This window comes from Lissotriton helveticus, chromosome 6, assembly GCF_964261635.1.
Source record: "Lissotriton helveticus chromosome 6, aLisHel1.1, whole genome shotgun sequence".
In the NCBI taxonomy this organism is placed as follows: Eukaryota; Metazoa; Chordata; class Amphibia; order Caudata; family Salamandridae; genus Lissotriton; species Lissotriton helveticus.
The window spans coordinates 167,784,837-168,938,269 of record NC_136067.1 but is presented as its reverse complement, the minus strand read 5'-3'; the positions used below and the strand labels follow the sequence as shown (position 1 = coordinate 168,938,269).

At 45.4% G+C, this 1,153,433-nt stretch overlaps 1 protein-coding gene and 2 long non-coding RNA genes across 7 annotated transcripts; 2 read left to right on the top strand and 1 right to left on the bottom strand.

The window, feature by feature from the left end:
- Nucleotides 1-306,396: 306,396 nt before the first annotated feature.
- Nucleotides 306,397-667,659, bottom strand: LOC144762394 (uncharacterized). 2 transcript variants are annotated; one of them, XR_013596085.1, is made up of 5 exons: nucleotides 667,524-667,625; nucleotides 520,803-520,902; nucleotides 467,357-467,468; nucleotides 451,253-451,318; nucleotides 306,397-306,607 (listed from the first exon to the last, which is right to left on the bottom strand). It is a non-coding gene; the product is annotated as an uncharacterized LOC144762394 (long non-coding RNA). The 2 variants fall into 2 exon arrangements; XR_013596086.1 differs by lacking the exon at nucleotides 520,803-520,902 and having other exon boundaries at nucleotides 667,524-667,659.
- Nucleotides 667,660-667,672: 13 nt separating this feature from the next.
- LOC144762395 (uncharacterized) lies at nucleotides 667,673-926,386 on the top strand. 3 transcript variants are annotated; one of them, XR_013596087.1, is made up of 5 exons: nucleotides 667,764-667,898; nucleotides 723,000-723,105; nucleotides 764,122-764,257; nucleotides 916,504-916,688; nucleotides 926,275-926,386. It is a non-coding gene; the product is annotated as an uncharacterized LOC144762395 (long non-coding RNA). The 3 variants fall into 3 exon arrangements; XR_013596088.1 differs by having other exon boundaries at nucleotides 667,835-667,931; XR_013596089.1 differs by lacking the exon at nucleotides 764,122-764,257 and having other exon boundaries at nucleotides 667,673-667,898.
- A 78,354-nt stretch (nucleotides 926,387-1,004,740) lies between these two features.
- Nucleotides 1,004,741-1,035,188, top strand: LOC144762393 (L-threonine 3-dehydrogenase, mitochondrial-like). Of its 2 annotated transcripts, XM_078647566.1 has the most exons (8): nucleotides 1,004,745-1,004,964; nucleotides 1,008,468-1,008,510; nucleotides 1,011,510-1,011,580; nucleotides 1,011,726-1,011,875; nucleotides 1,011,977-1,012,149; nucleotides 1,013,668-1,013,758; nucleotides 1,022,498-1,022,767; nucleotides 1,034,242-1,035,188. In XM_078647566.1, the coding sequence occupies exons 1-8, from the start codon at nucleotides 1,004,772-1,004,774 to the stop codon at nucleotides 1,034,379-1,034,381; spliced, it is 1,131 nt and encodes a 376-aa protein (XP_078503692.1). In that variant the 5' UTR covers nucleotides 1,004,745-1,004,771; the 3' UTR covers nucleotides 1,034,382-1,035,188. The 2 variants fall into 2 exon arrangements, with proteins under 2 accessions (XP_078503693.1, XP_078503692.1); XM_078647567.1 differs by lacking the exon at nucleotides 1,008,468-1,008,510 and having other exon boundaries at nucleotides 1,004,741-1,004,964.
- The last annotated feature ends 118,245 nt before the right edge of the window (nucleotides 1,035,189-1,153,433 follow it).

The following is a 1,153,433-nucleotide window of genomic DNA, read 5'->3' as shown; positions in this document are numbered from 1 at the left end:
GTGAACCAGTATTGTCTTGACAAAGTAGGAGCTACTACAATAAGACAACACGGTTCCTGATTGAATTTTCCTGATGCTCTTGGGGATAAGCGGAAAGGCCAAAAAGGCATATGCGAACATTCCGGTCCATGCCAGATGGAAAGCATTTCCTCGAGATCCTGGTTGAGGATACCTGCTAACATATAGAAGGCCTTTTTTGTTGAGTATGATAGTGAAGAGGTCCAAGTCGGGGGTTCCACATCACTCGAATACCTTCAGCATTTACTTAGTTCCTGCTTGTGTCATTGCTTGTCCATCTAGCTAGAGGCATCTGCCCATTTGTTCCGTTCCCCTTGGACCTGCTCTACCTTTAGGGTGATGTTGTTGGTGATCACTCATTACCAGATCTGTTATGCTTGAGAATATTTGATTTTGTTCCTCCGTGCTTGGAAAGGGAAAACATGGCGGTAGTGTTGTCCTTTCGAACAAATATCGAGGAGTTGCGTAACCTGGGGGCGAAAGCTTGAAAACCCAGAAAGACCGCTTTCAGCTCCAGGAGCTTGATGAGGGATGAAGCCTGCTGGATGGTCCACTTTCCATGGATTTCTAAATCTTGCCAGTGAGCCCGCGTCCCTGCAGGAAGGCATCTGTAGTCATTACTATGTGTGGTCGTACAGGGATAAATGAGAGTCCCTGGGAAATGTTTTGTATGTCCATCCACCAAGACATGGCTAGCTTCATCTGAAGGGAGATCATGATGGAATCTTAGAATCCACTGCTTGGCCAGCTCTTCCTGCACCTGTAGACAGCAATTTGGGATCATTGGGAAGCATGATGACGTCATCCCCAACATTGATTTGTACTTTCCTTCTGAAGTTGACTCTTTTGTTGACAAATCCTTTCCAAAGAAGGAAATGCCTTCCTGATCTATGTGTCTATAATTGATCCTAGAAAGACTGCTGGTATTGAAGGAATTAGCAAGGATTTCTCCTTGTTCAGTTTGAGGCCTAAGGATTGGAATAGCTTCAAACAGGAAAGAGTTGAGTATCTGGCTGAGTAAAAGGTGGGTCCTTTTAGAAGCAAGTCGTCCAGGTATGGAATACTTAGTGCCCTGATCTTCTCAGAAAGGCCATCACCAAAGCCATGCATTTCGTGAAGACCCTTGGGGTGGATCGAAGGCTAGAAGGAAGGACCTTAAACTGACAATGGCACCCTGCCATCTTGAATCATAGGTACTATCTATGCGTGGAGTGGATGGGGATGTGGAAATACTTATCCAGCAGATTCAGGGATGTCATGAAATCTCCTGGCTCTACAAGCTGTAGTATTTCCTGTAAGGATAGCACCCTGAAGGAATGCTTCTTGAAGAATTTGGTTAAAAGCCTTAAGTTCATCACCTGTCTCCACTAGTCTGTTTTCTTTCTGATGAGGAAAAACTTGGTATAGGACCCCTTGTTGCGCTGATCCAGCTCGACTTCCTCTATTGCATCTTTGGAGAGAAGCATACTGATCACCTGTTTCAGCAAAACCAGATGCCGGTGTGATGTTTTGCATGGTGGAAAATGTGGAGGCTTTTGAACAAATTCCAGGGTGTGACAGTGCTGGATAACGTTTAACACTGTCGCAGGGTTTCTGTTCTCACACAGAACTGTGCACAGAGGATTGGAACCTCGGCGAATTAGGGTGACCCAAAACTCACCTTAGTACCCAACTTACCCCTTACCAAGCTAGCTACAGTGTCTCATTGGTCTTATCAAACTCCCAATGTTTAGACAAATCAGAACATGAACTTACAGTACCTCAGGATACGTGGAACTCATGAACACTCTTTCGTTATACTACCAAGACAAACCAGAACATGGAGTCAAGAAGAACACATGAGCATTTGAAATGTTTATTTACTAATGCTGTCTTCTCAGGCGCAGTATCTTAGATAATACAAGTATACATATTATCAGTAGCAAAATTACTAGCATAGTTACTAATCCATAAAAAGCGAATGGTGACAGCATGTTAACATGCTGTAAATGAATAAGAGTTAACAACACTTATATCTCACCCTCCCTAACACACATATTATATTATTTGCTAAGAAGGTCTCTTTGGGATGGTTTAGGGCGGGCCCATACCTTAGTGTCCTAGCATGACGGAATCACATCAGCATACACCAGCTCTCTCTGCATGTGCACCGCATCAAGTGTGTTCTATGTGCCTCCTGCAAGGCAATATCAATCCCGCCTAAAGCCCGAGTTGGCAAAGGCTGCACTTGTGTTATGACTATGAAGGCGTGGAGATCAGACCTCATAACAATTCCATATCGTGTTGTTCCTGAAACTTCAGCACTCTTCGTGCAGACATAGTTTATTAAGCAAAGCTGATATCAGAGCAACAACACATCATTCTCACATAAACCACGGCAAACTACTAGGTCGAAAGCTAAGTCAACAATTAAGTGTCGTGTGCAGAAGTTGCAAGAATGGAAAATGGCGTTTAAACCTCAAATGTACCTATGCTAACTTAACACGATATAAGGATATTCAGGAGCTACATGACACCCCCCCTTGATCCGAGAACGGACTAAATATGATAACAGAAGTGCCATCTCATGAGAGCAGAACTCAACAGAAAACGAGCATGATCCGAAATTAAACATCAAAAAATAATGCTAAAAAATAGCCCAAAAATATAACGTGGCTCAAGCAAGGAAATAATAAAAAATTTGACAAATAAGTCAATAAAATCAATGAAATGCTATTGATCAGCATGTCAATCCGAGGCAGTGTCTATGACAAAACTGTATATGCAAAGTAAGTAGCAACAGCCTCCAAGAGGAAATCACTGTCCTCATCCGAAAACAGTTCAGCCATCCAATTTAAAAGATGAAAAGAACATACGTGTTCTCCCAGCACCGGATCCTCTATAACCATCAGAGGACAGCTCGGTGGGTTTTCAAGAAAACTTAGTTCCAAGAAATTCTGTGCTGCCGACAATATATCCCAGGGACCAATTAGTCCATGCGCCACTGCTAAGGCCATAATCCTCTCGTCAGAACAAACCAACTCGTGAGCAATGATAGGACTCATCAGCTGATTAAAATCGACGTCAGGAGAAACCGGTCCGCAGAGACACAAATCAATGGCCCAATGGAAATCACAGGTCAGGCAGTGAAATACAGGCTGAACACAGGTGAAATAGGAGAATCGAAAAGATAATCCATATGCCGCGCTCAATGTCGCCAACGGCAGTGTGCCATAATATTCAAGCATGCGGTTGCGAAACTGCGTCAGTAGCTGTTGCGCGGGGTCTTGCACAGGAAGGACATCCATATTTAAAAAGACAGAAAATCACTAGAGCGCCAGCCGCTAATGCAAGTAAAAATGGGAATCCTCCAAACAAGGATGAAAAAATAGAATGGAAGAAAGCAGGGATGACTCCAAAAATCTTTTCAAAGGAAGTCACGAGACCACTGCTAACAACTTTAAAAAAATGCGCTAGGCCTTTTGTGGAGGATGCGTTAAAGATAGTACGAACCATCGCTCCGAAATGCAAAGGCAAATCAGTATTCAACAGAGCCTGAACCTCTGTACGGGTGTTTGCAATGTGAAGCACGAAAGTTTCACGGGCCGAGCTCAAGGCCACCTCTTTCTGGGACAAAAGAGCCCTTATTCTCGCCATGCCGCTGAATTCTGCTCCCAAGGTTGGTATCTGTGGCCAGATGGAAGACTCCCTATGTTCATGTGTGGGAGGATAAAGCACATTTCTGCAGCAAATAACCCGCTCACTTACTGTTACGATGAAAGCTATACCTTTAATTAACCCACAACAGTCTTCATTATTGAGCATTAAATAACTACCATTTTCTAATAATTTAAACGTGGGGATGATAGCAGGAACTGGCGTGCCTTGCAAAACGCAAGCCATATTCGGTCGGTCTTTGTTGCATGAACCGTGTAACTGTATGTGTCTACACATCAAAGAATGATCTGGTGTCTCAGTACACTCCTCCCCATTCAGATAAACCTCTTGGTCATCCTTGAAACATCTGTATGTGTATGGAAGCGACCAGACTTCATGAAGGAAACCGCTACCTAAAGGTTCATAACGAGCAATGGGTACATATTTCATACGATTTGAAAACTTATATAAAGCAAAAGGCAGCGTTATTAAACCATGGATAAGCCACGTTGCAGCAGTGGCCTCCGCCACGGAAAAAGGTAAAGATTCGAACCTTTCAATATGTAACATAGAAAAGGAAGCATCACGCATTGAAAGCAAGCGTTGTTTGTCAGTTAAATTAAACGGTGCAAACAAAGAAGAAACGTTCATGTACCCCCAGGGAACTTTACCATTTTTCAGAGTCTGAAGGGTCCATGCAAATTGCATGATTGAACGTAATTGATTCTGACCATGGTATAATACTGACACTTCATCATGCACAATATCGACAACTGACGACACAATATTATCCAATGTGTAAATTCTAGAGGAAAGCACGTTAATACTATTGTCAACAACTGCAAGCACTTTCTCAAGATTCACCTGATCAATAGCCCTAAGGCGTGTAGCAGCCTCAATCTGTGACAGTTTCCAAATTTCATTGTAAACTCCATATATCCACCTTTTCGACCTGCCACTAGCCGGGCCTTTAATGAAATCATTCAAATCCACGTCTGCATTCAGTTTAGATAGGTGACTCTTCACTGCAGGTAAAGTTGAATGTTTCAGCCAATTTTGACACAATCTGCCTACAGAATAAGAGGTGACAGTATGAACCAAGTCAAACCTGGGATCAGATCTAACAGTTTTAAAACCGTCAGTTAAATTCAAAAATCTATTTTGGCAAGAATCAGCACTACGGTGCCATAGCAGCCAACCTTTAGGATTCATACTGGAAATGCTAAAGGAGGAATTAAGGAGTAGAGCCTGTAATTCTCTAATGGACAACTGAGTAAAGTTACTCCAACCATCATATTCCTCCAACTCCGGGAAAGAAGAAGTGTTTAACTTTTTAGAAGTAGCCAATCCAAAGCATGTAGTCTGGGAAATTGTTTCATTTAAAAACAACATATGATTCGGGATGAGACATGCACGGTGCAAAGCCTCAGTGCCATGTACCTGCCAGGCCCTTGAACCCCAAACTGATTTAAGGTCTATTGTTTCCTTCCATAGCTCATAGCCTCCAGTAACTAATTGATCAAGGAAGGCCTTCGAATACAACAATTTAGTATCGGTAAGTCTAACCTTGGACATTGGCTTGTTATGAAATTTAAAATAAAAGGACTCGGGATTGGACTGGTTAAAGTCAGTGAAATAAGTATACTTTTTCAGAAACGTTTCTGAACTCCCTTGTTTAGGTGCTGGGCAATGTTCCCACTGAGTAAAATTAACAGTATCCCTTCGGGATGATGTTTTGTGTAAGAAGTGATTGCCATAATGTTGGTAGCAGAATAATTCACCATAATTAGCAGATTCTAAATATAAATCCTCAGCATCAAAGGCAGCATAGTATTGTAAATCAGAAAACAAACTTTCTACAGCATTAACATCCCAGTCATCAGAACGAATGTTCTGTTTCACCACATCCCCCATATTCACTCTAAGTACATTAGGAACATTAACGACTTCCGTCGGGCCATGAATCTGAAACCGAACTGCATCCCACACGATTCCATCAAGGACAGGCCATGCTGTGATGTTAACCAAAGTCAAGTCTCTTTTAAATCTGTGTGTAGAATGTGACGAGGAAAGCGGGGCCAAAGTTCCATTTAAATGAGTAATGCATGTTCTTTCCTCGACATAGTGTCCATTGATGATTCGAAAAAAATAAAACACAAAACCAATTGACATAAAAAGGTAAACTGAAAAAAGGACCAGCCAAATGTATGTCCAAGGGGGAATCAAAAAATGTTTTTTAAACAGGCTAGCATAAACTGCAATTCGAGAGGGTTTCTTCGAGGCAAGGGAAGCAGAGTCAAATGAAAATCTGGATTCCGTGGCTAAACGTGCTTGCAGGTCAGGCATGGACAAATCAGTGGGGTAGGTATAGTCTATCTCATCAATGTTAGTTCCGGGTAAATTATTTAATAACGGACTGGAAACAGCAGGTAATTCGATGGCCACTTCAGGTTCAATATTAGAAGCAGTGGGCATAACTGAATTTCTCACAATGGAAGGACAGGAAACAGCCGGTGTCATGCTAAGAAGAATCGGCCACTCTGTGTATCTTGACATTGTCAATTGAAATAAACCTGTTTTCCTTACGACCAGGAAGTGGTGGTAAAATGACTGTTCTTGTGCCCTTCACTCCAGGGACTGGAACCGGAGCTCGATAGGAAGGACCAAATTCTTTCTTGTTATCGATCTTCTCTCGAACCAGTTCGCCAACTTGGGGTAGCCAGCCAACTACCGGGATCTGCAACGCATCATCCGACGTGGAGGGCAAATGTTCCTTTGCAAGACTGTCTCTGGTCTTTTGTAGATTCTGTAAAACATTGCAATGTTCATCTGCGTCAAAGGAAGTGGCGCGAACCACACAGTCTAGACCGTCAAGGTCAGGGACGTACATCTTGATGCCAAAGAGCATTTCGTATGGGGTCCGCCCACCCAGAGACCTTCTTGGGAGGTTATTAAGAGCACGCTGCACCCATTGAGGTGAGCCAGCCAGTTTCTGCCAGTGCCTATAACTCGGGCTGTCAAAGATTGCTTTAAATCACGGTTCATTCGCTCAACTACACTGTTACCCTCAGGTCTGTAGGGAGATGAAAACTTGACTTGGACCCCCAACGAAGTCATGGCATCCTTATACGCCTTAGAGGCGAAAGCCGGACCCTGATCCGAATGGAAGGTACCACAGGCAAAAATCCCTATAAAGACACGCAAATCTCTAATGACAGTCCGTGAATCAGCGCTGCGATGTGGCCATACCCACACAAAGCGTGTGCATGAGTCAACTGCTACTAAGATGTACTTATACGCAGTATCAGATGAAAAAGGACCGCAGTGATCTAAATAAACACAACCTAGCGGTTTATTAGAAATGTACAACCGAGTCTGTGGCGGACGCGTAGCAGTCGAAGGTTTAATCTGCTGGCATATGTCACAAAGAAGGACATAATCACGCGTCTGTTTGTACAGTCCCCGCCACCAGAAACGTTGTTGTAACTGAGTTACAGTGGCCGAGACGCCCGCATGCGCAGACGCCACACCTTCATGTGCCGCTGCAATCAAGTCTGCTCTGCGATCCGAGTTGGGAATCAGCCGTTCCCCAATGTCAGGAATTGTCACAAAAGAAACCTTTTCGGGACTTAAGTGGTATTTGTACTTCGAAGGGAATCCCGCAGGATGTTTACTTCCCTTCTCAGAGGCAGCAACTGCCGCCAAGATGTCGCTATCAATCTTGGTTTTGGATCTAGTAACCGCTGCAACTAAGTATGTAGATACTGCTGATTTCGCCGCTTCATCAGCAAGCGAATTGCCAACAGCGTGAACTCCCACGCGCTGATGACCGAGAGTATGAATCACAAAAACGAGTGGCAACTTAGCCTTAAGCTCTGCCACTCGAACCCAGATCATTTTATGTTTTATTGTGCTACCCTTGGAATCATGAAAATCATTTTGAATCCAAAAGAACAAGTTCTCATTGTAAGACTGAACACAGTAGTAAGAATCACTTACAATCAGAGTAGTAACACTTGGATCTGCGTACTCCAACGCTAGTAAAAGAGCACGAAGCTCTGCCAATTGTGCAGTGCAATCGCCCAGGGGCAACGTGTGTACTTCCCTGGAAAGGAACTCATCGTTCAACATAGCACCAACCACAATAGCGCATGCGGAAACGTAGGCATGTTTAGAGCCATGCGCAACCTGCGCCGACCCATCAGTGTAAATGATGCAATGGAAGTCCTCCAAAGGTCGCACAGCCAGAGGAGCAGGATGAACGAACTCATACTGCAAGTACTCTTGCGACCGTAATGAGGCGTCAAAAATAAACGTGACATCCGTGGACGTCAATGACGCTGCCCATTGAATCCACCGTGGGTGCAAAGCTTTAGAATTCGGTACACTGGCTTTCGTGACTGCCTCCAAATGAGGACAGGGTGTTACCACTAACATGCGCTTCCCCTGTGACAGAGCTCGTTCTTTAAGAATCGCCATCTGTACAGCAGTTAAAACTTTCTCCACAGTGGGAAACCGCAACTCAGCCGAAGGTTACAAGTGTGACTTGTAAGCAATAGGTACTGTGTCACCTTCATTAAAAGTCAGGTACGTGAAACCCACCGCCCCTGGAATTATTCTTATCACCAGGTTGGTGTGGTTATCACGAGTCAGTAAGTATTTAGAGGCGAGCAGATCAGCCTGCAATGATTGCAAAATGGCCGAATGCTCAGGCAGCCAGCATGATTTTGAGAAAGTTGGTTGTATCAAAGCATACAAAGGCTTGATACGCTGGGCATATTCCGCAACATAAGTTCTGCCGAAATTCAAGAAGCCCAGCAAAGACTGTAATTTTTTCAGTGTTGTAGGAGCGCGCAATTGTGCGCATTTCTCCAAGAAGTGAGGAGCCAAACCCCGACCTTCATTGTTCAGCTCATAGCCGAGGAACAACACTGTGTGTTCTGCAATGTGCGATTTTGCAAAATTATATTTGTAACCCATATCTGCAAAGTTACAAATTATTGAATTTACACGACACAGATGCAACCAAATCTCGTCGTCTGTGAGATAAATATCATCCACATAAGAACATGCATCCGGATCGATACTCTCTAAAAGAGTGACTATTCGGGAGGTGAAAACTCCAGGACTATTCTTGTAGCCCATCGGGAGTCGCCGGAAGCGTTTTTGCACACCAGCGGACGTAAAACTTGTCCATTGGGAGCTAAAGCTATCCAGTCTGTGGGCATAAAAACCGTTGGAAATGTCAAGCGTTGTCTTGAAACGCTTACGCACTAGACTATCCACCAGGGCAGAGCCGTGAGTATTCTGTACTGCACAGTTACGGCAATGCGAGTTCAAATGCCGGTAATCCAATACCAAACGATATGATCCGTCAGGCTTGGTCACAGTAAAAAGGGGATTATTCATCGGTGACACACACGTTTCAATAACTCCCTGATATTCCAATTGTTCAAGGATTTCTGCGACGGCAGCTTTTGCTTCCCGCCGTATAGGATATTGAGGCTGAGGCTGAGGCTGCGGCTGAGACCGCAACGGAATCTCGTGGCAAGGAGACAATTTATCCCAACCACAATGGTTGCGGTACAGAGCCGGCACAAGAGCCCGAGCCCACTCTTCTGCAAAATGCTGCGCATGCTCAGTTGAGACAGTTTTCGCGAAACTGGGAAGGATTACCTCCTCCCCTCGCGGCGCCGCGAGCACAAAAGGTGGGGGCCAGTCAGTCTCCGAAAGCAAAATGTCATAAGTAGAAGAAAGATTCTCCCAAAATACCCCTCTGACAGTACGCTGTATGTCACCTTCAATTAACAGGACAATTTCAAAAAGTCTTTCAGGGGGAGCTAGTCTCGTATCGGCTGTTTCTATTACAACGAACACTTCAGTCGCTGTCACCCTCAGTAGTGGACGGAGCGCCTCTCTGACTATGGTAATCTCCGCCGCGCTGTCCAGCAAGGTCAGAGCCCACGTCAGATTCCTGAGCCGCGTTCTCACTATCTGTGGCATATCTATGCGCTGTTAAGGCTGCGACTTTCTTTTTCGCAAACTGCGGACGCTTAGGCGTAGAATCCTCCTGCTTCACTGCGCCGTCCGTCTGGTGGGACTGACCACGTCCTTGTTGGCCACCACGTCCACCATCCACCGCCTCCTCCACCGGTCTTCGGGGCCGATGTTTCCTGAAAGGAACGAGGAGAGCGTTGATCAGAACCCTGAAATCGATCAGGTGATTTAATCATCGCGCGATCGCGCAAATCATAAACTTTGTCTGTCGGCGCAGGAGCTTGTATTGCAGGAAAAGAATCCTGAGTCTGTTTATTTTGCTTCCCCTGTGTTTGTTTTTTAGGCCAATTCTGTTTTTTGGACTTGGGCTGGACATCTGTCACTGCAGATTGTCCCTGAGGTTGTTTTTTCTCCTTTACTGAAAAATATTTCAGACCTCTACTTGTGCGGCCAATTGTCTTATAAGCGGCCACAACGATCTTTGCTAACTGCCGGGGTTTATCGGCATCGGGCAGAGCAGCCAAAGCATTCGACACCTGAAAGTTCACCGCATCTCCTTTAACATTGGAGAGTATGAGATCACTTACAATCTCAAAAGAACCACACAGGCGCATACCCAATTCAACCGCTGCCTCAAGTCCGTGATCATTCTGAACACGTTTAATGATCTCAGGCAGTGCATTCATAGACGGGGTGCCAAAGCACCTCGTATAAACGGCTGCAAATGTTTTCCCCCAGCTTTCACAGTCAACAAGCTCAGGAGTTAAATCCTTCGGTAAAGTGATCGTCAACATTCTATGCTTATCAGCAGGAGTAGAATTCGGAAACACCGCCTCCAGTTGATCAAACTTCTCAGCTAACCAGAATGGGAAGTCATCGTTGTCAACTGGACGCGCACCAAAAACCGAATTTACCATCACCGGATTAAGACGCATACCGCCTCGATCCAAGGGAACGGCCGCATCCCCCTGGGGACCACCAGGTAGATGTCGACCGATGTATTGCACTAATGCTCGAATCACGGAAATGGAAACCACATGTAGCCTACGAATTTCTGCAAGGGTACAAGCGCCGTGATTCGGGTGCGGGGTAAACCCACCCAACGCAGGCCAGTTTGCACCTGGAATTGAGAGTGGACCTAACCTCGCAGCGGACAAAGAGTGGGGGAGGGCGCCATCAAACCAAACGCGATGCTGCCAATGATCAATAGGTATTTCCAGTGCCCTGTACGGTGTATATTCAGCCGGGACAGCGGAGGCGGTGTAGGAGTGGAACAAACCAGAAGTTGCGTCCACAGCCGGAAACGTAACCCAAGAGTAAAACAACTCAAAAGGGAACGCCGGATCTGCACCCACCACTAAAATCACAGCCATACCGTCCACCGGGACTTGGTACGCCTGCAGATGTGTGCGCACCGCTACGCGACTATGTTGCGCAATGGCCACCGCCATGATAACACTGGAAACAAGAAAACACAAAGAAGACTTTGTAGCACAACTGGGTAGTAGTTCAAAGAAACCGTTTAAGAAAGAATCAAGCTTGAAAAAGACCTAAAAATAGGTAGGTTTCACCGACACCCCGATTTCCGGATACGGAGGTGAAGGGGTTAAGGTTTGAATGATATACTACTCGAGTGTCATGATATAAGACCACCGAAAACGTTGGGCGCCATGTCGCAGGGTTTCTGTTCTCACACAGAACTGTGCACAGAGGATTGGAACCTCGGCGAATTAGGGTGACCCAAAACTCACCTTAGTACCCAACTTACCCCTTACCAAGCTAGCTACAGTGTCTCATTGGTCTTATCAAACTCCCAATGTTTAGACAAACCAGAACATGAACTTACAGTACCTCAGGATACGTGGAACTCATGAACACTCTTTCGTTATACTACCAAGAGAAACCAGAACATGGAGTCAAGAAGAACACATGAGCATTTGAAATGTTTATTTACTAATGCCGTCTTCTCAGGCGCAGTATCTTAGATAATACAAGTATACATATTATCAGTAGCAAAATTACTAGCATAGTTACTAATCCATAAAAAGCGAATGGTGACAGCATGTTAACATGCTGTAAATGAATAAGAGTTAACAACACTTATATCTCACCCTCCCTAACACACATATTATATTATTTGCTAAGAAGGTCTCTTTGGGTTGGTTTAGGGCGGGCCCATACCTTAGTGTCCTAGCATGACGGAATCACATCAGCATACACCAGCTCTCTCTGCATGTGCACCGCATCAAGTGTGTTCTATGTGCCTCCTGCAAGGCAATATCAATCCCGCCTAAAGCCCGAGTTGGCAAAGGCTGCACTTGTGTTATGACTATGAAGGCGTGGAGATCAGACCTCATAACAATTCCATATCGTGTTGTTCCTGAAACTTCAGCACTCTTCGTGCAGACATAGTTTATTAAGCAAAGCTGATATCAGAGCAACAACACATCATTCTCACATAAACCACGGCAAACTACTAGGTCGAAAGCTAAGTCAACAATTAAGTGTCGTGTGCAGAAGTTGCAAGAATGGAAAATGGCGTTTAAACCTCAAATGTACCTATGCTAACTTAACACGATATAAGGATATTCAGGAGCTACATGACAACACCCATTTGTCAGAAAATATGTTTTTTTAATGACTGTAGAATTTGGAAAGAACATTGCTGAATTTTTGATGTGGGACTGAGCAGGCTAGTGTCAAGAGCATATCATTGTTTTCTAGTTGAGTCTTGAGAGTTTTCTCTGGTCGGATGACTTCTCCGGTCTGGTTGTCCAGGGTAAGTGGAACCTGTTGCGCCCTGTATGTTGTCTGTGAGGGATAAGCCAAACAAAATCCCTGCTGGGCATAAGGGTCGTACCTGGTCTGCTGGTAAAGAGGTTATGATGTAAACTGACCTCTGCCTTTTCCTCAAAAGGAGAGGAAATGTCTCTGTTGAAGTGCGCCGAATTAGAGGACAGTCTCAGTGTCCGACCTAATGGAATGTAGGGCATATTTACAAGCCCCTTGCGTCGCCATTGTTTCACTTTTTATGACGCACTGGAGGTGCATTTTGCTGCCACGCAACACCCATGGCTTCTGCTGCATTCCCCGATTTACAACCTTTCGTAAACCTGTGAATGCGTCAGAATGTTACGCCTCACCAGGGGAGGCATAGCGAGATGCAATAAGGAGAAATGTTTTCATTTATCCTCATTTTTTTCCTCTTTCGATGCATGCTGCATTCTGCAGAACGCATAGAAAGAGGAAAGCACCTCTTGTGATTATTTTTGTGCAGAAAGGTGTCCCTTCCTGCACAAAAACAATCTCCCCTAAAACGCAGACAGTCTTGTACCATGGTGCAAGGGTGCCTGGGTCGGGGCATGGCAGCCAAGTATGCACCAGCACAGGGGAGAGCAAAGAGATCCGTCATATCGTTGTAGATATGACGCATCCCTTTGCTACCAAAGTAACACAGTGTGGCGCAGCCAAATGGCTTGCAAAAAGATCAATTGATGGACAGAATGCTGCACAATGTCAAACATTCACCCCAGTACAGAGATCTGGGCCTAAATACATCATTATTTTGCTCCCCATAGCTTTCCAGTTCAGACAAAGCCATATGCAAATCAGTCTTGACCCTGTTCCTCATGGGAATGGTCCAGCCCATGTCAATGTGACCTGTCAAAATAACCCCTCTGAGAGGTCTAAACTTTCTTTTGAAATAGCTGTAAGTCATGCCTAAGAAGGCTGTATTGCTCATAATGCAGAGTGCATGGTATTTTAAAGCAGGACTTGTAAAAGTATAATGTTTCACATGTCCTTACGTTAAAAGACCCCAAAACCTATTTTTACTGAAGCAGGGCTGGCTGTTCCATTAGAAAACATTGGGATGCAATAACAAATAATGAAGGAGCCGGTTTCCATGTTTTAGATTTACTCTGTAACCCTGAGCTCATGTCGCTTTTTCTCTGCATGATAATTTGGAGGGAAGGAAAATCGTTAGCCAATCAATTATTACCGTTCCAATGAACTATGACTCCGAAGAATCATAGACTCCAGATTAAGTTTAGTTAATTTATTACAAAGCCAAGAACAATTGGACATACAAGCACCTCAAATGAAGGTGTAGAAATATATTGGTACTAATACAAAACCAAACGTATGGGTGACATTAAGGCGGTGCACAGGATACAGAAAATAATGGCTCCAACAGCCAGATTCTAGGAGAAACCTCTCAACTGACCTATATTTCTTTATAATCTGGCCTCTTAAGGCTCATTTACTGCAACCAACCCAATATCAGTGACATACAGCAACAATTATTAATTCAAAAAATGTTTTTTTTATATAATGACGGTACTGCCATTCAATATTGATCACAGAAGCTTTACGTCATTATCTACACATACAACATATATTTGAACAGGTAAGCAGGCAGTTACCAGGATATCACCAGATCCTCCAACATATTAATATGCAAAACTACTGCATTGTTTTGAACGTTTGACATTGACAATTGAACAATGAATAGATATTTGATCAGTAGATTAAATTAACATTGAATCTAATTTTGCCAATATCTTCATCTGTGGCTTTGTTGAAGGCAAGGTGATTACCATTTCAGATCTAAAATCAAATAGAATAAATAAGTACACAGATAACCCCGCACTCAACCATTAACACTTCAATCTCACCTATCATACTATCTCATTCCCTCTAGCACTCATACAAAAATGAAGTACAGTCTTACCGGATAGACCATAATTATTTATTTGGAGAGTCCTTTCAGAGACATACACACCAGAGGGATCTGATAGGTGGGATCACAAAGAATGATATAATCTGTCTCTGGTAAGCTGTTTATGATTTCCGCTAAGACTGTACTTCTTTTGGGTGTCCAGTCATAATATCGAGTTTTTTATTTCGAGTGGACAGAATATCGACTACAGAATATCGAGATGGCAGTAATATCGAGGTAAGTAATATCGATGTTATTTATATCGATTTATGAGTTTTCTAACAAATATCGAAGTTAAAAATATCGAGTCATTAATATCGACAGTAAATAATATCGTTTATTTGTACAGGTAAAAAATATCGAAAGTCAAAATATAGATTGTCATAATTTCGACAGTAATAATATCGACTGTGATAATATCGACTGTCATAATATCGAAATTAAAAATATTGACTGTTTATAATGTTGTAATAGTAATAATTTGTTTATAAATGTAGTTAATTTATTGATATTAAATAAAAATATTTTGTTAAATATTTTAAAAATCTTTTAAAAAATGTATAATAAATTTGAGGAGCGTGTTGTGGGTTTTTAGGGGAATAGGGTGGGAAGTGTTTTAAAATATATATTACAATTTTAATTTAAAAGCTAAAATTAAGTAAAATTTAAATAATATTTATAATTTTTTTTTCTAATAATTAATTGTTGCAAAAAATGTATAATCATTTTTAGGAGCGGGTTGTGGGTTTGTAGGGGAATAGGGTGGGAAGTGTATTAAAATTTGTTAAAATACATTTTTCAAAATATTTAAAAAAAATTTAAATCTATAAAAATTATAAAATATTAAAAAAATTAAATTACATTTTTTTTGGAGAAATATTTACAAAATAGTGTGTATTTTAATAAATGGGCTTACATAAATGTAAAAAAATGAAAAATTTATACATTTTTAAAAATTTATAAAAAAGATTGGAATTTAATAAATGTAAAAAAAAAAATCTAATTTAAAAAAAAAAATTGGTTTTAAAATAAAATTTTCAAAAAAAATGTGAACAAATGTTTTAAAATTTCAAAATGTAAAAAACCTATATACTAAATGTTGGGAATTTTAGTAATTTTGAAAAAAAAATCAAAAATAATTTCAAAATTTCAAAAAATATATATAAATATTTTTGAAATTTTATAAATTTGATAACGTTTATTTAATACATAAAATGGATGTTAAATTTAAAATTTTAATTTTTAAAAATCTTAAAATATTGAGAAAAAAAATGTGAAAATATTGTTAAAATTTAAAATCAAATTTATATTATGACAATATTTGTGTATGGTAACCAATGTACTAATGTTAAATAAATAAATTTATAAATATTAGTTATAAATTTAAATTTGTCGAGGTATTGTTTGTAATTATATATTTCTTGGTATTATAGAGAAATATGTGGGGAATAGTTTAATAATTAATAAAGTTTTAAAGATTAAAAAAATTATAAATATTATTTTAATATTGGCAATTGTTTAGAAATTCCACAAATTAAAACAATTAGGAAAATGTATTATGATTTGATACTTGGTGGAGTGGGAATAGTAATTTATATGGGTTTAGTGTCCAGTATCTTCCCTGAGTTGATACTTGGTGGAGTTGGCATAGTAAACTATATGGGTTTAGTTTCCAGCATCTTCCCTGAGTTTATACTTGGTGGAGTTGGAATAGTAAAGAATATGGGTTTAGGGTCCAGCATCTTCCCTGTCTTTATACTTGGTGGAGTGGGAATAGTAAATTATATGGGTTTAGTGTCCAGCACCTTTCCTGAGTTTATACTTGGTGGAGTGGGAATAGTAAATTATATTGGTTTAGTGTCCAGCACCTTCCCTGACTTTATACTTGGTGGAGTGGGAATAATAATTTATATGGGTTTAGTGTCCAGCACCTTCCCTGAGTTTATACTTGGTGGAGTTGGAATAGTAAATTATATGGGTTTAGTGTCCAGCACCTTCCCTGACTTTATACTTGGTGGAGTTGGAATAGTAAATTATATGGGTTTAGGGTCCAGCACCTTCTCAGAGTTTATACTTGGTGGAGTGGGAATAGTAATTTATATGGGTTTAGGGTCCAGCACCTTCCCTGAGTTTATACTTGGTGGAGTTGGAATAGTAAATTATATGGGTTTAGTTTCCAGCACCTTCCCTGACTTTATACTTGGTGGAGTTGAAATAGTAAATTATATGGGTTTAGGGTCCAGCACCTTCCCTGACTTTATACTTGGTGGAGTTGGAATAGTAAATTATATGGGTTTAGGGTCCAGCACCTTCCCTGATTTTATACTTGATGGAGTGGGAATAGTAATTTATATGGGTTTAGTGTCCAGCACCTTCCCTGAGTTTATACTTGGTGGAGTGGGAATAGTAATTTATATGGGTTTAGTGTCCGGGAACTTCCCAGAGTTTATATTTGGTGGAGTTGGAATAGTAAACTATATGGGTTTAGGGTCCAGCACCTTCCCTGACTTTATACTTGGTGGAGTTGGAATAGTAAATTATATGGGTTTAGGGTCCAGCATCTTCCCTGATTTTATACTTGGTGGAGTGGGAATAGTGAAATATTTTTAGAAAATTAATTTTTTGTTGATAGAATTTTACAAGATTTATTTGTTTAAAAAATAAAAGTTATAGTAGAAATTAAAATTAATGTTACTTTATTGCTAAATTGATACATAAATAATAATAATTATGAAATAAAAAATATATGTAAAAATATTAACCTAATATATATTTTTTTAAATTAAAAAAAATATACACACAGAGGGTTAAATGGAATTATTGAAATATATTTTATTGAGATTGAAAAACAAATGGGAAGTACAGTAAATAATTTTATTAGCAGTATAAAGTAATAAGTAGATAGTTTTTATTAACACAAAAAATAAAGCAAGGCAATATATACATTTATCAATATATTTCAAATTTAAATATAAATAATGTTGATGTTTATTCACATTTATTGTAAAAGTAAATTTTACTAATAAACATATTAACATATTGTACATAATATTGAATAACAATTATTTAAATCACATACAAAATAGAAATATTTTAATAATAAACATGTTGGAAATAATTGTTATATTTATTGTACATACATTTTATTTTTTTAATGTACAGAATATTGATAGATACATTTTAATAAACATTTTAGAAGAGTAACATTTTTTTGGTTAACGAAATTGCAATAGGTTAATTTAGAAATTAATAAAATTAATATTGGAAATATTAATAATATTAATTTTTAATTTGCTAACTAATACAAAAGGTATTCAAATACATAGGTAATTGTGAAAATAGCATTAACATATTTGTAAACATTATGTTTAACACGTAGTTACATGTAGAAGAAATGTTTACATTTTAATTAATTACAAAGTGTACATATAAATAATAGTTTCTTTTTAACAGTTAGTTAAATAATAGTGGAAATAATTTTTTTAAACAAAGGACATTTGATAAAGATTATAAAAAAAAAACTTATGTGTAATAATATATAATGTAAGGCTGTGTTTTTTAATTTAAAGTGTGGAAAAATAGAAATTAAATAGCGTTTTCATATTTACAGGGACTATTTTTTAACCGCGTAATGTTACTTTGGCTCATTTGGTGCTTTAACAGCTCGCGGTTGGATGCTGCTTCGCGTTGGAGAGGGTAAGTTTGTTTTAATTATATTTTATTACTTTGATGAAGTTATTTTAAGTGTATGTGTGGTGTGTTTAGGTTAGTTAGATGGTATTATCGATCCTAGATTGTGTTGTAGGTGTTAGTTAGAGTGTACGTTATTTTGTTTTTACCGCGTTTTAGGTCTAGGTGTGTGAGGTATGCTAATATGTTTAAATGTTTTTACATAGATATGTTTAGAGTATAATTATGTGTTTTAATATCTGTATGGGTGTATTCGTGTGGGTGGGTATGTATTTTTCTATTTTTCAGGTTATCTACGCGTTTTGAAGTTTAGGAGGCGGTCGTTTTTTTTTTTTAAACGTTGTGTGACGGGTATTATATCTATACTAATATAATAAAGAGAGAGCCCAAACCTTTGAGGCGGGTAATCTCAGGAACCTCAGCACCAATCACAACACCCAATACAGTGTTGGAAAGGGCAGTTGCAGCAGAAGGACATGGGCTATGCAGACGTTCACCATATACATTTAAAAGGTAAAAGAACTGTGCCAGCAAAGTAGTCCCTTGTGGGCGTGTCTGCGTTGTGCTGTGGGCGTGTGCTGGGGGCGTGTGGTACGTTCCACCCATCATGCCATGTCTCATATCGTGTGCTAATCCCACCCTGCTCCCTTTAAATACCCCTGCACCCCATAATCATAACCCACCATTACTCCTTAAAATACCCCAACACCCTTAACACTAACCCATCTTAACCCTATATATATACCCTGTACCCCAAAACCCAAACCTATACCTAAACCCTAAAAATACCCCTGTACCCCAAAACGCAAACCTAGCCTTGAACCCTATAAATACCCCTGTACCCCAAAACCCAAACTTAGCCTTGAACCCTAAAAAAAACCCTGTACCCCAAAACCCAAACCTACCCCTGAACCCTAAAATACCCCTGTACCCCAAAACCCAAACCTAGCCCTGAACCCTAAAAATACCCCTGTACCTCAAAACCAAAACCTACCCCTGAACCCTAAAAATAGCCCTATACCCCAACCCAAACCTAGCACTGAACCCTAAAAATACCCCTGTACCCCAAAACCCATACCTATCCCTAAACCCTAAAACTACCCCTGTACCCCATAACCCAAAACTATATCTGAACCCTTAAAATACCCAAACACCTCAAAACATATACCTCAGTACCCCAAAACATATACCCCTATACCCATACTTACCTTATCCAAACATTAAAAAAAACGTGCTTTTACCATTCATGCATTTACAACGAATTTCGTTGTAAATGTATGCGTGGTAAAAGCATATAAAATGTAATGCCATGCGTTATAATGGCATTGTGGAGTCATGGTACTTTTGTAATGAAAGTATGCAGAGTGATGGTATGCGGAAAGAAAGTTGCGAAATAATGGGTGTTTACCCTCCCCCGGTAAGTACATTGGTGGCACGGCGGCCCACATCTCCAGCAACATACTCATATTTTTTCACCACCCATTTGAAAAATGCACAGGTCTCTCTCATTGATTGCCAGCACCGACATACATTTGTAGACACACCTCCCGCCACAAGTTCTAGAATTGCGAACTTTAGAGCTGGGGAGCTACGTTCGAATCTCGGCATCAGCTCAACATCCTGTGATTCCAGGCAAATCGCTTTGTCTCCCCGTGCCTACCACAAATGAATGTGTTCTTCTGTAATGTAAATTGTGCTCATGCCATGTTGTCGAGTTCGCGCTATATAATATTGCAAGGAAAAATAAAGTAAGGAATCTCGAGTTCACACACTACTGAACGCGCACTCTTAAGTGCATCAGCAGTGCACTGTGAATCGGAGCGTTTCACAGGCCTGTCACAGATAAGAAATGCTATCAAAACAAAATCCTACAAAACAATATACTACTGTCCGGCAGCAATGCATACCCGGACAACGTCGGGACGGGCTGCTAGTACTATTATATTTACACACATACTTTTATTTTCGTGATTTCCAGGAGCGTTTTTTTTTTTAAAGTAATATTTTCGGGTTTTGAAGGGTACATCCTGTGCTTTATATTGGAGAGGAGTCGCCATGGATTTGCTTGTATTTTTTCATTTTTTTTGGGGCTTACTTGGATTGTATGGACATTTTGAACTTTTTCATATGGATTGTTAGTCCTTGGATATCTTCTTAAGCAGCGAAGGAAATGTAAGTATTAAAAGAAATCATTTTTGGGTGGGAAAAGTGTATTTATTTGTTATATTGTTATGTTATATGTAACAGTTGGTAAATCATTATACATAAAGATATGTATTTAAAATGTATTTGATAGTTTAATTACTGTTTGTTATATATAACAAAGGTAGGAATTTTTATATTTGAAAGTGGCTAATGTTGCATGTATATTTATTTTATAATTTATAGAAGTTTTAGCGATCATTGAGAGATATTCTAGTCCGTTGCTAGTTGGATAGAGGGTAACTTGACTTTGGAGTGTGTTATACATTTTTTTGGTTTCTTTCCTTAATTTCGGTCCTATCAGGGTTACTGATTGCTCCATTCTGAGTTCTTGGTAACTCTGTTCTTTTTGTAAGGATTCTATTAATTTGTGAAGGGTAGGTCTCCCTCTGTCTGTAGTTGATTGGAAGGCGTTATGCCATCCTTCAACTGCGTTGTTTGTTTTTGCTTCTTTTTTTAGTGTGCTAAGGTAGACATTCCACCACGCTTTTTGATAATTAGGTTGTCTTCTATGGCCAGATCGGTGTAGCCTGCCTACCCATGTATCTTCGAAGTAGTCAAGCATAGGGCTTAGTCTTTCTTCGTTTCTTTTATAGTATGGGCTGTCTATTAATAAGTTATAGTGTTCAGCAACATCTGTTACAGGTACGTAGGCTAGGGAAATAATTTTTTTAATTTGATAGGCAAAAGTGCTGTCTGTGGCGTCTTGGATACTTAGGGGTCGATTCCGATTCGGGAAAAACCGCTCCGAATAGCCGTTCGGAGCGTTTTTACCATACGAATCGTACCCTGCAACGTCCCCCGTACGTACGATTCGTACCAGGAGCCGTACTCCGTACGAGTCGTACAAGACAACGTACCACTCTAATCTCCGTACGATTCTCCCACGGAACCTGCTGTACGCGACCTCTGTACGGTACGCTGCTGGTTTTTACGACCCAGCAAGTACGATACGTGTCGGGTACGCACCGTACGACCCTTTTTCTACGGGAGCTGAAAACAGCCATAAAAGCAGAGTTCGCCCAGAAACAGGTACGGAACGCCCCCCCCTCGGGTACGGTGCGTACCCCCCATGATCGCAGGGGTACGCACCATACCCCTGCGATCATGGGGTGTACGAGCCGTACCCCCATTGTACGATGGGTGTACGAGCCGTACCCCATGTACAATGGGGGTACGGCTCGTACACCGATCGTACAATGGGGGTACAACTCGTACACCCATCGTACAATGGGGGTACGGCTCGTACACCGATCGTACAATGGGGGTACGGCTCGTACACCCCATGATCGCAGGGGTACGGTGCATACCCCTGCGATCAAGGGGGGTACGGACCGTACGGTGTGTATGTGTTTGTGTGCTTTTCCGTACGACTCACCCTTACCTGACGTGGACCGTACGAATCGCGTCCTCATACCCCGGTCCGGATCGTACTCGTCGGGTCATACGGCATGTGTACGAGTCGTACAGTATGTGTACGAGTCGTACGGTTCACGGTTTCAGCCTTGCAATACGTACGGATCGCGACGATTCAGACGGATTCACGGAATACGGATCTTACTTCGCGACTCGGATGGACGGGTACGATTCGTACAGAGAGGGCTCCGGATACAAATCGTACGGACGGTTTTTTTCCCGAATCGGAATCGACCCCTTAATGTTAATGTTTGTAAGTGTCACCATATACACTGATTGAAATGATTGTAGCAACCTTGTATTGCTGTGTGTGTGTATATTTTAAGGATGCTGTTTATCATTGCTTTTTCAAAGTCAATGATAATTTTTTGTGGAAAATAGTCATTAGTATGTTGTTTGACTTGGGTTAGTAATTTGTGGTAGGTAGCTTGTTGTTTGTTTGGTAGAAAGGCATATAGGAAGGGAATATTTGCATTTTGGAAATGACCGTGGATAGTGTACAATTGGTAAAAAGGTTTAGGGCAAACTGAAAAAGTACCGTCCATCATCCAAGTTTGGCATAGCTTTAGTTTAGTCATGTTGTTTGCTGTAGCAAACAGTATCACTCTTTTGTCATTAGAGTTGTTGTCATATAGTATAAATGGGTCTTTATTGTGCGTTACTGAGAGTTCAGGGGGAATTTGCACTTCTTCAAAAGTTGTAGGTGTGGGAGGAGTAGTTGATGTAGCTCTTTTTTGTCTAGCTATAGTTCTTTTAAGGGATTCAATAGATGGTAGTTGGCTAGAAGCATGTTGGGGCAGTACTCTTAAATGTTCTTTCAAAATAGTAGTTGATGGTTTATCAGTTCTAGTACTGGCTTCTTTGAGGGAATCTAGCATTTGTCTAATCTCTATTTCAGTAACATTGGGTGGATGATTATGTTCTTTAGTATAAGTAACAGTGGTTTCCTGAGTGATTGCTCTACCATAACATTTGCTAGAATAATATTTTGTACACTTCCAAAAAACTTTCAGATCTTTCTGTTTCTCTTGAGTGTAAACATATCCCATATAACAGAAAAGCATTTTCCCTTTTTGAGAATACATACATTTAGCTCCTTCAGTCATGCTTGCTTTTTGTTGCTAGGAGAAATTTAAATTTAAATATTAGAAAAGAATTTAAAAAATGCATGTTGTGAAATAATTACTCAATTTGGCACATTTATTATTTACCTGTATATTTGTATCTTGATTTCAGGTGTTGGTTTTCTTCAAATTTTTCTTTTCAAGTGTTGGTTTTTTAAAAATTGTTCTTTACTGTTGATTTCTTTTGTACCTGTGGAAATTGAGAAAAAGTGTTAAAATATTTGTAAAGCAGTTATGTTTATTTGGTTGTGCTCTGCTAGTTAGTTTTTACTTTGCTACCTATGTATTAAGGTTTTAGGTCATGTTTTAAATATGTACTTACTTTTTATCTTTTTTCTTTGTAGCGTAGATGTTGTTTAGGTATTCTGTATTTTATTTAAATCTGTAGAAAATAGAGAAAAAATAAAAGACATGTTTAAGATATTTGTTTTTAAAATAAATGTATGAGGAGTTAGAGTTAGGTTTTGGATAGATATGAAGGTGGTAGTACTTACTTTAGATAGGTTTAGCTGATTATCTGTTGAAGTCAATCACTTTTCTTTTAGCAATCTTGCAGAGTTTCTCCTTCCTTTTGTTTGGAGGTCTTGTCAACAATTTTAGCAGGTTTAATTCTTGTTTTTATAGTGTAAGTTTAATTGTTTCTGAAAGTTTATTGGTTGTTTTAATTGATAGCTTATTCTGATTTGTGAATTTGAATTTTTTTAAATTAGTTTCCTTATATGGGTGACGCTAATTACTATTTTATTTAAGTGCAAGGGACTTTTTATTTATAGGTAAGGTCATTTCATTAATTTAAAGTGGATTTTTTTTATACTGTGTGGTAAGCAATGTTTTATAATTAGCAAAGATTTATTATGTGTTTAAAAATGTTTGTTTGATGTAAATGTATATTTTTAACATTTAGGAATATGTATTGTATGTTGTATATATTTTATAAAGGAGTTTATGTTTATTTGTGAAGATTCTAATAGTTATATTTCATTACAAAGTGTATTAATTATGTTATTATCAAAGTCGATAATGTTTAAATGATGATATTTTTGTATTCTATATTTTTGTATTCGATATTTTGGCTATGTTTCACGGTAAGAGCTGAAAATCGAGGTTTTTAAATGCAATATTCTTGTTGGTCGATAATGTTGTAATCGATATTTTATATTAACGATATTGTGGTTTCGATATTTTTGTGTTTTCTTGGTTAAGTATTGGGAGTCGATATTTTTGTAGTCGATAATTTGTCACCGATATTTTGTCTAGTCGATATTCGGTCATTCGAGGTTATGTCAGTGATCCTTCTTTTGTGTATGAGTGCTACAGAAAATGATAGAGTATATAGGTGAGATTGAAGTGTTGTTGGTTGAGTTTGGGGTTATCTGTGTACTTACTCCTAAAACCAAGGCATTATTCAAACTAACAAGGATCAATTTCTCCAACAGTAACAGAAACGTGAGAAAGAAAAAATTCCACAACCACATGAAATCCACTAATGTTTCTAATTCAAGAGCTTCCAAGGGAAAAATACAATTTGGGTCTACAGAGTTCGGTCAACATAAGAAATGGCACATAACTTCATGAAAGCACACATATAAATGAACATTATCACTGAGAACCCCCAAATCAACACGTTACATAAGCACATTAATTGTGAGAATATTCATTAGCTACTTGTACGAATTCTACTTGGTAAAGTTTTTGTCTAACCACTTATAATTGGACCGTTATTTTTTTCACATATACATCGAAATATACTTCATACTTTACTTTTCACGTTACTACAGTACACTTTCTAATGACCCACTGTTAACACAATAAAGAATTATATGCGGGCGCAAACTACCCATGAATATAATGCACCACTACAAATGAAATAGCAAAATCGGGCTCTAACAGTCCCCCCTTCTGATGACCAATGTGATCATATTCCTTTTCAACTCACGGTAGAAAGAACCAACCTAAACAGAAGTTGTAACCCGTCTTCCATGTCAAAACTTCTCTACATTCTTGAGATTCTCATAGTGATTGCCCTGCAGTCTCTCCAATCTCCTCTCTCGCTGTCTAAGTGAATTCTCAACTTGTCTTGACCTATGCCACTTGTAAGCTCTCAATGTTCCCATCAACAAGATGATACAAACCACAACTATTACTATTGGTTTTCAGGTATAACCAAAAATTCCTTCCCTAAGGCTTGCAAATCAACTTCCAACTTTACCAAATCCTTTACCAACCCTGCTATAAACTCCCTCAGTTGCCAAATCATGTACATGTATCTCAGTGATATTACTTATATACTTCCTCAGAACTTTGCTATGGTCTAGGATATACACTGCTGAACCCTCAGCATTTTACAGACTCCACCCTCTTTTGCTAACAACACGTCTAAAGCAAGACGGTTTTGCATCACCATAGCTCTTATCGAAACCATCTCTTCGTCTACGAGTAGCAATGACTGAGCTGAGCTTCCACATGGTATATCTTAGGAAACACAACAGCCACATAACATGTGTCATACTAATGCAGTGGCAATCGGACATAAGCATTTCTCCCACACACACAAAATACAATTTCAGCACCACCTGTACTGTCTCCTGTAAGAACCTCTTTGAAGAGACCTCAATTGTAAAGATATGATCACACACCCAGTCCCACAAATATCTTGTCATAGTATGTCTGTACTTGTCTGAAGCAAAACTTGCCCCGCTGCTTCCAGTCTACAGCTATTAGACCATAACTTCCCATAGCTATGAGAGCTAATTCTTCCTTAGTCCATTCAAAATTTCCTTTTCTACTATTAAGCTTAACTGCTAATGATGTAGGTCTATCTTCTACTTGATCTACAAACTTCTTTTCTATGTAAGTTAGAAAGCATGTCAAATTATGTCTATGTGCCTAAGCTGTGTCTAATGTAACAGTAGGTAAGAAATACTTCCAATTCTCTCATATTGCTTGTAATAATCATAGTTATTAAGATGCCTGAAAGCTGGAACCTCTGAAAGCACTAAATACGTGTTCGAAAATAGTACTCGTAATGACCCTTACCATAGAACACGCTAAGCAACAAACTACAAGTAATACCATACCCGATACCCTCATCAACAGACCCAGGTTATTGCATACACAAATAGCAATCTCTCACATCTATCGTATTTACATACCCATACAGCAACTTTGCATAAGCATTCAAAGTATAATTACCCTTAGACAAATCTATGTGCAACAAGCAACCAGTCTGTTCTATCAAGGAACTGTCAGCTCCTAATGTACCCTCTTTTGTGCTAGAAGTGGTAGGTGTGGATGTCCCATGTACTCTCACTCCCTTAACTTCAGCTTTGTGTGAACTTATAACGGATATAGTGACGACTACAGCTATAACTATGATCACTCCTACTATAAGTGTACCTATTATACACTTGTGACTATGGTGCGAATTTCCAGAGTTCATTTCCAACAGAGTTCGGATTGTGACTATAAGCGGATAAATGCAAGACTCTTTTTCTGCCTCTCACTGTTGAACAACGAACGTCATACGCAGTTGCTCAAAGTCGTGGAAATAGTTCTCACTCAGTTCGTGGCACTCTTATTTACACAGCTGGAAGACTTCCCTAGCCCTCTTTCTTTTTTCTACAGACAAGACCCTAATTTTATAGTTCTTCCACTCGGGCCTAGGTTACCTTCTTTTGAGCAATTTTTTTTACTTACAGCTCACAGTTCAATTTACATCCCTTATGAGATCAAACCCAATCTCTTCAATGACACGCTGCAAAAGTTCAATACGAATTGCTGCAATCTCCTGAGCTGGTGGCTGATACCCAAAAGTTGGAAATGTGAGATCTTCCAAAATCAAGCCACTAGGTCTTGTGGGATCTGGTACAGTCAGAGTCAGAACTCCATTAGCTTCTACTTCAGGGACCAACAGTTCAATTTCAATTATCAACACTGATGTTCCACACCTCACTCTTCCAGACCTTACTCTCCCCTACCGCACTGTTCCCAGCGTCTGTGACCCGGTAAGTCCACTCCGGGAAAGCATATCTCTGGCATGGTACTCTCACTCTCCTCTATCTCCGCAAGCGCCCCTGTGCTCGTTCTGTGTACGCACCGTACCCCTGCGATCATGGGGAGTACGCACCGTACCCAGGGGGGCCGTTCTGTACCTGTTTCGGCGCGAACTCTGCTTTTACGGCTGTTTTCAGCACCCGTAAAAAAAGAGTCGTACGGTGCGTACCCGACACGTATCGTACTTGCTGGGTCGTATAAACCAGCCAGGAGTCGTAGAGATGTCGCGTACAGCGGGTTCCGACGGAGACTCATATAGGGATTCGAGTCGTACGGTCTCTGTACAATTCGTACGGAGTCCGGCTCCTGGTACGAATCGTACTTCGACGTACGTACGCGGGACATTGCAGGGTACGATTCGTACGGGAAAACGCTCCAAACGTCTATTCGGAGCGGTTTTTCCCGAATCGGAATTGACCCCTTTATGTCTGTTAATTCGCGGGCTCGCGCTTCTTTCAATTTCCAGCACTGCGGGGAGATCTGCTAGAAAAATTGAAAAAAGCAGGGGTGCCAACACGCACCCCTGTCTAAGACCGTTATTTACAGGTATCTTGTGAGTTAGTGACCCCTTTGTATCTCTAATGACCTGGGCCCATTGGCATCCCAGAGGCTACTGTTAGGAAAGGTTCTTGGCTTTGTTGTGGGGTTTTTGTGTCTGGTTTGTGTAGAGATGGGTTTGTATTAGTAGTGCTTAATTGTGATCCCTGCAAGGAGGCATTGTTGTGAGTGATTCTGAGTGTTAGAGGCTTTTTACCTTTACCTCGTTCAACATGAGTGAACTGTTTACCATTTCCTAGCTTGCACTGCTGTCTTGACATTGACTTTGGAACTGTTGTCTGCACCTAAAAGGGCAGAGTGAGAATAGTTCCCTACGCTCCCTCATATCTGGACTGGCTGAATACCAGTTTTTTTTAATTTGAACTCAGACAAAACTGAGAATCTTTTTTGGTGCTAAATCTATCCCCGATCATGAAGTCTAGTAGACATCAGAGATGTTCTCTCCCCCCTGCCCCTCCATGCTGGTAGGAAACTTAGGGCCAAATTTGAGTCTGAGCTTACCTTTGAGCCTCAGATTAAAGCATTGTCTGGTTCTAGTTTTCTGACCCTGAGATCCTTGAGACGTATGCTGCACTTTATTCCCTTGGAACACCCAAAACAAAAATTGTGCATGCTTTGATCACCTCCAAACTGGATTACTCTAACAGTTTGTACTTTGGACTTCCTATTTTTCTTATCAAGCATCTCCAAATTATTCAAAACGCTGCTCCCCATTTGATCCTAAAATCCCTCTCTGGAATTTGATATCAAGTCATTTGCGCTGGCTCCATTGGCTACCAATCAACAGAAGGATCCAGTTCACGCCCTAACTCATGCATTTGGAATATTTAACCTAAAGGAACTTCTTTATTTTAAGTGCCGATTTAATTTGTCCTTTCAAGTCCGCTCATTGCATTCTAAAAAACCTCAAACTGTTTCAAATTCCCCGCATATATAAGGCCAGAAGAAGCTGTTCCTTCGCCTACTTGACAGCCCGACTTCAGAATGCACTGGCTTTAGCTTTGAGAAGTTGTACTTCTGAAATTACTTTTCGAAAAGGACTGAAAACGCTTCTCTTCGACTCTGCTTTAATTACTTCCTAACTCTGGATATCGAATTCCGTCCTGGTGGCGATCCTTCCGCTAGTGCCAGGACACCTTGTGAGGTAGCAGTGCGCTTTCGAAATGTTTTGCATTGTATTGTACTGTAGATTATTGGTCTAATCATGTGTCCTTTTGTAGCAATGACTATTGGTATGTGAGAGGAGAGTGTTGTTCTCTTTGGGAGTATCACTTTACCAACTGAATGGCTTTGATGCTGTATTATGTGTAAAAAGGTCGGTCTCGAGTGTTCTGTTGACTCTGTGAACAATGGCTGGGCAACCAAGCGTTGGGAAGCGTAGTACTGTTGAGGAGCATTCTGAAGCCAACTATTTAGTCATCTTGCTGTACTGCTGTGATGGGCACGTGAGGGAGTAAACAGACTGTGTTCTGCCTTCTGTAGCCATAAATTAAAAGGTGATTTATGTACTACAGGGCATTTATAATTTGTGCAATGGATGCGCCCAAAGTCTATCTACTTCATGTCTTAATTTCTTAAGTAGAAAGTAGAAAGAAGAAGATTTACCCTGTGATTCAAAATCACTTAATCTCCCTGCGCCTACCAAAATAAATAAATAAATGTGTCCTTGTGTAACGTCACTGGTGCTCATGTAAAGCGCTCCAATTCCTTCGGGTCGAGTTTACGTTATATAAATCTGCACCAACAAAAAAAAAGAGAAGCAAGTAGGCTAAAGGTAAAAAAAAGGGCCTTTGGATGTATTACTCGTGATATTTAATTGTGTAGGTACTAGTCCATCAAATCTAATGATTAAGCCTTATCTTATATTTTCAGTGTTATCAATGAAGAGCCCAATTATTTCATTAGTGATCGTCCAATTTGTGTTACTTTTTCAGAGAATACAGGAGAGCTCCATGCACATGAATTGGCCTCTAATTAAAAATTGGATTAAGGCTATGCAGAATTTGTCATTCCCAGATTACATTTATGACTGCAAACTGTCTGCCAGGAGTCAGTAGTCTCCGGAGTAATACTTGTCTGAAACGAATGTGAAACTGCTGTTCCCACGGGAATGCCATGGGGCCTAAGCGTGATTAGGGGTTAAGAAAGGAACATAGTATGGCAGGGAAAGGTTACTATGACCTGGCTGGCTTGGAATGTCAAGTCATAATATAACATCACCAGAAAGTGTAAGGGTATTCTCTCAAGAAGCAAGACAGCTATTTGCTAAACTTCCCATGCTTGTTCACTGGAGACTAGCCATTTAATCTTTTCTGTCAACTGAAAGTAATGAAGCAGTTGTCTGACATGGCTGAGTATGCAATTCAGAAGAACTAGAAGGAGGTTGTACATAAGGCTACGTGTAGGTAAGCCCTAACTAGGTAGCAACGGGGTGCTGAAAAGAGGATGTAGCCTCAGTGGATGGATTAACATTGTCTAGAATGGGGCAGGCAAAAATCATTCTACCATGTGGGTGATAGTGGTCTTTAAAGATTAAAGATATGAGCCATCACAATCATTTTGTATTGTAGATGGTTGAAGCAGTTCTAAAGCCGAAGGGTATGTTCTAACTGCTAGATCCCAGGACAGCGAAGGCCTGCTTTCCAGCTGTGTCTTTAGTTTGTCCTGACTCCTAGTAAGCTGCTGGCCACCTAGGATGAATAATTTCTGAGACAGATAGTTGGGGTGTTTATATGAATTGCCCACTAAGTGATGTAACTCTTCCTGAAGATGATGCTGTCTTAAAAGAGGAATCAATATAGTTCCTTCAAGGTCAGGGTGGGCTGCTATGCATAAACTACTGCATTAGACCCAGACACCCCTTAGGGTGCACCTGAGCATCTAGGGTGGAAAGATATGTGATGCCAACTTTTTTCACCTTGGCTCCACTCTGTAGCATGCAGAGGGTCTCAGCACAAGTTGACTGTGAACTAGTTGCAGCCTGCCGAGAGCAGTTATATAGCTAGTACATGGCCAATAGATGTGCTTTAGACAGGTAGAAAACCTAGCATGAATTGGTGAAACAAAAAAACATACATTGTTGAGATACAGTTACTGACAAAGTACAACATAAATGATTACAAATAAAATAAAAAACTACTTGCATACATCATCATTATATATGTGTGCGCGTATTCAATCTATGCAATGTTCACAGATGATGTTACTCAAAGTCTTAGCCATGGGGTGGAAAAAGTGCAGAAAACTTCATCAAGTGTCCAAAGGGCAGGGTAAGAGAGAAGTATCCAGAGCTGCTCTAAAAGAAATAGAGGAGACATTAAGGAGGTGATCACGTGGTCATTGACCTTGAGGCTGGAGAAGAAGAGGATAGTATGGATCGGGAGAGTGTATAGAGATACATATTTTGAACGCAAAAAAGAAAGATTGATGCAAAGACAATTGTTTATTGAAATCAGAGGTCTCAAAGAGTAGCGTTTACATGGTGCAGAGGAAGCAGAATTTTCAGTTTTTATTCCACATTGTGAGAAGATCTGCAGGGTACAATTTTGTGGATTAAGCAGACTGTTTCATAGATACATCTCAGTGAGACACTATTGTATAGAAAGGAGCACGAGGCCATCAGTTGTGGTTGAGTCGTTTGCTCCCAGAGACTAGTTGATCTGTCGCATGTACAGCTACTTTGAGCCAGCCAATTGTCCTGGGATCCATATATGCACCCAACACTGCACAGGGCACCTTCCTACAGGACCTTTCAGGGGCACTACTTAGATGGAGGGAAGTTATGTGGCTACTCGGCGGCGATTTTAATGCTGTGTTAGACGTTGCCCTTGACCGCTCCTTTCCCCCTCTAAATACCACTACGGCCACCTCTAATGCACACTCGCTTAAGTTTTGGATGATTAACCGGGCACTTTCAGATATCTGGCGAGAGCGACACCTTCACTCCCGGGTCTACTCCTTTTACTCATCGGTCCATAACTTACATGTACACCTGGACAGAATCCTTTCCTCCGGGGCAGTGCTTCCTTTGATCCAATCCGTTGACAATCTCGGGCGGACGCATTTGGATCATAACCCCTTGGTACTGTGTTTAGCCAGGGAGGTGCAGCCCCTCCTGGCCTCGACCTGGCAACTACAAACAACTGCCTTGGAGGACCCCGCCTTCCGGGGTGCACTAGAGGCGGCGGTGGCCTCTTACTTCGCGCTTAATGAGACTTTCACGGACTCGCTCGTCACTGAATGGGAGGCCTTCAAGGTGGTGATCAGGGGACACTGTCTTGGGCTAACCTGGAGCGTTTGCCGACAGCTAGACACTTTGCTCTCTGCCATCAAGAAGCGATTACTCCGGCTCGAAACGCAGGTCTCCGGTGGCCTAGACCGGCAAGACCAATTAGATTCGGCTCATTCGGAACGCGTGGTCCTACTTGAGGTATTGCGGTGCCACAAATTTCTAGCACACTCTGCCCGCACGCACTCCTCGGCGGACAAGGCCGGAAGACTAATGGCTTATCTGATCCGGCAGGAGCACCCGCAGCGCCCCGTGCAGCTACTAGTGGATGATCTCCCTCGTGAGCGACACACCCAGAGAGACATTCATGCACTGATGACGGATCATTACGCCACGTTGTATGGGGCCCGGAGGGGTGGAGACGCTCCGAGTGGGGAGTCCTTCTTGGACACCGTGGAGCTACCTACTCTTACCATAGAGCAGTTCCTCGACTTAGACTGTCCTCTTGCTGAAGACGAGGTAAAGGAGGCGCTGCGCTCTCTGTCTTCCGGGAAAACGCCGGGCCCAGATGGCCTCCCGGCTGAGTTTTTTAAAACCTACGCCGATTGCTTGACCCCGCATTTACTTTCTCTTTTCGACACAGCATTCTCGGAGGGGGCGCTACCTCCAAACATGCGCACAGCCAACGCGGTCTCATTGCTGAAACCCGTATTTCCGTCGAAATGACGTGAACTGCCCCCGTCGCCAACACATACACGCTGATATTCTCCATATGTTATGGTCTTGCCCTATCCTGCACGACTACTGGTCCCGTGTATCCACTATCCTGGTGGCTTGCACCTCTCGGGTGATTCAACCCCGCTGGGAGTTCCACCTACTGCATCTATTCAGTGGAAACAAGAAATATCAGGCCATCACTAGATTTTTAGACCTGGGGCTAATAACAGTGAACCGTCTCATAACCAAGAGATGGAAGTCCCCTCTCTTGCCCCCCACAATTGCTTGGCGACGATCTCTGCTGAACTGAGCCAGGGTGGAGGGGATGGCACTCCAAAGGGAAGATCTCCTTTGCTTATGCAAACTCCCCATAGCACATCAGTGGGATGCTATGGTACTGAAGCTTCAGGAGATGGTCACTGGCGCAGGGGGTTCATATGAGCTGACGGAGGCTGGCACTCAAGGTTCACCTCTGGCACTCGCATAGACTGAAGAGCACTGATTTCCAAGCGTCTTGAATCCTGTCCTTGCCACTGGGCTTGGCAAACTCTAGTCCTCTTCTCCCTCCACCCCCTGGGTTCTATTAGGTGCAGAAACAGGTCACAGGCGTCTCCTCCCACCCCTCATTATCTTATGTTGTCCTTATTATGTTGTACCCTATGTCCACAGTTGACGCATAATGCACCATGCTCTAGCTATGTTCATATACTCTGGCGATGCTGTCTTTGGGTCTAGATACCCCCTTCTATCAGGGGGCATGGTTCTTGGACTCATGCAATGGACTACCATGTAACTCAAAAGTCATACATTGATAGATGGCGTATTTGTATATGTTATATTGACTAACGCTGCCACATACACACTGTACGTTGTCAGGATTTTTTCCCTAAAACTGTGCAAAATGCTAAAAATGTTAATAAAAAGATTTAAACAAAATGTACAGCTACTTTGAAGGATCCAAGATGGATTTCAGAAATTGAATTTTTATAGTTAAGTCTAGACAAGACCAAGGACTAAATCACTACTATGAGGTCCTGTTCAGGTGTTAAAGGATTTAAACCACAAATAAGATGATTTCATCCACCTTGAAATACCCCTCAAGCCTCCCTCGTTTGGAACATGCCACCCTACTTGGAACCATTTTTACCCAAACCACAATCCACACTATTACCATAAAGGTGGGTAGAGGCAAGCATCCTGCAAAGTGTCCTTGCCTCTATAAACAATGTTCGCCTCTATTGACTTCAATGGAATCACCTGCCATAAACACCTCACTTGACCCTCCTTGTACACTAGAGATGTATTAGGTGGCACTCCAGTGTGGATTTTTAGAAAACCACTAAACTAGTTGAAAAAAGACCCCTGAAAAACATTCTGATAGCAATGATGTCTATCCACAACCAAGTGTGTTTTACAGCAGCAATCTTCAGGTAAAAACTCTCTACTTCTCTTCAGAGCTGCCGTGCTTGCCTACTCAATTTTACTGAGTCACTGTTGTGAATATGTCTTATCTACAGTAAGCCTTATCTTTTCTATTTGAGAGCTGATAACATACATTAGTGCAAGAAAGATAATCTATGCCCAAAATAAAGAGGTGGCCTATTCAAGGACATGAGTCTATTGGTTGGCCTGCTCAAACTTCTGTCGAAAGGACTAGTCACTCCCTCAAGTGCAAACACTGAACTACCCTTTTGTCTTGAGTGTGTCAGAGAGGCCTAACAACATATGCAATATAATGTAGTATGAGTGAAAGAGCTGCTGTAGAGATGGTGCAGCAAAATAGCAAAAGAAACACTGACAAAGCCAATAGGCTATTCTAAGGCGCATGATCATTGAGGAACACAACATAATGGAACACATGCACACATTTTCACAAATGTTAATGTTAATTAGGATTTGTAGAGCGCATAATCACCGGCAGGTCTCTAAGCACAACAAATATACAGAGCATTCACAGGCATTAATGCAGACAGGCCCACAGTAATGCATAGTTATGTGAAGTAAGGGCACAAAGGGATGTGCATTAGCGGAGCACAGGATGGTCTGCAGTAAGGTGCTAAAGGTGAGGTCCAGCAGGAAAGCACAGTGTGATGCATCAGTGGGTCAGCATTAGCTGGATCCATAGTGAACCAGGAAGCACCACTGATTCAGCTCAGGGGAGCACCACAGGATGATGTGCATCTGGGGAGCATGGATGCCCTCAGAGGTGCACAGTGTGAATTGGAGCACCAGATCATATACAGTGCAAAAGCATAAGGCACTCTGATGGGATTCTTATTGCATCATGGTCCAAGTTCAAACTGGGATGTCTTACAGACAAGGCTCTACATCTCAACACACCATCTCCCCAAACCTACTAAAAAATCTCCAATGTCCAACAAGGAGTACCAAGCAAGGGTCCACGCTTCCTTAAAAGCCCCAGAATTACGCCATCCTATGCTCATTCTCAAGGACTGCCATCACATGATAGAACTGCCCCCAAAGGACTTGAGGCTGAACACAAAGAGTATGCCTCCCCATCAACAGCTAAATCTCATCTTTTTAGGTTACATCTCCCTAATATGTAGCAAACTGAAACTTTCAGCCTCTTTGTTTATGCAACTTGTTTGTTTTGTTGCACCAAAAGGTGATAGTTCTCTAATGTTACTTGTAAGAGACTGTTCAATTGTACAGCGCTTAAGAAAACGAAAGAAAAAGAAAGTGATGCTGGTGGACTTTGAGCAGAGATGTACACTTTTCACAAACAAAAGGTATTTGAATGGGAAAAACGACGAAAATCATAAAACAAGGTATAAACAAGCAGGCACCGGCTATCAGACATTATTTATTATTTATCGTTAAACTATTTTAAGTAACACTCCTGGATCATAGAAAGCATTAGATGCTTTAAAGAGAACTCAGTGCATTACATCACCGTGTAAGATAAACAATGACGCAGCAGATTGCATAACACAGAATAATATGTGCCTTTCAGAGAAACTGCACAGCTAATATCGCATTTTAAAAAAAGCAACGCGATGAGTGTGCATTAGGGTGGGGAATAAAAATACAAAAAAAACATATTAATTCAAGAACAGACGAGGATAGGGAGTTTTCAGGTATTTCCTAAAGGTGAAAAGGTGGAGTTTGTCCCAATGTCCAAATGCCGAATTTTTAGGGCCTAGCTGGAGTATGTTAGCTTTATATCGAGTCACTACATCGCCACAAATGAAGTCTTTACTTCTAAAGTTAGTTTTCACCCTTTTGCTTCAACGGTCTTCACTTTGTAGGTAAGAATTGTTTAAAGAAGTGACTTAACACACCCACCAAGTGCAAGGAAGTAATACACCTATCCCCAAACCAGGTAAAGACCCGACCAATCGTACATCTTGCCGTCCGATACCGCTCTTAAACATGGAAACAAAACTCCACATCAAAGGTTTTGTCCTACGATTAGACCCGCTTCTCCCCGGTCTCATAGACCCAGAACACTTTGGATTAATATGCCACTGCCAGGGAGTAGATAACGTTAGGCGCATTGCCCACCTGGTTCAAAAAGTGTATAAATGTAATACCGACTCTGCTACTAGCTTTGTATGCAAAGAAAGTGTTTGCCTGGGTTAGTTGGGCTTTTCACCACGTGGTCTTGAATAAAATACTTGGACCTGCAATGATTGATCAAATCATGGAGGCATATACACCCCCTACAGCAGTTGTTAGTATTAATGGCCAGCTCCATCATGCTCGCGAGAGGTACCAGAAAGGGTACCCTATCCATCCTTCAGTTTGCTTTGGTGGTAGAGCCCCTGGCAATAAGGATCAGGCACTCAGACAAGATAACGGGTGTTCTACTTTGGGGCAGAAAACATATGGTGCCCTTTTCTCTGGTGACCTGCCCCTTACATTAACCCATCCCTCAGTGTTCCTGCCGAATTAGTGAAGGTCCTGTTATGTTATGCAGATTTGCAGAGCGCACTATATCTGGGAGAGTATCCTAGTGCTGAGCAGGTGTGAGCCTAGCAAAACTTAGGGCCTGGGGGCATGGCCGGGCAAGATGGCCGAACGGACGTAGCCCGTCTCGGCTCCCGGTCCGCGCGCTGTCTTGGTGGGGAAAGAAGCGGCTGCGGCAATGTAGAAACGCCACGAACGAAGCCTGCCGGCGTGCGATGTTTTGAGGCATCAGCGGAGATCATTTGCGCACATTGATCACCGTGAGAACTGCTGCTTTTGGCTTTGCTGCCTCAGAGGGGGAAGGCACTGGAGGCTAAAATGGCGGCGTAAGACCTGCAGTGACAGGAGCCCCTCACAAATCTATATTGGCAGTAAGGACGCAGTACCCACATATGTGGAGTGGAGCACAGTTCAAGGTAGCGGTTGGCTAGGGGGCAATAGCGGCGGCAAGATTAGTTCTCTAACTCAGCTGACTTTCCCCTCCCCGCGTGTGCCTGACTTCAAAATGGCGGCCACGCTTCCCTAAATGGCGGCGATCTTTAGCGCTTGCAACTTGATGACCAGAGCCACCTGCTGTCTCAGCACAGGGGGCTCATCGGGCGCTGCAATTAGTTTCTACACTTCATTAGTCATCGCGGAGCTGTCGCCTAGTTACAAATACCCTGCTGGCTTGATAGGTTGCTACTCACCACTGCTTAATGTCACTAGGCTTGCAAACCTCCCCCTAACTGTGGGAACCACCAGCGCATGTAAACCACTGCTCACGAAACCCGCACTGGCACCCTTGACCGCCCTAGTCTGGCACCTTGCTGCTCCCACTGCAGTTCCTCATAACTGGCTTCTTCTGGCCGAAGGAGCAATACCTCAAGGCTCTCTTCATTTCCAAGGGCATTAACGCACACCTGATCGTCGTGCTCCCACGTGGCGATGGTGGCCTCCGCTGTGCGCTGGAGGTCTGCATAGCTGAATCCCTGAGAGGAGTCCTCCGTTACTTCCAAGGTACGAGTCCTTACAGCATGGGGATCAGCACTTCCAGCACCACCTCATGACGCTTCCCAGTCAGAACCTTGCACACTCCATTCTGGACACGCCTGCGCGACTCTGAAGGTTTAAGCCTTATGCCGCCTAAGAAGACAACGAGCAAGAAATCAAATAAGGTCTCAGACTTCTTCTCGGCTGCAGAAAAACGATCTACGCTACTAGGAGACGCAAGCTCTGCAGCAATGGCTCTTACTAAGGCGGAACTCTTAACCATGTTCAAAGACTTCAAATCTGAAATACGCAGTGACATCAACCAAGACATCAAATCTTCCATGGACCAACTGCGATCAGACCTGATGGAACGTTTGTCCTCCTTGCAACAAGATGTTGACTCTGTAGGTACTAGAGTCATTGACCTCGAGACACACCAACAGGAACAAGAGCAACTCTTTACTGAGCTCCGGGATGATGTGCGATTACTCAAGGATCAGCTCCACCAGTCGCAACTCAAGCCTGAGGACCTCGAGAACAGAGCTCGGAGGGAGAACATACGAATCAGGGACCTGGAGGAGGGCGCGGAGAGTCCAAACTTGGAGGCCTTCCTGGTAGGTCTCTTTTCGGAGATTTTGACTCCACAGACTTAAAATAAAATTGGACAGAGTTCATTGAGTGGGGGCTCTTCAACACAGCGAGAAGAAACGGCCACGCGACATCCTGGCAAAATTCCACTCCTATAAAGTCAAGGAGGCGGTTCTCCAGGCAGCCAGGACGAAAGACTTTGTCGCATTTCAAGGCCATTCCTGCTATCTATCAGGATGTCGCCCCGTCTACTCTGGCACGGAGACAACTGCTCAGACCCGTTACCACTAATTTGCAAGATGAAACAACACCACATCACCGATCTACAGGAAGGCTTGGATCTTCTGGGAATTCCCTCTGAAGAGGATGGCCCCTCCCAAGGCAAAACGGAAAAATCTTCACGAGGAGCTCCGTAAACCTCAGCATGGTCCGTTGGGTCACGCAGAGGGCGCCGTTGATTGCTTCCTGTGTGCGTCGTGGCCTGAACATCACGGTCTCCTGCATGCCCACTATAATGGCTGACGTCTCTAGAAGCACTTGATGATACACAACCTGGGCCAGCTTCTACCAGGAGTACCAGGAATGTTCTACTCCTGAGCCCCGCTGCTGCCCCTGATCCTGAGGCATCGGACACTTTCTTGGGAGGAGAGATCATGGACATTGTGGACTTTATACGTAAGACCGATGTTGCTTCCTTTTTCTATGTTTAAGTGGGTTTAACAGTAACCCTGGGCAAAGTACTGCGCCACGCTCGCGAAGTTTCCGCTACTTCGCACTACGCGAATTGCACGTAGCACAGTGCAAAGACGCGTAGCGTAGCATAGCGTAACGTAGCGTAGTGCCGCGGTCCTTTTTGCTTGCTTGCAGTCCTCAACGTCAAGTTGGCGACCGCAAGCAAGCAAAATGACATCCCGGCGAGACTTTTTCCTCGTTCCCGATCAGCAACATCAAGTTGCCGATCGCGAGCGTGGAAAATAAACCTCCTGGTGAGATTCTCAACGCGGGGAGGTCAGGTTTCTCATTGCGAGTGGTCGTGTATGCTCACGACCGCTCGCGATGAGAAACTACCAGTCCGCGTTGAGAAAGTTGCCGCTCGAGTAAAAATCTACTCGAGCGGCAGAAAACTACAGCTCGCACTGTGCAAGATGACGTTTTCAATGATTGCACAGTGCCGGATGCTTGTCCGCACTGTGCAATCATTGGAAACGGCATCTTGCACAGTGCGAACAGGCTACTACGCAGTTCGCGTAGTGCAATGCGTAGCTCGCGTTGTGCGAAGTGCACTTTGCGTAACTTCGCGTGGCGCTACTTCGCGAACTACGCTCAGCCCTATTTAACAGTCGAGGATTTTATTGCTTTTAGATACCTGCTGTTATCCAATATGTTACTAAATATTTTATTCGCCAATGCAGATGACTTATTGATGCGTTTATCTAGGCATGGTCTTTCATTAAGGCAGCCACCTGGTCTCTCACAAAATTTGAGGCCTTCCTCACCGAGACTACTTCTAAGAAAGTGGTGATCTCGTTTCTATATAGCTTCCTGCTCAAAACCGCCCTATCCCCACGCCCACGATATATGTCCATGTGGGAAGATTTAATTCACAGTCCTATTTCTAATGAGGAATGGACTCACCTAAGGTCTGATATTGCACGATTCAATCACTCCGCGGCACTCGGGAAGCACACTTGAAGACTATGATGGACTGGTACCTGCATCCATCCAAGCCTCGGCAGATTTTCCCCACCACCTCTGATAGATGTTGGAGAGGGTGCGGATTACTTGGGGACTTTCAACACATATGGTGGGATTGCCCAACTATCTGGCCCTTCTGGGAAGAAATCCTGGCACATATAATAGACATGCTGGGTTATCCCATCCCCACTACCATGGCGGGTGTCCTTTTGGGGGCTTAGCGACTCTTCCCTAGAACACCAGACTCAAGCTGATGAAATGATTATGAGGCTTTGCATTGGAGTGGCTAAGATTACTTTGGCAGCCGCCTGGAAGAGGAAGGAGGCTCCGGCCATCTCCCTTTGGCACTCTGGCTTATGGAAACTGCTTAGCCTAGAGCGTATGTCAGACATTTTCAGGGATAACTATAAGAATTTTGAATTTAAAGGGGGTCCCCTAGTTTCCTTCCTTTCACAAGGCCTCCCATCGGCTGTTTGTCCTTCCACCATAAGAGCCCTTCATCTCTTTCAATTTTGATTGGAGTCCTAGTGTCATATGACTCCCTCATTGTATGAGTGTTGGCGCCACCACGGGTAGGGTGGGTACTAGGGAGGGTATTTTGTCTTTATTTACGTTATCTCACGTTTGGGATTAGTTTGTACATGATTTATGTTCATTTCATGTAACACAGTCCAATTGGACGACATAGGGAAGTTACCATCGCAGAAGGAAGATGAACTTTCTGTAGAACTGCTTGCTCGCACCTTGTCCCAGAAGGGACTCACTTCAAGCTCCGTTATGTTTAGAAACTGTATCCACCAATCGGGCCAACGAGAAAAGGATCTGCACCTTGTTCAGCTATTATAATTCCGCTGAATCATTCTGCTCCTCAGCGTGGGATGATGTGATGGTACTTTCTCAGATTGTAAGCTTTACAAAATGTAATACAAATATCTTTGACAAACCTTAGGGCCTAGTGGAAATACTTGAAAAACCAGCTCTTCAGCTCTTGCAGAATTTAAGAAGTGAGGAAGAAGCTCTTATCTGTAGTGGTAGGTCACTCCATGTGTTAAGAGTGACGTAGGCGAGGCCCAAACCACCGGATCCAGTGTTCCATATGCCTGAGATGTGAGCAAGTAGTAGCCCAGGCTAGCAGAGGTGATTGGAAGCAGATGCGATTGTTGAGGTAAGATGGGCCAGTGTTATGTAGTGACATGCAAGTGTGGGTGAGAAGTTTTATTTGTACTTTTTAGTGTCTGGGGAGCCAGTGGAGCTCCTTTAGGTGTGGTGTGATGTGAGTGCTGAGTGGGAGGGAGGGTGAGAGCGCACGTGCCCGCCAAGTTCTGAATGTTCTGCAGCCTTCTGGTGAGTTTTTTGTTGATTCCAGCAGAGAGAGTGTTCCTGTATTCAAGTTTCCTTGCTTGTGACCAGGGCATGCATGACGGTTTACCCGGATGCTGATTGGGAGCCATTTGAAAATCTTCCTCAGCTTCTTCAGGGTATGGAACCATGTGGCCATGATGGCACTGATTTGGGCGGTCATGTTGAGTTCACTGTTGATGACGATACCGAGGTTCTTGACATCAATTGTGGGGGGTGTAGCTCTGTTCGCCATCAGGTGGAGTCTCAAGGTGAAGTGCTCTTCCCTAAGATCACAATTTAGTTCTTGCCGGAGTTCAACTTTGGACAGTTGGTCTTCATTCAGTGAATGATTTCAATCATGCCGGCATTGAACTTGATCTGGGTACTGGGTGTCGTATCTGTGGGGAAGAGAATGAGGTGTGTTTCATAACATTGATGTTGTGAAGGCAGTTGGTGCTGGCTGGAGGGATCATGTATGCATTGAAGAAGGTCAGGCTCAGGGAGGTTCCTTGCGGAACTCCACAGATGAGGTTGTAGGCGTACAAGGTGTACGGTGCCTGGCTGACTGACTGTGTGCATTTGGAGAGGTCTGTGAAGTCTGCTTGTGGGTTAAGGTTGCAGTAAATTGCGGTGAGGTAGGATACTGAGTTGGAGGCAACTGATGGTGAGGTGAAATCCTTCACAATGGCAAAGATTTCTTTGCTTCTGTTGGTGCTGGCATTGTGTGGTCCCCCACATGGTCTGTCTGGTGGTCCGGGTCATTTGGTGGTAGCATCACAGTGCAGATTTAAATGTTTTCCTGTGTGTATCATCCTGGATCATTCTCCATTTGAGCTCCAGGTGTTTGCAGTGGTATTTCATCAGTCTGAGTACCTCCGTGTATAAAAAGGCCTGGGGTCTTGTATTGCTGTGTTTGAATGGGGCCAGGGAGTTGACGCAGGAGGTGATCCAATTGTTTATACTCTTGATCGCTTTGAGGAAGCTGCTGTTGTGTTCAGGTCTGTGGGTGTTGAGAGCAGTATTCCAGTCCTTGTCATTATTGCGGTTCCAGTTTCGATGGGCTAATCTGGCACTCATGCGTGTGCACTGGACGGGAAAAAGGGTGCTGAACTTGACGAGAGGATGGTCTGTTCAGGACACTGTGCAGGCTTGCCGGAGGTGGTTAAAATAGGGTCCAGGAGGTGTCCTGAGATGTAGGTAGGTCCCTTCTCTTGTGGGGTGAGGCCCAGATTTCCAAGGTCCTCGAAGACTGCTTTTAAGTTGGGGTCAGCATGGTCTTCCAGATGGATGTTCAGGTCTCCAAGTAGGATATAATTACTAGTGTCGAGGGCAAGTGGTGCAACGAAGTCCGTGATGAGGTCTGTAAAGTTGGTGTGTGGTCCTGGTGGTCTGTAGATGAGAGTGCTGCTTAGTGTGAAGTTGGCTGGGATGTGGCGCTTGAGCGACAGGTGTTCCCTGGAGGAGGGCATGTCAATGGAGGTGATGCAGCTGATGTTCTTGTGGGTGATGGTGATTCCGCCTCTAGCCTTGTGCAGGGCTTAATTTGTGCCGGGGCTTTCCGGTGCTTAGCAACGACACCTTTTTTATCAGGGCCGGGTCTACACTGCCAAGTTACTTCAATAACGAGACTGCACTGCAGTCTGCACGTTATGCGTCAAAGTATATTAAATATATTTCCCTTACAGCAGTGTTTTTACAGACAGTCTCACATTTACCGAGCCTTCCGTTAAGAAGAGTGTTGATGTGCAGTGATGCTGAGCGAGCGCAGCGAGCCCGATCAGTTTGCTCTCAGTGTAGTCGGTGGGCGGGGCGGGTCACTGATTAGGTTGCATTTGGTTCTTCTATTGGGGAAGTGGACTACGCCAGCGTGCCGTGCGTAACCTTTTTCAGTCCACAGACGTCACATCGAGGCGGGCACTTTAAAACAGCAGCGCAGCAGGGCTCTTATCAAGGCAGTGTCACAGCTAGAAACTGCAGTAAGTAATAATAAATACCAACGCTCCTTTTTTTTCCTTGCATTTGGTGACTGGTGATGATTGGTACTCAGACAAAATATCGAAAATAAAATATCGTAAAGACAAAATATCGAAGTTAAAATATCGAAGGTAAAAAATATTGGGAAGCAAAAATATCGGATACAAAAATATCGTAATAGGTAAGTAAGTATAAATATCGATAATAATAATATCGTATGACAAAATATCGACAATACAAAATATCGTGTAGTAATGGAAAAAATAAATAGTATAGGAAAAAATATAATAATTGTACATAAAAAAATTGATAAAAAGGTCTATATTAAAAAAGTAAAATATATTTAATAAAAAAATATTTTAAAAAAACATATCTAGTTTTAGGAGCGAGTAATTGGGTTTATCGGGGATAAGGGTGGGGAGTGTATTAAAATGTATGTAAAAATACATAAAATAATAAAAAATATGAAAAAAAAGATACATTTTAAAATAATATTTAAATTAATAATATTAATAAATAATAATAGATATCAAGTTTAAGGAGCGGGTTATTGGGTTTATAGGGGATAAGGGTGGGAAGTAATTTAAAAATAATTAATAAATTAATATATGTTTGTAAAAAAAAATTATTAATAATTATTTGGTAAATAATTAATATTAATTAGTTAATTAATTAATATAATTTTGTACATTATTTTATATAATAATTAATTGGTAATTAATGAATATTAATTATTTAATTACTAATTATAATTTTGGACATCATTTTAAATAATTGGTAATTAAATAATAATAATTAATTGGTAATTAATTAATATTAATTAGTTAATTAATTAATATAAATTTGTACATAATTTTAAATAATAATTAATTGGTAATTATTTATTAATAATTAGTTAATTAATGAATATACATTTTTACATAATTTTAAATAATAATTAATTGGTAATTAATTAATATTAATTAGTTAATTATATTAATTAGCTTCATTTAGTTAAATATATATTTTTTACTTATTGTAAATTAATTTGGAAAAAATAATATTAATAATTAAATTTATTTATTTACAGCTAATGTGCTAATATATTTACTTTATTGTTATTGTTAATTAATAATTAATTTGTAATTACATAATAATTATTATTTTTGGGTAAAGGAGTATTGTTAGAGTTCAGGGTCAGTTTTCAGTTTTTGGGTAAAGGGGTATTTTTTGGGTTCAGGGTCAGTTTTCAGTTTTTGGGTAAAGGGGTATTTTTAGGGTTCAGGGTCAGTTTTGGGTTTTTGGGTAAAGGGGTATTTTTAGGGTTCAGGGTCAGTTTTCAGTTTTTGGGTAAAGGGGTATTTTTTGGGTTCAGGGTCAGTTTTCAGTTTTTGGGTAAAGGGGTATTTTTAGGGTTCAGGGTCAGTTTTGGGTTTTTGGGTAAAGGGGTATTTTTTGGGTTCAGGGTCAGTTTTCAGTTTTTGGGTAAAGGGGTATTTTTAGGGTTCAGGGTCAGTTTTGGGTTTTTGGGTAAAGGGGTATTTTTAGGGTTCAGGGTCAGTTTTCAGTTTTTGGGTAAAGGGGTATTTTTTGGGTTCTGGGTCAGTTTTCAGTTTTTGGGTAAAGGGGTATTTTTAGGGTTCAGGGTCAGTTTGGGGTTTTTGGGTAAAGGGGTATTTTTAGGGTTCAGGGTCAGTTTTCAGTTTTTGGGTAAAGGGGTATTTTTTGGGTTCAGGGTCAGTATTCAGTTTTTGGGTAAAGGGGTATTTTTAGGGTTCAGGGTCAGTTTTGGGTTTTTGGGTAAAGGGGTATTTTTAGGGTTCAGGGTCAGTTTTGGGTTTTTGGGTAAAGGGGTATTTTTTGGGTTCAGGGTCAGTTTTCAGTTTTTGGGTAAAGGGGTATTTTTAGGGTTCAGGGTCAGTTTTGGGTTTTTGGGTAAAGGGGTATTTTTAGGGTTCAGGGTCAGTTTTCAGTTTTTGGGTAAAGGGGTATTTTTTGGGTTCAGGGTCAGTTTTCAGTTTTTGGGTAAAGGGGTATTTTTAGGGTTCAGGGTCAGTTTTGGGTTTTTGGGTAAAGGGGTATTTTTAGGGTTCAGGGTCAGTTTTCAGTTTTTGGGTAAAGGGGTATTATAGTAGTATAGAATATTTTTATATGTGTAGGTGATATAATTATACCAATAGGATATTTTTGACAAATTAATAGTGTGTCTATAGTATTAATTTAAGTATTGTGTGTTTATTTAGATGTGAAAACATATAAAACGTTAATTAATTATGCAAACAGATGCATATAAAAAGTCGATATAGCTGATAATCCGATATTGAAGTGCACGATATTTTTGATGTCGATATTATAGTTAATGTCATTATTTTTTTGTAGATAGCGATATTTTTGTTTTCCGATGTTAATGTAGTCGATATAAAAGTAAACGATGTTTTTGTATATCGATATTAAAAAATCGATATTTGTGTATATATCTAGTTAAGTATAGGAAGCCGATATATTTGATTTCCATATTTTTGCTCCGATATTTTTGTACGTCGATATTGTGAATGTCGATATTTTGTCAGACATTCGTGATGATTATCTGAACCGAGTCAGAGGCTTAAAGCAATTATGCCACTGGCGCCAGGCGGGGCACCGTTTGCAATGCTCCGGCCCCGGGCCGGGAGGCGGCCGGAATGGCAGGGCCTTTTAGTGTACATTTACTGTTTTCTAATCAATCCATGGGCCTCTATACTAATACAGAAGAGCAGGAGGAGAGGTTTTTAGACAAAAAAGGTCAGGAACATGTCTTGATATATTCTGTAGTGTATAGATATTCCCACAGTTAATCTCTTCAGAATTATTTCTGCTGAAATCAAATGCTAGTTTAACGATACTCGTGTAAACCAGTAAAGGTTTTGTTTGGATCGCATCTCTTTACAGTCTGCTGTGTTATGATTTTACATTTCCCTTCCTGTAATGTTAATATGCACAAGGTAACTTCCAGATAGATAATGAACGTGACCTTTTGTTCGCTATCACAAACACTTTTCAAGCGCCCTGGGGATTGGCTAGGCAGTGATTTGAAGTGCCGACTTTCTCATCATAAACGTTTTTGTTTACTCAAACATGTCCTGTGCCATTTTAGTAGCGGAGTTCCCTGGCATTTGCAGGAGTGTTTTGAGAGGGACATGAATGGAAACGCTCCTGCCCCTTCTTTAAAATCAGATTTCAGTTCTGTAACTATGCATTTGTGTTTAGTGGCCGCCCCACTAGGCTGGAAATGGTATTGAAATACTGTTGATATTTTAAAAATGTTTAACAGAAAGAAACAATGGCGAGGATTTTCTCTCCAGGGTAACCAACCCAATTTGGGAATTAATAAGGATGTGCAGCACAACGTCTGTTTTCTTACTGTATATTGGAGCCTCATCTGAAGATTGTACCCTTGCATCCAGTTAACATTTAGTATTTGACATTTGCTTTTACTGTTTTAATACGAGTAGACAGTCTTGTAAGCTCATCTTATCACAACGTGCCTTTTGTGTTTTGAGATCGTTATTATGAGTACCACGAAGTATAGGAATAAAATAAAGAGATTATTAGGAGCTAAGCCTTGCTTCAGCTTACACTTTATGAAGTGTTTACTTTTTTTTTAAAGTCCCATGGACATTGGCATTAAAAAAAGTGCAAAGGCCCAAAGATTTACTTAAGAGATGACTGCCTTTGCTGCCCACATATCCCTTTTCAATGCTTTAGTCGTTTTAGCTTATTTATTCCAAAATTGTGCTCTTTTGATTTTATCTTTTTTAAAATGTTCCCAGGGCAGGGGAACCTCCTATCAAAACCTTACTTGGAGGAAGGCTCCCTTGCTGAAATTCAGATTGGGTATTCCATTTGACTTTCAACAGTGCCAGTGAGGATGTGGGTTGGGCCAATAGAGTAATTGGGTGGCACCAGTGGCGGAAGTGTGTGGAGCCAGGGGAAAGTGGGCATGGCTCCAACAAAAATGTGAGCACCTGGACTTCATATTTTACAAATTAAGCACTGGCCTTGTGAAGTCTGTCTTGCCCAGCGATCTTGTAAGCAGGGGAGATGCGACAATGTCAGATCCCAATACAGGGTTCAGCCATGTTTCTGTGAGGAAAAGCAGGTTCAGGTGTTGTTGTGAAGCAGGTAGTAGGTGAAAGAGCTGATGTTGACGAGCATGCATGCAAGTGTGAAGTTTTGAAGGGGGTGTTGGGTGCTGCTGGTGCAGTTGCAGTGAGTGTTGGGTGTGGGTAAGAGCATGAAAACTTGCAGGAAGACAAAAAGGAGGCAGTTCTAGGTGTGATCTATATCTCCCAGTGACAGGGTGCAGCCCCACAAGCCATCCTGCTCAAGAAGGAAAAATATCTCTCGACAACCAAGCCTTTTGTCCACTGTCTGGGAGCAATCCACACCTCACCACAGGGGAACCATTCAACAGCCAGGTGACACTGGCACTGGCAGAAAGGCATATTTGGCTTAGGCAGGAAAATGAAACTTTTCTAAAAGAGCCATTTTCAAAATAGTAATATGAAATCCAACTTTACCATTAAATTGGATTTTAAATAAGGGACCCTGTCCAAATCTAACCGGGGAGGAAAGTGTAGAGCATCCCTGCATTGTGCATCAATCAATCAGGGTTGGTAAAGCGCAACTACTCTTCCATGAGGGTCTCTAGGCGCTGGGGGGCAGGTGTTGGGGTGGGGGGGGGGGGGTGAGAGCAGCTCTGTTGAGTGCTTGGGTCATCCAAAGAGCCAGGTCTTGATGTCCTTCCTGTATCTGATTGTCTTACATGGGGTGTGATGTGCCCAGTACGTCCGGTACTTTAAACTGTATAGCTATAACTAAACCGTGTGTACTCGTTCTTCTACCATATGCACCACGCTTGCTGATTTTTCTTTCTGAACTGTCCTACAAAATTGAAGATTAAAGGTTTTTAAAAAAATGGATTTCAACTACAATTAAACTGAGTCTTTGAATAATTTTTCTAGTTACTTCCAAACTGAAATTAAACATGATAAATTGTTATAATGTAACATTAAAGGCTTCTTTTCCAAACGTAAGTTTGGGCAAAATGTTTCCCAAATATGTTCTCATATTGGGCAGCATGAAATACCCACCCAATCTCCAATCAAAAGGTCTCCGTTTGCTGAGTTTGAACCTTCTAAAAATGTTGAATGTGATGTTGCATTAAATACAATATTTTGCCAGTTCTAATATTTTATGTTGTACTATTAAACATATGATCGTTGTTCGAACCTAAATATAAAAATGCCTACAGTTCTGATATATCAAAAGTGTTTGCAGTTAGGCTCACAGCCCCAATTGGAAGTCAACTTCTGCTTTCAACATAGGTTTAAGTCTCACAACAGCTGTTTGTTGTGAGAGTTCTTGTCATCAATATATAAAAAAAATAACTATACAGAGAGAGTGGGCCTCGAATCAGCCCTCTTCAGCCATTAGCTATCATGTGCTTTTCATGGTTTGTAATTGTTTGGATGGGCTTTCGACAAAGGCATAGCATTTTAAAGATGATCACACTGTCCTATTTGAGTTCCCAGTGATGATGGGATCATGTAGGCCTTTGGTTAAACTGCAGATACAACATGGCCTAGCTTCACACAGTCTGTGTTCTCTGATGTACTTTGTTTTGCTGATACAACAATTTGATTGTTGATTTATAGCTTTCTGTTTGTGTACCGAAGCTTCTCATAAAATGACATCAAATTGCCATTCACTTAGTTTAGTTTGCTCTCATGACAGCTTTTGTGTTCACAAGGTAAGGATGTATAAGCACACAGGCTCTCATGAACAGCCATTATAATGTTGGCCCTTTGGAAAATGTGCCTACTCTGCAATATTTTGCTGTGTCTGTCTTTCAAGTTCAGCACACTCCATGTGAATTTCATCTTCTGTCTCAATTTCATAATACGCTCCTTTGAGGTTACAGGGTAGCACAGCAAATGCAGTCTGTTGAACAAAGGCCCCTTCTTTAATTAATGTATTATTATTTGTGTTGCTGTTATTATTATTATAATTCTAATTCTAATTATTATTATTGATATTATTACTATTATTATTATTACTGTTGTTAAGGAAACACTACTAAATACATATAAACTACTCATTGATAAGCATAAATGTGCTTTAATAAAAATAGTACTTGTTTTCCTGGTCATTAACAATGTCGTAATTTGTAAGCAAAAAGTCCTTAAAAAGATTTTTTGGCGCCCAAAATTTGAAATTTCAGAAAAATTGTTATACCATCGCATACTAATACAGCCACATCTCTACTACCACACCTAAATAGCATACCTATATCCCTAATGTACTTACCTACTTTAAGTAACCTGAATACCAACAATATCCATCTTACAATAGCTTTCAACTGTATCTACTACACCTAACCTACCACACCTAACCTAGCAGACCTACTCAGCTATCATACTTAACTACCCTATGTAACCTACAATGTCTACCATAGCTACCATATCAATGTACTACAACTACCGTACATATCAAAAATACCATACCTACCATACCTACTTTACCTAACCAATTTACCTAATGTACCTACCTATCTACCAAACATAGCCTATCCTATCATACCTATACTACCGTAACTTCCTCCGTACCTACCATTCCTAAACTAGCATATTTAACATGTCATACCTACAAAATCTAACTATTATACTGTGTTACTTGCGATACTTACTTACCTACCATACCTTCTAAAATGTATATTCCATTCCTAAGCTACTATATTTAACCTATTTTACCTAACTTAAGAAACCTAGTAAAGCTAGTCTACCTTACCGTTCGTACCTATCATACCAACCTACTATACCTAACCTATTATTCCCTATTATAACTAACAAATCTACCAGGCTTAACTTAACATACCTAACCTCTCATACCTACCACATCAACTTACCATTCCTACTTCCCTAACATACATAACCTACAACACCTATCTATCATCACTAACATACCTACCTACCTACCATACTTACAATACCTTAACTGCCACCCATGCCTAAACTCAAACTATACTTTGTCCATTTCTATCTTGGCGTGAATAGCACTGTGCTAATCCTTTGCTTAAAAACTTTGATAGAAAAACAGACATTTGAGGTGAGCAAATTTAGAGTGTCGCTGGTGTTGAGGGTGCTCTACACAGGAGCTGCCTTCCACCTAAACTTGGGAACTACCCAGAGTTCTCTCCTTCTTTTTTGCATAATTTATGCGTCACTCTATGCCTGAAAGGGAATTGTTTTGACTTATACTGGGTGCTCCCTTGTGTCTGGACAAAGCTAAACCTCTCTAAAGAGCTGTAATGACAGCGAAACACGTGTCAGGGGTTGCTTTTATTCATTTCAGGTTGGCTTGGATGGTATTTTACCAATCCAAAGCTGTAATATTGTGCCTGGAGTGGTAAATGGATTTTGTCATTTTATAGCTCGGCGTGAATAGCACTGTGCTAATCCTATGCTTAAAGACTTTGCTGTACAGATGGCAAAAGACTTTGTCTATTTCTATCTCGGCATGGATAGCACTGTGCTAATCATATGCTTAAAAACTTTGATAGAAAAACAGACATTTGAGGTGAGCAAATATAAATTTGGGAACTACCCAGAGTTCTCTCCTTCTTTTTTGCATAATTTATGCATCACTCTGTGCCTGCAAGGGAATTATTTTGATATACATATATATATATATAGTATGAATGTATTACTTCCCCATCTTATTTAGTAGAGGATGCTCCTACCAGAGCTTCCTTCAGGCCCTGGGGACTCTATCACACGGAGTTGCTTCACTAATTAAGGGGAAGCCTCCTTGGGCCTCCTTGGGCCCAAGGGACCTCAAACAGTTGTGCGTAACTGCAGGAAACTCTAGTAACGACCTAGGTCACCACAGGCTGCATCTGAAAAATACAGATTGTAGCTTTAGAAGGGTATTTAAATGGTACTGGTATTACATGTGGCTTTGCAATGCTTGCTTGTTAAATGAGGGCATTAGAGAAGAAGTCAGATACACTGTGCCACGCTGCAGAGTAGCAGAGACAGATCTCACATTCTTCTGTTTTTGTTCTCCCTGGAGACATCTCTATCACTATGCCCTAGAGTGACTATCATCAGCAGAGTTGTGTGTTAGGGTCATTAGTGCAAGAGCAGGGGTGGTGCGTGTGGGAGCATCAAATCTAAGCAGCAAAGCCTCCCTTGGCTATATGAGCTGGGCCACAGTGTGAGCCAAATGCTTAGCGGAAGGGTGACCTGAGGACAGGCACCGTCCCATGTGCCAGCCACGCGGGCATGGGAGAGGCCGCTGTCTCCTCGCCACACTGTCCTGATCTAAATAAGATACAATGCTCCTTTAAGTTTAGCATTTACAGTGGAAAGTGATTTTAACTTGTGGCTGAGAAAAGCCCTAGTTTAGAGTTGGAGTTATTGTAGTGGTGAAAAAGTATGACAAGTAATCCTGGCATGCCAAAGGTAAGGCATATGATTTAAAATACTCATGCATCATGGCAAAAAGTGTGTGCTGCTACACATGCACATAGGCAAACCCATCTAGGAAAGGGCTGTGTACTCTGGGAGTTACATCCAAGTAAATCCATCGAAGTAAACGTGCTTGTGCTCGCCTGTTTCTTGTTGTTAGTGTTGGTTGTTACCCATGCAAATATCCTACTAAAACCCTCATTATGACTAGGGTACCGATTCGGGTTTAAAGTCCCATTTGTTCTGAAAACGGGATTCCACCATAGGTCCACATTGCCGCTGTGGGTGTTTGTCTGCACTATTTGCAGATACAACATGGTACAAATTCTTGGGGCAAACTGCAACAGTGGACAACATGAGCAATTAGTGTGATATCGCCCATTCCAAGGTCTGAACCCCGGACCGGTGTGATATCTGCATACACATTAAATATGGATCCGTATTTATCAGGTGTGCAATTTGCAGCCTAGCTTGCATCCAAGCGTCTCAGGCTTCACTGGTACCACTGCGTAAATAATGCCTACACATAATCTCTGCTACACATAATCTCGTCTCCGCTCTGTGGAACTCCTTACCACAAGCAATCCAGCAGGCCCCATCCGAATCCTGCTTTAGGAAGATGCTAAAGACATGGCTCTTCACCCAGCCACGCTAGTTCTCCTATCTCTGCCCCAGGCTATCTGTGTTCTACTAGCGCCGGGACACCTCCTCGTGAGGTAGCTGTTCGCGCTGTATAAAATCCAGTATTATTATTATTATTATAATAATTGCATGCCCACAATCCTTTGCAGTGTATGCTGAGTCAAATTAAGGTGTTTGTATAACTGCAATCCCTGATACTCACGAGGTACATACAGTCAAACTGTCTTGGACTTTCTACTCAACAAGATCAGCGTGAGCCTGCAATAGATCTTTTTTTTACCGGTAATGGACTGTGGGGATGCAGATATTTACTAACCCTGATTTCACTGCACAGATTAGGAGGATAAATCTGCAAAGGATATTTTCATCCCCAAAGGCCAGTGGTAATGCTCAATTCTCGATTTATGACCTGTTTCCGAGGGGGTCCAATGTGGGTCCAGGATGGCCAGCTGAATACAATATTTTGAGGATACCAGCATTAAGAAAAGTTATGTAAATCTAAATGGAACAGTCTGCGTATGAATCACTCACTGCATTGTCAGTCATAATCAGTTTGAATGATAATCTGTTATGGTTCTGTCTCTCCAAGACTCCACATCTTAAAGAAGTCTGCAAACCTTTTCTTTCTATCAGGTCAGGATCCCATAAAACATTCGCAAGCATCCTCTGAAAAGAGAGAAAGGTGACCATACAGTGGGCCCTTTATGCTAGGATTGGAGTCCAAACCCCGCACAGAGTAACAAGGCTAGGCCTGTTGTTGTCATCCCTCTCACAAGTCCTTGTATTGAGAACTAAACACAATAACACGTTTCAAGAACCCTGAAAAAGTGCCCATGCCTGTTTGTACCAATGAGAGTGGCTTTATCTAGGTAAACAAGTAGTCCAGTTTTTATAAATTGTGCGAGCACAAATAGAATAGGCAACCACTGAAGATGATGCTCTGCTGCATAAATTGGAATTCATTTTGACTGAAGAGCAATTTGTAAAGACAAATTTCCCTGACAAAGCCTATGGTTTATCTCGTTGGGCGAAACGTGTTGGCTGAGTTCTGATTATTCACATCAATATATCCCGTTGGATAAAACGTGTTGGCTGATTCCTGATTATTCACATTAGTAAAAGCAACGGTGATAGTACATTAGGACCGCAACATGTAGCTCCTATTACCCTACATAAAAAGGTGAGAATGCCAGGATCTGCATGGGTACTTCTTGTTGCTCATTTTGAGAGGGGGAGAGGTCATTCCCAGCAGATTCGTTGAGCAGCCATTTCAAAAACCTTACATCTCTTCAGTCTGGGATGCCCAGAGACCTCTTAATAGTATAACTCTGCTCATCACTTTTGTGTTTCAGTTTTTCACCCAAAGTGACAAAGCACTCCTTGCCTGACAGTGCAGCTGTGTCAGATCCACAACATGTTCTACACAAGCTAGTCCTCAAGGATAGTCCTCTCGAAAATACCTACCTGAATCCAACCCATTTTTGTACAGAAGGCCTTTGATGAGTACACAAATGCATTTGACAATGTGCAGGCCTAATGTTGTTGAAGCTGTGGAAGCTCTTGTGTAAATGAAATGTTTTATGAGCAATGATTCAGAAAAAGATAACATATCTCAAATCTGTGTTTTTTAGTCAACAAATTTGGATAAATATAATTTAAACTGCGACCCCCTCACCAGGTATTGAATTAAACCCCAACCAACTCTGGGCCTCTGCCCTAACCAAGGCCATTGGGTGGTAATCCTCTGCAAAGCTCACGTAGAGGAAGAGAAAGCCAAGACTAAACAAGATCAAAAGGACTACTATTTTAAATTATAACTATCCCTACAAGGTGCCCCACTGGTATTATTTAACTTATATTTACCCAATACAGCTCAATAACCCTTCCTCCACATATAATAAAGCACCAGTTGAGAGATATAAAGGGAGATTCAATCGTGAGGAGTCACTTCAATCTAGCCTCAGACCCAGACTTTGATAGGAACAAGAGTACATGTCTACGAACAAGTGCTATGTCATCAGCTCTCAAAAGTACAAGTAAAAACTCGATTTAGGATTAACAGATGAATTGTGTTATTTGCATCCCGACCAGAAAGACTTTTCATTCTACTCTTGCAAACATGCAATATACTCAATATCTTGATAAATCACTCATTACTGTGCAACCGTGTCAGGCCTTTCATTTTCAGTTCACGTGCAACTAAATATGGTTTGTAGAAGAGGGACGCAATGGCAACTGAAAGTAGATACATTAAGAGACACAGTCCATAGAGACACTCAAACTCAAGAGTTGACGCGAGGTGCCACCTGCACGGTGTGGGTTGGCTTTAAAGCATACATGCCAACACACCCGATGCAGGCAGGAGATTCCTGATTTTTTAAGCAAAAAGGGTTTTATTGTAGGTGTCTCCCACCTCAAAGTGCCTCTGTTTCAAAATAGGTCTATGGGTAAAATCCATTCCAATTCCCAGTTTGAAAATGTTAGCAAATATGTTAAAAGGAACACCTGAGGTATTGCTATAAACATTGAGGTGGAGCATGTAAGAGACAAGATGCTGTTGGAAGATAAGCTTACTGTTGAAATTATAGCATTAGACCAGATGGATAAATCAAACATTGCGCCAATTAGCAATGCTTAAAGGACAGCTTAAATCATATAGAGTAAATGGGGCAGAAACCGCCATTTTAAAGAAAGGTCAACACTTTTATGACAAGGGCGGCAAAGTGGGGACATTCAGGCATGGAAAATTCATCTCCAAAGGACAAACATGTTGTAGTATTGGACTAGAGTAGTATTTGTCTCATGCCTTGTAGTCTGAGGCTGGGTCTTAACAGGATTCTAGAGAATAGAATGTGGTGAGGTCATAGTGACCTAAAGCAGCAGGAATGACAGTTGGAGAGGTGGAGTGAAGGAGATCAGATACTGGATGGATGAGGTCTCTTTAAGTGAAATAATGATATATATTTACTTAACTCTGCTGAGTCTAGCTGTTCCTTCTCATGGGTACTTTGTCACACTGGCGACGAAGGATGGGATTCTGAGGATACTAGAGCGACATTAGAAGAGATCTCAAAAACTACCATAATTGATCTACGGACGCTGTCCCGACCCCATTGACACCAAAAGGATATGTTTGGAAAATGTTGACTGTAAATAACATCCACCTCTGAACAGTTCCTGCGTGAAGTCAGACTGCGCTATGCAGTGACTTTAGTTTGGGCAGGGACAGACTTTCAAGTTAAATACCATCCAGCGTCGTAACGAGTGATAAATTCACCAGTGTGGATTAAAGAAAGCAGTACTGTGTTAGGTGGCATTTGGTTTGTGGTCTGCAACCATACTGGAGCCTGAAGATTGGGAGATAGTTACAGCTTGGCCATTAGTTTAGTGTCCGGCACGTCGGTTTCACTGAGGGAAGGCCAACACGGACAATTAGACTGTTCTTCAAGGCCTGTTTCATGGTGTGAGGGCTTGCAGGAGCAGTGTGATTGTTGCTCAGCATGCGCACTCGATGGTCACAAGCATCTAATGAATAATAATTATATCGATTAGCTATGTGAAGTTAAAAGGCAATTTATGGTAATCCTACTAGAAACTGCATCCATGCCTTTTTAAAAAAAAAAAAAAAACACACAATGGTTTGTGATCTGTCCTCATTTTAAATTTGCTGCCTCATAGAAAGTTTTTACATTTTCTGACAGCCCAAACTACTGCAAACGTCTCTCTCTCTATGACTATCATTTTTCCGATCCTTTTAAACTTCTTGAAAGAAATAGCATTGTACTTTGGGAGTCCTGTTCACCCTGCTGCTGTAAAACAGCTTCTAGTCCCTTAGGTTGTAAATATAGAATTCTTCTTGTGGTCTAAGTTTTTTTGTTTGGGGGCTGATCTCAACTTTTCCTTCACTTCCTTGAACTCTGCTTCACATACAGAGTCCCAAACAAATTGTGTTCCTTTCTTCAGCAAATTTCTCATTGCTGAGCACATTTCTGCAAAACCCCTCGTAAATTCAGTATAGTATTCCGCCATACCTAGAAATAGCATTCATTGTTCTTTGTTGGATGGCGTTTGTAAGTGACATATGGAATTAACTAGCTTGTCTTTGGGAGTTAGACCCTCACTGGTGATGGTGTGACCTAAATAATCACTGGACTCCTTTCTAAATGTACATTTTTCTAATTACATGGTCAAATTTCAGACCACGTTTTCTCAACACCTGTCTTACTCTCTCATCATACTCTGTAAAATTATTTCCAAACACTAAATTGTCATCTTGGTATATCCTTACTCCTTTTACATCCTGGAGTATGTTTTCTAACTCTATCTGATGGTACGCCAAGGTTAAATCAATAGTCAAAAAATACCTTAGCCCCTTCAAGTAACAATACCATAAAATTCAATATTTCAAACTGGACTACACATTATAATCTTATTTCACATAATATTTTAAGTATGATGGTGACCTAGTTTCTATTTGTGTTCTTTTGTTGTAAGTATCATCAAATGCTTTGTTATTTTTGTCACCTACTCTATTTGAGTTTCCTCTCTCTGTCTTTCTGAATGAACATTATGGGTTCATTGTTTCAGTTAGATTTAGCTTTCCTTTGCATGGAACTACTCTGTTCAAGTTCGATATACGGGAAACTTCAAACTTTTTCCCCAATTCTATGAAAATGGACGATGTTTCAGTTAGATTCACATATAACTGAAACAATGAACCCACAATGTTCATTCAGAAAGACAGAGAGAGTAAACTCAAGTAAAGTGACAAAAACAACAAAGCATTTGATGATACTTACAACAAAAGACCACAAAAAGCTACTAGGTCACCAGTTTACTGTAAGATTATGTGAAATAAGATCATAAAGTTTAGTCCGATTTGAAATATTGAATATTATGTTCATAGTTATGTATTATATTTATTGTTTATTGTTATATGTCCTGCTTAAGTAGTAGAGAAAAGGTTTTCAAAATGTTGTAAGGGGGAAGTGTGTAGTATTGCACTAGAGTACTATTTGTCTCATGCCTTGTGGCCTGAGGCTGGGTCTTAAGAGGATTCTAGAGAGTAGAATGTGGTGAGATCATAGTGATCTAAAGCAGCAGGAATGACAGTTGGAGAGGCGAGTGGAGGAGATCAGATACTGAATGGATGAGGTCTCTTTAAGTGAATAAACCATACATATTTACTTAACTCTGTTGTGTCCAGATATTCCTTCTCTGGTGGGACCTTTGGCGCACATGCTTATCGCAAGAGTCAGAAAGTAGGATGACAGATGGGCAACAAGGGAACAAGACCAACCTGATACCGTCAGGGAATACTATCAAATGTTATACAGCAGAGGGAAACAAAGATGCAATAGGGGCCTACTTAAAGGCCTGCACAGGAACACCACTCTCGCTCAGAGAAACATTCTCAGATCACTCTCAGAGACACCTGAAGCCCCTATAGAACTAGCTGAGGTCCAACTAGCTCTTAACTACTTCAACTGGCAAAATACCAGAACCAGATGTTACTTTAATTCATAAGACAGGAAAAGATCTAGAAATGGGCGGCTCTTCAAGACCGATTTCACTGTTAAATACAGGCACAAAAATATTTATAACATTTTTGCCAACTGCCTTGAGCTTCTTATGCCCCAGCTCATACAGCTTGATCAAGTATGATTTATCGGACACAGGCAAGGCAGTGGCAACATGAAACTCTGGCTCTTATAAAAGAGAGGGCCCACAATGAAAACACAGACAATCCCAGTCCCGCTTTCCTGCAACACTGAGGGCCTGATTCACAAAGGTAAATTTACACTTTTGTGCATGTTTACGATTTTTTCCTATTCACAGTGGTATTTTACGAGTAGTATCTGTACGACTGCAGAATCTCCACAATCATGACGGAGACTCCGCACATAAAAAGATAGGACTGTCCTATTTATGTGAAGAGTATCTGCCACGATTGCCGAGATTCCTCAACCGTAAAGATACTACTCATAAAATACCTTTGTGAATCGAAAAAAAAAACGTTTACCTTTGTGAATCGGGCCCCCAAAGTGCGTTTGACCGAGTCAGCAGAAGATTCTTTAGAAGTAGTTCTCTTCAAATTAAAAGTTGGTTAAGAAATGAAATACCGGATCTTGGCAGGGTACAAGTACAAGCCACTGTACAGGTCTATGGTCAGCGTTCTCCAACCTTCCCCTATTTAAGGGTACGAGGCAGGGCTACTCGCTCTCGACCCGGCTCTTCACTCTGGTACATGAATCACTGGTCACTAACATCAAAACTTACAGAAAGGTAAGTAACAACTATTTTGGGGGCAAGGAGCACAAAGCCTGTCTATGCAGATGATATCCTCCTTACCTTTTCAGATCCTAGAATATCCATGTCGGTTGTAATGAAACTACTGGAATTCCTTAAAGTGGTGTCTGGCTTCAAAGTAAAAAAAACAGATATCAGGGATACTTATTGTGTCTGTACCACCCATTAAAAATACAGATCCTGTAAAAAATCATACTATATGGCAAGTAGCTAACTGGCCCTCTCTTTGCAAAAACTTCACTGAGGACCTCATACGCTGGAGCCCACTATATATATCATTGCTTTGACATAGAAAAAGCGTCAAATAAAATTATAGCAAACTTAATCTGAGAGGCCAGCAAACCAATGATCTGGGTAAAAGTATTGATGGCACTTAGAGAGAAGGTGGGCTGGCATGTCCTGATTTAGTGGGCGTCTACAGAATGGTACACCTGCGTTATATCTCAGAATGGTCAGGGAGAGAGAGAAAAATTGGCTTTTTTATGGATAGGACTGTGGTGTGTCGCTCCCTTTGGGATTTGACATGAATGAAGTGCACACAACTTGCTAGAAATTCTTTTTTAGCCACTTAAACAAGGACAGTTTTGGAGATCTAGATCCAGGTAGAAGTGCAAGGGGTTCCAGTACCACACCCTCCCCCTATAAACAGATCATGTATAACCTGGGGTTTAGGCCAGCTTGAATGACGAATCTTGCAGTAATTGGATTGATGGAGAATGTAGGAAATTGGGTGAGCTAATGAGGGAAGGAAAAATAAAATCATTCCAGCAGTGCAAAAAAGAACATAGTACTCTTAAAGCTAATAACCTGCAATACTATCAGTTCTGACACTGTGCACTCCACCCTTACAATGCACAGGCAGCGAGACACCCTTAACACCCTTTGTAAGGCATTTAAACAATTTTTCAGGCACCAAGAGCTTGATTTCTAACACATATCCTACACTGTAAAGCAGCAAAGATACAGGAAAACATACCTTTCAGCAAAGATAGAAACTGGGATTGGGATTTGATTTGTTTGATTTGATTTGTCCACTTATAAAGCGCACGATTGCCCGGAGGCGTCTTGGCGCTATGACAGATCGCCGACTATCGAGACCGGCAGCTAGAGCTATGCAGAAAACAACCAAGTTTTGACTGCCTTTCTAAAGGATCCCAAAGATGGACTGTTTTTTATAGCAAGAGGCAACCGATTCCACGTTTGTGCTGCGTGCACCAGGAAGCTTCTTCCACCCCAGTTGGCTCGTCTAAATTTTGGGACCCTGATGAGTTTCAATTGGCTGGATCTGAGAAGTCTGGTTGGTTCGTATTGTTTTAGGTGGGACTTCAGGAATTGCGATCCTGTTCTCTGAAATGCCTTGTAGGCCAGGCATAATGATTTGAATTGCACCCTTTTTGCAATTGGAAGCCAGTGTAAGGTTCTTAGTTTATGGCTGATTGGCTCGAATTTAGGTATGCCAAGCACCAGCCTGGCTGCTGCGTTCTGCTGGCGTTGTAGTTTGGCTAGGATCTTTGTCCTAGCCCAAGCATACAAGCCATTCCCGTAGTCCAGTCTTGACAAGGCTAAAGCTGTCACCACTGTCTTGCGAGAATCCCCTGGTAGGTAAGGCAATATTTTTTTATCATCTTTAAGATGAACCAGATTGTTGAGGCCAGCTTGCTGGGATAATACATCTCTGGCAAATAATGGGCGAACCTTTGTTCAGATATGCCAAAGATCGTTTATAACACAAAAAGATGATAGACGGAATGTTGAACATTGTCAACCATTCACCCCCAGTCACAGATCTGGGTTTAATCCATCGTTATTTTGCTCACCACGCCACCCTAGTTCAGACATAGCCATATGCAAATCCCTAACAATGCATATGTCACAAGTGGTAAGACATCTTTTAGTCTCTTTTGGAAGAAAAAGGAACCACTTAGACTATGGGTCTTCTGGAGGCTTATTTATTCATTTTTCATGCAACCCAGGGCAACAAGTAAAGCTACTGCGTTGCGTGAAAGTGTGATAGCAGAAATGCTCCATATTTACAAAGATATTGAGCATTTCTGGTCTCTCCTCGCGCTAGCGCACTGTGCGCTGCCTGGAGCCGATGCAGGCACCCTTGAACCATAGTGCAAGGGTGCCTGCATTACAGGCAGGATTGTTTTTGTGCAGGAAGGCACACCTTCCTGCACAAAAATATTCCGTATAGGCATATTCCTCTTTCTATGTGTGCAGTACGATGCAGCACATATGGAAATATGTCTCCTCGTTCTGCTTCACTGTGGAAGGAATGGCATTTTGATGCATTCCCAGGTTTACTGACTAATCCATGGGTGGATGCATGGAAACACCCATGCAACACCCATGTTACGCCTGTCAAGTTGTAATGTAACGTAACGTAGCGCTAGCAGCAGTGTTACATTACAATTCTTTAAAAAGCCACACAAGGCTGCAAAAATCGCCCCTTTCATGGCTTTATCAATCTTACTGAAGACTTTAAGTTGTCCTTGCAAGGCCTTGCGCAATGCTAGGACATAGCAAAGGCCTGCTAAATTTGGAACTATGTGTAGTACAAGTATTCGAACTACTCGCACGTAATCTCACTCATTCTCAACATACATTTGCAGAAAAATGGCAACCACTAGTGGAATACATGTCAAAACCTGAATTGACCTGCTTCAACCCCCATGCCAGAAGTCTGAACATCTCCGACTAGACAACAGAGAGGATATGCCCACCCTTCCCCACTTACTCAAGCCTACCCATAGCCCATTTCTTCATAGAGCCCCTTGTCAGGGCTAACGTGGTATTCTTGGCAAAAGAAGCCTTGCAAACAAATCTCACTGTATCCATCATTACTCTTAGATTGTATTTAGTTGAAATAAATAAAGGAGTTTGAAAAAAAGTTTGTTTATTATGTTCTCTACAACTATTGTATCAATAACAGACATTTGTGTTGCAATTATTGTCTTCACCATCTAAAGATTTTGAAGTAAAATGCAAACCCCAAGATGTGAGAAGAGTGTCAGATGTGGAATTTGTTTGCCTTTGGACCCTCACTAATCTGTATTTAAGCTTCATACTGTGTAACTTTGGGCATGTTTTTCCCCGTATCCATTGTGAGAAAGTCATCCTTTTTGCCTTGCCCCCCCCTTTTTTTGACTGACACTGGTGGTTACTGATTGTGCCATGGGCTGTGCTAACCAGACCCAGGGCCAGTGCTCTGTGTTAAAGGTATATGGTAATTAGGTTTAATTACAATTGGTATGACAACCTACCTGTAAGCACCTAGTATATGGTAGGGCATGTAGGTTTAGAGGCCCAGTAGATTTAATGCACTTATTTGTGCACTGTTGTGTTGCTTGCTGTCATTTTAAAAGTACTCCTGCTTTGCAGGCTGCTTTAAAAAATAAATTATACAAATTCGACTTTGGAATTAAAGGTACCTGCAAAGTCTTCAACTAACTTATTTTACATAAATGTCACCCCTTTGGGCTAGGGTGCCGTGAAAGTATGAGCAAGGACATTTATAAAATATGTTTTATATGCCCTGGTGAGGAAAAAACTGCAGATTTGGTTTTCCCCAATGTAGTACATTAGCTCCATCAGCTAAGATGGGAAAACTTTAGTAAGGTATAACAGTTGACAAAAGTGAGCTGAAATAATAATTCAAAGACTTAAAAGAATATTTATGATAAATCAAACAACTTGCCATGGTTAGGTTTACTATAACTATTATAGAAACAAAGTGATAGAACTTGTTATTCTGAATTACCAAAATCCCGCCTTCTAGCAGCCTCTCCTGCTTTATTTATTTATTTATAAAATTTCTATAGCGCACAAATACCTTCCGGTGTCTCGGCGCTGGAGTTCACAGAATTGCAAGGGGTTCCTGTTAAATTTTACTGGTCAAAAAGCCAAGTTTTAAGGTGTTTCCGAAATATTAGTAAAGATGAACTGAATTTGATATGGGAGGGGAGCACGTTCCATAATTTCGAGGCAGCAACCACGAAGCGTTTGTCTCCCCATGTTGCTTTCATAATACGTGGGATGTTAAGCAGATGAGATGCCGATGAACGTAAGAATCTATTGGGTTTGTAAACACTGATAGATTTTTTTTTTTACTCTGGTCCAGTATTGTTCAGTGCCTTGTATATAATGCACAAGGCCTTAAACTTTGTACGGCATCTAACCGGCAACCAGTGTAGTTGACGAATGACGGGAGAGATAGATGAATATTTAGGTGTGCCGGTTAGGATCCTTGCAGCAGCGTTTTGCACAAGCTGTAATTTGTTCAAAACTTGCTCCTGTGCATTCAACAATAGGCCGTTGCAATAATCCACCTTGGATAAAACCAGAGTGGACATTAAGGTTTTGCCTGCGTTTGGAGGTAGAAAAGGGAGTAATTTCTTTACCATTCTTAAGGTATAGAAGGACGCTGAGACCACTGCTTTAGCGTGACTGAGAAAAGTTAGCCTATTGTCAAATAAAACTCCCAGATTTCTGACTTTTGATACAGGTAGGGGTGGAGCTCCTAGCTCCGATGGCCACCAGACTGGGGACCAAGACGGGGTCAGTTCACCAAACAGCATGACCTCCGTCTTGTCAGAATTTAGTTTTAAACAGTTCTGGTCCATCCAGGTGCTAATTGCTCTCATACCCTCCTGGAAGTTAGCGGCCACGGCTGCTCCATTTTTATGAATCGCCAGGACTAACTGAGTGTCATCGGCATATGATGTTAATCCAATGCCAAATGACTTAATCACCCTCGCCAAGTCCGACACATAGATGTTAAAAATCGTCGGACTTAGCGAGGAGCCCTGGGGAACTCCACAAGGCAAAGTGAAATCAGGCGAGTAATAACTCCCCATTTTCACAGACTGCTCTCTGTCCGATAAAAAGGATGCCAGGAGAGCCTTAGCTTTGTCCTGAATGCCAATAGCAGCGACACGGTCAATCAGGATGTTATGATCGACCGTGTCGAAAGCTGCGGACAGATCCAGAAGTATTAAGACTGCCGCACCGCCCTGGTCCATGATTATCCTAACCTCCTCTGCTGCTTTTATCAGAGCGGTCTCGGTCCCATGGCCCTTTCTGAACCCAAATTGGGTATCATGTAGCAGCTCATTTTTGCCAATAAAGCTCGACAGTTGTAGATTCATTGCCTTTTCGAAGATTTTTGATGGATAGGGAAGCGAGGCAATAGGTCGATAGCTTTTTAACTCTGCTGGGTTTAGTGTCGTTTTTTTTAAGAGGGGTTTCAAAATGACTTTCTTCCAGATTGAAGGGTAGTCACCTGTCCGGAACATGGCGTTACAAATATTAGTGAGCACCGGGGCTATCAAATTAGAGACTGGTTTAAGAATAAACGGGGGGCATGGGTCCATAGGTGATCCTGACTTAACAGTGTTCATAATTTCTTCCATGGACGCCTGAGAGAGTGAGGAAAAAGTCTCCAAAATAGGTTTTACTGATATATGGGGGTAATCCAGACAAGCTGAAGCAGTAATAGGTCTTTTAGTGAAATTATTAAAAATATCTTTGACCTTAACTTAAAAAAATTCTGCAACCTCATTGCAAAAAGTTTGAGATGGTTCTATGGAGTCGGTGGCCGGAGAATTGGCTAATTTTTTAACCACCTGGAATAGCTGTTTACTCGAGTTTTGAGCTGATTCTATTTGTGTACTAAAAAAATTGCATTTTTCCTTAATGATGAGTTTTTTATAGCTAAGCAGAGCTTTCTTATATATCTCTCTATCATTGTTGTCATAGTTCCTAGGCCAACGCCTCTCTAGGTTTCGGCATCGTTGTCTCTCAAGCCTTAAAGGTTCCGAGAACCAAGGAGCAGAAGGTTTATTGCGGTTAGGCTGCAATTTTTTAACAGGTGCTACACGATCCAATACATTATGATTGACCACTCTTTTCCAGGCTGGGCCAAACTGCTCTGATCAGGTGTAAGGTGGTCTGCATAGAGACAAAGGATATCAGTTGGGAGGAGATATGCAGCCGCAGAGCAAAAGGCAAGGTGGGGGTGGAGGAGTCAAATTGGTCTTCAAAGAGGGACTGACAATTAGAACAGGACAAAGGCTCACCTCCACTTCCTGCACCCCCAGCCCCAGAAATTGAATTAGAAGAGGGGCTGGAAGGGGAGTGTTAGGAAAAGTTAGCAACACCAGTGCAATGGCTTAGCCAGATCTTAACCTCCAGGTGGGAGTTTCTTCATTTAGAACTTTAAAGAACAGTGTTTTCTGGGTCAAGAATATGCCACAGTTTGGAGGACGTTGTCACACCTGAGGGTGGCACCCAATACCCCACTGGTCAGGAGTGCCCCCCTGCTTCTCACCCAAGAACATTGGATAAATATGGGAGAGCTGCCCAGCAACTCAGATCCCTGCCTGAAACTACAAGAAGAAGAAGGACTGCCCTGCTGTAACCCTGGCCTGCACTAAGAGGATTGCACTCTGCATGACTGCACCTCCTGCACACTTTGGAACCACAGCCGATAAGAACTTTGCCTTCCTTTGAAAAGTGAAGTAGTGACCTCCCTAAAAGCAACAGGTTAGAAGAGCTGCACCTTCACCATCTCCAGCAAGAAGAAACCAGCCGACCACCTTCAGCTGGCAAGGTGCAGTGTGGGAGGCGTAGTCCCAGCATCCCAAAGAGCAACTCAGAGCTTCTGGAACCTTGGATTGATATTGATGACACGTTGTAATCCCAAAAGGACCTTCTGGAGGAAGCTCCAGAAGTGTGGAGAATTTCTGGTAAAAAGCTCCATAAGTAGATAGACCCGTCGTCGCGTGTCAAGCCACCGACGTCGAACTGCAACCTGGCATGAATTTCAGGTTTGTCCTGCTGAAACTTACAGAGCTCAAGACTTCCTGGATTTCTCTGAGGCCTTGCCGTGAACCAAGCCCCTGTCATTGACTTGAAACCAGGCCTGATGAGGTGCCTCGTTAGACATCAAGAGAAAAAGATCCAGAACAATGACTAAGTCCACAGGTAAAAACTTGACTGTGCTCTAACACTCAGTGTATCTGACCCACGCTCCATCAGGGTCGGCCTCAAACTTTGACTTTTTTCCTGGTGAAGCGTGACCAGATGTCCCAAGTTGGCGTGCTTCATTTTTAGGCACTATAAAGTATTTAATCTGTAATAACTTATATCTACGGTTCCCTACATTGGATTTTTGTCATTTTGGTGTCATTTTAATCATAAAAATATGTCCTACTGTTATGAATTGGTGTTGGATTTTCATTGTGTATTGAGTCTTACTTATTTAATGTATTAGTGTTTTATATGCTTTACACACCTGTCTCCCAAGTTAAGCCTGCCTATTCGCAGCAAGCTACTAAGGTTTGAGCAGGGGAATAATTTATTGAGACCTTGACTGGACATTATATTGTGATTGTGCCTTATTACTAGTTGTAGGTAACTACCTACACCTACTAATAAACCACCGTCCAACATTTGGTCTGCAGTAGTTGGACCCAGTACTTCTGTTTGACCACACCATAATTAAGTGAAGATCTTTATAAATCCAGTAAACTGACTTAGATCAAAATTGATTTTTCAAATTTTTACATTTGAACTAAATGGTTTTTAATTCATTTTTAGCTTTTCTAAATTGTTCTACCTCTGATGTGTAAAAGTTTTTTGGGTGACCCAAAACTATGGATACCATGAAGCTCGATCTGGCTAACCTGTCTAACCTCACATTAGTTGATCTTAGGGTACAGTGTAGGGCCAAGAGCTACCAGCTGCTAATCGAATTAGAAAGGCAGTGATAATTAGGTCCGTTAAGTCCTGAGCAGAGTCAGCTCCTGAGAATGAAGAGGAGGGGGAGGATGACCCCTTTACCGATCTCCAGGAGGAGGATGATAACTAGCACCAGGACCAGACCAGACGTTCAGCTCATGGGGTGGGCTCCTCTGCAGAGTTTCCAGAGATGTCCCTCAGAGAAAGGGAGCTGGAAGCTCACCTAGCTTACAAAGTTGTAAAGAACGGGAAAGTGGATCTAGCTAAGAAGAAGTGGTCAAGGCAGGAGAAAAAGTATGGCGGCAGCAAAGAAGAGGAAGATGATGAGATGTCCATGTTGGTGTGTCTGATCCCAGGCTAACCAAGGGGATAATTCCCAAGTACCAGGAGGGGAATGACATTGACAAATGACTGACAGCATTTGAAAGGTCCCTTAAGATGAGAAGGGTCCACTCCAGATACTGGGGTTCACTCCCCTGGGGGTTGATTCCAGTAGCTGGGAGGGGTAGGCTCCTGACCCTAGAGGAGCGTGAGGCAGAATCCTACTCCCACATGAGAAAATGTCTGGTCAGGAAATTTGGTCTCACACCAGAGCAGTACAGGGTGAAGTTCAGGAACACCCAGAAAGTAAACACATTCCTGGTTGGACTTTGTAGATTTCTCAGTGGGAGTTGGATTTAGGGTAACCAGGTGAGTACTTATGAGGGGCTGTACAATGTATTCCGTAAAGAGCACAACCTGACCCACTGTGTGCAAGATACGTTATGCTAGTATCTAGTGAGCTCTAAGCTGTCTGGTCCCTGGAAACTGGGGGAGACAGCTGATGTGTGGGTGAGAACCAGGATTTCCAATCAACACCAGGGGGAGGGATCAGAAGAAAGGAGGACAGGTTCCCCCTAAGTAGAAGCCCAAGGAAAGATAAAAAAATAAAAGAGTCCTCTAAAGTTCCACAAACACCTGCACAGAGGGGGGGGCCTGAGTCAATCCACTTTCAAGGTGAGGGGCATATGGAGAAGTCCTTTGACCCTGCAAAGTCAGGAAAGTTCCTTGACCTTATGAAGGTAGGGAAGTGTTATAACTGTTTTCAGCCAGGATACAAAAGAAGCCACCAATTAATGGGCAGTGCACATGAATTGCTGGTGTTAGAGTGTGCATGGAGATTGTCCCAGAGATGGGGGGGGTTCACAGAGGCAACCTTAGGTTCCCTGGGTGGGGTAGAAATTGCAGTCCTGGCCGCCTTGCCTCCCAGCAAGGAGAGTATAGACAGAGGCTGAGGAACTGAGGTTGATGCTCTGGGAGAAACAGGAGCCAGTGTGACCATGGCCACGGAGAAACTGGTTTCTCCAGGGCAGATCATACCTGGTGGGTATCATCGGGTAGCCTGTGCAGACAGCAGAGCCAAACGCCATGCCATGGCAATAGTGAGTTTGGAATGGGGAAGTGTGACAGGCCGCAAGAGGGTAGTTGTGTCTCCTTCACTCCCAGTAGAGTGTCTGTGGGGAAATGATCTTGAAGCGTCCGACTGGGGTACAGAGAATGGTCCATGCAAGGATGCTGAATCTCCCTGAGTGGGTATGTGCTGTGACTAGGTCACAGACTGCACAGATGGGAAGTGCTGGACACTTGGACCCTGGAACAATGGGCCAAGTCTCTAATGACAAGAGAAAAGGCACAGGGTCTGGCGAACCAGCCCAAAGTACATCAGAGGTGCAGGAGGAATCTGATCCTGAGGTGCAGGATCTGACCTCTGACGTAGGTATTACACCCCTGGAAGATCTGCCTGACTTGGCGGAATTGCAATGAGCTGGTAGACTCTCCAGAGAAGAGTTGTGTCAGGGGCAGAAAGAGTGTCCCACTCTTGAGAGCCTGAGGCAGACTGCCTCCAGGCAAGAGAAGGGAGAAGTCAGTGAATTCCACAAAGTCTACTGTGAGGATGGAGTTCTCTACAGTGAGGCCAGAGACCTCAAAGAAGAGCTACCAGGAGGTTGATGGTCTCCAAAAGTACAGAGAATTCCTCCTCACTTTAAGTCACGACATCCCTTGGCAGGACATTTGAGTCAAAGTAAGACATGGAAAAGGCTGGTTAACCATTTCTATTGGCCTCACATGTCCGTCAAAGTGAGAGAGTTCTGTAGCTCCTGCGCAACCTGCCAGGCCAGTGGCAAGATAGGGGCAAGCCAAAGGCTCCCTTGATACCACTGCCAGTGGTTGGGACTCTCTTTGAGTGGGTGAGGGTGGACACTGATGGTCCCACAGATCCACCAACTGCCTCAGGGAACAGATATATCTTGGTGGTAGTAGACCATGCCACAAGATATCCTGAAAAGGAACAATTACAGGAGTGGACCCGTTAACCCTGGTGAGACCGGGTAAAGTTTGCAACAAAACAACAGTGTCTCAACTGGAAATTATTTGAAAAGGACAATTAAAATAGTAGTGTACATCACAAAGGGTGGGAGAAAAAGAAGGGAGACCACAACGGGAAAGGTAAAGCGAAATAAGTATTATTTGTAGGTAGTTGTAACAGCACTACAGTACAATTCAATATATGGTGACCACACCACACGAGTGAGCACTGGGTGTGCTAGTGACAGTGAATAGCGCAGTAACACAGGGGTGAAAAATTACAGCCTGAACGGTGAAAGAGTAAGAACAAATAACAATGTGGTCAATAATACAATACAATTATATACAGTCTGAATTTTTTGATTTGGAACACATAAATTGACCACAACAGCGCCAAGATTCTGTGCTGGGTAGTCAACAGCATTTCAACCTGATTGATTTCAGGTCATCGTCAGGACAGTGGTCACTAGTTTCAAAAATAGTGCTGAAGTATGCAAGAGGTCATGCTGGGCGGCCTAAAGGTCCAGCAGAGAGGGATCAATCAGTCCTGGACGCTTCATTCGACCCACGTCTGCCTGCAATTCAGAGGATTGCGTCCTCTCCCCAATTCGCCCGCTCACCAATCGAGGACATACGCGATCCCGAAGCCAGCGCCAGTCCGGGCCTCTAGGAGTTTGGATCGCCGTAATTCAGATCATCACCAAGCTTCCGGCTCTTGCCAATATCCCGGGGATTTACAGACACCGACCTGGCTAATCTGCAGCCTTTCTGCTCCCCACGCCAGATTCTCCATTGATACATTTGACTTTCGCTTGATTAACGCCTTGCCCATACTTGATTTACTCACCCTGTGGTCAGGCTACCATACTAATTGATCCCTCTATGCTGGACCTTTTGCATTGCCTGTTGCATACTTCAGCACTATTTTTTAAACTAGTGACCATGGTCCTGATGATGACCTGAAATCAATCAGGTTGAAATTCCTTTGACTACCCAGCTCAGAACTTTGGCACTGTTGTGGTCAATTTATTTATCCCAAATCCAAAAATTCCAACAGTATATAATTGTATTGCATTATTGACCACATTGTTGTTTGTTCTTACTCTTTCGCCGTTCACGCTGTAATTTTTCACTCCTGTGTCACTGCGCCGTTCACTGTCACTAGTACGTCCACCACTCACTCGTTTGGTAGGGTCACCATATACTGTATTGCACTGTAGTGCTGTTACAACTACCTACAAATAATACTTGTTTCGCTTTACCTTTCCCGTTGTGGTCTCCCTTCTTTTTCTCCCGCCTTTTGTGATGTATACTACTAATTTCAATGTCCTTTTCAAATGATTTCCAGCTGAGACATTGTTGTTTTGTTACAAGATATCCTGAAGCAATACCCCTCAGAATAGTCATTGCTTCATCTGTGGCTAGGGCCCTCCTTGGTGTGTTCACCAGAGTGGGTTTCCCAAAGTAGATGGTCTCAGATACAGGCACGAATTTCATGTCTGGGTATCTGAAGGCGATCTGGGAAAAATCTGGTGGTACCTACAAGTTCACCACCCCATATCATCCCCAGACTAATGTTCTAATGGAAAGGTTCAAAAAGACCCCAAAGGGTATCATCATGGGTTGGTCTGACAAACTTAGGAGGAGATGAAACATTCTCCTCCTATGTCTACTGCTTGCATACAGGGAGGTGCCACAATCAGGGGTTTTCTTCAGCCCCACTGAATTGTTGTTTGGGCATTCTGTGAGAGTCTTGGGAAAAGCCTCTCAAGGAAGCCCAGGGCAATATGCTGGACTATGTACTAGGCCTGAGTTATCACATGGCAAAGTACATATACAAAGCAAGCAGAAAACTAGAGGCCAGCCAAGAGCTCATGAAGCTCTGGTATGTCCAAAAGGCTACTATGCCCTAGTACACTCAATGACAATTGGTGTGGGTGTTGGAGCCTATCACTCCCGCGGCCTTCCAGGACAGGTGGACTGGGCCCTATCCAATCCTAGAGAAGAAGGGTGATGTTATCTACTTGTTACACCTTAAAACCGCCACAAATCACCACAGGGTCCTGCAAGTCAATAGCTGGAAACCCCACCATGACAGGGCAGACATGACCATGCTGATGGTCTCTGATGAAGGAGGATAGGAGGAGACTGAGCCATTGCCACACCTCCTCTCCCACAATCTGCAAGATGGGTCAGTGGAGGGAGTTGTACTGACTGCCAAACTGACATACCAGCAGCACAGAGACTGCAAGCAGGTGCTGGGACAGTTTGATAGTCTGCTCTCTATGACCCCATTATCAGCTACTGGTGTATACATAGCATTGACACTTGTGACAGCCTATGTGTCAAAAATAAGCTGTACAGGTTGTCTGACCATGTCAGAACCAGTATCAAGGCTGAAGTAGCTAAAATGCTGGAGTTGAGGGTAATTGAGCCCTCTGATAGTCCATGGGCCGGCCCAGTGGTGCTGATAACCAAGCCTAATCCTCAAGTGGGAAAGAAGGAGTTACGGTTCTGTGTGCACTATAGAGGATTGACCTAAGTCACTAAGACTTATGCTCACCCTGTAACTAGAGCTGATGAGCTCATTGGTTAGGTTAGGTGCTCCACGGTACCTGGGTGCATTTTTTTGACCTCGGGCTACTGGCAGAGTGCCTTCAGTGAAGGAGTATAGGAGAGGTTAGCATTCTCCACACCAGAGGGCCACTTTCAGTTCAAAGTGATGCACTTTGGTTTAAATAATGCCCTGCCATCTTCCAGAGGTTGGTGAACAGGGTCCTGTCTAGGTTGGAACAGTTGAGTGCAGCTTATCTGGAAGATATAGATGTGTACATGTCCAGTGGGAAGACCACCCGGTCACCTGAAGGAGGTGCGCCATGATCTGCAGCAGGATGGCCTGTCTATCAAGGCCAGCAAGTCCCAGATAGGGCAGAGTTCAGTGTAGTATTTGGACCACCTTCTAGGTGGAGACCATGTACATCCTATCCAACCCAAAATACAAACTATTGTGGATTGCGTAGCTCCCAAGCCCAGACACAATGCCAGGGCATTCCTTGGTCTGACTGGGTACCCTTAAACATTTCTTCACAACTATGGGACCATTGTGGCTCTTCTGACAGAACTCACTTCTAAAAAGCAGCGCAAGAAATCATTTGGACCTGAAACCCTTTGACACTCTGAAAGAGGCTATGTGTTCAGCATCAATTTTACTGGCCTCTGACTACACAAAGGAATTTGTGGTTCAGACAGAAGCTTCGGAACAAGGGATTGGGGCAATGTTGGCACAAGTAAATGAGGAGGGCCTAGATCAGCCAGTTGCCTTCATTAGCAGGCGACCTCTTCCCAGAGATGAAAGATGGAGTGCCATTGAGAGTGAAGCCTTTGGTGTGGTCTGATCCCTGAAGAAGCTGTCCATACCTGTTTGGGGCTCACTTCCATGTTAAAACTGACCACAGACCTCTCAGATGGCTCATGCACATGAGGGGGGAATCCTAAACTGTTGAGATGGTCATTTCCTTACAGGTGTTGCACGTCACAGTGGCCTAACAGACCTGCCAATGCAGATGGACTTTCCACGTTAGTCCACTTGGCTGATGAGGGCCACCACGGTGTAGGTTAGTTACCCATCACCTTTCATCGGGGGCTGTGTGAGAAAGTCATCTTCTTTGCCCAGATCATCCCCATTTTTCGACTAATACTGGTGCTTACTGATTATGGCCTGGGCTCAGCCAACCAGACCCAGGGCCAGTGCTTTGTGTAAAAGGCACAGAGTGATTCGGTATAATTATATTTGGTATGAAACCAACCTGTAAGTCCCTACTATACAGTAGGGCATGTGGTTTAGAGTCCCAGTAGATTTAATGCACTTACATGTACACTGCTGTCTTGCCAGCATGAGAGGTTCAGCAACCTGCATTAGAATAAATGTTGCACAAAATACCTACCTTTCATCCTATAGCAACACTCGCATGCCCCATATTCATCCCTTAAACCACAGTACCCCTCTTGGGGCAACTCTCTAGTTAGATCATGGCCTATTTCATCCACTCTTTGCCTTGCTCCCTCCCTCCCATACTTCAGGCTACCACTTTCATAAAAAAGTTGAAGGAATTATTGAAAATCCGCCTTTAATTCATGTCCCCTTACATTTCAAATGTCTTAAGTTCTTGATATATTTATCTTTTAAAATATGGTACTTTACAAATCACTCAAAAAAATAACGAGATCAGTCAAAGCATCAGAGGTCACGCAAATATATTTTTTTATCTTTATTGTTCAATCTAAACAAGCAGTCCATTCTTGCTAATACAATCTGACTGAGTTTGAGCTTTAGCTTGTGCCTCTAGCACACACCATGTTGTTGGACATATAAACATTGAGCCTCCAACATTTGAGATTTGTGGGACTCAGTGTTGTTTATGGCAAGCTTGCAGAGCACTGAAATTCAAATCTCAGGTTCTAGCTATGGCTATCTGGCTTGACCATGTGTGATTCTGGGCAAAGCACTTCATCTACCTGGGCTTTGATTCTTGTATTTGCGACCACAGGGGTGCTTAGGAGCAAGATATGAGCTCTTATTCTAGGCTATTAGAGATATATCAGTTCAAGTACCAAAAAATCTAAATACGTAGTCTTCTTGTAGGGCGGCTTATATGACAGAAGGTATATTAAAAATATTGTTTTAAAGCTGGCAGCAATTTGACACTTATCAAGAAGAAGAAAGCCAGCGGCAAATAATTGAATTTACGTATCCGATTTGATTAATGCATTATTCATCATAACGATTTGTAAATGTCTGCAGTTGCTCCTTTAATTGGTTTGCATCAGCGAAATATAAGAGACAACAACAACATCGTTTCCGATAGCATAATTATCGACGTGAAAATATAACTCTTTGAACTACACATCATGGTAAGACCTTCTTTAATTAGGAACCATCACATTTCAAATAGAAATTCTGTAAAAGAAAGTGTGGGCTGGGACAGTAAACGAAGACCAAAGTGATAGATGGTGGTGTGGACCATAGGCGCTGCAGCACAGGGTAGTTTCGGTGATACTAGGAGGTTCTTAGATGATGGGGCAAGAGTATTCCTGTATTAAAAAAGACGCTCTTCGCGATATGCAGGCAATAATTGTGAACATTTACAAAGGGAAAATATTGTTACACCTAATTGTCCCGGTTTGTCTTTCAAGCTTTTTTAGGTTTGCCTACATTTCCTGAAAGTCTTTAAGGCATTCAAAGATAACTTTTTTGCAAGCTCATATCACTACATGTTGGAAACTATTACCTGAAGGGCTGCCTTTTCCTTTTTTTATGGCTCACCACGTGCGTTGTTTCTTGCAAGATCTTTTGTTTTCTATACAGTGGACTATATCACCTATTACCTTTTGGTTGGCTTTATTGTCACCCTTATGTCCTTGCTTCTTATTGGTGAAATGTTATAGGCTTCCTTCCTCTTCAACGATTTGTCCCTCCCTGTAGTATGGACAAATTGTCTCCTTCCACAGCTCGCTTTCTTAGGGGCAATTTTTTCTTTCTGTTTAACTACTCTATCAGAGTATGTAATTTTCAGCGGGCTCTGTACTTCTACCCCTTTGGCGTCCCCCCCTGTTCGTACTGTCTTGCTCCCACCTGCCCTCATTGCTCCCACTCCGATTATTAGCTTTGGCCCCTTCCTCCCGCAGTCCATTTTGGCTTTGCAACTGTCCATGTTGCCTTTGCTCCACCCTCCTTCCCGCTGTCTGCGTTGGCTTCGCCCCACCCTCCTACCTGCTGCCCATATTGCCTGTGCCCCACCCTCCTTCCTGTAGTGTCCTCCGGCACGGGGAAGCGGTGCAGTCTACCCGCGCCGGCAAGGTTACGCTAGCGATGGCACGTGTCGTCATGCGCCAGCTATAAATAAAGGAGGAAAAACCACACAAAGGTGTCTGGAGTGATTATTCCGGCCGCAGCGATATTGCCATGTGCGCAAGCGGGCCGCTTGCGCACATGGCAATAGCGCCCCCACTACACTGGCGACGAGGGTAGAAACGACCCCATGTAGTGCTGAGCAATCACCCTAATTGGCTGGTGATTGGGGCCATCAGTGTGCCTTTAATCTGGGCTCTGGGCCCACGGAGTGTGACCTAGCCTTTTGCTGGCCTGCTGGGTGCCCGAGAAGAGTCTGCTGTGTCCAAGGCAGCCCCTGACGCCCCTGAATGTGCCTTGCATGAGAGGAATGCCCTTCCTGCACACCCGGAGGAGCCCACACAGGAGTGTGCCCCAGCACCCTGCTAACCACAAAAAAAAGAGAAGGAAAAGAGGAAAGGAGAGAGGAAAGACACCAAGTTGAGGCCGAGGACATACAGGCCACGGGTGAAGATCCTGACGAAGCCATCATCATCCTCGGCCAGGCGGCTGCTAGTGCGCCCAGGAGGTAAGCAGTGCACGTGCCACGAGGTGTGTCTGCGTCTGCGCCAAGATGGAGTCGATCCCCGCCATTGAGCCTTTCGTGGTGGACAGAGCACCTTCATCCCTTGTTCCGCGATGGAGAGACTGCACCGATCGCCTCCAGATCTACTTTAAAGGGGCGGGCATAGCCCGAGAAAGACGCAGAGGCCTACTCCTCCACCTCGGCGGTAAAGACATCCACAGCATCTACAAGACCCTAGTAGAAGCCACACCCAAAACATATTTCACACTTCTCAACGCCCTAAACGCGCACTTCGAGCCGATGGCGAATAGAGACTACGAAAGGTTTATTTTTCGCCAAGCAAGAAGTGGAGGAATCGTTAGACGCGTTCCACGGACGGTTAAAGGAGCTGGCCAGCACGTGCGGATTCCGCGACGAACAGGAAGAAATTCGAGGTCAGGTAATTCAAGGGTGCTACTCATCTAAACTCAGAGTAAACATTCTTCAGGAAGATGGCAAGCCTCTAGCGGCTATCCTCACCCTGGGCCGATCAAAGGAACTGTCACAAGCCAGAGCATCTGTAATGACAAATTTCTCTGTATGTTTTGGTGCATCTGTCAGTCACCAGGTCATTACTTACCACACCCTTTCTCAGGTTACAGAAAGACACCACATTTCACAATACTTACCCAAGAAAGGAATAAACACTGACAACATATAAGACCATTGCTGAGGAGCTCGCAAATAACAACAAGTCACCACACCTCCCAATCCAAGAGGGTACGCAGAAATTCACAACACCTCCTAATCTAAGAGGGTACACAGCGCATGCTCCTCCTAGCAATGTAATTTAGACATCCCTGATGGGAGGCACTTTCCCTTCCGTATCAACAATTACCCATTAGAGGGGAATCACCCATCCCTCTGTAAGTACTTGGTAAAAGGGTCTCAACCTTCCCTCACAAGGAATACCAACAAATGATATGCTCTAGGATTTCTTTATTACATGATAATAGGATGACAAAAGAAAGAAATAACTAAACATCACAGTAAACATTAGCAGCAATCATCAGCACATAGATATACATAGAGCCTGAAAATAAAAGCATAGTTAGATAAAGTTAGATATACATCGAACACCTCACCATAATCTTAGGCGTCTTGTCATCTGAAGAAGGGTCCGTCTCTCTTTCCCTCACTGGTTGGTTCCGGACTCTCTGTGGCACACACACGTCTGCACGTCTGCACCGTGATGTATCATCAGACCGCCAAAACACCAGACCAGCATCTCAGCATCTCTCCACCTCTCCGCCTCTCAGAAACTCTCTCTCTCTGCATCTCTCACGGACCCCCTTTCTCTAATATAGAACTCTATCCTCTATCGAAGCTTCTGGAAGAACCCGCCTACCTTTCTCACAAGATTCCTGTACTTTTCCACACCAAGCACCCAACAGCAGCTGGCCAAGCTTTTGTTCTGGCGCCAATGCGAAGAAGGCACATTCCTCCTGATAAGAACTGGTCTGCTCTGGTTCACTGCCGGTGAACAACACATGTAATCTCAAATATCACCTCTCACCTACAGAGGCTCAGAAGATGGCTGCAGTTTAGAATATGGAGTTGCTCAAGCATAGGCCTCTACTACTTGGAAAGCAGAATAATATTAGACCACGTCAAAGCCAATAGGCTAAAGTCATAATTCACCTAACTCAAATAACACTATGCACTTAATCCCTCAGTATCCACTATGGAGCACATGTGTGCACCATCACCAACAACTCTGCACCTCGACTCCCACACCTTCTATTCTTTGGCAAGATTATTGTAATGCAAGACCATCCTACATAAAGGCTAAAGTAACATAGCACACTAAAATCAGTACACAATGGTGGTGATCGAGGGTCATCACAGATCATCAGACCACTAAAGTGGCTCATGCACTACAGCATCTCACATGGAAGCGGCCCTCCACCGACCCATCAAGACGGAACAAGTCAATATGGTGGAGAAGGCGAACCTGGTGAGGCCAAAGGTGCGCCAAAACGCAGCGAGAAGACAGCAGGACAAGAAGAGGGAATGCAGTTACTGCGAAGGCACACCCCATCGCATGCAAGACAGCCCAGCAAGAGGGAAGAAGTGCAGTGCGTGCGGGTGGATGAACCACTTTGCGGCTGTATGCCGGTCAGCGAAATCAAAGAAAGAAGCAGCACAGACTGTAGCTGAAGAGCGAGACAGTGAAGATATGGATGACGACGCAGGAGACTACCCAGTCTACTATGTGTTTGCAGTTGATCAGACATGACGGAAGAGATGACGACTTCCAAAGTGCAGAAACAAAGTCCACCACCAGGAAGTGAGAGCCACTATTGACACTGGGGCCTCAATTGAACTGATGGCTGCCAGTGCATACAACCAACTAAGTACACACCCACCCCTACGCGAGGCATGGATAAGAGTATTTGCCTACGTCCAGAATACACCCATCCCACCCCTGGGATGCTTCAAGACTGAACTGCAACACCAAGACCTCAAGATCCCCACGACAGTATACGTGACGAAAGAAGGCAGCGGTATGCTGATAAGTGGGCAATCAGCTGAAGAACTGAGGCTAATATCATTCGCCATGGCAGTACAGGAAGAGGAACTAGAGGCCATCATGGAAGAGTTCGAAGACGTCTTCAAAGGTATTGGATGCCTGAAAGGGAAGGAAGTCTCTCTCCATATCGACCCGTCAGTCCAACCGGTGACGCGGAGGCACAGGCGCATTGCGTTCCACCTATGAAAGAAGGTCAAGGAAGAACTGGAGGCGCTGGAGAAGCAAGGGATTATCAAAAAGGTCAGCGGGCCCATCCAGTGGGTGTCCCCGATCGTAGTGGCATGGAAACCAAAACAACCGGGGCAAGTCCGCATCTGTGTGGACATGCGCCTCCCAAACGCCGCGGTGAAGAGGGAACATCACCTAACCCCGACCATCGACGACATACTGGAAGAACTGAACGGCGCGAGGTGGTTCTCGAAGATGGATCTCCGGTCCGGTTATCACCAACTACCACTACATCCGGACTCCCGATACATCACCACCTTCTCTACGCACGTCGGTCTCAGGAGATACCGACGCCTCAATTTCGGAATGTCGAGTGCCACGGAGGTGTTTCAAAACACCATCCGTGAAGTCCTCAGCGGACTCCCAGGGGTTCTAAATGTAAGTGATGACCTACTCATCTACGCGTCATCCATAGAAGATCACCATAGGAGACTTCAGGGGGTTCTCCAGAGGATCAAAGAATCCGGACAGACCCTCCACAGAGAGAAGTGCCAATACTTGAAGAACAAGATCAGCTTCTTTGGCTACACATTCTCGGACCAAGGAGTGGCCCCAAACCCCGACAAGGTGAGAGATGTACAAGAGACCCCTGCACCATCCAATATCTCGGAGATAAGAAGTTTCCTGGGGATGGTGAACTTTTGCGGATGTTTCGTCCCCAACCTGTCCAACCTCACAAAGCCCCTCAGGGAACTGAAAAAATCTTCCACCACTTGGCAATGGGGCCCCGAACAGGAACAGGCTTTCAAGGATACTAAATCTGCCCTATCAGCAGATACGACACTGTCATACTTTAACCCGACCAGATCCACCAACGTCGCAGTGGACGCCAGCTCAAATGGGCTTGGAGCCGTGCTCACACAGCTGCAAGGGAATGGAGAGTGGGTCCCGATAGCATACGCTAGCCGTTCACTGACGGACAGGTAACAGAGGTACTCGCAAATAGAGCAAGAAGCGATTGCCATCCACTGGGCCTGTCGGCACTTCCACATCTACGTATACAGCCACAAACCCCTCATCCCCCCTGTTTCAAGGGTCAGCCTCCGAACCTCCACCGAGGATTGAAAAGTGGATCCTTCATCTGCAGGGATATGACTATCGAGTGGAGTACAAGCCGGGCTCGTCCAATCCAGCGGACTACCTCTCGAGGCATCCCCGAGCGGCCCCAAAGCAGAGGAAGAGGATGCAGAAGACACTGAAGAATATGTCCGGTTTGTATCGGAAAGATCCCGACCACTGCCTATGAGTCTGGAGACTATTGTCGAAGCCACCTGGAATGATGAATGCCTACAAATGAATGTGAACACAGTCCAATCGAATTACTGGCGCCCCATTCAGTCCACCATGATCAGACGGACGCCGCAAGTAAAGACCGTCTTGGAATCAATGGTGCGAGTCAAGGATGAACTTTCGGTCAACAACCGGGGCTCTCTGCTCCGAGGGCTACGACTGGTAATGCCATCTAGCCTGACTCAGCAAGCAGTCGACCTCGCCCACCGGGGACATCAAGGCATGGTAAAGACCAAGAGCCGGCTGAGAGCCAAGGTGTGGTTCCCAGGAATGGACACACTGGTTGAACAGACAGTCAGAACATGCACATGGTGCCAAGCAGCGGGGCAACCGGATCGCCCTCACCCCGTCATCACGGAAGAAAACCCCCAACGACCATGGGAGTGCGTGAGTGTGGACTTTGGACACCTCCCAGATGGAAGCTATGCACTGGTAATCATCGATGATTTCACAAAGTACCCTGAGGTTGAAATTGTGGGGAGTCAGACAGCCACGGAAGTCATTACCAAGTTTGAGAAGACCATTGCCACCCATGGAATATTTGAAGTGGTGAAGACAGACAACGGTCCACCCTTCCATGGACAAGTGTTCGCGGACTATCTCCAGACCTGGGGAATTCAGCACCGGAAGGTTCATGCGTACTCTCAACAAAACAATACGCATTGCGCATGCCGATGGATCACCGCTAGAGAGGGCAATATACAGCTTCCTGCGAGAATACCGTTTGACGCCCCATCTCACAAACGAGGCAGCCCCGGGACCGGCGAGCATGGGCCGAGTGGTGAGGGACACCATCCCGCATCACCCAAGCTGGACCCCATCCCAGATTGACGCTGGAAAGACCCTAGCCAACCGGACCGACTCCAATGACCAAGTCAGTGCCAAACGACGGGCCCAGAGGTCTGTCATTCAAGTGAGAGATATCAAGGACAGATACCCTGGGAGCAAATTCCGGCTTCCATTTGAGCATAAGCCTTGGACAGTCATCCGTAGAACCGGCACCATGGTAACAGCTCGGAGAGGAACAGAAGTAGTCACTCGCACTCAAAAAGGTGCACGCCGGAACTCCGGACCTGCAGGCGTCAGACTACCCGGATGCCAGGCCCCGTCAACCGGCGGCGGAAGAGGGCCCAGAGGGGCCAGGAATGACACCCACTGAGGATGAGAATCTATCAGACCAGGACACACTGCCACTGCCGGTAACGCCTGTGGGGAGTCTGTCGAGTTCCACTGCGGAATCCAAGGAGAGTGAATCCTCGCAAGGAATGACCCCATCATTGCCATCATCACGGGGAGAACACTCCAGGTATGGACTGAGAAGAAACCCAGCTCCATCCTCCAGGCTGGCCGACTTTATGGTGTGACGATCCTGGGACTGGAATTCTAGTGACTGGTAACAGATCAAAAATGATCATTGTTTGGAGTGATTATTGCGGCCGCAGCGCTATTGCCACGTGCGCGAGCGGCCCCACCCCCACTACACTTCCCTCGGTCTGTGTTGGCTTTGTCCTGCTGTCCATGTTGACTTTGCCACCACGCTCCCTCCCGCTTTCCATGTCGGCTTTCCTTCCATCCTCCCTCCTGTTGTCGATGATGGCTTTGGCCTCTCCTGCCTTGCGCTGTCAATGTTGGTTTTGCCCCCTCCCTTTCGCTGTTCATGTTGGCTTTGATCCCTTCCTTCCACTGTACATGTTGGTTTTGCCCTCCAACTCCCTCCCTCTGTGGTCTGTGTTGGCTTTGTCCCTTCCTTCTCTCTGCCATAATTCTAAACACCACACTCTCATGACAGGATAGCGTCAGCATTCAACCCGAAACAGCTTTTAGTGGAATAATCTATGTTTTTCAAGCAGTTAGCATAATAGTGTCCATGTTTCACCTGGAACTGCCTATCACCATTTCCAACGCCCTAATAAGACCTCTCCTACAATTCTGAAAAGCTGGCCAAACGTGACTTTTCTTGACATGCATCAGGCTGAAGGATTACTGTGGAGATTCAAAGCAGAAATCAATCTTTTTTAGGTTTTACCTGTGTGCTTTCTGTGTTGCCATGCTGCCACCTCCCTACTGCTGTGTTCCTTACCCCTCCCATGCTACTTCTCACCTGCCCATGTTTCCCCCTACCGTAAAAAAAAGCACAATGGTGCAGACACTGTTGGCTGGGCCATTGCGCTTTTTGCCCTCACCCGCCCTCTGTGTTGCGTACCCTCTCCCACCGTGTTGCCTCCTGAAAGGAGTTTAAAAAAACTATAATGCAGCCAGCACTGGCCACATTCTAGCGTTTTTTTTTTTTAACTTTCAACTATGCTGCTGTAGAATATGCCCCCCCCCCCCCAAAACAAAATCAACAAACCCAACACCTCACGTGGGTAAGACATATTGGCTTTTCTAATGCTTGTTAACTTTTCAACTATCTATTACTCAGAGTTCCTATTGTAAATATCACCTAGTTGGACACTGTTGCTTATTACAAATCAGAGACGTTTTAAGGAATGGTCAAAGTGGGATCTGGCCGAGGGTCCCAGCATTTCAGGGGGCCCCCTGATAGAGCCAGCTCTGCTCTGCTCTGTGGAGACTCGTGCCCAATCACCACGAATAACTCTTAAACAGATTGTTTTTAACCCTTTGCATGCGTCGGATGGCCCTCGGCCGTCTGATGTCACAGTGGGTGTGTGCATTCATATTAGTGAGCTATAATGAAAACAGACATCACTATCCCAGCATAATAGATGTAAACATGTTTAGAATTTTGAGGAGTGTGTCTGTGCACTGTCAATGACCTGGCCAAAGGGAGTATGAAAGAGCTGCATTTAGATCATAGTTTTCAAAGATATTATGAACAGGGCCCCCCAAAATACGTTTGACCTGGGGCCCCCTAAATTCCTGTTACAAATGTCGTGCGTGAGCACACTTCTGTTGCTTTTATAAATGTGTGCCAGCACACGCTTTAAGTTTGTTAATGTAAATGAGCATTATAGGCCTTGATGCACACTAACATAATATATGTGAGTTTATCGGGTTGGATTGCGTGAATGGCTCACGTGTGCAAGGCCTGATGTTTAGGTCTTGTGGTAACGGTCTAGTTGTCCGCTACCAGAGGCGGAACCGGAAGACCGCTTATCGGAACCGGAAGGCGGCCATCTTGTGTACGCCGGGCGGCCGAGGGAGAGTCACGCAGCTCCGGCACTCCGGGGAGGAATAAAGAACATGTTAAACACATGCACGACTCCTGGCCTTTATTGTATAAGCAGCATTCTCACAATGGCGACGAGGCGGGATCTGAACTAGATCAAAAAGAAGAAAAAAAAAAAAAACGAACAGAGAAGGAAAAGGGAATAAGGCCATCCTACAGTTAAGCATAAGGAGCGACCCCGGAGCGAGTGACGTCAACATTGCCGGACTACATAGCGGTACCTGCAACGTGCTACAGCCACCCGACCAGCAGGTGAAGGAGGTGAAAAGTGCGAGCACTGGAGGCGCATCGCGCGGAGCGAGGTCCACACGGCGAACCTAGCAAGACACGCGGTGGGGGAGAGAAGCATTACCTGGCACCGGACCACCCCACACCACAGCACGCTGGCGGACCAGCAGGCGAAAGGCCAAGCAGAGCAGAAAAGGACAGATCACGGGTGAACCCAGCCACAGAGGGTGCAACGGGTGGAGCAGACAGCAGGGGGAGCAGCGAAAGGGACAGAGAAGAAAGGCAGGCGCCAGGCAGCCCTCCCAACAACGCAGTTCCCGCTCAGGAAGTCCCGAGGTACGACGGAAGAATGGCGACACCGTCCACATCCCTCACCCACATGGTGCCCTTCCTTCCAAAAAGGGGGAACCCACGATGCCGTGGGAGGATTGGAAGCGATACTTCCTTAATTATTTGGAAGCTCTGGAGGAGGAGAGTGAGGCCGCTTACACAAGCCCAAGCAGAAAGAAGATACCATTACACAATCTGGGCCCGGAGGGACTGAGAGTCTACGACACTATAATCAAAAGTCCAAGAGACGCGGCCGACAACGACGTATTCAGTCATGCCCTAGAAGACATGGACGCACACTGCAGGCCGGTGGTGTGCGTGGCTATAGACAGATACAATTTTTTCCAGAGAAAACAAGGAAGTGGAGAGACGGTCGATGAGTATGTGGCGGCATTGCAAAAGTTGGCACTGACGTGTAAATTTGGTGCCCTCCACGATGAGCTGGTAAGGGACCAAATCATTATGCACACATCGAGCACACACGTTCAGGAAAAACTGTGGGTGAACGGCGACGCTCCCCTAAAGGAGGTATGGGCATTGGTGAAGAAAGCAGAGATGTCCAAACGATGTGCTCAAGCTGCCAGGAAAGACACGGGAGGCACACAAACAGTATGTAGAGTCATGGTGCACAACAAGGGAGACAAAACCAAATAACGGGAACCACCAAGAGGCCAAGACACCAGAAGAGGCCAACATTCAGGGGGAGCAACCCCGAAGACTGAAAGGGTGGAAGGCCGAGCTGCTACAGATGTGGGAGCGCATCGCACCTGGGCATTGACAAGGCATGCCCAGCGTTTAGGGCAAAGTGTGTGTTCTGCGGAGTATTTGGGCACTACGAGAAAGTGTGCCGTCGAAAACCAAAGAGAACCACAGTCAAATACATAGAGCAAGGCGGCCCAGAAGAAGAAGAAACGCAGGTGGAAGAAGAGGACCTGGAAGAAGTTCTCTACATCGATGCCCAAGTCCTGGACGTGAGCTGTAAAGAATCAGACAAATCAAGACTCAACATGCACATCGGAGGAGTGCCGATTGAAATAATAGCAGACTCAGGAGCCCCCATCACAATCATCCAAAGACAAGTGTGGGGGGAAAAGTTCGGGACGAAAGTAAAGGACGCGCTGCGTCCCATGGATGTGAGACCGGTCACCTACACAGGGCAGAAAATACCCATGCTGGGCTATTGCCCTTTACTATTCGAATTCAAGGAGCGCCAAGCCAACTGCAAACTATACGTAGCGGAGAAGGGACCATCGGTGCTTAGTTGGAAAGATCAAGGCGCGCTGGGGATCCAGCTGAATCCAGGAGGTATAGAAAAAGTACTGCTGATGAACAAGGAGGATGGAAGAGAGGACGAAGCATGGCACAGAGAATACCCAAAAGTGTTCAGCGGACAGATAGGAGAATTGACTAAGTTCAAGCACATGATACGGTTGAGAGAAGGAGCCAACCCGGTCATCCACAAGGTACAAAACATTCCCTTCCGTTGCAGAGAGGCGGTACAAGAAGAACTCGACAGACTGGAGAGGAGTGGAGTGATACAGGCCATAGAGAGCGCGGAGTGGCTGTTACCCTTGGTGGTAGCTCAAAAGCCAAATGGCAAGGTGAGGCTGTGTGTAGACCTCAGGGAACTTAACAAAAATATCCTAATTGACAAATTTCCACTCCCACGCATAAATGAGATGCTGGCCAAAACCAAAGGGATTAAATGGTTTTCGACTGTGGACCTGTCATCGGCCTACCATCAGGTAAAACTCCATCCATCCAGCAACCACCTAACCTCCTTCATAACACCGTTCGGTGTTACAAATTTTTGAGAATGCCGTTTGGACTGGCGTCGGCGGCAGCTGTGTTTCAAAAGCTTATGCACAGACTCTTTCAAAAGGTGGAAGGAGTTCAGTTTTTCCAGGATGATATCCTCGTAATGGGGAAATCCAAACAGGACCACAACGAGAAACTACACACGGTACTACGCACATTACAAGAAAACGGACTCACCGCAGAATGGTCAAAGTGCAAATTCGGGGTGCAGTCAGTTACCTATCTGGGTCATGAAGTGAGCGAGAAAGGAATAGAGCCGAAGAGGACCAACCTGGAGGCAATCAAGAGCGCACCGGCCCCAGGGAAGAAAGAAGACGTCAGGTCATTCCTGGGTATAGCCGAATTCTATAGCAAATTCATTCCTAACTTTGCTACTAAGACACACTGCCTATGCCAATTGCTGAAGGAGAGGAACGGATTCAAGTGGAAAAAGGAGGAGCAGGAGGAATTTGAGTCCTTGAAGCGGGAAATGGGCGAGGCCATACCCCTTACAGGATTTGACCCGGACGCAGAATCCAAACTTACCACCGATGCCAGTGACCGAGGCCTGGGAGCAGTATTAAAGCAAAGAACAGTAAATGGTGAGATAACAACGGTCAGCTTTGCATCCAGATCCCTGGCACCCAACGAGTAGAAGTTCAGTGTCATAGAGAAGGAGATGTTAGCGGTGGTATGGGCGATGGAGCGCTTCAGGCAATACTTGTGGGGAGCCAAGTTCTTGGCGGCCACGGACCATAAGCCCCTGATTAAGGTATTGACATAGAATGGTCATGCACATGCCACCCCGAGGATAGCAAAAATGACACTAAGACTGCTAGACTTCGTGTACGAGGTGGAGTACATACCGGGGCCTCAGAACAAAATAGCAGACTTCCTGAGTAGTGCGGCGGCTAAGGAAGGAGCGGAGGAACAGAAGACACCGGGATGGGAAGGCTACATGGTGGCGACCGTGCAAGACATGGAGCAAGTGATCAGTGCGCAAGAATGGGAAGAGGCTTACAAGCAGGATGAAGACTTGGAAGCAGTGAAGGGGTATGTCATCCATGGGTGGCCGGAGAAGAGGCACCTGAAAGAGACCTTGAGGAGATACTGGGAAGTGAGAGACGAGCTGTCACTAGGAGAAAACCCCCTGTTCCTGTTCAGGGGTGACAAGGTCATTCCCCCCCAGGGACTCATAGACCACTTGATGGTGTTGTTACATGAAGGACACCAGGGAATCACAGACAAAAGCCCTAGCCAGATAGGCGTACTGGTGGCCGGCAATCGACGCCCAAGTGGAAAGACATGTGAGAATGTGTGACTCCTGCTCCAAAGCGGACAAATCCCAATCTATGCTGAGGCCACAGATGGGGAAGTTTCCCGTGCCGAGTGGACCATGGGAGATGGTATCCATTGACATCATTGGACCCATCCTGAACATTGAAGGGGTACAGAAATACGCTATAGTGTTAATTGACAGGTACTCCAAATGGCCGGAGGTAGAAGTGAAGGACACAGTGGATACTGAAGCGGTGATAACGTTCTTGAACGCCGTATTTATAAAAGAAGGAATCCCCAAGGTCATAACGTGCGACAACGGGCCCCAGTTCGTATCGGCCAAATGGGAGGCCTTCATATCCAGGAATGGGATAGAGGTCAAACACACTCCCATATATCACCCAGCTGGGTATGGACTGGTGGAACGTTTCAATCGTGTGATAATGGGGACAGTCCAAGCAGCCATAAATGACGGACAAGATTGGGAGAAGGAGTTGCCCAAGATGTATTGGGCCTACCGCATCACGCCAGGCAGCACGGGTTACAGCCCCTTTAGGGTATTGAGGGGAAGAGAGCCATTCACAAAAGACAACATGGCATGGAGACAGATGGTGGTGCAAAGCAAGTGGTCTCCAGCTATCGTGAGGAGAAATCTGGAGAAAGCACAGGAGACTTACACAGAACATTTTAACAAGAGACGCAATGTGCAAGGAGTGTCACTGGAGAAGGGGGACTGGGTGAGAGTGAAGGTGGCGACCATGAGAAGGAAGGGAGAGAGCAAGTTCACACCGCCCCTGCAGGTATTAGAGCCATATGCCAGATCGGCATTACTCAGCGACGGCAAGGTGTGGTCGCAGGACAGAATGGCAAAGTGCAGCAAAATACTGAGGTGGGGAGCGGAAACGGACGAAGAAATGGAAAGGGAGGACAAGACGGAGAATGAGGAATGTCGAGGAAGGAGGCGAGAGCACATAGATGAAGGGAAGCAGCAAGCAGAAGAGAGAGAGAACACTATAGACGAAAGCAGCAGAGAGAAGAGAAAGAAGGTAGCACAAGCAGAAAAGGAAAGGACAATGAAAGGCATGAATATAAAGGGGAAGGAGCAAGGACACGGAGAGCGAGCACGGCACCAGACACACTAAGAAGTGAGAAGGAAGAAGGAGTGGTGATGACGAGAGCGGGAAGAATCGTGAGAATTCTCGAGAGGTTTAAAGACTTTAATATGGACATCAAGTAAGAGGGTGTATTCTTGTTAATGTTATCAGTTGCATAAAGGGGGGAGATATGTGGTAACGGTCTAGTTGTCGGCTACCAGAGGCGGAACCGGAAGACCGCTTATAGGAACCGGAAGGCGGCCATCTTGTGTACGCCGGGCGGCCGAGGGAGAGTCACGCAGCTCCGGCGCTCCGGGGAGGAATAAAGAAAATGTTAAACACATGCACGACTCCTGGCCTTTATTGTATAAGCAGCATTCCCACAGTTCTCAATTAACATTAGGATTTCTGCTTCTGTGAGTGAAGGCTATCAAAAGGTTAGTATGAGAAAATGTGACGTATTTTTCGGCTCATGGTGCTTCACCTTGAGAAGGTTGTCCATTATCTACTGAATGTTCAGGGCAGCTGTATGAGGCTTCTGCAAAGTGGCTTGTGCAGTTCTGCGCTGGAGGAATTTTAAAAGTAACAAAGATTGCTGCTTCCACACTTAGTAATAGGTCTAATAAAAGCTTTTGTTTGTTTTTTTTGCAAACACAAGTTCTGAACACATTATCCTCCACCTGCTCCATTGAACTTCCATGTGGAAGAATATATAAATGTTTCTTCTTGATATCAAGGTGCAACGTAGTAGCCATTTTACCAGCCATTGATACACTAATGCAGAGTTGGGGAGTGTCTGTGAAAAATATCTCAAGTCAGGAAACACCCTGTTTGGTAATTCAAGCTGAAGATGAGTAGCACAAGAGTTTGGACAATCCACAAAGAGACACTAGGAAGAAGAGATTAAAAACATACAGTTAATAAATTCACTAAACCCTGGGGCAAAAGCAACCTTTCCAATGCACCATAGTCCAGGAGGCCTATAAATAAAAAGAAGATACAGGAAACCATATTTAAGCACTTCCTACATTAATTTCCATTTTGTAATGGTGAATAGAAAAGAGGCTCTGCATCTCAATATGGCGTTGTATGTATTATTATAATAATAATAGTTATTATTATTGTCATTACATTGCTAGAGCACACAATCACCTAAAAAAGATGTCCTGGCCTGAGCTTACAGCCCCATTTTCCAACTAGATACTCAGTTACAAGGCGAACAACCACATTTGAGCAGCTTCCTAAATCGTTTATGTTCAGAAATCTTCCTAAAAGAAATAGGCATGTGTTGTAATCATACTACAGGTATTGTCCTTTTAATGCTAAAGAACACAAATCGCGGCCAGGGCGATAGCAGTTGTGCTGAAGGTAGAGAGGGCCAATCTGAGCATAGGGCGTGTGGACAATAAGCAGAGACTTGAAAAAGAAACATTTTTAACACACAAAGCCAATGCAGTTTTTTAAAGCAGATGTAGCAGAAGAGGTTCTGGAAAGCGGCAGCCGATTTTAAAATATCACAGAGGCGCTTGATCAGATAGTTGGGAAAACCTAGGAATAAAGAAATCCTATGGTTTAACTGACTTATGTTGGTAGGTTACATATTCAATAGTAAGTATTCTGCAGGAAGCAGAGGTAACATCTCATGAAGTCTTTTGAGGAGTGAGAAACATGTTGGAGCTATCCTTTTTACATCGGATATCAAAGATGGATTGATATCATAGATAAACCCCAGGTTCTGGACAGCAGATAATCTCACAACGAAAAATCATACTGAGCTGGCCAAAAGTCTGTGGGGAGAGCGCAAGGGAACTTATTCACATCGCAACAGAGGACCTCAGTTCTATCTTTATACTTGATGGCGTTCAAGTTCGTCCAGGTAGTGATTTTACGGCAGTGATAGAAGTTCTGATACAGAGCAGGAGCCGTTGAGTCCAATGAGATCAAAAGTTGGGGATCGGCCACATAGTTCATGAAGTCAACACCCTGATTTGCGGAGTAGCTGAGCTAGCAGCCTCAAGTAAATATTAAATAGAGTAGGACTCAGTGCCGAGCCTTGAGGAACACCCGGTTTGTTGCCTCGAAACTCAGAATGAAACAGTAAAAGATGAATCACCTGAGCTTTATTGTCAAAATATGTAGCGCATCCACTTTGAAGCTGTATCCTTTATACCGATTTCAGCTAGCCTAGAGATCAGGCTCTCCTGGGAAACAGATATAATAATAATACTAGAGTAACACAATTTCCCTTGTTGACTGCCCTCCTAAGGCCGCCCAGGACAGACACCAATGCAGTTTGGTTCCATGTACATGAGAAAAGCCAGACTGGACAAAGTCCAACACATAATTTTTCTCAGGATAAAGTGAGAGACTAATGATTCGCATGCTTCTTCAAAATGTTAGCTGGGAACGGAAGCAGTAAGATAGGCTGGGAATTACTGAGGATGGCAGGATCCACTGAAGGCTGGTTTAAATGTGGCACCACCCATGCTTTTTTTCCAGTCTGAGGGGACAGTTACAGATGACAAGGAGGCATTGTGGATGAATTTCAAGTATTCTGACAAGGTGCTGGCGAGATCCTACCACATTCTCAGCGGAAAAGAATCCTTTGAAGTCCCAGAGGAGATGGAAAATGCCAACTACTGGAAGTTCATGCCTGAGATTTGCCAGCGAAGGTGACTTGGTCGTTGATACCTCTTCAGCAAAGGCCAAGGTCTGATGACCAGTGCTCTAAATACTGCCCCAGACAGAACACGTTGCTGATGGCAACAAACTCTTCATAATGTTGGTGATCTTGTTTTCAAAATAGAGAGCAAGAAGGTTAAAAAAGGGCTTAAGGATGTGCCAATTGAGTGGTACACACAGGTTGTGTTTGATAATGATTGTGTGATGGCGAAGATCTTCCTATATGAGTTCAAGGCAGAGGGTATCTCAGTGTAGAAATTAGCTTTAGCAGTTGCAATGAGCTTTTTGTAAGATTACAGAGTGCTGTTAAGTACCACCTTGGCCTCTAGAGCATAATTAGTTTGCCATAGCTTTTCCAGTTATTTGCAATCGATCTTGGCTCTTCCTACTGCCTCACTGTACTAAGATGCAGTTGCTCGACTGCATGAGTACACTAACTTCTTAGTCAGTAACATATGCAAACCTGATGCAGTTCACCGACTACAAGTCTCTACTATTGTCAGCAGATAACCCGAGGCAGGTCTATTCTAACAGATTATTCAGAGCGTTCACATCTACCTTAGCCCAAGGGTGTCTCATATTTGCAGAAAGTTTTACAATGGCTTTGAGTTGAACACACTCATTTCGAAATGGATCAGAAAGTATTCTACCGTATCTGCAGCAGAATGGACCCTATAGTAACTAGATGTTCTGAGCCAAAGATAAGGTCGGGGACATGACAAGCCTTATGCGCAGGACCACAGACATATTGTTTTAGCACAACCACCTCAAGAGAGTTTGATAAAATCAGCGATATAAGAATTAGAATCCTACTATGCCCACAGATTAAAATCGCCAAGTAGAAGGAAGGTAGAATGAGAGAAGCAAGCATGTAATAAAGTCCCAAAGGCATCAGTGAAATGTGTAGCTGCGCCAGAAGGATGATAGCTGACCAGCCTTGTCAAGGTGATCGACCCTGAAAAGTGCATCAAGAACCCCACAAGTTCAGCCTTTGAAATCTCACGAGGTCTAAAGCCTGGATGTAGGAAGCTAGCTCTTCATATGATAAACCAAAATGACGTATATCGTGCAAAGTTTCCAGAGGTTCCCTTATGAGTGGACAGGGGCTTGCTCAAGCAATCCCAAGGTGCCCTTCTAGCAGGTAGTGTGGTCGAGCAGCCTTAGGCTCATCAGAGAGTAGTGTTAGACATTTGCAAATACACACAAAAGTCAATAAATAATGCACATAAGTCAATAAGTAGATCCACAGCTATTTATAAAAATGATATATGTTTAGGTACCAGAAATAATACGATCAGGTAAGTACATTTTACAAGAGAAATACTTGACATTTTTAAAAAGTCGACACTTAGTGCATTTTTCAGAAGCTGCAACGTTATCCTATGGGAGGAAATACAAGTACAGCATTCAGGTATAGTACAGCCACTTACAAGACCAATCTCCAGGACTTAAGGTGAGTAGTGGGCAAGTTCCAAGGCAGCACCAGCAGGTATCCTCGAGCAGCATTAGGGTGGCCAGGTTCAATGGTGCTATACAGCAAAGGGTGCTCAGTGTTAGTCTATGGGGATCGCTCTTCGTGAAAAGAGGCTGCAGGATTTGACTGGGAAGCCAGTCGGGTTGAACCAAAAGGAGGGTTCAAGTCTTGCGATGCTAGGGGACGTGGGGACCCCTGTGGTCCTCATCTCCACTGGTCCGGGCAGCTTGGTGCAGAGGGTCTTTGAGGTGTCGAGATTCTTTGTCCGGCAGCACTCGCGATTGAGGGGGCCTGCAAACAGAGGCTGCAGGCACGGTCGGGGAGTTCACGAGTGGTGAACCCAAAGTGGACTCTATCTACTGTGGGCTTCGGGACCACGCTGATACCGTTGGCCCACTTCGGTTTGGACTGGGGGCTCTGGTGCAGTGGTGCTTGGTGGTGGCAGGTCATGGCGCTTCCGGAGTGCTAACGGTTCTTCTTGGGGTGCCTGCAGGCTACAGGGGAGCAGTTTCACTGCTCCACAGGCGTTCTTGAGTCTTTATTGAAGGCAGGCCATCCTACAAGGCTTTGGAGGCACGACAGCTGCAGGACGAGTCGTCTTTGGTGTGATTCAATGGGGAACAGCAGACAGGCTGTTGCTCTTCTTCAGCCTTCTGGTTTCGCATATCTTCAGTATTCTTCTTCTTTGTAGGTCATCAGAATCTGATTTCTTGGTGCTAGGGGCTCCCCTAAATACTACATTTAAAAGCGTTAGCGGAGAGCAAGGTAGTAGCCAATCGGCGACTTACCCCTGGGGTCACTATGCCCCCTATATGGCCACTTCCTGTGGGAAGTGGGCATAATGTTGTCCCAGAGTTCCTAAGTTTGCCATCACCAAAATGGCTAACTCTGAAAAGTCGCCTCCACTTCAGGCAGCCCACAAAGGGGTGGTACTGGATGGAGGGTGGACATGCCTACCTGACTAGCTAATTTTCTCACCTGTCCAGGCGCCAAAGGGCGCTGGACAAAGGGGGTCGGCTTTCTCCCCTGTGAGATTAGCCAGATTTGCATACCAAAGGCGGTGTGCTCTTTGAAGCTCCCCTGTCTAATCTGCAGGTCATCCTGTGGGAGAGAGTGTATCAGTCTCGGCGCAAGCAAGCCCTGTCTCTGGCCTCTTGAGAGCAACAGCCCTCACTCTCGGGGTGAGAAACTCGTCACTGGTAGCAGGCTGGTGAAAACCAGTAACCGGCATACCAGTAGTTTTCAGGGGGCACCTCTAAGGGGCCCTCTGTGTGCAGTTGTTAATAAATCCAACACTGACATCATTGTGCGTTTATTAATACGATATGCTTGATTTCAAACATCCCTATTTTCAATGAAGCCATCATGCAGCTGGCGAACTCATTTTCACCAGTGTCCAGCACATGTACTTAAAATGACCTCCCTGTTCATTTTTACTGGCAGCACTGGAACTGACCAGCGAAGGGGAATGTCTGCTCATGTGGTTATGCCCTCACATGTAGTACAGTGCGCCCTGACTTAGGTCAGTAAGCCCGGCTGTAGGAGTGCCTATACTGCATGCAATGTGTCTACAGGCATGGAACACAGGGAGTGTGCCATGTTGTGTTATCACTTTTTGTCTGCACCAAGACACGCAGCCTGCAGTGGCAGTCTGTATGTGCTTGGTGCGGGGTCCTTTAGGGTGGCATAATTCCCACTGCAGCCCTTAAGGACCCTCTTTAGCCTCCTTGCCCTGGGTAATAAGGGTACCTTTTACTAGGGACTTTCAGAGAGTACCAAATATGTTGCCAATTGGGGAAACAATTGTACAGTTTTGGGAAAGAGCTCTGACCTGAAAAGCAGGAACCCAGTGCACTTCAGTCTAAATCACATCAAATACCTGGCAAAAAGTGAGGGTGTCCATGTCACAAAGGATCACTTTCCTACACTGGCGATCCCAGGAGTCTTTAAAAAGAATTGCAAATCCACCCGACCACCTGGACGAGGGAGGTTTAGGAACTTATACCTCTAAGGACAGGCTGCCCCAACTCACGATTGGACTTGGGAGTCTCCAAGAATCAGCGATTAAGGGAATATCCAGATTATCATCAAATAATACATCATGGATATCTACTTCATGCTTTGTAAGAGAACGAGCGTTGGTAAAAACACACTGCGTTTTAAGCAGGACAACGTGATTGTATACTAACTCACTGTTCCATCCTAGCCTCTCCACATTCTAGCAGGCCAGTGGTTGATTTCAGACAGCTGAGGCCACAGATCCCACGAATTGAGGAATAAACCTCATCCTCCTGGCCCTCTCCATCCTGCCCGCGCTGCAACCACGCCCCAGCCGATTTTTACCATATGGTGTGGCAAAGTCCCACCCTAACATCGTTCTGGGCCGGGGTGGAGATTGAACTCACACAAACTCTAGGGTGGGAGGTCCCCCATGAACCACTACGCCTCATCCTGGGAGTGTTCGATGGCCTCGATGGATCCCGGGCCGATAAGCGCTTCCTGGGAACGGCAGTGGCAGTGGCAGTGGAAAAGCGCGACATCGCGGCGCTCTGGTCCCAGGCAAAGCCGCCCACCGTGCGGCGCTGGAGGCGGAGGGTGGACTGGTGTGGAATCCAAGAAGAATGCCTCTTCGAGGCACGGGGCTGCCCCGAACTCTTTGGTAAAATATGGGGCAAATGGTTTAACTTACTGCCAGTATGATGAGTCCAAATGGTTATGTATATGATAAGTAACGGGCGGGGGCAGTGGTACGTCCACAGGGCCGTGTGAGTCGAAGCTGTCTTCCTTTAATGTACTGTATCTGAATAATGTGTATGATTGCTACCAATGTATTTGTGTTGATCTTTGGAAAATTGAATCAACTTTACTATCCAAAAAAAAACCTCATCCTCCTTCAACATTGCAGGGATGAAATGACAGCCAACCTCCCTCTTAGATACAAAAAAAGGCCTTACAGTACCTGCAATGTGTAGGAGGCAATGTCAATGTTGTGTCGGACTACAACAGTGACAACCGACAGCATGGCTGGTGCTGTGAATGGCCAGTGAGGGAACGGGCGCAGATGGGCTTGTCTTTGCTGTACCTTCGTGCGGGGATCCCCCATTTGTCCACATTACCCCTCCAGTACCTCCTTCAAGCACATGAGCCAGCCAATGCACAGTGCAAAGGAAAGAACTTGTGTATTCGTCAGTCAAATCAAATCAAATCAAGCTTTATTCGGATCATTCAAAATGTCCATAAAAGCATATTATAAAATACAATAATTCATTTACAATCAATATCTAAGTTTTATCCAAAAATAATACTAAAAACACCATTTTGACATGATTCTAAAAGGTGTACAGGTTCGTAATATACATATGCTTACATTAATTCATAATTCAGTTTTTCTAAGTAAACTAAGCCATTCCTTTGTTTGATTGCCAACAGTATGTAACAAATCACTCCATTACAGACTGTCATTTTTTCCAAATTCCTTAAATAATGAAAAGCTATTTTATAGGAGAACAGGGTATTAACCTTAAAAATTGGACGGAGATACATTTTCCTAATATCAATATAAAATTGACAAAAAAGTAAAAAGTGGAGGGTACTTTGTTTGGACCTACCGTCACACGGACAATTCGGAAGTTTAGAGCACCACTTGCCCCTTTTAGGGAAGGCAAATAAATAGTGTAGTGTGCTCAACCTCAGTCTGGTTAGGTAGAATCTGTGTTGTACATTCGTTACAAATACGAGGTATGGTTGTAAGCCTGTAACAATGGGGCCCTCAAGATAGGAAATAACAGTCTTCTTGGAACTTGTAGCCTCATCTCTTAGGGTTTCCCTCGCGCTTAAAAATCTCCTTTTTAATTCTACTTTGCTGATATATACTGCGTCATCTGGTCGAATATCATTCACACTTAGATTGCATTCTTCTAAAAGACCAGTAATGTATCTTAACCACTTGGATGCTAAGGTGTTTTATGGCTCCGCATGCAATTTCCATTGAAATCAATGGAAACTCCATGACGAGTTACCCTTGTCATTAGCACTGAAGGGGTTAACCATGGTATATTCTTACATCGGTCTTGAGATAGGCAATCTAAAATAATATCCCTCGTAAAGTGAGTTTCTTCCCTAGACCAAACCCAATGCCAAAAAATGTAAGCGGCCAAGCTAATTGAGTCGTGTATATACAGAGTTCCAGTTTCTCTATGCAAGATGGTGGAGGGGGAGGCAACAGAAACAGCTAACAAGCATCTTAAAAAGTTGTTTTCAAGGACTTGTAAAGGCATAGTATCAGTCTGGCCCCATAGGGCCCCACCGTAACAAGTCCCTGTAATACACTTTGCACCATACAATTTTAGAATCTCCCGAAGTGGTTTATTACCAATTTTTTGAGAGAACCTAAAGATAGCCAACACAGTTTTCAAGAATTTCAGCTTGCATAGAGTTACATGTGTATTCCACGTACCCCAACTATTAAAAAGAACCCCTAAGTAAGAAAAAGTAAGTGTTCTCTCTATTAATGCCTCATTTATGACATGAGATCTTGTTTTGATGTTTCCTTTACCACAGGACATAACCAGAGTCTTACTTTGGTTAATTTTTAGGTGTTTCTCCGTCATAAAACTGGTAAAATTATTCATCAGGGACTGTAAGCCGTTTGCTGTTCTAGAAATTAGAACAGCATCATCGGCGTACAGTTATAGGGGTGTGGCCCGTTTTCTAATCATTGGGACATCAACTCCTAAATTCTGTAACAGGATGTCAACACCATTCATATAAAGTGAAAATAAGAGAGGGGCAAGAGTACACCCCTGTCTTATTCCACAGGTAATTTTAAAGTGCTTCGTGCATTCCCCACGTGTTCCATAACGTATCTTTGCTGATTGTTGAGCATAAATTTGAGATAAAAAACCAACAATATACTCCGGGGTACCCATCCCTCTCAGTGTCTCCCATAGCTTTGAGTGATTCACCAAGTCAAATGCACTTGACAAATCTACAAAGCAGAGGTGAAGGGAGCCCTCCCTTGCAAATGTGTATTTACCTATTATTAGTTCGAGATTCAAACACTGCTCAACTGTCCCGATGCCGCGTCTGAAGCCATACTGAGCTACAGATAAGATATTATTTTCAGTTACCCATTGCTCTAGCCTGGCCAGCAGTATTCGGCCCATCACTTTCGATGTCGAGTCAAGCAAAGATATTGGGTGATAGCAACTAGCACTATTTATGTCCACCTTTATAAAAATGGGGACTATTAAGCTTTCCGCCCATGTGGCTGGAATCACCCCATAATTATTGCGTTAAAAAATGTATACAAGAAGGGCACCCAAAGGTCCATATTATATTTAAAAACGTCGATAGGGACCCCGTTGGGGCCTGCCGCCTTGCCACTGGCACTGTTCTTGAGGGCTGTACTAATTTCATCTTGAGTAATGCACCCTACTTTTGTGTTCTTTAAATGTATCACTTTATTATCCCCAGAATTAAGAATACCCTGATTGGATTCATAAAAAATTGCCTCGAAATGGGTAAGCCATTCCGTAGGGGACACTAGCATGTCAATATTGATTGAGTATCCTTAAAAAAAGGATGGTCAAGAGTTTTCCAAAATAAAACTGAATCTTTAAGGTCTGCAGCTTTCATCAAGTTCTCCCACACTTTATCCCTAATCTCTGATTTCCTCTGAATAAGGGCTTCTTCATATAATTTCTGTAGGGTGGTCGTCTCCTCCCTATTGCACGGGGTAATTTTTAATGCAGACTTTAGTTCTCTATTTAGTTTCGAGCATTGTCGGTCGAACCACCTAGGCAAATTTGATGCGGTTATCTTACTATTTCTTCGCAAGTTTTCTGAAATTACAGCCAAAATACCTTGGAAGGCCTCTACTATATCCAAACTGTTTGTGGATTCATCTAGACAGGTACTAATTTGATCCTTGATTTTCAGAAGGATTTTATTTGTAAAGACTTCAGGGTCTACACTTGCCCTTTCGATTGAAATCCCATTCTCCCCCTGTGTTTTTATATTCACTTCGTGGATATCTGATTGAGGCTGTATTTTAATCAAGTTCCACAAAGTTATTACCACGGGATGGTGGTCACTCAATAAACTTGGGGAGACTAAACATTCAGTTACAATGGGCCTAATACATGTTGAAATAATGAAGTGGTCAAAGCATGAGGATGATCTTACTCCTTCAAAGGTATAAACATTACCTCTGACCTCACGCCCACTCTCTTTTAAAAACTTTTCTGTAATTTCTAAATTATACTTGAACATGAGGAAATTTATATTTTCACCGTAGTTATTATGAGGGAAATGTGCAAAGGGGCTACTTAATTCCTCCTCTTAACCGCATTCGTCAGTCATTTGAATGTCGCTTTGTAAACTCATGCTGTACACAAGCACAGGTGCAGCCCGACAGACAGAGGAGCAAGGAATTATCATGGCTCTTTGCAGTATAGGCAGCCACCTCCACGGCCTGCTCCAAAAGACGTAGAGGCCTAGAGATGCCCAGACCCCTTCCCCTCAAAATGCAAGGCCACACCCTCCATCAAGGGATATGCAACTTACAACCAGGCCTTTGAGAAGTAAGTAAATGCTAGTAGGATCTCTCATACATCTACCACTTGGGTAGAGGCAAAGAAAAGGTAAGTTGCATGGAGCAATGCTGTTGGATGGGAAAACAAAATGAGGCCTTCTGGCTTACACATACTCCTTTTACACAGCTTGCCAAATTATACGTATATACCAGTAAAATCACGGACGAAGACATCTAGGGTTTTAAACTAATAGGTTAAAGATTTTACAATGGAACAAGCACCCCTAACTTTTATACACACCACCAAGAGAGGGTTGACAAACACTAGTGTGTTTCTCTGAAAATGTCATATTATCCACTGAAGGCTAAGCAAATCTGCTGGAGGTGACCAACACATTATTGGGGTTCTCACAACTATTCAGCCTCTACTGAAAGAGTGTAAGGTGGTATCCTACCCAGCACCAAAGGCAGAACACATTACATATGCATATGATCCACATTTTTAAATTGTTCCTTTCCTTCGATGTGGTTAAAACCCCATTTTATTTTTAAATGGCAATATATAAGTTCCAGGACAAATTGTATTTATTTATTTATTTATTTTGAGAGTTTTATAGAGCGCGAACAAGACCCTTGCGGATATCAGAGCGCTTTACAGTAAGTAAGATTCTTTACACATCAGTTAAATGCAAGTCAAACTCGTATACATAACATCTCGTAAAAGCAAAGTAGTAAGGTACATCACAAAACTATCCCGGTGAGCCTGGTAAAGGGTAGATATAATGTCTAGGAAGCCTGGATGGTCCATTGTCATAATAAGGATTAGTAGCGAGGGTACGTTTGGTCTCAAAATTTCTTTAGACCATGCTCAGGTGAATTTGGTCATGAGGATCGATTTTACTTCCTTTTTGAAAGATGCAGTAGAGGAATTAAGTCTGGTTTCTGGGGGTAAAGCTTTCCATATTCAGGGCGCCATCCCTGAAAAGGTTCGGTTATATGTTTTCTTCTTGTTGAATCTTTGCGGTTTCAGTAACAAGTTTTCCGCACTACTTGAGGATCTGATCCCACAAGAGATCATCAGTTTCTGTGCCAAATAGCTGGGTGCCTTGTGATGCATGGCTTTATGCGTCATACACGCTATTTTCAAATGAATTCTGGCTTCAAGAGGTAGCCAATTCAAGGATTTTAGGTCCGGGGAGATGTGGGATCTTCTTTTAGAACCAGTGATGAGTCTCGCTGCAGCATTGATTGAAGCTCTTAGATGTGCCGTTGTTGCTTTGGGCAGGCCACAAAGAGAGACACTTCCGTACTCCACTCTAGGGATAACTAGAGCTTGCACTGCCTGCTTGAAGTCGTTGTCTGGCAGGAAAGGTTTCAGCTTCCTCAGTGTATTTATCTGGAAGTTTGCTCCTTTTGTTGGATTGCTGATGTGTTTTTGCATATTGAGGTTAATGTCAAGAGTTATTCCTAGTGATTTCGCAGATTCCACGATGGTTGGTTGACCGTTGAGTGCCGTAAGATGTTTGATCCATGCATTATGGGGACTTGGGCAGGTGGAGCGATTAGGAGGAATTCGGTAGCTGACTGCTTGTCAAAAAATGATTGAAAAAATGATCTTTGAACATAATGGAAATTTACAAGAGTGAAGATCTGCTAGTTTAACTAAAAAAAACGTGTGTGGTGTATCTTTCCTATCGAGGCAGTGTTCAATGACTTCTATTGCTTCTTCATGGGAAAAATGTGTTGAAAGAAACTTGGTTATTAGTTGAGCGGGGTACGTATGCACCTTAAATAATCACAGTTCTCATCAGGGAGAACCCTTAAAGTCACTAAATTGATCTTAGCTGTTGAATGTGTGAAATATTTATGTAGTATAAAATAGTAATCAAGATAAAATGCAAAACAATACAAAACTAATTAGAAAAATATATAAAAATGTAATAACCAAAACTACACCAAAATGACCATAATCCAAATAAGGGGAACCAGAGATATGAATTTTTACATTTTTAAGTAGAAATAGCGCCAAGAAGCACAACGTGCCAATCATAGTAAATGGTCACATTAGAACAGTATCTAGGCTCAATTTACCACTGATTGTGATGGAGCGCCAAAGGGATACACTAACCAGGTCTGTTCCGGTTAAATATTTTACTTTCTGACTTTAGTCCTTTAAGTCCCAGTCCACCACAGAAGTAAGCCGGGGCAGAATTTCAATTACACAGGATTCATTTTGGTAATTTCATGCAACTTTTTGACGTGGAATTACTGATAATAACGCAATTTGGGGGAAATAATCCTAACGCAAGAGGACATTTAGCGAGCGTGAACAGCAGCTCGTGCTCAGCTGCATTAAGCGCTCCTTCTTAGCAGAAAATGCATCCTGGTGCATTTTGCACTAAGAAAATAGTCAGTGGTAAGTTGGGGGGAACCCCTACCCAAAGTGCACCTTTAGCGAGCGTGAGTGGTGCTCGTGCTTTGTTCTGTTGCATTTAGCATTATTTCTTAGAGTAAAATAGACCATCGTGTCCATTTTGAATGCAAGGGGGCATTTTTGGGCTAAGAAATAGTGCTAAATGCAGAATTACTCTTCTCATGTACTTCAAGTGTGATCTTGCAGTATTTTTAGGTAATTTTACATGATTACACTACACTGAATTACACAAGCTAAGCCCATCCCTACACAGGAGTACACTTCTAAAGCCCCCCAGAACCTCAGGGGAGACACTTAGAGACTCACAGGTGTCAAGCAGAGGCTAACAGGATGGTCCAGTCCAGATCCAGCTGCCGCTGGTGAGTTGGGCAGTTGCAGTAAAAGGGCTCTTGTAGCTTGTTGGGTCAGTCTTTTCATCCTTGGAGTCCACTTCTATGTTCTGGGTAGAAGAGAGAGAACAGATCCAGTGCTCTTCTTGGGTTGCAGAAAGTAGGTTCAGTCCTCTTCTGACCTTCCTCATGTTTAGCAGTGTTCTGAAGTGGGTGCCTGGAGAGGCTACATTTATGCCTGGCACCAGCTTCATAACTGCCAAGGTTTCAGGTTGCTTATGTGTGACATTTTCCTAATTTCTAAGTAATTATGAGTGACATTCTACGACTAAGAGTGACTCTTACTTTCTCTCCAGCAAAATCAAGCAATAAAGATGTGAAAATGGTTTTGGCCCTTGCCCCTGTCAACCATACACTCCTCTGTGTCAGACCTTGCAAGGCTCTGATTTTTTCCTGCATCAGACTTGCAATGAGCATATTTAAGTGCTTTCAGTCACGTATGGGACATTGGAGCAGTAGAATACAAAAGTCGCTATCCACCACTGAGCTAGAAAGTACAAAATTTAGAGATTGCATTGATCAATTGAAAATGTAATGAGATTAATGCAAAAGGATGTTTTTTTAATTTATTTTGCCTAATTTGCCAGGTCAGCTCTTCACCACTTGAGCTGTGTGTTCTTTGGCCAGGCTGGGAAGGAGGGTCATGTGGGTGAGACTTACCCCTGGGGATGCCCTAAAAGGTCCCTCTACCTACACTGGCCATTTCCCAGATGGCTGAAGTCTTCGGCCACACAAAACGTGGGCTCTGAGATCTGGGTGTGCATGGGTGTGGGACGTGCATGATGGTAATCCTAGTGTCCTTACACATCTAATACTAACATCCAGTTTTAGACAGTTCCTGTACCCCAACAAACTCAGGAACATAAGTTTAGTTTTCAACAATTAGACTACACACATATTGTTTTGCTATTCTGTAGCACTCCTTTGAAGTGTGTCCCAAATGTCAAATGAAAAATCACAGCAGACCTGTCAAGCAGATTTTGACACTCCAGCAGCTTGTGGTAAGGTAGGACTCTTAAGGTTAGTTGATTCCTCGAGCCCACCCCACATCCCATCTTGTCAAGAACACAACAACCCCCTGCACCCAAGTCTTGTCCCTGACCTGGGTGAAGTTCACATCTGATTCACACCCATTGAAATGCTAATTACTGGTTTGCAGAAGCTGGAGAGCAAACTGCAGATTTAGCTTCCAGGTAATTTGGGCAGGGCAAAGGTAACTTTCTAGGAGGTACTTTTCCGTAATTTCTAGAAAAAAATCCAACTTCAAAATTAAGTTGGATTTTTAACAACTGCTCACAGCCGTGGGGCAAAGTGGATTGGACCCTGTTTACTTTGCGTTTTAACTCTTGGGACATTTCATTTTTAACAAATATTGCCGGATCTTCGCCGATTTAGGGACAGAGGACTGGAGGAACTGTTGCCGAACTTGCTGTGGGAGCAGGACTGCGAGGACCAGCAGTCTGTGCGGGAGCACATCGGCCGCACCTGGGTCCTCTTCCCGCCCCCTTTTGCCCATTATATAGTCATTCACTGACCCGCGTTCCGCCGGACGCGCGCGGGGCGAAGCCCGGGCCAAGGGCGGGCCCGTTGTAGCCCGTTAAAGGCCGTTAAAGTCCGGGCCGGTCCCCCCCCTCTAAAGCCCACTACCTGGTGTCATCTGTCAAACCTTGAACCTACTTGGACTTTTCATGGACTCGTGAGTGTTGTTTGTATTACTAACAAGGGCTGACACAAAAATGACTACCCGTGAAAGTAGGAGTAGGGCGGCGGCGGGGTATTTATTGATGGGCACTTTGGACAATTTCATTATACGAACCAATTCTGTTATCGATGAGGGGATATCATTAATGGAACGGAGGGTATCGCAAGATTTGGCCCTGGCAAAACGTTCATCCATGGGTCATCTTGCTAATGCCCGCACGCCTGAATCCAAGCGTACAAATAATAGTACTATACATGCGGAGGCATTAATCCATAGTCCCCCTAGTTCTCAAGACTCCTTTTGTAATTTACCCGCACCTATTGTACCCCCATCGGTAGAAGTAGACTTACAGATATCGCAGGTATCAGAATTAGACAGCCCAGTCAAGGAATCAAATAATAGACAGTTAAGGGGTAGACGGGAAGGCGCGTTTCCAAAGAAGAGGCAGCCTAATATGCAAAGAAAGAAAAGAACAAATTCACTCAAATACAAGTCAAGTCACGACCAGTCAGCTACACATAGGGGGGAAGACCTGCAGGGGCCGCTGATTGGGAGCGCCTCGCCACATACGGAGGCCGTAATTTGTGAATCAGCACCGGGAGTTGTAGCTAGCACCCTCATACCAAACGACCACTGTAGTCTAGGGAAAGAAGATCGCTTAGAGGACTCACTAGTTGAGAAGCTGAAAGGGTTGTTAACCATTAGTCTTGCTCCTCTTCTCTCCAAACTCACTGGAATTGAGAAGCAGTTAATTAAATTGGAGGGAGCGAAGAAATTTGTTAAAAACAGAGGGGAAACCAAAAATAGCGTCACAGGTAAAACACAGCCAACTGTAGTGGCAGACTCACAATCAGTCCATATACCGACATCTGTCACGGCGAGTAGGGGGATCCAAGGGGCCGTATACCTGCCAGAATCATTGGCTACATCTCGGAAGGAACTGCCAACTGTAAAATCCCAGAAAGCGACCGCAGTGAGGGCACCTGGCGACTTACCAAGGGGGGCACGCATTGTACACTTGCCACCCCAGTCTAACCCCTACGTGATCGTTTTAACGGGGGGGCCAGAGTTAAATCAGGATAGCCGGGAGTCTTTTCTCTGTTTAAAAACCAAGGTGGCTTATTGGCTAAATAAAAACAGGCCTCTGCCACCCCACATAAGGGACGAAATTATGATGGTGCGCCGCTTGCCATGGCTGGGGAAAAGCCCAAAAAACATCTCAGGGGACTGTGTGGTTGTAAATTTGAAGAACCCACGGACAGTGAACTATATTTGTTCCCGGAACTATAATTATAATGATCCTGAATCCCAGATAGTACCTAGACCATTGTCATTTTTTTACCCCCCACCGAATTACTCAGACCAGGGAGGGCATTGGACGCAAGTAACAAACAATTGCCATGACAGGGCTACAAATATCCGGTGTGGTCCACTTTTTACGCAGCACCCTATCCCTCTCCAAAATAGATTTAGTACACTGGATATGGTGGACTGACTCTATCCGGAGAGGGATGACTCGCAGTGTGGAGTAACTGAGGGGAAGGTAACCGGGGACAGGCCAGTTGACCTATCCCCGATAATTGGAAAAAACTATGATCTCCCCAACTTAAGCACGGAGAGATGTAACCCGACGAGGGAGATAGATACCGCAAGGGAACCTATGGTAAATATAGAGGAAATCCCGTTAAAGGCCCATGGTCACCAGTATAGTATAATTAAGGAGGCAGAGGTTTTGTCACCTGTAACTGCCCCAAATAAAAGTGATACTAATGAACTTATTACCTTTGTATCCTGGAATGTGGCTGGGCTATCGATTAAGTTAGGCGCTCCAGCCTTCTTGTCATTTATTAAAAACTTCGCTATTGTTTGCTTACAGGAGACCTGGGCGGTGGAGGAAACTCACATTGAAGGGTTTCGAACATTTCACATAGAAGCTGAATCATCTATAAGAGGCAGGAGCAAGGGGGGTCTTTGCATTTATGTCTCGAACACCTCCAAAGTTAGCGTAGGCAAATCTAGTAGTGTGTCGAAACATTTTCAAAAAATAGAGTTAAAGATAGATGGCAATGAGACTATTAACTTGATACATTTTTATAATAATGTTCCCAAGGAAGGACTGGTTAAAGTCTTTGAGACTCTCGAGCATATGATGCTGAAATCAGATAAAGACGGCCTCACGGGGAATCGTGTATTATGGGTGGGTGATTATAATTGTTTTTTATGTCCAAATGCTCACTCAGATATATGTGGCTTGGTTAACAAAGAGGGGGAGCCTAGCACGCATTTTGTTCACTCAATGTTTGGAAATTGTGTTAACAATTTAATGTATGGTATGGACTTGGGTTTTGGAAATTAAGTATGTAATCCGCAGGTCGAATTTGCACCCACGTTTATTGGAAGGGGCTGTCATTCATTGATAGATTTCGTTCTGGTTTCAAATAGTCTTTCGAAAAATATTGTTAATTTTGAAACTGGAGTAATTGCACTCAGTGACCACTACCCACTAAGCTTTGCATTGGATATTAAAGTAAAAAATGCAAGGGGAAGTGGGATTGCAAATACTTTCTACCACTATAGGATAAATCTGGCCAAAAGAAATGGCTATGCGTTAAAATGGAGCAAAATTGAACCAGTGAATTTTATCCAAAACCTGGTAAAATCTAAGTTGGAAGATTTTATGGTATGCCTTACGGAAACAAGTAGCGAAGATATGGTTACCTTGGCCTTCTGTAGGATGTCAGATGAGATCAGGAAATCTCTAGAGGGCTCACAGAAGAAATTAAATATGGACAAAGGTGAAAGCTGGTTCAACCACGAATGTACAAAAGCACATACTGCCTTAAAAGTAGCACTTAAAGGCATCCCTAGATCCTGTACGGAGATTAAAAATGCTAGACATATTTATTATACTGCTATAAAGAAAAAAGGAAATTAAAAAGGAGGCATGGAGTACGCTCCACCAAGAAAGCCTTCGAAATGACAGTATAGACTTTTGGAAGGCAGTGAATGCGCCTTACTTTATAGATAGAAAAACCGACGCCATAGAAATAGTAATAACGGAAGATGTCTGGATCTCCCATTTTACTAATATTTACAAAAGGGACACCTCACTTACAAATATGGAGGTAGCCTCACATGGGGTAGAGGATGTAGAGGGGGAAGACGATACTTCCGTGAGCTTATTCCCTCTGGACAAGAGGTAGAAGTGGCCATTTGTGAAAGCTCCATGGGTAAAGCACCTGGACCTGATGGGGTTCCAGTAGATATTTTTAAATCTGATATTAATTTATGGGCCCCATTATTAACTAATGTTTTAAATTGTACTAATAAAACAGGGTTTTTTAATACTTGGCAGGAAGCGATAGTGGTCCCAATTTTTAAAAAGGGGGACCGAGATGATCCCAAATGTTATAGGCCCATCTCGCTGTTAGACTCTTTAATGATAGTAGCGGGCAGGGTCATTTTAAACAGATTGCAGGATTAGGCAAAGGAATCAGGAATTTTATCAGTATTCCAATATGGTTTTAAAACGGGCATAGGGACAGTCGAGCAAGGGCTGAACCTAGCAACTATTATTGGAAAATACACGGTTGCGAAAGGTGATAAGCTATATTTAGTGTTCGTGGACTTAAGCTCAGCTTTTGACTGCTTAAGCCACGAAATTCTATGGGAAACACTGACTATGATGGGAGTAGCTACGAGTATACTTAATTGTATTAAAGAGCTTTACAGGGGAGCGGGGGCTAAGGTTAGATTTGGCAGCAAAGGGGAGTGTACATTTAAGTTTCCCATCAAAAAAGGAGTGCGTAAGGGTTGCATATTGGCACCTGATAAATTGTAGACAAGATTATCCACAATATGGAAGAAACCCGGTGCCTATTCTGCTGTATGCAGATGATGCAGTGATTATGGCCAGGACACAAGTGGGCCTCCAAAGGTCTCTTAAAGCTTTCTCAGACTTTATGAGTGAGAGAGGGTTGAAAATTAATAGTAGCAAGACCTATAGTATGTGCTGCAAAAAAAAGAATAAATCCGCGCAGTGTAGTATTTCTCTTGTTGACACCAGGATTGAAAACACTAAGACTTTCTCTTACCTGGGGATTATTTTTGACAGAAACTGAGCATGGGTAGCAGCTGCTAGCACAAGGAGACTTGCTTTCTCGCGCGCAATCGGTGCACTGAGAAATTTTGCTGTCAAGCTTGGCGGACGGCCTGTTAAAATCTTACTAGATATATTTAGAGCTAAGTGCGTGTCCACCGTTACCTATGGCGCAGGGTTATGGGGGATTGTGGATACTAGCGAAATACAGCTGTGCGAAAATGCTTTTGCACGATACTTGCTTGCCACACCCAAGTCTACCTCTACCTACGTTTGTCACCAAGAGTTGGGCTTAACATACGTAACCGATATAATCAAAGTGAGCCCAATATTATTATGGCACAAAATATGGGTATCTCAGGAGACATTAAATAGGGATATTATTCGAGACTGCCTGAAATCCCAAGGAAGCCAAGAAATCGAATGGTTTAAGTATGTACATTTTTTTTTAAAGGAATTAGGTTATCTTGAATTTTTTGAGAAACCAGAAACAATGATAGAAATTGCCAGAAAAAGGTTAAAGGAAATTTGTCTTATTCATTTGGAAAATAAGAGGTGGGAAATAGAGGGCAAGAAAACTTCTGTGATACAAAATCAACTAATGTTACAAAATCAAGGATTGCAGCTTTACTTAACGTGTATAGAAAATAGCTATACACGGATGATTCTGACGCGCTTCAGAGGGGGAAGTCTATTTAGACTAGTAACATTCCCCGTTGTAAACACGTGGTCCAGATCATTAATCCTGTGCCCATGTGATGGAATTTCGCATCAGTCTCTTATCCACTGTATTTTGTTTTGTAAATATTTTTCATTGATCAGGAAGAAATATTTAGTTCCAATACTCAAAAGGTGGGGAGTTAGACAATGCAGACCAGCCTTATTAAGAATGCAAACGCTGGAGGATGACTTTACTATGTTTGCAGTATCGATGTTTCTAAAAAATATGTTGAGATATCGAGCATCAATGAATTGATCGTAGCTCTTTTTTACCTTTTTAATGAGTGTATTCATCTGTTGAAATATCTATTTGTGCTTTTATGGATTCTTATACATGAACTCGAAAAAAGCTATTTTTGAATTTGAATTTGAATTTGAACAACTATTATAAATAGTTGTTTCATTATTTTTCTTTGACTAGTCCCCGTCCAAAGAAACAGTATTAGTGTATTATATTGCATCCTGGTGCTTTCCCATAGAACAGCCAACCCTACAACAGTGAAAATAGCTTTCAGGTGCTAGTCGATCTACGAACAAATTTATCATTAATCTTTACTTGTCCTACTTTTAAATACCATGCACTCTGCCTTAATGGGCAGTAATGCTTTACTCAGGGGTTACTTAGAAATATTTGAAAGAAGGGTTTAGGTCTGTTAAGAGGGTTTTTCTTACAGCTGAATTTGCTGTGTAAACCTGCATAGCTAGGTTACTGGTAGCAGGTCTGCAGTCATGTTTGCATTGTCACTGCGGGGTTTGGGGGGAACAATGAGTGGTGCAGAACGCTTATCTTACTGGCGTTAGATACACATTGGGCACCGCATACCAGGGACTTACAGGTAAGTTAAACTTGCCAATTAGGGGTATGCCAAGGAGGAGCACACATATGTTACCATTGGTTAGCAAGGATAAAGTGCACAGAGTGCTACAGCCATCAAAACTAGGGTTCAGTACAAAGGACATAAAACATGGTGACCTTGAAAAAAGGTTGAATTTCCAACCTTTGTGTAGCATGATTCAAAATTAATCGTAACCAGGACATGATCCTAAAATAGCATCCTTATCTTGGAGAGAGGGTTCTGTGCATCAGTTGATAGGATGGCTCGGTGAGCTCAGTGAGTCAAAGTCTGACCACTGAAATATGCAGCGAGCTTAACACCGCAAGTTCAGATTCTAGCAAGGACAACTTAGCATTTTATTCTTCTGCGGTCAGTGAACTTAGCACCATTCAATTGGGTAATAGTAATGCCTACTCTCGTCGTTGGTTAGGAACAGAAGGGCTAAAAAATTAGCTATTCTAAGCATTAGTGAGGTGACTAAAATGTTGCGATCTACCTAGATATAAGTTGGAGTCTTATTTTTGGCCTACTGGACATCCTGATATTTATTCTATTTCTCATTTACTTTGGGTAATGTTTCAGGACTGGTGTACATGAATGTTAATGAATAAAAAAGACGTACTCTATTACACAGCCAACCTCTCTTTAGGTTTTTATTCCCAACATTTTCGATCTGTGTTTTAAGTCTAGGTTTCAGATGAACTAATAATGACATGAGATTCATTTTACACTTAGCACCTAATATCTACCTTAAAGTCTGTTGTGTCTTTCATAAGAATTCCCCCACATATATCTGCTAGTTTTATTGCAATCTCTTGGGTTTTGCTTGCCTTATTTCATGAATCAAATTATTGTGATCTCAAGCTGAAACAAAAGTATCCCTATCTGTTCTCTTATTTGTCAATGTTGTGTAGTACAACAACCTTTTCAAATGCAATTATTATGGGGCATATTTACAAGAACTGCCGCTACCTTGTGTTAGCGTTAGTTAGCGGCAGTTTTCTTAGCCATCTCCAAAAACGATTGCCCTGTTAGAGATGTATTTACAATACGTCCCTACATGGCGATAGTTTCAGTTAGCCGCAGTGAAAACTGACGCTAACACTAGCGTAAAGGCGATACAAATTCTGACGTTAGCTGGCGAAAACTACCGAAAGGCCAATTTGCGGGCAAAATTCTCACATTAGTCAGCAGAACTTCACCAATTTTGCCTCTTGAGGCAAAAGAAGCCAAATAGTCCACCTCCGATGAAACAAATTAAACAAAAACAATGGAATGCAGAATGGAGCAGCCAGGGACAAGTGCAGCACAGACAACAACCTACCCAAACCCCAAACAGCCAGGATGACCAGCCCAAGTCCAAGGGGAAGAGGAAATGCAGAATCAGGGCTACATATATAAAAAGAGGCGCATCGCTGGGGAAAACCTGTGATGCATCAATTCTCATAGCGCCCTCCTTGCAAAGCCATGGCACCAAAACCTTGAAAGCATGGACGTCCCTGGGGCCCGGAAGGTTTGCTGTGCCTGCTTCTGGGACCCTGAGTGGGATGCAGAGGTGCTGTGGAGTTGCTGGGCCATGGCTGTAGACATTGAGGCATTGGCGGTCACCCTTACCTGGAGACACATTGATGACCTGTGTGAGAAGACCGCCTAGTGCCCCATGGAGCTGTGAACGGTAGAGGCGCTCCTGTGCACTAACGTAGGAAGGTCTGCATCACATACCTTGCGCCACCACTACACCGGGTTGCACTGAGGGGATTACTAATGGTGGCCTGTGCTTCTCTGCATCACAGGCCAGAGGATGTTGCGCTGGCTGGACGATGTGGAGGGTGAGGCCCCCGAGCTGCACCGAACTTGTGTGGCGGGAGTGCTGCAACTTCATGCTTAAGGGGGCCCTGTTGCATCACTTGTATCGGGAGGTTCCCCAGCTGACTTGGTGACATCTGTACCCAGGCTTGTGAAATCCCACCTGGCTGAGGCTCCTGCTGGCTGAGTCACAGATTTGGAGAGAGGGCAGGGGATTGCACCACAATGTCAATATCCAGGTGAGGAGAAGGTGGGACACGTAGCAGAGGAGGCCCGGGGCTCGAGTCGGGCCCAGGCCTAGCGCCTGTGGGTGATGCCCCCCAGTGGCGACTCCTCCGCTATGGTGGAAGAGCGTCGACCCACTGCTTTCAAGTAGTGCAGGAAGAGAAAATATAATATGATGATAACTTTCTGATATTCTAATGCTATATTTCTTTTGCGGCCCGGAGGGTGGGTGGGGCTGCTCTACTCATGGAGCAGGGCAGGGGAGGAGTGGTATGCCCACTCAAGGGCGCAATGAATGTTTGGTCGGCCGTATCAGGCTGCCCAAAGCAGTAATGAGCACTTCCTTGTTCGAAATGCAGCCTGAATTACAGCCTGCATGGGGAACATGCCCACCCCTCATGCCCCTGGCCCAACGCCTTGTCACGGCGCTCAAGAACAATTACAATGCTGCATCGCAATGTTGTGACTGACTTAGGGGAGGAAGCCTGGTTGTCTGCTTCCCATTCCTGGAAGCAGACTCAAAAGAGCAGCAGCACAGAAGACGCAGAACCCGGACTCGAGGTAAAAATTAAAATATATATATATTTACAACCACCGATCCGTCCACTGCGTCTCCTCCAGTGTCCTTTCTTGGGTTTCCCACCTCTCAGCTGTCAAGTACCCGCCTCCCCGTAGCACTACTTAATGTCGGCAAAGGCAAGCCTGTCTGCATCCGTCCGCCCCTGGACGGCGCCCAGCACCAAAGACCCATCCTCTCGGACACTCCACCGATACGACGCCAGAACCCTCCTCGCCATCAGCCCTGGGCGCCACACAGCCTACCATCTAGTATCACTGTAGAATTCCCTGCACCCTGCGCCTGCCGAAACTGCAAACGCACCTTCTGCCACATCAGCACACCAGTGCCTCCTGCCGCCCAGCCGACCAACAGTGCAGCCGACCGGCTCAACTGCATCCTCCTCAATGTACGGTCCCTCCACAAACACACAACAGAAATCTGGGATCTCCTCAACACCACCTCTTCAGACATTGCCTTGTTCATGTACCTGACATCGCCATCACCCTCCACGATTGCTACAACTTCATCCACACGTACCACCCCGAGCGTCCAGGAGAAGGCATTGCCATTGTCTAAAAAAATCACACTCCAACTGATCACAAACTCAAATGAACTGACGGCTACCAAGGAACACCTCCGGTTCCAGATCCGGACCAACCCCAACCCCAACCCCACCCTCTGCAGCACCATCGTCTATAGGCCCCCCCGGGCCCATGAACACCCATTCACTAATGCCATTGTAGACCTCATCATACCTCAGGCTCTCCCATCCACTGACTACATCTTACTCGTAGACCTCAACTTCCATCTGGACAACCCCAGTGATCAGAACACCACCACCCTCGTGGCGAACCTCGCCAACATCGCACTCAAGCAGCTAGTCACCACACCAACCCACATAGCCGGACACACGCTCTACCCAGTCTTCTCCGCCAACACCGAACTCTCCTAGACCAACCATCATAGTATACATCACGTCTTCACTACGCCCACCGTACACCGCCGCTATCATTGGCCCCGCAGCCACAGCTGTATCAAGGCCATCAAATAACTTTTTGGCAACCTCCTCAGCATAACCACTCCGCCAATGCTTACAGATGCCAACACTACAGCATGGAAACTCCACCAATGGAGCTCCAACTTGGCCGACACCCTGGAAGCTCCTCTGTGTCAGTGGACAGAGCATCTGGGGGTAACTGGCTGCTGGGGAAGGTGACAGTAGGTACCCTGGACGGCAAACTAGACTCTGAACAAAGGGACACATCTAGGCATATGCGTGACCTTGTGAACCCCTAGGCCACATTATACCTGCGTCTGGTATGATGTATGCAGGGTGGGCGTTCTCACCCAACAAAGCTTCGTAGGAGTGGCGCAGTGAAATCTATGAGATTTCCCTTTGCATGCCTATCAAAGGGATAGGCCTGCCCCTTGCATTGCTGGAGTTCCGTCATGCTTGCGACAAAATTGCAGCAATGCGTGTCTGTAGCGCTGACAGATACGTCAGGAACACTGACATATCTGAAAATCCTTGCGACATGGAGTGCTGTACAATAAATATGGGGCATCCATGGTGTCACAAGGAGGGCGCAGTAAAAACTGTGCCAACGCTGTTATGATGCAGCGATGCAGCACTTCTCATGAATGAGGCCCAGGACTGCACCTTATCTTATTGTGGGTGCATTCCTGAGCTTTTGCTTTGGCACAGGGCAGCACAGAAATATTCTTTGCTGCGCTGTCCAGCACCAAAACCTCTGGAATGAGGCCCCACGTGTTTGCACCAATTTTAAGACCAGCTATTTGAACGGAACTCAGTTTTTTTGGGTTTGGCACCATTCAAGGAATTCCTTGTAAATATCGCGAAGTGGGGTTAGCGGCAGTTTTTTCACAAGAACACCCACCTTGCATCGAATTTTCGTTAACTCTCGCTAATAGAAGTGCCAATCTTTAAAATTCACGTTTTTGCAGGAAAGGTGCCGCTAACTCCAGTTAGCGCCAACTTGTAAATAAGGCGATAGAAAAATAGCTGCAGTAACATAAAAAAATTGACGCTACAGCAGCATTAACTTCTTGTAAATATGCCCCTTCAACATTGAGATAGAAAGATTGATGACCTGTTTGGTTATCTTCCATACTGTGCTGACTTTATCTTGGAGAGAAAACTATTAATCCAGCTTGGAATCTGCAATTAAAGAATTTCTACTTTATTTTTATTTTTTTAAATCATGGGAATGTCGCTGATCAAATAATAGGCCCTCACTTAAATCGTCTCTTTCTGCCTGGTTTAGATCATAGCTTGATAGACTGTAGATAGGGATTTTTCTAACACCAGTATGTTTGTCTCATGGTATAATTCTTTAACGTTGTAATTCTGTCAAAGTAAATCTTTATCTCTCTTTGACCTGTCTAAAAGGTTATGGTCTTTCAGGTGAAAAAATGAATGTCTCTGTCCCGTCATATTATATTAAAATGACTGTTAACTGAAGTTGCCGTTGGTCATTAAGTAACTGAATGAGTTTGTTGTTTCTGTTGCCTTGCTCTTTCTCATTGTAAAAAAATCCTTGTATAAAGTTATTGAGAAACAACAGTCTTACACACCCATATCTGTAACAATTTTTTATTTCATTTTTACTAAACATGTTTTGAAAAATATCCTTCAAAACACTGTAATTTCCTCAATGGCTCGGAGTCCTGACCACACAACAGGAGTCAAAACACATCTAAAATACTTATATGGGGAAAATGTATAAAATATATACAAAATCATAATAAAATCTATACTATCTGACACCTGATGCACATCCTCCCAGATACCTAAACGTACACACTGTGCAAATTGAAAGCGGCACCTTTCCTGCAAAAAGAAATGTTAATTAAGAAAGAGATCTGTTAGATAGCAGAACCTCATTTTCTGATAATCACTGGGTATTACAATCAATCAATCAATCAATGCATTAATATAGCGCACTACTAACCCAGAGGGTCTCAAGGCGCTAGGGGGAGGGGGGTCCGCTACTGCTCGAACAGCCAGGTCTTGAGTTGCTTCCTGAAGGCGAGGTGGTCCTGGGTCAGGCGGAGGTGGTTCGGGAGGGAGTTCCATGTCTTGGCGGCGAGGTAGGAGAAGGACCGTCCCCCTGTGGTGGCTCTTCGGATGCGGGGGACGGCGGCGAGGGCGTGGCTGGTCGATCGAAGCTGGCGTTTGGGAGCGTAGAAGTTGAGGCGGCTGTTGAGGTATCCTGGGCCCTGGATGTGTAGGGCTTTGTGTGCGTGGGTGAGGAGTCGGAAGGTGATTCTCTTGTTGACCGGGAGCCAGTGCAGGTCTCTCAGGTGTCCGGAGATGTGGCTGCGACGGGGGATGTCCAGGATAAGTCGTGCTGAGGCGTTTTGGATCCGCTGGAGTCTCTTCTGGAGTTTGGCGGTGGTTCCGGCGTAGAGCGAGTTGCCGTAGTCCAGACGGCTGGTGACGAGGGCCTGGGTGACCGTCTTCCTGGTCTCGGTGGGGATCCACCTGAAGATCTTCCGTAGCATGCGCAGGATGTTGAAGCACGACGAGGCGACGGCGTTGACTTGTCTGGTCATGGAGAGGGAGGAGTCCAGGATGAAGCCCAGGTTGCGTGCGTGGTCTGTTGGTTTGGGTGCGCTGCCTAGGGCGGGGGGCCACCAGGAGTCGTCCCAGGCGGAGGGTGAGGATCCCAGGATGAGGACTTCCGTCTTGTCCGAGTTCAGCTTCAGGCGGCTGTTCTTCATCCATTCGGCTACCTCTTTCATCCCTTCATGAAGGTTGGCTCTGGCGGTGGCGGGGTCGTTGGTGAGGGAGAGAATCAGCTGGGTGTCGTCGGCGTAGGAGTTGATGTTGAGGTTGTGCTGGCGTGCGATGTCTGCGAGGGGGCTCATGTAGACGTTGAAGAGGGTAGGACTGAGCGTAAATAAATGCACTAAAAAAGAGTAATGTGTATATGAACTTTATATGTCTTTTTTCATATTAACTAAAATACAGGCAATATTTACATTAAGAGGTTATATTACTACATATTATTTGCATGACCAGATTAAACGGAAAATCTATGTATTCAGCATTTCTACAACGTTTCTGGAAAAAACATGGCCATTATCTTTTAGGTTATGCAGGGGGAAAAAGTCTGCTTCACTGCTACACTTTGAAGCTAAACTTTGTACATCTTGGTGTAAAAAAAAAAACACCTTTAACTGAGGAGTGACCATTACAAGAACGGGGTGACCCTTAAGGTATGGACCTGGGTAATTAGAGATATAAACAAACAATGGTCCGAGACCTATAAATTGAGGTACACAGATCTGATCAGAAATTGAAACAATATTCATAAACCAGTAGCACCTTTGATAAGTCTGCTGACTGTACAATAAAGACTGAATCTTTGGAGAGAAACCTAACACCACGGTTTGAAAAAATATATTCTTATTTTATTTTTTATATATTCAAATTTTTGGCATATTTTTGTCAATAAAAACACAAAACAGGTTGCCCCCAAAATAGGAGAGTGCAGGAAAAGAGGGTGAATCAAGGGGGTGAGCAAGTGAAAATAGAAAAGAAATTTGCACAGTAGTAAAAAGAAAAATTCAATATGATTTCAACAGTCAAAACTACATATATATAATTCAAAGTAATTGCAGTAATGAACACCTTGCCAGCAAATATAAATTCATTTACAACATAGTTGACAACATTGTAGTATTCATGTTTCAATGTCCATGATTTTGCACAGCCTACAATGTTGGAGAAACACTGGTCTAGGGTGTATGTATTAAAAATGTCGACGTTTCGACTCGACTTATTCCCAACCGGTGATTTAAACCTGGGGATGGCGAGTCTTCATCAGGACAAAGAGCAAACGAAGAGGCAACCAGGGATTATTAAATAACCCTAAAATAAAAAGAGAGTTGCGAGTTATTAACCGTGGTGTAAAGGTGCAGCCTATCCCAAAGGGGTATGGCAATCACTCTTACCCTTGGTGGTAGAGGAAACGTTGATATTGGTGATCCAAAAGAATTCACTGCGTCTCAGACAGGGTTCCTGGAGAGACAACAAAGGATCGGGGTAGAGTCTAGAATTTTTCGGGGTGGAATCTAGAATTTATTGGAATTGGTGCTTGGTCCCACCTAACATAGTAAATATATATTTACCTTGAAACGGTGTCTGGGTCCATATTATGGAGTCGTTATTTCTTAAATGGACATGGTAGATGATGCCTAGGATTCATTTAAAAAAACCAACATCAGTCTATCCAATATGCACAGTCTCAAGATAGCTATTGAGACACAGGCATCTATTTACCTTGGAAATATCTCTGGGTCCAAGTAATATAGTCGTAGTTTTCTTTATATGGACCTTTGGTTGGTACCTATAATTAAATATAACAGCATCAGTATGCTCCATGTTGTATTGACTCATGGTTACTGATTTTACGCCCCATGTGGCGTAGTCAATTACCTTTATTATGTTAGTGCACAACCTCCAAAACGAACAGATGGGGCCAGTCGCTCCAAGGAATGAAGGCACACTGTGGGGATGACAAAACATCATAGTAGAATCTGTCCTTGTTGTTTGAAGGAAGAATGGGGTCTAATTTTACGTAAAACAGCAAGGCTTACCTGATTTCCAATTGAGTTGTTTTTAGAACGTAGGGGGAGCTAATCCACTTCCATCCAATAGTGAGCTATATTCATAAAAACATAAATTAAGAATTTCGTGCTTACTAAGGTTAAGGAACTGGATGTCAAATCACATCCTGATTTTATCGTTGTGCATGCGAACATGAACGAAAGCCTACCCGTTGTGTATCAGCTTCCAGCGTTGTCATCGAGCCTCCCAGTGCTTCCGGATGTCTATAACTTGTGGAGATAACTTCCACTCAATTGACGGACGCTGTTTAAGGAAACACAATACCGAAGGGGCATTTTTAGAAAAAAGAGTCGTATTGTGCGGTAACGTGGTGAGACGGGGTTGTTTAAAAAGGATTACTCTCTACCTACCCGTCTTTCCGTCCACAGACCCCTCTGTCACCGAGCCTCACGGTGCTTCGGGATGTCAGCGGGGAGTGCAACGATGTTTCCGCATTGGTAAATCCCCAGACTGCATAGCGCAGTCTGCATGGAAAAAGGACTACTTTAAACGACGCGCAAAAGTCAAAAATATTTTAAATGAAACTATTTAGTTGGAAAAACCAATTGTCTCATATATTGAGTGATTAACAACCCCACTGTTTTTATTTACCAAGTTCGACCAATGTTGAATACACGTCAGAAGGCGAAATAGAAAGCACGGGGGTAGAGATAAAGAAGGGACAAAAGACGCTAGTGTGTCGTGTATATAGTAACTGTAATGAACACTGAAGGCATGTTTACCATGGAGAAAATGTTATGCAAAGTACCTTAATGATAAAACATAATACATAATTACACAATAACAAATGTAATTACATCATATTTGGTGTGTCCCATAATTGTCAATATAGATGACTCAGTACAGTCATAGATTCACATTTCCAGTAAAGACACTTGTTTATTCAATTCCTCCAATTCATTTAGACCCTTGCTGACAGTATTAAGGGTGTGTATCCACTTGCACTCTCTTCTGTTCAGGGTGTTGTGTAAGTCACCACCTCTGGGATTGGCCGTTATCTTTTCTATGACCCACCATCGGAGACTGCCCTCATGGTGTTCAAATCTGAGAAAGTGATCAACCAGTGGTGCGCCCAGAGTCTTACATCTTATGCGGCTCATATGCTGTAGGATCCGACATTTGATTTTTTGTGTGGTCTGCCCCACATACATAAAGCCACACGGGCACACAATCGCATAGACCACCCAAGATGTATTACAATTAGTATGTTGGGTAAGTTTGTATGTTCGCTCATTATGTTCAAATTTATCACATTCTCGTGTGAGAGGACAGGCTTTACAGTTCCCACATTTTTTGTGCCCTACTACTGGGGGAGCTCCCCAAATAGTAGGTTGAACTGAGAGTGATCTGTGTGGTAGAAGGGCTTTTACCAAATGGTCGCGGATATTTCTACCCTTGCGAAATGCATGTAATGGTGGCGGTGTCCCACCCAATTCGCTGCTGATTAAATGCCAATGGCGATTTATACATTTTTCGAAGTTTAACCCCCCTACACATCTGATTGACAACAAGATAATAACTTATGAACAAGTAGTACTAAGGGATATTAATGCCATTCTAAGTACTAGACAATATATCCCGTATAACATCAGCAAGGACGAAAAATCTGCATTACAATCCCTCAAGGACAACAACAACATCGTTATAAAACCCGCCGATAAAGGCGGGGCTATTGTTGTACAAAATTTGGAAAATTACAAATCCGAAATATACACACAGTTGGACACACCTGGCAACTATGTGCGCCTGAGGAAGGATCCAACAAAGACCATTAGTGACATGATCCAAAAATTAACCAAAGGAGCGTTGGAACTAGGGATCATTAATAAACATGAGCATGAATTCCTAAACAACAAGAGTCCTAGAATGCCGACCATATACACGCTCCCCAAGGTGCATAAAAGGCTAAATGACCCCCCGGGAAGACCTATAATATCAGGGTGTGGGTCTCTTCTAGAACCATTATGCAAGTATATTGATGTTTTTCTGAAGCCCATAGCTATAGCTACTCCAACATATGTGCGGGACACCACACATACCATCCAAATGGTGGAGGGCCTCGCGTATGATCATAACACGTGTATATTGGCTGCGATGGATATCGCATCCTTATACACTAACATCCCTCAAAATGAGGCGCTGGCGTGCATGGAACGTGCCCTCAATATGAGACCTGCCCCACACAGAGTACCAACGGACTTCATTGTTAAACTACTGGAGATTGCAATGTCCAAAAACTTTTTTGTTTTCCAGAATGAATATTTTATCCAAACTAGTGGTGTGGCTATGGGCGCAAGCTTTGCTCCTAACTTGGCTATCATTTACATGAGCGAGTATGAAAACAGATTCGTTCAGAATCAATGTAATCCTTACCTTAACAATATATTATTGTGGGTAAGGTATATTGATGACGTTCTATTAATTTGGCGGGGCGATGACTTAAAACTCAGGGATTTTCATAGTTGGATCAACACCTGTTCCCCCAACATCCAATTTACCTTGGAAAGTGACCCTATGTCCATTAACTTTCTAGATCTAACAATAAAAACGGATGAAGGAAAACTATATACCACACTGTATAGAAAGAGTAGCGAGCGCAACACTCTTCTCAGATACACGAGCCACCACCCACGCAACCTCAGGGACAATTTGCCTTTTGGACAATTCCTGAGGTTGCGTCGGAATTGTTTCAGGAAGGATGACTACCTAGAGGAATCAGCAGCATTGTTGTTAAGACTGAGTGACCGAGGATACCCCATCAGGCTCCTCAAAAAAGCGAGAAAAAGGGCCTGGCATAACCACCGTGAGCACTTACTTGGCACTATCCATAAACCTAAAGAAGATAGGCTTGTATGTGTCACAACATTCAACACAAAGAGTAACAACATAAAAAAATGTATAAATCGCCATTGGCATTTAATCAGCAGCGAATTGGGTGGGACACCGCCACCATTACATGCATTTCGCAAGGGTAGAAATATCCGCGACCATTTGGTAAAAGCCCTTCTACCACACAGATCACTCTCAGTTCAACCTACTATTTGGGGAGCTCCCCCAGTAGTAGGGCACAAAAAATGTGGGAACTGTAAAGCCTGTCCTCTCACACGAGAATGTGATAAATTTGAACATAATGAGCGAACATACAAACTTACCCAACATACTAATTGTAATACATCTTGGGTGGTCTATGCGATTGTGTGCCCGTGTGGCTTTATGTATGTGGGGCAGACCACACAAAAAATCAAATGTCGGATCCTACAGCATATGAGCCGCATAAGATGTAAGACTCTGGGCGCACCACTGGTTGATCACTTTCTCAGATTTGAACACCATGAGGGCAGTCTCCGATGGTGGGTCATAGAAAAGATAACGGCCAATCCCAGAGGTGGTGACTTACACAACACCCTGAACAGAAGAGAGTGCAAGTGGATACACACCCTTAATACTGTCAGCAAGGGTCTAAATGAATTGGAGGAATTGAATAAACAAGTGTCTTTACTGGAAATGTGAATCTATGACTGTACTGAGTCATCTATATTGACAATTATGGGACACACCAAATATGATGTAATGACATTTGTTATTGTGTAATTATGTATTATGTTTTATCATTAAGGTACTTTGCATAACATTTTCTCCATGGTAAACATGCCTTCAGTGTTCATTACAGTTACTATATACACGACACACTAGCGTCTTTTGTCCCTTCTTTATCTCTACCCCCGTGCTTTCTATTTCGCCTTCTGACGTGTATTCAACATTGGTCGAACTTGGTAAATAAAAACAGTGGGGTTGTTAATCACTCAATATATGAGACAATTGGTTTTTCCAACTAAATAGTTTCATTTAAAATATTTTTGACTTTTGCGCGTCGTTTAAAGTAGTCCTTTTTCCATGCAGACTGCGCTATGCAGTCTGGGGATTTACCAATGCGGAAACATCGTTGCACTCCCCGCTGACATCCCGAAGCACCGTGAGGCTCGGTGACAGAGGGGTCTGTGGACGGAAAGACGGGTAGGTAGAGAGTAATCCTTTTTAAACAACCCCGTCTCACCACGTTACCGCGCAATACGACTCTTTTTTCTAAAAATGCCCCTTCGGTATTGTGTTTCCTTAAACAGCGTCCGTCAATTGAGTGGAAGTTATCTCCACAAGTTATAGACATCCGGAAGCACTGGGAGGCTCGGATGACAACGCTGGAAGCTGATACACAACGGGTAGGCTTTCGTTCATGTTCGCATGCACAACGATAAAATCAGGATGTGATTTGACATCCAGTTCCTTAACCTTAGTAAGCACGAAATTCTTAATTTATGTTTTTATGAATATAGCTCACTATTGGATGGAAGTGGATTAGCTCCCCCTACGTTCTAAAAACAACTCAATTGGAAATCAGGTAAGCCTTGCTGTTTTACGTAAAATTAGACCCCATTCTTCCTTCAAACAACAAGGACAGATTCTACTATGATGTTTTGTCATCCCCACAGTGTGCCTTCATTCCTTGGAGCGACTGGCCCCATCTGTTCGTTTTGGAGGTTGTGCACTAACATAATAAAGGTAATTGACTACGCCACATGGGGCGTAAAATCAGTAACCATGAGTCAATACAACATGGAGCATACTGATGCTGTTATATTTAATTATAGGTACCAACCAAAGGTCCATATAAAGAAAACTACGACTATATTACTTGGACCCAGAGATATTTCCAAGGTAAATAGATGCCTGTGTCTCAATAGCTATCTTGAGACTGTGCATATTGGATAGACTGATGTTGGTTTTTTTAAATTAATCCTAGGCATCATCTACCATGTCCATTTAAGAAATAACGACTCCATAATATGGACCCAGACACCGTTTCAAGGTAAATATATATTTACTATGTTAGGTGGGACCAAGCACCAATTCCAATAAATTCTAGATTCCACCCCGAAAAATTCTAGACTCTACCCCGATCCTTTGTTGTCTCTCCAGGAACCCTGTCTGAGACGCAGTGAATTCTTTTGGATCACCAATATCAACGTTTCCTCTACCACCAAGGGTAAGAGTGATTGCCATACCCCTTTGGGATAGGCTGCACCTTTACACCACGGTTAATAACTCGCAACTCTCTTTTTATTTTAGGGTTATTTAATAATCCCTGGTTGCCTCTTCGTTTGCTCTTTGTCCTGATGAAGACTCGCCATCCCCAGGTTTAAATCACCGGTTGGGAATAAGTCGAGTCGAAACGTCGACATTTTTAATACATACACCCTAGACCAGTGTTTCTCCAACATTGTAGGCTGTGCAAAATCATGGACATTGAAACATGAATACTACAATGTTGTCAACTATGTTGTAAATGAATTTATATTTGCTGGCAAGGTGTTCATTACTGCAATTACTTTGAATTATATATATGTAGTTTTGACTGTTGAAATCATATTGAATTTTTCTTTTTACTACTGTGCAAATTTCTTTTCTATTTTCACTTGCTCACCCCCTTGATTCACCCTCTTTTCCTGCACTCTCCTATTTTGGGGGCAACCTGTTTTGTGTTTTTATTGACAAAAATATGCCAAAAATTTGAATATATAAAAAATTAAATAAGAATATATTTTTTCAAACCGTGGTGTTAGGTTTCTCTCCAAAGATTCAGTCTTTATTGTACAGTCAGCAGACTTAACTGAGGAGTGATCAGCATGCCTCAGCCACTCCTGTGGTATGAATACTAGCTGTTGCACCTGTCAGCCTTAGGGTGGTCTTTCCCCCCAACTTTTTGCCTTCCTCCTTTCTGATCTCGTTTTTGCTGGCATTAGAACTCTGCGCACCTTTCCATTGTTAACCCGTGCTAGAGTGCATGTGCTCACTGCTCAAGACTGGTAACAGGCTTATCCCCAATTGGCAAATTTAATTTACTTGTAAGACCCCCAGTATATTGGCAGTATATGTGCCCAGGGCCTATGTGTGATTTTTAACTGCCATTTTGACCTGGCAAAGTAAACCCTTTTGCCAAGCCCAAACCTTCCTTTTTGATGGATATATGTAATTCCTAGGTTAGGCCCATGATAGCCCAGAGCCCAGATGCAATGTCTTTAAAAAGTAGCACATGTCCTTTTAAGTTTTACAAATCCTGACTGTGAAAAACTCTTAAATTCGTTTTTCACTACTGCAAGCCCTACCTCTCCTATAGGATAACATTGGTGTTACCTTATTGCTTTTTATAAGTGTAAGTCCAAATGGGAATAGGTAACAAGTTAAGGTTCAATTTAAAATCCTAACATGGTGTAGTCGGATTTTAAAATATAGTTTTGAAAATGACACTTCTAGAAAGTTAGCATTTTCTTGTCTTAGTCATGTAGTGCATGTAACCTGTCTCTGCCCACATGACTGTGTAGCTGACAGTGGGGTTTGTCTATTCCCCCCAGATGGCCACACACAATAGGAAGCTTAGGTGTGCCGGGATGGGAATCACTGGCATGATGGGAGGGAGAAGTTGGGCATTTCCACTTACACCTGAAGAGACTGTGTCCTGCCTCCACACAAAAGGCTGCATACCCCCTATAGTTACCCTGGAACAAGGACAAGGGAGGCAGGATGCCCGAGAACTTCAATTGGGAACATCTAGAAGCTTCTCCCCCACTTCAAAGGCACAATTGGGTATAAATACTGGACCACTTCAAGACCTGTTGATACTCTGCCAGGAAGAAGGACTGCTGTGCTGCTGAGGGACTGTCACTCTCTAGATGACAGTCTTCTGGACTGCTGTCTTGCTCTGTTTCTGCTTTGCCGTGCTGACCTGCTGCCTGTTGCCCTTTTGCCAGAGTGAATAGGACTGTACCAACATCTCTAGAACCCCAGAGTGACTCCAAGGGCTAGATGGCTGGGCTCCTGACGTGAGCCTCAGGGAGAGAAGGCTCCAACAAGTCGTTCTTATGTTTTGTAACCCTTCTGCTGATTTCCAAGTTGCAGACCACTTATTTTTTCTTTCAACTCTTTTTTTCTTCTGGCTCTGATTTTTCTTGTTCTCATTTGATTATACCACCTCCCCCCATTCTATGCTAGTGGATCCCTCACAGCTCGGTCTGGTCTCTGTTCTTTCTGTGCACCACTCCCCTTTCCTTTTTTATCTCATCTTACAGGCAAGGTAGGACTGGGACAGAAAATAGCCCTGGGCACCAACATTAAAGTGGCTCCATTAGCAAATCAAATAGATAAAAACGACCCACATTTGCAAATAGGGCAGTTTTAAGCTTGTAAAGACATGCTGTATAGGTGTAGTTTATGTTTGATTAATTAAAATTATAGGTGGACACTACAGATGTGTTGGCTAGCCTACTAAGCAACAAGACTAGTGTTTTAGGGCAGCTTTAAAGGCAGTGTACATGAGATCTTGTTCCCAAATTGATCTGACTTTCTCAATTTTCATAGTGGACAGAAAATAAGGGGCCATGGTTTTGAGGAAGAAACATCTGGTGTCCAAAAGGACATAATAATCAGAGGCGGCTCCTCTGCTAAGGTGGAGGAGCGTTCCCCTCTCCCACCCCTCTCCCGCCCCCACTGCTAGAGCAGGAGAAAGGAAAAATAAAATGATGTACCGGAGGCGAAACTGCTTCCAAAATGTGTTGCACTGAAAAAAGTCTAACACGGAGGCAAACCGGCCTGGGAAGGCCTCATGGTCACACAACATAGAATTAATTATATTTGCTGTTGTAACATGCAAGATTGCAGATGCTGATGGACTTGGGAGTTTGGCATTGATCCTGCAAAGAGCATATGCCACAAAGGTGCTTTATGCTTCAACTTCGCCAGATTGTATATTGGTGAACCTGTCTCCGTAAGCCAGGTGCCCAGAGTCTTGTAGCAAGAGTAGTACCTTAACTGGCATGGGCCCAGAAAACCATATTTTCTCAGTTTTCTTCTAAACCTTTCCAAATATCATTATACTGGACTTGGATGAATTCAGTTCTAGCTTATTTTCACAGTTATAAACATATCGTTTATTTGTGGCGTTTGTAGCCCTATGTGTGTGTGATCAAGAAGAGCGATGTCATCTGCATACAGTAGAATTTGTACATGTGTGCAGGACCAATAGGGAAAATGATTTCCCCTTCCCAAGGGCTGCCCCGATGTCTGTAGTATAGAAGCTAAACAACGGAGGGGGAAATAAATACTCAGCTCTGTTTCAAGCCCTTTTCCAACCTTGACCGGATCCCAGCTGTGAGAGAATAGAAGGATTATAGATTGAAGGAGAGTGGATGAAATGCCCCAAGCTGCCAACTTCCTCTACAATATGTGCCTTGTCGAAGGTGGCTGTAAAGTCAATAAAACAGACATGTAGTAGAAGGCCTTGAGAACCTGTGGCTTGATGGGCTAAGAAGAAAACTATTACAATGTTGTCAATGGTTCTGCAGAATGGTCTAAATCCAGTTTGAAAGAAAGGGATGATGCTCTTTCTAGCTGCCCGGTTTCTAGTTCTAGTAATGAAATCTTTCCGTACGCTTCACCAGCGACGTTCAGTGATGCAATTTGATGTTAACTGGAAGGATATGAAATGCTACCCTTATTCTTGTAGCGTGGGTGTGGAATTTGCCCCCGCCAGGAGTCCACAACTGATTTTGGTTTTTTTATTTTATTTATTTGTGTTTTATAGAGCACATACTTAACCATTAGGGTATCGGAGCGCTTGACAGGATTAACAAGTTGCATACAAGAGACTTAGAAGGGGGGTTTGAAACATTTGGGATAAAAACAAGTAAATACATTTTAAGAGAACAAGAGGTCCTAGATCCCAGGGTGGGATGCCCGGAGGTGCCGGGTGGATAGCATACTGATAATCCAAGGTGTAGCAGTAATCGGAAGTAGAACAAAGTCGCTGAGGTGATTGCAAAGCAAGATTTAGGAGAGGATTTTGCCCATTGAGAAGGTTTTGGCCTCGTTTTTAAAGCATGCCAGAGATGGAATTTGGTGCGGCCCCAGAGAAGGCCCGATTGTACGTTTTTTTTCCGCAATCGTGCTGGTTGGAGCAAGAGGCGGACCAGGAGTTTCTGGCTCCTCCGGATACCATGATATTCTGTGTGAGAAATGCAGGGGAGTTGGAGTATAGAGCCTTGTGCGTCATACATGCCAGTTGAAGTTGGATTCTGGCCTCAAGAGGAAGCCAGTTGAGAGCTTTCAGCTGTGGTGAGATGTGGTCGAATTTCCTTGAACCGGTTAGTAGTGTGGCGGCCGCGATGAGGCAGGCTTTTAATGGGGCCAGGGAGATCTTGGGTAGACCCGAGAGGGTAGAGCATCCATATTCCAGTCTAGAGATGACCGGTGCCTGGACTGCCATTTTTAAGTAGGCAGTGTCAAGGTAAGGTTTCAGTTTTCTTAGGTAGCTCAGGTGAAATCTGGCTGATTCAGCCATCAAGTTGATGTGGTCACGCATGTTCAAGCTGCAGTCTAGCGTTATTTCAAGGGATTTGGCTGAGTCCACTGTGGTCTGTGGGCTGTTTAAAGCTGCGATTGCCTTAATCCATTCCTGAATGTCAGGGTTGGTTTGTGGAAATCTGAAATAATTTCCGTTAGCATAAGCTGAAGACATCTTGGTTGTGGCATCCATTTTGTTAGCTATGTAATTCTTCTGTCTTCACTGTTGCTTGCTCTTCTATTCTGCTTGTGTCATCAGCTTTAGTTAACTCCTTGTGTACTGAGCCAAAGCAATGTACGTGCTGAGAAAAGGCCTGTAGCTGCTAAAATGCACCTAATTAAAGATGTAACTGCCAACTATTTTCTGCTGTTGTAAACAGTTCTATTCCCCCTTCCACTTTGCTGACTAAGTGATCACTCATCTGCCCATGTTTGTCGGTAACTATTTCTGTTTAGGCCTGTACCTTCTATTTGTATCTACATGCAACCAAGTGTGTAAAAAAGCCCAATGGTCTGTGTACTCAATGCACTACCTCATGCAACACTTGAGGGTGTTGTATGGAGGTGGTCCCACTCATGAGTGATTAATAAACTTGTTATTGAATTCCAGCTTCAGTGCCAATCTCTATTTTGTTGGTCTACGGACCCATGGACAGAGAAGGGTGACCCCTGCACCGGTGTGCTCATTTAAAGGCACATTTCCACAGTTGGCGCCCAATACGTGGGGCCTCATCGAGGACCCAGACGTCTGAAGGAGTGGTCTTGACGGAAGTGAAATATTACTGAGGAGACGTCCTGTATGAGGAGACCCTTATCTTTGCAGCCAAAGTTACTTTTCCGGTTATTCGATTCGACCCTCCGGGTGGTGGACGGTCCCGTCTGAGGTATACTTTGGCATAAAATTTGCAGTGACCATTAGGTCAATTAAGAGATTGGCAAGTGGAAGTTGGAGACTCTTGTTTGGTAAGGTCGCTGAAGCGGCACTCTTGATTTGCTTTGCCAAGATTCTGGTTTTGTTTGTTTGATTTATTTTTTTGCAAAAGATAAAGGCAGGTAATGTGGAGATTTTTCTCTACTTTTGAATATTTTGGAAAAGTAATATTTTACAAAAATATGGTGGCAGCACTCTCCGTAGGTTGTGTTGCTATCTTGGTGGTACCAAAATGGATTTAGAAAGAAGTCAGCCGGCTCCCCCAAAGGGGGAGCCGGCTGACATATGTATGTCAAATATGGTTTTTCTTCCATAATGTATAGTACATTGTGGTACAAATATATGAAAAAGGATTCTGATCTACAATGGCCAGTGAATGGGTCATTTGACTTTAAGAAGATTCAATACGTAGAACAGTGTTTGTTTAAAAGGAAAAGTCGACAAGATATGCTTGATTGTGTACGAATGTGGGAGAAAGAAGTGCAAGAGAGAGTGAGGAAAGAAGAAGCTATGGCAATAAAAGAAAAAGAGGAAAGGGAGCGTCGTTTAGAGATAACTGGCCAGTACCCTATTAGGCGCCCCATTTATCCAAAACTTAATAAACCTCAGGATGACTCCATTTTGTTAGATCGACCTCCGCCCCGTATACATTTCCCTCTGCCCCTGAGAATGATCTTTCTGAAGAAGAGCATTTTTCCTCAGATGATAAAGACTTAGTTAAGCAAGATGGGCGGCAGACTCGATCTACTTTGACTACTGACGAAAAAGCCACTATCAGATCCACTGCTTGTGGGACTAATTCTGCTCCAGACCTGTTAGCAATGGTTCAGCAGTGGAAGGATTTAGAGCAGTTATATTTTTCAGAGAAGTTCACTTGAGAGGTAATACTTGGTTTTAGAAACATTTCTAAAAACTTAGAGCCCACTGATATCAATTCTGATTATAAACAATTAAATGATGGAACTTTAATTTTTTCAGATATACCTGATCTAATGAGGCGAGTGGGTAAATTAAGACATGATACACTACGTTTAAAAGTGGATAAAAAATCAGCTAGTAAAGTTAAAACTGCACAAACAGCTCAGACACCAGTGCAAAAAGAAGACGTTTTGGGTACAAACAATGACCCTAGTGGTACTGTGGTTAGTGTAAAACCAATGTGTGAAGCTGTGCCGCTGTATGTTCCTCCGAAGGGTGCAGGACCAAATGACAGATTATGCAAAGGGATATTTTGTTTATAATTGGGTCTATACTCCTTGGAGTAGAGCAGATGTTATGGCTCTTAAGGCTGCTTTGCCTGACCCGCGAAAAAATCCGGCTGCTTTCTATGAAGAAGTGGAAGGAGCCATTAGCTCCTGCACCATAACCTTGCCAGATATCGATGTTTTTTGGACTTATTTTGCCCCCTGATATGTGGAGAACAATTCGGAAAATAGATGATAATGTAGCATATGGTGATACTTGGGTGCATTTAGAAGAAATAGATGCAGCTAGAGAGCCTGCGCAGAAACCACAACAGGAGATATTAGATCTTCCCAAAACTATTGTGACTAAGTTGAAAACTCTTCACCCACTAAGAAAATAGATTGGACAACACTAGCGTCTTGTAAACAGAAAGCGGAAGAGTCTGTTTCTGATTTCTTTACACGATTTGAAGAGACATTCCATGACTTTAGTGGGCAGTTATTGACAGATGACACGGGTAAGCATTTGTTCGTCTATAAATTTGTCGCTAACATGTTGCCAGATATAGCTAGTTGCCTTAAGGCCAGTGAGATTTGTGGACTACATCTTCCCCAGTCTCCCTTTTGACTATGGCCCAGTATTATAAGCGTCAGGAATTGGAAGCAAAAGGCAAAGTGGATAAGAAGGTAAAGGATTTAAAGACGAAAGTTATGTTGGCTCAAGTATATGGTCCAGCATTCAGAGGTGGTGATGGAGGTGGATGTGTAGTATATACCCCTGGCGTACCCCCTTTCTCTCGATCAACTTTATCTTTTGATCAGTGTACTTATTATAAAGAGATTGGACATTGTGCGAGGTCATAGGTATCAACGGAGTAGAGGAAGTAATAGAGGACGCCCAGGGAATTCAGGAAATAGGGGAGGAATAGTAAATCGTACCAGATTTGAGGCAGTTGAACACGGACCAAATTATTCTAATACCTTTGATAGACTAAATCAATATCAAATGTCAGATTATTTGGCTGATGGTCTTGGGGATTCTGACTACGCATAGGAATGGCTAGGATGGGGTAAGAAACCGGTTGAGGTCCTAGTAGATCAGAAAGGTCCTTATGTTGATGCAAATGTCTTCGGCTCTACTGATCAGTTTCTGGTTGATACAGGAGCTACTCTTAGTGCTCTGTCGAAAAAATTGGTTCCTAGGACTCCCCTGTCTGGTGCATTGATAACATTGATAGGATTCGATGGGACACCTACATCTAGCCCACTGTCAAAGCCACTTGCATTTAGTCTTGATAAATTCACTGCAGCATGTCCATTTTTGCTTTCCTCTAACACGCCAGATAACATTGTGGGTATCGATATGCTCAAATATTTTCGTGCTACAATAAGTTGTTACCTAGAAGGTGTGCGTGTTATCTTAAATAATAACTATCCAATGGTTGAGAGGTCTTGTCTCATTAAAGAGAATATTGTTCTGGCATCTTTACCTAGTACTTTATGGGCTACATCAGATACCGATGTGGGAAAAATGGTTATTCCACCAGTGCATATTCAAGTGAAGGAAGGTGCCTTATTGCCTCGATTGCCCCCATAGAAAATATCCCAGGAAGGTGAAGAAGCATTGACGCACATTGTTCAGGATTTGATCAAGTTGGGGGTTGTGGAAGAAGATCCTTATAACATTTGTAATAGCCCTATACTTTCTATTTTGAAAAGAGACACTGATACTAAAATTTACAGATTCATCATTGATTTACGAGAGGTTAACAAAATTGTGGTGCCCCAATACCTGGTAGTCTCTGACATTACAACACTTCTTACTATGGTTCCTCCTAGTGCCACTACATTTAGTGTAATAGGTTTGAAGAATGCATTCTTTTCGATACCTATTCACCCTGACAACCGTTATTTGTTTGGTTTTATTTTGAATAATAGATCATTCAGATGCTGTAGAGCTTCACAAGGGTATACAGAGAGTCCTAGCATTTATAGTCAGGTATTAAAAAGGCAGCTTGATTCTTTTCCTGTACCGAAAGAGGTGGTTATAATTCAATATGTCGATGACATCTTGTTGGCTGCCGATACCCCTGAACAGTGTAAAGAAGGAGCACTGTCATTATTATCATTTCTTGCCTCTCATCATCACAAAGTCTTGTAGTGTGTTTATCTAGGTACCTGAATCAATATTCCTATTTCTTTGCCCTTGTGTGGTTATAAATCAATAATGTCCCTACAACGGCATAGAAACCCTTTTCATAATTCAGTCATAGCGCATGCTGTCACATTAAGCAAGCCTATTCCTCCAGCCCCCTAGAAAGCACACCGAGTTCTTAAACAAATCCAAGCCTCCAGCAACCTGGGAAATCCCCGCTGCTTTGTTTTGATTTCATCCTAGAACTCCTGTAAAGCACTGTAAGAACGACCAGTTCTTAGTGACATCTTTATTGACGTCTTATGTCCAGCCTTACGTCAAACCCAGCACCTTTCAGGTATAAATATACCAACGTTGCCTTAAGCAAACACACGGTGGTAATCCTGGAGCAGAGCAGCTATCTACTTCCGAAGAGCCCAGCTGATGCGAGAGCCCACGGACGCTGCCCCTCCCTTTTGACGCGCTGAGAAAGACGCTGTCTTTTCTCCTGCCGAGAAATCCAGCCTCCGGCGTTTCCAGCCTACCCTTGCGGGTGACTGGGATACAGAGTCCTGAGAGAGAGATACCAGCCCTCCTGCCTTCTAATACCCAGGTACTGAACTGACTAAACCCTCTTAGAGAATTCTTGAGTCAGATTCTTGGCAAAACAAACTTAACTTAAACTGCTACTTACTTACTCCTTCCCACGTATTAGGCTTAGGTCAGGTACACCGGGGTAGGCGTAGTTAGAAGCACCAGTGGAGTACGATTAGTCAATGTATATATGTATGTATCTATTTTATCCATTTTAAAGTATCATATGGCTAAGAAACCATATCAATTCTTTTACAGTATTATTTCATAATCCTGCTTTTACTGTATGCTCTTTACTTAACTATAAGTATTGCAATTGTAGCAATTCATTTCTCTTGTATGAGGAAAGAGACTGCTCAATAAATAACACCTTTTATTGAAAACGCCCGTCTCTCTTTTTCTCTGCAATCTGGTGAAACTAAGTACGCACCTTTGACTGAGTGAAATAGCTGTCTTTTGTTTTCACACAACTCTAGAGATATACTCTTATTCAGGGAGAGCAAAGTTCTCATGTTTTATGGTTGTCAGAAACTAAATCCCTTCTTGTCTATCCAGGGAGGTTAAACTCCTCCTCGCGTATTCGAGAAAGTTTCTAGTGAACTCTGAGCTAGCTGGCAAAAAAACTTAAGTCTAATATAGTCAGTAGAGACCTAGTTAACCTCAGTCCTACGTCTACACTAATGAAGATATTATTCCAATGCGCAGAGCCTATTGGGACTATAGGAACTACACTACATGGCGCCCAACGTTTGGTAAGGCGATAAATCTAACGCAAGACGTTAGAGTAACTCAGTCGTGCTTTTTCACACAGACCCTTTCTCCCGTAAATACTCCAAAGACGTCTGGAGTGGGTCAAAGGTTAAAAATCCGCCGGAACTTAGTAGGAAGAGATTTCTATGTATAGTTTTTGGTTTATTCAACGTTGAAGGATACAGTGTTCCAAAATATTGTGCACCTAATCTTTGTTTCCTTGAAAACTTGATCTGCAAACAAAAAAACCTTCCTGTCAGTAAAATGTCAGACGGTGAAGGAGACAGGGAGACAGCTAGAATAGCAGCTCCTCTCCTAGAGGAAGACAATAGTCTCCTGCAGTCCGACCCGGATGCAATACTCATCCCGGTCAACATAAGAAAAACTATAACACTTAAACTTATAGAAAATGGACTAACATCGAGAGGTGGTACAGTCATATTCGTAATTGAGGCACATGAATATCGGCAGACAGAGGTATTCTATTCATGGATAAACTTTCCAGCAGCAAACGCTGTCACACATGAATTCCACTATTACAAAGTAGTGGAACCTCCGGAAGAGTACACCCCTTTCGAGGAGGTGGAAATCCCATTAAAATACCAAGAGCACCTGCTCTGGTTTAAAGGCGCCCTAAAACATAATAATCACATCACCAGGCTCGGTCCACTAGGTAGACCAGGAGCAACGTGGCCGGTTCTAGCCAGCTGCACACCACATCCCGACATCGAAAAACTGTCAATACCAGAACTTTTAGTACAGTTAAAACAACTGATTAAAATACATAGACAATTAGTCCAATATGTAATGCGGACTTCAACAGTCCAACCAGCTATTAACATTCCACAGCTGACCCCTCATCAGGGGAACACAAACAAAATTACACCACAGAACATACAATCATGTCTGGGTAAAGTACCCGCAAAACGGGAACAAATTCCATTCTGGTTAGCACAAAAAATCACTCAAATAGAGGCAGTATTTCCGGATACTACCCCTACTGAGAAACACAGAATTCTGACTATCTGCCTTCCAATGGGGATCGCACCACATGTGGAGGACTGTGACACTTGGGGCACAGTCTTTGCTTCCATTTACACAAAAACACATGGTGTTCCGTCCATGGCGGTAATACCGGATGTGCTAAGACAGATTCAAAATGAATACGGTCCAGAACCTGCTTTAACTCTGGGTATGAAATTACTGAAAGACTTCAAGCAGGTCTCAGCTTTATTATTATCTAACATAAAAGGAGAAGCAGCATCTGTGGCGATCCGTCAGAAATTGAAAGAAACAGATATAGCAGAACAACCATTTGAACTTGCCAGAATCATAGAAAAATCCTATGAAGAGCTAGGAAGAGATAGTTTGGGTGGGAAACCAGTAAAACCCCAACTAACTGAAAATCCTGAAAAGATATTTATTAAAAATAATCTAAACACTCCGAAAAAGAGCTGGGATGGAAATAAACAATCCACTCCCAAAGAAAAAAGATTCCAGTCCAGAGGAAAGTCTCCTCGGCGGAGAGAAAGATCTCCGGACCAAGGACACAAGTCTCCCCAGAGGGAGCCCTCTGAGAAAAGATACAACCTTAGAAATAGGGATAATTTGAAGAAACCTGATAGATATCAAGATATTGATACACGTCCCTCTCGATCTTTTCAGACTTCCTCGCAGAAATCGGAAAGAAGAGGACGGTCAGAACAGAGGGAAGAGCATGTCAAGTCCAAAGACAAAGAACCTGCTCATCAAAGTAAAAAACTACAATTTCCAAAAAAGAAGGTAGCCAGCATTAAAATAATCAAACATGGGGGAAGAGCCAAGCTCGCGAGCGTGATGGTCGCCTTTTAGCTCGGCTCCGTCAGCCCTCCGGCCTGATCCGTAAATCCTGATTCATATCCTGTCAAGAGACGACACGTTTTCGAGGAACTATGATTGTGACATTTTGCTCTCACTTACCATCTGATCTGGAAGCTCCGGCGAGCTGAGAATCCGAGGTTGTGCCCCTCCGAAGGGACCGGGGCCTCCGTGGGGCTGAGGCCGGGGCCTCGCCTATGAGATCCGGCCAGGCGTTGTTGAGACCACTGGCCCCGGCCGAGAGAGTGAACCGCTGGTGAGAGCCGTTGTGCGAGCATCTCGGTTTCCTTGATCCGGGCCTGCCCTGGTGGCGGTGAGGCTGTGCGGGGCGCGGTGCTCCGGGGACTGATCGCGTGCAGGGGGCCCCCCGCCGCTGCTCCGTCCGGCGGCCCTGGCCCCGCGCGCTCCGACTCTAATCGTGGGGAGCGCCGGTGGTGCTACAGACGGCCCCATTGTTGGGCGGTGCTCCTCTTTGTGCCAGGGCCGCTATTGCTGGGACCCCCGGGACATCTGTAAAGCCCTGCATTTGTGCACTGTCCCGAGAGTTACCGAGGGTGGTGAGGAGGCTTAATTTATAAAATGGCTGCCGCAGATTTGGGCTGTCGATCTCCTCGCGATGGCGGACTTGGGTCATTGTATTGCACGGGGGCTGGGACGTGTGCACGAAACTTTACTTTTGGAGACGTTCTTTGTGCCTTGCGATCCTGGCGCGCGTCCTTGGCCCCCGGTGCCCCTGGAGACTCGTTGCGATCTGCCGCCGTTTTGGGTGGACGCTTCTTCATGTTCCCTTCTTGTCCCGGTGATGCCGCTGCCTCGCCCCCCTCGGACGCCGCGAAGCTTGCTGCCGCTGTTCGTCAACGGGATTGTGGGCCGGTGGCTTTGGAACTTCCTGCTCTTCAGTGGTTGGAGTTGGGGGACCTGGATGTGGAGCGGAGGCCCGTTCCTCCCCGGATGCCGGAGAACTATGGTGGACTGCTTCCTGTTGCTGCCTTGACGGAGTTGTTTTTTTCCTTTGCAAGTACACCACTGCTTTTCCGATCTACGAGACTGGCCTCCTATTTCTTGCTGTTTGTGTTATTATTGTTGAGACATTCGAATTACCTATCTGCACTTTTGTCTATTTGCAGATCAACTGCCCTCCCTGGTCTACGTCTTGCTCGTACTTTCTTACAATTGTGTGCTTGCTTCGCACTGTGTTGCTTATTTCAATTTGTCATGTGGCGGGTGGGACTTGTGGTTAAGAAAGGATTGGGGTGAGACGCGTGGCTCCCGGTGGATTATTGGTGTACGGATTCATGGCGCAGTTGTTTATATTCATGGCGCTGTGGGAGACCCCCTGTTAGTCTTTATGGTGCTCGAGATCGTGACGTTCTGGTTTTCAAGTAATATGTTTATGGTTGGGCGGAGGGCTGTGGCCGACCGTATTTGTTTCTGCCCTTTTGCTCCTCCCCCACGTTCATTTCTTTGTTTTTTCTCCCCCTTTTTTGTCTCCTTATTCCTTTTCTCTCTTCTCTCTACTGTATTTCGGGTTCAGGTTTAGGGCGACAGGCACGCTGTTTGGAGGGTAGGCCTTAGCCTTCTGCAGGGGTGCAGGGTGGGTTGGGTGGGATGGGTTTTCTATGATGTTTCTTTTTCCTCAGTTCTATGGCCCTTTTGTATTTCTTTCTTGGAGTGCTGCGTCTGTTCTGCCTTCCGGGGCGTGTTTGAGGTGGGGTCTGTCCTGTCGCTGTTCTTTTTATTATAATTGCTGCTTCCTGTCGCGACTCCCGTACCCCCCTCGTTGTTCATACTCCTGCTCTCTTCTGTATCCCTTGCTACGGGATGCTTTTCTGCGCGGCACTCCTTCTTTCGTTTGTGTTTTTCTTTTCCTTTCTTCTTTCTTTCCCTCCCCTTCCCTTCCCCCTCCCCCCCCTTCTTTATCTTCTTAGGTTCGTATGATGGGCTAGGTTTGGTGAAGTCGCTCCTCCGGCCCCTCTGTTCTGGTTCCGCTGTACTTTTGGGTGGTGGGCCGACGAAGTTGTTAATCATTGCATATTGATTGTATTTATTGCATCTGTTTTTCATATCGATGTATACAGTATTGACACTCCTGTACTATGGCCCCTTCCCCTCTTTGTTGCCAATGGTTTATTTGGGGACTCCGGATCCTTCTATGTTATCACTAAGCCTGTCATGCCCCTTATCCCTATATTATAAAATTAACCTTCTTTGCTCCTGTTTGCAGGCCATGTCGTATTTCCTTTCTCCTTCTCTCCCTTTTTAAGATTGTATTGCTCATGCTCCTTTCTGATTGATTCTGTATTGCTCTCTTTGGATTCTTCGCCTGATTTTCGTATTGTGGCCGGCCAATTTGGTTGTAGGCCTTGACCTGTATATCCTTTTTGTACAAATAAAGGTTTTCAAAAAAAAAATTTAAAAAAAATAAATCATCAAACATGCCGAGGATCCTGAGGACACAGCTGAAAAACGGAGAGTGGGCTCAGACAATGCTAGACAGCGCAGCAGAAGTGAGCATAGCTCGCAAGATCCTGATGAATCATCTGGAGACAGTGGACACGAATGAATACATTCAGGTGGAAACTGCAGATACCAGAGTTAGCAAACCTCATAAAATATACGAAATAACATTACGTATAGAGGGAGATAAGACTAGGAAAATAAGGGGTCTATTTTGGGATAACCTCTCAAAAGGCTATGACATCCTTTTAGCTGAAAAAGACTGGCCACCAGAGTTTGTCAGGGAGTGCCCTCATGGCGAAGAAATGATTATGCCTGCCTTCTCAAATCACATTCCAATACATAAAAAGTATACACTTGCAAGAAAGTGGGCAGTAGCCCAAGCTCCTGCATTATATAAAAACCATGTTGGATGGGATGAGGACTCTCCTCCTCACAAAATCCAGTTAAAATGTCAACCAACTGCACAGAGGCAGTACCCAATTAAGCAAGAAGCTAAAAAACAGGTCAGGGAGATCTTAGATCAACTTGAATACCAAGGGGTGATTGAAACTTGCACCTCACAAATGAACAATCCTTTGTTTCCTGTCTCCAAGCCAGACGATTCATATCGTCTAGTTTTGGACTACAGACACCTTAACTCATGTTGCAAAACCTTTGCAGTACAAAACTCACATAGTGCAGCACTAATGAATAACATTGTGCGCAAAAAATACAAAACAACATTAGACATCTCTAATGGATTCTTTTGTCAAAATATAGCACCTGAAAGCAGGTATTTGACCGCTTTCTCAATAATGGGCTCACAGAAAAATTCTGTCTACCCCCACAGGGGTTCAAGAACAGCCCAGGATTATTCTCAGCAAGAGTAACAGAGTTACTACAAATGTATGATGATGAGGCATTATCTTATGTCGATGACATCTATCTAACAGATGATGACTTGGATATCCACTTGAAAAGAGTGCAACACCATAATACTTGGGTTCGCAGCAGAGGGTTACAAATTCAACTTTAAAAAGTCACGAATTGCCCATCTAACTGTCCTGTTTTTAGGATATGAATTATCAAGTGAAGGCAAAAGCCTGGCAGACAATTTCTTAGAGAAATGTGCTGTAATCCAAGCACCAAGAACGCTGAAAAACTTACAATCAATTTTAGGTTTCCTGAATTTCGGAAGAACTTACATTCTAAATTATGCAGAGAGGGTTAAACCTCTCTATGAACTAATAAAACCAGATTTTAAAACAATCAATTGGACTCAAAAACACACAGAAATTTTGAGATCATTGCAAACAGACATGTTAGCTAAAACAAAATTGCAAACACGCGATAACACACGCAACCTTGTAATCCGAGTCATCCCAGGAAGATGCGGATTTACATACCTAACCTCTAATGAGGGAAAAAAGGTACCAATAGCATACAAATCACATTTGTACACAGAAGCTGAAAAAACATTCAGTATTAAGGAAAACATTGTTCATGCGGTTCAAACAGCTGTAGCAAAAGAAAGAGACCAAGCTGACGGCAGACAGATTACTGTTAGAACAGCAGAATCAGCCTTTGAGGCATTAACAAGCCCATGTAATTTACCTACTGTGGCATTAAATCCAAAATGGATACAATGGGAAAATTATCTTGCTACAGACAAAGTGAAATACTATTTTGACCCGGAAATGAAAAAATTAAAAAACCTAGAATATGAAAGAGAATATCCTCTGCCAATCGACATTCTGCCCATACAACAGTACGCCTGTGTAATATACACAGACGGACATGCACAACCCTCAGTTTGGGGAAAACAAGCCTATAACGCCACATGCGAGATTGTTAAATACGTATGGCGCGGAGGTAAATTGAGACCTCTGGTAACAAAATCACACTCTGTAGAAAATAATTCAGATAAACAAACTGAAGTAATAGCATTAAAAATGGCGCTAGATAATGCCGATCGCGAATTCCCGACACTAATAGTGTGCGATTCATATTACTGCGTCAAATCATACAATAACGACTTGCAGAACTGGGTTCAAAATGGTTACAAAGATGACACAGGTGCCACAATAAAGCAAAAATCGCTTTGGGAACAGGTAGTTCTTTTACAGAAAGAACTACCAAAGACTCACGTGATACATTCATTGAGTCATGAACGTGATGGCGTTCACGTTTCAGGGAATTCATTGGCTGAGACAGCCACAGCGGAAGCAACTAAGCCGGCTTCCGTAGCTACAAAAAAGCGTTCAGGAAAATACGTAGACGGGGAAACGATGCTGGCGGTAAAAACGTCATCAAAAGGCGACTGTGCAGCACTACCCGTCAACTATCCACTCAATTATACATACGTAATCGATGCAAACTCTGTTCCTTTTGCTCAAATCCCTGGAGTGGGGGATAGAGTAATTCCAAACACGAACAGGAGAAACTTATTAATAGCAGACGCACATATGGGTGAGGGTCTAAGACACCTTAAGATTAAGGAATCTCTGAAAGAATTACAATCAATATACTGGTGGCCGGGAATGAGCCTGCAAAACTACAAATTTGCATTTTACTGTCAAAACTGCAACAGAGACCGCAGTGGCGAAATGCCCGGAGTATTACCAATGCCCTTCTTTTAGATATCACAAGAATATCAATACGAAATACCCAGAAAAATGCGTCCCTTTAATAATTATTAAGACTAGTTTCACTTACAATGTAGACCACAGCTCTCGGCTTACGTCTGAACTGTTATAAAAGATTTGCGAGTCTATAGCGGCATAGGCGCAATTGGCATGCTACATTCTGTCCAGGGTCCTGCTTTTAGCTCTCGAGCTAATAAGGAGGACATGACCAGCATGGGCATTGCATTGCGGGAATCTTATCACTTCCTTCCTGAGGGAAATGGGATGGTGGAAAGAAAAAACCGAGACATAAAGCAATCTATAACGGCAAAGGTATTAGGTTCGGGGGTTGGGTGGGTCAAACATCTAATAAGTGTCCAACGTAGTCTTAACAATCTGCCAAGAAATTCTCTAAAAGGTTTCAGTCCGTACGAACTATTGTTTGGGACTAAAGTCAATTGGTCAGATCACTTTTTATTACACTTTACTATTTTTAAAGTTAACAATGGTCCTCAGAAGACTTTTTTACCCCCCACTATACGTAGACAGTGGCAGAAACTTACGCTAGAGTCGCTAGAAAAGGTGTGGAAAAAACCTGAGATCAGAGATACTGAGGATGTAGAACATAAGTTAACTATGTTTCAGCATTCTCTAACTGTGGCCATAGACAAAATCGCCCCTTTGAAAACTTTTAGACAACTACCTGTGGCCAAACAAGAAAAATGGTACACTGAGGCTCTCAGGAAAGAGAAACAAGAATGTAGGAGGATAGAAAAGAGATGGCGGCGATCACATACGGAGGAGAACAATAAGGCACATCGAGCAGCTCAAACCAATTACTATAAACACATCAAAGCTGCACGCAAAAATAATATTGCCCAACAGCTCGTGGAAGCCGGAAATTCTCCGAAAGAACTGTACAGGATTCTGGAAACATTTGTAAAACCTGTGGCTTGTATAAGCCCTGATGACTTTTCACAAAGTCTATGTGATGAAGTCTCATTATATTTTGAAAACAAAATAGAGACCATCCATGAAAAAATTCTAGTATCCCAACTAAATAGTGCCACTATGAATGTTTCCTCCCCCAGCAGAAATGCCAACCTTACATTAACCACATTTCCTCCTGTTAACATTGATGAACTCCACACCATAATGACCCAAATAAAATCTGGCTCACCGGATGATCTCATCCCCGTTAAAATCTTAACTTCCCTTCCTACCCTGTTAGCTCCCTACATTCAGGATGTAATTAACCAGTCTCTCAAAGAGGGGAAAGTTCCAACTGAATGGAAAATTGCAGTGGTGAACCCTATTCGCAAGAATGCGGCTCTCCCGTGGACGGAATTTTCCAACCTCCGTCCTATCTCCCTTCTGCCATATTACAGCAAGATGGTCGAGAGGCATGTAAATGCACACCTGTCGAATTACATCGAGGCAGCGGGTGGCCTAGACCACTCGCAATCTGGTTTTAGGCCCAACCATAGCACCGAATCAGCCCTCCTGTCAGTGACAGATAACATCAGAATGTCACTGGACAGGGGGAGCTCAGTGATTCTGGTGCTATTGGACTTATCCGCTGCCTTCGATACGGTGTCGCATGAAATTCTTCTCGACCGTCTGAAGGGAGCGGGAGTAAGGGGGACCGCTCTTGCATGGCTTGAAAGCTTTCTTGAAGGCAGACAACAGGGTGTCAAACTAGGCCCCCATAAATCTGTCTGCAGGAAGCTTACCAAAGGTGTGCCACAGGGCTCATGCCTGAGCCCTACGTTATTTAACGTATATGTGGCCCCTCTGGCCGAGATTATTAGATCCTACGGGTTCTCACCAATTTCCTACGCTGACGATACTCAGCTGTTGTTTCCCTTTCAAACCATCACACCTGCAGTCATGCAATCCTTTCAAAATGGCATGAGGGCGGTAGCTGGTTGGATGGCCCAGAACTTCCTCCAGTGCAATGTGACCAAAACAGAGGTCATGTTGTTTGGAGGGGCCACCCTGCTATGGTCGCCGGATTGGTGGCCACTTGAGTTAGGACCTGTCCCATCGCCTAAACAGACCATCAAAAATTTGGGGGTACGACTGGACCAAAATCTGATTATGAAAGATCATGTCAGTCAGGTTGCGGGAACGTGTTTCCGCACAATTGGTCTCTTACGGCGTATCTTCCCTTTCCTACCGAACATCCATAGGAAAACGCTGGTACAGGCTCTGATTCTTGGGCGGGTAGACTACTGCAACAGTCTCCTTAGCTCCGCCAACCATGAACAACTACGCAGACTGCAGGTGGTGCAGAACACCGCGGCAAGACTCATCCTGAATGCTCCCCCTCGTACCCCTTCCCGTCCCCTCCTCTGCCACCTTCACTGGCTTCCAGTGCGACAGAGGGTGAGTTTTAAACTCTGCTGCATTATGCACAAGTGTATCTATGGGTCTGGTCCTAAATATTTAAAAGATATTTTTTTCCTTTACTCTCCCGGACGTGCTCTGCGATCCAGCAACACTATGCTGCTACATATACCAAAAGTTACCAGAGCTAGACAGGGAGGTCGAGCACCCTCCCTAAAAGGCCCCCTGCTGTGGAACTCTCTACCTACACAGCTGAGACTAATTTCCAATCTTTTCTCTTTTAGGAAGGAATTAAAAACTTTCCTATTTACATCTGGTTAATTTGATCTTTTCCTCTGTCATTCCCCTAATATGATCTATCCCTCTTACTCAGGAGCCACGCGCAGAGATATCCCTTCGGGGCTGATTCAGGCGCGTTATAAGAATATAAATAAATAAATAAATAAATGCATATCCAGGATCTCGATAGTCAAACTTCAGTGGTAGAAGGAAAATGCTTTGATATCAAAGATCGTTTGGCTATTTTACAGGACTTAAATGAAACAAGAAAAGACCTGAGCAACGTAAAGTTGAAACAACAGCCAACAGCCACTGAACAGAAACCACCTGTCCCAGCAAGGCCTGTCTGGATTCCAAAGATTGGGGATCTAGTCAGAGAGAAAATCGCGGTGAAGAAGGAATTTGGGCCTTCTTACAGAAAAGCAGTACCTGTTTTAGCTGTCAACGGAACAAGATCAGTTGTACTACCGCCCCTTGCTGGTAAAAAGGAGAACCGAGTTGTATCCATCGACCTGGTTAAACCACAATCATGTGGCCAATAATAAGTAGTAGGCCCAGTGGACTCCCAAGAAATAGCAGAACACAAAAGTTAGCTACAAATCAAGAGGTTCAAACTGAGAAACTAATCACATTTGATAAACCTACAGTGAATCAACAAGGACTATGCAACAAAGCCATGGAACTTATGCCTCTTGAAACCCAAATTACAACAATTCGTCAAGAAACACCTGTCTACAACGATGTAGCCACAGAGTATGCTAATAAAACAAAGAAAAATCCAGAAGCAATTCCAATAATTGACAGAACTGCATCAGGCTACTTCATCAATTTCGATGACTTTTCTGAGGATCCGAGCAACCCTGAGGAACAGCCAACAAAAACAAAAACTTTTAAAGACAAAACTAAAGAACTCTTTCATCAACTACAAGAAACCTATCTGATTTCCCCATGGATTGAATTTTGGGTGGTGCTAGGTGTACGTTTCCTCCTGCTTTGGCTCATCATGGTGCTATGCTTGGGACACTTCATTGAGGGAAAATATGTTACAATGGACACAGCAAGCCAGAAAATCAACCAGGTCCTACAGCCACACAAGTCTTCACACATCGAGAAAAGACAACTTTCTTCAGTAAACTTCACAGCCAATCCAATACCCGGTGGGGTAGCATGGGACAAAACAGATTACGATATATATGGCCCGGTCGAGCTCTTGAAGTATCCTCATCAATTTAAGGTTTCATTAAGTGACTTTGTAAAACCGAGTACATTCTCTGATGAATGGGACTTTGAAAGTATTAATGATATGATGTCAGACTTAGTTATATCAGCAAAATTTACAGATCATGATTATTTACAAGGTTAATCGAATTATGATCAGATGTACTGCTACAACCATTATGGTAACCATTATTTGCATAAATCTGCTCAACCTAGAAATGTTTTAAATTATAATCAATGGGAACATTGTGCAACTCCACCAAAAGGTAGTTCAAAAACATTTTATGAGAAATTCCCATACTTCTCAGGGTTTAACACAAATGAAGCAGAAACTTTTTATTTCAAATTGTTAAATAAGACAGGAATGAAAACCATGCTGACAAATACAAAATTAATCTATTCAGAAACATTTTTTGAAAAAATGAATACATTTGGTTTTGATTTTTGGAAAAATAACATTGAGACAAAAACCATCTGGGGTACTAAAGATTGGCAAGTCCAAGGTATAGAATCATTATTCAGAGCCTGCATGATCCCAGAACAAATTATATTTTTGAATGACACAATTCAACAAACAACCTGTCTTGGCCTAGCCAAAATTAAAGACTTAAACAAACCGTCTATTTCAAAGCCAACACCTGACAGTAATAGCACTACAGATGTTGAGATAGACGTATCCCATATTTTAAACCAAAACAGAAAACATCCTGATTGGAAAAAATTGTTGATCTGCCCCAAAGACACAAATAACTGTCAAGATAGATTCCTGAACAAAATACAGGGGTTCAAATTGACCAGGCCAGACCCTAGATACTCCCAGCGACAACATCCAGGGATAGTAACAACATACAGTGTAGGAAAACTCTGCCTTGAATGGCTACATACATCCACACTGGCAGAAATTAAGCAACACTTAACTTTACTTAAAGAAGGTGCTGACTCGCGTGATTTCATTATGGGACCACGCAAACAGCGTCAAAAGCGTTTCATAGCGGTCTCTATATATGCAGCTTATAACGAAGCTTGGAAAGAAACTCAAATTGAAACAGCAGAGAAAATACGGGAAATTGACCGTATTAATTTGGAAAAATCACTTTCTGTTGTGGACAATGGGTTAATGACTCTGTCTTCCAGAATATATTCACTGGACAGTATTGTATCATCTGCAATCGACATAATAGAGCAGGACATGCTAATGTTACAACATGGTCAGTCCCAATTGCGTTCTATTGTACAGCTTGGCTGGACGTTACAAAATCTGCGTTCAGGCTACGTGCCTTGGCGTTTAATCAACACAACGTCACTATTCTCTATCTTTAACCTTACTGATATACAAATCAGCTTGGCGCAAAAAGGAGCAGAATATACAATTCTGAGCATTGAAAAACTTGAGAGATTACCATTGACAATGTCAGAACGACCTGTCATTGAATGGATAACACACGGGATCATAACTATTCCGATAACGACTTTCCAATTTCGATACTGCCAAAAGTATCATCAGGCAGGCCAGTATGAAAGGTTGGGTAAAGGGTACATTAAGTCATCATAGAAATTACCTTACACTCACACATGTTATAGTGAAAAAGGACAGAATGTATTTCTTAGTGGTGATAATTGTGAAAAATCACTAAGTGGCATACTTCTGTGTCAGGGTATAAATCTACATGGGGCCTGTGAGGGGACTTCAAATAACCTTTCATGTCACCAGCTTGGCACACCTGCAACTCGAATAGAGCCATTCTTTAGACGGCTTTCGAACGGGAGCTACATTCTAATAGTGGACCACAGATGTTGTGGCTTGGTGCCAGGAAAAGCTTATCTAGTAAGCGTTTCGTCCAGGGTCACTTGCTGTATGCAAGTATTGTATCCGAACGACACTCCAGACAGGGAGGGAAAAATGTGGCCCAGTTTGAAAATCTCTTCAATTCGAATTGATACTTTAAGCAGAATGAAGTCTGTTCTTCTACAGACGCCAGTGCACTTGACGTCATGAAAAGAAACGTATGATCTCCAAGTTGCAAGGACAACGGCAGAGATACATAACCTTTTATCAACAAATTGCCCCCTACACTTCGCAGAAATGCTAAACGAAATCTTAAACATTTCTGATACGAATGGTATCGCGAGTGTATTTAAGACAATTTTTTCGGGACTGTTGACACCTTTCAAAGCAGTCCTGGGCATCTTTCCTAATTTTGTCCATTCAATCTTTGGCGGCCTTCCACTCCTGTTGGGACTCGTAGCAGGCATTTTATTTTTGATACTCCTGCTTCGTTATGGCAAGCCATGTCACAGACAAGACTCCAGCAACAATGGAAGAAACAATCCTAGCTATACGCTATCGGGACCGCATAACTAAAGTCCTTGGATTAGCCCGGCTAAGAGATCTGAATATGACCTGGTTTCTTTCGTTCAGACCCATCTGGCAGAACTGTATCTTACCTGTGTTAAGATGTATGCTGTGCGGAGAAGAATGCGTGTTAGACGTCTGTCTTACGCTACAATCAGAAGTACCATTGGATACAGATATTTTGCTAAGTCCAGTAAAGGCTCATGCATCGTGTTGTCCCCAGCGGTTACCCATCCTGATGACGGCATTCGTTGAGACTTCACCACTGCGATTAAAGGGTAGTGAAGTGCAAGATGAGAGCAGCATCAACCAGGTACGACCTTCTGTGAGCACTGCTGATCATGTCATCGATGATAGCAATCATTCTCACGACTCCACAGTTGCGGCATTTTCCAACTTGGTCGAACTTTCACCTGAAGTGGTAAACTGCTTTTTTGAAAGTCTGTCTGAAATGATGTTCTCCCCTGAACAAAAAGAATAAACTTTTAAGCAAACGAGCACTCAGCGTTCCCTGAACTCTGAATTCGGCCTTCAGCTTTGAAAAACAAAAGCTTCTGAAAATATTTGGAACTGTTTTGACTTCTTCCCTTGAAAAACGAAACTATTTTTTTCCCGATTCCAAAATATTTACTTTTTTTTGGCACTCATCCTCTGCTTAAAGTAGAACTATTCTTAGAGAACAGAGCTTCTATTTTTAGAAACTCTAGAGACAATATATTACCTCAGCCTCTAGCATATGTACAAATAACTGTATTTATATGTGATGGAATGGTCTCGCACTTTTTTTCTGTATTAAGAGCCATTTCATGTGTAATTTTCGCACATCATTCATGCTGATATACATATGCATCCTTTTTAATGAATGATTACACTGCTTGAAAGCGTACAGTACCTTTACTCATTTTCGTGTATTTCGCATATGCCAATTCAGATGCAAAATAATGTATTTTGGGGTGGATCGGTATACACATGCTCCGTTAGATATGTTTACTATTGCTTAGTTTAGTAATTATGGACATGAATTCGTGGAGTGGGTGTAGTGTGTTTATCTAGGTACCTGAATCAATATTCCTATTTCTTTGCCCTTGTGTGGTTATAAATCAATAATGTCCCTACAACGGCATAGAAACCCTTTTCATAATTCAGTCATAGCGCATGCTGTCACATTAGGCAAGCCTATTCCTCCAGCCCCCTAGAAAGCACACCGAGTTCTTAAACAAATCCAAGCCTCCAACAACCTGGGAAATCCCCGCTGCTTTGTTTTGATTTCATCCTAGAACTCCTGTAAAGCACTGTAAGAACAACCAGTTCTTAGTGACATCTTTATTGACGTCTTATGTCCAGCCTTACATCAAACCCGGCACCTTTCAGGTATAAATATACCAACGTTGCCTTAAGCAAACACATGGTGGTAATCCTGGAGCAGAGCAGCTATCTACTTCCGAAGAGCCCAGCTGATGCGAGAGCCCACGGACGCTCCCCCTCCCTTTTGACGCGCTGAGAAAGAGGCTGTCTTTTCTCCTGCCGAGAAATCCAGCCTCTGGCGTTTCCAGCCTACCCTTGCGGGTGACTGGGATACCGAGTCCTGAGAGAGAGATACCAGCCCTCCTGCCTTCTAATACCCAGGTACTGAACTGACTAAACCCTCACAGAGAATTCTTGAGTCAGATTCTTGGCAAAACAAACTTAACTTACACTACTACTTACTTACTCCTTCCCACGTATTAGGCTTAGGTCAGGTACACCGGGGTAGGCGTAGTTAGAAGCACCAGTTGAGTACGATTAGTCAATGTATATATGTATGTATCTATTTTATCCATTTTAAAGTATCATATGGCTAAGAAACCATATCAAAGCTTTTACAGTATTATTTCATAATCCTGCTTTTACTGTATGCACTTTACTTAACTATAAGTATTGCAATTGTAGCAATTCATTTCTCTTGTATGAGGAAAGAGACTGCTCAATAAATAACACCTTTTATTGAAAACGCCCGTCTCTCTTTTTCTCTGCAATCTGGTGAAACTAAGTACGCACCTTTGACTGAGTGAAATAGCTGTCTTTTGTTTTCACACAACTCTAGAGATATACTCTTATTCAGGGAGAGCAAAGTTGTCATGTTTTATGGTTGTCAAAAACTAAAGGTGGCCTGTCAAATATGAGGCGGGTCACGTGAGCTCGCCCAAGTCCCCGCGATAGTGGTGCACTCCTTCCCCCCCCCCCGCATGGGCAGGTGCCCGCTAAGTTGAAAGATAAAGAGTACAGATCATACTCATGCCCAGAGGCTGTAGTACTTACGTGCAGTGCTTCGCTCAGGGTGAGGATCCTACTCTCACGAAGCCGGTCTGGGTAGAATGAGAGCGCTCCCGGTGCCTCCATTAAGTATCCATGCTCGGCTTAACTGTGGGGGCGGGACATCCGGTCACGATGCCGGGACACCGCTGGGAAGGCTAGTGCGCGAAAGGCTGACCGGGCACCATGTTGGAGTACCTGGAAGCAGCACAGGCAATGCGAGTCGAGGCCAAAGGACATAGGACCCATGTCAATGCCCCGGTGTAGGTGCGGAGTAAGTAGGGGGTATAGGGCTGGCCCAAGAGAAGGTATGAGCCGAGATGGTATCTAGGATGCAGGTCGGACCTCAAACTTAGTGGTCTTATATCAATGGTCCGGGGATTGGGGGAGCACGAGTGCCACCCAGTCGGAGTGACTCGTGGACATAAGATCGACTGACACAGGCATCCATGAAACTAAAATGAGGTTGCAGTGTTGATGTACAAGTCCATGGTGTGGGCACTCCCTACATACGGGAAACACAAGGGCCGTGTCAGTGTGACTAGACATGAATGTAGACATCATAATGCACAGAGTCATGGAAATAGTGACCTGTGGCGTATATTATGCGCTGTGTGTGTGTAGAGAAACGAGGGGGTTGTTGCCTTTGACACTAGGTTGTTTATTTCTGGATGTGTGTCAACAGGCTCTTCAAGTTAGTAAACTCCAGGGGATATTCCCATTGAGTCCTGACCGGTCAGTGGCTAGTCGTAGGACCCACCGTTGTTCCATGCGGAACAATGCATTTTTGGATAGTCCCGGGTGTGCTTCCAATACCCGCCATTCAAATGCGTCAGGAGTATGTCATGCCTCTTTGAAATGGGTGGTCATTTTGGTGTTGCTTTTCTGACATCTAAAGTTACTTTTATGTTCCATAATGCGTACTTTTACCGGTCTGGTGGTCATACCGATGTACAGCAGACCGCAAGTGCACTTCATGATATAAATACAGTTGGAGGTGTTGCAGTTGGTATGGGTGGCCATTGTCCAGTGGACCCCATTTGTGAGATTCACTTCTTTGGTCGCTTTTGTGAGATGGCAAACTGCACACTGCTACCAGCATGGAGGGTCAGGACAGTTGCCGGGCAGTGCAGTGAAATGCTACCCCTGACTCTGGGCCAGCTTGTGCTACCTCAGCACTGTCTGGGCTGTAGAAAGCTGTCAGTTGGCTTTAGTTGATAACTGGCTGCCTGCCAACAGGAACCCAACAGTCAGGGGGTGTCCAATAAGCCTGAAGCCAGCAACAAACTCGCAGTCTCAGTTCCCTCTGACAGTGTGCCCAGAGGAGAATGCAACAGGGCACTGCAACAATGTAGTGCCAGGCGCTGCGCTTGTGAATGGACTCTCACCCACACCACATTCAAATCCAGCTCCAGATTGCATCTGAGATTAACCCCTTTGTCCTATGGTGCTCACCATTCTGTACATGAGCTCTTTCACTAACCGCTACCGCGTTTTCCCGCTGTGCGCTGATTTTTTAAAATCGCGCTGTTTATGACAAAGCCAGCTCGTCATCCACGTAGCGCAGGTAACGCCCATGACGAGCTGGCTTTGTCATTAGCGTCGAAGGGGTTAAAGAGGGAAAATGGCATGCATCATAATTGACAGCTACAACAACGGCTGAGGGAGGATTGACCATTTGCTCCTCTTTCTGTCTGAATGATACCATTTTACCAAGAATGGCGTAAACTTCATAGAGTCAAACCTAACAAACACGAGACAAGCAAATCGACAATATGTTGCTTGTAGTTTTTGGAAAAAAAACAAAATACACTATTTAGTGATCGTGATTCGTAAAAGCAAAGACAACTACCAATAATAGCATAGGTAGTTCTGTGAAGAGAATAAAGTGCTGAAAACCAGGGGCGTAGCGATCAGTGGCACAGCTGGTGCAGTGGTTCCGTGGCCCATTGGTTCTAAGCCCCCTCCCATGCATATGCTCTAGTTTACTTAACACAACCTTTCAATTTTAAGGTCGAGCCTGTAACTGTGCATGCACTGCATACACTCTCGCTTGCGAGGCACTATTGTTACCAATAAAGGGATTGGAGCATACCCATTGCTTATTTTTTGTTGGCTTCAGTGCCACTTATCTGTGTATCCTCTTAATCACAGGCCAAGTGTCACTTTCATTCCTTTCTGTAGAGCATGGACCAAGCACAGATTGATTCAACTTAATTAGGACCCATCTGCTGCTCGAGCTGTGATTTATTTTTCCTCCTTCTACCCCGCACCTCCCTCATTTTATTTTCTCCATTCCCCTTCCTCCCGCTGTCCATTACTGCTTCTCTGTACCCCCCTCCCTTCATGTTATGTCCCCCCCCCCCCACTTTTTCTTTAACGTAGTCCAAAGCAGCATGGGCTGCTGTACACATGGCTTAAAAAGCGATATGATGTGCTCAACGCTTGCCTCATCATAGCAATATCTTTTTCTTGACTTTAAGCCATGTTTTACAGCAACTTGTGCTGTTGTGAAACAGGGCTTAAAACATTGACAGAGCCAATAGATTTTGCATAATCAAGACTTATTTGCTTTGCAAATGCTTGTTTTTACAAGTGCCTCACTGCGGTCCCTGGTTCCTGGATCTGTGCATATGATACCCATGTAGAAAAGGGGCGGACGTTTTGGGCTGGGTGGAGAAGCAACGAAAATGGTGATTCTAGAAAAGACAAAAGGAAAAAGAAGATATGGAAGAGAATGAAAAGGAAGAGAATGGGGTATGAAGGGAAATTGGAAAAATTATGCAGAACAAACATACTAAAAAGACAGAAGGGGAGATGGAGGAAGGATACAATAGAGGAAAAAGAAATGGAGAAGTAGAGACAGAAAAGGAAGGAAGAAACGCCAAGGACGGAGAGAAATGCAGAAATACGAGTTCTGAGGTGAGGGAGAGGAGAGGATAAGGGTGAAATGTAGAGCTGGCAGCCTCGTGCTATTTAGAGTCCAGCATTAAATCACCACACTGCCTTTCCACAATAAAACGCATGCTCTTCACAGGTGCAGAATGTGCACACGCTGCAGAAATGTCATCAAACCACAAGTGTCACAGTGCATAGCATATTGTTGCAAAGGGAGCGAATACAAACTGATGTTAAAATTGGAAACACGTGTATTTATTCAATTAAATATGCCTTATTGACATGTTTTGTTTCTTAAAATAGAGTCAGCATTTGGCGGTCTATATTTACCCAGGGCTATTTCTGCTGGTACAACATGTTTGTCCTTGGTGGTCTCAAGATGCGATTGTAGCTGTTTCATCAGTTAAAAGCTGGAAATCAGGACAGAACAAACTACAGATAAGTGAAGAGAGAAGGGCGGATGAAGTGTGAGGCCTCTGGATTGGCTACACAGGTGCCAGCAGTCTTTCCCTTGTGTGCCAGTGTGATAAGACTAGTGCCAGGAGGCGGTCTGTCAGTCTTTTGTGCAGTTCTCCTGCTGCCAGAACACACATCCCCAGCACGTACATCTCACCTGAAGTAATCACTCAGAGCGTACTCAGCAGTTTCCCAGTATTGTAGTGACGCGAGGATACCTTTAAAAAGGGGTGAAAGGTAGGAAGTAGGGGGCGCCCTCTTCATCTTCTGCCAAGTCTAACAACTTAACGTACCACGCATCTCATTTCACTTCCCCTTCCTGCAAATTCCCTTCCCGTGTTTCACAGCAGCTTCGGCTGTTGTGCAACAGGGCTTAAAACATTGACAAAGCCAATAGATTTTGCATAATCAAGACGTATTTGCTTTGCCAATGCTTGTTTTTACAAGTGCCTTACTGCTGTCCCTGGGTCCTGGATCTGTCCATATGCTACCCATGTAGAAAAGGGCGGGCGTTTTGGGCTGGTTTGTGAAGCAAAGAAAATCGTGATTCTAGAAAAGACAAAAGGAAAAAGAATATATGAAAGAGAATGAAAAGGAATAGAATGGGTATGAAAGGAAATTAGAACAATTATGCAGAACAAACATACTAGAAAGACAGAGGGGAAATGGAGGAAGGATACAATAGACGAGAAAGAAATGGAGAAGTAGAAACAGAAAAGGAAGGAAGGAAGAAACGCCAAGGACAGAGAGAAATGGAGAAATACGAATTCTGAGGTGAGGGAGAGGAGAGGATAAGGGTGAAATGTAGAGCTAGCAGCCTCGTGCTATTTAGAGTTCAGCATTATATCACCAAACTGCCTTTCCAAAATAAAACGCATGCTCTTCACAGGTGCAGAATGTGCACAAGCTGCAGAAATGTCATCAAACCACAAGTGTCACAGTGCATAGCATATTGTTGCAAAGGGAGCGAATACAAACTGATGTTAAAATTAGAAACACGTGTATTTCAATTAAATATGCCTTATTGACATGTTTTGTTTCTTAAAATAGAGTCAGCATTGGCGGTCTATATTTACCCAGGGCTATTTTCTGCTGGTACAACATCTTTGTCCTCGGTGGTCTCAAGATGTGATTGTAGCTGTTTCATCAGTTAAAAGCTGGAAATCAGGACAGAACAAAGTACAGATAAGTGAAGAGAGAAGGGCGGATGAAGTGTGAGGCCTCTGGATTGGCTCCACGGGTGCCAGCAGTCTTTCCCTTGTGTGCCAGTGTGTCTCCCCACTTAGTTGAAGGCAACTCTAAGAGCGATCGGTGTAATAGAAAGCCACCTGGTGCAGTCCATTCTCTATGACAAATGTATCATAGGGTAGTAGAACACCCTCTTGGTATAGGTCTCCTAGTCCATGGATCCCCGGGGCTGAGGTTATGTTTGATACCCGAGGAGTGCCCCTTAGTGGTGAATCGAGCGATTTACAGGCTTTTGCAATAGCACCTAAAGACTATATTAAGTAGCAGGGGTTCGGGGGTGAGGGCTCTGGTGCAGGGGTGAAAGAGATGGGTCAGGTCAGCTAGTGTCCAGGCTGACTGGATGGTCGTTGAGATGTCGTTCCGCCAACCATTTGCCCACCCACTGTAACTGTGCCACTAGGTAATATTGCTCCAGGTTTGGCACTGCCAACCCTCCTTGGTCTATAGGCAAATAAAGTTTCTTGATGGCCACCCTGTGGCGTGTATCACCCTATATGAGGTCTCTAATCATCCTCTCAAGAGCGAGAGAAAACAGCAGCGGTATGTATAGGGGTAAATTGACAAAATAGTAGAGGAGACATGGTAATATTATCATCTTGGTGAGGGCTACCCTGCTTGTCACCGATAGTAGAAGTGAAGTCCAAAAGCACATTGGAGACCCGATTGCGGTCAACGCCTTTCCCAGGTTGCCATCTAGTAGGTCAGTTTGTTGTCTGTAAATGCGTATACCTAGGTAGGGGAAGGCGTTTTCCCAATGCACGCGTGTCTAATGAAACCTATACTCTGGGTCTTGATTAGTGCCTGCAAGGGGTCTACATTTTAAGGCCTGATAGTGTTGCAAATTTGCTTAGATTGGTTCCCAGTGATGGAGGGAGGGATTAGTCGTGTATCTCTGATGTAAATCAGAATATCATCTGCATATACCGAGATTATATACACTCCATCTCCGAACAGGATATCCCCCAGTCTCCTCAGCGTGGACAGCCATCGCCAGAGGTTCTATTGCCAAGGCAAATAGGAGGGTGGGACAGTTGGCATCTCTGCCTGGTTCCGTGCTGTATTGCAACAGGCTCAGACACAGGGGCCCATATTCGCTCGTACTGTCAACCTCTAATATAGCAGTTTAATCATGGTGATGAATTGCTCACTGAGGTCATACCTAGCTAGTGTTACAAACAAATATTCCCATTCAAGGGAATCAAATGCTTTTTTCTAAGTCTAGCACCAGGCGTCCTGCATATGGCCAGTGGTGTGATGTTTAAGTAGCTACTCTAAAGAACCACCTCAAGTTTAAGGAGGTGCTGCATGAAGGTACAAAGCCGTTTTGATCAATGTGGACAAGTGAGGGTATCACTGGGGTTAGTTGATATGCCAGGACTTTGGCTAGTATCTTGTAATCAGCATTTAGGATGGCCAAGGGTCGATAGGAGCCTAAGTCAGCGGCGTCTCTATCTGGTTTCAACCGAGAGACTAGATTTGCTTATTACATGGAGGGGGTAGTTTAGAATTTTCAAGCACCGTATTGTAAAGTGTATGTAAGCGCGGAGCAAGTGTCTCTGCATATGCTTAATAATACTGCGCCAGAAGTCCGTCCGCCCAGGAGTTTTGCATGATCTCTTTAGGGATAATCGGTTTGTCTAAGGCCATGCATTGCTCAGAGATAACCTTGGGCAGCGTGATGACAGTTAAGAAATTATTCAGATGAGCGTTGTTGCAGTGACCCACTAATTTATTTAGTGCTGTGTAGTGTTCTGTCATTGCAGCATCTATCTCATGGGGGAACAGCCTTTACAACGCGGGTATTACCACGCGCTACCATTACAACGCTAGTCATTACAACGACTTGCGCTGGAGGGCGCTGTTGGATAGGGAATAGTTTAATTTTCTATTTCAACACCTTCCCTACTGTAACGTGGGCTGGAGTTGGAATAGAAAATTAAACTATTCCACTATCCAGCGCTTACAGCGCAAGTCTTTGTAACGACTTGCGTTGTAAAAACAGCGTTGTAATGGCACGCGTGGTAAAAGCCCGTGTTGTAATGCCATACAACCATCTCATGCTGTCGGTATAGTGTGCGACCAGCAGTGTCACGGAACATGTGTATGGGTTGATGTGTCTGCTCCTGCTGGAGCAGCCACGCCAGCATCCTACCGGCTCTATCGGCAGCAGGATGTGTGCGTGCAGAGTGTGCTGCTTGGTTGTGACACCTTAACCTTTCCAGCAGTTCATTGTGTTCACAGCTAAACTTATCTAACTCTTGCCTCTTTTCCGTGTGCAGAATTACGTGCGTCTCATGTTGAAGGAGGTTACGCTCTATTATACTGATAGAATCGCTCAGTTGCTTTCGGATATTCCAAGTCAGCCCCATACCATGTCCCCGAATTGTCACTTCGAAAGCTTCCCATTCTAGGAGAGTGTCCCTGGTGGAGTTACTGTTCATCTCAAAATATTCTGCTGCAGCGGCATTAAAGGATACCCGGAAGGCCTGGTCTTCGAGTGCTGTTGGCTGGAGATGCGAGGTAGGGATAGGAGGTGGCCCGACCGCTCATGGAACTTCAGGAGCTGCGGGGTAGGATCTGAATGTGTATGTCCAAAGTAGTACATCTCGACGACTATAGGGCGTGAACCAGGAAATCGAAAGAGTATACCCTAGTTTCCGGGTTGCGTGTAGGCCTGTGATTTAGTCATGTCGCTAATGCTTGGGCGTTCGACCTGGACGGGGTGCGCATCAGAGGGGGATATGAATGCTCTAGTGACGCATCTAACACTGAATTAAAGTCGCCACCCAACAACCAGGGGATTCCACTCCAACGAGAAAGGACCGAGATCAGCTTTTGTAAAAATGTGGATTGCTCCACATTGGGGGCATAAATTGAGCCATTGAGAAGACTTTGGCCGTTGCGCTTGCCTCTGGTCAACATGTATCTGCCCTCTGTATCGGTTTCCACTTCTTCCACTATATAAGGAACCCCTACCTTTACCCAAACCAATGTTCCTATAGCCTGTGAGGAGTAGCTTGTGCTATACACCTGTCCGCGCCAGCGCCTTCAGAGATGATCTGCTTCCTTCTGAATTAAATGAGTCTCTTGGAGAAGAGCAATACTGGTAGCCATGAGCTGTAAATAGGAATATATGAAGTATCTACGAGTAGGGGAATAAATACCCCTCACATTCCATGTGATAATGTTGGACATGCGTTATGACTCTGAGGGGAGTATTGTAGTGTAGTTCCTATATTCCCAATAGGCTCTACGCATTGGAATAATATATCCTATAGTTTAGACGTAGGACTGAAGTCGACTAGGTCTCTATCGAATATATTAAACTTAATAGTTAGTGCCAGCTAGCTCAGAGGTCATTAGAAACTTTCTCGAATTCAGAAAAAGGGATTTGTTTCTGACAACCGCATAAACATGACAACTTTGTTTCCCAAGAATAAGAAATGTATCTCTAGAGTCGCGGAAACAATAGATAAGTATTTCACTCAGTCAATCGTGCATGCTTTGTTTCAACAGAGGTGCAGAGAAATAGAGAGACAGGGGTTTTCAATAAAAGGATTTCTTGAACAGTCTTCTTTCTCATGCAAGTAATGTGAACTGCTACAATCGTAATGCAGACTGCAAGGTATAATGCGTACAGCAAGAACAATATTATAAAATAATACTATAAGAGCCTTGTATGGTTTCTAAACCATAGATAAATACATACATAAATAATAATGACTAAAAGTACTCAACTGGTGCTTCTAAAATACGCCTACCCCAATGCCCCTAACCTAAGTCTAGTAAGAGGGAAGAAGTGAGTGTGGTGTAGCATAGGTTTAGTTTTCTTTGGCAAGAATCTATCCAAGATTTCTCTTAGGTTCTAATCAGCTCCATACCTTAGTTTAGAATGAAGGAGATCTGGTATCTCTCTCGCGGGACTCGATTTCCCAACACCCCGCAAGGGGAGCTTGGAAACACTGGAGCTGGATTCTCAGCGAGAGAAAGGACAGCTTCTCGATCAGTGCGTCAGCTGGAGGGTCGGCTTCCTTCGGCACTTGCTGTAACGAGCTGCGTCGGGCAAGTAGATAGTCTAACTGCTCCGAACCACCGTGTCTTGCTAGAGCAAGTGAAGGCATATTTATACCTTGAAGGTGCCTAGTTTGACATAATGTCGGGCTTAATAACATCAGTAAAGAACCCCAAGGGAATAGTAGTACTTTGTAAAGTACATGAGTTCTTGGACAAATCAATATTCAAGCAAGGGGAGGTCCCTGACTGCTTAAACCGATTTTCCAAAAAATCGTTGTGACGTTTTGGTACGGGTGGCCATGTCTGTATTTGGACTGAATGGGCTATGTCTAAATAAGGGAATGATTGCTATGCCTATATTAGGGCAATGTGAATTGTACCTATACAAGGGCCTGAATCGGGAAAATTCACTCCGATCCTAAAACGCCATACAACACCCACTTGACTTTATTATGTACGACATTACTAAGTTCTAAGCACATAAAACATATCTAAAACATGATGTGTTAAAACCCCATCCTAAATACATAAAGATGCATTCGAAATGGCTGTACACGAAAAGAGCATTTGTGCTGTACGCATTTAAAAGCAATGTTTTATTCAAAGCATATAGATGACATTTTTTTTAAAAACGCTATCCGAATGAACCAAAAAAAAATACATTTATGAAATGGCTCTTAAATACAGAAGAAAAAAATCGAGACCATTCCATGATATAATGCATAATACTTTTCGGTTGTGGACAAGGTCAAATATCGTCTCTAGGAAGTATTCAAAGAATTCTTGTTCTCTAGGAATAGTTCAAAGTATCAACATCCGTTGGCAGGACTGGTGGGAGTGTCAGACAGATGTCTAGCACGCATTCTTCTCCACATAGCAGGCATCATAGAAAAGGTAAGATGCAATCTTGCCAGATTGGTCGGAATGATAGAAACCACGTGGTATTTAGATCTCTTAACCGAGCCAAGCCCAGAATCAGTATCATGCGCTCACAACACTTAATTGCCAGGAGAGTGTAATCTGGGTGACGCTGGTGATTTAACTTGCCATATCGGAGCGGAATGAATAAAATAATATTCCTGCTACGAGACCCAAAACGAGAGGCAGGCCGCCAAACACTGAGTGCACAAAGTTTGGAAATATGCCTAGGACTGCTTCAAAGGGTACTAACAGTCCCGAAAAAATCGTCTTAAATACATGTACAATACCACTGGTATCAGACATGTTTAAGATACGACTTAACATTTCTGAGAAATGTATAGGGCAGTATGTTGATAAAAGGGCATGTATCTCTGCAGAAGTCCTTGCAACTTGCAGATCATACGTCTATTTGGACGAGGTCAGTGGCACAGTTTTTTGTATAAGAATGGCTTTCATTCTGCTTAAAGTATCAATTCGTATAGAAGAGATGTTCATTGAAATTGTGTAACTCGTGCATATGAAACCAATAAAATATGTTTAAAAAAAAAAAAGAGAGATGTTCAGTGAAGGCCATAACAGCGACTCCCCGTCTTGTCTTGGTTTTAGGAAACAATACATGCATACAGCAAGTGATCCTGGCTGACACGCTTACGAGATAGGGTATTCCTGGCAACATGCCACAGCAGCTGTGATCATTTAAAATATATAACTTCCATTAGAAAACTGCCTAAAAATTGGGTCTATCACTGCAGCTGGAGAACCTTGCAGGTGGCAGGATAAGTTGGTCATAAAAGTGTACCGCTTAGCGCGTTTTTGCAGTTTGTACCACTAAGAAACACTTCTTTTCCCCCACTCCAACATCTGTGTGTGTATGGTAAATCCCAGGATGTCTTGATGTATTCTTTACCCAACCTTTCATATACGCCTGCTGGTATATGTTTAAAAAAATACTGAATATTGGAAAATCGTCAGAGTGATTGTCCCATGTATTATCCATTCTGTCGCTGGCTTTTCAGAAACAGTTAATGGTAATCTTTCCAGTTTTTAATGCTCAGCACCGTATAGTCTGTTCCTCTCTGTGCCAAAGTGATTTGTTTATCTGTAAGGTTAAATTCAGAAAACAATGACGTGGTGTTGATTAGATGCAATGGCACATAGCCAGAACGAAGGTTTTGCAACGTCCAGCCCAAAAGCATTATAGAGCGCAATTGTGACTGACCATGCTGTAACATGAACAAGTCTTGTTCCATTATGTCAATGGCAGAGGATACAATGCTGTCCAAAGAATACATTCTGGATGACAGAGTCGTTAACCCATTGTCAACTACAGTGAGAGATTTCTCTAAATTAATATGATCAATTTCTCGTATTCGTTCTGCAGTCTCTGCTTGCGTTGTTTTCTATGCTTCATTATATAGGGCATAGATACCGGCGTATATAAAACATTTATGACGCGGTTTTGCAGGTCCTTGTAAGAAGTCCCTTAAATCAACGCCATCTGTAAGTAAAAATAAGTGTTGTTTTACCTCTTTTAGTGTGGATTTTTGTAGCCACTCAAGGCACAGTTTCCCCACACTGTATGATGTTACTTCCCTGGATGTTGTCTCTGGACATATCTTGGATCTGGCCTAGTGAATGTGAACCCTTGTGTCTTATTCAGGAATCTATCTTGACAATTGTTTGTGTCTGTGGGCCAGATTAACCATTTTTTCCAATCAGTGTCTGTTCTGTTGTTAAGTAAAATAGTTTTTACATCGACCCCCCCCCCTCTGTAGTGTTTCTACTATCAGGTGTAGGTGTAGGTATTGACGGTTTGTTTAAATCTTTTATCTTAGCTAAGCCAAGACAAGATGTCTGCTGAACAGTATCATTTAAAAACATTATTTGTTCAGGGATGATGCAGGCTCTAAATAAAGCTTCTAATCCCTGCACCTGCCAGTCTTTTGTGCCCCAGACAGTTTTTGTCTCAATGTTGTCTTTCCAAAAGTCAAAACCCAATGTGGACAGCTGAGCTTAAAAGGCTGAAGAATTAATTTGCTTAGTATTAGTCAACATACTTTTCATTCCTGTCTTATTAACATTTTTCATAAAATGTTTTTGTGCTACCCTTTGGTGGCGTTGGACAATGTTCCATTGATTATAAGTATAAACATTTCTAGGATTTGCAGATTTGTGCAAAAAATGATGACCATAGTGATTATAACAGTACTGATTTGTAAAAATTTCAGACATTTCTAAGTCTCACATCATATTATTAACAGTCTCAAAGTCCCAATCGTCAGAAAACGTGGTGGGTGAAACAAAGTCACTCAAGGAAACCTTGAATTGGTGTGGAATCTTCAACAGATCCGCCGGACCATGAATGTCATATTCAGTACTGTCCCAAGCTATACCCCCTGGTATAGGAATGGCTTTGATGTTCACTGCTGACCAGTCTCTTTGTTCACGATGGGATGATTTATATGGCTTGAGGAATAAGTTGATGTTCTTTCTCACTGTGTCCTTTGTACTATATTTCCCACTGATCAGCATTCCCAAGGTAAATACCATAGTGAACCAAAGTAGAAGAAAAAGTACACCTAAGACAATCCATACTTCAACCCATGGTGAAACCAGATATGTTTTTTCTAGTTGATGAAAAAGTTCTGTAGTTTGTTCTTTAAAACTTTGTTTCACTGGGCTCCTGGGAAAACGTATCAAAGTCAATAAAATAGCTAGAGCCAGTTCTGTCAATTGTAGGTATTGCACCAGGATTTTTTTAAATCGCTAGAGCTACTTGATCCCTTGTCACATTAGTATAGTCAGATGCTATATGATTGTAGACAGGCGTTTCTTGACGAACTGTAATTTGGGTTTCAAGAGGCACATGTTCCATGGCTTTGCTACATAGTCCTTTGTTCTGTGCTGCACAGTCTTCAAATGTTATCAGTCTCTCAGTTTGAACCTCTGGAAAGTAGCCAGATTTGGTCGTCTGCTACATCTTTGGAGCCCACTTGGCCTACTACTTATGATCGGCCACCTGATGTGGTTTTACCAGGTCGATGGATACAAACCTGTTCTTCTTTCTTCTAGCAAGGGGCGGTAGTAACACTGTTCTTGATCCGAGGATGGCTAGCACAGGTACTGGTTGTCTGTAAGAAGGCCCAAATTCCTGCTTGTCTGCGATCTTTTCTCTGACTAGATCCCCAATCTTTGGAATCCAGGCAGGCCTTGCTGGGATGGATTGTTCCCCTTCAGTGGTCGTTGGCTTCTGCAATGTGTTGCTTTGACTTTTTCTTGTTTCATTTAAGTCCTGCAAAACAGCCAAACGGTCTTTGATATCAAAAGGTTTTTGTTCTACCACTGAAGTGTGACGATCAAGGTCCTGGACAATCATTTTAGTTCCAAAAAGGTTTTCATATGGAGTGATTCCTCCCAGAGAACTTCTTGGTAGATTGTCCAGACTACGTTGGACACTTATTAGATGTTTGACCCACCCGTCACCCGAGCCTAATACCCTAGCTGTTATAGATTGCTTTATGTCCCGGTTTTTTCTCTCCACAACCGAATTTCCCTCAGGATGGAATGAACTAGAATACCGCAATGCAACGTCCAGATTAGCCATGGCCTCCTTGTAAGCTTTTGAGCTAAACGCAGGACCCTGGTCAGAATGTAGCGTACCGACTGCGTATGTGCCGATAAAGACTCGCAAATCTTTTATAACAGTTCGGGCGTCAGCCGAGTGCTGAGGCCACATCCAAATGAATCTTGTCTTAATATTTGTGGGACCGCATTTGTCCATAGGGACGTCTGCATGTAGATAGTCTAATGCTGTCTAACAATGGTGTCTGTACTGGGCTGGCTACACTGTAGTCAGGTATCTGGCGGCGTTCTCTGCTGCGATCTCTGTTGCAGTCATGGCAATTATTTGCAAATTCGTGGCCGCCAGTATATCTCCTTTAATTCTAGTATAGATTTAGAGATCCCTTGATGTATCAGACCCTCTCCCAAATGTGCTTTGTGTATCAGAGCTACTCTACATCTCCTGTTTGGAATTACTCTATCCCCACTCCAGGAATTCGAGCAAAAGGAACGGAGTTGGCATCAATTATGTATGAATATTAGAGAGTATAATTTTGAGGTAACGCACCACCGCTGCCTTTGCTTGTGGTATTGACAGCCAGCATTATTTCGCTGTCTATTTTCGTTTTTGAACAAGTGATGGCAGCTACGGAAGCCGTTTGCACAGCTGCCATCGCGGCTTCATCAGCCAATGAATTCCCTGCAACGTGAATGCCATCACGTTGATGACTCAGTGTATGGATTACGTGAGTTTTTTGTAGTTCTTTTTGTAACTGAACTACTTATTCCCAAAGCAATTTATGCTTGACTGTGCCACCTTTTGCATCTTTGAAACCGTTTTGAATCCAGTTCTGCAAGTATTCATTGTAAAATTGAACGCAGTAATAAGAATCGCACACTATGAGTGTGGGGAATTCGCGATCAGTATTTTCAAGCGCCATCTTGAATGCTTGTAGTTCAGATCACTGAGCTGTACAATCTCCGAGAGATTGTGTTTTAGTGACCATAGGTCGGAATTTACCATTGCGCCAGCGACCTTTAACAATCGCGCACGCAGCACTATATGCTTGTTTACCCCCAATTGCGGGCTGTGCCGATCCGCCTGTATATATTATACATTCGTACTGTTCTAGAGGCAGAATCTCACTAGGCACAGGACATTCTTGTTCGTATTGTAGAAATTCTTGTGTTTTCAAATAGGGGTAAAAAATGTATTCAACGTCTGTTGCAGAAAGAGAATTAGCCCATTGTATACATCTCGGATGTAAAGCCTTTGCATTTGAAATGCTCGCTTTTGTCACTGCTTCTAAAGCAGGTACAGGAGTAACAATTATAATGCGTTTTCCCTGTGCGAGGGCTCTCTCTTTTGCTACAGCAGTTTGAACCGCTGTCAGAATTTTCTCTGTAGAAGTGAATTTCATTTCAGCTTGTGTGTACAAGTGTGATTATAAGCTATTGGTACTTTTTCTCCTTCATTAAAAGTTAAGTACGTGACTCCGCATCTTCCTGGAATGATTCGGATTACAAGGTTGCGTACGTTTATGCGAGTCTGTAAATGTGTTGTTGCTAACATGTATGTTTGCACTGAACACAAAATTTCTGTGAGTTTTTGAGCCCAATTAGTTGTTTTGAAATCAAGTTTGATTAATTCGTAGAGAGGTTTAACCCTTTCTGCGTAGTTTAGAATGTAAGTTCTTCCGAAATTCAGGAAACCTAGAATCGACTAAGTTTTTCAGCGTTTTTAGAGGTTGGAGCAGCGCACACTTCTCTAGAAAGTTGTCTGCCAGGCTTTTGCCTTCACTTGATAATTTGTATGCTAGAAAAAAGACGTTTAAATGGGCAATTCGTGATTTTTTAAAATTGAATTTGTACCCTTCAGAGGCGAAGGCAAGTATTATGATGTTCACCCTGTTCAAGTGCCTATCCAAGTCATCATCCGTTATATAGATGTCATCGACATATGATAATGCCTCATCATCATATGTTTGTAGTAACTCTGTTACTCTTGTTGAAAATAACCCTGGGCTATTCTTGAATCCCTGGAGGAGACGACAGAAGTGATGCCGTGTCCCCATACTTGAGAAAGCGGTCAAGTACCTACTTTCCGGTGCAATGTTTTGACAGAAGAAACCGTTAGAAATATATATTGTGGTTTTATATTTTTTACGCACAATGTTATTCATTAGTGCTGCACTGTGTGCATTTTGTACTGCAACAAGAGTTTAGATGTCTGTAATCCAAAACTAGGCAATATGTATTGTCTGGTTTGGAGACAGGAAACAAAGGATTGTTCATGGACGAGGTGCATGTTTCAATCACCCCTTGGTATTCAAGTTGATCTAAGATCTTCTTGACCTGTTTTTTAGCATCTTGCTTAACTGGGTACTGCCCTTGTGCAGTTGGTTGAGTTTGTAATTGTATTTTATGGTGAGGGGAATCCTCATCCCATCGTACATTATTTTTGTATAATGCAGGTGCCTGGGCTACTGCCCATTTCCTGGCATAGGTGTATTTTTTATTAATTGGAATATGGTTGGAGAAAGCTGGCATAATGATTTCTTCGCCATTTGGGCACTCCCTGACAAATACAGGTGGCCAGTCTTTTTCAGCTAGAAGAATGTCATAACCCTTAGAGAGCTTCTCCCAAAAGAGTGCTCTTATTTTTCTAGTTATATCCCCCTCCATTCGGAGTGTTACTTCATATAACTTATGGGGTACACTAACCCTGGTATCTGCAGTTTCAACTTGGATGTACTCATTCAAGTCCACTGTCTCCAGATGATCCTTCAAGTTCTTGCGAGCTATGGTGACTTCTGCTGCTCTGTCCAACATTGCCTGAGCCCACTCCCCTTTCTTGAGTTGTGTCCTCAAGATCCTCTGCATGGCTGATCTTTGGACCTGCTACCTTCTTTTTGGTGAATGGAGGTTTCTTGTTTTTCTGAACGTGTTGATCGTCTTTCGACTTCAAGCGTTCTTCCTTGTGTTATGACCGTCCTCTTCTTTCGCATTTCTGTGACAAAGTCTGAAAGGTACAAGAGGAACGTGTATCGGTGTCTTGATATTTATCAGGTTTTCTCAAATTATCCCTATTCCTGAGGTTATACCTCCTTTCAGAGGGTTCCTTTTGAGGGGACCTACCACGGCATTGAGAATGCTTCCCTTTAGAAGTTTGTTTAGTGTTCTCCCACTTCTTCTAAGCAACAGTGAGAGTGTTTTTAATGAAGACCTTTTCAGGACTTTCAGTTAGTTGGCGTTTAACTGGTTTCCCACCCAAACTATCTCTAGCTAGTTCTTCATAGGATTTTTCAATTATTCTGGCCAGTTCATATGGTTGCTCAGTTACATCAAATTCTCTTAATTTCTGGTGGAACGCCACGGATGCTGCCTCACCTTTAATATTAGCTAATATTATTGTTGAGACCTGTTTGAAATCTTTCAGTAATTTCATACCTAGATTTAAGGCAGGCTCTGCCCCGTATTCATTTTGAATCTGTTTCAGGACATCTGGTATTACCGCCATAGACGGAACACCATGTGTTTTTGTATAGATTGCAGCAAAGACAGTACCCCAAGTGTCACAGTCCTCCAGGTGTGGTGCGATCCCCATTGGTAAACAGATTGTTAGAATCCTGTGTTTCTCATGAGGGGTAGTATCTGGAAATACTGCCTCGATTTGAGTAATTTTTTAAGCTATCCAGAATGGGATTTGTTCCTGTTTTGCGGGCAATTTACCAATGAGTGATTGTATACTCTGTGGTGTGATTTTATTTGTGTTCCCCTGGTAAGGGGTGTGCTGTGGAATCCTTATAGGAGGTTGTACTGTTAGAGTCCGCATGACATATTGAACCAATTGTCTTTGGATTTTGATTAGTTGTTTCAGTTGAACTAATAGTTCCGCATCTGTAATTTCTTCAATGGCAGGATGTGGTGTATAACTGGCTAATACCGGTCATGTTGCTCTTGGTCTACCTAGTGGACCGAGCCTGGTAATGTGATTTTGATGTTGTAGGGCGCCTTTAAACCAGAGCGCTTGCTCTTGGTATGTTAGTGGAATTTCAACATCCTCGAAAGGAGTGCATTCCGTTGGATGTTCCTCTTCTTTGTAGAAGTGAAACACATGTGTTACTGGATTTACTTCAGGGAAGATAATCCATGAATAGAATACCTCTGTCTGCCGATATTCATGTGCCTCTATGACAAAAATTACCCTACCACCTCTTGATGATAGGCCATTTGTTATAAGTTTTATAGTGATGGTTTTCCTAAAATTTCCAGGATGATTATAGCATCTGGATTGGTTTCTTGGAAACCTGTAACGTCTAAGTCTGGTAGGGCTGCAGCTGCTGCAGCTCCACCGGTTGCGTTATTGCCTCCTGTAGCTCTTTCGTTCTCGGTTTCGCTATCCGACATTCAGTTGACTGAAAGTTTGCAGAGCAAGTTTCAAGGAAACAAAGATAAGGTGCACAATATTTTGGAACACTGTATCCTTCAACGTTGAACAAACCAAAAAACTAATACATAGGATTTTCGTCCTACTCAGTTATGGCAGATATTTTATCATTTTACCCACTCCACACGTCTATTGGAGTATTTTACGGGAAAAAGGGGTCTCTGAGAAAAGCACGACTGAGTTACTTTAGTATCTAGCGTTAAATTAGTGCCTTACCAAACGTTGGCCGCCATGTAGTGTAGTTCCTATATTCCCAATAGGCTCTGCGCATTTGAATAATATATCTTATAGTTTAGACGTAGGACTGAGGTCGACTAGGTCTCTATCGAATATATTAAACTTAATAGTGAGTGCCAGCTAGCTCAGAGGTCACTAGAAATGTTCTCAAATTCACAAGAAGGGATTAGTTTCTGACAACCGCATAAACATGACAACTTTGATTCCCAAGAATAAGAAATGTATCTCTAGAGTCGCGGAAACAATAGATAAGTATTTCACTCAGTCAATCGTGCATGCTTCGTTTCAACAGAGGTGCAGAGAAATAGAGAGACGGGCATTTTCAATAAAAGGTTTCATTGAACAGTCTTCTTTATCATGCAAGTAAAGTGAACTGCTACAATCGTAATGCCAACTGCAAAGTATAATGCGTACAGCGAGAACAATATCATAAAATAATACTGTAAGAGCATTGTATGGTTTCTAAACCATAGATAAATACATACATTAATAATAATGACTAAAAGTACTCAACTGGTGCTTCTAAAATACACCTACCCCAATGTACCTAACCTAAGGCTAGTACGAGAGAAGAAGTAAGTGTGGTGTAGCATAGGTTTCGTTTTCTTTGCCAAGAATCTATCCAAGATTTCTCTTAGGTTCTAATCAGCTCCATACCTTAGTTTAGAATGAAGGAGGTCTGGTATCTCTGTCTCGGGACTCGATTTCTCAACACCCCGCAAGGGGAGCTTGGAAACACTGGAGCTGGATTCTCAGCGAGAGAAAGGACAGCTTCTCGATCAGTGCGTCAGCTGGAGGTACGGCTTCCTTGGGTACGGCTTCTTAGGTACGGCTTCTTTTCCCTAGCCTAACTCAGGTTGTGCCCTAATCTGTTCGTGGTAGACTTGTTGGCTCGCAGCCATTTTGTTGTTTGTTGTTTAACCCCGAGCCCAGTTCCCCACCACGATCCCGCCTCCCAGCTGCCCCGCCCTCGCCCCTCCCCTCTCCTCCATCCACTTAAGACAGATGCCTTCCCGCGCAGCGTCCACGTGCTGCGGCCGCGCCGAAGGTGCGCCAAAGGTAAGCCCGTCTACGCCCGTCCGCGCCTGGACCGCGCCCAGCGCCTGTCCCCCTGGTCCCCGCCACTCCCAAGCCACTAAAACCAGTTATGATGCCGCTACTCTCCTCGCCCTCAACCCCGGACGCACCCCACTATGCTGCGAAGCCACCCCAGGACGTACCCACGGCCCATTCGCCTGCCTCTCCTGCAAGTTCAACTGCTTCAGGACCCTCACCAAACCCACTTCCTCCACACACATCTCCGAACCCAACCACCTGAAATGCATCCTACTGAACACCCGCTCGGTCCACAGACATGCAACAGATCTCTGGGACCTAATCGACACTGCGTCACCTGACATCGCCTTCCTTACTGAAACATGGATGAACGCATCTTCTGCTCCCGACATCGCCATAGCCATACCGGACGCTTACAAGATTATTCGAAAAGACCGCTCCAATCAAACTGGAGGAGGCATCGCCATCGTCCACAGAAACACCATCAAAATCACAACCAGCCCCGGCGACAATCTTGCAACCGCCGAACACCTCCACTTCCAGATCCACGCCGACCCCAGGACCACCCTTAGAGGCACCCTCATTTACAGGCCTCCAGGCACCCGCACTCAATTCAGCGACGACATCACAGACTTCGTCAGCCCGCACGCCCTCGCCTCCGAGAACTACATTCTTCTAGGAGACCTCAACTACCACCTTGATAACACATACTCGACAGCAACACCACCACCCTTCTGGACAACCTGGCCAATTTCGGACTCAAACAACTTGTTGACACCCCCACTCACACAGCCGGACACACGCTCGACCCCATCTTCACCTCCAGCAAGCACATCTCCTTCGATCGCACTACAGCTCTCCACTGGACGGATCACAGCTGTGTTCACTTCAGCTACAAAACCACCCTGACCCACAACCGTCCACAACCCATTCCCAGGAGAAACTGGAACAAAATCACCACCGACCAACTCCTCACATCACTCAACCAAAACCCTCCCACCCTCTCAATGGACCCAGACCAAGCGGCCACCAACCTCAGGCAATGGATTACCCACAGTGCGGACGAATTAGCCCCCCTGAAAAAGCACCAGTTGAAATCAGCCAGCAAAAAGGCTCCCTGGTTCAATGATGAACTTAAAAAACCCACAGCAGACCCCTCAGAACTGAAAAACTACCGACCCATATCCCTCCTCCCTTTCCCGGCCAAAGTCATCGAGAAAGCCGTCAACAGCCAGCTCGCCGCCTTCCTGGAATCTAACAACTCCCTGGATCCATCTCAATCCGGATTTCGAGCCAAACACAGCACCAAAACCGCCCTCATTGCAGCGACCGACGACATCCGAGCACTCCTTGACAACGGAGAAACAGTGGCCCTCATCCTACTCGACCTCTCCGCCGCTTTCGACACAGTCTGCCACAGCACCCTTATACAACGCCTCAGCAACATCGGCATACAAGGAAAAGCCTTGGACTGGATCTTCTCGTTCCTAGCTGGGAGAACTCAGAGAGTCCGACTTCCCCCATTCTACTCAGAGGCCACCGAAGTCATCTGCGGCGTACCTCAAGGATCCTCACTCAGTCCCACCCTCTTCAACGTCTACATGAGCCCTCTCGCCTCTATCGCGCGTCAACACAACCTCAACATCATCTCTTACGCCGACGACACCCAGCTAATCCTTTCCCTCACTAAAGACCCCAACACCGCCAAAACCAATCTTCACGAAGGCATGAAAGAAGTAGCCGAATGGATGAAACAGAGCCGCCTAAAACTCAACTCAGACAAAACGGAGGTGCTCATCCTAGGATCCTCCCCCTCAGCTTGGGACGACTCTTGGTGGCCTTCCGCTCTGGGCACAGCACCCACACCCACAGACCATGCACGTAACCTTGGCTTCATTCTAGACTCCTCTCTCTCAATGTCCAGACAAGTCAACGCCGTCTCGTCCTCCTGCTTCAACGTCCTTCGCATTCTCAAAAAGATCTTCCGCTGGATCCCCCTCGAGACAAGAAAGACTGTCACCCATGCACTGGTCACGAGTCGTCTGGATTATGGCAACACACTTTACGCCGGAATTACAACAAAATTACAGAAAAAACTCCAGCGCATTCAAAACGCATCAGCGAGACTCATATTAGACATCCCTCGCCAAGATCACATCACCGGACACCTAAAAGACCTCCACTGGCTTCCCGTCAACAAAAGAATTACTTTCCGCCTTCTCACCCACGCACACAAGGCCCTTTATAATCTAGGACCCGAATGCCTCAACACTCGACTGTCCTTCTACAAACCCACCCGCCAACTAAGATCATCCAATCAAGCCCTCGCCGCAGTCCCGCGCATCCGAAAATCCACCATGGGTGGCAGATCCTTCTCCTTCCTGGCTGCCAAGACCTGGAACTCACTCCCCACCCACCTCCACCTTACTCAGAACCACATCTCCTTCAGAAAAGAACTGAAAACTTGGCTATTCGACAAATAATGATCCCCTCCCTCTAGCGCCTTGAGACCCTCTGGGTGAGTAGTGCGCTATATAAATGCCCGAACTTGAACTTGAACTTGGGCTCTTGCTGTAGCGAGCTGCGTCAGGCAAGTAGATAGTCGAACTGCTCTGAACCACTGCGTTTTGCTAGAGCAAGTGAAGGCATATTTATACCTTGAAGGTGCCTAGTTTGACGTAAAGTCGGGCATAATAACGTCAGTAAAGAACCCCAAGGGAATAGTAGTTCTTTGTAAAGTACATGAGTTCTTGGACAAAACAATATTCAAGCAAGGGGAGGTCCCTGACTGCTTAAGCCGGTTTTCCAAGAAATCATTGTGACGTTTTGGTACCGGTGGAAGTAGCCATGCCTGTATTTGGACTGCAAGGGCTATGTCTAAATAAGGGAATGATTTCTATGCCTATATTAGGGCAATGTGAATTGTACCTATATAAGGGCATGAATCAGGAAAATTCACTCGGATCCTAAAACGCCATACAACAGTATGTTTGGTCATGTCGAGACAAGTGTGTGTTATGAGTAACTGGGATTGTATATGCTGCTCCATATGGGTAGAGTGAGAGAATCAGGGAGTAAAAATGCAAAAGTAAAAGTGAGGGGGGGTGTGCAAGCCCAGGTGTTGTATGCGCGCGCTGAAAGAAAAACAAACAGAGGAGCCTCAATAAAGCAGACAAGAAGGGAGGGGGTAATGCAAACAAAGAAGCCTGATTAAAGCTGACGAGAAGGTAGGGGGAGAAGGGAGGGGGAGTGCGAGCAAAGGTACCATTAGAGAAAAAAAACAGATGGCAGCTGTGCACGTGCACGCTTTCGTGAACGCAGGCATTAGGCTAACAAAACCCTGTGGGTAGCACTTTGAAAACCCTATACTATAGTCGAGCAAGCAGCGCATGCGCTGCTCTAGGCCCGACCTAAAAAGGGGTGAAAGGTAGGAAGTAGGGGGGCATCCTCTTCATCGTCTGCCAAGTCTAACAACTTAACTTACCACGCATCTCATTTCACTTCCCCTTCCTAGAAATTCACTTCCCATGTGCAAAGTCCATTCTTATTGTGTTAGTGGCCAAGAAAACACACACACTCACATGCACACACACACACATGCGCGCACACACACACATTTTCTTTAAATGCTCCTCAAATTTGTATTAATCTATTGACCTCTCACCACCATCTAATTACAACTGGCCATGTACTAAATAAATGCTTAAAATGTTACTTGTCTAAATACATTTCTAAAATTTTCCTTTTCCGAAATGAAATAGACAAAATTACTTAAAATTCTAAATCGAGTCCGTATTTTATTTTAGATAAATGTCATGGCAGAATAAAAAATATTAAATGTTTATGGGATTACTATGATTGAGCTGGTCTTAATCTCCATCAACTGACTTTTACTAGCTTGGTCCATCGTCTAAACAGAGGAGTACTTTGATGTATTTGTTTTCCTATAGACAGGTTAGCTCGATATCAAAACACTTGAAATGTATATAATGTGTAAAGTATAGAATCTAGGTACCCCGCTAGCCAGCAGCTCGCCTTCTTTTTTCACTGACTCGGGAGCGGTGTGATGTGTGTGTATGTATGGCTCACGGTGCTATGGGCCCCACTGATGAGTAAGAATTAGTTGCTCCTGGATTAAGTGATAGGAATATAGAGGGTTGTTAGGGAGCTCTGCTGGTTCAATAGTACATCAAAGGGGAGGGCTGGGAATTCTGTTGAATTGTTTGGGGTGATTCCTTTAATTAGGTTCGGGGTAATGTAATCACGGACATCAACAGCGGATTTACATTTACGCTATGACTGAAGCAGTGAACTATGGGAGGTGGAGTCATTCAGGATAGGCATCATAACAGCCAGGTTGTTGTGATTTGTGTATTATGAGGGGAAGGGTCACATCATACCAGGCGTGCTACAGAAAAAGGCCTGGATGGGCAGATCTGCCGCATGAGAAACTGTTGAAAACATAAGCATCTGATTTGTGATTTAAAAGAACAATAAACAAGTGATCAAGAACTCTTGTAGTACATGGAATCATTATTTTCGAAACTGGAGAAATTAAAGGTTAACTTGTGTGAAATACACGGATTAAGTTGTGCGTCTGGTGAAGGAGTGATATTTTGCTCCTATTTTGATGTTGCTTACAAATACGTGATACTTGGGAAGATCACGTATTCCAGGCTTTACGCAAAAAAAGTGGAAATTTGGGAAACGAGCATAACTAGGTTAAGCAGAAGTTAAAATTGGTGTGCACTGAAACAATTCTATGTGGGTTGTTTTTAAAAGCCTGTTTTATTAACAACACCACCAATACCACCACCATCAATACCACCACCATCAATACAACCACCTCCACCAATACCACCACCACTAATCCCACCAATACCACAACCACCGCCAATAGCACCACCATCACCACCAATACCACCACCACCAATACCACCACCAACACCACCAATACCACTACCACCACCACCGCCAATACCACCACCACCAATACCACCACCATCACCACCAATACCACCACCATCACCACCAATACCACCCCCAACACCACCAATACCACTACAACCGCCACCGCCACCGCCAATACCACCACCACCACCAATACCACCAACACCACCACCAACACCACCACCAATACTACCACCAACACCACCACCAATACCATACCATCACCAATACAACCAATACCACCACCAACAATACCACCAATACCACCGCCAATGTCAATACCACCACCAATACCACCATCACCAATACCAATACCACCACCACTAATACCACTAATACCACATACAATACCACCACCAATACTACCTCCATCAATACTAATACAACCAATACCTCCACCACCAATACCACCACCGATCCCCCCACCACCAATACCACCGCCAATGCCAATACCACCACTAATACCAACACCACCAATACCACCACCATCAATATCACATATGATACCATCAATACCACCACCACCAATACTACCACCACCAATATCACCACCAATACCATCACCAATACCATCACTGCCACTAATACCACCAACAATACCACCACTAATACCACCACCAATACCACCACCAATATCACCACCACCAATAACACTACCACCAATAACACCACCACCAATACCACCACCACTACCAATACCATCACCAATACCACCAATACCAACACAAATACCACCACCCATACCACCACCACCATCAATCCAATACCACCACCACCAATACCACCGCCAATACCAATACCACCTCCACCAATACCACCACCACCAATACCAATACCACCACTAATACCACCACCACCAATATCACCACTAATACCACCACCACCAATGCCACCATCACCAATACCACCACCGCCAATACCTATGCCACCAATACCAATCCCACCACCACCACCAATACCACCACTAATACCAACACCACCACCAATACCACCACCACCAATACCTCCACCACCACTACCACCACCAATACCACCACAGCCAATACCACCACCACTATTACCACCAACACCAATACCACTACCAATACCACCAATACCAATACCACCACCACCAATACCACCACCACCAGTACCAACACCGATACCACCACCAATACCATCACCACCAATACCACCACCACCAATACCGCCACCTCCAATACCACCACCTCCAATACCACCACCTCCACCAATACCACCACCACCACCACCAATAACAGCACCACCACCAATACCAATACCACCACCAATATCAATACCACCACCACCACCAATACCGCCACCTCAGCGCCTCTCTCTCACTAGTAATAGCAGGTACACTGTATGAGGCCGGAACTGCAGCCGAGACCATCCCTCCCTCCGTTCATGCCTGCCATAAAGCACAGTCCGCACTGCACCAGGAGGTAAAGCCAGGGCCCTACTACAGCTGGAGTGTTTTATTTAGGCCTAAGATAGCAATGACATTACGCAATGCCAAACTGCACACTCAAATCACGGAGAGGGCAGGAAATAGCCCTCCTCCCGCTCTTCCTCCTGAGCCGCAACAGTGTAATCACAGAGCGAAACGTGTTGGCGCGCTTTGTTAGTGTTTATAGCTCAGATCATAAGTAACTTCCACTTCACACTTTGTGTCTGTGTAATTTACAACACTTACACATCTTCTCCACTGCACTATATCACTACTTTGAAGACGTTGCAGGCCGGTCTCTTCCTCTGATATTTACAATCTAACAAGCGGTCGAGAAGGCCCTTTATTGCAACGCAATAGGTCTCGCATAAGTGAGAGTTTAAGCTATTAGTATTGTAAGTGACAATGCCTTTTATTTATTTTTTAAAACCCAAAACATAAACAAAAGGCATTGTCATTTACAATGCCAAGAGCGCAAACTTGCGTGAATGCGAGACCTATTGCATTGCAAATGCTTGTTTTAATTACAGAGACTTTACTGCTATTTTCACTTTACGGTCAAGGTCTCTCTGCAGTGTTCACAGATAAAAGGAAATCCATGATGGTTTGTAAGGATTATTCATTAAACCAGTTTTCTGTCGCGAACATGATATCAAAAGTATGGCAGTACGTAGCATTTGATCACTACTTTTGTAGCAGCCATTTGAGAGGAATTTGTCAGCTTAGTCAAAGGAGTAGGGGCCAGATGTAGGTAGGACTTATTTACCGATTAATTACCGAATTTTACTGATTCGGTAATTAAGAATCGGTAAATAAGAAGGGGGGACATGTAGGAGCATCCAGATGTTTCATTTACCGAATCGGTAAAAATCTGTATTTACCGATTCGGTAAATACCGACCGGCAATGCCCATTCATTCCTATGGGCTTTGAAGCCCATAGGAATGAATGGGCATTACCGATTCGGTATTTACCGAATCGGTAAATACCGAATTACACAAGGGTGCAGGGGGTGTCACTTTGACACCCTCTGGCACCCCCAAAAGAGGCTCGGGTGCCATGTGGCAGGCATACCTGCCCTAAGGGCAGGTCTGCCTGTCATATGGCATAGGTGTGCATGCACACATATGCACACCGGAATCGGTATTTTACCATCAAATTGATTTGATGGTAAAATACCGATTCTGTAAGGCTTGTGGGACTCAGAAGAGTCCCACCTACATCTCAAATTTACCGATTCAGTAGAAATACCGATCGGTAAATTTACCGATCGGTAATTTTACCGAATCAGTTACACATGCCCCTACATCCCATTTCTGTAATACCGGTCGGTAACGGCCGAAAATACCGATTTTCGGCCATTACCGACCGACCTACATCGGGCCCTAGGAGTCAGCGAAATAGTAATGAGGTTGCTGTGTTCGATCATCCTCAAAGACAGCTGGAAAGGAAGAAAAGAGAGTCAATGGTCTGAGATAATAGGGATGAGAGCGATGGCAAAGGATTGTGAGGAAGAAGTTGCCTGCCTGTGTTTGTAAAGTGCTGATTTTTTGGGCTAAAGTGCTAATGCCTGGTGACAAGGAGAATGAAGCAGGCAACAATGGATTAGCAATCTCAATAGGATTATTGTTTCAAGTTTATCTGTGATAGCAGTTATTAGTTGAAGGTGAATCGTAGAACGGAGTGAACGGAGAGTTTATGGGCGCGTTATAGAGGGAAGTTGTTGATAAGGAAATCGACTCAGTAGTCTAGCAATGAGTGAAAGTATGAGTCAAACAGGAAAACATTTTCATAAGGAGCTAGAATTATGAATGTCCTGATTTTATAAATGGAGACAGAAAAATTGTCTAGTGATGGTGATCAGTTACAAGAGACTTGAAGACATTTCGAAAAAACATCAGATGACAAGGTTCTATTTAAGGAAAAGAAAATAATGTCTTATTTCTAGCTATCCTTAATAGGCACAATGCCAATTGTTAGCAATGATGGTTTCAGGATACAATTTTATGAATCCGTGGTTCTTTGTTATTGCAGCATCTTGGAATAATTAGGGGAATAAATTATTTTCAAGGATTGTAAGCCGTATTGAAGGAAGTATTCAGAGTTTAAAGGAGAAGTAAGCGTAGTGGGAATTGTATGGAAAGCAAGAAGGAGAGTGGAATAGCCAAAGAGAAAATAGGGAGGATGGTGGAGCTAGGCCAATAATAAGCAAAATATGCCGAGTGGCCGCGAAACGTCCAAATCCCTTGTACTAAATACGCAACAAGGGCACACTCCTTTCTATTTGTACTTACTATAGATAACTATTCCCTGCATGTTCAAATGTTATTCCCTATTAGAAGTTTTGAGGCAAACTCCAAAGGCATGTTAGAGTATGTAAAAGAGTACCCTGTCCTGCTGCTTCCTGTAGTCATAAAAGCTTTAGTGATTCGCCCAATTTATGCCCAACCTTTCTACCTCCATGATCCGCTCTACAGTTTCAGTGAAGAAAGACGAAACGATGTTTGAAAAATAAAGGACATTTCTGTTGTGAATTAGTCAAATGGAATCTTACAGCAGGTCCTCGGTACTTCTCAAACTGTACTGAGGTGTCCTTGTTTCCTTCAAACAGGCAAACACCGCATGGGAAAGGAGATAAGGCGCGGACTCATCAATTAAGGGCGGGGAGGCGAGACGTCGCTTTGCTTGTCCTTGAATCCTCGCTTCGCCAAAGAGAGAGATACTGGCACTCACAGCGGGATCCTGACAGCGATAAATGGCCGCACCGGAAGCGAGGAGACGCTGACTGCTGCGACACAGCGCGCGCGTCACTGCATTCTAAAGCACCCCAGCCCGCCCCTCGCAGAGCCGTCACCATACTTAATGAATTCAGTTCTTAAATATTGGAAGAAGAGTTGGGAGGTCAGGAAGGCTAGGGAAGCTTCTTAAATAGCGAGATGTATTTATAAACCGCTCAGAACATTATTTGTGATAAACCAATAAATGAAGCCAGAACAGCGGGAGGGTGGCGATTGACAACACTGAAGACATATCTAACCCTCATGTTTTTGAGGCATTTTACACGTTGTCACTCAGAAATAATTTCTGCATGTACTAGAGACATTAGACCCACACTTTTCTGCATTATATTTTATTATAGGCATTTGTGAAGCATGCAAGGGGAAGAATAGAATGGACGTGCGAGGTCTAGAATTTTTTAATGTTCCTCTGCAGTCCATCATGCCTTTATATAGAAAACTTATTATAACTTATTATACTATATTCGGGATAAAGTACCCCCTGTTGAACATTATAAGATTATAGGGAAACTATAAGTCTCCTAGGAGTTCCATGACCATATATAGGAACCACTCAAAAGGCCAAGCTCCTTCTTTAAGGTAATTGAACTTCAAGCTGACTTGAAACATCCTATAAACATATAGCAGAGGGTATTTTATCCCGTAAAAATAATACTGCTAACATCCTTGTTGTCCTATTATTATTATTATTATTATTATTATTGGGACATTTGTAAAGCGCTGCGTTACGCACACCGGCGTGTCCACGCGCTGAAAGTGAGAGAGGCAGAAGGACAGGGAGCAGAGTAACTTATTAGTCATTTACTTCATATAGAGGTGGGTTTTTAGTTTCGCTCGAAACCTCGCTTCTTCAGGTTCCAGACGCAAGTCTACTGGGAGTTTATTCCAGTAGTTTGCCGCTAGACACCTGAAAGATCTGCCTCCCTAGCGCGCTTTCTTCACCCTGGGGACCCTAAGCAGACCCCCATCGGCAGATCTGAGCGCTCGAGCGGGTATATGTCCTACTCCCTCATTACACAGATAGGTTGGTTGCAGACTTGTAGAATAAAAGTAGAGTATGTAGGGTGAAATTAAACACATTGTTAAAATGTACTTTGCTCTTAGTATGTTTTCCACTTGGAGCCACTACAGTACTACCTAGTAATGTTCTATGTTCCATATTCTTTGGTGCTGTTTTAAGTGTTTTATGCTGGAAGTTCTTGTTGGACAGAGATAGAGCAGGATCTCTGCCGGATTCTTGCCAGGCCCGAATAAAGACTACGCCTCATTGCCTTTGTGCATACAGACTTTGTAAGAATTGGTGATGAGGATGGGTGTCCGCATGGACAAAACACTGTGTCAGACCCTGTTCAAGAGGCTACGGGGCAGGCAGGGGCTACTGAGCCACAACATGGTGGTCAAAGCCTTTTACCACTGTTGTCCCGGGGCCTGTACTACTAAGACTCTGCAAACAGGGTCAAGTACAACCCTTTCTGCACTTGACTCTAAGTGGTAGTGAGGGCGACAGTCACAGGCTTCTCAGGGAGTTTACTGTGGGGTAACTCAGGCTCAGTAATCAACACCACCACAATAACAATAATAATTAACACAATAAGGTCAATGTCCAGTCCAGTGATTCCCTTTGTATAAAGGACAAGTACTTTATAAATTAGATAACCAGTGGCGGCTGGCATGTACCGAGGGTGGTGTGTGGGGGTAACAAAGAAAACAAAAATGAAAATACACTTACCTGCCTGCATGACACTGTCATGTATTCCTATAGGTTCTGAATCGATCCCCCTATTCCTGACCCTATTCTAGTTAAACAAACCAACAAGTTAACTAGCAGTCAGCCCATGAGGCAGAAAACCCCCATGATGCAGATACCGTTATCTGACGCAGTCACACTACGGCACAGGAACGTGTTATCTGATTAGGTCATAACACTTGCGATCTAATTAGACAAGCGATATTCCTCCAGCCCCTGATAAGGCATACGGAGTTCTCATAACAAATCAAACCTATGACAACCTGGGCAAAACCCTGCGGCCATTGTTTTGATTTCACCAAGAACTTTAGTAAAAGAATGTGCTAACGAGCAAGTCGTATTACATCTTTATTGACGTATCTATGTCCATCCTTACGTCAATCTCGGCACCTTAAAGGTATAAATATTACCGATCTTGCCATATGCAAACACACGCGTGGTGACGAGACGGAGCAGCCATACTTGCCGAAGCGAAGAGCAGAGCAGACCCCGCTGGCGCAGCCCCGTCTTTCTGACGCGCTGAGAGACGCGCTGCTTTCTCCTGCCGAGAATCCAGCACCGGCGTTTCCGGGTAGCCCTCGCAGGCAGCCTGGAATATCGAGACCAGAGAGAGAGATACCATTCCTCATTCATCCTAAATTCCAGGTACAGAACTGAATAACCCCTCACAGAGAATTCTTTAGTTATTCACTTGGCAAAAACAAACTTAACTTAAACTGTAACTATCTATTCCCGCCCACGTATTAGACTTAGGTCAGGTACACGGGGTAGGCGTATCTAGAAACACCAGTTGAGTACGTTTAGTCAAATGTATATGTGTATATAATATATTTTATTCATTTTAAAACATCTTATGGCTTAGAAACCATATCAATGTTTTTACAGTATTATTTTATACTATTGCTTTTAATGTATGCACTTTACTTAACTATAAGTATTGCAATAATATCGATCCATTTCTCTTGTATGAGAAAAGAGACTGATCAATAAATAACACCTTTTTATTGAACACGCCCGTCTCTTCCTTTTCTCTACATTCTGATGAGACTAAGAATGCACGTACTGACTGAGTAAAATAATTTGCCTTTTGTTCACACGACTCTCGAGATTGACTCTTGATTAGGGGAGAGCAAAGTTGTCATGTTCTATGGTTGTCAGAAACTAAATCCCTTCTTGTCTAATCAGGGAAGTTAATTCCTCCTTGAACATTCGAGAAAGTTTCTAGTGAACTCTGAGCTACGCTGGCAAACCCAAAACTTTAAGTCTAGTATCGACAGTAGTAGACCTAGTTAACGTCTGGCCTAGGCCTTTACTGCTGTAGGTATTATTCCAATGCGCAGAGCCTATTGGGAAGATAGGAACTACACTACATGGCGCCCAACGCGTTTGGAAAGGGCGATAAAACTAACGTAAGACATTTAGAGTAACTCAGTCGTGCTTTCTCACTCAGACCCCTTTTCCCAAATACTCCAAAGACGTCTGGAGTGGGTGAAAGGTTATATCCGCCAGACCTCGCAGGAGGGAACTCCTATGTATGGTTCTTGGTATAGTCAACGTTGAAGGATAAACAGTTCCAAAATATTGTGCATCTAATCTTTGTTTCCATAAGAAACCTGATCTGCAAACAAACAAAATAACCTTCAGGACAGTAAAATGTCAGAAAGTGATGAAGAAAGAGAGGCAGTTAGATTAGCAGCTGACATAGCAGAAGCTGATACTGCACTACAAAATGCAGACCCGGATATAATACTCATCCCGGTCATTAAAAGAAAATCTATAACCTTGAAACTTATAGAAAATGGACTGACACCTAGAGGTGGCACAGTCATATTCATAATTGAGGCACACGAATATCGGCAGACAGAGGTATATTATTCATGGATACATTTTCCAGCAGCAAATGCTGTAACAAAGTACTTCCACTATTACAAAATAGAGGAACCTCCTAATGAGTACACTCCTTTCGAGGAGGTGGAAGTACCACTCAAATTCCAAGAGCATTTGCTCTTATTTGATGGCGCCCTAAAACATAATAATCACATCACCAGGCTCGGTCCTTTAGGTAGACCAGGAGCAACGTGGCCGGTCCTAGCCGGATACACACCACATCCAGACATCAATGGGATGTCTGCAGCAGAGCTGTTAACACAGCTAAAACAATTAATAAAAATTCATAGACAATTAGTTCAGTATGTGATGCGGACTTCAACAATTCAGCCAGCGATTAAACTTCCACAGCTGACCCCTCACCAGGGGAACACAAATAAAATTACACCACAGAACATCCAATCCTGCCTAGGTAAAGTACCGGCTAAACGGGAACAAATACCATTCTGGTTGGCACAGAAAATTACCCAAATAGAGGCGGTGTTTCCTGACACCACCCCGCTAGAAAAACACAGGATTCTGACTATCTGTCTCCCAATGGGAATCGCACCACACATAGAGGACTGTGACACTTGGGGTACAGTCTTTGCTTCCATCTACACAAAAACGCACGGTGTTCCATCCATTTCGGTGATACCAGATGTGCTAAAACAAATTCAAGACGAATACGGTCCAGAACCCGCTTTAACTCTTGGTATGAAATTACTGAAAGACTTCAAGCAGGTCTCGGCTATATTATTAGCCAACATAAAAGGTGAAGCAGCCAACGTGGCGATCCGCCAGAGGTTAAAAGAGACAGATATAGCGGACCAACCAGCTGAAATTGCCAGAATCATAGAAAAATCCTATGAGGAACTAGGTAGAGATAGTTTAGGTGGAATACCAGTAAAACCGCAACTGACTGAAAGTCCAGAAAAAATATTTTTTAATAATAATTCACCAAAAAAGAACTGGGATGGAAACAAACAATCCAATCCTAAAGAAAAGAAATTCCAGTCCAGAGGAAGGTCTCCTAGGCAAAGAGAGAAATCTCCGAACCAAAGACACAGGTCACCCCAGAGTGACCCCTCTGGGAAAAGATATAACCTTAGAAATAGGGATAATATAAAAAAACCTGATAGATATCAAGACATTGATACGCGTCCCTCTCAATCTTTTCAGACTTCCTCGCAGAAATCGGAAAGAAGAGGACGATCAGAACAAAGAGAAGAGCACGCCAAGTCCAAAGACAAGGAACCTGCTCAACTAAAAAAGAAATTACAATTTCCAAAAAAGAAGGTAGCCAGTATCAAGGTAGTTAACAATGCCGAGAATACTGAGGACACAACTGAAAAACGGAGAGTGGGCTCAGACAATGCTAGACAGCGCAGCAGAAGTGAGCATAGCTCGCAAAGTCCTTATGAATCATCTGGAGACAGTGGACACAAATGAATATCTTCAAGTGGAAACTGCAGACACCAGGGTTAGCAAACCTCACAAGATATACGAGATAACATTACGTATAGAGGGAGATAAGACTAGGAAAATAAGGGGACTATTTTGGGATAACCTCTCCAAGGGTTATGACATCCTTCTAGCTGAAAAAGACTGGCCACCAGAGTTTGTCAGGGAGTGCCCTCATGGCGAAGAAGTAATTATGCCTGCCTTCTCAAATCAAATTCCAATTCATAAAAAATACACACTTGCTAGAAAGTGGGCAGTGGCTCTAGCACCTGCTTTATATAAAAATCATGTAGGATGGGATGAGGATTCTCCTCCTCACAAAATCCAGTTAAAATCACAACCTACTGCACAAAGGCAGTACCCAATTAAGCAAGAAGCTAAAAAACAGGTAAATGAAATACTAGATCAGCTAGAATACCAGGGGGTGATTGAAACTTGCACCTCACAAATGAACAACCCTTTGTTTCCGGTCTCCAAACCAGACAATTCATATCGTCTAGTTTTGGATTACTGACACCTTAACACATGTTGCAAAACTTTTGCAGTGCAAAACTCACACAGTGCTGCACTAATGAATAACATAGTGCGCAAAAAATACAAAACAACCTTAGACATCTCTAATGGATTCTTTTGTCAAAACATAGCACCAGAGAGCAGATATTTACCTGCATTCTCAGTAAATGGCACTCAAAAACAATTCTGTCGGTTAGCCCAGGGGTACAAGAACAGTCCGGGGGTATTCTCAGCGAGAGTAACAGAATTACTACAACTATATGATGATGAAGCATTATCTTATGTCGATGACATTTACTTAACAGATGATGACTTGGAGACTCACTTGAAGAGAGTGAACACCATAATACTTGGGTTCGCAGCAGAGGGTTACAAATTCAATTTAAAAAAATCCAGAATTGCCCATCCAACAGTCTTGTACGTAGGATATGAATTATCAAGTATAGCCTGGTTGACAATTTTCTAAGAACTAGAAGAATTAAAAAATCTAGAATACGAAGAAACATATCCTCTGCCAATCGACATTCTGCCTTTACGACATTACGCCTGTGTAATCTATACAGACGGACATGCTCAACCCTCCGTTTGGGGAGAACAAGCATACAACCCCACATGTGAGATTACAAAAGAAGTGTGGCGCGGAGGTAAACTAAAACCTCTATTAACAAAGACACACTCAGTAGAAAGTAATTCCGAACAACAAACTGAAATATTAGCTTTAAAAATGGCGCTAGATAATGCGGATCGCGAATTCCCGACACTTATAGTGTCAGATTCATATTACTGCGTCAAATCATATAACAGCGATTTGCAGACATGGATTCAAAAAGGTTACAAAGATGACACAGATGCACCAATAAAGCAGAAACTGCTCTGGGAACAAATAGCTCTTTTACAAAAAGAACTACCAAAGACTCACGTGACTCACTCACTGAGTCATCAGCGTGATGGCGTTCACGTTGTAGGGAATTCATTGGCTGAAACAGCCGCAGCGGCAGCCACTAAATCGGCTCCCGTAGTTCGAAAAAAGCGTACATTAAAATACATTGACGGTGAAACAGTGCTGGCGGTGAAAACGTCATCAAAAGGCGACTGCTCAGCGTTACCGATCAACTATCCACTCAATTATACATACATAATCGATGCAAACTCCGTCCCTTTTGCTCGAATCCCTGGAGTGGGGGATAGGGTGATTCCAAACATGGACAGGAGAAACTTGTTAATCACAGACGCACATATGGGCGAGGGTCTCAGACACCTTAAACTAAAAGATTCTCTGGAAGAATTACAATCAAGGTACTGGTGGCCAGGCATGAGCCTGCGTCATACCATGTTTGTAAAAAACTGCCCAAACTGCAACAGAGATCGCAGTGGGGAAAGAAACAGTTTAATACCTCGTCGTTCTACTCCAGAAAAAATCAGGAGTAAAAAGGAAGGGTTGCGATTAACATATACAGGCTAGTTCCACTTATAATGTAGATCACCAGCACTCGGCTGACGTCCGGACTGTTATACAAAGATTTGCGAGTCTAAATGGCATATACGCTAAGAGCATGCTACGTTTGACCATTGTCTCCACTCTAGCCCTCAAGCCTGAGGGGAAACATGACCAAATGAGCATAGCCCAGCGGGAATCTTCTCACTTCCTTCCTGAGGGTACGGGATGGTGTAAAGAAAAAACCAAGGCATAAAGCAATCTATAGCGGAAAATCTAATAAGTGTCCAACGTAGTCTCAATAACTTGCCAAGAAATTCTCTGAAGGGATTCAGTGCGTACGAATTATTATTTGGAACTAGGATGATGATCTCTGACATTGATAGTCAGACTTCAGTGGTGAAAGAAAAAACCTTTGATATCAAAGACCGTTTGGCTATTTTGCAGGACTTAAACAAAACAAGAAAAGACCTGAGCAACATAAAGTTGAAACAACAGCCAACAACCACTGAAGAACCACCACCTGTCCCAGCAAGACCTGTCTGGATTCCAAAAGTCGGGGATCTAGTCAGGGAAAAGATCGCGGTAAAGAAGGAATTTGGGCCTTCTTACGGAAAAGCAGTTCCTGTCTTGTCTGTCAACGGGACAAGATCAGTTGTACTACCGCCACTTGCTGGTAAAAAGGAGAACCGAGTTGTATCCATCGACCTGGTAAAACCACAACATGTGGCCGATAACAAACAGTAGGCCAAGTGGACTCCCAATAAGTAGCAGAACACCAAGGTTTGCTACCAGTACAGAGGTCCTAACGAAGAGGCTCATCACATTCGAAACGCCTACAGAAGAACAACAAGGACTATGCAACAATGCAATAGAACTAAGACCTCTGAATACCCAAATAAAAACATTTAGCAGAGACACACCAATCTATAATGAAGTACCAAGTGAAAATGCAAGAAACAGAAATCCTGAACCAATTGGAACAATTGACAGAACTGCATCCGGCTACTTCATTAACTTCGATGATTCCTCTGAGGGCTTCAGCGAATCAAAGACACAGCCATCATCAAAAACCTTTAAAGATAAAGCCAAAGAACTTTTGAAACAACTAAAAGAAACATATCTGATTTCTCCATGGATTGAATTTTGGGTGGGTTTTGGTGCATTTATCCTCATACTTTGGCTCATCATGATACTAACTTTGGGACGCTTCATTGAGGGAAAATATGCAAAAATGGACACAGCAAGTCAGAAAATCAACTTGATCCTCAAACCACACACATCTTCACACATCGAGAAAAGAGAACTTTCTTCAGTCAACTTCACAGCCAATCCGATACTGGGTGGGGTAGCCTGGGACAACACTGACTATGAAATTTATGGTCCGGTCGAGATCCTGAAATATCCACACCAAATTAAGATCTCATTGAGTGACTTTGCAAAACCAAACTCATTTGCTGATGATTGGGACTTCGAAAGCATTAATAATATGATGTCTGACTTAGTAATGTCTGCTAAATTTACCAAACATGATTATTTGCAGGGTTCTACAAATTATGACAGTATGTATTGCTATAACCACTATGGTAACCACTTTTTACATAGATCTGCACAACCTAGAAATGTTTTAAATTATAATCAATGGGAACATTGTGCAACACCTCCAAAAGGGAGCTCAAGAACCGTTTACGACAAATATTCATATTTTTCAGGTTTTAACACAAGTAATGCTGAAACATTTTATTTTAAATTGTCGAACAAGACAGGAACCAAAACCATGATAACCAACACAAAATTGTTATATTCAGACTCATTTTTTGAACAAATGAATACTTTTGGATTTGATTATTGGGACAAAAATGTTGAATTGAAAAGTGTTTGGGGTACAAAAGAATGGCAAGTACAGGGTATAGAAGCTTTGTTTAGAGCCTGCATGATCCCAGAACAAATGACATTTTTAAATGACACTGTTCAACAGACCACCTGTCTTGGCTTAGCCAAAATCAAAGATTTAAATAAACCGTCTATTCCAAAGCCAATAATGTTTAGCAATAACTCTGATACAGGTGAAGAGATAGACGTAAACCATATATTAAACCAAAACAGAACACATCCTGATTGGAAACAGTGGTTGATCTGGCCCACAGATACTAATAACTGTCAAGACAGATTCCTGAACAAAACACAGGGGTTCAAAATGACCAGGCCAGACCCTAGATATCCTCAAAGACATCACCCAGGGATAATAACCACCTACAGTGTGGGCAAATTATGCCTTCAATGGCTACAAACTTCCACACTGGCAGAAATTAAGCAACACCTAACTTTACCTACTGATGGTGCTGACTTGCGTGATTTCACTTTGGGACCACGCAAACAGCGTCAAAAGCGTTTCATAGCAGCCTCTGTATATGCAGCATACAATGAGGCCTGGAAGGTTACTCAAATTGAAACAGCAGAGAGAATACGGGAAATTGACCGTATTAATTTGGAAAAATCACTTTCTGTAGTGGACAATGGGTTAATGACTCTGTCCTCCAGAATTTTTTCTTTGGACAGCATTGTGTCGTCACAAATCGATATATTATCGCAAGACTTACTGCTATTACAACACGGTCAGTCACAATTGCGTTCTATTGTACAGCTTGGCTGGACGTTACAAAATCTGCGTTCAGGCTATGTGCCTTGGCGTTTAATCAACACAACGTCACTATTCCAAATCTTTAACCTTACTGATAGACAAATCAGTATGGCGCAAAAGGGTGCTGATTATACAATCTTGAGCATTGAAAAACTAGAAAGATTACCAATGACAATGTCAGAACGACCTGTCAATGAATGGATAATACATGGGATAATAAATATTCCAATCTCAACCTTCAGGTTTCAATACTGCCAAAAATATATACAGGCTGGCATGTATGAGAAATTGGGAAAGGGGTACCTTAAAACAACATGGAACCTGCCCTATTCACATGCATGTGTCAGTAATAAAGGACAGAAAGTGTTTCTTAGTGGCAACAATTGTGCGATGTCACTGAGTGGCACACTTCTGTGTAACGGAATTAGTTTGCATGGAGCCTGTGAAGGGAATTCATACAACCTTTCATGTCACCAGCAAGGCGCACCTGCAACAGAAATAGAACCATTCTTTCAAAGACTCTATAATGGGAGTTACATTCTTATTGTAGACCGCAGAAGTTGTAGTCTTATGCCCGGGACTCCTTATCTAGTAACTACTACTGCGAAGGTCAAGTGCTGTGGACGCACATTGTTCCCCAGCTCCTTCCCAGACAGGGAGGCAAGGGCATGGCCCGATTTGAAAATTACTTCTGTTCGAATAGATACTTTAAGCAGAATGAAAACAGTCCTTCTTCAGACGCCTACCAGGTTCTCGTCATCAAAAGAAACGTATGATCTACAAGTCGCAAGGACGACTGCAGAGATACATACATTATTATCAACTAATTCCCCCGTACATTTCGCAGAAATCCTGAATGAAATCTTAAATATTTCTGATACCAATGGGGTCTCAAAGGTATTTAAGACAGTATTTTCGATGGCATTAACACCATTCAAAGCCATACTGGGTATTTTTCCAGATTTCGTCCATTCGATTTTTGGCGGACTTCCCCTGATCCTGGGACTAATTGCAGGAATCCTATTCTTAGTCCTCATTTTTCATTATGGCAACCCATGTCACAGACAAAACTCTTGCGACAAGGGAAGAAACAATCCTAGCCATTGGATACCGGGACCGGATATCAAAAATCCTGGGACTCTCCCGGCTTAGAGACCTGACCATGACTTGGTTTCTATCATTTCGACCAATGTGGCAAAGATGTGTTTTACCTGTATTGAGGTGTCTGCTATGCGGAGAAGAATGCGTGTTAGACACCTGTCTGACGCTACAATCGGATGCGCCGATGGATGCAGAAACATTGTTGAGCCCGATCAAGGTTCATGCTTTGTGCTGCCCTCAAAGGCTACCAATCCTGATGACGGCATTCGTGGAAGCTTCACCACTACAATTGATGGGTAGTGAAGTTCAAGATGAAAGCAGCATCGTACAGGTACGACCTTCTGTCAGTAATGCAAATCAGAATGTCAATGGAGACAATCATGCGCAAGAATGCATGATTACACCTATTTCCGAGTTAGTGGAACTTTCCCAGGAAGCTGTTGACAGTTTTTTCGAAAGCCTAAATGATATGATGTTCTCACCCGAACAGAAATAGAGACTTTTGAGCAAGCTCGCACACGGCGTTCCCTGAATTCGGCCTTCAACTTTAAAAATAAAGTCACATGAACATTTTCGCTCCAGTTCACGGACAGCAGTTTTTCCAGCAGCCCCAAATATTTTTGCATATTTTTCGGGACACTATCTTCTGCTTAAAGTAAGAACTATTCTTAGAGAACTAAGGTTTCTAAATTTTAGATAGCTTATAGACATTAGCTGCCCGCTGGCATGTTCATAAAGATATTTTATTCTGTGATGGAATGGTCTCGAAACTTTTTTCTGTAAGAAACCATTTCATGTGTAATTCTCATATACCAAATAAGCAATAATGTATACAAATGCGATTTCTTTGGCATTTTTCTACAGCTTGAGTGCATACCATATATATATGTCTGCAATTTTTTTCAGTATATTTGAAAATTTCAAAATGCATTTATGTATTTTGGGGTGGTAAGGTATACACACTACTCTATAGTATGTTGTACTATGTTATACTATGCCTAGATTAGTAAATATGTCCATAGTTAGCGTGGAGTGGGTGTCATGTATTCCTATAGGTTCTGAATCGATCCCCCTATTCCTGACCCTATTCTAGTTAAACAAACCAACAAGTTAACTAGCAGTCAGCCCATGAAGCAGAAAACCCCCATGATGCAGATACCGTTATCTGACGCAGTCACACTACGGCACAGGAACGTGTTATCTGATTAGGTCATAACACTTGCGATCTAATTAGACAAGCGATATTCCTCCAGCCCCTGATAAGGCATACGGAGTTCTCATAACAAATCAAACCTATGACAACCTGGGCAAAACCCTGCGGCCATTGTTTTGATTTCACCAAGAACTTTAGTAAAAGAATGTGCTAACGAGCAAGTCGTATGACATCTTTATTGACGTATCTATGTCCATCCTTACGTCAATCTCGGCACCTTAAAGGTATAAATATTACCGATCTTGCCATATGCAAACACACGCGTGGTGACGAGACGGAGCAGCCATACTTGCCGAAGCGAAGAGCAGAGCAGACCCCGCTGGCGCAGCCCCGCCTTTCTGACGCGCTGAGAGACGCGCTGCTTTCTCCTGCCGAGAATCCAGCACCGGCGTTTCCGGGTAGCCCTCGCAGGCAGCCTGGAATATCGAGACCAGAGAGAGAGATACCATTCCTCATTCATCCTAAATTCCAGGTACAGAACTGAATAACCCCTCACAGAGAATTCTTTAGTTATTCACTTGGCAAAAACAAACTTAACTTAAACTGTAACTATCTATTCCCGCCCACGTATTAGACTTAGGTCAGGTACACGGGGTAGGCGTATCTAGAAACACCAGTTGAGTACGTTTAGTCAAATGTATATGTGTATATAATATATTTTATTCATTTTAAAACATCTTATGGCTTAGAAACCATATCAATGTTTTTACAGTATTATTTTATACTATTGCTTTTAATGTATGCACTTTACTTAACTATAAGTATTGCAATAATATCGATCCATTTCTCTTGTATGAGAAAAGAGACTGATCAATAAATAACACCTTTTTATTGAACACGCCCGTCTCTTCCTTTTCTCTACATTCTGATGAGACTAAGAATGCACGTACTGACTGAGTAAAATAATTTGCCTTTTGTTCACATGACTCTCGAGATTGACTCTTGATTAGGGGAGAGCAAAGTTGTCATGTTCTATGGTTGTCAGAAACTAAATCCCTTCTTGTCTAATCAGGGAAGTTAATTCCTCCTTGAACATTCGAGAAAGTTTCTAGTGAACTCTGAGCTACGCTGGCAAACCCAAAACTTTAAGTCTAGTATCGACAGTAGTAGACCTAGTTAACGTCTGGCCTAGGCCTTTACTGCTGTAGGTATTATTCCAATGCGCAGAGCCTATTGGGAAGATAGGAACTACACTACAACACAACGTACTCCTCCTTCCGCCTTCTCTGAAGGCAGGCTCTAACGCAGGACCCAGCCAACTCTCCTAACCAATCTCAGCACTGCTCTCACCAGCATGAGAGCAGCACCAAGACTGGAGGAAGCAGCCTTACTCAATGCTCTCAAGAGCACGGGAGGTCTGCACTTTCTCTAACCCAGCTGTCTAAGGGAGCTAGGTTAGAGAAGTTTAAAATGCGCATGTCTGGCTGGCCATTGCAAACCGGCCGGCCAAAGGGCCATGCACATTTTAAAGCGCACAGCTCCCTGCTGCCACTCAGAAGCACTGGGCCTGCCACTCTGTCACTTAGTTTGGGACAGGTCGTTTGCTGAAAAATAAAATGGTTATAAATACATTTTATTTTTCAGCTCTGGCCTGGGGCTTTTCTTTGTGGGGCGATGCTCCTCCACTCAAACAAAGGAGCCGCCCCTGTAGAAAATACATAATTCTACTACATACATAATAAAGCAAGGATACCCAATTAAAGGTGTTGACCTTTATGGTTGCAGGGGCCTTTTCTGGCTAACTCTGATACCCCTCCACCTATCCTTCATGGGTTCCCACCTTTCTCCGGACCACCCCAGTCCAGATTTTGAGGTACTGTGAGTTCAGCTCATGCTCCAACCCCATTCCCGTTTGGCCTTAGCACCCAGTTTCTCCTGCCTAAGTCCTCATGGTCTTTCATCCAGTTCATAGCAGAAGAACTGGGGTGCATTAGGCATAAGGACTTGACCTGTAACAGGGAGCTTCAAGTGGCACACAGCAGTCTTCAAGGAAGCTACACGGCAGCCTGCCAAGCAGAGTGTCTCTTCAAAGTTCACAGCAGAAATGGAGGCTTCTGTTGGTGGCCCTCTTCCATGTGGCTGGTGGCCGATCTCTGCTCATGTATAACTAATGCCCACTCATGGAACTCCGGTGAGTACTTTGTGCTTCTTCTTCAGCAGGATGACGACACACCAGCAGGTGATTGTTCTGTGGTGCAACAGTCGCTTGGTATCTTCGGTACACAAAGCATTGAAGCTATGACCTCAAATCTTCACAAGGCAGCCCAGGGCATTTCTCAGAACACTTGGATTTCAGGATTGGTACCAACCCAATGGAACACTTTAACAGTGTCGTGGTCACACAGTCCACTTATAGAACCCACACGCCACCAGCAGGCGCTTATCCTTGCTTTAGGGGGCCTACCACTTGGGCCTTACAGCTGCAGGTGCTGTCATAGCTATAATTGGGATAAATGACAACGATCTCACTGCCTGCCTCAGCAGTACTTCAAGTCATTCAGAGCAGCTGCTTAGCAAGTCTTTGCCTTATGGACCCTATGCCATGGTGAATTATGGCAGTCCCTTCCTGCAGGGTTGTTGCTTTCTTCCCTCGCTCGCTTGCACAATGTCTTGACACTCAGGACACTCCATTATTTCCTCCTTGAGCTTGTATTCAAGGTAATGCTCCCTTGCCTCAGGGAGAGTTGGATGTCAGTGTGACATCAACTCTTGGCTGCCTTGTAATCCCTGAGTACTCTGCAGATTATTATCTCCTCAATAGAATTCACCACATCAATGAACACTGATCACTTTTGGGCTTGCATCTTTATACCAATTTAGCAGGCGGAGGAAGTATGGTCCAGGTCTGCTTCCTTTGAAGCAGTTAGAGTCAGTTCTCCCTTCTTGTGCCCTGGCCGGGCCACCTTCCAGTCCTGCAGTACAGTATCTAGGTGGAGTGCCCACCACAGAAGTACAAAAAGGTGTGAGCAGGTTGCACACAGCTATTTACCACTCTGCACAAAGATCAGGAAAAGAGACACAACTCTGTACCATTTCAGAGGACAATTAACAAGGTGGGATGTTCCAAAAACATACGTTTTATGGGGCTTCAAGAATCCCTCTAGTGATTAACCTCATTAGGTCCAAGGATAATCCTTAGCAGGATATACAGACCCTCACCCACTGAGGATCCATTCTTTATCATCAGGTCTTGCTCCATGTTGACTGGGTGTGAAATACTTACTGGGCTCCATCTGGAGCTCTTTGTTGGAGATCTTATTTTGTTATTATGTTCAATGATCAGAAAGAGCAATTAAATATCAATCCTTAGAAAGTGTAGCAGTGAAGATTTGGGGCACTGGGTGATACACCTAAAATACCTATCGAAAACCTATACACTATTTTATTCCCAATTGGTTGAATACATGGTAAGATTAAAAAAGGGGAGTAGAGGACTAGTAGGTTCTAATCATCCCATAAGTACAACATAATCAGTTTGTGGTCGACATGTTTCGTGCCTTATAGTCAAACCGAGCCTTTAGCATTCATCAACATCTATAGAAAAAACCCTAATCTACATCCAGTAAGCCCTTTAGCCAAATTGATAGATGTGACTCGGGCTCATAAGCAGCAGTAAAGTACATGCGGGCAAATGTGTGAATGGATGTTCACAATGGAATTTACTTTTTTTCTTTTCCTTGTAGCACCTATTGGATAACAAAATGAAACTCAATAGTTATTTGAGTTAATTCACAATTTGTGCTTAACACATTGTATTCTTAGTTAACAGAGATCTGTATAATCAGGGCCCGAATATGATCTTGCTGGGAAGGACTCCTTACGGCATCTGCTACGAGCGAATCTGCCTTGGAGCCATGGTTTCCTTACGACTCATCCCCCGTTCCGAATGACCAAGTACGATGCAAAAAATCCATCAGCGCCGAGCGAATCATTTCCGAGCACAAGTCTTTCCATCCGACTCGTTCAGAGAAGACTCGCAGAGCACAATGGGGCCAGCTTCCGAACAACCAAGTACAATGCACGCGTCTAGCAGCTGTGTCAACTCTGACCGTCCGAGACGAAACGGTTCTGGGAATCGGACTTCAGGGGGCCGTAGCAGACCCCCTTCACCCGGAGCTCTCCGAATTGGTTTTGGTGGGGGGACCCATGAGTTCCCCCTTTCCATGCATGCACAGTGTGACAGGCACCATGGGGTGCCCGCCACAGGTTGCATGCATTTCCCCAGCCACCCCTTTTGTCCAAAGGGAGCCTGTGTTCTCGTTTGTAACACAGGCTCCCATTGGAGTCAATGGAAGTCCGACTAAATCGCGTCCGTCATCATATGGACCCATCAAAATCCGTCGGTCGGATCCCTGGAGCACGATTTGTTCGGAAAGCTCTCTGTGACCGAGTCGTCTGGAGGGCTTTCCTAGCGAGATCGTAATCGGGCCCTTAGCCGAAGTAAACACCAGCTTCTGCACCTATCAAATATAGTCCACTACTTCCCAAATAATGACGGTGAAAGCAGCTTTTGTGTTATTACGGCTGCGTGTTAATTGCTTTGGCGGGGTGGTTGATCCTACGTCATCATGTGATGCCATCCATCACGTGTGTGTATGTGTCCACATTAGCTAAACATTAGAACGTATATAGCTGCACCCTTATACGGGTGCCATCTTGTATATCTAACGGTCATTTGAAATTAGAAGATACACAGTTTTACAGTGGTCTCTAGAAGGATAGAAGGTCAACACATTTAATTTAAAAAAACAATATTTCTGGTGATACTTTTTTATCCCAAAAAAACCCCAGCTGGTCAAGGAGACACCATATTATGGTGTGCGTCACAAAGTATGAATCAGATGCCCCTGGCAGAATTACAAAGCATGTTTAGTCAGATCATACTTATAACTATGTAGATTTCTAAATACATCCTGATTCACCCTACCAGGTTCTCGTGGATTGATTGATATATATATATATATATATATACACACTCACCAATCCAGATATGAAATTAGACTGTGCTATGCAGGCAGGGAGGTGTGCATCCTAGGAGCTCCTATCTGCATTGGCCAGGCAAGGAATTTCCAAAGGAAACAGTGATTTACAAGTCTATAACCATGTCTGCTGACACGCTAAGGAACCAAGAGTTTGCAGCAGAGAAAATGTTCTCTGAAACCCTATCTGAATCACAAGGTGCAACTAATGGTGCAAACGAAGAAACCAACGGGAAAACTAAGGGACTAAAGGATGATTATCGCATACTAGAAAAGTTTATGCGTCAAGAGCAATCCAAATGGTGGGAGGCTCGGTCACTTCAGAGGTACCTTGATGTAGGGAGAATCCATAGGGGCCTCCGTATGATGACCGCCCCCAGTTATGAAGCACCCAACCCACTCATGATGGTAGAGTGGGCACAATATAATCTTGAATCATCTAGCAGACTAGTACAGATACTAGTCAAGTATGCGGAGATTGATAGGGCGGATCTACAAGCTGAAATAGATGCATTGGATAATGAAATTAAACAGCAGGAGGACCCCCAAAACAGACATAAGCTACACTAGGAGATGACAGTAAGATTACACAAAGAAGAGGAGAAAATCAAGATGAGAAAAACGTATACATTTAAACGTGACAGAGATGATTATGCCAATTGGTAAATATTCACATTTGCTCGTAGATATGACTCTCTAAGAACAGCAACCGCCAACAACAGTCTACAGGTCTCTGACCACAAGGACAAGGGTCAACAGCAAGCAGAATCCACTTCAATGTCAGACCTGAGCTCTGCACTAGATAGCGAGTCAGAGACAGAAACAGCAAGAAGAAGGTATGAACAAAGAACCATAAGGCTAACGTTGTGGGAAAAGTTGGACATTTTCAAAAAGAGCAGAAAGGAAACATTGCGACCCCGCAACAAGGGATCTACTGCAACAGGGACACCCAGAGGAGAAGGGGGAGAAGGCAAGCCCAGAGAAGCAGGAGAGAGCAAGAAACTGGGTAGAGGGCGGGGCAACCGCAAATAGAGGGCACACCTCCAAATCCCCCAAACTCCGCAAGTCCAAGTTCAGAAAATGCCAACTCGATCATTGATCTTGCCAACATCAATCTAACCATTGCAGAGCAACAGCTTTTGTCATTAGGATTATCCTATTGCCCAGAATCAAACTTTGACTACACACAAACTAGGGGCTGACATCTACAAGTTTATTAGAAAGCTAAAGATCACCAAATATCACCAACAGAGGTTGACCAGTGATCCGGCAGACAATACCGAACAGTGAGATAACATCACAGATCCACCCAGGTTAACTGTATTGGACATCGGCTTATTACAAGACTTAGACGATCTAGAAATGGGGATTGATGCTATGGCAAGTACCAGTGGGACTTCAACATCTCAAGCAGCTCAGGGAAAGGTAGAAGATGCCCTACCTGCCATTTATGCTAAACCAACTACTCCTTTTAAAGTTAAATTTCATACCGATCATGCCTCATGATGCACTGGATGTATTTAAAGAACAGATTGTAGCACAGGTCAAGAAATTGAATAACACTTTAAACAGATCTAAAATGAAATTTACCAACCAAGAAAGGAAATACCACCAACTTATTGATAAATTAAGAAAAGAAAATAAAGTGGTAATTAGAAACGCAGTTAAGGGCAGCAATATTGTTTTATGGCCCTTAGAGGAATATTTGAAAGAAGCCTACAACCAGCTAAATGGCCAAGAATGTTACAGAAAAAGCGCGCCTTAAAAATTCAGGCATACACAGGAGCTTTTCTTCAGACAACTACTTGCAAGGAAGAGCATGGGTTTATTAAGTTGGGAAGAACATAAATACTTGAAGAAAGAACACCCAACTATACCCGTTATATACTTTGTCCCGAAAATCCATATAAATATGCACAGACCACCGGGCAGACCCATCATTGCGGCATGTGATGGGCCATTAGAAAACATGTCCAGATACATTGATTTTTTTCTTACAGGAACATGTTAAGAATTTATAGTCCTATGTACAAGATACATGTGATTTTCTAAGAAAGATCAAGAATATCCAGTGGAGGAGGTGGCCAACGACATGGCCGAGTGAGTCGGGAGCCTGCGGAGCTCCGACGAGTCGACCAGATCCGGCATTCATACAACAGTCCAGAGGTCCCCAAATTGCCACCACGAGACACTACAGAGTCCCGTCCTCCGGTGGGCACCTGTAAAGTCGGAGACGGAGACTTGCTGGGCAGCGAATCCACCAGCGGGCTGCGGCCTTTCTGGGAGAAGCGGGGCTGGCCCTAAAATGGCGGCGCCCTGAGGAACTGCGGCGGCGGCTAAAGTGCAGTGCCGGGAGGCCGGAGACGCAGGCAAGAGATCCGGAGCACCGGGAGAGCCTGCAGGTGATCGGCGGGGGCAGAGAAGCACCGGGGCCCCAGAGACGGAATATCAGTGCCACCGCCTGCCACTATCACCGGGGCCGCGACGGTAGCACAACCCTGTGAAGGTGAGCCCGCCGGGAGATCCGGGGAGGTGCCGGTGCTAGGCCGGGCTGCCGGCTGCCCCGCTGGGGACAAGAGACACTGGTCTCGCCTGGCTGCGCCCTGAGGGGAAAGAGGAGCGCACCCACCCACTGCCAGCTGCAGACAGGGGGACAGCAGCGAGACTCGGGGCTGAGCAGTGAGGCCTGACGGCGGACTCTATACGCCAAGAGAGGCCCTTGAGAGGGCTGGACAGCTTGGGCCTGGGAGGTGTTGGCGATCACAGTGAGGCCAGAAGAGTGCGCCATACGCTGATAGAGTGTGGGGCCACAACAGAAGGAGGTGCCTGCGGCCACCGAGTGGGGGCTAGACATACACCGGGGAGACGAGGGCCGGCCATCCGCCCCCTAGGCAGCCTACTTTTACCCATTTACCTCCTCCCCCGCTCGGCCTAAAAGGGTGCAAGGCTGGGGCGCCAAACGTACGAAGACCTGTGGGCCCGGCTCTGGGTCGACGGTAAGGGCACCTGCGGCACCTGTGAGGGCCCCTGAATGCCTTAGCGTCGCTGCTGGAGCTGCAGAGCCAGGAGGAGCCGGGTGGAGCGGAGCTGCATTAGCCATTGGGGCCTGGAGGCCGTAACACAGGAGATAGGGAACAGAATACGGGGCCCTCGCAGTCGCAGCGGCAGACCTTGAGTCCAGAATGGGCAAGAAGGAAACGGCAGCCAAGGCCCCACGAGAGGGTACAATAGATTGCTATACGGCAGTCCCCCTGCAGCGGACGCGGACCCCGCGGGCTCCCGCTTGCACACGGCCCTGCTGATGGGGGCTATTCAGGCGTCCAGGGACGACATACAGGCCTCCAGAGCGGCCTTAGAGGTCAAGATCGGAGAAGTGGGCTCGGAGGTCACGCTATTGCGACAGGACTTCCGCAATCTGACGGAGAGGGTGACCACGGCGGAGACCAGGCTGGGGGAGGCAGAGGATATTATCCACTCCCTGCAAAAGGATGTCATGGAGCTCCGAGCCTCACATTCGCAGCTGCAGTGGAAAGTGGACGATGCAGAAAATAGGGCCCGGGGCAATAACCTCCGCTTTGTGGGCTTTAGGGAAGGAATTGAAGGGTCAAACATGGTGGAGTTTCTACGCGCCTGGCTACTGAAGACCCTGCCAACAGCACCCTTTTCTACCTGTTTTGTCATTGAAAGAGCACACCGGGCACTCCTGGCAAAGCCTGTGGTAGGGGCGGGACCGCGGCCGGTCATCGCTCGCTTCCTGAATTTTGCAGATCGGGACATGATACTGCGTGAAGCCAGAAAAATGGGGGAGATCCGCCTGGAAAACTCACAGATCATGATCTTCCCTGACTACAGTCAGGAGGTACAGAGGCAGAGGCGTTCCTTCGATGCGGTGAAGGCAAAGTTAAGAGATCTCCGAATTCAGTACATGCTCCTTTTCCCGGCAAAACTCAAGGTTATCTACAAAGAGAAGACTTACTTCTTCACCCACCCCGAAGATGCGTGGCAGTGACTGGAAGAACGCCCACCCCTGCGGAGGCGAGAAGAGGGTATGTGGAGCGCCACTGAGGAAGAGACCACGACTGGAAATCACTGGGAATCACCGAGGACACATAGGCAGAGGAGACCGCGGGGGATTAGGAGAGCGAAGGCGACACCCTATCCTACGCAGAACCGGGCAGGCACTCGGCAGCAGAACTCTGGGCTCCTTGGCCTTTGGGATCAAGCGGGGACTCGGTTTCACTGCCTGGCAGGGTCCGCCGGCTTGGTGGGGGAGGAGGATCCTGGGGACCACACGACAGGGCGCGAGAACTCCGATACACAGTCAATGCATCCATTAGTGGCGGCCATCAATGAGATGGAGCAAGATTCGTCAAAGGAGGTGGGGGCCTCACAGGACGATATTCAAGACTCCGACACTCGAACACGGGACACTCTGGACAGACACGATGCCGGCTCATAGTTGGAGGACACGCAAGTTGTTTTTTACACCCTATAAACATTGTTTTTCAATTTTGGTTCACACTACAAGAATGAGTGGGTCTTGCAGAAGAAGACTGTCTTATATGTTTGCTAGATAGACTGTTTAGAGTTGGTTTGTAGGGGGTGAACTTGGGGAGGGCGACAGACCTTCTCCGCCTGAAAGTCCTATATCCCATCTCGGGCAATGATGGGACTGACGACGGGAGGGAGGTGGGGTGGGGGATGCGGGGGGGGGGGGTTCTGATTGTTTTGAGTTGGGGAATGTTCCGGGGGGGTCAGGGGGTCATGGGGGTTAGGGGGAGGACGGGGAGTTGGGGAAGGGAGGGAGAGAATGGGCATGTCACAGAGGTCATTCACGTCAGCGAACCGGACGCTCTATTAGCACCGACATCATGCATCTCACACCAGGAATCAGGGCCGGATGTCAGGTAGCCATACGGAGACAACGCAGATGCAGAGGGGGCTTAGGGTGTTATTCTGGAATGTAAATGGCCTTGGTAGTAAAATAAAGAGGGGGCTGGTTCATGCCTACTTGAAAAGGATAGGCCCTGACATAATCCTGCTGCAAGAAACAGACCTACGAGGCACCAAATGTGTTTTTTTGGCTCGAGGGCAAAATAAGGTTCTGGCGCACGCGGGGTTTACCACAGGCTCTAGGGGGGTGGCCATACTGAATAAAAAGACTCCACCATTCCAGACCACACAGGTGTGGTGCGATCCCCAAGGGACATATGTGGGAGTGAGGTGTACCTGGAGGCAGCGGGAATGTACGATTGTCTCGGCCTATGCTCTCCCAAAATTGCAAATGGCTACACTTAAGGGGTCACGGATATCCTCCTCAATACGTCGGATACCCTTCAAGTGATAGGAGGAGATTTTAATGACATGATGGTCCCGATACAGGACAGGACAGGAGACAGATCCAGAGACCAGACCCCAACCCTGCTCTCTAGGACGATGACCACGCTGGGTTTGACTGATGTGTGGAGGTAGCTGCATCCAGAAGCTAGGGCTTACTCATTCTTCTCAGGGGCGCACATGGTCTACTCGAGGCTTGATTATATCTTTAAGGCTCGACATACTCTGACGGCAGAGGACACGGCTGAATACCAAGCGAGGGGGATTTCAGATCATTCCCTGCTTCTAGCATTGGTGAGGGGGGAGGGCAGGGATGGGGGTCTTGGAGGTTGACGGCCTGGGACCTGCAGAATGTAGCCATATTGAATGGCATCAGAGCCGATATTAAGGCTTACATCGCTGACAATGAGGGCTCTGTCTCGTCGAGGGTGGTCTTCTGGGAGGCCTTTAAAGCGGTCCTATACAACAGAGCACAGAACAGGCTAGCGGAGGAGACCCGAAAAGTACGGAAAGACGCTAGGATACTAGAGGCACTGATACTGGGACTGGAAAGAGAGCACCAACTCACTAGAGCACCGGAGACCCTTAGAAGGTTGACGGATGTGCAACGCCACTATAGGGACACGTTGACGGGGGAGGCAAAAACACAGGCGCTGGCGACACTACATCGTTTATACGACGTGGGGACAAATCGGGAAAGTTGCTAGCGTGGCTCAGTAGAAAGGAAAGGGACGCCAGATGGATAGAACAGGTCAGGGATGCCCAGGGGACCATGGTGCGGTCGGACGCATTGATAGCAGAGGCCTTTGCGACACACTACAAATCATTCTATGAAGCTAGGGACCTGGGGACGCAGAAAGACGCCCTTCAATATATGTCGCAACTTGAACTCCCAGTCTTGACAGACGAGGATCAAAAGGCCCTGGAGGCTGACATTAAGCTAGATGACATCAAGGTAGCTCTGACCAAGCTGCGAGCGGGGAAGTCCCCGGGCCGGAATGGGTTCCCTGCGGAATTCTTTAAGCGTACTTCAGACCTATTGGCCCGCCATCTGCTGGGGCTCTTCAAAGAGGCAGTACAAGTGGGAAAGCTACCACCTGACCTTCGAATGGCTACGATAATTCCGGTCTACAAGGAGGGTAAGTTGGCGGATGACTGCGCGTCGTACCGTCCCATCTCCCTCTTGAATACAGAAGAGAAGCTCCTTGTGACTATCCTTGCCTTTAGGCTCCCGGGGTGATATCGGGGCTAGTTCACCTGGATCAGACGGGTTTTCTCCCCGAAAGGGCCACCAGATTGAACCTTTAGACGGACACATAATTGGCTACAGGAAGTGAGCAGGAGACAGGACCCCCATTGGTTCCTGTCTCTGGACGCTGAAAAGGCGTTCGACGCAGTCCACTGGCCCTTCCTTGAAGGAGTCCTGATACGCTTTGGTTTCGGGCCCAAGTTCCGGAAGTGGGTTCAGTTGTTATACACGGACTCCACAGCGAAAGTTAAAATTAACGGGGTGTTATCCTGGGACTTCCCGGTGCGGCGAGGGACCAGACAGGGATGCCTCCTGTCCCCCCCTGTTATTTGCACTAACGATTGAGGTACTGGCATGTGCTATACAGCAAAACACAGACATTAGGGGGTTTAGGATTGGACCGACAGATGCAGCAGAGGAAAAAATATCTCTATACGCTGATGACGTCCTCTTGTTTGTCACCCACCCAGACATTACAATAGCAACGTTGTTCTCAGAGCTGGAAAGATACGGAGCACACGCAGGCTACCGGATCAACTGGCACAAATCGGTTCTCTATGACCCCCGAGGCCAGGAACAATGGTCTGGCTTGCCAGAGAGGTTGCAAATGACGAGCGAGGGTTTTATGTACCTTGGGATCTTTGTGACACTAGATAGTGCCCGCTCCCATGAGAGAAACATTAAGCGAATAGTGTATAACTTTATAGAAGACGCTAACCGGTGGCGGATGCTCCCTCTAACGATCCTGGGCCGGGCGGCATTGTTTAAAATTATGACGCTACCGCGCTTTTTATATGCCTTTCAGAATGAGTATTATCCCCTACCACGTAGGGTATTCACGGAAATAAATGCAGAGTTGAGAGCCTTACTATGGTTGGGTAAAGAGCCTCGGGTGGCGTTGGCGACCCTAAACAGACATCAGTATAGTGGCGGGATCTCGCTCCCCAACATAGAAGCCTACTACTGGGCAGAACACCTAGTCCCTATTAATGACTGGCTCCACGCCCCCGCTACGCACCCCACCCACGCCCTGGAGAGAAGCGGTATGGCTCCTCGTACCTGCACCTCTTATATCTATGGGGGCAAAGGGAAAGGGGGCTTGCTCCCGGCCACCAGGCTTACCCTGGCAATCTGGAATCGAGCGACTAGAAGTATAGGCTGGGAGAAGAAACCTACTAGGCAGACACCATTATGGCACTGTGCCTGGTTAAAAGAACTGAACAAACTGAAAGGGTTCCAGAGGCGGGATAACATAGGGATATCGACGCTGGGTGACGTGGTCGCAAGAGGGGCATTGAAACCATTTCAAGATCTACGGACGGAATTCGGCCTACATCAAATGCAGTACTTTCAATACGCACGGTTAAGACATGCCTGGCGGGCGGAGGGGATCCAGGTGGGAACGCTCCCCGAATATGCACCTCTGGAAGGCCGCCTTTTGCAGGAACAAATCCCAGGTAGGGCGGTCTCCCTAACATACAGAACACTGATGAATAATATACCAGATGGTTTGGTCAACCTTAGGAGGAAGTGGGAGGAGGATGTGGGGGAAATGGATGATGTGGACTGGGATATGGTGTTGATGCATCCGAGAGAGGTAGCCATTAAATCCAGACTGCGGCTTATCCAATTTAATATCCTTCACAGGACCTACTTTGACAGGGAGCGAGTGCACAGAATAGGGAGAGCTGGAGACTCGAGTTGTCTGAGATGTGGCCACAATAGCGGGGATTTCTACCACACCATCTGGTCCTGCCCCATAATTCAAGCCTACTGGGTGGAGATCTTGAGGGAGCTGGGTGAGGTGCTGGAGATCGCCCTGCCGTTAGACCCTAAGTTGGTCTTGCTGGGCATGACTAACGATGTGGATCTTGCACGCCCGTCGTTGATTTTCTTAGTCCTGGCCCTGGTGATAGCCAAGCGAGATGTGGCAAGGAAGTGGGGGGGGGGGGGGCTGCATTACCGCAACTGGAGGAGTGGAGGAGAGGACTGGATCTGTATATGGCAGCTGAAAGAGTAACCTATAAGGCGAGGGGGTGCCCCAAAAAATTTGGTAGGGTGTGGGGCAAGTGGCGACGATATCATGGCCTGGATGGAGTTCTCTGAATCTGGAATACTGAGAAGGTCCCTACGTGGGCACTGGCAGACACCTAAAGATAGACATTGGGATGATACTGATTGGGACCTGAACGATTATTCGCTGGGGTGGCCTGAGTTGCAAGAGAATGTATTGTTTTTAATGGAGATGCTTGGTGGGTGGGGGGTGGAAGGGAAGGGGGTGATGACCGATGATGACGTGACTGTAATGTTGTTGAATAATAAAATGCAAATAAACATATTTTTAAAAAAAGAATATCCAGTGGAAATCAGAGTATTTACTTATAGCCCTGGACGTCTCATCACTATATATTTGTATAAAAAATAGAGATGGCATCAGAGCTATTGATTACTTTTTATCTAACAGACCAATGAGATTTGTCCAACACAACACAATGCTACACAATATGTTGCCTTTTTGTTTAGAGAATAACTTATTCTTGTGTAATAATCAAATGTATCAACAAATTCAAGGAGTGGCAATGGGGGCCAGCTTCTCTCCCAGCTATGCCTTATAATTCATGGGCTGGTGGGAGGAGTTGGTCCTCATGGGGAAATTCGAACAATGTTTTGCATCCAAGGTCATATCCTGGCTTAGATTCATAGATGATCTGTTTATTATATGGTGTGGTAACGAACAAAGTGCAGTGGATTTTATAGAACAAATCAATATCAATGATGTTAACCACAAATTTACTTCAACAATAAGCAAAGAGGAAGTAACATTTTTAGATGTTCAGGTCAAAATTGTAAATAATTGCTTGTCCACAACCCTGTTTAGAAAGCAAACAGCGGGCAAAATGGTGTTACACGTATCAAGCGCACATACACCCCATCTCATTAACAGTATCCCGTATGGGGAAATTTTGTGCTTAAGGCGTATTTGCAGCGATAAGGAGGATGCTAACACCAAATAAGCAGAATGTTGTGCTTGCTTTTTGACTAGGGGGTACAAAACAGAAATAGTGGATGCAGCAATAGCCAAATCTAAGGAAAGAGCAAGAATAGATCTTTTGCAATACAACACCAAGACCAAAGATATGGCCAATGGGAAAGACCCTGAACCCACTAGACTTATGCAAACACTTCCCAAACAAGAAAAACAATTAAGAGCAATTGTCAGAAGCATGTAGGACAGCAGCGTTCCATGATATTGTTCAATAGCACAAACTTACCCTACCCAGAGAGATCAGCACGCTGTGAATTTCATTCATCAGGTTCCCACACAGCTCCCTCTGCCATCCTTGTAAACGATCCCAATCCTCGTCTGAGAAGCAGCCGGAAGCATTGCGGAAAGTAATCTGTGCCTGGAACAAAGAACTTTATGTGGCTTTCTCGGCCTCTACACTTAGTGAACTTCTGCAGCGTCCAATACTAGAGAAAACTGACAAACTCTCAGGGCGCAGCAACAAAGCAACCCTGCCACGCCCTCTCACTTACTCCTGGCATAAGTGATAACAGCCTTGCTGGCAGGAGACCCGCCACGGGGAGCACCCGAGCCGGTAAACAAAAGCCACTGGCCAGGATGCCACCAAAGCCCGATCCCCCGGGGCCGCTGCAGTTTACTTCCTCACTTCAAGGCAGCCCAATCGTGTAGCAGTGGCAGTAGCCTGCTAGATGGCCTGCTATATGGACACCCAAGCTGGTATCCAAACTGGAGGTCCTGTCTTTAGTTTGCCACCGATCCGCTTGAGGGCGGTGATCGGCTTAAGCTGCGGAACAACATGCTTGTGTATGAGACCAGTTTATTCTGATTCTTGTCTAAGTCCAGTTTATTCTGAATCAGAAGGTGGCACAAGCACCACTCATTCTCCACTCAGCTTGCACATGTCTGAAACCAGCAAGCAAATCTTATACTGGACTCACTCTGCTCTTTTTCACTGCAACCAGCGAGCTCCACTCATCTGCGATTCAGTTGGATCTCCTTAACTGAAACCAGCGAGCTCCACTCATCCCTGTCTCACCCTGCTCTTTTAATGCCACTTTTACCTTCCTCTGCCCGGGCCCTGGTGGCCAGATGTACAATTCTGAGTAGCCTCGACTATTGCAATGCACTGTTGCTCGAGTCTCCCAGTTTTTTGCTTGACAGGCTTCAAAGAATTCAATCAGCGGTGGCCAGAATGGCCTTGGGGTGGCCTAGAAGAACATCAGCACCCTGGCTGAACTCCATTGGCTCACCCTTAGACAGAGAATACGATTTAAGTCTCTCTGCCTTGTTTTTAAGGCCCTCCATGGGCTTGGACCCAGAATGCTGCAAGCTAAATTTGCATGGTATACCCCTTCCAGGGCACTGCGCTCCTCGTCAGCACGCCTGGTGAGAGTCCCTAAATTTAAAAAAAAGTCAGGGCAGGGGGAAGATCTTTTAGGGTGGCCAAACTTTGGAACAGTCTACCTTAGGAGATTAGGCAACTGGATACTCTTCTCCCGTTCAGAAAATCCATGAAGACTTGGCTGTTCCCTAGGGTTTGAGTTGGCTGTTTTTTTACTGCTGTCCCTCGGTTCATGTCTTTGGAGTACCAGCGCCAGGATGCCTGCAATGGCGAGAGTGCGCTTTATAAGTTTTATAAATAAATAAAATAATAAATAGTGCATGACACAATGACTTGAAGAACACCCCCCACCACTTCGACCATCCTTCATCCTGCTTTGAAGCGCTTCATTGCTCAGGCTCCTGTCCCTTGAAAGAATGGATTTCGAGCCAGGGATTCGCCTCATCTCTCTCGGAGTCGGTAGACCCCCACTGGAGCCCCCGTTGCGCTGGTTCTCCCTTCAGCCTCTTGAAAGGAAGCTCGCCTTCAGAAGGCTGTTTTGCGCCGTGGATCGGACCTGTGGGTTTAACTTCACGAGCTACGTCCCTGCTCTCTGAAGGCGGTCAATCTCGCATGTGAATATCCCTGTACAGTGTTCTCTTGTGAATGTTCTGCTTGCTAAACACGCAGAAACAATTCACCGCAGCTTTTCTCTTTGTCCATGAGAGACTTAGCTGTCCAATGTAGTGTTGTTTCTCTTGTAGCACAACAAGCCTTGGATGTACGCCTCCTTTTTAAATTATAAATGTGCTTTAAAGATACTAAAGCCACATTCAATGCTGAGGCCCCAGACATAAAAAGAGCTGTCGCGGCTGGTGGACTCGCCCGCGAGTCATGAGGCCGCCGGCCGCGACTTAACATGGGAGCTAATCACAACGCTGCAATGGCAGTGTTGTGATTGGTGAGGCGCAGGGGAGAGCACCCCAGCCGCACCATTTTCTCCTACATAGGGAAAAAGGGAGGGTGGGCGGTCGTGCTCGAGGGCGGGGGGAGTGGCATACCCACTGTTGTGGGTACTGACTTTTGGTCGGTTCCAGGGGCCGACCAAACAGTCAGTACCCACAACAGTGGGTAAGCCACTCCCCCCTGCCCTCGAGCAGGACCGCCCACCCTCCTGCCCCCAACCAGGCTCTTCTGATTACTCGCAGTGCGAGAAGCAGAAACATAAAATGGTAGTTTTTACCATTTTATGTTTCTGCTTCTCGCACTGCGAGAAAGCAGTGGGGCAACGCCCCTATGGAGGAGCCACCACTGATCAATACAACTTCATATCAAACTGCATACAGTAGAAAAACTCAAACCTTTAAACAACACCTTACTTGTAAAACTGAATTTGTTGTTTATATTTTGGAATGCAGCTGTAAATTGAAATATATTGGCAGTACGAAGCTGGCAGTGCATAAGAGAATATTACAACACACGAGGGCCATTAAAAACAATGATGCTAGCTACCCTGTGGCAAGGCATTTCAGGGAATATCACAGTAGTGACCTCAGACATCTCAAATATTATGCAATTGAGTCAATATCGCCACAGAAGAGAGGTGAGGACCGGGAAGCCAAATTAAGACGCCTGTAAACGATACATTTTGGAATTTGATTCCAAACATCCAGGAGGTCATGACACCATGGAGGACCTGCACACCTTCCTATAACGCAACATGATTTATCTCACTTGAGTCCTTTTTATAAAGTTTTTATAAAGTTTTTTTAGGGGATCTTATTAAGATTTTTTATAGAAATGTTATTGAATTTTCATCTGATTTGTTCTTCCTCTCTTCTCAAACAAACTATCAGAAACAGGTGTTAACATCTTCAGGATTATATAGCACTAACATCAGATTCTATGTTTGTTACCACAACTAACATTTTATAACATTTACCTGTGTGTAATATGTAATATTTATTTATGCAGTTTTAAGTACGTATTTATTACATTATATATGCAATTTTATCAAAGGATTTTAATTATATATGAATTTTTTGTATTTTAGTAGCTGGAGTTTTACTATTACAATATAAACATATATTTATTTATTTATTTGTGTCATTTGTAATGCGCAGGAATCATCCCCAAGGGGATCTCTCGGCGCCTGAGAAGAACAAGCAGTCAAATAAAGAGCAGGTTAGAATAGCCAGGTCTTAAGCCATTTTTAGGTTTTGACTAGCGAGCTGCGCACTGCGCAGCTGCAGGGAAAACCTCATGAGAAGAGTAGAGTGGCTTTGGTCCCCGCCTCTGTTTCCATTGGCTAGCTCCATAAATGGAGGCTAGCCATTGGAACAAACATCTGCTCGTCATCCTGAGAGCAGATTCGGGGGCGTTCCTGCAAATTTTAGGCTTTCCGCCCCTTTCGAAATCGTCATGCGGCGGTGGGCGTGTGCAATTTTTTTTTGGTCTCGCCATGTTTTCTTCATTTACACCGTGTCTTTCGCAGGGGTGGGCTGTGCACTGAGGCCGCTGATCAGGTAAGCAGCATTTTTTATTAATACTTTTGTTTTTATCCCGTTCCCGACTCCCCCTCCCGCTCTCCGTGTGCCCGTTCCCGCCCCTGCCCCCCTCCCGCTCTCCGTGTGCCCGTTCCCGCACCACTTGTAAATGCTTGTTTACAGTGTGCGCAGCCACTAAGTCTCCAGTTCCGGGACTAAGACAAGGGAGGCCGTGGGACTGACCGTGAGTATGGCAGTCGAGATGCAAGAGGTACCCGGAGAGAGGGGGGCGATGGTAACACACATTCAGAGTCACACTTTGATTTCCGCCGCAGCCCGGAGCCCATTACCTCATAGCAGGAGATGGGAAAGAACTGGGGACGGAGACCCCTAGAATGTGACAGCAGACAAGAAAACGCAGGTCCCGTGTCATTGACCCGCCCGCCGCTTACTCTCAACCCAGCCCAGCCTCCAGTTTTACACATACCCGATACCCCACACTCCTACCCCTTCCTCCCAGCCTCCCTTTCAGACTTCATTTCATTCATTCAGGGTTGTTATTTCCATGTTTCCTCTTGGGATACCCAACGCAGTCTCGCTCTACTAATTGCTGTGTTTATATAGCGTGTAGTATCCATCCAGGAATGTCTAGGCGCTTCACTAAATGTACACACACCAAGACTGATAGCGGCAGCAGACATGGTCACAGTACAACCCTCCGAGGGCAATGAACGGCCGAGCCCATCACGCAGGATTCCTATCCGTAGCACAGTGGTTACACGTAGATCGCTGCTGCGTGAGCGTTAACCCCCTGAGCTGTCTCCGGGGCTCAGTGGAAGGCCAAGTTAAGGTCAAGTCAGGGGCAGTGTATCTGGGATACAGGCGAGTTTCAGGCGCCGCCAGAACACATCTTCTCCGCTCTCCCGAGGCGTGAAGTGGCCTGAGACACCCTAGGCCTGGCTCGGTGCTCAGGGGGCCCCCAGAACACGCGTGCCCCACTCTTCCGCAGGCGTGCTGCCGTTTGAGGGAGCCCGAGCTGGTCTAGTGCTTAGAGGTCTCCAGTACTTATATACCCCAGGGGGCTTCCGTCTGAGACAGCAGAGAGATGGCCTAGTGCTTAGGGGATCTCCAGTACACACGTACCCCACTCCTCTGAGGGGTACTGGTGAGTGAGACAGCCTAGCCCCGGCACGGCGCTTAGGGAAAGCCCAGCACACATGTAGCCCACTCTTTGAAGGGTGCTGCTGTCTCCGGCAGTCAAGAGCTGGCCCTGGGCGCTGCGGGGCCCCATGGCACATGTACCCCACTCTTCATTGCAGCCCCTTTCACACTTGTTTGTTGCCTGTACAATCCCTTGTACACCTGATGTTACACAAAGAGCTTCTCCCACCCAAACCTACCCATTATCTACACACTCCCTCTCAGACTTCTTGCTGTGTACAACCCTTTTCACACTCCTCTTTTATCTGCACAATCCCTCTCTCTCTCACTCCTACATCATCATCTCTCTCCCCAGACTGTCACCTTTGAAGTCCTTTCTACACCTGTTGGTTACCTATGCGGTCGGTTCATCTCTAACAACAGTGTATAACTTGCACAGGGGGGCTCGCAGTGTGTGGAGGGCTCTGTGTGGGTGTGTGGGGGGCTCTGTGTGGGTGTGTGGGGGGCTCTGTGTGGGTTTGTGGGGGTCTCTGTGTGGGTGTGTGGAGGGCTCTGTGTGGGTGTGTGGGGGGGCTCTGTGTGGGTGTGTGGGGGGGCTCTGTGTGGGTGTGTGGGGGGCTCTGTGTGGGTGTGTGGAGGGGCTCTGTGTGGGTGTGTGGAGGGCTCTGTGTGGGTGTGTGGGGGGGCTCTGTGTGGGTATGTGGGGGGCTCTGTGTGGGTGTGTGGGGGTCCTCGCAGTGTGTGTGAGGGCTCTGTGTGGGGGGGCTCTGTGTGGGTGTGTGTGTGGGGGGGCTCTTTGGGTGTGTGTGTGGGGGGACCCTGTGTGTGTGGGGGGGGCTCTGTGTGTGTGGGGGGGCTCTGTGTGGAGGGGCTCTGTGTGGGGGGGCTCTCTGTGGGTGTGGGTGGCATTTGCGAGAGATTAAGCTATTGGCATTGTAAATGATAATGCCATTTATTTATCGGTTTTCAAAAAGAAAACATAAATAAAAAAAATTGTCATTTACAATGCCAATAGCTCTAACTTTTCCAAAGGCAAAACCGTTGCATTGTAAATGCTTGTTTAAATTGGGACAAGTTTGGGCATTTCCGGATGTGTTCAGGGAGGTCGTTCCAGAGTTTGGGGGCCAGATATGAAAAGGACGAACCTCCCATTTTTGCCTTCCTAATACTCTGAAAGCACAGCAGCTTACGATTACTGATTATGTATTCATGACATGATGTTTTGTATGCTGAAGGGACCCAACTGCTGATGAATGTAATACATATAAGGATTTAACCTTTAGATTACTTGCCCAAATCCCCAGTTCGCACTTTTAGGCATACTCTACATAGAATCCTTTCTAGCGTAATTTGCACAATTCACTGCAGCACTTTTTTGCCAGTTTGCCAGTTAATGAGGAGACAATGTAACAGATTGTTTAGCCTGGCCAGTGGGGCAAAATCGGATTATATATGTATACATTTTGCTGTGTTGAAAGAAGTTAAATCGATACTTCTTTGCTGTCCCATTGTACATATAGGAGTGCAATGAGTTACTTCAATTTTAATAATTTTAAAATTGCAATATATGTAATTTTAATTTTATGTTGCATGTTGCCCAACAGTTATGAATTTGGTATCAGAGTTCACAATTGTAGTATCGCATTGCGATGTGGATCACAAAATGAGGTTTTTCAGAAAAACTACGAGTCTGTTGTCATGCTCTATTAATTTGTAGTTCACATGTGACACTGGTGTTTGTAAAAGTTTAAAATGGCTTTTGTAACTTTATTCATTTGTTAGTGAGCAAGCCTGCTGGGCAGGCGAAAAGCATCTAACATTATCGGCTGTCATTAAAACATGTTGGTGTAAAGACACAGCGTCGACTCATGTTGTGAGAAGTGTGGCAAATTGTTCGGACCTTGCCTAAGAGGATATATATATATATATTCACTGAAAAAACCATAGGTTATAGACCATATACAGTTAGGAATTAGCATTTAAAAAACCTTATTTTACTCACACAAAACCATTGAAATTCCATATATAGTTAGTTGCACTAACTATATATCGCGCACCCGCAATCCACTGCTGATCATGTCACATATTACATCATTCATGACATGGTCAGTGACATCACTGATGACATCACTGATGACATCTCAAATGACATCACTGATGACATCACTGATGACAACATCCAGTGACTGTATGTTTCTGTAAAGTTAAAATATGTCTTACATATTGAAGAATGAGTGGATGTATAAGTGTCTGGATGAAGGATTTAGTAGGTGCGTGACTGACTGTATGAGTGAGTGATTAAATGTGTCTCACTGAATGCATGGGTTAGTGACTAAACTGTCTTAATTTGTGCATCATTATGTCTGTTGTTCTGTAAACTGCTGCATGTGTTGATCATTAGCTATACGAGAGGCTATATGTGTTATTAATTGGTTGCCCAAGTATTTCTATGGGAGATTGAGTTTGTGTGGGGGTGGCTGGAAGGTGTGTGACTCTATGCATAGATGTGTGAGCAGTTTATTCACTAGGTGTATGAGTTCAAGAGTGCATGTGGAAACAGCTACATGGGCAGTTGACTGTGTGCATGAGTGTATTGATGAGTGAATGGATATCTCAATGCTACATGTCATAGTAAGTACATATGTAAAACACAGTACATGTGAGAGTTGGCATATATAAATAACTGTGCATGAGAGCCACTGAATGAGTGAGTGGTTGTATCGATCATTGTGAACTTGTATCAGGGATTGTATAAGAGAGTAAATATGTGTTAGTATATGTTTCAATAAGTAAGGTGTGTTTAACTGTATAGTTGAAGACATGGAGGTGAGATTGTTTCTTTGCATGACTGACTGGGTGTGTGAGTAACTCCATGGATGAGTGGCAGTGTGTGAGTGTCTGTATACACTGAGTGTATCTAAGGTTATATTAGAGTCTGAAGAGGTTTATCGTATTAGCACAAGAATGATGTCAAATGAGATGTCATCAGTGATGTCATCAGTGATGTCATTTGAGATGTCATCAGTGATGTCATCAGTGATGTCACTGACCATGTCATGAATGATGTAATATGTGACATGATCAGCAGTGGATTGCGGGTGCGCGATATATAGTTAGTGCAACTAACTATATATGGAATTTCAATGGTTTTGTGTGAGTAAAATAAGGTTTTTTAAATGCTAATTCCTAACTATATATGGTCTATAACCTATGGTTTTTTCAGTGAATTTTCAAGGTTTTGTAAATGCTAATTCCTAACTATATATGGTCTATAACCTATGGTTTTTTCAGTGAATTTCAATGTTTTTTTAATAGCAAATATCATAAGCTGTCGAATGTCAAGTACGTGGTAAGTGAAAACATTTTCGTGTTTATGCACACTGATCTGCTTTGAATGGTGCCCCCCCCCCCTCATTTCTATTAGGAGTACTCTCTCTTTGCAGATAGTGAAAGGTAGTTAACGCAGGCGTTTGCCCCCGTTGTAATCCGTCGTGCCTGCTTCTCTCTCCATTTGATTGATTGTTATCCAAGTATTTACTGTTTTAGAATTAGTTCTCTTTGGTTCATTCTCTATTTACAAACAAACACAGAGTCGCAATACTCTGTTTAGTCTTTGCAGATAACGAAAAATCGTGTAAAAAAAAAGAAAAGGAATCGAGCAAAATCAGTAGGCCACTAATGGGATCTCTTTTTGACCTCGCTAAAATAGAAACATTAGGAACAACCCCTCATGACAAATACAAAACTAGTGAGATGAACTGAACTCCACACAATGATGGCTGCAAAACAGCTCGGCTCCGCCACCCACCCCGCCCAAAATAACGATAAAGAACGGCTGCCATGATTGGTTGCGGAATGACCACGACGGAGCTACGAAATGGTGCTGCTCTCATGCTAACCCCAGCTTCAGTCTGAAACATCCAGAAACACTGTAGACTACCAATTCGATCAGTTCCGGTAGCGCCGCAATGTAACCCGGTAGAGAAGAACTAGCCCTCCCCTCTTTGGCTGATGGTTCTTGTTGCCTGTCCCTTATGTTGCCATTTAACAGAACTATTTAGCCTGCTGAAAGGGGTTGTGTTCCGACCGCTGGTTGGTGGAGACATTTTGACTATATTCTGGACCTGCGTTGTCGCGTAATGCGTCATATGACGCGCCGCGTTAGCGCATCCGGAAGTCATCCGGGGCGCGCAGCGCGTAACGTAAGCATAACAAGTCATGTGACTTGTTAATAAAACTTTTCATTGGTTCATTTTACTTTTCTTATTGTAATGATGAAAGGCTTGGTCATATCACCTAAAAATTACGCTTTTCATTACTTCCGAACATTATTTTTTCTTAAATATATGTTATAATGTTCCAGGCTAATGTACTTTCCCGGAAATTTTACAACTGTCCTGCAAGTAAAATATATTCTTTTTTCGAGAAAAAGAGCGTTTCTTCGTCCCATGACGGAGCCGTTGAGCAAAAGAGGGTCGACCTGCTGTCTTAGTCGCCGATACGCCTGAATATGAGATTCTTATCGATCACTTTATGTTGCAGGAATAGAAAACACAACAGCCCTTGACCATTTATCTTTACTGCGTTCCTTCGTATTTTACCTTTTACCCTTCATGTAATTGGTCTGCTTTATTTCACTTGCCTTTTAATGATTCTAAAACAGTCACTATTATTAAAAACTTTACCAATGTATATACTACTACCATGTTTTCTTTTAAAAACCTTTATTGTGAAAATGTCATTATACAAATACGAGCCTATAACCACGTGGGCCTGCCACAGAGCAAACTGTAATCGTATATGATGAATAGACATTTACACTGTAGAGGAACGTAACGGGCGGGCCATTAGGTTGCAAGAACTAAGGTGTCTAACAGTTACGGAATCGGTGGACGTACATTTTATAATTAAAATACGACAGGGCCAGTTACAATAAAATTATCTAGATATACATTTGCGGGCAAGTACCATGGGTGACGTTAATTCGAACTTTCAACAGTACAGTAATCAATAACACATCAGAACTTAATATCAATAGGGATGTCGAAATAGTCAATCAATTCTCGTCCCCGCCCGCCATGTGCTTCAAAACTGCATACGTATCTCGTGATTTCAAGGTTCTGCAACCAGTACACAACAAGGAGTTACGAGTCCCATTTATTCCGGCGCCATTTTGGGCGAGGACGGGCAGGTCCAGGATATAGTCAAAATGTCTCTACCAACCATCGACTATGATGATGTTCATATGCTGTATTTATTAGAGTAACACTCATCTGTCCACATGAAATTAATTTGCCACAATCTAAACATGTCATTTTAATCTTTCCAAAGTTCTTCTAAATATTTGGGACCGTTTCCCTTGCCTCTGAAGCTCTCAGTGCCACTTCTTTGATGAATGTACTAGCAGGTATGGGGTTCTCCTCCAAATCTCTCTTTTATGCAGCACTATAATTAATTGGTGCCACCTCTCCATATGACGATGCATGGTATAGTTACCACAACTATATTTTTTTTCGGTTCCTCTGGAGAGTTCATCGTGGCAGATGAAGCGTGTAACGTACCGGGCATTTACCTTTTTTTGCATGTACAGGAAAGGAAAAAAAAAATCGAGCGTCCGAGTTCTAAGGTGTCCCAGGGCCATTTTAGTGGACCAGGCCCAAATCCAAAGAACAGGCCGCCATTTTGAGAGTCCTCTTGCAGCCGCCTGTCGCTGTAGCATCAAGACCAGCCGAAACTCAGCTGAATGGCAACTGAAACGGTAAAGGGGCGCCCCACTACAGCAGACGAGCCTCCACCTAGGAAGGCCCATTCACGCCGGCTCCCCCCCCCTTCGGGCACCCCACGCCGTTATTCGGAGCAGTATTGTAGGATGGCCACACCAGTGCGGCAACTTGCTAGACATCACCTCGGTGGTAACCGAATCTCAACGCCTTGTGGTGTCTTCTATTCAAAAAACATTGTTATGCTGCCTTCGACCTATTCGCCGCAAGTGCGCACACAACTCAACTGCATAGCTTGCTAGACACCACCTCGGTGCCATCCGGATCTTGGAATCTCAGCACCTTTTGGTGTCTTCTCTTCAGAAAATATTGTTGCGCTGCCTTTGGCCCCATTCGCACATCAGTCCGCTACTGACGCCATCTCACAGGCTAATGGGGCGCCCCACGCCGACTTTCAGCATTGTAGAATGACCACACCAGTACAGCAACTTGCTAGACATCACCTCGGTGCCATCCGGATCTCGGCGCCCCACTGCAGATGAAGTGCCTCTCAACTATGAAACCACCACGGTGACATCCGGATCTTGGCGCGTTGTACTGCCTTCGGCCTATTCGCACATCGGTCCGCTACTGACGCCATCTCACAGGCTAATGGGGCGACCCACGCCGAGTTTCAGCATTGTAGGATGACCACACCAGTACAGCAACTTGCTAGACATCACCTCGGTGCCATCCGAATCTTGGCATCTCAACGCCTAGTGGTATCTTCCATACAAAAAATATTGTTACGCTGCCTTTGGCCCCATTCGCACATCAGTCCGCAACTTAGACATCACCTCGGTGCCATCCGGATCTTGGCATCTCAGCGCCTTGTGGTGTCAGTCAGAAAATATTGTTGCGCTGCCTTTGGCCCCATTCGCACATCGGTCCGCTACTGACGCCATCTCACAGGCCAACGGGGCGCCCCACGCCGACTTTCAACATTGTAGGATGGCCACAGAAGTGCGACAACTTACTAGACACCACCTCGGTGCCATCCGGATCTTGGCGCGTTGTGCTGCCTTCGGCCTATTCGCACATCGGTCCGCTACTGACGCCATCTCACAGGCCAACGGGGCGCCCCACGCCGACTTTCAGCATTGTTGGATGGCCACACCAGTGCGGCAACTTACTAGACACCACCTCGGTGCCATCCGGATCTTGGCGCGTTGTGCTGCCTTCGGCCTATTCGCACATCAGTCCGCTACTGACGCAAACTCACAGGCCAACGGGGCGCCCCACGCCGACTTTCAGCATTGTAGGATGGCCACACCAGTGCTGCAACTTGCTGGACACCACCTCGGTGCCATCCGGATCTTGGCGCGTTGTATTGCCTTCGGCCTATTCGCACATCGGTCCGCTACTGACGCCGCCTCACGTGCCAACGTATTTTCTACGCATTTTATACCCTATGCCGCATAACAGGTCATGTGACTTGTTTATAAAACTTTTCATTGGTTCATTTTACTTTTGGTTTCCTAATGATGGAAGGCTTGATCATATGACCTAAAAACAACACTTTTCATTGGATGAAAACTTTTTTTTTTTTACCAAACGATGTAAGCCCCACCTTGTTTCTGGATGTTTCAGACTAAACTGGCGTCAGCATGAGAGCACCACCATCTCGTAGCTCCGTCGTGGTCATTCCGCGAGCAATCATGGCAGCCGCTCCCCACCAGAAGCCTGCAGGAGTCGGGGCCCCCAAAACTTTTGATGAATTCTCAAGGCGGAGGGGACGCTTTCGAGAATGGGGTCCAAGACCTAGCAGACAAGCGTCCGATTTCCAAGGTGTCCCAGGGCCATTTCAGTGGACCAGGCCCAAAAAGGAAAGAGCCTGCCGCCATTTTGAGAGTCCTGTGACAGCCGCCTATCGCTGCACCGCAAGAGTGGGCGCAACTCAGCTGAATTGCGGCTTTTGACACAGTGGACCAAAAACGGACGGAATGGCAACTGAAACGGTAAAGGGGCGCCCCACTACAACAGATGACACTCCACCTGGAGAGGCCCGTTCACGCCGCCTCCCCCGGGGCGCCCCACGCCGTTATTCGGAGCAGCATTGTAGGATACCAAAACCAGTGCGGCAACTTACTGGACATCACCTTAGTGCCATCGTTCTGCTGCCTTGGAACTATTCGCACAACAGTTTGCTACTGATGACCCACCCCCCGCGACGCCCCACGCCGTTATTTGCTGGGTGGCAACTTACTAGACATCACTTTCGTGTCATCTAGATTTCGGCGCGTTCTGCTGCCTTGGAACTATTCGCACAACAGTTTGCTACTGATGACCCACCCCCCGCGACGCCCCACGCCGGAAATCTGGACGTTGTGCTGCGTTGGGACTATTCGCACAGCCGACCGCTACTTCGTTGTTTTTCCTTAAAAATGTTTATATGTTATTACTATTTTTGTTTTCTTGTATATATTTATAAATTATTAAAGTTTTATAATCTTACTACTTTGTCGGAGTGCTATATATTTTTAATGTGACACATAATTGTAAAAACTTTCATGTACAAAGAGTCATCCCTGGAATCTTCCGCTTCACGCTCGGTCCCCTCCCCAATCACAATACAGGATGGTTTTCAGATAATAGCAACGCTTCTGCTGTGACGGATCTCATCGAGTGTGGGCCTTGATCTACTATAACTCCTTTGAAGAGGGGTGATTCTTTACAGCTGTGGCCATAAACTACATCTGCAGGGCTAGCTGATAGCCTAGGACCGGCCTGGACAATCGGACACAGAGGAAAAGAAGTGTCAGAGGGTGCGGTAGTGAATAGGGCGAAAGGGAGGTGTCGGGCGGGCACAGGGTGTGATTCTCAGGGAAGAGCAGCGCAGATGGGGGGAGGTTTATTACCCATGCATAAGACAGAGAGCGGGGGTGACCACTGCCTGGGTGAGATGCTTGCGAGGGTGGGGAGCCATGCTAAGGATCGACAGCGTGCACAGAGTGGGTCTGGTCAAGGCATCTAAAATGGCTGCCGTGCACGACAAAAGTGTGGCATTTGAAAAAAGACAAGATGGCGCAGACAATGTTTTTCAACACTTCCTGATTTCCTTCGAATCAAACGTTAACAGACGTTGGGGCATATTACCAAAGTTAAGCGATATTTATCCCTAACGATGCATTGCAAAGATTTTTTTACCGTCAGAAATTATCGCAGATAAACCTTGCTATTATCAAGGTTTATCGCAAATACGATAAAAAACGACCGCAATGCATTAATATCGCTGAAAACTCAGCGATATTCATGCATTACCGAGCTAATGCTCTTAGCCATGTTATCCACCTCCCATTGGATAACATGGCTAAGAACTGCTCAGGGCAGCTGTTACTTTTTGGAGATATTCGCGCTTATCTCGAATATTTCCAAAAGTTGATAATAGGAGATAGCGATGTTAGCGACTGTTTCCAGTCGCTAACATCTTGGCATGCCCACTTTGCATGTCATTAGTGATAAATATCACTCACATGCAAAGTGGGGCCCAAGATGGTCGCTATCTCCTACTAGCCGTCGCTAACTGGTGTTAGCAACAGCTAGGTAATACAGATATAATTTTATCTCCGCGAAGCGGAGCGCTGTTACAGATATATATCTTGTTTTTGAACGTTAATTTCTCAAAATGCACTGAAGCACATATATTGAGACCTAGCAAAGGCACATCGGGCTACCAGTCCCTAATATTTTACCAAGTTTCGTGCAAATCCATTCAGCCGTTCGATTATTATTTTTTTTTGCCCCGCGGGGCCCTTTTAAAACCTCCACATCAAACCTAGGGGGTCAGCGAGGATCTACTATGCCCCCTTATGGTCATTTGCCCCTTCGCTTTGGCCTCCTCTTGTCTCTCGATCCTACCGAGAGACAAGATGGCGGCCGCTACGTACTGTTTGGAATGTTTACAGACACCGGAGAGCCAATCAGCTTCGCTTCGCAAAGCTCCGTAACGCGAAAAGTACGCGAAGCGGTGCGCTGTTACAGATATATATCTTTTTTTGAACGTTAATTTCTCAAAATCCACTGAAGCACATATATTGAGACCTAGCAAAGGCACATCGGGCTACCAGTCCCTACAATTTTGCCAAGTTTCGTGCAAATCCATTCAGCCGTTCGATTATTATTATTATTTTTTTTTTTGCCCCGCGGGGCCCTTTTAAAACCTCCACATCAAACCTAGGGGGTCAGCGAGGATCTACTATGCCCCCTTATGGTTATTTCCCCCTTTGTTTTGGCCTCCTCTTGTCTCTCGATCCTACCGAGAGACAAGATGGCGGCCGCTACGGACTTTTTGGAATGTTGACAGACGCCAGAGAACCAATCAGCTTCGCTTCACAAAGCTCCGTTGCGCGAAAAGTACGCGTCCTGGGACGCTGCCTGGTCCGCTGTTACAGATATATATCTTTTTTTAAACGTTAATTTCTCAAAATCCACTGTAGCACATATATTGAGACCTACAAAAGGCACATCGGGCTACCAGTCCCTACAATTTTGCCAAGTTTCGTGCAAATCCATTCAGCCGTTCGGGCTAAAAGTGAGGCCAACCGCCCTATGGAAAACTCAATGTTAAAAACACGTTTTGGGACCCCCCTTTTTTCTCGACCCCCCCTGGACGAACCCCCCCCCCAATTTTCAGGGGCTGCTCAGAAACAAAATGTGCCATTTTCCTGAAAATTTCAGCCAATTCCGTCCACAAACGCCAAAGTTATTAGACATAGAATTTTCAAAAAACCCATAGAGAAAAAATCCTAACTATATATACCTACTGGCGACCGCCAGTAGGTAATATATATATATATATATATATATATATATATATATATATATATATATATATATATATATATATATATATATATATATATATATATATCCTCCGATAGGGAAGTCAGCTGACTCCACCAAATTGTCTGCAGCTGTAGTCAGATCGCTGAGGTCTACAGCTCTCATCATGCCACAGTCAGGTAAGTACCTGGTGGAGTCCTGGTTCAATGAGCACTGGATTACCTGTCAAAGGGGGGGATGTTGTAGTTCTTGGCAGGACCTGTGAATAAAATCAAGTTTCTCCTCGGGTCCCCAACGTTCTGCCTCAGTGCACCAGTGTCAGGTAGGGCCATAAAGCGCGGATATAATAATCCCGCCTTCATGTGCAGTCACGAGCTGCTCCTGGCAGTGGCCACTTGCCCAGACTGGTATCCGAGGCGGTCCTGCGGCATCCAATCCCTTGGAAAACAAAGAAAGTGTTGCCACTTTGAGTCAGCAGGGCCGCAGCACACTTGAAGCGCTTCTTACAAGCTCTGCCGACAAGCCCGTGAAATCATCACCAACAGACCACTCCGGTTGAAGAGATCAGAAGCCACAGCGGGGAACTTGTGGAGGAATCTTTATTGAGACAAATTGCAGAGCGTTATGCATTTCGGCGAGTGTGCCTTCCTCAGACGCTGTAGCATAAAATTAAGATGATGCTACTGGTACTCTTGTTATAACAGACATGTCATTAACAATGGTTGAATGCCATACATATTATTCTGTGGATAGGTGATCTGGGCTAAACACAATGATATAACTCCCATATTACTGGATTAGATATATATGTAGCTGTGGAAATTTACAGCGCCAAGGGTATCATTTACAAGAAGTGAAATAGACCAATGAATGTGTCACAAGTGTCAAGAAAAGTATCAGTTATAATAAAGTCAAATCGTAAATTGTGGTTCATCATGTTTTTTCTTTATCAACAAAGGCCATGGGATATCCTCATTGAATCCAATAATATGTGTTTGGAGTTTATATACCCAACGTTGTTTGTTTTCAAAGTCTTGACTGGATATTTTGTCCACCATGCAGTGATTTTAGTACAACCCATTCAAGATCATTAGCTGTATGGTCTTTTTCCAGGGAATGCATGGTCAACTTAGTAGTGATACGTCTGCACCGACTTGTGCTTCTGTTAGTAGCAGCCCGTGGTGGGAGTGGTGCCGGGCGCTGACGTGGGGCGTGGGAGGGGCAGGGTGGGGGGTAGTAAACTACGGATTACGGCCGATTAGAGGTAAGTAAACATATAAATAAACATATAAATAAATAAAATATTATTATTTCCTGAAATTTACTGGGTACATAAAGATCTATGCAGCAGATACCTTAACCCCATAAGATATTTTAAAATACAGACTTTGCAACCAATTAAGCAGAACGGATATGCTGGCACGTTTGTCCTTGTTGCCAATTTTTTACTAGCAAAGTTTTTATGAATACATGTGTAAGTGGAGAACTAGATCTTGCGCTGGGGTTGCGTCACTTTTTTGGCACAACTCTGACGCAAAATCTAATTTGTTAAATATTGTAATGAGGTCAAATGTACTCATGATAGACCTTCGTAACATCTGTGCGGGCTTAGCATCTGATGTCATTTTTGGTGATATAACTTCCTGTCAGGTTACGTGCTGTGATGTCACTTACATACTGACTAACTTGGTTAGTGCCCCACTTCTTTTTTTAGGCTTAGTGCCCTGGTGGGAGAAGTATAATGTAAAACTGATGGTGGTGGTTGTAGGAGGCAGGCTTAGTATATTGTGCACACTCTAAGGAGTGATGCACCTTGCACTAATCCAGGCAACCCTTGTGGTGATTTTAGTGGTCTTTGATAACCATAGAAAGCTCTCGAAGTGGTAGCCGTGGAGAGCAGCCTTATCTTTAGGGAGAGTAAAGCAGCTTATTTTACCACATTTAATTGACAGTGTAGATTAGATGAAAAAGAACCACACAGTGTTTGTAAAAAATAATTCTATTTATAATGCAACACAATCACTAACATATTGGTATATCTCTTACCCGGAGATATCAACAATACAAACAAGAATACTTCAAAATATTCAGATAAGTAACACAATTATACACCGGTCTCCAGGGGGAGACCAAACCATACACAAAGAAAGTGGAATACGGACTACAAAGGAGAACGGGACTTGGACCAGAAGACTCAAGGAGCTAGGCTCACAAAGAACCACCCAAGGTAAGTACCCAGGAGCCCCACAGAGGCAGTGTGCAGAGTGGAAACACAGCCTCGGTGCCCAATGGAAGTCAATGGAGAAGTTGCAGTTGCAGTTTTAAAGAAGGACCCTTCCGATAGGGCCCCGAAGAAACCCTTTAGATGATGGGAGGTTGAAGAGCCACCCCCCCCCCCCTTCCGTGGATACCCCAGGTACCAGGTTACCTGATCAGAGAAGCAGGGCGCATAAGGGTGAAGTGATGTCAAAACCTGCTGCAGACAATAATGGAGAACTTCGAAGAAGATGCCTATGGAGAAGCCTGTGAAGGAGTCCAGTGGAATCCAATAGTTCCTGTAGAAGAGAACCTGCAAGCAGAGGGGACAGAGTCTATGCCACTCTGAAGTGACCAGGAGGCTCAGAAGCACAATGCCTACTGATGCCCAGACGTTCAAGAGTGAAGACGGGGATCTTGTTGATGCAGCTGTGAGGACCGGACAATGCTGAGAAAGACCAGGAGCTGTGCATGAGCTGTCCCATATCAGGTGTTGGTGTTCAGATGGTTGGTGTCCGGCAGGAGCACCAACATGCCTTGGTAGCTGCAACTGGTGTGAAAAGTGAAAAGATACAATAATTTGGACCAATAAGGTCCGAGGGACTCACCAAGTGCAGGAAAGAGCAGGCCCGAGCAAGCAGGGTTGCCCACTTAAGCAAAGGAAGACCCTCGAGCGGACCCACAGACCGAAGGCACACGAGTCGCAAGAGGACATCAGGCAGCTCACTAAAGATGGAGATCCGCGGTGCAGAGGATGCAGTGAGGATGCTGATCCGTGAGGAATGAGGTGCTAGAGGCTGAAGCTTCTAGTACCCCGAAGATCTCTAGAGTGCTGAACCAACAAGCCTTGGCAACGAAAAGTCAACATGGTGCACAGGGGTTTGGTCCCAGCTGCTTTGATGAGGGGACTATCCTCAAAATTTCAGAGAAGACATGTCCGGCCTCTAGGCTGCTGCAGAACCACCATCTGTGTTGCTGGGCTTCGGAAAGTCCATAGGATGACAGGAGCAGCAGACTGGTAAGCTTCGCTGCAATGCCTGCAGATGCAGGGGAGTGACTCCTTCTCTCCAAGGGAGAACACTTCAGATGTCCTTGCTGCCCACAGGCCTTCTGGAGAACCTGTTTTAAGCAAAGACAGATGACACAGATGACTTGAAGTACAGCGAGACCAGGAGCAGCATCATTCTTCCTCGAAGCTATCTCTGTTCCAGTCGAAGTCCAACAAAGTCCAAGTGTCCAGACAGTCGAAGAGAGTCTTGGTTTCAGGGGCGAGTCTTGTTCCATGACAAATCTGAGGAACCACCCACAGGGGAGTCCTTAGGTACCCTAGGGTAAGGGTTGGAACGACTCGGGTTCCCTCCTAGAGGAGGGGCTGGACATAGGGAAGGATGTTCCTCTATCCTTTGTCAGGTTTTGCATCAGAGCGGAACCAAGGATTTCTGAATGGGCTTAAATTGGAGCATGCAAGGAAGGCACCAAAATTGCCCTTCAAAGCAGTCTGGTGCCGCTGGAAAGCGCCCCCCCCCCACCCCAGCCCACTTCACTAAGTGCTGTCTGGGAGGTGGTCACACCTCCCTGTGACAGGAAACCTATTATTCTACTTTCCACTGCTTGAGTTCAGCTCAGCAGCAGGAGGACAGAATCATGTCTGTGCCCGTCACAGATTTTTCAAAAAATCGTCCACTTGCTGCGTATTCGTGAAGAAGTGTTGCTTTGCTTGGTGGGTATAGCAACGCATAGTCAATCTGTAGTGCACAGAGTTTTTTCTTGACATCCAGGAATTTACGTCGCAGTTCCTGCACTACAGGTGTAAAGTCCGGGTAAATGGAAAAGCTAACACCATCACACGTGAGATTTTGGTTGGTGCGAGCCGCTCGCAACGCAGTGTCCCGGTCACGGTAGATTAGGAGACGTGCAATGATGGGCCTTGGTGGGGCTCCAGGTTTAGGCCACGGTCCAAGCGAGCGGTGCGCTCTTTCGACAATGAATTGTTTGGAAAACACTTCAGTCCCAACTGCAGCAAGCAGTATCTTCTCCGCGTAGTCCTCCATGCGCCCCGTGTTGGTGGATTCTGGCACACCTATCACGCGAATGTTATTTCTTCGGCTGCGAGCTTCCAATTCCTCATTTTTCGCAGCAATAATCCTGAGGACGTTGTCCATTCTCGAGAGTTGCGCAGTATGCGAGGCCGTTGTATCATCATTATCAGATATTCGCCTTTCGGTTTCCGTGATGCGCTCCTTGTGTACGTCCATTTTCTGTGCGATGGCGTCCATCCTTGACGATATCCGGTCAACTTTGTCTACAATCGTGGCAAACCCCTGCCTCATCTCCTGCATCAGCTGTTGTATGTCGGACGTTGAGGAGCTAAGACTCGCCCCAGCTGTCGATGGGCTTTGGAAGCCCCCTGTGTCCGGTGCATTACGCAATCCTTTCTTGGTACTGGTGGATTCAAATGTCAGCTTAGGTTGCCGGTTATCTTGCTTACCCATCGTGGGCCTCTTGTAGGGACTTGCGGCAGTAGTCGATGGTCGCTTTTCCCGTTCTTCCCGGATAGGGCAGGAGCCTGTAGACATGAGCAAGGTGCAGTGCGATTGGGCGTCCCTACTACCAGTGTGCAGAGAGGTCTAGGCTGGCGACGCAGTTGCGGTATGGAGGCGGGAGAAGGGGTTCTCCACACTACTTCTATCAGAGCAGTTTCAGCTTCATACAGCCTCGCGGCACTCACAACATTCTCAGTGGGTAGATGAGGTTATGTAGGCAACAATCGATCTCTGTCGCCATGACGCAGCAAGCAAGGGAGATGCCTCTACCGTGCGCTTACGGTCCCAGGTTGCAAATAATGCCGTCACACGTGGCACCACCAGTAGCATTCCTCTACTCTGGACAGATGGGGAAGTAATGTGGGCCACCTGCCCGTGGGTCGATAAAGTGCAGCCAGAGGTGTTAGAGCTTGCTTCTCAGTAGTACCTCAACCTTAGCCGTATATGCCGGCACCCAGATGGTCAGTACCAGCGACTTGAGGCACCGTGGATGTCGCGCTCCCACCACTCAATTGCGGCATCCAATCGTATCTCAGCCAATGTCTAGCTCCCCCTGGACCCGTCCTCACAGCCCCTGCACCGTGTCAGGCAGCGGGTACACTTTGAATCCTGTAGAATATCGCGCTCGTACTGTTTTGGCGCTCCTCACCTGCGCAACTTCTCAGACCCTGGGTTCAGTGCGGCGTTCTATGTTGCCAATGGTCTCACACAGAGTGTAGCGCGAAATTACCTCCTTTCACCATGCTACCGTCGTTATGGCCAAGTTTGTGAAGCGCTTTATCCCAGTATCATGTGACTCCCCAGGGCCGTGTGTTGTCCTTGTTTTGTGTTGCAGGTCCCTACAGCTTTCTAATAGTCTTTAGCGCCGCTTACCCAGATATGTCCACCTGCGGCCTGTAGCTCTCGTAATTCATATTTGCGCGCGTTGAGGCCTCTTAATATATCTCCAGTTATGGTCTCTACCGTCTGTGCCGGCTGGGCCTTCTTGGCAGCGCACCACACTAAAAAACGAATCTGGGCACCTTCCGAGGGCCGCACACAGGTAATCCAGAACCTTCTGGGCGTCGCAGCGGGGGAGCCGCGTTGCGCTCAGGTCGGTCCCCACACACGGTCACGACTTGTTATTAATTTCAAGTAATGGGGGTGGTGGGGAGTCAGGTCTTTTTTCACTACACCCGGCTGTCCGTTGGTCTTCGCCGATGCTGTCGCGTGCCAGGTGCGGTACACAGCCGCTTGTAATTACGCTCGTGTTCCCAGCTCCTCACCGTAGTTCAAGGCCTTCCCTGCTAGCAGCTCACAGTTTCCTCGTCTGCTGTACAGGTGCCCCGCCGGGCGCCTCAGATGATATCAGCAGTGTCCAATGCCGGCTCGGTGTCGCTTGTTGGTCCGCAACGCCGAAAGCAGGGCACCGTCAGGGCTGTGTTTCCTCACGAGGCCTGTGCGCCTCGTGGAGCGCAGCAGTCTTGCGTAGCCTTTCAGTCCCCTCAGCTCGCTCCACCCAGCTCCAGCTCAGGTCCCGGCAAAAACTCCGCTGCCTCTAACTTTGTCGTGGCAAGTCGCAGGGCTTTCAAACTTTCGCCGAGGCTGTAGAGCTGTGTTCTCTCCACTCATGTGTAGTTTTTGTCGGGTAAGGAGTCAGTTTAGGCCGATAAATGAAGGATTATTGATCCAGGCTGCAGGAGCCTCACGCTAGTGCGGCCATTCTGCGTGTGCGCCCTCTAGCGCCCCAGGACAGAATCATGTCTGTGGTCGGCAGCAGTACTAGCTTGCTGGTAGATCCTGAAAGGTTGTTACCAGGAATACGGGGGGTCCCCTAAGGTGCCCCCCAGTACATGGGATCATACTTCCAGCACTGGAATCAGTGTTGAGGTATGATTCCAACATGTTTGATACCATAAGAAAAACTTGTATCTGTCGTGAGAGGTGCAACCACCATCTTATACAGGCTGCAATGGCAGGCCTGTAGTCAGAGTTTAAGTGGACTCCCATGGGTGGTACAATACATGCTTCTTTCCATGGGAGACCCCAGTGTATCCATGCCCTGGGTACCTTAGTACTATATACAAGAGACGTATAAAGTACTTACCAGAGCGAATTAAGTGGAGAGATCACAGTTGCTGGGATCCTGATTAGCAGGATCCCAGCAGACTACAGTCACAACACACTGACACCAGGCAAAAAGTGGGTGTAACCATGAAAGCAGATCCTACTTTCCTACAACCCCACTCCCCCCCACAAAGATAAGGACATGAGACTAAGCATTGCCCACTTGAGTCTGCATTTTCTAAGTGGAAATATCTGGAAAGTCCATCTCCGTTGGCATGGTTACTTCCAGGTCTATGCTCAACTGCAAAGTTCTTCCTTGGATGGAAATGGACCACCTCAAAAGTTTGGGGTTCTCACCCTTCATCTGTTTAAGCTGTAAGAGGGGCTTATGGTCTGTCTGAGCAATGAAGTGAGCGCCAAACAGGTATCTCATAGATTGGACAACAAAAGTTTCTGTATTGTGTTGTATACTTTGCAATGCATTAAGGGGAATGCAAGCGATAAACTTCCTGTGTTTGAGAAACTATTCTAGCTCTCCTTCTCGTGCCCTGCTAAACCATGGGTTTCCAAAAGAGATCCGACTGACTTCAATACTCAAACAGACACACAGAATCCTATACCATACTATTAGACTTGCCAGCCTAAGGGTGGACTTCCCCCAATCTTTTTGCCTACTTAACTCCTCATTTTGCTGATTCTTTTTGTTGGCCTTAGGACTCTGGGCACTTTACCACTGCTGACCAGTGCTAAAGTGCATGCACTTCTCCCCTAAACTAGTAGCTTTGGTGTATACACAACTGGCATATTTCATTTTCTTGTAAGTATTGTGTACAGTGGTATACCATATACCAAGGGCCAGTAAATTAAATGCTACTAGTGGGTCTGTAGCTCTGATTGTGCCACCCACACAAGTAACGCTTTAAACATGTCTCATGCCTGCCAATGCAGAGTCTGTGTGTGCAGTTTTACTGCCATGTCAACTTGGTTTTGAAAACCCATTGCCAGGCCTTAAACTTCTCTTGTATTAAACATAGATCACCCCTAAGGTAGACCCTAGGTAGCCCATAGGGCAGGGTGTTATGTTACTAAAAGGTAGGACATGTACTTTCAAGTACCAGTGAGACTATCTGTGCCGGGGCCCGTGAACCATTCAAGCTATCTATGGCCTCAATGATCTCGTCTGCACGATAGGCAAGGCGAGGAACTCATGCTGCCCCCTTTCTCTCCACACCATTGCTGTTTCATTTAGATAGTCTACCAGCGCTTCACCAGTGGGTGGTGAGCATGTTGCATAAAGGCAAGTGTAATAGGACAAAACGTTCGATTGAATGTCAGCTCCATCTGTGACATGCGTCCCATTAGCATCCTGGAGCTGCATAATGTATGTAGCCTCGTGCTTCGGAGTGAGTAACCATGCCAAGGTGCATCCCGGCCTCTCCACCTCCCCGCAAGCGTATTTCCCCAGGTAAGCTGTTTCCCGCTGCACCAGATCCTGGAATTCTCCCAGTAGTTTAGCGAGGTGATGCAGTGGAGAAGGGTCCATACCAGCCAGTATCCGGGCATCCAAATCTTGAAATTCCTGTTCAATAGCATCAAGTTCACGACGAATCGTACTGAGCACCCCTACCTATTTAGCAATGCAGATGCCACTGATTTATACCTTAAATGACTTCCACAGATTGGCATAGCGAGGCACTGTGCCAGTGTTTGTCTGAAAATATTCAATGATTGCATTCTGTACTTCACTCCTGAAAACGGACCCCAGAAGTGCCTCAGCAGGAAAGAGCCAAGAAGCGGAGGGGCGCACAACAGTGGGCAGGGCCAAAACCAACAGCACCGGTGAGTAATCCGATAGCATGTACGGCAGGGGGTCCACCTCCTGTATGTTGAGGAGCAAATCAGGGGTAACATACTAACGGTCTATTCCGGACCAACTACCATGCGGTGCAGAGTAAAATGAATATCCATGCGCAGCAGGGAACCGGTGACACCATGCATCAGCCAGAAGATGTGCATGTATTAGTGCCTGAAGCTCCATAGCTAGGCATGGTTTAGTGGTGTGCCCTGCGCCAGTGGTGTCTGACCCGGGTTGCAGTGTAAGGTTTAAGTACCCCCCAAATACTATAAAGTCGATGAGACTGCCCATAATGTGAGTTGAAATGTTAGCAAAAAAACGTGGTCATCTACATTGGGGGCAAACACATTTATAACAAGCGCTGTGCGCCAATAGCTCCCACCACCAGTAGATAGCGGCCCTCCGGGTCCCTGATCACAGTCTGTGTCGTAAAAGGAAGCGATTTGCGAATTAGTATACAGACTCCCCGGGAGTAAGTACTATACCCAGCGAAAAAGCGGTTGTCACCCCAGCTTGATGCAAATCTGTTGTCTAATTTTGGGACGTAGTGTGTCTCCTGTAGCATTGCTACTTGTATCTTGTGCCTATTTAGATATGCAGGCACCTGCCATCCCTTGCGCGGGTTCGACAGTCCTCTAACGTTCCAGGACATACACCGCAGCTCAAGCCATCCGGGACGCCCCCGCTCTAGCTACAGCAGGCGAGACATTATGCAGTACACTGAGGCATTATAGTCATGCTTGGGTAGCATTCCAACATGTATTCCCATAGCCTGTGAACGAACAAACAAAACAAACATATTCAACGGGAACTCCCACCCTCCTACCCCCCCCCCACCCAGATCGGATATCCACCCAACCTATATCTGGTAAAACCCAGCACATTTCAACTAATTAGAAGAAAGAAAACCGAAGAAATAGCCCCACACTGTGGGTAGGTAGTAAGAGTTCTCCTAGGGGGACAGCAACGGCCTGAGCCTACCACGATCTGTGATAACATTTGCTACATCATTTGGTCAAAGCTGCATATGGAAAAGAATGATATAATAAACGTGACACTGGTAGAAGAGAGGGGACGGGGGAATGCATCCCATCATTCAATATCTTAAATGTTCCTGAGTTTGCGCCAAAGCTAGCGTGCCTCTGAAGAGTTAGAGAGTGCTACGCCATTAACTCTATGTTCTCAGCCCATGCTGGCCTTACTTTCTAGGGGAGTCAGCCTTGCCCTATTTATAGCTCTTTCAGCCATCGGCTGCCTCTGCAGGTGTGTCAAAAATGACAGTTTTACTTCTGAGATGAACACGTAGGCGTGCCGGGTACAGCATGGCATAGCGAACATTCTCATTCCTCAAGTGCGTTTGATATCTTAAAACTTGCGCTGGGCCTCCTGCACCATGGGCATAAAGTCGAGGTAATTCCCTGGTATTGCAGAGTTTCCATTTCCCGGGCCTTTCTCAATGCAACACCCCTGTCATGGTAATTCAGAAATCGCGCAATGACAAGTCGAGGGGGTGATCCGGGAGCAGATCTGGGAGCCAGGGACCGGTGATCCCGCTCCACCACAAATGTAGTTCAGAAACTGTCTCTTCCAAATAGCTCTGATAGCACCCGTTCCACATAGGCCTCCATCGGGCCGGTGTGGGTTGATTCAGCAATCCCTGCAATACGCAAGTTGTTGCGGCCCGATTGTGCATCAAGGTCCTCTGCTTTTGCCACCATTGTTTTCAGCAGGTGCTCGACACGGTCTAGGCGCTTAGACATTGCAGCCTGCACATCATCGGCATTGGAGATTCGCTGCTCAGCAGCCTCTATGCGAGCTTTATGCTGCTCCAGGTGGCCGTGCATGCCCTCCATCCGGTCACCCAATTTGTCAAGGCGCGCATCTATGGCCTTAAATCTAGCACGCAGCTCAGCCATGATGGTAGCGGCTCCCTCTGCAACTACGCTACCAGCACCTGGAGGATTGGCGCGGCCAGAGGGGTCTTCATGCGGCGCTTCGTCTCCACCCTCCTTCTTTGGGGTCTTGGAGGCCTCGAAGGTGAGCTGTCTTTGTTTGGGGTCACCACACCCCTTGACTGCCAACCGAACACTGCAATGAGGTAGGGGCACCCAACCATCTCTCCCAGTCAATAGCGCTGGATGCAATGCACATGGGGAGGACAGCAGAAACCCCACCATCCCACTGTTTATGGTTCCTAGTGTATGCAAACAGTGGACCTCAGCGGCATCCCTCCATCTCGCAGCACCTTCAGAAACTCCCGTTGTGCATCACGACCAGCTCAGACCTTATACGGTAGCCTGGGGGCACATATGCGACAATCATGCCCGAGAGGCCACAGGGGCCGACAGCCGCAAGTCCAAAGATGTTGGATGGCCGTTTTCCGTCACTCATCCTGCAGGACGCTTCTCTCCCCTCTCATGCACACTGAAAACAAGGGGATAACAGGAGGGGGGGGGAGACCCTGCTCTCCAGCGCTGGACTCACTGCCACCTTCTGGGTCGGGATCAAAGGAGCGCTTGCATCTCACGGCCGTTTCAGTAGAGGCTGCCGGTCCCCCGGGCTCGAGTAATGCTTTGCGGACACACTCGTCGATCACGGCTACGCCCTCAGGCTCACCCGTGACCCCTGCGGGTCCTCCGAGGGCTGCGTCAGGCCGCTGCCGCGAGACAGCTGCTACGGTGGTTACAGGGCACTCTCGCCGCCCCCGCAACTCGCTCTGCATGCCCGTAGGTCTTAGCTCACCAACTCCATCCCAGAGGGCTCGATTTTTCACGCTAGCGTGTTCATGTGCAGCGTGGTAGCTCTGGAGCTTCTCTGTCAAGGCACCAGTTGGTGCTCGACCAGGCCACGCCCGGGTGTTTATGATGGATGACTGTTCTTTAAAGGGCTGCATGTTGGAGCAGCAATAAAGGTTATTTCATCATGCTAGCCTCTGTGTCTTTAATGAAATCTAGATTCTCTCTTCATGCTAATCGGAGAATCTACATTCTATTCCGAGATTGCCACCCAGTGTGATGTTTACTGAATGGTCATCTTGGATTGGTATTGTGCATAGTGTATCATAGATTTACTGTTATAAGGTGGCCAATATGTTGCCTGTACACTTGGCAGGCATTTTGCAACGTTAAAATAATTACCCTATGTCCAATTCACCAGCATGATTGCCACCCAATTCTATACTTAATGTTATTATGTATTGCAAGTATATGTCCACCATGTTTAGGCGGAGGCATGTTTTCTTTTTTCAACTTTTATTTGTATTGCATATGCTTGTGAAGGTTGTGTGTTTGTTGTATTGTGTATCGGTAAGTGTGTGAATGCAAGAATGAGGCAGTGGGTGGATAAATGGATAGATGAGTTTTGAAAATGTTTATCACAGTGCATGTTTGATGATGACTTGTTGAGTCACTGGTCACAGAAAGGACAGTTTCATTTATAAGCCAGACTTATTGGCATTGCTACTACTTGATTTTTTTTAATTTGTGACGGGGAGTAAGGCCTTGTTAGGTATGACTCCCCCATTATGAGTCTGCACCTGCTTAGCAACTGAGGCCATACATAACATACAATTATAGAAACTATGAATAAGTAAAAAGTGAATAGGAGGGATTTTTTTTCAGGGTTCTGTGTGACATTGTAGACATTATAGACAACTCAAGCTTTGCTCTCCTTGTCTCATTTACATAGAACCACTAAGTGAAAAATATCCCTGTTATTCAGTGTTAAACATCTGGAATTCTGTATGTCATGTATATGTTTCCCAAATCCATCCATTATTGTGAATAGGATTTTCAAAATGCGTCAATGCTGCACCATGACAGTCAGTGAGAAAGAAAAAATCTGGTTTCTCGCTGCTGTGACATCACAATTCGCAATATTGGAGAAAGAACCATGTTTATTTCTTGGTTTAAAATGGCACATTTTGAAAAGCCAGGTCTCAATAGTGGATGGATTTGGCAACCATGAATACCTTAAAATTGTAGAAGCGTAATTGTAAATAACGGAGATGTTCTTTACCATGTGATGTCACAGAATATTCCAGCTTGCTTTCATTATCTATTTGATGTCACTCAGGACCAGGGCTGGGCGGAGTTCGCGGAGTTCTGCTCCGCGTAACTCCCAAAGAGATGCAAAACTCTGCCGAGGTCTGCGAAGTTCTGCAAGCAGCAGAGTTTAGCAAGTAGCACTGTTCGCACTGATTTTTAGCACTGAGAGTTTGTCCCACTCTGTAAAAACAGTGCAAACAGCACTATGCGCAGCACAAGTGGGCGCAGCTTCGTTCTGCTGTTTGAGTAGATATTCTACTCGAGCGGCAGCATCCTCAACGTGAATGGCAGATTTCTCAACATGACCTGCCACAACCACCCGCATTGGGAAATCTCACCAGGAGGAGGTCTAGCGCGTGATTTTTTCTCGCAAGCGCTCACAAACTTAACGTTGGTGAGCTGTTCGAGAGAAAAAACTCTGCTCCATGTCACTTCGCGGAGTTTTGCGGAACTTCGCGATCCCCGCAGATTGCGGAGGGCACAAAACTCTGCTAACTCCGCCAGCGGAGCTGAATTCTTTAACCACCCCTGCTCAGAATCCCATGTTAAAAAAAGAAACATTATTCACAATTAGTCTTCTCTAATTTTATACCTTAAGCAACCTGTTTCTGTCAATGCCTATTTTTATTATTTCTGAAAGTGGAATCGCTGTGTATTATGAAATACTTAGAGTGTAATGTTAGTTTATATGCTGTGTCATGCTCACTTGCATTCTGCTACTCAGTGGAGTTGGTTTAAGTTTCTTAGGTTGATGTTTTCACAAATTTCACTTGCATTCTGAACAGACGCAAAGTCATACAACTGCATTTCAGATATTTGTTTTTGAGCAGATGACTAAAAGAACAAGTTACTTACCTTCGGTAATGCCTTTTCTAGTAGAGACTCTATCTAAATGCAGATTCTTCCCTGAAGAATATTTCCTGGGTGTCAGACTGGATCCAAAAAATCCTACTCACTACCTCTGCACACTGGTAGGTGGCATTGATTGGCTCTATGTCAGTATCATTCATGTCGGAAGTGACTTCTCGATACCCATGTAAGCACCACCTTGGCGCTCTGACATCAGTTTCTTTTGTGACTATTTCCATGCCAGAATGGAGGGCCCCGGGGGAAGCGAAGACGCAGTCTAGTCTTCCCCCGGGGTCTTTCGCGCGGGGAAGGGCCAGGCTGGGGTTGGGGGCGTGGTTGGGGGGTGGGTATAAAGAATGCAGGGGGAGGAAGGACTTCCTCTTCCTGCATTCTGGCATTGCTGGGTGGGGGTTAGTTAGATCTGTGGGGAGTTTGGGGCCTGTGAAGTTGCGCTGAAGTGTGGCCGAGCGTTCTTTTTGCGGCGGACGGTGATCATCTGGTCGGTGGCTGGGGGCACGAGGCGGCGTCGGAATTTCTGGTAGGAGAATGTCCGGGGAGGCGGAGACGGTGCGGGAGGCGCTACGAGTGTTGGGGAGGGCTGGGAGGGCTGTCCTGCTCAGGCCGGGGGTTTTGGAGCAGGCGTGGGTGGAACTGGAGCGTCCCCCGTGGGCGGCTGCTGCCGGGTTGTCGGCTGTCATTTTTGCCTGCCAGGAGGACTTTGCTCCGGCAGGCAAGCTGGTGTCGGGGCGGGGCTCGGGGGACGTGGAGCCCAGCGCGGAGGCCGGCGTAAAAGCCAGCCTCCGCGTCCAATAGCGGAAGGGAGCGGGGGCCTGGTGGTGGGGGCCCGGGGGCAAGGGAGGCACGTAGAGGAGAAGGGGGCATGGCAAGACCCCTGGGGGGCGCAAGGTGCCTCCTTGGGGCCTGGTTTGTTTCCTGGCTCGTGTGAGGGAATCCTGGGTCATGAGGAGAGCCTGGCCCCTGAGCTGGCTGTGAGGGGACCTGGAGCGGGGGACCTGGGTGGCCCAGTGCAGGGGGGGCCTGGGGCTGTGAGTTTGGAGCAGGAAGAGGGCAGTGAGGGGGAGGAAGCAGCCTGCGTGGTGTTGGGGGGGCCAGCAGAGTGTGGGCCCCTGGACATGTCTGTGGGTCCCAGGACCAGCACCCCGGTACTGCGGGGAGCTGGGGGCATGCCCGCTGGGCAAGTGGCGCTGGGGCCTAGGCCTGGGGGGGGCGGGGGGCACCGGGGGGGTGGTCGCATGGAGCAGCATGCAAGGGTTGGGGCCCAGGGGCTACTGCCCTCCATTGCTGGGCAGGTGGGAGGCCATGGATGTGGAGACTAAGATTAGGGAACAGAGGTTGCTGGTGCAGGAGGCGGACGCCAGGTGGTGTGAACTGGAGGACATGCGGGCGGGGGCGGCATGGGGGGGTGAATTAGAGGGCCCGCCTACCCCTACGTCTGAGGAGGAGTTTTGGGCGGAACAGGAAGAGGCGGAGAGGAGGGGGGGTCTGGGGGGTTCTGAGGGGGGGCATGGGTGATAGGCAGGGTCAGTTAAGGACAGCCAAGATGGTGGTGAGGCCCGGCAATGCCAGAGCCCGCCCGGGTTGGAGCGGCCCGGGGGGTCAAGGGGGATCACAGCTGGCGGAGGTCAGCAAAAAGGTGGGAGGCTCGGCTGGAGAGCAAGACGGCTCCTGGACGCCGCCTTGAAGCAGCAGGGGAGTCGGCGGCGGCTCTCCCTCCGGCGCGGGATCGGGATTCGGCATCTGGTGTGGATGCTGGTTCGGGGAGTGGTGTGCCAGTACAGAAGGGAGTGAAACGGGCCGTGCGTGAGGTTGAATGGAAGCCTGTGGAGGATGAGTGGGACGTGGAGTTGGACTACGGTGCTGAGAGTGAGGAGCTGGAGGAAGGTGAAGTGAGAGATGACGTGGACAGGACGGCTGATAGAGGGCAGGGCAACGGTGGACTTGGTGTTTTCAGGCCCCTAAGAAGAAGACCGGAAAGGCGAGAGGGTCGGTGGTGAAGACCAGCGGCACGGACCGTCGGCCGGGACCGTCGCAAGCCACATTGACAGGTGAGGGTGCCTGGTGGGCTGCTTGGGAGGGGGGCCAGAAAGGTGGCAGGAAGAAGGCGTGCAGGTCAGTTTGAGTGGAGGAGGGGTCTGTGCGGGACGAGGGGACAAAAGGGGCTAAGGTGGGGGCGCTTGCGCTGACAGGTAAACAGGTGGTGACGGCGGGGTACAGACGGACAAGCCGGGATCAGAGGACCGGTCGGAGGGAAAGGAGGACAAGGAGGAAAAAGGGGGGGACAAACACCAGAAGAAGCTGCCCTATATGGGCTTGGCCATGCCTTTGGGGGTCTCATTTGTCCGAAAAGATTAAGAGTAGGATTTGGAAACACGAGTATGTCGATGTTTTCAAGCTGCTACACAGGGAGGTGCTGGCCAAGGAGGCCTCCAAGGAAGAGGAGTGGGAATTGACCAGGAGGCCTCGGGTCCATTGTCAATATGGAAAATTGGACGTCGGCGTTGTTTTATATACGCCAGCATATACTGCGAGAAACACCTGGACAGGGCTATCCCTTTGTTCAAGTACATGGACATTGTCAGGAAGGCGCAGTTACAGTTTGGAGGTTTCGCATGGCTGAGCTATGACGAAGAATTTAGGGCGCGCGTTAGTGTGAATCCTGACAAGCCGTGGGGGGAGATTGATCAGGAACTTTTGATGCAGTGGATGACGTCGACGCATTCGTCCGCCTCCACACACACGGCCAGTGGTTTGCCGTTGCCTTATCGGTCCTTTCCAGCGCGGCCGACCCAGTCTGGGGCGGGAGGGGTGGTTACCCCGGCGGGACTCACAGCCCCAGGGGCCAAACCAGGCACCAACACGACCGGTGCCTGCTGGAGCTACAACAAGGGATATTGCACCTGGATCTTCCTCCCGTTGTGGCTCTTCGGATGCGGGGGACGGCAGCGAGGGCGTGGCTGGTCGATCGAAGCTGGCGGGTGGGAGTGTAGAAGTTCAGGCGGTCGTTGAGGTATCTTGGGCCTTGGTTGTGGAGAGCTTTGTGTGCGTGGGTGAGGAGTCGGAACGTGATTCTCTTGCTGACAGGGAGCCAGTGCAGCAGTGGCGGCTGGTGACATTTGAAAGTGGTGAGGCGTACATTTTCTGTCACAGTGCACTGTGGCGAGCCGTCATAATAGCCATCTACATTAATAAAGAAGAGGCACAAACTGAAACTAACATATGCCCAACAAACACCTTTGCAAATCCAAGCCGCCTCTAAGTCCAAGCAGTAATCGACCTCCTCAAAAAGTGCTCTGTGACGTGTCTGCCACGCACCGCGACCCGCATCCAACAATCAGTCGCGTGAGCACCCCCCTCCCAGCAGCTCTCACACGACGAGTCAGCCGAACAAGTTGCAACCCGAAATCAATTCAAACCGTCCATTCGACTAATGAACTGCCGAAAACAGAAATACCCACACGACCGACCACTGGTCTGGATGAAGCTGCTGCCACCCCCTCGATCTGCGGGTTCTCTGGCTTTCAATGGCAGTCACTTGTTAGAAGTGTGGGTAAAGGTGCGTGCGTGTAAAAGCCTTCACGTTCCATTCACCAAGCAATTCCTTAGACACACAGATTCTGTTCTTTCAAACATTAGCTGTAGATTTTGCCCATGACACACACTGATCTGCATTTAATAGCTGCTTGTTCGCAGATCAAGGCCTCTTAAGCAGTTTACAACTCCAGGGACCTCAAATATCAACCTCAGGCGGCAAAGTACGACCTCTTTCTCAGGGATGTTTAGAAAGGGATTGTGTGGCGTTATTAATGTCACTCGGCCTGTTTGCCATAAATCCCGGCCCCACGATGAAAGCTCCGCTTATATTTCTCTGGGAACCGAAATCAGGGAGAAGGCACCCGGCTCGACAATAAATAACTTTCCTTGAATTATTAAGTAATTCACATAATAAAATAAATATAAAACTTACCTTGGCTTCCCGCGCTGAGTCCCGAGACTGCAGACTCCCGTCCTGGATTTTTTTGAATGCCGCTGCGTCTGACGTGCTCTGGGCCCTCGTCACTAGGAAGGTTGCAGGCAACCTCCCTCCCCTCCATGGCAGCCGGCGCTGATTGGTTCGGCCGGCTGCCCTAACCACGTCATTTCTCCTAGTCTGCATGCTGCAGAACGGAGAGTGGGAGGGGGCAGGGGGGAGCGGCTTGCCCACTGTTGCTAATACTGTCTGTTTGGACAGCCTCTCAGGCTATCCAAACAGTCGGTATTAACAACAATGGGCAAGCCACTCCCCCAAGCCACTCCCCCCTGCCCTGAGGCTCGAGTAACTTGAAAAAAAAACCAGGAAGTTCTGCTGACTGCTTTCTCGCCGTGCGAGAAGGGCAGGCAGAAACAAATGGTAGCTCTGCCTTCTTCTCGCACGGCGAGAAAGCAGGGGGGGCGGCGCCCAAACGCCCCCATGGAAGAACCGCCACTGCAAGAGGAACTAGGAGTGAGGAACACGTATTTTGGTATGGAGAGACCTTTAATTACAAATGAGTTACGTTTTTTTAGGAGAGGGATGTAAGAGGATTCTCAAAAGGGTCGCGTGGTATTATTTGGTGAGAGTTGGGTTGCTATACCTTATACTGGAGAGAAGTTTCCCTCGTGTTCTGCAGTAACCCTACTGCTGTGAAGCTGCATGGAAAGGTCCATGTTGGCAACTGTGTGCAGACCTCTTTTGAACTGGCATCCACCTAACACTTTATAGAATAAAGAAAAAAAAGTTTACAAAACTAGTAAAGCTCAATCAGTAATTTTTTCTGAGTTTCCAGTCAATGTGAGTTGAGTTTAGTCAAATCAAAAAATACAAGAGCAATCCGTTGCAAGCTCTCGGCCAACAGCTCGAATTGTTGCATTTACAGTATTGTACGACACAATAATAGCAGCCCAGGCCTTGAGAGATGCATCATGGGAATTACCCTGGCCCTGGAATCTTTAACAGTATCGGTTAGGAGCGTTTGCAACAAGAGGAAACAGAGCAAGGCCGTGAAGTGATGTGACAGATGTAACATTGCACGAATGAATTCTGCAAAGGACTTATATTGTGTTAAGTTGCATTGTCACCCTGGGGGCAGCAGCGTGCTGTATACACATGTAGATATTGAGGTCATTAGACCCTCTGCTTCATCCAGGCTGTACATTTTACTGCCTGCATCTTACAATGTGGTGCCTTTCTCAATGGCTGCACCGCTGCCTTTTAGGATTCATTACATATTTTTGTTAACTCTTCCCAAAGTCGAAGACTATTTCGGCCCACAGAAAAACCTATCATATTAAACAAGTATTGACAAATCAAATAGATCGAGCTTTAGTCTTACGCCTGCCCCAAGCACACACGACCAACACCCATAGTGCACAAACGAACACACATTGGGTCCACATACAGGCACCCACAAATACACAGCCAGCACACATAGGCACGCCCATGCAATGGATCAGAGCAGGCAAAGAGGCGTCCATGCACTCGTAGGCAGCCCTTCTATAGACAAACTATGAATGCACAGGCAATGTGCATACAACAAACACCCTTGCCTGCAATCAGAACACACATACAGGCACTACTGCACAGACAAAACATACACATAATAAAGGCATCCAAGAGGATACTTTCTACAAGGTGCAATAAGTATTGTTCTTTAAACAGTACACGTAATAATTAAAAAAAACTCCATCAGGCAGTATGAGCACACACACACCCACATATATACACACACACACACACACACATACACCCACACACACACACTGTTAGGTTACCTGTATAGTAGCAATTACAACCACAGTGCCAACGTCTAAAATAAAGTATTTAAAGAAACTTGGTTAAAACTGCTCCCTATCACAGCAAAACTTTAAATGATGTTGAAATTCAGCTGCCGAGAAACATAACAATGACAGCTTCATTATAAGTTGTAAGAAGGCAGTGTCCCCAATAACACACTGAACACAGTCTATTTGACAAGGAACACGGCGATGTTAAATACGCATGACTCTCACTCACCACCCACTTTCCTGTGAGGAACAGAAACAGAGCCTCAGGCATCCGTTCTCGCACAATGCTGCATCTCCCTCCGACCACTACTGGGGCTGCCTATAGGCCCTAGGACACAAGGCTGAGCATCCTTAGAGGCTCTCCTGAAAAGCAAGGATTCTTCGTTAGTCTCGCCTATGCCTGTACTTAAGCAGTGCTCTGCCCTGCCCCTCTGTTAGCCCCAACCCCTTTATAATCCCAACCTGCCTCTTTCATCTTTGGTGTTGCCACCACACCAGAAAACACCAAGCTGGTTCACTGAGACCTATGGCCGCCCTCTCCTAGCTTTTACTATGGACTTTATGCAAACCAGATGCTCATGGCAAAGCGGTAGGTAGCTCCCTACCCACCCACTCCGTACTGAGGTGTCCACAGTGGGAGCCGATACCTGTAAAATGACTTTGGCAGGCGCCGCCAAAGGCATTATGGAGGCAGGCAACATAAGTGCAGCTGCACCAGATACATCCTAGTCAATCCGAATCCCATTACGCATCCAGTCACACACCTGAACTGCCATCAAAACATCATTATACCTGAAACTCCCTCATTCTCACAGTTTAATTACAGATGAACATTAGACATGCACAATTTAATTACCGCTGAACCAACATACCACTCGCCATATAATTATTAAAAAAAACTAATCCACAGCCCTCTCACAATTTACTTACAGCTAAAGCACCAGGGCCACACTGACTCTTTATTCTCAGCAACTTGGCCCAGTAACATGGCCTTTTATCTTCTATCATGGACTTGCACTTGGGCTGCTCCATGCGGCCGATTGCGACACTCTCATACATTCTACTTCCACACAAAATTCTTTCATCAGGTCCAGCATTTTTGCAAGTTCTGTCTTGGACTGTTAACAGACTTTTAGATCATGTGAAGCGCACAGTAGTCCTAGGTTTTTCACACTGACACCTTCTTGACGTCCTCATGCTTCAGGAGACTCACCTGGTGGGTAACTGCTGCCCCTTGCTAACGGGTAGAGACTATGACAGTGCCTTTCACTCCAGCTTTACTCGGTGTTCCAATCCTACTGTGTCGCTCTTTTCCCATGACTGTGACTTTAGGGACCCCCAGAGCTGTTTCATTGCAATCACTGGCACCTGGCACGGTCGAGGGTCAAATGGTTAATGCACTCCCAGCGGCTCTGGATGCTTTTCTTCATGGCCTGTCCCAGATGCTTCTTGAGCTTCCACACAGGCTTACGGTCATAGGTGGCGCCTTCAACGCAGTCCCTGCCCCAGATTTTGATAAGACGGGCCCACCCTCTATATCCCGACTCGCTGAGGCCCGTCGCCTTTCTGACTGGGCAACCTCTCTTGGTTTATGTGGCATGTGGAGGGTGTGGCATCCCGCCAATGTCAATTTGCACATACCTCTGCTTCACACCGTACCCATTCCAGCATAGACCTCACCTTCCTTTGTTGCAATGTTACGTACCCTCAAATCTTCCCTGTGGTATTTCGGGCCATGCTCCTCTTTTCACTTGCCTCAGCACCCCCAGAGATGTCCTGCGTCCTATGTGGTACCTTAGTGCATGGTACCGTCAAGATAAGCCTTATGGCTAGGCCAGCCAATGATTATTGGTGGCAGGGTATATAGACTACCGCACTACTACCGGTGTTTTTCAATTACTAGAAACCAATGCTCGTTTCCTATTCAGGCTCCAAAACATGCCCACCTCTCAGAACGTGCCACCATTAATAGTCCTTAATATCACAACATGAAAAACAAAATAAGAGAGGCATATATATGGAGATATCTGAACAAAACTCCTTGGGATAATCGATAAGACAGCGAAATCACGATGACCGAGGCATTCGTTCTTTATATATTCTAAGTTTTTTTTATTAGTTTCTTGGCGCTAAAAATGCAATTTTTGCAAAACAGCCAACGCGATTCGCCCACAATTCAGGCTTCTTCAGAACTACACTACATGGCGCCCAACTTTTGGTAAGGCACTAATTTAACGCTAGATACTAGAGTAACTCAGTCATGCTTTTCACAGAGACCCCTTTTTCCCGTAAAATACTCCAATAGACGTCTGGAGTGGGTGAAAGGATAAAATCCGCCATAACTGAGTAGGACGAAAATCCTATGTATTCGTTTTTGGTTTTGTTCAACGTTGAAGGATACAGTGTTCCAAAATATTGTGCACCTTATCTTTGTTTCCTTGAAACTTGCTCTGCAACTTTCATTAAACAATGTCAGTTAACGGCGACAACAACACAACCCGTGTAGCTGCAGCAGCAGCCCGACCAGGTTTTGACGTTACAGGTTTTAATGAAGACGAGGCGGATGCTATAATCATCCCAGAAAATCTAAGGAAAACCATCACTATAAAGCTTATAACAAATGGCCTATCATCGAGAGGTGGTAGGGTGATATTTGTCATAGAGGCACATGAATATAGGCAGACAGAGGTATTCTATTCATGGATTATCTTCCCTGAATCAAATCCAACAACACACGTGTTCCACTTCTACAAGATAGAGGAACCTCCAGCGGAATACACTCCTTTTGAGGACATTGAAATTCCATTAACATACCAAGAGCATGCGCTCTGGTTTAAAGGCGCCATACAACATCAAAATCACATTACCAGGCTCGGTCCACTAGGTAGACCAGGAGCAACATGGCCGGTACTAGCCAGCTATACACCACATCCTGACATTGAAAGAATGACAGATGTAGAACTATTAGCTCAGCTAAAACAATTAATTAAAATACATAGACAACTGGTTCAATATGTCATGCGGACTCTAACAGTCCAACCTGCTATAAGGATTCCACAGCACACCCCTCATCAGGGGAACACAAACAAAACTACACCACAGACTATACAATCAGTCATTGGTAAATTACCCGTAAAAAGGGAACAAATTCTATTCTGGTTAGCTAAAAAAATTACTCAAATCGAGGCAGTATTTCCCAATAGTACACCTCATGAGAAACACAGGATTCTAACAATCTGTTTACCAATGGGGATCGCACCACACCTGTAGGGCTGTGACACTTGGGGTACAGTCTTTGCTGCAATCTACACAAAAACACATGGTGTTCCGTCTATGGTGGTCATACCAGATGTCCTGAAACAGATTCAAAATGAATACGGGGCAGAGCCTGCTTTGAATCTAAGTATGAAATTAATTAAAGATTTCAAACAGTTCTCAGCTATAATATTAGCTAATATTAAAGGTGAAGTAGCATCCGTGGCAATCTAACCTAAAAGAACTTGATGTAACTGGGCAACCGTATGAACTGGTCAGAATAATAGAAAAATCCTATGAAGATCTAGGTAGAGATAGTTTAGGTGGGAAACCAGTAAAACCCCAACTAACAGAAAATCCTGAAAAGGTTTTTATAAAAAAACACTCTCACTATTCCTAAAAAGAAGTGGGAAAACACTAAACAGACACTTCCTAAAGAGAAGCGTTCTCAATCCAGAGGTAGGTCTCCTCAAAAGGAGCCCTCTGAAAAGAGGTTTAACCTCAGAAACAGGGATAATTTGAGAAAACCTGATAGATATCAAGATACTGATACACGTTCCTCTCGTACCATTCAGACTTCCTCACACAAATTGGAAAGAAGAGGACGATCAGAACACAAGGAAGAACGAGTGATGTCCAAAGACGATCAACACGTTCCAAAAAATAAGAAAACCCAATTCACCAAAAAGAAGGTAGCAGCAGGTCTAAAAATCAGACATGCCGAGGATCTTGAGGACACAACTCAAGAACGGGGAGTGGGCTCAGACAATGCTGGACAGCGCAGCAGAAGTTACCATAGCTCGCAAGATCCTGAAGGATCATCTGGAGACAGTGGACTTGAATGACTCAAGAGCATCCTACAGTGGGCCTCGCCCCTCCCGGACCCATAAGCTGGCATAACGGCATAACGGTGACCTCTGCCAGTTGAATGGGAGCCACCTCAGGGCTCTGCACTGCTTGCCCTTAAAATGGCCGCCCGTCGACACAGCATCCGAGTTCATGAGCAAGGAGACCAAGGATGCGAAAGGCACACTCCCTAAGGTAACCTCTCAGCCTCTGAGTATCCCGACAGCCCCTAGCACAGACTATCCCTCTTAGTGGCCAGCAATTTGAAAGAGCTATTAGAAAAACGGTTCACAAGCTGCTCCAGAGTTATGCTTTCACCTGTTTCCCAAAATTACCCCCCCGTCTGACACTTCTTTCCACTCAGGCATCGCACCTCCCCCGTCCATGTAAACTCCTCAGACCAGCCACCGACCATCCCTTAACTGCGGCCAGACAGTCATCTATCACCAGTGCCAGCATTGATATGAAGGCAGCCCGCTGCATCCCCCCGCTGCGGTTCAGTGCTCATCCACTCACCTATTAAAGGAGGGTGAGTCTCATAATTTCAGACCCCAACTTCTGGTCAACAGAACCTAGCTCACACCCCTCCAGAAACCAGATGAACTCAAGTCCCTCCGTTTCTCTCTCTCCCTACCCCCTTGGTCCTCATATTGAGGACCCACCCAACACAACCCACACAGAAGCGGTATGACCCCGCTAGTAGTTCCATCCCCCACTACAACCCCTCGTCCCCTGTGCTACCATTACGCACCTAGTTCGAATAGACCCCAACAGGAATCAGCCCAACCGCCGCCCAAAACGACATGCCTTCCACCATGTCAACCTTCCCCAACCCCCTCACCTCACCCTACGTTAAACCGCACGGCCCGAACTCCTTCCTGATCAGTCTCCCCCAAACCTCTCACCCAGAACAAAAAAAAACCTCAAACACAAACTGATCAGGCAATTCCCTGAATCACTCTTTGCTGACCTTTACCACTGGTCCGCCAAAGGACAAGTAAAAATGGACCTCATCTTTCACACGGAACGCCCGACAAGTGGAATTCCATCCTGAGAGCACGACTCCACATCTCCAAAACCATCAGTACTCTTCATAGCTGCAAACTATCTTTCTCCAACCCTAACCGCTAGGCGCTGTGGGAACACCTTTGTGACCATTTATTCAAATGGCACAGTCTTGATTCAAGCCAACAATACCAACCTGGAGTCATTCGATCTCCTCTTTCCCTCTCTGAGGACTACCCTCACCCACACACAGCCTCCCCTCCCATCGGCCCCCCCCTTCCTTGACTACCAGTTCCCACACCAGAACATCCACGCCACACCCCCACCCATCTCCACCAACCCTCACGCTCCGTCTCGAGCAACCTCCCACTCCCATACCCTCAAGAACAAGACGCCCCCTCCTCCACTGGTCCAGCACCTTGAACTCCCCCCCGCTCATAACCCACGTCGAGCATTGTCAGGCGACCACAATACCCAAGCTAAGTCTCCCGAGCACCCCCCATCCTCATAAGAAACCAACCACCACATCACGACCCCACTCACCCTGCCCCCAATCCCACAATCCCGACCAACAACACAACAACCACCAAAAGTAAGCAAAACGCTGTCAGATCTTCGCCCCTCAGTAAAGACCCCACCAAAATGCCCCCCACTTCCCCCCAAGAAGAGACAGGGCGCCGACTCTCCCTGATGGAAAGCTAAGTGGCTACTATAATACAGGGCCTGAAGGACATCCTAAGCAGCCTCGCCACATGCCATAAGCCGTCCTTAAACCCCCACCTGACCCCCATCCCCCCAACCTCTCTCACCAAACCCCTCCCAAGGTTCCGCGGCCCGGCTGGACCTCACCCGCCCTCCCGAACCGCACTAGAAGACCCAATAGAACTATGGAAGCTATGTCATCCGACGAAGCAACCAAGCTGGCCTCCTCGTACACCACCCCATCTTCACACATCCCCCAGTCCTCAATCCAAGTAATCACTGGACTCAGAAGTGATCACCCCATCCGGAAACCCCCTAGACCCCCACCCTCCCTCATCAACATCCCTACTGCCCCCCTCACGAAGGAACCAAAAGAAGAGACACCCCTGACCAACTGCTTGCTCATTAACTGCAGGTCAGCCACTAAACATGCTACGGAGCTTGCGGAATCCATCCTCAACCATGCCATTGATATAGCCTTCATCACAGAGACTTGGCTGAACGACACCTCTCCTCCAATCATGGATATGCTCGTACCCCCGGGCTTCTCTATCATCAACAAAAATAGGACAGACCGGAAAGGTGGGGGACCCACCACAATCATCCACAACAACAACCTATCTGTGACTGAAATCGACACGTTCAATTACAACTCCTTTGAATGCCTAACCACCAACATTATCACAAGCAACAATAACTCACTTCACTGTCATCTCCTTTACCACCCTCCTGGCAACACCCCCTCGTTCACGGAACACTTCTCAGACCTGGTCGTCCACTGCTCTCTCCGAGACAGCAACAACCTAATTCTGGGAGACCTCAACATGCACTGGAATGATTTAAACAGCGCACCAATCCAAAACCTGAATGAACTATTACAGAGCAACAACCTCACCCAGCACTGCTCAGAAGAAACCCACAACAAAGGAGCAATCCTGGATGCCATCATCGCCCAACATAACGCAATCACAATAGACCGCATCCTACCGGTCGACTGGTCAGACCACCACTTAATCTTATTCCGCATCTCCCAACCGATCATGCGCCAACCTCCTATCCAAAACCCCCCCACATGGACAAGAAACCTAACACAGATCAACATGGCCGACCTGGAAAAAAAAATAACTACTCTCCTACCCATCCCCCAGGATGGTCTCTCCACAACAGACCTCACATCCCACTACAACTCAACCATGTCCTCGATCCTAGACCAACTTGCCCCCCTGAAACTGAAAAAATCAAGGAACATCCCCTCCAGATCCTGGTTCAACAAGGACATTAACGACGAAAGGAGGCAGCTTAGAGCCACAGAACGTCTATGGAGAAAAGACCCCTCTGCTAACCTTTGCGAAAAACTCAAAACTGCAAGAAGAGTATACAAAAAAACATATCATTAATGAAAAAAACAGCTTCTTCTGCACTGCCCTTGACAATGCGAAAAACAGGCCAAAAGAACTCTTTAACATCATCAAGCAGCAAACCTCCAAACCCTCCTCAACCCCAGTCCAGGCCTCCAAAGTTCTATGTGACAACTTCGCAACCTTCTTCAACGAAAAAATCCCAAGTTCAAGCAATCACTCTGCACCACCATCAATCCCTCCTCTAAAAACTCAGCCCCAGCAATCAAAATCACCTCTAGCTCGCGTCCCACGAAAACCTGGAGAACCTTCGACCCCGTACCTGAAGATGAGATTCTCAATCTAATCTCTTCCTCCAAACCCTCCTCACACATCCTTGACCCTGTACCCTCTCAACTGACCAAAAAGCAGAAACTCTCCCTCGCACCACTATGGTGCGAAATCATAAACAGCTCCTTAAAAACTGGCATCATACCAGATTGTCTCAAAGTCGGCCAAGTCACACCATTACTCAAAAAGCCTGGCCTAGACCCCAACGACCTGAACAACTTCAGACCGGTTTCCAATCTCCCCTTCCCAGCCAAACTCTTCGAAAAATGTGTTCTCCATCAACTGAATCGGCACTTGGACAATATCAACCTGCTAGACCAATACCAATCAGGCTTCAGAAAAGGCTGTAGCACTGAAACTGCGATCCTCAACATCGTTGATGACATCCTCAAATCCCTTGACACTGACCAATGTTGCCTACTCATTCTCCTAGACCTCTCGGCAGCCTTTGACACGGTGGATCACAATCTTCTCATCAAGGCTCTCAAAGACCGAGTAGGTGCTGACGAGGTGGTCCTTCAATGGTTCTCTTCTTTCTTTCACGGTCGCTCCCAAAGGATAAAAATCAAATCCTTTACGTCCGATCTTCTCCCCATCAACAGAGGTGTCCCCCAAGGCTCAGTACTCTCTCCTCAGCTGTTCAACATTTACATGGAACCCCTCACATCCATCCTGAAAAAAGACAACATACCCTTCCACCTATATGCTGACGACACCCAGATCTACCTGGAAACCTCCTCCATTAATGACATTCTAAGACTCAACAACACTCTCAAAGAAGTTCAACAATGGCTCACCGCAAACCACCTTAAACTCAATCAAGAAAAAAATGAATTCCTTCTCATCTCCAACAAAGATGAAAACCCACAAATCGTAGAGTGGTTGAAAGCTATTGATGCTCTCAACGGCAATCTCACCCTGGCTAACTCAATAAAATCGCTAGGAATCACCCTTGACCAAAAACTAACCATGACCAATCACATTAAGACCTCTGCCAAGAGTGCCTTTCTCAATTTGAAGCTCCTCTACAAAATCAAACCTTTCATTCCGCCCTCGGACCTCAAACAAGCCACCCAATCACTGGTGTTATCTAGACTGGACTATGGGAACGCAATCCTCTCTGGTACAGCTCTCTCCCGCCTAGCCCTGCTCAAAACAATGCTCAACGCGGCTGCCAGAATGGTCACCGGAGTAAAAAAATACGACCACCCATCTCCCGCACTCCGAGAACTAAAATGGCTTCCAGTGGAATTACGTGCCAGCTTCAGTACTGCCTGCCTGACTCACAAAGCTTTACACACAGGGAAACCAGAATACCTGGCCTCCAAGCTCAAGAAAGCCGGCCAGTCTAGAAACCTTAGGAGTTCCAACACCCTCCTACTAATCCCTCTGAAAACACGCAAGCAAAAAACTACCGCTCGTTCCTTCGCAGGAAACGCACCCAAAATATGGAATGCCATCCCGGTTGACATCAGGACTACTCCCTCCTTCATAAAATTCAAAAGACTCTTAAAAGACTTATACCTCAACTGTACCTTCCCAAACTGAAATCCCTGAGACGAGATGCCCCAAAGTAAAAAAATGGACCCCCTTGGTACTACAGCTGAATTGTCTGGCCGTAAAACATTCTTTAAGGGCGTGTAACGGCAGGTCAGTTTCTGATATGTCAAATGGTTACACGTTCTTTAGCAAGGATAGGGGTTTTCTATTAGATTATATTTTAATAAATTGTAATTTTTGGAATAGGATGATCGATTTCGAAATAATACCAAGAATAGATAGTGACCACCATGCCCTATCGTTGGAGTTAAAATCCTTGAATCCGTCCAACGTGCTCACTACAAATCCAATTGACTCAAGGCTGACTATTTCGAACTGTAGGCAGAAAGTTCGATGGTCCGACTTCCTTCAAACACAGGATAGAATGAGTAGTTTATACCAAGCGCTTCTACCTGTGTTTGAAGAGATGTCCCTCATTAACGTAGACCATAGGGATACTGCTGCCTTGGAAGCGGTGGAGTCTAATTATGCTAAGCTGAGAGAAGTCGCATTGACATTTTTTTATCCTATTAAAACTAAGAGACCCCCTAGATCACCGTTACACCCTTGGTATAACAGCTCCTATCGTAAGGCTAAAAGTATTTTGATAGCCTCAATTAAAGCTAACAACCGTGAGCTAATCAAAAACTCAAGGAAGGCTTACAAAACAGCAGTTACAGAAGCCAAACAAAGGTGGGAAAGGGAAACTTGGGATTCTCTGAAATTAGCCCTCGCTGAGAGAGATATGAGGATGTTTTGGGGTATTGTAAATACAGGATCATTTACCCCGAAAGTGGCAGATGAAGTAAATCTGGACGAAGAAGTGTGGCGGGAGTATTTTCAATCCCTTTATGTGGAAGAAAAAATATCTGAGCAAGAGCCCACATTACACGCAGGTGAGCTTCACTTTGTTAGATATATTTTTTGAAAAAATGCATATGCATTTCATTCTTGATAATGTAGTTATTTGGGTTTCTTCTTTATTACTTTCTCCATATCATAGAACGGTTACCAACAACGTTTTCGCAGGTAAAGAACTTATGGTCGTGAGGTTGTTTGAATAACTTTGAGTGCAATAGGTTAACATTGCTAATAGGATTGGACATGTTTACACACCCTAGTTTTTGTTTTTTTCGTAGATATTTGTTTGAAATGCTCGCATCAAGTAGACACAGGGTACAGATTACCTTTTAGGATTTAGGTAAGCTTTCAAAGCGCAATGTTGCGGATATAAAAGATTTAAACAGTGTTTAGCTTGTATGATTAACATTCTCCTTGTTTGTATCCTCCTTTTTTCACAGACCCCTGACGAAGGGGCATTGTCGCCCCGAAATGCATTGGGTTGTCCTTTTTATTTAATTTTTGTTTGTAAACCTGTGTTTGAAGTATGTTACCTATAATTTAATGACAGTGTAAAAATTTGCATCATAGAATTGATGACATTGATGAATATTGTTGGGAATCATAATAAATTGCATTGGACAAAATGCACATAATGGTTTAAAGGAATAATTCATTTCATGTAGTGCGTACCAGAGTCCCAGTGAGTCACAACACTGGGCCATATACATGGTTTAGGTACCAGTGGGCAGGCACTAATCTGGTACAGCACACTTATCGTCTAAACGTTCCAAATTGTATAAACACGAGTGCAGAATCCCTTTCTCATTCAGACTCCCGCCGAATATCAGCAATGATGTTTGCCGACGATACTCTTTTAATTTCAAAATCACCCATGGGGATCCAAAGGGTTTTAGATAGATTTGAACTTTTCTGTAAGAACAGTGGCCTGAAAATAAACTTACAGAAAACTAAATATACGGCGTTCAATAGTCCCAAAAGCTCACACCCAAACCCTGTACTAAATGGAAGTCACCTGGAGAGAGTTTCATCATTTGTTTATTTAGGCATCACCATAACTGATAAGATGGAGTGGGGGGCCCATATTAATAAGTCAACACTTAAACTAGCACAATCTATAGGGGGAATAATGAAGGTATTTAATAAGAGAGACAAGAGAGCGGTTAGCCCGGCATTAGAAATCTACAAGATACAAACACGAGGTGGAGTAACATATGGGGCTGAGTTATGGGTTCACTCTAAAATAGAGTCTATAGCAAAGGTGGAAAACCAGTACCGTAGACAACTCTTTAGGTTACCGATAAGTACCCCGCTGACCCCGCTGTGATTGGATGCGGGAGTGGAGGCCATCTCAGACGTAATAGGTCTGAAACCACTAATGTATTGGCGGCGTCTTTGGACCACCCCTGAACTCATAACATATAGAGAGGAATTAAGGGAAGTTATGTTGCTCCAGGGCGCTGCTAAAATCCCATGGTTTGCTTTTATTAAACAAACCCTTAATATTATGGGGATGGATGACTGGTGGTCTGAACCTGCTCGAGCCTGTTCAGAAATGGTGAAAAAAGAGTTGAAGATTAAATATCAGGATATCAGATTGGCTCAACTCAGCTCAAGCACCAAAACTGGGAACCTAACTATTGCATTTTTGGAAACAAAAGATAAAACCCGCTTTGAGGCAGCTTTAGACCTTATTACATCTGTGGAGGCCAGGAAGCTGTTCCTACAATTTATGTATGGAGTCTTAACGCTTAACAGCTTTACAGCCAAATGGAGTAAACCAACTATGACTCACTGTCCTGCCTGTGATCACCAAGGGGAAACGGTGTTGCATGTCTTCTTTGCTTGCCCAGGCTATCGAAAAGCAAGGAAACTGTGGTTAGCACAGATTTGCAGGAATATAGGTTGCAGACATTTCCAAGATGCATTTAGGGTTCTGTTGTCAGATCCCAGCATCCTGATTGTTTATTCGGTGGCAGGTTTATTGCTTTCCATGTGGAATACTAGAATGGTGCTGTTTTAAGAGTTTTTAATCTAGTATATCTATTTATTTATTCATTTATTGCACTATGCACTAAGCACTTTTGATATTTACTGTACAATCACCAATTGTTAAAAAACATAAGTCATTTCCCTATACCTGTTATAGCAGGAGGTCAAATTTATCCTATGCCTGAATTTATGAAATGTTTTTATAATTATGTTCTTCTTTCTGTATACTTCATATTATGTGTTATTAATCTGTGCTTTTAAGGCCGCCTTGGCCGAAATAAAGTTTTCTGAACTGAACTGAACTGAAATCCGAAGCGCACAAGCTGACAGCCTCCTGCCAACAGCCAATTGCTCTAACATCCCCATCCTCTTCCACACCACTTAACCCCTTACTCTCCTCCACGCCCGGAGGGAGACAGAGCCCAGGACTCTACCCACGGTTCGAAACTACCTCGGAACCACTCTACCTCAATATGCTCCTCGGACGCACATCACACTGGAACTTTTGATCACTTACGCTTTCCTGTCCCTCTTTTGTGTGTTTTTCTCCCCTACTTGCTGTAAAGCGCTGCGATACCCTCAGGTCTGGCTAGCGCTATATAAAACCTCTTAAATAAATAAAATAAGAATGAATACATTCAGGTTGAAACTGCCGATACTAGGGTTAGTGTACCCCATAAGTTATATGAAGTAACGCTCAGGATAGAGGGGGACATAACTAGAAAAATAAGAGCACTCTTTTGGGAGAAACTCTCTAAGGGTTATGACATTATTCTTGCTGAACATTTCTGGCCACCTGAATTTGTCAAGGAGTGCCCACATGGCGAAGAAATCATTATGCCAGCTTTCTCCAATCATATTCATATTCATAAAAAATACACCTATGCCAGAAAATGGGCTGTAGCCCAGGCTCCAGCATTATATAAAAATCATGTGAGATGGGATGAGGATTCTCCTTACCATAAGATCCAGTTAAAAAATCAACCAACTGCTCAGAGGCAGTATCCAGTTAAGCAAGAAGCCAAAAAACAGGTCAGGGAGATCTTGTATCAACTTGAATACCAAGGATTGATTGAAACATGCACCTCGTCAATGAACAATCCTTTGTTTCCTGTCTCCAAATCGTACAAAACATATCATCTAGTTTTGGACTACAGACATCTAAACTCCTGTTGCAAAACCTTTGCAGTACAAAATGCACACAGCGCAGCACTGATGAATAACATCATGCGCAAAAAATATAAAACCACATTAGATATTTCTAACGGTTTCTTCTGTCAAAACATTGCACCTGAAAGCAGGTACTTGACAGCTTTTTCAATTATGGGGACACAGCGCCAGTTCTGTCGTCTCCCCCAGGGATTCAAGAATAGTCCATTTTCAGCCAGAGTAACAGAGTTACTACAAACGTATGATGATGAGGCATTATCTTATGTCGATGACATCTATCTTACAGATGATGACTTGGATAGGCACTTGAACAGAGTGAACACCATAATACTTGGTTTCGCATCTGAAGGGTACAAATTCAACTTTAAAAATTCAAGAATTGCCCATCTCAACGTCCTATTCTTAGGATACGAACTTTCAAGTGAAGGCAAAAGCCTGGCAGCAAACTTTTTAGAAAAGTGTGCGCTGCTCCAACCTTTTAAAACGCTGAAAAACTAACAGTCAATTCTAGGCTTCCTGAATTTCGGAAGAACTTACATTCGAAATTACGCAGAAAGGGTTAAACCTCTCTACGAACTAATCAAACCTGATTTCAAATCAACTTATTGGACTCAAAAACACACAGAAATTTTGCGTTCAGTGCAAACAGACATGTTAGCAACAACCCATTTACAGACACGCGTAAACGTACGCAACCTTGTAATCCGAATGGTCCCAGGGAGATGCGGATTCACGTACTTAACCTTTAATGAAGGTGATAAGGTACCAATAGCTGATAAATCACACTTGTACACACAAGCTGAAATGAAATTCACTTCAACAGAAAAAATTCTGACAGCGGTTCAAACTGCAGTAGCAAAAGAGAGAGCCCTTGCACGGGGAAAACGCATAATGGTCGTTACGCCTGTACCTGCCTTAGAGGCAGTGACAAAAGCGAGCATTCCGAAAGCAAAAGCTCTACATCCAAGGTGGATACAATGGGTTAATTCTCTTGCTGCAACAGACGTTGAATACGTTTTTGACCCTTACTTGAAAACTCAAGAATTTCTACAATACGAACAAAAATGTCCACTGTAGTCTGAGATTCTGCCGCTAGAACATTACGGATGTAAAATTTATACAGACGGAGCAGCACAACCCGCAATTGGGGGTAAACAAGCTAAGAGTGCTGCGTGTGCGATTGTTAAAGGTCGCTGGCGCGATGGTAAATTCTGACCTATGGTCACAAAAACTCAATCTCTAGGAGATTGTACAGCTCAGCGAGCAGAACTACAGGCTTTCAAGATGGCGCTTGAAAATACTGATCGCGAATTCCCCAAACTCATAGTGTGCGATTCATATTACTGCATTCAATCTTACAACAAATACTTGCAGAACTGGGTTCAAAACGGTTTCAAAGACGCAAAAGGTGGCACAATCAAGAATAAATTGCTTTGGGAACAAGTAGTTCTATAACAGAAAGAACTGCAAAAGACTCATGTGATCCAAACACTGAGGCATCAGCGTGATGGCGTTCACGTTGCAGGGAATTCATTGTCTGATGAAGCCACGAAGGTAGCTGTGCAAACGGCTTCCGTAGCTGCAATCATTCGTTCAAAAACAAAAATTGACAGTGAAATAATGCAAGCTGTCACTGCTTCAATAAAAGACAGTGGTAAAATACTTCCAAAAGGCTTTCCACTCAAGTACTCATATATAACTGATGCAAATAATGTTCCTTTTGCTCGAATCCCTGGAGTGGGGGATAGAGTAATTCCAAACATGGAACATAGATTAGGACTAATTTAAGCAGCACATGAAGGACTTGCCTCTGCACACGCAGGTGTTTCCGCCACAGTGTCATTATTAAAGCAAAGATACTGGTGGCCGCGCATGAGGAAACAGACCCGAAACTATGTTTTGGAATGTGAAATCTGCCAGAAAATGAAAGTTTCAACAGTGAAACGCCCAGCGCAGACGCCCCTTTTAATTTCAGATAAGCCACTAGCATGTGTTTACCTGGACCACTGTGGTCCCTTACAATGGGATGGCAAATATAAATATATCATGATCGAAGTGGATTCATGCTCAAGATTCATTTGGATGTGGCCTCAGCGCTCGGCTGACGCCCAAACTGTTATAAAAGATTTGCGAGTCTTTATTGGCACATACGCAATCGACATGCTACATTCTGACCAGGGTCCTGCGTTTAGCTCTCGAGCTTACAAGGAGGCCATGGCCAATTTGGGGGTTGCATTGCGGTACTCAAGTCCATTCCATCCTGAGGGCAATTCGGTAGTGGAAAGAAAAAACCGGGACATAAAGCAATCTATAACAGCTAGGGTATTAGGCTCGGGTGACGGGTGGGTCAAACATTTAATAAGTGTCCAACTTAGTTTAAATAATCTGCCAAGAAATTCTCTGGGTGGAATCACTCCATATGAAATCCTTTTTGGTACTAGAATGATTGTCTAAGACCTCGATCGTCATACTTCAGTGGTAGAACAAAAACCCTTTGATATCAAAGACCGTTTGGCTGTTTTGCAGGAGTTAAATGAAATAAGAAGTCTAAGCAACACATTACAGAAGCCAACAACCACTGAAGAAAAACCACCTGTCCCATCAAGGCCTGTCTGGATTTCAAAGATTGGTGATCTGGTTAGAGAAAAATAGCGGATAAGAAGGAATTTGGGCCTTCTTAGAGAAAACCAGTACCTGTGCTAGCAATCCACGGATCAAGAACAGTGTTACTGCCGCCCCTTGCTGGAAGAAAGGAGAACAGGATCGTATCCATCGACCTGGTAAAACCACATCATGTGGCCGAGAATAAGTAGTAGGCCCAGTGGACTCTAAAGATGTAGCAGATGACCAAATCTTGCTACTATCCAAGAGGTTCAAACTGAGAGACTCATCACCTTTGAAGAATCTGCAGTAAGAAAAGAAGGACTATGCAACAAAGCCATGGAACTTGTGCCTCTTGAGACCCAAATAACAGTTCGTCAAGACACTCCTGTCTACAATGATATAACATCTGACTATACTAATATGGCAAGGGATCAAGTAGCTCCAGTGATTTCAAGTAATCCTGATGCAATACTAACAATTGACAGAACTGCTTCTGACTATTTCATCAACTTTGATACGTTTTCTGAGGATCCCAGAGAACCGGAAACAACGCCAGCAAATACAAATTTCAAGGAACAAGTAACAGAACTCTTTCATCAACTTGCAAATACATATCTGGTATCACCATGGGTTGAACTTTGGATTGTGCTAGGCGTGCTTTTTCTCCTACTTTGGCTCATTCTTGTATTAAGTTTGGGAATGCTGATAAATTGGAAATTTAGTAAAATGGACAGAGCAAGTAAGAACATCAACTTGCAGCTGAAGCCAAACAAATCATCCCATCGTGAACAGAGGGACTTGTCATCAGTAAATATCACAGCTATTCCTCTACCTGGTGGTATAGCATGGGACAGAACTGATTATGACATTTATGGTCCTGTAGAGCTGTTGAAGGTTCCACATCAATTTAAAGTTTCCTTGAGTTACTTTGTTTCACCCAGCACATTTTCTGATGATTGGGACTTTGAGACTGTTAATAACATGATGGCAGACTTAGAAATGTCAGCAGAATTTACAAAACATGAATACTTAGAAGGTTCATCAGATTATGAACAAATGTATTGTTTTAATCATTATTTGCACAAATCTGCATACCCTAGAAATGTTTTTACATATATAATCAATGGGAACATTGTCCAACGCCACCAAAGGGTAGCTCAAAAACATTTTATGAAAAATGTCCATACTTCTCAGGTTTTAATGTCACAAATCCAGAAACATTTTACTTTAAAAATGTTAATAAGACAGGAATGAAAAGTATGCTGACTAATACTAAGCAAATTTATTCTGAGGCCTTTTATGCACAATTGTCCACATTAGGGTTTGACTTTTGGAAAGGCAACATTATGACAAAAACTGTCTGGGGCACAAATGACTGGCAGGTGCCAGGTTTAGAAGCCTTATGCAGAGCCTGCATCATCCCAGAACAAATAATGTTTTTAAATGACACTGCTCAACAGACATCTTGTCTTGGCCTGGCCAAGATAAAAGACTTAAACAAACCGTCCATACCTAAATCCACACCTGATAGTAATGGCACTACAGATGAGGAGGTAGACGTGAAATATATTTTACAACAAAACAGAACTAATCCTGATTGGAAAAAATGGTTAATCTGGCCCACAGACACGAATAACTGTCAAGATAGATTCCTGAACAAGACACAAGGGTTTACAGTAACTAGGCCAGATCCAATATATGTCCTGAGACAACATCCAGGCATAATAACAACATACAGTGTAGGAAAACTGTGCCCTGAGTGGCTCCAAAAATCCGCACTCCCAGATATAAAACAGCACTTAACTTTTCTTAAAGATGGCGTTGATTTAAGAGACTTCTTACAAGGACCTCGTAAACCACGTCATAAACTTTTCATATACGCCGGTATATATGCTGCTTATAATGAAGCATGGAAAATCATGCAAATTGAAACTGCAGAACGAATATGAGTAATTGATCATATTAATTTAGAGAAAGCTCTCTCTGTAGTTGACAATGGGTTAACGACTCTGTCATCCAGAATTTATTCTTTGGACAGCATTGTATCCTCTGCCATAGACATAATGGAACAGGACTTGCTCATGTTACTACGTGGACAGTCTCAATTACGTTCTATAACGCTGCTAGGCTGGACGTTACATAATCTTCATTCAGGCTATGTGCCTTGGCGTCTAATCAACACCACGTCATTGTTTACTGGATTTAACCTAACAGATAAACAATGATCTTTGGCACAGAGGGGAGCAGACTATACGGTGCTGAGCATAGAAAAATTGGAAAGATTACCATTAACCGTTTCTGAGAAACCAGCCGTAGAATGGATAATACATGGCACCATCACGCTGCCAGTGACGATTTTCCAGTTTTAGTATTGCTTGAAACACATACCAGCAGGCCTGTATGAAAGGTTGGGTAAAGAATACATAAAGTTGACCTGGGATTTGCCATACACACACAAATGTTGGAGTGGGGAAAAGGAGGTATTTCTTAGTGGTTAAAATTGCAAAAGCACACTGAGCGGTACACTTTTATGTCAGGGTATTAATTTGCATGGAGCCTGCGATGGTTCTTCGACCAACTTATCCTGCCACCTGCAAGGTTCTCCGGCAGCAGTGATAGATCCAATTTTTAGGCAGCTTTCCAATGGGAGCTACATAATGTTGAATGATCACAGCTGTTGTGGAATGATGCCAAGAATAGCCTATCTCGTTAGTGTGTCAGCCAGGGTCACTTGTTGTATGCAAGTATTGTTTCCTAAAACTAAGACAGACGGGAAGTCGCCGCTATGGCCTTCACTGAACATTTCTTCTATAGGAATTGATACTTTAAGCAGAGTAAAAGCCATTCTTTTACAAAAACTATGCCACTGACCTCGTCCAGAGACGTATGATCTGAAAGTTGCAAGGTCCGCTGCAGAGATACATGCCCTATTATCAACAAACTGCCCAATACATTTCGCAGAAATGTTACGTCGTATCTTAAACATGTCTGATACCAGTGGTATTGTACATGTATTTAAGACGATTTTTTCGGGACTGTTAGCACCCTTCGAAGCAGTCCTAGGCATTTTTCCAAACTTGATGCACTCTGTGTTCGGCGGCCTACCTCTCATTTTGGGACTCGTGGCAGGAATACCATTCATGTTCCTTCTGCTCCGATATGGCAAGTCCAGTCACCAGTGATACCCACGTTACCATGGAGAACACTCTTCTGGCAATGCAGTGTTGTGAGTGCATTATACAGATTCTTGGCTTGGCTCGTTTGAGAGATCTGAATACCACGTGGTTCCTATCATTCCGACCAATCTGGCAAGATTGCATCTTACCTGTTCTACGATGCCTACTTTGTGGAGAGGAATGCGTGTTGGATATTTGTCTGACACTTCCATCAGTCCTGCCAACAGTTGTTGATGCTTTGCTTGGTTCGGCTACCAATCCTGATGATGGCATTCATTGAGGTCTCACCAGCACATCCAGCTGACGGTGAGATACGTGGACCAACAGGCACACAGGTACCATTTACTGCGAACATTGCTAGTGCGACTGACGCTGAAGGCGATGCTTCTCATCTGTGTACGATTGATCTACTTAATGAAGTAGTTCAACTTTCACCTACTGTGGTAGATGATTTCTTTTCCAGCTTAGAAGATTTAATGTTTTCTCCTGACACCGAGAATAACTTTTGAAATTAGCACACAGCGTTCTATCAACTTTGAATTCTACATTTGTTTTTCAAAACAAAAAAACCTTCTAACTTTGGAACTCTATTTTTGTACGATTTGATTTGACTTTTTTCCAAAATTGAACTTTGGCACAAAGTAATCTGCTTAAAGTAGAACTATTCTTAGAGAACAAGAATTCTTTGAATACTTCCTAGAAACAATATTGACCTCATCAACAAACCAAACCAGTTTATATATTCTGCTATGGGATGGTCTCAACCTTTTTCTTCTATATTTAAGAGCCATTTCATAAATGTAATTTTCATGATTCGTTCAGTTAGCATTACCAATATCATACTAAATGCTTAAAAATAAAATCATTGCTTTCAAATACGTAGAGTACAAATGCTCATTTTCGTGTGCAACCATTTCAAATGCATTTTATGTATTTTTGGGTGGGATTGTAAACACATGCTTTAGATATGTTTTAGTGCTTAAATTTAGTAATGACGAACATACCAAAGTGGAGTGGGTATTGGATAGCATTTTAGGACCCTAGTGTAATTTTCCCGATTAATGCCCTTATATAGATATAAATCACCTTGTCCTTATATAGGCATAGAAATCAGAACCATATTTAGACATATCCCATGCAGTCCAAATACAGGCATGGATACTTCCACTAGTTCCGAAAAGCCACAACGATTTCTTGGAAAACTTGGCTTTAGCAGTCAGGGACTTCCCCATGCTTGAATATTGATTTGTCCAAGAACTCATTCAGTTTTCAAAGAACTGCGATTCTTTGATGACGTTATTATGTCCAACTTTACGTCAAACTCGGCACCTTCAAAGTATAAATATGCACACTTGCCATAGCAAACACACGTTGGTTTGGAGCAGTTCAACTATCTACTTGCTCGACACAGCTCGCTACAGCAAGTGCCGAAGGAAGCCGACCTTCCAGCTGACGCACTGAGAGAGACGCTGTCATTTCTCTTGCCGGGAAATCCAGCTCCAGTGTTTCCAAGCTCCCCTTGCGGGGTGTTGGGAAATCGAGTCCCGAGACAGAGAGATACCAGACCTCCTTCATTCTAACCAAGGTACGGAGCTGATTAGACTCTAAGAGAAATCTTGGATAGATTCTTGGCAAAAAATACTAAACTTATGCTACACCTCACTTACTTCTTCCCTCGTACTAGACTCAGGTTAGGTACATTGGGGTAGGCGTATTTTAGAAGCACCAGTCGAGTACTTTTAGTCTTTATTTCTTTATGTATGTATTTTATGGCTTAGAAACCATACCATGCTTTTACAGTATTATTTTATAATACTCTTCTTGCTGTACGTATTATACTTTGCAGCCAGTATTACGATTGTAGCAGTTCATTTCTTCTGCATGAGAAAGAAGACTGTTCAATAAATACTTTTATTGAAAACGCCCGTCTCTCTATTTCTCTGCACCTCTGATGAAACGAAGCATGCACGATTGACTGAGTGAAATATCTATCTATTGTTTCCACGACAAAGATACGTTTTATCTTGGGGAAACAAAGTTGTCATGTTTATGCGGTTGTCAGAAACTAATCCCTTCTTGTTTATTCGAGAAAGTTTCTAGTGACCTCTGAGCTAGCTGGCACTCACAATTAAGTCTAATATATTCGATAGAGACCTAGTCGACCTAAGTCCTATGTCACATCTATAGGATATATTATTCCAATGCGCAGAGCCTATTGGGAATATAGGAACTACACTACACTGTCTCCTCTCCTCTGCGTTGTTGATTGAATCGAACCCTTGGCATGCGTCCTTTGTGGTGATGCTCAGATGTGCGGATGGAAGTAGAACACGGTACAGGGGGACCGTAGGGCCCTCTATGCAGGCGACGTCCTTCTCTATCTTGCTGAATCTGCTGTAAGCAGACCTCGCTGCCTCCATCTCCTCCAGTGCTCTGGAGAGGCCTTCGGCCAACTAGTGAATCCCTCTAAATCAGTTTTGGTGCCTCTGCCTCCATCCAGAGATTGTTATGTATGTATAATGTATGTATAAACCGTTTTATAACGCGCTCTGATACTTGGGAGTGTCCTGGCGTGATGGGAAAAAGCAGAGGAAGACATAGCAGAGACCAACTTAAACCAGCCTAGTGAAGAAATACGTTTTTAAGTTTTTCTTAAACTGGGCTACACCCTGAGTGGAGCGCAGCTGGAGGGGAAGGGCGTTCCAGGCCCGGGCAGCCACCACAGATATGGACTGGCCCCCTAGCCTAGATCGCCTAAAGCGGGGGAGAGTCATCTTAAACTGAGAGGATGATCTAAGAGCTCGAGTGGGGACATAGAGAATGAATAGTTTCTTCTGATAGACAGGCCCTTGATCGTGAATTGCTCTAAACAAGAGCACCAGGGATTTAAACAGGATGCGCAGGGACACCGGAAGCCAGTGAAGACAATTCATTTGAGAGCGAGCGCTCTTCCATCTCGGGACATTAAACAAAAGTCGGACAGCGGCATTCTGGATAACCTGCAAGCGGTTGACCAGATAAGCAGGAATGCCACTAAACAGAGCGTTGGCATAATCCAGCCTTGCTAGGATGAGAGCTCGAGCAACAGTCTCTTTTGCCTCCCTGGGAAGCAACGGAAAAAATCTACGTAGCATTCTCAGGGTGGCAAAACAAGTCCCAGATAGCTTTTTAATATGGTCCTCAAATCTTAGGTCCTCACCAAACCAAATGCCAAGATTCTTCGCAGGACCTCCCATCACCTTGGGGCTAGGAGTGTTGGGTGGCCACAGTGAATCTTTGAAGCAAGGGGGAAAGGAATCATAGAAGAGAACCTCAGACTTGTCCTCATTGCATTTCAACTGAGCCATAGTCAGCCAGCGGAAAACAGAGGACAGACAAAGTTGGACTGCTGAGGTGTCTAGATGGTCGTCTGGCCAGGTAAACAACAGCTGGGTATCGTCAGCATATCCAATAATCTTAGCCCCGTACTGTTCCGCCAGATATACCAAGGGGGTGATGTAAATATTGAACAGTAGGGGACTAAGCTTGGATCCCTGGGGAACCCCAGTGAGAAGTGGTTTAGGCTCCGAGGCAAAAGGCTGTAGCCAGACCTGTTGAGACCTGTCCGTTAAAAACGAAGACAACCAGGCCAGGGCACGCCCCCCAATACCAATTGCAGACAGCCTGGCGAGGAGGAGGGCGTGCGGAACGGTGTCAAATGCGGCAGAGAGGTCCAGCAAAATCAGGACCGCTCTGCCGCCACCGTCCAAGCACTCCCGGATAGATTCTGCCATTTCAACCAAGGCTGTCTCCGTACTGTAGGCTGCCCTGAAACCTTATTGAGCTGGATGTAAAGCCTTAGAGGTCTCAACAAAGCTCTCAAGTTGACGAAAAAACACTTTTTCACAGATTTTGGCCAATGCTGGCAAAAGGGATATGGGACGATAATTCCCAGGCACAGCCACATTCAGCCCCGGCTTTTTTAAGAGCGGCAGAAGCTTTGCCTGTTTCCAGCCTGTAGGAACCTCTGCTGAGGATAGGGAAAGATTTACCAGCTGAGTGACCTCACTGCAGATAATACTAGCCACTTCTGCAAGTACCCGAGCCGGGCATGGATCTGAAGGAGAGCCCGATTTGAGGGACTGAAGAAGGGACAGTATGTCACCGTCTGCAACTAGCAAGAAGTCCGTGAACTGTTGGGTGTCATGATGGTATGGCAGAGGGGAGGGGTTATCCTCTAGGCTGGCTGTTGGCAATGCGGAAAGCAAGTCCTTCTGAATTTTAGCTATTTTGTTAGTGAAAAAATTAGACAGTTCCTCACACCATTGCATGGAGGACGGAAGTGTGGTTGAGTCAGCTTCCGGGGATAGGAAGCTTTTTACAATAGAGAAAATGTCCCTACTGTTATTATCAGCTTTAGCAATTCTCCCTGCGTAGTAATTCCCCTTGGCTGTCCTGATAGCGGCATAGTAGTTCTTTTGGGCAGTGTGTAGGGCGGATTTTGTCTCCGGGCTATACTCTCGTCTCCAAACCCGTTCCAGCTTTTTACATCCCAATTTCAGCTCCCTTAACTCGGGAGAGAACCAGGGTTGAGACGGGGTGCGACGGAGATTAGACAGAATAGTATGTTTCGTAGAGACATTAGCCGCCCGCAGCACCCACTGATTAAAGTCTATTACCGCTTCCCCTAGTTCAGATGGGAGCGTTGGGTGAGCTCCAGACAGAACCTGACCAAACGTATCCAGGTTGATCTTCTGAGGATAGCTCCTAGGAGGAGCAGTAGCAAATCTGCCTACACCCTCCACCTCCCAAGCAAACCTAATAAGATCGTGGTCAGACCACGTCACTTTCTGTAGATTTAATTCCTTGATGGGAAAATTGGAACAGACCAGGTCCAGAAGGTGGCCTCCAACATGAGTCAGAGAAACCACCCACTGTTTTAGCTGTGCTAGCTCGAAGACTTCCTCCAAACAGCGAGCCTCCGTTGAGAAAGAAACATCTAGATGGATATTGAGGTCGCCAACCAGCAGAAATTTCGGGAAGCTCCGAGCCCGCGCCAATACACACTCCTCCAAAGAGTGAATAAAGTCAATAAAGTGGCGGGCATTACCTGGAGGCCTATAGATCAGTGAACCACCCAAGGTGAAATGAGGATTAATAACAAGGGAGAAGTGAATGACCTCTCCATCAGCTACCAAATGAGACTGCCACCCCTCCTTGAATATAACAGCTAAACCGCCCCCTCTACCTGTGGTCCTGTCCACTCTAGCAATCTTAAAACCTCTGGGGACAGCGAGTTCCAAAATCGGAGCACACGTGTTGGTAAGCCACGTCTCCGTGATGAAAAGGAGCTCAAGCTGTCCATCCGCAAGTATTTCAAAGATATCCGCTGCGTGTTTCACCATAGACCTGGCATTGATTAACCCTGCCCTAATTGGCATAGGGCCGGGTGCACTGCCTGGTCTAGGAGGTAATAAGGGCTGGGGGAGAAAACCACAGTTGGAGCACTTCATAATCTCACAGTCCCACCCAGCCCGCAAACATGTACCCTCTCTAGCTGTGATATTTAGCTCCAAAAGGTCATTCCGTGAATACTTCATCCTACCATGCACAGTCCGACCAGAGAGAGGACGGACATGTTGGCTGGCCCTGGGCCCGTCCGAGGCACGGACGGGCACAGACGGGCCCTCCTTTGGCGCTCCTTCGGCGCGAGCCGCTGCGCGCCCGCTGCGCGAGACCGCTGCGCTCTGTGGGGCATTGTTATTTAAGGCCCAAGCCCCTCCCCGAGCTGGACCGCTAACTCCAGACCAGCCGGGGACCGGGACTCACCAAAGATGGCGCCCGACCTGGCCCTCCACAGCAATCGGCACGAGCAAGCCGCGGTGGAACGGGGCGCAGGGGAACCTGGAAGCAGCACAGAAGGTGTTAAAACGGTACAGTTAATTATAAAACATACATCACAATTATTAAATCAATTGAATGTAAAAATCTGGGTTTTAAAAATACGCTAATGAAATAATGCTGCAGAGAGCGAGTGGGCAGAAGAGAATCTCTCGCAGTCTGCCCGCCTTTCCCAAACGATATCACAAAGTGCTGCCACCACCTTGATCAGTCGCGAGGGCCCACAAGTCAGGTTCTATTTAAGGCCCAAGCCCCTCCCCGAGCTGGTCCGCTAACTCCAGACCAGCCGGGGACCGGGACTCACCAAAGATGGCGCCCGACCTGGCCCTCCACAGCAATCGGCACGAGCAAGCCGCGGTGGAACGGGGCGCAGGGGAACCGGGAAGCAGCACAGAGGGTGTTAAAACGGTACAGTTAATTATAAAACATACATCACAATTATTAAATCAATTGAATGTAAAAATCTGGGTTTTAAAAATACGCCAATGAAATAATGCTGCAGAGAGCGAGTGGGCAGAAGAGAATCTCTCGCAGTCTGCCTGCCTTTCCCGATATCAGAAAGTGCTGCCACCACCTTAATCAGTGACTGGGAAGATAATTTCCCCATATGCCGTCTTAGTTTCAAATACTTGGGTGTCTGGGTGGCACTCCACCCTGAGTTTACCTGGTCCCTTAATCTCAGGACCTTGACGTGGAAGGTTAAGGAGGCACTTGCCAAATGGCAAACTCTCCCGTTGAATGTAATAGGCTGTGTAGCCTTGAATAAGATGATGATCCTGCTGAGATTTATGTATATCTTCTAGAATTTGCCGACATCTATACCGCAGGTCTGGTTCTGTGTTCTTGATAGGGTCTTGTCCTCCTTTTTGTGGCATGGTTTTAGACCCTGTCTTGCTTTTGCCCATTGCCAATGGGCCACTTAAGACATGGTCTGGCCAACTTATACCTCCATTACAGTGCCTCCCAACTCCTGGTGATACACAACTGGCTTAATGTTGGCTGGTCAGACCCTGCTTACAGACTGGAACTCTCGCTTATGCCCAGCCAGCCCTCCCAACGAGCTCTTTGAGCAGTAGTTTTTTGTGTGATGAGGGACCGGCGCAGGAGGTGAAATATGAGTCTAGGGGTAGCGTTATGGATGGTTTGAAGTCTTTGTAGATAATGGGCTGGGATGCCGGTGTAGAGAGCGTTGCCAAAGTCCAATCTGTTTGTGATTAGGGCCTGTGTGTTGGTACGTCTGGTGTCCAGTGGAAGCCACTTAAAAGATTTTACATAACATGCGGAGGATATGGAAGCATGCGAAGGTGACGGCGTTGACCTGTAATTGAAAGTGACTGTAGGCATTTACCATATTGACAGAGAGATGTGTAATCACAATTTAAACCTGTAGTTCCTCAAATCGGTAAGATCTCTTCTAAATGAACAACTGTTCTGCTAACTGTTCTTTGTGTATTCTTCTGTAATCACTAATCAGGTGTCAAAGAAAAGGAATAATGTTAAATTAGACACCATGTCTCGTCTCTGGGACTCCGCTGGTGAATTCAGCGGCTTGTCAGAGTAAGAACAGAAGCTAACATCTAAGAACAGGTTAGGCCGGTATGAGAAGGAATCAAATGTTTACACTGAGGAACGGTATACACCGCTTAGAGTGGCTAAAACCGAAGCTATTAACTAAACCGTGAGAGAACTGAGAGAACGCCGTTCATTCAGAGCAAGAATATAACAACGTGAAAAGAAAAAATACAAATCTCCACAGTTCCGATTAAAGGAGTTGAGCACCTCAAAATGCATTCACATTATAAAGAAGATAAACCGAGAGATAATTTAATTTAAATATCTGTTTACTTTGAGTAAAGTTTAAAAGAAATAAATGGTAACATTACATTTCCGTTTGAAGCAGTATATCTTTTAAAAGTAAAAATGTAAATTCAAAGAAATTGTTTCGTGGAATAAATAATAAAAAATAATACTTTCGAAATCGATTACTAGTGAAAGGAGGTTGGTGTTGTTATGTCACTTAAGGTGTGTGCCTCATGTCTCAGGGGATGTAGCGAGAATAAATGTATACTAAATATTAAATTCAGCCCTTTCGAATGTTCCAGACGCCATGTTTGACACTCTTTGAATCACATACCGGCTCATAGACACCGCAAACTACGCTAGGCTTATATCTGGTAGACAAGGTCATTTACCCTTGTTAGTCCGCTTGACCCATCCTTCGGTGGACCCTTGACTCTTCCTTCGGATGTCCCCTCAACCCTGACAAAACTACAAAGATGCATCTATTGTTCCATGCATTGTTACTAAAAGTGGATATGAGTAAACAGGATTCCTGATTGTCCATCTCTAGTGGACGAAAATGCGTAAAGCTTCAGGTATCCTGAATTTAAATTGATCTGTTGATCACTACACTGTTTAGTCTGTTGGAAAGAAGACAGTGCAGATTAAAAATGACGATAACCTGCTTCATCAATCTTTGCTCCTCCATTGATTGCATCATTGTTTACAGGTGCAGCAACCAGGCGACCAAAAGACAGACAATTGCTGATGTTGTTACCATGCAGCCAGTGACGCAATGAGATGGAACCTGTCCCACAAGCATCATAGCTATCAACATTTTAAAACAACATCACCTCCCTCCACTAGAAACCTAGGGACGCCCAAGCGACATATACTCTCTTTCGTAGGGTTACCAGGATGACTCAATGTCACCAGGGACTCCTTACTACCAAGGTCACAATATTTAAGTCCTGAGATTTCCTTTTACAAATCTTCATAATCTGTTTGCCTAGCCCAATTAACATTAATAATGGGAATTAAGACTACGGATCTCAAAATTAATAAACTGTTGTATAAAACCCCTAAAACATGGCCTTTGTGCCCCGGGTGTCATGGATCTGTTAAAGAATAGTGAGTATCACGTTTTGTTTGAGTATTTAAAGTATTTATTAGAAACAAAATTAACACTCCAGGAGTCATAGAAAATTCTGACAAGAGGATCTCCTCAAATCGCCAGTGGAGACAAGCATCCCATGAAAAGGCAGGACCCAAATATATACCCTGCTACACACAGTTTCTAATATTGGTCGCATGACTACATGTTCACCAAGAATGCACGCAGGTGTTTTATCTGAGCTCGTAAGAATTAGTAGATGGCCCTGATGAGTAACAAAAATGTAAACAAGCTTGTGAGCAAGCATGCTGGTAAATTATTGTCCTGGGTGGCAGTCATCTGTTCACATTAACCCGTCGAAAAATATCAACCTAATAAGACATTTGGAATACTCGTACAACTCCTCATGTATGAAATATGTAAGAGTGGGTTCAACCTGTCAAAAAACACTGGACTATGCGAATTTTCGGTGGAATTATGTCTTACCCTATGTAATGCTCTATGTCAAATGGTTTTGTACTGTAACCTCCATTGCCCACCTTTTAAAAAACACAATGTGTAAAGCAGAAGTGAGGGGTTCTGATTAATGTGTACATGGCACAGGTGTACACGTGTGTGCACGGTGAGCAAGGTAAGCTGTCACCTCACTCAGCCTGGCAGCTGTGCACAGTCAGAATGTGGCAGGTGGGGCCTAGTCTTCAAAACTCTTCAATTGGGGACTGGAGCTAGGGATTAGGGGGAGCAACATGTTAATTAAAGGGAGAGACACCCTCAGGAAGGGCCCAATGACCTATCTCTGCTTCTTAGTAGCAGATCCACTTGAAAAGCTTTGGAGGAATGGGGCATGCCTGCCTAGAAGATTGGCTCAGAGTGTGATGTGCAGTACTTTTTGGTTTGAGCTACCAATTGCAATGCTATGAAAAATTAAGCTTGCAGGTTTTGTGGAATCGCTGCCAGGCTCAGTGAAGAGTGGACTCACTAGGGACCCTGTAATAAGGGGGCCACTGGAATTTCTTTGGACCGATCCTGTTGTGGTGCCTCACAGAGCAAACTCTTGCTATAGTACTGCATGGTTTGGCAGGTGCTGGGTGACTTGGGACTTCAGGCAAAGAGAGGGTGCTTTGAGGAAGACCCACAGGTCAGGACATTACTAGTGATAGGCATGAGAGCAAGCCCTGGCCCTTACAGCTAAACCAGCTCTTTATTTTCAGGCAGTACAGTTTGGAAATAGTGATCAAGAAATGCCTTTTTAGGTCGAGCCTAGACAGCGCATGCCGCAAGACCTGCAGTAAACAGAATATGGAGGGTAATTTCTCCTGCCACTTGCCATTGGTTAACTCTAGCATTGCTCTTCTTAGCTGGCTTATTGTTGGCTGGCGATCCGATACGTCACTTCCGTTTTGTAGGAAGCAGCACCGACCAACTACAGTTTAGGGATGTATGATGTAACAACGCGATCATTTAGATCGCAGTACATTACATCGCTGTTTTTACTTCTCAAGTCGTTACAACGACTTGCGCTGTAGGGCGGTGGACTTAGGTATAGTATGATTTACTATTCCAACTCCAGCCTACGTACAGTAGGGAAGGTGTTGGAATAGTAAATCACACTATTCCTTAGTGTAGAGTGCCCTCGAGTGCAAGTCGTGGTAATGACTTGCGTTGTAAAAGTAGGGATCTAAATGTACTGCAGTGTTTTGACCAAGTTGTTAAGGTCGTTTCCCACAGTTTAGTTATGCTGCTGTGCTGTTATCTTTTCGTTTAGGGACCACTTCCTTGTTAACTTTTGTGTTTGTGCGGCCTGGTTGCATGTTTTTTCTATTTCAACAAATTTTTATTAATGTTACTTATTCACTATGGCTGCTCTTCACAGTCACCACTATTTCCTTGTTAACTTTTATTTTCATGCGGCCCAACGCGGACCTGGTTGCATGTTTTTTTGTTTTATTTATTCACTATGGCGCCTCTTCACAGTTACCATTTACACAGCTTGAATTAGAGGGAGTAGTACACATTTAACAGCCACTTCAGTATCCGTAGGAGAGGAAAGGGAAGCCTCCCCAGCAGCTGAGGTAAGCCGCATAAAATAAGCTATGTTTCCGAGGCACTAACATGTGCTCTTGGAGCAGAAGTCTCTGTCTGTTCTTTTTAACCAGTACATTCATCAGCGAGGCACTCACAGGCACTCTTACTCTAGCTGTCTCTGTATGGTGCAAAAACACCCTTGCTTAACTGACCAGCACAACAGCAACAAAATGTTTTGGCCATGTCTTCAGCACTTTATCTAATCTACCTGCAACTGTCAAACTTGGTGGAATGTTAGCGTCTTACTCCTGCATACATCCCTCTGCCCCCACCATCAAACAACTGGACATCGTGCATTTTTATTTATACCTGCAAGCACCCGCAAAGTGTTTTTGGAATATCTTCAGACCTTTATCTAATCTCCCCACAGCAGAATAACTTGGTGGAATGCTAGCGTCTTACTACTGCATAAACCCCCCCTCACCCGCCATCGAACTCCTGGACATCGTGCATTTTTATTTATACCTGCAAGCACCCGCAAAGTGTTTTTGGAATATCTGCAGACCTTTATCTAATCTCCCCACAGCTGTATAACCTGGTGGAAAGTTGATGTCTTACTCACGCATACATCCCGTCAAACTCCCGGACATCGTGTATTTTTATTTATCTTTGCACAGCACATTCAAAATATTTTTGGGATGTGTTCAGCCCTTTCCCTTATATCTTTGTAGTTGCCTAACCTGGTGCAATGTTGGTTGTATTACTACCGGACATCGTGTATTTTTAATTATATCTGCATATAATTATATTTCAAAATTACAGCGTTCATCTCATCTCTTTCATCAACTAGGCACTAACAGGTGCTCTTAAAGCAGCATTCTCTGGAATATCATTTGGTCTCATGGGTGTACAAGCAAGGCAATATTCCCAATCTCTTCTAAGTAGATATACGCCAGAAACAGTGGTGCAATTTTAAGTGTTTCAAATCGAATGTGGTGAGTTGCTTTTGTGTTTTTTACAACTTAACAGGTTTCAAAGCACAAAAGTCGATAAACTCCCAGACAATGGCATTATATCTTGTTTGTGAAGTCCGGAGAGTGGAGAAGTGCTTGTTTCACGGCTTCTGAGTACTAACAGTAATGCATAACTTCTACTTTTACGGAGGCAGGAGGCTACAGAACGAATTCTGTGGTAACACTGTACCACCAGCCCTAGGCTGTACTACAACAGAGTGGAAAATAAATAGCTGTGGCATGTTTTAAAGGGTTATTTAAAAGGGTGGATACCTGGCAGCTTAAACTTTTTACCTTGCGCCATAGTTTACAACACAATGTTAAATGCATCCTGTTATTTGCTAAAAAAAATGCAAACAACAGCATTGCAAGGTTAAAAACTACTGGGGCGTAGAATTGAGGGGGCGGAATACTAACATGATAATGTGCTGAATGGCTAAACACTTATAAGGTCCCAAAGGTGAGACCTATTGGCTATGCCAAATGCTTGTTCTGTTACTAGGCGTGCTCTCTGCAAATAAAGCACTAACTCAAAGAAATATTGGTCTAAAATGAGTTCACTTTACGCACTGCAGGCACATGAAAACAGCTCTGTGCTGAGCTAGTTAAGCCCTTTATGATACGGCCCTTTGTTCACAATTTATCAAAATGTGGGTCCACTTAAGAACGTATTCGGGTACATTATATGCACACCTCGTCGGTGCCCATGTGCATAAAAGCACAAACTCAATATTTAGGTGAAGAGATTGTGTTAAAAAGGGTTCTGCATGATCTGTACTAGTGAACGCGTATGCTCACAGCTCATGAAGCTCCTGTACTATCTGCCACCTGTGCCTTCCTTTTGTGGGACAGGGCACCCAACCTGTGCACAAGTGTATATTTAGGTGCCGAACTGCACCCCACAAGAGTGAACAACTGTAGTGCTCTCACAACTTTTCGTTTGTACAAACTACATCTGTGCGAGCAAAACTCACACAAGGGACAGGTGAAGCACAATTGTGGTGCAATGCAGTCACCACATCCCCTGCAGTCGTGCGGCGCAGACACAAACCCCACCCCCAACTCCCCCCGTTCTTCATTCTGTGCATCTCAAGAACCCTTGCGAGTGCAGTCATCCAGCGCCGGTGCAGGCCTGTCCTTGGGCTGTAATGAGACACATTAGTTCTGCGCTGGTAGCTTTCAAGAGCCGTTCAATCACAAATCACCTTTCCAAGAATAGTTTACGATTCTCAAACTCCCCCTAGCAGATCGGACCCACCAATGACAGCACAGCTCGGAAGCAGCGAGCAAGGGTTGCCTCTTTCTGTTTCTGGAATGTGCTGCCTGAAAATAAAGCTCTGACTCAGAGAAATGCAGGGTTAACTGAATCCACCTTACACACTGAAGCAGCACTAACAAAAACAGGTGCCTGGCCCTCTGTAGATCCAGCAAAGCCCATCATGACATGCCCCCAATGTTGAATTATTCCTTTTAGGGATTTAATAAGACTTTCCTATCCTAACAGGCGCAATGTGTAGCTAGGAGAAAGAGAAGACACAGGCGCTTGGTATTTATGATGTAAGCACACACCACGTCCGTTTTCCTAGCTATACATTTGTATATGTTACGCACTGTGTGAAATACACCTGTTCAGGATAAGGGAATTGAATTCATTTAATCTAAGGAAACAGGTCATAGTCCACTTAAAAATGGGTCCCCTTAATTTCTAGTTCCCTCTTACACCACCAATGAGAACACAGGTCTTGCATGACCTTGTCTCACATAAAAACTAGGACTTGCAGACATTTCATTGCAGGACAATCACTGGAACACTCTGGACGCCGATGTTTAACCCGCAGTGATGGCGGTTATTTTACATTTTTATGGGGGGTGCCCCACCCAACCCCTGCTGCCCTCCCCAGTGTGCTACAGGCATTTTGCCATTTACAACTGCAGCGGCAGCAGCGCTGTTTAATTCAATGCTGCAGTGCGGGTGGCGATCTGTCTATCGGCATAATTAACGTGGGCCAAAGTCTGCACACCGAAACCTATGCGTGCTAAAAAAGAGAGAGCAATGCATTTACAAATGTTTGTGACACGCCCCTAGGGTCAGCACCACTACAGTAAGGCCACTGGAGACAGCTGCCTTATGGTGCCATCAAAGACACCGAGAACAGGGCGCTACGTTTCAACAAACGTTCTATAAAGCTTGTTGCCAGAAGACAGCGCCAAAATGGAAACAATATTTTAGCTGGAACTCCAAAACTTATCACAGACCACTAACTCTAACGCACCTATAAAAATATATATACTTAGGAGTGCTTAAATCTGGCACACACATCAAAATTGCACACTCATGTTTCATTAACTTATGCCAGGAGAAACTCGTTTACAAACACCAATTGTAATCCTTTGCAAATATAGTGTATCATAAGAAACCACTATTTCTTTTTTCCTAGTGTACTACTCATACATCACACCCCCAATTCAAATATGTGCGTCTGTCAAGCATTGCAATATCATTATGGTAAATAGGCGCCTTATCATGCTAGAGCTAGCACATCCATTAAAGAGGCTCAGGTACACGTCTGATAATAACAATCATACAACCAAGAAGAACATGGTGGTGCAAGGGTGCCAAACCGGTGATTCGTTTCTAGAAGGTTTCTTCTACAAACATGACGGACAACCTATGGTTTGCAAGAGTCCCAAAGCAAGCAATGGGAATGTAGGGAGGGCCAAAGCTGATTTAAAAAGGATACAAGCTCTGGCAAAGCCAAGAGGTCCCACCTGTGATACTTACTGGCTTTGCCAGTGCTTGTTTCCTTCCCCCCGATAGTTGTCCTGTGCGCGCACAGAGATGCTTCTGGCATCTTGCAATGATTTTTATTAAAGCAAAAGTAATATAATTTCAAGATGGCTGCCGTGAACATGTACACGTTTGCAGTCACCATCTTTAACTGATTTTAATTAAATCAAAAAATCTTTCCAAGATTGCCTTTCTGCACACTGTCATCATAATTTACAATTCGAAAATGGCCGCCAGCTATTTCAGAACGAGAAAAAAAAAGCATGGACAGTATGCAACACAAATGGGGATGATCGAGCAGCACAGCAACAGGGTCACAGAAATAATACATATATGTATTTTTTTAAGTGGAGAGCTGGGTCAGGGTGGAGGGAGCTGAGGGCTTGTGAGCAAATGGGCAAATGTCTGAGCAGCTCCCCAGCCCCTTCTAACAGAAAAAAAGTAATAAGTGGATGTGTCAGGCTCTCTGATGTTGGTGGCTCTAGAGCTGTGGACCTGCAACCCTCGAGGCCCTGAGGAATGAGCGGAAGGTAGGCAGTGGGTGGACACGGGAGCTCTACAAAGACTCACGTAAGCGGCCAACGGGGCAGATGGAAGTGCCCGGGGAAAATGTGGTGCGGCACTGGAGCTGTGAGGACCGGAACCGGCAAGAAGAAAAGCCTGGTGAGACCCAACTCTACATAGCCTCACCTAGAAGAGTGGTGAGCTAAACATACGTCAGTGGGCCTGGGCCTGAGCCAAAAAATCAAGCAGATCTATGCGAAAGAGACAGGGTCCCTTGCTCACTTTGCCACTGGATACAAGCTAGCCTGGCTGATAAGGGCTGTTAGCCAGAAACCGGTCCCAGGAAGCTTGTTTCTGGTCCAGGGAAGACATGGCTTGGCAGTTCGGGCTGGACTGTTCCCATGAGGCACAGGGTCAAGACTGATTTGCATATGGCTGTGTCTGAACTGGGGTGGTGAAGTGAGCTAAAGAACGATGATGGATTCAACCCAGATCTGTGACTGGGGGTGAGTGTCTGAAAAGTTTCAGCGCTCCGTCCATCATCTCCTTGTGTTTGCTTTGAGACCCAACTGTCACCTAAAAAGAGTGGTGAGCTAAACATACATCAGTGGGCCAGGGCCTGAGCCAAAGAATCAAGCAGATCTATGCGAAAGAAGAGACACGAAAACAACTGTTGAGAGTGGAGAAGCAGCAGCAAAAGAGTCAAGATGGTGGTACTGACAAAGCAGGATAGATGCCTCCAGAAACTGACAGGGTCCGACACTGGAATATTAAGAACATAGCACAAGGTATATATGGTAGGCTTTTACACACACACACACGCACACATACCTACCTACCTCTACCTCACGGAATGCGGCCCACTGCCTGTATAATGTGTGTTGTTAAGTTAGCTGGCAAAAAGCTATAGTTGCCTATAACCAGTCCTAAAAATGTTGCTAAAGATAGGTAATTAGAAGCGACTCGTATAGCCCAGTAAAGTGATGGGGTTCAGCTGAGACACCCGATCTACATTTGATGCTCAGCACAAGGAGGCCGATCAGTCCCTGGCCCAGTGATGGGTTCCATCCATCTCTCTGGTGACCTCATGCAATGATGTTTACATCCATTCTCGAACTGAGACAGATCTATACTGGCATGGCATTTGGAGCTGAAACACGCAGTACTTCAGGGGGTCTCTTTTTTCTAAACTCTGGAGACTGAGCTCTGCACTGATGTTATTCACTCCACTCAACATCTGGCAACAGAACAAACAGCTCACGAGTGCACTCGAAGCCAATGTCATCTCAGGTTCCAGGATAGCTTAAGAAGCTTAAGTTCCATTAAAATGTTGGGCGTTGCTGTGCTGTGATTAATCCACCTGCAGTGAGACATCTATTGCCGAAAGAACAAGGCTGTGTCCTTGAACATTTGAGCTCTCATCTGTAGTTATAGGTTATATTTGCGAACACTAAAAATGCCACTCACCGAGGCATGTAACCCTGTACTGTGGGTAACCACTTCCTCTCTGCCATTTCTGCGAATGGTTATAGTGTTACAAACACCTACAAACTGATGCCGAGCTCGTGGGAAAAAACTAAAAAAAGTCTTTGTTTGTGTATCAATTATTTTATTGGTAAAAATAAGAATTGAGAAATAACAGCAAATACCGTGACATGCAAGTCCAGCTTATATCCATATAGAGATATAAACTTTGATTATGATACGTGCACCAATAGCAAACAATATTTATATGTAACATGTAAGAGAGATCGAAAAGGAAAGAGAGGATAAGCTACCAAAGGAAGAAAGTAAAGAGAGGAAGGGAAGAAGGACAGAGAAAAAACAGAAGGGAAGAAAGACACAAACTACAAAGCAGGGAAGAAAGAGGGGAGTGGAGGGAGGGGCTGTGAGTAAAATGATGGTAATGAGGAAGAAGCAAGAGTAGAAGCGAACTATGGAGGGGGCATCTTGCAAAAAGGGGGACCGTATAAGAAGAACAGTATCTGCTTCGTCCATGAAATTGTAAATACATACCCCACATCACACCCAAAGCACACAAATGGCAGCATTGCTAAGGAAGGCTGCTGCTCTGACAGTGAGTATCACATCAACCCACGAAGAGTACAAAAAAGGCAACGTTGCTAGTGTGCTGCAATACGTTTTTGTATGATCTAGGGTGTTATTATAAGTCAATTTCAATTTCAAAGATGCTTTATTCGGTTTGTAAAAAAAATACAACCATATAGCAACATACACTTAAAAGAAATTTAACACAATACTAAATTAGGCTATCACAAAAACAATCTTACATAATAGCGCTCATAATAAAACATTTTAGCAGAACTAATAGTGCAATTTGGTCATTCAAATTTTAACTAAGATTTTAACAATCCTACGACCTTTAATTATGTACAAATATGCAATTTTAAAGTGCTAAGTATTGTCTCTAAATTAGTATATGTGCAAATTAGCAGTTCTAAAGTGCATATGCAATTAGCAGCACCTAGACTAACTATTAACTAAAAACGATGATAAAATGCAAATGATAAGCCAATCCTACAAAAAATGTAATATAGTAGCAGCAATTAGTCCAACAAACATATGTGTGCAAAATACAAGTACGTAATTCAGCAGCATCAAATTTAAAGTGCATAATACATTTAACAGCTGAGGGAATTCATATAATAATTGATTTTCTTGCAGAGATACATTTTAAAATATAAGTAGCCACATAAAAGCATACATCTGGGGACTCTAGGTTAAACACTAGTGTCATTGCTGTTTGTAGATGATGCGTATTATATTTTAAAAAGATGGGTTTCAAATAATATTTCCTTAAAAAGGTATAAAAAGTACAAGACAACATAAAGTGACATGTGCTCTGTTTTGATTTGCCATCACATGGGCATACACAAGTTCCAGGTTTTTTAGACACTGGAAAAGCCACAAGATGATGCACAATTCCTAGGCGAAGGCGGGTTAAAACAAATCGATGGGAGGGAATACTAACTGTTACAAAATAAGATTGGAAGCCTACATTAATATTATATTGTTGGTAAAAATTGTCATTCACTTGTCCTCTGCAGAGTAAGATGGTACTATATCCACAAAAAATGTTAGTTCCTTACCAGGCCTTTACTGCTGGGGCTATAAATGATTACATCTAATGTGGTCAAAAAATCAACAATGCTGCCATCCATTGGGAATCAATACAGGGCTCAACCACAGGCAGGAGCCGCAAAGGCCACCACCAGAACACATGCTAACACTTTACCAGGCTGCTCTGCTGACACTGGAAACAGAGGTACTAAAAGGCTTCGGCCCTCTCATAGAACTAGGTAATAATGCAAGGTCCACAAGAACAGCATGGTGCAGGAAAGTCCACCGATGGAGTCTCCCCCAAACTTACCACTTCCTCCCGAAATTAGGGTATTTTCTATTAAATTCCAAATATTATCATTATTATTGTTTGAAATTAATATTTGTGACTTGCAAAGAGACAGACACTTTTACATAGCCAGTAAACAAGTCATCAGACACCAATGAAACCTAGTTACTACGAACCAAAGAACGGAAAAGGGCTTCAAAACTTCCTGTTTTGCTACACGCTCTCTGTGGTTAAAACATTTATAAAGTTTTTGTTATTTCGTTGCTAGTGTCACTGCTCATGCTATATGCCAAGAATAAGACCAAACCAGTGTGGACAGGCCCTTCCCGAGCTGTCGCTTGAAGACAAATTCTACAGATACCAAGAGGCTATTCTAGGGCTTGGCAGGATGCCAAGTGCTGGATTGTTTATTGATCTGGCATGCTGTCAGCTTGGAAGCACCGCCTCTGTGTACTTCGAGTTTACTGTAGGACACACCTGTAAGCTGTGCCAAGTTGTATGGCGGGGCGGGGAGAGGCAGGGCTCTGTAAATTATAAATATAGTATCATCAACAACCACATGACCTCCACTTTGTGTGGGGTGGCTATGGGAGGTGGACCAGGATCTATATCAAGTATCTACGATCAAGTATGGGCCCGCGGCCAAGATGCAGAACACGGAGGCGTAGAATGAGACAGCACGAAGTGAACTAACGTGTGGAATCCCAACCATGTCACTCGAGCCTTAAGCAGGAATTCAATAGTTACAGCTTCAAGCCTATCAAGACTTACCTGCTGAGTGAGACGCGATGACTGGTGCTCATCGCAAACATGAGTTATAAACAGCTGAAGAGTTCTACCAGCGGCCATTCCACTGGTCTCTCTTAAGTACAACAATCCGACACACTCTCGCGCATTGAGGTGCATCTTTACTGGTTCTTTGCTCTTAAGACTTCCAGAGACGCACAGATTCTGTGATCACCACCGCCATCCATCACATTTCAGTTCTTCTATCATCTTGTCTGTGGTCCAGCCTCATCCTATCTATCTTCTGTATGCTCCGCATGAGACTTTGCTGGCGGATTCAACCCATCAGGGGATTGCGACCTAACTTGGTTCAGAGGTCGTGTCAGGTGGGCCTATACGATCACACCCGGTCATGGAACATTTTAATATTATACAATAGCAATTTTAGGAACTGTCTTTGGAGCTTTCATTGATGTACTTTGGGGAGATTGTAAGATATTATCCCAAAGATTCCATTGCTGAGTGGTGTTTCTGCTTTTTTTTAAATTTGATTTCTCACGCAATTTTGGCAAAAGAAGGTTGTCAGTAGATTATGAAGTAGAACAAAAGAATCTCAATTGATGAAGGTGTGCAAAAGACACAATGGATGAGAGACGAAATGAGGGCGGAATAATGCGTTACATTATAATTTACAAGTTTGCAATGACTTAATATTCACACAATTTCGAAAGAGCCAGCATTTACAAGTTTCCAGTAACATACGTCACCTTCATCAGTTCAGCCCATTTCTTTCACGTTCAGGAGATGGCTGCATCTGGGGAGCAGGAAATTAATTGTTTGGCAGCCTGTCAGAGAACTAAAAGCTTCCAAATAAATATATATTAATACCAGCCCTGTTTGGATTGACTTTTTTCGGGGGGCTCTCTCAAGAAAATTGAAAAAAGTGGGGCAGGGTGCATTTCATAGCATGGTTTGCAATATATATTGCTACAACGTTATAGGTTTTGCAAGCAGCTTTGTAGGGAAAATAATGCAATATGCCAATAGTTCAGTGTCTGTCACAGAATCCAGGAGTACTAGACCTTCATAACTGCTAATCATGCATGTGTCAGTGATGACAAAACTGTGCACATGATACTAAACGTAGGGTGTACAGCAGGCAACTATATTAATGCAACAGAACAAGATGGCGATAATATCAAAAGTCCAATGCCAGGACGCGTCACCACCTTAAAATGCTTTGCTATGACATATTGTTCACGACTATACACTTTTTCAAACATAAACACGTTTACACCATCGTAAAACACACCAACAGAATTGATGCAAAAAGCCAGGGATTACAATAGGAAAAGAACTGTCGCACACACAGTAAAAACCTCTGGAAGGAATTTCACCAAACATGGATGAGAGGAAACAGCCGACCTTTAGGCTTGGCCAATGCTTGATGTATATTTGCTAACAAAAAAACTGAGCGTACAGGAAGAGGCAGAGGAAACGATGAATGAATGGAGTGACATGGAGAGCGTGGAGGGCAGGGATTTGTAGGAGCGAAGCAGCACACAGAGAGAAAAAGAAAACACATGCAAAAGGAAAAAGTAGTTCTCTGATGTCAAGAGTGGAAGGATACGGTTCACCAATCTAAAGGATGATAAATAAACTATGATCCAGGGCAGGAACAAACAGAAGAAGATGCAAAAATGCCACTGAATAAGAAGCAATCAAATAATGGTAACATAAAAGCCAGCCAATGGTAAGCAGAGATTCAGATGCAGGACCCTGCCCTGTGTAAAGAAGTCCAAAGGTATATAGTAGTAGAATTAAGTATTTATTATAGTAAGGATCCCATCCATAGGATAAGCAGTCACCAGCAGTACAGTCCAAGATCAACTGTCTAGATACTCCAAACATAACAAGCATAGAACCTGTTCAGAACATTCTTTTGCATGTGCCTACCTAGCAACAGGCTGCATAGCCAGGATGTCACACATCTCCTTCCTTATAACAAATAAGATTAAACAGAAAATATTATTTTACAAAGTCATTAAAACGAGTTGGTGTACGTGTGATTCTTGAAGATTTCCTCGCGATGACAGGACCAACCACAGCTCGATGAGAAGAAGTAGTTGTTGAAGATTTCTTTGAGATGACAGGACTTCTCACGGGGTGATGAGATGATGTACCTGTAGGTGAAGAACTTGATACTGGAGATTTGGAATTGTCAACAAAGTCTTTTCTGATCACTACAACCCTGTTCAAGTTCCAAATGCGATGATCAGATGTTTTGACAGCATTGCCTAAAACTTTGATGACCTGAATAGGTTTCAAAAATGAAGCAGATAACATCTTGTTCTTTTTACACGGATTTTTTATAAGGACCCAATCACCCACATGTACCACCGTGTTTTTCACAGAATTTCTTAAATCATGAATCCTTTTCCTATCTTGTAGTTTTCTCTCCTGAGCTGCTTTCCACTCCTCAGTATCAGTTGAACCTTTCAGATGTAAATCATTAACCCAGGGTGGGGTAACCAAAGAGTTGGGACGTCTACATCTGAAAAGCTCAAAGGGTGTTTTTCCTGTAGTGGCATGTGGTGATAACCTGTAAAGCTTAACCTTTTCAAAAATATCTGATTTCCAATCTGAACCTGCAGATTTAGACATCCTAATTGTCTCCTTGAGCACGCGGTTAAATCTCTCCACGGTGCCATTCGTCTCTGGGTGGTACAGAGAAGATTTTTTATGTTTAACACCATGTTTAGACAAGAATAACTCCATCTCCTTAGAGACAAGTTGAGTTCCATTGTCTGTCAAAATGATGTTGGGAATACCTTCCCTAGCAAAAAGTTTCTCCAAAAATAGTATCACATGCTTGGATTCTATGCCACGAGTGATGGCAACTTCAGGCCACCTAGAAAAGAAATCTACTAAAACTAGAACATACCATTCAGATCCTGCAGAGTATATAGGCCCAAGGATGTCCAGACCAACTTCTTCCCACGGATTGTTTGGAAGTGTTCTAATAACCATGGGCTGAATTCTGGGTTTTGCTACCTTCTCACTCAAAGCACACTCCATGCAATCTCTAACTTTCCTTTCGATTTCTAAATCCATGCTGGGCCACCAGTATGACATCCTCAGATTCTCTTTTGTCTTTGAAATGCCCATATGTCCACAATGAGCTAACGAAATGAGCTCACCTCTAATAGAAGTCGGAGGAACCAACCTAGTACCTCTAACCAGTAACCCATCATACTCAGATAATTGATCCTTAACATGCCAAAACTTTTCTAATACGTCACCACCTTTTGGCTTATCCTTCCATCCAATCTTGATCAATCTCAAAATTTCCATTAGGGCTAAATCTTCTCGTGAAGCCTCTAACCATTTACACTTATCAATGACACCTTCACTAACTGAACAAACCATTTCATCTTCACCTTCTAAATCATCTTCTAGATCTAAATCTTCTTGAGAGACAAGACGAGATAAAGCATCAGCTACCTTATTTTCGACACCTGGTAAATATCTAACTTCAAAGTTGTAATCTTGTAAACCTACCACCCATCTTGTGATTCTACTGGAAACAGCATCTATTCCTTTGGTTTTTAAGATTTCGCATAATGGTTTGTGGTCAGTTCTCACTTCAAAATTACTTCCCCACAAAAAATTCTTTAATTTCTTTACTGCCCAAAAAACTGCTAGTGCTTCACGCTCTACTACAGAATATCTTAGCTCTGGACCTCTCAAACTCCTTGACAAAAACAAAATGACTACTTCATTCCCTTCAATCTTTTGCGTTAAAACCGCCCCTAATCCTTTTAAACTTGCATCTGTTATTAGAACCGATTTCCTTTCAGGATCAAAACTATTTAATTTGGGAGCATTGTTCAACTTTTCTTTAAGCGCAATGAATTCTTTTTCACAATCATCACTCCATACAAAGTCAGATCCCTTTTTTAATAACGATCTCATGCTAGCACAGAGTGAGGCAAAACCACATATAAATTTGTTATAGTACTCAGCCATACCTAAAAAACTAATCAATTCCTCCTTGTTTTTAGGGGAAGACATCTTCATCATAGTGTTAATTAGACCAGCTTTTGGTGAAATGCCACCTTCTGAGATTGTGTGTCCTAAATAATCTATGGAGTCTTTCCTGAATTTACACTTTTCTAATTTCACTGTTAGACCGGCTTCACACAAACGTTGTAAAACTCCAATCAGTCTCAGATCGTGCTCTTTATCACAACTTCCAAAGATCAGGATGTCATCTTGATACACCCTCACACCTTCCAAACCTTTCAAAACACCCTCCAAAGCTCTTTGAAAAACTGAGGCAGCTGATACTAGCCCAAAGGGAAGCCTCACAAAGCGAAAAGTGCCAAATGGTGTTACAAATGCAGTCAAATCTTTTGAGTCTTCATCAAGCTTTATCTGGTGATAGGCGGATCTTAAATCCACTGTACTAAAGACCTTTGCACCTTTTAATAACATTAACATATCTGCAATTTTGGGCAAAGGGTAGTGATCTACTACCACATTTTTGTTTAACTCTCTAAGGTCTATGCACAAACGAAGAGAGCCATCCGATTTCTTGGCGGCCACAATTGGTGCGACCCATTGGGTTGCTTCAACTTCTTCTATGATGCCCTCCTTAACTAATTTCTCTAATTCCATTTTAACTTGATCCCTAACAGTAACGGGAATAGTACGTACTTTACTACAAACAGGTATGGTGTCCTTCTTCAACTTAATGTGATGATCATAGTTTTTCAAACAACCCAACTTTTCAGTAAAGACAGTAGGAAAATCTTTTCTTAATTTATCTGAAAAGGACTCATCACAATTTTGGTTTATGTTGATTGAATCAGTGTTAACAAAGGGAAACTCTTTTAAGATGATGGGGGGAGAGGAATTGGGATCTAGTATTACTCCTAAATCTTTTTGAACAAACCAACTCAAGATATTGTCTCCTTTTTGTGAAATATAAATTTTTGAGTTGGCAAGTCTCCCTTTATAATTAATGTTTCCTAAGAAGTATCCTAAAATCTCTATGGGCTTCCTACCATATGCAAGTGGTTTTATATCTGGACGAAACATTTTTATTTTACCTTGTAAATACCTGAGATAAAATTCTTTTGCTACAATGGTGATCTTGGCACCTGAATCAAATAATACTTTTACCGGATGACCATTGACCAAAATTTCATCAATAGGACAACTCTTTGGTTGTGGACCAAAAACTACTTGAACCAAAACTTGACCACAATCAACATTCTCATCATTTTCATAATAATCATTTGTGTCATTAAAGTCATAATAAATTTCATTAACTTTGCCTTTGTAATCCCTTCCCTTGCAAACAATAGTAAAATGTCCCTTTCTTTTGCACTTGCTACAGGTAGCTTTCCATCCAGGGCATTGTCTATCGTTTGCAAAATGACCCATTTTGCCACATCTATAACATTTCACTTGTGTAAAATCAAACTTTTTATCTGGTCTAGTATTGAGGGTTTTGTTGGTAGTTACATCCCTCGTATTACCTTTCTGCCCAGCATTATCCCTAGTTGTATTCGGAGTCTTGACAATATTAACAGTGCTACTGTTCCTACTTTCCCCATTCTTTTTTATGACTTCTACACATTTAATAGAATGTTCAATCCTTTTGGCTATGGTGATCACATCATCTAAATCAGGTTCATCTTTTTGCCATAGTTCTTCTCTAACACGTTCAATGCTACAACCTAGCATGAACTGATCCCTTATTCTTTCGTCAGTAGAGGCAGCAAACTTGCAAGATGAAGCTAATTTTCTTAGCGTAGTTATGTAATTCTCTATGCTTTCCTCCTCAAGTTGCAATCTGCGACCAAAATGATACCTCTCTAATATAGTAGACACCTTCGGAAGGTAATGTTTATCTAACATAGCTATGCAAATTTCATATTCGTTAAGATTCCTATCTTGTATCTCTGGGAGATGATCGAATACTTCCTGGCCCTCTGTGCCTAAACAGTGTAATAATAAAGCTGTTTTCCTTTCTGCGCTTAAGTTAGCCCCACAGACTTTTGCATATCTTTCAAACACTTTGCACCACTTTTTCCACCTAATCGGAGGATCTCCTGGATTTTGTAAAAAGAAGGGTGGAGCAGTGACATTCTGCATTATGTGTATACTAATATAGAGGCTATATGAGAAAAGATAAAATGCAGGGTTATGCAAACATTCTGGAAAAAATGCAGGGTTATGCAAACATTCTGGAAGAAGGTTACCACATTCAAAGAATAATTTCTTCCCTTCTTCTTTTTTTTTTTTTTTTTATAGCAGTCTCAGTGTCATTATCCTGCAGAAACCATAGTTAGAACGCTTTAAGAGGTCAAAAACGAGTTAAATGGAAAGTTTGGTGAATCTGCAATTCTCCCTTTTTTTTTTTTGAGTAAAAATCGTCTATGACGAATCTGTATATTTGAAGACGAAGTTGCCGTGTCACTGTGGAAGCCGCGTCATGACGCTCCTTGTCCGTGAGTGAGTAATGGTGCCCTCTGTTGCTAGAGTGCTGCTGCAGTGAGCGAACGCCGCGCTCGAGAAGGAAAATGCGGTGAGCCTTTTTTTTTTTTTTTTTTAAAAGATGCAGTAGTGGCTGCTGATGTTAGGCTGGGGACGCTGGGAGACTTGAGTATGTCTCAGAGATGTGTCGCAGTGGCAGCTTGAAGAGCGCTGAGTAAACGCGCTGTGTCGGGATGAGCCGGCAGACAAACGTGTGTTGTGAAAACGCGCTGTACCCCAATGCGTGCTGGCAGATCAAAACGCTGGCAGGTTGAGGTGTCCACGCTGCGTACAGTGCAGCACAGTGTGTCAGCCGAAGTTAGAGAAAAAAAATTTTCAAAGAGACACACTGATGAAACACACGATGCGTCAGATCCAGTCAATACAAACCAGGGGAAATAGCGCTTCTCTTTCAAAAAAATTTCTAAACAGCGCTGTGTAGACCGCCAAACATGCCACAAAGCAAAATTGTCTCTAAAAATACCCAGCAGCCCTGAGCAGCTTCAAGTTTTGCAGTGAAATGGAACAAAGAAGCACTGTACCTTTTTTTTTTTTAAAGTTTCAAAATGTTGTCCTTGTGTCCTTGTTGGGATCCTTTCCTCAATTCTTCATAAATCCCATCCTGTCGCCAAATGTAAAGAAGTCCAAAGGTATATAGTAGTAGAATTAAGTATTTATTATAGTAAGGATCCCATCCATAGGATAAGCAGTCACCAGCAGTACAGTCCAAGATCAACTGTCTAGATACTCCAAACATAACAAGCATAGAACCTGTTCAGAACATTCTTTTGCATGTGCCTACCTAGCAACAGGCTGCATAGCCAGGATGTCACACCCTGCTGTAGAGATAGATGATCCTTACGAACAAGAAGCCTGATTGGAGTGCAAATGCTCAGGCTCAGAAGCTATGAGTACCACACTCCACTCGTCTAGCCCAGGGTAATCAAGATGATTTGGGCCCAGCCTTTTCTGAGCTTCTTCAGAACCTAAGATAGGCGAGGGATTGGCAGAAGGGGTACAGGAGACACTTGCTTCATTCCAGCAGGAATACATCTCCCCACAAACTCCAATGCACAAACTTGCTGACATTGCACATTCCCACCAGTGGGATGTAGTTGTACCCAGGGCTCCCCCTGTGATGAAGATGCCCTGCACCACTCATCATGGAGACACCACTCGTGATCTGCTAGAGGATACCTGCTCTGTTAATCCACTCTGCCGTTCAGAGACCCTACCAGATGGTTGGTAACCAGGAAGTTCTGTTGCTCCAGCTACTTCAGAGAGGAAAAGCCTCCTAGTATTGGGTTCAGTAGTGTTGTCCGTGAGGACCTGCACCAGCCCCCCATCCCACATTGGATTGCAATAAGTGCTTTAGGGCCAGATGGATAGCCCGAAATCCAGAAGCTGTTTTGGAGTAGGTTCTCCTCTAGAGACAGAGTCCTCTGATTTTAACCCTCATTATGTGACCCCCCCCCCAAACCAGCAGTGACGTGTCTGTTATAATTGTGAGCTCTGGGTGGGGAAAGAAGAGTGGCCATACCCACTGGTGACTGTAATCCCAAAGAGCATGCAGTGACTCAGCTGTCTTTCAATCTTTCAAGTGCCAAGTCTTTTTTCCCCCAAACAGCATCCAACAGCCACCACTGCAGATCCTGAGCCATCTCCCTTTAGACCCGAATGGAGTGGCCAATAGGAAGACAAACAAACTGAAAGTGTTCTTGGTCCACTCTGCATTGCAGGTAACACCTGTGGGACTGCAGAAATAGTACTCAGTCTTCTGGGTCAGAGAAAAGAGAATCTTAGCCAGCATGAGCATTTCGAATATGTCCTTGCTCTCAAAAGCATTCAACTGGGCAGAGGTCAAAAATTGCCTGAGGCCCCTTACCTTTCTCCAGATGAGGGAGTAGCTTGATTGGCATCCCGCACCTTTCTCCGAGTACAATACCCATTCAGTGGCACCGCTGGAGAGTAAAAGATTTACTTCATACATCAGCATTTTTAAGTGCTCTTCAAAATTAATTCTGGCATGGAAAGAATGGGGGGAAAGAGGAAAGGAAGGGTAGGGATTAACCCTTTGAATAATCTGTAAAACCCATTTGTGTAAATTGGTCTTCAACCGGTAAGGAAATGCTAAATACTGCCACCCACCGGGCTGACAAGTGCTGTTGTGGACAAATAAAAGCAGCTTTGTGGCTGTTGCAATGGGGAAGGAGGAATTGGCAGACTGTTGTCCTCTGTGGAGTCTCCCGGTGCCATGTCTGCGGCCCAAAAAAGGCTGGACGATCTGCTGTACCACTGGTACAGAAGGCTGTCTTTGCCTATTGGTCAGCTCCTGGAAGAGCCTTGGTATTTCCTGAAATGATGGGAAGACTGTTTCACTGGTAACTGTAATTCCAAGGAGCATGCAGTGACTCAGCTGTCTTTCAATCTTTCAAGCGTCAAGTCTTTTTCCCCCCAAAAAGAGTGTATCTATCAAAGGCCATATCCTTTAGGGACGACTGCATGTCACCAGAAAATCCAGATCATCCCATCCATCCATGTATCGGAAGCACAACACTGGTGCCTACAGTCCTGCTAAGGTAATCTGTAGATTCCATGTCTGCAACGCTGACACACTTTGCTGCAACGTGATCATTGTGTATTATCTGAACCAGAGTAGATCTTCTTTTGGGACTGTCGATAAGATTCGCTGACCATGTCTCACAGAGCATTTGTGTACCTGCCCAGCAAACAAATCACATTTATAGACCTAAGGGCCAGGCTTGTGAGGGAAAACATCCTGTTATCAAAAGTGACAATCGTTTTGGATTCCCTACCTGGATGAGTTGTCAGGAAGGAACTGTAATTTACCTTTCTGTACCACTGAATAGCCCTGTTTTATGATTATGTGCTAAGCAAATGACTTCTAAGATACTTTCTACTGAACTGTATACTGTGCTGTTTAACACAAACTCAATAAAACAGATTTTCTTTAAAAATGTACTGTAAGTGGCCTTACTAACTGAGGTTTGCACAATTAGACTCTCTGGTGTAGGATGCTTAGTTAGGAAGTCTGGATCACCGGGAGCAGGCCCAAGTCACTGAGCTATGGGACGGATAGCAGGCAGCCAAAAACAAGGTTTGGACCATGTAGCCATCAAGGTGTCAGTGAGAATATCATTAAATGGTAACAAGAACTCTGACAACATCGTCCTTGTAAGGTTTCTGTCAGAATATTTGTTTTTGCCTCAATCAAGGGTAGCTAAAAATGTAGCACCCCAACTGCCCTCCTTACCACCTATGCATATGAGGCACTTTCTTCCATTCGTGGTCAATATGGCAAGTCAAGCTCCAGTTCAAGGGAGGTATCTAACCCACTTGCATCTTGTACATCTAAGCATGAAGCATCATCAGTATAGTGAGGTGGGAGTAAACCATCATCCTCCTCATCATCAGTGTCCTGGGGGAGCCCGTGTGTCTTGTACAGGGTTAGTCAACTCCATTTCAGGAGAGGTGTCTAATCCACATGCATCATGTAAATCTAAGTTTAAAGCATCATCAGTATAGTGCGGGGGTAAACCATCACCATCATCCTCCTCATCATCATCAGTGTCCTGGGGAGCGCGTGTGTCTCTGGTACAGGGTTACAGTCAGCTCCATTTCAGGAGAGGTGTCTAATCCACTTGCATCTTGTAAATCTGAGTTTAAAGCATCATCAGTATAGTGCGGGGGTAAACCATCACCATCGTCATCCTTCTCATAATCATCATCAGTGTCCTGGGGGAGCCCGTGTATCTGGTACAGGGTTACAGGCAGCTCCATTTCAGGAGAGGTGTCTAATCCACTTGCATCTTGTAAATCTAAGTTTAAAGCATCATCAGTATAGGCCGGGGTTAAACCATCATCATCCTTCTCATCATCATCATCAGTGTCCTGGGGGAGCCCGTGTATCTGGTACAGGGTTACAGTCAGCTCCATTTCAGGAGAGGTGTCTAATCCACTTGCATCTTGTAAATCTAAGTTTAAAGCATCATCAGTATAGTGCGGGGGTAAACCATCATCATCCTCCTCATCATCATCATCATCAGTGTCCTGGGGGAGCCCGGGTGTCTCTGGTACAGGGTTACAGTCAGCTCCATTTCAGGAGAGGTGTCTAATCCACTTGCATCTTGTAAATCTAAGTTTAAAGCATCATCAGTATAGTGCGGGGGTAAACCATCATCATCTTTCTCATCATCATCATCATCATCAGTGTCCTGGGGGCGCCCGTGTATCTGGTACAGGGTTACAGTCAGCTCCATTTCAGGAGAGGTGTCTAATCCACTTGCATCTTGTAAATCTGAGTTTAAAGCATCATCAGTATAGTGCGGGGGTAAACCATCATCCTCCTCATTATCAGTGTCCTGGGGGAGCCTGTGTGACTCTGGTACAGGGTTACAGTCAGCTAAATTTCAGGAGAGGTGTCTAATCCACTTGCATCTTGTAAATCTAAGTTTAAAGCATCATCAGTATAGTGTGGGGGTAAACCATCATCATCCTACTCATCATCATCATCAGTGTCCTGGGGGAGCTCGTGTGTATCTGGTGCAGGGTTACAGTCAGCTCCATTTCAGGAGAGGTGTCTAATCCACTTGCATCTTGTAAATCTAAGTTTAAAGCATCATCAGTATAGTGCGGGGGTAAACCATCATCATCCTCCTCATCATCATCATCATCATCAGTGTCCTGGGGGAGCTCGTGTGTATCTGGTACAGGGTTACAGTCAGCTCCATTTCAGGAGAGGTGTCTAATCCACTTGCATCTTGTAAATCTGAGTTTAAAGCATCATCAGTATAGTGCGGGGGTAAACCATCATCCTCCTCCTCATCATCATCATCAGTGCCCTGGGGTCCCGTGAGTGTCTCTGGTACAGGGATAGAGTCAGAGCCAACAAAAGAATGGAGCCTCTGCTGATAGTTGCGTAGTGGTAGAGGCACTGGTTAGAGTCAGGCTGCATAATGACAGGTTGTGCTTTCGTGATCTCCTAGTGTAACATCGACATCATTCAGGTTCAGGATGACATCATTTCAGAGTACGACATTGGCAGTGTAGAGTCGCCGCTCTAGTTGTTCACGCTACATGAAGACGTAGCGTGAACGGCGGCCATCTTTGGGATCGCGCGTCTCGAGCGCGATTCATTCCGGCGCCGGAGCAGTGTGCACTCAACACGCTCGGCGCTCTGTGTGCCTTGATACTTTATTAAATAAACGTATATGCAACCTCATAAAGGTCTCTGTCTTCCCTATAAACAGCAACTTTACAATGGCGACGAGGTGAACGGGACACCGACGAGGACCCACAAAAGAAAAAAAAAGGGAAAACAGAACCCTGGCCATCTCTCCACGGCAAAGATGAGTGGTAGGTGCACAGCACTGGTTAATTAGAGATTGATTAAGAAGTTGGGCTGGAAAGGGTGCACTCGAGGGTAGTGTGACCGTCGCACACTTCGAAATATCAATGGAAATGTGTAAGCAAAAGAATTGCAGTTACATCCCCTCATGGAGGCACTCCTGGACGTTCATAGAAATGACTCTATTGTTTTTCAGAATTCAGATTTATTCCATATTTGATTTGAACATTGTAGAAAAGTTTTCAGTGTTTCATAAATTTGCAGATATTTACATCATATCCATGCGATGAACAACCATATTTCTCCAATGCATTTCGGGCTACACGCCCTTTATCAAGGAGAAGCTAACAAGAAGAAAAAATGAGCCCGAATCAGGGTGGAGGAATGAAACAAGACAGTCAAGTAACAATATGCTTAGTGCCGATCAAGAAGTGAGGTGACGTGACAGACAGCGTGATGAAAAAATAACCTACGGCGGTGTACTAACGCGACAAGCGCGTGTGAAGGTTAATAATCAGATAAGGTCGTGTGGGGGATAACATAAACCGTATTCAATAGGGGGAGGTCATTAAAGTATACAAAACGCGGCGACCGCGTGTGAAGATTAGTTGAAATCATTGCAGCTTGTAACCGCGATAAGCACGTGTGAAGATTAATTATCCTGCGGGGTCGTGAAGGAGACGTAAGCTCCCCTGGTGAATTACTTACTTGGTGCTGGACGCCGTGGCGGTCTTAAAAGATAACGCGACGGTCTGGAGATGCAAAGAGATGCATCGGGGGTTGCATACATAAGTAAGAACATAAAAAACGGACTGGTGAATTTAACAATGGTGGCCATCTTGGAATGGGGAATAAAACAGAAAAACTAAAGACGGACTAATACAGATGGAAATATAATGAAAGACATTAAAAATACAATAAAATAAAGTGAGAGATTAGAATAGAGAGCAAAGCACAATAGTGAATAGTAGTTACAAATAGCAGCTATATTCTGTACGATCATTAAGACCATGGGGCTTAAGGGTCTGTAGGCGGAAAGTCCATTCTAGTTCTTTCTGCAGTAGTAGCTTGCGATTGTCAGTTCCTTCTTTGCGTGGGACACATTCAAGAACAGTAAACTGGAGTTGTGCAATGGTGTGGTGGAATTCTTGAAAGTGTGTGGCAACATTTGATTTCTCATTTTTGGTTCGTATGTTGGACTTATGTTCGTTGATGCGAACCTTGATTTTTCTTTCAGTCATGCCAACATAGAGTTTACCGCATGGGCATTTTAGGGCATAGATGAGATTTGTGGAATCACAAGTTGCGTTTACTCGCAATTTGATGGAGGTCCCCTTCATAGGATGTTTGATTTCATTACCTTTCATGACGCAATTACAGTTGTTACAGTTGTGACATGGTTGAGTCCCTTTAAATTTTTGTGGAACTGTAGGTGATGAGGAAAGGATTTCTTTGATATTCTTACCTCGAGTGTAAGCAAACAGTGGAGGGCTATCAAAGATATTCCGGAAGTCTGGTTCCATCTGGAGAATGGGCCAATGGTTTAGAATGATTCTTTTAAAACTGTTGCTAGCTGTTGAAAATTTAGAGACTAGAACCATGCGTTGAGTGGGAGGTTTGGTCTTTTTGACTTGACTTTGAGGTCTAGTAATGTTGGCAACGCGAGTCTCAGCGTCATTGATAATTGTTTGGGGGTATCCTCTCTCAAGGAACCGTTGGTGCATTTCCTTAATTCGATGAGTGTATGTGTCCTGTTCCGACACAATGCGTTTAATGCGCAACATTTGTGAGTAGGGTAAATGTTTTTTAAGAGACCCTTGATGGAAGCTTTGAAAGTGAAGTGTGTTATTGCGATCGGTTGTTTTTCGATGCAAATCTGTAATGATGGACTGGTTCCAGATTTTAACTTGGACGTCCAAGAATGAGATTTCTGTGCTACTTGTTACCCATGAAAGGAAGATTCTTGGATCCTTGGTGTTGAGGTCCGTGAGCGCTACAATGAGTTCTTCTTCTGAACTAGCCCATAGTTTAGAATGATTCTTTTAAAACTGTTGCTAGCTGTTGAAAATTTAGAGACTAGAACCATGCGTTGAGTGGGAGGTTTGGTCTTTTTGACTAGACTTTGAGGTCTAGTAATGTTGGCAACGCGAGTCTCAGCGTCATTGATAATTGTTTGGGGGTATCCTCTCTCAAGGAACCGTTGGTGCATTTCCTTAATTCGATGAGTGTATGTGTCCTGTTCCGACACAATGCGTTTAATGCGCAACATTTGTGAGTAGGGTAAATGTTTTTTAAGAGACCCTTGATGGAAGCTTTGAAAGTGAAGTGTGTTATTGCGATCGGTTGTTTTTCGATGCAAATCTGTAATGATGGACTGGTTCCAGATTTTAACTTGGACGTCCAAGAATGAGATTTCTGTGCTACTTGTTACCCATGAAAGGAAGATTCTTGGATCCTTGGTGTTGAGGTCCGTGAGCGCTACAATGAGTTCTTCTTCTGAACTAGACCATAGGAAAAAAAGATCGTCTATGTATCTTACATACATTCTCAGTTTGCCTTGAAATTTGGGATTCTCATATATATAGTTTTTTTCAAAGTTCTCCATATATATATTCGCGTACGTTGGAGCCGCGCAGTTTCCCATGGCCATTCCTGTGAGCTGGAGGTACCATTTACCCTACTCACAAATGTTGCGCATTAAACGCATTGTGTCGGAACAGGACACATACACTCATCGAATTAAGGAAATGCACCAACGGTTCCTTGAGAGAGGATACCCCCAAACAATTATCAATGACGCTGAGACTCGCGTTGCCAACATTACTAGACCTCAAAGTCTAGTCAAAAAGACCAAACCTCCCACTCAAAACATGGTTCTAGTCTCTAAATTTTCAACAGCTAGCAACAGTTTTAAAAGAATCATTCTAAACCATTGGCCCATTCTCCAGATGGAACCAGACTTCCGGAACATCTTTGATAGCCCTCCACTGTTTGCTTACACTCGAGGTAAGAATATCAAAGAAATCCTTTCCTCATCACCTACAGTTCCACAAAAATTTAAAGGGACTCAACCATGTCACAACTGTAACAACTGTAATTGCGTCATGAAAGGTAATGAAATCAAACATCCTATGAAGGGGACCTCCATCAAATTGCGAGTAAACGCAACTTGTGATTCCACAAATCTCATCTATGCCCTAAAATGCCCATGCGGTAAACTCTATGTTGGCATGACTGAAAGAAAAATCAAGGTTCGCATCAACGAACATAAGTCCAACATACGAACCAAAAATGAGAAATCAAATGTTGCCACACACTTTCAAGAATTCCACCACACCATTGCACAACTCCAGTTTACTGTTCTTGAATGTGTCCCACGCAAAGAAGGAACTGACAATCGCAAGCTACTACTGCAGAAAGAACTAGAATGGACTTTCCGCCTACAGACCCTTAAGCCCTATGGTCTTAATGATCGTACAGAATATAGCTGCTATTTGTAACTACTATTCACTATTGTGCTTTGCTCTCTATTCTAATCTCTCACTTTATTTTATTGTATTTTTAATGTCTTTCAATATATTTCCATCTGTATTAGTCCGTCTTTAGTTTTTCTGTTTTATTCCCCATTCCAAGATGGCCACCATTGTTAAATTCACCAGTCCGTTTTTTATGTTCTTACTTATGTATGCAACCCCCGATGCATCTCTTTGCATCTCCAGACCGTCGCGTTATCTTTTAAGACCGCCACGGCGTCCAGCACCAAGTAAGTAATTCACCAGGGGAGCTTACGTCTCCTTCACGACCCCGCAGGATAATTAATCTTCACACGCACTTATCGCGGTTACAAGCTGCAATGATTTCAACTAATCTTCACACGCGGTCGCCGCGTTTTGTATACTTTAATGACCTCCCCCTATTGAATACGGTTTATGTTATCCCCCACACGACCTTATCTGATTATTAACCTTCACACGCGCTTGTCGCGTTAGTACACCGCCGTAGGTTATTTTTTCATCACGCTGTCTGTCACGTCACCTCACTTCTTGATCGGCACTAAGCATATTGTTACTTGACTGTCTCGTTTCATTCCTCCACCCTGATTCGGGCTCATTTTTTCTTCTTTTTAGCTTCTCCTTGATAAAGGGCGTGTAGCCCGAAATGCATTGGAGAAATATGGTTGTTCATCGCATGGATATGATGTAAATATCTGCAAATTTATGAAACACTGAAAACTTTTCTACAATGTTCAAATCCAATATGGAATAAATCTGAATTCTGAAAAACAATAGAGTCATTTCTATGAACGTCCAGGAGTGCCTCCATGAGGGGATGTAACTGCAATTCTTTTGCTTACAAATTTCCATTGACATCTCTCCACGGCGCCACCACAGGCCTGAGAAGCCTGTGTACCAAGCAGCACCACTGGAGAAGAGGGGGAGCACACAGAGCGCGGCAGAGGCAGTTGTATCCTGCGCCATTACACATGAGCCGGAGACTTGAGGTACGAGGGACACCACTGGGGCTTGCCACGTGCTAGAAAGGCGGCAGGGCAGCACAGGAACCACATCCTGCAGGAGAACCCAGCTGGTTAGTAGCACTGGCTGATCCAGGAGCCATAGAGAGTGGTGAAGAGGGGGACACCCAGCCTCGGCCAGGCGAAGGAGAGGAGAACAGCGCACCGGGTAGCCCCAAGACCCAGAGTGTTGCGCCAAAAGGGCGGGAAACGATGTGCGCTCAATCATCCTCGGCGACGGCGCCAATTCCATTCCTACCAAAACCGGGCGAACCCCTAATGAAGTGGGAGGACTGGAAGGAATACATCACAAACTACATTGAAGTCCTGGAGGACGAGAATGAAGAAGCCTTTACAAGTGTCAGAAAAAGGAGAATCCTACTACATAACTTGGGCCCGGAGGGAATCAGAGTGTTCAAGAACCTGGTACCCAAGCAGAGACAAACAAGTGACGACGACGTGTATGCACATGCCCTAGAAGAACTCGATGAACATTATCGACCGGCGGTTTGTGTGTCGATAGACCGATATCATTTCCAACAGCGGAAGCAAGAGCAGGGTGAATCTATCGATGAGTATGTGGCTGCATTAAAAAAGTTGGCGTCCACGTGTCAGTTTGGAACACTCCATGATGATTTCATCAAAGACCAAATAGTGATGCACACTACAATGAAATCAGTACAGGACAAGCTATGGTCATGTGGTGAGACTACGCTGAAGGAGGCGATTGCGATGGTGAAGAAGGTAGAATTGGCGCGCAGATGTGCGGATGCGGCAAAAAGAGAAATCGCGGCGAAGCCCATGGTCAACAGAATAGAGGACGAAGAACCTAAAGGCGGGAGCAGGAACACGGGCACGACCTACAAAGGACCCAACAAGTGGCAAGGAAAACCGGGACCACCGGGGAGGCAGACGAAAGGAAGTAAGACTTCATGCTACCGGTGCGGCAGCTGGGCCCATGAGGCGAATGACAAAAGGTGCCTGGCCTTCCGGGCTAAGTGCATGTTCTGTGGATTGACGGGACATTACGAAAAGGTTTGTCGCAGAAAAATTGCCCGCAACACGGTGAAATTCGTTGACATGGACCAGGAAGATGGAGACAGTCGAAGTCAAGCCGAAGAGGATGAAGTACTGTGCATCGAGGAACAAGTCTTGAGTGTAGGCGCCAGGAGATCGAACAAACCTGTTCTGTACATGCTGATAGGTGGCGTGATGATAAGCATCGTGGCGGACTCAGGTTCACCGTACACTTTGGTACAAAGAGCAGTGTGGACAGAGAAATTCATGCCCCAATTAGGCTCACACCTGGAACCACCGGACATCAGACCAGTCACATACCTTGGGAACCGCATCCCCATAGCTGGATACCGTCCACTGACATTTGAATTCAGAGGACGCAGCGCAGATTGCCAACTATATGTGACGGAGAAAGGCCCATCAGTATTAGGCTGGGTGGACCAAGGAGACTTAGGCATCAAGCTGGACCCTGGCGGAGCAGTGCAGGTGCTATTGACGGAACCTGAAAGGTGGCCAGACATGGAGAAGTGGAAAAGATACTTCCCCAAAGTATTCGGCGGAAGGGTCGGGAAATTGGAGAAGTTCTCGCACAAGATCATCCTCAAGACGGATGCCACTCCAGTGTCACATAAAGTGAGGAATGTACCGATAGCCGTGAGGGAGGCGGTCCAGCAAGAGCTGTGCGACTTGGAAAGAAATGGCATAATTGAACACATCACATGTGCGGAGTGGCTGGCCCCCCTGGTGGTAGTCATGAAACCAAACGGTAAGGTCCGGCTGTGCGTGGACCTACGCGAACTTAACAAAAACATTGTAGTTGAGAAGTTCCCGCTGCCCCGTATCGAGGAAATGCTGGCGAAGACCAAAGGAAAGAAATGGTACTCTACCATCGACTTGACGTCGGCTTACCACCAGATAGCATTACACCCGGAGAGCAGGAGGCTGACATCGTTCATCACCCCCTTCGGATGCTACCAATTCTGCAGGATGCCCTTCGGTCTAGCATCTGCAGCGGCGGTCTTTCAAAAGCTTATGCATTGTCTCTTCAAGGACATGGAAGGGGTCCAATACTTCCAAGACGACATCTTGGTCATGGGAGGTGATCAACGAGACCACGATGCCAAGTTGGCCAAAGTACTGAGGGTGCTGGAAGACAAGGGACTGATTGCTGAGTGGGAGAAGTGCCACCTAGGCATGGCGTCCAACACCTACCTGGGGCACGAGATAGGTGAACTAGGGATCACACCGAAGAAGGAGAATGTAAGAGCAATATGTGACGCCCCACCACCTGCTAGCAAAGAGGAAGTAAGGTCCTTCTTAGGCATGGCCGAGTATTATAGCAAATTCATACAGCATTTTGCCTCCAAGACCCACCACATGCGGCTATTGACGAGAGAGAAAACGACATTTGTGCGGACTGAGGAAACTCAGAGGGAGTTTGAAGGCGTCAAGAAAGATGTGGTCCAAGCCATACCCCTTCAAGGGTACGACCCACAGGGGCGGACAGTGGTGACAACAGATGCCAGTGACAAAGGACTCGGTGCGGTCCTCATGCAAGACAGGGGTGGAGGAACTATGGAGACCCTTAGTTTTGCGTCCAGAGCCCTAACGGACACTGAAAAGAAGTTCAGTGTCATTGAAAAAGAGATGCTGGCAGTGGTTTGGGCCATGGGGAGATTTTGTCAGTTCTTATGGGGTACAAGATTCCAGCTAAGAACAGACCACAAGCCATTGGTGCTTGTCCTCACGTCCAGCGGGCATGCGAGTGCCACCCCAAGAATAGCGAAAATGACTCTGAAACTGCTGGAATATCGCTATGACGTTGAATACATCCCTGGCAACAGAAACAAAGTCGCTGACTATCTAAGCAGGGCAGCAGCCATGGAAATTGCGGAAAAAGAGAAGGATGAAGGGGATGAAATGGTGGCATTGATGGAAGATCCAGAGAAGGTGATAACCAACCAAGAATGGAAGGAAGCATATCAGGCAGACAGGAGCCTCCAAGAGGCGAAAGGGTACATCACAGGAGGATGGCCAGAAAAGAGACATCTGAGTGGAGAAATGAGGAAATACTTTGAAGTGAGGGAGGAACTCTCGCTCGGCGATAAGGGGGTCTTCATGTACCGAGGGGACAAGGTAGTACCCCCAGAAGGCCTTATCTCTAGACTATTAGCTATACTACACGAAGGCCATTTAGGAATTGGCAAGACCAAACTGAGAGCCAAACAGGGTTACTGGTGGCCGGGCATGGACATGCAAACGGAACGACATGTAAGAGAGTGAAACCAATGTCAACAAGCTGATAAGACCATGACACCCTTGAGGCCGTCCATAGGAAAATTTGACACACCAAGGAATCCGTGGGAAGAACTCTCCATTGATATATTGGGTCCTATCCTTGATGAACAAGGGACCCCGAAATATCTATGTGTCCTGGTGGACAAATACTCGAAGTGGCCAGAAGTACATGTCAACGAAGAGATGGATACGGACACCATATTAAAGTTCCTCACTACCATCTTCCTCAGGGAAGGCATCCCCAAATCTATCTTAAGTGATAATGGCCCACAATTCACTTCAGACAAATGGCTAAAATATATGGAAAGGAACGGGGTTTGCCCCAAACACACGTCCATATACCATCCTGCAGGAAATGGGCAAGTAGAACGATTCAATAGGGTCTTGATGGGTTCCATTCAAGCAGCCATCATGAGGGGGAAGGATTGGGAAAAGGAGCTGTTACACATGATATTGGCATATCGCATCACCCCCACTGGGACGGGGTACAGTCCTTTTCAGATCCTTAGAGGAAGAGATCCATTTACCAAGGACAATTTGGCATGGAAAGAGAGAACAGTGACCAGCAAGTGGTCTCCGGCGGTAGTACAAGCAAATTTAGAAAGGGCCCAAAGGATTGCGTGGAGCCCGGTGGCAGAGGGCTAGCGCGAGACTGCTGGCGCATTTGTTTTTAACTTACCTCCTTCCTGCTGAAGACAAGCAGTCCCTCGCCCCGCTGATTACGAGCGGCTGGCTTGTTCTTTACTTTTAAAATCGCCTCCCAACCCGCCCTGCTGACTCCGCCCCCCACCCTCGTCATCCGCCTACTTAGGCTTCTTTTCCCTGTGCCTCAGTGTTGCGTGGAGCCCGGTGGCAGAGGGCTAGCGCGAGACTGCTGGCGCATTTGTTTTTAACTTACCTCCTTCCTGCTGAAGACAAGCAGTCCCTCGCCCCGCTGATTACGAGCGGCTGGCTTGTTCTTTACTTTTAAAATCACCTCCCAACACGCCCTGCTGACTCCGCCCCCCACCCTCGTCATCCGCCTACTTAGGCTTCTTTTCCCTGTGCCTCAGTGTTGCGTGGAGCCCGGTGGCAGAGGGCTAGCGCGAGACTGCTGGCGCATTTGTTTTTAACTTACCTCCTTCCTGCTGAAGACAAGCAGACCCTCGCCCCGCTGATTACGAGCGGCTGGCTTGTTCTTTACTTTTAAAATCGCCTCCCAACCCGCCCTGCTGACTCCGCCCCCCACCCTCGTCATCCGCCTACTTAGGCTTCTTTTTCCTGTGCCTCAGTGTTGCGTGGAGCCCGGTGGCAGAGGGCTAGCGCGAGACTGCTGGCGCATTTGTTTTTAACTTACCTCCTTCCTGCTGAAGACAAGCAGTCCCTCGCCCCGCTGATTACGAGCGGCTGGCTTGTTCTTTACTTTTAAAATCGCCTCCCAACCCGCCCTGCTGACTCCGCCCCCACCCTCGTCATCCGCCTACTTAGGCTTCTTTTTCCTGTGCCTCAGTGTTGCGTGGAGCCCGGTGGCAGAGGGCTAGCGCGAGACTGCTGGCGCATTTGTTTTTAACTTACCTCCTTCCTGCTGAAGACAAGCAGTCCCTCGCCCGCTGATTACGAGCGGCTGGCTTGTTCTTTACTTTTAAAATCGCCTCCCAACCCGCCCTGCTGACTCCGCCCCCCACCCTCGTCATCCGCCTACTTAAACGCTCCTCATGCGTCAGCGCAGCGGACGAGCGCAGCGGGTGCGCCGGCTGCGCGTGGCGCAACCCCGCGGCCGGCCGGGGCGAGGGGCACTGGACGCTGTCCGTCTAATCACATATTCCCCCTCCCAGCTCTGTTCCTACTGGGTACATGGGAACATCGATCCCCTTACATCAGCCCGTTTAAAGCATTTAGGTGTGTCCTCTACCTCTCCTCGATCAGCACCTGAGAGAGCAGTCTCTCCAGCTTTACCTCCCAACACGACCTTGCCTGCCCCCTCATTACCTCTGGTTTCCCCTGACCCGGTATTCAGTACCTCTGCTACGCTTTTAAACACCAGGTCTGCGGTCACTCACCAGAATGAACTTTTCGACTATATCGATTCTTATGATCCAGACCTTTTATTTTTAACCGAAACTTGGTTCAAGCACGACTCCCTACCTAACGTGTTAGCCGCTTTACCATCTACCCACTCGGTTATCCGAGCGGATCGCTCTGACGGCAGGCGAGGAGGAGGAGTGGCTTTAATCGCTCGCACTAATTTTAATTTTCAGGTTCTCCCTTCCCCTCCCATACCTGACATAGATTACCTTCTAGCCCGTTCGACTTCACATCAGGCCCCCTTCACTTTTGTTTTAATTTACCGTCCCCCCCAGCTCACCCCTTCTTTCCTTCCCAGTATTCAGACTCTCCTGGCCACCCTGGTGATCAATAATTCTTCAGGATTGGTCCTGGGGGATTTCAACTTTTGGCCCAATGATCCTGCTGAGAGCCTTCAATCTAGGGAGTTTACCAACCTTATGACCAGCCTAAACTTTTCACCTCTGGTTCACAGCCCGACTCACTCGCATGGCCACGTATTAGATCAAATCTGGGCTCTAAACATCCCGTTCACACCCCCCATAATAGCCCCTTGTTCCTGGTCGGACCACTTTACCATCACTGTTTCCCTCGCCTTAGCCCCTCTGACCAAACCCCAACTTCCCAAGAACACCTGGGTCAGGAAGTGGGGAAAAACTGACATGCCCTCCCTTTGCTCTACTCTGGCTAAAACCTGCCCGAGCTATCTGGCCTTACAGCCAATTCCCAGCTGTCCGCCATCGACAACTGGCTGACTTTGGCAGGCGACGAGTTTGCCCCTTTAAGGCGACTCACAGTCAGGCGAGCCCATGCAGCCAACCGTTGGTTCACCTCGGATCTAAAAGCTAAGAAACTGGCTGCACGGAGGGCCGAGCGAGCTTGGCGTAGAACTTACAGTCCTGCGCTAAAGGCAGTCTAGCTGTCCGTACTACAAACTTACAAAAAGGGCATTCTGGATGCTAAAACTGAGTTCTACACGAGCAGAGTAATGGCAGCCGATTCTCACTCGAAAGAAATTTTCTCGACTGTCCATGAACTCGCATCATCCGGCAGAGCCACAGCGTCAATTCCTCCCTCCCAGTCCCTCTGCAACTCACTCAACGAGTTCTTTATCGACAAAGTTGCAAAAATTAAACTTAACATCCCCCTCCCTTCCCCTGCATTTACAAACCCCTCCCCTCCCCTCACGTTTTCCAAACTGTCTTCCTTTCCTCTGTTGACCACTAATACTCTCTCACCGCTGTTGGACCGAGTCAAATCAGGATCTCCCCTGGATTTCGCCCCAGCCCACATTCTTAGGGAAATTTATTTAAACTGCCCTATCCCGCCTTTGACCCTTCTCAATGATTCACTCACTACCGGCACCGTTCCCAGCCTACATAAATCAGCGGTTGTCGTCCCAATCCTAAAAAAACCTGGCGCCGATTCATCTTCCCCTTCCCACTACCGTCCTATTTCCCTTCTGCCCTACCTAGCTAAAGTCCTTGAGACTCACATCACGACCACCCTGAGTACCCACGTAGAGGCAAACCATTGCCTCTCCTCCTGCCAAGCTGGGTTTAGGCCCCTGCATTCCACGGAGAAGGTGGTAATCTCGGTGATGGACAAGCTGCGGGAGGGTATTGATACCAACGTACCTCAAGCCCTGATACTCTTAGATCTGTCCGCCGCTTTTGACACGGTGGACCATTTCATCCTCCTCAGCCGTGTCAGGGCGGCGGGCATAGAGGGCTTAGCCCTCTCGTGGCTCGAGTCCTTCCTGGTGGGGAGAACTCAAGCAGTCCATCTGGCCGGCTTCGCCGCGGCCTCCCGCAAGGTGGAGTGCGGGGTTCCTCAGGGATCGTCACTTTCCCCCCTTTTGTTTAATTTATACATCTACCCCCTAATTTTTCTGTTACAGCAGCTGGAGGTCACAGTGTTTAATTATGCTGATGACCTCCAGCTAATCTTTAACCTCTCCCACTCCCCTTCATCTGCCCAGAATGTCCAGTCAGTCATGACATTTATCCAAGATTGGATGAACTGCAACCACCTCAAACTCAATCCAGACAAGACCGAGTTGGTCTTGACCGGAGGTGGTTGCAGTCCATGGTCCCCTTCCTTCTGGCCCCCCTCACTCGGTGTCCCTCCACTTCCCGTTTCCAAAGTTAAAACCCTAGGGATTTTCTTGGATTCACAACTTTCTATCCATTCACACATTGGCTCGGTTGTCTCTTCTTGCTTCTTCTCCCTAAGAACAATTAGGAAAGTCTCCCGCTTCTTCTCCCTCCCGGCTTTGAAAATCATTGTCATGGCCATGGTACTGTCCCGTATCGATTATGGCAATGCTATATATAATGGGGCCCCAGCTTACGCGATCCATCGTCTGCAGCTGGTGCAGAATCAGGCTGCCCGCCTGATTCATGGCCTCCCTAAATACCATCGGGCCAGCCCACTACTTAAAGCTTTACACTGGCTGCCGGTGTGAGAGCGTGCCCTTTTTAAGCTTGGCTGCCTCACTTTTCAGGCTAGGTCAGGCACCGCCCCTGAATTTCTTTGCTCTGCCATTGTGCCCTACCTTCCAGGCAGAGAATTACGTTCCTCCCACTCGGCCCTCCTAGTCACCCCCCGTTTTAAAAAACAGAAGGCAGGTGGAGCGAGGTTCGCTGTCCTGGCTCCAGCATTCTGGAACTCTCTTCCTGTTGGCCTTCGCACAACGCCCTCCTACACTCAGTTTCGGAGGGAACTCAAAACCCTCTTGTTTGCGCAAGCCTATCCCGTCTAAACCCCCTCTAACTGCTGCCGTCCATCACAACCTAAATAGCGCCATGAAACCGCTGGGTAAAAGTGCGCTGTATAAATGCTTTTAAATTCAAATTCAAAGGATATATTCGGAGCACTACAATAAGAGAAGGAACGTAAAGGACACGCAGTTGGAAGAAGGAGAATGGGTGAGAGTCAAACTGGCCACACTTCAACGAAAAGGGGATAGTAAATACAGCAGACCGCTCCAAGTAAGAGAGGTTCTGGGCCGAGCAGCCAGATTGAGTGATGGAAATGTGTGGTCCCAGGATCGCATGGCTCAATGCAACAAGATAGTGCAATGGGCCCCAGAGGCGCGAGAATCAGAAGTGACAGATCAGTGCACATCAGAAACTGTAACAGACAATCAGGAAGGAGAAATGGAAAGCACAGAACTGGGTTGGGAAGAAGAAGGCGGAGAAAACCCACGTGCAAGGATGATAAGACGAGAAGAGAAAGAGCCAGTGGACAGTGAGAGATCGTATGTCCACAAAAGTAAAGAAGTGGAATCCATGACACCGGGGGAGAAGGAGGCAACATCCATTCCGGTAAGATGCACCAGAGGAGGGCGATTGGTGGTAAGACCCTCCAGATTCTGGGACTATGATATGGGTGATGGGATCTGAAACCACCATAGACTAAGCTACTTGTTTGGACAAAAAGGGGGAGATATGTAGAGTCGCCGCTCCAGTTGTTCACGCTACGTGAAGACGTAGCGTGAACGGCGGCCATCTTTGGGATCGCGCGTCTCGAGCGCGATTCATTCGGGCGCCGGAGCAGTGTGCAATCAACACGCTCGGCGCACTGTGTGCCTTGATACTTTATTAAATAAACGTATATGCAACCTCATAAAGGTCTCTGTCTTCCCTATAAACAGCAACTTTACAGGCAGTAAAGCTGTATCATTTATCGGTGCTCGTGACGTGGATGCCAGTACCAGAGCTGCAGGAACTGAAATGGATCTTGGGGCCAGTGTGTGAGTCTGTACCAAACCTTGTATGGGCCAGGTCAGTGCTTTAAACCGGAAAAAATAAGTGCAGCTACTCAATAAATTGAGCTGTGGACATGGGCGGGACTTTGGATGGAGTTAGGGGCGGGGCAAGTTGCCAGCATCCAATGAGATCAAGATATTCTCGGAGTACATCTGGAAATGTTGATGGAGAAATAGATATTGTTTGTTTGTATATTACTTCACCAACACTGGCACTGAAATAGAAATTATATAAACTGCATAGTTGATATAAGATATATGGTTGCATTTTCATGGTAAGTATTGATTTATTTATGTAGGAGTTTTATGTTGTGCTGTGCATAGCGTCACTATAACTTCACTGTGCCAATATATGAAGTAGTATTCATATTTCTATTGGGCATGCCCTATTCATTCTGTGTTGATGAGCAGCCTATGCAGCACAGAACTCTATTGCAATGAAAAGTTATCAGCATAATCTGCTGAAATAGAATAACTTTGTTCCATATCAGCCCATAGTGCACATCTGTGACACACATACACGTAGGTACTCACACAGATTTTTACTAATGCAATTATCGTGACCCGACAGATATGGCGACAGGACAAGGGGACACTAGGACCCTGTGGGTCATGAGGGAGGTGACCAGGTCACCGGACACCACATCCGGTTAGGGACAGGAAGGACGGCAGATTGACCAGGACGAGCACCAGGACGGACGTGCATGCATGTAACCTGCTCCATGAGTCTATAATAAACAAAGCATTATATAACTAACCTGTGTCCTGAGTATGATGTGCTGACTGGCGCCCACTACCGAGAACACGACAACTGGCGACGAAAGGTGGGATGCGGTGTCCAACGCGGAGAAATTGCGATTTTAAACCAGGAGCCCACCCTGGATCGCGTCGTAAATAGAAGAAGAGGTGCGGCGTCATCAGGAGGCCAGCAGCGACGTGGGAGCCCACCCCGATCGCTGCACAAAGAGCCACGAAGAAAAGCGACCTTCCCGGTAAGCGCACAAACAAAAGCGCGAAAGCTGAAAGACCAAAGGAAGCAGCGCGAGCTCTCGCGAGAGTCTCGTCGGCCATATTGGGGTCAGGCGCGAGAGCCAATAGAAACAGCGAATGAGAGCGGCGGCCATTTTGGAGTCAGGCATCACGATTATTGGACGCGAAGTCCCGCGAGAGCACCGGCGGCCATTTTAAGAACAGGCGCAGGAGCCAATCAAATCAAAGGAAACGTCGGTGGCCATTTTAAAGAGTCAGGCACAGCGCGAAGATCGGCGAAATAAGGGAAATAAAGGTGAAAAGTGAAAAACACTGGCAAAGCAACGCAAAAAAGGACGAAACAAAGCACAGACAAGAACAAAGGGCACCAAAAGAGAAACTAAAAGGCAAGAATGCAAAGAAAGTAAAAAGAAACAAGATAAGACAACAAACAAAGAGGAAAAAGTATCAGAAAGTAACAGAAACAGCACCAAGGACACGTGGTGTCACAGAAAGACACAGTAAAAAGAATAAAGAAGGAAAAAGACAAAGAAAGCCCAGAAGAGGCTAAACAAAGTAAAAACAAAGGAATAAAAAAAGAAGAAATAAAAGGGACAAAAGATCACAAAAGAGGAAAGAAGATAAAAGGCAAAGTGAAGTGAAAAGAAAGAAAGGATCGAACTAACAGAAAAAGAGACAATCAAAGAAGAGAAAGACCACACAAAGGCAAAAGTGAAGGAAGAGAATAATATAAAAAGAAAGAAAACAAAAGGAAACATAGAAAAAGAGAGAAAAGAGGTTAGAAACGCAAGAAGGCAAGAATGGCAGACCCAAAGCCCAGCGCACAATACAGGAGGCCTCTGCCGTTCAATGTATCGGAGCCACAAATAGGAATCAGGTGGGAAAAGTGGATCAGACGGTTTGAAAGATATATGGAAGCGACAGATGTAAAAGACGGAAAGAGATTAGGGTTACTGCTAAACTTAGCAGGGGATGAAGTCGAAGAACTTCTGGTGACACTGCCAACCGAAGAAACAAAGACATATGAGAAGTTAAATAAATGCCTAACGGCCAAATTTGACCCACAACGGAATGTTGACTTCGAACGATATACATTTACTATTGCGTGTCAACAAGTGGACGAGACGCTGGATGACTTCGCGACAAGGCTGAGAAAATTGGCGACACATTGTGAGTTCGACAAGTTCGACAACGAACAAGCAATAAGGCTACGGATCATTGAAGGCTGTCGTGACACAGGATTCAGGGCAAGAATACTAAAAGAACCGACCTCATTGGAAAACATCCTGTCACTGGCGAGAGCAGAGGCGAGAGCAACAGAACATGCCAAAAAAATGGAAAGAGGGAAGAACGTCGAAATCGAAAACGCACACTTCATGACAAACAAATATCGCACAGGCCGGCGGAAGAATGACTGGAGGGAAGAAACAGAGAGGAAACAACCTGAAAGAACATGCTACAGGTGTGGAATGGAATTTCCACACAGAGGCCCGTGCCCAGCGTTTGGCCAGACGTGCAAAAGATGTAATGGAAGAAACCACTACGCCAGCATGTGCCAAGGCGTACAATTAAGAGATGACAGAGGAAGAACAGGAAGACAACAAGAGTCGACAACAAGACACGTCAGGTATGTCAACAGAGAAAGGAGAAGTTCATCACGAGGGTCAGGCGAAGAAGAGGACGAAGAGAAAGTGGAAAGACTATACCACATGTCGGTGATTCACACAGAACTGAGTGGGGGAGACGAAAAAGGAGAAACAACACACCCAACAGGCAGAAGCACCCAAGAAAATACGGATTTGGCAAAGATAGGAGTAGGAGCACATGAAACTGAATTTGTACTGGACAGTAGTGCAACATGCAATGTCATGTGTGCATCAGAGTACGAGAAGATGGAAGCCAAGCCGACTTTGAGAGCGTCCAGGGTGAAGATTTTCACCTGGAGTTCAAAGGAACCATAACAAGCCTGGGAAAGTTCACGGAGGAACTGAGGCATAAAGACAAAAAGAACAAAGAGGATGTCCATGTGCTGGATGGCGATGTCCCAGGACCATGCCTGCTGAGCAAAAGCACCGCCCAAACAATGGATCTCATAACCATGACATATGACAACAAAAAAAATGAAAGACACACTGAGAGCAAGCAACAAGAAGACGCAGGGACCAGAGAAAGAGGAAGAGAATGAAAAAGAATCACTGAGGGAACAAACACAACAAAGGGTGGCCGTAGAAAGAGAGGAGACAACGGAGATGGCGCCAGCTGGCCCACACCATTGGGCACACGGCAAGGAGCTAGAAGCAGACGAAGAGAGGCTGGCAAGCGGAGAGCAGAAGGAGGACAACCAACAAACAGAAGCAGATGCTGATGGCGGAGAACAGCGACCAAATGGGGAGTGCAAGGGGACAGAGAGACTAAGTGATGAAACGTAGGATTCAGAGACTGGGGAGATGGGTCGACCCGACATATGGACTGACTCTCTCTCTCTCTTTCTCTCTCTCTCTCTCTCTCTCACCACAACGATGAGCAAATGCTGTAAAGGGGTGAGGGGGCGGAACTGATCAGTAGAACTGTACTATGAACATTTGTTTGCAACAAAGGGGCAGATGTCGTGACCCGACAGATAGGGTGACAGGACAAGGGGACACTAGGACCCTGTGGGTCATGAGGGAGGTGACCAGGTGTGAAGGGGGGGGTCTTGTGAGGGCTGCGATGCGCAGCAAGAAGGGTCAATAGTCGTACGTTGGTAGAATGGGATTGTTATTTATTGCACGATAAACAAGGTAAACAGATAGTTCAGTTAGTCGTGGGGTAAACAATGAAAGGAAGGAAGCGAAGTCTTCAAGTTTCTTTCACTTGGTCCGGGAACTCTTTGTGTCTTGGTTCCGCGTCGCGGCGTCATGAAAACAAAAAGGAGAAAACAATCCGACCATTACTGACACATCCCAGTACTTCGTAGAGAAGGAGGGGGGAAAGGAGGAGTGAGGAGTCACCGGGGCCCGACACCAAACACAAGCAATGTTTAGACTGCGCGTTGTCCCAAGGGAGACAGCGTGACCGGGGGTGAGACACACAGCGGGTGCAGTACCGGGTCCTCCCTCAGACCTCCCTTATCTTTTCCCACCCTGTGAGGCAAACAATCCCTTTAAACGGCCCCGTACCTTGTCCAGCCACACTTCCCCAGAAGTGCGGCAGGGCGGCTCGTGGTGACGGTGGCTCACAGGCGTACTCCTGGTCCCCTCGTCTACTTCTCGTCCTGGCAACCCGTCGGCTTCTCGTCCGGTTAACTCGTCTGCTTCTCGTCCTCGAAACCCGTCTGCTTCTCGTCCTCGAAATACGTCTTGAACGGTGTTCCACTCCCGTCTCCCTTCTCCGGCTTTCGCGCTGTGCTGTTCCGGGCGCTCTTCCTTATCCGCCCCCTCTGGTGCTGGTTGGTCGGAGTCGCCTGACGTCATAGGAGTGGACTCCACCTCCACCGGGGAGATCCAGGCCGCGTTAAAGGGACCATAGGGTTCCTGAGGACGGGGCGGAAAGGAACAATAGTTAAGTTCCCCGCCTCGTTCAGCGATGTCACCAGAGGTCCCGTGACACCAGGTCACCGGACACCACATCCGGTTAGGGACAGGAAGGACGGCAGATTAACCAGGACGAGCACCAGGACGGACGTGCATGTAACCTGCTCCATGAGTCTATAATAAACAAAGCATTATATAACTAACCTGTGTCCTGAGTATGATGTGCTGACTGGCGCCCACTACCGAGAACACGACAGCAATATCCAAGCTGTACTTTAAATGCATGTGTTTACCCTGATGATTAGTGGCACCCCCCTCCACTTTTGGCCTGACAGGCACTCAGCACGCCATGTTTCACACAGCCCCATTATCACTACAAGAGAAAGGCGCACAAACTTTTCTCAAATTTATAGCAATTTGGGATTTAGTGCGTAGCGTTAAATTGGGATTTTGTGGATAGCGCTACCTGCTAACTGCCCAAAAGTAAAAGGAGTCCTTACCAGAAAGTTCCTTGAGATATTATTTTGTATCATTTACAAATCTTCTGAAACTGCTTTTCACATGATTGCCAAACTACTACAGGACGGCCGTTTCACCTCGAAGTTCTGTGCTGTAATCACTGATCTCTAGGTGACGAAGCTGAAGACTGAGAGAAACTATGTAAATAGAAATTTCAGCAGATTTTGATTTCAATTAGGGCCTTATCTGTACTGGCCGACATCTAGGATCGTCTGTCAATGCATAGGCACATTCACGGCTCCTTTGGTAACCAGCAGAGGCGCAACCAGAGCCAAATTTCGGTGTAGGGGGTGGGGTCTGATTCTTCCAGCAGTATGCAGAGTGGCGATACAGGGGCTCTAAAAGGGGTGAACGCACAACAAAGCCTCATTAGCAAGGAAGTGGTCTTTTAAAGACCTGTGAAGTACTCGGGTGCCGCTGTCTGTGTGCCCGGGAAGCTGTCTCTGCCGTGCTGACACACACGACAGGCGAACGGTTGGAGGGGGAGGGGGGGGCACAGGGGGGAATAACGGGAGGGCAGGGGGGGTTGGGTTTTTGAAGCACTTTGCGCTCTATGGGCGTTGCGCGCCCGATAGCCAGTCTAATCAGAAACAGCAGCGCTTATACAAGCAACGTTGCTACATGTTCCTAATATAAGCCTGCCTACTGCCCCAGAGTACCAGTACTCTCCCTGGCTAAGGAGAAGTTCCGGTACTCAAGGTGGAATAATTTGGAAGTGCCGGTACTCAGTACCGGTGAGTACCGGCCCATTTAAAGCACTGGGCCAGGTAATGTGTTTCATAAGAACACACGGCATTGGGGGAGGGGCCACTATTGCTGCAGGGTTAATGAAGGCCCAGGGAATCCAGGGGGCATCGGGACCAGCTGAGGAAGGAGTTCCAAAATCGGGGAACTTTGAGATGGTGTAATATTTATCTTGGAGCTCTTGCACCTTCTTTTGGGTTAGAGTGGCGAGATGTGATCAAGTCCCCCTTCATCTTTTTATGTATTCGTTGGGACTCCGGCTTTGATTTGACCGAAGACTGTGTAGGAACATGATTGTTTGTGGGAACAGTCTTGTATCCAGGACAGAGACCACGCCCGCAAATTGGAGCCTGCGACTTAGAACAGGAGCACGAAGGGAGTTTAACCAGGACATGTGGTTTGCTATGTAAACTTTCACCTTCCGGATCACATTCAGGTGTATAAGAACACACATGTTGCACAACTTAAGACTCTTGACTGGAGCCCAGACACTAAAAACACACACCTCTTGCAGGTCATGACCAACATCTGCCTTCTGCAGTCTCTGCACAGTTTGAAGGCAGTCGTTTTCGGATGGGATAGGATACCCTAGCACACTGTCTGCAAATTTTGGAGTCATAGTAATAATGACAAAAGTCGGGAGCAAAGCTCTGGATCCCTCTCCAGAGGTACAGAAAGAAAGGGCCTGACATCAGCAGCAGGGGTGGTGCTTACCGGGGCTTCATTCCATCTAGGGTGGTACATTGCCCACACGGAGCCTCATGACAATGACACCACCCATCGGCGCGCAGGAACTCTGCTGTAAAAATTCTCCAGATTCATTCTGTCACCTGGGGATATTCTAACAGTGAGGAATCAGGGGTTAGCAGGATACATCAGACAAACAAATATGCTATTCATTTAATTCTCTGTAGTAGAAGGTAATTTCAACTGGAAGCTGTTTATAAAGTATATAAAACATGAAAATGTACAAAATATGCTTTATAAACAGAAAGTCAAGAAGCTAAAAGTAATGACATCAATTGCACTAATCGTCTCACCTGCAGACAAGAGAACCATATTTTACATTTATATGCAACAGACTCACAATAATATGCATTTTTCTCTTTACTACTTGCAATAACTATATTTGTGGAATAAGTCTTCTGTTTGAGTGAATGACAACTCCACCTACTTCTTCTCATATTGCTTTTATTGCATCTTACAAATGCGCTTGAATTAAGGTGGATGTTAAAGCACATCTGTTCAGCGACCCTCTTTTAGTAATGTCAGCATTCGCCTGCCATCGAGGTCCATTGCCAACTTTTGCCTGATTAAATACCTTAAAGTTGTTGCTGTCACAATCCATGCAAATCATTGCTTTATGTTTTTCTTCTGCTGCATGGGCCCCCGGGAACATCCTAGTACAGATAGATCAGTGATAAAATTATAAAACTTTTCTTTGACCCCACAATCCATGCAAATCATTGCTTTATTTTTTTCTTTCTGACTACTACCAAAGTCATGGAGAAAAACAACCCTCCTCCATATCTTCACCTTTCTTGAATACTCAAGTTTGGCCAATTAATCAAGGAACAGATTCACAGTTCAGCTTATCTTTCAATTCCTAATGCCACCCACCCTCCTCCCACCACCAAAACCCAGTGGAGGATCCGTCATCATTTGCACATCTGTGAATTAAAACTCAAATCTTGACGTGCCTCATCCCGAATGTTTTCTAACCATCATTACATATTGTGTGTACTACCAAGCCCTAATATCTGCTTCTGCTGCATGGGCCCACGGGAACATCCTTGTACAGATAGCTCAGTGGTAACATTATAAAACTTTTCTTTGACCCCACAATCAATGCAAATCATTGCTTTCTTTTTTTCTTTTTGACTACTACCAAAGTCATGGAGAAAAACAACCCTCCTCCATATCTTCACCTTTCTTGAATGCCCAAAGCCCATTTACCTAGTCCAGGTTCAATTATGTCCTTCTTATGGCACCAAATCCAGTTTGGTTGTTCTTAGATCTATTTCCGATCTGATGCCCACCACAGACAATCAACAACTTCGATCTTCTGTCCAGCCTCCACAGGATAGGTGAATTAAATTCAGTTGCAACGCCAGCTTCCTCATTTGCTAAACTTCAATTTCTTTTTGATTGACAGCTTTCTTTGGCACTGTATATTATCATAGTAGCAGCTACCCATTATTATGATGAAGGTACTAACTATCACCCTTACAGTTTTATGACTCAGAGACTTTCTACTTTCAGTGCTTTCTGGCACCACTTCCAGGAGGCTTATTTGGTGTAATCCTATTGGTAAGAAGATAAAGGAGCCATTCACTATGCCCATTTGTTGATAACTCCGATAATGGATGTTAAGCTTCCGGGCAAAATCCACACTATTCTTGTTAACCCACACAAAGAACCCAATCACAATGCTAGAACCGTAAATAAAGATAATATTAAACATATTACCAGCACCCAGACTCCCTCAGTGGACTCCATTACTCACCTGAAATGCATGCTACTCAAATGCAAATCGGCTGTTAGACATACACCAGATAGATCTAACCTCATTCTTACACATGAGCTCGACAACACTATTCTTACAGAAACACGGCTAAATGATGCCTCTGCTCCTCTACTAGACTTGCTAGTTCCCCCTACTCACGACATCATTAGATTAGATACAGCCAATAGATCTGGTGGGGGATTGCCTGCATCTACCGTAACAATCTTTTACTGAAATAGTCACAAACCTTTGCCCTATCCTCTTGCAAATACATATACACTGACATTGCAATTAACAAGACCTTTATGCAAACTTCACAGGATCTACCACCCATGAGGAGACAGCCTACCATTCATTGAGCAAATCATGGAAACCATCACAATCCACGCTGGACATCAAGTTACCCAGATCTTCCTTGGAGACTTTAACCTACACTGGAATAACTTGAATGACTCGGCAGTGAACAGGTTTAAAACCTTTCTTGGCGGCCTCGACATCACCCAATTCTGTGACAGTCCTACACACAAGGATGCGCCCTTCGACTTTAATGTTGCAAAGGTGGAAAACTCAACTCAAATCTATTGTCCCTTGCGACTGGACAGATCACCATCGTATCACCTTCCTGATCACAAATGTGGGGAGTATAAAAAAACAACTGAAGAAACCAAAATATAGAAAAGAAGAATGCAGAATATAAATCTGAATGATCTTACTTCCCTCAGCAACAACTCTCTGCCTCCCCAGGTAGACATGATAGACATCCAAGTCCTTACAAATAACTACAATGCTTACATACTGAACATCCTTGACTCTATTGCACTTTTACAACTAAAAAAAATAGCTACCAAAGAATCAAAACCATGGTTTCAATGACAGCCTAAATGCAGCTGGGCATAATCTAAGACTAGCTGAATAGGCATGCAGATTCTCTCAGTCCATCGAACACTTAAAATGTCTAAACTCGGTTCGGAACTCCTATAATAAACATAGAAGAAGTTCGAGAGCAAATTTCTTTAGAATCCAGCTAGCCCTAGCCAAAAACAGACCTAAAAATCTCTTTGAACTGGTCACACAACAATCGAATAATCAACCTAACACAGCAATAAATGGGTACAATCTGATGCCAAACTGTGAGGAAACACACTGTGAGGAAAGACGGAAATGACTGAAAAGGACCTACGGGCAACAAGGGTACTCCTTCCGGTTATACTACCTATCAACCTCCTTACCTCACAAATAGCTGAGCCACCAGGTCCCTCAGGGCACCACCCCCCTCAAAAACAACGCCTTGTGTAATACTTTCAAAACCTTCTGTGAAATTTACATTCACAAACATCCTTACAGCGCTTAAACCCTCAAAACACTTAAACAACCTATAACCATTGAATATCTGCAAGAGATCAAATCCTCTTTACTCCCACTTTGGACCAAGATAGTAAATGCCTCACTTCAGGAAGGCACTATCCAGGACTGCCTAAAAGTAGGACAGGTAACCGCGCTGACCCAAACAACTCCTGACCTATTTCCAACATTGCAACTTTAGCTAAACTCATTGAAAAATGCATTCAGGTCCAACTTTGAATCCATATAGAACATTTTCAACTTCTTGACTAATTCCAATACGGCTTCTGCCAAGGCCACAGTACTAATTCAGCTCTCATGCACATAGTGGATGACTTGCTAAAAATGTTGGATCAGAACGAATCCTGCCTTCTAATCCTCCTAAACTTAACATCCGCCTTTGATACGGCTAAATATGACAGTCTCCTAGACTTACTTTAATGGAAGCTGGGGCTTTCAGGCACTGCACTAAATTGGTTCACCTCATTTCTCCACAACAGAACTCAAAGAATAAAGGTTAACCAGTACCGGTTTAGTGCCACTCCGGTCACGTTAGGGGTCCCACAAAGGTCTTCTATCACACCTATCCTCTTCAACTTATTCATGGAGCCTCTAGCTGAAATCTTGAACTCCTCCGACACTTATTACCATATGTATGCTGATGACACCCAATTGTACTTGAAAATCTCTTCCTCAGAAGATATTAAGTCCCTCAACACAACTCTACTAAAAACCCAAAATTACCTAACCTGTAACCACCTTAAATTTAATGTCATCAAAACTGAATCCCTCTCAACTATCCCACCCAACCACTTGCTCAAGATCACTTTATGGAGGAATCACCTAACCGCTCTTCACGGCTCACCACGCATTATTGACTCCATGAGATCTCTGGGGATAAAACTTGACAAAAACCTGAACATGCAGCCAAATGAACATTTTAAGGAAATTAAAACCCTTCCTCCCTCAGGACAACTCCAAATCAGCAGTCCAAGCACTAGTCATCCCCAGGTTGAACTATGGAAGTGCAACTCTTTGTGGCCTTCCTAGATTCAAGTTGGCACCCCTAAGGGCATCTCTTAATGTGGCTACCAGACTCGTCAAATAACAAAAAGAAACCAACACATCACCCATGATCTAAAAGCCCCAAAAGAGCTCCCATATGAAGCAAAGATACAGTTAGAAGTTACTCGCATGGCACATAAAGCACCACATTACAACAACCCTGGGTAATTGGCACAAAAGCTAGAATTATCTGGTGGATGCAGATCTCTTAGAAGCACCAGCACCTTGGTACTGAAACCCCAGAAATTCCATAAAAAGAAAACTTGCAACAGAGCTTTCTTGTGTATTGCCCCGAGAATTTGGAATTCTGTACCAACTGAAATCAGACTTATTTCCTCAACTGCATCATTCAAAAAAGAAGCTAAATTACGACTTAGGAACACATTTCTGCCTTAGGTCATCCATTTTGACTCATGATCCTACACACGAGTATTACTAGACTGGTGGACCTTCCCATTGTCCAGTCAACTTGTCCTGGAGATACTACCGTCCTCAATTTGTGAATTTACACAATTTTTTTTAACTCTCTTGATTGTGTTGTTGTTTAATTTCTTGTTTTTTTACTTCCATTATTTGACTCATGATCTACTCCCATGATTATTACTTGATTGTCGGACCATGCACATTGTCCTGTCGACTTGTTCTACAGACATTACCTTTCTCAATTTGAGAACCTACACAGTTTGTACCTCTTATAATAATGTTGTTGTTTGCTTTCTTGTTTTCTTATTTTATGATCATCTGTAAAGTGCTCTGATACCCTCACTGGTCATATTCGCGTTATATAAAACTTAATAAAAAAAATACAGGGCTGAGAGATCTGATTGGCTAGTCTTCAAGTAGACATCACTATAGTTTAGAAACTTTGAATGCAGAAGCTTAAGTGTTTCTGATTACTTGCTGATGGTATGCAAGCAGAGGGCCTGGTCTCAGGTGTGTGACCAATCTGCTGGGGAACCAATGCAAGGGTATATTTGTAATTTTCAACAGAGAAGACAGCAGAATGCCTTCTCTCTTAGAACCCCAAACACACGCTACACCGAAAGACCAACACTGTCTCCACATTAACTGTCTGGAACTCTTGACTTAAAGCCTCCATAGAGCACTTAAGCATTCTAGACAAAACAAAGCATACAGTCATGCCTCAAACTAATGGGGAAGAACATAAGATGTGCTTAACAGGCATAGATGTGGCTGGAGACGCAGACCAGGAGAAATGAAGAGGAGTCAAATCAACGGGAATGATAAGCATGATTTCTGTCTCAACACCTTTATGTAAAGCTGCTTTTTAAGAATCTAGGGTGTTATAATGCCCTGCGTTAACCCTATGGTTTGGAGTGCTAGAGGAATAATGAAACAGCATACAATGAATGAGTTTCAGGTAAAGTAGCACTTGCTACCATCTAGCAGATCCCGCCTTCATTTTATATGAAGCTGGGTGTCATAAGCACATAATGATGTAGGCCTTTATTGATGTAGGCCATGAGCTCCGTAGCTGTTGAAGCGGATCAGAAAGAACAATAGTTACTTACCTGTAATCTGTGGTTCTCCAGTATTGGTGTCTTTCATAGATTCACATGCCTGAATCATTCCCCGTCGTCGGAGTAGGAGTCCCACGGTATATAAAAAAGCAGTAATATGCCATTTGTACATAGCAAATAACAGTTATAATAAACCAGGAAGTACAGTAGCCTCAGCTACCAATGAAAAAACTTCCACATTAGTGACCATCAAAGTCGTTATGTTAGACCAAACTGCAGCCAATCAGGCCACAGCTCCCACCAAGGTATTCTCCCCAGAGACCCAGGCTGTCAGATTTTTTGTAGCACTGGAGTGTACCAGAGTATATATACATATATCTTAACAGTCTGGGTGAGACTCTGAGGGGAGGTGGGTGGGTGCATGTGAATCTATGAAAGACACCAATACTGGAGAACCACAGATTACAGGTAAGTAACTATTGTTCTTCTCCAGTATTAGGGGTGTCTTTCATAGATTCACATGCCTGAATCCGAGTAGTTAGCAGTAATACCATATGTCGCTCTTATACGCCAAAAGAACAGTTTTCATGCATGAAAATAAAGCAATGCAACAACATATGAAAGCGTAAAAGAGCAAAAGGAGGTGGGAGAGATCATCAGAGGCTCACCTTACTGAAAAAGATTACGCAGGACTGCTCTCCCCACCGAGGCATCGGTATCACTTGAAGAATCCAGACAGTAATGCCTTGTGAATGTGTGTCTGCTGGACCATGTTGCGGCTCTGCAAATGTGCAGGAGAGGCACACCAGCAAACAAAGCAGTTGAAGATGAGACTGCTCTCGTAGAATGCGCTCTAGGTAAGGTCTGTAAGGGTTTACCTGCTTGTTGATGGCAGAGCCCTATCGTGGATGAGACCCACCTGGCGATAGTCTGTTTTGTCACAGCACAGCCTTGTCTTGGTCTGCCATACGCTACAAATAGCTGATCCGTTTTTCTGATGGCAGCTGTTCTGGAAAGATAAAATTTAAGGCATCTCTTAATGTCTAATGTGTGTAAAGTCCGCTCAGCTGGTGACTGCGGAATGGGAAAGAATGTCTTAAGTATCACTGGCTCATTTAAATGAAAATCCGATGGTACCTTGGGCATGTACTTCGGGTTGGTGCGTAGTATCACAGAGTCATGTGTGAATTGCAAGAAGGGTGGCTTAGATGTAAACGCTTGTATGTCACTCACCCTTCTGGCTGAAGTTAATGCCAGCAATAATGCAACCTTCCAAGTGACAAACTTGAGATCGACCCTATGGATAGGCTCAAAGGGATGGCGCATAAGCTGAGCCAGTACAATATTCAAATGCCATGATGGAGGTGGTCGACGTATTGGTGGAAACATACAAAATAAACCTTTGAAGAATTGTTGGATTATTCTTGAGGAGTATAGAGAATTCGTACCGTCCTGACGGTATCGTGATATGGCCGCTAAAAACACTTTAAGTGTGGAGTGCGCCAAACCGGATTTAGCCAACTGCAGAAAGAAAGGTAAGATCTTTTCCGGTTCCGCATACATGGGATGTAAATTCATAGTTTGGCACCAAACACAAAAACGCTTCCACTTGAGTTTGTAAGTTTTGTTTGTTGAAGGCGCTCTAGCATTGGCCAGGACTTCTTGACAGTCTTGTGGGATGTTCAAGTGTGCAAATTCATGGTGTTGAGGAGCCAAGCCGATAATTTCAGAGAATGAGGGTCCGGATGATACACCCTGCCTCCTTGAATTGTTAGAAGATTTGGAATTTGAGGCAGTTGGACCGGTTCGCGCTCTGACAGAAGGAGAAGCTGTGTGAACCAATACTGTCGTGGCCACCGTGGAGCAATCAGAATTATTCGACACGGTTGTCTCCTCATTTTCCTGATGACTTTGGGAATTAACGGAATTGGCGGAAAGGCGTAGGCAAATATCCGTTCCCAATTCATTGACAGAGCATCCCCGCAAGAGTCTCTGTGGGGAATCCAGCTCGCAAAGTGAGTACATTTCTTGTTCTGATATGTTGCGAAAAGATCCAGATCGGGGAGACCCCATCTCTGGAAGATCCGATCCAGCGCTGGCTGATGCAGTTCCCATTCGTGAGTGCTGTTCTTGGATCTGCTCAGTGAATCTGCTAGCACATTGGCTACTCCTGGAACATGCACCGCTGATAAGTTGATGTCGTGATCCAGAGCCCAATTCCAGATCTCTTGAGCCTGTTGAGACAATCGGGCTGATCTTGTGCCCCCCTGCTTGTTCAGATAATGCATGCTCGTAGTGTTGTCTGTTCGAATTAACACTGTCGAGCCTTCTAGAACTGCCTGAAAGGATTTTAAGGCGAGGAAAATGGCCCTTAATTCCAACAGATTGATGTGCCATTTCTTTTGTCGAGTGTCCCATTTGCCACTGATCGTCATCCCTTGAAGGTGAGCACCCCAACCTTCTAGCGAGGCATCCGTGGTCACTATGAATCTGGGGACTTCTGCGAGGAAAGCACAACCCACTTGCAGGTGGTGTTTCTGACTCCACCATAGAATCGTGTTCTTCATTCGAGGTGTTAAGGTGATGATATCCTCGAAGGAACCTGATACTTGCAACCATTGATGACTGAGATCTTCCTGCAAGGGTCTCATCCTCAGACGACAGTTTGGAGTGAGATGGATGCACGATGAGATCATCCCTAGGAAAGATTTGAATTTCCGAACAGAAACGCACTCTTTTCTGAGAAGTGTGGACGCCATCTTTCGGATCTTCTCCTGTCTTTCGCTTGAGATGAAGACCTGAGCGAGCTTGGAATCCAGCGGTGCGCCCAGGAAAGACTTCCTTTGCGATGGTATCAGATCTGATTTGTCGAAGTTCACTGAAAACCCCAGGCTTTGAAGCAGGCAAAGGCATTTCTGGACATGTTCGCTTGCTGTGTCGTAGGAATTGGCCTTGATAAGGCAATCGTCCAGATACGGGTATATCTGAATACCCTGCAATCGTAAGTGGGCTGCTACAGGTGCCAACATCTTTGTGAAGACCCTCGGGGCTGAACGTAGACCAAAGGGGAGCACCTTGAATTGGAAATCCCTGCCAGCCACTCTGAACCTTAGGAACTTTCTGTGTCTGGGGAAGATAGGTACGTGGAAGTAGGCATCCTGAAGGTCGAGTGTTGCCAAGTGGTCGCCTTCTGCCAAAAACTGGAGGATCTCTTGGAGAGATAACATTCTGAACGTCAATTTTTTGATGTATTTGTTGAGGGCACGCAAATCTAGGATTGGGCGCCATTCCCCTGATTTTTTGCATATCAAGAAAAAACGAGAGTAAAAGCCTGTTCCTCTCTGGTGTTGAGGTACTCTCTCGATTGCCCCCTTCCGAATCATTGTATTGATTTGAAGGAATAGCTCTTTGAGATGTGCTGGGGGTGGCCCTTTTGGGGGTGAATTTGGAGGGGTCTTTACAAATTCCAATATGTGTCCCTTGGACACTACATCCAGCACCCATTTGTCTGTAGTAATCTTTGACCATTTTGAGCAATGTAGGGATATTCTTCCTCCAATTCTTTTTTGGCTGGGACACAGTGGCGGCAGGAAGTGATTCTCACTTTTTGTTGGCGTTGTCTCTGCCCCGATATGTGGTCTTCCCTCGGGGCTGTGAATGAGTATTTCGTCTTTGGCCATAAGCTTGTTGTTTATATGGCTGGTACCTCTGGTTGTTTTGGTTGTTTGTATAGGAACGTTGTTGGTAATATCCTCCTCTATTGGAGAAGCTTCCTCTTCCTCTAGCGCCACGAAAGGAAGATTTGCGATACTGCAGAGTACCCAGTGATCGTGCGGTTTCTGTATCCTTTTTGATGGCCTGCAAAGCCTCATCCACATGCGAGCCGAAGAGGTACTCGCCATCATAAGCCATGTTTAACACCTTGGCTTGCACCTCCTGCCTAAAGGATGTAGATTTCAACCATCCTTCTCTTCGAAGGACTGCAGCTCCTGCCAACTGTCTGAATCCTGTTGCTGCTACATCCACTGCAGCATCAATGATCTCCGATGAAGCACACTCTCCTTCTTGCAGGATTTTAATAGCCTCAGACCGGTCTGGTTCAGGCAGTTTTTAATGTAAGGCGATATGTCCGACCACATTTGCCTGTCATACCTGCCAAGAATTGCCATAGAATTAGCAACCCTCACTGTGGTTGCTGCAATCGTTGATACCTTTTTTCCAATAGTATCGAGTCGTCTTCCGTCTCTGTCCGTTGGTATGGAGATTTGAGACAACGGGTTCTTTGCTCTCTTTTGAGCTGCCTGCGCAATGACTGACTCCGTCTTGGCCTGTCCAATCAGGCAAGCAGGTGAAGAAGATGGTGCTCTGTACTTTTTATCTACTCGAGGTAAAACTGCAGGTAAAGAATTTGGTGTGGCCATGATCATTAGACCTTCTTTCCAAATAAAGTCTATGATAGGAATGGACCAACTTTGCCTCTGAGACAAACTCTTAAAGTCGTACAGGAAACATTCATCCTGTTTAGTCTCCATGGTAATGAGAAATCTCTTGGTTGCATTGTCCATAATTCTGTGGAAATTCGCAATATCCACCGGTGGTGAGTCAGCCTTTGGTTGTTCATCTGGAGAAGGTGAGTCAGCCTGATAATCTTCATACTCCGACGAATCCGATTCATCTAATTCACCTTCTTCCTGAGCTTCCCCCTCAGTATTATCATCCTCCGGTTGGTTATATGGCACCGGCATGGATGAAGTATGCCCCGTTTCTTCTGGTATAATAGGCATTGAATTCGGGGCCACTCTAGGCCGTGGGGAAGAGATTTGTGAATCGGCCGACTCTGAGGGCGGGAAACGGCGATAGTAATCGTCCAACATGGACATTAAATTTCTAAAGAGTTCCATAGGCATTTGCATCCCTGGTGGTGGTGCAGTATCCAACCTGGGCGGTTGTGTCACCTGCTCCTCTTCTTCCTGATCCTTTACTAGTATCAGCAAGTCAGATGGACTCTTGGCTGCTGGAAATAATTCATCACCAGAGCCCTCATCCTCGGAATCCAAGAGCCTGTCTGGCATTGTTAGTGGCGACATACATGCAGACTGGGTTGGGCGCTTTTGTAGTAGTGCCGCAGTGGTGGCTGGAGATGGCAACGATATCACATTGCTTGCTGCTGACCAGACCTGGATATCAGTGCAAGATGATAGTTTTGGTGTCATAGGATTCCCTTGATCCACTGGGAAGTCTTGTGGCGTTGACTTTGTTGTGAGCGATGAACTCGCCGTCGCTGATAGCGTCGTCGACAACTGTCGTCGACGGAACTATTTTCTTCGTCGACGGGGCCGTCGGCGGGGCCGTCGACGGACCCATCTTCTTCGTCGACGAGGCCGTCGTCGACGACTTCGTCGACGGGGTCGTCGACGGGGTCTTCTTCGTCGACGTCTGGATGGTCGACGGGGTCTTCCTCGTCGACGATGGGATGGTCGACGGCTGGGTCGTCGACGGTGACGTCGTCGACGGTAAGGACTTCTTCGTCGACGGTAAAGTCGTCGTCGACGGAAGGGTTTTCGTCGACGCCGATGAGTGTTTCGTCGACGGAGGCTCGTCGACGGTTGGTGAAACTTTCTTCGTCGACGAGATGGGACGAACTTGGACATGCACAAAAGTTGGTGAGGACGCTGAGGACATCACCAAAGAGGATTTTGGTGAGGAGAAAGTCATGGTAGTAGTCACTGTAGTGGCTATCTGACAGGAAACCGGCAGAGAAGTTGCTGCCTTGGTTACAGGCCTCTGAGGTGACAATAAAGACACAGTCTTTTTTGCTACAGGTGGCTTCACTGATTTTTCAGAGGTTTTCTTCACTTTTGAGGTAGAAGGCTCATCAGCGACAAGGGTGTGCTGGGCCTGTTTCGCCACCTTCGCCTTTGGGTGTAGTCACCTTACCCTCAGCTATCCTTTTTCTAGATCCCATAGAAGACATAGAGGCCAAACTTCCTACCTCAGAGAGTGGCAAGTCCTTATCCTTATTCCACTGTATCCACAGTAGCAGGCGACCCTCTCTGTCCCTGAGGGTTTTTGTGGGAAAAGTGCGACAAATCTTGCACTCCTTAGCCTGATGATCAGGATACAAGCAGTATATGCATAGAGTATGCGGGTCCTCCTTGAACAGTCTTGCCTTGCCACAAGATTCACAGGCCCTGAAAAGGGACTTAGATGTAGACATATCTGAAAGTGAGAACTTTCAAGTGTAGAGAAAAAAACTGAGCAGAGCTCAGAGAGACTCCCTATCACACGACGTGCGGTAAAAAATCTGACAGCCTGGGTCTCTGGGGAGAATACCTTGGTGGGAGCTGTGGCCTGATTGGCTGCAGTTTGGTCTAACATAACGACTTTGATGGTCACTAATGTGGAAGTTTTTTCATTGGTAGCTGAGGCTACTGTACTTCCTGGTTTATTATAACTGTTATTTGCTATGTACAAATGGCATATTACTGCTTTTTTATATACCGTGGGACTCCTACTCTGACGACGGGGAATGATTCAGGCATGTGAATCTATGAAAGACACCCCTAATACTGGAGAAGAGAGATTATCCTTAGGGTATGCAGCAAGTGATTCTGCTGTTTTTTTTAATATGAAAGAGCCCAGTTTAACTTGGTGAATACATTTTGTCCGGAGGACAGTCAAGTAAGGACATGCCAATTGATCAAAATAATAAGATCAAATGTATGCAAGGTTGCCAGAAGAACATGTTAGCAAGCCAATACTACTAGGACTATCGTCGGCTTGCCCAACATTACTCACATTTAACATTGTGTTTTCTGTTCCATAGGGCGACAAAGTCTAACTGCCTCACTTTAAATTAGGCATTATTGTCTAGACAAGAACCAATGTGGGAAAGAACTATAATTGTAATTGCTTCATTGATCCCGGGATTGAGTAGTTACACAGGTTTAGCACTCATCTTCAGAACCAGGAGGTAAATTTCTGTTTGTGCACTATTTCCTGCGAATTGTATCTGGGGTGGAGAGAAAGCAGTTCCTTTTGGGTAGTGGAACAAAATATTGTGTCACATTTTAATCCACTTTGTAGAGCCCCATATGTCTACATAAGGTTGCTATCATATCTCTCTCTTTGTTTGAATCTCCTAAACAGAATTGTCACTCACGTTTTTCATTGTTAAGTCCCGGTCCTGAAATATGTTCCACAAGAGGTGTGTCTCGGTTCCTGTGTTAGGAGTTGTAGAGGCACATGTTCGTTATTTGTCTATGACTACTATTTTGCCAACATGAAGAACAATAACCTAAGCCATGTTGTGCATGCAATCAGCTCCACAGTAGTAGATGTGCAGGTGAAGCAACCAAGTTTGTTGAAGTCTAGTGGAATGTTGATGTTGCCTAGTTGCCAGGATGTGTGTATATGTCCTGCATCATTTATGTTAACATACGTTGTCCTACTTCTTGCTATTTAGATTGAGTTTGACAATCATTTGATTTAAATTGTTAGGTTGTTTGAAATCTAGCAGTGGGGTTTCTGTGAAGACGTCTCCCAGTCTTTCCCTTCCTGGACAACAGCTAGGAGGATTCTAGCAATGTGTACAGAACTTTCAGCTCATGATGGTGGGAGGCCCCAAAGAGGACACAATCATTTTCACCATAGTTTGTAATCCAGGAGTTAATCTTGGATTATGAAGTTTCTTCTTTGGATCTGTTCATAGTCTGTTCTTCCATATGCAGTAGCAGAGTATTTATTTTTCTTTTACTTCATTCTCAATTTTTCTAAAGCACTTCTTTCCATCTTGTGGTGGCCTCAGATAGCTTTGGAATATTGGTTTTAGAGGGTAGTGGTGAATTCCATTATAGTGCATTTACTAGAACTAGTGGTGGGCAAAGTGGATCAGCAGCTGGGATGGGCAGTGCCTTGAGAAAGCCCAATTTTGAATATATCCCCTACTACATGGCAAAGTCTTGGGAAACCCAGAGCCCTGTGAGCCTGGGTCTAGAGGAGAAGCTGGTCTTAGGCATCTGACCAGTTGTGATGATTTTTTGTGACAGGAAATGATAAATAGTGACTAGGTTTGTGATCTTGCAACATGGGGTGTTGGTTCCTACTCAGGCCACTGTATGTAACCAAAATAAACTGGATGATTCTGGCAATTAACATTTCCTTTTTGTGTCTAAAATATTGTGACTATGTGTTAATGCAATATGTGTAATGTACTGCCAATGTAACGAAAAACGAAACATCTAAACAGAGTACTGCCAAAACTGTCTCTCCACAATATACTGCATTATATAATCTGGTCCCAGGCCAAGCATAACCACCTCCCTTCACACACAATGTTGTTCAACAAACCACACACACACATCTAGTTCGAAATGAACCAGGAAAAAGAGGTTGCTGTTTGGTCAATGCTATATCAAACACCTAAATATTAAATAAATGCTTGACTAATGAAGATTATATTTTTTGTGTGTTTCGGATGCATGATTTTACTCTGTGACGTCTTTATCTTTCTCCTATTCGTTGACTGTGGTCTCTAAAAAATAAACTACTTAACTTATATTTTCCTTCCAAACACTGTAAGATACGTTTAGAATGAGAAAAGATTGTAATGAATCCCTATGTCACTACATTTGTATATCCTGTTGACGTGATGTAAACAGCAATTAAAAGGAATGCAATAAAAAGAAATCAATTGGATTCTTTCTCATTTTTCATCAAACTTGCATTTGCCTTTCATACACGGTAAACTGCAATTAAACTGCTCTTGACTACAGCGGAAGGATCTATTTCCGTTGTACTGTGGCTGCCTACCGAAGGGACCAGTGTGGCATTGAAATAAGGTAACAACAAATATGAGATAGACTCTAAAAAGTATACTCGTGGAGTCATGGTAGGCCTATTGTAGGCTGGATAAATGACGTCATACTTTCAGTGACATTCTGCATTTGAAATAAAAGCTGACAACCGTAAATATCTATTCGACACAGCAGGCTGTTCGTTCTCAATATCCAATCTTAAATCCATCAGCATATACATCGACTCCGGGATATTGACTACAAACATATCATGATACGTGAACTTACAATATGTTGGTCAGGTCGACATTATGTGACATGCATTCAGAGTACATAACAGTTGTGAGGAAGGTCAGATAGAGAAGTGCATTCCAGGACAGTTAAACTCCACTCTTTCTGAAAAGAATACACCTGTTTAACTAGTTCTCACCGGTTTCTGAGGAAGGTTGAATTCATGCCAAGGGCGACAAGTTGTAACATGTCTAATGATGGAGACAGATCAATCATCAACAAAGACGGGGCATAGCAACCATCCAAGATGTTTAATACCAAGCCTCTATTATGCACAAAAGTATATTCAAAGAGCCTAATGAGGCAGAGATACTCTTGAAAATAATAATCATGATATTAACGTTTGTGTCTCGACACATAAACAATACGGTGTTATTAATGCTCAACAAAACAACATTCATTTTAAGGAGCTTGGAACTGGTAGTTAAGCTGTAACTATAGAACGCCTGCGCACGTGGTAGCCGTACCCTTGCTTATGCCAGCACTATCCCATCGGTTGCATTTTTACACCACTGCATCAATAGATTGGCATCCGCATCTCCCAAAGTGTACAACAGTCTGTAGACAGAGACATGCACTGTACTTCGGGATGTGTGTACTGTTGCAAGTGAAGAAGTGCTCCCTATTTATTTGCTCAATTTATTTTCTATCTGTATCACGGCACTACCTTGCAATACACTGTGTCAGGTAGGGGGTTGCATGGGCAATGACGTACGTTCCACTATCTACTATAATTAAGGCTCCCTGTTTTCCGTCTTTACTGATTTTTCCAGATAAACACAGACAGAAAACCATTTATTTTCTTGTCTGTATTTATTTTTTAATGTGGATAAAATTGGAAATTGGGTGCTTTTTGAGTGATTCTAAAGTCTCTCTGCCATGACTGCCAGGGCAACAGCTGTGTGGATTGATAGATAAGAAGGTTAACAAGAAAGGACCACAGTAGATATGCACAATGTTGATACTGACATTTGCATGTTTGCATATAAGTGCATTGATTTAACTTCTGCAGGTGTTCATATTACTGAAACCTGGCAGGTATTCCAGAATGAGTGCATATTTATTGGTTAAACAGCGATGGAAATATACCAGTTTCAGCTTCATTTTTAAAAAACAAAACAAATATGGATAAATACAAATAACGCAAACCCATATTTACAAAGACTTGTAAACTTAGATTATCCAAAAACAGTGATGTATGGAATACTTGAAATAATCTCAGCTACTTGTAATCACTCAGACCACATCCCAAGCCATCATTATTTTGCACACCATTCCAACTCAGTTTGGACCCAGCTATATGCAATTCAGTCTTGATGCTGCTCCAAGTGGCATAGACTAGCCTGTACTGTCAAGTTATCCTTGAACCGGAACACAAGCAACCCAGAATCGTTTTTGCCCCAATTATAGACTTATCAGCCAGGTAGAGCTTGGTTCCAGTGACACAGTGTGCACGGGGCCTGGATCTAGGATTACCAATCCCACTTAGGGCAACACAATAGGTATACATAACAGTGATAGATGGAATACTTGAATTAATCTATGCCACTGGTAATCACTCAGAGCAACATACCAATCCATCGTTATGTTGCAACCCATGCCATCTCAGTTTGGACCCAACTATATGCAAATCAGTCTTGACCCTGCTCCATTCGGAACAGTTTAGCCCGAACTGCCAAGCCGGTTCCTCCCTGAACCGGAACACAAGCAACCAAGAACCGGTTTTGCCCTAGTTATGAGCTCATTAGCCAAGTACAGCTTGGGTCTAGTGACACAGTGTAAACCCGTCCCACTTAAAGTGACACAATAAGTATACAAAACAGTGATGGATGGAACACTTGAATTAATCTCAGCCACTGGTATTCACCCAGGCCACATTCCAATCCCTAATTTTTCTTGCACACCATGCCAACTCAGTTTGGATCCAGGTCTATGCAAACCTGGATGAACGCCTCCTCAGCGCCCGACATCGCCATCGCCATCCCGGACGGCTACAAGATCATCCGGAGGGACCGCATCAACCAGACAGGAGGAGGCATCGCCATCATCCACAGGAACACCATCCGCATCACGACCAACACCGACGACACCCTCGCACCCGCCGAACACCTGCACTTCCAGATCCACGCCAACCCCAAGACCACCCTCAGAGGCACCCTCATCTACAGACCTCCGGGACCACGCACACAATTCAGCGAAGACATCGCCGACTTCATCAGCCCACACGCCCTCCCCTCCGCCGACTACATCCTCCTCGGGGACCTCAACTTCCACCTGGAGAACAACAACGACCGCAACACCACCACCCTGCTGGACAACCTCGCCAACCTCGGACTCAAGCAACTGGTGACCACCCCCACCCACTACGCCGGACACACACTCGACCCGGTCTTCTCTTCCAGCAAGGACATCGCCTTCAGCCACGCCACGGGACTCCACTGGACGGACCACAGCTGCGTCCACTTCAGCTTCAGAAGGACCACGTTCCACCATCACCAGCAACAGGTCCCCCGCAGAAGCTGGAACAAGATCACTGCAGACCAGCTCGCTACTTCCCTGAGCAAGAACCCTCCCGCCAGCACAATGAACCCCAGCCAAGCGGCCACCATCCTCACGAAATGGATCAGCGACTGCGCAGACGACCTCGCCCCTCTGAAGACCCCGCCGAGCAGACCCGGCAGCAAGAAAGCCCCATGGTTTAACGACAAACTCAAGAGATCCAAGAAGAACTGCAGAGCACGCGAGAAAACCTGTTGCAGAGACCCAACACCGGACAACATGACTGCCCTCAAGCTCGCCACCCGAAAACACCACCAACTGATCCACGCCACCAAGAAAACCGCATTCAAGGAACGACTGGACAACAACGCACACAACAGCAAGGAACTCTTCAACATCGTGAAAGAGCTCTCCAACCCCAACGCCGGAAACAACGACATCACCCCTTCGCAAGACCTCTGCAACTCCCTCGCCTCCTACTTCCACAACAAGATCGCGGACATACACAACAGCTTCAGCACTCAACCGACGCACGCCACGACCGAACCACCACTCCCCACCACCACCCTCCGCGCCTGGACCCCGATCAGCACCGAAGACACCATCCGCACGATGAACTCCATCCACTCCGGATCTCCGACCGACCCCTGCCCCCACCACGTCTTCAACAAGGCCGACGCTGTCATCGCACCCCACCTGCGGGACATCATCAACACCTCCTTCGAGACCGCCACTTTCCCGGAGAGCTGGAAGCACGCCGAACTCAGCGCTCTACTTAAGAAACCATCAGCCGACCCCACCGACCTCAAGAACTACCGCCCCATCTCGCTGCTCCCGTTTCCGGCAAAAGTCATCGAGAAGACCGTCAACAAGCAACTGGCCGCCTTCCTCGAGACGAACGGCTCCCTCGACCTCTCGCAGTCTGGCTTCCGGGCCAACCACAGCACCGAGACCGCCCTGATCGCAGCCACCGATGACATCCGAGCCCTGCTCGACAACGGAGAAACAGCGGCCCTCATCCTCCTGGACCTCTCCGCGGCCTTCGACACTGTCTGCCACCGTACCCTAGTGCAGCGCCTCAGCAACGTCGGAATCCAGGAGAAGGCACTGGAGTGGATCATCTCCTTCCTCGCCGGAAGGACACAGAGAGTCCACCTCCCCCCGTTCAGATCGGAGGCCACCGAAGCCATCTGCGGCGTTCCTCAAGGCTCCTCGCAAAGCCCAACACTCTTCAACTTCTACATGAGCCCCCTCGCAGCCATCGCACGCAAGCACAACCTCAACATCATCTCCTACGCCGACGACACCCAGCTGATCCTCTCCCTCACCAACAACCCCGCCAGCGCCAGAGCCAACCTGCACGAAGGGATGACAGACGTAGCCAAATGGATGTCGAACAGCCGCCTGAAACTGAACTCGGACAAGACGGAAGTCCTCATCCTGGGATCATCACCATCCGCCTGGGACGACTCCTGGTGGCCCCCCGCCCTGGGCAGCGCACCCAAACCCACGGACCACGCTCGCAACCTGGGCTTCATCCTGGACTCCTCCCTCTCCATGACCAGACAATTCAACGCCGTCTCCTCGTCGTGCTTCAACATCCTGCGCATGCTACGTAAGATCTTCCGATGGATCCCCACCGAGACCAGGAAGACGGTCACCCAGGCCCTCGTCACCAGCCGTCTGGACTACGGCAACTCCCTCTACGCCGGAACCACCGCCAAACTCCAGAAGAGACTCCAGCGGATCCAGAACACCTCAGCACGACTCATCCTGGACATCCCCCGCCGCAGCCACATCTCCGGACACCTGAGAGACCTACACTGGCTCCCGGTCAACAAGAGAATCACCTTCCGGCTCCTCACCCATGCACACAAAGCCCTACACAACCAAGGCCCAGGATACCTCAACAGCCGCCTCAACTTCTACGCTCCCAAACGCCAGCTTCGATCGACCAGCCACGCCCTCGCCGCCTTCCCCCGCATCCGGAGAGCCACCACAGGAGGAAGGTCCTTCTCCTACCTGGCCGCCAAGACTTGGAACTCCCTTCCGACCCACCTCCGCCTCACCCAGGACCACCTCGCCTTCAGGAAGCAGCTCAAGACCTGGCTGTTCGAGCAGTAGCGGACCCCCTCCCCCCCAGCGCCTTGAGACCCTCCGGGTGAGTAGTGCGCTATATAAATGCTTGATTGATTGATTGATTGAATCAGTCTTCCCCCTACTCCAATCGGAACATTGCAGCCCAAACTGCCAAGCCAGGTCCTCCCTGAACTGTAAGAAAACAATTACTTACCTGTAACTTCAGTTATCCAGTGTTGGTATCTTTTATAGATTCATATGTTAATCAGACAATGTGTTATGATTTGATGCCAGTTCATGTCTTTTGCCCTCCTACTGTCAACCATGTTGGCATATAATGCTTGTTGGTATAGTAACAGTGGTCAATGCACCCTTCTAATGATTTGCGCAGTCTCTAACCTCAATGGTTGTCAATTTGACTTATCTAATATAATATGGTTCATGAATGTACAAAAAGTTCCTCATCGTTGTTTAAGCCAGTCGGCGTCTTTGTTCTGAGTCTTATTATATAGCGAGATTCTAATTGTCTTAATATCCTGGTTCTGTCTCCCCCAAGTTCATCTTGTAGGACTGTATCCAAAAAAACTCTTTGCTCTACAATCCGCATTCTGGCATTGAATTATGTGTTTTGCTGTGGCGTAGTTAATATCTTTGTTCTTAACTGCTCATATATGCTCTAGTATTCTTTTATTTAGCATATATGTAGTGCTCCCAATATATTGTAAGCCGCAACCGCATTCAATCACATAGATTACGTATGTTTTTTGTACATAATGCTTTGTTTGATGTGGATTGTTTTTCCCTCTTTGTCAGTTAGATGTTCCTTATTTATTCCAATGTTACATGCCTTGCAGTTGTTGCATTTATTAAAGCCCTTTCTAGCTTCAACTAGCCAATTTTTCATTGTTGTTGTTTCTTGTAGATGACTTCGAACCATTTTGTCTTTCAAGCATTTGGTTTTCCTGTAGGTGACTAGTGGTCGTGTTCCCTGAAGGTGACCTATATCTGGCTCTTTTGGTATCAGATGCCAATGTTTTTGTATTGCATTCACATTTTTTTAACGTTCTTTACTTTATGTGATTACCACTCTCTTGGTGTGATTCTGCAATCCCATTGTGTTGTGTTCCTTTTTTAGTAATTAATGCGTCTGCACGTTACTTCATTCTGGCTTTTTTAAGACAGTTCTTCAAGTCTTTTTGTTTATCTCCTCTATTTTTCATCCTTGATATTGTTTCTGCAAACTTTACCTCATCTTTGAAGCAATTTTGTTGCATTCTTATTTGCTCTCCATGTGGAATACTTTTTATTAAGGAAGTTGGGTGGAAACTTTTCCCATGGAGTATGCTATTGGTGGCTGTATCCTTCATGAATAAGGTAGAGTGGATTGCACCTTGATCTATATAGATATGGGTATCTAGAAAATCTAAATTTGCTTTGCTGGTTGTGCATGTGAAGGACAGTCCTATATTATTCCGATTCAGTTAATAATAATAATAATAATAATAAAAACATTTATTAAGCGCCTGAATACACTAAAGACAGTGTGTCTCCGCGCTAGGATAAATTGTAAATTGAAACTTGTATAGCGCACTACTCACCCGCAGGGGTCTCAAGGCGCTTGTACGAATACCGCTGTGGAACCCATCCTAGCTTTCCCTGTGAGGTGTCCACTCCTGGGCACCCCCAAGGTGGAGGCCAGGCATCCTTAGCGTTGTGGGGCCGTTGTGGAGATTAAGCAAGCTATTGCCCAGAGTTGCAGAGTGGGACTCCATGATTGGACTAGGCACCGAGGCGAGAATTATCAGGTCCGTGGAATTTTGAGCCCAAGACCCGCCGAGGCGGGGAATTAAACCCTGGTCCCGGGTTAGACCTCTGTATCAGGGTCTGCCGCTCTAACCATTGAGCCACACTTCTCCACAGGATGCGTTCCAACACAGCTAAAAATCAAGATCAATCCACGGAGAGGACAGGGGACAGGGGAAGAGAAACTCTAAGTTTATACTAATCTTTAGGGAATAGATAGGTCTTCAGTTTCTGCCGGAACCTGGTTTCTGACGGCTCCAACCGCAGCTCAACAGGAAGTTCATTCCATTGTTTGCTGGCCAGGAACCTGAAAGATCGCCCTCCCATATGTGTTTTATAAATGCATGGTATCGAAAACTGCATACTCCCCATGGATCTCAAAAGACGCCTAGGACGGTAGATAGTTAGCATCTTGTGAAGATAGGCCGGGCCCCTGCCATGTGCAATGCGGTGACTAATGCACATGGTCTTGAACCGAATGCGTTCCCGCATGGGGAGCCAGTGCAGGATCTGAAGCGCACGTTTTCCTGAAGACCTCCTCTGCAGCTTTAGAACAAGCCTGGCCGCCGCATTTTGGACACATTGCAGCTGGGTCATTCCCCTTTTACTGAGGCCACGGAGCAAGGCATTCCCATAATCAAGATGGGACGTAACCAGTGCATGGACCAAAGTTTTCCTGTCTCTAATAGGTAGGAGATCCAAGATTTTACGCAGGACCTTCAATATGCCATAGCATTTCCCCACCATCTTACCTATGTGTTGGGAGTATGTGAGATTGGAGTCCAAAAGAACACCCAAATTCTTCACAGTATCAGAGGGGGTGGGTGTAGGACCCAGGTCAGTGGGCCACCAGGCTGATGTCCAGATTGAAGGAGAGGAGCCAATCACAAGAAGTTCAGTCTTATTACCGTTTAGGCGAAGGCAGTTACACTTCATCCAATTTGCCAGTGACACAAGACATGCAGAGAAATTATCTGCCGTCTCAACTGGGTTGTGGGATAGAGTAACCACCAGTTGCGTATCATCCGCATATGATACGATATCCACCCCATAAGATTCCACCATCCTGGCCAGGGGTTCCATATATAGGTTAAACAGCACAGGGCTTAGAATGGAACCCTGCGGGACCCCTTGATTTAAGGTTCGGGGCGTGGATCTAAAGGGGGGGCAGTGTATTTGAAATTTTCTACCTGCCAGGAAGGAGACCATACATTCATGCGCCGGACCAGCAACTCCCATCTCGCTCAGACGGGCAAGCAGTCTAGAGTGCGATACGGTATCAAATGCCGCACTTAAGTCCAGCAATATCAGGGCGGCAGTCTGTCCTTCATCCACTTTCTGGCGAAGCAATTCTGTGGAGAAAAGAAGGGCAGTTTCAGTCGAATGCTTCGCCCTAAAACCAGATTGGGAGGGGTGTAAAAGATGGTTATCTTCCACAAATTTAACCAACTGATTGGTGACCAGTTTTTCCACCACTTTGGCACAGAGCGGTAAGAGAGAAATGGGCCTAAGATTGTCCAAGTGAGAGATACCCAGGTTAGCCTTCTTTTTAATCGGGACTACCTGTGCAAGTTTTCATTCCTCAGGCACTTGTCTTTCTTGGAAGGAAAGAAAAGCCAGATTGCCTATATAGCTCCATAGGAGATGAACATGGTTCCTAAGAATTTTAGGAGGAGCAACATCCGCAGGGGAACCTGACTGGATGCTCATAATTATCTTTATCAGTTCCTCCCTCGGAGGCACCATGAGTTCTCTAAGACATGCATTCATAGTCGGTCCTTTGCCGATGTCCCTAGCCAATACTTCTTCAGCTGTCCCCTGCTGAAAAGACATGTATATCCGCTCCACCTTGTTTACAAAGTGATCAGCGATAGATTCGCATATTTGAGTGGAGACGAGGTCTTTGGTCTCTATCCTAGTAAGTGCCGTGAGCTCCTTATAGATGGAAAAGAGCTCCTTAGAGGAGTTTTCAGCAGATTCAATCCTCTCGTTAAAGAATAGTCTTTTCGCCTTATTAATCCACCCATGATACTCCTTCAGACTGTTCTTATATAGCTCTTTCAGAACATCATCGTAGTCTTTGCGCCACCGACGTTCCAGTTTTTTACATCTGGCTTTAGCTGCACACAGTTCCTCATTGTACCAAGGGGCGGACTTAGTCCTGGGGCTGGGGCTTTAAGGGTCCATGGGGCCACCTTGTCTAACGCCTTCGAAACCCATTCATCATACTCCTTCCGTGCTTCCTTAAAGGTTTTACTGAGTGGAGGTTTCCCCAGCATAAGCATGGATTCAAATGTCTCCTGACTAAAATTATTCCATTTCCTCCGTTTAGGTAAAATAGGTCACTTAAGTATATCCCTTCTGGGTCTGCCTGTTATTGTAAATGGGATAAAATGATGGTCAGACCACGGAATCCTAATAGGGGGAAGCACCCTAATTCTGTTCTCGTTAGAAAATATGGGATCCAGAAGATGACCCGCCTGATGCGTTGGCATCTCACCCGAAAGAGTGAGCATCAGGGATTTCAGAGAGGAGATCATAGATTGAGCCTCTACACATTTCGCATCCTCAAAGTGTAGGTTAAGATCACTTAGTATGAGGGGTTTGTTATGGTGTAAGGCCGGTTGGGTCACCGATTCCAATAGGCTATCAGCAAACTGTGTAGAGCACCCCGGGGGGCGATAAATGAGATAGCCCATGATAGTACACTCAGGGGAGATTTTAATGGAAAAAAGGCCAGCTTCACAATTACTAATTTTTACTTGCTCCAATGAGCACTCAAACTTAGTATTGTATACCATTGCAATGCCTCCCCCTCTTTGGACCCCTCTATCAATGCTCAGCAGACTGTATGCTGGTGGGAGGGCCTCCAAGATCTCAGGTGCCGATGATTCATCTAACCACGTCTCCGTTAAAAACATCAAGTCTGCCTGTTAGTCGGTGAGGACATGGTAGATGTCTAAGCTATGTTTTTTGAGTGAGCGGCAGTTGACTAAGAACCCCATTAATTGGTCCCCACTTTTGGTGTTCGTCAGGGCAAGGGCAGGATTAAAATGACACACCCTGCACTTCTGCGCCCCATTTTCCGGTAGAATACTGTGAATACAGGCAGCATTAAAAGTAGGGCGGAGACTCATCAGTTGCTCACCCATGTACTTTATATTTTATATCGTTTTCCCGGAGGTGGTAACAGGATTCCTGGCCCCTGGCCGCGTTCGGTCGCAGACGGGCGCAGACGGGCTTGCCTTGTGCGCGCCCGCTGCGCGCGTCCGCTGCGGTCGCAGACCTGACGTCATTATATGGGGTCCTGAAAAGAAAAACTAAAGCGCTGACCCGAGCGCTGAGTAGGCAGAAAGTGGTGTATTCCTCACCCTCCGCGCAAATGCCCACAATGGACGCGGTGGACCGGGGCGGGACCAAGAAGAAAGAGACAAGTAGGTGAGAAGCTAAATAGGCAGTGAATTACAATTTAAAAAATTCTCAACAGGTTATAGCAGCATAGTGTTTAAAAACGAGAGTGCAATTCATTAAAAATGCGGGTCCAGTTCACCGCGTCAGCCTCCCCTTCACCCCCCACACCGTGGTAGTCTATGAGGATCGAGTGGAGGTATCTGTCACTGCCACTGACAGAGTTCATCCAAATAATCCATAAAATCATTGTTATTGTCGTTCCATATAAAAAAAGAAGATCGTCCCACAGTATTATGTTTTCTAGTTTCTCTTGATTCTCATGTACCCACGCTATTTCCTTTACCCACCAAGCCATTGTTTGGTGTGGCGCCGCGGCCAGGGCGACTGACGCTGGAATCTGGGGATCAGGGTTCGATCCCCGGCTCCGGCGGCAGGTTAGCCCAGCACCATGTGACTCTGGGCAATAGCTTGCTTAATCTTCCCGACGGCCCCCAGCGCCTAGAGACCCTTACGGGTGATTGTGCGCTTTACAAATGTGGATTATTATTATTATTATTATTATAATTGTAATATTCATTAAAAGGGTGTATTGACCACAGGTACTATACCACAACACATGAACTGACATCAAATCATAACACATATTGTCTGATTAACAACACTGTTACTCTTACATGAATATGGTACTACACAATGAAATGTGGTATTTATTTGATCATAAAGTTTTATATAGCGTGAACTTGATCCTGATGGATATCATGTAAAAAAAAACTCAGTACAAACTGTAAACTATAATAAGCGTTATCAACAAAACAAAAATGTTGCTCCCATCAGAAGTTGATTTGTGTGAACCAACATGCTGATAACTGTGTACAATTCCCATCATGCCTCATAATGGGCTTATGATGGTGAGGGTATATAAAGAATGTGAAGAAAGACTCTCCTACTGTGAAAAAGACTCTGTGAGGTGGAAACACGTTGGTGGAGTAGTGTTGTTCACCATTAAAGAAAAATAACAAAGGATTTACTGAGCGCAGCGTACCGTGATCCCCCCGCAGCCCCGGGGACCACCACTTCCCGGGGCTTTATGAGATTAATTGCAGGGGGCTCACAGCCCCCCCCAGCCCCTGGGACCGACACCCACTGAGGCTTTAAGAATATATTTGCGGGGGGCTCACGGCCCCCCACAGCCCCGGGGACCGCCACCCCCCAGGGTTTGTGTTTGATTTAAAACATTTAAAAAAAAACTGTGTGGGGGGCTCGAGCCCCCACCAACGCCCCGGAGACCGCCACCTCCCCGGGGCTCTAAATATTTAAATTGGGGGGGTCCGTGAAGCGGGGAGCCGGCGGGACCGTGTGAGGATTGGGGACCCCCCACGGTCCCCAACGGAGAGGACCAGCCCCAAGGGATGGGGTCCCCGGGGCTAGAAGTGGCCCAGGAGGGGGGCCACACGGCCCCCCTCCTCAAAAAAAAAAAAAAAAAGGCCAGCCCCGGGGGATGGGGTCCTGGGGCCATAAGGGGCCTGAGGAAGGGGTCAACGCAGCCCCCCTCTAAAACAAGTTAAAAAAAAAGGCCATGCCCCGGGGATGGGGTCCCCGGGGCCGATTAAGGCCTTGGGAGGGGGGCCACGCGGCCCCTTTCCAAATTTAAAAAAAATAATAATAATAATAATTATGGGGCAGGCCCTGGGGGTTGGGGTCCCTGGCAAGTTGTAAGTTGGGGAATGAATTCCTCTTCAATTCTGAGGGTCCCTGAGGTACAACTAGCCCACCAGGTACCTCCAGTATGTGCCAGCTCTCTGCGCTGCAGAGAGGTGTTCAGAGGCCACGCCCCTTTTTAACCTCTCTGCAACGCAGCTCTGTGGCGCTTCCTGGAGGTACCTAGTGGGCTACTTTGACCCTAGGGACCCTCAGGATTCAAGGGGACTTAATCTCCCAAATTAAAATGGACACAGGGAGCGTTTACTCAGGGGCGAAGGGAGGGTACGGGGACGGGGCCTGAGGTGATGTGTGCAAACACGTCCTGTGGGGCGTTTTAAGTTGGGGAAATAATTCCCCTTCAATCCTGAGAGCCCCTGGGGGCCAACTATTCCACCAGGTGCTTCCAGTAAGCGCCATTGCGCTGCATTGCAGAGAGGTGGTCCAGGCCGTGCCCCTTTTTACACCTCTCTGCAACGCAGCTCTGTGGCGCTTACTGGAGGTTCCTAGTGGGCTACTTGGACCCTAGGAACCCTTAGGATTCAAAGGGACTTAACCCCTTCGGTGCTGATGATGGCTCCCGGCCGTCATGAGTTACGGTGGGCGTGTGCTGATGACGGCCGGGAGCCCAGGCCCGCAGAATGTCGAGCACCGGCGCGGCTTTCCAGCCGCGGCCAAGGTGTTATTCTCCCAAATTAAAATGGCCACAGGGCGCATTTACACAGTGGTGAAGGGAGGAGATGGAGCCTGAGGTGACGTGTGCAAACACGCCATGTGGCGCGTTTTAAGTTGGGGAAATAATTCTCCTTAAATCCTGAGGGCCCCTGGGGGCCAACTATCCCACCAGGTGCTTCCAGTAAGAGCTACTGCGCTGCATTGCAGAGAGGTGGTCCAGGCCATGCCCCTTTTTACACCTCTCTGCAAAGCACTTCTGTGGCGCTACCTGGAGATACCTGGTGGGCTAGTTGGACCCAAGGGACACTCAGGATTCAAGGGGACTTTATCACACAAATTAACACGGGCACAGGGTGTGTTTGCACACATGTCACTTCTGGCCCCCCATCCCTTCACCAGTGTGCAAATGCGCCCTCTGGTGTGTTTTAAGAGGTAGTTGTAATCCCCCTGCCCTATTATGTACTAGGAGCTTACAAAGGAGGCCATGGTAATCACAGGGGTACCCCGACGCATAGTTTGCCCTGGTGTATGTAGGTGTTTTAACTGTATTCTAAGTGTCTTTTAGCATAACACTGGCTCTAGGACTGGTTAATCAGAATCAGTTACCACCAGTACTCATCTGAAAAAGTTGAGGGTACAGGATGATTTAGCAACAAGGCCTCTTTCTGCTCCTCTGTTCTTTCTGCAAGTCTTCCTTCTTCCTACACTTTTCTTCGTCTTTGAGGACGTCTGTTGCTTCTTTCTGCATTTCATTTGCTTCTTTCTGTGTGTTTTTTCATCTTTCTTCACATGTCGTACCTCTGTAGGCATTGGTAGAAACTAGCATTTAAAAAAACCTTAGAAATTCACTGAAAAAAACCATAGGTTTCAGGCATGTTATTGTTACAAATTAGCATTGAAAAAACCTTTCAAATTCACTGAAAAAACCATAGGTTTCAGGCACATTATAGTTAGGAATTAGCATTTAAAAAACATTAGAAATTCACTGAAAAAAACATAGGTTTCAGGGGCGTTATAGTTAGTTGGACATTTCACTCGTACAAAACCATTGAAGTTCCCCCGTTATAGTTAGTTCACCTAACTATAACTTGCGCGCCAGCAATGCACTGCTGATGACGTCACATATTACATCATTCATGACATGGTCAGTGACATCACTCATGACATAACTCATGACATCTCAGTGGCAGACCTCTTCTCACCCATATATAACCTTTGATACACACACTCAAAAATAGAAAATAAACTTTTCAAAACAATGGACATACCAATACCACTTACAACACACCTATTTAGTAATTCCAAGATCCACACACATCCACTCATTCACCAACAGTCCTATGCAGTCACTCATACATGTTCTCACTCATCATATGTACTCATACACCTATACATCCTGTTACACACTGACACTCATCCATAGAGTTACTCACACACAGTCACACACAGACCACCACACTTACTGCTACAGAAACGTACACATACTTACTCTCTTACGCCATCACTTATAGAATCACAGACTAATTTATACAGGAACTCTTCCAATCTCTCACTCTCACATATACTCACTTGTATACACCAATACTCACATATACTAGTTTAAAACATATGTAGTTACTCATAAATACACGATTGAGACAGTCATTCACTCACTAACACACCCATACACGCACTCATCCACCCATACGGTCCTGCACACATGCTGTCTCCAACACATACAAACAGTGAATCACTCATTCAAGCATCTATGCACCACGTAATACCCCCACCGAACCATACAGACATTCAGACACTCATACTGATACTCAAAAAAACAAGTAATAACCTATGTAGACACTCATGTAGCTACTCACCAACCCATGCAGTCACTTATACACAAAGTGAGAGACTGATACAGATAAATATATATATTTAAACATTACTCACTAACCCATGTATTCACTAAGATACGCTTAATCAGTCAGTTATAAAAACAATTAAAAAAAACATCCATTTAGACACTTATATACACATTTATTCTTCCATCGACCTTGAGATATACATATAGAAAACATATTTAATTTTCAGAAAACACACACATTCACTGGATGATGTCATCAGTGATGTCATTTGAGATGTCATCAGTGATGTCATGAGTGATGTCACTGACCATGTCATAAGTGATGTAATATGTGACGTCATCAGCAGTGCTTTGCTGACGCGCTAGTTATAGTTAGCTGAACTAATTATAACGGGGGAATTTCAATAGTTTGTACGAGTGAAACGTCCAACTAACTATAACGTCCCTGAAACCTATGTTTTTTTCAGTGAATATATATATATATATATATATATATGTATGTATATATATGCAGCGTGAACAAGGGCACCTTGGCCCGAAACGCGTCGCTGGTTCTGTGGATGATGTAGTAATAATAAAATGACATCTTGCTGACTTGTTGGTCCGGTCCTCTAATTGCTGGCGTGGAAGCGTGGGCTGCGAGCGCAGAGCGTGCAGAGGAGGAGCGGTGTTTTTCATATATATATATATATATATATATATATATATATATATATATATATATATATATATATATTTCTTGGATTCTCCTTGCTTCGACCCTCCCAGCAGAAGTCATGGCACAGCAAGCAGGTAGGATTTCTCGAAAGTTTCTTTATTCACACACCATGTGCAAAATAACGTGCATTAAATCGGACGGCCTACGCGTTTCGGCTACTGCTAGCCTTCCACTGGACCATAGAGTCCCTGGTGTCTAGACCATTTTTAAAGTGCTCAGTGCAGTTTACCCTTTTCCATTTCCATTATCCATCTAGACTGTCAACCTTGCTTACAAGTCATGGCTCATTAGTAATCGCCATTTTCTAGGTGTATGTAATTCATTATATATGTGTATGCATATGTATACTAATCTCACAGTAAAGTACAGATTGTGAGTCATATAACGTATATATATATATGCTACACCTACTTATTTACAAACTATTTACATTTCTACAAGATGGGTGATAGTATCTTTCCAACTGATGGCTGTTATGTTACAGTGAGGTACTAGTTATTTACAGCCCTATACAGTATGGATTCTTTTTCTGTTATCGATTCATTATGATGCCAGTGATTCATGCAGCTCATTTACTATATACATTATTACAGATATCTAGCTATACCCAGGACCTCCTAGTTCATATTGTAATCGCACTTATCTATGGTAAGGTTATGTAGTCTGCATAGTGCATTCATAGAATGGTATTAACATAGAATTTGCATCTTCAATTTGTAAAGTACATTTATATACATTGTAGTTTCCTGGTTCAAAGTGATGGTCTGTATTGCATCTTATCATACTAGCATCATCATCAGTCTATTTCACCCAAAAGCTTGTTCTCTGAAATGTATTAGTTCAGTTAAAGTTCTACTGTTGAGCTTCACCACGACACTGCTGAGGTTGTTTCCTTTAGTTGGTGCAAACCCCCAACTCCCCCTCGAACAAAACCAAGCACCAAGGATATTAACTCTTGAGTACCTGAATTTATCCGCGAGGGAAAAGGGAAGGGGAAGTGGAATGAGAAACAAAGAGAGAAACACAGGAGCTCTTCTGATCCTGCGTAGTTTCTCAGTAAGTGTGCCGGCTCTTCATAAACTGTGGTGTGAAATATGACATCGATCAAAACACTTGGTTGTCCCTTAATCTTTGCCTTAATCAAGAATTATTCATTAAACATACCTTATCATTTCCAGCCCTGGCTTACACTTCAACAACAATTATAAACTCTTCCTGTCTTGAAAAGCCTTTAAAACAAATGAACATTCATGACACTTTGTTCCAAAAATCTGTTATGCAAGTCTTTGTGGGTTAGTACATTAGTAATAACTTTCAACTGTTGTCAATTCGGCATACCTGAATTGTTGTTGTTATTTTCTGAATTGGGGTTCTGATCTGGAAAACATATAAAACACAACAAGAAAAATGCACTGCACCTTTAAGATAACTAACTGCTTGAATTATCTTGCTTTTGACAATGCTTATTGTTGTTAATGCACAACATTGATTATTATCTAGCAATAATTACATTCCTTCTAGTTCTTAACGCTTAATGTCTTTTCATTAATCTAAAGTCGACTTTCAAGAAATGTGTCCAAGTTCTCGATCGTTTTTTCAAAAGCTCCAAATGTCTAGCTTACTTTCTCACCAAGAAATAATCTCTTTCAAGGAAAGCAGTACTGAAACGAATGTGTTCCTGTATTTTCTCACAGGAGCTGAGGGGTTAAGTCAACCTTACTTGGACTCCGAGGCGGAGGTGACGCACTGGATTGTAGAGAGGAAGTCGGCAAGCGGTATCGGAGTGCTCGGAGAGCAGGGACCGCCTTTGGAGAACCACCGGGAAAGGTAGAAGCCGAAAATGCCGTCCGGAGTCTTCGGGGAATCAGGTAAGCTGCTGGGAAGGGAGCAGGAAGCAGAGAACTGTTCCGAGAGGGAGGCAGAGTTCAGGATACCAGCTGCGATCAAGGCGCGAATTGCAGGATCTTCCCAGACGCTCGTGGTGAAACTCTGGTGAAGCGAAGCGTCTTCTCAAATGCCGAGCAACCTTTTATACTAGTTGGTATGCAAAGGAGCACCTGCTGCACGCGCAGAGCCCCTGACTGTTTACACGTGTTAGAAACCAACGTGTCCCTTGCACTGTCCAATGGGTTCTTTAAGCAGCATCAAAAAGCATTGGTAAAAGCAAACACAAATACAATAGGAATCTCTGCATTTCAAGTTATTTATAAACAATGCACATTTACTAGTTCCACGTTCTTATTCCAATTATAGTCTTCATCAACTCAGACTCTCTAATGAATAACTTGGACCCCTATTAAATGTTAACCTTTAACAGTTCTCCCCCCCAAAGGTCGCCTAATTGGTCTGGGTTTTTCTGGATTCAAAGCATGGAATCTTCTAATCAAACGTGCAGCATGAATATTAGCTTCTGGTTCCCAAGATCTTTCACTTGAATCATAACCCTTCCAATCAATCAAGTAGTATAATCTCCCCTTGATTCTTTTAGCATCCAGTATTTTGTGTACTTCATATTCCAAATGGTCCCCTATCACGATTGGTGGAGGGGGTTTATCCACTCTAGTGGAAGGGTTAAGGGGCTTTAAAAGGGAAACATGAAACACTGGGTGTATGGTATATTCATCAGGAAGCTGTAATTTTACAGAAACTGGATTTAATACTTTTTCTACCGGGAAAGGCCCAATGAACCGGGGTTTCAACTTTCTGGGTCCCTCTAATTGGATATTTTTTGTTGAGAGCCAAACTTGATCTCCCTGCTTATAGGCCGGGCTAGGTAATCTATGTTTATCAGCGTTCTCTTTCATTTTACACTTGCTTCTAGCCATATTTTTCTTAACTTGTTCCTGAATACGTTGTAACTTAGCTAACCTTTCGCTACTGCTGGCATGTCTTGTTCTATGTTAGGGATTATTTCTGGCAAAGAACGCGGATGTTGACCTGTCATGAAGAAGAAAGGTGAACAGCCTAAAGCAGTGTGCAGAGTGTTATTATAAGAAAATTCTGCTAAAGGTAAAGTCTCATCCCAATTTGATGATACGGTATTAATCAAACATCGCAGACTCTGTTCTATATGCTGATTGACTCGTTCTGTTTGTCCATCCGTTTGAGGATGGAAGGCTGACGAAAGACCTAGTTCTATTCCTAAATAGTTACTGAGTTTTTTCCAAAATTTAGATACAAATTGAGGTCCCCTGTCTGAAATTATTTTATCTGGTAAACCATGAAGTTTCACTATTTGTTGCAAAAATATCTGACTAAACTCTTCTGCTGAAGGGAGTTTACGTAATGGAATAAAATGTCCCATTTTTGATAACAGATCCACAACTACCAAGATTGCAGTAAAACCATTAGAGTTAGGCAAGTCTGTGATAAAATCAAGACTAATAGTATGCCAAGGATATGGTGGTATGGTCATTGGTTGAAGATATCCCCTCGGAGCAGTGTGTAAAGATTTTTGACGAGAACAGACTGGACATGTATCAACGTATTGTTGCACATCAAGTGACATATTTTTTCCACCAAAAATGTCTCTGACAAAGTTCTAGGATTTTATTAATTCCTGGATGTGCAGCAATTCTTAAGTCATGATTCCATTTAATTATTAATTTACGTAATTCCTTATCTGGAAGAAACAATTTTTTCTTATGAAAGAATAAATCATTGTCTATGGAATTGTGTTTTTGAGATAACCATTCTTTTTGATCGAGTAATCGTACTTTATTCTTTAAAAGTTCCAAAAAGGTATCGGATGAAATTTCTGCACAGACTTTATCCATAGGAATTATGCTCTGTGAATTTTTGACTGAATCTTTTTGTTTATCACATACTAGTCTGGAAAGAGTATCTGAAAGCAATTGCTTTTCCCCTGGACGATAAGTGATTATAAAATCAAATTCACTGAAGAATTGTAACCATCTCATCTGCCTTGGAGTGAAAGCCTTCACTGTGGAATAGAATTGCAAGTTTTTGTGATCTGAATAAATTGTCACAGTGTGTTTTGCTCCTAAAAGATAGTGTCTCCATTCTTGTAAGACTGCCTTAACAGCTAGCAACTCTCTTTCAGCGATAGTATAGTTTTGCTCAGCTGGCAGTAGTTTTCTAGAATAAAAGGCAATTGGATGTAAATGGCCTGTCTGGTTATCTTTTTGCATTAAAACTCCCCCGATTGCTGTTTGAGAAGCATCAGCTTCAACAAAGAAGGGTTTGTCAGGATCTGGATGAGCCAAGATGGGAGCTGAGGTAAAAGTTCTTTTTAAAATGAGAAAGGCTTCTTCAGCTTCTGGAGTCCAAGAGAAGAGTTTTCCTTTTTTCAACAGAGAAGTGATTGGTACCACTATTTCAGAAAATTTTGCAATGAATCGTCTGTAGAAATTTGCAAATCCTAAGATGCGTTGAACATCCTTAACCGATTTTGGTGATGGCCAATTAAGAATTGCTTCTACCTTTTTTGGGTCCATTGTGATACCCTCTGGAGATAACCAGTATCCCAGAAATTCCACCTTAGAGGAATTAAACACACACTTCTCCAGTTTAACATACAGAGCGTTGTCTCTGAGTTTTTTCAACACTAGTCGTACATGTTCAGTATGTTCTTCTTGATTTTTTGAGTAGATTAAGATGTCGTCAATATATACAATGACGCAGATGTCTAATAGTTCATGCAACACTTCGTTTATGAAATAATGAAACGCTGCAGGAGCGTTACATAAACCAAAGGGCATTACTGTATACTCGAAAAGCTCGAACTTGGTGCGAAAAGCGTTTTCCACTCGTCGCACTCTTTTACGCGAATAAGGTGATAAGCACCACGTAAGTCCAATTTAGTGTATATACTTGAACCTTTCACTTGGTTTAGAAGTACCGGGATCAATGGCAGAGGGTATCGATTCTTGATGGTTGCTTTATTAATTGCGCGATAATCGATGCACACGCGCAAATCACCAGTCTTCTTCGCAACGAAGAAAAGAGGCGACGAGACTGGGGAAGTAGAATGTCTTATGAAGCCTAGTTCCAATAACTCATCCAGGTATTTCCTTAAATACTGGTTCTATGGTTCTGTTAATGCATATATTCTGCTGCATTGTAGTTTTGCCCCTGGGACCAGATCAATCCTACAATCATATATTCTATGAGGCGGAAGTGTTGTTGCCTTTACTGGATCAAATACATAATTAAAATCCTGATACTCAACTGGTAATTCAGGATTTGAGGTCGTTAAGAAAGTACAACATAATGGCATGATAGGGTCTTGAGTATCTTGATAACAGTGTAATCTACAGTGAGCAGAATCTAAAGCCACTGTTCGTTTTATCCAATCTATTTTAGGATTATGGAATTCCAACCATGCAATGCCAAGGATTACTCCAAAGGATGGAGTATCAATCAAGTCGAACACGACATACTCGGAGTGACCATTTTCAGCAAAAAATAATAATGGTGTAGTGTTAAACCTAATCAGTCTTGAAGACAAGGCTGACCCATCTACTGCCCTTACTAGTTCTGGTTCTTTTTTGGGTATCTGAGGTAGCTGCAGAGATCTAGCTAAGGTTATGTCAAAGAAATTCCCTGTAGCCCCTGAATCAATTAACACCGGAATACTGTGCCTTTGTTGAGTGGTCAAGATAAGTAGTAATCTTACAGTAAAATATTTAGGAACTCTAGTTGGTGCATATTGTGGAACCTGATGTAATAGAGTTCTCAAAGAATCGGCCTCAACATTCCTTGAGATGGTTAGTTTTCCGATTCACAATCTGTCTCAACCACTAAAACCTGCTTTTTAACTGGTTTAATCGGACAGTCCTTTGCAAAGTGACCTGCTTTACCACAATATAAACAAAGATTTCCTTTCCTACGCCTTTCTTTTTCCTCATTTGACAAGGGGCCTTTAATTCCACCAATTTGCATAGGCTCTACGGGAGAGGATTTATTATCTATTTCCTTTCTTTCTGATTTGAAATGAAGATTCTTGATATCGTGCTTAGATCTTTCTCCTTTACGCTCTCCTAATCTGTGATCCAATTTAACTACAACCTCCTGAAAATCGCTAAAATCATTTGGCAACTCAACTATATGGGCAAGTGAATCTTTAATCTCATCTTTCAAACCCCTGTAAAAAAGTGAAATTCTTTTGTCAACAGGCCAGTGAGTCTCGGCAAGTAACCTATTAAAGGTTGTAATATAAGTCACTAAATCTTTTGATCCCTGACGTAGATTTAGTAAGTCATTATCTGACGCTTGGAGAAAAACATGCTTAGCAAACAAATTAGTCATAGCTGCTTTAAAATTGTTCAAGTTATGCAGAAGAGGATCATTATTATCCACGAGAGGCATGGCCCAATCTGCAGCCACACCACCCAGATAGGAAATAATAAAGGAAACCTTAGCTGTATCATTAACAAAAACCTGTGGTTTACACAAGAAATGAAGCTGACATTGGCTCATAAAGGTTGCAAATCTGTCTGAGTCTCCAGTGAATCGTTCAGGATTTGCCAAGGGAACTGGGGTGGGAGTTACCACCGTTAATTGTACCAGCTGGTCAGTATCTGAAGATGATTGCATTCGGGACGTCTGAGAACCAAACATTGTTGCACCGAACTTAGGTGCTGCTAAAACAGGGTGACGCCCCTCATCTGAAGAATCTCTCCAAGTAGTAAAACCGGATTTTGTCTTATCTAATTCTAGACGTAACAGTTGGTTCTCAGAACGCAATTCCTGCATTTCGGAATTCAACCTCTGCACTAACTGGGTCAATCGTTCTACATCCATGTCTGAAATCCTTCTTGGTTTGCAACAATCAGAGGAAACAGTGTGTGGCTTCGCTTTCTGTTGAGCTTCACCACGACACTGCTGAGGTTGCTTCCTTTAGTTGCTGCAAACCCCCAACTCCCCCTCGAACAAAACTAAGCACCAAGGATATTAACTCTTGAGTACCTGAATTTATCCGCGAGGGAAAAGGGAAGGGGAAGTGGAATGAGAAACAAAGAGAGAAACACAGGAGCTCTTCTGATCCCACGTAGTTTCTCAGTAAGTGTGCCGGGCCTTCATAAACTGTGGTGTGAAATATGACATTGATCAAAACACTTGGTTGTCCCTTAATCTTTGCCTTAATCAAGAATTATTCATTAAACATACCTTATTATTTCCAGCCTGGCTTACACTTCAACAACAATTATAAACTCTTCCTGTCTTGAAAAGCCTTTAAAACAAATGAACATTCATGACACCTTGTTCCAAAATCTGTTATGCAAGTCTTTGTGGGTTAGTACATTAGTAATAACTTTCAACTGTTGTCACTTCGGCATACCTGAATTGTTGTTGTTATTTTCTGAATTGGGGTTCTGATCTGGAAAACATATAAAACACAACAAGAAAAATGCACTGCACCTTTAAGATAACTAACTGCTTGAATTATCTTGCTTTTGACAATGCTTATTGTTGTTAATGCACAACATTGATTATTATCGAGCAATAATTACATTCCTTCTAGTTCTTAACGCTTAATGTCTTTTCATTAATCTAAAGTCGACTTTCAAGAAATGTGTCCAAGTTCTCGATCGTTTTTTCAAAAGCCCCAAATGTCTAGCTTACTTTCTCACCAAGAAATAACCTCTTTCAAGGAAAGCAGTACTGAAACGAATGTGTTCCTGTATTTTCTCACAGGAGCTGAGGGGTTAAGTCAACCTTACTTGGACTCCGAGGCGGAGGTGACGATCTGGATTGTAGAGAGGAAGTGGGCAAGCGGAATCGGAGTGCTCGGAGAGCAGGGACTGCCTTTGGAGAACCACCGGGAAAGGAAGAAGCCGAAAATGCCGCCCGGAGTCTTCGGGGAATCAGGTAAGCTGCTGGGAAGGGAGCGGAAAGCAGAGAACTGTTCCGAGAGGGAGGCAGAGTTCAGGATACCAGCTGCGATCAAGGCGCGAATTGCAGGATCTTCCCAGACGCTCGTGGTGAAACTCTGGTGAAGCGAAGCGTCTTCTCAAATGCCGAGCAACCTTTTATACTAGTTGGTATGCAAAGGAGCACCTGCTGCACGTGCAGAGCCCCTGACTGTTTACACGTGTTAGAAACCAACGTGTCCCTTGCACTTTCCAATGGTTTCTTTAAGCAGCATCAAAAAGCATTGGTAAAAGCAAACACAAATACAATAGGAATCTCTGCATTTCAAGTTATTTATAAACAATGCACATTTACTAGTTCCACGTTCTTATTCCAATTATAGTCTTCATCAACTCAGACTCTCTAATGAATAACTTGGACCCCTATTAAATGTTAACCTTTAACATCTACTTATGGCTAGTTCTCTTATTAAGATTGTTGCACTATTTACATCTATTTACATTGTCCGATCTCAATTGGATTCTCAGATACTTAGTCGATTCTTGGTCAGTTCAGAGATTTACAGATGTACAAACAATTCGGCATCTGAATTGTGTCCAAACGGATATTCTGTGTCCATTGCCAGGATCATTCTCGACTCGAGTTTGCGTAGTTGTAGTGTATGATCCCCTCCTCTCTCAGATGGTTTGCTGAGTTTGATTCCTGAGTACTTTAGCAAATTGGGGTTGCACTGATGGTATTTGGCAAAGTGTGTAGCCATAAGATAGCTCGGATCCTCATTTTTGATCGATTGTAGATGTTGGAGGATCCTTAGTTTCAACGTATTGATTGTGCTTCCTATGTAAGATTTCCCGCAAGGGCACAAGAGCCTGTAGACCACACACTTAGATTCACATGTTATGTGGTCCCTTATTTTCTCAATCCGTCCATTTTGTAGTTTGTATTCTGTAATGTTTGTGCCATGTTCGCAGGCCTTACATTTGGCACATTTCCAGAATCCTGGTGTAGTCAGCCATGAGGACTTTTTTGGCTGCTTCAGTTGTAGATGGCTCTGTGTAAGGATATCACGTAAAGAAGAAGTTTTCCTGTATGTGATACTTGGATAGGAGGTCAAATTCTCTTTAAGAGTTTCATCAAGGAGTAAGATCTTCCAGTTTCTCCGTAGTGCATTTTTAAGTTCATCACTCTGGTTGTTGTAGTCGATGATCAGACATGTCACATTGTTCTTTTCTCCTGGTTCGTCTCTGGTTCCTTCCCTTTTGCTGTTTCCTGGCACAAGGAGGTCTACTCTCTTCTTCAGATTCATCCTATTTAGTGCTGTTGCAATGACTTCATCAGGGTAACCTCTTTCCCGGAATCGTTTACTCATATCCTCAATTTCTTGTTCCAGGTCATCCAATTCTGAGCAGTTTCTTTTGGCTCTTAACATTTGTCCATATAGAATGCTCCATTTTAGCTTTACTGGATGACCACTGTTGGCATGAAGTATGCTGTTGCGGGTTTTCTGTGAATTTTAGTGCACAGGGTTCCTCTTTTCACAAAAACTTCAACATCTAGAAAGATCAAGTTTGTTGCACTGATAGATGAAGTGAAGTGGAGGTTGAGTTCATTTTCTTCCAATGAATCAATAAATTTTTGAAGTTCGTCTTTACTTCCGTCCCAGATGATGAACAGATCGTCGATAAAACGACGCCAGAGTTTAATTCTTGATTTGTACTTCTTTTCGTCTTCCATCACTGCAGTCTCCCACATAGCCATCAGGAGGTTCGCATATGATGTCCCCATTGCGGTCCCTTCCTTCTGCAGGTACAGGTTCCCCAGAAACAAAAACGCATTGTGTGTTAAGCAATAGGTGAGCATCATCACCAACATTGCAGTATGTTCCAAATAACTGACAGATCGTATTTCCAAAGCTTTCTTGATAGCTTTGAATCCATCCTCATGGCGTATCGAAGTGTATAGTGAAGTAACGTCTATTGTGGCCATTAAATAGTTTGCTTTCCACTTGACTTCTGAGATTTTATTTAGGAAATCCATTGAATCCCTCAGGAACGAAGGTAATGCGGTTACATAGTTCATTAAAAATACGTCAATAAATCTCGATGTTGTCTCTAGTAATGATCCTATGGAACTCACAATTGGTCTTCCCGGTGGTTTTACGAGAGTTTTATGTACTTTTTGGTAAAAAGTAAATTGTGGCTGTGATAGGATGGTCCGTTTTCAAGTAGGAATATTCTTCGAAATCAATCAGGCCTTTGTTCTTCCATGCCAACAATAAAGAGTGATATTCCTCCCTCCATTCTTCCAGTGGGTTCCTCTTTAGTGGCTCATAGTGGTCTAAGTTGTCTAATTGTCTGTTTGCCTCAACAATATAATCAGTCACATTCTGCACGACAATGTTCCCGCCCTTGTCTGATGATTTTATTATTATGGTGGGATCATATTTTAATTCTGATATTGCTTGATATTCCTTGGGCAACCGGTTGTTTTTATTACCTGCCTCCATTTTATGGTTGAACGATTTGCCTGAAATTTTTGTTATTTCCTCCACCATTACTTCGTGGAAGAGATTGACTTTGTTCCCAGGCGGGAGTTGTGGAAAGAATCTCGATTGTTTTTTCAACCCGCTTTCTCCACCCATGTTCGTGGATATGCCTATTTGATTGCAACATTTAATGTCCGATTGAAATGAGCTTATGGTCTCTTTTTGGCTCAATGATGGGACCTCTTTAATTGATGCCAATGTTATTATTGCTGGTAAGTCCTTTTGTATCGTAGGAGATACTTCTTCATTTCGTATTATGCTCACAGGTTTCTTGGCCTTTTTCTCAGTGAAGTACTTTCTTAGTTTAACTTTTCGACAAAACTTATATAGGTCAATTCTTATGTTGGGTACATCAATGTTCTTGTGTGGAAGTGTGGCTCACTGATTAGAGCGGCAGACTCTGAAGCAGAGATCAGGCCTGGGACCAGGGTACAAGTCCCAACGCGGCAGGGTCTTGAGCTCAATGTCCGCGGACTCGATAATTCTCGCCTCGGCGCCTACTCTAATCATGGGTCCCACGCTGCAACTCTGGGCAATAGCTTGCTTAATCTCCACAACGGCCCCTACAACACTGGGATGCCTGGCTTCACCTTGGGGGCGCCCAGGAGGGGCTTCTCACAGGGAGAGCCAGGAAGGGTTCCACAGCGTTATACAGCGCCGGGACGCCCCGTTGGGGCAGCTGTGCGCTTTACAAAAGACACTACATTTACATTTGTTGGGCAATAGGACAATCCTTTATTTAATAGTCTCATTTGTATGTCTGATAATTTTTTACTCGACAAGTTGATTACCAGATTATCAGAAGTTGTTGATTTCTTCATTGCTATTTTTGTTTTCCTTTGCCTCTCTTTGACTTTGTTCCTCCTTCCGCACCTTCTGATTGTACATTTGTTGAGGGTTTTGTGGGAGGTTTTGATTGCACTCTTCCCCACATATTTCCCCTTCCTCTTTCTCTCTGTCGCGTGACCATCTGAGGCAGCTGCATCTCCCCGCGGCAAAAATCCAGTGGCATACTAGTTGTCTCTTCATCATTGGAGCTAATTTCCGAGCTATCCACAACTTCTGCATATTCTGTTCCCGCCGTTTTGTAAATTACTACATGGCTTCTTAGAGTATCGTACTTGCGAGCGAATGTATAAATCCGCCCGTTTGCGTAATTCAGCCTGTCTCTCGTGAATTTGTTGGCTTTGTGTTTTTCCACCTCTATTTCGGGTTTCGCCACATTTTTCTCCATGTTCTCAATGGATTCCTTATTTTCCTCAGTTGCAGGTATGTCAGCAAGTTCTAATTCTAGCACTTCAATCACACTTGTTATCTTCTCCAATTTCCTTTCGGCATGTATGATAAGGGGTCTCATTAACATGAAAGAACATTCATTGGTGTCTGTTTGCCATCATTTAATTAGGTCTGGGTCCATATCATTAAGGGTGGGCATAATGAGTATCCTGAGGCCCCGTGGGACCCTCTTGTACTCTATGTATTTCTCCAAGGTCGTTTTCTCCCACCATTTGTTGATCTCCATGATTTTTTGTTGCTGTAACTCTCTCAATATGGTCAAAACTGTTCTATTGTCCTTCTCAACTCCACCCGTATTTCTTTTTGCATTTGTGCTTGTTGTGGGGGTGTTCTCGTCATTGAGCAATTCACTCGCCTTTATCTGGCGATTTCTTGATTTATCCGCCATATTTCAGTAAGCAAGGTTGAAATTTTAACTGTTTTAATGCAACGTTTCTTTGCTGGGTGTGTTCGTTTGATTATTGATGATAGGTCGTTTGTTTCCTGCTCCTCAGGCTTAACGGACTTTCCCGTATACCTGCTGCTCCTAGAGAACACGTTGTGTTCTTTCGGCTCACGAAATGCTGCGCTGCCCCTCACTCACGGGTGGATTTTTGGTAGTTTCTTTATTGTGCGGAGCATCTAGTGCACAGCCACTTTCAATCTTTGCTCCTGAGGAAAGATCAGATTACCAGATTTTTCCCCTGCATGCGGTGCAAAGCATGTAAATATAGCAAAAAAGTATCCAAATACAGGATAAATAACAAAGACCCAAATAGGGTGTGGAAGATCAACTTGCTACTTAACTGTAATTCGGAATATACCATTTATTGCTTGGTATGTCCTTGCAATAAGCGATATATTGGCAGCACAGTCCATCCTGCAAAGAAGCAGATTTTGGAACACATGCTGGCGATCAGTCATAAGGATAACAACTAGCCGATCGCCCACCACTTTGAGGAAGTCCATCAGAGCAATAGAGACTTATTAAGTTTCTTTTATTAAGACCAAGTACGCAAGAACAAGAGGGGGGGAGACATGACCAAAAAACGACGAATCTTGGAGTGTAGATATATTATCAAACTCCAAACTGTGGCCCCCAAGGGTCTGAATGGGGACGAAGAGATGTGGGTTCATCTAGACTAAATATCTAATCATCTTAATTATGTCATCGCAAACTGTTACAGGATTTTGAGGAATATATAACTTTTGTACCTCACAATTATTCCAGCTGCCTCTAGTTCCACCCCACACCCTGAAAACAAAGACCCTAAACATTAGATCTAGGCATTTGCTAAAGTTAATTTTGGTATATCGTGTAGCTACTATTTCAAGATATTAGCAATACATGCTGGTTGTACAGGGAAATATGTAGCTTCTTTTTTTAAACCAAAGGATCAATGTGAATACGGTTTTTGGGTAATATTGTGGGATTGAAACTGAGATAATCATTTCAGCAAATTTGAAGAGGAACATGGCAAAAACGAAAACAAGTTTGGTTCTCCAGTATTGGAAACTTTCATAGATTCCCATGCTTGTATCATTCCCCGTCGTCGGAATGGGAGTCCCCGGTATACATAAAATAGCAATAGAAACCATCACTAAAATAGAACATAGGCCTAGGCCCATAGCTGTTTTGCAACCTATCCACCTCTTTGTGTAAAAGAGACCAAAAAAAGTGAACAACCAATCAGATTAGCCTCACCCCCTTAATCCCTCCTGAGAGAAGCTCAGAACCTCAGATGATGGAAGATGGAAGAGGCTGAGCTTTCCCAGGGGAGTTGGGTGAGTCGCACGGGAATCTATGAAAGTTTCCAATACTGGAGAACCTAAGTTACAGGTAAGTAACTTGTTTTCTTACTCCAGTATTGGAACTTTCATAGATTCCCATGCTTTTATCAGAGTAGCTAGCAGTTATCAGCACATTTTTGGGAACCATTACCACTATCAAATTAGGAACAAAGCCATAGTAAACAAATCATGAAGACATTTTCAATGGTCAACAACATACTTAGAAACTTCAGAAACATAAATACATGAGGCTAACAAATGTGCTAGAGCTGATAAAACAGTAATTTGGAAGGAGGGATCAAAGGGAAAGCTCACCACTACTGAAAGAGGTTCCTCAGGACTGCTTGGCCGACTGCTGTGTCACTCTGCGTTGCAGAATCCAGGCAGTAATGCTTTGTAAACATATATGTACTGCTCCAGGTCGCTGCACGGCAGATCTCCCGGATAGGAACGCCAGCAAAGAGGGCTGTAGAAGAAGACATAACCCTCGTAGAATGAGCACTTCTCGACCTTCCAGGGGCTTGCCCGCTGCCTTGTAACAATAGTGGATAGCATTGGTGATCCAACGAGCGATCCCCTGCTTGGAAAGGGGAAACCCCTTACGAGGGTCACTAAAAGACACAAATATTTGAGAAGACTTTCCGAAGTCTTTAGTTCGCTGAAGATAGAACTTTAAGCACCTCTGAATGTCCAGAGAGTGAAGTGCTTTCTCTGCTGGAGTAGCTGGTTGAGGGGAAAAAGTCCTAAGAATTACCAGCTCATTCAAATGAAAATCTGAAGGAACTTTCGGAATGAATTTTGGGTTAGTCCGTAGAACCACTGTTCCTTTTTTGAACTGTAGAAAGGGTTAATGAATGGTGAGAGCCTGCATTTATCCCACACGCCTCGCAGACGTCAAGGCTAAAAGAAGCGCTACCTTCTAAGAGAGGAATTTCAACTATGCTTTTGTGAATAGGCTCAAAAGGAGGCTTGATAAGCTGGGCGAGAACCAAGCTTTAGATGCCAAAGAGGAGGACTTGACTGGAGGGAAAACTGAAAAGTATCTTGAGAAACTGTTTAACTATCCTTGCCGACCAGAGGGAAGGGCCCGAAGATGTGCATCTGAAGGGAGAAATTGCCGCCAGATGCACTTGGATAGAAGAGTGAGCCATTCCCGCTTTTGCTAATGATAGAATGTATGGAAGAACTTCATGCAGCTCCGATTCAAAAGGATGGAGGCCATTGCGCTGACACCAGATACAGAAACGCTTCCACTTCAACCTGTAAGTCCTATTCATACTTGGGGCTCTTACCTGAGAAAGTACCTCTTTACATTCTGCTGAGAGATTCAGACCAAGAAATTCTCGCTGCTCAGGAGCCATGCCGAGAGCTGAAGAGACTGAGGATCTGGATGCCAGACTTGGCCCTGGACCATCGTCAGCAGCGAAGGAATCAGCTGCAAAGGCAGAGGAAGGTCCAGGGAGAGAAGGGGAAGTTCTGTGAACCAAAACTGTGCGGGCTACGCAGGGGCTATCAGAATCATCCTGCACGGTTCTGCTTTGAGCTTCCTGAGAAATCTGGGGATCAGAGGAATGGGAGGAAAGCATAAACAAATGCGTCTGACCAAGCAATCGAAAGCGCATTCCCCAACGATCCCGGATGGTGAATCCTGCTTGCATAGAAATGGCATTTCTTGTTCTCCGGAGTGGCAAAGAGATCTATGGTAGGTGTGCCATATCTGTGAAAAACCTTCTGCAGAGTGAAGTAGTCCAGTTCCCTCTCGTACCTGACAGACTTCAGTCTGCTGAAAGTGTCCGCTTCTTTGTTGAGGACACTTGGAAAATGTTCCACCCAGAGTGATATCTCTTGCTGAATTGCCCACTCCCAGATTGAATGGGCTTCGTGCGACAACAGACGAGATCTGGTGCCTCCTTGTTTGTTTATATAATGCATGGCCGTCGTGTTGTCCGTACCTATAAGAACTGCTGACTGTTGTATTCGTGGAAGAAAGGCTTGCAAGGTTAGGCGAATAGCTCTGAGCTCCAGCAGATTGATATGCAAGAGACGATGCTGAGGCTGCCACCAGCCGCTTACATGACGATCTTGTAACACCACGCCCCAGCCTTCGAGAGAGGCGTCCTTAGTTATTATGTGTGGGGCCGGAGCTTGCTTGAAAGATAGACCTTGAGAAATGTTTTCTTTGGTCATCCATCATGAGGCTGCCTCTCTCATGGCCTCGGTAACTGAGATCTTGTCGTTGAAGGATCTGTCGACTTGGCGCCACTGCAAGTCCAACTCTTTTTGGAATTGGACGCATTCTTAATCTGCAGTGAGGAATCAGGGGTATGCATGAGGAGATGGAACCCAGCAGGGACTTGTAGATGCGAACTGAAAGTGACCTTTTTTTTAACAATTGGGAAGTCATGGACCTTAGCTTCTCTAGCCTCTCCAAGATCGGGAAAGCCTTGTTTACTGATGTGTTTAGAATGGCTCCCAGAAATCTGGCTGTCCTTGACGGACGGAGAGAAGACTTCTGTTCGTTGATTGTTAGGCCGAGATTGGCAAACAGGCGTGTACACGTTAAGACTGCTTCCTGTGCTTCCTGGTCAGAAGGAGCTTTTAGCAGTCGTCCAGGTAAGGGAAGACCTAAAGCTTTTGTTTCCACAGAAATACTGCTATCCGAGTTAATACCTTTGTGAAGATCCATGGAGCAGATTGCAGTCCAAAGGGAAGAACCCTGAAAATGGCTCTTGGCTACTGTGAAGAGGAGAAACCTTCTGTGAGCTCGGTGAATGGGTACGTGAAAATAAGCGTCCCTCCAGATCCAGAGTGACCATGAAATCCCCTGAGTTGAGAAGTGAAAGGATGTCTTGTAGAGAAACCATCCGAAAGGATTGTTTAATGAGATAGGTATTGAGCTCCCTCAGATCTAATATAGGGCGCCACTTTTCTAACATCTTCCGGATCAGGAAGAACCAGGAGTAAAACCCCTGTCCCCTTTGAGAGATAGGGACCGGTTCTATAGCTCCTTGGAGGAGCATTTGATGGATCTCCAACCGTAGCAGACGGAGATGTTTCGATACTGTGGCGCTAGGGTACTTGGATGGTGGTGCTTGGACAAACTCCAGGGTATGGCCGTAATGAATGATGTTCAATACCCAACGGTCTGATGTTATTTGCTGCCAGTTGTGAAGGAAATATGAAACTCTGCCTCCCACTGATGACACATGAGGAGAGGGGGCAGTAGTTGGAGCCAGCAAACCGCTATTGGCGCTTAGAGTTGTCTCTACCCTGGTGACCTTGTCTTCCTCTGTTGTTCGAGTGAGAGAAAGAAGAAGATTGATTCTGCCGCTGGTTATAATTCGGCTTGTAGGATTGTGACTGGGAACCATACGAGGAGTACCGTTGTTGTTGGTAACCTCTCCTATATGAAGAGTTACCTCTTCCCCTCACTCCTCGGAATGGGAACTTGCGGTATTGCAGAGTCCCTAAGGATTTTGCTGTTTCTGTATCCTTCTTAATGTCTTGGAGCGCATCATCTACATGTTTTCCAAACAGCGCTTCTCCATCAAAAGGCAAATCCAAGCTCTTACTCTGGACTTCCAGGCGGAATCAAGTGGCCCGCAACCAGCCCTGTCGGCGAAGGACAGCCACTCCAGCCAAGGACCGAAAAGCAGTTGTTGCAATATCCATTGGACAATAAATGATCTCTGCCGATGTTAATTTGCCCTCCAGGAGAATCCTTGTAGCTTCTTTTGTACCCCCTCTTCCGGCAACTGATCGAGATAGGGGGTCACGTCGCACCACATCTGGCGATCGTATCGTCCAATTATAGCCAAAGAATTAGCTGCTCTGACCAGCAGGCTGGACATAGATGAACATATTTTGCCAACATTATCCAGACGCATGCCCTCTTTATCTGCAGGAGTGGTAAGAGAAGCTGAAGGATTTCTAGATTTCCTCTGAGCGGCCTGCGAGATGACAGAGTCCGGTTTAGGCTGGCTGATCATACAGGCTGGGCTACCCTCCGGAGCCTTATATTTTTTCTCCAGACGAGATAACACTGGAATGACAGTGGCTGGATTTTGCATAGCCTTTAAGCCTTCTTACCAAACATGGTCCACAATTGTAATTGGCTGGACCGATTTCTTATAAGGTTCCTTAAAGTCATAAAGGAAGCATTCAGATTCCACTTTGGTCATGGACAGGTCGAACCTTTTGGCAGCCCTCTCCATTAAGTTATGGAAACCCCCTATATCCACAGGGAGGGGAATCAACAGGTGCCGAAGCAGGAGAAGCTGGATCTGGAATAACAGTCATCCCACTCTACATCAGGATCTGGGATTGTGACATTGCCTTGGTCGTCGTCAGAGGTGTCATCCTGGAGGGGAAGAGCAACCGGTGGAACATCCTGCACTTCCAGCATTGGCTTAGGCTGTGGTAATTGTGGGGCCACGGGACGAGCAGGAAGAACAGTAGTAACTGGCACTCCTACTGGAACAGGAGGCTCTGTTGCAAATCTTTTCCTGTAATCCAAGAGCATAGCTTGTAAGTCTGTTAGTAAGGAGGAGGGCATTTGGACCATCTCCTGATGATAGTCTGGTTGATATTGAGAGGGAGGACCATACTGCTCAAAATCCTCATACTTCCCTTCAGAATCTGTGTCCTGGCATTTGACTTGTAGCTGACAAGGGCTATCAGCATGGCTAAAAGGTCCCTCCTCCTCATCCGATTCCTCTTCTTCGAGGAGAAGTGGAGGAGGTAAAGGATTCACCCTCTTTGGCAAAGTCATCTCCAGTGTGATTTGACATTTTTTGAGCAAAATTTAAATTCTTTCCACCGTCGACGACAAAGAAAGAATCGTCTACGAAGAAATCGCCGTCGTCGACGCAGCTTTTGTTGACGCAGTTGTCGTCATCGTCGACGTTGTTGGTGTCATCACACTCGTCGTCGACAACCTCGACGTCGTCGTCGTCATCGTTGACACCATCATCGACGATACAAATACCACTTCTGGGAATCTTCACCACTCCTACATACGAAGCACCCAACCCTAAGATGCTCGAAGAATGGTCTGAGAACTCCACTCAGAGCTCTAAAAGGATGTTGGAAATCCTGATTAGGTATGCATGGATAGACGTGAGGAGATCCTAAAACAAATCAAAGAATTGATGGGCGAGCTGACCAACCAGCTAGAGACAGAGATATTGAACAATTCTCTTACAACCATGAAGGAACGACTTAAGAAATATGAGGAGGACATTAAGGCACGGAAGCAGAGGAAACTCAACCATGATTATGGTGATTATGAAAGCAGCAGGATTTTAACTTTAAGTCGCAAATATGACCATCTATACAAACAACATGTTTCTTATGAGACCACCAGTGACGTCAACAAAGGAACGATCATATTGGAAGCATCTACGGCCAGTTAAAGTGAATCTGACATATCTGTTAACAATACGTCTGGTGATGAACACAACCCTCGTCAGTTGACTTTTTTAGACGAGTATCGGACCCTACACAGGGGTCAACAGACTACAAGAGATACTCCAATACCAAAAATGAGGGGTCAAAGAGGGAGAGGACGGGCAGAGGTCGAGGTCACACAGAAACAGACGGGCAAGAGTCCGACAGCGGTGGCAGAAGAGGCAGAGGACATGGTGGCATAGGAAGCAACAAGACTCGCGCCAAGAAAGCCTTCTGATGGATCCACTTATGGTTAATAAAACAATAATCAATCTTTCCAAGAGACCTATGAACGATATTGAAAAACAAACACTATGTCTGGGACTTTCCTTTTGCCCTTCCTACTCCTTTAATTACACCAGTGCTAGAATTTACCTTTTCAAATGTGTTAGGAAACTGAAACTCAGCAAGTGGCATAAACTCACAAATACAGGCGACAACAGGCCCAATACCAACATTTCCACCCCTAGACAAGTAACTTCACCATAGGCGATATTGATATCCTGATAGCCATAATCGAGTTAGGGCAAGATACCAGTACCACTGACCCTGATATCAGCCATACACAGATCCTAGATGAGCTAGATTTAGACACGGATGCTTCTGCATCTACTGGTTTTAGACCCAAGTCGACCTTCCTACCCAGTTTACCTCACAACAATATTGACACATTCCACGAATGTGTCAGTAAAGCCTTCAGCAACCTGACACAAATCCAAGAAGATCAGATACAAAGACAACAGAAACCTCCCCCAGACACAGAGCCAGGCTCTTAAGTCACTCTCAGAGGATGACGACATTGTCATCCGCCCTGCAGATAAGGGTGGCAATGTTGTCATTTTGGACAGGGAAGAATACATTGCTGAGGCCTCCAGGCAACTTGATGATACCAGGTTTTACCTGCCTATCACCATGGATATATACAATAACAGCATTGAGACATCAGGGACAGGCTAACTGTGTGGAAAGACGGAGGAATATTGGTGTGGGAGGAGTTTTGCTACCTTAAAAAAGATCATCCCATACTCCCAGTTTTGTACCTTTTACCTAAGGTGCATAAGGACCCCACCAGACCACCAGGGCTTCCGATTGTGTCATCAAGGGGTAGTGTAGCAGAGCATATCTCCAAATATGTGGACCACTTTCTTAGGGAGCATGTTGTTAAATTACCCAATTACATCAGGGATACCAAAGACTTCCTCAACAAGATACAAGATGTGCAATGGACAGATGACTCTCTTTTCATCACCCTCGATGTACACAGTCTTTATACCATCATTGATCAGAAACATGGGCTAGACGCATGCACACACTATCTCAACACCAGGCCAGTCAGATATCGAGAACACAGTCAGATGATGGTTGACATGACAGACTACTGTCTGACGAATAACATCTTCATGTTCAATGGCACCCTGTACAAGCAAGTCACGGGTATGGCCATGGGATCGTGTTTTGCACCTAGTTTTGCCAATCTCTTCATGGGATGCTGGGAGGAACACATATTTGCAGACACTGTTCTCAAGGAATGCCTGGAACACGGGTCGATGTGGCTGCACTACATCGACGACCTGTTCAACATTTGGAGAGGATCGGAGCAAGAGACACTTGAGTTTATTGATAAACTCAATGTCAATGACCGGAATATCATTCTCAGTGGCAATGTGAGTAAAGACAAAGCTGAATACCTGGATATCAGTCTTGAGATCAGACACAATCAGGTTCATTCGGCCCTATTCAGGAAAGCCACTGCTGGAAACAGTAAGTAAGAAAGTAAGTAAAATTTATTTGCACAATTAATTAAAATCATTGCATTATACACATTCAGAATTGACCGTTAAAAAAAGAGAATGTTCAGGTCTATTAAAAGGACAGTGAGTTTGTTGGTTAAAGAGGAAAGAGGGAAATGTCACTTAGAGGGGATAGAACTCAGTCTTCGTCAGATGGAACGATCAGGGAGTTAAATTCTGTAATAAACTTTACAAAACGTGTCGCCATCTGAGGTGAGTCTCCCCTCATGCATGCATCGAGTGCTTCTTGGCATGTCCTGATATTAAGAAAAAGCCAAATTGGGCGCAGCCAGAAAATTCGGCAAATGCACAAAATGTGAATGAGATTTTCCTCTTCCTAATTACAGAAGCGGCATTGGGAGGAAGCATCTTTCTTATATCCTTGGCCAAATTTATAAGCCTTCAGCGGAATTAAGCCAAAGCGGAGTCTCATTAATTGAAATTTTGTATGAGATTTCATAGAGGATGCAAGGTAGGGCGGTAAAGTTTTCGAGGCATATAATTTGGCAGCCCAGGAGCCATGGAAAAGCCGGAGTACCTGTTGCATGTCATAGTCATTTGATATGATTTTTGCTTGCTTAATTAAAAGCTTTGGTTTTGCCTCGATGGGCAACGAGGTTGACCATATGTCCTTTGCTTTGAGGGATTTGAGGCAGAATGTCAAATATTTATTCCACGATGTTTTGGGGTTACTGAGCAGTGACCATATACAACTCTTTAAAGTGAGAGGGCCAGCTTATTTTGTTTTTAAGCAGTAGGTGATGTATCTTGCGCTCATGATCCATCGCTGAGAGGATAGAGAAAATTCTTTCTGAATTTGGGCATGGGAGGTCGAATTTGGCAATCGAAAAACCCTTCGATAACATGACGATTGCGCTCTGTCTAGCCAATTGTTCATTTTATCTTTGAAGGTTATTGCGCCGAAAGAGATTGTGGGAAGGAATTTAGCAGTAATCAATTTTATTAATGGGACTAAGTCCTGGGAGTGCAAAGCGCTCTTCGTTCTTATGAAGGCCCCCTCCAGACTACGGGCAACTGCCTGCATTTCAGTTGTATGCACAGAAGGTCTCCCTTTGTGATCGATCCAAACGCCCAGGTACTTGTATGCGGTGACGGTTTCCAGTGGCTTCCCTTCAATAAACCACGTAGACTTTTTTATTTTCGCGGAAGATATTGCCATTGCTTTAGTTTTGGTAACATTTATCTCGAGCATATTGAAATGACAGTACTGGGCGAGGGAGTCAAACAGTCTTTGGAGGCAAACTTGAGTTTGGTCTAAGAGAATGGTGTCATCTGCGTATTGCAGAGTTTGAATTTTTCTTTGAGCAATTCCAGGAGGAAAGGCGTGGGAGTGAAACAGCCATTCCGGGAGGTCTGCGAGGTACAAATTAAAGAGTAATGGTGCAAGAGTGCACCCTTGTTTTAGACCTCTGCTAGTATAAATTTTATTAGAGGTGGACCATCTCGATGTGACTCTTACTTTAACCCAAGTGTCAGTGTGTAGGGCTATTAATGCTTTCAATAGTGGCCAAGGGATGCCCCATCTTGCCAATTTTTCCCAGAGTTTAGGTCGGCTCACACTATCGAAGGCTTTACGAAAGTCGATAAATCCCAAGTATATCGATTTACCTTTTGCAGCTAGGGTTGTTTCCATCAAGTGGGCTATACAGATCTGATTGTCCCCGATGTGACTGCCTCTTTGGAAGCCAGATTGAGAGAATGGGATTAAGTTGTTATTTTCCACCCACTTTGTAAGTGCCGTTAAAAGGACGCTAGCGTATGCTTTCCTGTCCACATCGAGGAGGGCTATCATCCGGTAGTTGTCGGGATTGGACCGCAAGCCTTTTTTATGAAAGGGAACAAGAAGTGATCCTTGCCAAGAGGCCGGGATAGGGCCTCCCAATATTGCGGCCTCGAAGAGCGGAGTCAATATCGAGGCCCATTTCTGGGCAGGGGCTTTGAATACTTGAGTGGGGATCCCATTGGGTCCGGGGGCGCCGCCTGAGCGCATTTTCTTTATTATTCCTGTTATTTCATCTGTTGTTATCTTGAGGGGGGGATATGTCATCCTGGGGGATTAATTGAGCAAGCGTGGACAGGCTACTGGTATTTGAAGCGTGCGGTGCTGTGTAGAGTTTTTTGACATAGGACTCCCAATCGGCAGGAGAGATATTAGTTGCGGTGGGAGATTTAATGGCATTGGTGGCCTTGTTTACCCAGTTCCAAAATTTTCTTTGGTCTTTAGATTTTATGATCTCGAAAGCTGTCGCCCAGTGGTGCTCTTCTTCCAGTATCTTTAGAAGGAACATGGCCTTCCTCTATTCTTTTCTGGCAGCTGATATGTCGCTCTTTAGAGATTTATGTTCACTTTCGTTATTCGCGTTGGTTCGTTGTAACTTATTAAGTATACTTTTTGTAGTGAATGTATGTTGTTTTTGATCTAAAAGGGTAGTTTGAGCCGGAAGGGCCCTCGAAAGGCTGTTTGTTAGTTTTAAGGCTAATTGATATTTGAAGTTGGTCAATATGATTTCCCGAGAGGGTGCTGTCAAGTGACTAATGCCGGCCGAAGCCCATTTGGTCGTAAGATTGTCCACTTCGGCTTCTATTACTTCCTGGTTTCCTTAGGACCATCTCAGATTTCTAACACTCTGCAGGTTCGATTCTGTTCCAATCAGGGGAATATTCGGGCGATGTAGCTGGCTAAGGGCAATCTTGCACGTTATGATGGCATGATCGCTGACTAAGGATGGCGTAAAACTGACGTACCAGGTGAAAGGCGGTGAGTGATATCCATATATAGTCTAAGGTGGCCATTCGGGAGAAGGATATGTGGGTGTATGCGGCCGGTTGGTCCGAGGCAATCCTTCCATTGAGGATGCGCAAACCGCATTGGTTTCGTTTTGTTGCTAGTTTTATTCCATTGGGTTCCTTCCGTTGATATGAGATTTTATCTCCGGGATTGCCCACATTTCATTGACTGATAATAGTTGAGAGGATTGGGTGGAATCGATGTCCATTAGGTTGGAGTTAAAGTCCCCCGTTATCAGCCACAGATCGTTTGGGAAAAGGACTTCAAGATTGTTTATATATAGGTAGCATATTACTCAAAGTAGACTCACGTCTTGTTTTTGTGGGGTGCAAGTAGACTCAGCCAAGGATAATTTTTTGCTTTATTTTTCCCTATTCATGGCGCAATAAAAAATAAAATAAGAAAAAAGATATAGTCGCCGACGCCAACATAAAGTGTTTCTAATTTTGCGACCAGTGTATTCTTCACAGCAATCACCACGCCCCCGGATGCATGGCAACCTGCAATGGATGGAATAGCGAAAGATTCAATTACGGTAAAATCTTCTCAGATGGTGTTCTCCAGGGCCCAGGTCTCTTGAATAGAAAAGATGTCTTGGGTCCTCCGGAGGTCCGTGGTTAATCGTCAGATTTTCTCTTTTGTTAGACCCCGTGGGCTATGTCGTGGTTGGGTTTGTTTCCATGCGAGATTATCCGTGCACTACCCTAAGGCCTGGGAGAGCCAGGACCAGTCTTGGGATTTATGTGGCTTAAGTACACATTTACGCGGACCTCCTGCTGTTGTGGCTATTACTTGAAGCGGGTTCTCGATCAAGGGTGCTGTTTTTAATTCCTGTCGGAGACCACGTAGCATCAGGGGTAACTGCTGATTGTTCTTATCCTGATTTAAGTCTGGACTATTATTATTGATCATTGAGGGTTCGGAAGTATTTTTTAATAAGGTTGGGTAGTTAGTGATGGTGTAGAGGCTACCCATTCACTCAATTGTTTTGTGTTCTTCATTAATGTTACCACCCGGTCTGGATTGAAAAAAGTTACCACAGTTGACTCTTTTTTTTGTCCCAATGCGGGGTCTATGAAGGCCACTGTTTCAATATCCGCTGAATTAATGCTTTCCAAGCCTGGGAGGTGCGAGCATAGCTTTAGGATGTTTCCTCTGTTTAGAATATCCCATTTTCCCTGGGATTCATATTCCGGGTAAAGAAGTATTTTTTTATGTTGTTGCTGCACGGGTTGAAACTCTTGATTGTTTGAATTCGGTTTGCGTGGTGGGACCAGATTGAAGCTGTGTGTTAGAGAATCTATCGGGAGCTTTTCATTGCATGGGTGCTCCAAAATGCCTTGAGTAGTTGGTTTTGAAATCGAGAGGCAGGTGCTTATAGACGGGTCACTTCCTATCGCTGGCTCTTGAGGAAAGGGCGGCTTGTTGTCAGGACTTGCTGCCTCTGTAATGGCCTCGCTGTAAGCCTATTCCTCTTCTATTCTTGACAGTGAAGCTTCTTCAATATGAGTTCTTATTATTTTTTTTGTTGGCCTGGTGCCTGAGTAATAGGTTTATTTTTTTCACCAGAAGAGGGAAGGGAACTTTTATTGAGGAATTTAATAGGATTGTCATTTTGCTTTGGATAATTGCTATGAGATTTTTTATTGTTACTACTGTTTTTAGTTATTTTGTTTTCCTTTTGGTCTGGTATTTTCTGCGCGTGGTTTAAAGATGTTTTCGAGTTTTCAGCTTTTTCTTTTCGGTAGTCGACTGATTTTTCTGACTGCTTAGTCAAATTTGTGGGTGGATCGCTCATATTAGTTCCGAGCCATTGTAGTAATGCGTTTCCCTTTTGTTTTGCTTTATTTAATTTCTTCAATTTCTTCTTGTTCTTTCTGGACAGGGAGGTACCTTCCTTCAGGTTTTGTTTGGTCTCGGTAGAAGGCATGGGAGGACTTAATGAAGTAGATGGAATTATTTCACTTTTGGATTGCGTAGTCGTTTCTTCGGCGTTCGATGTTTGTAGAGAAGAAATGGTAACATTGTCAGGATAGAAGACATTTCCTTGGGTGCCAGAGGTAGAATCTTGAGCTACGGGGAGAGGCTGTTCATAATGAATATTTGATATAGCATTGGATGGTGGTTGATTCAATTTAGAGCTATTGTTATTGTTGTTAGGGGAATCTGGGTTATTTGAGTTTAATTTTGGTATTCTGGGGATTTCATAAGTTTGAGGTTGAGTATGGGTACTTGGTTTCTGTAGTCTGGTCTGAGTCTTTATCCTCAAATCTTCTATCAAAGTGGACATTATTTCGGGCAGAGACTCAAGTTTTTTTAATAGAGGCTCACAGTTGCAGCTGAATTGTGCGTGGTTTAGATAAGAATTTGTATTTGCAGTTGATACCTGACTTGGGTTCGCTGTGGAAATGTGATTTTGGGCCACATTTTTTTGGGCTCTTCGTATCAGCGAGTTTAGCGGGTCCAATTTTAAGTCTATTCCCGTTATGGAGTCTGCTACCATTTGTAGGATGGTTATCTGGGTATCAAGTTTATCAGCATGCATGTGGGCAGCATTGGCCATGGAGATCAGAGCTTGGTTGGTGGTTGCGAGAAGTGCTTCGACTTTAAGCATACCTGGGGTAATTTGAAAGGCTTCTTGCCTTAGACCTGTTGTGAAATGATTGTTTTCAATGGGGTGGTTGTAGACGAAAGGTGAATTGATAGATGAATTAATCTGATCATTTTGAAGATTTTTATCTGGGTCTTGATTGGAGCTACCATCTTTGGTTCCTACTTTGTGACTGCTAATAGTTGTTGATGGGGCATTTGATGGGCTTGCTTTGGTCGTCGCCTCAAGTGAATCATTATTTCTGGAAAGAGTGAAGTGAAGTGCCCCGTTAGGGATCAGAGTGGATGTTTGTGACGGAAAATCAAAACTGCGTTTTTGGGTGTAATCATTCAATGGACCCTTTGGCAGATTTGACTCGTCTTCATTCGGTGATAGACTTTGCAAGGGGGAAAGCCTTGTTGATTGAGTCAAGGAATGAGATGATGAAATCCAGATTATCGAATCAGCTGGGGTACGTGCCGCGGTATTGACTTTATCTTTGCCTTTTTCCAACTGGGGGGTTGAGTATTCTTTCTCAGGATCAGAGACACTGATAGGACTGTTGGCGTACGACAAAGCCGGGAGAGCAGACATTGCCAAGGAGAGCATAATTTCGGACGATTTGCTAGGGCTTGGTTGTGAAGGGTGTTTCTCTGGGAGAGACGGGGGTAATATCAAGTGAGGGAGGAAATGACTGGCTGATAGATTGACTGGATCAGTGGCAGAGTCAATAGTTGGGATCTTGCGAAAGATAGTTATTTCGGGGTAAAGAGAGGTTGGATTAGGAGGAGCTGGCGGAGTTATTGGTTGATGAGGAAGCTTTATATTCTTGTCTCGTGTAATTTGAGAAACAGATTTATTTAGTTGGCAGTGCCGTTGATTTTGATTTTAGATGGATGTGGGGGACGCGCAGGTTGCGCGAGAGGGTTAATTGGCGTTTTATCGCCCTTTGAGGCTTCCAGTAGAACCTTTGAAGGCCTCACGTCGGCCTCTTCCGTTCGTTCAAGGCGCAACGGGCATGCCTCCTGGGGATACAACAGCTTCGATTTCTGACATTTGGCAGTCTTATGGGGGCGATGAGTGGGTTGCAATTGGAAACTGCTCCTGGTGTGCATCGTAGTAGGATCGTAGTGAGAGCAGGCATTGCTTCTGGTTTTCAGAAAGGTTACTTGATAGATTGAGTCGTGCTTGGTGCCTGCAATTAAAGTACTTCTTGCACCTTCCAGGGCGTCTACATCTTTCTGTTGGGGCGCCGCTAAAGGGCTGGCTAAAAGCGAGCGGAGCACACAGGGGGGGCTGCTGGCAGAGTCGGACCTAGTCGGACCTGCCTGGACCACCGCCCCCGGCTCTTACTCCGCCGCCGCACTCGCGTTTACCCGGTCTAGACTAGGCAGCCCAAAGTCATTTCTATATAATTCTGATTGTGGTTCTGTACAATCTCACCTCGGTTTGCAGCTTAGGTGTGGGCGCTGGGTCCTCTGGTGCAGCTCCGGAAAATCCTCGCGGGAGGGAGATAGCAGGGGCGCTGCACTGCCACGGCCTCCCCTGGTTGCCGCTTGATTGTGGGCGGACACTGCAGCACGGGTTACTGGTACAGGTTACTGGAGCGGCTGACACGGTTTCATTCGCGGCGGCTTGCGACCTCTTTCGGGGGGTGTCGAAAGTCGAAAGTCCTTTCACTCTCGCTCCGAGGGTTTCAAAACAGAGCGGAGCTGGCCCTTAATGTCGTGGTATCCGCGGTGTCCGCAGCGGTTCACAAGGGGCTTGCATGGCGTGGCATGGCGGTATCACAATTACTCAGCTCGCTCCCCGCTCCTCGCCACTGGTCGTCCTCGCTCGCTCGCAGCTCTCTCACAACTCCTCCTCCGGAAATGACGGAAAATGGTAGAAGCAGGAGGAAACAGTGTTCTTCATGCCCTCGGCAGCCATTCTGAGGCCCCTAAATGGAGTATCCCTTATGGGGAACTGCTGAGGGCTAAAAGAAACTGTAATACCAGTGGAGCATACTTACAAGAGAGCAAGATCATAGTTGAACACTTCAGAGAATGAGGTTACCCCAAATGGGTACTCAAAAAAGCAAAAGAAACAGCAGACGGAGTTGATAGATCCCAGACCATTTCTGAAACCAACACCATACCCTCAGACACAGATGATAACAACAGCAGAATAATCATGACGTACAGTTCTGATGTCAAGGATATCAAACATATTATATCTAAGAACTGGGATATTCTCAAAACCGATAATACCATTGGTAATACCATTCCTGACAGACCCAGTATAACATATAGAAGAGGAATGTCAGAGATAAGTTAGTCCATAGCGACATTACTGTTTATCCTAAGAGACAAGAACATGGTCTCAAGGGTTTCTTTCCCTGTGGCCATTATAAGGCCTGCAGGAACAGTAAATTTCGTAAACAGGTTCACTACAATGGTGTCAATAAAGAGATAACACAGTTTATCACCTGTAGCTCTACTTTTGTCATTTACGCCATAGAGTGCCCCTTTAAACTGTGGTATATCGGCAGCACCACCTTTATGGACAAAAAACGCATTTTAGAGCACAGTAGAGCCGTAACTAACAACGACTCTAAATATCCTGTTGCACGCCATCCCAAGAGAAACATTTCTCCAATTCAGCTTATATGGGATACTTTGCTCTAGAACACGTTGACAGACATTCCAGAGGTGGGAACAGAGTTCTAGCTTTAAGACAGAGGGAGTCGAAATACATCATACCAAGAACCCAGGTGGGCTAAATCAGGACGAGAAATTGGCCGTACATCTCAAAGAGGAATGATCCCTCTTACTTCTGGCCTTCTACACTGTCTTGATTTCCCTGTGCCCCATGTATCTCTACCATGATTAAGGCACCAACTGTCACTTCAGCGTTTGCCAGGCTCTTTGTCCTATATATACCCTCTCTTTTTCCCTTCTTCCTTATGCATTGGAACTTGTCATTACTGTACGCACTGCAGTTTTTAATGATGTACATTTTTGAAGTATTACTAGTTGTATACACACACTAATTTCATGTTCTTTTGTCTGTTCTTTTCACAGGAGGAAAGGAAGGGGCCCACTCAACAGTACCTCTTGCATCGGCCACCTGCCCTTTTCCCCTGGATCTAATCACCATGCACCTTGGCAACCAGGTATCTTAGAGGTTGCTAGCTCACAAGACTGGCTTGCCCATAATAGACATTTCCTGCCTGTTGAGAATCGAAGTTCGAAACCAGTCTTTGGCACTCGCCAACTTGCATGTCATTTGCAACTTTGAAGTTTATTCTGTGGTTTTTCATTACTGTTGTGACGAACATTTTATATAGCGTCTAACAGGTGTGCATTTCCCTTCCACATTGACTACAACGCAGCGCGCATTATATTACAGTATTTGACATACTATAGTTCCTAATATTGCACTCTGTTGGAATTGTTCTCTGACACGCAGTTGACTAGAGCGTAACACTGAGAGCAGCAGTAGATTACCTGCCTCATCCCAGTAATCTTGTTTTACAGTGCATTCACACGCGCTTATTTACACACCGTGCATTCAGAATTATGGTGTCTTGCAGTAACAGTTGCAGTTCATGCACTAGGCTTACGTTTAAACACCACTTCAATATGTCCGCTAACATCGAGCTGTGCCCTTTCTTTATGTTTATCAAGACTCTTGGGCTCTTGTATGTACAAGTCACACATACAAATAACGATATACATACACATAACAGAATCGTAACCTTAAACTTAGAATACATTTATGATCGCAACTATGTTATGAACTCTTATATAGCGCGTGACTCACCCGGGGGCATCTCAGCGCTTGCCTAGGGGATAACAAAAAGCAAATCCAGATGGAATTACTCAACAGGAAAACAGAGTTAAAACAAGAAGGCTTTAAGTTGTTTTCTAAAAACCAGATATGACGTATATTTACGCAGGGCCTCTGGTAGCGAGTGTTGTGTCCTGCCGAAGGGGATGTGACAACCTTAAGGACTACAGCTAGGGACTTACTCTGTGGGGCATCTAGGTCTAACTAGGCCTGACACGTGGCCCTAGAAATAACTGAGTCAGACTCTGGGAATAACTTGCTGGCTCTCCGTGCGCTCGTTCCAGAACTGCGTACGTGCGTGCGGAGCCTCTCTTTATTATACCAGGTCACATGACTTAAACACTGCACGCCCCTTGCGCCAGGGGCGGATCTTACCCCCAGAACATAACATTCCTCCTAAAACAAGAAAAACCCAAACAACTTCCGCAACAGTCTTGATGGACAGTCTATTATAATGTTCTTCATAGACTCCAAATTCACTTTTTCACAAGGATACCGCTACCAACGGGTAGGTCACGTTAATGAACATTGTACTTAATACTGATACATGAAACAGTCTTACGTGAGGTAGTCGCGTAGTCAGCAGGAAGGCGTCGGGTTTCTTCTCAGCCTTTGATGCACGCCCCTCTGGCTATGGCAGTCTGTTTCTGGGGCGGTGTTTGTCTCAGGCGCCCCCATGTCGGCCTCCTCCGGATATGCAGCTCCCTCCTGGGCCTCAGCGCCGCCCACCGCCTCTTTGATCACCGCCCTCGAAGTGTTACTCTGTGTGACCTCGAGACTAGGCGCCAGCTCCTGGCCTGGCAAATCCTTGGCAGTTTCAGTTTCTGCAGGCAGAGTTGGGGGATCTGAGGTTCTGGATTCTCCATGGAAATGTTTAAAATGTGACACATTTCGGGTTACTGTCTCTCTTCCTCGGACCACAGTGATTCGGGTGCCTTTCACACTAATTACTCGCCACGGTCCTTTTTCATAGTTCAACCTGAACTTTCCACTGGTCACTCGGTTGCGAAGGAGTACCACATCCCCTCTGCTGAATTGTGTCACGGTGGCTCTTCTTTTCCTGCTAATCTTAGCAAAAGCAGACTTTCGTTTGTGGGCAATTAGTTCTTCATTCACAGTGTCTGGTGCCCACTGGGGATGGTGAGGAATGGAGTCAGGTATGATTCGTCCCATAAGGAGATGCGCCGGAGCTATCCCCGTGGTCGAGTGCGGGGTTTGTCGGTAGCTGCGGAGAAATGTGAAGATCGCCATCTCCACAGACTGTCCTTTGTCATGGGCAATACGAATCACTTTGTTCAAAGTTCTCATGAAGCGTTCAGCTTCCCCGTTGGCTTGTGGCCAGCGCGGAGTGATGCGTCGATGTTGAGTGCCCAGGGATGACAGATAGGTGGCCAGATCCTGTCCTTGAAACGGGGGCCCATTGTCTGTGCGGAGCTCACGCATGGCCCCATGAGTAGCAACAATTTTCTCTATTTTCGGGATAACACTCTCGGCACTGGTGCTGGCCACTATTTCCACCTCCGGGTACTTAGAGAAATCATCAATCATCACCAATGTGTACCTGCCATCCGGGAGACTGCCAAAGTCCATGCTAACCCTCTCCCATGGCTGTAGTGGGCGAGGTTCCACTACAATTGGAGCTTCACGAGGGGCCTCCCCCGTCACTTGACACGCAGCACATGTCCTCACCACATTCTCCACCATGTCGTCCATCAGGGGAAACCACACCTTCGTTCGCAATCGTGCCTTGGTCTTGACTATCCCTTGGTGACCTACATATGCCAGCTGTATTACTTGGTCAGTTAGGGCCGATGGTATCACTATGCGATGCCCTCGCAGAAGGCATCCCGCTTCATCCTCATTGAGATCTTCCCTGACGTGATACAGGCTTTCCATTATTTTCTGAGCCTCTGGGGTGAGCACCTTCCACCCATCTTTGGCTCGATGCCAGTTGGTCGTGTGGAGAAGTTCTTTGGCCCTCTGGAGACAGGCATCTTGTGTCGTGGCGTTCACAATGTCACTGATGGAGATGGGACGAGGACATGATCGCGCCACCACCCATTTGACATAGGCCTCCGTCTCTTCAGCCTCCTCCATCTCTTCTGGCGTAGCTGGTCTGGGATGTCGTGAGAGATAGTCCGCCGGGTTCCTTGCTCCTGGCTGATATTCAATATTGCAATTGTACTCCTGTAACTGGAGCAGCCACTTTTCTATGCGAGGCGGCGGTTTGGATGAAGTTCCCGCAAACAGGGACAGTAGTGGTTTGTGGTCAGTCACTACCGTGAATGGCTTGCCATATATGTACAGGTGAAAATGTCGACACCCCCAGTGAATGGCGATTGCTTCTTTCTCAATTTGCGAATACCTTTGTTCCGTATCCGTGAGGGATCTGCTCGCGAAGGCGACAGGTGTCCAGTCTATTTCATCCCTTTTCTTTTGCATGAGGACCGCTCCCAATCCGGCAGGCCCAGCGTCCACTGCAATGAGCGTGACGTTTCGTGGGTCAAAGAAGGCAAGCGTGGTATTGCTGGACAGAGAGTCTTTGATTTCTCGGAATGCCTTTTCCTGCTCCGGTCCCCAGTGCCACGGAGTGGAGTCCTTGGTGAGGTCCCGTAGGGGAAGCGTGAGATTGGCCAGATCTCTGATGAACCGGCCACAGTAGTTGACCATGCCCAGGAAGCTCCGGACTTCGGTGACGGTCTGAGGGGGTGGCGCATTCTTAATGTCTTTCACTTTATCAGGGTCTGGGTTGACACCATCGGCTGAGAAGATGTATCCAAAGAACCCTATTCGGCTCTGCAGAAACTCGCACTTTTCTCTGTGGAGCGTGAGTCCTGCCTCTCTGAGTCTTCGAAACACTTGAGTCAGCCTGTGATTGTGCTCAGGAATGGTGCGGGCATGTATCATTATGTCATCACTGACATTTATCACTCCAGGTATTCCAGCGATTAACTCTTGGATGACATTCTGAAACACCTCCGCTGCACTGGAAATCCCAAAGCTAAGCCGGGTGTACCTTCGAAGACCAATATGGGTGGAGAAGGTGGTAATGTTACGCGACTCCATGTCCAACACCAACTGGTGATATCCTGATCGTAAGTCCAGCTTCGAAAACCAGCAGGCCCCTGTCATCTCTCAGATGAGGTCATCGATAGTGGGAGTGATGTGACGCTCCCGTTTTATGGCGGCATTGGGAAGGCGCATGTCCACGCAGATCCTGACCGCTCCGGGCTGTTTCGGTTTCCGGGTGACCACGATGGGCGAAACCCAGGGGGTGGGACCCGAGACCTTCTCGATAATGCCCGCAGCTTCCAACTTGTGAAGTTCCTCTTCCACCAGCGGCCGGAGATGGAAAGCGATGCGACGGTGTCGCAGAGCCACCGGCTGCACCGTTGAATCAATATGTAGGTGAATCTCCCGACCCTTGAACCTTCCAATGCCCTCGAAGAGGTCCGGGTAGTCCATGAGGAGGTGTTGGACTGACTCCTCATGAACTCCAAAGGCAAACGTCACCACGCCCAGGTCTTCAGCCGCCCTGCAGCTCAACAGCATGCCTTGGCCTTCTTCCGACACAAAGATGTTGGTTCTGATGGTCTTGTTCCCATGGCGGATGATTGCTTTGAATTTTCCTCGAATCTTGAGAGGGGTGTCTTGTCCATACGCAAAGACGGTGATGGGGGTGGGGCGCAGCGCCGGAGGCATGGCCATAGTTCTGTAGAGTGAGACACTCATGAGGTTTATGGATGCGCCCGTGTCCACCACCGCTATTAGGTCTTGGTCCGCCACCTGTATGGCGCATTGAGGTAGCGGCCTGGTGCGGCGGGCGGCAGTGCCGATCATGTGTACCTTGTGCACCGACCGTTCTTCTTCTTCATCGTCATCCATGTCGCTGGGACTCTGTTCCCCTTCCGTTATGGCCTGCACAACGGGGCGTGGTTTGCGGAACTTTTTCGATTGGCACACTTTTTCAAAATGATTTTGCCTGCCACATCCCGAACACCTCTTGCCTCGCGCTGGGCATTCTGCCATCTGGTGTCGCGGACCTCCGCAATAGCCACATGACTGTCCCGACGCTCCGCCCGGGGTGGGCGGTCTCTTGTGCCACTTGGTGGGCGTGTTGGCCTGGATCTTGTTAACCGGTTCCACTTTAACCGATGCTTGCAAGGCAGCTTCCATGTGCGCCGCCCTGGCCTTGGAAAGTTCCTTCGTGCGGCCGAGCGTTAAGATATCAGCCAGCGGCTTGCCAGACTCCTCCAGAATCCGTTCCCTCAGTTTGGCCGAGGCACAGCCCTGTATAATTTGCCCACGAATCTCTTCAGTGGTATCTTGAAAACCACACGTCACCGCCAACCTTTTAAGTCGTGTATGATATGTGTCTAGCGATTCCTCCGGCAGCTGACGCGCTTGTCGGAACACGAAACGTTCATAGTCTTGATTGGCCATAGGCTCAAAATGGGCATTGAGGGCATTGATCAACGTGTGATGTGTCCTGGGGGTCGCCTCTGTGAGGGTCCGAGCGATGGAGTGAATGTCCTTTCCCCCTAGATGTAGCACCATGGCCCGTTTCTGTTCCTTGTGTGTTTTCGTAGCTTTGAAGAACACAAGGAGTCTGTCCACCCACTCCTTCCATTTGGGAGCGAGAGCTGAGGGCGCACCCTCCACCACAAAAGGTTCAATGGGCGGAATCGTGGCCATCCTCTAGGACGTGCCGGAACGGGCACCCGGCGCGACCACCAGATGCGTGCAATGAAACAGGGCACCGCCCTGAGCGGCGGGCTGAGCGGAAGGAAGCGCGTTTCACGCACAGGCTGGGAGGCACAGTGCGGCGCTGGGTAGCACGATTCACCTACCAGACTCCCAGGCACACGGTTGCCCCTCCAAGCGCACCGTGTGGGGGTGGGGTACCGGGAGGCACGAGCACCACGAGCCAAAAGCCGTGCTCGCAGCTGCCTCACGGGGCAGGATGCAGGTACCCCCACCCAGCGAGGATCCAGCAACCACCCTCGTCGCCAATTGTTGTGTCCTGCCGAAGGGGATGTGACAACCTTAAGGACTACAGCTAGGGACTTACTCTGTGGGGCATCTAGGTCTAACTAGGCCTGACACGTGGCCCTAGAAATAACTGAGTCAGACTCTGGGAATAACTTGCTGGCTCTCCGTGCGCTCGTTCCAGAACTGCGTACGTGCGTGCGGAGCCTCTCTTTATTATACCAGGTCACATGACTTAAACACTGCACGCCCCTTGCGCCAGGGGCGGATCTTACCCCCAGAACATAACAGCGAGTTCCAGTACTTGGGAGAAATGTATGAAAAAGCTCTGCCACCCTACTATGAGAAGTATGTGCATAAAAGAACAATAGTAGCATTAGAAACATCACAAAGCGTAAATATTCTGCATATTTAGAAGCAGAAATATTTTGGGAAACAACAGAGACTCACCTCATTGGAAAAGATGTTGTAATACTGCCCCTTCCTACCGCTGTGTCACTGTGGTGTGCTGACTCAAGGCAATGGTGCTGCATGAGAGTATGAAAGTCCACGTTGCAACACAGCAAATCTTCTCCATAGGGACGGCTGCAGATGTGGAAATGGCCCTTGTAGAGTGAGCTTTTGGAGTGGAACACATTGGTTTACCGGCTTTGACATGGCAGTATTGAATAGTGGCAGAGATTCATCTAGCAATGGTCGCTTCAGTCACAGGTTTGCATTGCTGAGGTGGGCCATAGGCCACAAAGTGTTGCTGTGATTTACGGAACTGTTTGGTGCGATGTAAATAAAACTATAAACACCTCTTTGTGGCCAAAGTGTGAAGAGACGTCTGTGCTAGCGTAGTTGGATTGGGAAGAAAAGTGTGAAGGATAATAGGTGTGCTTTGGTGCAATTGTGTAGGCACCTTTGGCATGACGGTGTTTATTTAGTTATTTAATTGAAAAGTTTTATATAGCGCTGGCTAGACCCGGAGGTATCAGAGCACTTTACATGAGGATCCACAGGTTACAGGATACGAAAGTTACATCAGTTACAGTTGCAGTTACAAGTATAGGCTGAGGAGAAAAAACATGAGATTATAAGATAAAGGAAGTTATTAGCGCGTAGTCTAAACCAAGACTTGCATCATATGGGGAAAGGAAGGAAGGGGGTGGAAGGAAAATAGGGAAGAGGAATGCAGATAGTGTCAGAAAGGCCGGAGGGGGGAAGTACTTCAAGGGGAGTAAAACATTGAAATCAAACTAAGAGGCAGACAGATAAAAAACCGCGGAGAGCTATGGAAACAATGTCCGATGTCCGGCTGGGTAGGTGACGACCGAGGGGGTGAACCATAGCCAGACCCCTTTATAGCTGCTTGGGACAGCTCCCCGGGCAACGGCCAAGAGTACTCGGGCTCCGCGATAAGGACAAACAGTTTCTGAGCAAAGCATTCAAAATAAAAGACAGATGAAGCAGTGTAGAACCATGAGAAAAAGTGTCCGATGTCCGGCTGGGTAGGTGATGGTAAAGGAGGTGAACCAGACTCCTCTATCGCTGCATAGGCCAGCTCCACTGGGCAAAGACCAAGGGCTGTCAGGTTCTGCAATGAGTACCGATAGTTTCAGGCATCGAGTAATTCTCTTGTCTTCAAACTGCAGTGGTCTAAACCCTTTGTGGTAGGCATGGACTTCGGGACCCCTTCGGAACCGCCACACCTTTTCCAAAGGACTCAATGGGGAACCTACCATGTTGTAGCTGCAAAGGTGAAAGGCGGCCACCATTTTAAGACCAGGCTGGGCGCCTCCGGTTTACTTCTCCATTCATCCATTAAACGTCTCGTGGGACCCCCGCAACGTCTTTCTGTGGAGTCAGGGACCCCGGGGGGGGGCCAAGGAGTTGGCCGCTGCCCTCTGCTGCCATCCTACAGTCGCCTGGCCGATACCACGCAGTGCTGCTCCTGGCTCTCATCCGCCTGTCACCTACATTCCCTGCTGCCAACCATCTCCTCGGTTGACGGGCTGCCAACAAAACCTCCCTGCGGCTTGGTTCGACCTCCAGGCCCCATTCTCGCAGATCGGTCCGGCTCGCCGAACTTCTCACACAGCCATGTTGGGGTCAGGCAGCGTGTTCTCGATCCCTCGCCCTCAGGCCCTTATTGCTGCCGCCAAGGAGACCGCCAGGTTCCGGGATGCATCCAACAGCTGAGACCGGCGTCCCGGAGCAGCCAGGTCCCTTGGCTCTGCTAATGAGAAATTAGCGCAGCGGAGTCTCGCAAGTAAGCTACCACCCGGCACCATCTTTGCCCTAGTTTGTGAACTGTGTCTTCAGTAAATTGGAGAAACGGCTCCTGGATAGTAAATGCCTGAATCTCACTTACTCTTCTAGCAGATGTCAGAAGGGTGGCTGCCTTCCAGGTGAGGAATTTGAGTTCTGTCTTATGAATTAGTTCAAAAAGAGGCTTAATGAGTTGAGAAAGTGTTGAAATTTGGCAGAGATCGCTGTTGCATTTAGCTGAAGCCATCTTGTTTCCGGCAGCCATTTTGTCAACCATGTGCTTTTTCCTACTTCACTGTTGTTTGCCTTTGTGCTTTGCTCAAATAACTGGCTATAATTAGCCTCTGCTACTCTTCACATACTCAGAAGAGTCTGTAGCTGCCCATGCACCTACTCTAGTCTGTAACTGTCAGGTTGTTTTTACCAAAGTCAGCAACTGTTGGCCCCTCCTTTACTGTTGACTGTGCATTCTTTGTATGACCATTTATGTATGTAACTCTCCTATGTGTGCTTGTACCGCCTTCTTTTGAGCTCCTGTGTGGGTATAAAAGCCCCATGGTTCTTCTACTCCTTGTGCTACTTCATATACTACCGAAGGGTGTTGTGTGAATGTAGTTCCACCTCGTGAGGTTAATAAAATATCTTTTTACTATTTCAGCTTCTGTGCCAACTTGTATTTTCTGGTCTGAGGAGGGCGAAACCCTAGCACTGGTAGGCCTTGCTGAGGCCCACCTCTACAGAAGGACAATATTAAGGTGCTACTCGAAAAAGGCCTTTCAAGAACTGTTTCATTATCCTGGTGGAACATAGGGATGAAACCTGAGGAGAACATATGTATCTAGGTATTGATGCTAGATACACCCTAACAGATTCTGCATGAACTAAACCTGAACATGCCAGAGGCAGAAGATATGGCCAGATTTGCTCTGGAGTCACTTGGAGCGGATGTAAGTTGTGCTGTTGGCATCAGAGACAAAAGCTTTTCCACTTTAGCCTGTAACATCGATTAGATAATGGCACCCTTGTGCTTGCCAAAATATCTTCGCAATCCTGCGGAATGGCTAGGTTTTGGAATTTATCGAATCCAGGAGCCATGCGCATAATCGGAGAGAGCGTCAATCCGGATGCAGAACGTGGCCCTGGTTCATTGTGAGGAGTGTTGGTTTGAAGTGTAGTGGAATTGGCCTGCCATCCGACATCAGAAGGAGCTGGGTCAACCGGTACTGCGTGGGCCACTGTGGCACAATTAAGATCAATTGGCATCTCTCCAGCCTCATCTTGCTGAATACCCTCTGTATCATAGGGATCGGGTGGGGGGGAGCATACGCATAACTCCTGCACCATCCTATCAATAAGGTACCGACTGGCCTAATAACGGCATTTGCTGGTGCATCTGGTGGCAAAGATATCCAGATTTGGCTTGCCCTAAAGGTGAAAGATCTTGTTCAACTCCTAACATGTGGGAACTGTTTAAGGATCTGCCTATGATGTTAGTCAAAGTATTGCTTTTTCCTGCCACATGCGCCGCCTTAAGGGAGATGTTGTGAACTGTAACCCACTCCTATAGGCTCTGAGCTTCCAAGGACAGAGGAAGGGATTTTGTCCCTCCTTGCTTATTCACATAGTGCATGCTTGTCGTGTTGTCGGGGGGAACCAGCACTGATGAACCTCGGTAGCGGGGCAAGAAAGCTTGGAGTGTGAAAAAAATAACCTTGAGTTCTAGGTGATTTATGTGCATAGGTTTTTGGTATGCAGACTATTTGCCTTGAACCTGGAGATCCTGAAGGTGACCACCCCAACCTTCTAGCGAAGCGTCTGTGATAATGAATTAGTGTGTTATGAGATCAAAGAATGTGAGGCCTTTGGAGATGTGAGGTAAATGGGCTGACCACGCAAAAGCATGGACCATCTTTGGTATTATCTGTATAAGGTCGTCAAACAACCTCTCTGTCTGAATCCACTGTAGCTGCAGCTCTTGTTGCAAAGGCCTCCTTTTCAAGTGTTCTAGGGGCACGAGACTGATTGCAGATTACATCATCCCCATTAATGATTTGCACTGATGCACTGAAGCAGACTTTTTTCTGGATAGCTTGAGAGCTAGTTGGGCTAGCTTGTGTTGTCGTTCTAGGGACAAAAGGTTATGTCTATCTTTGCATCTAGAATAGAACCCTGAAAGGGAATGCGCTGACTTGGGATAGGAGATGACTTCTGAAGGTTTAACGCAAGCCCCAAGTTGCAAAACAGGGTAATGCAGTCCTGAGTGGCCTTGGCAGTATGCCCTGGTGTCTGAGCTTTCAGGGACCAGTCTACCAAATAGGAGAACACTTGGTGACCGCACTTCCTGAGTGCAGCTGTCACTGGTGTGAGGCACTTCATAAAAACTCTTTGCGCCGATTTGAGGCCAAATGGTAAGACCTCGCACTGGTAGTGCGTTCCAGCTACTGTGAAGACCAGGTACTTCCGATGCTTTGGATAAATGGGGATGTGGAAATAGGCATCCTACAAATCGAGGGTGGTCATGTCATCTCTGTGGTCTAAGAGTTGCAGGATGTCTGTGAGGATAACCATCCATAAGGATTGTTTCTTTAAGAATGTTTTGAGGCCCTAAGGTCTAGAATAGGTCTCGACTGCCCTGATTTGTTTTTTCATTCGGAAAAAATGAGAGTAAAAACCTTTGTTCCTCTGATTGAAAGGTACTTACTCGATTGCGCCTTTCGAGAGCATGAGGGAAACCTCTTGCTGCAATAAGTGAATACGAGGGGAGTGCGAACCTTTGGAGGTTTCTTTGGAGGTGTCTGAATGAACTTGAGGGCATGACCATATGTGAGAAGATCCAGTACCAACTTGTCCTTTGTGATTTTCCTCCAATGAGGCAGATGTTTGGCGATGTTCGCACCCGCATGGACAGGAGGGGGAGTAGTAGCTGGCTTGGAGTCAAGGTCACTGCTTTCACTTGATGTCCCTGGGCTGCACAGCTTGTTTGCACCTATCCGATTGCCTTGAGACGGCTGCAGAAGGTGGATGTCGGTACTGTTGTTGCTGATATTGGGGCCTAAAATGGGACTGATATGGTTGATATTGGTGGTATCGCTGAGATGCCCCTATGTAGGATGAAAACTCCCTGCCTCAAGCTCCACGAAATACTGCAGGTTGCCCAATGATCTAGCTGTGTCCGTGTTGGTTTGATCGCCAAGAGGGCATCATATTTATGTTTGTCAAACAGCGTGTCACCATCGTATGGCATATCCAGAATGTTTGACTGGAATCTGGTCTAAAAGATGTTGATTTTAACCAACACTGCCTCCGGGACACTGCCACAACTGTTAACTGATGAAAGCGGGTTGAAGCAACGTGTATCTCACAATAAATTATTTCAGACGATGTACGTTCTCGCTCCTGTACAGGGCCGTTTCTGCCATTAGGCAAGACTAGGCAGCCGCCTAGGGCGGCAAATTGTGGAGGGCGGCAAAAAACATGCAGGCAGCAGTACTTGTAAGTGGAGTGAAAGCGCACCTGCTTTATGCTTTTACATTGCTGCGCAGCGCTGAGCGCACCCTAGTTTAGTGGTTGATAGTGGTGTGTGTGGAGCGTAGCAGGCCGGCGGTACACACTACCAGTGTATGCGCGGGTCCCTCCCCAGGGTCGTCAATCTTGTAGCGCAGGATAGCGCTACCAATGACGGCCCTGGCATCATAATTTAGGCCAATCCCCGAGCAGTGCTTCAGCAGCCACTGACGGTGACAGCGTGACACGCACCACCCTCTCGCTCTCACTGCGCGGGGGGCGGCCGGACTTTGTGTGTGGTGCTGCTTGGATAATGGTGAATTGACTGCCAGGCTCAGGCCTGACCTGTTGACTGCTGACAGTGCCCCACAACAACACAGACCTGTCCCGGCCGGCGGCCGGCTAATCCGAGTCCTCGGCTCCCGCTTCAGACCCCAGAGAGAGTCTCACAGTAGTAGTGCCGGGGCGGAGCATCTGACCGAGGCCAGCAGTGCACGAGCCTCGGAGCCTGCAAACTGCACATCCGATTCTGGGGTTTGTTCCGCTAGAGCACAGGTGAGTAAGTTACCTCGCAGTCTCAGCGAAGCTAACGCTATTATGAACATCATCATGCAGGCCTGCTGCAAACGTGCAAAATATTTGTAATGTACAGTACTTACAGTTGAGTTACTTGCAATTGTAAAAGAAGCCTGTGTGTCTGAGTCTCTGAACTCATCTCGGTCCTCACTGCCCCAGAGACGGGGGCACACCTGTGAGGTAAATGGATGTTGGCGTGGGTTTCGTTTGTTTGTTGCAGCAGCAGGCCCTAATCCAAAGATCATAAGATGGTGGGCATTGAAAGATGCACCTTTATGATCAGGCAGCAATGGTGGAGGGTGGGTTCTTGGGGTACTCCATCGCCTGCTAATCCTCATCCAAGGACTCACTCCTGTGTTACTTCAACAGTACTGAATTATTATCTCTGCATTACTGTCTATAATGAAGGATCCATATTTTTCGGAAATACATTCAGCATGCCCTTTTTTGGGATGTATGACGTTACAACGCACACTTTTACAACTCATACCTTTACAACGCATTTTTTACAACGCAACATCCATTACAACGCACACTTTTACAACGCATACCATTACAACAAATTCTTAAAAAATACCTTTACAACGCATTCCACTACAACGCATACTACATTTACAACGCATACCATTACAACGCATTACATTACATTGCAAATAAGGTAAGTGTTGGATAGTGTAGGGGTTAAAATTACTATTCTAACTCCAGAGGGTGCAACAGTAGGGTAAGTATTGGATGGTAAGTTTTGCGTTGTAATGGTATGCGTTGTAATGGTATGCGTTGTAGTGGTGTGCGTTGTAATGTCATGCGTTGTAATGACTGCGTTGTAAATGTATGCGTTGTAATGGATGTTGCGTTGTAAAAGTTTCGTTGTAATGGTAGTGCGTTGTAAAAGTTGCGTTGTAAACGTTGTATACCCCTTTTTTGCACCAAGGTACAGATTTAATGCAATGATGTTTCTCAGTATTTGTCTTTTATGGTATGAAAGAGGTTAAAGAGAGGATAGGCGACAGATATCACGGTATTTATTACTATTTATTTTTTATTTCAATAACACGTGGTGGCAGAACCTGAGGTGGGATTGTAGTGGTAGTGAGAGAGCACAAGTCTGAAAAATGTATAAGTGCACCATATTTACAAGCACGTAGTTAGTTTAAACATGCGCTGCACACGAGTGTTTTATATTTAGAAGTGAAATACACAGTGTCTTATATTCAGTAGTGAAATGCATAGAATGTTTAAGTAGAGTAACAATAGTCATAACTGTGTGAGATTAATGTAGAATCGTTTGGGATGAATATGAAAACCTCACGTTCTCATGTTAAAGGAATAATGTAAGAGTTGAATGGAACTCTGAAAACCAGTATATTGTGTAGGCCTTAGGGCAATTCACAGCAAATCTATACGTGCTGCTAAAATAATGTGAGATGGGGTTAACATGGATCGTCCAAAATGTATTATCGAATCTAGTTTGAAATATATGCTTTATAGATGTGTTGTTTTAGAAACGTATGCTAGTTAAGAATGCTGTTTAAATCAAGTTAAATGTTTTAGAGTGCAGGGACCCGCTTCGTGTAAATCAAGTAGGCCTGAACTGATAATGTCATCTCCTTTTGATGTGCCATGTGCTCGTTAGAAGAGAAGTCGAGAGGTGTCTAGCACAGAGCTTCGCGTGTGCTTTACGACTTATAGATATGGTGGAGTCTGGAATTTGAGGCCCACTGCAGGACGGACTGTATGCAGGTGCGAGGGTCCTAATCAGCTAGAATGAAAGGGGCTTTGTTCAGTGGCGCTTGGCGCAGGCCTGTAGGAGTTTCCAGGAATTTCAGGGGGTATCGGCGCACTGGAGAAGAAGCCTGGGAACCAAGGTCAACTTTAACGAGGGTCTTGAAGAGTACCATCATGGAGTTTACCGCGCAAAGATGTACCACGTGAGGGGCGTCCCAGGGGGCGTTCCTACCAGAAATGTGATTTGGTATTAGGGAAAGAGACCCGGGAGGAGAGCAGAGCAGATGTTTCTGGGAGCCTAAGGAAGCGGATGGGTAGGCAGATAGGCTGATCAGGAGAGACCCACTATCAGAGAAGAGACAAAGAAAAGTGTGTGATCTTCTTAGGAAGTCACCACGGCTGACACCTAGAGGGGTATAGATCTTGTTAAGTAGGGATGTCACTTAGTGTAGTGTAGGGACAGACTAACCTGAATTTTCTTTTCTGTAATGACTTTGAGGTTGCAACTTGTATCCATTTTGGCAACGCTCATGTTATTTGAATTTGTACTCATTATTCTGTTTTTCAGACTCAGACTATTCAAAAAGTTCATGCTCATAGTGATACCAATTTATCTTCTGAATCTCATTTTGAGAAGTTTGTATCTTCAGTTATCTTTGACTTTATATTAAATCTTTGAAACTTAAATTTGGTCAGTGGTCATTTAGAGTGGTGTAAGTTCTTAAATTGATTGACCTATTGTTAGATTGCCTTTTACTCAATGACAGGTACCAACGATCCAGTCGACTTGGTTTGGGAGCTGGTAAAGTAACTAGTAACCAGTAATCCCGCGTTAGCAGTTGGTAGCAGAGCAGGATGGTTATCTTCTTGAGGAAGGTAATCTAGATAGGTTAGTTTACCCCAAGGCCCCTAGATGTCGAGAGACGAGCAGCGGAAGAATCGTGTGCCGAAAGGTGCAGACGGTGCGAGAAAAGCAGCAGTATCGGAGGAGAGTGAGTATAACAAGGGTCATGCGTGAACAGATTGCGGTGTTTTGTGTTGTATTTGTATTGTAATGTCTTGCGGAGTTGAATGCCTGTAGTGTGAATGAGAGAAGGTTGTGAGCGCGCGCAACCTGGTAAACTGGTTACCTGGTAAACGGGTGAACTGGTGAAATCTTAAGTTCAGGCCAGAGCTTAAGTGGTTTTGGGTGTATCGAACATCCAGAGTAGTTGTCGACCATAGTACGGAGGTCACGAGGTACCATTGACCGCCGTGGAACCGAGATAGGGGGAGTGTAAGAGTGAGCGTATGAGTAACGGACGCTGGTCGGAAGTTACTGTGTGTGAGTAACCTATCAGTGAAGGCGATTGTCTGGAAGTAAACGGAAAGACATTTCGTCAAGTTAAGGTGACAACTACAGAAAGACTGTGGGCGTACAGTCAAGAAAGGTGATCGCTTGGACGGAAGTAATCATTTTTCAGAGTATGAATGGGACGCGTGCATGACCGAGGAGACGAGCTGAGAAAGGAGGGGAACTGCTGCGAAGGGGGACGGGTGACGTCGGCTAGAGCCGCGCTGTGATTGAGCGGTTGGTGTGACGTTAGCTAGAGCCGCGCTCTGGTTGGGCGGCTAGAGTGACGTCGGAGGAAAGTCGCGTACGGATAGGCCAGTTAGTGAGAACTGGGCTGAGATTGGTGGAATATCATCAGGAAGTAAACAAACGCGGAGAAAGAGAGAAATCATGAAGTGTTTTAAGTGTTTAAAAGGGATTTTTAAACGAAAACGAAGTGAACATTATTATGGGGAAGAGGCTCCGCCGGAGGGTACACCAGCTCATTATATGGCAACGAATGTTGGGCTGCATACCATATTATGGATTGGGGCTTGGAATAAGCTTACGGAAGGGAATGAGGAAATGCAGTTCCCGAGGTACGGGACGTTTAAGTTAGAGGTGTTACATCGGCTAAAAGCAACTATGTCCTCATTGAAACCCTCACCTAGACCTACACAGTTTGAGGCCCTTAATGCATGGATTAGGGCGGCACACGACAGAAATTTGAACAGGCGTCAACAAAGACTGACGCGATCGGTAAGAGCAGTGCGAGATTCTAAATGGGATGAGGAAGCAAAGCGGTGGAGGGTACAGGTTATTGAGGTGGAAAAAATGTATCCGATGAGGGAGGTGGCAGGAGGAGGAAGCCTCATGGAGGAAGACGAGGAAAGCGAGTCGGAAGACAATCTGATAAACAGATTGTTAATGGACAGACCACCTCCGAGAGTGGGGGTGATAGAGGATAGGGGGCTCGCAAGGGAAGATGGGAATGCCATAGAGGGGTATACACCACTCCCTATATCGGAATGGACACCTATCAAAGGTGGGGAGACACCTCAACATAGTACAGTACAGAGTGTAGTGGGAAGGTTTGTGGTGCAGAAAACGCCAGCCACCGAAAGGGTTGAGTCCTTTGGATTGCCAGACGCTCTTCAAGTGCCTGTTACCATAGGACCTATAGTATCGATCTATAACCCAGAGAGGGATAGAGAGGAAGAACAGAGGCAATTGGATAGAGAAAGGATCGAGATGGAAAAGAGGAATAACGTGACAAATGCATGGAAGCAATTGCCAGGTTCGGTAACGTGGAACACCCCATTAGATACATCTGTAGGCCCCAACACAGGACAGGGAGGTCAGAGAGGACCGATGGACCTAAGGGGACCGCGGCCAAAGTCCTATACAGAATTAAGAGCTGATTTGAGGGAATGGGATGGGTCCGCAGTAACCCCGAGTAACAGGTCAAGAACAGAACCAGAATGGGAAAGCAGAGGTAACGGGACTGTATCTCATTGTGGGGCCAGCGAAAGCAGTCAGGGGCGGGAAGGCCAAAGTCAGGAGAATAGAGGAGTTACACGTCCTACGGATGAGAGGGAACAGCAGGAACAAAATAGTAGGAGTGTAGAGTGTGAGGAGATGTCCCGTCTCTGGGAGAAAGGTGGAGACCAAATGGTACATGCTTTTCAGAATAGGTTTAGGTGCCTTCATCATGTACTCGGAGAAGACGTTCAACATTGGAGAAAGGAGAACAGTGATAGGTCCCGCCATGCCTCGAATAATCAGGAATCACAGGGAAGTAGTGAAGAAAGAGGGAGTAATGGAATACCTTACCATGCATCCCGCGAAACTAGCCAGGATGGGGAGAGAGGGGCTATGAGGCATGAAGGAGTGTTTCACCACCCACCCCGAGAAGATGGAAAGGCATGGGACCTAGAGAGATGGGAACAGGGGAGGACTCCCTATAACTCACCAGTACCTAAACGTAGATCTCGGAGCTGGGATGGGAGAGATGCGGATGGAGGAACTAAATTTAGTGTCTTGAAAGCTGAAATTAAGGCAAAGAGACTCGATGTTACTAGTTTAAAATCAGATGTTGATGAGATAATAGATGGAACATTGCCTTTGGAAAGGATAGAATTGTATGTACAGGATGAGTTATTGTTCATGGCAAAGGATATTACTAGGAAAGCTAGAGCGTTTCATGAGAAACTGACTGATTTGGCAGACAGGTATGCCGTGGATTTATCTAGGACAAGGGCATTGCAGAGTAACCACAGATTGCAGTACGCAGACCAGGACCTAGATGAGAAGAGAACTACTGGATTAAAAACACACATAAGAGAGCTGGTATCAGGGATAAGGGTGTGGAGAGAATTGGACAAATGGGAAGAGAGGTGGTCAAAAAAGGGCACCGTTAGACGAAGTACAAATGTGATGACCCCTGAGGGAAGGGTAATGCATATGGAGGCATTCCCTTTGCGAGAAATATCAAACGGAAATTATGTACATGTGCCCTGGAGTAGAGGAGACTTAGCTGCATTTACCAACTCATTTCCGAAGTTAAGGGACAATCCAGTTGAGTGGTATAAGCAGGTAGAAAGGTTTGTAAAGATCTCGAAAGTATTGTGGATTGATTTGAACACGTTGTTTGACATCGTGGTCCCATCTGATTTGTGGACCCCGTGCAAGACTAGTGTTGAATGGCCAAATACTGAACCAGTGAGGGATGCTCGGACTAATGGACCGTCCGAGATTGTCATGCGAAAGTATGAAAGGGTAATAGCATGGCTGAAAGATAAGGTACCACCACAGGATATAGATTGGGTGAAAATAGACCGAACGAGGCAGGAACCCAAGGAGACAGTTCACGAGTTTTATGAGAGATTATTGAAAACATTTAAGCAATACAGTGGACTCGATGTAATGGATCCTAAAGATATAGGGCAGTTTGTGTCAAAGTTTGTCTTGGGGTTGAGACCTGATATTTGTTTGATGATACAGCAACATTTAATCTGTTGGCAGAACAAACCACTAGATGAGATTTTACGTTATGCAAGATACTGTAGTGACGAGATAGATTCTAAAGCCAAGAATCTAAAGGAGAAATTGATGGTGGTGCAAATGCAGTCCGCTGGGAAGGGTGGCCAGCAGAAGCAGGGGATGGGACGAAAACCAAACGGTCAGAACAAAGATAATGAAGAAGGGCAGAGACCAAGGGTAGACTTTGCCACTTTAAAGAAAACGACAAAGTGCCATTTATGTCACCAGGTGGGACATTGGCGACGCGAGTGTCCCTTTAACCCTGAAAATGGAGAGCTATTAGGAGAAGAGCAGGTTCAAGAAGTCCCAACTCCAAAGGTGACAGTTCCAGGAAGCAAGGTGGCCAAAGGGGGGACTTCGGCTCCATGGGCCCAGTTCCCACAGCCACCGAAGGTAGCGACAGGGGGAAAGGTCTTTAAACAAATGCCTCTCTTCATCGAGGAAGAAAAGTGTTATTACATTGATCCATTGACAGGACAACGTGTGAGCAGTGAAGAGGACTGTACCCTCGGGGCAGTCCTAGAGGTGGATCAAAGAGGGCCATTTGTTGAGGCAGAAGTGGCAGGGTGTCCCACAACGTTCTTAGTGGATACTGGGGCTACCCGATCAACTCTGAGGTCAGCGGTGGTTCCTGACTTGCCGATGTCAGGGGAAACAATTCAGGTGGTAGGAGTCGCAAATAAAAGGCTGACTAGTCCATTGACAGAACCAGTGTCTGTGAAGATAGGAAACCATATGAACGAACATCAGTTTGTGGTTTGTGATTCGAGTCCTGTATGTCTGTTAGGAAGGGATTTGTTGTGCAAATTGAACTGCACAATATACTGCACCCCGCAAGGAGTGGAGGTACAGACTACAGACGATGATGCTACTTTCAAGGTAGCAAACTCAAAATCCTGTGTAGAACTATATCCTACTCTGACAGTAGAAGATCTTCCCCAAGACTTAAGAGATGCAGTGGCGTCAGAGGTATGGGATTTCACAGGAGAAGAAATAGGATTGATTAAAGGGGTAGAACCGGTAAAAATACTAGTAAAACCAAATGCCGAGTTCCCAAGAACGCCTCAATACAAATTGTCCCAGGAAACGATTGCAGGGATAAAACCTGTGATCGAGTCAATGATACAGCAGGGAATACTGGAAGAAATTGTGGGTAGTCCTTGTAACTCCCCGATTATGGGTTTGCAGAAACCTAGTGGGAAATTCAGGATAGTGCAGGATTTACGAAAAATTAACAACATAGTTGTTTCATGTTGTCCCGTGGTACCGAATCCATCAGTGATACTGTTTCAAATACCATGTCAAGCAGAATGGTTCACAGTGATAGATCTTTGCCAGGCCTTCTTTTCAATCCCATTGGATGAAGAGAGCAGATATCTTTTCGCTTTTAAAATGGAAGATCGCGTTTTAACATGGTGTCGAATCCCACAAGGATTCACAGACAGCCCATCCATCTTCAACCAGTTGTTGAAGAAGAATCTCGAAAATCTAGTACTGCCCCAGAACTCAGTCCTGGTCCAGTACATAGATGACCTACTTGTTGCGTCAGAGACAGAGGAAGCCTGTAAAATAGACTCAATTGCCTTACTGAACCATTTAGCCGAAAATGGACATAAGGTATCTCCGAGCAAGTTGCAGTATTGTCTGACAGAAGTACAGTATTTAGGGCACCGGTTAGAGAAAGGAAAACGTAAGGTGTCACCAGAGAGGATTGAGGCGATAATGAAGATGAATGCGCCTACAACACAGAGAGAAGTTAGAATGTTCCTAGGAATGGTGGGTTACTGCCGACAGTGGATAGTTAACTTTTCACTGAAAGCAAAGCCCTTACAGAAACTGACGCACAAGGAGGTGAGTGATCCGGTACCATGGGACGAAGAATGCTTGGTGGCGTTCTTGCAGCTGAGAGACGATTTGTGTCGTGCTCCGGCTCTGGGAATGCCTGATTACGAGAAATCATTTTCACTCTATTGTTGTGAGAGAGAGGGATGTGCTTTGTCAGTCTTGGCACAGACCCACGGAAATGCCCGTAGACCAGTTGCATATTTTTCGGCTACATTAGATCCAGTAGCCGCAGCGTTGCCCGGATGTCTCAAATCCGTTGCTGCAACGGGTGTCAGCATTGAAAGGAGCGAGAGTATCGTGATGGGACATCCAGTGGTGGTATATGTACCACATTCAGTTGAATTGTTAATGACCAGGACGAAGACGCAGCATCTGACTAATAGCAGGCTCACGCGCTACGAGCAAGTTATTCTTGCCGCGGAGAACGTGACCCTCAGGAGATGCTCTGTCTTGAATCCTGCTACTTTAATGCCATTACCTACTGTAATAGAAGGCGAAGGATGTGAAGACCACGATTGCCTTGATGTGACTGAACTATGCACGAAACCCAGACCAGATATTGTGGATGAGCCATTGTCTGACCCCGATTAAATTTATTTTGTTGATGGCTCATGTTTAAGAGACGATACTGGTCGGTTGAGAGCAGCTTATGCTGTTTGTACCATTACTGGAGTTGTGGAAGCCGCTTGCCTGGAAGGAGTACATTCCGCACAGGTAGCAGAAATTATTGCCCTAACTCGTGCCTGCATAGCAGGAAATGGAAAGAGAGTCACCATATACACTGACAGCCAATATGGTTTCGGTGTGGTTCATGATTTCGGGCAGTTGTGGTCTCAGAGAGGTTACATGACCTCCTCTGGTTCGCCCATTCGAAATGGAGAATTTGTGCGATTGTTGTTAGAAGCATTACAAGGTCCAGTTGACATTGCAATAGTAAAGTGTGTAGCTCATACTAAGAATACAGATTTTGGGTCACAAGGCAACAGATACGCTGATGAAGTCGCACGCTATTGTGCGGAACAAGATTATTCTTTTTCAAAAGTGGAAATAGATGGTGCTGAAGAAAAGACAGAATTAAGTATGATGTTAGAAACTGTAGACACTTGGGAGGATTTAAGAATGATGCAGGAGAACGCACCTGAAACAGAGAAAAAGGCATGGGAAATAGCAGGTTGCGTGCGAAGTGAAATGGATTTTTGGGTTTCAGCAGATGGGAGGGCTGTGTTACCTGAAGAATTAGCAAATCCCATGGCGAGAGAAATACATGGTCCAGTACATCTAGGAAGGGATGCTATGATGAGAGTGTTTAGGCAAACTTGGTATTGCCCTAAATTTAGAATAGCAGCAGAATCAGTATGTAAGCGATGTGTTACCTGCCAACAACTGAACGTAGGCAAACGAACACCAGTCACCCTGAGTCATATTGGGAGGTCGGGGGGGCCTTTCAATAGGATGCAACTAGATTTCATCGAAATGCCAAGAGTTAATCGCCTTCGGTATGTGTTGGTGATTGTATGCGTATTTTCCAGATGGGTTGAAGCGTACCCTACACGTAGGTGCGATACACTCACAGTGGCTAAATTGTTGCTCAGGGAGTTGATACCGCGCTTCGGGGTGCCTGCCTCTTTGGAATCGGACAGAGGAAAACATTTTAACAGCGAAATAGTGAAGATGTTGTGCTCCACATTAAATATCGATCAAAAACTGCATTGTAGCTATCGACCAGAAGCTTTAGGAATTGTGGAACAAGTGAACGGCACTCTGAAGAATAGATTGGCTAAAGTAGTGGCATCCACATCTTTGAGTTGGCCAGACGCTCTTCCTTTAGTGCTTATGAGCATGCGCAGCACCCCTGACAGGAGGACAGGTCTCTCTCCACACGAGATTCTGATGGGGAGGGCCATGAGACTTCCCACAGTTCCAACTGCTGCCCTATTGAATATTACAGATGATCTGATCTTGGATTATTGTAAAGGACTGTCTGACGCCATCCATTCTGTGTCCCTTCAGGTGCATGCGGCTGAAGTTCCAGCATCGAGGAACCTGTGTCATGACCTGAACCCAGGGGACTGGGTGTTGGTCAAAAAGCACGTCCGGAAGAACTGCCTAGATGTTCGCTGGCGTGGGCCCTTTCAGGTAATCCTGATCACGAACACCGCGGTGAAGTGCGGGGGGCTGCCAAATTGGATCCATGCATCCCATACTCGAACAGTTCCAGCACCTCTAGAAGAAACAGCTCCTATCCCAGACGAAAGCCCAGAAGTGGAAGAAGAGTCGCAAGAAGGGATTGAAGCAGCTGAGGGGGTGTCGGAAGAAGTTGGGAACGCATCGGATCCAGACGAAGAGCGAAGGCAGGACGGCAGTGAGACTGAAGACGCAACTGAAGGAGAGAGCAGCAGTGAATACGAAACAGACACAGATCAGTACCAGAGTGATCAAGAACCGAGTGTGAGGACGAGATATAGGAGAACAAGGTGTGAGGCTGCCACTTGGCCGGGAAGAGACAGGAGGCTAAGTTTGAGGTCGACCCAGGAAGAAACACTTGTTCCTATATCCGAAGACTCGGATCAGGAAGAAGATACCCAGGAGGGAACCGAGGAGGGCCCTAGAAGGTCAAGGAGGGTGCGAGTGCCTAGTAGAAGATACTCTACTCCTGATTGGACCTACCTCGTTGCAGATGTCGGTGGGGCACAGAACCGGGAGGGTCAGGGAAGTGAACCTGATCAGAACTGACCCAATCATCACAGTACAAATACTGTTCCTGCTACCGGGGGCGGAGACTGAAAGGTTGCTGACACTCAACATCGTCTATCCTCCTCTCCTAAGCGGAATAAGAAAATTGATTTTAGAAACAGTTGAATTTCCAGTTTGCTGTTCACGGTATCCAGTGTTGGAGGGAACTCTCCTTCGGTTAGAAATGCTTGAGCGAGTAGTGGAAGCTCTTGGAATGCTCATTGTGTTGGACTAACTCCACATTGCGAATGTCTTCAAAGGGGCGCAGAACTGGAAAGGTGAAGAAAGTGATCCTGATTAGAACGGACCCCTTTGTAACCGTGGATGTAGAACTGATAGTACCAGGAGTAGAAATTGAAAAAACGTTAACTCTCAATTTCGTCCGTCCACTTGTCCAGAGCGAAATACGGAGAATAATCCTAGAAACAGTTGACTTTCCATGTTGTTGCAAGAATTGCCCAGAACTTGAGGGAATGTTTCTTCGGATGGACATTTATGAAGACGTAGTGTCACTCCTTGAGCCATACATAACTTCAGACGGAGATAAGACTCTTGAAAAGAATTTGTAAAATTATTGCAAGATAACCTAGCGCCGAGTGGAAGAAGAAAAATGGTAGGGGTTTCCTTTTAGCGGATGGAGAAGGGCTAGGGTTGTCTGTTTCTACCGGACTTTAAACTGTTTGCGGGGTAAATTGTCAGCTTCCAAGTGTTCAAAAGAGAGACATTGTGTAAAAGAAAGACTTTGTTCAGAGAGAAGAAGAAGCGAATGCTGGAAGAACGTCAAGAGCTACACTGTTTGAGAACATGGAGGCTGGCAACCCGAACCGCAGGGCAAAATGTATAGTTGGTACACTGTTGGGAGTGGTGATTTCCCTGATAGTTTTAGTGGTTACTGTCTCATACATAGTGGGACACGAAAGAGATGTAACGGCAGTCAAAGAAGTCAAGGGAGTGTCAACACCGAGAACTACTACTGTTAATGATAAGGGAAACATCAATGATAAAGACAAAGCGTTGTTAGATGCAGAAATAAAAAGGTTACACACAGATGAGTCACAGGGAAATTTCAGGTCAAATGCTTATGCAAAATTACTTTACGAGTACATTGATGTCATGGAGGCGAAGAACTGCTACGTTTGTATGCAGTTACCAGCTTCTGTGGATGAGGGTATCAGATACCATCATCTTCCATTGACATATGGAATCACATGCAGTTTGTTGTTGAGCATATTTTATGGACGAGAAGGATTTGAGTATTATTTCTCGAATTTCGACTCGACATTGCCAGAGGTCCCAAATTACAAGCATTTGAACAAGTGGGACTATTACAAAAGCGAAGACAGATTACACAAATGGTTCATTCCATGGAAAACGTTAGATACTTCACATGCCCGAAGAAATAATCTGACTTGTCAAGTGTCAGAAATCGAGAAAAAGTTTATAGGGCAGGTAGATACTAGATACAGGAGGCAGAAGATTCTAAAGGCCTCAGGACAATGGGAAACAGATTGGACCAAGGAGGAAAGGATACATCAAAGAAAGGGTAGCTTTGGTCCAATTGCTTTAGACAAGGAGAAATGGGGGAAACTGTGCATTCACAGGAGTTACTCCTATTATGAGAATCTGTATGTAGGTCAAGTCAGTTGTGAACATGCTTTTCAATTGGAGTACTACTCCAAGGATTTCCTGAAAGAGATGCAAGCAATTCCAAATGTATATTTTGTATGCGGAAGAAATGCCTATGTGAAGCTACCAGATAATTGGTACGGATCCTGTTATCTGGCAATTGTCTTCCCTAAAATATATCATGTTGAGAATTTAGAAACGACAAAGAAAGGAATACCAACTAGAGGGAAAAGAGGGCTAGGCGCAGCAGAAGTAATTGGGGATGTATTCGGTGCTGCATTTCCTATCCTAGGAGTGATACTGAATGACATCAAAATTAGGAGATTGGCTACAGTAGTAGATAGGTTATCTGCCAGTACTGCTAGATCATTGATGTTGGTGGAAGGTGAGATGCAATCGATTAGGGCAATGGTTCTTCAGAACCGACTTGCTTTAGATGTTTTGTTAGCTAAAGAGGGAGGAGTCTGTAAGGCTTTGAAGGTCCAGGAATGTTGCACTTACATTCCAGACAATTCAAAACCTCTAGAGAAGTATATACGAAACATCACTGCCATACACTACGAAATTGAGGATCTGACACAGATAAACGTGTGGGAAAAAGTAGGTCATGGAACAGGTAAAGTTGGAGGTTGGTTTGCCAACCTAGGAAAGGGTATCGTTTGGTACATACTGAAACCCATCATCATAATTGTGATTTGTGTAATCACTTTGTGGGGATTGGTGCGTTTGTATCAGTGGTATAGAGCAAATAGGTTGCAGAGATCTATGAGGAAACAAGAGGAAAAGTTGACAGCGATGCAGGACACTCAATACAAAAGTCTGAAAGCATTGGAGACCATGAAAAGAGGTGGCACTGCCACGACTTCACTTTGAAGGGTTCTACATTTTTGTGATGATGTCCTGATGGTGATGACCCCTGAAGGTCATCAAAGGGGGGATTGAGAGAGCACAAGTCTGAAAAATGTATAAGTGCACCATATTTACAAGCACGTAGTTAGTTTAAACATGCGCTGCACACGAGTGTTTTATATTTAGAAGTGAAATACACAGAGTGTCTTATATTCAGTAGTGAAATGCATAGAATGTTTAAGTAGAGTAACAATAGTCATAACTGTGTGAGATTAATGTAGAATCGTTTGGGATGAATATGAAAACCTCACGTTCTCATGTTAAAGGAATAATGTAAGAGTTGAATGGAACTCTGAAAACCAGTATATTGTGTAGGCCTTAGGGCAATTCACAGCAAATCTATACGTGCTGCTAAAATAATGTGAGATGGGGTTAACATGGATCGTCCAAAATGTATTATCGAATCTAGTTTGAAATATATGCTTTATAGATGTGTTGTTTTAGAAACGTATGCTAGTTAAGAATGCTGTTTAAATCAAGTTAAATGTTTTAGAGTGCAGGGACCCGCTTCGTGTAAATCAAGTAGGCCTGAACTGATAATGTCATCTCCTTTTGATGTGCCATGTGCTCGTTAGAAGAGAAGTCGAGAGGTGTCTAGCACAGAGCTTCGCGTGTGCTTTACGACTTATAGATATGGTGGAGTCTGGAATTTGAGGCCCACTGCAGGACGGACTGTATGCAGGTGCGAGGGTCCTAATCAGCTAGAATGAAAGGGGCTTTGTTCAGTGGCGCTTGGCGCAGGCCTGTAGGAGTTTCCAGGAATTTCAGGGGGTATCGGCGCACTGGAGAAGAAGCCTGGGAACCAAGGTCAACTTTAACGAGGGTCTTGAAGAGTACCATCATGGAGTTTACCGCGCAAAGATGTACCACGTGAGGGGCGTCCCAGGGGGCGTTCCTACCAGAAATGTGATTTGGTATTAGGGAAAGAGACCCGGGAGGAGAGCAGAGCAGATGTTTCTGGGAGCCTAAGGAAGCGGATGGGTAGGCAGATAGGCTGATCAGGAGAGACCCACTATCAGAGAAGAGACAAAGAAAAGTGTGTGATCTTCTTAGGAAGTCACCACGGCTGACACCTAGAGGGGTATAGATCTTGTTAAGTAGGGATGTCACTTAGTGTAGTGTAGGGACAGACTAACCTGAATTTTCTTTTCTGTAATGACTTTGAGGTTGCAACTTGTATCCATTTTGGCAACGCTCATGTTATTTGAATTTGTACTCATTATTCTGTTTTTCAGACTCAGACTATTCAAAAAGTTCATGTTCATAGTGATACCAATTTATCTTCTGAATCTCATTTTGAGAAGTTTGTATCTTCAGTTATCTTTGACTTTATATTAAATCTTTGAAACTTAAATTTGGTCAGTGGTCATTTAGAGTGGTGTAAGTTCTTAAATTGATTGACCTATTGTTAGATTGCCTTTTACTCAATGACAGGTACCAACGATCCAGTCGACTTGGTTTGGGAGCTGGTAAAGTAACTAGTAACCAGTAATCCCGCGTTAGCAGTAGTGATGGTCAGACTGTGCTTGGCACCTGGCTTCAGAGAATCCTGCAAATGGTGCAGTCTCCGCTTGGATGTCCATGGGTCCACTAACACTCTGCGCAGCACTGTAAGTCAGGAGGGAGTTTGTGTTCAGACTCTCTGACGTATTCCTATTTTTTCTCTCTCTCTCTCTCTCTCTCTCTCTTTCTTTCTTTCTTTCTTTCTTCCCCCCACCACTCCTACACACACACACACACACATACATAGATACATACACATACAGTGTCTCGGCTTATACTTGGTTGGTGGTCAATCCATGGCCCCCTTACAACACCAAAAGCCTTCCTTAAGCTCAGCTGCAGTCCAAGTAGGTAAAACCTTATAAACCTGCAATGACCATTTCTCAGGCCTCTCGCTGAGCCTGGGGGCTCGGACCTACTGATCACTGGAAGTGTAGAGTGGTAGGTTGTTCAGTATATGTTTCTATACCCGCGGCTCCATGTCCAGGCGGCAGGCCTCCAGTCGGTGAGGTGATAGAATCCCGCCACCACTGTGCATGTGGGTGAGGCTTGGTGGAGGTCAAGACACAGGAGAGGGGGTCAAGGAAGGCCGAGAAGAGTGTGTGCCTTTCACTGCCTTAAAGTCTGAGGCCCCCCTTCCCTTGAGCTGCGCGCAGTCCAGCAGTGCGTGGAACTGTGTGGGCCTGGTGTCAAGAGCGCGGAGCGCCATTGCCACAGCATTTCACAACAGCCAGCCCTCCCGTGGGAAAAGTTAAAAGATTTAGGAGGATTTTGTAGGATAATTAGGACTATGGATAGACCTCAATTTGAGCCCATTCATCATGATCTGTAACCCGGCCATGCCCCATTGTGGTGCGTTCTTGAAATAGGAATAAACGATTAAAAAACATTATTTTGATATTTCACAAATACTATTTTGGTAGATCAGAAAACATTTTCAAAGAATGATTCCCCCGGATAAAAAGTCTTAATTCGCATGATCTCTGTGGCTTGCTGCCTCTGCATATAGCTTTTAATGTTGATTTAACCTATTCCCATCAGAACTCATTCTAATTCTTCTTAGCTAAAACAGGAAGCAGGGCCCTCAGTGGATGATGTGCCAATAATATTCATCCTTCGTCAAGCGGCACCCTCTGGTATGCTGTGGAACACAGCGAATTCTGTATACATATATGTGAACGGCAAAAGCATGTTATTCAAGAGTCTTAGGCTATCATTTGCTTCACAAAATTATCAAAATGGAGAAGAAATGGTACCCGTCCCACCCTGGCAGGGAAAGTATAAGTCTGCACTGCCCACAGGCATTTATATATTTGTTTGATTCTAAATTATAATTTTTAATTAACGATATTGAAAATCATGTATTTTTCTACTTTCTGTGGTATTTTTCTAATTGCTGTGGTATTTAGCAGTGGCTGTTTTGAATGGGTGTAAGTATGTTTGCAGTTTTAATTTGAGGCCTGGGGAATTTGTAGCTGTTTGTATATACAACTGTGTCCTCTTGGTATGAGGGGTTTTCTTGCTTTTACCCAGTCTACTGTTGTGACCACAGCACAAATGAGCATACAGTGGCTGTCCTGGTGTTGTGGCCACAGGCCATAGAACAGATAAGTATACAGAGGCAGGGCTGGTGGCTGGTCTGGAGATGTGACCACAATCCATAGCACAGAGAACCGTAGAGTGGCTTAATGTTTTGGTGACAGTGTTGTCAGTCCCCTGGATAGCTTGGTGCAACATATGTTTGACTAAAAGTTCTTTTATATCTGATGCATTAATTCTTCTAGCCTGGATTAAGGGGGAGAGAGTGATGGTAGTAAAAGGGAGGGGGCAGCATTTTTCAATTCTCGCCTAGGGCGGCAAAACACCTAGAAACGGCCCTGCTCCTGTAGTATCTTTCTCACTTCATATCTTTTATCCTCGGGCGCTAGATATAAAAGCGCACCTATATCCAGCCAAATCTGTCTATCCTAGTGGCCCAAGATAACTAAAGCTTTAGCTGTACGAATGGATAGAGCAGACATTGAAGAAAAGCTCTTGCCGATTTTGTCGAGCCTTCTTACATCGTTATCAGAAGGAGCAGATATAGGCATGCCAGGATTCTAGGACTGTGCTAATCAATAAAGGGTTCTGGCCCATAATCAGTAAGGCTGGACCAATCTATAATCAATACAACAACACAACTGCCAATACTAATGATTCTTCACTACTTCACTCTTACCAATCACACGTGACACTCATCTTGATTGGAAAACTTATAAATGTTTTATTTTTCTCTTTGTATTTTTTAACTTTTTAGAGCATTATTTCAGAAAAGCATTTCATGTTATTATTTTCATGAACATTTGAAACGTCCTTAAGACCACAAATAACAATACAACCATATAATACAAAATGATTCAATTACACATGAAGCACTACAGTACATTTCATAATTAAAAGCATTTTACAAAGCGTTTTACAAAAGTGTGAGCAAGCTCAGATTCCATCAGACACTAAAAATGGTCCAAAAGATATATAGATCGGGCAAGCTGGATTATGATAATCAATAATCTGACCGTTATGTATACAAAGGTGCTCTGTTGTATACAGTTCTACCCAATAAAAATTAAAAAGTAGATCCCAGTCTAGAGAAAAAATAGTTTATCATGCCACCACGGAGCACGTTTGTATTCTGCTTGCATTACCCCCTATTTGAATTGCTGTATTAGACAATGATGCACACAGCATCCACAATGCTCCACTTCAGTGGATTTCACGAAGGCAGATTTACAACTATAAAAAATAATGCCGCCTCACTGAACCGCAAACAAGGTTGTATTTCATTTTTTTTAAACATGTTTTATTGGTCAAATGCAAAAATATGGAGCTCTGTAACCCAGAGGCTTCCGTAGCATCAACATACTACATCATGACTTTGACATTTTTCTCATTGAAACAAGGTTGTATTTTGCTTCAGAATTTTGTTCCAGCATTCAGACAGTTGCGGAAAACAAGTTGATGTAACGAGAATTAATAAAGTTGATTCAATACACGAGTCACGTGACACCGGGATACAGGTGTCATCATATAAACGTGCGGCGGTTGCATCACAAATGCTGGCTCCAGGACATATGGGTGATCGGATACGGAGTTAAACAAAAAGCGTGAGGTAAATATGGATCGCTTTGCAAACTGTGGCTCATCTTGCGAATAGCATTACTCTGATGTGCGATAAGGATTGACATTGCCTGCTTTGTTCTTGTAGACTGCGGAACACGCTTCAAGGCTTGACACAGTTGGACAGGGTGGCCCTTGAGCCATAACGAAAAGTTTTAGAGATATGTTGAACACACTTTGAAACTTCAGGCAAAATAGTATTCAGTTTGACTTTTTGTGTCTCGATTTCCAGTTGACTTGAGGGCGTTCTCTTTTTTCTTCCCCATTCACAAGGTCGGTCGCCGGAGCCTGACTTGGCCGTTCTTTCCAAAAAAATACCGTTAGAGGTTCACTAGTGATTTTTGAGGTCTTTCATTTTCTGTCCCTTGTATATTTGGCTGTTTTAAAACTAAAAGATAGTCTTCTCTTTACATAGACGACTTCGCCAATGAGGCATCCTGCGTGGACGGCCTCGATGACGGCTTCGTTGATAGCTTCGTTGAACGCTTCATTGATGGATCATCAGTCGTTGACGGCTTCGTCGATGGCTTCGTCAACAAAGGAATTGCAGATGATGCGTCCAACAATGAGAACTTTGTCAATGGAGAGCCCATCGACTATGAACTCGCCAATACCACAGATGTTTTGATCATCGGCGAAGAGATGACAGCCGAGGGAATGCGTGACAACACTGCTGCCAAAGTCTTAGTTTGCATCATCGACGGAAGAGGAAGTTGCTGTGATGATCGCCGACGAGGGAATTTTCAACGACAGTACCTTTTTTGAACTTGATGTCGACGGCTCTGAGGCAGAGGGAGAGCGTTTATGTGATTTCTCCTTTTTAGGTTTCGTCCTGGCGTTGCAACTGCGTAGCAGTTGCTCCGCCCAGGCGAAATCTAATGTTAACTCTATAACGGGGACTTGAAACCGCCCCTTCTTCCATTGGCTAGCTCCATAAATGGAGGCTAGCCATTGGAAGAGATTGCCTGTCAATCACGTTTTCCCGTTAAAACGCGATTCGGGGGCGTTTCTGGGTCTTTTTTTAAGCCCCGCCCCTTTTGCCGTGTGTCCCGGGCCGCGCTGTGATTGGCTGCAGGCCCGGGACACCCCCGTGACGTCATTTCCCGGGCCGCGCTGTGATTGGCTGCCGGCCCGGGACACCCCCGTGACGTCAGCCAATCACAGCACGGCCCGGGACCTTACTTGTTTTTTTCGTCGCCTGAATACAGCCCATTGTACTTTGGCACAATAATTCATAAGTAAAGTGGCTCGGATTCCCACGTTGGACTTAATTAAATGAAATCCCTGGACGGGAAACTTGGTAAGTGGTGCTATCCACATATAGGCAACGTCCACTGTCACACTATGAACCAGCGTCCATTCATACCAGTTAAACATCGCATCACATTCTTAACCCCAAATCCACCCCTATTTCCTCTTCAGAGTATCGATGAGTTGATTGATCGGGCGGTTCCTGCCAGCATCCGCCTGGGGAGGCCACTGAAGTTGGATGATCCCGTCTGTGAGTGCATTTTTGTTTTCTTTTTTGTTGAGATGCAATCCATTCTTTTCAATTATGCACTGCCCCCACTTTTAAAAAAAGAAAGATACTGAATCCCCCCCCCTCCGCCCCCCAATCCTTTAAGAGTTTTCACTTCAGAATAGACGCATGCAGTGAACATTCTGTTCTCATGTGAGCATCCACTTGGCGCTGTAAACAATAAAAATACTCTATAGCAAACCTCGCTGCATAAAGGAGTATAAACAAACACGATGCACCTGCTCTGTGGCACGCTAGTACTCTTATGTCCTCAGACTGAAATAGAAAACAAGACTTTCCAGGTACTTGCTGCTGCTTTTTTATTTTCTGTTTAAGGCGCCAGGCTGGCTGTCAAATTATCAAAACATCTAGTGACTAAATGAACTGTCAGAGCGACTCTTAAAATGCCAACACCCCTTCCAATAAGGGCTGTGATTTGATTCTAAACTTTAGACCCCGCAGCTCCTGCGAGGTCCAAGGCCAGTTTAATCTGGTTAGGTCGAGATGACGTCAGACTCTGCGGTACCAACAGAAGCGAATAGCAGACATGAGGGGAAATAGTTCGCGCTCTGCAAAACCGGGGGTGGTGCGGGAGATTATTTGTGGATTTCAGGCATGTGGGGATTGCATTTCGTGTGTTTGCGCTTTTACGGTGAGATTATAGTGGAAAACAAGCAGCAAACCGTATTTTTAACTTCCTCTGGGATTGTAAATTAATTCAGCAGCAATTGAAACACGATTCAGCAGTTTTTTTCCTCATACATGACACCAGGGCTGGCTTTAGGGTGGTACGACCGGTGTTGGGGCGCTGTGTTTAGCAATAACTTACAATTTGAAAAGCAACTGCTGCAGAGTTCCTTGTGCCTCCAGCTTTCAGGCAGTAATAAAGATGTCAAGATAACTGTTGTGATTGTTACTGCTAGAGAGTGAGATGCGGTTTGTCTAGTGGCAGTTTTGACTTGTCATGAAGCAGATCAGAGGGTTAATATGCCTGCTGCAAAACAGATCTGTATATTTTATGTGGATAGCAGAGTGGCTTAGTAAAGCCTGCCTTTACCAGCCCTTTAAAACAAACTGTATGTGAGAGGGACTAAGGAGAGATATGGGACCCTTTTAAAAAAAATATATTTATAGGAGCTCTGTGTGGGGAGGGCTCTGTGTGGGGGGCTCTCTGTGGGTGTGTGTGTGTGGCATTTGCGAGAGATTAAGCTATTGGCATTGTAAATGACAATGCCATTTATTTATCTGTTTTTAAAACCAACACATAAATAAAAATGTTGTCATTTACAATGCCAATAGCTCTAACTTTTGCAAAGGCGAAACCGTTGCATTGTAAATGCTTGTTCTCTATTATTTTGAAAGACCCATGATGTGAGGTCTTCTGAATCTTTCTGCTGTCCTCAGAGGCTTCCTGGTCATGGGACCTCTTCCTCCTTTGAGGGTTAGAAGAAGAGTCACTGTCCTCACCTGAGGAGACAGACTTTCAACTCTGGAGCCACAACAATAGTCTCGCCTCTCTGTCGTGAAGAGTCTTAGAAGATAAAGTGCGACAGACTTTACAATCCTTCACAGAGTGGTGTGGGTGAAGGCAATAAAGGCATTACTAATGTGAGCCATCCACATACAATCTCTTCATCCCACATGACTTGCAGGATCTGAAGAGTGCTTTTTTTAGAGGAATCAGACATACTGAAGTTCCTGAACAGCTGACTGAAGAAAAAAACTGAGCAGAGCTCACGAAGATACCCTTCCACGACATCCTGTACAAGGTTTGAGGGGGCACTGTTGTTAGATTGGTCATGGTTCAAGTTCGGTTCGTTTTAAAAAAGGACATAGCTAGGCTACCAGGTGAACCTTCTATTGCCATTATAGCCAATTTTGAAACAACTTACTGCTTTATTATTGTAATGTGGGACTCCCACTTCGGCAACGGGAAATGATCAAGCATGTAAATCTAAGAAAGATCCAATACTAACACAAGCAACCCAGAACCGGTTTAACCCTAGTGTCGGGCTCATCAGCCGGGTACAGCTTGGTTCCATTGACACATTGTGCACGGGAACCGGATGTATGACATTACAACGCATGCATTTACATCGCATGCCTTTACAACGTAAGTATTACAACGCAGTCCATTACAACGCATAGTGCTTTGGGGTGCTGGATAGTGAATAGTTTAATTTACTATTCCAACTCCAGTCCCCGTGGACACTAGGGAAGGTTATTGGATAGTAAATTAACCTATTCCCTATCCTAGAGCGCCCCCCAGAGCAATACGTTGTAATAGTTTGCGTTGTAAAAGTTGTGTTGTAAAGGTAGTGCTTTGTAAAAGTTTCGTTGTAAAGGCTGTTCACCACAGGAACCACATCTGGGGATACCAGTCCCACTTAGGGTGACACAATTAGTATACAAAACAGTGATGGATGGAATACTTGAGTTGATTTCAGCCACTGGTAATCGCTTGGGGCCCCAATCCCAATCTGTTGTTATTTTGCATACTATGCCATCCAAGTTTTACCCAGCTTTATGCAAATTAATCTTGACCATGCTCCAATCAGAACAATCCAGCCCGACCTGCCAAGCCAGGTCCTCCCGGAACATAAGCAACCCACGACCCGTCTCGCCCTTGTTATGGGCCCATCAGCCGGCTACAGAATGGTTCCAGTGACACAATATGTACGGGACCCCCTTATGGGCATACCCATCCCACTTAGGGTGACACAATAAGGATACAAAACATTGATGGATGGAATACTTGATTTAATCTCAACCACTTGCCAGTTGAGGCTGGACAGTTCCTGTTGGAGCAGGGTCCAGACTTTTTTGCATATAGCTGGGTCCAAACTGAGGTGGCACGGCATCCAAAATAACATTGGATTGGGCCTGAGTGATTACCAGCAGCTGAGATTAATTCAAGTATTCCATCCAGCACTGTTTTGTATACTTGTTGTGTCGCCCTAAGTGGACAGGTATGCCCAGACAAGGGTCTTTTGCACACTGTGTCACTGGGACTAAGCTGAACCTGGCTAATGAGCCCATCACTATGGCAAAACTGGTCCTGGGTTGCTGGTGTTCCAGTTCAGGGAGGACCTGGCTTGGGAGTTCGAGCTAAACTGATCTGATTGGAGTAGGGGCAAGACTGATTTGCATATAGCTGTGTCGTAACTGGGGTGGCATGGTGTGCAAAATAACGATGGATTGGGATGTGACCCGAGTGATTAACAGTAGCTGGGATTAATTCAAGAATGGCATCCATCACTGTTTTGTATATTTATTGTAAACTTGGGTTAATGCCAAAATGGTGCAGCAAAACGGTGCTGGAGTAACAAGGAAAAATATCTTGAATGAATGAATGAACGCTTATTTGTATCGCGCAAAAGGAACTTAGCCCCAAGGGGCATCAAGGCGCTATCAGATGGAAAGGACAGAGACATAACCTGAGGTAGAATATCAAAAAGAGTGGAAACGCTGAAAGTATCAGGCTTAATAAGCTAGGGAGAACAGCCATGTTTTTATAAGTTTGCGAAAAATTGTCAGGGATGGTTGTCTGGCAATTTCCGGCGGAAGCGAATTCCATAGTTTAGGGGCCAACAAGGAAAATGCTCTACCGCCCCATCTCGCCTTATTAACCCTCGGAACCATGAGCAGATTTTTCGAGGCAGATCTAAGGCATCTGCTGGGAGTGTAAGGTGTCAATATGGATTTAACCCCTTCCGGGCCTGATCCAAAGAACACACTGTGGGCAAAACAAAGAATCTTAAATGATATTCTCGCCTGAATAGGCAACCAATGCAGTTCTCTTCTAGCCGCCATCGCTGACGATCGCCTAGGCAGGTTCAGAACTAGCCTGGCGGCCACATTCTGGGTTACCTGAAGTCTTTGGATCGCTTTCTTATTTATACCCCCATAGAGAGCGTTACAATAGTCGATCCTGGACAATACCAGGGCGACCGTAGATTATTTACGCGCCTCAGGGGACAGGAAAGGGGCTATCTTCTTTAAGGTCCGAATGATGGTACAGCAAGTGCCAACCGTTTTGTTAACCTGTAGGTCAAATGACAGGGTAGGGTCTATAGTCACACCTAAATTCTTGGCGGATTTGGCCGGACGAATGCATTGGCCCAGGGAAGTAGGCCACCATTCCTCACTCCATAGATATTGATTCCCACCAAAGACCAAAACCTCAGTCTTCTCACCGTTGAGCTTGAGAAAGTTCCTTATCATCCATGATGATACTGCTTCCATGCAGGTCTTGAATTTTGCAGCACAGTCTTGCCACGACTGAATTGTCGAGACAATGATCTGCGTATCGTCGGCGTAGGATAACACCTGATATCCAAAGGCTCTTATTATTTTTGCAAGGGGGGGTCACGTAAACGTTAAACAGAACCGGGCTAAGCGCCGAGCCCTGTGGGACTCCACATTGCACCGCCTGAGTAGGGGACATATAGTCGCCAAGTTTCACTCTTTGCTGTCTCTGGTGCAAAAAAGAGGACAGGAGACTCAGGGCGCTACCTTCGACCCCTATCCCCCTCAGTCTGTCCACCAGAATAGAGGGGGATAGGGTATCAAAGGCTGCTGTTAGATCCAGCAAGACCAACAGAGTGGTCTGGCCTTTATCCACCTCAGATCTAATATTATTTACCACGACCGTAAGGGCAGTCTCCGTGCTATGGGCCATGCAAAATCCATGTTGGGAGGAGTCCAAGTGATTCTCCCTCTCCAAAAATGCTGTCAGATGTCGATTTAAGTGGGCTTCAAGAATTTTTGCAGGTGCTGGTAATAAGGAAATCGGCCGAATGTTTTTCAGCACCTCAAGGTTCAGGGAAACCCTCTTCAAAAGGGGTTTGACCACAGCAAGTTTCCACACTTGAGGGAAAATTCACTCCGTGATAGCGTTATTTAGGATCTCAAGAAGAGACGGTAGTAGGGTACTTCTGCAGGCCTTTAGAATTTTCAAAGGACAAGGGTCCAAGGGGGAACAGGATTTGGTGGCATCTAAGATGCGATTTAGCTCTTCCCAAGATAACTCTGGAAATTTCAAAAAGAGGGAAGTAGAGCTGGGTCCCCCATCTATATTCATGTCAACCGGCTGCATTATAGGAGCCTGGGAATCAGCTTCACTATTCAATTTTTGGTTAAGAATTTCCAATGAAGAGTGAATATCAGCTATTTTGGTTAGGAAAAAGTCAGCAATGTTGTTACATAACATCTGTGACTCAGTCACAGAGTTAGCTGACTTAGGGACAGAAAGGGAGTTAATGGTTTTAAAAAGCTCCCTAGATGATCTCAGCCCAGAGGTGATCTCATTAAAGTAGTTCCTTTTTTCCTCCATTATAGCTTTTTTGTATTCCTTAAGCGCTAATTTATGTTGTATTTTCTTCGAGACATTGGGCATTGCAAGCCAGGCCCTCTCCTTTTGTCTGCAAATCTGCCGCAGCGCTCTAAGTCGCTCGGAATACCAAGGTGCCGACGGGCTCTTTCTGGCGACATAGTGCCTTTTCGGGGGTGCTAAGGTGTTCATAGCTCTCCCCAGCCCATTAGACCAGTTCTGAGCAGCCACATTTGGGTCTGATCTCAGACCGATGGTGGCCGATTGAAACAAAGGAGCTAACGTATCATTGTTTACCTCTCTAAAATTTCTTCTAATCTCCCATGAATTTCCTCCAGATACAGATGCCGCAGGCATATTCAGATTAAAAGGAACGGCCAAGTGGTCTGACCACGTAAGAGGAATGGGGGTCTCTATGGTAAGCCTATCGTCATTCGTAAAAATACCATCTAGCGTATGACCCGCCAGATGGGTCGGGCCGGTAACCAATTGGTTAAACCCGTATGCCTTCAGACCTTCGACCAGAGAAGTTGTATCGGTGTCCTCAGCCTTCTCAAGGTGAACATTAAAGTCACCTAAGAGAGTGAAACATGCTCTATTCATAAAGGGCTCTAATAGAAGAAGAATGTCATTGGTGAATGCGGATCGAGTAACACAAAATGCCCTTCATACTCCTATTTTTTTCCTCTTTTTCCTTGCAGTCTGTAGCACACATACGAAGGGGAAAAAGCCTCAAAGGATTGTGTTTGTGTAGAAACATATCCCATCCTGCACAAAAACTATTCACACCACAAATGCAGGCACCCTTGGGATATAACGTATGGGAAGCTGCATAGGCGCTAGTTAACCATAAGTTAATATATCTCTTTGTAAATATGACACAGTTCTGTTTTCTCCATTTCACATAACACACTGCAGCAACTTTCCATGCTGCGTTGTGTGGAATCTTAGTAAATGTGGTTCCAAGTATCCTGGTAGGTTGGAGTCAAAACGCCTTTTCTCTGAGTTGGTTGATTATCCATTATTTTACCTTGGCTCAACATTAATGCTGCCCTTGTTGGGAGGAGAGGAGATCCAATCCAAAAATATATTTGTTAAGAGCAAGATATGTTTTTTGATGCTGACAAATTAACCTAACAGCCCTGGAGATAGGTGTGCAAGAGAATCTAGAAATGTCAGGATTAAAACTGTGTCTCTGAAAACTAAAATATTCAAAGTAAATCACAATTGCAGACACACAGTGTCCAAAACCTAGCTGGTGTAACTCAAAAAGCTCTGTTTGTTGACTTGCTTCTCCTGATGCTATAACGTTGAATGAAGTTTAGTTGGAAATGTACCTAAATAGTGAAGTAAGATAAACATCACATTTACAAGCCTAGAAGAGAGGGATTGAGTTGTGTACAAAGTAGGAAGACTTTAAAGTCAAATTCTGATGACAGATGTAATGACTATCACATTTTTGTAAAATTCTAAACAGTTTAAGGAAACCTTAAAATGGGGGTCCAAATTCAGTATTTACTACAGCTTGTTGAATATGGAAGACACTCTTGGTCGCAAATCTTATCATGGTTTATAAGTATGCACTGCTAAGGGCAAACCAGGTTTCTCATCAGGCTGTTCTTGACGTATCACTCGACATGCCCTCTATAGATTCAAAACATGTATCCAGTTCTTAAAGCCGGTGCACCTTACTCCAGTGTTGGACATCCAACTTGCACAGGGCCCTTCCACTTGGGTTATAGGCATTTGTTTAGCTGAAAGTTCTTTAACGTCACCTACTCGCCCAGAACGAAACCTCCACCCCTGACATCGCCATGGCCATCCCCGACGGATACAAGATCTCCCGGAGAGACCGCACCAACGGAGTCGGAGGAGGAATCGCCATCATCCACAAAAACACCATCAAGGTCTCCACGAACACGGGCGACACCCTCACCACCGCCGAACACATGCACTTCAAGATCCACACAGACCCCAAGACCAACCTCAGAGGCACCCTCGTCTACAGACCTCCCGGCCCACGCCCTCAATTCTGCAACTCCATCGCCAACTTCATCAGCACACACGCACTGACCTCCACCAACTACATCCTGCTCGGCGACCTGAACTTCCACCTGGAAAACAACAACGACAGCAACTCCTCCACCCTGGTCGACAACCTCGCCACCCTCGGACTGAAACAGATCGTCACCACACCGACCCACATCGCTGGCCACACGCTCGATGCCATCTTCTCCTCCAGCCCTCTCATCACCTACGACCACAACTCCCAGCTCACCTGGACCGACCACCGCTGCATCCACTTCACCTTCCAGAAACCCATCACCCACCATCGCACCCCACAGATCCCCCGCCGACGATGGGGCAAAGTAACCAAGGAAATACTGGAAGCTCACCTCGCAACCGACCCTCCTACCAGCCCCACTGACCCAGAGGATGGGGCCCTGCACCCTCAGACTCTGGATGGAAAAAGACGCCAACACCATAGCACCTCTGCGACAACCCACCAACAGAAACACCAGCCAGAGAGCAAGCTGGTTCACCCCGGAGCTCCTGACCTCCAAGCGCGCCTGCCGGAAACTCAAGAACATCTGGCTCAGCGACAGAACTCCCGCCAACCACACAGCCCTCAAAGACGCCACTCGCAACCACCACTGCCTCATCAGGACCACCAAAAGAGCCTCCTTCAAAGACCGCCTCGACAACAACGCACACAACAACAGCAAAGAGCTCTTCAGCATCGTAAAAGAACTCTCCAATCCCAGCTCCTGCACCAACGACATCCCGCCGTCGCAAGCCCTGTGCGACACCTTCGCAACTTTCTTCCACCACAAAATCACCGACATCCACAACAGCTTCGACACTCACATCAACCCAATGCACCCCACCACGACGATGACACCCACTCCCACCCACCACAACCCTCTGACCACATGGGCCAACGTGAACACTGAAGACATAATCAAGACCATGAGCACCATCCACTTAGGCACCCCTTCGGACCCCCTCCCCCACCACATCGCCAACAAAGCCAGCAGCCTCATCGCACCCCACCTGTGCAACATCATCAACCTCTCCTTCGAAACGGCCACCTTCCCTGAGAGCTGGAAGCACGCCGAGATTAACGCCCTCCTGAAGAAACCCAAGGCGGACCCGAGCGACCTCAGGAACTTCCAGCCCATCTCCCTGCTTCCGTTCCCAGCGAAAGTCATTGAAAAGACCGTCAACACCCAGCTCACCCGCTACCTTGAAGATAACAACATCTTGGACCCATCCCAGTCTGGCTTCCGCAGCAACCACAGCACTGAAACCGCCCTCATTGCGGCTACAGACGACATCAGAATACTCCTCGACAACGGCGAAACAGCAGCCCTCATCCTCCTGGACCTCTCCGCCGCTTTTGACACCGTCTGCCACCACACCCTCCACGCACGCCTCTTCAACGCAGGTATCCGAGATAAGGCCCTGGACTGGACCACCTCCTTCCTCACCAACAGAACCCAGACAGTCATCCTCCCCCTGTTCCAATCCGGAACCACCAAGACCATCTGCGGCGTCCCTCAGGGATCCTCCCTTAGCCCGACGCTATTCAACGTCTACATGGCTCCCCTCGCACGCATCGCCAAACTACACAACCTCATCATAATCTCCTAGGCCGACGACACCCAGCTGATCCTCTCCCTCACCAAGGACCCCCTCACCGCCAAATCCAAACTGCACCAGGGCATGAAGGCCGTCGCCGCCTGGATGGAGGCAAGCCGGCTCAAGCTGAACATGGACAAGACGGAGATCCTCATCCTGGGGCCCAACCCCTCAGCGTGGGACAACTCCTGGTGGCCCCCCTCCCTGGGAGCCCCCCCCCCCGACACCGACCAACCACGCACGCAACCTGGGAATCATCCTCGACTCTACGCACAGCATGACCAACCAAGTCAACGCCGTCTCCTCCGCATGCTTCCACACCCTCCGTAGGCTCCGCAAGATCTACAAATGGATCCCGAGGAACACTCGGAAAACAGACTCGACTACAGAAACGCCCTCTATGCCAGAGCCCCGCCCAAACTCATCAACAGACTCCAGAGAATCCAGAACGCCTCTGCACGCCTGATCCACGACGTTCCCCGCAGAAACCACATTACCCCCCACCTGAGAGACCTGCACTGGCTCCCCGTCAACAAAAGAATCACCTTCAAACTCATGATCCACGCACACAAAGCACTACACAAGACCGGCCCGCCTACCTCAACAGAAGACTATCCTTCTACGCACCCAACAGGAATCTCCGCTCTGCCGACCTGTCCCTGGCCACCGTCCCGCGCAACCACAGAACCACCTCCGGAGGCAGATCCTTCTCCCACGGCGCCGCCAAGACCTGGAACGCCCTCCCCCTCCAACTACGCCAAACTGCAGACCTCCAGGCTTTCAGAAGACTGCTCAAGACCTGGCTCTTCGACCACTAGCTGCTCTCCCCCCCACCAGCGCCTTGAGACCCTGGCGGGTGTGTAGCGTGCTATACACATTTCTTGATTGATTGATTGATTGTGCCCAGCTTCAGTCAGAGGTGTGGGCAGCGTAGTCTTCACCTGTTGGTGTAAAGTTTGCCCGGTTTAAGTCAGCTTTATCCAATAGTCTCCCATTAAGCCATCAGATAGATGCAACGTGGCAGTGTACTGCGGTGCCTGCCAAACTAGCATCAGTCATCCAGTAATAATTTCCTGATGACAATAGATTAACAGAGCTTGAAGTACTGCGCATGCTCATAAGGGCCAGGGTAAAGCATCTTCCCATGTCAATGGACTTCAACACATATTTTTGCTATTTGTCTTTCAAAATGCTATTTCTCTTTTCTACATCCCCAGCTACTTTTGAGATGTAGACACAATTAAATTTGCACTTTTTGCCCAATGCTTTTGCCACAAGGTCCATCACCTTATTCAGGAAGTGTGGCCTATTGTTCAAGGAAAGCAAACGGGTCAAACCAAATCGTAGAAACAGTTCCTTTAATAGACATTTAACTACAGGAGAAGCATCATTTTTATTTGTCACATAGGCTTCTATCCAACCTGATAACATACAAACTACCACCAGTGCATACCAATACTTATATGTTGAAGGCTAGTCAATAAAATCCATTTGGAGAGGATCAAAATGTGCCTCAAGAGGTGCAAAATGTTTAGGCGGAGTCACAGTTCCCTTTACAGCACTATGTTGTGCACAACAATACAGTTTTTACCTATCTGCTCTGCACTCTTTCTTATCTTGGTTTTATTCCCCTATTTATTGAAATATGCACACATTGCTGCTCTCTCTGAATGTGCAGGGCTGTGTATGGATAATGCCATTTGATGGACCATAGAGGTTGACAATCTTTGATGGACGTTAGAGTTTGGCAATCTTATGCGACCCTTTCTGTCCTTCCACATTCCATATGACTCTGACACCGTTTCCTCACCGCGCCAGGACAGTCCCGACTAACAGAGCGCGATACAAATCAACATATAACATAACATAACATATACCTACTGGGTCTGGTGGCTTAGTGAACTAATGCCTCCACTAAAGAGGCCTGTGTTTGATCTCATGGTGACAGGCTCAAATACCAACGGGTCCACTCGGCCTTTCTCCTTCTGAGGTCGATAAAATCAGTACAGCTGGGTAAAAAGAAACATCTGTTATTCTGCACTAAGATACCCTTCTGGGTTAATGTGAGCTTCACAAATACACATTATGTTATTCTCTGTCCATTTCGTCAATTCCTCCTGAATGGCCTGTTTTTGTAGGCCCTCAATGCTGTGTCTGTTTAAAGTCAGGTCATCAGCTTTAGCTGGCCGTAATATATAAGATACATAGGTAAGGGAACAGTCCCTCTGGGCTGTTTCCTTTGCAACCTCATCAGCAAAAGAATTCCCCTTCCCTACATCATCCACAATTCTCTTATGAGCACTGCATTATATAATGGCTATTGCTTGGGTAAAGCTAAAGCCTTACGCAATTTCACAATTAAGGTACTATGTTGTATTTTCTGTCCCTGAGAGGTGAGAAATCTTCCCTCCTTCCATAGTTTTGCAAAATTGTGAGCCATGCCAAAGGCATAATAGCTATCAATATAACTGTTCACTATTAGTCTGTTACTTAATTCCCATGCTTCAGTCAATGCAATAAACTTGACACCTTGTGCAGAACATTGTGATAATTTACATGTCTACACCACAGCTAGAGGGTGGTAATCCAATATGCTGTTGTTGTTCTGCCATCTGACAGTTTGAAGGAAGAGCCATCTACCCACATGTCTCCATCTCTTTGTTGTAATGGGATATCAGTTAGATCGACCATCTATCTTGTATGTTCATTTGTTATCAATACACAATCACAGGGTCCTTCATAGTTGGATGTTTGCAGGGGTAACAGTGTGGCAGGGTTAAGAGTATTTTCAATCACAATGAGAGAGTGAGAGAAAATGTATCCTAATTAAGATCTCCCAAATGTAATCACAAACATAAAAGGGCAGCTAGGATATACTGGCCAGAAGGGACTCCGAGATTTTGGAGTAGACACCTCATCCACAACAGTGGCATGCTTCATCATCTGTGCACATCCACACCCAGGTATGACGGTACAACCAGGGCGGACTCAACCAAAAAAGTAGGAGTTCTTATATAAGTCTTAGCTGGATATGTGGGAGGGATCCAGAAGGTAGAGATTAAAATGTCTCAGGGTAAACCCAGGGAATTTTCTTTTTAATAAGTGGGTACCCTAGACATAACTAAAACAGAGTTTGGGTCTTGTTATTGAGTTGCAATGTCTCAAAAAGACGCAATAAAAGTCAACATGGTTCAGACAGCCTTAAAAGCCCAAATGGGTTCAAGGCCTTGGTCAGGGCTAGAGTTGTCCCTGCCAATCTAAGCAGGGAGGCTTTCCATCAAATACCTGGGTGCACCACAAGGTTATTAGGTGCAGGGGTGTATCTGGCATAACAATATAATTAAATCGGATCACTGACATAATATCGAGGGACAAAATATAGAGTACTCAAAATATCGATTCCAAAATATCGACAGACAAAATATCGAAGTCCTATCTACAAACAGGTAAGTACAAAAATATCGACTCCAAAATATTGTTTAAAAATATGTACTTTGTAAAAATATCAAATTTATTAAAATTAATGTAAAATTAAAAAAATATTATAAATAAATAACTAAAATTTCCTTAAAAATACTTAAATAACCTTAAAATTATTAAATAATTAATTTAAGTTATAAAAAAAAAATTATTTGTTAAAACATATATATATATATAAACATAATATTATTAAAAAATATACAATATTATTACCGTATGATAGCGGGAGTGTTAAAATTACTATTCCCACTCCAATGAGTGCAACAGTAGGGAAAGCGTTGGATAGCGTAGCGGTAAAAATTACTTTACTATTCCCACTCCAGAGAGTGCAACAGTAGGGAAAGCGTTGGGTAGCGTAGAGTAAAAATTACTATTCCCACTTCAAAGAGTGCAACAGTAGGGAAAGCGTTGGATAGCGTAGGGGTAGAAATTACTATTCCCACTCCAAAGAGTGCAACAGTAGGGAAAGCGTTGGATAGCGTAGGGGTAAAAATTACTATTCCCACTCCAGTGGGTCCAACAGTAGTGAAAGCGTTGGATAGCATAGGGGTAAAAATTACGATTCCCACTCCAGTGAGTGCAACAGTAGGGAAAGCACTGGATAGCGTAGGGGTAAAAATTACTATTCCCACTCCAGTGAGTGCAACAGTAAGGAAAGCATTGGATAGCGTAGGGGTAAAAATTACTATTCCCACTCCAGTGAGTGCAACAGTAGAGAAAGCGTTGGATAGCGTAGAGGTAAAAATTACTATTCCCACTCCAGTGAGTGCAACAGTAGGGAAAGCGTTGGATAGCGTAGGGGTAAAAATTACTATTCCCACTCCAGTGAGTGCAACAGTAGGGAAAGCGCTGGATAGCGTAGGGGTTACAATTACTATTCCCACTCCAGAGAGTGCAACAGTAGGGAAAGCGTTGGATAGCATAGGGGTAAAAACGTATTATTCCCACTCCAGAGAGTGCAATAGTAGGGAAAGCGCTGGATAGCGTAGGGGTAAAAATTACTATTCCCCCTCCAGTGAGTGCGACAGTAGGGAAAGTAAATACTTCACATATTATTTAAAAATATTAATATCTATAACAAATTAATTAAAAGTAATTACCAATTTAATACAATATAATAATTAATCAATTAAAATTACAAATTAAAATTAATTATTATAATTAGTTACCTATTAATACAAATTAATTACAAATTAACAATTAATTAATTAACAATTAAAAATTAATTAACAATTATTCAAATTAAATACAAATAAATCAATTAAATTATTGAATTAATTATAATTCAATTACTTCCCACCCTATTCCCCTATAAACCCACAACCCGCTACAGAAAATAAATTAGTACAATTGACATAATTAGCAATTGAAAAATTTAATTAAATTAATTGGCAATTAAAATCTAATTAATTTCCTAAAAAAAATAATTAACAAGGAATTAAAAATAAATACCAATAAATACATTTACATATTTAATTAATTATAATTAAATTACTTCCCACCCTATTCCCCTATAAACCCACAACCCGCTACAGAATTAAATTACGCAAAAATTAAAAAAACATAAAATTCATAAATTTAAATAAATTATAACATAAATACAAACTTTTAACACATATAATAACATAAAAAACACTATAAAAAATTTGATATTATTAAAAATTCGATAATTTCAATAACCTATATTATATACTTCGATATTTTGACTTTCTATATTTTTAACATTCGATATTACTTTACTTACCTTAAAAAAGATATTTTTGATGACTATATTCTGTCCATTCGATATTTTGTCCATTCTATATTTTGAACTCGATATTTTGACTGTTTACCAATTAAATCAACAGTGACTTAACCCCTTCCATGCTCATGACGGAATGGTTCAGTCTTTCTGACCCCCCTGGGGGCAGATGGGGGCATTACCCCCCAATCTGCCCTGCCGGGGGGGGCAAAAAGCCCACTAGACGCCAGGGATTTTTTGGGGGGGCAAATTTGAAATAGGGTGGGGCTGCCCAAAACTGGCATGCCCATGCCCCAACCCCTCCCCCGCTAAAATTACAGCCTTCCTGCCCCTCTCGGTGACAGATGGGGCAGTAGCCCCAATCTGGCCCCCCTGGGGGGGGGGGGCAAAAAACCCACCAGACACACAGGATTTTTGGGCACATTTTTCTTAGGTTGGGGGCTGCCCAAAACGGGCATGCCAATACCCCCACCCCCACCCGCAACAATGACAGCCTTTCTGCCCCCCCTGGAGGGAGGATGGGGGCAGTAGCCCCCAATCTGCCCCCCGGGGGGGACAAAAAGCCCACTTGACGCTGGCTTTTTTATGTGTGGGGGTGGGGGCTGCCCAAAATGGGCATACCAATGCCCCCACCCCCCAAAAAATATAGCCACAATGTTTCTGCCCCCCTTGGGGGCATATCGGGGCAACCCCAGCCCCAATATCTGCCCCTCAGGGCAGCAGAAAGCCGACTAGGCATGGATTTGTTTTTAGCAATATGCCTACCTGTGGATTTTGGGCCCTAGCGCAGCCGCCACATAGGGAAACCTAGCAAACCTGTACATTTTTTAAAACTAGACACACAGGAAAATCTAGAATGGGGTGACTTGACTGGCTCTCAATAGGTTCTGTTACCCAGAATCCCTTGCAAACCTAAAAATGTGTCCAAAAAAACAATGTTCCAACACATTTCTGTGTTGGAAAGTTCTGGAATCTGCGTGAATCCACACAATTCCACCCACTCCATGGTTCCCAAAGCCTTCCGAGAAAAATGGTACCTTACTTGTGTGGGTAGGCCTAGTGCCCGCAACAGGCAAGGGCCAAAAACCTATTGAGGCGACATCAAAATTACCTAACACAAAATAACCTGGTTTTGCAAGGGGGGTCCCATGAGTTTTTTGCCCCAGGCTTGACGGCCATCCAGGGAAACCTACCAAACCCACACATTTCTGAAAACTAGACATCCGGGGGAGTCCAGCGAAGTATGACTTGCGTGGGTCCCCTAACGTTTTCCTACCCAGAATCCGATGCAAACTCAAATTTAGCTGAAAAAAAATCACTTTTTTCTCAAATTTCTGTGTGGGAAAGTTCTGGAATCTACATGGATCCACAAATTTCATCCCACCGAGCGTTCCCCCAGGTCTCCCGATAAAAATGATACCTCACTCGCGTGGGTGGGTCAAGGACCCGCAACAGGCAAGGGCCCAAAACCTAATGAGGCGACATCAAAATTGCCTATCACAAACCAACCTGGTTTTGCAAGGGGGTTCTCATGAGTTTTTGGCCCGGGGCTCAGCGTCCATGTAGGGAAACCTACCTAACCCATACATTTCTGGAAACTAGAGACCCGGGGGAGTCCAGCGAGGTATGGCTTGCGTGGGTCCCTCATCATTCTCCTACCCAGAATCCACTGCAAATCTCAAATTTCACAAACAAATTCGCTTTTTTCTCACATTTCTGTGTGGTTCAGTTGTGGAATCTGCGTGGATCCTCAAATTTCCTCCCACCCAGCGTTCCCCCAGGTCTCACGATAAAAATGGTACCTCACTTGCGTGGGTATGCATAGTGGCTGCAACTGGAAAAGGCCCAAATCGTACGGTGGAGACTTAAAAAGTACCTATAGCAAAACTACCTTATTTTTTTGGGGGGGGGGGACCTGAGTTTTTTGCCCCGGGCTCGACGGACATCTTGGGAAACTACCAAACCCAAACAGTTCTGAAAACTAGACACCCAGCGTTCCCCTTGTTCTCCCGAGTAAAATGATACCTCACTTTTGTGGGTGTCCAAAGCAGAACAGGCTAAAAATGTATTTTTTTTAAATTGTAGCGTATCGTATTTACAAGAAACTCCGAGAATTCTACTGTTTTGGGGTCATCCTAGTCACAGGCCTTTGGCCCACCCACACAAGTGAGGTATCATTTTACTCGGGAGAACAAGGGGAATGCTGGGTGGTAGGACATTTGTGCCAGCACGGAGATCCTATGCAAAAATGTATGGAAAAGTGTTTTTTTAATCTAATTTTCAGGTTTGCAGGGAATTCTGGGTAGGAAATCGTTGGGGGACCCATGCATGCCATACCTTGCTGGACTCCGCCGGGTGTCTAGTTTTCAGAACTGTTTGGGTTTAATAGTTTCCCAAGATGGCCGCCGAGCCCGGGGCAAAAAACTCAGGGCCCCCCCCCCAAAAAATAAGGTAGCTTTGCTATAGGTAATTTTTAAGTCTCCCCCGTACGATTTGGGCCTTTTCCAGTTGCAGCCACTATGCCTACCCACGCAAGTGAGGTACCATTTTTATCGGGAGACCTGGGGGAACGCTGGGTGGGAGGAAATTTGAGGATCCACGCAGATTCCACAACTTTACAACACAGAAATGTGAGAAGAAAGCGTACTTTTTTGCGAAATTTGAGGTTTGCAGTGGATTCTGGGTAGGAGAATGATGAGGGACCCACGCAAGCTATACCTCTCTGAATTCCCCCGGGTATCTAGTTTCCAGAAATGTATGGGTTAGGTAGGTTTCCCTACATGGCCGCCGAGCCCCGGGCCAAAAACTCATGGGAACCCCCTTGCAAAACCAGGTTGGTTTGTGATAGGTAATTTTGATGTTGCCTAATTAGGTTTTGGGCCCTTGCCTGTTGCGGGTCCTTGATCCACCCACGCAAGTGAGGTACCATTTTTATCGGGAGACGTAGGGGAACGCTGGGTGGGAGGAAATTTGAGGATCCACGCTGATTCGACAACTTTCCACACAGAAATGTGAGAAGAAAGCACATTTGTTTGCGAAATTTGAGGTTTGCAGTGGATTCTGGGTAGGAGAATGATAAGGGACCCATGCAAGCCATACTTCGCTGGACTCCCCTGGGTGTCTAGTTTCCAGAAATGTATGGGTTAGGTAGGTTTCCCTACATGGCCGCCGAGCCCCGGGCCAAAAACATATGGGAAATCCCTTGCAAAACCAGGTTGGTTTCTGATAGGTAATTTTGATGTCGCCTCATTAGGTATTGGGCCCTTGCCTGTTGCGGGTCCTTGAGCCACCCACGCAAGTGAGGTACCATTTTTCTCAGAAGACTTTGGGGAACGTGGGGTGGCTGAAAATCTGTGCATCCAGGTAGATTCCAGAACTTTCCACCACAGAAATGTGATGAAAATGCGTTTTTCCCCCAATTCTTTCGTTTGCAAGGGATTCTGGGTAACAGAACCTGGTGGGAGGTAGTCGAGTCACCCTATCCTGACTTCCCCTGGGTATCTAGTTTTCAGAAATGTATAGGTTTGCTAGGTTTCCATAGGTGCCGGCAGAGCTAGGGTTAAAAAACGACAGGTAGGCACTTTGCCAAAAAAAAGGCAAATTTTTCACTGCGAAATTGAGGTGCGACCACGTTGCATTTTGCGCCGTGTCCTGATGCAGGCACTAGGCATACCCATGCAAGTGAGGTACCATTTTTCTCAGAAGACTTTGGGGAACGCGGGGTGGGTGGAAATTTGTTGATCCACGCAGATTCCAGAACTTTCCACCACAGAAATGTGAGGAAAATGCGTTTTTCCCCCAATTCTTTAGTTTGCAAGAGATTCTGGGTAACAGAACCTGGTGGGAGGCAGTTGAGTCACCCTATCCTGAATTTCCCTGGGTGTCTAGTTTTCAGAAATGTATAGGTTTGCTAGGTTTCCCTAGGTGCCGGCGGAGTTAGGGTTCAAAAACGACAGGTAGGCACTTTGCAAAAAAAGGCTCATTTTTCACTGCGAAATTGAGGTGCGACCACGTTGCGTTTTGCGCCGTTTCCTGATGCAGGCACTAGACAGACCCACGCAAGTGAGGTACCATTTTTCTCAGAAGACTTTGGGTAACGCGGGATGGGTGGAAATTCGTTGATCCACGGAGATTCCAGAACTTTCCACCACAAAAATGTGAGGAAAATTCTGGGTTTTTTCAATTTTTTAGGTTTGCAAGGGATTCTGGGTAACAGAACCTGGTGGGAGGCAGTCGAGTCACCCCATCCTGAATTCCCCTGGGTGTCTCGTTTTTAACAATGTATAGGTTTGCTAGGTTTCCCTAGGTGCTGGCAGAGCTAGGGTTCAAAAATGAAAGGTAGGCACTTTGCCAAAAAAGGGCCCGTTTTCACTGCAAAAGTGCAGTGCAAACACGTTGCGTTTTGCGCTGTTTCCTGTCGCAGGCACTAAGCAGACCCAGGCAAGTGAGGTCCCTTTTTTTTCGGGAGACCTGGGGGAACACGGGGTGGGTGGAAATTTGTTGATCCACGCAGATTCCAGAAATTTCCACCACAGAAATGTGAGGAAAATGCGTTTTTTTTGTCAATTTTTTAGGTTTGCAAGGGATTCTGGGTAACATAACCTGGTGGGAGGCAGTTCAGTCACCCCATCCTGAATTCCCCTGGGTGTCTCGTTTAAAAAAATGTATAGGTTTGCTAGGTTTCCCTAGGTGCCGGCAGAGCTAGGGTCAAAAACAAAAGGTAGGCACTTTGCCAAAAAAAGGGCCCGTTTTCACTGCGAAATTGCGGTGCGAACACGTTGCGTTTTGCACTGTTTCCTGTCGCAGGAACTAGGGAGACCCAGGGAAGTGAGGTACTATTTTTTTTCGGGAGACCTGGGGGAACATGGGGTGGGTGGAAATTTGTTGATCCACGCAGATTCCAGAACTTTCCACCACAGAAATGTGAGAAAAATGTGTTTGTTTGTCAATTTTTTAGCTTTGCAAGGGATTCTGGGTAACAGAACCTGGTGAGAGGCAGTTGAGTCACCCCATCCTGAATTCCCCTGGGTGTCTAGTTTTCAAAAATGTATAGGTTTGCTAGGTTTCCCTAGGTGCCAGCAGAGCTAGGGTTCAAAAACGAAAGGTAGGCACTTTGCCAAAAAAGGGCCAGTATTGACTGCGAAATTTCGGTGCGACCACGTTGTGTTTTGCGCTGTTTCCTGTCGCAGGCACTAGGCAGACCCAGGCAAGTGAGGTACCATTTTTCTCGGGAGACCTGGGGGAACGCTGGGTGGGTGGAAATTCGTGGATCCACGCCGATTCCAGAACTTTCCACCACAGAAATGTGAGGAAAATGCATATTTTTCCCCAATTTCTTAGGTTTGCAAGGGATTCTGGGTATAGGAACCTGGTGGGAGGCAGTCGAGTCACCCCATATTGAATTTCCCTGGGTGTTTAGTTTTCAAAAATGTATATTTTTGCTAGGTTTCCCTAGGTGCCGGCAGAGCTAGGGTTAAAAAACTACAGGTAGGCACTTTGCCAAAAAAGAGCCAGTATTGACTGCGAAATTGAGGTGCGACTACGTTGCGTTTTGTGCCGTTTCCTGTCGCAGTCACTAGGCAGACCAAGGCAAGTGAGGTACCATTTTTCTCATAAGACTTTGGGAAACACGGGGTGGGTAGAAATCTGTTGATCAACGCAGATTCCAGAACTTTCTACCACAGAAATATGAGGAAAATGCGTTTTTTCCCCAATTTTTAGGTTTGCAAGGGATTCTGGGTAACAGAACTTGGTGGGAGTTCAGTCATGCCTTTATTCTCGAAATTACGTCAGTTAAGAACTAGAAAAGGTCTGCTAGAAGCAGCAGTTCCTGTCCCGCCTAGGGACAGTCCAGGTCATTTTATGTATCAAAAGCATGGCATAAGTGCCATATTATATCTAGATTTATGGGTAGAGTATACCAAACAGTTAGAAGAAAAGTATAGATGGCCTGTATCAGGCACATGGGATGCCGAGTGCATCATGAGAGTAGAAGAAGCATTATGGAAGAAGAAAGCCAGACAGTCACAGAAAGATGCCATCGAGTTATGGCGCAAAGAATCTCATAAAAGAACCGAAAAAGAAATCAGAAAGTCAGAACTAAGTAGAGAATCCTTAGAACGAGCCCAAGAAAGGGAACTAATCGAGATAGGTGAAATTTTGCCATGTTCTGTGTCCCTACGTGTCCTCCATCTTATGTTATGTGTGCATGATTAAATATGCATATGTATTCCCCATGTTTGATTAAAGACGCAATTACAGTTGTGTCCATCACTAGTATGCCAGTTTCCAGTTCTCGTGAAAGCTACGAGTATTAGGCCTATGTAAAGTTACGTTGCCACGTTTCTCAGTGTGCACGTTATTTCATTGTAAAGTCCCCGTTTCTAGGCCTCAAAAGGGCCCGGACACCAGATTCAGCTCCTGTCTCCTGAGCCTCGCTGAGGAGCGATACAGCCCCCACCTGTATCCTCGACCCTTCACTTACTTCCTGCCTCACAGTGCCCGGCTCAGCCTGGCTCTGCCTCTGAGTCTGCCAAGAGTATGTTATGATTCTAGTTATCAGTCCAGCCCTCCTTCTCTGCATTCCTAAGCTACTGAATCGCATCAATAGTTTCCGTCATTGTCTAGCCTTTACGTCTCCATGTAAGAGAAATACTGCATTTAATGGTCATCTAATATTCTTCATCACGCACTACATGTAGAGTAATGCATGCTCCATTCTTAGAGTCCGTTAGCCTTTACCCCGATAACTTTTGGATTCTATCAACATGTCCTCTAAACATCAGATACTAGATACTGTTTAGGTACATGTCGCCCTGACTCTCCAGACTTCAGTCTCTGCTCCTAGCACAGAGTTCATAGCCCCCAGCTTCTCCTAGTAACACGTCACTGTCAGTTTGCGCGCACCATTAGGTTAGAGGTCCCGGCTCCTTAGGTAGCCCCCTCCATGTTTCCGCCCCATTTATGACATATTCTGTTACGTTTGCATCACATGTCTATGTATACGCCCCTGTTACACCTACTTTCACCCTTATCTTTCGCGACTGCTATTGACCACACCCACTGCTCCGCCTACTGTAATTCATTGTAATGTAACTGTTTTAGTATATATATTTGTGCACTGCTATTAAATGTTACCCCATTCCCTTACGCCGATCCTGATCCAGCCCCCGGCAGCGCTGCCATCCTGTTCCCGTGCAGGTTGTCCTGTTCCTGTCCTTTATGCTGTATTAAACCTGCAAACTCCTACTACCTCGAATCTTGACTCTTATTTATTGAGCTATCTGTTATTGCTATGTCCAGTCAAACCTAGATCCGGTATTATTTATTTATATACCACATAATGGCGCCCGAATAGGGACTTGCCCTTTCCCCACGCGCCGGTGAAGCCACGCCGGCCCCCTGACCCTCTGCAGCCGTGACGGAACCATACCGTGCACGTGCAGATATTTCTGCTTCAAGTATCCCTCAGGCCCACGGAGGAGACGGAGGTGGCGGTCCAGCATCCAGACGAGGCGGTGGAGGAACGCGGCGAGTCCCGACCAGAGCCCAAGCCGAGAGTCCAAGGTCCGAGGTATCCGGAGGCCCACCCGTAACAGAAGTCCGAAGTTCGTCCGTCCGGCGTCGAAGCAGTCCAGTCCAGTCCGAGGCCTTCCGTTCTTGCTGCCCGGTGAGTACCATTGCTGGGGTAGTATCTAGACAGGGTCAATCTAATTGACTCTGGTCCGTGGGTTGGTGGTACACAGACCCAAAAACGAAGTGTCCACTTCGGTGGATGCGGGTCCTGACGTGTCTCTTTGTGAGACCGGTAAGTTTCGTACTGTTTTAGCAGTACATCTAGTTTCTGTTCTAGTCAGTTCTGTTCTCGAGAAATTCATGTATTCTGTTTTCAGTATTCCAGGTAGTATTCTGTTCGAACTGATATTTTAAATGTTCCTCATGTATTTTAATGTCGTGGTATGAATGTGGAGTAATTATCGTGTTCATTGTGTATTGTATTGTGTCTAGATTACAGTTCAGTCATGCCTTTATTCTCGAAATTACGTCAGTTAAGAACTAGAAAAGGTCTGCTAGAAGCAGCAGTTCCTGTCCCGCCTAGGGACAGTCCAGGTCATTTTATGTATCAAAAGCATGGCATAAGTGCCATATTATATCTAGATTTATGGGTAGAGTATACCAAACAGTTAGAAGAAAAGTATAGATGGCCTGTATCAGGCACATGGGATGCCGAGTGCATCATGAGAGTAGAAGAAGCATTATGGAAGAAGAAAGCCAGACAGTCACAGAAAGATGCCATCGAGTTATGGCGCAAAGAATCTCATAAAAGAACCGAAAAAGAAATCAGAGAGTCAGAACTAAGTAGAGAATCCTTAGAACGAGCCCAAGAAAGGGAACTAATCGAGATAGGTGAACGAGTTAAAACCGAACAGTCAGACAGACAGAGGCATGCCCTTATTAAGGGTATGTATCCTCTTCTTGCCGAGGGCTTGCCAAAAGCGACCCCGGAGGCATCCAGTAATTTCCCGCCACCACTAGTTCCGACTAAGCTACGTCACAAACCGACTGCAGCTGATATTTTCATCTCGTCCTATTTGGATGACACAGTCCCGGAATATGCAAATCCTGTTCCGCCAGCTCCTGTAAATAATGTAAATCCTGCTCCTCCAGTCACCGGAGTACCTGCTACGATACCCCCGGTCCAGCCTACATTACAATTTCCCGCCGCGCTGGTACGAAGAGTATCAGTCGACGATTCCAGTTTAGGGGCCGCAGGAGGAGGTCCTCCTGGTACCCCGCCACTGCACCAACGTAGAACGTTGGCCGAGTTACATGAATGTGCGTTACAGCGTACGCCCAAATTTAAGTCCGTTGCAGAAATCCGACGAGCTCTCACTGAATGCCGCTATGATCCAGTTGCAGGTGATGATAGTACAGTAATATATTCCATCCGTGTGAGACGGGTGACCGGGTATTTGGACACCCTACCAGATATGAAAGGAGATCTAGACAGAATATATCGTTTCATCCGTACAGGGGATGATCCAGAAAGTATTGGTGAAGCCATGTCTCAAAGGAAAGCTGAGATCCAGCTCATGTTATTAAAGTTCCTGATTAATTGTCTAATAAGAGAACAAGATTCCCCGACTAAAGATCAGGCCGAAATGAAAATCCTGACAAGGTGGAGTGATAATATAGCCGAGGGTAAACACAAGACTATCAGTAGTATAGAGAGTATGTACAAGAAAATTCGTAAGGAAATACTAAAGTTACACGAACAACGTAAAGCAGCACAAGTAAACGAGAAAGAAAATGACTCTTCTACTGAAGAGGTAGAGGACGAGAATCCCACTAGAATAGCGTATGTAGGAAAATCTAGATTTCCAGATCGCCATTTGCGCCTAGAACACAAGTCAGTTTTACATCATCCGGCACCAGAACAAGGTTCTCTAGAACAAGTATTTCAAGCTACCGATCACATTCTGAAATCACGAATCGGTTATAGCGAGTTAAGTACTATGCATGAACAAGAACTAGTCCGATCAGCGGTCCGATGGATTACTGATTCTACCACTTTTCCAGACGAAATAGTGGCACAAATGTTTATGAAATTGCCCCCAGCCGAGCAACGACTGGTGGGTATGTATATGATCCAGCACCTCATTACTCTGTATGAGGGTCAACATTCTGATCCAGGTCCATTACACGATGTCCTGAACGAGTTACTCCAATATAGATGGAAAGGTTTAGGTACCGATTTAATTAGCGTCATTCTAGAACAGCGCCACAAATATAGAACGTTTTTAAACCCGCATTTTGTTCATGTCTCACCTCCAGAAAGTAAACCGTTTTACATAGACAGACAGAATCCGTTACGAGAAGTACACCCAGTTAGGACAACAGATGGTGAAATGCAACGAGTGTTTGTTTACACTCCGATTACAAAGATGGAACTCTTAGAGATGAAGAAATTAATTCCCTGTCATGACAAAGATCCAGCAGGGTTCCACCGAGAATTAAAAGACATGCTCCGTATGGGAGAATACACGTATCCAGATATTATTAAAATGTTAAAAGTCCTGTTGCCCGCAGGGGTATACGAGAAACTCAAGGAAAAAGATTGGGAGGTGGGAGAGAAAAAGATCGATTGGGCAGTCCTCGAAGCTGAAGATAAGATACGAGTACCAGGTACCGGTCTAGGAGAGAAATGTAAAGAATTACCTGAACTGTTAATACAAGTTTTGCCCAGATTATTAGCAACTAAAAAGGAAGACTGGGATGCAATCTCGGCCTGTAAACAGAAACAAGACGAAGACACTAGTGATTTTTATTCTAGATTCGAGAAATGTTTTAGTATCAACAGTGGCCTCAAGACGAGTAGCGAGTCATACCCTCATCTTTTTGTTACTAAATTAGTCGAGAATTCAAGTCCACAAGTTAAGAATCGAGTTTTGAAAGTCGAAAGTACCTGGCAAGCTAATACTCCGTCCCAGATGTTACAGATGCTCCAGTACCACCAGAATAGAATCAGAGAAGAGCAAGATCATGAAAGGAAACGTATGAAAGACACGAAAATGAAAGTACTAGTTGCACAATCTGTTCCTCAAGACAGTCAGAAGAGGGGTACGAATCAAGCCAGTCATCCTGCAGTTCCCGTTAAAGGGACATGCAATTATTGTAAACAGCCAGGTCATTTTATAAACGAGTGTGCAGTTCTGAAACATAATATAGCTACCGGTAAGACTAAAGAAAGACCACGTCCTTGTGGTAAATAAATAATACCTCTATTTTTGAATGGATAAATGAATAACAGATAGCTCAAAAAATAAGAGTCAAGATTCGAGGTAGTAGGAGTTTTGCAGGTTTATTACAGCATAAAGGACAGGAACAGGACAACCTGCACGGGAACAGGATGGCAGCGCTGCCGGGGGCAGGATCGGAATCGGCGTAACATTAAATAACAAGACATGATCATATATACTAAAACAGTTGCATTACAATACATACGATAGGCGGAGCAGTGGGTGTGGTCAATAGCAGTCGCGAAAGATAAGGGTGAAAGTAGGTGTAACAGAGGCGTATACATAGACATGTGATGCAAACGTAACAGAATATGTCATGAATGGGGCGGAAACATGGAGGGGGCTACCTAAGGAGCCGGGACCTCTGACCTAATGGTGCGCGCAAACTGGCAATGACGTGTTACTAGGAGAAGCTGGGGGCTACGAACTCTGTGCTAGGAGCAGAGACTGAAGTCTGGAGAGTCAGGGCGACATGTACCTAAGCAGTATCTAGTATCTGATGTTTAGAGAACATGTTGATAGAATCCAAAAGTTATCGGGGTAAAGGCTAACAGACTCTAAGAATGGTGCATGCATTATTCTACATGTAGTGCGTGATGAAGAATATTAAATGACCATTAAATGCAGTATTTCTCCTACGTGGAGACGTAAAGGCTAGACAATGACGGAAACTATTGATGCGATTCAGTAGCTTTGGAATGCAGAGAAGGAGGACTGAACTGATAACTGGAATCATAACATACTCTTGGCAGACTCAGAGGCAGAGCCAGGCTGAGCCGGGCACTGCGAGGCAGGAAGTAAGTGAAGGGTCGAGGATACAGGTGGGGGCTGTATCGCTCCTCAGCGAGGCTTCAGGAGTCAGGAGCTGAATCTGGTGTCCAGGCCCTTTTGAGGCCTAGAAACAGGGACTTTACAATGGAATAACGTGCACACTGAGAAACGTGGCAACGTAACTTTACATAGGCCTGATATTCGTAGTATTTCACGAGAACCGGAAACTGGTATTCTAGAGGTGGACACAGATATAATTGCGTCTTTAATCGAACATGGGGAATACATATGCATATTAATCATGCACAGATAACATATGATGGAGGACTCGTAGGGACACAGAACATGGCAAAATTTACTTTTCCACATTCCCTCCTTGTCACTACGTTTCCATCAGGAAACATCAATATTCATGATACCATCTATCATTTCATACAGTATCATTTGCTCGTCTCGAATTTTCTTGGAACGGGATTTAGAACGGGGCTTGGGACTAGGAATACAAGAGGTAGCACACATGCCGCAAATCGCAGGGCCACATTGTATACAGAGGCAGCAGCTGAATATGATCGCTACGGCAATACCTAGAAAGGACAAGACTTTCCATCCCCAAGCGGAAATTATATTCCAGAACCAACCGGACCATGTCCAGGTGCCTGGATCTTGGTGTAACAGATGGGCAATTTTATGGAGTCTGGTTATAGCTGAATAAACAGACGGCGCGTTATTTGGAATGAAAATGCAGCAACTAGATCCGATGACTCTACAGGCCCCGCCCCTATCGGCCAATATGACGTCAAGGACGAGACGATTCTGTAAAACGACAAATCTCATAGCAGATTGCTCTTCGGTTAAGTTACCTAGAGCAGAGGCAGTCTCATTGACTACTGCTTCAAGGGTTCTGGTTAACCTACGGATTAGCTTACTATTCTGGATAGGTCCTATAAAGAAGAAGAAACCTCTATTGAAATCTGTATACTGTTCTAGAGCAGTTTCAGTATAATCGACAATGGGGGACTCCCTTCTATGTCTAAGGTGTACTAGATGTGTGTTTCTATGATAATCAGATGGGGCTAGGAAAACTGGTGGCAGTAAGAAGGCAATGTAACAGGTTCCCTCCCAATCGAGGGGCAGACGAACATATGCAGTTTGACCACAAATAAAATAGGAATGACGTGAAGCTTTGAAAATAGATTTCCCACTGTCACTATATTTGACAATAGTAGTACAATCACTATGTCCTACATGTACGGAACCATTATTTCGGACACATAATTCGCCTTTGACTGGTAATACGGAAATAGCAGGTAAGTCTGGAGTGGAATCAGACTGAACATTCAGGACCATGAAATTCGAAGAATAATTACCTAAGTTGTAAACTTCGTTTTCTAGATCTAACCCTGTTCTGTGGGGAAGACCTTGCTTGTCTGGAAAACATGTACTGTTAAGAAAAGACATATCTGTTGAGGATGACGTTAACGTGGACCATGCTCCACACGAACCATTATGTGAAAATGGATAAGGAAAGAGTGGCAGAACTCCCTTCGGTGTCTGGAAAGGGGGGAGTCGACCACACACCCAACAATTAGTGGCATTGCTGGTCTGGTGTGAATAATGTAACATGCGGATGAAAGAATTATTACGCATAGCGAGGCGGTAAGAGAGTTCATGAGGAGGCAGATCACTAAACGTGTGCTCTACTGTAGCATTGGCAGACTTATTTACATGAGAAACTGGAAAATACAGATAAAACGCATAACTGGTGCAGGAAATCATAATACTGAGAAATAATATGAAACATAGAAAAACGATACATCGGATTGAGTTTTGACTAACTCTCTCACTATGGGGGTCTATTTTATACATGTCAGAAACCGGTCTAACCGTTTCACCTAGGGGAGGACTTAGACAATCAAACTGGCTGACTTATTTTACTAGACCTTAACTTGAGTTTATACTCCTGTTGCGGAGTTTTCTCTAACAGGGAGGGTGCAGTATCAGTGTCTTTTGCGGGACAGTCCTTAAGAATAGTACTTTGGCAGTCCTTTGAATCCTGGGAAATGTTCTTTGAAACTGGTTTCAATCCATGAAACCTTTTGATATGCGAAAGATGCACCCAGCCTTTGCGTCCCTCCAACTTCACGGCTGTACGGGTGGCCAGGAGGACCTGTCGGGGCTCCTTCCAGCGAGGCTCCAGTGGACTTGAGCGATCGAAATTTCGCACTAGGACCAAGGATTTGGGAACGATTTCATGCGGTGCCACCTCGGTATTGTCTGGAAATGCGGCGGCAACCTGTGAACGACAAGAGTTGAGGGCAGACATCAAGGAAGCTAGGTAATCTGTCAGCATATTACTTGAAACATCGGTAATACTTCGGGGTCTAGGAGTACCCCACATGTTAGGGGGGCGGCCGAAAACGACCTCATACGGGGACAGACCTGATCTGGAATGTGCGACCATGCGCATATAAAACAAAGCGACTGGCAGAGCTATGAGCCAGTCCACACCTTTCTCTTGACAAACCTTTGCAATTCGGATTTTCAGGGTCTGATTATGTCTTTCTACGAGACCGGCTGCTTCAGGATGGCGTACACAATGGAACTTCCACTGGTACCCTAACAAAAGGGACACGTGTTTCATGAGTTCAGATGAGAATGGCTGGCCGTTGTCAGAATATACGACTCTAGGGAGTCCATAACGGGGGAAGAACTCACGAACCAACTGCTTGGCAGTGGTCGCGGCTGTGTAATCTGGGACTGGATATGCTTCTGTCCACCTGGACAAAGCGCATACAACTACAAGGACAAACTTGAAACCTCGACATCGCTCCATCTGAATGTAATCCATCTGGAGGACTTCAAAAGGGTGGTCAGGGGGCTGGAAACCACCTTGTTCCACCGGGACACTTTTACCTGGATTAAACTGACAACATATCATACAGGTACGGACTTTCTGCTTGGCTGCAGCTCGTAAATGCTTGTTGAACCAAATGTTCTGGATACTGTCTAACATAGCTTTTTCTCCTAAATGTGCTGGACTATGTGCGGTATTAATAATGACTTGAACCATGGAGTCGGGGAGAAACCATGTGGCTCTACCCTTTGTTAACCATCCCTGATCTGTCTGGACCCCTCCTTGTTCGGACCATTTCTTGATTTCATCGGGAGTAGCATGTAACTGGATATCTATGACATCTTGAGTAGGGTCTTTAACTGTCATACATGTAGTCGGATCTGGAGTGTGTGTCTGTGTCGGATTAACTGTAGTGTCTGGGGTCTGAGCTGTAAGCTTGGCTGTGCGATCTGCTAGATCATTACCTTGGGAAATAGTGTCAGTAACTTTCGTATGTGCTTTGCACTTCATGATAGCAATGGATGTCGGTAAATGTATGGCATCTAACAGAGCCTGAATGAGGAGACCATGCTGAATCTTGGTTCCATGAGAAGTCATGAAACCTCTCTCCTGCCAGAGCACTCCAAAGTCGTGTACAACTCCAAATGCGTAACGTGAATCTGTGTAAACATTAACTTTCAGGTTCTTGGCGTGTATACAGGCTTGAGTCAGAGCAACTAGCTCTGCTGCTTGAGCAGACAGGGTGTCAATACGGTGTGTCTCAATAACTTCAGTGTCGGTAGTCACTGCATACGCGGCTACTAGTTCTCCTGTACTAGTTCTCATGCATGAACCATCCACATAAAGTGTCAGGTCGGGATCTGGTAATGGAATATCTGTCAGATCTTGTCTTGGCTTTGTCATGATGTTAACTACTTCCACACAGTCGTGTGTGGCAGAATTCGAAGTAACTGATGGTAACAATGTAGCAGGATTTAAAACGTTGCAGCGTCTGATTTCTATGTGTGGCTGGAACAGTGTCAATTCATAACCTGTTAAACGTGCAATTGTCAAGTGCTGAGTTTGTGTTCGGTTTAAAAGAACTTCCACGGAGTGTGGGACTTGTACTGTCAAGGAGTGTCCTAATACTATGGAATCACTTTGTCTGATAGCTAGTGCTGTGGCTGCAACTGACTTGAGGCACGCAGGCAGAGCCTGGGCTACAGGATCTAATGTGCTCGAAAAATAAGCACAGGGCTTGTATTGTCCTGCTTGATCTTGTGTGAGAACTGATAATGCTGTACCTTCACGTTCAGTGACGAAAAGTGTAAAAGGCTTACTGTAGTTTGGTGTTGCTAGAACTGGAGCTTGACATAGGGCTTTCTTTAACTCATTGAAACTAAGTGTATGTTCAGATGTCCAAGGGAGGACAGTCGATACGGCTGCCTCCTGTGTCGTTAACTGTATCAGTGGCTTGGCTAGAAATGCATACTGAGGAATCCATTGTCTGCAATAAGAAGTAAGGCCGATAAAAGCACGTACCTCCTTCTGGGTCTTTGGCTGAGGAAGACTCGCTATTAACTGGATACGGTCTGGTGTCAACTGCCTACCCCTCTTGGACAGTAAGTGTCCTAAGTAGACCACTTGCTGGACACAGAATTGAAGCTTCGAAGGGGACACCTTGTGTCCCATCTCGGCTAGGAAATACAAGACTGTAAGGGATGCTCGCTCGCAAGCACGTTCAGAACGGGCTGTGATCAGGAGATCATCGACATACTGGAGCAGGGCAGTGTCAGTTGGCATGTGAATGTTGTCTAGTTGTCTCTTGAGTGCTTGACTGTAAATACTAGGACTTTCTGTGAAACCTTGAGGAGCGCGTGTGAACATATAGCTCCTTCCATTTAAACAAAATCCGAAAAGGAACTGGCTGTCTGGATGAATGGGGACACTAAAAAATGCGTTCTTGAGGTCTATGACTGTAAAAAATGAAGCTTCGGAATCAATGGCTGTCAACAGGGAAGAGATATCTGGGACAACTGGATACTGGGGAATAATACATTTATTAAGTTCTCGGAGATCAATCACTAATCGATATACTGGGGGTGCATTTGGATCAGTACGTTTCATGACAGGAATGATCGGAGAATTACATACATTGGAGTCAGTTTCTACAACTACTCCTTGAGCCATGAGCTCGTCAATAATTTTGGATAAGGCTGCTACAGCCTCAGGTGGCAATCTGTACTGTCTGATTCGTGGTAACACTACACCTGGCTTGAGAGTCACACGATGGGGTGTGATTTGCATAAAGCCAACATCAGTTGGACCTTGCGCCCATAGATGCTGCGGAACATTAGACAGTCTTGGATCAAAATCTCGTAATACATAGTGACCCTTGAAGTCACGTAGGAACAATCGTATTCCCTCTGGGGAACAGCATATAACTGCACCTAATTCTTTCAGTGTTTTAATGCCTAACAGATTTTCTGGACATGACTTAGTAAGTAACAGATCAGTAGTGCGGGACAATGGACCTACTTCTAGAGTAACTGGCTTTGATATTTCATTTACAATAGGTTTTCCTGAAAATCCAAGGGAAACATTTCTAGAGCCTGAGAGCGGAGCCCCTGGAACTTCGGCGTGAATGATGGTGGTCCTACTTGCCCCTGTATCAATCAGAAACTTTCTGTCTTTCCCTAATACTTGACTATGAACATAGGGACCTTCTTGATCTACAGGTATCTCGATGAGAGGCAAGCCTACCTCCCTCTCTAGGCTGTTTCATGAATACGGCTGATACTCTGGATACTCAGACTGTGCATACTGGTACATCTGCTGTGTAACATGCTGTGTTGCAGCGATAGGCTGCGGTGCTATAACTGTCTGTGGTGCATTCTGTGACTGAGGAGTCTGTGTAACTTGTTCTTGTCTCGGCGGACGTGGTCTTTCTTTAGTCTTACCGGTAGCTATGTTGTGTTTCAGAACTGCACACTCGTTTATAAAATGACCTGGCTGTTTACAATAATTGCAGTTCCCTTTAACGGGAGCTGCAGGATGACTGGCTTGATTTGGACCCCTCTTCTGACTGTCTTGAGGAACAGATTGTGCAACTAGTACTTTCATTTTCGTGTCTTTCATACGTTTTCTCTCGTGTTCTTGCTCTTCTCTGATTCTATTCTGGTGATATTGAAGCATCTGTAACATCTGGGACGGGGTATTAGCTTGCCAGGTACTTTCGACTTTCAAAACTCGGTTTTTAATTTGTGGACTTGAATTCTCAACTAATTTAGTAACAAAAAGATGAGGGTATGACTCGCTACTCGTCTTGAGGCCACTGTTTATGGTAAAACATTTCTCAAATCTGGAATAATAATCACTAATATCTTCGTCTTGTTTCTGTTTACAGGCTGAGATTGCATCCCAGTCTTCTTTTCTAGTTGTCAATAACCTAGGCAAAACTTGTATTAATAATTCTGGTAATTCTTTACATTTATCTCCAAGACCGGTACCTGGTACTCGTGCCTTGTCTTCAGCTTCTAGGACTGTCCAATCGATCTTTTTCTCTCCCACCTCCCATTCTTTTTCTTTGAGTTTCTCATATACCCCTGCGGGCAACAGGACTTTTAACATTTTAATGATATCTGGATACGTGTATTCTCCCATACGGAGCATGTCTTTTAATTCTCGGTGGAACCCTGCTGGATCTTTATCATGACAGGGAATTAACTTTTTCATCTCTAAGAGTTCCATCTTTGTGATAGGGGTGTAAACAAACACTCGTTGCATTTCACCACCGTCTGTCTTAACTGGATGTACTTCTCGTAACGGATTCTGTCTGTCTATGTAAAAGGGTTTACTTTCTGGGGGTGAGACATGAACAAAATGCGGGTTCAGAAACGTTCTGTATTTGTGGCGCTGTTCTAAAATGACACTAATTAAATCGGTACCTAAACCTTTCCATTTATACTGGAGTAACTCGTTCAGGACATCGTGTAACGGACCTGGATCAGAATGTTGACCCTCATACAATGTAATGAGGTGCTGGATCATATACATACCCGCCAGTCGTTGCTCGGCTGGGGGCATTTTCAGAAACATTTGTGCCACTATTTCGTCTGGAAAAGTGGTAGAATCAGTAATCCATCGGACTGCTGATCGGACTAGTTCTTGTTCATGCATAGAACTTAACTCACTATAACCGATTCGTGACTTCAGAATGTGATCGGTAGCTTGAAATACTTGTTCCAGAGAACCTTGTTCTGGTGCTGGATGATGAAAAATTGACTTGTGTTCTAGGCGCAAATGGCGATCTGGAAATCTAGATTTTCCTACATACGCTATTCTGTCGGGATTCTCGTCCTCTACCTCTTCTGTAGAAGAGTCATTTTCTTTCTCGCTTACTTGTGCTTCTTTACGTTGTTCGTGTAACCTTATTATTTCTTTACGGATTTTCTTGTACATACTCTCTATACTACTGATAGTCTTGTGCTTACCCTCGGCTATATTATCACTCCACCTTGTCAGGATTTTCATTTCGGCTCGATCTTTAGTCGGATAATCTTGTTCCCTTATTAGACAATTAATCAGCAACTTTAATATCATGAGCTGGACTTCAACTTTTCTTTGGCTCATGACGTCACTAATACTTTCTGGATCATTCCCTGTACGGATGAAACGATATATTCTGTCTAGATCTTCTTTCATATCTGGTAGGGTGACTAGATACTCGGTCACTTTTCTCACGCGTAATGAATATAAAACCATACTATCCTCGCCTGGGACTGGATCATAGCCACATTCATTAAGGGCTTTTCTTATTTCTGCAACAGACTGATACCTGGGCGTACGCTGTGACGCTTGTGCATGTAGTTCGGCTAACGTTAAACGCTTGTGTGGCGGCGGGGTTTGAGGAGGACCTCCCCCTGCGGCCCCTAAACTAGAGTCGTCTACTGATGCTCTTCGTCCTGGCAGAGTGGGAAATGGAAATGTAGGCTGGACTTGTATGGCGGGCTGGACCGGGGGTACCGTAACAGGTACTCCGGTGTCTGGAGGAGCGGGAAGTGCCTGATTTACAGGGACTGGCGGAGCGGGATTTGCATATTCTGGGACTGTGTCGTCCAAATAGGACGAGATGAAAATATCAGCTGTGGTCGGTTTGTGACGTAGCTTGGTCGGAACTAATGGTGGCGGGAAATTACTGAATGCCTCTGGGGTTGCTTTTGGCAAGCCCTCGGCAAGAAGAGGATACATACCCTTAATAAGAGCATGCCTCTGTCTGTCTGACTGTTCGGTTTTAACTCGTTCACCAATCTCGATTAATTCCCTTTCTTGGGCTCGTTCCAAGGATTCTCTACTTAGTTCTGACTTTCTGATTTCTTTTTCGGTTCTTTTATGAGATTCTTTGCGCCATAACTCAATGGCATCTTTCTGTGACTGTCTGGCTTTCCTTTTCCATAATGCTTCTTCTACTCACATGATGCACTCGGCATCCCATGTACCCGATACGGGCCATCTATACTTTTCCTCTAACTGTTTGGTATACTCTACCCATAAATCTAGATACAATATGGCGCTTATGCCATGCTTCTGGTACATGAAATGACCTGGACTGTCCCTAGGCGGGACAGGAACTGCTGCTTCTAGCAGACCTTTTCTGGTTTTTAACTGACGCAGTTTTGAAAAGAGCGGCATGACTGAACTAGAATCTAGACACAACACAATACACAATAAAACACGATAATTACTTCGCACTCATACCACGACATTAAAATACATGAATAACATTCAGAATAACAGTTCGAACAGAATACTACCTGGAATACGGAAAACAGAATACATGAATTTTCTCGAGAACAGAACTGACTAGAACAGAAACTAGATGCACTGCTGAAACAGTACGAAACTTACCGGTCTCATACAGAGACACGTCAGGACCCGCATCCACCGAAGTGGACACTTCGTTTGTGGGCCTGTGTACCACCAACCCACGGACCAGAGTCAATTAGATTGACCCTGTCTAGATACTACCCCAGCAACGGTACTCACCGGGCAGCAAGAACGGAAGGCCTCAGACTGGACTGGACTGCTTCGACGCCGGACGGACGAACTTCGGACTTCTGTTACAGGTGGGCCTCCGGATACCTCGGACCTTGAACTCTCGGCTTGGGCTCTGGTCGGGACTCGCCGCGTTCCTCCACCGTCTCGTCTGGATGCTGGACCGCCTCCTCCGTCTCCTCCGTGGGCCGGAGGGATACTTAAAGCAGAAATATCTGCCGGTGCGCAGAAGAGTTCCGTCACGACTGCAGAGGGTCAGGGGGTCGGCGTGGCTTCACCGACGCGTGGGGAAAGGGCAAGTCCCTATTCGGGCGCCATTATGTGGTAAATAAATAATACCTCTATTTTTGAATGGATAAATGAATAACAGATAGCTCAAAAAATAAGAGTCAAGATTCGAGGTAGTAGGAGTTTTGCAGGTTTATTACAGCATAAAGGACAGGAACAGGACAACCTGCACGGGAACAGGATGGCAGCGCTGCCGGGGGCAGGATCGGAATCGGCGTAACATTAAATAACAAGACATGATCATATATACTAAAACAGTTGCATTACAATACATACGATAGGCGGAGCAGTGGGTGTGGTCAATAGCAGTCGCGAAAGATAAGGGTGAAAGTAGGTGTAACAGAGGCGTATACATAGAAATGTGATGCAAACGTAACAGAATATGTCATGAATGGGGCGGAAACATGGAGGGGGCTACCTAAGGAGCCGGGACCTCTGACCTAATGGTGCGCGCAAACTGGCAATGACGTGTTACTAGGAGAAGCTGGGGGCTACGAACTCTGTGCTAGGAGCAGAGACTGAAGTCTGGAGAGTCAGGGCGACATGTACCTAAGCAGTATCTAGTATCTGATGTTTAGAGAACATGTTGATAGAATCCAAAAGTTATCGGGGTAAAGGCTAACAGACTCTAAGAATGGTGCATGCATTATTCTACATGTAGTGCGTGATGAAGAATATTAAATGACCATTAAATGCAGTATTTCTCCTACGTGGAGACGTAAAGGCTAGACAATGACGGAAACTATTGATGCGATTCAGTAGCTTTGGAATGCAGAGAAGGAGGACTGAACTGATAACTGGAATCATAACATACTCTTGGCAGACTCAGAGGCAGAGCCAGGCTGAGCCGGGCACTGCGAGGCAGGAAGTAAGTGAAGGGTCGAGGATACAGGTGGGGGCTGTATCGCTCCTCAGCGAGGCTTCAGGAGTCAGGAGCTGAATCTGGTGTCCAGGCCCTTTTGAGGCCTAGAAACAGGGACTTTACAATGGAATAACGTGCACACTGAGAAACGTGGCAACGTAACTTTACATAGGCCTGATATTCGTAGTATTTCACGAGAACCGGAAACTGGTATACTAGAGGTGGACACAGCTATAATTGCGTCTTTAATCGAACATGGGGAATACATATGCATATTAATCATGCACAGATAACATATGATGGAGGACTCGTAGGGACACAGAACATGGCAAAATTTACTTTTCCACATCCTCCTAGACAAGAACAAGTTTCACAGACTTCTCAGCCACAGAATGCACAACAGACAGTTCCAGCACCGCAGCCTATTGCTGCAACACAGCATGTTACACAGCAGATGTACCAGTATGCACAGTCCAAGTATCCAGAGTATCAGCCATATTCATGAAACAGCCTAGAGAGGGAGGTAGGCTTGCCTCTCATCGAGATACCTGTAGATCAAGAGGGTCCCTATGTTCATAGTCAAGTATTAGGGAAAGACAGAAAGTTTTTGATTGATACAGGGGCAAGTAGGACCACCATTAGTCACGCCGAAGTTCCAGGGGCTCCGCTCTCAGGCTCTAGAAATGTTTCCCTTGGATTTTCAGGAAAGCCTATTGTAAACGAGATATCTAAGCCAGTTACTCTAGAAGTAGGTCCATTGTCCCGCACTACTGATCTGTTACTTACGAAGTCATGTCCAGAAAATTTATTAGGCATTAAAACACTGAAAGAATTAGGTGCAGTTATTTGCTGTTCCCCAGAGGGAATACGATTGTTCCTACGTGACTTCAAGGGTCACTATGTATTACGAGATTTTGATCCGAGATTGTCCAATGTTCCGCAGCATCTATGGGCGCAAGGTCCAACTGATGTTGGTTATATGCAAATCACACCCCATCGTGTGACTCTCAAGCCAGGTGTAGTGTTACCACGAATCAGACAGTACAGATTGCCACCTGAGGCTGTAGCAGCCTTATCCAAAATTATTGACGAGCTCATGGCTCAAGGAGTAGTTGTAGAAACTGACTCCAATGTATGTAATTCTCCGATCATTCCAGTCATGAAACGTACTGATCCAAATGCACCCCCAGTATATCGATTAGTGATTGACCTTCGGGAACTCAACAAATGTATTATTCCCCAGTACCCAGTTGTCCCAGATATCTCTTCCCTATTGACAGCCATTGATTCTGAAGCCTCATTTTTCACAGTCATAGACCTCAAGAACGCGTTTTTCAGTGTCCCCATTCATCCAGACAGCCAGTTTCTTTTCGGATTTTGTTTAAATGGAAGGAGCTATATGTTCACACGAGCCCCTCAAGGTTTCACAGAAAGTCCTAGTATTTACAGTCAAGCACTTAAGAGACAACTAGATAACATTCGCATGCCAACTGACACTGCCCTGCTCCAGTATGTCGATGATCTACTGATCACAGCCCGTTCTGAACGTGCTTGCGAGCGAGCATCACTTACAGTCTTATATTTCCTTGCCGAGATGGGGCACAAGGTGTCCCCTTCTAAGCTTCAATTCTGTGTCCAGCAAGTGATCTACCTAGGCCACTTGCTGTCCAAGTGGGGTAGGCAGTTGACACCCGACCGTATCCAGTTAATAGCGAGTCTTCCTCAGCCCAAGACCCAGAAGGAGGTACGTGCTTTTATCGGCCTTACTTCTTACTGCAGACAATGGATTCCTCAGTATGCATTTCTAGCTAAACCACTGATACAGTTAACGACACAGGAGGCAGCCGTATCGACTGTCCTCCCTTGGACATCTGAACATACACTTAATTTTAATGAGTTAAAGAAAGCTCTATGCCAAGCTCCAGTTCTAGCTACACCGAACTACAGTAAGCCTTTTACACTTTTTGTCACTGAACGGGAAGGTACAGCATTATCTGTTCTCACACAAGATCAAGCAGGACAATACAAGCCCTGTGCTTATTTTTCGAGCACATTAGATCCAGTAGCCCAGGCTCTGCCTGCGTGCCTCAAGTCAGTTGCAGCCACAGCACTAGCTATCAGACAAAGTGATTCCATAGTATTAGGACATTCCTTGACAGTACAAGTTCCACACTCCGTGGAAGTTCTTTTAAACCGAACACAGACTCAGCACTTGACAATTGCACGTTTAACAGGTTATGAACTGACACTGTTCCAGCCACACATAGAAATCAGACGCTGCAACGTTCTAAATCCTGCTACACTGTTACCGTCAGTTAATTCAAACCCTGCCACACATGACTGTGTGGAAGTAGTTAACATTATGACTAAGCCAAGACAAGACTTGACAGATATTCCATTACCAGATCCCGACCTGACACTTTATGTGGATGGTTCATGTATGAGAACAAGTACAGGAGAACTAGTAGCCGCGTATGCAGTGACTACTGACACTGAAGTTATAGAAACACACCGTATTGACACCTTGTCTGCTCAAGCAGCAGAGCTAGTTGCTCTGACTCAAGCCTGCATACACGCCAAGAACCTGAAAGTTAATGTTTACACAGATTCACGTTACGCATTTGGAGTCGTACACGACTTTGGAGTGCTCTGGCAGGAGAGAGGTTTCATGACTTCTCATGGAACCAGGATTCAGCATGGTCTCCTTATTCAAGCTCTGTTAGATGCCATACACCTACCGACATCTATTGCTATCATAAAATGCAAAGCACATACGAAAGTTACTGACACTATTTCCCAAGGTAATGATCTAGCAGATCGCACAGCCAAGCTTACAGCACAGACACCAGACATTCCAGTTAATAAGACACCGACATACACTCCAGATCTGACTACCTGTATGACAGTTAAGGACCCCACTCAAGATGTCATAGATATCCAGTTACATGCTACTCCCGAGGAAATCAAGAAATGGTCCGAACAAGGAGGGGTCCAGACAGATCAGGGATGGGTAACGAAGGGTAAAGCCACATGGTTTCTCCCCGATTCTATGGTTCAAGTCATTATCAATACCGCACATAGTCCAGCACATTTAGGAGAAAAAGCTATGTTAGACAGTATCCAGAACATTTGGTTCAACAAGCATTTACGAGCTGCAGCCAAGCAGAAAGTCCGTACCTGTATGATATGTTGTCCGTTTAATCCAGGTAAAAGTGTCCCGGTGGAACAAGGTGGATTCCAGCCCCCTGACCACCCTTTTGAAGTCCTCCAGATGGATTATATTCAGATGGAGCGATGTCGAGGTTTCAAGTATGTTCTCGTAGTTGTATGCGCTTTGTCCAGGTGGACAGAAGCATATCCAGTACCAGATTACACAGCCGCGACCACTGCCAAGCAGTTGGTTCGTGAGTTTTTCCCCCGTTATGGACTCCCTAGAGTCGTGTATTCAGACAACGGCCAGCCATTCTCATCTGAGCTCATGAAACATATTTCCCTGTTGTTAGGGTACCAGTGGAAGTTCCATTGTGTACGCCATCCTGAAGCAGCCGGTCTCGTAGAGAGACATAATCAGACCCTGAAAATCCGAATTGCAAAAGTATGTAAGGAGAAAGGTGTGGACTGGCTAGTAGCTCTGCCAGTTGCCTTATTTTATATGCGCATGGTCGCACATTCCAGATCAGGTCTGTCCCCTTATGAGGTCGTATTTGGCCGCCCCCCTAACATGTGGGGTACACCTAGACCTCGAAGTATTACCGATGTTTCAAGTAATATGCTGACAGATTACCTAGCTTCCTTGATGTCTGCCCTCAACTCTTGTCGTTCACAGGTTGCTGCCGCATTTCCAGACAATACCGAGGTGGCACCGCATGAAATCGTTCCCGGATCCATGGTTCTTGTCCGAAATTTTGATCGTTCAAGTCCGCTGGAGCCTCGCTGGAAGGAACCCCGACAGGTCCTCCTGGCCACCCGTACTGCCGTCAAGCTGGAAGGCAGGAAGGGCTGGGTCCACCTGTCACATGTGAAAAGATTTTTTGGATTGAAGCCTGTTTCAAAGAACATTTCCGAGGATCTTAAAGACTGCCAAAGTACTATTCTTAAGGACTGTCCCGCAAAAGACATTGCTACGAACCCTTCCCTGTTAGAGAAAACTCCGCAGCAGGAGTATAAGCTTAAACTAAGGTCTAGTAAAATAAGTCAGCCAGTTTGATTGTCTAAGTCCTCCCCTAGGTGAAACGGTTAGACCGGTTTCTGACATGTATATAATAGACCCCCACAGAGAGAGAGTTAGTGAGAACTCTAGAAGTTGCACTATTATTTTATGTTTTCTGCTATATTTTAGCATTATGATTTCCTGCACCAGTTATGCATTTTATTTGTATTTTTCAGTTTCTCATGTAAATAAGTCTGCTAATGTTACAGTAGAGCACACGTTTAGTGATCTGCCTCCTCATGAACTCTCATATCGTCTTGCTATGCGTAATAACTCCTTTGTCCGCATGTTACATTATTCACACCAGACCAGCAATGTCACTAATTGTTGGGTGTGTGGTCGACTCCCCCCTTTCCAGACACCGAAGGGAGTTCTGCCACTCTTTCCTTATCCATTCTCACATAATGGTTCGTGTGGAGCATGGTCCACGTTAACGTCATCCTCAACAGATATGTCTTTTCTGAACAGTACATGTTTCCCAGACAAGCAAGGTCTTCCCCACAGAACAGGGTTAGATCTAGAGAATTAAGTTTATAATCTAGGTAATTATTCTTCGAATTTCATGGTCCTGAATGTTCAGTCTGATACTACTCCAGACTTACCTGCTATGTCAGTACTACCAGTCAAAGGTGAATTATGTGTCCGAAATAATGGTTCCATACATGTAGGCCATAGTGATTGTACTACTATTGTCAAGTATAGTGACAGTAGGAAATCTATTTTCAAAGCTTCACGTCATTCTTATTTTGTTTGTGGTCAGACCGCATATGTTCGTCTGCCCCTCGATTGGGAGGGAACCTGTTACATTGCCTTCCTACTGCCACCAGTTTTCCTAGCCCCACCTGACTATCATAGGAATTCCCACCTAGTACATACTAGACACAAGAGAAATCTCCCGATTGTCGATTATACTGAAACTGCTCTAGAACAATACATAGATATCAATAAAGGTGTCTTCCCCTACTTAGGTACTGTTGTAAATAGTAAACTGATACGTAGATTGACCAGAACCCTTGAAGCAGTAGTGATCGAGACTACTTCTGCTCTAGGTAACTTAACCGAAGAACAATCCTTTATGAGAATTGTCGTGCTCCAGAATCGTCTCGTCCTTGACGTCATACTGGCCGATAGGGGCGGGGCTTGTAGAGTCATCGGATCTAGTTGCTGCATTTTCATTCCTAATAACGCGCCGTCTGTTTATTCAGCTATTTCCAGACTCCATAAAATTGCCCATATGTTACACCAAGATCCAGGCACCTGGACATGGTCCGGTTGGTTCTGGAATATAATTTCCGCCTGGGGATGGAAAGTATTGTCATTTCTGGGTATTGCAGTAGCGATCATATTCAGTTGCTGCCTCTGTTTACAATGTGGCCCTGCGATTTGCGGCATTTGTGCTACATCTTGTATTCCTAGTCCCGAGTCCCGTCCTAAATCCCGTTCCAAGAAAATTCGAGACGAGCAAATGATACTGTATGAAATGATAGATGGTATCATGAATATTGATGTTTCCTGATGGAAACGTAGTGACAAGGAGGGAATGTGGAAAAGTAAATTTTGCCATGTTCTGTGTCCCTACGTGTCCTCCATCTTATGTTATGTGTGCATGATTAAATATGCATATGTATTCCCCATGTTTGATTAAAGACGCAATTACAGTTGTGTCCATCACTAGTATGCCAGTTTCCAGTTCTCGTGAAAGCTACGAGTATTAGGCCTATGTAAAGTTACGTTGCCACGTTTCTCAGTGTGCACGTTATTTCATTGTAAAGTCCCCGTTTCTAGGCCTCAAAAGGGCCCGGACACCAGATTCAGCTCCTGTCTCCTGAGCCTCGCTGAGGAGCGATACAGCCCCCACCTGTATCCTCGACCCTTCACTTACTTCCTGCCTCACAGTGCCCGGCTCAGCCTGGCTCTGCCTCTGAGTCTGCCAAGAGTATGTTATGATTCTAGTTATCAGTCCAGCCCTCCTTCTCTGCATTCCTAAGCTACTGAATCGCATCAATAGTTTCCGTCATTGTCTAGCCTTTACGTCTCCATGTAAGAGAAATACTGCATTTAATGGTCATCTAATATTCTTCATCACGCACTACATGTAGAGTAATGCATGCTCCATTCTTAGAGTCCGTTAGCCTTTACCCCGATAACTTTTGGATTCTATCAACATGTCCTCTAAACATCAGATACTAGATACTGTTTAGGTACATGTCGCCCTGACTCTCCAGACTTCAGTCTCTGCTCCTAGCACAGAGTTCATAGCCCCCAGCTTCTCCTAGTAACACGTCATTGTCAGTTTGCGCGCACCATTAGGTTAGAGGTTAGAGATTCTATCAACATGTTCTCTAAACATCAGATACTAGATACTGTTTAGGTACATGTCGCCCTGACATTATCAATACCGCACATAGTCCAGCACATTTAGGAGAAAAAGCTATGTTAGATGCGGTATATAAATAAATAATACCGGATCTAGGTTTGACTGGACATAGCAATAACAGATAGCTCAATAAATAAGAGTCAAGATTCGAGGTAGTAGGAGTTTGCAGGTTTAATACAGCATAAAGGACAGGAACAGGACAACCTGCACGGGAACAGGATGGCAGCGCTGCCGGGGGCTGGATCAGGATCGGCGTAAGGGAATGGGGTAACATTTAATAGCAGTGCACAAATATATATACTAAAACAGTTACATTACAATGAATTACAGTAGGCGGAGCAGTGGGTGTGGTCAATAGCAGTCGCGAAAGATAAGGGTGAAAGTAGGTGTAACAGGGGCGTATACATAGACATGTGATGCAAACGTAACAGAATATGTCATAAATGGGGCGGAAACATGGAGGGGGCTACCTAAGGAGCCGGGACCTCTAACCTAATGGTGCGCGCAAACTGACAATGACGTGTTACTAGGAGAAGCTGGGGGCTATGAACTCTGTGCTAGGAGTAGAGACTGAAGTCTGGAGAGTCAGGGCGACATGTACCTAAACAGTATCTAGTATCTGATGTTTAGAGGACATGTTGATAGAATCCAAAAGTTATCGGGGTAAAGGCTAACGGACTCTAAGAATGGAGCATGCATTACTCTACATGTAGTGCGTGATGAAGAATATTAGATGACCATTAAATGCAGTATTTCTCTTACATGGAGACGTAAAGGCTAGACAATGACGGAAACTATTGATGCGATTCAGTAGCTTAGGAATGCAGAGAAGGAGGGCTGGACTGATAACTAGAATCATAACATACTCTTGGTAGACTCAGAGGCAGAGCCAGGCTGAGCCGGGCACTGTGAGGCAGGAAGTAAGTGAAGGGTCGAGGATACAGGTGGGGGCTGTATCGCTCCTCAGCGAGGACTCAGAAGACAGGAGCTGAATCTGGTGTCCGGGCCCTTTTGAGGCCTAGAAACGGGGACTTTACAATAAAATAACGTGCACACTGAGAAACGTGGCAACGTAACTTTACATAGGCCTGATACTCGTAGCTTTCACGAGAACTGGAAACTGGCATACTAGTGATGGACACAACTGTAATTGCGTCTTTAATCAAACATGGGGAATACATATGCATATTTAATCATGCACACATAACATAAGATGGAGGACACGTAGGGACACAGAACATGGCAAAATTTACTTTTCCACATTCCCTCCTTGTCACTACGTTTCCATCAGGAAACATCAATATTCATGATACCATCTATCATTTCATACAGTATCATTTGCTCGTCTCGAATTTTCTTGGAACGGGATTTAGGACGGGACTCGGGACTAGGAATACAAGAGGTAGCACAAATGCCGCAAATCGCAGGGCCACATTGTAAACAGAGGCAGCAACTGAATATGATCGCTACTGCAATACCCAGAAATGACAATACTTTCCATCCCCAGGCGGAAATTATATTCCAGAACCAACCGGACCATGTCCAGGTGCCTGGATCTTGGTGTAACATATGGGCAATTTTATGGAGTCTGGAAATAGCTGAATAAACAGACGGCGCGTTATTAGGAATGAAAATGCAGCAACTAGATCCGATGACTCTACAAGCCCCGCCCCTATCGGCCAGTATGACGTCAAGGACGAGACGATTCTGGAGCACGACAATTCTCATAAAGGATTGTTCTTCGGTTAAGTTACCTAGAGCAGAAGTAGTCTCGATCACTACTGCTTCAAGGGTTCTGGTCAATCTACGTATCAGTTTACTATTTACAACAGTACCTAAGTAGGGGAAGACACCTTTATTGATATCTATGTATTGTTCTAGAGCAGTTTCAGTATAATCGACAATCGGGAGATTTCTCTTGTGTCTAGTATGTACTAGGTGGGAATTCCTATGATAGTCAGGTGGGGCTAGGAAAACTGGTGGCAGTAGGAAGGCAATGTAACAGGTTCCCTCCCAATCGAGGGGCAGACGAACATATGCGGTCTGACCACAAACAAAATAAGAATGACGTGAAGCTTTGAAAATAGATTTCCCACTGTCACTATACTTGACAATAGTAGTACAATCACTATGGCCTACATGTATGGAACCATTATTTCGGACACATAATTCACCTTTGACTGGTAGTACTGACATAGCAGGTAAGTCTGGAGTAGTATCAGACTGAACATTCAGGACCATAAAACTCGAAGAATAATTACCCAAATTATAAACTTCATTTTCTAGATCTAACCCTGTTCTGTGGGGAAGACCTTGCTTGTCTGGGAAACATGTACTGTTAAGAAAAGACATATCTGTTGAGGATGACGTTAACGTGGACCATGCTCCACACGAACCATTATGTGAGAATGGATAAGGAAAGAGTGGCAGAACTCCCTTCGGTGTCTGGAAAGGGGGGAGTCGACCACACACCCAACAATTAGTGGCATTGCTGGTCTGGTGTGAATAATGTAACATGCGGACAAAGGAGTTATTACGCATAGCAAGACGATATGAGAGTTCATGAGGAGGCAGATCACTAAACGTGTGCTCTACTGTAACATTAGCAGACTTATTTACATGAGAAACTGAAAAATACAAATAAAATGCATAACTGGTGCAGGAAATCATAATGCTAAAATATAGCAGAAAACATAAAATAATAGTGCAACTTCTAGAGTTCTCACTAACTCTCTCTCTGTGGGGGTCTATTATATACATGTCAGAAACCGGTCTAACCGTTTCACCTAGGGGAGGACTTAGACAATCAAACTGGCTGACTTATTTTACTAGACCTTAGTTTAAGCTTATACTCCTGCTGCGGAGTTTTCTCTAACAGGGAAGGGTTCGTAGCAATGTCTTTTGCGGGACAGTCCTTAAGAATAGTACTTTGGCAGTCTTTAAGATCCTCGGAAATGTTCTTTGAAACAGGCTTCAATCCAAAAAATCTTTTCACATGTGACAGGTGGACCCAGCCCTTCCTGCCTTCCAGCTTGACGGCAGTACGGGTGGCCAGGAGGACCTGTCGGGGTTCCTTCCAGCGAGGCTCCAGCGGACTTGAACGATCAAAATTTCGGACAAGAACCATGGATCCGGGAACGATTTCATGCGGTGCCACCTCGGTATTGTCTGGAAATGCGGCAGCAACCTGTGAACGACAAGAGTTGAGGGCAGACATCAAGGAAGCTAGGTAATCTGTCAGCATATTACTTGAAACATCGGTAATACTTCGAGGTCTAGGTGTACCCCACATGTTAGGGGGGCGGCCAAATACGACCTCATAAGGGGACAGACCTGATCTGGAATGTGCGACCATGCGCATATAAAATAAGGCAACTGGCAGAGCTACTAGCCAGTCCACACCTTTCTCCTTACATACTTTTGCAATTCGGATTTTCAGGGTCTGATTATGTCTCTCTACGAGACCGGCTGCTTCAGGGTGGCGTACACAATGGAACTTCCACTGGTACCCTAACAACAGGGAAATATGTTTCATGAGCTCAGATGAGAATGGCTGGCCGTTGTCTGAATACACGACTCTAGGGAGTCCATAACGGGGGAAAAACTCACGAACCAACTGCTTGGCAGTGGTCGCGGCTGTGTAATCTGGTACTGGATATGCTTCTGTCCACCTGGACAAAGCGCATACAACTACGAGAACATACTTGAAACCTCGACATCGCTCCATCTGAATATAATCCATCTGGAGGACTTCAAAAGGGTGGTCAGGGGGCTGGAATCCACCTTGTTCCACCGGGACACTTTTACCTGGATTAAACTGACAACATATCATACAGGTACGGACTTTCTGCTTGGCTGCAGCTCGTAAATGCTTGTTGAACCAAATGTTCTGGATACTGTCTAACATAGCTTTTTCTCCTAAATGTGCTGGACTATGTGCGGTATTGATAATGACTTGAACCATAGAATCGGGGAGAAACCATGTGGCTTTACCCTTCGTTACCCATCCCTGATCTGTCTGGACCCCTCCTTGTTCGGACCATTTCTTGATTTCCTCGGGAGTAGCATGTAACTGGATATCTATGACATCTTGAGTGGGGTCCTTAACTGTCATACAGGTAGTCAGATCTGGAGTGTATGTCGGTGTCTTATTAACTGGAATGTCTGGTGTCTGTGCTGTAAGCTTGGCTGTGCGATCTGCTAGATCATTACCTTGGGAAATAGTGTCAGTAACTTTCGTATGTGCTTTGCATTTTATGATAGCAATAGATGTCGGTAGGTGTATGGCATCTAACAGAGCTTGAATAAGGAGACCATGCTGAATCTTGGTTCCATGAGAAGTCATGAAACCTCTCTCCTGCCAGAGCACTCCAAAGTCGTGTACGACTCCAAATGCGTAACGTGAATCTGTGTAAACATTAACTTTCAGGTTCTTGGCGTGTATGCAGGCTTGAGTCAGAGCAACTAGCTCTGCTGCTTGAGCAGACAAGGTGTCAATACGGTGTGTTTCTATAACTTCAGTGTCAGTAGTCACTGCATACGCGGCTACTAGTTCTCCTGTACTTGTTCTCATACATGAACCATCCACATAAAGTGTCAGGTCGGGATCTGGTAATGGAATATCTGTCAGATCTTGTCTTGGCTTAGTCATAATGTTAACTACTTCCACACAGTCGTGTGTGGCAGGATTTGAATTAACTGACGGTAACAGTGTAGCAGGATTTAGAACGTTGCAGCGTCTGATATCTATGTGTGGCTGGAACAGTGTCAATTCATAACCTGTTAAACGTGCAATTGTCAAGTGCTGAGTCTGTGTTCGGTTTAAAAGAACTTCCACGGAGTGTGGAACTTGTACTGTCAAGGAATGTCCTAATACTATGGAATCACTTTGTCTGATAGCTAGTGCTGTGGCTGCAACTGACTTGAGGCACGCAGGCAGAGCCTGGGCTACAGGATCTAATGTGCTCGAAAAATAAGCACAGGGCTTGTATTGTCCTGCTTGATCTTGTGTGAGAACAGATAATGCTGTACCTCCGCGTTCAGTGACAAAAAGTGTAAAAGGCTTACTGTAGTTCGGTGTAGCTAGAACTGGAGCTTGGCATAGAGCTTTCTTTAACTCATTAAAATTAAGTGTATGTTCAGATGTCCAAGGGAGGACAGTCGATACGGCTGCCTCCTGTGTCGTTAACTGTATCAGTGGTTTAGCTAGAAATGCATACTGAGGAATCCATTGTCTGCAGTAAGAAGTAAGGCCGATAAAAGCACGTACCTCCTTCTGGGTCTTGGGCTGAGGAAGACTCGCTATTAACTGGATACGGTCAGGTGTCAACTGCCTACCCCTCTTGGACAGTAAGTGGCCTAAGTAGATCACTTGCTGGACACAGAATTGAAGCTTAGAAGGGGACACCTTGTGCCCCATCTCTGCTAGGAAATACAAGACTGTAAGGGATGCTCGCTCGCAAGCACGTTCAGAACGGGCTGTGATCAGTAGATCATCGACATACTGGAGCAGGGCAGTGTCAGTTGGCATGCGAATGTTATCTAGTTGTCTCTTAAGTGCTTGACTGTAAATACTAGGACTTTCTGTGAAACCTTGAGGAGCTCGTGTGAACATATAGCTCCTTCCATTTAAACAAAATCCGAAAAGAAACTGGCTGTCTGGATGAATGGGGACACTGAAAAACGCGTTCTTGAGGTCTATGACTGTGAAAAATGAGGCTTCAGAATCAATGGCTGTCAATAGGGAAGAGATATCTGGGACAACTGGGTACTGGGGAATAATACATTTGTTGAGTTCCCGAAGGTCAATCACTAATCGATATACTGGGGGTGCATTTGGATCAGTACGTTTCATGACTGGAATGATCGGAGAATTACATACATTGGAGTCAGTTTCTACAACTACTCCTTGAGCCATGAGCTCGTCAATAATTTTGGATAAGGCTGCTACAGCCTCAGGTGGCAATCTGTACTGTCTGATTCGTGGTAACACTACACCTGGCTTGAGAGTCACACGATGGGGTGTGATTTGCATATAACCAACATCAGTTGGACCTTGCGCCCATAGATGCTGCGGAACATTGGACAATCTCGGATCAAAATCTCGTAATACATAGTGACCCTTGAAGTCACGTAGGAACAATCGTATTCCCTCTGGGGAGCAGCATATGACTGCACCTAACTCTTTCAGTGTTTTAATGCCTAATAAATTTTCTGGACATGACTTCGTAAGTAACAGATCAGTAGTGCGGGACAATGGACCTACTTCTAGAGTAACTGGCTTAGATATCTCGTTTACAATAGGCTTTCCTGAAAATCCAAGGGAAACATTTCTAGAGCCTGAGAGCGGAGCCCCTGGAACTTCGGCGTGACTAATGGTGGTCCTACTTGCCCCTGTATCAATCAAAAACTTTCTGTCTTTCCCTAATACTTGACTATGAACATAGGGACCCTCTTGATCTACAGGTATCTCGATGAGAGGCAAGCCTACCTCCCTCTCTAGGCTGTTTCATGAATATGGCTGATACTCTGGATACTCGGACTGTGCATACTGGTACATCTGCTGTGTAACATGCTGTGTTGCAGCAATAGGCTGCGGTGCTGGAACTGTCTGTTGTGCATTCTGTGGCTGAGAAGTCTGTGAAACTTGTTCTTGTCTAGGAGGACGTGGTCTTTCTTTAGTCTTACCGGTAGCTATATTATGTTTCAGAACTGCACACTCGTTTATAAAATGACCTGGCTGTTTACAATAATTGCATGTCCCTTTAACGGGAACTGCAGGATGACTGGCTTGATTCGTACCCCTCTTCTGACTGTCTTGAGGAACAGATTGTGCAACTAGTACTTTCATTTTCGTGTCTTTCATACGTTTCCTTTCATGATCTTGCTCTTCTCTGATTCTATTCTGGTGGTACTGGAGCATCTGTAACATCTGGGACGGAGTATTAGCTTGCCAGGTACTTTCGACTTTCAAAACTCGATTCTTAACTTGTGGACTTGAATTCTCGACTAATTTAGTAACAAAAAGATGAGGGTATGACTCGCTACTCGTCTTGAGGCCACTGTTTATGATAAAACATTTCTCGAATCTAGAATAAAAATCACTAGTGTCTTCGTCTTGTTTCTGTTTACAGGCTGAGATTGCATCCCAGTCTTCCTTTTTAGTTGCTAATAATCTGGGCAAAACTTGTATTAACAGTTCAGGTAATTCTTTACATTTCTCTCCTAGACCGGTACCTGGTACTCGTATCTTATCTTCAGCTTCGAGGACTGCCCAATCGATCTTTTTCTCTCCCACCTCCCAATCTTTTTCCTTGAGTTTCTCGTATACCCCTGCGGGCAACAGGACCTTTAACATTTTAATAATATCTGGATACGTGTATTCTCCCATACGGAGCATGTCTTTTAATTCTCGGTGGAACCCTGCTGGATCTTTGTCATGACAGGGAATTAATTTCTTCATCTCTAAGAGTTCCATCTTTGTAATCGGAGTGTAAACAAACACTCGTTGCATTTCACCATCTGTTGTCCTAACTGGGTGTACTTCTCGTAACGGATTCTGTCTGTCTATGTAAAACGGTTTACTTTCTGGAGGTGAGACATGAACAAAATGCGGGTTCAAAAACGTCCTATATTTGTGACGCTGTTCTAGAATGACGCTAATTAAATCGGTACCTAAACCTTTCCATCTATATTGGAGTAACTCGTTCAGGACATCGTGTAACGGACCTGGATCAGAATGTTGACCCTCATACAGAGTAATGAGGTGCTGGATCATATACATACCCACCAGTCGTTGCTCGGCTGGGGGCAATTTCAGAAACATTTGTGCCACTATTTCGTCTGGAAAAGTGGTAGAATCAGTAATCCATCGGACCGCTGATCGGACTAGTTCTTGTTCATGCATAGTACTTAACTCGCTATAACCGATTTGTGATTTCAGAATGTGATCGGTAGCTTGAAATACTTGTTCTAGAGAACCTTGTTCTGGTGCCGGATGATGTAAAACTGACTTGTGTTCTAGGCGCAAATGGCGATCTGGAAATCTAGATTTTCCTACATACGCTATTCTAGTGGGATTCTCGTCCTCTACCTCTTCAGTAGAAGAGTCATTTTCTTTCTCGTTTACTTGTGCTGCTTTACGTTGTTCGTGTAACTTTAGTATTTCCTTACGAATTTTCTTGTACATACTCTCTATACTACTGATAGTCTTGTGTTTACCCTCGGCTATATTATCACTCCACCTTGTCAGGATTTTCATTTCGGCCTGATCTTTAGTCGGGGAATCTTGTTCTCTTATTAGACAATTAATCAGGAACTTTAATAACATGAGCTGGATCTCAGCTTTCCTTTGAGACATGGCTTCACCAATACTTTCTGGATCATCCCCTGTACGGATGAAACGATATATTCTGTCTAGATCTCCTTTCATATCTGGTAGGGTGTCCAAATACCCGGTCACCCGTCTTACACGGATGGAATATATTACTGTACTATCATCACCTGCAACTGGATCATAGCGGCATTCAGTGAGAGCTCGTCGGATTTCTGCAACGGACTTAAATTTGGGCGTACGCTGTAACGCACATTCATGTAACTCGGCCAACGTTCTACGTTGGTGCGGTGGCGGGGTACCAGGAGGACCTCCTCCTGCGGCCCCTAAACTGGAATCGTCGACTGATACTCTTCGTACCAGCGCGGCGGGAAATTGTAATGTAGGCTGGACCGGGGGTACCGTAGCAGGTACTCCGGTGACTGGAGGAGCAGGATTTACATTATTTACAGGAGCTGGCGGAACAGGATTTGCATATTCCGGGACTGTGTCGTCCAAATAGGACGAGATGAAAATATCAGCTGCGGTCGGTTTGTGACGTAGCTTAGTCGGAACTAGTGGTGGCGGGAAATTACTGGATGCCTCCGGGGTCGCTTTTGGCAAGCCCTCGGCAAGAAGAGGATACATACCCTTAATAAGGGCATGCCTCTGTCTGTCTGACTGTTCGGTTTTAACTCGTTCACCTATCTCGATTAGTTCCCTTTCTTGGGCTCGTTCTAAGGATTCTCTACTTAGTTCTGACTTTCTGATTTCTTTTTCGGTTCTTTTATGAGATTCTTTGCGCCATAACTCGATGGCATCTTTCTGTGACTGTCTGGCTTTCTTTTTCCATAATGCTTCTTCTACTCTCATGATGCACTCGGCATCCCATGTGCCTGATACAGGCCATCTATACTTTTCTTCTAACTGTTTGGTATACTCTACCCATAAATCTAGATATAATATGGCACTTATGCCATGCTTTTGATACATAAAATGACCTGGACTGTCCCTAGGCGGGACAGGAACTGCTGCTTCTAGCAGACCTTTTCTAGTTCTTAACTGACGTAATTTCGAGAATAAAGGCATGACTGAACTGTAATCTAGACACAATACAATACACAATGAACACGATAATTACTCCACATTCATACCACGACATTAAAATACATGAGGAACATTTAAAATAACAGTTCGAACAGAATACTACCTGGAATACGGAAAACAGAATACATGAATTTTCTCGAGAACAGAACTGACTAGAACAGAAACTAGATGCACTGCTGAAACAGTACGAAACTTACCGGTCTCATAAAGAGACACGTCAGGACCCGCATCCACCGAAGTGGACACTTCGTTTGGGTCTGTGTACCACCAACCCACGGACCAGAGTCAATTAGATTGACCCTGTCTAGATACTACCCCAGCAATGGTACTCACCGGGCAGCAAGAACGGAAGGCCTCGGACTGGACTGGACTGCTTCGACGCCGGACGGACGAACTTCGAACTTCTGTTACGGGTGGGCCTCCGGATACCTCGGACCTTGGACTCTCGGCTTGGGCTCTGGTCGGGACTCGCCGCGTTCCTCCACCGCCTCGTCTGGATGCTGGACCGCCACCTCCGTCTCCTCCGTGGGCCTGAGGGATACTTGAAGCAGAAATATCTGCACGTGCACGGTATGGTTCCGTCACGGCTGCAGAGGGTCAGGGGGCCGGCGTGGCTTCACCGGCGCGTGGGGAAAGGGCAAGTCCCTGTTCGGGCGCCATTATGTGGTATATAAATAAATAATACCGGATCTAGGTTTGACTGGACATAGCAATAACAGATAGCTCAATAAATAAGAGTCAAGATTCGAGGTAGTAGGAGTTTGCAGGTTTAATACAGCATAAAGGACAGGAACAGGACAACCTGCACGGGAACAGGATGGCAGCGCTGCCGGGGGCTGGATCAGGATCGGCGTAAGGGAATGGGGTAACATTTAATAGCAGTGCACAAATATATATACTAAAACAGTTACATTACAATGAATTACAGTAGGCGGAGCAGTGGGTGTGGTCAATAGCAGTCGCGAAAGATAAGGGTGAAAGTAGGTGTAACAGGGGCGTATACATAGACATGTGATGCAAACGTAACAGAATATGTCATAAATGGGGCGGAAACATGGAGGGGGCTACCTAAGGAGCCGGGACCTCTAACCTAATGGTGCGCGCAAACTGACAATGACGTGTTACTAGGAGAAGCTGGGGGCTATGAACTCTGTGCTAGGAGTAGAGACTGAAGTCTGGAGAGTCAGGGCGACATGTACCTAAACAGTATCTAGTATCTGATGTTTAGAGGACATGTTGATAGAATCCAAAAGTTATCGGGGTAAAGGCTAACGGACTCTAAGAATGGAGCATGCATTACTCTACATGTAGTGCGTGATGAAGAATATTAGATGACCATTAAATGCAGTATTTCTCTTACATGGAGACGTAAAGGCTAGACAATGACGGAAACTATTGATGCGATTCAGTAGCTTAGGAATGCAGAGAAGGAGGGCTGGACTGATAACTAGAATCATAACATACTCTTGGCAGACTCAGAGGCAGAGCCAGGCTGAGCCGGGCACTGTGAGGCAGGAAGTAAGTGAAGGGTCGAGGATACAGGTGGGGGCTGTATCGCTCCTCAGCGAGGACTCAGAAGACAGGAGCTGAATCTGGTGTCCGGGCCCTTTTGAGGCCTAGAAACGGGGACTTTACAATAAAATAACGTGCACACTGAGAAACGTGGCAACGTAACTTTACATAGGCCTGATACTCGTAGCTTTCACGAGAACTGGAAACTGGCATACTAGTGATGGACACAACTGTAATTGCGTTTTTAATCAAACATGGGGAATACATATGCATATTTAATCATGCACACATAACATAAGATGGAGGACACGTAGGGACACAGAACATGGCAAAATTTACTTTTCCACAGGAGGTAGTTGAGTCACCCCATCCTAAATTCCCCTGGGTGTAGTTTTGAAAAATGTATAGGTTTGCTAGGTTTCCCTAGGTGCCGGCAGAGCTAGGGTGCAAAAACTACAGCTAGGCACTTTGCCATAAAAGGGTCCATTTTTAACTGCAAAATTGAGGTGTGACCACGTTGCATTTTGCGCCGTTTCCTGTCGCAGGCACAAGGCCGACCCACACAAGTGAGGTACCGTTTTTATCGGGAGACTTAGGGTAATTCAGGTTTGTAAATCAACTGTTATTACCTATTGCGTTTTCATGCATTTCTCCCTTCCCAATGAAAGACATTGTGTAAAAAAAAAATCTTTTAAAAAAATGACCAATAATTCTCATGCTAGTATGAGTATTTCCAATTTTGAAAATGTGCAAATATATACTGTTTCTAAACTCTATAATTTGTACCCAATTCAGAAATGCATAGGTGTCTTTCATACCGATTTTTCCATGTATACATTTTCCAAGAATAAGTGCTCTATACCCAGTAAATAATAAAATACAATTGCAAGTTGCTGCTCAGTTTTTGGCTCTGGGTTCGTCAGGTTCTTGGTGAAACTACAAGTCCTATATATCCCCACAACCAGGAAGGTCAAACGGATGTAACGGTATATTGCTTTCAAACAGCTGTCAAAAGTACAAGAAGTTACAGGTGAAAACGTTGAGACAAAAGGCTGTTTTTTTCAACTAATTTTCAATTATTCCAATATCTAACTGTTAGTTTCTATAAAGAAACCTTCATGGATTTAGACAAATGACCCCTTTCTGAATTTAGATTTTTGTCGACTTTTCGAAAATGTATAGCTTTCCAGGATCCATTATTGCTTTCAAACTCATTTCTACCATTAACTGGAAGGAGGTTGAAAGCTCTAAAAATAGCAAAAATAGGCTATGTCCCAGAAAAATGCCAAAACTGTGTGAAAAATGTTGGTTCCCTGACAAAAGACTGTCATTCCCTAAAAGCTGAGAAATGGAGATTTCAGCCCCACAAACTCTTTTTTGATAACATTTGCAGGGAAAAACCCAGAGGCTTTCATTTGAAGCCCGTTTTTCCCAATTTTCTGAAAAAAACAAAAATTTTACTGTATTTTGCTTAATTTCTGGGACCCCTGCAAGGGAATCCACAAACCCTGGGTACCTCTAGAATCCACATGATGTTGGAAGAAAAGGACGCAAATTTGGCCTGGATACCTTATGTGGTCAAAAAGTTACAGGGGCCTAAGCGCGCACTATCCCAAATCGCCAAAAAAAGGCTTAGCACAGGAGGGGAAAAGGCCTAGCAGCGAAGGGGTTAAAGAAACGATTTAGCCAGTGGGAGGAGTTTGTTTGTGGGAACCTCCAACTGGTAAAACAACCTCTGTGCTTGATCAGACTCAAATTTTTAACAAGGACATTTTATACATATATAGTCATGCTACATTGTAGGGCTATAACGTGAGGGGCATCAAACCACTAGAAAAACAGCACATGTGTACATGCACAGAGAGCCGTAAAGGGAAAACATGCAGATAAAACACAACACACCCTCATACTTCTTACCCTATTTTTGGGGTGGTTCAGCTGTCAAGTGCATCTGGCAAGAGGCACCCTCCTGTAGTCACACACCTAATTGGTAGAGATATAGTATCATTAAACATCTGGTACTAGGAATATAGTAACATAAGACATCTGGTGCTAGGATGGTTGCAGGCTTATGTGAGACATGGGACTAATGCGCACTGAATGGAGTATTCTCTGGGAGTCAGGTATCTTAGATGGCCTGAGTGCCTTGGGTTTATGCAAAAAAATCATACGTACATATCATTTAAATACCTAGTAGGGTTATTTCATGTGTTGTCTTAACAGCAAGCTGAGAGCTCACTGCAATCGTGGAATACAGTAGCCAGCCAAAAGCTTGTGTGCCCTCACGGGTGGAAATCATTTTGTGCACCGAACCTTGCAGTGGTTAACAATACAGTGATAATTGGTGCGAGGAGCTGGGCGCCACAATACATAGTCAAGTATTAGCATCTATATACTATTGCCACATAAGTTAAGAAGTGGTGCGGGGAACTTGAGCACTGTAATACGTGGCTGTTAGCCATTAGCAAACTTTACACAAATGCCTCCCAGTTAAGATTAGTGCTGAACACCATGAATCAATTGCAGAGGGCATCTGAAGCCAATGGCCTCGTTCATCACTTACTTGGTCAAGGTAGGGAGCCTGTAAGAAAACCTGTATCATCCCGCATTAGACCCCACCGACCATTTAGTGTTCAAGCGCAGGTCTTTAAATATGGTAGAATGCGGCTGATTGGAGCAACATAAGCTCCTATTAGCTGATGCTTTCAGCATGCGACAGCCCGGGCTTTATGGGAAATGAAGTCCTGTGAGCCAAAAGCAATTCCTGGAATGGGTCTCACATGTACAGTGAGCTAGTGGGGCCTGTAGGGGCTGATAGAGTATTACATCTGTGTAGAATTACACTTGGGGCATATAGATGTCATTTGTAATTTGTCAATCTTGCATTTATTAGGTGCTGTGTCCTAGTTTTGTTCTGATCTACAGTATGATACATATACATGCGTTTCCTAACACAAAATTCTCAACTTGCTGAAGGGAAGTAGCAGCCCCTGCTGTAGCTCGCTGACACATGGGTAGACCTTTTGCCACTGACTCAAGTGTTGAAGAAAAGTAAGCACATGGCCGTTTCTAGTCCCCATGTGTCTGTGACAGCATGTAGTGTAGTTCCTATTATCCCAATAGGCTCTGCGCATTGGAATAATATCTTCAATAGTATAGACGTAGGACAGAGGTTAACTAGGTCTTCTACTGACGATATTAGACTTAAAGTTTAATGTTTGCCAGCTAGCTCAGAGTTCACTAGAAACTTTCTCGAATAGACAAGGAGGAGTTTAACCTCCCTGGATAGACAAGGAGGGATTTAGTTTCTGACAACCATAGAACATGACAACTTTGCTCTCCCCTAATCAAGAGTGTATCTCTAGAGTCGTGTGAAAACAAAAGACAACTTATTTTACTCAGTCAGTTCAGTGCATTCTTAGTTTCACCAGATTGTAGAGAAAAGGAAGAGACGGGCGTGTTCAATAAAAAGATGTTATTTATTGATCAGTCTCTTTTCTCATACAAGAGAAATGAATCGCTATTATTGCAATACTTATAGTTAAGTAAAGTGCATACAGTAATAACAGAATTATAAAATAATACTGTAAGAGCATTGATATGGTTTCTTAGCCATATGATACTTAAAATGGATAAAATAGATACATACATATATACATTGACTAATCGTACTCAACTGGTGCTTCTAACTACGCCTACCCCAATGTACCTGACCTAAGCCTAATACGTGGGCGGGAGTAGATAAGTAGCAGTTTAAGTTAAGTTTGCTTTGCCAAGGGTCTGCTTCAAGAATTCTCTGCAAAGGGTTATTCAGTTCAGTACCTGGGATTTAGAAGGCTGGTATCTCTATCTCAGGTCTTGATATCCCAGCTGCCCGCAAGGGCGGCTTGGAAGCGCCGGAGCTGGATTTCTCGGCAGGAGAAAAGGCAGCGTCTCTCTCTCAGCGCGTCAGAAAGGAGGGGCAGCGTCTGTGGGCTTCGCTGTCAGCTGGGCTCCTCGGCAAGTCTCGCTGCTCCAATCTTGTCACCACCTCGTGTGTTTGCTTAAGGCAATGTCGGTATTATTTATACCTGAAAGGTGCCGGGATTGACGTAAGGATGGACATAAATACGTCAATAAGGATGTCATACGAACTGGTCGTTCGCACATTCTTTACTGAAGTTCTCGGCTAAATCAAAACAATGGCTGTGGGGATTTCCCAGGTCGTGGTAGGTTTGATTTGTTTTGAGAACACCGTATGCCTATTAGGGGGCTGGAGAAATAGTGCTTGCCTAATGAGATGGCATGCGCTATGACCTAATCAGATAACGGGCTTCTGTGCCGTTGTGTGGCTAATCAGATAACGGGTTTCTGTGCAGTTGAATGGCTGCTAGTTAATTATTAACCAGACAAGGGTCAGAAATAGGGGGATCGATACAGTACCCATAGTAAATACATCACACCCACTCCACGTAATCTATGTCCATATTTACAAATCTAGGCATAGTAAACAAAACTAGTAGTGCATGTGTATACCGAACCACCCCAAAATACAATCAAATGCATTTTGAAAATTGGAAATGCGAAATACACGAAAAGATGAGTATAGTTACTATATGCACTTCAAGCAGTATAATAATGCTAAATCTAATACGCATATTTTGAAATCTGCATGAACGAAATGCGGAAATTACACATGAAATGGCTCTTAATACAGAAGAAAAAGTCGAGACCATCTCATCACAAAAATCATAAATACTTGTGAACATGCTAGAGGGTAGCTAATGTCTCTAGAGTAGCTAAAAATAGAAATTTTGTTCTCTAAGAATAGTTTTACTTTAAGCAGAAGATAAGTGTCCCAAAAAAACGTAAATATTTTTGGAAATGGATGGGGAGAAGAAAAAAAAAAAAATTCTCGCTCTCTGTAAAAACTGGTGAGAAAATTTCTTATTGCTTTATTTTCAAAGTTGAAGGCCAAATACAGGGTGTAGGGAACGCCGTGTACAGGGTGTAGGGAACGCCGTGTGCTAGTTTGTTCAAAGTCATTCTTTCTGCTCTGGTGAAAACATCATATTGTTGAGACTTTCGAAAAAACTGTCAACTGCTTCTTGTGAAAGTTCCACTAACTCGGAAAAATTTTGTAACATGCATTCATGAGCATGATTGCCTTCATTGATGTTTCGATCAGCATAGCTGACAGAAGGTCGTACCTGATCGATGCTGCTTTCATCTTGTACTTCACAACTCTTCAATCGTAGTGGTGAAGTCTCCACGAATGCCGTCATCAGGATTGGTAGCCGCTGGGGACAGCACAATGCATGAGCCGTTACCGGACCCAACAAAGTCTCTGCGTCCATTGGCACATCCGATTGTAGTGTCAGACAGGTGTCCAACACGCATTCTTCGCCGCATAGCAAGCACCTTAATACAGGCATAACACAACTTTGCCACATCAGTCTAAATGAAAGAAACCAAGTCATGTTTAAATCCCGTAGCCGTGCTAGTCCAAGGACTTTAGTTATGCGGTCCCGGTAGCCAATAGCTCGGATTGTTTCTTCCATTGTCGCTGGTGTCTTGTCTGTGACGTGGTTTGCCATAGCGAAGTAACAGGATCAAAAATAGGATGCCTGCCACTAGTCCCAAAAGGAGAGGAAGTCCGCCAAAGATGGAATGGACAAAATCAGGAAAAATACCCAGGATGGCTTTGAATGGGGTTAAAGCTCCCGAAAACACTGTCTTAAATACACTCGCGATTCCACTTGTATCAGAAATGTTTAAGATTTTGCTCAGTATTTCTGCGAAATGTATGGGGGAATTGGTTGATAACAGTGAATGAATCTCAGCCGTTGTCCTTGCAACTTGGAGATCATACGTTTCTTTTGATGACGTTAACTGGGTTGGCGTCTGTAGGAGCACAGTCTTCATTCTGCTTAAAGTATCAATTCGAATAGAAGACATTTTCAAACTGGGTCATTACCTTGCCTCCCTGTCTCGGGCATCGTTTGGGAACAATACTCTGTCACAGCACATGACCTTCGTAGTCACGGTTATGATATAAGGTTTTCCGGGCAGCAGACTGCAACATCTGCGATCTACAATTAGAATGTAACTCCCGTTCGAGAGTTTCCTAAAGAGTGGTTCTATTTGTGTTGCAGGTGTGCCTAGCTGGTGACATGAAAGGTTATTTGAAGTCCCTTCACATGCTCCATGCAAACTAATACCCTGACACAGAAGTGTACAGTGACCTTTCACAATTATTGCCACTAAGGAACACACTTTGTCCTTTATTACTAACACATGCGTGTGTATAGGGCAAGTTCCATGTTGACTTAATGTACCCTTTACCCAACCTTTCATACTGGCCTGCCTGTATATATTTTTCGCAGTATTGAAACTGGAAAGTTGTTATCGGAATATTTATTATCCCATGTATTATCCATTCAATGACAGGTCGTTCTGACATTGTCAATGGTAATCTCTCAAGTTTTTCAATGCTCAGAATTGTATAGTCAGCACCCTTCTGAGCCAAACTGATTTGTTTATCAGTAAGGTTAAAGATATTAAATAGTGACCTTGTGTTGATTAAACGCCAAGGCACATAGCCTGAACGCAGATTTTGTAACGTCCAGCCAAGTTGTACAATAGAACGCAATTGGGACTGACCGTGTTGTAACATCAGTAAGTCTTGCGATATTATATCGATTGCTGAAGACACAATACTGTATAGTGAATATATTCTGGAGGACAGAGTCATTAACCCATTGTCCACAACAGAAAGTGATTTTTCCAAATTAATACGGTCAATTTCCCGTATTTTTTCTGCTGTCTCAATTTGAGTTACTTTCCAAACTTCATTGTAAGCTGCATATATAGAGGCCGCTATGAAACGTTTTTGACGCTGTTTGCGTGGTCCCATAATGAAATCACGCAAGTCAGCACCTTCTTGAAGTGAAGTTAGGTGTTGCTTAATTTCTGCCAGTGTGGATGTTTGTAGCCATTGAAGGCAGAGCTTGCCCACACTGTAAGTAGTTACTATCCCTGGATGTTGTCTTTGGGAATATCTAGGGTCTGGCCTGGTCAATTTGAACCCCTGTATTTTGTTCAGGAATCTGTCTTGACAGTTATTAGTATCTGTGGGCCAGATCAACCATTGTTTCCAATCAGGATGTGTTCTGTTTTGGTTTAAAATATGGTTCACGTCTATCTCAACATTTATAGAGCTATTACTGTTCGTTGTTGGCTTTGGAATAGACGGTTTGTTTAAGTCTTTGATTTTGGCTAAGCCAAGACAGGTAGTTTGTTGAATAGTGTCATTCAAAAATATAATTTGTTCTGGGATCATGCAGGCTCTGAACAATGATTCTATACCTTGTACTTGCAGATCTTTTGTACCCCAAACAGTTTTTGCTTCAATGTTATTGTTCCAGAAATCAAAACCAAATGTATTCATTTGCTCAAAAAATGAATCTGAATATATCAATTTCGTGTTTGTAAGCATGGTCTTCATACCTGTCGTATTCGACAATTTGAAATAAAATGTTTCTGCATTACTTGTGTTAAACCCTGAAAAGTATGAATATTTATCATAAAATGTTTTAGAACTACCCTTTGGAGGAGTAGCACAATGTTCCCATTGGTTATAATTTAAAACATTTCTAGGTTGTGCAGATTTATGGAATAATGGTTACCATAGTGGTTGTAGCAGAACATTTGATCATAATTAGATGAACCTTGCAAATAATCATGTTCTGTAAATTTAGCAGACATTACTAGGTCAGACATCATATCATTAATACTTTCAAAGTCCCAATCATCAGCAAATGTGCTTGGTTTTACAAAGTCACTTAACAAGATCTTAAATTGGTGTGGATACTTCAGGATTTCAACCGGGCCATAGATTTCATAATCAGTATTGTCCCATGCTACACCGCCTGGTATAGGATTGGCTGTGAAGTTCACTGAAGAAAGTTCTCTTTTCTTGACATGTGAAGATGTGTGTGGTTTAAGGACCAAGTTGATTTTCTGGCTTGCTGTGTCCATTTTCGCATATTTTCCCTCAATGAAATGTCCCAAGCATAGTACCATGACGAGCCAAAGTATGAGGACAAATGCACCTAATGTCACCCAAATTTCAATCCATGGAGAAGTCAGATAGGTTCCCTTTAGTTGATGAAAAAGTTCCTTTGCTTTGTCTTTAAAAGTTTTTGTTGATGGCTTTACTTCTGGTTCGCTTTGTTCTTCTGAAGAATCATCGAAGTTGATGAAGTAGCCAGATGCCGTTCTGTCAATTGTTCCAATTGCTTCTGGATTACTTTTTGCTTTTGGCTTTTGCTTTGTTTCATTAGAAAAGTCTGTAGTTACATCATTGTAGGTTGTTGTTTCTTGATGAAAAGCTTTGATTTGGGTTTTAAGAGGTTCAAGTTCCATTGCTTTGTTGCATAGTCCTTGTTGTTTCACTGTAGATTTTCCAAATGTGATCAGTCTTTCAGTTTGAACCTCTGTGGATGTAGCAAACTTTGGTGTTCTGCTACTTCTTGGGAGTCCACTTGGCCTACTATTTGTTATCGGCCACATGATTGTGGTTTAACCAGGTCGATGGATATGACTCGGTTCTCCTTTTTACCAGCAAGGGGCGGTAGTACTACTGATCTTGTCCCGTTGATAGACAAGACAGGAACTGCTTTTCTGTAAGAAGGCCCAAATTCCTTCTTTACCGCGATCTTCTCTCTGACCAGATCCCCGACTTTTGGAATCCAGACAGGCCTTGCTGGGACAGGTGGTTTTTCTTCAGTGGTGCTCAGGTCTTTTCTTGTTTCATTTAAGTCCTGTAAAATAGCCAAGCGATCTTTGATATCAAAGCATTTTTCTTTAACCACTGAAGTCTGACTATCTAAGTCCTGGATTAACATTCTAGTCCCAAACAATAGTTCGTACGGACTGAGTCCTTTCAGAGAATTTCTTGGCAGGTTATTTAGACTACGTTGGACACTTATTAAATGTTTGACCCACCCAACTCCTGAACCTAATATCTTTGCTGTTATAGATTGCTTTATGCCTTGGTTTTTTCTTTACACCATCCCGTTTCCCTCAGGAAGGAAGTGAGAAGAGTCCCGCAATGCAATGTTCATTCTGGCCAGGCACCCCCCATAAGCTGTTTTTAGAGCTAAAGGAAAGATTTTGGTCAGAACGTAACATGCTTCTAGCGTATATGCCATTCTAGACTCGCAAATCTTTGTATAACAGTTCCGACGTCAGCCGAAAGTTGGGGTCTACTATATAAGTGAAAATAGTCTTTACATGTTAATGTGACGCATTATTCATACTGGTTTTTATTTTTTGCTGATTTGATACATTCTGGAGTGAAACGCCATGGTATTAAACCGTTTCTCTCGCCACTGCGATCTCTATTGCAGTCTGGGCAGTTTTTTACAAAAATGTGATGATGCAGGCTCATGCCTGGCCACCAGTACACTGATTGTAATTCTTCCAGAGAATCTTTTAGCTTAAGGTGTCTGAGACCCTCACCCATATGTGCGTCTGCTATTAACAAGCCTCTCCTGTCCGTGTTTGGAATTACTCTATCCCCCACTCCAGGGATTCGAGCAAAAGGGACTGAGTTTGCATCGATTATGTATCTATAATTGAGTGGATAATTGATCGGTAGCGCTGAGCAGTCGCCCTTTGATGACGTTTTTACTGCCAGCACAGTTTCACCGTCAATGTATTTTACTGCACGCTTTTTTGTAGCTACGGAAGCCGATTTAGTTGCTACCGCTGTGGCTGTCTCAGCCAATGAATTCCCTGCAACGTGAACGCCATCACGCTGATGACTCAGTGAGTGTATCACGTGAGTTTTTGGTAGTTCTTTCTGTAAAAGAACTACTTGTTCCCAAAGCACTTTTTGCTTTATTGTCGCACCTGTGTCATCTTTGTAACCGTTTTGAATCCATTTCTGTAAATCGTTATTGTATGATTTGACGCAGTAATACGAATCGCACACTATAAGTGTCGGGAATTCGCGATCGGCATTATCTAGCGCCATTTTTAATGCTATTATTTCAGTTTGTTGTTCTGAATTATTTTCCACTGAGTGTGTTTTTGTAAGTAGAGGTCTTAATTTACCTCCGCGCCACACTTCTTTTACAATTTCGCATGTGGCGTTGTAAGTCAGCTCTCCCCAAACTGAGGGTTGAGCATGACCGTCTGTATATATTACACAGGCGTACTGTCGTAAAGGCAGAATGTCGATTGGCAGAGGGTATTCTTTCTCATATTCTAGATATTTTAATTCTTTCATTTCCGGGTCAAAATAGTATTTTACTTTGTCTGTAGCAACAGAATTTACCCATTGTATCCATTCTGGATTCAGTGCTGTTGTCGGTAAATTACATGGAGTTGTTAATGCCTCAAAAGCTGATTCTGCTGTTCTGACTGTAACCTGTCTACCGTCGGCTTGGTATTTTTCTTTTGCTACAGCTGTTTGAACCGCATGAACAATGTTTTCTTTAATGCTGAACCTTTTTTCAGCTTCTGTGTACAAATGTGATTTGTATGCTATTGGTACCTTCTCTTCCTCATTAGAGGTCAGGTATGTGAATCCGCATCTTCCTGGGATGACTCGAATCACAAGGTTGCGTGTGTTGTCACGTGTTTGTAATTTTGTTTTAACTAACATATCTGTTTGTAAAGATCTCAAAATTTCTGTGTGTTTTTGAGTCCAATTGATTCTTTTAAAATCTGGTTTTATAAGATCATAGAGAGGTTTAACTCTCTCTGCATAATTTATAATGTAAGTTCTTCCGAAATTTAAGAAACCTAGAATTGATTGTAAGTTTTTTAGTGTTCTAGGTGCTTGGATTACAGCACATTTCTCTAGGAAATTGTCAGCCAGGCTTTTGCCTTCACTTGATAGTTCATATCCTAAAAACAGGACAGTTAGATGGGCAATTCTTGACTTTTTAAAGTTGAATTTGTAACCCTCTGCTGCGAACCCAAGTATTATGGTGTTCACTCTCTTCAAGTGAGTATCCAAGTCATCATCTGTTAGATAGATGTCATCGACATAAGATAATGCCTCATCATCATATATTTGTAGTAACTCTGTTACTCTTGCTGAGAATAATCCTGGGCTGTTCTTGAACCCCTGGGGCAAACGACAGAATTTTTTTTGCGCGCCATTTATCGAGAACGCGGCCAAATATCTGCTCTCTGGTGCTATATTTTGACAGAAGAATCCATTAGAGATGTCTAATGTTGTTTTGTATTTTTTGCGCACTATGTTATTCATTAGTGCAGCACTATGCGAGTTTTGTACTGCAAAGGTTTTGCAACATGAGTTAAGGTGTCTGTAGTCCAAAACAAGACGATATGAATTGTCTGGTTTGGAGACAGGAAACAAAGGATTATTCATTTGTGAGGTGCAAGTTTCAATCACCCCTTGGTATTCAAGTTGATCTAGGATCTCTTTTACCCGTTTTCTAGCTTCTTGCTTAATTGGGTACTGCCTCTGAGCAGTAGGTTGTGATTTTAACTGGATTTTGTGAGGAGGAGAGTCCTCATCCCATCCCACATGGTTTTTATATAATGCAGGAGCTTGGGCTACTGCCCACTTTCTTGCAAGTGTATATTTTTTATGAATTGGAATATGATTTGAGAAGGCAGGCATAATTATCTCTTCGCCATGAGGGCACTCCCTGACAAACTCTGGTGGCCAGTCTCTTTCAGCTAGAAGGATGTCATAGCCCTTGGAGAGATTATCCCAAAAGAGACCCCTTATTTTCCTAGTCTTATCCCCCTCTATACGCAATGTTATTTCATATATTTTATGAGGTTTGCTAACTCTGGTATCTGCAGTTTCCACCTGAATGTATTCATTCGTGTCCACTGTCTCCAGATGATTCATACGGATCTTGCGAGCTATGCTCACTTCTGCTGCACTGTCTAGCATTGTCTGAGCCCATTCTCCGTTTTTCAGCTGTGTCCTCAGTATTCTCGGCATGATTGATTACTTTAATACTGGCTACCTTCTTTTTTGGAAACTGTAATTTTTTATTTTGATGAGCAGGTTCCTTGTCTTTGGACTTGACGTGCTCTTCCCTGTGTTCTGATCGTCCTCTTCTTTCCGATTTCTGCGAGGAAGTCTGAAAAGATTGAGAGGGACGTGTATCAATATCTTGATATCTATCAGGTTTCTTCAGATTATCCCTATTTCTAAGGTTGTATTTTTTCTCAGAGGGCTCCCTCTGGGGAGACTTGTGTCCTTGGTCCGGAGATCTTTCTCTCCGCCGAGGAGACCTTCCTCTGGACTGGAATCTTTTTTCTTTAGGAGTGGATTGTTTATTTCCATCCCAGCTCTTTTTTTGAGTGTTTAGATTATTTTTAATAAATACTTTTTCAGGTTTTTCAATTAGTTGGGGTTTCACCGGTTTTCCACCCAAACTATCTCTTCCTAATTCTTCATAGGATTTTTCTATGATTCTGGCAAGTTCAAATGGTTGGTCTGCTATATCTGTCTCTTTCAACCTCTGGCAGATCGCCACATTTGCTGCTTCTCCCTTTATATTGGCTAATAATATTGCCGAGACCTGTTTGAAGTCTTTTAGTAGTTTCATACCAAGAGTTAAAGCAGGTTCTGGACCGTATTCATCTTGAATTTGTTTTAGCACATCTGGTATTACTGACATGGATGGAACACCATGTGTTTTTGTGTAAATGGAAGCAAAGACTGTACCCCAAGTGTCACAGTCCTCCACATGTGGTGCGATTCCCATTGGAAGACAGATAGTCAGAATCCTGTGTTTCTCAACCGGGGTGGTATCTGGAAATACCGCCTCTATTTGAGTGATTTTTTGTGCTAACCAGAATGGAATTTGTTCCCGTTTTGCGGGTACTTTACCTAGACAGGACTGTATGTTCTGTGGTGTAATTTTATTTGTGTTCCCCTGGTGAGAGATCAGCTGTGGAATTTTAATAGCTGGTAGGACTGTTGAAGTTCGCATTACATATTGGACTAATTGTCTATGTATTTTAATTAATTGTTTTAACTGTGCTAATAGATCTGGTGCAGGCATTTCTTCAATGTCTGGATGTGGTGTGTATCCGGCTAGGACCGGCCACGTTGCTCCTGGTCTGCCTAGTGGACCGAGCCTGGTGATGTGATTATTATGTTTTAGGGCGCCATTAAACCAGAGCAGGTGCTCTTGGTATTTGAGTGGTATTTCCACCTCCTCGAAAGGAGTGTACTCATTAGGAGGTTCCTCTATTTTATAATAGTGGAAGTCCTTTGTTACAGCGTTTGCTGCTGGAAAGTTTATCCATGAATAGAATACCTCTGTCTGCCGATATTCGTGTGCCTCAATTACGAATATGACTGTACCACCTCTCGGATTCAGCCCATTTTCTATAAGTTTTAAAGTTATAGATTTCCTTATGTTGACCGGGATGTGTATTGCATCCGGGTCTTGCTCTTGGAGACTATAGTCAGCCGCTAGGAGTTGAGCTGCTATTCTAGCTGTCTCCCTTTCTTCTTCAGCTTGTGACATTCTAATGTCAAGAAGGTTATTTTGTTTATTTGCAGATCAGGTTTCTATGGAAACAAAGATTAGATGCACAATATTTTGGAACAGTGTATCCTTCAACGTTGAATAAACCAAGAACCATACATAGGAGTCTCCTCCTACTAAGTTTGGCGGATTTAACCTTTCACCCACTCCAGACGTCTTTGGAGTATTATGGGGAAAAGGGGTCTGTGTGAAAAAGCACGACTGAGTTACTCTAATGTCTTACGTTAGATTTATTGCCTATCCAAACCGTTGGGCGCCATGTAGTGTAGTTCCTATTATCCAATAGGCTCTGCGCATTGGAATAATATCTTCAATAGTATAGACGTAGGACAGAGGTTAACTAGGTCTTCTACTGACGATATTAGACTTAAAGTTTAATGTTTGCCAACTAGCTCAGAGTTCACTAGAAACTTTCTCGAATAGACAAGGAGGAGTTTAACCTCCCTGGATAGACAAGAAGGGATTTAGTTTCTGACAACCATAGAACATGACAACTTTGCTCTCCCCTAATCAAGAGTGTATCTCTAGAGTCGTGTGAAAACAAAAGACAACTTATTTTACTCAGTCAGTTCAGTGCATTCTTAGTTTCACCAGATTGTAGAGAAAAGGAAGAGACGGGCGTGTTCAATAAAAAGATGTTATTTATTGATCAGTCTCTTTTCTCATACAAGAGAAATGAATCGCTATTATTGCAATACTTATAGTTAAGTAAAGTGCATACAGTAATAACAGAATTATAAAATAATACTGTAAAAGCATTGATATGGTTTCTTAGCCATATGATACTTAAAATAGATAAAATAGATACATACATATATACATTGACTAATCGTACTCAACTGGTGCTTCTAACTACGCCTACCCCAATGTACCTGACCTAAGCCTAATACGTGGGCGGGAGTAGATAAGTAGCAGTTTAAGTTAAGTTTGCTTTGCCAAGGGTCTGCTTCAAGAATTCTCTGCAAAGGGTTATTCAGTTCAGTACCTGGGATTTAGAAGGCTGGAGGGCTGGTATCTCTATCTCAGGTCTTGATATCCCAGCTGCCCGCAAGGGCGGCTTGGAAGCGCCGGAGCTGGATTTCTCGGCAGGAGAAAAGGCAGCGTCTCTCTCTCAGCGCGTCAAAAAGGAGGGGCAGCGTCTGTGGGCTTCGCTGTCAGCTGGGCTCCTCGGCAAGTCTCGCTGCTCCAATCTTGTCACCACCTCGTGTGTTTGCTTAAGGCAATGTCGGTATTATTTATACCTGAATGGTGCCGGGATTGACGTAAGAATGGACATAAATACATCAATAAGGATGTCATACGAACTGGTCGTTCGCACATTCTTTACTGAAGTTCTCGGCTAAATCAAAACAATGGCTGTGGGGATTTCCCAGGTCGTGGTAGGTTTGATTTGTTTTGAGAACACCGTATGCCTATTAGGGGGCTGGAGAAATAGTGCTTGCCTAATGAGATGGCATGCGCTATGACCTAATCAGATAACGGGCTTCTGTGCCGTTGTGTGGCTAATCAGATAACGGGTTTCTGTGCAGTTGAATGGCTGCTAGTTAATTATTAACCAGACAAGGGTCAGAAATAGGGGGATCGATACAGTACCCATAGTAAATACATCACAAGCACAGCTAATGCACAACTCAACTTTTCATGTACATATAAGTGAAAGTATTTTGTATAGTCAGGCAACGCCAGGGATGGTGCATCGCACAAGGCTCAGTGAATAGCCTTGAAATTTTGTTGACATTGTTCATGAGATGGGGTCCATTATGTCTTTCTGGGTCAGCATTTGTAGGGTTTAGGAGAGAAAGGGAAAATGTTGGTATTCATTTCCTACATTATCCCACTCTGCATAAGAATGCTCTAACTTGCTGTTGTGTTTGTGTTGCGGAAATCTGCAGTATGGCACATATGAACAAGAGTTACTTACCTGTAAACTGTGGTTCTCCAGTATTGGTGTCTTTCATAGATTCACATGCTTGAATATTCCCCGTCGTCAAAGTGGGAGTCCCACGGTACATAACATAGCAATGTAGCCATAACACAAGCATATATACATAGAGAAAGCAAAAACCATAGAGTTTTTCCTAGATAGACAACATATCACTTCTATGATATATCATAGTCATTATGTTTGGTACAAATTCCGGCCAATCAGGCGTCAGTACCCTCTTAGAATGTTCTCCTCAGAGTCTCAGGCCCTCAGATTTTCATAGCACACGAGTAATACAGAGCCAAAAGATAAAGAGAGAGCCTCTGAGGGGAGGAGGGAGGGTCACATGTGAATCTATGAAAGACACCAATACTGGAGAACCACAGTTTTCAGGTAAGTAACTCTTGTTCTTCTCCAGTATTGGGGTGTCTTTCATAGTTTCACATGCTTGAATAAGAATAGTGAACAGTAGAATTAGAATAATACAAGGTACTTATCATTCAACATAACAATAACAATAATGATAATAATAATCATAATAATACACAGTACAAAAAGACTGAAGTATATATCAAAGAAAAAGAAAGTACCTTGTATACAGGAGGAGGGAAACATAAGAGGCTCACCTTATTTAAAAAGATTTCGTAGGACTGCCTGTCCCACGGCTGAGTCAGCGTTGTCTGCAGCATCTCGTAAAGGTGTGCCTGCTGGACCATGTTGCAGCTCTGCAAATGTGATGAAGAGGCACACCAGCAAACAGCGCTGTAGAAGATGAAACTTTTCTAGTAGAATGAGCTCTAACAGTTGCAGTAAGTGGCTTTCCCGCTTGCTGATGGCAAAACGCAATCGCAGTAGATATCCAGCGTGCAATAGACTGTTTGGTGACTGGATGTCCTTTTGACATCCACCCGTAGGCCACAAACAGCTGGTCAGACTTACGTATAGTAGCCGTCCTTTGAAGATAGAATTTTAGACACCTCTTAATATCCAAAGAATGAAGTGCTCTCTCTGCTGGTGTTTGAAGATTAGGAAAAAAAGATTTCAAAACAACTGGTTCATAGAGGTGGAAGTCCGACGGCACCTTGGTTTTTGCTTTCTCTATGTATATATGCTTGTGTTATGGCTACATTGCTATGTTATAAACCGTGGGACTCCCATTTCGACTACTGGGAATATTCAAGCATGTGAATCTATGAAAGACACCCCAATAATGGAGAATCTGTTGGAGGTATTTTCCTAAATAAATAAAAAGCAACGCTCTCGCAACCACAAGGCAGTGTAAACAACATGTAAACAGTAGTAACAATAAGGTGGAGAACAACAGCAGATCTTATATTCTCAAATTTCCAAAGCCGTTTATTGGATCCACATTCAGCCGACACGTGTTTCGTCGTGTTCAAAAGTGGAGTCAACACGACTCTTCAGGGCTGGTAAAAGACCCAGGCCTCTATGGGTTAATGCAAAACGTCGGTGCAGTTGAGCGGTGAATCCTGTGTACGAATTGATGGGTAATCACAGTCTGAGAGATCCAAAGATACTAAGTTCCGGGTTCGGAATACGACTACTTTTGGGACGTAGGCGCTCACTGAAGCGCATTAGTGAAAGGATAAAGAGACGGTCCGTCCTTGGAACACGGCGACCGGGAACACACAGAGGAGGGATTCCAAATCTTAGTGCACCACTTGCGTAAAGAAAACGAAACAAATAACTCCAGTCCTTTTTCTTATTGGATCCTCTCCCGGTAGAATCTGACACTAACACGTGTCTAGTCTCTTTATCCTTTCACTAATGCGCTTCAGTGAGCGCCTACGTCCCAAAAGTAGTCGTATTCCGAACCCGGAACTTAGTATCTTTGGATCTCTCAGACTGTGATTACCCATCAATTCGTACACAGGATTCACCGCTCAACTGCACCGACGTTTTGCATTAACCCATAGAGGCCTGGGTCTTTTACCAGCCCTGAAGAGTCGTGTTGACTCCACTTTTGAACACGACGAAACACGTGTCGGCTGAATGTGGATCCAATAAACGTCTTTGGAAATTTGAGAATATAAGATCTGCTGTTGTTCTCCACCTTATTGTTACTACTGTTTACATGTTGTTTACACTGCCTTGTGGTTGCGAGAGCGTTGCTTTTTATTCATTAATGAAGGTCTATTAGATTTTCTCAGAACGGTTAGGGTTATTCCGTTCGCTCTTCACGCACCACGCTACAGACATTATTTTCCTACGAAACGTAACGTTTACCATAGGCAGAGCGCCTTCTATCTGTACTTAATATAACCCTCACAGCTGTCTCCTTGTATTTTCCTAAATAGGATACCTCCTGTTAGACAAATTGCAGTTTTGTAGGGTAAGGAGGAAAAACCTTGAGTCCTTTGCTACAGAGAAATTTATATCGGCCTGATTATGTGTTGAAGCGTTATTTATCGTTCATGATAAATATCGATAACATGGGTTTGTTATTCACACTGTTCTCACCTTTTAATAATGCCAACTCCAAAGTCCTACGCGTCCCAGAGAAATGAGAAGAACTTGTAATAGGCGTCTTCTTACCTGCTTTTAGTTGCGCAAATCATTTCAAGAGGACAGGAGGTATTTCAGGATATGGCAGCAGGTGAGAAGAAGTGGATCTCCTCGCTGGCTCACCAATATGTTAGAGGGGAATCTATTGAAAAAACACCAAGAACAGCAAGTTGACAATACAATATGGGTTTATTACAATACTGTAGTGAGGATCAGTCACTACAAGAGAGACTAGGTCATCTCAAAGGAGATGCAACTTGATGTCTCTCCCTTTTAGCTAAGAATCAGCTATATGTATTCTTCCAAACCGCAGAGGAAAAGGTCACAAGTTGACCATTGAAGTAACCAGTGTTCACACAGGACATACAAGATGGCATCAGTAGATGTAGCAATTTATCTGAAACAGAAGCACATATAGGTGGGCCTAGCCTCACATGATGAGTGTCGAAACTGCCCTGTGGGTTTCGGCTCTCGGAATCTAAGCGGAGCAAAGATATCTTTATTTAACTGCACAGTGCGTGGTCATGTCCTGCTCAACGCCTATTGGCCAAGCTCTGACCCTTTTCATGTGGGTTCTTCCTTCAAGCCATCTAGCCGGTTAGGTGTGAAGCTGTGGTTTCTGCAGAAGCGAGTGACCAGCTAGCTGACCTGTAGGTGTGAGTTCGGCATAAGCGTACACATGTCCGTCAGTATGCACCTGGTATTTCTTCCGATGTACGTGTTCAAGATCAAAGGTGTAAAAAACACAGCATTTCTGAGGAAGCAGGCTCTTATGTGATTGGTGCATTTTGGCCCGTCTCTCTAGCAGATGGAACTAGTGGTAACCTATTTTTGAAGTTTCTATGCTAAAGCACTGCTGGTTTCCTTAGTGTGAAGGAAGATATGATCTACGCTTCATGTAGAAGCTCAATTTGCTAACTACAAGCTATTTCCTGACCTGGCAGGCTACTTTCTGACATTTCAAAGAACTGTGTGACCTGAATAATTCAGCTAAACACATTGTCTTTTGTGGCATGGTATTTTTGAACTATTTCTCGTAGAGGCCTGGGGCTTATAACTACTTTTAACTTCAAACCTTTGCATGGAAGTTAAAGGCCTCAACTCTGTGTGTGTTTGGATATAATGTATCCTATTTTTCCCTACATCAGTAGCAGTGACAAGGCATTGAAAGACAGGTAGCTTGAATGTAGCACAAGTCACATCATACAGAGACCAGAAATCACTACCAGCAGAAGGGTGAACCTTTGCAGCAAGCTGAGAGCTGCATAGCTGCTAAGTGTACCCATGTGGTGGATGGTATGGGTGTCTGGCTTTCTATCTAAGAACACATTCATCAATCAATCAATCAGGGAATTGGAAGCGCACTACTCACCCGTGAGTTCTCAAGGGGCTGAATTACAGTTGGAATTTGCAGTATTATCTTTAACATTGAAAGCATGGTATGAAAACCCCCCAAAACGTAAAGGGTTGAAATCAGGCGCCTCCTGGCAGCTACTGAGCGAGATGAGAGTTGAACTAGGACAGAGAGCTTTGGAGGGCATTTCCACAAGGTAAAGGTGAGATGTGGGGCCCCAAGTCATGCATTTTAAGCATTCACTGCAATGAGAGGAGTGTTGAAGACTGTCGCTTAGTGCTTTCCTTTAAGGTCGAATGAACCTTAGAAGGTATTGCAGACGTTGGTGCTGCAGGGTATCATTATTTATCTGATGTAATAAAAAGCACCTGGATTCCAACAAACTGAGAATCGGGCCCATGTCAGTATTTTTCAGCCAAATGCATTCATTTAATAACCTGATTCACTTCGATAGCTGTAGTCCTAGTTTAATTCAGTTGAACACATTAAACTAGTTTATAATGGCTTGTACAATGAAGAACTGGATTGGAAAATGGGCCTTCGATGGAACTGAATCATCTTTTAATCTTAGGCTCAAAGGAAAACCAAAATCTCTGAGAAACCCAGGAATCATGATGCTATGCTTGGCGCGGCCCATACATATGGGCAGAGGGACCACACCTCCTCAACTTTTTCCAGAACAACAAGAGTGACCGGTTGAGCAAAGGTCAGCCTAATATACACTATTCTTGTTCAGGTCAGGCAGACAGGAGCTAGAAATGTGCCAAATGTGCAGGCTCCTGGCATCCTGAGCTGAACTTTGCCAGGCCGAGGATGTCACAGCCCTGTGAACATGACCTCTGCAGACTGGCAAAAGTGATGTGGTGCCCTCCCCTTTGTGACGAGGGGGAGCGTCACTGATTGCCTCGAACTTTGGTGCTTAAATTGTAAGCCCTGAAATCCCAGGGCCTACTGCAAATCAGTAACACCTCGCCACAGAGCGGGGTGGGGTCAGCAGTCTCATTGACCCATCCCACTCTGTGACAAGTGAGGGACCACTGCCATCTCTCAATGGCTGACCTAAGTTCAGCAGCAGCAGTAAAAACCATCCTGGGACCTTAACTGTAGTGCAGGTAAAAAGTTGTATGTTTTTGGAATGTTTGGTGCGTGTGTGCCTGTGTTTATGAAAATATGATTGTGAATTAATGGGTGTCTCTGTGTGTGCATGTGTGAATGCATGGATGTGTGTTTGTATATGTGTGCGTGGGTGGCCCACGCCCCCTGAACCTCCCTGATTCCCTCCCTGCTAAAATTACCAGACACTCCTGTGCTAGGCCCCTCCCCAAACCAAGAACAGAACGATTCACCATATAAAAAAAAGCATTCCTAGCTATCTATGCCAGTCTGAAGAACCGGGTTTTCTTAGAACCCAGCGGTGCCAGGGACACACCCGAAGTCTTCGGATTCTCCTGTTTTGGAATACAGAGACACGGAATACTTCTGGATGGCGTCAGAGATCAAATTTATTAGCTGCAGCTAGTAACAGTAAACCAAGCAATACAACACGGTGTACAACTCAGGAAACTGCTCACTTTTCACAGAGCAAGACATCGCTTTTTATACACCATATTCTCATTATAAATGTACACCCACTGCGCAGAATTCTGACCAATAGGACACATTTTCTAACTGAGTATCACATTAACAAAAACCCAATTTACAGTAACCCAACCCAAAAGTTAATTATTAGGACTGTCCCAAATTCAATTTCCACAAGCCGGACAAACCCATAATTGAAAGCACTACCCATGTAATGAAAAGTCGTAAGGAAAGAAACAATTCAGATGTTGAGTAGGATAAGATATGTGCAAGAAACTAAAAGTTAACGATATCCTGAACATTGATTGGCAATTTTAGACAAGAATCAAACCAAGGGAAATTGGCCTCACGAAGGGTCAGTTTCAGGTGAAGAGGTCAGCGTCTTTGCAATTCACTCACAAGTCAGAAAAGGGCCTGTTAATGCATACATGAACAATGAGGCCCATGCAACTTTGTTCGTTCGGTTACCTCCACGGCCTACGTGAGGGCAACACAAAAATGGCGTCATGAACAACTCAAACAAAATGGAGTCTGGTTCAAAATCACGGAACCTCAGACCCTCCTTTTGCCATTACGTAGGCAATGACCTAAACTCACGTCAATCTGAATCTAGGTCTATATCTATTCTCATCAGGTCATCAAGGTGTTACTGTAACATCATCTTATTATCCTTCGCTTCTCTCGGGACGGGTCTTCTCACACAGATCGTAGCACAAAGACTACAAATGGCGGGACCACACTGGATGCATAAGCAACACGAGAAAAGGATTGCTAAAGCCATGCCAAGAAACATCAGAATCTTCCATCCCCATTTGGACAGCAGTTCCCAAAACCATTCTATCAATGACCAGTTCCCTTCGTCTACATGTATAGACTCAGCGGACTTATGTAACCTCAAGATGGCTTGGTACACTGTCGGGGCGTTATCTGGTATGAAAACACAGCAACTAGACCCGATCAATTTACATATCCCACCTCTATCTGCAAGTATAATATCTAAAACAAAGCGGTTCTGTAATGTCATAAGGCGATCCGCTTGAAGCTCAGCTGTAATATTGCTAAGGGCACCTGCAGTCTCATTTATAGTGGCCTCGACCACTCTTGTAAGCTGACGAATATTTCTACTATTAGCCATAGGACCCCAAAAGGGCAGAGAACCCTTAAAGAAGTCCCCAACTTCTTGTGCGACAGTATCTTTCGCATCGATAACACCTCTACCATATCTTGTCTTATGGTAATTGAAAGCAGCTGTGTATGTAGGGGGAAGCAAAAATGCCACATAACATGTGCCTGAAAAATCAGGAGGCAACCATGTATATGCTCTGTCGTGACAAACAAAATACGTGTCTTTAGCTGGCACGAACGGTGGAGATTTCTGGGATGTATAGACATAGGTGTGAGCACACACACTCTTACCAAGCTGAGCTCTCGGATTCTGACCATTACCTTGAAGAAAAAAATTACCTCGGTGGGGTACAATCCAAATAGGAGGAGATCTTTTCTGTCTCTCCTTTTCTGTCAGACTAATACTATATCTCGTCTTGTTCCAACCAACATATGCTCGTACCTCATCTTTAGGGATAGCATTATACGCATCAATATCTCTGATCATATCTACTATTCCCTGTATTAAGGCATTATTACTCGCATTATCTTTGACGGAACGTACAGGAGATGCTTCATTCGCATAGATAAACATTGCTTGGAGTGCCCATACTGACCCATTAGGCGAAAAAGGCAAAACCAAATATGGCATTCCCTTATCTGTCGTATGTGGCATAAGACCACAAACCCAACAATTTGTGGTATTTAGGACTAGCTGATGCTGATGCAACATCTGTATAAACGAATTGTTCACAAATTCTGATCTTCGTGTCTGTTCATGTTCAGGCAACGTATGAAACTCATGTGGAGAAACAGTAGAAAAAGAAAGAGTAGGTTGGGACGTAGATGTAAGCATATGTTGTATGGAATAAACAATCCAACCCACACATCCCAATATAATATTCAAAAGCATTAGAAAACACAGTATTAAAAAACATTTGCTACGGACCAATATACATATCTTCACTTTGGAATCAGTTCTCTCAACACCCTTATCAGACTCAAGAGACTCCATTCTCTAACGTGCTGCTCACGGCTATTACCTTCTTCACTTAAGTGTGCGGCAAGATCGTACTAACGACCATGAACCACAGACCTTATGTCAATACGCGGCTCACCCCTTAAGGCTGTACCGCGACCCTGCAGCTGAGTCCGGATGGTGACTCGAAAAAGAAAAAAAGTTAAAAAAGTCTCTTGATCTGACAAGGGGTAATTCACTATATAAAAAAATTCAGATTTTATTTGTCCATGAGAACAGTCTTTCTTGGTCTCAAATTGTAGCGTTCTTTACCAAGCACAGTTGGGTCATTAAAAAGGAGCTCCAGATTCGTCGTGTCGAGCTTCAGATGTGGAGGCACAGCAGCTTGCAGAACATCATCATCCTCGCGTTCTGACCGAGTCCATGTCAAATGAGCATCACTAAAAGGCACAAATCTAGGAACTCTTTCACATTCAATGTCGGATATACCATCCCTCACCCACTTATCATACGGTAAGGGCAAAGGGACCTTCTTGCAATGGGTTGCATGTACCCAGTTTTTTTTACCAGCTACTCTAACAGCAGTTCTAGTTACTAACCGAACCAAATAGGGACCAGTCCATCGCGGCTCCAAATTCTTAGTTCGCTGGAAGTTTTTCGTTAGCACGTATTGTCCAGGTTGAATCGTATGGCCTGGATCTGCAGTAGCTGTCGGTAAACTGTCATAGACCTGTTGGTGGAGAACACGTAATTTAGCAGTCAAGTCATGTAAGTAATCCACCAACATAGGGTACTCAATATTGCTGTATTCCTTGGGACGAGGCACACCCCAAACATTCGCTGGACGACCAAAAACTATTTCGTATGGGCTAAGTCCCACACGAGAATGCACTGTCGTCCTTGTTGACAAAAGAGACAACGGCAAAGCATCCGGCCATGTAAGACCAGTGCTCGCTTGTACCTTAGCTATTTTCAGCTTCAAGGTACCATTATAGCACTCGACAAGTCCAGCAGACTGGGGGTGATTCGCAGTATGAAATTTCTGATTAATACCCAAACCAACACACACTTTATTCATGATCTGGCCCACAAATTCACTCCCATTGTCGCTCTATACAATTCTCGGCAAACCATACCTAGAGAAATACTCTTTAAGCAAAACCTTGGCTGTAGACAAGGCAGTATTATCCTTTAGGGGGTAGGCCTCTATCCATCTGGAAAAGGCACACACAACCACAAGGACATACTTCAAATTGTTGCAGCTCTCCATGTGAATGTAATCTAGCTGTATCACTTCAAACGGATAAGTTGGGGGAGCAAAATGACCAGCTGGAGTTGGGGTTCCCTTGCCAGGATTATGCATCAAGCAAATCATACAATGCTTCACCAAATTCTCAGCACATTTAGGAATTCCAGCATTCTGCCATACCGGAGCCAACAACTTGCATATTCCTTTCGAGCTAATGTGAGCCCCATACCATGATCCATAGTAACCACTGGGAGCACATACGCGTCAGGCAACAACCATCGCTGGTGCTCCGACAACTCAACCCAACAACCTGTCGAATACAACATACCTGTACTTTCTCTCCACGTACTCACTTCTTTTTCCGTAGCTTCAGCCTGAATCAACTTCACACTTTCTATTGTGTCTTCACACATTCCACCAGCCATAACCCATCTTGCAGGGCCTGCAACATACATACGGCTCATCATGTCTTTCGCCGTTTCCTTCGCAACTTCATCCGCAAACGCATTTCCTCGACCTATATCATCCACAACTTTCTTATGCGCACTACACTTCACAATTGCAATCTGCTTTGGGAGAGTAAGTGATTCCAGAAGTTCATTCACTAACTGCCCATGCTGTATTTTTGCACCACGAGAAGTAAGGAATCCTCTTTCTCTCCACAAACGTCCAAAACTATGGGCAACACCAAATGCATACTGGCTATCAGTGTAGACATTCACTCGCTTTCCCTCTGACAACACACACGCTCTAGTCAATGCAATCAACTCTGCTGCTTGCGCAGAATTCTGTTGTACGCGTGCTGTTTCAACAACTGTGTGTAAAGTTGTGACAGCATATGCCGCAGTCGTCTCACCATTCGGAAGCTTGAAACACGAACCATCTACCCATAAGGTACCATCAACATTCGTAAGAGGAGTATCTTTTAAATCAACTCTAGCCTTCGTTTCCTCCTCTTTCCGGAGAACACAATCATGCTGTTCCTGAACATCTGTCTCTACAGAAATCGGCAACAACGTAGCTGGATTCAACACATTACATCTTTTGATGTGAACATGGCTAGCCAAAAGTGTCAACTCATATCCTGACAGACGTGCACTAGTAAGGTGCTGAGTCTTGGTCCTGTTCAATAAGGTATCCACTGCATGTGGGACCATCACAATCAACGTATTATCCAATACCAAACCAGCAGACTGTCGGATAGAAACAGCCGCTGCCGCTGTAGCTCTCAAACAACTCGGCAACGCTTTAGCTACCGGATCTAACGTCGCTGAAAAATACGCACATGGGCGTTGCTTGTCTCCAAACTGTTGAGTCAACACTGACAATGCACAACCTTCTCTCTCGTGAACATACAACGTGAAAGGTTTACTGTAGTCAGGAGTACCCAACACCGGAGCCGAACACAATGCATCACGTAATTCATAAAAACTTTTCTGACATTCATCAGACCAAGGGAGAGGATACGGAGTATCTTTAAGAGTCAGTGCCAACAGAGGTTTTGCTAGCAGGGAAAAATTAGGGATCCATTGCCTACAATACGAGGTGATACCCAAGAAAGCACGTACTTCTCTCTGTGTGGATGGCACACTCATTTGCGCAATCGCTTGAATTCGTTCTGGGGTCAACCTTCTTCCCTCCTTCGACAAGAGATGACCAAAGTAGGTTACTTCTGGTCGGCAATACTGTAACTTTGAAGGTGACACTTTATGATGAAGGTCAGACAAATGTCATAACAAAGAAAGAGTAGCCTCTTTACAAATCTCTTCGTCATCAGCAGTAATCAACAGATCATCAACGTACTGAATAAGAGTAGCACCAGTAGGCAACACAAAATCATCAAGCTGAGTTTTCAACGCCTGACTATAGATGGAGGGACTTTCACAATAACCTTGAGGAGCTCTCTTAAACCGGAAGCTTCGGCCTCCTAAAGAGAAGCCAAAAATATCTCTACTTTCCTCGGCAATTGGAATACTGAAGAAAGCATTCTTCAGGTCGATAACTGAAAACCAGGCTGCCGAAGCAGGAATCAGAGTCAACAAAGCAGTGATATCAGGGACAACAGGAAACTGTGGCACCACAATCTTATTCACTTCTCGAAGATCGATCACAAACCGATACACAGGTGGCTCAGAAGCATCAGTACGCTTAAGGACAGGCAGAACAGGACTGTTACACACGTTACCTCTCGTTTCTTCAATTATACCCTTCTCAACCAAATTATAAATAATCGCCAAAAGAGCTCTCTCGCCATCGCTCGATATGTTATATTGGGGAATACGAGGTAGCCTAGCATTCGACTTAAGGGTAACAACATAGGGTGGAATCTGCAAAAGACCAACATCATTGGAACCTGTAGCCCAAAGTGTATCAGGAAGCGAACGCAATTCCAGTGGAAGACAATCTTTAGACAAATACATCGGAGAAATCACTTTCTTACCCAAGGTAAGATGTACTCCCGAAGGAGAACAATGTAATGTTGCATACAATCTTTTCAGCAAGTCCAAACCCAACAGATTCTCATTACAACCAGTCGTCAGAATAAGAGGAGCTTCCAATTCACAAGGACCAATAGAAAGAGGCAAAGGACTAGAAACCGGGTTACAAACTGGGGCGCCTGAAAATCCTACTGAAACATTGGTCAAGCCAGACAAAGGTGCGCCAGGAAGTTTAGAGTGCATAATAGAACTCTTCGTCGCACCAGTATCCAAAAGAAAAGGCTCTACCATACCTGATGTAATTACTTCAACATGAGGTCCACTCTGGTCTACTGGAACTGACACTACTCCTTCTCTTTGCCCATGGCTGTCCTAACTATCATTATAACCAGCACACTCACTCTCGACATAATAATCATCAACATAGTACTGTGCAGACTGACCACTCAGAACATTCTGTCTGTCAAAATAATTTGCTCATTCTGGGGTAACACACCACGTCCCCTACCCCCTAGGAGCTTGCTGGAAACCACCACGACCTCTCTGACCAGATACGCCATTCGCACGCTGTAACAAAGCCGGGCAACTATTCTTGAAATGACCTTCCTCTCTGCAATAAGCACAATGATTAGGACCAGGAAAGATTCGCGGAGCATAAGGCTCAGGCTTCTGTAACAATCTCTGAAACTGTGGAGGTTGCTGAAACTGAGGTTGATTCTGACGAGGCGGATAAGCTTGCTGCAAAAGAACCTTCGTCTTTAAATCTTTAGTTTTCTTCTCTGCTTTATCCTTCTCATCTTTATCCCTATTCTCGTAATATTGTGCAGTAGCCAATATCTGGGCCGACGAAGAAACAGCCCATGAACTCTCAGAGTCCTTTAACTTATTAGAAAGTTCGGGAAGCAAATTAAAGACAAATTTGTCCACGAACAACATTTGACCACCTTCAGTGCTCATATCCTGACCACTATGATCAATAAACGTTTCTTCAAACCTCGTGAAGAAATCAGACACACTCTCGTCTTTCTTTTGTTTGCATGCTGCTAACTTGTCCCAATTCACTCGTAAAGGAGGCATCATAGTTTTCATCAAATTAATAATCCTACCAGGTAATTCTGCAACTAAGGGCTCAGGTTTGGCACCTCCTACTTGCCGACCATCTGCAGCAACAATATTAGCCCACGTATCTCCTAATTCTGCCGCATGATTCTCATGACGAATCTTCGCCCACAAAGGTTGAGGAACTACATTACCCATCAACATATCTATGTCAGCTAAATTCATAATACACGCTTCAACTGTCTGAGACAACTCCTTGTAATAACCGGCAGGATTCTTACGGGGGTCAGGTAAGGTCTGCTTAAGAGGCAAGACATCTGCTCTTTTCCTAGGGACATGTACCCACACTCGCTGAAAATGTGCCGGTACACCCTGAATACCCTGATTAACATTAGCAACAACTTCCTCTCTCCATACAGGGGGAACCTCTCTCATAGGATACTGCTTCACTTTCCTCCTAACAGAGGAATCAGGTTCGTACAATGTCTGAAGCGGTAATCTAGACCTAAAAACAAGTATCGTCTCCACTGCATCTGTAACATCAGATTCCACAATCGTCCCTTTAGCAAATTCTGACTGAACATCAAGCACTTCCTGCGGAATCGGACCCAACTCATTATCTTCCCATTCCTGACGCAAAAAGGTACACATTACATTGAAAACATACCTTTGCTTAAGCGGCTCCCATTGAAAGAAAACATCCATAACCGCTGGCAAATTATACCTGGAAGCATTTAAAATCCATCTACGAGCCAACAAATCCAGCACTGTCCGTTCCTCGGAACTAGGAAGCTGACTACGACTCTGCTTTCGTTCCGAAACAGGGGTCATATTCAGTGACCCAAACAATGGAGACAACAGATTAACAACAGTCTCAGTCATTCGTTTTCGAGCAGAAGGAGAAGAAGCAGACATAAGAACAGGAGAATAAGTATTTTGAGGCAAAAGAGGTTTAGGGACAAGAGCAGTAGGAGTCGAGGATACAGAAGTAGAAGGCAAAGGAGTTTGAGGCAAAGCTGGCGACCCTAGCGTGGGTTGCGCAGTAGGAGGCAAAACCATCTGTGGAGCACCGGGTGGCTGAACAACAGCAGGAGGTTGAACAACAAAGGGTGGAACAACCGGGGGTAATGGAGGTGCAGTAGCACCCTGCACATAAGGGGGTGGCAATCTCAGTAAATGAGAGATCAAAGGATCTTTTTCAAAACCTTGAATTACTTTTGGAGGAGAAGGCGGCAAGGCCGGATAACATTTATCAATGGCCATACAACGTTGTCTATCTGAGACTTCACTCGCACGCTCTTCTCCATCTTCCCTAAACTGCCTAGCAGCTTGTAGTACTGACATATTCTTATCTTTCCTATCTCTTTTTGCTTGCTTAATTTCTCGCTGTTTGGCTTCCTTTCGCCAGAGGCGGAAAGAGTCAAACATTGCCGGCCGGGCTTTCTTCTTAAAGAGCGCAACTTCCAAATTATCTAAAATATTTCATTCAAAACTACCATGTTGGGGCCATCGTAAAACACCATCTTTCCTTGTATAGCGGACCCACACTTCATTATAAGTGATAGGACCCACTCCGTGTTTTGAATAGAGCTCATAAGTCGGAGTTCCAACCGGAGGTATCGGACACAAATCCTCCAATCGGGAATCCCTGTTACAACCACAACTAAACCATTTCCTAATTCTGCTAAGACCAGGCATCTTATAGCTCACTAATCTAGCTTCAAACTTCAAGGGGTTATCAGCTATTGATACACTTGCAAATATACGAGCCCCCCGGCTTCGATTGTTGCAGCAACCGAATCAAACAAAACCAAGAACCAAAACAAAATCGTGGGAGCGACCCACTTATACTTAACCAAAATATCTGTCACGCCACCAGAAGGCCGTCTATCGTCTCGCTTTACAAAGGATAAATCAAGGGTCCAAGACAGGGCGACAGTCAGGGCAGCAGTCCTTCGTAGCCGTTGGAAAGCGGGAAGCCTCGCAGAAAAGACCTTCGGTCCACGTCGACATGCAGGGGTCGATGAAGTGGCAGCCTTCCTCCAGAATTTCCTCACGTGGCTCCTCACGATCCACAGGCTTGGAGCGGTACCGCTGAAGTCGCCCCACGTTGGGCGCCAACTGAAGAACCGGGTTTTCTTAGAACCCAGCGGTGCCAGGGACACACCCGAAGTCTTCGGATTCTCGTGTCTTGGAATACAGAGACACGGAATACTTCTGGATGGTGTCAGAGATCAAATTTATTAGCTGCAGCTAGTAACAGTAAACCAAGCAATACAACACGGTGTACAACTCAGGAAACTGCTCACTTTTCATAGAGCAAGACATCGCTTTTAATACACCATATTCTCATTATAAATGTACACGTACTGCGCAAAATTCTGACCAATAGGACACATTTTCTAACTGAGTATCACATTAACAAAAACCCAATTTACAGTAACCCAACCCAAAAGTTAATTATTAGGACTGTCCCAAATTCAATTTCCACAAGCCGGACAAACCCATAATTGAAAGCACTACCCATGTAATGAAAAGTCGAAAGGAAAGAAACAATTCAGATGTTGAGTAGGATAAGATATTTGCAAGAAACTAAAAGTTAACGATATCCTGAACATTGATTGGCAATTTTAGACAAGAATCAAACCAAGGGACATTGGCCTCGCGAAGGGTCAGTTTCAGGTAAAGAGGTCAGCTTCTTTGCAATTCACTCACATGTCAGAAAAGGGCCTGTTAATGCATACATGAACAATGAGGCCCATGCAACTTTGTTCGTTCGGTTACCTCGACGGCCTACGTGAGGGCAACACAAAAATGGCGTCACAAACAACTCAAACAAAATGGAGTCTGGTTCAAAATCTCGGAACCTCAGACCCTCCTTTTGCCATTACGTAGGCAATGACCTAAACTCACGTCAATCTGAATCTAGGTCTATATCTATTCTCATCAGGTCATCAAGGTGTTGCTGTAACATCATCTTATTATCCTTCGCTTCTCTCGGGACGGGTCTTCTCACACAGATCGTAGCACAAAGACTACAAATGGCGGGACCACACTGGATGCATAAGCAACACGAGAAAAGGATTGCTAAAGCCATGCCAAGAAACATCAGAATCTTCCATCCCCATTTGGACAGCAGTTCCCAAAACCATTCTATCAATGATCAGTTCCCTTCGTCTACATGTATAGACTCAGCGGACTTATGTAACCTCAAGATGGCTTGGTACACTGTCGGGGCGTTATCTGGTATGAAAACACAGCAACTAGACCCGATCAATTTACATATCCCACCTCTATCTGCAAGTATAATATCTAAAACAAAGCGGTTCTGTAATGTCATAAGGCGATCCGCTTGAACAAAATGGAGTCTGGTTAGAAATCACGGAACCTCAAGTCTCGTCTCCAAACATAGACTTGGAAAGTACAAGAGATGTTGGTACATTTTATTCAGATACAGAAAAGAGCTGTGTATTGGAATCCTTGATACTCTGGATCAGTAGCAATAACTGTTCTACAGATTTCAATGAAATTCCACTCCATTCAGGGGTTTACCAATGAATAAGACTATGACCAGTAGCTGATAAAAGCAGTAGTCCAGACCACAAAAAGGTTACTTGTTATTGTTTTCAATCTAGTAGATGTCAGGTGGGTGCTGGATGTGAAGGATCTCAATTGACTTATACAAACACACCTATTTTGGATAGAAACAATTTCAGATGACCATTTCTATAACTAGTATAAGGGAGCTTCTCTTGTTTGGTCTACTGACTGCCTGAATCTGAAAAGTGCATCTTCCTCTGTGTCTTGTGAGAGCTGTATAACCTTTCTTTCTACCCTGCCCTTTCCCAGAAAATTCTTGGTCATAGCAAGGGGAGTATAGAATTGAAAAATGTTTGTAAGAAATTGGCTTATTAGTAAACACAACCCCTACCAGGGGAATCACAAAGTCACTGATTAAAACTTTGCTTAACGCACTAGTAGCTTGGCACAAAAGCAGTCAAGCATAATGTACAGGCAATGTGTAATGTATTTATGCAGCACTCAAACAATCTATACTTATATAATAAAGAGAGAGCCCAAACCTTTGAGGCGGGTAATCTCAGGAACCACAGCACCAATCACATCACCCAATACAGCGTTGGAAAGGGCAGTTGCAGCAGAAGGACATAGGCTATGCAGACGCCCACCATATACATTTAAAAGGTAAAGGAACCGTGCCAGCAAAGTAGTCCCTTGTGGGCGTGTCTGCGTTGTGCTGTGGGCGTGACAAACGCTGGGGGCCTGTGGTACGTTCCGCCCTTCATGCCATGTCTCATATCGTGTGCTAATCCCACCCTGCTCCCTTTAAATACCCCTGCACCCCATAATCATAACCCACCCTTACTCCTTAAAATACCCCAACACCCTTAAACACTAATCCATCTTAACCCTATAAATATACCCTGTACCCCAAAACCCAAACCTAGCCCTGAACCCTATAAATACCCCTGTACTTCAAACCCCTAACTTACCTCTGAACCCTAAAAATACCCCTGTACCCCAAAACCCAAACCTAGCCCTGAACCCTAAAAATACCACTGTATCCCAAAACCACCCCTGAACCCTAAAATACCCCAGTACCCAAACCCAGCCCTGAAGCCTTAAAATACCCCTGTACCCCAAAACCCAAACCTACCCCTGAACCGTAAAAATACCCCTGTACCCCAAAACCCAAACCTAGCCCTGAACCCTAAAAATAACCCTGTACCCCAAAACCCAAACCTACCCATGAACCCTAAAATACCACTGTACCCCAAAACCTAAACCTACTCCTGAACCCTAAAAATACCCCTATACCCCAAAACCCATACCTATCCCTAAACCCTAACACTACCCCTGTACCCCATAACCCAAAACTATATCTGAACCCTTAAAATACCCAAACACCTCAAAACATATACCTCAGTACCCCAAAACATATACCCCTATACCCATACTTACCTTATCCAAACATTTAAAAAAAACATGCTTTTACCATTCATGCATTTACAACGAATTTCGTTGTAAATGTATGCGTGGTAAAAGCATATAAAATGTAATGCCATGCGTTATAATGGTATTGCGGAGTCATGGTACTTTCGTAATGAAAGTATGCGGAGTGATGGTACGCAGAAAGAAAGTTGCGGAATAATGGGTGTTTACCCTCCCCCAGTAAGTACATTGGTGGCACGGCGGCCCACATCTCCAGCAACATACTCATATTTTTTCACCACCCATTTGAAAAATGCACAGGTCTCTCTCATTGATGGCCAGCACCGACATACACTTTTAGACACACCTCCCGCCACAAGTTCTAGAATTGCGAACTTTAGAGCTGGGGAGCTACGTTCGAATCTCGGCATCAGCTCAACATCCTGTGATTCCAGGCAAATCGCTTTGTCTCCCCGTGCCTACCACAAATTAATGTGTTCTTCTGTAATGTAAATTGTGCTCATGCCATGTTGTCGAGTTTGCGCTATATAATATTGCAAGGAAAAATAAAGTAGGGAAACTCGAGTTCACACACTACTGAACGCGCACTCTGAAGTGCATCAGCAGTGCACTGTGAATCGGAGCGTTTCACAGGCCTGTCACAGATAAGAAATGCTATCAAAGCGAAATCCTACAAAACAATATACTACTGGCCGGCAGCAATTCATACCCGGACAACGTCGGGACGGGCTTCTAGTACTATAATAAAGTGAACATACAACACAAGAAAAAATCCCAAACTCATCAATGGAACTTGAATATTGAGGGGCATATGTACAAGGGAAGTGGCGGAGTGAGGCATTATCCTTCATGGCTTAACACCTCACTCCACCACTTCAGAAATGCAGGGCTGCACCATATTTACAAGAATATGGTGCAGTCCTTCATTTCCCCCTGCGCAGGTTGGTACACTTTACAGCCTAGCACCAACGCAGGCACCCTTGCACCATTGTGTGCAGGGGAAGATTGGTTATGTGCACGAAGGGCCCCCTTCTTGCACATAAACAATCTTTAAATGCCGCTTTGTAACTTCTATGTGTACTGCTTAATGCAGCACACACAGAAGTTGCAAAACGGCACTTTTTTAAATGATTGTTTATGTGCAGGAAGGGATACCTTCCTGTACATAAACAATCATTGGCCTTTTGCTGTTGGCATTTGAGCTGCACAACTCAGCAAACATGAAAACAGCAAAAACAAGGAGAAATGAAACATTTCTACTTGTTGCGCCAGGGTAAGACCAGGTTTTAACGAGTCCTAATTCTGGTGCCGCCTCCTATATACGCCTCCCTTGTAAATAGGAGGCAGCGTCAGAATCAATGGGTGTTGCGGTGGAACATCCAAGTAGCGCCGAAAAAGCAGAAACCATCATCGGCGTAGTCATAAGTTCAGGCTGATTAAATCACTGAACCCCCAAGTCAGGGTATCTGGAAATAAATTCCAATAACGTAATTATCTGATAAATTTAAATGGGCTTAAATTATCAAAGCAAGTTGTTTGTCTAACTCTTCAAAAGTAATGTGAACCATACTGGAATGTAATCTTTTATTATCTGCAAGTTTTTTTACTACAGGTTTCATTCACTCATGATATGATATTGCATAAAGTATATAAGGAAAAATATATATGCATATTGCATAAAAATATATGGAAAAATATTTTAGCTCATTTCGATGTATTTAATAGGGTGCTACTTAGTCATTGCTTTCTATTTCAGTTTGACCAAAATTATTGCTCCATATTTTGATCTTCCCCATCAAAAACCAGTCATCGTCCGTGATTGATTACAAGTTTCATAAATATGAGCCGCCATTTTGTTTATCCTTTTTATAGTGAGCCCTTGGCCTGCCAAATTAGCGTCAGTGGGGTCAGACCCAGAAGTTAACGGAATACTCTTCCGATTGTCTCAATACCGCCATGTTAAAAATAGGTTGGATTCCTTTTCTTTTTTAACCCAAAACAAGATAATGGGAGTATACTCAAAATGTTCTCTATTACATTCGCCAGCACAATGTGTGCCACATGACAGGCAAGAACTCAAGTGAACCCATGAGACCTGACCAAGTTTGAGGAGGGCAGCCTATGTGTCAAGAGAGCCAAAATGGGAGGCCGTTCGTTCTCCCTGTTAGCACCTTCTCTTTGGAACTCCCTTCCCCCTCCTCTGCGATCTGAAATGTGCTTTCTGACTTTCCGTAAAGGAATCAAGACATGGCTCTTCAATACCTAAACTATGGGTCTGACGCTCCCCTTACCCTGTATATCGTTCTGTTTGCCTTAGCGCCGGGAAACCTCCGGGTAGCTGCGCGCTTAATAAATGTAATTATAATAATTATAATAATAATGCAATGCAGGCCGAGTGTGTTGGTTCTGGTGAAGCAACCGATCAAGAGCTGCAAGGTACTGAGATGCAAGTTCCTGTGTTGTCTGTGCGGTGCTACATCAGATGTAAAAAGTTCAATCGGGTCGGGGACAATCGATATTTGCCCGGCGGTATTGCCTCTGTGACCCTCTAGTTATTTAAAAATCAATGAAGAGGCAGGCGCTGGAGACTGGAAAGCAGGAAACAAGGTTTTTTTATTCTCTCCGGAGGAGAACACAACGAAACGGACAGAAGGTATCGTTCTGAGGTGCTCTAACTGCATCCCGGAGGCCTGGCCTCTTATACACAAGTTTATCTCTTTATTACATGTAACACATTCTCGTTGATACTTTGATGTACGGAAAGACATCCTCAGAATTCCCCTTTGGGCCCGTTCCCACACACATTTACAGTTGAAGTCCCCACCCTAGTCACAACAGGTGATGAGCATCGCGCAGCTGGATAATCCGCCGATTCACGGAATGTGGGGAGTTTGATCGGATCTCATGGGGTGGGGGCTTTGATCAACCCGGGGATTCTTTGATGGGGGAAGCTTTCTATTGTACGGGGAGGGGCAAGGATGGTATCGGCAGAGCTGGGTGTCGGCTTGGGAACGGGGAGGACAAAACGGGCACACGAGGAAAAAGGGGTTTGCATCTAAGGGCCGGAGATCATGAAAGGAAAGCAGGGAGGCGTCGTGCTGGGAACAGGATGAGGGCCTGGGGCAGAGCAGCGCCGAAGAGGGGTTTATGACTCAAGGCAGGTGCAAGCAGGGGGTGGTCAGCGTGCGGGCTTAGCGAAGGCAAAAGGGCTATGTCAGGGGCCAGCGGCATGCAAAAGGGTTTGTTCTGATCGGGGCATCTTAAAATGGCGGGCGCGCACGGCAAAAAGTGTGGCATCAGGGAAGAGGCAAGATGGCGCAGATAATGTTCACCAAAACGCACTAATTTTCCACAGTCCTCCCTTTAACATATTCAAGACATCTTGCTGGTTCATTTTCTATTCGGTTCTACTGTGGTGAGCATGAGAAAGAAAACGGTAGGAACCCTAGATGGAAAAGAGTTGTAAACAATACATTTTGAGGTTTCTAGTTTTTTTTTTTAGGAGGTGCACCTATTTGATAAACTTTGATAAATTTGTTCAGCAGGAAAGTCATAGGAATGAAATACAAAAACGGCGAGCCGCAAGTACATATCATAACGTGAACTGGCAGGTTAATACATGTTTCAGATTCGGATTGGAGCAGGATCAATACAATGGCGGCTGGGAGAGAAATGAGGCGTAGCAAAACGGTGGTTGAGGATGTCGAATGTTCGAAGTTTTATGAGTTCTCATTGTTCTTTGTGGTCTTTCGTTGGCGCTGTTGAGCACCGGCGGTGGAGCTACAAGTCCAGCTCTGTTCTAAGTTCTGCGTTGCAGGGCACGACCCTTTCCTCGCGTTTCTGGTCGGAAAGGTCCTTTTCGCCCTGTGTCCTTTGAGGTGATTGTCAGAAAGTTCCGATGGAGGAAGAGCGTTCAAAACAGTCCATAGGGTAGGTCAGAGGAAAAAGGGGGATGGAGCAAGGCCAAATTGGGAACAAACTAGGGGAACGAGAGACTTCAAATGGGCGGGCGTGCGACGGAATTCAGAGAGCGGGGACTTGTCGAAAGGCACTGGACGTCGAGCAGGGGCATCAGGTCGACCCTTTCTTTTCATGCTGTCGAAAACAGTGCCTCGTCCTGCAGCTCCTTTCAGTCGTGGTCTCGCCTTGGCTAATGTCGCAGGTGTCCCTTAGTCTGCAGTCGGGCCTCGTGCTCCCACATCCGGTCCTTCTCTCCTCCAACAGCAGTACCCTTAAACAAGTTTGAAAAGACAGTCTTTAGAAAATTTGCAGATGAAGATAATCAAAAAATCTATTTCTCTCCCAGCTCCAGGCAAAGAATGAAAATGTCCGTTATATTTAACGTTCACAACTGGCATATGAATGACCGGTGGCGGACCTGTTGGATTTACTATGACTTTCCTTCATAATCATTTATTACAGGCATGACAGTTCATCTGATGGTAACCCACCTTCGGGAGACAAATCTGGCAAAGATATGCCGTTCTCTAGAGTTTCACATTTACAAAAGGGTACAGTGAGTCGTCAACATGGTACTACACAGGTATTTTGCTGAGAGACGAACATGGCTAAACATTTCCTTTCTATCGGTGCATCCTGTTTTTCAACTACTGCGGGGTTCATTTTGATGATTTCTTTACCTTGGTCTAGTCTGTTAACCTTGTAAAACATCATTCTGGGTCCTACGTAACCTTTTACAGCCCGGTTACTTCTAGGAAGGACAGGGGTTTTATGGGAAACAACCAGGGACATAGACAGGGGAGGTAACGGGGGTGATCGTTTTTCTGGTTTGGGTATTGCGACGATTCGGGGAGGGGAGGGTCGCGTATTCTGAGGTCCTTGTTTTATACTATAGGAGCCGTTGACATGTAGTTCCCTTATTTCGGGCCAGATTAGGGAACCTCTGTCGCCTTACCTGTCCTTTCCCTTACGGCCCAACCTGGGTTCATTGACTTCTAGCGGAAAAGGAGAGGTAATGACGCGGCCTCAGGGTGATTGTATTAAAGACAAGCGTTTGTGCAAATACTGACGGTATTTGAAGCCAATTAGGTGGTGTGCTAGGGGTGGCAATCTGCCAATTTCGGGGCTAACCACTCGGAAGAGTGGTAGTGCAAAAATAGAGAGAGAGAGAGAGAGAGAGTGAGAGAGAGAGAGAGAGAGAGAGAGAGAGAGAGAGAGAGAGAGAGAGAGAGAGAGAGAGGGAGGGAGAGAGAGAGAGAGAGAGAGAGAGAGAGAGAGAGAGAGAGAGAGAGAGAGAGAGAGAGAGAGAGAGTGCAACGGCAGGCTAAATAGTACACGTGCAACAGAGAGGGCGGCAGTGCATTCAAGAAAGGCTATTTAGTGCATTACACAGTAAAGGGTATTCACGAGTCCGCGTTAGAATCTTGTAATCATGCAGTTTGAGCATTAGACAGGGTAGAGGGGACGTGCTTTGAGAAAAGGAAAGAAGAAAAAAAGGAGGTACCATTTTGTCGCACTTTCTCGCATTCTCGGTCCTTTGACCAGTTGGGTCAACGCCTCAGTCACACACACACACATTCCCTCACAGTTTCGCATCATACGTGACATGGGTTCGTTCGTCCGGTCTGGTTTAAGGGTGATCACTTTTTATCAGGTTGTGCTAATTTTTCGGGTTTGTTCGATACGTGAGTAGTTTGCAGGCGTGCTTAGACACCACCCTGCGGCGCTAGTCCGTTTCGTGTATTTAGACATGGCAAGGTCTCAGATCTTCGCCACACCTTGGCTGTGATCTCTGATGTAACCTGCAGAGGGAGGAAAAAAGGGGGGGGGGTGGGGGAGACAGCATTCGCGCGCATTCAAATACATGGATTCATAAGTCCTTTACTTACCTCTTACTCGTCTTTCCTCCTTGGGGCAGGGTCCCCGGGGATATAGTTTTCGGAGTCGAGGGGGGGGGGTAGTGTGTTCATGTAGGGCGTGTGCGGGGAAACATAAAAAGGAAACCAGAGGTGCCTAGTGCGAGGTATCTAGTCAAAGGATATATCTCACTATCGGGATCCTTAAACCTCTTTCAACGCCGTGGCGTTCTAAAGTTCTTCGGTTCTTGGGTCCCTGCTACTTTGGAACGTTGTACTTTACAATATTTACATTATTTCATTTCACCCTCCTTTTACATTCCCTCATTTACACCATTCGTTTTACCCATCCTTGGAAGTCACGGTCTTCCTCTACGCGAGAGTTCATGAGTCAGTCGCGTACTTTTAAGACGGAGTGTCGTGTTGTCGATCCGATCCGTCCTCCAGGGCTGGGCAACCATCTTCCTTTAACCTTAAAGAGAGAGCAGAGTAGGGTGCACAGAAAAAGAACTTTCCTACCCATCCCATATTGTTTTAAAATAAAGCATGCAATACCCGTCCATAGTTTCAAAGACTTTATTTTGCAAATTCATTTCAGCATATGGATTAGGAGGGTGTGGTCGTATTTGGTCGGTCGTGGCAATGGCTAAAGTGCGTACAGTGGGGGGTGTCGTTTGCAACAATAAAAACATCGGAAAGTTTTACTCATTCATTTGTAAGAGACTAAAACGTCTATTAATTGGCTGGGGGTTCGGGGGCATATATTTTCATAATTTAGAAGCATAATCATAACAGTTGTAATCAGATTTCCTGTATGCATACCGTACGTGTGCGTCGTAAATAAGGTTTACATCAGTTATAAAAATATAATACATTGTACATTCGTAATCAACATTTGTAACGGGGATCTTTTCACACTATTCGTCGAGTGAGTTCTCGTCGTCTTTTCTAGCCAAGTGTACAAAGGATCATATAAAATCTCAGAACATCAAGTTTATATTAGTGCGAAGGAACACCACGAGGTGTTCGTAAGTTCCGATTGATACCAGCGCCATTTTGGGCGGGGCCGGCACAGTCCGGAAGCAGCATCAGGGGGAAATGTTTCCATTACTGGCAGTTTGGACCAGAGTCCTTTTCGGCAGTTCTAGAATTCACGCTAACAGAAGGTGTGGCAATGTCATGTTTGTTTCGTTGGCGATCAAGGCAGCCGTCCCTTACCGGAAACCTGCAAAGGCCGAAGGTTCCGCCGGGGACCTTTGTATGATCTTCAAGGCTGCGGAGATGCTGTCGGAGATGGGGGCTCGTGCTCCATGGGACAAATGTTCGAGTTGTATGGCTGGCCAAAGTTACTCTAGTGGCCGGGGCCCGCCTTCCAGCGGATCCAGACGCCATTTTGAGGCCCTACAGGGGCCACTCTCGTCGAGTTTGCAAGAATGGAAGAGACCCTTCGGAGTGAAAGGAAGAGGTCCCTGTTTTGTGAGAGCGGGACGTTCAGCTGGGGTGCAGCTGTGATGCCCCCACCTGGGGGGCGAGGGAGACTCGTTCACATCGTCTCCTTCTCCCGGTGCACTCCATGCCGCTCCTTTTCATCGCCCCGCATGAAGGCCTCTCCACATCCGGTGTTCCCCAAGCGCCACCATTGTACGTTCGGTGCTGCGCAAATACTGGGGTGCCACCATTGCACGTTCGGTGCTGCGCAAGTACTGGGGTACCACCATGGTGTGTTCGGTGCTGTGGAAGTATGGGCACCATCGCCTGACTGGGGGTGTTCGGCGTCGGGCTGGGGGCTGGGAAACCTCCTACCGGTGGAGGTGGGAGAGGCTCGTCCGCGTCGCCTCTCCCTCCCAGCCCAACTTGGACAAATTGTTGCGGAGGTACGTGCAGGACATCCCGCCGTCCAGGACTGCTGCGGCTGTGACGGAAGAGAAAAGGAAGAGGTGCCTCGTTCTCCTTTTGACATGTGGCGGGACTACCTTAGTCTTTCCAGGCCCGTTGCGGCCGGCCAAGGAGACATGTGGCGGGACTACCTGCAAATGCCCAGGCTGCGGGCTCCTGCCTCTCCTCCGGCTCCCCCATACGTTAAGATTTCCTGACCAAGAGTTGGCGGCGGGGCTCGCCTTATATGGGTTGCCGTTGGTTGGGCGTAGCCGTAACCCTGCCCTACTTTGGAAGGTTCCAGAATGGGGGGGGGGCGAATGTTCTGTTTGACTTTCATTTTCTACAGTTTATCGTTATTATTCCTTGTTTGTTGTGTTAAATTAAAAGTTCAAGTTTATTAATGGTCTACGGGTTTTGTTTTATCATTTCTTTCTTTCCAGGTTGCTTTTATGCTAAGTTTCTGCTAACAGGGGTCGAGTAACACGGAAACACGTGTAGAGGGATGACGCAGATTTGTACATTACATACACACAAACTCAGACGGGGGACAGTACAAGTACGACATACAAAGACCCAAGACAAATATAAAAACAGTTATTGGTCATAATTATCTCTTCCCGTCTGTGAATTTTAAACGAGGCTGGGTTCCCGTCTTGACATTGCCCGACCTAGGAGAACTTGAGCATGCCGCTGAGATTTTCCTGGCGAAATCTGTGCCATCGGGCATAATCAAACGTGGTGGTTCTGTCTGGTCTGTCTATGTAAGTCGGGTTCTTCTCTGTCTCGCGCCTTTTCTCGTACTGTCGGTCTGTCGTTCTTGTCGGCCCTTTGCCTTTACTCACGCTCAGTAGAGTCGGGCATTGGGCTTTCCAGTGTCCGACATACCTACAAAAAGCGCATTGGTCTGACCCTAAGTCTGGTCGTCCTTTGCGTAGTGTCGGGGGATAAGTTGTGGGTAGCGGTGTCCTGGGGTTGTCCTGTCGGTATATTTCCCTACTTGGTTTATCCTCGTCTTTTCTCTGTCGTTTCGTAGCCTCTCTGCGCCACATACCGAGACTGTCGAGCATAATTGGCGTCGTCTTATTATTTCGAAGGGCTATTTCTAACGTTTCTATTTTATCAAGGTCAAAGGATCCTGCCAGTGGCCACTGTTTGTCTTGGCTATCTTCGGTATACCTGTGCCATAATTTATTATAAGCTATGGTGACTAACCCATAGTTTATGAACATGTCCTTATTAGGGGTGCCTTCTAGTGGAGCTATATGGTCCACCTCTAACACCCGGTCCGGGCTAAACAGGCTATTTATCAATGGGGAGAAGACAGACATGACGGCTCGTAACGAGGGACTAAAAAGTCAGCACTGCCTATCTTATCACTAGGTGCAAAGACTAGACAGAATATTTCTATTCTACGTTGTTTGCAGGTAGTGAATACCTCATGGATCCAAAAAAATATAAAACCAAACTACCAATAAATAACAATGGGGAGAATGAGTAGGTCCGCAAAGATCTGCGTCACCTACCCTTTTCACTATCTGAAAAAAGGGTGGTCTCTTCCCTACTTGCAGACAGGGAATCTCCAGGAAACAATAGTTTGCGAACAACAGTTCAGTTTCAAGCAATTATTGAGTGGGGGAGAAAAAGAACAAGCACGGCTGCTACCCTACTTATCCTCCACTGCTTGCAAAGGGAGAGGGAGCCTGTTGTTTCTCCGTTTGCAGACAGTGAATCTCTAAATAAAAATAAACAAAGCAATACTAGTATTTTGAACAATCAAGCAATCAAAACAAATTTTTCGCAACTTGTCGTGGCAACACGACCTTACCCGGACCATGTGGACAGTTTCTTGTCTTCCGAATCCAGCGCCCGATCGTCCTCTTTTTCTCGTATTTCTCACGGCACTCCTGATGGTTCCCAGTCAGGACCGTAGATCACTCGAGAGAGGTCTGTTCGGAACTAGTGAAGTTCGGATGATCGGCTGCCAGACGAGGGTCTATTGGGCAAGAGCTCTCCCGATCGTTGCAGTCGTTCACTCTGTCGTCGGGACCTCTCCCACTGGATCCACGAGTCGCTGATGGGCCCCACGCTTGGGACGCCAATTGTAAAAAGTTCAATCGGGTCGGGGACAATCGATATTTGCCCGGCGGTATTGCCTCTGTGACCCTCTAGTTATTTAAAAATCAATGAAGAGGCAGGCGCTGGAGACTGGAAAGCAGGAAACAAGGTTTTTTTATTCTCTCCGGAGGAGAACACAACGAAACGGACAGAAGGTATCGTTCTGAGGTGCTCTAACTGCATCCCGGAGGCCTGGCCTCTTATACACAAGTTTATCTCTTTATTACATGTAACACATTCTCGTTGATACTTTGATGTACGGAAAGACATCCTCAGAATTCCCCTTTGGGCCCGTTCCCACACACATTTACAGTTGAAGTCCCCACCCTAGTCACAACAGGTGATGAGCATCGCGCAGCTGGATAATCCGCCGATTCACGGAATGTGGGGAGTTTGATCGGATCTCATGGGGTGGGGGCTTTGATCAACCCGGGGATTCTTTGATGGGGGAAGCTTTCTATTGTACGGGGAGGGGCAAGGATGGTATCGGCAGAGCTGGGTGTCGGCTTGGGAACGGGGAGGACAAAACGGGCACACGAGGAAAAAGGGGTTTGCATCTAAGGGCCGGAGATCATGAAAGGAAAGCAGGGAGGCGTCGTGCTGGGAACAGGATGAGGGCCTGGGGCAGAGCAGCGCCGAAGAGGGGTTTATGACTCAAGGCAGGTGCAAGCAGGGGGTGGTCAGCGTGCGGGCTTAGCGAAGGCAAAAGGGCTATGTCAGGGGCCAGCGGCATGCAAAAGGGTTTGTTCTGATCGGGGCATCTTAAAATGGCGGGCGCGCACGGCAAAAAGTGTGGCATCAGGGAAGAGGCAAGATGGCGCAGATAATGTTCACCAAAACGCACTAATTTTCCACAAGATCCATTGAAACCTTTATTTGTGCATGGAGGAGTACATTCTGACTCCAGCCAAATGTCCAGCATTTAGGGGGGCCATGACTCACTCTCAAAAAAGCCGGCAGAGGGGAGGAGGTTAGCCTGTCACGTCAGCTGGAAGCTTGTTGTGCCGCTGTAGCTCAAACAAGAGGCCAACATACTGACCCTTGGAATCCCTTCTAGGGAGTCTGGAATCAAGGCAAGCATGTCAAGTCTTTCTTCTTCAGACAGCAAGGCAGCCTCTCTTCTGAATCTTTCTGAAGCTTTTTGGAGGTAATCACCCATTTACTACGGAGGCTTTACTCCACATACCATTACTTCGCAAGCGTTACAACGCATGTGATGTTACAACGCGTAGCCTTTCCTACACAAGTTGTTACATCGCATGCGTTGTAATGGCTGAACAAACAAGGTACTGCAGTCACTCACCACTGGTTGCAGGGTTCTTTCAGCGGGATGCGACTTCAGGCAGAACTCAAAACTGGAAGCGACGTGACCCGGATGAGTTTATAGTTGCGTATTTGTTTCAGATGCTTTGCATATGCCTGTGTGTGGCTGCTTCGTTGCACTTAGTTATGCCAATTTGTATATTTTGTGACAGACAGTGTTGAAGTTGAGGCACTGGTTTAGAACTCCTCCCAGGAAGCGACGTGACCCGGATGAGCGCACCCAGGAAGGTGTGCGCTGACAACTGCCTCATTATGGAGGCTTTGGCAGGAAGCAGAGGGAGCAGCGTCCCAGGAGGTGACAGTGTGCAGCGGCTCAGGGATAGCGAGAGCAGCCCCCGTTGTCATGGAGTGACGGGCCATGGGAGCCAAGGAGTCCCGCATAGGGTTCTTCACCTACGAGGAGGACGTCAGGGGAGATAAGCCGGGGCGTTGTCCTAGGGGGGGTCGTGCAGGGGGTAGTTTTTTAGGTTTTACGGTAGGGTAGTTGTGTTTGTGTAGTGTAGGGTAGTGTGTTAGGGGTTAGGGTAGTGTTGGGGGGTCCTGCAGGGTAGTGTTTGGGTGTAGGGACAGGACTGGGGAGGGTTGTGCTGGGGGTAGTGTTTTAGGGTTTAGGGTAGTGGTGTGGTGTTGTGTAGTGTAGGGTAGTGTTTTAGGGTTTAGGGTAGTGTTGGGGTGTTGTGCAGGGTAGTGTTTGAGTGGGGGAAGGTGGAGGGTCGTCCAGGGGATAGTGATTTAGGGTTAAAGGTAGTGTAGTGGTGTTTGAGTAGTGTAGGGTAGTGTAGTGTTTGTGTGTTTGGGTAGTGTTTTAGAGTTTGTTATGTGTAGGGTAGTGTATTTGTATTTAGTGTAGTGCTGGGGTAAATGTCTGTTTTTATTACTGGGCAAGTTTTTAGTTTGCATACATTAACACTTGCAATGTAAAGGTATGCAAACTAAAAACGTGCGTAGTAATGGTGTTTGCTAAGTAAAAACTTTGTCGTAAAATGCTGCGAAGTAATGGTATGCGAAATACCGAGTCATATTCCTTTTTGGAACAACAGACCTACACGGTGTCTTCATATTTGCACTCTTAATTCAAGTACAATCAACTTACGGTTTTCTGAAGATAGCCATTGGACCTGTTGTTTGATGGACCAAGTAATTCTAATTATGTGGTACTCTGGAAAATCTTATCATGAATATTTGAAAGTTTTTTTCTTATATATGTCAAACACTAGTTAGGTGACGTAGTGTTTGTTTCTCCATTTGAATACACATTACTTTATGTATGTCTTTTTACGCCTACCCTGAATTCGTGTTGTGCTAGCTGAGCTCTTTGAACACTGTCACCTTGTGTTTGTTTACAGGTCCAGGAGTGTTCTGACAATAGGTTCTGCAGGTGTCACATTTATACCTGCCTTTGTGTGGGGGAATTCCCTGGGCTACCCTCCAAACTGTTTTGGAACTAGTCAATTTATTCCCATCCCCTTTGTTTGGCTCCAAATTGTCTAGGGTGGCAAAGGCAATTCGGGGCTATGTGTCAGGTTCCTTTATGTGATCTGCAGGCTTGCTCCTTTGAAGAGTAATGAGGAAGGGCACAGATCCTGCTCACAAATCTTGTCAGAAAGATCCACACCTTCTACACCAAGTCCCTTTTGTCCCTATGTCTGGAAGGAACACTAAAGACATCAAACGTTTGAAGTCATGGGACCCAGGGAACTAGCAGAAAGGCATATTTCGTTTAGATGGAAAAGTGCCAACTTTCTAAAAAGGGGCATTTTCAGAATTGTAACCTAAAATCCAACTTTACCATTAAAGAGGATTTTAAATTACAATCTGGGAATATATAGAGAAATGATTTTTCCACTCAAACTGAATTTATCACTTATTAAGTGTAATAAGGTAACCCAGTGTAAGTCTATGGGAGAGATAGCCAAAGAACAGTGAAAAATAATTCATTCCGAGGAGACAGAGGAGGGGGGCGACAAAGCCCTCCCCCATTGATAGGACTAGGTGCAAAATTAACTGGGTCATGCAGGTCTTTTGTATGGACGAAGGTTTTGGTTGGGTGGAACATCCTGATTTGAAATACGATTCTGCTGAATTTCTTTGGGGGGGGGATGGGGTTCACTTGTCTCGATACAGGATGGAGCTCTATTTGGGGCATTTGAAGAAAGTGCTACAGAAAACATTGCACGTTAGAATGTGTGAGAGTTGTTCACAAGGGGGGGGGGTCAGAAAAGTATGAGGGGGGCTCTTTTCTGAGCGGCGGTTGGCACTTAAATTGCCATGGTTCTAGATTAAGATTATTGTGTGGACATAGGTGAATCAGGACAGCGGGGGGGGGGGAATAAAGTTACACCTCGATGAAGCAGCAAATTAAACAAATTAAAAGTTAAGATTTAGGATGCTATGGGGCATATTTACAATAAAATGTTGGAGCGTGGAGCTGCACCAAATCTGGCAGAGCAGCACTCTGCTCTGACATTTTCACAATGCAGGGATGTGCCATATTCACAAGATTATATGGATCCTGTGTTTCCCCTAGCGCAAATAAAGCTGTCTAGGGCCAGTGCAGGCAGCCTGCTACCATGTTGCAAGGGTGCGAGCACTGCAGGGACAATTGTTTAAGTGCAAAAAGGGACACCTTCCTGCACATAAACAATCAATAATGTCGATTTGCTGATTGGTATCAGCAGGATTGATGATGTTTGGACTAAGGGGAGAATGAAGACGTTTGAGGAATTGAAAACCGAGTACGCTTTGAGCGATCGTGAATTTTTTCGCTATGCGCAGGTCCGCCACGCGGTGCTCTCGGTCTTCCCTTCGGGTGTGGAGATACCGGAGTCGTCCCCGCTTGAGGACAGGGTACTGGACGGACATGTTCCTGACAGTACGATTTCGCTTATTTATAAAAAATTAATCAACTCCAGGTCTGATCTCCTGGTTCGCCTTAGAGAGGTCTGGACTGGTGATGGGCTGGAGCTGGACGATGAGGACTGGCAGGCGGCGATCTCCTCCCCTAAGGAGGTGGCCATCCAGGCGCGCCTTAGATTTGTGCAACTTAAAATCCTGCATAAAGTGTATGTCACTGGTTCCCGTTTGGTACACATGGGCTTCTCTGTGGATGGTTTGTGTCGGCGTGGATGCGGTCTCCTGGGCACCTTTTTACATATCATCTGGGAGTGCCCTGAGATAGTGCGATTCTGGTCCCGTGTGCACGAGGTGATGAGTGAGGTTACGGGGGTGCGATCGATGCCGGAAGCTAGGAGATGCCTGCTGAACGTATGGGAACCGAATGATTACTCCGTGTCGCAGCTTCGGTGGGTGACCTTGGGCAATATGATTGCCAAAAGAGACATTGCGCAACTGTGGGGCGCTCAGGGCCCGCCCAGGATTCGGAAATGGAAACAAAACATGTACTGGTGCATGTTCAGAGAAAAAACTGTATATATTTCTCGAGGTACCCCCCGAAAATAGGGGAAGATATGGACTCAATGGAACACTTATCGTGGTGATATATGTGCCCCTCCTCTTCCTGACCCAGATGTTGCACCCACGTCCCCGTAACCCGAGGGTTCCTTCACATTCTATTGTATACTGGTTGCAATTTGTCTCTTCTGCCCCCCCCCCGGTGTGATTCTTTCTCGATGGAACAAATGCTCATGGTATTGCCCTTCCCGCTCCAACACCATGTACTGCAACGTTGTGTATACTGATGTCTCTTTTTCTTCTCTTCTTGCAAGTTGTTTGTGTTTGTGTTATAAAATCAATAAAAAGTTTTCAAAAAAAAAAAAATAATGTCGATTTGCACCTTCTATGTGTGCTGCTAAATGCATCACATATGGAAAAAACAAAAAACTAGGAGAAATTAGTAATTTCTCCTTGCATCACCATTCTAACGGCAGGTATTCCTTGGCATTCGTTTTTGGTGCTGCCTCAGCCTCGTAAATCTGGGTCGGTGTCAAAAAGCAATGGGAGTTGCAGTGGAATGCCCACAGCAAAACTCATTGCACGCCCTTTTGCCACAGAGTACTGCGGTGGAAAGGGGCATGTTTACAGGGTGGCATTAAGCCACGCACAATGGCTTACAGTCGTTTTGTAAATATGGAAAATGGTGCTGTGCCACCAGAGCAGCAAAAAAAGAAGTGATGCTACGGTGGTGTTTAGGACTTGTATATATGCCCCTTAGTTGGATGTTAATAGATGTAAGTTAAAGTGTTAAGGGATTTAAAGGACAACAGTTCAATACCAGGGTGGGAGTTCCACAGTTACAAGATAAAGATTTAAGGGGCCGGGAATGTTTGTGGTGGGGGATAGGTGATCGTAGGTGACTTATTACATATTGAGGTTTAGTTTTGAAAGACAAAGGCCATGGGTTTTGTTGTTGTGATGTGCACCTGTCTTCAATTAAGCTGCCTTTTTCACACAATAAAGCGAGTATGCGTTCTGTGCTACTTCCCTCTGGCCCTTTGGGCAGCAGCCGACTTTAGGGAGGTGTGCCCCCCACACCCTCCAAGGATATTGGGAAAAAGGGCCGGCCTAGGCTAGATATGGACTACATATAGTTAGGCGTGCAGCCCAAAATATAACCAGACATTTTAGGTGTCCAGTTACCATTCTGGGAAGGTGACACGGTGGCCAGATCGTGGCAAGTAATTTTCCCGCCCACTCAGGCCTGGTCTATGGAGGGGGATCCAGTCATGTTTATGTGTGATCCACAGGCTGTTTTCATTGATTACAGGTGCACATGGTGTTTTTTTTGTGTATGGTTGTCATTTGGAGTAGGTGCAAGGCAACTAGCAGTTAAGTTATGTTATGTTATGTTAAGCTGTTTTGTAGCGCGCACAATTACTGCCGGAGTATCCTGGCGCGGAAGAAGGAAAAAGGGAAGTATAGCAGCAGAGCCCTGAAGTAACATAACAATTTACACAGCTAATCTAAACAAATGGGTTTTTAGTGCTTTCTTAAAAGCCGTGAAGTCCACCGTACTGCGCAAAGAGACTGGGAGCGCATTCCATGCTCGCGCAGCTCTCACTGTCACAAAGTGCCCACCCAGCCGGATGCGCCGAAATCGCGGTACTTGCAAGAGGTGTTGAGATGCTGAACGCAGATCTCGGTTGGGAGTGTACCGCAGGAATCGTTTCATCAGATAGGCAGGACCGCGCCCATTGATGGCTTTGTGGGCCAAAGTCAAGATTTTGAAGGTAATTCGATGCTGCACCGGAAGCCAATGCAAGCTCTCCAGGTAACTCCTAACGCTGATCCGCTTGGAGATATTCCCCAATAATCTAGCGGTAGCGTTCTGAATAACCTGGAGCCGCCCTATCAAGTAAGCCGGAGAGCCACTAAACAGAGCGTTAGCGTAGTCCAGGCGCGAGAGAATTAAAGCTCTCGCGACTGACTCGCGGGCAGAGGCCGGCAGAAGCGGAAAAAACTTTCTGAGAGACTTCAAGGTCCCAAAGCAGCCTCCAGTGAGCCTCTTAATGTGCCCCTCAAAACGGAGGTCCTCCCCAAAGCAGACCCCGAGGTTCTTGGCCAAGGTGTTTGAGGCACCTGGAATGGGGAAGCCATCTGGCCACAATAGTGACCTGAAGTCAGGGGGAAACTGGCCATAGAGCAGGATTTCAGTCTTGTCCTCATTACACTTCAATTGTGATGACGCTAGCCAATTGAAGACTGAGGACAGACAATTTTGGATCTGCTTTGTATCCAGTGCCTCACCTGGCCAAGTGAACAACAACTGCGTGTCGTCCGCGTATGCTATAATTTTGGCTCCCCAATGTTCGGCTAGTTCAATCAGGGGGGTCATGTGTCTTAGTTAGGTCCATGTAACAACGCTGACGATTTCTTACATTACCTTTCCTTTCACACAATAACCTTTTACAGACATTAGCGTGTATGACAATGTGGGATTTGTTTCTCTGAAACTGCTTAGTTTAAAAATTGTGCTTCGCTAAACATTATCAGTACTCCTAGAACTCCACATTCAAGGCCTTGACACACATTGTGCAAATATTGTTCTATTTTTCATCCATGAGGCGACATGGCTATCTATAGACCATAAGTATTCTTGCTTGCACGGGACTCGCAAGGATGCTTTTCTTTATAAATAAACAAACATTTACAGGTTTAGTTAGAGGTGCGCTTTGCTGTCATTGGTGAGGTCTCTACATGCTGAAGCTTCACCCTATCAGCTTATGCAGCACGCAACCAAGACGGGAACTTACATTCTTTCCTTTCAGGTAACCGGGGTTGGATCATCCAGTATGGGGATTCTTGGTAGAACACATGCTCTAGACACTTAGGTTAGGGACTGCATAGTAGGAGTACGTCCAACTTTCTATATTGTTTTAAATGCCTGCATGTATACACTGTATTTGCACGATGGTAGAGCATTTTGTTCTGTTCGCTGTCTTGGTGCTAGTAATCACTTTCATCTGCTTCTGTGTACTTGATTATAGCAGCACACATATTCATATTCCTTGTATATTTCTCTGCGAATACAAGCGCACAAGTGACTGAGCAAAAGGGTTCTAGATCTGTTGTCACGATTCCTGGGGAATCAGAGTTGTCATATTTGGCAGTTGCCAGAACCATTTGCTACTGTCTAGGTTTAGGTGTGCTTACGGTGGCACTGTGAGCTATCTGGCCTATAGAACACATATCCTAAGGGTGGTGCACAGAATCAGTCTGGCACCACCTACGCGGTTATGCTGTCCACAAACGTGCAGTTCTTACCATGGGGTGGAAACTATACAACAGTTGCTATAGTTCAAGATTGAAATAATTGTTGTAAACATATGTCCATAAACACAATGAGGGTTGGCAATAAAGTTACACCTAGATGAAGCAAAAATTAGAAGTTAAGCATTAGGATACTTAGGTAGTTAGATGTTAATATATGTAGGTTAAAGTGTTAAGGGATTAAAAAAGGGCAACAGTTCAATACCAGGGTAGGAGTTACACAGTTTCAAGATAATGATCTAAGGAGGGAGGGAATCTTAGGGGCTGAGGGGTAGGTGACCGTAGCTGACTTATTGTATTGTGAGCAGGGCCGAACTAGCTGTAGCAGGCACCGGGAGTTTCCCTGGTGGGCCGCCAGGTTGGGGCGGTTTTGGGCCACTAGACGGCCATTTTGTTGCCGGGCCGGCAATGTCGGCCCCCTCTATCAAAATTGGCCAAAACCAGCCCTGGCAAACAACCCCCACACTCCCTCCCAGGGGGCCGGCAGAGCAGTTTGCCGGTTTCGGTTCCCAGTCCTGCCCTAACAATTTGTGAGGTTTAGTTAAGTAAGGCGAAGGCCTAGGTTTTTTATTGTGATGTGCAACTGTCCAATAAAGCGGCCTTTTTCAAACAATAAATTGAATATGTGGTCTGTCGTGCTCCCCTTTGGCCCAATAACAGCATACATTTCTATCTGGTTGACAAGCCTCTGAATGGCTGCGATGGAGTGGGCACCGCTGCAACCACCAAGCTACAATCGGTCCAACCAGGTCAGAGCTGACTTCCTTTTGTGCAGACTTTCTTGCCCGAAGCTGCTCCGGCCTCCATGGTGTTCTGTTACCTATTATCCACATCTCAATTAAACGATAACTGCTTTCTCTGAAATATTATGTGAAACCATTTTGTTAGTAGTAAATAAGGATTTATGGAACATAAAGTGTTGCAAAAGTCTTAGGGGCATATTACCAACGATTAGCAATATTTATCGCTAACTAGGCTTAGCAACAAATTTTTTATCGCTAAGCATCGCCGGAAATTATCGCTGAGATAACGTGCTATTAGCAACGTTTATCTCCAAAGCGATACATTTTCCGGCGATAGCGTGAATATCGCTGAGAATACAGCGATATTCACGCATTAGCGACAACATTCTCTTAGCTATGTTATCCACCTCCCATTGGATAACATGGCTAAGAACTGGTCAGAGCAGGCGTTCGTTTTTGGCGATAGCGGGAATATTTCCATCGCTACGCCTGCCTTGCTAATAGGCGATAGCGACGTTCGCTAACAGGTTGGGTACGCCCACTTTGCATGTCATTAGCGATAAATATCGCTGACATGCAAAACAGGACCCAAACCGCTCGCTATCGCCTAAAGCTGTCGCCAACTGCTGTTAGCGACAGCTTGCTAATAGAGCGATAAAATTATCGCCGCTTAGCGGCCGAAAACGGCCACTACAGCGGCGATTATTGCCCTGCTTGGTAATATGCCCCTTAGTTATCACACAGATGGTGCAAAGTAAAGAACTTTGCAAACTACGCATGCCTGCAAGTTTTCCACAGACTTTTCTAATGGGTACAAAAAAACTTTAACTTTGAACATACATGTCTGTAATAGCAATGTTTTTGCCAGTGTAATAGAAAATAGTGCTGAAAATTGCCATCATTTTTACACTTCCTTGCTGAGGATGAGCCCACAATACCTTTGCGGAGGGTCTGGCCTCTTGTATTGGAATATTTCACGTGTGTTTCTTGGGAGCCTAGGGTGTCTCAGCCAATTTAATTTAAAAGTGTTTTATAAAATGCACCATTTAGCCGAGAGTTGTGTTTTTTTAATCAGGTTTCCTTGCTTGCTTCGCCAAGTGAACGGCCTAGGGCTGTTCAGTAGGTATTTACACCCACATCAATGTTAAAGTTCAGCAATGGAAATCAACTTTAAAACAGTATGCCAAGGACTGACGTTACCTCACCCACCTTTGACAAATGCATGACAATAAGGTTTATAGTATACAGGGAATGAATTGGGATTCGGCAGAGGCTTCTCCATGGTAGAGTTACCAGAAGTATGCACGCCTTCTGGGCTGAGGTTAAAGTGCATTTTTACAGTTGACCTCAAGGGACAACGTGGCTAGTCCGATTAATATTAGATACTTAGTACTCATTGAAAGTGGAGGATGGAGACGCACTGGAACTTACTACTTAGGTGCTTTCCTCAGGGTTACAGGCATAAACCATATTCTTCATATACATTTTTTCCCACACACAAATGTCTAAAGCTGGAAGTTTTTCACATCGGAACGGGGTAAAATGAGTATCTCCCATTCTCACACGAGGAACTTGTTGAGAGGTACCGACCTGTGGAAAGGGACCACTGTGTGGTACCAACCTCTCCCTAGGCAGTACCTGAGGGCAAAAATCCCAGGGACCGACAATGAGGACCACAGCGTGGCTTTTCATATGAGCCTTGTTTCCCTTTATGTTGGACACATTGTGCCAGTCACTTCAAGTGAATCATGTCATGAAGGAATGGGAGGAGTGAGAATTGGAGACAGTAATCAGAACATTTATATTCCCCCCTCAGAGGCGAGTCACCCTCAGAAGAGAAGTTCTGTTACCAAGAAGAGTAGGACTTAGTGGAATGAAGATCACCAGTGAGAAACTCAGTCATTCTTACACCCACGAAAAGGTAATTTTCTTCGTGACCTCGTGGCTCTATTTCTCGTAAATACAGTGCAGTTCTCGCAAGTGAATTCCCGTTTTGACAAGTTTGCTTACCGAAACTGATCACGCACAGCTGACTGGAGTAGCACCTACATTTCACAAAAGAAATGCGTAACTTACCTGTAACTGCAGTTATCCAGTATTGGTATCTTTCATAGATTCACATGCCTGAATCATTCCCCGTCGTCGGGGTGGGAGTCCCCGGTACATAATAACAGTAATGTCACATAGACATATACATACTAAAAGGCCAGAGGCCTCACATTAGTAACCTATCCAAGTCCTTTTGTAAAAAGGACCAAACTTTGGCCAGGAGCCAATCAGCTACTACCACCCACTAGAACCTTCCTGGAAGGAGCCCTAGTCCCTCAGATTTTCGTAAGTACAGTGCTAAGTAGTACCTACTGAGAGAACTAAGGTGAGCCCTTCCAGGGGAGGCGGGTGGGTTGCATGCGAATCTATGAAAGATACCAATACTGGATAACTGCAGTTACAGGTAAGTAACTCATTTCTTATCCAGTATTATGGGTATCTTTCATAGATTCACATGCCTGAATCAGAGTACCAAGCAATAGGCAGCACATTTCGCATAATATAGCATGTAAGACACTTGATAATAACTTATCAATAGTGCAATACAATAAACTGCAAACAGTAGCAGGATAAGAAATGTGCAATTAGGTAATAGGAAAGGTGGGATGAAAGGAAGAAGGCTCACCTCTAATGAAATAGATGACGGAGCACCGCCTGTCCCACTGCTGCATCCTTCATAAGTTCCGAATCCAAGCAGTAGTGCTTGGTGAACGTATGTGGTGTCTTCCATGTCGCCGCTCTGCAAATGTCGACAATGGGCACACCAGAAAAGAGCGCCATGGAGGTGGAAACCTTGGAGGGCAGAGGATGTCCCGCCTGCTGATGGCAGAAGGCGATGGCCGTAGAGATCCATCTTTAAATGCTCTGCTTTGACAATGGTAGGCCCTTCCTGGGCCTGCTGAAAGCAATAAATAATTGGTTGGACTTGCGAAATTGTTCCGTTCTATGAATGTAGAATTTCAGACATCTTTTCAGGTCTAAGGAATGTAGAGATCTCTCCGCTGCTGAAGATGGATTCGGGAAGAAAGATCTCAGGACAATAGGTTTGTTTAGATGAAAAGCAGACGGAACCTTTGGTATGAATTTGGGGTTAGTCCGTAGAATGACCCTGTCCTGTTTGAACTGAAGGAACGGGTCTTGAATAGAGAAAGCCTGCTGTTCACTCACCCTCCTTGCTGACGTGAGAGCCAGTAAAAGAGCTGTTTTCCATGACAAGTATTTGAGATCTGCTTTATGCATTGGCTCAAAGGGGTGTTTCATCAACTGAGCCAAGACAACATTGAGTTGCCATGTAGGTGGTAAAGGTTTCGTTGGAGGATAAGTCCTGAACAAGCCTTTCAGAAACTGCTTGACCAGTCTATTGGACCATAGGGAAATACCAGACGAAGAGCGCCTGAATCGAGATATGGCCGCCAGGTGGACTTTGATTGAGGCGTGGGCCAATCCCGAGTTGGCCAGGTGAAGCAGGTAAGGCAGAAGTTGTGCTGGAGATGACGAGAACGGGTGCAGTTTGTTAGCTTTACACGACAAACAGAATCTCTTCCACTTAAGGGAATACGTCTTGTTGGTACTGTCAGCCCGGGCCCGGGCTAAGACGACTCTGCAGTCCTGAGGAATAGCTAAGTCCTGGAACTCTCTGAACTCAGGAGCCAAGCCGATAATCTGAGAGATGTTGGATCTGGATGCTGGACTTGCCCCTGGTTCATAGTGAGGAGATGCGGGTAAGGCCTGAATGGAATCAGAGGCTCCAGCGACAGAATGTGGAGTTCTGTAAACCAGTGTTGGCGTGGCCACGGTGGGGCTACCAGGATCAGGGTGCAACGCTCTGCTTTCAGTTTCCGGAGGACTCTGGGGATCAGGGGAAATGGAGGAAAAGCGTAAGCAAAGACGTTACACCATTCGATCGAAAATGCATCCCCGAGAGATCCTTTCTGGGGAAGCCAGCTTGCATAGTGTTGGCATTTTGCGTTGATCTTCGTCGCAAATAGATCCAGGTGAGGTCTGCCGCATCGGGAGAATACTGCGTCCTTCGTCGACGCGGATGCTATCGTCGACGGAGGCGTCGTCGACGCTTTTTTGACAGGAATTATAGATGTAATAGACCTACCCGTCGACGACAATGTTGAGGTAGTTGTCGACAAGGTTGTGAAGGCTGATGCTGTCGACGTAGAGATGGTTACTGTCGACGCTGTCACAGGAATGGCAGAAGACACCAGCACAGGCTTCTTGAAGGCGGCTTCCTGAAGAGAAGTCTTAGCTGCCATGGCTTTTGGACGACCCTCTGAAGACTTTGGCATCTTCTTTTGAGGTGGCATATCAGACGGACCTGGAGATGTCTGTCTTGGCCTTTTGGCAGAGGAGTGTGAGCTCCTGAAGGAACACTCGCTCTCACCTGAAGAGACTGTTTGATCCTTGTCCTCTAGTCTCTGAAGCCACAGGAGCAGGCGTCTCTCTCTGTCCTTTAAAGTCTTGACAGAGAAAGTGCGGCAGACCTTACAATCCTTGGCAGAATGTTCAGGGTAGAGACAGTAGAGGAAGTCTTCATGCTTGTCATCTACATGCAGTCTCAGTTTACTACACGAGGCACAGGGTCTAAAGAGCCCTTTTTTAGGAGTGGTAGACATAGTCACTCTAGCACTCCTCCACAAGAGTAATTTTGAAGAGAAAAATATGGAATAAATCCAGAAATACCAGAAAACTGAGCAGAGCTCAGTGGAGACTCCCTTAGCACGACGTGCGGTAGAAAATCTGAGGGACTAGGCCTCCTTCCAGGAAGGTTCTAGAGGGTGGTAGTAGCTGATTGGCTCCTGGCCAAAGTTTGGTCCTTTTTACAAAAGGACTTGGATAGGTTACTAATGTGAGGCCTCTGGCCTATTAGTATGTATATGTCTATGTGAAATTACTGTTATTATGTACCGGGGACTCCCACCCCGACGACGGGGAATGATTCAGGCATGTGAATCTATGAAAGATACCCATAATACTGGATAAAGAGCATTTTCCTTCGGTGTGATACAATCACAGCACCAGACACACTTGGCTTGCCTGAACGAAAGAGGTGGGACTGCACTCTGCCGAAATCACTGTAGCCTCTAGTTCAAGTAGATGCAGTAGTGTGGGAAACTCTGCATCAAAAGTATCTTATCAAAAGGATCATGTGCATCACCTGACCTAGCATCTATGGCTAAAACGAGACTGCGGCGACAGGCACAGTGGGTGGCAAGGTTGCTGCTTGGGCAATGCATGAGCCACGGACTGACCTGTTTTTGGCCCATCACTGGCCTAAGGTTGTGTGGCCACCAGGAATTTTAACAATTGTTTTAAGGGATAATGAATATAAGGCAAACGACTCAGTGGATCTGTAGTATTTATGTGCTCATCCCCTGCACCTAGTTTGCCTGGCAAGTTCAATCATGCAATTGATGTCTGACTTGATCACATGTAAAGCAGAAGAAAGGTCTTGAGGGCTTTTTTGGAAGCTTGTGGTTCTCAATGATCCAGAGTTGCTGAAGAATTCTCCACAGATTCAGACTGAGGAATTGGAAGAACAATAGTTACTTATCTGTAATCTGTGGTTCTCCAGGATTGGTGTCTTTCATAGATTCACATGCCTGAATCATTCCCCGTCGTCGGAGTGGGAGTCTCACAGTACATAGAAAAGCAATAAATATGCCCACAATAACCAAAAACCTTGCTAACATGAAAACCAGGAAGTAAAGTAGCCCAAAGCTACCAAGAAAAAAGTTCCACGTCTATGACTATCATAGTCATTATACATAGTCCAAACTGCAGCCAATCAGGCAACAGCACCCACCAGAATGTTCTCCTCAGAGGCTCAGGCGCTCAGATTTTCTCGCCCAAGAGGGTAACCAAGAGATAAGAGCATACCCAGCCTCTGAGGGGAGGTGGGCGGGTTGCATGTGAATCTATGAAAGACACCAATACTGGAGAACCACAGGTTACAGGTAAGTAACTATTGTTCTTCTCCAGTATTGGGGTGTCTTTCATAGATTCACATGCCTGAATCAAAGTAGATAGCAGTACCCAAATAATGCTTGGAAGACGCTATTTGTAATATAAATATAGAAAGCATATGCAATCACATTCTAAAAAATGCTAATATGAATAAATACATGAAAATTTGCAATCCCATGAGAATGTACTCAATATTAGGCATGATAATAAGCGTCTGAGAAGCAGTACAGAGGAGGACGGAAACATGGGCTCACCTTATTTGAAAAGATTGCGGAGAACCGCCTGTCCCTCTGACGTATCAACATTGCTGGCAGCTTCCAAACAGTAATGCTTGGTGAAAGTGTGTCTGCTGGACCAAGTTGCTCCTCTGCAGATCTCAAGAGGAACACCAGCCAAAAGAGCAGTCGAGGAAGAGACCGCCCTCATAGAGTGCGCTCTTGGAGTTGTCTGCAAAGGTCTTCCAGCTTGTTGATGGCAAAAGTCAATAGCGGCAGAAATCCATCTAGCTGTGGTCTGTTTAGACACCGCCTGTCCTTGCCGTATTCTTCCGTATGCAAAAACAACAGTTGATGGACAGAATGCAGAACAATGTCATACATTCACCCCAGTACAGAGATCTGGGCACAAATCCATCGTTTTTTTGCACTCCACAACACCCCAGTTCAGACATGGCCTTATGCAAATCAGCCTTGACCATGTGCCTCATGGGAACAGTCCAGCCCGAACTGCCAAGCCATGTCTTTCCTGGACCGGAATCAAGCATCCTAGGACCGGTTTCTGGCTATCAGCCGTCTTCAGCCAGGATAGCTTGACTCCAGTGGTGTGGGGAGCATGGGACTCACGTCTGAGCATACCCATCCCACTCGGAGTAACAAATGCAAAAACAACAGTTGATGGACAGAATGCAGAACAATGTCATACATTCACCCCAGTACAGAGATCTGGGCCTAAATCCATCGTTTTTTTGCACTCCACACCACCTAAGTTCAGACATGGCCATATGCATTTCAGCCTTGACCCTGTGCCTCATGGGAACAGTCCAGCCCGAACTGCCAAGCCATGTCTTTCCTGGACCGGAATCAAGCATCCTAGGACCGGTTTCTGGCTATCAGCCGTCTTCAGCCAGGATAGCTTGACTCCAGTGGTGTGGAGAGCATGGGACTCACGTCTGAGAATACCCATCCCACTCGGGATGACAAATGCAAAAACAACAGTTGGTGGACAGAATGCAGAACAATGTCATACATTCACCCCAGTACAGAGATCTGGGCCTAAATCCATTGTTTTTTTGCACTCCACACCACCCCAGTTCAGACATGGCCATATGCAAATCAGCCTTGACCCTGTGCCTCATGGGAACAGTCCAGCCCGAACTGCCAAGCCATGTCTTTCCTGGACCGGAATCAAGCATCCTAGGACCGGTTTCTGGCTATCAGCCGTCTTCAGCCAGGATAGCTTGACTCCAGTGGTGTGGAGAGCATGGGACTCACGTCTGAGAATACCCATCCCACTCGGGATGACAAATGCAAAAACAACAGTTGGTGGACAGAATGCAGAACAAAGTCATACATTCACCCCAGTACAGAGATCTGGGCCTAAATCCATTGTTTTTTTGCACTCCACACCACCCCAGTTCAGACATGGCCATATGCAAATCAGCCTTGACCCTGTGCCTCATGGGAACAGTCCAGCCCGTACTGCCAAGCCATGTCTTTCCTGGACCGGAATCAAGCATCCTAGGACCGGTTTCTGGCTATCAGCCGTCTTCAGCCAGGATAGCTTGACTCCAGTGGTGTGGAGAGCATGGGACTCACGTCTGAGCATACCTATCCCACTCGGGGTGACAAATGCAAAAACGACAGTTGATGGACAGAATGCAGAACAATGTCATACATTCACCCCAGTACAGAGATCTGGGCCTAAATCCATCGTTTTTTTGCACTCCACACCACTCCAGTTCAGACATGGCCATATGCAAATCAGCCTTGACCCTGTGTCTCATGGGAACAGTCCAGCCCGAACTGCCAAGCCATGTCTTTCCTGGACCTTTCCTGGATGCTCAGACAAATGTCTGACCACATTTGTCGGTCGTACCGACCCAGGATGGCCAATGGATCGGCCGCACGGACTGTTGTTGCTGCCATGGTGGAGACTCTTTTCACAATTGAGTCCAGTCACCTGCCGTCCCTGTCAGGTGGGGTTGTGATCGGAGAAGATGGATTCCTAGCCCGCCTTTGAGCAGCCTGCACTGAGTCAGCCTTTGGGTGTCCTATGAGCCATGCTGGAGACTTGTCGGGTGCTTTATATTTCTTGTCCAGTCGTGGCAAGACTGGAGGAATAGACGCAGGCGTTAACATTACTTTCAATCCCTCCTTCCATAAAAAATCTATAATGGGAATCGCCCGCACTTATTTCCTTGGCTGGTTCTTAAAATCATACAGGAAGCATTCTTCCTTCTGCGTCTCCATAGGAATGAGGAATCTTTGAGTTGCTCTTTCCATGAGGAGGTGGAAGCCTCCAATGTCCACTGGAGGAGAATCAGCAGGAGCCGGAGGTGATGGAGAAGGGGTTTGGATTTGGTACTCATCCCACTCCGACAGAAGAGATCTTTCGTCTACTTCACCTTCCTCCCTATCCTCATCATCCAATGAATGTGCTTTAGGAGAATGCGGCAAAGCCACTGGCGAAGGTGGTCTAGGAGACCGGAATTCTGAAGTGGAAGCTTGAGCGACCGGTGTAGGTGGCACAGACTCTGCCGATTCAGATGGCGGGAACCGGCGGTAATAGTCGTCTAGCAAATGTTGAAGATTATTCAATAATGCTATAAGCATCTGAGCTGTAGGGATATTATCAGGAGGTGAAGCCACAGGTTAAGGAGAAGGTTGGTCAACCTCATCATCTTCCTATTACTTTATGAACAAATCCGAAGGGCTTCTAGCTGTTCGAAACCTGTCATCCACCTCAGAGTCCTCTTCACTCTCATCTGAATCCAATAATTGCTCAGGAACCTGTAGAGGTACCTTATGCGGAGAAAGATGTAATGGAGATATGGGTTCAAGCGTGGAACCACGTCTCTGCAGCAAAAAAGGTGTCGTCGTAGACGGCATAGATGTTAAGGCCGTAGACAGTGACCAGACTTGTAGCTCCGTACAAGATGACAATTTTTGCATCAACAGGGGAGTCGTCGACGGGCCCGTCGATGATGGAATCGTAACTGAAGGTGAGAACGTCGACGAGGAAGTTTCCGTGACATGGATGGCTTCGTCAACGATGTGGTCTTCGTCGATGATTTGGTCGTCGACGACGATGTAGTTCTCGACGACGAGCTCGCCGTCGACGAGGAAGTCGTCGGCGAGGATGAAGTGGCCGTCGACAAGGCCGTCGTCGACAAGATTTTCCTAGACTTGGCCGTCGACGGAACGCCGACAATAGGTACAGTCTCTCTTGTCGACGAGATGGGTCTCACAGAGACAGAGACCAGCGTCGACGGGGATGACGCCGACGACATCATCATTTGTGGCTTAGGAGAAGAGAAGGTTACCGTCGATGTAGATGTTGCGTCGACGGGAATCTTCGTAGACGAAGGAGTCGTAAATGATGTCGCCGACGACGGGGTCTTCTTCTGAGGGAGAATCTTCTCAGAAGTTGGCTTAGGAGGTACAATTTTCACTGCCTTTCTCGGGGGCGTGGAAGGCAAAGGTTTGCCCTTGGCAGGTGGAGTAGTCTTCTTAGAAGTAGTAGGCCCTTCAGAACCCTTAAGAGTTGTTGTTTCCTCAACACCTTGGCCCCAGGAGAAGACAAAATCTCTTCAGCAGCCCTCTTCCTAGAAGACACAGATGACCCAGAGCCAATACTTCCCACCTCAGAAACTGGATTGTCCTGATCTTTAAGCTTCTGTAGCCACAGAAGCAGCCAGCCCTCTCTGTCCCTGAGGGTCTTCTGAGGAAAGGTCCTGCATATCTTGCTGTGTCTCACCTCATGATCCGGGTACAGGCAATAGATACATTTCTTGTGGGGATCTTCAGAGACAAGCTGGAGCTTACCACAAGATTCACAAGGCCTGAATAAGGATTTCTATGAAGAAGACATACTAAGAGTAGAAAATTTTTGAAGCGTTGAGAAGAACTGAGCAGAGCTCAGGGAGACTCCCTTCACGCGATGTGTGGTAGAACATCTGAGAGCCTGAGCCTCTGAGGAGAACATTCTGGTGGGTGCTGTTGTCTAATTGGCTGCAGTTTGGACTATGTATAATGACTATGATAGTCATAGCTGTGGAACTTTTTTCTTGGTAGCTTTGGGCTACTTTACTTCCTGGTTTTTATGTTACCAAGGTTTTTGGTTATTATGGGCATATTTATTGCTTTTTTATGTACCGTGAGACTCCCACTCCGACGACGGGGAATGATTCAGGCATGTGAATCTATGAAAGACACGCCAATACTGGAGAAATAATGTGCTGCTGCTTGACCAGTGGTATAAACAGGAGTAAAAGATTGCACTGTTGTAAGGACCTACAAGGTCCATGTGTGTACGCAGCTGCTTAGGAAGACACGAGGACTCATACCCATGACAACACAGTGTACAAGAAATGCACTTTTGAACTGACCTCGTTGCACCATTACACACCAGCATAGCCTTTTGTAAGCATCCAACACATGGCCCTTTAGGATGTACGTTGTTACAACGCAGGTTGTAACAACGCATACCTTTACCACGCGGCCGCTACAACGCAAGTCGTTACCACGACTTGCATTGGAGGGCGCGGATTTAGGATTTTTATAATTTTATATTCCAACACCAGTCCCCGTAACAGTAGGGAAGGTGTTGGAATATAAATTTATAAAATTCCTTATCCCACAGCGCCCTCCAGCGCAAGTCGTGGTAACGACTTGCGTTGTAACGGCCGCGTGGTGAAGGTACCGCATGGTAAAAACTTCGTGGTAAAGGTTGTTTACCGGCCCTTTATGCTCACATACAGGATCATTAGCACTGTAAGATTTTGACTTACCATACGTTAGTAATGCTTCGGTTGGGAGTACCATGAAAAGGCTTCTGCAGTAGTCCAGCCTTGAGAGTATGCAGGAGGCCACCACAGTGCTTATTTAGCCAATTTTTAAGACTTTGTCTTCTCGGAATTGATCATTAGAATGTTAGTCCCTGCCATACAGCTGTGCATGCTCTTAATATATTTCATGGCCTTGGTGAGATCCAAGAGGATCACCCCCACTTTATTAGCATCATCCAAGATGCTTCTTGCAGTTGTGTCTACAGTCATGCCTACACTTGACATTTAGTGTTGGATACATCTACTTTGATACTTTAAAAAAAAACTTTGGGTTTTAATTCTTCCACTAAATAATCCAAAGGGGTTTTGGTGATCGGTGTGTATATATTTTGTATATTTTGTAAATATTGATCTTTCTATGTCACTTTGGTTGTCATGGTTCACTGAAAATCACTTTCTCACTATGCCGTCACTTGGAGCACCTTGTTGGATTTGTGAATACAAAATCATCAATCTTTTGCATTTATGATTCAAAAAACAAAATGGAAATGTCTCCAAAGTTTTTGTAAGGAATCTTATTTCAGCTAAAAAGAAATTGCCTTAGACTACAGGCTTATAGAATATCCATGGCTTGTTTAAAAAGAAATTTTGTTTGAATCTTCCCTCCTGGTAGAACACTTGTTTGTATGACTACAGTTATGCCTATGTCGTACAGGTACAAGTAATACCAACTGAATATATTACTTATGTGTGTTTGTGACCGCGCTAGGTGGCCGTATGGTAGGTGCCTATTAGCACAAACTGTCAGTGCAGCCTTGCCACTTCCCCCTGGTCTTGGGTTTCCATGACCCGCAACTTGCCTTCAAGCTTCGTAAGCTGAGCATGGAGCATATGTCTTCCTTCTACCGTAGTCTTAAAATAAATGCCCCAGGTGAAGACCCCGATTGTCTCCCACTCATTCATATTAGCAATACTAGATCTGGCAATAATGTAAACAAAAACTGTTGTATTTCATCTGCCATCATGGTCATATATTGTGTGTTCTGCAGGGTCACTGGTTGTAAACGCAATATGGGAATTCTAGTACGTATAGTGCCCCACTGTATCGTTAGGACTAAAAAGTTTTTTGGGCCTTATTACATAAGGTGCCCCAGGGGCGCACCGAGCATGTACACCCGTTTTGCACACCCCTGGGGCACTTTGGTATTATAGAAGGGGACGCAGATGCTTGTGCGACCCCTTCTGTAATACCTTCAATGGGTGTTTCCTCATTTGCATAGGGGTGTGCCCTATGCAAATGAGGGAATTCCTTTGATTCAGCGCCCATGCCATAAAACAGACGAGGGCGCATAGTCAAAGAAGATCAGGAGACGCAAGGACAGAGCACCATTCAAAAGGTGGCACACAGTCAGTGTGCCACCTGACAGCAGCCCTCTGCAGGGGGTAAGGGGTCCCATGGACCCGCCCAGACACCCCCTTGAGGCGGGTGTAGTCACTGGCTGCACCCGTCTGCAAGGGGATCTCTAAACCCCTTTGAAAGAGCTGGCTGGTGCCTCCTGTACTGTGAAAACACAGAGCGGCTGCTCCATGTTTTCACATGGATGCGCTGCCCACATGGATGCGCTGCCCTGGGGGCTGCGCAACCTCACGGCTGCCCTGGGGCATATTGGCATTGTTTGCGCCCGGCGCACCTTTTCGGAGGGGCGCCGGGTGCAAACAATGCCAATAAGTAATACTGCCCATGGTGTTTGAGTGGGCACATACTGAACATTCAACCCCATGTATCCTCCTCAGAGGTGTCCAGTCATTAAGCTTATATTAGTTCAGGTGTGCATGGAGTGATTAAATGGGTAGTCGGAATATTCCCTGTCTCCTGAGTGTGCAGCCCCCCCATGTTTCTGTTAGGTTACAGTTTGCTGACCATGCCCTCAGCTTCTCAGCATGAGCATGCGCTGAAGTTCCCAAAAGTGGGGATGAGATCTACCCAAAGTCACATTCAGGATACAATTAATCTCATCTGCTATAACTCGTGGTTGTGAGGGATTGTGGCTATCTCTTTTGTGAGGTTCTCCAAGAACTTTGAATGGCCAGAGTTGGGGAGGCAAACACCCAGCATACTGTTGACATAACAGCATTGGGAACACGTGTGACACTACATAATGTTTCTCTGTTCCTGTGGTTATGTGTCACTGATAAATGTGTACTGCATTATCTTCATTATAAACTGTTTATAGCCATTGTATATGCTTAGTTCCTTAATACAGTTTGGTCTCGAGATCATATATATATATATATATATATATATACCCTTAAGTAAGGCACATTCTCTCTCATCCATCCATACATAAAGGCAAAGAATGCTTCAGAAGCTCCCTAGATAGCTAAAAAAATACTCTTTATAACACGGTCAAAGGCAGGTCCCCTACTCTCACTGTGCCAGTAATACTCAGAATACCATGAATGAGTGGCAAACGTCTCTGCACTCCAGGCTATCCAGATAACATATCCTTCCTTCTACATTAAAAGTAATAGTGTTTTTTCAGGACATAAATGACAGAGCACTCGACAGCTGAAGCTTCAAACAGACAAATTCCCCAAATAAATAAGAATTGCTTTGTTGAGGACTAACAGTCTGATTTAGATTTTGCGGAGAGTTACTCCGTCACAACAGTGACAGATATCCCATCCGCTGAAGTATAAATCCCATAGTCCGCCAAAATATAAATCCCATAGGATATTATGGGATTTATATTTTGGCGGATAGGATATCCTTCACCGGTGTGAAGGAGTAACCCATCGGCCAATATCTAAATAAGGCCTCATATTACTTGGTTCAAGCCAAGCTAAACAAGCATTGAAAATGCAATAGGTCTCGCCTTTGATTAACCCCTTCGACGCTCATGACGAGCTCAGCTCGTCATGAGGTACACCTCTCGTACACTCATGACGAGCTGAGCTCGTCATGTAATGCGGGTTTTTAAAAAACTCAGCGCACCGCGGTAAATCCTACCGCGGCTAAGGTGTTAAGTTAAAGCCATTGGCTTTGCTAATGGTATTGTATAGCAAAGCAAATGGCTTTAACTTAATAAAAGGCAAGACCTATTGCATTTTCAATGCTTGTTTTGGTTGCAACTCTTTTTCCCGTCCCCCACACCTGCGCCGTTTACTGTGAACCTCCAGTCAGCTGGTCAGTGGTGTGAAGTGAATTGCTCCTGTGCCATTTATTGCTTGTATCTTTCTGTTAACATTCTGTGCTCTACTGTTTATCTGCTCTGAGAGCACAAGGCCTATTTATTTCTTATGACTTGCTTCTAGATGGAGGGGCTGCAGCCAATTGGGACAAGCAATGCCTTCGTCATAAAACGTTTCTGCATTTTTGTGCCTTTTCATGAGATACTGTGTTACGTTACAGGTCCCTTGGAATCTCCCCGCGGGGATTTGCTTTTCGCTATACAACGCTGTGAGATTAATGATTTGCAAGCAAGGTGAGCTGATTTACATTGAATTGAAACAGGCAGACTGGCCATGGCAAACCCCTTTTGTCTCGGTACAGTGATGTCACAGCCTGAGTAGCATGAAGAGAAGGCGAGCATTGCAGCACAAACAATTATGGCTCCGGGAGCAACCGGACAATTGCCCTCGATCATAACATCATATTATAATTTAGTTGGTCATACATGTAATCCCACTGCAGAGTCGCAGGCCAGAGTGTCCCCCGTGAGTGTCCCGATAGACGGCGTGCCCCCCAAAACTGGTCTTTCCCTGCTCTTACCTAATAGCGGCGCATTCTTATACCATTCTCTTCATAGTATTTCTCTAGAGCAGGCAGCAGCGTACTCACACGGAACCACTTGTTTGCAACAACAAGCTAAAATAATCCTTTCCATGTGAAGCATATGGATGTTTTCGATAATGTTAACTGCTCTTAATTGTTTAAACCTCTTAGCAAGCAATGAACAATTCCCCTTCTACTGAACTAACTCAAAACAGACAGACTGATAGTTTTTTTAACCTAGAGAACAATCTTTTCATCTTTCACAAACTAAAGCAAGAATATTTAGTGTTATTTTGACACCTGTTCGTGCCAAGTTCACTTATGACACGTGAGCACACTCGATACGCCACTCATTTCACAAATACGTCACGTTTATGCGCATTAAGACCAGTGATGCATGTTACTAACACCAGACAAATATGAAAAAGCGTCCGAGGACGTGTTTACAATAAGTAGACTAGTAGAGGTGGCAACCAACGGCAGAGTGAACGGGGAGAAGTAATACGGAGTAACCGGGGTGGCAGCAAATTAAATAAAAATAAAGTGGAGGGAGAAGGGGGAAAAAAGCAGGGTGAAAACAAGGCATCTGACGCCATAGGCGTTTTGTGTCATCTGGAGTCTACCTGACTGATCTGTTGTCTATCCCCCCCGATGACTGTGTTCCATCTATTATTATTAGATCAGCTCATGGCTATTATGTACCTTTGTATTTGATGCCTGGTTGTGGTATGAGAGTGTTTGAAATGCTGGTATGTATGAAGATGTGAGAGTTTTTGCCTGATGTTGATATGTGGGACTATATTTGTCAAATCATCTGTTTTTTAAAAATATCCCTATGTGGTTTGTCACTAATATATTGAAATGTTTTTCTATGTAATAAAATTGCTATTTATTTTTTAATATGTGCTGAATTAATCTATTCTGGTTTGGGTGGTTCTAAATGTATCAAAGGACCTCCTTGTGAGGCCTATATTTAATCTATCTGGCAGGTATCTTTTCTCTTGTATTTTGCCGTCTCCCCATTTACCTGCCGCCGTCTATTAACTGGGGGTCCCCCTTCTGTTGAGTATCTGCCGCCATATCTCCTCAATCACCCCATACTGTCACCCCACCACTTTTCGCTTGCAGCCATTTTGCTCTCTTCGCGCCCCCTGCTTCATGTGGTAAACATTGAGGGAGTTAACTATGTCCGTAATCATGGAGCTGCGAGTTTAAAACGTTGCCTGCCAGTGCACACCGTTTGCGCAATTGCTCCTAATGAAATACATATTTTCAAACTAAAAGTTCCAGGAAAGTCTAGTGGTACAGCTTGAACTGTAAATTGTGAGGGTAATTTGCAGGCTGACGATTTGAAAGCACCGAGCTGCAACCGTTGTGTTATGTCGTGGGGTCCGGAAGCAGTCAAAGCTCATTCGAGTCAGAGTAGGCCGACTGCGAAAGATGTTGAAATGGCAACCAAGGTGGACAGACTGACACGTTTGGATGCGTGTAAGCTGCGTACAGGAAGTAGCATTTTCGTTGCTATGACAAAGAAAGCTTCTTCTCAAGATGGCGTCGGACAGTCCACAGTCCGTACGGACACGTGCATGCTGACTGCTACGGACAAATGGCAAGAGCAGCCATGTCTGTCCATGCAGACGCGTGCACAAAAGCCCTCGCCAGAATCGATTACAAAAGGTACTCGCAATAGCGAGAGCAGCGCATGCCAGGCGAGAACTAAGAAGGGACAGAGGGCTCTCACTGTAAGGTGTTTCTGCTGGGCCACACTCCAATTTGCACACATCTCACGCAAATGGAAGACCAGATCTGGTGGTCTAGCTTTCTCCTACATCACTTCAAAATCATGGAATGACATGCCACCACACATAAGAGCCTCCTTGTCACTTCTTAAATTCTGCAAGATCCTGAAGGCCTAGCTTTTTGAGTAGACCCACTTGGCCCAAGGTTTAGCTAGACTCACACCTGCTCGGCGCCAGGATACCCTTCCAGGTGAAGTGCGCTCTATAAATCTGCATAACATAACATAATGTCTACTGCTAGTATGATTTTTACAATATATAACTTTCTTGATGCACTAGATATTTGATTATCAATTCCAGACTAAAGATTCATCATAGTGGTATACATATGAGAAGCATAAATTACCTTCTGCACTCTTGTTAAAATAGTTTGCACTAATGGGGAAATGAGTGTGTCTTTCAGACTAAATTATTTTGGAAGGGACACTACTTAGAATGTTTTTGCTGCGTAAACGAAAGAAAACTAGTAAATATACAACACCATGGACGTTCAAATACTACATTAGATTGTTAGCTGCTGGCCCTTTTATGACCAAGAGTAAGTGGTATTTAAACGTCGTGCCAGTAAATGACTGGTAAATAAGACCGTCTTCACCTCCTTGTTAGCAGAACTTTGAAAGTTCCTTTAAAAGAGCCTTTTATTGGAAAGACCGATGACAGGGCCAAGAGTTTGCCCAAGGGAAAGAAGAAACAGCTAATTTAAATATTGTGACGTTCTGGGAAAGTTACCTAATACTCATTCCTATAAGTGAAAATAAAAGTACAATAAGACAATGATAAGAAACAAAACAGAAAGCAGCACTAAAGATTGTGCAACTATCTGAATTTCCCAAACGAACACTTTCCTCGACTTCCTCTTTAAATAATGCAGAGATCTCTTCTGACTCAAGTAGTGAAAATTAACTTGAAACTTCTTCAGTGAATCAACAAATAAAAGTGGGACAAAAATATATAAGTGTTGATATTCACAGAAGTCAAGTTGGTCTTCTGCTTAACGGTAACATCTTTTCACATTATTAACCTTTAAGTTCCAAATTTTAAAAAAGGGAGAAAGAAAAAAAGGAGGAACTGAACATTTGAAATAAACAAAAATATAAAAACTTTAATATGAAAAATAAAAACAGCCAAATTCATTGAAAATTGTTTTAAATGCACCATTTAGCTGATTTTTTTTGGTCGGTTTTGCTTTTTTGCTTTGCCTAGTCGCTCAGTGCCTTACGGTAGGTATTTACACCCACATCAATGTTAAAGTTCAGCAATGGAAATCAACTTTAAAACAGTATGCCAAGGACTGACGTTAACTCACCCACCTTTGACAAATGCATGACAATAAGGTTTATAGTATACAGGGAATGAATTGGGAATTCGACAGAGGCTTCTCCATGGTAAAGTTACCAGAAGTATGCACGGCCTTCTGGGCTGAGAGGTTAAAGTGCATTTTATACAGTTGACCTCAAGGTACAACGTGGTTAGTCCGATTAATATTTGATACTTAGTACTCATTGAAAGTGGAGGATGGGGACGCACTGGAACTTACTACTTAGGTGCTTTCCTCAGGGTTACAGGCATTAACCATATTCTTCATAGACATTTTTCCCCACACGCAAATGTCTAAAGCTGGAAGTTTTTCACATCGGAACGGGGTAAAATGAGTATCTCCCATTCTCACACGAGGAACTTGTTGAGAGGTACCGACCTGTGGAAAGGAACCACTGTGTGGTATCAACCTCTCCATGGGCAGTACATGAGGGCAAAAATCCCAGGGACCGAAAATGAGGACCACAGCGTGGCTTTTCATATGAGCCTTGTTTCCCTTTATGTTGGACACATTGTGCCAGTCACTTCAAGTGAATCATGTCATGAAGGAATGGGAAGAGTGAGAATTGGAGACAGTAATCAGAACATTTATATTCCCCCCTCAGAGGCGAGTCACCCTCAGAAGAGAAGTTCTGTTACCAGGAAGAGTAGGACTTAGTGGAATGAAGATCACCAGTGAGAAACTCAGGGGCATATTACCAACGATTAGCGATATTAATCGCTAACGAGGCTTAGCAACAAATTTTTTAACGCTAAGCATCGCCGGAAATTATCGCAGAGATAACTTGGTATTAGCAAGGTTTATCTCAGAAATGAGAGATTATCGCTGGAAAACCAACGATAATCTCTCAAAGTTTGGCGTTAGCTTGTTGATAGGGCTCACAAACTTAGCCATGATATCCACCTTCCATAGGATATCATGGCTAAGTCAGGAAAATACCAGGTGTAAAAAAAGCAGTGCTAACCGTGGTTAGCGCTGCTTTTTTTTATCACTAACAGGGTTAGCGAAATCCTTGATAATAGGAGAAATGTAGCTTTACAACATTTCTCCTATTATTTTTCTCTGGAACGCCCCCTTTGCATCTCATTAGAAGCGTAGAGAAAAAGGGTGCTAACATGCGAATTTGCGTGTTAGCACCCTGTTGCTGATAGGGAGATAATTTTATCTCCGCTTTCTTGGCTTTTAAAGCCAAAAAAGCGGAGATAAATCCCTTGATAATATGTCCCTCAGTCATTCTTACACCCACGAAAAGGTCATTTTCTTCGTGACCTCCAGGCTCTATTTCTCGTAAATACAGTTAAGTTCTCGCAAGTGAATTCCCGTTTTGAAAAGTTTGCTTACCGAAAAACTGATCACGCACAGCTGACTGGAGTAGCACCTACATTGCACAAAAAGAGCATTTCCCTTAGGTGTGATAAAATCACAGCACCAGACACACTCGGCTTGCCTGAACAAAAGAGGTGAGACTGCACTCTGCCGAAATCACTGTAGCCTCTAGTTCCAGTAGATGCAGTAGTGTGGGAAACTCTGCACCAAAAGTATCTTATCAAAAGGATCATGTGCATCACCTGACCTAGCATCTATGGCTAAAACGAGACTGCGGCGACAGGCACAGTGGGTGGCAAGGCTGCTGCTTGGGCAATGGATGAGCCACGGACTGACCTGTTTTTGGCCCACCACTGGCCTAAGATTGTGTGGCCACCAGGAATTTTAACAATTGTTTTAAGGGATAATGAATATAAGGCGAACGACTCAGTGGATATGTAGTATTTATGTGCTCATCCCCTGCACCTAGTTTGCCTCGCAAGTTCAATCATGCAATTGATGTCTGACTTGATCACTTGTAAAGCACAAGAAAGGTCTTGAGGGCTTTTCTGGAAGCTTGTGGTTCTCAATGATACAGAGTTGCAGAAGAATGCTCCACAGTTTCGGACTGAGGAATCGGAAATAATGTGCTCCGCTGCGCTGCTGCTTGACCAGTGGTATAAACAGGAGTAAAAGATTGCACTGTTGTAAGGACCTACAAGGTCCATGTGTGTACGCAGCTGCTTAGGAAGACACGAGGACTCATACCCATGAAAACACAGTGTACAAGAAATGCACTTTTGAACTGACCTACCTCGTTGCACCATTACACACCAGCATGGCCTTTTGTAAGCATCCAACACATGGCCCTTTATGCTCACATACAGGATCGTTAGCACTGTAAGATTTTGACTTACCATACGTTAGTAATGCTTCAGTTGGCAGTACCATGAAAAGGCTTCTGCAGTAGTCCTGCCTTGAGAGTATGCAGGAGGCCACCACAGTAGCAGAGGGCATCTGTGGAAGGAAGGGCACGTCTTTCTTAAAAGGCACTAAAGACAGACGCAGAAGCTTGATACAGCATTGACTTTCACATTAACTGATAGATCCTAGACAAATATAACACCAAAGACCAACCAGTGTCATATGCCAACAGTGCTTATTTAGCCAATTCTTAAGACTTTGACTTGTCGGAATTGATTATTAGAATGTTATTCCCGGCCAGACACCTGTGCGTGTTCATAATATATTCCATGGCCTTGGTGAGATCCAAGAGGATCAACCCCACTTAGCATCATCAGTCATGCCTGCCCTTGACATTCATTGTTGGATACTTATACTCTGATACTTTAAAAAAACTTTGGGTTGTAATTGTTCAACTAAATAATCCAAAGGGTTTGGGTGATCTGTGTGTATATAGTTTGTATATTTTGTAAATATTGATATTTCTATGTCACCTTGGCTGTCAGGGATCACTGAAAATCACTTTCTCACTATGCCGCACTTGGAGCACCTTGTTGGATTTGTGAATACAAAATCATCAGTCTTTTGCATTTATGATTCTAAAAACAAAGCGGAAATATCTCCAATGTTTTTGTAAGGATTCGTTGTTCAGCTTAAAAGAAATTGACTTAGACTACAGGCTAAAAGGCGATCCATGTCTTTGTTAAAAAATAAATTTTGTTTTGAATCTCTCCTCCCAGTAGAACACTTGTTTGTATGACTACAGTCATACCTATGTCGTACAGGTGCGAGTAATACCAACTAAATATATCACTTATGTGTGTTTGTGACCGCACTAGGTGGCCTTATGGATGCCTATTAACAAAAAATGTCAGTGCAGACTTGCCGCTTCCCCCTGGTCTTGGGTTTGCAGGACCCGCAACTTGCCTTCAAGCTTCGTAAGCTGAGCATGGAGCATCTGTCTTCCTTCTACCGTAGTCTTAAAATACATGCCTCAGGTGAAGACCTTGATTGTCTCCCACTCATTCATATTAGCAATAGTAGATCTAGCATTAATGTAAAAAAGAACTGTTGTATTTCATCTGGCATCATGGTCATACATTGTGTGTTCTCCAGGGTCACTGGTTGTAAACACAATGTGGGTATTCTAGTAGGTACAGTGCCCCACTGTATCAATAGGACTAAAGAGTTATGGTGTTTGAGAGGGTGTATACTGAGCATTCAATCCCATGTATCCTCCCCAAAGGTGTACAGACATGAAGCATACATTAGTTATGGTGTGCAAGGAGTAATTAAATGGGTAGTGGGAATACTGCCTGTCTCCTGAGATTGCAGCCCCCCATGTTTCTGCTAGGCGCCAATTTGCTGACCATGCGCTCAGCGCGCTGAAGTTCCCAGAAGTAAGATAAGATCTACCCATTGTCACATTTAGGATACAATTAATCTCCTCTGCTATAACTCCAGGTTCGTGAGGGATTGAGGCTAGCTCTGTAGTGAGGTTATCCAATAACTTTGAAAGGCCAGAGTTGGGGAGGCAAACACCCAGCTGTTGACATAACAGCATTGGGAACACTTGTGACACTAGATAATATTTCTCTGATCTTCTGGTTATTTTTCACTGATAAATGTGTACTGCATTGTATACTGTGTAGAGCCATGGCATGTGCTTAGTTTCTTAATACAGTTTGGTTTTGGATCATTAATGTCATTGTGTTTTTTAAGAATATAAATGATAGAGCACTTCACAGCTGAAGCCTCAAACATACACAAATGCCCCCTAATAAATAAGAATTGCTTTGTTGAGGACTATTGATCTAATTTAGATTTCGGTGGACGGGTTACTCCGTCACAATGGTGATGGATATCCCATCCACTTAAATACAAATCCCAAAGGATATTATGGGATTTATATTTCGGCGGAAGAGATATCCTCCACCGTTTTAAAGGGGGAACCCGTCTGCCAATATTTAAATAAGGCCCTAAGTTACTTGGTACAAGCAAAGCTAAAAAACATGATTTAATAAAGTTGCCACTGTTAGCAAATCTGAATTAGCTATGTAGGGACAGATGGCTCTCACAGTAAGGTGTTTCTGCTCGGCCAGACTTCAACTTGCACACATCTAACGCATTTTGAAGACCAGATCAGATGGTCAAGGTTTCTCCTACATTGCTTCTAAATCATGGAATGACGTGCCACTACACATAAGAGCCTCTTTGTCACTTCTTAAATTCTGCAAGAAGCTGAAGACCTGGCTTTTCGACTAGACCCACGCAGCCCAAGGTTTAGCTAGAATCATACCTACTCAGCGCCAGGATACCCTTCCAGGTGAAGTGCACTCTAAATCTGCATAACATTGCTACAATATATTACTTTCTTGATACACTAGATATTTGATTATCAATTCCAGACTAAAGATTCATCATAGTGGTATACATAAGAGTAGCATAAATTACCGTCTACTCTCGTTAAGATAGTTAGCACTAATTGGGGAACCGTGGGGATATGTACAAGGAAGTGGCGGAGAGAGGCTTCAGCCTACCTGGCTTAACGCCTCTCTCCGCCACTTCTGATACGCAAGGCTGCACCATATTTACAAGAATGTGGCGCAGCCTTGCTTTTCCCCCTGCTATGGCGCTAAGTTTAGCAACTTAGAGCCAACGCAGGCTCCCTTGCACCATAGTGCAAGTGTGTCCGCCTGCAGGGGAGGATTGTTTATGTGTAGGAAGGTGTCCCTTCCTGCACACAAATAATCCTAAAATGCCATTCTGTCACTGTCATTTGTGCTGCTTCATGCAGCACACATGAAAGTCACAAAAGAGCATTTTTTTTTAAAAATCATTGTTTATGTACAGGAAGGGGCACCTTCCTGTACATAAACAATCCATGACATTTTGCTTTTTCCATGTGTGCTGCATAGACAGCACACATGCAAAAAGCAAAAACAAGGAGAAATAATGCATTTCTCCTTGTTTCGCCAACTTAAGAACAGTTTTAACCTAGTCTTAATTTTGGTGCTGCCCCTATGTACACCACCCTTGTACATAGGGGGCAGAGTCAAAATGAATGGATGTTACGGTGGAACGCCCACCACAATACCCACTGCCCACCCCTTTCACGCTAACCATAACGTGAAAGGGGGCCTTATTTACACAAGGCAGCATTAACCCACGTTAAGTAGCTTTACGCGGGCCCTGTAAATAAGGCGCAGCCCTATCTCCTCCACAACATCGGTAAAAGTGACGCTGTGGTGGCGACAGGGGCTTGTACATATGCCACTGAGTGTGTGTCTCGGACTAAATTAATTTGGAAGGGTCACTCCTTAGAATGTTTTTGCTACCTAAACGAAAAAAAATGTGTAACTATACCACATCATGGACGTTCAAATACTACATTAGAGTGTTAGCTGATGGCCCTTTTATGACCAAGAGTAAGTGGTATTTAAACGTCGTGCCAGTAGAAAACTGCTCAATGAGACCGTCTTCACCTGCTTGTTAGCAGAGCTTTAGCAGTTCCTTTCAAAGGGCCTTTCATTGGAAAGATCGAGGACAGGGCCAAGAGTTTGCCCAAGGGGAAGAAGAAACAGCTAATTTAAATATTGTGACATTCTGGGAAAGTTACCTAATACTCATTCCTATAAGTGAAAATAAAAGTACAATAAGACAAGCATAAAAAACAAAACAGAAAGCAGCACTTAAGACTGTGAACTAACTGAATTTCCTAACGAACACTTTTTCTCGACTTCCTCTTTAAATAATAAGGTCATCTCTTCTGACTCAAGTGTTGAAAATTAATTTGAAACGTCTTCAGTGAGTCAACAAATAAAAGGAAAGTGTAACCAAACATATAAGTGGTGATATTCACAGAAGTCAAGTTGGTCTTTTGCTTAACTCTAACATCCCTTAACATTATTAACCTTTGAGTTTCAAAGTTTAAAAAAAGGGAAAAAGAAAAAAAGGAGGAACTAAACATTTGAAAAAACAAAAAAATATGAAAACGTTTAATATGAAAAATAAAAACAGTTAAAAAAAATGAAAACGGCAAGTGCATAGATTCAGCGGGAGGGAAAGGGTAGGAGAAAGTCTAGTGCGAGCTGTAGTTCATGGGGTCCAGTTAGTTCTAGTGGTAAGGTTAAGGATTGGGCATGAGGTCAAGTACTTGGGTATTACATCTACCTCTAACTCTCTATTGGCTTCCTTATCATACAAAATACATAGGTTGTAAAGTGTTAAAGTGGTTCCAATGTTCCTTTTCACTGATCAAAAAAATTATAAATGGATTCTCTAAGATTTGGTGCAAAAGAAAGTGGATAAATAGTCCCCTGGCTTCAGAAGTGAAGTGTTGTCCCAATGTGAAATCGATTTGTAAATTAAATGGTACAGGGATTGCTACTAAATTTACCTCTGTATATCTCCTATCGTAGTATCTTAATTGAAACCTCAAAAATAAACTATTTAAGCAACAACCTCTCACTAAAGTAGAATAAGGGTGAAAAGGCTGGTCACAAAGGTTAGTTGCATTTTATTTTTCTCAGTCAAAATAGGAACAAGCACTAACAAAGTCAATAGACCTGGCCTCGACAAATTCCCCCAACTAAATAACAATTGCCTTGTTTAGGAGTAAGCGCCAGATGTACAAACATTAGGAATACCAATTGCTATTTCAATTCTCTCTGAATCGCAATTAGGAAATCGGTATCCCTAATGTATGACACCTATTGAGTTTCATTCAGGGATTCCTTGTGGGTTTGTGGTAAATAAATAATTAATTACCGGATCTATTTTTGACTATAATCAATAAACAGGTAGCTCAATAAATAAGAGTCAAGATTCGAGGTAGCTGGAGTTGACAGGCTTTAATCAAGCATAAAGGACAGGAACAGGACAGCCTGTACGGGAATAGGATGGCAGCTGCCGGGGGCAGGAATAGGCTAACTTTTAATAACAGTGCACAGTATATATACTTAAACAAATACATTACATTCAATACAGTAGGCGTAGCAGTAGGCGTATACATAGACATGTGATGCAAACGTAACAGAATATGTCATAAATGGGGCGGAAACATGGAGGGGGCTACCTGAGCAGCTGGGACCTCTAACCTAGTGGTGCGCGCAAACGGGCAATGACGTGTTACCAGGGAGAACTGGGGCTATGACTTCTGCGCTAGAAGAGGAGACTAAAGTCTGGAGTGTCAGAGCGACATGTACCCAGGCATATCTGGTATCTGTTGTTTAGAGTACATGTTGATAGAATCCAAAAGTTATCAGGGCAAAGGCTAATAGACTCTAAGACTGGTGCATGCATAATTCTATATGTATTGCGTGTGTGAGGAATATTCCATGAATACTAATACAGTATTTCTCTTACATGGAGACATAAAGGCTAGACCATGACGGAAACTATTGATGCGATTCAGTAGCTTAGGAATGCAGAGAAGGAGGGCTGGACTGATAACTAGAAACATAACATACTCTTGGCAGACTGGGAGGCAGAGCCAGGCCGAGCCGGGCACTGCGTGGCAAGAAGTAAGCAAAGGGTCAGGGATACAGGTGGGGGCTGTATCGCTCCTCGGAGAGGGTTCAGGAGACAGGAGCTGAATCTGAGTCCGGGCCCTTTTGAGGCCTAGAAACGGGGACAATTCAATGAATTAACGTGCACACTGTAAAATGTGGCAACGTAGGTTTACATAGGCTTGATATTCGTTGCTTTCACGAAGACTGGAAACTGGCATACTAGAAATGGACACAACTATATTTGCGTCTTTAATCGAAGAGGGGAATACATGCATATCGATCATGCACATATAACAAAATATGGGGAACACGTAGGCACATACAACATGGCAAAATTTACTTTTCCACATTCCCTCCTTGTGCCCTACGTTTCCATCAGGAAACATCAATATTCATGATACCATCTATCATTTCATATAGCATCATTTGCTCGTCTCGAATTGTCTTGGAACGGGATTTAGGACTAGGAATACAAGAGGTAGCACACATACCGCAAATCGCAGGGCGACATTGTATACAGAGGCAGCAACTGAATATGATCATTACTGCAATACCTAGGAATGACAATACTTTCCATCCCCAGGCAGATATAATACTCCAGAGCCAACCGGACCATGTCCAGGTGCCTGGATTCTGGTGTAACTGACGGGCAATTTTGTGAAGTCTGGTTATAGCTGAATAAACAGACGGCGCGTTATTAGGAATGAAAATGCAGCAACTAGATCCGATGACTCTACATGCTCCTCCTCTATCGGCCAGTATGACGTCAAGAACGAGACGATTTTGGAGCACGACAAATCTCATAGCAGATTGCTCTTCGGTTAAGTTACCTAGAGCAGAAGTAGTCTCGTTCACTACTGCTTCAAGGGTTCTGGTTAACCTACGTATTAACTTACTATTCTGGATAGGGCCTATAAAGAAGAAGAAACCTTTATTGAAGTCTTGATACTGTTCTAGAGTAGTTTCAGTTTGATCGACAATTGGGGACTCGATCTCCCTTCTAGGTCTGACGTGTACTAGATGTGTGTTTCTGTGATAATCAGATGGGGCTAGAAAAACTGGTGGCAGTAGGAAGGCAATGTAACATGTTCCATCCCAATCGAGGGGCAGATGAACATATGCGGTCTGACCACAAACAAAATAAGAATGACGTGAGGCTTTGAAAATAGATTTCCCACTGTCACTATACTCGACAGTAGTAGTACAATCACTATGTCCTACATGTGCGGAACCATTCTTTCTGACACATAATTCGCCTTTGACTGGTAGTACTGAAATAGCAGGTAAGTCTGGAGTAGTATCAGACTGAACATTCAGGACCATAAAATTCGAAGAATAATTACCTAAATTATAAACTTCATTTTCTAGATCTAACCCTGTTCTATGGGAGAGACCTTGCTTGTCTGGAATACATGTTCTATTCAGAAGGGACATATCATTTGAGGATGACGTTAAAGTGGACCATGCTCCACATGAACCATTATGTGAAAACGGATAAGGAAAAAGTAGTAGAACTCCCTTCGGTGTCTGGAAAGGGGGGAGTCGACCACACACCCAACAATTAGTGGCATTGCTGGTCTGGTGTGAATAGTGTAACATTCTTATAAATGTATTATTTCTCATAGCAAGACGATAGGATAACTCGTGAGGAGGCAGATCACTGAATGTGTGCTCTACCGTAGCATTAGAAAACTTATTTACATGAGAAATTGGAAAACATAAATGTAATGCATAACTTGTGCAGGTAATCATTAAACTTAGAAACAATAAGAAACTTAGAAAAACGATACATCTTATAGAGTTTTGACTAACTCTCTCACTATGTGGGTCTATCTCATACATGTCAGAAACCTGTCTAACCGTTTCACCCGAGAGGGACTTAGACAATTAAACTGGCTGACTTATTTTACTAGACCGGAGCTTTAACTTATACTCCTGTTGCGGAGATTTCTCTAACAGAGGAACTTTCAGTTCAGGATTCAGATCAAAGTCTGGTTTCAGGCAGTCTTTAGAAATGGAACAGTTCTTAGAAAATGTTTGTTCTCGAACTCCATGGAACTTCTTAACGTGGGACAGATGGACCCACCCCTTGCGGCCTTCCAACTTCACGGCCGTGCGGGTGGTCAGGAGAACAAGTCGCGGCTCCTTCCAACGAGGCTCCAGTGGACTTGAACGATCAAAGTTCCTTACAAGGACAAGGTCGCCTGGAATGACCTCATGCGGTTTCACTTCGGTATTGTCTGGAAATGCAGCGGCAACCTGGGAACGACAAGAGTGTAGGGCAGACATCAAGGAAGCTAGGTAATCTGTCAACATATTACTGGAAACATCTGTAATACTGCGGGGTCTAGGTGTACCCCACATATTTGGGGGGCGGCCGAATACGACCTCATAAGGGGACAGACCTGATCTGGAATGTGCAACCATCCTCATGAAAAATAAAGCAACTGGCAGGGCAACTAGCCAGTCTACACCTTTCTCTTTACATGTCTTAGCAATACGGATTTTCAGGGTCTGATTATGTCTCTCTACGAGACCGGCTGCTTCAGGATGGCGCACACAATGGAACTTCCACTGGTACCCTAACAAAAGGGAAACATGTTTCATTAACTCGGATGAGAATGGCTGGCCGTTATCAGAATACACGACCCTAGGGAGTCCATAGCGGGGAAAGAATTCACGAACCAACTGCTTGGCAGTGGTCGCTGCTGTGTAATCTGGAACTGGATATGCTTCTGTCCACCTGGACAAAGCGCATACAACTACAAGAACATACTTGAAACCTCGACATCGCTCCATCTGAATATAATCCATCTGGAGGACTTCAAAAGGGTGGTCAGGAGGTTGGAATCCACCTTGTTCCACCGGGACACTTTTACCTGGATTGAACTGGCAACATATCATACAGGTACGGACTTTCTGTTTGGCTGCAGCTCGTAAGTGCTTGTTGAACCAAAGGTTCTGAATACTGTCTAACATAGCTTTTTCTCCTAGATGTGTTGGACTATGTGCGGTATTAATAATGACTTGAACCATAGAGTCGGGGAGAAACCATGTGGCTTTTCCCTTCGTCAACCATCCTTGATCTGTCTGGACCCCTCCTTGTTCGGACCATTTCTTGATTTCTTCGGGAGTAGCATGTAACTGTATGTCTATGACATCTTGTGTAGGGTCCTTGACAGTCATACAAGTAGTCTGATCTAGAGTGAGTGTCTGTGTCGTGTCAACTGGAATGTCTGGAGTCTGAGCTGTAAGCTTGGCTGTTCGATCTGCTAGATCGTTACCTTGGGAAATGATGTCAGTAACTTTCGTATGTGCCTTGCACTTCATGATAGCGATAGCTGTCGGTAAATGTATTGCATCTAACAGAGCTTGAATGAGGAGACCATGCTGAATCTTGGTTCCATGAGAAGTCATGAAACCTCTCTCCTGCCAGAGCACTCCGAAGTCATGTACGACTCCGAATGCATAACGTGAATCTGTATATATGTTTACTTTCAGGTTTTTGGCACGTATGCAGGCTTGGGTCTGAGCAACTAGCTCTGCTGCTTGAGCAGACAGGGTGTCAATACGATGTGTTTCTATAACTTCAGTTTCAGTAGTCACTGCATACGCGGCTACTAGTTCTCCTGTACTTGTTCTCATACATGAACCATCCACATAAAGTGTCAGGTCGGGGTTAGGTAATGCAATGTCTGTCAAGTCTTGTCTTGGCTTTGTCATAGTGTTAACAACTTCCACACAGTCATGTGTGGCAGGATTTGAAGTAACTGACGGTAACAGTGTAGCGGGATTTAAAATGTTGCAGCGTCTGATTTCTATGTGTGGCTGGAACAGTGTCAGTTCATAACCTGTTAAACGTGCAATTGTCAAGTGCTGAGTCTGTGTTCGGTTTAAAAGAACTTCCACGGAGTGTGGAACTTGTACTGTCAGGGAGTGTCCTAACACTATGGAATCACTTTGTCTGATGGCTAGAGCTGTGGCTGCAACTGACTTGAGGCACACAGGCAAAGCCTGGGCTACTGGATCTAATGTGCTCGAAAAATAAGCACAGGGCTTGTACTGTCCTGCTTGATCTTGTGTGAGAACAGATAATGCAGTACCATCACGTTCTGTGACAAAGAGTGTAAAAGGCTTACTGTAGTTCGGTGTAGCTAGAACAGGTGCTTGGCATAAGGCTTTCTTTAATTCATTAAAAACAAGTGTATGTTCCTGGGTCCAAGGGAGGACAGTCGATACGGCTGCCTCCTGTGTCGTTAACTGTATCAGTGGCTTGGCTAGAAATGCATACTGAGGAATCCATTGTCTGCAGTAAGAAGTGAGGCCAATAAAAGCACGTACCTCCTTCTGTGTCTTGGGCTGTGGAAGACTCGCTATCAACTGGATACGGTCTGGTGTCAACTGCCTACCCCACTTGGACAGTAAGTGGCCTAAGTAGATCACTTGCTGGACACAGAACTGAAGCTTCGAAGGGGACACCTTGTGCCCCATCTCGGCTAGGAAATACAGAACCGTAAGTGACGCTCGCTCGCAGTCACGTTCAGAACGGGCTGTGATCAGTAGATCATCGACATACTGGAGCAGGGCAGTGTCAGTTGGCATGTGAATATTGTCTAGTTGTCTTTTAAGTGCTTGACTGTAAATACTAGGACTTTCTGTGAAACCTTGAGGAGCCCGTGTGAATTTATAGCTCCTTCCATTTAAACAAAAACCAAAAAGGTACTGGCTGTCTGGATGAATCGGGACACTGAAAAATGCATTTTTGAGGTCGATAACAGTAAAAAATGTAGCTTCAGAATCAATGGCTGTCAGTAGGGAAGAAATATCTGGGACTACTGGATACTGGGGTATGATACATTTATTAAGCTCTCGAAGGTCAATCACTAATCGATATACTGGAGGTGCATTTGGATCTGTACGTTTCAAGACCGAAATAATAGGAGAATTACATACATTGGAGTCAGTTTCTACAACCACTCCTTGAGCAATAAGCTCGTCAATAATTTTGGATAAGGCTGCTACAGCCTCAGGTGGCAATCTGTACTGTCTGATTCGTGGCAAAACTATACCTTGTTTGAGAGTCACACGATGGGGTGTGATGTGCATAAAACCTACATCAGTTGGACCTTGCGCCCATAAATGCTGCGGTACATTCAGTAGTCTTGGATCAAAATCACGTAATACATAGTGACCTTTGAAGTCTCTTAAAAACAATCGGATTCCTTCTGGGGAGCAGCAAATAACTGCACCTAATTCTTTCAGTGTTTTAATGCCTAACAAATTTTCTGGACATGATTTCGTCAGTAACAAATCAGTAGTTCGGGACAATGGACCTACTTCTAGGGAAACTGGTTTCGAAATTTCATTAACAATCGGTTTGCCTGAAAATCCAAGGGAACCATTTTTAGAGCCTGAGAGCGGAGCCCCTGGAACCTCGTCATGACTGATAGTAGTCCTACTTGCCCCTGTATCAATCAGAAACTTTCTGTCTTTCCCTAATACTTGACTGTGTACATAGGGACCCTCTTGATCTACAGGTATCTCGATGAGAGGCAAGCCTACCTCCCTCTCTAGGCTGTTTCATGAATACTGTTGATACTCTGGATACTCTGACTGAGCATACTGATACATCTGCTGTGTAACATGCTGTGTTGCAGCGATAGGCTGCGGTGCTGGAACTGTCTGTTGTGCATTCTGTGGTGGCTGAGAAGTCTGTGAAACTTGTTCTTGCCTAGGCGGACGTGGTCTTTCTTTAGTCTTACCAGTAGCTATGTTGTGTTGCAGAACTGCACACTCGTTTATAAAATGACCTGCCTGTTTACAGTAATTGCAAGTCCCTTTAACGGGAGCTGCAGGATGACTGGCTTGATTCCGACCCCTCTTCTGACTGTCTTGTGGAACAGATTGTGCAACTAATACTTTCATTTTCGTATCTTTCATACGTCTCCTTTCGTGTTCTTGCTCTTCCCTGATTCTATTCTGGTGATACTGGAGCATCTGGAGCATTTGTGACGGGGTATTAGCTTGCCAACTACTTTCGACTTTCAAAACTCGATTTTTAACTTGTGGACTTGAATTCTCGACTAGTTTGGTAACAAAAAGATGAGGGTACGACTCGCTACTTGTCTTCAAACCACTGTTAATAATAAAACATTTTTCAAATCTAGAATAAAAATCACTAGTGTCTTCATCCTGTTTCTGTTTGCATGCTGAGATTGCATCCCAATCTTCCTTTTTCGTGGCTAGTAACCTTGGCAAAACTTGAATCAATAACTCGGGCAATTCTTTACATTTGTCCCCAAGACCGGTACCTGGTACTCGTATTTTATCTTCAGCCTCTAGGGCTGTCCAATCAATCTTTTTCTCTCCCACCTCCCATTCTTTTTCCTTGAGTTTTTCATATACCTCTGCGGGCAACAGGACCTTTAGCATTTTAATGATATCAGGATATGTGTATTCTCCCATACGGAGCATGTCTTTTAATTCTCGATGGAACCCTGCTGGGTCTTTGTCGTGACAGGGAATTAACTTCTTCATCTCTAAGAGTTCCATCTTGGTGATAGGGGTGTAAACAAATACTCGTTGCATTTCACCACCCGCTGTCCTAACTGGGTGTACTTCTCGTAACGGATGCTGTCTATCTATGTAAAATGATTTACTTTCTGGAGGTGAGACGTGGACAAAATGCGGATTCAGAAACGTTCTATATTTGTGGCGCTGTTCTAGAATGACGCTAATTAAATCGGTACCTAAACCTTTCCATCTATACTGGAGTAACTCGTTCAAAACATCATGTAACGGACCTGGATCAGAATGCTGACCCTCATACAGTGTAATGAGGTGCTGGATCATATACATACCCACCAGTCGCTGCTCGGCTGGGGGCAGTTTCAGAAACATTTGTGCCACTATTTCGTCTGGAAAAGTGGTAGAATCAGTAGCCCATCGGACTGCTGATCGGGCTAGTTCTTGTTCATGCATGGTACTAAGTTCACTATAACCGATTCGTGATTTCAGAATGTGATCGGTAGCTTGAAATACTTGTTCAAGAGAACCTTGTTCTGGTGCTGGAAGAGGAAAAACGTTCTTGTGTTCTAGGCGTGAATGTCGGTCGGGAAGTCTAGTTTTACCTACATACGCTATTCTGGTGGGATTCTCGTCGTCTACCTCTTCAGTAGAAGAGTCGTCTTCTTTCTCGGACACTTGTGCTGCTTTGCGTTTCTCGTGTAACCTTATTATTTCCTTACGAATTTTCTTGTACATACTGTCTATACTACTTAGTGTCTTGTGTCTTCCCTCGGCTATATGATCACTCCACTTTGTCAGAACTCTCATTTCGGTCGGATCTTTAGTCGGATAATCTTGTTCCCTTATTAAACAATTAATTAGAAACTTTAATAGCATGAGCTGAGTCTCAGCTTTCCTTTGAGACATGGCTTCGCCTATACTTCCTGGATCATCTCCTGTACGAATGAACCGATATATTCTGTCTAGATCTTCTTTCATATTCGGTAGGGTGTCCAAATACTCGGTCACCCGTCTTACACGCAATGAATATATGACCATATCATCATCGCCTGGGACTGGATCATAACGGCATTCGGTAAGAGCTCGCTTGATATCTGCAACGGACTGCTGTTTGGGCGTACGCTGTAACGCACGTTCATGTAACTCAAGTAGTGTCACACGTTTGTGTTGGGGCGGGGTACGAGGAGGATCTCCCCCCGCGGCTCCTAAACTGGAATCGTCGACGGGTACTGTACGGGCTGGCAGAGTGACTGATGTAGCGGGTACCTGTACTATAGGCTGGACCGGGGGTACCGTTACAGGTGCGGTAACAGGTGCCCCGGTGGCTGGAGGAACAGGAATTACATTATTTACGGGAGCTGACGGAACTGGATTTGCATATTCTGGGACTGTGTCGTCCAAGTAGGACGAGAGAAAAATATCAGCTGCGGTCGGTTTGTGACGTAGCTTAGTCGGAACTAATGGCGGCGGAAAATTACATGGTGCTTCCGGGGTTGCTTTTGGCAAGCCCTCGGCAAGAAGAGGATACATACCCTTAATGAGGGCATTTCTCTGTCTGTCTGACTGTTCGGCTTTAACTCGTTCACCTATTTCGATTAATTCCCTTTCTTGGGCTCTTTCTGAGGATTCTCTACTTAATTCTGACTTTCTGATTTCTTTTTCGGTTCTTTTATGAGATTCTTTGCGCCATAACTCGATGGCATCTTTCTGGGATTGTCTGGCTTTCTTTTTCCATAATGCTTCTTCTACTCGCATGATGCACTCGGCATCCCATGTACCTGACACGGGCCATCTATATTTCTCTTCTAATTCCTTGGTGTACTCCACCCATAAGTCTAGATATAATATGGCACTTAAGCCATGCTTATGATACATAAAATGACCTGGACTGTCCCTAGGCGGGACAGGAACTGCTTCCTCGAGCAGACCTTTTCTAGTTTTTAACTGACGTAACCTCGAGAACAGAGGCATAGTTTGGGCTAGAGTCTGGACACAATACAATACACGATAAACACAATAATAACTTGAAAAAAACAAATCACTCATACCACGACATTGAAAAACACATGAAATGACATTTAAAATAACAGTTCGGACAGAATATTACCTGGTATACTGAGAACAGAACACATTAATTTTCTCGAGAACAGAACTTGCTAGAATGACTAGATGTACTGCTAAAACAGCACGAAACTTACCGGTCCCATAAAGAGACACGTCAGGACCCGCATCCACCTAGGTGGACACTTCGTGTTGGATCTGTGTACCCAAACCCACGGACCAGAGACAAATTAATTGACCCTGTCTAGATACTACCCCAGCAACGGTACTCACCGGGCAGCAAGAACGGAAGGCCTCGGACTGGACTGGACTGCTACGACGACGGACGGACGAACTTCGGACTTCAGTTACAGGTGGGCCTCCGGATACCTCGGACCTTGGACTCTCGGCTTGGGCTCTGGTCGGGACTCGCCGCGTTCCTCCACCGCCTCGTCTGGACGCTGGACCGCAACCTCCGTCTCCTCCGTGGGCCTGAGGGATACTTGAAGCAGAAATATCTGCACGTGCACGGTATGGTTCCGTCACGGCTGCAGAGGATCAGGGGGCCTGCGTGGCTTCTCCGGCGCGTGGGGAAAGGGCAAGTCCCTATTCGGGCGCCATTATGTGGTAAATAAATAATTAATTACCGGATCTATTTTTGACTATAATCAATAAACAGGTAGCTCAATAAATAAGAGTCAAGATTCGAGGTAGCTGGAGTTGACAGGCTTTAATCAAGCATAAAGGACAGGAACAGGACAGCCTGTACGGGAATAGGATGGCAGCTGCCGGGGGCAGGAATAGGCTAACTTTTAATAACAGTGCACAGTATATATACTTAAACAAATACATTACATTCAATACAGTAGGCGTAGCAGTAGGCGTATACATAGACATGTGATGCAAACGTAACAGAATATGTCATAAATGGGGCGGAAACATGGAGGGGGCTACCTGAGCAGCTGGGACCTCCAGGGAGAACTGGGGCTATGACATCTGCGCTAGAAGAGGAGACTAAAGTCTGGAGTGTCAGAGCGACATGTACCCAGGCATATCTGGTATCTGTTGTTTAGAGTACATGTTGATAGAATCCAAAAGTTATCAGGGCAAAGGCTAATAGACTCTAAGACTGGTGCATGCATAATTCTATATGTATTGCGTGTGTGAGGAATATTCCATGAATACTAATACAGTATTTCTCTTACATGGAGACATAAAGGCTAGACCATGACGGAAACTATTGATGCGATTCAGTAGCTTAGGAATGCAGAGAAGGAGGGCTGGACTGATAACTAGAAACATAACATACTCTTGGCAGACTGGGAGGCAGAGCCAGGCCGAGCCGGGCACTGCGTGGTAAGAAGTAAGCAAAGGGTCAGGGATACAGGTGGGGGCTGTATCGTTCCTCGGAGAGGGTTCAGGAGACAGGAGCTGAATCTGAGTCCGGGCCCTTTTGAGGCCTAGAAACGGGGACAATTCAATGAATTAACGTGCACACTGTAAAATGTGGCAACGTAGGTTTACATAGGCTTGATATTCGTTGCTTTCACGAAGACTGGAAACTGGCATACTAGAAATGGACACAACTATAATTGCGTCTTTAATCGAAGAGGGGAATACATGCATATCGATCATGCACATATAACAAAATATGGGGAACACGTAGGCACATACAACATGGCAAAATGTACTTTTCCACAGGTTGCAAATCAACCTACCTCATGAATATTAATGAGTTAGGTCGCAGTTTGCGACCCATTACGAATCACAGCCATTACAATGATGGTGGTCTGCTGAGGTCAGCAGACCACTAGGTCTGTGACTTGCTTTTTAATAAAGCAATCTTTTATATTTTTTAAATGCTGCCCGTTTTCCCTTAAGGAACATGGGATTTGTTGACAAAGGAAAAAATGAAACCTTGAAGCTTCATTTTTTAAGAGTAGGCAGTGGTCCGTGGAACCACTGCTTGGTCTTAACAATTATTATTATTTACATTCTCAAAGCAAAGGGGAAGGGGGCCCTTGGAGACTCCTTCCCTTTTGCAAATGGGTTACCACCAGCTTTAAAGTATTGCAGTTTTGCGACCGAAATTCGGTTGCAGAACAGTCAATCAATCAATCAGTAACACATACCATACCAATTTGTTTATTTTAGACGCACTTTACTTTTCACTAGCCACACTTTCGCACAGTCCCCTCTCATGCGTTCAGCTAAACGGCGTATTCGGATCAAAAGATCTCAGACAAAAAGCCCCCAGGCCCGGCAGGCATTGCAGCGCCTGCCAGACGAGCACCCAATGATGAAGCATGACACCCTAACCGGTATATGAGAGCATTAAGATCTGACCTTCTGGTCTACCTGCGACACTATCACTAGCCTTGTGGTTTCACCACCTTGTGACCAATTGGCCTACAAGGAACTACTCCTACTTTGATGGTGGGCATCCTACTCCTAACAGCATGTCTCATCCAGAGAGCCCTAAAGAAACATGACCACATCTTTCCCGTCATGGTGGAACTCCATTGCTCCCCTTACCTACCTGCAACATCTTCAAAAACAGTTGCATTATTTACACAGCCATTACAACCCGCACCCCTGCTAATCTTGCAGACAAACTTGCCATCTCTGGTGGTTTTCAGGACACCATCAGACTGCTTACTAAGGGCCTGATTACAAGTAATGGTGCTATTTATCACACCTGGTACACAACGATACCCTTGGGTTTGTTATTTATCAGGTGCGATAAATAGCATCCATTATGAGTTATTGGGGAATAACATGTGGAGTGTGGTGTTTTACACACCAAAATGTTTATGATACATGAAATACCAAACACATTTCCCATCTTGAATGAAATGTAATGAATATTGGGTTATTTAACGCATCCGATAATTATCGGGTGCGTTAAATAAAATCAAACTCGTAATTCCTTCTAATGTGTAAACAGAGGTTTACGCACGGGGTGGAATTAACTGCCCAACTTGTAATCAGGGCCCATATAGTGTAAAAAATAAAATAAAAAAAAAGACAGCAGATCTTTTCCATCTATGCACCCACGATCTGGAACAACATCCCCATATTCATCAGGACCTGCCCAACTCTGCTTGAATTTAAGAAAGAGTTAAAGATCCACCTCTTTAAATAACACTACATTACAATAAATGAACAATCCACATGCCAGCAACCTCTCCTATCACTTGTTGACTTTATGCTTGTCTTTGGCTCTGTACAGTGAACCTCTTCCTTTTGGCTACGTTGGCGCTCTAAAAATAACACATATATGCATGTTTAAGGTTGTATTTGCACTTGTATTTGCTTTAGAGATATCAGTTTAGTAGTTAATATTTTACTCAATAACTTACAATCCATGTTAAGCATTGATAAAGGTCTATATAACTTCACAATAGGATACTAATAGGGCTTCTCTTTCTCTGGAGGAGGTGGAGAGAGATCCCTCTCTCCATGCTCCATTATACTTTGGCGCCAGTGGCTCTATGTAAGTTGGTATAAACAAGCATGGCTTGGGTTCGTGACTGCCTGGACTGGACCACAATACTATAAGTAAACAAACCAAAGAGTCCAGGAAGACTAATACCATGGATTTGATGGGCACCCTAAACCATCAATTAGAGGACGCCTCAGCTTTATTCAGCTCAATTGTTTTGATATTTTGTATAAAGAAACAATTACATTCAATTGTGCACGTCGTCAAATGGATAACGTGATTAAAACAGTGACATACAATATTCATTTGAACAATTACTCAAATACAATATATACAACAACACAAAAGGTTTGTGCAATAGTGACAAAGAGACATACAAATAAGAAAATTCATACAAAAATATGTGAATACAGTCCTGTTTGACCAGTCCTAATTCTGTAAATAAGCACTAGGCAGACATTCTCTTTTTCTGGAGGTTACTATTGTATTTCCTGCCTGTGAGCCAGAGATGGGGTTACACAAGTTTTTTGGGTGTTGCCTAGCAGGGGAGAGAATTACACAGATTCCATTATGGCACACCCCTGATTGGAATTCCCCATACTCATAGAAGTCAACGCGTTTCGAGCCCAGCACGATTGTAGGGTTCTCCTCAGGACTTGGACTTGGCCGTCAGTTCTATAATAAGAACAAACAATAATTCACTATAGGACCCAATCCTGTTTGCAGTCACAAAGATTGCCTATATTATCAATACTTATGTTTCTGTATGTACCTTAGTTTAACAGTGGGAAGCCAGCTACTGTGGAAGGGCGGCGTGAGGGTCATATTAGAAAGATTGATAATTGAGGAGTTTTTTATGACTAGTAATATTGTCTCTGTGTTCTCATTTCCCATGGCTGTTTGTACCTTCCGGGTGGCTTCCGTATAGGTGCCCCAAAATATGTCTTGCCCTGGACCCCTAAAATCCTTAAAATGATACAGATTATTCTCGTCTAATCTGCTTTACTCTGTAAGCGCTGCATGCATTTTGTGTTGTGCTCCCACTCGTTCAGCTGATGCAGAGCTTTTCATGTCTATGTTGCTCAGTCACTTCTCTGCACCTCTCCTCAGTGCCATTTGGAGCGGAGCTTTAGGATAGCGGCACAGCTCTTGCCTCCGTGAAGGGTCGCTCTCCTCCTGTGTGAAGTCTGAGGGGTCCTCCTTCACTTCCTGCTGTCTGCTCAATTTTAGTGAGAGGTTCAAATGCTTTGACCAATCTATCATCACAGTGCTGCAATGGCCATCTTTTCCCTTATCCTGACTTGCCACATGGGTGCCCAGCTATTTCCAGGTATACTTGGTGAAATCCCTGTAATTCACACGCCCAAGAAAAAAAGTGAGGCTGACAGATTCAAGGCTCAGAACACATAGGAGACACTGATAATAGTCAATAACACTGCCACTGCAACTAGTGCTTTTACTTTAACATACCATAGTCTACACAAAGCTAAATTCTATTTTTTTTAAATGCACATAGAGAACAAAAAGACTAAAACAACATAAACAATTTTTAGATAATAAAGAGGCTTTTACCTACTGGCTTTGGCAACAGGCTGTTATCATCAATAGTCAACTGTCTATCGTCAAAGATTTTCACAGTAGACCGAGGGTTTTTCATAGTCAATCGCTCACTGCCTAAGGGAACAACAGGGTTTGTATATGGTGCTCCCATGAAGTAAACAGTTTATGTTCGCTTTCCTAAAATACTGCTCACAAGCAAGCATCAAATGCTGCCAAGGGACGGTGCTTTATGCCATCTATCTCTCCAACGTAGTTTGTAGGTTTGGAACACTTACAACCTCACTTGCAACCACACCAGACAGATCGAAGCTAGGAAGGAGGTCAGAGAAAGCTATAGGTGCTGTTGACCTGGGGCAAGCGGCAGTGGAGACAAGAGAGCTTGTTTCGCTCTAAAATACTCATCTGCAGACCCTACTATTCTAATTTTAGACCGAATTTGCGTCTGTCTGCGATCTCTAAAATCCTAGAATCCCATGTTAGCACTACACATCAGTCAGTACAAAATCAGTTCTCTGCTCTCAAGCAATCAATCAATCATAGCATTTGTAAAGCGCACTACATACCCATGAGGGTCTCAAGGCGCTTGGGGGAGGGGAGGAGGGGGAGGTGCTGCTACTGTTCGAAGAGCCAGGTCTTGAGGAGTCTCCTAAGGTTAGAAGGTCTTCGGTCTGCCGTAGGCAGATGGGGAGGGTGTTCCACGTCTTGGCGGCGAGGTGGGAGAATGATCTGCCACCGGCGGTCATTCTTCGGATGCGGGGGACGGTGGTGAGGGCGTGGGCTGCGGAGCGGAGCTGGCGGGCGGGGGTGTAGAGGCTGAGTCATCTGTTGAGGTACGCTGGTCCGGTGTTGTGGAGTGCCTTGTGTGCGTGGGTGAGGAGCTTGAAGGTTATCCTCTTGTTGATGGGGAGCCAGTGCAGGTCTTTCAGGTGGGGTGTGATGTGGCTGCGGCGGGAGATGTCGAGGATCATGCGTGCTGAGGCGTTCTGGATGCGTTGGAGTCGTTTCAGGAGTTTGGTCGGGGCTCCTGCGTAGAGTGCGTTGCCGTAGTCCAGTCTGCTGCTGACGAGGGCCTGGGTGACCGTCTTTCTAGTTTCGGTGGGGATCCACTTGAAAATCCGGCGAAGCATGCGGAGAGTGTTGAAGCAGGATGAGGAGAATGCGTTGACCTGCTTTTTCATGGAGAGTGTGGAGTCGAGGATGACCGCTAGGTTTCGTGCGTGGTTGGTGGGTGTAGGGGGTGCTCCTAGTGCCGTCGGCCCCGAGGAGTCGTCCCAGGCCGAGGGGGTGGAGCCGAGGATGAGGACCTCTGTCTTGTCCGAGATCAGTTTCAGTCGGCTGTTCCTCATCCAGTCGGCGATGGCCTTCATTCCTTCCTGGAGGTTGGTTTTGGAGGTGTGGGGGTCCTTGGTGAGCGAGAGGATCAGCTGGGTGTCATCGGCATAGGAGATGATGTTTAGGTCGTGCTGTCGGGCGACGTGGGCGAGTGGTGCCATGTAGACGTTGAACAACGTTGGGCTGAGAGATGAGCCTTGGGGTACACCGCAGATGATCTCGGTGGCTTCGGAGCGGAAGGGGGGGAGGCGGACGCTCTGGGTTCTCCCGGAGAGGAAGGAGGTGGTCCAGTCCAGGGCCTTCTCTTGGATTCCGGCATTGTGGAGGCGTGCTCTTAGTGTGCGGTGGCAGACTGTGTCGAAAGCGGCTGACAGGCCCAGGAGGATGAGGGCCGCGGTTTCTCCGTTGTCGAGCATGGTACTGATGTATGTATGTATAGTATGTATGTATAGCGTACTTATATAGCGCGTACTGTCACCCAAAGGGTATCCTGGCACTTTGACTCAATGATCGAAATACAGACAGAGGAAGATCATATTGCCCTGGGGAAGAGGGGAGACTTCAGACCCTTTTTAAAGTGGGTCAGCTCATTCAGCTTCCTTAAAGAGAGTGGAAGAGTATTTCACAATTTAGAAGCAGTAAAGCCGAAGGAGCGACCACCCGTTCGCATCCTCTGAATGCGGGGCACCCCAACCAAAAAGGCAGAGGAGAAACGTAAAGGCCTAGCTGCAGAATACCATTTAAATTTGTTCTGAAGAGCAATGGGTCCCAGTCCATGAAGTGCTCTGAAGACAATACAAGACGCCTTGAAGCTAATCCGATGCTGTATAGGCAGCCAATGAAGGTCTTTAAGAGCCAAAGATGAGGATGCAGAACGCACGCGTGAAAGAGCCAGCTTGGCTGCCATATTCTGGATCCGCTGCAGTTGCTTTATCAAAGAGCTAGGAGCTCCTAGAAGTAGTGCGCTGCAGTAGTCTAACCTACTGAGTATAATACTGCACACTACCTCAGGTCTCGCCAACAGAGGTAACATAGGGAGAATTATGCGCAACATTCTTAATAACATCAAGCAAGTACTAACAGTCTTGTTGATGTGGTCGCCCAATTGCAGGTGAGGACCAAAAATTACACCCAGGTTACGAGCAGAACCAGCTGCCTCAACAGTGTTCTTAGTAGTAGCGGGCCAGAAATCATCGGGCAGAGGGCGCAGGATTTTATCCAGCGAGCAATGTAAAACCTCTGTCTTGGATCCATTAAACTGAAGGGAGTTTTCCCTCAGCCAGCCCGCCGTGGCCAGCATACAGCGATGGAAGGTCTCTGTAGAGACCGCATCCTTACCCTCGAAAGAGAAGATAAGTTGCGTGTCATCTGCATAGTTTATTACCGTGATACCAAAGGATTTAATCAACTTGATCAGAGGACAGAGGTAAAGATTGAACAAGATGGGGCTGATCGCTGAGCCCTGAGGGACACCTTGCCCCACCATTCTGTTATCAGACATAAAAGGGGGCAAAGTCACCACCTGATGTCTGTTGGAGAGGTAGGAGGCTAGCCAGTCACGGGCAGTGCCGACCACCCCACTGTCCTCCAGTCTCCTGATCAGTATGGAATGGTTCACGGTATCGAACGCGGCCGACATGTCGAGCAGCACCAAAAATGCTGCTCGGCCACTGTCGACTTGCGATCGTAGGCCATCCAGAACCACTACCAACGCTGACTCTGTACCATGTGCTGGTCGGAAACCAAACTGGGTCCCATCCAGGCATACATTCTCCTCAATGAAGTGCGAAAGGGACTTAGTTACACATTTTTCAAAAATTTTAATAGGAAAAGGTAGTAAGGAGATGGACCTATAGTTCACAGGGCAGAGAGGGTCCAGGGTGGCTTTTTTTAACAATGGCGATACCACGGCCAGTTTCCAACTGTCAGGGACGGTGGCGGTACTTAAAGACTGACAGCAGATCAAATATAGAAGATGGAAGAGCTCGGCCTAAAACAGCTTCCAAAACTTGTGGGGTAACAGATCAAGCGGGGAGCCCGAGGACACACTGTAAGCCATAATACAAAAATCCTCGTATGAGGGGGGGATAAAGCTAGACAGCGGAGTATGTACAATGCACTCCCCCCTGTCAGGTGAAGTCCATACAGGTAATGGCTCTGCAGTAACCTGCGTATTAGGGACACTTGATACAGAAAGACCAGCTAGGATAGAGGAAATTTTGTCCTCAAAGGTAGACGCCAAGGAATCACATAATGCCTGCGAGGCTGGAATACAATTAGCGGCACAAGCAGGGTTGGAAAGATTATTGACAATTTTAAAAAGAGCTTGGGACTTATTGGACGACAGAAGTAGCGTATCCTCTAAATACTTAGCTTTGGCGCTCTTGATCTGAGCTTTATAGGCCTGGAGCGTCTGTTTTAAATGAGTTTTATCCGACTCAGTATAGTGTTTCCTCCAGGTTCTTTCAGCTTGTCTGCAACACAATTTCAACTGGCATAATTCCTTGGAATACCAGGGTGCAGAGCGTTTAAATCTATCCTTCACTTTCCTAAATGGGATGATTTTGTCTAAGGAGCCTGTTATCTGCGAACAGAGGCTCCGATAGTTATCCTCTACCCCCTTATCCAAAGCAAATCCACTTGTAACCAGGCTAGGTAATGTTGGACATTTCAGGATCTTAGTCCAATGATGACTGAGACGAATGTTAGCTAGACTATTATCAGTAAAAGGGTCATTGGGAAATTGCAGCGAAAACTGAATAAGAGCGTGATCGGTCCAGCATTGAACAGTTACATTCTTGACCTTAATCCATGTTGCATTCGTAAAGATAAAGTCTAAGATATGGCCCTTCGACTGTGTTGGAGAGACCACCAACTGCTGAAGATGAATATTACTACACGCTTGGCACAGCTCATTAAAGGCTGAGACAAGTGGCCCATTCAACCAGAGATTAAAGTCCCCTAAAATCACGAGTCTGGCATGAGAATTGGATAGGTCATAGATAAGATCCACCAATTCATGCAAGACCGTAGTGGCACTACCAGGAGGTCTATAACAAAGCAGGCCTGAGTAGAGAGCTCCCCTGTGACTTTTAAATGAAAAACCCATCAATTCCATGCCCTGAACCTCTTTAATCTCAAAATCCATAAGATTGTGGGCCTCCTTAAAGATGAATCCAACATCCCCACCTCTACCATCCACTCGAGGTTTATGCCTAATCTTATACCCTGGGGGGCAGGCCAAGCCGAGCTCAACCCCACTGTCTGCCCTTGTCCAGGTCTCAGTCATAAACAGTACATCCAGGCAGTGTGTTTCAATGAGGAGCACTATTTCTGAATGGTGCTTACACAGAGACCTCACATTAAGCAGACCGCAAGATAGAATTGTTGTCGAGTTGTTATCACCATTAGCTTGGGCATTCCGTCCAAGTTGCTGATTTACCTAAATAAGCTCTTCCCTATTGTAGACATGACGAGCTGAGGTGTGATGGGCAGCGTAGCTGGCGCTGGCCGCGATCGGGGCGCGGACGGGAGCAGACGGGAGCAGATGGGAGTAGACGGGCTTGCCTCTGGCGCGCCACCGGCGGGCTCGCTGCGCGCGCGCGGTTGCATGTTCTCGTTTATATCCCCCATTGAGCGCGAAGTCCAAGGAATCAACCTCTGGACCCGCGACCAAAATGGCGCCTATTGGCGGCACCTTCCGAATTACTCCACACAAGATGGCGGCAAAAATAGCCCCTACAAGGTGGAAGTCTCCCTAAATCCTGCAAAGTGCAGGGTGACGTAAAATTTTAGTGTGCAGGTATGATCTGACTAAAATTAACAGGGCAATGGCAGGAACAAATTAAAAACAACAACACAACACTTTAAAAACCACAAACGGAGCGAGTACAAGAGAGTGCATCCAAGAAGTTTAAACTAAGTTTTCAAAGTTGCTCAGGGACAAGCAGGGCAAAGTTATCGCACTCACTGCAGAATTAGCGAAATGAGTCTGACTGCGCGCTTACGTGTCCCCGTTTAAATCCCCCTTCGAGCGCGAAGTCCAAGGAATCAGCCTCTGGACCCGCGACCAAAATGGCGCCTATTGGCGGCACCTTCCGAATTACTCCACACAAGATGGCGGCAAAAATAGCCCCTACAAGGTGGAAATTTCCCTAAATCCTGCAAAGTGCAGGGTGACGTAAAATTTTAGTGTGCAGGTATGATCTGACTAAAATTAACAGGGCAATGGCGGGAACAAATTAAAAACAACAACACAACACTTTAAAAACCACAAACGGCGTGAGTACAGGAGAGTGCATCCAAGAAGTTTAAACTAAGTTTTCAAAGTTGCTCAGGGAGAAGCAGGGCAAAGTTATCGCACGCACTGCAGAATTAGCTAAATGAGTCGGTGGCGGCGATGAGGGCAGTTTCGGTGCTGATCTTGATGGTGTCGTTGTCCTTGGTGTTTGTCCAGGCACGCAGGCAGTTGGTGCGGGCGGTGGTCGTGGGAGCGGGGGTGTGGGCTGTTGCCGGGGTGGTGACGGCGTCGAAGGTGTCATGGATGTCTGTGATCTTGCGATGGAAGAAGGTGGCCAGCTAGTCACACAGGTCTTGTGACGGTGGGATGTCGTTGGTGTTGGAGCTGGGGTTGGAGAGTTCCTTCATGATGCTGAAGAGCTCTTTGCTGTTGTGTGCGTTGTTTTCTAGGCGGTCTCTGAGTTGGTGGTGTCGGCGGGTGGCGTTCCTGTGGGCTGTGTAGCTTTCCGGTGTCTTTCGCGGGTCCAGTTTTTTTCTAGTTTTCGGCAGGTTCGCTTGGAGGCCTGGAGGCCTTTGGTGAACCAGCTGGCTCTCTTGCTGGTGTGGGTGTTCGGGGGTTTCTTGAGCGGGGCGAGGGTGTTGGCGCAGTCGTTGATCCATTGTCTGAGGCTGTGGGCTGCAGCGTCTGGGTCGTTTGGGTCTGCGGGTGGGTTCTGGGCGAGGGCGGCGGTTAGCTGGTCCTCGGTGATCTTGCCCCAGCTGCGGCGAGGCACCTGCTGGGTGCGGTGGTGTGTGGTGGGTTTCCGGAAGGTGAGGTGGATGCAGCGGTGGTCGGTCTAGTGGAGTTCGGTGGTCTGGTCGAAGAAGACGTGGCTGCTCGCTGAGAAGATGGGGTCAAGCGTGTGGCCAGCGGAGTGTGTGGGTGCTGTGATGAGTTGTCTGAGTCCGATGTTGCCGAGGTTGTCGATCATGGTGGAGGAGTTGGCGTCGTTGTTGTTCTCGAGGTGGAAGTTCAGGCCCCCGAGGAGGATGTAGTCTGTGGAGGCGAGGGCGTGTGTGCTGACGAGGTCGGTGATGGCATGTGTGCTTTAATTCTGGATACTCAGTTGTACTTATCGCAGAGGGAGATCGGGCCCTTGACAGGCTAATTTCCTTTATGACTAACCCTTCCCAGCAGTCTCTATGGCTCAATTTCAGTTTCAATTAAATCAGACTTGGCATTTCTCAAGTGTCTTCTTTGAGCCCCACCCTTTTTAATCTGTACGTGACCCCTTTGGCAACTGTCATAAACTCCTTCGGCTTCACTTACAACGCTTATGCAGATCATACTAAAATAGTCCTTACATTGGAAGGAGATATTCTCCTCACCCAATCTAGATTTAAACAATGCATGATTTCCGTAGCTTCTTGATGACGAATAGTACCTTGAAACTAAACTCATCCAAAATTGAGCTCTTGGTCTTTTGTAACCAATCTATTTGGAGCTCTAACTGGTGGCCTTCAGAACTTGCACAGCCCTCTCATTCAACAAAAAAACATAGGAGTCATCTTTAACAGTAGTCTTAAGGGGCATGGTTAAGATGACGGATGGGTGACGCGCGTTTTCGTCTCCCTCCGCTGGAAGGCCCAACCCGACAGAAGCATAGAAAGAGCAGAAGTTGAGCCCACACAGTGAACCAGGTCGTCCTTCTGTACCTAGGAGTCCACCCCGGCAGCTGCTCCATTCTCTTGGGTCTGCCGAGGGGCTGAGGAGGCGAGCAGGGCCACATGGACGGTGCCTGATAGCAGTGCCCGGGCCAGAGAGCTGGAAGCCCGGCCGTGAATTTGGGGGCCGCGCAACCTTGCCGCAAGACACGGGGTGGAGTTGCGCTGTGGAGATCCACCTGGGGCAGAGTGCAACTTGACTCCTCTCGCCCCGCCAGCCTGGAAAGGGCTGAGGCCCTTGGTGAGCTGCTGCATCCGTGGGAGGACCTGCGAGGGGGCCTGTGCTGACGTCGCCGCTTTGTGCCGCAAGCTGATCCGCGAACAGGATGAGCCCCCTGGGCCAAAGAGCAGAGGCCAGGCTATTGCCCACTCATGCCCTGAGAGGCGTTTTGGGGGCCTGCTGGGCCGTCAAAGCACAGCGGCCTGGAGCAAAGGTTTTGGAGCTGGAGCCCCCCCCGAGGGAGGATGCCGAGGACCGAGCCTGTCGAGGAGATGAGGAGAGCGGGAAGTGGCAGTAGAAGAACCGGTGGAGAGAACCCCCCAGCGATACACCTACCTGACACCAGCGGACTCTAAGGTGGACAGCGGGGTCCCCTCTTGAGACTGTGATTGCACCAGAGGCCCCTGGGAGGCAGGGCGTCCCTAAAGGCCTCGGCACGCTGCCTTCCACACCAGCTCGGGTCTACACTGAGGGGTCGTCTGGACTCTGCCCCTCATGCTCACGCAGCCTGCTGCTCGATACAGGCCTGCTTCCTCGCGCCTGTCCCTGAGGAGGCCGTGACTGTGACCCTTGCGGTGCCATGGTCCAGCTCATCCCGTGAAACTTAGAGACATCCTGCTCCACCGTTCGGAGGTCATAACTCAGATCATCAAGTCAATCCATGACTATCTGGCGATTAACGATACCCCTAAGATTTCGGTTTCCATGCTGTGGGATGCCCTAAAAGCTGTTTTAAGAGAAGAATTTTATAGCTATAGCGGCAGCAGACAATAGAATCCGACGTGATAGAAGGGAATGCCTGTCCTGCCAAGTGGCAGAACTAGAGCATATGCAGAACAGAACAGGAGCCACTAGGATCTGGAGACAGCTCGAGGCGGCCCGGCATAGGGTCTACATGGGGGGCGACCAGTCTTGAGACAGGAGATCAGGAGATCAGGAGTTCAAAAGGTCCGGGATAAAGAGGGACGGGCATGGACAGATGATGCACATATTGTAGACTTCTTCCGGGAATATTACCAGACACTTTATACAGCACAAGACCTCCCATCGGACGCAATCCCTGCATATCTAAGGGGTGCCACTACTACCAAACTGACGCCAGCGCAGGTGGCGGATCTGGAACATCCGATTCAGACAGAAGTAATTTCTAGCATGTCCCACCTAAAAATGTCCAAGCCCCGGGACCGGATGGCTCCGGCCTTCTTTTATAAGACATTTGGCCAAAGGCTTGCCCCAATTCTTAATAGGCTCTTCGATGCGATCTGGGACACAGTGCCGCTCTCTCCGTCGATGCTCCAAGCAGATATAGTAGTAATTCCGAAACCTGGGAAGGATAGGACCCATTGCTACTCTTATCATCCTATCTCCCTTTAAAACACAGACCTTAAGCTCTTTACAGGAATTCTCACTGCTCGGCTCAATCTCCTCCTTCCGGGCCTCATAGATTTAGACCAGTGCGGATTTGTGCCCCAATGACAGTGAAGTGACAATACAAGATGGATCCTGTACATTATTGATAAAGCTCATAGATATGCCCAAGAAAGAATGCTTTTGGCAGTCAAAACCAAGAAAGCATATGATATGTTACATTGGCCCTATCTGGCACCCACTCTGATCCACAGATGGATTTTTAGTAGCTATTCCCAACTAAGAGCTGTTGTTCGCTTCAACGGACGCTCCTCCGCCCCTTTCCCTGTTACCAGGGGGATCAGGCAGGGGTGTCCGCTGTCGTCCTGCTGTTCTCTCTGTATATAGCGCCCATGGCCCAAAAAGAATGCTCCAACCCACAGATAAAAGGAGTCCAATTCGGCGGGGAACTGCATACCATCGGCTTATACGCGGACAATGTCATAACCTCTTTGGAGGAGCCTTCCACTTCACTGCCTGCTTTACTAGCTGAGCTGGAGGATTTTGGCTTGGCGTCATGCTTTAAGATAAAATATCCCAAAATTGCAAGCCCTTAATCTCACTCTATGGCCACAGGAATTAGGCGTCTTGCGCCAGGTCCTTCCCATGCAGTGGGCTCCGGAATCAATCCCATATCTAGGCTTCAGTTAACATCTACCATCGCAGACACTGTCACTCTTAAAAATTAATCCATCAGATCAAATCTGATTTGCCTCAGTGGTGGTCCTACTTCCTGTCCTGGTTAGGATGTATTTCGGCAATTAAAATGAAGGTCCTCCCCAAGATCCAGTTTCTCTTCCAGGTGCTCCCGGCCTCACCGCCTGTGACACTGCTTTCCCTACAACAAGAAATAAATAGATTTGTGTAGGCAAACAAGCACCCTCCTCTTTGCAGAGACCTCAGTTATAGTTCCCCTGATGAGGGCGGCCTGGGAATCCCTGATCTTCTCCGCTACTACCAGGCCACCCAGCTGAGGGTCTTTGTGGAATGGTCATGTGCCGAATCCGAAAAGAACTGGTTGTTCATGGATAGGGCACTGGCGGGCCAGGTACTATGGAACATCCCATTCCTCCCTAAACAAGCAAGTCCCAAATCGCTATACCTCTCACCCATAACCAAGGCATCACTGACAGTCTGGGCAGCTTGACAGCACAAAAAACGTAAACAAACACGGTGGTTTGCGATTTTTCACTCAGGCTCCTCTTTTTTGGAATTCCTTCCCACCTGCACTCCGCCTAGTCCCATCCTATGTTCAGTTTAGAAAATCTTTGAAAACCTGGCTTTTTTCATTAGCCTACAACTAGCCCACTCCATCTGTACTGGCTAGCCCTCCCATCCCAGCGCCAAGAAACCATAGGTGTACGTGCGCTTTATAAGTTCCATTTTTCATTTCCTTCACAAAGGGGCTTCAAGACCTTCCCTTCACCACTCACTCCCATAGCCAATAACCCAGATTTTCCCCCAGGTTCACAGGACCCCTCATTCCAAGCCTGGGCGAATGCAGGCTGCAGGTCCGTGGGCCACTTATTCGATCTGGAGGGCCCACTCTCCTTTGAGTACCTATGTGCAGAATACGCACTTCCCGAAACGGAGCGCTGGCATTGTAATGAGATCCGACACTGGGCGTTGCAACCCTCCATACGCCCTGCCGCAGAGCGACAACGTACCCCCTTCAAACGCTGTCTCTTGCCGAGGACTTCCGACAAGTGCCTGGTTTCAGATCTATACTGCATGATCAACTCTCCTACAGAGATCCCCAAATCCAAAAGCCAATTACGATGGGAGTCAGAAATCAGTAGAGAACTCACAACTAAAGAATGGGGTGACATCTACTACAGGGCGCGGCACACCACTCATAATGTGGCCACTATCGAGAGGGCCACAAAGATTGTCTCCTACTGGTATTACACACCCTACGGATTCACAAATATATTCAGTCCAAATCCCCAGAGTGCTGGCGCCAGTGTGGAGCCCCCGGTACAATACTTCACATCTTATGGGAATGTCCAAACTTAGATCTTACTGGTCGCAGGTGCTTATGGACATTGACACTCACTTGGACACAGAGCTCCCCACATTTCTCGCTTGTTTGATCTTAGGTCTTCGGAACCCTCTCACCTTCCACCTCAAGTCCCGACGAGGTAACAAATCAGCATGGCCTTGTGAGTGGCCTTGCAAAACATTCTCTCCCACTGGGGTACTAAGCACATTCCGACGCATCTGGACTGGCTACACGATATGTGGTATACACTGGGGATGGAACACATCAATCTCACTCTGTCTAACCAGCGATCGGCGTTTCCTAAACTATGGGCACAATTCATGACATTATTAACATCAGAATTCCGGGAACTCACCTGCCCTAAACACCTTCCCCTGCTGCGCCTGCCTGAGGACACAGGGCCCTCAACTAAAGACCATAACTAGTGCTGCACCCTAAAGGAGCAATCTTGTGCTTACTATTACTTTTCTTTCTTCTTCTTTGGGTCACCAGGTCCAGGGGGTGGGGGCTGCGGAGGGTGGAGGGGTGTTGGGGGACTTTATGACGCACTGCACGGTGCCCTAATTAGATGGGGTCCGGAAACGCTACTATAAATATGCCTTATTTCCTTCTTGTGTGTTTGAAAACTAAAAAAGAAATTTAAACCATAAAAGTAGTCTTAACTTTCAAGACCAAATATCTAAAACAACATTCAACTGCTTCTTTCTTTGTAAAGGGCTAAAAAACAAAAAATCCCCTTTCTTTGCATGGATCACAAGAAAAGAGTTGTTCACTCCAGAATCTTGGTCAGACTTGATTATTACAAGTCACTGTTTCCAGGCATACACCACCTCCAGGTGATCCTAAACCCAGGAGCCTGCCAGTTAACGGACTATAAAGAATTGGAACTGGTTTCCAACTACCCTGGTTTCCTATTTAAAAAAAGAGGTCCATTCAAATCTCTTTGCCTCTGCCATCGGACCTATTACTTCCTTGGCCCTACTATGTTGCAAGATCTATTTAAAAAATACAATCCCGCTCACTTTCACGATTTTCCTCCACACACCCTACCAGTTCATATATCAGAAGGAATAGACTTGGAGGGAGCCCTGTCTTTTGGCTTCATAGTGGCATCAGCATAGAATGCCATAACCAGCACACAATCCCTCACATGTAGGTCAGAAAACAGGTGAAAACGTCCAGGGGAGGCCTTAGGCATGTGCAAGCTGTGCACCTGCATAGGGACGCCAAACCCCAGGGGCTGCCACGCCAATATATATCCTTAATATAATAATCCTCTGAGGATGGATACATATTTGCTTGGCGGCCCCTGGCAGGGATTTGGCGGCCTCCGGCTCTGTTCCACTTCCAAACACCCTGACCCCCCCTCTTCACTGGCCTCCGTGCCTGCGTTCCTTCGGGGGCCCCCTACCTACACTCCCTACCCAGGGCCACCATGAGCCTAAAGCCGCCTCTGAAACGTCTGTTTAACCTCTAACCTCCGGCCTCTACCAGTCTGTCTTTTCAGCACATTGACACCCATCTGGGTAAGTGGCCCTAAGCAACAAACTGGGGAACACAGAGTGTTTCTAGGATGGAAGTGGCTTCAAACATTTCCTCATAAGACTGGTACTCCCTCAGAACCTAGCAATGATGATGTAAACATGATACCTTTGCCCCTTTGCACAGATTCGTCAGACAGAAGGCCTATGGACCATAATCTCTTCTGGACAACTTTTTCACCTTAAGCTGCCCTTCTTGTGCTTGCCTCATTCCACAATATTTTGCTTCCTCCTTCAGGGCAGAGCCAGGCAGCGCCTCTAACAGAATGTAGGTTCTTATTGTCCATTCATACATTCTAGTCACCAGGCAGCAGGCTGATGACCCCTGCAGGCAGGTGTGCCTCTGGGAATGCAGTCTGAAAATTCCCTATATCAAGAAGGCAGTTCAGGGCGGTCTTTCTTTGCAGGGACTTATTTCAGGTTTGTCCCTAACCAGAAAAGGCAGGAAACCAAAGATACCAGCCTAGGCACACAGAAGTCTCCTCCTCCACGGGTCTGTGCAGGGCCCAGCAGAATCCTTTTCACCCTCAGCAGAGCAATGGACTGGTATTTAAACTTAGCTTGACAAGTCGCTACACTGTTATGTTCAAATTTTGGGATCCTCCTCTAATCAGATACTCCAAATATGGATGTGATTTACAGAAGCAATTCTCTGGAGCAGATCTGGGCCATTTCATGACTTTTTGCTTCTTAGTTGCAGACTGGTGCAGCCACATTCTTTGTTATTCAGATCTTCCAAATGTGGATGTGATTTACAGAATGCCGTTACCTTCTCCTGCTTCAACACACTCCGCATGCTCCGTAAGATCTTCCGCTGGATCCCCACTGGAACCAGGAAAACGGTCACCCAGGCCCTCATCACCAGCCGTCTAGACTACGGGAACGCCCTCTACGCTGGGACCACCGCCAAACTACAGAAAAAACTCCAGCGCATCCAGAACGCCTCATCTTGGACATCCCCGACACAGCCACATCTCCGCCCATCTGAGGGACCTGCACTGGCTCCCGGTCAGCAAGAGGATCACGTTCAGACTCCTCACCCACGCACACAAGGCTCTCCACGACTTGGGCCCCGAATACCTCAACAACCGCCTCACGTTCTACACGCCAACCCGCCAGCTCCGCTCCGCCAGCATCGCCACCGTCCCACGGATCCGCAGAACCACCACCGGAGGAAGATCCTTCACCTACCTGGCGGCCAAGACCTGGAACACCCTCCCCACCCACCTACGACTCACCCAGGACCATCTCTCCTTCAGGAAGCAACTCAAGACCTGGCTTTTCGAGCAGTAGCAGCCCCCCCACCCCCAGTGCATTGAGACCCTAGCGGGTGAGTAGCGCGCTTTACAAATGTTCTTGATTGATTGATTGAACTGTATCGGGCCATCTCATGATTTTTTGTTTATTAGCTCCAGACTGGTGCAGCCACATTCTTTTGTTATTCAAATTCAGGAGGTAGAGAAAGTGGAGCTGAAAGTGCAGTGCCAGAACAGGAGGCTATAGTACAAAGGGAAGGAAAAGGAATCTCCATGCTTTAGGTGTTGTAACTTCACTGCAGTGACATTTCTGGAACGGGGACGTGAGGGGAGAAGTGGGAGAAGGGGTATCTTCCAATGCCCACCTTCAACTGAGACAAAAGGCAGGCCATTTCTAACCCCTACCCACCATCCACCAGAGTCCGCATACAATAAACATTTCTGGGGAGGAGATTCATGTTTTGCCATTGTCCTTGTGGATTTCGAGCTTGGTTCTGCTTGTAAGCCACACCAGGTCTAGAATTCTATGCATGTCTGTGGGATCGGCTCTTTGATGTGGCTCCAGCTCTTTCTTGTAACTTCTGAACAGCAGGAAGCGGAGTTTTTCATGCTCCAACTCTTCAGACTTCTCACCAATCAATCCCAGAGCTCCACAAGTGTTTCTGTAACACTTTATCATTTTCGAGGCACACGGAATGATACTATTTGGGGTGTCAGTTCCACAGTACTTTGACAGTACTTTCTTCTGTGCCTGCTGGAAGATCAATATTCTTGTAGAATAGTTGGCCAGGTATTCCGTTTGTGCCTGGTGCGCATTTCAGTTTAATCTGATAGTGACTTCTAGCTACAGATTCCTTACCTTTGAATTTCACAGGTGTCAAGCTGGATCCGGAACCTTTTGCTGATCAATACCCCTTGCACGCACCGTTGGGTGGCTCCATGTTACGTCATCGGTAGCATTGGTTTTAACGTTGCAGTCACGTACATAGGCGCCACCCAAGCATGCTTGTCAGTTCTTTCCATTCTCTTTGAATTAAGCACTGATCTGGAAAGAGCTACCCCTCTGTCGCTTTTTGAGAGTCCTTTTTTCTACTTTTGCTGACTTCAAAACAAAATCCAATTTGTGTGTGAGGATGTCTTCGAGGAAGACAATGTTTAAGCCTTGCGATGCTTGTCACCGCATGATATTGGTTACCGATACCCACCTCCCCTTTCGTTGGTGTGTCGAGCGTGACTTCAATTCTAAGTTGTGCTCGGACTGTCGAGCTATGACTCCGGAGGCCTTGCAGGAGCAGGCTATGAAGCTCCTTGCAGCCTTGCAGTCGACACCATCCAGCGAGACTCAGAGGAGGTCCCAGTCCTAATCAAATAAGAGGAGGTTGCGGGACCACTCCCAGAGCCCCAAGTCCTCTTTGTCCAACTCAAAGTCTTTGGGACACTCGGGGAAGAGGCACAAGAAGAAGTATAAGCGGACTTCATCTTAGCCTCAACTGTAGTCTGTCAACAAACAAGGTAAGGAGCACCGATGCTCTAGGCACGGTTCTTCAGAGCTGGAGCCAGAATCAACTTTGTGCCTCTGTCCCTTTCCGGTAGCTGAAGTGTCCCCCACTCAAATTAAAGATTTGAGCGGGCCAACCCCTCTGGTGAGCCCTCAACCACCGCGGGGTCAGAAAGGGTCCCATCGGGTACGATGCTGTCGGCTTGGGCCACGGCGCTGGTGGGGCCTCCCAGATCTAATCCCGGATTTGGGTTGATGCCTGTCGTGTCATCGCGACCCCCTCTGGCGTTGGACACAAAGTCGGTGCCTTTGGTGCTGCCTGTGCAAGCCCCATCCTAATCCCTGACATACACTTTGAACGTGTGTTAGGTTTGGGAGAGGATTTGGGAGGGGTCTATGGGTCCTTTGGAACACCAGGATGAGGCTGCAGAGAAGTTGGACTGGTATGGGGAACTTGGGGAAGCCAGTGGACTGGACAACTCTCCAGATACTGGCATGCTCTCTCCGCCAACTGTGGCTACGGGTGAGGGAGCGATTTATGCCATGGTGTTTAAAAGGGCGGCCGAGGTCTTTGGACTAGAGCTGTCTTCTGTGCAGTGGTTAAGCCTGAAGGGGCTGAAGTGGTTCAGCCTGGGGCTTCCACCTCCAAACCCCTTTTGCCCTCTAAAGCAGCACTAACTGATGTCCTTCTAGGCACGTGGTCAAAGCCTAGCACAGGGGCTCCTAAGAATAGGACAATTGTACACCTCCCATCGCCCAGCTCTGGGCGACCCAAAGTTCCTCAGACAACACCCCTGAAAGCTTGGTGGTGCAGACTTCTACATCCCAAGGCGCGTTCCCTTCCGCCCCTCCGGATAGGGAATCCAAGAGGCTGGATCAACTTGGTAAGAAGAGGTTTTCTTCCTTCAGCCTGGCATTGCGGTCGGTGAATAAAGCATGCTTATTGGGCCATTTCTCCCACTCCCTTTGGAAGACAGTTGTGCAAGTGCAGCCACATGTCCCGGAGGCAACCCGGGCTGTGCTCTCTCAGGAACTAAAGGACGAGAAAGATGCAGCAAAATTCACCATACGGTGTGGCCTTGATACAACGAATTCGCTGGGCACATCGATTTCCACGACAGTGGCCTTGAGGTGCCATGCTGGCTTGAGACAACTGGCTTCTCAGGTGATGTCCAGGCAAATCTGATGGACATGCCATTTGATGGAACCCATCTTTTTGGGGAGAAGGCAAATTCGGCCCTAGGAGGTATAAGGACTCTCGAGCTACGGCCAGATCCTTGGGCCTCTCTTCTACACCTCATGGCCAGTCTAGCATTTGCACCTTTCGTGGCAACAGAGAGGGTTTCAAACTGCATCAGCCCTACCCTAGCCACCATCCTGCACAGACTTCGACGGTTCATTCTGACCTAAGAATGGAAGCCAGAATTCATCGGTCACTCTGGCCTCGGTTGCCGCAGCCTGCAAGCAATCCTAGTCTGACTCTGCAAGGCCATACCACTCCAGTTGGCGGGGGAATCCATCAGCATCTTCCCCACTAAAGGTCCCTAACATCGGACAAAGTGGGTCTTGCAGATCATTCAGGAGGGCTATTCGCTGCCTTTCCTTTCTTTTCCTCCTCCCATTCTGTCAAATCAAGAACGGCTCTCAGAGGATCATTTGAAATTGCTGCAGGAGGCATTCTTCTCTCTTTCTCTTAGCCAAGTGAGCTATAATGAGGGTCACGGATTCTGAAGTAGGCAGTGGCTGTTATAACAGCTACTTTCTGTACAAGAACAAAGGGTTGCGGCCCATTTTAGATCTTCAGACCATCAATCTCTTCATTAAGAAGGAGAAGTTCAAGATGCTCACTCTAGCTCAGGTCTTGTCTGCACTAGATCAAGAAAACTGGATGGTAGCGTTGGACCTGCAGGATGCGTATTTTCACATCCCCATCCTGCTGGGCCACAGTCATTACCTGCGGTTCATGGTAGGCAGTGGGCACTTTCAGTTTACTGTGCTCCCCTCCGGTTTTACCAGTGCCCCTCGGGTATTCACCAAGGCGATGGTAGTGGTCGCAGCTCATCTGCACAGGTTAGGGGTGTCAGTCTTCCCCTACCTCGAAGACTGACTGTTAAAACCGTCCTCGCTCCAGGCTGTGGTCTTCCTCCTACAGACTATGGCCGACCTCCAGCATTCGCTGGGGTTCTCTATAAACGAGCCGAAGTCACAACTGACTCCTTCTCAGATGTTCCCTTTCATCTGAGTTGTTCTGGACACAGTGCAGTTTCGGGCCTATCCTCCCGAGCAGTGAGTCCAGGATATGCAGGTTATTAATCCGATGTTTCAGCCTCTATCCTGGATTTCAGTGAGACTGACTCTGAGGCTGTTGGGCCTCAAGGCCTCCTGCATCCTGGTGGTAAAGCATGCCAGGTGGCGTATGCGGGCTCTGCAGTGGGATCTGAAGTTCCAGTGGGCACAGCATCAAGAATATCTCACCGATGTGGTCCAGATCTCCTAAGGAACTGCAAGAGATCTGCAGTGGTGGTTGACGAATGCGACAGGGTCAATGGCAGACCCCACTCCCTTCTCCAACCAGAACTCCCAGTCATGACAGATGCGTCACTTCTGGGATGGGGCCGCCATCTGAGAGAGGTGGAGATCAGGGGACACTGAACTCCACATCAATTTGTTGGAGCTTCGAGCGATTCAGTTGGCATTGAAGACCTTTCTCCTCTCTGTCAAAGGGAAGTTAGTGCAGGTGTTCACGCACAACACCACCGCTATGTGGAACATGCAATAAGCTGGGCGGGGTGGGGTTGTGGACCCTCTGTCGATCGAGAGGCCCTGCGTTTCTGGAAATGGCTGTAACACCAAGGCATAACCCTTGTGGTTCAACATCTGGTAGGTTCTCTGAATGCCAGGGCAGACAAACTCAGCCATTGATACCTAGCTGATCACAAATGGCGTCGCCAGTCAGAGGTGGCGCAAGGTCTCTTTCAGCAGTGGGGAGAACCTTGGTTAGATCTGTTCGCCTCTGAAGAGAACGTGCACTGTAAGCAAGTCAAGTCAAGTCAAGTCAATAGATTTGTATAGCGCGCTACATACCCAGAGGGTCTCAAGGCGCTTGAAGGAGGGTGGGGAATTACTTGTCGAATATCCAAGTTTTAAGTTGCTTTCTGAATGCTAGGTGGTTCTGAGTGAGGCGAAGGTGAGTGGGAAGTGAGTTCCAGGTTTTAGCTGCCAGGTAGGAGAAGGATCTACCTCCCATGGTGGTTTTGTTGATGCGAGGTACAGTAGCAAGGGCTTGGTTGGAGGATCGTAGCTGGCGGGAGGGGGTGTAGAAGGAGAGTCGTGCGTTGAGGCATTCGGGTCCAAGTTCGTAAAGTGCTTTGTGTGCGTGGGTTAGGAGGCGGAAAGTAATCCTCTTATTGACGGGGAGCCAGTGGAGGTTTTTCAGGTGACCAGAGATGTGGTCTTTACGCGGGATGTCTAGTATGAGTCTGGCTGAAGCGTTTTGGATGCGTTGGAGTTTTTTCTGGAGTTTTGCGGTGGTACCGGCGTATAGGGTGTTTCCGTAGTCCAGGCGGCTCGTGACCAGTGCGTGGGTAACCGTTTTTCTAGTTTCGGTGGGGATCCAGTGAAATGTTTTTTTGAGCATGCAAAGAATGTTGAAGCAAGATGATGAAACGGCGTTGACTTGTCTGTTCATAGAGAGTGAGGAGTCCAGGATGAAGCCCAGGTTCCGTGCGTGGTCCGTCGGGATGGGTGCTTTTCCAAGGGCCTCTGGCCACCAAGAGTCATCCCAGGCGGAGGGGGAGGTACCTAAGATAAGGACTTCAGTTTTGTCTGAGTTCAGTTTCAGACGGCTATGCTTCATCCACTCGGCTACTTCTTTCATTCCTTCATGTAGGTTGGTTTTGGCAGTGTTAGGGTCTCTGGTGAGTGATAGGATCAGTTGAGTGTCATCAGCGTAGGAGATGATGTTGAGGTTGTGTTGGCGTGCGATGGCCGCGAGGGGGCTCATGTATACGTTGAAGAGGGTGGGGCTGAGTGAAGATCCTTGTGGTACGCCGCAGATGACTTCAGTGGCCTCAGACTTGAATGGTGGGAGGCGGACTCTCTGGGTTCTTCCGGTGAGGAACGAGGTGATCCAGTCCAGTGCTTTTCCTTGGATTCTGATGTTTCTGAGGCGCTGTAAAAGGGTGCTATGAAAGACTGTGTCGAAGGCTGCGGAGAGGTCGAGGAGGATGAGGGCGACTGTGTCTCCATTGTCCAGTAGAGTTCGAATGTCGTCTGTTGCTGCGATGAGGGCGGTCTCAGTGCTGTGTTTGGCTCGGAAGCCGGACTGTGAGGAGTTGAGGGATTTGTTGGTTTCGAGGAAGGCGGCGAGCTGGTTGTTGACAGCTTTCTCGATGACTTTGGCCGGGAATGGAAGGAGCGAGATGGGGCGGTAGTTTTTGAGTTCGGTGGGGTCAGCTGTGGGTTTTTTCAGAAGGGCGCTGAGTTCGGCGTGTTTCCAGCTTTCCGGGAAGGTGGCGGAGTTGAGGGAGCAGTTGATGACGTCTCGGAGGTGTGGTGCTATGATGGAGTCTGCTTTGTTGAAGATGTGGTGAGGGCATGGGTCTGTGGGGGATCCTGAGTGGATGGAGTTCATCAGGCGGATGGTGTCCTCAATGGAGATTGGGTTCCAGTCATTAAGGATGTTCAAGGGGGGTGAAGGTCCTGCAGAAGGTTGGGTGTGTTGGTCTCCGGGTCGGTTGTCGAAGCTGTTGTGGATGTCTGCGATTTTGTTGTGGAAGAATGAAGCTAGGGAGTCGCAGAGGGCTTGAGAGGGGGTGATGTCGTTGGAGTTGGCTGATGGGTTGGTGAATTCTTTGACGATGTTGAATAATTCCTTGCTGTTGTGGGCGTTGTTATCTAGTCGATCTTTGAAAGCGGCTTTCTTGGCAGACCGGATTAGTTGGTGGTGTATGCGGCTGGCGTTTTTGAAGGCGTCCCTGGTGCTGGTGTTTGGGTCTTTTTTCCAGGCCTTCTCGAGGGAGCGACAGAGTTTCTTCGATTTCTTAAGATCATCGTTGAACCAGGAGGCGTTTTTGCTGCCTAGTTTGATTTGACGTTTTTTCAGCGGTGCTAGGTTGTCGCCGCTGTTGGTTAGCCATTGAGTGAGGTTAATGGCTGCTTGGTCGGGGTTAGAGGGGTGGGCAGGGGGGTTTTGAAGAAGCGCTGAGGAGATCTGGTCGATGGTGATTTTGTTCCAGTTTCTTCGCAGAGTAGGTTGAGGATGGTTGTGGTCTTATTGTAGATAAAGGGAACGCAGCTGTGGTCCGACCAGTGGAGAGCTGTGGTGTGACTGAAGGAGACATGTTTGCTGGAGGTGAAGATAGGGTTGAGTGTGTGACTTGCAATGTGGGTGGGGGTAGTGACAAGTTGTTTGAGTCCGAGGTTGGCGAGATTGTCCAGAAGGGTGGAGGCGTTGCTGTCGTTGCTCTTTTCCAGGTGAAAGTTGAGGTCTCCCAATAGAATGTATTCCTCGGAGGGGAGGGTGTGTGGGGTGATAAAGTCAGTGATGTCGTCACTGAATTGTGCACGGGATCCTGGAGGCCGGTAGAGGAGGGTGCCTCTGAGTGTGGTCTTGGGGTCGGTGTGGATCTGGAAGTGAAGGTGTTCGGCGCTGGTAGGGTTGACGTCTGAGCTGGTTGAGATGCGGATGGAGTTCTTATGGACGATAGCGATGCCTCCTCCTGTTTGGCCGGTGCGGTCCTTACGGATGATCTTGTAGCCTTCCGGGATGGCAATGGTGATGTCTGGGGATGATGAGTTGTTCATCCATGTTTCTGTTAGGAAGGCGACGTCCGGGGAGATGGTATCTAGTAGATTCCAGAGGTCGATGGCGTGCCTGTGGACCGAGCGGGTGTTGAGCAGGATGCATTGTAGGTGGTTGGTGTCAGATATCTGTTGTGTGTTCGTGGATGAGGAGTTGTTCTTGGTGCCGTCGAACTTGCAGGAGTTGCAAGAGAAGGGTCCATGGGTGTGTCCAGGAGCGGCTTGGACGCAGTTGGGGAGAAGGCCGGGGTTTAGGGCTAAGAGGGTGGTGGCGTCGTATGTAATGCGGGAGGGGTGGGTTGTACGAGGGCCAGGGTGTCTGGCGCTGGGCGCGGTCCAGGCGCGGACGGGCGTAGACGGGCTTACCTTTGGCGCACCTTCGGCGCGACTGGGGCACGATCGCTGCGCGTGAACGCTGCGCGTAGGTCCTACTGACATAAGTTGGGAAGTGGAGGGGGGCGGAGCGTGGGAGGGGGAGCTGGGAGGCGGTATTGTAAAGCCCTGAAATGGTAAACGAGAGTAAGCAGCGCAATGCACGTAGGACCAAATACCAGCAATGAACTACGCGATGCGGAGCGCTACGCTGGGAACTGGGCGCTGAATCAGAAATGAAAATGCCAATCAGAAATGAAAATGCCAGTGGATAGGCAGCGCTACGATACCGCAGTAGCGCTTGTAGGTCGGGAGGTGGGCAGGAGCAACCGCTTCACGTGGAGTTCAGCTGGTCACAGAGGCTCCTCAGCCGAGTTGTTCCTAGTACTTCGTGGGTGGGAGGGGGAGCTGGGAGGCGGTAGCGAAGGGGGAGGGACGGGCTGCAGGCACAACAAAATGGTGGGCTCAAAAACAACAACAGGACGCTATGCGAGGGCAATGCAAATACAAATAAGCAAATGCGAGGACTTTAACAGCAGCGCTATGCACACAGGTCAGCAATAAATATTGTAAAGCCCTGAAATGGTAAACGAGAGTAAGCAGCGCAATGCACGTAGGACCAAATACCAGCAATGAACTACGCGATGCGGAGCGCTACGCTGGGAACTGGGCGCTGAATCAGAAATGAAAATGCCAATCAGAAATGAAAATGCCAGTGGATAGGCAGCGCTACGATACCGCAGTAGCGCTTGTAGGTCGGGAGGTGGGCAGGAGCAACCGCTTCACGTGGAGTTCAGCTGGTCACCAATACAGCAATATAATATAAGCAATACAGCGCACTTGAGTTTCCAAGGCGGCTATAGCTCGGTGACACCTTTCGTTGCGGGTGGAGTTCAGGTCTGCTGTACGCCTTTCTGCCCATACCACTCCTGGCCAGGGTTCAGAAAAGATCAGGAATGGCAGGGCCCAGATCATTCTTGTGGCTTTGGACTGGGCGAGGAGAGTCTGGTATGCAGAGCTTCTGAAAATGAGCATCAATCCGCCGATCAGGCTGCCTCTTCGGGAGGATCTTATGTTGCAGCACCTGTCAGCTCTGCACTGCCATTCGTGGAGATTGAGCGGCGGCAGTTGATGGCATTTTACCTTCCTCTTGAAATATGCAACGTTATCTTGACTGCCAGGCGGACCTTCACTAAGACGGTATACGCCTGCTGGTTGCAGAAATTTGTATTATACTGTACAGAAAGGTCTATTGGCCCTCTTTCTACTTGTCTTTGCACTGTTCTTCGCTTCATTCTAACCCTTGCCCAGCAGGGATCTGCTTTGGGAACTCTCAGGGGTTGTCTTTCTGCTCTATTTGCTGTTTTGCGGCTTCCAGACCAACCCTCTCCCTTTAGATTCCAAGAATAGTACGTTTTACTCTATCCTTGGAATGAAAAATTATAGATTGATTGGGACACGCTCCTTTTCTTCAAAAGTTGGACTGTTCATTAAACGCCAGGGACAGTGGGGCCACTAAAAGTTGAACATGGAGGTGTGATAACAGAATTTGTCTTGATAATACACTAGTGCACCCTTGTTTTTAGCGCTCACTACCATTGTATTATCTTTAGGTTTCTGAAAGGGCTGGCTCACTTGTTTCTATCCACCCACTGTGTTATGCCACAGTGAGACCTTAATTTTGTCCTCACTTATCTTATGTGTGCTCCCTTCGAGCCTTTACACAACTGTCCCCTCAGCCCAGTCCACCAAGACAGCCTTTTAGTGGCGATAACATCTGCCCGGAGGGTGAGTGAGTTGCAGGCATTATCTTGCACAACTCCCTACATGATGTCTTTCCCAGACAAAGTGGTGCTTCGCACCGTGCTTAATTTTTGCCAAAAGTTGTGACCTCATTCCATCTGGGTCAATCCATGACACTGCCCACCTTCGTTGCTCCACCGCATCCCTGTAAGGAAGAGGAGCATCTCCACCCCCAGGACCCAAAAAGAGTGTTGTTGTTCTACCTTGACCGCACTAAAGAGTTCCAGGTAGACGACCAACTCTTTGTGGAGGACGTTGGAGCTAAGAAGGCGCGGGCAGTGCAGAAAAGGACCATCACTCGCTGGGTCATTCTCTGCATTAAGATCTGCTATGCCCTGGCCAAGAAGCAGCCCACTGAGGGATTAAAGGCCCATTCCACCAGGGGAAAGGCTGCGACTACGGCACTGGCTCAGGCTGTCCCAGTACTGGACATCTGTCAGGCAGCAACGTGGGAATCTTTGCACATGTTTGCCAAGAACTACGGCATGGACAGTCAAGTCCACAGGGATGGGCATTTTGCCGATTCGGTCCTGCAGGACTTTCTTGTGTAAGGTAAGGTCCGCAACCCATCGCAGGGCTTGGGTATCTGAGTCAAAGGTAAGGGATCTGCAGCTCGACGTCTCTTTCAGATTTACAAGTTACTTACCTTTGGTATATGGTAGAGACTATCCAGCTGCAGATTCCTTGCAGCCCCATCCATGCCTTCCGCTTTGTGGACTGATTTTGTTAGGGCTAGGGTTACTCCTAATATCAGGGCCCTAGTTTTGCACACGACTACGTCAGTTACTTCGTACCTCTGCGTCTGGCATGGAAAAAACTAAAAGTATTGACGTCCGCGTTTGAGCCTATGTAGGTGACCGCGAAGTCATAATTGAGGCTGAAGACGACGTCATGCAGAGCTGAATGGAGCCAGCCGCCAGCCAACAGCACACGCAAGGGGTATTGCTCAGCAAAAGTTTCCGGATCCAGCCTGACGCACGGGAAATTCAAAGGTAACGAATCTGCAGCTAGATAGTGTGTTACTGAAGGTAAGTAACATGTTTATTACTGCTGCTGACCCCCAAGTGCAGGAATTTCACAGCCCAAGGAACCCCATGCCAGCTAAAGCATGCTAAATCGTGCTTTGATATGCTGTGACTGCTTCAGAGAAAAGGTGTTTGCCGCACTCATTAACTCCGGAGTATTCATTGCAGGGTTAGCCCAGTCCGATGAGGGTGTAGTCCTTCTTGGTCCTTTGGTTTGATTAACTGAGCTGTTAATCATGTGTTTGTTGGGTTCCGCAAAAGACCACAAACATGATAATAACTATACTAAACTAATAACTACTTCTACAAGGGAGGGGGGTGTTGTCTTTTTAGAAAAATCAGTAAGGAAATGTATGTACAGGATTGTTTTTCAATGTCCTCTGCATTTATTTGTTTAGGCCATAGTTGCCCGCTGGGTGAGCCAATTCATGAAACAGAATGGTCCTTGGACACAAAATGACATGCTCTCTTAGCTTATTGGGTCGATAAACTGAGATGATATGCAGCAGAAAAATCTTTAATTTAAAAATATGTTGAGTCATGCAGGTTTGTCAGTGAAAGTGTCCATCTGTAATGCAACTGGTGCTCATGTTAGGCGCTCTGATACCGTCGGATCTAGTACGAGCTATATAAAACTCCCAAAAATAAATAACAACTTTTGTTGCTGTGCACTGTATAAATTGTTCCTTTGCACTGCTTGCAAAGATTAGCTAAATATTCCTTATATTCACAAACTGAAAATTGGGGGTTTCCAGTAATGACATTACCTTTTTGTGTTATTGTCAGTGAACATAACAACCAAGTGATGGGTGTTTTTCTGCCTCACCTACAGAGCTTTTAGCAGTCTGTTGTTGAGAGACCTAAGTTAAACATTGCTTCAGCGATATAAAGTGACCTTTATTGGCTGAGTAGGTTTCGTTCTTCTTTTAAAAATAGTTGTGGTATAAGAATTCCCCTACATATTGTTTTTTGAGTTAGAATCCAGAGATGGTGTTTGCCAAAAATTGACAAACTTTTCCAGCATGCAAATATAAAAGAGTTAATTTGTAAACTTGGAAATTTGGTCAGTCTGTAGCATTATATCCTTGGGCCCTTAAGTGTACAGTGTGATGCATTTTTCCCACCAGCCTTTATAATATCAACGCAATACAAATCCTGCCTCCGAAGCAAAGCCTGCTGTTAAACTGTCAATCACCTTCACTTCAGATGAGGGCTATCCCACATAAATCTCTCGATTAAAAAAGGTAAAATGGCCAATGTGAACTGACAAGGTTATGCTCCAGTTTTTGTGTGAACAATGGGGCGGCCCCTGCCCTTTCAGTCCACTGAAACGCCCAGTAGTCAGTTTGGCCCTGGTTGCACCACTAACTCTAGCTCTTCCTGCTCAGCTTCCCCTTCATCTTTTACATGGTGAGTCTACTCCGAGCACTGACGGTAGCCATGAGAAGGTAAACTTGACTGACAGACGGAGGAAAGAGCAAAAACAAATTAAATTATCAAAAATATATGTAACAGGAGCAAGCAAAGAGTAAAATAGGGTAGCAAATGAGAAAATGAACAAATGTCATGAAATGGAGAAGAACTATGTCATAAAATAAAGAGAATGCACACCTAGGGTCAGATGTCCGTAGCTTTTTTGTGGTCACTAACAAATCAGGCCGTTTGCAACGACAAAAAAGCATTTGTACAAATGCCCAATTTGCGATTTAGTAACCTATCACAGTATCGCAAATTGGGTTTGCGATTTGGTATTAGGAAGGGGCGTGTTTAGAGCGTACCTTCCTAATAGTGACTCGCAGTGGTATGTGTGATTGTTTTGCGACTGAAATGCGGTCTCAAAACATTTGCATTTTACCACCAATTCTTGGTGATTTTCCAATTTGAAATTGGAAGGAGTCCCCAATTCCCCTTTGTTAATGTTGCTGAAAAGAGCAGGCCCTGGTCCCACAGACAACTGCCTTCTCTTAAAAAATGAGAAGAAACATTTTCATTTTTCATTTTGAAACGCATCCTGTTTTCCTTTAAGGAAAACGGATTGCTTTTTAAAAAAAAATCACTTTATTAAAAAGCATTTACAGACAAGGTGATCTTCTAACGCAGAAGTTCACCATCCCTGTGATTTTTGCGATCCCCAATGGGGTGCAAATCAAAACCTAGCTCATTAATATTAATGAGGTAGGTCAATTTGCAACCCACTGGGAATCGCTAAATGTGTTAAACACACGTTTGTACATTATTGTTTGCGATTACCAAATAGCGAATTGTAGAAATTCACTATTAGGTAATCGCAAAGCTACGTACATCTGCCACAAAATGTGATAGTTCTGAAACCACATCTCAGTCTGAAAACATTGAAATATAGCAGTTTACTTTTCGGGACTTGCATAACAAAGTGTGAAACTACCTTTGATGTTTAAATCACACTAATTTATGTCTGTAGTTGCACAGAAACAAAATGTTACTTGACTAGCGCTGCAAGTGCATCCAATATCTCATGCAACAGAATCGGTTTGCGGTGGTCCTCCTATTCAAATATCCTTTCTAGGCTGCTATGGAGACACACCTTTTATTGATGATGCCCCTCACAGCAGGTTAGTCTCCGGCCTGGAGCACCAACAACAAAGACACTACGATGTGTGGTGTTTCCGCATCAGTCCAACTGAAAGTCCAATGAAGAAAGACAACATTGCACAACAAATCTGCATTTCAATCCCACACCCCTACTATCTACCAAAGGGCAGTGCTTAAGGAAGTTGGACCAGTAGTCTCTTGATAACAACGACTTCATTGAACTTCTGAAGGGAGCCTATTCGTTGCCTGCCACACCTCAGTGTCTGAATCTTCACCAGATACAGAAGAGTTGTCAATGCACCTCCAGTTTCGGGGAAGCTGTACTTACCCACCATCTTGTACTTGTACCATCCCAAACCAGACACATCCAGGCTGATCCCACTTTGCTTTTATAATCAATTCTGTGAGCTCAACTTCAGCATGAACATCAGCAGGATATTGAGTTTACTTCTTTTGAGTGCAACCTAAAGCTCTTGATATTTCCCTACATGTGTCTCTGGCCATTACTTTTCACTTCCAACCCTTGAGTTCATCAGTTGTCCTGGCTAGAGCAGTGATCTAGCAGCAGCCTAACAGTAGACAGACTTGCCCTGATTTTAGTACTTATCAAAATAAATAATACAGCACTATTTTCACCTGCACATAATATTTACTTCTACAGTCTTGCAGACCCGAATTGCATGTTTTATCAACAATAATTCTCTGTTTGCCTAAATTTTGGCAGAAAAAAGGAGCTTAGAGCCCGCCCATTACTTACATTTACTTACCAATGGCTGGCTCTGTCACTCTTGTTTCTTTTTACTTACCTTTCGTCAGCGCCTCCTTTTCACCTCTGGCTTGCTTCTGGATTTTGAGTCTTCGCCCCAGCCTAGGACTATGGACTAAGTACAGCTTCCTGTGGACAGTGTCCTTCCACTGGCCGCTGTCTCCTATAGGTACTTTTTTGTTACTTTTGGACATGCACTGTTATTGAGTGCATGCCCAAAAGTAACTCTCCTTCACCTCAACCAGCTTCCCCTGCAACACTGCCCTCCATTGTTTTACAACCCCCATTCTTCGAAGTGTCGACCCCTCCCACAACATCCCTTTTGTTAACATGTTGCACAGAAGGTTGGGATGCTGTGCAATATGATTTAAAGAAAAAAAAAGTGATGTGCCTCTGGCAACGCTGGGCACATCATAGAGGTTTTTTTTTTACTTTAAGCCATGTAGTAATTCTCCTTCATCCCACTAATGTTTCCCCAGCAACCTGCCCTCCATCGTTTTTCTCTCACCCCTACCTTTCTCTTGCTCTCTGATGTGTTTACCCCTCTCCCAAACACCCTGCTCTGTTTGTTTTTACATGCTGCACAGCAATGCGGGTAGCTGTGTAACACAGCTTAAAGAAAAAAAAGCGCTAAGAAGGGGTCAACGCTGGCCACGTCATAGCCCTATTTTAAACTTTAAGTCATGTAGTAACTCTCCTTCATCCTGCCCATGTTTTCCCCACCATCCCCACCCTCCATTATTTTTCATTCACTGGCAACTGGGCAACATGGCTTGAAGAAAAGTGCTTTTCACTCACTGGCTGCTGTGCAACAAGGCTTTCAAAAAAGTGATATGGCGCCGTGAACGCTAGCCGCATCATATCGCTTTTTTCCTCTTAATTTAAGCCATGTTGCACAGCAGCTCATACTGCTGTGCAGCATGAAAAAACATTGACAAAGCCAATAGATTTCACGTAGGCGAAACCTATTGGCTTTGCTAATGCTTCTTTTATATTCAAGTGGTCCTCTCCTTCCCTATCATCCTCTGCAAACCTCCTCTCCTTGAGCACCACAACCTATTCTGTCACATGCATGTTAACCTAAATCTCTATTATTGTAATTCTCGAAAACTGCCCACAACTTCTTTACAAGATCACAACCTCTCCTACTTGGAAAGTCATGTGCCTCCAACCTATCAATAACTATCCTTCTTCAGCTCGCCTAGTGATCCCACCAACCATATGCATGTGTCAAATATTGCCACCCACTAATGATCATAAATATCTCCTATTAATTTAATCCACTGCAAGAAACTGAAGTGAATGCATAGGATGGTCTGGGTACACAAGATTAATGTAGTAATCACACAAAGGGGATTGAGGAGCTTTTAGGACCTGCGGGAGCTAACTCCCCACTCATTAATCATATCACAAAACAAAGCCTCGGGTCCATAATGATAGGGAAGTCTAACAAAAGGCTGAGTGTACTCTTAAGCACAACGGGTGATTCCCTTTCCAGGGCGGTTCCCCTCACACACCAGAGGTGTCATGCTTCATCATAAGGGTGCATCCTCGAGTGAGAGATCTAGTCTCCACTCGGGCTACCACCCCCACGCTGTGAGGGAGGAGCTCACGGATGTTTTTGTATGAGGTGGGCGGGTGTTCTAAAACCCTATGCGAGCCTGGTATGTTGGAAAGTAGTGCAGTGCTGTGATAGGAGTGATTTAAAACTAACTACAGGCTTAGCTATGCTGCAACTTTTATTCAGCTACCCTATGTCCGGATTAAAAACAGGATATAGCTGGTAACACAGGTGCCATTATTAGAGGTCTCTGTGTTGTATCAAGACCAACATGTTTCGGCCAACAGACCTACAATAGTGTCACAGCCTTCTTCAGGGTCAGTAATACAGCTAACTGCAATAGATAAGTGAGTACAACATGAAAAAACATGAGAAGACACGTGCAACAAATAATAGTATAATACTGAACCAGTGAATTTAGCTTGTTCAGTATGTTCAACGCACAACCTCTTTTGGTTTGTGCAGTTCACAACATCAACGACGACGACATCTTCAAGATCATGAACACCATCCACTCCGGATCTCCGTCAGACCCATGCCCACACCACATATTCAACAAAGCCAGCACAGCCATCGCACCCCATTTCCGTAAAGTCATCAACATCTCCTTCGAGACAGCAACCTTCCCGGAGAGCTGGAAGCATGCCCTTTCAACGCCATACTCAAGAAACCCAAGGCGAACCCCAAGGACCTCAAGAACATATGGCCATCTCCCTTCTCCCTTTCCCGGCGAAGGTCATCGAGAAGACCGTCAACAAACAACTAACCCGCTACCTCGAGGAGAACAGCATCCTAGACCCTTCCCAGTCTGGGTTCCGCAGCAACCACAGCACCGAAACTGTCCTCATCGCCGCCACCGATGACATCGGGACCCTGCTAGACGACGGAGAAACAGCAGCCCTCATCTTCCTGGACCTATCAGCCGCGGTCTGCCACTGCACACTGCGAACACGCCTCCATGACACTGGGATCCAAGAGAAGGCCCTGGACTGGACCACCTCCTTCCTCTCCGGCAGAACACAGAGCGTCCGCCTTCCCCCCTTCCGCTCCGAAGCCACAGAGATTATCTGCGGCGTACCCCTGGGCTCATCCCTCAGCCCAACGCTGTTTAACGTCTACATGGCACCCCTCGCCCACGTCGCCCGACTGCACGACCTCAACATCATCTCATATGCCGATGACACCCAGCTGATGCTGTCCTTCACCAAAGACCCCCACACCGCCAAAACCAACCTCCACGAAGGAATGAAGGCCGTCGCCGAATGGATGGGGGACAGCCGACTGACGCTACACTCGGACAAAACAGAGGTACTCATCCACAGATCCACCCCTTTGGCCTGGGACGACTCCTGGTGGCCAACTGCACTGGGAACAACCCCAACATGAAGGACTGGACTTTCAACAGTACCAGCGGTGCCAGGGAACAACACCTATAACCTTCATGGGATACCTGTTTCGGCGCACAAATTACAGAGACACGGGAAACTTCCTTCGGCGTCAAAGATCAGCGTTTATTACTGCAGGGAGGCAAAAGTCACAAGAAGTACAACAGTGTGTAGGTTCTGAGAGTCTGCTTCAAATTGAGGTTGTAGGTCGCTCTCTTTTATACAGAGTGTTACCATTGCATAACATGTGGACAAAAGATTATAATCCGGTTCCCACAGTAGGTTTCAAAAAGGGTCGCTTTCATGTGTTCAGAATCCCGGAACATCATTACAATAGCTATGCCGGTTCCCAACTGTAAAAGTACATCTTCCCACCATTAGGCACACCCATTTGAGTTGTAAATGACAAAGAAGAAGAGACAAGAACAGCTGCAAGGAAGTCAGACATGTGTAGAGAAAAGAGTGTGGGGGTAATATCGGAAGCATGATCGTAGGATCAAAGAGTTGGATCCATCGCCTGCAAGGCTGTCACAATAAGCCGGCACGACCAGATTACCCTCAAGCTGAGCCATTTGCCTTTGCTGTGTCATTCCTCCGGCCATAAAGACGCATGAAAGGAATATGCGTCTTCCGTAAGGCTTGGGAACTAGAGGGTCAGGGGGCGAACAGTTATCTGCTCGCTGACTACGTGAGGGCAAGAAACAAAATGGATGCCGTATCTAAAATGGAACCCGAGGGTTCAGATGAAGAACGCGTAATATTAGACGAACCCTGGCAGGTAGTGTAGCGAAATTTCGCACACTTGCCGAACTCGTCATTTGCGGTTCGTAGATACCAAACTTATCCATATTCGGCAATGCCCAGAACATCGTAATAATTTTTACGGAACCTCAGACGGTCCTTTTGCCCTCATGTAGGCAAGCACTAGTCGGAATCATAATCGATTTCGATACTCATCAGATCACTCAGATGTTGTTGATACATTATTCGATCCTTCAATGCTTCTTTGGTGACAACGGGCTGTCTTATACACGTCGTAGCACAAAGGCCACATAAGGCAGGACCACATTGCACACAAAGACAACATGAGAACAGAAATGTCACAACAATCCCTATGATCATCAGAATCTTCCAACCCCAAGTCGATATCAGACCCCAAAACCATCCCAGAAGCGTCCAATTTCCTTCGTCCACGTGTATGGACTCCGAAATTTTGTGCAACTTAGAGATGGCTTGATAAACCGTTGGAGCGTTATCAGGTATGAATATGCAGCAGCTCGAATGGATGACTTTACAAACCCCACCTCTATCTGCTAGAACGATATCTAGAACCATACGGTTCTGCAACGTCATCAGTCTATCCGCCTGGACTTCGGCTGTTAAATTTCCAAGGGCATTTGCAGTTATGTTGGCAGTTGATTCTACTACACGAGTTAACTGTCTCAGGTTCCTGCTATTAACCATCGGTCCCCAGAACGGTAGGAAACCCTTAAAGAAGTCTCCCGCCTCTTGTCCGGAAGTATCTTCTTTGCTAATCACACCTCTTACAATTCTATTTCTGTGATAATCAGAGGCCACAGTGAAGGTCGGAGGCAAAAGATTTGCAATATAGCAGGTACCCGAGAAGTCATGAGGTAACCACGTATAGGCTCGATCATAACATACAAAGTAGGTACCCTTGGCAGGTAGGAAGACAGGGGAGGAGAGTGTCGGTAAGACATATGTCTCGGTACAAGCACTCTCCCCAAACTGAGCTCTCGGATTTCGACCAAGACCTTTCAAGCAGAAATTACCAAGGTGAGGTACAATCCATATCGGTGGCGAGCTTTTAAGCTGCCTCTCACCCACTGATAAGCTGTACTCAGCTTCACTTAGTTCCTTATATGCTCGCACCTCTTCCTCTGGGATGAGTGATGCGTCAAAAATATCTCTATCTAAGTCTGCAATAGCTCTCGCCAGAGTCTTGTGGTACGGGCCAGGACCAGAGTTTGCTGAGCGTGGTTCTCGATGGGGGTAGGAATCTAGTGCGCTACGGAACATAGTTTGTAATGCTTGAGCTGACCCTTGTGCACTATAAGGCAGAACTAGGTACGGAATACCTTTATCCATAGTATGTGGCATTAACCCACACACCCAACAATTGGTAGTGTTTACCACTAACTGATGCTGATGCAGGAGTTGTATAAAAGAGTTGTTTCTGAATTCCGCACGTCTGATTTGTTCGTGTTGAGGCAGAGGATAAAAGGAATGTGGAGAAACAGTAGAAATGAAATATTGATCATGAGATGGAAGAGTAGGTGTAGCAGAAGACAATAAGAACTGAGACCCATAATATATTCCTCCTACCAATAGCATAGATATGGTGAGAAACAGTATGATTACTTGTGAGAAAAACCATTTTGTATGACATATTTTCTGCAATGTAGATCTTTGCGCCAACATTTCTTCTCTTTTCGACAGCTCAGACAATGATGATTCCATCCCCTAACGACCGTCCGCGACGTTCTTGACGCACTTCGTTCTGAGTAGCAGTTATCAATTCCCAGGAATTCCCAGAAATTGATAATAGAAACCAACCTTGTGTCGATAGCTGCTAAGCAGAAGGAAGTACCCGCACGGCCTTACGGTCAACCTGGATGGTAGGTTCTAGCTAGATAATGTTCTTGGCTGTACGAAAAAGAAAAAGATACACAATATATATAATGTCCACTGTTTTCAGAGTAACGTAGAACCTATAAACAAAAAAATCTTTTTATTTATGGCTTGTTCGTGGACGAAGAAAATATCGGCTACTTCCAGGGCGAGTCTGATCTTCAAACAATGGATTGGACGGCAAAGGAGTGTTCAATTGTTCAGGCAATTGTTCAACAGTCAAATTTTCCAAGGTTGACGTGGAGGAAATTGTTTGAGAGGAGTCAGCAACGGTGTCAGATACAAGCCGAGCTTCGCTGAATGGAACGAAACATGGTGCAGTGTCGGTCTCAGATGAAGAAAGACCTCTTCTTATCCAGGTGTCCGATGGCAAAGGAAGCGGGACTCTCTTCGTGTGGGTAGCATGTACCCAGTTCCGACGTCCGTGTAGTCGAACCGCCGTTCTCGTAGCCAGCTGTACCTGAAACGGGCCCACAAATCTTGGTTCAAGGTTTCGTTTTCGTCCGTAGTTTCTGACGAGGACCCAGTCCCCTGGTTGAAGTCGATGACCAGGACCCTCTGTTTGTGATGGCAGAGACTCAAAGACCTGTTGATGAATCAAACTCAATTTAGCAGTCAGATCATAGAGATAATCAATCAACATAGGGTATTCAATTCTGTCAACTTCCTTAGGTCTTGGGACTCCCCATATATTAGCAGGACGACCGAACACAATCTCATATGGGCTGAGCCCTACTCGAGAGTGTACAGTTGCCCTGGTCGACAGGAGAGCCAGAGGCAAAGCGTCGGGCCAAGATAAACCAGTTGTTGCCTGAATTTTAGCCAATTTCAGTTTTAGAGTGCCATTATATCCCTCCACCAAGCCTGCTGATTGTGGATGGTTTGCACTATGAAATTTTGGTACTATCCCTAAACCGCGACACACACTCTTCATCACACTCCCAACAAACTCACTTCCGTTGTCCGACCATACGACCCGAGGCATTCCGTAGCGGGGAAAATACTCTTTGAGCAAAATTTTTGCCGTGGATAAAGCCGTATTATCCTTAAGGGGGTAGGCCTCAATCCACCTAGAGAATGCACACACCACAACCAACACATACTTCAAGTTATTACATCGGTCCATGTGGATAAAGTCCAACTGGATAACTTCGAAAGGGTACGTAGGAGGGGCAAAATGACCAGGTGGAGTGGGGGTGCCCTTACCAGGATTGTGCATCAAACACACCATACAATTTTTAACCACTCTCTCAGCACACTTAGTAATCCCATCATTCTTCCATACATGAGACAACAACTTGCATATACCTTTCGTGTTGATGTGCGCCATACCATGAGCCATTGTAACAACAGCGAGCACATACGCATCCGGTAACATCCATCTCTGTTTCTCTGATAGATCAACCCAACATCCATTCTCATCTAATCTTCCCGTGCTCTCTCTCCATTTAGTCCTTTCCGTCTCAGTGGCTTCATTCTGTATTCCTTTCACGCTTTCAAATGTGTCTTTACACATACCAGTCTCTGTTGGCCATCTCACTGAGCTCGTAACATACATTCTGTTTGTCAAATCTTTAGCCGTCTCTTTAGCCGTTTCATCCGCAAACGCATTACCACGACCCACATCGTCCGTTACTTTCTGATGTGCGCTACATTTGACTATGGCCACTTGTTTAGGCAATGTGAGTGCATCTAAAAGATCATTTACAAGCTGACCATGTTGAATCTTCGTGCCATGCGATGTAAGGAATCCTCTCTCTCTCCATAGTCGTCCAAAACTATGTGCCACACCAAACGCATACTGACTATCTGTAAACACATTCACCCGTTTATCTTTAGACAACACACACGCTCTCGTCAAAGCGATTAATTCGGCAGCCTGAGCCGAATTCTGACTTAGTCTTTCGCTTTCCACAATCGTTCTCAATCAATCAATCAGTGACACTTGTAGAGCGCGCTACATACCCGTAGGGTCTCAAGGCGCTGGAATGTAACTACAGCATATGCAGTCGTCACATCACCGTTCGGCAACTTGAAACAAGAACCATCCACATACAAAGTACCATCGGGATCTGTCAATGGAGTATCTTTTAGGTCAATACGACCCTTAGTTTCCTCCTCAGTTCTGAGATAGCAGTCATGTACTGCTTCACCATTTGATTCTGTGTCAATTGGCAGCAATGTTGCTGGATTCAACACATTACATCGTTTTATCCGTATGTGACTGGCCAGCAACGTCAACTCATATCCAGACAATCTTGCGCTCGTCAGATGTTGAGTTTTCGTTCGATTCAATAGAGTGTCAACTGCATGCGGAACCATTACCGTGAGCATATTATCCATAACTAAACCTGCGGACTGTCGAATGGACGCCGCAGCTGCCGCTGTTGCTCTTAAACAACTTGGCAAGGCTCTTGCTACTGGGTCTAAAGTCGAAGAAAAATAGGCACATGGGCGTTGCTTACCACCAAAAGGTTGTGTCAGAACACTCAACGCACAACCATCCCTCTCGTGAACGTATAGTGTAAACGGCTTGCTGTAATCAGGAGTGCCCAACACAGGAGCCGAACACAACGCATCACGTAATTCAGAAAAACTTTTCTGACACTCTTCAGTCCAAGGCAATGGGGATGAAACATCCTTGCACGTAAGGGCTATCAATGGTTTCGCCAACAGTGAAAAATTTGGAATCCATTGTCTGCAATAGGACGTAATACCTAAAAAGGCACGAACTTCTCTCTGGGTTTTTGGCATAGTCATTCGGGTAATCGCTGCGATTCTCTCTGGGGTCAACCTTCTCCCTTCTCTTGACAATAAGTGACCTAGATAGGTAATTTCTTGACAACAATACTGTAGCTTTGAAGGCGATACCTTGTGGTGTAAGTTATGTAGATAATGTAACAATGATACTGTAGCCGTTTTGCAAATAGTTTCTGTATCAGCTGCCACTAAAAGATCATCAACGTATTGAATCAAAGCTGCACCTTTAGGTAATACAAAGGCATCAAGTTGACCTTTAAGTGCTTGGCTGTAGATTGACGGACTCTCACAGTAGCCCTGTGGAGCGCGTTTTAACCTAAAACTGCGACCACCTAATGAGAATCCGAATAGGTCTCTGCTTTCCTCTGCAATTGGGATGCTAAAGAAAGCATTCTTTAGATCGATCACTGTGAACCAGGAGGCAGATGCCGGAATCATTGTTAGTAAAGCCGTAATGTCGGGAACTACAGGAAATTGTGGAACCACTATTTTGTTTACTTCTCTTAAGTCTATTACAAAACGATACACAGGAGGTTTAGTTGGGTCAGTTCGTTTCAGAATTGGTAATACAGGGCTATTACACACGTTTCCACGAGTTTCTTCAACAACACCTTTTCCAATGAGATCATGAACGATTGCTAACAGCGCTCGTTCGCCCTCAAGAGAAATACGATATTGAGGTAAACGTGGTAATCGCGCATTTGGTTTCAATTGAATCACATAGGGTGGAATGTCTAACAGGCCCACATCATTGGGACCTGTGGCCCATAAGGACGCAGGGAGGGAATTCAATTCCGGTGGGAATTTATCGACCGATAAATACATTGGAGAGATCACTCTCCGTCCCAATGTAAGCTCCACTCCTTCGGGGGAACAATACAATGTTGCATATAATCGTTTCAACAAATCCAGGCCCAAAAGATTTTCACCACAACCTGTAGATAGAATCAGTGGAGCCGTTAGCTCACGAGGACCAATCATAAGAGGCAAAGGATTAGAGACTGGGTTGCTAACAGGGGCGCCAGAGAATCCAACGGAAACGTTCGTTAAGCCAGACAAAGGTGCGCCAGGGAGTTTCGAATGCATGATGGAACTTTTCGTCGCACCAGTGTCTAACAGAAAAGGCTCAACTACACCCGATGTAGCCACTGCAACGTAAGGCCCACTCTGATCGACCGGAACTGACACTACTCCCTCTCTTTGTCGTTGGCTGTCCTAATAATGGTCATTTACAACAGTCTCATGCTCTACGTAATAATCGTCCACATTATACTGTGCAGATCGGACTGACCCTGCATTTCGCTGGTCAAAACAATTATTTGCATCTGATTGATTTTGAGAACGATCACTCTGATTGTGGGATGAACCACGACCTCTACCTCGTGATGCCTGTTGGGGACCACTACCACGATTTCCTCGTGCTGACACACCATTTAGGCGGTCCCGTAAGGCAAGACAATCATATTTTAGGTGTCCCTCTTTCTTACAATATGCGCACTGATTATACCCAAGGGAAGATCTATAGTCAAAGTTGTCAGAATGCGGCTGTGTCCTATCGGGCTGTGCTCGTGGTCGATACTGCTGTTGTGAATCAGTTTGGTTTGATCGTGGAGGGTATGCTTGCTGTAACAAAACCTTCGTTTTTAGCTCCTTCGTTTTCTTCTCTACACGATCACTTTCTTCCTTTTCCCTATTCTCATAATACTGGGCTGTTGCTAGTATTTGCGCAGGGGTTGAAACTGCCCACGCACTCTCTGAATTTTTCAGTTTGTTGCTTAATTCAGGCAACAAATTCGACACAAATTTGTCAACAAATAACCGCTGGCCTCCCTCAGCTCCCATGTCCTGACCGCTGTGGTCGACAAACGCTTCCTCAAACCTTGTAAAGAAATCCGAGACACTCTCGTCTTTCTTTTGCTTACAAGCTGATAACTTATCCCAGTTCACCTTCATCGCTGGCATGATAGTTTTCATGAGCGTAATGATTTTCTGCGGCAAGTCTAAGATTAGCTGGTCGGGCTTAGCCCCACCAACTTGTAATGCATCAGCCGCTAGCAGTGCAGCCCAATCACCCCCTAATTCAACTGCGTGGTTGGCTTGACAAATTTTGGCCCAAACTGGTTGCGGTACAACATTGCCAAACAACATGTCGATGTCGGCAAGGTTCATAATAGAAGCTTCCACCAGTTGTGATAACTCCTTATAATAACCAGCCGGATTTTTACGCGGATCGGGTAAGGATTGCTTCACTTGCAAAACTTCCGATCGTTTCCATGGAAGATGTATCCATACCCTTCGAAAATGCGGTAGAACCACAGGGTTTGCATTAGGATCACCAGGCACCCACAGTGGCGGAACCTCTCTCATGGGATATTGACCAGGAACCGCTTTCCAATTCTCGGTGGTATCATCTGAGGACACCCGAGAATGTGCTGTGGATCTAAACGCTAATAAGCGTTCCACGGCACGTCGTACATCTTCACCTATGATCATACCGTTGGAAAAGTGACTCTGAAGTTCAATTATGTCGGACGGTACATTATCTACATCATCATTATACCATTCTTCCCTCAAAAAGTTACACATCTCCTCAAACACGAATCTCTGCGTAGGCTCATTAAACTGAGAAAATGTATCAAAGACCACACGAGGAGTGTAATTAGCAGGATGTCTTATCCACCTATGTGCCATGGTTATTAATGTCTCTTTCTCCCTACCACTAGGGATCTGACTCCGTCTCTTAGGAGTTTCAGATGAATCAGACGAAAATAACGGACCAGAAAGAGGTGAATAAAGGGTAGCAACAGAGTTAGGAACACGCTTACGAACAGAAGGGGAAAGAAAAACAGGGGCAACAACACTGGAGGTGAAAGAAGGCATAGTAGGAACTGACAAGATAGTTGGAGTAGCAGAAACAACAGTCTGCGAAGGTACAGGTACAGGAGCAGTAGGAACAAGGACAGGTGGTGAAACAAACGTAGGGTTAACAACGGGCTGGCCCGCAGCCACTGGAGCAACAAGGGGAACTACAGGAGGAATAACAGGAGCAGCTACAGGAGCAGTAGCACCCTGTACATAAGGAGGTGGTGATTTCATCAAATATGATAACAAGGAATCCTCCTTTAAATCTTCTTCTTTCTTTTCTAGATTATTCGGTAAAACCGGGTAACATTTATCTATTTTCATATGATGCAATCTAGTAGAGATTTCCATTTCCTTTTCTTCTTTGTCCTGTTTACATTCTTTTATAGTTTGCATTATCGGAACGAACCCTTGCTTTTGATCCTTTTTAAGTTGTTTGATTTCTTTCTGCTTGGCCTCTTTACGCCATATTCGAAAAGAATCAAACATAGCTGGCCTAGCTTTCTTTAAAAATAATTTAGCCTCAAGATTATCTAAAATCGAAAGTTCAAAAGTTCCATGTGGTGGCCATCTAAGGTCACCGTCTTTCTTTGTATAGCGGACCCAGTAATCATTATATATTATAGGACCCACCCCATGTCGACTATAAAGATCATGTATCGGAGTTCCAACTGGAGGTATCGGACACGAGTCCTCCAACCGGGAATCCATTGCGCAACATTGGAAAATATGAAACAAACCACTATGGCTAGGCATCGTGCACACTAACCTAGTATCAAACTTCAAGGATTACCGAAATAATTAAACCTCGTGTAAGTCAAAACCCTCGGTTTTTGGCAATTGCAACTGTCAAATAATACTAAGGACCAATACTAAGAACCACAAATGCAATGGAACCATGCAATACAACAAAGCCTTAAGGCTATCACAAAGCTCGGAGAGCTAACCACAAAGCCTGAGGAGGCTATTACAAAGCTCGGTGAGCTATTACAACAAAGCCTTAAAGGCTAACAACAAAGCTTTCAAGAAGCTAGAACAACCACTAAGGACTGGGAGCGACCCACAAAATACTTAACTCAGAACTTCAATGGCGTCACCAGGAAGGCCCGTCTATCGTCTCGCTTGTACGTAAGGTCTACGCCGGGCGTCGAAGACAGGTCGACAGTCAGGGCATCGGTCCGTCGCAGCCGTCAGGAGGCGGGAATCTTCGCAGGGAAAAACTTCGGGCCACTTATTTCGACAACAGGATCGATGAAGCGGGGTGCACCTTCCCTCAGAGATTTCACACGAAGTTCCTCACTATCATCAGGCTTTGGACCGGTACCGCTGAAGTCGCCCCACGTGGGCGCCAACTGAAGGACTGGACTTTTAACAGTACCAGCGGTGCCAGGGAACAACACCTATAACCTTCATGGGATACCTGTTTCGGCGCACAAATTACAGAGACACGGGAAACTTCCTTCGGCGTCAAAGATCAGCGTTTATTACTGCAGGGAGGCAAAAGTCACAAGAAGTACAACAGTGTGTAGGTTCTGAGAGTCTGCTTCAAATTGAGGTTGAAGGTCGCTCTCTTTTATACAGAGTGTTACCATTGCATAACATGTGGACAAAAGATTATAATCCGGTTCCCACAGTAGGTTTCAAAAAGGGTCGCTTTCATGTGTTCAGAATCCCGGAACATCATTACAATAGCTATGCCGGTTCCCAACTGTAAAAGTACATCTTCCCACCATTAGGCACACCCATTTGAGTTGTAAATGACAAAGAAGAAGAGACAAGAACAGCTGCAAGGAAGTCAGACACGTGTAGAGAAAAGAGTGTGGGGGTAATATCGGAAGCATGATCGTAGGATCAAAGAGTTGGATCCATCGCCTGCAAGGCTGTCACAATAAGCCGGCACGACCAGATTACCCTCAAGCTGAGCCATTTGCCTTTGCTGTGTCATTCCTCCGGCCATAAAGACGCATGAAAGGAATATGCGTCTTCCGTAAGGCTTGGGAACTAGAGGGTCAGGGGGCGAACAGTTATCTGCTCGCTGACTACGTGAGGGCAAGAAACAAAATGGATGCCGTATCTAAAATGGAACCCGAGGGTTCAGATGAAGAACGCGTAATATTAGACGAACCCTGGCAGGTAGTGTAGCGAAATTTCGCACACTTGCCGAACTCGTCATTTGCGGTTCGTAGATACCAAACTTATCCATATTCGGCAATGCCCAGAACATCGTAATAATTTTTACGGAACCTCAGCCTGGGACGACTCCTGGTGGCCAACTGCACTGGGAACAACCCCAACACCCACCGACCATGCACGCAACCTAGGGGCCATCCTTGACTCCACCCTCTCCATGACTAAGCAGGTCAATGCCGTCTCTTCCTCCTGCTTCAACACCCTCCGCATGCTCCGCAGGATCTACAAGTGGATCCCCACCGAAACGAAAAGAACGGTCATCCAGGCCCTCGTCAGCAGCAGATTGGACTAAGGAAACGCCCTCTACGCAGGAGCCTCGGCCAAACTCCTGAGACAACTGCAACGCATCCAGAACGCCTTGGCACGCCTGATCCTTGACATTCCAGGCCCCAGCCACATCACACCGAACCTGAGAGACCTGCACTGGCTCCCCGTCAACAAGAGAATAACCTTCAAGCTCCTCACCCACGCACACAAGGCTCTCCACAACACCGGACCAGCATACCTCAACAGCTTCCACACCCCCACCCTCCAGCTCCGCTCCGCCAGCCTCGCCACAGTCCCTCACATACGAAGAGCAACCTCCAGCGGCAGATCGTTCTCCCACCTCGCCGCCAAGATCTGGAACACCCTCCCCACCCACCTACGGCAGACCCAAGACCTGCTGACTTTCAAAAGACCCCTAACAACCTGGCTTTTTGAGCAGTAGCTGCATTCACCACCCCCTAGCGCCTTGAGACCCTCACTGGTAAGTAGTGCGCTTTACAAATAATATGATTGATTGAATGATTGTCCCGGCATAATAGCCGTGAGGTACGTCTGACAAAACCACAGGAGGTGGGGTCCCAGGACCTTGTGGCGCACGTCCAGGGAAGAGGAAGGATTCAGTATTATACTATTATTTGTGGAGACTAGGTCTCTCACACGAGGCGGCATCCCTATGACGAAGCATGACACCTCTAGTGTGTGAGGGGAACTGTCCTGAAAGGGGAATCCCCTGTTGTGCTTAAGAGTATATTAACCTTTTGTTGGCCCTCCCTATCATTACAGACGTGAGGCTTTGTTTTGTGATATGATACACAAGATTAATTCTAATTATTCACAATAATCAATAATACTGCCCTAACAACTAACATTGGGATCCAGAGAAGCGTGCTGCCTGGTTTAAAGAGCTTCAATGCCTCGTCAGTGCTAGTAAGTACTATATAAATGCAATTACAATTACAAATTTCATGGTTTCACCTTTAAAGACAGCGTCTATTGTGCCATCATTTGACATTTAACCAGTGCTACAGAGCTACAAATTGACTTGTGGTGCAAAATTCAAACCTTGCATGATCCCATGCAGGTTGCCAGCTCTCTAGGCACCATACATGCTATCTTTAATTGTTAGTATTTTTACATTTTTATACTGATTATGTTTATATGAGATTCTGGTTTTCAGAACTACAACGTTCTCGGTTTTCACATCATTGAATGACATAATGTTATGTATCATTTTAGGACCCTATTGTAATTTTCCCGATTCATGCCCTTATATAGGTATAAATCACCATATCCTTATATAGGCATAGAAATCATAACCATATTTAGGCATAGCTCATGCAGTCCAAATACGGCAGGGCTACTTCCACTAGTTCCGAAAATCCACAACGATTTCTTGGAAAACTCAGCTTCAGCAGCCGGGGACTTCCCCTTGCTTGAATATTGATTTGTCCAAGATCTCATGGAGTTTTCAAAGAACTGAGACTCTTTGATGACGTTATTATGTCCAACCTTACGTCAAAGTCGGCACCTTCAAGGTATACATATGCCCACACTCCCCCAAGCAAATACACGGTGGTTTGGAGCTGTTCGACTATCTACTTGCCCGACGCGCCCTGCTACAGCAAGTGCCGAAGGAAGCCGCCCCTCCAGCAGACGAACTGAGAGGGACGCTGTCTTTTCTCCTGCCGAGAAATCCAGCTCCAGTGTTTCCAAGCTACCCTTGCGGGTTGTTGGGAAATCGAGTCCCGAGACTGACCTTCTCCATTCTAAACTAAGGTACGGAGCTGATTAGACCCGTAGAGAAATCTTGAGCAGATTCTTGTCAAAAGAATACTACATTTATGCTACACCTCACTTACTTCCTCCCTCGTACTAAGCTTAGGTTAGGTACACCGGGGTAGGCGTATTTTAGAAGCACCAGTTGAGTACTTTTAGCCTCGGTTATTTATGTATGTATTTATATATGGTTTAGGAACCATACAATGCTCTTAGAGTATTATTTTATTCTACTATTTATACTGTACACATTATATTTTACAAACAGTATTATGATTGTAGCAGTTCATTTCGTATGCTTGAGAAAGAAGACTGTTCAATAAAGCCTTTTATTGAAAACGCCAGTCTTTCTACTTTCTCGGCACCTCTAGTGAAACGAAGCATGCACGATTGACTGAGTGAAATATCTATCTATTGTTTCCACGACTCTGAAGATACGTTTTATCTTGGGGAAACAAAGTTGTCATGTTTATGCGGTTGTCAGAGACTAATCCCTTCTTGTGAATTCGAGAAAGTTTCTAGTTACCTCTGAGCTAGCTGGCACACACAATTAAGTCTAGTATATTCGATAGAGACCTAGTCGACCTCAGTCCTACGTCTAATCAATAGGATATACTAATCCAATGCGCAGAGCCTATTGGGAATATAGGAACTACACTACAATAATGTATAAAGGCAAAGGGAATTCCAAACCTTTCACAATGAATGAGTACACTCATGGTATAGGTAAATGTAAATGTAAATGTAAATGTAAATGTAGTATACTTGTAAAGCGCACAGCTGCCCCAGCAACGGGGCGTCCCGGCGCTGTATAACTCTGGGGAACCCGTCCTGGCTTTCCCTGTGGGATGGTCCCTTGCTGGGAGTCCCCAAGGTGGAGCCAGGCATCCCCGGAATTGGTGGGGCCGTTGTGGAGATTAGGCAAGCTAATGCCCAGAGTTGCCGAGTGGAACCCCTGATTAGAGTAAGCACCGAAGCGAGAATTATCGAGTCCGCTGACCAAGGTCCACGACCCTGCCGCGTCGGGAATTGAACCCTGGTCCCAGGCTGACTTCTGCTCTCGGGCCTGCCGCCTCTAACCAGTGAGCCACACTACTCCACTAAATGTTTCTATATAACGTTTTGTTAATTTTATTTCAGTAATAGCTTTACCAGACCTATGTGAACCTTGCTTGTATTTTATTCACTGCCTAGCTGTATATAGATAACTTGTACTATAGAGCATGATTTACAGAGAGCAGGAACATCAAAAGATAAGGAATTCCAACGACAATTATGTAAAGGTACACTGATTCTTAGTAAAGCAATGATTGCAGTATAAGCTGTTGCTTTTCTTCTGTAGCAATCATATGCCCAATTTTCTCTCTGTTGCATAACTATGGTGGTAGCTACAAATGAGAGAGAGTATGGGGGAGTCTGCAGGACTATGCAGTGCAAGTTGTCCCCTGACAGTTCAGGACATTTTCAAGCTAGCTTGCTGGTAACAGAGAGGGACGTGGGCAATCTCACTTACGCCCACTTTTTTGTGTGACCACCCACAAGGGGACTCCAAGATGAAGTCCTGTGCTCATACACTAATGCACAACACCCACTGGACTCTAAACCTAACTTTTATATGCACTCTCCCCCATGTGCAACATGGAGCAAAGCAATGACCCACTAAAGACACTTCTACCGGAATTACTTTTTAGCCTGGTGAGAGGAGGTCACGCTCAAAAGGCGGGTTAATTTTGGCTATCCTTAGTAACCTCACAGCCATGCTCTGGGATCTCAGCCCATTACATTGGAGGCCCTCAGTAAGCAAGTGTGACAATTGAATTCATTTAGGTGAAAATCAAAAGTCTGCAGAGACATAGAGTAAAGTTCCTGGTAGTCTTACGTAGAGCAGGATAAAACATTATGGATGAGTAATTTCCACTCCCACAGCCACATTTAAGGGCAGAAGGGTTCCACCATCTTGGATTTCACTCAGAATAGCACACTATCAGATGGTTTGCAGTAAGACAAACACAATGTGTTGCAAAAGTGGAAAGGTTTACCATTGGGGCATTACTTCTTGTTGGTTAGGGAATGTCTACAAAAGAGGACCTTGCCCCAAGCTCATCTGAACACTTTCTGGATCTGTGAAAGAACAGAAATAGACGTGACTTGCTGTATAGGACCTGGGTGGAGACCTAATGGGTTGGATATGCTCCAATTGTACACAGGACTAAGAGGTGGACTCCAAGTGCTACTTGGATGACCTCCTATGTTACTACAGAGACACTATGAGCTGCAAGAGGAGACCTGGAGTGACCAGCTGACCAGGAGCAACCTCATCTGGATCTGACCCTGCTGGTGGCCTCTACTGAAGTGAGCCCTGGCCTCTAAGTGCTATTCTTGAGGTCAGGAGGGATTCAGACGAGACCAAGAAAGACCAAACTAAAGTTCTCCAGACATCACAGCTTCAGCTGGACCTCGTGGCAAAGATGTCTGAATTCAAGAGGACCTTGTTGGATACAGCTGCCAGGGCTGCCCTGCTGCAGGGATCTGAGCTTCAAAACAGAAACTAAATCCGAAGGTAGATATATATTTTGGAGTTATGTTTGTACATATTGTTTGAAGAGTGCAGACTAACCGATTAGTGGAATATGTTCACATTTCTTAACTTTTGTTAAATATTAATGGGAGGATCCTTAGAAGGTGGGTCCAATTTATAGGCTTGCACCCAGTATGTCAACACTAGAGAGGAACAATAGAGGTATGTGGCGATTATTGCCATAGCTGCTAAGTCTGACATAGGGCTTGATTTAGATCTTGGGATCTCTGTTGCAATAGCGACAAAGTTCACTTCACGCCAAGACTATGGTCCTTCAAAAATAAAAACATATTGAAAAGACTTAATTTGACACAGTTTAAATGTGTTATAGGATATTTTCTACCAGTTTATAGAGCCAGCAGGTATGGTCGGGGTCTCACGGTATTTAAAATATAGTAGTATATAAGAAAATTCATGTAAAACCAATGCAGAGGATATTGTCTCCTGAGGCGGAAGCCGGGAGAAACGCTTGCAATTTTAAAAAACACTTGTATTTGGCATTCATTGTTTTACTTGTAGCTCTCTCATTTCTGGGCATCTTACCCCAAAATCTTGCTGGAGAATCCCGCGCAGCGGATGTAAGCGCTGCCGGGGGTCGGGGAAATTATCGCCGCCATCACCCCTCAAGTCCATAGGCCACGCCCACTGCCGCGAGGCCACGCCCCCTCCCTCACCTTATTACAATGTGCATCTCTCGGATGCGCAGCGGGCGCGCCGCCAGCGCGCCAAAGGCAAGCCCGTCTGCGCCCGGCCGGGGACAGGGGCCCCTCCCCCTGGCCCCCTCCCAGGACTCATTATAGCGCTGCTGCCCTCCTCACACTTAAACCCCCAACGGATGCTAGCTGCCTTCACCGATATCATCCCCTGAACCTCCCCACCTACTGTCAACGCTGCAACACTAGCCTTCACTCTGCCCGGCTCAGACCAGTCCAGCAAAATTACACCCTACTGCTCTTAAATTGCAGATCCATGCCAAAACATAGCGCTGAAATCTTCCTGCTATTAGACGAGCGGACTCCTGACGCCGTCTTTTTTTACCGAAACCTGGTTAACCCCAGACTGTGACCCAGATGTGATCCAAGCACTCCCCCCGGGTTACCAGATTTCTCGCAGGGACCGCACAAGCGGAAAAGGAGGAGGCCTTGCAATTATCCATAAATCCTTATACCAATGCCACTGCATCCTGGACCCAATTCCAGACTGCGAAAGCATGTCTTTCTGCCTCAAACTCACCTCCAACGACAGTCTAACAGGGGCACTTGTGTATCGCCTCCCAGGCCCATTGAATCACTTCCACTCCTCACTACCCTCGTTAGCGGCCGAATCCGCTATGTCCTCTTCCAACTTCACGGTGCTGGGCGATTTTAATATTCATTTCGACAACAGCACTGACAGCACCGCCAATGAGCTAGTCTCTAGCTTAGCCGCTATCCAACTAGAACAACTAATCCGGTCCCCCACTCATAACAAAGGTCACCTGCTTGACCCGGTCTTTAGCAATTGCCCCAACCTCACGGTTGGTACTATCACACACCTCCCCTGGACTGATCACTTTCTCATTCCCCTCAACTGGTCCACCCACAGATTCACTCCCCCCACCCCTACTTCACTAAAGATCAGAAACTGGTCCAGACTCCCGACAGAGCAGTGGTCGAACCTCCTATCCAACTCAAAGCCCTCTCTCTCCCAGAGCCCCATACCCGACAGCAGGAAATTTAATAAATGGATCGAGGACTCCATCGACTCCATCCTCCCCACCAGGAAAACCATGTTGAAAAGAGCACGAGAAACTGCCCCCTGGTACTCGGAGGAGCTCAGGGAGTTAAAACGTCAGTGCAGAAAGCTTGAAAGGAAGTGGCGCCTAGGATACGCCACCACTGAAAAAAACAGGTATAGGTAAGCTATTAGGGCTTACAAACTCGAAATAATTACAGCTCAAGCCACTTATTACAAAGAGAAAATTATGGCAGCCAACCCCAACCTCCAAGCGCTATAGAACACCCTCCGCGAGTATCCTTGAATGAATTCCCACCACTAGACTTAGATTCACTCAAATCCCTAGCACAACAGATAAAATCAGGCTCCCCCCGCGACCCAGCACCCCCTCGCATGATGAACATGGCCAACCAAGTCATCCTCCCCACCCTCATGGAGCTACTCAATAGCTCCATGCAAACAGGAGTGGTTCCCCCTACTTGGAAACAGGCAATGGTGAAAGCACTGCTTAAGAAGCCCACTCTCAATCCCACGGACCCTAACAACTACCGTCCAATCTCCCTGTTGCCTTGGGCAAGCAACATTTTGGAGAAGCATATTAATCTCCATCTCACTAAATTCCTCGAAAAGAATCATCTACTGGACTCCACCCAAACAGGATTCCGTCCTAAACATGGTACGGAAACGGCTCTTCTAGCCGTGACGGAAGAATCCAGGAGGATCTTGGACCGAGGGGGGTCAGTGGCAGTGATCCTCCTCGACCTGAGCGCCGCGTTTGACACGGTGTGCCACAAAACCCTGCTGTGTCGACTATTCGATCTAGGAGTCTCCGGAGACGGTCTTGACTGGTTGGGATCCTTTTTGAGCGGAAGGACCTTTCAGGTCTTCGACGGTGACTCCTGTTCCACTAGCAGACCTCTAAACTGCGGGGTACCCCAGGGTTCCTCCCTGAGCCCTACGCTGTTCAATGTGTACATGAGACCGCTGGCTGAGGTCGTCCGCCAATATGGCATCAAGATCATCTCATAAGCGGGCTCCCCCAATCCAACCTGGCAGCCTGCATGGAGGATGTCAGGAGATGGATGACAGCATCCTCACTAAAACTCAACGGCGACAAAACCGAGATCATGCTCCTCGGCCCCCCCACTCCCACCCCCATCGACCAACTATGGCCCTCCAGTTTGGGCCCACCCCCAACCCCGAAGGAGGTCATCAAAAGTCTGGGAGTTTGGCTGGATAAAACCCTCACTTTTAACACTCAGGCAACGAAAACAGCAGCAACCTGCTTCGGGATCATCCGGATGCTGAGAAAGATCCTTCCAATCCTGCCCTTCGAAGCCAAGCAGGTTGTCATTCAGGGCCTCATCCAGTCCCGACTTGACTTTAACAACGCCCTTTACTTGGGAGCCCCTGAATACGTGCTGCAGAAACTCCAGCGTACTCAGAATTGCGCAGCTCGTACGTTACTTCAGATCCCCCGCAGAGAATCAGCCAAATCAGGGATCAGGTCACTCCACTGGCTCCCTGTCAGGGAAAGAATAAAATTCAAAACCCTGTGCATATCGCATCAAGCCTTCCACAGAGCTAGCCCTGAGATCAACCACACACTTCTCACCCCCTACTGCCCCGGCAAGCTACTCTGATCTACGAACGCATTCCTTGTCGCAGTTCCCAGAATCAAAAGGTCCAGAGCAGGAGGCAGGACCTTCACGCTCAATGCCGCCAAACTATGGAACTCCCTTCCCCTTCCCCTAAGGTCCAACCCCACCCTCTCGTCCTTCCGTAAAGAGTTAAAAACATTCCTTTTCAGAAATTAAATACTCCCCCCCCGGCTCTCTCCCCCGTCCCTCAGAGTACTTTTCCCTCTACCTAGCGCTTGGACGCCCTCGGGCAGCAGTCGCGCTCTACAAAACCCCTTAAAAAAACAAAAAAAAGCGAACCACATTTTTGTTAACCTATTGTCCTCTTTATAAGACCCAACTATCAGCCAATGAGATGCCAGCCCTGAGAACACAATCACCTGCAGAGCCACCATACCTCAGATTTCACGCACAAGTGTGAGTCCAAGCTTCCCATCATGAGGTAAACGTGGCTCGCCTTAAAACGGGGAGGTGGGCAGGCCGCATGTGAATGTATGAAAGTTATCAATACTAGAGAACCACAGTGTACTGGTAAGTAACTTGGTTTTTCTCCAGCATTGAATCTTTCATAGATTCACATGCTTGAATCAGAATAGTAAGCAGTACATAGCTTTCAGAAAAGTGTTTAAGGGCAAGACCCCTTTTCTCCTTATGACCCAATAACCACTTTTATAACCTACAAGAAGAAAAAAAAAACAGCAATTTGTCTGTCCCAAAGGTTAAAACATCAAAGACTAATTATACACTTGACTATATACGTAAGGCATCATAATACATATTATGTATATACATTCTGTGGAACCGGTGGTGGTTGTGTAGTCTTGGAAGAAGGTGCACCCTGCTGCTGTCTCAGCTGGTAGGCACAGGAGCATTAGCTTCCATGAAGCGTTTGTAATATGGTATCTTCCCAGAGCGGTGGAACAAAATCATAACTCTCCTGAAAAGATTCGTACCTATGTGATTCTGGAGGTGGACGATCTTCAAAGGAGAAATCCGCCTAAAAATACTCAGACTTGTCCTGATACTCGTCTTCATTATCCGTATCCTGGCATTTTACCTTGAGCTGCGATGGACTATAAGCAGGCCCAAACTAATCTTCCTCCTCCGATTCCTGCATTTCCAATAAATGATAAGGATGAAGCGGCGAGAATTTAATCCAAGATGCCAACTCTGATGACCTCCTTCATGATTGCGGCGCCATGGAGCTCTTTTTCTCTCCGTCGACGAGTTCGTCGGCGGTGGCATCCTTTTAATTGTTATCTTCGAGCCTTGCATCTTTAGTGATTTGAATATCATCGTCGTCGACGTCGTCGGCGACGTGGCTGTCGTCGATAAAGCATGTTTCATCGTTGACGGTGCTGTCATCGTCGGGGCGCCCGTTGACGAGGCCATCGACGTGGTAAGGGTTGTAACCCCTGTCGTCGACCATGCCGATGTCGTCGTCAGTGTTGCCGTCGTTGACACAGTCATTAGCGGACTGACCTTTGTCGATTGCGCTGCCCACTGTCGATGGGGTCACCGTGACAGGTCAGTCGACGTGGTCTTTTTGCCCACAGATGCCTTAAGAGGAGTATGTGGCACTGAGGAAGATGTTGCAGACTTCCTATGCGAAGTGCTCACAGAGGGCAGAGAGGCCGGCAATATGTCCCTGGTCCTACAGACTTTTAGCTTTTTGGTGTCAGTTTTAGAAGAAGCAGACTCCAGCTTTCTTTTACGTTCTGGAGTAGAATGAGCCTCTTCAACATTCGCACCAGACTCTGATCTGGATTTCTTCTTCTGTAGCCACAGAAGTAAACGTGCTTCTCTGTCTTTTAATGTCTTCGCAGAGAAAGTCCTGCAATGTTTACAAACCCTGGGAACATGGTTGGGATGTAAGCAGTATAGGCAGTCTTTGTGGGGGGCCTCAAAAAACAATCCAGTCTTCCCACAAGTTCTGCAGGGTCTAAATAATCTCTTTTTAGAGCCCTCAGACATTTTCACAATATGAAGAAAAACAATACCTCTTCCTTTTCAGAGAGTTCTGAAGTGGAAACAGTAGGGTCAAAAGTTCACCAACAGAGAGAAAACTGAGCAGAGCTCAGGGAGTCTCCTTCTCACACGACGTGCGGTTAGAAATCGAAGGAATTGTGGCTCTGCAGGGGATTGTGAGCTCAGGGCTGGCGTCTCATTGGCTGATAGTTGGGTCTTATAAAGAGGACAATAGGTTAACAAAAAATTGGTTCCCCTTGCATTGGTTTTACATTAATTTTCTTATATCCTGCTATATTTTAAATACCCTGAGACTCCCACCATGACGACGGGGAAGATTCAAGCATGTGAATCTATGAAAGATTCAATGCTGGAGAATTTATATGTATATTTGAGTGTGTGTTATGCTATGTTATGTGTATTGGTTAAGCGCGTATGACCATGAAGGGTAGCCTGGTGAAGAGCAGGTGTGGGTGCCTATCACTCTCTATGGTTGGTGGGTTAATTGAAAAGTTAGGTTTTCAACTTCTTGCGGAGTTCAAGAAGACATGAGGAGGCTCTGTTGTGGAGTGGGAGGACGTTCCAGGCTTTAGGAGCGATTTAAGAGAACGCTTATCCTCCTGATTTGGTGAGTGACAGTTTTTCTAATGTTGTTTGGGAGGATTTGGAGGAATCCTCTGTATCTTAAGGGTGTTAAGGTGCGGGACCACAGCCCCACTGGCGGCCAGTCCCAGCACCGCTAGGGTCCGCCCGCCATCCTAATGGACCCCTAAATTTTTAATACATTATCAGAGTTGCACTTTACATTGCATGCTATTGATGTATTCTTTGTCTAGTTCCTTTTTCAATTTACTTAGAATGCTTCCAAACATGTAATGGATTGTGCTTTTGTTTGGAATAGAACACCTTTTTGAAGATGCTGTGACATGTTTACATTTGTGAAGCTTAAATGAGGTAATCAACCACTTGGTCCTAAAAGATGAACAGGAATATTGTTTTAGGAAAATAAATATTTGGTATTGTAATATGAACAGGACACAGTCACATAATATGTATTAGCCAATGAGTTATGTCTTATTGTAAGTGTTGTTATTTAATAAATTCAACTCGCTATCATGTGCAATCGTCTGAGTGCTGGATCTTGGGTGATTCCTAGATCTAATGGGCCCTTCAGTAAGCTCATAAGCACTCTTTGGAGAGCACTGTTCCTTTTGCTAGAGTTAAGTTAAAGTGGTTTGGATTCTGTAACATGGAGTGAAGTTAAATTATTTTGCAGTTAGACCAATTATGGAGAAAGTGCATTCTCAATGGTATTTTTTTACATACTGCACTCTAGACATTTTCCAAGTTCCTGTATTTTTCTTAAAATGCTGAGCCCTCCACTTCGCATGCCTTGTTGACCAACACCTACATTACGCTATGCTAGGAAGATAATGTCAGAGGAAAAGTAAAACTTCACTTAGATGTGCACCTTGAAGACTAAGCGTGCTTATGAGAATGTGAATCTATTGTGGCAATCACACCCTTGTCATTATTTACTATGACAGTACAACATTTGATTCACACCTCTTCTTAAAGATGGTGTACAGTACAGCTTATTGACATATGTAATGCAAATGTATGCCCAACGTGCAAAAAAGCCACCCGTCATGGAGTTGCCTAATTTTTCTCTTTCTCTCTTAATTGCATAGGATTTAAAGTCAAAGCTTCCTTTATATCCTTGTTTTTTCAATACTTTTACTTATCATCATTATGTACTATTATTTAAGATGTTTTTAACATTATACATATTAACAAAAGGACTTAACATATGGTATGTCTCATATACTTCTAAAGTCCATTAGAGGGTCCGTGAAAAGTGCGTTTAGAGAAATGGATACTGTAATTAACTTAGGAGAAGAGAGAATAATAGATGAAGGTAGGTTATCTGGAAGAAATTTATGGAAGATGGCCGACACAATCAATACCAGGAACCTTAGTTTGGTCACGGGTGAGGGATGATATAAAGGACTACTTTACCCCAAGATATATAACGGAGATTATAGCTAGTTTGAACCTTACTCGTGCCGCAGGACCATATAACCTCCCGGCAGTGATAATTAAAACGAGTCCAGAATGGTGGGCAGAGTTTTTTGCAAAGATGTTCCTGGTAATCCTGGATACGGGAATTGTTCCAGAAAGTTGGAAGGGCGCAATTATAAGGCCTATTCATAAAAAGAGCAGCCACAAATTACCGAAAAACTATAGGCTGATAAACCTCCTAGATATAGGGGAAAAAGTCTTTGCAAAAGTAATATTAAACTTATTAAAAGATTGGACAGAGAAAAACCAAATCATTCCCCCGGAACAGGGTGGGTTTAAAGCCGGCCATTCTACAATCGACCACTGTTTTGCTCTTTGGGCCATAGCACGGAAGTCAATGGAATCTCGGGGTAGGTTATTCTGTTGTTTTGTTGACTTCCGTGCAGCCTTTGATCTAGTGGACCGGGAGCTGCTGTGGGAGGCCCTAATTAGTCCGGGAATTCCTAATGATATACTGCGGCTGCTACAAATGCTCCATACTAAAAACTGGGCACAGATAATCTTATACATAGATGGTAGTTTATCAGGGAAAATAGAAATTGGAAATGGTCTGCGTCAGGGATGTGTATTAGCTCCCTTGTTGTTCTCCCTGTTCCTAGCAGACCTACCATCAATGTTGGGGAATACAACTGGGGCAAGCCCGAAACTAAATGGCAAGCAGATAGCATGTTTACTCTATGCTGACGATCTGGTGATTATGGACCAGACCGAGGTTGGCTTGCAAAGAAAACTAAATGTATTTAATGACTACTGCCTAAGGAAAAAACTTGTGATAAATATGGATAGGACCAAAACATTGAGCTTTGGCCGGAGGAAAGCTGAGTTCTCATGGTGGATTGGGTCAGAAAAAGTGGAATCAGTAACAGAGTATAGAAACTTGGGGTTATGGTTCGAGCAGAATTTGAAATGGAATACCCACTTAAAGGCATCTAAATTAAGAACCTCTGCATCGATTAGCGGTCTGATATTGTTTAATAAAGCCAATGGTGCTATGACCGACAAACCAGTGCTAAAAGCCTATGCTGCTATTGTACCCCCGCAATTTCTGTATGGCGCAGAATTGCTGTTCCTGAGTGGTAGGAAAACTGGGATGTGGAAGAAGGTAAAAACCTAAAAAAGTTATTTACGCTCCCCCGGTCAGCAATGGTTCAGGCAGTAAGACTGGAACTAGGCCTGACTTCATGGGGTATGCAAGTTGGTATGGCCCTTTTGTGCTTTTGGCAACGCCTAGAAATAGGCGCAATTACCAAAATATCTCAATGGTGCAAAAATGAAATACAGGACAGTGAACTAAAATGGGCAAGAGAGACCAGGGGGAAAATAACAAAGTTATGCAAGATGATCGTTAATGTATGCCATACTGTCTCAGTGGCTAATATTGATAAAAAGTTACTCAGGTCGACGTGGAAGGAAATATCGCATGCACAGGACAAGACCTATCTTGCAAGTAAAACTTCGATCTGTTTTATGATTGATGCATGGAATAATGATCTATGCTTCCCCTACATTGATAAGTTACCGGACCGCCAATTACGAAATGAGGTTCTGAGGGTAAGAATTGGGGTAAACCCTTGTTATATGAACAACTCGGTAAAGCGGGCTATGATCAATGAGGAGGGAAGATGCACTTGCTCTTTAGGGTCCAAATGTGATATGCTGCATATCTTATTTGATTGTCTGAAGTTTTTAGACTTACGTATTAAATTTTTAAAACCAATTTTTATGAAATATGAGATTAAAACTAGGACCCAGGCTGTGACACTGATGACAGATATGGCCCACTTAGATATTGCTGTGGCTATGGGGAAATATATGCAAAAAGTGAAGGCAGTTTTATATCTTTTTTTTTTTTTTGTAAAATAGTTTTATATCTTTTTAACGAGTTTTAACAAATAGCTATTTTTAAAACAGATAATCGTGGGCTTTTAGATTAAATATGTTTTAGGGGGTTTATGTGTGTTAATGAAATGTTTTATTTAACTTTTTGGATGAACCTTTTATCGATATGTATTGTTTGTGGACCAACGGTCCGAATAAACGTGAAATAAACTTGAACTTGAATGTGAATCTATTGTGGCAATCACACCCTTGTCATTATTTACTAAGACAGTACAACATTTGATTCACACCTCTTCTTAAAGATGGTGTACAGTACAGCTTATTGACATATGTAATGCAAATGTATGCCCAACGTGCAAAAAAGCCACCCGTCATGGAGTTGCCTAATTTTTCTCTTTCTCTCTTAATTGCATAGGATTTAAAGTCAAAGCTTCCTTTATATCCTTGTTTTTTCAATACTTTTAATTATCATCATTATGTACTATTATTTAAGATGTTTTTAACATTATACATATTAACAAAAGGACTTAACATATGGTATGTCTCATATACTTCTAAAGTCCATTGGAGGGTCCGTGAAAAGTGCGTTTAGAGCAATGGAAACTGTAACTAACTTAGGAGAAGAGAGAATAATAAATGAAGGTACATCCTTGTATGGCTTATGGACCGACAGGGTGGTGTTGTTGAATTGCATGTCACAATCCAGCACACCTCGGTCCACCACAGCTAGATATACAAACCAGTGACGCAATGAACCAAACTCGAGCGCCAGTAACTCTTGCACCCAATTTATATTGGCATGGCACTCGGATCTGCCTCCGAGGAGTTACACTCTTGATGGAGAAACTGTATGTAACATTCCTCCCTGCCCAGCAAACATTGCATCTAATTTAACACAGCTGAATCCTACCCACGTTACTGGTTCTCTCTCATCCCAGGGTAAGCTGCGAGGAGTGCTCACTGAGTTCCCAGTAGAATCAACAGAAAGCAGCAATAAATCACTTTTGAGAATTAAAAACTCAGCAGTAAAATAGTATTTTTACCCTTATTATTTGTATGCTGTAGTCAATAGTAGGTTTCTATGTAGCAGTGATAGGAGATGTGGAAAATGCTTAAATGCGTATATATAAGTCAGCCAAGTGAATTACTGACCTATAGCAATGAAGTGGCTATAAAGCAACAATCGAGTTTGTGGTGGAAACAGGCGTGAAACCCCTGGGTGATCCCAGAAAACTATACATTTCTCAAAAGTAGACAAAAGTCTGAATTCCGGTAGAGGTAATTTGTGTAGGTTGCTCAAAGAAACTAGCTGCTGGAATCAAACATTAATGAAAGTAAATAGGGAAAAAACATATGTGTCAATGTTTTGATTGATAATTCTCTTGTCCCAATAGCTGATCTACAAAGGTAATATACCACTACCTCCTTCAGAATCTTATGGTCACAGGCATACATAGTGTTTGTTTATTGTTCAAAAAATGGGATATCTAGAGCCATCAACTGAGCTGGTGCTAATTATTATTTTTCACTGGACATGCATCAACTCATATGATAAATTCTAATGCATGAAAATGGGTCTGAAGGAAACTTCTGCATTTTTTAAAAATGTTTTCAAGATTCCGAGTTTAAGAATAATGATTATCTGCACAACTCTGCATTTGGGGGTACCCATTATATATTATGCAGGTGGAAATTTTCAAAAATGTGTTCTTTCTTAAATGCTGCCTTATATTTGGTAGCACACATGGGGAGACATTCAGTGGATAACACATGTTCTACTATTCAGTGTTCCCACACTTCTCCCAATAAAAACAGTACCCCACTTGTGTTGATGGGCCTTTCACTCACGACTAAAAGGGCACCACAGCGCAACACAGAAACTACAAGATTTTTCCTTTAAGATACACTCGATCGGGGCATGTGGGTCGTATTTGGGCCAAGTGTTGTCTGGCACTCAGGGAAACATTGCAATCCGAGACATTACTAAAAACTTGACACCCCGAGGAATCCAAGCTTGTGTGGGTTACAGGAATACAACTCCGTTATTATACTGCCCTGCAAATGTCAATCTTTGAGTAAAATCTCAGATTTTCCTCACACTTCATTGGGGAAAGTTACAGAATTTGCTAAAAATCAACAAAATTCCTATCATTCAGGGTTCCTACACTCTTGCAATAAAAACGGTTCCCAACTTGTGGGGTTGGGCCTATCGCATGCGATAAGAAAGGTGCCAAAATGCAATGTGGCAACATCAAGATTTCTTCTTTTGAAACTCACCACTTCTGTGGATGTAGGTTGTTGCAGTTTTTGGGCTGCCAGCCAGGGAAACCTACTAACTCCAAACAGTTCTGAGAACAAAACACCAAGGTGAGACAATGTGGTGCAGCTTGCACTGATCCAACTTGTTTTTTAGGCCTCGCCTGAGCCAGCGCATGCGTTGCTCTGGCGAAACATTTAGTAAGTGGGCTTTAAAAATCTGACCACATGCTTTTTGTGTGGCCTAAAGAGTGCAGTTATGCGCGTGGTTACACGCACAGGCGCCATCTGGCTTTCCTCTCGCTTGGCAGAGCAGACTGGTCAAAACTTGTACTCTGTGAAATTAATGGGGTCTTCAATTTCTAGGTTCTATTTCATTCCTTTCAAGTGTGTTAGGTCCACCCACGCATTAACCCCTTCCATGCTGATGACGGCCCCGTCCGTCATGCATCACTGTGGGCGTGTACTGATGATGGCTGGGGGCCGTCATGATTCCGCCCACTCTTTAAAACGGCCGCACAGCGCGGAAATTCGCCACGCATGCAAGGGGTTAAGGGCAACATTTCAATCCGGAAAGTGTGGAAATGAAGGGTGGTAAGATTTTGGACATTGACTAAAAGTACCCAAATTTGCTTGTCACATAAATATATGGGGAAAATAGCGCTTTTAATGCACATTTTCCGGTTTGACAGGTGTTATAGCTAGGAAACTTTGTGGGGATCCACACAAACTACTTCAGATTGAGTTCCGCCATGTCTCTAGGTTTCAGAACTGCCCACGGTTGGTTGTGTTCCCTGTATACCGAATGACCCCAGAGCTAAATGCTTCAGCCATCCCTTTTGGAAAAAGGAAGTAAATTGGGTGTTTTGGGCATATTTTAATCTTTGCTGAGCATTCTGGGTAAGAGAAAATGCTAGGTTCCAATCAATCCAATTCACACCAGATTCCTGATTCTCTACATTTCAGAAATACCCAGAGTTGGTAGGAGTCCCTGGTTGCTGACTGACCCGGAATCCAGCACTACACTCATGTCCCTTGGCAAGGGAGATAAACGAGGAATTCTATGGGTATAGTTTTGAAATAAGTGTTGGAGAGGCAGAAACACAGTCTCGCTCGGGGTGGGCCCCAATGCCAAGATGGTCTACCACCATACCCTATTTCTTTTCTCGATTGTTTTCCTGGTAGTCTTCTAGGATTTCGGCACCCGTGGGTTGGCTAACTGGAGTGTTTACCGATTATCTGCTTAGCCCCAAGGTTGTGGTGTGGGGGTGGGTATTTTAGGGGTACAGAAAGCCCACTAGGCCTACAGGTGAAAAAGGGAGTAACATAATGGGGTGCAGGGCTTTCCCATCTTGACTACTGCCCCAACCTCAGACCTACAGACAATTTTTCTGCCCACAGAGGGGGAGGATTGGAAGGTTCAGCCACTATCTTCCTACTCTCACGGGCTGAAATACCACTAGAAACTAGAGATTCCTATCACTAAAAGGAATTGTGTGGGGCGTCAGCCCATTTTGGCACAGGGGCCTATCCCTAAGCAAACACAAGGAGATGAGGGACGGAGTGCTGGAACTTTTCAGACACTCATCCCTAGTCACAGATTTGGGTTGAATCCATCATCGTTCTTTAGCTCACTTCGCCCGCCCAGTTCAGACCCAGCCATATGCAAATCAGTCTTGACCCTGTGCCTCATGGGAACAGTCTAGCCCGATCTACCAAGTCAAGTTTCCCTAGAGTGGGAACAAGCATCCTGGGACCGGTTTCAGGGTAATACCCCATATCAGTCAGGCTAGCTTAAATCCAGTGGCAAAGTGAGTAAGGGACCCTTTGTCTGGGCATACCCTGCCAAGTTAGGGCGAACAAAGCAAACACAAGGAGATGATGGACTGAGCGCTGAAACTTTTCTGACGCTCACCCCCAGTCACAGATCTGGTTTGAATCCATCATCGTTCTTTAGCTCACTTCATCACCACAGTTCAGACAAAGCTATATGCAAATCAGTCTTGACCCTGTGCCTCATGGGAACAGTCCAGCCCGAACTGCCAAGCTATGTCTTCCCTGGATCGGAAACAAGCATCCTGAGACCAGTTTTGGGCTAACGCCCCTCATCAGCCAGGCTAGCTTGAATCCAGTAGCAAATACCACTAGAAACTAGAGATTCCTATCACTAAAAGGAATTGTTTGGGGCGTCAGCCCATCTTGGAGCAGGGGCCTATCCCTAGGCACCAGATAGCCATTCTGTGAATGCAGATATTTGACCTGTCTCTGCTGGCCTTTATTGCAAAATGAATCCCAACAGAATCCAAACTTTCTTTGCACGTGTCTCTGGGATGGCTGCTGTATTAAGGCTCAAGCCCCCCTTGGCAGTGTGGCAGAAATACTGTTGGGATGCTTGGATGAGGGAGCAATGGGCCATACATAGAGGCTTCCCTGGTAGCTAGTGGATGGAACCATAGTCAGGGACCGCCCTCCTGAGAAATCCTCCATTGGTGCTCAGGGATCCAAGATATGCCCTGACTGCTTTCAGTTTCACAAACAGCTACGCCAGCAAGCATGAGGAGCTGCTGGGCACTGCTAACAGAAAAAAAATATCGGGCTGAGAAGCAAGCTCTTTTCTCGTAGCTCGAGTTGGGGACATAGTACAGGAACTTCCCTGTGCATTCACAATCTCCACATTATAGAGGTAGTGTGGAGCATGTGAGTGTCAGGTCACCTGTCGCCCACACTTACGTGGTTAAGATGTTGCTGATGGTTTCATAACAGAATAATGCAGTGAAGCCTGTGAGTTGTTGAAATTGTGCTTTCTCTGTTCTCAGAGAGATTACATTTTATTTTATAATGAGGTCATTGAAAATTCACAGACACATGTCAAAATATTTAATGGCCAGGAGGAGACCAGGGCGATACAAATGTATTCTGCAGCTCCTCTGTTTTGAATAAGAGTGGAGTAAGAAAAAGCAGAACAGAAAAAATAATCATTCGTTTTCTATGTGTATATTTATATAGGGATTAGGGGATGTGTTTTGAGAACTCCAAATATGCAATCACACTTGTCAGCCTTCTCTCTCTAACACAACAATGTGTGCTGTTTTTGACTTGCGATTCTCCATAAAGTTGAGGGAACATCTGTTATTTGGGCCTCTTGTCCATGATGAACCCTTTCACGGACGCCTTTTATTCGTAATTCTGGATATTGGAGCGAGTTGCGCTGTCCCCCTGCAAGCTCTTTAACTCTCGCTAAAGGGGCCAGTCGCATTTCGGTCGCATTTCTGCGGTGAACTCAAGGGCCAGCAGCAGCCCCTCCTTGACCTGGCACAGACTGCTATCGGCCTATTGTCATTCTGTTTGCGGGTCAATTATTACATACATAATAATAATGGGCCTATCTGTGCAGTTACAGCACTTGCTGAAACGACTCCTGCTACAGCCTAGGCTAAGGCATGGTATTCTGCTTTTGTTCAGGGGCTGGTGTCAGTCACCTCACCATGGGTTAAGCTCTCAAGCTCTGGGGAGGTGGTGGGGGTTGGTGATTGGGGGGTGGTTGCATTTTGAATACAGGGTCAAAGGCACAGACGTCATCACAGATCCATTGTGTGCCAGCAATTTATAGGCTAAAAGCATCAGTTTAAAGTGATGAATGTATCTATTTGAGAGATCTGAGTTTTGTCTTATCTGAGTTTTGACTTATCAGATAGTAGCGCAGAACAATAGTGTGCCTCCAGCGAAGCACAACGTGTAACATGCAGATCAAAGAATTGTTTTTTTTTATGTAGACAGCTCAGTGGGTTACTGATTTTGTAACAATTGCAGTTTATAAAATACAATCCAAAAATAGCACAGTGAGCTGTGAAGCAAAATCAAATAGCAGCCTTTTTAGTTTTCTCTAATTTTGTATTATTCTAACATTAATAAATAGCGTTCCTTTGCATAATAATAATTGCTTATTGGTAAAACCACAACCCCAACGTTATGTTTTAAACCCCACGTTTATATTTCTCCAGACTAGGGACACTAAACATATAATGCCTACCAGTAAGGATGATATGTGACTCATTGTCTTAAGCAGGGCCACTAGAATTATGGGTCCAAGGAAGGACACATTATGTGGCAGAGTTGAGTAAATTATGCAGCAAGAAAAGGCGAATTATGTGGCGTAATGCTCCACATTTCGTAATAGTATTACTTAATTATTTTCTCATTTTTAAACTTGTTAACACTGTCTGGGCATAGGTTGCACCTCATTAGTACCAGTTCAACACCCAAATATAGCAATAAGCACAGACAGGTGACCAGTCACCCTTTGCAAAGAACCTTCCACTGCGCTGAAACATGTTGATGTGTTTTTAGTAACTTTTGAATCATTTGAGCTCAAATCTGCAGAATATGCGGCACATGATGTATTATGTGGCAAACGCAGCAAATCTATAATTATGCAAAAAGCACAGCACCGGACAATTGAATAACTCCAGTGGCCTTGGTCTCAAGCAACATTTCCTATACATTGGCTTACACACTTATTCAAACCATTCTGCCTGTATTACATGTGTGTGATATAAAGCACTCCAATGGGTAGCAGTGTAAAAGAAATCACGAGCTCTGTGTAGAGATGAGGGGCACTATTGGAGGGTGGTGATTGAATCCTTGGAGAAGTAGGTGTTTTGGGTTGTGGAGGGCACACAACAAAGATTCTCACACTATCTGGCACTATCACTAAAGCCAGCTCTGTCAGATCCTGAGGTAAATGCACTTCCGCTGATTGTGGCATGAACAGAGGGATTTCATTTTATTGTAATCTGTGTTTCTGTAAAGTTTTTATTTCAACATTTCCAGTTAATGGAGAACAAACAGCACAAGGAGAAATAACATGACTGACGTGCTCTTATCCCAGAATCTTCTAGTGCCATCCTATAACCTCCCACACAAATGCTCCGGGCTGAAACCTCGGATGGATTACTCCCTCATTCTTTGAAAAATAGCCTTTTCTAAACAGTGAATTGCTGCCTGTATGTATGTATATGCCGTTTCAGTGGTGCAACCCTAGCCGAAAGGCAGAGGAGCACTGTATAAGATCCAAGACAAAGTTAAAGTGCCAAAGCTTTGAGGGATATATTTACTAACATTTCACAAAACACAGTGCAGTAAGTATAGTATGTATAGTTGTACTGTGTTGCGTGATAGGTAAAGAGTAGGGTAGCACCACATTTTGAAAGATATGGTGCATTGGTCCATATTTTTCTGTTGTCTTTTCTATTTTCATCATCTCAGCTGGCAAGCCCTTGCTTGCTTTGAATCACTTACAAAATATCGAGGGTCAGAATATCGACCTACACAAATATCACAGCAAGTATATCGAAATCAAGAATATCGACATCCTATCAACATTATGGTAAGTACAAAAATATCGAAAAAATAAATATCGATGTCAAAAATATCGTTGTTAAAAATATAATTATTATTTTAATTAAAAAAGAATGTAAAAAAAGTAAATAATACATATAATTAAAATAAACATAGTTAAAAATATTTTAAAATGCTTACACATTTTAAGTAATATATATATATATATAATTTAAAAATACATTAAACATATACCTATAATATATAATATATACGTACTTAATATGTTTTAATAATTATTTTAATAACCTATCAATTGTTTTAAAAAATCCTATAAATTATAAATAAATCTATACACATAAAAAAATAATATAAATAAAAATTAAATAAATATATGTAACAAATTTAAAAAAACTAAAATATTTGTAATCTTTTTAAATTAATTATATACTACATTAGATAAAATACTCCAAACAGTGCAACAGTAGTGAAAATGTTGGATAGCGTAGGGGTTAAAATGACCATTCCCACTCCAGGGAGTGCAACGGTGGGGAAAGTGTTGGATAGCATAGGGGTAAAAAATTACTATTCCCACTCCAGTGAGTGCAACAGTAGGGAAAGTGTTGGATAGCGTAGCGGTTAACATTACTATTCCCACTCCAGTGAGTGCAACAGTAGGGAAAGTGTTGGATAGCGTAGGGGTGAAAATTACTATTCCCACTCCAGTGAGTGCAAAAGTAGGGAAAGTGTTGGATAGCGGAGGGGTGAAAATTACTATTCCCACTCCATTGAGTACAACAGTAGGGAAAGTGTTGGATAGCAGAGGGGTGAAAATTACTATTCCCACTCCATTGAGTACAACAGTAGGGAAAGTGTTGGATAGCATAGCAGTTAAAATTACTATTCCCACTCCAGTGAGTGCACAGTAGGGAAAGTGTTGGATAGCGTAAGGGTTAAAATTACTATTCCAACTCCAGTGAGTGTAACAGAGTAGCAATTGTAGGTTAGCGTAGGGGTTAAATTGACATACTTATAAATTAAATAATTTTTCTAAAATAAATAACATTAATATTTAACAAAAAAATATTAATGAATACCAATAATATGTAATTAATATTTACTTAAATAACATTAAATTACTTCCCACACTATTACCCCATCAACACACAACATGCTACACACAGAAAAGAAACAAAATTAATGTAATTATCAATTATTCAATGAATAAAAAATACTTAACAATTTAAAATTAATTAACAATGAATGACTAATCAATAACAATAAATGAAAATGAATATTACATTAATTATAATTAATATATATTATACATTAACCAATAAATAAAAGTGTAATACCAATTAATAAGTAATTAACAATAAATTATCAATAACAATACATAAAAACATATTAATTAAATGTAATTACTTCCTACCCTATTCCCCTATAAACCCACTACACATAAAAAATCACACAATTTAATTATCAATTAATAAAAATTAATTAGCAATAATTAATTAACAACAAATTAATTAACAATAAATCAACATTAATAATACATTAATTATAATTAATATAATTATAAATTAACCAATTGAAAAAATTAATTACCGATTAATAAGTAATGAACAATAAATTAATAATCGATAACAATAAATAAAAATATATTAATTAATTTCATTATAAATTTATAATTAAATTAATTCCCACCCTATTCCCTTATAAACCCACAACCCGCTCTGATACTAAAACGCAAAATTTACTTTAAATAAATAAATGTAATACATATATTTAAAAATTATGAAAATACATTAAAATAAAATATTAAACATACATATAAAATACATACTAAAATACATAACACTAAAAAAAAAATATCGGTATTATTGACAACTAAGGGTCCGATTCCGATGTCGGACGGACTCAGGTCCGTTCGACATCAGTCAGGAGCCGTAACCGACTAACCTGCAGTGGTCGGTTACGGCCCTGCAAGTACAATGCGACTGAATCCTGATCGGTCGCACTCGTATAATTCACAATGAGAGCATGCATTCCGAGCGAAATGCATGCCTCCATTGTGAAATGCAGGGGTGCAGTTCATCCTTGCACCCTGTGGCCGGCACCCCAAGGTGCCTGCCACAAGGTGCAGGGATCAATGGAGGGGCACCATAGGTGCCGCCAGGCCACCATTCGGCGGCCTCGCAACTATGGGGGCCCTGCTGGGGGCCCCCAGAGACAGTTTCCGACTGCCTTATCGTGCCGGACACACTGTCACGATTGCCGATACCAGCCGCAAGATGGCGGCTCCCCACTGCGCATGTGCAAGGAAGTCAGGCAGGTTGAAAAGCCTGACTTCCTAGATAATCGAGGCTTTGCGTTCTAGTGTTGCCTTGTGCTTCGAATCCTGTACTTCCTGGTGCCTATTCTTCGCGTCTTCATTGCCGTCTGGTCTGTTCCTGCGAGTCCTTGACTCCCTGCTGTTTTCTTCATCGGTCCGGATTCCTACTCCTAGATTCCCTGCCTTGCTGAGTTATTTTTCCCCTGTAATTGCCCCATTTGTAGTGCGGCCGGATTCTTAGTTAGCGTAGGTCATTTGCTCCTGCTGGACTGGTTTTGGCACGGCTCTGCCCGCCAACCGGATTTTGTCCCGTCGGCCGGCCGGGTCTGGTCGAGCCTTTCCAGTTGAAGGTGGCCTGCGTCTGGATTGGGGTCCCGCTGCACTCCGAGTTTTTCCCCTTAGTTTTGCCTTCATTTCTTTTGGGACATCACTTCTCTTCAGATCCTTGTTGCCACGACCCATGGATGCTCAGTTTCAAGAACAGAAGTCTGCAGTCCACCCCTGGGGTTACGGTAAGAGCGTACTGCGCTGCTAAAACTTATTGCTATTATTATTATTATTTTTGCCCAGTTGCCTTCGTTTTACTGTTTCTGTTTATCATAGGAAACGACTGCCAATTGAGGAACCATTTGTTGTCATTCTACAGACACTTCATATTGTTGTATGCCTATTGGTGAGAAACTTTCCGTGCTTTACAAATACGACTTGCACATGGCATATGAGCTTACTGACCTTGTACTTGTGCATTTGTTTTTCTCCAGAGAGCCAAGTCCTTGCATGTGAATTGTGAAGCCCTGTACATATAGACAGGAGACAGATGTTTGCTCTAGGTAACTCCCGCGTTATACACTAAAATATAGGCCTCCATATTTTGCACCAAGAACACTGCTCATTGTCCCATTCCTTTACAGGGCATTAAGGTCTTCCTACCGGCTGGTGGACAGGTGGCTGATTCCTAAAGAATTGTTTCCCCTTTTTCCTTGTTTTGTTTCCCTTCTTTCCCCTATTTACCATTTGCGCTCTAGTGCTTGATAGAGGTAATTGGTGATAGGGGAAGGTTGACGACTATTCATCATTTTCCGAAGTTCCTGACGCTCCTGCAGGAATTCCCGGTAAGATTCTTACAGAACGCGAAGCCCAAGTGGTGTGTTCTGCCCGAGCGTCATGGAACTAAATCAGGTGACATTCGCCGATTTGGCCAATATGATAGGTAATTTACAGGCAGAAACTCAGGCCTTGGCCTCATGAGTGGATGCCTTACAGAGAGACAGACAAGCTGCTTCTGGGGGTAGTACGGGAGGTGGCGGACCTAGCATTGCACCTCCAATTGTTGTGTTTCTATCTAGGACCCTAATTCAATATTCCCGATTTATGCCCTTATATGGCTATAATAAATAATATCCTTATAAAGGCATAAGAATCATATCCATATTTAGTAATAGCCCATGCAGTCCAAATACGGCATGACTACTCCCCTAGACTCCTAGAAAGTACAACGCGTTCTTTAAACAAACCAAGCCTCCAGCAGCCCGGGAAATCCCCCTGCTCTTGTTTTGATTTGCACAAGAACTCCTAGAGTCAGAAAGAACTGTTAGTTCTTGGTGACGTCTTATGTCCAACCTTACGTCAAACCCGGCACCTTTCAGGTATAAATATACCAACGTTGCCTTAAGCAAACACACGGTGGTTTGGAGCAGAGCGGCTATCTACTTGCCCGGAAGCCCAGCTGATGCGAGGAGCCGAAGGAAGCCGCCCCTCCCCTTTGACGCACTGAGGAAGACTCTGTCTTTTTCTCCAGCCGAGAAAATCCAGCTCCGGTGTTTCCAGCCACCCTTGCGGGTTGCTGGGATATCGAGTCCTGAGAGAGAGATACAAGACCTCCTTCATTCTAAGAACCAAGTTACGGAGCTGACTAAACCCTTAAGAGAATTATTGATCCAGATCCTTGGCAAAACCAACTTAACTTAAACTGTAACTTACTTACTCCTTCCCACGTATTAGGCTTAGGTCAGGTACACCGGGGTAGGCGTAGATTAGAAGCACGAGTTGAGGACGTTAGTCAATGTTTTTATGTATGTATATATTTTATCCATTTTAAAGTATCATATGGCTAAGAAACCATATCAATGCTTTTACAGTATTATTTCATAATACTCTTTTCACTGTACGCACTTTACTTTATGATAAGTATTGCAATTGTGGCAATTCATTTCTCTGACATGAGAAAGAAGACTGCTCAATAAATAACACCTTTTATTGAAAACGCCCGTCTCTCTATTTCTCTGCACTCTGGTGAAACTAAGTATGCACGATTGACTGAGTGAAATAATTGTCTATTGTTTTCACACGAATCTAGAGATACACTCTTTATTCTGAGGGAGCAAAGTTGTCATGTTATATGGTTGTCAGAAGCTAATCCCTTCTTGTCTAAATCAGGAGAGTTAACTCTTTCCTGAACATTTGAGAAAGTTTCTAGTGACCTCTGAGCTAACTGGCAAAACTAATTAAGTCTAATATAGTCAGTAGAGACCTAGTCGACCTCAGTCCTACGTCTACACTGCTGTTTATATTATTCCAATGCGCAGAGCCTATTGGGAATATAGGAACTACACCACATGGCGCCCAACGTTTGGTAAGGCGATAATCTAACGCAAGACATTAGAGTAACTCAGCTTTTTCACACAGACCCTTTTTCCCGTAAAAACTCCAATAGACGTCTGGAGTGGGTAAAAGGTTAAAATCCGCCGGAACTTAGTAGGAAGAGATTCCTATGTATTAGTTTTTGGTTTAGTCAACGTTGAAGGATACAGTGTTCCAAAATATTGTGCACCTAATCTTTGTTTCCCTTGAAACTTGATCTGCAACAAAAAACTCTCTTAGTAAAAATGACGGAAAGTGAAGAAGAAACAGAGAGAGCTAGATTAGCAGCTCAACTCCTAGCGGATGACACAAGTCTCCGAGATGAAGACCCGAATGCTATAATCATTCCGGTAAATGTAAGAAGAACTATAACTAAAAAACCTATAGAAAATGGAGTATCATCACGAGGTGGTACAGTAATATTCGTGGTAGAGGCCACCAGAGTTTGTCAGGGAGTGCCCTCATGGCGAAGAAATGATTATGCCTGCCTTCTCAAATCATATTCCAATTCATAAAAAATACACATTAGCAAGAAAATGGGCAGTGGCCCAAGCTCCTGCATTATATAAAAATCATGTAGGATGGGATGCGGATTCTCCTCACCATAAAATCCAGTTAAAAAATCAACCCACTGCACAAAGGCAGTACCCAGTTAAACAAAAAGCTAAAAAGCAAGTCAGGGAGATCTTAGATCAACTTGAATATCAGGGGGTGATTGAAACATGCACCTCACAAATGAACAATCCTTTGTTTCCTGTCTCCAAGCCAGACGATTTATATTGTCTAGTTTTGGACTACAGACACCTTAACTCATGTTGCAAAACATTTGCCGTACAAAACTCACACAGTACAGCACTAATGAATAACATCGTGCGCAAAAAATATAAAACGACATTAGACATATCAAATGGCTTCTTTTGTCAAAACATTGCACCTGAAAGCAGGTATTTGACCGCTTTCTCAATAATGGGGTCGCAAAAACACTTATGTCGACTCCCACAGGGATTCAAGAATAGCCCAGGATTATTCTCAGCAAGAGTAACAGAGTTACTACAAATATATGATGATGAGGCATTATCTTATGTCGATGACATCTATCTCACAGATGATGACCTGGAGACACACTTGAAAAGAGTGAACACCATAATACTTGGGTTTGCAGCTGAGGGTTACAAATTCAACTTTAAAAAGTCACGAATTGCCCATCTAACTGTCCTATTTTTAGGATATGAATTATCAAGTGAAGGCAAAAGCCTAGCAGACAACTTCTTAGAGAAGTGTGCTGTACTCCAAACACCTAAAACGCTGAAGAACTTACAATCAATATTAGGTTTCCTGAATTTCGGAAGAACATACATTCTAAATTATGCAAAGAGAGTTAAACCTCTCTATGAATTAATAAAACCTGATTTCAAACCAATAAATTGGACTCAGAAACACACAGAAATTTTAAGATCATTGCAAACAGACATGTTAACTAAAACAAAATTACAAACTCGCGAAAACGTACGCAACCTTGTAATCCGAGTCATCCCAGGAAGATGCGGATTCACGTACCTAACCTCTAATGAGGGAGAAACGGTACCAATAGCTTACAAATCACATTTGTACACACAAGCTGAAATGAAATTCAGTTCTACTGAAAAAATTCTAACTGCGGTTCAGACTGCTGTAACAAAAGAAAGAGCCCTAGCACAAGGTAAACGAATAATAATCGTTACACCAATACCTGCCCTAGAAGCAGTGACAAAAGGCAGGCATTCCAAATGCTAAAGCACTACATCCGAGATGGATACAATGGGTTAATTCCCTTGCTGCAACAGACGTAGTATACGAATTTGATCCTAATTTAAAAACACAAGAATTTCTCCAATATGAATATGAATATCCTCTGCCGACCGAAATCTTGCCTCTGGAACATTACGGCTGTATAATATATACAGACGGATCAGCACAACCCGCAGTTGAGGGTAAACAAGCTTACAGTGCTGCGTGCACGATTGTTAAAGGTCGTTGGCACAAAGGAAAATTTAGACCACTGGTCACTAAAACCCAATCTCTAGGAGATTGTACAGCTCAGCGAGCTGAACTACTAGCATTTTAGATGGCGCTTGAAAATACCGATCTCGAATTCCCCACACTAATAGTGTGCGATTCATATTATTGCGTCCAGTCTTATAATGAATACTTGCATAACTGGGTTCAATACGGCTTCAAAGATGCAAAAGGTGGCACAATCAAGCATAAAACGCTTTGGGAACAAGTAGTTCTTTTACAGAAAGAACTATGAAAGACTCACGTGATACATACACTGAGACATCAACGTGATGGTGTTCACGTTGCGGGGAATTCATTGGCTGATGAGGCTGCGAAGGCAGCTGTGCAAACGGCTTCCGTAGCTGCCATCACCCGATTAAAAACAAAAATAGACAGCGATATAATGCAAGCTGTCAGTGCTTCAGTAAATGATGATAGAAAAACACTCCTGAAAGGCTTTCCAGTAAAGTACTCATACATAACTGATGCGAATAATGTTCCTTTTGCTCAAATCCCTGGAGTGGGGGATAGGGCAATTCCAAACATGTAACACAGATTAGGACTAATTTTAGCGGCACACGAAGGGCTCGCTTCTGCACACGCTGGTGTTTCAGCCACAATATCGTTATTAAAACAAAAATATTGGTGGCCGCGCATGAGAAAACAAACTAGGAACTATGTTCTAGAATGTGAAATATGCCAAAGAATGAAAGTATCAACAGTGAAACGACCAGCACAGACGCCCCTTCTAATCTCAGATAAACCATTAGCGTGTATTTACCTGGACCACTGTGGTCCCTTACAAAGGGATGGCAACTATAAATATATCATGGTCGCAGTGGATTCCTGCACGAGATTCATTTGGATGTGGCCCCAGCGCTCGGCTGACGCCAGAACTGTTATAAAAGATTTGCGAGTCTTTATCGGCATATACGCAAATGGCATGGTACATTCTGACCAGGGTCCTACGTTTAGCTCTAGAGCTTACAAAGAGGCCATGACCAGCATGGGCATTGCATTGCGGTACTCTTCTCCATTCCATCCTGAGGGAAATGCGGTAGTGGAAAGAAAAAACCGTGACATAAAGCAATCTATAACGGCGAGGGTATTAGGTTCGGGTGATGGGTGGGTCGAACATTTAACAAGTGTCCAACGTAGTCTTAACAATCTGCCAAGAAATTCTCTAAAAGGTCTCACTCCCTACGAACTATTGTTCGGTACTAGAATGCATATCCAGGACTTAGATAGTCACACTTCAGTGGTAGAAGAAAAAGCCTTTCATATCAAAGACCGTTTGGCTGTTTTACAGGACTTAAATGAAACAAGAAGAAGTCTGAGTAATCTAAAGCTAAAGCCAACGGCCACTGAAGAAAAACCACCTGTACCAGCAAGACCTCTCTGGATTCCAAAGATTGGGGATCTGGTCAGAGAAAAGATCGCGGTGAAGAAGGAATTTGGGCCTTCTTACAGAAGAGCAGTACCTCTCTTAGCTGTCAGCGGGACAAGATCAGTTGTACTACCGCCTCTTGCTGGTAAAAAGGAGAACCGAGTTGTATCCATCGACCTGGTAAAACCACAATCATGTGGCCAATAATAAGTAGTAGGCCCAGTGGACTCCCAAGGAATAGCAGAAGACCAAATCTTGCTACAATCCAAGAGGTTCAAACTGAAAGACTAATCACTTTTGATAAACCTGCAGTGAATAAAAAAGGACTATGCAACAAAGCCATGGAACTTGTGTCTCTTGAAACCCAAATTGCAACAGTTCGTCAAGAAACACCAGTCTACAATGATGTAGCCTCAGACTATGCTAGTGAAACAAAGAAAAATCCAAAAGCAAATGAGAATTCGGAAGCACTTCCAACAATTGACAGAACTGCATCTGGCTACTTCATCAATTTCGACGACTTTTCTGAAGATCCAAGCGAGCATGAAGAAACGCCAGCAACAAAAACTTTCAAAGACAAAGTAACTGAACTCTTTCATCAACTCAAAGAAACATATCTAATGTCACCATGGATTGAATTTTGGATTGTGTTAGGTGTACTTTTCCTCCTGCTTTGGCTCATCATGGTTCTATGTTTGGGAAAATTCATTGATGGAACATATAGCACAATGGACACAGCAAGTCAGAACATCAACTTGTTCCTAAAGCCTCACACATCCTCTCACATCACAAAAAGAGAACTGTCACCAGTGAACATCACAGCCAATCCAATACCCGGTGGGGTAGCATGGGACAAAACGGATTAAGAAATTTATGGCCCAATTGGCTCTTGAAATATCCACACCAGTTCAAGGTTTCATTAAGTGACTTTGTAAAGTACTTTTTCTGATGATTGGGACTTTGATAATATTAATAATATGATGTCAGATTTAGTAATGTCAGCTAAATTCACAGAACATGATTATTTACAGGGTTCGTCAAATTATGAAGAGTTATATTGTTATAATCATTTTGGTCATCACTATTTGCATAAATCTGCTCAACCTAGAAATGTTTTAAATTATAATCAATGGGAACATTGTGCAACACCGCCTAAAGGCAGCTCGAAAACATTTTATGAGAAATTCCCATACTTCTCAGGTTTTAACACAAGTGATGCAGAAACATTTTATTTTAAAATGTCAAATAAGACAGGAATGAAAACAATGTTGACAAATACTAAATTGATTTCTTCTGAAACATTTTATGAAAAAATGACTACATTTGGTTTTGAATTCTGGAAAAACAACATTGAAACAAAAACCATCTGGGGTACAAAAGAATGGCAGGTCCAAGGTTTAGAAGCATTATTTAGAGCTTGCATGATCCCAGAACAATTAATATTCCTGAATGACACCATTCAGCAAACAACCTGTCTTGGTCTAGCCAAGATAAAAGACTTAAATAAACCGTCTATTCCGAAGCCCATACCTGATAGTAATAGCACTACAGATGTGAAGATAGACGTATCCCATATTTTACACCAAAACAGAACAAATCCTGATTGGAAAAAATGGTTGATCTGGCCCACAGACACAAATAACTGTCAAGATAGATTCCTGGGGTTTAAACAGACCAGGCCAGACCCTAGATACTCCCAGAGACAACATCCAGGGATAGTTACAACATACAGTGTAGGGAAACTATGCCTTGAGTGGCTACAAAAATCCACACTGACTGACTGAAATTAAGCAACACTTGACTTTACTTAAAGACGGTGCTGACTTGCGTGATTTCATACTGGGACCACGCAAACAGCGTCAAAAACGTTTCATATACGCCGGTATATACGCTGCTTACAACGAGGCTTGGAAAGTAACACAAATTGAAACAGCTGAAAAAATACAAGAAATTGATCGTATTAATTTGGAAAAAATCACTTTCTGTAGTGGACAATGGGTTAACGACTCTGTCCTCCAGAATATATTCACTGGACAGCATTCTATCATCTGCTGTTGCTATAATAGAGCAGGACTTACTAATGTTACAACATGGTCAGTCCCAATTACGTTCTATTGTACAACTTGGCTGGACGTTGCAAAATCTGCGTTCAGGCTATGTGCCATGGCGTTTAATCAACGTAACGTCATTATTCTCCATCTTTAACCTTACTGATAAACAAATCAGTTTGGCACAAAAAGGAGCAGACTATACGATTCTGAGCATTGAAAAACTTGAGAGATTACCATTGACAATGTCAGAAAGACCTGTCATTGAATGGATAATACATAGGACGATTACAATCCCAATAACAACTTTCCAGTTTAAGTACTGCCAAAAATATATACCAGCAGGCCTGTATGAAAGGTTGGGGAAAGGATACATCAAGTCAACATGGAAATGACCTTATACACACAAATGCTATAGTGAAGGGAAAAAAAGAGGTATTCCTTATTGGTAACAATTGTAAAAAATCACTAAGTGGTACACTCCTGTGTCAAGGTATTAACCTGCATGGAGCGTGCGAAGGGTCTTCAAATAACCTTTCATGTCACCTGCAGGGCACTCCTGCAAAACAGATAGAGCCATTTTTCAGACAGCTTTCCAACGGCAGCTACGTTCTAATAAGTGACCACAGCTGTTGTGGCATGGTGCCAGGAAAAGCCTATCTCGTGAGCGTTAGTTCCATGGTCACTTGCTGTATGCAAGTATTGTATCGAAACAGCAATCCAGACATGGAGGCGGGAATATGGCCTTCTTTGAATATCTCTTCTATTCAAATTGATACTTTAAGCAGAATGAAATCCATTCTTTTACAAACAACTGTGCCTTTAACCTCGTCCAAAGAGACGTATGATCTGCAAGTTGCAAGGACAGCAGCAGAGATACATTCCCTATTATCAACAAATTGCCCCGTACATTTCGTAGAAATGTTAAGCCACATTTTAAACATGTCTGATACCAGTGGCATCGCACATGTATTTAAGACAATTTTTTCGGGACTGTTAACACCCTTTGAAACAGTTCTGGGCATCTTTCCGAATTTTGTCCATTCTGTCTTCGGCGGTCTGCCTCTACTTTTGGGACTCGTAGCAGGAATTTTATTTTTGATCCTTCTGCTCCGATATGGCAAGCCAAGCCACAGACAAGACTCCAGCAACGATGGGAGAAACGATCCAAGCTATACGCTACCGGGAGCGCATCACTAAAGTCCTTGGATTAGCCCTGCTAAGAGATCTAAGTGCAACTTGGTTTCTTTCATTCAGACATATCTGGCAAGATTGCATCTTACCTGTGCTTCGATGTCTGCTATGCGGGGAAGCATGCGTGTTGAACGTCTGTCTTACACTACCATCAGCAGTACCAATGGATATAGATACCTTGCTAGGTCCGGTAACGACTCATGCATCGTGTTGTCCCCAGCGGTTACAGATTCTGATGACAGCATTCGTTGAGACTTCACCACTACGATTAGGTGGCGGTGAAGTACGAGAGGAAAGCAGCACCAAACAGGTACAACCTTCTGTGAGCATTGCTGATCCTGACATCGATGATAGCAATCATTCTCACATATGCACAATTTCAGCATTTTCGAACTTGGTCGAACTTTCACCTGATGTTGTAGACCAATTTTTTGCAAGCCTGTCTGAAATGATGTTCTCCCCGGAACAAAAAGAATAACTTTTTAAAACAACGAGCACACAGCGTTCCCTGAACTCTGAATTCGGCCTTCAGTTTTGATAAACACAGCTATTGAAAACAATTGGAACTATTTTTCCCTTGAGAGCGAAATTATTTTTTTTCCCACTTCCAAAAATATTTACCCTTTTTTTTGGCACAAAGTACTCTGCTTAAAGTAGAACTATTCTTAGAGAACAGAGCTTCTATTTCAGGAACTCTACAGACAATATTTTACCTCAGCCTCTAGCACATGTACAGTATTTGTATAAATATGTGATGGAATGGTCTCGACCTTATTTTCTGTATTCAGAGCCATTTCATGTGTAATTTCGCAATTCATTCAGCTGAGATATATATGCATTTACCTGAATGATACCACTGCTTAAAAAGCGTACAGTACCAATACTCATTTTCATTTATTTACCATATACCATTTCAAATGCGAAATTTGTATTTTGGGGTGGGTTGTTAAACACACATGCATCGTTATGTTTAATATTGCTTAGTTTTTAGTAATGATGGACATTAATTCGTGGAGTGGGTGTTGTGTTTCTATCTAGGACCCTAATTCGATATTCCCGATTTATGCCCTTATATGGCTATAATAAATATTATCCTTATAAAGGCATAAGAATCATATCCATATTTAGTAATAGCCCATGCAGTCCAAATACGGCATGACTACTCCCCTAGACTCCTAGAAAGTACAACGCGTTCTTTAAACAAACCAAGCCTCCAGCAGCCCGGGAAATCCCCCTGCTCTTATTTTGATTTGCACAAGAACTCCTAGAGTCAGAAAGAACTGTTAGTTCTTGGTGACGTCTTATGTCCAACCTTACGTCAAACCCGGCACCTTTCAGGTATAAATATACCAACGTTGCCTTAAGCAAACACACGGTGGTTTGGAGCAGAGCGGCTATCTACTTGCCCGGAAGCCCAGCTGATGCGAGGAGCCGAAGGAAGCCGCCCCTCCCCTTTGACGCACTGAGGAAGACGCTGTCTTTTTCTCCAGCCGAGAAAATCCAGCTCCGGTGTTTCCAGCCACCCTTGCGGGTTGCTGGGATATCGAGTCCTGAGAGAGAGATACAAGACCTCCTTCATTCTAAGAACCAAGTTACGGAGCTGACTAAACCCTTAAGAGAATTCTTGATCCAGATCCTTGGCAAAACCAACTTAACTTAAACTGCAACTTACTTACTCCTTCCCACGTATTAGGCTTAGGTCAGGTACACCGGGGTAGGCGTAGATTAGAAGCACCAGTTGAGGACGTTAGTCAATGTTTTTATGTATGTATATATTTTATCCATTTTAAAGTATCATATGGCTAAGAAACCATATCAATGCTTTTACAGTATTATTTCATAATACTCCTTTTACTGTACGCACTTTACTTTATGATAAGTATTGCAATTGTGGCAATTCATTTCTCTTGCATGAGAAAGAAGACTGCTCAATAAATAACACCTTTTATTGAAAACGCCCGTCTCTCTATTTCTCTGCACTCTGGTGAAACTAAGTATGCACGATTGACTGAGTGAAATAATTGTCTATTGTTTTCACACGACTCTAGAGATACACTCTTTATTCTGAGGGAGCAAAGTTGTCATGTTATATGGTTGTCAGAAGCTAATCCCTTCTTGTCTAAATCAGGAGAGTTAACTCTTTCCTGAACATTCGAGAAATTTTCTAGTGACCTCTGAGCTAACTGGCAAAACTAATTAAGTCTAATATAGTCAGTAGAGACCTAGTCAACCTCAGTCCTACGTCTACACTGCTGTTTATATTATTCCAATGCGCAGAGCCTATTGGGAATATAGGAACTACACTACACAATGATACATGTAACCACACCTCAGTCCATCCCTCTAGCTCCTCCTGAAAGGTTTACGGGAGATTCATCCAAATTTGCTGCATTCATAAGTCAATGCCAACTACATTTCAGATGCAAACCCACTTGTTTTCCTACTGACCAGGCAAAGGTTGCTTTTGTGATTTCATATTTGGGTGGATCAGCGGCTAATTGGTCCATTCCCTTAATAGAAAGAGATGACCCCTTATTACAAAATTATGCAGCCTTTAAAAGAGTTCCAGAAGCTATTCGACAAACACACATACACCCACTCAGCTGACACTGAATTACTTGCACTTAAACAGGGGACTAAAGATATCACATCATACATCACGACTTTTCAGAGGTTGGTGGTAGAGGCGGAAAGGCCAGAAGAAAAACGCAGCGCTTTGTTTTACAGAGGTCTTAGGGATGAGTTAAAAGATGCCCTGGCCCAGATAGTAGATCCACCTGAAACATGCAAGGATCTCATTGATTTAGTGGTGAAAATAGATCACCGGATGCAGGAGCGCAGGAGAGAGAAGGGAAAACCCGAAGTTCAAGCAGTAGTATTCCGAGAAAGGAGAGCAGAACCCAGTTCATCCGCCGATGATGGGGAACCTATGCAGATAGGTATTGTAAGGGGGCCATTAACCCCAGAGGAAAGGCAAAGAAGAAGGGACAACAAGCTTTGTATGTATTGCGGTAAGGCTGGGCATTTCCTCAAAGCATGTCCCACCAAGCCCCTACAAACTAAGAAGACGGAAAACTAAGAAGCCCGGGGCCCTGCGAGACTAGGACCCCGGGTAATTCAGGTTTAATTGTCTCCTCTTCTGACCCTGAGAAAACCCATTTCAGTCATTTTTTTACCTTAGCAGAGCTATCTTGGAACCAAGGGAAGACTACGATTCTAGTAATGATTGATTCAGGTGCCTCAGGCAACTTTATGGATGGTACATGGGCACCGGAGAACAACATAGGAAGTCTAGCGAAGGAACAGATCGAGAAAGTGACCACTATTGATGGTAGTGCATTAAAATCAGGACCTATCACTCATCACACTGTGCCTATACAAGTTACCATAGCACCAGGACATCAAGAATTTTTATAATTCGATCTGATTCAATCTCCTCAGTTCCCAGTTTTACTAGGCTTACCTTGGTTAAGATTACATAACCCTCTCATTGACTGGAAGCAATCTAACATACTGTTTAGATCCGATTGTTGTCAAACCCATCTTTTGGCTTCGATCCCTATCGAAGTTGAAAAATCTGGGGAGGAAAGTGAAACATTACCTATAGAATATCAAGAGTTCAAGGCAATATTCGATGCAGAAAGAGCTACAGGTCTTCCTCCTCATAGACCGTATGATTGTCGCATTGACTTGCAAACAGGGGCTAAAATACCGTGTAGTCGGGTGTACTCTCTTACAGAGAAAGAAAACCTCTATCTACGGGAATATTTAGACACTATGTTAGAGTTGGGCTTTATTCGTCCCTCCAGATCCCCAGCGTCTTCAGCACTATTTTTTATACCGAAACGAGAGGGAGGTCTTCGATGCTGTATTGATTATAGATCCTTGAACAAAATCACAATTAAAAATTGATACCCTCTTCCACTTATTTCCTCTCTCCTTGACAGAGTGAAAAATGCCCAGGTCTTTACGAAACTGGATCTGCGGGGTGCATATCATTTAGTACGAGTCATGGAAGGAGATGAGTGGAAGGCCGCTTTTTGTACTAAATATGGTCTTTTCAAATACCTTGTAATGCCCTTTGGGCTTTGCAATGCCCCTTCGGCATTTCAATTTTTTATCAATGAAGTCCTCAAGGAATGCTAGATGACTTTGTCATAGCATATATTGATGACCTATTGATTTTCTCTCTTTCCCTTCAAGAACATGTGGGCCATGTACGAAAGGTATTAGAACGTTTACAGGACAATCACCAATATTGTAAACTAGAGAAGTGTATGTTCCATGCACAGAGAGTAGCGTTTTTGGGGTTTATCATCTCACTCCAGGGTTTGAGTATGGATCCTCAGAAGGTGGAGGCTATCCATCGCTGGCCGGCTCCTCAAAACGTCAAGAGCATTCAGAGTTTTCTTGGGTTTGCCAATTTTTATAGGCGTTTTATCAGAGGTTTTTCAGGGCTAGTGGCACACATTACTAAACTTTTGAAAAATGGGGTTCCCTTTCTTTGGACACCTGAAGCAAATGAGGCTTTTCGCACATTGAAAGATGCCTTCACTCAAGCTCCTGTACTGAGGCATCCCGATCCTGCCTATCCTTTTGTAGTGGAGGCCGATGCCTCCCAAGTGGCAGTTGGGGGGGGTTCTTTCACAGACAGACCCAGTAACAGGAGTATTCAATCCCGTGGCTTTTTTTCCCCACAAACTAACACCGGCCGAATTAAACTATGCAATTGGGGATAAGGAATTGCTCGCTATTAAGAAAGCTTTTGAAGAATGGAGGCAGTATTTGTTGGGGGCCCATCATGCAGTTACAGTGTTTACGGATCATCGTAATCTTCAGTTTCTGAAATCAGCCAAAGCACTGTCCATGAGACAGTTACGTTGGACTCAATTCTTTAGCGAGTATGATTTCACCATTCAGTATCGGGCAGGAAGAAAGAATGGTAAGGCTGATGCCTTGTCCCGTTTAGGGTTTGATCATCAGGAAGAACTAGTTGAACCACCCCTCATCATACCCAGTGATAACAAGGGTTTATGCCAATCCATAGGAGGGAGAGTAGAAGGCACACCGGCTTGGGGGGGGTGGGGGTAGAGGGGGAGGCGGGAGGGGGACTTGAGTAGGGATGTGGGATGCGCAATAATGTTGATTTTCACCCTGACAAATGAACCCGCGATGCTGATGGTCTTCTTATGCTGAATGTTTGTAAGCTGATTGAAGAAAAGTTAATAAAAATCTGTTAAAAAAAAAAAAAAAAATCATACCCAGTGATAGGTTTGTTGGAGGGTCCTTTTCTGAAAAAGAATTCCTGGAAAGAGTGCAAGTAGACCAATTGTTTTTAATTGGTTCACAAAACACTAGTTATGATTCAGGCTACGTTTATGTGCAAGGAGGACTGGTACTCCCCACCCCAGATTTACAAAGACAAGCTTTAGAGTGGTGTCATTCACACCCCATAGCGGGACATCCGGGTATTAAGAAAACCATTGAATCCTTACGCAGGCATTTTTGGTGGCCCACTATGTTGAAGGATGCCAAACAATACATAAAGACATGTCATACATGTGCCCAAAGTAAGGTGTCACACCAACCTCCTGTAGGTTTACTTCAGCACTTGCCGACACCTCCTCGTCCCTGGCACACTGTATCCCTGGATTTTATTGTAGAGTTACCACTCACCACAAAGGGTCATACCACATTACTAGTAGTAGTGGACTTGTTTACAAAGACAGCTCATTTCGTTCCTTTGACAGGCCTACCTACAGCTAAAGAATTGGCTCCCATTTTTCTACAGCAAGTAGTGCGGCTGCATGGGTTTCCTTCTGTGTTAATCTCGGACAGGGGAGCTAAGTTTATTTCCCGGTTTTGGAGACATTTATGTTCCCTTCTCCAAATAGACGTTAGATTATCATCTAGTCATCATCCACAGACTGACGGGCAGACAGAAAGGGTTAATCACTGCTACGAACAATACATCAGAAGCCAGGCCTTGCATTCGCTCACAGAATGGGACAAGATGGTGTGGATAGCAGAAATTGCATATAACAGCAGCCATCACACCTCCACACAATATACACCCTTTTTCTGTTCCTATGGGTACCATCCTAAGACATTACCATCTCTGCCAACTACAGACAGCACTGCCCCAGCCGTGTCTGAATTTATCCAAGACATTCGGAAAATACATAAAGCCACACAGGCAAATCTAGAACAAGCTAAAGCCAATTATAAGAGAGGGGCTGATTTGCATAGGCATTCTGAACCATTGTACAAGCAAGGAGATGAGGTATGGTTGTCCTCCAAGTATATACCCCTTCGAGGTCCCTGCAAGTTTAAACCCAAATACATCGGACCTTACAAGGTATTACAGAGAATCAATCCAGTAGCTATGAAATTGGAACTCCCTGATTCCTTCAAAATACACCCTGTCTTCCATGTCTCACTGTTAAAACCAGTTGAACCCGGTACAAGACTTCCGCCAAATCTAGCACCAGTGTCCCTTGAAGACGATTTGGAATACGAAGTGGAAGCCATAGTGGACTCCAGGAGAGTGAGAAGGCGTTTGCAATATTTGATTCACTCGAAAGGTTATGGGATCGAGGAACGCACTTGGGAACCCGCAAGTCAAGTGCACGCCCCTCGATTGGTTCGCCTATTTAATAGAAGACATCCTGATAAACCCAAACCAGTGGGGAACACTCTGGGGGGTTGTACTATCACGATTGCCGATACCAGCCGCAAGATGGCGGCTCCCCACTGCGCATGTGCAAGGAAGTCAGGCAGGTTGAAAAGTCTGACTTCCTGGATAATCGAGGCTTTGCGTTCTAGTGTTGCCTTGTGCTTCGAATCCTGTACTTTCTGGTTCCTATTCTTCGCGTCTTCATTGCCGTCTGGTCTGTTCCTGCGAGTCCTTGACTCCCTGCTGTTTTCTTCATCGGTCCAGATTCCTACTTCTAGATTCCCTGCCTTGCTGAGTTATTTTTCCCCTGTAATTGCCCCACTCGTAGTGCGGCCGGATTCTTAGTTAGCGTAGGTCATTTGCTCCTGTTGGACTGGTTTTGGCACGGCTCTGCCCACCAACCGGATTTTGTCCCGTCGGCCGGTCGGGTCTGGTCGAGCCTTTTCAGTTGAAGGAGGCCTGCGTCTGGATTGGGGTCCCGCTGCACTCCGAGTTTTTCCCCTTTGTTTTGCCTTCATTTCTTTTGGGACATCACTTCTCTTCGGATCCTTGTTGCCACGACCCATGAATGCTCAGTTTCAAGAACAGAAGTCTGGAGTCCACCCATGGGGTTACGGTAACAGCGTACTGCGCTGCTAAAACTTATTGCTATTATTATTATTATTTTTGTCCAGTTGCCTTCGTTTTACTGTTTCTGTTTATCATAGGAAACGACTGCCAATTGAGGAACCATTTGTTGTCATTCTACAGACACTTCATATTGTTGTATGCCTTTTGGTGAGAAACTTTCCGTGCTTTACAAATACGACTTGCACATGGCATATGAGCTTACTGACCTTGTACTTGTGCATGTGTTTTTCTGCAGAGAGTCAAGTCCTTGCATGTGAATTGTGAAGCCCTGTACATATAGACAGGAGACAGATGTTTGCTCTAGGTAACTCCCGCATTATACACTAAAATATAGGTCTCCATATTTTGTATCAAGAACACTGCTCATTGTCCCATTCCTTTACAGGGCATTAAGGTCTTCCTACCGACAGGTGGACAGGTGGCTGATTCCTAGAGAATTGTCTCCCCTTTTTCCTTGTTTTGTTTCCCTATTTACCATTTGCGCTCTAGTGCTTGATAGAGGTACTTGGTGATAGGGGAAGGTTGAGGAATATACATCATTTTCCGAAGTTCCTGACGCTCCTGCAGAAATTCCCGGTAAGATCCTTACACACACCGGCACGAAAAGGCAGTGAAAAACTGCCATCGTACTCCCTTGGTCGTAAAGAGGCGACCGGGGGAGTACTGAAGGATTTCTGGATGGTAGATGGGCTCTCTGAGCCCGTCGCAAGCCATCCGGAAATCCGAGTCGGATTCCATTCCGACCGAGTCCATCGGAATGGCTCAGTCAAACAGGAATCCGCCCGACACGTTCCGATTCGGTCGGAAGGGCTCCGAACCGACCTGAATCGGCCGCTATGTTTTTGTTAACGATATTACTTACTTCGATATTACTTACTTTGATATTTTAAAAAACGATATTGCTTCGATATTCTGGTCAACGATATTCTTTTTTTTTTTTTTTTTAAACCTTTATTTATAGACCAGGTGCACACAGCTATTCAGCCGAACATCCCAGAGGCACGGCAGCAGGATTAGAGACCAGAACCATTTCAGCACACAAAATGTTGCACAGGACGAGTGGGGTTAATTTTAAAGTTTACAACAGGATAGTTATCGTTAGAAAAATAAATTTCAATGTAATAACAAAAGGAGCAGAAAACAAGAAAGAAGGGTGGGATCGGTCATAGAGTCTAAATCGTATATCTATCGGCATCTGTAAGGGGGGGGGCATCCAGTATACGCGTGCAATCAAACACTAAGCACCCCCGGCCTTCGCCCGTACACGGAGAGGCGTAATGAAAAACATTCAAGGGCAGAACCCACGGTCAAGCTCCGAGAATAAGAAATCAGGTCATGCATCACACCGATCCCAAAACCAAGAAAGAAGGAAAAGAAACAGAGAGTCCGGTTGAACTAATGGAGAAAAAAGGGCCATAGAAACAAAAAACAGAAAAATAATAATATCCCATCCCCCCTCCCCCCCCACCCTGCACCCCTGCCAATGGCTACGGCCTACCCCCCTAGCAGCGTGCCTGTCGCCCAGCATCCAAAAACCCAAAATATAGCGAGAAAAGGCAAATATAAAAAGATGGAAAAAGGAAAAGATAAGAAAAAGAAGAAAGACGGAGGAGAAAATCACAGTTGCCCTCGGTCCCTTCACCCCCCCCCCCCTGCGGCGCACAGTCCCAGTACTAAGCAGAGCAATCACGTAAACAAGTTATTAAAATAGAGCTCAGGGAAGGCGTCCGACACTGCCCCACCACCCGCGAGCAACAAAATGGCGGATCCCCCGAACTTCACGCACCCACAAAGCAGAGATCCACAGTGGTCTCACCCTTGACCCCTCCGAATGTTCACAACGAGTTCAGCCAATTGCACTAGAACGTATCTAGGAAAAATCAAAATTCCTGTCGGCCTGCGGACCTGCCTAAGGAGTCTGATCAAGCACCGCAATCCGTCATGATCCGCCACCGCCATGAGAATTGCCGTTTCCCAGCCAAAGTACGACCATGTCGATATCAAACTCAGGGCAAAGTCAAAACAGTCGAGTGATGTTTGCAGCATCCGCCAGGTCGCATTAGCCCTAGGCTCAGGAGAAGTGAAGACCACAAGCACATCAGTGGACGGATGCGCCGATAATGGCGGGCGTCTCTCTGAAACAATAGGTCCATTAGCACACAGTGTTCCAGGCGACAGTTGCGAGGTTACAACAGGAAGGGAGCCTCGGTTGGTAAGTACCGGGAATAGCGTAGACATAGCAGCTAGCTCAAAGGCACCAGGCAGGTCAGGGTCCCTGTACGATCGGGCAGTGTCAGTGACATCCGCGATCATCCTCTGGCGAGTAGAGGCCATGAAGGATCGCAGCTCCTTAATGGCGGCCATCACGGTCCTCAAAGACGGTTCTTCATTACCCCGCACCGCCTCCACGCAGTCAGCTCCAGACATTCGAGTGCACTTCGGAGCGCCCGATTCCTCCGGGGACCGAAGTGTGGGTCGGGCAGGCGGGGAGTGGAGGCTCACTTACGAACAATGACGGGGCTCCTCGGGCGGGGGCACCAGCCCGGCGAGGGGGCCAGCCGCCGGGAAGGAGACCCCCGACCTCCCAGCCACCTTCAGGATATGTACACCTCCACAGTGTGCACAGGACCGCAGGCACCTCACCAACACAGGGATGCGAAACACTCCAGGTCAAACATCCGGACCACTTCTAGGGCACCCAACCACAGCCGCCGTCCAGAAACCCGGCTGGGTCAGTAATCAAGGTCCCGGCTTACAGGCAATTCTGGGCCAAAATCTTTCACACGGCACCATTCCGCCGATCCGGGTGGGAAAGCTCGCGGGACCACACAGCCAGTATCAGCAAGGATTACCCTGTACGGGGGCGAGGCGCGAAAGCAGGATAAATATCAGGATCTTCATCCGACAGGCGGAGGTCAACGGAGCCGAGAGCCTATGCAGCCATCTTCGTTCGTCGCCAGGCTCCTCCTCCGTCAACGATATTCTTGACTTCGATATTCTGTCCCTACGATAGTAAAAACTCTATATTAAAGCAGGTCGATATTTTGACTGTGCACCGCTTGCTTTACTGTTCTCTCAATGATCACTCTACATGTTCCAACCTTCTCCCTCTCCCTCTCAGTATATCGCCCTTTCTCTCATTTCTCACCATCATTCCCCTCTTTTTCACACTATCTCATAGTGCTACTGCCTGTGAACTCTAAAGGCCCAGATTTTCAAAAAAGGCACAGAAAGCAGGGCAGCAGCCAAAAATGCTGCACTGCGCTGTGTGAAAGGGAGGGAGCAAGAGAGTGCCATATCTACAGAGCTATGGCTCGCTCCTTCCATCTGCCTAGTACTGAAGGTGATTTCATCTGCTGTACGCCAGGCACACACCTCAGCACCATAGTGCTATGGTACGTGCCTGGGTCTGCCATAGGTTTTGTACAGGAAGGATATCCTTCCTGTACAAAATACTATGCTTAGATACACTTAAAAATGTTTCCTACAGAATGCAGCACATGTGTAAAGTTGGAAAAGAAGGAGAAATAAAAACATTTCTCCTCCTTTCAAATGGCATTAACTTTTGCAGTTAAACCAGGTCTACTATTGTTTGTGGATAGGGTTGTGCATCAAAAGGCATGTGTGGTAGCATGAGAACAGCCATGTGCCACCCATGTAATGCCCCCTTGGCGTTAGGTAACGCAAAGCAGTGCTGCTTTGCGGTACTTTGCAGCACAAAACAAGTTTTACACTGGAAAGTAATTTAGGAAAAAAAACATTTTGTACTGGTTAGCGTCACTTTTGTGACACTTACAAGTGCGAAATGTTTGTGTACCTATCCCGTAGTGTATGTTCAGGAACAGAGCGATGCTTACGGCACTAGCATTCATCTTTAAATCGGTCCAGCTATTTGTGAATGTTTGTTCAATATATAGAATATTTGAACTGTGCTGGATGAGTGTGAATGGTTATGGTTTTCTGTACACTGTGATTGTTGATTATTATGGTTGGAACACTTTTGAGCTTGGTGATGCTCAACTATATTGAACATCTGAACTGTGTGGGATGTGTGCTTAGTGTTCTGCCTAATGTATTCTGTGTATGTTTTTGCTTTTTCCCAATAGAAATTGTTGTTTTGTACATACCAATGTCCAAATGCTGCTTGCATCTGAACAACTATATTGATGTATTTTCAGCAACATCTTTCCATTTATGTTAAGTGTTAAGCAAATAAGTAGCACAGATCTAGGGTGACCAACGGTCCATAAATTTCACAGACAGTCTGTAATTTTAGCCTTCTGTACGCTGTCCGCAATAATTTCTTCAACAGACGCCATTTGACCGCAATTTTAAAGGTTTTGTGTGATAGACAGTGATGTGGCATGTTTCATCCTCCAATTATCGCCCAGTACGTTGTGTGGAGAGTCTATAAAGCTACCTAGGATTGGCTTGAAAGCCATTAGCCAATCCTAGTGCTTGCTGCTCCACTGCAGGCCTGGTCTCATTGGCCCTGATGCTTCAGGGACAATGAGAACAGCTTTAGGCTACCCACCCTTGGGTTCTCAAAGGGTAAGTTGAACCAAAGTGCTTTTCTCTTGTGTTTACAGCTTTCTGTTTTGCCCTATGTGCCTCCTCCTTACTTTTCTCTCGTTTTCACTGCTTTCTCCTTGCACTTTTCTCTTTCCCCTGTTTATTGTGTGTCTCTTCTCAGCAGCTAAAGGGAATTTAAAAATTATGCTGTGCACAATGGGGGCAGGGCAAGTAAGCAAAGGGGAATGTTCAAAGTTGCGGTAAAACAATAATAATTCTGTAACTTATTTAGGTCTTTCACTTTCAGGTATGTACCTATAAAATAAGGTATGGATTAAATGTCAAATAAATGCAAGTTAAGTTAATTAGTGGGAAATACAGTATTGTACTTCATGAAACCTCTATTAGTTAATGCATTGCAGAGGTATGTGTCTGTAAACAGATAACTACGGAATAGAAACCTGGTTGGAGCAGTGGATAATAATTAGTGGTGTACCACAGGTACATGCCCCACAGGGTCCTGTGTTATGTACATTTAAAATGGACAACCTTTCACAGATTAGCTGGTAGCTACTTTTAAATACTATTCAAAAATAATAAATCTGTGTTATCAGGTTATCAGGAAGTGTCAAGTGATTCCATTAATTAAAGCCTATACTGGCTTGTAAGCTCCCTTTCCATTTTCAGATTGACCCGTTGTGCACATTTACATTTCTTTCAGACAGCAGGCACCCTAAAAAAGGCGTGTTTATCTGTCGGCTCACCTTAGGTTTCACAGCACAGGAACTCCTTGCCTTACATGCAGATGAAGCATTTTTAGCTCTCTGAATTAACTGTCCTGGAGCTCTTATCCTTTCACAGAAAGTAGGGGAACTGTTTACTTTAAATTAAAACAGTATGGCCATGTCACTGCATCTTTCTTGCTTTGATTTCGTTTTCACTGCTTTCTCCTTGTTCTTTCCCATTTTGTGTACCTCCTCCTTGCTTTCTTCTTGTTCTTCTTGTTCTCACTTTTGTTCTTGTTCTTCCCCCCTTTATTGTGTGCCTCCTCCTAGCTATTCTCATTTTCACTGCTTTCTCTTTGCTCTTTTCCCTGTTTTTTGTGTGCCTCCTCCTTGCTTCTCCCTCCCCCCATTTTATATGCAGCCTCCCCATGCAACTCCAGACCAACAACCTCTCTCTTTCTTTCCTTGTTCCCACTCCCTGTGCCGCACTCTTCAAATATACCTTGATCTACTAGCAAGTTTGTTTAATCTTTACATGCGCTGCAATAGTATGTTTATGTCCCCTGAGCAAACAAACGACTGAGAATATTACACTGAAGGCCAGTGCTTTGGTCCAGATAAGTTAGCACTGTCAGCCTTAAAAGATGTGTGACTTGATGTTTATTTTACTGTTCCAGTTGTTTTAAACATGACTGCTATCTTGGTGAGGAACCAGTGAATAACTGTGAAGTGCACGATTGTCCCACCATAATATAAACGTATTTTTTTCGTCAATTAGCATAGACAACGCAGGGCTCTGAACACTAGAGGCATCTGCCGAATCAGACACATGTAATCGTAAAAGCAATCAACGTTTTTAGAGATACTGTCAAAATGAAAAACACAAGCATGGTGACAGAAATAGAACCCCCCCCCCAAACTCCCTTCCTCCCTCACCTCCCCCCCTGGAATCACACCTGCCCGCACCATTATGTCCACAGCCTTGAAAAACCAAACAAAAAAACCTTTGCTAGCATCATGTACCACCATGGCCCACCCCCTCCTCCCCGCTCCCAAAAAACTCTAACATCTACCTCGGTGGAAGGGTCTCTGCCTCCGCTGGCGGCTCCAACCAGAGACCCCGATAATCCATCCCCGGCCTCCAGATCGTGTAATGCTTGCGCAGACAGCCCCTGGCTATAAAGATAGGCTTCTCCAACCCCATGCAAAAATCTAATTCTTCCATGCGGCCACCGAGGGACCCCGCGTCGCCTTCCACTCTTTAGCAATGTCCCGTTTTGCCAGTGTGAACCCTAACAACATGAGGTGTCTTTTGTTATATTGCACCCTATCCCCTCCATGACATGCAGAAGGGCCAGCTGCGGCGTGCGAGGGAGCCAATATAAACTTATTTTGACTTGTATTCATGTTGGTTGTATATTTACTTACTTATATACTACTGCACGATCTCCTCTGATGTGTCTGTAAAGCATACCTTTTGTCACGGATTTTTTTACTTAATTTTGACCTTCTGTCCTGAATTTTAGTCCTGAATTTTGACCCCTAATCCTGAATTTTTACACTCGCCGTCCTTATTTAGCCCCCATGCCAGTTTGTCACCATATTGTTTAGAGATTATAAAGTTGTTTTCTGATTTGACTTTTTGTTTTGTTTTACTGCAACTGTTTTAATGTGCTAGTATTTTCTTGTATTATGTTACTGAGTCGAATTATTCAGTTCAGTTGGTGTTCAGCTACATTCTTCTTTGTGTTATCTCCTGATATTGTTGTGTTACATAGTTTTCTTTACAGATTTAAACAAATACAGCTGTCTTCCCGGCCAAAAGCAGAACATTCCTTTCTATTTCGCATTTAGAAGATTTACCATTGGCAGAGATGGTGACATACTACTGTTCTTTGTATATGGTGATTCCGGACACAAATTAGCCTACAAACATGTCCAGGACTAATTTCCAAACCCACTTTATTGTTATCTGGTACTTTAAGGCTAACATAAGGAATAACACGTATAGCAGCACTACCAAGTACATAGACTCATGCTAGATGCTCCATTACTCTGACTTAAAAATGTTTATGTGTACCGGGCTCCTTGAAGATTTTGAGCATGTGCATGTCTCCGCTAAATGATTCCGGTCATGGGGCTATCACTGTTCAAAATGTTGAGTAATTCTACTGCTCTGTTTTATATTTTTCTCCTTGGGATTGAAGTCCCATCTGTGCCCCCCTCTCATTCCAATGACTGCTAGTACTACAGTGGTGCCTAGAAACGCATCACCCACTAAGGGCACACCAGAGTCCAGGGGTTCCAGTGGCTCCTCCATCTTTAGCTTGGGTCTCAGCTTCAAAGGTTAATCGGGATCTGCATGGCTCCAGAAAAAATGCTGGACAATGGTTTGAAGATGGCAAATGCTGTACCACCCATACTTTAGGTCTCTGAGGACCTCTCTGGGGTAGGCCTGTCATACCCCCGAGGCCTTACAGAAAAGATGATCTCTGGGGGTGGGGGTCCCACGGAGAACTAGACCTACCCTGCAGCCCTGCCCTGATGTGTGGCTTATTCTAGCACATAAAATAATCCATTTACTAGCAAACAATATCCCTTTCACTAGACTTAGCCATGACACAACTTGCAGATAGTGCTATTACCCTGTAGATGGCAACCTCTGTCATACCAGGCCCACTATCCGTGGCACACCCATGAGAGCCTGCAGGAATATTGCAATGTCACATCTGCTGAGGACCTCTGCATTTAGCCTCATCCGTAACTAGTGGTAGCTGTCTAGCAAAATGCAAACAAGCACTGGCACAGCCAAAAGGTCCACAGCAGGCTACCAGTCTAATGTTTTTGCCAATTACTGTGCTTTTTTAAAATGTGTTAGTAAAACTTTCCTAAAAAACATTGAAAAAACATAGCACATGCATGCAAACATATGCGTCTGTACAGGTGGTTGTCTTTTAATCTTTCTGTAATAAAGTTTTACATAGACATTAAAAGATAGCCCAGTGCGTTCGCATGTTAGGGCGGATGTCTTTGAATATTGTTGTAAATAAAGTTAAACAAAAAGATGCAAAATGTCCGACCTTGCCTTTTAAGGCAAGGGTGGCCAATTTGGAATGGGTTGAAAGCCCATTCAAAGTTGACTGCTCGTGCATGCCCTCGCAAGGGTGGCCATTTTGGAATGGGATAAACCCCTTTTTTAAAACATGGACACGGCAAGCAGTACTCACAGGATGCAATGAACTGCAAGTGGTGGCGAGGGTCCAGCAGCCGTCACTGGCGAGCTGACAGGCCCTTATAAAGGCGAAACTAAGAATAACATTTTTTTTTTAAACACAGTGGCCGATAAGTCCCTGGAATTGAAAACAACTACTTTCTCTGTGTATGAGAACATTGTGCTTGGGAAGGATGCTGCCCCTGACATAGAAAGAAACCAAAGGCTCCAGTGGGCTGACACACTGGCCGTATGATAATTTGTGGTAGTCAGAAACAAAATGTAAATGACAACTGACGAGACTAATGGATGAAGAGGGCTGGCTTAACGTACAACTTTTAAAGCCTATTTTTATTACGATTTTTACAAAATGTATAAGTTTTTGGCTAATGCCAGATTTAAAAATAGTAATATAATGCTCCAAAAGCATTTCTGCACATTGGTCCACGCTTTTTATCCCCAATGTGGTAATAAGGCACAAAAGCACACAGCATAAAAGATATATGCTTTTGGTGGTTTTGCACGGATTACAGACACCATTGCGGTCTAAATAATCTGTACACATACTTCTCACTGGAAATAGTTATTTGCACTAATAGATGATGCTTGCCAGGGTTGAAGTGTATTACAAGAGGAATGTGGGCTTCTTAGTACTGGGATACTATTAATACGTGATGCAAGTCAGAACAGAGGTGTACTGAGAGTGTGGTGGATGTTTCAGTAGGGCATGGCTGTGTTTGTTGCAGTGTAATTGCAGTACCTACCTTATAAATACGATCCTCCCTGAGCAAAAGATAAATGTCCAATAAACATGAGTTTCTAAAGTATGCAAATATTCAGAAAAATAGATACAGCAAATAAGTTACAATTCTCTCTCTCCGTAAGTCCCAACGGTCAGATCTTGTGATTCGTGTATCAATTATAATTCCAGTCCACGGTATAGTCCATCCACTTCTTTCATGCTACAAATATCCGACTCAAAGATCTTCATGATACATTTATTTCCAATGGATTATGACAGTCCAATATATACAACAAAACGCAGCCAACATGTGTTTCGTCACACACTTTTCCGTGCTAATTGACTTCGTCAGGGCTGCAACCCAAAATAACAATAAAATATAATCACTATGATATAATACCAAATTGATATTCACATTTGTCAATGTTTCTATTTTAATTAAATCTAATTCTTGACATAATCCAATTGAGCTGAAAGAAAGGAATAATAGTAATAGAAAGTCACCGAGTAGTATCCGAAAGGTAAAAACAGAAAAATACAGCAAGTCACCGAGACGACAAAGGTCACCAATGTGCACAATTCCACCAAGAAAAAGATGATTGTCAAATAAGTATTTAATTCACCTCTTAAGTTTCTGATAATTTCCGATATTAGATAAGCTCAAAGCTTCCCAAACATTTGCAACTGTGGTAAAAATAAAAGTAATTTTCAATAATAGATTAGGTATCCCAAAGTCTTACTCTTTTACACGAACCCTATAAATGTTGAGTCTATAAAATATAGCATGAAATATCATGCTGATCATTATCTTATAAGTGTCAAGTCTCAATAACAATAGGCATATCTGAGAATGCCGTCCAGAAATAAGGGCCATATTCTTCAGAGACTCTCGTACTCTATTCATAAGTTCTATTTAATTGTAAAATTGTGAACATGCTATACAGCTCACCATAAAAATGTTCTTTATCAATTGGGCCAATGATTCTCCTTCCCAATTCCAAAAGTTCTCTGTCACTGTAATTATATACCCAACCTGAAACGTATATAAGTGATTATGATTTGGATAATAAGTGCGATTTAAAGTAAAAACATGAGTACTGTTAGTTCTTGACATTGTCTCACCTCAAATTCCACACGGTGAGTCAAATATATGACCTAAAGAAATATGTATATAAATCACAATTCAATACGTGTCTGCCCATACAGTCTTTAAGTCCACACAGTTACCTATAACGGGTGACTAAATAACAATATATATGCCTCCAGAAAGCGCTCTGGCGATGGTGGGCACCTTTCGGGAAGACCCTAGGGCGATCGCAACGGACTTGGAGGACAGCACTGTCCATTCAGATTTGGACCACAGTGTAATTTTGTTCCCCACTATCACGTCCCGAGCGGCGGACGATCTGATAGACAATTGTGTGAGAGAGGATCAGACTGGGAACGGATGAACTGCCTACCAACCGTATTGTATCCTTTACTTTCTTGACCTTTCCTTATACCAATATCTTTGTCGTGTTGAGAGGGGTGGGGGTACTGTAAATTGTATATTCACTACTATGTAATAATGTCTGGCCTGGATTACTTTATTTGACGCAAGTAGCATTGTCTCCTGTGTGAATGGTGGGGAGGTTCCCCCCCACATACGTTCCCCCCCCCTGCTGACTGTTCCCTTCCCCCATTTGGGAGGACACTGCCCCATAAGGGCCGGGATGGAGCCACACCGTAGAGCCTATATACGGTGATAGAGAACCATGTTTTTTCATTTATAACTTTGCCCCTAAAGACAGTATGCCGTTGAGCCAGCAGAGCCCAGCAGGTGAAAGTGAGGACTGGAATGGTGCTAGGCCACCCCCTGAAGGCAAATGCACCGATTTCGAGAATTTTTGATCTTTGTTTTACTGTTGGCCCAGCTCTGTTAATATGCTGCGCCGTTACTGTTCAGTTTCTGGAGTGGGGAATGGGGTGGGACGTCTCCTGGCGGTTAGTATATAGGGATCATGTTAGAGGGCTCTGGACGCTCCTGGGCCGGTACACGTATGAGTATGGCTGATACAGTAGGTTCCTATAGACTTACGACTTGGAACATGCGGGGACTTGGGGCGGTACAGAAGCGACACAGAATACACTCCTTCCTACTTAGGCAACACACGCAGATTGCTTTTCTTCAGGAATACCACCGTACTGCTTCAGAGGCCTTTAAAATACGGAAAAAATGGAGGGGCACGGTTTATTCTACGACGTACTCTGCCTTTTCCAGAGGGGTGACAATTTGGGTTAGCCACGGTACACCGTTTGCAGAGCTGGAGCGTAAGGTGGATGAGCAGGGCTGATTCATATTAGTGAAGGGCACATTAGACGGTACACTGATAGTGCTTGGTTGTATTTATGCCCCGAACTTTGATCAGGAATTTTTTTTACGACAGTTGGTCTGGCGCTTGCGGACTGGTCGGGCATCCCCTGGGTCTTGGGAGGGGACTGGACCATGGTCCTGGATTTGGGCCGGGACAGATCACCCCCCACCCCCTACAAGTGGCTGGGGTAGCCCGACTGACGGAGTTGTTCCAAACGTGGTCGGAGGGGTGGGGCCTGAGGGACATCTGGCGTGCACTCCACCCGGAGACAAAGGAATATTCTTATTACTCACATATACACATGCTACACACTAGGATTGATAGGTTCTTGTGCTCTGCGTCATTGATCTCGAGGGTAGGGAACCCGGAGTACTTAGCCAAAACCTTTTCAGATCATAAACCCCTGTCGTTTAGTCTTCTTTGGGGCAGAGTACCGACCCCGGTTCCCACTTGGTGCTTAAACCCGCTCCTCTTAGAGGACGGCCCCTTTCGGGCGTCCTTGTCTGGTGTCCTGAGTAAATATTTTATAGAAAACTGGGACTCGGCCTCCTCTAATCTGGTGGTGTGGGACGCCATGAAGGTCGTAGTGTGCGGTGCGGTGCGGCAATAGGCCAACTGGTAGGGGCCCGAAAGGAAATTCACCAGACACTTTGCAGCATAGAAGATCGGTTGAAGACACTCGAAAGGGAAGCGAGCGTAGACCCTTAGAAGAGGGAAGAGCTGCAAAAAGAGAACATAGAACATGCCGATACACTAGAAACATTGCAAGTCATAGACCACAGAGAATACCTCCGTCGACAACACACGGAGGCAGACAGATCAGGGGAGTTACTAGTCCGCTTAGTGCGGGACCAACCTGATCCCCCGGTGATAACCCAAATACATACTGAGCGAGCGGGCGACTTGGTTTGTACACAATCAGAGATTAACAGGGCGTTCCATGACCATCTGGCCGCGCTGTATGCCCCGCCTGATCGAGAAGATCTGGACCGTGTGTCCGACTTCCTTGCTGACCTTCCCTTCCCGAAACTGACGGCGGACGCCCAGCGGGAACTAGAAGGACCTATCACACAGCATGACATACGGGCCGCCATCAAATCCCTTAACCGCAATAAAACACCTGGTATGGACGGGCTCCCGGTGGAGTTCTACGCGACCTACTCTGATATCCTGGTGCCGATCCTGGAAAAAGTGTACCAGACGGCACTTGTGGAGGGACACCTACCCGAATCGACGATGCAGGCATTGGTTGTACCTATACCGAAGCCTGGTAGGGATACCTTGGATATGTCGAACTACAGGCCCCTGTCGATGCTCTCCACGGAGTATAAAATACTTAGCAAGGCAATCGCTCTAAGATTGAAGACGTATCTCCCTACTTTGTTTATTCCCACGGAATTGTTGAAGAAGGAACAAGACATGCAGCCGATTTGTAATACGGGATAAGACGATGTACCATGTTGAAAGCATACAATGATGACAGATTGCACACCACAAGATGTATGTCCCGAAGATTACCCTGAGGGGGTGGGAAGTTATGTTTAAGGGAGAAAAACGGAAAAAGGAGCTGATGTAACAATGTGTTCAAATGTAAAGATTTTTTCTCCTGTTTTGAACAGCTATGAATAAAGAGTTTAAAAAAAAAAACTTTTCATACAAAACAATTGGTCTTCTTTCATTGTGTGTAATTATTTCTTGCATGAGTGCGCGCAACAAATGCTTACCACAGCCCACTGATAAGCCTAACTGCTTGACCACACTACCACAAATAGAGCTTTTAGTATTATCTACTTAAGCCTCTGAAAGTGACTGGTGTCCACTGGATTCCGTGCACACTATACTTACTTTGGGGTCACGAACTAAACATCATGCACATTGAACACCATAGTAAAAACATCCTTGAGGTAATGGAAATAGACCAATTCAAGGGAAAAGCATCGTACTGGGTGCACTACTTCACACCTTTTTTTAATGAGCTGTTTTTGACAAACCGAATCCCTGAATCATGGAAGGGCAGTTTTTTAATATTAATTTTATATTTTAATTTATAAGCTAAGTTATATGCTGCCTGTCTGCTAGAACATCTCAAAAAATGGTCAGACTACAACAAAGGATCCCTTGGACCCAAACAGGGTTCAGGGTCGGTGCAGGCACACTAACAAACCTTAAAGCACTAACACTACTAGCCAAAACAGCCAAATATAAGAACAGGCGGCTGTTCGCTTGATTTGTGGACCTCAAGTCTGCCTTTGACCATTTGATCTGAAGTCATCTATGAGAAAAACTGGCCATTTGGGGCATCCCAAGTAATTTACTGAATGCCATTAAAGAACTAACATGGGTGTGTGCTAGCCCCAAACTTGTACTTATTGATCTTGAAGAAGCACTCCGTGAAGTAAATAGTCATCCACCAACGTTAGCCAATGAGGAAAAACAGGTGTCTTCAGTATGCTGATGATGTAGTGCTACTAAGCCAAACCCTAATTGGTCTACAACGGGGCATGAGTGCACTAGCCAAGTACATGAAACTGCATGGGCTAGAACTGAATGTTTCTAAAAGAAAGGTAGTGCAGTTAGTGGATGCCAAATATAAGAAATACGCGTGGTATCAGGACGGAAAAAAAGGAGAGGCAGTTGCCTCATATAAATATCTTGGATTTAAAGTCGAAGAAAAACTGAGTTACAAGCAGCAGCTTTCACAGTGAGGGGTAAAGCCCAAAATCTCATATACAGCTTTAAATATTAAAAAAGAAATTAAGCTGTCCATCCCATATCTACCTACTATCCGTCATGTCTGCACAGCCAATGCCATTCGGGAAATACGGAACAGAAATAATGAGGGGTCGTGAATTTACAACTTTAAATAATATCCAAACAAAAGTTTATAAAAACGTCTTCCTCATCCAGCAATCAGATTCACCAGCTCAAGTCCGACTCGAGTTTGGCTTGCCCAACCAAATATTCCGGAGCAAAGGTGGATTTATCAAACTATGTGGGAGGCTCCGAGCAGCCGAAACCAGTTCTATCGAGAACCTGTGCTGGAAAGAAATTGATGCACAATGAGAGAATAAAAATACAAGGCTCCTGAGGCTCCTTCCTAATCCAGGTTATAGAGGATTTTACACTCAAGAAAACTGGAATTCCTGAATCGGGAAAGAGACCTTCAACAAGGCAATTATTTTGACAACAAAACTCCTGTCTCACTCAACAGATGATCACATTTTATCACAAAGACGTCATGCTTGGAAGGTGATCAAGTCATATGGTACAAGGAAACCTCAGGAATATTTATCAGCTCACTTTTCTACGGCCATAAAACATCAATTCATGAAATTACGCTTTGGTATGTAGGAAACAAAGGATCTATCCCCCCTCCCCCCACCAGAAAGCCCAGCATCAAAATCAACACTGCAGACTGTGTGATTATAAATATGAATCTTTACTACATATTCTCTGTGCATGTCCAAAGTTATTAAAAGAATGAAAGATATTTTTAAAAGAAATATTTATAAACATGGACATTTGAACATGCAGAGAAACCATAAACACCTGGTTAGGTGGGTCCTCGATCCCCTTAGTCTGCACGGGGTCAAAATTATAAATGTGTTTTTAAAGGAATTAGGTCGAATTCCAGAGGAAATCCAAACAGATTATTAGAATTATTGGAAATGTTTTAATCTTTTAATGATAGGGAGCAGTACGTTGTCTATCAATGTTTAATATATACAGAACCAAAGTCTTATACATCGTTTTTATGATGAAGATGAATTTTAAAGTTGTAGCACTTTATCCATATTACATACTAATATTATAAAGAGAGAGCCCAAACCTTTGAGGCGGGTAATCTCAGTAACCACAGCACCAATCACAACACCCAATACAGCTTTGGAAAGGGCAGTTGCAGCAGAAGGACATAGGCTATGCAGACGGCCACCATATACATTTAAAAGGTAAAAGAACCGTGCCAGCAAAGTAGTCCCTTGTGGGCGTGTCTGCGTTGTGCTGTGGGCGTGGGCTGGGGGCGTGACTAACGCTGGGGGCGTGTGGTACGGCCATCATATCGTGGGCTGTGGGCGTGTGCAGGGGGCGTGACAAACGCTGGGGGCGTGACAAATTCTGGGGGCGTGTGTCCGCCCTTCATGCCATGTGAGTCGTACATACAAGCGCCAATTACGTTGCTGCACCGCATCAAGGGGCACGCTGGGGACGTGTGTCCGGCCTTCATGCCATGTGAACGCAATTGCGCCGCATCAAGGGGCATGCTGGGGGCGTGAGAAACGCTGGGGGCATTTGCTACGTTCCTCCCTTCATGCCATGTGGGTCGTACATCAGAAGATCCTCTGCTGTGGCCATGTGCTGGGGGCGTGATAAACGCGTTCAGCTGGAGGCGTGGTAAGTAAAGTTACTGCAGCCTCTCCTGCGCGCTGTTACTGAACTCTCTCATTCAACGAAATTACATGCGCCTGATAACATGAACCAGGGCTGCAGCTGGGCCTCAAGCGGGGGAACACGCGCCTTCTAACATCAAACAGGCCTGCATCTGGGCCTCAAGCGGGGGAACACGCAAATGAGCGTGTCTGCGGGGACAATTACTGCAGCCTCTCCTACTCGCTGTCACTCAATTCTCTCATTAAACGGATTTACCAGCGGCTGATAACTCTCTCATTCAACGACATTACACGCGCCTGCTAACATCAACCAGGGCTGTAGCCGGGCTCAGGCGGCGGATCACTACACCAATTACACGCGCCTGCTAACATCAACCAGGGCTGCAGCTGGGCTTTCTCCGTCCCGATTCTAATGAAACAAAAAAATTTCTCTACCGTGAGACCTTTGCAAATACACACATTACACACATTCTATTACATACCCGGACAACGTCGGGACGGGCTGCTAGTGGATAATAAAATTGGACTTGAGTTCATTAAGTGTAGAATAAGGATCAACGGTTTTTAACCTCCTATCAATGTTTTTTATTAAGACGCTCTAAGGATATAAAATAAGTTGTTTTAGTGTAATGGTTTTAAAAGACCGAACATTTGAATACATTAATAATAATAATAATAATACTTTGGTATAGTATATACAGAGCCAGCTTCCTACATTGGTTGATCAGCGGTGGGGTCTACGGCTTTGCATTTGCTGGACCACTCTGACAATAAGTGAACACACGACTACAATCCACAATTTGCCTTTAGATTCACTGTATTTTTTTATTGATCATTTTAAAAAGTCTCGTTAGGGCCTTAGTTAAGTCCCTTTAGTATTTTTTTAAATGGTAAAAAGTCTAGTTTAGTTAGGGGAAAAGTACCTAGAAGTTTTTTTCAGTCATTTTAAAAAGGCCCCAACTGTAGTAAAATAATGGATGCAGAGAATATGGTTGTGGAGCTCGGCCTGATCCCTTACCTCCAGCTCAGCATGCAGGAGCTAAGGACTCTCTGTAGACTTAACAAAATTAAAACAGTTTCCACTCCTACCAAGGTCAAGCTCCAGGAGCTCTTACCCTTCTGAAGAGGAGGACACCCTCCCAGAAGGAGAAAACAGCGCTGAGGAGGACCTTTCCCAGTCTCCTCCTCTCGTACCAAAAGAGGTGGTCCCTGCACCCCCCTACCCAAACGTAGTGCACAGGGAACCTAGATCCCACACAGGTAGGATAGGCACCCCTCACAGCATTGAGGACAGCCTCAATGAAAAAGCCATCCTGCTAGCCAGGTTAGGTAAGAGACTAGCTTTGGAGGGTGAGCTCCTAGAACCAGAGAAAAAGAGAGCAGAAATGGGTCTAGCCTCCATGGTGGCAGTAATTTAATACCTAGGGACAGAGATAATTCGTATGACCCCAAAATCCCCAAAGGGATTGTCCCCAAATATGAGGAAGGTAATGATATCCCAAAATTGTTCTCAGCCTTTGCGAGGGCCTGTGGAATGAGAAAATTGAAGAAGTCCCACTGGGGAGCATTGCTTTGGGAACTGTTCACTGGTAACTGCAGACACAGACTCATGACCCTTACTGGGGCAAATGCTGAGTCCTATGACCTCCTGAAGGGTACCTTGATTGAGGGCTTTTGACTCACCACTGAGAAATATAGAATTTGTTTCAGGGGGCTGACAAAACCTTGATTCAGCCCTGGGACTACTCAGTAAAAAACACTAGACAGGTTGGCTGACTGGAAGTGAAGTGCATGACTATGCTGGGCTTTATAATCGGTTTATGAAAGAACACGTTTTAGGTAATTGTACAAATGAAAAGTTGCATTGGTATGTGGTAGACCGAAGTCCAATTTCCCCCCAATAATTGGGAAAGAAGGTGGACCAGTGGGTCATGACTATTGTGACCAAGATTAACACTGGGGGTTACCAGAAGAAAGGGGTTACCAAATCTCTCCTGGGGAAAGTGGGTGATCACTCTAAAGATAAAAAGTCTTCTAAAGGCCCTCATAAATCTGCATTCTGCAGTATGTTGAGCCACAAACCCATCCCAGCCCAGTGGTGGGTACCAGGGTAGTATTTTAGATCCCCTGAAGGATTGGTTTCACATCTGTAAGAAGTTGGGGCACCGAAATGGAGACTCTGCCTGTCCCAAAAAGAATGCCCCAAGTACTCTTCCAGTTAGAACTGGCGTGGCAAGTTTCCAGATGGGATCAATGGTGTGCCAAGAGCACATCAAGGTTCATACTGAAGCTGTTTTAGTCTCTGATGGTAGGGAACAATTGGCCACTGTAGCTGTCTTGCCCCATAATCAGAAAAAAGTACCAGCAGTTCCCCTTGATTAATAGGAATAGAATAGAAGTCCAGAGGGATACAGGTGCAAGTGTCACCATAGTGAAAGATACACTGGTTTCCACAGGACAATATCGGACTGGAAAAACCTATCCAGTCACCAACGCTGATAATGTCACTAGAGTCCACCTCTTGGCTATGGTAACATTAAATTGGGGAGGGGTTACTGACCTGAAACAGTTAGTTGTCTCTCCAAACCTCCCAGTTGAATGCCTGTTAGGCAATGATCTGGAGACCTCAGCACAGGCTGAGGTAGAGCTAAGAACCCATGCAGCCATGCTGGACATCCCTGAGATGGTGTGTGTGAAAACAAGAGCACAACGTCTAGCACAGGGTGAAAAAGAAATGTTGGAGACGGGAAGAATGGCTCAACCTTAAAAGAGGAAAGGTAAGAAGACTGAGAAACTAACTTCTGTACAGCAACACGCTCAGGGCTGCTCTCCTTAGGGAGAGGACTTGTCAACCCCAGAGGGAACTGAGTAAATGAAACTTGAACTGTACCGGGTTGAGCTCCTGGGCCTAGGAGGACCCTCTAGGGAACAGCTGTGCCTTCGATAGATGATCTGTCCATCTCTTGAAGGCCTGCAACAACAAGCTGCTGCACAGGAAAAGGGAGATGTCAGTGGCTCCCACAGGACCTAATGGAAGGAGGGTCCCTTTACACTGAAGCCAGAGACCCCAAACCTGGTGCCAATAGGAGAGTGGAAGTGCCTCAGGTGTTTAGAGAATTCCTCCTCACATTGGCCCAATACTTCTCCCTAGCCGGGCATCAGGGCTGACAAAAACCTGGACTGGGCTTTGTAGCCATTTCTATGAGTCAGACATGTTCCAGAAAATAAAGGAGTTTGGCAGCTTCTGTGTCTCCTGTCAAGCCAGTGGCAAGACAGGTGAACACTCAAAGCCCCCCCTTAATTCTACTACCAGTGGTTGGGGTTCCCTTTGAAAGGGTAGGGGTGGACATAGTGGGTCCAGTGGATCTTCCCTCAGCATCAGGAAACAAATTCATACTGGTAGTAGTGGATCGTGCTATCAGGTATCCTGAGGTGAGTCCCCTTAGGACTACTACAGCCCCTGCAGTAGCCAAGGCCCTCATTGGTATATTTACCAGGAAAGTGTTTCCTAGGGAGGCTGTATCAGACAGAGGTTCCAACTTCAAGTCTGCATACATGACACACATGTGGCGTGAGTGCGGGGTGACCTCTAGGTTCACCACAAGTTATCACCCACATCCCAATGGCCGTCTTGAAAAGGTCCAACAAGACACTGAAAGGCATAATCATGGGACTCCCAGAAAAACTGAAAAGGAGATGGGAATTCTATTTGCCCTGCCTTTTTCCCACCTACAGAGAGGTGTCTTAGAAGGGAGTCGGGTTTTCCCCTTTTGAACTTCTGTTTGGTCATCCTGTTAGGGGACCACTTTGTCTTGTGAAGGAAGGTTGGGAGAAGCGTCTCTAAGAACCTAAACAGGATATTGTGGACTATGTACTTGGCCTTCACTCCAGAATGGCAGAGTACATAGAGAAAGATTCCAAAAACCTTAAGGTCCACCAACGACCTCCAGAGGCTTTGGTATGACCAAAAAGCTGAACTGGTGGAGTTCCAACCAGGGCAGTAGGTGTGGGTTTTGGAGCCTTTGGTACCAAGGGCCTACTAAGAAAAATGAATTGGTCCTTACCCTATCCCAGAAAAGTGAGGTCACTTACTTGGTAGACCTGGGCATTAGCAGGACCCCCAAAAGTGTGAGCCATGTGAACCGCCTCAAACATTTCCATTACAGGGCTGATGTAACCATGCTGATGGTTACTGGTAAGTATCAGGAGTCAGAGAGTGAACCTCTCCCTGACCTCCTCTCTTACAGTCCAAAAGATGGGTCAGTTGATGGAGTTGTCTCAGACACCCTCTATCCCCAACAGGCTGACTGCAGGGAAGTCCTGCAACAGTATGCTGATCTCTTCTCCTTAACCCCTGGACAGACACACTGATGTACCCATGATGTACATACTGGGGACAGCTTGCCTGTCAAAACATATATCTATTGACAATCTGACCAAGTTAAGGAGAGCATCAAGGCTGAAGTAAGCAAGATGCTGGAGTTACAGGTTATTTAACCCTCTGAGAGTCCCTGGGCTAGCCCAGTGGTCTTAGTCCCTAAACCTCACCCACAGGGTGGAAAGAGAGAAATAAGGTTCTATGTGGTCTACAAAGATCTCAATGCTGTCATTAAGACAGATGCTCACCCTGTACCCAGGGCTGATGAACTGATAGACAAAGTGGGTGCAGCTACATTTCTCAGACTTAACTGCAGGGTACAAACAGATTGGCATAGCCCCAGGAGTCAAAGAAAAGACAGCATTCTCAGATGGGTATTATCAGTTTACTGTTATGCCATTTGGCTTAAAGAATGCCCCTGCCACCTTCCAAAGGTTGGTGAATCACGTCCTTGCTGGGTTGGAAGCATTTAGTGCAGCATATCTTAATGATATTGCTGTCTTTAGCTCCTCCTGGCAGGATCACCTGGTCCACCTGGGGAAGGCGTTACAGGCACTGCAATCTGCAGCCTAACTATTAAGGCATCCAAATGCCAGATAGGGCAGGGTACTGTTGTATACTTGGGCCACCTTGTAGGTTGAGGCCAAGTGAACCTTTACAACCGTAGATCCAGCCAATTTGGGGACCAAGCAGCAAGATGGCCGCTCAATAGAGGGGCTACGCCAGCTGAACAAATTATCCTTCTTAATGCATGCTCATCAGGAAGGAATCACTGATATCCAACGCACTTATGCAATGAGGAAGCCCCCTGTGGGGGGTATACTGCAACAGCAGCAGAAACAAACTCAAGCCCCGATATGGCGTTCAGCACAGGACTCGTGTGACACGTCGTTGAGCCCATGCACGAACCGTGAGGGTGAAATATGGACTAAAAAAATAATAATAGTTTTTACCTGCACTGCCAGCTGTATCTGACTCCAAACTATCAGTGGGGCCGGACCCCGAGACAGCAATGAGGAATAAGGAGTGCGGTCGAGGCGGGAGAAGACAGTCTGTGCCTGGCGCCTGTACCCTGTGCCTGAACCGATGTGGCCGAGGTGAGGAGGGGTCAAGCGGGCCTTTGTTGGTCCTGCAGGACCGAGACCAGGGGGCTCCATTCAGACAAGCCGAAAGCCGGGAGAGTAGCCCTGGTCCCCTACTCCCCGGGCTGCTGATACCCCCTCACAACATCAAGACCCATTGGGGGAACTGGAGACCCCTGATCCACTTGACTGCCCTACGTGCTACACAGACAGAGGTGCGCGGGGGCAGGTTGCTGGCCACATGGGCTGGCAGGCGGGAGATCTTTCAAGTTGGGCCGAGGGGGTGCTGAGCAGCTGGTTTGGGTCCCCTGCCCTGGATGCCTGCTGCTTTCCTTGGCCACGGAGTTACCCCGCAGGCACTGGAGTCACTGGTGGTGGGAGGCTCGGCTGCGCCCTGTGGGGATTGGAGCTGCCCCACTGTGGGGGAAATCTCTCCTGTGGTCCCCCTGCCGGAGCGGAGATGCCCTCCCCCACCTCTGCGATCTCGCCAGAGAACAAATCTGCTAGTGGTCATTTTCTGGGATGCAAGACAGTGGGGTGCCTTCAACCACAGTAGTCCCTGGTAACACACTGAGCTGGCCACGTCTACACAACCTGTTGCTGACTAGGTGCTACCTGACCTTCCATGATGGGCAAACCTGATACTGGCCAAACAAAACTCCTGTTTGAAGGCAAGAGCACTCTGCGCCAAACAGAGATGGAGCAGCATCGGGGAAAGACTCGGACCCTTCCACTGGGGCAGCTGGCCAAGATGAAGATCTAAGGGATATCAAGGTCAATGTAAAAACCAGTCTCAAAGCGATAGTGATGGCAACGTCTTGATAGAATGAGCAAGAGGGTAGATGAAAACAATGTGAAGTTTGGGGAACGAAATCCTGTTCCCTTACTAGAAGCACAGCTTAAAAATGCGTTTTGCAAAAAGTATACCACGATAAAGTTCCGTTATTTATCTTTTTATTTCAGATTTCCTACTACTATTTCATACTTTTTGCAAAACGCATTTTTAAGCTGTGCTTCTAGTAAGGGAACAGGATTTCGTTCCCCAAACTTCACTTTGTTTGAATAATCAACGTGGCCAAAGGGCGGAAAGCCACTAACTTAGAATGCACGCACTAAGTACATGAACTCGATAAATTGGACTAAAAGGGTGTGCACTCGATTTCTCCTTTCTTGATGAATTTACTTTGGCCCTTCTTAGAGGTAGCACCCACGGAACTTAATTTACATGAAAAACACAAAGGAAATTGGATTGTCGCATGGGTAACCAGTTCTCTTCGAAAGGAGGGAGTTAAAACAGCTTTGAAGGACACGGACATAGTGGAAGAAATATTGGCAATGACGTTTAACAGCTAATGTTTACACACTTTGAGAATGATCAAATGACAAATATGTATTTTTTGAATTGTACTCGTACATAGGTTGAGCACAACGGCATAGAAATGAACATCATAAGGGTGGGCGGGGTAATTTTGATTATGAAATTTGTCATGTAACGGATAACCGACTAAGGTGTATTATCGGTATCGTAGTATTAGATTGATTGGGGAACGTACAGGGGAGGAGTTACGGCTGATGAGGTTAAAATGAGAATAGGTGTTTAGAAAGTAGATGGGCAGTTTAATCCAGATGAGGCGAGGCTATGGCCCGCTAAACAGGTATGATAAGGTGGAGTGTAAGATTGGAAAGAAGGGTATAATGTGTGTTACAATAGATGGTTCCCTCATGAAATAGTACTAGGAAATCTGAATGGTTAGTCATCTCACCAGAGTCGTTAGAGGGAAAATGCCGAGTGTAACTTATTTTTTTTAGAAAACTTACGAGTAAATGAACATTTTATGAAATTGCACAAGTCGTCCGTATATGCATAAGATTTAAACGTTCCCTTTTATACTTTCAGTGAAATCCCTGATGAAGGGCCCGAAATTTAAGCCCGAAATGCATTGGATATTATTCACTACCGAAGATGAATGAGAATTTGCCTAGCCTTCGTGCTGGTAAGTTCCAATTCTATTAAGGACTCGGAGGCGATGATTATGCCTTCTTTCTTACGCTTTATTTTCCACAGCAGCAAGAAAAACACATAAACAAACTACTTTTCCCATGAACACTTGGGAAAACACAAACTCGAACATGAGTCCTTCAACAATGTCCATGTACTGGCAGCTCCCATCATGCCCTGCTGCTGCTTCCTCTTCCTCTTTCTTCGCGCGAAGCACCTGCATCGGCCATTTCACGCATCCTGCTAGGAACCTTCATTCCCTGCAAAAGACACATCGTCAGATCTTGACCTTTCTCAACAGATCGTCATAAACTACACGGAGACACAGTAATAGAAAGAGCAACAGCAGATTCAGCATCATGAAAGAGTTACTTACGTTGCATACGGGGAGGGTCAACTTCTTGGAAGTTCCTGGGGGGGATAATCCTCGCCTCCGAGTCCTTAATAGAATTGGAACTTACCAGCACGAAGGCTAGGCAAATTCGCATTCTATGACAGGACCGGAGGCTTCGGATTATGCCAGTTCAAAGCTTATCGACAACCAGCCGAGCCACTTCTATCGCTGGCTTAAAATAGAATCTCTTGAACGTTGAGTCCGAGGACCAATCGGCTGCTCTCATCAAATCCTCTAACCGAGATCCTAGGGCAAAAGCTTTGGAGGCCATAGCACCTCTCGCTGAATGAGCACCAAACTGTTTGGTATCAATTCCCGCCTCCTGCATTACCCAACGCACCCATCTGGCGATCGTTGGAGAAGTAACAGCCTTGTACGGTTTCCGTAGGGCAATGAGAAGTTGTCTCTCACCCGGAGGGCGAGTATCATCAGTCATATCCTCATAAGCACGGAGGCACTGCACTACGCACAGTTTAGGGGAATCTGGAAAAGCAGGGTATGAAATAACCCTAGTCATGGTCTTAGTTCGTCTACTGATGGTGAAAGAAACTCCTTCAGGAGAGAAAACTCTGGCCGTGATATCGAGAGCCCGCACATCCAAGACCCGTCTACAAGATATCAGGCACAACAACATCGCCAATTTAGCAGTCAGCTCCTTACGAGATAGGAACCTGTTCGGTTGCCAAGAAAGGAACAAATTCAACACCCTGTTCACGTCCCACAGGACGGAGTACCGCGGTTCAGGCGGCAAAGAGAGGCGAATTCCCCTCAAGAGTCTACAAATCAACGGATGCTCTCCAATCGGAGAACCCTGCACCAAACCGTGCCCTGCGGAAATCGCAGATCTGAAGGTATTGATCGACCGGTAGGCCAGACCCTCCTGCGCCAACTCAGCCAAGAAATTGAGGACGTGGACTACATCTGCCCCCACGGGATCGAAACCCCGTCGCACACACCAGCGATTCCATCTATGCCATGCAGATCGGTAACGCTTGGTCGTGCCATCTGCCCAGGCTTTGGAAAGCAAGTCCTCTGCCTTTCCCGAAAGGCCCAGGAGCGTCCAACGACGCCAGAGAGCCTCCAGGCCATCAACCTGAGTGAGCCCTCCAGGACTAACTGGTGTGGATCTCCGTCCGGATTGAGAAGAATGTGAGGAGAGTGGGGGAGTAGGATTGGAAAATCCCAAGAAAGTTCCAGAAGAACCGGAAACCAAACTTGCGACCTCCAACATGGTGTAATCAACACCACTTGCGCCGACTGGCGACGCAGCAACGCCGACACGCGCGTTATCATCGAAAATGGGGGAAATGCATACCCCTGTTCGTTCGCCCAGTCCTGTAAGGCCTCCACCGCCGGGCGCAACACCTTTGTGAAGCACCATGGCGCCGAGGATAGCCCGAAAGGCAGCGTGGTGAACTCGTAAACCATACCGTCCCACCTGTACTGGAGGAAACGACGGTGAGGAGGGAAAATCGGGACCGCTAAGTAAGCGTCTTTTAAGTCTAGCTTGACCATCCAATCGGACGGGCGCAACACATCCCGCAGAAGGTGAATGCCCTCCATTTTGAAATGGCGGTACACCAGCCATTCGTTGAACTCCTTTAAGTTGATCACCGGCCGACGGCCCCCGTCGACCTTGTCGACCAAAAAGAGGTTGCTTAGGAAACCGTCCGGGTGCTCGCATGCGCGACAAATCGCCCCTTTGTGGAGGAGGGCAGCGACCTCTTCGCTCACCAAAGCTGCATCGCGCTGTGAAAACGTAATGGGGCGAGGACGCTGAAGCTGACACGGACGGCCATGGAACTCCAACTGAAAGCCCCGAACCGTCTGCAGCACCCAGGCGTCGCTGGTAAGGGAAGTCCACGCTGGGAAAAACTGCGCTAGGCGCCCCCCTATTCGCAAGCTCGCAGAGGGTAGTACACTCACCTCGTCCACCGCCTTGCTGTGGGCCTCTCTGACCCCCACGTCCACGGAACTTCTGCCCTCTGGTGGGATAGAAATTGTTGAAATCGACATTGTCCTGAAATTGCCCGCGACCGGAGCCTTGACCTCTGTCCGAATTGTTGGCCCGACCGAACGAGCGGCCCCCTGCCTCGTCCGGCCCTTTCAAAAACACGAGGGGCGAAAACCTTTTTAATATTGGATTGAGCTCGGTCCAAGGAAGTAAAGGTGGCTACAAATTTGCCGAGCTCCTTAATAAATGGGTCCCCGAACAGACCACCCTGTGCCACCGCCCCAGCTTCAGATGAGGCGAGATCACCTAACTTAGGGTCAACCTTAATTAAAAGAGACCGCCTCCTCTCTGTAGAAAGGACACAGTTAGCGTTGCCTAGAAAAATGATGGCGCGCTGAGCCCAATTAGAAAGAACTTCCGGGGAAATCAAGTCTCCCGATACCTTGGCCTCCTCTGCCATGTCTAGAATTTTAGTCATGGGGCCCACTGCATCGAGCAACTTGCCCTGGCACGTACGCCAGGACCTATCAATACCCTTCTGGGGGTCCTTGACAAATTTAGCCAGGAAGGTAGCCATCTTGGGGTCAATATCAGGCGTCATGGCTACCTTGCCCTCCAAGGAAGGCCGGGGGCACTCCGCCCTAAGGCGACTACGAGCGTCCTTATCCACAGGCCTCCGGAGGCGATTCGCCACATACTGAGCCACTTTCTCGCCTGGAACCCATTCCGAGGACCTGGGATGGACAATGTCATCCGGGTCCAACATGTCGGAAGGGCCCGCGGAGGAGGAAGGCTGAGACGGAAGCCAGGACCTAGATGAACAAGCTTCCTCCTCCGAGTCCGGAGAATCATCATCCTGCTGCGGCTCTGGAGACATAGTACGAGGAGTAGGTGGCGGCACCTCAGGGGGGGGGGAGGCGGTTGGGACCCCTCCATTGCCAAAAATGCACTCTTCACCTTTGCAAAAGCTGCCACGTCAACCCCTTCCGTACAAGGTTTCTTAGGGGGAGGTGGTGAAGGAATAGGGTCAGGGCCCGAGGCCGGGGGAGGCGCGGGGATAAGGGCCGCAAGCTTCGCGTACGCCTCATCCAAACGCGCCGAGAGACGCTGTTCCAAGGGAACCATTGCCTGGTCTACCGCCCTGTAAATAGAGTCGTCGACCGCCTGATAGAAGTCATCATCCAAAGGGATGTAGTTTAGAGGGTCCTCCTCAGTATACTGGCCTGACTCCCCCTGCATGGTGAGTTAAATTAGGCTCTACAGGCTAGGGAGGTATGGCCCAGGGGAAATACTGAACCCAAACGGGCTCCGTGTGGTCTGGGAAGGTCCCAGGGATATGGGTGGCCCAAGGCACACTATGAAAGGGGGGTGGCCCCCTGGGGACGCTGCAGCCCTCAAGATACTGGGGCGCCACCCGGTAAAGCGCCCCCTGCGCCCAACACTAGCGCAATTATGACCCCGCAGGGTGTCAAATCTTGCCAAATACAACCCACACAGGGCGTCTGAATCGAAAAGGGAGACCTAATATTGCGACCCTTTAGGGTGTTCAAAACCGGGTGGCCAGGGTACAGGACACCGCCTGCACAAACGCGCCAAAAAACGCCTCAGAAAAGCGTTTCCAAGCGCGGCGGCAACAGCGGGAACACTGCCCCCTAGCGGCGCGAACCGCACACCGCTCACTACTGGGCTACAGAATCGCGTAAGGAGTGCGAAAGCGTCCCGCGATTGAAAAGGGAACCTGTGAGGGGAGAAAACAACCAGCGCCTGGCCAGAGACAAAACGCTAAGCTCACAGACCCCCAAAAAAAAGCAGGAGAGAGAAGAAAAATGACTTAACTTGCTGCTGAGCAGCGAAGAAAGTGAGCAGCGAAGAAAGAGGAAGAGGAAGCAGCAGCAGGGCATGATGGGAGCTGCCAGTACATGGACATTGTTGAAGGACTCATGTTTGAGTTTGTGTTTTCCCAAGTGTTCATGGGAAAAGTAGTTTGTTTATGTGTTTTTCTTGCTGCTGTGGAAAATAAAGCGCAAGAAAGAAGGCATAATCCGAAGCCTCTGGTCCTGTCATAGAATTATGTATAAACTCCTACCGTAGAAATTGAAAGTCCTGTCGGACACGTCTACTGTATCAGAATTAGACATACATAAACATGGCTTCTCTTGCGACAGATGAAAATGGAGTAACCTTGGAACGAACTTGCATAAAAAGATAAATAACGGAACTTTATTGTGGTATACTTTTTTGCAAAACGCATTTTTAAGCTGTGCTACTAGTAAGGGAACAGGATTTCGTTCCCCAAACTTCACATTGTTTGAATTATCAACGTGGCCAAAGGGCGGAAAGCCACAAACTTAGAATGCACGCACTAAGTACATGAACTCGATAAATTGGACTAAAAGGGTGTGCACCCGATTTCTCCTTTCTTGATGAACAAGAGGGTAGATGAATATGGGGACCGCCTAGACCGGCTTGAAGCCAGGGTCTCAGACATTGACGATAATCAGTCTGCGACTAGTGAGCATCTGCTCCACATGGACAAGGTCCTGGCCATCATTAAAGCCAAAAGTGAAGATTTAGAGGCCTGGTCTAGGCGCAATAATCTAAGCATTGTAGGTCTACCAGAGTCCAGAGCTATTGACAACATGGAAGACTATGTCACGATGATGCTCAAAGAACTTTATGGCGTGGCCCTGACCCCGATGTTCATTGTGGAGCAGGAGCATAGATCGTTAGCGCCGGGCCGCTCCCGGGTGCGCAGGCCCGCCCCATAATTGCACGGCTCCTCAACTATAAGGACAGAGATGTGGTGCTACGCCTTTCTAGGGACGAGGAGGGGTTCAATTCCGAGGTAATGTGCTCTCCTTTTACCCGGATTTAACCATTGCGGTCCAGACCACATGGAAGGAATTTCTACCCACCAAAGAAATTCTCCTGCATTTATGGCCCCAATACTTACTGTCCTGATTTTTTAATGAGGTATGGCGACATATTGTGAACCTAGGAACCGGGGCGATAATTTGGGGAGGTGACTTTAATGTAGTTTTAGACCCAAATATGGATAGGTCTGGTGTATCCCTCTGCCCACATCCCAAGGCTACGGCACAACTTCATACTTTACTACAAGACCAAAACTTGACTGACGCTTGGCGATTGTTAAATGAAGCACTCAGAGAACGCATATGCATCACATCTGCAACGGTGGCCTGGTCACGCATTGACTATTGGCTTGTCACTAGAGAGGTTCTGACTTGGACAACCGGCACATCGATACTTCCCCGAACATTATCCGACCATGCTCCAGTATTGCTGGAGATGGCAATGCCTCTTGTTGTTCCGCGAGCCTTTTCCTGGCGCCGGCGGGGGGTGCCTTACGACATCTTGTCTTCCGCTCAGAGGTGAGAACTGCAGTTGTTGATTACTTTTACAATGAATGCTGGCTCAGTTAAGTCCCCATCTGTGCTCTGGGGGACTTCAAAGCAGTTATATAGGGGGTATGCATTGCAAAACAATTGGGAATCTTGAAGGTCATTTGCACGCGACTCACACGTCTTGAGTCCGATCTAAGAACACTGGAGTTAGAACTGTTTCAAATAAATGATCGAGCCAATATGGCGAGAATACGAGACACACTATCGGACTATAATAGCGAGGCAGAACGTGAGGCTCATTATCTGGGCCCAGAGGCGAAAGCTCGTAGATATGTTGAAGGAGAGCTTCCTGGTAGGACCCTAGCCCAAATGATTAGAACGCATAAAGCAAATGATTATATTGTAGATCTCTTAGATGGGCAAATGAGGCACCACACTAGCCCCACGAGATACTTAACACAATGACACTAAACACTTTCTATTCGGATCTCAACCTTACCAAATCTCAGGTACATCCATACCAAACCAAAGAGTACCTGGAAACTATACAATTTGTTGTGACTGGATTACGTGCATCGCCAATACTTGGACTCTCCGTTCACAGAGGAGGAGGTCCTACAGGTCATCCGCAGTCTCCCAAACGATAAGATTCCAGGTCTGGATGGCCACAAGACATCCTGCTACAAGGGATTCGCTTCTATAGTGATCCCACATCTTCTTGCTATGTACCAAACATCGGTGTAGGAAGGAGAACTCCCTTGGTCACTCCGAGAAGCGGTTATCATAACCATCCTTAAAACCCGGTAAACCCGCTACTTCATGTGACTCCTATAGACTGCTCTCTATGATAAATGTACACAATAAAATCTTGGAAATACTGATTGCGAATTGCCTGGCCCTACTACTCCCAGTCATGATCCAACCGGATAGTCGGGGTTCGTGCTGGACCGCTCTACAGCACACAACCTCCGGACCCTGTTTGCGGTCATGCATGGCATGGACCCGAGCCTGCCAGCGATCACAGCCCTGCTTGGGGCCACTAAGGCATTCAATTCTTTGGAGTTCCCCTTCCTATTCCGGGTCTGGTGGCTCAGTGGACTAATGCTTCCACTGCGGGCCACTAAGGCATTCAATTCTTTGGAGTGCCCCTTCCTATTCCGGGTCTGGTGGCTCAGTGGACTAATGCTTCCACTGCAGGGGCCTGTGTTTGACCTCATGGTCACAGGTTCAAATCCTGGCGGGTCAACTCAGCATTTCATCCATCTGAGATCGATAAAATGAGTACCGTTGGGTAACAATAAACATCGGTTATTGAGCGCCAAGATACCCACAGGTGAACATGCATTTTACAAATACATATGTTATGTTATTCCAACTTTTGCAGCATTTGTGCCTCAGTTAACAGTTTCTGAACCTTATCACGCTACTATACACCTCCCCCACTTTTAGACTGCGGGTAAATGGCCTATTGTCCAATATATTCTTAACTTCTCACAGCACACAGCAGGATTGTCCCCTGTCACCACTCCTATTTGCACTTGCCATGGAGCCATTGGAGGCCAGATTGCGCCAGTACCATGCTCATAGGGGAATGAGGCACCACGAGCATGGAATACTGGTTTCCATGTACGCAGACGATGTTACACTCTATATTAGACATCAACAGGATAACTTGGATACAGCCATCAGGGAGGTTGTTAAGTTCGGAGGACTGTCGGGCATAGCCATACACTGGTCTAAGTCTGTTATATTTCTTCTTACTGAGAGCACTGTACAATTTCAATCTAAGTTTGATTTGCAGTGGGCGACAGAGCCTGTGAGACACTTGGGCGTATCGCTGAGTCGAGACATGAACAAACTCTGGTAGGCCAACTATGGTAGAGCAATGTACTGGCTGGAAAAGAGAATCCCAGCCTGGAGCCGCCTCCCACTCTCGCTGACAGGCCAGTTGGCCATTGTCAAAATGGTTGTGCTACCCAAATTTTTATATCTTTTCCTCAATCTCCTCTTATCACTTAAACAGCAATTCTTCAAGCGCCTAAGGTCCAATCTGATCTCTCCAGCCTGGGCAGGAACGCAGCCTAGAATATCGTGGGAAAATCTCACATTGCCCTTCAATCGAGGTGGTCTGAATGCACCCGATATGCAGTTATATACACTATGCGCGCAGGCCCAGTATTTGCACTTCTGGTTATATCCGGTCAAGTTTCAGCTGCATGTCGCAGTGGAAACGGACCTCATCTCTCCGGTTCCGCTTACCACAGCATTATATCAGGCCTACAAACATACACTTACCGCAGCGGACACAGTGGAGTGTGTGAAGTGGGCGTGGGATGGATTACGGCGACGAGCGGCTCTCGACTGTATATATACCCCCTCCATACCCATAGCGCACAATCCTGCGCCGGCTGCACTGATGGATGACTGAATGTGCGTCCCGGCCCATAAAATACTTCTTTTTACATTTGCAAACTTGTACCCGAATGATCAGTTCAGGGCAGCACCTTCACCAATTGACGTCCCAAAACCTAGCATGATGGACACCCTTCTTTATACTCAACTTAAGGCTGCATGTCGTTCACCCCATGCCACTTTCCTGTCTCCCTCCCCGACGCTACATGCGCTTGAACATATACTTACACATACCTCACATCGTAAACTTGTCACCACAAGATACAAGATAAAGCACCTGTGTGTGTCCTTGCCGCTCAGGCTCAATGGAGATGGGACAAGGACCCCCTTTGTAACTGATAAGCAATGGTCATACTGTTGTGCGCAAACCACAGCTCTATCGCCCAATTATAGATTGCACCTTATACACTTTAACTTTTAACACAGATTATATCGTACCCCACTGCACCTGAAAAGTATGGGACTGCGCGAGGAGACTAGAAGTTTGCGCTGCTCTGCTCCTCAGGCCTCGTTCTTGCACCTGGCCTGGGAATGCCCCATGATTATGGACTATTGGCGTGAGGCACACTCTACTCTCCAGCAAAAAACGGGCATCAAGTCCCCTTTTCCCCACTGCTCTGTCTTCTAGGGTGCATGAAGGACATGCCACCCACCTCATGTCGCCTCATTGCAATGCTTCTAATATGATCTAAATACAACCTAGCTAGGCACTGGGGGAGATGGGCAGTTCCTTCTTCACCGTCATGGCTGCGGGATGTCACTATCTGCCAGGAACAGCTGGCTCATTTCTGGGAGATGATGCCCATAAACCCCGCCCGAAAGACACCTGGGAACCATTCCTATCGTTTATGCGAACACAAGCCACAACCCCACCCTAAACGCAAGCTGTGCAACACTACAAATTCCAAATTCACATTACAAGACAATAAGATCTTAGAGATTGATGTGTACTTGAAACCCTAACTTACTTCTTAAAGTAGAACCTGTGATGCTCTAGATGTATGTGTCCTTATGCTACAACTGCTATAGCTAAGTGCGGTCATTGTAAGAAATTCTAGAGACGTATTATGTTATGTACCGCATGCTGTCACTCTCTTCTTCAGGTTTTCTGTGTATGACCCCCTCTTTTATCATTCCACTGTGCCTGATGTAATTCTGACCTTGACAGTGTGATGTACAATGTTTGAAATGCCGATAAAAAAACCAAAATCAAGACAATTCTGGACTGGGAAGCTCAAACAACTAAGACCCAGGTCAGGGCATTCCTTGGCTTGATTGGGTATTACAGGAGGTTTGTGAAGGGGTATGGGTCCATTGTGACAGCCCTCAGAGTACTCACCTCCAAGAAGATGCCCAAGAAAGTAAACTGGACAGTTAGTAGTCAAAAGGCGTTGACACCTTGAAAAGGGTAATGTGCTCAGCACCAATTCTCAAAGTTCCAAATGACTATAAACAGTTCATTGTGATGCTCCTGAGCTAAGGATAGGAGCAGTCTTATCTAAAATCAACAATGATGGCCAAGATCAGCCAGTTGTTTTATTAGCAGGAGGTTACCCCCCAGGGAACAGCGTTGGTGTGCCATTGAAGGGGGCCCCTTTGCTGTGGTTTGTCCCTGAAGAAGTTGAGGCCATACCTGTTTGGTAATCACTTCCTTATTCAAACTGACCACAGACTTCTCAGATGGATTATGCAAATGAAAGGCGAGAACCCAAAACTTTTGAAGTAGTCTATCTCCCTACAGGGATTGGACCTTAGGGTGAAACACAGACCTGGGACAGCCCATGCAAATACAAATTGACTTTGTAGGACTCTCTTTGGAAAGGTTAGTCTAATTCTCTTTCATGGGGGGTGGGGGTGCCCCTGTTTGCCTGCTATCTGATGCACTTTGACTGAGTGTGCACTGGGTCCCTGCCAATCGGGTTCTCAGTGCCTGTGTTCTTTGCCAAAACTGTACCTTTGTTTCCACAACTGGCACACTTCCTGCCCACATGTAAGTCCCTTGTAAAAGGTACCAGTGGTACCAAGGGTCTTGTGACTAGAGAGGGTCTCTGAGGGCTGCAGCATGTATTGTGCCACTCTCAGAGACCCCCTCACCAAACACGTACAAACTGCCATAGCAGACTGTGTGTTTTGGTGCTGACAAAACCAAAGAGTAGACATGGCCCACATCCCTGTGTACAACCACTGCCTGTGACATTTGTAAGTCGCTCCTCTAGCAGGCCCTCACAGCCCTAAGGCATGGTACACTATACCACAGGTGAGGGCATAGCTGCATGAGCAATATGCCTCTACAGTGTTTAAGTCCATTCTTAGACATTGTAAGTGCAGTGAAGCCGTAATGAGTGCATGGGCTGGGAGTTTGTTATTATGAACTCCACAGCTCCATGATGGCTTTACTGAATAGTGAGAAGTTTGGTATCAAGCTTCTCAGCACAATAGACTGTTGCCAGTGTTGGATTTATTGTAAAATACACTCAGAAGGCCCCCTGAACAAGACCAACTCCCTTGTGTCAGCTGACTGATCTGCACCAGCCTGCCACACACAGACATGATTCTAACCCTGAGGTGGAAAACCTTGTGCTTTTGTGGGTCCGGGACAAAGACTGCTTGGGGTGGAGGTGCTGCACATCTACCCCCAAGCAGCAACAGCATTCAAGGCAGTGAGCCTTAAAGGCTTCCTGTCCTTTGATATGCTAGCCAAGGCCTCTCCAGCAAAGCCACACTTCTGGTGGTAAGGTTGGCTGGAAACTTAGAAGTCAGGAGAGAGGTGTCCTCTCTCTGCCATGATCACCCCAAAGGTGCCCTGGACCGAGGTGACACGCTCCTTAGGCAATCCTCCATTTCAAATGGAAGGATTCTACCCAATCAGGTTAGGTGATGCCCCCTCCCCAAAGGGAGAGAACATACACAGGGTGTAGTCACCCTTAAAGGCAAGTAGCCCATTGGCTACCAGATGCCCGTACCTGTAATGCCCCTAAATTCAGTATTTAGGGATACCCTTGTACCTTAATCCTGAGATTCCTGCAACCTATGAAGAAGAAGGACGAAGAAGATGCCATGCAGCAAAGCTTTAAGACGACGATTGACTTGGCCCCAGCCCTACCAGCATGTCTCCAGCTGAAAGAGTCTTTGGAAGAGGACAGTAGCGGCTGCTACTGATGGGGAGCAGGAGGGGAGGGGGTGTGGAGATGAAATAAAGAAGAAAAAGAAGAACACTTCCCTTGGCGGCCGCCACCTCTCCTCTGTCCTCTTCTTCCTGTCTCCACAGCAGCAAGAAGCAACAGGGAACACCAGCTCCCAGGCTTTCCATAGCCAATCATAACGCTGCGAAGCAGCATTGTGATGGTTTGTACGCCGAACCACGGTGCTCAGACAGGTAATGGGAAGCTTTGCATTTTCATCACCAGGCTCTGTAAAGCAAGCCCGGTGAGGAAGATGCAGAGTGTGCACGACTGTTTGGCTGGCCCAAGAGGGCCGGCCATGCAGTCATGCGGACTTAAGGTGTGAAAACCACTCATCCCACTGCTCTGGCCAGCCCCGCCCCAGGAGCCACTGACTCAATAGGAAAAATGTAATGATAATAACTACAAGTTATTATCATTGTATTTTTCCTTTTGAGTAAGTGGGGCGACGCTCCTCAGCCTTAGAAAAGGAGCTGCCACTGGAAGAAGAAGACACCTGTCTTGTTAAAAGCGACTTCCAAGAACCTCAGGAAGACTGCCACTCTACAACATAGACCAGATCTCCTGAGAACAGCAGCCATGTCCAGAAAACTCCAACTTCAAGGACTTTGCATCAAGGCTGAGACGCGATCCTTGCCCACTCGGCACCCGATGCACACAGCCCGAGTCTGAGTGGCTCACCTGTCCAGTGAAGTCTTCCCAGAGATCAGTACCTAGATTCCATCAGTAGCTCACAACTCCTGGACCCCGCAAAGTCGCCTGCAGCCTCTACACGTAGGGTCCCCCTGACCGTGACCAGCATAAACTATTAACAGTTTCAGACCTCTGTCTGAGAGGGAAATAGAGAAAAACATTCAGTCAACGAAACCTACAATACATTCCAACAATCCCATTCACTCCCACCTACTATAAGAGAACCACCAATCTGTTTCACCCTTTTTGATGAAAATAGTGAATGCATCTCTCTAACAAGGATCCCTTCCTGAATGCTAGAAGATGGGCCTGGAATTCCACCTACTACGGGTACTGACCAGAATAACTTGAAACACTTACGACCAGTATCCAGTTTGCCTTTCAAGGCTAAATTGATAGAAAAATGTGCTCAAGATTAGCAACGTGAACCCAACAAGAATTTTGACCTATTAGGCAAACACCAATCTGGGTTTAGGCTTGGACACAATACTGAGGTAGCTATACTTAACATCCTAGATGATATACAAACATCACCAGACCAAAACAAATCCTGTCTCCTAAGACTTCTGGATTGAGGTGTTAGACACGTTCAGCCACGAACACCTCAGAGAAACTCTTGAACTCAGAATGGGTCCAGCAGATGCCATCCTAAACAGGTTCACCTTCTTCTTGCAAAACCGACAGCAAAGAGTCAAAATAAGCAACACCCTATCTGATGTAGCAGACATTGATAGGGGCCTTCAGCAAGGATGCACAATTTCACCAATGCTCTTCAATCTTTACTTGGAACTACTCACTGAAACCTGATAGAATCAAAAACGCGTACCACATGTATGCCAATGATACTCAAATATACATCAAACTGCACTCTCAAAACGATATCTGGAGACTAGATGATACCTTGAGGAAAACTCAAGACTGGCTGGCCCATAACCATCTAAAATTAAATCTGAAAAGACCTGAATTAATTCGTTTTTCCTCACACCTCAGTGCCCAACAACCTCAACTATGGCCTCAAAACCTGAACTCGCTAAACTGCACCCCAACCTTCTGCAACTCCGTAAAATCATAGGCATCACACTAGACTCAAATCTAAACATGCAAGCTCATATACAAGCTACATTCAGAAGCGCAAACCTACATCTGCACTTTCTAATAAAACTGAAACCCTTCATGTCGCAAAGAGACTTCAAAATGGCAGTTCAATCTCTAGTGCTCTCAATATCAGACTATGGAAATGCAACGCTCATAGGTCTACTGAAAGCCAGCCTAGCCCAATTAAAGCAACAATAAATGCAGCAGTAAGACATGTAACAGGTACTCGTCATTACGATTACATCTCCCCATCACTAAGAGCCCTTAACTGCCTCCCAGTTGTGCTAGGATTCAACTACAAATTGCACGAATAACACACATGCTCTACAAAATTCTATGTCAGGACAGGAGGCTCCGATTATGCTTTCTCATTTCTTTATTAGAAATGCTCAGCAGCCAATTAGATAACAATAAATAAAAAACAAACTACAGTACCCATGAACACCAGGGTATCACATGACCAACCATAGAGACCATAGTAGAAAAGGTCATGTAGAGAGTATCACATCCTCTTTCTTTGCTGCTCCGCAGCCAGTTAAGTGCTTTTTCATGGTTACTGCATTATTTGTTACATTGCCTACCTTATTGTAATTAAGCTTTGTTTCCTGGCATTTCTGCTCGCGCTTTGTATGCGCTTTGCCGCTTTGTTTGCTGCCCTGTTCGGCGTTTTCATTGTTCTATTAATTGCATTTTCGCCTTATTATTCTTCGGCGATTTCCTTTCTTTCCCTACGTGCTCACCTCCCTGGTCCGGGCGCTTTGCGCCCGCGCCTCTGACAGAGTGTGGAGCGGGAGATGGGGGCTAGGGGGCTCGCGCTCGGTGCGCGAGTGCTCCTTTTGGTGTAGGATCGGGCAGCCGCTTCCGCGCATGTGCGGCGGCCATTTTGTTTGTTTTTCTCTGATTTTACACGGAGATTGCAACAAGTGACAGCGTCTTTGTCGCATTTTGCCCACAGCCCGTCCTCTTTTGGCCCCAATTATGCCCCCTTGCTAAATTAGGCATTGGGCTGTATAATAATCATAGGCTCTGCCTAGAGTGGCTAATTTTTTAAGCAAGCCCTCCCTCCACAATTAATTACTTATTTTCCAAGATAGCAGGTTCTGCCTGTTCTTTGCTGGCTTGCTTTGGGGGTTCAGTCACTCCCCCTGCATTGTGCCTTTGGCATATTTGATTTTTCTCTCCTCTGTGGGCATTTGATATTTACACTTGGTGTAATAATGGGCGACTACTATGATGAGGAAGAGTACTATAATGACGATGACGCCTCTGGTTCCATGGAACAAGATTTGGTAGAGGCTTTGGACCAGGGAGTCCAACATTCTGTGAATAAAGTGCTTGTTCGCGCAATTGCCCCTTTGAAGCGACATCTTTCAGATTATGCACAGCAACAAGGCTGGCTTCCGTCTTCTTCTGGTCGTTCTTCCAAGTCTCCAAGTAATCCTCATGCTTCTGATTTTCAAAAGTTGGCTAAAACTTTGGCTAGTGGCCGTTCTACTGGTAAATCCTCCAAAAAGTCCTCTACGTCGCAGTTTCAAGATACCGACACTGATGAGACTCATACCACTTCCTCTTCAGATCACGATGAGCCTCCTCCATTGAAGAGAAAACGTAAGGAACATTTCGTTGAAGCGCCTTCACATCCTCAGCTCCTCACGTTCGAGCCTTCGGACATTATTCATCCTAATTCTTCATCTTGGCTTCCATCCCCTGCTGTCGCCGAATATGTCCAAGCTCATATTCGACAGCCTTTTGAGAAGGATGTCAGGGCACGCCTCCGTTCGGAGTGTCCCCGACCTGATTTGTCTGATAAGTTGGCTGACACTCCTGAAGTTGATCCTACGATGGTGACTTATCTCATAAAATATGCGAAAGATCCCAAGAAAGGCCTTGACAGGGCTTGGCGTTCCTGCCAGGATAAGTTGCTGGATCTTTTGGGTCCCCTTACTAAGATTTTGGATCTTGGCTTTCGTGCCAAAGAATTCTCCTTTACTGTGGATCCTGATGATTTGATTGAATGGTCGCAAAGGGCGATTTGTCAATTGGGTAATGCCAATTGCGCTATGTCCTGCGAGCGTCGTCGCTTCATTCTGCTGAAGCTGGATCCCAAGCTGGCTGAATTGTCTTCTTCAGATCCTGGTCCGTTGGCGCAGGGCTTGTTGTTTGGTCAGCCTTTCCTCAAGGAATTAACTACATTTGTGGCTACATTTAGTGGCCTGGATAAGGCGCAGACATCCTTGAGAAGGGCATTTCGCCTGGTTTTCGCCAGGGCCGGTCGTTACAGGGGACGATCGTCCGGCCGTGGTTCCAATCAAAATTCCAACAGTGGTTTTCAGTCCCCTCGTGGCGGAGGACAAGACTCCGGATATAACAACAGGGCCAATTTCGATCCCTCCCGTAAAGGACGAGGAAATTATAGAAAAGGACGCTACGGTGGAAACCAGGGAGGCCATCAGGACTCCAATACTTCAGGTGAGGTTAATCCCAGCGTCAGAAGTGATATTGGGGGGCAGGATTCCGTTTTTTCTAGACAATTGGCAATTGATCTCCAACAATGCATGGGTGTTGGAAACGGTCCAAGAATACAAGATAGAATTCTATCAACCCCCTCTTCAGTCCCACCCTCCCTTCCCTCTGGTTTTTTCCCTTCCAGAGCAAGAGTTCATTTCTGCGGAGATCACCTCTCTTCTACAGAAAGGGGCCATCATTCAGACCACTCGTCATCCTCGCGGTTTTGCAAGCACAGGTTTTCTGGTCGAGAAAAAAGGGGGCGGGTCCCGGTTAGTGCTCAACCTCAAAGATTTCAACAGGGGAGTAGTTTATCGCCACTTCAAGAAGGAGGGCATCCATCTTCTCCCAGAAGGGGACTGGATGGTCCGTCTCGAGCTAAAGGACCTTTATCTCTCAATTCCGATCTACGACCCACATCGCCGGTACCTACAATTCCAGTGGCAGGGGACTTGGTTCGAGTACAAAGTTCTCCCGTTCGGTCTCTCGTCAGCACCTTGGTGCTTCACGAAGCTTCTTAGGCCCGTTGTGGAATCCTTGCGAGCACGGGGTGTGCGGATGATTGTTTATTTGGAGGACATTGTGATTATGGCAGATTGTCCTCAAAAGTTGATGCGTCACTTGGAGTGGTCCATCGATCTCTTACAGCCTCTGGGTTTTCTGGTGAATCCTCAGAAGTCAGTCTTCCAACCTTCTCAGTCGATAGACTTTCTGGGTTTTCAGGTCAATTCTCTCACATGTCAACTCCTCTTGCCCAGACAAAAGATTTGCTACATCAAGAGGGATTTTACTTCTATTTTGTCCAAACAGAGTCTATCGTTGAAGTCCTTAGCACGGATTGTTGGTCTGTTGGCTACCTCGATTCAGGCGATTTTTCCGGGCCCCCTTCACTACCGGGCACTTCAACGTTTGAAGATCCGTCATCTCCAGAAGGCCTTCGCTATTCCGATCTGGTTCCTCTTTCAGAGAAGGCAAGGTGGGAGATGATATGGTGGCTAGACCAGATGGACGCCTGGAATGGGCGAGCCCTGTTCGGAGCGACACAGGAGGTGGTGATCGAGTCCGATGCCAGTCTGTGGGGTTGGGGAGCCCGTTGCGGTCCGTTATCAACGGGAGGTCGTTGGTCTCCGGAGGAAATGTCTCTTCACATAAACTGCCTGGAACTTCTGGCGGGACCTTTTGCGATCCGTTGTTTCTCTCCTCGCCAGACCACTTGTTGCATACTTCTCCGCATGGACAACGTCTCAGGGGTTCGGTATGTCAACAAGTTGGGTGGGACGTGGTCCAGGATCTTGGCGGAAATTGCCAAAGACTTTTGGCACTATTGCCTTCAGCGGAAGATCACAGTTATTGCAGAGTATCTTCCCGGTCGCAGCAATCTGATTGCGGACTGGAACTCTCGGCATCTTCGGGACTTCAGCGACTGGAGGCTGCATCCTTGTCTCTTCCGCTCTCTCTCCCATGTTTGGGGCAAGTGCCAGATCGACCTCTTTGCGTCTCGCCTCAACACTCAACTTCCCCTGTTTTTCAGTTGGCGACTGGATCCAGAAGCCCTGGCCACGGATGCTATTCTACAAACCTGGCCATCGCTACTGTGCTATGCCTTTCCCCCATTCATGATGATCCCCAGAGTCCTGGCTCGCACATCACTTTATCAGTCGGAGCTGATTATGATAACTCCTCTGTGGAGGGCTCAGGCTTGGTTCCCAGTTCTCCTGGAAATGAGTTGTGCAGTGCCGCTCCTTCTTCCCCGTCGGTGGAATCTCTTGCTGGACCCTCTAGGCAATCTGCATCCCCTGATCGAGTCGGGTCAACTTCTCCTGGTGGCATGGCGCATTTCGGGGACCGTTGGCAAGTCCCGGACCTTTCACGAGACGCTGCCAGATTTATCAATGAGGCTTGGTCGCCCAATACACACAAATGTTATGCAGGGTCTTGGAAACGATGGTGTGATTGGTGTGCTCAACGGGAGGTGGATCCCGCTGCAGCAGATGTCTCTTTAATTATTAATTTTCTGGCTTCCATCGCCTCGTCCGGTCTTGCTTATCGGACGGTTAATAACTTCCGTTCTGCCATCTCGGCCGGTCATATCCATATTGATGGCAAGCCTGTGGGTGAACATCCTTTGATTTCTAAATTGCTCAAGGGTATTCGTCTAGTGAAACCACCTTGTCCGAAGTACGTAGGTAGCTCTGTGGGACGTTTCCATTGTTTTGCGTTTCTTGGAAGCTTGGCCGTCCAATTCTTCTCTGACACGCAAACAGCTTTCTGCAAAGTTGACTATGCTTTTATGTCTTGTTTCATGCAAACGCGTGTCTGATGTTCGTGCGTTGGACCTGGCGGGTCCCAGTTTCACGCCTGAGGGTGTTACTTTTGCTATTTCCAGACGTACTAAATGTAATACATCTTCTGTCACCTATCCATCTTTTCCCAATAATCCCAAACTTTGTGTAGTTCAATGTGTGAAGGATTATGAGGTGAGTACTGCTCCTTTGCGTCAAGATATGCAGGGTCAATTGTTAATTGCTCTACAAAAGCCTTTTCGTCCTGTCACCCTGGCTACTTTGGCCCGTTGGGTTCGGTGGTTTATGACTGAGGCTGGTATTGATGTCTCTATCTTTGATGCCCATTCGGCACGAGGGGCTATGGCTTCCAAAGCTTTTTCCATGGGGGTGCCTCTACTGGACATCATGAAGGCTGCAGATTGGTCGTCTGATTCTGTGTTTAAGAACTTTTATTATAAACCCATTGTGCATCTTGCTTCTGTTGTGGTGGATCAGCTTTGAACAAGCATATTCGGAGCCTCCTGTCCTGACATAGAATTCAAAATTTGCGAACATACGTGACAAGAATTTTCAATTCTATTAAGGACAAGGAGGCGAGGATTATCCCACCCGTTATTTATTGCTTTTGCATATGTTATCTTGTTATAGTATATTGCTATTTGCATATGGACTTTGTTTATTGCAATTCCTTGTTTTTTTACCCTCCCTATTTCTGGTTTCATTATGTACTGGGTGTGTATTACGGCTATATGTCTCTTTTCAGGTTCTGACCCGAAGTAGAGGTTTCTGTTCAACCTGGCTCATCCTGCCTTTCGATGGTCTTCTGTTTCCGGTGCTCTACGACTGCACGCATTCTTTGTTCTTCAGCATGGACTTCTGTTGCCGCTGATTGCTTCATTTCCTGATGTTCAACGTTTTTGGACTTCCTGTTTGTATTCTGAACTGTTTTCCTCGCCAAAGAAAGAGGATGTGATACTCTCTACATGACCTTTTATACTATGGTCTCTATGTTTGGTCATGTGATACCCTGGTGTTCATGGGTAATGTAGTTTGTTTTTTATTTACTGTTATCTAAGTGGCTGCTGAGCATTTCTAATAAAGAAATGAGAAAGCATAATCCTCGCCTCCTTGTCCTTAATAGAATTGAAAATTCTTGTCACGTATGTTCGCAAATTTTGAATTAAGGCCCAAAATAAATGACAAACAGCATCAAGCTATCAGGAGGCAAAAGAGACTCCAGAAGTGCTAAATCCCTCGTACTAGAACCAGCCAGATTCAAAAAAGGAAAACTCAAGGCCACACTTTTGCCGGATTTGCTCCAAACATATGGAACTCCCTTCCTCCAATACTTCTTTCAGGCTGTTTAAGAAGAAAGCCAAACCCTTACTAATAGAAAAATGTGTCATAAGAGAACTCTTTGTAAACTGTCATCCACCCTACTCAATATTGTATACCACTGATTTATGTCTTGCTCTTTGAACTCTATACAGGCGAATCCTTCTACAGCTGTCATTCACCTTATTCAATACTATCCACAATTGTTGTATACCTTGCTCTTTGAACTTTATGTCCTGATAAATGTCTTTATTGTACTGTAACCCACATCAGCTCTCTGTGTACAGCGCACTGATACAGTGATGGGCATTTTCGTGCTTTATAAGACACTATAAATAGAGGTCCTCTGGAATTATGTGACACAGGAGGACCAAATTATGGGAAGGGTCGACTAAATTATGTGGTAGAAAAGGCAAATTTTGTAGCTCATTATTTTGCCATTTTTTATTCATATTAACAATGTCTGGGCAAATGTTTCACCTATATCAGTTTAACACCCAAATATAGTAACAAGCAACAAAAAGGTGACCAGTCAACCTGTGCAAAGGGCCTTCTACTTTGCCAAAACACATCACCACATTTTTTGTAACAATTGACCCGTTTGAGCTAGAAACATTTTTTGTTTTTGTAAAAATCTGGATAATGCAGCAGATGATGGATTATGAGTTGGGCTCCCGGTTCTATGGTATTTATATTTTTGTAATTTCCGTTCAGTCCTGCCAAGTGTCACGCATCAGGCGTGACGCTAACGCATTTCACTGTGGTGTTCCCGCAACACCGCACTGAAATGCATTGTCACGCATTTTTGTCACTGTCCACACTCTGCTGACAGCGCTGAAACTGGCTGCCCACGACTCTAAGTCCTAGCGCGCGCCGCCACCTACGTGCGCCCCGGGCCGCAGCAGACTTCACTTGCCAGCAGCAGGAGCTCAATAGTTAAATATCTGCTCTCAGACAATGTTACAATTTCTGCCCGGGTGCCTGCGAGATTCCCACCCGCGCTGCGCCGGCTGCGCGTCTCGTTTCACTCACTGTGAGCCACTGACTGCAGCCCAATTAATACCGAGACCCCAGGCGGTCGTTGCATTATATGCTGGGGGGATGCGACCTCAAGTCCTCCAGTAACAGGAAGTTAAGTGGCCGGTCAGGAGCGGTGGGCCGGGGCACTGGACTGACTGCTGTGCGCAGCGTCCCTCTCAGTCATCTCGTGTCTGAGACTGAATGCGCTGCTGCCTGCGCAGGAGGGGCAATAATTTATTATAATATTAAACCGGCCGTGGCGTTAGACTGGCGGGACGGCACAACATCGACCTCACAGTGAAGTTCTACCGATTACTTACTATCCCTGCTTAGGTTGATTGTGACAATGTGGATAGTCCCTCAGGTTTCCAGGGTTTTAGTTCCTGACTCAGGGTTCGAGCGAGTATGACACCATGACGGAAGCCACGGGTCTGGCCTCGAGTCAAGGTGCAGGGGGAAGTCATGACTCATCGCGGCTGGTTGACTCATACCGTGACAGCGCTGCAGTGTTCCCCACGCCACAACTACGTGTGTCATACTGGGTACCTTTTAAGTAGCAGTCGGATGTTTCAGACAATAGTTGCAGTATTATGGTCACACTCGCCGCTTGGCATTGAAAGATACCAGCTCCTCTTCATCGGGTGAGTACTGCTGCTGCTCACAAGTAGCACTAGCTCACTGTTGTACTTAACGATAGTTTCACTATAGTAAATTCCTACTGTATAACCTACTTTTGTTAATTTTTTAATTCTAGGATTGTAACTTTTTATAACCATCCATGTATTTACTTAAATGTGCACGCTATATGAAAATTCACGTACATAAATAAAACATGTATTCCCTCTTTCTTCCCCCACCCCGTACCTAAGCCTCCGTTTCTGTGAGGTCAGCCCATCTCCCGTATTAGAGGCATAGGCTATCTCTGCCGGCGGACGGCTAGAGTACCGCAGGGGGAGCCCGAAAACTTTCACCATGTCATGTTTACACCCGGGGCGCACAGGCAGCCAGGGCCTCTAGGGACTGCTGGAGCGAAGTAAGGGCACAGGCAGCGAGGGCTTCCAGGCACGCGCACTGTTAGAACCGAGTTCAGGTACCAGAATGATAGCAAATAAACAGAAAAGGTTATTTGTTTAAGCGTGCATTGACAATACAATACATTAGTATTTTAAAATAACTTCAACATTGTTATCCAGATCTGTAGTGCTACTATGTGAATAAAAAGATTGTTTTATGTGATTATTGTATTTAACTTCGCATCTCTGATGATAACATTTTAGTTAGTAGTCGCCATATATGACTAAGCAACACATTTGCATTCTTGCACCTGTCCATGTAGTGTACTCTGAAGTTCTATGTTTGTGAAGGGAGATCATTCTAAGTATATGCTATTTTAATAGCACAAACCAAGGCAAGTGGAGAAAGGCACAAGTGCAGTCAGCAAGTGATGGGAGAGGTACCTGGGTTCTTTGAGGAGACATGTAATATTACTGCATTGTGCTGTCATGTTTTTTAAAAAGGTTCGTCTACAACTCTTTCCTCAGTTGCAGCAGTGTTGAGGCAGTCCTGATGGATACAGGGATATTTTTCCAGTCCCTTCATGCACAGATGGAGAAAGTCAATTGCCTGTTTTATCACTTTTTAGAGTTTTTGTCCCCCAGTCTGAACTAAACCCTTTTATCTTAACTACATGTGTTTAAACATATGATCCTAAAGACCATCCCATTGCTCAAATAGGTGTAATTACTGACATTTATAATTTTCCCTCATCGCCATTGCTTGATTTTGCACGCGAGGAAGTGTCACTCATAGTTGTTGAAATGTCACTCATAATTACACTAAAATTATGACAATGTCACACATAGCAATCTGAAACCTTGGCAGCTATGTCCGTTTGTATTTATCCATATTTATTATTTGCTAATTTTGACTGTACTTATCAATATTTACTTTAGGTTTTGTGAAACAAAAGTAGCTGAAATGTGTATATTTCTGCATTTATTTAACCAGTTAATGTGCACTTGTGCCTGAACGCCTGACAGAGTTCAATGATATATACCCACTCATGGGGTAAAATATTCACTTGTAAGAAAATATGTACATTTTAGTATCAAGGTTGTGCAAATCTACTGCTGTTTAAGGCTCTCTATTAAAAGCCCTATATTTTTTTAATCTCCTTGCCTGGCAATCCACATAGTTGGCAGTCTTGATTGACACTATTTAGAATCACTCAAAAACTAGTCAATTTCCGTTTTCATTCACATTAAAAAAAAATACAGACAGGAAAATATATGTTTTCTGACTGTATTTATCTGTAAAAAATCAGTAAAAACGGAATACAGGGAGCCTTAATTATGAGGAAATGGGACAAGTCGTTACAGTTGTTCAGAAAACTGTACAGCTACAAAAACCACATAACTCCAGTGGCCCGGACTATAAAACATACAATTACTTGGCTTCAAATAGCTCTCATCATTTCCGACCGGTCTAGTCTATTTCGAACTGAACGGTAAGCATGACTTGCAGGGCACCACTGTTACAGAGCCGCTCCTGTGTGTTCAGGCGGGGTGGGGACAGAGACGTGAATACAAATTCGCCTTTACTCACCTGTTCCTCTGCCTGTATAATCTGGCACTACAGAGGTCGGCTGAGTCAGCTCGTGAAATGTCGTTAGTCATCGGGGGCCGGAAGTGTCTTAAGCACACGCTCTCATCCTGATGACATCACAGGCCGTGTGACGTCGGTTCCTGTTCTGGGCCCAGCTGTATTCACTCACACGACCTGATTCCAACGGCTGTCTGTGCGCGGGTAGGCAGCGCGCGGCCTGCTGAGCCCGCTCACTCGGCCCGGGAATTAATGCTCGCTTGCTTTTTTTTCTGCATCGCTTTCTGCTCCAGTGTTGAATGAAGCATACCAGATACCGAAGCGTGAGCAGAGTGGGAGGTTCGTTTAATACTGAGAACTGTCAGATGAAAAAGAAAAGTAAGAGCTACGTACAAAACCCGTTAATTGAAGGTAAACGTATTAATTACCACGAAAGTACACGAAATTAACATATTTCAACTATTACTAGGCAAGGTTTAATTCAGGCGCTAAAAGTTGTTAACCTCGATTCATTCGAAATTAGTGTGTCTAGAAATATAAACGGTTTTCCAGGGTTAAAAAAGTGTCGGAGCCTGAGGGCGAACCGATTTGGCCATGGATGTCAGATGTCAATTAGAGGTTATTAGCGGCTACACACCAAACTTGTCCTTGGTATACAGGCATACAAGCCACTGAATGCTCGAGACAGATGCCTGGTGCTGGCTTGAAGTTGGAGTCCCAGTGTTGAAGTGGTACCTGCCAACATGTTAGATTCCAGGCAATTATTATGTAGTTTTTTTAGGTCGAGGGACCGTCGCACTCACTGCGAAGCCCCGAAGATTTAATGTTTTGGAGCTAGGGGGCGTGGAACCCGCCTCTCTCCTCCATTCTCCTTCATTGGCTGGCTTCCTAAACGGAGGCCAGCCATTGGAGGAGAAGGGAGTCACTCCAATAAAGCCCCGTCTCTTTCGGATTCGGGGGCGTGTTTTTTGCGTTCTTTCAACGGTGACGTCATCCGTCACTCAGAACGCCAAAAACATGCCCCCGAATCTGAAATTTTCGGAGTTGCGGCCGCCATTTTACTGCTGCTTGGTAAAAGCAGGAGAGCAGCGTGAGGTAACTATCCCTTGTTTAACTGCCCGTTTGAGCTCACAACTGGCGAGGATCCACGTGTCCGACCCGAAGGGTGCCTGGATTCTGCCGCATAATTCCTGTTTGCTTGTCATGTTTAGACCGCGGTTTTATATTCCGTTTCACTTTTCCCCACAGAGTGCTTTAATGGTAGACGTGTTGCTTTGCAGCTGTTCTGTTTACTCGAAGAAAGCTGGCTGTGTGTTTGTTTACATTGGCAACACCTCTCTGACACGGGATGAGTCACATCAATAAAGTATTTTTGGCTCGCCTGCATGGTTTTAGCAGTGCGCGCGGCAAATTACGAGCTAAAACCTGCAGTAAGTAAGACGAGGGGGGGTCGGCCGTTCTCTCCCGCACGGTGGATAGTACTTCAGGGATTGCGTGCAAACTGTCCCCACCTCGCAGGAAGCACGGAAGTGACTCCGTGTTCCCTACTGTTCCGGCCCCAGCTTTGCAGGAAGTACACTAGAAGTGCAGGGGCTTCTCATCCAGCTGTGCAGGGAGTCCAGTGAGGAGCCCAGCCCAGCATTCAATTCCACAGCCATGCAGAAGACTGCAAACAAACAGAGGTTGCAGAGCGGAGAGCACAGTAGGGGACGCTAGGCATTGCCACCCCAAGTTCTGCATGGAAATCAGCGGGGTCCATGACCCTGCATGAAACCCACAGAGCTGCCCCAATGCACTATGGGAGAGGAGAAGGGCTGTGAAGAATGCACCAGGCTCTGCTGTCAGTTATTTTTACATATAGCGCGATCTCGACCCGAAAGTATTGGGGTGCTTTATGTTAACACCAGTTACATTACTTATGACACATTCGTTTTTGGAAGGCAGGAGGGAGATGAAGTTATTTGCCCGAGATCACAGGGTGTTGAGCCGATGCCGATACTCTAACCCGGTTCCCCGGCGCCAAAGTGGGCAGCTCTGGCCGCTACACCGCATCCTCTCCACCTCACAGCGCTCCCCAGTCACGCAATGACACTGGGACTTCGGCTATTCCTCTCCAGCCCTGCGAGGGGTGCAGGAGGTGCAAGAGGGACTGCAGCTGCTCCTATGGTCCTTTGGGTGACAATAGCAGGGTCAGCCAACTGAGGTTGTGCTCCATGCTGAATGATGCGAAAGAATCCACCTCACCAGCGTCCTAGATTGGCACCCCACGTCATGAAGCACTTGCCAAGTGACGTCACATCCGCGGCGGGGTACAAGGGAAAGCCTAGCTACGGGTAAACCATGATGATGCTGGCCTCGGTGCCGCAGCCCAGCCCTGCGGCCAGATAAGCAGCGGGCCGCAGTCACTTCTTCCAGCCCTGCAGGGCCATGTAAGGAACGCAGAGCTTTCTCCGGCGGGAACTTTCCACAGCCCTCTCTCTCTCTCGCTTGACTCCGATGCCACTGGCAGACTTCGAGGAAAGGAGGCTGCTGGAAGCTCTTCCTGTGTTTGTGCCGCAGTCTCAGGCCTCCTGTCAGGCTCGTCTCTATTCTGTTCCTGTAACTCTCTTCCCTCGTTGTGCTCTCATAAGCACGTCCTTCTCCTCCCGTTGCCTTTCATGCTCTTCCTTCCTGCAATGCCGTCGGTCTCCGCAGTGAGCAGCTCTTGCGTGTCCTGCTCCCGCTCACCAGGAGGTCATGATTCTCTTTTTTCACCCCTCTCAAACTTCAGTGCCTTCTTTTCCCATTTGCCAGTCTCTAAACTTGTTTTACTTCCACTCATTATTTTAGCACAATTTCCCACACCATGAAACTGTTAAAAACCCCGCAAAGCCGCTGCTGGGCGCTTAGTTCAAATCCAAGACTTTTTTTTTTGGTAACACAACAGTATTCTTCCAAAACGCTGTATTACTAGAAGATCATTTTTAATCATAAGGGTTTGTTCACCAGGCTACTTTTTTGTTTTAATAAAAAAAGCGTATGTCGCGCTTGAACTATTTTTATGCTGTGTTCTATGTTTAATTATATCTGTTTTTTAATTTGAACTTTTTAGAACGCCAGTCTGCATTCATCTTTAATTTATTTATACCGAGAACTTACGTTTGGAGTAGTGTTTTGTGCTGTTGCCGACTATTGTAATTTAATACAGGTAGCGTAGGATAAATGAACTTTATCTAGGAAGGACTTCAGATGTGAAAGCAATAGCTGCATTAAGTTAAGTTTGAACGTAGTTGACATTTTTTTCCGGACAGATAGGGGAAGAAACCTTTGACTACGAAGGAGGGTGGGAGATGGGTAACCCCCCTTTCTAATTAATATAGAGGTTCTACAACGTGTACCCGCAAAATAATGGATTTGGGCTAATTTCAATTATAACGCGAAAACACGTTTTCAAGCAAACAGAATTGAGACTTCAATTGTAAATTGAAAAATTATTTCAAACTTATTTCATAAAATATGTGAGCTATTTTCTACCTGCTCTGTTATGAGAACTGCCTGCCGAAGAGAGAGAACTCTCATTGGAGGAAATAATGTGGTCATCGTTGAATGCGGGCTGAGCTTCTTGCCAGTACACTTCTTTGTAAGTAACTAGCTTGAATGCCAGGTCGGCTCAGCCTTTCGTCCTTTTCAGGTCAGCGCTGTACCCTTGAGTAGGGATAGCGCGGCGTCTTCAATTAAGTGTGCGTTTTGCTTTGTACTTTAAGCCGTTGTGTTATTATTAGATGGGGTAGTAAAGTATGCTTATGTTTAAGATGCACGTGACCTATCGGCTCGTGAAGCAGCATTTGGTACCTGGGGCCCCAGGTTGGAATCCTGGCCTCGTCCGCAGACCCAGCATCCTGTGTTTATGGGCAGGTCACTTACCCTCCTTGTGCCTCAATGTGTGCAAAATGTATGCACACAATCTACCTTGCTCTCCTTATTTAATGCACAGCGTAAATCAGCCATCAGCTGCCAGAAGGGTGACTAAACTCATTAACCCTGTCTGTTTCAGTAATCTGCACGTTTCCGTGACACAAAATACCTGCTTCCCTGCCCCCTTGCTGTGCTTGCTTCCCTGCCCCCTTGCTGTGCTTGCTCCCCTGCCCCCTGGCTGTGCTTGCTCCCCTGCCCCCTGGCTGTGCTTGCTCCCCTGCCCCCTGGCTGTGCTTGCTCCCCTGCCCCCTCGCTGTGCTTGCTCCCCTGCCCCCTCGCTGTGCTTGCTCCCCTGCCCCCTCGCTGTGCTTGCTCCCCTTCCCCCTCGCTGTGCTTGCTCCCCTGCCCCCTCGCTGTGCTTGCTCCCCTGCCCCCTCGCTGTGCTTGCTTCCCTGCCATCTGGCTGTGCTTGCTTCCCTGCCCCCTGGCTCTGCTTGCTCCCCTGGCTGTGCTTGCTCCCCTGCCCCCTCGCTGTGCTTTCTTCCCTGCCTCCTCACTGTGCTTGCTTCCCTACCCCTCTGGCTGTGCTTGCTTCCCTGCCCCCTGGCTGTGCTTGCTCCCCTCGCTGTGCTTACTCCCCTGCCCCCTCGCTGTGCTTGCTTCCCTGCCCCCTTGCTGGGCTTGCTTCCCTACCCCCTGGCTGTGCTTGCTCTCCTGCCCTTAGTTTTCTTTTTACTTTACTCCGAGTAAAGTAAATCAGCCATCAGCTGCCAGAAGGGTGACTAAACTCATTAAACCTGTCTGTTTCAGTAATCTGCACGTTTCCGTAACACAAAATACCTGCATACCTGCCCCCTGGCTGTGCTTGCTTCCCTGCCCCCTGGCTGTGCTTGCTCCCCTGCCCCATGGTTGTGCTTGCTTCCCTGCCCCCTGGCTGTGCATGCTTCCCTGCCCCCTGGTTGTGCATGCTTCCCTGCCCCCTGGCTGTGCATGCTTCCCTGCCCCCTGGCTGTGCTTGCTCCCCTCGCTGTGCTTGCTTCCTTCGCTGTGCTTGCTTCCCTCGCTGTGCTTGCTTCCCTGCCCCCTCGCTGTGCTTGCTTCCCTGCCCCCTCGCTGTGCTTGCTTCCCTGGCTGTGCTTGCCTCCCTGCCCCCTGGCTGTGCTGGCTCCCCTGGCTGTGCTTGCTCCCCTGCCCCCTGGCTGTGCTTGCTCCCCTGCCCCCTCGCTGTGCTTGCTCCCCTGCCCCCTCGCTGTGCTTGCTCCCCTGCCCCCTCGCTGTGCTTGCTCCCCTGCCCCCTGGCTGTGCCTGCTCCCCTGCCCCCTGGCTGTGCCTGCTTCCCTGCCCCCTGGCTGTGCCTGCTCCCCTGCCCCCTGGCTGTGCCTGCTCCCCTGCCCCCTGGCTGTGATTGCTCCCCTGCCCCCTGGCTGTGCTTGCTCCCCTGCCCCCTGGCTGTGCTTGCTCCCCTGCTCCCTGGCTGTGCTTGCTTCCCTGCTCCCTGGCTGTGCTTGCTTCCCTGCCCCCTGGCTGTGCTTGCTTCCCTGGCTGTGCTTGCTCCCCTGCCCCCTGGCTGAGCTTGCTCCCCTGCCCCCTGGCTGTGCTTGCTCCCTTGCCCCCTGGCTGTGCTTGCTCCCCTGCCCCCTGGCTGTGCTTGCTCCCCTGCCCCCTGGCTGTGCTTGCTCCCCTGCCCCCTGGCTGTGCTTGCTCCCCTGCCTGCTCTCCTGCCCCCTCGCTGTGCTTGCTTTCCTGGGTGTGTGTGTGGCTCTGGGTGTGTGGCTCTGGGTGCGTGTGTGACTCTGTGTGGGTGTAAATGCAATAGGTCATGCATTTGCGAGCGATTAAGCTATTGGCATTGTAAATGACAATACCATTTATTTAACGATTAAGCTATTGGCAATGTAAATGACAATGCCATTTATTTATGATTAAAAAAAAAAATGTCATGAGCAATGCCAATAGCTCTACCTTTAATAATGCCGAGACCATTGCATTGTAAATGCTTGTTTGTCAAGCTTCCTAGACGTCCATTCCTAAATTATCTTATTTCCCAGCACCTAAAGCACAACAGGTCAAGAAATGCACTGTACAAGTCAAGATTTTCTCGTTCGTGATTTAACACATTATAACGTGTTTTAAATTGTATTTATTGGTTTTAACAACGCCAAATAAGAACGCACCACCTTGTCTTGTACAATCAGCATAAGTCGCACACAAATACCACAGTGTACTTCTGAAGTGAGACATGATATCCCAGTTAACAGTGTCACAGAGAGACAGATCCTGCCAACCACTGAGCTCCCTCGTTTTGTCCCACCTCCCTTAGTCTTTGTGTCCCGCTCCTGGTATTGCAGACGATCCAGAGTCCCACTCCAGACCATAGTGTTCTTGCCACAGTCCCCACACTCGGTGAAAATTATTTGGGTTACCCCTTGAACTATAAATCACGTTCTCTGCCTCCATACAGTGCGTCATACTAATGAATGATTTCTGGGGGGGAGCTTGTAACATAATGCCATCGTTATACACTGACCTGTATAAAGTACGCAGCTCAATGCAGGGGTACTACAGTCCCACAGAAGAAAATGCACAGTCGCTTACACCCTGTTGAAGAAAGTCTCAGGCACGGCCAAGGTGAACTCTGGAGTATATATAAAAATATGTGAAATGTGGTTATTTTAAAAAGTGCTGCCCTACCCCATGATCGAAAGAAGCAAACGTCTCCAACGGTCAACGTCCTCTCAGAACCTCCTGTAGCTCACCTCCAGGTTCCGCTCCAGAAACAACATTGTGGGGTTTTCGATCCCCTGGTATCCAAATCCTTCTGTCGAGACCACCAATTCCAGGGGCATTACTGCCACCGGGACGCCAACTGCCCCTTTTATACAAGGATGGATTAGGCCCAATTAATTTTGTAGCCGCGTTTAAAGGCTTGGAAAACCAACAAAACTCAGGGCGAACATAGTGTGTTTACCGAAAGTAACGGGTGAACCAGACAAAATTTCTCTATATGCCAACAAATCCGCTGGCAGGGAGGTCACTGCCACTGCCAGGTATAGCAGTATTTTGTTGCGGTATAGAGACATTTTGTCTGGTTCACCCGTTACTTTCGGGAAACACACTATGTTCGCCCTGAGTCTTTGCCAGCTTGCCTGCAGCCCCAGACACAGAGTAAACAGAAGCACGAACAGGGGGGCAACGTTGCTGCGTCCGCCGCCCCAGCTGGAACTCCATAGACTATAATGTTGCCCCATCATTAAATAAGACCGTAGACTACATACACTGTGGCAGAAGACACTTGACTAGCCATTTGGTTCACTAGTGGCGTCATCTGGGGTAGGGCGCGGGGAATCATGAATGTTTCTAAGTTCCTTTTAGAAATGATCACTTATAACAAATGAAACTCAATGTAGTAATATAAACTAATATGCTGAATTGACACACTCCCACATTACAAATAAATGTTTATATGTCGGAATTCATTCTCTGTTTATATGTCATTTGTTGCACTGTTTACATGCCAAAAAGTTGCTGGGTCAGCTCGTAGAGCAAAGCCTGAGCCCTGGTGCAGTTGAGCTCATTCTATTTATTTGATGGCTTGTCTACCTCTTCCTTGGTACCCATAACATTGTCCTTGCTAGTCCTAATTTATATAGTAGGAGCCTGTAAATAAGTCTTTTCTTCTTCCAATTGGGCATTTATTACTGTGACTAGGTTGCCCCAACGCCCCCAGCAGACTTACGCTTTTCCTGCTTATTCACATTGCAGAATGGGAATGTGAGCATCAAAAGGCAGAGCCATCAAGCTTTCATGCGAATAAACAATCCTCCCATCTTGACTACATGTTCACATCCCTAAACATACTCTGTCGGGTAAAGTCCTTTAGAATAGGTACGAGCGACCTCAGCGATCACTTGCCACAAGAGGCCATAATAAAAACTACTTCCCACCTGGGAACCGAAACCTTTATAGGCCTCGACACAGATATTGCCCCAAATTTAAGGCGGCTTCGCTTTAACGCCGGGAACATTGATTCAATTAGTTCCGAAGCGAAAAACCTCTTCTCCCAAGCCACCAGCTATGCATCCAAGGCACCGGACGTCTGGGATATCTTTATTAAAACCATTAGGGAGCAAATGGTAAAAAAGGTTCCCAGCAACTCACGTCATCATCAGTTGCCCCTTTGGGGGATTCACTCATGTCCAGAAATGAAACTACAAAAAAGATTAGTAAATCAATTACTGAGACAGTTGCGTAAGGATCCAGCAAATCATAGTCTGCAAACTGCCCTACGGGAAGCTAAAACAAAGCTGAAACGGACAAAATGGGGCAACCGGAAGCGAAGGAACGAAGAACTATGGGTGAAGCTGGTTCACGAGGGGAAGCAGAAGAACAGCTCCAGATTCTGGCAAATGGTTAAAAGAATACAGAATCCTGACCTCCCTGGTCAAAACTCGCACATAACTGAAGAAGTATGGTCGAAATACCTACTGACGCACTTCAATAACGATGGGACTATAGACAAAGGCATTACAAACAAACCTCCTTTAACAACCACAAAGCATAACAAAAAAGCAAACCTCAATCATTATACCCCCACAAATCCCCTTGAAACGGGGGAGCACATCGCCATGATTACACCAAAAATCGATAAACCGAGGGGCGAGGCTACGAGCCGACCGCGATGGCTGTGTAGCGAGAGAGCTCTAGCACCGAGGCAGCTCCTGTGACAGTAATCCGGTACAGAATCCGCCTCCAGCGTACCACTGTAGACGGATTCGGAGTGAGGCAATCCTGCGACGCCGGCTGGCGTTTCCCCGGCTGAAATTGGACTCGGTTTGCCGGTGGGGCGTGTGTGGCTTGGTGGCGGCCCTGCCGGGAGAGAAAGCACCGGCCTGCCGTAACACTGCCCCCCGCCCGGAAGTGGCCGCGAGACGGGCAGCTATACCGGAAGGAGGTCATCAAGACGACGACCCTCCCCAGAAGTGACTGCTGCTCCCCCACCGGTGCTGGGCCATAGCGAACGGGGATCCCCCAACGGAGTGACCCCCCCTCACAGTCCGGATTGCCCAGGGGCGTGGAGGCTCCGTGAGTACACTGTAACCAGCCCGGCGGAGGGTACGGGGCCGGGAGAACGGGAGCGCAGAGTGCGCCATTGTGTGAGGGAGTTGTGGGGCTGAGTACTCGGCGGACATTGGTGGCAGTACAGCGCCTACATACCGGATGGCAGAGCAGCAGGTAGAGCGTCCATAGACGGAGGGCGCAATAGATTGGCAGTGCGGGGGAGCGTGTGGTGCCTCTGACCCACAGGGCTGTGAGTGACGACAATTCCTGGCACTGAGCCAGAGTCCCGGACTTTTGGGCGCGAGAACAGCACCCCCCCTGGCCTGAGCCACAGGACTTGGTCCCTCTTTGGCGCCTCCGCGCCTGCAGCTGCCCGGCTCTGTTTCTGGCCATGGGAGGGAGGAGGCGGTAACGACAGCAGTCGACTGGAGAGACACAGGACCCTGGGTTTCGAGATCCACCGGAGGCCCTCGCGCGCCGGAAAAGTTCACTCTGACCGCTGCCCCCTGCCCAACGCCACTCTTGAGCAACACGCCCGGAGGAGTGGGGGAGCTTCCACGTTTGGCGCCATTTTTCAGTCACGAAAGTCCTTTGAAGCGGCCCCTCACGTGCTGACGGCCTGCAGTCATGGCGAACAGAGGTCACAGAAGTGCAGCTGCACAGGCGAAGCTAGAAAAATATGCCTTTGAAAAAAGCGCCACAAATATCTCAGAGAGTCGTCCCCCGGGGGGCAGGAGTCCGGAAGGTGAGGGCACTAAGAAAGTGACTTTGGAGGACTTGATGAAGATGCTCACGAGCGTGCAGGCGACAGTGGGAGCAATCTCTACTGACGTTGGGCTGCTGAGGGCGGACTTCCACAAAATGACGGAGCGGGTGGCCCAGGTGGAAGTGGTCACTAAATCGCTGGTGGAGGACACCTCTGAACTACAGCTGGCCACTGAGCGCTTAGAAGCGATTGCCAAGAAACTACAAGACCGCCTGGATGATCAGGAGGGGAGGTCGCGAAGAAACAACGTTCGCATCCTGGGCATTCCGGAATCCGAAGGCAAACGCTCGATGGATTTGTATGTGGAGGAGCTCATCACGACAAAACTACAGCCGAAGGGCCTCTCCCGGTTCTTCTCTGTCGAGAGGGCGCATCGAGTCCCGGGGGGGACACCGAAACCTGGGGCGGCTCCGCGGCCGGTGCTGGCCAGACTCTTCAACTTCAGGGATAGGGATGCCATACTCCAATCGGCCAGGAATTCCGCCCCAATCAAGGTGCTGAACTCCACTGTAGCGTTTTTCCCTGACTATACAGCTGAGGTGGCCCGAAGACGTAAGACTTTTATGGACGTCAAGAAGAGCCTGCGGGACAAGGACATACCATACTCTATGTTATTTCCGGCACGGTTGAGGGTCGTGGACAATCACAGGGCATGGTTCTTCGACACACCGGATGCGGCGAGGGAATGGCTGGACGGATGGAGGCGAGTAGAGGCGCCGAGGCGAGATAGACGAACTCAACGCGACAGAGGCTCCCAGCAACAGTCGGACCAGGAGCCTTCCCAGGGCCATAGCCAAGACCTGTTTGCGGAGCCGGGTCTGGAGGAGAGAGAAAGTTCCGAGGAGTGAGGACTGACGATCGTGTGTCATGTATTGCTTGTGGTCACTTGGGCCCAGTACAGGGCCGAGCAGCTGAGATCGTATGGAGCTGCCGTAGGGTTGAGGAGCTTCACACCCCCGACAAGCAAGTACAATGGGTTGGGATGGGGCAAAGCGCTCTGCTAAGTTGGGGGAGGCGGGTGGTTTCAGACCCGTACAGCAGGGAGGCAGGGAGGGGGGTGGGGGGGGGATGGTTGATTGTTTTGGCTCTAGATTTTTTGTTTACCTGTTGTATTGTTTGGTTTATTTGTTGTTATGTTTGGCACAGCACAAACTTCTCTGCACTGAATGAGGGTGACCTGGTCATAGGTGACGTTGCTCCACTACGTTCATTCCTCCTGGACTCATACCGCACCCTGACAGATGGCGACACACTCACAGGATACACCTGAGTTCCACATGACAAGCCCCTCCCGCTCTATGACACTGACGGCACTCACATGGAATGTTCGGGGATTGGGTGATAAGGTGAAGCGAGGCCTGGTGTTACAATATTTGAAACGCTGTAAGCCGGCGATAGTTATGCTGCAGGAGACCCATTTAGTGGGCACGGCCTCTAGAGCGATGGACAGGTGGGGATACAAATTCGTCACCCATGCGGACTTCTCGTCCGGTTCTAGAGGGACTGGAATCCTTATACGGAAAAATTTCCCATTGGTATGCACACACACGAGGGTGGACACTCAGGGCCGCTTCGCAGCGGTAACAGTACAGTGGGAAGGCCAGCTCTTTAATTTCGTGTCAGTATACATCCCGCCTAATTTACACACCGAAGCTCATACTGCTCTAGCCTCCTTCCTCCTCGCATTACCGACAGCGACACTGGTTGTAGGGGGGGATTTCAATGACGTGGTGGACCATACCCTTGACAGACACCCACAGGCTGCGACGGTGCGGGGAGGCGGGCGACTCTCCGGCCTGTTGGACGCCTTGGGACTGACGGACTGCTGGCGCTACAAACACCCCCTCGACAGAAATTACACATACTACTCAGCAACACATAATTGCCTATCACGGATTGACCATGTGCTCATGTCCGGTGAAGGGCTTGGTGGGGTCGAAGAAGTGGCCATCTGCCCCAGAGGTATCTCCGACCACTCCCCTCTCCTGCTCACGTACATGAGTCGCCGCGCGCACAGGTGCCGTACGTTCCCGATCCATGCAAGTTATTTACAACATGCCCCTTTGAAAAAATCACTCACCACTACTGCCGAGCACTATTTTCGGGAGAATGTGGGCTCAGTGGCCTCCCAGAGTACTCTGTGGGAAGCGTTTAAAACAGTGCTGCGGGGGCAAGCGATTGCGTCGGTGACGGCACACAGGAGAACACAACAGCAAGAACTCTGCGCCCTGGAGGAGGCCCTCACAGTGGCCATCTCTAGACAGGAATCCAATCCATCTCTGGGAGCTGCCCAAGCGGTCCGGCTGTGCCGAGTAGAATGGATGGCGTACCAGCGAGAATCGGTTAGGGCGTCACTCCAGGCCACCCGCCATAGAGTGTACGAACTGGGCGATAAAGCGGGAAAGATGTTGGCCTGGCTCGATAAAAAGGAGCGGGCTGGCAGGGTTATTGCTCAACTGACACTGCCTGACGGACGGGCGACCTCTGACCCCGGGGTTATTGTCGACCTGCTGGCGGATCATTACGAAGCTATCTACGCTCCTCAGGCGGGGTTCACGACGGAGGAGGCCTATGACTACATCAAGGATCTGACGATCCCCTGTCTCTCGCCGGAAGAGGCACTCTTGTTGGAGGCCGATGTTACCGTGCAGGAAGTGAGGGACGCGACTGAGGCGTTGGCGTCTGGGAAAGCCCTGGGACCCAACGGCATCCCGGTGGAATTGTACAAACAAACGTCCCAGACGACTGCCCCCCATCTTCTTACCATGCTCGAGGACAGCCTGGAATTGGGAATGCTGCCGAGTGAACAGCGCCTGGCCGCTATCATCCCGATCCATAAACCCGGTAAGGCGGCGGAGGAATGTACTTCCTACCGCCCCATTTCCCTGCTCAACGCGGAGCCAAAGATACTCGCCAAGTTATTGGCGTTGCGATTGACCCCCCACCTTGCCACTCTAATTCACCCGGACCAGTCCGGCTTCATGCAGAATCGCAATACCTCGCATAATTTGCGGCGTTTACAGGCGGTCCTGGCTCACAAGGAGAGTATACGGGAACCAGCGGTACTGCTCTCCCTGGACGCCACTATGGCGTTCGATACGGTGGAGTGGCCTTATCTCTTCGCGGTGCTCCGACGCATGGGCTTTGGGCCTCGCTTTTGTGCGTGGGTCCGCCTTCTGTATACTAGCCCCCTCGCGCAGGTTGTGGCAAATGGCCACATCTCTAGGACCTTCCCGCTTGGGCGTGGGACGAGACAAGGTTGTCCATTGTCTCCTCTATTGTTTACGTTAGTCCTTGAGCCGTTGGCGATTTGGGTGAGATGGGAACCCTCAATTAAGGGTATCCAGTGGTCACCAACGTGGGAAGATCGGATATCGCTATACGCCGACGATGTCCTGCTCTACCTCACCGCCCCGCGGAAATCTGTCCCGGAACTGCTCAATGTCTGCGAGAAGTTCGGGAGGGTATCCGGCTATAGGATTAACTGGGCGAAGTCGGTGCTGTTCGTTCTTGCTGGCCACCCCCCCCCCACTTCCGAGGGGCTGTCCGTTAGCGTACACTACTGCCCCCTTTAAATATCTGGGGGTCTACATTACTCCTAGTCCGGACGTATTCCACACTTTGAACCTGAGACCCCCCCTGGAGCGGTTTGTTCGGGATGTCAGGGTGTGGCGCTCCCTTCCACTTACTCTTTTGGGCAAAGCTGCCCTGTTCAAAATGATGGCTCTGCCTCGTTTTTTGTACCTCCTGGAGAATACGCCGTTTCCGGTGCCCCCGCCTACTTTAAGGCCATCTCGGCGGCAATCTCTAATCTGCTCTGGGATGGAAAGCCGGCCCGCATTGCGCAGAGCAAGCTGGTGCGGGACTGGTACGATGGGGGGATAGCGCTCCCTAGTATTGAACTGTATTACTGGGCTGCCCACCTTAAACAGATCAACTACTGGTTACATGTCCCACACACAGACCCAGCCTACATGGCGGACAGGCAGAATATCGAACCCAGAGGTCTGCTGAGGAACCTCTATAGCCGCAACGTCCCATCAGGGCTACAGGGCCCGACACGTCACACGATCCAACTCTGGTATAAAGCACACAGACACCTGCACTGCGCACACACTGTTACACAGATGACGCCCCTATGGGACTCACACAGGTTGGGTTACATGGGCAATACCAAAGGGTTTAAGGCATGGGACGACATTGGAATTTCAGTGGTGGGGGACCTCTGGAAAAATCACAGAATCGTGGATTTTGGGTTCTTGCAGGCCAAATATGGTATGGGAGAGTCCGAACGAAACAGATTCATGCAGATACGGCACGCACTGAGGGCGGCCATTCCGGCAGATGCGACTCTGCAGGAATCTACCCCTCTTGAGGACCGCCTGCTGACCGAGCACATGCCCCAAAAAGCCACTTCATACACGTACAGGAAACTAGTTAACAATCTCCCTGACTTGTTGTCCAAATTGCGCTCCAGTTGGGTAGCGGACATAGGGGACCTTGATGACTCGGAGTGGCAGGAGGCTCTCTCATCACCTTGCGAATCGGCGATTCCGTCCAGGCTTAAGCTGGTGCAGTTGAAAGTCCTGCACCGTACGTACTATACCCGGACGGTTCTATACAAAATAGGAAGGGCTGATCAGGAGTACTGCCTCCGCGGATGCGGAGAGCGGGGGACATTCTTCCACACCATTTGGGATTGCGGGAGGCTGGCAGGGTATTGGACAGCAGTGTTCCGCACTATTTCCCAGACTGTGAATGTTTCCCTGCAGTTAGACCCGCGCTGCTGCTTGCTGAACATTTGGGAGGCCACGGACTTGACCCATCGGCAGCGGGACTGGGTGGTGTTGGGCCTGATGGTTGCGAAGCGTAATGTGGCTAAATTGTGGGGATCACCTGTGGTGCCCAGGCTGAGGGATTGGTGCAGCGATATGGATGACGCAATGGTGGCGGAGAAGGCGGTGTTTGTCCGGAGAGGTTGCCCCAGGAAATGGGGTCTGATCTGGGGGGCGTGGAACAAGTACAGGGGAGACATCTGCGAACCTCCGGGAGATGATTTGGATGAGGGTTTGTCGGATTGAGTTTTAGAATTTTAACGAGGGAGTGTGTGCTGAGGAGTTCGCTAGCCTTGGTGGACGCCTGCTGTTGCTTGAAAGGGGGGAGCCGGGAGGGGTCTTGGACTACGTCACTAATGTTCAGATGTTTTGATGACGCCTATGGATCTGTCTACCCTCTGGGTACACTTTGTGGTTGTATTTGATGGCTGTGCTCTTATTGTTTGGTATTGTTTGGTTCTACGGTTAAAATGCAGACCTTTGTGACTTCCGACAAAATTGCCAACGTAAAGATGCACGCATGGAATAGTTGCCGCCGGGCCTCAGGGATGCCGGCTAAACGGCTGTGTAAATTTCCAATTTCCACCATTATCGCTGAAATGTTTGAGGCCGGCCCCAGAGGTTGTAGGCATTCAACTGTGTCTTGATTTGAATGTGCAATAAAGGTCTTTTAAAAAAAAAAAAAAAAAAAAAAATCGATAAACCAAAAACGGAAAAAAACTCAACAAAGGCATTTGAGTCAGAGCCTAAGCCAATTCTCCCATCAGACATCCAACGACAAATATCACGGGGGAGACCAACCGGCGCTCCTGGGCCGAAAGGCTTACCACCTCTGCTCTACAAATCAGATGTCGAATTTTGGAGCGCATCTTTAGCACCAGTGTTCAACAGTATCAGACTCTCACAGACCCTTCCTGAGTCCTGGCACGGTTCAATTATCAGCCCGATATATAAACAAGGTAGCAAGAGGCTTCCAAACAACTATCGCCTTATTGCTCTCCTAGACGTGGAGGCAAAATACTTTGCTGGCCTTATCTTGGAGGAGCTAACATCATGGGCTACTGAAAATTCCATCATGCCAATCAACCAAACGGGTTTCTGCAAAGGCCAAGGGACCACAACCAATCTAATGGCACTATCACTGCTGATGGAAGCAGCAAAAGAAACAAAGTCATCTCTATTCTTTTCATTTATTGACTATACTGCTGCATTCGACCATGTGGACCGAAACAAACTTTGGTTGAAACTGGACAATTTGGGAATACCTAAATACCTCCTAGACGTCCTAATACTGCTCCACTCAAACACCTGGATCAAAATCAAACTTGGGGCTGGAACACACCTTTCAAAACCCATAAGGACAACAAAAGGATTGAAACAGGGATGCCTACTTGCACCGATCCTATTTAATCTTTTTCTAGCCGATCTACCTGGGCAACTAGACAAATGTCCCAACCATGCACCGAAATTAGGGAAAATCACCCTCTCAAACCTGCTATATGCGGATGACCTACTGTTGATAAGTCGGACTCCAATGGGCCTGCAACATCTTTTGAACACAACCCATGCCTTTTCAGTAGAAAATGCACTACAAATAAACTTCAATAAATCAAAGGTGATGGCTGTGAATTATAGGAAAAAAAAGAACCCCTGCTGGTACTTGAATGGCGAAAAGCTCGACCAGGTCACTACATATAAGTACCTGGGAGTAATCCTGGACTCAAATAATACCTCGAGGGCGCAGTTCAAATCTTTGCGAGGGAAGGCTACAATGACCTATTTGACTCTAAAATCATTGAAGGTTAAACTACCTGACCTTACACTCAAACCTCTTCTTGAAATATTGAGCGCCAAACTAAAACCGACTCTCACTTATGGGAGTGAATTACACCACGGTAAGGATGCGGCGTTGCTGGACACACTCATTGCCAACTCATACAGGGCTATTTTTAATCCTCCCAAATACGTCTCCCCGGCTCAGATTCGGCTAGAATTCGGTATCTTGAAACAAATTCTAGAGAGGCGGAGCGTGTATGTAACAACTTGGCATAAAATTTGCAATGCAGATGCTGGATCTTTATGTGCAAACCTATGGGAAGAACTACTTCGGCACCGCAGCCTAGCGCCAAGAGCCTACTTATATGAATCACTCAAACTTCTAGGCCTGACTGACACCTGGGAAACATCAATAGATCTCTTGTCTTTTAAAAAAGTAGCCAAAAAATCAGCTAGCATCATCTCAGCGATAGAAGACAAGAAAGACCTAACAAACAGAGCACACGGATGGCTAACGGTGGGTGACTATGAAAAACTGCGGCCACAAGCGTACTTCAGCATCGGCATGAAAATAAATGTTAACCCCGTCCACGCTCATGACGAGCTGGGCTCGTCATGAGGTAGCCTCCTCGCACGCTCATGACGAGCCCAGCTCGTCATGAAACATGGGAATGATCAAATCCCAGCACAGGAGGGGAAAATGCATAGCATCGATCTGGTTAAAGAAAAATTCCTAAAATTACGCCTCGGGGTAATTCCCATACTTCCACATCTTCCTCCCTGGGAGAGAAACAATCCTTCACAACAGTGTTGCATGTGCAAAACCGGCAAGGAGGACATAGTTCATGTGATCTGCATCTGCCCTAGCGTAAAGGACTTGAGGATTAATCTCTTACGTCCTTTTTTTAACTTACATGCCGTCCGGACCTGCAGACAGGCAGCCAAACTGTGCTTCTCTACTAGCGACATCAAACTGAACTGTCAAGTTGTGAAGTTCTTTGATCTAATAAGAAAGAGACTTAACCATGCCAGATGAACTTTTTAAATCCCTCGATGGTAACCATAAAACTGTTAATAACACTGTAATTTTATGCATCCTATTTTTGTTATGTTTAAGTAACAACAATTATGGACGTTTTACAATTTTGTAAAGATTTTAATTAATCATATACAAATAAAATATTTACTTACTTACTTACTTACCATCAAGCTGATACAAGATGAGATAAGTTAATAACATACAATCTATATGAAAAATGGTAGAATACAATACAGTAAAACAAAACTAACACAATATTTACATTAAAAGAAAAGAAACTACTGTACCTAATTACATACGTAAATGTCATACCTTCTCTGTAGTTTGATTGTTATTTTCTGTTTAACACATATTTCTCAACCATCCTCCATCACTGCATTAGCTATAGCCTTCACTTCCCTCAAATATACATTTGTTGGAGTTGAAGAACCAACAAACCTCCATTATTAAAATTCAAATGAGACCAGAGTTTATAGAAGTCAAACCCATCCAGATGACAGCTTGCCAAGCTGTGCACCAATTCCTCATGGGGAAAATGTGTACAGTGTACAAACTTGTCAAACATGACCATCATCAAAGATTCTGACAAACTGTTTAATTATCTTTTTGCGCCGTGTTACGAGGTATCCAGCTGCAAGTTAATCGATGATAAAACCGTAGCCCTGTGTTGGAAACACACAAAAGAGTACCCGACAACTTGTAACAATATAAACATTTTCATACCATGTTTCACAACTGCTCCCGCTTGTTAGAGCTTTACAATGTGATGGATAAACTTCAGGAACGGTATCTGTATCACAATACTGACTGTTATTTTTGTAAGCAAATTAGGGGATGAAGATCCCCAACTTGGTGGTGGCGATTCGACCGTCCCAAAACCTATTCTTACAGACCTTCTAGCAATGTAGTATGTATGAAAGCCAAAGGCATCACCTTGAATGTAAACAACAGTGTCAAAATAAATTTTGACAGTCCAGTCTACCTCGAGCGACAGTGGAAATGATAAAACAGTAACTGTAAAACAACCTAGCATAGTCCGGTCCAAAAAACGGTGGGAAATTACAACCCAGCCATTGCATAAAATCTTACACACAGTGTTTGATAAAAAGGTCCTGACTGAAGACTACAAAGGGTCCTGCCTGAAGACTACAAAACCCTATCGTACGGTTATTGAAGGTGTATTAGAGTCTTGCAACCCCGACTACGGACACCAGGTTGCAGCACCTTTTCTCCTTTGTTTTATCAGGCCCATCAAATTTTATAAAGAAACTATTAGGAAATGCTCCCAGTGTTTTATCTCAAACCCCTAACAATATTGTTTGGCTTCCTTCATGCTGGCAAGCTCTTTATATGAAACTATCCCTAAGGTTCACACACATTACATTTATAGAAGGCATACGAATAATCTCAATGACAATACATTGTTTCCTACAGGCCTTGTAAACATGGTGATTGTAGACGTTCTTATGAGTGAAGGTGGGCTCACCCTTACATAGAGAAAGCTTTTAATCAATATTCACACCATCGAAATATAAGCATATGTTACATTGTGCTGAAGTTGTTTTACAAGGGTAAGAGCAGTTTTTCTACAGCTCTAAATGCCTCATTCCTGGTTGCAACATAAAAACCCTAGAGACAAACAACAGATAGTTCCGCAGTTTGAAGAAGTGCCACCTTACCAAGATGCGCAGTAATAAATGGGCTTCTCTCATTTCTAAGAAGAAACTGGTAAAGCAGTCTGGAGGTTTTATAGGTTCTTTGTTGGGCAAAGCTATATTGCTAATTACCAGGCTCCCGACTCGGAACCGATGAATTATGCCCAAAAGATGTACTTGGTACCACGTCAGCAGCTGGAACAGTTGGGGACGTCTACGGGAGATGCCTGGGATATTCAGAAAAATTTGACGCAGCGCCTGGAAACCAAGATTAAAGTCAATTGGAACCGTACCTATTTAAAACCTTACGACAAAGCAGGTCTTTACTTCAGCGCTCTTCAAAACTTTTAAAACGATTACAGGCAGGGGAATGGTGGGGAAAAAAACAGGTTGACTCTATATGCCACTGACGCTAAACAGCCTCCACCCTCCACATCCAATGCCTCAAGAAACACCACCCCCTTCAATGCCTCAAGAACCACCACCATCTTCAGACAACATTGTTGAAGAACTTAAAAAAAATATAAGTCAAGGGTACAAAGGAGCAGCGCAAATGCTGCCAAGTAAAATGTCAGCTTCTAAAGACCTTTCCTCATGGAATGAGAGAGGCAAATTCCTCTACAAAGGTCAACCGGTTGTTTGATCCCATATGTACGACCTATTCAAAGATCTTACGCCCTCCAAAACACTATCGCTCCAAAAAGCGCCTAGAGGTTAGGAACAGTTTCTGTGAGCATCTGCAGAACTCCACTTCCTTCGACGATCATCGGTAATGCTGAACACTGGCGGCTGCTTGAAAGTTTGAAAGATTCAAGATGCCAGCAGCCCTTTATTTCCCCGGCTATCCCCATCTTGGAGCACTAAGGCTCTGCCTCTGGAGCCTAAAAAAAGATATTGTCCAAAATGAATACGTGGTTAAATGTCTGATGTTTCTTCTGACTTTTGAACCTATGGATATGTGGGCCTGTGTTTGTGTGTAAAGTTTTGCCATAATTCAAATTCTGAAATTGTTCTTCTTTTATTTCTTTAGTACGTTCATCAGTGTGATGCTTGTACTACAAAATAACTGTTTTGTAAATAAACCTTTTTTTGTTTCTGTCATCTTATAAAAACATTTCAAATATGTCTCCTTGCGTCAGAATAAGGTACTGAGTTTGTATTCAAGTTTTTATACTTTTACTTTATACAGTCACCATTACACATAAGAGGTGCTACGTGATCTTACTCTTTTGACAAACTGCATATTCTGTTTTAACATCGCTTGATGTAGACCAAGAGCTTTCTTTCACATATTTTATAACAATAGGGTCATTGTTAACTAGGTCATTCGGATATAGATTTAAAAAAAATCTGAATGTTATACCCTCAGGCATCTTTCTAATAAAATATATACGGTACTTCCCTCTGTGACGGCGAAAGAATCCTGTACCTGTATTTTGTTATACTCCACCCTCGAAGCAGGTTTTTTACACACTTGAATATATGGTTTTGTATATATGCTATGTTCGGGAGACACCGCTCGCTTTCAAACACTGTAACCTTGTCTTTATCTGAAAACGGGGCTGCCCAGTGAGTTCCTTTCATGTAATGAGGATCTGTGTTAAAGAAGTGTGTGTGGGGTCTTTCGGACCCTATTTCACCAGGTAGATTGTCGCTTGTAAAAATACCTAAAGAGCATTTCTTAGCCTATTTATGGCGGTTTAAGAAATCCCGAATCTGAACAGTGTCCATTTTACAATATTTTAAAGATAGTCATACAAAGTCTCCCGGGCGTGGTTGATCTGAATGACATTGTTGAATACAGATGATACAACCATGTTCACATTCTCAGCCAATGGGCTGACTAAAACGTAGTTCTGCTTTTAGATTTCCCTTTTTGTTCAAGCTGTATTAGTCGCCATCTTCCAAGTCGGGGGTCGGATTGAAAGTGAACAGCATGTAGCCTGTCCCATATCCCTTTCTTGATACGACAACTCCTGAGTCACGCAGGTGCTTCCCGGTTATCAAAACCAAGCCCAGATTGTAGTGTGTTTTATCTAGGTACCTGAATCAATATCCTATTCTTTGCCCTTGTCCGGTTATAAATCAATAATATCCCTGCAACGGCACAGAAACCCTTTTCATAATTCGGTCATAGCGCATGCTGTCACATTAAGCAAGCCTATTCCTCCAGCCCCCTAGAAAGCACACCGAGTTCTTAAACAAATCCAAGCCTCCAGCAACCTGGGAAATCCCCGCTGCTATTGTTTTGATTTCGTCCGAGAACTCCTGTAAAGCACTGTAAGAACGACCAGTCCTTAGTGACATCTTTATTGACGTCTTATGTCCATCCTTACGTCAACCCCGGCACCTTTCAGGTATAAATATACCGACGCTGCCTTAAGCAAACACACGGTGGTAATCCTGGAGCAGAGCAGCTACTACTTCCGAAGAGCCCAGCTGATGCGAGAGCCCACGGACGCTGCCCCTCCCTTTTGACGCGCTGAGAAAGACGCTGTCTTTTCTCTTGCCGAGAAATCCAGCCTCCGGCGTTTCCAGCCTACCCTTGCGGGTGACTGGGATACCGAGTCCTGAGAGAGAGATACCAGCCCTCCTGCCTTCTAATACCCAGGTACTGAACTGACTTAACCCTTACAGAGAATTCTTGAGTCAGATTCTTGGCAAACCAAACTTAACTTAAACTGCTACTTACTTACTCCCTCCCATGTATTAGGCTTAGGTCAGGTACACCGGGGTAGGCGTAGTTAGAAGCACCAGTTGAGTACGATTAGTCAATGTATATATGTATGTATCTATTTTATCCATTTTAAAGTATCATATGGCTAAGAAACCATATCAATGCTTTTACAGTATTATTTCATAATCCTGCTTTTACTGTATGCACTTTACTTAACTATAAGTATTGCAATTGTAGCAATTCATTTCTCTTGTATGAGGAAAGAGACTGCTCAAAAAATAACACCTTTTATTGAAAACGCCCGTCTCTCTTTTTCTCTGCAATCTGGTGAAACTAAGTACGCACCTTTGACTGAGTGAAATAGCTGTCTTTTGTTTTCACACGACTCTAGAGATATACTCTTATTCAGGGAGAGCAAAGTTGTCATGTTTTATGGTTGTCAGAAACTAAATCCCTTCTTGTCTATCCAGGGAGGTTAAACTCCTCCTCGCTTATTCGAGAAAGTTTCTAATGAACTCTGAGCTAGCTGGCAAAAAACTTAAGTCTAATATAGTCAGTAAAGACCTAGATAACCTCAGTCCTACGTCTACACTACTGAATATATTATTCCAATGCGCAGAGCCTATTGGGACTGTAGGAACTACACTGCAAGATATTCCCTGATAAAATTAGCGTCTCCAAAGCTGGGTGTGTATGATTCTGGCAGAATCACAGCGCCACGTAGTTGATGTCGTAATGTTTGAAATTGAAAGAGTCTGAGGTATAGAGGCAGTTAAAAGCTGTGTTGTCGAAAAAACCAATGATAATAAGTTTCGGTAGTTGCTGCTTAGTTAATACTGGTTCCTGCTTGGATGCAGAATATCTTCAGAGCTACTCTTTCAACTGTGTACTTGGCGTTCGATAGCTGTAAAGCTTCAGCGTGAGCCAGACTGACATTTGGGAACAATTTCACTAGCGAACAGTATGACCAGTATATACTGTTCTGTATCCCTGCTGATGAGGCAGAATTAGCCCTAGTTGTGGTTAAGTTTGATCTTAAGATTGATACCATTGATGAGCAGTTTATCTTGGAAGAAAAAGTCTGAATGTATACAGTCAAGGCCTCAGCTTCCGGAGGCACGTTGGAATCTGCTGCAGCTCAGAGCCCGGGGAAGACTGACCCGCCAGCCCACCAGCTCCAGCAGGAGGACTGCACCGACTCCAACGTTACGCACCAAGTCAGCTACCCGGAAGAGAGACGCCGGAGAACCTGGCCGGGAGCCTCTGCAGCCCGAGGGGAGACCAAAGGAACACAAGAGGTCGTGCAAGGAGCGGAGTCGGCATAGCTCCATTTGCCAGGTAGAATTGCTGCCCCGTGTTGTAGTGGGCAGCTTCCTTAACAACCAGGGTGATTCTGGCCGTACGCGGGGGACTCTGTGTGGTTTCCCCACCGAAGGAGGTGGTCCGCCCCTCCCCCTTACTGACACACCTCCAGAGGGCTCGGAACATAGTACCAGATGGTATAGGAGATTGAAGGGATTTGCAGATGCCCCACATGTTCGTGGGCAGCGGCCTTGTTGGTGCCTACCCCCTTTCTCCTGTTGCACAGTTCAAGGGCATTCTTTTCTGGGAGGAGGGGCAGTGGCCAGGAGAGACTCCAGCCCCCAGAGACACATGCGGCAGCTGCCACATTTGTCAAAGCCCATGCCCAAAGGCGCCTACATCGGCTCCTTCGGGCTCCGGCTACGCAACAGGACCAATAGAGAGCCCATCTGCCACCATCAGCGCCAGGAAGAGGCAGGGCGGGCCACCCCCTTTGGTTTGAGCTTTGGTGAGCAGAGTGAAGGCTATTTGCTACCTGCTACCACCTAGAACAGGGCCAAGTAGTACGGTATTGTGTCCCTTGGATTTATTAATTAGTAATCTGTCTGTCAGCCCTATTGGCCTCTCTTTTGTACCCCCAGCTTGGAATCATTGTGTTGTCATTCAGTCTGACTATGGGCTAAATGGTATTAAAGGCTACCTCAAAAATGGTTAAAAAGAAAGGTTGCCCTCCTAAATCGACGCCTCACGCTGCTGCCCCCGTGTATCATCTATAGAAGGCTTTCTCCATCAGGCTGTATCTAAGGAAATTGAACTTATAGAAAGGAGGCTTTTGCTGGACAGACATTTCCCACCCCCTCCCTTGCGGGTCACTCGTTGACAAGTGGGGTGGGGCTCCCCAGCAATAGGAGACCATTGGGGTAATGTGAGGACCTTGGAGGGACAACCCCAGAGTGGACAGACTCGTAACTCCCGCTACCCCAGTTATCAGCCCAGGGCATAAGCGGAAACAACGTCTTGTGTATTGACCCAGCCCCCACAGAGGATTTGCCAGGGGTCTGACCTTCTTTAACTTCAGTGGGAGATGGAGGGGGGTTCTCCCCTCAGGATTGCTTTGATGAGGGATTTGGAAACCTTTTTAAACAACAAGTTGGACCCAACCCTGTTGAGAATTTCCCACATTGAGGATAGGGTTTTAGATTTACTTTCCCTGGTGACCATGGAGAGGGCAGGGTGCAGGGGTGGTCAGGAGCAGGAGTTATTAGAAGATCTGCAAGGTCCAGTTGAGTTAATGCGCTCCAGGAGGGACTCTGGTCAACCCACGACCACAGGAGGGCATGTCCTATACAAGCTGTATTAAAGCAATGGCTTCCTGGGGCTACTCGTGGTTCTGGTAAAGCTGATGCCCCTTCCTGCCGTCTGGGCGAGGGAAATGTCACTAAGTGCCTCAAAGCAAGAGTGGAATTATGTTAAATTTGCTCCAGAAGCAACGCCTTATGTCAATGTTCTGGGAAATGTGCTCTGCTGCTCTGGCACCACTGCGGAATCATTTCAGGAGCTTAAGAATAAGGGGATGCATTGGTTTAGCTCTCATCTCTCTTTCAATCAATCAATCAATCACTGCATTTCTAAAGCGCGCTACATACCCGTGAGGGTCTCAAGGCGCTGGGGGGTAGGGGAGGGGGGCGCTACTGATCGAAGAGCCAGGTCTTGAGAAGTCTTCTGAAGGCTAGCAGGTCCTGAGTCTGTCGTTGGCTGTTAGGGAGAGCGTTCCAGGTCTTGGCGACGAGGTAGGTGAAGGATCTGCCACCGGTGGTGGTTTTTCAGGTACGAGGGACTGTGGCGAGGGCGAGGTTGGCTGAGTGGAGGCTTCGGGTGGGGATGTGGAAGCTGAGTCGGTTGTTGAGGTGTGTAGGTCCGGTGTTGTGTAGTGCTTTGTGTGCGTGGATGAGGAGTTTGAAGGTGATCCTCTTGTTTGACGGGGAGCCAGTGCAGTACTCTTAGGTGGGGTGTGATGTGGCTGCGTCGTGGGACGTCGAGGATGAGACGTGCTGAGGCGTTCTGGATTCGTTGTAGTTGTCTCAGGAGCTTGGTTGTTGTTCCTGAGTAGAGGGCGTTCCCGTAGTCCAGTCTGCTGGTGACGAGGGCCTGGGTAACGGTTTTTCTCGTGTCGGGAGGGATCCACTTGAAGATCCTGCGGAGCATTCGGAGGGTGTTGAAGCAGGCTGCGGAGACGGCGTTGACTTGCCTGGTCATGGAGAGGGTGGAGTCGAGGATGACCCCCAGGTTGCGTGCGTGGTCTGTGGGTTCCGGGGCTGTGCCTAGCGATGTGGGCCACCAAGAGTCGTCCCAGGCTGATGGGGTGGGTCCGAGAATGAGGACCTCCGTCTTGTCTGAATTCAGCTTCAGTCTGCTGTCCTTCATCCAGTCGGCTACAGCCTTCATTCCTCTGTGGAGGTTGGCTTTGGCGGTGCGAGGGTCTTCGGTGAGGGATATGATCAGCTGGGTGTCGTCGACGTAGGCGAGCGGTGCCATGTAGATATTGAACAGCGTCGGGCTGAGGGAGGATCCCTGTGGTATGCCGCAGATGATCTCGGTGGTTTTCGAGCGGAAGGGTGGTAGGCGGACGCTCTGGGTTCTGCCGGAGAGGAAGGAAGTGGTCCAGGCTAGGGCCTTCTCTTGGATTCCGGCGTCATTGAGGCGTGCTGATAGGGTGCAGTGGCAGACTGTGTCAAAGGCAGCTGATAGGTCCAGGAGGATGAGGGCGGCTGTTTCTCCTTTGTCCATCAGGATCCTGATGTTGTCAGTGGCGGCGATGAGGGCGGTCTCGGTGCTATGGTTGCTGCGGAAACCGGATGGGGGAGGGTCCAGGATGTTGTTGTCTTCGAGGTAGCGGGTTAGCTGTTTGTTGACAATCTTCTCTTTCACCTTTGCCGGGAACGGGAGCAGGGAGATGGGCCGGAAGTTCTTGAGGTCCTTGGGTTCTTCCTTGGGCTTCTTCAAAAGGGCGTTGATCTTGGCGTGCTTCCAGCTTTCCGGGAAGGTTGCTGTCTCGAAGGAACTGTAGATTGTTTTCCAGAGGTGGGGCGCAATGGTTGTGCTGGCTTTGTTGAAGACGTGGTGAGGGCAGGGGTCGGATGGGGATCCGGAGTGGATGGAGTTCATGGTTTTGATGGTGTCTTCGTTGCTGACGTTGGTCCAGGTGGTCAGGCGGCTGGTGCGGGTAGTGGTCGCGGGGGTGGTGGACTCGGTGGTGGGTGCGGGATTCTTGGAGTTGAAGCTGTCGTGGATGTCGGTGATTTTGCGGTGAAAGAAGGTGGCCAGGGAGTCGCACAGGTCCTGTCAAGGTGGGAAGTCGTTGGTGTTGGAGCTGGGGTTGGAGAGTTCTTTCACGATGCTGAAGAGCTCTTTGGTGTTGTGTGCGTTGTTGTCTAGGTGGTCCTTGAAGGCGGTCCTCTTGGCGGTCCTGATGAGTTGGTGGTGTCTGCGGGTGGCGCTCTTGTGGGCTGTGTGGCTGTCTGGTGTGCGGTCATGGAGCCATTTCTTCTCCAGCTTCCCACAGGTGCGCTTGGAGATCCGGACGTCTTCGGTGAACCAGGCGGCTTTCTTGTTGGTGTGGTTGGTTGTGGAGGCCTTGAGAGGGGTGAGGGTGTTGGCGTAGTAGTTGATCCACTGTTTGAGGTTGGTTGCGTCGGGGTCGGTGGGGTCGGCGGGTGGTCTCATGGCGAGGGTGGTAGTCAGTTGGTCCTTGGTGACCTTGCCCCAGCAGTGGCGTGGCAGCTGTTGGGTGCGGTGGTGTGTGGTGGGTTTCCTGAAGGTGAAGTGGACGCATCTGTGGTCGATCCAGTGGGGTTCGGTGGTGTGGTTGAAGGAGACGTGGGGGCTTGTTGAGAAGATGGGGTCTAGCGTGTGTCCGGCGGCGTGGGTGGGTGTCGTCACGAGCTGTTTGAGTCCGAGGTTGGCGAGGTTGTCGATCAGGGCGGTGGAGTTGGCGTCGTTGTTGTTCTCGAGGTGGAAGTTCAGGTCCCCGAGGACGATGTAGTCCGTGGAAGCGAGGGCGTGGGTGCTGTCGAGGTCGGCGATGGTGTCGCTGAACTGTGGTCTTGGTCCGGGTGGTCTGTAGACGAGTGTTCCTCGGAGGGTCGTGTTGGGGTCGGTGTGGATCTGGAAGTGCATGTGCTCGGCAGCGGTGAGGGTGTCGTCTGTGTTGGTCGAGACTCTGAGGGTGTCCTTGTGGATGATGGTGATTCCCCCTCCAACTCCGTTGGTGCGGTCTCTGCGGGTGATCTGCTAGCCCTGTGGGATGGCTATGGCGATGTCGGTGCCGAGGTGGTGTTCAACCAGGTCTCCGTCAGGAAGGCCACGTCGGGGGCGGTAGAGTCTAGGAGGTCCCAGAGTTCAATGGCGTGCTTGCGAACGGAGCGGGTGTTGAGGAGGATGCAGTGGAGGTGGTTTGGTTCTCTGGTTGGTGGTCTGGTGGGCTGGATGCTGGTGTATCTGCAGTTCTGGCAGGTGAAGGGCCCTTGGGTGCGCTTCGGGGTGGCCCGGTAGCAGGGGTGGTCTCGTCCGGTGTTGAGTGCGTGGAGGGTACTGGAGTCGTAGTGCAGTCTGGCGTTGCAGGGGGCGCGGGGTCCAGGGGTTCTGGCACCATGCGCGGTCCAGGCACGGACGGGCGCAGACAGGCTTGCTTTTGGTGCACCTTCGGCGCGCCAGAGGCACGTCCGCTGCGCGGCCTCCATAAGAGGGGCTGTGGGAGGGCGGAGCAGCTGGGAGGCTCACTATGATAATCTGGTTAAGAGCCAAGTCTTCAGGGCCTTACCGAAGAGAAAATGTCAGAGTTTGCAAAAGGGAGGGAATTCTATAGCCTAGCTGCAGCACAAGAAAAGGCTGTACACCCCATCTCGCTCTCTTAAACCTGGGAACTACCAGCAAATCTTTACTGGCAGATCTTAACTGCTTGGTAGGGGCGTATGTTCGAAAGAGCCTTTCAATGCCTTTCGAACCTAGGTTGGAAAAGCCTTGTGAGTAAGACTGAGGGCTTTAAAACAGATTCTCCGGCCAATTGGGAGCTAATGCAGCTTGCTAATGGAAGCCGAGATTGAGTGGTATTTTGGAAGGCTCATCATATGCCTGGCTGCTGCGTTCTGCACCAGCTGCAGTCGAAGAACAAGTCCCTTGTTAAAATCCAGATAGAGAGCGTTACAATAGTCCAGGCTGGACAGCACTAGGGCAACAACTGCCTGCTTTCGGGAGGAAAAAGAAAGATATTTGGAAATCTTCCTAAGGACTCTGATTGTTCCAAAGCAGATGGGCACCGTTCTATTGATCTAGGGTCCCAGGAAAAGGGAGTTGTCAACTATAACCCCAAGATTTGTTTCTATGGACCCTAGGCAAGGGCATGGACCAAGCACATCAGGCCACCAAGCATCGGACCAGATATCTTGTTGGTTTCCAAACATCAAAACCTCTGTTTCGTCTCTGTTAAGATTAAGGTACTTCTCTACCATCCAGGAGGCCACTGCCTGCATGCAGTTTTTAAAATTGGTTGCAGAAGCTTCTATGCTGTTGGTGATAGACACCATAATTTGGGTGTCATCAGCATAGGACAGCACCTTCAACCTGAAGGATCTAACGACCTTGGCTAGAGGGGCAACGTAAAGGTTAAAGAGAGTCAGACTCAGTGACTCAGACTCAGTGAGGAGTCCTGAGGGACTCCACAGAACTAATGATTGGGGGCTGAGTAAAATTGATCCATTTTAACTATTTGTGATGGGTCAATTAAGAAATTAGGTAAGCAGCTTCATGGCAACGCCCGTAACCCCCATTTCCTTAAGCCTTCCCACCAGTCTCAAAGGGGATATTGTATTGAAGGTCAAGTAGGATCAGAAGTGTGATGTGACCAGCATCAACCTGACCTTGGATGTTATTAATTACAGAGGTTAACGCCGTCTCAGTACTATGATCACTTCTAAAATCACGCTGCGTGCTATCAAGCAGCTGATGTTCCTCCAGATAAGAACAGAGGTGAGAGTTCAAATGTTTCTCCAGAATATCTGCTGGGGCTGGCAGTAGAGAGATGGGACGATAATTTTTTAACTCGGCAGAGTCCAGAGAGGGCTTTTTTAAAAAGAGGTTTGACCACCGCGGTCTCCAAGGAAATGGGGTACTGCTCCGATGAAACAACTGCATTAAGTATTGAGGTAAGGTGAGTGTGAGAAGTTGGCCTGGTATATGCTGTCCACTAGTTAAAGTGGGCACCCTGTACCAGTCCAAACAACCCTTATGGTGATTAGGTTAAAGATAACCTTTATGAAACTATCCTAGTGGTAGCTATGGATAGCAGCCTTCAGGCTAAGTCTTGAAGGAATGTAAAGCAGCTTGTTTTACCAGATCAGAACCTCCTAAATAATCAAATGAAAGGAAAACCACAATAGTGTTAAATAATATATATGTATTTATTACTACACACTCTCTACTAACCTATTTATGATATTAGAGCACAAAGCACACGATACTAACCCTGGGCATAGTTCCTGTAGTCAGGCTACGCGAAGATGTTATTGCACTACGCGTAGCTACGCGAGCGTGCGTTGTTGCTTGTCGCGCACCTTTGCGATGCGTTTTTCTTGTTCCGGAGTGCGTGTTCGGGGTGCTGTTTGCGTGCTTGGGGGATAGTATCTTGTGAACTTACCCATGCGGTCGCCTATGGGCCTGGCCATCTTGTTTTTCAATTGTCCCGCCCGCTCGTGATGCCTTATTTCCTGTTCCGGGTCGTGTATAGCGTATTCGCGATGCGCATGTCATGTTCGAGAACGCGATTTACTTGTTTGCTACGATTAATGCATGCCTGCGGGGAAATATCACGCAAACGTACCCACGCGGTCGTGATGGGCGTAGCCATCTTGTTTTTCACTCTATGCTAGTGTTCTGTGTCTGCTTTTCTATCCTTCCTCAATCTTTGCAATCCTTCATTTTTTACATTGTTTTTTTATTTATCTATCTCGCTCTGTCCCTAAGTTTATATTTTTCATTTTATTTCTACTTTTACTGTTTTTTTTTACTTTTCTACTGTTTTATATTACTTCTTTCTTTAAGCTCCTACTTCTTCCCCCTAACTTTATTTTTTCCTTCTAACTTTTCTTTTCCACCTCCTACACACCCCAAAAACCATGGCCAAGGGTAGCAGCACTACCGGTTCCAAGGGCAATGTGCCTCCGCCCAAGAGCGGCCTGCCTTGCGGCAGAATGCGCCCTGCAGGGTTGCACGCCCGGCAGCTTTTTGGAGAGTCGGAGGTGGCCGCACTTGGTTTTTTTTTTATCCAGCACCACCTCCCCTTGACCTTGGCAGCAGGTGGCAGGCCAGGCTCCGGGTACCCTACCCAGGAGCGTCACTGTCGGTGGGTGAAGGTGCGCCGGGCAGTGTTTTGCTGCTCAGGGGTCCGGCGCACCCATAACCAGCTGGCCCACCGGTGGTCAGACATCCTGGACCGGGAGCAGGACCTGTTGGACCTACTAGGTGTCGAGGTAGTGGGGTTTGGTGAGTAGCTAATATATAGTAGTATAAATATTGTGTATGATTTTTTGACGAATAACAAGATTACTGCTGCTTACATTGCAGGTAAGTTACGTTTTCAAAATCTTCTGTGATTGTAGGACACAGGTGCTCGGCGCTACTCTTACTTGTTTGCAACTTTGCACTAGCTTGGGCTGATTAATGTAAGAGTTTACTTTAGAGAGAAGTTAGGTAATGCTATTGCTAGAGATACTCTAGTCCTTCCATTGTCCTCCTGTGAAATAGTGGTGGATGGATACTAGGTTTAGTTAGTATTAGTTCATAATTTTTTTACAGTCTGCTTGACGCCTCATGTGTCACTGAGTGCTGCTTACCACAGTCCTCCGTAGAACCTTTTGTAGTTTGTTTAGTGAGTGGTAGGCTTAGCAGTGTCAGTCAGTAGCAGAAATGAAATGAAATGATTCATACTTGTAAAGCGCACTTATACTCATGAGTGTCTTGGCGCTGTACGCATACCGCTGTGGAACCCTTCCTGGCTTTTCCCTTGGCACCCCCAAGGTGAAGCCAGGCATCCCAGCGCTGTTGGGGCAGTTGTGGAGATTAAGCAAGCTATTGCCCAGAGTCGCAGCGTGGGACCCATGGTTAGAATAGGCACCGAGGCGAGAATTATCAGGTCCGAGGAAATTGAGCCCAAGAGCCGCCGAGGCGGGAATTGAACCCTGGTCCCGGGCCAGACCTCCGCATCAGGGTCTGCCGCTCCAACCATTGAGCCACACTTCTCCACAACAACATCAGATGCAACCAACCAACAATTTGGTGCATGCACACATTTATGCATGTGTCCTCCATCTCATCAATGCATTTCTGAAGGCTAAAAAAAATGGAAATGCAGACTTCGTGAACAATTGGCCAGTCTGGAATAGGTGGTGTAGGTCAGGTGGTACTTAGGCTTCATTAGTATTCTGGAATCAGAATGATTATGGAATTAGTGTTCATAAATAAGTAGACGGTCCGTGAATCCTGCAAGCCAGTAGTCGATCTGATTAGATAGGTCAATTTTATTGCAATTGTTGTTTCCTAAAATGTTTTTTGTGTTTTTTTAAATGATTTATTTGTTTCACAGCACTCATTAATGTTTTTTCTCTTTCTTTATTATATCTTACATGATCAGAACCACCAAGGGGCAAGAAGACGGGGTCCGAGTCGGCGGGACAACCACCAGAGGACCACTCCTCTACCGAGGGCCCTGCTGCTGGCCCCAGTAAGTCCTCCAGTGGTTAATATTAACAATTATAATTCCCTAACTTTTACTGCACCTTATTTTTTCCGAAATATTAATTATGGTTCCACTTCGTAATTCTATTTTTTACAAAAGCTTCTTTGACCGTAACTATCTGTTTCCAAATTCTGGTTATCCCTGCCTCTAAGTTCCTTCTAACTGCCTCTGCTATGACTCTCTGTACTACTACTATTAGTCTGTCTGTAGCTAAGCTTGCCCAGTTGGCCACTCTTTATTTAAGGTTTTCTTTTGAATAAAACTCAGATTGACCAATAGCTCTACCCACTAGGTCTTGTCCTTTTGGTTGTCCTCTTCTAGTCTTCTTAATCTTGAGGCTTTGACAATTCCCACCAACATAATGCCCAACCAGATATTTGACTAGTATTTTTGATAGGATACTACATAATACTACTGTTGTGGGGATTCTGCACAGCCACATACAGAACTATGCACAAGAAAATAGGATGTTGGTGATGGGAGGTTGGACCTTACTCATACCTCAGTCAGAACCCACAATCCCTTGACCGACTAGCTATTGTGTCTCATTAGGTCCCAAACCCCCACACGAAGATACCCAATGATTACACAGCCCAGAACATAACACCCTTTCGCTCACTCACTTGTGTAAGTCCACCTAACCAAACCAAATACCACAGAGTCTATGTGCAAGTTCAAAAGGTTTATTTATTTTCAAATAATAAGATCTGTACGTTATTCTATGAAATTACTACAGCCAGCTTCAACAGCAAAATGCATAAGATTAAAACAGTAAACATTTGTTACAAGTGCATGATAGAAGACAAAAGATCTGTGTGAATTCTGTAGAACGTAGAAATACCGGTTACATGCCTCATAAGCTCTGCAAATCTCTGGTTGGTAGAAGGGAATCTTCCGCCTATTATGAGAAAAATGGTGTGCGTTAGACAGTCTAATGCAATTATGCAAGCATTTCACAGTCATGCCAAAAAGTGTAACATGTTATAGCTAAGCAATACGGACTAACCGAACTCCATAACAAAGTGGCTTGTTTTTCGACCTCTTCACTTGTATGCAACACTCATGTGGCCTCAAAGGCGTCTTACTGGACAACAAGCTGCGAGGTAACATGCGCAAAAAAGTAGAAATTAATCTAAACTGGTTACATGGCTCAGGCTAACTTTCCAAAGAGTAGAGTAGTAGGACTAGAGATGACCCTAGGGACCATAACACTACGAGTGTCTGTCTACTGACTCTACTCTAGTACCCGATTTGGACTAGTGCTGATGTATATTGTATATGTTGTATTTACTGTTTTTTCAATCTTCCTAGTGAGAACGAATAAAATAGGGGAGGTGTACAGGCATCTAAAAATGTGTAACGTTTTTTCTAGGCGTACTACCAACCACCAGTGCCGGCGGGGCCAGCGGCGATGGCAATGCAGCCATTCCGGAGGGAGGCAGGAGAAGATGCGGCACCTGCAGGAGCTCCAGGGTGGGAGCCAGCAGCAGTGGTAGGCAGTGGTAAGTTATATTCATTACTTATTGACATTACTACTAGCTGGAAGGGTGTTAACTTCACTCACTGTACTGTGAGACTTATTAAGTATGAAGTTGTAGCGAACATTATACAACGGTTGAAGAAGACACCCTTTACTTAGCATTAGAAATGCATTAGCAATAGCATTACCAGTGTGAGTTGAGTAACCAAAGACCTCTTCTATCTGACTCCAACTCAGCTGTGAAAATGTTATGGAGAAGACTAAATTTCAGATCAGATGACCTTGATGGATGTGTTGAACAAAAAGGGAAAGAAGGGTGGAAGGAGGGTGGAAGGAGGAAGGACGGGGAAGATGTGATCTGACTGGGAGAGAAGAATATGTTGGAAGCATGCATAGGTGGCTGATAGGAATCAGATCAGATGCATGGGTTGTTGAAGTTTGGGTGGAAGGTGAAAGAAGATGCCTGCCTGGGTGTGCGACACAGTATGGGTGGATACTAGATAGCAAGAATCATCAGCCGGGTTTATGGGTCAAACTCAAAGCCAAGACAAGCAGGGAAGGAGCGGACGCATGGTCGTTGTTGGTGAAACCAACTAAGGTTTTGTAGTGTAGTTCCTATCATCCCAATAGGCTCTGCGCATTGGAATAATACCTACAGCAGTAAAGGCCTAGACCAGACGTTAACTAGGTCTACTACTGTCGATACTAGACTTAAAGTTTTGGGTTTGCCAGCTTAGCTCAGAGTTCACTAGAAACTTCCTCGAATGTTCAAGGAGGAATTAACTTCCCTGATTAGACAAGAAGGGATTTAGTTTCTGACAACCATAGAACATGACAACTTTGCTCTCCCCTAGTCAAGAGTAAATCTCGAGAGTCGTGTGAACAAAAGGCAAATTATTTTACTCAGTCAGTACGTGCATTCTTAGTCTCATCAGAGTGTAGAGAAAAGGAAGAGACGGGCGTGTTCAATAAAAAGGTGTTATTTATTGATCAGTCTCTTTTCTCATACAAGAGAAATGGATCGATATTATTGCAATACTTATAGCTAAGTAAAGTGCATACATTATAAGCAATAGTATAAAATAATACTGTAAAAACATTGATATGGGTTCTAAGCCATAAGATGTTTTAAAATGAATAAAATATATTACATACACTTATACATTTGACTAAACGTACTCAACTGGTGTTTCTAGATACGCCTACCCCGTGTACCTGACCTGAGTCTAATACGTGGGTGGGAATAGAAAGTTACAGTTTAAGTTAAGTTTGTTTTTGCCAAGTGAATAACTAAAGAATTCTCTGTGAGGGGTTATTCAGTTCTGTACCTGGAAGTTAGGATGAATGAGGAATGGTATCTCTCTCTCTGGTCTCGATATTCCAGGCTGCCTGCGAGGGCTACCCAGAAACGCCGGGGCTGGATTTCTCGGCAGGAGAAAGCAGCGCGTCTCTCAGCGCGTCAGGAAGGCGGGGCTGCTGCCAGCGGGGTCTGCTCTGCTCTTGGCTTCGGCAAGTATGGCTGCTCCGTCTCGTCACCACGCGTGTGTTTGCATAGGGCAAGATCGGTAATATTTATATCTTTAAGGTGCCGAGATTGACGTAAGGATGGACATAGATACGTCAATAAGGATGTCATACGACTTGCTCGTTAGCACATTCTTTTACTGAAGTTCTCGGTGAAATCAAAACAATGGCCGCAGGGTTTTGCCCAGGTTGTCATAGGTTTGATTTGTTATGAGAACTCCGTATGCCTTATCAGGGGCTGGAGGAATATCGCTTGTCTAATTAGATCGCAAGCGTTATGACCTAATCAGATAACACGTTCCTGTGCCGTAGTGTGACTGCGTCAGATAACGGTATCTGCATCATGGGGGTTTTCTGCCTCAGGGCTGACTGCTAGTTAACTTGTTGGTTTGTTTAACTAGAATAGGGTCAGGAATAGGGGGATCGATTCAGAACCTATAGGAATACATCACACCCACTCCACGCTAACTATGTACATATTTACTAATCTATGCATAGTATAACATAGTACAACATACTATAGAGTATAGTGTATACCTTACCACCCCAAAATACATAAATGCATTTTGAAATTTTCAAATATACAGAAAAATTGCAGACATATGTATTGTATGCACTCAAGCTGTAGAATAACGCCAAAGTAATCGCATTTGTATACATTATTGCTTATTTGGTATATGAGAATTACACATGAAATGGCTTCTTAATACAGAAAAAAAGTTCGAGACCATTCCGTCACAGAATAAAATATTTGTAAACGTATCAGCGGGCAGCTAATGTCTATAAGCTATCTAAAATTTAGAAACCTTAGTTCTCTAAGAATAGTTCTTACTTTAAGCAGAAGATAGTGTCCCGAAAAATATGCAAAAATATTTGGGGCTGCTGAAAAACTTGCTGTCCGTGAACTGGAGGGAAAATTTGTTCATGTGACTTTATTTTTAAAGTTGAAGGCCGAATTCAGGGAACGCCGTGTGCGAGCTTGCTCAAAAGTCTCTATTTCTGTTCTGGAGAGAACATCATATCATTCAGGCTTTCGAAAAAACTGTCAACAGCTTCCTGGGAAAGTTCCACTAACTCGGAAATAGGTGTAATCATGCATTCTTGCGCATGATTGTCTCCATTGACATTCTGATTTGCATTACTGACAGAAGGTCGTACCTGTTCGATGCGGCTTTCATCTTGAACTTCACTACCCATCAATCGTAGTGGTGAAGCTTCCACGAATGCCGTCATCAGGATTGGTAGCCTTTGAGGGCAGCACAAAGCATGAACCTTGATCGGGCTCAACAATGTTTCTGCATCCATCGGCGCATCCGATTGTAGCGTCAGACAGGTGTCTAACACGCATTCTTCTCCGCATAGCAGACACCTCAATACAGGTAAAACACATCTTTGCCACATTGGTCGAAATGATAGAAACCAAGTCATGTTCAGGTCTCTAAGCCGGGAGAGTCCCAGGATTTTTTATATCCGGTCCCGGTATCCAATGGCTAGGATTGTTTCTTCTCTTGTCGCCAGAGTTTTGTCTGTGACATGGGTTGCCATAACGAAAAATAAGGACTAGGAATAGGATTCCTGCAATTAGTCCCAGGATCAGGGGAAGTCCGCCAAAAATCGAATGGACGAAATCTGGAAAAATACCCAGTATGGCTTTGAATGGTGTTAATGCCATCGAAAATACTGTCTTAAATACCTTTGAGACCCCATTGGTATCAGAAATATTTAAGATTTCATTCAGGATTTCCGCGAAATGTACGGGGGAATTAGTTGATAATAATGTATGTATCTCTGCAGTCGTCCTTGCGACTTGTAGATCATACGTTTCTTTTGATGACGAGAGCCTGGTAGGCGTCTGAAGAAGCACTGTTTTCATTCTGCTTAAAGTATCTATTCGAATAGAAGTAATTTTCATGCCATGCCCTTGCCTCCCTGTCTGGGAAGGAGCTGGGGAACAATGAGCGTCCACAGCACTTGACCTTCGCAGTCGTAGTTACTAGATAAGGAGTCCCGGGCATAAGACTACAACATCTGCGGTCTACAATAAGAATGTAACTCCCATTATAGAGTCTTTGAAAGAATGGTTCTATTTCTGTTGCAGGTGCGCCTTGCTGGTGACATGAAAGGTTGTATGAATTCCCTTCACAGGCTCCATGCAAACTAATTCCGTTACACAGAAGTGTGCCACTTAGTGACATCGCACAATTGTTGCCACTAAGAAACACTTTCTGTCCTTTATTACTGACACATGCATGTGAATAGGGCAGGTTCCATGTTGTTTTGAGGTATCCTTTTCCCAATTTCTCGTACATGCCAGCCTGTATATATTTTTGGCAGTATTGAAACCTGAAGGTTGAGATTGGAATATTTATTATCCCATGTATTATCCATTCACTGACAGGTCGTTCTGACATTGTCACTGGTAATCTTTCTAGTTTTTCAATGCTCAAGATTGTATAATCAGCACCCCTTTGCGCCATACTGATTTGTCTATCAGTAAGGTTAAAGATTTGGAATAGTGACGTTGTGTTGATTAAACGCCAAGGCACATAGCCTGAACGCAGATTTTGTAACGTCCAGCCAAGCTGTACAATAGAACGCAATTGTGACTGACCGTGTTGTAATAACAGTAAGTCCTGCGATAATATGTCGATTGCTGAAGACACAATGCTGTCCAAAGAAAAAATTCTGGAGGACAGAGTCATTAACCCATTGTCCACTACAGAAAGTGATTTTTCCAAATTAATACGGTCAATTTCCCGTATTCTCTCTGCTGTTTCAATTTGAGTAACCTTCCAGGCCTCATTGTATGCTGCATATACAGAGGCTGCTATGAAACGCTTTTGACGCTGTTTGCGTGGTCCCAAAGTGAAATCACGCAAGTCAGCACCATCAGTAAGTAAAGTTAGGTGTTGCTTAATTTCTGCCAGTGTGGAAGTTTTTAGCCATTGAAGGCATAATTTGCCCACACTGTAGGTTGTTATTATCCCTGGGTGATGTCTTTGAGGATATCTAGGGTCTGGCCTGGTCATTTTGAACCCCTGTGTTTTGTTCAGGAATCTGTCTTGACAGTTATTAGTATCTGTGGGCCAGATCAACCACTGTTTCCAATCAGGATGTGTTCTGTTTTGGTTTAATATATGGTTTACGTCTATCTCTTCATCTGTAGAAGTGTTGCTAAACATTGTTGGCTTTGGAATAGACGGTTTATTTAAATCTTTGATTTTGGCTAGGCCAAGACAGGTGGTTTGTTGAACAGTGTCATTTAAAAATATCATTTGTTCTGGGATCATGCAGGCTCTAAACAAAGCTTCTATACCCTGTACTTGCCATTCTTTTGTACCCCAAACACTTTTCAATTCAACATTTTTGTCCCAATAATCAAAACCAAAAGTATTCATTTTTTCAAAGAATGAGTCTGAATATAACAATTTTGTGTTGGTTATCATGGTCTTGGTCCCTGTTTTGTTTGACAATTTAAAATAAAATGTTTCAGCATTACTTGTGTTAAAACCTGAAAAATATGAATATTTGTCGTAAACGGTTCTTGAGCTCCCTTTTGGAGGTGTTGCACAATGTTCCCATTGATTATAATTTAAAACATTTCTAGGTTGTGCAGATCTATGTAAAAAATGGTTACCATAGTGGTTATAACAGTACATACTATCATAATTTGTAGAACCCTGCAAATAATCATGTTTGGTAAATTTAGCAGACATTACTAAGTCAGACATCATATTATTAATGCTTTCGAAGTCCCAATCATCAGCAAATGAGTTTGGTTTTACAAAGTCACTCAAGGAGATCTTAATTTGGTGTGGATATTTCAGGATCTCGACCGGACCATAAATTTCATAGTCAGTGTTGTCCCATGCTACCCCACCAGGTATAGGATTGGCTGTGAAGTTGGCTGAAGAAAGTTCTCTTTTCTCGACGTGTGAAGATGTGTGTGGTTTGAGGATCAAGTTGATTTTCTGACTTGCTGTGTCCATTTTAGCATATTTTCCCTCAATGAAGCGTCCCAATGTTAGTATCATGATGAGCCAAAGTATGAGGATAAATGCACCAAAACCCACCCAAAATTCAATCCATGGAGAAATTAGATATGTTTCTTTCAGTTGTTTCAAAAGTTCCTTAGCTTTATCTTTAAAGCTTTTTGATGATGGCTGTGTCTTTGATTCACTGAAGCCTTCAGAGGAATCATCGAAGTTTATGAAGTAGCCGGATGCAGTTCTGTCAATTGTTCCAATTGCTTCAGGATTTCTGTTTCTTGCATTTTCACTTGTTACTTCATTATAGATTGGTGTGTCTCTGCTAAATGTTTTTATTTGGGTTTTCAGAGGTCTTAGTTCTATTGCATTGTTGCATAGTCCATGTTGTTCTTCTGTAGGCGTTTCGAATGTGATGAGCCTCTTTGTTAGGACCTCTGTACTGGTAGCAAACCTTGGTGTTCTGCTACTTATTGGGAGTCCACTTGGCCTACTGTTTGTTATCGGCCACATGATTGTGGTTTTACCAGGTCGATGGATACAACTCGGTTCTCCTTTTTACCAGCAAGTGGCGGTAGTACAACTGATCTCGTCCCGTTGACAGACAAGACAGGAACTGCTTTTCTGTAAGAAGGCCCAAATTCCTTCTTTACCGCGATCTTTTCCCTGACTAGATCCCCGACTTTTGGAATCCAGACAGGTCTTGCTGGGACAGGTGGTGGTTCTTCAGTGGTTGTTGGCTGTTGTTTCAACTTTATGTTGCTCAGGTCTTTTCTTGTTTTGTTTAAGTCCTGCAAAATAGCCAAACGGTCTTTGATATCAAAGCTTTTTTCTTTCACCACTGAAGTCTGACTATCAATGTCAGAGATCATCATCCTAGTTCCAAATAATAATTCGTACGCACTGAATCCCTTCAGAGAATTTCTTGGCAAGTTATTGAGACTACGTTGGACACTTATTAGATGTTTGACCCACCCAGCTCCCGAACCTAATATCCTTTCCGCTATAGATTGCTTTATGCCTTGGTTTTTTCTTTACACCATCCCGTACCCTCAGGAAGGAAGTGAGAAGATTCCCGCTGGGCTATGCTCATTTGGTCATGTTTCCCCTCAGGCTGGAGTGCTAGAGTGAAGACAATGGTCAAACGTAGCATGCTCTTAGCGTATATGCCATTTAGACTCGCAAATCTTTGTATAACAGTCCGGACGTCAGCCGAGTGCTGGTGATCTACATTATAAGTGGAAACTAGCCTGTATATGTTAATCGCAACCCTTCCTTTTTACTCTTGATTTTTTCCGGAGTCAAACGATGAGGTATTAAACTGTTTCTCTCCCCACTGCGATCTCTGTTGCAGTTTGGGCAGTTTTTTACAAACATGGTGTGACGCAGACTCATGCCTGGCCACCAGTACCGTGATTGTAATTCTTTCAGAGAATCTTTTAGTTTGAGGTGTCTGAGACCCTCGCCCATATGTGCGTCTGCGATTAACAAGTTTCTCCTGTCCATGTTTAGAATCACCCTATCCCCCACTCCAGGGATTCGAGCAAAAGGGACGGAGTTTGCATCGATTATGTATGTATAATTGAGTGGATAATTGATCGGTAACGCTGAGCAGTCGCCTTTTGATGACGTTTTCACTGCCAGCACTGTTTCACCGCCAATGTATTTTAATGTACGCTTTTTTCGAACTACGGGAGCCGATTTAGTTGCTGCCGCTGTGGCTGTTTCAGCCAATGAATTCCCTGCAACGTGAACGCCATCACGCTGATGACTCAGTGAGTGTGTCACGTGAGTCTTTGGTAGTTCTTTTTTCAAAAGAGCTATTTGTTCCCAGAGCAGTTTCTGCTTTATTAGTGCATCTGTGTTATCTTTGTAACCGTTTTGAATCCATGTCTGCAAATCCTTGTTATATGATTTGACGCAGTAATATGAATCTGACACTATAAGTGTCGGGAATTCGCGATCCGCATTATCTAGCGCCATTTTCAAAGCTAATATTTCAGTTTGTTGTTCTGAATTAGTTTCTACTGAGTGTGTCTTTGTTAATAGAGGTTTTAGTTTACCTCCGCGCCACACTTCTTTTGTAATCTCACATGTGGGGTTGTATGCTTGTTCTCCCCAAACGGAGGGTTGAGCATGTCCGTCTGTATAGATTACACAGGCGTAATGTCGTAAAGGCAGAATGTCGATTGGCAGAGGGTATGTTTTTTCATATTCTAGATTTTCCATTTCTTCTAGTTCTGGATCAAAGTAGTAGTATACTTTGTCCGTTGTGATTGAATTCACCCATTGTATCCATTCCGGATTCAATGTTGTTGTTGGTAAATTACACGGTGTTGTTAATGCCTCAAAGGCTGATTCAGCTGTTCAGACTGTGATATGTCTACCGTCTGCTTGATCTTTTTCTCTAGCTATTGCGGTTTGAACTGCATGAACAATTTTTTCTTTGTTGCTGAATTTCTGTTCAGCTTCTGTGTACAAGTGTGATTTGAATGCAATTGGTACCTTTTCTCCCTCATTAGAGGTCAGGTATGTGAATCCGCATCTCCCTGGGATGACTCGAATCACAAGATTGCGTGTGTTATCACGTGTTTCTAATTTTGTTTTAATTAGCATGTCTGTTTGTAGGGATCTCAAAATTTCTGTGTGTATTTGAGTCCAATTGGATCTTTTAAAATCTGGTTTTATCAGATCATAAAGGGGTTTGACCCTTTCTGCGTAATTTGCAATGTATGTTCTTCCGAAGTTTAGGAAGCCTAGAATCGACTGTAAGTTTTTTAGTGTTCTAGGTGCTTGGAGTACGGCACATTTCTCTAGGAAATTGTCAGCCAGGCTTTTGCCTTCACTTGATAACTCATATCCTAAGAATAGGACTGTCAGATGGGCAATTCTGGATTTTTTAAAGTTGAATTTGTAACCCTCTGCTGCGAACCCAAGTATTATGGTGTTCACTCTCTTCAAGTGAGTCTCCAAGTCATCATCTGTTAAGTAAATGTCATCGACATAAGATAATGCTTCATCATCATATAATTGTAGTAATTCTGTTACTCTCGCTGAGAATACCCCCGGGCTGTTCTTGTACCCCTGGGCTAACCGACAGAATTGTTTTTGAGTGCCATTTATTGAGAACGCAGTTAAATATCTGCTCTCTGGTGCTATGTTTTGACAAAAGAATCCATTAGAGATGTCTAATGTTGTTTTGTATTTTTTGCGCACTATGTTATTCATTAGTGCAGCACTGTGTGAGTTTTGCACTGCAAAAGTTTTGCAACATGTGTTAAGGTGTCGGTAATCCAAAACTAGACGATATGAATTGTCTGGTTTGGAGACCGGAAACAAAGGGTTGTTCATTTGTGAGGTGCAAGTTTCAATCACCCCCTGGTATTCTAGCTGATCTAGTATTTCATTTACCTGTTTTTTAGCTTCTTGCTTAATTGGGTACTGCCTTTGTGCAGTAGGTTGTGATTTTAACTGGATTTTGTGAGGAGGAGAATCCTCATCCCATCCCACGTGATTTTTATATAAAGCAGGAGCTAGAGCCACTGCCCACTTTCTAGCAAGTGTGTATTTTTTATGAATTGGAATTTGATTTGAGAAGGCAGGCATAATTATTTCTTCGCCATGAGGGCACTCCCTGACAAACTCTGGTGGCCAGTCTTTTTCAGCTAGAAGGATGTCATAGCCCTTGGAGAGATTATCCCAAAATAGTCCCCTTATTTTCCTAGTCTTATCCCCCTCTATACGCAATGTTATTTCGTATATTTTGTGAGGTTTGCTAACTCTGGTGTCCGCAGTTTCCACTTGAAGATATTCATTCGTGTCCACTGTCTCCAGATGATTCATAAGGACTTTGCGAGCTATGCTCACTTCTGCTGCACTGTCTAGCATTGTCTGAGCCCACTCTCCGTTTTTCAGTTGTGTCCTCAGTATTCTCGGCATTGTTAACTACCTTGATACTGGCTACCTTCTTTTTTGGAAATTGTAATTTCTTTTTTAGTTGAGCAGGTTCCTTGTCTTTGGACTTGGCGTGCTCTTCTCTTTGTTCTGATCGTCCTCTTCTTTCCGATTTCTGCGAGGAAGTCTGAAAAGATTGAGAGGGACGCGTATCAATGTCTTGATATCTATCAGGCTTCTTTATATTATCCCTATTTCTAAGGTTATATCTATTCCCAGAGGGGTCACTTTGTGGTGACCTGTGTTTCTGGTTCGGAGATTTTTCTCTTCGCCTAGGAGACCTTCCTCGGGACTGGAATTTCTTTTCTTTAGGATTGGATTGTTTGTTTCCATCCCAGTTCTTTTTTGGTGATGTAGATTTATTATTAAAAAATATTTTTTCTGGACTTTCAATCAGTTGCGGTTTTACTGGTATTCCACCTAAACTATCTCTACCTAGTTCCTCATAGGATTTTTCTATGATTCTGGCAATTTCCGCTGGTTGGTCTGCTATATCTGTCTCTTTTAACCACTTGGCTGCTAAGGGGTATGCATGTAGGTCCATTGACTTTCCATTGAAATCAATGGGAACTACATGACGAGTTACCCTTCTCATTAGCACTGAAGGGGTTAACCTCTGGCGGATCGCCACGTTTGCTGCTTCACCTTTTATGTTGGCTAATAATATAGCCGAGACCTGCTTGAAGACTTTCAGTAATTTCATACCAAGAGTTAAAGCGGGTTCAGGACCATATTCATCTTGAATTTGTTTTAGCACATCTGGTATTACCGAAATGGATGGAACACCGTGCGTTTTTGTGTAGATGGAAGCAAAGACTGTACCCCAAGTGTCACAGTCCTCAATGTGTGGTGCGATTCCCATTGGAAGACAGATAGTCAGAATCCTGTGCTTTTCTAGCGGGGTGGTGTCAGGAAACACCGCCTCTATTTGGGTGATTTTTTGCGCTAGCCAGAATGGTATTTGTTCCCGTTTAGCCGGTACTTTACCTAGGCAGGACTGGATGTTCTGTGGTGTAATTTTATTTGTGTTCCCCTGGTGAGGGGTCAGCTGTGGGAGTTTAATCGCTGGCTGAATTGTTGAAGTCCGCATCACATACTGGACTAATTGTCTATGTATTTTTATTAATTGTTTTAGCTGTGTTAACAGCTCTGCTGCTGGCATCTCATTGATGTCTGGATGTGGTGTGTATCCGGCTAGGACCGGCCACGTTGCTCCTGGTCTACCTAAAGGACCGAGCCTGGTGATGTGATTATTATGTTTTAGGGCGCCATCAAATAAGAGCAAATGCTCTTGAAATTTGAGTGGTACTTCCACCTCCTCGAAAGGAGTGTACTCATTAGGAGGTTCCTCTATTTTGTAATAGTGGAAGTACTTTGTTACAGCATTTGCTGCTGGAAAATGTATCCATGAATAGTATACCTCTGTCTGCCGATATTCGTGTGCCTCAATTACGAATATGACTGTGCCACCTCTAGGTGTCAGTCCATTTTCTATAAGTTTTAGAGTTATAGATCTCCTTTTGATGACCGGGATGAGTATTATATCCTGGTCTGCTGCCTGCATGGTAGCATCAGCTGCTGCGAGTTCAGTTGCTAATCTAACTGCCTCTCTTTCATCCTCATTGTCTGACATTTTACTGACAGGATGGTTATTTCTTTTGTTTGCAGATCAGGTTTCTTATGGAAGCAAAGGTTAGATGCACAATATTTTGGAACTGTTTATCCTTCAACGTTGACTATACCAAGAACCATACATAGGAGTTCCCTCCTGCGAGGTCTGGCGGATATAACCTTTCACCCACTCCAGACGTCTTTGGAGTATTGTGGGAAAAGGGGTCTGAGTGAGAAAGCACGACTGAGTTACTCTAAATGTCTTACGTTAGTTTTATCGCCCTTTCCAAACGCGTTGGGCGCCATGTAGTGTAGTTCCTATCATCCCAATAGGCTCTGCGCATTGGAATAATACCTACAGCAGTAAAGGCCTAGACCAGACGTTAACTAGGTCTACTACTGTCGATACTAGACTTAAAGTTTTGGGTTTGCCAGCTTAGCTCAGAGTTCACTAGAAACTTTCTCGAATGTTCAAGGAGGAATTAACTTCCCTGATTAGACAAGAAGGGATTTAGTTTCTGACAACCATAGAACATGACAACTTTGCTCTCCCCTAGTCAAGAGTAAATCTCGAGAGTCGTGTGAACAAAAGGCAAATTATTTTACTCAGTCAGTACGTGCATTCTTAGTCTCATCAGAGTGTAGAGAAAAGGAAGAGACGGGCGTGTTCAATAAAAAGGTGTTATTTATTGATCAGTCTCTTTTCTCATACAAGAGAAATGGATCGATATTATTGCAATACTTATAGCTAAGTAAAGTGCATACATTATAAGCAATAGTATAAAATAATACTGTAAAAACATTGATATGGTTTCTAAGCCATAAGATGTTTTAAAATGAATAAAATATATTACATACACATATACATTTGACTAAACGTACTCAACTGGTGTTTCTAGATACGCCTACCCCGTGTACCTGACCTGAGTCTAATACGTGGGCGGGAATAGAAAGTTACAGTTTAAGTTAAGTTTGTTTTTGCCAAGTGAATAACTAAAGAATTCTCTGTGAGGGGTTATTCAGTTCTGTACCTGGAAGTTAGGATGAATGAGGAATGGTATCTCTCTCTCTGGTCTCGATATTCCAGGCTGCCTGCGAGGGCTACCCAGAAACGCCGGGGCTGGATTTCTCGGCAGGAGAAAGCAGCGCGTCTCTCAGCGCGTCAGGAAGGCGGGGCTGCTGCCAGCGGGGTCTGCTCTGCTCTTGGCTTCGGCAAGTATGGCTGCTCCGTCTCGTCACCACGCGTGTGTTTGCATAGGGCAAGATCGGTAATATTTATACCTTTAAGGTGCCGAGATTGACGTAAGGATGGACATAGATACGTCAATAAGGATGTCATACGACTTGCTCGTTAGCACATTCTTTTACTGAAGTTCTCGGTGAAATCAAAACAATGGCCGCAGGGTTTTGCCCAGGTTGTCATAGGTTTGATTTGTTATGAGAACTCCGTATGCCTTATCAGGGGCTGGAGGAATATCGCTTGTCTAATTAGATCGCAAGCATTATGACCTAATCAGATAACACGTTCCTGTGCCGTAGTGTGACTGCGTCAGATAACGGTATCTGCATCATGGGGGTTTTCTGCCTCATGGGCTGACTGCTAGTTAACTTGTTGGTTTGTTTAACTAGAATAGGGTCCGGAATAGGGGGATCGATTCAGAACCTATAGGAATACATCACAGTTTGTTAAGAGATATATAGAAAACAATGATAGACATTTATTTTTAATGGATGGATGCCTGGATGTATTCATTATAGACAGCACAGGTGGAGACTGTCACTGGATGCAGAGTCTTACTTTGAAGAGAATGTAAAAGAAACTGTGCCAGAGTAGCAAAGCGGAGGGGATATATAATTAGCATTTTCAGAATACAGTTGCACATCATATATATATATATATATATATATATATATATATATATATATATATATATATATATATATATATATATATATATATATATATATATATATATATATATATATATATATATATATATATATATATAACCAAGCCCTCTGTGTAGGGCGAAACGTTATCCTGCCGTGGTGTGCTGTTAAATAAAAAACTCACTAGCACTCTGGGTCTTCCGTGTTCTTGCTCGTTTGTCAGCCGAGGATTGATGGCGTGGCGTGGCAGCAGGAGTACAAGTGCGGAAATATATATATATATATATATATATATATATATATATATATATATATATATATATAAGAACAGTCCCTGCTTGCTCTCGCCCGGAGCCCAATCCTGGATACCACAGCGCAGCGGAAGAAGAGAGGAGACCCAAGTGCAGGTGAGCAGTGTATTTATTTTCTCGGGGAGACGGCACACCACAGCATGACGTTTCGGCCTTCACAGAGGCCTTGATCACATGACGCATGCTAGGGAGGAGGCTATTTTTAAAGTGCAAGTGCTAATTCAAATGGACACCCATTGGTGCAACGTAGTCACATGTGGAGTGACTGGTATCATAGACATAGACAACTGGTCATTGTGAATTACATCTTGGGATAATCCCATATGCCAGACTTTGTGGAAATGCGCAAATAAAGTGCAAATGCAGTCTTAATCACAATGAACAAAACACTGAAACAATTCATCCATTCATCAAGAATACAGTGCAAAATTGGCAATGTGCAAAAAGCGTCATTAAAGTGCAATTGGTGTCTTGTAAACATTCGTCACAATAATAAATATCAGAAAACATACTAGATACACAAGATCATGTTAAAATCAAGTGTAAAAGACAATATGTCAACTCTGAATATTTACATATATAAATACCTGTATAAAAAAAGCAAAAATGTACAAGCATATTTACAATAAATATATATACACCAATTATATATCTTTATGACAGGATGAGACCTCAGGTGATATAAAATCCTGGCTGCGTAAATGCATTTGTAGCCTGTACCCCGAGATCGCAGCATCCTGACTCTACTTTGTGCACTAGCCAATCCTGTGTCTATGTACTACAAAAGTGTATTGGGAGGAGAGGAGATGCTACCAAATCAGACGATTTGGAGACCATCGCAGCCTCGCCTCCCATACCACCACTCCTGACCATGTGACCACGAATTGCACAACACCATACTAGTGATAAGCAAAAAAGTGAGCAGTGAAAAAAGGTCTTTGAGGTGCTCATTTTATAGGTGGTTTGTTACTATCTTATCTACAAACCTTTTCTTTTTTATAATTAAAACATGCTTTATCATCGTCGGTGTTATACTAAGCATAAGACATAGAATGCAACCTAAGCCTAGGCTGCATTCCACTCTGTCACCATTCACAGCGCTAGACATGTACTGGTTAGTGGCTAGGTGTTATCAGAAATCCACTACCAGTCAGATAGCTAAACAGACACAATGGGGAGATAGGCTAAAACTGGACAGGATAGGGCCTCAAGAAACACTTGTAGATCAATTAAAGACAAGTGTAAAAATCCTCTGTGGAATTTAGTCCCCCTGGAGCTCGACTGTCCATTTCCAATATGTACCTAGTCTCTAACTTTCTAAGGGCACCATCTCTGTCACCACCTCTTCTCAACGGGCCCACACAATCTACAGCATAGTAACGTAGAAGGGAGCTATCATTGTTGTGGTGCTCCCTAAAGTGGCGGGCCACCGGATAAGCCGGATCGTTGGTGTTAATGGCCCTTATGTGCTGGAGTATCCTCTTGTGCACCTGCAGCTTGGTACTACCCACATACCGCAGGGCACACGGACACTCCAGCACATAGACCACATATTCACTCTTGCAAGTCAGCTGTTTTGTGATCTTACGAGCAACCGGGGTAAAGGGCACTGCGTATTCGGTTTTATTCAGCCCATGCTGGCATGCCTTACAAGAAGCACACTTCCTGAAACCTTTGCTCTTGTCTAGCCAATTCTTTCGTATAGATACTTCTGGGCTAGATTTCACTAAGGCATTTTGCATGGAATACGCTTTCCTGTAGGTGATTAAAGGCTTAATGGAAATTTTGTCACCTATCACTGGGTCGCATTTAATGAGACCCCAGTGTTTGGAAATGATTTTACCTAGTGCCCCATGCTGCTTGTTATACGCCCAGATAAGTCTCACTTTTTGATCCTCGGTGGCAGAAGGCGCAACCTTGACCTTGCGTTGCAAGGCCTGACTGCGTGACAGTGTGTTTGCCTTGGTTATAGCCTTATCAACCATTGCGGCCTTGTACCCTCTTGCCAAAAATCCGGACCTACTGGCTTGCTGAGCTAGATGGCATTGAGCTTCAGTACTGCTCAATCTTCTTATACGCAGCATCTCGCCATACGGGATACTGCGTATGAGGTGGGCAGGGTGGTGACTACTGGCATGGAGTATTGTATTTCCAGCCGTCGGCTTTCGGTACAACCTGGTTTCAAGTCTCTCCCCTCTTGTAGTGACTGTCATGTCTAGAAAATGTACCTGTTCTCTGCTAATTGTCGAGGTGAACTTCAAGTTGTAATCATTGCAGTTCAATTTGTCAACAAATTGCTCAGCTTCCAGACGTGTACCCCTCCAGACAAGGAACACGTCATCAATGTAACGATACCATCGTATAATGGACCGCCTAGCAGTGTCAGAGTGTTCGCCAAAGAGGACCTGTCTCTCCCAGTAGCCCATGTGGAGACAGGCATAGCTGGGAGAGAAACAGGCCCCCATGGCCACACCTCTGACCTGCTGGTAGTATCTGTTGTTAAACATAAAGAAATTATGATGTAAACAGAATGAAATCATAGATAGTAACATTCGATTATGGTCAGCCATGATCATTGGTCTTAAGCCTAGATAAAATTCGATGGCTCTCAGTCCGTCTTGATGAATGATACTTGTATACAAAGACGTGACGTCTAATGTAATGAGCCACGACTCCGAATCCCATTGTATATCCTCAATTTTCCTCACAAAGTCATTAGAGTCCTGAACAAAGGATGGTAGACTCTGTACGAACTCTTGTAGGAATGAGTCCACATAGACAGTTGTCTTTTCAAGTAAGCCCCCACATGCTGCTATTATTGGTCTGCCTGGGGGTTTGTTCATGTTCTTGTGGACCTTCGGGATTAGGTATAGCACTGGCATGACTGGATTGTTGTTTTTCAGATACTTGAGCTCATCCATACTCAACAACCCAAAGGATCTCCACCCCATTAGCAAAGAAAAAAACTCCTCTTGGGCTTTCTTAATTAGGGTGATGTCACTGTGTCGGTAGCAGTCTGAATCATTTAACTGAGAGAGGGCTTCTTCCAAATATAGTTTCCGCGGCCATAGAACTATATTCCCTCCTTTATCAGATTGCCTGACAATGATATTCTCATTAGATTGGATCTTGTGGATGAGTCGCAGGTACTGATCATTCTGTGTATATTTCTTACGTTTAGAACTGAGCAGTTTGGAGTGCAGCAACTTGATGTCTTTTACAGCAGCATCATGGAAGATGTCAAGATTGTCATATAACATCACAGGTGTGTAAGTGGAGCGTGGTTTAAAGGATGTTAGACCCCCTACCATGTTTGGTTCACATCCTGATGCCCCTTGGGAAGTTGATTGGGAAGTTGATTGCTCCAATCTTAGGGATTCCAAGGCCTCCAACCCTGGAGCATCACGAACTTGCAGTCCCACATTGGTTGGCTCTGTCCTCATTGGGGTGATGCGTGTCTTGGCACCCATAAAATGTTTCTGCAACTTGATCTTGCGGACAAATTTGTATAGGTCAATTCTTGTGTCCACATAATTAAAGTCACATGGAGGACAAAATGTGAGACCCTTAGATAGTATCTGATGTTCAGTCTCTGATAAAATCATATCGGACAAATTGATAATAGAGGGGGCAATGTCCGTTACTCCTGATTGTTGGCTCACTTCCTGTTCCATCTTTTCGGATTTTTCTTCTTCTTTTTCTGCTGGATGTATTCATTATAGACAGCACAGGTGGAGACTGTCACTGGATGCAGAGTCTTACTTTGAAGAGAATGTAAAAGAAACTGCGCCAGAGTAGCAAAGCGGAGGGGATATATAATTAGCATTTTCAGAATACAGTTGCACATCATATATATATATATATATATATATATATATATATATATGACCAAGCCCTCTGTGTAGGGCGAAACGTTATCCTGCCGTGGTGTGCTGTTAAATAAAAAACTCACTAGCACTCTGGGTCTTCCGTGTTCTTGCTCGTTTGTCAGCCGAGGATTGATGGCGTGGCGTGGCAGCAGGAGTACAAGTGCGGAAATATATATATATATATATATATATATATATATATATATATATATATATATATGATGTGCAACTGTATTCTGAAAATACTATATATATATATATATAATATAATCAAGCGCCTCCCTCTGACTCCGAGGGCCACTCCCTACCTCTGTTAATTTATTTTCGATTGTGTCAGCCAGCCTGCAATGGGTGGCTTATCTATTGGTTACACAATCAATGAAAACAAAGTATCTTATGCAGTATCGGTCGGTGGTGGGAGTGCTATTTATGTTTACTTACCTGTAATTGGCCGTAATCCATAGTATACCATCCCCCCACCCTGCCCCTCCCCACATCACCGCCTGCGAGCACTCCCACCACTGACCGCTACTGTACTGACCTTTTGTCATTGTTCCATATATAAGCAATGATCATTGGATCAGATCTATATAATAATAATCTGCCTTTTTGTAGTAGCCAGGGCAGAGTGAAAGTGAAATTGAGCAATTGCCCTTCATGTAACAGAGAGAGTATTGCCAGTGCCACCCATAATAGAAAAATACGAGCTTCCCCACCTGCAGACAGTAGTAAACAAAAGTAACGGGAGTCTGCGTCATGACTCGTATGTTTGTCTTGGGTGCAAGCTTAGCTGACTGAGCTGGCATGTCGGTTACAACAAGGTTATGTAATTTAGCTAAACTAGAGATAAGAAAAAGACTGGTGTTCGGTGTACTGGAGTCCATAGTGCTAGTATAATGCCTGAAAAACTCCAACAAATGTTAGAGGTTGAATAAGTGAGAGGATAGATACTTACCACAAATGTTGTGTATTGCGCTTGCTAGTGCTACTGTGCCATTATGTGTTGAATTAATTTTGTGTTACTGTTTTGCTAAGAGTATTGGTTACAATTCTTTTTCTTTCTTGATATAAATCCTCCATCACAAAAAAAACTCACAAGGAAGTAGTTGGCAGCCAGAGCCCGGCGCCGGAAACTGGAGGCCATCTGCCTAGAGTACCGTCGGCTGGTGGCTCAGGAAGAGGTGAAGGCAGCAGCAGCTGCAGCCTCCTCTAATGCCCCAGGCCCCAGCCAGGCCCGCTTCCAGTGGTACGGCGCCACGGTCAGGCAGCCGCCCACCGCCGCACTTTGCAAGCACTGCTGCCCCCCACCCTGGATGCAACTGCAGGGCATTTCGCCGCAAGATTCTCCTCCGGGTGGCACGGCTAGAGGAGCAGCTAGAGGACCGGGTTAAGATCCTGGTGGACAAACACCTTAAAGCCCGCCGAATCTAGAACTATTGACCCCGTTGCATTGCCCCTTTTTATTACTTTTGTTGGTGGGTGGGAATTGGGTGTTGAGGTTTATGGACATTGTTTGGACTTTTTTCATTTTGGACATTGGTTGGGGTTAGGGAGAGGGGTGAGTCAGGTGTGGGATAGTTTATTTTTGCTAGGGTAATAAATTATATTTATTTATACTTACGCATACGACGTTAATGTTTTGTGGGGGGAGTTACTGTTTTACTGTTTTACTAATTTTTTATATCACATGGTTTCCTTGCTGCTGCAGGGCAGCAGCCAGTGTTGGATTTAAATAATCTGACAGTTTTGTAACACACAAACAGATAGATGCAGTACCCCTCACTGAGTTATCTGTCCTACTGGTACGAATATGCCTCTTCTCTCCACATGTCATTATTCCGCATGCTGTTGTTACGACCGCGTTGTGACATCGCATACCATTACTCCGCAAGTCATTACAACGACTTGCGGAGGGGTCGCTGAATGTTGGAATAGTAACATTTTTTATTCCAACTCCAGGCTGTGCGGACACTAGGGAAGGTGTTGGATTTTAAATCCAACACCTTTTCCCCGGAGTAATGGTATGCGTTGTCACAACGCGGTCGTTGTAACAGCATGCGGGGTCACGGATGCGGGGTGAAGGTGCTTTACACTCCTGCATATGTGTACACAAATGCATTGCATGAGAACTGCAGGCTTGCGATGGCCAGACCAATTAGTGTGGCCAAAGATTGGTTTGTCTTGCTTGTGCCCAAGTCCTGTAGAATAAGTTTTGATCTAAAAATATCTGTCCACTACCGTTGACCATTAAGGGTGAAGGCTTCTCATTATTTAGTGTCTCTAGTGTGTGAATGATCTACTGAAAATATACCATAGAAGTATAAATGATTAATTTACTTAGGCGGTGATAGCCTGAAACTCTAACATAAATCCACTCTCAGAATACAAAAAATAATAATCATAGGTATCCAACTCTTTCATATTTGGGGCCCGATGTAGGTAAATCTTTTTTACCACTTCTTAAATACCGATTCATACCGAATCGGTATTTAAGAAGTGGTAAAAAAGAGGAGGGCAAATGTAGGTAATTGTATTTTTACAATTACCGAATCGGAAGGATTCGGTATTTACCGATTCGGTAAATACCGAATCGGTAATGCCCATTGATTCCTATGGGCATTGAAGCCCATAGGAATCAATGGGCATTACCGATTCGGTATTTACCGAATCGGTAAATACAGAATTTTGCAAGGGTGCAGGGGGTGTCACTTTGACACCCTCTAGCACTCCAAAGACTGGCATGTGTGCCATGTGGCACACAGACATGCCCTAAGGGCATGTCTGTGTGTCACATGGCACAGGTGTGCATGCACAGATGTGCATGCACACCTGGATTCGGTATTTCACCACCCAATTGGATTGGGTGGTAAAATACCGAATCTAAAAGGCCTGTAGCACTGGAAACAGTGCTACCTACATCAGGAATTTTCAGAATCGGTAAAATTACCGATTCGGTATTTTACAGAATCGGTAAATTTACCAATTCGGTAAATTTACCAATTCTGTAGAATATAGCCCCCTACATCTCAATGACCCATTTACCGGTCGGTAACGGCCGAATTCGGCCGTTACCGACCGGTAATGGCCACCTACATCGGGCCCTAAATGTTACTACATTTGAAGTTCAAAGTTGATCACATTTCAATCTTGGGATTAGTTCATTTATTTACTACGAAGGAGCAAAACCTTAACTGGTCCTGCACATATCTTAACCTGTAGCCTACAGGCTGCACAGAGCACACTACAGATGGTGCAATACCCACTGAGCTTAGTGGATTTCACCCGCCTTTACAAGAATCAAAATGCTGTACATTTGGAGCTTATAATATATTATACTATATGATATTATTTTATATTATCAGTGCGCTATTGCATACATACATGTGTGTCTATGTAGTATTGGTAATAGTTTGTCTCCCTATCCAGAACGAGTGCATCAGACATACAATGGTGGATCCTCTTGCATTCTGGATAGGTTGAGTCAGATAATTAAACAATGCATACTTGAGTAACTATGTAAGATTCTAGGGGCGGCCTGTCCATGTTCTGTATTGGCATTCTGCACTACCAAGCAATGATCCTACATAGCCGGTAGCCAATTGGGTACCTTTGAAGCATCTGAAATGTGTGTAAAGGTCTATCCCTGGAGGCAAGTGGAAGATTAGTTTGTCCTACTACTACGAATATGCCTCTTCTCTCCGCATGTCATTATTCCGCATGCTGTCGCAACGCGGTCGTAACAACGACCGCGTTCTGACAATGCATACCATTGCTCCGCAAGTCGTTACAACAACTTGCGGAGGGGGGGCGCTGGATGTTGGAATAGTAAAACGTACTATTCCAACTCCAGTCTGTGCGGATACTAGGGAAGGTGTTGGATTTAAAATCCAACACCTTCTCCCCCCTCCGCAAGTCGTTGTAACGACTTGCGGAGTAATGGTATGCATTGTCACAACGCGGTCATTGTAACGACCACGTTGTGACAGCATGCGTGGTCACGGATGCGGGGTGAAGGTGCTTTACCCTCCTGTCAGTCTCTCATCCTAGTCCATTATACCTCCCACCAAACTTATCTTACCTGTGATTAATGATGATTTAGTTCGGCACAGCGATGGCTGCATGGTTTCCCAAGAGAATGGAGAAGATGCCATGGTTGTGGTGGAAGTAGTAGACCCTGGCACTAGCATTTGCAACAAAATTTGCCTGAGAGAGACTGTGGGAGGAGTAGTAGAACGAAGTAAAGTACAGTACAGGAGAAGACTGCCAAACAAACAATATTGCAACTGCTAAAGTAAAATAAAACATAATGGTGGCGGGGACAGCCTAGTACAAGAAGTTATAAACTGTAGTTGTGTCGAGTAAGTCACTTAACACAATCCTAATTCGTAAACAAAAAAAATCAATGCCGGCAATTAATTATGATGTATTAGGTGGGTCCCTTTGGAAAAAAAATGGCTTGTACATAGACTGAGCATGGGTGGGCAAGCAGAAGATCATCCTTGCCCTGCTTCGAAGATGAATTAGTGTTGCTTTCACCACATCTGCCCCAGCAAGCGTGTGATCAATTGTTGGTGTACATTTAATGTAGTCACAACATCACACCTCAATATAAATCACACAGCCCGGGGGAAGAGGGTTAGGGTTTGATGAATAGATGAGAAGGGGGCTTTGGGGAAAGGTTTGACAAAGAAAAACAGTATGCATGGACACAACAAAAGTAAAACACAATCTTGGAAGACGACCATGATCCATTATCCAATAAATCTATAAAGGGAGAAAAAGGAAATGCATGCATGATCATGAAGATAACTTGATGGTTAATGAGTACAGGGAAGCATTATTATTAATATGAAATTTGCCTTGCCTGCATGCCCTCAGAGAGACCCAAATTACAAGCTGTACCGGGCTTACTTTTAAAGCTACCATAGAAAATTAAAAAATAGTTGTAGGGATCAATTAGCAAACAAACAACAACACAACAACACACAGTCATAATGATTGAAGAGAAAAAAGGAATCAAATTGTTGAAAAGACGAATGATACTAAAGTTACTGTATTATCCAGGTTCAATTGTGGAGTTGCATCTCGTCATTCATCTCGGTCCTCCCTTCCGTGGAGACACTGCACATCATTCTTGGGTGCCACTGCCTGCCTGATGCGGATTGGTAAGGTAAGTGTGAGTTGTTTCTCCCAGTATAACAGCACAGGGTAAAGGCTGGCCTGTAAGTGTAGATGGAAAAACAAAAGGGGTATTGAAAAATAAATGAATTAAAAAAAACATCCATTATAGTGGAGTGCAAGAAGACAAGACTCTTGAGAGAACACTTTCAGACTGAGGCGGCTTTGATACATTGTGTCTACTCTATTTACAGCATTAAGCTACAACAACAACAGGACAGGAGCCCGCACAGAACAGGCTCACGGGACCGGGCCGTGACCCAACCTCCTTTTACCTAAAATGTTGACAGAGCCAGACAAAAGGCATATACAGCAACCTAGCATTTTTCAAATCAAGTGACTAAATCAATGCGCCACTGTCAGTCATACCACTACACGGACATGTAGCCTAGGTCTGCTGTGGTTCTTGTTGAATTGTTGTGTTTACCTTCTATGCCAGTTCATGAAACGCAGTTATTCCATCAATCATCTCCGATCCAACTGACTGACTGCGTGCAAAGATAGTATGGTCATCATCATGGTGTGGTACGTGTACGTGTTGTCCAACACCAACTCAGTCTGTAGTGACTCCGATTAAGTCTATATTCCATATTAAAAAATTGCAACCGATATTGGCCGGCACCTGCAGTAGTAGTAGTACAATGTGGTTATTAAACAACAAGGAAACATTGACTGTCACTCGAGTCACTTTTACTTTGTAGATTAACTAGTATAGTTCAACTACATGCACATTCGCTCAGTCAGCAAGCATCCAATGCAATGCATGCCATATTCATTAATCATTACCTGTCTTGCTCATCTCCTTGGCTGTCAGATCCGATGCCTAGCCTTCTGACAGTGATGAGTTTACTTTTGGATGCCTGCTCAAGTTCTGACAGTGAAGAGTTGTGGGTGCCTGCAGACAGAGGCGGTAGCCTTAGGACAGTGATGAGTTTCGGCTCGGAAACAAAACGGAAGATAGCTATAGTCACATTTCACTTCTTATGGGAGGACTGTTAGAGACAACATTTATTGTACTATTCTCCATCTCCATCCAATGTCTGGCTTGATGCAAATGTATTTAGTCAGGAAAATGGAGCAGGACTCTGAGGAGTGGAGTGGACAGTTAAATGCACAGATGTGTAACTCCAATAGGGAAATAAAAATAGGAGACGGTGGTGATGGATTTGTTGTGATTTGAACCACAAAGACAGATGCACACACAAATAAAGGAAGGAAGAAAGTAACGATTTGAAAGCCTAGTTGTCAGGGAAGAGGAGCTCGTCCTCAAACTCTGGTGGTTCGGACAGAAGTAGTTTGAAAGCCTAGTTAGCAGGGAAGAGGAGCTCGTCCTCAAACTCTGGTGGTTCGGACAGAAGTAGGTCATGTAACCCACTACTCATGTCCTCTTCCTGCTGTGATTCACGTATTTTGTACTGCGGTGGTATGAAGTGCTGATACATTTTGATCATGGTTAAGCTCTCCACACTTTTGGGTGAGAGACTGGTCCTTTTTACAGCTACAATGGCACCAGCAGCACTGAAAACACGCTCAGAAGAGACCCTTGTGACAGGGCAAGCCAGATACTTTATCACCAGCCTGCTGAGCACTGGCCATTGGCTTCTTTTCCCATACCAATACACCATTGGGCTTTGCTCCATGAAGACCTCTGTTGTGTCCTCTAGATAGGCCTGGACCGTCCGCTCAATATTCAGGGGGGGTCCGATTTGCTAGGCCTCTTTTGCCTTTGCATCGGCAATGGACTTACCAAACCCTTTCCGTAGAAACCAGTTGCCGTTTTTTTTTTATGTGGCTGATGATCCTGGTGGTGCTGTTGTTGATGTTATTGGTAGTGTTGGTGACTGCTGGGAGGCAAACGCACTGCTCTCAGGCTCTGAAGTAGAACTGGACTTTGGATGCCCTGTAGTACTTGTTCTGTCCTGAGGTGGCGGGCCTCTAATAAGAGTCGTTCTTTTTCTAATTCAGCTATCAAAGTTTTGTACTTGGCAATATCCACTTCTGTAAAAGGAATTACTGCATTATTTATTTATTTTTTTTTTTTTTTTGGTTAAAAACTTTTATTGAGCAATCAAATAAAAATTACAGAGATGGGCCTACAACCACACGGGCTGGCCGCTAATAGCAACGCGCAACATAAGAAGCAAACGATTACTTCCGAGGTCAGGCACAAATCAGATACCAAGTATTGCTCAAAACATAGGACAGGACATAACAATTTTCTGTAATAAACATAAAAAACAACGAACTCTAAACAAGGCGAATGCACATTAATCAAAGTCAGCCCAGAAGGCGGAGGGGAAAGCCACTAATCAGGAAGATGAAAGCACAATCAATGGGACTCGGCAAGGCTGGGGGGGGGGACAGCGGGGAGGACAGGAAAATCCTAGAACAGCATGAAAAATTTCGGGAACGCCAGCCTAGGGAGATAGGGTAAGATCGGGAGTGTCAACCAAGGGAGGGGTACAAATGTCTCCACGATATTCGTTCCACTGACCCCAAATCTTCGTCCACGCCCTGGGCCTGCCCCTAGCCACATAGACGGTCTTCTCTCGGAACATGGACCAATCCAAGTTATCCTCCCACACCGAGACGTCGGGAGGTCTGGACGCGCCCCAGAGCTGCGCAATGTCCCGCTTCGCGACCATGTATCCCAAGGTCGCCCATCTGGTCTGGGCCACAGAATAGTCGGTGGGTTCCCACACATTCAACAGGCATCGTCGGGCCTCAGGCCGCAGGGTAATACCAGTCACAACAGTCATCACCGCAAGCACATCAGTCCAGTAGGCCGCCACCACCAGGCACTCCCAAAGAATATGCAGAAATGTAGCACTCATCCCACAACCACGTTTGCATAAGCCATCCGGGGAAAAACCCATTACTACCAGACGCGGACCAGTTACATACACCCGGTGGAGGATCTTAAGTTGAACCAAACGAAGACGGACGGGGATGGCGACCTCTTTCGGAGAAGAAAGTGCCGACTGCCAATCCTCGTCATCCAAATCCAACCCGTCACCGACCCAAACCTCCCTAAGTCGGAGCAGTAAATCAGCGCGAGTATTAATCAGTTTCTTATAAATCAGGGAGATAGTGCTATCGGGCAGGCGGCCATCCAGTATGCGATCCTCAAGGGGGGAGGACTCGGGTAGGGTCACATCAGGAGTCAGAACTGAGGCCAGAGCATGCCGGACCTGCAGATATCGAAAAAACTCTCTATCACTCAAGTCATATTCGGCCTTAAGGGCCTGGAAAGACTTCACTCTACCCTTCACACAGACATCACCCACTTTACATATCCCAATCATATCCCAGCGGTCAAAGCCCTTAGTAGACCAGAGACCTCCCAAACGTTCGGATGCATAAAGCGGAGTCGCCATTGTCAGTCGGTTCTCCCATCCCAAACTCACATTCGCGGCGCGCCACACATTGACTGCTATCCTGGACGGGCCCGTAAGATGGCGCCCAGCCGATCTGGAATAAAGCGCTCTATTAAAATCCCCTCCTGGCAGCTGGAGTCTATCCATCTCAAAGGCCGGATCTCGACCCGGGGAATACATTGCGTGGTTAATGGCAGACAGCTGGGTAGCCCAATAATATCTCTTGATATCGGGGAGCGCCATGCCCCCGTCGTACCAAGGGATAGTAAGTTTCGCAAGGGCGATACGTGGACGCCCGTCCCAGATCAGTTGCCTTTGAAGACTCTCGATCTCTCGGAAATAGGTAGCGGGAACGTCGTCAAAAGAATTTTGAAGTGCGTATAGGAATCGTGGCAAAGACATCATTTTAAAAAGGGCAGCCCTGCCCAGAGGAGACAGGGGTAGTTTACGCCAGCGGGCCACATCCAGTCGCAGTCTAAGAAGCGGGGGGAGGAGATTACGCTCGAACCGAAGTGAAGAGTCCAGCGTAATAAAGATCCCCAAATACTTGAAGCCAGACTGGACAACCTGGATAGGAAATCTGTCCGGTAATGGGGGCAAAACACCCGAGAGAACATACACATAGGACTTAGCCCAATTAATAACCAGACCTGAGTTAGCACCAAACGAAGTAAGAACGTCAAATAAGACATTTAGAGATTTACGCGGGGAAGTAAGATACAGAAGAATGTCATCCGCGTAAAGCGAGACGCGGTCTTCAAAATCCGGCGACCAACGGATCCCTTTGAGTGAAGGTTCCCATCGAAGCCACGCAGCTAACGGTTCCAGGGCAAGCGCGAAAAGCAAAGGAGACAAGGGGCATCCCTGACGGGTCCCCCTACCCAGGCAGAAGGGGACAGAAACCCGACCGTTTACCACTACCTGTGCCAAGGGTTCGGCGTATAACAATTTCACCCAACCCATAAACTCAGGTCCGAAACCAAATAGTCAAGAGCTGCCCAAAGATAGGGCCACTCTACAGTATCAAAGGCCATCGAGGCGTCTAGCGAAGCCAAAATGGGCGGCTCCGTCAGAAGCCCCGCCCTCGCAACAACTCCGTGGAGACGACGTAGGTTAAGAGCCGTGTTGCGATGCGGGATAAATCCGGATTGATCCAGATGAACCAAGCCACCAATGACCGTCAAGAGGCGGGTAGCCAGAAGCTTAGCCAGAACCTTGGGTTCAACATTCAACAGGGAAATGGGCCTATAAGACGAACAAAGGTCCCGAGGTTTACCTTCTTTGGGAATAACAACAATCGTAGCCAGACGCTGATCATATGGGAGAATACCCCGCTCCCGGGATTCCAAAAACATGGTGCGAAGATAGGGCGCCACCTTATCAGGGCATAACTTGTACAATTCAATTGGCAATCCATTCGGGCCCAAAGCTTTGCCCGAACGGAGTGAGCGAATGGCCGTCGCTATCTCGTCCGTAGTGAAAGGGGACTCCAAAGAGACTCGGTCTAAATCGGAAACACTGGGCAGAGCTATATCACGCAACAAAAGGCGAGAGTCATCAACATCCCGTTCAGACACAGGGGAATAAACCACACGAAAATAGTCCGCAAAACATTCAACTATTCCAACCGGGTCGGTCACTCTCACACCATTCAAAGTCTGAATCACAGGCACCACACGACTCGCCCTCTCCTTCTTATCCAACCATGCCAGCAATTTACCCGCTTTGTCCCCCACATCATACAAACGACCCTGTTGCTCCCGAAACATCAGTTTAGCCGCATCTGTAACCAAAGACCTATAAGCAAATTGTTTCAGACCCAGGGCGTGGAGTTTACCAGGTGTAACATCCGACTCCAGTTCAGCCTCTTTCTCAGCAATCTCCCTCTCAAGGTCCACCACCTCTCGATTCCTCGCCTTTTTAGATTCAGCAATAAGGGAAAGGGCCTGCCCGCGAATCACTGTCTTAAAGGCCTCCCACAGGGATATCGCAGAGGAGACGGACCCCACGTTGTCTAGAAAATAGTTGTCCAAAGACTTAATCAAGAGACCACGGGTCTCGGGGGAGGTGAGGTACCATGGGTTGATAGGAGCCACCCGGCCCGCCGCCTCCACCCCCACCTCAAAACAAAGCCAGAGCGGTGAATGATCAGAGATGCCCCGGGGGAGGTGTCTAATCTCGCGAACCGCCGGCGACTGCGCCGCAGGCATCAGGAAATAATCCAGTCTAGACAAACTCCCATGGGCCCCAGAATGGAAAGTGTATTGAAGCTGAGTAGGATGCATAAGCCTCCAGCAATCCACCAAGCCAAACGTATCCAGAAACCCACCCAGCCACTGTTGGGCCGATGGAGTGTCCCTAGGGGGGTGACGATCGCGTAGACCGGAGAACACAGAATTAAAGTCCCCAGCTATGAAAAGAGTACTATCAGGGAGGTTCAACAACACCCGGCCCAAATCGGAAAAGGTAGAGGTCTGTAGACCGGGGGGCACATAAACGGCAAACAAGGAAAGGGTCCGACCCTCATAGCGTCCCACGAGGACGGCGTAACGCCCCCGATCATCAAGGATCACATCATCAATTGCCAGGGGGAGGGAAGCCCGAACAAGGATACCCACCCCCCTGGAACCCGTGGTAAACCCCGAATGTGCGGCGAGGCGATAGCCCCACCTATTCATTGCACGACATGTATTGCCCACCAAATGAGTCTCCTGTAGAAAAACAATATCCGGAGACAAACGCCGTAGACATCGCAACACCACACCCCGCTTAATGCGATCCCCCAGACCATTGACATTCCACGAAATAAACCTCAACCCGCTACCCCCCATCCCACACAGCAACGCCGAAACCCCCCCCCAATGAGCATGACATCAAAAACATCATTAGCAGGATAGAATCGCCTTGATAAAACAAAACACAAACATCAAACTTCCCATCCACCCACCCCCCAACAATCAAGGAAACACCCCCCACCCTGCACCCCTGCAAGAAGCTAAAAAGCCACCCCAACATGCAGTGTGCCTGTCGCCCAAGAACCCCCATTCTACAAAAAGACCCCGGAGGAGGAAAGGCCCTGGCCCACCCGCCACCCCGATCAAAACAAATAACGAGGAGAACACACAGACAGCAGAGGTACTTAGGCATACAATCCCAGAAGAAGTTACTCTACACGAAGACCCGGGCATAGACAAGTAGTTCAACTCTCTACACCACCCTCAGCACCATCCGGGTGGTCGGCGGGCTCAGTCGCAGGAGGTCGGTCCGGCAGAGAGTCCAGCCAGTCATTCACAGAATCAGGCCGATCAAAGAAAAAGGTTCGGTCATTGTACTCAACTCGCAGCCTGGTCGGAAAAAGCATAGCATAGCGCAATCCCATGTCCCGGAGGCGCTTCTTGACTCCACGGAAGCCCATACGCTGTTTCTGCACCTGTTGAGAAAAGTCCGGGTAAAAGTTCACCGTGGCATTCTCAAAGGCCACCGGGCCCTTCACGCGCGATGCCTGCAGGTTAGCGTCTCGATCCCTATAGTGGAAGAGTTTCGCAACAATAGGCCTCGGCGGGGCGCCCGGCTTACCCTGGCCTCCCGGAACACGATGGGCACGCTCCACTGCGAAGAATTTACTCAACCCAGACGGAGAAAGGTAGTTCTGGATCAGGTCCTCGACCAGGAGATCAACAGAGTGCGGGTCTGGATTCTCCGGAACGCCAACCACACGCACATTACAGCGACGTGCCCTGTTCTCAAAGTCCTCCAAGCGCCGGGTCATGAAATCGTTCACCCTACGGAGATTGCCAATCTCCGTCTGTATCTCCGAGACGTCTGCCGTGAGGCTGGATGATTTGAGATCCAATGACTTCACCTTCTCATTGGTTTTAGATAGGTCGGCCCGAATCAAGTTCACATCAATGGCCACGGTGTCGATTTTGTGGGCCAAAGCTTCATACTGTTGGCCTATTGTTTCCTTCATGCCAGAAATGGCGCCCATGATGTCCTGCAAGGACGGCTCCGTTGACGCGTCCACAGTGTGGTCAACCACACTTGGGCCAGGCAGGGCGGCTCCAGGGGACCCCTTCGAATGGGTGTAACGGTCCATAACATTAGACTGGACCGGGCCCCCACGCAGGGGCGTCTTGGTCTTTCGTGTCTCTCGGTCCCCTCTGCCCGCCATGTCGGAAACCGCGTCACCAGGAGACTCACTCGACCCGATGGAAATGGCCACAGGAAAGTAGGGCGTCGGGACCAAAAAGCAGCGGCAAGGGTACCACTAGGAGTGAACTAGCCCGGAAGGAGAATAAGCTAGCCAAAGGCCCGATAGCCGTCTCGTGCGCCGGACCCAGCAAAGGCCAGACTCCCCTGACAGATGTCTCAGTCTGAGGCAGAATCGAAACCGAAACTTAAGAGGGGGACCCACAAGTCCAATCCCCCTGCCGCTGTTGTTCAACTCCAAGACGGCCACAGTGCCGCACCCAGTCCCGGGCGCACCTCAAGGGCGGACCCCGAAAGTTCGAGTCGTCGTATCTTCGGCGCCCTGGGTCCAAATCAAATTCCAAAAAGCCCAGGAAGATCAGCCCAGCGTCCTCTACACAAATCCTCGTGAAGAATCAGGATATGTTCAGGATATCATGCCGGGAGTGGCGGGGGTCCGGAGAGCGCTGTGCTCACGCTGCCATCACGGATGCCCGCCAAGCTCCTCCCCCAATTACTGCATTATTGTTCAGAAATAATTTGTATCTTGGATCCAAAATTGTGGCAGTGATGTAATGTCGATGTGACACAATGTTATTTTGAATCCTTGTATTTTCAGATAAGCGAACGGATAAGGTGTCCGCCAAATAATATGTGTCTACTTTGTCATCCACACCTGCGTACGTTTCAGACACCTCCTTCAGCTGTTGCTCTAGCATGTACAACAATGTGATAGCTTGACCCACAGTACAGTCCTCCCTGCTGACTTCACGTGTGAAGACCTCAAAAGGAAGTAGCATCTCTGTCAGGCATTTAACGAGGTCCCATTGGCCCATCTCAACTGTCATGCCTTTCACAGTAGGATCCCCTAATCTTTTCATGACGTAAGGATTAATTGGTATGTACTGCTCAAACAGATGATCAAGCATGTAATAAGTTGAGTTCCAAAGTGTTGGCACCTCCTGAATGAGTGCTTTGACTGGCATTTTATGCTCACGTTGAATGACCCTCGGCTGCTTCCGGGCTTTAAAAGAATGATTGAAATGTATGCATATTCTTCTGCAGGTGGTCAGTAAGTTGCTGACTTTGCTTTCATTTTTTCAGAAAGTCTTGAACAACAATGTTAATGCAGTGTGCCAAACACGGGACCCTGAAATAGCCACCATCTTTCATGGCCCTAACTACATTACTGCCATTGTCCGTGGCAACAAAACTAATGTTAAGCCCTCCTGGTCGCAGCCACTCAAAGACCTTGCTGTTAAACTCATCCAACATGTTTGCAGCAGTATGAGATTTCTCCATAGCAAACAAGGCTACAGTTGCATGTTTGCGAGTGTCATTAAAAATCTCAGCAGTGTCAACACCTGCAGATATCTTTTCTCTAACACCCGAAAAAGAGATCCAGTGTGCAGTGATGCACATGTAATCAGTGGTTTGGCAACTGGTCCACATGTCTGTTGTCAGGTGGATACTCTGAACAGCACTCTGTTTTAAGGCTTTTCCAAGCAATTACAGCACGTCGTGATGTAGTGCTGGAACAGCAACTCTGGCGAAATAGTAGCGTCTGGGAACCTTCCATTTTGGGCAGATTGTTGTCCCAAATCCCAGAAAACCCACCCCTTCAACAAAAGAAAAAGGGAGAAGGTCCAGTGCTAACATTTTAGCCACAAAATTGCCGCTAGCCACCCACAATAAAAAGAAATGGAAGACAGACAATGCAAGTCTATGCCAAAAGCACACTGCCTGTCTTCACAAAATGGCCACCACCACATGGCCAGGCCACTCACAAAAAAAAGAAAAGAATACAAGACAGACAATGCAGGCCTATGGCAAAAACACAATGCCTGGCTTTACAAAATGGCCACCACCCACATGGTCAGGCCACCCACAATAACAAGAAAGTACATACAAAGGACAGGAACAGGAAGTTGGAGTCTCTGGGGAACTTCCTTCCTCTTTTAAAAAATTGTAAAAAAAATAAAAATTAATCCATGCTCCAAAAACAACAGACAAATGACAACCTGAGGGGCAACATGAACAAAATCATCATTTTCGAGAAGGTTTTATGTTGCTCGCGAGATCTTGTTCACCAGATTGCAACTTCTGTGTGTTCGGCATCGCGAACTGTACAAAAAGTTGTTATCGCGAGCGAGAATACGCATATTGAGCGTGCGAAGAAGACAAAAACTATAAGTCTACGTTGTCGTGCTGTGCAGAGTTGCCAAAACTATGCAAGCTGAACTCCTAGGGTTACCTACTGGCTGAAAAGCCCTGTTTAATTACACACCCAAAAACTGAAATTCCACTACAAAAACCACATTTTGCAATTCAATCCAATGCCATCCATGATGTTAAAATTCAACAGACAACACAGAAACAGTTTGTATGCACCCATGATTTGATGATGACTACCTCTGGGCCTACTGGCAGACTAGGACACAAGCTTGGAACTGAAGCCACAGGCAAAAGCAAGCATACTGCCTGGATGGCTCCACAAAATGGCCACTAGCCACCCACATCAAAAATAAATGGAAGACAGACAATGCAAGCCTATGCCAAAAGCACACTGCAAGCCTATGCCAAAAGCACACTGCCTGTCTTCACAAAATGTCCGCCACCCACATAGCCAGGCCACAACAACAATACTCATAAGCCAAGGGGAACAAAGAAAAGACATGCAGGCCTATATGGAAAAAGAAGCACACTACTAAACTACCACCACACAATGGCCCCAAGCCACATGGTCACTCACTATGACCAGACAAAAGAGGCCTGCTAAACAACACAGCTTTAATACAAAAATGAAAATCAACAGGGCTACGGAAGGATTGGAAAGTTATACATCAAGCACACACATATCCAACAAAGGTATTTAACACACACACCCAAACAGTGAAATACACCACAACCACATTTAGCAATTGAATCCTATGCCATCCATGCCCTACATGATGTTTAACTTCAACAACATCACAGAAACATGGACCCCTGGGAACCTCTGGGCCTACTGACTGAAATTTCAAAGAAAAACAACTAGGCCCCTACTGAAAGTAGGGGCCTAGCCACAACAATAATTTTGAAAAAAGATTAAAAGCCCCAATCAAACAAACATGTACACCAATTCTCCAACTTACTTGTAAAATTAAATCTCAAATCCAAAAGTCCTCAAATAAATCCAATCCAATGATATGATGCAGCAGACACAAAAAGTGATCCTTCGAGCTCCAAATCCAAATGAAAGTGAACAGCACATGGACAAAGCACTGGGGGGAGCCTTCTGGACAGGAACAGGAAGTTGGAGACTCTGGGGCACTTCCTTCCTCTTGAAAAAAAGACTAAAAAAAAAGGACTCCTTGCACAAAAGACTACAGCCAAATCACAATCTGAGGAGTTTTTCTGAGCAAAATGATCATTTTCGAGAAGGTTTTATCATGCTCGAGAGATATTCTTTGCCAGATTGTAGTTTCTGCGTGTTCGGGAACGCGCTCTTACCAACACTGCCATCGTAAGGAAGATAGCGCGTCCAAATGACTTGTTCGCGTTCGCACAGTCTCGCGGGATCATGCGGCCGAATTCCAAACCTCGTGGAGCACGCGAACGGATAGAAATTCGAGTCGGCGAATGCAGAATCACGGTTAATCGATAACCCCCCCCTCCCGCGAGAACGAATATTGAGCACGCGAGGAAGAAAAACAACAACGCTACGCTGTAGATTGCGTAGTATTCGGCAACTTCGAGCTCTAGGCGAACCGTGAAGTTACCGAAACTTCGCAAACTCCGCTAGCGGAGCGTAGTTCACCACTCAGGGTTAACGACAGTAAATAGCACAATACACAGCGGGCTCCAAGGGGAGACCAAACCATACACTAAAAAAATGGTATGACAACAACGACTTAACTAGACACAGTGCCTAGAGCACGTAGAATTGCTGGGACCCCAAGGAACCACCCAAAGGAGTGACACAGGGAGCCCACGAAGAACGGGTGCAGTGTGAGAATAGAAACACGTGTTTCGTACAACTCTATGGGAAAGTTGTGGTTGGAAAATTACACTTTAAGGACCCTTCTGAGAAAACTTCAAGCACACCCTTTTGAACGTAGAAGGTTCTAAGGCCACTGCCACAAACAAGGGGAAACCCGGTAAGCCAACGGCATCTGGGTAAATAACATATAGTCCAAAATAAAACGATGCCTTAGGTCTGATTCAAACAATCTTATTGTGAAAGAGCAATATAAATTGTCTCCTCCTAAATGCAACTAATCATTTCCAAGAAAATACATTTTACCTCATTTATGTACCTCCATACCCAATTCCAACACAAAACACCAATTTCTGACTTGTGCTTTATTTTTTGTGTTTGATTAGAAAAATTCTTAACCACAGCGACTTATTGATTTACCAACCAATATTTAGGTACAATCACAGAATAAACATCTATATACACACATTACTTCTATACATATATATATACACACATATTTTTTTATCTCTTTCGAAATATGTTAGCCCAACAGATTTTTTGAAAAAGAGGATGCTATAAACATGTACAAGTAAGCATTCCTAAGAAACAAGATCTAACCAGAAATCAAACAAAGAGCAAAGCAGGTCTATATTCTTTCAACCTATCTTCTTATTATACTCTTTTAAATATGTATTTTCACAACGTAAGCTGTTTTAGCACTGGTGTCTCTTCGTGGGTGTCGACGCGTTTCAGCCCATTCGCTATGGGCCTCATCAGGACAGGGGCTAATAATGATCCGTCTACAAAAATTTAAGAAATCATGTATAACTACATACCTTTAGAATTGGGAACAGGTTCAGAGAAAGGGATATATACATATTTACATATTTTACATATTAACATTTTATATATATGTTTTACTTAGAGTGTTCATACACAGACCCAAGGGATAAATCCATAATACCACAACACCCTACTGTGACAAAAACAACTACCAAAGACCGTGCCTACTCGTTAGCGTTTTCTATACAGCAACTACCACTGCAACATTTCTCCAGAAAAGTGATAAAGAATAAAGAATAATGCCAAACCAGGACCTTCCACCTACATATCTTATCTCTGTTACTAACAGTATATATAATTGCCTTAAACAAGGAAGGGGGGGCTCTATTACCGTAGTTGGTGTGCTCAAATCGAATTGAAGACAACGAACGGCGAAGTTCTTTTCCAAGTGAACTAATCCGAAACTGTAAAACCAGGAAAATACAACTAATAAATATAGCGTTCTCAATGGGAACCTATTAGCGGTGCACCCAGTCATACTCTATTTTTGCTTACCGAAAAAAACAGGGGAGTTGTGGGCTTCTATTTTCCAAACAATACGTACTATCCAGAAAGCCTCTACCGATGTTCCGATGGCCGCTCACTCTGTTATGAATGTAAAAACATTCATCAGTATTCCTGTTTGAATACGACCACCAAATCCTGTAGACACATGGTCTAGTCGTACGAGTGGGGATTCTTACCTAGTCAGTGCGGGCCAAACTCCAACTGGATACGTGGGGGCACTCAATTCCTTTTCTTATTTCCCACAGGTTTCTAAATAATAATAAATGAAAATGAAATACTGTAACTAGGGTCACTAACTGGAGTCCCTCTTACTAATATGCCACGTACTGATGCTTACTTTAGTTATGAGGAGGCACTCGTTCGTCCTAGTGCTTGTTCGACATCGTCTTCAATTACCCGCCATGATAGATCTGTGGCGTCTCAATGCCGGTCACGTGGTGCGGAAGTAAAAACCCACTGCCCCAGACATAAAGGACAGACTGCTCCTTAAAGGGGTCTAGGGTTAAATAAACTGATACTGCGGACCTGTGTCTCCCGGTATCTTTCATTAATTGCAACGCGTGTATCTAGATAACGAAAAACTATATTACAAAATAAAAAAAAAAGACACAGCGCACTAATCCACAAAATAACACCACAATAAAAAGTGCAATAGAAAAACCAGCACCAATTATGCAGGGTCTACCACTCCTCACAATAAAAACCAGATCGTACAAACTCCTTTGTACATAGTGATTATTATCACCCAGTATTCAGTATCAATGTTACAGTTGGTTTAATACAGAAACAAACCAGAATACAGCCAATTAACAGAATATTCTATATCAGTGCCCAAATTTCATCTCTGTCATTCAAACCATTAGTTGCTGTCTTGTATTTTTCAATTAGTCTGGCCTCTAACCTATCTAATTGGGATTACATTTCTTCTGGTTTACCCTTATTCAACACACATAGCACTGTCCAAGTGATATCATTCTCCGTATGTTGGTAAGTTTCAAAATGTTGCACTAATGGTGCTCCTTGGACTTTGCATTTCACCCTTGATTTATGTTGGAGAATGCGTTTTTTCACTATTTGGGTTGTTTGTCCAATATAGGCCTTATTGCACGGGCATTTAATACAGTATACTGCATTTTTTGTGTTGCAATTTGAAAAACTTTTGAGATAATGTTTGAAACCATTTATTTCAACCTCCTTTGTATCTGTTGTAAGATTGCATGCCACACAATTTTGACATCTATAATGTCCTATTACAGGTGGTAAATTTAGAAGTGCTCGTAAATCTTTGGGTGTGGAGTCTTCTTCTCTCACCTTTGACGTGTGTGCTTACATACGATCCTAAAGCGAATAAAGTAAAAAAAGTTGATCCAAAAACATTGGAAACTTATTGAACATCTGGGAATTAAAAAGCCACTTTTCGCTTTCAAAAAAGGTAAAAATATTAGACAATCCCTGGTCAGAGCAATGAGAGAAGAAGACTTCACACCCAAAGATTTACGAGCACTTCTAAATGCACCGTACAGTTTCTTGGCGCTAGTGGAGAGTTCGACAACTGATACAAAATAAAACCTGGCGTAGAGAAGAGGGGAAATTACACGGAAAAGGCCTGTTTGAAGAGAAACGTTTTTAGATCTTTACGAAAGGAGAGATAATGAGTGGCAGAACGGAGGTGATCAGGGAGGGAGTTCCAGAAAGTGGGGGCTAGGGTAGAGAAGTTAGTTCCACCCCACTTTTTACGTTTGAAACGTGGGATCTGGAGGAGGGATTTGGAAGAAGAGCGAAGCTCTCTGGTAGGGACGTATTCATTTATTAGCGAGGAGATGAAAGCGGGGGCAGTGCCTTGACGGGCCTGGAAGACCATGCAGCCGGTCTTGAACAAGGAACGTTCCTTAACAGGAAGCCAATGAAGCTCCCTGAGGAGGGGTGTGGAATGATGATAACGTGGGAGACCATAGACCAGCCGGGCTGCCTGGTTCTGGACCATCTGGAGTCTACGCAGGCTGTATGCTGGAATGCCATTGTAGAGGGCATTGGCATAATCCAGCCGCGATATCACCAGTGCGGCCATGATCAACTTGAGTGCCTGTGGGGAAAAGAAACGGGAAACAGTGCGGATGGTTCGGAGGGTGAGGAAACAGGAAGAAACTACAGTGCTGATTTGTGAATGAAGGGTGAGCTGGTTGTTCATTTTAACCCCCAGTGTTTTAACTGTGGTTGAGGGAGTGGGGGAGGGACCAAGAGAGGAGGGCCAGAAGAGGGAGTTCCAGGGACTGGACGAACCACCGGTGAGAACCAACTCGGTTTTGTCCGGGTTCAATTTGAGATGGTTGTGGTTCATCCAGTCCCTGATGAAGGTCATGGTAGACTGAAAGTTAGAGACAGAGAGAGGAGAGGAGGACAGGTCAAAGATGAGCTGGAGGTCGTCGGCATAATTGTACACGGTGACCTCCAGCTGCTGAAGAGCGAAAATAAGAGGAGAGATATAGAGGTTGAATAATAAAGGGGAAAGAGAGGAGCCCTGGGGGACACCACAAGTGACAGGAAGTGGAGTGGTCGTAAAGTCTCCTAACCGGACCGCCGGGGTGCGGTCCCTCAGGAAGGAGGAAAGCCAAATCAGGGCTGAACCCTCAATTCCAGCCGCCTTGACACGGGACAGTAAGATGGTGTGGTCCACCGTGCCAAAGGCGGCGGAGAGATCGAGGAGTACCAGCGCCTGATGATTGTTATTGTCCATACCCTTCCTGAGGTTGTCCAAGACCGAAACCACAACTGATTCGGTCGAGTGCCTGGGGCAAAAGCCAGCCTGGCGGGGGGCCAGTCCCCATTAGCCTCTACGTGGGCGCTGAAAACCGCGGTAGCATGGCGTTCCAGCACCTTGCCCAGGTAGGGCAGCAGGGAATTGGGGCGGTAGTTGGCTGAGATGGACGGGTCAGCGCCAGGCTTTTTTAAAATGGGCACTATAGTTGCTGATTTGAGCGCCGGGGTCACTACTCCCTGCGCAAGGGAGTTGTTGAGGAAAGTAATAGGGGATTCAGGACAAGAGGAGTAGATATGTTGCAGGATTCGAGCCGGACAGATGTCTGCCGGAGAACCCGACTTTACTTTGGGGAGTATCTCCCGGAATCTAACCTCAGTAAGGGGAGGGATAGAGGTAAGATGACAACGAACAGTGGGAGGGGAGGGATCCACAAAGACAGATGAAGGGGGGGGGATATTAGCCTTGATGGTAGCGATCTTCTCCAAGAAGTAAATGTTGAGTTGGTCGCATAGTCACTGGGATGGAGGGATTTGAGGTGAAGCTCTATCGGAATAGGCCAGGTCATTCACTATACTGAATATTTCTCTAGATTTGTTTTCAGCTGCCATTATTTTTGTAGAAAAATAGGTGGTTTTGGCGGAGAGAATTGCAGTTTTGTAATCGGCAAGTGATTTGAGATATAGGGTTTTTAATGAGGGGCAATAGTTTTTTCTCCACTGTCTCTCTGCCTGTCGAGCGATCAGTTTTAGTTCTTTTAGATGGTCGTTAAACCACCTGTTGGAGTCCTTTGGTCGCCGGAAGGAAATGCGACGCAGGGGGGCCACTGAGTCGCAACCTCCAGTCAGCCAGGTATTGATGGCGTTGGCTTGAGAGTTGGAAGAAAGACCGGAGAGAGTCGGAGTGGAGTTCCGAAGCAGGGAGGATAAGGAAGGGAGATCGACTCTGTTCCAATTCCGCGCCCAGGTATTTTTGGCGTGTGGGACTTTGGATGCACGGTTGTGAGAGATAGAGAAGGAAATAAGGGCATGGTCGGACCAAAAACAGGGAGAGACAGTCACCGAGGATATTAGAAGATTGAGGGACCAAACCTGGTCAAGTGAATGACCGTGAGAGTGAGTGGGGACAGTTATGTGCGGAACAAAGTTCAAAGAGGAAAGAGATTCTGTAAACTCTTTCGAAGCAGTGCACTCAGAGGGATCCGAAGGCCAGTAGTTAAAATCTCCTAGCACCAAGACCGAGGCGTAATTAACCACCAAATTGGCCAGTAGGTCTTGAAATGCCGGTAGGAACAGAGACGAAGACTGGGGTGGGCGATACATTAGGAGACAAGTAATAGGGGGAGAAAAGGATAGGGAACGGACTACAAGGAACTCAGTGAGGGCGATGGGAGGAAAGGGAAGGGTTTGAAAGTTTAATTCTGATCGAGTGATTAACGCCACACCACCACCAGCCCTGCCTGCCGGACGATCGGCACGTAGGGCAACGTAGGAAGGGGGGAGGGTAGCCAGGAGAACAGGAAGGGAAGAATCACAGAACCAGGTTTCGGTCAAGAGCAGTAAGTCAGGCTTCTCAGTATCAAGCAGGACAAACAGCTCATGGTGGTGCTTGACCGCTGACCTGGTGTTGAGTAAAAGAGCAGCTAACGACGGAGTAGGGGGGAGAGGGTCAGGTGGGGAAGAGCCCTGTGGCGGAGGGATCGATCTGGAAGGCGGCGATGTAGGAGTGGAAGAGGAGACAAGTCCTAATGAGGCGATGTGCCTATAGACAGTTTCTGAGAGAGGCCAATGGCCTTGGAGGGTGGTAAGCTCCTCAGAAGAGTATGAGGTACATTTGGCATGGGGTCGTGCCCCTGGCCCCGGCCGCGGACGGGCGCAGACGGGCTTGCCTTAGGCGCGCCTTCGGCGCGCAAACGGCGCGCCCGCTGCGCACGTCCACTGCGCGTTCTGGGATTGCACATTGATATAGGAAATCTTAAGGGCGGGAAGGGGGCGTGGCCTCTAGGTGGGCGTGGCCAGGCGTGGAGGAAGCCGGAGGGAGGGGGTCACGTGAGCGCTGAATCCGCTGCACGGCGCCCTCGAGATCTGAATAGCAGTGGGAGTCAAGGTAGGTTTTAAAAATACAATTTACACAAGTATCACAGTTTAAAACAGCACACTCCCGGCTATTTTGCCTCAGGAGACTCAAAATCAACCGAGCGCTAGCACCTCAGCGCTTAAGAAGGGCGGGAAGGGGGCGTGGCCTCTAGGTGGGCGTGGCCAGGCGTGGAGGAAGCCGGAGGGAGGGGGTCACGTGAGCGCTGAATCCGCTGCACGGCGCCCTCGAGATCTGAATAGCAGTGGGAGTCAAGGTAGGTTTTAAAAATACAATTTACACAAGTATCACAGTTTAAAACAGCACACTCCCGGCTATTTTGCCTCAGGAGACTGAAAATCAACCGAGCGCTAGCACCTCAGCGCTTAAGAAGGGCGGGAAGGGGGCGTGGCCTCTAGGTGGGCGTGGCCAGGCGTGGAGGAAGCCGGAGGGAGGGGGTCACGTGAGCGCTGAATCCGCTGCACGGCGCCCTCGAGATCTGAATAGCAGTGGGAGTCAAGGTAGGTTTTAAAAATACAATTTACACAAGTATCACAGTTTAAAACAGCACACTCCCGGCTATGTTGCCTCAGGAGACTCAAAATCATGCCGAACTGTGGCCTCACTCTGGCGGCAGCACAGGCTCCGGGCCATAAACCCCCCGGAGGGGCAGTCCGGTGATGGCAACAATGCTATTTGCGTGTATCAGGTCAATCGCCCTCCACAAATTCCAGGACGAGAAGTTCTTTTGTGTGGCAAGAGGCCAGAATCCGGTCGGGTTTCACGGCCGATGTTGTGCATCTGCGCCCCGGCAGGGCCAGTACTCCAGACCCCGGCTCGTAGGCAGTCGGAGGCCGGAGATTTACACATGACGTAACTCAGCGAATCTGAGCGCTGGAAGACTCGGGACCACACCAATTGACCCAGCAATCCATCTTCTGTGCGGGAGTCGGACTAGAAATCAGGATGCGAGACAGGATATACGGCCGTCGGACGGTGGTCAGAGGAGCCGAGGGCTCAGGCGACCATCTTGCTTCGTTACGTAGCTCCGCCCCTCTTTCAACATAATTGAGGTCTAGATGCTAAATCCTTTCTTGATGACGACAGGATTGCCTGAGTTCCCTCAGTCTTTCTGAGAACCGAGGGGCAGAGGGCTTTTTCCTGGCCGCGTAATGCTCCTTAAGAGGGGCTAAGAAGTCCAAGGCTGCTAAAAGCCAGTTGGAAAACTCTGTGGATGCCAAGTTAGCATCAGTGTGAAGGGGCCATTGATGCCTATTGGGCGTGTTACAAAGGGCCTACTAACTAATAAGGCTGAGGTTTCTCTTCTTCTCCATCCTCTTCTTATTGTTTAGAGCTATTTGGAATACCGGAATCTGGAGATTAAAAGGAATAGCAAAATGGTCTGACCAGGAAAGTTGGATGGTTTCCTCTACCTTGATCCGGGAATTGTTTGAGAAGATGCCATCTAATATATGTCCTGCCTTCTGAGTGGGACTCATGACCAATTGGGATAGACCACAACAATTCATTGTTTCTAAAAAGATTTGTGTTTCTTTACATAGGGTCCTATCCAGCTGAAAATTAAAATCACCCAGAAGTGTAAGATTGGATCTTGCCAAAAAAGGTTCTATAAGATTGCTAAAATCCTGGCTAAACAACGCTCTCAGCCCAGGTTGGCGATAAGTCACAACTCCAGTGAAACTTTTGGTCGGGAGGACCTTCAAAAAAAAATATAGCACCTGGTACAGGTCGGAGGAGGTAGTAATTGGCTCAGCATGGCAAGAATACATATCTTTATTCTCCCTACCCTGTAGAATCTTGATAAGGCATGTCCAGAGGGGATTGCCTCTACCAGGCCCGGACCAGAGCAGTCTCTGGCTGTAATCCCTAGATGCCTCGGGATTGAGTATAGAAGAAAACCACCCCGACTTCTGTACTTGCAATGACACACGAGATCCGGTTATACGGTAAACCAGGTTTATTCAAACAAAAGATGAACTTTTAGTCGCAGTACAGTGCTGGGTTGGTGCATGGGCTTAAGCCCTTTCCTTCCAACCGTCCTCTACACGAATGCCGGTCCCTGCTTTCACCAACAGAGGGCACCGTGCTAAGTAGTGGCTGACAATGCCACTCGAGCGTTGTGGGGGAGTACTGCTTAACTTCTTGGCTCGTCCTCCGCATCAGTGTCGGTCCCGACACCATCCAACGGAGGGCAATAAACACGAGCTTTAATCCAGCTCGATTCCTTTGAGCGGTCGTTTGTTTGAAAGAATAAGTTGATGCAAGATCATCGCTCACTCGAATACCCTCGAGCGGGGACTGTGACAAATAGCGCGTTGTAGCGCGAGACACAGCGCTCTAATACCCTCGAGCGGGGATTGTTGCAAATAGCGCTTTGTAGTGCGTGTCTCAGCGCTCGATACCCTCGAGCAGGGACTAATGCAAATAGCGCTTTGTAGCGTGAGTCTCAGCGCTCGATACCCTCGAGCGGGGACTGATGCAAATAGCGCTTTGTAGCGCGAGTCTCAGCGCTCGATACCCTTGAGCAGGGACTGATGCGATAGCGCTTTGTAGCGCGAGTCTCATCGCTCGATACCCTCGAGCGGGCACTGCTGTAAACCGCAGACAAAGGTGGGCAGCGGTGTGCTTCATGCTGGGAAGCCGCTTAGAAGCCGCGGCACAAGGAAATGCTGCCTGTCATATTGAAAATTCCCCAAGCTCCCCAGGCAAAGTAACACCAACACGACGGGGGAGCGCAGAGTGAAGCGAGCGTGGCTGCCATTAGGCGCAGTCACAAAGTGCGAGCCCGGTGAGCCCGCGGAAGCGGCCCAACTAGGTTGGCTGCAGCTTGTGGTCCGCCAGTGCATCTTGCCTACATCTTGGCCTTGGCTTGCGAACACCAGGTTTGGGATACTGTATATAGGAGCACCAAGCTGGATCATCATGTTGCTCGTCCCTACAATGGCCGCCACCCTGAGGCTTGTCACTTTTGATTTCCCTGGTCACATGCCGAGGCAACAGATCTCCTTGCCTCACATAACTTGAAGCGAAGTAGAGATTAGTCCTTCAGTGCAGTGATCTGCAATATATTGTTCTACCTCTGTTCTGAGATGTTATTAAAACACTCTGCCTGACCTCAAGATGGCCACCACCCTTGTGTTATAACCTTGCCACAAAAGTCTTCTATGTGTTCTGTGTGTTGGAGGCGGAATAAACAAAGAGAACACAATGAAATAACCTACCCCCACGAGATCCCCTCTCCCTTAAGATAGCGCAGCAACATGGGACCGTGAGGAGGTGATGTAAAGGACAGCATCCACACCAGTTAAGAGGACTCAGAGGCCCCAGTGGAAACAACGTAACTCTAACCACCCTTCACTGTGTGCCGGAGCTGCGGGGACACTGGGGGGGTTACATCAGAGGAAGAACTGCGCTGTACTGGGTGGCGGCCTCATGGCGCAAGGGGAGGTCTGAGTCTTCAATGCCTGACTTTAAAATGGCAGAAGCGCTGCGCGGAGATTGGCCGCACCGTCCTAACCCTGCTGCCATAGTGTGACAGATGCAGTTGATTCAAAGCCAATATTGCTGCAGTGTATTGCTATTCCTCTCACAACCACACAAAAACTCTCCAGGTAGGTCAGTGGGGGAGGGGAGATCCCTGGAGAAGCCAGCCCTGAATATCCCTGGGGGATAACCTGAGGTTAGATTGGACTGCGGTTCTCATCTCTCCAATCTCTTGTGTTTAAACTCAAAATCTCCAGAGGAACCGTGATTATTACCCTGACTGCGGGGACTGAGCAATATGGCTGATGCCCGGTGGAGATGCCTAGACAGCTATAGAGGAGATCGGCTTTGGTTCACCCCCTGGGCTGTCACCTACCCAGCCGGTCATTGGACATTGGTTTCCTCGTCTCTCCGCTGTGTCTCCTTTCCCCCCCCTCTGATCATGTAACATTGTTTTTTATATGTTGTTGTACTGTGTAACCCTGTAACTGATGTAATTTGTAACTTGTAACTCACTTGTCCTCATGTAAAGCACTCTGATACCTTCGGCTCAAGCCACGCTATATAAAACTCCTCACATAAATAAATAAAATAAACACGGCATGTACCTGTTGGTGAAGAGAACGGAGATCTTTAGACAACCTGTATAAATAGTCCACAAGCAGGGGGTACTCTATCTTGAAAAAGCGCTTGGTTCTTGGGATGTCCCCAACATTAGCAGGGTGTCCGAAGACCACTTTATACGGGGACAACCCTGTTCTAGAGTGTACTGTCGCTCTGGTAGATAACAAAGCCAAGCGTAACGTATCTGGCCATCGCAATCCTGTGCTTTCTTGAATCTTGCTAATTTCAGCTTGAGACCACCATTGTACTTCTCAACTAGGCCTGCTGACTGGGTGTGGTTTGCTGCATGAAACATCTGCTTAATATGCAAGCCGTTGCACACCAATTCAATTACTTTTGAATTGAAGTTGTTGTGTAGTAATCTAGGACCCTAGTGTAATTTTCCAGATTCCTGCCCATATATTGGTATAAATTACACGATCCTTATATAGGCATAGAAATCATTACCATATTTAGACTGAGCCTATGCAGCCCAAATACGGCATGGCTACTTCCACTAAGTTCTGAGAATCAACAACGATTTCTTAGAAAAACCCGCCTTCAGCAGCTAGGGACTTCCCCTTGCCTGAATACTAATTTATCTAGGAAATCATGGAGTTTTCAAAGAACTGAGTCTTTGATGACGTTATTATGTTCAATCATACGTCAAACTCGGCACCTTCAAGGTATAAATATGCCTACATTTGCCCAGACAAACACACGGTGGTTTGGAGCAGTTCAACTATCTACTTGCCCGACGCGCCCTGCAGCAGCAAGTACCGAAGGAAGCTGACCCTCTAGCTGACGCACTGAGAGACGCTGTCTTTTCTCTTGCAGAGAAATCCAGCTCCAGTGTTTCCAGGCTACCCTTGCGGGTTGCTGGGAAATCGAGTCCTGAGAGAGAGATACAAGACTTCCTTCATTCTAAAACCAAGGTACAGAGCTGATTAGACCCTTAGAAAATTCTTGGAATAGATTCTTGGCAAAGAATACTAAAACTTAAGCTACAACTCACTTACTTCTTCCCTTGTACTAGACTTAGGTTAGGTACACCGGGGTAGGCGTATTTTAGAAGCACCAGTTGAGTACTTTTAGTCATTATTTAGCACTGTATGTATTTTATGTATTTTAAGTATTTTATGGCTTAGAAACCGTATCATGCTTTTACAGTATTATTTAATAATACTCTTCGTGCTGTACGCATTGTACTTTATAACCAGTATTACGATTGTAGCAGTACATTTCTTATGCTCGAGAAAGAAGACTGTTCAATAAATACTTTTTATTGAAAACGCCCGTCTCTCTATTTCTCAGCACCTCTGGTGAAACGAAGCATGCACAATTGACTGAGTAAAATAGCTATCTATTGTTTCCGCGACTCTAGAGATTGATTTCTTATTCTTGGAAAAACAAAGTTGTCATGTTTATGCGGTTGTCCGAAACAAATCCCTTCTTGTGAATTCGAGAAAGTTTCTAGTGACCTCTGAGCTAGCTGGCACTGATAGAGCGCGCAGGTCACCCGATCAACAATCTTACCATATGCACATTTGGGCCCATAAATTCAATTCACCATATTTATTAATCGGGTAACCTTACACTCTACTACCAGTAATCCTGTTCCTTCCTATTTATTTCCTATGTACCCGACTTACCAATCCACGTTACGGGTACCTAAAGACCACAATGGATCAGGGAGCTAGCTGTAAAAGGAAGGCAGACACAAAATACAAATACCATTTACTATGTTTGCTCTCATATAATAACCAGAGACAGAGGAAGTTTTAAAACCTTTATCTAGAATTCGTCAGATTCAGAAAGCATAAGGTTCACAGTAAGTAAACTGTCAATAACTAAGATTACAAAGAGCACGTATCCATATAGGAAGTAAATAAGACCAACCATTTAGGACTCTAAAGGAAGGTAAGAACAGGGAACATGCTAGTAAGAATTTTCAGGAATTTAGACTTGACATGGAGTAACTAAAGGACGGGGAAAAATAAGGAACATGCTAGGATGTCACAGTTTGTATACCCTGGCAAAAGTGGGCAAAACAGAAGAACTTGACTACATTTATAGTAAACTTGAAGATAACATGTAACTATAGGGCAGGTAAAAGTGGAACACGCTAATATTTCAGAGCAATCACTCTATTTGGCTAAAGGAGGGTAAAGAAAAGGAACATCTATATTTCATGAACCGTACGTCACAATTTCTCTTATAGGATGGGGAAGAATGGAACATGCTAATATAACAACTATAATGTAGGACTTTATCATTTGTCAGCCAAAAAGGGAAAGTATGGAAAATCAATCTGCAAGAACACGTCTTTATTAAAGCAAAGAAAAAGAATGAAGGATGCAGAATAGGTTCCCCAGCGCTATATTTACCTAGAACGGTGTGAAGACCAACCCTGGCCACCGGTCAGATTAGGACAGGAGAAACCCAAATGCTGCAAGTGTAAGAATCCCCAATTTCGATTGGTCCAGAGGTAGGACAGGTCAACACACCAACCAGGATTTGACATTCACAAGCCCCAATTTACATCTTTTGGGACCGCCTATTGAATTTGGGGTTCCCATGACATAAGTCTCTACCTAACAATGGTGCACACAGATTTTATTACAATTATTTCAAATGCAGTACATCTCAGCTCCGTTTTCTGGGCTTCAGGTCGATTCCCAGGAGCATCTTGACTGTGGCTGCCAGCTGGCTGGGTTCCACTGGTACAAGGTTTTCTTCCCTCTGCTAGGATGTCATGCGCAGTAGGGACTTCAAGATGGAGTTTTTAATCCCTCCCAGGCCCAAAAGAATCGCCACATGAAAAGTAAAGAAAAACAATTTAGAACACAGAAATAAATGAGTACACTGTATACCAGGAATCCCTATATGACTCCCCTTATTTTATATTAACTATAGCATTAAGATTAGTGCGAGACAAACAATATAGCAAAGAGCTGCAGTGCAAGCATCGGACATGTGAGAACACAAAGCAGCCATTTTTAAACTAGTGCGCAGGTGCAAAGTTTTCCCACCAGAACTGCAAGTACGTCACGTCACGTGAGTGTGACCTACGCATGCGCGGAAGAGATTCCCGCAAAGCAGCGGCCATTTTAGGTTTTAGGTTGCAAGCGTATTAGGATTAGTAAACACATATGCAAGCATCACTGGGACACCCAAAATGTCAGAATAAAATGGTAAATTAGTGAGACAAACAGATTGATTTAGTTCATTAAGGTTATTCGAGGTTCTTGAATACGAGCAAGTCTCTTTATGTGCGAATCCTTGCTCCATCAATCCCCTCTTTGATGATATTTTATATCATCACAAATTCATGGAACCAGATGCCAACTTTTCACATTTTCCCAAGTTCAATCTCTTCAAACATTCTATTCAGCTTTTCTTTAGTTTCTTTATTAGGGTGAGAATTTTTCACCCTTTTATAAATCTGATTATTCAGTTCCTCTAATTCAAGTTCATCCACATTTCTCTTTACCCCTCTCTTGCTCACAGTGTACTTCTTTTGGTGCTTTCGACATTTACAACAGATGAATATGATGAATACTACCAAACCTATTCCCGCAATTGGCATCAGTACTTTAATCAAAAAACTTTTACCTAGGTCAGTAAACCAATGACCTACGGCGGAGAGACCATCAGTAAGTCTCTTCCAGGCACTGTCAACCTCAAGTGGTTTGAGCTCTTTTCCCAAATTTGTAATGTTCCTCACATACCCTTTGATTTCCACACTTTTATCAGGTATGGAAGTGCAACAATGTTGCGCTTTCAACATTCTGCAGACTCTTCCCTCTTTTGCCAATAACGTATCAAGAGCAAGTCTGTTCTGTAAAACCATTGATCTGATCGCAAGCACTTCGGTATTGACCATCAGGAAACCTCCAGCAGTGTCAGTAGATAACCGATCCACTACTGTTGACAATGTGCAAATTCTGTGTGTGTTCAGAACCACTCCCACTGTAGGTATCAGTGCACTAAAAATATCTCCTACAATTTCACCAGCACTTTCTCTTTTAGTACGCGCTAATTCATTAGTCTTTTCAGTGCTTCCAGTGATTTTCCCCACATGGTATATCTTTGGGAAGACAATACCAAAATAGCAACTCCCGTACCAATGGTCGGGTAATTTGAAGTAAGCCTTATTCCCACAAATAAAATAAATTCCAGGAAACACAGGCTCTGTCCCATCTTTTAAACCCCAACCTCCAATTACCTTGTAACTATGTTCGCATTCACTGGAACCAATGAAGATATTGTTATAATAACTAGTTTTCTCTCTTTTAAAACAAAGTTTCCCCTTCTTTTCAAAATCCAGAAGCATCGCAGCATTAGCTCCACCATTTGAGGTGCTCCCTATACTCTCTACCCATTTAGGAACTTTCTGGTTCTTGTCTTTGGCTTTCTTTTGGAAACTTTCTCTTCTCTTTTCTACCATATGCAGAAATTCTTTTTCTTTTTCATGTAAAGAACAGGTCAAGTTATTCTTTTGTGCGTTATCTATATCTATCTTACCTACTGTTAGAAAATAATCACTCATGTACTTAGCTACGTCTCTAGCTGTATGTACAGGGTTCAGATTTCTTCAAACAGGAAGTTCAGAAAATGTCACGTCGGAGTTTGAATAGTAATACTGTAAAGGTCCTCTTTTTTATAACATAAACTAGTTAGAATACTACAGGAAATTCCAGAGGTTAAAGGCAAGTGGTGGTAAGTCACCCCTTCAGCTACTGAGGTGGGTAGTTTCATGCAGACATAACAGTCGTCTATCTCCATTGTTTCTACATAATGTACTAACAGGTTTGCGAAAACGTTTAAATGAGTCTTGTTCTTAATTTTGTTAAAGTGTAGTCCTTCCTCATCTGGTGCTTCTAAATCTAATTGTCTCTGTTTCAGGCTAAGTGGTTTGTCCAATGCGTCTACTCTTCGTGGTGTACTTCTAGTATGTGATTCTACAGTGTCATCAGGTAGGTTATTATTTGGGTAAAGACTTGGGTTTTTACTCATCATAGAAGGAATAGTTATTGTTAGTCCTATCCAAAGTATCAGTACTATTGCTACACTACATAAACATACTTGGCAGCATGTTTTACAACAACTTCGTCTCGGTCTCCCATTCTCAGAAGAATCAGACATTTTGGCTCAAAAGAAGCTTTAACCCCTCTTAGTAACTCTGCACAGCTTGCTTACTCGAGTAACTTTTCAGGTTGGGTTTGCTTCTTCACTGGTCTGTTCAGCAATCTATTCTTCATCACTTTCATTACTTTCGTCACTTAATTCTAAATTCTCAAATTCTTCCAGTACAAAGTAAGTCCATTCAGGGCTCGAATACTTGTTATTCAGCTTGTTGATGCGAGCACTTCTTCTTTTTGGCTTTGTCACCACTGGGTCAGTTTGACTCGAGACCTCATTTATCTGTTCAGGCTCCTCGGTTATCGTCCTTAGACGCAATATCAGCCTTTTCACAAATCTAGGTACTGAGTCACCCTTTTTTAGTCTTTTAACTGGCACTGTGTCTTGGCCTTCTTCAAACACCCTTTTGTTTTCATTCAGTTGTGGCACATTGGGATCAAGTTCGTCCTCTGTATTGTTCCCTAACTGACTAGGTCCAGGTCTTTCATCGGTTTCTTCTGCCTGGTCCCTAAACTGGCCTTGTTCAGGGATATGCAGAGTTTGGCTTTGATCGGTTTCGATCTCTTCTTCCTGAACACAATTGTCTAATCCTACCTGTTCCTGTTCAAGCTCTTCGAGCTCTTGATTTTCTTCCGCTTGAACTTCCGCCCTAGTTTCTATCTGTCCCTCCTCTGATGCAGGAGTTCTTGGTGGAGTGTCAATCACCTGCTCTCTCCCTATCTGGTCCTCCTCAGAATCAGATTTAACGTGGATTTCGAGGATCTGAGTAGCTTCTTCTTCACCTGTCTCATCCTCACTATCCCACTGTCTATCTAACTGGGCTTGACTTCTAGTTTGTATAGGGTCGATTGTCAGATCGATTAATGGGACCCAATCATCTTGACTGGAGCTCGGTTGTTCTTCTTCAGCTACTTCAGGACCGATGTCTTGGGATCCTTCAGCTGCGCAACCTTCAGCCTCAGTTTCGTCAGGTTCAGTCACCTTCTTCGTGTAGCTGGCATGGATCCAGCGAGGTACTCCTGCACACTTTACAGCTGTGGTGGTAACCAGGATCACCTGTTGTGGCTTTCCCCACCTGGGGTCAAGGTAACTTTTCCGAGTGTGCTTCTTTATTACAACCCAGTCACCTGGATTCAGGGCATGTGCTGGAGTCGTTGGCCTGGTGACGTCTTCTCCCCCAACCTGGCGAGAGATAGAACGTACTTGGTCAGCCAGCTCTTTACAGTATTCCAGTACCAAATCATCAGATATGCTTATTATTTTGTATCCTGGCACCCATGCTTGCCGCATTGCTCTTCCCATCAGGATTTCATGCGGACTCAAGCCTGTGTTCCGATCTGGAATACTTCTGAGTCCCATTAACACAAGAGGCAGAGCATCTGGCCATTCCAGTTGAGTGTATTCACACATCTTTCCCAATCTTGATTTGATTGTGCCATTTATTTGTTCTACCACTCCAGAAGCCTCTGGACGATATGCACAGTGCAGTTTTTGCGTGATTTTGAATGCTTCACAGATTTGACTTATTATTTCATTCTGGAAATGACTTCCTCTGTCGGATTCAATTAAGACTGGGAAACCGTACCGAGGTATAAGTTCCCTAAGTAATAATTTTGCTACTGTGATGCTGTCATTTCTACGTGCAGGGAAAGCTTCCACCCATTTTGAAAACAGGCAGACAATGACTAGTAGGTATTTCATTCCTCTACAAGGGGGCAACTGAATGAAGTCAAGTTGTAATCTAATAAAAGGGCCTTCTGCCTTTCCAATTTTCCCTGGTAACACTATAGTTTTCTTTCCAGGGTTAAATTGTTGACAGGTCAAACACCTCTGGCAGAGTGCTTCTGCTACGCTTCTGAATTTCGAATTGAACCAAGTCTGGCGGAACATGCGAATCATCGCATCTCTGCCTACATGTGTATCTCCATGTATCAGCCTAGCCATAGGAGCAAGCATACAGTCTGGCAACACAGGCACATCATCAAGATAAACAATGACACCATCTGCATTTCTCCTTCGACAACCAAAGTTTCTCCATCTTTGTTTTTCCTGTGGCTCTGCTGCGTCCTGTAAGTTTCTCACTTCCTCCCATGTATTCACTCCCTCAAGCATCAAAAGTTGGCAGCTGTTTCCGTTTCCCCCAACCTTTATATTGATTGAAACTCGGTACTTTGCACAATGTTGGGCTAACTGGTCAGCATATCGATTACCTGCTGTCACTTTGTCTTCACCCGATTTGTGAGCAGCACACTTGACCACAGCCAATTCTTTTGGTAACTGAATTGATTCCAGTAAATCCTGCACGTATTTTCCATTTCTGATAGGAGTGCCTGAAGAAGTCAGGAACTCCCTTTGCATCCACAGCTGTCCGAAGTCATGCACAACCCCATAACCATACTGGCTATCAGTGTATATGGTTATTTTCAAGTTTCTCCCAATTTTGCAAGCTTTTGTCAATGCAACCAATTTGGCTAGTTGTGCAGACTTGACTCCATATAAATAGGATGCTTCCACTGGACCTTTCACTGTGCATACGGCATAGGCAGCGCTTAAGCCACCATCCTCATGTCTCATGCACGAGCCGTCCACAAAAAATTCATAATCCTCACTAAACAAAGGGTTTTCTTTTATATCTGGACGTGGTTTTGTACTGAACTCCGTTAAATCAATGCAATCATGTGCAAATTCTTCTCTTACCTCCGCTGCAAATGAGCTAGGTATTAAGGTAGCTGGATTCAGAATGTTACATCGTTCGATGGTCACATTTCCTGCACCTACAAGGATTCTCTCATACTTAGTCAGCCGACTAGGGGTGAGGTACTGGGTCTTTGTTCGTGTTAGTAAAATTACAACAGAATGTGGAACATACACAGTTACAGGATGTCCCATCACAATGGACTCACTTTGTTCCAAACTCATGCAAGTTGCAGCTACAGCTTTCAAACATCCAGGTAATCCAGCTGCTACTGGGTCCAGTGTGGAAGAAAAGTATGCCACTGGACGTCGAGTCAAACCATGAATTTGGGTCAGGACTGAAAGTGCACAATTGTCTCGTGTGTCACAAAATAGTGCGAAATCTTTCGAATAGTCAGGCATTCCTAATGCGGGAGCAGTACACAGACATTCTCGTAGTTTTGTAAAAGCTGTTATGCTTTCATCATCCCACTCTACAGGATCTTTTGCTCCTTTCTTTGTCATTTTTACCAATGGTTTCGCTAGGACTGCAAATCCCACAATCCACTGCCTACAGTAACCTACAACTCCAAGGAACATTCTGATTTCTTTCTGGGTGTTTGGCAATTCCATGTTTCGAATTATCCTGATTCTTTCTGTAGTGACTTTCCTGATACCTCTCTCTATATGGTGCCCCATATATTTTACTGAGGTGGTGCAGAACTGCAATTTTTCTGGTGACACTTTATGTCCTCCTTCACCTAAATGGTTCAGCAAGGCAATTGTGTCGGTGACACAGTCTTTTCGACTTTTAGACGCCACCAAGAGGTCGTCTATGTATTTCACCAAAACTGATTTTCCGGGCAATATTAGGGTTTCAAGGCACTTCTTCAGTACCTGATTAAAAATTGAGTGGCTTTCTGTGTACCCCTGAGGGACGCGATTCCAGACATAGACGTGACTGTCGAACTCAAATGAGAAAAGGAATTTGCTGTCTGGATGCAATGGAATCGAAAAGAATGCATGACATAAGTCAATGACGGTAAACCATCCTGCATTCCATGGAATTTGGTACAGAATCACTGCAGGGTTTGGCACGACAGGACAACAAGGAATCACAATTTTTTTTAACCTTAGGCAGGTTCTGTACTACCCTGTACTTACCACTAGGTTTCTTGATTCCAATTATGGGCGAATTGCATGGACTGCTCATCACTTCTTGTATGATATCTGCTTCTAACAATCTTTTTATTTCAAAGGCGACTCCTGCCTTTACTTCTGCACTCATCTTGTATTGTTTAGTATTTGGGTAAACGGCATCTTCCTTTATGGCTATTTTAATTGGGTCAACATTTGCCATTAGTCCTACATCTTTCCCAGTAAAATCCCATACTTCCGGTTTCACTGTCTCTTGGAGTTCTTCAGGTAAGTCTTGTATTGTCAGTCTTTTCATTTCAGAGTCTGGTCTAGCTAGCATTAATTTGTAAATTCCATCTTCATCTGGGGTCTGGATTTCGACGCCATTTGGTGTGCAAAAGATAGTGCAGTTCATTTTGCACAGCAAATCTCGTCCTAGCAGGTTTACAGGACTGGAATCACACACAAAAAATCTATGCATTTCTTTAAAATTCCCAATTTTAATTTCCATAGGATCAGTAACTGGGGTACTAATTAGCTGATTAGAAACGCCCACTACTTGGATCGCTTCTCCCGAGAGGGGTAGGTTTGGAACGTCTGCTGTTCTTACAGTAGAACGGGTAGCACCAGTGTCCAACAGAAAGGTGACGTCATTTCCCTCAACCTGTCTGGTCCACCGGCAAGGAGGCGCCAAGCACGCACTCCTCGTCCTCCCCCCTCAGGCACCGTCAGTAGGTGTCATCACAAAGAAACGTGTCATTTAACAGAAATTGTGGAGTTGCTGCATTTCTATCCTCCCTTCCTTCCCACACTTCGGTGGCATCGCCCTGTTGTGCTTTGCTCCTATAATTTGGCCTAGGTGCACGCGGAAACTGATTTTGCTTTACCTGTTGCTGGGTCTTTCGTGGAGTCTCTTTCTGCGTCTGCGGATTTAAATCATTAATTTGAATATTTCCATTCTTTACATGTGGACACTCGTCTCTCCAGTGACCTATCTGTCCTCACCCGTGACAGGGGAACTTCTTTTTGGCCTCCTCTCGGCTCATCTTTACTTTGGGCTTTCCCCTACCCCCGGGGCCCCGATTCTGATTACTGGTCAATTTATTTAACTGCTGTTCCTGTTGTTCCGCTAATTTTACCTGTGCCCACATGACCTTTTCTTTTAATGCTTTTTCTTTGTCTGCCATCTCATCCTCGCAATATTTAGCATACTTCAGGACCTCATCAATTGGTTTAGACTGCCAACAGATTTTATTGTCTTTGATCCATTGTGAAATCTCAGGCCTTAAACCTAGCACAAATCTATAAATGAAGTGGGTCATGTCCTTCATTTCAATGTTGTCCAGTCCGCTGTACGTTTTGAACACCTGTAACAGTCATTCATAATAGGAATGCACAGTTTCATCTCTATTCTGGGTAGTTCTATCTATTCGGGTCCAATCAGTTTCCTTTGCAGGCACCTTTCCTTTGAGATGCAACATTACCTGGTTGTATTTTTTCATTACCTCGGCTGAAGGAGCCCCTGTGTTAGGGTCCCTCGGGAATTCCTCACTAGGCCAATCAATAGCAATGTTCGGTCCACAAATCTACGGGAACTACAATGTCAAAGAAACCATCCAAATCTTTCCAGAGGCATTTCTGAACCTTCACAAATCTTTCTACCTGTCTGTACCAATCTACAGGTTTTTCTCGTAATTTTGGGAAGTCATTGGTAAAGGACACAATATCTTGACGGGACCATGGAACATGCACATATTTTCCCCCTGGCACTTCTCGCATAGGATATAATTTCTCTGCCTTTTCAGCTTCTTTTAAGACCTACTCAGAAGCCATCTGTTTTGATCTAATCTCCTCCTTTTTCTTTGCCCACCTGGCTTTCCATTTTTCTAATTCTCCCCATTTTTGCAACAGGTTTAATAATTCTCTGATCTGTACCTTTTTCCCTGACACATTCATGTTTTCTAATTCTCTTTCTGAGAACTCTGCTCTGTAGGGTTTTTTGCAATACTTTAGATTTACCAATATCTATTCCCATACTAGCCGCGGTGTCCATTAATTTCTCATGGAACACTCTGGTATTACGGGTGATACTTTTGCAAATAAACAGCAATTCTTCCTCAGTAAAAGTATTCAGTCTGTCTAACCCCACATTCCCAGCCATCAGTTCTTCCAATTCTATTCTTAGTTTGTAAATATCTAATGGTTTCGACTGAGGATTTTGTTTCTCTAATTCTCGACTCCATCTCTCAATTTCTTCAGGAGTCACTACTGTGGCACTTCTAGTACCAGAAGCTGACTCAATCTGCACCTCTCCTGAATTGAAAGGAGTGTTCTTCCTCCGTGAACCCCCTTCTGGTTCCCTTATCGGTAAATCCATCAAGGAAATAACAGATTCACATTCACTTGCCTGATCATCTACAATTAAGGGCTCTTTTCTCGGTTGTACTACAGATGGGGTGATCATAGGAGTCTTCAGGCTATTCTGCTTATCCCCGTACAAAGGAACAACTGGTCCAATAGTCACTGGGATTGTCAAAGCTTCAGGACTTGTATTCAATTGGGAGATTTTCTGAATTAATTCTGTTCTTTGTTTAGCTATGGCCTCTCGTTCTCTCTCTTGCAGTACCCTTTCCATGCTTGTTTCATGCACTATTTGCGGAGTTAGGGTAGGAGTATAATTCGGGGCAGTTGGGTGTGTCATACTTGGTCCCTCACCATAGTTAGGTTTTAGGAATGGATTCCCTGTACTTAAAGGTCTTGGCTCCTCCTGATAAGGAGGCCTTAGACCGGTGTCTCTTGCACTTGGGGGTCTTGATCCTTCATTATAAGGAGGTGGATTCTTCATTAACAATTCATCCAAATAATCATCATCTGAATCCCCACCGGTCATCAAATGCTTGGTCTTTTCTGTCCTTTTACCTCCCAGGGGCTCTTCTACCGTTATTACAGGGTACAGTCCTTCTATTATCATGTTCTGTCTCCACTGCTTAATTTTTTTCTCTTTTGCTTCTCCATGCAGTTTCGGGTACCATTTACTTATTCCCTTGTCATTTCTAGGTCTATCTCGCTCAAAAGCCTCAATCTCCCATTCTTCTAAAGCCTCATATTGCGGTAGTCTGGGTCTGGGATGTAAATCATTCATTCGGGTTCTCAAATTGAACAAAATCCCGCTATTAAAAGTACCATCTAACGGAAATGCCAGAATCCCGTCATTTTTAGTATATTCCACCCAATTTTCCAACCATACACATGTATGATACCCTTTGTCAAATAACATGAATGACGCGGGAGTATTAGGTGGTGGAATAACTATACCTTCTCTAGTTTTGATGGGTTTATCCTTCTTGAAATAATTTTTAACTTTGTCTACAAAAGTCATTTTTCTCTTGCTTCCGTACATATTATAAGGTCTGCCTTTTAGCATCTGTTCTTTAGCAAACCCTAAGTATTTCGGATCAGGTAAAAATTCTGGATACCACATATACTTCGCAACCCTAGATCGTGCGTGAATACGTTCTTTTGTTTACTATGTTCTTCCAATGCTAACGCGTCTTTCAATTTTCTTTAACCAATCAACTCTGTGGTTGCAAACAATTTCGACCAATGATTGCGCGGCCTTTTCGTGAGACAAAATCCCACGCTTCGGCACTCACCCCTCTACAATTCCGCCTCAGCTACACGCCCGCTGTCTCACCCAATACCAGCGCGGCACTGAGTGACGTCAGCGCAGCTCCGCAACTGACTCCCTCCTTCACAAGGTAAGAAACAACTTCGACCTCTAACTTTTAAAGTGCAAGTGCTCTGTTTAATTTACAACGCAAACACATTCGCCACTGTACTCGAGTGTCTAGAAAGAAAAGATTTGTTTCACTGCAAGTAAACTTCTATTTACTTTTCAAATACTGCGAGTAGAACCCTTCTGCCTACTCTTCACACAAGCATTAGTGAACCTGCTACTCCTTTGACTCATCCACTCCGGGATATATACTAAGCCAAAAGTTTCACCAGTTAACCCCTTTGCTATCAATCAAGCTCAGACGAACCTGCTACTCCTTCCGTGTGACCCTTACTAGGTTATATCACAATAGAAGTTTTGCCAGCGAACTCTTTGCTATCATTTATTCATACATTTATACAGAAAACCCTAATTAGTGCTTCCAGTTCTGCCTAACCTGTACCAATTTTCCTTGAGCAAGTGACCTCACTACGGCGTGGATTCTCCTCACCACTCGCTAATCTTTCCCCGGGGATTCCAGACAAACATATAACAATCACTAACCAGTTATTAGTACATTTATCAATATAGCAGCAAGAAAAACAATTTAAAACATTTCATAATTGTTCAAAGCAATAAACATCAATATTTGATCGATCGATACTTTTAGCAGCAACATTTTCACAATTAGCAGCAAATAACCTATCTACCTATCTTAACTAGTCCCTAACCATAGCTCTGCTACCAGAAAATTACTGATAGAGCGCGCAGGTCACCCGACCAACAATCTTACCATATGCACATTTGGGCCCATAAATTCATTTCACCATATTTATTAATCGGGTAACCTTACACTCTACTACCAGTAATCCTGTTCCTTCCTATTTATTTCCTATATACCCAACTTACCAATCCACGTTACGGGTACCTAAAGACCACAATGGATCAGGGAGCTAGCTGTAAAAGGAAGGCAGACACAAAATACAAATACCATTTACTATGTTTGCACTCATATAATAACCAGAGACACAGGAAGTTTTAAAACCTTTATCTAGAATTCGTCAGATTCAGAAAGCATAAGGTTCACAGCAAGTAAACTGTCAATAACTAAGATTACAAAGAGCACGTATCCATATAGGAAGTAAATAAGACCAACCATTTAGGACTCTAAAGGAAGTTAAGAACAAGGAACATGCTAGTAAGAATTTTCAGGAATTTAGACTTGACATGGAGTAACTAAAGGACGGGGAAAAATAAGGAAGATGCTAGGATGTCACAGTTTGTATACCCTGGCAAAAGTGGGCAAACAGAAGAACTTGACTAAATTTATAGTAAACTTGAAGATAACATGTAACTATAGGGAAGGTAAAAGTGGAACACGCTAATATTTCAGAGCAATCACTCTATTTGGCTAAAGGAGGGTAAAGAAAAGGAACATCTATATTTCATGAACCGTACGTCACAATTTCTCTTATAGGATGGGGAAGAATGGAACATGCTAATATAACAACTATAATGTAGGACTTTATCATTTGTCAGCCAAAAAGGGAAAGTATGGAAAATCAATCTGCAAGAACACGTCTTTATTAAAGCAAAGAAAAAGAATGAAGGATGCAGAATAGGTTCCCCAGCGCTATATTTACCTAGAACGGTGTGAAGACCAACCCTGGCCACCGGTCAGATTAGGACAGGAGAAACCCAAGGAAGAAACGGTCGCCAGTAGGCCAACAGGTGCAGAATGGACACCCAGGACAGGAAAACCAGATTAAGATCAGGGCAGGACCACCAAGGTAAGACCAGCACCCGCAGTTCAGCTGCAATGCCTGCGCTACACCCTCTCTGCAGTTATCGGTCAAAACCCCGATTGGGTTATCGAATTCCCCAGCAAAGTGCTCCGCCAGCACTTAAGGTTCTCAAAACCCCAATGGGTCTGTGAGACAGTCGGACAGAGTGCTTCGCAGCACTTCTGTTTCTGGATCAGCTATTGAGTGCGTAGGGTCAGTGACAGGTCAGCTATTCGGACAAGTCGGACAAAAACTTTAGCTAAACCTAGGCTAGTTATACTGTTTTCGGGTCAGTGTACCACCCCCCAAATGTTGCAAGTGTAAGAATCCCCAATTTCGATTGGTCCAGAGGTAGGACAGGCCAACACACCAACCAGGATTTGACTTTCACAAGCCCCAATTTACATCTTTTGGGACCGCCTATTGAATTTGGGGTTCCCATGACATAAGTCTCTACCTAACAATGGTGCACACAGATTTTATTACAATTGTTTCAAATGCAGTACATCTCGGCTCCGTTTTCTGGGCTTCAGGTCGATACCCAGGAGCATCTTGACTGTGGCTGCCAGCTGGCTGGGTTCCACTGGTACAAGGTTTTCTTCCCTCTGCTAGGATGTCATGCGCAGTAGGGACTTCAAGATGGAGTTTTTAATCCCTCCCAGGCCCAAAAGATTCGCCACATGAAAAGTAAAGAAAAACAATTTAGAACCCAGAAATACATGAGTACACTGTATACCAGGAATCCCTATATGACTCCCCTTATTTTATATTAACTATAGCATTAAGATTAGTGCAAGACAAACAATATAGCAAAGAGCTGCAGTGCAAGCATCGGACATGTGAGAACACAAAGCAGCCATTTTTAAACTAGTGCGCAGGTGCAAAGTTTTCCCACCAGAACTGCAAGTACGTCACGTCACGCGAGTGTGACCTACGCATGCGCAGAAGAGATTCCCGCAAAGCAGCGGCCATTTTAGGTTGCAAGCGTATTAGGATTAGTAAACACATATGCAAGCATCACTGGGACACCCAAAATGTCAGAATAAAATGGTAAATTAGTGAGACAAACAGATTGATTTAGTTCATTAAGGTTATTCGAGGTTCTTGAATAGGAGAAAGTCGCTTTACGTGCGAATCCTTGCTCCATCAGCACTCACAATTAAGTTTAATATATTCGGTAGAGACCTAGTCGACCTCAGTCCTACGTCTAAACTACAAGATATATTATTCCAATGCGCAGAGCTTATTGGGAATATAGGAACTACACTACATGGCGCCCAACGTTTGGTAAGGTGATAATTTAACGCTAGATACTAGAGTAACTCAGTCGTGCTTTTCACACAGACCCCTTTTTCCCCGTAAAAATACTCCAATAGACATCTGGAGTGGGTTAAATGATAAAATATCCACTTTAAACTGAGTAGGATGAAAAAATCCTATGTATTAGTTTTTAGTTTGTTCAACGTTGAAGGATACAGTGTTCCTAAATATTGTGCACCTAATCTTTGTTTCCTTGAAACTTGTTCTGCAAACTCTTCAGTCAACAAAATAATGATTAGTGAAGAAGAATTAGCTGCAGCAGCAGCTCAAGCAGCTTTAGATGACCGAAATCTCCTACAGAATGGGCTGGATGTTATAATCATCCCGGTAAATGTAAGAAAAACTATAACTTACAAACTCATAAACAATAGGGGAATCATCGAGAGGTGGTAAAGTAATCTTTGTTATAGAGGCGCATGAATATCGGCAGACAGAGGTATTCCATTCATGGATTCAGTTCCCTGCAGCAGATGCAGGAACACACGAGTTTCACTACTACAAAGTAGAAGAACCTCCAACGGAATACGTTCCTTACGAGGACGTTGAAATTCCATTAACTTACCAAGAGCATCAGCTCTGGTTTAAAGGCTCCCTACAACATCAAAATCACATAACTAGGCTCGGTCCACTCGGTAGACCAGGAGCAACATGGCCGGTACTGGCCAGCTATACACCACATCCTGACATTGAAAACATGACAGGTCCAGAACTGTTAGTACAGCTAAAGCAGCTGATTAAAATACACAGGCAATTGGTTCAATATCAGCAAACCAAAGGTGCCTGTGGGTCTACAAGTAAAACTATCTATGGCATGAACCCAACCTATGTGAAACTGTGAAGGAGGTAGAGAGAAAAGTGTCCTATGTGAATATGGTACAATAAGATATCTCTAGGGCATGAAAATATACCCATCAGTCATCGTCCGGTACCGTCCTTGTCATCATCAAGGTATCCTCACACGAAGGAGAGTTCAATTGTAGCCACTACAGGTGGAAGTGGATACTGACAAAAACAGTGATATAAGATGGATAAGGGAGTGTCTGAACAAATATGTTGGGATGACTGATTTGCAGTGCGTGTGAACCAAATAGTGAAAATGAAGTGATGTGTATTAAATAATAGTGTGAATAAAAATGGAGAGGCAGGAGGAGAATAAATTTCAATGATGTCCTTCTGTCTTCCAATATTAAAAACAGTGAAGAGAAAGTAGCAGGTTAAACAAATGTCTGCTACAAAGATTTAGAGGTCGACATGTTTCAGCAGTCACAGGACTATAGTTGTCTGCTGCTTTCTTCAGGACCAATTACCCGCTACTGCAACAGCAAGTATAAAATATATATGGAGAAAATGACAAGCATATCACCTGAAGTGTATAAGGTATATCCTCCGTATCCCTGGATGCGTTCCCAGCAACAGAAGAGGTCAAGCCATAGTGCAAGAGAAAAAAGAAGAAACAATATTGGTGTCACAATTTGTATAATATCAAACAGACAGCGACAGGCGCTGACAGATCCAACTGTGTCAGCAAAGATACACATAGGCCCTTTATGTCAACCGATCATAAGTACTAGCTTACCGTTTTGGTAGGAGGGATAGATTTCACCTCACCTGGCTACGGCTCAGGTAAGTTGGAGCACCGCTCTAGTAAAAACAAACAAGGTGGGAAATGAGGGATCATGATGTCACCACTCATAGCCCTCGTCTGCACACACCACATGCACACACACATATGTTCCTTATTGTGCGCCGTGATTCAACTTGGACATTATACAAAAATGCACATTCTCGCATACCTAGACACTTTAAACTAGTGCTCAAGATTTATATGAGCCACTCAACATACAAGGTAGCCAACGATTGTGCCCAAGTATTAGATAGAGTATTCTGATCGATGGTTCCATACAGATAGAACTTGTTAAAGAAAATGAGGCCTCGATGTCAGCCCGTCCAGTGGTAGATCTAGGGGTGTGGATGTCATTGGCGTGATGGTATCACCAGCGGTATGCGCTACTGATATCCCCACACGTAGTCGTCCCTCTCCTCTGCCACCAGGGAGGACGATCACCCAAACAGTCAGTCAGCATACCCACGCTAATGCGCCAAAAAGTCGTCTCTAACACTGAGACAGACTACGCTTATCGGACTGCTGTATAAACATCCAAGGTGCCAGTAAAAGGACTCGTCAGTGATGGCGCGCCCCTCCTGCACTCACCTCTCCGTCTGTACTCCAGTCGTTCCTCCAAGCCGATTCAGGGAGGTGAGGAGTAGGGAGCAAACGGCATCTTTATGCCGGTATCCTGCACGTTGTCTCGTCACGAGGACGCGCCAGGTCACGTGATGGACCTGGAGCGTATTGGGAAATGTAGTTCTACATACTATCCCGTTGTTAAAATTACTAGGGAGCGCATGTGTCGTTACAAGGGACTAGGCTCTGTGCCATGGTAGTACAGATGGAGCGGAATGCCGCATATGTACTTAATTGTACACATTTACAGAATGCGTTTATCTAATCAAAAGCGCATTGTGTACGCCTACAACACACAGCAAGCATGCTGGGAAATGTAGTATTACTGCATAGTTCGCTGTCATAGAAGCCCGATGTCAACAAGTGTGCTATATGAGGCATTCAATGAGCAGGCTGGAAGATATAATATTATCATGAATCCCCGAATAGTTATTTACACTATACCAGCCATGTGATAAGGGTAGTTGTGCAAAAAAAGGGGGGGCGCGCCACACTTATGTTATTTGTAAAAATAAAGTGATAGAAAGCGTGCGGGTCACGCGCACAACATGTGATAAGCATACTGGGAAATGTAGTATTCCCATCCTAGATATTATCTGAAAGGCAATAATCAGACATGTACGTGCATATGAGTAGAAATGCTTCAGACGTAAGGATGTTTAATACTAATCATGTCCTCGAGCGAGCATATTAATGCCAATCATATCCTCGAGCCAATATCATAGTAGTAATAAATGAGAGGGCACATTTGGTCTATTTTCAAAAACAAGAGAGGAGCATCCCAGGACAAAAAGTCTAGTAATGTAAGGAAAAAAAAGGGCAATAGAAAGTAAATAAAGAAAGAAATCTTTCTTTATAAACACCCCTCACTCACCAACCTGGTTGGTGACATGCTTCATCATCGGGGTCCACCAGAGTGACCGAGTGTCACTCCGGTGTGCTGCGACGCCTGCAACTGCAGCGGAGCTGGTCTTTTTTTGTGAATTGTGACAGTAGTGAATGTGAGTGGTTTTAAAAAAGGTGTTCGACATGTACTCTTATATAATTTATTCTAGAGTCATGTGACACGGTTAAAAAGAAGCTTAATGTATACCTCTACTGGTGTAACGTGACCAGAAGGTACAAGTGCTTAAGTGAATATGGTCAACATGTTTCAACCTTTTGTTTTAAATTTGTAGGTTTTCATCAGGACCAGTGTGTACTGAGCCGAGAGGTCTGCGCACCCGTCCCAATCTCAGGTTGAAGCCAGACTGTATACTCACGGTTGGCAAGCTTACAGCATTCTGTGTAAGAGCAAATCTGAAAAAAAACAGTGTAAGTAGTTCATTAGATTAAATATTAATTGCATATTTTCTCCATACTCATATGACAGTTTTTTGTCTCACGTACCAACACACATTCACTGCTATAGCACGCAGTGATTAATTTGTTATTTGAGTGCGTTCGTTCTATCATAAGCGTGTTTGGTGACATTGAGTTCTCATACCCACTCTATACATGCCACAGAGGGTGTTTGCATTCCATAGTATTTTTGGAGTGCTCGTTTTTTTAATCTAGCACGGTGTGACCATTTAGCATACCCACTCGATACATGCAACAGTGGGTGTTCTTGCATTCCTTAGATTTTTGGAGTGCTAGTTTTTTACTTGTGTAACACAATCTAATTTAGCATGGTGTCACACGTGAACATTAGCAAAAGCAAGCAAGGGAGAGAGACGGTTTTTGTTCTTTCGGTAGCACATATTATACTCAACAAAGGACTTACTCGTAACTAAATTCTAGTTATTCCCCATGGATCTTGTGGGGGGGGCCTTCTACGAGAGTAATCTGTAGATGAGAAAAAGTATGGAAGGGTTTTTTTTTTTCGTTTCGTTTTTGAAGCACGGAGCCCACTCGTATAAATAATATTTGGGGAGCTGGGTCTTATTCGGAATTTTTTGGAGGCACAACAGTTTTTTGAATAACACGGAGCCTACCCGTATATTATTGTAAATAGACTTACTTTACTCGTGTTAGTGGCCCGCCGGAAACCTGGTTACCTTCCACTTCGAGTCCCGAGGATAATGAGGAAACTCGAAAATGTGTATAAGTGCTTGGTTTCCTGGTTGGTACCAGCCAATCGTAGAGCTTCTAGCCCGGTCACGTGACAGATCACCTGAGTATGATGTCACAATTTCAAGGGACCGTCAAAGCAGTGTGTGTATTCCTTAGTACATTTGCTAGGGATGCTGTCTAAACTATGGATTTTTGAAGTTTAAAACTTTATGCATTTTGAAGAAAGATTGACGATTCTGATCTTTGGAATGGGTTCTCCTGAGAATATTTTTTATACTGAGGTTTTTGATAATAGTATTTACACACAAATTCAGAGGATTCTTACTGGGACGACATTTTTTTCTTAAGCAAGCATAAACAGTTATCTCTGTCTAACGATATTCCACGGTATATTGTCATCGAGTCCAGAGGTGTTCGTGGAAAGTCTATAAATCCATCTTTGCTCTTTTTCGAATAGACGTTGTGTTGTCTTTTCTCCTGGCTTTATTACTTCGATTACTGTCCAGCGCATGTCATTTGTGGTGTGGTTCATTGTGAGGAAATGTTCAGTCAGCTTTGTTGTTGTTTTTTTACACCTTATTGTGCTTCTGTGCTCACAGACGCGTTGTTTCACTTTTCTTCCAGTCATGCCTACATATCGTAGAGCGCATGGGCATGTTCTTAAATATACCAAATTATGGCTGTTACAGTTCGTATGTGACCTTTGTGTCCAGACTTTTCCTTGTTCTAGGTTTAGGGTTTTTGTGGTTGTGGTCAAATGGCACACGCTACAGTTCCCGCATGGATGGTGTCCAGTGACTTTTGGTAATCCCCAGGCACTTAGTACTGTTGTGGATTCCTCGGGTTCATAATGTTTTGGGCGTGTGTTAACTAGCGTGTCTTTTATGCTTCTCGCTCTTTTGAATGAGAACAGAGGTTTTTTCCAGTGTAGATTTCCAGTGTTTAGAATTTTCCGGTGCTTTGTTATGGATTTGGTCATTTGGTTTGATAGTGTATTATATGTAGTAACACAGGTTAGGGGGAGTTCAGTCTCTTCATCTCCCACTCTTTCATCCAGTAGTACATCTCTCGGTTGGTTCCTAGCCCGTTTTTGGCATTTTCTCAGGATGTGATCCGGGTAGCCTCCGCAGGAGAGTTTGTTGGTAAGTTCATTGGCTTGTTGGCGATAGTCATTCAGTTTGCTGCAATTCCTGCGTAGTCTCAGGAATTGCCCGTATGGTAGGTTCTCTTTTAAAGCTCTAGGGTGAAAACTTTCAAACCTATGAGCATTGTTTTTGGCAGTAGGTTTTTGGTGAGTCCTTGTTTCCAAACGTCCGTCTTCTTTAGTAATGACAAGGTTTAAAAAAAACATTGTTTTTTCGTCCATTGAATGGGTAAACTTGAGGTTGATGGCACATGTGTTAATCCAACTGATAAACTCCATCAGAATAGCTTCCGGTCCTTGCCAGATGGCCAGGACATCATCAATATATCGTCTCCAAAATACAATATATTGTGCGAATGGGTTTTCCTCACTTGGTATGAACGTTCTTTCCAAATCCGCGACATACAATCCCGCTACACTAGCCGCGAATGTACCTCCCATGGAAGTGCCTCCAATTTGTAAGTATAGATTGCCCTCAAATTTGAAATAATTTCTTTTCAGGGCTAGTGTAGCACATTCCAGGATGAAATGTTTTGGAGCATGGTATGGCCAAGGGATTTCATTCAATGCTCTGCCCAGGACTTCTATTGTTTTATCCTGCGGCAGGCTGGTGTAAAGACTTTCGATGTCAAAACTCACAAGAATGGTAGCCTCATCTACTTGGATGTCCTTTAGGAGAAGTAGGAGACTTTTAGTGTCACGCAAATAGGCTGTGGTTTTTTGTACCATTTCCTTAAAAAAACAGTCACAGTATTTCGATAAGTGCTCTAAAAATGATCCAATGCCCGATACAATCGGACGCCCTGGTGGGGGTGTTTTGTTTTTATGTAACTTTGGCAGTGTGTAGAAGTATGGAACTTTTTCTTCGCTAGTTGTTAGAAATCTGCCTCATGTTTGGTTATATAATCACGTGATTCTGCTAGATCTATTACATTTTTTATTTCCTGCTTGAGTTCCTGTGTGGGGTCGGCAGGGAGGGGGAGATAGTTACTAGTGTCTGACAGGAGAAGATGGCATTCAGTTTGGTATCCTGTTTTATCCAGTATAACTATCCCTCCTCCCTTGTCAGCTGGTTTTATGATAATCTCACTGCAGTTTGTTAGGTCTTCTAGAGCCTTTGATTCCTCCCTACTCATGTTAAAGTAGGGTTTTTTTTTCTTCCATCTTTTCGGTGTCGTTCTAAACTGCTTGTTCAAAAGTAGTTAATTCGACTGGTGTTGTGTGTGGGGGAGGTAGGAAGTTAGATTTATTTCACAAATTTGTGTCTGGCCGAGTTAGTGAATCCTGAGCTTCAGTGTTTTTTTCAAAAAAGGCTTTTAGTTTTAGTTTTCTAAAGAAGGCTGCTAATTCACCGTGTAAACCAAATTTGTCTACTCTGGCCATGGGGACAAAGCCTAGTCCTTTGTTGAGTACATTTCTTTCTACCTCTGAAAGTTCTCTAGAGGAGAGATTTGTTACTAGGTCCTGATGTTGCTTGTCCCTGGCTGTGGTGTTTGTGTCTTGCTCCTTGTGTGGTTGACTACACTCTCCTGTTCCTCCCAATGGACCTGGCTGTTCCCCTTGCGTCGTCCTCTTCCTCTCCGGCCTCCCCCTAAAAAAGGTGGGCGGAAAGTGTTGTGTGGGAACATAGGTTGGGGAAATGGAGGTTGCCATCCGTATCCTTGGAAATGGGGGTGTGGATTAAATGTACCTGGAAAATTACCCATCATTGGTGCATTGTAGTGTTGCAATATTGGTTGGCCTCTACCTCTTCCCCTTTGTCTGTTTTTCCCACTTCCTGCACTCGACCCACTGCTAATCGAGGAATCATCGCTTGATGCTTCTGAATTTCTGTCATTTTTTGCAGATGGTTTGAATTCTGGGTCAGAGTAAGGGTATGTTTTCACAAAAGAAAACTTTTTCAAATCTTTTTGGAGTTTTGTTGCCTTTTGCTGAGCTCTTTGTTTATTTTTTCTAACCTTTTCTTATAGCCTGTGATGGTAGTGCGTATGTGGCTCTCTGTCTGTTGTCTTTCAATCATTATAGCCTCAGGTAACCTTACAGCTGTTTTTATTATTAATACCATCCAGTCGCGTGCGCAGTGCCACGCGATCTGGGCCCAATCGTGTCTGAAAATGGGGTCATTGAGACAAATTCTTGGTGCATTGGTTACCAAAAGTCCCTTTGGAGCGCCATTATTGGTTAGATATTCCTTTAGTATTGTTCCATGCAGGATAGTTCTGACTCTATCCCTTTTCATCTCTGATAACTTTTCCCAATCCGTTGTTTGTGCTATTGTTTGTGCTATGCCTGAGTCCGCAAACAAAGAGGTGTCGGCTAGAATAGCCTCAATCTCTGCATTAAAAAAGGACAAACCTTGGTTCTCACCCATACATGCTGGTGCAGTGTTGCTTTTTTTTAAGAAACAGCGGTGTTTCTTTTTGAGGAGAAGAACCTCTCGCAGCTGTACGCTGCCTTAAACTTTATAATGAACACAAGAGAGAGGAAGGGTATTTTGAGTAAGGTAATACTCCTTATCCCCTCGGGCTATATTTTCAAAAACAAGAGAGGAGCATCCCAGGACAAAAAGTCCTAGTAATGTAAGGAAAAAAGGGCAATAGAAAGTAAATAAAGAAAGAAAACTTTCTTTATAAAAACCCCTCACTCACCAACCTGGTTGGTGATATGCTTCATCATCGGGGTCCACCAGAGTGACCGAGTGTCACTCCGGTGTGCTGCGATGCCTGCAACTGCAGCGAAGCTGGTCTTTTTTTGTGAATTGTGACAGTAGTGAATGGTAGTGATTTTGAAAAAGGTGTTCGACATGTACTCTTATATAATTTATTCTAGAGTCATGTGACACAGTTAAAAAGAAGCTTAATTTATACCTCTACTGGTGTAACGTGACCAGAAGGTACAAGTGCTTAAGTGAATATGGTCAACATGTTTCAACCTTTGTTTTAAATTTGTAGGTTTTCGTCAGGACCAGTGTGTACTGAGCCGAGAGGCCTGCGCACGCTAAGGCGCAAACTCAGGTTGAAGCCAGACCGTATACTCACGGTTGGCAAGCTTACAGCATTCTGTGTAAGAGCAAATCTGAAAAAAACAGTGTAAGTAGTTCATTAGATTAAATATTAATTGCATATTTTCTCCTTAGTCGTATGACAGTTTTTTGTCTCACGTACCAACACACATTCACTGCTATAGCATGCAGTGATTAATTCGTTATTTGAGTGCGTTCGTTCTGTCATAAGCGTGTTTGGTGACATTGAGTTCTCATACCCACTCTATACATGCCACAGTGGGTGTTTGCAGTCCATAGTATTTTTGGAGTGCTCGTTTTTTTAATCTAGCATGGTGTCACCATTTAGCATACCCACTCGATACATGCAACAGTGGGTGTTCTTGCATTCCTTAGATTTTTGAGTGCTAGTTTTTTACTTGTGTAACACAATCTAATTTAGCATGGTGTCACACGTGAACATTAGCAAAAGCAAGCAAGGGAGAGAGACGTTTTTTGTTTTTTCGGTAGCACATATTATACTCAACAAAGGACTTACTCGTAACTAAATTCTAGTCATGCCCCATGGATCTCGTGGGGGGGCCTTCTTCGAGAGTAATCTGTAGATGAGAAAAAGTATGGAAGGTTTTTTTTTTTTTGTTTCGTTGTTGAAGCACGGAGCCCACTTGTATAGTTAATATTTGGGGAGCTGGGTCTTATTCGGATTTTTTTGGAGGCACAACAGTTTTTTGAATAACACGGAGCCTACCCGTATATTATTGTAAAAAGACTTACTTTACTCGTGTTAGCGGCCCGCCGGAAACCTGGTTACCTTCCACTTCGAGTCCCGAGGATAATGAGGAAACTCGAAAATGTGTATAAGTGCTTGGTTTCCTGGTTGGTACCAGCCAATCGTAGAGCTTCTAGCCCGGTCACGTGACAGATCACCTGAGTATGATGTCACAATTTCAAGGGACCGTCAAAGCAGTGTGTGTATTCCTTAGTACATGCTAGGGAGCCTGTCTAAACTATGGATTTTTGTAGTTTAAAACTGTATGCATTTTGAACAAAGATGGACGATTCTGATTTTTAGAATGGGTTCTTCTAAGAATATTTTTTATACTGAGGTTTTTGATAATAGTATTTACACACAAATTAAGAGGATTCTTACTGGGACAACATTTTTTTCTTAAGCAAGCATAAACAGTTATCTCTGTCTAACGCTATTCCACAGTATATTATCATAAAGTCCAGAGGTGTTCGTGGAAAGTCTATAAATCCATCTTTGCTCTTTTTCGAATAGACGTTGTGTTGTCTTTTCTCCTGGCTTTATTACTTCGTTTACTGTCCAGCGCATGTCATTTGTGGTGTGGTTCATTGTGAGGAAATGCTAGGTCATCTTTGTTGTTGTTTTTTTACACCTTATTGTGCTTCTGTGCTCACAGATGCGTTGTTTCACTTTTCTTCCAGTCATGCCTACATATCGTAGACCGCTTGGCACTAAGGCCTAGAGTCAATAAACACATTTTTTTTTTGTTTTGTTTATTGACTCTAGGCCTTAGTGCCATTAAGCTGTGCAGGGTTTAGTCCCGGGTCTCCCTGGACTCTCTTTAAAACATTTTACCCAGGAGATAGTTACCCTCTCCTACACCACTGCACAAAAATACAGTAAAAAACATTGTTCATAAAATATATAAGTTTGACTATAAACGGTGTGCAGACCCACCCACATATTACAGATTAAAAAAATGAGCACTCCAAAAAATACTATGGAATGCAAACACCTACTGGGGCATGTATAGAGTGGGTATGAGAACTCAATGTCACCAAACACGCTTATGACAGAACGAACACACTCAAATAACTAATTAATCACTGCATGCTATAGCAGTGAATGTGTGTTGGTACGTGAGACAAAAAACTGTCATATGAGTAAGGAGAAAATATGCAATTAATATTTAATCTAATGAACTACTTACACTGTTTTTTTCAGATTTGCTCTTACACAGAATGCTGTAAGCTTGCCAACCGTGAGTATACGGTCTAGCTTCAACCTGAGTTTGGGACGGATGTGCCTTAGCGTGCGCAGACCTCTCGGCTCAGTACACACTGGTCCTGACGAAAACCTACAAATTTAAAACAAAGGTTGAAACATTTTGACCATATTCACTTACGCACTTGTACCTTCTGGTCACGTTACACCAGTAGAGGTATAAATTAAGCTTCTTTTTAACCTTGTCACATGACTCCAGAATAAATTATATTAGAGTACATGTCGAACACCTTTTTTAAAATCACTAGCATTCACTACTGTCACAATTCACAAAAAAAGACCAGCTCCGCTGCAGTTGCAGGCGTCGCAGCACACCGAAGTGACACTCGGTCACTCTGGTGGACCCCGATGATGAAGCATGTCACCAACCAGGTTGGTGAGTGAGGGGTTTTTATAAAGAAAGATTTCTTTCTTTATTTACTTTCTATTGCCCTTTTTTTCCTTACATTACTAGGACTTTTTGTCCTGGGATGCTCCTCTCTTGTTTTTGAAAATATAGCCCTAGGGGATAAGGAGAATTACCTTACTCAAAATACCCTTCCTCTCTCTTGTGTTCATTATAAAACATTAGCGGCCAGATTCATGAAACGAAATTCGGCTCGCAAAGGGCCAGATTCTGAGAATCTGGCCCTTTGCGAGCGCAATTATTGCATTTGGGATTCATCATCCCAAATGCAATAATCACTATTATAGAATTCGCTATTGTGCGAGGAATTGCATTTAAGGAATCTCTATTTGAGATTCCTTAAATGCAACGACCAATTTTAAATTGCGAATTCGCAACATTTGGCAGCTATTTACCACGAAGTCTGACTTCGTGGTAAATAGCGAAAAAATAGATTAAAGCACTTTAGTGCATTTTTTCTTTTGCATGTTACACACACATGTCCTTTGGACATGTGTGTGCAAAACACCTGTGTAAATTTTCATTTCAGGGGTGCTACAGGGTGTCCTTTGGACACCCCTGGCACCCTTGAAATCGTATCCTTATTTGCGATTAGCAAATTGCTAATCGCAAATAAGGAATAACTCCCCATTCATTCCTATCGCAATTTATTTAGCAATTCCTACATGAATCCCGTTTTGCAAGTCCTTAATAGCGATTCCTTATGAATCGCTATTAAAGACTCGCAAAACAGCCCTTTTATGAATCTAGCTGTAGGTCTATTGCCAGCACCTGATAGAACTACTACTGGACAAGGCTTTGACTTACTAAATAATGAAGCTTATGTATTAGAATCGAGAAGAGATGGCACAAATCGCTAATCTGATCCCAACCACATCACTCACTGCATGCCCATTATGGCCTGATGTACTCATAATAGCTTCGGACATGTAGTTTATGGAGCATCAGCTCATAGAGAGTGGGTATCTCTGACTAACTACTAATATGTATGTACGCTAGGAAGATGTAAAATGTCATCACAGTGACATCCACGGGATGTCTTCATTCAGGCCCTCTTTGTCAGAATTGAGTCTGTAGACCCACTGCTGTTCCTTTGAAAATAAATATTTGCCAATGTCAGTTAAATGATCAGGAATGGAGGGTTGCTCAACAATGGTCCATGTGAAGTCTGTTGGACCATGAACAACCTCCAAAAGTGGCTCGTCAACCGTGTGGCCTGTTTTTTACACCGAATTGTGCTCTTATGTTCCGGGATTCGAAGTTTAATCTTTCTAGTTGTCATTCCGACATATCTTAGTTGGCAGGGGCATTTAATGAGATATATTACTTTCTCACTATTGCAATTCGTGAATCTTACCTGTTGCGAGGGGCGGTACGTCCCAATATCTATGCTCCCGGATTTCTGAGTTTGTGGGCATGCAGCACATGAGCCATAGGGATGGTGACCCTCAACTGGTGGTAAGTCCCATAGGGTGCCAACCGCCCGAGGCACTCTACTTTTTGGTTGCGTATGTACCAACTTATCCTTCATATTAGAACCCCGTTTGAAAGCAAACAGTGGCGGTGGTAAGGTATCTGTGCCAGTATTCAAGATAGACCAATGTCTTCTAATGATCTTCTGGATCTGGCTTGACTCAGTACTGAACGTATTCACAAAGGTCATCCTATCGGATTTCTCTTTAGGAGTTGCTGGTTCTAAAAGAGCCTCCCGATGGTTGTAAGCGGCTCGTTTCAGAGATTTCCGTATCAGTTTTTTCAGATATTTTCTTGCAGCCAGCTGCTTCTCTAGCGCATATGCATGTACATTGAAAGAGTCTCTGGTTGAACAATTCCGCTGTATACGAAGAAACTGCCCATAAGGTAGATTGTTCTTGAGGGCTCTCGAATGACAACTTTCAAAACTCAAAAGTGAATTTCGTGCCATGGGTTTTTTGTAGAGCTCTGACCTTAGTCCTGTAGGAGTGGCAGATATCAAAAGATCTAAAAATTACAACTGGTGTTTATCGTGCTCAACAGTGAAACGTAAAAAATCGTTCCTCTGGTTCAACCATTGTAGGAACTCAAGTAGTATTTCGCTGGTACCTCTCCAGACTACGAAAATATCATCAATATACCGTTTCCATACCCGCAAGGCATTGCGGTATGGATTCGTTGATGTTAAAACGTGTGTCTGTTCAAAATGATGTACATAAAGGTTAGCCAAGCTTGGGGCAAAGACGCTCCCCATGCTGGTCCCAGAAATTTGTAAAACAAAATGGTATCTTCAAAGCGAAAAAAAATCTGTTTCATTGCCAGGCTGGCACAGTTCATTATAAAGTGAACTGGAGTAATGGAATCGAGATCTCTTTCATGCAGTAAGGTGGCTATTACGTCTACGGTGTCATCCTGTGGGATCGACGTATACAAAGACTCGACATCGAATGACACCAATAGATCTGTAGTGGAATCAAATTCGATGTCAGTTAATATTCGTAAGATATCCTTGGTATCCTGCAAGAAAGTCGGCAGTTCCTTTACCATGGGACGGAGGAAGAAATCAACAAAGGTAGACAGTGGTTCCAAAATAGAACCAATACCCGATATTATAGGCCGTCCGGGCGGGGGGGGCGTTGCTTCTTATGAACTTTTGGGAGAACATAAAAGTAGAGCATAATCAGGTGAGTGGTTTGCAGATATTGTCCTTCTTGCGGTGTAATCCACCCTTCAGTGAGAGCTTCCTCCACCATGTGACCAAATGTGTTCCTCAGATTTTCAGTGGGGTCTTCAGTTAGTTGTACATATGATTTAGTGTCACTCAGTTGCCGTAGGCACTCAGCACGGTAGACGGGAGTGTCGAGTAAAACAACCGCACCGCCTTTATCGGCTGGTTTTATAGTGAGGGCATGGTCTGACATCAAATTTCGAAGAGCTGTCTGTTCCTTTTTGGGAAAATTGATGAAAGGGTGTTTCTCCACTTTGTGCAGTCTAGAGATATCACTTTCTACAGCATGTTCGAACGCCAGTACTTTAGCTGGTAGACCTATTGTAGGAGGATTGAAGGTGGAGTGTTTCTTTAAACCGGTATTGAGGTCCATACTGTCTAGACCCTCTCTCACATTCTTGGCAAAGAAGAAGTGCAATCTTATGTTGCGAAAGAATTTAGCAATCTCTATGTTGGTAAGGAAAGGATCACTAGTCTGGGTAGCTACAAAGCCTAGGCGTCTATTGAGTACCTTCTCTTCGTCAACCGTCAGGGACTTAGTGCTTAGGTTGATCACAAGGCTATCCCCGGACTCGGTCCTGCTTGCTCCTGAGGAACCTTCCTCCTGCTCCTCAAATCCATTGATTGCGGGAGTGGGCTCCAATGAACCTGACTTGGTTCAATATGTCATGCGGACCTTAACAGTCCAACTGACTGTAAGGATTCCACAGCACACCCCTCACCAGGGGAACACAAACAAAATCACACCACATACTATACAATCAGTCATAGGTAAATTACTAGCAAAAAGGGAACAAATTATGTTCTGGTTAGCTAAAACAAATACTCAAATTGAGGCAGTATTCCCTGATAGTACACCTCATGAGACACACAGAATTCTGACAATCTGTTTACCAATGGGTATAGCACCACATGTGGAGGACTGTGACACTTCGGGTACAGTCTTTGCTTCAATCTACACAAAAACACAGTGTTCCGTCCATGGCGGTAATACCAGACGTCCTAAGACAGATTCAAAATGAATACGGACCAGAACCTGCCTTAAATCTTGGTATGAAATTACTAAAAGATTTCAAACAGGTCTCGGCTATATTATAAGCCAACATTAAAGGAGAAGCAGCATCAGTGGCAATCCGCCAGAAGCTAAAAGAAACCAATATTACTGAGCAACCGTATGAACTTGCCAAAATTATTGAAAAATCCTATGAAGAACTAGGTAGAGATAGTTTGAGTGGGAAGCCATTAAATCCACAACGAACAGACAATCCTGAAAAAGTTTTTTATTAAAAATAATCTCACTACTCCTAAAAAGAAGTGGGAAAACACTAAACAAACACTTCCTAAAGAGAAGCATTCCCAGTCCAGAGGAAGATCTCCCCAACGGGGAGGTAGGTCTCCCCAAACGGGAGCCCTCTGAAAAGAGGTACAACCTCAGAAATAGGGATAACTTAAGAAAACCTGATAGATATCAAGATACTGATACACGTTCCTCTCGTACCTTTCAAACTTCCTCGCAGAAATCAGAAAGGAGAGTACGATCAGAACAAAAAGAAGAACGCGTGAAGTCCAAAGACGAACAGCACGTTCCAAAAAATAAGAAAACTCAATTCACCAAGAAGAAGGTAGCAAGTGTAAACATGAGACATGCCGAGGATCTTGAGGACACAACTCAAGAACGGGGAGTGGGCCCAGACAATGCTAGACAGCGCAGCAGAAGTAACCATAGTTCGCAAGATCCTGAGGGATCATCTGGAGACAGTGGACTTGAATGAATGCATTCAAGTTGAAACTGCCGACACCAGGGTTACTGTACCCACAAGTTATATGAAGTAACACACCAGATGGAGGGGGACATAACTAGGAAAATAAAAGCTCTCTTTTGGGATAAGCTTTCCAAGGGTTATGACATTCTTCTAGCTGAACAAGACTGGCCACCTGAATTTGTCAGGGAGTTCCCACATGGCGAAGAGATAATTATGCCAGCCTTCTCAAATCACATTCCAATTCCTAAAAAAAATACACATATGCCAGGAAATGGGCAGTAGCTCAGGCTCCAGCATTATATAAAAATCACGTAGGATGGGATGAGGATTCTCCTCACCATAAAATCCAGCTAAAAAATCAACCAACAATGCAAAGGCAATATCCTGTAAAAAAGGAAGCTAAAAAACAAGTCAGGGAGATTTTAAATCAACTTAAATACCATGGGGTGATTGAAACATGCACCTCATCAATGAACAATCCTTTGTTTCCTGTCTCCAAACCAGACAATACATATCGTCTAGTTTTGGACTACGGACACTTAAACTCTTGTTGCAAAACTTTTGCAGTACAAAACGCACATAGTGCAGCACTGATGAATAACATTGTGCGTAAATATAAAACCACATTAGATATTTCAAATGGGTTTTTCTGTCGAAACATTGCATCTGAAAGCAGGCACTTGACCGCTTTCTCAATCATGGGGACACAGCGACAATTTTGCCGTGTCCCCCAGGGATTTAAGAATAGTCCGGGGTTATTTTCAGCCAGAGTAACAGAGTTACTACAAATGTACGATGATGAGGCATTATCCTATGTCGATGACATCTATCTTACAGACGATGATTTGGACGTGCACTTAAGAGTGAACACCATAATACTTGGGTTCGCTTCTGAAGGGTATAAATTCAATTTCAAGAAATCACGAATTGCCCACCTCAACGTCCTATTCTTAGGCTACGAGTTATCAAGTGAAGGCAAAAGCCTGGCAGCAAACTTTCTAGAGAAATGTGCGCTGCTCCAACCTCCGAAAACGCTGAAAAACTTACAATCAATTCTAGCTTTCCTGAATTTTGGAAGAGCTTATGTTCTAAATTACGCAGAAAGGGTTAAACCTCACTACGAACTAATCAAACCTGAATTCAAACCAAAAAATTGGACTCAAAGCCATACAGAAATTGTGCTTTCAGTGCAAACAGACGTATTAGCAAAAACACAGTTACAAACACGCGACAACGTGCGTAACCTAGTGATCCGAATCATCCCATGGAGATGCAGATTCACATACCTGACCTTTAATAAAGGTGAAAAGGTACCAATAGCATACAAATTACACTTGTACACACAAGCGGAAATAAAATTCACTTCTACAGAAAAAGTTCTGACAGCGGTTCAAACTGCAGTAGCAAAAGAGAGAGCTCTCGCACAGGGTAAACGCATAATGATCGTTACACCTGTACCTGCCTTAGAGGCAGTCACGAAAGCAAGCATTCCCAATGCTAAGGCTTTACATCCGAGATGGATACAATGGGTTAATTCTCTTGCAGCAACAGACGCTGAATACGTTTTTGACCCCTACTTGAAGACACAAGAATTCCTACAATACGAACACGAATGTCCTCTACCGACCGAAATTCTGCCTATAGAACATTACGGATGTATAATCTATACAGACGGATCAGCACTGCCCGCAATTGGGGGTAAACAAGCCTATAGTGCTGCGTGCGCGATTGTTAAAGGTCGCTGGCGCGAAGGTAAATTTAAACCTATGGTCACTAAAACTCAGTCACTCGGAGACTGTACAGCTCAGCGAGCTGAACTACAGGCTTTCAAGATGGCACTTGAAAATACCGATCGCAAATTCCCAACACTCATAGTGTGCGATTCGTATTACTACGTCCAGTCTTACAATGAATATCTGCAGAACTGGATTCAAAATGGTTTCAAAGACGCAAAAGGTGGCACAATTAAGCATAAAATGCTTTGGGAACAAGTAGTTCTATTACAGAGAGAACAACAAAAGACTCACGTGATACATACACTGAGTCATCAGTGTGATGGCGTTCACGTTGCAGGGAATTCATTGGCTGATGAAGCCGCGAAGGCAGCTGTGCAAACGGCTTCCGTAGCTGCAATCACTCGGTCAGAAACAAAAATAGACAGCGAAATAATGCAAGCTGTCACTGCTTCAGTTAAAGACAGTGGTAAGACACTCCCAAAAGGCTTTCCAGTAAAGTACTCATATATAACTGATGCGAATAATGTTCCTTTTGCTCGAATCCCTGGAGTGGGGGACAGGGCAATTCCAAACATGGAACATAGGTTAGGACTGATCTTAGCAGAACACGATGGACTGGCATCTGCACACGCAGGAATTTCCGCCACAGTATCATTATTAAAACAAAGATATTGGTGGTCACGCATGAGGAAACAAACTAGAAACTATGTTCTAGAATGTGAAATCTGCCAAAAAATTAAAGTTTCAACAGTGAAACGACCTGCACAGACGCCCCTCCTAATTTCAGATAAACCACTAGCTTGTGTTTATCTGGATCACTGTGGTCCCTTACAAAGGGATGGGAACTATAAATATATCATGGTCGCAGTGGATTTCTGCACAAGATTTATTTGGATGTGGCCCCAGCGCTCGGCTGACGCCAGAACTGTTATAAAGGATCTGCGAGTCTTTATCGGCACATACGCAATCGGCACACTACATTCTGACCAGGGTCCTGCGTTTAGCTCTCGAGCTTACAAAGAGGCCATGGCTAGCTTGGGCGTTGCATTGCGGTATTCTAGTCCCTTCCATCCTGAGGGTAATGCAGTAGTGGAAAGAAAAAAACGTGACATAAAGCAATCCATACCAGCTAAGGTATTCGGTTTGGGTGATGGGTGGGTCAAACATCTAATAAGTGTCCAACGTAGTCTTAATAATATGCCAAGAAATTCTCTGGGTGGAATCATTCCATATGAATTACTGTTTGGTACTAGAATGATAATCAAAGACCTTGATTGTCAAACTTCAGTGGTAGAACAAAAACCCTTTGATGTCAAAGATTGTTTGGCTGTTTTACAGGACTTAAATGAAACAAGAATAAGTGTGAGTAACACAATACAGAAGCAAACAACCACTGAAGAAAAACCACCTGTCCCAGCAAGACCTGTCTGGATTCCAAAGATTGGGGTTCTAGTCAGGGAAAAGATTGCAGTAAAGAAGGAATTTGGGCCTTCTTACAGAAAAGCAGTACCTGTCTTAGCTATCCACGGAACAAGATCAGTATTGCTACCGCCCCTTGCTGGTAAAAGGGAGAACAGAGTTGTGTCCATCGACCTGGTCAAACCACATCATGTGGCCGATAATAAGTAGTAGGCCCAGTGGACTCCCAAGAAGTAGCAGACAACCAAATCTTGCTACAATCCAAGAGGTTCAAACTGAAAGACTTATCACCTTTGATAAACCTGCAGTAAGGAAAGAAGGACTATGCACCAAAGCCCTGGAACTTGTGCCTCTGGATACCCAAATAACAGTTCGTCAAGAAACACCTGTCTACAATGATATAGCATCTGACTATACCAACATGGCAAAAGAAGAAACGGCTCCAGCGATTTCAAGTAATCCGGATGCAATTCCAACAATTGACAGAACTCCCTCTGGCTATTTCATCAACTTGGATACATTTTCTGAGGCTCCCAGTGAACCTGAAAATACGCCAGCAAATAAAACTTTCAAAGGAAAAATAACAGAACTCTTTCATCAACTTGAAAAAACATATCTTGTTTCACCATGGGTTGAATTTTGGATTGTGTTAGGTGTACTTTTCCTCCTGCTCTGGCTGATACTGGTGTTAAGTTTGGGAAGGATGATAGATGGAAAATACAGTACAATGGACACAGCAAGTAAGAAAATCAACTTGGTCCTGAAACCTCACAAATCATCTCATCGTGAAAGAAGAGACCTGTCATCAATAAACATCACAGCCGTTCCTATACCTGGTAGTATAGCATGGGACAGTACTGATTATGACATTTATGGCCCGGTGGAACTGCTGAAGATTCTACACCAGTTCAAGGTTTCTTTAAGTGACTTTGTCGCACCGAGCACATTTTCTGATGATTTGGACTTTGAAACTGTTAACAACATGATGACAGATTTAGAAATGTCAGCTAAACTTACAGAACATGAATACCAGGAGGGTTCATCAGATTATGAACAAATGTATTGTTTTAATCATTATGGTCACCATTATTTGCATAAATCTGCAAACCCTTGAAATGTTTTTACTTATAATCAATGGGAACATTGTCCAACGCCACTAGCTCAAAAACATTTTATGAAAAATTTCCGGACTTCTCAGGGTTTAATGTTACAAATTCAGAAACGTTTTATTTTAAAAATATAAATAAGACAGGAATAAAAACAATGTTGACCAATACTAAACAAATGTATTCTGCAAACTTTTATGCTCAGCTGTCTACATTAGGGTTTAACTTTTGGAAAGACAACATAGAGACAAAAACTGTCTGGGGCACAAAAGATTGGCAGGTGCAAGGTTTAGAAGCCTTATTCAGAGCCTGCATCATCCCAGAACAAATAATGTTTTTCGACACGGTGTCACATGAGATACTTCTCGGTCGTTTGAGGGAGGTGGGCATAGGAGGCGTGGCTCTGTCCTGGTTGGAGAGCTTTCTTTCGGACCGCTTACAAGGAGTCAGATTGGGCTCCCATCATTCCATCTCAAGGGAGCTCACCAAGGGAGTGCCACAGGGCTCATGCCTAAGCCCTACACTTTTTAATGTGTATGTGGCCCCCTTGGCAGACATCCTAGGAGCACTTGGGTTCACCCCAGTGTCGTATGCTGACGACACTCAGCTTTTGTTCCCCTTTCGGACCCTCTCGCCCGCAATACAAAAATCTTGCCTCCAGTGTAATGTAGGCAAGACGGAGGTCATGCTGTTTGGTGAGGCCACCCTCTTGTGGTCTCCAGATTTGTGGCGCCCGGATTTGGGACCAGTACCAAGTCCCAAACAGACCGTAAAAAATCTCGGTGTGCAGCTTGATAAGGCACTTTTGTTCAAAGAACACATAAATCAAGTAGCAGGATCCTGCTTCCGTGTCATTGGACTGCTACAACGTGTCTTCCCATTCCTATCTGATATCTATAGGAAAACACTTGTCCAGACATTGGTAATTAGTGCCTGTTCATCTCGGCCAATGAGGAACAACTACAAAGACTACAAGTAGTCCAGAACACTGCAGCGAGACTCGTTCTCAATGCTCAGCCAAGGACAGCTTCACGTCCTCTCCTGGACAAACTTCATTGGTTGCCGGTTAGGCAGCGTGTAAAATTTAAAATCTGCTGCACAATACATAAATGTCTGTTTGGCACTGGACCTAAATACCTGAAAGAAAAATGTAACCCCTATAGTCCTGGACGCACTCTGCGCTCTAGCAGTCAGCAACTGCTCCAGGTTCCAAGGATTAAAAAAGCTAGACAGGGAGGTCGTGCCCTTTCCTACAAAAGCCCCACTCTATGGAACTCACTCCCCTCCACCTTGAAACAAAACACTAACTTTCAGTCTTCTAAAAAAACTTTAAAAACCTATCTATTTCCGGCCTGTTAAGATATCATCACTCTGACTCCTTCACAGTTCCATGATCATGATTAGGTTTTCTTGGTAAAAGCATAAGCGCGGAGATACCCCTTCGGGGGTCGAGTCCTGCGCTATACAAGAATATAAATAAAATAAATAAATAAATAATAAATGACACTGTTCAACAAACGTCTTGTCTTGGCCTGGCTAAGATAAAAGATGTAAACAAACCGTCTATACCTAAGCCCACATCTGAAAGTAATGACACTACAGAAGAGGAGGTAGACATACCCTATATTTTTAAACAAGTCAGAACTAATCCTGATCGTAAAAAAATGTTAATCTGGCCCACTGATACGAATAACTGTCAAGATAGATTCCTGAACAAAACACAGGGGTTCACAGTAAATAGGCCAGATCCAAGATATTCCCAGAGACAACATCCAGGGATAGTAACTACTTATAGTGTAGGAAAGCTATGCCTTGAGTGGCTACATAAATATACACTTACAGAAATCAAACAACACTTATCTTTACTTAAAGAAGGCAATGATTTGCGAGATTTCTTAATGGGGCCTCGCAAAGCACGTCAAAACGTTTCATATACCCCGGTATATACGCTGCTTACAATGAAGCATGGAAAATAACGCAAATGGAAACTGCAGAAAGAATACGAGAAATTGATCGTATTAATTTAGAGAAAAGCCTCTCTGTAGTGGACAATGGGTTAATGACTCTGTCCTCCAGAATTTATTCTTTGGACAGCATCGTATCATCTGCAATTGACATAATAGAGCAAGACTTGCTAATGTTACAACATGGCCAGTCTGAATTAGGTTCTATAATGCTGCTAGGCTGGACGTTACAAAATCTCAGTTCAGGCTACGTGCCATGGCGTCTAATCAATACCGCGTCATTATTTACTGTGTTTAACCTTACAGATAAACAAATCTCTTTGGCACAAAGAGGAGCAGACTATACGGTGCTGAGCATTGAGAAACTGGAAAGATTACCATTGACAGTTTCTGAGAAGCCTGTCAATGAATGGATAATACATGGCACCCTCACGATACCAGTGACGACTTTCCAATTTCAGTATTGTCTACAGCATATACCAGCGGGCCTGTATGAAAGGTTGGGTAAAGAATACATTAAGTCGACCTGGAATTTACCCTACACACACAAATGTTGGAATGGGGGAAAGGAGGTATTCCTTAGTGGTAAAAATTGTAAGAACTCACTAAGTGGTACACTTTTGTGCCTAGGTATTAATTTACACGGAGCCTGCGAAGGTTCTGCAAATAACCTCTCTTGCCACCTGCACGATTCACCCTCCACAGTGATAGAACCAATTTTCAGGCAGCTATCCAATGGCAGCTACGTTATGCTCAATGACCACAGCTGTTGTGGCATGTTGCCAGGAAAAGCGTATCTAGTTAGTGTGTCATCCAGGGTCACTTGTTGTATGCAAATATTGTATCCAAAAAGTAAGACAGAAAGGGAGACGGCGTTATGGCCTTCACTGAATATCTCTTCTATACGAATTGATACTTTAAGCAGAATGAAAGTCATTCTTTTACAAAATTACAAAAAAATGTGCCATTGACCTAGTCTAGAGAAACGTATGATCTGCAAGTTGCAAGGACTTCTGCAGAGATACATGCATTATTATGAACAAACTGCCCAGTACATTTCGCAGAAATGCTAAGTCAAATCTTAAATATGTCTGATACCAGTGGCATTGCACATGTATTTAAGACGCTTTTTTCGGGACTGTTAGCACCATTTGAAGCAGTCCTCTGCATTTTTCCAAATTTCGTGCACTCTGTGTTCGGCGGCCTGCCTCTCATCTTGGGACTCGTAACAGGAATTCTGTTTTTATTCCTTCTGCTCCGATATGGCAAGTCCAGTGACCAGCGATACCCAGAATACCATGGAAGAAGCCCTCTTTGCCATGAGGTATTGTGAGAGAATTACACAGATTCTTGGCTTGGCTTGTTTAAGGGATCTGAATACAACTTGGTTCCTTTTGTTCAGACCAATCTGGCAAGATTGCATCTTACCTGTTCTGCGATGCCTGCTTTGCGGAGAAGAATGCGTGTTGGACGTTTGTTTTAAACTCCCATCAGTCCTGCCATCGGATGTTGACGCTTTGCTAGGTCCAGTAACGACTCATGCATCGTGTTGCCCCCAACGGCTGCCCATTCTGATGAGGGCATTCATTGAGGTTTCACCGGCAAGTCTAACTGAGGGTGAGATACGTGACACTACAGGCACACAGGTACCACCTACTGCGGACATTGCTAATGCATCAAACGCTGACGGCGATGATTCTCATCTTTGCACATTTGACCTGCTAACTGAAGTGGTTTCGCCTACTATGGGAGACGGTTTCTTTGCCAGCCTAGACGATCTGATGTTTTCTCCTGACACCGAGAATAACTTTTGACTAATTCACACAGCGTTCCCTGAACTCTGAAATTCGGCCTTCATTTTTTCAAAACAAACCGTCTAATAAATTTGAACTTTTTCCAAAATTGACATTGTTGGCACAGAGTAATCTGCTTAAAGTAAAAATATTCTTTTGAAAACTTCCTAATGACAATATTTGGCCTTGTCCTAAAAAACGAAACAGTTTAAATATTATGCTATGGGATAGTCTCGATTTTTTATTTTTTATGTACCTTAAAATGTAATTTCGTCTTTCATATATGTTAGAATGTTAGAATGTATGGTCTCATACTATGCTTCATATCAGTTGAGACCTAGTTTTTCATACAGTTTATACTCATTTCACAAGATTTCAAATGCAATTTGTATTTTGGGTGGGACTGTAAACACTTGCCTTAGATATGTTCAGTGCTTATACATTTAGTTTTATTGAACTTAATATCGTGGAGTGGGTGTTGTGTAGGAATCTAGGACCCTAGTGTAATTTTCCCGATTCATGCCCATTTATAGGTATAAATTACCCGATCCTTATATAGGCATAGAAATCATTACCATATTTAGACTGAGCCTATGCAGCGCAAATACGGCATGGCTACTTCCACTAAGTTCCGAGAATCAACAACGACTTCTTCGAAAAACCCGCCTTCAGCAGCTAGGGACTTCCCCTTGCCTGAATACTAATTTATCTAGGAAATCATGGAGTTTTCAAAGAACTGAGTCTTTGATGACGTTATTATGTTCAATCATACGTCAAACTCGGCACTTTCAAGGTATAAATATGCCTACATTTGCCCAGAGAAACACACGGTGGTTTGGAGCAGTTCGACTATCTACTTGCCCGACGCGCCCTGCAGCAGCAAGTGCCGAAGGAAGCCAACCCTCCAGCTTACGCACTGAGAGACGCTGTCTTTTCTCTTGCTGAGAAATCCAGCTCCAGTGTTTCCAGGCTACCCTTGCTGGTTGCTGAGAAATCGAGTCCTGAGAGAGAGATACAAGACCTCCTTCATTCTAAAACCAAGGTACGGAGCTGATTAGACCCTTAGAGAATTCTTGGAATAGATTCTTGGCAAAGAATACTAAAACTTAAGCTACACCTCACTTACTTCTTCCCTTGTACTAGACTTAGGTTAGGTACACAGGGGTAGGCGTATTTTAGAAGCACCAGTTGAGTACTTTTAGTCATTATTTAGCACTGTATGTATTTTATGTATTTTAAGTATTTTATGGCTTAGAAACCGTATCATGCTTTTACAGTATTATATTATAATACTCTTCGTGCTGTACGCATTGTACTTTATAACCAGTATTACGATTGTAGCAGTACATTTCTTATGCTCGATAGAGAAGACTGTTCAATAAATACTTTTTTTTCAAAGCGTCCGTCTCTCAATTTCTCATCACCTTTGTTGAAACGAAGCATGCACGATTGACTGAGTAAAATAGCTATCTATTGTTTCCGCGACTCTAGAGATTGATTTCTTATTCTTGGGAAACAGTTGTCATGTTTATGGGGTTGTCAGAAACGAATCCCTTCTTGTGAATTCGAGAAAGTTTCTAGTGACCTCTGAGCTAGCTGGCACTCACAATTAAGTTTAATATATTCGGTAGAGACCTAGTCGACCTCAGTCCTACATCTAGACTACAAGATATATTATTCCAATGCGCAGAGCCTATTGGGAATATAGGAACTATACTACAAAGTGACTTTCGTTGTCACTCCAAATCACGCGTGGCAATTCACAGCGCCGGAAGAACTCTTTTAAAAGTGCCTTTGCCATTGCCATAGCCGTATTCTCTTTAATGGGGTAAGCCTCAATCCATTTACTGAATGCGCAAATCACTACCAGCACATACTTTAAGTTATTCACTCGTTCCATTTCGATGAAATCCATCTGGAGAACCTCAAAAGGGAAGGAAGGCGGTGCAAAGTTACCAGCCGGTGTAGGGGTACCTTTTCCAGGAGTATGCTTCAAACAAATTATACAGTGCTTCACTAGGTGTATGGCTACCTTAAGGATATTATCATTCTGCAATACTGGGTCTAATAGCTTGTATATTCCTTTGTCACTGATATGCGCTGGGCCATGGGCCATAGTCACAACAGGGATCACATATGCATTAGGAAGCAACCATCGCTGCTTCCCAGACAAGTCAGTCCAACACCCATCCTCATCCAAACAACCTGTTCTCTCCTCCCACATGGCCAATTCATCTACGGTTGCCTCAGCCTGAATTTTCCTGACATTTTCCAATGTGTCCTCGAACATTCCCTTGTCTGGGACCCACCTAGCGGGACCTGCCACAAACATCGTTTTTACCTTAGATCGAGCTGTCTAGTCCGCAAACGCATTTCCTCTCCCAACATCATCCGTGATGGCTTTATGAGTGCTACATTTTACTATTGCTAACTTATCAGGAAGTGTCAATGCAGACAGCCATCTGTGTATCAATGGGCCATTGTGTATTCGCCGTCCGTGCAATGTTAAGAACCCTCTCTCCGCCCAGAGTTGCCCAAAATTATGGGTGTAGATATTAACAGCCAGTCCTTCAGTCAACTCACAAGCCCTGAGGAGAGCGACCAACTCTACAGCTTGGGCCGATTGGTATGGTATATGGGGTACCTCAACTACAATGTGTAACGTTGTGATTGCATATGCGGCAGTGGTGGTGCCATCTGGTAGCGTGAAACAAGAGCCATCGACATATAGTTACCCTTTGGGGTCAGATAAGGGAACATCAGTCAGGTCTACCCGTCTTTTTGTTTCTTCCTCAGTTCGAAATAAACAATCATGGACATCATTGTCCTTTTCTTCCGAAGGGAGGGGTAGTAGCGTGGCTGGGTTCAGAGTGGCACATCGTTCGATGGTAATGTGCGGAGCAAACAAAGTCAGCTCATATCCAGTAAGACGTGCACTAGTAAGGTGCTGTGTCTTTGTCTTGTTCAAAAGCATATCCACAGCATGAGGTACCATTACTGTGAGATCAGTATCAAGGACGAGCCCTGCCGATTGCCTTATAGAAACTGCCGCTGCTGTAGCAGCTGTCAGACAGCTCAGGAGAGCTCTGGCAGCATTATCAAGCATGGCAGAGAAGTAGGCGCAGGGTCTCTGCTTCCCACCGAAACCCTGTGTTAGAACAGAAAGCGTGTAACCGTCCGCCACATGCACGAAGAGCACAAAAGGCTTCCGGTAATCAGGAGTACCAAGCACATGAGCAGAGCAAAGCGCAACCTTTAATTGCTCAAAAGCTTGCTGGCATGCAGGTGTCCAAGGCAGGAGTTTATCCACATCTTTGTTGGTCAGGTAAAGAAGGGGTTTTGTTAGTAGGAAGCCGTTAGGGATCCAATGCAGACAATATAAGTTATCCCAATGAACGCACGTAACTCGCGTTGGGTCTTAAGAATAGGCATATTAGCAATAGCAGCTATGCTTTTAGATGTTAGTCTGCGACCCTCCTTCGAAAGTAGGTGACCTAAGTAGGTGACCTCCTGCCGACAATATTAAAATTTCGAAAGTGACATCTTGTGTCCATGGTGAGCCAAATGCAACAATAATTTAACTGTGGCTTCTTTGCAACCATCCTTAGTGTCCGAGGCCACAAGGAGGTCATCAATGTACTGCAACAGCACATTACCAGGAGGAAGCTCCAAGGAGTCCAATTGAGCCTTCAAACCTTGGCTATAAATACTAGGACTTTCTGTATAGCCTTGTGGAGCAAAGCAGAATCTAAAGCTCCGACCGGCTATTGCAAAACCGAACAGATATCGGCTATCTGTGTGGATCGGTATGCTGAAGAAACCATTCTTCAAGTCAATCACAGAAAATAATTTGGCAGATGGGGGGATCATTGTCAGGATCGTAGTAATACCTGGGACCACAAGGTACTGGGGAACCACTATTTTATTGACCTCTCTGAGGTCTATCACAAAATGGTAAACGTCAGGGTGGGCATCAGCAGAGTCCAAGGGTGTCTTTTTAAGAATAGGAAGAATAGGGCTATTGCGAACAATCGCCACTATCTCTTTAACCACACCATACTTAATAAAATCCTGGATTATTTGCAATAATGCCTTTTCTCCTGCCTGCAAGATCTTATACTGGGGATTGCGTGGCAATTTGGCATTGTCCTTTATCTGAATGGAGACCGGTGGGATCTGGAGCAACCCCACATCCGTGTCAACTGTAGCCCACAATGTGCGTGGCACATTTCTGAATTCTGTAGGGAGGGGAGCTTCTTTTGTGAAGCATTGCTTTGCCCGGGCCACCTGTGGTCCACCATCAGGAGAACAAAATATTGTCACATGTAATCTTTTCAACAAATCCAGCCCCAACAAATTCTCCCCACAATTGGACGTCAATAGAAATGGGGAATCAACTGTGAAAGGACCAATAGTCAAGGCAAGAGGTTTGGAAATGGGCCTAATGACGGCATACCTAAGAAACTTACCGAAACATTATTTTGGCCAGACAGAGCTGCCCCCGGGACCAGTGAATGGGATACAAAGCTATTCATAGCCCCTGTATCAACGAGAAATGTTTCTGTGGTGCCCTGTAAATCAGCAGCTGATCTGTAGGTACCGGAACTGGTCCCTCGCCCTGTCCCTGGCTGTCCTAGCTGTGAGACAACCCAGACACCTCGTCTATGTCAAAGTCCTCGTGGTAGTACTGTCGGCTTTGGGGGTCGTCACATTACCCACTCTGCCTATTGTACGATGTATCCTCTGACTGCGTCCCCCCTTTGCCTCTTCCTCCTCTTCCACGTCCTCTAAATCCTCGACCTCTCGGAGCCTCTCCTTTCTGCAACAGCTTAGGACACTCATTCCGCCAATGTCCCTCCTTCTTACAATGTGCACATTGGTTAAGCCCAAGGGGCGCACTTGAAGCACCACCCCTATTGGACCTGGGTAACCGCGAACCCAAACCCCTGCCTCTTCCCCTCGCAAACTGCTGCATCATCATCCTCATCTTCAAATCCTTTGAAATTTTCTCCATCTTCTCTTCATCCTCATTCTCTCTATGCTCGTAGTACTGAGCCATATTCAAGATCACGGAAGGGGATGATGTTGTCCAAGTACTTTCTGAAGCCTTCAACCTTGTTGCAATCTCAGGAAGCAAATTAGTGACAAATCTGTAAACAAACGAACACCACCATCCTGGGACTGGTCCTGACCACTAAAGTCTAGAAACACCCCTGCAAACCTAGTAAAGAAATCCAACACACTTCTTCTGGCGACATGCAGTCAACTTATTCCAATCCACTCTTTTTGGCAGGATAAGGGAGTACTAATATACACTGATAAACATACATAATAAACACTGGTAAAGCTAGGAGCTCCGCTTTCAGCTTATAGCCGGGCTTACGCTCCTTATCCCATACCTTGATCTCATCCCATGTGCCACCTAACTACAATGCATGATCCTGCGTATGTACCTGCCTCCATATGTCCACCGGTACCAACAGACCAAAGAACAATTCAGTATCTGCCAACGTCATCACTGTGGGGGAGGCCACCTCCGTCAGTTCCTTATAATATGCAGTGGGATTTTACTAGGGGTCTGGCAGCTGACTCTTCAGGGATAGGACCTCACTCCTCTTCCAAGGAGTATAGATCCTCTGTCCCTGAAACCGAGCATCAACCTGTGGTCTAATTACTGTGTCCGTGGAGTCATGCAGTTCTAGAATTTCAGGATTGTAAATGGGATGAACTTCCCTCATAGGGTGCTGTGTACCTATTGCCTGGACCTTTTGGAGCGGTCTGCCACAGTATCCCACCAGTGTCGATACATTAGCAAAAACCTCATTAGGAGCCATACCTGTAGTGTATACCCTGTCCCTTATGTTATATATTATCTGCGGTGCAACACCCTGAAAACACTGTTCCCACAGTCCTATTATCATGCCCGATGTGCCTAAGAACATGCTGCTGTACAAAGGGCTCATAATCTTTCATCATGCTCCATACATCTTCCACACTATAGATCGGATTTCAAGCCCACTGAGCTGCCTGATTCGCCACCATTCACTTTTCTTTATCACCCACAGCAGAATGCACCAATACTTTCTCCATGCGGTCTCGCACTCCTGCCCAATTCACTGTATGCATCCCACGCACTGGCGTTTCGGCCTTTGACAGTATTTGGGTGTTCACATCCAAGGGGGGAAAGATCGGATGCAGAGACAGGTATCATCATGAAGTGAGACAGAGTCGTAGGGGTGAATGGGGAAGTAGCAGTTGAAATGGGACTAGTAGACAGGACAGGAGAGCTAACGGCTCCCGCCCCTGTAGCTGGCATGGGTGTGGAAGAAGGGAGTGAGGCCAAGGCTGAAGCAATAATGCTAGAAACGGAAACACTAGAGAGGGCGGCACTAGGGGCCGAAGACTGGGACGTCGAGACTGTCGGGTATATCCGTTCAGGGGCATAAGGAGGTAGGGGCGAGAATCCAAGAGCTCTTCTACAAAATCATCACCTTTCTCTATAGTAACATAACATTTATCAGTCTGTAATCTGAACTTTCTAACTGCACATTCTATACCTTTCTCTACCCTTTCCAGCTCATAGGACACTGCTTTCTGTGTTAAAATTTGCGTCTGTCTCCTTCAGGCCTCTTTATCTGCTCTCCTACTTTGCTTCTTTCTGCCACACTCTTAGAGAATCAAACATCGATTGCCTGCTCTTTTTAGCGAACAATTTATCCTGCAAGAAATTCAATTTCTGTTCATCAAACAAGCCAATAAGCGGCCACTGTAACTCAGCATTGTCCCTCGTATATTTATGCCACAACGTGCTAAACATAATAGGACCAATGCCGTGTTTGATTTATATAAAAACAACAGTTGATGGACAGAATGCAGAACAATGTCATACATTCACCCCAGTACAGAGATCTGGGCCTACATCCATCGTTGTTTTGCTCACCAAGCCACCCCAGTTCAGACATGGTCATATGCAAATCAGCCTTGACCCCGTGCCTCATGCAAACAGTCCGAATTGCCAAGCCATGTCTTCCCTGGACCAGAATCAGCCGTCATTAGCCAGGATAGCTTGACTCCAGTGGTGTGGAGAGCATGGGACTCACGTCTAAGCGTACCCATCCCACTCGGGGTGACAAATGCAAAAACAACAGTTGATGGACAGAATGCAGAACAATGTCATACATTTACCCCAGTACAGAGATCTGGGCCTAAAGCCATCGTTCTTTTGCTCACCACGCCACCTCAGTTCAGACATGGCCATATGCAAATCAGCCTTGACCCTGTGCCTCATGGGAACAGTCCAGCCCGAACTGCCAAGCCATGTCTGGACCGGAATCAAGCATCCTAGGACCGGTTTCTCGCTATCAGCCGTCATCACTATGCCACTGGAGTCAAGCTATCTTGGCTGAAGACGGCTGATAGCCAGAAACCGGTCCTAGGATGCTTGATTCCGGTCCAGGGAAGACATGGCTTGGCAGTTCGGGCTGGACTCTTCCCATGAGGCACAGGGTGAAGAGTGATTTGCATATGGCCATGTCTGAACTGGGGTGGCTTGGTGAGCAAAATAATGATGGATTAAACCCAGATCTGTGACTGGGGTGAATGTTTAGCCATTGTGCAACATTCCGTCCATCAACTGTTGTGTTTTGCTGTTCACCCTATGTGGGAAGGGTATGCCCAGACATGGGTCCCGTGCTCACTACGCCACTGGAGTCAAGCTATCCTGGCTAAAGACGGCTGATAGTCAGAAACCGGTCCTAGGATGCTTGATTCCGGTCCAGGGAAGACATGGCTTGGCAGTTCGGGCTGGACTGTTCCCATGAGGCACAGGGTCAAGACTGATTTACATATGGCCATGTCTGAACTGGGGTGGCTTGGTGAGCAAAATAACAATGGATTAAACCCAGATCTGTGACTGGGGGTGAATGTTTTGCCATTGTGCAACATTCCGTCCATCATCTTGTGTGTTTTGCTGTTCACCCTATGTGGGAAGGGTATGCCCAGACGTGGGTCCCGTGCTCACTACGCCACTGGAGTCAAGCTATCCTGGCTGAAGACGGCTGATTGCCAGAAACCGGTCCTAGGATGCTTGATTCCGGTCCAGGGAAGACATGGCTTGGCAGTTCGGGCTGGACTGTTTCCATGAAGCGCAGGGTCAAGACTGATTTGCATATGGCCATGTCTGAAGTGGGGTAGCTTGGTGAGCAAAATAACAATGGATTAAACCCAGATCTGTGACTGGGGGTGAATGTTTTACCTTTGTGCAACATTCCGTCCATCATCTTGTGTGTTTTGGTGTTTGACGTATATGTCATAATTTGGAGAAGCCTCCGGAGGTGCAGGCAGACCCTCTTCCAATCCAGCATCAGTAGAACAACATCGACATCCAAAACATCCGAAGTTACTTAAACAAGGCATCTTAATATAAGACACATTAGCGGTCCTCAATGGACAAATATAACTCCAGCGAAAATAAAGGAAGAAAATAAACGAGAGAACAATTGCCCAAAACCAAAACAAAATGGTCCGCAAACGGCTCAGTGCAGTCCGGAGACTGTACCAAGTTCAAGAATACAGGCTCTAGCCCCCGACCTTTTGCAAGGAAAAAGAAACCAAAGTACCAGTTGGTCTGGCAGACTGTTTGCAAACACTCTGTATCTTTCAAAAAGGGTCCGCAAACCCACCAAGTTCAAACCAAAACAGACCCAGACACAGCCCGTCGGCTTGTGCCATTCAAGCAAGACAGTCAAGAGACTGATCAAGACACAGCCCGCAGGCTCGTGCCATTCAAGAATGGTGCCATTTGCCCAAGAATCAAGTCATCCGCCTGATGCACTCAGGTAGAGTCTAATTATTCTCCACTGTCGACCCTTAGGACCAAACGGTCAACTCCAAGGTTTCCTCTTCTCAGGACCCCAGCCGGTGACCACCAGATGAGGAGTCACCTGATCAGCCGGCGGGGCAGCTGTGAAAACTAAGCTTGGTCGTTGTGGGGTACCCCGATCTGCCCGACCGACCAGACGCACCCCCGGCCCGGCAAATCACCTTGCGTGGTACCTGTTCGGGCGCCAACTGAAGGACGTGGCCCTTGGGGGCCACGTGGGTTACTCACAACCACCTGCTATGCCTTCCCAAGAATGAATAATCGGTCAGACAGTAGGCAATACAAGCAGTTAGTTTATTAGCAATACTCTGTAGAGGAGTCCATCATGACCTGCACCCAAAGATGTCTGCCGGGGTACTGGGCCCCCAACAGCCTACAGTGGATAATCATTCCTCTTGTGAAGCCCCCAACCACTCCCACAATGGAAAAATACCGGCCAGGGCCAAACATGAACAAAGAGGCACAGTAGGATGAGCTAAGACCTGCCAAATGGGTTCACGCTATTAGGGCCACGGTGCTAGGTCTCAGCATCTCTTAATGTGGGAGCAGAAACTACACATTCAGATAAGTATGGTAGGGCAGAATAGCCTATTCATTAGTAAGTCAGAAAGCAGCCTTGAGCAGCAGAGAAAATAATAACGAGATGCAGTGTTCTGCTGAGGCAAGCAACATGAGCAATGAGGCCTAACTCGGGCACAGTCTAAGCAGCCTAAGAGGGATTACGAAAAGCAAAATAGAGTTACACTTGTTAACTGAAGCCTGCACATTAAGAGGATAACTCAGTGGGTTGCATAACATGAATACAAATGTTGTCTATTTAGCCACGCACTGCTAGCCTAATCTAGCATGAAATGACTACATCTCAGGAATGGAGATTTCAAACCTAACAGTCTTGAATGCAGCTGTGCAGGAGGGGCCATTAACCTCTTGGTCAACCGCAGTGATTGTACCCATTTTTAAGAAGGGGGATAAAGAGAACCCACAATGTTACTGTCCAATTTCTTTACTGGATTCAACGGTTAGGATCTTGGGGAGGGTGATCCTAAATAGGCTGTGCAACTGGGCAGATGAAAGAAAGATTCTGAGTGATGTCCAGTATGGCTTTAGGGTGGGGAGGTCGACTTCAGACAAATGTTTGAACCTCCACTTAATTATTAGTAAGTATACAGTGGCTCGGCCTGAGTCCTTACACCTGGCTTTAATGGATTGACGTCCGAAAGACTATACTTTCAGGGATGGACTTGACGTATGCTTTTGATAGGGTGCACCAAGCGAAACCCTGGGCTTTGCTCAGCGAGGTGGGGGTCGATCCCAATATTGTTGCTCTTTTAGCTAATCTCCACTCAATTACCTCAGCCTTGTTGCGCCTTTCTCAAGGTGCTAAGTGCACTTGATCATTCAGGACAAGTTGTGGGGTTCGGCAGGGGTGCTTATTGGCCCCTTTTCTGTTAACCCTGTAGGTTAATGGATTGGAGTATGTGCTTTTATCAGTTTCGGCCGTTTGTCCTAAGATTGGTGACAGATCTCTCCCTGTGCTATTTTATGCGGACGACGCGGTGCTGATGGCCTGGACTGCACAGGGGTTGGACCTGTTGTTGGCCAAGTAACTGTCTTTTATGGGGCTCCTGGACTTGTTAATTAACTTTTCGAAGTCCTACACATTGGTAGTGGGCCCCAAAGCAACAAGTAGCAAGACCATCAAGGTATCAAGTCAAGTCAAGTCAAAACCACTTTATTTGAATATTTAAAATCATAAAGGTATGCTATACAAATACAAAACGTTAAAAATATCTGTTAAAAATGTAGTATACAAGATAGAAATACAATTCAAAGTCGAATAAGATACATGATCATTCATTCCCATGTTTAAGCATTTGATAGGAATACCTTGTCTGTATATTAAGAGGATTCAAGTTCTTGAATAGCTTTCTGTCTTACCCTCTTATTTCTAACAGACGCGGCAAGAAAGCTGGTGACACAAAACATAGTAACCGGGGATTCTAATAGTTGTAAGAACAATAAAGCAGGTTTACACTGAATAAAATTCATCTTTTTCAGTAATGGCAGAATAAACCTTTTTCTGGCATCTTGGTACAATGGGCAAAAGATCAAAAAGTGCATAGTGTCTTGCGGGGAAAAATCGTCGCATTTGCACGGAGCAGCGTCTTCAAGCCTACTCCAACCCTCCAAATCCCCGAGAACTGTGTAAATTTGGTTGAACCGAAATTTGGTCAATAGCCATCCATGGAAAGAATTTGTCACAGTGGTCAAATAAGGTGACATAGCTAATGACAGGGTAACCAAAACATGGCCCTTAACCGAAGGTTTACAAAGTTCTACTCCTTCCCGCTCTGCCTCCCTTAGCTTGATGAAGTTAGTTTTTACCCACTCTAAGTCTGCCTTACAAAGAGATTCCGGGTTGAAAAAGATCTCTGGACGCCCCATATATATTGCTAACATTTTTCTGTAAGACAACCACAAGATTTTGTTCGTATTATCGAGCATATTACAGTCCTTTAAGATCTTATGATTTAGGGAGAGGTACGGGTTTAACCAAATTTTAATCCATAGCAGCATTGGGGCTATTTTAATTGTATCTGCTAGGTAACCAATCCCCAATTCTAGGTGGACAGAGTGGGTAGCAGTAGATTGAGGAAGGCCAAGGAGGGACCGTAGGAATTTGTTTTCTTCAGTTTGAATAGCGTCGGGTTTGGTAAATCCCCATATTGAGGCCCCGTATCTTGCGATGGAAATAGTCTTTGCTTTATAGATTGTTAAAATTGCCTCATAGGGTTTCCCCCCCAACCTTTTAGCAAAGCCTAGCACTGCAGCTGAAGAATTTCTCACCGAATTTACCTTTCTTGAGAGCTGAGGGGACCATGAACCCTTATCATCAAAGACTACTCCCAAGTAGGTAAATACCTTCACTCTGGTGATTTCTTCACTACCACAAAAAAAGGTCTTAACTCTATTTTTTGAGAGCCCCAGAGACATGACATGCGATTTGCCGTTATTTACTACCAAATCCAGGCTTTTCATAAAGTCCCCAAACGAGTCCAGCAATCTTTGCAGGCCCAAAGGGGTCCTTGCCAACAGGACAGCGTCATCCGCTTATAGGAGCACCGGAACCGGTGTTCCTCCCATACGCGGGATGTCCGGGGTCGCTGTTAACAGGTTTTCCTCCAACGAGTTTACATATAGCGTAAATAACATTGGAGCCAAGATGCATCCCTGGCTCACCCCTCTGCCGTACTTAAAACTGGACGTGTATTTCCCCTCATTCGTCATCCTGATTGAGGCATTCAGGTCCTTATGCAATTCGGCCAGAAAATACACAAGAGGCCGATCGAGTCCCAGTTCCAGGAGCATGGTCCACAGCTTTGACCTATTAACTAGATCAAAAGCTGTGGACAGGTCCATGAAACCCAAGTAAATGGAGCCACTGGCAGCCTTAGTGTACTTAGCTGTTATTAAGTGTAGGTTCAAACATTGGTCCTCCGTACTCCTCCCTGCTCTGAAGCCATATTGGGCGTCTGACAGAATGTTATTGTCAGAGGCCCACCCTGTTATCCTTGCTAGAATTATCTTCCCCAAAATTTTTATAGAGGAATCAAGCAAGGATATAGGCCTGTAACATCTGGGGTCAGCCCTTTGGCCCTTCTTAAAGACCGGGATTATTGTTGACCGAGACCAAGATTTAGGGAATCCCACACAGGCCGAGGTGTTAAAAACATTAGTCAGGATGTTAGCCCAGTACAATGGGTTAGCCTTGTACATGTCTGAGGGAACCCCGTCTGGCCCTGGAGCCTTTCGTCCAGCAGAGTCTTCAATTGCTTTTACAACTTCTGCCAGGTGAAACCTAACTGGCATAACGGGAGGTTCTGAGGCTGGGGCCACAAAGATTTCTAACTCTAGATGACTACCGTAAATATGTTCAAAGTGGCTCAACCAGTCCTCCTCTGCGATATTTACTTCTAAAACTTTGTTTTTAGTATTAGAAAACAGGGGCGTGTTAATAATAGACCAGAATTTTGCACTATATTTTAGGGTTGCTCTATCCATAAGCTCAACCCATGCATCGTGTTTAATTTCGTTTTTCATTTCCTGTACTACTCTTGAGTACTCCCTTCTGAGCTGGGCAACCAGAGCATTATTCCTAGGTCGCTCCTGAAGGGCTTTTTTGAGGAGATTATGGGATTTAGTGCATTTGTGGTCAAACCAGCCCGTAACCGGATTATTTTTGGCTGGGCGACTATTGGTCGTGAGTTCTTTAGCCACTTGGGAGCAGATGGCTTCATAGGAGAATATTACTTGCTCCCCAGTTGAAAGGGAATCTCCACAGATATTTAAATCCTGGGCAGCCTTAGCAGTAATAATATTAAAGAACTCCTCTGGCACAACCTTACTCCATTTTAACCTCCTCCCCTGGTCTTTTACTTTGACATCAGCTACCACCAATGGCGGGGTGGTTTTATTAAAAAGAGAAAAACCATTTACCAGTTCAATTACCACTGGATTATGGTCACTAAAAATGGAAGGTATAGCATTGTAAGAAACAACATATTTTAAAAGTCCAGAAGAAAGAAATATGTAGTCAATTATAGTTTCACAATCCCTGCCTATGTATGTAGGAACACGGGAGCTTTTATCAAAAAACCCTGCTTCAAACAAATCATTGTTGGATAAGAGTTTCTCCAGTGCTTCCCCCTTACTAGTATGCTCAAAATGTTGCGGGGATGTGAAATCTGGCCCATCGTTATCAGCTAAATAGCAATTTTGGCTACATAAGTGCACATTAAAATCACCCAACAAAATATATTGGCAAAAAGTGGTTTGCTTTACAGAATAAGTGCTTAAAACATTTGACAGCCACAACAAGTGTACATTTGGAGAGTACCCTTGTTGAGAATTATAACAGTTTACTAAAATTAATTTGGTGTTATTAGTAAGTTTTAATTCCAGAATTAGGAAATTATTTGAGGCACAATCTACCCTGCTAACTATCCCTCTTACATTCACGGAAACCAATAACACAAGACCCCCTCTATCTCTCCCGGCCGACGATTTTAATGCAGGGACAAAATATGAGGTGAAGCCATCTAACCAGAAGTCACAGTCTCTGTCCCAAGTTTCTTGAAGAGCCACAATATCATGTTGTTTCACGAAATTTAACCAGTTGGTATCTTCTCTTTTGGGACGCAGACCAGCGACATTCCAACTTATCATCTTAACCGTTGCCCCCTTAGCGTTACACAGAGTTACAGGGTTACAATGGGTAGCGGGAGGAATCAAACCAGAGTGATCCTGTTCCAGGGGGACCGTGCCAGTGTATGACTGTTCCCCAGTTCCCTTATTAACCTCTCGTCAATCACACAACTCCAAAGTGGAAAGCACATCAAATCTGTTGTGTGTAGGAATGTTAGGCCCAAAGTTAAAATAATTCTCTCCACCCGGTCCCTGAAATAAACCCGGCGTCTGAGCCATAGCGGGAGTAAAGGGACTCCTTCTCGCACTATATGGGGGCTTTCTAGTAAACTGGTTGTAAAAAAATCCTAGAGGACGCACCCAAATGCTGTTAGCATCGTGCGTCAATGAGGCTGCCCTTAACAGGACTGTGGCCACATGTTGTGGATGTCTAAAATTAATGATTATACAGTCCCCTTTGCAGGTCTTCTGAGAAGACCCGATCCAATTAGCCCTTTTAGTAGTTATAATGTCAGGGGCAAATTTTATAGGGAAACCGCAATTCCTGTTTAGCCATGACACAGTTTTGTTTTTAAGGGCGTTATGCGATTCCTCATGTGTCTGGGCTGATAGCGAGTCTTGGGGCGGAACATTTGTTAAAACAACAACGTAGGAAGAACACGCTGGGGGTAAGTTTATAAATCTACTTCTCCTTACCAAATATTACTGGAGGAATAGGCAGGCCCTGTTGTTATTCGAGTAGCTTCACTCACTACAGTGGAGGGTGCTGTTATGGCTTGGTCAGTATTTTTTGAATGCTGGGTAGCTTGCTGCTGATTTTCCCCTCTAACTACCTGCTCTGGCCCTCCTGTAACCATCTCCACCTCTTTAATGCTGTCCGCCATCAAGGTATCAAATTTTACACTAAGTAAAGCCAAGGCCTTCCCCTATTTGGGTTTTTATTTGATGTTAATAATTGTTGGAAAACTCTGAGTGAAGCCAAAAGATCAGAGTCTATAAAAACGAAGGGGGCGATTTTTAGTTTTGCACATAGGCTTGGGTCTAAGATACTAGGGGATCTTCTAAACATTTATCAGGCCAAGTGTATTGCACTGCTGCAGTATGCAAGTGAAGTCTGGGGGTATATTAAATTGGATCGGATTCAAACAATGGAGAATGATTTCTCACATAAGTTGATCCAGGTCCCCCACTCAACCCCTGCATTTTCTGTACATGAGGAACTGGATCTTGCACCAAAAGTAAACTCAAACAGAAAATGTTAGGGAGCTAATGAAACAAGAGGGGGCAGTAAATATATGAATACATACCTTTAACATGGACAGAAGCAAGAGAAAGGCTCAGTTGGAGGCTGAACGGAATTCTCATTACTTTATGGAGTGGGCACCTCGGCTGGACTAACAATGAGGTGGCTATTTCCAGACAAGAAGCTAACAGGGGAGGGGGTGTTAAGTGAGTGCACATTATATTGTTTTTCTCTACCCCCTCCCTGCCGTGCTTCGCTTTTTAGGTCTCGCCTGTCAATGCGCATGCGCATTGAGCAGAGCGAGACTATGGGGGCTTAAACAAAGCTTACCTATACTGGCGATTCACTGGCGATTTGATGAAGTGCATGTGCACTTTTAACTCAATGCGCAAGCGCAATTAGTTAAAATGCGCGTGCACAGCATCAAATCGTCAGCTTAGTGCCGCCAGCAGCTCTACCCGCTCCGCCCCCTGCTGCATCAAAGGCTTGGCGCTGTGCCTCAGCCCAGCCATTCTCCTCCCCTAATTACCCCCTGCGGCATCAAAGGCTTTTTCACGGCCGGCCGGCCGTGTCTCCTTTTCTTTTTTTTTTTTTTCATTAATTGAATGTCTTCCAGCAAGCTCTCCTCATCCGTAGCTTTAGGTGTGATGACAGCATTTCCTTATAAGATTACTGCTCTCTTGGGAATATATGAGGGCAGGAAGCCTTCTGAATTCGGCTGATCATTATCAGAGAGTGTTTTGGTGAAAATACGGGACTTTTCTTATGCGTGCTGCTACAAAAAGAGCTCAGCTCTCCTTAGCTACTGGAAAGCTGTTTGGCTTACTTCTGCTCGCTCAGCCAGAAATTGTGCCATGTGGTGTGTTTTTAGCTTTACTAGCTCATTGGTGTGTACTGGCTTGCCACTTTGCTGGAATAAAGTACCGGCCATAACGTTGAATACGACTTTCTTTTAATTAGTTCACCAGTTTGCTGCCAAGTGAATTTGAGAGTAATAGTGGCAATCATGTTTGAAACTGCATAACGTGAGCGGAATAAGCTTGCAAGCCGCAATCACCCCACATCCACCACCACATCCACCACCACATCCACCACCACCTCCACATCCACCACCACCGCATCCACCACCGCATTTACTCTACCGCCCACCGGGTTCCCTGAATAATTTTATCACTCAAATTACTGATCTCACTGCCAACGCAGTCTTGACCTCATCTAACCTCACCCTGCTTGGGGATTTTAACATCCATTCAGATGACCCCCAGGATATGGCAGCTAATAACTTGCGTGCCAACATGCAAGCGTTAGACCTCTGCCAGAGAGGCCATCAGGCGACCCACAAGAAGGGACATCTCCTTGATCACATATACAGTAATACCAACCTTAATGTAGAGTCCCCTGTTCCACTGCCTTGGACTGATCATTTTTTGATACCGTTCACCTGGCTTTCTAACTCCTGTTCCCCCCGTGAGGCCTCTACCAAGTACATGGGCAGGAAATGGTCCTCACTTCCCCTCACCGACTGGACATTGGCTCTCACTCAAGACCCCCCGAGAAGGGCCTTGACCCCTGCCTCTGCTTCTAGCAACTTTGATCACTGGATCTCCAGCACCCTAGACCGAGTTCTTCCCAAACGCCCCTGTAAACTCATCAGAAGACCTAAAGTTGCACCCTGGTACACTCCTGCTCTGAGGTTATTAAAGCTTGACTGCCGCAAACTAGAGAGAGCGTGGAGGAAGGACCATTCTCTGTCTAGGAAAGATGATTATAGGTCCGCAATAAGGCTCTATAAATCAGAGATTAAATTGGCGCAAACCTCCTTCTACGAAGGGAAAATTAGTGCTGCAGCCAACGCGCCTAGGGAAATCTTTAGGATAGCCAAGTCCCTTATTTCACCCCCGGCTGAGCGTCCTACTGCTGAAGGGGCACAAGACCGCTGTAATGAGCTAGCTGCCTTCTTCTCCAAGAAAATTTCGACCATATACTCTTCTTTTAGTAATCCTACGGTCAACGCCCCCTCCGTCCCATCTAAGCCAGCTGATTCTCCGGCTCTCTGCAAACTGGATATAATTCCGCTTCTTGATGCCGGCAGCCTGGATAGATTAATTTCTAAAGTTTCTTCCGGGTCTCCCAATGACCCGGCACCCCCCCGGATCCTTGTCAAGGCACTGGACGTTATTCGTCCTGTCATCCTGGAAGCCTTAAACACCTCCATCATGGCCAGGTCGGTCCCACTCCCCTGGAAGTGCGCCATGGTGAGGGCGCTTCTCAAGAAGCCCTCCCTGGACCAGAGCAACTTGTCCAACTATCGCCCCATTTCGTTGCTCCCCTGGCTGAGTAAACTGCTGGAGAGGCACGCCAACAATATCTTAACAGACTATTTGGAGTCCAACTGTCTGTTGCGTGCCTCCCAGACAGGTTTTCGCCCTCAACATGGCACAGAAACCGCTATGTTAGCGGTTACAGAGGAAGCAAGAACGACTTTGGATCGGGGAGGAAAGGTGGCCATTATCCTGTTAGACCTTAGCGCCGCGTTCGACACGGTGAACCATGCCACGCTATTACACCGACTGGCGGGCATGGGCGTGTCGGGCGCGGCTCTAGACTGGCTTACCTCCTTTCTGAGTGAGCGCTTTTTCCAGGTCTTCGAGGGTGAGATAGTCTCTCCCAAACACCCTCTCAGGTGTGGGGTCCCTCAGGGCTCCTCCCTGAGCCCGACCCTCTTTAACGCCTACATGGAACCTCTGGACAGGATAGTCCATCCCTTTGGTGTGCGTATAGTCACCTACGCGGATGACACGCAGCTTGTGGTCTCGTTAGACCACGCAGATGGATCATCCGACACCTTAGGCCCCTGTCTAGAGGCTGTTGCCAGATGGATGCAAGCCTCCTGTTTGAAGCTTAACGGGGAGAAGACAGACATCATTCTACTCGGAAATCCCTCCCCGTCTGCTCTTGCACCCGTCTGGCCACCATGTCTTGGCGCTCCTCCTGCCCCCAAGTCCCAGATAAAGAGCCTCGGGATCTGGCTTGACACCGCCCTTGATTTCTCGGTCCAGGCTACTAAGACTGCCGCCACTTGCTTTGGACTAATGAGGATGCTCCGGCGGGTGCTCCCTTTGCTCCCTTTCCAGGCGAGGAGGACCATGGTCCAGGCCCTGATTCTCTCTCGCCTGGATTATGGGAATGCTCTCTACCTAGGAGCACCGGCTTCGGTACTGCAGAGGCTTCAGGTCACACAAAACAGTGCGGCCCGCCTACTGTTCAATCTCTCCCGTCGGCAGTCGGCGAGGAAGGCTCTGAAAGACCCCCACTGGCTCCCAATGGCTGCCAGAGTGCAGTTTAAAGCTTTGTGCATTATGCACAAATCCTTTCACCGTGTAGGCCCAGCGATTCTGCACCCTTTGGTCACGCCTTATGTCCCAGCACGCCCCCTTCGGTCTGGTACCTTGCAGCTGGCCACCTCCTCTAAAATTAACAAAGCCCGTTGGGGTGGCCGCTCTTTTTCCCATTCGGCGACCAGACTTTGGAATGCCCTCCCCTTTGCCATCCGAGGAAATAGCAACCTCCTCTCATTCAGAAAGGCCTTGAAAACGCATTTGTTTGCTAAATCCTGCTGATCTGCCCCGAGCCTGCGCTAAACCATTTTATCTTCAAGCGCTGCGAGGCCCAAGGGCAGTTATGCGCTATACAAATGCAATTTTTCATTTCATTTCATTTCATCCACCACCACATCCACCACCACATCCACCCTCACCCTCACTCACCCTCAACCCCTCACCCTCAACCCCTCACTCACCCTCACTCTCACTCACCCTCACTCACCCTCAACCCCTCACCCTCACCCTCACTCACCCTCACCCTCAACCCCTCACCCTCACTCACCCTCACCCTCACTCACCCTCAACCCCTCACCCTCACTCACCCTCACCCTCACCCTCACTCACCCTCAACCCCTCACCCTCACTCACCCTCAACCCCTCACCCTCACTCACCCTCACTCACCCTCACTCACCCTCACTCACCCTCACTCACCCTCACCCTCACTCACCCTCACTCACCCTCACCCTCACTCACCCTCACTCATCCTCACTCACCCTCACCCTCACTCACCCTCACCCTCACTCACCCTCACTCACCCTCAACCCCTCACTCACCCTCACTCACCCTCAACCCCTCACCCACCCTCACCCTCACTCACCCTCAACCCCTCACCCTCACTCACCCTCAACCCCTCACCCTCACCCTCACTCACCCTCAACCCCTCACCCTCAACCCCTCACTCACCCTCACTCACCCTCACTCACCCTCAACCCCTCACCCTCACTCACCCTCACTCACCCTCACTCACCCTCAACCCCTCACCCTCACTCACCCTCACCCTCACTCACCCTCCACCCCTCACCCTCACCCTCACTCACTCTCACCCTCACTCACCCTCAACCCCTCACCCTCACTCACCCTCAACCCCTCACCCTCACTCACCCTCAACCCCTCACCCTCACCCTCACTCACCCTCAACCCCTCACCCTCAACCCCTCACCCTCACTCACCCTCACTCACCCTCACCCTCACTCACCCTCAACCCCTCACCCTCACTCACCCTCACCCTCACTCACCCTCACCCTCACCCACCCTCAACCCCTCACCCTCACTCACCCTCACCCTCACTCACCCTCACCCTCACTCACCCTCACCCACCCTCACTCACCCTCACTCTCCCTCACCCTCACTCACCCTCAACCCCTCACCCTCACTCACCCTCAACCCCTCACCCTCGCTCACCCTCACTCACCCTCACCCTCACTCACCCTCACTCACCCTCAACCCCTCACCCTCACTCACCCTCACTCACCCTCAACCCCTCACCCTCACCCTCACTCACCCTCAACCCCTCACCCTCAACCCCTCACTCACCCTCACTCTCACTCACCCTCACTCACCCTCAACCCCTCACCCTCACTCACCCTCACCCTCACTCACCCTCAACCCCTCACCCACCCTCACCCTCACCCTCACTCACCCTCAACCCCTCACCCTCACTCACCCTCACCCTCACTCACCCTCAACCCCTCACCCTCACTCACCCTCAACCCCTCACCCTCACCCTCACTCACCCTCACTCACCCTCACTCACCCTCACCCACCCTCAACCCCTCACCCTCACTCACCCTCAACCCCTCACCCTCACTCCCCCTCAACCCCTCACCCTCACCCTCACTCACCCTCACAACACATATTGTGTTACAATAGGTGTCACATTTGCGAAAGATAAAACTATTGGCATTGTAAATAACAAAGCTATTAATTTCGCTATTTTCAAAACAAGCACATAAATAAAAAATGTGTCCTTTACAATACCAATAGCTCAAACTTTCCTAATGCGAGACCTATTGCATTGCTGTGCTTCTCTCCCCTGCTGCACTCTCCTGCTCTCTAGAGATGTGGCCTAACGACCAGAGCTGCCATCTAAGTCACGTAAATACAAAACATGTTGCATTCCAAATGCTATAGGTGTCACATTCGCGAAAGTTATAACTATTGGCATTGTAAATGACAAAGCCATCAATTTAGCAATTTTAAAAACCAACAAATAAATAAAATATGTCATTTACAAGACCAATAACTCCAACTTTTCTAATGCGAGACCTATTGCATTTGCAATGCTTGTTTTCAGTTCCTTCCATGCCCTCTGGAAGGCCTTGGATGGACCCATGGCTGTTTGAATACACAGCGCTACATAGAAAAGAGCCATACTCTCTCATGAACCAGTTTCAACTGTGAATGCTCCTGCTGTGCTTAAGTGGGGTGCCCTTTATATGTGCTAGAATTAAATTGGCCGCTTACAAATAGCGCAGCATGTAGGTAATTGGACATCTACTGACCTGTGATGGAAAAAAATGATGGTACGTCCGGTTTACAGCTTGGAACTGATTTGATCTGTCTGTTTACATTTTTATTTACTCAGTAGAATCTCATTTTTTTCTGTTTGCATTAAATAGTTTAGTGTACCAATACGCTGACAATGGTGTGCGAAGTCTAAAATTCAACTGAGCTAATATTAACTGAGCTAATATTAACTCCTCGCATGTGGTAACCATGTGACTGCCCTTTTTGTCTCCTATTTAGACCTGTCACTCCCACTATTTAGCTTGGCTTTGTTCTCGACTCTGAACTGAGTTTTGATTTTTACATCATAGCCGTAGTCAGACACGCAAACTTATCGCTTGAAGATTATTCAGAACATCACACCATTTGTCCCGAAGTGTGGAGATAAAGCTGATATTTCAGACCAGGGTGAAATCGAGCAGAACAAGAATCATGGGCACCACCCACACCTAGGGTCGTGGTGCCTTTAATGGCATCTCGTACGTGGGCCAGAATAGGGTCTTTTCCGGTCGCACGAAGGGGAGGGGGCGTAGTCGGGAATCCCCCGGAGAGCATCACTAAGGTGCTCAGGCGACCCTTCCTAGGAAGGGGTTAAAAGGCCAGGGACAGGAAGGAGAAGCCCTCTTTGTCGTCTCACCACAGGCTGAAAGGCAGACCGGAGCTACAGGAAGTTACCCACCCACCCTTCCCTAAAATTAGAGGCTAAACTGGCGGGGTCCTGGGCAAGAGAAATGGCGGGGACTCCGTTTTGGCAGCGGCTGCCTGGTCCTGGAACATGGTGGGCAGTCAATTTGGGGCTCCGGGCTGGCGGGAGCAGGGGCTGACCTGCTGGTGGTCCTGGACTCTCAGGCCCTACCCGAGATGCCGGTGCTTGTAGTAAGCAATTCTGAGACGCTATCTGGTGCTCTGGTGGCCGACTGGTGGTTACCACAGATGAGAGCAGGGAAATTGGTTGTGGCCTGCTGGCAAAACATGCGGCAAATGCGCCTCTGGAGATCCAGTAATGTAAATACAATATGCAAAGCATGGCTCAAAATGTATAATTCATAATCCTATTGTTTTATAACAAATGTGTGTTGGTTTTGGTTTATAATAAAAATGATAAAGTTGGTCAAGAGTTGACAGTGATTTAACAAATAAAGATTGCGCTATCTGAAGGTTTAATAAAGACTACGCAGTGAAGACCAACTACTGGCTTGGTGTGTTTCATGGGGAAGAGGAAAGGGGTTGGTGTGGCTAATCTAACAAGGGGCAAATCGCAAGTGGTGTGCCCACTATGTAGTCACGTGTAAATAGAGTACTTGAAGACAAGGACTATGCTACGCACAGCTATCAGGCAAACATGCCTCAAAAAATTATAAGTACATCATTTCAACCAGCATTCATGGATGTTGAACATATTCATTATACACATTTATTAGAAAAAATTTCACATGATTAATCTGAAGCAAAATGTAAATCCATTCATAAATATTCAGAATACGACTCTGTGATTCATGAAAGTAAAAGAATAATAATCAAATCAAAAACAACCCAATGCATTTCGGGTTCTACTGAACCCTTTTTCAAGGGTTAATTTTAAACTTTTTCTGTTCTGATTCTCCGGGCTGGTTCAGATGCCGAATCTACAACAAAAATGCACAATATACACATTTCAAAAATATTGCATGCGTGTCACATGTTTAGTAATCTATTCAACTATAACCTTAGGGTTTTGCATTCACCTGTAGTACCATAGTCTCCGTGAAAAGAGAAATGAAAAAAGTCCAACGAACCCAAGCAGGTATCTATATAAGTCCATGTATGTCATAATTAGAACATCTTGTGCAAATGAAAGGTGAAACAGAGCAAAGGCATAGTCCACCGTGAGTAATTCAAAAAGGTGTTTAAAAAGAATCCAATATAAATAACACGTGTAAAATGTAACCATTATCGTGCTCAAAGAATCAGTTATTGTGTGCTTAACTAATGAATACCTGAGTGCCTCTGCTGTACTAGCTCGAAGAATAAATGGTCCAAATCAGGAATAACACGAGCCTGTATGTGATACATTGAACCTAATGGTGAATACATATTTAATATACCTAGGTTCTTAAAATGAGAAATGAAAAGTAATGCGCCTACCAACACAGTAAAAAGCCGAATTCCAACTCATATGTTGCCAGGTACCCTTAAGTGAACTTCGTGTGTCACCAACTATTCAAAAATAACAAAAAACGTAATGTAACAACTATGAGGTTTAAGTTTAAAACGTGAATTACACCTCAAATAAAACCTTTCTTACCGCAAACTGCACGTTTGGAGCCCCATCTAGTGTTTCCGTGTTAATTCACAATATTCCGGTTTCTCCACGTTAATACCTTAAACAAAAACGAGGTTGCCATCAAAAACTGTTCGTGTTGGGCCAATTACCTCACGCTGCCAAGAAACACAAATTATGCCGTCCCCTACCTTCGTAACAAAGTTTTGGCCAGTAATGAAATCACGGCGTCCACATTAACACACAGCAAACGACCCGGCGGGTCTATCCACTTCTTAACATCGCGCAACCCGGAAATAGACATAAAAAGTGGACTCGGGGTAGGAAAACGACCCGATCCAACATGGCGTTTCCACTCGAGCTCCTGATCACGGTTCTAGACTACCCTCCTACTATACAATTTCAAGTGCTAATAAATAAAAAACTAGAAAGGTGAATAAACGATTCCAAAAGTGATAATAAATGTATGAAAGAAGAGAATATAGATGTGATGTGATGTAAAAGTTGGATGGTTGAAAAAAATGATACTTCAACCTAGTACGACCTGAAAATGCAAAATTACCCTGTACAGTCTATGTAAATTACAAGAAACACAACAGTTCATAATGGTCATTAAGGCCCCCCGGGATTATGGTCCCCAACTTTTTTATCCATTCTGTTTCTTTCCGAGCTAATGCTGTGTGAATATCCATGCCAGATCGTGGTGTAATGTGTTCTAGGATGGTAAATCGTAGTTGGGGGATTGTGTGTGTGGCATTAACCCAATGTGCAGATAGTGATGAATTCATGTTTTTGTTCCTAATGCGGCTTTTATGTTCTATAATCCTTGTTTTTATTTTTCGACTGGTTCTCCCAATATAGACTAAGCCGCAAGGACATTTGATTGCATAAATCACATTCTCTGTTGTACAATCAGATGTGTGGTTTAAGGGAATTCCTTTCCCTGTCTTGGGATGTTGAAACTCTTTTCCTGTGATGACATTTCCACACTGGCCACAGTTGTGGCATTTCCTCATGCCTTTAAATGTTTTCGTGCACTGCTGTGTTCCCGATCTTTTTAAAAGTTCTCGTAAGTTCTGGGCTCGGGTATGCGCAAATAATGGTGGTTGGTTGAAAATGGTCTCAAAGTCAGGTTCATTTTCTATCAATTCCCATCTCTTACGTATTATAGATTTTATTTTTGGAGCCTGAGCAGAGTGTTTCAGAACATACACTTCTCTTTTGACTGAGGATTTAATCTGTTTTTTTAGAAGATCATCCCTTTCCCTGGTGGATACCGTTGTTTTGGCCTTGTTAAGTATAGAGTCAGGATAACCTCTTTTCTGATATTGCTTGATTTGATGTTCAATCTCTTTTTCACATACTCTATTGTCTGACGTTATTCTTTTAATCCTCATTAGTTGTGAAACTGGTAAATGTTGTTTTAAAGTTAAGGGGTGGGCACTTGAGAAGTGCAGCGCACTGTTAACATCCGTGGGTTTTCGGTACACTTTTGTTTCAAGACCCGCATCTGTCTTCAGAATTTCAATATCCAAAAAGTGTATCCTATGTGTGTCAATCTCTGATGTAAATTGAATTCTGTTGTTATGTGTGTTGAGTTCAATCAAACACTTCTCCAGTTGATGTTTCGATCCATTCCAAATTACAAGGATATCATCAATATATCGCATGAATAGGATTGTATGTTCTTTCCATACAGGGTGACTCAATATGAACTGATTCTCAAAGAAAGCCATATATGTATTAGCATATGCAGGTGCCCCCGGAAATCCCATTGAGGTACCTGTCCTCTGCACGTAAAATTTATCCTGCCACTTAAAGTAGCTATGGTAAAGTGCGAAATGTAGAAGTTCAAGTAGGAACACACTCTTATCACTTGAGAGCTGTGAATTCAATAGTCTCCACTCCGTTGCCTCTAATCCTTCCCCATGGGAAATGGACGTGTACAACGCCACTACGTCAATAGTACACAATAATATGTCCTCATGAAAATTCTCTCGTATTGTTTCAAGTTTTTTCAAGCAATCTGTAGTGTCCTTTACATAGGTCCACCACGTCTGTACGAGTGGTTGTAGGTGATAATCAATGAAGTATCCTAAAGCTTCATGTATTGACCCGCATCCAGCTACAATTGGGCGGAAAGGTGGATTCTCTCTGTTCTTGTGAACTTTGGGTAACATGTATATCGACGGAATCTGAGGATGTTGGTTATACAAAAATTGCCGTTCTTTTTCATTGATGACTCCCATCTCCAGACCTTTTTCCAAGATTTTTGTTAAAATATGTTGAAACTCTTGTGTGGGGTCATATGCCAACTGAATATAGGTATCGTCATTTTGGACATGTGCATCCACACTTTGGTGATAAAATTCAGTGTCAAGTACTACCAGTGCTCCTCCCTTATCAGCAGGTTGAATAGTAACAGAAGGGTCTTGTTTCATTTTATTCAGGGTCCTTCTTTCCTGTAGGGTGAAGTTACTATGTGCTGATGATTTATATCTCACTTGCTCCAGATCTTTTTTGACCAGTACTTCGGTCTCTAGTTGATTCGTAGTATATGTCGGTACAAAAGATGCTCCTTTGAATAAAGGAGCATCTTTTGTACCGACATATACTACGAATCAACTAGAGACCGAAGTGTCTCTGTTCAAATTCATGAGAAAACTAAGATTACGCTGGTTCTTCTCTACACAGATCACCGAGGACACAGCATCTTCTTCAGAACGTCAATTTAAACCAAAAAGCAAATTTCTGTCTCCAATATCACACAAGACATTGGATAATTTTGAAGTACTGGTCAAAAAAGATCTGGAGCAAGTGAGATATAAATCATCAGCACATAGTAACTTCACCCTACAGGAAAGAAGGACCCTGAATAAAATGAAACAAGACCCTTCTGTGTGGATGCACATGTCCAAAATGACGATACCTATATTCAGTTGGCATATGACCCCACACAAGAGTTTCAACATATTTTAACAAAAATCTTGGAAAAAGGTCTGGAGATGGGAGTCATCAATGAAAAAGAACGGCAATTTTTGTATAACCAACATCCTCAGATTCCGTCGATATACATGTTACCCAAAGTTCACAAGAACAGAGAGAATCCACCTTTCCGCCCAATTGTAGCTGGATGCGGGTCAATACATGAAGCTTTAGGATACTTCATTGATTATCACCTACAACCACTCGTACAGACGTGGTGGACCTATGTAAAGGACACTACAGATTGCTTGAAAAAACTTGAAACAATACGAGAGAATTTTCATGAGGACATATTATTGTGTACTATTGACGTAGTGGCGTTGTACACGTCCATTTCCCATGGGGAAGGATTAGAGGCAACGGAGTGGAGACTATTGAATTCACAGCTCTCAAGTGATAAGAGTGTGTTCCTACTTGAACTTCTACATTTCGCACTTTACCATAGCTACTTTAAGTGGCAGGATAAATTTTACGTGCAGAGGACAGGTACCTCAATGGGATTTCCGGGGGCACCTGCATATGCTAATACATATATGGCTTTCTTTGAGAATCAGTTCATATTGAGTCACCCTGTATGGAAAGAACATACAATCCTATTCATGCGATATATTGATGATATCCTTGTAATTTGGAATGGATCGAAACATCAACTGGAGAAGTGTTTGATTGAACTCAACACACATAACAACAGAATTCAATTTACATCAGAGATTGACACACATAGGATACACTTTTTGGATATTGAAATTCTGAAGACAGATGCGGGTCTTGAAACAAAAGTGTACCGAAAACCCACGGATGTTAACAGTGCGCTGCACTTCTCAAGTGCCCACCCCTTAACTTTAAAACAACATTTACCAGTTTCACAACTAATGAGGATTAAAAGAATAACGTCAGACAATAGAGTATGTGAAAAAGAGATTGAACATCAAATCAAGCAATATCAGAAAAGAGGTTATCCTGACTCTATACTTAACAAGGCCAAAACAACGGTATCCACCAGGGAAAGGGATGATCTTCTAAAAAAACAGATTAAATCCTCAGTCAAAAGAGAAGTGTATGTTCTGAAACAATCTGCTCAGGCTCCAAAAATAAAATCTATAATACGTAAGAGATGGGAATTGATAGAAAATGAACCTGACTTTGAGACCATTTTCAACCAACCACCATTATTTGCGCATACCCGAGCCCAGAACTTACGAGAACTTTTAAAAAGATCGGGAACACAGCAGTGCACGAAAACATTTAAAGGCATGAGGAAATGCCACAACTGTGGCCAGTGTGGAAATGTCATCACAGGAAAAGAGTTTCAACATCCCAAGACAGGGAAAGGAATTCCCTTAAACCACACATCTGATTGTACAACAGAGAATGTGATTTATGCAATCAAATGTCCTTGCGGCTTAGTCTATATTGGGAGAACCAGTCGAAAAATAAAAACAAGGATTATAGAACATAAAAGCCGCATTAGGAACAAAAACATGAATTCATCACTATCTGCACATTGGGTTAATGCCACACACACAATCCCCCAACTACGATTTACCATCCTAGAACACATTACACCACGATCTGGCATGGATATTCACACAGCATTAGCTCGGAAAGAAACAGAATGGATAAAAAAGTTGGGGACCATAATCCCGGGGGGCCTTAATGACCATTATGAACTGTTGTGTTTCTTGTAATTTACATAGACTGTACAGGGTAATTTTGCATTTTCAGGTCGTACTAGGTTGAAGTATCATTTTTTTCAACCATCCAACTTTTACATCACATCACATCTATATTCTCTTCTTTCATACATTTATTATCACTTTTGGAATCGTTTATTCACCTTTCTAGTTTTTTATTTATTAGCACTTGAAATTGTATAGTAGGAGGGTAGTCTAGAACCGTGATCAGGAGCTCGAGTGGAAACGCCATGTTGGATCGGGTCGTTTTCCTACCCCGAGTCCACTTTTTATGTCTATTTCCGGGTTGCGCGATGTTAAGAAGTGGATAGACCCGCCGGGTCGTTTGCTGTGTGTTAATGTGGACGCCGTGATTTCATTACTGGCCAAAACTTTGTTACGAAGGTAGGGGACGGCATAATTTGTGTTTCTTGGCAGCGTGAGGTAATTGGCCCAACACGAACAGTTTTTGATGGCAACCTCGTTTTTGTTTAAGGTATTAACGTGGAGAAACCGGAATATTGTGAATTAACACGGAAACACTAGATGGGGCTCCAAACGTGCAGTTTGCGGTAAGAAAGGTTTTATTTGAGGTGTAATTCACGTTTTAAACTTAAACCTCATAGTTGTTACATTACGTTTTTTGTTATTTTTGAATAGTTGGTGACACACGAAGTTCACTTAAGGGTACCTGGCAACATATGAGTTGGAATTCGGCTTTTTACTGTGTTGGTAGGCGCATTACTTTTCATTTCTCATTTTAAGAACCTAGGTATATTAAATATGTATTCACCATTAGGTTCAATGTATCACATACAGGCTCGTGTTATTCCTGATTTGGACCATTTATTCTTCGAGCTAGTACAGCAGAGGCACTCAGGTATTCATTAGTTAAGCACACAATAACTGATTCTTTGAGCACGATAATGGTTACATTTTACACGTGTTATTTATATTGGATTCTTTTTAAACACCTTTTTGAATTACTCACGGTGGACTATGCCTTTGCTCTGTTTCACCTTTCATTTGCACAAGATGTTCTAATTATGACATACATGGACTTATATAGATACCTGCTTGGGTTCGTTGGACTTTTTTCATTTCTCTTTTCACGGAGACTATGGTACTACAGGTGAATGCAAAACCCTAAGGTTATAGTTGAATAGATTACTAAACATGTGACACGCATGCAATATTTTTGAAATGTGTATATTGTGCATTTTTGTTGTAGATTCGGCATCTGAACCAGCCCGGAGAATCAGAACAGAAAAAGTTTAAAATTAACCCTTGAAAAAGGGTTCAGTAGAACCTGAAATGCATTGGGTTGTTTTTGATTTGATTATTATTCTTTTACTTTCATGAATCACAGAGTCGTATTCTGAATATTTATGAATGGATTTACATTTTGCTTCAGATTAATCATGTGAAATTTTTTCTAATAAATGTGTATAATGAATATGTTCAACATCCATGAATGCTGGTTGAAATGATGTACTTATAATTTTTTGAGGCATGTTTGCCTGATAGCTGTGCGTAGCATAGTCCTTGTCTTCAAGTACTCTATTTACACATTATACCTAGGAAGGGTGGTACCCCCTCCCAATGCTTCGCACGCATACACTTTGATAACTTCAGTTATAAGTTTGATTATATTGATTACATTTAGGTGTGCAGATCCACCTCTTTTTCACTATGTAGTCACACCATCGTTTTTGATTAATTATATTCTTATGAGTTTTCATTTACAATGCTATTTATGATCCATACAACCAACGACAAACATGTACAGCATGTACAGCATTTAGGGTGTGCTCTAAAAATTACATGTTATACATTGTCAGTAAAACCTACAAAAATGGAAAAGCCAGGCAGGGTAAGCATACCATATTGTTTCCTATTCATAGGGCGATATCGACAACCTCCCCGCCCTGGCTGCGCTGCACAAAATAATCAGTCCACACTGGAAAACAGTTTGCTGCAGGTTTGTTTCGTACAAGGAGTATGCCAATGTGGTGTGTTAACTTACGGGCGATCCAAGGGTAGGCAACGGTGACTAACCTAAGCTGCCCTGCCTGCCTATTGACTTAAACTGTACCGTGGGCAACCCAATCTGTGCAACCATTTATGTGAGGATTATCCACCTTAAATACTATGGGCCACCAGTCCATAACTTTACTCACGCCTTTTTAGTGCGAAGCGTTGCATGGCTAGCCCCCGGTTGCTCAGGCTTACAACCGCCCGTAGGACTAGTGGGGCGCTGAAGTTTTCATCCAGGGTCCTGCCGTAAAGACTCGTGGGATTTGGCATATGGCACCCCTATAGTGCTCCTGAAAGGGTACCCCTATGTACAAATCAGCCTCTGGATCACCCTGCAACTCACCCAATGCCCCGGATGGGGCCGCCGTCATATCCGGGGCCCCTCCACCATGGCTGGTTCAATAACTTCCTGCAACCAGTGGTTACCAGTCCTTCTAGATGGACAACTCCTATCTACCTCTTACATGTGTGTGCCCGACCCCATCGGGGGTACTGTGTGGTATTTTCCCAAAAGAGGCCATGCCTAATTTACCAAGCCCTTCTCATTCTATTTGATTTTGAATAAGGGTTGAACCAAGCCCTCCTGCTTCGTAGGCTTGTGCATGGCTTATTTACCTTAGCCTAAGAAAGTTTGATGGCCTCGACCAAAGTTCGGAACTACTGTTCTCTGTTTAACCACAGCTTTATTTAACCATCCATAGGGAAGCATAGCAGAGTTTGCCTCCAAGGCCATCAGTATATTTGTTAACAAGTTATTGTTTGTGGCCAACACCATACCCTTATCTCTATCCTCTGACCTCCACATATATGGGAGTACAGTGCCAGCAAGAATTACCCGATAGGGAATCTAAAACTACTGCTCTCTTCATAACCATAGTTCTGCCTGCTATAATCCCTTGTGCACTGCGTGCAAATATGTGCTTTTACATTTTGGGTTGACTAAGCTCTTGTTTACCCTCCCCCCAATTTGGCTAGTCCCACATTTTGGAGGTTCAAACTGATAACTGTGTGCCGCCCCAGCAGTGAAATATGGACTCCCCTGGAGAGGGTCATTGGGCGAGGACAAGGTGTAGCCAAATAACCACTGGCACCCCCCTGCCTACTCTAGCACCTTAGGTACAGCCCTCTCCCCATAGGAATCATATGACATGTATTGAATTTAAGCTGTTTCATGTCCTTACGGGAATGCCAGGTACCTCCCCACCTAAACCAAGACAAAGGTAGATCTAAATACCGTGGGCGGGGGTAGGAAGGAGGGGGGACCTGAGGGTACTCCTAATATCCTGCTACATTTCAAGTCCTTATTGCCTGCAAAACCCAGAGTCTGACCGCGATCTTCAGATGCTGTGTCGCCCTGCTGGTGTCCCCACCCTAGTGTATGTGGTCATGGCCAGGTTTTGCCTAGGATATACCAGAGTGCCGAAACAGATGCCACTGCCAATGCTTTTGGATTTGTGAGGACATGGAGTAACATATTAGCAAATGTACCTGCACCTTCTTAAACATGAATGCAAGATGTGTTCTGTTAATTGTCAGCATGTGTGCTCCGAACCCATATTTCTCTACACTATTGGAGTCACAGTACACTTTTTGGAGTGACAAACTTACGCAGCCCACCAAGCTTGTTTAAATGCAGGATCCCGTTACCCATACTCTCATGTTTACAGAGTGCACATCTTTTATAGAAATGGCCAAAAGGAAAACCTATTTAAAACCCACTCTATTTACAGGTTCCAGACAATTTACCCTTCTGCCTATATATGGGCAAATGTAACGCCTATAGCATTGCGGATCCCACCGCCCTACCATGTAATGCGATAAGGGGGGGAGCCCTGCACTCCCAGTATTCTGCTTCATTCCATGTCCTTGTTGCATGCAAGCCCCTCACTGTCTGACTGCTGTGTCGCAATGCTGATGTCCCCACCTGGGCGTAAGTCGTCCAATTCCAAACTTCTGATACTGTATATCAGGGAGCAGGAAAGTAGGTGGGAACTGGAGGAGAACCCTATGTACAAATTCCTGCCCTTTCTCGAATAATGGGAATGCCAAATGTGTTTTTACTACATTGTAGCCTTAATGTGCTGTAACCCAGTGTTTCCCCAATTTTTGGAACAGCAGCACACTTGTTAACAACTTCCACAACCCGCCTAGCTGCAGTGGCGATAAGGCGGGTAGTTTTTTGGCTTAACTGAAGCAACCCTCTGTGATGTGGTATGAACTGCCATGACTGTGCGTCAAAGAAGGCCTCAGCAAAACATGTGTATCCTATTCCATCTTGTGGTACACCTCCGCTAAATCGATAACTACTATGCTCCCTATCCTTGGTACTTGGACGTCAATCAATGTTGTCAACAGCAGCACCTTTGCTGGGCTGTGTAAGAAAAGTCCCATGCATGACACTTTGACCCCCACTTGGGGCGGGAGTCCCCACACTACGTGCTAACCAGCTGTAACCCTTGTTGCTTCATCTAGCAATTCGAACCCTGGCCCCGCAGTGGATGCATTAGTCCACTAAGCCACCAGACCCAGCGATAGATGTCTTGGACGGCTGCTGGTAAAACCTGTGTTGTTTTAACAGCTCTGAGACAAATTCTTATTTTCTGCATTTTATACACTGTAGATTCTCCGCTGAGGTTTGAAACTTTGGCCTAGGGCAATGAGAGTGTACGTTTTGTTGCAATGTGACCCTTATTCCTTCAAGGAAGTTCCCCCAAGCCGTGAATATTGACGGTTCTGCTCACAATCTTCCCAGGCTGTTAAAATGTAAACAATGTGAGTGGTCCAATGACATTAGCATCGGAATAAAAGATTCCCAGTTTGTGTTTTAACGCAGCCCACCTTTTTGTGGGTCCTGTGGGGACGCCTCTGCCTCACTGTAATTAACCTACGTACTTAATCAGCTCACTTAACGCACTTGTATGTCACTCAAGAAAGACCATACTTGACGCCCTGCTGCTTGGTGGAGAATCCAGTCCATTGCACCTGACTCAAGAGCCTCTAGTAACATTAGGATGCCCTGAAGCCATGTTATAGTTACTTCTGAAAGGGACATCAGGACTTGAGGTGCCGCAGCTGTACGAAATACCAAACCTATTGGCTTTGCCCATCATTGTTCATATTGTGAAGACAGTCATATGTGCTCACTGTCCCCAGGTACATGCATTGCGTGCTGGGATTTTGAGCCCATACGTACCCTGATAAGTGCAGCCACAAGTCAAATAATGCAACATAACGTTTGCATCAAGACTGGTCGTCAGTATACCATGACCACTGTAATTTGGGCTATATACTACTTCTGTATGCGTAGCCTTTGCGAGCATGGCTTGTTTAGTTACTATTTCATTTGAACTTGCTTGGTGCATTAGTGAGAGAGGCCACTAATGCCATTACTCGTGTATGTGGTGGGGACGTGCGTTTGTTTGCTGCTGATGCTGTTTAAACTGCAGACCTTAAATTCTTCTTGAAAAATGCTGTCCCCGTTATTCATGAAGGAAGTGGGTGGAGATCCGTTTAAATTTAAAATCTATAGAAATGAACTAGCGCTGAGTCTGGCAGGTTCTACCCTCTGTATGCGTTTCCTGTCCTTCCCACAGAAGGAGGCAAGGTGGCCAAATGTGATTTATATTGCTATGCCAAACATAACGTGTGTTTGTGCGCACCTTCACCCGAGATATATCCTGGCGCTGATTAACATGTGTTTATTTCTACCCACTTTAATTGTACTCATTTTGTGGACCTCAAAAGTGTGAAAGGATGAGTGGGCGGCACAACTTTTGATGGGCTGGCCTTAAGTAATGGATGCCCCTATGTAACTCAATATGCCTAATCGTTCTTAAAGGAATGACTAGTGTGCAGATTACTACCGGTGTTCTGCCCACAATCTTACCAGGCTGCTTCATTGCTAATAATATGTGTGGTTTAATGACATTGATGCTTGAAATCTAATAGCCGCAGTTACTTATTCCCCACAACCCACCTTATTGTGGGTCATCTTAATATAAATTGGAGGACCAGTGAAGTTTGTGACTGTCTTTGAAGAGTCAGTGGCTATTGTGAAGTTTGTAACTGTCTTTGAAGAGTCAGTGGCTATTCTATTCCCATTATACACATTTATGAATCAGGAGTCGGGGAGTCAGTCAGTCCCCATGCCGCTTTGCATGACCAAAAACAATAAACAAGATGTTGCTTTTGTATACCGTAGGATGGGACAATGCAGGTTTCCCCCCTCCAATTTTAATATTGCAAGATGCTTTGGCAAGGGAGTCTTTTTACTCATTTACAGCACTGGGCTGCTCTCTACATGTTATTCCCTGGCGAGAAACCAAACGAGACCCACTTTGCTGCACCCGACCGCAGCGGCAGGCATCCCCTTTATATCGTGATGGCATTTCATAGCGATTCAAGGGGGCTAAAGGCGTCACCTTACCACCCTGCCCACAGGCCTTTAAACCCAGGGGCAAGTGTAAAGCCATGCTTTACCACATTGCCCTCGTAGCCGACGGGAGAAAGTTTGCACTAACATGCTAGACGTTCCTGTGTCACTACCACTGCTCAATAAAGCGGGGCAGTGCTGAAATCAACTGATGCAATTGGATATTCCGGGTTATTCTTCAGTAAACGATTTCAATAGCCATCAGGTTTGAATCCTGACACTATGACTAGCCGGAGTACTGCAGCCACTCTCTGCTACGTTTATAGGTGTTGCATGGTAACGCAAACTACCATCTCTTTGCGCATGCCTGCAACAATTCTTATACATCACCCATGTCAGATAACAACGCAATGTGGCCTGCAGGCTTGGCCCGCGAAGAAATAACCGTTGCTCGGCCGTGCACTGCTTACACAACCATTGAGACATTGGGAACTAAACATTCAACCCTGTAAGGAGAATCCAAGACCTCAACCCCCAGGCCTCGGTGACTACCTCCAGAGTAAAGCATGCACGCATCCTTCGCTGTGCCAGACAAAGGAACTGTCAATGATACATTAGCAGCTATTCGCAACTCATCCTACCCAACTTAACAGGATGGACATGAACACATTTCAAATCTAATCATAATTTGTCAGGGACATATCAGGTATTAAGCAGATGGTACCTTCTAACACAAAATATAAATTAAACCAGCAAACCCATCTATTACGCAAGTTGTGCCCTCTGGCAAGCACAATATAAACCTTAAAGAATAATTAGCATGCACCAATCACAATAGGCATCCTGCCATTATAAGCTGCAAGCCTGCATCCAGCCTCAAAAGCGCACCCAGTCAGCATTTTCTGCATATTACTGCAGCAGCATGCAGGCCTGCCAAGTATCACGCATCAGGTGTGACGCTAACGCATTTCAGTGTGGTGTTCCCGCATCATCGCACTGAAATGCCTTGTCACGCATTTTAGTCACTGACCGCACTCTGCTGACAGCGCTGAAACTGGCTGCCCGCTAAGCTAGGTGCTAGCGTGCGCCGGTGCTACCTGTGTTCGCCCCGGGCCGCAGCAGACTTCACTTGCGAGGAGCAGCAGCTCAACAGTTAAAGATCTGCTCTGACTCTAGTGCTACAACAATGTTACAATATCTGCCCTGCTTCCTGCAAAATTCCTGCCCGCGCTGCGCCGGCTGCACAGCTAGTGTCAGTCACATTTCGTCACTCTGACTGCAGCCCAATTAATACCGAGACCCAGCGGGGCCTGCCGGTTGTAGGTGCTGCAGTGGCAATGAGCACTGCTCGCACCACAGTTACCATATTTTCAAAAAACGTGATCGACGACATCCCCACCATCGGCAGCAAACCCGACCTAACCCCAAGCACAGGAACGGCGCGGTGACTGCTAGATCCCAGAACACAACACTACAGGCAGCTCGGAATTTTCATGCCCCTGGAGTGGTTGAGTGGTTGTGGTCACGCGGAGGCCGGGCCCGTACCATTTTGCAGCCGCTGAAGCTCACCTAAAAGTAAGTCAGTAGAGTGAAATATCCTCACTCTTCTAAAATGTGGTTTAAATTATATTATCATGCGGGTTATCTACGCCTGCGTGCCCTACGTTACAGCGGAAGTCTTAGTGTTATTACTTTATTTTCAGCTACGACATCATCTGTACCATGCTGGTGGCTGCGGGGATGGGCTGGTAGTTGTGTGCCAACCGGGATGACCGCAGCACTCTGGGTGAATGATTTAGAGTCGAGTCGTTTTTTAGGTCTCGGCCTGATCCAGCGCATGCGCTGGTCTGTCCGCGACATTTAGTAGCTGCTTTAAAAAGTGCTACTTTCCCGGCAACCAGCTTACTATCACGCGCACAAGCACGTGTGACGTGCACAGCACTTTTTTTCGTCGCGCGTGCGCACAACTTGCATCCCACTCGCGTTTTTTTAATTTTATGATTTCATTTGGCGGCCGCGCGGCGTTATTTTTACGACCGCACGGCCAATGCTTGTTCTAAGTGGCTTTCTCTGCACGCACCACTCGGGTGCTTGTTTTCTTTCACGTTCGCGGCCAAAATATTCGCCTTTGAAAGCACCTGGACGGTTTCGTTATTTAATATATTTATTTTCAGCAATTTATACCCGTTTTCTGTTGCATTCCGAAGGTCAGTGAAAAACAAATCCGCACTACTTTACTACTGAACCAGAAACTCTGGTATTAAGAAGCAGAGCCACGCTCATCTCTTTCGTCTTTGACACGAGTTGTTCAGCATGCAGCAATACAGCCCTATATTTGTCTGACGACCGTCACCACCCTGCATCCATATCAGACCATCACGCGCAGTGCCCTATCACCCACGGGACATCACATCCACACAATCAAAATGCCACCGACCTGAAGCAGAGTGCAGGGGTTTATAGTACCATGGTAATGACGGAAGGTCTAATGAAATCAGTGAGTTGTCCGCATAAAAGTAATGCGCGCAGCATGGCTACTCTGTGGCTAAGAAATACATAGTTCTCAAGCTCAGCCAATAGCTGTTTGGCACATGCATATTCTCCTGAATTCTGCACTACACAATCTGAGCGGTCGCATCACAAACGCGTGCGACGCGCTCCCTGCTCACCATTTTACTTAAAAAATAGGATACTCAAAGGGCGTCATTTCAGCTACTGATCCCCTCTTCGCATCAGCCTCTTGTTTTTATGGAGGTCGCTGGCAAACTGGACCATTTCTATCCCTTCATCCAAAGTAGCTTTTCATTTATATTTTTAGGGCGTCGTTTCGTTTTTCAACAGGGGCACCGGACATCTCTAACCTAGCAGGGAGACAGGGGCGTGCTTGTTTCTAAAAGTTTGCCACCAAAAGGCCGCGGAATCGACTCCTACCTCCCCGTCCCTGCTACGACACACCACACACCTCAGAAGGAAGCCACATACCTCAATCCATGCAGTGACAGGTCCCTTCCTGAGGTAGCAAAAGAAATCCATACATTGGGGAAACAGCCCCCCCGCGCTGCGAGGCGCAGGCTCCACTGCACCTGCTGCACCCATCATAACTTGCGGCTGACTTCAGACTTTCCGGCCTCAGCCTCTGGCCTCAGGGCCACGATTGTCATCTCACCTTTGAGCCTCGGCGTAGCCTGTAGGCCTCACTTTTAGTAGTTCCGAAATGTGCGCATTAGCATCAGATTTACGAGGTTTTCCCCTCTTTTTGTGTCTTTCCCTGTAAACCGTATGCTAAGGCGCTACCACAGGAAGAGGCCATTTCCTTGCATAAGAAAGGGCAACCAGACAGCGCTATGTCGCCTCTTGAGAATCAAGTCCACCCCACGGAGCAGGCTTATGTCTCGCTTCCGGGTTAGGCCTAAACTTGTGCCAGTCGTACAGCTGTGAGTCAAATGCTCTCTGGCACTGAAAGGCACCTGCTGCAACCTTGCACTCTGCCCCGTCACCCTTTTGTGGCCCTTCATTACTCTTTCTGGAGCGCTGCACGACATGGGCCTTTTCATAAACTGAAAACCTGCGGGGCTCCGCCTTTCAGCTTACTTTCAGCTGTAACCGGATCTGGCGGCATAAACTGATAAATACAATAAGAACTGCGAGCACCAGATTGCAAAGAAAATAAAAGAGAAAAGGTGTGTTTTTGTCATCTGACTTTGGAATACAGAGAGAGATATGACAGGAAACAGAACCTGAATAGGGAAAACTGAGGCATTAACAATGACTTCCCACATCGCGAGGCACTGGGTGGCTAAAATGCGTGCTTGTTTGCGCCAATTATTGCGCCATTAAGAACAGTTCATTAAGAATGTTCAGGAAACAAGCAAAGGTCTTACATACAGCTTCCTTTAGAATGAACATATCTATGTGCCTTCTCTCTATAATCTGTCTAACATTCCACAGAGTTCAGTTTGCATCAACACATCCTGCCACACAACCATCTCTGTGCTTTAAAATCCAAATAACATGGCATAAACTACACTAATTTCAGTTCAAAGATCTAATTTGATTCTCACCTGCTCTCATGCTATGTAAATTCATTCATGTTATTTATTCTGATTACTATTATTATTAAAAGTGCAGTCGGTACTCTGAGGTTGTGCTAAATTATTATAACATACAATGATGATGTATTACTTTTGAGGTGGAATTTGCGTACTCTTAAAATTTTAAAACAATCTTTATCAAACCAATGTGTGCAGCTTGTAAAGTTACGGGCCAGCTAAGTGGGTTTTCACACAGGCAAAAAATGAGCAAATTTTTGTGATTCTGTTGAATGCAGTGAGTTCCATTCTCATGTTATCTCCTTTTAAATATCACTCCTGAACCAGGAGTGGGCAACGTGTCCAAAGTGTTGCGCAACTTCAAAGAAAAATCAATGTAGAGCAAGCCCAATCTACCCCTTTTTACCACGTTACTGGCCAGAAACATCATTCGGGAGTGCGTGGGGATCTGTTTTCCCCGACTAAGGGAAAGTCACCTGAAGTTTAAGCTTGTGTTAAAACTTAAAACTAAACAAGCATTGGTATAGCCAATAGGTCTCGCCTTTGGAACCTTATAAGTATTTAGTTATGCAGCACAATAGCCTTACTGCAACATAATTAACTGTTGCATGGCTAAACACTTATAAGGTCCCAAAGGCGAGACCTATTGGCTATGCCAATGCTTGTTAAATAAATATTGACATGGCGTGCACTTTGGTTGTGACCTGCGGCCCTCCTGATCCCAAGTGACAGCACAGGGGGCTCACACATGCGTCCAGCTCCCCTTCTGACATTTCTGCCCTTCTCCTAGTCCACTCCATGGGGTATCAAAACAGGAAACAGCAATCCGGAAACAAGTTGAAAGTTTACAAAGGATAGCAGAATTTGGGCCTTACACATGAAAACTGACAAATACACAAGGAAGAGAGAAATTAAAAGTTAAACTTACTTTGGTATTTTATGACATGTAAATATGTTTGAGTACAGAGTATTCCATGATTCAATATACTCCACCCTATTAAATTAGACCCCAGCATTTTAAGAGCAAATGAACTTCTACTTGCGAGCAACAGTCAACAAGCATTGGAAATGCAATAGGTCTCGCAGCGTTAGAGTTAGTGCATTTAGAATTGTTTATGGGTTTTTTGTTGTAAATCTTTTGCATTTTTATTTTTTGTAGCCAATGCTAAAGAATTACAAATCAAAAAAGCAATAAACATTTGTAAAAGCTTTAACTAAAAATCACTAGTAGATATGCTATATGCTATGCTGATGAAAACGCTTGCATATGGTGGGTGGATTAAGGGCCAGAGACTCCTTTTTGTCATGGAAATGTTTTTGGTTACTTGGCGTTGCGTGGGTGAGTGGCGTTGCGTGGGTGAGTGGCGTTGCGTGGGTGAGTGGCGTTGCGTGGGTGTGTGGCGTTGCGTGGATGAGTGGCGTTGCGTGGATGAGTGGCGTTGCGTGGATGAGTGGCGTTGCGTGGATGAGTGGCGTTGCGTGGGTGAGTGGCATTCAGTGAGTGGCGGTGGGTGAGTGGCGTTGCGTGGGTGAGTGGCGTTGCGTGGGTGAGTGGCGTTGCGTGGGTGAGTGGCGTTGCGTGGGTGAGTGGCGTTGCGTGGGTGAGTGGCGTTGCGTGGGTGAGTGGCGTTGCGTGCGTTGCGTTGCGTGCGTTGCGTGGGTGAGCCGCCTTACTGACTAGCTCTCACACTGAAACGATTCTTACGCTCATCACATACTAGCAGACAACAATCCCACACTGAGTAGCATTCACATACTACTGACGCACTCGGCATCTCTCAAATACCAGGTCTCTAGCAAAGACCTAAGAGGGATCGGTAGGAATGAATGCAAGTTGGTCTGGCAGGTCTCCCTAAATCACGCGACAGTAGCAGCCCAGAATAGAGACACGAACAGTCAGAGGCAATAGAGCAAGTTTGTATTTTCATGTACAACTCAAGCCAAAACGATTAACATTGCCGATGATTTAGTTGCGAACATCTGGTCACCGTAGAACTACCGGAAACCGTTGTGACATGGGGCCGGTTTTCTATGTCCAAGCGATTGCAAAAACGAAGTTGCCACTGACAAAACTGTTATTGGCAAATGACAGCTTTATACCACTGGATGACTAAGAATCCCTAAATTCGTGTATGTTTGCAGTACGATCGAGGCGACTCCTGTGCCTGCATTCCCTGGTGTCAACTCAACCCAACCCATCGGCTGCACACCTCTCCCCATGTTACCTGAATAGACGTTTTCTGCTCCCTTAATATAACAGCTGCAGAGGTTCCAGTACGGTTTTAAAAAAAACTGAAATTGGCGCCTCTAGTAAACATAGAGAGTGGACTGTGTTACTCAAGTCTCCGATTGCTACAGCCGAGCGGCCATATTGGAACCACCACAATTTATCTCTCGAAGTCCCTGAACGGCAAGATATCGATTTCTGGTGTTTCAGTTCTTTGGGGGAAAACGCCTGCTCTTGATTATGCCTGAGTAATTGTTTATTTGCTATGCAATGCTTACTCATACGTATTTGTTAATGAATTTTTCTCGTTAGCAAGTGTGCCTCCGTGCGATTTAACTTTGATTAGTTATACTGCTGATCGAACACAAATCACATCTTATGGCTTTTTTTCCAATTTCAGCACATATTAGACCTGTCATTATAAAAGGACAAAGCTTCGGGTGCCTGATTTTTTCACCCAGTATTTCTTCATCGCTTCCTCAATCAGTCTTTCCTTCGTTTTTACTGGACATTCGACTCCGATGTGAGTAAGCGTCACAAGGCTCAACTAGGGGGAGGGGGCGGGAGGCGGAGAGTTGAGGCAGGCAGGCATGGGAGGAGAGGAGGAGGGGGGAGGAGAGTAGGGGAGGCACGGCCTAGCGGCCGTGCAGGGGGAGGGGGCGGGAGGCGGAGAGTTGAGGCAGGCAGGCATGGGAGGAGAGGAGGAGGGGGGAGGAGAGTAGGGGAGGCACGGCCTAGCGGCCGTGCAGGGGGAGGGGGCGGGAGGCGGAGAGTTGAGGCAGGCAGGCATGGGAGGAGAGGAGGAGGGGGGAGGAGAGTAGGGGAGGCACGGCCTAGCGGCCGTGCAATCAAGTAGTGAGGGGGCGGAGTTGTGGGAAGGCTGAGAGAGAGAGTAGGCGGCTGGGTGCATGTGCACGCGCTTTTAAGCTCAATGCACATGCGCATTGAGCTTAAAAGTCACGGGCACTGCAAGGAATCGCCACGATTCCTTGCAAGTTAGATAAAGTCTGGATGAGCCCCTATAGTCTCGCTTGCTCGATGCGCATGCGCATCGACAGGCGAGACCTAAAAAGTAGTTTCTTTCCACAATTCCTGTTAGTTTAACAGGATTTGAACTCGTAAAAAAACTGAAAGTGGGCACCGAAAGATGTCTTAATTGGGTTTTCTCACTGCCCTTAAGATGTATATATGCCACGATATATCTATAGAAGCCCTGGCAGTGAAGGCGTTAATAAAAATACAGGAAGCGGCCGGAGAAACTCGAGGATAATGAAGCACAAGAGAAAGCGCAGTCTCAGGATTGCAAGGTCTGAGTAAAGCCAGCAATGTCCAGTACAGCGCATCCGGTGTTACAGCGCCTGCGCTCAGCTCTGCAGTCACTGTCTGCAGTCTCAGGATTCCAAGGTGTGAGTAACACCAGCCCTGTCCAGTACAAAGTGTCAGGTGTTACAGCGCCTGCGCCCAGCTCTGCATTGTAGTCACTGTCTGCAGTCTCAGGATTGCAAGGTGTGAGTAACGCCAGCCCTGTCCAGTACAATGCGTCAGGTGTTACAGCGCCTGCGCTGAGCTTTGCATTGCAGGCACTGTCTGCAGTCTGCACAGAGAGGGGTTTAGCCTTGTAGGGCAAGCACAGAGGCATGAAATAAAACCAGGAAAAGCTTTCCGAAGGATCCATTTATTGAAGTAGGTACAGAGAAAACGCCAGTCAGTTACAGAATGGCTCATCATCAGTTACTCGCCCCCAACAACCAGTACAGGCATTTCTAATCATAACATTCTCCACGAGCCGATACATCTTTGGAAATGACAACATGAGCGCGATAACAATTACTCTCATGTACTCGAGACCAAAGCAGAAGGAGAAACCCGCGAGCACACACAACACACCTTCCCCCCATTAAAATTAAAAAGAATTTAAAAAACAATTTTTGTAGTACATTAAAATGAACAATAAATAATTAAGACATGGCATAGTCTTGAAATATTACAGGAGGATGACGAGAACGAGAACATTTTTGTGATCTTACAATAATTTGAGGAACATCAGAATCCATATTATGTTCATTACATAAACATTACTATTGTCATCAGAACAAGGAACGGTACTCCCTTTGAACAAAGAAATTCTGTTAAGATTCCAAACACTACCTCCATCTACCCTCACAGCATTCTTAAAAACTTAAATTACTTTTTTAAGAAATGACCACATTGGATAACCCATGCCAGCATTATTAGCTCTTTTGATACGTACTAAATCTCCTACCTTAACAATTTGTTTGCTGACAGAACCGTGTCTTTTAATCATGTTAAGTTTCATCTTCTCTTTGTATTCTTCGACTCTACGTTGAACTTTTTCATGATCTACATTTGAAAAGTCACTTCATTTACTCTGTTTTTCTTTCAACCACCAAGGAACAAGTTTGGTGCTAGGTCGCCCTCTTAATAATTCAAAGGGAGTAATTAAAGTCACAGAGTTGGGAGAGGTACTGTATGCCAAAAGCATGGATTGTAATGAATTTCTCCAAGTAAGACCACTTTTCACTGAGAGTTGAATAGCTTCTTTTATCATTGCTTGTGGTTGGAAGACAGCAATCCTTTTATGGGTAATGCGACATTTCTTTAAGGAAGATTCCATATTATTACTAATGAACTGTGGCCCATTGTCAGTAACAATTTCCTGTGGAATACCTTCTCTACAAAAAACTTTGTCTAAGAATTCTATAACTTTTTCTGATGTGATTTCTTTCACCATTTTGACCTCAGGCCATTTTGAAAAATAATCAGTTAAAACGATTCCAAAAGCTTCTTGTTTAGGTAATACAGAGAAAGGCACTATAATATCCAACCCTAATTTACGCCAGGGTCCCTCTGGAAAGTCAACAGGATGTGGTTCAGGGCGTAAAGTGACCGCAGACTTGTCACTTGAGGAACACTAAACAATTCTTGACAGAGTGTACAACAGAAACATCAATTCCGGGCCACCAAAATGATTCTCTAACACGCCTTCTTGTGCTTGATATTCCTAGGTGTCCATCATGAGCTAAACTAATGATGTTTTTCCTTAAATTATGAGGAGGTACAAATTTTTCACCTCCTAGAACAATATCCTTTTCGATAGCTAATTCCTCTTTAATTTTGAAATAACTGGTTAACTCACCAGACAATTTCCTTTCTTGAGGCCAATTATGTAAAATGTAATGCTTAACTCTCATCATTACTCATTCCCTCCGACCACAATTTTTTTTGAAAAATGGTTTGTTCATTATATACTGCATTTATGTCTTGTGTAGTAAAGGCTACCTCACAGTCTTCATTCACGGCTTCCTTAGGGTCAGGAGAAGAAGAAGGAAACCTAGACATCAATCAGCATGATCATTGGATTTTCCTTGAATGTACTCTAATTGAAATTGAAAACTCTGTAATCTAGAAGGTAATCTAACTAATCTTGCTGGCATGGTGCGACCACCACCAGGTGCCATCATAAAAATAAGTGGTTTATGGTCAGTTTTAATCACAAACTTCGTTCCCTATATAAATGTTCTGAAATGCTCTGCACCCCACACGCAAGCTAGCAATTCCCTCTCAATTACTGAATAATGTTTCTTTGCGTCATGTAAAGCTCTAGATGCATAGGCAACAATCCATTCCTTGTTATTTTCTTTTTGCATTAAAACTCCCCCAAGACCTGAACTGCTAGCATCTACCATAATTATGCACTTTTTCCCACTCACGAAAGGTTGTAGACATGGGGCATTAACAATGCATTACTTCAAGGTATCAAAAGCAATTCACATATCGTTTGTCCATACACATTTTGCATTTTTCTTTAGAAGACATCTAAAAGGTTCACCTTTGGTGGCATAATTAGGAATACATTTTGCATAAATTCCATAAGACCTAAGAAGGCCACCAATTGTTCTTTAGATTTTGGGATTTCAGCCTTAATTATGTTCTCTACATGGTTACGTTTAGGTTTTATCCCAACACCGCTAATTGTGTGTCCTAAATATTCAACTTGGGAAGCTCTTAACTTGCATTTGTCAGTGCGAAGTGTAAGGCCCCTTGATGATAAGGCAGACCGTACATTATTTAAATTGCAATCGTGTTCTTCAGCATTTTTCCCATAAGCTAGGATATCGTCTTGGAATGCTATTGCACCAACTAATCCTTCAAGAGTTTCCTTCATTAACCTTTAAAACACAGAAGCTACGCAGGCTAAGCAAAATGGCATTCAACAATACCTGTAGAGACCTTCAGGAGTTATAAATGTGGTGTAATTTTTTGATTAATCATCCAAGGCAACCTGGTGGTAGGCGCTGGCTAAATCAATAGTAGAGAACACTTGTGCACCTGCTAACATAGAAACCATTGCGTGCAAATTAGGTAAGGGGTGAGCGTCAACCCATATGACATTATTAAGGCTTTTAAGTCCACACGCAATCTGAGCTCACCTGTGGATTTAACAGAAATTACAATCGGAGAAACCCATGGGGATGATTCAATAGGTTCAATTATACCTTTAGAGCATAAATCATCTAACATGTCTTTTAGTTTTGAGCTGTAGGATAATGGAACTTTTCTAACTCTGTGACGAATAGGAATGGCGTTATCACATATTCTGATGCAATGTTTGAATCCCTGATACTCCCCTAATGTTTTTGTGAAAACTTCTGGATATGTTTTCCTAAAATTAGAAACAAAATTGCAATTGTCAGTAGTAGGGGTAATGGATGGATTAACCACATAAACAGGAGGATTTGCTTTGGGGTCAATTTTGATATCCATTTGCTCTTGGTGTGGCTAACCAAGGAGTGATTTCCCAGATTTTGCTACTTATACTTTACCATACGTATGGCGTTCTTTAAATTTGTCCAAAAATATCCTATAAGATCTACATTGTGACCAGTATACCCGCGAGGTGTAACATCAGGAGGAAGCATAATCGTATTTGACCATTTGCTGTCAAACAGCTGTTTAGCAAAAATAGTATAACTAGAACATGAGTCTACAAATACTTGTACATCAATATCATCAATGCAAATTGTGCAAGAAGGAAATTTAGAACATTTTTCACTGCTACTAATATTAATTACAGTATTGATATCATTATCATATTCATTTTTTTTGTAAAATGTGTTTTTATTGCAGATTCATAAACTACACAAACGCTTGTGCCGACAGACCCACCCTTAATGGACCCGGTCCATAGGTCAAAAATTAAACATCACAAAGCCATTCAGCCCACATCCCGAAGGCCGGGCGGCGATAACCAGGAAAGTGTCAGAAACATAAAAGTGATTTATCAATGCACCTGTACGGCAGGATAATTTCGCATCTGCTTTTCTATATCCCCCCTTTCCCATTTCCAACATTTAATCTGTCAAATCATTATCATATTCATCACAACTATTTTCATATTTAGAATAATCTTGGATAAAATTGACCCTTTTAGATGTGGACCTACAAACTTTAGAGAAATTCCTTTTTTTCCCACATTTGGAACAAGTTTTATCAGAAGCTGGACCCAACTTTGAATTTCCCAAGTGTCCTTGACTTCCACACCTATAGAATACAAACATATGTTTTTTATTGTCTGTTTAAAAATTTCTGTTTCTCCCATCGTATTTTTGAAAAGTTTCCACTTTATGGAGATTATTTTTCTTTAATTTATCTGCTTCTTTTCAAATCATAAAAACTTCACTTTTCTCAGTGCCTCTGATTTCTTTCACAAATTTTTCAGAATGCTCAATCGATTTAGCTATGTCAATGGCAGAGTTTAAGGCTAAATCAGCTGTAGTCCATAATCTCTCTTGGACTTTTTTGTTGTTAGTTCTCCTAAGAATTTGATCTCTCAGTACCTGTTCGTAAGTGATATGTTCAAAATCATAAGATACTGCAAGAGATCGGGGTGCAGAAACGAAATCCTCAATGGATTCATCAGAATGTTGTTTTCTTGAATAGAAAATACATCTTTCCATGACAACGTTCTTCTTTTTTCCATATCTTAAATGTAATTGTTTGGAGGCATATTGGTAAACGTTAATATTTCCAGGATTGATAAGAGGAGGTACATTTTTAAATTCTTTAAGAGCAATGCCACCCAAACAATGTTTAAGTAATGCAAATTTCCTCTCTGGTTCTCAATCATCACCTTCTAGAACTTCAACATAAGCTAGAAAGGTAGGTTACCATGTATCCCAATCCATTGGTGGTTCACCAGGAGTAAATAAAAATGAGGAAGAAGATACAATTCCAGCCATTGTTAATAAAGGTAATAGTTAGTGAAAGATATTTTAAAATTAACTTTGAAAGTTATTAATCCCTTGTAAATATTTACTTCAATTAGAGTAATTTCCAATAGAAACTGAATGTAGATATTACCGTTTAAATTATGAGCGTTGCAACTGTGAAGAAATGGCAGTGTGAAATTACCTGTGAATAGCACTGCCGAAAATACAGCTGTGAATTAGCGTGAAAACGTTGTGCTGCTATGCGATTATTCCGGTAGTTATGCTGCCGACAATAAAGTCACAAAGATTGTCCGATTACAGGAAGTTTGGGAGAGAGGGCGAGGGGTGGGAGAAAAGTAGACCAAAAGTTGTTTGTGTGTGTAAAAGGCCGCTTTATTAAGACACAGGTGCACATTACAAACACAAACCTTGGCAACGCCTTACAAAACTAAACCTCACTAAATAAATAAATAACTACAAACTCAGCCCCCCGAACCCTCCCCCACCCCTAAAACATTTGAGCCCTCCCGCTCCCAACAATACATCAATAACAATATAACAGCATTATAACATTACGTCATCAATAAAATTACATCATCAATAAAACATTTCGTCATTAAACAAACATACGTCATCGTTAAAACTTTATTCGTCCAACCACAATTGCAATAACAACGGTCAGGTCCTCCATAACCATAAACCCTGCCTGACCCTGCACTCCTGCAGATACCCCCCCTCACAAAACTGAACGGTCAAACCATGACCAACATACCCCAGCACTTGTCAAAGAAATACTTGAACTAATACTCAACCAGCAATCTGCCTAAAAACCGTGATGATACCCAAAAACACCGCACAGCACCTGTGTCTAGCGACGGATACAAATACAAGAGAAACAACCCCTGCACACCGGTAGCCCACAAAACAGCCTTTTACTTAAAAAAGAAAATAGGGGCAAAAAACCCCCCCAAAAAAAAAAAAATGGGAAAAAACTGGGCAGCGAGGGGAAAAGAGGAGCATTTAAAGCGAAAAATTGAGGGAGGGAGGGTGGGACAAAAAGCTATGAGCCCACCTAGCCACCAGGTCACCAAACCTAAAATGGTGGCTGGTAGGCAGTGGGCGGGGGGTTTATAATTGGGCTATTCTGGTCCTACTGGACCAGCCCAATTCTAGAAACTTCTGTCCCTCTTAAAGGGACACCCCTCGCAGCTCTCCCAAACCGCCCGGGGGAGGAGACCTCCCGGCGGTCGGCTCCCTCCCCCAAGCCCCCCTTGGGAGAGAGGGCGAGGGGTGGGAGAAAAGTAGACCAAAAGTTGTTTGTGTGTGTAAAAGGCCGCTTTATTAAGACACAGGTGCACATTACAAACACAAACCTTGGCAACGCCTTACAAAACTAAACCTCACTAAATAAATAAATAACTACAAACTCAGCCCCCCGAACCCTCCCCCACCCCTAAAACATTTGAGCCCTCCCGCTCCCAACAATACATCAATAACAATATAACAGCATTATAACATTACGTCATCAATAAAATTACATCATCAATAAAACATTTCGTCATTAAACAAACATACGTCATCGTTAAAACTTTATTCGTCCAACCACAATTGCAATAACAACGGTCAGGTCCTCCATAACCATAAACCCTGCCTGACCCTGCACTCCTGCAGATACCCCCCCTCACAAAACTGAACGGTCAAACCATGACCAACATACCCCAGCACTTGTCAAAGAAATACTTGAACTAATACTCAACCAGCAATCTGCCTAAAAACCGTGATGATACCCAAAAACACCGCCACCCAGAAAGGTAGGCGGGGGAAGCAACGCCTCCCTTTCTGCCCCCCAACCGCAAAGCGAAAGACAACCAGAAAATCAGCGCTGCATGGCCAATGCCCGGGCTAAAACCTCACGAATCTCCAACAAGTAAAGTTCCATGCCCACACGGGACAAATGAACTCCATCATCCCTAAAGAACTCAACAGCCTCAAACTTAATGTCCCTGTGTGAAATCCTACTGAAACCAAGGCTCCTACAGCAACGAGACACCTCCGAATTCACTTTCTTCCTAGCCCGATCGACAGCCCTGGGATTCACCGCTCCCCTCCATATCCTGCGAGGAATTAACTCTGTCCAAAAAACATGACACCCAGCCCATCGTTCCTTAATGAGGCCTAAATCTCGTTTCATAGCTCGCAGCAAGACTACACCTTTCGTTGCACATAGGTCATTTTCTCCCAAATGAATGACTAAAATATCCGGGCAGACACCGCCCACCATGTTGTTGTTCAAACAAGGGATCAACTCTCTCCAGAGCATCCCACCTTTACCCTTCCAAAGAACGTTAAACATTCGATCATTGAAACCAAGTAGATCTCCAAAGTAACTCCTCTCCGCCTGGACTCTGGCCCACTTGACAAATGAATGCCCCACTATCCAGACCGTTACCACCGAGGAGCGAGGCCCAGCAACGGATCCTGAAAAAGAAAAGAGAGTTAGAATCCTGTGAAGGAGGATGACGCATGCGCCTCCTCCGCCGAGCTCCTCACGTAACGCTGGAAACAGTTAGAAGACCAGCGCCCCAATCGCTTAATATCCCTTTCAGACCAATTTCTGTGAAAAGCTTCAGTGGCAGCACCTATTCTGAAAGAGTGAGTACCATAAATATTGCCATCGAGACCTATGTGCTGTAGCGCTTTGCGCAAAACCATACGTAATTGATAAGGTGTTACAGGGGTGCCATTGATATGTTGGAAAACCAGGACTTCATCGCCACCCCCACACAAGGAACGCCAGCGCCGCGCAAGCAGTAGAGGGCAAGTAAGCTTCGGAGCACATGCCTGTAACCATACACCTTTCCCCTTACCCGTCTGATCCGTTTTAGAACTGGCCAACCATACATGAACTCCCTCATCATAACAAAAAACGTCCTTCCAAAACAATCCACACTTATACTTTGAACCCAACAACTCAGACACCCTGAAAGCACCAAAAAACATGAAAGCCATCAACATAGAGAAAATACATGCCTCAAAATCATCTGAACAAACTAAAGGCAAAACCGTAATTAACCTGGCAAGAACTTGCCAAGATATAGGGGCTCTGGATCTACCAATGTGCCCTTGCTCCCTGGCCCAGCCCTCAAGCATCCTTCTACCAATTTCCCCCGCAGATGGAGGATAGCCCCACCACAACTTCCCCATGAAAGCAATCCCCGCCAGTTTCCCAGCAATGGTTACTTTGGTCAAACCCTTATCCATGAGGTCCAGTATAAAGTTGACCACATCATCCGACCGACTCGACAGATCCTCCCTTCTGACAGCACCAGATTCCAGAAATTCCTTCCACGCAAGGGAATACGCAGAACGCGTGGACACAGACAGAGAACCTACCACCAATTGAACGACCCGACCTCGCCGACGTGCCACAGATGACTCGGCATCGGAGTCGGGGATCTGTCCGCATCCCTCGCCAGACCACGGAATCTCTCCCACTGTGAACGAGACAGAGCATCCGCAATGTCATTGTCCACACCAGGAATGTGCAACGCACGAAAATGAATATCGTGTTTCAAACAACCAAGAACAAAAACTCTCATAAGTTTCAACACTTGTCCGTCCCTGGCCGATTGGCGATTCACAATCTCCACCACCGCCATGTTATCCACACGAAACAGCACTTTCTTGTGCGCCAATTCCTCCCCCCACAATGTCAAGGCGACCAATAAGGGGAACAGTTCCAGAAAAGTGATGCTGCGACCTCCATTCAACCATTCATCAGGCCAACGTTCTGCACACCATTTGCCATTCCAAAAGAGCCCAAAACCATCACTGCCAGCAGCATCCGAAAACATTTGTACATCCCACTGAAAGTCAACCTCTCTGACCAAGGGGACACCATTGAAGGAGTTCAGAAAAAACTTCCACATTCTCAAATCCTCCTTGACACCAGCAGACAGACGAACACGATGGTGGGGCAAATGATGACCTGCCAAAGCCCTGCCCAGTCTCCTACAAAAGGTCCTGCCCGCTCTCACCACTCTGCAGGCAAAATTCAAATGACCCAAAAGCACTTGAATCTCTTTCACCAACACTTTTCTCTTTGACAACATCACATCCAGTAATTCAATCATGTTGACCCTTTTGTCCTCCGGCAGTCGAGCAGACATACCCACAGAGTCTATTTCAATACCCAAAAAGGATAGGACAGTGGCAGGGCCCATTGTTTTCTTGGGAGCCAAAGGAACTCCCAAATCCTCCATGAGCCCTTGGAATGTGTCCAGAGCCTTCTGGCACTCCGCGGAGCCCGGGGATCCAACAAAGAAAAAATCATCGAGATAGTGTGTTACCAGGGTATGACCGGACTGATGGGAAAAATACCATTGCAGAAAAGTACTAAAACACTCAAACAAGGCACATGATATAGAGCAGCCCATCGGCAGAGCCTTGTCCACGTACCACTTACCATTGAACTGAATACCTAAAAGGCTCCAATCGTCCGGGTGGACAGGCAATAGCCGAAAAGCAGACTTGATGTCACACTTAGCCATCTCAGCGGCTGCGCCCGCTGTCACAACAAGTGACATGGCCACGTCAACCGAAGAGTAAGAGACAGACACTGCCTCTGGGTCAATGAAATCATTAACAGACGACCCTTCAGGCCATGACAAATGTTGAATCAGGCGAAACTGTCCCGGTTCTTTCTTCGGGACAACTCCCACCGGTGAAACAATCAAGTTATGGATCGGCCAATCGTGAAACGGGCCAGCCATCCTCCCTTCATGTACCTCCTTATTAAGTTTGTCTTGTACCACTGTGGCATGTTCAGAAGCTGATTTTAAATTGGCAGACCACCTCCGATCCCTAGCACCTAAGTAACCGAGTCGGAACCCAAACTGAAAACCTTCCAACAGTGTAACTTTTGCTGACTGATCTTCGAAACCATGGAGGGCAATGCGCAGCCTTTCTAAATTAACTGGCGTACGAGCCCTTGGACCCAGCACCCTTAGCACCTCTGTATCCCCTTCCTCCTGAAAACTGTGAAGTCGTATTTGATGTTCCTGAAACTGTTTGCTTTCCCTGTGTACCGTCCGATGGCTGATTGTTCCAACACTTGGACAACGGGTGTTTCTTACCACAGCCTGAGCATTCATGTTTAAATTTACAATACTCCCTGGTACAGGAGCCCCTATTAAATTCCCAACAGAAACCAGACCCTGAGTACAAGGTTGCAGTGGCACCCACCCCTCCCCGGGTGGGCTTCGCCTGAAAGGGCCGATAAACTAACGGCAAACCACTTGCCGTGAAAATGGTTTTCCCCCCTGACGCTGACCCCATTGTGTGTTGCCACAAGTCATTATCTATCTCCCCCCACTTAGCTTCCGGGTCCCAAGCCATCCTGGCCCTAAATTCCTCATCATATTGAGACCAAGCAAAACCACCCCCGGTGATCTGGGCCTTGCGAATGACGTCCATGTATTTAAAAAGGGACACGCTGCGCTCAGGGAACTTTTCGCAATATACACTAGCATAAATCAAAAATGCAGCTGTCCAATTTTCAATAGTTAAAGGCACTCTGGGGCGTTTTGCCAGCTCAAACTCCTCCTCCTTAGACCCTTCTTTAGACCGGACTTCCCTGTGGAGTAGCTTCAGTAGTTCCACATACTCACCATTCCAAATTCGTTCCTTTGTACTTAACATGAGATGAGCACCTAACGGTTTCGTAACCCCCATGTAAGGCATTTTCTTGATTTTTAGTTCTTTACTGGCCACAGGCTCTTTAACCTTGCTGGAAGCACCAGCCATAACATGACCTACCACTGTGTTCTGAATGTCTACCACATCATCTGTACCAACTGCTGTGTCTTTAACATATCGACCTTTGACCAGACGGCCATCACTACTAATGACTTCAGTTTCACCACCGGTACCCACAGACACCATCTTAGGTTTGGCCTGTGTGGCTGATTGCTCACCTGGCAACAGAGAGACCACTCTCGATGGCTCCGCCCGTGTCTCCGAGGTCAATGCATCCGGTCTGCGAGGCGCCCTACTCGATGGGCCGTGCTCTCTTCTCCCTTGCACTTGACTTTGGACCACTGGAGCCTGTAACACACTAGAAGAAACATGAGAGGGCACCCCCCTTTCCGGATCCCGCACTTCACCTTCTTCAGGACTCTCTTCATCGTAGTCCAACACCACTGAATCCACACTGGTGTGCAACAAATCACCACGGGTCTTACCCAACCCGGTATCAACCACCGTACATTTAAAAGATTTTGAAACTCCAGGAGGGGGAGCAGACTGTACACGCCCGTACCTCCCTGTGCGTTGACTCTGTAGCTCCTTAGCCGCCGGCAAGGCCTGCCACCTATACCTGCTACTCGTTGGGGCCAGCGGGGTCACGCCAGACCCTCGTGTGCTGGCCGCGGCGGGATCCCTCGGTGGAAAAAAGAGGGCCGCGCTAGGCACTCTCCTCACTTCCCCTTGGCGTGATGGGACTGGACCGCGCCCTGCCAAGTCTGGACCTCCGCACCTATTCCTATCCTGAAAAGAAAAAGTTTGGACTGGTGTGCTAGGGTCCCTGAAAACAACACCTGAAATAGACCTTGGCCTCTGTATATTAGCATCACCCATCGTCCCCCGACATCTCTCGAAAGAACGTCCCCTAATACAACTTCTCAAAGGCCCTTCCCTAATCGGAGAGTCGCCTATCATCTCTTCCTCATCACTCACATCCAAATTATCGCCCGCTGCCGCTGAAGAGGAGGCCTGAAGAGGGGCCCCTGTACTCCCCACTTGGCCCTCATTGTCCCTGTGAAAACCGCGCTGCGCCAAACCTGCCGTGCCGAAATGCTCCCAACCAGGAGAACCGAACATGAAATAAGGACCTCTAGCATCCCCTTGCATGGGTGCCCCACTCACCTGCTTGTGAATCCCCTCATGCCCTAAAAACGTGCTCGAGACACCCACAGCCCCTGCAAACCGTACATCCGGATGAGAAAACCCCCCAAAAGCATCCCCATCAGCCTTATCAATTCCCCCCAACCCCGGGCCATGCACCGGACCTGCTCCAGTGCCTTCACCACTACAGACGCCAAGACCCCTTAGTGACACTCTGTGACCATCCCTCCGAAAAAGGTCACTCCCTTCTTGAAAAACAAAACCCCCAGCCCAAGAGCCATCCCGGCCCAAATCAAGACCAGACATAGAACTACTTACACCCATCTGCGCCCATTCGCCCTCCCCCCTGGATCCCTCACCAACAGACAAAACAGGACCCACAGAAGAACCAGGGGTAGAGAATAACAGGGGGCTGCCCACATTACTGTCCACCTCCCCACGTTCAGCAACAACATCCTGTGGAATAAAAACCTGGCCAGCCTGCATCTCCAAACCAACAAGCCCTCCCAAGCCACCTGTTACAGGAGGACAGGAAACCCTATCTCCAACACCATGAATCCTTGGTACAGAAGGAGTTAATCTAGTGTGAGCGCCTGTGTCCACATTGAACTGAGTCTCAGAAACAAAGTGCTGGGAAACATTCATACCCGGCATGACGCGCTGCTGAGCTGCTCCGCCGCAAGCTTCCAGCTGGACAGAGCCCCTGCGCCCAACTCGCGCAGACACAACGAGCTCAGGCATTGCGCGTCGCACCTCACTAGGGTCGGACGCGGAGCGCTTCTTGCTCCCTCTCCGACCCCCCCTCCCCCGCTTGGCCGGTAAAATGTCCAAGGAAGCGCGCGCCGCAGGCTCCACGCTTAGCCCCACCCGCCCCTCTGAGGAAAGAACACTCGCGTCAAGCGCCCGCCCCGGTTGTATGCAAGCCGCATGTCCTGCCGCCGGAGCGCCTCCCGCTCCACTCTGAAACTGCGGGAAAAACAAAGGGGCCGATCGCGCCTCCACCGAACTAACGACGGGGGCGCCCGACGCTATTGGAACTCCCCCCTCCCCCGCCGCCCCACGCGCCTGCAATGAAGGGGCCGGTTTCCTCGTACGGGACCGGCCCCTTTCGCTTACCTGGGCAGAACGCCTCTTTTTCGGCGGTGAACACGCCAATACAGCCGCTGACACGCCGGCGGAGGCCTGGCGCTGGGGGCGCGCCGGCCCCCCACCCACCAACAAGTCCATGCGACCTGCTTCCGACAGCAGTCGCATGGCCTCCAAAACTCGGTAATCCTCCATCACGTCAGTAAAGCGCCACAGCAAACCAGACAAGAGTGAACAAAGCACCTAAATACCTCACACTACTCACTACAAAATGCTGAAAGAACAAAAAGCTATGAGCCCACCTAGCCACCAGGTCACCAAACCTAAAATGGTGGCTGGTAGGCAGTGGGCGGGGGGTTTATAATTGGGCTATTCTGGTCCTACTGGACCAGCCCAATTCTAGAAACTTCTGTCCCTCTTAAAGGGACACCCCTCGCAGCTCTCCCAAACCGCCCGGGGGAGGAGACCTCCCGGCGGTCGGCTCCCTCCCCCAAGCCCCCCTTCCGTGTGAGGTTACCAAGGAAACGTACACAAATCAAAATGGCTGCACATACACATGTGATTCCTATGTGCATGATGACGTGAGCGATAGCTGAAGTGACAACGGTGAAGTTGAGAACGTCTCGAGACAGGCTCACTGGAAACTTGGCAAACACTTGAAAATGTGTAAAATCCTCATCAAGCGTCAGAAATGGTGCAGAGTCATCGGAATCGCGAGCACACACAACGCTGGTAATCCGTGGAATAGAGGGAAATGTGTTTCACGCATTCAAGCAGAAACGCAAATAAGCTAAAAAATCGAAGATTAAAAAAACAGTCCACGTTGAAATAAATGAGTGCATATCCTTTACTCCCGCTCGTTGCCAGTGTAGAGAAAGCGCAGAGGCATGAAATAAAACCAGGAAAAGCTTTCCGAAGGATCCGTTTATTGAAGTAGGTGTGGAGAAAACGGCAGTCAGTTACAGAATGGCTCATCATCAGTTATTCGCCCCCAACAACCAGTACAGGCATTTCTAATCATAACATTCTCCTAACATTCTCCACGAGCTGATGCATCTTTGGAAATGACAACATAAGCGCAATAACAATCACGCTCATGTTCTCGAGACCAAAGCGGACGGAGAAACCCGCGAGCACACACAACAAGCCTCAGGGAGGCTGGCTCAGGCTCTGCTCTCTGGCCTAAATTTTTGGTGCTTTGGAGCGGTTTTAACATCTTCTGAGAGTTTCTCGTTGCTCAAATGGGTGTAATTTCTGATATTTATAAGTTTCCCTAGTTTTCATTGCTTAATTTTCCTCCTGAAAAAGTGTCACTCATAGTCGTCGAATGTCATTTATAATTCCACTGAATTTATGAAAATGTCACACATGAGCAGTCTGAAACCTTAGCAGCAATGAGCATGTGCCCGAGCCACCCGCCCTGCGACTCAATATGCTCCCCCGCTATCAAATCACATTATCGCGCCCCCCAGGCTCGAGGCCAAGCACCGGCCCCCGAGAGGGTTGGAGTTGGCACTGGCAGGGACAACAAACCCCAAAAGCAGAGGCCACAATACAAAATTCCTATTCCTATTCTGATGCACATTTCGAAATTTTTTCAGTTCCAGAGGGATTCTTTGCTTTTAGATGACATGAATCCCTCTGAGCACAAAACACAGTGAACTTAACCAACAGCTGCACGTGAAGCACTGATTGCCGTTGCTCCTGGCTATCCACGCGAGCTGCTGCCCAAATCCCAGTTGGGAGCCTGCGCGCCCGACGGGGGCTCAAGCCACCCATTCCCGGCTCAATTGTTCCCCCTTAACACAACACTCTTCACATCGCCAGACCGGGGTCAAGCAGCCAGCCTCAAAAATGAGGGCCAGCAGAAACGAAAGGCCCCAAAGGCCATCTCATTCCAAAACTCACCGCGACACGACGAACACCACTTGGTCCCAGGAACCCGACGCAGCAAAGCCAGACAGCGTGTCCAGCGAGGAACAAAGAGGATGGTCGGTGGGTGGGGGCAAGTATAATATCTTGTCCCCAGCCCACTGTGCACCAGAAATGGCGCCGCACATAGGAGGGACTCCTCTCGGAGGGGGGTCCCAGCGACAGGGAACAGGGATGAGCCCAGTGCTGCACTAAGGGGGCCGCCCTCTTACAAGTCCCACTGCATGCGCCGAGTGCAGCCGCATTCTTGGAGGTGTGTTTTACTGCCCGCGTACCTGTCACGGTGTTTGTGTTGTGGTTTCCCAGATGGAATGCTACAAATAATTCCACCCATTGGTGTGTATGTTCTTGTTTATTCAGGCCCTTATAATTATCCAGTCTCAACGCTTCCAATTCTAAATAAGGCCATTGTCCTACCAAAGACAACCATTGCTGCACAGCAGATCCCTTCGTGGACATCCATGTGAGGGGGCTGTGCATCTCTTCGCTGATGCTAGGACCCAGTCTATAAACCTAGAATCCATTTTTCACTTTTTTGGTCTGGGTTAAAGTCCCAGTAACAACATTGTGGATCGAACACCCACAATGACAGGACCAGCTCATATGGCAGAAATCTGCAATTTTTCCCCTGAATCTGGGTATTGAGCTTCTTGAGAATGTGCCCTCAAGCCAATCTGCTTGGTAGTCAGAAAAGCTCTATGTAGATAATGGAATTGTTTTAGTCTAAGTCTGGAACTCCCAGGGCCTTGAGTTGGATATTCTAGTATTCTGTCCCAATCTTTGTCAGTAAGCTCAAGTCCCATGTGGGTCACCCACTTAATTCACAATGTTTTGGGATTACCATCTAGATCAATATGCAATGCTCTACAAAGTTGTGTGATAGCTTTACAACTTCAGCCTAATGCTAATATAGTAGAAAGAGTGTGGCTTTGGCCTGGTGCTTTTGTTGGAGTGTGGCCCACAGTTTTCTTACTATGCCTCTATAATTAAGAAAGAGGCCTGTGGGTATGCCACAATTCCATTAGGACTGCTACCGGTAGTAGGGTGCCAGATTCATATAAGTCACCTATGACCATCACTCCACTAATGCTCCATTCCGGAATGTTATGTGACAGTCTAGCAAATAACGCTCTATATCTATACTAATATAATAAAGAGAGAGCCCAAACCTTCGAGGCGGGTAAGCTCAAGAACTACAGCACCAATAGGAACACCCAATACAGCATTGCAAAGTACAGTATCAGCAGATGGTCATAGGCTATACAGCAGCCCCACATATACATTAGAAGTGGAAAATAACGTTTTGTGAAAAGTAGTCCATTGTGGGCGTGTGCGTTGTGGAATTCGGCAAAAGAGAAGCGTTCTGTGTGGGACTAGCTTTTCAATACGAGTGGGAGTGTCCTTTAGCATTGTTGTGGGCGTTGGACGTTGATGCGATGTTGTGCGTCTAATTGGCATAGGCTGGAGCGGCCAAACACGTTCGGGGATGGAGCGAACACACACGTTCGCATATTGCAGGGGCGTAGGCTGGAGCGGGCGTAAGCTGGAGCTGCCAAACACGCTGGAGCGGCCAAACACGTTCGGGGATAGAGCGAACACCGGAAAAACACGTTCATGGCTGTAGCGTGTTAAGGTACAGTGGCGTCGGCTACAGCATGCCCGGACAACGTTGGGACGGGCTGCTAGTAGTATATAGTCTGGGTGTCAGATAATGGCGCAGTATCTCATCGGGGTGTTTAAAGGACCAAACCCAAGACGCCTCTCCAAATATCTCATCTACCAACCACTGGAATTGAGCGGCCTTGTCATAATATTCAAAATTGGGGATTCCCAATTGAGGATTCTTGTGGTATTTTCAATGTCTTGACTCTTGCCATCTTTCCATATCAGTGAAATCATTAGGGCGTCTTAATGTTTAAAGTGCTCTGGGGCTATTTGTATGGTATGTTAGTATTATAATAAAGCATCCAAAGAAGTAGTGATGTCATAATTGCCATGCACGCTTGCTGTATGTTCCAGGGTGTGCAATATCCTTCTGATATGGTGGTTTGGTGACAGTTGCGACGGTTGCAAATTGGACACAACAGTTACTGCCCCGCTGTATGGAAATACACCCATAAACCTACCTTGTGGACTGTTCTCTTTTCATTGGCAATGAGTATGTGACATCTCTAGTGCTTTCTACTGCCATGAGCCTGATGGTGCGGTGGCAGGGTGGGAGAAGAGCTGCAGCCACTAATTTTAATTCACACACTTTATTGCTGTGAAGCCGAGCGACTCTAGTAGCTTTTAGTCAGTAACTGGTAACTTCTTGGGGCCATATCGTGCTTGCTGCCCATGCTTGTATACTCAGTATTTGAAAAGGAGGCCAGGTTGCCAAGCCTTTGTAGGAGGAGCTTCCTATAATCTGGGGACCACGGTTCGATCCCCGGCTCCGGCAGCAGGTCAGCCCAGCACCATGTGACTCTAGGCAATAGCTCGCTTAATCTTCCCGACGGCCCCCCAGCGCCTAGAGACCCTTACGGGTGATTGTGCGCTTTACAAATGTGGACTTTTATCATCCTGGTTGTAGTGATTGGTGGGAACTGAAGCCCGTATTCTATGCCTGTCTGCGTTCTACTGTTGCGCATCAAGCCTCGCTTCCTCAGTGATGGCCATCTTGTCTCGGTTCATAGTGGAACGAGCGGAACTCAACACCCTAGTCTCCTCAGACTTGTGTTCAATGCAATCGAATCAACATCATTTTAATGGCTGTGGCCATCTGTGTACATGTCAGTAAGGCTTAGTACCGTGGCGCATTTCAGGTGTAAAGGCCATACTAGCTGCTTTTTCTGGTTTGGACTTTGCTTGCTCAGTGGTGTAAGTGGGTGTGAAGAGCCCGTAAACCTAAGGTACTGTGTACATCTCGCAGGTTTACATTGCCTGGTCAATAAGCATACTGAGAGGCACAAGTATTGAAAGGTGTCTGATTTGTGTCACGATTTGTACTCACGTCAGCACTGTGCTAACTGCTTTGCATTGCCTAGATCAAGGTGCGTACTGCGATGCACTAACAGATTTACAATAAACATTGCATGCAGTGTATTCCGACTTGTGCATAACTTGTGCATCACCACATGCATTTTTTGGTATTGTATCCCACAATTGGTGGTCATACTGTAATGCACATGCAAAGAGAGATTCCACTTATTCCCTCTGGTAATACTCATCTGGTTTACATCCTGAAGCATATTTAAGTGTGCCAACCTCACTAGTCTTGCAATCTAAATTTATACTCTTGTTATGTTTTTCCCTCACTAATTCCATTCTGAAAACGGGGAGCAGGATGTTCTATCATATCTTCCCATTCCGATCAGTCAGGGAGGTGGTTAGTGGCTTTTTTAGACATTGGAGGTTTTGAGCTAGCATGCACCTCTTTTTATGGTCCCAATAGTGATGACCCGATGTATATTTGTAAATTACAATCAAACATGCTTGAAATAGTATCGCCAGTATTAATCAGTGGTGATTTTAATGTCCTTTTTGACCCTATGAAAGATAGATCAAATCAGAGTACCACGAGCATTGAAAAATATGTTACATGATTTTGATCTTGTAGATGGTTGGAGGGTAAAATTGGGCGACAAACAAGGGTTTACGTTTCAAAGCAAGAAACACGGCCTCTCCTCCAGATTGGATTATGTACTAATAGATAGGCCAAGTTTGGGTAATATTAATGGTATTACGTTCCTGCCTAGTCATGTTTTCGACCACGCCCCGATATTGTTTTCCTATGTTGGAAAAAGGCCAAATCTATCTACCAGATGGACACTTAAAAGGTCTATGCTGGTAGATGTTGATATAGTAAGGGCACTTAAATCAGCCACTGCAGATTATTTTGGTAATAATATTAGTTCTACACCCATGGATTATGTTTGGGATGTCTTTAAAGCTAACATCAGGGGCATCCTACACAGTCTTATCTGCTCTAAGAATAAGGCAGGTGCTCATGAGCTACAGACATTGGAAGGGAAAATTCTCTCATTGGAGAAGGAGCGGTATCGGATTTGTCATGGGAGTGCTGACAGGGTCTCTCAGCTCAACAGGAGCTTGGAAGATGCCCGCCAGGAATATAGGGGGAGGTTAGATCATAAATGTAGGGCACAGTGGATGACAAAAAATATGCAAAACTTCGAGTACGGTGAGAAGGCAGGTGCACTCTTGGCGTGGAAAGCAAGAGTAGACCGCACAAAAAATAACATTAATGAATTGATAATAAACTAAAGTGGTGAAAAGTCAAGTAGTGTGGAGGATATGCAAGCCTGCCTTCTCTCTTTATTCGCAGAACTTTATCAGGAAGAGATTGTGCCTAATACTGATACGCTTCAAGGTTGGTTGAAGAGTATATCTCTGCCAAAGTTAACCAATGAGGGACGTTGTTGTTTAGATGCCCCAATTACTGAGATGTAAATTGGAGATAAAATAAGCAAATGTAAAAACAACAAGGCAGCTGGTACGGACGCGCTCCCCAGTGAGATCTACAAACTACTCATTGAGGAAGTGGTCTCGATAATGGGTATCTTATTTAACACAGTGTATAGAGCGGGGGATCGGGCCCCGAATTCCTGGAAAGAAGCAACTATTGTTTTAATTTTGAAACCTGGGAAAGGATCCCTTAAAAGCGGATTCCTATAGACCAATCTCTCTGCTGAATGCAGATTATAACATCTTTATGAGGGTTCTTGCAGGGAGATTGGTTAAGTTGGCACCTCAGTTGATAAACCCGGATCAAAAAGGTTTTATCCCTGGGAGATATATATACAGGAGCAGACACAGCCGTTAATTGGTAATATCGATTTGGCAATAGAGCGAGCGGATCCCTTGGCCGTCGTGGCATTCAACACGCCAAAGGCATTCAACAGAGTCTGTTGGGTATACCTCTGGGAGGTTCTTAGGCAGATGGGTTTTGGTCCTATTTTTGTTCAAACCTTAATAAACTGCTACCAGGGTGTCTCCGCTAAAATTTTGTTAAATGGCATCCTAATTTCTAGCTTCAACATTCATAGAGGAACCAGACAGGGTTGTCCTATCTCCCCGTTACTCTTCGATATCTGTGTAGAGCCATTAGCACAAGCTATAAGATTAGATGATTCAATCTCCCCCTTCAAATCTCAGCAATATTGTAGTAAGTTGGCTCTTTATGCTGCTGATTTGTTGCTATATACGGACATTCCTGGGGTGGTTATTCCAAGGGTTGAGGCCCTGTTGGTAGAATTTGGCTTATTATCGGGATATTTGGCTAACACTGCCAAAACCGAGGTGATGTGCTGGAACATCAATGGTTGGGATCACACTACGAGTAATGACTTTAAATATCTGGGTATCACCATTGTTAACTGGAAAAAATCCCTCAGGTGAATTTGAATAAGATCTTAAAAGAAGTGGACCGTATATTTGCAAGAGGGAAAAATCTCCCATTGACAATTTATGGTAGGGTCAACTTGGTGAAAATGGTTATTTTACCCAAGTTGACTTGCCTGTTTAATGCCATTCCCCTTGAATTCTCCAGTAAAGATATATGTAAAATCCAGAGTAAGATCGGGAGTTTCATGTGGGCTAATAAGGGGGCAAGATTGTCATGGAAAAAGCTAAGACGTAGGCTCACCAAGGGAGGGTTAGCCCTACCAGATATCAGTTGGTACTGTGTTGCTTTTCAATTTAAAAACATCAGGATGTTACTTGTAAAACCGGAAGAGACATCTTGGGGGAGATTATTGGGGGAAATGGCGAGGTCAGGGGGGGGGCTGTGGAGTGGACGGCTTTCTGTACAAATTTGGGGCACCTAGGTTCTTCAAAAAGGCTTGGTTGAAAGTACTTAGGGCAGCCCTTATTCTTTGGCACAAGGTCAGATGTAGATGGGGTACAGGGTATTATTCGACTTTGCCCCAATCTGGGACTCTCCAGGGACTTCGTTATGTTTGAGGGATAGCCTCGCAACCCCAATTAAAAGGGCTGAGATTACTATTTGGTCTGAGCTTGTGTCGGCCGAAGGAGTGTACCCTTGGGAAGTCTTAAGAGACAAAGTCGGTAGCAGCCTTTCCAGATTCAAATACTTACAATTGGTCTCCTAGTATGCATCAGAAAAGGAGGATATACAAAGACATTGGGATATTGAGCAATTATTACAACAAGTATGTATTAAAAGAAAGCAGGTTTCCTTGTGGTATAAGAAGTGCATGGAGATGGAAGATTTGGAACTTCCCCCCCAGTATACAGCATTGAATCAATCGGCTCTTGAGCCTGTGTTTGAAGATTTGTACGAACCCTCCCCGAAGCTCCTTTATAAAAAAATTTAAACCGGATAGTCTAAAAAAGAACCATTTCTTTGTCATTAATAGGCTTTACTATACCCCTGCAAAGATCACTAGGTTTGCACCATTATCTGCCCCCAAATGCCCGAGGTGTAATTTTCTCAAAGCTAATGACATCCACATCGTTTATGAATGTCCTGATCTCAGATCCTTCTGGAGGGGGTGGAGGCTGTTTTAAGCGGTATGGTATCTTTAAACTCAATATCATGGTCAATCTCTCATTGGTCATTTTTGGAGATGACGGAATGTATGTGAAGAACCTCCAGCAGGTATATAGAGGCCTTTTGTTATATTTGATATTACTAGCCTGAAGAGAAATTTGTAAGAAGTGGAAAGATCCGCTGCCCTCATCGTGTGATGACTGGTTAAAAGCTGCGTTCGCCACAGCACGCCTGGGCCAGGAGGGAGAGACTGAGATTAGTGTGAACATCTGGCAGGCCTTACTCTCTTGGGGTAGGGAGCTGCGTTTGGTATAGTTCTGTCCCGGAACAATTTGGTCCTATGATTACACCATGCCTCCAACAAATGGGGTGGGCCCGGTTTGGCCTAAGCATATGCAGCAGCCGTAGGGTGCTTAGGCACGAATTACGGCTTCTCTTTGAGAATTGCAGATGTTTTTTGGTGAGATGAGGATCAAAAAAAAAAAATCTAATTCCATTCTGGTCTTGCTGTTTGTGGTTTTTGGTTATTCAGTCTTACTGTCTTAGTTGTTCATGAGCTGCAAGGTTTGAGTTTCTCAGATTAATATGGAGTGTGCACAGGGTTATGCAGCTCCCTGATCTTTCTAAAGCCTCCTAGTGCACCAAAGGAACACCGGAAGACTTAAATTAGGGCCTTTAGCAATTATATTACCACAATGCGATAAATGTTCAGCTGAGAGACATTTTTTAATTCTCTCCACTGTCTAGAAAGTGAGGGGCAAATTATTTTTGATAAATCAGAACAAGGGTGGTGAATTTATTGACAGATGGGTAATTCCTATTCCTAACTCCTAGATACCAGGTTATTGGGTCCCTTTTAGATCAAAAAAAGATTTCGGGTGAGGTGGTCTCCCCTACATAATGTGGCATACCATATAACTGGTCACCTCCGGGGAAGAGTTGACCCCTATTAATGGGGGAGTTTTTAAGATATATTATTTTCCTGTATTATACAGGGATCCAATGTAAATTAAAAGTATCTTAAGGTATCCTACAGGTATATCCTTCATTATGTGGTCAGGTATCATTAAAATGTGAATAAACAAATAACTGGATGTTTAGGAGTACAACGGCCCCATCATATTTTGAAAGTGTTAACACATTTCTGCATGCTTTAAAAGCCAGAAAACTGACCAGGGGCATTCCCCGGGGCAAAAAGAACCTCTCACTCTAATTCTATGAGTGTATGTTTGCATATATATGTATATATTGGAAAGACCAGCATTTCCACTCTCCTTTGGATTTCAAGACCTACGGTAGAAAAACACATATTTTGTTTATGCACTGCTGATAACCACTTTTTTATAGATACTCTATTTGTTTATTCTCTGTGAAGCATATTTGTCTTTAACTGCTGATGGATATCAATGCCTGGTGGTTTCTTATATTCTAAACGCCATGTATTCAGTCTTAAATTTTAATTTAACAAATCTGTGTGTGAGTGGTGATGTAGTTTTTTTGTCTCAGTTGAACCATTTGGACTAACACACATGAAAATTGTCCATCAACATCTTCAGCCAGTCCTGACTTTTTAGCCAGGAACACTTTATTTATTAAAAACGTGAGGGACGTATGTTGGTTAACAGGGCAGGAGAGGCTAAAGGTGTCACATCTGACTTCTTTCCACTTAGCAGCAGTGGATAGTGTTTCTTTAAAAGGGAAGTCCAGGAATGGTATACTGTTTGTGGCAGATGGAGGGACAAGGCAATCATGTAACATTTTTAGGTCTGGGCTTTGACTGTGCAGCTATCAAAAATACCTACTGCTTACAGTATACTTAGGAGTGGGCTTTGGTCCACCCCGTCCAACCACTGACTTCTATTGACTAGTGTCTTCCATATATTGATTCAAGACTTTATCAGACACAGCTTAGCCTAGCGAGAGGAGTGTTTCTCTCTCACATGATGCAGTTTAACCTATTTTCAGTTTCACCAGTTTTATATTATTTGACTTGTTTTAAATTATTGGATTTTGAATGTTCTTTCTGTTCACAGTTTTGCTACATTTTTACTGCTCGTGTTGCTCCTGACTTTAACTACAATCTTGACTATCACTATAACTACCATTTTATTGTCAATTACTGTTTTGTTGCCTTGCAGGCATTTCTAATCGTGCTTTATTATGTAGGGAGATCACAAGAGTTCAGGAAAGGTTTGAGTATGTGAGCACAATGGGGACTAGTGAGGCCAAGAGGGGCTCAATGAAGGTGGTTTTGCCTTTACTGCGTGTGGTGCACCAATGGACGGAGAGAAAATGGCCGATTGGAGGGTCTTGATACCCCCAAGATGTACAATTCCTCACAAAAACAGTGGCCAAGCATACAGACTCCCAGTAGAATAACTCACCTATGGTTTCATGCCTGGACGTATCGAAGAAGGTAGCCAAAGACACATGGGCATTAGAAAGACAATGACCGATATGGACAAAGAAAGCAGACAAAGTGCAATTACCCACGGTTCCGACACAATATACTAGTAACCGTTTCCAGGCACCTTACTCCATGTAAGACCGTTTCTTAGGCAGACACAGAAATCTATTGGATGAGGTGAAGGAGGCAACAACCCCCAATAAATTGGTTTAAGGCCCTGTTGTGACGATATTGGGAAAACCGAAGGAAAGCCCCACACCAACCATAGGAAATAAGACTTGATTTTTTGATAGAGAACTCCCACGCTTTATGCCATTAGAGACCATAATGTGGGTGCAGGTAGTGGTAAAATTATCACTACTGTTAGGATTAAAGGGGTTCCTAAAAAGGAAGAATTGGGGGGCGTGGCCAGCAGCCAACGATGGCGGCAGCGTAGAAGGCGAGCTCCGTGGTTGAAGCGGCTTCCTTAGAAATCCGACCAGTAATCCGTACAACACCCATCGACTCTGGAAAGGTTCTGAAGCCCAGGACCGGGCGGCACAAGCGGAGACCAGCAGATCCTAAATCCGACGGTGAGAAAGGCAGTTCCCAACGTGACCAGTCCGGGCCGTTGGTACAGGCTGGAGCCGGGGCGTCAATTGCAGTAGAGATCGGGCAGGAAGTGCATCAACTGGGGAGAGGCGCCGCCGGAAGTGCCCGCTCGGAGACGAGACTGGGAAGATAACGGAGACGGCGAGGCGGACCCGACACCAGATCAGAGTTTCCCGGGTGTAGAGGACCGGGGGCCGCAGGCAGAGACTCGACGAGATTCCGAGACTCGCACAGCTCACCCGACCAGGCGATCGAGGCGGAGACACCTAGGCGGACGCAGGAGCCAAGGACACCATCTTGTGCACCGAACACGGTGAGGTCTGAGGACTTGGACAGATTACCAGCAGCGCGGGCCTTTGTGCATCCCCGCCGCCCCCAAGAGCAAAGAGAACCATCACATGGACAACAGCCTCCCCGGTGTCGAAAGGGGTTGAAGTAGGCACGTCTAGCAGACGAAAAAGACGCTAACGCTAGAACAGCAGACCCGGCGATTGACGCACCCCAAGCACTACACGAAACGCACTATCTCCTGGGTACGGACCTGGCACCACGGAGCCCCGTGTCCCGTCGGGTGCGGGGGGTCACAGTGGAGACATGGTTTAAACACCGGGACAAGGGTGCGCACACGGCTGCGCCTCAACTCGGCATAGGGAAGGAGCGACACACAGCTTCACCTGGCTGGCCTCATGGTGGCATCGCCGTTATAACAAACGCGACACTAGCGCCCAAACAGATCGTGCCTCTGGCAATACCCGCCATTGGGGGATAGAGAAGAAAGTGCCGACTCGGAGTGCACGCAACGGGGGACTGAGGCTGGAAGGGCGCAACGGGACTCAGAACGCAGTTAATCCGATATCCACAGCATACCCCCCATACTGCCAGCAAGCAACGAGGAGCGGGGATCGCGCACATCACCGGTTCAACGAGGCAGCGGCAATACGAAATCGACCCACACGACTCCGGAGGGGTCGACACAGGGGTGACTTCCCTTTGGCCCCTGCACCATCAGCGACTTTGCACGTGGGGGAAAAACCACGCCCTTGAATACCAAGTCGAGAATAATTTTATTTTATTTATTTTATTTTAGCGATTTGTAAAGCGCCTGGTGACCCGAGGGCATCCCCGCGCTATGATATTTATGGAGACCAGAGGACAAATAAGGAGGGACTTTATTTCGGGAACAACAGCGTTTTCAGTTTTTTCCTAAAAATCAGATGGTTGGGTTCAAGCCGAAGGGTGAGGGGGAGTGCATTCCATCTGGTGGATGCTTTAACCGAAAAGCGACGGCCGCCAGTACGTGTCTTCCTATGTCTGGGGACATTGGCCAGGTTCTCATTCTCCGAGCGGAGGGACCTGGGAGCCTTGTAAGGCGTAACCATGTCTCTCAGAATAGCAGGGCCAGAACCATTAAGCAATTTGTGTGCAGTGCACAGGGCCTTAAATTCGACCCTTTGGCGTATTGGAAGCCAGTGGAGAGCCTGAATTGCTGGTTTGGCTGATACTCTGGAAGGGAGATTTAAAAGTAACCGGGCAGCAGCGTTCTGCGTGCGCTGGAGTTTAGCCATGGTAGCTTCAGGGGCTCCCAGGTATACCATGTTGCTGTAGTCCAGCCGCGCCAGCACCAAGCCCTGGACCAGGAGTTTCCTGGATAGGGGCGGAAGTAGAGGGAGGATCTTCCGAGTGGAGCGCATTAGGCCAAAGCAGGTCCCTGCTGTCTTGATAGCTTGAGTTTTCATCGACAGCTCGGGTTCTAGCCATACTCCTAAGGTCTTAATTTCTTGTTTCGGGGCGGGGATTTCCCCGAATACATCTGGCCAGACCGATGTAGGGATGGTGGTCCATTGCTTGCCCAGAAGCATAACTTCAGTCTTTGAGCCATTTAATTTGAGTGATGACTCGCACATCCAATTGTGGATATTTTTAAGGCAGTTTTGCAAATTGGCCGGGTGTTTGTCCAGTTGGGAAAGTGAGACGACTAATTGGGTGTCGTCCCCGTAGCTTACTATTTTAATCCCAAAGGGGGTAACCACATCTTCAAGAGGGGCCATGTAAGCGTTAAATAGGGTTGGGCTTAGTGATGACCCCTGAGGGACCCCGCTCGTGAGGGGGAGGGTGGCAGAATGGAAATTGCCATCCCACACCTGGAACGAGCGCTCTGAGAGGAAGGACTCTATCCAGCTGAGCGCCGAACCTGTAATCCCTGCAGCAGCCAGCCGATGAAGTAAGACACGATGGTTGACTGTGTCGAAGGCTGCGCTTAGATCCAGGAGGATCACTGCCACTGATCCTCCTGAATCCAGGATGCACCTCGCCTCCTCGATGACGGCGAGAAGGGCGGAGTCCGTGCCATGGCCCGGGCGAAACCCGGTCTGGGATTGCCGTAAGATGTTGTTGGCTTCTAGGTACTATGATAGCTGGCCATTGACCAATTTCTCGGCCATTTTACTAATACAGGGGAGGAGTGAGATTGGCCGATAGTTCTTTGAAATAGAGGGGAGAAGGTAGATCGCTAGATCTAAGGGCACCAATTACCACTCAAGGGAGTGGAAGGTCCAGTCACAGTGTGTGCCCGTGGCAATCGTTGCAACAAGGGGGGTACTGGACTGTTCCTGAGCGTGACTAGAGGGAAGATTGGTTGGCGTGACCAAAGGTGTGGATTTTACACCCAAGGGCATCCATTTTGTTGGATGGATTGGCCTCACACACCCCGAAGGATGTCATGCTTCATCATCGGCGGTTGCTCCTCGTCGGGGAGGCGGTGCAATCCCCGACGGGCTCACCTCAAAGAGGGGCTCTTTGACGGAGATCTTTTTCCAACTGCCTTATGGTGAAGTGCGGGTGTGTGGGCAGGGTGGTGTGTGGTAGTGAAAAGGGGATATTAAAATGTAGCTAAGGGTACCTGGAACAAATTTTATTCAGGGGGTCCCTCGCTGCAGTTAAAAACAGGGGGCTAGCTCACTAGGAAACAACGAGTTAATTCAGGTGAACCTAGATGGGGCTAGTAGTGTACAACGGTCGACATGTTTCTCGCGGTGGGCTGAAGTAACCCGCGATTCATCAGGACCTAAAGAAGGTGATTAAACCACATGCTAGTGTCATGTGCGGGTTTGTGTTTGTGTTACCTCTGTGTTGGTTGTCCTATACCTAAGTATTGAAGGGAGATAAAACAACAATAGTTAAAACAATATGCGTTATTTATACAATTTGGTCACGCCAATGGGAAAGAAAAGTGAGCAAGCGTGGCATGCTATAGGTGTACTTGTGTTCTGAATCACAGTCGACACATGCCTGAGTGGTTAAGTATGCCACCTATCTATAGTATGGCGTTCTCAACAATCACAAAGTGAGTGAAGGGGTATTTCTGTGAAGTATGAGGAAGAGGATTTAAAACAAGGGATTTGTAAAATACAAGTGAGTCACATGCAATAGCTAACCAGGCTCTATAGTGTAGTTGGGTTCATACCCATGATGATTATAGCCTATGTAAGTGTGCTGCCCCTCCAACTTTAAGGGATTCAAAGTCCAACAAACATTCCCTTTATCTACTCACCTAATGGTTGAGAACTACCTGCCACATGAGGGGTCGGCGGGGTGAGGCATCAGGGATGAGTCAAATAGTCAAGACTGGGTTATGGATTAAGACAAAAACAGAACACCACATCCAGGAGAGCATTAGTCAACTAGCTAGCAGTGTACACTCCTGCGAGTGGTTCCCATTATCAGTGGAGCCTTACGTCACCTAAGAGCACTCACCTCTAGTCTCCTGCGCCCCGGCTGCTTGACCTACCCTTCACCGCCGAGCTCGAGTAGATGTGGGAGCTCGGCGGGGAGGGTTATTTACATTACATGTAGCGAATCACTACGGAGCGCGTGGCCCCGCCCAATTACGGGTCACGTGATACATGCCGTTCGGGGGTCGGCCATTTTAAGCTAGTCAATCAAAAAGGCTTAAGGGGCACTGGAATATGTGTCCGTGCTTCTTGTGATTGTTCGTGTTGACCAACGCGGGCCCCTTATTACTGGTGTTTGGAGCGTGTGTGGTATTTAACGTAAGGTGGTGAAACTTAGTGGTATTTAGGCAATATGTAGCGGAGGAATCGCGCTATTAGAGATGTTAAGGCGGCCATGATGAGTGGTGTCACAGCACACGAGCCCCTGGATAAATAACCTGTTTCACATGGTTTAATGGGGCGGACATCTTAGACTGGTGGACCTAACATATTAGCTGGATTTAATGTGCAGGCATCATTAATGAAGTGTGTCAGCCAGGTAAAAGGCACCTAAGATGCTGTGGCATATATTTTGTTCGTAATGTGGACGGTGTAATCGGCGGTGGGAGCCTTTGTTAGAGTGCTGTAAATACAGTTGCACTGTGCCATATGTGCCCATTGGTTCTTACAGATAACATCCCTAAGCTGGACGTAGGGCTGCCTAGGATTGTTTGCAACAGTGTGTCAGATTCAGGTTGCAATGGCTCATAGCGATTGCCAAGGAATATCTTCATTGAGTCCCAGTTTGTCAGAGGATAGGCGATGGACCCATCTCTGTTCCTTCCTGAAGAGGACATTCTTTGGGCAATTAGGGCTAGACTCAATTATTACCCACTTCACGGAGTCCTCATCGTGGCCTTGGTCTACATAATGTTTACACATCTTCGTGTGTGTCTTTTTGCAGCGGAAGTTACTCCGATGTTCAATGATCCTAGTTTTGATGGGGCGGGTTGTCATTCCGACATACTGCAAACCACAAGGACACGTGAGAAGGTAAACGCAGTGTGAAGTGTTACAATTAGTATGGTGCCTCAGCTCCCATGTAAAGGTCTCAGAGAGCTGTATAGTTTTAGCTGCCCGAGTGTATCGGCAGACACCACACATACCGCAAGGATAGTGGCCCGTAACAGGGGGAAGCTGCCACAGTGTCTGTTGGGTTTCTTTGATTGCCTTCTTAGGTCGGGTGCTAATGAGAATATCTTTTATGTTTTTAGACCTCTTGAAGGCAAACCTAGGGTCTTCCATGGTCAACTCACCCGTGCTTAATATACCCCAGTGATGTTTTATAGTCTTCCTGACTTGGTTAGACCTAGGGGTGAATGTTGTCACACATGTGATGGGTTGGTTCTCTGTGAGGACCTTGTCCCGGTGTTCTAGCAGTGCCTCGCGATTGTTGTTCCGTGCCCGTTTTTTGGCTCTCAGAACATCGCTTTTGGGGTAGCCCCTGTCAAGAAGGTTCCTGGACAAGATTGCAGATTCCTTTTTATAATCACGCACATCGCTGCAATTGCGCCTTATCCGCAAGAATTGCCCGAATGGCAAATTAGAGCGCAAGGCTTTTGGATGGTGACTTTTATAGTGCAAGAGGCTATTGCGGTCAGTTGGCTTCCGATACATGGTAGTGCTTATTGACCCCTCGTCTAGTCTGATTGTGAGATCCAGGAAAGCGATCTCCTTAGGTGATGAGGTCATGGTGAATTTCAAATGCGGATTCAAAGCATTGATCCACTCAAGAAACGCCTCCTGGGAAGATGCCGGCCCTTTCCACAGGATCAGGATATCGTCAATAAAACGTTTCCACATTTTAATGTTACTGCGGAAAGGATTGGACTCATGGTCTATGTATGTTTTTTCAAACTTGGCCATGTAGAGACAGGCCACCGAAGGAGCAAAGGTACTGCCCATAGAGGTGCCCTGGGTCTGATGGTAGAATTTGCCCTTAAATTCGAAGAAATTTTCTGTAAGCGCTAGGGTGGCGCATTCCAAGACAAAGGATTGCGGAGTGTCTGACGTCCAGTTCTCCTGACTGAGTCTCTCCTCAATAACCTCCAGTGTGGCCCTCTGAGGAATGTTTGTGTAGAGGGCCTCCACGTCCAAGGTAATCAGCAGGTCAATATCCTCAGCGTGCTGGACATTGTCCAGGATGCGTAGCACGTCTGTGGTGTCCTGGATGTAGGAGGGGATGTTTTTGACCAGGGGTTGCAGAAAGTAATCACAAAATTGTGAGAGGGGCTCAAGGACTGAGTCTATCCCTGAGACGATAGGTCTCCCTGGTACAGGTCTGGTTGCTTTATGGATCTTTGGCAAGATATAAAAATATGGGACCCTCGGGTCCTTTTTGATGAGAAAATCTGCCTCCTTACTCGTAATCCATTGGTCACATTCTGCGCTTGTGACTAAACTCGTGATGGTAGTTAGTAAGCGCTGGGTTGGATCATTAGGGATGGGGGTATAGTACTTTCGGTTGCCCAATTGTCTATTGCATTCTGTCTCATAGTCCTTGGTGTTCATGAGAACAGTAGCGCCGCCTTTGTCCGCTTGTTTTATGGTGATAAGAGGATCGTCAGCCAGTGATCTCAAGACTGTCATCTCCTCCCTGGAGACATTGCAGTGTGATGCATGTCTGTTCAGTTTGGAAATGTCTCTCAACACCGCTTGTTCGAATGTGAGTACTTCCGGGGGGACCATTCCATTATGTGGTGTGAACGTCGATGGATTGTGTAGTCCAGAGTCACCTGACTGTTCACTAGGTTTTCCTTCAAAAAAGGCTTTTAGCCTGACTTTCCTGAAGAATGACTTCAATTCCCTAGTCTCTTGGAAGTAGTCAATCTTAGGTGTCGGTACAAAACCTAGACCTTTTTGAAGTACATCCGCTTCTTTTTGTGAGAGAAGCCGGTCAGAGAGGTTGACCACGAGACTTACTGTGGACCCGATCGGTTCGTGCTCCTCGTGTCCATCCCTTGTGGGCGTGGTACCTCCCATTGCACCCTCTTTTCTGGAGCGTTCCCTCTTTTTCGCCCTCGCCCTCTGCCCCAACCTCTGCCTAAAAAAGGAGGGTTTGCAAGATTTTGAGGGGGGTAGAACGGGGGATACTGGGGGGCAAACGGGGGTTGGAACTGGTGGAACTGGGGATACTGCCAAAAGGGAGGGGGCCCAGTGAGGGGTCCTTGGTTAGGATAGTTTGGGTAATTTTGTTGTCCTCGGCCCCTTCCTTTCCTAGGTCTTGGCGGCATTTGTGCTGTCCCATTTTCTCCACTACTATCGGAGCCGCTGTTAGAGCCCCTTCTGGAGGAGTTATTACTGGAGTCCGAGTTATAGTCTGTATTCTGGTTGGTCCCTGGGGGCACATAGTCATCCTTCAAGTACGGGTAGACCTTTTCTTTAGAGAATTTCTTGATATCTTTTTGTAACTTTGTAATCTTTTGATTCATCAAGAATTCTTTATGTTCTGCCATCTCTTTATTAATTTCTGCTAGTTTAGTCTTAAATCCAGGATTTTGTACCGCTGATTTCAACGCCGCTTCAGCTGCTTGTATTCTCACAAGAAGTGCGTCTGCTAGGCGTTTGGCTGTATTGACTATCAGTATGAGGAGGTCGTGTGTGCACTTCCATGCCACCTGTGACCACTCCACCTTGAATTGTCCGTCCTCCCAGAATATCCTTGGGAAGTTCCTGACGATCAGCCCATTGGGTGCTATCTTGGCTTTAAAGTATTGGGCCATCATCGTGCCATGGATGGTTATCCTTATCCATTCCCGCTTAAGGTCTGATAGGGATTGCCACTCTGAGGTGTTACTCCCCGTGGCTGGTTCAGTGTCTACACCGAACAGAGATGGTATCCTCATGATAGCTGCTGCTTCATCCTCACCAAAACTCAGACCTTGACCTTCCATAATGGGAAAAGTCAAGGGTGACTGGTCTCGGCGGTGGAGTCCTTCACAGAAGGTAGGGGGGGGGGGGGGGGTTTGTGGTTTTTGGGGGGAGGTGAAGGGGAGGGTTCCAAAAGCCAAGGTTGGCTATGGGCCTCGTGTGACCCACCAATTAGGTATGGGGTCAATAGATTCGGGGGATCTGAAAAATCTAACCCACCTTAAGGTAGCTCCCACGGTGTGAACCGTGCTAGAGTGTTTGAAATAGAGGGGAGAAGGTAGATCGCTAGATCTAAGGGCACCAATTACCACTCAAGGGAGTGGAAGGTCCAGTCACAGTGTGTGCCCGTGGCAATCGTTGCAACAAGGGGGGTACTGGACTGTTCCTGAGCGTGACTAGAGGGAAGATTGGTTGGCGTGACCAAAGGTGTGGATTTTACACCCAAGGGCATCCATTTTGTTGGATGGATTGGCCTCACACACCCCGAAGGATGTCATGCTTCATCATCGGCGGTTGCTCCTCGTCGGGGAGGCGGTGCAATCCCCGACGGGCTCACCTCAAAGAGGGGCTCTTTGACGGAGATCTTTTTCCAACTGCCTTATGGTGAAGTGCGGGTGTGTGGGCAGGGTGGTGTGTGGTAGTGAAAAGGGGATATTAAAATGTAGCTAAGGGTACCTGGAACAAATTTTATTCAGGGGGTCCCTCGCTGCAGTTAAAAACAGGGGGCTAGCTCACTAGGAAACAACGAGTTAATTCAGGTGAACCTAGATGGGGCTAGTAGTGTACAACGGTCGACATGTTTCTCGCGGTGGGCTGAAGTAACCCGCGATTCATCAGGACCTAAAGAAGGTGATTAAACCACATGCTAGTGTCATGTGCGGGTTTGTGTTTGTGTTACCTCTGTGTTGGTTGTCCTATACCTAAGTATTGAAGGGAGATAAAACAACAATAGTTAAAACAATATGCGTTATTTATACAATTTGGTCACGCCAATGGGAAAGAAAAGTGAGCAAGCGTGGCATGCTATAGGTGTACTTGTGTTCTGAATCACAGTCGACACATGCCTGAGTGGTTAAGTATGCCACCTATCTATAGTATGGCGTTCTCAACAATCACAAAGTGAGTGAAGGGGTATTTCTGTGAAGTATGAGGAAGAGGATTTAAAACAAGGGATTTGTAAAATACAAGTGAGTCACATGCAATAGCTAACCAGGCTCTATAGTGTAGTTGGGTTCATACCCATGATGATTATAGCCTATGTAAGTGTGCTGCCCCTCCAACTTTAAGGGATTCAAAGTCCAACAAACATTCCCTTTATCTACTCACCTAATGGTTGAGAACTACCTGCCACATGAGGGGTCGGCGGGGTGAGGCATCAGGGATGAGTCAAATAGTCAAGACTGGGTTATGGATTAAGACAAAAACAGAACACCACATCCAGGAGAGCATTAGTCAACTAGCTAGCAGTGTACACTCCTGCGAGTGGTTCCCATTATCAGTGGAGCCTTACGTCACCTAAGAGCACTCACCTCTAGTCTCCTGCGCCCCGGCTGCTTGACCTACCCTTCACCGCCGAGCTCGAGTAGATGTGGGAGCTCGGCGGGGAGGGTTATTTACATTACATGTAGCGAATCACTACGGAGCGCGTGGCCCCGCCCAATTACGGGTCACGTGATACATGCCGTTCGGGGGTCGGCCATTTTAAGCTAGTCAATCAAAAAGGCTTAAGGGGCACTGGAATATGTGTCCGTGCTTCTTGTGATTGTTCGTGTTGACCAACGCGGGCCCCTTATTACTGGTGTTTGGAGCGTGTGTGGTATTTAACGTAAGGTGGTGAAACTTAGTGGTATTTAGGCAATATGTAGCGGAGGAATCGCGCTATTAGAGATGTTAAGGCGGCCATGATGAGTGGTGTCCCACATCTACTCGAGCTCGGCGGTGAAGGGTAGGTCAAGCAGCCGGGGCGCAGGAGACTAGAGGTGAGTGCTCTTAGGTGACGTAAGGCTCCACTGATAATGGGAACCACTCGCAGGAGTGTACACTGCTAGCTAGTTGACTAATGCTCTCCTGGATGTGGTGTTCTGTTTTTGTCTTAATCCATAACCCAGTCTTGACTATTTGACTCATCCCTGATGCCTCACCCCGCCGACCCCTCATGTGGCAGGTAGTTCTCAACCATTAGGTGAGTAGATAAAGGGAATGTTTGTTGGACTTTGAATCCCTTAAAGTTGGAGGGGCAGCACACTTACATAGGCTATAATCATCATGGGTATGAACCCAACTACACTATAGAGCCTGGTTAGCTATTGCATGTGACTCACTTGTATTTTACAAATCCCTTGTTTTAAATCCTCTTCCTCATACTTCACAGAAATACCCCTTCACTCACTTTGTGATTGTTGAGAACGCCATACTATAGATAGGTGGCATACTTAACCACTCAGGCATGTGTCGACTGTGATTCAGAACACAAGTACACCTATAGCATGCCACGCTTGCTCACTTTTCTTTCCCATTGGCGTGACCAAATTGTATAAATAACGCATATTGTTTTAACTATTGTTGTTTTATCTCCCTTCAATACTTAGGTATAGGACAACCAACACAGAGGTAACACAAACACAAACCCGCACATGACACTAGCATGTGGTTTAATCACCTTCTTTAGGTCCTGATGAATCGCGGGTTACTTCAGCCCACCGCGAGAAACATGTCGACCGTTGTACACTACTAGCCCCATCTAGGTTCACCTGAATTAACTCGTTGTTTCCTAGTGAGCTAGCCCCCTGTTTTTAACTGCAGCGAGGGACCCCCTGAATAAAATTTGTTCCAGGTACCCTTAGCTACATTTTAATATCCCCTTTTCACTACCACACACCACCCTGCCCACACACCCGCACTTCACCATAAGGCAGTTGGAAAAAGATCTCCGTCAAAGAGCCCCTCTTTGAGGTGAGCCCGTCGGGGATTGCACCGCCTCCCCGACGAGGAGCAACCGCCGATGATGAAGCATGACATCCTTCGGGGTGTGTGAGGCCAATCCATCCAACAAAATGGATGCCCTTGGGTGTAAAATCCACACCTTTGGTCACGCCAACCAATCTTCCCTCTAGTCACGCTCAGGAACAGTCCAGTACCCCCCTTGTTGCAACGATTGGCCGATAGTTCGCCATGTCGGCTGGATCCAGCTGGGGTTTCTTTAGGAGTGCTTTAACAACTGCACTTTTCCAGCTGGGGGGGACCGAACCTTGCGAGAGCGATATGTTTATGAGCTCTGTGATTGTGGGCACGATGACCGGTGCTACAGTTTTAAGGAATCTGATGGGGGCGGGATCTAGAGGAGAGCCGCTTTTCATTTTGGCCATAGTAGTGTCTACCTCGTTCCTTGTTACTACCTTAAAGCTAGTGAGCTGGGGAAGCGGGCTGCTTCCTGAGTGATTGGTGGATGCCTCCTTGTCCAGGTGGTTTGATAGGCCGGGAGGGGGCAAAGAATTTAAGATGCGGGCGATTTTGTCATTAAAATAGTTTGCCAGCTCGTTACTTCTGTCCGCCAGGGGTGTGTTGGATGAGGGTGGGACAGGTCTTTTCAATAACTCTTTTACGATGAGAAAAGATTCCCTTGCTGAGTTAGTGGAGTTTTTAATTCTTGTGTCATAATGGGAGGCTTTCACAAGCTTCAGGGTAGATTTGTATGTTCTTACCGACCGCTGATAGGCATCTTTGCTGGCGTGCTGCCAGTCTTTCCTCCATAGCCGTTCTGCTTTCTTGCAGTGTTTACGGAGAGTCCGGAGTTCTGGAGTGAACCAAGGGGCAGATCCTAGTTTCCCATTCTTATCCTCGCGGGTTTTTATTGGGAGGATGGAGTCCAGAGACGTGGTAATCCACTCCCTGAATTTACTGTCTGCAGTGGTCGGATCTTCCGAGGGGGTCGGGGTAGTCAAGTTCAAGGTTCTGGCCCAATCCTCTGTGGATATTCTGGCCCATGCTCTGTCCCTAGTGTAGGTGGTGGGTTTATGGTGTTTCTTAAATGCTCCTGAAAGGCTGAAAGGGACCATGAAGTGGTCAGTCCATGGGAGGGGGAGGGACTCTGTGACTTTAAGGGTGAGGATATTAGTGAACACCGGGTCAAGCAGATGGCCTTTGGTGTGCATAGCTCCGGAGTTTGAGAGGTGAAGGCCATATGCCGCCAGTTCTCCAATCAGATCGGCCGCCCCTGAATCTAGGGGGTCGTCGAAATGAATGTTAAGGTCCCCTAGTATCGAAAAGTTGGTGGTGGAGTGGGCCTGAGATGCAATAATATCCAGGAGTGCTCTAGAGAAGATGCCCGGATGGCCAGGGGGACGATAAATTAGGAATCCTGATAGAGAGTAGGTCGGTCCTACCTGGATGGTGAATTGAAGGCTTTCGGAATCGATGATATGGGCGTCGTTAATTCTGCAGGTAAGATGGTCTCGGTGAATGATCGCCAAGCCTCCTCCTCTGCCCGAAGGGCGTGGCTGGGACTGAACGAGGAAGCCTGGGGGAGTAGCTAGGACAACATCAGAGTCCGAGTGGTCTGTAAGCCATGTTTCCGAGAGGAACAGGATGTCCAGCTCATGGTCTTCTATTAGATGATTAATTAGCAATGCATGTCTAGGGAGTGAGCGACAGTTCAAAGTGGCCAATTTAAGAGCTGAGGGCAGAGCAGGTCGACTGGAGAGTTTGAGTTGGGCTGGGCGGCAGCTAGTACAGCAAGTATATGGTCCTTCGAGATTGTGCACATACTTGCATGTAATATCGATATTGGGTCTGACACTGAGGAAGTCCCGGCGTGAATAGCTTACCATGGGGGCAGCCTGGTCCAGCAGGGGTTCTGGCCCAGGGCCCGGCCGTGCGCGGACGGGCGCAGACGGGCTTGCCTTAGGCGCTCCCGCTGCGCTCGTCCGCTGCGCTGGTATGGCCGCCACATTTTGTATGGTAAAGGATGGGCGTGGCCTCGAGATGGGCGTGGCTTCGCCTTCGAGCCGCGATGGAGGTTAGGGTGTTTCCCCTGTGTCAGCGCTCGAATCCGCTGTGTCAGGGGGGGGTCAGGAGGGCTGCTCAATGCGCAAGGCAGGCGCTGCTGAGTTAAGGTGAGAACAACTTTAAAAGCAGTGCGAGTGAAAATGACAAGTTTTAAAAGTTCCCAAAGCAAAATACAATCCTCCGGCTTTCCGCCTCAGAGGTCAATAAACAATAATACACAGCGCTTTCAATCAGCGTTTATATACTGTTTCAAGTGGGCATGGCCTCGAGATGGGCGTGGCTTCGCCTTCGAGCCGCGATGGAGGTTAGGGTGTTTCCCCTGTATCAGCGCTCGAATCCGCTGTGTCAGGGGGGGGTCAGGAGGGCTGCTCAATGTGCAAGGCAGGCGCTGCTGAGATTGTTTATTGACCTCTGAGGCGGAAAGCCGGAGGATTGTATTTTGCTTTGGGAACTTTTAAAACTTGTCATTTTCACTCGCACTGCTTTTAAAGTTATTCTCACCTTAACTCAGCAGCGCCTGCCTTGCGCATTGAGCAGCCCTCCTGACCCCTCCCTGACACAGCGGATTCGAGCGCTGACACAGGGGAAACACCCTAACCTCCATCGCGGCTCGAAGGCGAAGCCACGCCCATCTCGAGGCCACGCCCACTTGAAACAGTATATAAACGCTGATTGAAAGCGCCGTGTATTATTGTTTATTGACCTCTGAGGCGGAAAGCCGGAGGATTGTATTTTGCTTTGGGAACTTTTAAAACTTGTCATTTTCACTCGCACTGCTTTTAAAGTTGTTCTCATCTTAACTCAGCAGCGCCTGCCTTGCGCATTGAGCGGCCCTCCTGACCCCCCCCTGACACAGCGGATTCGAGCGCTGACACAGGGGAAACACCCTAACCTCCATCGCGGCTCGAAGGCGAAGCCACGCCCATCTCGAGGCCACGCCCACTTGAAACAGTATATAAACGCTGATTGAAAGCGCCGTGTATTATTGTTTATTGACCTCTGAGGCGGAAAGCCGGAGGATTGTATTTTGCTTTGGGAACTTTTAAAACTTGTCATTTTCACTCGCACTGCTTTTAAAGTTGTTCTCACCTTAACTCAGCAGCGCCTGCCTTGCGCATTGAGCGGCCCTCCTGACCCCCCCCCTGACACAGCGGATTCGAGCGCTGACACAGGGGAAACACCCTAACCTCCATCGCGGCTCGAAGGCGAAGCCACGCCCATCTCGAGGCCACGCCCACTTGAAACAGTATATAAACGCTGATTGAAAGCGCCGTGTATTATTGTTTATTGACCTCTGAGGCGGAAAGCCGGAGGATTGTATTTTGCTTTGGGAACTTTTAAAACTTGTCATTTTCACTCGCACTGCTTTTAAAGTTGTTCTCACCTTAACTCAGCAGCGCCTGCCTTGCGCATTGAGCAGCCCTCCTGACCCCCCCCCTGACACAGCAGATTCGAGCGCTGATACAGGGGAAACACCCTAACCTCCATCGCGGCTCGAAGGCGAAGCCACGCCCATCTCGAGGCCACGCCCACTTGAAACAGTATATAAACGCTGATTGAAAGCGCCGTGTATTATTGTTTATTGACCTCTGAGGCGGAAAGCCGGAGGATTGTATTTTGCTTTGGGAACTTTTCAAACTTGTCATTTTCACTCGCACTGCTTTTAAAGTTGTTCTCACCCTAACTCAGCAGCGCCTGCCTTGCGCATTGAGCAGCCCTCCTGACCCCCCCTGACACAGCGGATTCGAGCGCTGATACAGGGGAAAGAAACACCCTAACCTCCATCGCGGCTCGAAGGCGAAGCCACGCCCATCTCTAGGCCACGCCCACTTGAAACAGTATATAAACGCTGATTGAAAGCGCCGTGTATTATTGTTTATTGACCTCTGAGGTGGAAAGCCGGAGGATTGTATTTTGCTTTGGGAACTTTTAAAACTTGTCATTTTCACTCGCACTGCTTTTAAAGTTGTTCTCACCTTAACTCCGAGATGGCTGGTAAAGGCACAAAAGGCGGAGCCACACAAGCCCGGCTGGAAAAATATGCCTATGACAGAGCTCCCTCCTCTTCACAAGATCCAAAAACACCACCGGGCAAGACAATGGAGGCGGCGGGAGGCAAAAAGGCGACCATAGATGATGTCATGAAGGCCCTCGCTCAGGTGCAGGTGACGGTGGGATCAATATCGACTGAAATCACACTCATACGAGCCGACTTCCATAAAATGTCAGAGAAAGTGCAATCAATGGAAGTAGTAACCAAATCATTGGTGGAAGATGTCTCGGAACTACAAATAAGCATGGAACGCATCACAAAGGAGAATAAGGCCCTGCGCGACAAGCTGGATGATCAAGAAGGGCGCTCAAGACGAAATAACATACGTATAATCGGGGTTCCGGAATCGGAGGGCACAAGAGCTATGGACCTGTACGTAGAAGAACTCATCAAGCAACACCTGCGACCAAAAGGACTCTCTGCCTTTTTCACGGTAGAAAGGGCGCACCGGGTGCCCGGAGGCCGCCCGAAACAGGGAGCTAACCCAAGGCCGATCATCGCTCGCCTCTTCAATTTTAGAGACAGAGATGCGATCCTGCAGGCGGCTAGGAACTCCCCACCAATTCGAATTCTCAACTCTATGCTGGCATTTTTCCCGGATTATACGGCGGAAGTTGCACGAAGGAGGAGAACCTTTTTCGAAGTGAAGAAAGAACTCAGGGCCAGAGAAATTCCTTATTCAATGCTCTTCCCAGCTAAGCTCAGGATAGTAGCGGACAATAAAACATGGTTTTTTGACTCACCGGAGACAGCACAGGATTGGCTGGAGGGATGGAGATCAACGACCCGCCCGCGCCGTTCTAACCGGACAAGTATGCACAACAACGGGGACTCACGTCCGAGCTCCCAAGCATCCGGAGGAGAACCGGACCACCGCTCACCTCTGCACGACATACCGGAAACAGAAGACACGGAAGAACAATGACTTCTCACGACTACAGTTACAGATCGACTGCACCGCTGACCGGGCGTGCCGCCATGGACACTGGGCAGAGGACCTCCGGGACTGAGTAAGAGAGCCGCTGACTCCGGAGGGTCCTTCACCCCAGCGTGCAAGTACTATGTTTTGGGAAGGGATCAGGCACTCTGCTGAGTTGGGGGGGCCGGCAGTTCTAAGTCCGTTGAGCAGGGGGGCAGGGTGGGGGGTAGTTGGGGAGGGGGGGGGGGGTTTATGTTCTCAAGACGGTTACACTAATAGGGATTGGAAATACATGGCATACTCATATCACATAGCAGGTACTAGGCAAAATAATAGAGCTCAGTCGGGGCGACACGATGATGCACTCACACACGGAGCCCATGGCAGGAATGACACGAGTTGAGCATGAGAGGGAGGACACGGGATCGAGGCGAATATCTCAGTTAGGCATTATGTCATGGAACGTACGGGGATTGGGGGACAAAGTCAAGCGGGGATTGGTACTACAGAGTATACGACGCCTTAGTCCAGCCTTGGTTCTATTGCAAGAAACACACCTAACGGGCACAGCTACAAGAGCCCTAGACAGGAAAGGCTACCATATGATCACCCACGCAGAGTTCACTAGGGGATCCCATGGTACTGGAATCCTCATGCACCGTTCCTCGGGGTTCATTGTTTGATCCATAAAAACAGACACACAGGGTCGTTTCGCGGCCGCACATGGTCAATGGGAAGGGAGACCGCTGAATGTTGTCTCGGTCTATATTCCACCGGCACTGCACGCAGTTGCTCTCCCTGAATTGGGAAAATTTCTGTTGGAACTGCCTGAGGGAGATCTGGTCTTGGGAGGGGACTTTAACGCTGTGGCACACAACACACATGATAGGTTCCCGACACGAACGCACAACCCTGGGCCTTCCCGCCTGCATGGCTTCCTGGAAGCACAAGGTCTGGTGGACCTTTGGAGGCACTTTCATCCGGAGGTGCAACAGTATACATATCACTCGGCGGTCCATGACAGCCTGTCACGAATTGACTATTTTCTAACACTAGGACACGGCCTCCTCACTATTAATGATGTACAAATTAGACCTAGGGGAGTTTCAGACCATTCACCGTTAACACTGACTATCTCAAACCCTGAACAGACCAGAACACGAGTTTTCCCGATATACTCAGGGTACCTTAAAGTCCCACTGATAGCCAAAACACTAAGGGAAGGTACGAGGTCCTACTTTACCGAAAACGAGGGGTCAGTGGAGTCTCCCACCACTTTATGGGAGGCCTATAAAACGGTTCTTCGGGGGCAGGCCATCTCTGTGATCACGAAACACAAACGTACACAACAACAAGAACTTTTAGATCTAGAGAACGAATTGGACAAGGCCAGTACTGAACATGAGGCTGACCCGACAGCAGACACACGACACACACTCCATTTGTGCCAGCGGCGTCACACTGACCATCTGCGCAGCAGGGTGATGGATAGTTTAACGACCACAAAACAGAGGGTATACGATGTGGGTGACAAGGCAGGCAGACTCCTCGCCTGGTTAGACAGGAAAAGAGACGGACAAAGGGCTATACTACAATTGAAGGATCGCACGGGTACATTACAGACTCACCCTTCTCTGATAGACGAACTTCTGGCGGACCACTTTCAGGCAGTTTACACCCCTGAAACCGAGGTTACTCGGGAGATGGCGGAGACGTCTCTCGTAGGGATATCCACCTGCACCCTATCACAGGCCAAAGTAGATGAACTAGAAGTAGATTTGACCACTGAGGAGATTCATGCGGCTATAGCAGCCCTACACTCAGGGAAAGCTTTAGGTCCCAATGGTATACCGATAGAATGGTATAAGATAATGTCCGAAACGCTCTCCACACCCCTACTCAATATGTTTCAGGATAGTCTGGAACGGGGACAACTACCGCATGACCAACGAGCGGCAACTATAGTGATGATACCAAAGCCAGGCAAACCGCCTGAGGATTGCGGCTCATACCGCCCAATTTCCCTACTAAACGCCGAGAACAAAATCCTGGCAAAATTACTGGCCAATAGACTACTGCCACATCTGGGGCTTCTAATACACCCTGACCAGTCAGGGTTTATGCCGCGTAGAAGCACGGCGATGAACCTCAGGCGGCTGCATGGGGTGAGGGCACGGGCGCCACTGTTAACGGAACCGGCGGCGATCCTCTCACTGGACGCTAAGATGGCGTTTGACCTGGTAGAATGGCGATATTTATTTGCAGTACTGGAACGCATGGGCTTCGGCCCGAAATTTATAGCATGGGTCAAACTACTATACCAAAACCCGGTGGCGCGAGTGACGACCAATGGCCGTCTCTCCAGAGAAATATCATTGAAGAGAGGCACGAGACAAGGCTGCCCGCTCTCGCCGCTGCTATTCGCCTTGGTCCTGGAACCCTTGGCTACTGTTATTAGGACAACCCGGCTACTACGAGGAGTGCAGTGGAGTGACGGATGGGAAGACAGGGTGTCATTGTATGCGGATGACATGTTACTCTATCTGATGGATTTACAGGTGGGTATACCAACACTACTGGCACTGTGTGAGAGGCATGGGACGACGTCGGGTTATAAAATAAACTGGACCAAATCGGTGCTCTACGTGCTACACGGCACACCGCCGGTTCTGAGCACAGACTGTCCATTGATAATGGAGGACGCCTCCTTCAGATATTTGGGGATCCATATTACACGAGAACATGATACCTTCCAGGACCTGAATCTGCGTCCACTGCTCGAGAGACTGAAATCAGACGCGCGACACTGGAAAACCCTCCCCTTGACATTACTAGGCAGGGCAGCGCTCTTCAAGATGATGGCGCTGCCCCGTTTCCTCTATGTCCTGGAAAATACACCGGCGATTGTCCCAGCGCGATTCTTCAGACAAGTTTCTACTCAACTTCCGGGCTTGTTATGGGGGAACAAACCAGCGAGAGTGGCGCATTTGAAATTGGTCAGGGACTGGTATAGTGGAGGGATAGCACTCCCTAACCTGGAACTGTATTACTGGGCAGCACACCTCAAGGTGATCAACCGATGGTTACATGGGCCGCAGGATGACCCGGCGTTGATGGCAGATAGACAGCAACTAGGCACTGCCACCCTTTTGGCCCCGCTCTATAACAAAGGCATGATTGGGAAGCTGACAGGGCCCACTAGACACACTGTAGCGCTGTGGCATAAAGCCCAGACACGACTGAAATGGGAGGGTGTGATCACACGTATGACGCCGTTATGGGACTCCAAGATCTTGGGTAATCTAAGACACAGCAAGGGCTTTGATCAATGGGACACCATAGGGATCTCTACGGTGGGGGATCTATGGACGGGGGGCGGAGTAGTGCCATTTGAAACACTCAAGGAACAATACGAGCTGAGGGTAACTGAAACATATCGATACATACAGATCCGACACGCGTTAATGACCGCATTAGAACCTGATGCTACGGTCCCGGAATCGGCTCCCCTGGAGGACCGCTTATTGACAGACTACATGGAGGACAAGGCAACGTCTCTCACTTACCGTAAACTAATAAATAACCTGCCTGACCCCCTACAGAAACTAAAAAACACTTGGGAGGAGGAGCTTGGGGAGTTAGATGAGGAGGGTTGGAACGCCGCACTGGCATCGCCCAGGGAGGCCGGCATATAGGCGAGATTTAGACTGGTGCAGTTTAAAATACTGCACCGAGTCTACTACACAAGTACCTTGCTTCACAAAATACATAGAGCTGACAACCCGCACTGCCTGCGACAATGCGGAGCACAGGGGACACTGTTCCATACTCTTTGGGATTGCCCTAACATCGTGGTTTACTGGCGGAGAATAACACGCACTATGGCTCAAACTTTACAACTACCCATCACACCTGACCCCAAGGTTTGCTTACTAAATATATGGGGCCCGAATGATCTGACGACCTATGGGAGGCGATGGGCGGTGATCGGCATGATGTTGGCAAAGCGTGACATAGCGCAAAAATGGGGTGCAGCAGACACGCCTACCCTGGCCCAATGGTGCAAGAACATGGACATAACAATGGTAACGGAGAGGGCGGTATATAAACAAACGGCTAATCCACGTAAATGGAATAAAATATGGCTACCCTGGAATACATATAGGGGGATCTATGCGAGCCTCTGCCGGAGGAAGAAGACATGGATAGTTCAAGGGAGGATGATGACGAGGAATAGGGGTTGAAGGGGAGAGGGAATGGTGCAGAAAAGGGTAAAGCTACAAACACTATAATATCACCGGGCGGGGTTACAGACTATACAATACATAGAATGTTCAGCCTATACTACTGCTTAGCTCATGAACAATGTAATGAGGATTGTTATAATCGATGCCAAGTATCCAATCAGTGACGTTGTTAGTTAATAGTTATAAAAACAGAAAATGTAAGTTGCGACATTGGTTGATTGTGGCTGAATGTTGAAGCTACAATGATGACAGTTGATAACTATAAATGTGAGTACTACCATGCAACAATAAAAACTATTTAAAAAAAAAAAAAGGAAGAATTGGCTCTCCTGCCCCTGTAGTGCTTTCACATCATATCATCATGCACCAATAGTTTTCCCGAATAGTTCTCACAACTTAATGGGAAGGGACATGTTATGTATACTACATGCAACCCTTTACTTCTCTGAGAAGCATAGGTTGAAGTGGGCTTGACATATTGGGAATAACGTGCCCATACTTATTTAACTCCTTAACTGCTGAGGCTTTTCCACACTCGTGCTGAGCCCTTTTTTGGTTATTTAGGGTACTTTGTGCTTACGCCTCCATAACTTTTTCCCCACATAAAAAACCCTTTTTTCACCAATATAATAGGAACCCTAAGTGGACACAGGGATTTGTGGAGTCCCATGTAGGGGTCAGAGAAAATAGCCAACGTTTTGCAAATTATTATTATTTTTTGAAAAATTACATAACAGTGCAACACAGAAGTGTCTATTTTTCCCCAAATATGGTATTAAAAAAAGGTTTGCTGTGCGAAAATCACCACAGTCCCCAGCTTTCAGGATCAAGTAAAGCTGAATTAACAAAAACAATTACCACAGTTTTGGCATTTCTAATATGTAGCCCATTTTTCCTAATTGTTGTGTTTTTGACCTACTTCTTGTTTGTGGAGGAAGCACGTGTGAAACTCATGGGTGATTCCAGAAAGTTATCCATTTCTGAAAAGTAGACAAAATTCTGAATTCATCAGAGGTCATTTGTGTAAATCCTTTAAGGTTTGTCCAAAGAAACTAAGGGGTCCATTATGATGTTGGGCAGATCGCCACCGCCCGACCGGCAGTGGCGATCCACCCCACATCTATCCCCGCACGCCCTCCAATTACCCTCGACATATTACAATGGCAGGGGTCGCAGCGGCGGACTGAAAGATTGTCTGCCGCATCTCCGCCGGCAAGCAATCCCTCCGATTGCCTGCCGGGCGGCTCTCGGGCCCACTATGGTGGCGGTGTCTGGAAGACAACGCCATCCATATCAGGATGCCTGGTGGAGAGGGCCTTTCCAAGGCGGCATGGAAAGGCATTCAGTCTTTTGTATTGGGGGCCTGTTGCGGGCCTCCGGGGTGTTGGGGGGTGCACTTGGGGGGTACCCATGGTACCCCTCTACATTTGCATGCACAAGGTGGCAGGCACTGCGCGGTGCCTGTCACGTTGTGCATGCAAATGCACAACATGCATTTTTTACATTGCGGCGGGTGCTGCTTACAGCACCGCCCCCCGCAATGTAAAAAACTGCGGGATGCGACCGCCATGGTGGGGGTCGCATCCTCATTGGCATGGCGGATGGTCCCTTGTGCCATTATAGTGGCGGGCGGCAACGTAATGAAGCCCTTATTGTTCAAATAAAAGAAAAATTGAAAATGAGTAGGAAAAAACTGCAATTTGTCAAATAATTTTCGACTGTAACTTCTTGTCACAATGGCCAATTTACAAAAACAATATACTGTTACATCCACTAGACCCTTCTGGTCATGGGGACATATAGGGTCTGTATGTTCTGCTAGAACCTGACATACACAGAGTCAACACCTGAACTGCACCTTGCAATGGTTTTCATTTTGCATAGTATAGAGCAATTCATATGGTAAAATACAAAAAGTGAAAAATCGGTATGAAGGAAACGTATGTATTTCTGATATGTACACCACATACTGAGTTTGGTAGCAGTGGTTATTTGAACATTTCTGAATTTATGTCTACCCATGTACCCGCATGTAAATTCAGATGGTATTTTGCAAAATATCTTCTTTCTAGCACACTGGCTTACATTTGGGAAGCACAAATGCAGAGAAATCGAATTGGTAATGACAAGTGTTTTACTATTTTATGTTCCCATACGTCCCTCGATACAAATGGTAACTCAGTTATGTGGCTCGGCTTAGCACCTGCGACATAGTACATCCCAAAACTCAACCTTTATATATATTCACATTCTTGAATCATTCCCCATCGCCAGGCTAGGAATCCTGAAAAATTTATATAAAATGGCCATAGGTCTGAACAATGGTGTTTGTTTAGTAGCACATTCACCTCATTTGAAGCAACCCAAACTTCAGCCAATGTGGTTGAAGCACCATCTCTCCTACTTCCCCCTGAGGCGACCGTAGCTCAGATTTCTACAGCATGTCGTTTATAAGAAGTCCACAGGCAGAGATTTCCTCTAACCTTTCAATGAACTCAAAAGTGTTACCTTCCTGGTTTACCATGGGACTGATTCAGCACTATTTTAAGCTTCCAAAGAGTAATGTGAGTTGTTTTTAGGGGAATTTACTTTTTGCTAGGACAGGGAGATCCTTTCCCTTCCAATCAACTGTCACCATGGCAGACAGTGAGGATATCTCTTTAAAATCTGTTAATCTTGTAAGCAGAAGAGGATTTACATTGATGATCCCCATTCCCAGTGTATGTAATGCCTTTGCTCTGATAATAAGGTTTCACGCTGTGATATTTGTGAAAGCTTTACGTGTAAAAATGTAAAGGACAGAGTAAGGAGGTTGAAAGAAGTATCTGCTAGAAAAAGTAAATTTCCCCTCTTCATGGGGAGATTATTTTGAAAAGTTCCCCCACCAAGCACTTCCAAAAAGGCAGCGCACAAAATAAGATTGATACAGTTTCTTAAACTGGATATATTCGAGACAGCACTTGCATCTACATCCTGACATCTAAACCTGGAGCTGGAAAACACTCCAGAAAAGAAGACTCTCTCTCTGCGCAAAAAAAGGTGCAGAAATGTCATTCAAATGATGACCAACCGTCAACTGAAAGGAAGAAATCCTCAGAAACTACCACAAAAAAACTTGTGTCAATGAGATGCTTGATGTCAATATTATATATCTCTCCCTTGCCCCCAGTGGCTTCAACGACTACATCGACAGGAAAACCTTCTACGACATGATGGCTATAACAACAAAGTTGATGAAGATGTCAACACAATATCTGACTGACAGCCTCCATTCACTCACTCCTTATAACACATGAACACTCCTTCACTCACTCTTTCATACCAACTTTCACTTATCCCTAAGCACTCAAACTCAAATTCTCAGTCACTTTCACTCTTATTGACACTCAGAAACACATACAGATGAACCAAGAAATGTGTTGTTACTTACCCTACTTCCTCTACTGACAACTTGGAGGATCCATGGCAGTAGCAGAGCAGGAATCTGGCACTGGACATTGGAACCAGCAATCCATGACTCCCAAACGAGAAGCCAAACAGAGCAGCAATGACAGGCTTAAAAATAGAAGAAAATTGAGTTTCTCTCCCAGCTTCTTAATTGGACTGGAACCACAGCCCTATAAGAAGCTGGGACAGAGCTGTGGATCCTGCCACTGCTGTTCTGCGTGGCTTCTCATTGGCGTCAGGGGTGCACTGATGTGTGCCCTGACAGTCCCATTTTAGCAGATATACTGTGCTGCCTGAGGTGTGTGCAGTATATATGCTAAGTAAAATGAATCCAGACATCCACCTACAGGATGCTGTGTTTTAACAGCAGTCTGTAGATAGACCCACCTTAGCCCTCTCAACCCCCCTCCTCCTCTTCCTGTCATCAGGAGCCTGGAGATGAGGCCGAGAGGGCTGAAGTGCAACTGAAATTATGTAACTTGTGTTTTCACAAACACTGCTAAATGTATGTATTGTATTGTATTGTATTGCGATTTTTATATAGCGCACGTATCACCCGAAGGCATCAAGGCGCTTGCCTTGGGAACCCGTCCTGGTATTCCCCTGTGAGATAACCCCAGCAGGGTATCCACAGGGTGAGAGCCAGGCATCCCGCCGCGAGGGGCCGTAGTGGAGATTAAGCAAGCTATTGCCCAGAGTCGCAGAGTGTGAACCCGTGAGTCGAGTAGGCACCGGAACGAGAATTATCGAGTCCGTGGAATTTTTGAGCCCAAGACCTGCCGTGGCGGGGAATTGAACCCTGGTCCAGGACCGATCTCAGCTTCCGGGTCTGCCGCCTCTAACCCCTGAGCCACACTTCTCCACTAAATGATGCACAGAGTGTGGACTCAGTGAGGCAAAGCGCACAATATAGGGGCTCACAGCCCTGCGCCCTTGAGCCCCTTCCAAAGAGCCGGCACTGTCTGAAGGGCTAAAGCTAATGCAGTCATCTGCTGCTACTCCAGCGGTCATATCACATCTGGGGAAAAAAAGTACAAAGTGCCTGATTCAGCCCCAGCCTGTCTGGCTGGCCATCTAATGCCAGACTCTGATAACTTTAGCTGCCCAGAGGAGATCTAAAAAAACATGACACCATTCTCTGACCCTCCAGGCGGGGATAGTAGTCATATAGACAACCTGGGCCAAAGAATTAGTTAAATGGCAGCAACTACTATTAAGGTGGTAAACCCTCGAGAAAGTTTAGGTAGTTATGGTCATCAGATGTAGCATTACATTGCACCATTCCTTGATCTCACCCAAGAAGACAGAAAGGAGACTGCTAAAGCTATCCTCAAGGAGGGAGAAATTACTTCAGCTGCTATAATAGATGCAGCATAGGATAAGCCATTATCTTATCTCGCCTAGACTATGGGAATTCCTTATACCTGGGGGCTCCTGCCTCTACTATAAGGAAGCTCCAGATTACCCAAAATGCGGCAGCCCGCCTTTTGCTAGGCCTAAACCGGCGAGAATCAGGCACAGCGGCCATGAAGAAACTTCACTGGCTTCCCATTAAGGCCAGAATACTGTTCAAATCTATGTGCATTATGCACAAGGCCATGTGGAAGACCGCCCCACCTATGATATGTTATTTGGCGACCCCCTACATTCCTCACAGATCCCTGCGATCTAGCACAGCTTTCCTGGCCACAATAAACAAAATCAAACTTGCTAGATGGGGCGGGCGATCCTTTTCCTGGAACGCCGCCAAGGCCTGGAATTCTCTGCCTACTACCCTTCGCAGCGAATCCAACCTTCTGAAATTCCGGAAAAATCTGAAAACGTTTCTTTTCATCTAACTTGGCCTTCTCAGCCCACATTAGTCAGACAACACGCGCTACGAGGCCTCCGGGTTGCTTGCGCTTAATAAAACGCAATTAATAATAATAATAATAATAATAATCATCATATGCAGGCTGCTTTGAGAAGACAAGAGTGGTTAAGCCTTCCGATCTGAATTTGATGGCCTGACTTATTTGGAAAGCATGTAGGTGAGGCCCTCCAAGGACCTAAAATGGACATGGAAACAGCAAAGACATTAGGTCATTTACAGTATCATACATCTGGTTCATCCAATTTTCATGGCCCAGAAAGGTCCCATAATTACAGGTGAGGATTCAACCAGTAAGGAAGTCAAGGCTGTACATATGCCCGGAAACAATCCAGCTATCACCAGGAATATGCCTTCGATCACATTCAAAGGCAAAGATATGGGAGGTTATGAGGACAAAAGAGAAGCTCTTCTCAATCACATGCCAATAAAAACCTAAGAACAACTTGACTAACTGTCTTTGCCCCCATTCCATCTCGAATGTAGAAAATGCGGGCCGAATTTCCCTTTTTTGTCCTCACATAGTAGTCCATAGCATTGAACAAATAAGTGAAGCAAATTTTTCGCAGAGGTCATACATTGGAGTGTGTTCAAAGACCACCTGTCTGCCCTCCCAAGAAACAATATGAACACTATTTGAGGGAACTGCAACAGCGATAGAAAAATTCCCCAAAGCCCAAAGAAATCAGGGACCTCTTAATGCTCCAGGCAGGTGAATACTTTGCATCGTCTACAGGACACTTACTTCCATATACCAATCCTCTGGAAACAGAAAATATATCTGCTTTTCAGTAGCTGGACAACGTTATCAATTCAAGGGGCTCCCTTTCAGACACAAATCAGTGCCTCGGATTTTCACCAAGTGCATTTCACCTCTTGCAGCTTATCTCAGGTGACTGTGTCAACATGTATACCCATACTTGGACAACTGGCTCGTCAAAGCTCTAGCAAATTAAGAAGCAAAGGCTTCTGTGACTTAATGCATCAATCTCCTCCAGTGCTTGGGTCTCACGCTAATCAAAGAAAAATCATCTCTAGAACCTCACATGAAAATCAAGTTCTTGGGTGCAGTACTTAATACTCCCGGGAAGGCATTTCCATCCACAGAAAGGGTAATAAAGCTCCACGCCATGGCAAAGAGTCTGTCTGCCAAACTGTCTGCTGGGATGAGAAGCAGTGTGCTCCCTCCCCCCTTGTGTTTGAAAGGCTCCCTTGAGCCAATGAGCTGACAAGCTCTCCTGGAATGCACCTGTGTGCCTGTGGAGTGGTACTGTGACCTGTGAAGACTTGGGCACCATTTCAGCAACCCCTGATGACTTTTCTCTGTTCTTGTTAGGACTTTTAGAAGGGGATCACAGGCAACACTACAAGTCCCATAATGCCCTGGATGGGAGGAGCGGTGTATTGTCCCATACTGCCCTGAGACAGATCAGCTGATCATGATGGGAGGTTCATAAGCCTCTAGCGCGATGATGGCGGCGCTTGGCTTTCTGTTTCTACACCCTTACTCCTGTTGAATCCTTCCTCGTGTCAAGCTCCTCCTTTGGTGTTACGTGCTATTCCCTTTGCATCTTTGATCACCCCTAACTGCCTTTCCGCCTACCAGGTTCCTCTTTGGATTCCCGTAATTGGCCGTGGTGTCTCCTGCCTGCTTGATCCTTGAAATTCTTGGTGTGTCTGTGTCAGGCTTGATATTTGACACGAACAGCAGCTTACGCTGTGCTCCGGCTAGATTCAGTTATTTTGCTTCAGTACATTCTAACCTCTCCGTGACTGAGGTCCGTGTCCCCGTGACGGCAACGGGTTGACGCGTTCCTGTTTGTTTCTTTCTTTTTTGGTGGTTTGCCCTCCGCAGGAAACTTTATTGAGACTTTTGGGCACAACAACAAACAGCGTGATTGAGACGCTGCTCCTTCCCTGGATTCAGCAAACCGCTATTTAGTGTGTTATCGGACTTCCTTTGTGATGCTGGGACATACTGAATATTGTATGCCGCTTTAACCTGCCTTCGTGTTCCTTTTGGATTTGAGCACGTTTATTCTTTATTTTTGGAATCTCCTGTAGGATACTAACTCCTTATCTTTTTTTTTTTTTTATCCTCATATTGCGATTTTATGTTTTCTGGAAATGTCAGGGTTCAGCCTCTGCATTAACTGTAGCAGCACTGCCCCTAAATACGAGTGTGTAAGGGGAGTTTCCCATACGAAGGATTTTGCAGAGGAGTCCCCTTTTGGAACCATCACATAAATAACTTTTCAGTTTTTTCGTTTGTGGGAGGGAGATAGCCACCTTGACTCCTCGATGAGTATTATACCCATCAACAGAAGTTACCATCGCTTAATCATAGGATCATCATTCCGTCTCGGCCACTGAGTTGGAGTTAAAATGATTTCCCCATATTGCCCAGAAGTTGTTTCTATTGGTATGCTTTCCCCTCCTATCTAGTTTGTTTATTTTCAAGACTGAATTCATCCATTCCCCAATCGTAGGGGGTACTGGGCCAACCCACTTAATACATATCTCCCTTCTTGCAAGGAGAATTAAAACAAAAAACAAGTTTTCTTGCACTTTTGTTAGCTTACCCGCTCCTATATTGCTGTCGATCCCAAAGAGTACAAGGTTGGTACTTACAGTTAGTTGCTGTTGTAGGATCGAGCTTAAGGTCTTACCCACTTCAAACCAAAATCCGTCAAGATATGGGCACTCTTTAAAGATGTGAATGTCATCTGCCCTCTCCTCTCCGCATTTCGGGCATTTCCTGATTTGGGCACCTTTAAATTTGGACAGTTTTTTTGGGGTCCAATAGGCTCTATGAATCGTGAAGAGGTGATTTCTTTTTAAAGCTGCTGATTTTAATGTAGCCCAGCATTTCTCAATTGACTTCAGCCACACTCCCTCTAGGTCTGAGGTTTGTAAATCCTTCCCCCAGATTAGCTCTGCAGTCTGAGGATCTTCATCTCCTGATGTTATTAGGGCCCAATACCATCTGGCTATCTCTTTCTTTATGGGTAGAACTTTCTGCATTTCTTTCTCCAGCTCTTCGGTATCCTTTTCATGATCTGAAAGGGTTTTTGCCCACCTAGAAAGCTGATAGTATTTAAATTTGGAGATGGTAGAATTAGTGATGGTATGAAGATCATCCCATGAAATCAGAGTTGATCCGCTTATGATTTGACCCCAGTACTTAATGCCGGCTGTTTTCAGAGCCATGCTGTCTTTTAGGCAATATGGGGTGCCCGGGGAGTCCCATATAGGGGCCATAGGGCTGTAGTATGGAATATTTAAGGTCCCTCTGATCTGAATCCATAGCCTGGCTGCATCCTTCAGGACTTTCAATTTTATTTTTTTAAAGAATTTTGGATGGCCGAATTTATATAGGAAGTGGTCAGCTCTCTTTGTCATTGCTTGAAGATATTCGGGATAATATTGGTGAACCCTCAACAGTGGTCTCATATTCTTAAAGTAAAAAGCTCTGTAGTATTCCCACAGGTCAGGGCTGGCTATCCCTCTGTGCTCTTTTCTTCTCCTGATTTTCTTCCATGATATTCTGGTTCCCTTGGATGCCCAGATAAAGCTCGCAATTTCTCCCTGTAGTTTTTTCAGTGAATTCCTTTTGAATTCTAAGGGAATTGTATTAAACAGGTAGGTATACTTGGATAAAATGGACATTTTTATGATATTTGATCTACCTAGGTAGCTTAAGGGGAGGCTAGTCCAGACCTTTAAAAGTTTTCTTATTTCGCCTGCCACTCTGTTTAGATTTATCTGAGGGATTTTCTCCAGGTCGTGCACTAATGTGATTCCTAAATATTTTATTTCCTTCTTGATACTGGGATTGGTGAGATTTGTATTCCAAGTCATAATCTCAGTTTTGGAGTGATTAACCAGATAACCTGAGACTTTCCCAAAATTCTCTAGGGTAATTTTGATTTCAGGTATGGAGGATTGGTAGTCATTTGTGAAAAGCATTAAATCATCAGCATACAGAGCAACTTTTTTAGACCACCCCTGGTGTTTAAATGGTAGTATTTTTTCATTTTCCCTTAAAGAGATTGCCAATGGCTCAATGTACAAGTTGAAAAGTAATGGCGAGAGGGGGCAACCGTGCCTAGTGCCTCTTTCAATACGTATGTTATTCGTAAGATCCCCATTCACCAGATTCTTGGATCTTGGGGTCTTATAGATCTCTTTCACCATGTGTAAGAAAGATTCCCCCCGGTTATTTCTTCTCATTACCCTATTTAGAAAAACCCAGTTAACTCGGTCAAACGCCTTTGCGGAATCGAAGGTGAGTATTGTGAGAGGGGTTTTTTCGGAAGTAGCAACGTCTATTGCCCCAAATAGCTCGTGGGTCAGGTCCTGAAGTTGTCTTCCTCTGATGAAGCCTTTCTGGTCAATATGAACCAGCTGGGTCATCACTCTCCCCAGCCTTTTTGCCAAGATTGTTGTGCAGATGTTATAGTCACAATTGAGTAATGATATTGACCGGTATGATTCACATCTTGTGGGCTTCTTTCCAGGTTTTAGGATTATAGTTATGATGGCGTCGTTCCAAGAGTCTGGGATCTTTTCGTGTTGTTTATACACCAGATTGAGTAAGTCTGTGATTTGTGGCGACAGAATTTCTCTAAGCGCCATATATAGCTCGTTTGGATGAGCGTCCGGACCCGCAGCTTTCCCTTTTTTCAATCCTTTTATTGCTTCTTCTACTTCCTCTTTGGAAAATTCTTCATTTAAGTCTGTTTTCTCTTCCTCTGTTAGGGCTAGGGTGGGTAGAGTATTCAAGTAACCTTCTATTTGTTCTTCCGATTGGTTGACATCTTCGGAGTATAACTCAGCGAAGAATTTTGTAAATTCCTGCCTGATTACCGTGTCCTCAGATGATGGTGTTGGCTGGCAGTCTCGTTGTATACTTACTACCTTATTCCTTGCTAGGTCTGACTTTAGTTTCCAGGACAGTAGTTTCCCACAGCCTTCCCCATATTCGTGGTTTGCTAGTTTGCTTGCTTCCCACTTCGTCCTTACTCTGTCTTGTAGGATGTTAGCAAGGCATTCTTTTTGTCTTTGTCTTTCCTTCTCCATCTCTTCCCTTTTATTTGTTATTTGTTCAACCAGTATTTGTGCATCCAGAAGGTTTATAGAGTTTTCCAAATCCCTTATCTTGTGTTTTATTGTCTTTGATCTAAATGCCCCTTGGCTTAGTAGTTTCCCCCTGATGACTGCCTTATAGGTATCCCATGTAATTTGTCTTGTTGTACCTACCCTGTTATTTTCAAAAAAGTGTTCTGTTTCTGACCTGAGCTCCTGTATGCAATGCTGGTCGAGCAAAATAGCCCGTTCGATTGTCAGTCTACTTTGTGTTTTAATTTTCGTCTTTTGCAACGTAAGCCAGACTGCAGAATGATCTGACAGGTGAGCTGGAAGGTGTTCTAGGTTTATTACATCTTCTGTGAGACTTCTATTAATTAAAAAATAATCAATTCTTGACCTATGTCCAAGTTTCTTATTATATAGGGTGAAAGGTTGTCTTTTATCCCCTTTTGTTTTCCAGATATCCAGTAGGTCTAGGTCCCTCCTATAATTTCCAAGCCACTCTCTCATTTTTGGTAGATTTGTATGTCTTCCCTGGGGTGATCTGTCTACTCTAGGGTCCATAATTATATTGAAATCACCTCCTAGTATTATTGGGGAGGTGGCTGACAACAGATGGGTGTACAACTTTTGTAGAGGCCCCGAGTCGTCTGTGTTCGGGCCATAGTAACCTGCCATTGTATAGAGGTTATTTCCAATTCTTGCCCTAACAATTGCCCATCTACCTTTGCTATCTACTTCGGAGTATTCCAGCTTGATTTTAAGAGTTTTCTTGAAAATTATAGCTATCCCTTTTATGTTACATTCCTGATTCGTGCATACATACGTGACCACCCACCCTAGATTTTTCATTATTTGGCTCCATTCTTCTTTCAGGTGGTGTGTTTCTTGTAATATGATTACCTCACTGTCTGATGTCTTTAAATACTCTAAAATCCTGTTTCTTCTGCTTTTCACCCTGAGTCCATTAACGTTCCATGAGAGTATATTGAACTCTCTACTGTTTGACCCCATCTATTACTTGAATTGTATACTGTATAATGGCAGTCATTATGATTGTACTGGCCGAAACCTTGATTTCCCAATTTTCCTGAATTATAGAGGATTTTTTTTTCTTTCCCTAATTTGCTCCCCACCCGTGTTCTGTTTCATATATTTTGTTTTTACTTTATGTACATCTTGTTTACCCTCCCTGGGGAAGCCTCCTTCTTCTTTTTTTGGGGCTATTCTCCTTGCCCTTTTCAGGCTCCTTGACTCTTATATTTTCTATTTGCGCCTATACTTTGCTCTTTTCCTGCCTTTTCCGTAATCTAATTTTCTAGAGGTTCATGGGGTTTTCAGACCTGATGTTGTCTCGGGCCATCTCAAGAAATTCTTTAACCTCCTCAGGGTCTCGTATGTTGCGCATTTTATTCCTCCACATGATTCTGAGTGACGGAGGGAACTTCATTTGCACTATAGCCCCGAGAGACTTTAGCTCTGTCATGAATTGTCCCAGTTCCCATTGCCTGTCTTGTGAGGCTTTTGGACATATCTGACCTGATCCTGAAGGACCAGTTGTCCTTACTGAAGATTTCCTTTTTTAGCGCTTCACCAAGAATTCTCTCCTTCAACGTATATGTTTTAAAATTGACAAGGATTTTCCTGGGTGTTTTCCTTTCTTTGGCTTTTCCAAATGGGTCTCGGTGAACCCTTTGTATGTCCTCTTCGAGCAGTTCCTTACTTGCCCATGGGAAATATTCTGCAAGAAGTGATATTACAAATTTTTTGATATCGGCTCCTTCTTGATTCTCCGGGACATTCAAAATTCTTATATTGTTTTTTCTGGCCTGGTTTTCTAGTGACTCGAGTTTCTCACTCATGTTTTTGCCCTCTTGTCTTAAGGATCTAATCTCTCTTTGGTGGACATCTACCTTCTTACTGTGAAGTAGTGTGGCTCACTGGTTAGAGGCGGCAGACCCGAGAGCAGAGGACGGCCCGGGACCAGGGTTCGATTCCCGACGCGGCAGGTTTCTGGACCAGGGTCAGCGGACTCGATAATTCTCTCGCCTCGGTGCCCACTCTGATCAGCGATCACACTCGGCAACTCTGGGCATTAGCTTGCCTCATCTTCACTAGCGGCCCCACCAGACCGCCGGGGATGCCTGGTCTCACCCTGGAGGTACCCATTAATGGGACCATCTCTCAGGGAAGCCAGGAAGGGTTTCGCAGCGGTCGAAGCGCGGAGATACTCCTCCGGGAGTCGATCCTAGCGCTATATAAACTTGCAATTAATTAATTAATTAATTACTAAGGGCTCCCACCTCCTCTTCCACTGCTGTCACCCTGTCGCCAAGCGCATTTAGCTTGCAGTCCAGTGGAAAATGGAAATGGAAATGGATGTAGATTTATAAAGCGCGAATTGCTGCCTAGGGGCGTCCAAGCGCTAGAAAATAACAAGGGAGCCCTCATAGAGAGGCTAGCTGAGACTTAGTGAGGCAGGTTGAAAAGGAATGTTTTTAACTGCTTGCGGAACGCGGAGAGATTGGAATTGGCTCTGAGGTGAAGGGGAAGGGTATTCCAGGTCCTGGAAGCATTGTAAGCGAACGTCCTGCCGCCAGACCTGGTCTTTTTTATTCTTGGGGGCATAGCCAAAAAGGTCTGGCTGGAGCGGAGGTTTCTGCTGGGATGGTAGTGGGTGACTAAATCACGGGTCATCATGGGGCCTGTGTCCCAGAAGGCCTGATGGGCAATGCACATGGCCTTGAAGAGGATTCTCTGGCGCACTGGCAGCCAGTGAAGGCTGACCAGCCCGGCCCTCACTGATTGTCTGCGAGGGAGCTCGAGCAGTAGGTGGGCAGCACAGTTCTGCACTGTCTGGAGTCTGCGCAGGGTGTACTCTGGGGCGCCGAGATAGAGCACGTTGTTAAAGTCTAGGCGCAACTGTATTAGACCCTGTATAGCTACCTGCTTGGCTTCCATGGGTAGAAGAGGAAGGATCTTCTTTAGCATCCCGAGGAGTCCAAAACAGGTAGCTGAAAGTTTTGTGGCTTGAGTGTTGAATGAGAGGGATCTATCCAACCAAACCCCAAGGCTCTTGATGTTGTCTTTAGGGGTTGGAGGAGGGCCTAGACAGGGGGGCCACAGAGAGTTAAAGAAACAGGGATCAGGGGGGCCTAGGAGCATCAGCTCCGTTTTGTCCCCATTTAGTTTGAGGGATGATGAGGACATCCAGCTTTTTACTTCCTCTAGGCACTCTCTAAGTCCGCCTGACGCAGGCATGTTGGCCTCCTGCGCCAGTGAGACCACCAGCTGCGTGTCGTCCGCGTAAGAAATAATCTTAACCCCAAATGGGCGGACGACCTCAGCCAGTGGCCTTGTATAGATGTTGAAAAGTGCAGGACTTAGAGAGGAGCCCTGGGGGACTCCGCACTTTAACGGTCTGCTGGTGGACACAGACTCACCATCGAATACTCGAAAGGATCTGTCCTCCAGGAAGGATTTGAACCAGAGCCAGGCTTTGTCCTTGATCCCGGCGCTAGACAGGCGGTACAGCAAGGTGTCGTGGCTGACCGTGTCAAAAGCCGCGCTGAGGTCAAGGAGGATCACTGCCACTGATCCTCCTTGATCCAGGATTTTTCTGGATTCCTCAGTGACCATGAGGAGGGCGGTCTCGGTCCCGTGTTTGGGTCTGAAGCCCGTCTGGGTGGGGTCTAACAATTGGTGATCTTCTAAGAAGTTTACCAGTTGGAGATTAATATATCTTTCCAGAATTTTGCTCACCCACGGGAGCAGGGAGATGGGCCGGTAGTTGCCGAGATCTGACGGGTCTAAATTGGGTTTCTTTAATAATGATCGGACCATGGCCCGTTTCCAAACAGGCGGGACAGTGCCGGAAATGATAGATGCGTTCAAGACATCCCTAATAGTTGGCAGAATGATCTGGAATGCTGACATTATGATGTCTGGCGGGGCTGGGTCGTCTGGGGACCCTGATTTTACTTTCTGAGCTACGGATTCAAGGGTTGCAAAATCTAGGAGGGGGAAGTGAGTCAGAGTGGGTTGAGGCTGAGGGAAGGGGGATGCTATGACTTTATTGATTTGGGCTGGGGAGGTGATGCCTCTAGGGGGGAAGGCTGAGTAGATTTTGTTCACTTTTTGATGAAAAAACTCAGCAACATTATTGCAGTGAGTAGTGGATTTTGTATCATGCAGACTGGGTGGGGGTTTTGTTAATTTTTTCACAATTTGAAAATTGTCTTTAGGTTTTGATTTGGCAAGGAGAATTCTGTTTGAAAAATATGTAGCCTGGGCAGCTTTAACTTCTGCTTTGTATTCACTGATTGACTCGCGGTAACGGGTTTTATTACCCAAAGAGTAATCTGAACGCCATCGTCTTTCAGTTTTTCTGCATTGGCGTTTCTTGTCCCTGAGAGCCTCCGTGTACCAGGGGGCAGTTTTGTGGGGGCGTTTCAGCGTGATTTTATTTTTAGGGAGAGTGACTTCAAGGGTTTGTGTAATCCAGTCAACGTAAGCCTGGTTGGCTAAACCAGGATCCTCGTTGTAGAGGGGTTGGTTACTGGCAAGTTTGATAGACCAGTCGTCGACTGAGAGGCGAGACCATGCTCGTGTGAATCTTGTAGTGGGTCCAATCGGCGGGGGTTTAAGTGCGGTCCAACTGACGGGGACCAGTAAATGGTCTGTCCAAGGGAGTGGAATTGGCGGTCCGACTACAAGATCTGCACAGTTGCTGAACACAGGGTCCAACAGGTGGCCCTTGACGTGAGTGGGAGTCTTGACGTGTTGAGTAAGTTGCAGAGCAGCTAAGTCATCTACCAACGTGGTTACTGTGTGATCCAATAAGGAATCAAAGTGAAGATTGAAATCACCTAACAGAGTAAAATTGGACGTGGTGCTGACGCGTTCCGCCACACTGGAAGGTAGAAGGTTGTGGAACTGCTTAGGGGGGCCAGGGGGGCGGTAAATAAGAGTGCCTGAGAAGCAGTTATTAGGGGAGAGATCGAAACTAAAGGTAAGGCTCTCACAGTCAGGGATGGTTTCAGGAATAACTCAGCAGTGGACCTGTTCTTTATAAATGATTGCTAGGCCTCCTCCTCTCCCCTTAGGTCGGTCTTGCCGAGTGATTTGGAAACCTGGAGGGAGGGCGGAAACTAGGGCAGAGTCGGACTCAGTGGTGAGCCATGTTTCCGTCAGGAACAGTATGTCTGGCGTGCGTTCCTCTAATAATAGTGCAATTTCGGTCCTATGTTTCGGCAGGGAGCGGCAGTTTAACAAGAACATACGATAGTCGTGGGTAAGTTCAACGGCAGGCTTGGGTTTGAGGAGTGACTTGCATTTGGGGCAGGCTTGTGGAATGAGATCAGCGCAATAGAGATGCCGTGGGCAGATAGTGACAGGGGGCCTGAGGCTGTAAAGGGTTTCAGCACTGTAATACCTGGGCTCTGGTGGTTGTACTACAGGGAGTATGGCCCTAGGCCCGGACTCGGCGCAGACGAGCTTGCCTTAAGCGTGCCTTCGGGGCGCAATCGTCGCGCCCGCTGCGCTCGTCCGCTGCGCCTCCGGTAGATACACATGTTTATAGGGCAGGGGGAGGGTGAAGGGGGCGTGGCCTCAAAGTGGGCGTGTCCCTTGGTTCGGCGTGGGTAATGGCGGCTGAAATAGGTCCACGATTTCTCCCTCTCAGCGCTAAATCGGCTGTGTAGGAGTGCTTGCACACAGTAGATCGGGTGCAAGGAGAGCTAGGTGAGTGATTTTTATAAACAATCTAAACAAGATAAAAAGTGCATTGGACGATCGTAACTACTCCCGGCTGAGCCTCAGGAGGTTCCAAGGTTATCTGCAGCGCTTGTGTTTCAGCACGCTTTTGTGCTCGTTGTGGGGGGCGTGGCCTCAAAGTGGGCGTGTCCCTTGGTTCGGCGTGGGTAATGGCGGCTGAAATTGGTCCACGATTTCTCCCTCTCAGCGCTAAATCGGCTGTGTAGGAGTGCTTGCACACAGTAGATCGGGTGCAAGGAGAGCTAGGTGAGTGATTTTTAAAAACAATCTAAACAAGATAAAAAGTGCAATGGACGATCGTAACTACTCCCGGCTGAGCCTCAGGAGGTTCCAAGGTTATCCAGTGCCTCGCATGCATCTTGAATTTTACCTTGGTTGGCCTCTGAGATCGCAAATTTGTCTCTCATTTCACTTAGTATTCTCTCCAGGAATTTCTCCATAGGGTTAACCTGAGGCTCTGAACTAGTTATGATTATTTCTGCTTCATCTTCTACTAAGTTTCCCTCACTGTTTGTTGGTTGCGCTTCTCCTGTGCGATCTGGTCCTTCTACATCTGCCATGTCTATAGCTTCAGAGTTCACAAGGTCTTTCCCCTTGTCTTGTGTCTTTAGGTTTAAAAATTGCGCTCCTGAGGCAGTGAAAGAGGTGCCCCTTGATTCCTGTGGGGCCGGTTGTTCTCCCTGTTTCTTACTGAGTGGGTCGCCGCCGTTTTGTGCGAGGTGTTGGACTTTAAAAAAGGTTTTTAAAGAGGGAGTGATCTTTACCTTTGGGGCCACCTGTCCCTTCTCCTCTAAGCTTACCTTCTCTGCTCTGGTCTTAGGTATAGGGCGTACCTTCTTGGGCTTTTTACCGGACTTCTTCGGTGTGATGCCCTTGAGTGCGGGGGGGTTATAGTCCTGTTTGATATACTGTCTGTTCTTGAGGTTATAGCAAGATCTTATAAGTTTGCTCTGCTCTGCTTGAGGTTCTATCCCCCCCCTTCGGCCCCCACAGAGTGTATGTAGCTAGAGGTGTATCAGATGTGTCGGTGACCTTCTTCTTCCTACTACCAATATCTTCTCTGGGAACCTCAATGTCCTCAATGACAATGTCAGTGTCAATGTCAGTGTCAGTGTAGATGCCAATCCCACTGGAAACCCCTTCTCCGCCCCCCCACCCAGTACCTTGTTCATGGGCTGATACTTGCTGTTTTCTTGCAGGGTTTCTCGATGGACTTCTTGCCCGCCTGTTTCCCTCTCCTCCGTGAGCTTTGCTCATTCCGACACAGTGTTTCTTTATGCCCCGGCACTGAGGCGCTTGCTTCCACTGTTTTGAAACCCCCACTGAAGGTGTTTTGGTGCGTGCTCGTGTATGCCGAGGCCAGTATCACCTCCGCCGGGGCCAACGAGCACTCCGCTTGTGTGCTTGCTCCGCACACCCTCAGCGGGCTCTGCCACTCTTGCCCCGGAAGTGGAAGCCGAGTCTCCCGGCAACGCTCCGGAGGCTCTTCCTTGCTAGGGCTGCTACAGTCCAGGTCCCGAGATACAGCCCCGCAGCGTCCTGAGTCTCCCGGCCTTGATGCGGCCAGCGTCCTCCGTTCTTGCTCGATAGGTAGGTTATCATTTCATGTTTTCAGAAAAAAAAGCCGTTGTTTGTCGTTCATGGCAGTGCAATTTTTAGAAGTGATTAGGCGCCTCTACGCATAGTCCTGCATGGTTGAGTCAGGAGCCTCCGGCCGGACGTGTTATCCGACCGCCATCTTCCCCCTTACTACTAACTCCTTATCACCAAAATTGGAGTGGTGATTACAATCAACTCTGTTGGACTACACAGGAGCCTATTCTGTTTTATTTAGAGACCAAGTCACTCCTGTTGGTTGCCCGCTATTTAAGCCAAGCTGAATTGATGTCATGGGTAAGTGTGAGACAGCACACACATCAGGGGATTTCTATTGAGAGTGTTATTAATTATACACACATAATAGAGTGACATTGTTTTGTTCTCTTTCTTCTTTCCACTGCAGCTAATAGCCGCACACCCTTCCTGAAAACTACTCCAGCGGATAGACCACTGACTTGGTCTCTTCCTTTTCTGGGGTTGCCTGTTATTCCTGCCTGGTTCTTGGTGACGCTGGGGTGGAGGCAATCTTGGGGAAGGTTGGGGCATTGGCTTCGCTCCTGAGGTATTGGACTTCTGTCTGGAATCACCCTTGAACCTGACAGTTCTACATTACTCTTATAGTGAAGGACTACATCAGCTTTGACAGTAAGCATACTGCATTTACCAGGATGCAATTGGGAGAACTGTGCTGGGATGAGAAGCAATGTGCCCCCTCCCCCCTTGTGTTTGAAAGGCTCCCTTGAGCCAATGAGCTGACGAGCTCTCCTGGAATGCACCTGTGTGCCTGTGGAGTGGTACTGTGACCTGTGAAGACTTGGGCACCATTTCAGCAACCCCTGTTGACTTTTCTCTGTTCTAGATTACTTTTGCTCTCTATTGATGAAGGGCTAAACCCAGAAAGGTGCGCAGTCTAAATATCGATTCCGAAATTTCGACCTACAGTAATATCGAGTTGGAAATATCGAAGGTGAAGAATATCGAGGTCATAAATATCGTTGGACAGAATATCTACCCTAAGGTAAGTAATATCGAATTTTTTTATATCGATGTAAGTAATATCGAAGTTAGTAATATCGATATCAAATATATCGATGTTACTAATTTCGATGTTACTAATATCGATATTTGTTTATTATGTATTTTATATGTATGTGTTATATGTTTTTTGTTAAGCATTTTATTTGTTTTAAATTATATGTGTACTATTTTTTATATATTAATAATGTTATTTTTAAGTTAATTTTATGTTTTAGTACTGGAGCGGGTTGTGGGTTAATAGGGGAATAGGGTGGGAAGTAATTTAATTATAGTAAATGAATTATTAATTTTTAGTCATTGTAAATTAATTTTAATTAATTTTTGCATTTAAGTTCTGTAGCGGGTTGTGGGTTTATAGGGGAATTGGGTGGGAAGTAATTTAATTGTTATTAAGTAATGATTTTTTTATTGGTATTGATAATTATTTTAATTTCAATTAATTATTAATTGGTAATTAATTATTTTAATTGATAATTAATTTCTTTAATTGGTAATTAATGTGTGTAATTGGTAATGACATTTTTTAATTGGCAATTAATGTTTTTTAATTGGCAACTCATTTTTTTAATTGGTAATTACTTTTTTAATTGGTAATTCAGATTTTGAACTGTTAATTACCTTTTATTAATTGGAAATTCGTTTTTATTAATTGGTAATTATTGTTTCATTAAAAAAGAATTGATTTAAAAATAAATGTATTGTTTACTATATTTTAATTGGTAATTAATTTTTAATTATTAATATGTTTTTTGTTTTGAAAAATATTTGTGTTCAATATTTATTATTTGGTAACTAATATTTATTAATAAATATTTTTTGGTATGTATTGTTAATTTATTGTTAATTAATTATTCAATTGTAAATATGTTTTTAGATTTGAAAACGATTTTAGTGTTCAATATTTATTATTTGGTAACTAATATTTATTAATTAATATTTATTGGTATTTATTGTTAATTTATTGTTAATTAAATATTCAATTATAATTATGTTTTTAATAATTATTAATGGGTATTTGTAAATGATGTAGAGTTATTTAAAAATTAAATTATTTTATTTACAACAATTATTTATAAGTATGTTATATTTAACTTCTACGCTATCCAACACTTTCCCTACTGTTGCACTATCTGGAGTTAGAATAGTAATTTTTACCCCTACGCTATCCAACGCTTTCCCTACTGTAAATGTAGCCGTACTTGTAAATGTAGCCGTACTTGTAAAGCGCACTGATACTCCTGAGTGTCCTGGCGCTGTACTCATACCGCTAGGGAACCCTTCCTGGCTTTTCCCCGTGAAATGTCCACTCCTGGGCATCCCCAGGGTGCAACCAGGCATCCCTAGCGCTGTAGGGGGCCGTTGTGGAGACTAAGCAAGCTATTGCCCAGAGTTGCAGCATGGGACCCATGCTTAGAGTAGGCACCAAGGCGAGAAATCAGGTCCGAGGAATTATGAGCCCAAGATCTGCCGAGCCAGCCAAGGCAGGAATTGAACCCTGGTCCCGGGCCAGACCTCTGCATCAGGGTCTGCCGCTCTAACCATTGAGCCACAGTAGCCACTGTAGCACTCTGGAGTGGAATAATAGTTTTTACCCCTACGCTATCCAACTCTTTCCCTACTGTTGCACTCTCTGGAGTGGGAATAATAATTTTTACCCCTACGCTATCCAACGCTTTCCCTACTGTTGCACTCTCTGGAGTTAGAATAGTAATTTTTACCCCTACGCTTTCCCTACTGTTGCACTCTCTGGAGTGGAATAGTAATGTTTACCCCTACGCTATCCAACGCTTTCCCTACTGTTGCACTCTCTGGAGTGGGAATAGTAATTTTTAGCCCTACGCTATCCAACGCTTTCCCTACTGTTGCACTCTCTGGAGTTGGAATAGTAATTTTTACCCCTACGCTATCCATCGCTTTCCCTACTGTTGCACTCTCTGGAGTTGGAATAGTAATTTTTACCCCTACGCTATCCAACACTTTCCCTACTGTTTCAGTCTCTGGAGTTGGAATAGTAATTTTTACCCCTACGCTATCCAACGCTTTCCCTACTGTTGCACTTTTTGGAGTTGGAATAGTAATTTTTACCCCTACGCTATCCAACGCTTTCCCGAGTTGGAATAGTAATTTTTACCCCTACGCTATCCAACGCTTTCCCTACTGTTGCACTCTCTGGAGTTGGAATAGTAATTTTTAACTTTACGCTATCCAATGGTTTCTCTACTGTTGCGCTCTCTGGAGTGGGAATGGTAATTTTAAGTTCTATGCTATACAACGATTTAATTACTGTATTTTTTTTAATTATGGGTTTTAAATAGTATTTTTATTTATTTAGCTATTTAATATTTTTTGTATAATTTTAGATAATGTATATAATTTATTTTAAAAATATTAAAAGTATATTTAATTTTTTTAATGTATTAATAATTATTTACTTTTTATTTATGTTTTTGTTTTATGTTTGTAAATGTATTTGTAATTTATAATATTTGTTAATTTATAAATTATTAAAATAATTATTAAAACGTATTGTTAAGTATATATTATATATTGTCTGTATATGTTTAATGTATTATTATTATATATGTATTATTTATTAATTTTAAGCATTTTTAGATATTTTTAACTATGTTCATTTTATTTATTAGTGTTATTTACATTATTTTACATTTATATTTTTACAGGAAAAAAACGATATTTTTAACATCTATATTTTTTTATCGATATTTTTGTACTTACCATGTTGTAGGTGGGATGTCTATATTCTTGTCTTCGATATTTCAGCATCGATGTTTCTGTAGGTCGATATTTTCTAGGTCGATATTTTGTCAGTGATTCACCCAGAAACACGTGTCTAGAGATAACCGCGCTACCTGCACCAACTTTGGTGAAGAACTACAGCAACTTTGAAAGTAAGCTTACTGCATTTACCCGGATACAATGGGGAGAACTGTGCTGGGATGAGAAGCAGTGTGTTCTGTCCCCCCTTGTCTTTCAAATGAGACCGGTACAACAAGACCTGAAAATGCAATAAAAGCTAATCAAAGGTTTATGAGATTACACAGTCCAAGTCATGAGACAGCGCAGACAAACACTTCTGTGATGGAGATGCCAACAAACCTTACAACATGTCTTCCATCCTGTAACAAAAAGGACTGTACTGACAATGGATGTGTCCATAGATGGCTGGGTGCTCACCTACAAGAAACGTCAACCAAGGGCTTCTGGTCAGAAAGAAGGATTCACATTAGTATGAGAGAGCTCATTGCCATATGATTAAGCCTCAAGCATTCCTTCAGGGGGTAGCATGTCAAGCAGTGCAAATCAGAACCAACAACACAGTGTCTATGTTTTACATAGCCAAACAAGGGGGAATGCAGTCTCAATCTCTCTTAGGAAAGGATGTAGTGTAGCTGTAGTGTAGCTCCTGTGGGTAGAATTGCTGTGTGAATGTTCGGAATTGTGATCCTTCTTTTTTAAAAATTACTGCTTTTAAAAATACCGAAAATTGCACTTTGCACATGAAACTACTGTTTTACTCGCCTCAAACGGCTGTTTCCGGTTCCCTCATAGGCTCCTAGTGACTTCCCCGGCAGCAGCCAATCACGCTGCCAGAGGGCGGAGCTGAGGGTGGGAATTTGGAGTCAAATGCAGCATGAGGCACGGGAGCGCAGCGGACGCGCGCAGCAGACGCACGCAGCGGGCGCCGCAGCGGCACGCCAAAGGCAAGCCCGTCTGCGCCAGTCCGCGCCTGGCTGGGCCCAGGGGCCAGTGATTATGCCCATTTCATCACCTACTCCTCGGATACATTAAAAAATATGCATCTTACCCATTTGTGTTCCGCCTGTGATACTCTGTCCCTCCTTTCCGAATATGAAATATCTACAAAACGCATTAGCTTTCCTGAAATCCAGCCTTTCACAGCCCCTAAGCATATTTTACAGAACCAGGTTAAATTTGTGAATACTCCTCTATCTGTTTATTACCTTAATTCCCGCTCCCTTGTAAAACACCAGTTAGATATTTTTTCCCTCTTGCTTACGGATAAACCTAGCATTCTTTTGCTGACTGAGATATGGCTTACTGCTGATTCTGCCCCTGACATGTTGGCGGCTGTTCCTACTGGCTATTATATTATCCATGCAAACCGCACGCCTGGTAAACCTGGAGGGGGTGTGGCAGCTATTATTCATACTGATTACATGTTCTGCTCCTTGACCTGCCTCCCTCTTAAGGATACTGAGAACATGGTAATAAAACTTGAATCTCCTCATGACTCTTTTATCTGCGTTTACAGACCCCCTTACCAGATGCCTTCTTTCCCTCTGGCACTTAGCGAACAAATGGCCAAACTTGTAATTGATCATGCCAAGGTACTTCTCGTGGGAGATTTTAATTACTGGTGTAAAGACCCCCATGAAGGGCCTCCATCGGTTGAGATGTCTGATCTTCTCACCAATTTAAATTTCACTCAACAGGTCCTGTCTTCTACTCGCCAGAAAGGTCATATTTTAGACCAAGTCTGGACTAAGGGCCTGACCACTTCCACTCCTAATATTATACCTTGCTGCTGGTCTGATCACCATCTGGTGAAATGTATACTTACATTTCCGCCTACTGTGAAATCTAGTTTGGCCAAAGCCGGATTTGCTAGGAAATGGAACACTGTAAATAAAGAAGAATTTATTGGCACGCTTTGTGAAACTGCCCCGACCCTTGGCATAGATATTGATGCCACTGAAGCGAATGTTTCTGAATGGCTCCTGACGGCCAGTGATAAGCATGCCCCCCTTAAAAGGTTAAAATCAGTCCATCCTACCGACGCGCAGAGATGGTTTTCCTCTGAGTTAAAAAACCAGAAACTGGCGTTGCGCTAACTGGAGAGACAGTGGCGATCTAAGTATTGTCCTGATAAAAAAACTTTTATATACTGCTGCCAGGAAAGAATATAAAAAAAGTATCCCCACTTCTAAAACCTGCCATTTTTCCACACGTATACTCAAGTCCAATAGGAACTCTAAGGAAATATTTAATATAATAAATGAACTATCTAATCCGGAGAGAATTCTATTGAAGGTTTTGCCCTCTCAAGTATTGTGTAATTCTCTCAATGATTATTTCATTGATAAAATCATTGCTATTAAGGCTAATATTTCCAAACATTTTCCCACTCTGAGTTCCTCTGTCTTGTGCCAAAATAATAGTATCTTAAGTCAATTTCCCTGTATTAATATAGAAACTTTTCATAACCTGTTAGTGAAGGTTAAATCAGGTGCCCCCTCCGATTGTTGCCCGCCCCACATACTTAAGGACTGCCTTGCAGCTTTTCCAGATCCTGTACTCACTCTCTTGAATGAGTCCTTGTTATCTGGTCAAGTCCCTATGGCTTTTAAGAAAGCCACAGTGGTACCTCTTTTAAAAAAAACAGGAGCAGATCCTTTGCTTCTTTCCAACTATCGTCCGATTTCCCTGCTCCCTTTTCTAGCAAAAGTACTAGAGTTCCATGTAGCCAATTGCCTCTCCAATTTTTTGGAGGAGTCCAAGTATTTGGACCCCCACCAGGCAGGGTTTCGTCCGGCCCATTCCACCGAAACTGTTATTCTGGCCGTTCTGGATACTCTCCGGGATCATGCTGATAAAGTTTCTCCTCAGGCACTGGTACTATTGGATCTATCTGCCGCTTTTGACACGGTCGACCATGTTATTCTGGCCGACCGTGTCAAACTTGCTGGCATTCAAGGGGTAGCTGCTTGCTGGCTTACCTCTTTTTTGGACGATCGGTCGCCGGCTGTCCGGCAAGGGCACTTCCTGGCTCCCCACGTAAAATTGCTTGTGGAGTCCCTCAGGGCTCGGCACTCTCCCCTCATTTGTTTAATATCTACATCTACCCCCTGATTCAATCTCTGAAGGAAAGGAAAGTGACAGTTTTCAACTATGCAGATGACCTACAGTTGGTTTTCAAGATTGACGGCTCTCATAGCTCTGTGATGGATTTTCAGGCCACGATGCTATATATACAGCAGTGGATGGACCGCAATCATCTTAAACTAAACCCGGGTAAGACAGAGCTTGTCTTGACCGGATATAGTCATAAGTTCTGGGGCCCGCATTATTGGCCCCCAGAGCTAGGTTCTTCTCCCTCCCATTCTCCCTCGGCCAAAACATTGGGAGTCTCCCTCAACAATTAACTCACGTTGAAATCTCAGGTTGGCACAGTGATTTCTGAGTGTTTCTTCCAACTGCGTAGGATCAGTAAGATACACCGCTTTTTCACTCATGATGCACTGATCCAGATTATAATCGCTACAGTTTTGTCTCATCTGGATTATGCCAACTCTGTGTACCTGGGAATGCCACTTTACCTATTTAAATGGCTGCAGCTGGTTCAAAACCAGGCAGCCCAGCTGGTCTTTCGTCAACCCCTGCTGAGGAAATTTTTCAACGTTGTGCCTTCAAAACGGGCTGTCTTGTTTTCAAAGCTTTGCACGGAAATAGCCCTGCATTTGTTAACAGCCTGATAGTTAGGCATATTCCCATACTTATCTCCGATCTGCTCACCTTTCACTTCTCACTATCCCAAAGTTTAAGCGAGTACGTCAAGGAGGGTGCAGCTTTGCGGTTCTTACACCTAAATTCTGGAATTCCCTTCCATTGGAAATACGATCTAGCACTGACATGTTGCAATTCAGGAAATCTCTTAAGATCTGTCTGTTTTTGCAAGCATATAACTAAACAACTCTGGTCAGTACACTACTCCTTGGCAAGTACGCTATTTCTGCAAGCACACACTTAAACAATTCTGGACAGCTCACTGAGTCTATTAGCCCCAAGAAGCCATCCGGTGTAAGTGCGCTCTACAAGTGATCATTAACATTAACATTCCTATATCCCTGATAGGCTCTGCGCATTGAAATAATATACACTATAAATTTGACATAGGACTAAGGTCAGTATGTCTCTATTGAGTACATTAAACCTAATTACTTGTGTGTGCCAGCTAACTCAGAGGTCACTAGAAACTTCTAGAATGAACAAGAAGGGATTCGTTTCTGACAACCGCATAAACATGACAACTTTGTTTCCCTTAAAGTCGGAACAATATCTTCAGAGTCGTGGAAACAATAGACTACAGTTTCACTCAGTCAATCGTGCATGCTTCGTTTCTACAGAAATAGAGAGACAGGCGTTTCAATAAAAGGGTTTATTGAACAGTCTTATTTTTCATGCAAGAGATATGAACTGCTACAATCGTAAGACAGAATGCGAAGTATAATTCGTACAGCGTTAGCAGTACTATAAAATAATACTGCAATAGCATGGTCTGTAGTTAAGACATATATAAAAATACATACATAAATAACACAGGCTAAAATACTCAACTGGTGCTTCTAAAATAATCCTACCCCAGTGTACCTAACCTAAGTATGGTACGAGGGAAGAAGTAGGTGCTGTTTTAGGTATATTTAGTTTAGTTGTGCCAAGAGTTGCCAAACATTTCTCTAGGTTCTAATCAGCTCCATACCTTAGATTGAGAGAGGTTGGTATCTCTTTCCCGGGACTCGATCTCTAACACCCCGCAAGGGGAGTCAGAAACACTGGAGATGGATTCTCGGCAAGGAGGATGACAGCGTCTGGTCAGTGCGTCAGTTGGGGACTTGACTTCCTTCGGGACTTGCTGTGAGCTGCGTCGTGCAAGTAGGTAGCCGAACCACACTATGCCTTGCCATAGCACGTGATGGTATATTTATACCTTGAATGTGTTTGGGAATGCCAGCATTGACGTACAAGTCGGGCATAAGAACGTCATGAATGAACCCCTAAGGAATATATGTCATGCATAATAAATTAGTTCTTGGAGAAATCAATATCCAGGCAAGGGGAAGTCCTAAAGGCTTAAGAGTATGGTTTTCTAAGAAATCGTTGTGATGAAGAGGATTCGATGAAGTTGACCATGCCTGTATTTGGCTAGCATGAGCAATGCCTAAATAAGGGCTGGATTTCTATGCCTAAATAGGGGCTGGATTTCTATGCCTAAATAAGGGCCATGTGAATTGTACCTATATAAGGGCATGAATAGGGAAATCTATATACGGAATCTAAATCGACACACAACACTCACTCCACTTTCGTATGAACGACATTACTAAATCTTAAACATATCTAAAATATATCTACACACGAAGTGCTAAAAACATGTCCAAAATACATTGTAAAATGCATTAAAACTGGTTGTAAGCATAAAAATGCATTGGTGCGGTACATATTAAAGCAATGATTCATTCTAAGCACATGTTGACATTTGAATGCGAACTGAATAAATCATGAAAATATACATTTATGAAATGGCACTTAAAACCAGAAGAAAAAAGGGCCGAAACCTTTTCATGTCAGATTACATAAAACTGTTTGTTTGTGGACAAGGTCATATATTGTCTCTGAAAGTATTCAAAGAATTCTGTTCTCTAAGAATAGTTCTACTATAAGCAGATTACTTGCGCCAAAAATGAAAAATAATTTTTTGGGGGAAAAAATTCATCATAGGAAAAAGTTCCAAAGTTAGTACCTTGTTTTGAAAATTGAAGGTCAAATTCAGAGTCTCTCAGTACACTGTGTGCCAAAATCAAAAGTGTTAGGGCTTGGAGAAAACATGAAATCTTCTATTTCTGTAGACAAAAAGTTGTCTACCATTGTAGGCGAAAGTTGGAATACCTTGTGTAGAAGATTAACTGCACATAGATGTGAACTATCGCCTTCAGCATTGTACGCATCAGCAATGTTTTTATCGGATGTTACCTGCGTGCCTGTTGTTTCCTCTCGTACCTCAGCAGTTGCAATTTGCATCTGTGAGATCTTAGTGAATGCCGTCATCAGGATTGGTAGCTGCTGGGGACAAGAGAGAGCATGGGCCGTTACAGGGTCCAGCAGAGTATCAACATCCGTAGGCATGACTGATTGGAGTGTTAGACAGATGTCTATCACGCATTCTTCATCGCAAAGCAGGTAAGATGCAATCTTGCCAGATTGGTCTGAATGACAGAAACCATGTGGTATTTAATTCTCGTAGACGGGGTAAACCCAAAATTTGGACGATGCGCTCATGACACTTCATCTCCTGCAGAGCTCTCTCCACAGTGAATTGGGTGTCGCTGGTGATTTGGCTTGCGGTATCGCAGCAGTAGGAGCAATAATAGTATCCTTGCAACGAGTCCCAAAAGTAGGGGCAGTCCGCCAAACACAGAGTGCATGAAGTTTGGAATAATTCCGAGGACTGCTTGAAAAGGTGCTGACAGTCCGGAACACACGGTCTTAAATACATGTACAATACCGCTTGTATCAGACATGTTTAAGATACAACCTAACATTTCTGAGAAATGTTTAGGGCAGTTTGTGTTCAAAAGGGCATGTATCTCAGCAGAAGTCCTTGCGATTTGTAGATCATAGGTCTTTATGGCCGAGGTCAGTGGCACAGTTTTTTGCAAAAGAATGGCTTTCATTTTGCTTAAAGTATCAATTCGTATAGAAGAGATATTCAGTGAAGGCCATAATGCCGACTCCCTGTCTATCTTGTTTTTTGGATACAATACTTGCATACAACAAGTGACCCTGGCTGACACACTAACTAGATACCCATTTTCTGGCAACATGCCACAACAGCTGTGATCATTGAGCATAACGTAGCTGCCATTGGAAAGCTGCCTGAAAATTGGTTCTATCACCGCTGCTGGTGAAACGTGCAGGTGGCAAGAGAGGTTATTTGAAGTACCCTCGCAGGCTCCGTGTAAATTAATACCTTTGCATAAAAGTGTACCGCTTAGCGAGTTCTTACATTTTTACTACTAAGAAACACTTCCTTTCCCCCACTCCAACATTTTTGTGTGTATGGTAAATTCCAGGTTCACTTTATGTATCCTTTACCCAACCTTTCATACAGGCCTGCTGGTATATGTTGTAAGCAATACTGAAATTGGAAAATCGTCAGTGGTATCGTGATGGTGCCATGTATTATCCATTCCAAGACAGGTTTCTCAGAAAACGGTTAATGGTAATCTTTCCGGTTTTTCAATGCTCAGCACCGTATAGTCTGCTCCTCTTTGTGCCAAAGAGTTTTGTTTATCTGTAAGGGTAAAGACTGTAAACAATGACGTGGTATTGATTAGACGCCATGGCACGAAGCCTGAACGCAGATTTTGTAACGTCCAGCCTAGCAGCATTATAGAAAGTAATTGAGACTGGCCATGTTGTAACATTAGCAAGTCCTGCTCTATTATGTCAATGGCAGATGATACAATGCTGTCCAAAGAATAAATTCTGGAAGACAGAGTCGTTAACCCATTGTCCTCTACAGAGAGAGCTTTCTCTAAATTATTACGATCAATTTCTCGTATTTTTTCTGCAGTTTCCATTTGCATGATTTTCCATGCTTCATTGTAAGCAGAATATATACCGGCGTATATGAATTTTTTTTTACGTAGTTTACGAGGTCCAAGTAAGAAATCTCGTAAGTCAACACCTTCTTTAAGTAAAGTTAAGTGTTGTTTAATTTCTGGAAATGTGGATTTCTGTAGCCACTCAAGGCATAGTTTTCCTACACTGTATGTTGTAACTATCCCTGTATGTTGTCTCTGGGAATATCTTGGATCTGGCCTGCTCATTTTCAACCCTTGTGTTTTATTCAGGAATCTATCTTGACAGTTATTCGTGTCTTTGGGCCAGATTAACAATTTTTTCCAATCAGGATAAGTTCTGTTCTGTTGTAAAATCTGTTTTACATCTACCTCCTCATCTGCAGCGCCATTACTGTCACTTGTGGCTTTAGGTATGGATGGTTTGTTTAAATCTTTTATCTTAGCTAAGCCAAGACAAGATGTTTGTTGTACAGTGTCATTTAAAAACATTATTTGTTCTGGGATAATTCAGGCTCTGAATAAGGCTTCTAAACTTTGCACCTGCCAGTCTTTTGTGCCCCAAACAGTTTTTGTCTCAATGTTGTCTCTCCAAAAGTTAAAACCTAATGTAGACAGCTGAGCATAAAAGTTCGCAGAATAAATTTGTTTAGTATTGGTCAGCATGTTTTTCATTCCTGTCTTATTCACATTTTTTTAAATAAAAAGTTTCTGGATTTCTGACATTAAAACCTGAGAAGTATGGAAAGTTTTCATAAAATGTTTTTGAGCTGCCCTTTGGCGGCATTGGACAATGTTCTTATTGATTATAAGTAAAAACATTTGTAGGGGTTACAGATTTGTGCAAATAATGGTAACCAAAATGATTAAAACAATACATTTGTTCATAATCTGATGAACCGTCTAAGTATTCATGTTTTGTGAATTTGGCTGACATTTCTAAATCTGTCATCATATTAACAGTTTCAAAGTCCCATTCATCAGAAAATGTGCTGGGTGAAACAAAGTCACTCAAAGAAACCTTAAACTGGTGTGGAATCTTCAACAGCTCCACTGGCCCATAAATGTCATAATCAGTTGTGTCCCATGCTATACCTCCAGGTATAGGAACGGCTGTGATGTTCACTGATGACAGGTCTCTTCATTCACAATGAGATGATTTGTGAGGTTTCAGGAGCAAGTTGATGTTCTTACTTGCTGTGTCCATTGTACTGTATTTTCCATCTATCGTCTTTCCCAAACTTAAAACAAGAATGAGCCAAAGCAGGAGAAAAATTACACCTAACACAATCCAAAATTCAACCCATGGTGAAACCAGGTATTTATTTTCAAGTTGATGAAAGAGTTCTGTTATTTTTTCTTTGAAAGTTTTATTTGCTGGCGTGGTTTCAGGTTCACTGGGATCCTCAGAAAATGTATCAAAGTTGATGAAATAGCCAGAGGCAGTTCTGTCAATTGTTCGGATTGCATCCGGATTTTTCGGAATCGCCTGAGCTGTTTCTTCCTTTGTCATATTAGTATAGTCAGAGGCTATATCATTGTAGACAGGTGTTTCTTGACAAACTGTTATTTGGGTCTCAAGAGGCACAAGTTCCATGTTTTTTTTGCATAGTCCTTCTTTTCTTACTGTAGGTTTATCAAAGGTGATAAGTCTTTCAGTTTGAACTTCTTGGATTGTTGCAAGATTTGATCGTCTGCTACATCTTGGGAGTCCACTGGGCCTACTACTTATTATCGGCCACATGATGTGGTTTGACCAGGTCGATGGACACGATTCTGTTCTCCCTTTTGCCAGCAAGGGGCGGTAGTAACACTGATCATGTTCCATGGATTGCTAAGACAGGTACTGCTTTTCTGTAAGAAGGCCCAAATTCCTTCTTCACCGCGATCTTTTCCCTGACTAGATCCCCAATCTTTGGAATCCAGACAGGTCTTGCTGGGACACGTGGTTTTTCTTCAGTGGTTGTTGGCTTTTTTGTTGTGTTACTCAGACTTCTTCTTGTTTCATTTAAGTCCTGTAAAACAGCCAAACGGTCTTTGATATCAAAGGGTTTTTGTTCCACCACTGAAGTTTGACAATAAAGATCCTGGATGATCATTCTAGTCCCAAATAGTAATTCATATGGAGTGATTCCACCCAGAGAATTTCTTGGCAGATTATTAAGACTACGTTGGACACTTATTAGATGTTTGACCCACCCGTCACCCGAAACTAATACCCTGGCTGTTATAGATTGCTTTATGTCTCGGTTTTTTCTTTCTACTACCACATTTCCCTCAAGATGGAATGGACTTGAGTACCGCAATGCAAGGCCCAAGCTAGCCATGGCCTCTTTGTAAGCTCGAGAGCTAAACGCAGGGCCCTTGTCAGAATGTAGCGTGCCGATTACGTACGTGCCAATAAAGACTCGCAAATCCAACAGTTCGGGCGTCAGCCGAGCGCTGAGGCCACATCCAAATGAATCTTGTCCTAATAGTTGTGGGACCGTATTCGTCCATGGTGACGTCTGCGTGCAGAAAGTCTAATGCTTTCTAACAGTGGTGTCTGTACTGGGCTGGCTACACTGTAGTCAGGTACCTGGTAGATTTCAAAGCTAGGATCTCTGTAAGAGGTATCACCGTTAATTCCGAATCTGTAAACTTCGACGCTCATTCCTGGCCACCAGTACATCTCTTCTAATTCTATTAGAGATTATAAGATCCCTTGATGTGTCAGACCCTCTCCCATATGTGCTTCGTATACCAAAGCACCTCTCTGGTTCCTGTTTGGAATTACTGAATCCCCCACTCCAGGGATTCGAGCAAAAGGAACGGAGTTTGCATCAATTATGTATGTATATCCGAGTGGATAATTTTGAGGTAACTCTGCATAGCTGCCTTTCATTGAGGCATTTACTGCTGGCATTGTTTCACCGTCTATTTTTGTTTTTGAACAAGTTATTTCAGCTACGGAAGCCGTTTGCACAGCTGCCTTCGCGGCCTCATCAGCCAATGAATTTTCGGCAAAGTGAACGCCATCACGCTGATGACTCAGTGTATGAATCACGTGAGTCGTTTGTACCTGTTCCCAAAGGATTTTATGCTTAATTGTGCCACCTTTTGCATCTTTGAAACCGTTTTGAACCCAGTTCTGCAGATATTCATTGTAAGACTGGACGCAGTAATACGAATCGCACACTATGAGTGTGGGGAATTCGCAATCGGTATTTTCAAGGGCCATCTTGAAAGCCTGCAATTCAGCTCGCTGAGCTGTACTGTCTCCGAGTGATTGAGTTTTAGTGACCATAGGTCGAAATTTACCTTTGCGCCAGCGACCTTTAACAATCGTGCATGCAGCACTATAGGCTTGTTTACCCCCAATTGTGGGCTGTGCTTATCCGTCTGTATAGATTATACATCCGTAATGTTCTAGAGGAATTTCAGTCGGCAGAGGACATTCTTGTTCGTATTGGAGAAATTCTTGCATCTTCAAGTATGGGTCAAAAACGTATTCAATGTCTGTTGCAGCAAGAGAGTTAACCAATTGCACCCATCTTGGATGTAAAGCCTTAGCATTTGGAATGCTTGCTTTTGTCACAGCCTCTAAGGCAGGTACAGGTGTAACGATCATTATGCGTTTACCCTGCGCGAGAGCTCTCTCTTTTGCTACTGCAGTTTCAACCGCTGTCAGAATCTTTTCTGTAGAAGTGAATTTCATTTCAGCTTGTGTGTACAAGTGTGATTTGTAGGCTATTGGTACCTTTTCACCTTCATTAAAGGTTAGGTATGTGAATCCGCATCTCCCTGGGATGATTCGAATTACTAGATTGTGCACGTTGTTGCATGTCTGTAATTGTGTTTTTGCTAACATGTCTGTTTGCACTGAACGCAAAATTTCTGTGTGTTCTTGAGTCCAATTAGTTGATTTGAAGTCAGGTTTTATTAGTTCGTAAAGAGGTCTAACCCTTTCTGCGTAATTTAGAACATAAGTTCTACCAAAATTCAGGAAACGTAGAATTGACTGTACGTTTTTCAGCGTTTTTGGAGGTTGAAGCAGCGCACATTTCTCTAGAAAGTTGGCTGCCAGACTTTTGCCTTCACTTGATAACTCGTATCCTAAGAATGGGTGGGCAATTCGTGATTTCTTAAAATTACATTTTGTACCGTTCAGAAGCGAATCCAAGTATTATGGTGTTCACTCTTTTCAAGTGCACGTCCAAATCATCGTCTGTAATATAGATGTCATCGACATAGGATAATGCCTCATCATCATACATTTGTGGTAACTCTGTTACTCAGACTGAAAATAAACCTGAATTATTCTTGAATCCCTGTGGGAGACGGCAAAATTGTCGCTGTGTCCCCATTATTGAGAAAGCGGTCAAGTACCTACTTTCTGGTGCAATGTTTTGACAGAAGAAACCGTTAGAAATATCTAATGTGGTTTTATACTTTTTACGCACAATGTTATTCATTAGTGCTGCACTGTGTACATTTTGAGAGTTTAAGTCCAAAACTAGACGATATGTATTGCCTGGTTTGGAGACAGGAAACAGAGGATTGTTTATAGATGAGGTGCATGTTTCAATCACCCCTTGGTATTCAAGTTGATCTAAGATCTCCCTGACTTGTTTTTTAGCTTCTTGCTTAACTGGATACTGCCTTTGTGCAGTAGGTTGCTTTTTTAACTGGATTTTATGATGAGGAGAGTTCTCATCCCATCCTACGTGATTTTTGTATAATGCTGGAGCCTGGGCTACAGCCCATTTTCTGGCATAGGTGTATTTTTTATGAATTGGAATTGGATTTGAGAAGGCTGGCATAATTATCTCTTCGCCATGTGGGCACTCCCTGACAAATTCAGGTTGCCAGTCTTGTTCAGCTAGAAGAATGTCATAACCCTTAGATAGCTTCTCCCAAAAGAGTGCCTTTCTTTTACTAGTTATGTCCCCCTCCATCCGGAGTGTTACTTCATATAACTTATGGGGTACACTAACCCTGGTGTCGGCAGTTTCAACTTGAATGCATTCATTCAAGTCCACTGTCTCCAGATGATCCTTCAGGATCTTGCGAGCTATGGTGACCTCTGCTGCGCTGTCTAACATTGTCTGGGCCCACTCCCCGTTCTTGAGTTGTGTCCTCAAGATCCTCGACATGTCTGATCTTTAGACTTGCTACCTTCTTCTTGGTGAATTGAGTTTTCCTGTTTTTTGGAACGTGGTGTTCGTCTTTGTACTTCACGCGTTCTTCTTTTTGTTCTGATCGTCTTCTTCTTTCTGATTTCTGCGAGGAAGTCTGAAAGGTACGAGAGGAACGTGTATCAATATATTGATATCTATCAGGTTTTTCAAATTATCCCTATTTCTAAGGTTATATCTCTTTTCAAAGGGCTCCTGTTGAGGAGATCTTCCTCTGGACTGGGAACTCTTCTCTTTAGGAAGTGTCTGTTTGGTGTTTCCCCACTTCTTCTTAGGAGTAGTGAGATAATTTTTAATAAAAACTTTTTCTGGATTTTCAGTTAGTTGGGGTTTTACTGGTTTCCCACTCAAACTATCTCTACCTAGTTCTTCATATTATTTTTCAATAATTCTGGCAAGCTCACATGGTTGCTCAGTAATATCTGTTTCTTTTAGTTTTTGGCGGCTTGCCACAGATGCTGCTTCACCTTTAATGTTGGCTAGCAATATAGCCGAGACCTGTTTGAAATCTTTCAGTAGCTTCATACCAAGATTTAAAGCAGGTTCTGGTCCGTATTCATTTTGAATCTGTCTTAGTATGTCTGGTATTACCGCCATAGACGGAACACCATGTGTTTTTTGTGTAGATTGAAGCAAAGACTGTACCCCAAGTGTCAAAGTCCTCCATGTGTGGTGAAATCCCCATTGGTAAACAGATTGTCAGAATTCTGTGTTTCTCATGAGGTGTACTATCAGGGAATACTGCCTCTATTTGAGTAATTTTTTGGGTTAACCAGAACGGAATTTGTTCTCGTTTTACGGGCAATTTACCGTTTACTGACTGTATAGTCTGGGGTGTAATTTTGTTTGTGTTCCCCTGATGAGGGGTGTGCTGTGGAATCCTTATAGTAGGTTGGACTGTTAAAGTCCGCATGACATATTGAACTAATTGTCTATGTATTTTGATTAGCTGTTTTAGCTGAGCTAATAGTTCTGGACCTGTCATTCTTTCAATGTCAGGATGTGGTGTATAGCTGGCTAATACCGGCCATGTTAATCCTGGTCTACCTAGTGGACCGAGCCTGGTAATGTGATTTTGATGTTGTAGGGCACCATTAAACCAGAGCTGATGCTCTTGGTAAGTTAGTGGAATTTCAACGTCCTCGAAAGGAACGTATTCCGCTGGAGGTTCCTCTACTTTGTAGTAGTGGAACTCGTGTGTTACTGGATTTGCTGCAGGAAACAGAATCCATGAATAGAATACCTCTGTCTGCCGATATTCATGTGCCTTTATTACAAAGATTACTTTACCACCTCTCGATGACACTCCATTTTCTATAAGTTTTATAGTGATTGTTTTCCTTATATTTACCGGGATGAGTATAGCATCCGGGTCATTTTGTTGGAGATTTGTGTAGTCTAAAACTACCCGAGCTGCTGCTGCTGCTGCAGCTCTCTCCCTTTCGTCGTCACTATCCGTCATTTTGTTGACCGAAAGTTTGCAGAGCAAGTTTCAAGGAAACAAAGATTAGGTGCACAATATTTTGGAACACTGTATCCTTCAACGTTGAACAAAACAAAAACTAATACATTGGATTTTCGTCCTACTCAGTTTCGGTGGATAGTATATCCTTTTACCCACTCCAGCAGTCTTTTGGAGTTTTTTACGGGAAAAAAAGGGGTCTGTGTGAAAAGCACGACTGAGTTACTCTAGTATCTAGCGTTAAATTATCGCCTTACCAAACTTTGGGCGCCATGTAGTGCAGTTTCTATATTCCCAATAGGCTCTGCGCATTGGAATAGTATATCCACTAGATTTGACGTAGGACTGAGGTCTACTAGGTCTCTATCGAATATACTAGATTTAATTGTGAGTGCCAGCTAGCTGAGAAATCACGAGAAACTTTCTCGAATACACAAGAAGGGATTAGTTTCTGATAACCGCATAAACATGACAACTTTGTTTCCCAAGAATAAGAAATGTATATCTAGAGTCGCGGAAACAATAGATAGCTATTTTACTCAGTCAATCGTGCATGCTTCGTTTCACCAGAGGTGATGAGACGGGCGTTTTCAATAAAAAGTATTTATTGAACAGTCTTCTTGTGTCCAATTTATTGTACAGTACGAAGAGTATTATAAAATAATACTGTAAAAGCATGATATGGTTTCTAAGCCATAAAATACATAGAATACATACATTAATAAATAAAGACTAAAAGAACTCAACTGGTGCTTCTAAAATACACCTATCCCGGTGTACCTAACCTAGGTCTAGTACAAGGGAAGAAGTGAGGTGTAGCTTAGTTTCAGTATTCTTTTGCCAAGAACCTATTCCAAGAATTATCTAAGGGTCTAATCAGCTCCGTACCTTGGTTTAGAATGAAGGAGGTCTGGTATCTCTCTCTCAGGACTCGATTTCCCAACAACCCGCAAGGGTAGGTTGGAAACACTGGAGATGGATTTCTCTGCAAGAGAAAAGACAGCGTCTCTCTCAGTGCGTCTGCTGGAGGGTTGGCTTCCTTCGGCACTTGCTGTAGCAGGGCGTCGGGCAAGTAGATAGTCGAACTGCTCCAAACCACCGTGTGTTTGCCTGGGCAAGTGTGGGTATATTTATACCTTGAAGGTGCCTAGTTTGACGTAAGGTTGGACATAATAACGTCATCAAAGACTCAGTTCTTTGAAAACTCCATGATTTCTTGGATAAATCAATATTCAAGCAAGCGGAAGTCCCTGATTGCTAAAGGCGGGTTTTTCCAAGAAATTGTTGTAGATTTTCGGAACTAGTGGAAGTAGCCATGCCGTATTTGGACTGCATAGGCTAAGTCTAAATATGGTTATGATTTCTATGCCTATATAAGGATAGGGTGATTTATACCTATATATGGGCATGAATCGGGAAAATTACACTAGAGTCCTACTGGTGCAAAATCAAGATTTAGAAAAATTGTGATATTCGCTGCTCTCCCAACCAATAATAAAATAATTTATGAAAGGAATTTTCACTGCATTTCCACTGTTTGACGCCCTCTGGATCCTTGGGAGCTCAATATTGTCCTCAGCCAGTTAATGCAACCTCCCTTTGAAACAATACACAAGGCACATCTAAAATTCATCCTATGGAAGACAGCGGTTCTCCTAGCATTAACAACAGCAAGGAGATAGGGAAATGCAAGCACTCACCAACAATGAACTGTTTCTCCGGTTCACTAAGAACAGAGTCATCCTAAGGACCAATCCCAGATCTATGCCTAAAGTTCCTACTGACTTTTATTTAAATGAACCAGCCATTCTATGATCTTTCTTTCTAAACCCATCCACACCAGCAGTAACACCATTACATTCATTAGACTTACATAGATGTCTTAGGTTCTACATTGAGAAAACAAAGGACATAACACCCATCAGATCAACCGTTTGTGCCTTTTGGACAGCCAAGAATAGGTTGTTTGCTGTCCAAACAGGAGAGAGCATGCTGGTTCTCAGCCTGAATTGCATTTTGTCATACCAACTCCAAGCGTCCTCTACAAGGGAGAGTGAGGGCACATTCCACCAGGATCATGGCGTCAACTGAAGCACTCTATGCCTATGTGCCCTTGGAAGACCGACTGTGCAGACCACAAGGAAGAGCAGGCACACATTTACAAACCTTGCTCACATAAGGGCAACTAGACAGAAGGGAGGGAGGGAAAAAAAGTCTCAAGACAGGCCACAACTCTACTATCTTCCCAGCACTCACTCATCGTGACATGCTTCATCATTGGTGCCTATCCACATCCCGGTAGGGTGGTACCACAAGGGAGGACTTTATCTAAAAATACATTTTTAAGGGCTAGATACATATTCCTGCGGAAAAACTACACACTCATTCTCTGTGTATATATGAGGCCTAAGGCTCTCACCTGAGACTATTCTCCCTAACTGGATAATACCCTAATTAGTGTGCTGCACTACTGATCTCTTCAGCGCCGGGACACATCTGGTTGGGGTAGCTGTTGTGCTTTACAAGTGTCCGTATTATTATTATTATGAGCATTTGGCGCCAGGTACCATCCTGTATATCTCACTTGCATCAAGCTCCTGGCATAGCTGGTATACCTACGGGTTTCCTGCTGCTAGGATTGCCACCATTCTCAAAGCACCACTGCCTCGACATGGGCGCAGAAACCGGCGCAGCAGTAGGCAGGTAGGCTTCAGAAACCTGTTTTAGTAAAGGTAAGCTTGCTTCCCGCTTTTTTAATATTTTTTAGGTCTCGTCTGGCGTTAGAAGCACGCATGAGCTGCTCTCGCCATGACGAGGGCCTTTTGGAATCGGTACGGATTCCAAAACGTGCACACTGAGAGACAGAAAGATGGGAGATGTGCCCGCGGGGATTGGATGCTTTACTGGTGGCGTGACACTCTGGGGACTCGCCTTCTTCCTAGCTTTTCTCCAACTCAGTTTTTGCTGTTGTTTTTTTTTCTTCATTTGTGCTGCCAGTCTCCGTGTAAAGTAAAGTAGTCCTTTGTCCGACGTAGAACAACAGAGCTGGATAACGTGTGTGGGGGGGGGGGGGTTCTTAAGTCACCCAAGGTCCTTTCCGTGAGCCTTATTGACCGCCAAACAGAGCCAGTAAGCAGCCGTCCAAGCCCTGTCGAAAGGCGAGCCAGCCGGTGTGGAGACACAGCAAGCGGAGAAAGCTCCCGACCCCAGCCTCGCAATTAATTCTTCTCCCTGAAAGTACAGGGCTCTTTTATTCTGCCTATCGACCCACTAACAAAGATTTGCCCGAAGACAAACATCACATGTCACTAAGGGATCAGAGGGAAGGCTAGAATCGGGGCGCAAGTTGCCCACAGGCTGGGGGGCGTTGAGGCGCTGGCCCGCTGTCGGCCTAGATAACCCTCCGAGATTCACTTCACCTGATCTCCGATGCTTCTAATAGACTTGAGTGGGTGGCTGGCCAAGAGGTGAAAGCGTTTTGTTTCTGTTACATAACTGACCTTCCATTTTCTCCGTCTGCTGCTGCTCTGCCATTCCTGCTGTACTCTCTTCATCCCTCGCCCACCTTCTCGACATTTTAGCTAGAGGTGAGCAAATTAAAAGGAAGGGCCGAGACAGGGGTCGGCGTTGGCTCTCTGAGCACCTTCATGAGGAGGGGCCCTAAAGATTTGGCATCAGAATCATGCAACAAAGTTCATTTTAGAATATGAAATGATGTCTTCAAACATGAAGTGAAAAATATTCTTACCCTAACACCACTAAGAAGCAAGTCACTTGTCATATGTATCCTGTATGTCATCCAGATTCGTATAATAGATGGCACAACTTTATACGCTATTCAATCAAACACAAGATGTAGTGCCACAGTGCACATCCTGAACTTCCAATTTTGAAAGTGCTCTTCTGATAATGAACAACAAGTATCGAAAATGCAATAGGTCTCGCCTTTGAATAAATTAAATCCATTTGCTTTGCCAATGGTATTGTATAGCAAAGCAAATGGCTTTAAATTAATAAAAGGTGAAACCTATTGCATTTTTAATGCTGTATACTGCTTACTGTTCTGATTCAAGAATGTGAATATATAAAAATCCAATGTTGGAGAACAAATAAGTTAATTACCTGCAACTCCAACATTGTAATCTTCCATATATTCACATGTGGCCTTCTGTCTTCCACAGGCAAGAGGCTTATTCATTATATACTCTTCTCACATTTGTGCTTTATAATCTGAGTTATGGTGGCCTCTAGGGGAAGTAGGATTGTGCTTTATAATCTGAGTTATGGTGGCCTCTAGGGGAAGTAGGAGAGCTGGTGCGTCCACCTCATTGGCTGAAGTTTGGGTTGCTTCAAATGTGGAGGATGTGCTACTGAACAAACACTGTTGTTCAGGCCGATGGCTATTTAAATACTGTTTACTGCTATTTAAAAATATTGTGAGTTCCCAGCCTGACAACTTGAAATAATTCAACCATGTGAATATATGAAATATTACAATGTTGGAGCACTGGTATTACAGGTAAGTAACTCATTTCTTCTTTGACACTTACGTGTGTGCTTCTCATGCCCCCTGTGTGGCTATAACTGGTGTGCTTCTCCCTCTTGTGGTTCCCACACTCGTGTTGGGCTGTCCCTCATATGTTTCTATCCTTGCCCCTTGCTGCTGCTCTGTCCCTTGTGTGCTGCTTTCCCCTCCTCCCACGCACACTTCCCAGTACTTATCCTACACCTGCTTATCGGTTACTCCCAGACCCACTCTCCTTTTTATTATTTTAAAGGTCTAGGAGACAAATTATTTGCTGGACCATCCATCTTACAATAAACACTTTATTTTTGGGGAATAGTACATTTTAAAAAGTTACTAGTGTCCTTACGTTGGTGTGCTTGCTTATGTGATGATGGATACTCACACATATGTTATCATGTATGTGTGCGCCTAAAAAATGCTGCTATTGCTCACAGCATTGTTCTTTATTTGGGTGGGGGAGGGCCAGTAACGCAGCCCATCAGCAAAAAATGCTTTGACAATGACTGTTATTTTTATGTCAAAACAAGGTTGGATGTGAAAGGTAACCTTTATTATGACCCTCTTTCTTTCTATGACATTAAAACCAAAATAGGAATATAAGTAAAGGAGCCATTGCCATCTGGTCTTATTTTAACATAAAAGCCTGTATCAAACACAAGGAAACCTTCATAAGCCTTTGGGTTCTTGTCTCGTCCAGCTTTAATGTGATTACAACGCAGGTGTTAACACATTACATCCATACCTATTAACAGTGTCGGTGTTTGCATCATTTTCTCACTGTCCCCCTATCCCACCCTTATTCTTCATCTTTGTTTAGCTGCAACCATCTGCATTCCTAACTGCGCAAACTGGAAAGACTTGGTCGGCCGTTTGGATGTTCCTCTCGCAGCCAAGCACACACTTTGAACACCATCTGTGCAGCAGTGCATGTGAGGCATAGCTGGAGCACAGGTGGTGCTCTGCATAACACGTTTTACCTTTCAAATGCTATTAAAGAGGAAGGCCAACACCTGCAGCGAAGTAGTCCAGAACCAGCAGGTGTGTGGCCCTAAACCAGCAAGGGACCAACCCGAAAGCCTTCAATGGAGCTATGCCCATCTGGCATTAGCCAGATCGAGTTACGGTCAGTCTTCATATGTTCTTAAGCCCTCCTCCCGTGCTGACCTTAGAATGAGACCTCACCTGCCACTGCATGCGTAGGAATTCACAAAAGGCAGGAGAGAGCACGCTGCCTGGCATACTAGCACACAGTTTGCACAGATGGATTGTGATAAATGCAGTGCATAACACTCATGTTAGTCGTTAGTATTCACCACTGTTGCGACACCCAATGCTGGGTATCTCTAGACATCTGTTTCAGGATGTTTTCCCTCCTTCAATAGAGAGTAACTGTTGCAAAGTCATCCTGTGCCCTGGGCACCCCCCAACTTTTTGCTGATTGATACTGGTGGTAACTGTCTCTGACTGACCCTGGACTCTGCCTAACCAGGCCCAGGGTCAGTGCTATGCTGAAAGAGACACATTAGAATACAGTTAAAACACCTACATACTCTAGGGTACACAATGATATGGTGGGGTACTCCTGTGATTGGCATGACCTACCCTATAGCCCCCTAGCCTATAATAGGGCAGAGGGATTGAAACTACCTAGAAGTCCCCAGTACCCTGGGGCATGGCAGTTTAGAGCCCAGCAGCCTTTTTCTGCACTTGCATGTATGCACTGCTGACGTCTGAGGTCAGTTTAAAAACAGCCTGGGGTGCCAGGACTGCTTTTAAAAGGTAAATTGTGCCCAAACTCGACTTTGGTGTTTTTGGCAATTATAAATGGATACCCTACCATGTTTTTTTGGCATATTAGTGACCCCCAGGGTCTCCCCTAGGTATCAAGTGAAATTTCACATTTCACTCCCCACTTTGTGGTAAAGTGCTGCTCAAATTCAACTTTGATGCTAGGAGCACTGTGGAGGGAGAATCTGCAATATTTCTACAGATTCAGAACCCCTAAAGTCTCCCCTAGTTGCACATGGGGTGGGGTACCTGTGGATATAAGACAAGTACTCATAAAATATGTTTTTGTAAGTCCTGGTGCTGGGAAAATGGCCCAAGTCATTTTCCCCATTGCAACTCCCCTGTTACATAGGTTAAAAGGGTAGGAAGTTATTGATTAATTTAACACCTTGGGTGCTACTGATATTTCTCCTCCTGCGCTGAACTTTGAATTTTCCCATTGTTTGTGACAAGGTCAACTCGTCATAAGCACAGCGCAGGTAACACCCATGACGAGCTGACCTTGTCACAAGCATAGAAGGGGTTGATGACTCTTGATAGGAGAGGGCTAGAAATGCCATTCAAAGACTTCCCAGAATGGTATTAATAAATCCAACAATATCATATTGTTGAATTCCTCCTAAAGTGTACATACAAGAAGTCATAAGACTTTCTTGTTTGTAAGTCCGAATTCAGCCTTCCAGTGGTCTGCCCTGATTGGTCAGAGTTAAGTGGATTAGTCAGGCTGCCTTACAGAGGTGATAAAGAGCCCCTGGGGTTAACCACCTCTGCTGGCAGGGCAGTGTGCTGTTCCATAGGAATGCCAGGCCAGGGGGAGTAGTCGTAAACTATGTTCTTCAAAGAGGAGAGTAGAGACCAGTGTCATTTACAGCTCTGAACTTCTCACCTTAGGCAGCTGGTAGGATTAAGGAAGGTATGAGCAGATGCAGGGGGAGAGTCTAAGTAAATTAGCCATCCTAGGGGTTTGTTTAGCCAGATCTTACCTCCTTGCTGGAATATCAGCCATTATTGATTTAGAAGATTTGATGCACTCTGGGGGAAAGAATGCCATACTCTACAGGATGTCGTCATATATTGGAGGAGTTGCCCTGCTCGCATTGGTCAGAAGTGACCTCCTGTTTGACCCAGAGAACTAGGAATAAGTATCTGAGAGGGGCAGAGCCCTTCAGATCAGCTGCTTGAAACTGAAGCAAGAGGTGCCCTGTTGAGAAGTTTGCTGTGCAAAGATTTCTAAGGCCTGACCTCTGAAGACTGCACCATCTGAAACTACAGCCCTGTGGATTATCGTGCTGGAAAAGAACTAAAGAGTGGACTCCCTGAAAGCCACAGGTTAAAATAGCTCATCTGGAACATCACCAACTACATCTACACCTTGGAGAGCCATCAGTGGATTTGTAAGGGTTTTGTACCAGTATATTGTGGAAACGGACATCCTCCACTTTCAAGGACCATCTTGGAGCTTCCAGACCCTTGGAGTGAGTTTGAGACACCTTGGAACCCCTTGAGGAACTTCAGGAAGAAGTTCAAGAAGTTTGGAGAATTAGAAGCAATTTTGAAAAAAAGCTCCATAGAGGAACCGACTCAACCTGTCCAGCCAGGCCGCCTGCCTTCAACCGCGAGCCGGCCAAGCCAACCAGGTTCGTCCTGCTAAAAACTCCATCACTCCAATTTCCAGAGATTGACTGGGACTAGAAGAAAACTGAAGCAGGCGAACCCTCACCGGATCCGTCTACATGAGGAACATCGAGAGACCCAGCGAGAAAAAGCTCCAGAAAAGTTTTTAAGTCCGCTCATAAAAAAGGTGACCGGAACCAACCGCGAAAGCCAAGCTTCCTGCCTTCCATTGCGTCCCGGCCTGGATTCCTGGGTTGCCCCGCTGAAGCGATCTTGAGAAATTTTCTAATTCCGCTCCAGGGAAGTTGACCGGGACCTCGCCACAAATTATGCCGGCGAACCCTCATCAAATCCGGACTGGCTGGGAGCTTCGAGGGGCCTCGAGGAGAAAAGCTCCAGAACAGTTTCTAAGAGTGAAGGTAGAAACTGAGACCGGGACCTGCCGTGAGCTGTAGCTGCTCAGGGCTCCATCGTGCCTGACTGACTGACTGACTGATGGTATTTCTAAAGCGCACTAATGCCGAGGCGTCTTAGCGCTATGCAAGATAACTAAGTATGAGCTGGCCGCTGTCCTATTGGGTGAAAAGCCATGTCTTGATTTCCTTCCCAAACAGCCTGCGTTTGGAATTTGTCTTAACTGCTGCGGTAACGAGTTCCAAAGCCTTGAGGCCAGATGGGAAAAGCCCTTGCCTCTCCAACGTTGTCTTTTGTTCTTGGGGACCATGACCAGGCCTTGCGTGGCAGACCTCCGGGATCGGGTTGGCTGGTACCTTATAAATAGGTGTTGGAGATCAGAGGCCCCGTCTCCCGACAGTGACTTATGAACCAGGCAGAGTGTTTTAAAGTCAACCCGCCTCTGAACTGGGAGCCAGTGTAACTGCCTGATGGAATGGGAGGTGGGATGAAATTTAGGCAGGTTAAGGAGTAGTCTAGCTGCAGCATTTTGAATTGATTGCAGCTTGGCCATTTGAGCACAGCCTTCTCCTAAGTAAAGGGCGTTGCCGTAGTCTATTCTGGAAAGGATGGTAGCAATTATGACAGTTTTCCTAAGATGATAAAGAATGAACGGCAGAATCTTTCTTAGCCCTTTAAGCATAAAGAAGCAGGCAGAGACCACTTGATTCACCTGAGGATTCCAGGACATGTCTTTGTCAAATATTATCCCGAGGTTCCTCGCTTTAGCCACTGGAACCGGACAAGCTCCTGCCGAAGTAGGCCACCAGCTCTGGTTCCAGATCGACGTTTTTTGTCCAAACTCGAGGACTTCCGTCTTTTCTGTGTTCAACTTCAAAAAATTCAAATTCATCCACTGCATGACTTCCGACATGCAGCGGGAGAAATCGGCTGCCTTGGAATCCACAGAGTGTCAGGCGTACAACCACAAGGTTCCAGTTGTTTCCGTCTTGAAGATGCCTACTCCCCACTCCTTCAAGAACTAACCAGCGTGACAAGGATGGTACTCTTGACACAACTAGTTAGCTCCCAAGGGAAAGGGGAAGTGGAGTGAGAAACAAACAAACACTGGATCTCTTCTTGAGATGACAGTCACAGTTTCTCTTGAAGTATTCTGGGCCTTCTCAGGATGCAGTACTATTTTCTGGATACTGTATCTATTTAAGATAAACCATAGCAGATTTGACATGAAACTAAAATACCTTTGATGTCTTGCCCTAAATGTATTCTACACACTTTTCATAATACATACCAGAAATTGAATTGCCCATTCTAATACTTCTTTAGTTGCAAGGTAACGTGATTGCTTGACAATATTGTTCACACCTTAAATTGTAAACATAAGTTTCATGAGTTCAGGAAAGCATATATGCCGTAATGCAGAACCGGTAAACTTGTTAGTATGAACCTTTTAACCAGCGTGCAATAATTCAGTAAACAGAACTTCTCCTACCTTGCACTTACTTGCTTATTCCGTGATTAGAGGGTCTGTAATAATAAAAGACAAGAAAAATACGAACAGCATACAATGGCTTTTATATGATATTCTATAGAGCTGTTATGCATCACTACTTTTTATAGTCAGGATCGTCTGTTAGCACTATTTCAGCACTCTTTAACACCAAAGTATACTTTAAATCAGATGCAAGTATTGTCCAGAAAGTATTGTTCATCAAACTCTCTCAATGTTTGCCTTTTGCCTCAAAAGTTCCTTTTGTTCTTAAAACGATCCGTAATAGCACTTGTATGCAAATTCCCGATTGTTGTTGCCAAGATATACAAATGCCCCGTTGTTGTTGCCAAGGTTTGTTGCAAATTGTAAATATGGCATTAAATAGTCTTACTGTCTTTTAGGCGATCCAGAAGAAGCACTGAACGGGGACCTGCATTGCTGAGGGACGAGTTCGTTCCTGAAACCGCTCCGACTGGAAACAGGAAGCCCCGATGATCAGCTGCAAGCGGAAGGACCAGGGAACTGCCGAAGCCGCCGAAGAACTCTCCGTGACTCCGACGCCGTGAAGCAAGGAAAGAAGAATCAGGTAAGCGGGAGGGGAAGAGGGAAAAGAAAGGGACGACAGGGATTCTGGAGGCAGGACTTACGGAGACTGGAGCACTCGTGGAGACATGGAAATCTCGAAGCGAAGCGTCTCTTTGAGTTGGGACGAGGCTTTTATAGTCTCTCAGGGCACGTGCTGTAATTCTTCACATGTAGGCCTGAAATCTGTTAACGCATTCCCCCATGTGCATGGTTATGAATATTCATGAACAGCACACCTCTACTACGAGCAACTGGCAATGATTTAAGGAAGTAACAAGCAATGCTAAGTGTAAATTACAAATACAAATTGTAAATTACAAATACAAATTGTACCAAGTTCTTTTCTAGAAGATTACAAACAGCAACACCTTATAAACAGCAATATTGAGTGCATATTAAATCTAGAGAACTATGTACTCATGACACAGAGTGGGACACAGAGACGATCAGCTGAGTGTCATCAGCATAAGACACTAGCTTAAAGCCCTGGTTCTTTATTAGCTTGGCCAAAGGGGTAACGTAAATGTTGAACAAGGTAGGCGATAGCGCTGAGCCCTGGGGGACTCCTCCTGGAAGGAGAAATGTATCTGACTGATGGCTATTCCAGAAGATGACTTGTTCCCTTTCCGATAGAAAAGAGGTGAGGAGGTCTAGCGCTAGGCCTTTGACACCAACATCATGTAACCGTTGGATAAGTACCTCATGATTTACGGTGTCAAAGGCCGCTGTTAAATCCAGCAGGACCAGTGTGACTCTCCCTCCCTCATCCATGCCCTTCCGTATTTCATCGGCTGCCATCACTAGGGCCGTTTCCGTTGATTGTTTCGCCCGAAAGCCATGCTGGGTACTATCTAGAATGTTGTTTGTCTCAAGATAGGTTGATAACTCCCCATTCATGGCTTTCTCCACTAGCTTTGCCGGCAACGGCAGGCAGGAGATGGGCCGATAACTCTTCATCGGTGGGGTCTAACTTTGGCTTCTTTAGCAGCGGCCGAATACAGGCCTTTTTCCAGACTAGTGGAAAGACTCCTGAGCTCAGGACCTGATTCAGGACCGGCAATAGTAATGCACTGATCTCTGCTGGTGCCAGATGGAGCACAGAAGGTGGACAAGGGTCCATAGGTGAGCCTGACTTAGTTTTCAACAGTAGGTCAGTCAGCGTGTTCTCATCCAATGGGGGAAACAGGGACAGGCCGTCGTGTGTGCTGCTGGTACCATCAGGTTCGTCATGCTTAATCTGTATGCTGTTAGCTGCAGTGGACAGATCGTTATATACGGATTGTACATTGTTCTGGAAGTAGGATGCCATCTTGTCCGTGAATGGTTTATCCGGCTGAAAGTTGGCATCCTGTGGGCAACTCAGTAGGGCATTGACAGTGGAGAAAAGTTCTCTGCTAGAGTGGGCGGCGTCCTGAATCTTCCAAGAGTAATAGGTGGTTTTCGCCTGAATGATTAAGTTCTTATAATCCTCTAGTGCAGCACAGTAGATTTTCTTGTGAGCTGGATCGTAGTTCATTCTCCACACCCGCTCTTTCTGTCTGCACTTGATTTTGGCGGTTTTTAGATCTGGTGAATACCAAGGAGAGTACACCCGCTTTTGCCGTACTCTGAATACTTTCTCTGGTGCTATCAAGTTGGCCGTATTAAGAAGGCTAGCTTGAAGAGCTATAGCCGCCTGGTTGGCGTCGGAACAAACCATTACTCTTTCTTCGAGAGCACCTAGTAGGTCAGATCTAGTGACTGACTTCCAGGCCCGATATTTTGCCTGGCCTGAAACTTTGACTTCGCCCCGGTCTATCGCAAGCAGGTATCACAATATGGTGCTATATTTTATTAAATCTTTGAAAATTCATATCCCCGGTTCCCTACATTGGATTTTTGGTGTCATTTTAAAGATAAAAATATTTCCTATTTTTATAAATTTGTGTTGGATTTTTGTTATGTGTGGTGTCTTAATTATTTACTGAATTGGTGTTTTTAAATGCTTTACATACCTGTCTTTGAAGTTAAGCCTGTCTGCTCGCAGCCACATTACCAAGGGTTGAGCATAGGAATAATATTCTAAGACCTATGCAGAGTCCTATCATGTGTTAGTGGCCTTATTGCCAGTGGCAGACCTACATATGCCCCTACCAATAACCCACTTTCCAACAGTAACACCTTACATTTGGAGGGGCTAGCAGTGCTGCTCACACTCTTCTCAGGTTTCTGTTCCACTACCAGAGTGCAGGTGCATCTCAATAAGCTTATCAGCCCAATAACTCATAGGAGCGAATCAAAAAATGGGGGGAGGGTGCGTGGTCTCGCTGTGGATGGAGTGAGACACGCGCTTTGTGAGCTCCGCTCGGCCGCTGCCTTATGCATCCCCTAACAAGGGGGCACCTCTCTGGCCCGGTTTGGCACGGCACTGGAGTCAGCCTTCTAATGCTGCGTCGCCCGGACCTTGCCTGCACTAGGCCCCGGGCTAATACAGTGGGCGGATGCGGCCGGGGCCTCTACGCATTGCCCTGGGCTGAGGAGCAGCACCTCTGGAGCTCCGGCCTGAGTTGCGGCCGGCGGAACCGCCCCGGGCCACATCGCTTGGAGAAAACCCCTGCCGGACGCTGGGGCCTTTGCGGCGCTGCCTACGACAAGGGAGCCTCTGTAAGCTGGTGGAGGTCCCACATGGCATGAGGGGAATCCTGGTGGCGGACTGAGGAGCCCTGCATACGGAGGGCTCAACCCTTGCTTGACTGTGCCGCGGCCTGCACTCAGCGGCCCACCGGACCCAGTGAGTTCACCGCCACCCTCACCCCCGTCTGTCTCGTTCCAGCGGACCCTGCGCCCTCTTGGACTGGATAACCTTGCTGAAGGCCTGAGTCCCTGCACTCTACAATCCCAGTGGGGGCGCCCTGCTCATAGGGGTGCAGTGTGGTGGTTACGACCTTTCCCGCCTGTGAAGGGGCATGCCGATTTCACCTCTTGCTCACCGGCATTATCATCCGTGATCCTTGTCGCCTGCCTCTCCTCCCGCTGGACACCCTTCTTTGTGCGCTGGCGTTCCATGCCCCGGACTCCTGCTGGAAAGCAAAGCCGTTCACTGGCACCTGCGGCCTGATCCTCTGGCAGCAGAGTGAGGCGGGAGCAGGGTCTGACCTATACGCCTGCATTCCCTGTCGTGGGAGCTCAGATCCCCGATTGCCTGCTGCGACGCGGGAACCGGCCCTCCTCGGCCTCCTGGCTTGGCCTTTGATGGTGGCCATTTTAGATGTACCGCTTCCCACGGCTTTCCCATCAGGTGAGCGCTGCCTCTCAACGCCGGGGGTTCTGAGGCTGACGGGCCCCCCTACGGGAGAGAGCCACCTGCCCGGTCCACCTGCCTCGCTCAGTGCGGAGACACCATCCTTGGCCCTGTGGCCTTTCGGCGCCGTCGCCCAAAGGGGGGTGATGCCTAGCAGAGATGGCCTGTGGTAGCTGCGGTGCCTGGCGAAGAGGCCTGCAAAGGCTACCATCTGTGCTCCTCCACCCCCGCTCTCCTCCTTCCCCCCTCTAGATCCTGGATATCCTCCTTTGCGAGCCTGCACCACAACGCCTCTGCCTCATACGAGAGACCTGCAAAGCTTCTTGGCGCAATCTGCTCACCTCCTTGATTGCCTGCCTTGTGTCTGGCGGTGCGGGGCCCTGCGAAGCCATGACTCGCACCAAATCAGTAAAAGACACAGCTGTTCCTCCGAATGATAATTCTGTTGCTGTGCTTGGAACAAACCTGCTTCCACTGGTCCTAGCGACATGTCCTCATCGGCAGGGGGGACCTCTGAACCCGTCACTCAATCCTTCATGGCCGGTTTCATGCAGGAACTAAAGACTGAAATTGGCTCGCTCTGCTATGAAGTCCACTCTTGTGTCAGGGAACTCAGGAAGGAGGTTACGGTGATTGGTGAAAAGGTGGATGATCTTGAGAAAACAATGGAATGCCCGCATAGAAGATCAAGAACAGCTATGGCAATGCTTGGCCATCCTAGAGGAGCAGCATATTGATCTCCAACTCAAACAAGAGGACCTGGAAAATCAGGGGGCGTCGCAACAACTTACACCTCCATTGGAGCCGAAGGAATGGACATCATGACCTTCATCCCTGACCTGCTCCAGGACTTACGAGGTGATGAAGATCTCTCCCCACCCCCCCAGCTCTTGATCATGCTCACCGTGTCTCGGGCCCCCCTGGCCACCCTGGCCTTATCCCTGACATACTGACCCGGGTCCATTTCTTCACTGAAAAAGAGGCAATCCTTAAAGCAGCACGTTCCAAATCAGAGCTTAAATGCAATGGTGCCACAATCCAGCTCTTTCATGACCTTGCACCTACCATGCTACGGCAACGCCGGGACTACAAGCCCATCACAGACAAGTTGCGTAGTCTGGGTATCCAGTACCAGTTGGGCCACCCGTTTGCTCTTATTTTTTACTGGAAGTCCAAATGCCGGATTGACGAACTTAGGCTTAATAGATGCTTGTCGCTACCACTCTCCCGACGTTCGCGATTATTCATATTAATCACATGTCCACCGCTCTTACTCTCGCATCAACTATTTTTTTATCTCACATTCCCTGGTTGGTGGAACGCTCTTGGCCTCTATGTCAGACATCTCGGTCTCTGACCATGCACATGTAGAACTTCTTATGCAAGATCTTTCCACTCATGCAAGCCGCCCACCGCTCTAGCGGCTCCCTCCTCATGTCCTCAGGGATCCGGTAGATGTTGCGGAACTTCGAGCTGCCATTGGCTCTTACTTTTTTGTTTTTTAACAATGCTCTTAGTATACAGCCACGACAATCAGTGAACAATGATCATAGCAGTAGTTAGCACCGTGGTTTTCAATCCCGTCAATGCCATAGGGCACTATCAGGATGGCCAGTGGCCGGGTTACTCCTCTAGCCCCCCCACCCTCCACCCTCCTCCCTGCACTTTCGCCACGGTCCCCAGAACTTTTTCCACTTCTTCGGGCATCCACTGCTCTTATAGATGGTACCAGTCTAGGTCCCTTCTCCAATGTTCCCATGACTGGGGTGTCTGAGACCCCCATCCCCTGGAAATGTTTCTCTTGGCCACGGCCGCCGCTAGTGCGAGCCATATCTCCATGTGCCTTGTCCAGTCCTCGTCCCCCCCGTATCATCAATAGCAGCCATCGTGGCTCCCGTGGGACCGGTGTGCCCACCACCTTTGATATTGTTGCAGCCACCCTAGTCCAGAAGGGGAATAAGGCAGGGCACTCCCACAGTATTTGGTAAAAGGTACACTCCCCCTGGCAGCCCCTTACGCAGAGAGCCGAGGGGCTACTGCCCCACTTACCATTGGCTCTTACTTTGATGCGAATGACCTACCTGAGACCCCTTTCTCCGTGGTATGGGACACCTTTTAGGCCACCATTCGCGGGCATATTACGTCCATAGCAAATGCTGGGGTGCAAGAGTCACGTCTTCTCGAAAATACCCTCTCCCGAGATATAAAGATGCTTGAGAAGCTCGATCAGGAACATCCGCGGGTTATTCATAAATGAGGTGTGGAACTGCTTAGAGGTCAGCTTTGTGCACACCGCACCAACAAGGCTGAGCGAGCTCTCCTGGCCCTTAAGCAGCGTTATTGTGAAGGAGGGGACAAAGTGGGCACCCTTCTTGCCCAGCGATTACGGATGCGAGCCGCCAAAGCTCATATAGCCAATGTTAAATGCACTGAGGGTACTCGTGCCACTACTGAGGCAGCCAAACGTAAAGCTTTCCACTCACTTCTCTACGCCACCGAGAAGCCTCCCCCGGACCAGACGCTGGCAGTCCTAGATAATTGCACCTGGTCTCCGATAAATCAGTATCATATGCAGCTGCTCAGAGAGCCTCTCTCCAAGGACGAGCTCACTGGCGCTCTGAAAAATCTTCCTCTTGGAAAGTCTCCGGGACCAAACGGGTTGCCAATTTTTTTTTTACCGCATCTTTCTCCCGCAGCTCCGGCCTTATCTTCTCTGACTTTTTAATTACTTCACAGACACGGTAGGCCCATCCTCCTCCATGAGTTTGGCCGAAATCGCTCTAACTCCTAAACCGGACAAAGACCCTCCACTTCTCAACACAGATCTTAAAATCTACACTAAAATCCTAGCCAAGCTTCTTGACCCGCACCTTCCAGGTCTTATAGACTCTAACCAGGTTGGCTTTATTCGTCGTCAACAGGGGGCGGACAGTGTGAGACGAATTGCCCGCCTTGTTGGCAAGGCCCATCATTGGAACATACCGGCTTGCTTACTGTCACTCGACGCGGAGAAGGCGTTCGACCGGTTGGATTGGACCTTTCTCCGGGCGGTCTTATGCAAAATAGGGCTAGGCCCCCTGATGATAGCCCGCATCATAGCCCCATGGCAACCCCGGGCCTCACGCTCCCGCAGCGCATATATAGCTCTCCCCACCAAGACTTTCCTTGACATTTGGGACAAGGTAGCTGTACTCAAAGGCCTCACCACCTTTCCATCACCCACACTCCCATTACTGGCAGTTCCCACTTTCCACCTGCACTACACTCTCCCGCATTCTCTGAATGGCTAGATGGTGGGTGTCAAACAATCAGGGATCTCTTCGTAGGAGACGCTTTTAAATCTTTTGAACACTGCAAACAGGAGTTCTGCATCTCGAAGGGGGCTCGACTACAATATCTGCAACTTCAGCACTGGATGCACACAGTGTCTTTGTCACAGGCGGCCACACGTGCTTTCACTCCTTTTGAGCGGCTGGTTTATTCTTCTGATAACTCCAAGGGCCTCATATCTCGTACGTATCATGTTCTTCAGCACCCTCCCCCGCAAATTGTCCCACACCCCTACCAGACCAGATAGCAGTCTGACTTGTCCGTAGACATTACACCTGCGCAATGGGACCGCCTCTGGTGCGACTTCCCGAAAGCCTACCGATGCATCTCTCAGCGGGAAACCGCGTCGCGTACAAGGTTATGACCCAATGGTACTACACCCCTCGGAGACCACATAAATGTTCCCTGCATCCTCTCCTCTTTGTTGGCGATGCTCAAACTCCTTCACGTTTGGTGGACCTGCTAGCTTCTGGCCACATACTGGAAAGTGGTCCTTAGGCATATAAAATCGGTTCCTGGTTTCCCCCTGCCTGAAACTCCAGCCACAGTTCTGTTGGGTATCAAGCCAGACAATTTGTGCCCACTGACACGTAGCGATTGGCATATCTGCCTTCATATGCTGGGGGCGGCTAATCAACTCATAGCCCTATACTGGAAAAAAGCTGAGGCCCCCCGTAACTATCTGGTTCACTCGCCATGGCATACCATGGCGATGAAGCTGCTCACGGTGCGCCTACAGTCCAGAGACACCCATTTCACCAAACTCAGGCAACCGCTAATTACTCGTTTTTATAAGCTAGAACATGCTCTTCTTCAACCTCCAAACTCTGGGACTTAGGCCTTTTTGAAGATGACATATACCCACCAGACTCCGACACATCCCTCTGGCATCAACATTAATACCCTGCACATTGCCATCTGATTACCCATTCAAATGGACCTACCATTACTCTGTCCTTACCCCCTGTCTCCTAGCCTTCCTAGTCCCGCTCTTTGAAGAACTTGTATACCGTACTCTACTCTCCCTTCCACTCCTCAACTTCTTACTTGCTCCTCCTTCTTGACTATTCTGTCTCTCCACTTTATTCTTCCAAGAATATGGGGGGCGCTCCCCCCATATTTCTTCTCTTTTCTTTTCTCTTGTTCATCTTTTCACGTTTGAGTTCAATTGACCTTATCCTTTGAAGGAGCTCTAAATTTGAACCCACCACGTAAGACGGCCACGCTATGCAGCGGGCCCTGTATGGGTTGTAGGCGACTTGCTGTGTAACCTAATATACATGAACACTATCATACTATTCCACTCTTGCATTCCGACTCCTGGTTCCATCACGCAACCGGCCCGTCAAAGCGTTGTAGTCGGCTTGCTGTGTACATAATGAGCCGCCTTCTTCTCTATAATAAAAAAGATTTAAACCAAAAAAACGGGGGGCGGGAGTAAGCTGCTTGGCATACCAGCACACACTTTGCCCAGATGCATTGTGGTAAAAGCAGCGCTCAATACCACTCACTTGAGTTGAAAGTCTTTAGTGTTCACCATTGTTGGTGTAGCCAATGCTGGGTATGTGTAAAATATTTGGGCTGCACTCAAATAGTATGAAGTGAAAAGACAACACAGGAAAAATCCCAACCTAATTTAGAAAATTAGAATAACATTTAATAAATAAAATTACACCAAAGTGACAAAAATCCAATCAGTAGAACCAGAGTTATGAATTTTAAAGTTTAAAGAACCAGAAAGAACAAAGCACCAACCACGAGAATCGTGCGATGGAGCATGGTTCAGCTACATGGAGTGGATCAGGTAAAATCAAATCTCAACTTACCTTCGGACTCAGATGAAATTTTGAAGAATAATGTCTGAGACCGTAAAGTTTAGGGGGGCAAGTCAGTGTTTTAAGAGAGGGGTCTTCGTTGGGGATCCACTGGACAAGAGTGCGGTGTAGATTTTTTCTTTCGGACTTTATCTCCTTTTTGGAAGTTGAAGATCCCCAGTGGGACGAGGCTGTAGCTGAATAGAGTTTCACGAGGCCAGCTACCTTTTCCAAGAGGGTCAGCTGAAAAGAATTTGCTTCTGCGGAGAAGAATGTAGAAGGAGCTACCACAAAGTTAGGCCGATCAGCGATGCCCCCTGTTCGGGTCGGCGAGCAGGTAGGGTGCAGTCTCCTGTCAGTTTTCAGGACACTTTTTGGTGGACATTTTCTCCAGAGTTTAGTTTTCTGGCTCATCTGGCACATTTAGCACCCCTTCCAAAGGTCTAAAACTGAGTGGGCAATACCTAGCGGGTAGGACTTACTTCAGGCTGGTTCCAGGTGCATTGTTCATGTTGTTGCAGTTTGTTAGGTCCCCATAGCTCTGAATAGGTGGCCGACTAACTAGCACTTGGAGTCACTCTGGCAGTCGTCCTGCGTTCAAGCAGCAAAGAAGGCCTCAGGCAGCAGAGCAGCCCTCTGAGGACAAAGGGCAGGCATTGCTTGCAATTAGGCAGTGTTAGTATTCAGACTAATAGAGAGGGATTAGGTGAAAGAGAGCGAGTGACAACACTTAGGTAGAAAGGCAACAGAGGAAAATGAAGGGGAAGAGGTAGAGGGATGGGTAGGAGTATGTATGTGAGTTGAGGGGAGCATGGGGTTTCAGTTTGATCAAGCGATAGTTTGTCATATGTTAGAGTGAGAGTGGAGATTAAGGGTGAGGGATAAGGTGAGAAAATGGGTGAGATATGGAGGAAGGGGCAGTTTTGGAGGAGAGACAATGAGGAGTGGAATTTTGTTCAGGAGAGTATAGTTCTGTAGTGAGGGGTTTGTATGGGTCTGAGGTATGTTTGTACAGTTCACAGGGGGAAGCAATGTGGATGAAGGGAGGGTGTTTTAAGCAGATTGTTTTTTATGAACACTACCATTGTACATATAACTTTTGATATTTCATGCATGTCAATATGGTCTGGATGAGTCAAAACTGTGCATTTTATATGTTTCAGAACCCCCTGACGAAGAGCCCCCAGGGCTCGAAACGCTTGGGACATTACATGGTGCGCTTACTTCATACGGAGGTCAATTTGTAGGTACTGTTGTACGAAGCCTAGAATGGCATACAGCATGTATTGGAAATGTTTAATAATAAAAAATACTGATTGAACTCTGCTGTCTCCGTTGTGGTGAAGAACATGATGAAAAGGTAGCAACAAGGTTGATAAATGGACCAGTTGATTACAAAGAGTACAGCGGAATACCAGAATGAACATTACATATTGGAGGGAGTTGTTTCCACTTTCAGCAGTGCGACAACAAAGGAGCGCAAGTAGAGGGCTCTATTTTTGGACACTTTGTAGTATGTGTGGTTTGGGGCGATCCACAATGCCTTTCTGCACGCACGTTTCAGTCAAGTTAGTAAAGCAAGGTTTCGTCTTAAGGGAAGATGTGCATTCTCCTCAAAAATTCTTTTCTCCTCAACATTCTAAAATTGGCATTTTCAGGATTGTGACTACAAATTTGACTTTACTATTAAAGATGATTTTAAATTACAAATCTTTGGAGACAAAATATGACATTTCTAGCTGTTCCCAAACAACAGCTGTCACGAATTAAATGTAATACGGTAAGCATTGTTATCCTATGGGAGAGATAGGCCTTGCAGTAGTGAAAAATGCATTTGAGTTCTTCACTAGCAGGACATGTAAATCCTATAAGAACATGTCCAACTTTTTAAATACACTGCGCCCCATCCTATGGCCTGTTCAGAGCTCTTAGACGTTTCAGCCTTGTGGTGGTCTTCCCCCAAATGTTTTGTCTTACTCCTCCATATTTTTCTGATTCCGCTTTTGTTGGCCATAGGGATCTGTGCAATTTATTACTGCTAACTAGTGCTAAATTGCATGTGCTCACTCCTTAAAACATGGTGATATTGGCTTTTCCCCTAATTGGCATATTTCAATTTACCTATAAGTTCCTAGTAAAGGGGCACTACATGTATCCAGGACCTGTTAATTAAAGGCTACTAGTGGGGCTGCATCGCATAATGACCCACCCACGTTAGCTGTTGAAAAATCTCAGGCCTGCCACTGCAGCCTGTGTGGCCCGCTCTAAACTGCCATTTCAGTATTTAAATAAACCCTTTGCCAGGCCTAAATCTTTTTTATAATGCATATACGTCACCCCTAGAGTTTGCCCCTAACAGCCCACATGGCAGGGTGCAATGTATTTAAAAATTAGGACATGTACTTTTAAGTGTTACATATCGTGGTAGTGAAAAACTCTTGTATTTGTTTATCATTATTAGAAATGCCTACCTCTCCCATAGGATAACATTGGAGTTGCCTTATTACATTTTTTTTTCCAAGACCTTTAATGCACATATTAGATTGACACAGCATAGAGCCTACAACCTCGAGGGCCGGCTGCGGTACATATAGGTACTTCTCAGAATAACACAGCCATGTAGCCGACATCCCGGGGGTTCGGCGGCGTGGTAGCAAGGAGTGCAAAGAATAGCCAAAGATTAGTATCGGATAATCTATACGTCTATGGTATTTCCATTTTAAACAAACATAACCAATCAAAGCAGAGGGAACATCCATGTAAACGATCGCAGTCAGCATCTTTCGCCATAGAGCGCGCACGGCACGACAGCAGTCGTATCTACACTCACGAGGAACGGCCCGCCTGGTCATAGCCAGATCAGCCGTTGGGGAAGTACACAGTTCGCCCCTATAGGCATTCCATCGACCCCACTTCTTATCCCAGACCCCGGGACAGCCCCAAGTTTTGTAAACTGATTTTTCGGACAGCATGCACACATCCATTGCAGCCACCCATCTAATCAGGAGCGGTTTGTGTGGCGAACCCCATTGCATAGCTATCTCACGCTTCACGAGGAGGAAGCTCAGGTCCGCCCAGCGCTGTTCTATCGCTGTGAGGTCTGTGTGGTCCCATATACTAAGGAGCGCGCATTTGGGAGTCAGAGGGACCGGTTTCCCTAGGGCATCAGTCATTTTCAGGACAGCGCGGTTCCAAAAGTCTCGGACTGTTGGGCATTCCCACAGGATATGAAAGAAAGTGCCCGTTGAGCCACATTGACGGAGGCACAGGTCAGATGGGCGTCGGCCGATTTTAGCTAAGAGGGGGCCTGACATGTATGTCCTGTGTAATATTTTTAACTGTATCAACCGAAACCTATGATTGATGGCTGATTCGCGTGGGGACATCAATGCGGACTGCCATTCTTCATCCTCCAAAGTACCAACGTCAGTCTGCCATTTATCCCGCAGGAGATGGAGTTTGGCATGTTGTTGCACAATTTGCGGTATGTGTAAGAGATCGCTTTAGCTTGAAGGGGTTCAGACAGGAGTCTGTCCTCGAGGGGCGAGGACTGTGGGAGGGAGGCGAGATCTGGAATGTTGGTGAGTATGGCGTGTTTAATTTGAAGGTATCGGAAGGACTCGGAGTTCGCCAGATTGTATGTGTTTTGGAGTTCTGTGAATGTCAGTAGTTTGCCCCTGTGGAGTAAGTCGCCAATAGTGGATATGCCTATTGTGTCCCACTTATCGAAGCCAATACAGTGACAAAGGGTGCCTAGCCTGTACGAGGTCCAGAGTGGGGTGGACAATGTGAGGGTGTCGGCCCACCAGAGTCTCTTGTTTGCGCGGCGCCATATCGACATTGTGTGGGACATTGGACCAATATAACAAGTACGGGAGTGTTTGCCATGGAGAGCTTCGAGGTATCCGCCACGGCCTGTCTGGTATTTCTCCAAATGGAAGGCAGGGTTTGTGGGTGTGACGTAGATCCACGAGTTAGTGGCGACCAGTTGGGTCGCCCAATAATAGAGACGGATGTTCGGGAGGGCGATACCCCCGTCGTACCAACCTTGCGTGAGAGAGATGAGGGCAATGCGGGGGGAGCCGCCATCCCACAAAAGAAGGCTGAGGTCTCCTTCGATCGAGTTAAAGTAGGAGTCTGGAACGGGAAACTTACAATTTTGTAGGGCATAGAGGAACCGAGGGAGTGCAAGCATTTTAAATAAGGCAGCCCTGCCGGGCAGCGAAAGGGGAAGCGATGTCCAATGGGAGACGTCTGTGTGGAGTTTCTGTAGTGGGCCTTTAAGGTTGCGGTCATGAAACAGGTGGGTATCCGGGGTAACAAAAATCCCCAAGTATTTAAAACCGTCTTGGGCAATTTCGACTGAGTAGCCACGCGGGAGGGGTGGGGGTGGACCATGAAGAACATATAGTACTGATTTGGACCAATTAATGGAGAAGCCCGAGTATTTGCCAAAGTTAGTAATCACGTGTAGCAGGCTGTTAAGGGAGGATTTAGGGGAGGAAAGGTACACCAGGATGTCGTCTGCGTACAGCGAAATCTTATCGACTGTGTCAGCATTCCATCGGAGGCCCCGAATGGAATTATCGGTCCTGATCCAGTGGGCCAGGGGCTCCAGAGTGAGGGTGAATAACAGGGGGGACAGCGGGCATCCTTGTCTTGTACCCCTATGAATGGGAAAGCACCTAGACGTATGCCCGTTAACATAGACCTGCCCCCAGAGATCGGTGTAGAGTAATCGAACCCACCGTATAAATCTGGGGCCAAAGCCAAAACTAAGGAGGACTTCGAAGAGGTAGGACCATTCGATAGAATCGAAGGCAAGTATTGCGTCGAGGGAAAGGATAGCTGCGTCTTCACGGAGGTGTGGCATCCTACTCATGCCATCGTGAACACGGCGGAGATTGAGCGCTGTGTTGCGACCCGGAAGGAAGCCCAATTGGTCTTCGTGTATTAGGGCGGGGAGAACAGTCATGAGTCTAGTGGCGAGGAGCTTGGCAAGGACCTTTACTTCAGCGTTAATGAGAGAGATAGGTCGATAAGATCTGCAGTCTGCAGCTGGCTTGTTGGGCTTACGGATAACCACGATCGAAGCCAGCCGTTGGTCTTGTGGCAAACGGCCTGATTCGCAGCTGGCCTCGAACATCGCTTTAAGATGTGGGAGGATCTCACCCGCCATGCCCTTCAGGAACTCAATAGGGACACCGTTGGGGCCCATTGCCTTGCCAGATTGAATAGAGAATAAGGCGTTCCGAACTTCCTCAGATGTAAGGTCTGCCTCGAGCTCCAGCATATCGGTCTCAGAGAGAGCGGGGAGCTTCATTTCGGCTAGGAGTGAATTGGATGCATCTGCGTCGTATTGGGCTCTGGTAGTATAGACCCCTTCGAAGTGGGTGGCAAAAGCCTCCGCTATATCGCCCGGGTCTGTGACAGTAGATTGGTCCGGAAGGGTCAGTTCCGGAATCCAACGGGAACCCTGCTCTCGTTTCTCGAGCCATGCGAGCATCTTACCTGCTCTGTCCCCTAGTTCGTAGACACGGTGGCGGGTTTTTAGGAGTCTGGCTTGCGCCTTTTCAAGAGTTAATGCCCTATATTCTATTTGTTTCGCGTGCAGGCGGGCCGATATCTCATCAGTGGGGTGTGCGTTGTGGAGGGATTCGAGGTGAGATAGGTCTGTTTCTAGCTGTAACAATTGTTCACTTTGTCTGCGAAGATAGCCGTTCTTGAGGGCTAGCGATGTACCCTTAATCACTACTTTATACGCTTCCCATACTGTTGTGGCCGAAGGTACTGATCCCACATTTTCGGTAAAGTTGTATTCAGTGTGTTCAAGCAAGCTATCTTGTATGTCAGGAATTTTTAAGAGCCAGGGCGCGATTATTATGGGGCCGCGTGTCTGTTGACGGTGAAGTGTGAATTGCACCGCGAGGGGGGAGTGGTCGGAGATCCCTCTGGGGAGCCCCTCCGGATGGCGGAAGAACTGTAGGTCAGTTGTGGGTGCGAAGAAATAGTCTATACGAGAGCTGCTATTGTGAGCGTTGGAGTAGTGCGTATAATAGGACTTGTTGGGGTGGGACAGGCGCCAGAGGTCTCCGAGCCCCATCTTGTGTGCAAAGTTCGACAAATCTGAACCGGATTTGTGTGAGGGACGGTGGGGGTGTCTGTCTTCTGCATCGTTCATTGTCATATTGAAGTCTCCCCCAATAAGCAGGGGTCCCTGTGGGAGATCGAGCATTAGGTGTTGTAGGGTCTGGAGCGCTGTACCAAGGGCTGGAGGGATGTAGACTGAAATAACATTCAGGGGCTTGCCTTCCCAGGCGGCCTCCACCACTGCATATCGACCGAGGGGATCAGCCTGCGTTTTTGTGCATGTCAGGGCCACGTTCCTACGCACCAAAATACCGGTGCCCCTAGATCTGGAAGTGAAACCGGCATGTACAAGTAATCTATAACCACCCCGGTTCAACGCCTGGCATGCATTACCCATGAGGTGCGTCTCTTGAAGGAGAACCAGGTCCGGTGAGTGGCGTTTCAGGTATTGCATAACCACCCCTCTTTTTATTTTATTGCCAAGACCATTGACGTTCCACGTCATAATGGTCAGGGATGTCGTTGAGGGGGGTGTCATGGCGGTCGAGAGGAGTGAGATTGTGCACGGATTAATGATTTGTGGTGCATAGGATATTGACCATGAACAGGGGTTCTGGGGGAGTGGGGCACCCTAGAGTCTGTTTGGGGCTCAACAGGGGCAAAGCCGGAGCAATAGGTATACCGTAATAGTGTAGAATAGCATACAGGTGGGTCTAATGGCGAGTAGTCTCTAGAGACAGCATGTGAGGTTGTGGCGCGCTGCGCATCGCGCCCCATGATCCAGAATCCGCTGCAATGAAGAAACAATAACGAGAACAGAGACCATAGAGGTCTCAACTGCAATTTCCCAACATTTCCTGCCCATCCCAATCCCTCCCCCGTACTGTCACCCTCCCAACAACCCCCCTCCCTGCGTCCCTGCCCGCAGACTTAGAACTATCCACTCCCCAACTAGGCAGAGTGCCTGTCGCCCCCCCGAACATTAAAGAGGAGTGTGGAGAGCCGAGGGTGCGCTCGTTGGCCAATAGCAGGATGAAGTCATCTAGTGCAAAGAAACAACCAATATCAACAAAAGCATTCACATGGTAGGAGTCATTGATTTGATGTAGGCGGAAGCCGGGCCTGTGCCCAGGGTCACACAGTGAGCAGTGTGAGCGGGGGGGTCCATATCAAAGAGCATTGCTCAGTCTAACATTATAGCCTCCAGTGGACCACCTGAATGGGTGAGGCATTGTTCAGAACCAGGTCCGGTGATTGCAGGCAAATCGACTAGCACCCCACATTTCTGTGGAGCCACATCTGGAGTGGAACACTCTCCCCCACCATGGACAGTGAGAGAGAGCCACCCCTCTCTAGCAGGATGAGTTCAGCAGTGAAATGGAGAGGTCGGACAAGCACAGCGGGTACGAAGACCCCCCCTGGAAGGAAAACTGTAAAGGATACATGGGATTCAGCACTTGGAAGAAATAGGAGGTGGATTGTACTCCAAGCTTGTGAATCTCTGAGGGAGATGGTCCGACATACACTCACTGTCAGGTAGCAAAGTATGACTGCCAACAGGAGAGCGTATCAGCACGCTAAGGAGCGGCCGAACTGTTCAATCCAACTCGGGTCGCTCGGCGTCATTCTTCCTGCACATTGTCTGTGAATAGGTCTTGACTTTCCGGTGGTATCTACTCAGTGGAGCGATCTGTGGATGTCCTGCGCCGGTTATGGGTGGAGTTCGACTGTCGCCACCCCTCAAGCCAGTCCCAAACATCAGCGGGAGATTAAAAAAAACCAGGTCTTACCCTCTGCCTCGACGCGCAGCTTCGCCGGGAATAACATAGAGTACTTGACGGACTGTGCACGTAGTGCATTCTTCACCTCCAAGAAGCTACGTCGGCGGGCCTGCACTTTCACGGTGAAATCCGGGAAGATCATAATTTGCGCATTGTCTATTCGCAACGGTGGACCCGCACGCGCTGTTTGGAGGATGACGTCCCGGTCGCGGAAGTTAAAGACTCGGGCCACGATGGGGCGGGGGGGAGCGCCCACTTTTGGTCGACCCCCCGGAACTCTGTGGGCCCGTTCTATGGAGAAATAGTTGGAGAGGTTCTTTGGTTGAAGATGTTGGAGGACCAATTTCTCCACAAAGAGGTCAGTGGCCGGCTCCTCGAGGCGCTCGGGAACACCAAGGATGCGGAGGTTATTGCGTCGGGCGCGTCCCTCATAGTCATCCAGGAGCACCTCCATCTGGTGTTGTTGTTTCTGTAGTTGGGACACCTGTTGCTGAAGTGTGGAGGTGTCATCGACGAGAGCCAGAGTCTTAACCTCTGTCTTTTACCTTAGAGTCCATTTTCCGGAGGTCGGCCCGGAGCAGAGTCACCTCCACGTTCACTGAATCAATACGGGTCTCGGGTGAAGAGCTGACCCCCGCAATTGCCTCCATGACATCATCCAGAGTGGGGGAGGACTTCCCCTGTGGAGGGGGGGTCGTCGCCTTGATGGTGGCGTCTGGAGCCACATCTTTAGGGTCCCCCCTGGAGCCCCACGACAGTTTATTGATTTGCCGTTGGTTTGGGTGTCTATGCCCTTTATTGGAGGCCATTGCCGACTCGGTCTCTGCCAGAGGTTGCGGCGCCGGAGGCACGGAGGCAATCTCGATGGAAATAGAGGAGATGGGGGGAGAGAAACCCCCCACTGACAATCCTGGGGGAGGTGAGGAGAGCGTGCTCCGCGCCCGCAACAGCGCAATTGGGGAGGGGGCAGCAGCTTCCAAAGTCCGATTGGCGGTGACCCCGTGGAGCAAAACGTTCGTGAGCAGTAGGGGGCCAGGAGGATACTCCCACCGTGGAGTGTGGACCAGCAGAAGGCGTCAGGCTGGGTTAAGCTGTGAGACCTAGCTCACATAATATTGTGGTCTCCGGTAGCCTACCTGGCTGAGCGCCGAAGCCGTAATGTGGAGCAGATGAAGGGGGCAGCTTAGTGTCCTACCGGGCCCCGGAGAGTCAAGTTATGGCGTCTCGGCTGGTCCTTCTGATTCAGCGATCCGCTCTCGCCGTGGTCTTACAGCTCTGGGTCATAGGCAGGTCGTCAGGTGTAGAGCGAGACCAGCTGTCATGGCGTGGGGTGAGACCAGAGAGAACCGAGCCGGCGGGCTGTATTTCGCCGGTGTTAGGCCCAAGCCGGGGGCTCGCCTAGATGTCGGTGCCGGGCGGGTGGGGGAGGCCGGTCGGGGTCATCGCACGTCTCACTCGTGGGAGCCAGCGGCTCTGTTGCAGGTTGGAGCTGTGGGGAAACGTCTCCCCAACGCTCGACCAGGGAGAGTGAGGGCGGCGGAGCTCAGGCGCGGTCCGTAGCAGCTCCGTAGAAGGCACTCAGAGGCAGCGTTAAATGGCGGCCCCCATCTTGGGCCAAGGGGTCCCGTCAGTCGGGAGTTATCAGAGCCGATATCTGCGGGCCAGGAGGAGCTCACGGTCAACCGGAGGCACAAGGGGGGGCACAGACAGATGTACGGTCGGCCCCGGGCAAGGCAGCAGCACTAGCGGAGGTGTAGAGGTCGTTTGGCCGTCCGGGCTGAGGAGCCGCCTTAGAGCACGGCCATTCTCCTCTGCAGTTAGCCACGCCCCCTGCCTTATTACATTTAACCTCTTCCGTGCGGCGCACGTTCAGCGGACGTCGCGTGCACTACCTCGGTAGTGCTGTGCACGTCCACTGAACGTTCCGGCCCCGCCCGCGCAATAGAACGTTCCGCACCAGCGCGGAATGTTCGGTGCAGCGGAGGGGTTAAAATGGATATCTTCCAAACGGGAGCAGGTAAACTGTTCATGTTTGGTGTCCTCGGCATTGTAAAGAAAAATATATTTTTTATGGTATAGTCAGAATTTGAATTATAATTTTGAAAATGGAATTTTCAGAAAGTTGGCATTTTCCTGCCGTAGCCATTTAGGGCCACATGTACAATCGCCAGATTTTGCGAGTTCCTAATTGCAACTTTTTGTGACTCGCAATAAAGAAGTTGCAAAGAACAATGTACAGCAGTGTGTTTGACACTATTTGCGATTCCAGTGGGTTGCAAATGATCCTGCCTCTTTAATATAAATGAAGCAGGTTGCATTTTGTGACCCATTGGGAATCGCTAAAAACTCCGGGATGGTGGCCTGCCAGGGAGAGCAGACCACCACGTCTGTGTTTTTCAGCGTTTGCTTTTAAATAAAGCAACGTTTTTTTTTAAATGCTTCCTGTTTTCCTTAAAGAAAAAACGGATACATTTCAAAAAGTTTCATTTTTTAAGATTAGGCAGTGGTCCGTGGAACCACTAACTGCTCTGAAAAAATGTTTTTGCTACCATTCTCAAAGGGCAAGGGGTCCCCTTGGGCACCCCTTTCTATTTGGGACTGGGTTGCAACCTACTTGAAGTAGGTGTAAAATGCAAATATTTTGTGCCCACATTCTGGTTGCAAAATATTCATACATCCCCTTTCGACTCGCTATTAGGAATAATGCCCCTTTTTTACATGTGGCCCTTAGTGCTTGAAGCCTGTCTCTGGGTCACATGAATGAGTGTAGTTGGCAGCTGTTCTTTGTGTATTCCTCCTAGAACAGCTACACACAATAGTGAGCTTAGGTGAGCTTTAATGGGCCATCACTGGCAAGATGGGAGGGTGGAGCTAAGCACAGCCCCACTTATACCTGAATAGGCTGTGCCCAGTCCACACAGAAAGGATTGCATACCCCCTGTAGTTAGTCTATAGGCAGGGCAGGCAGGCCAGAAAACATGAGCACTTCAAAGGGGATCCTCTAGACGTTTTCCCACCTTAAAGGAGGCACCTGATATTAATATTGAACCTCAGACACCAACTCTTGGGTACACTTTTTGACCTATGGAAGATCCTGCCAGGAAGAAGGACTGTTGTGCTGCTGAAAGGATTGTCACTCTGCTGGACTATAGCCCTGAAGGACTGCTGCCCTGCTGCCCTCTTGCCTGGGTAAGAAGGACTGGACCTGCAACCTCTACTCGGGACCACAAGAGTGACTCCAAACTCTTGTAACAAGCACCTGAACTCTGCAACTGGGAGTCTTGCCTTGCCAAGTGGTGCCACCCCAGACCTGGACCCTAGAAAGGGGGTATGAAGGTGCTCTGCCAGCTCATCTGTGGATCTAGCAGAACCAACGCATCTCCTATGCTATGGGGCACAGCCCGAGCGGAACCAATGCATCGCCTCTACTGCGAAGACTGTTCCCAGCTCAAGGACTTCGCATTGCAGCCCGTAACGTCATTGTAACCACCGCTGCACAGTGCATCCCGACACAGGCCCGGCATTGCAAGCCCATCATCGATGGCAGCCTCGACAACATAGGACCTCACAACATCAGCCCTGCAGCTTCTTTGAAACCAGCTGGTACGCGGCACATCCTTGACGCAGGACTCTGCATCGCAAGCCCCTTGTCAATGGTCTCCTCGATGGCGACGTAGGACTTCGCATCACAATCTCGCAGCGCCCCAGAATCGACACTTTGTGACGCATCTCTGACTCTGACTTAGCATTGCCTTAGCTGTGTGATGCTTCCTCAACACAGGACCTTGTAACACTCCACAACCAGGATTCAAGGTACTGTCGTTCAGCGGGGCTAAGTGGGTCCCTGCAGCCGGCCAATGCCTGATCGCAGTCGGCCTGAACTTGTGACTTTTGTCTCAGTCTGGCGCGACCAGATAACCACAGTTGATGCTTTGTGCATTTTTGTCACTATTTTCACTTTAACATTGCATATCTCCAGTTTCTGATGATTGGATTTTTTTTTTTTTTTTTAAACCTTTATTGTACAGAAGGCGCGCACAGATACGGGCCTACAACCCACCGGGCCGGCCACCACAATAAAGAAACATACGAGGCAATACAGGAGAGACAACAGGATTTCTAAATAGCTCATATGAAAGGCAAAGGCAACAAGTCTTTGAGTCGCCATCACGGACAGGATAAAAGTAGGTTAATTTTATAATAGAAAAAAGGGTGTCACAGGATAATGTCAATCTGTAAAGTCCAGAGGGCCGAGGTGGGCCGTGAGCAAGCCGAAGTCTCGAATACAGGAAAAGACCAACAGAACAATACATTTTGGCAAAGGCAGAACGTGAGTCCCACATCAAGAACAATCACAATCGCTGCTCAGCACCCACCCACCACTATCAGGGCACATAATAATAAAACAGCGAAAAATACGTTTACAAAACTAAAAGCCCTCCGTTACAACAACCCAAGGGAGGAAAAGAAAATGGGGTGGGGAAAAGGAAAAAAGGGGAGGAAGAGGACATCAAAAAAGGGGGAGGGGGAAAGTGAGGGCGCAGCGTCAGTGCACGCCCCCCACGGCTAACAAAGCACCCAATACTAATTCGGCACATGGAACTAGTGGCAACAGGAGAAATGAATGCGTAGTAAACCGTGACAGCAGACATACCAAAAGGGCCATGCCAGCACAAACACCCCGGGGGGCTACGTGCCGACACCGCGCCACGAAATTAGGGGATACATAAGAGCCATAGAACCAAAAAGAGGAACAGGGAAAGATACAATAAACAGACCCCCCCACCACCCCGCACAGCCCACCCTGCACCCCTGCAGAAGGCTATGGCCTACCCCCCAGCAGCGTGCCTGTCGCCCTAATTAGAACCCGAAATATAGAGAAATATAAGAAAGAAAGAATCACTTAGATTAAAAAGGGGGGGAAGGGGAAACAGGGAAAAAACAGCGGGAGAGGAGCCACATAATCAAAACCCCTTCAGCTCCCACCCCCCCGCCCGAAAATACTCAGAGCCCACGGGAAGATAATAAACACACGGATAAGCTCCAGGAACGTAAAGACGTATCAAACATAATCATACAATTATGAACGGATCACCCAACCATACCACAAAATAACAGTCCACAGAGGCAAGATCAGCTCAACCCTGTCCTCGTTTTTCGCAAACTGTAATCGTCCAGCGCACCAGGAACCAGATCACATAAAACAGGAGGTGAATAACAGGGAGTCGAATCAAAAATACACTCAAGTTGTAGCGATCGTGACCCGGATGATCCAGAAAGTACAGTAACCACTTCAGGCAAAGCAGGCAAAGTTCCGATGAGAATACGGAGAAAGCTGGTCCAGCGGCACCGTCACAGGATCTTCGTACGGCCATGAGGCAAAAGAGGAAAAGGAGACCCATCGAGGTCGGTCCAGACGGGATCCAGCCGGGGAACCTCCGGAGCAGAAGGAGGCACAGGACGAAGAAGGGCAGCGGGCCCCCGTACATCCACACCATCAGCAGCCTCCAGGTCCACGACCCCAAGGAAAGTTCCAGCAGCACACAACAAAGATGAAGCCGCACAAACCGAGGGGGGTCCGGCAGGCCCAACAAAGGGACCCCCCTCCAGGATAGCGGTCGGTGCGGTCATGGGTGCCCCCCAGGAGCGCAGGGCGGCGAGGATGTCGCGGAGCGTAGGCTCACCTTTACAGTATTCAGCAAACGTGCCGCGCGGCGGACTCGCATCGCCGGTCCCCGCAAGGCCGAGAATCATGGGGCCGGCCGCCATCTTAGAAGCCCGGCGGGGCCGCTGCAAACACCGACCCCCGCCCGGATATCAGCGGGGCAAAACAGGACACCGGCAACCACCAGCGGAAGTGCCACCAGGGCAGGAAGGGGAGCCACCAGAAGAAGGCGATGCGCCGGCACCCCACACGCCGCCGGCACCGTTTTCCGAGTCCGGGCGGAGGAACTCAAAATGGCCGGGCCGGAGAACAAAGGGGAGACGAGCCAGATGTACGGTTAACCCCGTCCATGGAAGTCAGCGCCCCAACACCAGGCCGCAGGACCGCCGGACCAGGCCCGGGAGGCCGCAATCGGTCTATTAGCACATCGGCCCCTCCGACCGACTCCACACCACCACCAAGGGCTGGCCACCGCGCCCCGTCCAGCCCGGGCGCCGCCAAGGAGTGCCAGGCCCGGCCGCTCCAGAGGCCCCGAAGCAGACAGGGGCGTAACTCAGGATCCGTGACACCCAGGAATCACCGGAGCAAACGGTAAGTGCCTGTGAGTTATCGTCGTTCCACTGCACATCGTGGAATACTTCCCGGGGCAGGATAAAGTACAGGATATTTGTTGCAGACAGGAGAGTGATCGGAGCCGAGCTAAAACGCGGCCATCTCGGACGCGAGCTTGGCTCCTCCCCCCACGATGATTGGATTTTTGTCGTTTTGGTCTTGTTTGATTTATTAAAATGTACTTTTTTTTCTAATCTGGTTTGGGATTCTTTTTGTGTTGTACTTGCAGTGTATTACTGTTTGAAGTGTTGCAGTTCCTCTGTTAAGCTTGACTGCTGTGTGCCAAGCTACCAGAGGGTTGAGCTCTGGTTAATTTGGGTTTGCTTGTCACTTCACCCGGATTGTGGTTTCTTCTCTCCCCCAGCCAGTAACCCAATTTCTTAGACTGATGTTTAGTGGTGAGGATTTTGACTTGTGTTTGTGCAATACCATAGAGTATTTTTTTCGTACATTACCATTCCAGATAAATAATATATATATTTTTTTATAAACTTTATTTTTGAATTTACAGATTACAAATACAAAGAAAGAAACATTTGGCATCAAATCAGTATATGTAGGCATATTATTGACATTATCAATGGCTTATAGGGCAAACGGTGGCATCCGGGAGGTAAATGTACAGTGGGGAAAGGAGAAAATCATTTACAATCATATCACAGTTAGGCAAGAATCCGGGCACATTACTAAAGTACACTGCATACATTACTAGGGTCAACTTTCCTGCGCCCATCGTGATTGGACCCCCGGGCAATATCCAACCCATTCCCCTCCTCGCTGTTGGTTGCCTCTTGCAAAGAGGATCCCTCCTCTGCCAACCCAGAGTGACACATGTCACGCCAAAGTAGTAGATCTTCTTGCATCTTCTCATCCCTTCTGGTAAATTTCATGTGGACCTCTTCAGCTGGAGACCATTCACGAACGTCTTTGAGCCAGTTGGGCACCTCTGGGGCCCTTTGCCCCATCCAAGTTATAGCTACCCTGTGCCTGGCGAGCACCAGCATTAATTGTAAAAGCTTATATGGGAATTTCTTTTTCTTAGGCTACCGGACCAGCACCAACAAACAATACAAGGGTTCAGGCGTCATCCGAAGGCCAGTGGCCGCTATAATCCTTCCCACCATCTCTATCCAGAACTGCCGAACCATTGGAGAATCCCATTCCAAGTGTAAGAAACCCGCCTTCTCCGCAGCACATCAAGGGCAGCTATCTCCCCTGTCACTATGGATATGTTTTAGGGACATCGGGTTAAATAAGTTTGGTGTAGGAAGTTGAAATGTGTTAACTTAAACATGGCGTTGCATGACACTGAGCGTGTGAGGGAACCTATGCGTGCCCATTGTGTATCATCTAGTTGGATTGCGAGGTCCCTTTCCCAGAGATAAATAATTTAAGACCAATTTGATCTTTTTTAATTCTACTTGATTGGCGCTTTTGCCTTTTCTAAATCTACTTTCATTACTACCTAACTATATGACCGTACCTGCAGCAATGGAATTCGAGCAGACCAATTTGGAAATCTACACTGTGGGTTAGCTCAAACAGTTCTGTAAGGAAAGGGAACTCCTGACCAAGAAGGGTACCAAGACGTTGGACCTTCAGAAACCTCTGAGGGCCTGGTGAGAGGTTTATCAATTGCTAACAGCAACAGAGGAGCAGGATGAGAAAGAGCAGGATCACGACCTGGATATCAGCCCTGAAATACAGCCTTAAGGGGAGAGAGGTGACTCATCTCCTGAGTTGGAACTCCCTGCCAGAGCAGGAATCAGTGTATCCTTGCATGGCCTGTACCCAGAGGAGCTGGAGGACAGTAAGACAGAGAGGGGGTTTTGATTACAAATTGCCAAACTCACGAGGAGAGGAAAATGACTTCTGAAAGGAGACTCAGAGAGCAGGGCTTCAGGGTTAGACATGCAGAGTCCAGCAACAATGGCGCCAGCACACACACAGTGTTTGAAGGAGACAAGAAGGTCCACTTTTCTAAAGATCTGATGTCCAATTATGTGGTGGGAGATGACAGATAAATGTTTCTTTACTTCTGAGGTGAACCTGAGAGTACACAAGGTTTTATAGGAGCACTGGGGGTGGCTTGTGGAAACATATGCCTCTAGTGGGGAGGGATACACTTCTTACACTAGAAATGGAGGACCAAACCTGGAGGTTCATGGACAGTCACAAACTCCCAAATCAATCATGAGTTGATTTTGTGGACTACTCCAGCAAAGCACTGAATGGCTGGGTGAGGAGCAGCAAGGTTAATGATTACAATGAATTGTACAACTTGATTTTCAGAAAGCATATGGTCATTACTTGTTTTAAAGAGCTGTACCAGCACCTAGTAGACAGCAAGCTGACTGATCCCAGGAAACGTGCAGAGAATGCAGTCCTCTGGGCCAGTACCAGAGTATCAAAAGAGGCATCTGGGGGAGACCTGTGGTGAGTGGTCCCACCAAAAGAGAGAAAAAATAAGGAGTTCTCAAAAGACCCCAAAATAATTCCCAAGGGAATAACAGTAACCAGCCCCAATCTGAGCCAAAGAAGAAAGAGTTTTTTGACAAACAGACTGGGAGGTTTGAACCCCAGGGTACTGAGTGCCACAAGTATAGGCACTCCAAGAGAGACACCAAATGTCCCAAGAGGGTACAGCCCCCCACCAGTGGACCTGGGTTGGCGAGAGTAGCGCTTGGGGAGGAGGTGGTCGCAGTTAGCTTTGGGGAGCAGAGGTTACCTAGTATCCCTAGGGGAAAAAGAGATGGTGCCAAAAGCCCAAATGCCTTCTAATACTTCTAGGTATAAGCAGTGGGTCACCATCAATGGGCAACGGGACCCAGGAACTAGCATGACTACTGTGAGGTTGATTTGGTGTCCTCAGAGCATGTCTTCCATGACACATTCCAGCAAGTCATAGTCAACTGCGAGAGTCACCTCCTACTGGTGGCTCTTGTTCCCTTTGAGTGGAGGGGGAGAGGGCCTCAGTTTCTCTCAAAGTAGCTGTTAAGCCTTCTATGCCTGGAGATTGTTTGTTTGGTCACACTATCTGGAAAGACATGGAGCTCAGATCACACTTGGTGATGGTGAGACTGCCTGAATGGTTCTGTTTGACCACAAGGTCCAAGGCTGCCCAGGAAGGGAGTCAGGGGACCCTGGAAGAATGGCCCAGCGGCTGCCAAGAAGAGATGGGGCAAGGGGTGTGGGAAAGTAGCCCCTGAAGCTTACCCAGTCCAGGTTGATGGGGCACATGAAGCGAATGCTCCTGAGCCTACAGGGAAGCGATATTGCCACCCTGGGAGGCCTGCCTGAGCTTGCTGGATGCAAAAAGAACAAATGATGGACAGAATGCAGAACAATGACATACGTTCACCCCAGTACAGAGATAATTTTTTTGCTCACTATGCCATTCAGTTTGACATATGCAAATCAGTTTTGACCCTGCGCCCAATGGGAGCAGTCCAGTCCGAACTGCCAGGCCAGGTCCTCCCTGGACTGAAAACAAGCATCCAAGGACCTGTTTCGGGCTTTCAGCCTTCATCAGCCAGGATAGCTTGACTTCAGTGGCATGGAGAGCACAGGACCCACGTCTGGGCATACTCCTCCCACTCGGGGTGACAAATGCAAAAAGAACAAATGATGGACAGAATGCAGAACAATGTCATACATACACCCCAGTACCGAGATCTGGGCCTAAATCCATCCTATTTTTGCTCACCATGCCATTCCAGTTTGAACCCAGCCATATGCAAATCAGTCTTGACCCAGTGCCCAATGGGAACCGTCCAGCCCGAACTGCCAGGCCAGGTCCTCCCTGGACTGGAAACAAGCAACCTAGGACCGGTTTCGGGCTTTCAGCCTTCATCAGCCAGGATAGCTTGACTCCAGTGGCATGGAGAGCTCAGGACCCACGTCTGGGCAAACCCGTCCCACTCGGGGTGACAAATGCAAAATTGACAAATGATGGACAAAATGCAAAACAATGTCATACTTTCACCCCAGTACAGACATCTGGGCCTAAATCCACTGTTTTTTTGCTCACCATGCCATTCCAGTTTGAACCCAGCCATATGCAAGTCTTGACTCTGCGCCCATTGGGAACAGTCCAGCCCAAACTGCCAGGCCAGGTCCTCCCTGGACTAGAAACCAGCATCCTATCAGCCCTCATAAGCCAGGATAGCTTGACTCCAGTGGCATGGAGAGCACGGAACCCACGTCTGGGCATACCACGTCCCAAACTGGGATGGTGGACAAAAGAATGATGGATTAAACCCAGATCCTTGTGACTGGAGGTGAATGTTTGCATTGTCCAGCATTCCGTGCATCAATTGTTTCTTTTGCATCTGTCGCCCTAAGTGGGAAGGGTATGCTCAGATGTGGGTCCCGTGCTCACTACACCACTGGATTCAAACTAGCCTGGCTGATGAAGGGTGATGCCCTGAAACCGGTCCCAGGATGCTTGTTTCTGATCCAGGGAGGACCTGGCTTGGCAGTTTGGGCTGGACTGTTCCCATAAGGAAGAGGGTCAAGACTGATTTGCATATGGCTGGGTCCAAACTGGGGTGGTGTGGAGAGCAAAAGAATGATGGATTAAACCCAGATTCTTGTGACTGGGGGTGAATGTTTGCATTGTCCAGCATGCCGTCAATCAATTGTTTCTTTTGCATTTGTAGCCCGAAGTGGGAAGGGTATGCCCAGACGTGGGTCCCGTGCTCACTACACCACTGGATTCAAACTAGCTTGGCTGATGAAGGGTGATGCCCTGAAACTGGTCCCAGGATGCTTGTTTCTGGTCCAGGGAGGACCTGGTTTGGCAGTTCGGGCTGGACTGTTCCCATAAGGAACAGGGTCAAGACTGATTTGCATATGGCTGGGTCCAAACTGGGGTGGTGTGGTGAGAAAAAGAAGGATGGATTAAACCCAGATCCCTGTGACTGGGGGGTGAATATTTGCATTGTCCAGCATTCGGTCCAACAGTTGTTTCTTTTGCATGAGCTTGCTGGATGGCAAGTTGAGGGTGGGCCCACCAGGAAGGAATTCTGCAAAGTGCAGGAGTGCCCGACCTTAGAGGGCTTATGGCGGCAAGCTGAGGCCCAGGCAGCAGGTGATCACTCTGGAGATCACATTATCTATTAGGAGAATTACCTCCTTTACAGTGACCCTAATGTTCCTAGGGCAGCCCGTGGGCTGGTGGGCCCTCAGTGTTCCCAGACCTTCCTACTGGGGTATGATCACAATATCCCCCTGGCAGGACATATGGGACAGGACAAAACCTTTGTCAGGTGTGTCCCCCACTTCTATTGGCCTGGATGAAAATGGCCTCAGATGCATTCTTTAGGCCCTGTCCCACCTCCCAGGCCAGCTGGAAGTCATGGAAAAGGCTTTACCTGTCGTTGGCAATCTCTTTGAGAGGGTAGACATCAACATTGTTGGACCCTTGGAATCTAAGACAGCTTTAGGCAACAGGTTAATCGTGATCTTGGTGGACCATGCCATATGGTAACCAGAGGCCATCCTTCTGAGGTCGGTTAGTGCACCTGGTGGTCGGGCCATGAGGGGGATTTTTATTTCTGTGAGGTTCCCCAGAGAGGTAGTGCCTGACAGACGCATTAACTTCATGTCAGCATACATGAAGCCCATGTGGGAGGAGTGAGGAGTGACTTACAAGTTCTCCACACCCTGTCATCCCCTAACCAACGGGCTTGTGGAGAGATTCAACAAGACCCTTAAAGGCATGATAATGGACCTACCTGAGTCCAGGAGGTGCAGGTAGGACATCCTCCTGCCATGCCTTCTATTTGCTTACAAAGAGGTGCCACTGTAGGGGGTTGGGTTTAGCCAATTAAAGCTCCTCTATGGAGACCATGTTAGGGGACCTCTCAGCTTTGAGGAAGGGGTACGAGTAATCTCCCAGGAAACCCCCGCATGGTGTAGTCAGCTACATGCTGGCACTCTGCAACCAGATTCAGCACTTCTGAAAAAAAGACGAAGGACAATCTTGCAGCCAGTCAAGAAGTAATGAAGCTTAGGTACGACTCGAAGGCCACTCTGGTAGAGTTTCAGCCTGCCCAAAAGGTGTGGGTTACGGAGCCGGTGGAGTCCAGAGCTCTCCAGGATCTCAGGACAGGCCCATACAGGGTGAAGGAGGGGAAGGGGGAGTCCACCTACCTTGTGGATCTGAAGACCCCTGGCAACCCTTTAAGGATGCTCCACTTTAACAGCCTCAAACCCCACTTTGAGAGGTCTGACGTCAATATGGTCCTGGTGACAGATGAAGGGGTAGAAAACGTGCGTGAACCTCTTCCTGACCACCTGTCTGTCCAGGAGCACGTTGTCAGTCAAGGGTGTTAACCTCGCCCCTAATATGACCCCAGAACAGCAGAGTGGCTGTCACCAGTTGTTGGGGCAGTTTCCTTTACTTATCTCCTTCAACTTTGGCTAACACATTTGTCTACCCATGACATAGATACTGGGGACAGTATGCCTGTCGAAAACAAAAATTACAGGCTGTCAGATAAAGTGGGGGCCAGTATCAAGGAGAAGGTTTCCAAGATGCTGGTGTTAAAGGTGGTTGAGCCCTCCAACAGTCCCTGGTCCAGCCCTGCGCTCTTGGTACCCAAGGCTGCCCCACCAGGCACCATTCAAGAACTCTGGTTCTATGTGGACTACTGAGGACTCAATTTTGTCACTAAAACTGATGCACACCCCATCCCCCGGGCTGATAAGCTCATAGACATGCTGGGCACTGCCATGTTTCTCAGTACTTTTGATGCTACATTAGGATACTGGCAGATTGCTCTGACTGAGGGGCAAAAGAGGGGTCTGCATTCTCAACCCCAGAGGGCTACTTCAAGTTTAGGGTAATACCATTTGGCTTAAAGAATGCCCCTGCCACATTTCAGAGGTTAGTCAACAGGATCTTAGTTGGGAAGGAGGCATTATGTGCCACCTACATAGATGACATAGCTGTCTTGAGCGTGTGAGGTAACAGGGACCCCCTGGTGCTAATAGCGATCCTGGGTCAGGGTGAGAAGTGTATGTGAACTAAAATACCCAGGCATGCACAAAAAGTACTAGCATATTTCGGTGCAAGACATGATGTCTACAAAACCATTATACAAATATTTTTAAATTAAAAATTGATTTTAATATCTCAGGATCTATACACAAAATGTACTATGATAAAACTGTATATTCAATGTTGGAGGTTAGAACAACCTTAATACATGATTAACACTTAAAAAGGGATTTTTGAACTTTAAACAATATAAAAAATATGAAAAAGGGATGGTTTCCTGTCAACAGGAAACCATCCCTTTTTCATATTTTTATGAGATATTAAAATCAATTTTTAATTTAAAAATATTTGTATAATGGTTTTGTAGACATCATGTCTTGCACCGAAATAAGCTAGTACTTTTTGTGCATGCCTGGGTATTTTAGTTCACATACACATAGCTGTCTTGAGCTCCATCTGGGATGAACACCTGTACCACCTTCAAGAGGTGCTTCATGCCCTGCAGCTGCCAGGCTTGACAGTCAAGACCAGTAAGTACCAGATAAGGCAGGGTTCCGTGGTATATCTTGGCCACATGGTAGGAAGGGGCAAGGCCAAGATTGAGACTATCCTGGCCTGGCTACCTCCTAAAACACAGACCGAGGTGATGGCCTTCCTGGGTCTCACAGGATACTATAGGAGGTTTGTTAAAGGATATGGCAACATTGCTGCCCCCTTAACCGAGCTGACTTTTAGGAAGCAACGCAGAAAGGTGACCTGGACAGGGGCTTGTCAGAAAGCCTTCCTTTCAGTAGGCATCTATACAGCAACTATTTATTTGGAGACTGACACTTCAGTTTAAGGCATGGGGGCTGTCTTAGCGCAGATAAACGAGGACCTAGACCAAGCTGTAGCTTTCATTAATAGGAGGTTCCTACCCGTGAACAGAGGTGGAACGCTGTTGAAAGGGAGGCCTTTGCTGTGGTCTGAGCACTAAAGAAGCCGGGAACATACCTGTTTGGGACTCACTTCCGAGTTCAGACAGACCACAGGCCCCTCTGGTGGTTCATGCAAATGAGGGATGAAAATCCCAAACTGTTGGGGTGGTCCATCTCCCTACAGGGAATGGTCTTTACAGTGGAACACCGTCCTGGGTCAGCTTACGCCAATGCTGATGGTCTATCCAGGTTCTTCCGCCTTAGTGATGAGAACTCCCAAGAGGTTTGGTAGCTCTCCTCACTTTCAGCTGTGGGGGGAAAATGTTAGAACTGTTAGCCTTAGGGTGGTCTTGTTCCAACCATTTTGCCTTACTCATCCATATTTTTCTGATCTCGCTTTTGTTGGCTTTAGGGCTCTGTGCACTTTACCACTGCTACTCGGTACTAAAGCACGTGTGCACTCCCTAAAACATGGTAACATTGGCTTGTCCACAATTAGCATATTCCAATTTACTTATAAGTACCTAGTAAAGTGGTACTACATGCTCCCAGGGCCTATATATTTAATGCTACTAGTGGTCGTGCATCACTTATTGTTCCACCCACTTAAGTAGCTCTTGAAACATGTCTCAGGCCTGCCATTACAGACTGTGTGATCGGTTTTAAACTGCAATTTCGACCTGGCAAAATAAACCTCTTGTCAAGCCTAAGCCTTCCTTACATGTAACTCACCCCTGGGGAAGGCCCCAACCAGCCCACATGGCAGGGTGCAATGTATTTATTATGTAGGACATGCACTTTTAAGTTGTACATGTCCTGGTAGTTATTAGAAGGCCTACCTCTCCCATAGGATAACATTGGAGTTACCTTATTACATTTTATAAGGATATCTTCCAAATGGAAGCAGGTAGAACTACTCATGTTTTATATCTTTGGAATTGTAATGAAAAATCCTTTCTTATGTTAAAATTGATTTTGAATGCCAATTTTTAATATTCTACTTCTAGAAAGCTGGCATTTTTCTGCCTTAGCCATATAGTGCTTACAGCCTGTCTCTGGGTCACATGACTGGATGTACAGGCCTCAATAAATCAGGTCTATACTAATCTACTCGACCTACCGGTAATGTACTTGACACACAATCTGGTCTAAAATTGTGTGTTCCTATATTTTATTTTACAGAGCCACCTTTTTCTTCATTATCACATCAGAGCATCTTCAAATATGCAAGTTCAGCATTTATTCTGTGCAAGAAACAATTTCCTTTGATTTGATGGACTAAACTTGTGCTCCATTTATAATAAGAATCTAGCACACATATAGAGTACACATAACCCCTGACCTGTGTGTTAGTTAACTAATAGCATTATCATAAGGGCAGGGGAAAGAATGCTTCTCCGTTCATGTTTAAAAATTCACTTTTAATAAATATATTACTAAAGCATGATTTGATTACATTGCACTGGGATTTACAAACAGCTTATGCTCAATTGAAATGGCCACCAACCTTCCCACTAACAAGCAGTTTTATCTGTGGAAAGTAGGTTGCATCAGACAGAATTACAAAAAAATGCTTTCATAACTACCAAAATATATTTTGAAGTGTTTGTACAGCTCATTTACGAGCCAATTAAATGTTATGTGTTGGAAAAAAAGCCTGACATCCTACAGCCTTTCATTTCACACTCTTTGTACAGCATGACAGTCCACTTTATTAAATCTTTTAACTTTGCTGCTTATTTTATCCTAGAGGTTGTATTTACTTTTCTTTTTCTGACTGCAAATTGTAAAACATATGCTGACGTTTGATCGCTGTCTCTCAATGTAGAGCAAATGTGACAAGATAAAAAGATTTAAAGGCATCATTATTGGTCATTCAAGTCCTAAGATAACAGAACACATGTTCTTCATCAGCTCGCCACGACGAGCCAGTAGGCCCCAAAAATATATCGCCCTATTAAAATCTGACTCACCATAGTGAGTGGGCTAGTAGATTCCTTGAGGCCTAGTGTAGTTGGCAGTTGGTCTTTCTATATTCCTCCTGGACAGCTGCACCATATACAGAGCTTAGGTGTGCCTGGATGGGCCATCACTGGCAGGATGAGAGGGTGGAGCTAGGAGCAGCACCACTTACACCTGAATAGGCTGTGTCCTGCCTTCACACAAAGGATTGTGTATCCCTGGTAGCTAGCCTGGAACCAAGATAGGGGAGGCAGGAAACCTAAGCACTTTAAACAGGGATCCTCTAGAAGTTTCTCCCACCTCAAAGAAGGCACCAGGAATAAGTATTGGACCTCAGACACCAATTCTTGAGTACACTTCTGGACCTGTGAAAGACTCTGCCAGGAGGAAGGACTGCTGTACTGCTGAAAGGACTGACACTCTTCTGGACTACTGCAGTGAAGAACTGTTGCCCTGCTGTGCTAAGCTGTTGACCTCTTGCGAAAAGGACTGGACTTGCAAACTGTACCTAGGACCACCAGAGTGACTCAAAGGGATAGTCTCTTGTAACCAGCACCTGAACTCTGCAACTGTGAGTCTACCCTGCCAATTGGTGAAACCCCAGTCCTGGACCCTTGGAAGTGGCGTGAAGGTGCTCTGCCAGCCTATCTGTGAATGCAGCAAAACTGACATCTTCTCTGCAGCGAAACGCCAAGCAGAATTGACGTATCGCCTCTGCTGTGAGGACTTTACCAGCACAAGGACTTCGCATTGCCCTCTCAACGTGCAACCTCATTGAAACTGCTGTGTGAGACACACCATCCACCACAGGCCCTTGCATCGCAAGCCCATTGTTGATGGAAGCCTCGACTGCGATGCAGGACTTTGCATCGCCAGCCCCGCAGATGGAGTGTGACATATCCTGGGCGCAGACCTTCACCACGCAAGACTCCTACTCGATGGCCTCCTCGGCGATGGCGCAGGACCTCGTATTGCAGCCTCCCGGAACTGACGCCGCATGGCACATCTCCAACCCAGGCTGTGCATCGGTTCGGATGCGCAATGCATCCTCAATGCTGGACCTCGCAATGCTTCGCAATCAGGATTTAAAATAATCTTGTTCATCGTGCTGCGGTTCACCTGAACTTGTGACTTTCTCTCAGTCCGGCGTGACCACATAGATAGCCACAGGTGGGGCTCTGTACTTTTAGGTACTATTTTCACCTAAATCTTTAAAATTGCATATCTACGGTTCTCCTGTTTGGATTTTTGTCACTTGGTCTTGTTTTACTTGTTAAAGCTTACTCCATTTTTCTTCTTGAGTTATGTTTTCACTTTATTATTGTTTGAAGTGTAGCACAAAAACTTTACACATTGCCTCTAAGTTAAGCCTGACTGCTATGTGCCAAACTACCAGAGGGTCACGCACAGGTTAATTTTCTTGTGACTTCACCCTTACAAGTATTGTGGCTTCTGCTTGAGTAGGGTTTCACCTCCTCAACCAGTAATCCAGTTTCTTACAAGGGCCTACTTACATGTATTAAAAAGGATATTTTGGCCTGGCAAAGAAGTTATTTTGCCAAGTCGAATTGGCAGTTCTAAACTGCTCTCAGGTTGGAATGGCTGAGACGTGTTTTAAAGGGCTACTTAAGTGGGTGGCACAATAAGTGCTGCAGGCCCACTAATAGTATTTAATTTACAGGCCCTGTGCACTTGTAGCACAACTTTACTGGTGACTTATACATTAAATTAAGTGCCAATTAAGTGTAAGTCAATTGTACCATGTTTAGGGGAGTGAGTACAAACATTTTACCACTGATTGGCAGTGGTAAAGTGCACAGAGTCCTAAGGCCAACAAAATGATTTTCAGCAAAAGAGAAAGAGTAAAGGCAAAATGTCTGGGGAAGACCACCCTAAGGCTGACAGGTCTAACGCACATGTTTCAGGATGTTTATTCTTCTTCAGTAGAGAATAACTCCCTACATTTGGAGGTTCTGCTAATGCTGTTCGTGCTCTTCTCAGGTTTCATTACGACTTCCAGAGCGCAGGTCCATCAAATGAGCTTATTAGCCCAAACACTCAAAGGAGCCAGTCACAAAAGGGTTAGCTTTATGTGTAGGAATTCATTGCAATTACCGAGGTGTGCCTCATCAGTGCCCTTATAAAGACTTAAGATTTCATTGCTGTTCTGCTAAATGCGGGCTAAACAAATGTTAGATCATGGAGGGCTGATGTTAAGGAGAGAGATGGGCGTCACCCTGCCACCTGGGGGTGTAACATGAGGGTGAGAAGAAACACCAAGCGGCCAGCAATAAATTGTGCTTGTTGCTCAGTGACAAAGATGTGTTAATCTGGGGTAGTGTTGTAAGGGAAGGGGAGGCTAGCCCTTGGCCCTGTATGCATTGGCTATGTAAGGTTTTCCTCAACCTAGAGGCATAACTCAGGGCAGTGATGACATTCTGGTGGGTATGGTGAGTGTGTTACTTCCCAGAATAGACTTACTTTTGGCCGTTATTCACATGACCCAGGGAGAAGTCAGGAGAACTCTATTAATCTCAATGGCTGGGGGCAGGGCAGCCCAGCTGAGACAATGTAGGAGTGGGTGTGTCAGTGGTCTCTGCTTCTTCCACCGAGACCCAGCAACTCCTGTTGACTTTGTTATGAAAGGTAGGCTAGGGTCTGGGGGAGGAGAACAGCAGCTTCCTTACAGGTTCTTCTACAGTGTGGGTTAATAGTTTGTGCCACTGCACTCCAGTCACCAGGCATGGGGAGAATAAGTACATAGGTGAGTGACTTTTGTGCTAAGTTGTGTTTTGGCCTTCTGAGGTTCACCCTGCCTTCCCTTGCTTGAAGCCCTCTAGTTCTCAGTCCGTTATATAAAACTGCACAAATAAATTAACTGGTGCTAATGTAAAGCGCTCCAAGTCCTTTGGGTAGTGTTGGTGCTATATAAAACTGCTCACAAAAAGTAACAGGTGCTACTGTAAAGCGCACAACTATCTTCGGGTGGTGTTGGCGCTATATAAAACTGAATCAAAAATAATGTGAAAAGGTGAGTCTGGAGAGGAGTGGATCTGTGCAACGGAGTTCAGCTGAGGAACTCTGAGCACACCGTTAACTGACAGTCAATCTATATTCACACAAGTAGCTAGTAATCACATCATATTATACCCCTACGGTCCATCACTTCAACCTAGAAACTGGCCTAACACGAAGATCACCCGGAGTTACACACCCCAGAGTGACGGCAAGGGGACCCACAGGACCTTCAGATCTATCCGCCTATTATCAATCCAACCAATATAAGATTGTGATGCACATTGTGACTTGCGTCCTATGGAGCGTTTTAGTTTCCTTCTTTAGGTTTTCTTGACTTACACCAAATAACTGCAGGACTGGGTAGCGACCCAATTGGTTTGAGACAGGCCTGCTTTTGACCAGAGAGTCCCAATTAGATTAGAGGTGAGGAAATGCTCCATTTGCGCATTTCAAGGGTTGGGTGGAGAGTGGGTTAGGGGTGGGATATTTTGTTCAGGTTCGACTATATATTTTATCAGTTTGGCTCTTCTTTTCATCTCTACTCTTGACCTCTTTCCCTTCCTTTCCCCTCCTCACCCACTCCCCCTTCTAGTCTAGCATATCTCTAAACTGGCTTACCCTATTGTTCGCATGGCTACCTGGGTGGCTCAGTGAAGCATACCTCATCAAAACACACACTGCCTCACAGCAGCTCAGCATACATGCTCCCAAAGGATATTTACGACACCATATCCCACTAAGCCTGCTAACGCAAACAATGCCTTTCATGCACACAGTTCAGATACCTTACCTACAAAGAGCATCCTAGGGCTCCAAGAAATCACACCCTCCCACCATGACAATCCCATTAAACATATGCTCTCTAAACACAAAAGGGCTTAACCAATCAGTAAAACGTAGAGTGGTGGCGGACTACTGTAACAAACTCAAATGGGATATCATTCCCCTACAGAAGACCCTGGGTATTCTGGGTTGAGACTTCAACCTCCAAATGGATGGGAACCTGGACAAAATTTTGGCTCAAAGTTATAGGAAATAACTCCCACAAACAAATGAAACTTCGCTGCAACAACAATAACCTAGTAGACATTTGGCGATTACATAACCCCACAGGATGCGACTATACCTTTTACTCAGCATCACACCACCCTTTTTCGAGGATAGACAACATTTTGGTGAGCAAATCCCTACTTCAGCTCTTCCAGTCCCCAAAAATCAAGTCGATAGGGGTCTCTGACCATCCCGCAACTGTCCTGTAGTGACCCAACCGCCCCAACCAGACAATGGCGTTTAAATGACTATTTACTGGATGACCCTTACAACAGAGTGGAAATTGCAAATACCATTGAGCATATCCTCATGGAACCCCCTCCAGATGACACATCCCCTACCACAAGATGAGATGGGACACTCTCAAAGCCACTTGGAAAGGCGTACTTTGATCCATCTCATGTCCGTAAAAACAAAGATATATCTAACTAACTAACTTAAGACACTGAAGGCGGAAATTTAGACACTAAACACACAACTTAGGCACACTAAAGGTTTCTCGGTCCTAATCAAACTCTGATCTGTACAATATGAATAGAATCAAATCCTTAGTAAGAAAGCACATAAGTGGGCCGATGTAGCGAAAGCTGGAAGACTCTGCAAGAACAACAGAAACCCTAACTAACTTCCCAAAATATCCAAAAAATATCAAACCAGCAATAAAAAAACAAATGTGTGATTACATCGTCAACTCAAGGTACCCTCGATACCTTTAAATCATTCTATACTAATCTCTTTAAATTACAATGCACCCACTTCCCTACTGGCACTCAATGATTATCTGGACTCCTGCCGCCTCCTGAAAAAATCAACAAACCCATCACAGAGGAAGAAATGAAGGCAGCACTACATAATCTTAAAACTAGGAAAGCCCCATTCCCAGATGGCTACTCAGCTGAATTTTATAAATTTTTTGCCAGGCAAAGTGACGGGTCTCCTTCATGAATTTTCCCATCAGTACGCCACCTCAGGTGAATTGCCGGCTCGGTGACCGAGGCAACAATCATGGTAATCCCAAAAGAAGGGAAGGATCCTCTAAACGTTACAAACTATAGACCGATCTCCATCATTAACATTGATTGTAAAATCTATGCTAAGATCGCAGCCTGTAGATTAGAATCAGTTATTCAGAACCTGAGAGCAAACTCACAAATGGGCCTCCTCAAAGGTAGACTCACTTCAGACAACATCCGAACATTCTGCCATGTCCTAGAGAAAGCTAAACTATCCCGCTCACTGACTGCTGCCCTCACACAGTAGACGCGGAAAAGGCCTTTGACAAGGTCTCCTGGCCCTTCCTGCATGCCACCATTGATAAATATAATCTTGGAGATTACTTCAGCTGCATGCTTACGTCCCCTAACTCCAACCCGACAGCAGGAGTCAGTGGCCATTTATGCCAACCCTTTAACCTCTCCCAAGGCACTCGCCAAGGCTGCCGTCTATCACCGCTACTCTTCCTGGTAGTCATCAAACCCTTAATCACTGCATTTAGAGATAATCCAGATATTATGGATATCAACTTCTCCAGCAGTTGTGGTAGCCAATGCAGACGATGTACTTTTGTTTACTGAAGATGCCCCAAGTGCTATTCCCCTTATCATGCAAAAAATAGGGAAGTACTCACTAGTTGCAAGCTGTTCCCTAAACATAGATAAAAACTAAGTTTTCCACCTAAATGTCCACTGCATGTCAGCCATAATTGCCATCCTCGGTGTACAGTGGCACCTGAAGGCCATCAAATACTTAGGTATATGGTCTATCCCCGATCTCAAGCACTCAATTGCAATAAATGAGCAAAAGACATTCTCCAAAATTAAAGATCTCCTTAACTCCTGGTCCCTGAAGAACGTGAATTGGTGGGGGGGTGTGGACACTATTAAGATGATGATCTAACCACTGATCAACTTTACTTCGAGTATGCTCCCGGTCGCCCTTTCCCTCTTTTCTTCAAATCCAAAGATAAAGCCATTTCCAATTTCCTGTGGAAGGAGAAGAAACTGAGAATATCCATGTAAAGTTTGAAGAGGAATAAAGCCTCTGAGGAGTAAACCTACCGGATTATCCCCGCTACCAATGGACATTTCTGATCTCATAGGGCTCGTGATGGTTCCGAAAGCAGGTGTACGGCTTCCGCCCATGGCTCACCATTAAATTGGAGCTAAAGTACCCCATACCCCAGTTCCACCTTCACAACGCACAATTTGTCAAAACTTCCCCTGGAACACTCTAGAAATATCATAATGGACCCCGTTGCTTCTCTTTCACTACAAGACAAACACTTAGAACATCACATATATGGCTCCACCCTCCTTCTGGCACAATTGTGCAATCAAACTGGAGGGCAAAACAATCCTATGGTAGACGTGGGCTAGGAAAGATGTTATCTCAGTAAACAGCCTGGACTGACGTTCAAACCCCATCCCATTCTCATCTTTGCAGATGAAATTCGACGCCCCAAACATATCCTTCTATAGGTTCCTAAAACTGAAACGTGCACTGAGTAAGTTGAAGTCTCCACACCACCCAGACCTCCTGGAACTATTGGCGAAACTTTAACGAAAGGGCCACACTGCTTCACGTGGTAACTGGTCATAATATCGATTCCAAAATATCGAATGGACAAAATATCGAGTATAGGGAAATATCGAAAGTAAGAATATCGAGGTGCAAAATATCGTTTATCTTAATAGTAATAAAATGTCGAATATAAAAATATCTAGTAAAAAATATAGAGTAGTTTTAATATCGTTTATTTAGTGTTGGTAAAAATATCGAAAATATAATTATTAAGTGTTAATAATATAATAAAGAACCCTAAAAAAATAAAAGTGTTTAAAACCCAAAAAAAGTAATATTTAGTCAATATTTCTAATGTAATAAATGTGTAATTTGTTAGAAAAAAAATTCTATTAGGGACGGGATGTTGGGTTAATAGGGGATAAGGGTGGGGAGTAATTTAAAAATATGTAGGTCAAAGAATTTATAATTTGTATTAAAATATTAATAGAAAATTTAAAAAATATAATAAAATAAAATAAAAAATGTTTTATAAAAATTATTAGAAAAATATTTAATTTATAAAAAAATTTAAAAAATTGAGCGTTAATGTTTAGGAGCAGGATGTTGGGTTATTTGGGGATAAGGGTGGGGAGTACTTAAAAAATGTGTAGGAAAAGTAATTAATAAATGTAATAAAAAAATTAAATGAAATTTAAAAAATATATATATTTTTTTTTAAATAATCAACAAAAAAAATTAAATCATTAAAATAATACAATTGAACTGTAATGTTGAGGAGCGGAATGTTGGGTTATTAGGGGATAAGGGTGGTGACTAAATAAAAAAAAATAAAAACAATATAAAAAATGTGTTAGATAATATATATATAGCAAGACAAATTAAAATGAAAAAATATTTTAAAAAATATAATTTAAAATGAATGGAATTTTTTTTTTTAAATTTAAATATATAGGGGTCGATTAGGATCGCGGACGGAAACGTGTACCGTCCGCCGCGGAAGGTGGCAAGATACTCCGGACCTGTCCGCGGAAAATCCGCTACAGCAATTAGGATAAAATATGCTAAAAACGCCGATCGCGGCGTACGGAGCACACCAATCCCCGTCCGCGGCGGTCGGAGTACACCTGAGTCCGCGGCAGGCGGACGGAACAGAAAGAACACCGACCGCCGCGTACGCACATGACCGCGAATACATCCACTTCCCCCGCGATACCTGCGCAGTGTCCGTGTCCGCAATTAGGATAACTCCGCAAGTACACCGGTAGTCACCGCCATCCACGTCCGCAGCGGTACCAATGCACCGAGAATCCGTGCTCCACAGCGGAACGCCAACACAAACAACATCCCTACTGTCAAACCAATGCCATACATTGCGACGGAAGTTATCACCAAACACACGAAAATGAACGACCACCCACCGAAAACATCCAAACCAATCACAACACACAATGATCCACCGCCAAGCAGCACACAATGCACACCTGGCAACACACCCACCTAGCACCTGACTGCCAATAACCATTCAGACACGGCCAAGACACACACCATAAAATAACTCCCACCCACTCCACAAATCCTCTGCATCACTGCATAGCTGCTAGCAGGATACACGACTTAACTGACAGCAAAGACATATATCATTCACATAACCCACACCCAAACACACCCACCACACAAAGACCCACCACACCATTCCTACACACCACACACCTGCACCTCCCCATTCACGCAAACCCACACCCCGAGCACCACACACCATGGCACCAAAAAAAAAAAAAAAATTCACTGACACCGAGTTAAAGGTTATGGTAGATGAGATAATCCGTGTCGGGGCCCTAGTGCAGCAGACCAGCATAGCCAGGAAAAACAGCATGTGGGACCGGATAGTCACCAGGGTGAATGCCTCCGGGAGCGTCCCGAGGACGAAGCAGGATATACTGAGGCGGTGGCATGATCTCAAGACCCGAGTGAAATCCATTCGAGCCAAGAACTATCTCCGGGCAAATCACACAGGCGGTGGAACCCCCCCGGAGCCCTTACCCTACACCGAGTGGGAGGACAAGGTGATGACCATCATCCACCCTGAGACCCTTGATGGACTTGCTGAGGGAGAAGAGGCTGGTAAGTACAAACCAAGCACCACGAGCACAACTACATGGTGTGCCTCACACAACTGTGAAGACACATCTCCCAGACCCCAACCCATGCATGCAGTCCACATACTCACCAACGTCGAAATCACTCCAACAGGCCCCCATGTCCATAGGGATGGCGGTGGTGGTGGTGGGTGGTGGGTGTGAGGGGACGGAACTACAACTCCCAACAGGCCCCCGTGTGCATAGGGATGGCGGTGGTGGTGGTGGGTGGTGGGTGTGAGGGGACAGAACTACAACTCCCAACAGGCCCCCATGTCCATAGGGATGGCGGTGGTGGTGGTGGGTGGTGGGTGTGAGGGGACGGAACTACAACTCCCAACAGGCCCCCATGTCCATAGGGATGGCGGTGGTGGTGGTGGGTGGTGGGTGTGAGGGGACGGAACTACAACTCCCAACAGGCCCCCATGTCCATAGGGATGGCGGTGGTGGTGGTGGGTGGGGTGAGTACCAGTGCAGACAGAATCGGCAACAAAATGAAAACAACCTGTCAAGTCCACATTACTCATCCTCACATTATCGTTTTGCAGGTCATCCTAATCTGACAGCTGGAACCAACACCCGCCCTCCAGACTCGCCACACACAGAAGTCTCAGGGGACGATTGGGCAGCCACCTCCGGGGCAGAAGATGATCCCGGCACAAGCAGGCAGCCAGGGCCATCTGGCTCCCAGGTCACACCTGCACCAACGACTACGGCCTCTGCCATTGTCACAACACCGGCCACTGTGACCTGCACAGCCACCACCAGCACCACCTCCACCACCACCACTACTACCACCACTCCTGCCCCTGCCACCCTGCCCAACCCACCGGCCAACGCCGTGCCAGCGCCATCCCAGCCACGCAGGGAGAGTGTGAGGCAAGGCAGAGATGCAAGGCCAGATCCGGCAGGCAGGAGCATAGGCCAAAGACGACATGAGGATACCAACACACACAATGCTGTGCAACAGTCATTGGAAGCACTGGCCAGGGTGGAGGAAAGCTCTCAAAGTGGTCAGGCACAGGCAGACCGGGCCCACCAGGACTTTGTTGACAACACTGCTATGTTGGGGGCCATTGAGAGGCGGCTTGGCCAACTAGTGGACATTTTTACCATGACAACCAACATGCGGATGCCATGTACATCCGCCAACACCACCCTCCCCACACCGCCACCGCCACCTGCGGCGGATGTGGTACCTGATGCACCAGCGCACCCAGCTGACTCCGTACCGTCACAAAGACGGAGGGGCCGTCCGAGGCTGGAAGTGGGCGAGAGCAGTGTGGGAGCAGCTGGCACACGCTCCAAGAGGAACCGAAAATGACTATAACAGTACCTGAGCATGCCATTCACCCTGCCAACTATCCGGTCCCACCTGCCACAGGCCTGCTGCACTAGGCAGACACCACCCTATGTGGTGTCAGCACGGACATTTCATCTGCCATAACCTTCTACTCTCACTCCCCCACCCCTTCACTCATTTGTAAATATGCACCTACACCCATGCACAATTTGTAAATAAATGCCACTTACTCACTCAATCATGTGTTGCCTCCATGTTTATTCACATGAATGCATCAGAAACAGATGTTACTAGGTACAGGTATCCAACTGGTACAGAATCATGGTGCTGCGGGAGTGACCTAGGGAAAATAGAAACCGCAAAGACACGTCAGGAAACATGATCACACTCATCAGAACACACTGCAGTGCAACATTGAACAACCCACACGCATCACAACAGTAATGGATGAGACGACACACATCATGGAGACGTGCATTGACCAAAAATTAACACACACACACATGCATGCATCACATTGCAGAACACAGAGATGAAGCACACCACAATGCCACAACACCAGCACACATTCACAGGGCATACCCAAGCAGCACAAGAGGAGCACACTCACAATCAAGGGAAGTAGCGATCAATGATCTGGCGCTCTGGTCCACACCTTCCTCCTCACCACTATCCTCATCAGTTGACATGGGTGGGTCGGGAGGGCGAGGAACTTGCAGTTCATCAGGGTCCAAGAGCAGTTCAATGTTATTGCGCACAGCCAGGTTGTGGAGCATGCAGCACGCTATCAGGATCTTGCATACTTTGCCTGGTGAGTAAGGCAGGGCCCCTCCAGTCTTATCCAGGCACCGAAACCTAGACTTGAGCAGGCCAAATGTTCGTTCTACCACTCGACGTTTCCTACCATGGGCATCATTGTATCTCATTTCTCCAGCTGTAGTGGGATTGCGTATGGGACTGAGCAGCCAAGGCCTGTTTGGGTAAGCCGAGTCGCCTGTGTTGGTGGAAGAGAGAGAGAGAGAAACATCACAACCTGCATTGTGGGGCACACCATGCCACACAGATATCACTCCTGTCACCACAGCATACTCACCAACAAGCCACGCTTGTGCCGGACGCAGATTAGCCATCAGTTGGGGGACAATGCTGCTCCGCATGATGTGGGCGTCATGTGCAGAGCCAGGGAATCTTGCACACACATGTGAGATGATGTTGTCGGCCTGGCACACCACCTGCACGTTGAGGGAATGGAAGTGTTTCCGATTCCTATACACCTGCTCACGTGCCCGTGGTGCAATGATAGCGATATGCGTGCCATCAATGGAACCCACAACGTGTGGTATACGAATCAGTGCATAGAAGTCAGCTTTGACCGCTGCCAACTCCGCCGCCTGAGGGAAATGTATATAGTCATGCTTGTACAGCATCATGGCTGTCAGTACATCCCGGAGTACCGTGCTGAACATGGCCTGTGACATTCCCCCGGCATGTCCAACTGTGTACTGGAATGTGCCTGTTGCAAAGAAATGGAGTGCCGACATCACCTTTTGCGTGGGTGTCATGGAACCTGGATAGGTTCTTCGCGGCAGCAGGTGAGGAGACAATAGGGTCACAAGGTCCAACAATCGACGGCGATCCAGCCTGAATTTCCGGATCACCTCCTCGTCCACCATATCCTCCAGCACAGTGTATGGGCGATGGACATTTGGAGCCCTCCTGTGTGGGAGTAGATGGAATGGAAGTCAATTCACATACAACGCATGTGTGTGCAACTCACTCACATGTCAACGCCCTCTACCAACATGTAGTATCCAGTGTATGATTGTCATATGTGTGACTTCTCTGATTGTCAGGACAACATGGATTGACGTAGCAACAATGTGCATCCACTAGCAACATGATGTTTAGCAACATGTGCAATGCACAGTGTCTCACCTCAACATTACTGCCAACCAGACATGTCACATAACCCACATGTGTAGGCCCAACATCACATGCACACATGCAAGTACATGCACACATACTAAAATAAACCCCCCCCCCATTTCATGATGCACCAATGGCAACACCAATAATGGTGGCCATACGGACATCACATGCATGGGGACACAATAGGCAACACACATGTACAGTACACAACAGAACCCCCACCATAGTCATCATCTGACACATACCACTCACTGACAACTGATTCACAGGTGCCCATACATACGGGATCTACTGTGTAGATGTGAGGTACGACAAACTTGTGTAGGGTACTACCCGATGTGGACATGCAGATGTGATGGACACTTGTGGCTCACCGATGGCCATGGTATGGACACACATGGGATAGAGCATGACATGTGTAGCCACGCAATCACGCACACAACCGTCAGCAGGCAGCTGCAGACAATGGTACAAGGTGCATCATCAGCGAAGATTCAAACATTGACCCCGCCATGGCGGTGCACTGCTTCCGCTGTTTACGTCTGGGCATACGCGGCCCGCCTTCGACATTCACATTGTCTGCACGTGCACAGACCGTCACGCTCACACACCGGCAAGTGCATGTGCAAGGTTCCGGGACGGATGGTCGATTTGCAACAATGTTGTATCACTGGCGCCAACATGGCGGGGCACGTGTTCGGCGGGGGACGTGCAGGCCAACACATCCATTAGCTGATGTCAATGCACATGGCAGGTCATGCCCCCCCTTACAGTGACATTGCATCATCCAGCCTTCACCTGCCGGCCCTGCCCTGCCCAGGACCGCCGTGCCGGCCATGCCAACCACCGCCGTTGCACGGCCCTTCCACTACCGCCGTGCCAGGCCCTGCCCAGGACCGCCGTGCCGGCCATGCCAACCACCGCCGTTGCACGGCCCGCCAGGGAACGCCGGTAGTGGAAGGGCCGTGCAACGGCAGTGGTTGGCATGGCCGGCACGGCGGTCCTGGGCAGGGCAGGGCCGGCCGGCCGGCCGGTGAAGGCTGGATGATGCAATGTCACTGTAAGGGGGGGCATGACCTGCCATGTGCATTGACATCAGCTAATGGATGTGTTGGCCTGCACGTCCCCCGCCGAACACGTGCCCCGCCATGTTGGCGCCAGTGATACAACATTGTTGCAAATCGACCATCCGTCCCGGAACCTTGCACATGCACTTGCCGGTGTGTGAGCGTGACGGTCTGTGCACGTGCAGAAATGGGAGGTGCGAACAAGGGCGGCGTGTGCCCAATAGAATGTACCGTATGCTGTGCAGCGCAACACCAGGGCCAGTCATTGGCCCATTTCCAAACACGCTTCTAGGGCTGACCAATGGCTGTCGCCGTATGCCACTGACATGGCCACAGGGCCCTATAAATGTGTCATGTGCAATACCACGCATTCCACGATGACCACCGACTGCTGCCTGTGACCATCACCTCCAACTGCTGCTGCGGAGCTGACCACCGACTGCTGCCTGTGACCATCACCTCCAACTGCTGCTGCGGAGCTGACCACCGACTGCTGCCTGTGACCATCACCTCCAACTGCTGCTGCGGAGCTGACCACCGACTGCTGCCTGTGACCATCACCTCCAGCTGCTGCTGCGGAGCTGACCACCGACTGCCGCTCTAGTGCCCTACTCCGTGACCTTGCCATGTCGAGAGTCAAAGAGATCCGGTCTCGTCCCTTCACCGCTGCGGAGCTGGATGTCCTCGTGGACGGTGTGCTCCGCAACTACGGACGCCTGTACGGCGCACCCGGACAGGTGGTAAGTGCAGTGGGGGACAAGTTGGTGTGCATGAGGTGTACCATGACACCTGGGCTCTGGGATCTTGGCGGTGTTATGTGGGACCAACACATGATTCGCAATGTGCATGGCTGCTGAGAGTAACGTGTTGCCCCAATCTGTGTGACTGGCCAACTGTCCACTAACTTGCACCCTTTTGTCTCCCATCATGGTAGGTCAAGCTGCACCTTCGCAAGGACGTGTGGAGGAGCATTGCACGTGATGTACGAGCAGTGGGGGTGTCCAATAGACGACATACACACTGCCACAAACGCTGGGACGACATTTCCAGGCTGAGCAGGAAGGTAGCGGAAGTGACACTAGGGATGATTCCAAGAACGGCACGACTGGCCCGACGCTCAATGACCCCTCTCATGCACCGTATCATAGCTGTGACGCATCCTGCCCTGTCCGAGCGGTTGCGTGTGGATGACCAGCAACGTGGCGGTAAGCATACTGTCAGTGAATGTTGCTTGTGAGTGCAATGCATGTTATGTTGGCCAGACACATTAGTGACTTCCGTGAATCGTGCGTCTCGGTGCAATGCCATGTTGGTGACATTGGCGCAGTTAAAAGTCACTTTCCGGTGCGGCATGTTGAGACGGCACTCGCTAAGCAGTTGAGTGTTGATGCACATGCTGTAGTGCTCCGTCACCCCATGGCAAGACTGGTGTACAGATGTAGTTGCTCATGCCCTGTCCGCATGCTGTACATGTCGCACGGACAACGCCACTTATTTCGTGTGAGGATGACTGGTAGGGGTGGCCCGTGTGCAGGTTGGGGGATCGAAGTACATCGTCAGCAATGGCAATAGGGATTCCGTACCAGTACTGTACGTGAGTGTGGCCGTGACTTACACCTCTTTTCTGTGAATTTCAGCTTTGGCAGAGGACACTCAGCCACAGACCGAGGAGATGTTTGAAGCCAATGCATCCGGATCAGACGTCGGGCACACGCAGACTGACACAGAAGGGGGCAGCGCCGGAGAGGGGGACAGGACCGTCCCGGAGGACTCGCATGTGGAGACAACATCGTCAACATCTTCCGACAGTGTTGGTGAGTCAGCACTGTTGTCACAGACTGGGAGTGGGCAATCAACACCTTTGGTCGGGACACAGCACACAGGGCCCACCCTGCCGCCAACTGCACCATGTACTGTTCGTGCACGCAGGAGTAGGGGGAGCAGAGTAGCGTTCGGTGCCGGAACCGCTGCCCCGGCCTCCGTGAGCCAAAATGCTCTTTGTGCTGAGGCTGTTGATCTGCTGCGACAGCTGTGTGTGGGGCAGACCAATATGATTAATGCTTTCCAAGACCACGATAGGAAGTTGGGGCAGGTGGTAGCTTTCATGGAAGGTATGCATGGCGATCTGGCTGCTCTACACAGGACAGTGCAGTCATTGGGGAACAGTGTGTCGTCTGCCATTGTACAGTCGCAGGGACTGGGTGCAACTTCTGTTCCACCATCTACAACACTGGATCTACACCATCTTGAGGAAAGACAGAATAGGGGGTAGAGGAGGAGGAGTGGCCTTGATAGTGGATAAGGCCTTGGGTTGTTCCTCTTTTCCTGTGGAGAACATTGTAGGCTGTGAAGCTTTAGGCTTCACTCTTAACCTCTCGTCCTCCCAGACGTGTACCGGGATTCTTGTATATAGACCTCCTGGCCCGATTGGTTCTTTTATTGAGGACCTGCAGGCAGCCCTTTCTGTACCCTGTCTGCGCTCTGCGCATTGTATGCTGTTGGGTGACCTAAACCTACATTTGGATTCATCATCCGACGCTAATGCGTCAAAACTACGGGAAATAACTGCAACCTTGGGACTCAAAGGTTTTATTGATAGCCCCACTCATGTCAAAGGACATATGTTAGATGTACTTTTTTCCTCGGCGCCGATAGTAGTATCTCCGCCGCTTCCAGTCCTTTGGTCTGACCATTTTTTAATAAAATTTGTTATGTCTTATGAGACTAGGCCTAGGCAAAGAATACAGAAGGAGGTGTCTCGTCAATCCAGAGCTTTTCACCTAGTGACAGCGGATATGCTATCCGACGCTCTCTGCCAACATCCCTGTAATTTGACAGGGACCTTAGAAACTGATCTGATTTTGGTTCAGGAATGGCTTCGAACGAGATTCATGGAGCTGGCTCCTGTGAAGCTCACGAGAACTGCTCCCCGCCACGACTCTGCTCCTTGGTTTACGGCCACATTACGTTCCATGCGTCAAGTTTGTAAAAAGGCGGAACGTCTTTGGCGCCGTAAATATGATCCATTGGAGAAATCCAAATATCGTGTGGCCATTAAAGGCTACCACAAAAACATTGCTGAAGCCAAAAAGGAATACCTTGAGCGTAGGATTGATCGAGCGGACAATACGAGTAGGGAACTCTTTAGAATTGTCAAGGAGTTTGCAGACCCTGCTGTAGGAGCTCTCCCACACTCTCACACCGAAGGGTGGATAAGACAGCTTGCAGACTTCTTTGTCACAAAGATCCAAACCATTCAGGACTCCTTTCCCCCTGTGGACTTATCTGGGGCAGCTGATGCTTTCGCCCAGAATGGTCAGGTACCATCCTCAGAAGCCGAAAGTGAACCCATACTATCGGTCTTTCCGCAAATGACTTGCGCAACCTCCCTGGAGCTACTGACCCGGCTTCAATCTGGCTCGCCTCTGGACGTATGTCCAGCAAGATGTTTGGGCAGGGTGGCTCCGGCATTTAACAACTTGCTGAACCCCCTGCTCAATTTATCTTTGAGTTCCGGAGTGGTGCCGCGGGAGTGGAAACATGCACTCATTCTGCCGCTTATCAAAAAGACTCAGTTAGACCCGCTGCAGTTGGCTAACTATAGACCGATCTCCCTCCTCCCTGCTCTGGCCAAGGTAGTTGAGAAGCATGTTCAACTCACACTTACCACCTTTATTGAGAAGAATAACATTCTGCATGATTCTCAATCTGGTTTCCGTGCGAACTACAGCACGGAGACGGCCCTCGTGGAGGTGACCGACGTCATCAGGGAGACGCTCGATCTTGGGGGTACGGCTATGTTAGTCCTGTTGGACTTGTCGGCGGCCTTTGACACCGTCCCTCATGCTGGTCTCCTTTTAAGACTCAGGGAGATCGGCTTGCGGGGGACGGTGTTGGACTGGTTCCACTCTTTCCTATCGGACCGCCGGCAGGTGATCTGGGCTCCCCCGTTCTCCGCCGAAATGCAAGCGCTAGAGGTTGGGGTTCCTCAAGGGTCCATTCTGAGCCCCACCATATTTAATATCTATATGGCCCCTCTGGCGCTTGTAGCGGAGGCTTATGGGGCCCGGGTCATCTCATACGCTGATGACACCCAGCTTTTGTTCACCTGCAGCAAAGGTGAGGCTTTTGACGGCGACAGGATTAAGGGCTGTTTGAGTGCAGTCTTTGCGTGGTTTCTGAGACACAGCCTGAAGTGCAACTCGGATAAATCTGAGTTGCTTTTCTTCGGCTGTGCTCCTGATCCGGACTGGAAGTCCTGGTGGCCCCACGATATGTTTCCCCCTGAGAAATCATCTTCCCAAGTGAAAAATCTGGGAGTGATGTTTGATGATGCTCTCTCTTTTAGCCCCCATATCATGGGGATATCCGGGAAATGTTTTGGCATCCTCAAGATGCTGAGGAAGTTTCTTCCTCTGCTGTCCCTACAATACCGGAAGACAGTAGTCCAGGCGTTAGTGGGATCTAGGTTAGATTACGCTAATGCGCTCTTTGCAGGTCTGCCCAAGTATCTTTTGGCCAGACTGCAAATTGTCCAAAACTCGGCGGCCAGAGCTATCTTCGGCTTGCCAAGGAGAGCCAGCGCACAACTGCTTCTGAATAGGCTGCATTGGCTGCCTATTTCTAAGAGAATCAGATTTAAAATTCTTACGCTGGCCTTCAAAGCCCTTCACTCTATCGGTCCCAACTATATTAGGAAGCGGATTGCTTTCTATGTGCCGCGGAGGGTGTTACGATCTGCCGATTTGGCTAAATTGGAGGTGCCCCCGGCTAAGCGTGCTCGGATGGGAGAACGATCCTTTCAATTTGCGGCAGCCCGATGTTGGAACGAGCTCCCTCTCCCTCTACGCAAAGCTACGAACCTCCTGGCTTTCAGGAAAGAGCTGAAGACTCTGCTCTTTTCTGTGTAATTTTGTGACAACTGTGCTGCTTCCCTTTGTGTTTGTAGATCTCAGGCCTCTTTGCCAAAGCGCCGGGACGCCCCTCGGGGCAGCCGTGCGCTCTAAAAGTACGGCCTTAACATAACATAACATAACATGTCTCAGGGGGGAGTCAATTGTCTGACCAGGACTCGAACACAGGTCATTGCACTAGAAGCAGCGTCAGCCAGCACGTCAAGTCTCGGAGGGCTCAGACACCATCCCCTAGGTCAGCTAAATCTGTTCACAGAGACACCGTCAGAGACAGTGGAGTACAGACACGTGATCCAATAGAGGGTTTGGGTTCAATGGCTACACATGCTGCACAGGCATCCCACACACAAGGTACTCCCAAGGCAAACCTTACTCCCAGTTCCATTGACACTCCCTTGGACATGGACAGTGAGAAGAGGAAGGCACCTCATGAGAGCAGGGACACTCCCAGGGGCAGGGAGACTAGGAAGGAAGGAGCCACTCCCAAGGGCAGGGAGACTAGGAAGGAAGGAGCCACTCCCAAGGGCAGGGAGACTAGGAAGGAAGGAGCCACTCCCAAGGGCAGGGAGACTGGGAAGGAAGGAGCCACTCCCAAGGGCAGGGAGACTAGGAAGGAAGGAGACACTCCCAAGGGCAGGGAGACTGGGAAGGAAGGAGCCACTCCCAAGGGCAGGGAGACTAGGAAGGAAGGAGCCACTCCCAAGGGCAGGGAGACTGGGAAGGAAGGAGCCACTCCCAAGGGCAGGGAGACTAGGAAGGAAGGAGCCACTCCCAAGGGCAGGGAGACTAGGAAGGAAGGAGCCACTCCCAAGGGCAGGGAGACTAGGAAGGAAGGAGCCACTCCCAAGGGCAGGGAGACTGGGAAGGAAGGAGCCACTCCCAAGGGCAGGGAGACTGGGAAGGAAGGAGCCACTCCCAAGGGCAGGGAGACTAGGAAGGAAGGAGACACTCCCAAGGGCAGGGAGACTAGGAAGGAAGGAGCCACTCCCAAGGGCAGGGAGACTGGGAAGGAAGGAGCCACTGCCAAGGGCAGGGAGACTAGGAAGGAAGGAGACACTCCCAAGGGCAGAGACAAGGACAGTCACAAGACATACGCACCTAAGAAGAGCACGGACACTCCCAGGGGCAGGGACACACACAGGGAGAAGGTGTGTCCTGGGGATGTGTACACCAAAGACAAGTCTGCTGCCTGGGACAGGGCACCATCCAGGGAACAGGGAAGATCCACAGACATCATTCCTCCTACGGAAATAGGACATCCAAGGGCAAAGGCATCTCCCATGGACAGTGGTGCTGTCAAGGACAGGCATACATCACCCCTTGATGCATTGCGGTTGCTGTTTTCTGGGAAACGGAATACAGATGTCTCCGCAGTGGAGTCACCCCTTACCTCCACTCCCATCAGGGCCCGTCAGGAGCGGATGGGGGTTGACCCTGTAGTAGCATCCCCCATGCCACATGTTGCAGAGGCCAGAAGGCAGCCACACAGCAAACGACAAGCTGGCTCAAGCACGTCCCCAGACAGCATTCCCCCGCCAGCAGATGCACCTCCCATGGTGGGTGATATTTCTACCCAGTCAGGCCCACTTGCCAGTCCTGTCCTGTCCAGGGTGCAGTCACATGTCACCAAGAAACGGAAACACACACCATTGACACATGCCCAACCCGATGTCGGCCAATTGCAACTATACCCTGCTCCCAGAGCCACCCTGCCTCCTGGCCCATACAGCCCTGTGGCTCATCATTTCAGTGGTCCCAGTGGCGCCGCTGCAGTTGACTCGCATGTGTCAGGTAGTGGCACTGTGTCTGTTGTTTGCTGTCATGCATCATGTAGTGGCACTGTATCAGTTGTGCCTCATCCTGTATCAGGTGCTGGCAGTGTGTCTGGGTCTGTGGCGCATGTGTCGGTCACTCGGGCTGTGGCTGTGTCTCACACTCCTGTTTCAGGTGCTGGCAGTGTGTCTGGGTCTGTGGCGCATGTGTCGGTCACTCGGGCTGTGGCTGTGTCTCACACTCCTGTTTCAGGTGCTGGCAGTGTGTCTGGGTCTGTGGCGCATGTGTCGGTCACTCGGGCTGTGGCTGTGTCTCACACTCCTGTTTCAGGTGCTGGCAGTGTGTCTGGGTCTGTGGCCCATGTGTCGGTCACTCGGGCTGTGGCTGTGTCTCACACTCCTGTTTCAGGTGCTGGCAGTCTGTCTGGGTCTGTGGCTCACGTGTCAGTCACTACATCTGTGGCTGTGTGTCACACTACGGTTTCTGGTGCTGCCAGTCTGTCCGATGCGGGAACTTCACGCAATCCACCTGATAGTGTGATGTAAGGTGCTGTTGTCTTCACTCACATGTAATTGGACATGGTGTGTGAATTGTCCATTGTACACAGTCTTCCACTGCTGTGGACCTTGTTACGGGTTGTTGGTGATTCGTACTTGTGGTGCCTCAGATACTGCTCTATGCCCTGTGATGTACCTGCTCTGGTGTCCACATTGCCCTGTTGGTGTTCTCATGCTGCTCTATGCCCTGTGATGTACTGCCTCTGATGTACCTGCTCTGGTGTCCACACTGCCCTGTTGCTGTTCTCATACTGCTGTATGCCCTGTGATGTACTGCCTCTGATGTACCTGCTCTGGTGTCCACACTGCCCTGTTGCTGTTCTCATACTGCTGTATGCCCTGTGATGTACTGCCTCTGATGTACCTGCTCTGGTGTCCACACTGCCCTGTTGCTGTTCTCATACTGCTGTATGCCCTGTGATGTACTGCCTCTGATGTACCTGCTCTGGTGTCCACACTGCCCTGTTGCTGTTCTCATACTGCTGTATGCCCTGTGATGTACTGCCTCTGATGTACCTGCTCTGGTGTCCACACTGCCCTGTTGGTGTTCTCATGCTGCTCTATGCCCTGTGATGTACTGCCTCTGATGTACCTGCTCTGGTGTCCACACTGCCCTGTTGCTGTTATCATGCTGCTCTATGCCCTGTGATGTACTGCCTCTGATGTACCTGCTCTGGTGTCCACACTGCCCTGTTGCTGTTCTCATACTGCTGTATGCCCTGTGATGTACTGCCTCTGATGTACCTGCTCTGGTGTCCACACTGCCCTGTTGGTGTTCTCATGCTGCTCTATGCCCTGTGATGTACTGCCTCTGATGGACCTGTGCCTTGCCAAGGACTGTTGGTGCACTTAGCCCCTCTCATGTGCTGCCTCTGATGGACCTGTGCCTTGCCAAGGACTGTTGGTGCACTTAGCCCCTCTCATGTGCTGCCTCTGATGGACCTGTGCCTTGCCAAGGACTGTTGGTGCACTTAGCCCCTCTCATGTGCTGCCTCTGATGGACCTGTGCCTTGCCAAGGACTGTTGGTGCACTTAGCCCCTCTCATGTGCTGCCTCTGATGGACCTGTGCCTTGCCAAGGACTGTTGGTGCACTTAGCCCCTCTCATGTGCTGCCTCTGATGGACCTGTGCCTTGCCAAGGACTGTTGGTGCACTTAGCCCCTCTCATGTGCTGCCTCTGATGGACCTGCTCTGGTGTCCACACTGCCCTGTTGGTGTTCTCATGCTGCTCTATGCCCTGTGATGTACTGCCTCTGATGTACCTGCTCTGGTGTCCACACTGCCCATGCTCGAGCCTACACTGTGATGTTACCCCGATTATGTGTAAATAAAGTTGTCATTCATGTGTCGTGGGTTGTCGGAGTCATTCTTGCGTGTGTGATGCTGGTGTGTATTTGTTTTTCCTTCAAGGCAGTGTGTTCGGATAAATGTCTCTCCCCCCTACCTAGGTCACGACTCTTGAAGGTGCTGCCGTCCACACGACTCAGTGTTTCCGGTACATGTGACTCCCCCCTACCTGGGTGACGACCCTTGCAGGTGGTGCCCTCCACAAGAATCAGTTGTTTCCGCAACATGCCACTCCCCCCTACCTGGGTGACGAGCCTTGCAGGTGGTGCCCTCCACACGTATCAGTCGTTTCCGCTACATGTCACTCCCCCCTCTCTACGTCACGTCCTTTGCAGGTACTCCTCACCAGGCAGCGAAATGTTTGTAGCCTACCTGCGTCGTCCTCGATGGTGGACCAAGACTAGGACGTGGTGGATCGCGTAGAGTATCGGGTATGCGTGTAGTGCAGGGTCCATGTCGGCGAGCGGCTCGTGGTGGGTATGGTCGCTGTGGTGAATCCGCTGTGTTCAGGCAGGTTGTTTTTCCGCGGCGCTTTTATGTGTATTTTCCGCTATCTTGATTTGGTGGATGGGCGTAGACGTCAGTCCGTACGGCGGCGTATCTGGATTGGTTACGTCCGCTGCGTGGTTGGGTGAGGTTGTGCGGCGGACCGTCATCTACCGCAGCGGACGGATTTTGACCTCTATTTGCTATCCTGATCTGGCGGACGGAGTGTCCGCGACGGGCGGACGGAGAATAGGCATGTTCCGCATACTCCGGTGGTGCGGAGGCACTTCCGTCCGCCATCCTAATGACCCCCGTAATTTAGAAAAATATAACAAAATATAATGAATTAAATAGAAAGAAAAAATACATAAAACATTTCTAAAAATTTTTAAAATTAAACAATTTTGAAAAAAATATTTAAAAAATGTAATATTGAAAAAATTAAAATATAACAAAATATAATGAATTAAAATGAAAGAAAACAAAACTTTAAATATTTGTAAAAAAAAATTAAAATTAAAATTGTATGGAAACAAAACATTTTAATATTGAAATATTTAAAATATAACAAAATATAATGAATTAAAATGAAAGATTTTTTAAAAATATTTTTTATAAAATTTAAATTTTATTGACAAAAAATTGGAAAAATAAATATTGAAATTTGAAAAATATAACAAAATAAAATGAATTAAATAGATTTTTTTTATAAAATAAAGAAATATAAAAATATATAAAAAATTAAGAAAATGTTTTATAAAGATTTTGAAACAAAATTGATAAGCATAAATTGTACAAATTTATGTATAAAAATACTACATTTTGAAACAAATAGATAAGCATAAATTGTACAAATAATTTATGTATAAAAATACTACATTAATTAATCAAATATTAATAAAAATAAGGAACAAATACATTTTAAGACAAATAAATACTATAAATATAATTAATAAATTAGGAATTCGAAAATTGAAAATAGAAATATATTTAAAGAGCAAAAATAAATAAATCAATACCATATTGCATGTATTATTAATAATGTTGTTTGTCCACTGTTTTAATTGAAATATAGTGTAAATGTAAAACTAATGTTGGATGTTTTCACAAAGATTATACCAAATTAATTAAATATTACTAGAAATAAAATATATATGAATATATCATATCATCAGAAATTTAGAAAATAATGAGGAAATAGTACAAAAATTCCAAAATATAAATCAAAAAATCTAATATATTTAATTTAAAAAAAATTGAAAAGTTTATACAATTTATCAAAATTATCAGATTTGTTATACATTTATGTAAAAAAAAATGTATTGTAATTAAAATATCATAAGACATAGGTAAATGTATATATTTTTAAATGGATCTGTGTCCAACCACTTCCCTGATATTTGTCTGATTGGAGTTGGAATAGTAAATTATAATGGGTTATTGTCCAGCATCTTTTCTGATATTTGTCAGACAGGAGTTGGAATAGTAAATTATAATGGGTCAGTCTCCAGCACCTTCCCTGATATATTTTTGACTGGAGTTGGAATAGTAAATTATAATGGGTTAGTGTCCAACACCTTCCCTGATATTTGTCTGACTGGAGTTGGAATAGTAAATTATAATGGGTCAGTGTCCAGCACCTTCCCTGATATATTTCTGATTGGAGTTGGAATAGTAAATTATAATGGGTCAGTGTCCAGCGCCTTCCCTGATATTTAACTGACTGGAGTTGGAATAGTAAATTATAATGTGTCAGTGTCCAGCACCTTCCCTGATATTTAACTGACTGGAGTTGGAATAGTAAATTATGATGGGTCAATGTCCAGCACCTTGCCTGATATTTAACTGACTGGAGTTGGAATAGTAAATTAAAATGGGTCAGTGTCCAGCACCTTCCCTGATATATTTCTGATTGGAGTTGGAATAGTAAATTATAATGTGTGAGTGTCCAGCACCTTCCCTGATATTTAACTGACTGGAGTTGGAATAGTAAATTATAATGGGTCAGTGTCCAGCACCTTCCCTGATATTTAACTGACTGGAGTTGGAATAGTAAATTAGAATGGGTCAGTGTCCAGCACCTTCCCTGATATATTTCTGATTGGAGTTGGAATAGTAAATTATAATAGGTCAGTGTCCAGCACCTTCCATGATATATTTCTGACTGGAGTTGGAATAGTAAATTATAATGGGTCAGTGTCCAGCACCTTCCCTGATTTATTTTTGACTGGAGTTGGAATAGTAAATTATAATGAGTTAGTGTCCAGCACCTTCCCTGATATTTGTCTGACTGGAGATGGAATAGTAAATTATAATGGGTCAGTGTCCAGCACCTTCCCTGATTTATTTTTGACTGGAGTTGGAATAGTAAATTAAAATGAGTTAGTGTCCAGCACTTTCCCTGATATTTGTCTGACTGGAGTTGGAATAGTAAATTATAATGGGTCAGTGTCCAGCACCTTCCCTGATTTATTTTTGACTGGAGTTGGAATTGTAAATTATAATGAGTTAGGGGTCCATTAGGATGGCGGGCGGATTGCCCCCGCCAGGCAGGCGGTAGCCTGTCATGTTGTGCATTGAAATGCACAACGTGCATCTTTAGCATTGCGGCGGGCGGTGCTTTTAGCACCGCCCGCCGCAATGCTAAAAATGCGGGAAGCGCCCGCCACTGTGGCGGGCGCATCTTAATATGTAAAACGGGACCCCCGCCCTTATGGCGGGTGGTCCCATTCACCGGTAGGATGACGGGCGGATAAAGTCCGCCCGTCATCCTAATGGACCCCTTAGTGTCCAGCACCTTCCCTGATTTATGTTTGACTGGAGTTGGAATAGTAAATTATAATGTTAGTGTCCAGCACCTTCCCTGATATATTTCTGATTGGAGTTGGAATAGTAAATTATAATGGGTCAGTGTCCAGCACCTTCACTGATATTTATTTGACTGTATTTTCAGTAGTATATTTCATTGGGTAAGTCTCCACCACCTTGTTATTTTTCTATGTAATTTAAATGAAGTGGGAATAGTAAGTTATATATATGTTAAAAATCTATCTCAAAACGAATATTAATAAACATTTGATGTAATTTATTTGTATTTTTAATATATGTAATGGTACATGAAGTTTTACATTTATATCTCTAATTATAAAATTTCAAATTTTTAAATAACAGTTTATTCATCTTTAAAAAAAAAAGTAGAAATGGAGGTTTAGAACATTTTTATTGTCAATTTGTATTCATATGTACAGTACAGTATACAAAATTCGTTACATTTTACTTAAGTAGTTAGTTAAATAGGATGTATTACATTTATTTATATTCATAAATGTAGTACATTTTAAAAAAAATGATATTTTTGACAATATTTCCACAATAAATTATAAAGTGTTGTTCCTTACATTTGGCAAAGAAATTGTAATATTTACAACATATTTTAAAAAAAATGTTTTAAAGCATATTACAAATGTATTTAATAATTTTAATATTTTATATATTAATATTATTATACATGTTGTATATAGACATTATTCTACACTAATAAGCAAGTAAGTATTTATTTTTATAATATAAATTCTAAATAGACTTTTAAATACTTTGGTACATATTACATGCAATGTTCTTAATCAAAATAAGTTATAGAAATAATTATTATTACATGCATATAAATCTTTTAGGAAAAAACATTATTCCTAATGCTATATCAAATAGTAAATGATTTAGTTAGTTGGATATAATGTTTCATTAGTAATTTCAATTTATTTACATACATGTTTAGAATTATTAATAATAATATTTAATATAGTATATTAATTATTAAAATTAATTTACAAATGTGAAAAATTATAACTTTTTTTATAAAATAACATATATATAAACAACAAATGTTAAGTCACATTTATATTTCTCATTGTATTCACTTACAATTGACATATATAAATATTATTAATAATAATAATAAATAATATTTTTTATTTATTAATATTATTAATTTAAAAATGGAATATAGTTGTAGTCATTTCAATAAAGGAAAACATTATATTAATATATAAATTCACATTACATATGTTGATTGTATTTATTTCAATGTTTATATATTTTTACAATATTAATATTAAATGATATTAATAAAATATTCTTTAATATTAACAAAGGATATTTAATCTAAATATATTTTGATATGTGTTAGAAAATTGTGTATAAAATTATAAGTGTAGTTATATATTTTATTTCGACTTAGAACATTGTATTTAGTATGTTTAAGTTGCTAATATTGTTTCAAGGGGACTACTTTTTTACCGTGTAAGGTTATTTTGCTTCATTCACGACTGTAGAAGGTCGCGGTTGGAAGCTGCGTCGCGTTGAGAAAGGTAAGGTCTATTTTAAGTAATATATCTTAGAGAGTAGTAGTGTTTGAGTGCATATTAGAGGTTTGTAGTGCTATTGTGTGTATGTAGTCGTTTTGCTATGTTTTAGGTGAAAAATAGTTTTGACGGAGGTGTTGTGAGTGTTTGAGGCATAGTGTAGTTTAATGCTTTGGATATTATCATATGTGTATTTAAATGCTTTACATTACTGTTTATGTGTATTTGGAAATGTATGGACTTTTTTGTGGGTGGGTTTGTTTTCTGTATGCTTTTTTACAGGTTTCGGTATTTCGCTGTTTCTTTCTGGAGAAGGAAGCGTTTTTTTGGGGAGAAAAGAGTGTATTACTTTTAAATGTAATATTTAAAACTCTCTCTCCTCTTATCGTGCTTTCATGGAGCTATTTTTACATTTATTTAATATTTTTCGGGTTTTTATGGTTATCCGTTTGGAATGGACTTGGAAAACATAATGCGTTTTTTTAGAAACTAGGGGCCTCATTAGGATGACGGGCGGACTTTGCCCGCCCGTCATCCCATCGTAAATCGGGACCACCCGCCATAAGGGCGGCGGTCCCAGGGGTGCTATTAGGATGTGCCTGCCACAGTGGCGGGCACATCCTGTATTTTCAGCATTGTGACGGGCGGTGCTCTCTGCACCGCCGCCACAATGCTGAAAATGCACTTTCACATTGTCATTTACAAAGCGGCAGGCACCGCGCGGTGCCTGCTGCATTGTAAATGACAATGAAGGGGGGTACCACAGGTACCCCCCATGTGCACCCCCCACCTGTACTTCACTCTAGGGGCCCGCAGGGGGCCCCCAGAGTGAAAACCGTATGCCTTTCCGTGGCGGCATCGCCGCCGCGTAAAGGCACTAAAAACCAGACATGTTTGTTTGTTTTTTGAGCTTGTAAAGCGCACTGCTACCCGTCCATAGGTTTCCTGGCGCTGTATAACTCTGGGGAACCCGTCCTGGCTTTCCCTGTGGGATGGTCCCTTGCTGGGAGTCCCCAAGGTGGAGCCAGGCATCGCCGGAATTGGTGGGGCCGTTGTGGAGATTAGGCAAGCTAATGCCCAGAGTTGCCGAGTGGAACCCCTGATTAGAGTAAGCACCGAAGCGAGAATTATCGAGTCCGCTGACCAAGGTCCACGACCCTGCCGCAACGGGGAATTGAACCCTGGTCCCGGGCCGACTTGTGCTCTCGGGCCTGCCGCCTCTAACCAGTGACGATTCAGAAAAGGGGGAGGTGAAAAAAGGGGGCCTCTAACCAGTGAGCCACACTACTCCACTCCATCATAATATGGCTGGCGGTGTGTGTTAGACACCGCCACCATATTATTCCTTTTCCGCCCCGGCCGCAAGGCGACCAGGGCGGAAAAGCGGCGGACGGTCTTTCCGTCCGCTGTGGTCCCCCCCGCCATCCTAATATGGTGGGGGGGAAATCTGGTGATGATATCGGGCGGATTGCCTCCGCCAGGCTGGCGGAGGCAATCTGCCCGATATCATAATGGACCCCTAAGTGTGTGTATGTTAATTTTTTTGAATAAAGTTAACACACTTTGTTTAGTTCCGTGTTCTTGGAGCTATTTCTATATTCTTTACCTGTTTTTCGAGTTTTGAGGGTATCGCATTGGATTGGGAGAAGAATATGCGTTTTAATTTTTAACAACGTGTGTGTATATCACTTTAAATAATAAAGTTACCACACTTCTTTTATCGGTATTTCCTAGAGCGTTTTTTTCTACTTTTACTTGTTTTCGGGTTTTTGAGTGTTTCCAAAATTGGATTTGTCATGGATTGCCAAGGGATTGAATGGATTATAAGTGGCTGTATTACGTCTTATTCTGTGACATAAATTGTAAGTATTTTAATTCTATATTATTAGGGTGGGAAATGTAATTTTAAATGTTATTGTCATGTTTGATATCATAATAAATATTGCATATTTGTCTACTAAATGTTTTGTAAATGTTTATAAATATGTAATATTTTTTATGAAACCAAAATGTCAAGATTTTGTAACATTTTAAGTAAATACCAGAAACTATTGTTATTTTTTGACAGATAATTTACAGTAGGGTTTTTGCTATTAGGGATAGGTAGTCTAGACCTCTTGTTGAAGGATATAGTGTGACCTGGCTTTGAAGTAGTCGGAACATTTGTTTTGTTTGTTTTGTTAGTTTAGGTCCTATTTGTGTTACAGATTGTTCTATCCGTAGTTCTTGGTAGCTTTGTTCTTTTAGTAAAGCTTGTATTAGATTGTGGAAGGTGGGTTTTCCTCTGCTAGTGGTAGCTTGGAATGCATTGTGCCATCCTTCTACACTGTACGTTATTTTAGCCTCTTTATTTAATGTACTTAGATATACATTCCACCAAGCTATGTGGAATTTAGGTTGGCGTCTGTGTCCAGATCTATGTAACATTCCCACCCAAGTATCTTCAAAGTAGGCTAGAAGAGGGGCTAATTTTTCCTCATATTTCTTGTAGTATGGACTGTCAATTAGTATATTATAATGTTCTGCTACGTCAGTAACAGGGACATAGGATAGTGCAATTAATTTTTTAATTTGATAAGCAAAATTGCTATCTGTTGCATATTGGATGCTTAGGGGCCGATTATGATGGCGGACGGACCGGAGTCCGTCCGCCACCATAGAGCAGGAGGGAACCTCCGCATTGCCTGTGGAGTTCCCTCCTGTGCAATTAGGATGTGACCGCCACCCTGGCGGTCACATCCTCTATTGTTACCATTGCGGCAGGTGCGGCTTCAAGCTGCATCCGCCGCAATGGTAAAAATGCATACATTGCATTTGTATGCAGAAAGCAGCAGGCACTGTGCGGTGCCTGCCTATTTCTGCATACAAATGCAGGGGGGTACCATAGGTACCCCCCACGTGCACCCCCCCTTCACCTAGGGGGCCCGCAACGGGCCCCCGCAGTGAAGTTACACATGCTTTTCCACGGCGGAAAACCCGCCGAGGAAAAGCATGTTTTAAAGCCCTTCCTAATATGGCGGACGGTGTCTGAGAGACACCGCCACCATATTAGAGCTTTTCCGCCGCGGTTGTAAGCCAACCACGGCGGAAAAGCTGCGGACGTAAACCAGGCCCCACCAGCCATCCTAATGTGGCTGTGGGTCTTTGGTGGGTCCGCTGCGGTTTTTCCACCGCCGGCCCGGAGGATGCGGAAAAACCGCAATCATAATAGGCCCCTAAATGTGGATTTTTGGAGATGTCTCCATATGCTTTGGTTAAAATGATAATAGCAACCTTGTATTGCTTTGTGGGGAAATGTTTTCAAAATGCTATTAATCATTGCTAGCTCGAAATCAATAATTATTTTCTGGGGAAAATAATTATTAGTTTCATGTTTTATTACATTTAGCATTTCTGTATATGTGTTTTGTTGTTTGTTAGGTAACAAACAGTAAATAAATGGTATATTGTAATGATGGTACAATCCATGTATGCTATACAGTTGGTAGAATGGTTTAGGACATGATTTAAAAGTCCCATCCATCATCCAGTGTTCGCATTGTTGTAGTTTCCTTAAATTTGTTGCAGTAGCAAACATTATAATTCTGTTTGTAGGGCTTTCGTTGTCAAATAGTACAAATTTATCCTTATTATGTGTTATGCTCTGGGGAAATTACAATTTCTTCGAATGTTTTAGGGTTAGGTTGAGTTGTAGTTGTGAGTCTTTTTTGGCGTGCAATTGTGCGTTTTTGGCAGTCAAGTGAGGGTAGTTGACCTGAAGCATGGGCAGGAACTTTTAAAAGTTTCTCTTTTAGGATCTGTGTTGTTGGTTTGTTAGTCCCTGTACTTGCTTCTTAGATACTTTCCAAAGCATCCCTGATCTCTATTTCTGTGACATTAGGGGGGTGATTGTGTTCTCTAGTAAATAATACATTTGCTTCTTCAGTAGTAGCCCTACCTTAGCATTTATTTGAATAATATTTAGTACATTTCCAAAATACTTTGGTTCCGGTTTGTCTTTCCTGATTATAAACATACCCCATGTAGCATAGCAAAAGTTTATTTTTTTGTGACATTACAAATCCAGCACCTTCGGTCATTTTTCTATTACTTGTGCTAGGAAAAATTTGAAAGAAACATATTTTAATGTAAAATATAGTTTTACATGTGTTTTAGACATTTATATTTCACTGTTTATACTTAGTTATTTTTTCTTGTTTTCAGAAATGCTGACAAGATGTTTTCAAAATATTTCTTGTATGTTCTTCTTTTATTTCTGTGGGTAGGAAATGCAAGAATTTTATAAACTAATTTTTTATAATATTTGGAGCTTTTTCTAGGGGAAAGCAGTTTTGTAGTTAGTATTTTAGGGCCTTTTAGGAAGTTAACAGATATACTTACTTTTTTTAATTGTGTAGTCTTTGCCTTAGGTGGAGTACATTTAGGATGTATTCTGAATATCTGTCAAGAAGATAGAATAAAAAAATATTTCTATTAGAAAAAAGTTTTAGCATTTTAGGGCCTTTTAGGAAGTCAACAGATATACTTACTTTTTTAAAATGTGTAGTTGTTGACTTTGGTGGAGTAGATTTATGATGGATTATGAATATCTGTGAAGAAGATAGAAGAAAGAAAAAATGGCTATTAGAAAAAAGCTTTTGTATTTGTGGGCCTTTTAGGAAGCCAACAAATATACTTACTTCTTTAAATTGTGTAGTCTTTGCCTTTGGTGGAGTATATTTAGGATGTATTCTGAATATCTGTTAAGAAGATAGAATAAATAAGAAATGGCTATTACAAAAGAGTTTAAAAGAAATGCAGTTTGTGTGTTAGAGAACATTTCTATATACTTACAATCAGTATTTAGTGGCAAAGAATTAGTAACAGGTGATTTGATGTGTTTTAGAGATTTCTGTAGAAGAAATGTAAAAGTTGAAAAATAAATGTTTTTTAAACTGTTAAGAGACATAGTTACATTTCTAGCATAATACTTGTTTTTTATATAAATAATGTTTAACTTACTTGAAATATTTATGTAGCAATCTTGTTTTCCAAAGTAGATTTCTCAGGAATAACGTTGTCAAACTGTAGCCTTCTTTTTTCTATAGAGTTAGCAGCAGGAAATAGTAGTGGGAATGTACTCCTTTTATATTGTATATTTTATTTGTTATTTCATTTGATTGGATGTTTTAAGAAAGGGAGCATTTCATTGGCTAGTTTGAATTTTTTTACATTTAATTGCTTGGTTTGCTGTAGTGGGAATCCTAATCTGTGAAGATTTCTGCATTAAAGCTCGTTTATATTTTAATTATTTTCAAATATATGTAATAATAATGTGATAATATATGTCGAAACAATAGTATTTATTTATACATGTGCTGCAATGTTTTGATATGTGGAAAAAATGTTTAAATATTTTAATGTTTCAAAAAATGTTTTTTTATAATTTTATATGTATTGTGGAGTGTATAATGTATTTTAAATGTAGAGTTTTATAGTATTTTACATATTTAATGTATTTATTCTATTGTCGATAATCATCTATTTTCGATATTTTTGCTATCTATATATTTGCAGTCGATATTTTTGTAGTGTTATATATATTTTTTCACAAAACGATATTTTAGTAGTCTATATTTTGGCTATCTATACTAGTGTTGTCGATAATTTATATACTCGATAGTTTGTCCTTGATATTTTTGCAGTTTCCTAAATAAATATAGGAACTCGATATAATTGCTGTAGATAATTTATCGTCGATATTTTTGCAACTCGATATTGTGTCCGTCGATATTATGTCAGTGATCCGCTTCACGTATATACAAACTTCTAGACACATCCAACACACTTACAGTGCATCCTTTTTACCCATAAACAGAGACCTCTCGTACAACCAACACGCCAAACGGATTTCACGGACAGAAGGTGGAAAAGTATTAGTCAATCCCCCTTCTCTGCAAAAATCACACCAGCTCTAACACAGTCAAGGTTCTGGTCAATTCACAAAACTTACTGGACCCCTTCCAGACTACATAAACTCTGCTTAAGAGACTCTGTCACATCCTGGAGATTTGGAGTGGGGACAGGTAACTTATAACACATGTTCCTTAATTGCAAGATGTTCCATCTGCTGTGGTCCAGAATACAAACACTGGTACGTGCGATCTCAAGGACAGCAATAGAGACTGATTTCTTAACGACAGCCTTGGGCATCCACGCTTACCAGTACCCCTCGGAACTAACTACAAGTGGATCTCCTTCTCTCCCTGAGGACCAAGACAATACTTGCGGATAGGAAAGGAAAGCCTCATCGCCAAGCTCCTAAGACAAATGGTGGAATTTACTGTGCTCTATCAGAAGGGCTGACAACATAAAAAAGACATGCTACGGCTGGGCCCAGATGCCGTTGGGATGCCCTAGACAAGTTCCTACAAGAAAACAAGCTACCATGAATCTGCATTGAAGAATATCCCCCATACAGGGGAATTAATAGGTCCTTGTTGGACTTGGCCCTTTTTTCAGGGTCATCTCTGAATTTTTTGCCTTCCTCCTATATTTTTTCGGACCTGTTGTTGGCTATTTTATGACTCTGGGCACTTTACCACTGCTGATCAGTGCTAAAGTGCATATGCTCTCCCTACTGTAAATTAATGTATGTATTGATTAGTGGTTCCATGATTGGATATTTGGTTTACTTATCAGACCCTAGTACAGTGCACTGAGTGTGCCCAGGGCGTGTAAATCCAAATGCTGCTGGTGGGCTTGCAGCACTGATTGTGCCACCCACAGAAGCAGCCTTGTAAAATGTGTCTAAGGTCTGCCATTGCAGAGCCTGCGTGCAGTCTGGTACTGTCATGCTGACTGGGCAAGTGCACCCACTTGCCAGTCCCTAAACCTTCCCTTTTCTTCATATTAGTCACCCCTATGGTAGGCCCCAGGGCAGGGTGCATTGTAAGTATAAGGTAGGACCAGCCCTGATGTGTGTGGCATGTGGCATATCCTAGTAGTGAATTACAGCCATTTTCGTTTTTCACTATTGCAAGGCTACCTGTTCTCCTTAGGCCAGAATGGGCTGCTGGATTTTTACATGTTTATAATCCTAACAGACTCAGAGAACATGGTAGAAATTCAAGTTTAGTATGCCTGGACTCGGAATAATAAAATACATATTTTAGTGAAATTAATTTTAATATTCTGTGTTTGCAAATACCACTTTTAGAAAGTAGGTATTTGCTTGCCTAACCATTTGAGCCTGCCTCTGCGAGGTTGTGTATTCCTTGTCTGGGTTTGTGTGTGACAGGGCTGGGGAATTCCAGGAGACAGGCTGGGGCTGCCCGGTGGTGAATAGGGAGATCTGCATCTAGATGGGTGGGAGGAGTTGCACCTGGGACCTGAATTGGGCTGGGCCTTTCTTCTACAATGCTGGTTCCACCCCCTGTGGTGTGTCTGATGTCTCTGCCCTGCACACTGAAAGACGAGAAGGAAGACTGTCAACAAAGTGCTCCAGGACTGTACTTGACTTCCACAATGCTGGCTCCACCTCCTGTGGGGCGTCTGATGTGCCTGCCCTGCGCTGTGAAAGGAAAGGAGAAGTCTGGTAAACAGAGTGCTTCAGAACTGGCTTGAACTGGGCACAGGCCCCTCTCCCCTCAGAGAACAAAGGATTTAGGGGTATAAGTATTGGGACCCTGATCCCATGAGATTAGATCATTTCTGGACTTACAAGACGAAACCTCTGCTGAGGAGAAGGAACCTGAAGAAACTGAGGAGAGACTAATCCCAAGCTGAAGTGCTGCTTGGGGGATTGGCCTGCAGTGGTTGCCTGACTGCCAAAGAGAGGAGAAAGACTTTGTGGACTTTTCTTTCAACTTGTGCAAAGATCTCCAAGGGCTTGGAAGAGAGCTTGCCCCCTCACGGAAGTCCCAGAACCAGTGGACTTCACCAGCCTTTGTGAATTGCTGCTGGAAACAAGTGGCTACAGAGACAGGGAGCTGTGACCGCCTCTCACGACCGGCCCGGTGTCCTGTAGGCCCCGCATCAAGCAACATCCGCCTCGGACAACGCAAGCTCTGAGCTCACCGACTCCGTCCTGATGCCGTCAACAAGTCGTAGCCTGCACCGCGACTGGAAGGACACTGCAACGTGCAACGCCTCGCTACACCGAATCGAACTGGTCTGACCGACGCGGTCACTGTTGCTGACTTTGAGTCCTGTGACCGCACCAGAGTTGGGCACCGCCTCGCACGCCCCGCCCGACTCGCACCGCTGTCCGGACTGATCGACGTCAGCTCCTGAACTCCGGCTCGTTCGCCGCACCACAAGTTGCAAGCACCTCATCAAAGCACCGTCTCGCCCTGCAACGCACGCCTTAGATCCACCGACTCTGTCAATGGGCCGCTGCCTGCACCGCATCGAGGGACAACGTGTCCTGCAACGCTTCCTTTCTGCAAAGCGACGATCACCTGAACCGGCTCGCACGTCCGTGCCGGCCGCCTTAAGTAAAAGGTACTGTGACTGAGTCTGTCAACATTTGAATGGGCCCGGACCGCCGCGGTCCGCTGGATTTGTTGGACTCTGTGCTCCTTTCAGCAGCACTGTAGCCGGACGAAGCTACCGACTCGCACAGAACCTTGAATTAGGCCTTTTTAAACTGAACTCTTGAAAGTTAATAGTACTGTGGATTCTTTTTGTCGTTTATTGGTCTTGTGATAACTCTATATAAAGTATACTTATTTTTTATATAAAACCTGTGTGGTGTCCATTTGTAGTATTGTCACTGGGTTACTGTATGTGGTCACAAATGCTTAACTTAAATCGTCTCTGAAATAAGCCTTGACTGCTCGTGCCACGCCGCCTAGAGGGTGAGCAGGGAATATTTTAAGAGGGTGATTCCCTTGCCCTGACTAGAGGAAAGGGTCCCTGCTTGTCACAAGTACCTACCTGTGCCAACCAGAGACCCCCAGTTCTAACATTGGAAGTCAAGCGGAAAGGATTCTGAATTTGCATTTGTGACTCATGTACAGTGATTTGTGAACACTACTTAGTGAGTGCAGACCATACTTCTGATACTTGTTTTTGCCAGAGATCTCCATTTTTTAAATCATGCCTGATTCAGTCATCATGGAGGAGACAGCCTCAGTCACATCTGTTGACTGTGATTGGGAGGAAGAGAAAATAGAAAGCTACACCAACAAGCAGCTCAAGAGCTTCTGCAGGAAGTTTAAAACTTCCACTGCCGGAAGTACCAAAAAGGAGCAATACTACAAGGCGCTTAGGGCCTCGGTGGAAGCAAGGAATGCCCCTGGTGATTTAGTGAATTATGAGGATGCAGAGGAGCAGCTTGGTGGGCCACTGGGTCCTGAGAGGAGGGGTGCCCTCCCCCCCCCCCCCAGTGGGTAGCAGTGTTTCTGCCCGAGGTCTGTCCCAGAAGAGTTGGCCGACAGGAAAGACAACAGGATGCATGAAATGGAGATGGCCAAGCTCAAATTGAATGGGCGACTGGAGCTAGAAAGCAAGAAGATGGCTCTAGAGCAAAAGAGAATGCAAATGGAGCATGAGTTGATAATGAGGGAGCTTGATTTAGAGCTCGAGGGGCTTGAGGCCAAGAGTGTCTCAGCCCAGCAACAAGAAATGTGTGTAGCTGAGATATTGAGCTTTGCTGAGTTGGAGGTGGAGTCCAGCTCAGATGGAAGCAGCCAAATTGAATTTTTTTGTGCTGAGGGAGTAGTACACACACACAGAGATGAGGCACCTGACTTGGAGGGGTTTAACATACACCAGGAGGTTCAAGGACGTGAGGTAGCTCCAGTAGTGGGCAGTGTCCCTGAAGGGAATAGGGTAACTGGCGTAGGGGTTCATGGTCCTCGTAGTGTGAGAGACACTCTACTGACTCTAGATGAGAGGTGCAGGGAGATGGGTTCCCCCAAAGTTGAAGTCCTGGTATGTGAGTGTGGAAACCACCCAGAAGAAAGTGGGTTGTGTGACAGAGACAGTCAGATACTGTCTTGCCAATCTCAGGAGAATGGTGTGGAGTACTTGTGTGAGGCACTGGATGGTGAGGTGAAGGATAGATTGGTTAACCCTTGTAGGGGGCTGTGTGATCCATTTGTGGGAGAGCATATTATAAGTCCCTGTTTTCCAGAGCTATGCCAACACCTGTTGGAGAATGAGTTCTCTGACCCCAGGGAACTCACGTTGGAGGCAGACATTTTGGTGGATTCCAGAGGGTCTGAAGAAGCATTGAGGAGTGAGTCCAACAAGAGTGGCTCGGGTATCTTCCAGTCCTGTGTGATGGAAGAAGTTCAGTGTAGCCCAGTTAGGTCCCAGTGTAGTGGGAGGGGTGTAGGGGCTCACGTCCTGTCTCAGAAGAGGAGGAGTGAGTGTGGGTTCTGTCCCAAGGTACCCGAAACCCAGTCTCAGGGCCTGGATGGTTTCTCAAGGGAACATCAGGTCGGGCGTCTAGGCTGTACTTTTAAGCCATTTGAGGAGGATCTCCCAGTGTCTAGAGAAGCCTCTGTAAGCAGAGCTCCAGTAGTTCTGGTGTCTGGCAGTGCCGCTCCAGTTGGAAGGGTGCAGAAGTCCAGATGGAGGGGCGAGAGGGGGAGAGAGTCCCCAATGAATGACCATGGTGACACCACTTCTGTCCTGGGGGATCTTCGTGCACTGTCAGATGGACAGGGGACGGGAGATCTGCGCCAGGCAGACCATCACACAACACAGGAGTTATGTGATATTATCATCTGGAAAATCTAGAAGACCACAATACACTATCACTTACAGAGGCAATGGCCAAGCAGCATTCGAGCAGCCGAGACCGGCAGTGGGAGTAAATGCAGGGCGGTGACGTGGGGAGGGGGAGGGGCAGAGTGGGGGTTAGTAATGTATGGATTACGGAGTTTTACAGGTAAGTAAACATTTAAATAAATAAAACGAATTTCGTTGAGTACACTTCATCCCAAAATGCGATGCAGTGCGTGCAACGAAATTCGATTTATTTATTTAAATGTTTACTTACCTGTAAAACTCCGTTATCCATACATTACTACCCCCCACCCTGCCCGTCCCCCTCCACACGTCACCGCCCTGCATTTACTCCCACTGCCAGCCGCGGCTGCATTGGAGCAAAAAGTTATGCACCCGACACATGACGGTGGCCACACTTTGGATGGGATATTTACATCTAGCCCTCACCTCAAAATAACAGAAGTGCTGCCAATGACATAGTCAGATCACTGAGCCATCATTTTCACGGTAACCACCTTAAACCACACTCCAAACCCTCACATCTCTCACAAAATACTCAAAAAACGCAATTTAAAGAACATTACTCCCCGTCAGTTGCAACATACCTTAGCGTCCTCTTATCCTGACCTGAAACCAGAGCCAAACCTAGCGGTAAACAATTTTCACAACTGGGTTAAGTCCACAATAGACCTGTTGGCACCGGAAAGGAGTGTTACTAGTAAGCGCACAAAGAAATCAGAACCCTGGTTCTGCGAGACCCTGCGCACACAGAAGCAGATTTGTAGAAAAGCCGAATGGCGATGGAGAGACAATTATACTATTGCAGACAGAAAAATATTTGCTCAATCACTGAACACTTATAAAAAAAAGATAATGGACAAAAAAAGGAAATACTACTCAGAAAAAATACAACAAGCAGGCAATTCTAGTAAAGAACTATTCTCAACACTAAAGGAACTTATCAAACTCCCAGAACCACTAGTAACAGACACCAGTGAGGCTTTCTGCAATCAACTTGCAGGATATTGTAAGGACAAGGTGCTCACCATCTTTAAGTCTCTCTCAGACAAAGATGATGACATAACAACCATCTCAGCTTCAAAAACTCTACCCCCCAAATTCATCCTGGATTCCTTTGATACACCAAGTATTGAACTAACCACTCAAATTATCAAATCTATCAAATCTGGAGCACCATCTGACCCATGTCCACCCATGATTTTCCACATGGCACCAGAAACTTTTAGCGAACAACTTAGCCCACTTTACAAAGAAGTAATAACCTCTGGCATCTTTCCTGATGCATGGAAAACAGTGTCAATCTTACCTCTACTGAAAAAGGCCAACACAGATCCCAATGAACCCAGTAACTACAGACCGATAGCCAGAATCCCTTTTCCAGCTAAAGTACTGAAAAAAGTGCTCAACTCTCAATTAACAGCCTTCATCTCCTCGGCAGACATACTGGACGCCTCACAGTATGGCTTCCGACAAGGGCACGGCACAGAAACCGCCCTGGTCACGGCAACTGAAGAAATCCGGGCAATTCTGGACACAGGAGCCAGAGCCGCCCTAATCCTACTAGACTTGTCGGCGGCTTTCGACACCGTGAACCATGTTATACTAATCAAACGGATAGAAGAAGCAGGAGTTAAGAACTCTGCCTTAAAATTGGTCAAATCCTATCTGAACAACAGAAACCAATATGTTTAGATCGGCAACTCCCGCTCAGAGGAATTTACGCTCCCTTGTGGAGTGCCGCAGGGCTCTGCACTGAGCCCTACATTGTTCAATCTTTACGTAATGCCTCTAGCCTACATCATCAGGAAACACAGGTTTAAATTAATATCTTATGCCGATGATACCCAAATAGTGGTATCAATCTCAAGCAGCCCTAAAGATACAGCAGATAACTTTAGACAATGTATGCACCACATAAACCTTTGGATGGGGTCGACTTGTCTGAAGCTAAACAGCTCTAAAACGGAGGTTCTGCTATTCGGATCAGACACTTCCTTTTGGGCTCAGAACTAGTGGCCCCACAACATGGGTGTGCGCCCCACCCCAATTCAAAAAGTGAGGAACTTGGGCGTCATCTTTGATGACAAACTGTCCTTTCAACATCAGGTCAACAAAATCGTATCAATGACCTTCCTGGCGTTAAAATCCATACGTAAAATACACACCTTCATTCCTCCAGAGGCAGTAAAAACACTAGTCACAGTTTTGGCACTGGCTAAACTGGACTACGGAAATGCCCTATACTTAGGCATCCAAAAACAACATCTGGCCAAGCTCCAGTGGGCTCAAAATGCAGCTGCCAGAGTAATACTGAACATCGCCAAATATCAGCCCATCTCAGAAGGCCTAAAAAAACTACATTGACTCCCCATGAAAAAGAGAATAGACTTTAAGGCTCTCTGCCTGGCATATAAGGCACTACATGATATGGGCCCAGCCTTTCTGAAACAACATCTTATCTGGTACCACCCCCCCCCCCCTCCCAGACATCTTTGCTCAGTACAGAGCAAACTTCTTAAAACGCCAAGATACAGGAAAGTCAACTGGGGCGGAAGAAGCTTTGTCCTTTGGACAGCAAAACTATAGAATTCTCTTCCAATAAATATCAAGAGCTGTCCAACATTACTTGGATTCAGAAAACTGTTGAAGACATGGCTCTTCTCAAACTAACTTACTCAATCTAACTGACCCATTCCAGGAAATCGGGCCTTACTTCTGCCGCTATGAGCGCCTAGACGCCCTTGGGCATTTGTGCGCTATATTAATCTCTCTCACATCAAATCACATGTGTTACCCTCAGGGGGGGCAGGTGTGCTCCCAAGGAAGTCCTGGTGCGCCACTCAAGTGTTCAACTGCAGGGTTTGGTCCCTGAGTTGGGAAGCCAGGTACAGGGGTTACCTGACCTGGAGGGTGGGACATCTGTAATCAGTGTCCCTACCAGTCTGTCTTCTTGGTGTACCGCTCCAGGTGGGAGGGTACAGCCATCTGGAAGGGGGTGCAGAGGGAGGGAGTCCTCGCCTCTGACCCCGGTGCAGCCTGAGGGTTTAGACCCTAGGTTGGAGAGCCAGGTTCGGGTGTTGTCTGACTTGGAGGAAGGGCCAACTGTAATCAGTGTCCTGACCAATGTAGCTTCTAGGTGTACCACTCCAGGTGGGAGGGTACAGCACTCTGGAAGGGGGTGCAGAGGGAGGGAGTCATCGCCTCTGACCCCGGTGCAGCCCGAGGGTCGAGATCCTGGGTTGGAAGGCCATGTTCAAGGTGTCCCCGCTGACCTGGTAGCCCAGTTGCAGGATAGAACCCCTGAACTGGTGGGCGAATTGTGCAGGACATCTGCCACAACTGCCCTGACAATTCTAGAAGGGGGTACCGCTCCAGGTGGGAGGGTACAAAGCCCCAAGGAGGAGGACTGGGTGTGGGAGAGCCCTCCCCAGTCTCTGGTCCAGCCACCGGGTACCGGCCTGGGACTGGTGGGTCAGTGCCAGGATGTCATACCTGACCTGACAGGAGGGAGAGTGGACAAAGGGTGCCAAGCACCTGGGGCTACTGCCCCCGCTCTTGGATGCCACAGAGGTTTGAGAGCCCTGAGAGGCATAAGGCCTGGGTCTCATCCCTGACTACTGTCAGTGGCCACTGTCACTTGCTGTCTGTCTGTTGGGACACACCTGTGAGCAAGTTAAGGTTATATGCTGCACAGGTGGTGTCCACAGGTGAGTAGAAGGGTTCTCCATGGAGTAGCTTGGTGGGCCCTGAGAGTACGGACAGAGGAATTGAAATGGGTTCAGATTGGCGTAGAACTGGAATATGCCCCTGCTGTTGCGGGCCAGGTCCAGGTTCTATCGCCCAAAGCAGGGAAGCTCATCAAGGTAGTGATTCGTCTACCCTGCATTTTGCCTGGAAGGGGGTTGTGTTGGACTTGGCCCTTTTTTGCAGGGTCATCCCTGAACTTTTTGCCTTCCTCCTATATTCTTTCTGACCTGTTGTTGGCTATTTTATGACTCTGGGCACTTTACCACTGCTGATCAGTGCTAAAGTGCATATGCTCTCCTACTGTAAATTGATGTATGTATTGATTAGTGGTTCCATGATTGGATATTTGGTTTACTTGTCAGACCCTAGTACAGGGCACTGAGTGTGCCCATGGCGTGTAAATCCAAATGCTGCTGTGGGCTTGCAGCACTGATTGTGCCACCCACAGAAGCAGCCTTGTAAAATGTGTCTAAGTCTGCCATTGCCGAGCCTGCGTGCAGTCTGGTATTGTCATGCTGACTGGGCAAGTACACCCACTTGCCAGTCCCTAAACCTTCCCTTTTCTTCATATTGGTCACCCCTATGGTAGGCCCAAGGGCAGGGTGCATTGTAAGTATAAGGTAGGACAAGCCCTGATGTGTGTGGCATGTAGTGAATTACAGCCATTTTCGTTTTTCACTATTGCAAGGCTACCTGTTCTCCATAGGCCAGAATGGGCTGCTGGATTGTTACATGTTTATAATCCTAACAGACTCAGAGAACATGGTAGAAATTCAAGTTTAGTATGCCTGGACTCAGAATAATAAAATACATCTTTTAGTGACATTTATTTTAATATTCTGTGTTTGCAAATACCACTTTTAGAAAGTAGGGATTTGCTTGCCTAACCATTTGAGCCTCCTCTGCGAGGTTGTGTATTCCTTGTCTGGGTTTGTGTGTGACAGGGCTGGGGAATTCCAGGAGACAGGCTGGGGCTGCCCGGTGGTGAATAGGGAGATCTGCACCTAGATGGGAGGAAGGAGTTGCACTGGGGACCTAAATAGGGCTGGGCCTTGCCTCTACAATGCTAGCTCCACCCCCTGTGGTGTGTCTGATGTCTCTGCCATGCACACTGAAAGAAGAGAAGGAAGACTGTCAACAAAGTGCTCCAGGACTGTACTTGCCTTCCACAATGCTGGCTCCACCTCCTGTGGGGCGTCTGATGTGCCTGCCCTGCGCTGTGAAAGGAAAGGAGAAGTCTGGTAAACAGAGTGCTTCAGAACTGGCTTGAACTGGGCACAGGCCCCTCTACCCTCAGAGAACAAAAGGATTTAGGGGTATAAGTATTGGGACCCTGAAGCCATGAGATTAGATCACTTCTGGACTTACAAGACGAAACCTCTGCTGAGGAGAAGGAACCTGAAGAAACTGAGGAGAGACTATTCCCAAGCTGAAGTGCTGCTTGGGGGATTGGCCTGCAGTGGTTGCCTGACTGCCAAACAGAGGACAAAGACTTTGTGGAGTTTTCTTTCAACTTGTGCAAAGATCTCCAAGGGCTTGGAAGAGAGCTTGCCCCCTGACCGAAGTCCCAGGACCAGTGGACTTCACCAGCCTTTGTGAATTGCTGCTGGAAATAAGTGGCTACAGGGGCAGGGAGCTGTGACTGACTCTCACGACCGTCCCGGTGTCCTGGAGGCACAGCATCAAGCAACGTCCGCCTCGAACAACGCAAGCTCTGCGCTCACCGACTCCGTCCTGACGCCGTCAATGAGCCGTAGCCTGCACCGCGACTGGAAGGACACGCGACGTGCAACGCCTCGCTACACTGAGTCAAACTGGTCTGACCGACGCGGTCACTGTTGCTGACTTCGAGTCTTGTGACACGCTTTGCGACGCACCGCCCGACTCACACCTCTGTCCGGACTGATTGACGCCAGCTCCTGAACGCTGGCTCGTTCGCCGCACCGCAAGCTGCAAGCACTGCATCGAAGCACAGTCTCGCCCTGCAACGCACGCCTTGGATCCACTGACTCTGTCAACGGGCCGCTGCCTGCACCGCATCGAGGGACAACGTGTACTGCAACGCTTTCTTTCTGAAACGCGACAATCACCGGAACAGGCTCGCACATCCGTGCCGGCCGCCTCAAGGAAAAGGTACTGTGACTGAGTCTGTCAACATTTGAGTGGGCCCGGACCGCCGTGGTCCGCTGGATTTGTTAGACTCTGTGCTCCTTTCAACAGCGCTGTAGCCGGACGAGGCTACCTATTTGCAAGAACCTTGAATTAAGCCTTTTTAACCTGTACTCTTGAAAGTTAATAGTACTGTGGAGTCTTTTTTTCGTTTATTGGTCTTGTGATAACTATATAAAGTATACTTAGTTTTGATATAAAACCTGTGTGGTGTCCATTTGTAGTGTTGTCACTGGGTTACTGTATGTGGTCACAAATGCTTAACTTACATCGCCTCTGAAATAAGCCTTGAGTGCTCGCGCCACGCTGCCTAGAGGGTGAGCAGGGGTTATTTTAAGAGGGTAATTCCCTTGCCCTGACTAGAGGAGAAGGTCCCTGCTTGTCACAAGTACCTACCTGTGCCAACCAGAGACCCCCAATTCTAACAGTCCTTCTTTCTTCTGACTTGTTGCACACACCCAGATGAAACTTCCGGCAAATATTGCGAGTCTATCCCAGTGTAGCCCCACAACCCCCTCTGTCTCCCTTGCCTTTCTTGTCTTCATTCTCCTTTAGGGCTTCTTCCCTTCACTCATATCTTTCTTTACGTATAAGCCACCAATTTTGCCATTTTACACTCCTGTTGAATCAGATTTCCTAATACACCGACGCAGCATCTCTCAAGTCACCCCAAGACCAGATCTTGTATTTCGTTAGGCCTTTCGTCATGCATACTTGTAACGAGATATATTCCATCTGCTTCCATTGGGTTATTTACTGGACGCTACTACCTCCTCTATATGCATTGTAACAGGAGTGTACAGTTTATACCTTTATTTCTTTTGCTATAATATGAAAATAAAAATTACTTGAACAAAAAATAAATCTTTCACCAAAAAGCACATTGAGACCTTGAGAAGTAAGTGCATGAGGGGCTAAACAAATAAAGCAAAAATATAATGTAGGATCTTTCGAATGCGTAAAACAAGCAGATAGAGAGGCAGCAGTGAGTGATTATAAAATGTATCAATATATCAAAACGAAACACATGTCCTTCATTGATATGAAAAAAGTCCTTTTTAATATGTCTTCTTGACAAGATGATAAAATAGACAGCCAATATTCTCAATGTTCAGAGACAAAGCCAAGAAACAGCCAACGTGTTTCGCCCGTAACAGGCTTCCTCAGGGCAGATCTTCAGGTTAACTGTAATAACACCGGTTTCCAGACGAATAAATAAGCAAGCATATAGACTTAATAGTAAAGGTATCCAATGCAAGTAGCGACGAAACGGAAAAGAGGGGACGTAAGTTGTACATGGTCTCTAGTCAACCAATCTTTAACCAACGTAATTCTATATAAATCTTCCTTTTCCTTCACTGCTAATGATCTGTTCCGCGATACGGGTGTATGCTGTGATAGGCACCACTCCCAATAAGTCCTCTTGAGTTTTAGAACGCCCCCAATTTGTCCTAGGTATCCCGACTTCCTATTCTGTCAATCAAAATTTCGCGTGAAATTGGCTGTCTTTTTTATCATCTTGTCAAGAAGACATTAAAAGGGACTTTTTTCATATCAATGAAGGACATGTGTTTCGTTTTGATGTATTGATACATGTTATAATCACTTTCACTGCTGCCTCTCTATCTGCTTGTTGTTTGTCTATATCTTTATGGTCCTGTGGCAGTGGACCAAAGAGGTGGGCAGCATATGTAGAGCAATCTGCGTGAACTCCTGTGTATAGCTAGGTGGTGCAACAGAAAATCCCTTACTGCCATTTCCTTGTTGTTTTCTTTCTAATGTGTCACCAAATACTTTTTAGGTCGAGCCTAATCATTGCGCAAGCGCTGATTAGGAGGGACCTCTTGGAATCGGTTTGCACTTTTTGGAAAACTCGTGTATGTACTGCACTGTTACCAATGAGCGCTTGTGCATGTATGGCATACACCTTGCAGGAGTGAGTAGCGGCGCCATCTGTTTCCAATTATTGCGCCCAAGCTTGTTTCCATTTGCCTGTCTCGCGGTTGTGTCAATTGGAAACAGATGTCCGTCTTATTATCTTTCACTTTTGTGCTTTTCGCGTCCACGCTTGTAATGCCTTCCTGTTTATGTGACCATCCTCAGCATCTCTTGCCATCGAACTTGTCTGCCTCTCTTCCCTCATCTCTCCTGCCATAGAGCGTCTGCACTCACCCCGCTCAAGATCCTTCCTTTGTCTTGTCTCCCTTTCCAGCACAGCTGTTCAATCCGCCCTATTATGGATCACTTTGTTTGCATGCACCGGTCCACTGAAGGGCAGCTTTGGGCAGTGTGTTCAAGCGTGCGCTCGAGCATCGCCGGCTCGGGCCGGTTTGTTGATCCATTTCTTAGTTGAAAGGCTGCCCCTCGCCCCTCCTACCAGCCGGAGGCAGTCCCGTGTCACACAGCCACAGGCAACAGAGCCAGGGGACTTGGAAAAGAGCGGCTCGGGGCAAGAAAAGAGTAGTCCCCGGAAAGGAGGAACAGTCAGCGTACAGGCGCTTGGAGCAGCAGTGGGAGGCCCGAGGCCTGGAGCAGACTCTCAGGGACTTTAAAGAAGACAGGAGCTCCGAGGGCACCCGGGGCATGTGAACCTGAGGGGCAAAGCAGGCTCTCCAAAACTAGAGCTAGGCACGGCGAGAAGCAGACATGCGTGAGGAGCGTGGAAGACTGCGATGCCTGACGCACACAGGTAAGGCCTTAGGAAAAGTTGGCATCTGGTGGTACAGCACATCACTGCCTCCTCCATTCCACCCCAACCCTGAAATGCCCCACTTCCCTTGCCTGCAGACTGCTTCTGAACTCCCATCTTATGCAATTCCTAACTCTACCAGTTGCACGACATTCACCCTCTCTTTAAACACCCTGCTGTCAATTCTCAGAGCCATTTTGCACTTCTTAAAGTAATGCTCTTGTAATACTCCCGTAGCGCTCATTTACATGCTGTAGAGTGGTGCTGTAAAGTGGTGCTGCCGAGTGGTGCTGCTGAAGGGTGCTTTAAAGTGGTGCTGTAAAGTAGTGCTTTAAAAGGGTACTGTAGAGTAGTGCTCCAGAGTGGTGCTCCAGAGTGGTGCTACAGCGTAGTGCTGTTGAGTAGTGCTTTAGAGTGGTGCTGCAGAGTGGTGCTGTTGAGTGGTGCTGTAAAGGGGTACTGTAGAGTAGTGCTGTAGAGCTCTACCACATAGCTTAAAAACATTGCCAAAGCCAATCGCTCTGGCCAAAAACGTACAAGATCCCAAAGGCGACACCTATTGGCTATGCCAATGCTTGTTTTTATTTGCGTGTAGTTATGTGTGCATGAGTGTTATCAACCATTGACCAGGTCATAAAAAAACACCATTGAAAGTGCTGCTCACACCTTACAGTGTACTGTGAGCACTAAAGTTTCTTTTTGGAGTTGTGTTTTTATCATTTGACTTTTTATATCTGCTAGTTCCTGTCTTATGATATGCCCAGATGTGGGTCCTGTGCTCTCCATGCCACTGGAGTCCAGCAAACCTGGCTGATGAGGGGTGATATCCCCGAAAACGGTCCCAGGATACTAATTTCCAGTCCAGGGAGGACCTGGCTTGGCAGTTGAGCTGGACTGTTGGGCACAGGGTTAAGACTGATTTGCATTTGGCTGGGTTTAAACTGGAATGGCATGGGCATGGGGAGAAAAAACGATTTAGTCAGATCCCTGTTCTAGGGTGAATGTCTTACATTGTTTAGCACTCCATCCATCAATTGTTCTTTTAACAGTTGTCTTTACGGCAGACTACAAGTACCATAATGCAACTATTAAACACACATCCTACCTGAGCAGAGGCCGAGGATTACTTTGATATCACTTGTTACCTCGGATACTCTTTTTTATATTCAAAGATTTAAGCTATCGCGGGACAGCTTGGGATCAGGCACAGCTTGCCTGGGCTGTACACGGAGCCGACTGTCCATTCCCCGGGTGCAGATGGAGCAGGAGGACGCGGAAATGATACACTAGCCGCGTGCTTCTGTCTGACGTCATGGCTTACGCCCACTGGCTGACGAGGTAGCCGACACCCCCTGCGCTGCTGCCTCGGATTGGGCAGGCCTGGGGGCTGTGCCGTATAAAACGATCGTCCCGCCCTCAGCTCTGCTGCTGTCTTTCGGAAGCCAAGGTAAGGACTGAGGGATGGACGAGGTTTGTGATTAACGATACTGCTACGCAGGGTTTCCGTTTTTTAATTTTAAATTAAGAGTAGGAGTCTGTGGTTTCTGATGCCGGCATGGCTTTGGTGGAAGCTGCGGTATAAGTTGATTCCTTTATTTTCTTCAATTTGACGTCTTCTAGTGTGCGTGTACAGACTGCGTGCGATACGTTTTCAGTGGCGCTGTGGTGTCTTTCTGGCTAGCGGTGACACGTTTGCCAATCACAGAGTTCATTATTCTGCATGCTTTGATCTGGGGATGCTGCAGCGCTCCATATTCCACTCTAAGGTCTCGTTGCTTCCGATTGACGATTATCGTTTTTTTTTAAACTATATAAATAACCATGTAACTATCTTAACGCACTTGCACAGTCGTACAATTTATGCTTAAATCTTGAACAAATGAGTTGGAATTCAATCGCTTTGAAAATTTCAGTTTCATTGTTGTAAAATACGTCCCTAAATTGTACCTTCTCCAATGTTTAAAGGGGTGAGGATTCGGTGGGTGGGGGTAACAGATTGAGGGCGCCCACAAGAGTTTTAATGAGGGTCGGGGTTACTGTTATTGTATAAAATATATTAGAAGGTGCTTCAACTCTTAATAATGCTGACCTGTGTCTGCGTTGCCTGCTTGAAATCAAACTATTTGGGTGATACGACTTCCTTCTGGGTGAAGGGGGGACTGGCTAATACATGGAGTGGACTGGTAGCGCTGCAGGCTTGATGCAGATTGAGACGATCGTATAGAATTACGGTCTATGTGACAGAATTCGGGAGAATTGGTACGCTTTGCATATGGTGTAGTGACTGACGCCTTAAAACATATTGACTTTGTTTGCTTCTTATTCTGGCGGGTGGCCACAAACAGGACCAGCCTAGCACGTGAGGATCTAGCTGTGTTGGGGGCGGGGTGCCTGGGACCGGAGGAGATTAACCCCCCGCTCCCAGTGGAATCTGAGAGCTGAATCTGTTGCCTGAAACGCCCCGTGTGCCTCGCCACGCTCGGAGTCACACACACCCGCCTTGCACAGCACTTGCTGCCTCTTCTGTTCACAATATTGCCGATAATATGAAATTGGGATGAATGCTTCTTTGCTGCCCTAGACGTCTCTTTTTACCGACATTTCGGACGGCCGCCCATGGTGTGGATTTAATGTAGTGGACAGTGGGACCTGTGGACACCGAAGTCGTTCTCTGTGGAACCGCTGTGCTCTCGGCCCGCCATAAACGTTAACGTACGCTCGATGGATGGACAGGGAGTCCTCAAAACCCGGGAAGTCATGGATTTGTGGTTCCAGACTCCTGCTCGTGACCCGAACTTCAGTGTGCTTACCGTGGATGCATTCTATGGGCTGAGTCGTTATTAGACTTGAGTTTGTACAGAACAAGCACGATCAGGACAGGTTATTTGGAGCACGTGTATTAACTAGCACAGATGCAGACTTTATTACTGCAGTGCAAATCTCAAATCCTCTGTGCCGTAGTAAAGCTGTATCTTCTGGAACGAAATCACTGCTGTTGACTGTGGCCTATGCAATGGGATTGTGCGGAGTCTGGTTAAATGTCTATAATGCCCGTGCAGGAAGATATGCAATAAACCCTACATGGGATGATGAATACTATTTTAATGGGGGTCGGGGGTCGGGGGGGGGGGGGGTCATAATGACCCACTCGAGGCTTTCTCATGAATCGTCACGCCTTTCCACACACAATGAGTGTATATGTATGTAGGTACTCTGTGCATCTGTATAATTGTCACGAGGATTTTCAGAGTGTATATGCCACAGACCTATTCAAGCAGCAGGTGCTCTGCAGTGGGGTTCTTGGGGCTGAAGATGCAGTAGAGGTAGGCAAGCCTCTTGAAGGCTCGAGACAGATGCTTGGATCTGGCTGAGCAGGAGTAACTTTTGGGCCCTAAAGCCCAAAACGAGCTGAACCTTCAAGTGGCTTTGCTTGCTGCCTTTGGACCTCATTCGCCAGGAATTCAAGACAAAGTATGAACCTATTGATTTAAACACGAGAGTAAGATGCCCTTCTATTGCGGAATGTGAAATCTGGAAAACTCGAAATTAGTCCTGGCTTTTCCAATCGACCAAAGTGTTATGATCTTTGAAGTTTTGTCACTGTACCTGACATTTCTTCATTACGAGAACACCTAGTAATACATGAGTTTGGGTGTGCGCTGTGCTAAAATCTAGATTTCTCTAATAACTAATATTTCTCAATGTTTAACCTCCTAGGCCACATAAGGTGCATATGACAGCTGACCTACCTCTTAGTTAACAGATTATTGTGGTTGGGGGCTTGATGTAAATTCAGACTTACGAACTATCACTTTTAATAAATGACTCACAATGCAGTGATCTAATTCGTTGTACTACAGTGAAATGCATGTAAATACTTTATTTGAATTTTCAAGAGTCTTTGCACTTAACATGATAGTTGCTTGATTTACATGTCGTTGAAGCTTTTTAAGGCTTGGCTCGTGCATGGGTTCTTGAGCCAAGCTAAATTTTGGCTCTTTTTGAGATCCCAGACTCCATATTTGCCGACTCTATAATTCTTCATCGATATATCCTTGAAGTTATTCCCTACAACGTCCCATATATGCTCTGGATACTCCCTTCTAACACAACAGTTAAAGTGCCCCATGACCATTGGAGAGCGTACTTCTACTGATCCGGGTACAGAGGATTGTCCATTCAATACTGACAAACATACCCTGATGTAATAATGTTACTCCTGTTATTGTAATTATTTACCTTTGTGTATCGTGGGTACCAAAGGAGATATATTGTGGTAGGTGATAATAGCATGTGTATGGTTTTATTGGGGATATGGTTTTATTGGCGATATATGTCCCGTACAATAGCAAGAAAATGTGCACCCAGTTATCAGTCGCAGGGTTGTTCTGGTTCGTTTGCTCCTTGCACTGCCTGATTACAGTGCTAAATAGTCAGAGCTTAGGTATACCTAAGCATTTTGGGACCGGTGTGCAACCCCTCCCCCACCACACCACACCACCAAAATAGCTTCCAGGAAGCCCCCTACTGTCTGACGTTCTGTCTGACGTTTTTCAGCCGTTGCGTTTTTGGGCTTATGCGCTGTGCCTGGGGACTTGTAGGCGCATACTGCAGTTACAAGTCAACGACTCACTAATCCCAGAGTCAAAAGTGCTAATGTATAAAAGGTAGGAACTGGCTGAAGGTGTCTCGCCACTAGTGAGACCACTTGGTCACTGTTACTTTATCAAGTCAGTTAGGCTAGTGCAGGTTCCTGGGTACCAATGCTCATAGTCCTAGTACTGGTGCTCCTGTTTTTAGGTCTCGCCTGTCGATGCGCATGCGCATCGAGCTTGCGAGACTATGGGGGCTTATCCACTCTTTATCCAACTTGCAAGGAATCGTGGCGATTCCTTGCAGTGCACGAGAAATTGAAGCTCAATGCGCATGCGCAATGAGCTTCAAAGCGCGTGCACAAGCCCCCAGCCGCCTGCATTGCCTGCTCTCTCTGTCACAGCCTCCCCCAGCTCCGCCTCCTCACTTTTGATTGCACGGCCGTTAGGCCGTGCCTCCCCTACTCTACTCCCCCCTCCTTCTCCACTCCCCCTCACGAGTGTCGCATTTCTCCTCCCCCCTCCCCCCAGCCGCCTGCCTTGCCTACTCTCCCGCCCCCTCACTTCTTGATTGCACGGCCGCTAGGCCGTGCCTCCCCTACTCTCCTCCTCCTACTCTCCTCCCCCCTCCCCTTATCTGGCCTTCCCTTTGTCTGTTCCCTCTCCCCGCTCCGCCCCCTCCCCTGCCCGCAGTCTGTTCGAGACATCTTCGGAAGCACGAAATGCCCTATTGCAATGTAGCGTTTGCCTTTTGAAGAACATGTTATTTAGAAGAAACGGCTATATAGTTCCCAGAAGCTCAACAACGAGAAAGTAAAGTGGTTTCTGGGTAAACTGCTTTTCGCGGTGATTTGGGGACAATGAGGGGAGCCGAGCACTGTGTAAAGATGGCACCATAATTTGCTTAAATCCTGCTGATCGTGTTGAATCGATACCCAGTGTGGCTTCATGGTATTAAAATATTCGGTCACTCGCTTTTGGGGGGACCTAAGGCTTCTGAAGGTCCAAGGCCCCAGAGATGTTTGTTAGACATGCGGAAAGCCAAGATCTGTACTTCAGGGCGTATTTCCAAGCCTCCTGCCCTCCGATGCCTCACTTTTAATATGGAAAAAGTGGCGCCAGAGGCTTGTAAATCAGCCCCTTCTTTTGCACTCGGGGCTCTGGGCGCAAGAAACGATTTGTCATTAACACAAACACAGTTAGAACCCCAGCCCTCTTCTTACAGCCCCCTTAACTTGATACCCCCTTGCTGACTTATGTTTATATTTCTCACCGGGTCTAGGCTGCTGGAATAAAAGCAGCGCACCTATTATTCTGTTGGGCAGTGAGAAAGCTCCCTTCACCTCGGAGTTACCTCACAGGTTGTACCTGTAGCATGTGGTGGTAAAGACTGACTACGAGGGCCGACCGGAGCAGGGGTCAGAGCTCACCTTTTACTGAGAACTTGAACTACATGTATTTCATAATCAGTCTCCAGCACCAGATGCGCTCCGCTGCCCGGGGGTGTCTTCAGGTGTGGGTGCGCGGGCACTGTTGTGCTCAGGACAACACGTGCTGCAGACAGTGCAAAGCCAGCCATGGACCCTATGTGGGGAATCAACAAACATGCACCCGCCACGGAAGCCCCTTCTCTGCTGCACGACCTGGCATTCGGACCCGGTGCTCCCCGCGGGTGCACGTGCCGGCTGCGCGTGCCCGCGGGCACTAGCATTTACATTTCTGAGTGCGCAGCCTGGCGACTAACAGCAACTCGTCCCCCGAACCGGCGCACATAAGGCCAAGGACAGTGGGCAGTTAGGGACAGACATACTTCCAAAGCACAGGAGCAGTGACTGTCACAGACAGAATGGCGCCTCGAAGCCCGAGGTCAGGTGACTAGTAGCAGAACTCTGCAATGATGCGTTGTGAGGCGTGAACACAGGTTTAATCTGTGCATTTTTTTACTCAAAGCCCCACTTTTATATGGAAAAGCAAAACCCTATGTCCCTCATTGCAAGCAGAGTCTCAGCACCGGAGACGCTACTCACACATGAAATGGGGCCAACGGGATAGTCCGGTCATGCTCCGTCCGAGGAGCGCATTTCTACGAGATTTCTTTTATACTGAATCCGGTCTGCTTCAATGAGATGGACAAAGTAGCGCCTGGTCAAAAAAATCCGAGCTACGCTATAGCGTATCACAAATGAGTTCATAATGTAGTGCCACACAACATCTTGTCACTGTCAGCGTTTCACGGAAAGCCCTCCAAAGTCTCAAAAAAGCCCTGACACTGTAGCCCAGACAAAAATAACTTTTGCCGGTATACAATTATATAAGAGGTGTGGTCACTTTGCCATCTGGTAGAAGCGCGTGGCTTACAACAAGTGTTGACAGCACAGAGACTCTTATATGAAAGCGTGATTCCTATAGCATCTCACAGAGGTGTGCGAAAATTATAGCGCCTCACCCACATCTTTTATGACAGTTTAGAGTCTCATAAAAAGACGTCTCTACAATACCTCACATGAGCGCAAGGTCAATACAGCCCCTCACTAGAAAGTGTTGATAGCGCCTCACTAGAAAGTGTTGATAGCAGAGTCGCATAAACGCCGTGACCACTATAGCATCTAACATAAGTACGTGGGAACTATAGTTTAAAAAAAAATTGCATCGACTCTAGCGTCTAAACAACGTGTTCACTGTAATGTCTCACAAAATAACCTTTTACACAATTACATCTCACAAAAAAGAGTGATCGCGGCAGCGTAAGAACAAACACATGTAATACAAGGATGGACTGTATAGCGTCTTACAAAAAACCGTTAACATGTCAGTTTATCCAGCTTTTTGAAATTTTTTAGCTTTTAGAAATGTTTATGGCTTTTTTTTTTTTGTAATTCTTTAGCATTGGCTACAGGAAACAAAAATGCTAAAGATTTACAAAAAAAACCCATAAACAATTCTAAAAGCACTAACTCTAATGCTGCGAGACCTATTGCATTTCCAATGCTTGTTCTTTCATGCACCTGTGGTCTGTGCTCTTAGCACCATGGAGACTAACCTAGATGTAGTAGTTCTTGGGCCGAGGGCTAGTTGCCGAGGTGGGATAGTCAACTACGAGGTAAAAAATCTACTTGAACTCCTGATTTCTCGTGAATCCACTTCTAGCCTATGCATTTTTGGTTTACGTATGTCCATTGGGGGAAACAGTGGTTGCTTATGGTTGAATAAATTACCAGTCGACACCAGGAACCAGTTCATGGCACAACGGCTCTTTTCTTCACAGTAGTTCCGTGGATGTCAATCAGCCAGTCGACACCTGTATGAACTACATCTAACCGCTACACTCAAGTAAAAAGCAGTAGGCCTGGTTTTGTGAGTGAGCCACTGAGAGATGATGTATGTGTGGTAACCAGCAGAGTCCAGTACGGACATAACCGGACCCAGTAAGTCATTTGCGCTGTGTCCTTGTCGTCTTGCAGACTATAGGGGCTCCTGCAGCCTGCGGGGAATGAATGTTTGTTGTAGGTACGTAATCGCTGCTTGAAATGGGGAAAAATAGAAGTGCAGGTACTCTGCACCAGAGTTATCTCCTTGTTTCTGAGAAGTGCCAGTACCCTCAAATTAAACGTATGACGTCACTCTTGGGAAGTGCAGGTACACTCCCCCAGAAAACAAAGTGCAGGTACTCAGTACTGGCCCACTTAAAGCACCGATCGATCCGTAATAATTTCAGAAGACTCCATCATATCCTATATACATCGGAACAAATGCCTGGCAGAAGCCGACTGCACGCTGTTTATGGCGAACACCAAGCGTGTGAACGCTTGACAGTTGCTATAACCTTAGTCCACGTCCCCAACTGTCAGGGGGAGGGAGGGCGAAATTGATGGCGGATTAAATAAATAAAAAAGCTTCCCTGCCTCAATCTGGGCGCGCGACGCCGTCCGCACGCGCGGGGATCCCGGACCGTGAAGTAGTCTGTGCCGAGCTGAGCGCGCGGGGGGCCCGTGGAGGAACCTATCCCTGCACGGCGCGCGCAGCCTGTGACCGGTTCCGCCCGCCCGCGCCGTCACATGTACACACTCGCGCCTGTCATTTGCCAGAGGGCCGCGCTCTTCCTGGAAGCGAGGGCGTCCCTCCTGATGTATGACAAAAATGCTTCTGAAGGGATAACGCAAGGTTGATGTGGTGAGCAAGAAAGAAGTGTAGACCGGCCCCTGCGGGAAATGAATAGAAATATGCCTACGTCATTAATGCGAGAAGCAACGGGGGAATCGGGATACAGTTTATAGTGCCACCCCACTCCACAATCTTACGTTCACAGTAGTGAGAAGGAGGCGCGCTAATGGGGGGGAGCTATAGGGGGTTGGGAGGAAGATTGCAGGAGTTAATAGGTGCTAAAAGGGTGCGTCCAGCATATTAAGAGAACCGATTAAAGGCAGTTATGAAGATAACCATCCCGTTCAGAGGTAAACTGCTACATGCACAACCTTCATGTAGACAGGTCGGTGGGCCCTTCAACATCCGACCCTGGAGGTAACTCCATCAGGAGGAGCATACGAAGTTAGAAAAAACGTAGCAGCTGAGCAGTGCTTTGATTCAATGGCATGCCCTAATAACCGCACTATAAATACTGGGGGCTGTATCAGGCGCGCAACACCTATTGGGGGCTTCAGCTCCCCCCCTCCCCGTCGTGTCAGCCCGGCCGGAGACCGCTTCGCGGGCTGGCGAGCATTTAATTGCAGCCGCACCCGAGTACTTAACAGGTCTTTATAAGAACATTTACGTGTAAATGAGGCTTTTGTTGTGTGTTCGCCCCTTCTTACAGCCACTCTGTCTATGTTTGGAAGAATTAGCCCCTCCCGAAATATTTTACCAGGCTGCTGGGGTTATCAGTGATAGTAATTTTTTTTATTTCTCGAAGTAAGCAGCTATTGCTCCTAGTTTTCCAGTAACTGCATGTTAGAGGTTGATTTTGTTTGGCTATATCCTAAATAACTTGTTCGTAATTATACTCTGGCAACCTGGCATTGTACAGTGAATTTCGAATTACTTGCCTTTAATTTTACTGTTTCGGATCATGCTTCAAGGCTTTTTGCGTCCAACCATTTGGTTGGATTGAGGGCTGCTTTTTTTTTAATTATTTTTTTTTATATATATATAGGGTTTGTATCACGCCTTGTCTCATTAAACTTTTATGTAAGTCCAAACCTCTTTTCTTGTGTTCATGATTGCAGACTTTGATGTCCACCATGCCAGTTATCCGGACTTTAACAAGAGCTGCAAAGCATGTGGTACAGAGCCCATGCTGCGGGTGTCAGACCTCTGTGGTGCCAGTCCGGTTTATTGGTGTTTCACCTCGTCAGGTTCCATCAGATGCCAGTTTCCATTCAGTGTCTTTCACCGAAACAGATCATCCCCGGGTGCTGATAACAGGTGCGTGGGCTTTTAGATTTTTACACACTCACTCTTTTCTGTGGGAAGACTTACACTTGCTGTGATATCAATTTTGCTTCCATTTAGTATATTCGAGGGCCTGCACATAAAACTCAATGTTCAGCAAGCATCCATTCCAGTTGCTTGTCCCATCCCCGCATCTACCCTTTTCATCCCTAATTACCCAGTCACCCCATCTCCAAACAGAAGGACTTTTGCATCACCATCAACCCCACAGACCCCCACATGTACCATCAACCCCACAGACCCCCACATGTACATTACACAACTGCACAGGGTTTTTCATAAACAATCTGTCCGTGATTCTTCTTCTTCTCAACTATTAAACCTCTGGCCGAAACACTGCCCACTGCTTGTGCCTTTTCAACCACTTCTATTAAATAGACTACCTCCAATAATACATCTATTGTCTTGCTCATGAGAGCCCCCATGCACCCTTAGAGAGCACCATACAACAGGAACTTCAAAAATCATGACCTTGTCACCTAGCTGTAACATGGAAATCGCACTTTGTTAGGAAACCAAACGGAGCATGCTTCTTGCAATTTCGAGAGTTCCTGACCTTTTGGGGTTCATTGTCAATCTAATCCTAGAAAACTAGTTACCAGGTTGAGCAGCTAACATTCAACCACCCCCTCTCCTTCCTCTTTCATCCGCTAAAGCCCCCTAATGACCGCAACATGAGAGGCTGAGTCCCAGGCATTGGGTCACTAAAACCAGCCGGCCTGTGCTAGTCAGTCCACTCACTTACTCTTTCCCATTTATGCCCACATTCCCAACTTCACTCCTTGTAGGTAGTACAATGTACAAAACCCTATTCATGCCCAATGCCAAGCTGTTCAGAAGACTTGTTAGGGATAGGGGGCCTCAAAACGTCTGCCCTTGCTTCCAGCTGCATCCCAAAAAACATTTCTAATCACAAGCCACTCAACGAGCAAGTCCACTCCAGCTATCCAAGACTGATCTGCGCTTTGAACACGTCTGAACCACGTACCAGCTGACCATCTTGAAAGTTAAAACATGTTTGCATTTGTACATTATGAGGTAATAATGTGGGGGCCGTGATATCAGGAACGGGCCCGCAGCTGGTGCAGCCCGTGATCGCCGGAACTGCAGACTCCACCGCAGTGTGTGGATGGGGGCCCGTGGTCCCCGCGGATGGGCGGGGCGCAGATTGCACGACCAGGAGAGGATTTTAATTACAGCGCTCACCCCTACATATGACAACGCCTCTAACGCCCCCCCCCCCCCATGGGAGAGCCAAGATGGACATCAGCTTTATGTCGAGCATGAAAGCTGGGTGGAGACATGGGGATTTGTTTTAACACCCCTCCAGCTAATGACACGGGTGGACTGTGGTGCCCAGTACAGGAGCGTGGGAGCTTGTAGACCAGGCATCATGTGTGTGCAGCAGTGGTCAAAAAAGGAGGTGCAAATACTGAAGATGCTCCTCCTTTTGACTGTCTGGCTCCTTTCCCCTCTTGTTCTTCCTCTGTTGGGTCGGCTCCCTGGTTTTCTTTGGACTTAGCCCTCGTAACTTTTGGACTCGAACTCGTGTGCGTCCTGCCATTTTGGGACCCTCTCCTATTGTCGCTCTTGCCCTGGGTGCATCTTGCCATGTTGAGATGGTTTCCATCGATGCCCACGACCCGGGTCTGCCATTTTCTGGATTCTTGTCCTTTCCTTTGGTACCTTGGATTCCATCCTGCTGACCTTCAGACATTTCACTTACGCTGGACTGACTGCCTTATCTATTTCTCCCCCTCAGGTCCCCCTCTCCTCTCACTAATCTCAGCCTCCAACTCTACACCCCCACATACCGCTCTCTACCCCTTTTTTATTTTATTTTTTATTTCTCTTTTCACTCTGTAAATATGTGATATATACTCGTCCAAGCCGAATCGCTGGTAAAATGGAATCCTGAGCAAATCTACTATTTGTATATATAGAGCCACTAGTATATGTAGTAGACCTTTGTACTCCCTAACATCCCTATGTGATTCTTAGTTTATCCATTTGTATCTCTTCCTTGAGTGACTTTACAACTTGTACATTTGCAATTTTTTTTTTCCTGTTTGTATCTTTTATGTAACTCATGTAATCCTAAGTCCTTATGTATCGCAACTGGTTCTTTTGTAAAGCGCTCTGACACCTTCGGGTAATGTTCGCGCTATAGAAAATCGCATTAAATAAAGACTACTGAACATTTCCTCTAGCTCAACTGCATCAAGTGATCATCTCCATAGCCTAAAAAAATCAGCTCAATAGTCCTAAATATATGCACGGTTGTCAAATGATCACACTGTACATTTGTTTCCACTGTACACATCCATGTCCCCTGGATCGACAAACACCCTTAAAACGTGACTAGCAAGACTGGAAGGACAGCAGTTGTATCTAAAGAACACACCAACAGACTGATCACACCAACGACTAACTCCTCACTTTTCTGACTGACTTCGAAGTGTTTCAGGAATGTCAGCCGAGTTATCGCTTAGCCGCTAAAATTCCAAGTTGTACTTTAATAAGCTGGTGCAGAGTTTCAGATGAACCTGACAAGTTAAATACATTTTTTATTTTTTTTATTCTGCATTCCATCTTCATTTTTAATTGATGGTTTTTAATACATTAAATACAATCTGGTTAAGTTATAAGGAACAGTCAGTACTCGATCATTCTCAATTTTCTTGTGCTTTTACCATGTAAGACATTAGGACTGTTACGGCCTTTGGCTGCCTTAAGATTTAATTTGCTTTCTAATTTAAATCTCGTTCACATGGCCACTGCAGGTGTCCAAAGTGACAAAATTCACAATTGCCAAATGCTTCAGAGTGGCAGAAAATGTAAACGATGACCCATGACTAGAGGCAGTTAAGACTTCTCACTATTCTCATCGATGCAATGTTATCAAATCAATGTGAGTTGCTTCTCAATTGCCATTCCTTGACCAATCCAGTTCTACGATCCTGGGCCCAGAATTCGGAATGTGTGTGTGTGTGTGTGTGTGTGTGTGTGTGTGTGTGTATATGTGTGTATGTATGTATGTGTGTGTGTATATATATATATATATATATATATATATATATATATATATATATATATATATATATATATATATATATATATATATATATATATATATATATATATATTTTGTGAATCACTGGCTGGTGTCGGATTGCCACTTAGTAACCCTGGCATTAGTTTTGGTAGCAGTTCTTGGTGAATTGTAATCCCCCTTCCCTCAAGGTACATCATCCAGAGTATCTTAAGAAGATGAACATGAGTAGGCTTTGTCGAGAGTAAACTGCTTAGAGGGGTTCTGTCCCATTGAAATAGCCTATTCATCCTGCTCTCCACAGTAGCTTGTAATGCACAGGAATGTTCTTCTCCTTTATGTAGACTGCACTAGATTGTTCTCCAAGATGGCACACTGATTGGACGCATAAGGGTTCTGAACTGTACACTTTTCCTTTTTACAGGTGGTCTTGGCCAGCTTGGAGTAGGTCTTGCTAAGCTGCTAAGGTAACATTGATTGTGCTCATGGAAATGCCATGTGTTGATTGTACTGCATGGGTGTCTGTGGTTAAGAGACTGTGTTAGGTGCTACTGTGATTACAATCATTGCTTCTGAACTGTCTGTGGTGACTGGCGTGGGCAGGTTGGCTTGTCTTTGCTAGTGCCACAATGGTGGCTGTGCCTATTCCACCCTCTAGTATTTATAGCTCTAAAGTACAGTTAGACTATGCCAGCTGGTACCACTTTGATAGAACATGCTGGATTAGTAGGACTTTCGCCACATTAAAACGTATGCTTATTGTTGAACCTTCGTAGTGGCCCTTAATGTAGGTTATTTTAAACGGCACAATGCATCCTGAACAGTCTTGGGGACTTAAACATGTTGAGGCTTTAAAAAACCTTGTACCCTGGCCTCAAAACGTGTGATATATTTCTGCATGTGGTTTTAAAACTCTGTAAGGCATGTAACTTTTCGTCCCCCCCCCCCCCGCTTCCCCCTACCCCAGCTAGGGAACATCGTTTCTGGCATGCTAGTGTTTTGATATTTACGAAACACCCCTCCAGGCCTAAATCCCTTCCTGTACTATTATCAAGTTACTCGGTTATGTACCATTTCTATAGCTGGTCATGGAGCATTGTAATTTGCATTTGGTCCATGGGTGCCCTTCAAGCGTACCATGGCTCGAAAAATCATAAAAATATCATTAGACCTGCAGATTTAGTAACTTGAAAAATCTACTCTACCCAACTGTAGTGTAATTTACCTCTGTCTTTGAAAGCTGCTCGTCCTGATTAAATCTGGCTTGCCTTAGCAAATGGATATTTCGAGCCCTGTGTACAGTAAAAAGATGATTGCTGAAGGTAGACATATTGGGACATTTGGGTGTTGCATGAGGTTTTAAGGTGTAAGACATGATGTGTCCATCTTCACTGCACATAACCAATGTGTGTTGCATAGAGCGTAAAAAAAAATAGCTGCATGGAACAAATCTTGTGGGGCATCAGGGCACTTAACAGGGAAGTGCCATGTGGAGTCCATTCAAAAGTGAAAGGATCAGCCCTGTTTGCCGTAGGAAAGCTTCATTATATTTACAAACCTGATAACATAGAGTGTGTTGAGCATATGTTGGTGGTGGGGTTATAATTTTATTGCTTTTATGAGTTGCAAAGTGGTTGCTTATTAACCTTGTTTTTTGAGTAGCGTGTTGCATATATTTTTTAGGTTTGTACCAAGAAGGAGCTTCTATGTTTGTGGACTCTTATGATAAAAGACGCAATCAGAAGTGTTGCATTTCTTGATCTATTCTTCCTTTGCGGTGTGGAGCCTAGATGGGCAGTGCAGAAAAAATGGACTACTACTATGAATGCCAAGTGCTTTCAATGAGAATTTGCTGTGACCGGTCGTCAGTGCACGGTTATAAGGGCTGAGTGATAGGGCCATGTCAGTTCATGCTTGGAACTGTTTGGCAGTATCATTCTAGATACCTTGACGCTTTCTGGTGAAACACTTCCCAAGGACTCCTGAGGCCTGGGCTACATGAGTAACCCAAGCTAGGTAAACTGCACCAAAACGTTGAACGGTCTTTTCATTACAATGACCTGACTTTGGAGTTTTGATCACATCCAAATTTATGAGTGGGGTGGGATCCAATATCTTTAAATCATGCTGTGGTGTGGATCTTCCATTCTCCATAGTCTAAAAAGGATATCTGTTTTGGTGTTTCAATTTTTTAACTTTATATTTTGGGTAAACTTCAGTTGCTACTGCCTGGAGGCATTTGTAGAGTCCAAATTTCCCTGGGGTATATCACCCCAGGGAAATTTGGACTCTACAGTTTTAAAACTATCTCGGCATCATCAGCCTATTAAGCTAAGTTTACAAGTTAAGCAACATTCATACATTGCAGAGGAGAGGGCATGTCTTGGTGCATTGAGACCTCTATCTTTTATGAGAATAGTGTTGTAAGTAAAGGAGGGGTTAATATTCTTTACTCCCGTCTGCCAGAGTTTGCAGAGGTCTTGGAAGGGTCGCCCCGCAAGCATACAGGCTAGTAGTTTGGCGAGTGAGGCGGTACATTGAAAAAAATAAATGTATAGATCCGTACACAGTGTCTTCTTGACTGGTAAATATAACAGAGCACAGAAACAATTGCAACTTTTAAGCCCAGAGATTCAGAAGTAGTTTAATGGATAGGAAATATTTCAGTCTTCCTAGCAGAATACTATGTTGGCATTAACTACGGAATCCGTCTTGGTTTCAGACCTCTGGTTTGATAACTTTTGTCTGAGCAGGTGGTTCCATCTCTTAGCGAGATGGGAAAACCTCTTCTCAGTGCACCTGCACTGATGCTGTGATGAGACAAAAGCGCACGAAAGGGATTTTATCTTCTTTGCAGGTACATCACACTGTGGTGGCGTTGTTTGGAAATTCTTAAGTTACCGTAGTGTGTTGTGCACCAGTCCAGTAGTTGCCAGAACTCTGTGAAGAAGCCCTTGTCAACAAGTTTTTGGCCAACATGTGAAGAATGTCTTGTGAGTTTCTCCCACAACATCCTTCACCAGGCCTCCAAAAGGCACACACTGGTATTCCAGGCTTTTTCATCCCCGAGCTGCCCAGATGTTCCTCCGGCTGAGCGCCAACTACCGGTCAACTCCTGTACTCTAGAGTGCTGTCCGCTAGCACATCGTTGGCCGTGTTAAACTACCACAAGGATATGGAAAGAGCAGTAAGTGTAGTGACCAAAATAATCAGGTCATACAACCACACCTTTTAACCATTTTGGATATTGAAATATGCTTTGTAAATAGTACTGTGTCGTGCACTTATCCATTACATCTCATAGGAGATCTGGTCTTGTAGGCTCATTAACAGATACTTTCCCATTCTTTTTCTGCCCTTTTGTAACTCTGCATGAATGTCGTAGCGTTGTAAAGTGAAGCAATACATGCTGCTTAAAGTGGACTCCATCTTCCATTGTAACTATTAATTTTGGTTTGGCTTGCAGGAAACAATTTGGGAAAAACAATGTTATCCTGTCTGATATCCGAAAGCCCCCTGATAGTGTCTTCTACAGTGGTAAGAGATTTAGAAACATTTTTACTTGACACCTCTTTTAGGGGAGAGATATATATATTGTGATTTGTATTAAATAATGCTGTCATAATTTTTAGTGTTCATCTTTGACTCGTACATAAGCATTGCTTTGCTTCTTTGGAATCAGGCCCCTTCATCTATTCAGATATTTTGGACTACAAGAACCTGCGTGAAATTATTGTGAATAATCGCATCACGTGGCTCATCCATTACAGTGCCTTGCTCAGTGCTGTTGGAGAAGCAAATGTTCCCTTGGCCAGAGCTGTCAATATAACTGGTAAGCATTGACTGCCACTCAAACCCTCTCAGATCGGTCCATGATGGATGAGAGCAGAAGTGCTGCAAGCCCTCCAACTGACTTGATGTGTTTCGTTGTAGGTTTGCACAATATTCTAGACATTGCTGCGGAACACAGTCTGCGGCTGTTTGTACCCAGTACGATAGGAGCATTTGGACCTACCTCTCCACGCAACCCCACCCCTGATCTTTGTATCCAGCGGCCACGGACAATCTATGGTGTGTCCAAGGTCCATGCAGAACTCATGGGAGAGGTAAGTGCCAACTGTTTGCGGTTGCAGGGCTGTTCTTGCTATATATATATATATATATATATATATATATATATATATATATATATATATATTTTTTTTTTTTAATACTTAGTAGTGTTGGACTGTGAACGCCTGGGAAGAGAGCCATTTAAAAGCTACTATGCCATTGCGAGTTCAGTTCATCATCTCTGCATTAAACTTTAATGTTCTACTTAAACTCCTACAACCTCACTTTCCTTCTTGACACTCCGGTCCCCTGCACTATAGAAGTGTTTTGGTTCCCTCTTATCCGGTTCGTACTGCTGAGATGGTATACCCCTATGTCCATCTTTAATAAAGACCAGTTGGTGATGGTGAACCATTTAGCACCGAATACTGGACAAAAGTTGGCCTATAGTGGTTATAGTCTGCATGTTAGTGCACTGATTCTTTGTTAACGAATCTTCCTTTTCCAAATGTCAAGAGAATTTATAATTGCAGAATTGGGTAGACCAGTTAGGGCCCCCCCTCCCCATACCTTTGTTTTTGCATTATATCCTAATGTACACATGTAGTCCCATGTCTCTTATGGTAAGACTGTTCGTTCTGAGAATTGTCCCTAAAAACAGAATCTGAAAACCATGTTGGGTCATCTGATCATTGTTAAAAAAAAATGCAGGAAATTAGCTTACTATAATGCAGAAGGGTGTTAAGATGGGCTGCTTAACTGAACTTGGGCAGATTATCTTTCTCGGTAGAGTATCAGAAACTCAATAGAGGAATGCAGTTACCACAGGGCCTTCCTAGGGCAGCATGTAAAGTACAATTGACAACTTCTGCTCCGGGTCTGGTGAATATAGCAACACAAAATGATTAAAGGAATGCGGAACATTGTTAAACATTCACCCCCAGTCACAGAGCTGGGTTAAATCTACCCCAGTTTGGTCCCAGCCATATGCAAATCAGTCTTGACCCTCCTCCCCATGGTAAAAGTCCAGCCCGAACCCTCAGGCCAGGTCCTCCCTTGACTGGAAGCAAGCATCCTGGAACCGGTTTCGGGGTGTCACCCCCTCATCAGCCAGGCTAGCCTGAATCCAACGGCATGGGGAGCATAATCTATTGGTTGTGCATGTGCAAAAGTATTGAGTGACATGCAACATAACCTAAAAACGACACTAATATAAAAGAAAGCTAAAATTGTCTGAGAACACTTTGAAAATATTAATATTTACAAATGCAATGCACACCTTCTTGATATGATCATTAAGGCATCTATCTAAACTTTCTTTGAATGCAAGCAGTTGAGTTTTGTCTGCACCTATAATGTTATGATTAAAAAAAAAGTAACTATAGAGTTGTCTTTTGTGTGCATAATTAAGATACATGGTTAGTAGAAGTCCAATTTATAACTTATGGCAAAAGAATGTGGTAATCCAGACTGTAGGTCACGGTTACAAAACCCCTCCCCGGTCAGATTTGCATTTAATTCTTGAATGGGTTTGCTGCCTAGGTGTATTGACGTGACTCTTTTGTGCTCAGTACTACCACTATAGGTATGGATTGGACTTCCGGTGTCTACGGTATCCTGGAATCATCTCTGCAGACACTCAGCCTGGTGGCGGCACAACAGGTGAGCGCTTGTTACCAATGCTGCTTTAATCGCTAAAGTGTGTGTGTATATATATATTTTAGGGAGCTCTTCACACCTCAATTCTGCTGCACAGTTAATAACCCGTTCGTATACCCACTTTAAGGCTGCTCCTTTAACAGACCATGGAAGAATAGAATTCCAAGTTGGCCTGGCCAGGGTTCGAACTTGTGAACTGCCAATAACTACCCGTTTCAATGACTAGCATGCAGCACGTTGACCACTGTCCCCAGTTACTGTTTCCTGGCCATCCTTGGTAGGCACACACTGGAAGTGTGTTCCATTAGTAGCATTCCCTGCTGAATGTCTTCTGAGGTGGGGGTTTATTATCGGACTTGGCATGATCTCTTAAGGAGAGAACATGCTATGGCTTAAAACTGGCTTTGTAGTGGGGTCTGAAGGGCATAATGACTAACAGAATTCGGGTAAGAATAGGGCAGATATGGAGGGGTAATTCAAGTGTGAAAATAAAAACTGCATGGTGTAATACTAGTAGGTTAGCTGTGGCCGGCAATTATTTTTGTTCTCATACACCAAATATTTTTCCAAGAATCTTGAAGAAAAGAATTATTTAGAATTACGATGCACTCAAAGGGACAGGAGTTTCAGTTTCTTCACAAAAAACTGTTAATGAACATTTTACACTCAATTAGCTGTCTTGTCTTCCAGGTAGACACTGCCTTCTGCACGCTAGCCCCTAACATAAGTTGTAATATCTTGGAGCAGAACATTAAAAGTGGGGACACCTAAACTAGGAGATGTTTGTTTTCCAATGGCAAAGTTGCTTTTAAGCTTTCTTTTGATCTGTATTAGCCCTTCTACTTTACTGCCACGAATTGTACAGTTTTTCAAGTCTCTCAGACCGTGTATAGGCAGGGTTCAGAGCACGAGTTTGGTACACGTCCACCCACTATTCTCACAAGGAGGGTGTGGGGGGGGGGGGGCACTAAACACCAAACACCGGGACACTTTTAGCAGCGCCTGCACATTGTCTGCTTTCAATCTACGACAAGCAACAACGTGCAGGCGGGGACGGGGCATTCTTATTTTATACTTGTTAGAACTGGCTATTTCTGGTAGGCTAAGGCTGACGCCAAAGCCAGGCAGAAACCACCATTCTAGTCAGGGCAAAGGAGTCACACGCCAAGATAACCCCTGCTCACCCCCTTGGTAGCTTGGCACGAGCAGTAAGGCTAAACTCGGAGGCAATGTGTAAAGCATTTGCGCCAGCACACAACAGCAACAACATACTAGGCACACCACAAAAGGAACTCCACACAAGGTTATATATAACTTCTGTATTGTAAAAATCACATCAGATAGAAATCACACATGTACATTGTGCCAACTGGCACGGGCAATATTCACAAAGGATTATTTACAAGACAGGGCCACATAGGCCACTGTCATAATCAGCACTTAGTAGAAATAGAAATACTGTCAGAAATTAGAATAAAAGACATAAAATCACTGTAGCACAAAATAACAGTTATAAATCACATCCAGTAACTACTGGGAACAGGTAAGTACCACCTACGCAATACTAATAACCATAGGCCTAGATCACGCATGGACACATAACCTCTCTAGAAGAAACTATACTAGGCAAAACACAACCACCTAAGAATAGAATACATTTAGGGGTATGAGCAGGAACACATTACACATGATGCATCAAAAACGCGTTCAGCGGTGTAGAGAAAAAAGTAAACACATGATGCATAAAACATTCAGAGGTGTAAGGAAAGAAAGAACACATGATGCCTAAAACAATCAGCGGTGTAATAACAAGACACATGATGCATCAAAAACATTCAGAGGTGCTAAGAAGGAAAACGCAACTCAATAGCGCAAAGACACATGAGGCCTAAAACATTCAGCGGTGTAAGATCAAGGTGCATAATCATATTAAATGCATTACATTTCCTAGCACCATATCACATTGCGCAAAACTCACATTAGGCAAATACCATCACATAGATAATCACATTGTGCCTAAATAAAAGTCACATACCAGCCCCTATCTAATAAAGGGACTAAAAGAGCCCTGTGTCCAGAATGTCAGGGCGCGCTGCCATGCAGCGCCAGTCAGGGGTGCGCCACTGGCGCAAAAACCTAAACGTAGCAGGTGCCCACTACTTGCTGGGCACCTGGGAACCACACAAGACCTAAACGGTGCAGCTGCCCACTAATTGCTGGGCAGCTGGGAAACATCAAAAACTGCGACAGGGCCCTCACTGACCCTTGAACAGAACTGCGCCAACTGTTGGAGCCACACAGGCTCTGCCACAACACTGCGCAGAACGTTGGAGCCACACAGGCTCTGAAACTGTACATAGTCACAAGTTGGAGCCACTCAGGCTCTAACGCAAATAGGCCCATGGAGCCCTCAGGCTCTGAAAACGACTGTGCCCCCTAGAGCCTCCGAGGTTCTAAACACCAAATGGCCCTCGAGCCTCGCTGGGCCCATCAAACAAGGAGATGCCGCCTGGAGCCCTCGTGGCTCTGCAGTAGAATGCCCCCAACACTGGTGGAGTCCCTCTCAGGGGACTCTGCAACAAATGGGCCCTGAGCCTCTCGTGGGCTCTAACAACAAATGGGGCCCTCTGCGCCCCCCGCAAGGACTCGGCACCACTGGAGGGGGGCGGGCACCGGCAATGTGCCCCGAAGCCCCCCCCTCCTTCCACACACACTCACCGGCTCTGGGGCGGTCTGCGGCTCTCCTCAGCGGCGGTAGCGCTGGGCGGGGCTCTCTCTCCTCATGGGAGCCCCGCCTTGATCATGCGCCCGCTTCGCGTTGGTCTTCACCCGGTCCCCCATCTCGGGACCGGGACTTGGGGTGGAGCAGCAAGGCTCCGGGACATTTCTCTCTCCGGGGTTCCCTCCTGGGCATGGGAGCCCCGCGACACTTGGCATCTTGTTCCTGGCGGCCCCGGGGCTCTCCCCAGCTCACGGGAGCCCCGGGCAGCCATCACTCGGCAACCTCTCCTCACCGGAGCGTGGGGTTTCCTTCCTCGTGGCTGCGGGGCGGGACTTCCGGTCCTGGCCGCGCCGCTATTGGTCGGCCAAGAGTCACTTCCGGGTCGCCGCGGGCAGCGCGGTGGCCCTTCTCAGACACCGCAGGCGGGGCAAGAATTAACCGAGGGGTGGGCTCCCTCGTGCTAAAATATAAAAAAAATAGCCACCAGGTCCCTGGCAGGGTGGGCACCTGCCAGGGGACAAAATAATGTCGAATAAGCGAGGTGGGCACTCGCTAGGGCAGCCATAAGCAGGGTGGGCACCTGCAAGGCAAATAAAGCGCTCCCAGCGCTAATGGCAAGAATAAGCGCTCCCAAGCGCTAGAGCCCCTCCCAAAGTCCAGGATCATCAAAAGATGGAGCAAGCAGCTCCCAAGAACCAGGGAAAAGTCCATCAGGTGTCCAGGGGCTGGGCAGGGCCCAGGGATTCCCCTGGGCCCAAGCAGCAGCACGCCCCATGCAGATTCAAGTCCAAAAACAAGAACATTTTAGAAGGGGACACAGCCCCCTCTTATACACAGAAAAGTCTTTGTGCAGGCAGTGTGAGAACCAGCTAGAACTGGTTATAGGGAAGTCCTTTCAGTATCAGGGACAGAGGTGACAGTCGCCCAGCGGGGAGGTGGAGCCAGCATTGTGGCAGGCAGGCACAGCCTCATTCACTCTCAGGTGCTATCTCCACCCACTTCCTTGGCAGCAGATGCTGCCTTTCATCCACAGGCTGACTCCTCCTGGGGCTCCCCAGCCCCTGTCATCCTCAAACCAGACAGTCAATCCACAAGCAGGCCCAGGCACTCTGGGCCAGGCTCACCAGCCAATCACACGCCAGGCACAAATTACACAAATATGCCAACTTTTCAAAGTGGCACTTCTAGCCTAGACACAATCAGGCGGCATACACCATTACGCAGCATTCAATCTCACGAGTTCGCACATATCAAACTCGACCCTGCACTCCCCACACATCAGGAACTACCATGGGCATACATATTCCCCATTCATTCCTATGGGAGGGCAGGTCACTCCCCATACATACACAGAGAGCTCACGCACTTTACACTGTACCACAGTGAAAAAGTGCGCCAAGGCCTAAAACCATCAACACTAGGTTCCAGAAACAGGCTAGGAAAAAGCATAAAAAAGTTTCGGGGTGAACCTGCCAAAAAGGGCCAGGTCCAACAATACTCCTGTTGGGTCCATAACAAAGGCCGAATTTGAGGGGTCATCAGGCCTCCTTGTTGGAGTCTCCTGGCTGGGAGCAGTCAGGAGCCTCACACCTAGAAGCAAATGAACGGGAGGGGAAACAACGGCTAGCACTTCACATATACTTAAGAGACAGCTTTTCACTTAGTTCAGGCTCTGTTTACTAGAAATGCATGCGCACTGTAAGATGTCAGATGTGGTGTTCTCTCCCAGTAGTTACATAATACTAAATGTAATTTATACAGTGCTTACAACCCTGGGGAGGCATTGATCTAATTTAAGTACCACTATTTTTTATTTTCTTGTATAGCGCTACTCATCCCAAAGCAGTGTCCGAACGCTTTACATTACACGTACATATTAAAGTTTTGGCATGTGATGCCACTTCTTGTGATGTCACATGCATACTGCCAAACTGGGTTAGTCTCTCCACTTCTTTTTTAGGGCTGCACTAAATTGGATTGGCCGGTATAGTGCCTTGGGCGAAAATACATTTGGGGGGTGGTTGCAGGACATGAAGTCAGCGGCTGCACCCCTCTGAGTATTGGTGGCCTGGTCCTCACTCGCCCATGCCCAGCCCTGTGTATAGGATCGAGTTTGTGAGCTGGCATAATTGCTCTCTGGTTTAGGGCAGTTGTAGTGCCCATGCCCACTTCTGTATTTGAAGTGTGCACTACTACAGTGGACACACCCAGCCTGTCATCCCCTGACAAGTTTTGCGTAGGGCAAGAATGGCTGAGGAACCGTTTGGTCACAAGCTAGTGAATCTCTGGCTTTACATTTGTCTCTGTCTCTCTCGTGGAAAAGGGACATCTTCTAGAAACCTCTAAGCAGTGCCAACTTTTCCTTCCGGTAACTGGCTGTTAATCGATTCAAAGATGGTAATGTCTTACTGTCTAAAAAAAAAACTAACTAATATCGTGAAGTTTGCAGCTAAGAGCAGCACTATATAAGTGCTAGGGGCTTAATTCTTTCGTACCATGAAAGAAAGGCATTGAACCATCTCACATACCATTAACCATTCCCTTTTTTAGTTGGAATTGCCTTCTTCATGCATCTTTTCTGCTGTATTTTAACTTCACCTTTTCTGCCATGGGGGTGGTGGGTGTGGGAGAGTGTGTCACTCTGTTATCTGCACTTATACCGCCCTCCGCTGCCCCAGCAAGTATGCCCCAGCTGAGTATTCAACCCTGTATGGAAAGGGCCAAATGCATAACTTCTATAACTTTGTGTGTTCGGTTGTAGGAATACAGGGGAGCACTGTTTTATCCTACATGCACAAGTTACAGTCTCACATGACCAAAATCCCTCATTGATCACTGCCCTTAGCTTCTTCATGGAAATGGTTCTGATCTCTCTTGGAGCTCAATTCTCTTAAGGGGCTGACACTTCTGTACTATGGTGCTTTTTCCCAAATGTTCTCTGTTGCAAGACCCTTCAGTATGCACTAAAAGCCTCACTGATAGTTTAGCAGTATAGACTGATCTCTAATCTTTTTTCACTAGCTTTTATACTGACCTCACGTCCACCTTCTGTGAGCCCATGTTGCTTCTTTTGTCATTTAGACTACCGTTGAGCAGACCTATCACTGTTGGATTCACATATCTTTATTTTTTAAATATAAAGAAAGCTCAACACTGACTGTAATCGGAGACTTATCAGTTTGAGGATGGATGTAACACCATCACACACCTTTTTATTACGACCAGGGGCGGTTTCTCCATTAGGGCTCAGGGCTGTGCCCTTCGGAAATTCCTGCACATTTACATAAAAACATATTAAATCGATTTATTTAGAGATGTGATCGTATCTCTAAATACATTCATGTATTTAAGCCTGGGCTGCCTGTTTCGGGCTGCCTGTCCTGCCTCACTCTGAAGCAGGAGCCGGAAGCCAGTCAGTAAATCAACTTTCTGAACTGTAATGGAGGATGAAGGACTTTCTGTTTTAAAGCCCTTCATTACCATAATGGTCTAAGGATTGTATGCACTCTGTAGACCAGTGACTCAATCGGCATCAAGGGTTCCTGGCATGGGAGACTTCATACTAGCGAGACTTCAAATGGAGTCATTGAAAGGGATAGATCTCACCCTTTCGTCATACGTGAGAGTGGATGCAAGTAAGTCTGATCTGGTGCCTTCTTCTTGGTAATAGTGTTTGCATGCTAATGTTGTGTTATGCTGAGACCCCTCATCATGCTAACCATCCATACTGTGACACCCCAGGCCAGATTGCTAGCTCAGTTAGAAGAGGAGCTACTGTAATTGTTCCCCTGTGAAATGGATCCATGAGCAGGGTTCTTGTTCCCTTGCGGAGTTGATCCAAATATCTGAGTCAAGCAAGGCTATTAATATGTGCTTAGAGTGGACAGTTCTTTGATGTATGACATTAAAACTGGCCTTGTCTTCATGCCTCGATGTTAACACTCGTGCCAAAAACATGGATTGAATTGCAAACAATGAATGCTAAAAACGTTAAGGGAAGGCTTTTCAGCTACATAGTGCCTCTCTTATTCCACATGCTTTACCTTGCATTCCTCAAGATTAACCCATTAACTGCGGCGGCAATTCAGCGGCGGTGCAGGTGTTCTAATGCGCGGGCGGGGCCGCATTGACCAACGGAGGTGTGCAGCACTACCGAGGTAGTGCTCACGACGGCTGTTGGCCGACGGGCTCACTTAAGGGGTTAAACTATTTGATGTTGTTTATCTGTATTTTGCTTAGTGCATACTTTGAGGCTTGAGCCATGCCAGGTGTTTAAGAGGGTCTTTGAGCGCACAGGCCTTAAAACTGAAGTCAAACAAAGTGCCTGTCAGTGGATTGGCCTCTCTACAGAGTACACTGAGCAGTGTTTATGCATTCCATTTGCAACTGAAATTCTGTGGGATGGGGGTACACAGATGTCAAAATTTGTGAGGCAAAAGTAAGAGAAATTAAACTGCCTAAATTTAAGGGAGTGCAGTGCATTTTTGGGGCAGTGAAGTGACAGATTCGAGGAAGTGCATTCGGGGAAGAGTGAAAAGAGGATGCTGAAGAAGAGAGGTGGCTGAATATGTTAGAACGGACAAGATATGCAGAAAAAAAGAGGATACATATCTAACAAAGCAGACCTAACTGAAGGCCAGAACTCCTTCCACAGGCCTCGATGCTATTTAATTCACAGGTTCAGAATTGAAATATTTCCCATGCTAATTATTTATAATAAATCATTATTCCTCATTTATCTTAAACCAGTCATCCTGACAGGCTTTAGGTGTATGTCATTTATCTGGATACAATTACATCACAGAGAAACCAAAATACTGGTCAGGTGGCACACTATCGGAATCATAGAAATGTATTTGACATCTTCTTTTTATAGAGAGCCCCCACCTAAAGACCTGTCTGCACACATTTCTATATGACTTGTTGCAGCCAGCAGCTATGGGTGCTTCTCGAAGTCTGGTTGGAGCATATTTTTCCAAAGTTAATGCTGCAGGCAAGCAGACATTTTAACGGGCTACGGTTGTCATGCTGTACAATTTACACATACTTTAACTGTTGAACATATTAATGCAGGAAGATATGGGGCAGTTTTTAATGTGTTTAATATTTCAAGACTATACGTTACCACTGCTTTATAAGCCTTGCTTTATTGCTACATTAATTTGCTTTAAAATGCACAATTTGTCAAATTTTTTTTTCTCCATTTCTTTCTTGGGAGAGGGACTCACCCTGGACTGCAGGTTTGTCCATTGAACTTGTTCACATCGCTCGCTATATAAAAGTCATGCCCAACGTTTATGCCACACCACTTTCAAAGGTCACCAGCTCCCATTGATTAGGACTGGTAATAAGTGTTGGACCATCTCCGCACCAGGCTGGGGCAGATACCACAGCCTGGAAGATTGGAACCCCTAAGCTATGGGTGTTGAAAAGGACTGGATCCAGGCTTAGTTTTGTAGATAAGCGATGATTATGTAAATGAGTTCAATTAAGACATTTAATTTCCAGTTAATCTTGTGTGGATAACACTGAGGTCTGCCTTTGGGATCTGGTGCTCCCGGACCAGGCCTCTGCTATAGTACTCTTGTTTTACAGTGATGTAAAACAATCCATTTAACAAAAGTAAGCACTTGAATGGCATGTATTTATACTGTGGCAGGAAGGTCTGTTCTAAAGTACAGTATGTAACACCATTACCACTCGAGGTAATAGTGCAGCAAGTTGAAAGGCATTGTCCAGTCCACAGAACGTATGGTATTGCTGCAACCTAGACTGGATGTAAAAGAATACAGTTTCTAATTTTGGTTAAGGAGAGGGTGGTTGTTGGCTGACTTCAACTGTGCATCACGGCGATCGGAGTTCGGAATCCATATTTATCATTTGTCCAATCTCTTATGGCAAATTTCTTCATCTCCTTATGTGCTAGTTGTGAGCATCTAGAATTTGCAGTAGGGCCAATAAAAAGCAGTATGTGAAAAATGACAACTAGAATTACTTTTTTTCTCTCTTGTCCCTTGCAGATTACGCAGTGCAAATATTCCATGATGCAATGAAGACTGGAAAGTTTGACTGTAACCTGAAGCCAGACACACGTCTACCAATGATGTACATTGATGACTGCTTGAGAGCGACTCTGGAGGTTTTAGAGGCCCCTGCAGAAGCTCTTAGCATGAGGACTTATAACATTAATGCAATGAGCTTTACCCCTGAACAGCTGGCTGAAGAGGTTCAGAAACACATGCCTGAACTCAAAGTGTCGTACAGCGTTGATCCTGTCAGACAAGGCATTGGTGAGTTTCAACTGCATTATCTGATGCCTCCACCTTCAAGATTTCCTTGGCTTCAGATTTATTTTGCAGAGTTTTATTAAGCTCTGGCTAGACCCGGCGGCGTGAGAGTGCATTACATGAGGATTAGTGAGATACAAAATGACATCAGTTACAGAAGCCTAGTTTCACATAGGGGGGAAAAAAGGTGTTACACGTAACGAGTTACTATAGCATATAATACCACACCACACCACACCACCCCTCCCCTCCCCTCCCCTCCCCTCCCCCCACCCCACCTCTACGGGGGTGGGGAGTAAAAAGGGGTGGGAAGAAGATCAGGCCAGGTAGAACTGGTAAAGGAAAAGTACTTCAGGGAAGCCAAATGTCAATGTGAAAGTCAAAACAAACCAGCTAGGAGATCAGCAAACATAACATCCAGTGTCGTGGTGACTGAGCAAGATGTGAGGGGTGTATGAGACCCGAGGGGGTCAATGCACGATAAGGGTCAATCAGGCGACTTAGGGCATAGTCCAGCGGCATATTGAATCGAAGCCACCAAAATGGAGCACCTGGGTCATGGGCACCACTGGCATTAACACAAAATGGCAGGACATGCAAAAATCCAAACCACAAGGGAGCTTGCTCCATGGAGTAGGGCTGGGTAGGGGGTGGTGCAGCCATTGGAACAAGAAGGGCAGCAGGTTGCTGATCTATCTTGGGTCCTTTACATGCACATGTTTGGGGCAGCAGACTTGTCGATTCGGAATGCCGCAAAGTCAGTTTGGGCGCCCAGGCAGTAACCACGTAAAAGTGGGGTGGGGGGGGGGGGGGTGGCCAGCAGCAGGGACCAAGAGGGTGCTCCTACCCCGACTCGAGAAGTGGAAAACAAGCTTGGGGCAATTGGACTGTAGTGCGTGGAACTCTCAGCTGCACCCATGCTGGGGAAAACAACACTCACTTGTTCCAGTTGCCATTCTGGAAGGCGAAGCAGGGGGTCGGGCCACTGCGGTTAAACCTGGGCAAGGCAGGAGATGGCCAGAGGGTTGATTTTCCCAGCCCATCCCCCCCTCCATAGCCGCTCTGGCATCTCCATCAGGCGCCTGACACTCTGAATTGCATCAGTCATCGGCAGATCCTCGGTGAGTTGTTGGTGGGCGGAAACAGAATGGAGAGATGAAGGAAAGTGTGCCCATCCTTTCACAGGGTAGTCCAGTCCCTTAATGCACAGGGATTAAAAAGGGTGCCTACTTGAATATGCTTTGAGAACTTGCTATATGCTTCAGTTGAGTTTAGTCTAATGTTTTTAGCTCATTGCCACAAATTGTGCCATCTAGTGTAAATTAGAAGCAGATGGGCTGCAATTGAAGCATTCAGTTATCCACTGAAAGTTACACCATGACCAAAACTGTGGGAAAGTATTCCCTTTCCCCTTATTTCTCCCAAAAAAATGGTAAGCGGTGTTGGTCCATAACTCACACTTTTTTGCAAACTTAATTTTTTTGGTGTTGTCTGGTATTTACCTTGCAGATACGACAAACTGGTATTTTACTTATTAGGGTTGCAAGTCAGCACAGTGGCAAACAGCTAGCTCGTACGGGCTAGCAAAAGGACAGGAATGGTAATCCCAGTGGGTGAGGGGCAGAGTGGATAGGGTACAGTCCTTGGTTTGGGAAAGGAGGACAGGGGCCTGAGTGCTAGGCAAGTAAAGGGAAGAAGGAACCCATAGTGGGGGGAGGATACTGGGTGGGTGTGAGATACTGGGTGGGTGTGAGATACTGGGTGGGACAAGGCAGGAGAGTTGAAAAAAATCTAACAGACCAAGCAGGTCCAAGGGGGAGGCCTATCTTTAGAAGATGCAGAGGGAAATGCAGAGTTCACCGGTGTGTGAGAGAGAGACCCCCTGCCCCCTCCCACCCCCCCATATGCCTCCCTTCTCAACACAGTCTTGCAGATCTTTGTGTAGTTGTTAGAAATGGGGGTCTCTAGTTGGTAATGGCTGGCCACTGTCCAAGTAGGGACCCTTCTTCCTAAGTCAGAGTAACAGGGCTACACCCTTTGATAACCCCTGCGGTAACGTAGCACGAGCAGCTAGGTTTTACTCTGAGGCAGTGTGTGAAGCATTTATGATCATACACAATAACACAGTGAAGAACACTACAAAGGGACACCACACAAGTAGTTATACAAAAATAGGTATCTTTATTTATATATATATATATATATATATATACTTCACAAAATAAGGAACCAGCACTCCGCCCGTTAGTATCAGTAGATTTATTAACACACTGTTAACAGGCTGTTAACAGTGTGTTAATAAATCTACTGATACTAACGGGCGGAGTGGTGGTTCCTTATTTTGTGAAGAATAAACTTCGGGACCCCGTCCTGGTCCTGGCACCAGCTTCCAAGTGCTCCCTCTGCGACAGGACGGTTTGCGAGTGATATATATATATATATATATATATATATATATACACACACACACATACACACACATACACACACACACACACACACACACCCCCCACCCCCCCCCCGTAAAATGGGATTATTCTTGAAATGCTGCAAAAATAGGAGCTACCCCTCCCCAGTACTCATGCAGATCTCTCTATTAAACCCAGGACTGACTCAGCCTGCCTTGCCCCTCTAAACCCAGACCGCCAATACACATAAAAGCAGAGCACACTGGAAGGCTTAGGCAAGAAAATACCTACTTTCTAAAAGTGGTATTTTCAAACACAGAATATTAAAAACCAACTTCGCTAAAAGATGTACTTATCATTCTGAGTTCAGGCATACTAAACTCTAATTTCTACTGTGTTCCCTGAGTCAGTTAGGACTATAAGATGTAATAGCCAAACTGCCCATTGTAGCATATGGAGAACAGGTAGCCTTGCAGTAGTGAAAAACGAAATGGGGGGGGGGGGGGGGTGTTATTCACTACCAGGACATGCTACACATATCATGCCATGTCCTACTATGCACACACAATGCACCCTACCATAGGGGTGATTGATATGATGCCATGGGAAGGTTCAGGGGCTGGGAAGTGTGGGCACTTTACAGCCAAGATGGCAGTTCTGGACTGCCCACAGACACTGCAGTGGCAGGTCTGGGGTACACTTTATAAGCTGCTTCTGTGGGTGGCGCAAACCAGCGCTGCAGGCCCACCAGCAGCATTTAGGTTACCAGCCCTGGGCACACACAGGCCACACTACTAGGGACTAACAAGTAAACCAAATAAGCCAATCGGGGGATATACCAATTCAGTCATATTTACACATGGAGCATCCGCGCTGCGGCACTGAATGGCAGTGGCACAGTGCCCAGAGCATCTAATACCAAAGGAGACAACAGTGAAACATGGAAGGGAGACCCACGCCAATGGTGCCAGGTCTAATAGTAGTGGCATTGCAACATCTAAGTTGTCGCTTCCCTATCTGTTACATTTGTATATTCCATTTTTAAACACTGTAGGTAAATATTTCTCTATTAGAAATACTTTAACTTCTTTAACACTTTCTTCCCTTGGCACATTGAATAGTACCACTTGTGTCTTAAACACTGGTGTTTATTAAGCAAGAAAGTCTGCAACTTAGTTCTCGTTTTTGGACCTTAGAGCCTGACAAAATGTGATGGCACAGGAAGTTGAAATTCAGTCTCCATTTACAATTGTGTCAATTTGTCTGTTGCAAAATCATGACTTTATTGCACGTTCAAAAACTTGAACAAGGAAGTTGACTTTTATTTTTCTTCCTGTCAACTTTGTTCTTATCTTTGGTGGATACTTTCTCAGGAGGAAAGTCTACATTTTGCACCACATAAGCTTACTATAATATCGTTTTTTAGAACGACGACTTTCCCAGGGAATTGATAACGTCAAAAGATCTTCGCTGGGCCATATAGCTAATGCTAAAACTCCTGAAAGGTCTGTGGGTCCCCCTGTCGCTCCTTTAAACAGCAATGTCCAACCAAGATCAACTGTCTTAGCTAGAGCCCAGGAGTAGCCCTGGAATGCATAGAGATTCTCTTCCGGTCATCCCTGAAGCTACTCTAGTGCTTTCTGTCGGTAATACTGTGATATCTGATAGAAGGCCTGAGTCTGACATCTCTCAGCTTAAGGGAAATCGGGAGGGGGCTGTTCCGAAAAGAAAACGTGTAGCACAGATGGGGGGTGGAAAAAGGCGAAGTTAGACAAAGGTCCCTTTCATAATGTTCCCAAAGGTCTTACAAAAGGTAGGGAGGTCGCTCCAGTAGTCACTGGTACTTTTAATTCTCCTGCCCCAATTCCTCCTGTAGTGCAGTCTACTACATTTAGCTTTGGGGATATAACACAGACCTGGGGCAATCATCTGACATCTAGCTTAGGTAGTATTTTGAAATCCTTGCTTAACCCCTTGATTGTTAGACTTGACTGAATTGATCTCAGGTTGACAAAAATAGAAAAAGCCACGGGGGCTATGGTGGATCATTTGAAACCAGCAGAAACTATGCAGGGGAATTCTGACGCGAATGTGGGAGGTGTACCCCTAGCCAATATCCCTCTTAGTGTAAATCTCCCTGCCCCAGCAATTCCCCCCGCCCCCCCCCCCCCCCCCCTCCGGCAGCACCGAGTGCCCATACTACCCTCCCTGTTCGCCCTTCCAGGACGGCTACAAAGCCTAACGAGAATGATGAGCGAAAAAACCTAGAGTGAAAAAGGCAGTAAATCTACCCCCAGAGGCAGCCCCACTCGTAGTGGTCTTAACTGGTGTACCCGAACTTAGCAATTCAGCAGTAGAATAATTTGCCTCTCTCAAAAACAAAGTGGCTAACTGACTGAACAAATATAGACCCCTTCCCCGTCATACTTCTAGTGAAATTTTAATGGTCAGAAGGGTTTCTTGGGTGGGATATACTAGTAAAAACCTCAGTGGTGATTGTATCCTGGTTAATTTCAGGAACCCCGGGACAGTTTCGCACATCTGTAACTGGCCGGGTAGCGAGGTAGATACTGCAATTCAGACCTTCCCACTGCCCTTCTTCTATCCACCTGATGCTATTCAATCTGAACTAGGGTTAGAAGATGGCTGGACAAGGGTGGGTTCTAGGCGGCAGTTCAGAGGGTCCAGGACCAATCCTTATGACATCCATATGCCCACCCAATATTTTCACAACAGGTACAGCTGCCTGGATCAGGTAGACTGACTACAGTACAAACATGGAGCTGTAGGTCGAGTTGGGGGGGACTGATGCCACAATACATAACTTAATCCCTCCGGCAGGGATAGCTAGATGTATTAATGAGGCCAGAACGCAGGAAGCTGATAGCGTGAAGAATAACCACCCAGGGATATTGGCGGGCGCTCCACCTGGCCCTAATATCTTTTGACAACCAGGTTAAGGATCCAGTTAATTTCCATACTTTGGGAACCCTAACCACTGGTATAGAATCCAGCTTGCCAATCCCAAGAACTACAACCGATGTTAGCTCACTGAAAATACTCTCCTGGAACTTGGCAGGTCTATGTAATAAAATGGCCTGTCCCGAGTGGGGCTCTTATATAGATAAGAACGATGTATGCCTCTTCCAGGAAACCTGGGCACGGGAGGAACAATTGCGGAGCGGTTTTCTCATTTTCAGTCCCTGCAAGGGGGGGGGGTAAGGGTAGACTGTCGGGGGTCTAACAATTTGGGTGGGAACCCATTTGGGCTGCAGTGCCAGGGTTATGAATACTGCATCGGAGCACGTCCAATGTGTGGTCCTAGAGTGGCCAAATGCTTCTAGGTTCGCTTTGGTTAATATCTACTCTAGACCTGTGAGTATCACATGTGAGTCTGGAACCATTGAGGAGCTCTCCTCTTTCTTAAATGTGATTCCCCAGGGCACCACGTTTTTGGTAGGGGGAGATTTCAATTCTCATTACGAGCCACTTTTGGGTCTGACGGATGGTGCAAACCTGGAGGAGGACGACCACTGGAAAATACCTCCAGTGGTGGGTCCCCCGCCCAGGTCATGGTCGCCATTGGCTGTCCAAATCATGGCTCTGACGCTCAACTACTCAATTAGGGCCTGCAACGGTCGTGTAAAATCTGACATCCCCTCAAAATGCCCCTTTTAATAAGCCTGGTCAGGAATCACGGCTGGACTATATATTTGTTGAAAGCTGTGCTTGGCATAAGGTCCTTGATTTTAGGGTGGAAACTAGGGGCGAAAGTGATCATAACGCATTGATTCTGGACTTTTTATCCCCCGGTGCCCCCCCAAGACGCCTGTAAGTCAGATAGTGGCCTAGATGACAGGGCGCTTTTATCCAAAAACAGGCGCAGGGTTAGATGGGATAAACTTGTAACACACCCAGAGTTAGTGGCGGAGATATACGCACGGGCAATTCCGATATTGGAAGCGGTTGGCGCTTTAATTCCGCAGTATCCCTCACCTGAAGCACATCTAAAACTTGAGGATCTTAACAAGGAATTAACTACTACCCTAGCAGAGGTCCTTAACCCCCCAGGGACAAGAGGGAGAAGGGCGGGCATCTTACCCACTTGGTACAATACTGCCTGTAGAAAGGCGAAAGTAGAACTCCTCCGGGTCCTGAAGCAAAATAATAATAAGGCATTGATAAAACAAAGGACGTTAGAATATAGGCAGTTAATACACTACGCTAAGGTCGAGTGGGATAACGACAACTGGGCCAATTTAACGTCTGCTCTCAAAACAAGAGACCCACGGAAGTTTTGGCTAATTGTTAATATGGGGTCGGCTGACCCGCTATCGGCAGTAGCACCTAATATTGCTGCGGATGTGTGGGAAGATCATTTTCGCACCCTCTATGGAGGGGAGAATCTTACCAATGATATGTAACTAGGGGGATTAGAGCCCAGCTCTACTGCTCAAATTAATGAGGTTGAGTTTACTGAGGGAGAGGTCCGTGCTGCTATTTCCAAACTTGCAGTTGGCAGAGCGCCAGGGTTGGATAAACTCCCAGGCGACCTCTTCAAACATGAACCCATGGTCTGGGCCCCCTATTTAACGGTTCTATTTAATGCTATCCAAAGGGGTATGGCGGTCCCTAGTACTTGGCTGGGAGCTGAGATAGTCCCTATCTTCAAAAAGGGTTCTTCTCTACTCCCAGCCAACTACAGGTCTATCAGCCTCATTGACTATCAACCTCATTGACGTGTCACAAAAAATCTTCGCGAGGCTGATTTTAGACCGCCTTTTAGAATGGACGGAGGAGTTTTCCATCTTAAGCCCTTACCAGGCAGGGTTCAGGAAAAATGTATCCACCACGGATCAGATTTTTCGTCTGACCCTGCTTTTGTGGCAAACCGTTTGATTGAGGGCGGTTCACTATATACTGTCTTTGTGGACCTCCGTGCGGCCTTCGATCTGGTTCCGCGTGGAAAACTATGGACTGTGCTTCTAGAACTGTGGATTCCTTTCACCCTTTTGAACACGAAATCCGACTCCATAGGGAGAATTTCGCACAGGTCAGGTGTGGAAAAAATTGTGCTTTGTCAGCTAGATTCCCCGTTGGCAGAGGGGTGATACAGGGGTGTGTTTTGGCACCCACCCTGTTTTGCCTTTACGTCAACGGGGTAATCACACACCTGAATGCGGTATCCAACAGCGACGCTCCAAAACTCGCTGGTTGTAGGGTTTCTGCTATCATGTTCGCAGACTATACTTTATTGCTCTCAAAGTCTCCCATGGGCATCCAACGAGTGCTGGATGGCTTTGAGTCATTTTGTCTGGAACGGGGTCTGGAAATAAAACCCTTAAAACAAAATTCATGATTTTTAACCCACCAGCTACAACACGCCCAAATCCGATGATCGGTGGAGTCCGGTTAGAAAGGGTTCAGACTTTTGAGTATCTGGGGCTCATTTTAAATGAAACTTTGACCTGGGTCCCATATCAAATAAAATCCCAACTCAAGTTGGCTCAATTAGCGGGGGGTATCCTCAAGCTTTTAAATAAATCCTCCGTTAAACCGATTGGCCCACCTCTTGAAATATATAAACTACAGGCACGGGGGGCAGTAATCTACGGCAGCGAACTCTGGGGTTACCAGTGTGGATCCGCGATAGCCGTTGTGGAAAATACATTTCTAAAACAGTTGGTGGCTCTGCCCCCCAGTACACCCCTATTGCCGCTGAGGCTTGATTTGGGCTTTAGACCTATAGATGAAGAATTGGGCCTCAAACCACTAACCTTTTGGCGGAGGCTCTGGTACACCCCTGAGCTCAAGAACTATATGCAAGAGCTCGCGGATGTTTTAAGGCTCCCGAATGTGGGGAAACTTCCCTGGCTGAAGTATGTGAGAGAGGAATTTGGGAGAGTAGGTCTCCCGCTAATGTGGTCCGACCCGGAGTCTGCCTGCACTAAGGTCCCTCGCAAGTACCTGGCCAAATTGTACTACGAAAGTAAATTAACTGCTCTTACGTCAAATGCACAAATTGGCACCTTAACTGGTACCTTTCTAATGATTAAAGATTTTTATCAATTTGAGTCTGTTTTAGATGATGTTAGTCTTGCTGTTTTGAGAAAGTTGTACCTTCAATGGAGACATGGCACCCTTCCTATTCGAGCCCTTACGAGCAAGTGGTGTCCGTCCTCCCCCAAAAATTGCCCTGGTTGTTCTTCGGAGCAGGAAAATGAAATGCAGGTTTTGTTCTTTTGCCCCGCCTATAAAAAACCCAGGAGATGTTGGATCATTCCTCTATGTAAAAATCTGGGGATTACGCACTGTATGCAAGCCTATAGAATACTCAAAACGGATCTTTCAACTGTGATTGTATTTGCTGTAACAAAATTTTTGGCGGCTATGTGGAACAAAAGAAGGATGTATGTAAACACTGTCTGGATTTGGATCCAGCTTTTACAGTTGTACAAATGCTTTGGCGCTTGCACCCAAACTTTAGATTCTAAAGGAGGAATATACGGACATTTTTTTATATTTTTTATATTTTTTTACTGACTGCTACGTAACGATAAGTTGTATGGGCACTTGTACTTTCTTATTTATTGCTCTACTTGCATGTATTGCATCAATTTTTAATTGTTTAAATATGTGACTTCTTTTATGACAATATTGTCGAAATGATGATGATTCAGCTTACTATAGCAATATTTTTAGCACTGGCATAGCATGCCACACTTTTACAAATTTGGCCAGTGTTTCCTCATAAGGCTTTCATTTACTTTTGTTACCAAGGCAACTCTTGTGGTGGATAATATACTCTTCCTCCTCGTAGAAGCATCAGCCTTTCTGCTGTACCATCATCCCTACTACATGCAACACAGGCTAATTTATACTGTCATCCAGAATCTGACCTAGCTTAACATCTCTGCTCCAGATTACTGAATCCAAGCATATGTGGTGCAGTGATGGATATGTGGTGCAGTGATGTACCTGAACCTAACATGTCTGACACATCTGTCCCACTATATACACACTGAACGCACCTTTCATTACAGACTTTTTCCCTTGCATGGGTTGGAGGTCTGACCTATGAGACTGCTTTTAATTCTCTCGTCAGACTATTTTCTCCAAGGAAAGTAGCGGTACTCTGCCCAGGCCTAGTGGTAACCTGTATGCATGGCACAAAAGTTTTGTACCCTAGGAGATTCTGTCTACCTTTTCCTTGTCTAAATCCTGGCAATTCCAAGAATTGGATGAGGTGGGCTCAGCCATTTAAAGTGATATGATTCATCATAGGCCGCCAGGGTAGATTTGGCCTCAAGTGGCACTATCTTGAGGTAGTTCTTAGAAATATTTTTCTCTGGAGAATAATCTATGATCCAATTGATTGTTAATTTAAACTTGGAGTAAACGCGCGAGAGAGAGAGAGAGAGAATGAATGAATGAATGAATGAATATATATATATATATATATATATATATATATATATATTCATTCAGAGAATGTTCCTAGAGTACCATGGCCCTTCTGTACCGCTGAGATCTTCCCATGGATAGCCTAGCTCAGTCTCCGGCATTTGTCAGGGCTCATATACGAATCCCTATTTTATTTAGCATGATCGTTTATCTATACTATCTTTGGCAAGTCATAATGTAATTTTTCCTGGTGTAAGAGTGAAAAGAAACGACATTAGGTTAGACAGATATATTAATGTAAAGACTGTATCCAATTATTGCGGGGAGTGTACAAATGTGGCACTACACAGTGCATGTGCAAAACGGTGACTTAACCCAATTATGGATCTGGTTGCTACATTCCCTAGTCCAGAGAGGCCCTGTGTCTCATGGACTGTTTGGGGGTGGGTGCCTCCTGTTGTCACACTCTGAGAAGTATACATATCTTTAGATGTATGCAGCAAAGAAAGCTTCTATTCTTGATTAGGTTCACATTCTTCCTTCTGAGGAAATCACGAGCGTGCCCAGTTGGAAGGTTCATGCATTAATTGTGCTGCTTTAAAAGGGTAGCCTGTAATAATTGTAAACAACATAGTTTAAAAGTAAATAGACCAGGGTACTGTTTTTTTTTTATTGTTAAGGAAATAATCGGCGCTTACTTTATCGGGGAGAATCGCCCTCCATGTTTCTACTCTGCCTCCCGGAACAGCGGTCGGGTAGGAAGGTGTATTGTCAAATACCGTGTTTATGTGCCATCGTTGAAGATCCTTATGAGGGGGTGTGTCTCTACATCACCCACGAATGTTTTCCCCTTACATTGCTCTTCAATTTTAGACATTTGGGAGGGTCCAGCTCGCCCCTCTATTGGTCAAGCGGCGGTAATGTTTGTTGAGCCCCTGCCTTCTAGATAGATACTTTTAAACTATGCTAACTGCACAATGAACGCATAACACTTTTAACTAGTGATTTCCTGGTAAGGAAGGGTTTGAACCTAACCAAGAATAGAAATCTTTCTTTACTGCAGCATACATCTAAAAATATGTATACTGCCCAGAGTGTGACAATAGGAGTCGCCCACCCCGAACAGACCTATCTGGACAAGGCAATGTTGCAGACTAAGTCGAACCCACCTGTTTCTAAGATGGGGGAAAATCGGATCCTCTTCTTGCCATCACAATCTATGCGTTCTAGTGCATTTTTGTGAGCTAAACCTAGCTGCTCTAAATAAGAGTGAAGTCTGCTGACTGGGACTGCATGAAGTACAAGGCCAGGTTGGACCTGGCCGGGGGTTCGTACTGTTACAAGGGATGTCAAAGTGATGGGCTTTCCCAGGAAGTAATCTGTGCTTCCCTAAACTTTACTGTGCCCTCTGAGTGATATTGTAAGAATGGCTTCTTTCCCAGGGAGTACTCTGAGAGTCCCTAAATGATGACGCGTTTTCCTTCTCTTACAACTTTCGATGAGGGATATTGCAGGAACCGGCCTTCCTTGGAAGTGTTCTCTGCTTCCCAGTATGCACTGTGTGATTCATTAAACTTTGCTGTGTTTGTCCTAAGTGATCTCCATCTAGGAGCGGTATTGTATGAAATGACTGCTGCTTGCTAAATCCCTATGTGTTCCTCCTAGCTGACAGCTGGCCGATGGACTTTGATGACAGCAATGCTCGCAAGGACTGGGGTTGGAAACACGAGTACGACCTACCCGAGCTTGTGACGACCATGCTGAATTTACTTAACACGGACTCCAGACTCGCACGGGTCAACTGAATCGTACATTGGACCCTGCTCCAGTAAAAGGAGGACCAGGAGGCTACGTCTGAATTCATATATTTTTTTTAAAGAAATGTTCTGCTTCTGCTAGCATGTAAATGTGTATATAACGCTGCACAAACCTCCACCAATCAATGTGTTTCATTTGGTGACGGGTGGTGTCAGGTTGACAATGTCCATGTGTACTAATGTTTCAGGTGAAATAAATCGCATTGATAAGGTGTGCTGCTGGCCGTATGGTGTCATCCTACAGCTGTCCTGTAAAAGATGGAGTGCATTTTTGGAAGCCATCTTACTTGAGGCAAATTACCTACCAGCCACTGTTAATGTAACTATTGATGTTGAGTGTTTCGTTGAGGCTTCCCAAAAAACGTATGTAGCGCACTCTGTATGTATCTGGTTCCAAAGGCTGGAGGTGCTGTTAATGCCTTAGCAGAGTGTCGCAGCAAGACAGATTAGCATGCTATACATTTTGAACCCACTGCTGCGAATGGCTCATTAACTGAATGGGACATGATGCTGGTTGGCAGCGTCCATTGGTCCCCAATGCTCGGGGGTGGCGAGCAGATCTAAAGCCCCCTTTGCTCTCCACCAGTGCAGAACTTTGTGCTGGCTTCCCATCAAACAATGTGTGCAGGGACTGGAAAGCATGATTGTCTGTCTGGCCTGGAGGTGAAAGTGCTGACCCGGTGCTTCTCTGTTCTCAGTCAGCATTTAACAATGTATTGTGACACAATGTACAGAAATGTGTGGGTACAGCTTAAAACAAGGATTACAATAAATGTAAAATCAAGTAAGTGACAAGCACGCTTCTCTTAGTAGATAATTTACACGTGTATGTTTATACCATTCCAGTGAAATTAAATGTGGACATTTATAACCAGTGTAGTAACACACACTTTCACTCGTTTATCACTACAGTTTGAAGGTCAAATTATTCATGATTACCTTAACAGTGTGACTGGCGTTAGAAAACTGCTTAGTGTCTCAACACATGGAAAAATAGCCTGGCATAAACCACACATGTAGGTCTGCTGACTGTAAAATATGTACTACCGTTGTTAAGTGTGGCGAGGTGTCATGGCTCCTTTGAGGCTTGACCTTTTACGGGTCATGGCCCCTCACCACACTCAGGAATGGTAACGAATATCATATTAAAACCTGCATATACATACTATGTGTACACCGCCCCATTCCTTTTGTTTCACTACTGATCTGTGGTAATGTGCCACCATTCTGCTGACAGGGGCTAAAATGACACATTTAAAAGGTCAGTCACTCCCACATTTAAGCACAGCGTGGAATTACAAAAGCATTAGTTTTTCCTCAAGTGTGGGTGCTTTAATACTTGAATGAAAAACAGGAGGCCTGGAGAGCACATTCCTTTGCACAGCAGTCAAAGGTCACATCCCCGCCAGTGTCACCAGAGCAGGAGCACTAGAGTACAGCGGAAGTTGAGAGGTACTGGTGGCGAACACTAGTTACACCCGCGCCCTGTACCCTGCGCATATGCATGTTTGTAGATAGAGTGTATATATTCCAGCTCAGGTGTTTTTTCCTCCATGTACAATCAAATGAGAAATATTTATTATGAGTATTAAAGAGCGTGGGCCAAAAGAATTGTTACCTGATACTTCTACTTGAAACCTAAATTAAATGTTTGGTTTTAGCTTTACAGGGTCAGACTGCAGAGGTTTTAGACAGTAGTGCACGGTGGCAGCTCTACTCTTAGGCACATAACGAACACCTTTATAGATTTATATCATACAAGAAAATGTCCATAATAGGTGACACTTTTTGCATTTTTTTTTGCCCCTTTTCTCAAGCGGTGATTTGAGCTTTAAATAAACGAACTTCACTGGAAGACGAAGCCTGTGGGATTTAGGGAGGGTGCGTCTTTTGCAGCTAAAAGTTTCTTATCAAGAGTTTGTGCTAATTGGCTGCTATTTTTATCAAACCCATAGTCCTGGCAAACATTTCTGTTCCCTTGCAGCTGGTGTGGGTTCAATGCTGACCGGTTCAGCCAGGGCACCCCCATTTCTCACTGTTACTTGGATTCTTTTTTCTATGTTGATTAGTTTGCCAGCACCATGTGCTCTTAATCGTTTGTAGACCATAAAGTGGGAGAGAACACCTAAAAAAAAAAAAAGCCTCTGAAGGCCGTTGTACGTAGAGGCCTACGTCGTCGGCATGGAGTCTAGCAAGACCTCCTTAACAAATGAAATCCTGTTGCTGGTCCATGAGGAACTTGCAGTGCGCTTTCGGGCTCATGAGATCCTATGTAGCTGATACCCAAGAGTGAACGTCATCAGAGTGCATATTGGGGCTACAAAAATCAAGATTGTCCAGAGAGAGCGTGCTTTCAGCTATTGGTTATAAATAACAGGTAGGACAATGTCCATGTCACAAAACATTGATAAACCTCCTTGGAACTGCATCTACATTGTAGGGACATGAGACCAATGGGCAAAGTTTTTTTTTCCTTTTCCACTAAGGACTGGGCGATATGGGTTTGTGTTTTTTTTATTAGCTGGAGGTCTTTCTGAACAAATCAGTGCAAAACAATGCTTGTTGGAAAGCGACACTGTAGTCTCTTATCAGGTTGTCGGTAAATACAGTGTACAGTTTCTAATCCTTGCAGCACAAATACTGCAGTTGGGCTATATAACCAAGGTTTTTTAGCAATGAGGGCACACAACAGCTTTGGTGTTTGTGTGGGTGGCGTGTGTGAAGGCAGTGAATGACAGTAAAACTCAGAAGAAATTATTTGGGTCATGTTAGTTACTGCTGTAATCCTGCAGGCCATTCTTGAATAAAGTCCTGAAAGAAGTGCCCTTTGTTGTCCTTGGTTTCCCTCCCAAAGACACAGGCTGGACATCTTGGGACGAACACCCAACAATTTCTCAGATGTGATAAGTCTGTTTCAGGTGTGGCCTACCTTTTGCCATATTTTCACAAAACCTATATAAAATAGACATGCATGCAGGCCATCTAAATGGCTGTGGTGATCCTGAAAATCTATTATGGATTTTGCCCTCCTCACCATAAGTTGAAAATCCTTCGGGTATTTGGTGCTTAAATGTTGCACCAACGGTAAACAATTCTGTAATTATTTGCTATTTAAAAGCTTGCATCGCCTTAATCATCTCCAATTCGGTGATCTAGTGCACTTGCTCCATTTTTTGGGGATTAAAGTTGGAAAACGCTGTGACGATTACTCATGATTTCAGATCATGTTGCATGACTGCATCAGAAAACCAATCCACGAAAACACTGGCTATATCTTTTCTTAGTCCTACAACTTGCTTTTTCTGGAACTTGATGTATCTCTCCAACTCTACTCCTAAATGAACACATTCACTCAGATTGATGCACCATTTATTTAACTATTGCAAAACTTAAGGGGGGTAATGGATCCAGTTGTTTTGCCCAGCCTGTGTGCTAATGAGGATGATTGTAATGCCTCCTGTCCTCAGTAATGGGGAAACCCCTTAATTCAGTAGCAGAAAGGTGTACCAAGACAAGTAAGAATATTCATAATATTTAGGAAGAATCCTTATAATGAATCCAGTATTTATTTCGCATGATGGAAGACATAAACAGTAACTCTTCAAATATCAGTCATTCAGGAAAGAAACAGAACAAAAAAGTTTGTGAGGTACAGCCAAAACTTGTTTCGCTCACCTATCTTATTGGTCTACGTGAACTGGCCTAGACTGCCATTTCCTCGACCATAAGAACCTCCTTTTGATTTTGTATAAAGATGGACCAATAAGTTTCAATCGCATAATCACAGAACCATGAATCAGTATAGTATCTGCATGAACAAGCATTTACAATGCAATAGGTCTCCCAATAGCGAGATTTTGAGCTATTGGCATTGTTAATGGCAATTCCTTTTATAATATTAAAAGGCATTGCGAGGGGGGAGAGTGGTGAGTGGTGAGAGGGGAGAGTGGTGAAAGGGGAGAGTAGTGAATGGGGAGAGTAGTGATAGTGTAGAGGGGAAAGAGTGTTGAGAGGGTAGAGTGTTATCACATTTGTAATGCAACATGTTTAGTATGAACGTGACTTAGATGTATTGATATAACAAATGTTTTTTCTTTTTTTTTGTATTCCTCATATACCAATAATGGGTATTTTAGATAGGGAATCTCCTCCTCTCTATGTTACGATGTACCGGCCACAAGGATATAATCCCAAAACAGAAGAGGAGAGAAAAAAACCCCTCTAGGCTAAGCTGGTACTCTACCCCTAGACCAAAGAGAATAATCCTTGGGGCAATCACAAAATGTATACCCAAGACTTCTGTTATAAATTCTTCAATTTTAGACCAAAAGGGTAACAGTCTTGGACACTCTACGAACATGTGTAAATCATCCGCGGCGGGTACTTTGCAGCGTGGGCAACAATATTCAAGGTTCGTAATCTTTGCCAATTTTTTGGGGGATATATATGCTCTATACAGGGTGAACATATGATTTCGTTTTAATGGGGCCGATTTCACCACTGTATTTAGTCATTTAAAAGAATCTCCCCATAAAGCTGGTAAGTTATCACATTGTAAAGCTTCCACTCCTCCCCACAGCTTATTAAGTTCAATGTCTGTAACTTGATCTTTCTCGTTTAATGCCTCATACCAAAAGGAAACCTCTTTTTTTCCAACGCCCTTTTCTCTTTACTAGTTCAAACTTAGGGTTAGTTGTTAAATCCCAAGGTATAGTAGACCACCAGCTGGATAACTGATAATATTTGAACCTAGTGAGAGTTCCATTTGTCAGCCTAAAGAGTGAATCCCACCCCAATAGCTGTGAGTTATTGAGAAGATCCTGCCACAGCAAAATACCAGCTGCTTTGAGGGGAAGCGATAATCGGTCTCTGAGGCATTCCGGTGTCCCCGGGGAATCCCATATGGGGGCCTGAGGTGTATAATATGGGATGCCTAGCTTTTTTCTAACAAACGCCCAATTCCTCAGAGCTGTGTCTAAAACCTTTAGTCTAACCTTCTTGTAGAATCTAGAGTCCCCAAATTTAAATAAGAAGGATTCGTGCCCTAGAGGAATACCATGTAGTAACGCCTGAAATAACCGGCCCAAACAAGATGTATCAGCTTTATCAGCCATTATTCTAAAGTTTTTGAAATGGAAAGAATGGCAATAGTGAAGTATGTCTGGCATAGCAAGTCCACCTGTTTTCAGTTTTCTTCTCAATTTTTTCAAAGAGATTCTGGGCGATTTTGAGTTCCAGATGAAAGATCCAATCCTTCCCTGGAGTTTAGCTTTATCTTTTGGACTGAATGTCAAGGGTATTGAGTTGAAAAGAAAAGTGACCTTTGGCAAAATAACTATCTTTATTAGGTTTACTCTCCCGAAGATATTTAGTGGCAGTCCGGACCATCAATGCAAGAGCCCACAGATGCCCTTGTAGACTTTATCCAAATTTATTTTAGATGTCTCAGAGATGTTCTGAACAAGATGTATTCCTAAATATCTCATCTGGGGCTTCGTTTCGGGGAGCGGATCCTCCTGGTTCCACTGCATAACCTCCGTTTTTTCTTGGTTAATTCTATATCCTGAGGCCTCTCCAAAGACTTCCGCCTGATGAAACAGTCGGCGGATTGCTACCTCAGGGTTAGAGGTATACATTAAAAGATCATCGGCATATAATGCGAATTTTCGGTCTCGTTCATTCATGCAGAAAGGTTCAATTAAAAGATCCGATCTTAACTGAATAACTAAGGGCTCTATATATAAATTAAACAATAAAGGGGAGAGGGGGCATCCCTGTCTGGTGCCACGTGTTATTTAGACCCAGTCTGTAAGTAAACTGTTCACGAGAATCTTGGCCTTGGGGTTCAGATACAGTGCTTTTATGGATGCTATAAAATTTGTTGGAATACCAAACTTTGATAAAGCTTCCCACAAGTACACCCAACTAACTTGGTCGAAGGCCTTGGCGGCGTCGATTGCTACGATGGTTAAAGGGATTTGTTTTTCTGTAGCAAAGTCGATTGCAGCAATGGCCTGGAAAGTCAGCTCATTTAGCTGCCTGCCTGACATAAAACCCCTCTGATCCTCATGGACCACAGATTTAATCACTTTGGCCAATCAAGACACCTGCAAAGATTTTATAGTCTGTATTTAGCAGCGAGATTGGCCTGTAGGACTCGGCGATCAGGGGGTCCTTATTAGGCTTCAAAACCAACGTAACTGTGGCCTCCAACCAAGTCAGTGGGATAGACTCGCCTTTCTGATGTATTTTATTAAATAAGGACGTAAGGATAGAAACAACAATATCAGATCCTATTTGGTATACTTCCACGGGAAGCCCGTCTGGGCCGGCAGCTTTCCCCCTGGCCATTCTTTTCAACTGGTCATTGACCTCCCCCTCTTTAATGCGAGAACCTAAAAGCAAACTATCGGCCTCAGTTACCTGTGGAAGGCATAGCCCCTCTAGCCAATGAGCTGCACCTTCAGTTGTTGTTTTATTGTTATTCTCCGTGTATAGGTTCTGCATGCATATTTTAACTTCTTGAGAGATCTCATCATTATCATATGATATGTCTCCAGAGCTCTGTATCTTTAATCTGCTTATTTGATTCCTAGCTCTATCAGATCTAGCCTTCCATGCCAAGATGCAACCACATTTTTCTCCATAGGAGAAATTCTGCAGTCTGCTTGCATTCCATCTTTCTTTAATGATTTTATCCAAGTCAGCCTGATATTTAGCTTTTAAGCTCTCTAACTCTTTCTGTATGGTAATCAAGTTAGTCTGCTGTTCTAGGGAGGCCTTCTGTAGCTGTTGCTCTTTTTGTTTTATTTTGAATAGAGAATCTTCCATCGTCTTCCTTCTAATCTTATTTCTTTGTATCATTATGGTGGTAAATGCCCCCCTTAAATAAGACTTAAAAGCTTCCCACACTATTTGATCGGATGCAGTGGCACTATTAAACTTAAAATATTCCGCCATTTGCTTCAGCAGGTCATTTTTTATCCCGTCCTGTAGCAGTAAAGATCTATCCAAGGTCCACCGTCTAACTTGTGTACCCTGTGAAAATTTGACCGTTAATTCTACCATGGAATGGTCAGAAAATATGGCTGGAATATAAGAAGTGGACATGGTCTCAGAAAGTAAACCTTGATCGATGAGGAAGAAATCAATGCGCGAATGTCTGTGGCTATAAAATGAGTAGTCTCTATTTTTTGATTCTTAACCCTCCAGACATCCAATAGGTTGCAATCCCTCATTATACTTCTAAGTTCTCTCTTTGATTTATGTAATGAGGGAGAAGTAACTCTAGAAGTGCGATCTGTTAAGGAGATGTCCTACGAAAGGAATTATATTGCAATTCAAAGACAAAACGTATTTCCTGAAAACTGTGACAGTGTAACATTATCTTAAATGCGTGTTCATACACAAATGCTGACTATCACCATGCCAAAGTTTGTGTGATTTTGGAGCTTGACCTTTCCAAATGTTGCCATCTTTCGTAAAAAAACTCTTTTAAAAGAGCACTCCGCAAGCAGCATTTCTTTTAGTAAAGACTTTCAGTGAGCTGGTCTTTGCATGGGAGCCAAAAGGAGCAGGGGAGTGAGCGGGAGGGAGGGAAGCCTGGCGACAGGGGGCTGGGGAGGTGATCCCTTTGAAGGCATTGCGCAGAGGGGGGCGGGGGAGAGCTCCTTTGAAATGCGGCAGGGGAGCAAATGGCAAGCTCGTGCACGAGCACGTGCCGAAATCCGTCCGCCTGGTTCAGCTCCTGTTTTGGCCACTATAGATCGACCATCTGCAATGTGCAAGCGCATTGGCAGAGGTCGACCTAAAAACGACAAGACGCCTTGACAAAGTCCCAGGCTTACGGCTGATAAGAGTGCGAAACACTTTGGGTGTGCCTCACACATTTTGGGCGGCGTGGTCTGGACGGCAATGTGGACGGTCGTCTGAGTCCGTCGGCTCCGCGTCCCTGAGGTAAAACCAACAAGCCAAACTAGCCAGATCCTGACCAAAAGCACAAAAACCGGCAGGGGAAGCATCAGACAGCAGGAGACAGTCGGAAAGAAGAAGAAAGAACGGCAACGTCAGCGAGAATTCAGCCCCCGCACCCTGCCTCAGACAATAACAGAAGAGAGTGCAAGATGGCGCCCGGAGGTCGGTGATAGCCATCTATAGTCACCGAGAGGGGAGGCAACGAGGAGCGACCGGAACGGCAACCTAAACACCCCGAACTGCGCTACCCCCGGCAATAGCACAACAGCAAGGGATTACTCACCCCATTCCGATACCCGGATAGTGGTGCGGCGCGGACAATCGGGACCAGGCAGCGGGCGCAGAGAGGACCACCGCAGACACCGGGGACAGCTTGGTAAATCCAGCGACCCAGCCTAAACGGAGGGGGCTCCCACCGATAAGGGCAGAGTCGCGGACCGGAAGAAGCCGAGGAGGTGGGCGCCATCACCGGAAGTCTTCCCCGACCTTAAGCGGAAGCTGCGGACCGGGAACGCCCCAAAAGCGGAAGTGCGGCCAGCGCCGGATGCGGCAACTCAAGTGAGAAGACGACGTGCATCAGGCAAGTGACACAGGTCTCTCCGAGGCGAGCGCATTAGGCAAGAAGCGCGATCAAGGTGCAGCAGAGCCAAACAGTCCGAGGCGGGAACAAGAGATCAGACCGTAGGCATAAGACACGCTGGTCCGGGGTAGCTGAGAACCCGGAAGAGGAGGGGCCAAGAGACAAGACACCAGCATACAGACACGAACACTGGTAATTGGCGCTAAGTGCATACAGGCAGGGGCGGGGGGGGCAAAGGGAGCACACCACCCTCCGCCAAATAAGTGAACAGCCCTCTGCAAGACTGGTACCCTGCAGTGAAGAGCGTGGGAGAGAGAGCAACTCAACGGCAGGGGATAAGAGGCGCCCAGCGAGGCAGAAAGGGGCAGACCAGAGAAGAAACGGGAGAGAGTGAGAGGAGCAAGCAACTAAGCCAGAGGCAACCCAGGCAATCCAGGCGGTTCGGAGAGGGCAAGCACGCGCCCCTGAACAACGGCCGGCCCGGGGGCACAAAACAAAACAAAACAGCACCTGAAGTAACAAGCACCGCTACAAGCGGCACGCAGTTCAGAGAGCGCTACGCAAGGAAAGATAGCAAACTGCAAGACCGCAGAGCGCAGGGCGAGCCGGCACTAGAAACACAAGGTTCGACCACGCAAGAACGGGGGCTGGTACCAAGACCCATTGGAACGGCACCTAAACTCACACGCGGAGACGCGGGAAGACGGTGGAAGTAAGAAGCAGCGGCCTAAAAAGCCGTGAACGGGACAAAGCACACGCTGGCAGGGCCTAAAGCTAAGACGAGAACGAGACACATCAGAGAGCCAAGCAGATACAGACTGCAAGTTACCCACTCACCTGAGCCAAAGTCAACGAACTTACCAAAGGTGGTCCAAGCAGGGGGCCGGTTGGTCAACATCCTATCAAGAAGAGGCATCGGTACAATGCCAGGCAACGAGGGGAAGATGTTGGGTGAGCAAAAAAAGCCAAAAATGGACAACCAAGGCTCCCCCTCAAAGACGCGAGGCGAGACAATCACGCTGGAAACTATCTTAAAAAGAATAAACGAAGGCAATGAAGTTGGGAGAGAGACGAAACTCAAGGTGGAGAACATGCAACTGGAGATGGCGGCCATAAGAGCGGACCTCCACAGAACAAACACGAGAATGGAAGCTGCAGAAAGCAGAATAAGCTCGGCAGAAGATGATACAAGTAAGAACACCAAGGCCATAACAGAACTGCAAACAGCCACAAGGGCCATACAAAAACAGTTAGCAGAAAAAGATGACAGAGCAAGAAGAGGCAACGTTAGGATCCTGGGCGTACCAGAAGGAGCAGAGGACAAGGCAGGCTCGTGCGCCGCCATGCTTGAGGAGATGATCCCCAAACTCACAGGCATCACTTTTGAGAGAGGCTTCGAGATACAAAAGGCCTACAGAGTACCATCGGGCAAACCAACCACTGGCAGGGGTCCAAGAGCAATAATATGCAACCCACTAAGACTAAGCCAAACAGAAGCTATTTTCACTTTCGCCAGGAAGAACCAAAATCTGGCGTGGGCAGGAAACAAGATAGTGCTGACCCAGGACTACTCGAAGCCAACGGTAGAGCTAAGAAAGGGATTCCTGGCCCTCAGAGAAACACTGCGTAAAAGAGGCGCCACTTTCAGTTTCGTGAGCCCCACCAGGTTCAAAGTGACAGACAAATGGAAAACAATGTTCTTTGAATGCCCAGCTGATCTAAAGCGATACCTGCAAGGGCCGCCAGTGGAAGAGATGGAAGAAAACAAAAGCCCAGGAGCAGCGAAAAGAAGTGCCTCACCAGACGTGAGCGAACAATCGGAGTAAAGGACGTACAGAGAACTCCAGCAAGGAAACACAGAACATCATATCTACCTCTCTACACAACACCAAGGTAAAAGGGGGCCCGTGCAAGAGACAGACAAGCAGCCGAGCAGCAGACCCATGCACAGAGGCGCACCAACAGCCAAAGGAAGGAAACAAACTCTACCTCAGGGATGATGCGAGCAGAGGAACTTTGTCGTCACACACCCATTTAGCAAGTAAGGGAGGGTGGGGGGCGGGAAGGAGGGAGGGGGGGAGCGGGCGGGGGGGGGAGGTTCTATACATGGGCTTACTGACTATCTTTTTCTTCTCTTCATCTTCCAGTTCCATTTCCTTCTCACTACACTCACATCTGGTAGGAGCAAACGCACGCATAGAGACACGAAAAGACTTACAACACTGAGAACAAAAGCACCTAGAGAAGAGCCACTGGTACAGCGAACGCAAAGAAGCATTAATGACGCACAATAGCCAGAATAGCATAGCGTCAGACATCAGAATAGTGTCCCTAAATGTCAAAGGCCTCAACAGCCCGGTGAAGAGGCGGAAGGTGCTTGAGCATCTCAGGAAACTTAAAAGCGACATATATGTACTCCAAGAAACAAGACTAGAAGAGGCAGACATCACAAGACTGAGAGCCAACTGGATAGGGGAGGTGGTGGGATCTCCAGCACAGAACAAGAAGAATGGGGTAGTAACAATAATTAGCAAAAACTCGAACCTAGAAGTAGTTAACTATCAAGCAGACACCAAGGCAGGACACTGGTAACCAGTCTCAGGAGAGACCTACCACGTCGCGAACATATACGGCCCTAACAGCGAGGGTAAACAATTTTGGGAGGGGGTAGGGGCCCAGTTACACACCCTACCACTGGACGACCTGCTGATCATCGCGGGGGACATGAACCAAGTTCTGGACCCAGCGATTGATAAGCACCCCAGCAGACGCCACTCAACAGCTAGCCCTAACATCCTTAAGAATCTATGCTCCAAACTGAGAGTGAAGGACCCATGGCGCTTAAGTAACCCAGACGCCAGAGAATACACGTTCTACTCCAACCCTCACAACTCCTACAGCCGAATAGACTATATACTAATGTCAGAAACACACACCCACCTCATAGACCACACAGAAATAGGACCCACAACAATATCAGATCACGCACACATAAGCCTATCCCTATCAGGCAGACACAACGAAAAGCCAACCCGCAGGTGGCGATTCGACGACAGCCTTCTCCAACACACTTCAGCGAAGTCAGAGATAGAGAAGGCAATTACAGAATACCTGTCAATCAATGATACACCAGAGACACCCAGAGAGGTACTGTGGGATGCTCTAAAAGCCACTATACGGGGTACAGTCATGTCAATCAAGGGCAAAATGAACAAAACAAGGAACAAGAGAATAGCCGAACTTGAGAAAGAGATCAAAGCACTAGAGAACAGCCACATTGCTAGATTAGAAGACAACAACACACTCACAAACCTGACCAGGCGAAAGTATGAGCTCAACAGAATACTGAGCGAGAGAGCAGGGACCTGGATTACCAAATACAAATCGGTTAATCTATGCACCGCAAACAAAGCTGGGAAAAACCTAGCAACCTATCTAAGGGGAAAACAAAAACAGCACACAATAGGGGCAATCAAAGACAAACATAACGAGGCCCAAACGGCTAACAAGGACATCCTAGAGGTCTTCAGGGACTTCTATGAGGGCCTATACACAAGAGACGAGGCGCTAAAAGAGGACGGGGGCGAGGAACTTCTGAGAGACATATCCACACCCACACTATCAGACCGAGAACGAGACACCCTAGAGCTAGCTGTAACGGAAGAGGAGATAAGGAAAGCTACGGCCGGTCTAAAAGACAACAAAGCACCAGGACCAGACGGATTCACGGCAGGCTTTTACAAGCAATACCTCAACACGCTCCAACCCACAATGAAACAGGTATTTGAGGATTGCGTCCTCAAAGGACGCATGACCCCCTCAATGGCTGAGGCAAACATAATTGTCATACCAAAGGAAGGGAAGGACACAACAGAGGCGAAGAACTTTAGGCCGATCTCACTCAATCAATCAATCAGGAGTTTGTTAAAGCGCGACTACTCACCCGTAAGGGTCTCAAGGCGCTAGGGGTGGGGGGGGGGGGGGTTGGGGGGTGCAGGTTCCATTCCATCAAGGAGGGGGTCTGTCGAAGAGCCAGGTTTTGAGGTTTCTTGCGAAGATGGGGAGCGATGTTGTCTGTCTGAGGTGGAGCGGAAGGGCGTTCCATGCTTTGGCCGCGAGGAAGGAGAAGGAGCGGCCTCCCGATCTGGTCTTTCTGGTGCGGGGGACCACAGCGTAGGAAAGCTGGGCTGATCGTAGGGTCCTTTGGGGTGCGTGGAATTTGAGTCGGCTGTTCAGGTATGCTGGTCCGGTGCCGTGGAGGGCCTTGTGTGCGTGGGTGAGCATCTTAAAGGTGATTCTCGCCTCGACGGGGAGCCAGTGGAGTGTGCGCAGGTGCTGGGAGATGTGGCAGTGTTTTGGCAGGTTGAGGACCAGTCTTGCGGCGGCGTTCTGGATGTTCTGTAGCTTGCGGATGAGGTTTTTGTTTATTCCGGCGTAGAGTGCGTTGCCGTAGTCGAGTCTGCTGGTGACCAGGGTGTGAGTGACTGTCTTTCGGTGTTCGAGGGGGATCCATTTGAAGGTCTTACGAAGGAGGCGGAGGGTGTGGAAGCAGGAACATGAGACAGAGTTGATCTGGCGGTCCATTTTGAGCTCGGAGTCCAGGATGATTCCCAGGTTGCGTGCGTGGTCTGTGGGGGTTGGCGGGTTTCCGAGGGCGGTGGGCCACCAGGTGTCACTCCAGGCGTCGGGGTTTGGGCCCATGATGAGTACTTCTGTTTTGTTGGTGTTTAGTTGTAGGCAGCTGTTTTTCATCCATTTGGCGACGGCTTCCATGCCTTCTCGAAAGTTGCGTCTGGCAGTGTTGGGCTCGTTGGATAGGGAGAGGATGAGCTGGGTGTCGTCTGCATATGACACGATGTTGAGTCCGTAGGTTCTGACGATGGGGCAAGTGGAGCCATGTAGACGTTGAAGAGCGTCGGGCTGAGGGAGGAGCCCTGGGGGACTCCGCAGGTGATAGGTGTGGGGTCCGAGAGGAAAGCGGGGAGTCTGACCCGCTGCGTCCTGCTGGAGAGGAAGGAGCAGATCCAGTCGAGGGCCTTGTCCTGGATTCCTGCATCGTAGAGTCTGCGTATTAGGGTGCGGTGGGAGACTGTGTCGAACGCCGCTGATAGGTCGAGGAGGATGAGGGCTACTGTTTCTCCTTTGTCCAGTAAGGTGCGGATGTCGTCTGTTGCGGCGAGGAGGGCGGTTTCCGTACTGTGGTTTTTTCTGAAGCCGGATTGGGAGGAGTCGAGGATGTTGTGTTCTTCAATGAATGTGGCGAGTTGGCTGTTGATGGCTTTCTCGATGACTTTCGCTGGGAACGGGAGCAGGGAGATGGGTCTGTAGTTTTTGAGGTCGGTGGGGTCCGCTGAGGGTTTCTTTAGGAGGGGGTTGACCTCGGCGTGTTTCCAGTCGTCGGGGAATGAGGCGGTCGCCAGGGAGCGGTTGATGGTTTGGCGGAGCATGGGTGCGATGGTGTTGGCGGCTCTGTTGAAGATGTGGTGGGGGCAGGGGTCCGTGGGGGCCCCTGAGTGGATTGACTTCATTGTCTTCAGTGTGTCTTCGGTGGTGAGTGCTGTCCAGTCGTCAATCGCTGGTTTCCGGGTGTCGGGGGTGGTTGGTGAGGGTTCAGTGTGTTGGTTGTCTTCGTCGAAGTTGTCGTAGATGCTCTTGATTTTGTGGTGGAAAAAGATGCTGAGTTTGTCGCAGAGGTCTTGTGAGGGAGGGATGTCGGTAGACTCGCTGGTGGGTTGGGCGAACTCCTTGATGATGCTGAAGAGTTCTTTGCTGTTGTGTGCGTGGGTGGAGATTCTGTCTTCAATCGCTTTTTTCCTCGTTTCTCTGATGAGTTGATGGTGGGCGTTGGTGGCGGCTCTGAAGTTGTTGTGGGCTTCTGTGGATTTGGTGTTTCTCCAGGCCTTTTCGAGGCGGCGGCATGTGCGCCTGGACTCTCGAAGTTCGGTGGTAAACCATCTGGCTTTCTTGGCACGGGTATTGTTGTTTTTCTTGAGGGGGGCTATGGTGTTGGTGCTGTCCGAGATCCATCTATGCAGGGTTCGGGCTGCGGTGTTGGGGTCGTCGTTTTCCGCGATGGTTGGGGTGGAGTTGTTGAGTGAGGAGGTGAGCTGGTCATCGGTGATTTTGGTCCAGTTTCTTTGTGGAAGCAGGTGCTGGTGTCTGTGGATGGTGGGTGTTCTGAAGGTGAAGTGGACGCAATGATGGTCGGTCCATGGGAGTTCGGTGGTGTGGCTGAAGGTGATGGAGTTTCCTGTAGTGAAGAGGGGGTCGAGGGTGTGTCCTGCTGAGTGCGTGGGCTCGGTCACGATCTGGCGGAGTCCAATGTTGTGGAGGTTGTCCAGGAGGGATGTGGTGTTGGGGTCCAGTTGATTGTCGAGGTGGAAGTTGAGGTCTCCCAGCAGGGTGTAGTTGGTGGATGCGATGGCCTGAAGGGAGATAATGTCCGTAATGGAGTTGGCGAAGGGTCCGCGGGGTCCAGGAGGTCGGTAGATGAGGGTTCCTCGGAGGGCGGCGGTGGGGCTGGCCAGTATCTTGAAGTGAAGGTGTTCCATCAGTTCTGTGGACTCGTCAGAGAGTGTGCTCAGGCGGAGGCTGGATTTGTGGATGATGGCGATTCCTCCTCCTGGGTGGATGGGGCGGTACATCCTGGAGATCTTGTATCCTTGGGGGATGGCGATGGCGATGTCCGGTCCCGAGGTGGTGTTGGTCCAGGTTTCGGTGAAGAATGCTACGTCTGGGGTTGTGCTGTCGAGGAGGTCCCAGATTTCTGTGGCGTGTTTGTGGAGGGATCGGACGTTGAGGAGGATGCATTGCAGGGTCTTCGGTTCGGTTGTGTTCTTGTGGGCGGGTTGTGCTGGATCCGTGTTCTTGGCGGTGCTGCAGGTGTGCCGGCAGCGGTGACAGCTGAAGGGTCCATGGGTGTCGGCTGGTGATGCTAGCTTGCAGTTGTTGTTGCAGCCTGGGTTGAGTGCGTGGAGTGCTGCTGGGTCGTAGCGTTGGCGGGGCGGAGGTCCAGGGTTCCTGGTGCTAGTCGCGGACGGGTCGCAGACGAGCGCAGACGTGCTTGCCTTTGACGCACCTTCGGTGCACCAGCGGCGCGCCCGCAGCCCGCGGCCGCGCAGCCATTAAGTAGGGGTCGGGGAGGGCTGGACAGTTGGGAGGCGGGGAGGGGAGCTGGATTGGGCCGGTCGTGCTGGGGGTGGGAGGGGCCGCGGGGGCAGCAGCGGCGGGGAAAGGTAAAGGGAGGAAAGAAGGGATAAAGAAAAAAGGGAGAATAAGCAGAAATAAGGCACAAAAGAGCAGAGATGCAGAAAAGAGCAGAAAGGAGAAAGATAGAAAGGGTAAAAAAACGAGTGAAAATGGGTGAAGGAGCAGAGGGAGAGAAAGGGAAAATGGGCAAAAATAAGGCACAAAAGAGCAGAGGTGCAGAAAGGTGAAAGATAGAAAGGGAAAAAAACGAGTGAAGGAGCAGAGGGAGAGAAAGGGAAATGGGCAGAAATAAGGCGCAAAAGAGCAGAGGTGCAGAAAGGTGAAAGATAGAAAGGGGAGAAAAAGGAGTGAAGGAGAATAAGCAGAAATAAGGCACAAAAGAGCAGAGATGCAGAAAAGAGCAGAAAGGAGAAAGATAGAAAGGGTAAAAAAACGAGTGAAAACGGGTGAAGGAGCAGAGGGAGAGAAAGGGAAAATGGGCAAAAATAAGGCACAAAAGAGCAGAGGTGCAGAAAGGTGAAAGATAGAAAGGGAAAAAAACGAGTGAAGGAGCAGAGGGAGAGAAAGGGAAATGGGCAGAAATAAGGCGCAAAAGAGCAGAGGTGCAGAAAGGTGAAAGATAGAAAGGGGAGAAAAAGGAGTGAAGGAGCAGAAAGAAAGAAAGGAGACAGAGGTCCACTGGACCACCAGGGATGAGGCGCAGGGAAACCTGCGGGTGGAGGAGGGCCTCGATCACCAACACTCAAGAGTGCAGGGGCAGGGGCACCTCACTTAATGGTGGAGCTGCGAGGGTGGGAGAGCAATTTCACTGACAATGAGTCAGTGGTCTTGCTCGCCTGTCCCCGCAGTGGCCGCCATTAAGTAGGGGTCGGGGAGGGCTGGACAGTTGGGAGGCGGGGAGGGGAGCTGGATTGGGCCGGTCGTGCTGGGGGGGGAGGGGCCGCGGGGGCAGCAGCGGCGGGGAAAGGTGAAGGGAGGAAAGAAGGGATAAAGAAAAAAGGGAGAATAAGCAGAAATAAGGCACAAAAGAGCAGAGATGCAGAAAAGAGCAGAAAGGAGAAAGATAGAAAGGGTAAAAAAACGAGTGAAAACGGGTGAAGGAGCAGAGGGAGAGAAAGGGAAAATGGGCAAAAATAAGGCACAAAAGAGCAGAGGTGCAGAAAGGTGAAAGATAGAAAGGGAAAAAAACGAGTGAAGGAGCAGAGGGAGAGAAAGGGAAATGGGCAGAAATAAGGCGCAAAAGAGCAGAGGTGCAGAAAGGTGAAAGATAGAAAGGGGAGAAAAAGGAGTGAAGGAGCAGAAAGAAAGAAAGGAGACAGAGGTCCACTGGACCACCAGGGATGAGGCGCAGGGAAACCTGCGGGTGGAGGAGGGCCTCGATCACCAACACTCAAGAGTGCAGGGGCAGGGGCACCTCACTTAATGGTGGAGCTGCGAGGGTGGGAGAGCAATTTCACTGACAATGAGTCAGTGGTCTTGCTCGCCTGTCCCCGCAGTGGCCGCCATTAAGTAGGGGTCGGGGAGGGCTGGACAGTTGGGAGGCGGGGAGGGGAGCTGGATTGGGCCGGTCGTGCTGGGGGGGGAGGGGCCGCGGGGGCAGCAGCGGCGGGGAAAGGTGAAGGGAGGAAAGAAGGGATAAAGAAAAAAGGGAGAATAAGCAGAAATAAGGCACAAAAGAGCAGAGATGCAGAAAAGAGCAGAAAGGAGAAAGATAGAAAGGGTAAAAAAACGAGTGAAAACGGGTGAAGGAGCAGAGGGAGAGAAAGGGAAAATGGGCAAAAATAAGGCACAAAAGAGCAGAGGTGCAGAAAGGTGAAAGATAGAAAGGGAAAAAAACGAGTGAAGGAGCAGAGGGAGAGAAAGGGAAATGGGCAGAAATAAGGCGCAAAAGAGCAGAGGTGCAGAAAGGTGAAAGATAGAAAGGGGAGAAAAAGGAGTGAAGGAGCAGAAAGAAAGAAAGGAGACAGAGGTCCACTGGACCACCAGGGATGAGGCGCAGGGAAACCTGCGAGTGGAGGAGGGCCTCGATCACCAACACTCAAGAGTGCAGGGGCAGGGGCACCTCACTTAATGGTGGAGCTGCGAGGGTGGGAGAGCAATTTCACTGACAATGAGTCAGTGGTCTTGCTCGCCTGTCCCCGCAGTGGCCGCCATTAAGTAGGGGTCGGGGAGGGCTGGACAGTTGGGAGGCGGGGAGGGGAGCTGGATTGGGCCGGTCGTGCTGGGGGGAGAGGGGCCGCGGGGGCAGCAGCGGCGGGGAAAGGTAAAGGGAGGAAAGAAGGGATAAAGAAAAAAGGGAGAATAAGCAGAAATAAGGCACAAAAGAGCAGAGATGCAGAAAAGAGCAGAAAGGAGAAAGATAGAAAGGGTAAAAAAACGAGTGAAAACGGGTGAAGGAGCAGAGGGAGAGAAAGGGAAAATGGGCAAAAATAAGGCACAAAAGAGCAGAGGTGCAGAAAGGTGAAAGATAGAAAGGGAAAAAAACGAGTGAAGGAGCAGAGGGAGAGAAAGGGAAATGGGCAGAAATAAGGCGCAAAAGAGCAGAGGTGCAGAAAGGTGAAAGATAGAAAGGGGAGAAAAAGGAGTGAAGGAGCAGAAAGAAAGAAAGGAGACAGAGGTCCACTGGACCACCAGGGATGAGGCGCAGGGAAACCTGCGGGTGGAGGAGGGCCTCGATCACCAACACTCAAGAGTGCAGGGGCAGGGGCACCTCACTTAATGGTGGAGCTGCGAGGGTGGGAGAGCAATTTCACTGACAATGAGTCAGTGGTCTTGCTCGCCTGTCCCCGCAGTGGCCGCCATTAAGTAGGGGTCGGGGAGGGCTGGACAGTTGGGAGGCGGGGAGGGGAGCTGGATTGGGCCGGTCGTGCTGGGGGGAGAGGGGCCGCGGGGGCAGCAGCGGCGGGGAAAGGTAAAGGGAGGAAAGAAGGGATAAAGAAAAAAGGGAGAATAAGCAGAAATAAGGCACAAAAGAGCAGAGATGCAGAAAAGAGCAGAAAGGAGAAAGATAGAAAGGGTAAAAAACGAGTGAAAACGGGTGAAGGAGCAGAGGGAGAGAAAGGGAAAATGGGCAAAAATAAGGCACAAAAGAGCAGAGGTGCAGAAAGGTGAAAGATAGAAAGGGAAAAAAACGAGTGAAGGAGCAGAGGGAGAGAAAGGGAAATGGGCAGAAATAAGGCGCAAAAGAGCAGAGGTGCAGAAAGGTGAAAGATAGAAAGGGGAGAAAAAGGAGTGAAGGAGCAGAAAGAAAGAAAGGAGACAGAGGTCCACTGGACCACCAGGGATGAGGCGCAGGGAAACCTGCGGGTGGAGGAGGGCCTCGATCACCAACACTCAAGAGTGCAGGGGCAGGGGCACCTCACTTAATGGTGGAGCTGCGAGGGTGGGAGAGCAATTTCACTGACAATGAGTCAGTGGTCTTGCTCGCCTGTCCCCGCAGTGGCCGCCATTAAGTAGGGGTCGGGGAGGGCTGGACAGTTGGGAGGCGGGGAGGGGAGCTGGATTGGGCCGGTCGTGCTGGGGGGGGGAGGGGCCGCGGGGGCAGCAGCGGCGGGGAAAGGTAAAGGGAGGAAAGAAGGGATAAAGAAAAAAGGGAGAATAAGCAGAAATAAGGCACAAAAGAGCAGAGATGCAGAAAAGAGCAGAAAGGAGAAAGATAGAAAGGGTAAAAAAACGAGTGAAAACGGGTGAAGGAGCAGAGGGAGAGAAAGGGAAAATGGGCAAAAATAAGGCACAAAAGAGCAGAGGTGCAGAAAGGTGAAAGATAGAAAGGGAAAAAAACGAGTGAAGGAGCAGAGGGAGAGAAAGGGAAATGGGCAGAAATAAGGCGCAAAAGAGCAGAGGTGCAGAAAGGTGAAAGATAGAAAGGGGAGAAAAAGGAGTGAAGGAGCAGAAAGAAAGAAAGGAGACAGAGGTCCACTGGACCACCAGGGATGAGGCGCAGGGAAACCTGCGGGTGGAGGAGGGCCTCGATCACCAACACTCAAGAGTGCAGGGGCAGGGGCACCTCACTTAATGGTGGAGCTGCGAGGGTGGGAGAGCAATTTCACTGACAATGAGTCAGTGGTCTTGCTCGCCTGTCCCCGCAGTGGCCGCCATTAAGTAGGGGTCGGGGAGGGCTGGACAGTTGGGAGGCGGGGAGGGGAGCTGGATTGGGCCGGTCGTGCTGGGGGGGGAGGGGCCGCGGGGGCAGCAGCGGCGGGGAAAGGTAAAGGGAGGAAAGAAGGGATAAAGAAAAAAGGGAGAATAAGCAGAAATAAGGCACAAAAGAGCAGAGATGCAGAAAAGAGCAGAAAGGAGAAAGATAGAAAGGGTAAAAAAACGAGTGAAAACGGGTGAAGGAGCAGAGGGAGAGAAAGGGAAAATGGGCAAAAATAAGGCACAAAAGAGCAGAGGTGCAGAAAGGTGAAAGATAGAAAGGGAAAAAAACGAGTGAAGGAGCAGAGGGAGAGAAAGGGAAATGGGCAGAAATAAGGCGCAAAAGAGCAGAGGTGCAGAAAGGTGAAAGATAGAAAGGGGAGAAAAAGGAGTGAAGGAGCAGAAAGAAAGAAAGGAGACAGAGGTCCACTGGACCACCAGGGATGAGGCGCAGGGAAACCTGCGGGTGGAGGAGGGCCTCGATCACCAACACTCAAGAGTGCAGGGGCAGGGGCACCTCACTTAATGGTGGAGCTGCGAGGGTGGGAGAGCAATTTCACTGACAATGAGTCAGTGGTCTTGCTCGCCTGTCCCCGCAGTGGCCGCCATTAAGTAGGGGTCGGGGAGGGCTGGACAGTTGGGAGGCGGGAGCGGGGAGGGGAGCTGGATTGGGCCGGTCGTGCTGGGGGGGGGAGGGGCCGCGGGGGCAGCAGCGGCGGGGAAAGGTAAAGGGAGGAAAGAAGGGATAAAGAAAAAAGGGAGAATAAGCAGAAATAAGGCACAAAAGAGCAGAGATGCAGAAAAGAGCAGAAAGGAGAAAGATAGAAAGGGTAAAAAAACGAGTGAAAACGGGTGAAGGAGCAGAGGGAGAGAAAGGGAAAATGGGCAAAAATAAGGCACAAAAGAGCAGAGGTGCAGAAAGGTGAAAGATAGAAAGGGAAAAAAACGAGTGAAGGAGCAGAGGGAGAGAAAGGGAAATGGGCAGAAATAAGGCGCAAAAGAGCAGAGGTGCAGAAAGGTGAAAGATAGAAAGGGGAGAAAAAGGAGTGAAGGAGCAGAAAGAAAGAAAGGAGACAGAGGTCCACTGGACCACCAGGGATGAGGCGCAGGGAAACCTGCGGGTGGAGGAGGGCCTCGATCACCAACACTCAAGAGTGCAGGGGCACCTCACTTAATGGTGGAGCTGCGAGGGTGGGAGAGCAATTTCACTGACAATGAGTCAGTGGTCTTGCTCGCCTGTCCCCGCAGTGGCCGCCATTAAGTAGGGGTCGGGGAGGGCTGGACAGTTGGGAGGCGGGAGCGGGGAGGGGAGCTGGATTGGGCCGGTCGTGCTGGGGGGGGAGGGGCCGCGGGGGCAGCAGCGGCGGGGAAAGGTAAAGGGAGGAAAGAAGGGATAAAGAAAAAAGGGAGAATAAGCAGAAATAAGGCACAAAAGAGCAGAGATGCAGAAAAGAGCAGAAAGGAGAAAGATAGAAAGGGTAAAAAAACGAGTGAAAACGGGTGAAGGAGCAGAGGGAGAGAAAGGGAAAATGGGCAAAAATAAGGCACAAAAGAGCAGAGGTGCAGAAAGGTGAAAGATAAATGTAGACTGCAAGATATACGCAAAAATACTGGCCAATAGACTCAACACATATCTTCCCAAGCTCATACACAACTCCCAGGTTGGATATCTCAAAAACCGAATGTCCCACGATAACACCAGACTACTATGCCATATAATTAACCACTCAGCCAATAGCAGCAAAGCGGCTGTGATGATAGCCCTGGATGCCGAAAAGGCTTTTGACAGAGTCTCATGGCCCTTTCTAGACCGCTGCATGGGGAAGTTCGGGCTAGGACCAAACTACAGGAGGATGGTGATGGCGCTGTACAGTAGCCCCAAAGCAAGGGTGGTAGTAAACGGCGGCACCTCAAACATACTAAATTTAGGCAGAGGTACAAGACAAGGCTGTCCACTCTCACCTGGCCTCTTCCTACTGGCAATAGAACCGCTCCTAACAATGATAAGAACGAACGACGACATAGCAGGGGTCCCGATAGGGGGGGAGAACTTCAAGCTAGCAGCATATGCTGACGATGTTTTAATAATGACAGAAAACACAGAAAGATCCATCAAAGCACTGACAGACACCATCGAGAAGTACGCCCAGGTCTCAGGGTACAAACTCAACAAGGACAAATCAGAGTGCAAACCTCTGAACATCCACACAACAAGCACAGTACTAGGAACGTCAGGCCTAACGTGGCAGCAGAAACCCATTAAGTATCTAGGCATCCTTTTTGAGAGAGACCTAAGAACAACACTAGAACACAATGAGCAAGCGACAATCCAGAAGATTAAGGACAAAGTAGACGGGTGGTCCCCCAAATTCACAACATGGTGGGGAAGGGTAGAAACAATAACAAGCATTGGAAATGCAATAGGTCTCGCACCATTAGAGTTAGTGCTTTTAGAATTGTTTATGGGGTTTTTTTGTAAATGTTTAGCATTTTTGTTTCCTGTAGCCAATGCTAAAGAATTACAAATAAAAAAAGCCATAAACATTTCTTAAAGCTCTAACTGAAATGGTCTGAGACCTATTGCACTGTGTGAGGGTGAGGGGTGGAGGGTGAGTGAGGGTGAGGGTGGGTGAGGGTGAGTGAGGGTGAGGGGTTGAGGGTGAGTGAGGGTGAGGGGTTGAGGGTGAGTGAGGGTGAGTGAGGGTGAGGGTGAGTGAGGGTGAGGGGTTGAGGTTGAGGGTGAGGTGTTGAGGGTGAGTGAGGGTGAGGGTGAGTGAGGTGTTGAGGGTGAGTGAGGGTGAGGGTGAGTTAGGGTGAGGGGTTGAGGGTGAGTGAGAGTAGTTGAGGCTGAGTGAGGGTGAGTGAGAGTGAGGGTGAGTGAGGGGTTGAGGGTGAAGGTTTGAGGGTGAGGGTGAGGGGTTGAGGGTGAGTGAGGGTGAGGTGAGGGTGAGGGTGAGTGAGGGTGAGGGTGAGTGAGGGTGAGGAGTTGAGGGTGAGGAGTTGAGGGTGAGTGAGGGTGAGGGTGAGTGAGTGAGTGTGAGGGGTTGAGGGTGAGTGAGGGTGAGGGTGAGTGAGGGTGAGGCTGAGGTGTTGAGGGTGAGTGAGGGTGAGTGAGGGTGAGTGAGAGGTTGAGGGTGAAGGGTTGCCAATAGGTCTCGCAGTAGGAAAGTTGGAGCTATTACAATTGCAAATAGCAATGCCTTTTATTTTTGTTTTAATTTTAAAAACATAAAGGGCTTTGTCATGTACAAAACCAATAGCTCCAACTTTCCTACTGCAAGACCTATTGGCAACACCAGTGCTTGTTTTTTTTTAGTCAAAGCAACACACGCTCTTGCGTACATGCAGGCACACCACCCAAGAGCATCTGACATCTCTGAGAAAATATGTAAGTACATTCATATTCTGTTCACAGTATGTTATGGTCAGGCATGTCTGAGGACATCTTAGGGCCAGGCATATGAAAGAACATGCATATGTTAAGGTCATGCATACATCTGAGAGGGTTCAGAATAAAAGACAACCTGTCTTCACGATCTTGGGACATCTACTGGGCACGTGACCTTCCTCATCGCCTCAACCCTCTGCATAGGGGCTAAATACAAACATCTAAGAATTAAGCAAGTGCAGGTCATGTTCATATGGTGCATAAAAGGGATGTCACATGGAGTGTGGCCTTAAGGCTGTGAAGTAACTGCTCTCATAGAACCAGCATGTGTGCACATATAATAATGGGCGTTTTCAGGGTGTGGCAGAGGGGTCCCTCGAGGGCATTGTTCTAGGACCTCATACTTTCCACTATTTAATTAAAAAATGTAGGATCTCGAATTCACACGCACACAAATTAACACATTCCACTTGCAGGGTGTTGAATTTGTGATAACTTAGGGATCCTGAGATGTATGACTTTTGCTTGAAATAAGATTACACACTGTCCTATTTTCACACAATGGTAGGCACTGGCTTTGGTTTGCTTCACTTTGATGAATGCCGATCTGAACGCAGTGATACAGAGCGAGTTGCCCAGGATCACACAACTGAGGCAGTTCCTCAGAAGACTGCCTCTGCAGCAAACCCCCTGACCGACACAGCGTAGATCTTGTTGCAGTGACAAACAGAGCTCTACAGACACGTCCCTGTATATCTGGCGCAGCGCAGTGCTGTGAATTAGATTACACAAAACGGAGGGGTGTACGCGTGATTGGGACAGTAAAAAATACAAGTGCTTTTAAATGACATATTTACATGAAACATAAAATGAGTATCACTGCGGCGGGTAACAGTAAACCTCAGTTATTCAGCGCCAAGAAGCTCCAGAGGTGAACGTGCAATTAGCAAACATGCATGTTACATTCACGTTTACATGCACGAGCAAATGAGGCGATCTGCCAAAAATGTAAAGATTTTTGTTGAACCTCGGTAGTCAGGAGTAAAACCAGCATCATCTCCCAGTCCCGCCACGTTCCTGCCCCCAAGCAAACCTCTTGCTGTAGCAGTAGCGCCACTCCAAGAGACCTAAGAGCAATGCAGGCAGAATGAGAGAAGACTGCCACATATCGGAAATGTAAGATTATAAAGGGACCGCGGAGCCGAATGGGAGATTTGACATGGCGTGGAAGCCATCTATTTCACTAGACGGCAGTGTAAGCGCCTCTGTCATCTGCAAACACCCCGCCCCCCAACAATCCCCTTTACAATCAAAGAAACCTAACAGTCTCTGTGAAGTCTGAGAGTGAGTCAGGGACGCATCACAGCATCACGGGCCATGAGAGACGGAACGCAGGGGTAAAATCTGCACGGAGCAGAGGCAGGGGAGAGGGGTGACAGGGCAGCATGTGACGGATGAGGGGCCGCTAGCAGGGTAAGGCAGATGGAAAAGGAAGGAGAGAGGGGTGGAATAAAAAGGAAAAGAAACAAGGCGGGCAGGGGAGGGGGCGGAGCGGGGAGAGCGGCATGTGGGTGTTAAGAAGCCGGGCCAAGATAGCACAGAGAGCAGACAGTCAGTCGGGAGAAATGCACAAGGCGGGCAGGGGAGGGGGCGGAGCGGGGAGAGCAGCATGTGGGTGTTAAGAAGCCGGGCCTTTGAAGTGAAGCTAAGCTTCACTTCAAAAGGTGTCGGAGGAATGCGGCTGACGGCGATTGCGGCTGTGCACGCGCTTTTAAGCTCAATGCACATGCGGATTGAGCTTAAAAGTCACGGGCACTGCAAGGAATCGCCACGATTCCTTGCTTCTTAGTTAAAAGTTGTTTAAGCCGCAATAGGCTCGCAAGCTCGATGCGCATGCGCATCGACAGGCGAGACCTAAAAATGATGCTCACACCGATGGTGAACTATATGCTAACCATGCTCCCACTAACCAACACAGAGGACTTCCACAAAAGGGTAGACAAAATACTGAACAACTTCTTATGGAAAGGGAAAAAGCCCAGAATTAGCCTACACAAGCTCAGACTATCAAAAGAGCAGGGGGGTCTAAATATGACAAACTTCAAACTTTTCCACGAAGCGTGCATAGCTAGACAGGGACTGCACTGGCTAGACCCAAGACAGGACTACACCCCAGCATGGCTATCACTTGAACAAGGGCTACTAAAAGGCATGAAGCCCATCACCCTCCTCACAGCTACCCGACACCCAGCAATTAAAGACAACCCAGTCCTGAGGAACACAAAACGAGCCCTCCTGAAGGTAGACAAACTATTAAACACGAGCATCAGGGGGGGTCCTTTTGAATCCATCTGGCACAACCCTACCCTTAAGTACAGGGGTATGGTTCTAGACATGCACGAATGGTACAGCCAAGGTATCTCCGTAGCCAAAGACCTCCAGGACAAAGGCGCGGACATAACGTTTGACACCCTAAAGGGGAACCACAACCTACACAGCATAGAACTTTACAACTTCCTGAAGATAAAAGTCGCAATAAGGAAGGCGAACCTCAACAGCCAGATACCATCGATAATACAGCTCGCTGCCAGCCTAAACACACTAGGGCACCAGGTAGCACATCTATACAAGGTCCTCTGCCCCAAAAACACCAAACTTAATGACAAAGTCACAAACTTCTGGGGGGAGGCAGCAGGGGAAGAACTAAGGGAGGGGGAGAAAGCCGAGCTGTGGAGATCCACAACTAGGAAAACGATAACGGCGACACTAAACCAGACGAAATTTTGGCTAGTACACAAGGCATACTGGACACCGGCCCGACTGGCCACCCTGGGTATTAGAGACAGCGATGTATGCTGGAACTGCGACAAGGAGAGGGGAGACTTAGAACACCTCCTGCTCAAGTGCCCAAAAATAAAGGACTTTTGGGGAAGAATCAGAACACTCATCCATGAGATCACAGGTATAGACATACAGATAGACCTCGCAAGCCTAGCCCTAGGCTTCACATCCCAGGCCATCACAACTACAGAGGATCGTGACCTCATTGACCTTCTGCTGACAGCCGCAGTTAAAACAGTCCTAACTAACTGGAAGGGCACATCAAAAGCGGCACCCCAAGCATGGCTCAACTGGGTCACGTTCCTAAGGGGGGCAGACAACATCACAGCGAAACACACACCGAAAACGCACAAGCAGTCAACCATGTGGGGGTCCTTAGACCTCTACCTATCATCACATAAGCCGCCATAGGCGTTTGAACAAGATGTAACTGAGGGGACACGCTGGAACCTATGCGTTAACAAAATGCCCTGCACACCTCACAACTCCTACTATATCTCTGTTCCCCTCGGGCCCGGGGCGGGGGGCAAAATAAGGGCAAGATACGGGCGAACACAGAGACATGACAAAACATCAAGCTGCCCCTTGGACCAGGTACAATGGAATCCGAACTTTGGAATACCGAGCCATCGAACAACCTCAAGAATACGGACTACCGCCCCCCCCCTCTCTCTCCCTCTTCCTTCTTCCCTTTTCTTTCTCTTCCTCCGCCTACTTTCTTCTTCCACTCATGTATAAGCCTTGTCCATGTAAATATATATTTTTTATATACAATAAAAAATTTCAGAAATCAAAAAAAAAAAAAAAAAAAGGCATTGCGAGGGGGGAGAGTGGTGAGAGGGGAGAATGGTGAAAGGGGAGAGTAGTGAATGGGGAGAGTAGTGATAGTGTAGAGGGGAAAGAGTGTTGAGAGGGTAGAGTGTTATCACATTTGTAATGCAACATGTTTAGTATTAACGTGACTTAGATGTATTGATATAACAAATGGTTTTTCTTTTTTTTTGTATTCCTCATATACCAATAATGGGTATTTTAGATAGGGAATCTCCTCCTCTCCATGTTACGATGTACCGGCCACAAGGATATAATCCCAAAACAGAAGAGGAGAGAAAAAACCCCTCTAGGCTAAGCTGGTACTCTACCCCTAGACCAAAGAGAATAATCCTTGGGGCAATCACAAAATGTATACCCAAGACTTCTGTTATAAATTCTTCAATTTTAGACCAAAAGGGTAACAGTCTTGGACACTCTACGAACATGTGTAAATCATCCGCGGCGGGTACTTTGCAGCGTGGGCAACAATATTCAAGGTTCGTAATCTTTGCCAATTTTTTGGGGGATATATATGCTCTATACAGGGTGAACATATGATTTCGTTTTAATGGGGCCGATTTCACCACTGTATTTAGTCATTTAAAAGAATCTCCCCATAAAGCTGGTAAGTTATCACATTGTAAAGCTTCCACTCCTCCCCACAGCTTATTAAGTTCAATGTCTGTAACTTGATCTTTCTCGTTTAATGCCTCATACCAAAAGGAAACCTCTTTTTTTCCAACTCCCTTTTCTCTTTACTAGTTCAAACTTAGGGTTAGTTGTTAAATCCCAAGGTATAGTAGACCACCAGCTGGATAACTGATAATATTTGAACCTAGTGAGAGTTCCATTTGTCAGCCTAAAGAGTGAATCCCACCCCAATAGCTGTGAGTTATTGAGAAGATCCTGCCACAGCAAAATACCAGCTGCTTTGAGGGGAAGCGATAATCGGTCTCTGAGGCATTCCGGTGTCCCCGGGGAATCCCATATGGGGGCCTGAGGTGTATAATATGGGATGCCTAGCTTTTTTCTAACAAACGCCCAATTCCTCAGAGCTGTGTCTAAAACCTTTAGTCTAACCTTCTTGTAGAATCTAGAGTCCCCAAATTTAAATAAGAAGGATTCGTGCCCTAGAGGAATACCATGTAGTAACGCCTGAAATAACCGGCCCAAACAAGATGTATCAGCTTTATCAGCCATTATTCTAAAGTTTTTGAAATGGAAAGAATGGCAATAGTGAAGTATGTCTGGCATAGCAAGTCCACCTGTTTTCAGTTTTCTTCTCAATTTTTTCAAAGAGATTCTGGGCGATTTTGAGTTCCAGATGAAAGATCCAATCCTTCCCTGGAGTTTAGCTTTATCTTTTGGACTGAATGTCAAGGGTATTGAGTTGAAAAGAAAAGTGACCTTTGGCAAAATAACTATCTTTATTAGGTTTACTCTCCCGAAGATATTTAGTGGCAGTCCGGACCATCAATGCAAGAGCCCACAGATGCCCTTGTAGACTTTATCCAAATTTACTTTAGATGTCTCAGAGATGTTCTGAACAAGATGTATTCCTAAATATCTCATCTGGGGCTTCGTTTCGGGGAGCGGATCCTCCTGGTTCCACTGCATAACCTCCGTTTTTTCTTGGTTAATTCTATATCCTGAGGCCTCTCCAAAGACTTCCGCCTGATGAAATAGTCGGCGGATTGCTACCTCCGGGTTAGAGGTATACATTAAAAGATCATCGGCATATAATGCGAATTTTCGGTCTAGTTCATTCATGCAGAAAGGTTCAATTAAAAGATCCGATCTTAACTGAATAACTAAGGGCTCTATATATAAATTAAACAATAAAGGGGAGAGGGGGCATCCCTGTCTGGTGCCACGTGTTATTTAGACCCAGTCTGTAAGTAAACTGTTCACGAGAATCTTGGCCTTGGGGTTCAGATACATTGCTTTTATGGATGCTATAAAATTTGTTGGAATACCAAACTTTGATAAAGCTTCCCACAAGTACACCCAACTAACTTGGTCGAAGGCCTTGGCGGCGTCGATTGCTACGATGGTTAAAGGGATTTGTTTTTCTGTAGCAAAGTCGATTGCAACAATGGCCTGGAAAGTCAGCTCATTTAGCTGCCTGCCTGACATAAAACCCCTCTGATCCTCATGGACCACAGATTTAATCACTTTGGCCAATCAAGACACCTGCAAAGATTTTATAGTCTGTATTTAGCAGCGAGATTGGCCTGTAGGACTCGGCGATCAGGGGGTCCTTATTAGGCTTCAAAACCAACGTAACTGTGGCCTCCAACCAAGTCAGTGGGATAGACTCGCCTTTCTGATGTATTTTATTAAATAAGGACGTAAGGATAGAAACAACAATATCAGATCCTATTTGGTATACTTCCACGGGAAGCCCGTCTGGGCCTGCAGCTTTCCCCCTGGCCATTCTTTTCAACTGGTCATTGACCTCCCCCTCTTTAATGCGAGAACCTAAAAGCAAACTATCGGCCTCAGTTACCTGTGGAAGGCATAGCCCCTTAGCCAATGAGCTGCACCTTCAGTTGTTGTTTTATTGTTATTCTCCGTGTATAGGTTCTGCATGCATATTTTAACTTCTTGAGAGATCTCATCATTATCATATGATATGTCTCCAGAGCTCTGTATCTTTAATCTGCTTATTTGATTCCTAGCTCTATCAGATCTAGCCTTCCATGCCAAGATGCGACCACATTTTTCTCCATAGGAGAAATTCTGCAGTCTGCTTGCATTCCATCTTTCTTTAATGATTTTATCCAAGTCAGCCTGATATTTAGCTTTTAAGCTCTCTAACTTTTTCTGTATGGTAATCAAGTTAGTCTGCTGTTCTAGGGAGGCCTTCTGTAGCTGTTGCTCTTTTTGTTTTATTTTGAATAGAGAATCTTCCTCCGTCTTCCTTCTAATCTTATTTCTTTGTATCATTATGGTGGTAAATGCCCCCCTTAAATAGGACTTAAAAGCTTCCCACACTATTTGATCGGATGCAGTGGCACTATTAAACTTAAAATATTCCGCCATTTGCTTCAGCAGGTCATTTTTTATCCCGTCCTGTAGCAGTAAAGATCTACCCAAGGTCCACCGTCTAACTTGTGTACCCTGTGAAAATGTGACCGTTAATTCTACCATGGAATGGTCAGATAATATGGCTGGAATATAAGAAGTGGACATGGTCTCAGAAAGTAAACCTTGATCGATGAGGAAGAAATCAATGCGCGAATGTCTGTGTCTGTGGCTATAAAATGAGTAGTCTCTATTTTTGATTCTTAACCCTCCAGACATCCAATAGGTTGAAATCCCTCATTATACTTCTAAGTTCTCTCTTTGATTTATGTAATGAGGGAGAAGTAACTCTAGAAGTGCGATCTGTTAAGGAGATGTCCTACGAAAGGAATTATATTGCAATTCAAAGACAAAACGTATTTCCTGAAAACTGTGACAGTGTAACATTATCTTAAATGCGTGTTCATACACAAATGCTGACTATCACCATGCCAAAGTTTGTGTGATTTTGGAGCTTGACCTTTCCAAATGTTGCCATCTTTCCTAAAAAAACTCTTTTAAAAGAGCACTCCGCAAGCAGCATTTCTTTTAGTAAAGACTTTCAGTGAGCTGGTCTTTGCATGGGAGCCAAAAGGAGCAGGGGAGTGAGCGGGAGGGAGGGAAGCCTGGCGACAGGGGGCTGGGGAGGTGATCCCTTTGAAGGCATTGCGTAGAGGGGGGCGGGGGAGAGCTCCTTTGAAATGCGGCAGGGGAGCAAATGGCAAGCTCGTGCACGAGCACGTGCCGAAATCCGTCTGCCTGGTTCAGCTCCTGTTTTGGCCACTATAGATCGACCATCTGCAATGTGCAAGCGCATTGGCAGAGGTCGACCTAAAAACGACAAGGCGCCTTGACAAAGTCCCAGGCTTACGGCTGATAAGAGTGCGAAACACTTTGGGTGTGCCTCACACATTTTGGGCGGCGTGGTCTGGACGGCAATGTGGACGGTCGTCTGAGTCCGTCGGCTCCGCGTCCCTGAGGTAAAACCAACAAGCCAAACTAGCCAGATCCTGACCAAAAGCACAAAAACCGGCAGGGGAAGCATCAGACAGCAGGAGACAGTCGGAAAGAAGAAGAAAGAACGGCAACGTCAGCGAGAATTCAGCCCCCGCACCCTGCCTCAGACAATAACAGAAGAGAGTGCAAGATGGCGCCCGGAGGTCGGTGATAGCCATCTATAGTCACCGAGAGGGGAGGCAACGAGGAGCGACCGGAACGGCAACCTAAACACCCCAAACTGCGCTACCCCCGGCAATAGCACAACAGCAAGGGATTACTCACCCCATTCCGATACCCGGATAGTGGTGCGGCGCGGACAATCGGGACCAGGCAGCGGGCGCAGAGAGGACCACCGCAGACACCGGGGACAGCTTGGTAAATCCAGCGACCCAGCCTAAACGGAGGGGGCTCCCACCGATAAGGGCAGAGTCGCGGACCGGAAGAAGCCGAGGAGGTGGGCGCCATCACCGGAAGTCTTCCCTGACCTTAAGCGGAAGCTGCGGACCGGGAACGCCCCAAAAGCGGAAGTGCGGCCAGCACCGGATGCGGCAACTCGAGTGAGAAGACGACGTGCATCAGGCAAGTGACACAGGTCTCTCCGATGCGAGCGCATTAGGCAAGAAGCGCGATCAAGGTGCAGCAGAGCCAAACAGTCCGAGGCGGGAACAAGAGATCAGACCGTAGGCATAAGACACGCTGGTCCGGGGTAGCTGAGAACCCGGAAGAGGAGGGGCCAAGAGACAAGACACCAGCATACAGACACGAACACTGGTAATTGGCGCTAAGTGCATACAGGCAGGGGGGGGCAAAGGGAGCACACCACCCTCCGCCAAATAAGTGAACAGCCCTCTGCAAGACTGGTACCCTGCAGTGAAGAGCGTGGGAGAGAGAGCAACTCAACGGCAGGGGATAAGAGGCGCCCAGCGAGGCAGAAAGGGGCAGACCAGAGAAGAAACGGGAGAGAGTGAGAGGAGCAAGCAACTAAGCCAGAGGCAACCCAGGCAATCCAGGCAGTTCGGAGAGGGCAAGCACGCGCCCCTGAACAACGGCCGGCCCGGGGGCACAAAACAAAACAAAACAGCACCTGAAGTAACAAGCACCGCTACAAGCGGCACGCAGTTCAGAGAGCGCTACGCAAGGAAAGATAGCAAACTGCAAGACCGCAGAGCGCAGGGCGAGCCGGCACTAGAAACACAAGGTTCGACCACGCAAGAACGGGGGCTGGTACCAAGACCCATTGGAACGGCACCTAAACTCACACGCGGAGACGCGGGAAGACGGTGGAAGTAAGAAGCAGCGGCCTAAAAAGCCGTGAACGAGACAAAGCACACGCTGGCAGGGCCTAAAGCTAAGACGAGAACGAGACACATCAGAGAGCCAAGCAGATACAGACTGCAAGTTACCCACTCGCCTGAGCCAAAGTCAACGAACTTACCAAAGGTGGTCCAAGCAGGGGGCCGGTTGGTCAACATCCTATCAAGAAGAGGCATCGGTACAATGCCAGGCAACGAGGGGAAGATGTTGGGTGAGCAAAAAAAGCCAAAAATGGACAACCAAGGCTCCCCCTCAAAGACGCGAGGCGAGACAATCACGCTGGAAACTATCTTAAAAAGAATAAACAAAGGCAATGAAGTTGGGAGAGAGACAAAACTCAAGGTGGAGAACATGCAACTGGAGATGGCGGCCATAAGAGCGGACCTCCACAGAACAAACACGAGAATGGAAGCTGCAGAAAGCAGAATAAGCTCGGCAGAAGATGATACAAGTAAGAACACCAAGGCCATAACAGAACTGCAAACAGCCACAAGGGCCATACAAAAACAGTTAGCAGAAAAAGATGACAGAGCAAGAAGAGGCAACGTTAGGATCCTGGGCGTACCAGAAGGAGCAGAGGACAAGGCAGGCTCGTGCGCCGCCATGCTTGAGGAGATGATCCCCAAACTCACAGGCATCACTTTTGAGAGAGGCTTCGAGATACAAAAGGCCTACAGAGTACCATCGGGCAAACCAACCACTGGCAGGGGTCCAAGAGCAATAATATGCAACCCACTAAGACTAAGCCAAACAGAAGCTATTTTCACTTTCGCCAGGAACAACCAAAATCTGGCGTGGGCAGGAAACAAGTTAGTGCTGACCCAGGACTACTCGAAGCCAACGGTAGAGCTAAGAAAGGGATTCCTGGCCCTCAGAGAAACACTGCGTAAAAGAGGCGCCACTTTCAGTTTCGTGAGCCCCACCAGGTTCAAAGTGACAGACAAATGGAAAACAATGTTCTTTGAATGCCCAGCTGATCTAAAGCGATACCTGCAAGGGCCGCCAGTGGAAGAGATGGAAGAAAACAAAAGCCCAGGAGCAGCGAAAAGAAGTGCCTCATCAGACGTGAGCGAACAATCGGAGTAAAGGACGTACAGAGAACTCCAGCAAGGAAACACAGAACATCATATCTACCTCTCTACACAACACCAAGGTAAAAGGGGGCCCGTGCAAGAGACAGACAAGCAGCCGAGCAGCAGACCCATGCACAGAGGCGCACCAACAGCCAAAGGAAGGAAACAAACTCTACCTCAGGGATGATGCGAGCAGAGGAACTTTGTCGTCGCACACCCATTTAGCAAGTAAGGGAGGGTGGGGGGCGGGAAGGAGGGAGGGGGGAGCGGGGGGGGGAGAGGAGGGGGAGGTTCTATACATGGGCTTACTGACTATCTTTTTCTTCTCTTCATCTTCCAGTTCCATTTCCTTCTCACTACACTCACATCTGGTAGGAGCAAACGCACGCATAGAGACACGAAAAGACTTACAACACTGAGAACAAAAGCACCTAGAGAAGAGCCACTGGTACAGCGAACGCAAAGAAGCATTAATGACGCACAATAGCCAGAATAGCATAGCGTCAGACATCAGAATAGTGTCCCTAAATGTCAAAGGCCTCAACAGCCCGGTGAAGAGGCGGAAGGTGCTTGAGCATCTCAGGAAACTTAAAAGCGACATATATGTACTCCAAGAAACAAGACTAGAAGAGGCAGACATCACAAGACTGAGAGCCAACTGGATAGGGGAGGTGGTGGGATCTCCAGCACAGAACAAGAAGAATGGGGTAGTAACAATAATTAGCAAAAACTCGAACCTAGAAGTAGTTAACTATCAAGCAGACACCCAAGGCAGGACACTGGTAACCAGTCTCAGGAGAGACCTACCACGTCGCGAACATATACGGCCCTAACAGCGAGGGTAAACAATTTTGGGAGGGGGTAGGGGCCCAGTTACACACCCTACCCCTGGACGACCTGCTGATCATCGCGGGGGACATGAACCAAGTTCTGGACCCAGCGATTGATAAGCACCCCAGCAGACGCCACTCAACAGCTAGCCCTAACATCCTTAAGAATCTATGCTCCAAACTGAGAGTGAAGGACCCATGGCGCTTAAGTAACCCAGACGCCAGAGAATACACGTTCTACTCCAACCCTCACAACTCCTACAGCCGAATAGACTATATACTAATGTCAGAAACACACACCCACCTCATAGACCACACAGAAATAGGACCCACAACAATATCAGATCACGCACACATAAGCCTATCCCTATCAGGCAGACACAACGAAAAGCCAACCCGCAGGTGGCGATTCGACGACAGCCTTCTCCAACACACTTCAGCGAAGTCAGAGATAGAGAAGGCAATTACAGAATACCTGTCAATCAATGATACACCAGAGACACCCAGAGAGGTACTGTGGGATGCTCTAAAAGCCACTATACGGGGTACAGTCATGTCAATCAAGGGCAAAATGAACAAAACAAGGAACAAGAGAATAGCCGAACTTGAGAAAGAGATCAAAGCACTAGAGAACAGCCACATTGCTAGATTAGAAGACAACAACACACTCACAAACCTGACCAGGCGAAAGTATGAGCTCAACAGAATACTGAGCGAGAGAGCAGGGACCTGGATTACCAAATACAAATCGGTTAATCTATGCACCGCAAACAAAGCTGGGAAAAACCTAGCAACCTATCTAAGGGGAAAACAAAAACAGCACACAATAGGGGCAATCAAAGACAAACATAACAAGGCCCAAACGGCTAACAAGGACATCCTAGAGGTCTTCAGGGACTTCTATGAGGGCCTATACACAAGAGACGAGGCGCTAAAAGAGGACGGGGCGAGGAACTTCTGAGAGACATATCCACACCCACACTATCAGACCGAGAACGAGACACCCTAGAGCTAGCTGTAACAGAAGAGGAGATAAGGAAAGCTACGGCCGGTCTAAAAGACAACAAAGCACCAGGACCAGACGGATTCACGGCAGGCTTTTACAAGCAATACCTCAACACGCTCCAACCCACAATGAAACAGGTATTTGAGGATTGCGTCCTCAAAGGACGCATGACCCCCTCAATGGCTGAGGCAAACATAATTGTCATACCAAAGGAAGGGAAGGACACAACAGAGGCGAAGAACTTTAGGCCGATCTCACTCAATCAATCAATCAGGAGTTTGTTAAAGCGCGACTACTCACCCGTAAGGGTCTCAAGGCGCTAGGGGTGGGGGGGGGGGGTTGGGGGGTGCAGGTTCCATTCCATCAAGGAGGGGGTCTGTCGAAGAGCCAGGTTTTGAGGTTTCTTGCGAAGATGGGGAGCGATGTTGTCTGTCTGAGGTGACACAACAGAGGCGAAGAACTTTAGGCCGATCTCACTCATAGATGTAGACTGCAAGATATACGCAAAAATACTGGCCAATAGACTCAACACATATCTTCCCAAGCTCATACACAACTCCCAGGTTGGATATCTCAAAAACCGAATGTCCCACGATAACACCAGACTACTATGCCATATAATTAACCACTCAGCCAATAGCAGCAAAGCGGCTGTGATGATAGCCCTGGATGCCGAAAAGGCTTTTGACAGAGTCTCATGGCCCTTTCTAGACCGCTGCATGGGGAAGTTCGGGCTAGGACCAAACTACAGGAGGATGGTGATGGCGCTGTACAGTAGCCCCAAAGCAAGGGTGGTAGTAAACGGCGGCACCTCAAACATACTAAACTTAGGCAGAGGTACAAGACAAGGCTGTCCACTCTCACCTGGCCTCTTCCTACTGGCAATAGAACCGCTCCTAACAATGATAAGAACGAACGACGACATAGCAGGGGTCCCGATATGGGGGGGAGAACTTCAAGCTAGCAGCATATGCTGACGATGTTTTAATAATGACAGAAAACCCAGAAAGATCCATCAAAGCACTGACAGAGACCATTGAGAAGTACGCCCAGGTCTCAGGGTACAAACTCAACAAGGACAAATCAGAGTGCAAACCTCTGAACATCCACACAACAAGCACAGTACTAGGAACGTCAGGCCTAATGTGGCAGCAGAAACCCATTAAGTATCTAGGCATCCTTTTTGAGAGAGACCTAAGAACAACACTAGAACACAATGAGCAAGCGACAATCCAGAAGATTAAGGACAAAGTAGACGGGTGGTCCCCCAAATTCACAACATGGTGGGGAAGGGTAGAAACAATCAAGTCAAGTCAAAAGATCTTTATTCGGAATAAAAAACATCCATAAAAGTACAAACAAAAAACATTTTAAAAACATTCAATTCAATAGTTACAATTGGAGAATAGTACGAGGAAAAACGAGCACAATCAAATCAAAATCCATTACAATTTCACAACTATACCAGATTTGTCCTTCCCTAATAATAAATTTAAAAATTTGTTAAGAGAAGAAAATATCTTATAATATTATTAAAAAACACTGTTTAAAAACACAATTTTAAAACCTTTGTTGAAAAAGGACGGACATCACATTGTTATAGTATTATCTATTTACACATAATTACAAAAGATAAAAAGAAGTAGATTTAAAAAAAAATTTCAGAAAAGTGCAAAATAGAAAGTGCAGTGTGCGATAATTATGCATCAATATTAAGGGTGACTCTCGATCTAACAGCAGCTTTGAGAAACCAGCTCATCCTAAAAATAACTTCGTCTGATCCCAATACCTGGAAAGACCGGAGTGCCAATTTAAAATTAGTCAATTCATTTTTCTTACAATAGGGCATAAGATAATGTACAGTAAGTTTTTTATAAAAACCACAGAAGAACAGGAAATGCATAAGACTTTGCTTCATGTCAGGGTTACAGGGGCAATTTAGGGTTTCAAGATGTTTATTGTATCCCAGAGGGAAGTTCAGTAAATTAACTATACTCCCCTCTCGGAAACGAAACAGTAAACCCCTTACCCATCTCCCAAGATGCAAACGCAAATATCTATACGGTGGGCCAGGTTTTTTAATGTGTGGTTCAGAGTAGGCCAAATATTTTACAACCGTGCATTTAGTCTGGTTCTTTCTGTCCCGCTCTTCACTATATAAATCATACAATGCCCTTAAAATGATGGTCTTATGGGAGCGATTTATTAGGTGTGGTGATGTGAACAGGGAAGCCAAACCCACGCTTGCAAGGCACTATTTTACTGATTTCAGCCATGGAATATGGTGTCCCCTATCACACTTTAAACAGTCCAAAATAATGTCACGGGTCAATGTAGCAGCCGTGTTGTTCCATATCTTTATCCAGAACAATGCTGGTCTTGATCTCACAAAATCCTCTATGTAAGGAATATTTAGTTCGTTGTGACATACATAGTTTGGAGAACAAATAACCCCCCCCAATACCTTACGACAGAATCTATTTTCTTCTATTTGAATAGAGGAGCACTTGGTATAACCCCAAACCTCAGCGCCGTAAGTGCCGGTTGGCATGCATTGGGTTTGATATATCTTCACCAGGGGAGTTATCACATCAGCTTGGGTGGGTTGTCTCAAGGAGGTTACACAATTAATGGCCTTGCCCAACTTATTCCTGGCATAAGAAACATGTGCATGCCACGTACCACTATTTGAAAATAGGAGCCCTAGATAGGGAAAAGTGCTGGTACTTTTTAAAACATTTGACCCTGAAGTAATCTGGGGAATTTTGTGATTTTTTGGCCCACAGCTCATAATCAGTGATTTTTTAAAATTAGTTGTTAAACCTAAATCGGCCATAAAAAGGACAAACCCTGAAATTAAAATACGCAGTGCCTTCGGAGTGCGGCCCATCAGGACCGCGTCATCTGCGTAAAGAAGGGTGGGTATAGGGGCTCCATTAATGTAAGGCACATCACTAGTTAGGGTGCTCAAAGTGCCGCTTAGTTTATTAATGTACAAAATAAATAGGAGAGGGGCCAGCACACACCCTTGTCTCACCCCCCTACCAATGCTAATATCATCGGAAACTTCACCCATTTGATTCACACGTACACAAGCTTTAAGATCACGGTGTAAAAAAGCTAAAAAATGTACCAGATGGTCATCCAAACCATATTCAAGAAGGGTAGACCAAAGCCGGGAGCGGTTAACAAAATCAAAAGCCGAGCTCAAGTCCATAAAACCAAAATATAAAGGGGATTTCTTTGCAATATTATATTTTCCCATGATCAGGTTCAGATTCAAGCATTGTTCCACCGTTCCGACACTACTGCGGAACCCAAACTGGCTAGGATGTAGGATGTTATTCTCATCAGTCCAGGTTCTTATCCTTTTAAATAAGATCCGTCCCAAAACTTTTAAGGTGTTATCTATTAAAGAGATTGGGCGATAACACCCAGGATCCAGCCTGTCGCCCTTTTTAAAAATGGGAACAATAATGCTACGTGACCATGTTTCCGGAATCTCTCCTTCAGTTAAATTGTTAAAAACATTGCATAGCAATGGAGCCCAAAAATCTGGCTCACATTTTAATTGGTCTATGGAGAGCCCATCGGATCCGGGCGCTTTATTCCCGGCGCTTTCTAAAATAGCATCAAATACCTCAAGTGTGGAAATAGACATTGGGTGTGGAGGGGGTAACAGCAAAGGAGTGTTATCTGGTGTTGCGTAGATTTTACCAAAATGTGCAACCCAGATCGGACCAGTAATGTTACAGTTAATTTCGGTCAAATTTGAACCGATAGATCTTATTTCCTTTACCTCCTTCCAAAAGCCAGTGGTATCTTTTAGGTCAGCAGATCGTGCCAGGGAGTCCCAGTGAGTTTTCAGTAAATCGTTTGATCTGGTGCGTAAAGCATGCTTATACTCTGCTCTAAGCAGCCTTACCCGCAGTATGTCCCTCGGTTCAGCTTTTAAGGCAGCTCTAAGCATCCTGTTCGCTTTTGAGCATGGGGCATCGAACCATCTGGGCGTTTCCTCAGCCTTACTAGAGGCTGGTCTGGAAATTTCGCCTTTAATTACAGTGCAGAGTTCAGAAAACGCTTTAACCACATTGATCCCATGGTCCTCTGTGGTAAGACAACCTTTAATCAAAGTTGGATATTTTTTACATACTACTGCCAGGATTCCCTTATTGTCTGCTCCCTTCCAGATTACCCTCAACTTGTCTGTCGAGACTTCCAGACCCCTTGCGCCTATTTCACGTCTTGGACACTTACCCTTCGGTATTGATAAATGGATGGCAATTGGGTAATGATCACTGTGAATTTCACACACTACTTCTGCCCTTATTAATGCCTTTGCAACGGCGTGTGAAACAAAAACATAATCAATCGTTGTACCACCCCCGTGACCAATAAAGGTGGGGAATGGGGATGAATGGTTTTCCATACCTGCATGCTCCATGCAATTAACAAGTTCACTAGAAGCAAGAAAATCTAACAGTTCTATACCTCTTTTACATGGGGGATTTCTTGAATGTACATGTGCATTAAAATCTCCCCCTAAACATATGCCATCAAATTTCCCGTATACCTGTCCATCCATGATTACATTAATAAAATCAAATAAGAGAATAAAATTTGGGTTAGGTTGGGACAAAAAATCATTGTTATAGAAATTGATTAAACACAGTTTTATCCTCTGGGTATACGAGAGTGCCATGAAACTAGGACAATTTGTTTGTAGTTCGTCAATTTTAGCTTCAGCAGTAATTTTTATCCAAGTGGACAATCCACCACTAGGGCGACCAGCCAAAGGGGCCAGAGCAGTCCTATTATGGCAACTATACCCCTCAAACAATAGGTCCTCAACACACCAAGTTTCTTGGAACATCAATATGTCATAACAATTGACGCAATCCCTCCATGAAGGAATTCCCATCTTGGACTTCAGGCCCGCAATGTTCCAACTGAGAATTGTTAGGTTATTGTTTTTATTATTCCTCAAACAGGGACCATGGTTAGTACTTGAGGCGGATTTAGGTATAACATAGCCTTGTTGAACGCTTAGTGGACTGGGTGGAGAGATCTCCAGTGTTAACAGGGTCGCCTCTGAGGATGATTCCTCTAACTGTGCTGCCTCAAAACACACGGGAAGTGGTTTGGTGGTTTCAGTGGGCAGTCAATCCAAAGAGTCCAGGTCCTGGAATATTCCAAACCTATTCTGTAAGGGAAAAACTGGGGGGGGTTGCATCAACTTGTGGGGAGGACGGTAAAAATATTTTAAGGGTAATGGGGTCACCACAGTAGACGGGCCATGACGACCAGGATTGTTGTTCAACAGATATTTTGCTGTGCCCGGGTTTCTAAAGTTAATTACGATACAGTCCCCATTGATGTTTTTGTAAAGGGGACCGACCCAGGTTACTCGCCGTGTGGTTATGATTTCTTTTGCAATGTCATAACCCACTCCCTTGTGCTTTGTTAACCAGTCTATACACTTATTGTGAAGTTGAACCCATGATTCTCCTTGACCTTCCTTAAGCGGTGGGATTCCAGCCAGAACTAAAACATACGGACAAGCCTCAGGTGGAAGATGTAGGGCCGGGCCTTGATGTTTGATAGGCCTATTGTCCTCATGCATAATCTTTTTATCGTGCTGGCTGTGATTGACAGGACCCTTCTGTGCTAAGGTGGTCTGCTTCGCTGCATTACTCTTTCTAATAGAATTAATTGATGATCCGCTTGCATCATTAGCGGAAACAGAGGATTTGGACGAAGTAACATATCCATGTGTAGGGTTACATGGGGGTAAGGGGGTGTTGGTTTGACAAGCAGACGGATTACTGCCTGTTATGCCCTTACTTTTAGATACCTTTGGTGTATCAGACTGTACTGGATTGATTACAGCTTGTTGTTCCACTGTCCTGGTATTGCCATGGTCACCTATAGTAAGGACACGAGTAGTGGATTCAAGGTCTTTTAGCAGACGTTCTACTCAATTTGTCCAAGTTTGCTATACCTTTTCTCTTTGCATCCTCGTTTTTAATTATATTCTCCAATTTATCAAGTCTTTTAAAAATATTATTACATTGTTTGATCATTTGACCTTCCAAATTTTTAAAAATTGTATCGACAACAGTCTCAATAAGGTTCCCCTCTGACTTGGAATAGTGACTGGATTTGTCAATTCCGTGGGGGGGCTCAGTCTGGGTGGAAATAGATATATAATTTGACCCCTCGTTATTTATAACTACCATATCACCCAGATGCGGTTGATCCTGTGTGGGTACTATATGCTGGACCAACTTTTGTCTCTTCCCCTTATTCCACATACTTTGTGGGGTTGGTTGGTTAACAGTCCTTAGTGGCTGCTTCCGTTTGTTGTAGGTTATTTTAGCAGGGCCCCTCTTTCTCTTGGCTGCAACTTTGTCAGATACTTTGTTTGCAGCCTCTGTGGATGTTTTTACTGTGGCATGGCCAGGAGTCACTTCTGGTGCTATGTATGTAACAGTGTCATCATCGTCTAGGACAATTGGTACTTCAATAGCGGGATGTGAGGGTTTTACAACAATTATTTCAGGAGTTATATGGGTATTGCCATTACCATTGAGACTGGTGGTGGCATGTAGTTGGTTAATACTCGTCGGACCCATTGAAAATCTCCTTTCAGTCTCAACAATCTCGTTGAATGCAGTGTCTATCAATGCCTCAAACGACGTTAGCAGTATTACAGGGGACTCTGCGTCCTGGATAAGGATGTCAACATTATTACTTGTAGCGGTACAATCAGCCATTGTAGACAACCTATTAGGAGACTAACCTTATTGACAATGTTGGTGGGGTGGCCCGCCCGACCACTGGTGACCTCTGAGGGCCTCAGAGGGCCCGCCCTTTGCCCGGGCTTCGCCCCGGGCGTCCCGCGATGCGAGGCTCTCCTTCCTTTGAAGGGCTCTGGCGCCCCCACGCAGCGCGACCCGCGTCACTGCAGACGCGCCGCCGCGAGGCCTGCCGGGATTTGTGGTCTCCCGGAGCGGCGGCGCGGAGTCCGGTGTTCTGGGACTCTTGGCGGTGGCTGGCTGCTGCTGCTGCAAGGTGCTGGCTGCCCTCTGACTCTCGTGGCGGTGGCGGCAAAATCCGGTAAGTTTATGGTCCCCCCGCTCTGCCGAGGCTCTCCTTCCTTTGAAGGGCTCTGGCGCCTCCACGCAGCGCGACCCGCGTCACTGCAGACGCGCCGCCGCGAGGCCTGCCGGGATTTGTGGTCTCCCGGAGCGGCGGCGCGGAGTCCGGTGTTCTGGGACTCTTGGCGGTGGCTGGCTGCTGCTGCTGCAAGGTGCTGGCTGCCCTCTGACTCTCGTGGCGGTGGCGGCAAAATCCGGTAAGTTTATGGTCCCCCCGCTCTGCCGAGGCTCTCCTTCCTTTGAAGGGCTCTGGCGCCCCCACGCAGCGCGACCCGCGTCACTGCAGACGCGCCGCCGCGAGGCCTGCCGGGATTTGTGGTCTCCCGGAGCGGCGGCGCGGAGTCCGGTGTTCTGGGACTCTTGGCGGTGGCTGGCTGCTGCTGCTGCAAGGTGCTGGCTGCCCTCTGACTCTCGTGGCGGTGGCGGCAAAATCCGGTAAGTTTATGGTCCCCCCGCTCTGCCGAGGCTCTCCTTCCTTTGAAGGGCTCTGGCGCCCCCACGCAGCGCGACCCGCGTCACTGCAGACGCGCCGCCGCGAGGCCTGCCGGGATTTGTGGTCTCCCGGAGCGGCGGCGCGGAGTCCGGTGTTCTGGGACTCTTGGCGGTGGCTGGCTGCTGCTGCTGCAAGGTGCTGGCTGCCCTCTGACTCTCGTGGCGGTGGCGGCAAAATCCGGTAAGTTTATGGTCCCGATCCAGAAGATTAAGGACAAAGTAGACGGGTGGTCCCCCAAATTCACAACATGGTGGGGAAGGGTAGAAACAATAAAAATGATGCTCACACCGATGGTGAACTATATGCTAACCATGCTCCCACTAACCAACACAGAGGACTTCCACAAAAGGGTAGACAAAATACTGAACAACTTCTTATGGAAAGGGAAAAAGCCCAGAATTAGCCTACACAAGCTCAGACTATCAAAAGAGCAGGGGGGTCTAAATATGACAAACTTCAAACTTTTCCACGAAGCGTGCATAGCTAGACAGGGACTGCACTGGCTAGACCCAAGACAGGACTACACCCCAGCATGGCTATCACTTGAACAAGGGCTACTAAAAGGCATGAAGCCCATCACCCTCCTCACAGCTACCAGACACCCAGCAATTAAAGACAACCCAGTCCTGAGGAACACAAAACGAGCCCTCCTGAAGGTAGACAAACTATTAAACACGAGCATCAGGGGGGGTCCTTTTGAATCCATCTGGCACAACCCTACCCTTAAGTACAGGGGTAAGGTTCTAGACATGCACGAATGGTACAGCCAAGGTATCTCCGTAGCCAAAGACCTCCAGGACAAAGGCGCGGACATAACGTTTGACACCCTAAAGGGGAACCACAACCTACACAGCATAGAACTTTACAACTTCCTGAAGATAAAAGTCGCAATAAGGAAGGCGAACCTCAACAGCCAGATACCATCGATAATACAGCTCGCTGCCAGCCTAAACACACTAGGGCACCAGGTAGCACATCTATACAAGGTCCTCCGCCCCAAAAACACCAAACTTAATGACAAAGTCACAAACTTCTGGGGGGAGGCAGCAGGGGAAGAACTAAGGGAGGGGGAGAAAGCCGAGCTGTGGAGATCCACAACTAGGAAAAAGATAACGGCGACACTAAACCAGACGAAATTTTGGCTAGTACACAAGGCATACTGGACACCGGCCCGACTGGCCACCCTGGGTATTAGAGACAGCGATGTATGCTGGAACTGCGACAAGGAGAGGGGAGACTTAGAACACCTCCTGCTCAAGTGCCCAAAAATAAAGGACTTTTGGGGAAGAATCAGAACACTCATCCATGAGATCACAGGTATAGACATACAGATAGACCTCGCAAGCCTAGCCCTAGGCTTCACATCCCAGGCCATCACAACTACAGAGGATCGTGACCTCATTGACCTTCTGCTGACAGCCGCAGTTAAAACAGTCCTAACTAACTGGAAGGACACATCAAAAGCGGCACCCCAAGCATGGCTCAACTGGGTCACGTTCCTAAGGGGGGCAGACAACATTACAGCGAAACACACACCGAAAACGCACAAGCAGTCAACCATGTGGGGGTCCTTAGACCTCTACCTATCATCACATAAGCCGCCATAGGCGTTTGAACAAGATGTAACTGAGGGGACACGCTGGAACCTATGCGTTAACAAAATGCCCTGCACACCTCTCAACTCCTACTATATCTCTTTACTGTTCCCCTCGGGCCCGGGGCGGGGGGCAAAATAAGGGCAAGATACGGGCGAACACAGAGACATGACAAAACGTCAAGCTGCCCCTTGGACCAGGTACAATGGAATCCGAACTTTGGAATACCGAGCCATCGAACAACCTCAAGAATACGGACTACCGCCCCCCTCCCCCCTCTCTCTCCCTCTTCCTTCTTCCCTTTTCTTTCTCTTCCTCCGCCTACTTTCTTCTTCCACTCATGTATAAGCTTTGTCCATGTAAATATATATTTTTTATATACAATAAAAAATTTCAGAAATCAAAAAAAAAAAAAAAAAAAAAAGGCATTGCGAGGGGGGAGAGTGGTGAGAGGGGAGAGTGGTGAAAGGGGAGAGTAGTGAATGGGGAGAGTAGTGATAGTGTAGAGGGGAAAGAGTGTTGAGAGGGTAGAGTGTTATCACATTTGTAATGCAACATGTTTAGTATTAACGTGACTTAGATATATTGATATAACAAATGTTTTTTCTTTTTTTTTGTATTCCTCATATACCAATAATGGGTATTTTAGATAGGGAATCTCCTCCTCTCCATGTTACGATGTACCGGCCACAAGGATATAATCCCAAAACAGAAGAGGAGAGAAAAAAACCCTCTAGGCTAAGCTGGTACTCTACCCCTAGACCAAAGAGAATAATCCTTGGGGCAATCACAAAATGTATACCCAAGACTTCTGTTATAAATTCTTCAATTTTAGACCAAAAGGGTAACAGTCTTGGGCACTCTACGAACATATGTAAATCATCCGCGGCGGGTACTTTGCAGCGTGGGCAACAATATTCAAGGTTCGTAATGTTTGCCAATTTTTTGGGGGATATATATGCTCTATACAGGGTGAACATATGATTTCGTTTTAATGGGGCCGATTTCACCACTGTATTTAGTCATTTAAAAGAATCTCCCCATAAAGCTGGTAAGTTATCACATTGTAAAGCTTCCACTCCTCCCCACAGCTTATTAAGTTCAATGTCTGTAACTTGATCTTTCTCGTTTAATGCCTCATACCAAAAGGAAACCTCTTTTTTTCCAACTCCCTTTTCTCTTTACTAGTTCAAACTTAGGGTTAGTTGTTAAATCCCAAGGTATAGTAGACCACCAGCTGGATAACTGATAATATTTGAACCTAGTGAGAGTTCCATTTGTCAGCCTAAAGAGTGAATCCCACCCCAATAGCTGTGAGTTATTGAGAAGATCCTGCCACAGCAAAATACCAGCTGCTTTGAGGGGAAGCGATAATCGGTCTCTGAGGCATTCCGGTGTCCCCGGGGAATCCCATATGGGGGCCTGAGGTGTATAATATGGGATGCCTAGCTTTTTTCTACCAAACGCCCAATTCCTCAGAGCTGTGTCTAAAACCTTTAGTCTAACCTTCTTGTAGAATCTAGAGTCCCCAAATTTAAATAAGAAGGATTCGTGCCCTAGAGGAATACCATGTAGTAACGCCTGAAATAACCGGCCCAAACAAGATGTATCAGCTTTATCAGCCATTATTCTAAAGTTTTTGAAATGGAAAGAATGGCAATAGTGAAGCATGTCTGGCATAGCAAGTCCACCTGTTTTCAGTTTTCTTCTCAATTTTTTCAAAGAGATTCTGGGTGATTTTGAGTTCCAGATGAAAGATCCAATCCTTCCCTGGAGTTTAGCTTTATCTTTTGGACTGAATGTCAAGGGTATTGAGTTGAAAAGAAAAGTGACCTTTGGCAAAATAACTATCTTTATTAGGTTTACTCTCCCGAAGATATTTAGTGGCAGTCCGGACCATCAATGCAAGAGCCCACAGATGCCCTTGTAGACTTTATCCAAATTTACTTTAGATGTCTCAGAGATGTTCTGAACAAGATGTATTCCTAAATATCTCATCTGGGGCTTCGTTTCGGGGAGCGGATCCTCCTGGTTCCACTGCATAACCTCCGTTTTTTCTTGGTTAATTCTATATCCTGAGGCCTCTCCAAAGACTTCCGCCTGATGAAATAGTCGGCGGATTGCTACCTCAGGGTTAGAGGTATACATTAAAAGATCATCGGCATATAATGCGAATTTTCGGTCTAGTTCATTCATGCAGAAAGGTTCAATTAAAAGATCCGATCTTAACTGAATAACTAAGGGCTCTATATATAAATTAAACAATAAAGGGGAGAGGGGGCACCCCTGTCTGGTGCCACGTGTTATTTAGACCCAGTCTGTAAGTAAACTGTTCACGAGAATCTTGGCCTTGGGGTTCAGATACAGTGCTTTTATGGATGCTATAAAATTTGTTGGAATACCAAACTTTGATAAAGCTTCCCACAAGTACACCCAACTAACTTGGTCGAAGGCCTTGGCGGCGTCGATTGCTACGATGGTTAAAGGGATTTGTTTTTCTGTAGCAAAGTCGATTGCTGCAATGGCCTGGAAAGTCAGCTCATTTAGCTGCCTGCCTGACATAAAACCCCTCTGATCCTCATGGAACACAGATTTAATCACTTTGGCCAATCAAGACACCTGCAAAGATTTTATAGTCTGTATTTAGCAGCGAGATTGGCCTGTAGGACTCGGCGATCAGGGGGTCCTTATTAGGCTTCAAAACCAACGTAACTGTGGCCTCCAACCAAGTCAGTGGGATAGACTCGCCTTTCTGATGTATTTTATTAAATAAGGATGTAAGGATAGAAACAACAATATCAGATCCTATTTGGTATACTTCCACGGGAAGCCCGTCTGGGCCGGCAGCTTTCCCCCTGGCCATTCTTTTCAACTGGTCATTGACCTCCCCCTCTTTAATGCGAGAACCTAAAAGCAAACTATCGGCCTCAGTTACCTGTGGAAGGCATAGCCCCTCTAGCCAATGAGCTGCACCTTCAGTTGTTGTTTTATTGTTATTCTCCGTGTATAGGTTCTGCATGCATATTTTAACTTCTTGAGAGATCTCATCATTATCATATGATATGTCTCCAGAGCTCTGTATCTTTAATCTGCTTATTTGATTCCTAGCTCTATCAGATCTAGCCTTCCATGCCAAGATGCGACCACATTTTTCTCCATAGGAGAAATTCTGCAGTCTGCTTGCATTCCATCTTTCTTTAATGATTTTATCCAAATCAGCCTGATATTTAGCTTTTAAGCTCTCTAACTCTTTCTGTATGGTAATCAAGTTAGTCTGCTGTTCTAGGGAGGCCTTCTGTAGCTGTTGCTCTTTTTGTTTTATTTTGAATAGAGAATCTTCCTCCGTCTTCCTTCTAATCTTATTTCTTTGTATCATTATGGTGGTAAATGCCCCCCTTAAATAGGACTTAAAAGCTTCCCACACTATTTGATCGGATGCAGTGGCACTATTAAACTTAAAATATTCCGCCATTTGCTTCAGCAGGTCATTTTTTATCCCGTCCTGTAGCAGTAAAGATCTATCCAAGGTCCACCGTCTAACTTGTGTACCCTGTGAAAATTTGACCGTTAATTCTACCATGGAATGGTCAGATAATATGGCTGGAATATAAGAAGTGGACATGGTCTCAGAAAGTAAACCTTGATCGATGAGGAAGAAATCAATGCGCGAATGTCTGTGTCTGTGGCTATAAAATGAGTAGTCTCTATTTTTTTATTCTTAACCCTCCAGACATCCAATAGGTTGAAATCCCTCATTATACTTCTAAGTTCTCTCTTTGATTTATGTAATGAGGGAGAAGTAACTCTAGAAGTGCGATCTGTTAAGGAGATGTCCTACGAAAGGAATTATATTGCAATTCAAAGACAAAACGTATTTCCTGAAAACTGTGACAGTGTAACATTATCTTAAATGCGTGTTCATACACAAATGCTGACTATCACCATGCCAAAGTTTGTGTGATTTTGGAGCTTGACCTTTCCAAATGTTGCCATCTTTCGTAAAAAAACTCTTTTAAAAGAGCACTCCGCAAGCAGCATTTCTTTTAGTAAAGACTTTCAGTGAGCTGGTCTTTGCATGGGAGCCAAAAGGAGCAGGGGAGTGAGCGGGAGGGAGGGAAGCCTGGCGACAGGGGGCTGGGGAGGTGATCCCTTTGAAGGCATTGCGCAGAGGGGGGCGGGGGAGAGCTCCTTTGAAATGCGGCAGGGGAGCAAATGGCAAGCTCGTGCACGAGCACGTGCCGAAATCCGTCCGCCTGGTTCAGCTCCTGTTTTGGCCACTATAGATCGACCATCTGCAATGTGCAAGCGCATTGGCAGAGGTCGACCTAAAAACGACAAGACGCCTTGACAAAGTCCCAGGCTTACGGCTGATAAGAGTGCGAAACACTTTGGGTGTGCCTCACACATTTTTTCGTTCCTTTCCTTTCCTGAATAACGCTGATATTTGAAGAGTTACTGTTTACCTCTTCGATCGTGCGAAATAAATAATGGATTAATTATAAGGATTCTTACTAATTATTAAAAATATTCTTATTTGTCCTGGTACACCTTTGTACCATCTATTTAACCACCATTCCTGAGCATACAGAAGTTTTCAAATAAATCTTTTATATAGATGCTCTAGAGAGGAGTCTGTATTACGAGAGCAGGAAGTTGGATTTTTTTGGGCGGTCAGCGCCTCAATATGACTTTCCTGCCTTCTACTATGTGTGATACACTAAGGGTTTCTGACAAACCTTATGGGGTGTCAGTACAAGCATAGATGCTTCCAAAGTGCAACAGATGCTGATTTCATGAAACATTTGTAAGACCTTGTCCATCTGCCCAAGCTGGCATTATCTGCCTTCCTACTTGGTTGGGATTGTCTCAGGTGTTTACATAATCATGGTTCCAGAATGCTCGCAGGATGCCACCTGCTTTGCATTGTAAGGTTGGCCTGAACTACTAAAGGTATATCGTGTGCAACAGTTTAAAACAGCATTTGATACTAATATACATGATGGGACATTACAATTACATAGAATTTAAAATTATAACTTTAATTTATTAGAGCAAAATTCTACTTTGAAGAAGGGGTGGCCTGCAGTGCTAAAATTTGTAAGGTTATCAAGATAGTGGAAGGAACAGGATAATGAAACAAAACAAGAGTAAATTTTCTTGCAAGGTGTTATTTGAGGGTACCTCTCTGCCAATGCTGTTAGAATCCAAGACGGTCAAGAAGGAAAACCGCAATCTCATATAACCTAGGAAAATTCTCAGTTCATCCAATTAAAATGTGCAGTTAATGATGTTAATTTAGGAATTTTTCAAAGCTTTGTAGGTCCACTAGATACTCACTAAGAAAATGATTTTATCGCTTTCAAAGTTCCAAGATAAATTTCAGTTCTGTCTTCGCAATGACAACTATGTCCACTTGACCTGGCGACTGATAACTAGCCTTAAGCCTCCAAAAACCATGCCATCTTTTGAGACATTACTGGTCAAGAAATCTTCCTAAAGGAGTTAAAACGTTTTTTGCAGCAAAGCCCATCCCTCACTGTGCGTTCCTGCCCTTTCCCTTGTGCTGGCACTTTTTTGGCAGCCTAACGCCGTAGAGTGGCCGTACGTACGGTGCACTGCTGGGACCCCTTACTCAGAGGTCTCCGCCGGTCAGACGAACCCGACTGCGCCCTCTCCCTGTACCCACTGCACCGTACCTACGGCCCCTCCACCACCCGTTGACTGGGTTGGAATTATCACCGGTCCTCTGCTTTATCGATCCACGCCAAATGCAGCCCTGATGAGTCACAGGTATCGCCCTGTTGACGAAATACGTGTTGGCTGGCGTTATAAAATCTGAAGAAATCTACATAAAACAACGTGTTCTACCACACCACCGGTGTCAACTTATTTTGTTTTAAACTCATTCAGTATCAGAACTGTTGATTATACGTGTGCCCAGTAACTGCTATACATTTTCCTGGTGCCAAGGTTTCTCTTCCTTGGTTCTTCAAAGAGGTTTAGGGTTCTCCTCTATACTGGTTGCACCGTCCTAAAATCATACGAATCCATCCATCGCCCCTGTGGAGTGGTGTGGCTCACTGGTTAGAGGCGGCAGACCCGGAAGCAGAGAACGGCCCGGGACCAGGGTTCAATTCCCGACGTGGCAGGGTCGTGGACCAGGGTCAGCGTCAGCGGACTCGATATTTCTCGCCTCGGTGCCTACTCTAACCAGGGATCACACTCGGCAACTCTGGGCATTAGCTTGCCTCATCTCTACAACGGCCCCCCCACATTCGCCGGGGATGCCTGGTTTCACCTTGGAGATACCCAGTAGGGACCATCTCACAGGGATAGCCAGGACGGGTTCCCCAGCGGTCTACAGCGCCACGACGCCTCAGGGCAGCAGTGCGCTTTACAAGACACATACATTTACATTTACCCCTCACCATAATTCTGCACTGCTAGAGCGCCCTATTCCTGCTTACCTCAAACCCATAGCAGACCTGATAGTTTCTATGATGTTGTTGGTAATTTCTTACCAGTTGTTTGGGACTCTATTTGTGATTCAACTATTTGGGTGGGCTGTTTAGAAACTGCAAAAATCAAACCGTGGTTCTGCTGGAAATACTTGTGGTATATAAGAGGCATCCACAGGAACAATATAGGCATACCTGCGACTGATGGGCATATCAGTTGAGAATTGTTCCTGTGGATGCAAAAATTCACCAAAAGAAATACCACCTCAGCCAGGGTCAACCCGTTGTGAATAAGTCCACTGCACATTAAACTGGAGACTGTACTTAAGCAGCCCTTGGTACCTCACGCAGACGATCCACAAGAGCCCATGTTATAGGAGGTGGCGACTGAACAGAGCCCTCGTAGCATCTTTTTAATAATCACAGGTAGAAGTGGGATAATCACAGATGTGGGAGTCTCCACACATTGACCTGAGGAAGACCACATTTGAAGATTAATTTCCACATTCATGTTAGGGGTAGAAACGTTGACATGTTTGTCTGCACCATCAATTGTAGCTGGCTGTGTTAATCCATAAAAATATCAAAACTGCTCAGTTGCAATTTATTTGAAACAATGTGGACAGCCTTGATTATTTACCCGTTATTTGTGCAACATTGTATATATATATCCATGCATAAACACTTATTGCCAGCACAAGCATGTTCGCACTGCGCACAAAGCACCCTTTGATATTATATTGCTTACATAATGAATCTAACTAATGTAAAACAATATATAGTTTCTATAAAAAAATTATAATTTGTGTGCGCCTAAATTATGTTTTACAAGGAGTGATACTCTAGTGGGGTGATTAGTCTTGCGGGTACTTTCTCCAAGTGTGTTAAATGCCACAAGTCTTTTCGACGGAAACACTGATTTATATACTGTACTGAACCAGTTTCAGACGAGCACAGGGGAACTCCGTACTGTTGCAAGTGTTTAGAAATTGTGTGCTGCAGAAGAAAGAGTGCTCAACTGCATGTGTGGTGTCTTCACACGGGATGTGGTGAAGTTTAGCTGTTTGCACTTTTACCATTTTATTTTTTAGAAAATTACATATAAAGGAGTAGTTATATGACATAGGATGACGTGCAAACAGTCTAAGTAGAAATGTGGGTGGCAGGGTGTGGAGCGACAGAACCATCCAGCATGCTATTTTGTTGTTATACAGCCTTTGGGCTCTGAATGCTTTAAATCCTGTAGGAGAGTTGTGGGTTACTAGGGATTTGTGAGGGCTCTTATTTGGCGTAAAGCATTGCATTGATTTACTTACCATTTTAAAAGCCTTCATGCACAGCACAAAATTGCATAGCAGCAGACGAGTATCTGCACAATCCTTAATATACAACTCCCAAAGTGTTCTTTGTGCATCATTGTTTTTTGTGTTTTTAAGTTCTTGCAAAAAGTGAGCATGTACCTAAATTGGTGAGTGCCTTTCAATTTAGTCAATTGCTGTGGCTGTCAATGTGTTTTGCAGGTGTGGTGAATTTGTCTTTATTGTGTATGGAACACGTTCTGTTGATTGTGTGGCAGGCTTCAAAGTGCGTAGGTCCAGGAAGTAGAGGTTTGTGTTTTCTGGCATTTGACACTGTATCATGTTCGTTTGGCTAACCGGCATGGTATGGTATTGGCCAATGTGTAGTGACAGGCTGTATCTGGGTTTAATTAGACAAGGCATCTAGTATGTATGGGTGTGAAGAAGGTAGGTTACACATGGTTTGCTGATAAATTGTTGGTCCCCTCTAAAATGTAATGTGTTGTGTGAGATCTATGTGCAGGAATGGGAAGACGGAGAACCCCAATACTGCAGTAAACTGGAGAGTCCAATGCCCTCGCTGTCACAGTGCCCTATGTCTATATGCTATGGGGTGATAAGCTATCCATGATCGCTCACTATTTGCTAGAAGGCCCTGCAACAAAAGGCTTCTGGTTTGAGTCAACAAAGAATAATGGACAATTGAGTTGAATGCCATGTTGTGCACACGATGCAGCTTTTTGGCGAGTGAGCTAGAAAGGCTTCAATACAATCAGTTACTTTAATCAATGCAAAAGAAAATTATGTCCTGCATACTTGTTCTTCGCAGTTGATTGGAAGGAGACAAATAACCTTTCTGAGCATTCAATTATAGAAGCTGGAAGATATCTCTTTGTTGATCTGCTCAGCAAAGGATATATTGGTGTAAAGAAATTTGTTTGGCAATTCACTGACCAGTTACAGCTTATTATGTTATTTAATTCAACCACTAGATACACATGATTACTTAAGGTTTAATATAAGTTATTGACATTGAAATACATTCCCAAACTGAGTTTCCAATCACAGAGTGTCCCAAATACGCTTAAATGTGGAAGCACAAGTCATTTGTTTCCGAGCATTGGAGTTTCTGTCATCAGCACCTCTCCCTTTTTCCACAAGACTAGTTCAAACATGAATGGCAAAATATCCTAGTTTGCAAATGTTTTCTATATAATTATGACGTTGCCATATTTGCCACATAATACAACATCTGCTGCATAAACTGGCAATTTTAACTAATAAATTGTTTGTAGCTCAAACAGATCAAAGTTACTAAAAATGTGACTTGTGTTGCTACGAAGTGGACTGCCCTTTGATGTTGACTGATCACATTTCTCACTGCTGCATTTGTATGTTACAATGGTACTTATAAGGCAAAAACTTTCCAGAGACAGCTAGCATGTGTAAAAATGTCAAAATAATAAAGTATCAGAAAATATACTGCATTACGCTACAGCCATTTTTTGCTGAATAATTTAGTCAACACTGCAGCATAATTGTGCCCTCCTTTGTTGCATATTTGCAGTGGCCCCAATGCAGGCAGCACATGTTAAAAGTGCTTGTGCATGAAACAGAGAGACTATGAAGTCTGCAAACTTAGTTTGAATTGTGCAAATCCTGCATTGCCGACTCCTGGTGAGTTGCAGCTGCTACTGCTGAAACAAGGCAAATGGAGGTACCAATGTGTGAGGCGGACTGGCCTCAAGGGCAGGGCCAGCTTTAGCGCTGGGGGCGCCCTGTGCAACAATGTTTGTTGGAGCCCCCCAATGACAACCTCCGCCACTGATTCCCTCACTACCACCCTTTAACAGTGCTTCTCAAATCTCCATAACCGCACTCTCTCAGATGCATTTAATTTGATTTACAGCGCCACTCATACCAGTGTCAGAGCACTATACATCACACACATTGCACAGAGACAATCAATTAGACGTGTGTAAATCGCTTTATAGGAAATGTTACATACGACCAAGGACTACAAGGTGTTGGAGTCACATAACAACCATACTAGTAAGATGTATAGTTTAACCCCTCACATGCTCATGACGAGCTCAGCTCGTCATGAGCCACAGTTCCCGTGTGCTCATGAGGAGCTGAACTCGTCATAACGCTCACACGCGGGGCTAATTCCCCTGCTGTGCAAGCGTTCTACAGACACGGGTGTGGCCGTGACGAGCTCAGGTAGTCATGAGCACACGACCACCGTGGCTCCCCCTCTCCCCCTAGCACAGCGGGGTAATCAGCCCCGCAGGCAAGGGGTTAATAGTGATTGGTCTGGAGAAACACAAACTCAGATTTTAACTTGTAAACGGCAAGTAACAAAAGGATCTCTGACAAAAGCAGTAACCCACTGACCTATTTACATTATGTGCACTTTGTGATCTGCATGGTATATGTTCTTTGCTGCAGACATAGTAACACTGTGCTACCTTTCCACGAGTCAAAACTTTCACAAGACAAAACTTCAAATCTATCTCTAGGAAGAACATTAATCACCTGAGTTTATCAGACATTTTTATTGTTGCCAAAAATTGCTGGATTCCAGGAAGGAGGCAGCAAGTCCTTTTAAAACCATAATATACTTGCAAACACAACACCCCCACCCAAAGTCAGCGCTTGTTGCGTTCACACTGAGCTGATCCTTCCCAAGGGTCCTGTGACCTCAGTGACAGTGTGTGCTGCTTCATAGGCCTGCCTGCAGGACAGGAGGTGAACTTCAGCATGGATTGTGGAGGACAGGCTTTCAAGATTAACCCACACTTGCCACCTCTAGGGTCCACCTGCTGATGCCAAGACACCAGGGCTTCTAAGTTCTTGCGGCGCCTTCTAAGGGCTAGCATAGGAATGTGCTTCCTCAGGAAAGTGGTCAGAGGACGGGTCATGAAAGCTGAACCTGGTTCCCCGGTTCCAAATTTGTCAGTTCTGACCATAGCTATGTTATGTTATTTGCACTTGTAGAGCGTGCGATTACCCTTGGGTGTCCTGGCGATAAGTAGTGGTTTGCCTGGGGAAGCTGAAAGAGTGCTACTGCGAAAAGAGCCATATTTTCAGGCCTTTCCAGAACGTGAGTAGATCTAGGGCAGTTTTGAGGAAAAATGGGAGCTCATTCCAAGCTCTCGAGGCACAATGAGTAAAACTCCTGCCTCCCCAGTTTACTTTTTTTGACATGGGGACTTGCACTTGTTTAGCACTGGTGGATGGTAGCGTTCTACCAGGAACGTACCAGTGAAACTTTTGCCTAAGAAACTCCAGACCAATACCGTTAATGGCTTTAAAAACAATACAGAGTGCCTTAAAGCGGGTTCTTTGTTTTATTGGAAGCCAGTGTAGCTTTTTAAGTTCTCCTTTCACTGAAACAAATGTAGGTGTTCCGGACAGCAGCCTGGCCGCTGCATTTTGGACTAATTGGAGCCTATTCATATGTTGTTTTTGTATGTTCAAATATAGGCTGTTACAATAGCCCAAACGCGATGTTATACGGGCCATGACCACTGTCTTGAGATTGCTCTCTGTCAGGAAGATCTTGATTTTCCTTCTGATTCTAAGAATCATAAAGCAGGCTGAGGTCGCCAAGCTTACTTGATCCCCAATGGTGAGTTTGTTATCCACTAATACCCCAATGTTTTTGGCCTTCTTAGTGGGTATAGGACAGAGGCCCAGATCTTCCGGCCACCACTCCGGTGTCCACACCTGTGGATTATTCCCGAACGTTAAGACCTCGGTCTTGTTGGAGTTGAGCTTTAAACAATTGGAGGACATCCAACAGGATATTGCACTATTGCATTCATGGAAGCGGTCCCCAGTCTCTTTCTCACCTCCCTTAGTCAGCGACAACACAATTTGTGTGTCGTCAGCGTAGGAGGTGAGCTGGAAGCCAAAGGATCTAATGACTCCCGCTAGAGGTGCCACATACAGCTGGGGTATGATTTAGTGGTTTGTACTACTTTAAATTCGCCTATAAGAGGGGTTGCAATTTTAAAGAAAAGACATTGGCAAGGGGAAGTTACTAAAACTGCAGCAGATAAAGCTGGACGATGGGCAATAATGCAAGCTCAGCTAGAAAATTGTTTGTATGTTTTCTGTGCCTTATACGGTTCTAACAAAGATGAACCACAGCTATTTGATTGGTTGAATATGGAACTATTATCGTGGGAAGGAGAGCTCATATTAATGGGGGATTTTAATTGTGTATTAAACTATTCTCAAGATGTAACAAAAAAGGGGACAGGGATACGTATGCGTAGAACTAGAGCAGCTATATTGGAGTTAGCAAAAATACACAACATAAAAGATATATGGCGCAGTCTCTACCCAGGTATACCTGGTTATACCTATTACTCATTTCCCCACAAACTCTGCTCTAGGATAGATATGGCTTGGGTCTCAGACGAGCTAATGAGTCAGTGATCTATGCAGGTCATGCCAAAAATTTCTTCTGACCATAATCCCATAATGTTCACTTATGGTATAACTTCAAGGGCAAAAGAGAGGCGCTCTTTCACTTCTCCAAGATACTTGTTATCGGATGAGGCCTTTGTGACTCTTCTTAAAAACATATTAAGGAGTTTATTGCACATAATATGGACACGGCTAGTGTTCTTACAGTCTGGGATGCCTGCAAGGCCTCTATCAGAGGAATAGCACAACAATATGTTCTCAAACAAAATGCAATAAAGAAAAAGAAGCAAAATTAACGACTAATAATATCTTACATGTAGAGAAACGCCTAGCTGACTGCCTAAGAGAGGGGTGTAAGAGTAGGCCTGATATATTATTTCTGGAAAATAAACTACTGGGTCTACGCTCAGACATCAAAAGCTCTCTTAGGGAAAAACACAGCTGCAAGATACTTAAATATAAAATCTCGCAATATGAATGCGGGCATAGAGTAGGAAAGCTCCTGGCGTATAAAGTGGCCGAAGATCGGGCATCAACATTGATTAAGTCTATAAAAGGCCCCAACGATATTTGTATACACAACCCATACATATTATGGACCAATTTGTCTCTTATTATGAGGAATTATACACTCCAGAGACCAAGATTAGTTTAACTCAGATTCAATCTTACTTAAATGATAAACTCCCCGTAAAACAATATGTGGATCAGCTTACACTAGACAACTTGGAAGTGGAATACACAACTGAAGAACTACGATTAGCAGTATTTTCTCTCCCACCCAATAAAGCGGCAGGGGAAGATACGCTTCCTATTGAAGTGTACAAAATCTGCGCCGAAGAATTACTTCCCCTTTTGTGCCTAGTTGTGAATACAATAGGCACAACAGGTAAGGCTCCGGAATCCTGGAGAACCGCAAAAATTATGTTTTTTTTGGAAAAAAAAGAAACCTCCAATGCAATGCGGGTCATACAGGCCAATTTCCTTAATAAATACGGATGCTAAGGCTTATTCAAAGCTGCTAGCATTACGACTGGCACCTCTTATTCCCTACTTAGTCAACGAACAACAACATGGCTTTGTGGCTGGTAGGGACCCCACAGCGCATGTCAATATGGCAATTACGGCATTTGACATAGCTGCTACTAATCGCACCCCACTCGGTATGATACTTCTGGACGCAGAAAAAGCGTTTGACCGGGTGGGGTGGGATTTTTTTATGGGAAGTGCTAACTCAGTTTGGCTTTAAAGATCGCTTTCTTAGAGGCATACAGGCTATTTATAGGGAACCCAATGCTAAAATTAGTTATGCGGGGCTATTATCACCAACTTTTGCAATATCAAGGGGGACTAGGCAGGGGTGCCCACTTTCACCCCTGCTGTTTGCTCTCTCCATGGAACCTTTTATTAATGCCCTGCAGAATCAAGAAAAGATAAAACCACTAGATCATGAACATAAAATACTTAAAATCACGGCATATGCAGATGATTTAGCCATATACACTACAGATGTAATAGAAGCATTAATTGGAATTGCAGAAGAAGCGAAAAAATTTGGGGCTATCTCAGGCTACAAATTAAATTTTGACAAAACTCAAACTTTAATGAATTATCAAATCAACCAACCAGTGATGGGGTTATGTAACTCCGCAGTGTACTTGGGGGTGAAAATTTCTTCTAAAACTAGTGAAATCAATAAATTGAATTATGACCCTTTACTTAAACACACTTCTACGGTTTTGAAAAAATGGGACAAGATTCCATTGAATATCATGGGCCGAATAAATTTGATTAAAATGAACATTTTGCCCAAATTTTTATATCTTTTTCGTTCCATTCCCCTTCGAGTTAACAGTATATTTTTTAGGAAACTGGAGGGAAATGCAGCAGCTTTGTTTGGAGTTACAAAACCCCCAGGAGATCTATGACGATACTAAAACTATCCCTAGAAAAAGGCGGATTGGAATTTCCGGACTAAGTCTTACTTCTATGCATCTTTTCTAGGACGGCTTAGGAGTTTACTAAATAAAAACGAAACCCATTTCTTTTTTTTTCAATTTATGTTAGGCACTAATTCATCTCAATTTTTAGTACAGGACCCTAATTTTTTCAAACGAGTAAAATTCAAGATAGCAAGAGACTCGGTAGCGATTTTTAACCAGATCATGAAATTCTGTGATATTACTTTTTTTCATACAGACTTACCATTATGGGACAATCCAGGATTACCGGGTATCTTTAACAATAAAGCTGGGAGGGATTGGGCCATCTATGGGATTAAGACACTGGGAGACCTTTATGGCTCTGATGGTTTTCCTCAGTTCCCGTCTTTACAATTGCTTTATAAGCTACCAGGGGAAATGCTACTTAAATATATGCAAGTTAGGGACTACTTAATACGAAAAATGAAGCTGAACAAAATCACAAGCTCGGATATGTGGGGTTTCCTGTATAGTACGAAAAAGAAATATTTAATTAGCTCTGGATACAAACTTTTAAGCCAACATAATGTGGATGATTGCCTGAGATTGTCACAAAAATGGACTATAGAATTGGGAATAAATGTGACACCACAGAATATATCTAGTGCTTTTGTTAATATTAACAAAATAGTTCACTCTTCGAGCTTAAAGCTTCAACTATATAGGACGGTCAGCCAACTCTATTATACTCCGCTGAAAATTTCTAAATGGTCAAAAAATAGCGATCGTACTAAATGTCCTAAATGCGATCTGGTGGCAACAGATCTCATTCATATGATTTATTCATGCCCTATTTTGGCTACGTTCTGGCAAGAGATAGAAAATACCCTATTCCAAAAACAACTTATTTGCTCTCCACTTACTGCACCTATGGCCTTACTTGCCTTAAATACAAGAAGCAATAATAATACCGGCTGGCTAAATATAGCACTATCTTGTGCTAGACTGGTGGTAGCTAGAGCATGGATTTCACCGAATCCACCATGTAGGGCAGAATGGCTGACCCTAATTCATGAAATATACTCTATGGAAAAGGCTCTTGCCAAGAATAGTAGCCGAAAGGCAGAAGAAAAAATGGAAAGGATATGGGTTAATTTCGTATAAGTCCTATATGTTATAAGATGAACTGTCACAGAGCTTTGAATTTTGAACTTTGAAGATTGAATGTTTTCTGTCTATTCTGATTTCTTATATTCAGTTTTTCTGTCAGGCCGACGTGGTATTATGCATTAGAATATTTTGTGTTAATTAGTATATTTGATATTCCCCCGAAATCACTCTGGAATTTGTTTTTGATATAATGTTTTCTGTATTGACTTGCTTGCCAAAATAAAAAATAAAAAAAAAAGAGGTGCCACATATATAGTAAAAAGCGTTGGGCTAAGAGAAGAGCCCTGTGGCACCCCACAAGGGAGTGTGAATGCCACATTCTCTCCACTAAGGAACACCATACTGCCTCGCTGAGAAAAATCTTGCATTGCCTTTAACTATAACCCAATTGTGACCTGCTATAAACACATGGATGCAACTCAATTCAAAGTATGCACTGGACAAGAGCAATATGCTGCCTAAAAAAAAGTAACAACATCCTGGAAAAAGCAAACACTCATAGAGAAAGCAAGAGTAAGTAAAACATGGGAAATGTAAGCAGGAACAACATGGTTACCTTACGCTTTTACACTCACTATTCAGAAATCAAAGAGTGCTTTTGCCTGAAAAGTTAAGGACAGGCCTACAGGGCCTGTAAGGGACCCGTTTCAATGTCCATTGCATATATCCTTACAAATGTATGCAGTATGGTTTAAAAAGACCACATCCGTGAACACAGAGCTGCGGTACACATTTTGTTTTCCAATCCACCCTTTAATCAGGCATTTCAGTACCTCCAGGTTTGATGCACTTTCCCACCTGTCGAAAACGATGCTGTTCAAAGAAAGACAAGAAAACAAAAGTAGCGCTTCACTGGCAAACTCTGTAAAGTGGCGCTAATGTGTTTGGGGGTGAACAAAAACAATCTGGCCACTTTACAACCACTTTGACTTCCTTTATTTAGTTATTTATGTATTTTTCATATTTTGAACCTTTTATTCCAGAGGCTTGCAGTTTGGAAAAGAAAAAAAGTCACAAAAAAGAGAACATTTCCAGCAAAAGTGTTTTTCATTTTTGGTTCCAGTTCACAGGGGAGCACATAAAGGAAAGGATGAAAGAGAGGGTGAGAACCATTTCTTGTGGTCTCTGTTTTCAGTAAGTGAGGAGGAGGGAGACAGAAAGAGGGAGTGGGCAGAGCAGAAGTAAACCCTGTCCTGGTCTTCTCTGGTCAAGAAGGAAAAGACAGACTGAGTCCTTTTTAGGTCTCGCCTGGCATTGGAGCGCGCATGATCTCCTCGCCTGCAAGAGATATTGTATATACAAGAGTTCTAAAAGAGACTCTAAGCCCCGCCCCTCATTTGCATTGGGTAGCATCAGCATTTACGGTAATCGCTGGCTTCCCATTGGAAAGGAGTGTTTTTGGTTGCCACCCTGTCCGTTTTTTGGACGGCCTCTCTGGACACCATTTCCTGCTTTGCGGCTGTCGTGAAGACTTTTCTAATCTGCTTGTTTATTTAACAAGCAGATAAGAAAAGTCTTCACCACTGCTCTCCGTCACGCTGCCTGCAAGCGCCAGTCCAGCTCTGTGATTGGGCATGTATTACAAATCACGCTGCCTTCACGCCACATTCTCTCCATAGAGACGTCACTGTCCCTCCTCCCGGCTGTGCAGTTGTATGTCAGGAGGGGCGAGAATGATAAACAGTGTAATCTGGTGTCAGCACCCAGGGCTGTGATTAAAGGCAAGTTTACATTAAATCAGCGCTCTTTGCGATACACTGATTAGGCGGTGAACGCACTGGGGAAGAGCTGGAAGTGAGCCACTGGGGTTGTCTCGGCTTCCTGTCTGCGCGAGCCCTGCAGCCGGAAGTTTCCATGTCCACTGCACAGCTGAAGGAAGGGGGCCCCAGCAGTACAAACGTCATATTTTGCGCTCACCGCCGGGTGAAAAAAAGATGATACTACCACCCCTGCAGTGGTGCTCTGTGTTTCGACCTTGTTCAAGGAAAAAGGTCATACCATGGCCCATGCCGTAGTATACGATATTACAATGGGGGCATCACATAACATATGACACCACCACAACATAACATATAACATTCGATCTCATCAAAGACACATCATAACGTTTGCTATAATGTAACACAACTTGCAGGCTTTGAGAATGTGAGGAGTTTCCTCAGAGGCCAGGCCGTCTGAAAAGCTGGCAGTGTTGGGAAGAGTCAGCCATAAGGGTGCCTGATTCTAGACTGTCAGTACACCAGCCCTGTCTGCCTCACCTATCTATTTATGGAAACCTGGTATTGTATGGGAACGTTTGTATAGCGCTTCATACCCCAGATGTTCTACTTCCGAGCGGTTGGAGGTAGTTTCGTCTTCATGCCACCTGCGGGCTGTACGCTAGTGCCCGGTGTGCGGGAGCAGTGTTTCTAGGCCTGTGTCCTTGCCCCACACCCGCAGGGCTGGCTGCCCCCAATGCTCCGTGACAGCACCTGCTTTTGTTGCACCAAATCCTTGTGGGTTTTTACCTCACTTCCTGTATATCCCTCTTCTAGCTTGCCATCACTGCACGTGTGTGTGACAAAAATACCCAGCCTCCTGCGTGAGAGACAGGACGGCAAACAGTATTAGGAACACTGGGATATTCAGCCAGATAATCTCTACAAGGCTAGAATGGCTGGGCCATAGCTGATTGTATTTTGTGTTAGGCAATGCCTCTAATGGGACCAACACTAACCCAGCCTTTTAGAGATAGCAAACGGACGAGTTTCTGGATAGGCCATTCGGTCTGGCAAGAGGCACGTTAAAACAGTTATGAACTATTATGCGCTGCTTTTAGAACAGCATTACAAAAAAATAATGTGTATAAGGAAAATGAGTTTTGAGACTAAGAAAGGAGGGAGTTGTTTAAACCTAAAAGTTTTAATATGTTTCCTGAATTTAGACCGCGATTGTTCAACCCAGAGAAGCATGCATAAAATATTCAACATTTTAATAGACTGTATCTTTCATAATAGGTCACCAAGCAGGCACAGGTAACAGCATGAAATCATTGATTCGACTTGCAAAGGGCTCTGCCAGATCTCATGTGCATTTGACAGCCATCAGTATAAGAACTCTTTGAGAGATACATTGCTCTCTGAACTATCACTGTGGTCTCAAAAATACTCCCGCAGTAAATGGGGAGCCGGTGCAGCTGTATAATAAAGTACTGAAAGGCAACTTTTGGCCAAGCCGTAAACAGTGTTACGGCAAATAGCTCTGCAAGTTAATGGAGGAATGGCTCTTATATAAACAGTGTTACAGCAAATAGCTTTGCATCAAGCAATACTTGTTTTTCTTTCTTTCTTTTTACTTTAATGAGCGATGCGATGTCTTCATGAACACCGCGCTATGCAAAGCAATAGGTGTTGCTTTTGGTATTCTAAATAACAATGACAAAATACATATTAGTTACGGGAGACTTCAATTTTCTCCAATAGCTCCAAAACTCGCAGTTGCGAGACCTATTGCATTGTAAATGCTTGTTCTTCTCTGCGTCCCCGAACGCCAAGCATCCTCTATAGGCCTTGGCTATTTCTGCTGTCCTGGTACGCAGGTTTAAAACAACAAAAAAAGTAGAGGAACAGAAACTATTGAATTAAAGTAGTATTGGCACGCTGTGCCCTGCCGATCCCGCCCACTTCGACCGCTTAGCACGCACCATTGATACCAAACTTAATCATCTAATCAGTTCAATGCATCAGATTGTGAAATTCAGGGCTGTAAGTGGGCCAGGTCTCAGAACCGTAAGTAATTTAAAACAAAATTTAAAACAGGACCATTTCGGGCTCTGTACTCTTAACTTGTCATGCAAAAACACTGATCGATTTCTGAACAAGGAGTATAAAAAAACTTTGACGTAATCCGTGTTCCTGCTTATTTTTCACATGACTTAGTTAATCTTACATTCTCCATGAGTGTTTGCTTTTTCCAGGAGGTTACGTTTTTTTTCTTTCAGGCACCACTCTTGTCTAGTGCTAAATTTCATTGGCGTCGGTTCCAGGTGTTTATAAAGGGGCACAATTGTTTTGTGTCTGTTGGTAGTGCGAGTTTCTCTCAGTGCCTGTCAGGGGCAAATAGGTGTTTAGAATACATGGTCATACAATCCTTGGCCTCTGCAAACAACATAGGGCGATGGTCACATGTCAGTTGCAATTCTATGCAAAATGCAGCAGCGGCCTGTGCAGGTAAGAGCAGTGGGGTCGGGTGGAGGGGGATTTTGACAGATGAGGAAGAGAAAGTAGTTATTTATTAAAATTCCCCTCGTGGTTCTGTCAAACTCCTCCAACCCAACCCCACACCGCTCTTACCTGCACAGGCCGCTTCTGTGCAAATGTGTGGGTAACGTGGCACTCTACACATATTTTAGTGTATTGTTTCAGCCACACTCCTTAATCATATATAGGCCCGCCCCTTTTAGGTACCCCACGTTGTTTATTCCACTTAAAGCCCCAGTGAAATTAAATCTCAGGATGGGAACCTGCCGTTTATGGCATGGAAGGAGCTAAGATTGCCATTTATCGTTCCTGTACTTCCGTGGCTTAATTTGTAAAAATAAGGAGTGCTGGTGCTCCAGGCTCTTCTCAGAATCCTGCGACTGGTGTAACTAAATGTCAGCGTGCCCAATAGCAAGACTACTTAGTCTTAAACCCTCCTCATGCCTCTTTAATTTACTACTAGACACTCCTGACCTTTTTCTCCTCTTGCAGGTCTGCTTTCTTCCTGGTTTACCCATCTTTCCCTTCTAACCTATATCTGCTGTGTGTTTTTCTGTCTCTTGCTCGCAGTAAATATCTGATGCAGAAAATAAGTGCCGGCCCCTAAAAATGAGTGCCAGTGGCCCTGATCTAAATTAAGCACTGTCTAGGTATCCATGGGCCATATTTGCACCCATATATTATGTATGGATTCTAAAATAATCTGTTCATTTTTCACTGATACACTGGGGCAGAGAAGTGATGGGGAGCTGTTTGACTACACTGCAGTAGAGAAGGGATGGGGAGCTGTTGGACTTAGCACTTTGCGCAGGGTCATCCCTAAACCTTTTGCCTTCACCCAACTGTTTTGCTGGCTTTAGGACTCTGCGCACTGTACCACTGCTAAGCAGTGCTAAAGTGTTTGTGTTCTAATCTTAAAATAGGGTGGAATTGGCTTATACCCAATTGGCACATTTAATTTACTTGCAATTCCCTAGTAAAGTGGTACTGCCTGTGCCCATAAATTAAAATGCTATGAGTGTGCCGGCTGCACCGATTATATTAGTAGCTCTTTAAATGTGTCTCAGGCCTGCCCTTGCAGTCAATGTGTTCAGTTATAAACTGCCACTTGACCTGGCAGAATAAACCTTTTGCCAGGCCTAAACAAACAAATTACTAACCTACGATATGCTTTTTCTGGTGGTTACTGTTTCTGCCTGTGGATTCCTCACCTTTAGAATTACCCCCATGTGCAGCATTCCACAGAAACATTTCTCCTCAGCTCTCCCTCATCGACGAGGACTTCACAATGCAATGCAATGCAAGTCAGTTCCACCCAAGTTTTCCATGCCTTCGAGGCGAACAGGTGGATCAACAACATTTTCACAAGTATACACAATATACAGAGCCAAAACTGAAAATTCTTCATCACAGACATTTCCTAGAGTCAAGCATCACATGACGTTAACACTAAATCACATATGATATGCATTGATTATTTTTCGGTATCAGCAGGCAGGCAAAGGGAAAGTGGGAACAATCTTGATCGCACCTTTTTTTGGAATGACAGAATGTCCTGCTGGAGAAGTAGAAGATGCTCTTCCGAGCACAAACCCTGGCGGGTATGTAAAGGAGGGAACTCCCGTAAGGGTAGGGCATACCCATTGTCTACAATGTTTAACACCCACAGATCTTTAGTAAAAGACCTCCAGTGTTGTAGAAAATGAGACACCCGTCCTCTAGAGCTGCTTCCCTACCATAAAAGCTGGAGGGGAATGGGAGGAGGAGACGATGTCATGCTGCACCCCACAGATGACCTCTGCCCTTTCTCCTGTAAGATCTGTACAAAGATTTTGCCTGCTGTTGCTTCTGCGGCTGCTGCTTGGCACGAAAGGAAAAGTAAGTCCAAAATCCATGAAACTTGCTGAGACTGAAGTCCTAAAGACTCTACTGTCTATAAAGCGATACAACGCTGAGTCAGCTTTGGCCCAAAAACAGGCGAGAACCATCGAATTGCAGGTCTAACAAGGTGGCTTGGACAACTGGAAAAAACCCTGAACCCCGTAACCAAGGGTGCCTCCTGGTAGCCACAGACGATCCCATCGCCCTGGCAACCAAATTAGGAGAGTCTAGGCCTGACTGTATGACCTGGCAGGCCGCAGCTTGGGCATCCGTTAGTACCTCTGAAAAATGGCCTTGATTTTCCTCAGGCAGTTTTTGGAGCACCTCCCTAGCAGAGTCCATAAGGGCGTGGATGTATTTGAATTTGAATTTGAATTTAAAAACATTTATATAGCGCGCATTTACCACGCGGTTTCTTGGCGCTTTTAGATTGCGAGGAGGCAGCAGGAGCGGAGGGGGTTTTAGACAGCGTGGGCTCGGGAGAAAAGCAGGGTTTTAAGACCTTTACGGAACTCAGTGTAGGAGGGTGTCATGCGAAGTTCCGCAGGAAGGGAGTTCCAAAACATGGGGGCGAGAACTGCAAATTTGGTTCCGCCCGCCTTTTTCTTTCTGAACCGGTGAGTGGTGAGGAGTGCCTGGTGGGTGGAACGGAGCTCTCTGCCCGGTGTGTAAGGCTTAATGGCGGAGCAAATAAACTCCGGGGCAGTGCCCATTTTAGCCTGAAAGGTGAGGCAACCAAGCTTGAATAAGGCTCGCTCTTTCACCGGCAGCCAGTGCAGTGCCTGCAGTAAAGGGGTGGCGCGATGGTATTTAGGCAGGCCATAGATCAGGCGGGCAGCCTGGTTCTGCTCTAGCTGCAGCCGGTGGGTGGCGTAGGCCGGAGCGCCATTATAGATGATGTTACCATAATCAAGGCGCGAGAGCACCATAGCCATCACTATAATCTTTAGGGCGGGTAGGGGAAAAAAGCGAGAGATCTTCCTAATAGTTCTGAGGGAAAAAAAACAGGAGGAGACAACCGAATTAACCTGTGAGTGAACAGAGAGTGAAGAATTAAGAAAGATGCCAAGGGTTTTGACCTTAGGAACGGGAAGCGGGGAAACACCAAGTGAAGAAGGCCAGTGGGAAGGGGACCAGGGACTGCAACCACCTCCGGTCAAGACTAACTCCGTCTTGTCCGGATTGAGTTTGAGGTGGTTGCAGTTCATCCAATCTTGGATGAACAGCATAACAGATTGAACATTCTGGGAAGATGAAGGGGAATGAGAAAGGTTAAAAATTAGCTGGAGGTCATCGGCGTAATTGAACACCGTGACCTCGAGCTGCTGTAACATAAAAATGAGGGGGTAGATGTATAAATTAAACAAAAGAGGGGAAAGTGAGGAACCTTGGGGGACCCCGCAAGCAAACCTTGCGGGGGGCAGCCATGAAACCAGCTAGGTGGACCGCCTGAGCCCTGTCACTCAGGAAGGACTCAAGCCAAGCGAGGGCTAGGCCCTCTATGCCCGCCGCCCTGACACGGGTAAGAAGAATGGAGTGATCCACCGTGTCAAAAGCGGCAGACAGATCTAAAAGGATGAGGGCCTGCGGAAGATTGGTGTCAATGCCCTCGCGTAGGCTGTCCATCACTGAGATCACCACCTTCTCCGTTGAGTGGAGGGGGCGGAAGCCCGCCTGCCGAGGGGAGAGGCAGTGATTGATTTCCACGTAGGTGCTCAGGGTGCTGGTTACATGGGTTTCCAAGACCTTGCCCAAGTAAGGCAGAAGGGAGATGGGACGATAGTTGGAAGGGGATGAGGGGTCGGCACCAGCCTTTTTTAAGATGGGGATAACAGCCACAAATTTGTGAGCAGCGGGAACCACTCCGTACCTGAGTGAGTCATTTAGGAGTGTGAGAGGTGGGATTGGACAAGCTAGGAAGATTTCTCTCAGGATGTAGGCAGGGGCAAAGTCCAGGGGGGAACCTGACTTCACCTTTTGAAGCAAAGGGGGGAGCGTGACTTTAGTCAGGAGGGGAATGGAAGTGAGGTTGGAAGTGACAGCAGGTGGGGAGGGGTTGATGAATGTGGGGGATGGGGGGGGGATATTGACCTTAATCTTTGCGACTTTATCAACGAAGAAATCGTTGAGCGAGTCGCAGAGCGGTTGGGAGGGGGGGATCGAAGCCGTGGCTCTATTAGATGAGGCAAGCTCGTGTACCGTGGTTGTGACTCCGCTGACAGTATCCTGTTAGAGTAAAACACGGTCTTAGCATCAAGAATGCCTTGCTTGTATACCTTGAGCACGGAAAGGCAGGTAATTTTTTGGACGGGGCAGTAAGCTCTTCTCCATGCGCGCTCTGCTCTGCGTGCGGCCAGCTTTTTCTCCTTGAGATCAGGGGTGAACCAACGGTTAGCAGCATGAGTTCGCTTAACCGTGATCCGCCTTAAGGGGGCAAAGTCGTCGCCTGCTTGGGTCAACCAGTTGTTGATAGTGGCCAGCTGGGCCGGGGCGGCGAGGCCGGTAAGATTGGGGCTAGAGTTGGCCAGGAATGAGCAAAGGGATGGCATGTCGGCTTTACCCCACTTTCTGACCCAGATGTTCTTAGGGAGAGGGGGTTTGACAGCTGGGGCTAAGGCAAGGGAGAAGGAGATTAAAAAGTGGTCAGACCAAGAGCAGGGGGAAATGGTGGGTGGAGTGGTGGGAATGTTCAGGGTCCAAACCTGATCGAGCGAGTGGCCATGTACGTGAGTAGGGCTGTGGACATGAGGGGTGAAATTGAGACTGATCATAAGATCAGTGAAGTCTTTGGAGGGGGGGCTTTCGGCAGGATCATTAGGCCAAAAATTCAGGTCGCCTAGGGCTAACACTGACGAGTTGTTTACTACCAGTGTTGCGAGAATGTCCTGGAGACTAGAAACGAAGGTGGGAGTGGGGTGGGGGGGACGATAGATGAGGACAACAGTTAAGGGAGTCGAGTGGGAACTAGAGCGAATTATCAGGCAGTAGACTTCCGGAATGGGGGGGAAGGGAAGAATCTGAAAGTGGAGATCAGTATGAGCTATCAAAGCCACTCCGCCGCCTCTCCTGCTCTCCGGTCGATCCGCTCGGATGGTAGAGTATGAGGGAGGTAGTGCAGCTAGGACATTGGGCAGGGAGTCGGCCTTGAACCAGGTCTCTGTTAAAAACAAGAGATCCGGTTTATGAGTATCGATGTAGTCGAATAGCTCATACTGATGACTGACAGCTGATCTGGTATTAAGAAGCACGGCCGTGGTGTTAAAGGCCGAAGTGTGAGGGGCAGGTAAAAAGGAAGGGGTGGGGGGGACAGTGCAGGGCAAGGGGAACAAACCAGCTGTGGTAGCTGGAGGAATGGGCGGGAGACTGGAAAGGAGACCTAAGTGTTTCAGCCGATCGGAGACAGACAAGCTAATGGTGCCAGGGGTCCAAAGCGACAGAAGACCGAGGGAGGAATAAGACAGTAGTGGAACATTAGGAGGTGCCCCTAGCCCCGGCCTGCCGCGGACGGGCGCAGGCGGGCTGGACTCTGGCGTGACTCCGGCACGTCTACGGCGCGCCCGCTGCGCTCGTCCGCTGCGCTGACACATGAAGGACGTTTAAATGGAGAAGCAGCGTGGGGGGAGTGGCGTGGGTGGGGTTGGGCGATCCAGCCCAAGCCAAGATGGCGGCCACGGCTGGTGCAAGCCCGCGACGGAATTAGCTGCCGGCCAGCCCTCACAACCCCTAGGAAACAAGGTGGGTGATTAATAAACCTGTTGATGTTCAGTACAGGTTAGTAAATAGCAATCACAAACGAATTTAAAAATAAAGGCGCGCCTCCGCTCTCAGTCAGCGTGACAACGCGCAAAAGTTAAAAATGTAAACGTAGCCCTCAGCTCCTGCTAGCAAGCCCACTGCCACCGGGCTTGTAGCGACCCAAAAGGCATGTGGCATTTGTTGACTTGAGGGCGATACTGCCTGACAAGAATACCTTTTTCCAGGATGGCTCCATGTGTTTTGACTCCCTATTTGCAGGTCTAGATGGGAAGGAACCTGCAGACTGCCTCGAGGAGCACGAAGCCTGGATGACTACACTTTCTGGTGAAGGATGAGTGGACAGGACAGCAGGATCCCCCAGAGCCACCTTGTACCTCTTTGCCACAGACCTGGACACCGCTGGTGCAGACATCAGTTTCTAACAGATGTCAAGAATGGGCTTAGTCAAAGCCTCGTTAACAGGGAGTAAAGGCTCCAAGATAGAGGAAGGAGAATGGAGCACCTCTGTCAAGATGTTAGATTTTAATTCCGCCATGGGAAAAGGCAATTCCATCAGATCCGCTGCCTTCCAGATCACGGCGTGATAAGATGCCACCTCCTTGTGTTGGGAGACATTTTGGAGATGAGATGTCCCATTCAGGAGAGGTATCCAGGCCACTAGCCTCCTGCAAACCTTCAAAATCCTGACCAGGATCCACAATCTCCGCTTCCTCAGCCTCCTCATGCTCTTCCTGGTATTCTTCCCCTTCTAACAATCTCTGTGCCTCTCTCTGAGATGACATCCTCGGACAGGAGTCAGTGGCTCCAGACGCGGCACTGGTGACTACAGGATCGGCGTCAAAGGGAGGTCTACTGGAGCAGTAGTCGACGCCAGTCGAGTCGGCGCCGGTTCAGAACCAGACTGCACATGGGGAGAGACATCCAGTGGCCCCTCCAGAGATTGTACCGGCGTCAAAAATCATGGCGTCAGAAGAGGCCAACTCCTTGGAGCCATCAGCATGAACGGCATAAGAGGTGTCTGATGGATATGAGGTGGCGAACCTCCCAGGGAAAATGCCAGCAGACCCATGGGGCCAACAGGCGCACTAGTAAGGTTTGCCGTTCTGGCAAACAAGCCAAACATTGCAATTTAAAAATGGGACGGATCCGTACCTGGAGTCGGGAAGGCAGATACATCGGATCCGGCACTGCAGGAACTGAAGTCACTCGAGGAGGCAGCACATTCGGTTCCGGCTGTGGCGCCAGAGACCCAGGAGCCAGAGGTGGAGTGGTCAGCTATGGCAACTGTGGAGGAGTTTGTTCTGTTGGAGCCACCGGAGTCGCAGCTCTCGGAGCCGGAGTCACCACAGGAGCAGGAGATGTAGAGATTTAATCTTTCCGATGATGCCTGGGAACTGGGGACACTGACTTTGACATCACATCCTTCGATGAAAGAAGCCGAGACCCTTGGCATCGCTTTTTCCTGTGTTTCTTCAACAACTTCGAAGTATGCAGAGTCAGCGACTTGGAATGGGACCTCGACCTTCTTCGACACCTTTTTTGCTTCCTGGCCTTGCTCATAAATAACTTGGCCTCCCTCTCCTTCAGCGCTTTGGGATTCATGCACCTGCATGATGAACCCTCGATGTTGTGGTCCGATGAGAGACATGAACAGTCTCATGGGGTCAGTGATACATATCTGGCCGCCACATTCCCTGCATGGCTTGAAACCAGATTTTTTCCGAGTAGCCATAGTCGATGCTACAAAGACACTACGACTCGCAACAAAGAAAGCCCCAGAAATGGAGAGCCCTGGGGAAAACCGTTACGCGTCGACGGCGCTGAAATAAGGGAACTGATATCTGCACGCCGACAAGGTCTTGTGGCTCTGATTTTTTTTTTTTTAATCTGTTTATTGGTTTTCTACCACAATCAATTTACATAATGATCAAACAAATCTGTATATGCTCTTCAATCTCGCTTAGGCAGTGGCAAAAGCATAAGACATGTGATAATACAATCAGGGCAGTAAATCAGAATAAATAATGTACAATCGTCTACTAACAGTTAAGTAGCCCCAAGAGTCTCATGTTAGCACCAGAATACCCAACTGCAAAATATGTATGCAGGTGCTGCAGAGCTATATAATATTAAATCAAACTGTCCCACCCTCCCACAACCCTTCCATAGCCCACCCACTCTCACCGGCGTGTCATTTTCAACAGCGTTACATATCTTGATAATAAATTGGAGCAAATCTAAATAAATGGGGCACCATACAAAGGACAGTGTATAAGAACATGACTATAGCAGGGGGGGTGGGGGGAGCACACTCACATGTTTCTATATCCTTGCATTGGTACACTCACTTACGAGGCTCCATCTCCTGTATGTTCACTTGATTCTAAGCCAGAGTCCGCATCTATAGCCTTCAATTCTGTGACCAGGGCTTCCCATGCCCGGGCTGCTTCTAGTGCCTTATCATTGTGGGATCGCTGGGCCTGTTGCAGGCAAATTATGCTCTCGGTCCCCGCCCATGTAAGCAACGCAGCCTTCCATCTGGCGAAACTGGGTCCTCCTGCAGCCTTCCAGTGGGTTGTGAATATCCTTTTGGCAAGCACCAACCCCAAATCCAGGAATTTACTTGTTATTTTTGTCTTACTAGTGGGGGGGAACCAATGCAGTAGGCAGGTACCCTTGTCTGGAGTGATCTGCCGCTCCGTAATATTACATAGTAATATTATTATATCCTCCCAGTATGTACCCAATTGTGGGCAATCCCATAACATATGCAAAAGGCCTGTGTCCACTAACGTACAGCGGGGGCACTGTGCTGTGTCTACATGCAAATATTGGTTTATCTTTGCCGGGGTAAGGTATGCCCTGTGCAGTATGAAGAAATGAACTAATTGGAATCTGGCGTTTCTAGTGCTCTTCCATGCCCTCTTAACTATCTGCGACCAGGCCAAATCTGGTATGTCTTTATCAATATCTGTTTCCCATTGGTCACGTAGCTTCTGCAGCGGCGGCAATCCCTCCCCAAGCATATGTCTATATAAGCAGGTGACGGCCTTATAAGTGCCCGCCGCCAGTACTACATATTGGCACGCTGAGCTCACCGGTGGTTCCGATAGGCCCCTACCCCAGTACTTTTGGATGGCAGCTATTAAGGCTGTATGGATTAAATAGTGTCCCCGCGGGAGCCCGAATCTCTCCTGCAGTTCACTATAGGGTAGTAAAGCGCCATCTCCGTACAGGTCTCCCACTCTCTGTATTAAAAGAGACTCCCACTCCGCGAGGGCTGACCAATCCCCACCATGCGGAAGGGCGGTACACATACCCAAGGGCATCTCCGGGGCATAAGGGCACTGCATCCTAACTCTGTTGAGATAACGTAGGTGTATTATTTCTTTATTTAGATATATAAAAACATATCTTTAAAAGATTCTTCCAACACATTAAGTACCATTTTACAGATTAAAAGAGTAGAAAAAGCAAAATAAAATTTGGCCTTTCTTATCAGTGCTTACTACGACGTATCAATTTAAAAATTAGCTCTCCCGGACAAAGCAGATAAAGTTAAAATGCATATCATTTTACACAGTTAACAGCGGAGCCTTAGCCGTTTCCAATTTTTCTAAAATACTGTAAACTTGCTGAACGAATTTGGCCAATTTTATATTTAAAACAGTGTTCTCTAAAGACAGAGCAGCAATAAGGGCGTGCCTACATGTCCGGACTCCCAACCTGTTCCATTCTGGCCAGAGTAGGCGTCTGCGTTGAAGAATAAAGAGAGGGTATATACAAGACACATGCAGAATGGTTTCATTTGCTGCCCCACACCCTCTGCACATTAGATCGTCCCTTTTTCGACGCCATACTGGGAGATTTTGAAGGAAACGCCAGTCTCCCAATCTAAGGGCGATCAGACATCGCTTTAGATGATGAGAAAATGTTACCGAAAGGTAATTGGCCGGGGATAGTCGTTTATAAGAGTTGGCTACTGCCCAAGCATGACTGCGTTTCGCAAGAAGGGTTTTGTCCATGATAAGGGATTTCAATCTTATACATTTTTTAATTGTGTTTTTAAAGACAGTCTGGCTTGGATTAAGAGCCCAGAGATCCGCAGCAGACATTTGTAGAATATGGTCATTTAGGAGGCGGCCAAATGATCCCCCCGGGTTGTTCACACTGATTTCCTTCCAGACTAGGAATTCCAGGGTACCTGCTTCTGCCTGTCTTAATTTGTGGATCAGCTTAAGATATGAGCCAACGTTAGAGGCTTCATAATTAATTAACCCCAGCTCTAGTCTGACCTGTGCTGGCGAGGAAGAACTCGGCAAGTGAAGCAATTTCTTGTAGAGTTTGGTTGTAAGTTTATTTAAGGTATTATTCATTTTACCCTTGAAAATCTCTATGCCATACGAAAGTGTGGGCCCGATCTTTGCTCTTAGCACTTCCAGTAGGGGCAAGACAGAGGGGCCTGTTGAGATAACGTCTCCAGCAAAGCCTCAGAGTGCGTTCCTCAATGGATAGCGAGTCCAAATATAATTTTTGCTGGAGTATAACAAACGACAGCACGTGCCGAGGTATATCCGGTGCAAATTCTCGCTCAGGTCCCCTAAATTCCAGCGCCACCGCTTGGGTAAGCCCTTGGAACTGTGCAGCAAGTTAATACAACTCGAAGTAAGGGACTGCGAGCCCCCCCTCCGCTTTCGGACGCATCAGTGTTTCCAGCGCCACCCTCCGAATCCCCTTCCCCCAGATGAAGCCACCAACCATAGATCGGAGTTACCGAAAGAAGGCAGCAGGTATCCACACTGGCAACGTTCGGAAATAAAAAAGTAGACGGGAAAGTGCCATTCAACAGGGCCACACGACCTGCCACTGACAAAGGTAAGGTTCCCCAAAACTGCATGCTACTCTTAAGACCTCGCATCGCCCTGCCAATGTTACCATCTAGCAAGTCTTCTTGGGTATGATAAATATGCGTCCCTAAATAAGGAAGGCAGTGGGGTTCCCACTTGATGTCGTGCGCGGGCGAATCGCATGCCGGGTCAACCGGGAAAACGCAAGTCTTCGCCCAGTTTACTCTGAGACTGGAAATGTTCCCGAACCTGTGAAGCAACGCCCGTGCTCCCTCTAACGCATCCCCTGCGTCCTTTAAAAACATTACGAGATCATCCACGTGTAATGAGATAAAGTGCATCTGACCGCGGAGTCGTAGGCCCTGGAATGCTCTCCCCAGCCTAGCACTGACAGCCAATGGCTCTATGGCCAGGGCAAATAATAACGGGGATAGCGGGCATCCCTGTCGAGTACCACGCCCCACTGGATACGAGGAGGAGATGACCGTTCCCACCTTCACTCTGGCGCTCGCCGATGAGTACAATATTTCGGTCCAGCGGACATAACCCTCCCCAAGTCCAAGGCTCTCATAATAAAGAACAAATAGGGCCACTCTAAACTATCGAACGCTTTTGCAATGTCCACGGAGAGGATTGCCGCCCGTTTGTCTCCGTCGAGGTCCCCATCCAGTATACGTAGCAATCGGCGTACTCTGCCTGCGGTGTTGCGAGTAGGAATGAAGCCGGCCTGATCAGGTGGACCAAACGTACCATGTGCGGGAGGAGTCGAGTGGGCAAAATACGACTAAAAATGTTATAATCAGTGGTGAGCATGGATAGGGGTCGATACGCAGAGGGGTCAGTAGGGGCCTTCCCTGGTTTAACTAGAGGGATGAGGACGGCTTCCCTAGTCGAGGACGGTAGAACCCCCAACTCCCTGGCTTCTTAAAAACCAACAGTAACCTAGGGGCAAGGATATCTACATAGGTCGAGTAAAACTCGATGGGCAGGCCGTCGATTCCCGAAGTCTTGTTACGCGCCAGTTGTTTGATAGCGCATCGAATTTCAGATAACGTAATATCTTGGCCAAGGTAGTCCGCCTTCTCCGCCTCCACAGAGGGCAGTTCTAAATCTTCCAGGAAAACACGCATGTCAGTTTCACAGGCCTGCAGCTGACTATCATACAATTCTGCATAACAGTTACGAAATCGGGTATTTATCTGATGCTGAGTGTATTCCATTTGTCCCGTCGGGGAGGCCAGCGCCAGAATAGGAGTGCACATAGGGAGGGGGTCGGCCAACCACGCCAACAAAGTACCCAACTTGTCCCTTTCGGCATGCATACGGGCCAAATAAGCCCTATGGTCAAAGCACCTCAAGCGCTCCACAACTACCGCCACAGCCTCCTTACAACTCTAAACCAGTTCCCGCGCCTCAGAATTAGTTGAGTGGGTTCGCTTGACTTCCCTAAGATTCCTCTCTGCAGAGTCGATTTCTTGCAACAGCATCTTCCGCACTCCCACCCATTTAGTAATACACAACCCCCGGATCACCACTTTAAAGGCGTCCCACTCTAGTGCAGTCGTCTTAGCCGTACCCTCATTATCGCTTAAGTATCGTTCTATTCCCGTCTCCAGCTCAACGCGGAAGACCGGGTCTTCTAGCATCTCTGGACGCAATCGCCAGGATGGTACGGCCGGGCGCTCCAGGGCCCAGCAGAAACTCACCAGCAATGGGTTATGATCCGAGATGGTGCGAGATAAAAATTCACTACGAGCTACCATAGCAGCGAGGCCATCGCTACACAAAACCGCGTTGAGCCTCACATGCAAATCGCGTAAGGCCGAGAAGTATGAGTAATCACGTTCTCCAGGGTGTTGTGCGCGCCATACATCTATAAGTCCCCAGCTATCCTGCCATTGGGATCTGATCTTTGATAGTTTATGAATCGGGGCATCGGGGGATGGGATCTATCCATGGTCACGTCTACTATGGAGTTAAAGTCCCCCCCTAATAGTACCGGGTTCATGAAATAAACGGCCAGAGTTTCAGACATGCTGGCAAAGAAAGTCGCCAATTCCACTTAGGGGCGTAAATACTGCAAAGGGTCACATCTTGCCCGTGAAGGCGTCCCACATAGCGGCCCTCAGGGTCTACCAACTGGTCAGTCATCCGAAAAGGGACCCCGGCCCTGACCCAAATCAACACCCCTCTCGCAAAAGCCGAATAGGTAGTATAATAAAGCTGCCCTCGCCACCTGCGTTGCAATGCTAACCCTTCAGCGAAGGTGGATGTGTCTCCTGTAGGAATACTATCTGCGCACCCCTGCGTACTAAATAGGAATGTATCGTCGTCGCATAGAGTGTAATCCCCGCACATTCCAAGTCATACATTTTACATCAGGTAATGGACCCATAATCCAATTGTAAAAACACAATAAGTCGCCGCTCCCTCACAGACACGCCGGTGAGTACCATTCCCCAATCATATCTCCCAACATCCCCAACAATCCCAGACCCACTCTTAACACTACCCTCCCTCCCCAGAACAGGCACTAACATAGTGAATCCTATCCAAACTGACCCCAACAAACGCCCTCAAAAGGTGTCAAAGGCATGCTAACTGGGAACCATCCGGTGGGGGTGGGATAGAACCTAGCAATTCAACAGCAGCCAGCCGATGCACCCAGCACCAACCCCCCAGTAAGGTCTGAACCTTCATTAATGAAGGTGACAGCGCCCCCCAACCAATAAGATAAAGGCTTTCAGCAATCATGTGACCCCGCTGGCCCCCCAGGCGTCCCGGACATCCCAGACCCTAGCAGCTCGCCGCATAGTAACCCACAAAGTACGGAGCGGCAGCACCCACAGGATGAGTCACAGAGTCTACCTTGCTTGTCATGGAGCGTCCACCATATCATCTGCCATACCCGGTGTCACCTTTGGAAGAATCTGACTGCCAGACTCAGATAGCTCAGCCTCGGTATCATCAGCTTCTTTTTCTGAGCCCGTGGATGCCACCTGCGAGGATGCCTCGGCCCCAGCAATAACCACAACAGCCTGTAGCGCCGCCAAGCGCTCCGCCTCCGTCTCCGTCTGAGACATTTTTTTTTGTGTTCTCATTTTCGCCCTTGGTATATCGCATAGAAGCACTAGGAGAGAGGAATATACTGTCACAGATAAACTGGTAGTGCCGACAACCAACAAAGTCGGTGTGGACACACAGTATATTCAGACCCCACCAAGAAGCGCCACAATTTGATGACCATAGAAGGGAGCTGTTGCTGCAGTTAAATACCCATTACAAGTGGGGGAACCATGGTGTTGGGTATATTGAGGAAAGGAACAGACCAAGCAGCTTAATCATAGAACAGTGGGGGGGGGGGGGGGCAAAAAAAAACACCATCGAAAGCCAACTAACCCCAATTCAAAAGGGACCAAAAATTACGTTTATCAGGGTTGCCAGATCTTGCTAGGTCGACTTTGGAAGTTTGCAGGACTGAGATGCGCCAGTCTAACAATGTAGGAGGTACTGGGACCTTCCATTTCCTACAAATTTCTCTTCTAGCCAACAATATACAATAAAAAAGAAGATTTTTAGCGGGGCCTCGAACCTCTGCTGGTGTTCCAAAAACTGCAAGCATTGCATTGATCGAGATCTGAAAGCCCAGGAATATAGTCAACTGTGCACTAATCGAATTCCAATAGGGGAGCAGCAATGGACATTCGAAGAACATATGTATGTCGGAGGCTGCCAACAACCCGCACTTAGGACACGCCACATGAGAATCAGTTGAAAATTTCGATAACCGCTGTGGTGAATAGTATGCCCTATGTAGGGTAAAAAGATGGTTCCTGCTGAGCCAAGCCGGTTTCACAATGTCCCACATGATCTTAAAGGAGGAATACCACAAATTCTCGAGGTCCTGACCAATAAAAGAGGAGCTCCACAGCGTCGCTGGTAGTATAAATTTGCCGTCGACCTCTTCTAATAGTAAATTATACCAGACTGAGATCTCCTTACTTGCAGGTGGTTTGTCCAGCATCAAGGCCACTAAGCTACTATCTCCTCCCAGTTGGTATCTACCCCTGACAGAACTCTGCGAGTGGGCCCAGCTCGCAATCTGTAGATATTTAAATCTAGAAAGAACCGGCCCTATTCTAGCTAATAAAGAGTCCCAAGGGAGCAAAGAGCCTTCTATAAAAAGGTCCCCCCAGACATCCAGACCTGCCTCTCTCAACGGTGTCGCGAAGCTATCCAGAAGCCATGCCGGACATCCCGGGGAAGCCGTCTACTATTTCGACGGGGCCGACGAAGTCGCTGCTCCATCGCCGGTCGCTGCGAGGGCAGACCAGACGTTCCCTTGCCGGCTTGGTATTCCTCCAACCATGCTCAGGCCTCCTCAGGGCTATTGCTAAAATGCGTTTTGCTATCCAACGCAATTCGTAATCGTGCAGGGAACATCAAAGAATATTGTATGCCTTCATCATGGAGCGCGCGTTTGACCGCCAGAAAGGATGCCCTGGCCCGTTGTACTTCGAGCGTATAATCTGGAAACAGTGTGACATTGCTATTGTCCGCAGGGGCCTGAGGTCCTGGCTTTATGAAGGAGTAGGTCTCGGTCTCTATAGTGTAGGAGGCACGCCACCACCGGCCGAGGTGGGCGTCCGGGATCCGGCGGGCGCGCCTTGCACTCTGTGGGCTCTTTCCAGTGTATAAAACTACGACAGGCCTTCTGGTGCTACCACGTCCCGGAACCAGCGCTCTAAGTAGGCCACCATATCCGATCCCTCAATCCGTTCCGGTAGGCCCACCACGCGAATGTTGTTCCTTCTATTGCGGCCTTCCGCATCGTCAGCTCGCTTCTCCAGGGTCCGCAGCCGGGATAGAACGTCCCCCATTTGAGCATCCAATTTACGTTGTTCAGGCTCTATTTCATCCAGCTTAACCTCCGTCTGTCGCACCCTGTCGGACAATTTAGCATGATCGGCTTTCAAGAGTTCCAATCCTGTTGCCACTTGCGCAATATCCTGTTGTAGGGCCGTTCTAGTGTCCGTTATGGCCTGCAGGATTTGGTCGACTTGGTGCTGCGGGAATAATCCAGGCGGATTAGTCGCCGGGTCTCGTGGCCCCCGCTCCGTTTCCGACTCCACGCTGTCCAGGGAGGGACCCCCTTGCTTCCCTCGGGGTTTCCTCATGGTCTAATTCCTCAGGCACTGCCCAGCGCAGGAGGGGGGGGGGGGCAGCCACATCTAAATTAGCTGTCTGTGTCGCTTCTCGCAGTGGGGGACAAAGAATGAGCGGGCGCAGCAGCAATTCCCAGGCACCGCCAGACAGGAAGAGCAAAGATCGGGCAGGTCCAATCTGACAAAGCAACAAAGGCGAGGCTCCCAGAAACCAAGGACTTCAGGGGCTGCAGACACAAAGAATGGCACCGCTAAGTGGAATAGCACAGGCAGTAGTTAAACAAGGAGGAACTCCTTCCAATTGATTTCTTGTTACACCCAAGCTGCACCGTCTCTGCACAACACTGTCTAATTGTGTACAGTGCGCCTTCCATAAAGTCCATGTGTCGCAGGGTAAGGGGTGCCCAACTGAAAAATTGTATGGCCGCTGCAAAGTAGGTCACAGAACTGCGCCTCCCAGCGCTGGTGCCGCCGCTGTAACCTGCCCAGTAACACTCCAGGATGGGCACCAGGCATCCCCACTAGCCGAGCCACGCCAGTGATTGGAGCCAGCAGCCCGCTAGCCGTCCCTCACGGGCCCCCGCAGTGATCCCTGCGGCTCCGTCCGGAGGGGTGGGGGAGGAAAGGACACGGCCAACAGCGCCGCTCCCACGCACCCCCCCACCGCGGCTCACCTCAGGGAAAGAGTTCAGGTCCCCAGCGGCAGCTCCACCCAGGGCAGATGTCGGTCCGGCGTCGTCCCTCCGCTAAAGGTCTCCCGGAGGGCGGCAGGCAAATCCACCTACACTCGCTTCCTGACTGGGCCCGGTTCTGGTGTGGCAACACAGCTCCCACTGCTCAATCCTGCAGATCCGAATGAGCGGCCCGCCCGCCGGTCTTCACAAACTCCCGCGGCGTCCTCCGCTCCGGGGGCTGGGGGGAGAAAAGTTACGGGGCCAGCAGCTCCGCTTTTGCACAGCCCCCTCTCCGCGGCCCGCCGCAGGTAAGCAGTCCACCGCCTCAGTGGCAGCCAGCAATGATCTGCCAGGGGCAAGCACTGGACTCGCGCCTCTCCTCTAGCGAGGGGTTCCCAACGGGCAGCAGGACGTGGCCACCACCACACGGCCCTCGGCCGGGCTCAGCACCGGTGCCTCAACTCGGCCACCTCCGCTCAGTCTGGACCTCAGGGGGCCCCACGTTGCACCCAGCGCCAGCAGGTCAATCGTTGCGCTCCCCAGGCCGCCAGGCAGGGACACTCAGCAATCGGTGAAATTCCGCCGAGCAGACAGCATCGCAGGCGCCACCATTTTGGGCAGCGGCCAAGTCCGGATCCGGGACCTGTACCGGGACCCCAGAGCGCTCATGAAGCACCTTCCTCCACAGGGCTCACAGGGGCTGCTGTCATTACCCGGCTACTTGAACAGGAGAAATTTGGGGGACCTGGGCAGCCCCCAAACAGAATAAATAGCGGGGTCGGTGCGGAACTACAGGCTCACGCTTCCTCTTCCATCGGCTCCAAAGCCACACCCCCCGTCTTGTGGCTCTGATGACATCACGTGGAGTTGTGTGCAGAGCCATTCCATTGTGACGCCCTCGTGGATGTGTGAGAGCTAAGATGAAAAGTTTCTTTGGAAATGCTGCACATGGGGTAATCCAAAAGGTGAGGAATCCACATTCAGATGTATCCATCAGATTTTCCTTTTTAGATTTCGCCAGCACATTGCTTGCAAAATCTCTTGTAATTAAAAAAAAATCTTAAAAGGCGCTTACAGCCCGCATATTACTTACAACTGGCTGGCTTTGCAGTCACGGTCATGTTCTTGCTTCTCATTGATCAGCAGCATCAGGTTTCACTTCCTCTTTCCTCTTCCTGGCGTTCATCTGTTCCCTAGAGCATGGACTAAGTACAGTTGCTGGTTGACGGTCAGTGTCCTTCCACTGGTTGCATGCTTCTCAAGGTACTTTTTATTAAAGTGGATTTTAACACTCTATAGGGCACATGTTTTTTTACTGTCTCCCCTCCCCCCTCCACCCCATCTGTTCTTACTTGCACCCAAAGCCCCCTCCCATTGTCATTGCTTGAAACAGCCCCCACGCCCACTCACCGTTGTAAGCACTGAGTAAACATTGCAAACCCGTAGACCATGTGGGGCCAATGAGTATATAGAATAACGGAAAGGGATCGCCTAGGTAAGTCTTAAAAGCTTTCATCGGCAGCCAGCCTCAGTTAAAGAAAGGATGTCCTCATCACCGAGTAAACACTGCAAACCTGAAGACCATGTGGGGCCCATGAGTAGATAGAAGAATGGAAAGGGATTGCCTTGGTAATTCCTAAAAGCTTTAAATCGGCAGCCAGCCTCTGTTTCTAAGAAAGGATGTCCTCATCACTCCTATATTTTCTGTTCTCCCTAAACATGTCTTTCCTCAAGCCCCTTTGTTTAAAGAATAACGCACATCCAGATCAATTCATTTGCGAGCCACTAAAATAACATGTTCCTTTCTTAAAGACTGTAAAATTCAAATAAAAATAACTCACAAAGTCCAAGATAATTGAAAGGACTTTAATGCGAAAGGCACAGTACTGCTCTCTTCAAAGTCCCAGGCAGAGTGACACAAGCTAGATTCTAATTCTAAAATGAACAGATACTGAAGGAATGGCAGGAGCCAAAATCAAAAGTATACAAAGCTTTAAAGGGAAAGGAAAGGCAATTAGAAAATAATATGTACAATAAAATGTAACACATTTCTCCCCTAAGGAAAATTTTAAGGAGTGTAATAAACACATTTGCTAACTCGTCTAACGTTCCATACTTTTCCGTCTTGTGTAACAACACTTTTGCGATTAACTTTAACAATTTTAATAGGTTTACCAAATTTCATTTCACCTTTAAGTGCAATACCAGGTTTGCGTACTATGACCCATTCTCCAACAGAAAATGAAGGATCTTTGACTTTCATGTTGACATCTTAAAGGCATTAGCTTTTGTATTGTTTAACCTCAACTCTTTTGGCAACATTATCAATATCAATTACAGAATTACCACTCTTAGTAGCTTTTTTGTACCACCAGGGACATAATTTGGAAATGGGGTCCCTACCCCTTAATAAACGAAATGGTGAAACTTCAGAGGTGGTGTGAGGAGTTATACGATACAGCCATAATTTTTCCCTCAATGTATCTTTCCACTGAATTCCAAAATTACGTGCCCACAATATGTCTTGTTTGAGAACCCTGTTGTACCTCTCTACCTGTCCATTTCCTCGCGGTTCATATAAAGCTGTAGTCATATGTTTAACATTTGAAAACTTAAGAAATTCAGGCATCTCATGAGATTTGAACTGTATCCCATTGTCAGAAATTAGAACTTCAGGATAACCTTCACAAGAGAAAACTTCTTTTAGAAACAGTATGACACTTTCAGTAGTGGGGAAAGGCACAAGTTTTACCTAGGGCCATTTCGAATAATAATCGATAAACACCAAAGCCAACCTACAATCTTGTGGTAAAAATTGAAAGGACCAGCAATATCAAATCCTAACTTTTGCCAAGGATAATCTGGCCATTGAATAGGAACGAGAGGCGCAGGGTCACATTTGCACATCTTTTCACTGCCAATACATTCAGAACACTCTCTCACAACCTTGTCCACAAATCTATCTAAATTGGGCCACCAAAAACCTGACCTGCTCAACCTTTTCATCGAGGATAAGCCCAAATGACTTTCATGACTCATGGATAGAATATGGTTGCTAAGAGATGAAGGGGGAATACACTTTCCTTGCCTGAAGATTAAATCTCCTTCAATGAATAATTCATCAGAATCTTTCCAGTAAGGAAAAAATTTCAGCCTGAATGTCATTTTTGGATGGCCATCCTAGTCTAGTGAATTCGATCACCATTTTTAATAGTTGATCCTCACTCGTAGCTTTTTTCCATATTTCCTCAGATATAAAACCAAATTTCTCTGTTACAATTTCTGTTATTTCTGCAACTACTTCATCATCATCACATTGGTCATCAGTACTGCATGGAAGTCTTGATAAACAATCCGCAGTCACATTCATTTTCCCTGGAACGTATTCAACTGTAAAAGTATACTCTTGTAAGCGAGACATACGTCTTGCTATGGAGGCAGTAGCATTAAGACCACCCTCAGGCGATAACATGGAAACCAAGGGTTTGTGATCTGTCCTTAAAACAAAACGTGCACCCCAAATATAATCACGAAAGTGCTCCACTTCCCAGACACACGCTAATAATTCTCTTTCAATGACAGCATAACGCCTTTCAGTAACATTAAGGGTGCGTGAAGCAAACGCAATATTCCATTCTTCTTTCCCTGCACGTTGAGATAGAACACAACCCAGACCATACAAGCTGGCACCAACTGTAAGAACACATAACTTATTCATACAAAATGGTTTAAGAGTGGGAGCAGATACCATTTCAGCTTTTATGTTGTCGAAAGCCTCCTGTTGTCTTTCCCCCCACCCCAAGTAAATTCAACATTCTTCCTCAAAGGTTCCCTCAAAGGTTCCATTTTTGTGGCAAAATTTGCAATAAATGTACTTTAGTACTCACATAACCCAGAAAAAGAAAGCAGTTTATCTTTACAATCTGGAGAAGGCGCTTTCAAGATGACATCAACTAGAGACTTCTTGGGAATCACACCTTCTCTGGACACAGTATGCCCAAGATACTCAACAGAGTCTTGGTACAATTTACACTTCTTACCTTTAAGTGTAAGACCATACTACTCCAAGCTTTTGCAAACATTCCTGAGATGATCCATGTGGGACATTTTATCTGGAGAAAAATTAAAATATCATCTTGGAAATATTTCACATTACTTTGCATGTTTTTAAATAGATGACACATGGATCTCTGAAAAAATGATGCCGCCGATGCCAATCCAAATGGCATCCTTTTAAATTGGAAAAGACTTTGAGGTGTGATGAAAGCTGTTATACTCCGGGATTCTTCTGCCAGTTCTATTTGATGGTATGCAGACCTAAGATCAAGTGTTGAAAAAACAGTAGCACCTCCTAGCATACTCACGACCTCATTAATATTAGGCAAGGGACGGCAATTAATGAGTATATTTGCGTTAAGGGCCCTCAAGTCAATACATAGCCTCAAAGACTTATCTGGTTTACGTGCTAAAACAATGGGTGAAACCCATTCTGAAGATTCAATTTCTTCAATCACTCCTTCAATCAACATTTCTTTCAAAACATTCCCTAATTCTTCCCTAACATTGATGGGAACATTTATCAACATTTGTTTAACAGGTGATGCACCTTGCTTGAGCTTGATGACATGCGTGAAACCTTTAATTTTACCTAATTTTTCAGTAAAAACTTTTGGAAATTCCTTTTGGAAGTCATCAGTTCCTACATGTTCCCCTTTTTGAATATCGTAACTTTTCACATGCTCCTCCAGAACCATAACTGGTTCTTTGTTTCATGGATTGAGGATTATTCCGAATTGCCATTGGTCCCTCCAACCCAATACATTGACTCCTTTTTTAGCAACATACAACTTAATGAAAGATGTTCTACCTTTAAACTCAACCTGAGAACTAACATTTCCTATGAAATCTATAGTAGAACCATCAAAGCCTTGAGCAACTATATCAGGAGGATATAACTCTCCAACTGATTTCTTATTTCCATATTTTTCATTGAAGTAACATTCTGTCACAATGGGCCAAGGTGAACCTGAGTCTGCCATAAGTTCAAGTACCTCATCTAAAAATTTAACAATACACTTTGGAGAACTAAGAGTTTCTCCATCAAGAGTACACACATTCATTAAGGACACTACAATTCCTTTCTCCACTTGGGGATCATTTGTCTAAGAATATGTGGTTGTTACTACTGCACCTATAACAAACCACACCTTTGGTAATAAACTTCCCCGTTTGAGAATTTTTGCTAAAATTGTTCATGGCACAAACTTCATCGCAAATCTTGTTGCACTTCTCACCCTCCGCACTAACATCCTCAATAGTCTAAATCCAAATATCTGATTGTTCAAATGCTTTTGCTGTAGCAATGGTATCATGTAAATTGGGGTTTCCCAATATCCAAAATTGCTCCTGTGTTTTCTTACTTCTAACATTTACAATAATTTGATCCCTAATCATCCCATCCTCGTCGCCAAAATTTAAAATAAAAATAAAAATAACTCACAAAGTCCAAGATAATAAAAAGGACTTTAATGTGAAAGGCACAGTACTGCTCTCTTCAAAGTCCCAGGCAGAGTGGCACAATTGAGATTCTAATTCTAAAAGGATGAGACACTGAAGGGATGACAGGAGCCATAATCAAAAGTATACAAAGCTTTAAAGGGAAAGGAAAGGCAATTAGAAAATAATATGTACAATAAAATGTAACACAGACCCATGTTAATTTTATTTTCCACAAGTCGTCTTCGCGTCCATACTTCAATCACAGTCCCTCAACTCAACTCACCCCAGACCAGCAATAGAAATAGTCTTTTTTTGGGCAGGGCGGGGTTGGGGGGTTGGGGGGTTGGGTTGACTTTTGAATGACTCCCAGTTTTTTCTCCTGAGTGGTGTGAAGCGCTCAAAAAGCAGGCATGCTAGAGCTCTGTACATTAAATGCCTGGTGCCTTTTTAGGTCAAGCATTCGAGACCTCTTCTATATACTTTAGTATATACTTATATGTGTATGTACTTTGTGGGCTCTGGAGATCAGCCCTAGGACTTGTCTGCTTTTGCTTAGGGACTTTTCTTTTCGGTTCAACTGCTTCTATTTAACTGTTTAACGACCAACAGAGGTCAGTAAAATACTAGAAATGCTTTCCGCTTGTTCTTGGTCTCACCAAATTCCGTTTTTTAGGTCTCGCTGAGCCAATGCGCTTGCGCATTGCTTCGGCGAGACTTATGTAGGGGCTCCAGCAAAGGCTGCCAAGAGGGCTTTGGAATGCGGATTATGGCCAGTGTATGTGCGCCGGGCTCTTTCTCACCATTTGCTCCCCTGCCCTCCCATCAGACTTGAAAGGAAGCCGCTCGCACACCACCATTTGTCTGTGCCTCGGCATCAGACATCAAAGGCTGCCGCTCCCCCCCCCCCGCGTGCACATCGCACTCCACCATTTGTCTGTGCCTCGGCATCAGACTTCAAAGGAATACGCTCCCACCCCACCCCCGCCACAGCAATGCCGAGAGCTTGTTTCAGTTTGCTGCCTTGCTTGCGCCCTTCTTTCCCTTTTTTACCCGTTTCTTCTTTTCTCTATCTGCCCCGCGGCCCTTTCTCTCTTTGCCTCACAGCGTCTTTTTTGTGTGCTTTTGACGCCCGTTCAAATTAAACTCTCCTTGCAAATGTTTTCATTTCCACGCCATCTGCGTATCTCAACTCTCCCATTGTCACTTTGTCTGCATTTCTTTTCCTCTCGCCTGCCTCCTCCCCATTTCACCCATTTCCAGTCTCGGCTTCTCTCTTGTGCCCTCCATCTATCTACCCTCTCCCTTGCTCCTGTTCTCTATCGTCTTCCTCCCCGCTTCTTCCCCCACCTGTCTAAACTCTTTCTTCCATAGCTGCCTAGATTCCAGTTTGCTTATGTGTGACTTTTCAGTGTTTGAAATGTACTTTTATGTGAAATGCCATTTCCGAATGGGCGCCACTGTGAGTTACAGTTTATCGCAAGTCCAGCTTTGCCTTTGTTGTCAACTTCAGAATAACCTGGGTTATGTTATGTTATGTTACAACAGATTTATAAAGCGCACGTACACCAAGGTTTCATGGCGCTATTCTGGACTGGTCGCGGCTAAGGCAAGTATTAGTCGTGTGCTTGTTTGAATAACCATGTTTTAAGAAGTTTCCTGAACCGTAATAGTTCTGTGCAGGACCGTATCTCCAAGGGGAATGAATTCCACAACTGTGGGGCCAGATATGCAAAACGACTGCCTCCATGTCGTTTCCGGTTGAATTTAGGAGTGACTAGCAGGTGGAGATGTTTGGAGCGCAGATACCGGGTGGGGATATACCTAGATAGCAGATTATTAATGAATATGGGACTGTGGCAGTTTAGGGATTTAAAGATTAAGCAGCCTGTCTTAACAGCAGAGTGTTGAGGTAGTGGAAGCCAGTGTAGTTTTTTTAAAAGAGGTCTGGCAGATTGCCACCTGGGTTGCTGGTGGATCAATCTTGCTGCTTGGGTCTGCACCAGCTGGAGTCGCTTAGTCAGACAGAGTGGAACCCCTAAGTAGATAGAGCTGGCATAATCCAGATGTGATAATACCAAACCTATCACCACCTGTATTAGTGCTGCATGGGTAAGCAGGTGACGGATCTTTCGCAATTGAAAGAAGCAAGTTGAAACCACTGTCCCTATTTGGGTCTTCAGAGATAAGTCTCTGGTCACCCCATGACTTTTCACGGAAGTAGAGGGCTTAGGGGGGAGCCCAAGCTCTGCTGGCCAATACTGAGGGCCCCAGAAGACAGCACATCAGTCTTACCAGGAATAAGCTTCAAGTGATTGAGATCCATCCAATAGGGGATGTGTAACATAGTTTCCTGAAAATTAGTGATTGAATTAGGGGAATTGTCTATAGTGAATGTAAGCTGTAAATCATCCGCATAATTGAATGTTGTCACATTCCTATCTTTTAAAGACTTAATTAAAGGAAGGAAGTACAGATTAAACAGGTGAGGGGATAGAGAAGAACCATGAGGGACCCCGCATGTAGTAATCAACTTAGGTGCTGTAAAATTCGCCAGGCGTACTGCTTGTGTGCGGCCCTCTAAAAAGTATTCGATCCAGTCTAGGGCATGGCCCTGGATACCCGCCTGTCTGACACGGTCCACCAGTATCCTGCGGTCAACCGTGTCAAACGCGGCAGACAAATCCAGGAGCTCCAAGGCCTGAGGGGTGCCTGAATCTGCCTTCCTACAACAAAGTCGTCCAATACTGCCAGTATCACTGACTCCATGGAGTGGGCAGGGCGAAATCCCGCCTGATGGGGGTCCAAATAACTAGATTGTTCCATGAAATTGGATAGGCATTTAGCCACATGTGCCTCCAATATTTTAGCTAAGTAAGGGAGTAAAGATATTGGACGATAATTGGAGTGATTAGATGGATCTCCTCCAGGATTTTTTACCAGAGGGACCACTATTGCATCTTTAAATGGTTTAGGGATGCAGCCCTGTGACAATGATGCATTCAAGAGAGACAGAGCAGGCTGTGGAAAGGTGGAGAAAATTTCTCTCAAAATATAAGGCGGGCAACAGCCCCACGGAGAGCCAGATTTTACTTTCGACAGTAAGAGGGGAAACGCCTGGCAACTAATCGTAGGGAACTGTTCCAGCAGTGAGGTGTTCATGGGTGTAGCCAGGAGGGGTTCATTAAGAGAAGAGCATGAGATGCTGGCTTTAATTGTGGCTATTTTCTCGAAGAAAAAGTTGTTCAAGTTGTCACAAAGCTCCTGGGTAGGAGTAGATTTGAGCGAAACTCTATCGGCATTTGATAGCTCATTCACAATCGAGAAAATCTCCTTCGATTTATTACTGGAGTTCAAGATCCTAGTAGAGAAATGAGCTACCTTTGCCGCATTTATGGCTTTATTAAAATTTTTCTGCGCCTCTGTGTAGAGGAGCTTATCTTCAGGAGCGTAGTTTAGTCTCCGTTTTTGGGTGACCTAGAAACAGTGGAGTGATTAGGAATGTAGCTGGGTACATTTTTGTTTCCAGTGTAAACGACATAACATGTTGGGTGTTGCATGTTTCCCAGGATAACTTATGAAAATATAAGAAAATAGACAAAGAACGGGCTGTCTAAAGTGCCATTTTATTAGGGCACAGCTGTCTGTATCAAGCACTGGTGTCAGCAGTTACTGACTTCTGCCATTCAGTTTGCTGCCTTGCTTGCGCTCCTCTTTCCCTTTTTTATCCGTTTCTTCTTTTCTCTATCTGCCCCGCGGCCCTTTCTCTCTTTGCCTCGCAGCGTCTTTTTTTTTGTGCTTTCGACGCCCGTTCAAATTAAACTCTCCTTGCAAATGTTTTCATTTCCACGCCATCTGCGTATCTCAACTCTCCCATTGTCACGTTATCTGCATTTCTTTTCCTCTCGCTTGCCTCCTCCCCATTTCACCCATTTCCAGTCTCGGCTTCTCTCTTGTGCCCTCCATCTATCTACCCTCTCCCTTCCTCCTCTTCCCTATCGTCTTCCTCCCCGCTCCTTCCCCCACCTGTCTAAACTCTTTCTTCCATATCTGCCTAGATTCCAGTTTGCTTATGTGTGACTTTTCAGTGTTTGAAATGTACTTATATGTGAAATGCCATTTCCGAATGGGCGCCACTGTGAGTTACAGTTTAGCGCAAGTCCAGCTTTGCCTTTGTCGCCCTCACTCTATCTATCACCCTCACTCTATCTATCACCCTCACTCTATCTATCGCCCTCACTCAATCTATCTATCGCCCTCTCTCTCTCTATCTATCTATCTATCGCCCTCATTCTATCTATCGCCCACATTCTATATATCTATCTACCGCCGTCAGTCTATCTATCTATCTATCTATTGCTCTCACTCTATCTACCTATCTCCCTTGCTCCATCTATCTATCTATCACCCTCACTCTATCTATCGCCATCACTCTATCTACCTATCACCCTCACTCTATCTATCGCCCTCACTCTATCTATCTATCGCCCTCACTCTATCTATCGCCCTCACTCTATCTATATATCTATCGCCCTCACTCTATCTATATATCTATCGCCCTCACTCTATCTATCTATCGCACTCACTCTCTATCTATCTATCGGCCTCACTCTATCTATCACCCTCACTCTATCTATCTATCTATCTATCTATCTATCTATCTATCTATCTATCTATCTATCTATCTATCTATCTATCTATCGCCCTCTATCTAGCTATCTATCTATCTTTCTAGCTATCTATCTCTCTATCGCCCTCACTCTATCTATCTATCTATCTACCTATCTATCTATCTATCGCCCTCACTCTATCTATCGCTCTCACTCTATCTATCGCCCTCACTCTATCTATCGCCCTCACTCTATCTATCGCCCTCACTCAATCTATCTATCGCCCTCTCTCTATCTATCTATCGCCCTCATTCTATCTATCGCCCACACTCTATATATCTATCTACCGCCCTCAGTCTATCTATCTAGCTATCTATCGCCCTCATTCTATCTACCTATCTCCCTTGCTCCATCTATCTATTTATCACCCTCACTCTATCTATCTATCGCCATCACTCTATCTACCTATCACCCTCACTTTATCTATCTATCGCACTCTATCTATCGCCCTCACTGTATCTATTGCCCTCACTCTATCTATCTATCGCACTCACTCTATCTATCTATCGCCCTCACTCTATCTATCGCCCTCACTCTATCTATCGCCCTCACTCTATCTATCGCCCCTCACTCTATCTATCGCCCCTCACTCTATCTATCGCCCCTCACTCTATCGCCCTCACTCTATCTCCCTATTCTCTTCTCCTGTGCCGATCTGCTGTTCTCTTCCACCCACCTCTTTCTCTAACTCCCTGTTCTCTTCTCCTGTGCCGATCTGCTGTTCTCTTCCACCCCACCTCCTTTTTAACTTCCTGATCTGTTCTCCTGTGCTGATCTGCTGCTCTCTTCAACCCCACCTTCTTCTTTAATTCCCTGTTCTCTTCTCCTGTGCTTATCTGCTGCTCTCTTCCACCCCACCTCCTTCTTTAACTCCCGGTTCTCTTCTTCTGTGCTGATCACACACACACAACACTACACACACACAACCACACACAACCACACACACATACAACCACAAACACAATATCACACACACAATCACATACAACCACACACACACAACCACACACATCTATCGCACTCTATCTGTCTATCGCCCTTACTCTATCTATCCCCCCCCCCACACACACACCCACACACAACCCCCCCCCACACACAAACCCCCCACACACACACAACCCCCCACACACAACCATCTATCTATCTATCTATCTATCTATGGCCCTCACTCTATCTATCGATCACCCTCAATCTGTCTATCTATCACCCTCACTCTATCTGTCTATCTATCCCCCTCACTCTATCGCCCTCACTCAATCTATCTATCCCCCTCACTCAATCTATCTATCGCCCTCACTCAATCTATCTATCGCCCTCACTCAATCTATCTATCGCCCACACTCTATCGCCCACACTCTATATATCTATCTACCGCCCTCAGTCTATCTATCGCCCTCACTCTATCTACCTATCTATCTATCTATCTATCTATCTATCTATCGCCCTCACTCTATCTATCGCTCTCACTCTATCTATCGCCCTCACTCTATCTATCGCCCTCACTCTATCTATCGCCCTCACTCAATCTATCTATCGCCCTCTCTCTATCTATCTATCGCCCTCATTCTATCTATCGCCCACACTCTATATATCTATCTACCGCCCTCAGTCTATCTATCTAGCTATCTATCGCCCTCATTCTATCTACCTATCTCCCTTGCTCCATCTATCTATTTATCACCCTCACTCTATCTATCTATCGCCATCACTCTATCTACCTATCACCCTCACTTTATCTATCTATCGCACTCTATCTATCGCCCTCACTGTATCTATTGCCCTCACTCTATCTATCTATCGCACTCACTCTATCTATCTATCGCCCTCACTCTATCTATCGCCCTCACTCTATCTATCGCCCTCACTCTATCTATCGCCCCTCACTCTATCTATCGCCCCTCACTCTATCTATCGCCCCTCACTCTATCGCCCTCACTCTATCTCCCTATTCTCTTCTCCTGTGCCGATCTGCTGTTCTCTTCCACCCACCTCTTTCTCTAACTCCCTGTTCTCTTCTCCTGTGCCGATCTGCTGTTCTCTTCCACCCCACCTCCTTTTTAACTTCCTGATCTGTTCTCCTGTGCTGATCTGCTGCTCTCTTCAACCCCACCTTCTTCTTTAATTCCCTGTTCTCTTCTCCTGTGCTTATCTGCTGCTCTCTTCCACCCCACCTCCTTCTTTAACTCCCGGTTCTCTTCTTCTGTGCTGATCACACACACACAACACTACACACACACAACCACACACAACCACACACACATACAACCACAAACACAATATCACACACACAATCACATACAACCACACACACACAACCACACACATCTATCGCACTCTATCTGTCTATCGCCCTTACTCTATCTATCCCCCCCCCCACACACACACCCACACACAACCCCCCCCCCACACACAAACCCCCCACACACACACAACCCCCCACACACAACCATCTATCTATCTATCTATCTATCTATGGCCCTCACTCTATCTATCGATCACCCTCAATCTGTCTATCTATCACCCTCACTCTATCTGTCTATCTATCCCCCTCACTCTATCGCCCTCACTCAATCTATCTATCCCCCTCACTCAATCTATCTATCGCCCTCACTCAATCTATCTATCGCCCTCACTCAATCTATCTATCGCCCACACTCTATCGCCCACACTCTATATATCTATCTACCGCCCTCAGTCTATCTATCGCCCTCACTCTATCTACCTATCTATCTATCTATCTATCTATTAATTGTGGGTTTCTAAAGCACTAGAATCGACTCCCGAAGGAGTATCTATGGCCCTCACTCTATCTATTGATCGCTCTCAATCTATCTGTCTATCTATCGCCCTCAATCTATCTGTCTATATATCGCCCTCAATCTATCGGTCTATCTATCACCCTCACTCTATCTGTCTATCTATCTATCTATCTATCTATCTATCTATCTATCTATCTATCTATCTATCTATCTATCTATCTATCTATCTATCTATCTATCTATCACCCTCACTCTATCTATCGCCCTCACTCAATCTATCTATCACCCTCTCTCTATCTATCTATCTATCTATCGCCCTCATTCGATCTATCGCCCACACTCTATATATCTATCTACCGCCCTCCCTCTATCTATCACCCTCACTCTATCTATCGCCCTCACTCTATCTATATATCTATCGCCCTCACTCTATCTATCTGTCGCACTCACTCTATCGAACTCACTCTATCGCCCTCACTCTATCTATCTATCAATCGCCCTCACGCTATCAATCGCCCTCACTCTATCTATCGCCCTCACTCTATCTATCTATCGCCCAAACTCTATCTATCTATCTATCGCCCTCACTCTCTATCAATCTATCTATCTATCGGCCTCACTCTATCAGTGTATCTATCTATCGCCCTCACTCTTATCAGTCGCCCTCACTCTATCTATCTATCTGTCACACTCACTCTATCTATCTTAACTATCTATCGCCCTCACTTTATCTATCTATCGCACTCATGCTATCTATCTATCTATCTATCTATCGACCTCACTATATCTATCTATCTATTGCCCTCACTCTATCTACCTATCGCCCTCACTCTCTATCATTCTATCTATCTATCTATCCCCCTCACTCTATCACCCTCACTCTATCTATCTATCACCCTCTATCTAGCTATCTATCTATCTAGCTATCTATCTCTCTATCGCCCTCACTCTATCGCCCTCACAATATCTATCGCCCTCAAACTATATATCTATCGCCCTCAAACTATATATCTATCGCCCTCAAACTATATATCTATCGCCCTCACTCTATCTATTGCCCTCACTTTATCTATCTATCGCCCTCACTCTATCGCCCTCACTGTATCTATCGCCCTCAAACTATATATCTATCGCCCTCAAACTATATATCTATCGCCCTCACTCTATCTATCGCCCTCACTCTATCTATCGCCCTCACTTTATCTATCGCCCTCACTCTATCACCCTCACTGTATCTATCGCCCTCAAACTATATATCTATCGCCCTCAAACTATATATCTATCGCCCTCACTCTATCTATCGCCCTCACTCTATCTATCGCACTCACTCTATCTATCTATCGCCCTCACTCTATCTATCTATCGCCCTCACTCTATCTATCGCCCTCACTCTATCTCTCACCCTCACTCTATCTATCTATCAATCTATCTATCGCCCTCACTCTATCTATCTAGCTATCTATCGCCCTCACTGTATCTATCACCCTCAAACTATATATCTATCGCCCTCACTCTATCTATCTATCTATCGCACTCACTCTATCTATCTATCGCCCTCACTCTATCTATCGCCCTCACTCTATCTATCGCCCTCACTCTATCTATCTATCACCCTCACTCTATCTATTGCCCTCACTTTATCTATCTATCGCCCTCACTCTGTCACCCTCACTCTATCTATTGCCCTCACTCTATCTATCGCCCTCACTCTATCCATCGCCCTCACTCTATCGGTCACCCTCAGTCTATCTATCTGTCTATCTATCTATCTATACATCACCCTCACTCTATCTATCTATCACCGTCACTCTATCTACCTATCGCCCTCACTCTATCTATCGCCGCACTCTATCTACCTATCACCCTCAGTCTATCTACCTATCGCCCTCACTCTATCTATCGCCCTCACTCTATCTATCGCCCTCACTCTATCTATCGCCCTCACTTTATCTATCTATCGCACTCTATCTATCGCCCTCCCTGTATCTATCGCCCTCAAACTATATATCTATCGCCCTCAAACTATATATCTATCGCCCTCACTCTATCTATCGCACTCACTCTATCTATCTATCGCCCTCACTCTATCTATCTATCGCCCTCACTCTATCTATCGCCCTCACTCTATCTATCGCCCTCACTCTATCTATCGCCTCACTCTATCTATTACCCTCACTCTATCTATCTATCGCCCTCACTCTATCACCCTCACTCTATCTATCTATCTATCACCCTCTATCTAGCTATCTATCTATCTAGCTATCTATCTCTCTATCGCCCTCACTCTATCGCCCTCACTATATCTATCGCCCTCTATCTATCTATCGCCCTCTATCTATCTATCGCCCTCTATCTATCTATCTTTCGCCCTCTAGCTTTCTATCACCCTCACTCTATCTATCTGTCTATCTATCTATCGCCCTCACTCTATCTATCGCCCTCACTCTATCCATCGCCCTCACTCTATCTATCAATCTGTCACACTCACTCTATCTATCTTAACTATCTATCGCACTCACTCTATCTATCTATCGCCCTCACTATATCTATCTATCTATTGCCCTCACTCTATCTACCTATCGCCCTCACTCTCTATCTATCTATCTATCTATCAGCCTCACTCTATCTATCGCCCTCACTCTATCTATCACCCTCACTCTATCTATCTATATATCTAGCTATCTAGCTATCTATCTCTCTATCGCCCTCACTCTATCTATCTATCTATCTATCTATCTATCTATCTATCGCCCTCACTATATCTATCGCCCTCTATCTATCTATCTATCTATCTATCTATCGCCCTCTATCTATCTATCTTTCATCCTCTAGCTATCTATATATCGCCCTCACTCTATATATCTATCTATCTATCTATCGCCCTCACTCTATCTCTCACCCTCACTCTATCTATCTATCAATCTATCTATCGCCCTCACTCTATCTATCTATCTATCTATCGCCCTCACTGTATCTATCACCCTCAAACTATATATCTATCGCCCTCACTCTATCTATCTATCTATCGCACTCACTCTATCTATCTATCGCCCTCACTCTATCTATCGCCCTCACTCTATCTATCTATCACCCTCACTCTATCTATTGCCCTCACTCTATCTATCGCCTCACTCTATCTATTGCCCTCACTCTATCTATCTATCTATCGCCCTCACTCTATCTATCGCCCTCACTCTATCTATCGCCCTCACTCTATCTATCTATCACCCTCACTCTATCTATTGCCCTCACTCTATCTATCGCCTCACTCTATCTATTGCCCTCACTCTATCTATCTATCTATCGCCCTCACTCTATCCATCGCCCTCACTCTATCCATCGCCCTCACTCTATCGGTCACCCTCACTCTATCTATCTATCTATCTATCTATCTATCTATCTATCTATCTATCTATCTATCTATCTATCTATCTATCGCCCTCTATCTAGCTATCTATCTATCTTTCTAGCTATCTATCTCTCTATCGCCCTCACTCTATCTATCTATCTATCTACCTATCTATCTATCTATCGCCCTCACTCTATCTATCGCCCTCACTCTATCTATCGCCCTCACTCTATCTATCGCCCTCACTCAATCTATCTATCGCCCTCTCTCTATCTATCTATCGCCCTCATTCTATCTATCGCCCACACTCTATATATCTATCTACCGCCCTCAGTCTATCTATCTAGCTATCTATCGCCCTCATTCTATCTACCTATCTCCCTTGCTCCATCTATCTATCTATCACCCTCACTCTATCTATCTATCGCCATCACTCTATCTACCTATCACCCTCACTTTATCTATCTATCGCACTCTATCTATCGCCCTCACTGTATCTATTGCCCTCACTCTATCTATCTATCGCACTCACTCTATCTATCTATCGCCCTCACTCTATCTATCGCCCTCACTCTATCTATCGCCCTCACTCTATCTATCGCCCTCACTCTATCTATCGCCCTCACTCTATCTATCGCCCTCACTCTATCTATCGCCCCTCACTCTATCTATCGCCCCTCACTCTATCGCCCTCACTCTATCTCCCTATTCTCTTCTCCTGTGCCGATCTGCTGTTCTCTTCCACCCACCTCTTTCTCTAACTCCCTGTTCTCTTCTCCTGTGCCGATCTGCTGTTCTCTTCCACCCCACCTCCTTTTTAACTTCCTGATCTGTTCTCCTGTGCTGATCTGCTGCTCTCTTCAACCCCACCTTCTTCTTTAATTCCCTGTTCTCTTCTCCTGTGCTTATCTGCTGCTCTCTTCCACCCCACCTCCTTCTTTAACTCCCGGTTCTCTTCTTCTGTGCTGATCACACACACACAACACTACACACACACAACCACACACAACCACACACACATACAACCACAAACACAATATCACACACACAATCACATACAACCACACACACACAACCACACACATCTATCGCACTCTATCTGTCTATCGCCCTTACTCTATCTATCCCCCCACACACACACACACCCACACACAACCCCCCCCCACACACAAACCCCCCACACACACACAACCCCCCACACACAACCATCTATCTATCTATCTATCTATCTATGGCCCTCACTCTATCTATCGATCACCCTCAATCTGTCTATCTATCACCCTCACTCTATCTGTCTATCTATCCCCCTCACTCTATCGCCCTCACTCAATCTATCTATCCCCCTCACTCAATCTATCTATCGCCCTCACTCAATCTATCTATCGCCCTCACTCAATCTATCTATCGCCCACACTCTATCGCCCACACTCTATATATCTATCTACCGCCCTCAGTCTATCTATCGCCCTCACTCTATCTACCTATCGCCCTCGCTCTATCTATCTATCTATCTATCTATCTATCTATCTATCTATCTATTAATTGTGGGTTTCTAAAGCACTAGAATCGACTCCCGAAGGAGTATCTATGGCCCTCACTCTATCTATTGATCGCTCTCAATCTATCTGTCTATCTATCGCCCTCAATCTATCTGTCTATATATCGCCCTCAATCTATCGGTCTATCTATCACCCTCACTCTATCTGTCTATCTATCTATCTATCTATCTATCTATCTATCTATCTATCTATCACCCTCACTCTATCTATCGCCCTCACTCAATCTATCTATCACCCTCTATCTATCTATCTATCTATCTATCGCCCTCATTCGATCTATCGCCCACACTCTATATATCTATCTACCTCCCTCCCTCTATCTATCACCCTCACTCTATCTATCGCCCTCACTCTATCTATATATCTATCGCCCTCACTCTATCTATCTGTCGCACTCACTCTATCGAACTCACTCTATCGCCCTCACTCTATCTATCTATCAATCGCCCTCACGCTATCAATCGCCCTCACTCTATCTATCGCCCTCACTCTATCTATCTATCGCCCAAACTCTATCTATCTATCTATCGCCCTCACTCTCTATCTATCAATCTATCTATCTATCGGCCTCACTCTATCAGTGTATCTATCTATCGCCCTCACTCTTATCAGTCGCCCTCACTCTATCTATCTATCTGTCACACTCACTCTATCTATCTTAACTATCTATCGCCCTCACTTTATCTATCTATCGCACTCATGCTATCTATCTATCTATCTATCTATCTATCTTTCTATCTATCTATCGACCTCACTATATCTATCTATCTATTGCCCTCACTCTATCTACCTATCGCCCTCACTCTCTATCATTCTATCTATCTATCTATCCCCCTCACTCTATCACCCTCACTCTATCTATCTATCACCCTCTATCTAGCTATCTATCTATCTAGCTATCTATCTCTCTATCGCCCTCACTCTATCGCCCTCACTATATCTATCGCCCTCAAACTATATATCTATCGCCCTCAAACTATATATCTATCGCCCTCACTCTATCTATCGCCCTCACTCTATCGCCCTCACTTTATCTATCTATCGCCCTCACTCTATCGCCCTCACTGTATCTATCGCCCTCAAACTATATATCTATCGCCCTCAAACTATATATCTATCGCCCTCACTCTATCTATCGCCCTCACTCTATCTATCGCCCTCACTTTATCTATCTATCGCCCTCACTCTATCACCCTCACTGTATCTATCGCCCTCAAACTATATATCTATCGCCCTCAAACTATATATCTATCGCCCTCACTCTATCTATCGCACTCACTCTATCTATCTATCGCCCTCACTCTATCTATCTATCGCCCTCACTCTATCTATCGCCCTCACTCTATCTCTCACCCTCACTCTATCTATCTATCAATCTATCTATCGCCCTCACTCTATCTATCTAGCTATCTATCGCCCTCACTGTATCTATCACCCTCAAACTATATATCTATCGCCCTCACTCTATCTATCTATCTATCGCACTCACTCTATCTATCTATCGCCCTCACTCTATCTATCGCCCTCACTCTATCTATCGCCCTCACTCTATCTATCTATCACCCTCACTCTATCTATCGCCCTCACTCTATCTATCTAGCTATCTATCGCCCTCACTGTATCTATCACCCTCAAACTATATATCTATCGCCCTCACTCTATCTATCTATCTATCGCACTCACTCTATCTATCTATCGCCCTCACTCTATCTATCGCCCTCACTCTATCTATCGCCCTCACTCTATCTATCGCCCTCACTCTATCTATCTATCACCCTCACTCTATCTATTGCCCTCACTTTATCTATCTATCGCCCTCACTCTGTCACCCTCACTCTATCTATTGCCCTCACTCTATCTATCGCCCTCACTCTATCCATCGCCCTCACTCTATCGGTCACCCTCAGTCTATCTATCTGTCTATCTATCTATCTATACATCACCCTCACTCTATCTATCTATCACCGTCACTCTATCTACCTATCGCCCTCACTCTATCTATCGCCGCACTCTATCTACCTATCACCCTCAGTCTATCTACCTATCGCCCTCACTCTATCGCCCTCACTCTATCTATCGCCCTCACTCTATCTATCGCCCTCACTTTATCTATCTATCGCACTCTATCTATCGCCCTCACTGTATCTATCGCCCTCAAACTATATATCTATCGCCCTCAAACTATATATCTATCGCCCTCACTCTATCTATCGCACTCACTCTATTTATCTATCGCCCTCACTCTATCTATCTATCGCCCTCACTCTATCTATCGCCCTCACTCTATCTATCGCCCTCACTCTATCTATCGCCTCACTCTATCTATTACCCTCACTCTATCTATCTATCGCCCTCACTCTATCACCCTCACTCTATCTATCTATCTATCACCCTCTATCTAGCTATCTATCTATCTAGCTATCTATCTCTCTATCGCCCTCACTCTATCGCCCTCACTATATCTATCGCCCTCTATCTATCTATCGCCCTCTATCTATCTATCGCCCTCTATCTATCTATCTTTCGCCCTCTAGCTTTCTATCACCCTCACTCTATCTATCTGTCTATCTATCTATCGCCCTCACTCTATCTATCGCCCTCACTCTATCCATCGCCCTCACTCTATCTATCAATCTGTCACACTCACTCTATCTATCTTAACTATCTATCGCACTCACTCTATCTATCTATCGCCCTCACTATATCTATCTATCTATTGCCCTCACTCTATCTACCTATCGCCCTCACTCTCTATCTATCTATCTATCTATCAGCCTCACTCTATCTATCGCCCTCACTCTATCTATCACCCTCACTCTATCTATCTATATATCTAGCTATCTAGCTATCTATCTCTCTATCGCCCTCACTCTATCTATCTATCTATCTATCTATCTATCGCCCTCACTATATCTATCGCCCTCTATCTATCTATCTATCTATCTATCGCCCTCTATCTATCTATCTTTCATCCTCTAGCTATCTATATATCGCCCTCACTCTATATATCTATCTATCTATCTATCGCCCTCACTCTATCTCTCACCCTCACTCTATCTATCTATCAATCTATCTATCGCCCTCACTCTATCTATCTAGCTATCTATCGCCCTCACTGTATCTATCACCCTCAAACTATATATCTATCGCCCTCACTCTATCTATCTATCTATCGCACTCACTCTATCTATCTATCGCCCTCACTCTATCTATCGCCCTCACTCTATCTATCACCCTCACTCTATCTATTGCCCTCACTCTATCTATCGCCTCACTCTATCTATTGCCCTCACTCTATCTATCTATCTATCGCCCTCACTCTATCCATCGCCCTCACTCTATCGGTCACCCTCAGTCTATCTATCTGTCTATCTATCTATCTATACATCACCCTCACTCTATCTATCTATCACCGTCACTCTATCTACCTATCGCCCTCACTCTATCTATCGCCGCACTCTATCTACCTATCACCCTCAGTCTATCTACCTATCGCCCTCACTCTATCTATCGCCCTCACTCTATCTATCGCCCTCACTCTATCTATCGCCCTCACTTTATCTATCTATCGCACTCTATCTATCGCCCTCAAACTATATATCTATCGCCCTCAAACTATATATCTATCGCACTCACTCTATCTATCTATCGCCCTCACTCTATCTATCTATCGCCCTCACTCTATCTATCGCCTCACTCTATCTATTACCCTCACTCTATCTATCTACCTATCGCCCTCACTCTATCTATCGCCCTCACTCTATCTATCGCCCTCACTCTATCTATCGCCCTCACTTTATCTATCTATCGCACTCTATCTATCGCCCTCAAACTATATATCTATCGCCCTCAAACTATATATCTATCGCACTCACTCTATCTATCTATCGCCCTCACTCTATCTATCTATCGCCCTCACTCTATCTATCGCCTCACTCTATCTATTACCCTCACTCTATCTATCTATCTATCGCCCTCACTCTATCTATCGCCCTCACTCTATCTATCGCCCTCACTCTATCTATCGCCTCACTCTATCTATTACCCTCACTCTATCTATCTATCGCCCTCACTATATCTATATATCTATCACCCTCACTCTATCTATCTATCGCACTCACTCTATCTACCTATCGCCCTCACTCTCTATCTATCTATCTATCTATTGGCCTCACTCTATAACCCTCACTCTATCTATCGCCCTCACTCTATCTATATATCTATTGCCCTCACTCTATCTATCTATCGCACTCACTCTATCTACCTATCGCCCTCACTCTCTATCTATCTATCGGCCTCACTCTATCTATCGCCCTCACTCTATCTATCACCCTCACTCTATCTATCTATCTCCCTCTATCTAGCTATCTATCTAGCTAACTATCTATCTCTCTATCGCCCTCACTCTATCTATCCCCTCACTATATCTAACGCTTCTATCTATCTATCGCCCTCTATCTAACTATCTTTCATCCTCTAGCTATCTATCGCCCTCACTCTATCTATCTATCTATCTCCTCACTCTATCTATCGCCCTCACTCTATCTATCTATCCATCACCCTCACTCTATCTATCGCCCTCATTCTATCACCCTCAAACTATATATCTATCGCCCTCACTCTATCGCACTCACTCTGTCTATCTATCGCCCTCACTCTATCTATCTATCTATCGCCCTCAATCTATCTATCGCCCAAACTCTATCGGTTGCCCTCAGTCTATCTATCTATCTATCTATCTATCTATCTATCTATCTATCTATCTATCTATCGATCGCCCTCACTCTATCTACCTATCGCCCTCGTTCCATCTATCTATCTATCACCCTCACTCTATCTATGTATGGCCGTCACTCTATCTACCTATCGCCCTCACTCTATCTATGGCCGCACTCTATCTACCTATCACCCTCAGTCTATCTACCTATCGCCCTCACTCTCTATCTATCTATCTATCTATTGGCCTCACTCTATAACCCTCACTCTATCTATCGCCCTCACTCTATCTATATATCTATTGCCCTCACTCTATCTATCTATCGCACTCACTCTATCTACCTATCGCCCTCACTCTCTATCTATCTATCGCCCTCACTCTATCTATCGCCCTCACTCTATCTATCGCCCTCAATGTATCTATCTATCGCCCTCACTGTATCTATCGCCCTCAAACTATATATCTATCGCCCTCACTCTATCTATCTATCGCCCTCTCTATCTATCGCCCTCACTCTATCATCCTCACTCTATCTATCGCCCTCACTCTATCTATATATCGCCCCTCACTCTATCTATCACCCCTCACTCTATCTATCTATCGCCCTCACTCTCTATCTATCAATCTATCTATCTATCGGCCTCACTCTATCCATCGCCCTCACTCTATCGGTCACCCTTAGTCTATCTATCTGTCTATCTATCTATCTATCTATACATCACCCTCACTCTATCTATCTATCGCCCTCACTCTATCTATCACCCTCACTCTATCTATCTATCACCCTCACTCTATCTATCACCCTCACTCTATCTATATATCTATCGCCCTCACTCTATCTATCGCCCTCACTCTATCTATCGCCCCTCACTCTATCTATCGCCCCTCACTCTATCTCCCTGTTCTCTTCTTCTGTGCCGATCTGCTGTTCTCTTCCACCCACCTCTGTCTCTAACTCCCTGTTCTCTTCTCCTGTGCCGATCTGCTGTTCTCTTCCACCCCGCCTCCTTTTTAATTTCCTGATCTCTTTTCCTGTGCTTATCTGCTGCTCTCTTCCACCCCACCTTCTTCTTTAACTCCCTGTTCTCTTCTCCTGTGCTGATCTGCTGCTCTCTTCCACCCCACCTCCTTCTTTAACTCCCTGTTCTCTTCTTCTGTGCTGATCACACACACACAACACTACACACACACAACCACACACACAACTACACACACAACCACACACCCAACTACACAAACAACTACACACACAACCACACACAACCACACACACACAATCACACACAACCACACACACACACAACCACACACATCTATCTGTCGCACTCACTCTATCTATCGAACTGCTCTTTCTATCTCGTCACCTGTGATGTTTGTTTCTAGCATCTCTCGCTGGGTGTCGTTCAGTACGGGAGTTGTGATGCGTTCCAGGAGTTCCTTGCCTCCGTCGCCGCCTAGGGTGGTGTCTCTTTTGTAGAGTTGCGCATAGAAATCTCTAAACGCGTTGAGTATCTTCTTGTTTGCTGTCTGGGATTTGCCTTTGCTGTCTCTGACTGCGGCTATTGAGTGTTGTTTCTGTTTGCCCTTGAGGTAGGACGCTAGTGCTTTCCCTGCTCTGTTGGCGGTACACAGATTTATGGCCTTGTATTTGTTTATCCAGTTCCCCGCCCTTTCACTGAGAATTCTATTTAGTTCGTATTTCTTTTTTGTTAAGATAGTGAGGGTGTTTCTGTCTTCTAGGTTGGCTATATGTCCTGTTTCTAAGTTTTTTATCTCCTGCTCTAGGTCTGAGATCTTTTTGTTCCTTTCTCTGTTTAGCCTGCCTTCAATGGCGAGTATTATGCCTCTGATTGTGGCCTTTAGGGCGTCCCATAGAGAGTTCCTGTCTATGTCGGGAGTATCATTATTGCCGTCTCTATTTCCGCTTTGGCTGCGGTGTTTTTAAGTAGGTCGTCATCAAATCTCCACCTGCGTGTTGGCTTTTCATTGTGTTTACCTGTCAGCACAAGGCTGATGTGTGAGTGGTTTGAGATAGTTCGCGGGCCTATTTCTGTCTGGTCAATTAGGTGGGTGTGCGCGTCTGAGATCAGTATATAGTCCTGCAGTAGGAATTGTGTGGGGTTGAGTAGAACGTGTACTCTCTGCCGTCCGGGTTCTGCAGTCGCCATGGGTCTTTGAGGTTGAGTTTTGTGCAGTGATTCTTCAGAATATTCCCTCTGTGTGCTGTCTGACTCGTTCTTTGTGGATGTCTATCCGTGGCCGGGTCTAAGACCTGATTCATGTCACCAGCCACCATGAGGAGCTCCCCCAGCGGTAGGGTGTCCAGCTGTACTCCGACCATGTCCCAGAAGGACCTGTCATCCGTGTTGGGACCGTAGATGTTCGCTACATGTATGGGTTCATCTCTTCTTGCGAGACTGGTCACTAGCATTCTGCCCTCCGTGTCTGCTTGTAAGCTTGTCAGTACTAGCTTGGATTTCTTGCTCAGTATTGCGATTACCCCGTTTTTTTTGTTTTGTGCCAGTGATCCTATGACTTCACTTATCCAGCTGGCCTTGAGGCGGCTTATGTCCCCATCTTCTAGTCTAGTTTCCTGTAGTACATATATATCACTTTTGAGTTTCGCCAGGTGATCCAAGATTTTCCTTCTCTTAACTGGGTGGTTCAGACCCTTGACATTCATAGACACTACCTTGATATCAGTGGTGATGTGCTTGTGTTGGTTGGTTATCATCCTATATGGTGTATATCTGGCCGTTTCCCTGGCTGTCTTCGCCTGTCTCTGCATGTCGGTGTCTGCCTACTCTCCCTCCTGTGCTTCGAGTTCCACTGGATAGATAGGGATAAGAGATAGAAGGATAGAAATTGATAAAGAAACAGAAACAAAAACAACCCATGTATGTGCACCCCGCGCCCCCCCCTCGCCCCAACCCCCCTTCCCACCCTCTCCCCTCCCCCCCCTTACTTGCTGAGTGGGTGTGCGACGACAAAGTTCCTTTTGCTCCGCCATCGTCCCTGAGGCATTATGATCAGTCTTTCACTTGTTCATAAACAGCCTTGATCCATCCGATGTTCATTAAACTTCGAGGGATATTGTTCTGAATCAATGACTTTCGCCATTGTTACTGTCCTGCCTCCTTCTGCGTCTCTTTTCTTGGGGTAGTTACTGTCATAGAGGTAGGTCGCTGTCATTTGCCATATATCATTGTTCTTTGGCTGAGGGGACCGCTGTCCCCTATGTGAGGTAGATTCTAGTGAGGTAGTTGAGGTGAAATTTTCTTTTACAGCACCGTTCATTCCGATTCTCCTGCATGGTCTGGTGATTGCCATAGATCCTTGTTCTTTTGTTGAGGGGACCGCTGTCCCATATGTGAGGTAGATTCTAGTGAGGTAGTTGCGGTGTAATTCCTTTTTCAGCACCTTTCATTCCAATTTTCCTGCATCATCCGGTGATGCACTTCTTTTTGCCGCTCCAGGGCTCTTGGTTTTGATTTCCATTTCTTCCGTTGGCGGTCCCTGTAGGTATCTCCTTAGGTCTTCTGGATCTTCAAAGACCATTGTCCTCCAGTTGTCTGTTACTTTGAAGCATGCTGGGCCGGTGAAGCTGAAGTTGAGCTTCCTTCTTCGCAGGGCATCTCTTAGTGCTAGAAACCCTTTCCTGGTTTCAACTGTTGGTTTGGAGTAGTCCTGTGTCAGCACTATCTTGCTGCTAGCCCATGTCAGGTTTTGGTTTTTACGGGCAAAGGCAAAAATGGCCTCGGTATGGGTAGATCTTAGTGGGCAGCAGATTATCGGTCTGGGGGGCTTCCCGTGTGCTGGTTTCCCTGCTGGTACTCGGTATGCTCTATCAACCTCAAATGGTCTATCAAATTTCAGGCTCGTCAGCTTGGGAAGCATATCCTCCAGCAGGGCTGCGCAGGTGCCAGCTGGGTCCTCAGTACCCTCTGGGATGCCCAGGATCCTTATATTGCCTCTTCAAGCTTTGTCTTCTTGTTCCGCGAGCTGCTTCTGCATGGCTTTTGTGGTCTTTGAACACTGTGCTAGGGTTCTGGAGTTTGTGATGGTAACGTCCTCGATGTCGCTTATGCGTTTTTTGGCGGCTTCTATCTTTGTATTGGTGCGGTGCAGGTCTGCTCTTATCGCTGCTAGTTCCAGCTGCATATTGTCAATTGTGAGCTTTGTTTCTTTCGCCACTGCGTTCCCTTCGTTGACTCTTTTGAGGATTGTTTCTAGAGTGATCGTCTCGCCTTTGAGCTTCATTGGCGACTCAGAATTATCTTTCCTGGGCTTTTTCTGGTCTCCGGCCGTTTTCCCATCTTGTCCAGCCATTGCTCTGAGGCCTCTCCTTGTTTGGAGGCTGCTTAGTCTTCCTTCCTGGGTTGAGGACAGGGCTTTGGCCGAGTCTCTCTTTTGTGCCGGGATTATGTTGTATGAACGGTACCTTGCTGGTTCTCTTATGTTTCTGGTTCTTGTTTTTGATTTTGCCCCTGCCAGCGCGTGCTTTGCCTCGTTCGCTTCTGCGTGATCTGGGGTAGTATTTGACCTAGTTGGGATTGGCCTGGTTGCTACGTGGTCGTGGCGCTGTGCCTCCCGTTCTTGTTCGTTGGCTTCCTGTATTTGGGTCTGTTGCACTGAGGTCTACCGTGTTGTCCCGTACTCATGGGTTATCGTGCTTTTGGTGCCTTTATTTCTATGGCAGGCGTTTTGCTGCGCTTGGCTTACGTTCTTTGATGCTTTTGGCAGCGGATCGGGCCTTCCAGCTCGTGCTGCGATTTTCCCTTCCTCTTGCGTGTGACCAGGAGTAGCTCGCTCCTGTTACACCCTTTGCCCTCACTTCGCTGGTTTCCTTGGGCTCGCTGTGGTTAGGGTAGGCGCTGCCTCTTGTGGCGAGTTTGTTGTGTTTCCGTTCGTCTCCGTCACCGCCGCCACTGCAGTACCCTCGCCTGCCTTGCTATCTCGCTTGTGTTTCACTGGCCTGTGTGCGGTCTTGCCACCGCTATGGTGATAGCGCTTTCATTTGAGGCGGTTACGGTTGCTGTGCTGCTTCTGCGTCGTGTATGCAGATTCCACCCCTCTGCACACTCGCTTGCACGCTCGCCTGCTGCCCCCGCTTCGCTTGCGGTCGGTGTGCGGTGATGTACCGCTTGACCGGCTGCCTCCTCTGTCTCGGCCGTGTCCGCCGCTGCAGTAGCGTTTCCACACAGACGTCCCGGTGGCTCAGTCTCTCAGTTCGTGCTATGTCCCCGGTTCTTGCGAGGCTTGGAGCATTTAGCGTGGGTGCGATGTTGCTGCTGTGTGAGCTTCGTGAGCTTCTTCGCTTATCTGCTGCCCACCTCCTGCTCCTTTGTTTGTGCCCTGATGACTCCTTCTGGGGATGGCGGTTGCAAATGGCGGCGCCCTGTATGAGGAGTGGTTTCACTTTCGTTTGTTGACTGTAGATGTTACTCGGCTTAAATTTGGTCTTAGCCTCTTTTCGCTGTTATTTCGGTGCTTCCTTTTGAATGCTGCCGCGCCCCTCCTGTTTCTCCCTTCACCGCGTAAGCTCTGGCGGGGGTTGATTTCCAATTTAGCTCTCCTGCCTTCTTAGGCGTTATCTGCTTTGTTCTATTATGCCTGCTTGCGTGGGGAGCTCTAGGGATGTGCTGCGCGGGGTTTCTGCTGCAAGCTCACCTGCACTCCCCCTTCGTTGTTTTCGGCTATGTCTCCCGCCGCGGGCATTGGGGCGCCATTTTGCCCCTCGTCTCAGTCTCCCGCTCGGAGAGTTAAACGGCTGTATTTCTGCCTTGGCTGCTTTTCCTTGGTTTTCTTCCGGCTCTGCTCGTTGCCTGTGGATTCCGACGTCGGAGGCTGGCTGTCGGTGCTTGTTACTGTTCTGTTTGGCTGGTGAAACTCACTGTTGTTGGCCTCGGGACTGCGGAGCTGACGGACTCAGACGACCGTCCTCATTGCCGTCCAAGCCACACCCCACTAAATGTCATTTTTACATCATTGTTCCCAAGTGTGATAGTGGCCTCTTCTCGGGCTCAGTAAAATATCTCCACTCTCTTATTACCCCCTTTTTCGTTCTTTTTTCCATCACTCTCCCTTCATTTCCCGCCCCCAATCCATAGCAAACGAGGCTAAAACGGACAAAAAGGAACATGGACAACTCCGGTGCATTAGGAAAAGTGGAGCAGCCTGCTGCTGCTGGTTGCATTTTGTTCCTTAGGTTAAGAAGTGATGCTGTTTGGCAGGATTAAGTGTGTTTATGAGCACTTCTTGATCATACCAATGTTTCCAGTTTGACACTGTGCAAATCAGCCACTCGATATATGCCTCTGCTCCTCTCTGTGGTGCTGCACGTTAGCGTGCCACCCGTTCAAATCAAGGAAACCCATCTACCCTAGGTAACCTGTCCCAATCCCGTGCTCATCTCCTTTCATTCCTGGAATATATTCTAATATTTTGTATAAGCAGAGTTAAACCAGTTGCAAATTGCAGCTTTTAATTACCACAAGCACCCCCCAAATACTACCATAAGTTAAAAACCTATGAAACCAATTTTTTCAGAATGTTCCTTTTTTTTTATATGTGCACTTATTTTCTAAATAATCACTCCACTGAAAACAAAAATTAAAAAAATGAATTGTCATTTATAACCCCAACAGCTCTAACTTTCACAAATGTGAGACCAATTGCATAACACGGCTTAAAATAAATAAAAAACAAAGCTCCATAGCACTTTGTTTTTAATTACTTTAAGCCATGTTGCACATCAGCCAGCGATGCTGTGCAACATCTTTGAGAAAAACATTGACAACACTAATGGGTCCCGCATAGGTGAAACCTATAGACTTTGCCAAGGCTAGTTAATACATATCTCACTCCTTGGGTAGGCACTGAACAGCCCATAGGGCAGGGTGCATTGTATTTAAAAAGTACGGCATGCACTTTTAAGTTTTACATGTCCTGGTAGTGAAAAACTAATTAAGTCGTTTTTCACTACTGTAAGGCCTACCTCTCCCATAGGATAATATTGGAGTTACCTTATTACATTAAATACGCTGTAACTTCCGACAGGGAGCAGAAAGTCAGATTTTTAATCACAATGTTGAACATGCCACCTTTCGAACTTCTGACTTTGTTCCGGTCCAGCGCGACCAGATGAACACAGTTGATGCATTGTGCTTTCTGGCGCTATTTTGACTTAAATCTTTTAAAGCATATTTCCGTTTCTACTGATTGGATTGTTGTCATTATGGCCTGGACTTATTTATCAAAATGTATTCTATTTTTTTAATTAGTGTGGGATTTTTCTTGTGTTGTGTTTTCACTTTATTACTGTTTGACCTGCTGTACAAATACTTTACACATGCTGTGCATGGGAGGACTACATTTAGGGAGCACAAACGCTGTAAAAGGGAAGAAAACCTACTGACTTGGGTTGCAGAGTGGGGATTGTACTGGGCAGGAGATGTGCCGTGGAATATACCGGTTGCATCTTCACACCAGGCGTCTTCAGTACTTTCTAACAACTGACTTCTGCTTTGTTTCTTCCAGACTTGCACAGTCTCCCAGCCCAGCTCCTAGATTCCTCTAGAACTCCCATTCTACCCCATTCACACTTTCTCCTATTACTCTCCCTCCATACTTACTTATTTAGCGCCCTCTCCTGGTACTTTTGTATCTCAAAGCTCTTGCAGCACGCCCTCCTTCCAGGATACTGCTGCAATTTCTTCCCCCAGGCTCCTCCAGTGAATACACTTAATGCTCCTGAAGAGCCCACTTACTTCAATATACTGGGCCTCTCATGAACTTCCCAATCCCTTCAGAATTCAGTAGCACTATACCTCTCCATCGGTTCCTGCAGACCACCCCCTCCTCCCTTTTTAGTCTCTGCAGTAAGGTTCCCACCTGGCCAAGTGGGCTTTAATGTCAAACCAATTTTTTTAAAAAGGGAAAGTATGCAAAATCTAAAATGTTCCCCCTTTGAAACTTAGGCTGAACGCAGCAAATACACATAACTCTCTCCGAAAGTATGTTAGCACCATCTGTATTATTCAGAAATATGTATTAAAGTAAGCAAATGCGATATTGACATTCTAAAAAACGAAACCAGAGGATTTTACAGAATGATTTTCAAGTTGGAGCTCCTGGCCCTATTAGAATCCGAAATCCATAACACACGGCTGGTATTTTTCTGTGAGCTCTATCCCTCAAGGCTCCTGCTGCACTTCCTTTCTGAAGTGCCCGCCTCCCACCAATGGGCTTGTTTACCATTCCCTCCCTGCAGCGTGCCCATACTCTAGCCTCATCACAAAGTGTGTCAATTATGCTTTTCCAGTGCAACTGCCCATGAGAACTCCATAGCTCTCATTCACAACGTGACACTGATAAGCCTATCATCATTATACAGTGTCTTCAGCTTGTTTTGAACTATATCGCGTTTGCTTGTTCACACTTGGTTTGTAAAACGAGACAGATTGCCCCACAGCTTGAGGTTCTCTAGGCTAGTAAATATGTGATTTCTGTCATGTTCTCTTAGGACAATAATGATAGCTCATGAGATGAACTGTAAAGTGTTAAAGACTTTGAAGACTAGAGTGGTCGAAAGCCAGGATGCTCCTTTCGGAGTGACAGCTCGCGCTCCAAAAATGCAACAATCAAATCAAATAATATTTTGGATGTTTTTAACCCACTGTTTGAGTTGTCTAGGTTTGTTGGTGGTGACAACGTTTGAGGAGAGGAGTATTAATGGGATAGTGAAGTGATCCGACCAATGTGCCGGACTTCGTATCTCAAACTTCAGCATCCTTATGCTGGCATTGATGAGATCTAGAAATGCACCTCTTGTGTGAGCAGAAGTAGATCAGGGTGTCGTACATGTAAGTACTCGAAGGTGACGCATGCATACTGTTGGACCCGGCCTCGTGGCGTGGTCCTTCTCTGTCCCTCCACACCCTGTGAGCGTAGGCCTGTACCCCGAGTCCCCTGCGCAGCCTCCCTGCTAGTGTAGCCTACACCCCGAGCCTGGTCGTCCTACTCCAGTTAAGCCTAGATCCCCCTAGAACCTCGACTAGGCCTGCCTTTCCTGCTCCACGTCCGGCTCCGAGCGCCTAACATGGCATGCCCCACAAGGTTCAGACGCCATCTTCCCTTCCCGACATCCCTGTCTCCCTGGGCCTAGCGTGACCCCGGCCCCAGCGAAACCCAGACTCCAAAGGCGCGCCAGTCCCGGATGGGGGGTAAAGGGCTCCCCGAGTGAGATAAGCCAGGGAGTTTCGATGGCACCTCCGGCCTCCCCTGAGGGGCTGGTTTCTGTCACACCTTTGGCCCTCCCCTGTGGGCCAGTTTCGATCACCACTCTGGCCTCCCCGAGGGCTGGCTCCAGACCCGCTGGCGTCTGGGAATTCCCGGACCCATCTTTCAAAGGGATCAAAGAGCCGACCGCCAGACCCCGCCAACGACCAGCCCCCCGGGCAGGAGACCTCTGCCTGCGAGGGTCCGGAGATCAAAGAGCAAAAGGACTATAACTGGGCCCGCCCGACAACTAGCGGGCAGTTGTATCTTGGACCTGAAGCCTGCTGATCTGATCGCGGCTGACCCTAAGAAGACTCATCCTGAACCTCTGAGCCCTGCTGACGCTGTCGCGGCTCAAGCTGAACTGTACCCATCGGAGCCCTGCTGACGCTGTCGCGGCTCAAGCTGAACTGTAACCACCGGAGCCCTGCTGACGCTGACGCGGCTCAAGCTGAACTGTAACCACCGGAGCCCTGCTGACGCTGTCGCGGCTCAAGTTGAACTGTAACCATCAGAGCCCTGCTGACGCTGTCGCGGCTCAAGCTGAACTGTAACCATCGGAGCCCTGCTGACGCTGTCGCGGCTCAAGCTGAACTGTAACCATCGGAGCCCTGCTGACGTTGTCGCGGCTCAAGCTGAACTGTAACCATCGGAGCCCTGCTGACCTCGTCGCGGCTCGAGGAGTACTCTGGTCCGGCTGGACCATCGAGACCACCATCACAACCGAGCCGACCCGACAGAGGTGAAACAGTCGGTACGACTATCATCCCGTATCCCCCAGCTCGAGGATTGAGAGCTGTGCGCAGGGTACGCCTCGTACTGACCCAGAGACTAAAAGACTGTCCCGCTTCCCCCTTCCCGAATCCTCAAAGACGTTGCGGTCCCTCGACCACTGTGTATATAAGAGTGCTTCTTCATTTATTGCTTCTATAAAGAACTTGTTACTAGAATCCAGCGGTGTGGTGTCTGTTCGTAGTGTGGTGTGAGCTCAGTGTGTACGATCCTAGACTCGAAGTCCTCCCCGGTGAGGACCTCACAATCAAGACTCGGCAAGTTCTGTGGAAGAGGTGGGTCTTGGGGTGACCGGGTGAACACAACCCGGCCCTCTGGGATCGCCCCTTCTAACATTGGTGGCAGCGGTGGGATAAGAACCTACGTCTAGGGATCGTACAGCACTGACACACTACCCAAACGAAGAACCACAATGAGCATCACGAGCGACAAGACCACCTTCCAGATGGAGCTTCTGGGAGACTATTCACACCGTGAGCTCAAGCAATTCTGCAAAGATCTCCATATCCCGTCAACGGGATTAAACACCAAAGAGGACTTCCAACAAGCTCTAACAGCCTGGGTGGAGACCGGAGCCCAACCTCCAGCACCGACGGAAGCCGATGGAGGGGGAGCACCCCTGATCGAAACCCACACCCCAGAGCAAGAAAGAGCAGAGTCCCCGACGCGGACTCACAGCACCGAGAGAGGTCTGTCTCGAGAAGAGATGACCGACCGAGAACGCAACCGAAACCACGAGCTAGAACTAGCCCGTTTGAAAATGGAAGGAGAACTCAAGCTGGCCGAGAAGAAGCTAGCCATCGAGCAGCTGCGGCTGCAAGGAGAACTGGAGGAGAAGAAACTCCAGCGAGAACATGACGGAAAGAAGCTCCAGCTGGAGCACGAGTGCAGCGTATTGGAAATAGAACTAAAGGCCCGGAACGAAGACAACCGAACAGCAGCTACCCGGGAGTCCGTTCCCCCGGTGGAACCCAAGGTCCACATCCCCAAGGATGTGGTCAAAGAATATTACAAAAACGATGACATCCAGCAATGGTTTAAGGCCTACGAGGTCGCCATGACCTCCCATCGAGTTCCGCAGAAAGATTGGGGAGCCGGGCTGTGGGGTCGATTCCTGAGTGAGGGGAGAGATACCCTACTCGACCTACCGCCTGCCGAACAGACCTCCTACAGCCACATGAAAGAGGCCCTCCTCACAAGGTACGGGCTCACCCCAGAAATGTACCGCCAACGCTTCCGAGAATGGAAGAAGATCCCCGGCACCACATGGGTAGAATATGTCAATTTCTACAGCCGGGCCCTGGAAGGGTGGATCAAAGGCAGCAAAGTATCCACCTTTGAGGGACTCATCGACCTCATTGCGTATGAACATTTGTCCCTGAATTGCTTTGTGGAACTCCGGCAGCACCTCCTGGACAGCAAGTTGTCTGAGCCCCCGGAAACTGGCCGTCGAGGCCGATCGCTGGGTGAGCACTAGAGTACCCCGGGGGCCCGGGGGAGACTCTGGCCGAAACTAACAAGGACCATCCCGCCAGAGGGGAGGGGGGAATCAGAATAGACAGAGGGGATCCCAGGTAGGGTCCCCGCGCAGTCCCCCCAGAAACCAGCCTGGCACCTCGCCTCCCACTGCGCGCGCAGGGTTCCCCCCAGCTAAGCCAGGGCCCCGAGTCAGCCAAGCCTGCTATCATTGCCAGCAACCAGGGCACTATGCCAATGAACCCCGCTGCCCCTTGCTCAAGAAGCCCGTCGCTACAGGGCCCCCAGTGCGCCACATTACCTCCGTAGCCCTAGAAGAGGAGGGGGAGGAAGAGTTCGAGGGGGCTGATCCAGCAGCTATGATGCTAGTCTCCCTGGGTGATAGAGAGATGGTTCCGGGAGCCCCCCTACCCGACAACACCGAGAAGTACCGACAGCAGGTGACTGTCAATGGCCACCACATAGGGGCGCTCCGAGACACTGGATCCAGTATCACCGCCGTCAAACGGCACCTAGTCACCGAAGCCCAGATTGTTCCCCACATCTCCTGCAGGGTGATCGCAGCTGATAACTCCGTCCGCACCTGCCGGATAGCTCAAGTCCCGTTTGAATGGGGGGGCGTCTCCGGTGAGTTACGAGTAGCGGTCCGCTCAGACATGCCCGTGGACTGCCTGCTCGGCAACGATCTGGAGAGCTCCCTATGGCAGCGGGTTGAGAAAAGGACCCACTTGGAGATGGTGGGCCTGCCCGAGTGGGCCTGTGTGAGCACCCGGTCGATGACCGCCCGAGAGGCCACCCCCGAAGGGGCGACCCTAGAGGCAGCACCGGATGCCCCCGAGGACCCCGAGGTCCCTGAATCCTCTGAGACCCCCGACGCAGGGCCCCTCGGCCCCGGCGTCGAACCGACCCCGAGCCTGGACGACCTTCCTGAGCTGGCCCAGTGGCGCCAGGAAGGAGGACCGTCCTGAGAAGAATTCTGCCTAGAACAGACCTCCTGTCCATCCTTGGTTGGGCCGCGGCAGCAGGCCGCCGGTGACCAGTCCGGCTCCCACTTTGTCTATTGGGAAAACGGCCTCTTGTATAGCGAACAAAAATCCGCCGAGCTAGGGTCAGCCCGAGTGCTGGTGGTACCCCTACGCTTCCGCGGCTTTCTCCTGAACCTGGCCCACGATGTGCCCCTGGCGGGACACTTGGGCCAAGACAAAACGTATCACCGCCTAGTCACCCACTACTACTGGCCGGGCATGCGCTCCGATGTGGAGGCCCACTGTAAGTCCTGCCCCACGTGTCAGTCCAGCAGAAAGAGCGGGGGGAAGCGCAAGCCTCCCCTCCAGCCCTTCCCCGTGGTCAGTACCCCCTTTGAAAGGGTGGGAATCGATATCGTGGGCCCCCTCGACCCCCGGACCTCCTTGGGTCACCGCTTTATCCTTGTCTTGGTGGACCATGCCACCCGATATCCCGAAGCCATTCCCCTCCGAACGGTGACCGCCCCCGTGGTGGGGCGGGCCCTCATGGCCATCTTCTCTCGGGTGGGATTCCCCCGGGAGGTCGTCAGCGACCGAGGGACCAACTTCATCTCCAAGTACATGAAGTTCCTGTGGCAGCAATGTGGGGTGACGTACAAATTTACCACCCCATATCACCCCCAGGGTAACGGTCTGGTTGAGCGATTTAACCGGACCCTCAAGGGGATGATCATGGGTCTCGAAGAGCCCCTGAGGCGTAAGTGGGACGTCCTCCTTCCCTGTCTCCTCTTCGCATACCGCGAAGTCCCCCAGAAGTCCCTGGGGTTCAGCCCCTTCGAGCTCCTCTATGGGCACCCCGTCAGGGGACCCCTCACCCTGGTCAAGGAAGGGTGGGAGACGGCGGCCCCAGAGCCCCCTCCCGATGTGTTTCGATACATTCTGGCCCTCTGGAACCAGACGAGGAAGTTCAGAGAACTGGCCGAGGCCAACCTCGAGGCCAGTCAAGAAGAAATGAAACGGTGGTACGACCAGAATGCCACTCTGGTCGAGTTTCAGCCCGGACAACAGGTCTGGGTGATGGCCCCAGTGGAGCCCTGTGCCCTGCAAGACAAGTGGACCGGGCCCTTCAAGGTAGTGGAGCGCAAGAGTCAGGTGACCTACCTCATCGATGTAGAGTCCCCCAGGAACCCCTTGCGGGTCCTTCACGTGAACCGCCTCAAGCCCCACTTCGCCCGGTCCGAGTTGAGCTTGCTCCTCGCCACGGACGACGGGGAAGAGGAAGAAACGGAGCCTCTCCCCGATCTCCTGTGCTTGAAAGAAAAAGATGGCTCCGTAGAGGGGGTGAGTCTCTCCTCCTCCCTCTCTCCCGAGCAGCGCGAGGACTGTCGCCAGTTGTTGGGACAGTTCTCGGACCTCTTCTCCCTCACCCCCGGCGTCACCAACTGGTGCGTCCACGACGTGGACACCGGGGACAGCCCACCGGTACGACACAGAGCCTACCGCGTCCCTGACCGAGTCCGGGCCTGCATTAAGGCCGAGGTATCAAAGATGCTAGCCCTCGGGGTGGTCGAAGCCTCTGACAGCCCATGGGCTAGCCCCGTGGTCCTGGTTCCGAAGGCGGCCGCCCCCGGTGCTGTTCCCGAGCTGAGGTTCTGCGTTGACTACCGCGGGCTCAACGCAGTCACCAGAACTGATGCGCATCCCATCCCCCGAGCCGACGAGCTCATCGATCGCCTCGGGGCTGCTCGCTTCCTTAGCACGTTCGACCTGACTAGTGGCTACTGCCAGATCGCCCTCACCGAGGGAGCAAAGGAAAGATCCGCGTTTCCACCCCGGATGGTCACTACCATTTTCGGGTGATGCCCTTCGGGATGAAAAACGCCCCTGCCACCTTCCAGCGGCTGGTGAACCAGGTACTGGCAGGGTTGGAGGAGTTCAGTGCTGCGTATCTGGACGATATCGCAGTGTACAGTTCCCACTGGCCCGAGCACCTCCAGCACCTCTGGGCGGTACTGACGGCCCTGAGAAGGGCCGGTCTCACCATTAAGGCAAGCAAGTGCCAGATCGGACAAGGGTCCGTAGTCTACCTCGGGCACCAGGTCGGAAGCGGCCTCGTAGCCCCCCTCCAGCCCAAGATCGATGCCATCGTGACCTGGGAGGCCCCCACGACCCAGACGGAAGTGCGGGCGTTTCTAGGGCTCACGGGGTACTACCGACGGTTCATCAAGGGGTACGGCAGCATCGTAGCCCCCCTCACGGAGTTAACCTCCAAAAACCAGCCGAGGAAAGTCAGCTGGACCTCTGCCTGCCAAGAGGCGTTCGAAACTTTAAAAGACGCCATGTGCACTGCCCCCATCCTACAGGCCCCCCGACTACTCCCGAGAGTTTGTAGTCCAGACGGACGCGTCCGAACATGGCATCGGAGCCGTCCTGTCTCAGATAAATGAAAAGGGCCTAGACCAACCAGTAGCATTCATTAGCCTGAGGTTACTCCCTTGAGAGCAAAGGTGGAGCACCATCGAGCGAGAGGCCTTCGCGGTGGTTTGGGCCCTGAAGAAGCTGAGGCCCTACCTGTTCGGTACTCACTTCCGGGTCCAGACCGACCACCGACCTCTCCGGTGGCTAATGCAGATGAGAGGGGAAAATCCCAAATTGCTGCGCTGGTCCATCTCCCTCCAGGGGATGGACTTCACTGTTGAGCACCGGCCTGGCTCTGACCATGCCAACGCAGACCGTCTGCCCCGATTCTTCCGCCTCAGCGAAGAGAACCCCCAAGAGGATGGGTAGTTCTCCCCGCCTTCAGCTGGGGGGGACGCGTGTTGGACCCGGCCTCGTGGCGTGGTCCTTCTCTGTCCCTCCACACCCTGTGAGCGTAGGCCTGTACCCCGAGTCCCCTGCGCAGCCTCCACGCTAGTGTAGCCTACACCCCGAGCCTGGTCGTCCTACTCCAGTTAAGCCTAGATCCCCCTAGAACCTCGACTAGGCCTGCCTTTCCTGCTCCACGTCCGGCTCCGAGCGCCTAACATGGCATGCCCCACAAGGTTCAGACGCCATCTTCCCTTCCCGACATCCCTGTCTCCCTGGGCCTAGCGTGACCCCGGCCCCAGCGAAACCCAGACTCCAAAGGCGCGCCAGTCCCGGATGGGGGGTAAAGGGCTCCCCGAGTGAGATAAGCCAGGGAGTTTCGATGGCACCTCCGGCCTCCCCTGAGGGGCTGGTTTCTGTCACACCTTTGGCCCTCCCCTGTGGGCCAGTTTCGATCACCACTCTGGCCTCCCCGAGGGCTGGCTCCAGACCTGCTGGCGTCTGGGAATTCCCGGACCCATCTTTCAAAGGGATCAAAGAGCCGACCGCCGGACCCCGCCAACGACCAGCCCCCCGGCAGGAGACCTCTGCCTGCAAGGGTCCGGAGATCAAAGAGCAAAAGGACTATAACTGGGCCCGCCCGACAACTAGCGGGCAGTTGTATCTTGGACCTGAAGCCTGCTGATCTGATCGCGGCTGACCCTAAGAAGACTCATCCTGAACCTCTGAGCCCTGCTGACGCTGTCGCGGCTCAAGCTGAACTGTAACCACCGGCGCCCTGCTGACGCTGTCGCGGCTCAAGCTGAACTGTAACCACCGGAGCCCTGCTGACGCTGTCGCGGCTCA

Coding starts and splice junctions, on each gene's coding strand:
- LOC144762393 (XM_078647566.1), top strand. CDS start 1,004,772: ATGTCCACCATGCCAGTTATCCGGACTTTAACAAGAGCTGCAAAGCAT. Junction 1,011,581..1,011,725: donor TGATAGTGTCTTCTACAGTG/GTAAGAGATTTA, acceptor CTTTGGAATCAG/GCCCCTTCATCTATTCAGAT. Junction 1,012,150..1,013,667: donor ATGCAGAACTCATGGGAGAG/GTAAGTGCCAAC, acceptor TTTTGTGCTCAG/TACTACCACTATAGGTATGG.